This window comes from Peromyscus maniculatus, chromosome 5, assembly GCF_049852395.1.
Source record: "Peromyscus maniculatus bairdii isolate BWxNUB_F1_BW_parent chromosome 5, HU_Pman_BW_mat_3.1, whole genome shotgun sequence".
Lineage (NCBI taxonomy): Eukaryota > Metazoa > Chordata > Mammalia > Rodentia > Cricetidae > Peromyscus > Peromyscus maniculatus.
This window is the reverse complement of record NC_134856.1, coordinates 99,025,734-100,179,166: the sequence shown is the minus strand read 5'-3', so window position 1 is coordinate 100,179,166 and position 1,153,433 is coordinate 99,025,734. Positions and strand designations below refer to the sequence as shown.

The 1,153,433-nt window shown below is 38.7% G+C and overlaps 6 protein-coding genes, 2 long non-coding RNA genes and 2 pseudogenes across 29 annotated transcripts; 5 read left to right on the top strand and 5 right to left on the bottom strand.

The window, feature by feature from the left end:
* Window positions 1–9,963: 9,963 nt before the first annotated feature.
* Window positions 9,964–14,616, top strand: Yae1 (YAE1 maturation factor of ABCE1). Its single transcript, XM_006980138.4, has 3 exons — window positions 9,964–10,198; window positions 11,606–11,727; window positions 13,504–14,616. The coding sequence occupies exons 1-3, from the start codon at window positions 10,073–10,075 to the stop codon at window positions 13,931–13,933; spliced, it is 678 nt and encodes a 225-aa protein (XP_006980200.1). The 5' UTR covers window positions 9,964–10,072; the 3' UTR covers window positions 13,934–14,616.
* A 56,397-nt stretch (window positions 14,617–71,013) lies between these two features.
* Window positions 71,014–143,989, top strand: Rala (RAS like proto-oncogene A). 2 transcript variants are annotated; one of them, XM_006980139.4, is made up of 5 exons: window positions 71,014–71,239; window positions 125,484–125,633; window positions 130,093–130,301; window positions 135,035–135,209; window positions 143,328–143,989. In XM_006980139.4, the coding sequence occupies exons 2-5, from the start codon at window positions 125,520–125,522 to the stop codon at window positions 143,448–143,450; spliced, it is 621 nt and encodes a 206-aa protein (XP_006980201.1). In that variant the 5' UTR covers window positions 71,014–71,239; window positions 125,484–125,519; the 3' UTR covers window positions 143,451–143,989. The 2 variants fall into 2 exon arrangements, with proteins under 2 accessions (XP_006980201.1, XP_076429063.1); XM_076572948.1 differs by lacking the exon at window positions 71,014–71,239 and adding an exon at window positions 112,049–112,159.
* Window positions 143,990–160,303: 16,314 nt separating this feature from the next.
* LOC102912988 (large ribosomal subunit protein eL42-like) lies at window positions 160,304–160,861 on the bottom strand. The gene has a single exon (XM_015998693.3). The coding sequence runs from the start codon at window positions 160,679–160,681 to the stop codon at window positions 160,361–160,363; it is 321 nt and encodes a 106-aa protein (XP_015854179.1). The 5' UTR covers window positions 160,682–160,861; the 3' UTR covers window positions 160,304–160,360.
* An 83,209-nt stretch (window positions 160,862–244,070) lies between these two features.
* On the top strand, window positions 244,071–348,931 carry Cdk13 (cyclin dependent kinase 13). Of its 7 annotated transcripts, none has more exons than XM_076572962.1 (16): window positions 244,071–245,423; window positions 282,308–282,964; window positions 286,426–286,596; window positions 287,948–288,087; window positions 290,341–290,511; window positions 307,425–307,484; window positions 313,233–313,422; window positions 314,171–314,227; window positions 325,156–325,257; window positions 325,353–325,430; window positions 335,478–335,594; window positions 336,660–336,791; window positions 341,273–341,320; window positions 343,167–343,372; window positions 345,292–345,561; window positions 346,023–348,931. In XM_076572962.1, exons 1-16 carry the CDS (start codon window positions 244,210–244,212, stop codon window positions 346,871–346,873), a joined length of 4,464 nt encoding a protein of 1,487 aa, XP_076429077.1. In that variant the 5' UTR covers window positions 244,071–244,209; the 3' UTR covers window positions 346,874–348,931. The 7 variants fall into 7 exon arrangements, with proteins under 7 accessions (XP_076429077.1, XP_076429074.1, XP_015854187.3 ...); XM_076572959.1 differs by having other exon boundaries at window positions 345,112–345,561; XM_015998701.3 differs by lacking the exon at window positions 307,425–307,484 and having other exon boundaries at window positions 345,112–345,561.
* Window positions 348,932–372,880: 23,949 nt separating this feature from the next.
* Mplkip (M-phase specific PLK1 interacting protein) lies at window positions 372,881–375,978 on the bottom strand. The gene is made up of 2 exons (XM_006980140.4): window positions 375,625–375,978; window positions 372,881–374,464 (listed from the first exon to the last, which is right to left on the bottom strand). The coding sequence occupies exons 1-2, from the start codon at window positions 375,958–375,960 to the stop codon at window positions 374,264–374,266; spliced, it is 537 nt and encodes a 178-aa protein (XP_006980202.1). The 5' UTR covers window positions 375,961–375,978; the 3' UTR covers window positions 372,881–374,263.
* A 930-nt stretch (window positions 375,979–376,908) lies between these two features.
* On the top strand, window positions 376,909–1,103,988 carry Sugct (succinyl-CoA:glutarate-CoA transferase). 15 transcript variants are annotated; one of them, XM_076572952.1, is made up of 15 exons: window positions 376,909–377,058; window positions 398,870–398,921; window positions 399,498–399,571; window positions 402,563–402,648; window positions 403,108–403,158; window positions 423,424–423,544; window positions 475,622–475,713; window positions 491,131–491,274; window positions 551,715–551,810; window positions 659,306–659,377; window positions 674,040–674,137; window positions 723,178–723,280; window positions 892,752–892,834; window positions 991,697–991,760; window positions 1,103,455–1,103,593. In XM_076572952.1, the coding sequence occupies exons 1-14, from the start codon at window positions 376,965–376,967 to the stop codon at window positions 991,725–991,727; spliced, it is 1,197 nt and encodes a 398-aa protein (XP_076429067.1). In that variant the 5' UTR covers window positions 376,909–376,964; the 3' UTR covers window positions 991,728–991,760; window positions 1,103,455–1,103,593. The 15 variants fall into 15 exon arrangements, with proteins under 15 accessions (XP_076429067.1, XP_006980203.1, XP_076429064.1 ...); XM_006980141.4 differs by lacking the exon at window positions 892,752–892,834 and having other exon boundaries at window positions 1,103,455–1,103,988; XM_076572949.1 differs by lacking the exons at window positions 892,752–892,834; window positions 1,103,455–1,103,593 and adding an exon at window positions 1,016,374–1,016,483.
* LOC121829553 (uncharacterized) lies at window positions 384,173–387,079 on the top strand. The gene is made up of 2 exons (XR_013051502.1): window positions 384,173–385,777; window positions 386,786–387,079. It is a non-coding gene; the product is annotated as an uncharacterized LOC121829553 (long non-coding RNA).
* On the bottom strand, window positions 631,996–632,090 carry LOC121829877 (U6 spliceosomal RNA; annotated as a pseudogene).
* Window positions 637,247–643,245, bottom strand: LOC143273408 (uncharacterized). Its single transcript, XR_013051501.1, has 3 exons — window positions 642,879–643,245; window positions 638,373–638,478; window positions 637,247–637,847 (listed from the first exon to the last, which is right to left on the bottom strand). It is a non-coding gene; the product is annotated as an uncharacterized LOC143273408 (long non-coding RNA).
* On the bottom strand, window positions 718,703–719,394 carry LOC102926108 (large ribosomal subunit protein uL2 pseudogene; annotated as a pseudogene).
* Window positions 1,103,989–1,153,433: the final 49,445 nt, after the last annotated feature.

The window sequence follows — 1,153,433 nt, the reverse complement described above, 5'->3', positions numbered from 1 at the left end:
ATATAAATACAACCTCCTGAGTCCATTTCATTGTGTATGTGTATATGATTTGGGGGTTGACCAGTTTGTATTGGACAACCAATTGGGGGGCTTAGCCTTGGGCAAGGCTAATTCTCCCTCTCTCCAAAGTCATCAGTTGCCTGCAGTTCTTTGTCTAGGGCTGAGACCTAGATAGATCTCAGATATTTCACTCCTTCTGAGTGAGCATATTCATTTGTAAGTAAATGAAGAGACCTGGAAAAGATGATTTTGAGTGCAGTAACCCAAACCCAGAAAGACAGATGCCATGTGTTCTTGCTCATCTGTGGTTGCTAGTTTTGAATCTTCAGATGTGAGTATATAACACAGAGTAACCAAAGAAACCAGGAAAGCAGAGAGGGACTGTTGAAGGGAGTGTATAAGAAGGGAATACAAGATACAGGTGTATGAAGGAGGAAATGGGGGCATGGAGAAGGAACCCTAATTGGAGAGGCAAGTCAATACAGAACGAGAAGGGAGGGAGGGACAAATAATACCAGTGTTGTTTTTGATAAAGCCATGAGGAATCATATTATTTTATAGTTACCTGATTTAAGGATATATATATATCATATATATATATATGGAAAGAGAGAGAGAGAGAATATATACATAAAGTTATACTACCTGAGCTGAAAATGCTTCCCATGAGAGCCATGGACTACCTAAAAAGGAAAAAAAGTACTAGACATGAGAAACCACTGTTTGAGTTGCTGGTCATGGTAATCCAAATTGATTCTCAAAATAATATATTATATTGCTTTTGTGCTTGGTTACCTCTCAGTAGTTAGAGATAAGGCCCTTTTGTTGAAGACATCTCATACCTAGGACACAGGACTCAGATTATTTAAGCTGGATTTAACCTGAAAGCCTAGATTCATAGTACCAGAAAGTACTATGTAAGTTGCCAAGGGAGGAGCTCAATAGTCCTACCCAATTATGAACCACACGATTACCAGCATGGCAAGATATCGCTGAAGGAACAATAATGGCACTCATATGTTGGCAGCATCCAACAGCTGTCTAATAGGACTTACGTACTTAACAGGAAGGAAATTATTCCGGTACTATAAACCTAGCCAACTATTTGGAGGTAGGTCATAGGTGTTAGGTAAGAACTTACTACATCTACTAGATCATCATAATCCTAACTACATTCTACAACTTATCCTTATGCCCACAGATAAATATAGCTCTCACCCTTCATCAAAGAAGCTTCTCCTTGTAGATGGAGACCATTACAGAAATCCACAACTGGATAATACAGAAATTAATAGATAGTAGGGAGCCCAGCTTCAGTGGACACATATATAACATAGCTCCTGCACCTAAGGCTCAGAATGGAAGACGGGACAGAAGGATTATAAGTGCTAGAGAATAGGAAGAGGTCTTCTGTGAGACTGTGTCTCCTAGATATGGCTGTCTAAACAAGACCTGAACAATGACAATATCAATAGGCATGCTAATATGGAAGGGGAAAACACAAAGCTATTTTTAATATACCATTCTCGAAAAAAAGGATAGAGAAAAAATAAAAGTGGCTGGCATGCTAATCTGGTACAAGACAGTGGTTTTAATGTCCCCTAGTCATGAGAAATCCCTGTCCTTTTCTCCCTTATGTCAGGACCTCCCTTTCCAAATGCCCATCTCATTGGTTTAGGACACAAAGCCTTATCTTATGAATATTCTGGGGCTTGAGACTGTCCCCTTTCTCTAGTGGTGGACTCAGTTACACACAAACCACCTGGAACTTTCCAAGTCTCAGAGTCCTGAGAGAAGCAGGCAACAGCTGCAGCTGGAGGAGAGAGGTATAACATGAATCTTGAAAGGTTTTATTAATAAAAAAAATAAAATAAAATCAGAACCAGATATTGGGATGAAAGCTGAAAGATCAGAGGGATAGAACAAGCCAGCCACAATTTCTTCCGCTAGGAAATCCTCAGCCTAAGGGAGAGCTACTTCCTGTATATTCACACCTATATACCTTTCTGTGCCCTGCCATCTTACTTCCTTTTTCTTTCCAGCTACATCACTTCCTCTTTCTGCCAAGCTCTATCACTTCTGTCTATCTGTACAGACCTCCAGACTTCTATGATTAACTAGTGCTGGGATTAAAGGCATGTGCCACCGTGCCTGGCTCTGTTCCCAGTGTGGCCTTGAACTCACAGAGATTAGGATGAATCTCTCCCTCCTGAATGCTAGGATTAAAGGTGTGTGTTACCACTGCCTGACCTCTATATTTAATATAGTGGTTGGCTTTTTCCTCTGACCCCCAGGCAAGCTTTATTTGTTAGAGCACAAACAAAATATCACCACATTTCCCCTTTTTTGTCTAAAATAAAAAAGTTATAACTAATATGAGAAAAACTGGATACAATAAGTACAATAACTATATACAATATATACCAGCAATAAATACATCAATAATGTCTAGTCCATTTGCATTTAACAAATTCCACGAAAATATTCCATTATCTATCCTATTTTGGTGAGTCAAAAATGTACCTAATTCACTTTCTATCCCAACTTGTATTACCAACCAAAAACTATCTTTTGATGTCTTTCAAACTTTACACATCTTTAGTGCATTTCTTTTCTGAATTACTGGCTTTTTCCCCTAATCCCCAGGCAAGCTTTATTTTTTAGAGCACAAATACAATATCACCACAGAGAAGGGACTAGCACCTCCTCCTTATCTGTAACTCTGATTAACTCTGAGCATACCTCGTACTGAAAATGGACCATCACAGTCTGTTTCTCACCATACGCGATCACCAGAATTACTGCATGGGGAGAGGCATGGTAGGGCAGGAGTTCATGACCTAAACTGGGGAGTGAAGAGCATCATTGCCACTTAGTAGCCATGGGTCATAATTAGTCATGGATGTCCTACTTATATGCCAACAAGTCAGAGAGTGTTGTGGGTAACCAGAAAGGAGAGCAGGGGTAAGCAATAGTACAAGCAATGTCTCTCATATTTCCAACAGAGAGAGGACTACAGATTTCATTCCCAAAGCAGTCTTTCTGCCCTGAGTAAGTAAAGGATTGCCTAGATTAGGTAGTCTCTGGCTGGGCCTGTAAGAGGTTATCTTGATTAGGTTAATGGAGGTGGAAAGATCCACTGGAAAAGTGGGTGGCATCATTCCCTGGACCACATAAGAGGAGGAAAACCAGCTTCGCACCAGCGCTCACCTCTGTCTGTTTCATGGCTGTGGCTGCAATGTGACCAGGCGCCTCAGACTCCTGCCACCATGTCCTACTGATGATGGACTGACCCCGGAACTGGGAATGAAGTTGCTGAAGTTGCTTTTGTGGGTATTTTACCACAGCAATAGAAAAGGTAGCTACTACAAACACGCTGGAGATAAAAACATAATAAGGATACCACTGAGTCTCTGCCTGGAGGTCTTACTGTAGTACAGCGGAACAAAACTAGTAGGCATGTATAAGCAAAGAGGTACAGACTATCATACATACAGAAGGGCAATCAAAACCTTTAGCTAAGCTAAAACATCCAGTGTAAGAGGGAAGCATTATTAGAAGAGGAGGATACATTCCCACACAGAAGAAAAGTCACTTGGCAAATTGGTGGGTGCCAGGCCACATATGGCAGTGCTGGCCATATAAGTCATACTTTATCTTAAGAGTGGGCAGGAGGTATTGGACAATATTAAGCAAGAAGTGGTTCTATCAGATTTTGCTTTAGGTATAATGCTCTGACTGAGTAGACAGAATGGGGAAACAAAGACATGAAGCAAGATAGGTTAAGGAAGGTGTGATATCTAGAGACGTGGCAGTGGGAATGGAGGGAAATGAGTAAATGTGAGCAATATCTAAGACACTGTAAATGCTTAAGACATGGCGGTGTGGCCACAGAGAGGAAGGAGTCAGGCTCCTGGCTTGGGCCACTGATGGCACTACAAAGCTTCTTAGACTTGGCTATGCAAGCCAGTCACTCAAGGATGGAGATACTGATGTAATTGTAACTGTGGTTCTGGGTGAGGACAAGAAACTCACTTCTAACAAATTTTCCCAAACGATGCCAATATTCCACTGAGTCTCTGCCTGGAGGTCTTACTGTAGTACAGCGGAACAAAACTAGTAGGCATGTATAAGCAAAGTGGTACCTCAATCTGAGCAGGAATAAGCTAGAGAACACAGGATAAATAAGAACATTAAAGGAAGAAAAGGTAAGTTCAGATATGATACATGACAATCCCTGAGGTAAATCTCAGCAAAGAGACTGCAGGCAGTTTGCCAAAGCTTGGCACAAGAGAACAGTGAGAAGAGATCTGAAAGTCATATGAAAGGAATCTTAAGATTGTCTCCACCTCCAGACCCTCGTTTATTTCAATAGTATAGAGGGGTCGGAAGCCAGATTCCAGTGACTTGAAAAGTGAGAGGTGCAGCAGGGACTCTTTCAAGAAGCTTGGTTGTAAAGGGAAAGAAAGACGTAGAGAAATAGCTATGAAAGAGCCTGGAGGTAATCGACATCTTTGGAAGATGAGACAGACCTGAGCATGCTCATATACACTGCCCATCAATAGGCCATTACAAAGGTCAATTAGACTTCCTGCCTGGCATTCCCCCTTCACCCTTTTCAGGAGTCAACAAGTGCTCTGTACTGGATTTTAAAGTACTTTTCCTCCTCACTTCGATAGTAGGGTTGACTTGAGTTTTCCAGAGACAAAACTAAAATAAAGGAGGCGACTGCCTAAGATCCCCATACCTAGAATCCCCATACTAGCCTTGCCATTAAGGCCTTTCTCCAGTTGCTGCATTTCTAATGTTCTCCCACCTATTTTCACCACTCATATCAATTTTTCTAATACGAATTACATAACCTTAGTGCCACCTTGATGAAATCAATCCAGTGTAGTACACAGAAATCTATGCTGAACACTAAAGACAGTATTTGCAAAGGTATAGGGAGGAACAAGCAGGAAACCAGTTCTTCTTGGGTTAAAGGAATCTTCTGCTGCCTAGTTACCAAGGCTGAATGATTAAGTGTCCCATGCCAGAAACTGGGGAGATTCTAAGAAAGGTGTGTGACCTCTTGGAGTTTATTATGTCAGCTACCAAAGAGCACCTTGCAAGAGGCACAAATACAGTGTGGAAAACCAAGATAAAAAATGGAAGTCAGCAGGAGATGAGAAATAGAAAGACATAAAGAAGAATTGTTGGAGTCTTTGAAAGGAAGACGAAGATGAATGACAAGCAGGAGACTGAGGAGAAAAATGTGGTGAATCCAAAAGCCTGACCCCATTAGAGTGTGTTTATATGAGACATACTGAGTTGCAAGATACAGTTCTTAAATCCTCCAGGCTAAGTTCACATCATGACATCAAAATTTATGCAAGGGTGTCATTGTTATTTATGAGGTTTTTTTTCTTCTCTTAAAGAGTGGGGATGCAATTTTGGAAACAATAGAATAACACACATGAAAGGACATTGAATGATCATCTAGCTGTTGAAGGCATGAGTATTTATGGGATCTGCTGTGGTTTCCTAGTCAAGGCCACATGGTTCCAGGACATTCCCCAGGCATAACTAAGCTGATAGGGGAGCATGACATGTCCGTGTGCCCCAAATATATGATTTCCCTTGTTCCTTGTTGCAGAGCTCTTGGTACATTAGCTAAGACATCATGAAATATACACTACAGCCCAGGACTCTGGTTCTGCCTCCCTTTCCTGTCACAGAAGTTGATCAGCATCACTTTCTGAAAGCTTACTTTGCCTGCATATGCTTCCTCTCCTTGGTCTCACTCACATGCATTATGTTCCTGGGTCCCAGTATTCTCATACATTCCTGACTCTACCTCTCAGCGGGTATATTAGTGCAAAGAATACATCTGTATACATGCATCTGACTTGGTCTTACGTCCAGAATACATGGAGAACTGTTAAAATACTACAGGAGCTGGAGAGATGGGTCAGTTGGTAAAGCGCCTGCTGAACAAGCTTGAGGACTTGAGTTCACCTCTGTACCAACCACATAAAAACCAAGTGTGGTAGCTCTGGGTGGCAGTGGAGCAGATCCCTGGTGATCACTGGTCAGCCAGTCTACCCTATTCATGAGAAACTATGTCTTAAAAGATAAGGTGAACAGTGATTAAGGAAGGCATCAGATTCTAACCCCCAGCCTTCACACACTTGTACACATATGTACACATATACCTGTGTACACATATGCTGCATAGATGCATGTGGAGAGAGAGAGAGAGAGAGAGAGAGAGAGAGAGAGAGAGAGAGAGAGAGAGAGAGAGAGAGAGGGACGGAGGGAGGGAGGGAGATACCTTCTTTAATCAGAGAGAGAGAAAAATCTTCTTTAACCAGGAGGTCATGTAATTGAATATGAGTCATGAAAACTTTGGCAACAGTGAAAGGTCTCTGAATACACAACAATCACTGATTCAAAATCAAATGTGTAAGGAGTCAAAGGTGTTTCTGGCAGCATTTGCTCATGCTGTACTGTTCAGCTTCTCTGCAGCCTTGATCTGAACACACAGCAAGCACACTGTGTACTGCACATGCCTTCATGCCACACAGGGCCACTGAACACTGCCTCGAACACCTAGCTAGGATCAGAGTCGAGACAATTGGATGCTAGATATTGAAGTGTTTTACATTCTGTTTTCTGTTTTTATAGAAATACAACAAAAACAACGTTTAATATTCCCTACCATCATTTTTCAGTTTGTAGGTATCAATTAGTATATCTTCAGACTGCACTGTATTAGAATGTTTGGCTTTCAAATAGCTGTTTGAGTAACAGATGCATTTCATGAAAACTGTTAAATGAATTTTGGTTTGGGATTAAGGAAAAATTTCCAACAACTTTGGTAATAGCCCTAGATATATTTCTGCTATTTTGTTTGAAGTGGCATTCCCAACATTACAACAGTTAAATCCAAAAACACTGAAGATACTACATGTCCTGCAGTATCAAGTAATGCAGCTAAGGTTTAATCATTTATGGAAAAATAAGTAACCATGTTGAATATGTTAGTTGAATATGCAGATTTGCTCTCATCTTTAATAAATGATAAAATTACATGTAATATCAAGGAATTATTTTAAAATAAATTCTTGTAAGACAATGTGTATGTGCATGGGGGAGGGGTGTACACACATGTAAATTCTTATGAATATTCAGGTGCACTAATGTATGGGTGAGGGGGACAGGAGTGGCTGGCCTGGATTTTAATTGCCAACTAAACTATTTTGGCTGGCCAGAAAGCCCCAGGATTCCACTTGTCTCTACCTCCAGAGATCTGGAATTACAGACACACATTATTACATCTGGACTTTTTATGTGGGTTCTGGATCTGTATTTCATATCATTTTAATGACTAAGCAAGAGCTCAGCTCAACTTTTAAGGGGCAGATATTCATTTAAGGGTCTGGAGAAGTAGCTCAGTTGACAGAGCACATGCTGATACCTTGCATCCAATCCCCAGCAATACAAAAACTGAATGTGGTGATGCACATCTGTATAGGCAAAAGTTTCTGTCCTGCCAGCAACTCCCAAATACCTGGCAGCTGCTTCCCAAATTACCACACAAAGGCTTATATTATTTATAAATGCTCGGCCAGTAGTTTGGGCTTTTTAACTAACTAGCTCTTACACTTAAATTAACCCATAAATTCTTACCTATGTTTAGCCACGTAGCTTGGTACCTTTTCTCAGTCTGACATTCTCATCTTGCTTCCTCTACATCTGGCTGGGGACATCTGACTCCACCCTTCCTCTTCCCACCATCCTTAGTTTGGCCGCCCACCCATACTTCCTGCCTGGCTACGAGTCTGTCAGCTTTTTATTAACCAATGAGAGTAATGCATATTAATGGTACAGAAAAGGATTGTTCCATAGCACATCTGTAAACCTAGCACTCAGGAGTTAGAGACAGAAAAATCAGAAGTTCAAAATTATCCTCATCCTCTGCCACATTTCAATTTTCCTGTGACCTTATCTCAAAACACTAAAAGTGTCACCCTTGAGTTTGAATTATTTATAATGTTTTTCATCTGCATTAATGGTTACCTCCTAATTCCTGTCTTTTTTAATTACTTTTCTCTTTTTTAATGAGAAAGATACAGGACAGGATTGTTTGCTTTCTTTTTATTTTTTAAGATTTATTTTTATTTATATGTATATGTGTTTGTATGCATGTATGCCATGTATGTGCAAGTACCCTTGGAGAACAGAAGAGGGCTTCAGACTCCCTGGAGCTTGAGTTACAGGTGGTAGTGAGTTACCCACCTTCTGTGGATGCTCAGACCTAAACTAGCATTCTCCAGAAGAGCAGGAAGCATTCTTAACTGCTGAGCCACTTCTCCAGCCCCTGACCTTTAGGGTTTATTATGCCAGTGTTGTTTTATTTTTTTTGCATTTATTTATATATGGTGTGTATGTGTGTGTGTGTCAGTGTGCCACAGTACGTATGTGGAAGTCAGAAGACAACTTTCAGGGGTTGGTTCTCTCCTTCCATCACATGGGTCACGGTGATTGATCTCAGTTCCTCAGGCTTGATGACAAGCACCTACTGAGCCAACTCACAGGCAGAAGTTTTGGGTTTTCTAATTTATTCATTTCAATCACTATCCCTATTGCTTCCCTTATTACCATTTTGTTTCTAATTTATATAAATATTTATACATCTATATATAAATGTAAATATATATATAACTATAAATATATATCAACACATTTTATATTTGGTTTTATACATATATTTATGAGATATAAGATTATCCCTGAAAATGTAAAAAAGTAACTTTGAGGCTGTAGGGAATAGCTTATTGACAGAGCACACGTTCCACATTTGAAAGATTTGGGGTTCAATCTCCAGCACAGTATTGCAAAATAAACAAAGAGTAACCTGACTTCTCCCACAGTAGGGCTTTTTCGTATCATTTACAATCTTCAAACTATGAGTTACTTATATATTATTGTTGGTCAACTACCAAATCTATATTAATAGGAAGTCTACAGGACCTGAAAATTCAGGAAGAGAACTTTTATTCCTATATCACACTGTCCCTCAAAGGCCTAAAATGATGTCTAATACAAAATAGGTGTTGAATAATATTATGTTAAGGTGTGTTACTTTTGTTTATGCTGCATTTGTTTAACTCTGTGAAGCTGTGTTACTGTGCCTGTCTAAAACATCTGATGGTCTAATAAAGAACTGAATGGCCAGGCCAATAGCAAGGAAAGAGAAAGGATAGGCAGGGCTGGCAGGCAGAGAATAATAGAAGGAGAAATCTGGGAGGAGAGAAAGAGGAACAAGAGAAGGAAGAAGACTCCAGGAATTACCCAGCTACACAGCAAGTCACAGAGTAAGATTTACAGAAGAGAATGGGAAAAGCCCAGAGGCAAAAAACAGATAATTTAAAGTTAAGGGAAGTTGACAGGAAGCAAGGCAAGCTAAGACCAGGCATTCATAATTAAAAATAAGTTTCCGTGTGTGATTTATTTGGGAGCTGGGTGGCAGGTCCCCTAAAAGAGCCAAAAACAACAAATAGGTACTCTAGAAAACTTTTCAGAAAAATTATCACATGACTCATTTTTCTCACACAATGCACAAAACAAGAACGCTGGTGTCGGTGTCCAGTTCTTCAACACTCGAGGCCAGAAGCTGCTAATGCTTGAACCACATTCCTGGACTCTGCCTCGCAGAGCAGGAGCCTAAGGCCGGGAAGGAATCGGCCGAGGGATGCTGGTTTTACAAATGTGTTCACATTACTTAATCTCAAGCTGACCGCACAATCAGCTTTTATAGTCCAATGTCCTCAGCTGCACGCTGGTGGCCTACGCCTTCGGCACCCGCAGAAACTGAGTCTCAGCCCCTGAATGGTGGGACTTAGCTCCCAGCACCCACCCCGCCCCCGCCGCCCGACCCAGATGCGGAGGTGGGAGGAGAAGCCCGCCCGGCTGCAGGGGGAGCCGCACACGCCCCTTCGTCCCACGCCTCCCCTTTCGCCCCGCCCCCGGGCCGGAAGCACTTCCCAGCGCTTCCGGTGGTCCGGGACTCTGGGTTTCTTTGGAGATGTCTTGGGTTCGATCTGTTCCCGAGATCCCGAGCCCTGGGGATCAGGACGTGTTTGACGAGGAAGCGGACGAGACTCTGTTAGCTCAGCGGGAATGGCAGGGCCACATGCGGAGGCGAATCCAAGTAAATGAGAGGGGGACGGGGACGCGCGGGGCTTGGGACTCCCACGCGGGGCACGCGGGCGGAAGCCTGGACCCAGGGGTACGGCTCTCTCGCCGCTACCCCAAGGCTGCCCCAGTCTTAGGATTTCCAAGTTGTTTACTTGGTAACCTTTAAACGGGCGCGTTCTTTGAGAGCCCCAGCTGGGTTTGGAGCAGGGGACTGACCAGCTAAAGAGAACTTGGTTACCCAGTCCCTCAGGAGCTGAAGGAGAGAAACATACACTGACGACCAAGGCTGGCAGAAAACGCACATTCGCCGATGTTGTTCAGTTATGGGGAGACCAAAATTAGGCGTGGTGTTACTAAGGCTTGGAGAAGGTGAGCTTAAGAATGTTGCCAAAGGACAGGAAGGTAGAGAAGGAGATATTGTTTCACTTTACTTTAAATGTGTTTTTCATTCCGGATTCGTCTCACCATTCATTAAAACTTGCTTAATAATATCTGGGTAGAATCAGCTTAGTTCTGGGTGAGAACTGGAAAGATCCGTGTCCACATAGAGGTGGATTCCAGGGTATAATGATATGAGTTCCCTGGAACCCACATCGTAGAAGGACAGAATGGATTCCTGGATGTTACCTTCTGATCTTCACACTCAAGTTACGACGGCATGCCACGCCTGCCCCCAAGAAAAATAAGTAAATATATGTTATATAAATATGTAAGAAGTAAAAGGTAAAAAGAACTGTTCTTCCCAATATGTTTATCAGCCGTTTAATTGCCCTTTTAAAGCTGCAGTTGTGATCTACCCTAACTTAATGTTCAGTACGATAGTATTTGTTGAGTCCAACATCCATTATGTCATTATAAAAATACCTTAGGAATCTGGGGCTAGACCAATTATAAGAAGACAAAATCTCTATGCCACATTCAGATTAGATTTCTAAATTCAGACTTCCTCTCTGCTGTTGCTAAAATAGTTTCCTCTTCCCTGGCCTTGCCAGCCTCTTTAACTACCCTGTTCTAGTCAGTTACCAAGGGCCAAACATGTAGTATTCCATTTCTGTGAAGACCTTGCTAACATCGTTATTGAAAATGACACAACTGGTGTTTAATGTTTACATGGTAACTCTAGATTTCCAAAGTGAGTTAAGGATATGACATCAAGGCACATGCCTGTCATCACTTAGGAGGATGAGACAGTAGGATCATGAGTTCCAGGCCAGGCTGGTTTAAGAAAATAAAACAGATGTGATAAGGACAGACCAATACTAGGGTTTTAGAAGAAACATTCTGCTTTGGGTTTATGTCTCTGCCGTATCTTATTCAGTTAACATAGTAAAAACCTGCTAAAGCTATTTTCAAAATGGATTCTATGCTTCTCTAGAAAAGATTTACTTGGTGTCAGTTTCAACTAGCTTCTCGTTTTTAGGAAGGCTACAGAGATGGAGTAGATGCTGGCAAAGCGGTCACTCTCCAACAGGGCTTCAACCAAGGTTACAAAGAAGGTGCAGAAGTCATTGTAAACTATGGGCTCCTCAGGGGAACACTGAGGTAATCCTAAACATTTAGTAATGGATCATTTTAAATACAATTCTGATGGCTTTTTGTGGGGGTGGCTTTTTTTGGGTTTTGTTGTTGTTGTTTTGAGACAGGATTGCTCTGTGTAACAGCCCTGGCTGTCCTGAAACTCACTGTGTAGACCAGGCTGGCCTTGAATTCACAGAGATCCCCCTGCCTCTGTCTCTCCCAAGTGCTGGGATTAATGGTGTGTGCCACCACCACCCAGCTCTCATGGATTTTTTTGATGGAGGTAATATGTAAAAATAAAACATCTTAAAGTGTTTTTCCTGATGTTGGCTACATGAGTCTTCAGAGCATAAAATACTGCTTTCAAAAAGCTTGAAAGAGTCGTCATCAGTTTATCCACTTGAATGCGTGTGTGCCTGATGCTTTTCCTTTTTTCACAGAAATGGTAGGAAGGTGTCCATTTTTTGTCCTTGGGACTAGCACTCATCACTAACGAAGATTTTTCAGCTTCTAAATAAGGCTCTTTATACTCCCACATGTCATAGCACACAATAGGCAGAGCGCAGGCTAGAAGAAGGCCATTGGGAAAAGTATAACTCCTCATGGCAAGGGGTCCTGTGTGTTCACTCCTGAACTCGGAATCCCTGTCCAGATGCCGTAGCAAGAATGTCAGAGAGAAGTGAGACAGACAGACGGCACATGGTGACTCAAAGCAGAGCAGGCCTCCTTGATGTGGATAATTCTTAAACTATCCTTTGTAGAGAGACAGACTGCTGCGAAGAATCGCAACGTTTAGAAAGGATAGAAAAGAATTGTTTGGGTTTTTTTTTTTTTTAATTATGTTGAGACCTTTAGACCTAAAATTAACTGGAATATATAATTTACTACAATAGGAAAATGACCAAGTGTTCATCTTCACTTCGTGTTTCTGAGCTTTGAAAGCTTACCGCTGAGTTTCCACACCAGTTGATTTCACTTCTGAAGTATTTTCAGGGAGGGTTGTAGCTCAGCAGTAGAGTGTGTGTGCTCAGCACACACACAGTCCCGGGTTCAATCCTCATCAAAAAAAAAAAGAAAAAGGAAAGAACCATTATTTTATTATATTGTATGAACAATCAGGGAGGAAGGTAATAAAAATAATTAAGTATATTTGGAGTAGAATTCTTAACACTTTTCAAGAAATGAAAGCTCTGTGGGTAATTCTAATTTGTGGCAGAGATTAAGAATGACTGGCTTAGAAGTTGTTTGATGTACTTAAAGGAGAAATGGGGGCTGCCTCGCATGCCTGATGCCTGATGATGGGTACTGAGCACTGCCAAGACAAAAACTTTGACTTGAGATGTCATTGACAGCACTTTGTGACAATGAGTAGCCCGGGACGAAGTCTTTAAAGTATTCCTCCTGATAATATTTTGTCTTTCTTATAGTTTAACAAGCCTAGGTTTTCTATTTTAAAAGGAAAGAAAAGAGGAAACTGGTTTTTCTGGTCTTTATGTAAATTATATCTTATTGCATAGAAGTACATGGTAAAATTGATACAGAGCTGTGAAGGAGGAGGTATGATTTATAAACAGTTTATATAATTAAGTCTTCTTGGCTAACTTGTATTAAAAGATGCTTTGTTTGCTCTTTAGTGTTATTTACATTGTTACTTTCTGATTTCGACATGCATTATTATCATTAATCTATTTTTGCATGGTATTGTCTAGAAGAAAAACATGTGGGACCTGGCATTTTAAATGCCTGTGACTATTTGATTTTTTTTTTTCCTATTTAACTCTTGTTTATATTTTCACTCAGTGCTTTGCTCTCCTGGTGTCACCTTCATGGCAATAGTTCAGCTTTGATCAGCAAAATAAATCATCTTCTGGATGCAGTTGGCCAGTGCGAAGAGTGTGTGCTCAAACGTCTGAAATCAGTCACGTCACAGCCCCAAGTTACAGATTTATTGGACTCCATTGAGGATATGGACCTTTGTCATGGAGTTCCAGCTGAGAAAAGGATTGATGAAGCTAAAGATGAAAGACTCTGTGAAAATAGTGCTGAGTTGAACAGAACCTCTGACGAGAGTCCTAGCAGGACAGACTGTTCACTTTCCGAATGGTGCAGAACACAAGAGCACACACACTTGGAAAAACCAAGCCTCGCTTGGATTCTGGACCAGACTGCCAACTTAGTGAAACAGCTGGGGGTATCAGTGGACGTATTGCAGCACCTGAGGCAGCTATAAAATTATCTCCCTTCTGTAGTGGAAGTAATGCTCCGAATAGTCCTCAGAGCAGTGTGTTTCTAGATGAGGGGGCCATTGGTTGAGCCCGTCTACTCTAGTTACCCCTTATGGAGGTATGAAGGGTCTTCAATGTTAACACTAGTAAATGGAATATAAGCCTTTGTCTTTGCCATTGGTAAATTTTTAAATTTTAGATATGCTCAGAAATCCTCATTGTCATTTTCAAATTACTAATCAAAATCAGTCATTTTTAGACTAGCCAAACCTAAGAACAAGAGAAAAAAAAAAATCTAATGCTGCTTTCTATTTCTGTCAGTATCTGGTGGTTCAGGGCCTCGTCACCAGCAACCAAACCAAAGTTGCCAGAAATAACCTAAAAGTTAGCATAGATATATAGAAGGAGATATGTAGATAGCTACACATTAAAGTCAAGAGACCATAGAAACTGACTATATATATATTGAATAAATAATTAAAAACAAAGTACTAAAATTCACCTTATTTACTTATTGGATGTAGATGTTCAATCTATGAAAAATAGAAAAAGTAAATTTCATGCTATATTGTAAAGAACTGCTTAGTTTTCTAGGTGGTGAGGAGTTGGCCATGTTTTCTCAAAACAGACTTATTTCTGAACTGCATCCTTGTTATTTACATTGGAATAAAACACTTGAGACCATTGACCTATATTGCTTCAACATGAAATGTGTAATCTAGCATAGACAGAATCACATTCAGATTTTTGTTCCATGACTTAGAGATCAGGAAAGAATTTTTTATCACTTTTCCCCACCTGGAGTTAATATGAAGTACCTGACTTCAGAGGCACCCAGGTAATTGTCCCTTACTGACAGCTTCGGCTGCTGTTTGGCCAGGATTTCACTGTGCTGAAAGATGCTGTACTAGTGAGAGGTTGTAAGGAAGACATAGGGGACTACGAAAATGTTCTGCTGGCTTCTTCAGTCCTCTTTAAAATGCACAGAATATTCAGAAATAGAGGCAGCAAAATTTGAAGTGTTGTAGAGTTTCCAGTGTACTAAGCCATGCTTAAGATATCCAAGTAACATTTCATGGCTGGTTTTGTTTGTTTGTTTTAAACTTTATTTTATGGTACTGGGACCTAGGACCTCATAAGTGAGTTTTATATTAAAATCTCAAATCCACAGAATATTATAAATAGTCTCTAGATCAGTGGTTCTCAACCTTTCTTATTCTGTGACCCTTTAATACAGTTCTTCATGTTGTGGTGACCCCCAACCATAAAATTATTTTCATTGCTACTTCATAGCTAATTTTGCTACTGGAGTGAATCTAATGTAAATATTTTTGGAGTTCGAGGTTTGTCAAAGGGGTCGAGATCCACATGTTGAGAACAGCTGCCCTAGTCACTGTTGTTCGACCTTGTATATTATATGGAAATAACCATTGCTAACAGTGCATCTCAAAATGGCTACTCTAAGTAAAGATTAGAGGTTTACTTGGACATTCCCTGATAAGATTCCCTAAAGATAAGACCCCTTGAAACCATTAATCACGTAAGGTGTCCTTATACTAATAGTCACAGAAAAGGAAATTAGCTAGGGGAGCTAGAGAGGTGGTTCAGTGGTTAAAAGCATTTGCTGCACAACCTTGAGTTCAGGTCCCAGTATCCACTTAAAAGATAGATTTCGGCTGGGTGGTGGTGGGCAGCCTGGGCTATAGAATGAGTTCCAGGAAAGGTTCCAAAGCTACACAGAGAAACCCTGTCTCAAAAAAACAAACAAACAAAAAAAAAAGATTTGGTCCCAAGTGTGTTTAACCCCAGTGTGGGGACAGAGACTACATGATTGCAGGGACTTGCCAGTTTGCTGAAAGACATCCTGCCTCAAAGGAGTAAATCAGAGATTGCTGGAGGAGGACATCTGATGCCCTCTGACCTCTGTGCATGCAGAGATTTATACCAGTGTGCACATACACACCACACACACACAAGAGGCTGTTGGGTTAAGGGGGAAAGTCTCTTTGCATTTTAGAGAAGTCCCTGGACTACAGAGAAGTAGTAATGGTATGATGAACCAAGAACAGTAAAGAAAATCTATTTGTGCCCTTTGTCTTGCTTCCTGTGCTGTGAGCCAGCCAGGTCTCCCCTGAAAAGGCCCTGGGTGAGTGTAAACGGGAGTGCCTGCACCTGTGACCACAGTTTCATGGCCAAGAGACCACGTCTGAAATAAGTTGTTTCTGGTGCTAACACATCGAGGTCTCTCTAAGCAAACAGGGCAAGGACCACAATACTGTTTTCCTGACACTTAAGTCACTAGAACTACTAAGGCCAGTGAATTGTGATTTGCAGAAGAAGTAAGCAGCTAAATTCACCTACTGGCATCTTTATTTACAGCCATGCATCACTTGCTGGCCATGGATTCAGAGAAATGGTGACCATGGGCAGTTCTACTATGCAAACATTAACAGAGAAGCTCCTTATGATGTCACTGAGAGATAGGACCTTGTGGGACCATATCACGTCTGAACCTCATTTTTGGCCAAAACATAACTGTGTGGCACTTGACTATGCTGCATTGCTTGCTAATAGCTTTCATGGTAAACCCAGTTAAAGGCCAAGTTCAGATTCTTACCCTCTTCAAAGGAAGGTTACGGCTTTGTGTTCTAGTCTCAAGATCCAGGGCAAAATAGTTACATATATGTAGATATTTAGATGATAAAATCTTTAACTTATTTTTTTAATTACTGCCAAGTTTTGACCAGTAGATGAAATAAACATATGCTGTTCATAAACTACCAGACAAGACTTCTTGCTGTATAGAAATCACAAATCTCCACTGTGAAGATGCCATACCCTCCTAGATGCCCTTTATGACTAACAGACTTACAGAATTGGATACTCCTGCCTTAACTGCTTGCTGCCCACTCATACCAGCTTCACACTGCTTTTTCCTACGGTCACTCACTATTAGGTAAGGCCACAGCTGCCCATCACGGGAATGTTCTCAGTCTGGCCAGTTTCCTGTGTCTTTCAGTGAACTTGGTTAGCCACCCCTTCCGGTAAGTTCCTCTGCTTGTCTTTCTTGTTAGTTACTATTATTCTTTATCATTCGGTTAATGTTCCCCTTTTTGTCCACTCCTTACATTTCTGGGGCTTTCTTTCTTGGGCCCCTTTGGTTTTTTGACTCTAACCAGATGATCTTGCCTCCCATAGTTTCCACTGTACTGTCTCAAAGCTAGCATTTCAGCTTCCATCCTTAGCCCCAAGCTCCAGACCTAAATTTACAACTGCCAATTTCTCACACCTATTTCAGTGGCTTAACACAGCATGTCTAGACAACCTATTCCTTTTGCCTGACTCACTTTGCCTTTGTGTTTTGACTCTTAATATCATCTGGGCTCTTCCAAAGCTAGAAATCATTAAGTCTTCTACTGATTTTCTTTGCCTTCATACTCTACATACAATTGAGTATTTTTACACCTTCAAATCGTTGGAATTTGGCCTTTCATTCAAATAGTCAAGTTGTTCTTTTAAAATAAAAAAGCCGCCCTCCCCCCATGTTCTTTTTGTTGTTGTTTTGTTTGAGGTAGGGTCTCCCTGTCCCTAGATGTGTTCCTAGATAGCCTTCTGATCATTCTGCCTCTAACTTCCAAATGCCAGGATCCAGGCATATACCATTAAACCTGGCTTCATCAGATATTAATTAACCTTTGTATTAGCCTCTCACTAGCCCTATTCTTGTCTTTTGTTTCACTTGTCTCTGCCTTCCTGAGATAGTTTATTAAACAGAACCTTGTATAGTTAGTTCCCTTTTTTTTTTTTTTTGCTAAGAAAAGATTTATGAATCAGAGTAGCCTGAGCCAAGAAAGGGTCAGAAAACTCCATGCAGCAAAGTGGGCAGGTAGTATTTGTGACAGCAAAAGGAAGTAACATGCAGAAAGAATCTGATTAGTTACATCTCAGCATTTGCCCGTGAACACAGCCTGCGGTTGGCTGATAGTTCACCTGATGTGATTGAGATTCTGTTATTTGTTGCAAGAATATACTCTCTTAGGTTGCGGTTCACAGCATACTCAGTGCTGCTTCTGCTCCCTTTTTTCCTACCTATAAAATTACAAACTTGAGTTCTGGGTCCAAGCAGCATGGTGAGCCATATTTCCCATCCTGCCTCCTCCCGATCATATATTTTATATTTATGAACAGACTTTATTATGCTACAATACTTACTTAATAGAGCTGTTCTCAACCTCTGATTTTACTTATTTTCAGCTCCTGTCCAGGGTACTTTATCCCACACCAATCGTATCCTGAAAATAACCACTCTTCAATTTAAATTTCAGTTTTATCAGTTTTTCCCAGTGTTACCTCTACATCATGTAGAGTGTCCTTCAGCTTCAGAGTTCTTCTGGAAAATGCCTTGTTCAGTGTTAAATACCCAGCATTTAGCATCCTACACTGTACAGAGCTGCATGGATAATGCTGGATGAGAAAAAGAAAGTGTGAGTGAATTGTCTAGCCTAAAGAAAATACAGCGCCAGGCGGTGGTGGCACACCCCTTTAATCCCAGCACTCAGGAGGCAGAGGCAGGAGGATCTCTGTGAGTTCGAGGCCAGTCTGGTCTCCAAAGAGAGTTCCAGGAAAGGCGCAAAGCTACACAGAGAAACCCTGGAGAGAGAGAGAGAGAGAGAGAGAGAGAGAGAGAGAGAGAGAGAGAGAAGAAAGAGAAGGAAGGAAGGAAGGAAGGAAGGAAGGAAGGAAGGAAGGAAGGAAGGAGGGAGGGAGGGAGGGAGGGAGGGAGGGAGAAAAGAAAGAAAGAAAGAAAGAAAGAAAGAAAGAGAGAGAGAGAGAGAGAGAGAGAGAGAGAGAGAGAGAAAGAAAGAAAGAAAGAAAGAAAGAAAGAAAGAAAGAAAGAAAGAAAGAAAGAAAGAAAGAAAGAAAGAAAGAAAGAAAGAAAGAAAGAAAGAAAGAAAGAGAAAGGAAGGAAGGAAGGAAGGAAGGAAGGAAAGAAAGAAAGAAAGAAAGAAAGAAAGAAAGAAAGAAAGAAAGAAAGAAAGAAAGAAAGAAAGAAAGAAAGAAAGAAAGAAAGAAAGAAAGAAAGAAAGAAAGAAAGAAAATACAGCTAGGAATGTGGGATTTCAGAATACCTATTTAGGGGAGATTTAAAGATGTTGCTGGGTCTGGAGAAATAGCTCAGCAGTTAAGAGCACTGCTTACTCTTCCCAGGACTCAGTTTCAATTCCAAGCACTCACATGACAGTTCACAACCATCTGTAACTCCAGTTACAGAGATAGGAGGCCCACAGCTGGCTTACATAGCTACAGCATGCATGTGCTACACAGTCATGCATAAATTTTTAAAGATTTTTTTTTTGCATGTTAATGATAAAGATCCATATATTCAAACTTGGTCATTTTAGCCGGGCGGTGGTGGCGCACGCCTTTAATCCCAGCACTCGGGAGGCAGAGCCAGGCGGATCTCTGTGAGTTCGAGGCCAGCCTGGGCTACCAAGTGAGTTCCAGGAAAAGGCGCAAAGCTACACAGAGAAACCCTGTCTCGAAAAACCAAAAAAAAAAAAGGTACAAAAACTGCCCAGAACTGGATAGAAGCAGTTTAATACATGCTTAGTGTTTAGCAAGATTCCTTAAGGTTTTAATAACAGGAATTGGCAGTAGAAGAGGAAAGTCAGTGAATACACTGTTTAGTATGCACAGTCCCTATTCTAAAAGCTTTACATACATTAATTTATGTAATCCTTATAACAACTCTGTATCAGAGAGAGAGATCCATTAGCCCCAGGCTAGAGATGAGGAATCTGAGTCAAGGAGCAGGTTGAGCAACTTAACCCAATTCGTAACTGCAAAATGGCACAGATGAGATGTAAAATAAGATAAGTCTGGCCCCAGAGTTTGTGCTCTAGGTAGAGGCTCACTGAATAATTACATGGTAGCAGTGATAGTGTTTAATGGTAAGGCTAGGAGCTCTATTTTCCCGTTTTCTTCTGTCTATATTTCACAAGTCTTCCCCATGAGCAAGTGTATTAGGGTTCTCTAGAGGAACAACCCTGAGAGAATAAATAATGTTATTAAAGGATTTGTCACATCAGATTACACAATAGGGAATTGGCAGGTGGGCAGTGACTTTCTACACATTGGAGAGGCTGAGAACCCGGTAGCTGCTTGTCCTCAAAACTGGGCACCTCAGCAGTCCAGGCACAGCAAAGGCCTGGAAGATTCTCTGAGAGCTGCTGGTCATTAGTTCGCACTGGAAGCTGGTTTCAGTAGTAATATATTGTGTACTCTAATAAACTTGCCTGGGGATCGGAGGACAGAGCCAGCCACTGGATTAGACATAGAGGCCAGGCAGTGGTGCTATACACCCTTAATCCAATCACTCGAAAGGCAGAGATCCATCTGGATCTCTCAGAGTTCAAGGCCACACTGGGCTATATGAGAGAACCAGAGCCAGGCAGTGGTGGCAAACACCTTTAATCCCACCACATGAGATCTCATGCCTTTGCTTGGGAAGCATACATGCCTTTAATCCCAGGAAGTGACGTGGCTGGGCAGAGAAAGGTATATAAGGCATGAGGAAACAGGAACTCACTCTCTTGAGACTGAGGATTTTGTATAGATAAGAACTTGTGGCTGCCTGGCTCTGCTTCTCTGATCTTTCAGCTTTCACCCCAGTATCTGGCTCCAGGTTTTCTATTAAGACCATTTAACAATCCATGTTTCATCTGGATGCTAGTCCAGAATGATAGTGATGGCAGCAACAGACACACATTCGTCAACAAGAAATGAAGGCAGGTAAGCAAGCAATAATGATTTTTCTTGGGACTTATCTATATCTGGGGTGCCACCAGAAGGTGCTGCCTACTCTTGGGAGAGTCTTCTCCCCTCAATTAATCCCTGGGAATGCCCTCACAGACCTGCCCAGAGGTATGTCTCTTTCTTGATTCCAGATCCAGTCAAGCTGACAAGATTAACCATCACAGCAAATATTACAATAAAATCCTGTTGTGATAATGTAAATAATAACCAGAAGTTAAAAGGAATGAAAGCACATTTAGGAAAGAAAAAAAATACCATTCCACACTTGAAGGAGAAAATCTTGATCACCTCTAAAGTGGTATGGCAAATTGTATTATCATATACAGAAACTAAATTCTCAAACTCTAGTGGGTATCACTTATGTTTGTGATAATGTCTTTCTTTTTATATATTCCTACTTAGTTCAAAAAGGGCCTGTCAGGGGATGAAGCCATGGCTCCATGGTTAAGAGCATTTAACTTCAGTTTCCAGAACTTACACAGGTTGGCACACAACTTACCTGTAACTCTGGCTCTCAGGGATCCAATACCCTCTCCTGGCATCTGTGGGCACAGGAACAGAGTGGTTCATATATGGAAAAGCAGACTAAACACATATAGTTGAAAAAGAAACAATTGTTTTAAAATGGAGCTGTTTGCACACCCTTTCATGCTGCTACAGATTTTCCCAAAAAGAGCCACGACTCTCAACCTTTCGAGTACTGCATTTTCTTGTCCTATCTTTTGTGTGTTTGTAAACAGCTCGCCATCAGGGAGGCCCGGGCATTTGAATTCCAAGAAAACTGTTGAACGAGTTCACAGCCACTGGGTGGTGCTGGTTCACCCTGCTGTGTCTCATTCCCACAAGAAGCTAGGCATCACCCCTGAAGTCGGGTCAAACTGGTTGAATCATTTGTAAGATTAGGCAAGTAGCGAGGGTTTAGGAAGGCTATGGTAACAAACAAGAAACTAGGGTGTCAGCCTAATTCTAAGCTGAGAATTCTTCTAAATTAAAATCAGCACGGGCCTGGTACCAATATTATGTAGCCAGGTCTATGTTGAGACCCTATACCAAAAAGTACCCTTTATTCTGCCAAACTGAAGTCGAAAGTAAAAGATCTAAAACCCAAAGCACACAGTTTTCAAAGAGAGACTGTGTGCAGTTACAGTCTCGTGTGCATGAAGAATCTACTTGCTAAGCAAGACTAACTTTTTCAAATACTTCTAAGCCATCCTTGTTCTCTACCTCTGAGTCCTGCTTCTCTCTCACCCACACAATCAACTTTTTATAACCTAAAGGTAATGGTAGACACCTTTTTAACCCACTCTAGCACATCTTAACAAATTCACAACTAGATGTTCCTCATATAAAATACATGTCATTCCATAGTTAAGCTGTTCACTTAGGAATTGCCTAGTCATTATTAGGGTTGTAAATGCTCTGATACTTTCTTTTTAATCAGTGTTTTCTGGGCAGGGGGACAGGAGTACCATGGCCTGAGTGTGAAGGTCAGAGGACACTTGCTGAGTTAGTTTTCTTCTCTCACCATATGGGTCTTGGGGATCAAATGCAGGTCTTCCGGCTTAGTGGCATGTGCCTTTACCAAATGAGCCGTCTTTCTGGCCCCCAATACTTATTTTTAAAAGTATATTATTCTGTATGAATTTTTAAACACTTTATCAAAATTTTTTAATAAAGTAAGAGTGGTTTAACAACACTGCCAGCCCTTTCCTTTAAAACAAACCATACTGATATGATACCGAAATTTTCATTTTTTTCTTACTCAGAGAAACTGCAAAATACTTTTCTCCCATAATCAAAACCTAAAAACAACAGGGACTCTATAACTCACAATTATAATTGTGGTATGAAACATCAGATCATTTTCATATTAAAAAACTAATTATGGAGCTGAGGAGATGACTCCGCAGTTGTGAACACTGGTTGCTTTTCCAGAGGACCTGGGTTCAATTTCCAGCACTCACATGGCAACTCACAACCATCTGTAACATCAGTTCTGGGGGATTCAATGCCTTCTTCCAGCCTCTGTGGGCACTGTACGCATGTGGTACACATACATGCAAGCAAAACACATAAGATAAAAATGAATCTTTTTTTAAAAACTAATCATTAATCATGATATTGTTACTGATTCTTTGGTGAAAATCAACTGTGAAAATCTAGCAACCAATCTGTAATCTACTCTTCTAGAAGTTGATGCTATGGAGTTGATTATGGAAGAAAAAGGAATTTTATGCATTTAGACATTTAAATGTTTAAAACCCCGCATGGGTTAAATACACTTTTCACTTGAAATCACTACACTGCCTCAAGATGATAAATGATGTGCTATTGGCATGCCTGTATCAGGTTCATTTGATGTCTGGAAACTGGCACAGTGTCCATCATAACTCAAACATTTGTTAGCTTGAAGAGCATTTGTGTCTGTGATTGGACAAAATGAGATCTTCATAAAAGATGGCAACAGCAGCGAGCACAGAGGTGTGATGTGTTTTTCTTAGCTTCTCTGAGGCCTCTGCCTCTTCTGTGTGAACACAACATTTTTGTTCTTGTCACAGGCTGCTTTGTCTCTTAAGTGTGCAACCAAGGAACAACTTGAGAAAGTTAGGCAAAATAAGTTGCTGATGATAAAGGTGTACATTGATGGCAAGAATGATTAGAGAAGGTGACTAGTACGTTTTCTGCCCCAGATAATAAGTTTCTTCACCAACGCAGTGAGCCAGATCAAGCCAAGTTGAAAAAGTCTAACAGCAGGCTTATTGAGAAACAAAGCAACTCCCTGGCAGGTTCACTGGTCTCAGAGAATGAGGCCAGAGAAGTCACAGGCCTGAGCCAAGGCAGGAAAGTTTTATAGACTGTAGGTAAGGGGTAATGACTGTCCACCACAAGCTGGATTCGTGCCCAAGTATGGTCAAAAGCTAAGCACTCAGGCAGGGAGTTGGGCGGCTGTCAACTTCAGGGCAGGAAGTTGCAGTAGCCACCAAGATTGCAGAACTGGAATTTTGGAGTCTTTCCTTTTTTTGGAGACTCCCTGTGCTGGTGGAGTTGAGAGAGAGAGAGAGAGAGAGAGAGAGAGAGAGAGAGAGAGAGAGAGAGAGAGAGAAATAAATGTGGTTTCCTGGACTGTGCAGAGGTGAGTTGGAGTGTCCAACCAAACATCCTAACCTTTTGGGTTATATGGATGCCAGTTCAGATCTGGCTACTTCCTGTTGGTATGGGATGATGTAGAGAGGGGGAGTTGGGAGTCAGTGGGCTGGTCTTTAAAGGAAGGTACAAGTGTGGGAGCATTTGGTTAACCACCACCCTGTAGACCTTGAAAATCTGTTCCTGGAGGAAGTGGAGAAGGCAAAGGGCTAGAATCAAAACTAGACCAATGAGAACAACTGGTCCCATAATAGGGTCGAGCAAAAGGGAAGACTGCCATCAGAGTAAGGGACAGGAAGTGGGTTTGGTTACACCATCTGAGGTTCTCCCCAGTTTCTGGAGTGACTCCATCTGGGTCTGCACCAGGCCAGACTCACTGATGTAGCAGCAGCATTCTTACCCCAGGAAGACGCAGGGGCTTCCTTTGTCGGCTGTGAGGAAGTCCAGTGCTCTGCGATTCTACAATGCTACCTGAGCCACTGAGGTGATCTGGCCTTGGAAAGAGGCCAAGGACTCTGCTCAGTTCTTGATGGATTTGTTCAAATAAATTTATTTACAGTAACCAAGTGCGCTATGGCGCCTGTGCCTAAGCCAGATGCCACCAGAGCTGAGGCGAGCGAGATGTCCACCATTGTGGAAAGACTTCGCAGTGTGTCCAGCCCAAGTCGGGCCTAAAAGGGGAGGAGGAAGTCATGGCAAACTCAGCCTGTCCACAGAGTGTTAGCTGTGGAACCCACGTTACTGGAAGGCACATGGAGATGGATGGAGAGCTGGATTGGCTCATGTCAGCTTTCAGCAATTCTAGAACTCAAGCAGCTTGCAGTCCACAGGTGCTCCCTGAATGGTGTCGAAAAATGGCTAGAACAGATTTACACTTTGGCATCATAGCAAAAGCTATGGTTTTGGGTTAAAAGGCATGAACATGTTTTCTATTCCTAGAGAGCCTGACATTTTTAGTTTTCAGTTTTAGCCCAAAGAAATGCACCTTTAAGTCTGTACTTAGAAGACAACTAAAGGAAATTTAAAATCTTGAGCTCATGACTGAATAGTAAGTAGTCAGTGTTCTGTCAGTTTATCAGAACTCCATTAGTCAATGCTAAAACTCTGAACTTTTGAAATTTTCGTGTAACAATAGCATGGAAAGGGAACAGAAATCTTAACCATTTCCCATCTTCACCTACCTTAAATTACTCACTTATATCTTTACAACTTGCATTTATACATCTTAAATCATTTTCTCAGACCCTCAGAACTTACTTAAGCTTCCACATCCTTGTGGTGATATACTCTGTACCCTAATAAACTTGCCTGAAGATCAGAGGACAGAGCCAGCCACTACATTAGACATAGAGGTCAGGCAGTGGTGGCACAAACCTTTAATCCTATCACTTGGGAAGCAGAGATCCTTCCAGATCTCTGTGAGTTCAAGGCCACACTGAAAACAGAGCTAGGCAGTGGTGGCACACACCTTTAATCCCAGTACTGGGAAGCATACACAATTTTAATCCCAGGAAGTGACATGGCTGGTCAGAGAAAGCTATATAAGGTGTGAGGAAACAGAAACTCATGCTCTTTAGGCTGAGGATTTCATAGAGGTAAGAACTAGTGGCTGGCTGCTCTGCTTCTCTGATCTTTCAGCTTTCACCCTAATATCTGGCTCTGGGTTTTTTTTTTTTTATTAAAAGACCATCTAAGATTCAAAGGACACATCCTCAGACCTTTATATATCTTAAAATATTCTTAGATCCTCAAAATTTGCACAGACTTTAACCCTTTTTCCCTATCTAATCATTTATGAGACACATGTAGTTATTACTGAAAACAATCATTGCAAATCATGTTCCTTTAGTGGAAAATTAGATCTGAAACCTGTTTATCCTTTAATATGAAGCCTGTGAACAAGGCAAACTTGTCTATTTTTTTTAACAAGAAACCTAACTAATGAACTAACTAATGAACTACCAAGGTGGTTGTAGCCTTGTGGAAGGAGCTGATTGTCTGCTGTTACCTAGCTGACAAAACTAGAGTTAGTCTGATCACTGTGATCAGAGATTTGAGAAGGATCAACTAAAATGACAGAGACTAATCCATAGTCTTTACCTAGAAAGTTATCCCAGGCTCTTGTGGTCTCCATGGTATTGGGTGTAGGGGTACTAGGACAGTAGCCTCAGCTGCCAGGCCCAGAAGATAAAGAGGCTTTTCTGTGGAGAAGGAAGAGAGAGACTGACCTTACTTTGTCTAGGCAAAGTGAGGCAATCAACTCTCCAATGTCCAGCTTGGTCAGAGTTTGAACTAAGCCTTGGCTGAAGGCTAGGCATTAGGGCAGTTTTGCCCCGTGGTTAGCATTACCACAGTCTAGGAGGAATTATGCATCACTATGTCCATTGTCTTCTTGGAGACTTTGGGGGTCACTCCTAGAATCTGGGCATCTCTGTCTGTCATACAAGTTTAAATATCTTAAATGCCATATTTAGCAAATCTCTGACAGTTTGAGGGCCATTATCTATTACAGTTCTGAACATCTCAAGGCTTAATCACCTTTAACAGTTTATAATAAAATAACAATTTCTGAATTGAAGCTTTTTTAGTATCAAGATAAGACTTATAGTCTGCAAAAAGACTGGGAAATTCCATGATCCTTATATAATGTACCATTATAGAAGTTAACAGTTCCATGTGTGACTCAGTTTACCAAAATAGCCATGGCTTAACAATGTTAGCAAGTGGTTCCAAGTTGTTTTGGGGTTTTTTGTTTGTTTGTTTTGTTTGTTTGTTTGTTTTGTGCTAAACTGCTTAGGTCATCATGTTATTGCACCATAGGATAGGAATATCCGAGTCTCTGATGTTTAGCTGTGGTCCTAAGTTCTAGATTTATGTTTACATATTTATCAAGATCATATATTAACAAAGACATTATAATAAAATGTACATTTTAAAATGTTCCATAGCCTTATAAATTTAAACATTTAAAAAACTGTTTCTTAAATATCCAGTTTATTTAAATTTTCTGAAAAACTCTAAAATTTCCTCTTAAAGAAATTTAAGATCTCTCAACTATGTATTCTGATAATATTCAACTACAGTACCTGTTTTTGTTTTAAGAATGAAGACACAGAGCTCAACAATAATTTGTAGAAAGCAAAACAAAGTTTTAATAGTACAAACAATTCAGTGTCTATAAAATCAATACCAAGTGGATTACTCTTACATAACAAAGTTTGGCTGACAGCAAGCTAGATGAACACATGGAGGTTCCACTTTAATACCTCATTAAACAGGCATTGTTTAAATCCTATCTTTTATAAACCTGGTTTTAAGACAGAACCTGAATTATACAAAAGTCTTATCCCAATTTAAAAGTATCTTTTGAGACCTGTTGTCTCTTTGGCTGGCTCATCCTATGTGGTTGCCCTCAGTCAAGATAGCTGTAAAGCCATGGCATCCACCTTCTCCAACCCTAGTCAAAATGGTGACTGCCCACATGGCTGCCCTTAGGTAAGATAGCAGCAAACCGAATGTTATTTCCCAAAAAGCTCAAATTCTGAGTTTTAAATTTTAAATTAACTTTTTGTTACAGATTTTTAACTGTACCCAAGCTGTTTTGTTCTTGGTTTGAATTGTTTTTTTTTGTTTTTTTTTGTTTTGTTTTGTTTTGTTTTGTTTCCTGCCCACCAGTTTTTGACCTCAGACACAGAGAGGTCAAAGTTTTGATCAAGGAGTTTTGATCTAGGACATAGAGACTTTAAAAGCATGCCTGGGTCTGGAGCTGAGCCATAACCCAATTCCAGTTTTTTTTTAATAAAATAGAACAGCATAAAACAATTTTAATATTATTTATACTCAAATGACATATGAATCTCTGTCGTTAAATCAGATTCAATGGCCAGAAATCCCCTGAATCCCCCTAGGTAAATTCTGAACTTAGGTGGCTAGTTGCAACAGTAACAATTGAGCTATCACAAAGACATACAGAACACAGTAAACTCACACACTCCAGACCAGTAAGGAACAAACATTCAGCAGCCACATACATTTATACATTGAACTGAGCCTGACTAAATTTTATGTGGCTCCATGTCTGCAACAAAACTTACAGGCACAAATCCATCCATAAATACAAAATACTTTTCCTACCTCCTCTAGTGTTGGAGTTTTAGGGGAGGAGTACCTCGTGAGCCATTGAATTTAATTTTTGTGGGTACAGTAGTATTGCAGCAGGACTGACTGCCAGATTTCCTACAGGAGGAGGATGGGGAGGTTTAGTTATAGGAGATGGGGTTGACCATTAGGTGGAGCCTATGGTGGTAGAGAAGGAGGGGGTAGTAGGAGGAAGGAGGGGAAAGAGGGTGGGAATAAAGGTGCACAAAGGGGAAGAGACTGGCCACTAGGTGGACATGTGGCAGTGTAGGAGGGGGAGGGGGAAGTGGGGTTCAGGAATGGGTGGTGCTGCTAATGACTCAGGCAACTCAGTCAGGGGGTTGGGGTTCAGGGTCTGAGGATAAGTGGAAGGACATCCAGAGGCACTGTAATCCTGACCAAAAAGACTTGGGCCATTGAGCATTGACTACAGAGGCAGGGACTGGAGTACAGTTCTAAAAAACCTGGACAGGAGAGAGTTCAGACAGTTTGCCCACGCATCTGCAGAAATTTTCAAGATCACAGAAGACATTAAAGTCAAGAGTGCCTCCAGGTGGCCACTTAGACTGGTTATCTAGAGTGTACTATGGTCAGGCCACAAAACAATAGAAAATCAGGCATTTTGGCCATACAGTCTGAGAGAGTCACAAATTTGTATAAATTTTGCAGCAGACACCCCAGAGGTGGTTGAGGACCAAGTTTAGACCCAGAGCTGCCCACTTCCAAGCCAATGCCAGAGACCAAAGACATCCCACACAAAGCTTGGGGTCGAGCAATGGGGGTAGGGTAGCCTTTGAGAGGACATCTCCAAATCCAAAGGCTCCCTGGAACCAAGACCATCTCTGCTCCAGAACAGGCTTGCCCTGGCACAGCCACGACTCTTAACAGGGGATCCTGAGAGCCTGGACAATGAAGAGGCACCGGGTACCTCAAAGGTGGTGCCTGGGGAAATGACTTACCATGGTGATATTTTGTTTGTGCTCTAACAAATAAAGCTTCCTGGAGGTCACAATGTGGAGCTAACCACTAGTGGCCAGGCAGTGGTGACACATATCTTTAATCCCAACATTTGGGAATCTCATGTCTTTGATCCCTGTACTTGGGAGGCACACACCTTTAATCCCAGCACTTTGGAGAAGGAAACATATGGCTGGGCGGAGACGGGAACTCAGCCCCTTTCAGTCTGAGGATTCCTAGAGGCAAGAAGTCTTTCTAGTGGCTGGCTGCTCTGCTTCTCTGATCTTTCAGCTTTCACCTTGATATCTGACTCTGGGTTTTTATTATTAAGACCAATTAGAATTCACCTTATAACTTACCCCAAATTGAAAGTCAGTAGTGTCCAGCAGAGAGAATAATGGGGGAAGAGGAGTGGTCCCCATCAATGGGGTACCTGGTCCACTGGGCAGGGAACTAAACTCTCAGGTTTTGGCATCAAGATAATAGGTTTTCTGCACCCACATATTATGTTTCTCCACTAATGCAGTGAGCCAGATCAAGCCAAATTGGAAAACTATAACAGCAGGTTTATTGAGAACAAAGCAACTTCCAGGCAGGTTCACTGGTCTCAGAGAACAAGGCCAGAGAAGTCACATGCCCAAGCCAGAGCAAGAAAGTTTTATAGACTGTAGGCAAGGGGTGATGATGTGTCCACCACAAGCTGGGTTTGTGCCTAAATATGGTCAAAAGCTGAGCACTCAGGCCGGCAAGCTGCAGGCGCCACCAAGAACGTGAAACAGGGCTTTTGGTGCTTTTTCTTTGTTCAGAGACTCTCTGAGCTGGTAGGTTTGGGGGGAGAGGGGGGAGAGAGGGAGGGAAGGGAGGGAAGGGAGGGAAGGGAGGGAAGGGAGGGGAGGGGAGGGGAAGGGAGGGGAGGGGAGGGGAGGGGAGGGGAGAGGAGAGGAGAGGAGAGGAGAGGAGAGGAGAGGAGAGGAGAGGAGAGGAGAGGAGAGGAGAAGAGAAGAGAAGAGAAGAGAAGAGAAGAGAAGAGAAGAGAAGAGAAGAGAAGAGAAGAGAAGAGAAGAGAAGAGAAGAGAAGAGAAGAGAAGAGAAGAGAGGTTCCAATCGAACACTGATGAAAGAACATTCTGGAAATCAATGTAGTTTTTTAATTTGATATGGCAGAATACATATTGAATCAAAAGTAATAATATATTTGCTAAGAAATTCTAGCTCTGGGAATTGGGTTGAGGAAAGTAATGAGGGAATTTAAATTATAGCACAAATATAATTTGTTGCCATACTACCTAGAATGGAATAATAAAAGACCAACAATTTAACAGTTTAAAAAATTATTAAGCTGGAGCAGTAGGATTACAAGTTTGGGGCCAGTTTAGGACATATAAAAAAATTTAAAATACTTTTACAACCTTAACTAGATTAAATGCTACAAATTTAGCAACTGTAGAAACAAGATGTTTGGGAATATACATTTAAGTAAAAGTCACTACAAAATGTTATATAAACACATAGAGGCTCTATTCCAATGTTTTATGTGTATTTTGCAGATAAATCTAGATCCTTCTCAAATATGGTAGTTTTATATTGTTGTAGTGAGGTTATAGGGCTTGATTTATCAGAATTAGTTTTACTGTACTTTTTTTTTTTATGGTAAAGGAAAAAAGGCCAGTGTCATGTTTCATGCCTGTTTCCTAAGAGGCATGAGGTCATGAGTTCAAGGCTAGCCTGGGCTGATCAAGGAGAAAAGCAAATGTACTTAATTTAAAATATTTAATCAGAAAATGTTCTTGTGGGAATAAAACATACAATGGGAAATCAGAAAAAGGTTTTTTCAATTATATAAGACCTCAAGTTTATGTCTTAATGTATACATGGTGTTATGGTTTGGATCATAAACATCTCCCAAAGGCTCATATGTTAAAAGCATCTAGATCTCAGGATGTAGGTGCTACTGAGAACTGATAGGACCTTTAGAAGATGGGACATATTGGGAGGAAACTAAGTCCCTGGACGCATTTGCTTTAAGGAGATATGTAGACCTCAAAACTGCTTCCTCTCTCTTGTTACTCCCTGGATTGCACTGTGGTAGGCACAGTCCAGCCACGTTTTCCCAGCCATAATGGGAACACTTTGCTCTGTCACTCACTCCTTCCACTCTATATGTTGCCTTTAACGGACTAATCACCCTTCTGCATTCTGAATTAGCATTTTCAAGAGTCAAAGAATCAATTAATATTTGTCTGACTTCTGGATATGATACTATTCTATTTACAGCTGAAGTCAATCTTTGCAAAAAATTAGTAAAGGCTTCTTTGGGGCCTTGTATAATTTTAGTAAATGGCTCAGACCTCAAGCATTCAAAGCTGCTAATCAACATAGGACCAAGGTGTGATCATCAAATTCAAACTGTCTTTGCAAATTAGCATATTGGTCTTCACTGAGAAACTGATCTTAGGAAATATCAATATCTTTATGCCTGTCTCATTGTTCTATGGTCCTAACTTCATCTTTCCACCATGTTCTCCCTTGTAACTCAAGACCAGCTTCTAATATATTATAACGATACACTATATTATATAAATATACATGTCATATGCATATGAGCTATGATATAATATATTATATGATTTGTATTGATATATATTATATGTTATTATGCCATGGCTTAACATAATAATATAATATATATTATATTATAATCTATATATATATATCCCTATTTTTAACCATAGATAAATAGTATATAATTTTTAGCAAATATAAAACAGTACTATTCTTTGAGGCTTTATCAAACAAAGGTGTTATTTGTCTCTTAACACCTCCTTTTCCTTCTGTATTGACCTCCCTCCTCCTCATTTGGAGTTCCCCCACCACTGTTCCATTTCCCACTTCTTACTGCCTGTATCTTGCTCTTCCTCTCTCAGTGCCCTGTCCCACCTATGATCCCTTTATGCTTTCCTGGTTTCTGTGGTTACTCCATGTTGTATATTAACATTTGAGGATATGGACCTAGGAAGAGCAGATAAGAGAAAACATGCCAATTTGCCTTTTTTTAGTCTGGGTTACCACACTCAATATGATCTTTTCTAAGGCCATCCATTTGCTTGCAAATTTCATAATTCATTTTTCTTTACCCCTAAATAGTACTTTGTGGTGATATGTTGTTTATTATCTAACAAATAAAGCTTGCCTGAAGATCAGAATGCAGAGCTAAGCCACTAGTTAACCATAGAGCCAGGTAGTAGTGGCACACACCTTTAATCCCAGCACTCAGGAGGCAGAGGCAGATGGATCTCTGGTCTACGTGAGATTGATCCAGTCTAAAAGACAAACAGAGCCAGGCAGTGTTGGCACACACCATTGATCCTAGCCCTTGGGATCTCACGCCTTTAATCCTAGTACTAGGGAGGTAGAGACAGGAAGTGATATGGCTGGGCAGAAAGAGGAATATAAGGTGGAAAGAGACAGGAGCTCAGGGTTCTTTCAGGCTGAGGATTCAGTAGAGATAAGAACTCTAGTGGCTGGCTGTTCTGCTTCTCTGATCTTTCAGCTTTCACCCTGATATCTGATTCCAGGTTTTTATTAATAAGACCAATTAGAATTCATGCAACAGTATTTCATAGTGTATGAGTTCCACATTTTCATCAGCCATTCATTTGCTAGAGGACATTTAGGTCATTTCCATTTCCTGGTTATTGTGAATAGGACAGCAATGAACATGGCTGGACAAGTATCTATGGAGTAAAATGTTGAGTCTTTTGCACATATGCCACAGACTGGTAGCTTGGTCATATGGCAGATTTATTTTTAGATTTTTAAAACTTCTTCATACTGATTTCCAGAGTGGCTGTACCAATTTGCAATCCCCCTAAAACTTAAAAAGTCCTGCACAGCTAAGGAAACAATTAAGCAAGTGAAGAAGAAACCCACAGGTGTGAGAGAATCTTTGCAAGCTATGCACCTGACAGAGATGTATAAGCAGAATATAAAAAGAGCAAACAAACAAACAACAAAAAAGAAAAAGACAGAGTGAAAGAAACAAACGAACCAATTATGAAATGGGCCAGGATCTAAAAAACACAGTTCTCAACAGAAAAAATAAAAATGATTAAGAAATACATCAAAAAGTATTGTCATCATTAGCAACCAGGGAAATACAAATTAAAACAACATTGTGATTTCGTCTCACCTCAGTCAGAATGGCTAAGATCAACAGTACATCTAGCAACAAATGCTGTTGAGGTCCTGGAGAAAAAGAAAGTCACATTCACTGCTGGTGTGAATGCAAATTGATGCAGCCGCCCTGAAAATCAGTATGGAGAATTCTCAGAAATTCTTAATCAGAGTTCTTATCAACTGCAGAATCTGGAGACCCAACTCAGATTTTCAGGTTTGTGGGGCAAAGGCTCTTTCCTGCTGAGTATCTCATCAAAGCCTAGCTTGTAAGTCCCCTGTTGCAGTGTTGCTAGCTCTGAAAGCTGGTGTTATTTACCACTTTGTATGTGTCAGAGGCGGGAAAGCTGGGGGAAGCTTGCTAACTGGAGAGGTGGCAGCTGTGGTGGGAATCACCACACACCGTTTTTCTAATATTGAGAGTCCTGTCTCACGGGAGACTTCCTCCTTGATATCATCAAGCCTGTGGCTCTCAACTTAGTAGATTCTTGCTGATTGTATCACTTACTCAGTCTTATTAACAGATTACGCCAAGGCTTTCTATTTATTCTCTTGGCTCCTTCTGATTTTCAGGGGGGAAAATGACTTGAAATTTTACTTTTAAAATTTAGACATAATTCAACTTAGTTTCAGTTGAAAATAAATATATTTTTTAGAGAACTAATGAAAGATGAAAAGCATCAAAATAAAAAATGAAGCTCCATGGAAATAGTTAAATATGTAGAAATGGTAAAAACCAAAATACTATGACATTTTCAGTAGCACAAATGGCTTTTATTACAAAACTTTACATTATAATTTTAGGTGGGACAGAAATTAATTTAACTTATAAACTGGTGAGTTTTGAAAGTGACAGAAGTAGATAAAAATTTCTGCTATGTAGCTTTCTATGTGACTATTTCAGTGGTAATATGATTACATGTATTTTAGAATCTTAAATCTAAAATTGAAGTCATTCATTATTTGTTTGGGAAAAGCATTCTTAAACAGGTGGAACATTGACTCTTTCAAATTAAATATAAGAACTAAGAATATTTTCATATTAGTATGAAGACAGGACTTCTGTATTTAAATGTACATCCCTCTTAACTACTGCTAATAAATAGACAGTTCATTTTGATCACTTATTCTGTTTCCAGCCTTTATGTTTTCCATAATTAAAGGCAATTTGCTTAAGTACTCGACATCTCCATTACCAAATAGGTTCCTGTTTCCCAGGAGGCTTATCAAAGGTAACTCCAGGAGACGCAGAACAGCCACAACAGCACCCAAGCAGCTGTAACCAGTCACCTGCCAAGGAAGTGAAGCCTTATTTCAGGAAGCAACACTCAGAGGCAGTAGACAGAGGACAAGGTCACTCACCACCAAAGACCCAGACTATGACTCACCAAAAGTCCCTCACCAAACCTTATGACTCAGACAGAGAAAACACCCAGTGGAAGATGCATGTGCTGTGATTTGTGGTTTGTGATTGTAAAAGCAGAGACATTCAGAGTAAAATGCAATGGGATTTCTATACATCCTAGTCCCATAAGGAAGTGATTACTGAATATATACTAAAGACTTAAATATGTTGTGTGTTAAGTAATTACTAAGCCTCTGCATTAACACTATACACCAGGCTAACATTATTGTTAACTTAACTCAAATATTAATCATTTTAATTACTGAAGACACTTTTACCAACTTTAATAGTGGTGGGGGGGGGGATGTGTGTGTAGGAACATGCATATGAGAACAGGTGCCCTCAGAGACCAAAGGGATCCGTTTCTCTGGAGCTAGAGTTGCAGACAGTTGTGAACTGGCCACACTGGATTCTGGGAATCAAACACAAGTTCTCAGCAAAAACAGTGTATGTTATTATGTTATTAGCCATCTCTCCAGCTCTGGAGATACTTTTAAACAAATTATCATCTTAATACTAATTTTAGAGATTTAATGAAGTAAAATGAGAATATGATGCTTATTGAACACTTGAAAATACATCAAGCCCAGTCTAATGTCTTCACAAGGACCATATTCTTCTCATAGGATCCTAGGAAATTGTATCTATTTTACAGACAACGATCAGAATGAACCTCTATTGACCTCACTCTAAAATCGTTGTCTTAATTCCTGCAGCCACACCAAGTTGTTCGCCCAGAGGATGATCCCAGTCTTTTATTAGCTGCCTTTCCTCCCCTTTTCTTGCTTTTTCAGCCCTTCCATGCTTCTGCTGTGACTGCGAAAACATACACCCTTGTTTGTGTGGTATATACAAGACATTCATCCTCACAGTTGTGGGGGGTAAGAAAGTGAGAAACAACTCTCACAGATTGTCCTTTCCTGCATACACACACACACACACACACACACACACACACACACACACACACACAAATACACACTCCCAGAGAAGCACAAATAAATAAAATGTAAAATTGTGTTCTTTTTAAAGAAAATAAGTATTTTTTTTCCTTTTTATAATGATACCAGTCCTGGCGGAGTTAAGACCCACCCTCAATACCTCATTTGAACTCATTTGAATCAGCAAAAGGGCCTCAGCTCCAACACAATTACATTTGGGGATGGCATTAGAACTTCAACACATAAATTTAGTGAGGGTGACAAAATTCAGCCTGCAACACTAATCCAATAAAGCACTTCACCTGAAACTCTATTTTGGGTTGTCTTTAGCAGACATAAACCATGACACAAAACAGGAATGATATTATCTAATATATTGTACAAAATGTGACTTTTTTAAAAGTGTTGGTCTGCTGACATTAAATTCTCTTAATTTTCTTTTTTGAAGGAGTTTAAATCGCCATTTTGCTGTGGTTTTACATTTTTAAAATTCTAGTGTGTGGGTGTGGGTGTGGGTGTGCCTGCCTGTACACTGGTGGAGGCCAGAAGAGGGTTTGAGGATCCCTCAGAGCTGGAGTTACAGATGTCGGCAGGATGCGCTATGTCTTACAAGGGAGCTGGGATCTGAACTCCAGTCCTCATGACTGCACAGCAAACATCCTTGACTGAACCATCACTCCAGCCCCCAGTTGGTTCACTTGTTTGTTTTTCTTTTGTTTTTTAAAGACAGCATCTCATATAGCTCAGGCTGGCCTCTACCTCACTCTGTATAAGAGGCTGGCCTTGAACTCCTGATCCTCCCTCTCCTAACTCCTGAATACTGAGTTTAAACTAGTCTCCTTTTATAAATCAGACTTTAAGTTCACAGCAGAATTGAACAGTAGGTATAAAATGTTCTCTTCCTACATGCCTTATTGCAAACAGTCCCACCAACAATAATGACTCCCCATTTATCAATATCTTCAAGTTAGCATTTAAGGACATTTTTTAAATCTCCATGGGACACATCATTACATCAGGGTTCACACTTGGTGGTGTACATTCTATAGGTTTAAACATATACATAAGGGAATGAAATCCCCTATTATACAGAATACTTTCACAGCCTAAAAATAACCTAACTTATTCCATCCCCCTCACTGGGCAATCAGAATCTTTTTATTGTCAACGCAGTTCTACCTTTTCCAGAATGTCATATATTTGTAACCATGGGATATGCAGCCTTTTGTATCAGCTTATTTCACTAAAGAACACATATTCAAGTTCCTCCTCCATCTTTTCATAGCTGTGTTCACTTCCAGTCAGCACTGACAACGTCCCATTGTCGATTCATCACAAGTGTTTTCGATGTGCATCTACTGAAGGACAATTTGACAATTATGAATAATATAAATACATATGTGCATAGTCTTTTTAAACAAATTTTTTTCCACCTTTAGGTAATTGCCAAGAAGTACAACTGCTGTGTCGGGTGGCAAGAGTGTTTTGTTTTGTGAGAAATTGCCGAACTCTTCCCAAATGAGTCACAATTTTGCAGTCCCACCAACAATGATGAGCCTTCTTCCTATGGTTGCATGTGCTCCCAGCATGTGGGCTGTTCTAACAGTAGCTCCCTTTAATTTGCATGTGAGTGAGGATATGTTTCCTAGATGTAAGATTCTGCATACCTTTACCAGGTTCAAAATCCATATAAAACTCTGTTTCTTTTTCTTTGGGGTCCTTGTAATGTGTAGCCTTAGAGTACGTCAGTGATCACTGCTGTGGGATGGTCTGTATGTCAAATCTGTTGCTCTGATTGGTCAATAAATAAAACACTGATTGGCCAGTGGCCAGGCAGGAAGTAGGTGGGACAAGGAGAGAGGAGAATTCTGGGAAGCAGAAGGCTGAGGCAGAGACACTGCCAGCTGCCGCCATGACCAGCAGTATGTGAAGACACCAGTAAGCCACCAGCCACGTGGCAAGGTATAGATTTATGGAAATGGATTATTTTAAGCTATAAGAACAGTTAGTAAGAAGCCTGCCACAGCCATACAGTTTGTATGCAATATAAGTCTCTGTGTTTACTTGGTTGGGTCTGAGCGGCTGTGGGACTGGAGGGTGACAAAGATTTGTCCTGACTGTGGGCAAAGCAGGAAAACTCTAGCTACAGATCACAGGCACCATTATTACTTGCTAACTACTGTTCTCTCTTTAAAGGTCTTTCTTTAACCTTGCTTTCAATAGTTTGATTAGGATGTACCCAAGTGTGGCTCTCTTTGTCTTGTCGCATTATGAATTTGACAATACCTTGTACATTTCACCTAATCTGAAAACATTTTGACTTTTAGTTCTTCAAATATCCCATTTCCTCCCTTCTTTCACCCTCTTTCCCCCTCTAGAACCAATTACACATATGTTAGGACTTTTATTTCCTCTTATGTCTAGTAAGTAGGGGTGATATTCTGGACATAGTGAATGGATAGTATGTTGTAGAAATTGCAAACTTTGTCATGGTTTCTCAAGAATATGGACTTTGGTTTTAGTGGTAAACAGCTAACATGGTGGAACTGAAACTCAGAACTCTATGTGCTCTGTGTTGATCAGTAGTTGTCATCTCTGTTCAGGTTTTAGCCTTAGGTGGGTTGCTTAAATTCTGCCTTGCCTATATTTTGTAGAACTGAGATTTTCAAAACAGAGTTCATTCTGTCTCCCACCTAGGACTCCCTACTTTCTGAAATACTCTCCTTCCTATTTCAGTTGTGCTTGTCTCCAAATGAATCTGAATACTTAACCTGTAAGAGTGCACATTTTTGGATTTTACATTCCCTATGCAAGCTGAAGACTATGCTCAGTCAACAACAAATGGAAAACTCACATCATCTCTCTCTTCTAGGGTTGACTACTCTCCCTTTTCTTCCTGATTTGCTCATTTTTTTTATTTTTGTTATTTATTTTTATTTTATGTGCACATTTGTCTGTTTGAGAATGTTGGATCCCCTGGAACTGGAGCTACAGATGGTTGTGAGCTGCCATGTGGGTGCTGGGAATTGAACTCAGGACCTCTGGAAGAGCAGCCAGTACTCTTAACCACTGAGCCATCTCTCCAGCCCCTGATTTGCTCATTTTTAATGCTTCTGTGTAGTTATTTTTCACATTTTGTCTAGAGTTTATATGTTCCTTCTGGGATAGTTGATCTGAATAATGCTACTTCATCATTCTCATAATTCACCATTTACTTTAAAAACAAACACTCACTTTTAAAGAAAAAATTCAAATTTATGATTGTTGTTTTATTATTTATTTATGTCAACTCTGTGGCTTCCCATCAACATATGCTTTGGTTTTCTTTTCTTTCCTTTTCCCCCCCAGACATAAAGCCCTGGAAAAGAACCTGCTCACACATTAGTGATCCTTGTGGTTGTATTGTGTTCCCCCAAATATTATGCACCCTAATAAAATTATGTGGAGTCAGAGAACAGAACAGCCACTAGATACAGAGGCTAGAAAATGGTGGCACTCAGACCTTTAATCCTAGCATTCCAGAGGCAGAAATTCCTCTGGATCTCTGTGAGTTCAAGGCCACACTGGAAACAGCCAGGCATGGTGACACATGCCTTTAATCCCAAGAAGTGAGCCTTTAATCCCAGGAAGTGATGGCAGAAAGCAGAAAGGTATTTAAGGCTTGAAGACCAGAAACTAGAAGCATTTGGCTGGTTAAGCATTCAGGCTTTTGAGCAGCAGTTTAGCTGAGATTCATTTGGATAAGGACTCAGAGGCTTCCAGTCTGAGGAAACAGGATCAGCTGAGGAACTGGCGAGGTGAGGTAACTGTGGCTTGTTCTGCTTCTCTGATCTTCCAGCATTCATCCCAATAACTGGCCTCAGGTTTGTTTTTATTAATAAGACCTATTAAGATTCATGCTACAGATCCTTGTGTAGCTTTTCTGGTCCAAAAAAATCAACAAGAACTAGAGAGCAAATACTGCTCTGAGAACCTGATTTGGGTTCCCAGTACCAACACTGGGCAGCTCACAACTGCTCCAGTTTCCTACAACATACTATTCATTCACTATGTCCAGAATATCACCCCTACTTACTAGACATAAGAGGAAATAAAAGTCCTAACATATGCGTAATTGGTTCTAGAGGGGGAAAGAGAGTGAAAGAAGGGAGGAAATGGGATATTTGAAGAACTAAAAGTCAAAATGTTTTCAGATTAGGTGAAATGTACAAGGTATTGGCAAGTTCAATTGAAACTCCAGTTTCAGGGAATCCAGTGCCATCTTCTAGCCTCTATGGGCACATTACATGTACACATCCCTATACAGATACACACACATGCAACAGAAAACTAAAATAATGAGAGCAGATTGGGAGAAGTTAGGGGGATGGGGGTAGACATGATCAAAGTACATTGTACAAAATTATATAAGAAGAAGAAAAATATTGTATTGAAAAATAAAATAAGAGGCTGGAGAGATGGCTCAGAGGTTAAAGGCTCTTGCTCTTACAGAGAACTGGAGTTTGATTTCTAGGACCCAACATGGCAGCTCGCAACTATCTGTAACTCTAGTCCTATGGATCCCTTTTATGACCCTTATGGGTATCAGGAATGCATGCAGTACACAGTTATACATGCAGACAAACATTCACACATATACATGAAAATTAATCTAAATAAATAAACAAATTAAAGAGACTGAAATAACTTCCTGTATCCTATCTGATCACAACACAATAAAACTTAAAATTGACAGAAAACAAATCTCTAGTAAATATACAAAGTCATGGATATTAAACAACTCATTACTGAATGATGAGTGGTTCAAAGAAAAAATTTAAAAAAGGAGAAATTTAAAAAAAAACTCATGGAACTAAATGAAAATGAAAACATAACACAGCGGAAGCCCTGGCACACTGGAAGAAAGCAGTGCCAGGAGGGGAATATATAGCTCTGATTGCCTATATTGAAAACTCAGAGCACAAATAAATGACTTAATGATGCAACTGAAGAATTTGGAAAGACAAGAACAAAAGAAGCCAAAATCCAGTAGAGAGCAAGAAATAAAAATCAGAACAGAAACTAATAAAATAAGAACAAAGAAATACAAAGGGTCAGTGAATCAAAGAGCTGGTTCGTTGAGAAGAGAAGCAAGATTGACAGACCCTTGCCCCAACTAAACAAAAAAGAGAACCCAAACTAACTACAGTCGGAAATGAACAGGAAAACATTACAACAAACATCAAAGAAATTCAGGCTATTTATAAGGGAATATTTTTAAAAACCTATGGTCCTGCCAGTGTGGTACTATAAAGACACACGCCTTTAATCCCAGCACGGGAGTCAGAGCCAGGTGGATCTCTGTGAGTTCGAGGCCAGCCTGGTCTACAGATCAAGATCCAGGACAGGCACCAAAACTACACAGAGAAACCCTGTCTAGGAACAGTCCACTAAGCTAGGAAACCTAAAAGAAATAGATGGATTTCTAGATTTAGCCAAAATACCAAAATTAAACCAGGAAGAACTTAACAACCTAAACAGACACGTAACAAATAAGGAGGTTGAAATATTAATAAAGTCTTCCAGCTTAGGAAAAAAAAAGCCAGATCCAGATGGATTCACAACAGAATTCCACCAGACAATCAAAGATTTAGGCCAATCCTTCTTAAAGGATTCAGAAAATAAAAGAGGAGTGTGCTCCAAACTCCTTCTATTAAGCCAGTATCACTCTAATACCAAAAACAGGTAAAGATATGACAAAGGAGGGAGGGAAGGAGGGAGGAAGGGAGGGAGGGAGGGAGGGAGGGAGGGAGGGAGGAAGCTATAGGCCAGTATCCCTGGTAAACATAGTGTAGTGGAATTTTTCTTGGAGTCACCAGCTCACAAATAACGATGTGGAGACTTATTATTAATTATGAAAGCTCAGCCTTAGCCCAGGCTTGTCCCACTAGCTCTTACAACTTAAATTAACCTGCTTTTATTAATCTATGCTTTACCATGTGTCCTTTTACCTTGCTTTCATTCTGTATGTCCAACTCCCTCCATGTCTCATTGGCATCTCCCCTACATCTCAATTATCTCCTCCTACCACTTCTCTCTGTATGGAAGTCTGCCTATACCTCCTGCCTAGCTATTGGCCATTCAGTTCTTTATTAAACCAATCATAGCAACATATCTTCACACAATGTACAAATGTCCCACAACAACATAGACTCAAAAGTGCTCAATTAAATGATTGTAAATGAATACAGACATATGCAAGTTAATAATAAAGGTAAACCACATAAATAGACTTAAAGACAAAAAAATCACATGATCATCTCAATAAATGCAAAAAAAAAAAAAAAAAAACCTTTGACAAAACTGAACATGGCTTTTTGATAAAGGACCTAGAGAAAGTAGGACTAGAGGGAACATAGTTCATCATAATAAAAGCTATGTATGAGAAACCCACAGATAACATCACCCTAAATGGAGAAACACTGAGACAATCCCACTGAAGTCAGGAGTGAAGCAGACATGGCCACTGTCACCTCTCCTTTTCAATATTGTGCTCAAAGCGGTAGCTGGAGCAAAAAGGCAAGAGAAGGGAATTAAAATAATATGAATAGAAAAAGTCAGAGCATCCCTATTTGCAGATGACATAGTATCATAGCTCTTACTTGTCCTGAATTACCCTTCAGTTCTATTCCTGTGGCTGAGTGAGTAGAAATATAGACTGTTTTCAAGGTTGCAGACATTTTTGGGAACATTTCCAGGCATCCCATTAAATTATTCTGTTATTGATGAAGATTTTATACAGTTCTTTTGGAAGTTTGAACAGTAAGTTTCTGAATTAAAGGAATTTGAATTCATTTGCAGTGGTATTAATTAAAAGGAGAGAAGATTGTCACCATGTGTAGTACAAATCTTAAAAGTTCTTATTAATAAAAACAAACCTGAAGTCAGTTATTGGAGTTAAAGCTGGAAGATCAGAGGAGCAGAACATGCCACAGCCACCTCACCTTGCCAACTTCTCAGCCAATCCGTGTTTCCTCAGACTGGAAGCCTCTGAGTCCTCATCCAAAATGAATCTCAGCTGAACTGCTGCTCAAAAGCCTAAAAGCTTAATCAGGCTCTAGTTTCTGGTTTTCACGTCTTAAATACCTTTCTGCTTTCTGCCACCACTTTCTGGGATTAAAGGCCCTTGTTACCAGCCTAGCTGTTTCCAGTGTGGCTTTGAACTTACAGAGATCCAGATGAATTTCTGCCTCTGGAATGCTAGGATTAAAGGCATGTGTGCCACCATTTTGTGGCCTCTATATCTAGTGGCTATTCTGTTCTCTGACCCCAGATAATTTTATTAGGGTGCACAATATTTTGGGGAACACTATCACTACAACCATGAGACATATCTCAAGGAAAATGGGACCACTGCAGAGGAACCAGAAGTACCATAGAGTCAACCCAGTTCCACAACTGCATATGTGACAGACTGCTTGCCTTAAGGGAGCACTTTGAAATAGACCATTCATGGCTTAAAAAAAAACAAAAAAAAAAAACAGCATTATTGGGTCTGAGGATATAACTCAGTTGGTAGAGTGCCTGAGCAGCCTCCATAAAACTCTGGGTTCCATCCCTAGAATCACATAAGCCAAGTGCGGTAATGCACACCTATAATCCTAGAACCTCAGAGATGAGGGCAGGAAGATCAGAAATTCCTAGATTGTCTTCAGCAAGTACACTCTGGCATACAAGTGCCCCTACATCAGAAAGAAAAAGGAAAGACAAATCTCACCTTTTTAAGATATGCAGGCCCAATGTCCCTAGTCAAACCCTGAAATCTGAAATGTTCCAAATGAGAAATTTTGGGGTGCAAAGGCAACATTACAGATGGAAGCTGCACTTGACCTCATGATGAGTTTCAGTTAAAATCTGGACACGTGAAAGCACAGTATAAATGGCTTCAGGTCATGTGTACAAACAATACTTTTACTCCCAGAATTCTGTCACTTATTAGAAAGAAAAACAGATGTGTATCTGGGAGCTTGTTTCATTTATCCCAAGTACTTCTGGAGAAGGCGCTCTAAGAAACAACTCACCTGGACTCATCACATTTCGGGTTTCCTTCCAGAGGTGGCTTTGCTGAGCTGTTTTCAACACTGACACTGCTTTCCATTGCCATAGCAGTAGTTCATTTGGATTTGTTGACAGCTCAGAAGTATTTTTACGCACTGGAACCTGAAGCAAAAACAGCTGAGTTATGCTTTTGCTTAAAGCTTCAAGTGAAAACAACATTTTGAAGCATGGAGGGACGCACTGAAGTACTTTTCAGATAGGAAAACAATCCAGTCTTGGGGCCAGTGGATAGGGCCTACCCTGGGTCGTTTTACTTCCTATAAAGTACTTCACTACATCCCTCCACACTTCAGAAAGTTTCCCTCTAAAGAACTAAATGTTTCTGGCCTTTGTCCTAAACTAGTAAGCCAACCACTTCCCAGTTACTCTTCCAATAATAGAGAAGGTTACCCATCAACACTCTCACTTGGGATTTTCTTGAGCTTGAACCCAAGGCCTTGCATTGGCCAGGCAACTGCTCCATCAACAGGATACATCCCCATAACCAGCATGTTCTGTGGAGGGAATTCAGTGTCTAGGTAGAAAGGGAGGGAAAAAAGAAGATAAAACTCTTTTTTAGGACTAAATATTGACAGAAGAGGTAAATGAATTTTCAAATGCTGACAAGTAAAACAGCAACACAGGGAAGAAGAAATGAGCAGATTGAGGCTCCCTTCCATGCATCACACAGAAAGAAGAACTGTTTTTTCACATCTTTCCACCACTAGGAGATATACATTGTGTGGTTGTGTGGTTTGGGGAAGCTTGCTCAGGAACAGATCATGCTGCATTTTGAGTCTCACTCTGCTCCTCGGTAGGCTTCTCAGAGTCTTGGTTTCTTCACCTGTAGACAGAGGTGGTTACAATAGTTCCCACTGTGCAGTGTTGTTTTAAGAATAAAATGGCAAGCTGGGTAGTGGTGGCTCACACCTTTAATCCCAACACTAGGGAGGCAGAGGCAGACAGATCTCTGTGAGTTCGAGGCCAGCCTGGTCTATAAAACAAGTTCCAGGACAGGCACCAAAGCTACATAGAGAAACTCTGTCTCAAAAAACAAAAACAAACAAACAAAAAGAATGAAATGGCAGAATTAATATGATGATGCTTAAATAATGTTCAAAAAATATTGACCACTGTTATTGTTCTTAGTTATTATGCCTTGTAATCCTTGGTCGTTTAAGCTCCTCCTATTTTTTCCCCTTAGGAGTGACAAGCTATAAATAAAAAGCCACAGATCCTTAAGATGATGCTTCCTAAGAACAAGAACTATATTTCATCTATTGCTATATCCCCAATGACTATCATAATGTCTGATACATATGCAAATGTTTGTTAGTAAAATAAAAAAATCTTTTCTCTAAAACATAATTTGAACTGCTAATGGAATGAATTGAATTATGTCACCTCAGATTCATATGCCAAAATCTTAACTTCTGGTATTTCATAATGTGATCTTACATGATAATACTGTTGACATAATTAAGATAAAGTCATAATAAAATAGACTGGACCCTTACTCCAATACAATAGACATGACCACCAAGAGAGGAAAATGACTAATATTGACATAATTCATCTTCAATCCAAGGAACATAGATTTACATAAATTCAGAATCTGGGGGAGGTATATGGAATCTGTTCCATATCAGAAGGAGATAACTCAAAGACTAAATGGATAAAAATGCCTGCCACAAAGCCTGATGATCTGGGTTTAACTCCTCAGACCTACATTGTGGAAGGAGAGAATCAACTCCCACAAGCTGGCCTCTGACCTCCACCTTAAGCACGGCACATTTGTGTGTAGATGGATTTTTCTTGGGGCTTCCAGCTCACAAATAATGACACAGAGACTTATTATTAATTATGAAGGCCTGGCCTTAGCTTAGGCTTGTCTCACTAGTTCTTATAACTTAAATTAATCCATTTATTTTAAATTGCATTCTGTCATATGGATCATTACGTCATCTCTCCATACTACCATGCTGCTTCCTCCACATCTGGCTGGTGACTCCATCTTTCGTCTTCCCAGAGTTCTCTGTCCCAAGAAGTCCCACTTAACCTCTTCCTGCCTAGCTATTGGCCATTCAGCTCTTTATTAAACCAATTAGAAGATGCCTTGACAAATACATATCTTCACGGTGTGAACAAATATTCTGCAACAAAAAATTAAAGAAACTAACCCCTCAATGACATTGTGATCTCACATTTGTAGCTTCTAGAACTATGAAATTGTAAACAAATTTCTAAATAGTCTTATTAAATAAGAAACACAGAGCCAAATACAGTTAAAGCCCAAGAGATCAGAGCGATTAGCCACGACTAGCCTTAGCTTACCACCAGCAGTAGCTTCCACAGAGAGTTTCTTCCTGTCTGGTCTGTGCTTTTATTGCCTTCCTGTTCTGCCTTCTCATTGGCTCAGCCCAGCTACATGACTTCCTCATGTAGAGACCTGGAGGCCTGTCTATACAGACCTCCAGGTCTCTATGCTTGGTACTGGGATTAAAGGTTCATGTCATCATTCTTGGCTGTGTCCTTGACCACACAGAGACTCTGACTGCCATGTGATCGGGATTAAGGGTGTGTGCTATCATCGCCTGACTTCTGTTTATGGCTTGCTGACCTCTGATCTCCAGGCAAACTCTATTTATTAACATACAAATAAAATCACATTTCAGAGCCGGGCGGTGGTGGCGCACGCCTTTAATCCCAGCACTCGGGAGGCAGAACCAGGCGGATCTCTGTGAGTTCAAGGCCAGCCTGGGCTACCAAGTGAGTTCCAGGAAAAGGCGCAAAGCTACACAGAGAAACCCTGTCTCGGAAATAAATAAATAAATAAATAAATAAATAAATAAATAAATAAATAAATAAATAAAAATAAAATTTAAAAAATCACATTTCAGCACAAATAAAATATCACCACATGAAATGATAAATTTCTGTTGTTTAAGCCATTCAGCTTGTAATATTTTATTATTACAGCCTAATAGAATGATAAAGATTCTCTCCAGATGCTGTAATTTTCTGATGATTGAATGTGCTCTAAAAAGAACCTTCAGCTGATACTATTTTATATAAGCAGGGTAAATAGAAAATGAAATTGCTTTTCAGGTACATCTCTTCTTGTGTTTGCTTTCATTTTGTTTTGTTGAGACAAGGTCTCGCTATGTAGTCTAACTTGGCCCTAAACTTGTGGTCCTCCTGCCTTTCCTCTAAAATGGTTGGATTATATGTATGTACCATCATCACTTTTTGCAGTTAAGCAAAAGGACAGATGAAGTGCCTGGCTCCAAGGCAAGAGGGAATCAAGAATACAGCCCATTTCAGAGCAAATGACTCTTTCATTTACCAAGACATGGCAGAATTGCTCTTCCTGCTAAGAGTAGTTTGTTGATAAGCAGGCGCAGTAAACAGGCTGAGACAGTAACAGAGAGTTCCATCTATTGATTTTTCTGTAATCACTTTTTGCATGTTTACAAGGCCAACTACTGCTGGTAAACCAAACTTCTGACTATGTGCATGAGTTAATTAGGTTTTTCATAGCTGTGAAAGTATACCAGACAAAAGTGACTTATTGAAGAAAGGATTTATTTTGACCCACAGTTTAGGAAAACATAGTCTATCATGGCAGGGAAGCTGTGATCTTCAATGCATCTGCAGTCAAGAAGCAAAGGGAGATGGATTCTGGTATTCAGCTTGCTTTCTCCTTTAAATATATATATATATATATTTATATTCAGCATGGGACCCTAGCCTTTTCCCTGCTCAACTAACTCTTTCCAGAAACACCATCAAGACATGCTCAGAGGTGTGTCTCATTGGTGGTGCTAAACCCCGTCAAGCTGACAATGGTGATTAATAATAAGTCCATCCCATGTCAACTTGACACTGAAACACATCACTTTAATATATACACCCGTTACCCCAAAAGGCTTATGACTATTTCACAGAGTAAAGTACATTTTTAGTCTCCAAAAGTCTTAATAACTCTAATATCTCAAACTACACATCTCTTCTTAGATTCAAGGCAAGCTCTTAACTGTGAGTCCCTGAAAAACAACTGTAAACAAATAGTTAAAGATTAGATAGTTATAATTATTGTTTTCCTTGTTAAGATTTCAGAAAAGAAACTCACTAAAGAGGTGTAAGTGTATAAATTTGAAAGACATTATAAGATAGTTCTCTGTTAGTAATATAAATTAGGATAGAAAGTGAATCAGGTATATTTTGGACTTACCAAAATAGGATAGATAATGGAATATTTTCTGAGTCTGTCAAATGCAAATGGACTAGACATTAAGTATTTATTGCTTGTATATATTGTATTAGTTATTGTACTTATTGTATATAGTTTTTCTTATATTAGTTATAATTCTTTTTTCCTTTTTTCTTTTTATTAGAATAATAGGGGAAATCTGGTGAGATTTTAATTGCTGAAATGTGATTTTATTTGTATGTTAATAAATAAAGTTTGCCTGGAGATCAGAGGTCATAGTGAGCCAAGGATAGCAGTCAGGCGGTGGTAGCCCACACCCTTAATCCAATCACAGGGCAGGCAGTCTCTGTGTGGTCAAGGACACAGCCAAGCGTGGTGCCTGAATCTTTAATCCCAGGACCAACCATCGAGACCAGGACGTCTGTATAGACAGGCAGTGATGAGGAAGTCATGTGGCTGGGCTTAGCAATGAGAAAGCAGAACAAGAAAGCAATAAAAACACAAGTCAGACATTAGAAGGTCTCTCTCTGTGTGGAAGCTACTGCTGGTGGTAAGCTAAAGCTAGGTGGCTCTTGCTCTGATCTCTTGGGCTTTACCTCTGTATTTGGCTCTGTGTTTCTTATTTAATAAGACTGTTTAGAAATTCATCAATAAACAACCAACCAACCAACCTGCAGAGTCACACACTTTCATATACAATGATATAGAGAAACTATCCCCATTACTAAAGAGAGGAATGGGGAGATAACAAGGAAAGACTAGGAAAAACAAAAATGAAATCCAGCAAGGAAAACATCACATCCTGCAGTTTCATATCCAGTATCTTTGTGGTGGCATTATGCTGGCATGAGAAGCCCCTAGCCTCTGACTCTGCGGCTTGAAGCCCATGTGCTAGCTCTCTTCAGCTCGCCCACCCAATGCCTACAGCTCTCTTCAGAACATATCCCACGATCCTGGTACTTCAACACCTCAGAATCTCCATGGAAACTTCACTGAGGCTTCACTTCACAGGCACACAGAGACTTCCTTACAGGCAATCAAGCCCTGGTATGCATTCCAGACCTCAGCTTTCCAGAATCATATTACAAACCTTCATGATCCTGTAACTCTTCAATTTTGCATGTCTGAAAAACTACATAGATGACATTGCTAAGTTCTCCAGCCAGCTCCAGATATAGTCTGGTCCCCCAACACAGCTGTAGGAGCCTTCGTGTACCTAGGCAAACACCTTCGTGAACCTGGGAAAACACCTCCCTAACTGGCTAGGGGGTGGAGGTGGGAGTTGTTTATTCAGTTTTTAAGCAGGAAACACCTTCAGTGACCTTCTCTGTTCAATGTCTTCCATTTCAAACAGATTTGCACTTTTATAAACTGAGCTCTTGGTGAGTGAGGTCTTGATCCTCAAGTATTCTTCTTATTAGCTCAGTGCAAAGCCCGAGGTTTCTCTCACAAGATTCTAGTTGCTTTCCCCCACCTGATTTTCTGTCAGTTCAAACTCTCTCATTCTCTCTTCATTATAAAACTGGACAGTTTTAATGTTTTCCTGCTTCAGCTTCTCATTACGCAGTAATAGCCATGCCACAGGTGAATGTTACGCTGCCTTGAGATTTCCTCCTCTTGGGGATAGTAGAACATTTATTTGTGACATGAATGTAGAGAAGGTGAACAATGAGGACAGAAAGGCTTAAGCAGAGATGGAGGCAGTGAGAGCAGAGAAGAGTAAGAGATTGGGAGGGGCAATCAAAACAAAAGATGTATGAAAAGGTCATGCGGACAATAATTTGTACTATTGTGCAACTTAGTGTACAATAATTTTAAAATATAATTAAAACAAGAGTTTTGATGGATATAACCTACATGGGTGGATAATGCTGCTCCCAGAAGCCATAGGTTATTCAATGAAAATCCTAGTACCAGGTGATCCCACCTTCTGTGAGTGGTTGGTTAGGAAGTTTCCAGAGGCCACCAAAATAATGCAGGCTATGGCCATTACTCTTTGTTGCCCACCATAGCTAGATCACAAGGCCCTTTGAGGACATTACATATTTTGGGTTTAGGTCATAGACAAATGCAGCTGGAACTGAGCTGGAAGCTTCCAACCTATTGGCTAGTTTCCTTCGTGCTATGAAAACACAGGCTACTAAAGGAGAAAAATCAACAACAGTCTTGCCCAGCTGTGAACCACTGAGCCACAGTGCCTACCTGTCAGGGAAGGTGTGTGCACCGCTGCAAGAATGGACGACTATGGGGTTCATAGGCCCTAGTGGGGAACTTACTGCTATTACTATCCAAATATACCTATTATCTTCAGTAAAGTTACACACACACACACACACACACACACACACACACACACACACACACACACAAGTTTTTATGTCTAATTTGAGTGAGTTTTTAACTGAACAAAAGAGATCTTCCATGACTGGCTCAGTCTAGGGCTCAAGAGTTCAGTATCAGGAAAATGGCTGTGGAAAAATCATCCAGAAAGAATTAAAAGAAATACTGGATTTCCTATCAAATGTGAGATAAGGATTAGCTTAATTTTAAAATATGTAAGGACAGAATTTATCTATTTATATGCCTTTGTCAGTAATGGAAAACTTGTGGTTCAACTTGTCTGAAACAACCAAGGAGTCATTATCTTATGTCACAGGGATTACAGAAAAAGAATGGAAAATATGGAGAGATGGTTGACACCAAGGACTTTGGTTTTCTCTTATGTTCACTAAACATTTTCAGCTGTTACCAAAATGGCTTTAAAAGTGTCTAGTAACACAGCCACAGAAAACTCAGAGGCAACAAAGGGGCTCTTTATTGAGTTTGTCTTTAAATAAGTCTTCCAAAAACACAACTCCAGCAGATTCTCTGACTTGTCTGAGGAGCCAGAACTTTATCACACACTTACCACTAAACCAATTTCATGCCAGGAAAATTTGCTGTCATTCTGAAATTCCTTGATTGACTTAGGTCAGAATGTATTCAGACCTACCATCTTCACCCTAGTCACAACGGGGTTGCATTCCTGAGAAACTCAGGATTACTGGGTGTGCAGTGTGACCAACACTGACATTGAGTCTCAAGGAAAACACATTTCAGAATTGCTAATAGGTATGCCATATAGATATTGCATATATGTGTGTGGGCGTGCGTGTGTGCATGTGTGTGTGTGAGGGGGTATTTATGAATAAGATTAATGTTTAGATCAGGAAAGAAGCAGACTGACTTCTATCATGGGGCACAAATTCAAAATTAATAGAATAAAGAAGTGCTGACCTCCTCAAGGAAGAAGAAACACCTCTTGCCAGACCTGGAGCTTCTCTCTCTCTCTCTCTCTCTCTCTCTCTCTCTCTCTCTCTCTCTCTCTCTCTCTCTCACTCACTTTAAACTTTAACAACCCTTTGATAATTCTATACATGTATTTAATGGATTTTGTTTTCATCTCCAGTTAACCTCTCTCACCCCTTTCCTGATGTAACTCATCCTTTTCTTGACTCATCTCTCTTCTTGACTTCTGTCTCCGATTAAAACATGAGCTCTTACTGGCACCAAGACTGGTTCAAGAACTTAAGCACAAAGCTGTTTAACACTATCACATGGGAGTGGAAGTGGGAGGATCAGGAGTTCAAGGCCAGCCTCGGCAACATGAAACAATTTCTCAAAACTTTAACTTATTCCATACTTACACTTGGACATCTCAGAGTAGAACTTAATATCCTATGACTTCAGTTTGCTGCCTGGGGGTCTTGGGACATCTCAGTTTTTATTATCAAAATAATCTTTCTTTCTTTCTTTTTCTCTTCCTCCTCCCCCACCTATATACCCATGTAAAATTGGTCCTGTTTCTCTGGAGAAACCTAATACATAGGCTGTGGTGGCTTGAATGTAATTGGCCCCTATAAGCTCATAGGAAGTGGCACTACTAGAAGGTATGGGTTTGTTGCAGTAGATATGGTCTTATTGGAGGAAGTGTGTCACTGTGGTGATGGGCTTTGAGATCTTCTATGTTCAAGCTATGCTCAGTGTCACAGTTCACTTCCTGCTACCTGCTAACTAAGATGTAGAACTTACAGCGCCTTCTCCGGCACTCTGTCTCCCTCCTTATTGTCATGTCTCACCATGATAATGGACTAAACCTATAAACCTGTAAGCCACCCCAATTAAATGTTACCTTTATAAGAGTTGCCCTGGTCATGGTGTCTCTTCACAGCAATAGAAACCCCAAGACATAGGTTAAAAAATTATCCCAAAGTAAGTCCTTTCTTGAGTTCTTATAGGTAAGTGATACATGTCCACTATACTATCCTTGTTGGGTTTAGGGATGAGTAGAATTCATTATTTTTTATTTTTATTTTAGAATAGATTGGTTAGAGCACAGGTGGGGTTGTTCAGATTGGGCTTTAGCATGGGACGTGGGAACCAGGCTCGGTTGCAAGACTTAGTGGTGGCAGGAGAAGAGGATGATGAGAATTCTACTTTCACTTTCATTTTTATAAATTCATTCATAACCACCTTGCTCTTTTTAATGGAAAACTGATAGAGTACTAGAGGTCATGGTAAATCTTTTTGAAAACCTTTATGTATACCATATTATAAATCTACAGTCTTCAAATCTCATTATGGTATCAACGTATTACTTTATTTTTTTTTCCTTTGTGACTTCTTTCTCTGCCCTCTCCCACCACAGTGAGCTCCCAAAGAGAAAGTTTTATCACAAGTCAGCAGTAGAAGGATGGGAGATATAGATTGCATTTTTAAACTTTGTATTTTTTAAAATTGTATTTTAAAATGCATTTCAAAACTACAGAGACATTTGGATTTAGATTTCAACTCCCATTTTACAAGTTTTTGGCAAGTAGAAGAGTGCTAGTGTATTAAACACCCACTTATAGCTAAATTTCCCTTTATCACTGGAAGGCTTATGCAAATGCAAAAAGAACACAGAATTCTAATCTCCCTCTCTTTGACAGTGATTAGTCTGTGGCTCCTTGAAGAACAAAAGGGAAAAGTGGAACCATTCTTCTGCACGGTTCAGATCGACTCCACCCTGGTGCGTTTGCTGAGATGCAGTAGAACCAACCCAGCAGATGGTGGGAGACAGACTCATCTTACTTGTTAGATTTCTGCATACACATGAGGGTGTGCCCAAGATTTTCTATCTAGCTTTAGGGGTAAAAATCTCGTTACATCCCAGATGTAATACCAAAATAGCACTGAAATAATAAAAGTAACCAGTATCACTTATAGGATATAATTCTTTTGTTGCCCTTATACTTTGTTGTTTCAGAATGACTTACATGTAATTGCCTACTGCCAACATCAGTTCATGCTGTTAAAGGTAGTCTCATCTACTTGAACTGCCAATCGTTAAACAGCAGCTACATATAAATTGCCTTTACAGAAATATCTAGATTGGAGCTTGCTTAAGTAACAGGCTGGAGTCTAGTCAAACTGACATATAAAATTAGCCATCACCATCCTCCATTCTTGAGGAGTGGGTGATTGAATTTGTTCTCTGACTCTGTTAACTGGTTCACAGACAGCTGGTCCAGAAGGATATACCTGACTCCTATGACCCAGATTTATTAAGAAAACTAGAACAAGAATGACAAAAATGTAGCCTTCCCTAGTGAGGTAGGAGCCAACAAGTATGAGGCTTGGAAGGACCAGTGGCACTAGGGATAGCCGATCATGCTGTGACAGAGGTTGAAGCAAACCTGAGGAAAGAGACACCACGTGGGCTGTCTTGGCTCCCAGTCAGTGAGGCCTAGGTGCATTCTTGCGTTTTCACTGATACAATTACTTCAGTTTTATGAGCTATTCTCATTGTTTCCTTCACAAATCAAGGGATGTTCTAGCAGGACTGAGCTGGATTTATGTCATATACAACTAGAAGTGGCTGTATTAAGATACCCTGAAAAGATTGTATCACTGGTCTATATACAAACATTTATATCGCTCTTTCTATGGGCATGTGGTCTGCTTACCCACCTTGAACAGGAATAGTACATAAGTAGAAGTATGTCACTTTAAATTCAGAGCAACATTTGGAAGGTCCACTGTGGGCATTGTGGTGCCTTGAATGGCAGAGTTCCTAATATTGATAAACAGCAAACCCAGAAAATGGTACATATATCATGAACAAGCATGAGGTTAAAGACACTGAGATTTTTAAGTTTTTCTGTTACTGCAGTATATCCCAGCTTATTTTAATATAAAGGTGTGCTGGCTGGTTCTGTGTGTCAACTTGACACAAGCTAAAGTCATCAGAAAGAAAGGAGCCTTAGTTGAGGAAATGCCTAATGAGATCCAGCTGTAAGGCATTTTCTCAATTAGTGATCAATTGGAGAGTGCCCAGCCCATGGTGGGTGGTACCATCCCTGGGCTGCTAGTCCCGGATTCTATAAGAAAGCAGGCTAAGCAAGCCAGTAAGCAGCACTCCTCCACAGCCTCTGCATCAGCTCCGGCCTCCAGGTTTCTGCCCTGCCACAGGTCCTGTCCTGACTTCCTTTGGTGATGAACAGCAATGTGGGAGTGTAAGCAAAATAAACCCTTTCTTTCCCAACTTGCTTTTTGATAATGGTGCTTTTGTCACAGCAGTAGAAACCCTAACTAAGATAACTTGGTACCAGGAGTAGGGTATTTCTGTGACAGACCTGACCATATCTGGGGGAGGACTGTGGAACGATTTTGGAACTTTGGGCTAGAAAAGCCATTGAGTACTAAGACCTTAATAGGATGTTTTGTAGGAGTTTGGATGCTGTGGAATGTCGATAAGAATGTTGACAGCAGTACAGAAAGCAGATGGAGGCCTGGCTTGTGAAATTACAGAGGGAAGATTAAAGACTCTATCAGGGCCGTTTGCTATTTTAAGATTCTGTGGTTCTGGCTAGCTGGGGTTCTTAATCATCTGTGATTAAGAAGATAATGAGAACTGAAGTGAAACCTTTATGTTACTGGAACAATTGATGCTGGTCAGCTGGAGCTAAAAAATTAGCAGTGATTAAGAAGAGATAGTAGAGCTGAGGTAAAACCTTCTGGGAAGAGTTTCCTGAAAGCACAGAGAATCTGTGTTTCAGAAGCAGCCAAGGCTGTACCTTGTGCTGGCAGCCGGACTTGGTAACGTGTAAGAGTCACCCAGATGGTACTGTTTGTGAAGGGATGAAGGGCTCATGGAGAGCAGCTGAGGCTTGGCACTGTGAGAGGCCAGGAGAAGCCATTGGTGAAGATGCAATCTCAGTGGCAGTTGAAGGCCCAGGACTGAAGGGGCCATGCAAAGAAGTTGAGTCTTGGCACCATGAAGAGAGCCCATGAGAGGCTATTGGTGAAAGTGCAGCAGAAGACCCTAGCATTTTGGAGATGCCAGTACCATGGGATGACCACTAAGGATAGCAGTAGCTGTGGAGTAGAGCCAGCTGGAGCCTAGAAGACAAGCTATGTGCCACAGAGGGCAGAGCTGGAGAAGTGACCCAAGCCCTTTGGAGGAGTCCAGAAGATCATGTGAATCCCAGCCATTGGACAGTTGGAGTTTGGTTTTGCTTTGGTTTGACTGTGACTGTGCCCTTGTTTTCCTCTCTTGAAGTAAGAAAGTATTTTACTGGAGCCCACAGTTGAAAGACTTTGAATTTTAAGAGATTGGCTATTTTAAAGGACTGGAATTTTAATGTGTTTAAATTTGTAAAGACTGGGATTTTTTTTTTTTTTTTTTTTTTTTTTTGGTTTTTCGAGACAGGGTTTCTCTGTGTAGTTTTGCGCCTTTCCTGGAGCTCACTTGGTAGCCCAGGCTGGCCTCGAACTCACAGCGATTCGCCTGGCTCTGCCTCCCAAGTGCTGGGATTAAAGGCGTGCGCCACCACCGCCCGGCAAGACTGGGATTTTTAAAGTTGTTTTTTTTTTTTTTAAATGTGAGATCTTGGGGATGAATAAGAAAGGAAGGGTTGTGCTTAATAGTGATGTGTTTGTGTGTCAAGTTGACAAGGGGTAGGTTGTACTGGATAGTTTTGTGTGTCAACTTGGCACAAGCTAGAGACACTAGAGAGAAAGAAGCCTCGGTTGAGGAAATGCCTACATGAGATCCAACTGTAAGGCATTTTCTCAAGTAGTGATCAGTAGCGGAGGGACCAGCCCATGGTGGGTGGTGCCATCCCTGGGCTTGTAGTCCTAGATTCTATAAGAAAGCAGGCTAAGCAAGCCAGTAAGCAGCACCCCTCTATGGCCTCTTCATCAGCTCCTGCCTCCAAGTTTCTGCCCTGTTACAGGTCCTGTCCTGACTTCCTTTGGTGATGAACAGCAATGTGGAAGTGTAAGCCAAATACACTTTCTTTCTTTCCCAATTTGCTTTTTTATCATGGTCTTTTTTTGTCACAGCAATGAAAACCCTAACTAAGACAAGAAAGAACTTTCAAATATTTTCCTATGGTTCACCCATCTTAGACAAAATCAGTACTGAACCAACATAGTGTTAATAGCAGTAAACAAAACTTACTATCGATACAGTTTCTGTCCTCTCTAGTAAGAAAGCCTGTAGAGGAAGTCAGAAACATAGAACTGAAGAGAGGTAATGAGTCACATGTGACAGAACAAGGATTAATATAACTGGGTTCATTTACATTTTAAGAGCTAGTTGGGAACAAGATTTTATCATAATAAACGGTTTCCATGTTGTTATTCAGGAGCTGGTAGTCCAAAGAAAGACTAGTTACATACATTCAAGCATAGGGCCTGAGAAAGCTGAGAAAAGTTCAGGACATGGAGCCGATGTGATTTCCTAGAAACATCAGTCTCTCAGGCAGTGCTAGTGGGTGTTCACCAAGTACAGAGGTACTGCTCTTTTAAGAGGCCCTATAGTGCAGCTGAGCATTTGATAGGGCTACTCAGCGGGAGACTAGGTAGTATAGACAGTCATAAAAAATAGTTTGAAAATAATGAAGTGAAGTTCTTAAAGAGAGAGTAAGGTGATATAAAAGGATAAGTCATGTAAGGGTGGGAAATACCATAACACAGGGTGTTTGGACTCTATTTAGTGCTTTATTAATTTTAAATTTTTTAAATGCTAAGGAACAAAAAACAGCTACTGAGAGACATTGGATTGTGGGGGAAAAAACTGCTGAATTAAACCATCTTATATATTTTAAGAATGTCTTAACTTCAAAATAGAAGTCAGGAAATGTGTTGTGTTGGGGGAGAGGTTATGCCTTTGTTTCCACAGGAAACAAAAAAAAAAACAATGGATTCCTTCAAAGTTAATAAAGATCAGATTTAACAAGGAGAGACCTGAAAAATCTTGGCTGCAGACATGAAGAAAGAAACCAAGAAAAATGACAAGACAGGTGATACATATGCTAGTCCCTCTACATGGGAACAGCTCTGATAAGACATGATAAATCTTATTGACTACAGAGTCCTAATGGCTCATTATTACATGTCATCCTTTCATATGGCCTGGGTGGAGATTTGTATTACAGTTTGATTATACAGTCCATACAGACTTATAAATTTGACAGATCCCTTTTACCTGCTCAAACAGAGCAGAGAGTTGTCTTTAGCTGACTTGTGCACATTGCACATTCAATAATTGTGTGATGCATATATGTGTGTTATCTTTAAAAGCTTATATGTAGCCAAATTTCTAAGCAGTCTTATTAAATAAAAACCATGGAGTCAAATATAGGGGTGAAAGCCTTAGAGATCAGGGAAATAGTAAAAGCCACCAACCACCTTATCTCACCAGCTCTGTAGCTTCCAAAATGCCATGACTTCCTGTCTCCCCAGACTTTTATTGCCTTGCTGTTCTGCCCTCTCATTGGCTCTTAGCCCAGCTACCTCACTTCCTTGTCACTGACTATCTGTACAGACCTCCAGGTCTCTATGGTTAGTACTGGGATTAAAGGTGTGTGTCACCATGCTGGGCTCTGTTCCCTAGTGTGGTCTTGAACACATAGAGACTCTGCCTGTCAAGTGATCAGATTAAGGGTATGTGCTACCACTGCCTAACTTTTGTGTTTACTTAAAATGGCTTGGTATTTCCTCTGATCTCCAGGCAAATTTTATTTATTAACATACAAATAAAATATCACATTTCAGCACAAATAAAGTATCACCACATTTGTATATTTTCAGAGCAAAAGGACAAGATATAAATGAAGACAAGTAGCCCAGGTGATCCAGCCTCACAGAATGCCTCCATTGCTGTTTCCTCAAAAATCTGCATCCAGGACAACTTAAAAGTGGTTAGCTAAAATGGTCCAGCCTCACAGACTACTTCAGCCTTGACTTCAGTTAATCCCTGCACTTTCCCATCACACAGAGACTAGACAACAAATGACACAGCTAGCTCTCCCAGTACATGACCATTATCCTGATTTTTTTTCAGAGTCCCCTAAAAATGTCCTCACCTGCAGATAGCAGGAAGCAATTTTAAGCAATTTTAAGATCATGATGCCCACATTCACAAGAGGTGGGGTGGGTAGTTTTTTGGTTGTTCAGTGGATTATTTGTCATCATTTAGAGGGATTGGTTGCAAGTTGTTATTGGTAATGGTCAGGGAGATAATTAAGCAAAGAGGTTAGATTTGGGGTCCTTTCTAAAAAAAAACGAGGAGGGGATATAGGAATGATAAGATAAAAGGGTAGATTATTGAATCTACTTTTAAACTAAAAAGTACTAGTATCAAATATTTTACATTAATATGGATTTTGTATATTGATAGAAATTTAAAAAAAGAAATTTAAAGTTATTTTTATTACAACATACTATGTATATATGTTTCTACCCTTGTTTAATGCATTGTACCTATGCATCTCATTTGAAACTGTAAAGTTCTAGTCCTTAAAAGCTACTATTACAAACTGTTTAGAATAAGTAAGAAATGCAGGTTAGTTGTTAGTCACCTATACAAATCAAATTTGTAGTCATGTTAGGTATGCTTTCAAGCTTAAACAGATATATTTTAGATAGGTTATCTTCAAACTCTTCAGAGATCTACATAATATGGCATTTAAGATGTTTTAATAACATAAGGCTTTTCATGACAGTGAGACATGTCTGCTCCTGGCAGCACTAATCTACTTCAAAGATGATAAGCATCAAAGAACCTCCATATCATTTACCTCAAACGTGCAAAGCTAACCACTGGGACAGAAACTGTCCTTGCCTCAACTGCGGACAGTATGCTGTCCAAATTGGATGAGCAGAAACACGGCCTAACTTTGCCAAGACAAGTAGGACAACCCTTCAAAATTCCTGCTTCACAGAAGAGTTTGTCAGATATTCTGGGCCTGTAGGCCAAAGATGGATGCTCTAATGTTGCAGAGGAACCTTGGGTAACTGTCCAGGCAGCCTGCATTCTTTGTTATTTCTATAGTTTTAGAAATTGCTTGCTCTGCACTTCCTATTTACTCAGGTAATATTTATCATTCTTGGGCCTCTAAGAAGTTGAAAACTAGATAGTTCAATTTTACAGTTTTTCTTGTTGCCAAATTTTTAAAACAAAGAAACTCACAAAAGAGATGTAAAGTTTATAAAAGTTAAGAGGCATAAAAGCTTAAGTCATTTGTCTAAGAAAATGTTTTAAGGTGAAGAAAGATATTTTTAGGTTGTTATTACAAGTTATGATAGACAGTGATTTAGGTACAAAACTTTGGGTTCACCAGGATAGGAGATTGTACTTTCTCTGAGGTTCCCAAATACAAATGGACTGGACATTGTGAATGAAATTCTTACCTGATAATTGTTCATATTGTATATAGTTTATTGATGTTAGAGAAAGAGACTTTTATTGGACTAAAAGGGGGAGATGTTGGGATAATCTTTTTGTACACTGTGTGAAGATGGGTCTCTGTTTTACCTTACCTACCTAAGGCACCTTCTGGTTGGTTTAGTAAAGAGCTGATTGGCCAATAACTAGGCAGGAGAGGATGGGGGAGGGCTTCCAGGGAGACATTGGAACTGTGGGAAAGAATCTGAGGTGTGGGAGATTTGCCTGCCAGATGTGGAGGAAATTAGGTGTACAGTACTAAGGAGAGGTAATGAGCCACATAGCAGAACATAGATTAACATAAACAGGTTAATTTAAGTTTGAAGAACTGATTGGGAACAAGCCTACACTAAGGCCAAGCTTTCATACTTAATAAGAAGCCTCTGTGTCATTATTCAGAAGTTAGTGATATAAAGAAAGACCCTTTACAAAAAGACACTCCCAACTATTCTGGGATTAAAGTACTCAAGAAATTTAAGAGGAGGAAGTGTAAGGTCATATTTTTCCCCAGACTCTTGTGGTTGCATGGCTAAGATTGGATTTTAAACAGCAGTAGTAATAGGGAGTTAGTAACAGCTTAAATTAAGAAAGTTACTATAGAAACAGAGTGGAGTGAGTGGCTTCAAGATACAGCAGGGAGGAATGTGGTAGTTTGAAAGAAAACGGCCTCCAAAGCAGGTGGCACTGTCAAGAAGTGTGGACTTGTTGGAGTAGGTGTGGTCTTGTTGGAGGAAGTGTGCCACTGGGGAGCCAGGCTTAGAGGTCTCATATGGGCAAGCCACACCCAGTGAGACAGTTGACTTCCTGTTGCCTGCAAGATGTAGGATTCTCAGCTGCTCCAGCACCATGTCTGCCTGCATGCCACCATGCTCCTTGTCATAATGAACTGAACCTCTGAAACTGTAAGCAAGCCACCCCAATTAAATGTTTTCTTTTTAAGAATTGCTACAGTCATGGTGTCTCTTCGCAGCAATAAAAACCCTAAGACAGGGAGATATGGGCGTTGAATAGATACTGAAGAAATAAAAATTAAAAGAAAAATTTCACATTTTTTGAGTTTGGGGATCCAGTTTAAACATGCTAGGTTTGAGTTGAGTGCCTTTAAAATACCCAAGAGACATTAGGTAGAGAAATGCACATGTGGGCATCAAGCTTACCAGTGCCCTATGGAAGCCTCACAATCCAATTTTAAAAAGTAACTGGAGGGAGTAGAATACGTGTGAAATGAAAGATGAGTGAAGAATACTGTGGGTTAAAGGATTAAGCAGGGATGGGCACAGAGACTAGAAGGGGATAATGTTGCATTAATCAAAACACAGGATATATAAAATAGCCTTATAGAAGCCCACTAGTTAACAAGCTAATTTCAAAATGCAACTTAAAAAGTTTGAACAGAAGTACTTTGCATGAGTGGACAGTGTCACCCCCAGAATACATGGGTTATTAAGTGCAAGGCATGGGATATCTCCCAATGAGTTACTGGTCAAGGAGGTCCCAGAAGCCTCCAAACCACCAGCTATTGCCATTGCCCTTGGTTACCCTCTGTGATTACATGGTGGCCCATTGCTGAAAACACCACACACTTTGACTGCAGGACATAGATAAATCAATCTCAAACTGAACAAGAAACTTCCTCTCTGGTGGCTAGCTTTCCTAGTGTCAAAGGTACTGCGCAGGCTCCTGGAAGAGAAGAAATATTAATGGACTTACCAGCACAGTACCTGGCATGATGCAATACAGATCTGCCAGGAAAGATGTGCTCACTGCTGCAATAGTGGCATGACTGTTATGGAGTAACTAATTGCTTTCTGATTGGATGTGAGGCCTGTTCCATGTGAGGAATTTCATGCCTAGTTCTGTAATTCTGGTCAAAAGCCTATCACTAGGAAGGTTATAAGCCTTAGTGAAAAACCTGATGTGTCATTTTGCTAAATGGTCAGGCTGTCAAATTGCCACCTAAGTATTTATGTTTATACATATAGACCTGGGCTTCTCTCAAGCTTGATCAGAAAGCTTCTTTTTGCAGTGGACACCAGTTGATGGGAAGATGTATATTTAGTCAAAGTACTGAGAATGAGTCTAAATGCTTGGACCTAAATGGTATGTTTATAAAACACACACACACACACACACACCACAGCTTAGGAAACATTTCAGAACAGGAGATGGAAAGAATATAAGAACTGGAGAATAGGGAGAAATTCAGTGAAGTGCTATCCTCTGGATATGACATGGCTATCATACTTACAAATTCACAGAAGCTGTAGTTACTTTCATAAGACCAGCATAAGATCAAGCCAGCCAAAATTCTGGTTTATATGGGGTAGATTATCTCCATGCCCCACATATTCCTGAGGAGCTATTGATGGCTGATAGTTTCTGGGGCACAGAGAATCTTTCTTTTTTGGAGACTATGGCCAACTGATAGGATTCCTATGCTCCAGTAGACAACTGCATGCCCATGCACATAGAAGCAGCACTAATTGAACTTACTGGTTTATTTAAAAAAAAAAAAAATGTTTGCAGGGGTCAGGCTGGGGGAGTATGAAAGGAGTTGAAGGTGGAGAAAAGGGTATTTTATTGCATTTAAATGTGTGAAATTCTCAAAAATAAGAACAAAGGACTTAAGACATAAAAAATAAGCATAGATGGGCTAACTCAAGAAGCATTCATAGCCTGGCTACACATGGCACCGTCAGGATTCCTTAGAGCTGCAAAGACAAAAACACCAAAGGGAAAGGGGAAGTGAAATAAAGAGTGAGGTCCAGTGTCAGAGAAGCCCCAAGAGATTGTTTCAAAAAGGAATGTCCAGCTGCTTCCAATGTCACTGAAACATGAGAACTGGGAGACAGCAAGTAATAGTTTCATGGCAGTTTTGAGGGTGAAATTCTGAATATAAATGACTGAAGAGTAACTGAGAGGTGAGCGAGAGGAGGCAGCAAGCACAGACAATTTTCAAAGTTTCTCTATAGTGAAAAATGACAATCTGAATGAGAAGCTAAAAGGAGATGCATGATGAAGGCACTTCAAAAAAATGAGAATACAAATGGCACAGTACAGAGTGAAAAAATGAAGATACACAAAATGAGTAGCTGACTATGAAGGTCTCTAAAAGAGCCAGAAGGAAATGAAATCTAACACACAGATTGAAAAATGGCTCTTCTGGCCCTGTCCCTCACCTGAGCAACTTGGGAGAGCTGGCTCCTCCCCTCACCTGAGCAACTTGGGAGGGCTGAACAGCTCAGCTTCTATCCAGGCCCAGATTCAGGCCTTAGAGTTTGTCCAGCCCAACATCCACACCATCAACGAGCTCCTGGAGCTGGGAAGGGGCCAGTCCTCCAAAACCATAGCCACAGGATCTCCATGACTCAGGACAACAGCACAATATCGGAGAGGAGTCTTGGTGAGGGTCTAGCATTAGTGTTGTAGCAGAAGCCAGAGGCCTTGATCCAGACCTACACCTCATTGCAATAAACCTTTGCAAGTAAAGCTGTTTGGGCAAAAGGGTCTACTGAGTGACACACAGCAGCTTCCAACAACAGGCTGATATTTGACTGGGAGGCAGGAAAGACAGAGGAGCAGAATGGTACATGCACAGTGGAACTGCAGGGGCAGGTCATGCCCAAAGGGATCAGGGAGATTTTTAAGTTTTATTTTAAATTTTTAAATTTTCTTTTATGGGGGGAGGCTACAGGGTGGAAGGTGGATATGGAAGAACTGGGAAATGAGTGGGATTAGGGTGCATGATATGAAATTCCTAAAGAATCAATTAAAAAATATGTAAACAAGAAAAAGAAAAATGGCCTTTTACTATGAAAAAGAAAGAAGGCATAAACAATATGCTCAACAAGTTAACTTCACTATATTCAATACTATGCATCCTTAATTTTTCAGTGGCTTCTTACAATAAACTATGCAATAGTGTTACAAAAAGAAAGCCGCAGAATTTATCCAGGTGTCCTACTTATTACTACTATCTTTTATGACTCCAAAGACTCAAACACCTATACATTAGGAACATTTTGGGACATTTCTTCTTTTCTAGGGTACCTAGTACAGGGTCTGAAATACATTAAGTGTTCAGTAAGTGGTGACCTCATCTCCCTTCCTTGACTCTGAGCTTAAATAGCTGCTTCCTCTCTAACAGCATTTGCTTCTTCTGGCTTCTCTGCTCTGTACTTGCTGGTTTAGTTCACTGTCTGCTGGATCCACCCAGCTTTTATAAATACTTTCTCTTCTGCTCTGTCCTTATTTCTGCTCTTCTCTGGGAAAAACCAATCTGTTTATAAAGTAGCTCATTTTAACAAGTTCATTTAAATTAGCTTAGAACTCTGCATGAAGATATGAAGGTTTTTCTGTTGACACATATATCCATACCTGTCTGTGGACACAGGAGCAATTAGAAACTGATGCTAAGTTGTGATAACACCTCTGGAAAATAACATAAAATTGAATAAAAGCTAAAGTGGATCTCAATTTTGATATTCACAGATGCTGACCAAAGTTCATTTTCATACTTTGTCAAAACGCATCAAAGAGCACTTTAAAACATTAATTTGGGTTCATTCATTTCCAGTGATAAAATGCACAATTTTTTATAACTAACAAGTATAAAACATGTTCAATAATAAAAGACTGAAGAAATTTACAGGGAATTAAACAGAATTAAGTATATCTATTACCTCATTTAAAAGAAATATTTCATTTGGAAGATCACACCAAGCAGAAAATGTCTTCTAAATAATTAATACAATGATAAAAGGATAATGTAAAATAATTTGTGTACCTTAATGATATCTTAAGAGTACAAAATACTACACAACTATAGAGCCAAAATTTTATTTTGTATTATTAACATTTCTTATAATATATCAGAAAAAGGGACACTAGGCATTGTAGTGAATGCCTGTAATACCAGTATTAGGGAGTTGAAAGCAGGAAAATCTGGATTTCAAGGCCATTGTGGGCTTCATGAGACCTGTACACAGGCACACATAATCATCTCAAAAATTTCAAATCTGAGCATATTAAAATAACAATATAAAAACATCTTCGGCTATATAAATGAGGGCCTTCATAACAAATGAAGGATTGCTACCACCTTTATTTGTACTTTTTTTTCTACACAGATAATATCTGATGAGATTTTACATGATTTAACCCAGAGCAAAGTAACTATTAGAACCAGACAATGAAAATTTGTGAATTCATCTTTTTTATCCTTACCACACACCAGAATGTGATTTAAAAAAAAAAAAATCTTGAGAAAAAATTTCTTTCTGTCTCACCTCTCCATTCTGCAATATCATATAGTCACGAAGAAGACAACAAGAGCCTAATGATAATTTAACTTAAGACTCGTGAGACTTGGGGCAGTTATTGGCTCTGTTTAGTGTTCTGTACAATGTCAGACATTATGAGAACCAGAACTTCCCAAACCCGGCCACTCATCAGAATCCGAGGGAACAAATGCCCTGTAGTTTACCCAACATGTTTTAATTGACTATGCCTGGGGTGGGAATTGAGGCAACTGAATTTCTGTTACTCTGATGTTCAGTTACGTTGGTAATCACTGAATAGTCTTTCCCTCTAACCTTATAGGAAGTCTGAAAATGTGTGATCCACAAGGGTAGACATGGAGGAGTGAGTTATAAGGTCTTAAGTTGTCAGAACACCATTCTTTGTGTTCTCACTAATGTAGCTATATCAATGAGGCCATCTAGAATACCTATACCCAGATAGATACATTCATGTTGACATACAAGTGATACCCATTCTTAGCCTCTACTTAGGCTTGCCTATCTCCATGACATGATACCAACAAAAGTTAATCTGGAAACTGAGCCAATAGTCCTACTAACTTAAAAGTATAAAACAACAAACTACCTGTTCTGGTTAGTTTTTTTGTCAACTTGATAGAAGTTAGTCATCCGGGGAGAGGGACCTCCAGTTGTGAAAATTCCCTTACCAGTTGTTCTGTAGGCAAGCCTGAGGGGCGTTTTCTTGATTAAAGACTGATGTGGGTAGGTCAAACCCATTATGGTTGGTGCCACCCTTGGACAGGTCATCTGGAGTTGTACAAGAAAGAAGGCTGAGTAAGCCATGGGAAGCAAGCCAGTAAGCATCTTTATCCCAAGGCCTCTTCAGTTCCTGCCATGAGTTTCTAACTTGACTGCCTTTATAATGGACTGTGATATGAAAGTGTAATATAGAACAGTAACTAAGATACCTCCCCACTTTTGACCATGGTATTTTATCAAAGCAATAGAAAATCTTTATTTCAATGTGCAGGAAATCTGCGTACATACATGGCTCTCGAAGTTTCATAAGCAAAATTGGGGTTTTCTTTCCCATTCAACTAAATACAATATGTTTTTTATTCATTGCTAAAAAATATTTTCTGAATACTTACATCTGACCCCATGAAGAATACAAAGATAAGTAAAACAAAGTGCTTATCTTCAGGCTGGCAAAGATACAGCCACAGATACACAATTGTAGTCTAAGTTTAAAAGATGTTAAGTTTTGCTGAATTTTAGAGATTCTGCAAAGCATTCAATAATAAGACAGAAATACTCAAGTAACAAAATGTCCTGATATAACTATCATATCCAGATTAACATGGTAGGAAATAACAGAAGGAACAGTGCAATTGAGAGTCTCAGGGGCGTTTTCTCTAAACATTAGTAGCCTGTAAGATTTCTGGAGAGCCCCTGGTCCCTACTCAATGATGAAAGTTTGGAAATGTTTGTTCTGACATCAGGGAAGGAATCAGCAGCAGGCAGCAACAATGGGAAAAATAACTCAGCAAGAAGGAAGGCCAAACAACCAAAATGCAAGATGATTTTCCTTCTGTCATACCTTTTATCTGTACTGCAACCAGAAGGTGCCACCCACAGCCAGGATTGGTCCTTCTACATCAGTCAAAGCAATCAGGACACTTCTTCAAGTGATGCTCCCTGCTCAGGTCATTCTAATTTGTGGCAAGTTGACATTAAAACCAATCATAATACAAGGTAAGTCTGATTCTATTATTTGAAAATTATGAAGATTTGAGTGCTTAGGCATGCTGTTAAAGCCTCTGGGACAACTTCTTGGAATAACCAAAAAAAAAAAAAAAAAAAAACTCATAAGCTATTGTGCAGACAAAATGAAATACAAATGTTAGCTTGTCATGTGTCTTAAAATGTCCATAACTAGAACATTACTTAAACACATACTCTGATTTTTTTTATCAGTGGTGACAAACTACTAACCAACCACTTTTCTATTTAGCCCCCAATACATCTTAGGGATTTTAATTGCTGTTTTAAGATGTATAATTAGTGTATCTTTTTCATATGTTTTTATAAATTGGTATATAATAAACATATCTATAGGTATGCATTACTTAGCCAAGAATATGTTTAAATATTTATAATGCATAAATCTTTCCCCCAAGGAATACTGATGCTATGAACCTAATATCTACCATCTGTGATAAACCCTGGACAATCCTCATGGGACTCTACTTGCCACTATACATTTGACTAACCAGGGATACAAATGTCAGATTCACAGGAATGCTCACATTTAAGTTTCAGATAAGTATATAGGTGAATGTAAATTCCAATTATTCCATAGAAACATGAGTAATATTTTGAACACAAAATCTCAGGTGACTACAGTATTCTGATATGCCTCACAAAAATCACAATTACTTTGTATTTTTCCCTAAAGCATATATATATATATATATATATATATATATATATATATATATATATACCCTATGACTAGTTGTGAACATATGAACTGTTTACTAAAACTTTCTGTTATGATTATACTACATGTATTTTAATGTATAAGATTTGGCTCATAAATAATAAAAGTAAATTTGTAATTCAAGGGGAAATCTAAACCTGTTTAAAAAGATCCTTCATGTTCTTTGATTTGCCCAAGGAGCAAATCTAGTAATGAATGCTCCTGGGTTCTACTAGACAAGAGTGATGTTCTGAGTTCTAGTTAATATTAGTTCACTTAGCAATAGCTACTTATGATGCCTTTTCATTTAAATTCTTGGAGAGCTTATAATACTGTTATTTTTTATAGTTTCTCTGAAAAGCAGACTAGTAGAAAGTTATTGCCTTTATTTTATAAGCAAAGAAAATAAGGCACATAAATGTTAAGTAACTTTGCTAGGGTCATACGATGAACAATTAAAAGTACTCAAGGCAGGTGGGGTGACAAAGGACTGTGGTCCCAGCACTTGGGAGATGAAATCAGAAGGATCAGTGTTTCAAGGTCATCTTTGGTTATATAGAAAGCTATGAGATTAGCCTGGGTTACAGACACTCTATCTCAAAATTCTACAACTGGGGGTTGTAGGGGGGAGAGCAATGGCAACAAAGATTCCAGTTAACTGTTCTCATTCTTAGTTCATAGACAAGTTTTGTTTTGTTTTGTTTTGTTTTAGACAGGGCTTACTGTGTAGCCTAAACTGATCCCAAATTTACCATCATCCTTCTGCCTCACCTTCCTAAATGCTGAGATTGCAATCTCCAGTCTCTACATGCAGCTATATGGTTAAAACACCTAAACATACTTCTCTTCCAAGAAATGAGAAAGTGCACTTAAGTCATCTAAGAACTAAAGGTAAATAAGTAAATATCACTATGTATTCACAACACTATTCTACAAGCATATAATAGAGTAAAAACTACTAATTTGTTTTGGGCTGGCTGCTATAGCTATTATATGTAGGTTTTGTTACTTGAGGCTTTCAGAAGCTCCTGTTCAAAATGAACTGTTTGATTTCTGTCATCTGATGCTAGGTGAACACAGCTGTGAACAACTCAGCATTGGTTGAGACAGTCTGATGGATCTGAGGTTGTCTCTACTGCTCACTCTAGTTCTCCATTCAGCAGCTATTTGTGAAGCCCACTGTCCTCAACCTTAATCTGTGGCTAGTACATGCTGTTACTGATTATAAAAAATATTTTACAAATATCAACATAGACAATACTTCATCTGAGTTTGCAATACTATATGAGGGTTAGCACTAATTTCTGTTTCTGGTATGCCTGACCTTTATAGTCACTAGACCATTAGGTATTAGAAAATATTAGACTACTAGAATGTCTATGGATAGTGAGATATATTAATATAGTATTTTAAAATTTTCTCAAGTAAAAGCAGAAAGGAGAAAAGGTTTTGCAATTGTGCCCAATGAAGTGAGACTGCATCTGCCTGAATGTGGTAACATAAACCTGTGGTGTGTCTAACTTCATTTCCTCCAGCCTCCTCCAGAACTCTAAATCCACCACACAGCAACTGCCATTAGATAACACCACTCATTTCAAACTAAAGAAATCCTTCTCCCATAACCTATGTCCATCCTTCTTTATCTCTTTAGTAAAGTACACCTTTATGCAATGGAGATATAGCTCTGTTAGTGTTTGCTGGCTAGGCATGAAACCCACGGTTCTATATCTCCAGCATAAACCAGACATGATGGTGCAGGTCTGTATTATTAGCACTTGAGAGATGGAGTTAGGAGAGTCTGAAGTTCAAAGTCATCTTCAGTTAAGTGACCAATTGGAGGTCTGTCTGGGATAAATGATATTGTCTCAAAACATCAAAAACCACACACACACAGTAAGGAGGAAGGAGGAATACCTTCATCCTGCATTGCGGTATTTTGTGTATGCTCTAACAAATAAAGCTTGCCTGAAGATCAGAGGGCAAAGTCAGCCACTAGTTAGCCATAGAAGCCAGGCAGTAGTGGCATACACCTTTAATCCCAGAATTTGGGATCTCATGCTCTTTCTCCCAGTACTTGAGAGGCACACACACCTTTAATCCCAGCACTAGGGAGGTTGAGACCGGAAGTGATATGCTGTGCAGAGAAAGGAATATAAGGCAGGAGACAGGAGTTCAGCTTTCTGCTAAGGAGCTGGTGAGGTGAGAGGTGGCTGTGGTCTGTTCCTTTGTCTCTCTGATCTTTCAGCATTTACCCTGATATCTGGTTCCAGGTTTTTACTATGACAAATGAGGAATCGTGCTACACTGCATCTCTCCCAAGGTAAAACAAAACATTCCCATGGCCACTTCCATTCTCTTATCCACCAGTTGCCCCAGCAAACAGTTCTCAGCATATATGGCTTCATCGTTCAGACCATCTCCTTTAGACATTCACTGCCACGGCCACAAAGATCCTTCTCCTTCCTCTTCTTTACTTCTGCAGGGGTTCACGTCTCTTCTCTGCTTGCCTTTTGCACACCTGCCACCACCACCCCACATTAATCTGTCCTCCTTTCACAAACTGACAGCTTAAATTTTAATCTGTCTAGCCACTGTACTTCCAGAATTTAGAAGACACAGCACAAACGACAGCTCACGATTTGACTCCTGTCTCCTTCTGCAGCCCCATCTTTCTCAGCAACCCAGGTTAACGTAAGTGCTACTCGGCCTTCTCAATGCCCACGACTGGTCCCTGTTCTTCAGGGACCCCCTTTGTTTGGATCCATTTTTACCATCTTCTTTTTGTAGTGGAAAAAGGTGCCTGCTTATGTTTAAAACTAGTTAGTGAAGTCATCAATTCTTCCCTCCAAACACACGTCCAAAGACAATTTTACTTTTTAAAATTTATTTTATGTGCATTAGTGTTTTGCCATGCGTGTTGGGTCCCCAGGAACTGGAGTTACAGACAGTTGTGAGCTGCTATGTGGGTGCTGGGAATTGAACTAGGGTCCTCTGGAAGCAGTGAGTGCTCTTAACAGATGACCCATCTCTCCAGCCCCAATTATTTGTTTTCTTGACTGAGTGGGCATTCCTTGAAATAGTTATGCCAACCAATTTGCTGGTTCTCAATGGGGGCGGCCAAGGGAAACGAGAATTTTAAAGTTCAGGGAGGGACGCTAGGCAAAGTATTTCGAACTTGTGGGAAGATTTAAAGAAAACAACCGATTCAGTTAAACTACTAATTTAGGACTTCAGTGTGTCACGGGGCCACCGCCTTATCTGGGCGCCGTATCTAGTGTGGAAGGGGACCTTAAACTCCTCCAAAAGGAACCAGAAGCCCATCCGCAGAGGCCAGTTCTTCAGGTAACCACTGAGACCCTCCAAGCAGGGCAGGCGACCAACCCACCTCCCCAGACCTGATCTGCGACAAGCCACGTCGCAGGCTGCACTGAAAAACGCCTGCCCGAGAACCCTGCAGCCCCCAGCAGCAAGATGGCGGCCTCCCCTTCCCCTCCTTTCCCCAGGAGCCCCTCCGTGTCCTGAGAAGACGAAAACACCGCGGCACCGGAACCTCGACCAGGCGTTGGGAGGTGCTTGCGCCTCGCAGACGGAGAGAGCCACCATGAGGCCGCCGGGAGCCTATCCCACTGCCCTTGGTCCGCGCCGCCCGTAAAGCTTTTGTTCGCGCCGCCATGGCCTTTCCGGCCCCGCGGACAGGAAGTGCCCGCGGGCGCCCCGCCCCGCTCCCCCGTGCCCCGGAAGTGATCGGGGGCGGCTGCTGCAGAGCGGCCGGGAGGAGGGTGGGTCTCCCCAGAGCGGAGCGCAGGAGTCCTCCTCCTCCGCCGCCCAGGCCGCCGCCGCCCTCCCGACTCCCGCCGCGCTCCGCGCGGAACTCCGAGCGCAGTGCCGAGCGCGGTCCGATCGGCGCAGCCGAGGCCCGAGAGCCCGTGGGGCGAGCCGCTCGCGGGGCAGGTGAGCGCCCGCCGGCCGGGGAGGCCGGGCCGCGGCGGGGGTGTGTCCGACGGGCCAGGCCCACGGCCGCCGTGATTGCACGTCCCACCAGCCACCCGGGCTGGAACCTGTCTGCGCCCCGAGAGCTGGCGGCCTCCCCGGAAGGTCACCTGCATCACGCCGGTGGCTCCCAGGGCCGCGCCCGGGCGGTGCCGGCGACCTGGGGCCGCCGCATCCGCAGTCCCTGCGCCGCACTCCACCCCTGTCCTCCCTCGCTTTCAGTCCACTCCTTGCCGGTACAGAGCAGCTGCTTTTCACGCTTCTCCGCCAGGGTTTGGTGCCAGTTAAAGGGATGGCTTTTGGTCTTTAGACGCTCCGCGTCCGGCTGAATGCTCATGGGCTCTTGTTCAGGTTTAGCGTCTAGAAGAGGAAGGGAATGTGGGTATTGTGTGATGGGGGTGTCTTCCGCGCTTGGTTCCTGAAAGATGTCCAGGAGTGGAAGATAAGATTTGTGGGCTTTAGCTGGTGTATGTGTGCTTGAGTGGACGGGCGTGGCGGCTTGAGGTGGACTTAGGGAAAATTAAGGAATTAACTGGCCTTTGGAAACCAGAATGTCCAGACTTGTGAGAGCTCATCCAAGTGTCTTTGAGCTACTGTGAGAACTCTGGTGCCACGCCCTACCTGTCAAGCTGGAAAGCACCCAATCTACAGTGTGGGTTTGTGTGCTGGAAGAACCTTTTTTTCTATAAATTCTTTCCCTGTAAATAAATCACAGCTTTAATCACGTTCCCCAAATTGGGTAACAGATTCATTACTCACAATGTAGAAGGCATTCTTTTTGGCTTATGTTTGTTAATAGGTATAAGAGTGTCATTGGCTTATGTTTTTGTGTGTGTGTTTGTTGATACAATATTCTTGTGAATGACTCTTGAGACCCTTAAGATGTTTCTTACACCTTAACTTTTTTCAGAGTAGGAGCCATTTCATCTTCCCTTCTGTTTCCATATGAAGTGCTTGGAATTCCCCACATTTTTTCACTGAATGAATGACTGTGTAGTTGATCTCATAGTCACTTTCCAGAAGCAGTTGATTGTGCCTGGAGGTGTATGTAGCTTGATGACAGCAGTCCCCTACAAAGGATACTAGATTCAGTCTCTAGCAAGGCCCCGAACAATTTTGTTAGAGTAGTTTTGTTCCTTTGAGATTCTTGGAGTATAAAAATTTTGCTTTGTCTTTTTGTTCTCCAGAAGATCAAAGAACAACTCAGGAAGAATTTGCTTTTCACAACTCTGTTCTTCAAAAAGTTAAAACTATTTAGGGATTGTAATTAGATGATATAATAATTTATATTTTGTTGTTCAGTGTTTACTTCTAAAGTATATCCAGGGTTAGAAGGAGATTTCCTGGCAAAAGGCAGCAGGTGTATGCTTGGAGTTGATAACCATACCCAGTCTTAATCAAAAAGAAGTTAAGAGTTGATGCTGCTCAGAAGCATGCTGCAGAGGAAGATTGTCAGAGTGGCTCATTTTGAAGTCTTCCGACACCCTGATGTGACCTTGGCATCTTTTACCAGCCGGCACTTTCATGTTTTTGTTCTAAGATCCACATGCTTTTTTCCCTCTGCTGAGTGTGCAGTTGTGTGGAACATTTATTTTGAAGCAGTATTTCATTACAACACTTTTTCCCTAGGGTTTTCAGGGTGGGGGAGACTAATTATAGGAAAGAATCTTGCTCACCACTTTTAAGAGAATATCTTGGTCTATAGATGGTTGTATTATTCTCAGTTTAGGGATGTCCAAATAAGAACAAGCTGCTGATGTCTTCTTCTCCTAATATGTGGTGACTCTACATTGGCTATCTAAGCACTGTTTCTACAGAGCATAAATAAATGTACCAATATCATTTCTTATATGTGGGTCTACCAAACTAATAACCAAACTAATAAATAGGTTCTCGTGTTCTTTCATAAATGAATGACAAGGACACAGTCATTTTATAAATACTGGAATAAGAAACTGTGATGTTAACTAGGGAAGAGATTGGGGTCTTGAATTGGTAGGAGACAATATGTTTTATAAGACATTTTAATTCTTAGATAAAGGAGAGGGAAGCCTTTGGTTTCTTAACATTACTATATAGAAGTTCTGTTTCCCTTCTTTAATTCAACAGCCATCTTAGCGTTAGTAGTTCTCATATATTGATTGCCCTTCAAGCACTGTGGTAAGAGGATTGTGATGATACTAGTACTGCTTATATTGCACAATATCTCTGCAAGATAGGTAGACTTTCCCAATGCTAAGTGAAGTTATTTGGCCAGAGGCTCACAAGATAGTGTGTAGCAGAGCTCATATTTGAAAGTATAGTAACCATTTCTAAGAGCACTGAAAATTGCAGCTAATCCTAAAAGTCAAGGGAAAGGTGATTGTGACTGAGCTGAGCTCCCAGAAAGCAGATACTACTCTTAGTACTCTTAGCCATCAAGTATGGCCTGGAGTCACCAGTGACCCTAGCCAAGGAGCTTCAAGTGGGAACTGCTGGCATCTTTATCTCCAGGGTGCTTGCAAACACAGTGTACCCCTACATACAGTCTGTGTGTGCCAAGGTGGAAAGTGGTCAAACATTATTCTCACCGATGTCCTGGCAGAGTACTAGGAACTCAGCACGGGCACTTTGATGACTTTCTACTTTTGCAGCACCTGTTTGCCGTGGCCTTGTTTTGAAATCATGTTTGCTTCCTTGTTCTTTCTTCCACTAATGTAGGTGGGGTCCATGTAGGACAGTAAACGAATCTTTAAAAAAAGCAAACAAGAATTGTACAGACCTCTGTACGTGTATGTCTGATTGTTTTCCCCCTGTAAGTATGTACTTTAAAAAATACTGTTTTTTAATGGGCTTGGTCTGGAGAATGTGTCCATCCCTTGGTTTAAAAGATGGGAAGGAAGAGGCTATCAATCCAAATAGCAAAGCTCCTTTTCAAGCCCCCCCCCTCCCCCAAGAACAGTTATTCTTTGTTTCTTTTCTTAACTGTGAGACACCTTTCTTATTTTGTTACTGTGTTTAGAAAAATTTGCCTATCAGAGAGACAATGAAATTAAAGCTCTGTGAGTTTTTTTTTTTAACACTGCAGACATTTTAAAAGGGAATTTTCATCATTGATTTAATCATACATGAATGTGAAGGTTTATTTCCCCAAAAAATCAAGAAAGTAGTCTTTATAAGCCATTGAATAAATATTCTTAAATGAAAAGAACTTTGAAAAGCTGAAGGGAAAAGTACCAATAAATCATATAGAAAATTAAATATTATGATACTTTTCTAAAAACTCTGCACAGTGTCCTGTATTATATACAAAAGACAGAATACCAGACGTAATTTCCTTAACTCTGAGTTCCAATTCTTGTGTTTGATTCAGTTTTGAAACTGAGTGTCAGGGTTTCACAGTATAATTATGAACAGTCAAACACAAGATTATGAAATGATCTTGACTTCCAGGTGCAATGTGAAGGCAGATAAAAATCCCATTTGCACAAAGAATATGATGCTGGTCGTTTAAGCCACAAGATCGCTGTGTCTTTTTTTTAGCTATGGTGGTATTATTGAAAATGGAGGCTGCTCAGTGAGTTGGGAGTGCTTTACGGATAGCACCCTGTCTGGGTTTATTCTGATTACTGGGACTCCTGCTCACCATGGTTTGCCTCCTTGTAATCTTTTCTCATATTTAAAACAGCCATCATACCCTACTTGTTGAAATCCTCCTGTGGCTCCTTTTTGAACATTATCCTTAATATGGTATATAGAACCTTCCAGAAGTACTACTTACCTAACTCCCTCACTGGCCTCAACCCTTTGCAGGAGCACAGTTCCAACAGTGCTGTGATCTGAGAATCCCGATGTTTACTCAGGTGATCCCATTTTCCCTTCCTGGAGTTCTGGCCACTCTTCTTCCCAGTCTAGTAAACTGCAAGCCCTTCAGACTCAGGTTAGGTTACACCTTTCCCAAGAATTGTGTCTAGCTGGGCTTTTTTTTTTTTTTCTTTCTCTCTTCCTGGACCCATATCTTGAAAGAAAGAAAAATCTTCAAGGCTGGGCTAAATAGGAGTAGCTGGGCACTGTGGCCATTCCTATAATTCTCAGCTGAGGCAGGATGACTGAGTTGAAGTAGTTGGACTCCGCCTTAGGTTGAGGGGAGCCTTATGTGCTTCCGTGACTCTATGCCCGTCTGTACTGGAGGAAGCTTGTGGAGAATGCTTTTGTCAGCTTATTTCAAGTTTTGTTGTACTCTCCTGAGGACTGAGGTCCAGGGGGGTGCCATAGTTTTCTTTTGTATTTCTCTTATTATAAGTGAGTTGAACACTTTTTAATATGCCTAAGGACCATTTTATTATTGTTATTAGCCTGGTTTTCTACATGATTTTTTGGTATTTTTCCTTCATCTTTTCAATTTTTTAATTTTTTGTATTTAAGAACATTAGCTTTTAATTTTGTCATAAGCTAAATATTTAGTTCAGTCATCCTTTGGTGTTGCTAATGCTGTTTTTGTCATGAAAAGTTTTCTTTTGCTTAATCAGACATATTCATCTTAAACTTACTTAGTTTTAATCACAGAAAAGAAAGCTTTTCTGTGCCCTTAGGTTGTGGAGGAATTCATATTTTCATATAGTTTTATTTCTCATATTTAGTTCCACATGGGGCATATTTCTGTATATGGTGTGATAAATGAATCTAATTTACTATCTTCCAAATATTGATGGTAGTTGTCAAGTGCCATTTATGAAAACCAGTGTTTTGCTCGTTTACACATGCTCTATGAACTTACTCTGTTGGCTTCTCTGACCAGTGCTGTGCCTGTACCAACACTCTGGTCATAGAGGCTTCCATCACACTGAGGGAGCTCTAGTGTACTGTTTGACTGGGTACCCCCCCCCCCCCCCATTGCTGCAGCTCCTCCTCTGTGTTTCTATTGCTCTTCTAGTTTGGGTTTGTTTTTTCCCTAGTGAGTTTTAGCACCAATTTGCCTGACTGTTGCTATTCTTACTGGAATTGCATTAAATTTATGAATTGACTTAGGAGCAGTTGACTTCTTGATGATATTGAGACATTTTAACATTAACATAAAATGTCTTTATTTCCTAAAGTTTATTTTTGTCTTTAAGAACTGACATGTTTTTAATACAACTTTTGTATGTTTCTTCTAAGTTTAGTCATATTTTATCCTTTTAAGGTACATCTTCAAGCTGATTATTATTTATGCAGATAAATACTGTTGATTTCTGCTCATTTTCCTGATACCTTGCTAAGTTACTTTATACCATTTTCTCTTAGGCTACTGTTTTCTCTTAGCTTTCCGGATACTGTCACATCATCTGTAAATACAACTCTTCTTTGTGTTTATGTGTTTTTACTTGTCTAGTTACTTGAGCTGGTCTCTAGAACAATATTAAGTGGCTATACAGATGCATACATTGTGCCTGGATGTTAATTTAGTTATGGATACACATTTCAAAGACTGAAGTTATCTGCTGTCTCTTTAAGAGAGACTTAACTAGAGACAAATACATTGAGAGGCAGTCAAAGTTGGGAGCAGCAGACTACAATGATGAGCAATGTTAAGACTGCTTGGTGGTTTCCCAGTTCATGTATCAGTCCTGTTTTTTTCCAGCTTCTCTGTGGTGGTCTTCCAGATTTTACTGTTGTCTTCTCCCAGCCTCCTAAGCTAAAGCTGCCATAAATATAAAAATTGAAGGGATGTCCTATAGGATTTCTCAGTCTGAAGTGGTTTCTGAACTTTGCAGATGAATTCAGGTCACTTTGTCATGCTGTGGCTCTGGCTTGTATCATTGGTTCTCTAAGGCATATAGCAAAGCTCGTGTGTAATCCGATGAGTGTATCCAGGGATAACTGAGAGCACACAGCTATGGGGTGATTGTAGACAGGATTATCCAAGGGCCTGGATCATCTGGCTTTGAGGTTATACTTTCTTAAATTTATTTATGCAGGCCTAGTCCTCTTCGTAGAATGATGTGTTGATGTAAAATCAGGTGTTGGTCCAGAATCCTGCAGACATTTTGTTCATATAACAGTATACAACACATACAAGTGTTCAGTCTTCCAAGGCCCAAAGAGTGTGTTTATTTTACTGCTATGTAGTTCATATAGAAAATATATTTCGTATAGTCTTTTTTTTTAAAACAGGATCTCGTGTAGCTCAGATTGACCTGGAATTGCTATGTAGCTAAGGATAACCTTGAACTTCTGATCCTGCCACCACCTCACAAATACTGGGATTATATATAGACTTATACCAACCACTATGTCTCCTAAGAATAACTTTTTGTTGATGATGAGGATTGAACCTAGGACCTTGCATATGCTGAGCAGGTGCTCTTATCACTGAGGTACATCCCAGTTAGTACATAGATTCTTATAATTTCTGGATTATGTAGGTCCATGTGTGAATGCCCAGTCCATATCCCATTGTCTATTGTTTAAGTCTTTCCTAGGGGTGCTTGATGGTAGGCAGTTATTTTCTTGGACCTTAGGCTGCAGAGTTTGTCCCTAGATGTCCCTGCACTGGCCTGTTTATCCTTACAGTCTTAGTGCTATCAGTAATTTTCTCTGCATCTTGCTGCCTCACTGGCCTGGAATTTTGACTTGCTTGAGGGTTTGAGGAACTTGATACTTAGGAGAACCTCAGATCTCACTCTTGGGCACATGTTGCTGTTCTAGTAGTGTTTGCAGTAATTTTCTCTTATTTTTTTGTCTTCCTTTTCATTACCTTCTTTCCAGAGAGATATGTGTCCTTTCACTTTCTCTTCTCCTTTCTTCCCCCTGCTCCCCACCTTTTTCTGAAGGGGTAGGATGGCTCTTTTTTCAAGAACATCTGGCCTGGAACTTTTGATCCCCTGCCTCCATTATGCTAGGGTTGCAGGAATGTATCACCTCACTTGGCTCCACCCATCTTTTTGCTGAAGACATTCCATCAGTGAAAGAAAATCTCTGTCTTCTGAGGCTTTAGGTTTCTGGGACACCAGCCCTGATCACTTAGTGCTTAGATAATTGGTACCTTTCCTGCAGCCCTACTAGTCTCTCAGGTCTCTCTGATTCTCCTGTCTTTGTGCTACAATTAGGATAATTCTCTGTGCCCCTTACTTTATTTATTATTGTTTGCTACTTTTGTTGTTTGTTGTTTCCTTAGTCCCAAATAAATGAAAAAATGGCCTCTTCTTATTCTTGCTTTCAGTTCAGAAAATTTAGTCTTGTTGTTGTTGGGTTTTTGTTTTGTTTTTACTCTATGATTGTCTTCTTATAGTGGTTTGAAATTTGTATATTTATTGGTCATTTGCTTTGCTTTTCTGTGACTTGTTTTAATGTTGTTTGTCCTCTTTTTCTGCAGTGAAGGGGCTAATTCTTTTTTAAAAAACATTATTGAAATGTAATTCATCTACCATAAAATAAACTCATCTTTTTTTATTTAATTTCATAGTTCAGTGGGTTTTGGTCTAGTCAGAGAGCTGTGTTACCTTTACCACTACTAGAACACTTCCAGTGTCGCTTAAGAAGAAAGCCATGCCCATTTGCTAGAGCTGTCATAGTAGATTTATCCTGCTTTGGCTGCTGTACTTCATGTCTCTACAGATTTGCCTATTCTGGATGTTCTAGATTCCATAGATGGTCTTTCATATCTGACTGCTTTGATTAACAGAGTGTTTTTCAGGGCTCACCATGTCAGAGAATATATGAAAAGTTCATTTTTTTATGGTTGAATGATCTGTTGTGTGAATATACTGTGCTTTATGCATTCATTAGTTGATTGATATTTGAGTGCTTTTGCTTAGGGGTTTATGTGAGTGTCTTAACACTGAACTATATCTGCTGACTTACCCTTGACATTTTGAGGAATGGCCAAAGTATCCCCCAAGGTACTTGTTCCATTTGGTGAAGATATGGAAGAATTAGCAGTGTATTTTCAGTTTTATTCCATCTGTTATTTATTCCACTTGTTATTGTCCTTTTTTTTTTTTTTTTTTTTTTTTGTTGTTGTTGTTTCTAGCCATGGTAGTAGGTATAATTTTACATTCTTTCATCTGCTAGGGTAATTTAAGCAGTCCTGTGTATGAAGTAATCTGTATTTTGACATACCATGTCTTTTCTTCTTACATGTCTTTGTTTAAGATCAAATGCTGAGAAAGCTTTATTATAAGAATTATAGCTGGGCGGTGGTGGATCATGCCTTTAATCCCAGCACTTAGGAGGCAGAGGCAGGTGGATCTCTGTGAATTCAAGGCCAGCGTGGTCTACAGAGTGAGTTCCAGGACAGCCAAAGCTACACAGAGAAACCCTATCTTGGGGAGGAAAAAAAGCCTTTAACTGAGGGTGTGGCTCACTTACCTAGTGAACAAGAGGTCCTGGATTTGATTCCCCAGACCAGAAAATTCCCCCAGGGTTTTTAGTGGGTGGGAGAGATGGGTCAGTGGTTAAGAGCCTTGGATTCTTTTCCAGAGGACCTAGGTTTGATTTCCAGCACCTACATGGTGGCTCACAACTGTCTGTAACTCCAGTTCCAATGGAGCTGGTGCCTTCTTCTGGCCCCTGTAATGCACTGCATACATGTAGTGCACAGACATACATGCAAGGATAAAATATAAAATAAAATATGTACACATAAAATAATACAAGAATTATCATGTGACTTTTTTGAACTTCTAAGTAAATTTCCTTTTTAGTTCACTAACAAGATTTATGTTTTACATTAGCACTTTTGATGAGTTTCATACTATTAAAATTACATATATATCTATATCTATATCTACATATATATATATATATATATATATATATATATATATATGTTTAATGTGTACATGTCTGTATCTGTGTATCTGCTGTGTATATGTGAGTGCCCAAGGAGGCCAAAGAGGGTGTTGGATCCCCCTGAAGCTTGAGGTACGTACAGGTAGTTATGAACTGCCTGACATGGGTGTTGGGAACTGAACTTTGGTTCTTTGGGAAAGCAGCAGATGCTCTTAACTGCTGAGCCATCATCTCTTTAGTGCCACTGTTAAAACTTTAAATTGTTGAAATGCATCATTAGAATTTGTGGAGTAGCAAGTAGCAAGAAAAATGAGGTGGAGGAGTCAAGAGTATTCATAGGGAATACTGGCTGGGTCTCATAAGTGAATAGTGTAGTATTGACTACAACACTGCAGAGCTCAAATTCGGATAAAGAGTAACCGAAAATGGTAGTAACATGTTATATACATCTTAGTATGTAATATGATTAAATATTTAACCATGAAACTTAAGCAGTTTTGTATATATGATATTATTTGGCTTTTTTCTTTTTGAGATAGGACCTTTCTCTGTACTACTGGAATTGTGTGATTGTGCCGCTATGCCTGTTCTATCTATAGCTCCTGTTTGTTCCATATAAAGATCCAGTGAGGGCTAATGATATGGTTCAGTGAGTAAAGATGCTTGCTACCAGGTCTGACAATCTTAGTTTCATCCATAGAACCCACATGTTGAAAGGAGAGGATCAATTTCCACAAGTTGTCCTTTGACCTCCACCCACTCAGTGGCATACTTGCATCCATGCTCATACGTCACACACATAAATAAATAGATAGATAGATAGATAGATAGATAGATAGATAGATAGATAGATAGATAATGACAAATTTAATAGAGATCAAATGAGAAGCTGGGTGTGGTCCCACGTTTATAACCTAAGCACTCAAGATGCTGAGACAAGAGGACTGAAAGTCTTTTGGAAGCCAGCCTGAACTACACAGTGAGCCTCTGTCTCCAAAGACTAAACAGTAAAACTAATATAAATTGAACAAATGAGAGTTCCATTTGGAATGTTTGATTTTGAAGCTATTCACACCTACAGAAAAGTTAGAAGAACAGTATGTTGGATACGTACAAACCCCAACCTGTATTCACCATCTATGGATTATCATTTTTTCAATGTATTTGTTCATCCATCGACCCATTCAGTTTGGTGCTAGGGATTAAACCAGGGCCTCATGCATCTGCTGGGTGCACTACTGATGAGCTACATGCCAGCCCTGATTTTTATCTTGCTACCTTTGCTTTTCTTTCAGAAGTTAAGGGATTCTTGTTTATTTGTTGATTAATTCATCGTTTAGCTCTTTCAGAGTAAATGGAGAACTTAGTCTCTCTGCTCTTTTACTTGCATCTTTTGAGCATAAAGACAGGCTTCTACATAACTACCATATTCTAAAGCCTAAGACAGTAATATTTCTGTAATACTGTCTAGTATTTGGTTCAAATTAATATTTCTCAGTTGTCTCTTAATGTTCTGAATAGCTGTTTTTTCCTTGCCTTAGGATCCAGTTAGGGTTTATGATTTCTCTTTCCCAGTTATGTCTGTAGTTCCTTATCTTTTTGAATGAACCAACCCATGAACCTTTATGAGATATAATTTATGTAACATTTATCCACTTAAGGTTTATGTCATTTTTAATAACTCCTGAATTGTGTAACCATTGCCATAACATAATATTAAAACTAAGTTTTCAGACTTTGATAAGATTCTCTTTTATGCATATGTGTATGTACTTGGTGTGTGTGTGAGGCCATCAGGTGTCATCCTCAGGAACTGCTCTGATGTACTGTCTCTCATTGGCCTGGGAGCCCCAGTGATCCTCCTATCTCCATCTTTGTAGCACTGGAATTACAGGCGTCCACCATCATGCCTGGCATTTGTACACTCTTCGATCAGACTTGGTCCTCATATTTGCTTTACCAACCAAGGCTCCCCCACCCCTAGCCCAACTCTTAATAACATTCTGTAGGCCCGAGTTAGCCCCTATTTCTACTCCCCAGTACTAGGCAACTACTATTTTATATCCTTTTCTAGGAATTTTCCCAATGCCCTTTCTGGACAGAACATAAATATTGAATCATATAATATGTGGATTTTGTGCTGGGTTTTTTTTTTTTAACATCGTGTGTTTTTTATGGCTTGTTCGTTTTGTAACATGTACTAGTAGTTTTTCCATTTTTATTGATGAGTTTACTTCATTCTATAGATATATTACATTTTGCTTATCTGTTCATTGGTTTGTGGTATCTGGATTAGTTCTATGGATTTTGGTGGTTTTTTTAATTGTTAAATAATCTTGCTGTGAATGTTCATGTAAAAGTCTTTATATGAACATGTTTTCTTTCTCTTGGTATATACCCAGGGGTATAATTGCTGGGTTGTGTGGTACATTTATTCTTAACTTTTTATGAAACTGCCAAGCTGTCTTCTAAATTGGCAACATACTATTTTTTTTTTTTCATTCCCATTACCCACTTTTGAGGGCTCCTGTTTGAGGGCTCAGCCATAAAAACATATTTACCAGCCATTGTTATGTTGTTTTTATTGTCATTTTGTGTTATATAGCCATTTTAGTGGATATAAAATGATATCTCATGGTGGTGAATTCTGTTTATATAGTTGTTTTTGTCTCCACCTCCCAGGTGCTGGGATTACATGTGTTCATGACTGCTTTGATGGTACTGCAGGTTGAACCCAGGACTTTGTGCTTGCTAGGCATGCCCTCTTCAGACTGAGCTATGTCCCTAGTCTTCCTCGGGATTTAATGTACGTGTCTCTAATGACCATGGTGTCAAGCATCTCTGTATGTCCTTAGAGGCCATTCATATATCTTCTCTAGTGAAATGAGTAATGAAATCTTCTTCCCTATTCCTTTTTAAATTGGGTTGATACCGTATTATTATGGAGTTGTGTGATATATCTATATCTATATATTTATATGTATATATATATATATATATACATATACATACATGTTAGCTTTTCCTTAGATATGTGTCATCAGTAAATGATTTAGTTGATGAGTGCTGGTATTCTGTAATGATGTTAACCATGAGTGATGTATAATGCTTTCTCATTTGCTATAAAGCTGTTTTTTGAGGGTTGGAATAAAAAAAAATGAACTTTGCTTAATTTCTCTGCATGTTTATTCTTGAGCCACATACATAGCTCTTGATTCAGTTTTGTTGTGGTGGAGTGAGGAGATAGTTAATTTCCCTGTATAAAAAGAAGAGATGATACACAGACAAATCATATGTGTGCTTGTCTTGTGGTGTTATATATTCTATAGTGACTAGAAGGTTAGTTAATTATGAAGTATTTAAAAGCAAAAACATGTTTCTTACCTGATTAATTTGACTCTGATCAGACTTTGTGAGTAGCACTTTTTCCAAATCCTATTGAGGTGGGAAACAATGAAATAACTTGATAATGGCCCAACCTGGCTTCTCCTAACCATTCTTTTATCTGTTTTCTTTAGCTCTCTGAAGGCTTATATCCAACTGTTTTGGAGTCCCTGCATTCCTACAGATTTCTGAAATCAATCTTTTATAATTAGTTTGCTACCCTTTCACATTCACTGAAGTGGGGTTCTCAAGCTGTGTCAATGTCCATATGTTACATGATTCATCTTTGAAGTGATTTTTTTAAAAAGTAAGGCGTTCCCAGTTTGTTTTCATGACTGGGTGTGTGATAGATATAGTGACAATCATGAGGACTGTTGATGTAGCTGATTTTCCTGCTCAAAACCAGAATTTTTTTTTTCTCACTTGAAGTGTTTTTTGTTTTTATTTTAATCTAAATCCTGAATCAGTAATACAACTAGTTGTTCATATAATTGAGCAAGTAACTTTGGATTCTATGTGGATTTTGCATTTTTTCCATATACTGCCTTTCAAGAATTGTTTTCAGCATGTAAAGGGGGAGGGATTTAAAAGGTCATCTAGTGTATTTCTCCACTTGCTGGAGAAGCATCTTAGTGTTTAACTGCCATGGGTTCTCTAACAAAAGATAGTTGTTAGAAAGAAAACAGTGAGTTTCTTAGTGCATGTGACACACAGAGGAAAGCTCAATGAAGAGTATACAGAGTAATGGCTAAAGAGCGTCTTCAACAGAGAATGATGTATTTGTGGAGAAAGAGAGGACTCCCCAAAAGCAGACAAACAAGCAGAAAGGGACAAGAAACTGGGAAGATGTGTGCATGGGAAAAAACTAATGCAGTGAGATGTATGGATGGATTGTGGTGTTGTTGTCCAGAACCCACTGCAATGAGGGTTTATCCTGTCTCTTGGCAGAAAAGAGGTGGATAGAAAGCTGGCACTTACTTTCTATCTCTTGATTGCCTTCAGGTTTTTGTTTTTTTTGTTTTTTTGTTTTGTTTGTTTGTTTGTTTGCTTTAAAGTCAGAGACATGTTTTCTGTTGTGTAGCTAGAGTTTTCCTGGTCCTGCCTGGCCTACAGTCAGGACAAATTTCTCTCACCCGCCAGTCCCGCAGCTGCTCAGACCCAACCAAGTAAACACAAAGAGACTTATATTACTTAAACTGTTTGACCTAATGGCTCAGGCTTCTTGCTAGCTGTTCTTATATCTTAAATTAACCCATTTCTGTTCATCTATAAGTTGCCATGTGGCTGGTGGCTTACCGGTATCTTAACATCTTCTCATGGCGGCAGCTGGCAGCATCTCTGTGACTCAGCCTTCCACTTCCCAGAATTCTCCTCTCTCCTTGTCCCACCTATACTTCCTGCCTGGCTACTGGCTAAACAGTGTTTTATTTATTAACCAATCAGAGCAACACATTTAACATACAGAACATCCCACAGCACTTCCCCTATTCTTTTTTCTTTTTTCTTTTTTTTTTTTTATTTTTAAAGGAAGGTTTTAACTTTCACATAGTAAAATTACAGATAACAAAACAATTTGGAAAACTCTAGCTACACTGTTGTTTCTCCCCCCTCACCTTTAACACGTGCGTGCGTGCGCACGCGCACACAATTATCCACCCACTAGCCATTGTTAAACACTTGTAGTGGTGCTGTGGAATATGTTTCATTGGGTGCTGTTTGCATTTAAAAATATGTTCCTGTAGGGAACATTATCTTGAGGCTTCTCTTAGTTCTTTGTTTGACTTTCTGGATTCTGCACTTGAGGACTTGTTAAACTACATCGGCTAACAGACTGGGAAGTAGCCATTTACAGTGTTGTGTACCTTACTCAAGCTGGTAGTTATAAAACTGGTGCTTCCCATGTGATCCACCAGTTCATCTCTTCAGTTTGTCACCATCCTACTTTTAAAAGATATCGTAGTTAACATTCACTTATTCAAGCTTAAGTTTTAGAGATCAACTATGAATCCCTAGAATCTGCAGATTACCTTCTGGGACCAGGCCCTAACCTAGGCAGTTTCAGTGTTTCCATGTACTCATCCAAACACACACCATGTAGCAGAAAATCACCCAAGTTTAAGACTGTATCTTTAAGAATTAAGTAGTCTGCCTGCCTGCCTGCCTGCCTCCTTCCTTCCCTCCCTCCCTCCCTCCCTCCTTCTCTCTCTCTTTCTTTTTCCTTCCTTCCTTCCTTCCTTCTTTCTTTCTTTCTTTCTTTCTTTCTTTCTTTCTTTCTTTCTTTCTTTCTTTCTTTCTTTCTTTCTTCTTTTTTTCTTTCAATAAAAAAATATTTTTCGCCGGGCGGTGGTGGCGCACGCCTTTAATCCCAGCACTCGGGAGGCAGAGCCAGGAGGATCTCTGTGAGTTCGAGGCCAGCCTGGTCTCCAAAGCGAGTTCCAGGAAAGGTGCAAAGCTGCACAGAGAAACCCTGTCTCGAAAAACCAAAAAAAAAAAAAAAAAAAAAAAATATTTTTCAGCATCCAAAGTACAAATGCCAGGGCCACAGTGTTACAGGTTGTTATACATTTGATGCTCAGGAAAATCATTAGGCCACAGTACCTCACAAGAATTTGCCTGCTAGGTAATTTCCAAGTGATTTTTAGGAGTAAAAGAAAACTACTGAATGCAGGCAGGCACATAGGCAGTAGTATTCAGTAAGGGACATGTATGAAAGGGAGGCAAAAGACTGAAAGGCTGTAAAACACTAGTAGAAGAATTCAGAATTTCATATTCTAGCATCAGTGAATCCAGGGGAAAGTGCCTTGAATGTATTTATAACCCATAAGAACAGGATTATGCTTGAGATGGCTAATCTTGATTGTCAGTTTAACACACCTGCTGGAACCCCCCCCCCATGTTGAAGAATTGCCTTCTTGAAATTGGCCTATGGGCATGTCTGCTTAGGAAAGGTATCTATCACCCACTGTGGGCTGTACCCTGGGCTGTATAAGAAATGTAGCTGAACATGAGCCTGGGAGGAAGCCAGTATGCAGTGTCTCTGCTTCATTTCCTGTCCTACAGTTTCTGTCTTGAGTTCCTGCCTAATTTCCCTTGATAAAGGTCTATGATCTGCAAGTATAAGATAAAATAAACCCTTTCCTACCCTCAGTTGCTTTTGAGCAGAGTATAATACTTCAGCAACAGAAAGCAAACTGGAACAAAAGATCATCATTTTGATCATTGGCCATCAGGGATTTTGTTTTGTTTTGTTTTTCAAGACAGGGTTTCTCCATGTAGTTTTGGTGCTTGTCCTTGGACCAGACTGGCCTTGAACTCACAGAGATCTGCCTGGCTCTGCCTCCTGAATGCTGGGATTAAAGGTGTGTGCCACCGCCGCCCAGCCAGAATTTTTTAAGGAACTTTGCTGTTAAATTGAAGAATTTGTGAGACAGATGAAATTCTGAGTTCAGAATCTCTATTGCCTACCATCATTGTGCTATTGATAGTGGCATAATTATAGGTGATGTGTATATTTCAAGAAAGTCGAAAAAAGGACATTGAAATTTTTCACCATAAAAATACTGTAAATGAGATTAATTTCTGTTTAATCTGGCATAACATTATGCAGTATATATAAGTACCAAAATACCCCATTTAAATGTACAGGTTTTATGTTTTTTTGTGTAGCAGCTTAAATGGTTTTTATATGCAACCCAAAACTTTCTTGCTTGAGTACTGCTTGTAGCAGCTAAGTAGTCTGTGGTTGAGAAAGTCTCACAACTCTTGAATTTTGGTATGTGTTAAGTTAAGAGGACAATAGATTGCAGGTATTTACTCATTGATGATCATTTTGAGGGGTAATTTCTCATTTCTAGAGCCATAGTTTAATTTCTAAGGCTTTTCTCAGCTTAACTTCATCTTGTAGCACACACTGGCCAGTTCTTCTTCCACCATTGATAAGGAGGTAAAGGGCACTGTTCTTCATTGAAACTGTTAGATTTTTCACGTGAGAATGTTTGTTTACCTTCAGGCTCACAGTCAAAAGGATAACTTTCTGTTTCCAGAAGAACATTATTCCATCTTCATCTCATTTCCTCTTGGGTTGCTTACTACTTTGTTATGAATTGTGAGCTAGAACACTGTACTTTATGGCTTTGAGCACCATATAATTTTGTTACATCTTTAACTTTTAATACAAATACTAACAATTTGTTTTTTAACCAATTTTTTTTGTTGTTTAAAGCCTCAGAATTAATCTTTGTCAAAGTATTACTGCCATTAAGATTGTAAAACAGTGAAGTTATCCCTGCTTTTAGTGAGATTTTAATAACTTCTTTTAAAATTTCTTACCTTATGCATTATTAGAACGCATGGCATCACATGAAAAGTTTGTACAAAATGTAAGAGACCCATATGCTGCTCATAAATTACTTACTGCTGTTTTATTTTATTAATAAATGAAGTCTATGGGCTGGAGAGATGGCTCAGCGGTTAAGAGCACAGGCAGTTCTTCCAAAGGTCCTGAGTTCAATTCCCAGCAACCACATGGTGGCTCCCAACCATCTGTAATGAGATCTGGCGCCCTCTTCTGGCATGCAGGCAGATCAATGTATACATAATAAATAAATATTTTTTTTAAAAAAAGATGTGGCTGGAGAGATGGCTCAGAGGTTAAGAGCACTGACTGCTCTTCCAGAGGTCCTGAGTTCAATTCCCAGCAACCACATGGTGGCTCACAACCATCTGTAATGAGATCTGGTGCCCTCTTCTGGCCTGCAAGGACACATGCAGACAGAACACTGTTTGTATAATAAATAAATAAATAAATCTTTAAAAAAAAAAGATGTGTTACATTTGTTAATAAATAAATAAAGTCTAATGTAACCAAACCTTTGATGAATGTAAAGTACCTTTTGGTTAGAAATATTATTACAATCATAACCGTAACTTTTAACATCATTAGGATTTAGAACTGAACACACACACACAATGCTGTTGCTTATTGTCTCAGTTAGAGTTTCTATTGCTGTGAAGAGACATTATGACCATGGCAACTCTTATAAAGGAGAACATTTAATTGGGGTGGCTTACGGTTCAGAGGGTTAGTTCATTATCATCATGGCAGGACATGGCAGTGTGCAGGCAGACATAGTGCTACAGAAGGAGCAGAGAGTCTTACATCTTGATCAGCAGGCAACAGGAAGTGAACTGAACTAAGCGTAGCTTGAGCATAGGCAACCTCAAAGCTCACCCCCTCCAACAGGGCCATACCTACTTCAGCAAAGTCACACCTCCTAATAGTGCCACTCCTTGTGAGCTTATGGGAGCCAGTTACAGTCAAACTACCATACTTACATTACAATTATTAGGCCAAGGGTAAATAACAGGTTTCTTTTTTGGCCTTTTTTGTCATATTAGTCAACAAAGCCCATTTTTTTGACTTTGTTAAGGTGTGGGATATGAAAGAGGTTCAGAAACGACGTTTCCTTTTTAAGCTGGTTATATGAACATAGGTTGAGATGAAAGTAGTTATTAAGGGGTTTTCTTCATACCCAAAACTGGGATGAATTGAAAGTTATTGCTTCATAAGTGAAATAGAAAGAGAAAAATGACAGCAACTGGGGGTTTTGTTTGTTTGTTTGGTTTGTTTTAAGACTCTATTGGTTGTTCTTTAACATTTGGAGGAGCTAATGTATACATCTGTTATGTGTAGAGTGTAAAATCTCAAAGCAGCAGCCTGTGGTGGAGGAAACAATGTGTGGCACCACAATACAAGTCATGTTTAGTGAACAAAACAAAAACAGGCCTAGACTTTCAACCCTGCATTCTTCACTTCTATTCTTCAGTATGTTCTTGGGTGTGCGGAGCCTTAGTATTTTCACATTTTCAAACTAACTGACCAGTTTCCACACGGAGTCGATAGATAAATTGGGGGAGGCATGTCATTTCTGCAGTCTGAGTGTTTGTCTTAGTTACTTGTTTCGTTGCTGTGATAAAGTAAGTACCCTGACAAAGCCAGTATAAGGAAGGGAGGGTTCCTTTGGGTTCCCCCTTCAAGAGCACCAGTTCATCATGGAAAGGAGGAGCACGAGGCAGCCGGTCACATTGCAGCACAGTCAGGAAGCAGAGGAAGAAGAATGCTTGTGCTCAGCTCAAACTCTTTTTATTTAAGAGAGTTTTGTAATTTTATTTACCACCCTCAGTAAAGGTGGGCCTTCCCACCGCAATCAACCAAATCTAGGTTGTTGTCCCTCACAACATGCCCAGAGGGCAATCTATTCTACATAATATCTCACCTGTATGCCTAGAGATTATCAAATTGGAGATGTTAACCATCACTATGTTCTAATCCATAAACACAATCTAAATTATTTAGGTTTCTTAGCAATGTTTTCTAGTTTTCCAGCAAAGTTGTTTGTGGTAGCTGTGCTCTAAGATGTCCGCCAAATGTCTTTGCTTCTTTATATTCAACCCTTTGTGTGATTTTTTTCACAATAAATAATGGCAAACCTGCAGAGCCAAAAGACTATTTTGAGAAATAATATTACCATGTGACTTCAAAGGCTTTTAAAAGCTTTGCCTTCTTAGATAACCCAGTCTAAAAGAAGTGAATTATCACATTATGATGACCTTAAAGTAGCCCAGTGGAGAGGCCCAAGTGGCAAGGAACTGAGGTCTCCTGCCAACAACCACATGAGTGAAACATCTTAAAAACAGATTGTCCTGGCATAACAACATCCTTAAGAGTAACTCCTGTTGATACAGTGGTGTGAATTGTATCAGGAGATTGAGAAAGGTGGCTGGATCTGAGGTGTGATCCATAGGACTGGGGATGACTGTACACATGAAGAGTTAAAAGGAACAGCAAGAGTAACTTCATGTTTGTGGTGTGGGTATCTCACCATAACTGAATGATAATGCCATCCACTGAAATTTGGAATCTAGGAGAAAGATCAGGTTGTTTTAATGAGTTCAAGCATATGACTATCCCACGGTAGCAGTTGGAAACAGGTGGGTTCCATCACCTCAAGTCTTTAACTGTTAAGATTGTATTAACAGTTTTGAGGCAAGATACATAATTCCTTGTGTAGTCTTATGAGTCTTAATTTACACCTGTCTGGTTCCTGCTTTATGAAACATTTTTATGAATACTATAAAATATTAGGAGACAGTAGGTATTCATCCTCAGAAGTTAGCTTCATTTCCTTTCAAAATAAGCAGCGGTATCAGTATGGATTGAGACCTCTAAAGATTTCTTTTGACTTAGGAGACAGTTACTTCTAGGAGAACATTTCTGTCACCTCTGCCCTTATGGGTCTTGCCCTGTCAGTGTTCTTTGTAATGACTCAACTGTGAAGATTAGTTTTGTACTTGTTAGAGTCTAGTTGGTTATCTCTGATTAAAGAGTTCTTTAGGTGTCTGCGGCTATTCCAATGTATTTCCTAAAACTAAAACTTGTATTGGTATAGTTTGGGGATTTCTCTAGCTCCATATTTTAATTCCAGTTAAGACATGCATGTTTATGTATCCCCAACATTCATATACTGAACTCCTAACTTCCAAGATAATAGGTTTAGAAGATGGAGCTTTGAGGTGATGAGGTCGTGAAGGTAGAACCCACAAGAAGGGATTTGTATGGCCCTAGAGAAATCCTTCACTCCTCATACCATGGGAAATTATGATGAGGAGAGAGCTGTCTGTGAACCAGACTCCAAATATTCTGGCACTGTAACACGAATCTTAAAAGGTTTTATTAAATAAAAAACATGGGAGCCAGACACTGAGGTAAATGCTGAAATATCAGAGAAGCAGAACAAACCACAGCTGACCTCACCAACTTCTCAGCCAATCCTGTTTCCTCACACTGGAAGCCTCTGAGTCCTCATCCGAATGGATCTCAGCTGAACTGCTGCAAAAAGCCTAAAAGTTTAAAGGGTTCTAGTTCCTGGTTTTCACACCTTCTATATCTTTCTGCTTCCCGCCACCACTTCGTGGGATTAAAGGTGTGTGCCACCATGCCTGGCTCAGTTTCCAGTGTGGCCTTGAAATCACAGAGACGGATGAATCTCTGCCTCCAGAATGCTAGGATTAAAGGTGTGTGTGCCACCATTTTCTGGCCTCTATGTCTATCTAGTGGCTGTTCTGTTCTCTGACCCCAGATAAGTTTATTAGGGTGCACAATATATTGGGGGACACAATACCACCACATGGCACCCTGCTCTTGGCTTTTAAAGTCTTAAGAATTAAAAGAAGTAAGTGCTTGTTGTCTATAACCACTCAGCCTATGGTGTTTTGTTCTAGCACTCTAAATGGCTTTGGGGTCCTATTTGTGTGGCGTATCATAAAAATAAAAAGTCCAGAAATTCTTCTTATCTGTGTTATAATTAAAGACTGGTGAGTTTTTAAGTCCTTGAATAGTCTTTATCCACTGGTGTGACACTTAAGTATATCAGGACATTTTCCAGGAAGTCACACTTAACACCTTCCTATCAGTCTTTAAAATGCTGTCTCTAAAGTCACACCTGGGCGGGCAAGATGGCTCACTTGCCATACAAGTCTGACTACCCAAGTTTGATTTCTGGGATGCAGGTAAAGGTAGGAGAGAACCAAGTTCACACAGTTGTCCTCTGACCTTCACATTTGTGCACACATACACACATACACGATAATTTTTTAAATCAGTTATATCCAAATTTTAGAGATTTATAGATTTTTTTTAAGGTTCTAGGGCTTTGCGTTCAGTCTTTTCATGCTATACATACAGACCTGAAAAACATGGTCTGTAAAGATATTTTTTTTTTTTTTTTTTTTTTGGTTTTTTTGAGACAGGCTTTCCCTGTGTAGCTTTGCGTCTTTTCTTGGAACTCACTTGGTAGCCCAGGCTGGCCTTGAACTCACAGAGATCTGTAGCTTGAGTTTTCCTGCTTTGCCCACAGTCAGGACAAATCTTTGTCACCTGCCAGTCCCACAGCCGCTCAGACCCAACCAAGTAAACACAGAGACTTATATTGCTTACAAACTGTATGGCCGTGGCAGGCTTCTTGCTAACTGTTCTTATAGCTTAAATTAATCCATTTCCATAAATCTATACCTTGCCATGTAGCTGGTGGCTTACCGGCGTCTTCACATGCTGCTGGTCATGGCGGCAGCTGGCAGTGTCTCTCTGCCTCAGCCTTCTGCTTCCCAGAATTCTCCTCTCTCCTTGTCCCACCTACCTCCTGCCTGGCCACTGGCCAATCAGTGTTTTATTTATTGACCAATCAGAGCAACAGATTTGACATACAGACCATCCCACAGCACTTCCCCTTTTCTTTTTTTAAAAAGGAAGGTTTTAACTTTTATACATCTCCAAAGCCAGCTTGGTATATTTGGGAATTTGGGCGTAGCTTCTCTTACTACTTCCTGCTAGAGGGGGGCGCTGTATCTTATGGGGACACAAAGAAAATTTTAGACCTATGGGGTAGTCCGTGAGACTGTATCGTCTGAGCCAGTTGCCTTGAAACGATTCTGGATGTTGGATCATCTGGGCCATGGTGTCATCGGAGACCTTTCAGGTGGTCTTGGCTGGTCAAACCTGATGTATCTTAATCTGGAACAAATCCATAGCCTCTGGCTTTCTGTAGAAACAAAAGCAGAGCCTCTTTTCCAAAGCAACATATCCTTATAGCCAAATTTTGAAGTCACGGTACCTTTAAAATATACCATTTGGCATAACTCAACAGCTTTTGCAATCAAATGTTTTTCTTCAGTTATGAATATCAAAGAGAACATAATCCAGATTCTCTGTGTGGTAGCCATCTTTATGTGGCTTATGTTTTATATTACCTTGAGCCTATTGCTTTAAACTGCAGCCTTCTAAGCCTGAAACGGCGCTGTGGCTGCTGGCTCCGCCCACTTCAGCTTCCCAACATGGCAGTGGTACGTTTTCCGCCAGCTCTGGGAGCCATCGTGGATCTATGCTTTTATCCAAGCAGCGTGTAGCCCAGAAACCTCTTTTTGTTTTGTACTAGCAAAGGCTAAATCCACCACACAGCTTAATGTGCCACTTGCAGAGGCCTCATTCCTGCCATACTGCAGGTCAAGCGCACACGCCAGAAACCCGCCAGTAACTCAAACTGGCAGCTGCTGCTCATTTGAGAGAGACAATTAAGAAGCCGTTTTTAGCTCCGTTTTAGAATCTTTTCTCAGGTTTTAGGTGGAAACTCTTGCCCTCTCGTTGGGCGCCATTTGTAGCTTGAGTTTTCCTGCTTTGCCCACAGTCAGGACAAATCTTTGTCACCCGCCAGTCCCACAGCCGCTCACACCCAACCAAGTAAACACAGAGACTTATATTGCTTACAAACTGTATGGCCGTGGCAGGCTTCTTGCTAACTGTTCTTATAGCTTAAATTAATCCATTTCCATAAATCTATACCTTGCCATGTAGCTGGTGGCTTACCGGCGTCTTCACATGCTGCTGGTCATGGCGGCAGCTGGCAGTGTCTCTCTGCCTCAGCCTTCTGCTTCCCAGAATTCTCCTCTCTCCTTGTCCCACCTACTTCCTGCCTGGCCACTGGCCAATCAGTGTTTTATTTATTGACCAATCAGAGCAACAGATTTGACATACAGACCATCCCACAGCAGAGATCCGCCTGGCTCTGCCCCCCTGAGTGCTGGGATTAAAGTCGTGTGCCACCACCTCCCAGCATGTAAAGATTTATGAGCATCAATAAACCAGAATTTTTAGAGGGTTGGCCCCAGAACCTAGGCCCATTGCTACGAATTCTAGACCTCTTTCTGGTTTAGTTTATAATCAGAGCTTTGATTGTTTAAAATACTGGAAAAGTAAAAAATGAATATATAAAGTGTTTTGCTGACAATTTTCCATCAACTTTAGGAAATACACACTGCCTTTTTCACACTTCATTCATTCAGTCAACAAACATTAAGTGAATACTGTATGTCAGGAACTATCCAAGGCAGTAATTCTGTGACAACAAACCGAGTCGAGTCCATGTCTACATGGATGTTCTGTTCTACAAAAGAGTATCCGTGGACATAAGAGAGTGAGCTATGCTTTATTTTCTTCCTATATAAAGATAGCAAAAGCATATAGAATAGATAGAGGCCCTGTGGGGCTTTATTCTGATCACATGGAAGTCTGGAGTAGATACAGTTTGAGGAATTTGTCAGCAGAAAAGATCTTAACTATGATAATGAATCCAAGGGTTTTAACCTAAGCAACTTGATGTGTGGGGTTGCCCTTTACTAATAGAGGGAAAGTGAAGAGAGACCTGTTGAGTAGATGAAATCAGAGTTCCATTTTGGTAGCTTGGAGTATAGATAGTTATGTTAAAGATAATTCAACAGGTATCACTCCACAAAACTGTCTTCTTGTCATTCATCAATTTGTTTCTGACACACATCCCTCCCTTCATCTTAACAGTAACTGCTCTGCTCTACTTCCATTTTTTTAAATTCATTGACGTGCTCCTCTCATTGTCTCTCATGCCTATCTGTCCTTCCTGGCTCTTGTCAAGGACGTCAGTGATCACATTGCTAACACCAATGGCCAGTTTTAAAGGTTATTAGACAACTGGCTCTGGTATTGGGTAGGAAAATGAATATGACTCTGGCATTAGGGGAAAAATAAAATCTGAAGTATAAATGAGTATCTTTACATATTGTCATACCTAGTACAGTGGCTTAAATGTTCATCACCTCCAGAGTTCATATTGAAACTCAATCCACAAGGCAGAGTAATACCAAGTGGAGCTTTGGGGAGATCAAGCTATGAGGACAGAACCCTCACAAATGGGATGTGTGTATTTATAAAAGACTAGAGAGAACTGCTCTCCCACTGTATGAGGACAGTATTTGTCATCTTGGAGGTACCATCTTGAAATAAGAATAGTGCTCTCGAGACAACAAACCTGTGGCATCTTGATATTAGATTTACTGCCTCAAATATACAAAAAGTAAATTTCTTTGTTTTGTAACCACTCAATCTCAGATATTTTGTTGTGATACAAATAGCACAAGAATTGAGTTGAAGTCCTTGGCTAAAGATAGATAGAAAAAGGAGGTCCAACTAAACCAACATTTAGAGTGGAGTAAGTAAGTAAAAAAGGTAAATAGAAATTTGTGGGGGAAAACAACAATTATAATACCCTGGAAATCAAATTTTATAAGGGGCTGGCAAGATGGTTCAGTGGTTAAAAGATCTTGCTGCTCCTCCAGAGAGCCAGAGTACAGTTCTTAGTCCATACCAGGCAGCTCACAATTACCTGTAACTCCAGCTCCAGAGGATCCAGCACTCCTGGCCTCCATGATCACCCCCACACATACATGGCTTACATACAGATACACACATACATACATGTAAGTAGAAATAATTTTTTTTTTCTCCCTGATATAGTGGCACACACCTTTAATCCCAGCACTTGGGAGGCAGAGGCAGACAGTTCTCTGTTATTTTGATGCTAGCCTGGTCTACAGAGTAAGTTCCATGAAAGCCAGGGTATTACATGGAGAAACCCTTGTCTCAAAAAAAACAAAAACAAAATGATTTCTCAAGGAAATTGTTTATGAAAAAGAGAATGAGTGTCTCAGTGAACTGCTACCAACAAGTGAAGAGTACTGAAGATGGAAAATTGGCCATTAGTGTTAGCAATGAGATCACTGACGTCCTTGACAAGAGCCAGGAAGAACAGATAGGCGTGAGAGACAATGAGAGGAGCACGTCAATGAATTTTAAAAAAATGGAAGTAGAGCAGAGCAGTTACTGTTCTTTAAGATGAAGGGAGGGATGTGTGTCAGAAACAAATTGATGAATGACAAGAAGACAGTTTTGTGGAGTGATACCTGTTGAATTATCTGCAGTGAATGGGATCTGATGTATAAGTGGAAGCATTAGGATTAACAACATTTATAAAAAAGGCAAAGAGCCAAGTCCACCCCACTGCCAGATTTTAGATAAAAGTTGTTTTGGAATCCAGCCATACTCTTTTACTTAGGTATTGTCAGTGACTGCTTTGGAGTCCCAGTGGCATTGTTTAGATGCTACAAAGCTTTACGTACTTGCTAGAAAGCTTGCTGACTCTAGATTTATAGTAGCTGAAGAAGAGGGGTTGAAATATGAATGGGAAAGGCAAAGAAGCAGAAGTTAAATAAGGGAACTGAAGTTTTTCAAGAATGAGTTCAAATATCTGTTTTGTTTTGGTCAAAACATTGGAAATCAGAACCTTGAACTTATTAGCAAACTGGCTTGCAGCTTAGGTACTTTCCTAAGGTGGGTTTCTGGAAAGGCCTCAGTCTCTGTTAGCTTTCCATCTACATGACAAAATATTGAGAAAAAAAAAATCAATGTAAAAGAAAGATTGTTTCCGGGCCCTTGTGAGGCAGAGCATCACAACATGAAGTACATAGCATAGCAGAGCCACTTGACTCATGGGACAAGCAAAGGAAGGAGTAAGGGAGGGAAAAAGAGAAAGGGATTGAGGAACTAGACCTTGTCTCCTCAGGTTCCCATTGCCTCCTCCCCAATAGTCTGTTTATCTATGACCCCATTGGTGGATAATGTATTGATGAGATTAGAGTCCCCAGTCCAGTTACTTCCCAAAGGCTCTACCTCTGATTCTTGTATTGGAGGTCAAGCCTTCAGAACATGAAGTTTTAAATCCAAATGTTAATCCAAATCATAACGACCTCTAAAATTGTTAACTAGCTGTGCAGTTATATATTGCTATAGTACAAATCATCCCAATCTCTGCTCCTTGGAACAGCATACATTTATTTCTCTCACCCCTTTTGTGAGTCAGGAGTCTAAAACCTGCTTAGCTATATGGTTCTAACTCAGTATCTCACCAGACAGCACTCAACTGAAACTTGGCTAGGTCTAGAGAATCTGCTTCCTAGTTTATACTGCTGTTCACAAGAGGCCTCAGTTCCTTGCACCTGGTGCCTCTCCATAGAACTACTTACAGCATGGTTTACCCCCAAATAAAACAATGAGAGAACAGCAAGAACAGAAACCTTGATCCTTTATAGCTATGTCCTAGAAATTACATGCCTTTATCTCAACTGTATTGTATTGGTCACACATTCCAGCCCTAGTACAACAGTGGTTGGGAGCCTTCTTGGGGCTGTGGCCCACAATGGCCTAATAGAATGTTAATAAAACTCTTGAAGTTGTGTTCTTCTAGCACTGCCATGTGGCCAGTGTTTTTGTAGTTGCCCAAAGTAGTTACTTGTAACAGTTTGGTTATATTATAATCATAAATACTTGTAAATTCTTTTCATTTCCAATAAGCTTTTCTTTTTCTTGATTTCAAGAGTAACATTCAGGGTAAAAAAAAAAAAACAAAAAAAAAAAACAGGAATGCAGATAGCCAAATGTCCTAGGAATTAAACATTTTGTATGTATCCTTAGGTCAGGTTACTTTTACTGAAATTTTCCTAATAGTTTCTTGTTTGTATTCATGTGTTAAAATAAAGCTTCTACATGAATGCTGTTTGCTAACTTCTGTATTAGTTACTTTCCTGTTGCTGTGACAAACACTATGACCAAGAAGGCACCTTATAAAAGAAAGCGTTTAATTGGGCTTACAGGTTCATAGGGTTAGAGTCCATGATGGTAGAGTGAAGGCATAGTGGTGGGAATTGCTGAGAGCTCACATCTAGATCTGTAAGCAGGAGACAGAGAGAGCACACTGGTAATGGCAAGAGATTTAAATAACTCACCCCCCCCCCCCAGTGAAATATCTCCTCCATCAAGGCCACACCTCTTAATCCTTCCTAAACAGTTCACTAACTAGAGGCCAAGTATTCAAATATATGAGCCTGTGGGTGCCATTCTCATTCAAACCACATAGACTTCTGGCCATATCTTAATGCTAAATGTATTAGTCCAACTTCAAAAGTCCTCATAGTCTTTCAGTCTCAACACTGTTTTAAAGTCCAAAGTCTCTTCTGAGACACAAAGCAATTTCTTAAGTAACCTATGGAAATAAAAAAGGAAATTACATACTTCCAACATACAGTGACACAATGTATATCACCATTTCTAAGGCAGGGATATAGTGAGGAAACATTGGAGGAGAGTAAGACCAAAACACAGCAAGGAAAATTCTAAATCCCATAGTTCCTTGTCTGATGCCAAAGGGCTTAGATGGCTCAGTCTTTCAGGCTTTGCTGCCTGTAAGATACCTCTCTCGAGCCGGGCGGTGGTGACGCATGCCTTTAATCCCAGCACTCGGGAGGCAGAGGCAGGCGGATCTCTGTGAGTTCGAGGCCAGCCTGGACTACAGAGTGAGTTCCATGAAAGACGCAAAGCTACACAGAGAAACCCTGTCTCGAAAAACCAAAAAAAATAAAATAAAATAAAATAACATTGGATTCAAATACTTTATTTAAAAAAAAAAAAATACCTCTTTCAGGCTGGTTCCACTCTCTGTGTGCAGCTCTCCTTGGCAGATAGATGTACCACAGCTCTGGCATCTCTAACTTCTTGGCGTCTCTAACATAATCCAGGCTTCACCTTCGTAGCTCCACATAATGATGTCTCAGGGCCTGCATGCAGGGGGCTCCCCTGCCACACAGCTCTAGCCTCAACAGCTCCCCTTAACTGTGGAGGAGGATTCCACACCCCTCTTTGTCTTGTGTCTTCATGACTAAAGCCAGAACCACATGGACAGCACTGCTGAGTGCTACCTGCTTGGAGTGGGGCCTGGCCCCTTGAGTCACGTTTGCAGCAGCTTTCGTTTGTTGCTTTGGAGGAACAGCCAAGTGTGGAGGCCATTTTGTAGTTGGAAGCTTAGCCAGCCAGGGCGGGGAGTGTCTTGCCCTGATGGCACTCCTCCCTTTATTCCAGTGCACGACAGACCTCACCTCAGTCTCCTTAGCTCAGCTCAAGCCTTGGCTCCAGCATTAAATTTCCAGGTGCTCTTTTTCTCTTTAAACCATATTTTGTATTTCTTTTTTGCCCCACTTGCTCTTTTTCATGGTAGACCTGTATTAGAGTAATGATTATGAACATGTAACCAAGAGTCATTAGTTGGTTTTGAAATCTCCTGTGCCCTCATTGCATGAGTTAGCTGTTTGAAACCTGGGGCTTATGCAGGGACGCTTGGCTCAATCTGGGAGGAGGGCACTGGACCTGCCTGGACTGAGTCTACCAGGTCAATCTCAGTCCTCGGGGGAGGCTTTGCCCTGGAGGAGGTGGGAATGGGCGGTGTGCTGGGGGGAAGGGGAGGAGGGCAGGAAGGGGGAGAACAAGGGAATCTGTGGCTGTTATGTAGAACTGAATGGTATTGTAAAATAAAATAAAATTAAAAAAAAATAAAAATTAAAAAAAGAAATCTCCTGTGCCAAAGAGATTAGTTCATTATTTTTCAGTTTAGCTTCAGGAAAATTCCCAGGACAAGGACAGAAAGCAGCCACATCCTTTGCCAGACTATCACAAAAAATGGTTTCTAGCCCAGTTGTTAATATTGTTCCCCTCTGAAACCTCTTAGGCTAAGCCTCCACAGTCCATGTTGTTCTCAGCACCACTGTCTTCCACACTTTTATTTGATAGCTCATTAAGCTCTGCTTATAGCATTCAACCACTTTTCTAGTCCAGCATCCCAAAGTCTTCTGTATTTGTCTAGGGAACCCACATGGTCAGGTCTGTCACGGCACTACCTGCTCCCTGGTACTAATTTCTGTCTTCTCTTGCTGCCACAAAACACCATAACAAGGCAGCTTATAAAAGAAAGTGTTTAATTGGGCTTACAATTCAAAGGGTTAGAGTCCATGGTGGTGGAGTGAAGGCCTGGTGAAAGGAACAGCTGAGAGGTCGCAGCTGGGTCTGCAAGCAGGAGGCCGAGAGGAATGGCAAGAGTTGAAATTTCAAAGCCTGCCCCCAGGGCCACACCTTCGTCAGGGTCACACTTTCTAATCCTTACTAAATAGTCCACCATCTGGGGACCAAGTATTCAAACATGAGCATGTGAGGGTCATTCAGACCACAACAGCTGCCTTTGCATTTTCCTGAAAATTTACACTGACATCCAGTACTTTATTTTTTTGAGACAGCATCTTACTATGTGTAGCCTGGGCACTGAATTTAAGATTCTCCTGTGTCTAACTCCTGGGATTATAGTTGTGTGTCACACATCATTGTGTGATGACTATCTCTCAATACTCAACTTTCAGCATCATTATTAAATGCCTTTCCCATTCATTGTATGACTTTCTGTAATTAAATCCTTTTTATGAGTACTGTCATAAACAGATATTAACTTGCTAAGCACAGTCATGATCCTAATAGCTGTTCTATCCTTCTAAATATCAATTCTCACTAATAATTCACATATACATTCAGCAAAAGCAGTAAATTTACCAAAGGTGTATAACGTTTGTTAAAGGGAACATAGTAGAACTTACAATTGAGAAATTATTGAATTCTCAAGGAGGACTGGGATATTCTTATGCTGAGATAATTTGCAAACAGCACAGTCACTATAAACATGTCATATAGATTGTTTAGCTGGATATAAACTGTAGCAGTTATAATGTTCCTTAAATTTCTAAGTCTCCAATTGCCTTTAGAAGGTAAGAAGAAAGGCTTTATAGAGATTCACCTCTTGCTAGAGCTTTGAGTTGATGATTACCATATCAGAAGATAGAATTCCATTGTAGTCAAGTCTTCTATAAAAGACTTCTATTGATATGTTTGGATTAATACATTAAGGTAATTGCATGAAAGTTGGCTGAACTTGGCAGAATTGTCTCTGACAGTTCCATCTTATTATGAACACTTAACACAACTTCTGAGTCCATGTTTCATTTTCCCCTGTGCAGTATAGACTGGGAGCAGTCTGACTCATCGACCCTGATTTGCTGGTTCTTCCTTTACTGCCCAGACCTCCAGTTAGGATTTTCAGGGATGAGAGTTGGGGAACTGGTGCAGTGGTGGTGTAACCCAGAACATTACATATCTAGGCAGTCACGTTACTGCTGAGCTACATCCCAGACTTTTAATGAAGAATTCTGAGTAGTGTTCCTGTTCCTCCTGGGGTATAACCCAGTTTTATAAGTACTAATAAACTATTCTTCAGGGTCATTTCCTGGAGTTGTTTCCTGTCCAAATATGTATATGTGTGGTTTCCTTTACAGAAAGTGTACTTAGTTGAAGTAAAACAGACAGCTCCCACCAGGAAATCCTGATTACATGGGGAGGAACACTGATAGAAATCTGGTCTAGAAATTCTGGGAGATCACTGAGGAGTTGACCACATGGAAAGCAGGCAGGAGGAAGGAAAAGCAGTGCAAACTCACCTCTGTTTAACAGCCTTCTTGACCGCCATGGGCACATTTACTTTACCCAACTAGAGAAAAATGGGAGTTTTGTTTTTCCTTTTTTTGAGACTGTCTTGTCTGTAGTCCAAGGTGGCCTAAAATTCATGATCCTCAAGGGTTTCAGGCATGCACCTTGTGAAAAAAAAAATACTTTTATTTTTGTGTGTAGGTGTGTGTGCACGTGGGGAAGTGTGGGTGCCCATGCTCTTGAATATGGAGGCTATAGATATTGGCTTCCTCTGTCACTTTATTTCCTTAAGACCTGAAGCTGGAGGTTTGTGCTAGACAGACTAGCCAGTGAGTTCTCAGCATCCACCTGTCCTGCAAATGCTAGGGTGATAGCCCTGCCTGGCTTTTATATGTATGATGGGGATTCAAACTCAGGTCCCCAGGCTCAGACTGCAAACACTCTTACTCACTTGAGCCACCTCTGCAGCCCCCAAAATGCTTTAGTTAAAAACATTTTGATTGAGTTGTTTGGACCACAAAATAATTGCTATGTTTATCCCCGACTGTTATAGCAAATCTGTATTAAAGTTGTCATCTTAGAAATAACTAAAATGTGTACATAGGATGAGAAGAAATTTAATCAGCTCAGTCTTCTGCCCCATTTTTGTGTGCTTAATTCTTTGATGACTGCTTATAGGCAGTCCGTTCCATTTTTTTACAGTAATAAACCAGAAAGATTTTGCCAGTGGGACAAAATCTGCACATTTTTGCCTTTTCTGCGGTAATTTTATTTTTAAATTGTAAAAATCATCTCCCATTCAGAAGCTTATCTATTTCAGTTTCTTAATTGTATTTTCAAGAGCAAAGTTTTCAATTTGATGAACTCAACTTCATCCATTTGATCTTCCATGGATTTTGCTTTTGGTGTTAAATATAAAAGATATTACCTAAGTCAAGGTCACATGCCTACTCCCATGTTTTCTTCCAGAAGATTTGCGGGTTTAGTTTGTTTATCTAGAATGGTCCAGTAGAGTTAGTTACTTGTGTATATGGTATGACATGGTTCTGTGTTAACTTTTACATATGGATATTTAGTTATTTCGGCATCATGTTTGAGAAGCTTATCTCTACTGTATTAATCACCCTTTGCCCATTTGTTAACAGATGTTAAAAGTTGTAAGCAATAGCAATGCCCACGAAAAAGTGAATGGATAAGGAATTGCAGTATGTCCGTACAGCAGAGACTACTTAGCAATGAAAGGAAATGAACTATTGATAAAAAACAACAGGGATGGATCTCAAAATTATGCTAAATGAAAGAAGTGAAACAAAGCATTTTATATTGTCCCATGAATAAATGTAATTTTTACATTTTGTTTGTTGATTTCTGCATATCCATGCTTGCCAGGCAAGCAGTTAATTTTCTTTCTTAGCTTTTTTTAATTTTTCAGAAATCAATATAAAAGAAAAAAGCAGAACATATTGCATAACTTCATTTTTATGTGACTCTAGAAAATGCTTAACTAATCTGTTATAGAAAAATCAGATCTATGGAGAGAAGTATAGGGGAAAGAAGGGATTATTATGTCCAAATGTGTGAATATGTGCAGTTTACTTACTATATAGTATATTTCAGGAACCCTGTTGCAGGTAAAAATTCTAAAGTTATATGTAGAGTAACAGTGGTTAGGCCAAATTTTAATAATGGAGGCTTTCTTTTCCCATCTAAACATAACATTTGGGGGATTCTGTGTTGTAAATTAAGTATACCAAGTCATGCCATGTCAGTCCTAATAGGGCCTGTTTTTGATACCAGTATTCAGCTGTTTACAAATCCATTTTGGTAGTTGACTCAAATGTCCACAAATTGTCCTCAAATATTTCATTAGCAGAAATTGCAAAATGCATCAGAATTAATATTCAACATTTAAAAGGTGAAGAATGAAAAAAAGAAAAGAGCTGTGAAAGATGATGCTAAGATATTAACATCTTAACCTGTGGTCAGGATACAGTCTTTGGAGAATTTTAAATAAGCTATGCAAACTACTTTCACTTTTTTACAAGGTGGATTTACCTTTCATTACAGTGCAGTTAGTATTCCTAAAAGGAGCTTTGTAGTCCCTGTGACATTGTAGCTAATCTGTAGATGTTTTGAGGGTCAAAGTCAAAACCTTTATTCTGCTGTCTTATTTAGTCCCATGCTTCATTATAGTTGTGTCCTGTTTACTGAAATGTAACTCATGATTCAAAATTCAGCATTATTTGATCTTTCTTAGTTCTGAATATTCCTTTGGTTTATGAGAGTAACTATATTTAGGCCTAAGAATTTATTTTACTTGAATTAAACACCCCAGGCTTCATCTGTTCATGCTTGTAGTTTCTCAGGTTGAACTCTTGTAAAATAGCATGTAAAGAGCTTTCACCTTTTCTTTTCTTCTTTCCGAGCCTTAGAGTCAAGGCTGACTCATTTGGGATTAGTTATGAGGCAGGTATGATTCATGATCAGCGAGAACTGGGGAAGAGAAAGGTGATGTAAGCACTGCTGCAGATTCCCTGGCGATGGAATGCAGCTGCTAAAGCGTCCACTGAAACAAGTCTGTCTTCAGAAGCTCCCACTGCAGCCAAGGTGTGTTCTAAAGCCCTGCTCGATAAGAAGCTGCTAAGTCACATTCTGGCCAGCCCTGCTGCAAATTAAACCCAGTCTTGTAATATGGCAGGTTAGTGAATATAGAAACTACCAGTTCTGGGTCCAGTTACTAAATGAACCAGTTATGGCAGCCTGCCTCTTGAATCCTGAGTCAGTTCGAGGTTTAACTCTACCACAGCGGTTCTCAATCAGATATCCTGCATATCAGATATTTACATTATAATTCATAGCAGTAGCAAAATTACAGTTATGAAGTAGCAATGAAATAATTTTATGGTTGGGGTCAACACATCGTGAGGAACTGTATTAGAGGGTCACAGCATTAGGAAGGTTGAGAACCACTGCTGTACCACAACTCCCTGGAACTTCTCACAAGTGACTTAACTCTCTGATGCCTCTATTTCCTCGTAGGAAAATGGAGGGCTTGACTTACTTACACTACCTTCTGTACTTCTTCAGTTTTATTGTATGTATTATAAAAAAGAAATCTTACTTCAAGGCAGAAACAAAGCAGCTTATTAAAATCACATTGCTTTGTAAAACTGAAAAACAGGGGAACTGAAGGATATAGTATTGGAAGAGTTCTCCAGGAAAAGCCTATTTCCCTGGGGGTTAGATCTTCCAAATGTTATTGCTTTACCTATCAAACTGCTCTCTTAGTTGAGCCTGATAAGGTTCATAAGTGGTATAATTTTGCTTTTAACCATTCGATTGAATTTATATATACATATATATGTTTGTTTTTTTTGAGACAGGGTTTCTCTGTGTAGCTTTGTGCCTTTCCTGGAACTCACTTGGTAGCCCAGGCTGGCCTCGAACTCACAGAGATCCGCCTGGCTCTGCCTCCCGAGTGCTGGGATTAAAGGCATGCGCCACCACCGCCCGGCTCATGATTATTCTTAATAGCATTATTTTAGATATTTGTTTCTGTATATGGGTGTTTTGTCTGTATGTATGTAAGTACATTGAGTGTGTATGTGCCTGGTGCCCTCAGAGGACATAAGAGGGCATCAGATTTCCTGGAACTGAAGTTAGGGATGGTTGTAAGCTTCCATGTGGGTGCTGTAGATCAAACCCAGGTTCTCTGCAAGAACAACAACTGCTCTTAAGTTATGAGCCATCTCTCCAGCCCTCACCCCTATGTTTAAAATCATGAAAATGTGTTGAGAGGTAGAGAGCACAGGTTCCAGGAGTGCTTGTGTGTGCCTTGGATGACCAACACCAGTGCGAAGATTAGAAGAGAAGTTCTTGGGAATGAGCCTGTGGTAAGCAGATTAGGAAGTGGTCTTTGTAAGTCTTTAGATGTACAGTAAGCATCTTGCAGTGCTACCGAGATGCTGACCTGACTGGATGACTGTGTGTCTGTGTATGTGTCTGTGTATGTGTATGTGCAGCAGGCAGAATTTAAAGTTTGCTGCTTTATGCCCCCTTCCTGACTTTCCTCCTCCCTCCCATTCCTCCCCATTGTTCCTTAAAAAGAATTGATTGTTCAGCCACAGTTTCTCAGACTAGCAGTTCAACGAGTGATCTGTAAAAGGGCAGAATTCATTGACACGAAGAGAATCTTTGTGGCTTGAGAGTTGATCATCAGTTTTAAATTCCTGGTTTCTAGAAATTATTTTAGGATGTAATTTTGAAAGCATTGACTAATCAATATGTCCTTAAGACAGTACCTGACTTTCACAATTAATACATATGGATTTGGGTTGTGGGAAAAAGCATGGCCAAAGGAAGTGTTAAGTCAAAAGATCAAAGAATTCAGTATAAAGAGAACACTAACTCTGCCTTAAAAAGTAGACTCTCAAATGTTTGTAAACCAGAAGCTATACTTAGATTCTTATTTTAAAGTGTTTTATTTGTAGCTAAGCATGGCTTTGCATGCTTATAATTCTAGTACTTGGAAGGCTGAGGCAGGAGAATTGTTAAGTTCCAGGCCAATTAGAACTGCAGAATGAGAACATTTCCCCCTTTTATTGAAAATAGATTTTTTTTTCTCATATAGTATATCCTCAGTACAGTTTCCTCTCACTCTCCTCCTCCCAGTTCCTCCCATACGGATTCACTCACTTTCTGTCTCATTAGAAAACAAACAGGCTTCTAAGGGATAATAATAAAATATAACAAAATATAGTGAAATAAAGCAAAAGTGTCACATCAGATTTGAAACAAACAAAAGGAGAAGAACTCAAGAGAAGACACAAGAATCAGAGACCCATATGTTCCTACTCAGGAATCCCATTAAAACACTAAACTGGAAGCAATAATATATATGCAAAGGAACTGGTGCAGACAGACCCATGCAGGCCCCGTGCAGCTGCCTCAGTCTCTGAGTTCATATGAGCTTTGCTCGTGTTGATTTAGACGGTCTTGTTTTCTTGTCCTCCAGCCCCTCTTACATTCTTTCCACCTTTTCTTTAGAGAGGTTTCCTGAGCCCTAGGGGAGGGGTTTGATAGAGATATCCCATTTGGGGCTGTGTGTTTTAAGAGACCTTTTCTTAATAATAGTAATAGCAATATTTCATTTTCTAATCATTGTTTACTAGCCAAAGTTTTCCTGTATTTCTTTAGTATATGGTTTGAGGGACAATAACTTCATTTGGCAAAGATGTTTGCCATGCAAACCTAGCTATCCCAGTTTAATTCCCAGAACTCTTGTAAAAGTAGGAGAGAATAGAATCTACAAAATTATCCTCTGACTGCCACACAAATGCCACAACATACATATATACCAAAAATATATGTATGGTTTCATACTTGATTTAAATCTTGTTCAGTTGACCAATTCCCTATTTGTGGGGTATGGTGTGGGTTTATTAGAGTTTTTAGGTGCTTGTCTCTCTGTTTTGGTTTTGGCAAATGAACCCAGGGCTTCAAGCATCCTACTAATTTTTTTGAGCTGGATCACTGAAACATGGTTAAATTAATTTTATTTTGATTGCAGTGTTTTAATTAGCAAAATTTTCACATGCAATAAGCAGTGGATTTTGATATTGCAGAAAAAAACCCACTAATACCCAGTAAGTAACACCATACTTACTGTTCATACATAAAACATAAATTGTTTTCAATCTTCTAGTGTCTTCTTCAGATTCTTTTGTAGAGATCTTTAGTTTCCTTGGTTAGCTTTATTCCTAAGTGTTTGTTTGTTTGTTTGTTTTTTATGGCTGCTGTGAATGGAATTTATTCCTTGATATCTTTTCCAAAATATGTTTGTCACTGTTATACATAGGAAGTCTCCTGATTTATATGTTGTTTTTAAATTTTTATTTAATTTTTTATTGTTTGAGAATTTTATACATGCAGACAATGCAGATTGGTTTTTTAAGAGAATTGTTTATTTTTATGTGTATGAGTATTTTGCCTGCATGTGTGCATATGCACCACATGTGTGCCTGATGCCCATAGAGGGCATCAGATCTCCAGGAAATGGAGTGACAAATGGCTGTGAGCCACCCATGTGAGTACTGGTAGTTAATCCAGGCCTCTGCAAGCACAGCAAGTGCTTTTGACTGCTATCACTACAGATCCTATAATGTATTTTCATCAAGCCCACCTCCCAAATCCCCTGTTCTGATTGCTCCCTCGCTTTTCTATCCATGTGTTCCCTCCCAACTTCATGTGTTCTGTTTGTTTGTTTATTCTTAAAACCTGCTAAATTCACTCAGATCTGCTAGTATGTTTATGGATGTGTGGCTATCTCCTAGAACATGGGTAGCCTCTCATGGGCCACATCCCTGAAGAAAAATGACTCTTCGTTTGCCAAGAGCTTCTCAACTGGACTGGACTGGGACTTCATGATCACCTCTCCCTTCCATGCTAGGATTTTGTCTGGCTGGATCTCAGCACCCCACAGTCTCTTGTTCTCTCCATCTTGACCAGTTGTGGGTCCTTGTGTTTATATCTGCTGCTAAAAGAAGCCTCTCTGGTGAGGATAGAGAAGTGCACTAATTTGTGGGTGTAACAATAAGTCATAAGAAGTAAGTTTAATACTATGTCCATTTAACAAAATAATAGCAATAGTTTCTCTTTTAGGGCCTAACCTATCTAGCCACAGGTTCTTGGCCCCAGTAATGGTACCAGGCATGAGTTCCAGCTTATAGAGCTTGCCCTAAGTCAAATCAGAAAGTAGTTGGTTACTCCGTAACACCAGCTTTTAAGAGTTGTCCGGTGGAGTCTTTAGGGTTTTTTCTATATAGAATCATAGAATCTACAATTAGGGATACTTAGAGTTCCTCTTTTCCAGTTTTTATCTCCTTTATTATTTCTTTTAACTTACTGCTGTAGCTGAGTCTTCAGATATTACTGAATATGAGGAAAGAGAGTAGACACCCTTTTTAATTCATGATCTTAGCAGAAATGCTTTGAGTTTTTATCCATTTAGTTTGACATTGGCTATGAGTTTGCCATAGCTTTATTATGTGAAGGTGTGCTCCCTCTGTCTTCAGCCTATCCATAGCTTTGATCATGAGGGTATTGAATTTTATTGAAGACTTTTTCTATATGTATTGAGATAATCCTGTGATTTCTGTCTTTGAGCACATTTAAATGATGTGTTACATTTATGGATCTACATCTGTGCATCTCCTAAATGAAGGCAAATTGATCATGATGAATTATCTTTTTGTTAAGATCTTGAATTCTGTTTGCCAATATTTTATTGAGAATTTTTGCATCTGTGTTCATAAGGGAGATTGGCCTCTAACCTCATTTTTTGTATGGGTTCATAAAAATAATTTTGAAACATTCCTTCCTTTTTTGTTTTATTGAGTAATTTGAGTGATGTTGATATTCTTTTTTTTTTTTTTTTTTTTTTGAAGGTCTCATAGAACTCTGCAGTGAATCCATCTGGTCCGTGGAATTTTTTAGTGGAGAAACCTTTTATTAATATTTCAATCTCGTTGCTGCTTATAGATCTGTTTAAATCATTTATTCCCATTTGGTTTAATTTTATGGGTCTAATGAATCTAGAAATTGATTCATTTCTTCTAGACTTTCCATGTTAGTGGAATACAGGGCTTTAAATGTATCCTTATAATTTTCTGAATTTCTTTGATGTCTATTGTGATGTTTCTCTTTCAAATCTTATTAGTTTTTGGATAATTTGGCTAGGGGTTTGGCCTTTAAACAACTATCTCTTCATTTATTCTTTGTATTTTTTTCTTTTCTCTTTCTCTAATTTCTTTTCCAATTTTAATTATTTTACCTCATATATTAGTTTGGGAGTTTGTTCTTCTTTTTCCAGGGCCTTAAGCTGCATCATTATGCTCTTAGGAGTGCTTTTATTATATCCCATAGATTTTGGCATATTATGCTTTCATTTTCATTCAGTTCTAGGAAATTTTTTAGTTCAAAGTGACCCATTTAATATCCAGTAGTGTGTTGTTTAGTCTCTTCGAGTTTGTACATTCTGTGGTTTCTCTTGTTGCTGATGTTGTGATGACATCTAAATGCTGATGTCATTTAGAAAACAGGATGTTTTTTCAATATTTTTATGTTTGTTAAGGTTTGCTTTATGTCCCAATAATTTTGGGGAAGGTTCTGTGAACTTTTGCAAACATATGTGCATTCTTTAGTGTTTAGGTGGAATGGTCTGTTAGGTCTGTTTTTGATTTATAGATTCATTTAACTCAAATCTCTCCCCTTCCCCTTGCCTTCCCCTTTCTCTCTTTCCCTTTCCCCCTTTTTTTCTTCTCCCCTCCCCCACCTTCCCATTCTCTCATCCAGGTAACCTGTCTACAGTGGAGTATTGAAATCTCCCACTACAACTATGTAGACGAATTGCTAAACAGTCTTACTAAATAAGACTGTTTAAGAGCCAGATATAGGGATGAAAACCTGAGAGATCAGGGAAATAGGGAAAGCCACAGCTAACCTCAACCAGCAACTCTGCAGCTTCCAAAAGTGAGCTACTTCCTGTCTACCCACGCCTATATGCCTTGCTGTTCTGCCATCTGATTTGCTCTCTCTGTCCAACTATATCACTTTCTTTTCCTGCCCAGCTCTGTCACTTCCTGTCTGTCTGTACAGACCTACAGACCTCTATGGTTAACTAGTGTTGGAATTTAAGGTGTGTGCCATCATGCCTGACTCTGTTCCCAGTGTGGCCTTGAACTCACGGAGATCCAGACAGATCCCTCCCAAGTGATAGGATTAAAGGCATGTGATAACATTGCATGGCTTTTGTTTACTATAGTGGCTGGCTTTTACCTCTGATCCTCAGATAACTTTTATTGGAACACACAGTATATTGGGAGACACAATACATCACCACACAACTATGCTGGGGTTAATCTGATGTTCTATATATAGTAATATTTGTTTTATGAAGTTGGGTACATCTTTGTTTAGTGCATAGAATTATACTGTTCTCTTGATGGATTTTCCCATTAATAAATATGAAATGATCTTTATCTTTTATAACTAGTTTTCGAGCCTATTTTGCCTGATAATAGAATAATTATGTCTGCTTGGTTCCTAGATCCATGTTCTTAGAGTCCTTTACTATCTTTTCACCGGGAGGTGTGTTTCTTAGAGACTGCAAAAAGACAAATCTTGTTTTCTAACCCACTCTGCTAGTCTGTGTCTTTTTATTAGGAAATTCAGACCATTAATATTCATAGTACTTTTCATTTTCTTGATTTTGTATTGTTTTCTTGGACATTTTTATTATTAAGCATTAATTATTATTAATAATAATAATAATAATAATAATAATAATAATTCTTCCTCTGTGCCATCCTGGGTGTGTTTATCCCTTTCTTCAGTCCAAAGTATTCCTTCCCAAATCATATATAGAGCTGGCTCAGTGGTCATTTATTCCTTTAGTCTATTTTTGTCATAGAAAGTTTTTATTTCTTCTATTTTAATTTAATTTTCTTTACTGGGTCTAGCAGTCTAATTGGTAATCATGATCTTCCAGAACTTGAACTACATTTTTCTAAGCTCTTCTGGCTTTAGAAGTTTTCATCAAATAATTAGCTGCTCTTTTGATGGGCCTGCCTTTCTATGTGACTTGGGTCTTCTCTCTTGCACCTTTCCAGTACTTCTTTAGTCTTTGTTTCCAGTGTTTTGACTATTATTGATGGAGAGTTTCCATTCTGCTTGATTTAGTGTTCTTTGAGCCTCTTCTGCCTGGATGAGTATCTCTTTAGATTTGGGAAATTCTCTGTATGATTTTATTAAAAATATTAACTGTGCCTTTGGTCTGGAATTCATCTCATTTTATGCCCATAATTCATAAATTTGGTTTTCATAGTACTTCAAAATTCATCATTGTTTATTTTTTTTAATTTATCACTTTCTTTGATTGAATGATTCAGTTTCTATATTTTCTCTTAAAGCCCTAATATTCTGTCTTCTACATAATTCACTCTGTTGGTGAGGCATTCCACTGAGTTTTTTACTGGACTTAGTTTTTTATTTCTTGTTTCAATTCAGTTTGAGTTTTCTTTAGTGTTTCTCTTTATTGAACTTAATTTTTATATCCGTTATCTTCATTATTTCATTAAGCCATTTGCTTATGTTTTCTTGGACTTGAGTCATTTTTTTCCTGTCTTGTTTAAGTTCAGGTATTTGTTGCCTCTTTAAATGCTTTAAACTAGCTGAACATGCTTGTAATTATTCTTTTGAATTCTGTGCCTTGAATTCCATCTAAGATAGAGGACATTACTTTGGAAGTGGTGATTGAGGTGGGGCATATTGTCTTGGTTTATTGTGTTATTTGTGTTTTTACAGTGGGACCTGAACATCTGGATTTGGGGTCTTGTCTCTTAATATGAGTTTTAGCCTACCAAACTGAAATCCCAAGGCTGGCTGGTGGCTTTGAGGTGTCTCAAGAGAGCCCGGCTAAGGTGAGAGGCTAGCCACGGGCCAGGGTCTTTTAAATCTGGAGCAGCTGTGGCAGGCAGGTTGGGATAGAGACAGGGTTGATTACTGGATCCAGATCTGTTTCTGGGCCTACAGAGCTGCTGTGTCCTGTGGGTCCAGTGAAGGTCTGGACTTAGGACCAGAGAAGACACAGAGTGGCCTGGATTCAGATAGGCAAGTTTTTTGTTTTTTTTTTTAATAAAGTGCCAGTAGAATTTTAGGCTTTCAGGCCACATATATTCTCTGTTGTAAATTCATGACTAGGTTTGTGTACAATCCTTCAAAAACATAAAAACCGCTTTTAATTTATTGACTATATAAAAATAGGTCAGAGGAGCTCAGGTTTGCTGAACTTTGAAAAAAATGTATCTGATGAGTAAAATAATGATATCCTATTATAGTTTGAGTTGTATTCTCTTAAACTTATTTAGAACCATTCTGTTTTATATTCCACAGTTTCCTACATTGATCTTACTTAAGTAGCTCTTACATGTATAGGAAACTATTACTATACTAGTGTGTTGAGACAAAGTCTTGTTATATAGTCAAGGCTGGTCTTAAGCTTGCCATCCTCCTGCCTTGGTGTCCTAAATGCTGGGACTATAGTATACTCTGCCATGACCAGCCAAAAATGTAGCTTTCATCTGTAAAAATGAATAAATAGATATCTTCCACAGTTCTATATTTTTACTTCCCTGTCCAAGATTATGAAAGCGATCCTCTGTTTTTGTCTGATTCATCTCAGCTTATATAGTATAATAAACCCAGCTATTTTTTTTTTCAGGATGATTTACCAAATGCCCTAAAATCATTCACTGCATTGCTATCATCCTTACCTCTGCATGTAATTTGCCACCTTTGTTACACAGTATCACATTATGTATTTAGATGTTTCTGTATATTCTATCTATTGAAAAACTAGCCAAGTTTGCTTTTGAATTCTCTCTCACTGTCTGTATGATCATATTCCATTGAAGAAATGGAGAAACAACTGAGGACATCACAAAATCCATTTGCGGTCTTCATTTGTACCCTCATTCTTTTCAGCATCATCAGATTTATCCCCTTTTTGATGATTAATATACAGACACATCTTTTACCAATACCAAAAGGCAACTAAATGACAAACTTTGTTTGCTGGTAACACCAGGACTCCATTACTCCATCTTCAAGGTAAAAATCCATTTCTGTGCTTTTTCTCTCGACTTCTGTCCACCTTGATACTAAGTGAGACTTCCCGTAGTCACTAGACCTGCTCCACCTTGCCCGATCTGTTTGTCTCTTGTCTCACTGCATCTCCCAGACTCAACAGGAGTCAAGGTAGCCAGCCTGTTAGCTATCTCAGGCCCCTTTCCTCACTTGCTTTCTCATCTCTAGCTCCACCTTGTCCCTGAGAGAGCTTGTTCAGTTTTGTAACTTTAAATGTTATCTGAAAACTGATGTTTATATTTATGTCTCTGTTTCTACCCTTGCCTTGAACTATGGATTGACCTCCAGTTCCCTATTTAAAAACTTGAGTTGGATGGCATACCCAAGTAGTGCTCGAAATTTCTCTCCTAGGCCTATTTCTTCCTAGATTTGCTCCATCTTTTGTAGTAGTATTACCACACATTCAGATGTTTGTGCCAGAAGCTTAGAAGTATGTCTTGTTTTCCTCCATCAAGTCAAATCAGTTGTTCTTGATTTGCCTACCTAGACAGCAGGGTGATTAGAAAGGCCAGGCTATGGAAGAAGGAGAGGAAGGATTTAAGAAGCCAGAGGTGTCGAGAACACCACAAGAACAGGGCCCACAGATGCAACTAAGCAGGGCTCATAGGGGCTCACAGAGACTGAACCACCAATCAGGCGCCTGTGTGGATCGGACCTCTGCATATATGTTACGGTTGTGTAGTTCAGTGTTCTAGCAGGATTCCTAACAGTGGCAACAGGGACTGTCTCTGACTCTTTTGCTGCTTTTGGGACCCTTTTCCTCCTACTGGGTTGCTTCCTCAAGCCTTGATATGAGGGTATGTGCCTAGTCTTATTATAGCTTGTTATGCCATGTTTGGTTGATATCCCTGGTAGGCCTGCTCTTTTCTGAAGGGAAATGGAGGAGGAATGGATCTAGGGAAGAGGGGAGATAGGTGGGGAGGGACTGGGAGGAGAGGGGGGAGGGGAAACTATAGTCAGGATGTAATATATAAGAGAAGAATAAATTCAAAAAAATAAAATAAAGCTCAGGCTGCTTAGTTGGAGCATGTCACCTTTGCAACTCATGTAACTCATCTGTTTCAGGAAATTAAACAGTAAATATACCATAGAGTTGCCCATAAATGAACTAGACAGAGGTACTGTGTGTAGTATACTCAAACAATGCCTGGCACTTGGTGAGTGCTCAGTAAATGTTACTGTCCCTGGTGTAGATGTATTTACTCCAGAGTAGTTGAGAGGGCAGAGTCAGCATTGCTATGGTGTCTCTGCTGCCTGTCATTGCAGCTCATCCCTCTCTTCTCCCTGTGTGTACAGCTAAGATTAACTCCTGTATTTTCAAGTCTTTTTGTTTGGGGAAGGGGGATTGGGTATGATACAGGGTCCCCTGTAGTCCAGGCTTACCTTGAGCTCCAGTGTAGCCAAGCATGACCTTGAACCATTGATTCTTCTACCTTCACTTCCCAAGTACTAGAGTAACAGACATGTGCCACCAAGTTCTTTCAACCATTTTTAGCTTTTATACTTGTACCATCAGTTCTCCACATATCAGCCAGGGTAATCTTTTTAAAAAATCAAATGAAATTATGGCACACTCCTGCCCAGAAAGTCTCCAGAGTCTGCTTGATGTAATAAAACCCAGGCACTTTTCCATGACTTTCCTTGCCTTTCTGATCCTGCTTTTGCCTGCCTCTCAGTCCCGCCTCATGCTGCTTTCATGGTACTCATGAGGCTTCATCTTCACTGGCCTTTTTCTAGTCTTCAAAGCATGCCAGCTCCTTCATGTTTTAGATTCACTGTGCTCTGTATCTGTGATGTCTGAAACGCTCTGCCCTCAGAACTGGCAGATGCTTTCATGAACTTCAGTTCTCAGCTTTTAGATGTCACCTCTTCAGAGAAGTCAGTCTTGACTGTCTGTTAAACTAATCCATCTCCCTGCTCTTTATCCCATTATCCCCACCCCACCCCCGCCTTTTTTATCATACTAGTGGAATTTTCTTATTTTATGCATGTCTAATGTTTTGGTTGGAAGGGGCCTTAGCTGTTTACCATGTAAAAGAACATCTGGATCGATTTTTATAGTTTGCTTCTTAAACATTGAAAGCTCTGCTGCTAACTTGTGGTGCTGTTGGGCAATGGTACAATGTTTAGGAGGTGTGACCTAGTAGAAAGAAATTAGGTCATTTAGGGCATGCCCTTAAAGGGACTCTTGGGAGCCCCATCCCTCTCCTTTCTGTCTTTGCTTCCTTACCTCCATTAATATGAAAATCTTTGGTTCACTACACGTTCTCTGTTGTGATTCCCTACCACAAGCCCAAAGCAATACCACCAAGCAACCTGGTGACCCAGTTTTGATCCGCCACATGTCCACCATGGCATGTGCATGCCTACAGTCTCATATCATGTGTTCACAAGCATGTATACACATACACACATTATGTGACAATAATAAAAAAACATAATCAAATAGACATGGTGGTCCTGCATTCAAGTGGCTTCTGGCATACTATACCTGAGAAAACCCATATTGAACAACTACACACAGTTTCCAAATTGTGATGGGGGTTATAAAAGGGAAGTATCAGATGCTACTTGGAAACACAGAAAAAGAAACCTAATTTATATTGAGTGTTTTGGTAAGGCTGAGACCCCCAAACTGAGAAGAGATAGCTGGATAGATAGGAAAGTTCATGGCAAAGGTGGAAGGCAGAAAAGAGCATTTACAGAACAAGGAAACCAGTGAAGTATTGGCTAGCTGAGCTGAGACACGGGGCACAGGGAGGTGGGCAGAGAGGGATAGGTCTGAACTGCTCCTAAGCAAAGCTGTTACCAACATGTGGAGGAGGCACTGAGGGAGCTGCAACCCTTGATTGCCTAACAACACAAAGTTTTACCTGAGCTTCCCTATATGCTCAGTGTTGGCTGTGAGTTTGCAGCCGCTTTTTCCTCCTAAGTCCTGGTACCCCGGCCAAAGGCAACTGTGTGCCCTTAGCTGTAGATGTAACCAATCGTATTATTAAAATAAGAAACACAGAGCCAAGGTAAAAGAGAAAAGCCGAGAGGTCAGAGCTCAGAGATAAAATCTTACCTCCTGCAGTGCTCCTAGCTTCCCCGAGAGAGGGAGGTACTTCCTGTGTCCCTGTTTAAATAATCTTTCTGTTCTGCCTTCTCATTGGTTGTAAACCCAACCACATGACTGCCTCATCACTGCCTGTAAGTACCGCCCTCCAGGTCTTAAAGGCGTATGTCTCCAATACTGGCTGTATCCCTGAACACACAGAAATCTACCTAGCTCTTCTAACCACCATGCTCTTACTATGGCTCTAATAGCTCTGACCCCAGGGCAACTTTATTTATTAATATAAAATTAAAATAACATTTCAGTACAAATAAAATATCACCACATTTCCCCTTTTCTATTTTAATAAAAAGAAAAAAGGCAAAAGGTTATAACTAACAAAAGAAAAACTATATACAAAAGTACAATAACTATATACAATATATACAAGTAACAAATACCTAAACGATGTCTAGTCCATTTGTATTTGACAAATCAGAGAAAATAATTCCCTTATCTATCCTATTTTAGTAAGTCCAAAATGTATCTAATTCACTTTCTATCCTAATTAATCTTCAACTATAACTAACTAATCTTCAACTCCCTCAGAGACCCAAGAAGGAAATAATATTAGCTAACAAAAATAAAAACAGGAAGTGCACAAAAGCAACTTCCAAAAATTTTGTGAGTTGACAGAAACAGCCAGCTGCCTGGACAGTCACCTGAGGTTTCTCCACAGTGTTGGGGCATCATCTTCAGCCTATAGGCTTATGGTATCTGACAGACTCATTTGTGAAGTAGGTTGTACACAAGGTCAACAGTTCAACCTCACACTGGGTGAGAGCAGTCCATGTACCAGAAACACCTGAATTCCACTAGTGTCATGTCATGATTCAGGATTTTAAATTCTGGAAATTGTTGATGGTTTTTGAATTCAGCTGTCCATTCTTCTTGGCTGTGTATATATGGCTTCATCTAAGCATGCCCTTCTCCACATCCCTCTATTAAATGCCAGTCTACTATTGAGAGGCGTGAGCTTTCAGTTGCTGTTCCATTGCACAACAGAAGCCATCGGCCCACTGCCTGTTCAGCTGCCTTCAAAGAAAAGGACACTGTACCTTTTCCGGATTGTGAAGTCCACTTCAGGGATGGTGCCATATTGTCCTGGCCTCAGAAGATGCCTTTTGATAAAGCCATAACCACACTTGTTTTGGCAGGAATCGGTAGTCCTTTGTTTCGTGTTCTGTCTGTCCATTTTGTCCTGTTGATACGAGAATACTTTGTTGTCCAGTGGCTAACTTTTGCCACAATGAAAATTAACTCCATATGCAGTTTCTTCAATGCCCATATTTTCTCTGAAGTAGATTGGTACTGCCAGGAGCCGACATGTCTCAAAAAAGAAAAATTTCTAAGTTATTAAAACATTTTAAATGCCATATTCTGTAGATCTCTGAAGGGTTTGAAGATGACCTGTCTAAAATATATCTGCTCAATTTTTTAAAACATATCTAATATGACTACAATTTCTATTGTAATGTCTAATTACTAACTTTCATTTCTTTATATCCTAATAGTTGGTAATAATGCAAAGTATTTAAAACTAGTAATTGTCTTTTTCTTTTCTTTTCTTTCTTTCTTTTTTTCTTTTTTCTTTTTTTTTTTTTAAAAAAACAAGAACCTTAAATCTAATCTCCTTTGCTTAGCCTTTTTCCTAACCCTTGACAACTTGTAACCAACCCCCCTAAACAATGAAAATTATCCCAGACCCAAAACCCATTAAAAGAACCAAAAAACCACCCACCCCACACCACTTCTTTGGCAATGTGGGTGTCATATTCTTAAAATTGCTTCCTGCTGGGTATGGGCGAAGTTATCTTTATCCTGAAAGAAAATTTTAGGTTAATTGTCAAATTCTAGGAAAGGTAACTATATCCTTCATTATTATCCAGTCTGTGTATAAAGCCAAAGTTCAGGGTTTATCTCAAGTCCTTATTCAAGTAGTCTTTGAGACTGGATCATCTCAGCTAGTCATCTCAAAATTGTTCTGAGCACCTTGTAGTTCAAAGCTGATCTGTAGATGATGTTTGTCAGCTTAGTGATATTATTATTGTCCACGTGGAATTGTTGTTGTTGTTGTTGTTGTGGGGCCCCATCTTCTTTCCGGAGACTTCAGTTGATGTTAGGCCTGGCCGTGATTTCCTGCAGAAAACTGATAAGAGACTCGAACACAAAGACATATATATGCAGCTAATTGAAGCCTTTTTTCTAGAATTAGTTAGTACTCTATATGACCATTCATATCTTAACAAAGTTTAAAATGTATATATATATATTAATCTTGTAAATTTTGATATAAAATTTATACTTTAAGAAAAGTTTAAAGAATCAGAATAGAATCAAAGAGTTGAGATTAGTAATAGAATAGTCCCTTAATTAATTTGGCTTTTGTCCTGTCCCATAGCAGAAAATGGCTCTTTTATTCTGTCATGATACAGGGAGTTTGTATTTTCATTTTAACAACATGCTTGAGTTTAAAGAAGGAGAGAGCCATTCTCCAACTCCAAAGTCAGCTTTAAATTTTAATTGAACTGGGACTATTAGAAAACCAATAGTGTTAAATCTTTAGAGAAAAGCAGAAACAAACATTTAAGAAGACATAAAATTTTTTAGATAATATATACCCATATGCCATATACTCCAATATACTCTGTTTCCTGGGATAGATGATTTGTCCCTTTTCTTCAGTTGTCTCATTTGTCTTGTGTCCTTCAGATTCCTTAACCTTCATTCTCCTAAAAGACAAAAACAAAAACCTTCCCCCAAGACTAATTTTGGGGATGTTCCTTTTTGGCAAGTTATTATCTGATTAAATGAAAAGACATGTGTTACAGGTACAAGTTAGTTTAAATTGGATGTTCATGCTGGTTGATGAACTATCACCTCCTCTAATTAAGAGGTTTCTCTTGTTCAAATCGAACCTTTATCAATTTTGATGGTACCCACAGCTTATCTTCTCCTATAGAAACAAAAGCAAAACCTCGTCCCCAACGTAATACATACCCTGGCTTCCATTCTGAGGTCAGCACATCCTTAAAGTATATAGGCTGATTTAATTCTGTAGTTTTTTCTATTACCCAATGTCTCTCTGCAGCTGTTGTTCCTTTCTCATTGGCATTCAGAAAATTCAAAGTTAATAGAGCATTATGCAGTCTATTTCTGGGGGTTTTTGTTACTCCTTTCTGTTTATTTAGCATATCCTTTAGAGTTCTGTTTGACCTTTCTATAACTGCTTGACCTGTAGGATTATGTGGTATACCTGTAATATGCTTTATATTGTAATAAGCAAAAAACTGTTTCATTTTAACAGAGACATATGATGGAGCATTGTCAGTTTTGATTTGTGCAGGTATACCCATAATGGCCATAACTTCTAGCAAATGAGTGATTACAGAATCAGCTTTTTCAGAACTCAAAGCAGTTGCCCATTGAAATCCTGAATAAGTATCGATAGTGTGGTGTACATATTTCAGTTTTCCAAATTCTGCAAAGTGAAACACGTCCATCTGCCAGATTTCATTCCTCTGAGTACCCTTTGGGTTACATCCTGCTGGTAATGGTGTTTGATTATAGAAGGAACAAGTAGGACATTTCTTTACTATTTCTTTGGCTTGTTGCCAGGTTATGGGAAAATCCTTTTTTAAACCTTTACTATTGACATGATGTTTTTTATGAAATTCTGAGGCCTCCAGCACATTTCCTATCAATAATTTATCAATCTCATCATTGCCTTGTGCTAGAGGGCCTGGCAGACCAGTATGAGATCGGATGTGAGTTATATATAAAGGATGACTCCTTTTCCTGATTGTATCTTGTAATTGAATAAATAGTGAAGTTAATTCTGAAGCATCAGGGATAAATTCTGCAGTCTCAATATGTAATACCACTCTTTCAGCATACTGAGAGTCAGTTACTATGTTGAGAGGTTCTGAAAAATCCATTAATACCAACAGAATAGCATACAATTCTGATTTTTGCACTGAATTATAAGGACTTTGTACCACTTTACTTAAATTTTCTGATTTGTAACCTGCCTTTCCTTGTTTGTTGGCATCTGTATAAAATGTACGAACTCCAGATATGGGTTTTTGCCGTACAATTCGAGGCAAGATCCAATCAGCTCTCTTTATAAAATCAATTCTGTTGCTTTTGGGATATTTGCTGTTAATTTCTCCCAAAAAATTACTGCAAGCTCTTTGCCAAGGTTCACTTTCTGTCCATAATTTTTCAATGTCCTCCTTAGTTAAAGGTACGACAATTTCTGCTGGGTCTATTCCTGCTAATTGACGAAGTCTCAATTTTCCTTTCCAAATCAAGTCAGAGATTTTTTTCCCCATAAGTTTTTAATTTTTTATTTGGTTTATTTGGTAAAAATATCCATTCCAATATAATATCTTCCCTCTGCATTAATATTCCAGTAGGGGAATGCCTAGAGGGTAAAATAACCAAAATGCAATCCAGCTTTGGATCAATACGATCCACGTGCCCTTCATGTACTTTCTTTTCTACCAAGGCCAATTCTTTCTCAGCTTCAGGTGATAATTCTCTTGGACTATTTAAGTCCTTGTCACCTTCTAAGGTTTTGAACAAATTAGTCAGTTCATCATTTTTTACCCCAACAATAGTTCGTAGATGAGAAATATCTCCAAATAATCTTTGAAAGTCATTAAGAGTCTGTAGTCTATCTCTCCTAATTTGCACCTTTTGGGGTCTAATTTTTTGTAGCTCTATTTTATATCCTAAATAATTAATAGAATCTCCTCTTTGTATTTTTTCAGGAGCAATTTGTAATCCCCAGCAAGGCAAAATTTTCTTTACTTCTTCAAACATTCTTTCTAAATTATCTGCATTTGAGTCAGCTAGTAAAATATCATCCATATAATGATAAATTATAGATTTAGGAAATTTTTTACGTATCACTTCCAATGGCTGTTGTACAAAATATTGGCACAGAGTTGGGCTATTTAACATTCCCTGTGGGAGGACCCTCCATTGAAATCTTTTAACCGGTTGAGAATTATTATAAGTAGGCACTGTGAAAGCAAATCTTTCTTTGTCTTTTTCTTGTAAGGGTATTGAAAAGAAACAGTCTTTTAAATCAATAACTATGAGAGGCCATCCTTTTGGTAACAGAGTAGGCAAAGGAATTCCAGATTGTAGAGAGCCCATCGGCTGAATTACTTTGTTAATTGCTCTAAGGTCTGTTACCATTCTCCATTTACCAGATTTCTTTTTAATAACAAATACAGGAGAATTCCAAGGGCTGGTTGACTGTTCAATATGCTGAGCATTTAACTGTTCTTCTACCAGCTCTTCTAAAGCCTGGAGTTTCTCTGTTGTTAAAGGCCATTGCTGAACCCATACAGGCTTGTCTGTTAACCATTTTAAAGGTAGAGCTGTTGGTATTTTTGGAGGATTATCAGTTGTTGTGCCCTGTTCCTGTATAATATGGATGGCTGGTGACCACTCAAAATAATGCCTTCTAATATTTCTCTCAGAAACATGTGCTAGTTTATGATTTGTTTCTGAGATTGGAGGGATTTTAATCTGAGTATTCCATTGTTGCAACAAGTCTCGACCCCACAGGTTCATAGCTATGTTAGCGACATATGGTTTTAATTTTCCTCTCTGTCCTTCTGGACCTATACATTCCAGCCATCTTGCACTCTGTTTCACTCCAGATAATGTCCCAATTCCTAACAGTTGAACGTTTACCTCCTGAAGAGGCCAAGCTGGATGCCAAAATTCTGGTGCAATTATGGTAATGTCCGCACCTGTGTCTACCAGACCAGACAACAAAACACCATTTATTTTTATCGTTAATTTTGGTCTCTGTTCATTAATAGAAGTTTGCCAAAAAATTTTCTTTATGTTTTCTCCTGAATTTTCTATTCTCTCTTTTTCATCATCCTGACCAGCCTGATTTATTCCAATAGTCATTTGGTTATTTAATCGCTCAGAGCAGGGATTTCCTCTACAGCTGCAGGAAAGGTTTGAACTGGTTTTGCTATGGGGGCCTGCATGAGGCCCCTCCGGGAGTTTCCCGAAAACTGAGGCAAAGGATTACCCTGTCTGTCCTTTGTTGATCTACATTCGTTGGTCCAGTGTTTTCCCTTACCACACCTTCTGCATACTCCAGAAGGAAGGGGCATTCTGTTGCCATTGTTCCTTGAAGAAACATTGCTTCTAGGATTGACCTGTTTACAGTCCCTTTTAAAATGTCCTTGCTTTCCACACCCAAAACATCTAACACTCCTCAAACCTTTTGAAATTACTTCTCCTACCCACGTATCATGCTCATCAACCTCAACATTAATTGTTTCTCTAATCCAATCTTCCAAAGGTGCAGATCTTGCCCTTAACGGCCTGATTATTCTTTTGCATGCTGCATTCGCATTCTCAAATGCCAAAGCTTCAATTATTGCCTTACTAGCTTCTGATCCTGAGACCATTCTGTTTACTGCTGAAGCCAGTCTTTCTAAAAAATCTGTGAAAGATTCTTTAGGGCCTTGCATAACCTTTGTGAATGACTCATGTTTTTTTCCTGGTTCATCAACTCTGTCCCATGCATTCAAGGCTGCCATTCGACATAAAATTACGGTTTGAACATCATATAAACATTGTGTTTGTATTGAAGCATATTGGCCTTCTCCAATAAGCTGATCCTGACAAACTTGTATTCCTTTATCCCTCCATTGTGTTTCTACGTTTCTAGCTTCCTCCTTAAACCAAGTCAGAAATTGAATTCTCTGGCTGGGTTCCAGAACAGCTTGTGCAAGGTCCCGCCAGTCCTGTGGTATAATCCTATTATATGTTGACCAAGAGTTTAACATTTGCTTTACATATGGGGAATGCATGCCATAAGATACTATTGCCTCCTTAAACCTTTTAAAATCCATCAGTTCAATTGGAGCCCAGATATTTTGTGTAGCCATTTGATCAGGCATCTGCTGTACGGTTACAGGATAAATTAAGGATGATTTTGTGAAAACAGGCTTTCTTTCTGTAACCTTATGATCCAAACTTGAACCAACTTCACTGTTAAAATTAACAGGTTTTTCTAAAGCTGTTATCCTGGCACTTAAATCGACTATCTTTTTAAATAGTAAAATGAGAATAAGCATGGTGATTAACTGCATAATTCCCATAATACTAATCTTTTCATATAGTTGTTCCATTGTCAGACTGCCTAAAATTTCAAACAAAACCCAATTTTCTTCCAATGTACACAGGAAACCCATTTTTTTTAAATGTGGAAAAAATTTGTCTTTTAAATAGTTTCCTTTATGACTTACCAAATCTGCGTAGAACAGTAGAAATCCGAGCGAATTTCAAAACAGCCACCTAGAGTCCTAGGTGTAAATCCAGAGAGAGAGAGAGAGAGAGAGAGAGAGAGAGAGAGAGAGAGAGAGAGAGAGAGAGAGAGAGAAACAGAGAGACAGAGAGAAAGCAAGAGAGAAAGCAAAAGCGAAAGTGAAAGTGAAAGTGAAAGCGAAGGGGTAGCCGGCTAAAGCTTAAAGCCAGCCACTTGTTCCCTCTTGAGCCGAGTCAAGGCTTGGCTTTACAGCCAGGGGCCCTGTTTAGCAGGGCAGGCCTGAGCTGTTTGTAGCACTGGCTTTAAGCAAGCAGCTCACAGTCCGGCCTGAGCCCAAGCAGACCTGGGCTGGGGCTAGGGAGCCGGCTGCTCCGGCTAGGGAGCCGGCCCCAAGCAGTTTTTAATGGATTCTTGTCACGTTGGGCGCCAGATGTAGATGTAACCAATCGTATTATTAAAATAAGAAACACAGAGCCAAGGTAAAAGAGAAAAGCCGAGAGGTCAGAGCTCAGAGATAAAATCTTACCTCCTGCAGTGCTCCTAGCTTCCCCGAGAGAGGGAGGTACTTCCTGTGTCCCTGTTTAAATAATCTTTCTGTTCTGCCTTCTCATTGGTTGTAAACCCAACCACATGACTGCCTCATCACTGCCTGTAAGTACCGCCCTCCAGGTCTTAAAGGCGTATGTCTCCAATACTGGCTGTATCCCTGAACACACAGAAATCTACCTAGCTCTTCTAACCACCATGCTCTTACTATGGCTCTAATAGCTCTGACCCCAGGGCAACTTTATTTATTAATATAAAATTAAAATAACATTTCAGTACAAATAAAATATCACCACACTTAGCACCCATCACCACTACAGCTTCTATAAGAATCTGGACTCCGGCTAGAGAGATGGCTCAGAGGTTAAGAGCACTGGCTGCTCTTCCAGAGGTCCTGAGTTCAATTCCCAGCCACCACATGGTGGCTCACAACCATCTACAATGAGATCTGGTGCCCTCTTCTGGCCTGCAGACAAACATGCCGGCACAAACACTATAAAATCTTTTTAAAAGAGGAAAAGAGGAAAGATTTATTGGAAAAAAAAAAAAAAAAAAGAATCTGGACTCCACATTGTGAGCCTTAATATAGTAAAATGAATGTTCTAAGGAAAGGGAGGGCATGCTATATCAAAGCAGTCAAGTTATATTGATTACTCTCAAAACCACAGATGTCCTCATAGCATGGTTGTTGAATTACACACTGCCGGGATCCTATCTGTAAGACTGTTACCAGTTCTTGGATGAGATTTCTTCACTTACAGCAAGCCTTTCCAAGGAGGTCCTTAACGTAAATGGCAGTCTCTGTTTCTTACTGAAATTAGGAGGGACATTTCTTTAAGTGCTGCCCATATGAATTAACACAAAAACAAAATAACCCTTTAGCCTGTTCTCATACTCGAGTGAAGATATTCCAATGTAACTAATACCCCATTATTACCAGCATGTGGTTGCCCTGGGAAATGTTCACATTTGGTCACAGCTCATTCATTACAGAATCTATTCGAAGATAATGCCCTTGAATCAGTCTTGTCTTATTGCTATTGCATTCTCTGATGGATGATTCTCCCTCTAAGGACATTGTGTTTCTTTCCTCCACTGGAATTCTAAGGAGTGTACTGAGCCCTACCTATTTCATTTGTCTTAGATTCTTCTTAATCCTCTGAAGACTCTGGGAAACAGGATGGCCGCAAATAAACCCAAGGGTCAGAATTCTTTGGCCTTACACAAAGTCATCATGGTGGGCAGTGGTGGTGTGGGCAAGTCTGCCCTGACTCTGCAGTTCATGTATGATGAGGTAAGTGTGACTTCACTTGAATAGCATGAGTTGGGCTTCCACAGAGTCGACCTCTAGCTTAGGTTAGTGTTATTTGGTTGGATTCTTTCAATCCTTGAAAGCTCCTAATAATATCTTTCCACTTTTACATTTAGAGCCAACATCTGTTCCTACTTAATTTTACAATCAAAAACTCAAGAGCGAGTCTCTAGATCCCAGGCTTTCAAAACAAAATAAAATTGAAAACTGCCTCTTTTTTTTTTTTTTTTTTTTTTTTTTGGTAATCTAACTTTAGTGTTTTTAAAATACATTAATGGCAATTCCCTCCTTGAATTTCTAGTAGGTGTAGAATATCATTGAGTCCTGAAATTAACATATGAAATCTTTGTTAAATAACCTCAGAACAAAGTCCATGTTCACCATGGTACTGCACCCACCATAAATAGATACAGGCCTAGGCCATGTCACAGAAATTTATAATTATTAGTCAGATCACAGATTTGTGTGTATGTGTATCAGACTGTTTTCTTTTCCCAATGGACTATTATCAAGTCTAATTATTATAAGTGATAATAAAGTTAGAAATTAGAAACATATATTTGGTCATTTATTCTCACCTCCTCCTCTCAATAGACTCCCTGTTTATAGTTGCAGTGGACTTTCTTTCTTTCCTAATCCTTGTAACAATCCTGGGTGGTAAGTAGTAGTGTCCCTGTTTTAGAAGGAAAAAAATAGAACCTCAGAGAGGTTCCCCACCTTGTCCAGGAAGAATCATCTCTGGTGAATGACCAACTATTAAACTTGGTAGTCTGACAAAAAAAAAAAAAAACTGCAATTTTTAACACCTCAAGTCCGTTTCTGTTGCTTACATATCTGCCCTTTCACATACACCCCACACCCTCAAATCTGTGATTGTCCTGTTTGTCAGTGACGAAAAACACTGGGAGGAGGCTGAGGCAGCCCTGGTTTATTTGTTCATTTTCTTTTCTGTACTGTTCATTTCGTGTCAGTCTTCTCTCAAACTAGTCTTTGTATTAGTCCTCCCGTCCCCTTTTTTGGGTGGGGATTTGAGGCAGGGTCTCACTGTCTAATCTATACCGGCTTGAAACTCAGGGCAGTTTATCTGCCTCAGCTTCCCACAGGCTAAGATTACAGGTCTGAGCCACCGTGCCCATCACTAGTTCCTTTCCTGCCAGAAAGGAAACCAAAAATAAGAACATTCATGTTTTAACTTTTTAAAAATAGGTAAGAGACTTTATTCTAATAGCTATAATTTCAGTGCTTGTCAAAGTGACAGCTGAAAACAAGTGTATAAACAGTTGATTGCTAATTATGTACTAAAAGCAGTAAAATGCTCCACAACACCAAATAAACCAGTTCTGAGGTTTCTCTAAGACAGATTGAACAGCTCCAGCTTCTTTAGTGTTTATCAAAACACAAAAGGAAAAAAACCAAAGGTCATCTTTGGATGGCAGGTCAGACCCTTGCAGGCGGAGGGAGGCAGCTGCTGCACACACAGAGATGGCGTGCTCAAGGATGTGGGGCTGGAGTGAACCTACCCTGCCAGCTTATACCAGCTCCTAGGCTGCCACCAGCATGTCCAAGTGGGCCCAAGAACAAGGTGCCAATGTGGCTTGCCTTCTAGCCCAGCCTTCCACTAGCCAAGGACAAGGCCCTGCACCCTCATGGCTGCCAGCCTGCCCCATTGTGACCACAAGTACAATCAAGCTATGGCATGCAGGTGACCCAAAGGCAGTCAGGTCACAGGGTCTCCACTGGTCATGCAGCTGATTGTGGTTTGTTCCCACAGGTAACACCTATCCAGTGGGCTAGTATGCAGGCTGTTACTGCAAAACTTCCCCAGGCATATCCCCACTTCTGTGTGTTGAAGTGTTCTCGTCTTACCTTTTTTTAAAAGCACTGAGTTTGGGTTAAAAACCAACCACCAAAATGAATCCTAACACTGGTCTACAGCCTATAGGCTCCAGGAATCCAGTGCCCTGACATCCAAATCCCTCCTCACTACTATCAGAGAATTGGTTCTCTTTTCAGAATCAAAAGGCTAAGTAATACTGCATAGGAGTACCAGAAATTGGGTAGAAACAGAAACTATTTACATTATATAAAACCTGGCTATAGGCTGTATGTGCATGGGACCGACCCATGAAGACAGCCATGGCACTCAAGACCATGAAGTCGTCATGCTTGCCACATGAAAGGAAAGCTGAGGGCAGAGAAGTAAGATAGGGAAGGATCTGGTTCACTTCTTCTGGTTGCAGACCTGATTAGACAGCCAGTCTAATCCTCTAGAGAGCCATCCCCGCTGGTGAGACAGGTGACCTGAATGTACCAGTTCTGTGGCATAGAGAGTGCAGCCCCAGCTTGTGTATGTTTCAGCTGTACTCGTGCCAGTGGGAGTGGGGGCAGTTAGTGTCTGTCTGCTTGTTGGCAAACACCACAGAAGCATCGCATAGCTCAGCCTCAGCCAGCATCCTGATGACTCCTCAGGAACCTCATTCATATGCTGTCTATTATGAAGATCAAGCCGTGGGTGTTGTGGAAGTAGCACCACAGTGGCCAGTCTTGTCCTGGCTGCCCACACCCCATGTGGTGAAGCTGATGTCCTTGTGCTCAGCAGTCACCCTGAGACCAGTGGTGGGGGTGACGACTGTCGTCTCACTGGGCTGCAGTTGTAGAGAACCCTTGTCTTACTGTCCGGGCCCGTCCTGAGAATGTACATTGCTTTTCTGGTTTGCAAGGGTCTTTACCATGCTAGTATAAATATAGAAGTGATAGAGCCAGAGACCTCTGCAAAGGCTGCTCAGAACCAGGCACTGGTTTCACTCCCAGAAGATGCTGGGGTTCTCAGTGTTTTAACTTGGACTGAATAGTTAAGCACAGTGTTAGGAGAAAAAAAAACAAAACAAAACTAGAATAGAATGTTGGTAGAATATTGGATAATTTTACAGTTACTAAAATGTATTTTATAAGCAACCCCAAAAATTCTACCAGGGAACTCCTACAGCTCGTAAACACCTTTAACAAAGTGGCTGGATACAAGATTAACTCAAAAGAGTAAGTAGCTCTCCTATATACAAATGATAAATGGGCTGAGGAAGAAGTCAAGGAAACAACACCCTTCACAATAGCCACAAATATTATAAAATATCTTGGGGTGACTCTAACCAATCAAGGGAAAGACCTGTATGACAAGAAGTCTTTGAAGAAAGAAATTGGAGAAGCTATCAGAAAATGGAAAGATCTCCCATGCTCAGTGGCAGCAGAGGCTGTTTTTGACTCTTTACTGACTTTTGGGACCCTATTCCTCATATTGGGTTACCTTGCCCAGCCTTAATACATGGGGAGGTGCTTCGTCTTACTGCAACTTGATATGCCGTGTTTTGTTGATATCCATAGGAGGCCTGACCTTTTCTGAACAGAAGCGGAGAATGAGGGGATGGGAGGGGCAGAAGGGAGGTGGGAGGGGGGCTCGGAAGAGAGGAGGGAGGGGAAACTGCAGTCGGGATGTAAAATAAATTTAAGAACTTAAACAATTATGTCTCAATTATTGTGATTGTCTACACAATAGTTCTCAACCTGTGAGTCACAACCGCTTTGGGGGTTGAACAACCCTTTCACAGGGGTTGCCTAAGACCATCAGAAAACTCAGATATTTATAGTTTATAACTAACAAAGTAACAGTTATGAGGTAGCAACGAAAATAATTTTTTGTTGGGGTCACCACAACATGAGGATCTGTATTAAGGGGTCGCAGCATTAGGAAGGTTGAGAACCACTGGTCTACCATGCACTGTTTACTGTCCTAGACTTAGGATATATAGAGCTGAGGAAGTAATAGTTCAGGGCCCATGCTGTCAAAGGTAAGTTCTAGTAACTGTGAGAAATGTTAAATAAATAATGAAAATATTTATAAAAACAAATTTTAAAACCCCACACTGTGTGTGAGTGCGCATAGCAAAGAGATCTGTGGGCATAATAATGGGAGTGGGGATGGCACTGTAAAGGTCAGATCAGATGGTTTGGGGTCTCAAAGGTTAAGGTTTACTGGAGAGTAGTAGCCATACTGTATTGACTCGTCTAATTGTGGAGAAAGACTTAGTGGTACTTATCTAAGTAGTTTGTTAATTATCTCCATAATTCTGGTAAAAAAAAAAATCTTGCATATTTGGAGTCATCAAGAGTGGGATTCCAAATCTGATAAAAATATATATGTAATACGTTTTGTATATATAGTGCTTTTAGAAAGAAAATGGACTAATTTCAAGCTGTAAATAGCCTAGAAGTAAGACTTCAACCCAGTCTTTTTGCAGATAAAGAAGCTGACCAGTTATCTAAAATGAAAATTGATATAGTTTTTACCATTTGGGGAAAACAGGTAAAGAGTAGTGATTTCTAAATACGATTTTTTTTAAAGTAAAAATAACAATTAAAAGACTGATGTGTGTTTCATGTTTTCTAGTTTGTAGAGGACTATGAACCTACTAAAGCAGACAGCTACCGGAAGAAGGTAGTGCTGGACGGGGAGGAGGTGCAGATCGACATCTTAGATACAGCCGGGCAGGAGGACTACGCTGCAATTAGAGACAACTACTTCCGGAGTGGGGAGGGCTTCCTCTGTGTCTTCTCTATCACAGAGATGGAATCCTTTGCAGCCACAGCTGACTTCAGGTATGGCTGAGCCTAATCTCAGGTTGTACACGTGACTGTTCTTTCCAGAAACAGGTGGATAACTAGAGCTTTTTGCTTATTAATCTTTTAGTGTCTTGAATAGTGTGTCTTTACACTTTGATGTCAGTGTGTGACTCTGGCCACTGTGGATATACGCATACATATTCAGATCTTACAGCTGCCCTAGCATTAGCACAGTGTGGTTTCAAGTACCCAGAGACCCCTTATGCTTTCCTAAGCCATCTCTCTTTAAGAGTACAGCATTACTGTTGCTGTGATAGTACAGGGGTCACAATGACGCTCTCCATAGTTTTGTAGTTATTAATTTCTAAGCACTTGTGTCATAGTCAAGGACACATTGCCATTCTCCTTACAATATCGGTGTCTAGAATTTTTAAAATACAAATAATCTTATAGATTTACATGTTCTCATTTATAAAATGAGAATAATCATCACTGTCAATTAGCATACTTGACTGTGTTCTACAGTGTATTTTCTTTACTTTGTACCTAATCAGAGTATAGCATACGTTTGGCTTAGAGACAAATGGCATTACTCTATCTGAGGAACATCGGCATGAACAATCTCTGGAGTAATCTTGAAAGTACTGAGTGCATCATCAAAGATGCTCCTTCCTTCTATATTTTTGTTTCTGTGATATGAATTTCATTGTGCAAGGCACAAAAGAAGCATGTACTATGTCCTCTAATCAAGATTTGCACAGCCTAGTTGTATATATAAGGCATGAAGTAAAACCTAATGGAGGGTAAAGTAGGAAACATGGGCAGTGATATTATAGAAGATCCAGAAAGGGGAGGGATTGGGAAAACTTCACAAAAAAGATGAGCCTGTGAGAAATAATGAGCCTTAAAGGAATCTAAGAGAGTAGTCTTCCCCGTACAAAGGCATATAATTGAGAAAATGCACAAGATAACTTGATTTACAAGATTAGATTTGTTGTTTCTGTAAAGGAATTTCATATGTGATATTGTATAAAGGACTACAGATCCTGGAAACTTATAAACTAGAGACATGGAAAGTTATGTAAGTGTTAATGTATGCCCATCCATTCCTCCAGAAAATACAAAAGGGTTTATTATGTAGCAGGCCCTGTGTAGGTAATGGAATACATTTTTTTCACCATAGTTATTATGGACCACTCTAGGAAATCAGGATGATTCATTGCTCTTCTGTGTACCTCCAGTATGTTCCCTTCCCATAAAGAAAAGTGGGCCTAGTGACTCAGCAACAGCGGGGAAGTCTGGCTGGTCACGGAAGGTACTCCACGTGATCTACCCTGCAAGTGTAGCCCAGGTGCTACTTCCTAAATATCTGCAGCCTCCACCCTTCCTGCTCACCTGTCACCAGGGCAGGCCATTGCTTCCTGTCTCCTCAAATGATGTGTTTGTACAGTACTAGTGTCGCACTTACCATGCCACACTGCTCTTAGTATGTGTGGGTGGTTTGCCTGAATGCATGTCTATGCACCATGGAGGCTAGAAGAGGCCATTGGCTCCCCTAGAACTGAAGTTCCAGTTGTTAGCTGCCAAGTGGGTGGGAATAAAATCCTGGTCCTCTGGAAGAACAGCAAGTACTCGAACCTTCTGAGCCATATCTCCAGCTTCACATTACCACACTCTTGTACTGAACTTGACTTCTATATTTTTCCTTACCAAGTAAAAAGTCTTGAGAGCAGAACTCATTTCTTTCTCACCTACAGCAGTTACGATCATATAACAGTATGCTGCATGGTAATACATATTGGACTTGAGAACTGTGCACTCTGAACTTTTGGGAGCTCCCTTTCCTTATGTATGAAATTGGGCCATATTTTAAAGGGACTTTCATATTTTAAAATTTTTATAGCAATGTCTGTATTAATAGTAACTATAGCATTAAGCAAAATATGTATGAAGGTTACAGACCTAACAGTATCTTTCTGTGACAGGAAAGTAGTTAATAAAAAAACAAACAAACAAAAAAAACAAAAAAACATGTTATGCCTAAGAAAAATCATCTTCCTGGGCATAGAATGATGGCTCTGTGGTTAAGAGCACTTGTTGCTCTTGTACCCAGGTTTAGTTTCCAAAAGCCACATAATGGCTTACAACCATCCCTAACTCCAGTTCTAAGGAATCCAGTACCCTCTTCTGACCTCCACAGGTACCAGTCATGCATATAGTACACAGCCATACATGCAAACAAAACATCCATACATAAAATAAATAAATCTAAAAAATAAAAAATAAAAAGAAGAGTCATCATCTTGCCTCTGGCCCAGTGGGTTCAGGTCTTCCATGTTTCTGATAAGTGTGGTCACTGTAGTTTCAGAATGGGTCTTCCTGCAGCACCTGGCTAAGTGGCGCATTTATCAGCAGCACAGGAGACTAGGAGCATAAGTCAGTCACTCGCTGAGTAGTTAGGAGACCGAGTGGTAGTCATTGTCCTTAGCATCTTAGCTCAGTCTTCAGCTTGGAAGAAGCTGACCAAGAAGGTAACTAACCAGGAACTGAGCCCAGCACTGGACATGGCAGGGCTACAAAGGAAGTTTGAGGCCAACCTGAAACCATGAGAATCTGTTCCTTAATAGACAAAAATGTAATAGAAATTTTGTTGTTGCCAGCCCCAGAAACAAACTACGATGGGCCAAAATTCTCTCTACAAACCTAACAATTAAATAGCAAAAATGGCGAGTTGTTGATATACTTTCTCAAGATATTGTGAGTGGTAACCAATATAACACATGGAACTGTACAAACTAATCAGGTCTATTTTGTTATTGTGAGTGGTAACCAATATAACACATGGAACTGTACAAACTAATCAGGTCTATTTTGTTGACCTACTACTCAAATAGTCCATTAACATTAACATTAACATAACATTAACATTAACATTCTCATTTTTTCTCAACTGAAAATGTTTACATTCCTATAATTTCTGCATCTTTCAATAATTTCAAAGGCATGGCATGTCTAAGATAGCAAGATATTCTAAGTAAGATATTTCTATTTCTTAATTTAAATCTGTAGTTACACTTATTTATTTTGTGTGTGCATGTGTGCACGTGTGTGTGCACGTGCGCCTGTTTACATGTGCCATAGGATAAATGTGGAAGTCAAAGGACAGTGGGAATCTACTCCCTTCTTCTAGCATGTGTGTGCAGAGAATGAGCTCGGGTTGTCAGGCTTGGCAACAGGAGCCTTTCCTAGCTGAGTCATCCAGCCGGCCCATCTTCCTTCATTTTTTTAACTGAAAAGGCCAGACAGGATTGTGAATACCTGTAACTCCAGTTCCCTGTGATGCTGAGGCAGAAGAATCACAAGTTCAAGGCCAAACCACACTGGCAACTTAGTGAGACCTCTCAGAATGAAAGGGATTGAGGGCATAACTCAGTAGTACAGCTTTTGCCCAGCATGCACAAAGCCTAGGATTCAGTCCTATGATCTGTAAAATAAATACACAAACAAACTAGCTAAGGATCTCCCTCCAGTAAACAGTAAGAGCACCTGCAGCTTACTACATAAATTGTTATATACCATATATAGACACTTCCCTTCTAATCCTCACAGCAGTGGTGTGGTAATGCATTGTCAGTCCATGTTACAGATGAGGGAGGTGAGGCAAAGTACTTTGCTCAGAATCACATGACTACGAAGAACAGAGTCATGGCACTTTACAATTGGTAATACCTTTGTAATATATAACATCTTTATATAGAAGAGCTACCTTCAGAAATTTCTGTCCTGTGTGGGGCTTTCAAAGCACTTGGGGGAACCTTTGGAATATAATAAGAATAGTGCTATCTATCTTTGAGAACTTCTTCTATAATCCCAGTTGAATTATGAGAAAAACATCACAAAAAAACCAACTGACAGACATACTGTAATGTTCCTCCCTCAACTCTTCCAAGGAAATCGTCAAAACAAGCATAGTCTTAGAAGCCACACAGCCTATTGGAGTGTCAGGAAACTAAGTGTTGCATCATGCCCTGAATGAGTGCCTGGAGCAGAAAAAAGATGCTGTGCACAAATTGGGAGCATCTGGCTGAGAATGGGACGCTGTGGTGGAACACTTGTCTAGCATCTATGGGGCCCTGAGTTCCGTCCAACACTGAGGGGAAACACTAAAACAAAAATACAACTAAGGATAGCCAAATAAAGTTTGGATCTGGATAGTAAGTGATATGTGATGTTGCTGATGCATGAAATGTGCTCACACTCACACAGCAACCAAGGAAAGTAAAGTCACCTGCACTGGAGCATGTCCTCACAGCTTTTCTGCTACTGCTATGCTTGTGTTCCCGACTTTGCTATATTTCTCTATTGTTATTTAAGGAAATACGTAGCTGGATTGATCAATGGGAGGTAATAAATCAACTTGTTACTATATAGAAACATGGTCGTAAATAAATTCTGATTGCAGGTGGCTAGTTGTTGTATTGTTTATTTTTAGATTTATTTTATTCGTATGAGTGTGTTTTGCCTTCATGTAGGTATGTGCACTATATGTGTGCCTGGTACCCACAGAGATCAGAACAGGGCATCAGATCCCTTGGAGCTGGAGTTAGGAATGGTTGGGAACCACCATGCAGGTGCTGGGAACTGAACCTGGGTCCTCTGCAAGAGCAACAAATGCTCTTGACTGCTGAGCCATTGCTCCAGCCCCAATTTTGTAATTTTTAATGTATAAGCATTGTGTTAATATTTCTTTCTTGCTTTTACTTACCTAGGGAGCAGATTTTAAGAGTAAAAGAAGATGAGAATGTTCCGTTTCTCCTGGTTGGTAACAAATCAGATTTGGAAGATAAAAGGCAGGTTTCTGTAGAAGAGGCAAAAAACAGAGCTGACCAGTGGAATGTTAACTATGTGGAGACATCTGCTAAAACACGCGCCAATGTTGACAAGGTAAAATGTGGCTCTCACTGTTACTTCGGGGTGTGTAAGTTGATTGGCCTGTTATACTACTTTATCTAGATTCTGAGATCCAAACTAAGATTTAATAGAGTGATTTTTTTTTTTTTTTTTTTTTTTAGTTTGCTTTTATTTATTGGGGAGAGGGATGCCATAGCACACCTGTGGATGTCAGAGGCTAACTCACAGGAGTCTGTTCTCTCCTTCCACCAGAGATTAAACTCAGGTCCTCAGGCTTGGTGGCAAATGCCTTCATCCACTAAGCCATTTCAGCATCCCAGAAAGAGACTGATTTTTATCATCCCTAAATACTTAAGTAAGACATGTTAGAAATTTTATACTTCACCTTGTCTTTGACTTTTTCAGATACAAGACATTATGGCTAAATGTGCTTTTTAAAAATCAGCAGCAGCATCCCCCATCCCACTTACTGCTTAATTTTGAATGGGGTTGCATAGTGTAAAAGAAATTCGCTAGACTCTTAACATGCCAGCACTGTATGTGCTTCCCCTGACTGATGCCTTCCTGGTGCTATGTAAGGTCTCTAAAGGGAAGATGCCTTCTGGATGGAGGAACTCCTATTTAAGATTATTCTAAAGTCTCTATTACTGCTGTGATTCTTTATCCTCAGCCTTTGTTTTCCTGAGTACAAAGGGAAATCCTCTACATTCCCCTTATCTTCCTACACTGTGTATAGAGACCCTTCTTGGGAACTGTGTGGAACCCTTTCCAGGATTAGAGGAGACTATCTTCAGGGCTGAGATGGCTCTGGCTCTTAGAGACTCCCAGTAGGATGTTCTCCAGTCTCTATACTGTGACTGTCCATAGGAACCTCTTAAACCTACTGCACAGGCTAGCTGTTCATTATTCCTAACAAGCACACATCCTTAAGTATTGCTTTATACTTGGGGACCAACCTCCAGGAGCCCAGGGTATGCAAAAAAAAAAAAACTACAAAGGCGGCAAGGGCTAGACTTTTCTATCTGAGGGGAAAATAAGGAAGCATACATGCTTTGTGATGGTAACTTTCTCTTTTACTTCATCTTCAAAAAAATCATCTCTCTGTTTCCACACAGCTACATTCCATACAGTTAAATATCTGTCTTTACATATATACATCTCTCTGCACAACCACACATCTCTGTACATAGTTACAACTCTTTTCTATATAGTTTCACATCTCTCTTGTATACACATTTCTTCTCTGCTCTGGTACATTCCTTCACATACTACTGCATCATTCACTCACTCTTGACTCACTCATTTACTCTCTCTCTCAATCACTCACTTATTCACCTCTTCTCTCTACACTACATGCACATCTCTGTCCTATACAGCTACATCTATATCTTTCTACCCACTCAACTACATCTCTTCACACTTCTCTCACACTTTTACATCTCTCACACTTTTTCTACAGCAAAAATTCTGGACAAATATGAATCACATTTTCAGGGTCACAAAGCATTTCTTGAGTAAACAATAAGAGACAGAGCCATGAGAAATCACACAGTTTCTCTCAGGCTAGTATGGTCACGCTGACCGGGCATGGTGAATAGAGCAGACTTTGAAATTCAAGACTTAAGCAATAAACAATTAGTTTGCTGAACCTTGAGTGACCAGGAGTATGTGCAGAGAGTCAACTGCTGAGAAAATTTTGTGTACTAAAGTTGTTTTGTGCCTGACTTTGATTCAACAAACACTTGAGAACTTGTTCTTGTGTGTTCTCTGCAGGAGCAGCTAGTCTGTTTTGAATTTGTTCTAAAGTCTAAAATCAGCTAAATGTGTAAAAGGCAGTCTTTGTAGCTGAAAATTTTCCTGTGTCAGTAGTAGTAATGAAAAATATCCTAATATTATTTCTATTCATCAGAATTATACAGCTTAAGCAGAAATCATCTTCCTGACCATCCACAGCTATATGTGTGCCCAATAGATGGAATATTTTCACAAGATAAACATACAAGCAGTGGGAAAACACCTATAGCTGTTTTTAGGGAAGAAATGTAGTAGCACATGAGAAAAATTATAGACAGAAGCAACCAGTCATTTACAGTCAGTAACCTCATGGTCTTTGCCAAATGAGGTTCCCCATCAGAGAGTTATTCATCTGGTAGGTCAACCTGTTAAATACTAGTTGTCACCTGCTGTATACTCCCATGACTTTCAGCACTTAAGGCTCACCACTAGAGATTTTTCTGCAACATTTGTTCTGGAACAGGGCCTGAGCATTTGCATTTCTAGAAAGCTTCCAGATGGGCCACACTTGAGTCACGTTTCTGTAGATGGCCTCAAGTTTTTGTAGATTGGTCTGCTTATACTTACAAGTCCATAATCCTGATTTAGAAAGCATAAGGTTGGCCAGGCGTGATAGCATGACCTTTAATCCCAGCACTGAGGAGGCAAAGGCAGGCAGAGCTCTGTGAGGTCAAGGCCAGCCTAGTCTACATAGTCACGGTGAGAGCATGTCTCAAGAAGAAACACACATACACACTAAGAAAAGAAAAAGAAGATTGAGGCAGAAAGCATAAGGTTAAAAAAAAATCATAAGTTCTTTTTGTTCATCTGTGTTAGGGTTTCTATTGCTGTGAAAAGAAACCATGACCCCGGCAGCTCTTAAAAAGGAAAACATTTACTTGGGGTGGCTTACAGTTTCAGAGGTTTATTCCATTATTATCATGGCAGGTCATGGCAGCATGCAGGCAGACATGGTACTGGAGAAGGAGCTGAGAGTTGATCAACAGCAACAGGAAGTGAATTGTCTCATGGGGTATAGCTTGAGCATAGGAGACCTCAAATCCCACCCCTACAGTGACATACTTCCTCCAACAAGTCCGCACATACCTACTCCAACAAAGCTACACCTTCTAATAGTGCCACTCCCTATGAGCTTATAGGGGCCAATTACATTCAAAGTACTACAATCTGTAATAGATATAATGGCATCATTATAATTAAATTTTTGTAGGAATGTGATCAGACTTTTAATACTTATATACAGTGAGTCCTAAAATATTTCTGTTCCATATGATATACTGGTTTCTGTAAGATTATGTTAAATATTTTTAAAGTACTTATATATTTTAAGATTCAGTGTCTTGGGTGGATGGGGGTGGAAGGAAAAATTGAACATTGTTGGAACATACGAGTTCTTTCTTCCTAATTGTCTTAAGCAGCTTCTGAACATCCTAAAAGTGACTGGGACTAAAGAGAAGAGAGGCAAATAGTAGCAGTCCACAGAGATGAGCTGTGCTGTCACAGCTTTGTGGTAATTATCTGCTGACCTCAGAGGCTGTGGAGGTGAGATCAGAGTACTCACAGGATAGTGAGAAGACAGCCATCGATCTAGCAAGACTGCAGTCCAAATGCATTACAGGAAAACAATGTAGATGGCCTTCAACTTGAGAAGGAGCTGAGTCTTACCTGTAAAAACAGAAGTACTATTTAAAAACATAACGTCATATTTTTAGTCCATCTCATTAGGAAAATTAAGATATATTCTTGGCAAGAATGTAGAAAAGGCCTCATGCTTATGGACAGGCAGTGTGGTGGTTATCTATCACTTCCAATTCTAAAAGTGTGTTGATCCTAGCAGGGACAAGAGGAAGTGGCACAAAGTGCCACTCCTACCCAAGAAACTCTTAGTTATTTATGGTGACTGGGAGAGAGAAAATCCGTTTTCTCCAATGCACTGTCACTGGATTTTATCAACCTACACTGCAGGGCAGCTCAGGGGTAGTTGGCCAACACAAAAGGGACTCCGTGGTTTTGGTATGTTTTTTATTTTATTTATTTGTTTGTTTGTTTATTGTCTTGGGGAGGAGGTGTATGTTTGTTTTCATTTGTTTTTGTGTTGTTTGAGAGTGAAAAAAGAAAAAATAAAGTTGGGTGGATAGGGAGATAGAGAAGACTGGAAGGAAGGAGTTGGGGGAGAGAAAGAATATGATCAAAATATATTGTATGAAAAAAATTTAGAGCCAATAAACACAAAATTATTGAAGTAACAAATTAAAGTGTATTTAGAGAAAAAATCATATGTATATATATTTTTTTACAGTTGTAGCCATTGAAACAATATTTATAGATGCAAAAGACTAGAACTACATGTGTCCAATAACTAGTTTTAAGTCATGATGAATCTTTATAATGAACCATTAAAAGGAAAAGGTGCTTTTACACACTGTGCCATCTCTCCCCCAGCACCCACAAATCTTTCTACTACAAACAGTACTGCACTGAACTTTCTGTGGGTGCTCAGAAAAAGGCAAGGATTCTTTTTAAACTATGATGACAAAGTGCCCACCGTAATAGTCTCCTTGTGTTCCATCATCTTTATAAGAAGCCATTTTCATATAGCCTTTCTAGTCGAATTTAAACAGCCATTACAACTTACATGAAAATGGTGAGCCCTGATGACCAGTGAGACTGCTCAAGCCTTGATTGATTCATTGGCCTGCTGTCAATCTTCTGCCAAGTCTGAATTCTCTGTTTTCTGCCTGCCTATCAACAGACTTCATATCTTTTGATTTGTGTCTACTTTATACTAATAACATTGATCCTTTGTTCACTTTCCTCTGTTGTCATTATTGTCTCCTTATCAGCACATGTCTTCACTCGGCATACTTCACTTTAACCATGAAAGACATGGAAGACTGTGCTGTCAGAATTTGGGTGGTTTATTTTGTGATTTCTGGGTTGGGTGGCTTAGAGCCTTCAACTATTATAAGCTTTACATATACAGTTACTTTCTTTTTGTATTGGTTTTTATAATAGCTCCTTAGTCTTCTTGAAAGTTTAATGTAGTCTGTGGTGTGAACTCAGGGCCAAAATATACTTAAAGTGGAAATACTGATGAGGGTAGTTTTTATTTTTCAACCATAGATATTTTAAGTCAAGCATAAGCCTTTGGATTTGTTTTGTCTGCCTTTATTTTGATTTATGTGAAGAGGATTTCCTGTAGCACTAATTGTTAGACAGTCTTATTAATAAAAACAAAGCTGGAGCCAGGTATTGGGGTGAATGCTAGAAGATCAGAGAAGCAGAACAAGCCACAACCACCTTACCTTGCCAATTCCTCAGCTGATCCTATTTCCTCAGACTGGAACCTTCTGAGTCCTCAGACTGGAAGCTTCTGAGTCCTCATCCAAATGGATCTCAGCTGAACTGTGCTGCTCAAAGCCTAAAAGCTTAACCAGGCTCTAGTTCCTTGTCCTCACACCTTAAATACCTTTCTGCTTCCTGCCATCACTTCCTGGGATTAAAGGCTCACTGTTACCATGCCTGGCTGTTTCCGGTGTGGCTTTGAACTCATAGAGATCCAAATGGATCTCTGCCTCTGGAATGCTAGCATTAAAGGCGTGTGTGCCACCATTTTCTGGCTTCTAGATCTAGTGGCTGTTCTGTTCTCTGACCCCAGATAAGTTTATTAGGGTGCACAACATTTTGGGGAACACAATATCACCACAATTTCCTGTGGTCATTAGTGTAGAATTAGCCAAATTTCATACATACTAGGTGCCCTAAAATGAGAAGAGGATGGAGCCAGAACAGGATGGGAGGAAGGAGAGAGAAATGTAGTAAAGAAGTTAATGGTCCTCTGATTGGGGGACTGCTGGTTGTCTGGTCCTTGTTCCTGGTTGTCTGGTCCTTGTTCCTCTTTTCTAGTTGCTGTTTCCTTTAGTTGGATCTTGAAACGGGACTTTTCTTTAATTCATCAAATTAGCTGATGCCAACTTTCAAGGTTTTCTACCATGTTTTCTAGTTTGGGTGGTTTCTAAAAGGGATTCGCTTATTAGAAATTTAAGCCTTCTTATATATCCTTTTCATAGTGCACTGTATCTGTCAGCAGTAGAGATGAGTACTGGAGGGCTCTCATGAAGACTTTTGGTCAGAAAGAAGGCTTCCTGCTAGAGCTAGTCCCATCTGGATTGGAAGCAGAGGCTTCCGAAATCTCTGGGAGAAGTTGAGATCCAACAGTGGTGTTTATGCCATTGTGGTATTTCAGCATTTATGTGTCCCCCACCTCTGGAATTTACCCTTTAATCATTCATTCCTCTTTTGTGCCATTATAGTATTTTATAGCACCCTCACTTTCTTGTCTAAATTTTATATTTCTTGCTCCAGCTCAAAAATCAGCTATTTACCTATTATCCTTGGTTCCTTTGATAGATTGTTATTCAGTAGCCTCAACCTGAGAATATTTGTCAGTTAGTATCACTTTGTGGATTTTCACTGAACCATGACAAGGGGTACTTTTTAAAAATGGAAGAAAAGCTCGTGAATTCACATGTGACCAGTTCAGATTTGCTATTGTAGATCCTTACCACTTTGAGGTACCATTCCCCTGGAAATCCTGGCTTCACAGCAACAGAACAGCACTGTGTTGTCCTGTAGTGGGAGGGACTTTCACAGTAAGCCACAGAGTGACTCTTGAGACTTGTTTGGCTTTTTTGTTGTTGTTGATGGGATTTGGGGTGTATGTATGTGTGTGTGCCTGTGTGTGCATATGTGTGAATATGAGTGTATACATATGTGTATGTGTTATTCAGGATCACACCTAGAACCTCATGCATGCTGAGCATCTTTGTGGTCCTTCTTGTTGATGGACTTTTGTTTTTATTTTTAATCTTTAACACCTAAGGTGAATTTGCCATGTAATATGTTCCAAAGGTTTTCCAAAGACTCTTGAAGTACTGCTTTCCTCTTCATGATTGTGTCGTCAACTTGAATGTAAATTATTCTTGTTTTTAGTTTTCAATTTTTAATGATTTTTATGTTTTATTACTGGTTCTAATGTACACAATTTTAATTTTCCCAGGTAGAAATTACTTAACAAAGTATATTCAGAGGTGCCCAATGGTTCTGATGTCTTCCATTGCTCTTGAAAACAGTTCTCCTAAGAAGCTAGTGGGTGTTTGCCTCATCATTTCATTGCTTCCCTTTTACAAATGCAAGCAGATGCGCATGCCCTGCTCCTCCCACACCGGTGCCTTCTCCATGTGTCTGTACCTTACAGTTTTCAGTTGGTTTCCCTTGAGAGCTAAAGGCATGTTAGACATTGCAGTCATTGTCATTTGAGGTATATGTGTACATGTGACATGTTATCTTTTATATTTCTTGTTTGTTTTTAGTCTTATTGAGGTTGAGGGTTTTTTTTGTATATTTTTTTAATTCCATAAGTAGTAACAATTTTTGGAGAAAATTCAAACATTTGTAAAGCTTAGACAGGAAATTGATGAGTTCGAGGTAACAAGACTCTAAAAACCAACAGAATGTTAGAATATGGACTGTGAGAGTTAATTTCCCCACTCACACTTAGCTTATTATGTTTTTCTAGGCCTTTCTTTGTTAGAGAAGATTTATAATTGAAATTTAATGTCTCAGTTATTTCACTAGCAATTTTTAGTTACTATGATAATTTTTTCATTATAAACTTAATCACCATTAATTAGCAAAGTACATTTGTTGGTCACAAAGTGCTCAAAATATATATTTATATGGTCTGGAGAGATGGCTCAGCTGTTAAAAGCACTGGCTGCTCTTGCAGAAGACCCAGGTTCAGTGCCCACACTCATAAGACAGTTCAGAACAATCTGGAACACCAGTTCCTAGGGATCCATTGCCTTCTGGCCATATCAGGCACACAGCACACCATTGGTGCACATGCATACATTTAGGCAAAACACTCATACATAAAATATAATAGCCTTTCAGAAGTACTTCAGTTATCACTTGAGTTTTATCTTGGGCCCTATCATTACTGTATAGCAGTTTTCATTGGAGTCTTGAGAATGACTATAAATAGACTTTTTTTTTTTCTTATACAAAGTGTTTGTTTCTTATACAAACCAAGAGGTATATGCCATTCAGAAAAGTTGCTGTTTTTTCTCAAGCTCCTTGGAGGCTCCGACTTGCTTGTGTGCTTTCCTCTGCTGCACTCGCCAGCAAGCCTTCTTAGGGGCAGGGCAGCAGGTGCCACCCTGTGAGGTGTCCTGGGTCCATCTCAGGAAGGAGCTCTGGATAAGGTTCTCTCATCCCCAAGGTTTGCTGCTGTGACAGGGAAGCACCGAGTTCATGCTGTTGCCTATTTTATTTACTCTTTCTTATTATTTCCAGGTATTTTTTGATTTAATGAGGGAAATTCGAGCCAGAAAGATGGAAGACAGCAAAGAAAAGAATGGAAAGAAGAAGAGGAAAAGTTTAGCCAAGAGAATCAGAGAAAGATGCTGCATTTTATAATCAAAGCCCAAACTCCTTTCTTATCCTGACCATACTAATAAATGTAATTTATAAGCATTGCCATTGAAGGCTCAATTGACTGAAATTACTCTAACATTTTGGAAATTGTTATGTATCACTAAAAGCATGAATTGGAACTGCACTGGAAGTCAAATTCACTTAAAAAGAAATTGTGTGGCTTCACCAAGAAGCGAGCTCAACTTACTTCATAATTGCCTACATTTATCACAGTCCTGAATGTAGCGTGTAAGCTTGTTTTTTTGGGGGGGGCGGGGGAAGCGGGGACAGTCTTTCTTGAACTGTTAATCAAGAGGTGAGATGGGGTGGGGTGGGAGGAATGGCCACTTCCTCTGGTGTTTATTATAAAGCTTAAATTTTATATTATTTTAAAATGTCTTGGTCTTCTACTGCCTTGAAAAATGACAATTGTGAACATGTTAACTGTACCACTTTTTAAACTGTTGTTATGCAAATCTAGAAGAAGAAGTTACTGGCATGGTTGTTGCATATAGTAAAACTGAGAGTAATTCATCTGTGAATCTGCATATTAATTACCTGGTAATTAACTTAGAAAAATGGTGTGAACTTATACATGGATATTTTTGAATATGCCTTAATTTAGAAACTGAAAATAATCCAGTTACATCATTCTGGGTGTGTTTTCACTAGCACTTGGGGCCACTCACTGCCCACATGACTGGTAACAGGCTTTATCTTGCCAGGCAGTGTAGAGCTACAAGGAAGATTCCTGAGAAATGTGTGTCTGCTAGGAGTCTGACCAAATTGATGATGTGTGCCATACTCTGGTTCTTAGAGTTCCAGAGCTCCTTCATTGATTTTAATGAACTATAAGGTAGTTAAAGATGAAGGGCCAGCATATATTTATATGATGATTTTGGATTATGGGCGTGAGTACCAATTAAGTTTGAGTGAGTGCTCCTTTTATGTAGGATGCTGGTCCCAGTAATCACTTTCTGCAAGTGATATGCATTTAAGTGTTTAATCTCCTGGAAGCAGGGCATAGGGAAGACCATCAGGAGAGCTAATGTGGTTTGCACTAGGACACTTGAGGAAAGATGCTTGCCACCTGTCAGTTCTAAATGTGTACTCATGAGGTTACAGTCTGGGCATTAGGAGGAGTCTTTGTAGTCTCTTTATGTTCATAATGAATACTGTACCTATATTTCCTAAGGTTAACATGAAGCAGTTGAACATGTTTGGCACACTCTGACCAAATGTCAGGCTGTAATGTTTCTGCTGCAAGAATTCAAGCATGCTGTTAGGAAAATAATTTCAATGGGAAGAAAACCACTATTAGATTTTTCTTTTCTTCTGTGAGGCTAAGACACTTGATTAAACAGTTTTTCTTGTTGCACAGTCCTAATTTCATCAGGTCAAAGAGATGCTCAGGCATTCCAGGAAACAAGTGTATACATGAAGTTACCAGAGACAGGCGTTCAGGAACTCTGCTGTCTAGATACTACATTCAGCATATCATAAATCTTTGTCCTTCAAGGGTTTGGTTTAATCTTTTCACAGGCTAGGCCATGTGCAGTTAGAGTTCCCTGTGTAACCCCAGCCAGCACGCCCAGCATGGCTGCGTACGCTCATTGCAGCCTTGTTGAGCCAGGGGCCTAACCACTAACATTGCAGTTTGCTTTGAGACCTTTCCCTCTCCTGGGTACTCGGTGCTATGAAGCCAGCTGACAGAGATGCATCACATGTCTTAGGCTGATGCCACTACCCGGTTCATTTATTTGCAATTTGAGCCATTTAAAGACCAATAAACTTCCTTTTTTAAAAAATGTTTGTGGTGTTAATTAATGTTTACAGTGTGATATTTTTACTTTACCCCTTGGGCATCATGATCAGAGATGAAAACAGCTGAATCTTTTGAGCCATTAGTTTGGAGACCTTCTTGGAATGGCAGATAAATTAATAATAAATTATGGTGGTGTAGGTGCTCAGGTTTAAGTTGGTGCCCAGGATGGGAGATTCCTGTGCACAATTGCCGGCAGATGGGCTCTGCACTGTCATAAAAATCTCAGCTGCCTTCTCCTTCAGATACTTGTAAGTTCGTATTTGTTTTCTAATCAGAACATTCCAGAGACAGTTTTGCTTCTAAAGGTTGGTAGGAGTGACCACCCTGTTACCTTTAACATTGGATGTCTTCTGGTAAATCGTGGCCCTTAACTGTTGAATGGACTTTGAGTTAGAAGATCACATCCTTCCAAATGCAGTTTGTCTAAATACCATAACTCATAAGCAGTGATGGAAGGAGTGCACTTACATTACAACTGGAGTAATCAGCCAAACACCGTGAAACATGATGCTGACTGCTATGAACCCGTCCAGTTAGGCTAAGTTCTAGACTAAATCAGAATGCCATAGCTCATTTTTAACTTCAGTTGCCTTAGTGAACCTGAAAGGTGAACTATCAAAGCATTCTCTAAAATTCCCAGAGAGGTGTCAAAAATTACAAAGCTCTTTTTGCAAATTCCTTTGGGTGTCAAGAACGTGTCAATAGTGCATGCCTTCAGTTTTCAGTAGTATTTTTTGATTTGCCTATTCTGGCTATTGCTGGGAATATGCCAGTGAAGGGAAGACAGGTTAAGGGCAATCACAACAGTTGCTACTAAAGGAAGTGCCTACACACCCCATATGCAAGGAGAGGATGTGAAGCTAAAAGATCTGAGATTAAACATAGTTCTCCTTAATCTTACTGCTAATCCTTTTAATAGTAGCAAACATTTACCTGCAGGTAAAATACTAACCTTATAGATTTAACTGGAGGAAATAGGTGCTCTTGTTAGCTTTTATTTTGCACATGAGTGTGGGGCATAGGAAAGGATGACTTTGAACATTTGATTCTCCTGCCTCACTAGTGCTGGGGTTGTTGCATGTACAAAATTATAGGATGCTGGGGATCAAATCCAAGAACTCATGCATACTACAAAAGCCCCAGACCCCCAGTTCATACTCTAGAAGCAGAGTGGAGCTGAGACTATATAGAAAATAATTCATTTCAAGTTCACTAAGATGGGAATCACCTAAGGTTTCCCAGCATTTAAGGGTCTTTAGAAAGCTGGTGGATGTTGCTGGGTAAACAGAAAAGCTTCTGCTTGCATCCTGGTGGCTATCCCCCCACCCCCATCCCCACCCCCCAGAGAGAAACTGCAGAGCTCAGCCTGGAGTCAGACTGTGTGCTTTTATTTCCCATTTCAGTCAAAAAGCAGCACGGAGCCTTCACCCACAAGTTACTGCAAAATCATTTCTTAGTCCTAAGCTCCAGTAACTCTGCACACAAGCTGTTGTAGAGGCGTGAACAGGGGTGGAGGGGCTTTTAGTTATCCATTAGTACTGATGTGCCTTTCTAGGCATGAGAAAGGTGCAAAGGGTTTAGCTTTCTGTGTGTTTGTGGTGCTGGGAATCCAACCTAGGACCTTATGTATGCTAGGCAAGCACTCTACCTAGTGATCTGTATCCCCAAATCTAGTTTAGAAAAGCTTCAAGCCATGATAACACGTGATATATCTGGTAGAAGGACAAAATTGCTTTTTATCAGAAGCCCCAAGGGAAGAACACCTAAAGCATTTAAGTACTTCAAACATCCTTATACCTAGGGCAGGGGATGTTTGAACCAGCCAAGTAGAGTGGGAGCTTGAACTGAAAAAAAACATAGCTGGCATGTGGACATTTGCTCCAGTGTCCCTGTAACTGTTACAATTCATACCCCCTTTAATAAGAGTTTCTGTGTGACACCGTTTAACACTGATTAAACCATGAAATAACTCGAGTCTATTTTATTTGGTATGTTGACAAAAAAAAAAAAAAAAAAAAAAAAAAAAAAAAACAGGAACTGGAAAACTAGTTGAAGAATCCAGAGACTCAAGTTGTCTCCCTTCAGTATTCCCTGAATCTGAGCACTAAGAGGACTCTCAGAGAGAAGTAAACTGCAGAGACCAGGTGGCCTTGTCAGCTAGAGAAGCCAGATCAGGACTTAATTCTGTGCTTCTGGGTCCTTCTTGCTTCTCCCACCCCCTTCCAGCATCTCACAACAACCAGGAATCCCTGTGATCGGTTTTCTGTAACCTGATAATAGGTCTCACAGTAAGCCAAATCAAACTGAATTTTAAAAGACCAGGTTTATTTGGACAAAGCACTCCAGCCCCCAGAGACCAAGGTAGGGGAGTTGGAACAGGAGAAAAACCACACAGCCAGTAGTCTAAAGGAAGGGGCTTAAATACCCTGCAGTTGAGGGACACTGACATCTGCTGCAGGCTGAGTCTGTACCCAAGTATGGTATGCCAATCTAGACAGGGTTCTGAGCAGCTAGCAGCTTCTGGGGACCCTTGATGGTTTCTCCAAGAGGGCGGGGTTTGGAGAGGGAGGAATTGCCCCATCAAGCAGGGTGCGCTAGAGATGCCAGCTGAACACCCTGTACTTGCCTAGCATTCTCAAAGCACTAGGTTCAATCCCCAGCATTGCCAGAAAGAAAAATAACTGATGACTGATGTAGGGAAGGTTGTAATTGGACTTTCTTTGGACCACGAGCCCCTGAATAATGACACAGAATTTTTTTAATTATAAAACCTTGTCCTTAGCTTAGGCTTGTTCCCAACTAGCTTTTAAAATGTAAATTAATCCATTTATATTAATCTATGTTCTGCCACGTGGCTTGACACTTCTCAGTATCCTACCTCCAGCTTCCTCCAGGTATGGCTGGTGAATCCCCAACTCTCAGATTTTTCCCAGAGTTCCTCTCTCTGCCCAGAAGTCCTGCCTATCCTCTCCTGCCTAGCTGTTGGCTATTCAGCTCTTTATTAAACCAATCAGTAGATGCCTTAGGTAGGTGAGGTAAAACAGACACCTTCACACAGTGTACAAAAAGATTATCCCAACAGAGGGCGGAGTATGAAGACCCTGGAAGGAAGGATGGGTCAGAGATGCAGCCACTGGTAGCCAAAGTTATCTCTAAGAGAGAGAAAATGATTACTAGAGCCAGGGAAGTATCAGGGAAGGGATGGAGAGAAAATGGTTAGTAGGTACGGGAATATAGTTAGGAAGAGTAACTTAGTGATCTGTAACACAATAGGACAACTATAATCAACAATTAACTGAACTAATAGGTAGTTGTCAGGGTCGGTCCAGTCCTGACCTGTTGAAGGATTCTTGGAGTGAAGAGGGAGGAAGTGAGAAATAATAGGAAGATATATAGATGTAGAGAGAGAGAAAGACAGAAACACAGGATGGTTTCAAGAGAGCCCTGGGTTAACACCCAGCTGCCTGAAGTTTACTCATGGTAGAATTTTTATGTATCAGCAAGGGGAGGAGCAAAAGACTTCCCCCTCTCAAGGTCGGGGTATAAAGTACCAACAAGTGTAGACTCTTCAAAATACCTGGTAACCACGGCCTTGACCAATTTGTCCCATTATGCAGCCCTACTGGGTAAAGCAAGCTCAGACTTTCTGACCTTGAGTAAGGCCTTACTAGGGAGCCTCCGTGGGCTCCCACAGGCAGTGCACAGGATTTTTAATGTTCCCAACAGAAAGGAATGATAAATGTTCCACCTTACTTGGAAATTATACCTGGTTACAGGTAATGAAATGTCATGCTGTATCCTTTAAATCTGTACAAATCCTACACATCAATTTTAAGGTTTAGCTAGGTTTACAGTCGTACACAGCTGCTTAAGATGCTCGCTCAAGCCTAGGGGTTCCTTACTGAGCGGGTGAGAGCCTAGCATATTAAAAAGTTAGGAAAACATAACGTAGCATGCACATAATGTACTCCTTAAGAGCCAACCTGGAGTCTGCCTGAGGGCCTAGCAACAGTTCCTGATCATGCCCAGCCAATGAGGGACGACCACACAGACTGGGTGCTGGGGGGAGGGTGTATAAGGCCTTCTCTGCTATTGGATAAATGAGCTCGTTATTTGCCTTCAACAGACTCCAGGTGTCTGTGCCCCTGATGCTGCACCTTTTCACTCCCCTCCCCACAGGGAGAGGTTAGAATCCAAGCAGCATCTGGTGCTTGAACATTGGGGCCTCTGTAACTTTGTTTCTCCCGGTGTGGGTTCTGATGTCTCCCTCTCTTCACTTGAGGTGCTTGACAGCGCCCTCAAGGTGGTGTTTCGGTGAGAAGGCCCCTCAGTTTTGCGGTCTTTTGGTCCCTTTGGCAGGTGAGCATTGGGACCCCCACTTCTTTCCTTCTGTGCTGTCTGTCGTGTTTGTCTGCCCATCCCATTAGGAAGATACGTTTGGTTTTTTTGTTTTGTTTTGTTTTTTTGTTTTTGTTTTTGTTTGTTTTTTCCGTTTTGGTTCGCCCAGCACCTCCACATAAGAATTGACCCCCCCAGGAGGTGGAGCCAAGGCTCGGCTCCCAATGACTGTCCCTCGTCCGGAGACACTGTGTGGGCATACGGTCCTGGCCTAAAACACACGAAAGTCCCCCACTAAGCACAGGACATAAGGGTCCGATACAAATTTTCATCCCGTTGAAAAGGTGAGTAATCTTTTCATCACACCCACTACGTCCCTGTCAGATATCTCTACGGTATCCGGTGAGGAGGAGACAGACAATTTGGGCCCCACAAAATCTGTCAGTTTAGGTCCTCCTGCGAAATCTCAATGTCCAGCACGGTCCTACTGGGAGCTGAGAAGAGCGATTAGCCTATGAGCCCTGGTGAGAAGTTAGGTCATGGGGGAGGGCCCTTCTGGGGGCCTGGAGGGCTTTAACCCTTTCTTCTTCATTTCTTCCACTCCTGGCCATGAGGTGAGGGGGGTTTTCTTGGTCATTCACCCTGGCCATGATTTGCTGCCATAAGCCCCAAGCAATGGAGCCAAATGACCACAGACTGAACCTCTAAAGATGCTGTGCCAACTTTTCTCTTTATAAATTGATCATCTCGGTTTCTTGTTCTAGGGATGGAAAGCTGACTAACAAAACTCAGCAGGCCCCATTGTGTAGGATGTGAGCAAAGCTGCATTTGGGGAATTACTGAGTGGTTCACTATCTTACACCTTGAAAGAAGAGCAGTCTGCCTTCTCCTTGGTTCTCCAGTTTCAGGATCCATTTGCATCACAAAAGACAACCTTCTTGAGTGGGCCACAAAGAGCACATGTGGGATGCCCACACATGCTGACATAACACTTCAGAGCCCGACAGGAAAACACCATAAGCCTCTGGAGAGTGATGGTAAATGAAAGTTATGGTACATGTGGAATCAGCTAAATAACATGCAGGACCTAAGCCATACTTGTATTTATGCCAAAACAGAATAGCATCAGGGGTTCATATCACACAGGATTTTTATTTTTTAACATAGAAAAAGAAAAACAAGAAAACTACATATAGCAACAGAATCACTTGTGGAAAGGCCAGCAACTGCCATGTACAGGTTATGTCACCCCCATAGCACACCCGCCCAATGGAAGTGCCCCCCCTTCTGCCAGATGGAAGGCACCATGTCTGCCTGTGTGCTGCCATGCTCCCTGCCATGAGAATAATGAACTAAACCTCTGAATCTGTAAACAAGCCCCAATTAAATGCTTTCCTTTATAAGTCTTGGTTTTAAAAAATGATAAGTGGCACTGGTTAGTGGTGCTGGTTACCACATGGGAAGGTCACAAGCCACAACAAAACCCAGTATTGGTATCAGAGCTTTATTAGGAGGAAGGGGGGGGGGGACAAAAAAAACAGGCCTGGGGGGAAGCATGTGCAGAGAGCAGAGAGAGATAGAGGTGGGGGGCAGAGAGAACAGAACAGAAAGAGGGGTTAGGGTCTGTGTCTGGCTCTAAGGCACAGGTGGGTTGACAGAGCTATGCCAGGCTTGCCTTGATTGCGTGACCATGCTGAGTGCATGTAGTCACCAGCACACAATGATGACATAAGACGCAAGACCCTTTGCTTAGCTCCTGAACTGCGCACATGCGGCCCTGCAGCTGGAGCACGGCAGAATCCCAACAATAAGAGCTGGTCATAGCACAATAGCTAAGACACTGGTCACTGACTCATGGGTATCACATCTGGGTAAGACTGTTGATTGCTTCCCCAGTTTGGCGGTTTGCATCACACCTCTTCGTACTATGAAAGCTAGTCCACAACTGAAGCCTTTGAAGATGAGTGAAGAACAGACCCTCTCTTGGCTGCCTTCATTTTCTCTGTGTGTGTTCTTGTGTGTGTATGTGCATATCTGCATAGGCACACAAGTTTATGCACATGCATATGAAGGCCAGAGGACAACCCCAGGTGTTTCTGGGTGGCATCTACCTTGTGTTTTGAGACAAGGTATCTTACTGGCTTAGGAACTCACCTGGAAGGATAGGCTGGCCAGTGAGCCCCAGGATTCTACCTGTCTCGACCTTCCTGGCCCTGGCATCACAAACCTGAGCCATTGTGTTCAGCTTCTTTTTTCAAGGGGTCTGAGGATTGAACTCATGTTGTCAGGCTTATATAGTATGTATTGTACCAACTAAACCATATCCCAGCTGTTATTTTACCACAGAAACAACTAAGAGCCTAACTATAGCACTAGACCAATTTGAGGAGTTGGTACCTCCAGTCACCCAGGAACAATTCAAGAGTGAAATTCTCCAGCAACACGTAAATTGTGAAACGATCCCATGAAACAAGCAATAAAATAATATAGGAATCTCTTGGTTCTTGCTTTCTTGGAGGAAAGAATTCAGTCAGAAGATCTAGACAGTTTAAACAAAAGTTTATTTAGTAGAGCAATGCTAAGCCCATAGAATACTCCAAATGGAGACTGAAGTAAGGCTACACCAAGGCTAGTGGCTTCTGAGTCGTATGCTTTAAAGAAGTTTTAGTGAATATTTGTGAGGCGAATGGCATATTCATGGAGTAAGGTGACCCTCCTTCTTCCCAAGGCACAATGGATAGGGCCTCCTTTACTGTTGCTGGATTCTAACAGCTCCCTTGGGGGAGGGGGTGAGAAGGTGTGACATCAATGGCACAGACACCAGGAGTCTGTTGAAGGCAAATAATGAACTCCTTTATTCAATAACAGGGAAGGCCTTATATACCCTCCTCCCAGCACCTAATCTGTGTGGTCATCCCTCATTGGCTGGGCACAATCAGAAACTCTGACAGCAACTGTTGCTAGGCCCTCGGGCAAACTCCAGATTGGCTCTTAAGGAGTATAAGCAACTGGCCTCAGCTGATTTCCTCCACCCTATGGGCCTGTCCTACTACATATCCACCCTTTTATTTTATTACATGGGCACTCAGCGGGAGTTGGAGTTCTTTGCTCCAGCCTTATTGCCCCCATTCAAATCCAAGCTGAAGAACTTCACCCCAATGACAGCTGCAGCCCCCATTGACTCCATAACCGCCCTTGCTCTTCTGTCCCTCTCCCAGCCCCATCTATGCTGGATACAGCAGTGACACTGAACTGCACGTCTGATCGTGGCTCCTTCTGCTTAAGCTGTTCGACCATTTCCCATTCTTCTTAGGATAAACACATGTCTTCAGAAAAGGAACATGGAAGACATGACTGTGTGAAGTATCTTGAGCTAGTTTGATTATCCTGCTGGGTCCAAGGTCTTCACAAGAGTCCTCATTGTTTGAAGCTACCAAGTCTGTGGTAGCTTCAGGAAGCAACAGGAAGCCAAGGACGGAGGCTACCTGGGTCTCACAGAGCTGAGACTGCCCACTCTCCCTGTCAGACACCTTGCCTCCTTCCCTGAACTCTGTTTCCACCGCATTGGTTCTTTGGAGCCTTTCCCAGTTCAGGACTGTCTCCTGACCTGGCCTCACTGCCAGGAAAGCTCTTTTTCCTTTCTCTTTGGCAAGCATCATTTATTTCCTACCTGAGTTTATTCCTCTACCACCCACTCTTCCTTCCAGACAGACTCAGTTTTACTAAAGAATAGAGTCTGAGGAAGAGACCCAAGGCCCAGCCTACCTCCAGCTGGGGATGCAGGGCATCGTTCTTGATTGTCTGAGCAAATAGGAAAGCGCATTCCCTTGGCTGTCAGCTGGATTAGATGCCCCTTGTTTCCAGCCAGCGGATTTGAGGCAACACCTGCTTCCTGACTTCAAGAAAATGTTTATGCTAAAAATAGACATGCAAGATAGTTGCCCCAAACTTGTTAGCAATGATTACCCTGGGGAGACATCTGGATCTCTGAACCTCACCTGGAATGTGAGCTAATATAGACCACAGCCAGGGGAAAGGAAGTTGGCTTTTTTGTTGTTTTTTGTTTGCTGTTTTGTTCTGTAGTGCTGGAAATTGAAACCTTGTCTAGGCTAGACAAACACACTTCCTCTATCCTGTGTCCTCAGCCCTGAACTGGACTGATATTGTTGAGCCATTGTATTGACCAACGTGGAAGATTCCTTTTTTCTAGGCATCCTCTTGGGGATGAAGCATTTTCCTCTTATTTGAGTTCATTGAGTTAGGGTTTTTGTTACTTGAACCAAGAACATCTTAACTGATGAATGAGGGTCATTTCCTCTCATCTTTCAGATCAAAGCTTCCAGTAACTGATCATTGCTTCCTCAGAAACCTCCAGAGCTTTGTTTTGTGTTGTTTTTCTAAAACAGGCATTTTCTGTGTTTTACAGGCCAGCTTTGAACTCCCAATCCTCTTCCTCAGCTCCTGCATGCTGGGACTATAGGCCTACTCTGCTACACCTATCCCGGTGTCTTTACCCCTTGTCATGTTGTGGTGCCACCCAGAGATGAATGCAAAGTGATGGTCTATGTGTATGTGTCAGGTGAACAGGGTTGGTTCAGAGACACAACAGTAAACAGGAAGTGCTTCCTGACAAGATGGGGAGAGAAACACTTCATAAGCAATGTAAACCACAGAAAGTGCCGCTGAGAAAAGAAAACACCCCAAAGAAGAAGCAGGGAGTCCAGAGTCACCGAATCACTGCCTTTAACAGATCAGTTTTCACTATTTAGAAACTATCTTTCCCTTGTGTGTTTGTGGTACCAAGGCTGGAACAAGGGCTTTGGAAGATGCCATAGGAACTCTACCACTGAGCTGCATCACCAGCCATACTGTGGAACATGTAACCACTTTAGAACTAGAGAGTATGACAGCAAGGTCTCTGTACACCTTTGATCCAGTGTCAGTAAGTACCAATATTCTGTCCATCTTTCCCATCCTTTCCTCCAATTACAATTTTGGGGAGCACTTTAAGATAGCCTGAATAAATTATAAGTTTACCCATAAATGCTTCCATTGTTTGTTTTGTAACTTTCTGGGCGTCTTAGAACAACAGAACAAAAGAATGATAGGATACGATAGTAGCACATAGCTCAATGGTACAGCACTAGTCTCATGTGTAAGGCTCTAGGTTGGATCTCCATGTCTTAACTAGGTTTCTATGACTGTGATAAACACCATGACCAAAAGCAACTTGGAGAGGAAAGGGTTTGTTCCACCTTACGTCTCTCAGGCCACATTCCACCACTGAGGGAAGTCAGGACAGGAATGGAAGCAGAGGCCATGGAAGAACTCTGCTTACATGTGGGGGCCCACAGAGGCTTCCTAGGAAGGCCTTACTCAAGGGCAGGAAGTCTGAGCTTGCCTTGCTCAGCAGGATTGCATAATGATGATGTGGCCAAGGGTGTGGGTACCAGGTGTTTTGAAGGGTCTATACTTGTTGGTATTTTATACTTCAACCTTGGAAGGGGGAGGTCTTTTGCCCCTCCCCTTGCTGATGTATAAACTGCCAATTATGAATAAATTCAGGCAGCTGGGTATTGGCCCAGGGCCCTCCCAAAGCTATCCTATGTCTCTGTCTCTCTCATCGTCTATGTCTATATTTCTATGTAATACTTCCTCATTCCTCACTCCTTCCCCCAAGAACCTTTGACAGGTCAGAGCTGATCTCCTACACTTACTGGCTTGTTCCCCATGGCTTAGCAGCCTGCTTTCTTATATACACCAGGATGAATGTACAGGACTGGCATTGCCCACAATGGATTGAGGCTTCCCACATCAATCACAAATCAAGAAAATGTCCTACAAACTTGCCTATGGGCCAATCATATGGAGATATTTTCTCAATAAAGATTTCTTCTTCCCATATGACCCTAGCTTGTGTCAATTTATATTAAAAATTAGCCAACCTCAGAGAGGGAGGGAGGGAGAAGAGAAGAGAAGAGAAGAGAAGAGAAGAGAAGAGAAGAGAAGAGAAGAGAAGAGAAGAGAAGAGAAGAGAAGAGAAGAAAGGATGGATGGAAGAATAGAAGAAAAGAAGGAAGGGATTGAAGGAAAGAAAGAAAGCCATTCCTTACTATTATTCCTTAACATCAGCCAGTCTATCTTAAAACATGTGCTGTTTTCTGCCCCCTGCCCCACACCCTCTTTATAGCTGGTTTGCTTGAATCAGGATCTAAATGCTGTTCTCAGAGAACAATTAACTGTATATTGAAATCTCTCATAAGTCTTTGTTTTGAAATAATTTTAGATTGACAGGAAAGTTGCAGATTATGAAGAACATTACTTCTCCCAGACTCCCCAGCTGGCATCAGAAGACAGAAGACACAAGTCCGGATTCACAGATTGACAATGATAACATACAGCTTGCCTCCTTGTATCTTTCATGAGTCTGTCACAATTCTCAGGAGACAAGAGCTAAAATTAAGCTGTCCACAGTCTCAGAGGTTCTAGGGATGTGCTGACTGGTTTTATGTCGACTTGACACAAGCTGAAGTTGTCCGAAAGGATTGAAGCAACTGAGAAAATGCCTCCATAAGATCTGGCTTTAAGGCATTTTCTTATTTAGTGACTGATGGGGGAGGGCCCAGCCCACTGAGGGTGGCACCACCCCTGGGCTGGTGGTCCTGGGTTCTATAAGAAAGCAGGTTGAGAGTCTCTGATAACACATAGGCCACCCCAGCCAGGAGAGCAGCTAGGCTAATGGCAGAGCTTCCCCTCTCCCTCTGTTCCTCCAAATTAATGCCCCAGCCTCATTCCAGCTTTGCAGAAAAGCACCTGCTGCAGGCCCCCTTCCCCTCCTGCACCCATCTCCCGTGGATCACACAGATCTTCCCTTCCAAGCTTCCCTCCCCAAACTCATTGATTTATCCCAGCCCCCAACTCCAGCAAGCACTCTCTGGGAACACACAGGCCACTCCTGCCGGGAAAGCAGGGAGATTAACTGCAGATCTTCGCATCTCCCTCCATAGCCCAGGTCCAATCCCCTAGTCTTAGTCCCAGCTCTGTAGCAGACCTTCTGCTGTAACCTCTCCACATTCTCTGACCCCGTTTCCATGGGACTAACTAAGCAGATCCTAGCTGAACATGCTGCTTTCCTCTTGTGAAGCTCCTCTACTCCCCCCAGCCCATCAGCATTCCTATGTCTCAGGTCCAAATACGCAGAAACATATTTTACCTGGAACCCCCAGTGCCCACACCCATCAGGACCTACAGGCAATACACAGCCACCACACTTTCCTAAGAACCAGAGAGGAAACAGAAACCAAGGTACAAAACATTCACCCAACAAATCAAGACTACATATCAGCACCTAGAATTACAGTCTTCCCAAACTGAGATGCCTAGACACCACTGCAAAAATACATCAGTAACATCCAGGACAATATGTATACACATACTCAGCAGCCCTACCACAGTGTGGGGCGTTTACCCACCACCCCCACAGCTTCCCAGAGTTTTCTTGAGTGCGATCAGCAGGAAATATTAGATAGAAGGATTTATAGCGGAGAATCTTGCGGAGATAAACAGAAAATAAAGGATAGCCTCGAGAGGGCCTGGAACCTATTCCAACGGGCCCCGACTGTCTCTGGCCCAGGGTTTTTATAGAGACGCCAAGGGGGTGGAGCAAAAGACCTCCTCCCCCAGCACAGCCAAGTGCAGGCCATCTCAGACACCTGCACTCAGGCCCATGGTCCTGATCATCCTCTATTTGGACCTGCTGGGTAAAGCCACGAGGAACCCCAGAACGGGCTCCCACACCACAGCAGACCCTGAATATTCCAACATAATTGAAGCACAGATAAAACAAGCTTAAAATAGCCTTTAATGCATATGATAGAGATGCATAAAGAGGAAATGAATAAAACCCATAATGAAAATGCAAACAAACAGTGAAAGAAAAGCATTCAAGACTTGAAAGTGGAAATAGAATCGATAAAGAAAACTCAAACTGAAATAAATCTGAAAACAAAAACTTTAGGAACTCAAACAGGGACCACAGATGCAAACTTCACCAACAGAATACAAGAGATGGGAAAGAATCTCAGGCATTAAAGATGCAATAGAAGAAATGGATACCTCAGTCAACAAAAATGTTAAATCTAAAAAATCTCTGGTACAAAACATTCAGGAAATATCGTACATTATGGAAAAAATGAACCTAAGGATAATAGGAATGGAGGAAGGAGAAAAACTAAGGTCAAAGGTACAGAAAATATTTTCAACAAAATCATAGAAGAAAAATTTTATAACCTAAAGAAGTAAGTGCCTATCAAGGAGCAATACACATGCATAAAACCAAATAGGCTGGAAAGTTCCCTTGGCTCATAATAATCAACACACTAAAATACAGAACAAAGAAAGATTATTAAAGCTGCAAGGGAAAAAGAACAAGCTACATATAAAGGCAGACCTATTAGAATAACACCTACCATCTCAGTGGAGACTCTAAAAGCCAAAGTGTCCAGACAGATAGATGTTCTACAGATGCTAAGAGACCACAGATGCCAGCCTAAACTACTATACCCAGCAAAACATCCAATCACAATACATGGAGAAAATAAAACATTACATGATAAAACCAAATTTAAGCAATATCTGTCTATAAATTCAGCCTCATAGAAGCACTAGAAGGAAAACTTTAACCTAAAGAGGTTAACTACATCCAAGAAAACACAGGGAATAAATAATTCTAGACCACCAATGTGGTGGTATTGTGTTCCCCAAAATATTGTGTACCTTAATAAACTTATCTGGGGTCAGAGAACAGAAAAGCCACTAGTTAGGCAGTGATAGCATACGCCTTTAATCCTAGCATTCCAGAGGCAGAAATCCATCTGGGATCTCTGTGAGTTCAAGGCCACATTGGAAACAGCCAGGCTTGGTGACCCACGCCTTTAATCCCAGAAAGCGAGCCTAGGGAGTGATGGTAGAAAGCAGAAAGGTATATAAGGCGTGAGGACCATAAACTAGAAGCATTTGCCAGGTTAAGCATTTGGCTGCTTAAGCATTCGGCTGGTTAAGCTTTCAGGCTTTGGAGCAACACAGTTCAGCTGAGATTCATTCCGGATGAGGACTCAGAGGCCTCCAGTCTGAGGAGACAAGACTAGCTGAGGATCCGGCAAGGTGAGATAGCTGTGGCTTGTTCTGTCTCTCTGATCTTCCAGTATTCACCCCAATAACTGGCCTCGGGTTTGATTTTATTAATAAGAACTTTTAAGAATCCTTCTACACACCAAAGTCAAAAGAAAGAAAATACATACACATCACCACCACCACCACCACTAACAACAACAAAGTAACAGAAATCAACAACCCATTGGTCATTAATGTCTCTCAACATCAACAGTCTCAATTCCCCAAGAAAAAGACAGAATGAGTGTAAAAACAAGATCCATTCTTGTGCTGCATACAAGAAACAAACCTCAACATCAAGGATAGACATCACCTTAGAGTAAAGGGTTTGTAAAGATATTCCAGGCAAATGGACCTAAGAAGCAAGCTGGGGTAGCCATTTTTATATCTGACAATATAGACTTTAAGCCAAAACTAATCAAAAGATATGGGGAAGGACATACTCATGAAAGGAAAATCCACCAAGAGGACATTGGATTCTTAACATCTATCCCTCAAACAAAAGGGCACCCAAGTTTGGAAAAGAACCACAACACTGCAACGGCTTAACTCACATATTGGTCCTCACATACCGATAATGGCAGGCTTCTATACCCCAATCTTGCTAATAGACAGGTCATCCAGACGAAAACTGGAGAAATGCTGAAGTTAACCAAAATTATAAAGCACATGGACCTAGCAGATATTTACAGAACATGTGTCACCCAAACACAAAAGAACATACCTTTTTCTCAGCACCTCATGGACCTTTCTCCAAAACTGAGCACATGCTCAGACACAAAGAAAAATCTCAACAGATACAAGAAAATGGAAATAGCACCCTGAATCCTAACTGACCACCATGGATTAAAGATAGTTATCAACAGTAGAAAGCTTATAAACTCACGGAAACTGAACATTCTCTACTGAATGAAAAATGGGTCAAGACAGGGATTAAGAAATAAATAAAGGCTTTCTATAATTGAATGAAAATGAATACACAACATATTCAAACATATAGGACACATGAAAGCTGTTCTAAGAAGCAAGTTCGTAACACTAAATGCCTACATTTAAAAAAAATGGAACGATCTCACACTAGTAACTTAACAACACACTTAAAAGCTCTAGAACAAAAAGAGAAAAAGTCATACCCCAAAAGAGTAGATAGCAAGAAATAATCAAACTCAGGGCTAAAATTCAATAAAACAGAATCCACCCCTCCCCCCACAAAAAAAAACCCGAAGAATCAATGAAACAAAGAGTTGGTTCTTTGAGAAAATCAGTAAGATTGACAAGTCCATGTACAAATTAACTAAAAGGCAGAGAGAGAAGATCCAAATTAACAAAATCAGAAATGAAAAGAGGAATGTAACAACAGACACCAACGAAACCCAGAGTATTATAATGACATACTTAAAAAACCTGTATTTCACCAAATTGGAAAATCTAAGAGAAATGGATAATTTTCTCGATATATACCACTTAGCAGGCTAATAAAGACCAGATAAGCAATTTTTTTTTTCAGTAACAATAACTTTATTTTCTAACAGGTAATTTTCCTACTGCTTCAGCATTTTCCTCTCAGAAAACACAAGTTTTAGAACTGGATCACTTGGCCCTTTCTCTTCTTGTCTCCTCCCAGTTCAAAATGCTTGCACCTCTTAATGGCCAGCATTCTCTTGGATCTGCAGTTGGACTCGACACACTCAAGCCTGAGCACAATCTTCTTTGTGGTTTTGGCCTTCTTCCAGAAAATTGGCTTTGTCTGCCCACCGTAACCACTCTGTTTCCGATCGTAGCGCCGCTTTCCTTGGGCGTACAGGGAATCCTTGCCCTTCTTATACTGGGTAACTTTGTGAGGCTGATGCTTGCCACATTTATTACAGAAAGTCCTCCGGGTTTTAGGTACGTTGACCATCTTTGCAGTAGAGGTGTCTATGCGATGAAAACGAGAGACCCGGCGTCCGAGATCAAGACCAGATAAGCAATTTAAACAGATCTATAATCCATAATGAAATAGAAGCAGTCATTAAAAGTCTCCCAACCAAAAAGCCCAGGGTCAGATGGTTTTAGCGCAGAATTCTACCAGACTTTCAAAAATAGTAAATGCCAATATTCTACAAAATAGAAACAGAAAGGACGTTGCCCAATTCATTTTATGAGGCCACAGTTACCCTGATACCCAAACCACATAAAAACTCAACAAAGAAGCCGGGCAGTGGTGGTGCACACCTTTAATCCCAGCACTTGGAGGTAGAGCCAGAGGCCAGCCCGGTCTACAGAGAAAGATCCAGGACAGGCACCAAAACTACACAGAGAAACCCTGTCTTGGAAAACCAAAAAAAAAAAAAAAAAGACTCAACAAAGAAAGAGAATTATAGACCAATTTCCCTTGTGAATATAGATGCAAAAATATTCAATAAAATACAAGAACACGTCAAAAAAGATCATTCACCATGATCAAGTAGGCTTCATCTCAGAAAGGCAAAGATGGGTCGACATACGTAAATGAATAAATGAAAGCTCATATAAACAAACTGAAAGACAAAAAGCAAATGATTATCTCATAAGATGCTGAAAAAAACTGAGAAAATCCAACTTCCCTTCATGATAAAAGTACTGGAGAGATTAGGGATACAAGGAACATACCTCCTCATAATGAAAGAAGTTTACAGCAAGCCCATAGCCAACATCAACTTAAATGGAGAGAAACTCAAAGCAATTCCACTAAAATCAGGAACAAGACAAGGTTTTCCAGTCTCTTTGAATCTATTCAATATAGTATTTGGAATGTTAGATAGAGTAATAAGACAACTGAAGAAAATCAAAGGTATACAAATAGGAAAGGAAGAAGTCACAGTATCACTATTTGCAGACGATATGATAGTATACATAAGTGACCCTAAAAATTCCACCGAGAAACTCCTACAGCTGATAAACACTTTCAGCAAAGTAGCTGTATACAAAATAAACTCACAAAAAGTTGTCCTTCTACATACAAAGGACAAACAAACTGAGAAAGAAATCGGGGAAACAACACCCTTCACTAACTTCAAATAATATAAAATATCTTGGAGTATCTCTAACCAAGCAAGTGAAAGACTTGTATGATAAAAAAAACTTCAAGACACAAGAAAGAAATTGAAGAAATGCACACAAATGATGTCTCCTAATATTGAGTTCAAGGTCAAGAGTTTCATTGTCTTAATTATTACCATAGCCCCATATTGTGGAACAGGGCCGGGTTCATAGATGGCCCCTAATACAGACTGAGACACCCTTCCTAAACAGAGCTAAGCAGGTTCCGTCTGAGAAATATCAGCCCAACATCCTAGCTTCAAAGAACCTTCAGCAAAGACTTCCTTTTCTTCTTCCCTAAATAGTAATGTCTAGGTATCTTGATTAGTTGCTTGGGGTTTTGCTGTTTGTCAAAACAATACAAGTTAGAGTTCTCTGGGAAGAGGAAATAAAATTGAGAAAACACCTCCATCAGATTGCTTGAGACAAGTCTATAGGGCATTTTCTTGATTTATGATTGATGTCGGCAGGCCAGGCTCACTGTGGGCGGTGCCACCCCTGGGCACTGGATCTGGGGTAAATGAAGACAGCAGGATGAGCAAGCCAGTAAGCAGCCTTTCTCTATGACCTCTGCTTCAGCTCCTGCATCGAGGTTCCTGCTTCAAGTTTGAGCTTGGCTTCTCTCAGGAGACTGTAACCCAGAATTTGCAAGTCAAATAAAGCCCTTCCTCTGAGAGCTGCTTGTGGTCTTTATCACAGACAGAGAAAGCAAACTAAGGCACTAGTGACTGACTGTTTTAGGAACAATGTTCATCTGCGGCTCTGGGGCTCCAGACCCACATTTCTCACTGCTGACCAGGGGAGGCTCACAGGTTGGAATTAAGCTTTCTACAGCTGCCACTGGTCACACCCCTACTCCCAGTGCCACTGTAGGCAGCTGACTAGACCTCTCTTCCCAGGATAGGAAAGCTCCCACCATCACCCCTGACTGGGCCCCACCCAGTCTTCCCTGGCAGAATCCAGTCAGGACCAGATTGCTGAGTGAAGCCTGCTCCCCTTCCCAGCTGCCTCAGCCAACAGGCTGTTCTAAAGTATCAGAAGATGGTGTTGGCATGGAAACTGACTTCAAGGGAGGGGCTGCTGGGGGAGGGGCAAACGTGAACATGATGGGAGGTGCCTTGGTGTGGTGGGATCTGTGCAACCCAACACATAGACAGAAACCAGTAAGCGAGTCTTGAGACCATTTTGTTCTACAGCCAGCAGTCTGAGAAGACAGGGATTCACATCCTAAAGATCTTCAGTCTCTAGCCTGAAGATCCCCTATGCCGCTACATAAGGAAAAACCAAGGCAAAGTTTCATAGTCCACTCTTGGCCTCTGGTCCTGTCAGTCTCTCTCCTGAGGTTTGTGGTGTTGGTCATTCTCTCCTTATCCATTCATCACTCTGTGTAACTGGCTTTGGACTCTGACTTTTTCCTTGTTATTATCTCTCTGGAAAGGAGCGGACCGTTTGTATATACCAAGACCACTGAGTCTTACATTGCTCCTGAGCCCCTTATTTGAATTCCATCTAAATTGAAGGTTAATTCAGAACAAATATTAGCAGTGTGTATACAGATTCCTTCTTACAGAATGAGTACAAACGTGCTCTTACAGACTGCAAAATGCCTATCATTAGGACTTCTGGGAGCAGAGGAGGTTGTCTTTTTTACTCCCTTTCCAACCCCTGACCAGAGCAGCTCCAAGTGTCCAATTAATCTGTCTGCTCACTGCTAGAAAGATGCCTGCCTTCCCTTCCCTTGACATCACAGGAATCCGCCCGGCCCCCACTCTCTCCTCCCATCTCTCTCTTCCCTCTCCAGTGGCTAAGTCCTGATCATGAAGGGGGGGAAGGAAAACAGAGGAAGAGCCTTGATTCTTGGGAACCTGGGAAGAGGGTTCCCTGATGAAGGCAAGCAGGCTGCTCCTGAGCCAGCCCAGAGGCACTGACTCCACTAATAGCAGGAGGGGGGTGGGGCCATCTCACTCCTCACAAGTAACAAGGTCTCAGAACAGGAGTCTTTGCTGCCTTAGCACAAGGTAATGGGCCTTTCTTTGGACCACCAGCCCCCAAATAATAACACAGAAACTTCTCATTAATTATGAAAGCTTGACCTTAGCTTAGGCTTGTACCCAACTAGCTCTTAAAACCTAAATTAACCCATTTATATTAATCTACATTCTGCCACATGGCTTGTTACCTCTCCTCAGTACCATACGCTCGACTTCCTCCATGCCTCAGATTCCCCCCAGAGTTCCTACCTCTGCCTGGAAGTCCCACCTATCCTCTCCTGCCTAGTTGTTGGCCATTCAGTTCTTTATTGAAACAATCTGAAGGAGTTTTAGACAGGTGAGGTAAAACAGAGACATCTTCACACAGTGTGATCAAATATCCTTGCAAGACCAGTTTTTCCAGCACAGAGCTGGAGGAAAGGGGACTGTCTAAGATGACAAGCAGCTGCGGGCTCAGAACCAGAGCCCACATTCCGGGCTTCACTTTGCTCTGAGTTATTTGTCTGTTAAAACACTGATCTGCAGTGGAGGGTCTTAGAACCCCAGAGGCCTGTGATTCTGATCTCTCACCTGCTTGAAGTCTTTCAGTAGTCAAATACGAAGTGAAGAAAAGAGAAAGAGGAAGGGGAAGGGAGAGGAAGAGAGAAATAAGAAAAAACGAAAGGTCAGTCTGGTGTTCTTTCAGTGGTAGAGAGCTTCCTGCTGCCAGGTCTTCCAAACTGAAATAACACGGGCGTGCTTTATGTTTCGTTCAGAAAGCTTATTTTTGTACTCTGTAATAAGAAATTGTCATCTAACCCACTTAAACGTTTGTACTTCGGTCTGTGATGGCTAATCTTTATGGTTGTCAACTTGACCACATCTGGAACCAACTAAAACTCAAGCAGTTGGGCACACTGTTGATGGAGTGTCTTAATTGGATCATTTGAGGTGGGAAAACCCACCCTAAAGCTGGGCTCCATCTTCTGTAGACAGCTCACATACAAGGACATGGACTAAAGAAGCTTTTGCTTTTTGCCTGCTTGCCCTTACTCTCTCTGGCAAATTCATTCATCCTGCTGCTGAGGCATTCCTTCACGGGGATTAGCATCTATTTCTTCAGGATTCCAACACAGGCTAAAGACTAACAGCTCTCTAGTAATCCTCCAGGACTCCAGCATCAGACTGCAGCTGCTGAGACATCCAGTCTCCAGAACTGAATTCTTGCTGGATTCTCGGCCTTTCGTGGCAAGACAGCCATTGTTGGACCACCCAGACTGCAGCCAGACTGCCAGTCAAATAGATGCCCTGGACTGAATCACCCTGAGCACCGTGCATATCGGGCATGCGCTCTTTGACTTTGCCACACACTCAGCCAAGGAAGCTCTTACCTTGAAGCGGTACCCACAGAGAAACATGACTAATAACTACCTGGAAAATAGCTCTGGGTCTGCCTACAGAATTCAGGTTTCTAGGGGAGGCAACAATCTGTTTATCAGCAGTCAGTGTGTCTTAATATAAATAAATGGCTAACCTTGGAAAGATAAGAGTTTAATAAAAAAAAAAGATAAAACAATAAAGCTAAAGGAAAACTTTACATAGCCCCCACCCAAAGATAACAAAGGGAATCACTTATTGTATGTGAAAGCATCAGACAAATACCTGCTTTGCCCCCGCTAGGAGCCTTTTTCTACTCCATGAAAGCAGGTCTGGGCGGTCTACAGTTGGCTGGGTAGTGTTTCAGCAAGGCATGTCTCATAAATTATTCATCCGGTTTCCCTAGCATCAGGCATTTAGGGTTTTTTTTTTTCTATATTTATGATAAACATTACTTCAACACATGTCTTTTGGGGCCTTTGTTATTGTTTCCTTAGGAACCATTTCTATCTACAAGGAGGGTTGCAAGGTCAAAAGGAATGCACATGTTTTAAAATCTGAAAAAAAAAAACAACAAGCAAATTGAATACATAAAAAGGGTAGACCAATAGTTTTAGATGGTGTTTAGATGGTGGGTGTCCCTAAGAGCTCGTTAGGGGTAAATAGAACATATATGTCAAAGGTCACAACATTTCAATTTCATAGTATAATAAAACCTGAGCCCTGATTTACAACACAGGAACTGGAGTTAATACTGTATACCAGCAACTGGGCAAGGTAGCAGATTTTAGGTGCTACACACACATAGTCCACATGCATGGAAAGTGGAGGGGGGAAGCTACAGTTGTGGTATGTTAGCATGTTTGCATGCATGTCACTTTACTATACTTGTGTATTTTACACATATCAAGATCAATGAATGTTTCCAGTCCTAGCATTACTAATCATAGCCACCTCTAGGATGGCATTTCTTAACTCCTGGCTAATATCACTATGACCATGTTTTTTTTATGTTTAGGGAATTGAGTCTCTTCATTATTACTTTTTCTTCAGAATTTTTGGGCCATCTTTGTATGCCATTATTTTATTTAAATGTGCTTTGATGCTAACATTTTGATTTATTTAAGGCAAATATAGATTAACTTGGCATGTTCATTTTGAGAACTTTCACTTATGTTTAATAAAACATTTTTATCTCTTCACCAAATATTTTAGTTTTCTTCATATCATTCCTAAGCGTTGATTTTTGTTTACTCCCAAGCAGTCTATATCTTTCATCACTTTTGGGAACAGGATCTTTTCCCATGGAGTTTTCACATGACATTTTGCCAAAGAAATGAGCTAGTGCTACTTAGAAATTCAATGTCTTAAGGAAATTTTACTTACTAACTCATTTGTAAGCAACTCTTGTAGTTGCTTGGTAACATATCCCATTAGCTTCTAATTTCATGGGTACAAAGACAACACAGAAGTTTTGAGGACTCCCAAGTTCCATGGTGCTGTTGGAAATCTACCTGCCCAGATCTGACGTCACCTTGCAACCAATGTGGGTTCCGTCTCAGATCGTTACCAGGTGCTGCTCCGAGCTAAAGATCATGGTAGACCAGTCAGTGGATCTCAAAAACACGCCCCAGGCTTGTAATCCTGTTAGCAGAGAGGCTCAGGGGACAACCCAGTGTGGACAAGAACTTTCCGGGCAGTGCAGAGGAACTGCACAAGAAGGCCCAGACACTGGAAAGATCCTTTTCTCCAAAGAGAAAAGAGCTCCCTGATGCTGGGATATGATGTGGAGGAGGAGAAATGCTTCATTGCCACATGACAGTGCCGTCAGCCTCAGCTCTGAAAGCCTTTTCACTACCCCATGTCCAGCCTCCACCTGTGCCCAGCCTAGTCAGAGTCAGTTCAGAGAGCTGCCCACACCTCCTTATTTGCCTGTGGCACTCCACAATTAAAGCCTGTCGGCTGCTGTCGGCTGAGGTCGGCTGCCGTCGGTCGGCTCCCATCGTTACTGCTGCTCTCCTTCTCCTGAGCGCACCACCATTGTGTGTGATAAACTGTGTGGTCTCCTTATTAGCAAGACTTGACAGTCCGGGTTTGGAGATCAGGAGTCCGGGACACTGCCCTGGTTCCTATGAAGTAAACAAGATGGAGAGTGCAGGGAGAGGCCTGCATTATTCAAGCCCACGTGGGAAAGACCCAGAATGCAATGACAGATGTGCTGGCTCACTTCCACATTCAGCGTCACCCTTGCTTGTTAAGTGCCTCCTGATACAGAAAGTGCAGTATACTGATCACAAGCCTGTGATTAGGAGGCAATAAAAAATTCATTCCCTCCAAGGATCATTTACTGGTATCCTTCTTGGAGCCAGGAACAGATAGACACTGAAAAGCCAAAGGTTTCAAAAGAGTAAACAGAGAATTAAGGAACAATGAAGTAGATGTTATGAGGTCAGCTCTCAGGACCACAGGAGATCAGAGAAAGGGCTGGAAATCTTTTCCTGGAAAGGTAGTGTAAGGAGGATTAGGAGATGTCTCAAAGGAGATGTTGGAGCCTGGTTCTGTAGAAAAGAAGTTACCAGATATCTGCTGTGGGAATCAGGGACTTCTCAGTTTTCAGGAGTCAAAAGGCCCCATTCGAAGTACATGTCAGCAGAGTGGGGACAGGGAGGATGTGGCTGGCATTCCTTCCAGGCTTCCCTCTCAGAGCCAGCTTGTGTCAGGATCTGGGCTGGGGTAAAGGTCAGAGTCATCCAGATGGCCTGTGGGAGAGAAAGGGGGAGCTGAGTCAGCTTCAGGTTATCTGATGGCAGATAGAATTCCCAGACGAATGATGGAAATATGGACTATGTGATCATTCAGAGAAGCAAATGGATATCCTCCAGGACACTGGTCTAGAAACATATGTGCCACCCAATCCTCCATCTGCTCCACCCTCTGTGGTTTCTCCAGTGGGCTGCCTTGGTTCGGCAGTGGGAGTGGGGGATCCTCCAGACACAGAAGACCCTGAGGTTCCAGGGCCTGGCAGAGAAAACTTCCCCCTGCATTCTCAGCATCACGGGCACACACAGAAAACAGTCCCTGGGACCAAGTGTCCTGTATGATAACCTTCAAACCACTCTTAACAAGTCCCCAGTTAATTCTGGGCCAGGGACCATGCTGGGACAATTTTTGCCTAGTGTCCCTTTTACATGGGACAGTTGAGGAACAGGATCTAGAAGCCAAAGACTCAAGCTATGATTGGAGCTCAGACACCAGTTTCCCTCTGTATAAAGGGATAATCCTGAATGAGATGTAGGTGTTGTTGGGCCCCCATTCTTGGGGAGCTGTTGCCTTGCATGCTGACCTTGATCAGATGTCCTCCCTATGCTAATTCCCTGTCGGTTTCATTCCTCCTAAACAGCTTACCGAAGGTTCCTTGTTTGGGTATCCTGCATATTGGTGTAATGCTAGAATGTAAAACATCTGTAGCGAACTTTTGCCCTCCCAGGTTCTTCCACTGTACTGTAAGCCTGTATTTAAGGCCTCCTCCCTCCTTCAAAAAAGGGCATTCTACTGAGAGCCCCTCGCTCAGACATGGTGAACCAGTAGTAACGCGGGCCTTGCTACAAGGTGTGAACATGGACACCCTTTCTAAAGCGACAGGCCAATTAACTGTCAGTTATTGGACAGAAACCTAGAGAATTTACCAGGTTCCAAAATGGTACCCTCCTATCCACAGGAGAAATGTATTTCCAACACCTAGTGGATGCCTGAAACCATGGGTAGTTCCAAACAGCAAAGCCCAGAATGGAGGTACCAGCTTGTAATCCCAGCGTTGGGGGGTGGGGGGGGTGGGGGGGGTGGAGGCTGAAGGATCAAGAGTTCAAGGACAGCCTCTGAGTTTGAGACAAGCCTATCAGCCTACCCTCTCATCCCCCGTAAAAGCAGAAACCCCACCAAGTCCAACGGACCCGTGCTTTTTCTCTACATAAAAGCATTCAGAAGTCCCCCGTCTTCACGCCGCGCTTGTCTGTCACGCACTCCACGGCTTTCACAGTCGGAGTTGTGACCCTGAAGCTGACACTCGTTCTCTTCCCCTTCACAGTTTCACAGCAGACGGTGTGCCCTAATGGCGACTTTAGCAGCCTCCGTATATGGTTTTTTTCCCGTTCCTTATTAAGACTTGGCAACTTGCATGTTTTTACTGAAGCACTCTGCAGCGTGTGTTTGGCACAACTGACTTGCCGCCCCCGGGATTCTTGCCCTGCAGAGTCACTAATCAGTAAAATCATGATCACTTGAACATAAGCACTGTGGTGTCAATCTTCTAATCCAGACAGCTGATGACTGTAGTAACTGACCAGTGGGTGGGCAGCCCAGGCTGAGTGGCTATTCTGGGGAGGGGAAAATTCACACTGTGGTCTGGGCAGACCCGGGCAGTGTGTGATTTCATTGCACTACTCAGGTAGTGCATAATTTAAAAGTTAGGAGTTGATTTACTTCTGGAACCTTCCATTTAATATTTTCAAACTACAGTTAACTGCAAATAACTGAAACACTAGAAAGCAAAATTGTGGACAAAGGAGTCAGTTACAGCTGTAGCTTAAAGGGTACAACCAGGTCAGAGGCCCCAAGGATGCAGAATCTGCTGATGAAATCTTTGTCTGGGCCCTCGCAATATTTACATTATCAGCAAGGCTTGAGTGATTCTTATGCACAGGAAGGGGTTTGAAAGCCAGTAGCTTCGGCCAGGGAGATGGTGTCATGAGTAAAAGTTTTGCTGCTCGAATCTGACATTAAAAAGTCCCCAGTGCAGTGGCATGCATCTGTAATCCCAGCATTCCTAAGGTGAGATGGGTGACAGCGTCAGGAGACATCCCAAGTCCACGGGCAAAAGTCCTGGATACAAGGGCAATGGCAGAAATAAGAGACCCTGCCTGACATGGAGGGAGGAAGGAGAGAATCAGTTCCTGAAAGCTGTCCTCTGACCTCACATGCTCACCTACACACACACACACACACACACACACACACACACACACACACGCACGCACGCACGCACGCACGCACGCACGCGCACACACACCAAAAAATAAATGATAAAGTTTAAAGTAGGAGAGAAGAAAAGAAAAGCAGTAGCCTACAGTAGTGAGTTAGTGGAGACTTGGTCATTCCTCAGTTTCCCGGCTTGTTGCTGGGCCTCTAAGAATTTCCATGCTGCCAAGCCGTTTGAGAACTTCTCTCCCTGGGAAAGGGCCTGTGTCATTGATCTCGTCTCTCCAGGCAGAGCCCAGGCTCCTGGCTCCCTACTGTGTGCTAGGTGCAACCACCTGGCAGCATGGTTTTATTCTTTTTCTCACCCACAGAATCTAATGGTAGAAGGGAATGTAATTCTCATGTATGTGAGATTCTTGCTGTCTCGCAAAGGTTCTCTCTTTCCTAAGGAATGGAGTCATTCCAGTCAGTGTCTCTCTTGCCTTGGGTATGGCACAGCAGGAGGTCCGGGCAGTTGGAAGATGACTGAAGTGTGGAGCTTGTGGACTCCTCTTGCGGCTCAGTTTAGGAGCTGCTCTTTTCCCCAGTTACTATTTCTTGCAGAGAAAAATCACACATAGGCAAATGTGAAATTCCCACTATGCTCAGGCACTTCCCGAATGCAAATTCAGGTTTCCTTATAACAAAAGTGACTGTACTACAGGATGATAATGCGGAGCCACATGCGATCATCTGGAATCCCGGCATTCTGAAGGCAAAAACTGGTCCATCATACAGTCCAGGACAGCCCAGGTTATATAGCCAGACCCTGTCTCAAAATAAACAAATAAGGAGGAATAATGATATGGAAACACCTTTAGAATAATTGCAATTATAAACAGGAAGAAGAAGGTGGCTTTGCAGAAGTGCACAGTCTGGGTAGGAAATCTCACTAACCTAGACCCACTCTGAGCATTCCACTTGAGTTGGCTGGCCACTTTCTCACAGACCACTGGAGCTGGCTGTGATATTAGAGCTGTTCCCAACTGTAATGCACACAGCTGGTGCATGAGACTCTTGTGTCAAGTTAAGTCTGCATGCACATGGCCAGACACCACCCAAGGCTCTACTTGTAACTCCCTCCCAGGTGGCTCTGGTGCTCATGAGGCATGGACCACTCTTGCAGTAGTAAGGTCAGAGAGGTTGGCATTAGGGACCAGGGGCTTAAAGGAAGAGTGTACTTAGTTAGCATGCAGAAGGTCCCAGGCTTGATCTCCAGCATCCCATCCCCGAATTCTTTTAATTAACTGCTCCACATGGTTCGTAGAATCTAAATCTGACATCCCTTAAAGGTGACATTCCAGGGTGTTCTTTGGATCTTCTAATGGGGGAAAATGAGTTACTTTGTTTCTAGACAAATTAGAATTCCCAGTATATTTTCTTTATCTGAAATCCATCCAGCTGTTCATTTCTCTAAGCCTCTTGCTTGTGGGATGTCATCTCATGCTCATAATGATGCTTTATAAATCTTACTTCCTGTATGAGGGAACAGGAAAACAGCTTTGAGCTTACATGATTTGCTGCCCTGGGCCGCAGATTCTTCTCCACTCACCTTTGGACAGTTAAATCTTGCCACCCTGGATTTGCCCTGCATTCAGACCACTCTGGGTAGCCATGCTCTCTTGTCTACTAGACACTTCTTTGAATGTCTAAAACGTTTTTAGATTAATATGTTCTCCTCTTTTTGAAAATTAACCTACAGGAAGGAGTGTCACTATGACATTTTCTCCCATGTATATCATATTTTGCTCATATTCCCCTATTACCCTCTCTTGTTTACCCCCACACACTGGCCTCCTTCCTCCACAAATAGTCAGTCCTCCTGTTTTTATACATACACACGCGTATAATACATTTCTACTATATAAATTATGCATTTATACATACATATTTTGTTTTTCAATCTACACTCCACATATAACAGATAGTGATATTTGTCCTTATCAGCCTTATTTTTCTTTAAACACAATTATTTTCAGTTCTACCTGTTTTCTTACAAAAGAGAGGATTTCAGTATTTGTGGCTGAATAAAACTGCATTGTGAGCCAGGCAGTGGTGGCATGTGCCTTTAAACAGGGAGGGAGAGGCAGGCAGAGTTTGAGGCCAGCCTGATCTACAAGTGAATTCCAGGACAGCCAGAGCTGTTATATAGAGAAACCCTGCCTCTAAAAACAAAACAAAACAAATAAAAAAAAAAACTCCATTGTGTATTATATGCACACATTTTCTTTATCCATTCATCTAACATGCTCTGTTATTTCAACTCTGTCTTAGTTACTTTTCTATTGCTGTGAAGAGATATCATAACCAAGTGCAACTTATAGAAGGCATTTACTGGGGACTTGCTTACAGTTTCAGAGGGTGGGTCCATGACCATCGCAGTAGGCACATGGCCACAGGCAGCAGGCATGGTGCTGTAGCAGTAGCTGAGAGTTTACATGTTGAGACAGCAACCATGAGGCAGAGGCAAAAAGAGAGATAACTGGAATGGCATGGGCTTTTGAAACCTCAAAGCTCACTCCCCACCCACAAGTAATACAACACTTTCTGCAACAAGGCCATACCTCCCAATCCTTCTCAAAACTGTTCCACCAACTAGGGACTAAGCATTCAAATGTACAAGCCTATTTATGCGGGCCATTCTCATTTCAAACCCTACAAACTTTTTCTCAGATGCCAGACATTTATTTTTGGAAAGAAAAGTATTATGTTTATGTGATAGTTAATTTTGTGTGTCAACTTGTGTCATGTGGTGGCCAGGTATATATTTGACTAAATATGTACATGTGCAAATGTGAGTATTTTGAATATGCTAAACATTTGAGTCAGTAGTAAATCAGATTACCCTCACCAATCCATTAAAGACTTCAAAACAGAACTACTCAGAACAAAAGGCTGAGTAGAGGTTATCTTTGAACGACTTTTGAGTCAGCCTTTGATGGAGCAGCACCTACTGTCCTGTTTCCCAGGCCTTCAAATTCACAGTAAACCATACCATTGGATCTCATGAGTTTCCATATCACCAACTGTAGTAGTCTTGGAATGTCTCAACTTCCAGAATCAATAAACCATTTCAAAAAACATTTCAATATATATATAATGTTTATTAATAGGTATCCTCTTAGCTCTGTATGTCTCAAAGAACCTGTAAGAAGAGGCATGCTGCTATAACAATTCCCTAAAAATGTAGCAGTGCATTTTAAATTGGGTAATGGGTTGAAGGTCAAAGAAAAGTATGCTAGAAAAGATGTTAAAAGTCACATCTGGGGGCTGGAGAGATGGCTCAGAGGTTAAGAGCACTGACTGCTCTTCCAGAGGTCCTGAGTTCAATTCCCAGTACCCACATGGTGGCTCACAACCATCTGTAATGAGATCTGGCACCCTCTTCTGTATACATAATAAATAAATAATCTTTAAAAAAAAAAAAGTCACATCTGTAGGCACCAGGGCCAAGGGAAAAACACCCTGCCCATGTCCTAACCTGGAGCTCCTGAGAAATCCCCACCCTGGTGACTCAGCATTAATGGACAAAAACAACCAGCTACACTATACTTTTCCATTAGATCACTGCACATGCTCCAAGAACCCTATAAAAGCTCTCCCCTCACAATGTCTCAGATGAAAATCTAGAATATGTTATTAGAAACTAGGGGAAATATGTTTTCTGTTACATGATTTTTTTTTCTCTAAGGAACGTCAAGGGTCTGGGAATGAAGCTCAGTTGTAGAGTGCTTGTCTAGTATGCATGAAGTCCTAGGGCCATCCTTAGCACCATACAAAATTGGATGTGGTGGTACATGCCTGTAATCCAGCACTTGGGAAGTAGAGGCAGGAGGATCATATATTCAAAGTGTTCATTGGCTACATAGCAAATTTGAGACCAGCTCAGATACCATACCTTGTCTCAAAAAAACAAACAAAAAATCTGATAAGATATTGGTTGATCCACACAGTAGTGTTTTTCAGAAAGTAGAAGTTGCAGGTGATAGGGAAACCACAACAAACCAAAGCACAGATACCACCAAAGTCTAATTTGGTGAACCAATAAGTTTTTTTGGGGATTACTAATAGGAATATGGGTGAGAGGTTACTTACAGGAGCAGAAATAACTCAAAGACAGCTGCATCACTGAAGCCCACCCCAGCATGAGTGACAGCTCACAGAGTGGAGAGTCTGCTCAACAGGTTGAAGGGTGTCCTTTCCAGCTGCCCCGGTTTGTCTAAACCTTATTCCAGGCCAGCTGGACCACTTTCTGCTTCTTTCAGGCAGCTGTTCTGGTCTGAGTCTTTGTTGTAGCTTTCCTCTTCTCAGTTTTCTTTGAAGCTCAGCTTCCTAGTTTAGGGGACTCTCAGCTTTTATTGCTTACTCTGGCAGGGAGGGGCCTAGTGAATCTTGTCAGTTTCAGGAACTTCTTGAAGCTATTTGAGTTGTTTGCCTTCTTGTTTAAAGAGCATCCCTGCAGGGTGGAATGGTTCAAATTCAGAGAAAACTGTTATACAACATTCTCCCATTCCATGGTCTCTCTCTTCACTGAAGATTGTTTCTATAGCTGTGTAGAAGCCTTTTGGTTTTATGAAGTCCCACTTGTTGAATGTTGCATTAATTTGGGAGCAAATGGAGTCCTATTCAGAAAGTCCTTTCCTGTACCTATATCTTGTAGGGTACTGGCTATGTTTTCTTTTAGTAGTTTCAGATTTCATTTTTATGTCTGACCCATTTAGAGTTAGTTTTTGTGCATATGGGGTCTCATTTCATTCTTCTATATTTGGACATCCAGTTTTTCTCACATTATTTGTTGAATATACTGTCTTTTCTCCAATGTATGGTTTTGGCATCTTTGTCAAATATCAGATGGTTACAGCCACATGTACTCATGTTTGGGTCTTCTATTTCATTCCATTGATGTCTGTTTTGTGCCAGTATTATGATGTTTTTATTACTATGGCTCTGTAATATATCTTGGGGAGTGGAATGATAATTCCCCCATCATTGTTCTTTTTTTCCCTCAGAATTATTTTGGCTATCCAGGTTTTTTCCTGGTTGGGTCCATGTGAGATTTAGCATAGCTCTATTTCTGTGAAGAATAAGATGGGGATTTTGATTGGTATTGAATTAAATCTGTAAATGGCTTTTGGTAGAATAGTTATTTTCACACTATTAATTAATTCTACTATAAGTGAAGGAGACTCCTGAAGATTGGGGGCTTCCTCCCAGACCCAAGATTAGGCCCAAACAACTGTTTTCACAGAGAGATCCTTTATTAAGCAGGGAAGAAAAGTTTCAGGCAGAAAATAGCAGCAAATGATCTTGCAGGTATAATTTTTTTCCTTTTTTCATTTTTTATTTTATTTTATTTTACAATACTATTCAGTTCTACATAACAGCCACAGATTCCCTTGTTCTCTCCCTTCCTGCCCCCCTCCCTTTCCCCCCAGCTGAATGGAAACACATGAACTATGAACAACGGCTGAGGGGCCCCCAACTGGATCAGGCCCTCTGAATAGGTGAGACAGTTGATTGGCTTGATCTGTTTGGGAGGCATCTAGGCAGTGGTACCAGGTCCTGGGCTCATTGCATGAGTTAGCTGTTTGAAACCTGGGACTTATGCAGGGACGCTTAGCTCAATCTGGGAGGAGGGGACTGGACCTGCCTGGTCTGAGTCTATCAGGTCGATCTCAGTCCTCGGGGGAGGCCTTGATCTGCAGGTATAATTTTTAAGAGGAGGAAAAGGGAGGTCTGTGTTAGAATGGGCTAGGGTGCAGTAATAAAGGAGATAGGGTGTGGTGATATTTTATTTGTGCTGAAATGTGGTCATATTTTATTTGCATGTTAATAAATAAAGTTTGCCTGGAGATCAGAGGTCATAGCTAGCCATAAACAGAAGTCAAGCGGTGATAGCCCTTAATCCTACCACATGGCAGGCAGAGTCTCTGTGTGTTTAAGGACACAGCCAAGCGTGGTAACCCACGCCTTTAATCCCAGTACCAACCTTAGAGACCTGGAGGTCTGTATAGGCAGGCAGTGACAAGGAAGCGATGTGGCTGGGCTTAGAGCCAATGAGAAGGCAGAACAGCAAGGCAATAAAGGTGCAGGTTAGACAGGAGGAAGTGGGTTCGGTTCTCTTGGGAAGCTGCGGTGGCGCAGTGAGCTAAGGTTAGTTAGTGGCTATCACTCTGATCTCTACAGCTTTCACCCCTGTATTTGGCTCTGTGTTTCTTATTTAATAAGACTGTTTAGAAATTTGTCTACAGTAGGGAATGAGGGAGAGTCAGAAGGGGACAAGGGAAAGTGGGAAGGGGTATCTGTCCCAGATGGACAAAGGACTGCCTCTGGGTAGAGAGGAGACAGACCTGGCACATGGGCAAATGGCGGTTTATAAAGTTAAGGGGGAAGCCAGTTTTAGGAGGAGGTGTTTAGTTTTAATTGGGCATGTTAATAGGTGAGCCAAAGGGGGCTTTTGATTGCTGGACTTTAATACTTTGGTAACTGGACCTTGGTAGTCAGTCTCAGGAGGAGGAAGTAGTCACATAAGGGAATAGAGCTTGGTGGCCAGCTTTAGGAATGTAATCTAACGGTTTCTAGCAAGCCACACTCTTGAGTGGGCTAGTTTCCCTTCAATACACACCGGAGGTCTTTTTACTTAGTTTCCCTTTTTCACATTTTCATTGTTTTTTAAAAGTTTTCATATATTTTGAACATATTCTTTCCCATCCCTTAAGTCCTTCCAGGTAATATCCACCTCCCTACCCACCTAACTTCATGTTCTTTCTCTTCTCAATCACAATCAACCTCTATCTGTCTGTCTATCTATCTATCTATCCCTACCTCTGCTTTTTCTCTTTCAAAAAAAAGAAAGAAAAACTAAAAATACAAAAAAAAATCAATAAACCATTTGGGGGGTTCTTAGTGTTTCTATTGCTGTGAAGAGACACCATGACCACAGCAACTTTTATAAAGGAAAATATTTAACTGGGGTGACTCATTCACAGTTCAGAGGTTTAGTCCATTATCATCATGGTGGGAAGCAAGGCCATGTGCAGGCGCTAGAGAAGGAGCTGAGAGTTCTTACATCTTGGCTCACAGGCAACAGGAAGTGATCTGAGACACAGGATGTAGTTTAAGCATATATGAGACCTTAAAGCCCACCTCTACAGTGACACACTTCCTCCAACAAGGTCAAACCTACTCTAACAAAGCCACACCTCCTAATAGTACCACCCCCTTCGGGAGCCATTTTTCGTTTAAACCACCACATTCCACTCCCAGGCCCCCAAAGGCTTGTAGCCATATCATAATGGAAAAAAAAAAAAAATCATTCAGTCCAACTTCAAAAGTCCCCATAGTCTATAACAGTCTCAAATTTATTTGAAAGTCTAAAGTTTAAAGTCTCTTCTGAGATTCATGTAATCTCTTAGCTGTAATCACCTGTAAGATCAAAATCAAAAAGTGGATCACATACTTCCAGCATATAATGGTACAGGATACACATTACCATTCCAAAACACAGGGAAGGGAACATAGTGAGGAAATACTGGACCAAAGCAACACTGAAAACCAGCCAGGCCAACTCTGCTCCGGTCCCTACTGCCTACAGCTGTGAGAGACCCCCACCTTTCTTCCAGTGGCCACTCCCCTCCCTCTAAGAGCTGGAGCTTCCTTAGGCCCAGGAGTGGGCCACCGCAAATGTTTTCCCCTAGACCCTTCTGGGCCTCTGCAATGTCCCTCCTGTCTCTCAGCTTCCTCCTGGAAGTCCTGCAGCTTCCTTAGGCCCCTGTTTGGACTTTTGCGATGCTCCCCCACTCCCCAGCCTCCTCTCCTCCTTCCTCCACAGCTTGTTCCAGGAGCACCTCTCAAACGGTTTTGCCTCCTCCCCCTCCTCCTCCTCCTCCTCCCCCTCCTCCTCCTCCTCCTCCCCCTCCTCCTCCTCCTCCTCATTGTGTCACTCCAAAAGACCCCTCCTCATCCCAGTTCTCCCCTCTCCCTTCCGGAAGCCAAATTCTCCACTGTTGACAACCAAGTAAGCTACAGTTCATGGCCTTGTGATAACACCTCCCTCCACCAGGGCCCTTGATGCTTTCCCACCTTAACCCTTTCCTGTCCTGACAGATACTGACTACAGATTAAACTGAGTCATACAAAACGAAATGTAATATTCTGTAATGACAAAAGTACACTATATTTATGGTTTTTAGAAATAAGCTTCAGTTACCCTCCTGTATGCATTTTCGAGGGTAAGCATAAAATGAGACATGCCTAATAAGTACTTGGTCCTCAAACTCCTCAGAGATCTGCTGAATATGGCATTTAAAATGTTCAATAAAAGACTGCCCACCATAAACAGAGACGCCCTCCTAACCATAAACTTTAAGGTATCCAAAGAAAACAGATGAGACACCATACCTACGACCCCACCTGGACTATGGAGGTAGTCACTGGGAAAACTGCCCCACCTGCCCCCAGGAACTTGCACAAACTTTCAACGCTTTTGGACTGATGTGTCGTTAACAGTCATGTTACACCCTGCCTCGTCCAAGTCAAGTCAATTTTCCCAAGTTCTTCTTCTACAGGAAAAATTCCTCAGACCTGAGTCTGACCAACCAAAGACCCCCTCTGTGTGACAACTGAAGACTAAATGCTGCTGTTTTCTGACATCTGAAGACTGATTACTTCTTCTGCAATGAACCATGTGTGGTAGTTTGAATGTAATCAGCCCCAACAAGCTCATAGGGAGTGGCACTATTAGGAGGTGTGGCTTTGTTGGAGTAGTTATGGCTTTATTGGAGGAACTGTGTCACTATGAGGGTGGACTTTGAAGTCTCCTATGTTCAAGCTACACCCAGTGACACAGAGCACTTCCTGTTGTCTGTGGGGCAAGATGCATGACTCTCAGCTCCTTCTCCAGCACCATGTCTGCCTGCATGCTACCATTTCACACCATGATGATTATGGACTAAACCTCTGAAAATGTAAGCCACCCCAATTAACTGTTGTTCCTTTATAAGAGTTTCTGTGGTCAGGGTGTCTCTTCACAGCAATAGAAACTGTAACTAAGATACCACATACACCTCAAATCACTAAGTAAGTCTCTGTCATTTTAATTGATGCAAAAACAATTTAAATTATACTTCCTCCTCAAATTTATCCTTCTCAGATCTCTGATGACATTGATAACTGTCGCTTTAACAACAACCAACACCCCGCTGCCTGGTCAGTCCATTTCATGTGTACAGTTTACCTTGCTGGCAGGCTTCCCACTAACAAAGATTTGAGTCTCTAAAGGCTTTAAGAAAGAGACAAGTAAGTTATGTAGGTCAAGGAAAATAAATGATACAAGTCATGCAGGTGTATGATATATAGGTCTGAAGTTATGACAGTCCAAGAAAATGTGTTAGGTCAAAAGATAAGAAAGCTTAAGTAGGTCACTTGTGAGACCTAGAAAGTAATTTAAAGTATATGGAAAGTTGTCTCAGATTTCTTTCCTTCTCTAATCAATCCCCATGTATGGGATGTTATGGGATGCCATTTCTCCTTCCCTTGCTGCACATCATAAACCTCTCTGTATCAAACTCAAAGACTCACCTGCCTACATCTCCCTACTCCCAATACTCCCTACCCTTAGCTAGCCTTTGCCTAGGCCTCAAACCCATCATTTCTATGCCCCAACATTTCACCCTACAATACCCCCATATTAACAGTCAAAAAAAAACTAATGGAACCTTCCATCTAGTCCAGGACTTCAACTCCATTAACTATTGTCTCTGTACACCCTAAGTCTCTAACCCTTAGGCTATCCTCTTCATTATCCCTGACAACACCACTCACTTTTCAATCCTAAATCTTAAAGATACTTTCTTCTCAATACTCCAGAATGTTCACTCCCAAGACCTTTCTGCCTTCACATAGATGGATTCTGATACTCAACCATCCTGACAACTAACCTGAACTGTTCTTCCCCAGGAATTCAGAGACTGTCCCCACCTTTTGGCCAGGCACTCTTATGGACTTGGCTTGCCTTCCCCGCTTTTCCCTCCTGCCTGTTTCAGTCTATAGATGACCTCTTCCTTTGCATCCCTTCGCTCTCTCATAGCCAACCTGACACCAATCTCACTCTTCAATTTCCTCAGCTCCAGAGGGTACTAGATCTCACCTTGAAATACTCAACTCTCTCAAGTCAATGATCTAGGATTCTCTCATGCCAACCCAGAAAAACTTCACTTTAAACCACCTTGCCCATCTCCTTTCCTTATCTCTGACCCCATGGCCAATATCCCCCACTCATATATCTTTAAATACTCACTCCTGATACATTTCCTTTACCAAGCCATTTCTGACCTTCTCCTTCCTCCTAGCCACAAACAATTCCTTAAATTTAAAACATTCTCTTTTCTACTGCTGTCCTCTGCCTCCAGACCTATACAAACCATTTCATCCTTATACTTCCAAAATATATAAACACTCCCTAAGACTGACCTTTGTCCCTGGTACTTACTTCTCCCAAACCCTAGACAACACCATCCACAACTGACCTCCTTGCCCGTGCACTCTTGCTACAGCCTCTCTGATCGCCTCCAAATCTAACAAACACTCTGGGATCCCCTCTCACAATCTATTTCCACCACTTTCTCCCTCAACTCCTAACTTTGGAGGACTCCAATCTCTTTCATCGTCTCGGATTCTATCCCTCCAAACTTCTCTTATCAAAACTCATGACTCACATTTCTTATTTGTCTTCCCCTCAATCCATTCATACTTATCCCTTTGCCTCAACATTCCCCAGATACTCTACACTCCTGTCCAAAAACTCTCAAAGACTTCTTCCCCCATCCTCTTACACATAAGGGTCCTTTAGCTACTTCTGCCTACACTTTTTATATGAATGGCAGCTCCTTCCTGTCAGACAGCCACATCACACTGACCTCTCCATTATCAATAGTCATCCTCACCCTCCAGTTCCTATTCTTTCAAGATCACCTGTTCCCCACAAATCTCATCTTTCAAGTCTCACAGCTACTACTTTTCTTCTGTCCAAATGATTGTCAGACATCCACCACCAACTGACTCCCCTCACTATCCAGACATCAACCACTCTGAACAAATCCTGTTCTCCCAATTATATGACATAACTAAACCCAAGCCATCTCCTTTCCAACACACACACACACACACACACACACACACACACACACACTCATGGATAAACCTTCACTTGGGTCAAGGTCATTCAACAAACTCAACTTCACTGATTCCTCCTTCAATGCCCCCCTGCTTTCTTTGTACCTCTCTTCAAGTCCTCCATCCTCCATTAGCCACACTCTCCCTCAACCCTGATACCCAGTCACCAATGCCCCACCCCCATGACTGGCCACTTGTCCCCTTGACCATCCAAGTTCCCATTTGGGAATCAAAGTCAAGTTCTGTCAACTTTTCTATAGCAAACCCCAAAACCTGTTACAGACCAACCTTCTCACCATTTGCCAAGAGCCTCCCCAGTCATAGGTGTTCCTAAAATATTTCAATTCCAGAACTCATCTGACCTCTCCAGGAAAGACTATTCTGATATAACAAAAGCCTCTCAAATTGTATTCTCCCCTACACAATGAGACCCTGCTTTCAGATAATAGCTGTTGCCCAATTAACCTTATACAGCCAATCTAAATTTTACTGGCTCTTTTCAAGAACTCTCAAACACTCCAGATAAGGACTCCTGCCAACCAACAGCCTAAGTTTTCCTGTCTATTGCCTGTTCCTAAGGGTGGGATCTCTCCCCATTTCCCTGGTCTTGGGACTCTTCATCCCAACTACCAGGATCAAGAACCTAACAGTTTCAAATGAACATCCAGAATAGAGAAATTTTTTTCTAGACTCCTTAACTTTACCTCTGTCCCCAGTCCATCTGTTTCAACAGTTTTCAAGTCAACTGCAGACTGCTCCAGCAACTCCAGTGCCAGCCCCAGCAGCTTCCTCAGAATCTACATCCTGGTCCAGCCAACAGACTACACTTCCCTATGGTACAACAAGTGAAACAGCTTGTTCTTCCCAGCCTTGACCAGCACCCAGCTTCCTTGGGTCCCCTAACAATGGCACCCCAATGTCAGTAGGAAGCAGCCAGAGAGAATGATGCCCACATATCTAAGACCGAGCAACCCAATAATAAAGCAGGAAGGTGGAGAGGAAGGGACTCTGGTCGGCCCAGGCATGGCGAGCATGGCCCTGGCAGACCTTGTGCTTCTCCCCCATTCCCTCTGCCCTGCTAAAACCCATTAAATTACATCCCTAAAGCTGGCCACCAAGACCTATTCCCTTATTTGGTCACTTCCTCCTTCTGAGGCTGACTACCAAGGTTCAGCTGTCAAAGTATTGAAGTCCAGCAATCAAAAGCCCCCTTTGACTCACCTAATTAACATGCCTAATTAAAATGAAACACCTCATCCTAACACAGGAGTTTCCCCCTTTACCTTTATAAACTTCCATTTTCTTATGGGCTACATCTTGTCCTCTCTATCCAGAGCAGTTCTTTTTTCCCCCAGGACAAATATCCATACCCCCTTTCCCTTGGCCCCTTTACCTTCTCACTCATGCTATATCTCTTGTCTTTGTCTCTTATTCCCTGCTTTCTGTCTCTCTGGGGCAAATAAATCTCCTTTGTGCTGAGAACTTGGTCTTAGGGTGTTCTGAGCTGAGTTCCTTTCATCTGTTTTAGACTAAGCTGTGAAAAACACAGACAACTGGAAAAATTATTTACCTTTTACAAAACAATACAGATTTTTTATTTTTGAAAATTGTAAGACCCAATGACAAAGTTTTTCAACTTAGAGACCCTTTATCTAAAGTGTTTCTCCTTCAGGGCTGAGGGTAAGCACAGTTGAAGAGGACTGGCTTGAGACTCAGCTCTGCCAAAAGGAAAAGGATTACTTTCTTTGTGATGGGAATGTGAAAAGCTGGAGTCTAGAGACTCCACTTGTTCACTTGCCTTCCAGGAGAGTTGAGGGATTGTTTTGTCGTGCTCTATGTCTGCTTTACTTCAAACTCTTCCACATTGTAATACAATTATGGGTAGTGACTGTTGGGTCCGGGGTCACGCAATAATGGGGGACAGAACATCAAAGTCTATTAAACCAGAAGCAAACTTTATTCCAGAAAAAATGAAAATAAAAAAATTAAAATTAACACAAAACACTGCAGGGCACAAAAGCTTATCAGCTAGCTGAGACCACTGCCAATGTTGGAATTCTGGAACTGTGGCAATGGAGGCAGGTACTGGCCCCCTTTTATAGTGTCAGACATGGGGTGCATGCTAGGAGTCACATAGAAACATCAGGCATAGGATGCAGGCTAGAAGTCACGTAGAAACAACTATTAAAAGTTTGTTGTTAACTTTGGTTCAGGCAGTTGTTGGCTATAAGGGGCAATGGGGTTAAACGTTAACCCCTGGCTGTTGACAGAGGAGCTGGCTGTAAAGCAGAGAGCCATTGTTAGCAGTTAATCTTTAGAGCTGATGACTGTCAGTTTTTATTTTTTTAAGCTTATAATTTTATATTTTTATATTCCTGGACCCTTCAGTGACTAGTGGCAAACATGGACTTCAAGACACAATTGCTATTTACTTTGGGGTGAGGAATTTCCTAGAAAACTAGCCATCATCACTCACCTCTCAATATGAAATCTGTCTACTTTCCCTTCCTTACCTTTTAGAAGCCTTGCCTTCATGGTTTGCACGAAAATTTTAAAAGAAATTCCTTTAGGTTTTCCTGGTGCTGGTTAAACAGAACACATGTACCAGGAGGACAAGCTTTTCCCTTTTGCTCCTTGATGGATATCTGTCATTATACAAGGGATGTAAGCAGATGGTAACTGCAAAGGTTGAGTCCTATTTTACAAAGTTATCACTGTTCTCAGGAAGGCTCAGAACTACCACTTTGAGCAGGCTGTGACTATCAACATCTGAGGGCTCTTCTTGGACATCACAGTGTTAGATGACTTGGCTGAGGTCTCATTGAGCCTCCCCACATACTGCAACACATCCACACAAATGGAAAACAGGGGTTCCTTGCTTAATATTGATCTAATTGTTAAGTAAGAATAGAGAGAAACTGTTTTAAATGAGATTGCTTTTTAAGGCATTTTTGTTCTCTGCAGAATGGAAAATAAAAAGCCAATTTTAGGAAACAAAAACATGTTCCTATAATGAGGACATTTTTAGGCTTAATTACTAGAAACATCAAATGCATGTGCCTCGGGATACACTCTACCCTGGGTTCAGAATATGCTTTCTCGAGTACTTTGTGGATGTAAAACAAGAAATTGCTTTTCCTTGGTTTACAAGTACTCTGGGGTTGAACAAACTGATGCAGAGCAGGGTACAAAAAGAAGATGATTAAAAGTCTGTTAGGATGACAACCAATCACCAGGAGCTTTATAACTCTGAGGAAAATGAGCTCAAGAAAAACACAAAGCAGTAATGAATCACCTAGAGCCACAGCTTCTGTGGAGACTGATCTGCCATTCAAAATAGACAAATGAGCAGTCTAGTAAAGGAAGTTCTTAAGATTCATTTTCAGAATTAGGAAAAACAGTGCCTATGTTCTTTTGGGGGGGGGGCAGGGAATACTATCAGAAAAAAAGAAACACTATTTCATATACTTATGACAAGTAAAGTATTAATACTGCTTCATTTATTTGAGTAGCAGTTAGTATCTGCCTTCACTATAATTTGTATCTAGAGAATCTTCCAAAGGTCTGTATGTTAAAAATGTCTGTCTCTCTCGACAGCACTGCAGAGTGGTATGGTCTAGCAAGAGATCTTTGGGATGCAGAGACAAAAGCCAGTAAGGGTTTTCCTTCTAGTCAAGAGAATGAAATCTCTGACCTGGATGGTGACCTAACACTCCACAAAGGTTCACCAATCATCTGGCCAAGGGACCACCCCTCAGGAAGGTGGTAGGTACCATCCTTAGGAAGGCCAGCTCACTTGAAACTGTGATAAAGAAATAGAATGAATTACTCCTTTAATGAGATACTGTACTTTTCCTTCACAGAATTCTCACCAGTGCAGTCCCTAAAGGCTGCCATGGGTTTATTGGGTCAGCCCATCTGACTCAGAAAGATGCAACTGTTACAGAATATTTGATTATACTGCAAATCTCAAGATTGCATTATTTATTGGAGAATCTGTTTCTAGTTGTAGTGTAGCTCAGCCCTAGCACACACCTTTAACCCAAGAGTTTTCTTCTTGAATATTGTAAACAGCATTAAATAAAGTCAGTCATAGGTCAAGAGGCAGAGCAAGCAACCAGTTGACAGAAAGTGAACAAAAGATTATTAAGAGAGAGAGAGAGAGAGAGAGAGAGAGAGAGAGAGAGAGAGAGAAAGCAGAGTAAGAGGGAGTCAGGAGGAAGGAAAGAGAGACACACAGGAAGTAGAAGGGAGGGACATTCAGTTTGAGGGACATTCATTTGAGACAGTATAGGAGGAAGGGGAGGCTTCTGGGACATTGGCTAAGGAGGAAGGTCAGCTGGGTTCCTTCTCTGCCTCTCTGGAAGCTAGCAGGCTTTCACCCCAGCATCTGGCTCCCAAATCTTTATTGGTAGAATTGAATGATTGAGAGTTTGATAAAAATATTTGGCTCTCCAACATGTGGCATGACCACAAGGACAGAGAAATCAGACCAGCTGTGGACAAACTTAGAAGTCATCAAATTTGGTAAGACACCTGGGAAGTCCTTAAGGAGAGAGTTAAGTAATATTAAAAGGAATCTTTCCTACATTAAGGATGGGAAATATCATAATACAGGGCTCTAGGATCCTGTATAGTTCTACTTTAGATGGCTTGAAAATAAAAGCAGAAAATGAAAAGATAACTAAATTAACTGAAATTGACATAATACCAATTATAATTACTATCAGCCTGTTAATTCATATTTTATTTTTAATAGTGGTAGTGGGTTTTTTTTTTGTGCCAAATACGAAAAGTGGTTTGATAATTGTGTCAAATATAGAAAGTAGATTGGTAAAATATAAGCCTTAGAAAGACTTATAAATGAAAATAAGAAAAATACTCAGACACAGAAAGAGACATTTAGAGATCTACCACACCACTGCATGATGAAACTGAAGAGGGGCAGCCAAGGTTGTTAGAAAACCAACCTTAGTTTATCCAGTCACTGTACAAGAACAACCAGCAGACAATAGGCACCCCCAAGGTTATAAAGAAGTTAAATGGAATTCTATAGAAATATTAGATTTGAGGAGATCTAAGGAAGTGGTTGTTTCATATGGTATGTATTCACCCTATGTGAAGCAGATATTAAATTCATGGGCAATTCAGAACAAGATTATCTCCCAAGACTGGAAAGATTTGGCAACAGCAATATTGGAAGCTGGTCTCAGTTACAATGGCAAACATGGTGGAAAAAGGAAGCTAGGGCCATAGAACAATGAAATAGGGCTAGAAAGTATTAATATTTCCTTAAAACAGTTTTAGGTGAAGGTCAATATGCTGAGTTACAAAGACAGCTTGAATTTAATGATCACACATAGGTGTTACATTGTTTAGCAGCTTTAAATGCTTTGGGACAAGGTCGAAGAATCAAGAAAGAGGTCTGAGTCATTTACTAAAATTATACAAGGCCCAAAAGAATCCTTCACTAAATTTTTGTAAAGACTGACTTCAGGGGGCTGGAGAGATGGCTCAGAGGTTAAGAGCACTGACTGCTCTTCCAGAGGTCCTGAGTTCAATTCCCAGCAACACATGGTGGCTCACAACCATCTGTAATGAGATTTAGTGCCCTCTTCTGGCCTGCAGTCACATATGCTGTATACATAATAAATAAATAAATCTTTAAAAAAAAAAAAGACTGACTTCAGCTATAAATAAAATAATATGAAATTCAGAAGTCAAACAAATATTAATTGAAACTTTGAAATTTGAAAATGCTAATTCAGAATGCAGAAGGGTGATTATGCTTTAAATGCAAGATCAGCACCCACAGAAGAAAGGATTAGAAATACATTTGATACTGGATTTCATGTTTATGATACTGCACTGATAGGAGAAGTAATTTCTAAAAGTTTAGGAAAAATCAAAATGTCAGATGTTTTAATTATGGTAAGCAAAGTCATCTGAAAAGGGATTATAGGCAAGGTGTTCCTAGAAACAATGTTCTTTTTTCCTAAAGAGAATCCAAAAAGAAAGCTCCCTGCCTTATGGAGTATATAGAAAGTGTGGACTAATGAATGCAGATCAACAAGGTATAGGCAAGGTAGTTCTTTGCCATCAGGAAATGCCTTAAGGGGCCTCCCATTGGCCCTGATATCAAATTTGATTCAATCATTCACTATTAGCATCAGAGAAACTCATCCACAAAGCAATTAAAGAGGTAATGTCTTTTGTTAAAAATAACACTGCTGTGGATGTAATCAAGAACAGAACAGCTTCAGCAGATAAAGGAAAAAAAATCAGGAGAGACCAGAAAACAAGTATTTTGGCAAACTGCTATAGAAGATCAGTAACCAAAGCAAAAAATACAAATAAACAGCCTTGAACTTGAAGGTTTAGTAAACATAGAGGCAGATGTAACAATACTTTCACCAAAATCTTGGCATCCAGATTGGTCTTTTCAGGAGGTAAATATTCAGCATCTAGGGACTGGAACTTTATCTCAGGTAAAACAAAATGCAAGGTAAGTCAAGTATATAGGGCCAGAAGGACAGATAGAAAATTGAAGCTATATGTGGCTAACATAGCAATGAATTTATAGGAATGTGATTTGTTGCAGCAATGGAAAATCCAGACTAGCATTCCTTCAAAATCAGAAACAAGTCATAAAATAAAGAATACTTCTGAGAAAAATATTAAAATATGTTATCAAGAACAATCACAGACTGTTCAGGTTGTACATAGCAGGACACAATAGCTGTTGGTCTTTCAAGGGTACCAACCACCCTACCTTTAAAATGGTTAACTGACAAGCCTGTCTGGGTAGAACAATGGCCTTTGACATTAGAAAAATCACATGCACTAGGAAATCTGGTACAGGAGCAGCTAAATGTTCAATGTATTGAAGATTTGATCAGTCTTTGGAGTTCTATATTTGTTATTAAAAAGAAATCTGGAAAATGGAGAATGTTAATAGATTTAAGAGCTACTAATAAGGTAGCCCAGTCAATGGGCTCTTTACATTCTGGAATTCCCTTGCCTTCTTTATTACCTAAGAGATGGTCTATTATAGTGATTGATTTAAACAATTGCTTTTTTATTATACCTTTACAAGAACAGGATAAAGGAAAATTTGCCTTCATAGTGCCTGCTTATAATAATGATCAGCCTGTTAAAAGGTACCAATGTAAAATTCTTCCACAAAGGATGTTAAACAGCCCCACCTTGTGTCAGTATTTTATACAACAGCCATTACAAATTATTTGTAGCTGGGAAGTGGTGCCACACACCTTTAATCCCAGCACTTGGGAGGCAGAGGCAGGCGGATCTCTGTGAGTTCTTGGCCAACCTGGTCTACAGAGCAAGTTCCAGGACAGGCTCCAAAGCTACACAGAGAAATCCTGTCTCAAAAAACTAAAAAAAGAAAAGAAATAATTTGTGAACAGTTTCCTCTATTTATAATTTACCATTATATGGATGATATCTTACTGGCTGGTTCAGAAGCAGATACCCTAGGGGGAAAAAATGTTTGATAAAGTAAAGAGAATTTTGCCTTGCTGGGGATTACAAATTGTTCCTGAAAAAAAAATACAAAGAGGAGATTCTATCAGTTATCCACAATATAAGATAGGTTTACAGAAAATTCAACCACTGAAAGTACAAGTCAGGAGAGATCAATTACAAATCCTTAATGATTTTCAAAAATTGTTGGGCGATATTAACTGGCTATGGCCCACAATTGGATTAACTACTCAAGAGCTAAGTAATTTATTTCAAACCTTGCAAGGTGATAAGGACTTAAATAGTCCAAGAAAATTATCAACTGAGGCGGAGAGAGAATTGATTCTGGTAGAAAAGAAATTACAGGGTGCGCATGTGGATTGCTTGGATCCAAAGCTTGATTGTATCTTAGTTCTTTTGCTTTCTACTCATTCTCCCACAGGAATTCTTATGCAGAAAGAAGATACTATCTTAGAATGGATATTTTTACCACACAAAGAAAGTAAAAATTAAAGACATATGTAGAAAAGCTTTCTGAATTGATTCTGAAAGGAAAAAATGAGATTTCATCAATTAGTAGGCACAGACCCAGCAGAAATTGTGATACCTTTTCCTAATGCTGAAATTGCCTCACTATGGGCAGAAAATGAACACTGACAAAGAGATTGCAGTAGTATTCCCAAAGCAAGAAATTCAGTGTATAAAAAGAACTAATTAGATCCACCCTCATATAGTAAAAGGGACACCAATTTCTGGAGCCCCTACATTCTATACTGATACAAATAAATCAGGAAAGACAGGTTATACATCAGGAAATATAAGTGAAGTGGTTCAAAGCTCTTATGATTCAGTCCAAAAAATCAGAGCTGAATACTATTCTTATGGCATTATTAGATTTTTCTAAATCTCTTAATACAGTTACTAACTCTCAATATGCAGAAAGAGTTGTTTTACATATTGAAATTGTTGAACTTTTGAATACATTGTGTATAATACATTAATGTATTATACACAATGTATTCAACTACAATAGTAACCAGAAATAGATATCATCCATTGTACATAACATATATCGAATCCCATATGGGTCTACCAGGTGCTCTAGCACAAGATGATGAAACTGATCAGCTATTACTAGGAAATATGCTAGAAACCTCAGAATTTCATAAGAAATATCATGTTAACACAAAAATTGAAGAAAGATTTCTCTATCGCTTGGAAACAAGCCAAAGAAATCTCCTACTTGTTCTTTGTATAACTAAACTCCATTACCTTAAGGAAGTAACCCAAAAGGTACACAAAGAAATAAAATTTGGCAAAATGATGTGTTTTAATTTGCTGAGTTTGGAAAATTAAAGTGTGTGCACCATACCATAGACACATATTCAGGATTTTAATGGTCAACTGCTTTAAATTCTGAAAAGACTGATTCTGTAATCACATATTTATTAGAAGTTATGGCCATGATGGGAATATCTGTAAAAATTAAGACTGACAATGCTCAGCATATGTCTCTATGTCATATGACACATGACAATGCTCATATGTCTCAGCATATGAAACAGTTTTTTATATTACAATATAAAGCATATTTCAGTTATACCACATAATCCTACAGGCAAGCAGTTATAGAAAGATGAAATCACACTTTAAAAGAAAAGTTTAATGAACAGAAAGGGGTAAAAAAAGACCCCCAGAGATAGATTACACTGTGCTTTATTAACTTTATATTTTTTAAATACTAATGAGAAAGGAACAACAGTTGTAGAGATAAACTGAATAGCAGAAAAAACTGCTGAATGAAATCAGCCTACATATTTCAAAGATGTAGATTTGACCTCAAAATGGAAACTGGGATATGTGTTATGTTGTAGAAGAGGTTTTGCTTTTGTTTCCACAAGAGAAGAAGAACTGTGGACACCATCAAGATTGATAAAGATTAGATTCAACCAGAAGAGACCTCCTGATTAAGGTGAGGTGATAGTTCTGATGAGACAGGTCATTTAGTCCAATCTAATTTATAAAGACTAACAAATGCCTTTCATTTGATCAGGCATGAAAAAAAAATAAAAATAATAGTATTTTCAAATGATAATTTACCAAAGGCACACCTGTCTCACTGGCATGAAATATAAAATGGGTTTTCTTAAACCATGTGTCTTAATTCCATGTTAGAATGTTAGACTGTATGTTGCCACGTGGCCCACGCTATCGTGAACATCAGCTTTTAAGTTTTCTTCTTAAATAAAAAGGATATTTTTGTTGTTTGGTATAAAACACACAGGAGATTTTAAATGTTTTAAGTAAATTCAAAGAGTTGCTACAGTTCAAACTTGTTTTCTAAATCTATAAGAGCTGGAGTGATTTGGAGCTAAAATAAAATATTTGAGCAGGGCAGTGGTAGCCCATGTCTGTCATCCCAGCAGAGACAGACAGATCTCTATTAGTTAGTTGTTTTCTAAATTCTAGAGTTACAGTGAACAAGATGGTGGTGGTGCACACCTTTAACCCCACCACCCAGGGACAAAACTCAGTTCAGCTTCTAACTGGTATATTTGCACACTAGAGATATCACATATCATGTTTACAGATTTTTATAAAAACCCTCTACAGAGTTACTAGAAAGGCAGCTAATTTCCAATGGGGGCAGGAACAGAGAGCAGCTTTTGTGAATGCCAGTAAGCTCTTTTCCGTGCATGCAACCCTCACCAATTTTGAACCAGATGATACCCTAATTATGGATATCAGATTTATTGGTGAATTGGCAACTGAGGAGTCTTCATAAAGCAAAAGAAGTCCACCGACATTTGCCTATTGGCTTCTACTGCAAACGCTTTCCACATATGGAGAATAAATATTCTCTCTTTGAGAAACAAATCTGGGCATTTTACGAGGCATGGAGAACCTTATACTCAGTCATTGCCAATCACCCTATGGTCATAATGGCGCCCCTTAGAATAATGGATTGGGTCCATTAGAAGGCAGAGTCCTGTCTGGACTGAGTCTATCAGGTTGATCTCAGTCCTCAGGGGAGGCCTTGCTCTGGAGGAGGTGGGAATGGGGAGTGGGCTGGGGGGAAGGGGAGGGGGGCAAGAAGGGGGAGAACAAGGGAATCTGTGGCTGTTATGTAGAACTGAATAGTATTGTAAAATAAAATAAAATAATAAAATAAAATAAAATAAAAAGAAGGCAGAGTCCTTTACAGGCTTGGCCATGGAAGGAAAGATATTACAGTGGAACCAGTACCTCGTTGAATTCCTTTGTGAACAGATGTGGTAGCAAAGGGGTCTGCACCTCCCCACACCAAGGAAATAACTCAGTTGCCTAAACTATTCACCCTTCTCCCAAGAGAAGCACCTATTGAACTGTGAGGGCCTATGGAATGGTTACAACATTTGGCTAAAGCAAGGTTTGCTGATGGTTCATCTGATGGAACCAAAACTAGTAACAGTGGCAGCCTGTAGACTGGGGGATGGAATGGCCATACTGTGGAAGGAACCACAAAATCAGCACAACGCACTGAATTAACAGCAGCGCTCTTAGCTATAAGATAAACGACTGGGAAAGCAAAAGGAAAATCTCCATCTTCTCCAATTCATGGTGCGTGTGCAATGGTAGGGCTATATGGTCATGAAAATGGAAAACCACTCACTGATACTGATAAAAGACAAAGAGATCTGGTCATGGAAGGCATGAATGGAAATGGCAAAACTTAGCAAAAAAAAAAAAATCACATCTTATGTAGCTCACAGACAAAAACGTCTGAAAATAATGAAATAGTGGACAAATTGGCTTCATGCTTAATTAAGACTAAAACATGAAGATTTGCCAGGGAACACATTCAGAATAAATTAGCCAGAATGACAGATTACACACTCAAAAAACTTATAAGTTTACCCCTAACACTAAAAAATAAGGAGAAATGGAGAGCCAAATGAAACCAGGACAAACCCATGAGAATAGCTATTATAAGGAATCCATAGCCAGGTGGTGGTTCACACCTTTAATCCCAGCACTTGGGGGACAGAAGCAGGCACATAAGAACTACAGTGATTTAAATTTAAAGCCGCCTGCAAAATGCAGGCTGAAATTCATAGTAAATGTGTTTTGTGATCTAAAAATATGTACACTTAAACCTTGAATTTATATATAAAGAGAAAGGGGTATATAGGTATATTTATCCACACATACTAAGGTTTATTTAGTTTCAAAATTTCAAAAGAATTTTTTTAATTGAAAGTTAATACTTTTTTGTTGAAAAAAAAAATTGCCCTAGGAAAGATATAGCCTGCCAAAAAAGGACCCCCCCCCCCCATCCCCAAAGTTAGGGTTGGGGGAAGGATTTTGTTTTTATCTTTCCAGGAAAATAAAAGCATCTAACCTAGGAATTCGAAGACCACTAGACAAGTGAAACATCTGAAGAAAAAGGACAGATCATCAAGAAAAACTGTCCCAAGAAAAAGAATTAATTTGCCAAGTGGTATCACCCACCTCCAGCTAACCAGCCTGAAACCCCAGCTTGGAGCCCCAGATGAACACTGGCATCCATGCCACCATCTTGCCCAAGCAGCTGTTGCCTGGACAACAACTCGATGTGGACTGGGGGCGGGACAGCCCAGGCAGGCCCTCCCTTCTTTCTTCCTGCCCTGCAACTGGGCTACCCATGCCGGATTCCCAAATGCTTGTCTCTGCTGCCCTCTATAGACGTAGTGGCAAATGGTCTTTATGTGGTCCCAATTCAATCAAAAATTAAAGCTGGCTTTGGGGTTGAAGTGTGGCTCTTTCCTTCTCTAAAGCCACACATGCTTGTTAAAGGAAAACCCAAAATCTCTGTCTCATGTCAGAATAGCTACCTGGTGTGGGATAGAGGAAAACAAAGAATAAAGGGACTATTCTATTGCCATTAATCGTATAATCTTTGGGTTTTCATTTTACTCTCTAAAACTGTTAAGGTATAACTATTATCTCAAAATCCATAAGATTATTATGTATATATAAACTTTCTGTCATGATATTAGTAGTCATACAGAGTACTCACTGATTCTAGAAATAATCTTCATCTAGCTTCCTGTACATATTTTCAGGTTTGAGTCTGAAGCAGGTAACTAGGAACTAAGTTTGTGTACTTTGGATATACTTAATACATTGTGGTCCTCAAACCTTTTGGAGATCTGCTGAGTATGGCATTTAAAATGTTTAAGTTTTCTACAATAAACTGACCATTCCTAACAGTAACCTTTGAGGTCTCCAAGAACATGATGGGGTCCTGCAACAATGAATTCACCTGGAGTGTGGTAACACTAATCACTGGACACAACTTTCCCATGCCTCTTCTGCTGCCAGGTTCTGTCCAAACAGTGGAAACCGTTGAGCTGACTACTGTGTTCTACCTAGCTATGATTGTCACTAAGATGACAAACACCACTCAAAGATCAGCTTTGGACTACAAACTGCTCAGGATATTCAAATTGCGGAGTTCATATGAGACAAACATGAAAATTTGACAGAACTTAGAACTCAAAAATACTTAATCCTAAGACTGCCAAATACAGCCAACCTGGACATTGTGGAAAGCTTGGCAGAAGTAGATTCATTATTGTAAGTACTTTTACTTTTTATTTAGACTGTTGACAAAAAAGGGGAAATGTTGCAGGATATGTGATCACACTGTGAACTGAGATTGTGTTATTTACTGGAAAACATGTTTTTAGTTGTGGTGTGGCTCAGCCTTGCACACACCTTTAATCCAAGCACTTTCTGCTTGAATATTGTAAACAGGATTAAATAAAGTCAATCATAGGCCAAGATATGGAGCAAGCAACCAGTTGTCAGGAAGTGAACATAGAATTATTAAGAAAAAAAACATAAAGAGCAAGAGGGAGTCAGGAGGACAGATAGACACACAGGAAGTAGAAGGGAGGGACATTTAGTTTGAGGAGTTGTTTGAGACAGCATAGAGAAAGGGGAGGCTTTTGGGGATGTCAGCTGAGGAGGAAAGGCAGCTGGGTGCTTTCTCTACCTCTCTGAGCTAGCAGGCTTTCATCCAGCATCTGGCTCCTGAGTCTTTATTGGTAAAATTGAATGTCTGAGATTTTGTTAATAAAAAAATGCAACTTTTCCTTTTTCTTTTTTTCTGTCACTTTCAGATGTTGCCCAAAACTGAAGTACGCTCTTCCTGATACTTTGTGCTTCCTTATTCGGTCTCTAAAGCCCTCCTCCAGGCCCAAACCAGATCAAACCCCAGCATGGAGAGGGGAGTTGGACATGAAGTTTGACCCCTGGCTGGGGGGGCAATTGGCAATTCTTACCCTACCAGGAGAGGAAGGGTCAGTTTTTTCTACTAGTGTGGCCTAGCTTTTCTTCCTCCTCTTTTCCATTCTCCTCCTCTGGACAGCTGCTGAGATCTACAGATTTCTTATCTTAGGTTTTTCTTTTAAACTCTAATAAAACTGTTCTTTACCTTCCACTTGAGTCCATTCTTAAGTTCTTTTATTAATGAGACAAGAACCCCAAGAAGGGACCCAAATTTCTCCAGTATCATCAGGTGACTAGGAAGGATTCCGCAGAATTTTCCATAACACTTGGATATTTGGGGTGCACCCTAGAAAGGGAAGTAGGACCCCAGTCTCATCTTCTCTTTCATGTCCCTGCCATGAGGTGAACCAGTTTTGCAATCACTGCTTGATGGGCCATAGCATATGGCCAATCTACTGTAGGCTAAAACCTCTAAGACTAAGCTGAAGTCTATCTTTTCCTTTTATAAGTTTTTTAACCCAATATTGTCAAAGTCATGAAAGGATGACCAATGCAGTCTTAGGATAGGCTTCCTGAAGTGGATGGATATACAATTCTCTGCTTCCTAGAATTGCTGTGAGAATTAATTAGGTTGAAAAAGAAAGAAACAGAAACAAAAACTGAGGGGCAACAGATTGACCAAAATATCTCTTTGACAAGTACTGTAAGGTCAAGAGGGGTCAGGTGAGAGCACCTAACACACACATGCAGATGAGAACATAGGCCAGCATCTACTTATGCTCTGGTTTCAATACCACTGTTGTTTGTTGACAAGTTAGAATGTATTGCTTGTCTGGTTATAATGTGAACGTTCGGTATCTTAGGATTTTTATTGCTGTGAAGAGACATCATGACCACAGCCCCTCTTATAAGGGAAATATTTAATTGAGGTAGCAGCTTACAGTTTCAGAGGTTCCGTCCATTATCATTATGTCAGGGAGCATGGTGGCATGCAGGCAGACATGGTGCTGGCTACATCTTGATCAGAAGGCAAAAGGAAGTAGACTGTATCACTGGGTGGTATCTTGAGCATAGAAAACCTGAAAACCTGCCCCCACAGTGACACACCTCCTCCAACAAGGCCACACCTACACCAACAAAGCCACCCCTCCTAATAGTGCCACTCTTTCTGAGTTTATGGGGGCCAATTACATTCAAACTACCATGGGATACCCATGTGGATACCCACATGTGAATACCCACAAAGTGAAGAATATGTAGATGCTCATCATTGATGTGGTTGCTTTCACCAGGGTCTAGTCTGAGGAAACAGTAGCTATTGGCAGCCCTCTTCTTAGAACTGGACTGGAAGGGCTGACCCAAAAGGTATAAATGCACAGGAAAGAGCTTGGAGGTAGATTCATGTTGACAGGATTTGGGTCCTATATTAAACTTTATGCCAGATTGTGGTGGTGTGAATGAGAATCTCCCACATTGGGCTGATATATTTGAATGCTTGGTCCTCAATTACTGGAACTGTTTGGGAAGGATTAGGAGGTGTGGCCTTGTTGGAGAAGATGTGTCATTAGGGGTGGGCTTTGAGGTGTGAAAAAAAAAAAAACTATGTCATTCCCAGTTAGCTCTCTCTACCTCATGCTTCTGGAATCAAGATGTAAGCTCTCAACTACTGCCTCAGAGCCATGTCTGCCTGCTGCTGTGCCCCCACCATGACTGGACTCTGAAACAGCAAGCAAGCCTTCAGTAAAACTGCTTGCTCTATAAGTTGCAACTAAGAAGTAACGAAGTAACTAAGACACAGATTCTCCCTTAAACTTTACATCTTTTGTGAGTTAATTAATTCCTTTTCACAAGACTAACTTATGAACTGTATAATTCATTAGAGTCCAGTTAGATTTATTTTCTTGCATTCTGGGTTATGTGTAGCTAGAGTTTTCTTTCCAGGTCCGGCCAAGCCCCAGCAGTCCAACAGCCCACTTACAAAATAAACACACAGATGCTTACATTATTTAAACTGTTTGGCCTAATGGCTCAGGCTTCTTGTTATCTAGTTCTTATATCTTAAATTAATCCATTCCTATTAATCTATAAGTTACCACATGGCTTGTGGCTTATCGGTATCTTTTACATGTTGCTTGTCATGACGGCAGCTGGCAGCGTCTCTCTGCCTCAGCCTTCCACTTCCCAGAATTCTCCTCTCTCCTTGTCCCGCCTATACTTCCTGCCTGGCCACTGGCCAATCAGTGTTTTATTTATTAACCAATCAGAGCAACACATTTGTCATACAGAACATCCCACTGCAGTTATGTGCTGTTATTCCTGAATGAAAGCTGAAATGATACAACTTAGTTTTAGAAGCTACATATTTTGCTGACAACATATAAAGAATTTAAGAAAAAATGCTACCCATTGTAGTGTGCATATGTAACCCAGCATTTGAGAGAGGTGGAAGTGGATGTGTTAGAAGCCGAGACCAGCCTGGGGCTACATAGCAAGATCTTGTCTCAACAGACAAACAAGACAGCAAAAAGAAAAACTTGGAAAAATTCAACCACCAAGAGTTTTGTAGGCAAATGAACAGTGAGTAGTGGAGGGCTCTCTAGCAGGCTCAAGCATGGCAAGCATGCCGCTTACAGATTTTGCTCTTTACCCTCCTCTCTTCCTTGGTAAATGGTTATATTACATTCCTAAAACTAGCCTCAAAGGTCTATTCCCTTATTTAGCCACTGACTCATTCCTGAAACTAAACACCAAGGTCCAGCAATCAAAATTCATTATTTGGCTACACTGGCTAGCCTGTCTAATCAGAACTGATGATTTACCAACTCACCCTAGCACAGACTTGCCCTTCTTCTCCTTAAATATCCAGTCCTGCAAAAACACCTGCTGCTTGCTGTCTGCCTTTAGCCAATACAGAGGCAGTCCCATCCCACCCCCAGCTTGCCTATCAGGGTAATAAATCTCCTTTGTGCTGAAAACTTGGTGTCTGGGTATGTCCTATACTGGGGGTGGAGGGGGCGCCCCCTCCCTTACGAGAAGGAACCTGACTAAACAAAGAACAAATGTGTTGTTGGTTTTTCACTGCTGTGCCAAAACATCCATGAGAACCAAGTAAAGGTAAGATTTATTTGGGACTCATAGTCTTAGGCATTTCTGTTCAAGACCCCTGGGTTCTATAGTTTCTGGCCCCAAGCACAGTGAGGCAGAATGTCACTGTGGGAAATGTGCATTAGAGCAAAGTCTTTCCCTTCATGGCAGCCAGGAAGCAGGGGGGGGAAAAGACAATGGATTTATGGTACAGATTGTATCGGTGAATCCCCATATGCTGTTTGAGTTTACTGAGAAGTTGACTGTAGAAGTGGGTTGGTTTCCCTTTCAGCCTCAAGCATGTTTGTCTCAAAGCATCCTCCAAGGCCCCTTGTCTGGAGATGAGGTGGTAGCCCCACCATCTGCAGAGGTGGGGAAAAGGACAGCAAAATAACCAGAGACTAAAAACACTGTCCCTGCAAACAGCTAAAAGTGCAACTGTTTCCAGCAGACGTTACTATTGTTTAATCTCATGACATAAAAACGCCCACGGTGATAAAGAGGAGCCAGAAGTTTACCCACTGAGAGGGTTGAAAGGCACTGTGTCACATCAATGAGAAAAGTAAGCAATGAAGTTAAATAATGGGAGCACTTATGAGAGTGATGTCTTCCCCACACACCTCATTATGGCCACTCAGACCTAACAGGCGCCTTGAATTTGTTGATTGATTGACTTTTATAATGTTATTTATTAGTAGCCTGTTGAGGGGGGTGGTGTGCTTCTCTCCTTCCACCATAGGTTTGGGGATGAATTCCAAGTCATTAGGCATGGGAAGCAAGCACTTTTCCCCACGGAGTGATCTTGCCAGAAGACTTGAAGCTAGTTACTGCTTTCCATAGGCGAGGTAAGGACACAAAAGATGAAGGAATGGACGTCGCACACTGTGGGTAAGACTTCCTCCCTAAGGACTGACAGTAGGTTTGGATAGTAGAGGAATAGAAGAGAAAAATGAATGCCAGGGTAATTCCCGGGGCTATGGTAGGGACAGTAGGAGAGTGGTACTCTCCAAGAGATGTGGATAGATCGTGAGTTGTCTGTAAAGGTGAATTCATCTTATGAGTGAATAGAAAAAGCTAAACTAGTGCTTACAGGTATTATTATAGACACTTTACATATATTTGCTCATGGAGACATCTCAGCAGCCTGTGAGGCTGGTGATATCATTAGCTACATTTACCTACTAAAGCAGAGAGGTTAAACAACTTGGCCAAGTCCCCAGATGGTAAGTGGTGGAGCTGGCATCAGATTAGTCTGGCTCTTCTGAATATCTGTGATGATTTGAATAAAAATAGCTCCCATAGGCCCATAGGGAGTGGCACTATTAGGAGGTGTGGCCTGTGGCCTTGTGGGTGGAAGTGTGTCACTGGGGTGGGCTTTGAGGTCTCAGATGCTTAAGCCAGGCCCAGTGTCTCTCTCTCTTCCTGCTGCCTGCCAGTCTGGATGTAGAACTCTTGGCTCCTTCCCCGGCACCATGTCTGTACTCCACCATGTTTCCCACCATGATGATAATGGACTGAACCTCTGAACTCTAAGCCAGCCTCAATTAAATGTTTTCTTTATTAAGAGTCACCGTGGTTATGGTGCCCCTTCACACCAATAGAAGCCCTAAAACAACATCCTCTCCTACTCTGGAAACCGTTATTCATCTGTCATCAGTATCTCAATGTCCTCAGGACATTCATCTGTCCTCAGTGACTCATGGTGTTTATGTGAACCTACCTGCCACAAAGATAGTACTAACAACCAGAACTGCTAAACCATGGTTGACTTTTCTTCTTCTGAAAACTGAGTTAGCCCCAAAGACCTATGGTTTATTCTACCAAGACACCTCAAGCTTCTAGCCTTTTCTCCTCTCTCTCTGGTCTAGTACCCAGATCTTCTCAGCCTCTCCATTGGCTGATCTTTGGTGCAGGCCTCTCTCTGCCCCCATGAGTGTATCAGTAGGCATTCAAATCCCTATCAAGAATGATATATAATAATGGATGTATGAGCATATACTAAACAATTTCCAGAGCTTGTTAAACCGTCCACAGGTGGCTAGTCCTTAGATCTCAAGTCTGCAGAGCAGCCTTCTGGATGTAAGGATGAAATGGATATAAGTGTAACACAAATTGCTAAACGGTTATTAAATAAAAAACCTGGAGCCAGATATAGGGGTGAAAACCTTAGAGATCAGAGGAATAGGAAAAGCCACAAACTAACCTCACCTCACCAACATTCCAGTCTCCAAAGAGACCTACTTCCCATATACCCACACCTATATGCCTTTCTGATCTGCTATATCATTTGCTCTCTCTGTCCATCTACATCACTTCCTCTTCCTGCACAGCTCTGTCACTTCCTGTCTGTCTGTACAGACCTCCAGACCTCCATGGTTAAGTAGTGTTGAAATTTAAGGCATGAACCACCATGCCTGGCTCTATTCCCAGTGTGGCCTTGAACTCACAGAGATCCAGACAGATACCTGCCTCCCGAGTGACAGGATTAAAGGCGTGTGCTACTATTGCCTGACTTCTATGTTTACTATAGTGGCTGGGTTTTTCCTCTGATCCTCAGATAAATTTTATTGAGGGGACACGGTATATTGAGGGACACAATACATCACCACATATAAGTGGGGAAAACATGGGCAGACCCACCACTATTGTGTGAGAAGAGTCTCTTGCCTGGCTGGCCAGTATTGTTGCACTCAGGGTCCATGTCTGAGTCAGACTGTTTGTGACGATTCTTACCCAGCAGCCCGCATAGTGCCTTCCAGCACTATGATGGTTAGACAATAGAGAAGAAACTTCCTGACCAGTGCCAGATTGATTTCTCTGCTTTGTGGCCAAAGCATGTAACATCTTCAGCAATAGAGCCTTGCCATCTGGTTCTGTGACCAACAGCAGTGGCGATTTTCAAAATCAGAGAAGACATTAGTATTATGCCCAAAATGGCTTGTTCAGAAAGTTGGTTTATTCTTCTCTCTCTCTCTCTCTCTCTCTCTCTCTCTCTCTCTCTCTCTCTCTCTCTCTCTCCCCTCTCTCCCTCCCCCACCCTCGCTCTCGGTCTCCCCCCTCCCTCCCTCCTTCCCTCCCATTTTGGTTTGGTCCATTAGGTCTCCAGCAGTAGCTCAGTCCAAGCCAATGGCTTCCTATGCATCCTATTTGATACTAAACACACTACTGGGCAGGAGTCAGAGAAGTCAGAAGTGGCTTCAGCAGGGCTGGGGGAGCTTGGAGCCCAAGGCTGCTCACAGCAAGAGGAGCCAACAGATCAGTGTCCTATGAGCATGAGCTACACTAGTGCCCGGTGTAGCTACGGAGTGTGAAATACGGCTGCTGCTTCATGTCTACCTTCCAAATTCCATGCACTAGATTCCTGGCGGCCCATGGCAATCTGGGATTATGCAGGGAAATGAATTCTGTGAACAGCTCTAGTTCTACTAAACTGCTGCAACTTTAAACCACATAACTAGGAAGGTGAGATCCAATTTGTGGTTAGGATCATTTCTTTTTTTTCTGATTATCAAAAAACTGAAGAAAGGAGGCTAAAGAGTCAACTCAGCAGTTAATAGCACTTGGGGCTCTTGCAGAGGATCTGAATTCAGTGTCTGGCACCCACATCAGATAGCTCATAACTTCTCACCAGAAACTCCAGCTTCCGAAAACCCAAAGAGCTCTTCTGACCTCCTTGGGAACTGCACTCACGTGGCACACACAGAGATGCACTCACACCACACACACGCACGCACGCACGCACGCACGCACGCACGCACATGCACACACATGCACGCGCGCACACATGCACACACAGAGCGAGACATTCATATACACAGAAGTAAATAAAAAAAATTTTTAATGCTGAAGAGAGAAGGGGGGAGTCTCCTGCCTAGGAAATTTCCTCTTTCCTGTTTATTTCATGCTTCATTTTGCAGGAAAGATATTCCTGGCTGTCTCAGATAGCTATCTCTTTAGAAGCACCCAAATCTTCCACCTTGGACTTTTCCGAAGGAGGATCTTTTATCACAGCTCAAAATGTAGGAGCAAAGGATCCCTGACCATTTAGAGTTTGGGAGATGCAGCTGATTTTTAAGGGTCTTAATTACATAAGTATATGTTTCAGAATACACTTTTTCTTAAATTCTGGGCAGTCTTGGATATGCATGCCTAAGTGAAGCAGCATGTCTCTCTAGTAGTATCTACCAGAATTCCTTTTATGTCAGTACTTCAAAAGTTGGAAACAGCATAGCTGTCTCTGTGGTTAAGTGTTTTCCCTTGGCAATCTGATTTCCTTCCGGAGCCACTGATTCATTCTGGGGAAGCCCAGTCTCCAGGTAATGATGATGATGGTGATGTTCGTTTCAAACCTTGTTTGAGAAAAAGTAGCCCTGTAGTCAAGAGTACAGGCTGCCAGGCCAAACACTAGCTCAGACTTCCAATTCGCCATCTGTTTGCTGTGTGACCTTGGGCAATGCCTCAGAGCTTTACATATAAAGTGGAGATAAGAATGGCATCCACTGGAGGGGGTAGTGATGAGGATTAAGTTCATACATAAAAGTATAAGTGAATCAATAAAGTACGCTATCCATAAAATTACCCACATAAAATACAGATACAGCAAACAGAAAGTACTCAACAAGTGTTTGCTATTCTTTTAATTCTGAATATGATTTGTGGTTCATTTACTGTGTAGCGAGTGCATACTGGAAACTATTCCAGATCCCCAAATCTTTTGTATACTTAAAGCTCAGAAGATATGTTTAATTTCTCAATAATTAGTTGTCTTTTCGTGCCTCTTCATTTTGGACCCTTTATATTTATATGATTGTTACTGATCTTGGAAGTACCAAAAGCACGTTAGGAAGAAGATTTTGATAGAAATATAGCAAGTGTCAGCTCTGTTTTCACAAAGTATTTGGAAAAGCCAGCTTTACTGAAAAGTTTAAGTTTAATTCTCTAGTTGTCCACGGGATGGCAGCACTGCTCTGTTATTTTGCAGAGAAGTATTGTTTAGACCCACTTCTGCCCTCTGCAGCAGACGGGCTCTTTTGATTTTGAAACTTGTTTCCTAGATCTCAGGTTATTTCATCACCCTTTTTTTAGACAAGCTCATCAACTATGTGGCTAGAGAGCACCTTCGCATTGAGTGATGCTGTTGTCCCTTCATGGCTTGGTCTCACGTGTGGTTCTTAGCAGTGTCGCTTGTGTGAACACAGTGAAACAGGGCTGAGGGACCTGACAGTCCAGGGTCGATGTCAGGAGTGCAAGGGTCATCGTGGGAGACCAGCTCCTCACTCCCCCGCCCTGAGCACCCATGGAGTGGGTGGAGTGTGCCAGACAGACCTGGCGCTCTCCGTTCTGAGTTTTTTTGTTTACCCAGGAAGAAAAATGAGAAACAACAGAACAGGGGACTGGAGAAAGAGCTCAGCGGCTAGATCTCTTTCTGCTCTCTCAGAGGACATGTCCAGTTCCAAGCACCCACAAAGGGCCTCAACAATAGTGTGTGACTACATTTCCAAGGGATTCTAAGGCTTCTGGTCTCCGTAGGCGTCTACAGGCAGGTGGTGTACGTAAACTCAGCAGGATCACACACATACCACATTTTAAAAAAAAGTTAATCTTTACTAAAACAAAACAAAGCAAGATATATTCAGATTCCTTAGAACCACGTCAGTTTTTTACATATGATGATGATGATGACACTGAAGCCCTACGTCCCAGGAAGTTTTTCAAGGTCTGACGGTCCCCTTTTTCTGCCTTTAGGGTTATTTGGGTGCAACCTGTCACTGTGGGCAATCTTTTGTTTAATTGAAGTCCAAAGGGTTTTGTTCTGAGAAAACTTTTGGAGACAGAGTTATGGCGCCCTCTGGTGACGACTCGTCATAGGCTTGAACATTTTGGTTTCCACTTCTCACAACAATCCAGGTTTTGCTTTTTGAAGCCTATGAAAACACCACTTTTAGATTGTTAGTTTTCACTTAATATGGGGATCCCCAAAATAGATGTTATGAATCTGTTTATCAGCAATGTGTGATCAAAGCAAAATTAAAGAGGAAGAACCAATAAAGTAACTGTGTGAGTTAAAAACAACAGTGTGCTTGGTGTCTAGAGCTGGTCCCCTGCAATCCCTAAGCCCTTCTTCCACCTCCTTTCCCAGCAGACAGTATCAATAAATGATTCCTCCCAGTGGCACAGTGCTCCACAGGCCATGTCCTCTGAGGCTCTACCTCTGTCAAAGCCTTTACCAATGCCTTGCTGAGGGGAATGCCGGATCCTGTTCGGTGTGCTCATGGTACCCACACTTCCTGGAGTGACCAGAGGTCCACTCCACCAGACTCTGTGGTAGCCATATCTATATTCCTTATTTGCAGTCTTAAACATGCTGAATTAGAATCTCCAAAGGTAGAGATAAAGATCGTGGATTTTAGAGAAATCCTTAGGTGAGTGTCAAGTAAGCCAAGATGCAGAAATCACAAATTTGTGACTCATTACAGTTTCACTGTCCACATTCCACAGACAGGAGCCAGTCTACAACGTTTTCTTTTTCAGTTCTGGGAACACACGCCAGTCTCTAGTCATGCTAGGCAAGTGCTATACCGCTGTACGACGTCTCTAGACCTGGTGTCTGCGTGTCTTCTTGCCACTGATCCACCTCTATCAACAGGACTCTCCCTTTGTAGGTCTCAGCCATATCCTGAGTGCACAAGTGTGAACTTCTTGCTTTCCTCTTTGGAAATGCTTCACATGTCTCCCAATTCATAACTGCAAATTCAATGCTTGTAGCCAGTCCCTTTGTTAAGATATTTTATTTTTTTAAAGAAAGAGTTCAATTGAGCATGGTGGCACATGCCCTTAGTCCCAGCACTTGGGAGGCAGAAGCAGGCCAATTCCTGTGAGTTTATGACCAGCCTGGCCTACATAGTGAGTTCCAGGCCAGCCAGGACTACACAATAGGACGCTATCTCAAAACCAAAAACAGGAAGGAAGGAAGGAAGGAAGGAAGGAAGGAAGGAAGGAAGGAAGGAAGGAAGGAAGGAAGGAAAGAAAGAAAGAAAGAAAGAAAGAAAGAAAGAAAGAAAGAAAGAAAGAAAGAAAGAAAGAAAGAAAGAAAGAAAGAAAGAAAGAAAGTTTATTTATTATTTGTGGTTCCAGCTTTGGAACCATAAGAGTCCATCATGGTGGGGAGGCATGACAGCAGAATCAGGAAGCTGAGAGCTCCTCTCTCTAACCACAAACACAAAGCAGAGAGTGATAAGCAATCTTAAATTATATCTAGACCATAACAATGTCAACAAATAAAAGGAGAAGGAGGAACACGTCGACATCAGGGCTGGAACAGGAAGATGGCTCAGCAGGTAAAGGTGCTTGCCCTTCAGCCTGATGATATGGTGGCTGACAGCAGGAGTCATTTATGGACACAAACACAAATGTACACAGAAGGCAATTTGACAGTCACATCACATCAACGGGGCAAACTCCAAACTCTATGTCTCCGTTTCCGATGTCAAAATGCTCTTCAGATCTCCTTTCAGCTTTGTTGACTGCAACACATTTCTTTCTCTTTGGCTGGTTCCACTCCCTATTAGCAGCTTTCCTCAGCAGGTGTCCCACGGCTCTTGCCTCTTGTGTTCTCCAAGGCAATCCAGGCTTCATCTTCACAACATCACATAATGGCCTCTCTGAGCCTCTATTTAGGGATCCCCCTGCCACACACCTGGCCTCAGGGCTTTCCTTAGTCATGGAGGAAGATTCAATAACCCCGTTCTCCTGTCCTTGACTCAAAAGCAGAACTACATGGCCAAAGCTGCCAAGTTCTGCTGTTTGCTGGTGCTGGAACATGGGACCCTCGTTCAATTAAATCTTCACCAACTTTCTGTTTTCAATGGCTTCCTTCACTGCCTAAGCTTGGATGTCCTGGAATTCAATCTGTAGATCAGACTGGCCTTCAACTAAGAGACCTACTTGCCTCTTTCTCCTAAGTGCTGGGAATAAAATGTACCATCATCCCTGGACCTAAGCTGTTATTTAATTCTTTTTCATAAGCTGGAAGCTTAGCTGGTGGGGTCTTGCCCTGAAGTCACCACTCCCTGTATTCCATTTAATATCAGGCTTTGCATTAATCTCTTTATCTCCTTGAACACAGGACATAGCTCCATTCCACATCCTGGTATCCCTATCCTCCTCAAATTGTGCATTTTGTATTTTTACTTTCTCAGCTTGCTCCTTTTCTTTATAGATCTTTGTAAGAGTGACCACTAATAACCAATGACAGAATCAATACCAGGCTGCTTTGAGATTTCCTCTGCCAATGGAATTAATCCAAAATTCTTCACTTTAGCCTCAGGCAGACTTTTTGGACAGGAGCCAAAAAAGCAGCCATTTTCTTCATCAAAATATTACATGAACAGTCTCTAGGTTAGGTCCCATACTAACATTCTTCTCCTTTGAAACATCTTGAGCCAGGCCCCACCGTTCAAATCAACCTCAGCACCACTGTCTTCATGCTCTTATTATTACGGCCCATTAAGCAGTGATTAAAGCATTCCACTGTTTTCCTAACACAAAGACCCAAAGTCCAAATTCCTCCAAACAAAAACATGGTTAGGCCTATTACAGCAATACCCTAGTCCCTGGTACCAACTTCTGTCCTGTTGAGAGTTCTATTTCTGTGTAGAGACACCATGACCACAGCAACTCTTTTAGAGGAAAACATTTAATTGGGACTAGCTTACAGTTTCACAGGTTTAGTCCATTATTGTCATGGCAAGAAGTATGGTGACATGCAGGCAGACATGGTGCTAAAGAAGGAGCTGAGAGTTCTACATCTTGATCCACAGGCAGCAGAAGGAGACTGTGTGCTACACTGGGAGTAGCTTGAGCATAGGAGACCTCAAAACCTGTCCCCACAGTGACATTCTTCCTCAAATAAGACCACACCTACTCCAATAAGACCACACCTCCTAATAGTGCCACTCCCTATGGACCAACCATTCAAACATATGATTCTATGGGGGGCCATTCCTATTCAAACCACCACATCATGTGAATGCTGAATTATGGATGTTTCCCGTCATTTATATTAAAGGTAAGATGAGAGTGGTATCTTCTATCACTTCTACTTTTTCCATCCACATTGTCTGAATCTTCCCATGTATTCCAAGGATTTTGGAAACCAGAAAGGGCTTATTAGCACAGATCTAATTTGTACTTTCACTTACATCCCACAAGCTTTAAGAAATGGTAAGCCAACACCTCTATCTCATCTTCCTTTCTCTCTCTTTTCCTGCCAAATTGAAGACTCATGCAGAAGACAGGATATGTATGTCCCTTTGTCATCATAATTCTTTCCTCCTGTGGGTGAGTTCTTTCTGGACAGATGGCTGAGATTCAGTGACAGATCCTATCACCCACAAAAAGGTCATGAAACTGCCACCATAGCATTTTTACAGGTTCATCCCATACTTGGGACTTTTGGAGATTACAATATATTTTCTAGTCAACCTTTTGAGGTGTCTTAAGATTCATGTGACAGACTTCATTCATCAAAGGTGTATACCACCTTATACTCCACAGAGCAAGATGGCCACCATGGCATTTCCCCTTAAGGACGTTCCACTCTCAGATGGGTCGGTCTTGTTGCATTACTTATCACTTATCATCTATTACAGCAAGAGAGGGCACCATCCTGCACCACACGGGGAAAGATAATCATATTGAGATTGCTGCAGCAAACACTCCACCCTCAGACTCATCAACCTCTGTTGTGATTATCACTTGTTGCAGAGGCCATGCAATGGCTTCTCCTCAATTCATCTTAGTCCCTGTTTGTCCATAGTGTTGTACGACTTTCCCTTGGGAAGTACAAACATCGACTCACTCCACAAAGAACACCAATGAATGACACACGAAAGAAAAGATTCAACCTAAGTCTATATGGTAAATCAGTGAAGTCTGTTGGGGTTGTTTATAAGCCTCTGAGGGCTAACTTACAGGAGCAGGACTGACTCAAAAGCAGCTGAGTTTCTGATTCACAGAAGCGGTATCCTCAGAGCTCCCTGCCCAACTTGCAATTAGGTCCATCAGAGTCTCTTCTCCCCTAGGAACAGTAACCACTTGTATAACCTCAAGAAGGGACTGAATAAGTCTTTTGTCTTTCTAAGCACCTTGTATGTGAGTTTACTGAGCCTCATAAGTTTCATTAGCTGCCTGACCTCAAGTGTCTCTCCTTTCAGGAGGGGGTATTTCCATTTACAGGAAGTACCCACACAACAGTAGCTATACTGGAGAAACCTAGAAAGTTTGAGGGCTTCCAACAGAGAGTGGTAATGCTTGCTATAGAACTAGCTGGCTATGATGAGATTTACAGCGGCACCATTCAGAACCTTCTGCAATATGCTAGACATGGGGCCACGGGCTTGTAACCCTGGCACTCAGGATGCTTAGGCAGAAGGATTTCAAATCTGAGGACCACTAATATAGTGAGACTCTGTCTCAAAAAAATCAAAAAGAGGGGGGAAGGGGAGGGGGAAAGGTGAAAAAGTGGAGAAGAAGAAAGGAAAGGGGACAAAGGTTGGAAAAGTGGGGGAAGAGCAAAGAACTTTCTGTGGTGATGGACAGGCTTCATATCTGTTCTGTTACTACTCAGATGTGGTTATTGTTCACTTGAAATGTGTTTGATGAGGCCAAGAAAATGAATTTTTAATTATATTTAATTCTAGTTCATGTAAATGGAAATAAATCCCAATGCTACTGAATTGCATTGAAATGAAAACCTTTTGAGGCTGCTACTCAGTATTGATAACCTCACCCACCACAACCACTGTACCTCTGGATGTGGTGATATTTTATTTGTGCTTTAATAAATACAGTTTGCCTGGAGATCAGAGGAAATAGCAAGGCATTTTAAGTAAACAAAGAAGTCAGGCAGCAGTAGCACAGGCCCTTAATCCTATCACTTAGCAGGCAGGATCTCTGTGTGTTCAAGGCCACACTAGGGAACAGAGCCAAGCATGGAGACATATGCCTTTAATCCCAGTAGCAACCATAGAGGCCTGGAGGTCTGTACAGACAGACAGAAAGTGACAGAGCTGTGTAGGAAGAGGAAGTGAGGTAGCTGGGCTAAGAGAGCCAATGAGAGGGCAGAACAGCAAGGCAACAAAGGCGTGGGTAAGATGGGAAGTAGCTCACATTTGGAAGCTGCAGAGTTGGTGAGGTAAGTTGGCTGGTGGCTTTCCCTATTTCCCTGATCTAAGGCTTGTTTTTTTATTTATTAAGATCATTTAGAAATTCGTCTACACCTGGTACTGTTCTGTTTACTTGCCTTGACCCTGCTCTGGAGGAAGGAATCCGCACCACACCACACCACACCACCATCCCCCTCTGACCAAGGACATGGAGCATCTTCAGAAGACTTCCTTAGGAGAAGACGCTGCTCTGACCTAGTAGGGACCTGAAAGGCTTGCCACTACACACAATCTTCTTTTTCTTCCCTTCTGCAGGAATATGAGAAGGGAAGATCAGAAGGGGAAAAATGCTTCCTCTGGAGGTGAGAGAGTCCCTGTGTAAAACAGAGAAAAGCAGGGACCTACGACAAAATATTACTTACATGAGATCTATTGGAACAAAGGCATCAGATTCTAGGAGATGAACAAAGTCATGTTCCTGTTAGGATCTAAGGTTCTATCCATTCTCTCCCTCAGTTGTTCGCAGAACTTCCTATTCTGTTTTGGAGTTTGAAGGCCCTTCTAGAAGATGGACTTGCTCCATACTCAAGTTGATTCCCAGGAGCATTTCTAAAGGAGCAGAGGGACTTGGGGATAGCGTGTCTGAAGACTAAGGCTGCAAGTGGTACCTTCTTCTCCTTCTGAAAGAGATACTTCTATGTTTCATGCTCACCATCTCATGCCTCATACATTACTCCCCCAGGCTGAGAGGGGTCTCCTTCCCAGAGTTGGTGAGATGAGGGTAAAAGTAGTGTACTAAAAGAAAAATAAATTTAACAATGAGGTTTAAGGAGGGAGGAGGAGGGAGAGAGAGAAAAAACAGAAGGAGAGGAGGAGGAGCTATTACAAATACTGCCGCAGACATCAGGAAGGTCAGGCCTTCATGCTGGGGAAGTAAATCAACTGAGATGTTAAGAAACCAGATTTGTGCACTGAACAAGAAGGCCCAAGTCCAGAGTTCAGGCCAGAAGGAGTGGAGTGAGTCTGGCTGGAGCATCAGTTTAGTCTGGTGTATTGTGAATGACCTTAGAGAAATCACTGACATATTTCAAGCCTTAGTTCCCTCTTCTGTAAGATGGGTCATAATAGCTACTTGTAATCTATCAGAGAGTGAACATACAAACATCATGAGAACTTGTAGAGATAAGTGAGGCATCTGTCACTCTAGAGGCTGAAGTTAAAATGAGTATTAGAAGGCCAAATTTCACCCAAGTGAGCCTCTCACTCTGGCTACCTCTGACACTTCCCCTTAGCATTATATCAGAAGACTGAACCCCAAAACTTAAGAGAAGAAAACTCAGAAAACAGTTAAAAGAAACAAATGGATATAAATATAAAGAGTAAAGTATGTCCAACAATGTATAATCCTAAATTTGCTTAATCAGTTCTATAAAATTAAAACAAGCTTTGAAAGCAGTTTACTAAATTTGGAAGTACTTTAAGTATTTTTCTTTGAATTAACTTATTTCTGTTGAGTAGTCACAGCAGTGTGTCAGAATGTAAAACTGAAAAACCATTCTTCTTAGTGGTTTCCAAAGAGTGTGATCCATTTCCCAGGGAGCACAGTGAAGTTGCCTCCTAAAATCATCCTTGCTCTGACTTGTCAAGGTATCCCTCTGTGCTTTTCTCTTATCAAGTAATGAGCCCATCTACCTGCACCTCTATCCCAACAATCCAGTTGAGAGTGCCCTCTCAAACTGTTGGAGCAAAAGCTGCCTGGCCCCAAGGATGAATATCTTCTTTAGATTGAGTATTCCAAGAAAATTAAAATTAGATGAAGAGACTCGTTCAATAAATGCCCTCGGGTTGGGGATTTAGCTCAGTGGTAGAGCACTTGCCTAGCAAGCACAAGGCCCTGGGTTCGATCCTCAGCTCAAAACAAACAAACAAACAAACAAATAAATACAATGGTTGAGAGACAGCCGGAACTGACCTTCTCTGGTGATGGGATGGCCAAACACCCTAATAGTCGTGCCAGAAACCCCATCCAAGGACTGAGGAATCTGGATGCAGAGATCCACCGCTAGGCCCCGGGTGGATCTCCGGGAGTCTAATTAGCGAGAAAGAGGAGGGTTTATATGAGTGAGAATTGTTAAAACCAAGGTTGGATAAAGCACAGGGACAAATAGCCAAACGAATGGAAACACATGAACTATGAGGGGCCCCCAACTGGATCAGGCCCTCTGAATAGGTGAGACAGTTGATTGGCTTGATCTGTTTGGGAGGCATCTAGGCAGTGGTACTGGGTCCTGTGCTCATTGCATGAGTTGGCTGTTTGAAACCTGGGGCTTATGCAGGGATGCTTGGCTCAGTCTGGGAGGAGGGGACTGGACCTGCCTGAACTGAGTCTACCAGGTCGATCTCAGTCCTTGGGGGAGGCTTTGCCCTGGAGGAGGTGGGAATGGGGGATGGGCTGGGGGGAAGGGGAGGGGGGAGGAGGGGGGAGAACAAGGGAATCCGTGGCTGATATGTAGAACTGAATGGTATTGTAAAATAAAATAAAAGGAAAAATAAATAAATAAATAAATAAATAAATAAATAAATAAATACCCTCTTGGGGTTTCAATCCTGCAAAGAGACATCATGGCCATGGCAACTCTTATAAAGGAAAATACTTAATTGAGGTAGCGACTTACACTTTCAGAGGTTTAGTCCATTATCATCATGGCAGGGAGCATGGTGGTGGGCAAGCAGACATGGTGCTGGAGAAGGAGCTGCTACATCTTATATGCAGGCAACAGGAAGTAGATCGATCGTCTCACTGGGCATGGCTTGAGCATACATGAGCCTTCAAAGCCAGCCACTACAGTGACACATTTCCTCCAACAAGAAAGCCACTCCCTTTGAGGACCATGTTCTTAAAAACCACCACACCCTCTTTATACCTATAAGAACCCAGTAATCAGAATGAGCTGTAAACTGCTGAATATTTTTACTTTATGTAAATGCAGAGAGAAACCAAGACTTTCTTTTCTTTTCTTTTTTTTTTTTTTGTTTTGTTTTTAGAGACAGGGTTTCTCTGTGTAGCTTTGCGCTTTTCCTGGAACTCACTTGGTAGCCCAGGCTAGCCTTGAACTCACAGAGATCCTCCTGTCTCTGCCTCCCGAGTGCTGGGATTAAAGGCATGCGCCACCAACGCCCGGCAAAACCAAGACTTTCAAAAGCAAGATTGGGTTTCAAATTCTCTGAGTAAGGTGACAGGAGAGTGAAATTAACATGATGGAGGAAGGCAGGGCTCTTAAAAGAAGGTTATTAGTTCTCAGAGGCACAGAGTAGGACACACAAGCATATAACATGATGTGTAGTTCTGGCTGGTGTGGAACTCACTATTTAGACCAGTGGTTCTCATCCTGTGGGTTGCAACCCCTTTGGGGGCTGAATATCAGACATCCAGCATATCAGATATTTACACTATGATTCATAACAGTAGTAATATTACAATTATGAAGTAGTAATGACATAATTTATGGTTGAGGGATAACCACAACATGAGGAACTGCATTTAAGAGTGGCAGCATTAGGAGGTTTTAGAACCACTGATACAGACCAAGCTGGCCTGAAACTCACAGATATCTGCCTGCTTCTGCCTCTTGAGTGCTGGTATTAAAGGTATGAGCCACTACTAGCTATAACTGAAGATTTTTCTTGTAATCTTTATGGCATTCACCAGGCCAGGAAATAAGACACTGGCACATGCTATGAATCATTACTTTAATTATTTGTATGTAAGTTTCTGTGTAAACATTATTTTCAAATCAGTTGGATAAATAGGAATACAATTGCTGAATCATGTGCTGAAGCCATTTAGACTACCTGGTAATTTAAAGGAATCTTTCCAATTCTCTTCCAATAAGCTGCACCATCTTTTCTTACAACCAGCAATGAGAGAGGTTCTTGTTTGCGTCATCACTATGACTTTAAATGTTAGTGATTTGAGCCAATGTGGAGTAGTGTCTTACTATTTTCATATGAAGTTCCCTCATGACAAATGTAGTAAGCATTTAATTAGCTTGTTATCTATGTATCTTCTTTGGTGTTTAAAAAATGTTTTCAGATCTTTGCCTTCAAAAAAATGCTTTTAAATCAGGTTGCCATTTTGAAAGCTGAATCTTTTTTTCCCATTTATTTCTTTGTAGTGGGACACACACATGTGGAGGCAGGAGGACAGCTTTGGGGTGTTGGTTCTTTCCTTCTACTGTGTGGGTTCCAGAGACTTAGCTCAGGTGCTCAGGCTCGGCACATAGCTCCGAACTGGATATTTTTAACTTGGGTTCTCACTATGTTGTTCAGGTTAGTCTTGAACTTCTGAGATTAAGTGATGCTCTTGCCTCAACCTCCAGAGCAGCTGGAACTACAGGCATGTACCACCATGTGGTACGTTTTTGTCATATGGATTTTAAGGTTTTACATATTTGGGATATAAAAACTTTATCAGGTATATATTTTTACAAGTCCTTCTGGGATTTCTAGTTGTGGTTGAAATAGTCCAACATGTAGTCAGCAGAAAATAAGCCATTTGTCATACCAAAACTGGATAAGCTCTTTGGCCTCAGAGGTGTTTGGCCTCTGGCTGTGTATCTTGGAATCTCCTCTCTAGCAATGGGAAGCTAAAAAGCTCAAATACATCATATACATGTATAAAATTGTCAAAGAATAAAAAAATAAAGAATCCTTCCTCTGCCTTGTTTTATGGCAGTCAAGGCCCCTTTATCATATATGAGTGTGACTCTCACTGTGTCTAATTTATGAATTGAGTTCCAGTTTTTTTGCCCTATACATGGACTCAGGACTCAATTTGAAAATATTTTCCATATCAGTATAATAAAGAAGTGATATACAACAAAACAAACATAGGAAACAAATGCTACATTGAGCAAAAGAAGCCAACACCACATTCTCCAGATTCAATTCATAAGAAATTCTAAAACATGAAAATGTTTCTGTAGCTGCCTTGGATAGACTGGTAGGTAGGGCTTGGGTCACTGATTGCAGATTTATTTTATGAATGAAATTTCTTTGCTTTGTGCAGTGATTACACATGCCATTTGCCAATATATTATATATAAGTTATACCCAAATTGAAAAAATAAGTCAGTTTCATGCTGGAAACTTTTCTGTGCTGTATGTGGCCCTCTGCATCTCTCCTGGTTCTCACTAACAGCTCTGTGGAAAGAATTGTGCAGCTACACAATGAATGTTGTATCTCTCCCCAGCCACTATTCAGTCCATATACTGAAATCTTAAGCTCCAAGCTGAGGATGATACTAGGATGTTGGTCCTTTGGGAATGATCAAGTCATGACAGTGATGCAAACAAGAATGGGATACATACCCCTTAATAGAGAGAGCCTTGGCCTTTTCACCACCTGAAGCTACAACAAAAGACTGCTTTCTGTCAACCAGCAAGTGGGTCCTCACCAGACACCACATTTTCTGGAGCCTCAATATCAGACTTTGACTCCAGACTTCTCAATCATCTAAGCTGAGTCCCTTTGTTGCAACTGCCTGGATGGAGGAAGACGCCTGCCTGCCCTGACCTTTGCCACTACTGATTTCCTCATCATAGTTATCTGGTTGCCACTATTCTATGTTTGAGTGTGAATGAGAATTACTCTGTTACCTAGACTGTCTTAAACCAGTTTATCCCTCTTTTCTTCACAATAGTGCCTATATCTAAGTCCAGAACCTGTCTAGGGTTCTATAAATCCAGGTGTCAATTTTTTTGCTTGGGTATTTATGTCTTGGTGTACATCTGTTAATTTAATGTCATTTCAAGGGCAGTATATTATGTATCTAATGCTATATAACAAATACCCCCAAAATTGGGGATTAAAGCAACAACATAAAGATGAAGGTCACAGGGTGGTGGTGGCACACACCTTTAATCCCAGCACTCAGAAAGCAGAGGCAGACAGATCTCTGTGAGTTCGAGGCCAGCCTGGTCTACAGAGAGAGTTCCAGGACAGCCAGGGCTACACAGAGAAACCCTGTCTTGAGAAAACCAAAAAAAAAAAAAAAAAAAAAGATGAAGGTCCTTAGGAACGGCCTTAAGACATACCTGGTCACATCACTATTCCCCAGCAAGCTTTTCACTTGTCACTTGTGGAAAAAAACTAACAGTGAAAATTAGTATGATAGATATTATTATGAAATAACTGGAAAGCTTATGACAATTTGAAATTACATTTGTGTCTACTTCACTTTTAATTAACAATTAAATTATATTCAGCACTTTAATTTTGACAGAAAATTTAAGTAGGAAGAGTATGTTCCTGCTTGACTTCTCCCCGGTGCCCTTTCTCAAATCAGTATCTTGTATCAGTGTGTTAGGCTTGTTATAACTGGTGAGGCAATAGTACCACATCATCATTAATCAAAGTCCATACTTTAGGTAAAGATTCAGTGCTTACTTACCCTGTGCATTCTATGGGTTTTGACAGTGTCACTCAGAACAATCTTACACCTTAAACAAACCCTTGCTCCACTTACTCATCAGTCTTCCTTCCTCTCTGACCCCCAGCAACCTCAGATCTTTTTAATGTCACCACAGTTTTATATTGTCCAAAAATTATGTATCTGGAACCATATAGTTTGAAGTATTTTCAAATAGACTTAATTCACCTACCAATATGGACTTATGTTTCTTCCATGTCTTCTTTAGCGTAACTCAGTTCTTTTAATTCTGAATAATTTTCCTTTGAATGTATGTGTCTTAGTTTAGGGTTACTATTGCTGTGAAGAGACACCATGACCATGGCAACTCTTATAAAGGAAACATTAATTGTGGTGGCTTGCTTACAGTCAATCATGGCAGGGAATGTGGCGGTATGCAGGTAGGCATGATGCTGGATAAACAGTCAAGTGTCTTACATCCTTCAGTCAACAGGAAGTTGACAGAGTGTCATACTGAGTGAAGCTTGAGAAAAGACCTCAAAGCCCGCCCTGCACAGCGACACACTTGCAACAGAAGGTGTGGCCCAAATTAAAGGTGTACTCTCCAGCCTCAAGGTCTGGATTAAAGGCCTGTGTCATCCAACCTCCTCCAACAAAACCATGCTTCCTCCAACAAGGTCATACCTCCTAATAATGCCGCTTCCTATGAGCTTATGGGGGACAAATACATTAAACCACCACAGTATGTATGGTGGGATGCATTACTATTCATTTATTGAAAGACATTTTTGATGGTTTCCAATTGAGGCACTTATAAATAAAATCATTTAAACATCGTGTTTGGTTTTTATTTTGGTTTGCTCGTTTACTTTCCTTGGCTAGGGATCCAATCCAGAGCCTTGTTCACACTAGGAAAAACATCTTACCGCCAAGCTGGGACCTCATCCCACCATGTGCAGTTTTTATGCGAATACATACTTTGTTATCCCGGCATCTGCAGGTTTACACTGTTGGAATTTTCTGTGTTTGTGTGGTTTTTCTCCCAATATGCTTCATTTCTTTTCCTTTTCCATCTCTTAAGAGAGAAAACTTTGATCTTGATTTTTGTCAGCCTGGATTCTCATTACATCAACATTAAAAATTAATTGCAGCAAAGTTCCCTCAAAACTGATAGATATTTTACAATTTGTTTGTGATTTTCAAAGTCTCTTAAATTTCTAAGAACAAGGTCATGTCCACAGAGAGGTAGAATATGTGTTATAAAGAAGTTTTGTAATAATAAAACTAAAGAAGTTTTCCATAATGCAATCAAAAAGTATCTTAAGTTCCTTTTGTTTGATGTTTTAAATGTGCATTTGTAATTTCTATTTTTACTCTTAACTGAACACTTCATTAAGTAAAAACTTCTAGCATAAGCACGTCTCAATTTCTGCATATTCCTTTGAGAACAGAATGAAAATTATGATTCCTTAAGGCCAACTCTACAACTGTCACATTCAATTCGTGTCTTTTACGCCATTCTGGAGGCCCTAAATACACACACTGCAACAAAGCAAGCTGCTCTTTGTAGGAACACATATTTTGCTTTCGTTCGAGACAGCTGGAATGGACAGCTGTACTTTATTGGCTAGCAACTGTGTCTAACCCCCTCCTGTTTGAGGGACTCCCCCACTGTTTTGGTGAGAGGTACCCCCTCCTTCTCTCCCTGGAAGAGCCAAAGGACAACTTCTGGGGCTTCACAGCTTGGACATTCTGGGTGTGAACATGTGATCTGTTCATTCATTCCAGCCAGGAATTATTTTTCTAGAACTTTCTCTACCAGGTGACACAAAGATAAAGAATTGATTTTTAATTCACAGCTGTGGGAAACTGTTTTCAATAGCAGTGAGGAGCAGTCTTTAAAAGACGTGAGCTGTGCCCTACATCAAAGGTGGCTAGCTCCTTCTAGGCTGCTTCTGCTAAAGTCTTGGCTGTCTGGAGCCAACTCGGTTTCTGTTATTCAAGTCTTATTTCACACTTCTTGTACAGGCACCCAAGGAAGGCAGTGCATTGGATTCCCTGGAACTGGAGTTAAGGGTAGTTCTGAGGCACCCCATATGGGTGGTGGAAACTGAATTCAGGTCCTCTCCAAGAGCAGTACCAACTCATAACCACTACATTATATCTCTATTCCCAGTTTACTTATTTTTATTTTTATATGTCTTTTTGTTTTGTTTTGTTTGTTTTGTTTTTCTAGACAGGGTTTCTCTGTGTAGCTTTGCGCCTTTCCTGGAGCTTGCTCTGTAGACCAGGCTGGCCTCGAACTCACAAAGATCTGGCTGCCTCTGCCTCCTGAGTGCTGGGATTAAAGGCGTGTGCCACCACTGCCCGACTTATATGTTTTTTTGTATTGTCTATATGTATTGTGTGCACTTATGCCCATATAGACCAGAAAAGGGAATCAAATCCCCAGGGACTGGAATTATAGGTGGATGTGAAATGCCATATGGCTGCTGGGAGCTGAACCCAGGTCCTCTGAAAGAATAGCAAGTGCTCCTAACCACTGAGCCATCTCTCCAGCCATGCCCTGTTGAAGTAAATTTAAACAGGAATTCTAACAGAACATAATCAGGAATTTAAGATTTATCATAAATGTTTGGTTGCTAATCCATCATGACTTTTTAGATTTGATATAAACCACAAATACTAGTTACTGAGATGTCTTTATAATTTTTTTTTCTGAAAGTAAACTTTTCCCTGCCCATGACTCCCTTTCAGATGTCTTGGAATTTCCTTTCCTTACTCTCACATAGGTGCTCATACATAAAAAGTTAAGAAGCTAGAGAGATGGCTTGGTTATTAAAAACACTTGCTGCTCTTCCTGAGTACACAAGTTCAATTCTCAGCAGCTCTAAACTGTCTGTGACTCTAGCTCCAGGTAAACTGATATCCTGTTCTTGTCTCTGAGGGCAGGGCACCAGCACATGTATGGCATACACACAGAAGGACATACATGCATACATGTAACATAAATAATGATTTTTGAAAATTTTAGAAGTTTAGCTCAGAATATGAGACAGAACATGTTTGTTTGTCTTCCTGAGCCTGAGTTACCTCATTTAGTATAATATTTTCTAGTTCCATCCACTTCTCCTGAAATTTTGCATAATACTATGTTTCTGAATAAAATCACATTGTAACATGAATCCTAAATGGTCTTATTATAAAATCTTGGAGCCAGATATGGGGGTAAAGGCTGAAAGATCAGAGAGACAAATGAACAAGCCAGTAGAGAAACGTCTCACCACTACTGAATCCTCAGGCTGAATGGAAGGCCAGATCCTATCTCCAGGAATCCTCTGACTGTAAGCCTCTGAGTCCTCAGCTGAAAGGGTCTCTAGTTCCCGTCTCCTCACACCTTATATGCTTTTCTTCACCCAGCCATTTCACTTCCTTCCTATTGCTGGGATTAATGGCATGTGCTTCCCAAATACTTATAGCAAAGGATTAAAGGCGTGTGACTCCCAAATACTGGGAATAAAGGTGTGTGCCACCACTGCCTGGCTCTGTTTCTCTCCTAGACTGAATCAATCTCATGTAGTCCAGTGTGGCTTTGAACTCACAGAGATCCAGATGGAGCTCTGCCTCCCGAGTGCTAGGATTAAAGCTGTGTGCCACCACTGCCTGACTTCTATGTTTAATCTTATGGCTGGCTCTGTCCTCTGATCCTCAGGCGAGCTTTATTTGATACACAATATATTACCACAATCCATTGCATATATGTATGGCATTTTATTATCTATTCACACATTGATGGACATCTAGACTGATTTAATTTCCTTGCTATTATGAATAGAGCAGCAATAAATGTAGATATTCAAGTATCCATGTGATAAGGTATAGGATCCTTTAGGTAGATGCCCAGAAGTGGGACAGCTGGTCATATGTTAGCTCTATTTTTAGCTTTTAGAGAAACCTTCACACTTAGTTCCATAATGGCTGCACTAGTTTAAACTCCCACAGACAGTGAATAAGTGTTCTTCTTTCTCCATACACTCATGAGCATTTCTTGAGATTAGTTTTTTTTTTTTTTTTATGATAGCCATTCTGACTAGGGTGAGATGGAATTTTTTATGATAGCCATTCTGACTAGGGTGAGAGAAGTTTTAATTTGCATTCCTCTAATGGTCAAGGATGATGAGCACTTTAAAAATTTTTAATTGTATATTTGTACTCTCCCTTGATAACTTTCTGACCAGGTCCTGAAGTGGTTTAGATGAGAATGGTCTCCAATGTTTCATATACTTGAATGTTTGGCCCACAGTTGGTGGAACTGTTAGGGAAGGATTGGGAGGTGTGGTCCTGTTGGAGGAGGTATGTCACTAGGGGTGGACTTTGAGGTTTCAAAAGACTCCTGCCCTTCCACCTTTTTCTGCTTCTTGCTTGTGGATCCAAATGTAAGCTTTCAATTGTTCTTTCTGTCATGTCTTTGCTCTGTAATCATGGGCTCTAATCCTCTGAAACAATAAAACAAAAATTAAATATATTCTTTTATAAGTTTCCTTGGTCATGGTGTCTTATTTAGTAATATAAAAGTAACTAGGACAGAGCCTTAGTTCTTTTATAATTGTATTTTACTTTATTTGAGACAAGGTCTCACTGTTCAGCTCTGGCTAGCCTGAAATTCACTTTGTATACAGGCTGGCCTTGAACTCAGAGAGATCTGACTCCTGAATGCTGTGATTAATGGTGCATGCCACCACACTCAATCCTCATACATTACTTATAATCCTTTATTAGATTATAGTTGGCAAAGATTCTCTCCCATTCTATAGTGCAGCAGTTCTCAACCTGAGGTTGTGAACAATGATTTCACAGAGGTAGCTTATCAGATATCTTGTATATCAGATATTTACATTATGATTCACAACAATAGCGGAATTACAGTTATGAAGTAGCAACAAAAATAATTTTATGGTTGGGGATCACCACAGCATGAGGAACTGGTTAAAGGTCACAGCATCAGCAAGGGTGAGAACCACTGCTATAGTGTGTATTCACTCATTAAGAGTTTGATTTATTTCCAGGTTTGATGGTACATTCTTGTTATCTCAGCACTTGGAGAAAGGAGGCAGGAAGACTAGAAGTTGAAGGTGATCTGTTGGCTACATATTGAGTTGAAGACCAGCCTGAGTTACAAGAAATCCTCTTTCAAAATAAAAATTGAGGCGCTGGAGAGATATCTCAGCAGTTAATAGCACTGTTGCTCCTGTGGAAGATCCAGGTTCAGTTCCCAGCACCCACTAGGTAGTTCATAGCCAACTGTAACTCCTCTTCCCAAGTATCCAACACCTTCTTCTGACCTCAGTGGGTACCAGGAACAAATGTGGTACAGATATATACATACAGGCAAAACACTTATATACATCATTTTTAAATCTAAATTTATTATCTTGATATAATTATAAATATTGACCTAAAATAAGTTTTTATTATTTTAGCAAGACAATTTTGTTTACTGCCATGTCATGCTTTTAGCTAATTAGAAAACTGAAATTTATTTTATTTTGAAGTCTATTTTTTTCAAACTTTAAATGTTACACTGTTGTGGAATATCATTTTAAGATGTCTTACATTTGTTTATACTGTAGAATATTTGTTTTAATGATGCAAAGATGTGCTGCATTCTTTTTTTTATTCATTACTTACACTCATGATATTAATCACATTTGTGGTATTCATAGATTACATTCGCAGTATTCATTCAATTATATATGTGTGTGTGTGTGTGTGTGTGTGTGTGTGTGTGTGTGTGTGTGTGTGTATTCTTTAATTTTAAATGTCGAATGTCATTTCTTGAAGGGGGTAGGAGGTTAAATACAGGCTTACAGCACAATGGGAGGACCCCAGAGGGCAGAAGTTCGCTACTGGTGTTTTACAATCTTGCATCTAAGCTGTTAACACCCATTATTCAGGATACACAGACAAGGAACTTCCCTTAAGCATTCAGGAGGGTGGAATCTGGTAGGGAATTAGCATTGGGAGGATATCAAGGTCAAGGTCCGCAAGCAAGGCAACAGTTACCCAAAATGGGGGCCAGGGCCTGCAGGTCCCCCTTTTATTAAAAAATGAGCTTCTGACTTTGGTTGCATGGGACATCAGCAGGTCACCTTACCTGTCATGGAGACACCTGCCCAGGCCACACAGGTGCTCTGTCTTAGGTTGGTGAGTGCCCCCCAGGCATTACCCATCTCTGAATACTCATTATCATACCTGCTCAATCATGTGTGGTGCTGCATTCTTTTATGTTGCATTTGTTTAACTATATGAAGTTGTGTCACTTTGCATGTCTAAAACACCTGATTGGTCTAATGAAGAGCTGAGTGGCCAATAGTAAGGCAGCAGAAAGGGTAGGCGAGGCTGGCAGGCAGAGAGAATAAATAGGAGGAGAAATCTGGGAGGAAAGATGAAGGAGAGAAGAAGAGGCCAACCACACAGCCACACAGCCACATAGCCACACAGCCACACAGCTACACAGCCACACAGCCAGACATGGAATAAGAAGGAAAGAAAAAAAATATATAGAAATAGAGAAAGGTAAAAGCCTAGAGCCAAAAGGTAGATGGGAAAATTTAAGTTAAGAAAAGCTGGCAAGAAACAAGCCAAACTGAGGCCGGGCATTCATAAGAAAGAGTAAGCCTCCATGCATATTTATTTGGGAGTTGGGTGGCAGGCCCCCCAGCAGAGTAAAACAGCAAAAGACAACCAACAACAACATTAAACATCTAAATTTGAAAAGACCATCCATTCTTCAAGACTGGTATAGCTAACTTTCTGGATGTTCAACAACCATACTTAGCAGTCAAGACCAATTAGGATAAAGGCACTTTTTAAAAGGATAGTCAATATTGTGACCCCTGGCCCAGATTAGTCAAATCCCATGTATGATGGGACACCTCTTAAAAGTCCCTGTAACTCTGGTGAGTTCCATGTCCTTGATCAGAGGGGCCATGGAGATGCCAGAAATTGGACTTTAACCAATGTACATTCTACCAAGAGGAGAGTCGTTGCTGATTGTAATGTCATCAATGCTCCTAGAGGAAGTCACATGTTCAGCAAAACTTTGGTCCATGCCAGCAAATGGCACAACTGATGGAGGTAAACTAAAGGAGAAATATAATGCGATAAATCCACAGGAGTCTGGTTAAGAAGTATTAGGGAAATTTATTAGGGCAAATTGAGGAAATACACTCATGAATACAGAACAGTGTAGGCAGCTGAAGTCATCCTCTGATCTGACTGAGAGCAAATCCATCTGGCAGTTTGACCACACCAAGCAGCAGGCAGCAGGGAGAAAGGGCCCATTACCCTTCTCCCTTTCCTTTTAAGAGGACATGTACAACCACAAGAAACACGGCCTCCTTCAGGCCCTATAGCCCAAGGTCATGGGTGGAGCAAATACCACTACATTTCCCCTTTTTGTCTAAAAAAGGTTCTAAACTTAATGCAAACTATATACATTAAGAATGATTATCAAGTATTTCCCAGGGAAAACAAAGGATAATAACATAAAAAAATAGAACTACAACCAACAAGAACATCAAACAAGAAAGACATGCTAAATGTCCAAAAACGTCCAGATCATAGGTAAATGGCAAATTACCGAGATTACTGCAATAGCTGTCCTATCCTGAAGATTCTGACTCTAGTACTTAATATGTTCTAGCTAAGATATGAGAAGATTGTAACTGTAACTATCTAGTCTTCAACCCTATCAAAGACCTGAGAAGGAAAATAATAATACCTGAGAAAATAGAAAATGCAAGCAAGCAATTTCCGAAATTCTTGTGAGACTAGACAGAGAAAGCTGGCATCCTGGACAGTCACCTAAAGTTTCTCAGCACCGTTGTGTCATCCAATCTGGCTACAGGCCTAGAATATCTAACAGACCATTTTTCAGAAGCAGGAATTTTGAAACATCATCTTATCCTGTCTTGACAGAGTTTAATTGTCACTTTTCCTTGTGTCCTACTCATCTGGAAAGGACAGCATGCATACAGTCAGCAGTCAAGGCAAAGACAGTCCTTTTCCCAGAAGGCCATTTTGTGCAAAGAAAAAGACAAACTTCCAAAGGACATGTCTTAGAGGCCCAACATTCTCTCGGGAACAGATAGATCAGTGCTGCCAGGAGCAATCATGTCTCATGTCAACAGAATTCTAAGTTATCAAAACATTCAAATCCCATATTCTCTAGGTCTATGAAGTGTTTGAATATTACCTATCCGACTGACATATGTTTCTGTAAATCTGGAGAACCTAACTAACATAACTATAGAAACGACAAGCATGAGTGACTATAATTCTGTAAGTCTTATCTACCTAAATAACCTAAGGACTAAGGATATACCTTAACAAGGTAAATAGTCTGTAAGCAGATGTACTGTAAAAAGACAAAGACCTCAAAATTGTGACAATACACAAAATATCTTAAACAGAGGCAGAAATATATAGTGCAACATGCAATATGACAGCAATATTCTTAATATGTATCAATATACAAAATATTCTAAACAGAGGTAGAGCATACATACAGTATGACAAATATAATTTTACATTTGTATCAATATACAAAATATTTCAAATAGGAGTAGAAATATATGTACAATACAACAAATATAGTTTTGTATTTGTATCAATATATAAATTATCTTAAATAGGAATATAAGAATAATTTACGGGCTGGAGAGATGGCTCAGAGGTTAAGAGCACTGACTGCTCTTCTAGAGGTCCTGAGCTCAATTCCCAGCAACCACGTGGTGGCTCACAACCATCTGTAATGAGATCTGGTGCCCTCTTCTGGCCTGCAGTCATACATGCTGTATACATAATAAATAAATAAACCTTTAAAAAAAGATATTAAAAAAAAAGATTACAAAGTTTAAAAAAAAAGAATAATTTACATTTGTATCAAATATACAAGAATCCATATCAGTGCAAATTATCCAAGGCTAATAGTTTGCTAAATCAGTTTACTAGTAGATACAATAATGTACGTTAAGATACTATACCTACCCATTCCCCTTTTTCTTTTCTAAAGGATAATACTGAGTGTAAATTTTATTGTTCCACTCCCAACCCTATAACCATCCATCCATAACACTGAGAAAAATGAAACCTTTGGGAGAGGGGGGTTGTTTTCTTAGAATTGATTCCTGCTAGTTAGTGCGTGATGGTGTCTCTGTGGGATCCTGTAAGAAAGCTTAGATAGTTAGGTCTCAATAGGGCTAGCCATAGAGTATACAACCAGTCTCAGAGTAATGGGTAAGATTGTCTGAGATTCTGGCTAGAAATGTAGTATGATGGACCATATCATCTTGGAACTGTCCTGAAGAATTATCAATCCAAAGCTGATCATTGAGTAATGCTCATGAATACCATGGCATCATACTGGACTGGGTAGAGTCGTTGTTGTGGGGCCCCATCTTCCTTCTGGAGATTTCAGAGACTGCTATTGGAAAGAATTATTTTTTACTATAGAAAACTTGGGGAGATATAGTGGGTGGTTGTTTGTGCCATGCCCAAGGTACAGGTACCTAGCAGCTACCTACTGCCTCACTACGGGTGCTGCTTCAGGGAAAGACACAAACAGCCACCACTATAATAATATTCCACAACATTCCATTGAACTGGAAGCTCAGAATTCCCCTTGGCCACTGTGGGCTTCTGATGGAGTTTGTTGTCTCTTGGCAGGATTTCTCCTCCCTCTGGAACCAAAACCTATATTAATCAGGGTTCTCTAGAGGAAAAGAACTTATAGAATACACACACACACACACACACACACACACACATGCGCGCGCGCGCGCACACACACACACACACACACACACACGAGAGAGAGAGAGAGAGAGAGAGAGAGAGAGAGAGAGAGAGAGAAAGAGACAGAGACAGAGACAGAGACGCAGAGGAGATTTATTAGAATGGCTTGCAGGCTGTGGTCTAGCTAGTCCAACAATGGCTTTCTACCAATGGTCCAAGAATCCAACAGTTCAGTCCATAGGCTGGATGTCTCAGCTGGTCTTCAGTTTACACCAGAATTCAAAAGAAGTAGGCTCTAATGCCAGTGAAGGAAATTCATTCTTTAAGTATCATTCCTGTACGGAACCCTAACTAATATAAATAGCATGACTATTATAAGAGGGTAACTATTCTAGTTTCCTTTCCGTTGTGACAAATACCATAACCAGAAGCAACTCATGAGGAAGAAGGGGTTTATTCTACCTTTCAAGTTATAGCCTATCACCAAGGAAAGTTAGGGCAGGAACTCAACGGGGATCCTGGAGCAGAAACAATGTTGGGAGACTGTTTGCTGTCTTGCTCACAGGCTCATGTTTAGCTAGCTTCCTTATATAGCCCAGGACTACCTGCCTTGGGATAGTGCCACACATAGTTGTCTTCCTCCTGCATTATTTACTAATCAAGATAACACACATCCCTACTCCAAGACATGCTCATAGGCCTATAGTGGATGTCTGTTCTATTTATGACCTTGGAGTACAACCCCTAGAGATGTAGCACATAACTGTTCTACCTATAACCTTGAAGTACCAGCCCCTGGGGCATGGTGGCAGGGCTACCCTTAAGACCAGAGAGGCATGCAGAGACCTTGCTTCTCTCCCTCGTGGGCTTGGATGGTGCAGACTGACTCAAATGGCAGAACAGCATGGCACAGTACCTCAGCCTTCCAGGACCCTGCGATGATTCTCCTGTTCTGTTTAGTGAGTTTTCTTTCCTAATAAATTCCTTTTACCCTTTAAGCAGACTTCTGTAGATTTCTTGTTATACCTGGCACCCACGTGTGGGTGGGCTGTCCCCATGGCCCTTATCCATGCAGGCTAGCTTATACCCTTACCTGCTACTGGCAGCTCACATCCTGTCCTTGGAGGCCAGAAATCCCTGCTCTGTCAGATGCACACCTTGGCCCCTTCCAACCTGTGCCTGTGTTCTGCGGTCCAGAGCTAGCTTTACATGACTGAGCCCTCCACTGGAGTGGCAATAGACCCCTACTAGGGCTGCAGCAGATTTGTGAAGGAGCAGAAAAAGACTCCATTTTAAGAAAGAACTCCATTTTAGTCAAGACTTGACTGGGAGCTGAACTTGATTACGGGAAAAACCACAAAATTTCAAAAACAACCACAAATGGCCCAGGGGCCCAGAGGGGTCACCAATCAGAATACTTGGTAAACAACTCCCTGAGCCGCAGATGTCCTTGTCTCTAGGCTCCAGATGTCTTTGTGGTATCTGCTAGCCACTGATGGACATTCCTTTAGGTCTAAGCCAATAAATTCAAAGGCTGCATACTCTTACCCAATCCTGAAATGCTAAGGCTTGTAACTCACTACTTGTAGTTTTTCCCTTTAAAAACCCCTTACCCCCATAGCTTAGGGCCGTTCTCCTCCACCTGCTATGTTGGAGTGCTGGATGACAGTCTGAGCTCAAGCTTGTAATTAATAAACCCTTGTGTGTTTGCATCAGATATTGGCTCTATGGTGGTCTTGTTCAGGGGTCTTGCCACACAGGCACAACATCTGGGGGCTTGTCTGGGATCCCCTGTGACTCCCAGACCCCATCCTGAGGGTTTCCTGACTGGCTGGTAAGTCTTTGTATTTCTATTTGTCTCTGTCCCGGTGTAATTTTGTACTTTCATTTTCTGTGGCATGCCAAGCCTGTAGTGTGATCCAGTAATGTTCAGTGCTTGTGGCAGCCAGTGGACACACTGGAGGACTGAGATCATGGGGATCCAGAAGACGTTCCAGACCCTGGAGAAGGGGATGTGGAAACCCCTGAGGTCTGTCTGATCAAGGACAGAGAGCCTCAAGTCTGGACATTTTTTAGAGTAATTGAGCCTGGAGGTTCACTCCCTCCAGAGACATCAAGCCATCACTGTTTTTGGAGCTTTGTTGGTTGTCTCTCGTTGGTGCAGAGTTGTTGTTGTTGTTGTTGTGTGTGTGTGTGTGTGTGTGTGTGTGTGTGTGTATGCACACATGCTCCCTGGGTCTTGTGTATAGTATGTTAATTGTCCTTATTGTAGACTTGACTGTGACAGATGCCATGGGACTGTCCCCTTCTTCTCCCATAGACCTTTGTCTAGCCCATTGGAAGGACATGATATCCACTGCTCACAATCAAGGGGTTGAAATTTACAGAGGGAAGTTTGTCACTTTTGCAGTGCAGAATGTCCCACTTTTGGTGTTAATTGTCCTCTAGTGCGAACTTTTGATGCTGGCCTAATGGGGGCCATTTTCTGAGAACCCTCAGGACCTGATTAAACTTCTTGAAACTGTTCTCTTTACATACCATCCTACTTGGGATGACGGCCAGTAGCTTTTACAGGTCCTATTCACTATGGAAGAGAGGAATTGAGTTCAACTAGAGGCCTGGAAATTGGTTCTAAGTCCCACTGGGGAAGCCACCACTAACCAGGCCCTCATAGATGCTGGGTTCCCTGCCCTGAATGGGACCACAATTTAGCTGATGGTAAGAGGAGTCTTTTAGTCTATTGCCAATCTCTATTCACAGGTCTCAAAGCAGCCACACACCAGCCTGCAAATTTGAGCAAGGTTTGTGATGTTAGGCAGGGCCTGGATGAAAGCCCAGCTGCATTTCTGGAGCAACTATAGGAGGATTTCAGAAGATATACACCGTATGATCCAGAGTCACCAGAAAACATGGCTGCCGTGACTTTAGCCTTTATTAATCAGGTGGCCCCAGACATTAAAAGGAAACTGTAGAAGTTAGAGTGCCTAGGAGAGAAAAGCATTAGAGATTTAGTTACAGTGGCTGAGAAGGTGTATAATGGAAGAGAAAGTGCAGAGGAAAAAGAGATAAAAAAGGAAATGCATCAGAACCAGCATCTGGTTAGTGTTTTACTAGCTACAACTGCTGATCCAGATGAATGCAGAGATTACAGCCACTGGTGGCCAGGGAGGAAGAAAGACCAACAGGTAACAGAGGGCCCCGCTGGGGAAAAATCAGTGCGCTTATTTTAAGAAGAAAGGATACTGGGCAAAGGAATGCCCTGAGAAGATGATTAAGGGTGACACTAAAGTCCTTAACCAGAGGGATATGGATAGTGATTAGGGGAGATGGAATTCAGTGCCCCTCCCCAAACCTAGGATAACCCAAAAAGAGGGGAATAGGAGCTCAGAATTCAGTGTTACTGAAGGCTGATGGACCTATGACAGACAAGCAGACTTGGGTCCAAGGGGCCACAGGGGCTAAGCCCTACTCATGGACTACCTGAAGAATGGTGGACTTAGAAATGGGCTGGATAACCCACTTATTTCCAGTAATCCCAGAATGTCCATATTTGTTGTTGGGCTATGACCTACTGACTAAAATAAGAGACCAGATACATTTTTCTGATGAAGTAGCTAAACTGCTCAATAAACATGGGAGACCTATTCATGTATTAGTGACTAGTGACATGACTAAAGAATATAGACTGAGTCTGATTCTCAACTGAAAGCTTTAGGAGTTCCCATTGGCCTGGGTCACAAAAGGATGGATGGGGCTGGTGGTGCATTGCCCTCTCATTTATGTGGAAATCAAGCTGGGGTGGGGGGGGGGAAGATCAGTCAAAATCCACCAGTACTCCATGCCCCTGGAAGCCAAGAAGGGCATTACTCCACACATTAAGTACCTACTAGACTTGGGAATCCTTTGGCCTGTGCAATACACACCCTTGCTCCTATTAAAAAGCCTCATTAATGATTATAGGCCAGTCCAGGACTTGAGAGAGATCAATAAAAGAGTGATGGATATTTATCAGATGATGTCAAACCATACACCCTACTTAGCTCCCTATCTGCTGATTGGCAGTGGTATACAGTTTTAGACCTAAAAGGTGCCATCTTCAGTCTGCCTCTAGCCCCTAAGAGTCAACAGTACTTCACCTTTGAGTGGCACAACCCAGAAATCAGGATCAGTGGCTAGCTGACATAGACTAGGTTATCACAAGGATTTAAAAATTCCCCCACCATCTTCAGCGAGGCCTTACATGAAGACATGGGTGAGTACCAAGTACAGATCCCCAAGGTTAGTCTCTTACAGTATGTGGATGATATACTAATTGCAGCCACTGACTGGGAAAGCCTAAAAGGGACTAAATGGATGCTCCATGCCCTGGGAGCCTTGAGCTGTTGAGCCTCAGCCAAGAAAGCCCAACTCTGTCAACAGCAGGTAACTTACTTGGGGTGCATCCTAAAGGAAGGACAGCAGTGGTTCTCGAATGCATAGACGTAGATGATGCTTAAGATCCTGACTCCTACCACAGCCAAACAAGTGAGAGAGTTCCTCTAGGCACAGTGGGTTTTTACCACTTGTGGATCCCAGGTTTTGCTGAATTGGCTAAACCATTATATGAGGCCACTAAGGAGGGACACAGCTTTCTATGGACTCAACATCACCAACAGTTTTGATAAACTCAAGCAAAGCCTACTTTAGGATCCATCCTTGGGCCTGTCAGATATGACTAAGCCTTTCCACTTATTTGTGGATAAGCACAAAGGAATAGTCAAAGGTGTCCTAACCCAAACCTTGGGTCCCTGGAAACAGTTCGTAGTCTATCTGTCCAAAAATCTGGACCCTGATGCAGCTGGATGCCCCCCCCCATGCCTTCACATAATAGCAGCTGTGGCTCTACCAGTCAAGGATGCTGACAAATTGACTTTGGGACCAAAACCTCACCATAACTACCCCTCACATTTTAGAGGGAGTTCTCAAGCAACCCCTGATAGCTCATTGAGTAATGCCAGAAGGACTCACTATTATGCCCTGCTGCTCAACCCTGCCAGAATAACATTCCAGGTGCCCACAGCCCCAAACCTGGCCACTCTACTACCTGACCCAGACCTGAAAGAGCCCCTACATGACTGTTCCAGAATCTTGGCTCAGGTACATTGTGTCCAACCCGATCTGAAGGATGCCCCCCCTGCCTGATGTGGAAGTTACCTGGTCCACCAATGGAAGCAGCTTTGTGCAGAATGGACAGAGGTACACAGGGGTGGCAGTCATCCCCTCAGAGGAGGTAGTCTGGACTGAACCAATGCCAACAGGCACCTCCCCTCAGAGGGTGGATTTAGTGGCCCTGACAAAGGCCCTGGAATGGGACTGGGACACAAAGTTAACATCTACACTGGCACCTGCTGTGCATTTGCCACCACCCATGTGCACAGGGCAATATATAAAGAGAGGAGACTGTTGCCTGCAGAGGGAAAGACTATAAAAAATAAGAAAGAAATCCTGGCCCTTCTCAAGGCCCTGTGGAAGCCCAAAAAGGTGGCCATAATACATTGCCCAGGGCACCAAAGGGGAAATTAGCCCATCCCCAAGGGTAATAATTTGGCAGATAAGACTGCCTGGGAGGTGGCATTGCAGATCAACCCAATCCTGACTCTGGTCCTAGTAGATCCAGGGGCCCCTGACCTACCTGAGGCTCCAAAATACACCAAGGAAGACCTTGCCTAGATAAAGTCCCATCCCATGGTGCAGTGCCTAGAAGGATGATGATTGGTAGACAACAAGGTTATTTTGTCTGAATACTTGGGATGAAAGATGCTTCAAAAGATTCACCATGTCTCCCATATGGGGCCCCGCAAGATGCAAGACCTACTGAGGCAATCTGGAGTTAAAGTCAGGGATGGACACCAAAAGGTCATAGACATCATTTCCAAATGTAAAGCCTGTCAACTAACCAACACTGTTGTTAATTCAAAGAATCCTGGAACAAGACTTCGAGGAAAGAAATCCAGATCCTACTGGGAGATAGACTTCACTGAAATAAAACCTGGCAAGTATGGATATAAATATATGTTAGTATTTATAGGTACTTTTCAGGATAGAGAGAAGCGTTTCCCACCAACCATGAAACAACACAGGTGGTGGCCAAGAAGCTTCTGGAAGACATCTTGCTCGGGTATGGATTTCCTGCTATGATAGGGTCAGACAATGGACTGCCTTTTGTGTCCCAGGTGAGTAAGAATTTAGGCCATTGTGCTTAAAGATCCGAGTTTAGGACAGATGTAGCACATGACCAGAACTTTAAAGGAGACCCTCACCAAATTAGCCCTAGAGACTAGTATGGACTGGGTGGCTATTCTCCTCTTTGCTTAATACAGGGTTAGAAACTCTATCAGATAGGACTTACACCTTTTGAAATTACATTTGGCACCCCACCCCCTATTATTCCCAGCCTGCAAACAGATCTCTTGGTGGAGCTGGATGACCAAGATCTCCTTGAAGCCATACAGGGAGTCCAATGGGCACACAAGCATGTTTGGCTAAAGCTTAGGGCCCTTTATTAGTCTGGTGTCCTTCCCAAACCCCACAGGTTCTGACCAGGGGACTGGGTCTATGTCAGAAGGCATTGCCAAGTGACACTAGAACCCAGGTGGGAGGGGCCCTTTGTCATCCTCCTGACTACACCCACTATCATCAAGGTTGATGGTATAGCAGCCTGTATCCACTAAACTCACACCAGGCCTGCAGACCCCTTTGCACTCAAGGAATACTACAGAGGACAAGAATGGGAAAGTCAGAGATCCAAGCAACCCACTCAAACTCCAAGTTGGACAAGGTTCCAAGCAACAGCAATCTTACCAACCTAAATGACTGTATGTACTGTATCTGTGGGATGTTCCTCAGGGAACCCACTCACACCCCTGAATTTGGTTTGGCAACTTATAAATGCTGCGAGCCAGGAAGTCATAGTTCAGTTGTCTAAGGTGGCTTAGACATTGGGCACCTGGTTCTCCAGTATCACTGTAGACCTTTGTCAGTTTTACTCTCCTCATGATCCAAATGAAGCTTGGGTCCCGCCCATGCATTTTTCCACTCTGGATTTGAAATGCAAGGAACTGCTTTTTTGTTGTTGTTGTTGTTTTGTTTTTGTTTTTTTTTGCTTTTTCGAGACAGGGTTTCTCTGTGTAGCTTTGCGCCTTTCCTGGAACTCACTTGGTAGCCCAGGCTGGCCTCGAACTCACAGAGATCTGCCTGCTTCTGCCTCCCAAGTGCTGGGATTAAAGGCGTGCGCCACCACCGCCCAGCAAGGAACTGCATTTCTTTTTTTTTTTTTTTTTCTTTTTTTTCTTTTTTTTTTGGTTTTTTCGAGACAGGGTTTCTTTGTGTAGCTTTGCGCCTTTCCTGGAGCTCACTTGGTAGCCCAGGCTGGCCTCGAACTCACAGAGATCCGCCTGGCTCTGCCTCCCGAGTGCTGGGATTAAAGGCGTGCGCCACCAACGCCCGGCAAGGAACTGCATTTCTATGTGTGCCCAGCACATGCAGCCGGTCGGGTCTGGAAGAAGAGCCTAAAATGTGTGTGGGTGGGGGGTGGGAGGAGGCAAATGACTACTATTGTGCCAAGTGGGGCTGCATGTCCACTAGGCATTTATGGTGGACACACCTCCCCTTAAAACAGATTACATTTCCCTAAAGTGCCTCCCCCTACCAGAGTGCCAATATTTAGCATTTCCTGCATGGGGCTGCCAGGAATGCCGGTGCAACCGTGTACAAATAACCTTCACTCCAGAGGGACAATGGAAAGAGGTCAGTTGGACCAGAGGAAAATGTGGGGAATTAGGGATAATGACAAAGCTCAGGTTTTTGGATGGGCACTGGACCCAGGGGCTTTATTCACCATAAGACTCCTAACCAGGAGGATTCAATCTATGACAGTGGGTCCTAATTGAGTGACCAAACCTAAGCCCAAACCTGCTCCTGTTCCTGGGCCCAAACTCAAGCCCGAGTTCACAAGGCCCAAGCCTGCTTCTCCCCAAACCTCAACTTCTATGCCTCTTATTGCCTCTGGCACCACCGCCTCGAAGGTGAGCCCAGTTGAAGTAGACCAGCTCCTTGATTTGGTGCATTGATTGTTCCTGGTTTTGAACTGCACTAAGCCAGACTTAACTTCCTCCTGCTGGCTCTGTTATGATACTGTTTCCCTGTCCTATGAGAGTATCATAGTTCTGGGTAATTACATTAAGGTTTCTGATCACAACCAGTGCCATTGGCAGTCTAAAGCTTCATTGACCCTCCAACAGGTTTCAGGCCAAGGCCTCTGTATCGAGGTAGTTCCTGAAGAACAGTAGGCCCTCTGCCACCAGACCCTCGCTCATACCACCTTGTCATGGTCAAAATACTTAAACCCTCACAACAATACTTGGTGGGCATGCTCGTCTGGGCTGACAGCATGTACCCATGTCCAAGTTCTCAATCACACTAAGGGCTTCTGTGTTCCGGTAAGACTAGTCCCCAAGTTGATCTATCACATGGAGGATGAATTGTTCAACAAATTAGAAGCCCCAACCTTGAGGTGAACAAAAAGGGAGCCAATAACTGCTTTCCCCTTAAGCATCTTATTGGGGACCAGTCTAGCAGGAGCAGGAACAAGAGCAGCTTTCCTAATTACCAAAAACCAACATCTCAGCCTAGATGCCACCATAGATATAGACATAGAGCAGTTAGAGAACTCTATCTCTCTCCTGTAGGAGTTCCTAACATCATTGGCAGAGGTTGTCCTACAAAAGAGAAGAGGTCTAGACCTGATCTTTCTTCAACAGGGAGGGCTCTATGCTACCTTAGGAGAAGAATGCTGTTTCTTTTTTTTTCTTTTCTTTTCTTTTTTTTTCTTTTTTTTTGGGGGGGGTGTTTCGAGACAGGGTTTCTTTGTGTAGCTTTGCGCCTTTCCTGGACCTCACTTGGTAGACCAGGCTGGCCTCGAACTCACAGAGATCCGCCTGCCTCTGCCTCCCAAGTGCTGGGATTAATGGCGTGCGCCGCCGCCGCCGCCGGCCGGCGAATGCTGTTTCTATATAGACCATTCAGGAGTAATAAAAGACTCAATGTCCAAAGTGAGGGAAGGGCTAGCAAAGCATAAGAGGGAGCGAGAGGCAAATCAGGGATGGCTCGAGTCATGGTTTAATGCCTTTCCCTGGCTGACTACTCTAATTTCTACTTTATTGGGCCTCATCCTCATATTACTACTGCTCCTAACCTTTGGCCCTTGCATCTTGAACAGGCTGGTACAATTTATGAAAGAGAGACTTGGGGCTATTCAGCTGATGGTCACCAGGTCCAGTTACTAGAATACAAATATTCTTGGGGGAAAGCCTATTATCAGCCCCTGTTTGAAAGGGCCATGAGAGGATGGATGGAATTAGAGCAGAACTGAGACCCATGATTGGGTTCTTGTAGGTCCTAGGAAGAGGAGAGAATGCAAGAGCAGAACTAACTCGATTTTAAGAAAGAACTCCATTTTAGACAGGACTTGACTGAGGGCTGAACTTGATTACAGGAAAAATCACAAAATTTCAAAAACAACCACAAACAGCCCAGGGCCTGATCCAATGTATTCAAAGGTTGTACACCCTTACCCAATCCTGAGACGCCGAGGCTCATAACTCCCTGTCTGCAGTTTTTCCCTTTAAAAACCCCTTACCCCATAGCTTAGGACCATTCTCCTCTACCTGATGGTCTGAGCTTGAGCTTGTAATCAATAAACCTCTGTGTGTTTGCATCAGATATTGGCTCTGTGGTGGTCTTGTTGGGGGGGGTCTTGTGATGCAGGCACAACAATTTGCACTCCCTACTTTGAGCTAAGGTGGTTACTCTTTTCTACGTGGGTGCCAGGACCTGCACACCACGAGGTACCAGCACTAGTCCCTGCATGGTGGCTAGCGCTGCTATGTCTCAGGTCAGGGATTGAGGACAATCGCCAGACGTCTCGCCTGCCCACCCACACCTCGAACTGCAGGTATAGCCTAACCCAGTTCTTTATTTACAAAAAAAAAAGGGGGGGAATCAGTGCTTACCTGCTTCAGCCCAGGCAAATTTCGCAAGGCAAGATTGGAGAACCAAGTTTACCAGCACTCTCCATAGGTACACACAGGCACTGAGGTTAGTCTAGGTGCTTGACCTTCTCAGGTGACTGCTGTGTTCCTACATGGGCTGAGGCAGCCCACTAGTGACCATGTTGTATGTGGGTGTGCCAGCAGGTGACTCCTTTCTTTTTAAACTAGTTCCACATAACTGCTTAAGCCTTACAGGTCAAACACCTTTGGAGCAGTGCTGTAGGACCTGCTCTAGTGCTACGCCTGTGACACTTGCTGGCCGAACATTGGTACTACAGCCAAAACCATCAAATGATCCAGCCATTCACCTTACCTGCTTAATTAACTGCTTAGGACATCTGGACACTTGTGACAATCTCTCGAGGATCTTATCGGAGGCAAATTACTTGATAATTTTATACCTTAAACTGATTAATAAACAAAATGAAATATTTTTTCTTTACAAAATTTAAGTATTTCTTACACCATAGCAGATAGTATGACCATTCAGGAATTTAAAAACTTCTTTGTTTATGCTATGGGTGAAATTTTACAAGACATATATGACCTTCCTGCATACAATTTTTGCCATAATGGTAATTAGCATAGTAATTCATATCATATCATTAAAAAACTGGTTTAATAACAGCACCAAATATGAGACATTAATGGGACTGATACAGACTTTGCAAAGTGGTAATGACAACTTAAACCAAAGTATTTATTCTTCGGAATCTAATTTACCACATGAACTTCAGTCCACTGATAATGAATTGACAATGAGATTTAAGTCCATTGAAAATAAATGTGAAAAATTATGAGATAGAACATTAAGCCTGCAAGGCAATCTTAATGCCATACAGATATATATATGGAGGAACACTCATCATTAATCAATAGAATGAAATCTTTGGAATCATATGTTTATGATAAACATAAAAATGTTTTTATTCCATGAAGTCACTGGAATAATTTATGGTACAGGAAGTACAGAATTTAGAAAAAGCTGTGGTTAATTGATTTCATGCTTTACAGGGTTCTGTTAGAACTGACAATAAAAGTGCTAATGTTCAGAAGGAAGAGGTTAGAGAGGTTATAACATCACCAGTTCTCCACAGTGTTAGAGATGACTTACCAAAAGTCACAAGTTCCCATGCTATGGTATATCATATTATCATTTGTGAAAAGCCAGCAACTGATAAATGTCCTGAAGGATATGAAGAATATAAATGGGAGTCTATACATATGAGAGATTTAAAGAACATCAAGGAAGCTGTAGTTACCTATGGTATACATTCAACATATGTGAAACAGTTGTTAAATACATGGTCTTCTAGAAATAGGATCACACCAAATGACTGGAACCAGTTAGTATCAACTGTACTAGAATATAGCCAGCAGTTACATGAAAAGGTTGGTTGAGAGAAGAAGCTAAGTTCCTTGAGCAGCAAGGTAAGAATAGAGGTTTTAAGATCTCCCAAAATCAAATTCTGGTGAGGGCTGTTTTGCTGATATAGATGCAGAATCTACTTTTGATGGGCATACATTATCCATATGCCATACAGCAGCCTTAAATGCTTGAGAAAAGATTCCAGAATGAGGGAAACCAACTGAGCTATATATGAAAGCATTCTTGGGTCAAAAGAACTATTTACTGATTTTTTTTTAACAAAGATTGACCAAAATTGTAAACAAGATAATATCAGATCCAGAAGATAGATGAATACTAATTAAATCTTTGGTTTTTGATAATGCTAATATAGAATGAAAACATGTACTTGCACTTTTAAAGCCACTAATGCATAATGCTCAGATTTTCAAATATAATTCATTGTATTTTGTTTCTATAGGTATTTTACACTTTGTTTTTCATAATGTAAGCACTGTAACTTGAGAAATCATTGCACTATTTAAGTAGTTTAGTAATACTATGAATTTAATTTGCAATTTGCTTAAGATTTAGTATAGTTCATAATTATTGAACTCTTAACTAAGAAAAGACGCTGTTAGGAGCCTAACTTTCCTTTAGAGACTCTCACAGGTGTACTGTAGGTCTGTGTTCTAGGTGACTCTAGGCTTTCTTCCATTTTAAGAAATATTTCCAAAAGTTATACTCCACAACTTTCACTTACATTTCATTCTCAGGAACCAATAGCTACTTCCTTTATCTTCAAGGAATGCTGAATGATATAGTTTTTATCTAAGCCCATTTAAATTTACAACAAAATCAACATATTGTTTGGGGGCTTCTGTTTGTTTGATTTCCTTTTTTTTTGGCGGGGGGAGTAGTGTCTCATAGAGCCTACTTTGGCCTCAAACATTCCTCCACATCTCAAGTGCTCTGATTATAGGCATATATGGGCCACTATGCCTGGCCTAAATCAGGATATTGTTATTTATAATCAAACTATTATTCATGTAAAAAGTTGTGGTGGTTAATCTCAATTGTTACCTTGATGAGATGTAAAATCACCTAGAAAAGGGGCCTCTGGGCATTCCTGTGTGTGATTATTCTGTTAGGTCAATTGAGATGGAAAGCCCCACCTGCTGTGTGAAGGGGGTGTCACCATTTCACCATTCACTGGTCTAGGTTGTTGGGGAGCTAGGCAGTGGTGGTTCATGCCTTTAATTCCAGCACTTGGGAGACAGAGGCAGGAGGATCCCTGTTAGTTAAAGGCCAGTCTGGTCTACAAGGCAAGTTCTAGGACATCCAGGACTGTTAAACAGAGAATTCCTGTCTTGAAAAACCAAACCAACCAACCAACCAAACAAACAAAAAAAAAAAAAAAAAAAAAAGGAGGAAGTGGGTGAGAAAGAGAATGCAAACTGAGCACAAGTTTTCATTCATCCCTCTATGTTTCTTGACTGTGGATGCAATGTCACCAGTCTCCTCAAGCTCCTATATGTTGTAGAATAATCCTTTGGTACACTGTGTGAATATATGTCACTATGATTGGTTTAATAAATAAGTTGACTGGCTAATAGCTGAAAAAGTTAAAGTTAGGCAGGAAAGCCAAACTGAGAATGATGGGATGAGGAAAGACAGATCAGTGTAGTCACCAGCCAGATGAAGAACAAGTCAAACGCACAAAATGGGATAGAGGTAAAAGCCACGAGCCTAGGGGCACCACATAGATTAATAGAAATGGGTTAAGTTGTAAGAACTAGTTAGTAACAAGCCTGAGCTATTGGCCAAGCATTTATAATTTATATTAAGTCTCTGAGTCAGTTATTGGGAAGTGGCTGCTGGTAATTTGGGAGCAGGTGGTCAGGACAGGAAAACTATGCCTACACCTATACTGTGATTTCTTTATCATATTAGACTGTATCCTAGAACTGAGAACCAAAATTAACCTTATGAACCATAAGTTGCTTCTGCCAGCACATTATTTCCTTATTTATTTTGAGGCAGGGTCTCCTTATGTAGACTTGGCTAGTGCACACACATACACACAAACAATAAAAATTCGGTGAAAAACTTAAAACTAAACAAAAAAATGAAATAAAGCTACTAATTTCATCATGAGAGTCAGCTATTGTGACATTGTCTAATTCCAATTACCTCCCAAAGGTGCAGTCTTTAGTTACCATTAACATATTATTTGGGAACTGAGTTTCTAGCACACAGATTTTTTAAGGAAACATTAAAGCTATAGCAGCATTATACTTTTCTATTTTAATTCTGGAATATATTACCACCATTGGGTTCAATATAAAGTTCAGGAGCAGTAATGTCATTGTAAAACAGCTTGCATTTTTGAAAGTATGGTCATCAAATATGGACAGATCAATGAGTTCTATTCACTAGAAGTATACTTTGGGCTAGTTTCTGTATGCCTTACTCTCACTTGTAACCATTGATAATTTTTTCAGGAAGATTGACATGATAATTTGTAACAAGGAGGGAAAGCTCACGATTGAAAGGGAGGTCTATTAACTTGAACAAGCAGTGTAAACCAGGACCAACCCCTGGAAAAAACTAGAATATGACTGTCTTACTTGTAAATGCTGTTGAATTAAATGAGAAAATACTTGGCATAGAATGTGGTGCATAGTAAGTGTCCAGTAAATACCAGCAAGTATTTACTTATTCAAAAGTTCATTTAGCTTAATTTAAATAGTAATATGCTGGTATCTTGTGTGTGTGTGTGTGTGTGTGTGTGTGTGTGTGTGTGTGTGTGTGTGATGGAAAATAAAAAGGCTAAGAGTTTAAAGCTTTTTCAAGACTAAGAAAAACTCTAAACCAACCAACCTCTAAAGGTTGACACATACTGTTAAATTCCTATTTACAGGATCAAGGAGTGATAGCGTGTGGCCTTCTTGTGAACTGTGTATCATTTACAAGCTTGAGGGCAACAATCAAGTTTTTTATGTTTGTGATTTAGTGTAGCATTTGGCCCAAAGTCCTTCATACTCTTAAAAATTGGTGGAAACCACAAAATACTTTGAAAAAAAATGTATCTAGTGGTACTTTTACTATATTAGAAATGAAATTTGAGAAAATTAAATAAACAAACTGGTGTCTGCCTGTTACCCCAGGACTTGTGAGACAAAAGCTGGAGTACTGTGAGTTTGAGGTCAGCCTCGCATTTAAACAGCTACATAAAATGAAGAAAGAAAAAGAAAAAAAAACCCAAACCTTATTTATTTAAAGTCTTTTGCTGGGCATATACCTTTAATCCCTGCATCTCAGAGACAGAAGCTGGTGGATCTCTGTGAGGCCAGCCTGGTCTATAAGGAACAGCCAAGGCTACATAGAGAAACCTCGTCCAAAAAAAAAAAAAAAAAAAAAAGAAAAAAGAAAAAGAAAGAAAGAAAAAGTAACTGTTACAAAACCAAAACATTTAGAGGTTTATTGTTTTACCTTCTGCCATATCACACTTTCCCTCCTCCAGACAAGGCCTGATGTGTCTTAGGTTGGTCTTGAACTTTGTTACGTAGCCAAGGCTCACCTTGAACTCCTGATTCTCCCGCCTTTACTTTTTAAGTCCTGGGATTGGGTTTACAAACCTCTTTTTATTGCCCAGATTAATGTAATTGAAATTTGATTTTTGTATTTTTTATCGTGTGTGTGTGTTGTGTGTGTGTGTGTGTGTGTCTGTCTGTCTGTCTGTGTGTCTGTGTGTGTGTGTTGGCATGTGTGTGCCCTCAGAGATGGAAAGAGAACACTGGATTCCCTGGAACTACAGATGAGTGTGAGCCTCCATGTAGGTTCTGGGATCTGAACCTCTGAAAGAGAAGCAAATGGTCTTTAATTGCTGAATCATCTCTTTAATGTCAAATTGCATTCTTCTATTTATGCAATGTTTGAATATTTTGTTTGGGTAAAATATGTAAATCAGATATATTACTGGAAGGGGGGGAAATTTTAATAGCCTTTCTAGATTAAGTGTGGATATTCTTCAACACTACACCAAAGTTGCACCGTAGTTTCTTACCTACCCACTATGCAGGTATCAACTACCATGTTCTAGTTTGTGTGACTGGGCTTCAAACCCAGGGTTTTGAGCATACCAGGCAAACTCTCTAACAACAGAGATACCGTCTCCCCCCTAATCAGGCCCAAACTTTAAAGAATAGCTTGTGTGGTATGATGATGATTTTTCAGATAAACAAAGAAAAACATTTTCTAAAATCACAGGGGCAATAAAGACACCTAACTACATGAAAAGCACACTAACAGCAAATTGCAAAAAAAAGTTCCAAGAGACAATTTAAAATCTCTTCCTATGCAAGTAGCAGATAGTCTTATAGAAACACCTAATTTAAAGATCATGTCTCTTGTTTTGGAGCTTGAATTCTATTAAAAGCCTTTCCAAGCAAGTTGGGCAAGTGCCTCTGGGGAACTTAATATGCTCCATTTACCCATTTTCCAAAATCAGGATTTTGAGGAAACATGGATGGCAGAAACCCACTAAAATATTTTCATAAGTTTTCTGCTTGAAGCCTGGACTAGGTCCTATCCATTTACTACAGACCAAGTTTCCTTTGTAGGGACAAGATAGATGGCATTCTTAAGTGGTGTAGCTCCTGCTGGAGGAACTACTGTACAAACCTCATTTTGCCTCCTCTGTTCTGGTCCAGGCTTATTTATCTTTCTATGAGGGTGGGTCATTATGTAGAGCTCAGATAGGCTAGACACTCACCATTTTCCTTGTCCTGTTTCAGCCTCTCTTGTTGGGAATAGACATGTGCACCAGGCTTTAAAAAGCAGCATGATGGAGCAGGCTGATCTTATTTTTTCTGAAAAAAGCCACTCTCTAAGTTAAGGAGCTATGTGATGATAATTTGTACTCTAACAAATAAAATTCGCCAGAAGATCAGAGGACAGAGCCAGACACTAGATTAAACATAGAGGCCAGGCAGTGTGGCACACACCTTTAATTCTAGCATTTGGGAGGCAGAGATGTGTCTGGATCTCTGTGAGTTCAAGGCCACCCTAGACTACATAAAATTAATCTAGTCTAAAGAGAAACAGAGCCAGGCGATGATGGCTCACACCTTTAATCCCAGCATTAGGAAGGTTGAGACAGGAAGTGATATGGCTAGGCAGAGAAAGGAATATAAGGCAGGAGAGGAGTTCCACCCTTTTGGCTGAGGATTCAGAGGCACTTAGTCTAAGGATTTGTGGAGACAAGATCTCGCACCCCTTTTGGCTGAGGAGTTAGTGAGGTGAGAAGTGGCTGTAGCTGGTTTCCTCTGATCTTGAAGCATTTACCCCGATATCTGGCTCCCGGTTTTTATTATTAAAACCAATTAGGATTCGTACAACAAAGCTACAGAAGTGCCAGTTAACAATATTGTAAAGAAAAAAAAAATCTGCTTTAGGCAACATACTTTTAAAATTCAGTTTCCTGGTACCTTTTCCTCCCCCATTACCTCCCCACCCGGCTATGTAAAAAGGTCCCCCTGATGATCCACCCAGGCCTGCCATTATCGGATATTTCTCAATTTCAAACCTATTCCTTTGTCTTCTAGAAAATATCTTTTTTATTCTGTGAACTCTGAGCTTCCATCAGTTTGTGATATGCTGAACTCGATTAAATTACTAAGTGTTTAAGAACTACCAACGAACTAGCTGATGATCTGGAGTAACTATATGTAACCACTGAGCAGACAGTTTAGCCTCTTTCCAACCATACTAAAAGCCAATAAGCCATTTAGATTTTAATCTAATTATCCTGAATGCCTAGCTGATCCTTCAGCCTCTAGCTGAAGGGCAATCTTAAAGAGATGCGATGTGAGGGCATTATGTAGCTGACAGCCTTATTGGTTTAGATGTAAAGGTGAAAGTACAAAGAGAGCAGTCCCTGGGATTTTCAGTAGTCCTTTGACATTCGACTTTTTCTCCAGATTGACTTAAGGCTTTTAAAAAGAGAACTTCAGTGCTGCGGAAGCTCGAAGCTATGATCACCAAGTATATTTTTAGGTTACGATGGGTCCTTGAACTTGGGCGTACGTGTCTGGCCAGGCTAACGTCATCTCCGCCCTCTGCGGGGAGTCTCGTCTCCTCTCACAGCTGTTCCAATCCCGAGGCTGGGATAAGAGTAGCCGTCAAGGCTCGCCCGGGTCCTGCCATGACCTTTCACTGGAGGCGAGCAACCAGCACCATGGCTGGCGCCGCCGGGACACCACGGCGCAGCCCACGCCTCCTCTCCTTTCTTTAACCCCGCTCCTCTGTCCCACCCCTTCCGGGAGCGGAGCGGCTCCTGACGTCACTTCCGCCGACGGCCAGGGGAGGGGGGGGGGAAAGACCCGGCGGGAGCGAGCACGCCGCCGCGCAGCGCCTGCGTTCCCACCTCCCTGGACGGCGCCGCCACTCCCTGCCTGCGTTCCTGAACGTGACGAGCGTGCGCGCCGCCGGCCGAGCGTCGGGCTTAGGGGAAAGGCCGGAGGAGCGCGGCGAGGGGGTGGTGCGGGTGAGGGCCCCGCCAGCCAGTCGCGTCGCCCTCCCGCAGGGAGAACGCGGAGCGAAGGGAGGGGCGAGCGGCGCGCGCGGGGCCCGCGTGGAGGGGCGGAGGACAGCGGGCCGCGCCCCCGCTCCGGAAACTGCGCGCAGTGCCCTCGGGGCGCGAGGCCCAGGCCCGTCCGAGCGCCGCGGGGTGTCGCCGCCGCCGCCGCCGCCGCCGCCGCCGCCACAGGACGACGTGGACGCGCAGCGGCGGGCGACGGAGGCGTGCTGCGGTCGCGCCCACTGCCCTCCCGCGAGCTCGCCCCCGACGTCAGGACGATGGAGTGAAGCGCGGCCCGCGGTGGCACTTCCGCGTTGCGCCGCCGGAGCCCGAGGCCGCCGCCGCCGCCCGGCGCGGCCGGCGTTCTGCTGCCGAGGACAGGATCCTCCCGCGCCAGGCCCGGAGGCCGCTGCGCACACACCGCGACTGGAACCGGGGACGCGCGTCCCGATCCGGATTATCGTGGCGCGGCTCCCGGCCGGCCCTGCTGCTCGCTACCCCTCCGCCGCTGCCGCCGTCCCCCTTCCCGGCGGGGGACATGGCCAGGGTCTGACCCCGGAGGAGGCCGCACCCGCGCCGCACTCCGCGGCGGGCTCTAGGCGATGCCGAGCAGCTCGGACACGGCGCTGGGGGGAGGCGGGGGCCTGAGCTGGGCCGAGAAGAAGTTGGAGGAGCGCCGCAAGCGGAGGCGATTCCTGTCCCCTCAGCAGCCGCCGCTGCTGTTGCCGCTCCTGCAGCCGCAGCTCCTGCAACCGCCGCCGCCTCCGCCGCCTCTGCTCTTCCTGGCTGCCCCCGGCGCGGCCGCCGCCGCAGCCGCCGCCGCCGCGGCCTCCTCCTCCTGCTTCAGCCCGGGCCCCCCTCTGGAGGTCAAGCGGCTGGCGAGAGGCAAGAGGCGCCCCGGAGGGCGGCAGAAGCGGCGCCGCGGGCCCCGCGCCGGGCAGGAGGCGGAGAAGCGCCGGGTCTTCTCGCTGCCCCAGCCGCAGCAGGACGGCGGTGGCGGTGCCAGTAGCGGCGGGGGTGTGACCCCGCTGGTGGAGTACGAGGATGTGAGCTCCCAGTCCGAGCAGGGGCTGCTGCTGGGGGGCGCCAGCGCGGCAACGGCGGCGACGGCTGCCGGGGGAACGGGGGGCAACGGCGGGAGTCCGGCCTCCTCCTCCGGCACGCAGCGGCGCGCGGAGGGGTCGGAGCGCAGGCCGCGCCGGGACCGCCGCAGCAGCAGTGGCCGCAGCAAGGAGCGCCACCGCGAGCACCGGCGGCGGGACGGGACGCGCAGCGGCAGCGAGGCCTCCAAGGCCCGCGGCCGCCACGGACACAGCGGCGAGGAGCGGGCCGAGGCCGGCAAGAGCGGCAGTAGCAGCAGCAGCGGCGGCCGCCGCAAGAGTGCGTCGGCTACGTCCAGCAGCAGCAGCAGCCGCAAGGACCGGGACCTCAAGGCCCACCGCAGCCGGACTAAGTCGTCCAAGGAGCCGCCCTCGGCCTATAAGGAGCCGCCCAAGGCCTACCGAGAGGATAAGAGCGAGCCCAAGGCCTACAGGCGGCGGCAGCGGTCCCTGAGCCCGCTAGGAGGCCGGGACGAAAGCCCGGTGTCCCACAGGGCCTCGCAGAGCCTCCGGAGTCGCAAGTCTCCCAGCCCGGTGGGAGGTGGCAGCAGTCCCTATTCCCGGAGGCTGCCGCGCTCTCCGAGTCCCTACAGCCGGCGCCGTTCGCCCAGCTACAGCCGCCACAGCTCCTACGAGCGGGGCGGCGACGTGTCCCCCAGCCCGTACAGCAGCAGCAGCTGGCGGCGCTCGCGCAGCCCCTACAGCCCAGTGCTCAGGTGAGTCCTGCCCCCTACCCCTAGGAGGCCTAGGGAGGGGTTGGGTGCCTCAGGTCCTCTTCCCGGACCAGAGGAGGGTTTTCTAGTGGGGAGGGGTGCTATGCGAACCTTTGGGGGTTGGAGGGACCAAGCAACCAGCTTCAGCAGGGACGGTTTTCTGAGAGTTCAAAGTTTTAAACTTGTTGCTGTAACTGTTAGCAGGTTTCTGCAAACTGCTCTCTCAGCATTTCTAGTTAGGATAAACCCTAGGAGTAGGATAAACCCTAGGAGTAGCTTAATTCGTCTTAATACTTTTGAAACCTGTTTTATGGAGAAAAGGTTACTTTGTTGCTTATTTACTAATGGATCCCAGTACAGGGACTTATATTGTAAAGAGCAATCAGAATCGGGTGGTGATGTCAGAGTTAGGTAAGGATTGCAGATATTTCATGTAGTTAATACGAGGATGGGAAAAGCAGCTTTTGTAAAGTTTATTTTAATACTCGAAATACGTGTAAGTAGACGTTGATAGTAGTAGAGTTTGAAGAGAAGGAAAGGAATTACAGTTGAGATATTTCTGTGTCGTCTGGCTTTTTACCTGTTCTTTCAAACTCATGGTTTTAAAAAGGAGGAAAAAAATGCCTTATGTTCAACGCTCAGTTGCCAATAATATAAATGGTGGTACAATGTAACCGAGTGAATGGCTTAGTAAATTCTCAGACCACTTTAAACCTGAAACTGCTCGCTGTAAGGTTTAGACCTTTTAAGTGATAATAATCCTAATGAGTGTGTTCAGAAATTTTTGCAGATATGATTTAATCTGGTGAAATTGGAGTAAAGTTTTTATATGGCTGTTAAGCCTTGTTTGTTATACAATACTAGTCTCAAATGTGTATATTGATACCTGTCTATTATGTAGAGTGAAGAAGTGGCTTTTGCGTACTTTGTAGGTTTTGTAGATTCTTATATTAACACATCTGGGTCTTCTAGGCTTTATGGTTTGTGGTGTTATAAGCTAGTTTCAGGATTGGGGTTATTTTTCTGTTTGTCTTAGTTTGTGGTAATGCCAAATGGATACCCATCTGTAGGGACTGGTTATGTTGGTGCTCAGTGTGTAGTGCATGCATCTGTGAAATTTGCAGATCTTTTACTAACTGTCAAGTTGTGAGCAGAACGCCAAGTGTTAAACCATACAGATCGATCTGTATACATTTCTTCATAGTGTTCAAGTACGCACAAAATGCCAGTTTTAAGAATTTTGCAACTGACAACTCTGCAGCAGTTTGACTTGTACTTTTTATATGATGTTACTTTTTACTTGTAATATTTTACTTTTGCCAAAGTTTTCATTTTCTGCAATTCAGTTTGTTTTGCACACTGACTAGATTCATAACTTTAGATAGCAATTTAAGTGTGTTAATGGCAATTTTAACAATGGGTTTGTGTTTCTAGATATCTTAGTGAGTTTTTTGTTACACATTGGTGATAAGTGTGTACTATAGAGTTTGTGTGATTAGCACTGTGCATGCTTAGTAAATCTCTAAGTGCACATACTACATGCCAGCGCTAGTTCAGGCACTGCAGTGGAGCAGTGAACACAGTTACTTACTGTCCTCATGGAGCTAGCATGTAGAAAGTCCACTCACCGGGGAGTCTTTTCATGGTGTGTGTATTGACCAGCTTGATTTCCAAAGGGCTCATTTGGGAAGGAGCTTTCCGATAATATTGCCCATCATTTCTGACAGCTGGCCATGTGGTTCATGCCTGAATACATCAGTAGGTAGGAACACGTTATGCTTGGGCAGTCTGGATTGGACTTGAGTTCAGGCACTGTTTGCCCAGTTTCTTTTCTTGTAAGATTTGTTCAGTTTCTTAGCAAAACCATTGAGGACTTTTTGCTAAACTATAATAATACCTAATACTTGTCTTTTAAAAAAAAATAATTTCAAGGGATAAATGAAATTTCGCCTTTTATAAAGTATACAACCCTACAGAAATCTAAAGTGGTTGAATTCCGAATAGTTTGAATTGTTAAAAAATCTTACTGAAACAGAAATCCACATCCATGCATTTTCCAACTATAATGCTTTGGAATGGTACAAAACAAATTTGTGTACTATGCTAGTTCTTTAAAACATGGAAGATGGTTGTCATGTTTCCAAGTCTTCTCTGGATCAAAAGCTTGTCTGTCTTTTTTTTCCTTTTTTTTTTTTTTAAATGAAGTATGGTCTTAAGGTTTTTGTTGTTATTGCTGTTTGTTTTGTTTGTTTTGCATTGTGTTGCTTGTCAAATGTTCTGTTTAAAATTTGGGGCCCAGAATTAATGGCTAGTTTTATTTGAAAAACAAGATTTAGAAAGATAGCAAATGTACATACTGCTGAGGAACATGAATTCACTTGTCCAGCTTAGTGCAGAAAGTTTTATTTTCTGCTTAGGTTTAGTAGTAGAGCCAGATGATTGGCTCTTCAATGAGTAGACAAGATTTTAAGCTCCGCAGTGGCATCTAGCCTGTCTTGCCCACCATTGGGCCCTAGTGCTCAACACTGTATTTGTGTAGGATACTTATAGACACTTAATAATCGTTGAATAGCTAAGTGAAGGGAAGATAGAGTTGAGTGAACATAGGAACTGTTGCTGTTTCTGGATTACATGCTTCATTTGAATAAATAATATAGACTATGTGCTATGCTATAAGAAACATAAATATGACATTTTTCAAGCCCACATACTAATGAATTACCAATGTAGATTTTTTTAAAGGAAATGTATCTATACTCAAAATACTATTGAAATCATTCTAGAGGCTTCTACCTTCCAGCCTGTTCTTTGTTTGCATTTGTGTCTCCAGTTCTCAACTCATGCATTTTATTTCATCAGCTTTCTTAGATTAATTTCTCCTCATAAGCTGTTTAATGAATTTTTCTTTACTATTTGATTGTTGAGGTGTGTGAATTCTTAGCATCTTCCTGATAAGCCATGTAATAAATGTGAGTGTGTTGATGGAAGGAAAGAAAGGTACTGAGTGTAGTGTTCCTGTGGTAGGCACTGATCCATGGCCTAACTAGCATACAGGCTCACAGGCAAGTCCTTGTAATAGTTCCCACTGGTGGATTAGGAAACAAATACCCCCCAACACTTGAGTGATTTGCTGATGGAATAGGAAGCAAATGCTTCAAAAACTTCAGTGTTTTGCATCAAAGTCAGTTTGGATTCATATCCTGAACTGATTTGAAAGTCTTTTTAATACTGTGGTGTATTCAACTTCAGTTGGTGTTCCTGGCACCTCTCATATGGACATGTTTTGTTAAAAAAAAAAAATAACCCTTTAAGGGTACTCAAGTGTCAGTTTCGTTTCCTTGGCTATTTCTCCTCTCTCTTTAAAAAAAAACTTCGAATATTTTATTTTATGAGAGTTTTGTTGTATATATGTCTGTCACCACATGCTGGCCTGGTTCCTGCTGAGGTCAGATGATCAGAAGAGGGTGTCAGATGCTCTGGGATTGGAGTTACAGACAGTTGTGAACTGCTATGTGGGTGCTGGGAATCAAACCTGGACGCTCTGCAAAGAGCAAAAAGTGCTTTTAACCATTGAGCCAACTCCTTAGCCCCTAAAGATTTTTTTAAAAAGAAATTTTTTAGGTAGACTGAGTCAGCACTCAGGATGTTGAGACAGGAGTTGGTCAAGGTTAGCACAAACTACATTGAGACTGTATCTGAAAATACAAGAAACAAAATCAATGTTTCTGATGATGCGTTCAGCTTGATTGTTTTTGTTTGTTTGTTTGTTAATTAATTAATTTTTTTGGTAGGGCTTGGAATGAACCCAGGTTCTCTGGCTTGTTAAGTAAGCATTCCACCACTGGTTCCTTCCAGTCTCAATTTGGTTTAAAAGAACAATGAGGAGGTTTAAATCTTTGAATGGTTTTTCTATTTTGTCTTTACAAGATAGATCAGAAATATGTCTTGGAGATCTAATTATTAGTTATTGATGACTAATTTGCTGCGGGACTGTCGACTTGCAGTTATTGAAGTCAGGTTAATTACTAGCAGTAGGATAAAGTGTATATAGCTGGTTTTGACTCCATCCGTGTAGGCTCTGTTGTATCAGGGTTCAGCAGAAGGCTTTGCTGTTGAATAATACCAAGACCCTGAGAATCCAATGACTGGACCTCAGATAGAGATAAAAGTTAAGTCACTGATGTGTTACTAGCCTATTATATGGGGCACCTGGTTAAGGTTATTTTGTTCTCACAATGATGTGAAATTAGGATATTTTTAAGCTCCTGTTACAAAATGCTTCTGGTTTGATATGTATGTCATAGAAAAAGTATCAGAAATGTAAGATGGAGAATAAGTGCAGAAACAGAAGAGAATGGAACTTTGGGTGAACTGTTTAAAAGTTTCCAAAAGTGGCAGTTTTACCTTTCATTCTAACAAGATGGACCTTGCTCTTTTCTCTGGTCAATCTTTACCTCACATTTTCATCTGTTCCATCCTCATTAAATTTATTTCCTCTTAACACTAATATTTGTGTAACACCCCTGGCTGTCCTGGAACTTGCTTTTTAGACCAGGCTGGCCTCAAACTCACTGAGCTCTGCCTGCCTCTGCCTCCTGAGTGCTGGGATTAAAGGCATGCGCTGCTATGCCTGGCACCTTTTCATTCTTCTAGTCTCATTTAGGCTGTCATTATTAATGTGTTAGACTTTCTATTACTACCCTCTTTCTATCCCTCTTCATTCAGTTCCTTGAAACAGGATCTCTAGCCTAGTTTGGCCTTGTACTGGGGCAGTCCTGCCTCAGCCTCTGGCACACTAGTATTGAAGGAGTCAACTACTGTAACTGTCTCCTCCCAACCCTTTCTGGTCCATGCTTTATTATTTCTTACTGTATGGTTAAATAGTGTATCTCTTTTGTAGGATTGGGTATAAACATTGTGATACATTGTGACTTAATGCCTTTAATATTATGACCCCATTCTATCAGGATACATTTATTTGTCTGTATTTCCCTATTAACTGTTCTCTGAGCTTGAAATGGTAGAGGAGACACTGACAACTTTTTTTCCCCCATCTTTGCTGTTTATCTTTCACGGAGAACTCTTCTCAGCATCTTGATTGCTTACTCATCTGGATGTTCATTTTTCTCTCTGTGCTCCTTACAGTACTTCTGTCTTAATTAATTGGCTGACTATATTTGTTTGTCCCTACTAGATTGTAAGCTAAAAGGACAAATTTCCAAAATGTATTTGGTAGTAGTAGTTTATTTAATTCTTTAACATCTCCCTTTTCCTTCACAGAGTAAAACAAACCAATTTGTACAGATACCACCTTGAAACTTACTAGCCATTTTGGTTCACATATCTTCTAGGATTGAGGAAGTAATTGTGATTTATGGGAGAGACTTTAGTGTGTAAAAATATATACTGTACAGGTCTTGAATGTGGTTCCGAAGAGAACTGATTCTGGAAAATTGTCCTCTGACCTTTACATGCCCATGGCCTGAGTGCCCACACTTAAACAAACAATAGCAACTATATATATATATATATATATATATATTAAAGATGAGACTTTAAAAACGTCTCTCTGCCAGGTGTGGGTGGTAACACACACCTTTAATTCCAGCACTTGGGAGGTAGAGGCAGGTAGATCTCTGCATTTGAAGCCAGCTAGGGCTGCATAGCAAGATCTCCATCTCAAAAGAAAAAGGAAAACATCTTAATTTACTGGAAAATGAAGAGAATGCTTGGTCACTTTAATGTAAATAAAATAAACTCAGACCTACTGTTTATATTTGCTGTATCTTCTATTGACCAGGATAAATCATTTGTCTTTTTTTTTTTTTTGCCATTCTTTTATTTTTTTAAGTTAATTTATTTTATTTTTTTTATTTTACAATACTATTCAGTTCTACATAATAGCCACAGATTCCCTTGTTCTCTCCCTTCCTGCCCCCCTCCCCTTCCCCCCAGCCCCCCCCCCCCCATTCCCACCTCCTCCAGATCAAGGTCTCCCCCGAGGACTGGGATCGACCTGATAGACTCAGTTCAGGCAGGTCCAGTCCCCTCCTCCCAGATTGAGCCAAGTGTCCCTGCACATAAGTCCCAGGTTTCAAACAGCTAACTCATGCAGTGAGCCCAGGACCTGGTACCACTGCCTAGATGCCTCCCAAACAGATCAAGCCAATCGACTGTCTCACCTATTCAGAGGGCCTGATGCAGTTGGGGGCCCCTCAGTCTTTGGTTCATAGTTCATGTGTTTCCATTCGTTTGGTTATTTGTCCCTGTGCTTTATCCAACCTTGGTTTCAACAATTCTCGCTCATATAAACCCTTCTCTTTCTCACTAATTAGACTCCCAGCACTCCACCCGGGGCCTATCCATGGATGTCTGCATCCAGATTCCTCAGACCTTGGATGGGGTTTCTGGCCCAACTATTAGGGTGTTTGGCCATCCCATCACCAGAGTAGGTCAGTCCTGGCTGTCTCTCGACCATTGGCAACAGTCTTTTGTGGGGGTATCTTTGTGGATTTCTGTGGGTCTCTTTAGCTCTTTGTTTCTTCCTTTTCTCATGTGGTCTTCATTTACCATGGTCTCCTATTCCTTGTTCTCCCTCTCTTTTCTTGATCCAGCTAGGATCTCCCGCTCTCTTTCCCTCGACCCTCGACCTTCATTACTCCCACTCATGTCCAGGCTGTTCGTGTAGCTCTCATCCATTTCTCCGTGTCTTTCTTGGGGTCCTGTTTTCCAGGTGGCCTCACTGGTGATGTCAGTAGCAGTCCTCATTTGTCTTTCTTGATGAATTTAAATCACTTGTTATGGTCGAAAGTTTCTGAGCAGACTATCATATTTTATTTGATTGAAACCCTAGAATATAGTTACTTCTGAAAAATCAGTTGAAAGTGAATGTTGCTTAATTTTTTTTTATATAAGGTATTACCAACCTCTTTCCCTATTTGGTCCCCATCCCCCCACCCCCTTGTGGATATCACTTTCTTTTCTGTTTGGTGGCGGTAGTTACTGTTATTTTTGTTTTGGGTTGCCTTTATCTCACATGGAAATTTATAGCTTGAAGTAGATGGTGGAAGCCTAAGTACCAAGCTGGAATCAGAAATATCACTTCTTTACAGAGATAGAATTAAAACCTTGAAGTTGTGGGAGACTCAATACTGTAGATGTGTATTGCAGGATAAAATGTTAGTGAAGCAGGGAATTTATATGCAAAGGGTATTGAAAGGAACTGAAAGTTGTAATTGGGTAGTTTCTTCCCCACCCTCTGTCGCTCTGTTTTCAGTTACAGGGCACTTTCACTGGGTTACAGTGACACTTTACAGTGCATCTAGGAGTAAATTATTTCACCTCTTTTGGAGTAATATTCTCTCTCTCTCTCTCTCTCTCTCTCTCTGGTTTTTCAAGATGGTTTTTCTGTATAGTGTAATTTTCTCTTTCTTTTGATACTGCTCTTTATTTTTTACCCATTTACAAAGACAGCAGAAGCTCATAGTAGAATTTTTTCACTTAGTACAGAAAAGTATATGAAATTGAAGTGTTCTTTGCAGATTTTTTTTTTTGGTGTGTGTATAAGTGTCGTGACTGCATGTGTATATGTGTACTCACGAAGGCCTGTTACCTGAGGAGCCAGAAAAGGGCATTGGATCCCCTGGAACTGAAGTTACAGGTAGTTATGAACTGCTCTGTGAGTGCTGGAAACCTAACTTGATTCTTTTGTCAGGACAGCTAGTGCTCTTAACCACGGAGCCATCTCTTTCAGCCCTTGTAAGTGTTCTTAAATCTGATTACCTCAGGGGTAGGCATGTGACTCAGTGGTACAGACAGCCCTTGCCTAAATCTAGATACATGAATATTCTTTTTTGTTGTTGTTAATTTTTTTTATTTTTATTTTCATTGTGTGTGTGTTCCTATACCACTGCATTCTTGTGGAGGACAGAGAACAACTTGGATGAGTTGGTTTTTCTTCTTTCACGCTGTGGGTCCAGGGAATTGAACTTAGGTAGTCAGGCTTGATGGCAAGCACCTAGTGGGTACTTAAAAAAAAAAAAAAAATTAACAACAACAAAAAAGAGAGTGTGTGCTTGTGGAAGTCCAGAAGAGGATACCAGATTGCCTTGAGCTGGAGTTGTAAGCCGGAGCTGGGTGTGGGTCATTTACAAGAGCAGCAGTCACTCTTAACTGCTGTGCCATATCTCCAGTTCCCTAAAGTACATCATCATTATTATCATTATTACTCCTTTAAATATGTATCTGTGTGTGGGTTTGTGCAGTGCACATGGAAGCCAAAAGCTATTGGATCCCCTGGGGTTAGCGTTGGAGGGGTTGTGGGCTGTCCGATGAAGCCATCTCTACAGCCTGGATTTTCTTTTTATAAGGCTAAATAGTATTTTATTCTGTATATATGCACCACATTTTCTTTATCTGATCATCTGGTGGTGGATACCTATGTTACTCCCTATATGAGAGTATAAAGTTTTAGTTCACTGATTTCAGTTCTTTGGGATTTATATGGAAAAGTCAAATTACTGAATCATGTGATAATTCTATTTCTAAAGTTTTGAGGAACCATCATATTGTTTTCGGTAATGGCTTTGTTAATTTACATTAGCACCAACAGTGCAAAATAGTTCTTTTTCTCCAGTACCCCACCATCCCATTTCAGTTTTGTTTTCAGTTTTCTTAAGATAATACAGAACATCTTCCCAAATGCTTATTTGCCCTTCCTTCTTTTTTAATTGTTTCAATTTTTTTTTTTTTTTATATTTTGGAATTGAATTGCTTTAAACTACTGTATACTGGGTACAAATAAATTCTGCAAATGTCTTGTCTTTGGCATTTTAACTTTCATAATTTATAAAATTGGGTTAAAAATAGTTTGTCTAAAATACTTGGTGAAAAAGATTTTCTCCTTGCTTCTAGTGTTCATTTTATCAGGTATTTACATTAGCATACTTACATTTCCTTCCTCCTTGCATATTCTTGTTAATAGATTTATTTTTAGACACATATGACACATGTATTATATATAGACACAGGATTTTAAAATGTGGAATCACATTTACTTATCTACCTTTTCAATTGCTTTTCATTCCTTTGTATAGGTCCAACTTTGTATGTTGGATTTCCTTTGGCCAGTGTGATAGATTTCTTATAATGCAGTCTGCTAATCTGGAATTAGAAGTCTATTTTGAAAGATACTTCTCTTGACTATGGAATTCTAAGTCAGTATTTTTTCTTTGTCAGTGTTTAGACTTGTCCACATTTGGCTTTCATAGTTTGATGAAAAAAATTTCACTGTTTTTTTTTTTTTACATCTTGTGGTTTTTTTTTTTTTAAAGTTAGTATCTCTTAACATCTAGCACACTATGTGACAGTTAAGTACCCAGCAAGTGATAGATATTAACCTCATTTAGACGAGAACACATTCAACACCAACCACCATTTCTTTAAATGTGTTAATATTAACAAGGTGTAAAAGACCAGAGAATCAAATTTGTGTGTGTCTTTATGTAAATTAGGCAAGAGTCCCCCGATACTCTGACTGTCTTTCCTTTTTAGCTTTAAAAACACATCTCAGGTCATGGTTCAATGAAATACGAAGATCGTTTAAGCTCAGTAGAGTAGAAGTTGTTAGAGCAAATATGTAAACGGTTAGTTATGTGTCTTTAAAAAAATGTATTTAAGGAACCTTGAAAAGAAACACATTTTTAGACTAAGTACAAAATATTTGTTGCTATTTTCTAATTTTAAAAATAATGTCCTTATTGAGATGTGATTTACATTCCACACAGTTTACTCTTTAATATTTTTATTTTCCTTACAAGTTTCTTGAAACTTCTTACTATTTTGCCCATGTCGGCCTTCAACTCCTGAACTTCAGTTTTCCTCCAGCTTTAGCCTTTTTCTGAAGAGGGTGAGCACAACTTTCCCTGGCTGTGGATTTACTCTGTTAAATTGTATAGCTTATTAGTCTTCACTACATTCTTAGAGTTTTACATCCATCACCATTAAATCTAGAGCATTTTAATCACTTCTGCAAGAAACCCATGGCCATTAGCATTGGCATTCACCCTGTACGGCACTTCCTCCTGACTGTGCCATCACTAGTCTTCTGTCTGTAGACATAATTTGGATTTTTTTTTCATTTAACTGGAATAATCTATTAACACGGTCTTTTGGACTGGTTTTCAAGATTCATCTGTGTTGTGTAATGTATCAATACTTTATTCCATTTTATGTTCAAATAATACTCTGCTGTATAGAGAACACTACATTTTACTGTTAATGAACATCTGGGTTGTTACCTTTTTCACTATTAAGATTTATGATCCTATGAACCTGTATTATATAAAGTTTTACATGTGTTTTTACTTTTCAGGTGTATACCTAAGATTTGTTGGGTCATGTAATTTTTAACATGAGGAACTACCAAGCTATTTTTCAAAGTAGCTGCATCATTTTTACATTGGCAATGAATGGGGACCTCTACTTTTTCTCCATCAAACTCAGAGTACAAAAAGTGTTTGATTATAGCTCTCTTACTTGAGTGGTATTGGTGTGGTTTTGATTTATGTTTCTTTGAGGAGTTGTGAAGTTGAGCATATTTCCATATGTTTGTGGACATTTGAATATCTTTTTCTTCTTTTAGAAATGTCTCAAGTTCCTTTTCTCATTTTAAAATTTGGAATTTGATTTTGGTTTGTTTTTGAGACTGGCTTTCACTGGGTACCCCAAGCTAGCCTGAGACTCATTCTTCTGCCTCAGCCTCCTGAATTTGGACTTATAAGCCTGTGCCACGATGCCTGGCTTTGTTCTTACTATAGGACCTTTGATCTTTTATATTTACTAATTAGTTACTCTCAGACATATAAATTGTAAATATTTTCTCATTTTTATCACTTGTTATAATAGTGCATTTTTGTTTGATTTGCTCTCTCTTTAAAGAAAGGTCTCACTGTATAGCTCAAGCTTGCCTCAAACTTGGCAGTAGTCTTATTTCAGTGCTGGGATTAGAAGCCTGATCCAGCATTCCCAGTTGTGTTGTTTATTTTTCTTAAATGTATTTAAAATTTTTTAATGACACTTAGTTATTTCTTTTATTGTTTGTGGTTTTGGTTTTATCTTGCTGAACCCATGGTTACAAAGACTTAGTTCTGTATTTTCTTCCAAAAGCTTTAGTCTTCTAATCCATTTTGATTTAGCATTTATGTGTCATGAGTTTTATGAAGAGGTCTACTTTTGTTTTGCATTTGGCTGCCTGTTTATCTTAGGACCATTTGTTGAAAAGATTATTTTCCATTGAATTGTCTTGACATCCTTGTTGGAAATCAGCTGATCATCATAATATGTGAGAGTTTATTTCTGAATTCTCAATTCTGTTGTTTTTATATGTCCTTCCCCTTACCAATACCTCAACCTTACTTATTCTAACTTAAATTTGTTTTCTTAATACTTTGCTTATTTTTGCCTCCTCCCCCCATTTAGTGGTGTTGGACCCCCTCTCCCCACAAATGGTCCCCCTTCTGCATTTTTACTTTATATCTGTATGCAGCTATGTATGTAAGAAAAATGCAATCCTTGTCCTTCTTTCCTCCATCACTCTCTCCTTCCTCTTCCTATTCCTTTTGGCCTCTTCTCCTACAGTCTCCCTTTCTGCTTACATGCCATGTTTTGTATCTAGATGTGATAGAAAACATGATTATTTGTCTTTGTGTCTGGTTTATTTTGCTTGATGTGCTTATCTCCAGATTTATTCCTTTCCTGCATATTGACATAATACTTTTGTGTGGCGTTTTGTATGCATGTACCCCATTTTCTTTATCCTTTGTCTGTTTATGGACATCAAGTCTGTTGTATATTTCAGCTATTGTTTGTTTAAGAAAAAGTTATTCCATAGAGACTGCACTAGTTTATATTTCTGCCACTAGTGCATAAAGATTCTCCTCCACATTTGCTGTCCTTTGTTGATGGTAACCATTTTGACTGGGGTGAGATGGAACCTCAAAGTAATTTTAATTTGCTTGTATTTCTTTTATTTCACTGGTTAAGAATGTTGAATACTTTAAATATTTGTTGAAGTTAAGCATGGTGGTGCATGCCTTTTATCCCAATGATCAGGAAACAGAGGCAGGTGGAATCCTGTCTCAAAAAAAGGGAGACAAAACCAACAAACCAAAACCTCCTCTCAAATATTTGTTGGATAGTTGTATTTTTTTTTTCTTTGTTGGTAAAGACTTCTTTTTAAAATTTTTAATGTGTATGTGTGTATGCTTATGTCCTCTGGAAGAGCAGCAAACACTATTTCTCTTTTTTACTTTTTTTTTTTTTTTTTAATTTGGTTTGTTTGTTTTTGAGACAAAACAAAGTTGTCCCCTTCCTCCCACCATATGGGTTCTGGGGATAAAACTGAAATGCCAGGCCTGGCAACAGGTGCCTTTACCTGCTGAGCCATCCTTCCAGTCCTGTTTCTATCCTCTTGATTTAATTTTGGTAAATCATATATATGTGTCTAGGAATTTGTTTCTTTTTCAGTTGTAGTTATCAGTGTATTCCCTAATGATTCTCTAGATTTCATTGATGTCTGTTGGAACCTCTATTTTTTCCACCCCTAATTATTAATTTGAATCTTTCGTCTTCTTTTTAGTTAGATTGTTTTTCTGTGTGTGTGTGTGTGCGCGCGCGCGCGCGCGCGCGCGCACCCCATTCCCACAGTGACACGCCTCTCCCAATGAGGCCACACCTCCTGATAATGCTACTCTCTATGGGCCAAGCAATCAAACACGAGTCTATGGGGGGGCTGTCTTAGAGTTCTTGTTGTTGTGAAGAGACACCATGTGTACAGCAACTCTTATAGAGGAAAACACTTAATTGGGGTGGCTTACAGTTCAGAGGTGTTCTGTTCAGGAAGTTGTCTCCTGAGCCAATGCGTTCAAGGCCATCCCCCCACTTTCTTTTCTATCACATTCAGTGTATCTGGTTTTATGTTGAAGTTTTTTGATCCACTTGAACTTGAGTTTTGTGCAGGGTGATGGGTACGGCTCTATTTGCTTTCTTCTATATGCTGCCATCTAGTGAGACCAGTGCCATTTTTTGAAGGTGCGTTCTTTTTTCCATTGTATAATTTTGGCTTCTTTGTTGAGAATCAGGTGTTCATAGGTGTGGATTTATGTCCTGGTCTTCAGTTTGATTCCATTAATTGACATGTCTGTTTATTTGCCAATACCATGAGCCTTTTTTTTTTTTTTTTTTTTGTTTTAGTTTTATTTTGAGACAGAATTTCTCTATGTAGTGTAGCTGAAAGTTTTTCTGTGTCCTGCCTGGCCTGAAGTCAGGACAAATCTTTCTCACCCACCAGTCCCATAGCCACTTGGACCCAGGTAAACGCACACAGGCTAAATTATTTTTAAACTATGGCCATTAGCTCAGGCTTACCACTGACTAGCTCTTACACTTAAACTTAGCCCATTTCTGTTAATCTATATGTTGCCATGTGTTCCATAGCTTTACCTGTGTGCCATTACATGGTGCTCTCTGGACGGCAGGCTGGCATCTCCTGACTCAGCCTTTCAGCCTTCCCACAATTCTCCTTGTCTGTTTATCCCGCCTATACTTCCTGCCTGGCTACTGGCCAATCATCTTTTTATTTATCAATCAGAGCAACACATTCACAGAATATAAAACATCTCACAGCAATGTAGTCTTAGTGCCTGTCCTTGATTGCCTCAAACACACAGAGATCCGCCTGGCTTTGCCTCCTAAGTGCTGGGATTAAAAGCGTGTATCACCACCGCTCAGCCTGATTTATTCATTTATTCATTTATTCATTTATTTATTTATTTATTTTTGAGTTAAGCTTGTATCCCATTTTACTGAAGGTGTTTATCAACTGTAGTAATTCTCTGGTAGAATTTTGGGGTCGCTTACATACACTATCATATCATCTGTGAATAGCAATACTTTGATTTCTTCCTTTCCAGTTTGTATCCTCTTGATTTCCTTTAGTTATCTATTGCTCTGGCTAAAACTTCAAGTACTGTATTGAATAGATATGGAGAGAGTGGAGAGCCTTGTTTTGTTCCTGATTTTAGTGGAATTGCTTTGAGTTTCTCTCTTTTTAATTTGATGTTTACTGCTGACTTGCTATAAATTGCCTTTATTATGCCTAGGTATGTCCTCTGTATCCCTGATCTCTCCAAGACTTTTATCATGAAGAGGTGTTAGATTTTGTCAAAGGCTTTTTTTTTAGCATCTAATGAGATGATCATGTGCTTTTTTTCTTCCAGTTTGTTTGTATGGTGGATTACAGTGACAGATTTTCCTATGTTGAACCCTCTATGCATCTCTGGAATGAAGCCTACTTGATCATGGTGGATGATCTTTTTGATGTGTTCTTGGATTCAGTTTGCCAGCATTTTATTGAGTAGTTTTGCATCAATGTTCGTGAGGGAAATTGGTCTGTAATTCTCTTTGTTGAGTCTGTGTGGTTTGGGTTTCAGGGTAGCTTCCTAAAATGACTTTGGCCATGTTCTTCTGTTTCTCTTTTGTAGAATAATTTGAGGAGTATTGGTGTTAGCGCTTTGAAAGTCTGGTAGAATTCTGTGCTAAAACCATCTGGCCCTGGGCCTTTTGGTTTTTCAAGACAGGGTTTTTCTGTGTATCCTTGGTTGTCCTGGAACTCACTCTTGTAGACCAGGCTTGCCTCAAAATCACAGTGATCCACCTGACTCTTCCTCCAGGATTAAAGGCATGAACCACCACCACCTGGCAGATTGGAAGACTTTCAATGACTGCTTCTATTTCCTTAGGGGTTATAAGTCTAGTTGTTTATCTGATCTCGATTTAATTTTAGTAAATAGTAACTAACAAGAAAATTGCCTATTTCTTTTAGATTTTCCAATTGTGTAAAGTGCAGGTTTTTGAAGTATGACCTAATGATTCTTTGGATTACCTCAGGGGCTGTTGTTATGTCCCCCTCTTTGTATTTGATACTTTTAATGTGGACATTTTCTCTCTCTGCTATTTAGTTAGTTTGGGTAAGGGTTTGTCTAGCTTGTTGATTTTTCTAAAGAACCAACTCTTTGTTTCATTGATACTTTGTATTCTTTATGTTTTTATTTTATTGATTTCATCCCTCAGTTTGAATATTTCCTGCCATCTACTCCTCTTAGGTGTGTCTGCTGCTTTTTGTTCTAGAGTTTTCAGGTGTGCTAAGTTGTTAGTGTGAGATCTCCAAATTCTTCAGGAAGGCACTTAGTGCTATCAACTTTCCTTTTAGCACTGCTTTCATTGTGTCCTGTAAGTTTGGGTATGTTGTGCATTCATTTTTATTTAATGGTAGGAAGTTTTTAACTTTTATTTCTTCCCTTGACCCAGTGGTAACTCAGTAAAGAGTTTTTTCAGTTTTCATGAGTTTGTAGGCTTTCTATTGTATCTGTTGTTGAAATCCAGCTTTAATCTATGGTGGTCTGATAAGATACAGTGATTATTTCAGTATTTTAATATCTTTTGAGACTTGCTTTGTGATAGAATATATGGTTAACTTTGGAGAAGGTTACATGTGATGTTGAGAAGAAGGTATATTCTTTTGTGTTTGGGTGAACTACTCTGTAAGTATCTGTTCGGTTCGTTTGAGTCATAACGTCTGTTAGTTCCATTATTTTTCTGTTTAGTTTCTGTCTGGACGACTTGTCCATTGGTGAGAGTGGGGTGTTAAAGTCTCCCAATATTAATGTGTGGGGTTTGATGAGCGATTTAAGCTTTGGTAATGTTTCTTTTACAAATGTGGGTGCCTTTATATTTGAGGCATAGGTGTTCAGAATTGAGACCTCATCTTGGTGGATTTTTCCTTTGATGAATATGAAATGCCCTTCTCTTTTGATTAATTTTGGTTGAAAATCTATTTTGTTAGTAGGATAACTACACAAGCTTGCTTCTTAGGTCCATTTGATTGGAAAATCTTTTTCCAACTCGTACCTATTTAATGTTGATGTGTTTCTTGTATGCAAGAAAATGATGGATCCTGTTTTTGTATCCATTCTTTTAGCCTGTGACTTTTTATTGGTGAACTGAATCCATTGATATTGAGTGATATTAACGACCAATGATTGTTAATTCCTGTTTTTTTGTTGTTGTTGGTAACAGTAGTGTGTCTCTGTGTGTGTGTGTGTGTCTGTTTGTGTTTCCCTTCTTTGGGTTCTGCCAGTATGAGATTATCTATTGTGTTTTTGTGGTTGTAGTTAACTTCCCAGGGTTGGAATTTTCCTTCTAGTACCTTCTGTGGAGCTGAGTTTGTGAATAGATACTGTTTAAATTTGACTCTGTCATGAAATATTTTGTTTTCTCTAAGAGTAAACTAAGAGACTCTAAGAGAAAAACTGTCTGTGGTGATTGACAGTTTTTCATTTAGAGTCTGCAAGACATCATTTCAGGTCCTTTTGGCTTTTAGTCTCCATTGAGAAGTCAGGTGTAATTCTAATAGTCTGCCTTTACATGTTACTTGGTCTTTTCCCCTTTCAGGTTTTAATATTCTTCTGTATGTTTTATGTTTTGATCATTATGTAGCAAGGGAACTTTCTTTTCTTCTCCAATTTATTGGTGTTCTGTGTGCTTCTTGTACCTTTCTTCTTTAGGTCAGGAAATATTTGTTCTATTATTTTGTTGTAAATGTTTCTGGGGCTTTGAGCAGGGATTCTTCTTTTTGTACTCCTATTATTCTTAGGTTTGGTCTTTTTTATGGTGTCTCTGATTTCTTGGATGTTTTATGTTAGGAATTTATTAGATTTAACCTTTTTTTTTGGCTGATGTATCCATTTCTACTATCTTACCTTCAGTGCCTGAGATTCTTTCTTCCATCTCTTGTATTCTGTTGGTAAAGTGTAGCTCAAATCTTAAAGGGTCTTAGTAATAAAAACAAATCCAGGAGCCAGGTATTGGGGTGAATGGCTGGAAGATCAGAGAAGCAGAACAAGCCACAGCCATTTCACCTTGCCAATTCCTCAGCTGATCCTGTTTCCTCATACTGGAAGCCTCTTGAGTTCTCATTCAAATGAATCTCAGCTGAACTGCTGCTCAAAAGCCTAAAAGCTTAACCTGCCTAGTTCCTGGTCCTCACACTTGATATACCTTTTTGCTTTCTGCCATCACTTCCTGGGATTAAAGGCGTGAGTCACCATGCCTGGCTGTTTCCAGTGTGGCTTTAAACTCACAGAGATCCTGATGGATCTCTGCCTCCCAAGTGATAGGATTAAAGGTGTGTGCTACCATTTTCTGGCCTCTATGTCGGTCTAGTGGATGTTCTGTTCTCTGATCCCAAATAAGTTTATTTGAGTGAACAATATTTGGGGAACACTATATCACCACATTTCCCCTTTTTTGTCTAAAATTAAAACAAGCTTATAACTAATATAAGAAAAACTATATCCAATAAGTATAGACAATATATACAGTCAAGAATTACATTAACAATGTCTAGTCCATTTTTAAAAGTAGATGCAATAATTGACCTTTATCTTATATCCATATTCTCTTTTTTCTTTTCATAATAGATCCAATAATCTACCTTTTGTCATTTTTATATCTTCCCCTTTTTCTTTTTAGAGTAGATTCAATGATTTACCCATATATCCTATTATTTCTTTATCTTTTTTCCTCAGAGTAGATTCAGTGATCTACCTCATGTCTACATTTTCTTTTTTGGTTTTTCAAGACAGGGTTTCTCTGTGTAGCCTTGCGCCTTTCCTGTATCTTGCTCTAGACCAGGCTGGCCTCGAACTCACAAAGATCCGCCTGCCTCTGCCTCCCAAGTGCTGAGATTTGCTGTGGGACGGTCTGTATGTCAAATTGCTCTGATTGGTCAATAAATAAAACACTGGTTGGCCAGTGGCCAGGCAGGAAGTAGGTGGGACAAGGAAAGAGGAGAGTTCTGGGAAGGAGAAGGCTGAGGCGGAGAGACACTGCCAGCCGCAGCCATGACCAGCAGCATGTGAAGATGCCAGTAAGCCACCAGCCACGTGGCAAGGTATAGATTTATGGAAATGGATTAATTTAAGCTATAAGAACAGTTAGCAAGAAGCCTGCCACGGCCATACAGTTTGTATGCAATATAAGTCTCTGTGTTTACTTGGTTGGGTCTGAGTGGCTGTGGGACTGGCGGGTGACAAAGATTTGTCCTGACTGTGGGCAAGACAGGAAAACTCTAGCTACAAATGGCGCCCAACGTGTTGGCAAGAGTTTCCACCTAAAATCTGAGAAAAAAGATTCTAAAACGGAACTAAAAACAGCTTCCTAATTGTCTCTCTCAAATGAGCAGCAGCTGCCAGTTTGAGTTACTGGCGGGTTCCTGGCGTGTGCGCTTAACCTGCAGTATGGCGGGAATGAGGCCTCTGCAAGTGGCACATTAAGCTGCGTGGTGGATTTAGCCTTTGCTAGTACAAAACAAAAAGAGGTTTCTGGGCTACATGCTGCTTGGATAAAAGCATAGACCCAGGATGGCTCCCAGAGCTGGCGGAAAAGGTACCACTGCCATGTTGGGAAGCTGAAGTGGGCGGATCCAGCAGCCGCAGCACCGTTTCAGGCTTAAAAGGCTGCAGTTTAAGCAATAGGCTCAAGGTAATATAAAACATAAGCCACGTAAAGATGGCTATCACACAGAGAATCTGGATTATGTTCTCTTTGATATTTGTAACTGAAGAAAAACATTTGATTGCAAAAGCTGTTGAGTTATGCCAAAATGTGTATTTTAAAGGTACCTTAACTTCAAAATTTGGATGTAAGGATATGTTGCTTTGGAAAGGAGGCTCTGCTTTTGTTTCTACAGAAAACCAGAGGCTATGGATTTGTTCCAGATTAAGATACATCAGGTTTGACCAGCCAAGGCCACCTGAAAGGTCTCCGATGACACCATGGCCCAGATGATCCAACATCCAGAATCGTTTCAAGGCAACTGGCTCAGACAATACGGTCTCACGGACTACTCCATGATCCTAAAATTTTCTTTGTGTCCCCATAAGATACAGCGCCCCCCTCCAGCAGGAAGTAGTAAGAGAAGCTACGCCCAAATTCCCAAATATACCAAGCTGACTTTGGAGATGTGTAAAAGTTAAAACCTTCCTTTAAAAAAAAAAGGGGGGGGGGAAGTGCTGTGGGACGGTCTGTATGTCAAATTGCTCTGATTGGTCAATAAATAAAACACTGGTTGGCCAGTGGCCAGGCAGGAAGTAGGTGGGACAAGGAAAGAGGAGAGTTCTGGGAAGGAGAAGGCTGAGGCGGAGAGACACTGCCAGCCGCAGCCATGACCAGCAGCATGTGAAGATGCCAGTAAGCCACCAGCCACGTGGCAAGGTATAGATTTATGGAAATGGATTAATTTAAGCTATAAGAACAGTTAGCAAGAAGCCTGCCACGGCCATACAGTTTGTATGCAATATAAGTCTCTGTGTTTACTTGGTTGGGTCTGAGTGGCTGTGGGACTGGCGGGTGACAAAGATTTGTCCTGACTGTGGGCAAGACAGGAAAACTCTAGCTACACTGGCGTGCGCCACCACCGCCCGGCCTATATTTTCTTTTTTAAACAAAAACTCTGAATCTAATTTCCTTGTCCAGCTTTTTTCCTGACTGTTAACAATAAACAGCTTGTAGCCAACCATCATAAACAGTAACAATATCCATAACTTATTAAACAACCAAAAACCATCCACCCTACCTCTTGGGAATGTGGGCATCGTTTTCTTAAAATTACTTCCTGCTTTCTGGGCCTGAAGGCATCTTTAGGGAATCCTGAAAAGAAAAGTTTTGGGTTAATTGTCAAGTCCTGTATCATTTGTCCAGTCGCTGCATAAAGAGAAAGTGCAGGGCTTGTTTTAAGTCCTGGTTCAAGTAGTCTGTCAGGCTGGATCATCTCAGCTAGCCATCTCAAAATTGTCCTGAGTAGTTTGTAGTCCAAAGTCGATCTTTAATAAGCTTAATGGCTTTATCATAGTCCATGTGGAATCATCATTGTGGGCCTCCTAGGCTGTCCTCAAACTCGGGAATCTCCTGCCTCTGCCTCCTTCAGTAAATCCTACTCTGGTGTGCACCACCACAACTGGCTGAGGGTAGCTTAGGTCTGAGCTGGGGCCGGCAAGGCCATAGGCAAGCGAGTTTTTCATGATTCGTACTTTCAACGTTGGGTGCCAGATGTAGCACGAATCTTAATAAAGGCCTTATTAACAAAATCAAACCTGGGAGCCAGGTATTGATTGGGGTGAATGGCTGGAAGAAAAGAGAAGCAGAACAAGCCACAGCCACCTCACCTTGCCAGTTCCTCAGCTGATCCTCACCACAGTAAAGCTTGCCTCCACAGATCCTGTTCCCATCCCTAAGTTTTCCATTTCTAGAATTCCCTATTTGTGTTGTCTTTATTGTTTCTCTTTACATTTTCAGGTCTTGAAAGGTAAGTCATGTTTCCTTTGATTGTTTTTTCTTGGCTTTCTTGGGAGGATTTATTCATTTCTTCTTTAAAGACCTCTCCATCCTCTTCACAAAGTTGCTTTTAAGGTTGTTTTCTTGTGCTTTAGCTATGTTGGAATATCCAGGGGTTGGTTGGTGTAGTAGGATAGCTGGGCTGTGATGATGACATGTCGCCCTGGCTGTTGTTGGTTGTGTTCTTACATTGGCATCTCAGCATCTGGATTTGGGGCGATTATAGGTCTAGGTGCCGACTTCTGAGTTTGTCTCTGTTGAATGTGTGTTTTGTTCCTTGGTTTCTGTTTCCTTTTTGGTCTTTGGGTCTTTGTGGTCTTTGTTTCTGGCAGTTCTCATGACCTGTGTCCCAGCAGGCTCTGTCAGTGTTTGGGCTTGTTTTTGTTTTGGTTATTCAGGATTGTTTCGGATGTACTGTTTTTTTGTTTGTTTTTTCCTGTGCACATTTCGTGTGTGTGTGTGTGTGTGTGTGTGTGTGTGTGTGTGTGTGTGTGTGTGTGTTTCCATATGAAAATTTAAGATTATTTTCAGTTTCTGAGGATAGCATTGGGGTTTGATGGGAATTGCTTTGCATCTGTGAGCTGCTTTTCAGAGGAGGGCCTTTTTTTTATTTTTTATTTTTTTACAATATTAATCCTACCAATCCATGAGAATGGGAGATCTTGACATCTGGTATTTTCCTCAGTTTCTTTCTTTAATGTCTTAAATCTTTTTATTATACAAGTTTTATTAAATGTTTAGTTCTATTCCAAGATAGTTTTTTTTTTTTTTTTTTTTTTTTTTTTTTTTTTTTTTTGAGTCTGGTTCTCTCTGTTATGTAGATCTGGCAGTACTGGAACTCGCTATGTAGGCTAGATCAGACTGGCCTCAAAGAGACCCACCTGCCTTTGCCTCCTGAGGGCTGGAATTCTGGAATTAAAGGCATGCACCACTATGCCCAGCTAGACTTTTTGTTTGTTTTGCTTGTTTTAAAGTCTGTTTGTGAGTAAGATTGTTTTCTTACTTGCTATATTTTTTATCTATATATAGGAAGGCTACTGGGTTTTTTTTTTTTGGTGGAGTCTTTAATGTATAGAATCATGTCATCTGCAAATAAAAATACTGTGACTTCTTTCCAATTTTATCCACTTTATCTTCTTCACTTTTTTTTTTACTGTCTAGCTAAGACTTTGAACAGTGTATTATTAAACAGGAATGGAGAGCTTGGATATCGTTGTTTAACATCTGATTTTGGTGGAAATGCTTTGAGTTTTCTTTGTTTAGTGTGTGACTGCTGGGATTGCTATATACTGCCTTTATTATGTTGATGTTTCCTGTGTCCCTATGTTCTCTAGGATTTCTGTCATGAAAAGATGTTGGATTTTTGCCTTTTCTGTATCTAATGAGATAATCATGTGGTTTCTGACTTTCAGTCAATGTAGTGGATTATGTTTATTGATTTTTATGTGTTGACTCATCATTTTTTCTCTGGGATGAAGCCGACTTGACTATGATGTCCTTTCTTTTTTGTGTGTTTTTGAACTCAGTTTGCAAGTATTTTAATGATAATTTTTATATTAGTGTTCATCAGAGAGATTGGTCTATCATTTTATTTTTTGGTAGGGTCTTTGTCTGGTTTTGGTGTGGGGGTAATGCTGACTTCATAAAAAGGACTTAGAAGTATTTATTCCTTCATTTTCTGTTTTGTGGAATAAATTGAGAGTGTTGGTGTTAGTTCATTGAAGTTCTGATAGAATTCTGTACTGTATCCATCTGGTTCGAGGTTGTCTTAGTATTTTTATTGCTGTGAAGAGACACCATGACTACACCTCTTACAAAGAAAACGTTTAATTGGGGTGGCTCGCTTATAGTTTCAGAGGTTCAGTTTATTATCATCATATCATCATGACAGGGAGCATGGCAGTGTGCAGGCAGACTGTGATGCTGGAGCTGAGAGGCTACATACTGCATGCAACAGGAAGTCGATTGACTGTCAGATTGACTGTCATACTGAGAGAAACTTGAGCAAAAGAGTCTTCAAAGTCTGCCCCCACAGTGACGTACTTCTTCCAACAAGGACTTACCCATTCCAACAAAGCCATACTCTTAATAGTGCCGCACCCTATGGGATAATGGGGGGCAGTTACATTCAAACAACCACAGAGGTGTGTGTTGTTTGTTGTGTTTTTAGTTGTGAGACTTATTTACTGCTTCTGTCTCATTGGTTGTGAGGGATCTATTGCTTACTTCAATTTCGTTTAGCTTTCTCAGTTTAGTGGAGTATAAGTTTTTTATATTATAGCTCTATGATTTTCTGAATTTCCTCAGTATCTTGAAATGTTTCCTTTTTCATCTTTGATTTTATTAATTTTATTAATTTATTAATTTTTTTAAAATTTAATTTGGCTGAGGGTTCTCAATCTTAGTATTTTTTCACTTCTATTTTATTAATTTTAGTCCTGACTATTAATTCTCTCTTCCCAGCTAGCTACTCTTTTTATTTTTCCAAGGCCTTCAAGAGCAACATTAGGTTTTGTGATATAGGCACTTAGTGGTTGTTGTAAGATCTCCTCTTAGGACTGTCTTCATTTTGTCCCATAGGTTTTGGTATTCATTTTTTTCCAGTGGTGTGTTTAGATTTTATGAGTTTGTGTAATGTCTTTTCTGTTGCTGTTATCTTTATTATTTTGTGATCAGATGGAATGTAGCATGCTATTTCAATTTTCCTAAATTTGTTGAGACTTGTTTTGTGTCCTAATATGTGGTCTGTTTTGGAGAAAATTCTGCTGTGGGATGTTCTGTATGTTAAATGTGTTGCTCTGATTGGTTAATAAATAAAACACTGATTGGCCAGTAGCCAGGCAGGAAGTATAGGCGGTACTAACAGGAGAATTGGGGGAACAGGGAGGCAGAGGAGGAGAGGAGACGCTGCCAGCCACCGCCATGAGTACCAACATGTAAGATACTGGTAAGCTACGAACTGTGTGACAAGGTATAGATTTATAGAAATGGGTTAATTTAAGATGTAAGAACTAGATAGCTAAAAGCCTGAGCCATTAGGCCAAACAGTTTAAATAATATAAGAGTCTGTGTGTTTATTTTATAAGTGGGCTATGGGACTGCAGGGGCTCGGCGGGAGCTGGAGAAAAAAACTCCAGCTACAAAATTCTGTGGGCTGCTAAGAAAAAAGTCTATCTGTAGTGTTCAGGTGGAATGTTCTATAAATGTTCACTAGCTCTGTTTGATTTATGGTGTCATCTAGCTGTAGAATTTTTGTCTGGATAGCCTGTCTGTTGGTGAAAGTGGAGCATTGAAGTCATGCATTGTCACTGGGTTGGGTCAATCTGTGATTTTTGATCTTATAGTGTTTTCTTTTATGAAATTGGATGCCCCCATAGTTGGTGCATAAATGTTTAGGATTGGGTTATCCTTTTGATGAAATTTTCCTTTAATGTGTATGAAGTGTTTTTTTTTCTATCTCTTCTAACTAGTTTTGTTTTGAAATTATTTTGCCAGATATTAAATTAGCTATGCCTGCTTGTTTCTTAGTCCCATTTGCTTGGAGTACCTTTTTCCATGCTCTACCCTAAGTCCATCTCTGATGGTGAGGTGTTTATCTTAGAGGCAGTAAAAGATGGATCCTGTTTTCTAATCCAATCTATTCATGTCCTTTTATTGGGAGATTGAGATCATTAATATTAAGAGTTATTATTGAACAGTACTTATTCCTGCAATCTAGTTATGGTGTTTTCTTAGACTTCATTTGGTTCACTATTACAGGATTATAGATTGTGTTTTCTTGAGTATATTTCACTTTTTCTTTAGATCAACATGTCTACTGTACAACTTGGTTTACATAATTCCTTCAGTTTGTTTTTATTATGGAAAGTTTTTCTTTTTCCTTTGATTATGAATGGTAATTTTCCCAGGTGTAGTAGTTTGTGTTGAACTCTGTGGTCTTTTTTGTTTGTTTGTTTGTTTTCTTCGACAGGGTTTCTCTTTGTAGTTCTGTAGATCAGAATGGCCTTGAACTCAGATCTCCTGTCCCTGCCTCCTGAGTGTAGGGATTAAAGCCGTGCGCCGCCACCGCCACCGCCACCGCCACCGCCGCCGCCGCCACCACCGCCGCCACCACCACCAACAACTCAGATCTTCTGTCCCTGCCTCCTGAGTGTAGGGATTAAAGCCGTGCGCCGCCGCCGCCACCACCACCACCACCAGACCTCTGGTCTTTTTAAGGTTGCAGAGTATTAGGTCATGTCCTTTTGGCTTTCAAACTTCTTAAAGTAATTTTCATATTCCCGTCTTGATATGTGGCTTGGTTTTCCTCTGTTGCAACTTTCAATATACAGCCTTTGTTCTGTGCATTTAATATGTTGATTATTATGTGACATGGGAAGCTTTTTTTTTTTTTTTTGGTTTTTCGAGACAGGGTTTCTCTGTGTAGCTTTGCGCCTCTCCTGGAACTCACTTGGTAGTCCAGGCTGGCCTCGAACTCACAGAGATCCGCCTGGCTCTGCCTCCCGAGTGCTGGGATTAAAGGCGTGCGCCACCACCGCCCGGCAGCTTTTTTTCTAGTCTGTCTATTTGATGTTCTTTATGCCTCTTGCACCTTGATGGGCATCTCTTTCCTTTTTTTGGTTTTCTTCTGTTTTGTTCAAAATATTTTTCTGTGCCTTTGAAGTGGGTTTCTTTTCTTATACATATAATTAATTATTCAGGTGTAGAGTAAAAAGGACCAAGGAAAAACACCCTGACTTTGACTTGACCCCAGGACCAGGGCTTGAAATCCCACCAATCCTTGAGGTCAATCCCTGAGCTTGCCCCAGAATCAGACCACAAAAATCCACCCGTCCCAAGCCACCCTGGAAAGCTCCCTCCCTCACCCCCAAGAAAGCCTATATAAGCTCTATACCCTGTTTAGCTTGCTGCTGTTTTCTTACCTGAGGCAGCCACCCTCCTGTGTTCTTCCTTCCCAATAAATCTCAAATGAGGTTTGTTGTGTGGTGTGATATTTGGGAGCTCAGCTGTAACAATATTTGCTGGAGCCAGAGCAGAGTGGAGCAGAGCAGAACAGAACTGTAACATTTTGAAGGGGAAGCTTTCCCCTAGCCCAGCAGAGTTGTTACACTCTAGGGGATCTAAACAGAACTGTAACAACTTCACTGGGATCCCGTCCCCTGCTGGAGCAGAGTTGTTTGGGGGAAGGAAACCTTTCCCTTGAGCAGGGCTGTAAGCTGCTACACTTAACAGTGACTTTGTGGTCTTCTTTGGCTCCCGACTGCCAGAAGGATACTTTTCTGTCTGAGCTGCAATGCTTACAGTAAGTTTATTCATTTGGTAGTGTACCAGATTTCCTGCAAGTTCCATTCCTGAGTTTTTTAGATTTAACATTTTCTTTCATGGAGCTACCCACTTCCTCTGTTTTGTCTTTAAGACTACTAGTCTTCCACTTGATCCAGTACTTTGGTGAGACTTTCCTCTGAGCTTCTTGTTTTGCTTCTTGCACTTTCATTTCACTTTTATTTCAATTGAGCTTTTCTTTAGAGAGTCTGTCTCTTTATTAGTTTTGGAAATTAGTTGCAGGCAGTATTCTACTCACAGAATATGTCTTGTCATAGAGCCTCGTACCCTGAACACCACTCTAACAAAGAAAAAGGACATTACAGCTCTACTAAAACCTTGTGCCTCCTGAATATTACAAATACTTCCAACTGAAAAGATGACAAGAAAGAAAAATTAGATTAAAAATAGTATTTTCAAATCTTGAACTATTTTTTTTTTATTTCCTTCATCTGTTTGCAGTTTTGCAAATCTCATTCAGTCAGGCATTTGGACATACACTCTGGGTGTTGTTGTTTTTTTTTATGTATTGGTAATTGTTATTTTGAAGTCATTGTACATTAGCTTTTCTTGGAGAATATTATGATGGGGAGCTAATTTTGGGAGTAATGTTTCTTGGTATGGGTTTTGGTTTCACATTTATTTGTTCAATGGGTGTTTGGATCTTTGTTTTCTGTTAACCCAACTTGTCAGATTTAGACCAGCTGAATGGTGCTTGGTTTTCATTGTTACAGCCACTTTGTTGATGTTTGAATAGCATGTTAGGAGTGGTCTCAGGTCAGCTAGGCATAGGTGCCAACTTCTGAGCCTATGAGTAAATCTTAAGTCTTAGAGGATTCTCACTGTTACAGTATGCCACATTGTAGAGGAGGCCAGTCTGGGAATCTGTATGTGGGATTAGTAGCATAGGAGTGGTGGATAGGGTGACTGAGGGTGGGCAGAATGCATATGGGGGATTTATCTGGAGTTCTAAGTTGGATGCCAAGTGTTATTGTGGTGTGATGGGTGGGGTGATTGTTAGGCTCTGGACAAGCAGAATGGGGCTGGGAAACGTGCCTCTCTGCTGTGGCTCTGCCTGCTTGCTTCCTTGATTTCTCTCTCTCTTCCTCCCTCCCTCCTTCCCTCCTTCCTCTCTCCCTCTCTCCCTCCCCAGCTTTCCTTCCTGTAGAGGTCAGAAGAGGGCATTGGATGTCTTGGGACTGAAGTTACAGACAGTTGGGAGCTGCCATGTGGGTTCTGGGTTCAGACTCATGTCCTCAACACCTGAGCCATCTCTCCAGCCCTTCCACTGTGCTTTTTATTTGACATTGAATTGTTCATTTCTAATATCACTTCATTTGGTATTTGTTTAGCAAACCTGTCTCTTTAATGAATTCCATTTTCTTATTCTTCATTGACTTCACCTGTTACTGTGTTCCTTTTTAATGCATTCAGGAAATTACGCAGCCTCTCTTTCATTTCTTTGAACATATTAATTTTCTTTCAACATGATTTGAATTCCTGGTTTGGAATTTGTCTGAGTCTTTCATTCTGGGCCTTTACTCTGAGATTGGTAACTTTTGGATGAGATGTTGTGTTAGTTTTTCTTGTTACTTGTGTAACCAGAAGGTTTCTCTGGTCCCACCTGGCTCTGTGGTCCTTCAGCCACTCATAAAATAATCATTTAGAGGCTTAATATTAATTGTCAATTGCATGGCCAATGCAGTCTTCTTGCTAGCTAGCTCTTATAACTTACCCCATTTCTGTTAATCTATAGGCTGCCATGTGGCTGTGACATTACCAGTATGCTGGCATCTTGCTGCTCCTTTGGAGGTGGCTGGCGTCTCACCCTCCTCTCTTTTCTTCTCTCCATATATCTGCTTGGATTTCCTGCCTGCCTCTAAGCTGCCTTGCCATAGGCCAGTGCAACTTTATTTATCAAGCAATCAGAGTAACACATATTCACAGCATACAGAAAAACATCCCACAGCATGCTTGTCTTTTTTGCTTGGGCTTTATGCATCAGGAGTTAGATCATTGGTTTCCTCCCTTCCTCCCTCCCTTCTTTCTCACCTTTCAGTTGGAATTATTTGTAATGTTCAGTTGAATACTCTCTGCAATAATTGTCACTATCCAGGGTACAACCTCTATGAAAACAGCATAATAGTTAAGTATATAACAGTCACCCCTTAACTGCTAATTATTCTGTGGAGCAAAGTGATATCAACAGTACTCAGTGAACTGATGTATTAGTTACAGTGTGTATTAGTAGAAAGAAATAGAAATGGGAGACTAGTTTTGGGATGATAGTGATAAATTAGAAGAGGAACGTGCTTATAATAAGGGGAGCTGTAGTAGTAGAAAGTGATAGAAATGAGACAATTTTGTCTAAAGGAATACTGGGAAGAGAGGTAATATGTCATTGGTATATAGAGCAGTCCAGTTCTTTGAACACCCTGCAAATCAGGGCAGATTATCTCCCTGACCCTGGAGTTTAGGTTTGTTCTGATAGGATGGCAGCCAGCAAAGCCAGCCAGCAAAGCCCTAGCTGTCCCCTGTCTGTCCTGACTGTACTTTGCTAATGTGTAGAACTAAACTGCTTTTCTTTCTTGGGGTGTTTCAAGACAGGGTTTCTCTTTGTATCCTTGGATGTCCTAGAACTAACTCTGTAGATCAGGTTGGGCTCAAACTCAGAGATCTGCCTGCCTCTGCCTCCTGGGTGCTAGGATTAAAGGTATGCCCCACCACCACCCAGCTGAGGGCACCTTTATAAGGAAGGCTTGGAGAAGAATGCCACCACCGTTGACATGAGGCCCACATTGGCTGGGATTAAAGGTTTGCACCACCACTGCCCTGCTGAGAACTAAAACTTTTTTTCATACTGAGTGTATATGCGGAAACTGTTGACTCACTTATTTATTAGTTTCTATATTTTTAATGGTTTCTAGGGTTTTTTCTATAAACAAGACTATTATCTGAAAGTAACATAGCTGGCTTTCTTCTGGATTTCTTTTACTTTTTTCTTGCCTAATTACAGTGACTAGAATCTCAAATATAATAGGGTGGGAGGAAGAGACATCCTCCTCTTATACCTGATGAGGGAAGGAAAACATCTAGTTCTTCAACAGAGTATTTAGTTATAAATTCTGGGTTTTGGTAATTTTTTTTAAAGTTGATTCTGGAGTGCCTTGTAGTAGTGACAAATGTTCTGATTGCAGCAAATGAACAGATGACAGAGAACAAATTATAGTCTGATTTCTAAAAGCTAGTTAATAACTAAGTAAATATGAAGGTGAAAGAGTTCAGTGTGGTAACAGAAAGTGGCATCAGGCTTTGGATTGGGTGACATGACATGGCTTGACTATTGATTCTACCTCAGAGTACAAGTTTCTTAGCATTCTGTCTTAGTTTCCCCATCTTCTTTCTCTGTATTTTCATTGTTGTGAAAGCAGAGCAAGTCAAATGAAATGTGTTTTGTAGACTGATATTCATTGTGTTATATTCATTTGACAAAGAACTGCTGTCCAGATGGCATTAAACTATAGAGAGTAGTGTGATAAAATAAAATTGACTTGGATTATATTATGCTCCTCAAAGAAGATATAGTCTGATAGGTAATGTGATAAATGTCTAAAATGAAAAGTTAAGAATGATGGATTTGGTCACAAGAATGGTACCAATAAGTCACTATTGCGACTTTCTTGGAGTTGGTAAAGCTGTATGAAGGAAGGGCTCTTGGACTATTCCTTGAAAATTGGGAAGAATTCAGTGTAAGAGATGGAGAATGTTCTCCATAGGCATTGAAAACACAGTATAGCATTGGTCACATCTAGTAGTTGTTAGGTATTTTAGTTTTGTTTCTGTTACTGTGATAAAATACCTTGGGGAAAACACCTTTAGGGGGAAAAGGGTTTATTTTGATTTACAGTTCCAGAGGGTAAACAGTATTGTCATGGTTGGACAGAAATGGCAACATCAGGTGTGAGACTGGCCAGTCACATTTTGTTCATATACAGGAAGCAGAGAAAACACGAAGTGGGGCCAGGCTATAAAACCTGAGAGCCTGCCCCTAGTGATGGGCTTACTTAAGCAAGGTTGCACCTCCTGAAGTTTTTATGACCTTCCCAAACAGTGCCACCAGCTGGTGACCAAATGTTCAAAGACATGCCATGCACCCGTGGGAACATTTTAGATACAAACCACAATAGTAGGGAAAGCTAGATTAGGACTAGACTCATCTGCAGCACCTTGATAACTGGGTTAACAAGGCGAAATTCCATTCATTAGGAATATCATCAGTAATGTTCTTACTATATAAATATTTATTGAGCATCTGGAATTGGCAAGCTTTATATTTAGAGTTAAAGCTTTGAAGATATTGTCTATCAGTTTAAATTATTTTATTATAATGAGATATGACAGTATGGGAAGATCATGGGACAAAGATTATTTCTAGCTCAGTCATATTAAAAGGAGGTGAATTTTTGTTTTCATGGTGTGTGTGTGTGTGTGTGTGTGTGTGTGTGTGTGTGTGTGTTAGACAGAGTCTCATGTATCCTAGACTGGTCTGGAGCTTGCTGTGCAGCCTTGAACTTAGATCTGATCTTCCTGCCTCCAGCTTCTGAGTGTAGAGATTATAGTTGTGCCCCCACCATACCTGGTTTATGTTGTATAAGTGATTGGACTCAGGGCTTCATACATGCTATCAATAAAGGGAACTTTTAGATAGATTGTAAGCATTATGCTGAGATGTTACATCCCTTTGTCAGGCAGATACAGGAGGTGATTAGAGGAACGTGAGAGAAACATTCTAGGCCTGGCATTTGATTTATTTTTTAAATGGTTGGACAAGGGCTTTGCATACATGCTGTGACTAAGGACTTTTGGTAGAGGAGTACTTGGAAGAGTATTCAGGTGGCTGCATGGAGAGTAATCAGAAAGGATGGAGACTTGATGTAGGAGCCTGGTAAAGAGACTACTCCAAGTGATGATGCAGAGTCCAATGTCGAGTAGCTGGAGACAGAGAGACAGACACTGAGACTGACTGGCCATGGCATGGGCTTTTGAAACCTCAAACCCCCCTCCCAGTGACACACTTCCTCCAATAAGGCCACACCTCCTAATCCTTCTAATCCTTTCAAATAGTGCCACTCCCTAATGACTAAACATTCCAATATGTGTGTCTGTGGGGGCCATTCTTATTCAGACCACCACATTTTGTAAGTATAAATTAAATTCTACGTGAGAATAAATATGGTACAGAAGAAGAACCTTAAGAGGCAGAAGCTGCCAACATATATAGGCAAGAAAAAAGAAGGGAAGCTGAAATGGTAGGGAGTATTTTTAAGAATATAGTTAACATTGTCATCATAGGGAGTTGGGGATTTAGCTCAGTGGTAGAGCTCTTGCCTAGCAAGCACAAGGCCCTGGGTTTGGTCCTGAGCTCCAGAAAAAGAAAACAAACAAACAAACAACAACAAAAAAAAAACCATTGTCATCATAGACATTGAGTTTTTCTTGTTGTAGTTTTGTAAAGCATGTTTATTTTCTAGTTGAGTTCAGTGAGTATATGAGTTTATGGGCACAGGAGTTTGACTTGCAGGAAAGATAAAATAGCAAGATACCTCTACTATTTAAAAAAAAAACCTGTCTACTATTTTAAAAAAATATTTTGTGTTTGAGTCTATAGGTATGGGAAAGGATATGAGAAACAGTATCTTCTTTTTTTTTTTTTTTTTTTTCAAGCTTACATGTTGTGCCATTTGGGGTCAACACTATGTAAAATAAGGCTCCAGAGAATGGGGCATCAGTAATTTACCAGAGTGGTTGATTTTAGATAGCAATGAGGTAGAATGTAGGTGGAAAGTAATATAATTTGTGTGAGAGAAGATATGCCTGGTAAATATTTGAACTGGGGTTGTGAGCTTAAAAAAAGTTGTAAAGGTTTGTAGAAGAAAAGGAAAATGAAGGATTTGGGACATGTAAAACAATCATTGAACAGTGAGGATCGGTTTGGTTATGCTGTTTGCAGAAATAAGTGGAGCAGAGAGAATATATCAATTGGACAAGGTAGATTAGGACAGAAGGTGGTGGGGTGAAAGAGAAAAGTGATTTTGAGGATAAAAGAGGACAATATGGTAGGCTGTGTAATAGTCCCCTAAGATATCATTGTTATACCCCAAGGAATGTGTATATAAAGGATGTTGTGGCAAAAAATAAGCTTAAAAAGCACTACCTAGGTACTTCTGTATGATTGCAAGGAGGTTTATAGAAAAGTGACTGTAGGATTGAGTCAGAAATGCCATGTGATGATACAAACAGGAAAGAAATGATGGAAGCAGAGGCCTGCATGATGGATGCCTTGACTAAGTGAAACTGGGAAAGGTAAGAGAACAGATTGTCTCAAGAGATTTGAGCAGAGATAGATGGTTTAATTTTTCAAAGCTCACTGGATTGCTGTCTCCAGAACTGTGAGATAATTTGTGTTGTTCTAAGTCACCATGTTGGAAGTAGTTTGTTACAATAACAGTAGGAAATATTTAGAGGGCATGGCTATAAGGGAATGTAGAGTTAGAATCAATAAGATGAGGCAGTTGCTGAGATAACGTGTTTACCAGGAAATGTAATTAATAGCCTGGTTAAACAAATAGAGAATAGTAAAATTAAAAAGAGAGAATATTAAAAGGAGCAAATATTAGAGGATGATGTATATACTCCCCAAGTCTTAATTTCAGGTAGTGCTGGATCTGATGTATTCGGTAGTTTGAGTCTAGTATTATAGATTAGATAAGGTAGAAGATTTAAATGAGATACATTTAAGAGTCTCTGTAAATAATAGAGTGTATACAACAGTGCATAATAAAGTACATAGGAACATCATGTATAATTGTCTGGTTTTGTGGCTTTTTTTTTCTTTCTTTTTTATTTGAAACAGTGTCTGATTATGTAACCCTGGCTAATCTGGAACTTAATATGTAGACCAGTCTGGCCTCAAACTCATGATTTTTGCCTGTTTCTGCCTCATAAATGCTGGGATTAAAGTTGTGTCTCATGTCTAGCCATTTAAAGTTTTAACTTAGGAAGGTAGTTAAGAAATGCTTGAGAGAGACCTTTTAAAAAATATACATAAGTAATTTAAAAATCTAAGTAGTACATTTAAGAGAAAAATGCAGGTTTTTTTTAAAATGAATCTTGCTTAATCTGCTTAGCATAACATTTTCCACTTTTATTCATTTCCTTGCAAATGCCATGATTTCATTTTTTGTTTATGGCTCAATAAAGTTCTATTGTGTGTATGTACCATGCTGTTTTTTTAGCCCATTCATATGTTGATAGACATTTAAGTTGGTTCTATTTCCTAACTATTGTGATTAGTGCAGCACTAAACATGAATGTGGAAAGGCATGTTTTGAAAAAGAAATAGCACTTAACATGGTAGTTTTCATTTTGGTAATCATTTTCATACCTTGTTTGAGGACTTTTAACAACTTTTTAAAGTAAATGTATGTGACTGTGAAAATCCCTTGAGCATGTAAGATAGAAAAAGTAGGCTAAGAAATGTTGGGGATAATGGCCACTGTATGTTTTCTGCTATCCCAGGAAGTTATATTGGCAAATGATTCTCCATGGTGGATTGGATATTCTTTCAGCAAAAATAATTTAGGAAGCTAAAAAGTTATTAAAGTATTTTGGCTTAAGACTTGGCATACCTCTAAGCTAGTGAAAGTCCTAGAAAGAATGAAATCTAACTTAGATGGTTCAGAAGACTTTAAAGAGACCACAGAGGTGATGCATATTACGGGAGCTCACAAAGAATGCTTAGTTAGAAGTAATAGGGAACCCTGAAACGACAAGAGGAATGCAATACTGTTGGGGCTTGATGAGAGCTGCGGAGAAGAGGATATGTTGCAGTAGCTGTGATGGCGGAGAGGACAGAGCTGCCTGAGTTTGTGTGTGTTCACCAAGTACAGTGTTCAGAACTGGATTCTTGCAGAGTCTCTCTGATATAGTTAGAATGACCAGGACACCATGCTCTCTCCCTTTAAAGCGGTGGTTCTTAACTCATGGGTTGTGGCCCCTTTGCCAAGCTTCTATCTCCTATTACAATTCATAACAGTTTTGAAGTAGCAATGAAAAGAATTTTACAGTTGGAGGTCTCCACAACAAGAGGAAATGTACTAAAAGGTTGCAGCATTAGGAAGGTTGAAAACCACTGCTATAAGGGACATTTAAATAAGCCTAATTAATAATGAGCACTAGCCTATTTTGCAATTCTGGTTTTACTTGAATTGTATAAATTTGGGGAAAGTTCTTAAAAGCATAAGATAATGTCTTAGTTTTTTAAAAGATGTCTTTTAAAACTTCTATTTGTTTGTAATTGTGTGTATATGTGTAGGGTATGTGCAAATGAGTGCAGTGCCCATTGAGATCAGAAGGGGATTTTGAATCGCCTGGAGCCAGGTGCCTGACCTTGGTGCTGAACCTTTGACAGCACTATCTGCTCTTAATCAACTCCACCCCAAGCCATCTTGCCAGCTACTAAAGAGATCTTTAATTTACTTAAAACAAATAATGAGCCGGGCAGTGGTGGCACATGCCTTTAATCCCAGCACTGGGGAGGCAGAGGTAGGCGGATCATTGTGATTTGAGGCCAGCCAGGTCTACAGAGTGAGTTCCAGGACAGCCAAGGCTACAAAGAGAAACCCTGTCTTGAAAAACCACAAGAACAAACAAGCAGTGAATAGGTAATTTGTGTTCACTGTAGATTCAACATATAGAACTATCAGAAGAACCCATTTTCATTATGTTTACCTGAGTGAGTGAGAGTGTGTGTGTGTGTGTGTGTGTGTGTGTGTGTGTGTACACATTGAGATTAGAAGGCATGCAGAAATTGATTCTCTCCTTCTACCTTGTGGGTCCTTGGGGCTTGAACTCTTGGTATTCAGATTTGGTGGCAAGTACTTTAACACTGAGCTGTCTTGTCAGTCCAAGAAAAGAATTTTTTTAAAAAATTTATTTATTTATTTTATGTGCATTGGTGTTTTGCCTGCATGTATGCTGCATGAGAGTGTCGGGTACCTTGGAACTGGAGTTACAGACAGTTGTGAGCTGCCATATGGGTGCTAGGAATTGAACCTTGCTCCTCTGGAAGAGCAGCCAGTGCTCTTAATTGCTGAGCCATCTCTCCAGCCCCCAGGGGAAAAAAATTAAACAGACAAATTTTATTTATAAGAAAGTATTTTAATAAGGTTGTTATAGTGTAGTTTGTTATAGGTTTGAAGATGCATTTCTTTTTCACCCTCACAACTATATTCCTGAAGCATTAGTAAAATGGTAATGCTTTTGGTAATGTATAGCAAAACTATTAGTAAAAATTACTTGAATTTTGTTTTTATATTAAATTTTAGCTTATCAAACTATGTTAGTTGTAAATAGTAAATGTATCACTGTAATTTACTAGCAACTTAGCAGAGGCTGAGAGTGTGTTGCATATAATTTTTTATCTATATTAAATAAGTAACTAGAGTCATGGTCCTAGAAAATACATTGTAGAGAAATTGCTTTTTTGTAAAAGCCTCTGTTATCGCCTGTGATGAGATGCCATCTCTATGTTTTCTCTTGCTGTTCATTGGTATCTATCTATCTGGTCAGGGGATACAAATGTGACTTATACCTGATTTGTTTGGAGCTCAGCCATCTGAAGGGAGAAGAAACAATTAAAATGTAGCCAAGTTTCTTAGTGCAGCATTTGCTTCCTATATAAAATTATGCAGGTTATTTTACAATCATCTTTCTTTGCAGTTAGTTAGCTGTTTTCATTCATTTCAGTGAATAACTGTAGGCTTATGTTTATTTTAATAATTGGTATGTACAACTACTTAATGTGTTAGAATATTTTTAAAACTACTGTTCTTACTATTCTGAAATAATTGTATATATTTTTATGTAAGGCATGGGACTTGTATACAATGATAGCTCAGTGCTGAAACAAGTTAAGCCTTATTTCCACGTTTGTTTTGAAGGAATGAGGGAGAAGCTGGATTTTTATATCAATTTATCCTGAGCTTAGTAATTTTGTTTATATTCTAGAGTTATAGAATGTTTATAAAAATGTCTCTCCACATTGTAATAACACTGGCCATAAATAGAAATGTCCTATTCTTTTGTTTCTGCTAATTTTCACTATGGGTTCCTGGGATTTCTTGCTTCCTGTCATTTCCTCCAAGTTTTTTCAGTATAGTCTGCCTTCTTGGTAGTTTACTGTGTTAACCTGTCCTACTTTAGAATCATCATTTCTACCCAGATCTATAAAGAGCTCTCTTATCCTCTATGCTGTATGTTAAATTGTGTTAACCTGTCTCCTGTAGAGTTCAAAATTGTGAATTTAATACCTTGTATATGACTGTAAATTGTTAGTTAAGGCGCTAGAAAGGATTCCAGTTTAGATGCCAAGAGACTTTTTTTTAAGACTGCATTTCTAATACAGAAATATTTTTTCCCCAAAATATTTAGGGTGTGTACACATCTGAGTCTGTATGTATGTGCACCACCATGTGTGTGCAGGAGCCTGTGGAGGACAGAAGAGGGAGAGTGTTGGATCTCCTGGATCTAGAGTTAGGGATGTTTGTGAGGCTCCTTGTGGATGCTAGACTGTAGTTGAAGGGATTGCAGAGGTGAGATAGAGGGGAACTTAGAATTCCCTGAAGTATCAAAAATAGGACTCATGGTGGTAAAGAGACACAATTTGTCCCAGGAAATGTGACCGAGGGCGGGGAGTGGGAGACTATCTGCTCCTGTCTTTGTTTGATCCTTACTGTCTGCTTCTCCTTTCTGAATTAGCAGTGATGGCCTGTTGCTGCCCTAATTGTTATATTTCTTACAAAGTTTTCTATTTTTTTGTTTGTTTTGTTTTGTTTTAAATCCAGCCTTATCTTTGGGCATTCATAGGCCAGAGAAAAGGAAGAATATTTTAAAGAAAATTGCCATCTGGTATTTTATTTAAAAACAACAAAACCCTTCAGAGATGCTATATTATTTTGAAATTAAGTAAATTTGTTTTACTTCAGAGATTTAAATTAGCACTCTATAAAGTTTAATTTGGTTACTAACTAAAAATGTTAATTATTTTTCACCAGACGCTCTGCCAAATCTCGAAGCAGAAGCCCGTATTCATCTAGGCACTCAAGGTCTCGTAGCAGGCACAGATTGTCTAGATCGAGAAGTCGTCACTCAAGCATTTCTCCTAGCACACTAACTCTCAAGAGTAGCCTGGCAGCTGAATTGAACAAGAATAAAAAGGCACGAGCTGCAGAGGCAGCAAGAGCTGCAGAGGCAGCAAAAGCTGCAGAGGCAGCCAAGGCTGCAGAGGCAGCTGCCAAAGCTGCGAAAGCCCAAAATGCATCTACCCCTACCAAGGGGAACACAGAAACTGGTGCCAGTGCCTCACAAACCAACCATGTAAAGGATGTGAAGAAACTTAAAACTGAGCATGCACCTTCTCCGTCAAGTGGTGGGACTTTGAAAAGTGACAAAGCAAAAACAAAGCCACCCCTTCAAGTAACAAAGGTAGACAATAACTTGATTGTAGATAAAGCCACCAAGAAAACAGTTGTTGGGAAGGAAAGTAAAGCTGCTGCTACAAAGGAAGAACCAGTGTCTACTAAAGAGAAAACCAAGCCGCTCACACCAAGCGTAGGAGCCAAGGAGAAGGAGCAGCATGTGGCTTTAGTGACCTCTACATTACCACCATTACCCTTACCTCCTATGCTGCCTGAAGATAAAGATGCTGAGAGGTAAGTGCCAACAGATTTGAAATTTGTCAGTAACTGTTCAAAGAAAAAAAATGAAACTTTTAATCTGAGAAATGATTTAACTCTCTGACTTATCCTTCCCCAAAGTTAGTATAAAAGCTTTTTAATTTGGTTGTTTTTTGGGGAATGGGTGAGTAGGGAGGTTGAGCTGGCCTTGCACTATGTAGCCCTTGGCCGTCCTGGAACTTACTGTATAGAACAGGCTAACATCTTAGCTCTAGAGATCTGTCTGCATCTGGCTCCTGTGTGCTTGGATTAAGGGCATGCACTACCACACCCAGCTATAGCTTTCCCTACACTGTCTTGTAGATGAATTTCTGTAACCCCTGGCCTGTAAGGCCACCGATGGTTTTTTAAAGAATTCTTGCCACATGGGCGCCAATTGTAGATGAATTTCTAAACAATCTTATTAAATAAGAAACACAGAGCCAAGTACAGAGGTATAAGTCATAGGGATCAGAGCAATAGCTGCCAACTAACTTTAGCTTACCACCTCTCTGTAGCTTCCCAAGAGAGCCTGAGCTAATGGCCGAGCAGTTTTAATTAATACAAACTTCTGAGTGATTATTTTATAAGCATCTGCGGGGTCTGTGGGGCTAGACAGGACAAGAGAAAACTTCAGTTACACTATCTCTTGATTTTCCTTTTTCAGTGTTTCTTTGCTCCTTGAATGGGTTTATATGTTTTGTGGATATGAAATTTTCTTACTGCTACTACAGACATGAGTATGTTAATAATGTCTTTCTTTCGGCGATTGATTTAAGTACAAAAGTATATAAAGAGGAGACATTCTTTTCAGGGAAGTGTTAAGTGATTAAATAAAAATGTACCGTGAAAAAGAAAAATGGTTAAAAGTAATTACTTGTAGAAGATCATAGCTGTTGATAGTCTTAGGTTTTCAGTTTTTCTGTGCTCTATTCCATGTAGTTATATCCAAAAATGAGGATATTTATCCTGAAAAATCACAGATTAGTTATTTGAATTAAGTGACCTGATAGAATTTCGCAAGATAAAGTTCCGTGCATCTCAGATACTATGATTATTAGCTCTAGTATAAATCAAGATTGTGGGAAATATTAGCTACCTTAGATTAATGATATTTCATTTTTAAAAAGTAAAATGTAGAGTTACTAAGTAGAGTAGACCTTATGCTTTGAAAAGAACTGGTGTTTAGGTTTTTGTAAGCAAAGAACTGTTGCTCACAACAGTTCCTCCTTTTATAAGGGAGGAACAACTCCTCACCTCTACACCCCCTTTCATCAGTTTTAATGAGCATGGTAGTTTTATGTTTAAAAGTTTCTTTTTAGCAATCTGGTCTGGATTTTTGTTGTTTGTTTGTTTTTGTACTAAACAGGTATTAGTTGATATTGTCTTGTTGATGTAGGGAGATCATCTTTTCTGTTCTGTTAATGCTTCTAGGAACCTAAATGTGGAAGGCATCTTTATGTACTTGTTATTCACTGGAAATTTAGAGATCATTTTAAAGAACAGTAATGGTCTGTATAATCTCAGTAGCCATGTTTTAAGGAGTGCTTTCCACCTTTACTTTCTTTAAGCATGCTTCTACTCACTCCTAGTTAACTGTTACATTTACATCCTTAAATAAATCTATCTATGAAAGGTTGTACATGTTTTTTGGTGACTATGATTTCATAAATCATATGTTGTGTTCTGTTGTTACTTTTATGTATTCAGGCATTTTAAAAAGCTAAATAATAAAATTAGTATTTATACAACCTTCTAGAGCAGTGGGTCTCAATCTTCCTAATGCTATGACCCTTTAATACAGTTCTTCATGTTGTGTTGACCCCAACCACAGACATATTTTCAATGCTACTTCATAGCTATAATTTTGCTACTGTTATGAATCATAATGTAGTATCTATGTTTTCTGATGGTCTTGGATGACCCCCTGGAAAGAGTCATTTGACCCCCAAAGGGGTTGTGAACCACAGATTGAGAACTGCTAGAGTCAACAAATGCTAATATTTAATATCTTTCTATGCTCTTAATTTCTCTGTATAAGGACAGTGTATGTGTATACACATTTTTTTTTTTTTAAAGAAGTGGTTGCAATAGTTTTCAGTTTACTCATAAGTACTGCTAATGTAACTTAGACAGTTACAATGTTACTTACCCTATAAGTTGAAGACTGGATCTGTAGTCTTATATATGTCTCACCTCTGAATTTGTGTGATTATTTCTTCTTGATGACAGTTAAGTTGCTCTTCTTTAACCCTTCCATTTCCTATAAACCTAGAAATCAGTTGGATCTTGATTAGGTTGAGAACAAATACTGGTTTTGGCCAGAATATTTAGGACATGATTTTATGTACTTCTATATGAGGAACAAAATCTTAAACTGTAATAACTTGGTTAAGTGATGACCAACCTTAAAACTATGTAGAGGATACTTATGTCTACTTTAGGATATATTCCTGTAGGATAATACATTGGTTAGTTTGAAGACTTGTTTTCCCTGCACCCACTAATAAAGATTACTAATTGTTACTATAATAGGAACTGCAAATGATGATTTTTGAATTTGATCATTCCTCTTAATAGCTGTTAATAAAGCTAACATATAAAAGACAGTTCTTCCTACTCCACCTAGTCCTCTTAATCAAATGGAACTTCCCCCCCTACATTATAATCAGTTATAGTCATCTGATCTGGGTTTGGCTGATAGGTACTCCTTTAAGCTCCTTTCACCTTTTTGCTGGACTGGTGCCTCCTTGAGTCTTAGTCAGATAGTGTATGTCAGACTCACTTTGAATCCTTCTCCCAGAATTGTAGTAAACTGTTTGTTCCAAAAGATAGATCATTACCATTGTCCATTGTGTTTTTTCTTTTCTTTTCCTTCTCTCTTTCCCTCCATCCCTCCATCCTCCCTGTATCATGATACTCCTTCACTCCTTTTTTTCATTTACTGTGTTAAAGATCTTTCTATGTTAATCTGATAGGTCCAGCATGCTTATTTATAAAATAGATACATCATATATTTCTGCTATTAATAAGACACTTAGGTTTATAAAATAAATGTCAAATTTTGTAAGACAGAATATGACAAATTATATCCATTTAATAGAGATAAGACCAACAAATTGTATCCTAACAAGACTGCCAACTTATATCTTCAACAGTATGCAATCATTATATCCTACACTCCCTATTTACCTTGCATTTATTACAGTTAATTAGTATCAGTATATTACCATTATTAAAGTCTACATTTTATAGATTTCCATGGTTTTTACTTAATTCTGTGTCATTTTTTTCTTCTTAAAAGTTTTTACTTAGTGATTGAAGAATAGTGCTCTTTTTAGCTGGACTTAAAGTGTGATATAGGAAATACAGCCTTTGCATGCTTAAAACATGACCATATTTTCAATCATATAACCAAATATTTGTGGTTTATGTGGTCCCTCCTTTCTTTTCTTTAGCTTAAGAGGCAGTATTTCTGTAAAAGCAGTTAAAAAAGAAGTAGAAAAGAAACTCCGATGTCTGCTTGCTGATTTACCGTTGCCCCCTGAGTTACCAGGAGGAGATGATCTTTCTAAGAGTCCAGAGGAGAAGAAAACAGCAGCTCAGTTACACAGCAAAAGAAGGCCTAAGTATGTGCTTGCTTTCTCCCTGCACTTAACTTGACTGGAAACAATATATCCTGGATCATTATAAACTTAGAAAAAACTAAGATTGAAAATGAAAAGTGTATTTTTATTTGAACATAAATGTACAGGTTGAGAGTTGTGAAACAAATTTTCACGAGTGGTATCTATTTGCTGTGACTAATAAAACCAAATGAAAATTTCTTACAGTTTGTATTTATTAATTTGGGGGTGTTTTATGTGTCAAAGATATTTATAGTTAAGATAGCTGGATAGCTAACTAATACAAAAACACTGAAATTGAGCAAAGTGGAAGACAGCATTTAGTGAGCTCAAAAAACAATCAGTAATGGACAGTGTTTTTGTTTGCTTTTAATTACTTGTTTCCCCCATATAACTGCATACATTCTTAATTTTCCAAGACACAGAATTTTTCAAAATGGAGCTTATATAGCTTCATGTTAAATACCTGATAGAGTTCTTTTCCTTGAAGCTAAGGGATAAAAAACTGGTGCTCTTTAAAAAAGTATCTACTTAACAAAGGGAAAGTTTCAAACTTTGGGGATAGATTTGATTTAGTATTGCTCTTCAGGTAACGTGTGATTTAAGAATATGAGATCATTTTCTATTATGAGGAAAGAATGTTAGTCTGTCCTTGCATTCTTTTGCTACAATTCTTGAATTTCTGTGGTGGGTTAAAACACTACAAAATAACATCTTTTTAAAGAATTTGACTTTTGTCAGATCTGTTAATCTCTGCCCAACTATGGAATTCTGAGTCTTAATTTTATATGAATTAACACTTTCTGTACTTGTTTGAGTGGAATTTTTCAGTGTTTTTATGGTGGTTTTATGCTACTATGAGTCTCAATTTGTAAGTAATTTTTAGTCATTTTATTTTGTTAGTGTTTGTTCCATTGTACTGTAACAGTTCCTTCTCTCTATATATACACGTATACACACACATTTATGGGAAGAGAGAGAATCATTGAATGGAAAAACAAAACTTTATGGAGACTGGGTAGAGAATCCTGACTCTTTCCTAGTAATGTTGGTTTTATCCACTTACTGAAAAGCTACATTTCTAAAAGCCTTTTAAAGAAGCACCGTTGCTTCTTTTCCCTCTTTTAAGTTTTAATCTACAAAAGAGTCAGTATGTAGGGATTGTAGGGTTTTTTTTTTTTATAAAAATTTATAATATCGACTAGTAATAATTTGTCTTACATGAATATTCACAAATATACAAGAATAGGGTGAGGTAACAGGTTTAAGATTGGGTGGGATTGATTTTGAATTATTAAACAGTTCATTCAGTTTGCTTGATTGTCTATAAAAACTTCAGAACTATATTTAATAGAATATGTGGGCCTCGCTATGGTGAAATCAAAGAAAAAGATATTGACTGGGGAAAACGCTGCGTGGATAAATTTGATATCATCGGAATTATTGGAGAAGGTACTTATGGACAAGTTTACAAAGCCAGGGACAAAGACACTGGTAAGAATGTTAAGTTTGGAGTGGAATGTGTTTGCTTTCTGTCTTTCTTCTAATGTACAGCTTTAAGAATTTCCATAGAAGTAAAGATTCTTAGTACTATTGTTTAGTCTTCATTTTATTCTGTATATGCATTTTCTGTATCTGTACATATGGGTATACAACAGACTTACAAAACTGTTCCTTCAGTATTTGCCATGCTGTGAAGTGGGGTTAATGATGTGTTCCTTTTGTGATGAATAGTTATTAAACTCTTAGTAGCTAGACAAAAGTATTAGTAGTTTGGTTTTCTTTTTCTTTTTGAGGCAGGGTCTTTTTTTGGTTTTTCTAGACAGGGTTTCTCTGTGTAGCTTTGGAGCCTGTCCTGGAACTCACTTTGTAAACCAGGCTGGCCTCAAACTCATAAAGATCCGCCTGCCTCTGCCTCTGCCTCTGCCTCCCGAGTGCTGGGATTAAAGGCCTGCGCTACTACCACCTGGCTGAGGCAGGGTCTTAAGTATGTAGTCTAGGCTGCTTCAACTTGTGACCCCTGCCTTAGCTTCTTGAGGGCTGGTGTTATAGGCATGTTCCACCATGCTTGTCTTTAGGAGTAAGTTATTTTATATTAAGAATTATATAGTCTTTTCTTTTGGCCAACTTTGCTCTATAGAAATTACCCTTTGGACCAGATTCAGAAGCTTAAATTTTTCAGAACATTATTTTTTCAGAGCATAATCAAGAATCTTGGGGACAAGTTTTGAAAGACTCCTCCAAAGAAATAAAGTAATTGTATTAGAAGTCACATTATAGAAGTTAGACATTTCACTAAATAATGCATAGAGCTAGGGTTTTTTTTTTTTTTTTTTTTTTTTTTTTTTTTTTTTTTTTTTTAAATTGGACAGGATTTCTCTGTGGAGCCCAGGCTGATCTCGACCTTAGAGGTCTGCCTGCCTCTGCCTCCCAAGTCCTGGGGTTAAAGGCGTGTGCCACCATTGCCCAACAGAACTAGCATTTTTTAAACTTAAGTTCATTTTTAACATGAACTATTATTAAAATTAACAGCTATTTGAGGTCATTTAGTATATGGGAGAACACCTTGTGGTTAGAAACTAATGAAGGTAGTTAGAACATAGAATAACCATTGGTATTTGATAATATTGTATTATCAATAAGATTACTTATAACCGTCAGAAGCTTTAATGGTCAAAATACTATATTATAGGAAAACGTCATAAAAATGAAAAATAAATTTTAATGATTAAGAGCATATTTTTTTCCTTAGAAAATTTGTAAAATTAGTCCTTTTTTTCCATCTGTCCAAAGAAGTGGAATTTGCCTTTATTATAGTGAATTTTTTCTTATGCTGACTGATGCCCAGCCTACTAAGTCTATGCACATTCCCATAAAACAAAACCTAATAAAACACCACATAAATAAAACATAATAAATCTCCACAATCTAAAGCATTTCTTGACCTAAGCTTAACTTGTAATAACTTTGTGTTTGTATGTGTGTCTGATTAATTACATGATGTCTGATACAAAACTCACACATACCTAAATTTTGTGGCAATGTAGTATAATGGGGGGAAATGTATTTTTGAAACAGTCTGAACCCCATTTTCATGACTAGATAATTGGTGAGTATGGACAAGAAATGTTGGAATATATTTTCAGAGAGGTGAGAGAGATCTAGAGAGTGTGAGGACGTATTAATATGAATGAATGAGTATCCTGGATGTATTGACCCTTTCCTCCTTCACACAGAAAGAATGGTAATAAACCCACTCTTCACCATCTCTTTCTGTATCAATAGAGAGTATAAAAAAAAATACAAACCGGGGCTGGAGAGATGGCTCAGAGGTTAAGAGCACTGGCTGCTCTTCCAGAGGTCCTGAGTTCAATTCCCAGCAACCACATGGTGGCTCACAACCATCTGTAATGAGATCTGGTGCCCTCTTCTGACGTGCAGTCATACATGCAAGCAGAACACTGTATACATAATAAATAAATAGATTTTAAAAAAAAGAATTGTTTAAAAAAAAAAAAACAAACCTACCTCATCCTAACCAATTTGTGTTAAATGCAGTGTAATGATCCATAGTTTACTTGAGAGGTTAATTTCTTAAACTATAAATATTTGTTATGTTGGAAACTAAAATACAATTGGTGCATTATAATTTTAAAATGTAGGAATGGAAATTATAAGTAATTAAATTAAGAGAAATGTCATTTTTTTTGCTAGCTAGTAACCTGCTTTTATTTAATTGTCTAATAGGAGAAATGGTAGCCTTAAAAAAAGTACGTCTGGATAATGAAAAGGAGGGCTTCCCAATTACAGCAATTAGAGAAATTAAAATTCTTCGGCAACTCACCCACCAGAGTATCATCAATATGAAGGAAATAGTGACTGATAAAGAAGATGCTTTGGATTTTAAGAAGGACAAAGGTATGTATTCCAATTGCAAGTTTTTGAGTTCATGGTATTTCCACCTTACTAGATGATGATCATTTGAGTATTGGGTAAATGAAAATGTTCTCTCATGTCAAACTATTGTAAAATTTAGTAGAGTTAAAGAATTACATTATTTACTTCAGTGGTTCTTGAGGTTCTTGAGTCAGCTCAACCAAGTACTGAATAGTAACACTTTTTCCAGCTTGGATATTGATTAAGAAAAGATATTAGAGTATATTTCTATCACATTTTTACATTATGAATTCTGTGAATTCACAGAAAAAAATGTAAAGATGTAGCAGGGGATGTGTGTTCATGCATGTGTGTGATAGTCATGCCTGTGCCTATGTGCTGATGCCAGAGAAGATACCCATCACTGTCTGCTTTATTCCCCTAAGAATAGAGTTTATCACTGAACCTGGAGTTCTCTTGGTGGCCAACAAGCCCCACTGATCTTCCTGTCTCTGCATTTACTTAGAGTTGGGGTTATAGATGCATGTGACCATTCCCATGTGCCACATTTTTGATATGTGTTCTGTGGTTTTGAACATTAAATCCTAATGCTCACCCTCTGAACCATCACCTCAGCCTCCCTCTGGCACCTTTTGGCAGATGTGTTCCATATTGCAAAGTATGGGACAGCATTCTTGAAATTGTTTTCAGTAAGTTGATATATGGTTGCTTTTAATTTAAAAAAATACTAAGAAAAGTTTGACTTTTATTAAAAGTAGTTGCCATAGAGCATACATTAAATCTAATATAAAGCAGAATTAAATTAGTTGGACTGTGTCTTAGTTTCTTTTTGGTGCTATAGTAAAATACTCTGTCCAAAAGCAACTTGGGAGTTGAGGGATTTCTTTGACTTACATTTCCAGGTCATGGTCTGTCACTGAGGAAAGTCAGGGCAGGAACTCATAGTAGAAATAGGAGAGGAATGCTGATTGCTGGCTTATTTGCCAGCTCATGTTTACTAGTTATCTCATAAAGCCCAGGACCACCTGCCTAGAGATGGTACTGCCACAGTGGTTTGGGCCCACCTATATCTATCTGAAATATAGACAGTGCTCCACATGCATTCCCATAGGCCATTCTGGTCTAGGCAGTTTCTTTTCTTTTCTTTTTTTTTTTTTTTTTTTTGGTTTTTTGGTTTTTTTTCGAGACAGGGTTTCTCTGTGTAGCTTTGCACCTTTCCTGGGACTCACTTGGTAGCCCAGGCTGGCCTCGAACTCACAGAGATCTGCCTGGCTCTGCCTCCCGAGTGCTGGGATTAAAGGCGTGCGCCACCACCGCCCGGCTTAGGCAGTTTCTTAATTGAAGGTTTTTCTCTTCCTGTGCTACTCTGTGCTCTTATCAGTTTGACAATAAAAACCAATCATCACAATTACTTTATAATTGAAAATTGTACATAGTCTCTTTACTGGCTGCACATACACAGTCTTACTACTGTTCTGGGATGTAGTTTTAAATATTTGATAGATCATATGGTAATTATTTTGTATAAATCACCCTCTTTTTAAAAGTAGTCTGTATGTAGTGTAGAGATCAGGATCATTGTAACTGTTACATCTTAAGATTTTTGTTGTTTGTAAAGCCTGTATTTCTTATTAACTTGACATTTGACATGCTTTGCCATCTTAACCTTAACCTTACTTTATTGCTTCTGAATGTACAAGAAGGTACTTACTGGCTTGACTTTAGTTATAAAATGTCTCTGCAGACTTAATTTATTAGTGTTGTGACCTTATTAGTAAGGCATTTTATCTCTTCTTAGCCTGTTTCTTTCCATTCTAAAAGGGGACCATTATATCTCTTAACATTTAATAAATATTGGACTAAGGATCTTAACCATGAAGTAGAGTAGAAATATGATTTGTTTTGCCTTTATATACCACGTTGCAGACAGTGAGTGTATCTGTTCTTCCTCTAACATGCCATGAGTGTCCTATTTTCATTTGTCACCTCCCTGCCTACTTCTCTAATCCTAATTTTGCTAGTTTTGATTATGCACTAAGTTTCAGTTATATTGGTGTTTGGGGTCCACAGACATGCCAGTAAACTTTGATGCCTTCAACTCATTACATGTGATACTTCAATTCATTACATGTGATACTTCTGTGTTAGTAATTCTAAACACACACACACACACACACACACACACACACACACACACACACACACACACACACACACACCTTCACACCATATCCTGCAGAGTATGGTGTTATAGAATTGAAGTTTGAAAGACAAATTTATTTTTGCTCCTGAATATTACTTTTCATTGGTGATGTCCAACTTCCACTAGGTAGGAACACAATTTAAAGTAACTTCCCCATTTAAAAAAGATTAAAAAAAAATTCTCAATAACTAAACATAATTAATTATTTTGTTATTTTTCATTTATTTATTGTTTTTTTTTTTTTAAATGGGTCCTGCCCTATTCTGGTGTGACTCTATACCAAACACAGCCAGTACAAAATTTGTTAAAATGGTTAATTGTTGAGTGAATAAATGAGCTTTACTTTATAATACTGCCCAGACTTTTAGTACTCTGGTAAAGGCTGCTAGTGCCTTTGAAAGAAGAGTTAATAGTCTTCCTTGTATTCTGCTTTTGGTCATAACTCATTTGCCTCATTAAATTATAAATTCTGTGAAGCCTTTGGATTTTTTTTTATTTGTTTTGGTTCTTATATAATGCACCCCATTTCACAAAATATAAATTTTCATAGATTTTGATGCCCACTTCAAGGTATCTTTTATTATTCAGAATAAAAAACACAAAAGTGCACTTTAGAAAATACTGGTTTGGTTCTTGAAGTTATTGACTTGCATCCCAAGACAGCCAGATTCTACTGTGCTAGCTATTGTGCGTTTATTACACTATAATGCTTCCACTGTTAGTGTTTAAGTATTGAGGAAGTATAAGTACTCTTTTAATTTGTAATTTCTCTTAAAGATCAAGAAAAGAAACTAGAATCCGGTGGTGGTGGTGGTGGTGCAGCAGCACACCTTTAATCCCAGCCCTCAGGGGGCAGAGGCAGGTGAATCTCTCAGTGTGAGGCCAGCCTAGTCTTTAGAGTGAGTTCCAGGACAGCCAAGGTTACACAGAGAAACCCTATTTCAAACAAACAAAAATGAATGAAAGAAAAGGAAGGAAGGAAAGAAAGAAAGAAACTGTGTAGTAGGGCATTCCTTTAATCCTAGGACTTGGGAAGCAGGGGCAGGTAGATCTTTCTAAGTATGAGGCCATCCTGGTCTACATAATCAGTTCTAGGCCATCCAGGGTTATATAGTGAGACCTTGCCTTTTAAAAAAAAAAAAAAAAAAAAAGAGCTGGGCAGTGGTGGTTCACGCCTTTAATCCCAGCACTCGGGAGACAGAGCCAGGTGGATCTTTGTGAGTTCGAGGCCAGCCTGATCTACAGAGCAAGATCCAAGACAGGCACCAAAGCTACACAGAGAAATTGTGTCTCGGGGTGGGGGGTTGGGGGGGTATCTACCAAGGATTCACTGGATTAAGATGATTTATATCCTGATAGAATGGGCACTGTAAGGTTTTATTACAATACTCAGAAGGAAGTACAACTTAAAAATATGAATTGTTTATTTCTTAAAATTTTCAACTAATATTTTTAGATCATGATTGATAAAGAGTTAATTGATACGGAGGATAAGGAAGGGCTACTGCTATTGTCAAATATAGATCAGTGTACCCAATATCTAGGAATATAAGGAAATTATTTCAACTTACATATGTCATCTTGAACAGAAAGGGTATGTGTTGTTGAGACTCCGATTTAGTAGCATACTAGAGGCATTAGTCACAGCAATTGCACTAGAAAATGAGATAAGATATTTAGATTAGAAAGGAAGAAATTAAACTTGTGTGTGTGTGTGTGTGTGTGTGTGTGTGTGTGTGTGGACATGTACAAGATATAGGGCAATAGAAACAATCAGTTATGTGTAGATTTAACCAACCGTCTTATTAAAATAAGAAACACAGAACCAATGTAAAAGAGAAAGCCGAGAGGTCAGAGCTCAGAGCTAAAATCTTACCTCCTGCGATGCTCCTACCTCCCCGAAAGAGAGCTACTTCCTGTGTGTCTGTCTTTAAATAGTCTTTCTGTTCTGCCTTCTTATTGGTTGCAAACCCAAACACACGACTGCTTTGTCACTGCCTGTAAATACAGCCCTCCAGGTCTTAAAGGCATATGTCTCCAATGCTGGCTGTATCCCTGAACACACAGAGATCTACCTAGCTCTTCTACCAAGTGCTGGGATTAAAGGCGTGCGCCGCCGCTGCCACGCTCCTGCTATGGCTCTAATAGCTCTGACCCCCGGGCTTTATTTATTAACATACAATGAAAATCACATTTCAGTACAAATAAAATACCACCATAGTTAGGCTCACAGGATAAAAGAGCTAAGATAAACTGATAGAAAATTTAATTTACAACATTGTAACCTGACAACTGGGAAACATCATTGAAAGAATATTAAAAAGACTAAATAGAAAATATTCCATTTTTAAAGCTTAAAAGAATCATATTAAGATAACACTCTTCCTAATTTATCTTCATAGTTGTAGCCCTTCTCAAAACTAGGGGTGGCTTTTTATTTTTTAAACTTTTTTTTTATATTATTTATTTTTATTTTATGTTCATTGGTGTTTTGCCTATATGTATGTCTGTGTGAAGATGTCAGAAGCCCTGGAATTGGAGTTCCAGACAGGTATGAGCTGCTGTATGGGTGCTAGGAATTGAACCCTGGTCCTCTGGGAGAGCAGCCAGTGCTCTTAGAATTAGTTTTATTTGTTTGTTTGTTGGGAGGAGGGTATCATGATATTTGTGTAGAGGTCAGAGGACAATTTGGTGATAGTCATTTCTCTCCTCATGCCCTGTGGGTCCTGGAGAATCAAACTCAGGTTTGGTTGCAGGTTGTCAGGCTTTGCAGCAAGTGCCTTTACCTGCTGAGCTATCTTGTGCCGCTTGGCTTTTCAAATACTGACAAGTAGATTCTGATATTTGTATAAATACAAGATCTGGGACAGTGAGTAGGGTCTGAGAAGGAAGAGTAAAGTAGAATGCATTGAATTTAAATCTTGTTGTAATGTAAATCTTAATGTAAAGCTAAAGTGACCATAACTGTCTGGCACTACCATGAGAGTAAATTATTGATCAACAAAAGAATTTAGAAACTAGAAATAAGTCTTAACACTCAAATCATTTGATCCTGATATTTGGGTTAGACTAAAGTGCTAAATGTTATTAGATGACATCAAAAGCACAAGCAGTAAAGGAAAAAAAAATAGTAATTACACCTCACCAGAATTAAATTGGACCATATCAAGCAATGAAAAGAGGCTGGGTGTGATGGTGAAAGAGGCTTAGATTAATGGTGCATGCCTTTAATCCCAACAGTCAGGAAATAGAGGCAGGTGGATCTATGTAATGTGTTCCTGACCAGCCAGAGCAACATAGTGAGACCCTGTCTCCATATAAAAAAGAAAAAGAAATGAAAAGACAACACAGAATAGGAGAAAATATTTGTAAGTCCTATGTCTGATAATGGGACTTGTAACAAGAACATAAAAACCAATTTTAAACTAATAAACTAAAAGACGAGGTGATTAAGAGAACCTAAGTAGATTTTTCTTCCCAAGAAGATATGTAAATGGCTAAGAATCACATAGAAAAAAAAATTGAACATAATAGGCATTTGGGAAATGTAAGTCAAAGCCTCAGTATACTAGTTCCCACCCATTAGGATGCTTTGTGAAACAGCACATCAAAGTAACTATTGGTGAGGGGGTGTGGGTAACTGTGAATGTAATTGTCTCTCAATTACTGCATACCTAAAATGATTTAAAATGGTGAGTTTTAGGCCGGGCGGTGGTGGCGCACGCCTTTAATCCCAGCACTCGGGAGGCAGAGCCAGTCGGATCTCTGTCAGTTCGAGGCCAGCATGGGCTACCAAGTCCCAGGAAAGGCGCAAAGCTACACAGAGAAACACTGTCTCGAAAAAACCAAAAAAAAAAAAAAAAAAAAAAAAAAAAAAAAAAAAAAAAAATAAAATGGTGAGTTTTGTTATTAGCATTTTTAAATAAAAAAAAAAAGCTCAGTATTTTCTTTCCTTTGTACTCTGTTTTCCTCTTCTGGAAAAACGAAGTAATAATACTTAGATTTATTGTGGTCATATAATGTAATACTGCAGTGAAGCACTTTGCAAGATGGCACACGGTATATAGGTATAGCTAAGTAGTAGGTTGATGGTAAGAACAGAATGAGATCACTAATAGAAGCAATTGTTTTTATTAGGAAGAAAGGATGGCTATTTGAAGAAGTGAATAGTTTTAAAGCTGGAGATCAGATGTTTAGTTAGTGAATTGGAAGTTAATTTTTAAAAATGTGCCTTTTAGGGGTTGGGGAAGTGGCTCAGTGAGTCAGAATCTTACTGTGCAACCTTGAGTAACAGAGTTTGAATCCCCAGCACCCATGTAAATCTATGCATGCCTTTAGCCCCCGAATAATGCTTTTCACATAAGTGTATTTAGACTTGAGTTCTTTGCTAAACATTCACGCAAATCTGTGAGCTTGTTAGCTAGCTAGCCACACTGTCTGAAATGAGGAGCTTCAGGTTAATGAAAGCTTGTGTCTCAAGGTCAGAAGATGGAGAGTAGTGGAGGAAGACACCAGGATCCTCTGGTCTCCTCATATGCACATACAGGCACATGGGCCCCCACATACATGCGCACACATACTTAGCATGCACACACAAAATACAACCTTCCCTTAATGCTTAGAAATCTCTAATTATTAGCACTAAAAAATGTCAAGAAAAATAAAAATTAGGCCGGCAAATCTCCCAGGAGATAGAGATTGCTGGGAAGGTGTGAAGAGGTACAAAGATGAGTTACAGAAGCCTGATGACCTGAGTTCAGTCTCTGGGAGCCATGTGAGAGAACGTACTCCAAGAAGTTGTTCTTTGACCTCCACACAAATGCTACAAAATGAATGTAAAAAAATAAATTTCAACATCTAACTAGCTGATAATAATTAACCCAGTAGAAGGAAAAGAGAATCAATGTTTGGAGAAAAAAAAAAAAACAACAAAAACCAAACAAACATCAGGATATGTTTAATTAAAACATTGGAATACAGCCAGATGTGGTGGCACACACCTTTAATCCCAGTACTTGGGAGGCAGAGGCAGGTGGATCTCTGAGTTCCAGTACAGCCAGTACTACACAGAGAAACCCTGTCTCAGAAAACAGAGCAAAACAACAAAACACAACACTCTGGAATACAGAAACAAAGGGCTTAAATGATTATTAGGGGGAATATATGCACATGTAGTCAATGTTTTCTAGCGAAGAGACGAGGCTTCCACTTTTTAGCTTTTTTTTCTAGGCAGCGTATATATAACAAGTATGTATGTTACTTGTTTACTTTTATGTAATTAAAAATGAAGTATATTATCTTCTACAAATAGATAATATTTATATACCTTAATTTAAAAAGAGACAGTATTCTATAGTGCTATAATTTTGCTGTATCTTATTCTGTTAGGGGTTTTTCACTTAGGTGTATTTAGACTGTTGAGTACTTTACTAAAAAACATTTAGTATAAATATCTAATTGGGACTTTCATGGGATACAGAAGTAGAATGACTTGGTTAAGTGATATATCTAGCTCTTTTCATATTAATGATTAAAGCCAGATCACCATACAAGAAAGCTGATTCCAATTTTTCTCATTAAAAATTTTTGATACTCAGTTTACTGAAATGCAGTTTACTCTTAATTTTTCATCTTTTATCTATCTACTAAAACTTTCCCCTATTTTGAGATTATGCATATTTTCATGCTTTTATCCTTTTTATAACGTTTTTGTTATTCATGTGTTGTGTATGTGATATGAATGTATGTCTTGTGTATGTGTGTTATGGGTGCATATCTAACATGTTTGTTCATATAGGTAGAGTCCAGAGGTTGCCATTGATGTCTCTTCTTTGATGGCTGTTCACCTTACATGTTGAGATGTGGTCTCTGACCTGAGCCCAGATTTGCCCATTTGGCTTGTCTGGTTTGCCAGCTTGCTCTGGAAGACCCTTATTTTCAATCTTCCAAGTGCTAGAATTGCTTTACCGGCTTCTCTATGACAAAGCAGCTTCTCTACATTTCTTCAGGTTGCTGGGTCATTTTACTTTTTCTTGGTGATTGTCCTGGTTAGTTTTTATCAACTTGACACAATCTAAATTCACCTGTAAAGAGGGAATCTCAAGAGAGAAAATGCCTTTATCAAACTGCCTGTAGGCATGTCTGTGGGGCATTTTCTTGATTAGATTAATAACTGATATAGGAGGGCCCAGTCCACTGTGGGTAGGTGGTCCTGAGTTGTATAAGAAAGCTGACTGAGCCAGGCATGGTGGCTTTAATCCCAGCACTTGGGAGGCAGAGGCAGGCAGATTTCTGAGTTTGAGGCCAGCCTGGTCTGTAAAGTGAGTTCCAGAACAGCCAGGACTACACAGAGAAACCCTGTCTTGAAAAACAAAGCAAAACCAAAAAAAAAAAAAAAAAAAAAAGAAGAAGGAAGGAAGGAAGGAAGGAAGGAAGGAAGGAAGGAAGGAAGGAAGGAAGGAAGGAAGGAAGGAAGGAAGGAAGAAAGAAAGAAAGAAAGAAAGAAAGAAAGAAAGAAAGAAAGAAAGAAAGAAAGAAAAAGAATGCAGACTGAGCAGAGCAAGCTAGTAAGCATTACTTTTCTGTAGTTTCTGCGCAGTTCCTGCCTCTGGGTTCTTACCTTGAGTAGCCTTGGCTACGCCCTGGTGATGGACTGTAACTTGTAATCAAATAAGCTCCTTCCTCCCTAGTATCTTTTGGTCATGGTCTTTATCATAGCAATAGAAAGGAAACTAAGAAAAGATTAGAGACCTTTAATCCCAGCACTCGGGAGGCAGAGCCAGGCGGATCTCTGTGAGTTCGAGGCCAGCCTGGGCTACCAAGTGAGTTCCAGGAAAGGCACAAAGCTACACAGAGAAACCCTGTCTCGAAAAACCAAAAAAAAAAAAAAAAAAAAAAAAAAAGAAAAGATTAGAGAAATCGTTTCGTGTGTCTGTTATTTTTTGTTTTTTCCGTTGTTTCTTACCTACTTATTTTTAACTTCCATTTCCTGTCTTGAGGTCTTTTTTTTTTTTTTTTTTTTTTTGGCGGGGGTGGGGTGGGGTGGGGGTTGGTGGCAAAGGCCCCATCTTTGGAACTTGAACAATAATAATATCTCTGCCTTCCCCCAACTTACTGCATTGCTTAGAATGGCAGCCTTGAGATTCTAATAGTCCTGCTCCTACCACCCAACTGGCAGCAAAGATTGCAGCTGGGCATCAGTTACCACACTCAGTTTTATGCTGTGTAAGAGGTCAGGGTAGCTTGCTAGGCAAGCATTCTACCACTCAGCTACACCTGTTGCCTGACAAGTATGTGGGGTTTTTTGTTTTTGTTTTTGTTTCTTTGTTGTTGTTTTTAAAAATTTTTTTCTAATTAGAGTTATTAAGAAACATTTTGGTACTTAAATTGTTTTTATTTCACGTAGTTCTGATATCATAATTCCCCTGTATAAGATCCCGAATTTTCTGGGTTTCCTTTTTCACTGGCTTATTTCTGTTGCATTTCCTGCTACTGTCATTATATAGTATAGTATTTTAATTTCTGGTATGTAGAGGTCTTTTCTCCTTTTTCTTTAAAAACATTATAGTTGTTTTTATATGCACATGGATGTGGGTTTTTAAACTCATGGAGATTTGAATGGAATTATAATGCTGGGAGGGACAAGGATTTATGAGGATCATGGGGGAGGGGCTCACAAGACTCCCTCAGCTGAGGAGCTGCTAATGGCTGCTGTGGGAGGAGGAGCCAAGTTTTTTCAGTGGTGTGGTTAATGGTAGGTGGTCCATGCTTCTGTGGATGTTTGTACCCTTATGCATATGGGTAATACTAGTTGGACCCAGTTATTTAAAAACAAATAAAGGAGAAGGCCTGAATTTAGGAGAAGAATGGGAATAAGATCTGGGAGGATGAGTTGGAGAGAGGATTGAGAATGAATATAATCTAAATACCAAAGAATGAATAAAATACTGAGGTTATGGATCATTGGCAGTAATATTAATATACTGTTATAAAGAGAAGATTGTCATAACCTTTAAAGAACTTTTATGGATATGATATGATGTCTTGGACATAATAAATACATGATAAACAGTGTTCTATTTTTTTAAAAAAGTAAAATGTGCCTTTTAAATTAGAGTTCTAATTTGGAATTTTCATAGTTACAAAATTGTTCTTTGATTTTTTTTTATGATATTGCTTATAATAAACAGTACAAGCAATTCATATATCTAGTGAAAGGAATTATGAACATCACCATGGCATATTACCACTGGGAAATGCTATAGAGACATTAAAAACATGTCAGAGTTCAAAAAAATTGTTTTATTGATAATTAGGAAATATTTACAAAGGAATAGGTAAAGTTTAATGTAATATTTATGTTACTGTATTCCATGACTACAAGGACATTTTGGGGATGAGGATATATTTATTATCTTTAATGTAGTCAGTCTCAGAGGTATATATCTCTGGAAACCACTGAAATTGTCACCTCTAAACACATACCCTTTATTACTATCAGCGAACATACAGAAGCTAGTAAAAGTATCTTTATGTTAAAAAACTGTTAAGAATATAAATTAAAGTTAAACTGTTGAGAACATTATTTCAAAAACTAATGGGATATTGAATTTCCATAGATTTAAGTCATGGAGTTGAGTAACATGATTATTGGGGGTTGGCCATCAGGATGGAGAGTCTCACAGGAATTGGCGGAATTGGCTTTTGCAGCCTTGGGTTCAAAGGCACTCTGCCACTAGATAACCCCTCCCTGTTTATTTTGTATCCCTTAATATTTTGTCTTTTTGACATTATAATCATAACATTTCTCCTTTCCTTTTCCTCCCTTCAAACTCTGTTCTCTTTCAAATTCTTGGCTTTTTCATTAATAATTGTTACATACATATATTCCTAAATACATTCAAGTATATAACCTGTTTAGTCTGTATGTTTCTTTGTGCGTGTTTTCAGACTTGAAAACGTTTGGTATTGGATAACCAGTTGGTGTGCTTTTTTTGTGGTGAAGAGTATTTCTCTAGCTCTTGTCATTCTTTGGTTGCCTATAGTTTTTTGTGTAAGGTTGAGACCTCCTGAGCTTTCCCCATCCACGTCTGCATGTCTGCTGTTCATGTTCAGTTCATGTGTAGTCAATCACGTTAGAGAAGCTTTATGGATATAATTGCTGATATTCCTACAAGAGACAGTCTCACAGCAAACTCGCTGTTCCTCTGACCCTTACAGTCTTTCTGCCTCCTCTTTCACAGTGATCCTTAGCATTAGGTGGTTGGTTGTGTTGTAAGTGTTTACTTGGGACTGGACACAACTCTGTATTTTGATTGGTTGTGGTTTTTCTGTAATGGTCTCCATCTGTTGTGAAAAGAAGTTTCCTTGATACGGGGTGAGGACTACACTTACCTCTGGGTATAAACACAAATATTTAGAATGTAGTTAGGCATTATGCTGGTTAGGAAAATGACAGTTTTAGGTTCTTCTCCAAGATCCTTGACTTCACTAGCCCCAGGTGGTTGGCTATGTTTCCAGTACCAGACATTAATTTTCTGAAAGTTAGTCCTCAGGGAGGAGGCTAGGTCATTTACAGCTCAGGGGCCTCTGGGACCTATTTCTGAAGAGTTAAGTCTTCAGCAATGTGGGCTGACCTTTCAACTTGAGGGGGCGACCAAGGGCAGTAACAATAGCCTACAATGTTTTGCAGATGTCTTAGATTACTCTGACCAACTCAGAAGAAGGCTTCTTGTGCTTAGTGTTGGGTTGTTTTGTTAGGGGTCTGTGACTCTTGACAACCTAGATGGGAAAATTTTATTTAAACTGTATACGTGTATTTATATGCCAACTTACATGTATTATATAGGTAGGTAGATAATAGTATGATTCCTTATGACTTTTTCAGATATCTGTACTGTTACTTTACCATCTAGAACCAGAGTTGTTTTTCCCCCTCTTTTTTACAACCCTGCCTTTTTTTGTTTTTTTGTTTTTTCGAGACAGGGTTTCTCTGCATAGCTTTGCGCCTTTCCTGGAGCTCACTTGGTAGCCCAGGCTGGCCTTGAACTCACAGAGATCCGCCTGGCTCTGCCTCCCGAGTGCTGGGATTAAAGGCGTGCGCCACCACCGCCCAGTGCCCTTTTTTTTTTTTTTTTCTTTTAGTTTTTTTTTATTTTTGAGACAGGGTCTCATGTAGCTATGGATATCCTGGAACCCACAGAGATCAAGCTGCTTCTTCCTCTTAAGTGCTGGGGTTAAAGGCCTGCACCACCATTTTCTCATCTTTAATCTTTTCTCTTAACTAACTTGATGAAGGCCCAAGCACACTGTGGAGGTAGCCTCTTCTCGATGTCTCCTATGAATAGAGAAGTAGAGAAGTTGAATATCCCTTATGTGAAATGCATGGGTTGTGACTTACTTTTTAGGTTTTCTAAATTTTGGAACATTTGATGAGAACCATGGCTCAGGGTAGAATTTTCTGTGATGTGAGATACTTTTAAATATATACCTGTATATACTATCCTAAAGGTAATTTTTTTCTTTGTTTCTGTTTTGATTTGAGACACATCTTAGGAGGTAAGGTAAAATTTTGTACTTGTGGTGTCGTGTTTGTGACCAGAGCTTTAGATTGGGTATGGCAGGATTTTAGATTTTGGAGTCTTCACTTTGTGTCTTTTAAAATGCCTTAATTAGACTTGGGCTAGATTCAAGGGAGTAGCTGGGTATTATAGTTAATAAATTTAACCACCACACTATAAAGGATGATTTGGGCAGAGTGTCAGAAAACCAACTAAAATAACTTGAAATTATATGGGAATTTGTTATCTTATATAAAGCATCCAAAGAGAGGGCAGAGTTTAAGCTTGGTTGATTAGTGACAGAAAGGCTGTTTTCAGAGACCTCTGGCTAGGGCTGCAGCTTGCATGACCTCTGAGGTTCAGTCCTTGATTGTGCTAAAACTAAAACCAAGTTCTGCTACAACATCTGCTTCATTCCCACTGACTTTGAAGAGTAGATACTCATGTTTATAGAGAAAATCTAGCTTTCAGAAGTTCTCTGAAGTACAGGGTTTTCTCTTAAGGGCCTTCTTCAGTGCATTATAGCTCAAAGTCTGCTGATGGCTTTTTTCTCATTGGGTTAGTTAGTCTGTTTCTAGGACAGGTGGAAATTGGATGCCATTTTAGTAATTATATAAAATTTAAGTGGAACGTTGTGTTTTATTTCATTAGTGTTTTAGTGTCTATGATAGTTACTTCCTGTATGATCTTCGGTCCTTGAGCTTGTGTAGCATGTAAATTCATTGTACTCTTGAGAATTTAAGCACCAAACTTTGACTTGGGGTTCGGGTTTGATTTTAGTGTTAGTGGGGAACTTCAGAGCCTTCTCTCTCCTCCTTACTGCGTCGTTGCAATTATAGACATCACCACCATGCTGTTTTAATGTAAAGTTTTAAGAATTTCTTGAATATTTTGGAAACCAGACTTTCTTTTTTTTTAATTTATTTTTATTTTATGTGCATTAGTGTTTTTGCCATGGGTGTCGGGTCCCCTGGAACTGGAATCACAGACAGCCTTGAGCTGCCATGTGGGTGCTAGGAATTGAACCCGGGTCCTTTGGAAGAGCTGTCAGTGCTCCCAACCACTGAGCCATCCCTCTAGCCCTGGAAACCAGACTTTTCTTAATCTGATATGTATTTCATAAAGATGTCCTCTCAAATTGTGTTTTCATTCTCCAAGGGTGTTTTTTAAAAAGGGACATTTTGAATTTTATCATAATTTTTTTTTTTTTTTTTTTTTTCGAGACAGGGTTTCTCTGTGTAGCTTTGCGCCTTTTTCCTGGAACTCACTTGGTAGTCCAGGCTGGCCTCGAACTCACAGAGATCCGCCTGGCTCTGCCTCCCGAGTGCTGGGATTAAAGGCGTGCGCCACCACCGCCCGGCGAATTTTATCATAATTTATTAGGTTCAATTTTTCAAACATTGTGATGTCAGCTTTTTACATACAAAACTCATCAGGAATTGAGCCATGGCTTAGTTAAGAACACTGGCTGCTCTTGCAGAGGACCTGAGTTTTGTTCTTGGTCCCCACATTGGTCAGCTCGCAACAATCTGTAATTCCAGCTCCAGTAGATCAGACATCCTTTTCTGCCTCTTCGGACACTAGCACCTACCTACACACACCTTCTCCAAATACATAATTTAAAATAAATATTTTTAAAGAATCATCATGAATCCTAAGATAAACCTAGATATTTTGGATATGTCTTCTAGTAGCTGAGTTTTCCATTTTATTTATTTATTTATTTATTTATTTATTTATTTATTTATTTATTTATTTATTTATTTATTTATTTATTTATTTTGGTTTTTCGAGACAGGGTTTCTCTGTGTAGCTTTGCGCCTTTCCTGGAACTCGCTTGAGTTTTCCATTTTACACTTAGTTCTGTGATGCAGTAAGAGGTAATTTTTGAGCCAAGCGTGATGGCACACACATTTAGGTCCCAGCGCTTGACTTTAGTCCCAGCGCTGGAGGCCAGCCTGGTCTACAAAGTGAGTTCTAGGACAGCCACAGCTGTTACACAGAGAAAGCCCTGCCTTGAAAAGCCCCTCCCAAAGTCATTTTTGTGAATGGTGCACAGCTGTTTGTAGAATTACTTTGTTTATATATTGTTTATATATTATTTACTTGTTCAGCAACATTTGCTTGAAAACTATTTTCCACTGCACTGCCTTCCCATATTTGTTGAAGATGAGTTCTCTGCTTTTTATGAGTCCATTTCCATGTTTTTCTTGTGTACCACTCATCTTCTTTCCTGTTTCTCCTCTAACTTCACCATGTATTGATGATGGGGAGTTTATAGAGTAAGTCTTAGATTGAGGAGTATTTGTTTTTTTTTTTTTTTTTTTTTTGTTTTGTTTTGTTTTGTTTTGTTTTTTTTCGAGACAGGGTTTCTTTGTGTAGCTTTGCGCCTTTCCTGGAACTCACTTGGTAGACCAGGCTGGCCTCGAACTCACAGAGATCCGCCTGGCTCTGCCTCCCAAGTGCTGGGATTAAAGGCGTGCGCCACCACCGCCCGGCTGAGTATTTGTTTTTTTAACTTTTCTTCTAAACATGGTATTTCCCTTCTTGGTCTGTTGTTAGCCAGTTAAACTTTAGAGTCATTTCATCGATATCTACAAAATAACTTGGCAGGGTTTTTGTCAACATTGTGTTAAATCTATACATTAAGGAAGAACTCATATCTGATATGTTGAGCCTACTATCTACATACGTGGATCATGTTTGGATTTATAATTGTTCCATTGGACTTTTGTAGTTTTTCGACAGATGTTTTGTGTGTGCCTATGTTTCTTTGAGATGAATTTCTCTGTGTAGCCTTTACTGTCCTGGAACTCTGTAGACCACATTAGCCTTGAACTCATATATCTGCCTGCCTCTGCCTTCTGGGTGGTAGGATTAAAGACATGTGCCAACCATGTCCAGTTCATGTTTTTACTTTCAAATTATGGTTGTTTCCTATGTTGGCATATAGGAAAACATATCTGGTTTTCAGTAATTCGAGGAATGCTTTCTTACTCATTATTGCTTCCAATGTTTCTTCTGGTTCCTTCTCTCTTTTCCTCTGATTGATACAGCCTTAAAAAAATAGTGTTAGCATCTTGTGATTGTTTTATGGTCCTTGGATATTCTGCTCTATCTTTTTTTTTTCTTCCACCTTTGGTATCACCACAACCAGTATTCTACACATCACTTTTGAACATTCCTATTGACATATCTTTGTACTCAGTGAATCTTTCCTTGGATATGTTTGGTATATTGATAAACCTGTGAAAGATAATTCCTTCCTTCCTTCCTTCCTTCCTTCCTTCCTTCCTTCCTTCCTTCCTTCCTTCCTTCCTTCCTTCTTTCCTTCCTTCCTTCCTTCCTTCCTTCCTCTCCCTCTCCCCCCCTCCTCTCTCTCTTTCTTTCAGTAGAAACATTTTGTTTTCCTTTATTTTACAGGTGCCTTTTTAGAACAAAGTCTTCAGCATAGACAGTGAAGAAGAGTACTAGGGCTTGTTTTTACTTCCATTGATTTCCTAAATTAATACATTTACATATATTAATGATTTTATGATTCAAACTATTGCACTCTTTTCCATGTAGAATAATGAAATAATAGTACATTGGTAAGCCCTCCCTCCTTTGTCAAGCATTTTAATGGCTTACAAGTTATTCTGATGTGCTGACTTGATCTTATACACACACAGGCAAGCAGAGAGTGCAAGCTGACTTGGTTTTAGATCAGTACAGGATACTGAAAAGACAGTCTTTATTTCGGTTACAGTGTTCAAGTTCCAATATTACCTTCAGTTCTCAGCACTTGTGGTTACACTACCCATCTGTTCTGACATGTTATGTACTCGTTTCAACTAGTGTTCCTAGCATATTCATCATAGCTTGTAAAAGTTCCTGATAAGATAATTCTGTCTATTTACTTCTGACGCTGATGCTTATTGTGTTTCTTGAGACTGTGTTTTAATATGCCCTATAAATTTTCTTTGAAGTCCTAAATAATACGTGATTGCTGAGGTGAATAGGTCTTTAGTGTAAGCTTTTATGCTTACCTGGCTATCTGTTTGGACTCTTGTTAGTATTTGTTATACTACTAGTTAGGGTTTGAGGCTAGAATTTCCTCTCTTGTTTAGGCTTGTCTTCATAGTTAGTTGTTTTTCAGTTTCTCTGAAGTTTTTTGTTTTTTGTTTAAATAGGGCCTGAAACATGCTCTTTTGACGCACTCTCTGATCTTTCGTCTATGAGCACTATTAACGGTATGGAATGGGGGTAGGGAAACTATTATTGCATTAGTTTTTAGCAAGCTTGTGCTTCAAGGCTGTGCTATTCATAGGTACTTCTTAATTGTGGCTGGTTTTTCTTGCCCTTAAATGAGATAGAAACAGCTAGAGCTGAGCCTTGTTTGGTTAGTTGAAGGCTAGGAGCACTCCAGAGGTGGAAGATCCCAGTAGAGCCTACTGGCTAAGCTCTGGGATCTTCTTACTTACTCTGAAGGACAAGCCTTGCTCTGAATGAGATGCTCTGGGCCAGTGGTTCTCAACCTTCTTAGTCCTATGACCCTTTAATAGAGTTCATTTTGTGATTGAGCCCCAGCTGTAAAATTATTTTTGTTGCTACTTCATAATATTATGAATTGCAATGTAAGTATCTGATATGCAACTCCTGTGAAATTTTTTTTGACCTTTAATGGGGTCGTGACCCACAGGTTGAGAACCACTGCTTTGGGAATATCAAATACTTTATTTTACTGGGAACACTGAATTTCTTTTTATGATCATTTTGATGTAGGATTTCTAAGTGATAAAAATTTGGGAAAAGTACTGGAGTCCAAGACTGAATCCTTCACTGCATATTATTATTTTTTAAATTTGAATTCAGTACCCTCAATTTGCTGAGTCATCTTGCCATCCCAAATACTCAGTTTCTTAATTGGTGGTGTGTGGTGTGTATATGTGGGGGGGGGGGGAGGTGGGGGCCATGCATGCTCGTGTGTGCATTTCAGAGTGGAGGTCAGAGGACAACTATTGAGAGTTGGTTCTTTCCTGCACCTTTTTGCATCTGGGTATTCAACTTAGGTTGTCAGGCCTGTTTAGATACCTCTCCTGGCTAAGTCTGTCCCCTTACCATTTATTCAAACTTAATTCACACTGGGTTTCCAGCTCATTGGTTAAATTTTTGGCCTTCCTGCTTTGGTAATGGCTCCCATGGGGATTTCTTTGTTTTTGTTTATAATTTATTATCATTGTTTATATACATGATGTGTGCATGCAGAGATACATAGGTATGGTGCACATGCAGTGAGAGGACAACTAGGTGGAGTTGATTTTATCTTTCTACCTTTTTGGGGTTCTGGGGATGCACCTCTGGTGTCTGGGCTTGCTTGGCAAGTGCCTTTACCTACTGAGCCATCTTTCCAGTCCCCATGGAGATTTTTCATTGGTTAGTTGTGTGGTTCTATCAGCCTATTTTTTCTGATTTAGAGATAGTAGTCACAGTTACTTGTCTTCTTACTGTTTTTTGCTGGTTAGGGGTGTTTTTCTCTACTCTCAGCATAAGGAATTATTTTCAACAAATGCTTCTGTTTCTACTTGTTAGTTCTATAATTGATTTATTTGCTTTTTATGTTGGTGAATGTTATTAGGACAGACTATTTTTACCTCATTATATCTGGGTATGTAGTTATCCTACCACTATTTACTAAGAAGATCATCCTACTGAATGAAGTATCTTTTTGCGTTCTGTATCTCCCTCTCTTCTCTGTCTCTCTGGGGTGGGTGAGTGGGTGTGTTAAGTGCATGTAGAAACCAGAAGTCACTATCAGTTGTTTTCTTTCTTTCTTTAAATTGGGTGTTTTCTTAATTGCTCTCTACTTTAGTTTTTGAGACAGGATATCTCATCATAGTCAGCTAGTCTGGCTGGCCAGTGAACTATAGGGATCTACCTTCCCAGTACCGACATTACAGTCATGTGCCACTGTGCCAGAGTTTTACATGGTGCTGGGGATCTGGAATTCATGCTTGCCTGTCACCTGAGCTGTCTGCCAACCCCACAGTCTATCCTACAGTAAAAATTCAGTGTGCACTTGGAATCTATTTTTGTATTTCCTGAATCACACTTTTTAATTACAGAAACAATTTACATTATAATTTAAAAAATTTAAAGAAATAGGATGTAGAGCCATTGTTTATATATTTCTTTTCTCTTTCAGAGGCTTTTGGTTTTCTCAGTTTTTTTTTTTTTTAATGATCTACATTGTAGGAGAATTTTTTTTTTTTTTTTCTGATTGTATTTGTTACTTTTCTTGCTGTGATAAATTACTCGGCCTAAAAGCAAATTAGGGGAGAAAAAGAATTTATTTTGGCTTATAGTTCATGAGGGGATTTGGTCCAATATGGCAGGAATGGCATGGCATGGCAGTCAGGAAGCAGAGTGATCACATTTCATCTATACACTGGAAGTAGTAAAGAGGGAATCAGCTAAGGCCAGGCTATAAACCTCAAAGCCTGCCTCTATTCTTACTCTAGCAAGAGTCCACCTCTTAAAGATTCCATAACCTTCCTAAACAGTGTTGTTGTTAACTTGGCATCAGGTATCCAAGTACATGAGCTTATGGGTCATTTTATCATTTAAAGCATAACATGAATAATTTTAGAAATTGGGCTTTTGCATAATTTACAAATTAATTTGGGAAGATTGGCATTTTTATTCCTTTGCACACTCTGTGTGCTTTTCTTTCTGTCTCATAAAGGAATTTTAAAATTTTTGCACATGTAGGAGTTTTTTCCTTTCAATTTAATTATCTGTTATTAATGGGTTCTATTTTATCTTTTAAGTGATAGCTAATATTAATGAATATTGTATGTTACGCTATTTTTCTGAATTTTTACTGTTTCTAGTAATTTTCCACTGAATATGGTTTCTGAGAGCAGAATATCATTTTGTCTTATTCCAGTTCTTAGTACTCTCATTTATTGCTACTTGACAGAAATAGAACCGGAAGGTTTTTATTTCAAAATAAAGTGTTATCTAGTGATTTTGTTTCAGAATGAAATTAAATCAATTTTAATAATTTGGTGTTTTTGAGACAGGGTTTCTCTGTGTAGTCCTGGCTGTCTGGGAACTCACTTTATAGACCAGGCTGGCCTTGAACTTGGAGATCTGCCTGCCTATGCTTCCTGAGTGCTGGGATTAAAGGTGTGTGCTACCAACGCTTGGCTAATTTTAATAATTTTTAATCTAGTGTCAGCTTTAATGTATATTATTATTAATGAATATGTCTTTATATTTGTTTGTGTGTACACATGCACACTAGTGCGCTCTTGTGCATATGGATGTTCATGGAAGCCAGAAGAGGATGTATCCCCTGGAGCTATAATTACAGACAGTTGGGAGCCACATGATAATGCGGGCTAGGAATTGAACTCAGGTCTTCTGCAAGAGCTGCAAGGACTTTTAACCATTGAGCCATCTCTCTAGCCCATTAGCCATTATTATCATTAATTATTATTAGTATTTTATTTTTCTGAGACAAACTCTTGCTATATAAACTAGTTTGACCTTGCATTTGAGATTCTTCTGTGTGTGTTGCAGGCCTGTATACCATACCTAATTGTGTAGCATATTACTGAGATATTTCATATTAAGTAATAGAAATCTGGTGTGCATTTTATACTTAAAAATTATTTTGGACTAGAGCGCCTCAAGTTCTCAGTAGCTACCCGTGTGCTAGTGGCTTATTCTATGAGCTGTAGAAATGAAGCATATCTTCTATATTTATACTCCCCCCCACCTTTGTTAATATTGTATACTCTTTTGAAATCTTTTTGTTAAAATGGTATATTGTTTTGATCTAATCATTTGGAGTCGTAGTGAGATTTAGTATATTTAATGTTGCTTTGGACACAGACATCCTTTTGAATATTGGAGGCTCTACTTTAACCTAATATAGAGCTGGGGATGACTTTGAACTTCGGATCTTTCTCCTATTTCCAAAGTGCTAGGGTTACAGACATACACCATCTGATCATCCATTTTATTTCTCTTCATGTTCTGTGGGTGGGGTTACAGACATATACCATTGTGTCCATCTGATCATCCATTTTCTTTCTCTTCATGTTCTGTGGGATGAGTTTCTTGTGTACTGGTTTATAAGGCCTTCTTTGATATTAATGATGTTTACTTACATCACAGACAATATTTTCCCAGTTGTCATTTCCCTCATTGGCTCTGTATTGTCTTCCAGTGGCATTCCCAAGTCATTATTTAGTAGGATCTGTTAGTTACATTTTCATTAGTTTGTTTTTGATGTAACTGCTTATCTCACTGTGGGTTCTAATTTTTCTAAATGAATTTTTTGTCATCTTTTACTTTCTTAAATTTGAAATTGCTGTTCCCATAATTATTGGGTAAACATTTAATTTGTTTTCTGGTGTGTATTTTATTACACTGTTCTGTCTTTCTCTAAGCATGGACAGGGCATATTAATTTCTTGTATGGCAAAATGTGTATTTTCACCAGTGTTTGGATAATGATCTGATAAAAGTTTCTTCATGGTGAATTTTATAATTATTTTGTCAAGTTAAGTTCTCACCCCTTCTCCCTCAGGCAAAAGAATAAAACCTAACCATCAGTCCTTTTATTGAAATTACCTTATAAATTTTTCTATTTTGATGTTTAATTCTTGTTACAATTTAGTTCTAGTCATTTGTATTTTTCTGTTATTGTATCATTTAAAGCTTTTTGTTTGTGAGAGTGTACAGTGAATTCGTGTGTGTGTGTGTGTGTGTGTGTGTGTGTTGTGTGTGTGTGTGTGTGTGTGTGTGTGTGTGTGTGTGTGTGTGTATGTATGTATGTACATGCAGGGATGCATGTGCCTAGGTGTGGTCATGTGGAGGCTGGAGGAGGAGAAAGGGGGTCTTGCTATATCCATGTAATTATTCCCCTGAGATAGGTCCTCTTACTGAACCTGAAGCTTGCCATTTCAGGTAGGCTGGCTAGCTAGTGAATGTTCAGAACTGCCTGTTTTCACCCCTAACACAGATTATAAACCCTTCTAGCCATGCCCAGCTATTGCTAGTGGGTGCTGGAGATTTGAATCCTGGTTTTCAGGTTTGTGCAGCAAACACTTAGCCATTGAGCCATCTCCCAAACCCTTAAAACCTCCTTTTAATGAATTGTGGTTATGTTTGATCTTACTTTTTGTGCATATAAGCTATTCTCTAATCCAGTGATTTCCTCTATATTCTTTTAAATTTTCAGGAAGATAGTCATCTCGCCTACCAATAACTGTAATCATATTTTCTAAGTATAACTTTATCTTAAATTTTGAATGTTAATATCTACACAGAATTAGTAACCATGAAGACTTTTTTTTCAAAATGCTAATTGTATCATTTTTGAAAGTTCTTTGCTCTGTTTAAAGTTAGGAGCTGATTGTGAACTGTGTTTGTCTTCTTGGCGTTATGCTTGTTTTCCTCTTTTCACAGAGGATAGCATGGCTTTTGTATAAGTTTTATTTAAGATTTTTAAACACTAAACACTGGTTGTATAAGGTAAAGTTGTAATTTTTATGCTTTCACACATGGTCTTATATAAACAAATTATGTGTCTGTTAAAAGTTTAATAGAAGCCATCTAAAGATGACTTTGGTCAACTTTTTAATTTTCTTTGAGCCGTACAGATTTTATTCACTTTCTACTGAAAAACAATTTGTCTGATATTGGTAAAGATTTAATCAGATTGAAAACTGTAAAATGTGGAAATTAGCAGAATTGATCTGTGTCATAATGGTTTTCTTTAGAAGAAAACTGGTTTTGCTATTTTTTGATACATTTTTTGATACTAAGTATTGAGAGAATAAGCAAGTCTTACAAATATGTGACAAAGTAGCTATTACTTTCAAGGATAATCCCCCCATCCCAGTATTTTATTTAAAAAAATTTGAACCTCTAGATAGACTGTAGGAATAAAAGCCTTTAATAAATGTTAATTGTTCTCATTCTCAGGTGCATTTTACCTGGTGTTTGAATATATGGACCATGATCTGATGGGACTACTGGAATCAGGCTTGGTTCATTTTAATGAAAACCATATAAAATCTTTTATGAGGCAGCTCATGGAAGGCCTGGATTATTGTCATAAGAAGAACTTTTTGCATAGAGATATTAAATGTTCAAATATCCTTCTAAATAATAGGTATGGATATGAGCTTTATGTGTTTAAGTGTTAATAGATAACTTCCTGTAAAATTCAGTTTATTGCTTCAGATTTCTTGGGTAATGAACAACAGTCAGTTTAAACATAAATTTGAGACACCATGACTTAGTTCAAGAGTATTATTTACTTGAGTAAGTAAGGACTCTGTCTAGATGTCACTGAGGTACTTTCCTAATTGGGTACTGAAACAGCACCTGAGATATTGTCACACTCGCACCACTGAAATAATAAGTGTGTTGAGCCCCTTCGGGAGGATTGTTTCTAAGACTATACACTGTATCCTTTTAGGATCTTTAAGCTTTTCATAAATTAAGGTAGTATTTGTCTATATTAAAAATGTAAATGTTTTATAAACAGTTGGTACACTGTCATGTAGGAAATATTAACACACATGACTGGATATCTTCAGTACAATATAGTCCCCTCCAATAGTTTTGATCTACAGCTGATTGAATCTGAAAATTAAGAACTTGTAGATATGGATGATTGAATGGGCGATAACAACAACAAAAAGAAACTATCCAAGCAAGATTCTAGTTGTTACTTTGTAAATTTGCCTAGTACATTTTCCTCTAGTTAATCTTGCCTGTAGTACAGCAGTTCAGTGAAAGAATTTGTATGTTTTTTTTAAACTATATCTTAATTGAGCCCTAGGAATAGAATGTAAATACACATTATCAGATTCATGATAGACTAATGCTTTTTTATTTTGTCTTATTTCTGCCAGAGGACAGATAAAACTTGCAGATTTTGGACTTGCTCGTTTATATAGCTCAGAAGAAAGGTAAGAGTACTTTGAGATGAATTATTATAAGCACAAAGTTCAGTTTTAGAAACTAAATTTAGAATGTTAATTTTTAAAATTTTATTTTATGTGTATAAGTCCTTGGCCATATGTATGTATGTATATGTACCACATGTATGTCTTCTACCCGTGGAGGTCAGAAGAGGTCCTTTGAATCCCTTGAACCTGGAGTTACAGAGGGTTGTGAACTACCCTGTGAGTGCTGGGAACTGAACCTAGGTAGTCTGAAAAAGCAACAAGTGCTCCTTGTGCTATTTTTCCAGCCCTGTTTTTTTTTTTTTTAAATACAGACATTTGTGTTTCCTGAATAATAAAGAAAAAACTTGTTTGACTGATTTAATTTTATAATTTGTATATTTAATTTTTAAACAAATTTGATTTTTAAATGGTGGATAAATAAAACTTCTATTAAAATGTAGAACTTTAAATATGACTTCAATGAACTTAAACTTTTTAAAAACTAATACTTAAGTTTTTAGTGTAGATCTAGAGATTAAGGTTCTTAATTGTGTATTTAATAATAAACTTGGGTATATGCTTTACAAATAGCACATTTAAAATTTAAAATAATTTGTTTTATTATTATTTTAGACTTCACCTTTTTTGTTTTTGTTTTACTTATATCTACAGTAGTTTTTTTTTTCCAACTCCCTGGAACTATTTAAACAAGCAGTTGTGAGGAAGTTCAGTGTGTAAGATAGAGACAGATGGAGCTTCTCTGGCTAAAGTTGGGGTGTGTATCTGACTGGCTCCCTTTGTGTCTGGTGGTAAAGAAATAGGACTCTTATTAGAATTCATACAGATTTTTAAAATAAAACATTTTGTTGAAATAATGATTTTATGTAAATAAGCTGTGGGATTGATTGGGTTTAATAAATGTAGTCAGTGTAGTTCATTCTTTTCCTGCTTTTAATTATATATTTGTGTAATTATAAATTTGTGAATTAAGTGATGTTATCTTTTTTAAAAATTATTTTTTAATGGTGTATAAAATTATATACAATAAATTGTTTTGAACTATGTATAACATTGTAGAATGGTTAAAGCCGGCTAATTAGCTAATGTCTTATGTTAATTTTTTTTGTAGTAGGAACACTTAAAAAAATCTCTTAGTAATTTTCAAGACAATATTGAATTGCTACTATGTTCATCAAGTTGTTGGATAAATCTCTTGAACTTACTCCTCCCATCTAGTTGAAAATTTTTATTTTTTGACCAGTTTTCAATCTTGAACACACAACTTTTGGTGACTTACACTCTTGCTTTGTATGATTTTGAATTGAACTTTTTTAGCTTGTATGTACAAGTGAGATCATGTGATCTCTATCTTCTCTGCCTGAATTATTTAACCTAATGTCCTTCAGGTTCATTATGTTGTCACAACATTGAACAACACAGTATTTATTATTTTTTATAGCTTATTTTTATTAGATTTTTTTCATATACTCTATTTTTCATATACTATATTTTTCATATACTATATTTGGGGTAGTTCAACTACCCCAACTCCCAGATCCTCCCACCTCCCTTTCTCCCCACCTTCATGGAATTCTATGTGCATATATGACATACTTTCTTCATCAGTTCTCCTGTTGTGTCTTTGCTGATGTAGACGACTGAATGACTTTAATGGTCAAGGATATATATATATCCTTGAAATATATATATATATTTCAGGTTTTCAACTCTTATTTCTGTATTTATGTAATCCAGACTGGCCTTGAACTTAGTGACCCAACTATTTCTACTTCCCAAGTGTTGAGATTAAAGATGTGCATCTCTATGCCTGGCTCTAAATTTTTAAATATTTCTACAATATAGTAATGTTTCTTTTGGTAGAGTTTGCAAAGAAAATGATCTTAATGTTCCTTAATCTAAAACTTCACTTGAATAACCATTTTTAAATTTCTGACTTATCTGGTTATTCTTTGGGGTGGGGTTATTTGATTAAGGATTCTATTTTCTTAATCCCCTCATATTTCACTGCAGTTGCTTGATGCAATTTATCTGCCATACTTGAATATAATTTCCTTCTTTCTTTCTTGTTATGTTTCATCCATATTGGGATACACCTAAGAACCTTTTATAGCTAAAAAGTTCTTTTTATAGAAGATATCCCAGTGTATTTGGAATAGATGTTCCAGAAAAAATATTGTATAGCTACATTTATATATTATACATATATATTATAAATGTCTTTTCCCATAGGACAACAAAAGTGTTTCCACAAAAATTGAAATTAACTGCTTTTTTTTAGAGGAAACGTTATAACAGTATATGTATTACTGGTTTGAAGTTTGAGGAAAATAAATTCTGTAGTCCTAAGTTGAGAAAGACTACTTTGCTTGTAGTCTTTGCATTATTCTTATCCATTTGTAAGTATTTCTTGAGACAGAGTCTTTGCTATATATTCCTCAGCCTCAGACATACTTTGTAGTTCAGTTAGGTCTTGAAATGGCCTCCTGTTGCTACTTCTGCCACTAAATTGGTGTTGCTGTAAAATCTTGGTTAAGCCAGTTAGTGAGTTTCATGACTCTAAATATTATGGTGATGGATTTAGTGCTTCTACATTTGGGCCTGGATGACATGGCTCAGTAGTTGAGAGGACTTGTTGCTCTTGCAGAGGACCCAGGTCTGGTTTCTTGCAGCCCTGTGATAACACCTAACTACCATCTGGAACTCCAGTTTTAGGGTATCTAATGCCATCTTCTGGTTCTGGCCTCCATGGCACCAGGCACACACAAGGAGCACTTATTGATATACAGGCAAAACACTCATACATATCTCCAAATGCTGTGCTCAAAGTGTTGCTCAGTGGTAGAGCACCTGTCTGGCATGTTTGAGGCTGTGGGTTCAACCCACAAAACTACCAAAACCCAAAATGCTGCAAAGTTCCTACAAAATATTCAAACAAATTTACAAACATACATACCTGTTATGTTTCTAAAAGTTGCCATTATCAAAACTTCCTTAAATAGTAACGAAAGTCTGCTGCAATTTCTGTGTGATCCCATGAGAGGGGAAAGGAGGAAAGGGCTTGAACATTTGCTAACATTTCAGGCAGAATGTGTGAAAAGCAATGTTGCCATCTAGTGGCTATTTCTCTCTTGCCACTTGTTTAGAGACTTTCATTGTCCCCAAATCTAGAATTATTGTCATTTTAGAGATGGAAACAATGCTTTATTTCATATGCTTTAAAACACCTAATGTGTTTTGGGAGAAGGGGGCTCTGATCTGCAGAACTGTCCTACTGTACTGCAGGGAACTCTGGGGTTTCCGAGTAATGCTGAGCATCTTTTGGGAAGCTAGAAACAAAACTATAAACCATGACAATAAGACAAGAGAAAGACTATTACAGAGTGATATGGATAACAGTAAAAAATGTTCCTCAACAGCCTTCACAAATGGAAATCTCATTCAGGTCGATGACTTAATTGTAAAATCAAAATGAATTTGCAGTTCTTTCTTTCCTCATGTACTCACCATTTTGATTGTGTAAAATGGAAAAGGCAATTAAATTTTCTAGCATTGTCCTACTGTCCCATTCCCACCACCTCCTTGGCAATCTCATCCATGTTCTCACTACAAATCTAAATTCCAATGTTGGTATTTTTCAGGTTGTTTGCTGCACATCTCTACCTAGGTGATCGGCATATCTTAAATTAAGCCCTGTCTAAAATGCCAGGGGAAAAAAGATACTACATTTCTTTGGTTATCCATTTGTTTTCGTGTGTGTGTGTGTGTGTGTGTGTGTGTGTGTGTGTGTGTGTGTGTGTGTGTGTGTGTGTACATATTATCAACCATACATACCTCTCTAAAGAATATTCCCTGCCTTTAGTCTCTTTGTTTCATGTTCTCTACTCCCATTCCTAGACACTGCCATTTCCAGCCATGCCCCCATAGTAGCATTGTTGAACTTACAATTCCCTAAACACAGTGTTCTGAAATACCTCTGCAAGTCTACATAAATTGTTTTTCTTTTATGCAATTATAATTTCCATTGTTTCATTTTGAAAAATGTGTCACTGCATCTTCTTTCATTTGTTTGTGGCACATCATCATCATTACTATTTTGTGTGTGTGTAGCGCTTTGGTACATTATTATAATTTATGGCTATATTACTACTGGACACTAAAGAACTACAACCATGTTATTTGTTTGGCCTAAGCACCCATTAATGCTTAGCACAGTACCTAATTCAGTTTGAATTGTTTAAAGAAAGGGGACAAAGGGAAGGTCTTTATATGTTGATTTATTTTTTAAGAGCCAGCTTCATGATAATTATTTGTAGAGAAAGTCCTCTGAGATGAGTGGTGTGTCTTTATTTTGTACAAGTCAAAATACAAGGCTTTTGTTTGTTCACACTGCCAGTCAGTTTCCAAAGAGCTAGGAAGTAAATGTGGAGTTTTGTACAGAAACATTGTTCTCTGTAGTATTTTCTGTTTAAGCCCCCTGAATCATACCTTGATGTTGTGTTTTTAAAGGGTACCATTAGGCTACCAACAATTTTTGTAGCGGTTTTATAGCAAAGAGTTTGCTGAATTTATTTGAATAAGTATTTTGTCTGCATGTATGTATATCCACCATGTATGTGCAGTATCAAGGTGGCTAGAAGGGTGTTGGATACCCTGAAGTTGGAGTTATAGATGGTTTTGAGCTGCCATATGGATGCTGGGAATTGGACCTGGGTTCTCTGAAGAATAGCCAGTGCTCTTAACCACTGACCCATCTCTAGTCCCAGATTTGCTGAATTTAACTGGCTTTATCCTCCTAGCTCCCCTGTCATATATATGTTTTTGTTCTAGAAGTGGAATAACAAGTTACAGAATTTTCATTTTTTCCCATAGTCATGTTCAACTCTGTTACAATACCAAACTAGGAAGCTAAAAAATGAAAACACAAAAAAAACCCCAACTATTTTGATAATTATATTAAGGTAAAGTTTTTTTAAGGCATTTTTTTTCTGCTGTTGTTACCCACCTCTCCAGATATCTCTTCCCTTATTGATAAAATGATAGTGTCAGCTTTCCCTTTTCAAAAACTGGTAATGGGGGCCAGAGACTAGTTTGGTAGTATAGTACTTGCCCAGCATGCTCAAGGTACTGAGGTTAATACCTGGCACTGTAAAGCAAACCTAAAGTTGGCAGTGGTCTATAGAGGACGGTACTTCATAGAAAGCACAGTTGAGAGTCACTGACTTTTAGACTCTTATTTCTGAAGTATTTATAAAGTTTAGCTTTGCCACCTGTAAATAACAGCTTATTGAACTCACTTATTGAACTCTAATTTACTGACATGGTGTTTGTGTGTCTGTCTGTCCTTGAGTAGATTATGGAACAAGTCTGGAAATAAATTGAAATGATTCATTTCATATTCTCAATCTGTCCTTTTTCTAAGTGAATAAATGCATACAACCAAATAACTATTTTTTTCAGTGAAGTATCTTCAATAAAGTGTTGATCCATGCCGGGCGGTGGTGGCGCACGCCTTTAATCCCAGCACTCGGGAGGCAGAGGCAGGCGGATCTCTGTGAGTTCGAGGCCAGCCTGGGCTACCAAGTGAGTCCCAGGAAAGGCGCAAAGCTACACAGAGAAACCCTGTCTCGAAAAACCAAAAAAAAAAAAAAAAGTGTTGATCCAATTTTTGTAAAAAGACAGGATTAACTTTTCAGAAGTACAATTATTTTTTTATCCATGAAGAAAAATATATATTTGTTACTTTTAAATTCTTTCTATGGTGTGTTATTGTTAGGATGTTGGCAGTAGGTAACCAGCCCAGGAAGACCAAGGTGGAAAAGCTAAAATTTGAGGATTCTGGATTTTAAGTTATTTCTACATTTGGATTGTCTCTTCAGATTGCAACAATTCTCTGAGTTTCTTGGGATTTAAGTTATTTTTACTTTTAACCATAATATCAATCTTATTTACTTTGATCTTTACCTTTGTAAATACAACAATCTACTCATAACATGGAGCATTTTCTTGATAATACTGTATAATCAGCTGTGCTGAGTGATGTGGTTTGTGAAATTGGCTTCAGTGTCCTCTTAGCTCTCCTTATGTTGAAAATTGCTTTTATGATTAAAGTCCTTCTGTCTGCACACTTTCTCAGTGTTTGCTTTTTTTTTCTCACTTAAAGTAAAATGAAAAATGAGGTATGGCACCCTTTTTGGAGGAGCAGGGGTTGGGGGTAGAACCAGAGCACCAACCTACTTTTTTAAAATTGTAGTTAGGGTGTTACTGTATAGTCCAGATTGGCCTTAACCTCCGTATTAAACTGAAAATCCTCCTGTCAGCCTACTGATTGCTGGGATTTCAGGAATGCTCCACCAACTTATTTTGTTAAAGGAGTTTGTTTAAAACATTAAAGCACCATTCACTTCTTCAAAGGTTTTTTTTTTTTTTTCTGTCTTTTTTTCCCAACTTGGTTTCTGTCTCCTTGCTCTAGAAAATGTACATTCGCTCAGCCATTTCAGAGAACTGAAGATTCAGTGTGGTTGGAACAGGAACCAGTAATAAAGGGATTTATTGTCCTTGTGTGACTAGTCACTAGAACCAGTGGGTTTTAGTAATATGTTTTCAGACTATCATTTTTACTGTGTTTTGGAAAGTGAATTAGCCTTGAAAATCTGGAAGCAAGAAAAATTGATTAGAAAGCTGTTGCACTAAATTTTGATAAAAATTATTGTGGCTAGAACTAGGCAGTGGACTGTGTGTTAGAAAGAGGCGAATTATGTCATAAGGGTCTCTACTGGAGAATAGTTGGAGCACAGTACCTGTTGTGGAAAATCTGTCTCCACTCCTACCTATAAGTGCTTAATTAAGTAGCTGGATACATTTAGAGTTAGGAGAGGCAAAACCATTGTAAACATTTAGTAATGGCTTAAAGTATTATAATTTCTCACTTAATAATTGTTGCTTATCTCAGTCTATCATTAATATTTAACCATAGCATCAGTTCAAATGATGACTGTCACATACAATCATCCAGAAAACATGGGTGGAAAATCTGCTATCTTTTATAATGCCTTTCAAGGCTGTTGCCAGAAATACAAAAAGACGGGGGTGGTATTAAGAATCATGTCTAAAAAAGCGTCTTAGCATGTATATTCCTGTTTCAGTAGCATGCAGTTGGTCGCATGGCCACATCTCATTGCAGTGAGGATGAGAAGTGTAGTGTATATAGCGGGGCAGCTGCTGTAGAAGAAAGGAGCAAGTCCAAGAGGACAGCGCTTGTTCTCTACCGCAAGTGCTGCTGGTTGTGGAAACAAGAGACAGGATTTGCAGCAGAGGGTAACAAATTAACTTTTGAAAGCTATGATGTAGGTTCTTATAGATATGTGCAAACTTGCACATTTCAGGGTAGACAAGTGGTCTTACTATGATGACAGCATCTATGGGGAAACATGAGTTTTATTTTTCAGTGTGTAGCATTATGTTACAGGAATTGAAAAATTATTTCTTTACAAGATAAAAAGGAATGTGAAAGTATTAAAAAGTATAAAGGCAAAAGAAAAGAAGGGGCGTGAGAAAAAAGTTTGTACTTACTGTTAAGTAGTTACAGCATGCCAGTCAGTTAAAATACACACAAGTTCTAACTTGGACAGAGTATGATGTAAGAAGTATCCAAAGGCTAGGCATTAGAACTGTAAAAGGCAGACCAAATCCCTGTCTCATTTATGTGGTATTCAGAGAAGTTACAGAATTTAAGTAGTGCTACAACTCAGGTAAAATAATGACTTCAGGATTCTGGCTGTAGTGACAGTGGCTGGAGGAATTTTTGATAGGACAGTTAGGAGAGCTGTCTTTGAAGAAGTAAATTGGAACTAAGATCTGAGGGTGAACAAAGAAAATTTAATTAAGACCCAGACAAAGAGTATTCCAGTAGGAGAAGCTCAGCTACTGGGAAGCACCCTGGTGTTTAAGAGTCTGAAGTTGTATTTATTTGCAGTCGGATATGACCTGATTTTATGTTTTTAAAACAAGATGTTTTAAAAAAGATGGCAGGCAAGGGCACTTTAGAGGTGAGGAAACCAATGACTATACTGTTGAATTAGTAGTAGTGGTTCAGACTTGGGTTGTAACTGTTGAAATCCTTTTTTCAAAGTATTTAAGATGAGCTTGTTGATGGTTCCAGGCTAGCTATGATGACATAGTATCTGTCATCTTAGCATCTAGGAGGCTACAACAGGAAGCCTTTTATGTTTGAGGCCTACCTGAGGGGGCTACATGGGGAGATCATGCCCATTCCCCACCCACAAAAGCAAAGAAAGGTCCCTGGGTTGTCTTCCTGCAGCAACTGGGTAGGTTTTAGCAGAATGACCTGGATTTCTCTTGAGTAGTTAATTACCTGAAGGCTTTCCTTCTTGTCTCAAAAATACTACAAATTATAGAATGAAAGAAACCACTGAAGATTTTATCATGTATTGTTGGAGAAATTAAGCATTTAAATCTTTCTTAGGTGTTTCCCTTTACATGAATCTTTTTGAATTTCATAGAATGATCTTGTCAAACTTGTAAGATAACGAACACCATAACCAAATCTATCCCCCTGAACAATCCTCCCCCAAGCTCCAAAATTGTTAGGATTGTATAGAAGCAGCATTGGAATGTGTACCAAACAAGCAGAGAGTATCTGACAAAAAGTAACATTTTAGAAATACTTGGAAAACAATTAGCTGTACATTAAATACTTTGATACACTTAGAACTATACTTTGTGTCATTTTGTGTTTAATCATTTTGAAAATTGACTATTCTAAATTTGATAAAGGCTGTTAGCCAAACTTGAAGCTAAAAGTGACTGTGTAATAAATTACATAGTTTGATATGTGACATGTAAACTAATCTTTTATTTTGAACACTTCTTTTAAATAAAATTTCAACACCTGGATATTTGTAGATTCTCTAAAACTTTCATTATTTTTTAAATTTAAAAAATTAGATTTATATCAATTTAAATATTTCTTTGAGAGTAGTCAACCTAGTTTCAGTCTTACAGCATAAGCTTCAGGTGTGTATAGACCCTTGAAACAATTTAATCCTCATAGGTTTCCAAGCTTTCTTCCCCCAACATGCTCACTTACATGTCACCTTAATGTTACATTTAAGTACTCTATTGTAGCCTGTGTTTTCCTGGGCTTGGTGTTTGTGAATGAGCCTTTATACTTTTGAGTCAAGATAGAAAATATAGAGAGTTTAAGACAGTAGAATCATGCCAAAATGAATTATTGAGAGTAGAGGTTAGACCTGATGCTGGCAGATCTTTTGCTGTGCATCATTGAAGTAAGTAAGATGGGAATGTAAGTAAGAAAATTTGGAAGGAATTATGCTTAAATAAGAATGATTAAGTACATCTTTATTAGAACAGCCAGGGTTTAAAATACTTTATATGAAGATAGTTGGTGCTAGAAAATAAGCAAAGAGAAGTTATTAAGGAAAGTATACTCAATTTTCATTTGCTTCATAGGCATTCTAGCCAAACATAGTGGTATATGCCTGACTCCTAGTTCTTGGGGGTCAGAGGTAGTAAAGTTACTGGAAACTCAAGGCCATCCTGGCTACAAAGCAAATCCTAGACCAGCCAGGGCTAGATAGTGAGACTTTGCCTGAAAATAAAACTGAACCAAATCAAAAAACCTTAAGACTCTTACTGCTTAATTCAGTTTAACCAATGTCAACAGAAGTTTTTTTGGGGGGGTGGGGCTTGGGGATATTGTGGTGCCCAAATTGATAATTTACAGTATTAGTGCTCAGATTATTTAGAGAAATTAGGCCGAGTTGTGCCAGAGCAGTTCAGATGGCTCTTTGGCTTCCTGGGATTTCAGACCTATGTTTGCTAAAAGAAGTTATTGGATTAAATTGTGTGCACTTTTTTCTTTTCCCCAAATGAATCTGATCCAACCCGTGTCAGGTGAACGAATGGGCTTGGAATACAGCCTTCCTGGGGAATTCACTCTTTGTCCTTGTAGTTGTAGTCCCTGTCATTTGGAAGACATCTTAAAACAATTATAAGGTTTATAATTGCTCTAAAGAGGTAGTTACTCTGAAGTCTATACTTTAGCCATAGGTCCTGATTTTTTTAGGGTCATTTTCATTCATATAAATCATGGAGAATGGGACTGTTGTCTGATGTTTAGAAATACTTTGCTGCTGAGTTTGTACTGTCATGATGGTCAGACTTAACATTATTATAACTTGGCTAGATTTAAGTAATCTCATCTTACATGTATATTATTTTTGTAGTTTTCTGATAAAGCACCATAGCAGTAGCTTGTGGTTCTGTGTAGACTAGACCACTACTACTTTTGTAGTCAATATCTACTTTATTTTCACAAACCAGAGTGCATCCAAATGTGCTAAATATTTTCACAGATATGCCTCGTTGCTAGGGGCCAACTGTGGTGGTGCCCGCATTGAATCCTAGCACACGGAAATAAAGTGCAAACTTTTGTTAAGGATCTGGGTAGAGCACTTGCCTAGCACATGAAGAGTCTTGGATTCAATCCTCAGACCCAAAACAAAAGCAGGCATTTTGTTCGGTGATCTCAATTTGAACTCCATTTTGTTTTGTTAGTCCTTTGTCAGGTTTGTGAACCCATCTTTTTTATGAATTCATCATTTAAAAACCTTTAAGGCAAGGAAAATCATTACTCAGCAATTGAGTTGATGAGGGACTTCTCTTTGACCAAATTACAGCTAATAGCTAACTGCTTATTTTTATATTCTCATGTTGAGGGATTTTCTGCTTACTGTCCATGCATTTTATGATTGTGTATTAAATATCTTAGTTTTAAATGTGATTGTAGGATTGCTTTGATTATCCAAAATATATTGTATTTCTTAATAGAATGTCTTACTACAAATGCTAACTTTAAAGAGGGCTTTTTGTGTTTGTTTGTTTTTCAGTCGACCATATACGAACAAAGTCATTACTTTGTGGTACCGTCCACCCGAACTGCTCTTGGGAGAAGAACGATATACGCCAGCTATTGATGTATGGAGCTGTGGGTAAGATAGACACATTGGCTTATGGTACTAAAAAGTTTTGATAGTGAATTAAAATGAGAAAATTGAATACTGACAGCTGTACTTTTCTCTATTAGATGTATCCTTGGCGAACTCTTCACTAAAAAGCCTATATTTCAGGCAAATCAGGAACTTGCACAGCTAGAGCTAATAAGGTAAGCTGCTGGGGACTGTTTTGGGAATGGATGACATTGTACTCCACAGAGTATTGAACTCATTTCAAGCTTGTCTCTTCAGGGGAGCAACATGGTTCTCTTGAAGTCTAGCGACTACTAAATGGAGGACAAACTAGCGTACCGGCCCTCTGATACTGTTCCAGTAAAATTAAGGTGTAATCTTAAACGTGTTTTTGTTTGTTCCTTTGTTTATTCTGGCATATTTGTGGCAAAGAGATGGATTAAATCACAGAACTTAGTCCCTTATAGGGCTGAGTAATATGAGGTAGGAGAGAATTCATGAATAAATACTTCCTTCTATGTACACAAAGTAAGTTTACATATAGTTTTGTGTCTATGTGTGCATACCAGAATATATGTGTGTACTTATTCACATACACCATTTTTTATAGGCTTTCAGGATATAACTCACAAGCAGTTAGCTTATACACATTAGTCACCTTTCTGTTTATATTGCATTTTAAGAGTATTCCTTTTTTCATTTTCCCTTTTTGTTTTTCTTTTTCTGTCAAAACAGGATTTCATATTTTAGCACAGGCTGGCTTTGAGCTTACTGTATAGCCCAGGCCAACCTTGAACTCTTTGAAGTTCTCTTGCCTTAGTCTCTCTTGTGCTGAGATTACCAGGTATAAGTCATCTTACCAAGCTTTAAATTCTTTTCTTTTTTAAAGGAGTTTGGTTTTCTCTATAACAATGTAAATGTATAACTTAGAAGATTTGCATGAAAGTTTCAATGAGAATAAGGTGTTTTTATAGAGAATTTTAAAGGAAACACAAATTTACAGCATTTTTCTTTGCTAACTGAAAAAAATAGAGAGCAACAGACAGTAACCAGAGGATTCCCAACTTGTCTTAGAAATTTGAAAGATACAATCCAGAAAGAGAACACTTTAATCAAAGAAGAAAGTCCAGAGAATGGACATTCCGCCTTTGGGGAAGTTCATTACAGTATTAGAGCTTGGCTACCCCTTAATTCTCCCCTCAGGAAAAAAAAAGGCAGGAGTCCCCAAACTTAATATTGTTCTTTCCAGTGGTTGAATCAGATTATTTTTTCTTCTGCTATAGAGCACAGCAAAAAACAAAAACAAAAACAACAACAACAACAACAAAAAAACCCAAATGGTGTGTTCAGGTCTCTTTTCTCTGGGGAATAGCACGCCGACAGTCAGAAGTACCCTGGCCGGAATTGTCACTGCTTCAACGCCAGGGTAGCCAGGTGCCTCATAAAATGGAAGCACTTGTCCCACGTGTCCAAACATGACACTTTTTTTATTTTTTATTTTTTTTTGGTTTTTTGAGACAGGGTTTCTCTGTGTAGCTTTGAGCCTTTCCTGGAACTCACTTGGTAGCCCAGGCTGGCCTTGAACTCACAGAGATCCGCCTGGCTCTGCCTCCGAGTGCTGGGATTAAAGGCATGCGCCACCACCGCCCAGCCAAACATGACACTTTTAATGAAATTACAAATATAAAGGGCTATCTCAGTCTATTTCCCTTTGTTACTGACTGAATACCACAGGCTAGATAATACATACAGAATAAAAATTGTTCACCTCATAATTTTCAAGGCTGGCAGTTTGGGACTGAGAAGCAGTACATGGTGAGGTCCTTTTTATTAATAGTAAATTCTGTAAAGCCCTAAGATGGCATAGAGAGACAGACAAAGTTAACCAGAGGCTAGCTTTATAGTAGAGATGCCCTGCAGTAACTCAATGAGTCTTCCTGACTTTTCCACCTTGCACCCCCAGGATTTATACCTATCAAATTCCATTAACATGGAGCTTTGGGGTTAATTTTCCAACACATGAAATTTAAGGGATATATAAAACCAAAGCAGGGACAGAATTTACCAGAAACACATCAAGCTTTTATCTTTCCTTTTTGGTATGACAGACAAGTGAACTAAAATCAGGAGGAACTGATACTTCTCCAAATAATAAGTGTATTTTTTCAGTGCTAATTTGAACTTTTATAAGCATTAGTTACATATTAGAATGCACCAAAAGTGAGAATTCCCAAATAATTAAATACTAGAATATAGTCTCTAAATAAAGTAGAATAAAGTTAAAATGCATTTTAAAAGGAGCAGTAGGAATGGAGAGGTCGTTCAGTGGGTAAAGATGCTTTCCACAAAGCCTAATGACTTGAGTTTGAACCAGAGGACCAATGTGATGAAAAGCAGAGAACTAATTTGTGAAAGCTGTTCTCTCCACACATCTGCCACAACACATGGGCTGCCTGCTGAAACATACATACACAAATCAGAAGTAGTATATAAAATGTAAAAATATCATGGGTTAAATCTTTGTTTAGGAGAAAGTCACGGACTTCGATGCAGTCACGTGCTGTATAGTGACATTTTGTCAACCACAAATTGTATAGACAATGGTGATCTAGTGAAGCTGAAAATTGCTATCAACTAATGCTATCATAGTTATTTTAACATGGTAGTGTCCAGATGGCTACAGTTTCGGATGCCCACTCTACAGTGTTAAGTCACTTGTAAGCATAGTACACACAATCATTGCCTTAATTAGGATTTCTGTTGCTGTGAAGAGACACCATGACCATGGCAACTCTTATGAAGGAAAACATTAATTGGGTGGCTTACAGTTCAGAGGTTGAATACATTTATCATCATGGTGAGATATAGCAGTGTGAACGCAAACATGATTCTGGAGAAAGACCTGAGAATTCCACATCTTTGATCCATAGTCAACAGGAAGTGAACTGAACTAGGCATAGCTTGAGCATAGGAGACTTCAAAGTCCACCCCCACAGTGACACACTTCCACCAACAGGCCACATCCACTTTAACTAGGCCACACCTCCTAATAGAGCCACCCCCTATGAGCATATGGGGGCCAATTACATTCAAATTACCACAATCATTAAGTACACAATACTCATTAATGGTAATAAACTTCTGTTACTGGCTTATTTATTTACTGTATTTGTACTTATTATTGTTATTCTCATGTGTACTTGTACTTAAATAAGTAATGTAAAACAATATGCCATGTTACTGGTTGCAGCCTTATATAACTCGTGTTTACTGCCTCTTTTGATCGTATCAGGAAGCCACATCAGGTGTACTTTACCAACCAGATTTGTTTAAGTACACCCTCTGATGTTCATATGATGACAGAAGCACCTAACAATGCAGTTCTCAGAACATATCCCAGTTGTTGAGCGACTCAACTATTGTATACGTTAAGAAAATGAAAACCAATGAAGTGAGCATTCAGGTGACAGATAAAATAAAACCAGGGACTAAAAACTACTTAATGAGCTATAATACAGAAAGCTGTAGAGCTTTATGTATAAACCCAGGATTTCATTTTGGGATATTAACACATGTACTATGTAAATTAATCTTGTTACTTAACGATGTGAAAAGAAAAACGGAAATGAGACTTTGATAGAGAAAATAACCTAAGAAAATAAAAACTATAAGATTGTTTAATTCATAAAAAATAACCCTAAAACACATTAGAAAGCCCTAAATATATAAAATGGCACTATCAAAGTATTACTTTAAAGAACCAGTCCTGGGCATGTTAGTGGTAAATTCTTGCAAGTATTTCTAAAACCATTAGTTATAATGTTCCTTAAACAATTATATAACAGTTTTCCAACTTTCTGTTTCATACTCTTATGTTCTCTATTTCTCAGTAAATATTATCTTGAAGGTATGGCATGTTAAAAAGAATGGGATTAGTAGCCTGGAGCTTTCTAGTAAGGGGACATATTTATCCTACTCAGTTAAGAAATGTGAGTATCAAGAGTTGGCTGAATGTTGATTTTTTTTTTTTAAGTTGATTTATATTGTTTAGTTAAACATAGAATCAGTGCTTTTCAGAAACCTTAAAACATTGCTCACTAGTTAAGGATAAGCAAAAATTTCATAAGTAAAAAGAAAAGGATTATGCTTAGTACATTGAAAATGCTTTTAATCTCTGTATTTAAAAGAAATGCAAACAATAAAGAGACCAAAACTAAATGTCAGTGATGTGTTGTGGGTATGGTGTGTACATGTTAGTAATACGGAGTTCTGTTCAGTGCATCCTCTTCAAAGAGGAAGCCTTGGCAGGTTAGAAAATAAATACTTAGGTTATGTATTGTATATTTTCTTTCACTATGATTCCTCTAAACCTTAACTGTTGGTCCCGCTTCTGTTGTAGACTGGAGCTAGTTAGTGACTACAGCTAGTCTTCAAAGTAAGCATTGCTCTTGTCATTCACCTGAATTGTTTCCATTAAACTTCATGCAGTGCAGTGTCTTCTATTTAGTATAAAAAGCCAGATCTTAGAAAAGTGAATTTATCCAGGGTCTTTCAAGTAATAAGTGGAAAAGTTGAGCTTTGAATTAACCATTCTGTACATGTAAGAAATGGGACTAATGGAACTTTTTATATATAGTATGCACAAACAGTAACATTTGATAAAGACAGAATGAAAATTTTCTATATTTGAGATTTCTATGGGAGATAAAGCAAACAGTATTCTGGTTTTCATTATGAATTTTATCATGATAAAATATATTGTATGCATGTAGGAACTTTTTTTTTTTTTTTTTTTGGTTTTCCGAGACAGGGTTTCTCTTGTGTAGCTTTGCGCCTTTCCTGGATCTCACTTGGTAGCCCAGGCTGGCCTCGAACTCACAGAGATCCGCCTGCCTCTGCCTCCCGAGTGCTGGGATTAAAGGCGTGCGCCACCACCGCCCGGCTGCATGTAGGAACTTTTTAAAGAACTAATAGAAAAATGGTAAATTTCATAACATTACTTAACATAAATAAGGTTCATCCCAAGAATACAAGGAAGTATTAGGAAAAATGTTTTTACTGTAATTTGTCTTTTTAATAGATATGAAGTAATCTGTTTGATAGCTTTGAATAAGTATTTGCTGGAGGTATATATAAGCTCTTTAAGTATAAGGGAGTATTAAATGCAGTAAAAAAAATGCCACTAATAGCTGAAATAATGTTTAATGATAAAATATTGGAGAGAAAAAAAAAGAAAAATTGCCTTCTAGTAATCTCCTAAAATGGTTTAATCAACAAAATGGTTGATTAAAATGACAAAAGACTTAAGATGTTTGTCATCATGTACTTATGTATAAAGAAAACAGTAGCTTTTAAAAATGTGTACCTCTGTGTGTGAGTGTGTGTGAGTGTGTGTGTGTGTGTGTGTGTGTGTGTGTGTGTGTGTTTGGATTATTGAAAAACTATAATGTTCTTAAAATTTTAAGACTTTAAAAACTGTTGGAGAAGGATCTGGAGAGATGACTCTGGCTAAGAACATTTGCTGCTCTTGCCTAGGACCCACATCAGGCAGCTAACAATTACCTGTAATTACAGCTCAGAGGATATGATACCCTCTTCTGACTTCCACAGGGCATCATATTTGTGCACACAGATTTATATACAGATCCATACAATATACATAATTAAAATAGTTTTTAAAAGGCTGCTGGAGGGGCATAGTTTATTTTTTATTAGTAGGCTTTAAAGGTCTTTTTAAAATGGCAGTTTATTTTTAAGTTTGTGGATGTGTGTAGGTGCTCCAAATGGCCAAAGGTGTCAGGTACTTTAGCACTAGAGTTACAGGTCATTGTGAGCCACCAGATGTGGGGTCCTCTGCAAGAGCAGCATATGCTCCTAAACCCTTGAGCATCTCTCCATCCCCATTTTATATTCTCTCTCTCTCTCTCCTGGGTGTAATGGCATATACCTTTAATCCTAGCACTCAGGAGGTAGAAGTAAGCAGATCTCGGGGTTCGAGGCCAGTCTGGTCTGTGTAATGAGCTTCAGGGACAGCAAGAATTCCATGGTGAAACTCTGACTTGAAAAAAACTAAAACATTTTTTAAAATTTTATATGGGTGAGTGTACATCACATGCATGCAGCACCTGAGGAGTCTAGAAGAGGACGTTGGAACACCTGATCTTCTGTAGGAGCAGTAGATGCACTTAACTGCCGAGCCATCTCTCCAGTCCCATTTTGTCTTACCTTACAATAAATAACCAGAAATTCCAAACACGGGTTTTCGCATTGAACACTTGGTTGTTTTTGCTTTTGTTTTTTCTATCTGTGGAAGGATAAATGTGCAAATAATTAGAAATGGAGTTGGGGACAATAAGAAGAAAGGAATCAGAGGACTTTATTAAGAATAGGAGAACTTAGCCGGGCGGGTGGTGGCGCATGCCTTTAATCCCAGCACTCGGGAGGCAGAGGCAGGCGGATCTCTGTGAGTTCGAGGCCAGCGTGGACTACAGAGTGAGTTCCACGATAGGCTTCAAAGCTACACAGAGAAACCCTGTCTCAAAAAAAAACAAACCAAAAAACAAACAAACAAACAAAAAACTCAAGAAAGGTAACATTTGGGTAGACATCTAAATGAATTTCAACAAAATAATTAAAGACCCCAAGACTAAGTGAGTGAATGATCAGGAGCAGAACAGCTCAGTCCATCTATTCAATGCATACTTAAGAGTTGAAAAGGGAAGTGGTAGGCTGTGGGCAGCATGTAGAAAAGCAGCATAAGAGCAGTTTCACAGTTTGATCCCCTTTAGTTAAACACATCAGAGGTGCCAGCAATTGTTACCTGAGTATGGACTAGTGAGATTGCTAAGGAAGAAAGTTTTACTTTCTAGTTTATGTATTTTATCATGTTTGATTCTGATGTTAACTATTTATAAAAGTTGCTCAAGATTTGATTCTATAACATTATTTTAAAAAGAAAATTCAACAAACTAAACTCACTTAGAAAGAGGTATGAACGTCTCAGAAAGCAAAGTATATTGAAAGGGTGTGGGCTTTTGAGTTCAGTAGACCCGAGTTCAGATACCTGTCCTGTGACTATTGTGAGTGAGTTGTGGGATGCTGTAATGTGGGCTCTTCACAGTAGAAACAGGACTGATAACACACCTTGGGGCATGGGGAATGAGCTCCTTGTCTCACCATATCTGCCATGATACATGACTGTTTCTTCAGTCAGGCTAAGTGTGTGCTGAAGGGTTGGTGTCTAGGTCAAATATGAAAAACCAATCAAGTGGAAATACTAATCAAAATTCTGCTTTAAAGACTTACATTGCAATGACTGATTTATTGATAATATGCTTTGTTCAAGAAAGTTAAGCTGGGGATGTAGCTCAGTGGTAAAACACCTTGCCCAACGTGTAGTACACTCTGGTTTCAATCTGCATTGGTAATAAATTTAAAATAAATAAAAGATAATATACAGGTATTTTCACACTATCTATGTAAATATTTTAGGCAGTTAGTTGGGTCTGCACTAGAGAGAAGTGATAAAGAGTGGAAAATACTAGTGGCAGCAAAATCGGGTGAGTGGGGGACATACTTATTTCTATGTGGACAAAGACAAAGGTTCACCCTTTTTTGTGGTTGTTTGGTTAGTTTGAGACTGGATCTCTCACTATGTTGCCCTGGCTCTCCTGGAACTCTGCTTTGTAGCCAGGTTGGCCTTAAACTCAGAGATCCCCCTGCCTCTGCCGCCCAAGTGCTGGGATTAAAGGCATAGGCCACCACAGCCACTAAAGATTTGCACTTTTAAAGTATCAGGTTTAGGTTGTTTGTATGGGTACACATTTTTAAGACTACATTGCTTGGAAATAAATCTCCCAATTCTGGGCATAGTGGTGCATGCCTTTAATCTTAACTAGTAGGCCATCTTTCCAGCCCCTGGACTTCACTTTTGAGAACTGCTGTTATACATAAATGTCATATACATACTTTTGCAAAACATTAAAAATAACAAGTGGAAAATAAACCATTATAAACTGTTACAATGTAATAGTCCCTTTATTAAGCTTGAGTAATAATCTTCCCTTTGAATGTAAGGATGAATGCACATTAGAAAATCTTTTAATGTAATTTGTGGCAATTTACAAATTGAAATATAGGTGATGAGAACTATAGAGCTTCTAAAATTCAGACTGACAAACTAAAATTTTAAAAGCTACAAAAATTAAAACCTAAAGAGAAGTAAATGAAAACACACACACACACACACACACACACACACACACACACACACACACATATACACATTTGGGGAACATACACACACATACACACACAGAGTGGGGACTTACTCTTTAGCACTGGCTGGCTGGAGCTTAAGTAGACCAGGCTGTCCGGACTCATAGAACAGATCTACCTGCCTCTGCCTCTCAAGTGCTGGGACTAAAAAGTGTGTAGCACCACAGCTGGCTCAAGGAATACCGCCTTTATAGTAGATATATGGGATTTTTTGTTTGTTTGTGAATACATTTCGATGTTATTCTGTGTTTCTTAAACCAGAATTCATCAGCTTCCCAAGAGATTAGATTCAGAGCATTCCTATTAAAACTAGAGATCAAAATTGCCTTATGATGTGCCATCATCAGTATTTAGCACTGTCTGAGAATTGCTAAATAATGTAACACGTGTGTGTGTGTGTGTGTGTGTGTGTGTGTGTGTGTGTTGTAAATCTGTAAAGCTTCAATTTTGACCCTTTCCTATATATTTCCAGGTTAACTCCTTAGAAGATAAAATGGGCTAAAAACATTCAAAAAAAGAAAAAAATTAAAACTGTCAATAGGAAACACAAGTTTTTGCAAAAAATACATAAAACTGAGGGAAATAGATTTTTCCTAGTATGGAAATGCAAAGCTTTTGAGTTTAAAACATCAAGACTCTAGTGTCTTGTGTGTTGCTGTTGACTTTAGTACTTACTTTCCAAGAGTGCATATCAGAAAACAATTGAACTCTTTAGCTTTTGTTTGTGTGAGTGTTAATAGGTAGGTGTTTTTTCTCTGCCTGTAACATGCTTCTCATACTCCCACCTGGCTATGGTTTATTCTTGGAACTGTAACCAAAAATACTCATCTTTTTTTTTTCTCACTTAAATTTTCTTTAATATCAGCAGTTGAAAGTGCCCTTCATCTCTCTATTCCAGTATACTCCATGTTAGTAATGTGCATTAGTGCCTGGAACCAAGAGAAACAGCTAGGTGTGTAAATCAGAACCCAAAGGATGAGACAAGTACTAAAGAAACAAATAACGTGTGGAAGGACCTCCATTCTGCATAGCCTTTGGGAAGAGAAGACCTTGTGCGGTAGACTGACTGTGAAGAGGGTACAGATGCTTAGAATCGAGGAAGCAATACAGGTGCAGAAAAGAAGGAACAGTCTGTGGGAACAGATGCGTTCTGAGAGGGGGTGAGCTTCACACAAGTGAGGCTGTGCCCTTTTGGGATCCTGTCAGAGCCCATTCTCTGGGAGTCCAACATTTCCTAAGAGAAGTTAAAGGAGGTTTTGAAAACTGTTTTAAGCAGAAGAGACTAGAGTGCACAGGAAATAAGGCATTAATGGTGGCAGTGATGGACCCACGTTTTTTCTTATCGGGTTAAGCCTTATTGACAGTTTTCTAATGATACACATATATTCTTGTGATTTTATATTCTAAAGCCTATGTCCCCAATGTGATTACCTATATGTTTACACCAAACTATTGAGGAATTTCAAGGTAGTCAATGAGTAGAGCAATCAAAGTATCTAAATGCTCATGACCAGTGGCACTGCTGAAACTGCAGAACTGTCTATCTCAAGATTCCTACCTTCAGGGTGCTCTTGTTTGCATCTAGACATAGTTGTTGGGGTTGGGGTTGGTCTGCTGTTAATACGAGGCTGCCTTACCTTACGTTTATGAGAGTAGACCATGCCAACACCCCGAAACCATAGTGAGACATATACTAAATTCATTTCCTTAATTTGTAACACATAGGCAGTATATTCTAAACATCACCTATGTTTTAACATTTTATTTAATAGGAGTGCCCTTTTGCAGATTAAATGTATTTGTGGAAAATTTGGGGATTTTCAAATTAAATTGTGAAGACTAAAGTATTTAAACTTTTAATACACTGTATCAAGGCTTTTCTATCCTTAACAACTAGTTGATTTAACAGTTTTGTTTTTATATATAGTTTGTAATGATAAAATCCCCCCTTTTTTTGTATTGTTTAGCCGTATATGTGGGAGTCCTTGTCCTGCAGTGTGGCCTGATGTAATCAAACTGCCATATTTCAACACCATGAAACCAAAGAAGCAATATCGGCGAAAGTTAAGAGAAGAATTTGTTTTGTAAGAAAGGGATGCTTAAATATCCATATTGTATTGATTGTTTATTTTGAAGTCACTTTGATGTTGAAGGATTTTTGTTTTGTTTGGGTTTGTCTTCTGTTGATATTTGAGGCAGAGTTTCACAAGCTGGCCTTGAATTCTTAATGTAGCTGAGGATGACCTTGAACTCTTGATCTGGACTGCCTCACAGGTGCTGAGAATATGGGTGTACCTTAGCATACACAACTCGGAAAGTCATTTCTTATGAATTTGAAATGTCATTATGACCTGAGACAGACATATTGCAGCTTTTTGTTTTGTTTTTCGAGACGGTTTCTCTGTGTAGTTTTGGTGCATGTCCTGGATCTCGCTCTGTAGACCAGGCTGGCCTCAAACTCACAGGGATCCGACTGACTCGGCCTCCCAAGTATTGGGATTAAAGGTGTGTGGCCCAGCGCCCAGCTGAAGCTCTTCTAGGGCTTTGTCTTGTGCATTTCTCTTTGCTGTATATAAAGGGCCTTTCACCTCATAGAGTCAGAAACTGGCCCATTAGGCTTTATTTGTTTACATTAAAAAAATAGTTAATAATTGTGTTGTAATTTTTTTTAAACAGCCTTGAGCTTAAGTTTTTATTTTACTTAGCTATTCAGTTTTTAATTTATGACAGTGAATTGCTCATAGAGTAATAAAAGATGCTGTTTGCTAAACAGTCCGGAATTGTATAAAAATAACAATAGTTCTTGAAAAGAAAATTGAGTTACTTGCACAAACTACTACGAACACTATTTAATCAATATTTCATTAATACTTCCAAGTGATTATTAAATTAGCTTTTAAATATTCATCACTTGAAGTTACCTATTTGTTATAGTATTCTACAAATTATAACAAGAATTTATTAGTTAATAACAAAGTAAAGAGAATTTTAAAGATATAGGTAATTAGAATAAAGCAGTTGGTATTTAAAATATAATTATAAATTAATTTTCAAATGTGATACCAAATACTTTTCTTTAAAATAAGTGCTCACAGAAGCACAGGGCTTGTGTGAAGGCTGTGCTTGACTTTTGTGTCCTCTGGTGCTAGTATCCCTGCAGCTGCGCTCGACTTATTTGATTATATGCTTGCCTTGGATCCCAGTAAGCGGTGCACTGCTGAGCAGGCTCTTCAGTGTGAGTTTCTACGGGATGTGGAACCCTCCAAAATGCCTCCACCAGAGTAAGTGACTTTCTTTAATTTTAGATTTTATTTTTGCAGAATCTGGACAGCTTTGAAAAAAACTTTGTTAATTATTTGTCATGATCAGAAGATATTCTATGCCTAAGTAAAACATCAGAAAAGTACATAATTTGCACATCAAGAATGCAGGTGCATGTTTACTGTTGAGTTTACCATAGAACAGCAAAAATAGCCCTTAACATTTCTTTAGCTGGTATGGGATAGCTTTATGTTTGACCTCTAAGAATAAGAATCCCCACTGTGGTGGAGTACATACATCAGGACCCTAGCTTCCAGTCGTCCTGCTTTAGCCAAAGCTTTGAGTGCTATGCTATGCTTTTTTTACAACCCTCTAAGGTAGGTATTATTATTATTACCACTGCTTAATAGAGGAGGAAGCAGGCTCAAAGAGGTTAAAAAACTTGCCCAAGAATACAAATATGGTAAAGGGTGGTGCCAGCTCTCAAACTGAAGTCAGTTTAATGAGAAAGAGAAGTTCTGAAAATACTCTGTGACATATCCTGTACACTAGAAAATCCTTATCATTACCTCAAAGAATGTTAGTATCTGAAGTATGTTTTCAATGAGTCAGATCATGGAGAGAAAATGCATAATTTGAGAAATTGGAATAGCTAGTTTCTTGAGTCTCTTTACAGCTTCTGTAATTTCTCTAGGATTGGTTGGTAAGAAGGCAGTCCATTTGCCTCTCTATGATAGGGTCTAAAGTTTTTTAGGTATTTCCTTGGTAATTGTCAGCGTGATCAGCAGCATTAAAAGCAAGCCTGTCTCCAATAAAATATTTTTGTGTAATAAAATTCACATTTTAAATGAATAAGCATGGGCTTTAGAGTTCAAATCCTGGCTCTTCCACTTACCAGTTATATGGAGTTTATTTCCACAGAGCTTGTCATGATAAACTTCATTATGGTTTTATTGAACTATATATAAATGACCCATGGTATAGTTTGAAAGTTAAAAAGTAACTATCATCTGACATGCAGAAAAACTGAGTCATTCACTAGATTTTCTGTTTTTATTTTTTACTTTTTTTTTCTTTGACTTAGAGTTTGGTTGTATACTACAGGCTGACATTGAACTCAAGATCCTCCTGTCTCTGCCTCTTGAGTGCTAGGATTATAGGTGTGTACCACCACACCAAGATCAGACACTGTTGAACTAAGTGTTTAGTATTTATTGTTCTTTTGCGTATTTAGAATATATCAGTAGTATGCAAGTGGCTTGATTTTAGTAGCCTATCAAAGTTTTTTTTTTCTTTTAACTTTTGATTTTGAGTTTTCACCTCTACAGAAAAGTAGAATAGGAAAATGAGCATTTATATATCCTTCATACAGATTCACTAAGTATTGATGTGTGGACACATTTGCTTTGTTATTTTATAATTTTTTTCTGAAGTAGTTGAATATTGAGTTGTTGCATGAATCTGTAAAAACCAGAACTTTACATACTACTATTATAAAGCATAAAAAACGAATAATGCATATTAAAGTTTCTCCAATAGCCCTATAACCTTTTCTTTTTCATACAAAGTTTCTAGGGAGTCAGGGTTGAATGATTTGTTCAGAACTCACATACTGTGTTTCCTTAGCATATCTCTTCACTTTTTTGTCACTCAGAGGGTTTTGATGACCTTTTTTTTTTTTTTTTGGTGGACATAAATTCAGGGCTTCACATGCCAGGCAAGTGCTGCCAGTCAACTACATCTCAGTCCTAACAAGAGCCTAAGGTAGCTGTTTGGTAAAACAATCTGGATTTGATTGCTTTTCTGTGATCAAGATTAGATTAATATTTTCAAGGTAATATGTGTTTCCTGATAGAGTACTTCAAAAGGAGTATAGTGATTTTTGTTCCATTATTGGTAGTGCAATTCTAATAAGTTAATACACATGAAAGGATTCTAGTGAAACTGTATCAAGCTCATTTGGAGTTGATAAACTTCTAAAACCAAATTTACAAGTCGCAATAGATGTAATAGTGAATTTTTAATTAACATTTTTAAGTATTGGAGTTACATTAATCTTGTAAATATATCCATTGTGGTCTATATATTGTGACCTTCCAAATTGCATGAATAATTAATTATGGCATTGTACTTCTTTAAAACAGGCTATTTATAAATGGACTTTAATTTTAAAACATTTCTTATGATAATGTACCACATATGAATATTAATATATGATATTTGGTGCTGCATTTGTAGTAAATATATCAGTGTTTTAAATTCATCAGTGAATTTTGTTAGAAATGCAGTCTACTAGAAGTGATCAAGCTGAGATCTTTCCTATAAATAATTCATGTAGCAATTTACATACCTCTGAATCAGTGCTGTTCACTGTAGACTGAGACACAATTATATTTTGCATTTTATTTTCATGAGTGCTCTTGCAAAAGCAGTCACTGAAAGGTGTTGTGCACAGCTATATCACTGTCTTTAAACTCCTTCTACAATAAGCATCAAAAGCTTTTTTTTTAATGCTGGTAATGTTAGTGCACACCTTTGATCCCAGTACTCAGGAGGCAGAAGCATGTGGATCTCTGTGAGTTCAAGGCCGGTCTGGTCTACAGAGCAACTTCTAGGGCAACCCCAAAACAAAACAAATCAAAAAAACCCCAAACAAACAAACAAAAATTTTTATGGGGGGGGGGGAGGAGATCAGGGGTTGGAACAATTGCCCAGTAGTTAAGATCATTCATTGCAGAGAATCTGGGTTTGGTTCCCACACCCAAAAGGTGGTTGGCTCACTATTATATAAAACTCCAGTTCCAGGGGAAACATTGCCCTCTTCTGACTTTTTGTGGACTGCAACTACATATATGTTGCACAGACTTATTTGCAGGCAAACACACAGACACGTGCGCACACACACATTTAAAAAGAGAAACAAAGAAAAAGAAAAAGTAAGATCATTTGAAAATTTTCTCACTGCAGATCTGATAGGAAGGAAATCTTATGACCTGAAAGCTTGTTTAGACATTCTTCATTTAATTCTTTTTTTGCTGGCTCTTCCAGTTTTTGTTCTACAACTTCATATACTTGTGGATGTTTTGTTTTGTTTTTGTTACAAACTCTTAATTTTTGTCAAACAAGGCCTAGTAACTCAAACTTAATTTTTATCAGAATATACTTTACTGTCCTTTTTTATTAAAAAGTAAAGATAGCAGTACACTTGATAGGTATTCTGTGAAACTATTATGATTTGTGCACTTAGATACATCACTGAAGCAATCAGGCCAAGGTTTAAATTGCATTGAATCTGTATTAAATAAAAAGTTATGTAAACAACATGTAACACCCTCTATTTTATAACATACAAGAAAAACTATGAAGTAGGGGTGTATTCCTTTGAAAACTTAAGTTATAGCTAACATTTTTGATAACTTTTTAAAACAATACTCAAATTGTTGAAAAATATTTTGTTTTTCAAATGAGTAAAACTATTGAATCAGAAATAATTCCACTAATTGTAGTGGATGCTCTGTCAACTTTTCTGATGTTGGGCTGTGGTGGCGCACACCTTTAATTCCAGCACTGAGGAGGCAGAGGCAGGTGGATCTCTGTGAGTTCGAGGCCAGCCTGGTCTACAAACCATGTTCCTCACAGCCACAGCTGTTACACACAGGAAACCCTGTCTCGAAAAACAAACAAAAAACCAAAAAAGATATATATAACTATGTAACGAAAAAGTGAATTAAATGACTGCTAGCCTATACCTTATTAACAATACGAAAAGCATTAAACGCTTGCACAATAATATGGTGATCTATAATTAAAATAATTTCATGGTATGTCTTGATAAACTACTTTAATACAACTGAATGATGATCAGTGATATCAATCACAAATATAGTGCATACTGTGTGAGAGGCTCTGTCCAAGGATGCCTTTTGATAAACATTAACATATTACTTCTGTCCCCAGGAAATAGGGAACACTGTTAATCTCATTTTTAAAGAAAAACTGAGATACAGAGGTCTAGAAACTTGCCTGACAAGATAGCAAATAAGTGGCTGAGCCAGCATTTGAACCTTCAAGGAAGCACATACTTTTGGTTATCTGGAGAACATGCCTGATTTGTTTAGAGAATCCATGTCATTAATCTGTGCCATTATAGTTTATTGTAAGGTTATATTTATATTTCATAGAGGTGAGTGTTAAGGTAATTCATAATGAATCTCTTGTCTCGAAGTTGTGGGAGGGAACAAACAAATCCTTTCCCTGGATTTCTTTGCTTTCCACAAGAGTATTATATTTCTTGGCTGTCAGAATGGAGGAGATGTAATGATTTTACTTACCCTAATCTGTAGTACTATAGTGTATTTGAAATCAGCATCCCAACAGAGGCTAAAGCACACATCATAAAACACAAACACATTCCCAGAAAGGAAAGTCTTTTAGAGGGTTTTTGATGCCTTAAAGCTTCCCAGTGTCAACCTTTCCAATTGTCCCTTTGTTTGTTATCCAGGAGGTTTTTGCACGCTGAGGCAATGCACCATAGTAAGATGGCTGAGAGGTATGCCTTCGTTTTGTTTTCAGACCTCAGGTGCACAGACTTGGTTTAATCATGATCCTTGTGTCACTCATCATTGGTCCATGCATGGCTCTCTTTTATTTATTTTAGTTACTTTAATTAGTTATTTTAAATGTTAATAAGCAGCCATGAGCCTACCAAGCAAAAGCTAGAACCTTGAAAATAACCCACTTTAATCATATCATAACCCCTCCTCCTACCCACGTGTTCCCTTGCCCTCTTCTTCCTGAGGTAACCATCATTCCTGTTTCCTTATTCTTGTATATACTTTCTGTTGCCATCTGTATGTATTCATAAAAAATTACATTTAAAAATGTAGTTGTTTTTCATTTTATACAAAGGTGTCATGCTGTTTTGTAATCCTGTGGAAATGACATTTTTATTAATATTATATTGCTAAGATTCAACCATTCTGTTGCATATGCCTTTATTTTATAATATGAGAAAGTAATTGTGGAAGAATTTGCTTGAGCATTCAGGGCATTCTTCTAGCTCAGTCTGAAAAGAGTACATGTGGAAATGAAGTCCCTTTAGTAGCCTCAGGTACACTCCTGGAAAAACCTCGTGTACCTCTGGAGATACACATCAAGTTGAGAACAGCAGGTGTATACCACTAGATGGCATTGCTTAAAAGAATCTAGATATTCTGGGCAAGTTTATTAACCTTTCCAAGCCTTAGTTTTCTCACCTTTAAGCTAGAGAAAAGTAATAGTAAGTTTCCATGGGCTTTATAACTGGGATGAAAAGAATTTGTACATCAAGTATTTGTTTTTCTTTAAGAACAAGTTTTCTAGTGTTCAGTGTTATAGAATTATATGAAGATGAAAACTTATTCTAGAATTAGGGGTGATTTTGGCAGTTCCTAATCACATGGACCTCTGTTGATGAGTAATGAGCCTCTCTGTGTCTGGATTACCCATTCTTGAGACTCATCTGCAGAATCAGTTTATTTCCAGTGCAGTTGGTAATGGTAGGAACTACGTGACTAAAAAGGGAAGAGGTTTTACTACAAAGTTCTGTACGAATCTGATGCTCTAGTCTTTCCTTTTATTCATGTCTGGCTTCTACAGATAGTGTGTTTCTGCATCCTTTTTCAAATCCTGGTCAGTGTACCGTGTGCTGTAAGAACTGCTTATAAAAAGTTGTATGAAGGATAATAGCCAGATTTTATTAATATGTATTCTTCATAATTTTGATGGACAATTATTTGATTATTCAGAAGACAAGTAGTTCATCTCTACAACAGGGCACTTGTGTGTATGAGTGCACATCAGCTGTGATTGTATGCATTAGGCCCACTTGGGATCAAGCCAGACAGAATCCCTGTGTGGAGGGAGGGAGTGGGTCGTGAAGGCCACTCTCAGCCGAGGAGATACTGGCAATTAATGGCTATTGTGAAAGGAAGAGTCACCTTTTTCTTCAGGGCTGTGCCCCCTTTAGAGTTTACCCCTGTTCCAGCAGTTAGCCCTTTATCCATGCACATATTGGTAGCACTAAGTGGACTTAGTGAGTTACGAGAGAGAGAGAGAGAGAATAGAGGTTTAGGGGAAATAGGCAAGGAACTTGAGGGGAGGTAATGTGGGATGTACATTATATGCATGAATAAAATTTTTAAGCAGTAAAAAAATTAGGACAAATAAATAAAAAGAAAAATAGTCCATTATTAAAGTTAAAACCACGAAGTATGATGGAATTTTACTAAATGTATGTATGTATGTATGAAGTCTTCCAGAATGGTTTGCGGGAGGGTATGGCTTTAGTGGTACATTGTAACATTAGCATTTCTTGTTATGGCATTTGTGATTTAGTATTCATCTATCTTTTTCAGCCTTCCTTTGTGGCAAGATTGTCATGAATTATGGAGTAAAAAGCGAAGAAGACAGAAACAGATGGGCATGACTGATGATCTTTCCACAATCAAAGCCCCCAGAAAGGACCTGTCTCTGGGTTTAGATGACAGCAGAACTAACACACCCCAGGGTGTGCTGCCACCTGCGCAACTGAAATCTCAAAGCAACTCGAGTGTAGCACCTGGTCAGTAATGCTTTTGTGGCTTGTTTTGTTCACATTGCTTCATGGCCTGTGTTGAATGTGTTTTTTCTACTGCTAAAACATATTATGGCAAAAAGGTGAACGCTGTGGCTTCTTTGGTAAGCTTGGCATCACTTGATTGTGCTAGCACAAAGGTTTCATTGCTACTCACACTACAGAGTTAAGCAGTCTCAAGACATGTATTTGTGATGATTGGTCAGATTTCTTTTTTCTTGTTTTCCTAGTTTAGGACTCAGTATAACATTCATTAATAGTCTGTGAGGTTCAGTATTTAATGTCTATGGATGCTTAAGGCATAGAAAACATAGGCAGACAGCCAAAACTACAATAGAAGTTCTTTATCCCATTGATTGATGTTTTTATGTCATCCTTGCTAAGAAGCTGTATTTTAAAAGATTGGGCCGGCGGTGGTAGAGCACGCCTTTAATCCTAGCACTCGGGAGGCAGAGCCAGGCGGATCTCTGTGGGTTCGAGGCCAGCCTGGGCTACCAAGGGAGCTCCAGGAAAGGCGCCGTAAGGCTACGCAGAGAAACCCTGTCTCAAAAAACCAAAAAAAAAAAAAGATTGGAACCTGTTGTTTAAAAGGATACTTTATACCCAGTTATTTCATTCATCCATTCATTCACTTTATCTACTTATTTATTGATAGGGTTTCATTGTGTAGCTCTGGCTATCGTGGAACTTTCTTTGTAACCAGGTTGGCTTTAGACTCACAAAGTTCCACCCATTTCTGCCTCCCACAGGCTGGGATTAAAGATGTATGCCACCATGCTTGGCTAGTTGACAGCTTTTATAAAATGAAATCTAGGTTTCCCTCAAGAACCCAGGAATCTGCCAGTTCTAGACTGAATATTGGACAAAGAAAATTGACTAAATGTGTCTTGCTGGTAATGAATTAATATGCAACATGCATGTTTGTGTAGGCCATTCTAACTCAAAATGGTCTAATTTTTAAAAAAGTAGTTTGAATAAAAATACAAAGATTTAGGGGCTCGAGAGAGCTCAGAGGTTAAGAGTAATGGTGGTTCTTCCAGAGAGCCCAGGTTCAATTCCCAGCGCGCACATGGCATCTCATAACTGTCTGTATCTCTGGTTCCAGGGGATCTGACACCCACATTGACATACATGCAGGCAAAACACCAATGCTCATAAAATAAAAATAAATAAATTATTTTAAAAAACATAGAGATTTTTCTCATGGGCTGTAAAATATTCTAGTTTCTGTATCTACAAAGTTAACTTCACTTTAGAGAAGTGGTTTAGCACAATAAAGAATTCAGAGACTATTCAGAATTACATTTCAGAATCCAGGACCTTTGGCAAATTACCCACTCTTTTAGGCTGATAATAGATCTTGCCTTATAAAGTAGTTGTGAGGGATAAAGACTACAAAATGCTTAGAAAGTACCTGACATTGTTAACAGTTGTCATTTCTAACCCAAAAGATGATAGTTCTTGGTTCAATCTGTGCATGTGGTCTGGTGGTAGTCTTAATTTCTCTTTTGAAACATATACTTCTAAAGGGGATTAATCAAAATAGACTGTAGTTTTAGTTGATGTTATAGTTAGATTTTGAATGTCATGATGAATAGACTGACCTTCTCACATTGTTTCTGAACACCCTGCCTCAGATGTCATTTTAATGCTGTGTAATGAAGACATTGTGGGGGTTGGGAATTCTATGAATTATGGCAGTTCTAATTAATACATTTTGTCTTTAGTAATAACAGGCCCTGGACAGCCGTTAAACCACAGTGAATTGGCAATTCTTCTAAACCTACTACAATCTAAATCCAGTGTTAATATGGCTGATTTTGTCCAAGTGTTGAACATTAAGGTAAACTCTGAGACTCAACAGCAGCTAAATAAAATAAACCTTCCTGCTGGAATTTTGGCAACAGGTGAAAAACAGACAGATCCATCAACACCACAACAGGAGTCTTCAAAATCATTGGGAGGAATTCAGCCTTCACAGACCATCCAGCCTAAAGTGGAAACTGATGCCGCCCAAGCTGCTGTGCAGAGTGCATTTGCAGTTCTATTGACTCAGTTAATAAAGGCTCAACAGTCAAAACAGAAAGATGTCCTGCTAGAAGAGAGGGAAAATGGATCGGGACATGAAGCTCCTTTACAACTCAGGCCACCTCCAGAACCCAGCACTCCGGGATCTGGTGAGTGGTTTGCTAATAGTTGTTGATATCTATGGTGTTCAGTGACATTTGTAAAGACAGATAGCAAGTGACCTACTCTGTTTACTTCTTGGAGCATATTGTTTAGCAGGTTGACCATATTATTTATTATGAATACTATAGATTTTTTTCCTAAGGTAACTTTCCAATAATCCTTTGTTCTGAATACAAAAGAATGTTTGACGCAAAGGATAAATATTTGTACGTGTAGTAACTTACTACTCAAGCATTAAGTATGAACACGTGGAGTACCTTTGAAAAACCGTATAGTGTATTTTTTTGGTGACCTCATGTTTAAGTGGTGGTGGGCAACGTGCTCTTGTGAGGTCTCCTTTTGCATTTGACATTTGTCAGAGATGGGATGTCTGATCATTCTTGGGACCACTTAGAGTATTTCATTTTCCATAGTAGCTTTTGACTCTTCTTGGTTTTGTTTCACTTAGGGCAAGATGACCTCATTCAGCACCAGGACAGGAGAATATTGGAGCTGACACCAGAACCAGACCGGCCTCGGATTCTGCCTCCTGATCAACGACCTCCTGAACCTCCTGAACCACCACCAGTTACTGAGGAGGACCTGGATTATCGGACAGAAAACCAGCATGTACCCACGACTAGTTCTTCACTGACCGACCCTCATGCTGGAGTGAAGGCGGCCCTCTTACAGCTGCTTGCTCAACACCAGCCCCAGGATGACCCCAAAAGAGAAGGTGGTATTGATTATCCCACAGGAGACACGTATGTGCCCACTTCAGACTATAAGGACAACTTTGGATCTTCTTTCTCTGCCGCTCCTTATGTTAGCAGTGATGGTCTAGGAAGTAGCTCTGCTGCCGCACCATTGGAACCACGTAGTTTCATTGGAAACTCAGATATTCAGTCCTTGGAGAACTACAGTACTGCTTCATCTCACACTGGTGGTCCACCTCAAGCTTCTGCCTTTTCCGAGTCATTTCCCAGTTCAGTAGCTGGATATGGAGACATTTACCTCAATGCTGGTCCCATGTTGTTTAGTGGAGACAAGGACCATAGATTTGAATATAGCCATGGCCCTATCGCAGTCCTCACAAACAGCAGTGACCCTTCCACAGGGCCAGAGAGTACTCATCCCTTGCCAGCAAAGATGCACAACTATAACTATGGTGGTAACTTACAGGAAAATCCCGGTGGCCCTAGCCTTATGCATGGGCAGACCTGGACTTCTCCTGCCCAAGGACCTGGATACTCACAAGGATACAGAGGACACATTAGCACATCAGCTGGCAGAGGTCGAGGCAGAGGGTTACCATACTGAGTATCTGTTTTTCCTCAGGCACATCATTTTTATCTGGAAAGACTTTTCTAGCTGCAATTTCAGGCAGCAATCCAAGAGACTTGAATAATATTAATTCAACAACAGCTTTATTTTTATGTGGAAAAGGGTCTTGCATACAATAGTGAAAAAACAAAACAAACAAACAAAAAAAAACCTTTGCTTAAATTCATGCTGTTCTTAAAACTAGCTCTATTGATTGTACATCGTCACAGATTTTAGTTAACAGTTTTCTTTTGTATTCTTGCAGTTTTAAGTGGATGCTAACATTAGGGACGTAATGTTTTTATGGCCCTGTTGCAGATCTTCTGAACTATGCACACTTGTGCTTTTTTTTTGTAAGTTTGGACCAACTTTTATGTAACAACCAACCCCTTCCTTCACCCTTCCAGTTTTACAACAATCAGAAAGGGCACTGATTTATTTGGTATTTTCTTTTTATGAAGCTACCTTTAGTCAAAGGTCACTGTCAGTCTTTGCACCTGCTTTCAGTGTTATTGTGAAAGGTGTACTTTGTGCTCATTTCAGAAAATAAAACACAACCTTTCTCTTGATGCAACAGTTTTATATAAAAAAAATGGTCAACATTATTTTTGTTTTGTTTTTCAGGTTACCATAACCCAGCAAAATTCATTCAACTGAAATAGTGGTTTTTATATGAAAACTATGGGTAGGGTGGGAGGGGTTGAGTAAGTGCCTTAACTGGTAAGCTTAAGGACTGAGGATGAAGTTAGCCTGTACACCCACTTGTCTTTAAAGGGAGTCTGCATTGTGTTGAAGAGGCAGGAAGCTCTCAGTTTTCAGGAGTCGCCTGGCCAGTTGTTAGGTCCATTCCCTCTGCCTGTCACACGTCTTTTTCTGCCTGTCTTTTGGCTGTGTTAACTTTCACTGTTACCTTCTCTTGGTAGGGGTGTAAGAGAAAAGAAAGGGAGAACTCAGTACCTTTTGTTACTTCTGGGAAGTACTAAATTTTTTTTTTTTTTTAATCACTTCAGTGGTTGAAAATAATAGCTGAATGAGAATTTTAGAGTACTCTTTTCTTTCTGGCTGCCATACTGACCTAGTTTCTACGTGGAGGATAGGATTTTTGAAGTGAGTATGTAATAATGATTCACATAATAAATGTATTAAACTTCACAGAAGGAGGGTGGCAAACACCGTAGTTTAAGTTATGTAATTGTTTTTAAAAGTCAACTTAAGTAGAAACATGTCCTAGATTTAATTTAGTATAGCAAAAAGAAAACAGAGAAAAAAACCTTCCCTCTTCCTTTCAATTTTGTGAAATTTACTGTAACTTTTGCCAGATTAGAGCAGTGCTACTAGGTCATTTCATATTTTTTCTTCTATTAAAATCAACCGAGAAAGAATAACTAATGTTGTCAAGTCTCACTGTTTTACATTCACACACAAACACAAAATTCTATTTCTGGAAAGGAACCAAAGGTAAATAACCAGCATCTCCCTCATCACTAATAGAAACTCCGAGAAGCTGAGTGTGCCAATTGACAATTTTCACTGTTGTACTACACTTTTCATTGGAATCTTAAGTAGGAAAAATTGTTACGAAAAGCCAGTTTAACTTCGTGCCCTTTATCTGCTTTGTGACCCTGCATTTAAAAACACGATTCAGGAACCAGTAAGAATACTTTAAAGAAGATCATTTTTACTTTATGCCTATAAAATGAGTTTTCAGTTGACCATTTTATTTTTGGTGGTATTATTTTTGTTGATGTAACAAAATTAATGGAAGAAAAAATATTTTGCCTTTATTTGAATATTGAGTACTAACAAATTAATAAAACATTAGAGGAAGTGAAGAAATGTTTTGAAATTTAGCAAAATAGAGTATTCAAGTCTCTGAAATTTTAATATGGTGAGTCTTAGAGCCTCTGACTTTACTATAAGGGAAAGTATCTAAATTATTCTTACTCGTCACACGTGGTATTTCTGCTGGCCATAAGCAGCTAACCTAAAATTGGAACTATTTATGTGACATGAATAGCCTGTGTTTTAAAAATTAAATATTTTATATAAAATTGACCTGTGTTTGGATAGTTTTTCTAATTAAACATTTCAGATATATATCCATGTTGGGAGAGTGGCTGGGAAGTCAGGGAAATTGTTGGCTTTGAAATAGAAAGTTGGAACTATCCCTTTTAATAACTTGTGTTTTCTTGGACAGTGTGACAGTACCTTATGTATAGAGAAGCAAAGGGGATACCAGTTCAACCATAATGCAGTGCTGAGAGGCCAGTTATTGCAGGGTAATGTGACTTAGGGTGGTGGTACATGAAAAAAATGTATCTTACAACATGATGAAATACATCAGTAAAGTGTCAATGCAGCGCTGCAGACAATTACTATTTCAGTTCAGTGAGTTTGGATTAAGAACAGAGCTGGAAAATCACTGACTATTTAGGTTATAATCTGTATTCTTGAGTAAAATCTAAATAAATACTAAGTTGGGGGTAGAAACAAGTCAGACTGCAGGTAAGAAAATGAACATAAAAACAATAACCTATGAAAAAACAATTTTTCTGTGAAGTTTATATGTCACAACATGAATTTTTCCTGCATGGAAATGTCAGTATGTCCAAGTTTTCAATCTTTATCTGTTGGAAAACTGAAAATTTAATTTTAGAGAGTTAACTAAGCTGGTTTGTGGAATGTGAAATAATGTAATAGCTGAACTGCTTCCACTTCTGCTAGCAAATACATATTCAGTGACTATCACCGGCTCGTTTCTTGTCTAGTTCTTGGGATATATTCCTAATCATCAAGATTTAATCATGCATCGATGAGGCTGACATAGTTTGTTAATGTCTGGAGGAGCTAGGTGTTTGAATAAATTATGCTTGAGTGAATATAAAATGGAAATTTGAGTCAAGTTTTACATTGAAATTTGAATGGAGAAATAAGGCTCTATAAGGAAGCAAAGCCACAAGGTCAGTGAAGGAAACAAATTTCAACTTAAATCTGGCTAGTTCATAAATGCTGAGATTTGAGGAAAACGCATACGGTGTGGGTTATATGCTTCTGAACTGAAATGGCTGGCACATGTGTGTGAAGATTTTGGTGAATTTGCTATGACCTGACTCCAGGTTGTTTGAAGTGGAACTTAAATGCAGGTTTTGAATACAGAAATGTTTGGGATGCTGGCTTTGCTATTTGAAGTCTGAGTTAGACCTAGCAGCCCAAAGTGAAATGATCAATCTCCACAATACAGCTGAAGAAAAGGCTTAGAAAGAGAGTACCCTTATTTAATTTTGATAGCTGATATTGCCAGTGTGATTCCTCTACACCTACACCACATCTAATTCTGCAGTAAATACTTTTTTATTTTATTGTTTCTTGGCAGTCTCATGAAGTTCTGGCTGGCCTTGATCTCACTATGTACTTAATTAAGGCTAGCTTTGAGCTCTTGTTCCTCCTGCCTCTACCCACCAACCATTAGTATTACAGGTACCTAATACTATACCTAAGCAATACCAAGTTTTTACTAGGGCAACTACTAATCTGACAGTACTAGACTAGCTTCATAATTTAGCTAAATTATTAATAGTAACTTAGTAACTTTAAGAGCTAGGGCTATATAGCTCAGTGAATGCTTGCCTAGCAGGCACAATGCCCAGGTTTAATCCCTAACACACATTAAAAACCCCTAAAAACTTGGTAATGCCAGGCAGTATCACATATCTATATCCTGACCTTAGGAGGAAGAGGCAAGAAGCTTGAGTCTAGCCTGGTCTACTTATTGAGTTGGAGGCCAGCCAAAGTTACAGTGATACCTGTCTCAAGAAAACAAAAATGAGAAAAGCCCATTTTCTTTGACTATAGAAAAAACACAGGAAAAGTAATTTAGAAAACTAGAAGTTGGTAGCAGATGTATTTCATCTTTGGAGTTACTAAAAGGTTCCTGTACATTTTCTACAGGCTACATGCACTAATTCTGAGACCAAGTCATTAAAAATGTATTTCCTACTTGCACAGCAGGATTAGTATCAGGCTTACAAATAATTTATTTGCATGTAAATCTTATAATGGTTCTATTAATTCAAATCATTTTATAAGCTTGCCATTTACCAAAGGGCTTCTCCAGATTTTCTTAAATTATTGTAAGCTACTAATAAGCTGTCATGTGATCAACTGAAGATGGAAGAAACAGAAGTTTGATCACAGTGAAAGGACGGACTGTAGTTCTTGCATCATCAGAATTTTCTAGTTCTGATTTTATTAAAATGAATCATCCTCACTCCTCCCCATTAGTTTGTTGTACAGTTATATTCTTTTGCAAGAGTTTTATAATGTCCCAGTTAGCTCTAATGTATAAGCCATTTGTTTCTAAAGGAGAAAAAGGTTGTATTTGATAGTCTATTTTTAAAAGCCTTGTTTTCTTTTTGTATATATTTAAAACACTCTGGAAAAGACCCCTTGTGATTCAGTGTGCCATGTTTTTTGTGAGGTAGTGAGGGGTGGTGGTTGCTGGACAAAACTTAGCACCTCAGACACATGCTTTTCACTCATGTGATTTTCTTTAGGAATGGAGCACAGGGAGGGTTCTGTTTGTCAGGTGATAACTTTTTAAAATTGTGTCTTATTACTAATGAGCTTTATTTGATATTCTGGCTTGTCTATAGTTTTTTTTTTTTTTTAAAGCTTCTTTCTACCCATACTTTTTTTTTTATTTTATTTTACAATACTATTCAGTTCTACATAACAGCCACAGATTCCCTTGTTCTCTCCCTTCCTGCCCCCCTCCCCTTCCCCCCAGCCCACCCCCCATTCCCTTCTCCTCCAGATCAAGGTCTCCCCAGAGGACTGAGATTGACCTGATAGACTCAGTCCAGGCAGGTCCAGTTCCCTCCTCCCAGATTGAGCCAAGCGTCCCTGCATAAGTCCCAGGTTTCAAACAGCTAACTCATGCAATGAGCCCAGGACCTGGTACCACTGCCTAGATGCCTCCCAAACAGATCAAGCCAATCAACTGTCTCACCTATTCAGAGGGCCTGATCCAGTTGGGGGCCCCTCAGTCTTTGGTTCATAGTTCATGTGTTTCCATTCGTTTGGCTATTTGTCCCTGTGCTTTATCCAACCTTGGTTTCAATAGTTTTATTTATTTATTTTTTTTGTGAGACAAGGGTTCAATTTTATGCCTTTTCTGAAGCTTGTACTTAGTTACACCAACAGCTTCTCCTGACCTGTTTATTCTACTCCTAGTTTTTGTGTTTTCTATGTCTGATTAATTTGGTTATAATCCCGAGGTCTCTGTGGTATTCCATCCTGATCTTTGTGACCTGTTTATATGTGTGTATTTTAGTGAGGCTTGAATTCAGAACCCTGCACATTAGGAAAGTGCTTTACCATGGAGCTGTATGGTGTTGTGGTTTTTATTATATTTACACTTCTTAGCAAAATGCACAGCCTGTATGGATAATCTGTTATAGGACAGAGCTTCAGGACTTGACTAGTTAGGGATGTAGCTCATTTGCTAAGAGTGTTTATCTAGAATGCCCAAAGCCTCAGGTTGACCCCTAGCACTGGCATAAAATGCATGTGTTGCTGCACAGTTGTAATCTTAGCATTTGTGAGGTGAAGGCAAGAGATCAGAAGTTCAGGGTCATCCAGCATGTTAAGTTTCCCTTGTAAGACCCGAAATTTTCTTTGTTGTTGGATGTACTAGGTTGTATTTTTTTTTTTTTTTTTGCAGATTATAGTATTTTATTGCTTCTACAAAGAAAGTCCTCTTAAGTGTTGTAACAATTTTTAAAGATTTGTTTTTAATTTCTAGCTAGGCTTGTGCACGAGTGCAGGTGCCCACAGAGGCTAGCCACTGGATCCCTGAACCGGAGTTGCAGGCAATTATGAGCTGCCTGTTGTGAGTGTTGGGAATAGAATTGGGTCCTCTGAAAGAGCAGTACTTGTTTGTAACCACTGAGCCGTTTTCTTTTTCTTTTTTCTTTTTTCTTTTTTTTTTTTTTTTTTTGGTTTTTCGAGACAAGGTTTCTCTGTGTAACTTTGGAGCCTGTCCTGGAACTCACTTTGTAGACCAGGCTGGCCTCAAACTCACAGAGATCCGCTTGCTTCTGCCTCCCTGGTGCTGGGATTAAAGGCATACGCCACCACCACCCGGCTGCTTGTAACTTTATATAGGAAAGTTTAATCATTTGAAACTAAAATCTAGCCATATTGTTTAGCTATTATTTTTAATAAACTTTGAGTTGACTGATTTATCCTTTCTGATTTTATGAAATGTCTTTAACTTTTACAGTTTTGGCCTTTATGCATAAACTAAATTAGGGATGGGCTACTTTAATATGAGTTCTTTTTATTCCTAAAGCATATTTATTAGGATCAGGTTCAATTTTTTAACAATAATGTTTATAAGGACTTTTCTCCATAAGACACCACCCTGTCCTGGTAATGGACACCAGTTAATAGGATCCAATATTAGGCCGGCCATTTAAAATTTTAATATAGCTGTGTACTATTGACTAAGTATTTAAGATTCTGTATCTGTGTTTACTCAGGCAGGTATTAATTAACATGTGACACAAGTAAAAAATGTTTTATTTCTAATTTGAAGGTAATCTTTAGTAAATCTTTCCTCTTTCCATTTGTGTTCTCCATCTGGTCAGGGTTCTGTTTGGAATACAAATCCTGGGAATTTTATTTTCTGAACATTTATATATTCTGCAATATGTTTGAACAGTTAGCATGCATATACACAAATCTGTTTTTTAAACATACTGTTAATTTCCTTTTTGGGCGGATAGGAGGTCTAGTCTTGCTCTTTTCACAAGGAGTTTTTAAGTTGTGTTACCCAGGCTGGCTGGTCTTGAACCTGTAAGCTCCAGGGACTCTCACTTAGTCTCAGGTGAGCTGGGACTCCTTGTCATTTTACCCAGCATTTTGTTTTTCTTGGTTTCTTTTCCTCTTATTTTCTTCATTAATCTTCCCAATCTACTTCCATTCTCTCACTATTCACATATAGATTATGTTCTAATTTATTCCACTATTTGATTTTGGTTTCCTTCACTTCATTTTTTTTCCTGCTTTGTTGAGTAATAATTTTCTTCAACTTTTGAAAGAGGGCATTTTAATGTTAGGAATCTGATTACTTCTTTAACTTGATCTTATTGTATAAAATTACTGTATTTTCAAAAACACTGGCGAGATGCCGGGTATTCTTTTTCACTTGTCCTATATATTCATATATACTATATTATTTCAGCACATAAATGTTCATGGTATTTACATTTTAACATGAATTCTAGTAGATTCTATTTTAGTATGCTACAATTACTGGTCTTCTGTTTAGATTCGGCTGTTTGCCAAGTTGTTTTGAGACTACATCTATATGGGCAGGCATGGTCTTAGACTCGGTGAGCTTCCTGTCTCAGCCTCTCAGGTGCTGGGATTGTTTGTGTGTGCCATCATGCGTTGCCACTCCACCTTTTTGTTTGACAATTATGATGTTGCTTTAAAATATATTTTATTTTTTCATTCTGTGTATCTGTGTGTGAGTATGTGCATGTGAATGAAAGTGTCTAAAAGAGGGCATAGGCTCCCCTGGAGCTGGGACCATAGGGTGTTGGGAACAAAACTTAGGAGCTCAGAACTGCTAAGCTGTCTCCCTACCCCCTTTGTTTTAATCTTTTCTGAGATTTTTTTAAAGTTGTATTTTGGTACCTCTTGCTGATTTCTAATGTAAAATTTGAACAGATTTTTCTAACCACATATTTTCCTTTTTGAAATGTGTTTTTTGTTGGTGCTGGGAACTGAACTTGGCCTGGTGAATGCTAATGAAGTGCTATCACTGAGATAAGTTCCAGACCTACATCTATCTCTTGAGCGAATAACATCAGGGATTTAAAAAAAATTGCCTGAGATGATCCAATATAAAAAAACAAAATGTATCCACTTTCATATTACTTTAACCAACTATTTGTTCTCCATTTATTTTGTAGTAAAATTAATGATTTTTAGAATCAATTTAAAAAGATATTTCTGTTCTTATATAGCTTTAGCCATTTCCAGAACAACTGTACTTGGGGTGGAATACTAGGTAATGGTCCTTTTTAGATCAAGAATGGCCATTGCTATTCTCATGACCAACATTTTGTAACAAGTCTGTTACACAAGGAAGAAAGGTGTTTAATGCTAGACATGACGGTAAGACATATAGAGGTCAGAGAGTCTGAACTATTAACCTTACAGGAGACTTTAACAAGTGTTAAGAAACATGCGTAAGAACGTAGAACCATGGATGGCTGAGATCATTTGACTAGTAGGTGGCTCAGTGCATAAAAACACTTGTCAGGACCCTGATAAGTAACTTGAGTTCCATCCCTTGAACCACATAGAGTACCAACTTCTATGTGTTGCCCTTTGACCTGCACACATGGACTGTGGCATGTGTGCCCACATACATGCAGACAAATTTATTTTAAATGGAGTTGCTCTACCAGGTTTTAACTCAGTATAACTTACTGTTCACCATGGGAAAACACTGAAATAATTACCTACTTTAGCAGGGCAAAATAAGATACTGAGGAAGAAAAAATGCATTTTGACTGAGCATTCCTGTGTTGATACATTAAGATAATTTATAAAGTGTGAAATACAAATGTGTCTTAGATACAATTCCTGTTGCTGTGATAAAGTAATCTTGGTTTGGCCTTAAAGTTTAAGGTGCAAGTCCATTGTGACTGGGAAGTCAAGGCAGCAGAGCCTCAAAAGAGCTGGTCACATCCACGGGAAGAAGAGAGTGATGATGCTTGTGTCTAGATCACTTTCTCTCTCTTATACCATTGAGGATTACTGCACAGGAAATGGTGGCACCCCAGGGGGCACGTCTCCCCACCTCAGTGAACCTAATTGAGATAATGTCCTATAGGCATGCCCAGAGGCCCTTTCCTCAAGTGACTCTAGATTTCAGCAAATTGACAGTTGGTAATACCCATCACATGTCAAATACTCATCTGTGGGGGAAATACTGTGAATACAAAGTAGCATCAGCCCATTTTAGAAATAGAAGTATATATACCTCAGGCAGAGCATTTACCTATCATACAGAATGGTTTTGATCTGCAGGGGACAAGGCAGTCTTACACAGTGCTTAAGGGAGGTTTGAAAACCCAAAACTAGTGTTATAATTAGTATAGATTAATACCATAATTAAGTATTGGCTTTACCATTTGTTCATCTGTATATAGGCAGTTAACTGAAACTTCTTAAAATTTTCATTAGGAAAATGGATATAGTACCTTTATTTTATTCTGGAGATAAGTACATTATAGTTTCTGATGTGATGTTTTTGTTGCCATTGTGAAAGGAAAGATATGAAAGTGAAGGAATCTTGTTTCTTCCCTGTTGATAATAAAAGCGTCATTGTTGATGCTTTCCTTAGAGTATAAATTTTTGAAATACTTTCCAAGTTCTATCTTATTCTGAAAAAGATTAATGGAGAATGCTAAAGTGAATGTAGCCCCTGTATTCTTTGTGGTGTAAACACTACTTTTTACCTTCAACTTTCCATATTTTTTTTCCTTACTTTCCATTAGGAGAGCTAGTTAGCTAGTTTTGTATTTGCTGGGAAGAAACTGTATTAATACTCCATCCAGTCTTAGAACCTTTTTGATAGATTTGCTCTCATGTGCGGCTTGCATTTAATTTCGACCTGAGATGAGCACCAGTCACAAGTTGGTTTTAGTTTTATGTAATTCAGAACTCTTAACATATTTATCATCAGAAGGCCTGCTCCTTCCAGTCATTCCCCTGGAACAAGCAGACACTACTAACTTCTATCCTAAGCTAGGTTTGCTTTGTAAGGTTCATAAAATTAACAGAGCCAGACTGTGTTTTCTCAATACCTTGATAAGTTGGATTAAACAGACACAGGTAAAAACTGTCCATTTCAAATAATCTGTTAAAATGTCAAAATCTGAAACAAATCTTTCCAGTCCAGGCTGAGAATGTTCCTTATGAATTATGGTTACATATTGTTAGAGATTAGAGAAAGAAGAACTGTCCCTCCTTGTGTTCCTGTAAACCTGACATGACCTTTGCAAATCTTTGCAAGCGAATGTCTCTCATGTGCGTTGGAAATAAAGATCACAAAATCCAATTTTGAAAAAAACTCCAAGTGAACTGGTTGTTTGAAGGACAGATATGAATTGCTGTTGGGCTTTTCTGTGTAGTAGGTCAGAATAGAATGATAGTACAATACAGTCCTTTGTTCATGTTTTATTTCTGTAACCTACTAGTTCCTCTTATCTTTCATTAGTAAGATCTGGCCTTGAGACTATGAGAAACAACAGCTTTGGGTGAGAACAAATTATTCATAATCCTTTAATTTTGAAAAGACTGGTGCTAACTTTATCCCCACAGTCATATCACCTATGTCTCCCACTTTGAGGATAATTTAGCTGTTCTTGTTTTATTCTCAATTTTGTTTGTTTTTAGATTATTTGTGGGGTTTGTGTGTGTGTGTGTGTGTGTGTGTGTGTGTGTGAGAGAGAGAGAGAGAGAGAGAGAGAGAGAGAGAGAGAGAGAGAGAGAGAGAGACAGACAGACAGACAGACAGACAGACAGACAGACAGACAGTATGTTGTAGCCTAGGCTGGCCTTGAACTCATGATGTGGTTGAGGACAAACTTGAACTTTTTATTCTTCTGTTTCCACTTCCTGAGTACAGGGAGTGGATTCAGACCAGGTTTTTGTTTTATTTTTCTGTTTTTTTTTTTTTTTTAAATTTTGTTTTGTTTTGCATACTAGTCAAGCACTTTACCAAATGAGTGATGCTGTTCTCCCCAGCTGCATAATCCAGCTTTTTCAAAAACTGCAAACGTCCACTTGGAGTGTAGGTAACAGTTAGAAAGGACTTCTGCTTCTAGCCAGGCCACCTTCAAATGGATACAGTTTTCTTGTGGATCTCAGGAAATAGCCAATATATTCTATCATTTGGATTTTCTCTTTCACTTCCCTTAATGCTCCCCTTCTATAGGAACAGGGCTAGTAGCTTAATATATAAGGTAGCAATATGGCCAAATGCAAAGATCACTCATGCCTTGGATAGTGGGAATTACTTCCAATTCTCCACCTTCATTTTGCCAACTCCAAATATTTGAGTTTACGACGTCACTTTAACCAAATCCTCTAGTAGGTCAGCATGTGTGGGTTTGCAAACACCAGAAAATTTAGCTGAAAGTTGCATAGACAGAGAACTTCTCTTACAACTCAAGAAGATCATGCTTCAGATAAGGCCCACTACTTTGTAGTTGTTTTGCTTCACTTCTCTTTGTATTGGCTTCATCTTCAGCACAGTAGCAATTCTATCAGATGAACAACGCCTTCTAGGGCAAGAATTATCCATAAAAGCTATTCACATATGCCAAAACAATTGATGAAAGCGGGAATGTTATTTCCATAACTTGAGCTGAAGGGAATCTTGAAAGGTTACCAATAATAGTAATTAAAGCTATCACTAAAGAAAGACTTGAAAAAGTAAGAGTTATGGGACATTAAAAACAACTGCAGCCAGGCGGTGGTGGTGCACGCCTTTAATCCCAGCACTTGGGAGGCAGAGGCAGGTGGATCTTTGTGAGTTCGAGGCTGGCTCTGTGCTGCGCAAAGCTACACAGAGAAACCCTGTCCCGAAAAATCAAAAAAACAAAACAACTGCAAACAAAAAAGTGGGCAGGCTTAAATCTACATCTCCACCCGAAGAAGCAAGCCTAAACATTTTAAGGGGTGCTTCTTTCCACAGTTCACTGCAAAAATTAAACTGGAGTAAAGTACAAATAGAGAATCGGTAAGTGGGCAGCAGATCCTGATATCCCACTTTCCATCCAACAGGCTAGTAGAAGAGGAAATAGAGTGGAGACAAATATTGGCAGGAAATTTCTCAGTGAAAATGGGCCAATTAACATGTTCACAGAATGCTAAGCAACATACATGACAAAAGATATGTAATTACAATGTATCAGAATTTCAGAGTTTTAAAGTATTTTTAAAAGATTTTTTAAAATGTGTGTTTTGTCTACATGCATACTGGTGTACCGTGTGTTTGCATGGTGCCCACTGAGGCCAGAAGAGGGCACTGGATCTCTTGAGACTGAAGTTAAGAGATGGTAGTTAGTTGCCATGTCATGCTGGGAATCAAATCCGAATCCTCTGGAAGCCAGCCAGTGACTGCTCTTAACTGCTGAGCCATCTCCAGTCCCAAAATTTTACATTTATTTTAAAGGTACTTTTGCTTGCAAATGATTGCTTATAAAAACATCTGACTCCATGTTGATACTGGATGGTAAAGATTGCTCTGCAAAATCTAAGAAAATAGTTTTTTATCTTAGTGTGTGCAAATATTGATTGGGTATAAGGAATCAGCTCTTTTGTTGAAGTATTTCCTTGGCTTCTGCTTTGACCAAATCTTCCCTGGACACCATGTGCCTTTAGCCTTGTCAAGTGAGGGCAGCTTTGAGTCAAACTAGGTCTTCTGAATTCTTTCATTTTCAGGTCATTCTTAATTCAAACTATTAACTTACTACCTGCTCCAGACACTTCCTGACTAAGCCATTCTGTTTTCCTCCCCAACATACTCAGAGGGCTCACCATTTTCTCCTATTTTTTTCTCAGTTATCTTTTATCTAGTCTTTTTAAAAATGTATTAGGGGGTTATCTAGAGAGATTGTTCATCAGTAAAGAGCAGTGACTGCTTGTCCTGGAGTCATTTGATCCCCACCCACACAGTGGCTCACAACCATCTATAACTATGGTTCCAAGGGATCTGATGAATTCTGGCCTCCAAGGGTACCAGGCACAAACTTGATGCACAGACATGCGTGCATGCTAAACACTCATACCCATAAGACAAAATATTACCCTTTTAATTTGTAGTCTGTTTTGTTTTAGTTTTGGAATTTTTTTATTCTTTTATTTTATTGAAAATGAATTATTTTCTCACATGGTTTATCCTAATTATAGTTTCCCCTCTTATCAGCTCCTTCCCATCCCCACTCCCTTTCTGTCATTAGAAAAGAACAGGCCTCTAAGAGATAATAAAATATAACAAAACAAAATATAAGATATAACAAAAACTATCATATCAAAGTTGGACAAGACCAGCCAACAGAAGGAAAAAAGCCTAAGAGAAGGCACAAGAATCTGAGATCCACTTGTTGGCACTCAGGAATCCCATAAATTGGATCCCATAAATATGGAAGCCATACTATATGTAGAGGACCCAGTGTAAACCTGTGCAGGCCCTGTTTAACCACCAAGTATATGGTCTTCAACCCTTAGCTTTACTTTGATGTACTCTAAGTGTATGTCTTCTTCGTTGGCATTCATAGACAGAGGTTAGAACTCATGTCTTTCATGCCCATCATACCAGGCTTTATATCAACATTGACCTCAATTTCAATGTGTTACTTAAGAATCTAAAAAATTCCCTCCTAAGTTTGCAGCACAATTCTCTTTAATACTCTTGAAATAAGCACGAGAAGCTGTGGTGTGTGTGTGTGTGTGTGTGTGTGTTTCCCTGAAAAGCACTGACACCTCTTTTGGGCCCACAAGGTAGCTAACAGCAAGACAGGGGATCTCCCTACCCCAGATGAGGAAAATTTCCTGAGTCCCTATGTCTAGAGAATAATCCTGTCCATTCAAGCAATAAGGACTCCCCCAGCCCCATCTTACAGACTGGAGCTGAGACTGATCAAGAAGATCACACCTAAACCAGGACTGCTATAACTATATACATGTCTTGCTCTCTTTCTTTTTCCCATTTAACCCCAAAGCTCATGTCAGTATCCAGAAGACAGACCAGTGGATCATTAGATCCCTTTATTTCATCCTCTTCCCAACGTTTCCAATGAATAAATCTACTCTTTACCAGCATTTGTCCTTGTTAAGTGGCATATTGGGGACAGGATGGAACTTCTTGAACTCAGACTTTACTCTGACAAGTCTGGAAACACTGACTCCATTGCTTTTTCATGATTAATGCCTCCACTTCGCAAACACTTCCAGATGCTTGTTACATCTTACTTCCCTGTATCCTCTAGACAAAGCTAAAACTCTACTTAGATTCAGGACCCCCAAATATTGTTTTGAGACTGCATTTTTTGATCATTGCTAGAGAAATGCTTAAAGATGCAAACCAATTTCTCCTCATAATCACTAACCTCCTGTATCCTAAAGCTGCCCAATCACTGTGATACAGTATTTCATCAATTCTAAAAACAAGCACATTTTCTGTATTTGTTGCTAGGGTTGCTAAATAGAAATAATTCGAATGGCTTAACAGCATATTATTTTCTCTCAGTTCTGGTGGCTGGAAGTCCACCTCAATGAAAGTTCTACAAGAGAGAGGCTTTTTGTTTTGTGTCCAGCATCAAGAACTATACCTGGCATACCTGCTTTGTTATTTAATGAGCAGATACCAATCCAACCTGTGTATGTGTATGTTAAAAGGGAAGTACAAGATGGGAAATCAGTCCCTGGATATTGAATTACCATAGAACTACAATAAAATTGTACAACAATTCATCAAAGATATCCAACATACTTTATAAGAACAAGACGTAGGTTGCCAAGGATAGTCACCTAGAAGAAAGGCAATAATAAAAATCCCATCTCAGATTTAGCCATATGAAAAACATATAGACAAAGGGAGTTCTTTCTGATAGAACCAGACTAGCTAGCCGGGCGTGGTGGCGCACGCCTTTAATCCCAGCACTTGGGAGGCAGAGGCAGGCGGATCTCTGTGAGTTCGAGGCCAGCCTGGGCTACCAAGTGAGCTCCAGGAAAGGCGCAAAGCTACACAGAAAAACCCTGTCTCGAAAAAACCAAAAAAAAAAAAAAAAAAAAAAAAAAGGAACCAGACTAGCTGATCAGAAAATAGAAAATTCACTTCCCCTCCAGGAAATCCTTTCAATATTCGTAAGCACAAGTATGCAGTTCGACCAGAGAGTATTATGTTTTCATTTTTCTCCTATCCTAATGGGAGAGTTTTTTCCCTTTCAAATGTAATTATTCTTCTCTATCACTATAAACTGATGTTGGTGGAATCAGATATATAATAATAATGGGTCACAGTGAGCTGTATATTTAGAGCTGAAAAGGACAAACAAATCATACTGAGGTTTTTGGACTTCAGTTTCAGTTTGTCTCCCTAAGGTATCTTAGTAGGCATGACTTAAAAGATAGTGGGTGCTCAATGTTAAGTAAAAGTTTACACTGGATCATGGAACAGAAAAGGATTATAAACTTCATTATTGTGTGAGATAGGGGAAGGAGGGGGAAGAGAGGAGAAAATAAGAACTATGGCCACAGCATGAATATCAAGGTCAGAGAACATTGTAGACAAAGTTTGTAGAATTGGTCTTTCCTTGGACCCCTTTGATGGGTTCTGGGGATCAAACTCAGGTTGTCAGGCTTGTGCGGGAAGCATGTTTACTCCATAAGCCATCAATAAATCTAATAGTCTATAGTTTAATGTGTTTAGTACCCTTGCTTTTGACAAGTAGCTCTGTACTACTTTCCAACTTCTCTGCAAATGTTACAAAGTAGAGAGTATGTATAAAAAGATACCTATAAAATGGCTCTTCATCTGTAGCACTATTTCTCCTCAGCTTTCTACTGGGAAACTACATGACTCACTATACTTAAGTCTCTGGGGTGCAGAATAGTGTCCCCTTCACTTCTACCACTATGGAGGCCACAGGACCTAGGTTTGACCCCCTGAGCAATATCACATATTGTCAGTTACGTATCAGGAAATGCACATGTGATAGCCAGCCAGCAAGAGGCAGTTACAAGACCCTTGCAAGGCTGCTAAGGAACCTGGAGTCTCTCCATTAGGTCACTAAGGGGAGTTTTATCAATCTGATTGTCTTCAGGAGGGAAGAGTCTATGGGAAACAAGAACAAGGCATGAGAGCATAGAACCACCACCAAAAGAGGAAGAGTTGACAGCACCAGTGAGCTCCTCTACTTAGCCAGGTCCTGGTCTTAAAGTGGATATCTGGTGTTTAAGGAAAAACTAAGTTAGATTTTCTGAATTTTACTACCTGAAGGAATTCTGACTGGTATACAGATTTCCTGGGTGAAAATATGCATATAAAATCTTTAGAATTCTCTAATCTGAATTAGATTTGGAGTTACAAGAGCTAATCACAAGATCACATTTCTAACATTTCCCATTTATTTAGCATTTGTATGTGAGTGCCCACAAACATGCCACAGTGCACCTGTGGAATTCAGAGGACAACCTGCAAGTCAATTCTCTACTCTTGTCATGTGGGTTTCAGGGATGGAATTCAGATCTGCAGGTTTGGTAGTGAGTGCTTCAACCTGTGAGTAAATTCTCTCCTGTCTTGTGAGTTTTAGGGATAGAACTCAGATCTGCAGGGTTGGTGGAGAGTGCTTCATGCACTGAGCCATCTTGATGACCAACATTTTTAATCTGTTTATTAGGAACACAAATTTCTATCATCAAAACTAGTAAACGTGGCTAGAGATGGCTCAGCAATTAAGAGCACTAGTTGTTTTTACAGGCAAGGGGATAATTCCAGCACACCCTTGGTGGCTCACAACTCTAGTTCCAATGGATCCAATGAGCTCTTCTGGCTTCAGCTGGCACTGCACCACCACTGGCCAGCATCGGTCATCAGCATGTTTTCTTTTTGACACTGTAAAAGGTATATAATGGCATACTGTTGTTTTCAAAGTGTTTTCTTCCAATCCATGTCTTGACTTCTCATTTCCTTTCTTTTTTGGCGAGGGTTGAGAAAACTTCTATGTAACCCTGGTTGTCCTGGAACTTGATATGTAGACCAGACTGGCCTCAAACTCACAAAGATCATCCTCCAGCCTCTGCCTTCCAAGTACTGGGATTAAAGTCGTGTGCCTATCCCTGTCTTAATTTTTTAAGCAATTTTCACAAAGCAGAATATCTATTTTTGTGAGGTTCAACCTTCAATTCTTTTACAAATCAGGCTTTTGGTGTTTTATCTTAAAGTCAACACCAATCCAAAGGTCAACCAAATTTTCTTTTTCTTTCTTTTTGTTAAACAGTATTGTATAAAGAAAAACTTATTTTTGACAATCTCATACATGTTATACAATGTATCTTAGTTATATCCATCTCCTACTAGCTCCCTTCAGCTCCCCCAATATCTTTTATCTCACTTCCATGTCTTTTTAAAAAGTTCTTAACAAAATTTCTTAAACTCACCAAGTCCAGTATGTGCACTTGTCTGAAGTCTTCAGACAAGTCTGAAGTTTGGTAGGTTGCATGGGCAACCTACCAAACCCTCTACCTCAAAGTGACTTTTCAATGTTTTGTACTTTTAACGTTCTATGGGTTTGGATACATGGTTATACAATTAGCATGCATCCTCCATTATTGTTATCTATAATTTCACTACCTTAAAATTTCATTCCCTCAGCAGTCATCAGCTGCCTTTAGCCCCTCAGCTAAAGGTGACGCATCCAGAGCTCCTCCCCCTGCAGCTGGAATTTTAAGTGCTCTGGGGTTTTGCCTGCATGTATGTAATGTGCACGCAGTTGCTGTTGGAGGCCAGCAGAGAGCTTCAGGTCCCATGGGACTGTAATAACAGCAATCTGTGAGCCACACTGTGGATGCTGGGAAAAGAATTCCAGTGGTCATATGGAAGAGCAGCCAGTGCTAAACCAGTGGGGCTTCTCTCCAGCTCTAATGCTGGAATTTTAAACTCTTCATCTTGTGCTGGTACCCACATCTGGGATGAGTTCATGCAAGCAACAGCGATGCCATGTCCAGAGGCCAGTCTTTCACAGTACGCCTTCCTTTCTTCTGACTTTGACATGTGTTCCTCAGTGTTCCCTGAGCCTTGGGGGCTTTGTTGATACAGATGTTCCATCTATAGCTGCTAATTCACAGCCTCTTAGTCTCAGCATTTTGAACAGTTAATGAATCTCTACATTATCCCTACTCTCTGTATATGAAGCTTCTCTGACCAAGTTTGAGAACAGCACCAATCTTTTTTTTTTTTGGTTTTTCGAGACAGGGTTTCTCTGTGTAGCTTTGCACCTTTCCTGGAACTTACTTGGTAGCCCAGGCTGGCCTTGAACTCACAAAGATCCACCTGCCTCTGCCTCCCGAGTGCTGGGATTAAAGGTGTGCACCACCACCGCCCGGCTGAATAGCACCAATCTTTTGGCACCAGGCAGGAACTGGGCAAAGAAGCAGAACTTTGGACAGAATGCTTAAGATCTCTGATTTTCTTTTGTTTTTTTGTTTTTTTTTTTTCAAAAAAGATATCTCATTTTATGTGTATATGCCTGCATGAGTGTATGATCCACGAGAGCATCGTTTTTCAACCTGTGGGTCATGACCCCTTGCAGCATTCAAATGAATCTTTCACAGGGGTAGCATATCAGATATCCTGCATCAAATGATTTGCATTACAATTCATAGCAGTAGCAAGCTGGGCAGTGATGGTTCACACCTTTAATCCCAGGACTCTGGGAGGCAGAGGCAGGAGGATCTCTTTGAGTTTGAGACCAGCCTGGTCTACAGAATTAGTTCTAGGACAGCCAGTCCTACATAGTGAAACCCTGTCTTGAAAAAAACCAAACCCAAAAAAGAAAGACGGTAGCAAAATTACATTTATGAAGTAGCAAAAAAATGATTTTATGGCTGAGATGAGTACAACATGAGGAATTATATTAAAGGGTCTCAGCATTAGGAAGGCTGAGAACCACTGCTCTAAAGTTAGAAGTAGTTGTGGGTTACCATATAGGTGCTGGGAACCAAACCCTCAGTTTCTCCAAGAGCAGCCAGTGCTCCTAACTGCTGAGCCATCCCTCCAGCCCTTCATATTCTCTGCTAGACTCTTTTACAGACTCATGTTCTGTTGAACTGCTACTCTAGGTCTTTTGCTTTCACAATTAAAATTCAGATTCAACAGGGCCAGTGAGGTGGCTGAGCAGGTAAAGAGGGCTTGCCTCCTAGCCAGATGACCCAAGGTGGACCCCTGGAACCCCCATGAAAGGAGAACCAAGTCCCATGAACTGTCCTCTTGACACTGGCACCATGGCACATGTATGGCCCCAAAATAAAAAAGTCTGTTTTAAAATTTAGAGTCCATTAAATAAAACAACTTGCTAGGAATAGTAAAAATATGAAACTGGTCTAGGTCTCCAACAAATGATGAATGGCTAAGGAAAATATGATACATACACACTAACAAGTCATAAAAACCACAAAATCCTGTCATTTGTGGCAAAATAGATAAGCCTGGTTGACTTTTTGTTTTTTGAGACAGGGTCTCACTATGTGGCTCTAGCTGTCTTAGAACTATGTAGACCATGCTGGCCTCAAACTCACAGAAATCTACCTGTCTCTGCCTCCTAAATGCTCATATTAAAGGCATGCATGCACCACCACCACCCAGCCTTTTGAATAACATTACTTAATAAAATAAGAAAAACCCAAATACCATGTTCTCACTGGGATGTTGTATTTTAAAAGGCATCATGGCTGGGAAGGATGACTAAGAGACAGGTGGGGTAAAGAGAGCTAACAGGAACAGAGATGCAGCTGAACAGCAAGAGTGACTTCTGTGTTCTGTAAGAACCCTAGAACACAGTAGGGTAACTATGACTGTTAATAACTGAATGTTTCAAAGAAGTAAGTACTGGTAAAAACAAAGATGAGATAAATGTTCTAACTGATAGATTTGCCAGTTGCCTTCATCCAATCAGTTTACACAATATACAAATATTAAAATAACACTGTACTTCAAAATTATATATATGTAAATTTAAAATATTAGAAAAATATTTTGCTGAGATTGCAAATATTTTATGGCTAGTATTTTCAATTCCAAATTTAGAAAAGTATGAATGATATAAGGACAGGTTGTAGTTATAAGCCCATCCCATAATCACTACCTATAGATTGGGGGGGGGCGGTGTCAGTACAGTACTGAGCACCTACTTCTCCATTTAGTTATACTTTAAAAAGTCCTTCAATATGCTTTGTACTTTTCCTCCAAGATTACAGCTTGCTACAGAGTTAGAGCATTTTTATCTTTTACATTTTCCCCAACTGGTACACTGGAGAACTATAATTGCTGAACTGTTTTGGATTGAGAATGATAGTTCAAGTTTTCCTCTCACTGGCCCACGTGAATTTGATCTTTTCTTCTGCACTTGGATAGATGTGATCTCTTCTTTTTCCACTTCTCTAAGACGTCTGTGTATCTAGTTTTAAGGATGTTTTTACTTCAATTTATTTACCTATTAATACAGGATCCTGTTCTTTAACTGGGTAATAAGGTGTATTACACCAAAATACTCTGAAAGGTTGATCCTTCACCGCAATCCAGAGATAAGTGAAATAAGCACTATTAGTTCTTGTTAACTTTTCTTGTTCAGACTGGGACTTAATTCCAGGGTAGCTTTCTGACTGTTCCAGTCTCTCGAGTACCAGTGTGACTAGTAGTCACTTGCAGCTGGTTCTGGTAAATTTTGTTTAGGACTTTTGGTAACAATGCCTATAAATGTAATAATCTACAATTTCCATTTATTTCTTGGAAACTTTGAGATAAATTAATGTAAGTTTAAGATATATTGAATACTTCCTCCACCAAAGAAAGGGTCATATAATACAAAAATTACACATACAATGATAGCCTGGAAGTCTACTCTTTTGTGGAGGGAGAATTTACAAATATCAATTCACAATCTTTATTGGTATTACTTTTATAGGCATTCTTTATAGGCTGTCTTATTTCACAGACTTATATTTCTTGGGAGGGGAGTACTTTGTTTTGAAATTTATTAATATTTTGGAGAGAAAAATGTAATCAACCAACTCTTAAATTTGTACTGATTTTAAAATTTAAAAAGGAATTACATGTGCATACTTGTAAAAGTATGTATACATTATATGTGTGTTCATTTTGTATAAATATCTTATACTCTGAGAAATTCTTCGTTTCTTGATAGAGCTATTTTTGTGGGAGATGTGCTAAAATCTCCACTGTGATGTTAAATTTTCTATTTCTTTTTGACTTATGAAACAGGGTCTCATGAAACCCATGCTGGATTCAAGCTGTGAGGCTGAGGACCTTGATCTAATTCTCCTGCCTCCCATTTCCCAGGCATTGGGATTAAAGGGTATTATGTGCTGGGGATTAAATTTAGGGCTTTGTACCTCCCAGGCCAGCACTCTATCAACTGACCCACATCCTCGTTCCTGAATCTTTTACATCCTTTTCTTTCACTTTTCTTGGGTTGAGTTTACTATATTCCCTTCCCTCCTTCCTCAGCTGATTTGAGATCACTATTTTGAAAAGGTATAGATATATGGCACACACCTTTAAAACCAGCACTTTGGAAGCACAGACAGGCAGATCTCTGTAAGTTTGAAGCCAGCCTGGTCTACACGGTGAGTTCCAGGATAGTCAGAGATACATAGTGAGACCCTGTCTCAAAAATTTTTTTTCATCACTTTAAAAATTAGTCATTTCTCTAACACTATTATTTTAAGATAAATTTACTTTACTATAGTTATTTGAACAGAATCTAGATCTCACAGAAACTTAATATTTACCACCACTTCTTAAAATTAAGCTTTTCTTTAATAGGTTGGAGACTGCATTATCTATTCCAAACGTGCATTTCCCTTCCTTACCCATGTAATTTAATCTCAGTGTAAGGAAGTATAACTCCAGGTTTTACCCTGACACCCTATGACAAATCTGCTCCTTCACATACACTAAGGTCATGCAGGCACAGCTACACATGCCCACAATCCCAGCACACAGGAGGCAGAAGCAGGATCAGGAGTTCAATATCATTCTTGGTTACACAGTAAGTTTGAGGTCACTCTGAACTACATGAGATTGCCTCAAAAGAAAGCAAAAAGTTATATTTATTAATATTTTTTGATATTTAAAACAATCTGTTTCCAATAGCTTTAATAATTCTCCAAGTGATAAAACCAAAAAAATTAAAATAAATTAAATTTAAAAAATTGAAAATATACTAATTTTGACAAAAATACTAAAGGCATCAGTTTTACTACTATTTTAAAGTAAAGACGTGTTTTTCAAAACTCATTCTATATATGCATAAGAAAGGAGATGGAAGGGGCTGGAGAGATGGCTCAGTGGCTAAGCAAACTCAGTGCTCCTGCAGATCCCCCAGTTTTGGTTCCCAGCATCCACACAGTGACTCACAACCTTCTGAAACTTCTTCTAGGGAATATGATGCTTCTTCTAACTCCTGTAAGCATACAGTGCACATACATACACCTGGACACAAGCATATAAAATAAATATTTTTATATAAGATACTCTTGGACTCCTAATTATATGCTAAAAGACAAAAAGTGACTTAACATTAAATCATTTTAAATCTGTTAGTTTTTGAGACAGGGTATCATAGCCTGTAGTAACCTCAAACTCACTATGTTGCTGAGGATAGCCTTAAACTCCTAATTCTCATCTCTCTGCCTACTGCATCTGATATATCTAGATTATAGGTGGGATTATAGGTGTTTAGGCTGCGATTATAGGCATTTATCACACATCCATCTTAAACTACCTTGACTTTTGTAAAAAACACAAACCTGAAAACCACTTCCAATGAAGACCTAGTAGTTCAAGTCATATTCTGTAATCCCTTGAGAGTAATCTAAAAGGCCTTACAAAGCATTGTCCATAATCCTTATATTTAAGAGTCATTTTACTTAGGGAGTTTAAATCTCAGATTTCATGAAGGTAATTATTTATACAGAGTAGGAACTTTATAACTGATTAAGCTTTTTAATTCATTAGAACAGAATAAAGACATCTGATTCTCGGGTTAAATACACTAAGTTCTAGACTATATTTTGGAGACTTTCTTTTTCTTTCCTCCCCCCCCACCCCTTTTTCTGAGATAGGGTCTTACTATGTATACAGTCTTGGCTGGACTGGAACTTGCTATGCAGACCAGGCTGGCCTCTAACTCAGAGATCCACCTGCCTCTGCCTCCAGATTTCTGGAATTAAAGGTATGTCTCCATGCTTGGCTACTCCTATTTTAATGGGCAGGTTCTACTAATTATACATGGTATTTTGTCAAAGTGGGAATTGAGATGCATTTGCATAAGTTAGCTGGCAGTGTTCACTAAGTGGGTTATAAAATGACAAATCTTGGATTAGGTGGTAAGTACTGGATATAGAGGAAATGATACTAGGAAGTTCATGGTAAAAATGTAAACACTTGTGGTTTGAGTCATGACAGGAAGCTGAGGAGGCCTGAGAAAAAAATTAATGAGAATTTACAGATTATCTAATAGGCTGGCAAAAATCTGAAAGGTTTCAAGAGTCTGAAAGAAATTCCAAAAAATATAAAACACCAACTGACAAATATCTGGGGGTGGAAGGGATGGGAGTTGGAGAGCAAGAATAGGAGGTCTTGCTATACAGCCCAAGCTGGGCTTGAACTTGTAATTCTGCCTCAGCATCCCTGAGACTACAGACTTATACTTGTCTGATATAAGCCACATTCCTTTAACGTGAAATGTAATGTTAGTATATAAGAAGTACACATGGCTTTTAACTTTTCCCTCCTTGAAATTATAGAAATTTTGAGTTTGAGACCCATCTTCAAACTCATCATTGTTCAGCATGGTGGAAACACAGAACCTGATTCACCAAAATCAATCATAGTTTTATATTTGATTTGGATATTCTTAGAGGCAAATAGCCTTACCATTTGCTTGTTGCCTAAAAAGGCAGCTTTTCCTTTATGTTATATTCATACTCTTAGTTTTCCTTTATGCGATTCACCCGAAGACTAGTTTTTAAAATAGGGGACAAAAAAAGACAAAGTCATTAAACAAACATTGCCATCTTCTTTACTTGACAAAACATCTGAATTCTGAACATTTTCATATGCAATCTAACAGTCTGAATGAAATATTTTATTCACAATAAAAATAAGTTAAATTTCATCATACTCCTTTAATCAGGACAGGAAGAAATGATTGATAAAGTTCAAAAGGACACATCCTCTTGATAGGAAAGAGGCAGATTTCTGAAAGCGTAGAAATATTGTTGGGCTTCTTTTTTGAAAACAAATCTTCTTTCTTTTGTAAAATGGAAGACAGATTAAACAGGAAACTGTCGTGTTCCCTTGATCATAGGCATCTTTCTTTTTCTTTTTCTTTGTTGAAACAGGGTTTCTCTATGTAGTCTTGGCTGTCCTGGAACTCACTCTGTAGACCAGGCTGGCCTTGAACTCAGAGATCCCCTGCCTGCTTGCCTGCGGGTGCTGGCATTAAAGGCATGTGCTAGCACAGGTATCTTCTTAAGTAAATTTATTCTTCAGAGATGTGGGAATGAAGGATCTAAATTTCGATTTTCTTAAAACTATCATGTCCATCTATCCCTTGGAAAAATTAATCAGCTCAAGAGAATTCATAATCTTGTTTGAAGACAATGTTATGTCAACTATACTCTTGTTTTTAATTAAAACCCCAGTTTCTGAGATGTAACTAATACGTTTTTTCAGCTTTATTTCTTCAAGACACAGTCTCACTGTGTAGCTCTGGCTGTCCTGGACTTCATTCACTTCACAGACCAACCAGGCTGGCCTCAAATTTAGAGATCCACCGGACCTGGCCTCCCGAAGGGCTGTGGCCAAAGGTGTGGGCCACTATGCCCAGCTCAAGAACACGCCCCGCCCCCAGACAAGGTTTCTCCGTGTAGTTCTGGTGCCTGTCCTGGATCTCGCTCTGTAGACCAGGATGGCCTCGAACTCATAGAGATCTGCCTCACTCTGCCTCCGAGTGCTGGGATTAAAGGCGTGCGCCACGGCCCCGCCTTCAAGAACTCTTCTTAAAGATAGCAGGGTGTGGTAGTGCACTGGTCTAATCCCAGCACTCAGGAAACAAAGACAAGCAGATCTCTTTGAGTTCAAGGCTGGCCTGATCTACATAGTTAGGTTCATGAAAGCCAGAGTTACATAGCCAGACTCTCAATGCAGAAACAAAGTAAAACCCCATCAAAAACCTAATTCAGAATAAATGACTAATCGTGTATGCATTTTTGCTGAGGATAAAATTTTCTCCTTAAAAAGTCAGAAAAGGTTCGATAGGCCTCTGGAAGTAGATAACAGAATTTAAATTTTTAAAAAATATTTCATCTAAAGTCCAGCAGAAAAAAAAGTGAATTCTTTTTTTTTTTTTTTTTTTTGGTTTTTCGAGACAGGGTTTCTCTGTGTGGCTTTGCACCTTTCCTGGAACTCACTTGGTAGCCCAGGCTTGCCTCGAACTCACAGAGATCTGTCTGGCTCTGCCTCCCAGTGCTGGGATTAAAGGCATGTGCCACCACCGCCCAGGATAAAATGTGAATTCTGAGTTGTATTTGAATGTCTTCCAAACATAGTACAAACACAACACACAAAATCTTTCATAACTTCATTATTTTTGTAAGGTCTTGCTAATTGCCCAGGCTAGCCTCAACCTTACAATCAAGTCAGCTCCGCCTCTGGGGCAGCTGGGATTATAACCACGTAACATGTGTCTATTTTTCATCTTTGCCAACAACATACTTTCTAAGAGACTGTTTAGTAATTATTTTCAACTGTTACTTTTTTATTTATGAAGTTCAATAAGCATTTTACAAAATGCTTTTATTTTCATCAAATACAACACATGAAAAAAAACCATGTTTTAAATATGGACGTTTTCTTTCAAATAACCATATAACATTATTGTATTAACCCTTATACAATAAAATAGTTATAACTAAAATTTATATGTTTAATTATTTAGTACCTATTATTTTGCAGGCACTATTCTAAAAACTCAGAATACAGGGATAAATGAACTTAAGTACTATGAATTTCCTCATTTTGCATGATAAAACTGGGGCATCTAGCTAAAAACTTGTAGAAAAATTTTGAAGTCCTGGCTCCAATGGAGGTTTTACAAATCCTTGTAGTAGTTTGTATTTTTTTTTTTTTTTTTGGCCTTTTTAAGACTTTATCAACAAATAGGTATGGCTCAACTAGGTGGAATAGCCATTTCACTTTTCTTTTGGAGAATGTTGACAAATTTTTCAAAAGACTGCATAGTTCAAGACTTGATTTTAAATAACTGGGGATATTCCTCCACATTTTATCTCCATTATTATAGGTATATATGCACAGCATCCCTTCCCTACTACTCCAGGTAGGCAAACTGAGCTAAAGTTCATAAAACCCTCCCTTAGATTAGAAATGTGTCCACGAGTCAAGGTAATTAGGCCTTACTGTCTAGCTTCATTTGTCTTCTTTGGGATTGATGGAATCAAATATATGTATTTGTCTTTGCTGTGGAAGTGATTTGAGATTATTGTTAGTTGTTTGTTATATATGGCTATGAAGGGTCCCCACTTGTCTAATCCATCAGGGTATTTATGTATCAGGGGATTAATACCTTAATGGTTCACATGATGGTATTATTGGGAAGTAGAAGGCAAAGGTGCCCTGGAAAGGCTTCTCTTCTCCCTAACTCCTTCCTATCCTTCTGCTGCTTGGTTGCCAAGGGTGAGCAGTGTCTGCCATGTCCACAGCCATATTCTGGCTCACCTCAAGACCAAATTAATGGATCTAGCTGACCTTCACTGAAACCTTAGAAATTATGAACCAAAACTCCTCCCTTGTTTTTGTCTGGCATTTTATCTCGTATTTATGACAGCAAATCAACACACCATTTGGCTTCAAGAGAAAATAAATCTACAATGCTCAAAATAGAGAAAATTGGGTAGGACACTGACCTATCTTATATATATGATTTATCCTTGCCTTTTCTGGTTAAAGGCATATAAATTATGTTCAGTGATTTTTAAGTTTCAATATTTTAACAAAAATACTAAGTAATATATGATTGTAGAATATTTCTATTAATAAATATATAGAACTATCTTGAGTAGCTTATCTATTTCACTAAAAAAATAGTTTACAAAACATTTACCCTCAAATTCTAAGTGATTATGAAGCATTATTTTAGCAGTTCTACAAAATCACAATTTAACTAGGAAGACAAAAAATGTTTTATTTTAAATCGCTGAAAAAACAAATGTGTTATATTAGAAATGTTAAATATGTATACTGGTCTTCTGAATGTGGTACATACTCCCAGATAGCTAAATACTGCAAATGATCCTATTATCTTCTCTAAGATCAACAATACTTGACAAAGTTAGAGATGTCCCAAGGGTCTGCTAATCATTCATTATCCAAAGTCATCATCTTTGGGTTCAACTCATTTACACAAGTACAAGTTGTGTAAAGTTCTGTCCAAGATGTTCCTGACACATGAAGCTTCCAGTTGAATTTCAGAAAAGTTAAGAAAAGTATCTTCCTTTTTTGCCTGTGAATGTTTGCGTATTGCTGTACTGTTGGCTTATATCCACTACAGATACTGGTTCTAGGCCAGCCCAAGGGTCTTCAAGCATTGAAGGCTTAAAATAACTTTCCAACTCATTAGACATTCTTTTTTCTCTACCACGCCCTGATCCAAATGGTGTAGATGTCCTTGGAGAACCCTTTAGGAAAAAAATCATCAGTTAAAAAACATCTAATAGAGATAATTGGTACTCTAGTTGAAGGTTAGTGGTGATCACATGAAAAGTTGTACACTGAAGCCCAATATATTCAGTTGTAAATTTCTTTCTTTCTTTCTTTCTTTTTTTAAACCATCCGGGCTTGGTGGCCCATGTATTTAATCCCAGTAAATAGGAGAGGCAGGCATGATCTCTGAGTTCGAGGCCAGCCTGGTCTACAGAGCTAGTTCCAGGACAGCCAAGGCTGTTACACAAACCCTGTCTTAAAAAATAAAATAAAAATAATAACTACTAAAACTAACTGTATATTTCATTTTTAAAAAATGCCTATTATCTTTTGAGTTTCTAATGTGATAACCCTGCAGTTATTAAATACAAATAAACCCAGTACAAGCAGTAATCAAATTAACTGTATTCAATTTTTCTTGAAAACTTTTTAACCTGCTAAGTCTCAAATCTCTACAACTTTTATATTGCACGAAAATTTCCTATACTTTTTAACTCCAACTCAAGGGATTCAGTTGGGTGAGAATATTCAAATTTTCAAAACACCGTAGATTCAAATTGTTAACCAAAGCACTACTTCCTGTCTTGTGTTCACTCATTATGAGGAAGAGAAATTTCCACAATCCCCAATTCTTGATTTTTTCCTTCAAGAGAACTTGGAGTAGAAGTTAATATATCTCGGGAGAAAATTATAACGATTTAAAAAAAAAAAAAAGGAGCAAGAAAGCAAAACCAAGGGATGGACATCTGTAGGAAATGGCAGTGGACTATAGAGAAGCCACACAACAATAGGGAATCATTCATGTTCTCTCCCTGGGAATCCAGGATTATTTACTGAAAATAACTGACAAAAAACCCTTGTGGGGGATGGGGGAGAAGAAATGGAGGATTAAGATAATTTGTATATGAATATGGTATACTCGTTAAGAGCACAATTTCTGTGGAACAGAGAACCATAGCTCTGCCACTTACGGTAATCTTAAATAATTTCTTTACGCTTCAGTTTACTCATCTGCAAAATCGGGCCAACGTAGTATGTCACCTCACAGAGGATTAAACAATCCACGTAAAGGGAAGTTTAGTATCGCGCCTGCCATTACAGTAAGAGCTCGGCAAACGCTAGCTATTGTCTTTACCTGGGGGTAGGTCTGCTGCTGCCCTGGGGAGTAGCCGAACTGATGCTGGGACCCCGCGGGGGACCTGGAGTAGGAGCCTGGGTAGCCGCCCGGGGACGGAGACCCGAAACGGGCCCCCGAGAAGCTGCCGCCGTGCCGCGGAGAGTGGCTGCTCCCGTACGGCCTAGCCCGGGGCCCGCACGGCGGAGTGTGGTGCGGACTCCCGTACCCGTCCCGCGGGGAGGGCGGCCGCGGCCCCCCGCCCAGGGCACCCCGGAAGCTGCTTCCGCCACCCCAGCCTCCTATCCCCGGGCTGGGGTACGGAGGAGTTGGGGGTCGAAAATTCGGTCGGTGCATATCAGGAAATGAAGCCGAAGACCTCGCTCGCCGCCTCTCTCACCGGAACGCCACCGATTGACCGCCAGGAAACTGGTACTCCTCTATTTATATAGCCTCCCGGCTGCTAGCACCACACGTCACTTTAGTTCCGGCTGCACAAAGGTTCCGACGTCACAAAGCTTCCGCAGGAAGGAGAGTAAGTAGGTCATTCAAGTAGGAGGACCGTGGGTGTGTCTGAGAAGAGGCAAGACTGTAAAGGGGAAACCAAACCCTCGACCCCAGCACGAACATTGCCACCAGCGGCCTTAGGTTGGACCCAAGTACACGAAGGCAGAAGCGGAAGACACAACACTCGTCCCGCTTCATGGGCTGTGCGGGGTGTGGGGAGTGCGGTTGCGTGGGAAAGGGGCGTGTCGGAGGAGGTGGTCCCGGGAGGGGGCGTGTCCGAGGGGTGGGGCCATCGGGCTCTGAGGCTTCGGGAAGGCGGGGCGTGAAGCGTCTGCCCCTCCTAAGGCCGGAGTCGTGGGACGGAGGTGGAGTCCAGCGCCAAGGCACGGGTGTGGGATGGGGAGGGGTGAGTCGAGGGGGCGGGGCTGAGGGGGCCTGAGGCGGAGACCAGCGCCCAGGCGCAGCGGTGGGGTGGGGTGAGTCCGAGGGGGGCGGGACCGAAGCCCTGGGCGGAGCTGGCGGGCGGGGCGGGGCGGGGCTGGCGGGCGGGGCTGGAGGGGCTAGCGGGCGGGGCGGGGCGGGGCTGGCGGGGCGGGGCTGGCGGGCGGGGCTGGAGGGGCTAGCGGGCGGGGCTGGCGGGCGGGGCTGGCGGGCGGGGCTGGAGGGGCTAGCGGGCGGGGCGGGGCTGGCGGGGCGGGGCTGGCGGGGCTGGCGAGCGGGGCGGGGCGGGCGGGCGGGCGGGGCGGGGCGGGCGGGCGGGGCGGGGCGGGCGGGCGGGACGGGGCGGGGCTGGCCGAGGGTCCTAAGGTCAAGGTGGGAGGTAGCGGGCTTGCACTCACTCGGTTGCGGTGGCGATGCTGTGGACGCTGGCCAGAGCGTTGGCTTTTCGGAGACCCGGCCGAAGCCGGGCCGGCGGGAGGGGGCTGTGGACCGGCCGCCTGCAGTCAGGTACCCTCCGACACTCAGCGCCCAGACTCCCTGAGGAGAGCGCTCGCGCCTCGGGAGTGCCTGTCATGGGCCGCCTTCTCCCTAGGCCAGGCGACACTGCAGGGCTCGCGGCCGCGTTCGTGCCCTGCTTCTCCTCTCCACTCTTAACCTTCTAGTCCCCGAAGTTTTGGTAACTTAAAAAAAAAAAAAAAAAAAAAAACTCCCCAAAGCTGAGTTTTAGAAAGCAGACTGCTGACTCGATAACTTAAAGAGCCTGTACTAATTGTTGCTGGACTTGACCCCTGCGTTTCTGTTCTCATGGAAGTTGACGAAGTTAGGAAAAAAAAATTTTTTTTTTTTTGTTTGTTTGTTTCTCAAGGCAGGGCTTCTTTTTGTAGCCGCCGGGGCTGTCCTGGAACTCGCTTTGTAGACCAGGCTGGCCTCGAACTCACGGAGATCTTCCTGCTTTGCCCCCCCAAGAGCTGGGATTACAAGTATACACTACCACCACCTGGTGAGCGGGGTAGGCATTTAGCTCAGTGGTAGAGTGCTTGCCTAGCAAGCACAAGGCTGTGTGGGTTTGGTCTTCAGCTCTGGGGGAAAAAAAAAATAACAAGGTAACTGCTTGTTCCTATAAGGTTGTAATCGTTAGGTTATCTCAGTGTGTGTGTGTGTTTGCAGTGGATTATTGGAGAAATTAATGGCTACCCACTACAGTGGATATCAGTTTCATTTCTTTTCATCATGCTGTATCTTCAAAACAAACAAAAACCAACAACAAAAACCTACTTGAGAACCCAATATATAAAAGCAGAAGAATAATGCTTAAAACAGAGATTGGAGACCCAGAATCCTGCTCACCTTGTGTTCTTACTTTGCCAACCTGCAAAGATACTCTAGAAACCTTCTGAGGAATTCCCAGATCTCAGCAAAAAAGATTCTGAACACCCCTCTTTTAGGCAAATGGCAGCAATCAGTGCTTCATTCATTGATATTTTGGTTAGTTTACTGTGTCTGCAAAAAGTAAATATTTTCATGTTTCTGCATTGCTAGTACTTTTTAAATGGAAACTGGGTTAAAGGACAAGCCTTGGAAGTTAAAAGATGATTGATTAGATCATGGTTTGTGGTATGTGTTTATAGTTAAAGGTCTACAAACAGAGAGGCTTGGGTGCATTCTCAGAACTACAAACTCCGAGAGGTCGCCGTCCCCCTGGAAAGGCTGTATCCTGCAGGGTAGGATCTCAGGCATCAGTTTACTGCCCCCCCCCCAACCCAGGAGTATTTGCTCCCATTTATCAGAGGAAGGTGGCAGCTGGACTATCATCCTGCACAAACTCCTAGATTCATAATTTTTGGAATCTTCTCTTATGGTTCAACCCCTGTAATGTAGGTTACCAAGAAATGAATGTATGATTAGCTCATTCATTAATAGAAAGGAATGCATCTACTTCAAACACAGTAAATCACTTAATATTTCCATTGACAAAGATTTACAGAACTGCTTTTAAGTCTCTCAAGAGTCAAATTCCATTGCTTTGTTAAAATTTATTCCTTTTTCATTTCTAAGCATGTATAGTGGTCAGGCACAAGAGAAATGTATTATACATATTTACTTCTTTTCTGACTAATATGCTTCACCCATGCATAATACATGTATTAATGCAATTATACTATCAGAAGTTTCCATTGAAATTAATAAAAAATACTTACAGAATAGTTTTATATGAAGAAATAGAGTTGAAAAGGACTATATGTGAGTTTCAAAGGAACATTGAGATGGATTGTTGAGGGCAAGTAGTTTATTTTATTTTATTTTATTTGTTTTTTCGAGACAGGGTTTCTCTGTGTAACAGTCCTGGCTGTCCTGGAACTCACTCTGTAGACCAGGCTGGCCTCAAACCCACAGAGATCCACCTGCCTCTGCCTCCCGAGTGCTGGGATTAAAGGTGTGTGCCACCATCACCTGGCCGAGGGTAAGTAGTTTATAAGAAGGGCTAATAATACTGTGAACAAATAGATACAAGCATGGTGCAGGCTCTGAAGAGTTTAGAGACAGAGAATGTGGTGGGTACTCTGCAATAGAATCAGGATCATGAGGCAGGAGTTGGGGCCTTTTTAAAAAATAGGTCTCTGAGGAAGTGTGGGGACTTCATAGCACAAGCCTGCATCTGGGCTCTCTGATTTCCAACAGAAGGCAGGAGACCAGAGTGTGGTGGTATTGTGTTCCCCAAAATATTGTGTACCTTAATAAACTTATCTGGGGTCAGAGAACAGAAAAGCCACTAGTTAAGCAGTGATAGCACACGCCTTTAATCCTAGCATTCCAGAGACAGAAATCCCTCTGGATCTCTGTGAGTTCAAGGCCACATTGGAAACAGCCAAGCATGGTGACACACGCCTTTAATCCCAGAAAGCCAGCCTTTAATCCCAGAGAGTGGTGGTAGAAAGCAGAAAGATATATAAGGCATGAGGACCAGAAACTAGCAGCATTTGGCTGGTTAAGCATTTGGCCTGGTTAAGCTTTCAGGCTTTGAAGCAGCACAGTTCAGCTGGGATTCATTCTGGATGAGGACTCAGAGGCTTCCAGTCTGAGGAAACAAGACCAGCTGAGAAGTTGGCCAGGTGAGGTTAGCTGTGGCTTGTTCTGTCTCTCTGATCTACCAGCATTGACCCCAATAACTGACCTCGGGTTTGATTTTATTAATAAGTACTTTTAAGATTCCTGCTACATCTGGCACCCAACGTTCATGTTACGAATTCATGAAAAAGCTGTTTGCCTGTGGCCTTGTGAGCCCCAGCTCAGGCCCACGTTACACTCAGCCGGTTGTGGTGGCACACGCCGGTAGGATTTGCTGAAGGAGACAGAGGCAGGAGGATCCCGAGTTTGAGGCCGGACTAGGAGGCTTGGGAGAAGCTTTGGCCCGGACTGAACCACAAACAGTGGTGGGACCATGGAAGCAGTGGCTACTGCTCCACGTTGCCAGCTCCTTCTCATCGTGTTGGTGACTACGGTGATGCTGCTACCAGGGATGAAGGGTTTACTGCTGCTGGTTCAGAGAAGAATTGACAGGACCATCGTGTTACAAGAAAGCATCGGCAAAGGTCAGTTTGGAAAATTTTGGCAAGACAAATTTTGGTGGGGAGAAATTGTTGTGAAGATTTTCTGTTCTAGGGAAGAATGTTCATGGTTCTGAGAGACAGACATTTATCATACTGTGATTGCTCCAAACCACAGAGGAGGCACAAAAAAAAAAAAAAAAGAAAAAAAAAAGTCTGCATGGAACCATGACCACACCTAACAGCAACTTTGAAATCTTCAAAAGGACTATGATAAAGCCATTAAGCTGAAAGATCTGCTTTGGACTACAAACTGCTTAGGACAATTTTGAGATGGCTAGCTGAGATGATCCAGCCTGACAGACTACTTGAACAAAGACTTGAAACAAGCCCTGAACTTTCCTTTTATGCAGAGACTGGACAAATGATACAGGACTTGACAATTAACCCAAAAATTTTCTTTTCAAGATTCCCTAAAGATATCTTCACCCCTAGAAAGCAAAAAGAAAAAGAGAATAGATATGAGATAGATCATCGAATCTACTCTGAGAAAAAAGATAAAGAAATAATAGGATAAATAGGTGGATCATTGAATCTACACTGAAGAAAAAGGGGAAGATATAAAAATGACAAAAGGTAGACTACTGAATCTATTAAGAAAAGAAAAAAGAGAATATGGATATGATAAGATAAAAAGGGAGATTATGGAATCTACTTTTAAAAAGGAACTACTTGTTTTAAATAAGATAAGTAATGAAAATTTTTTGGTCTGAGTTTATCAGATGTTACTGGACTGGACATTGTTAATATATATAATGGAGTTTTTATCTGAATCTGTCAAATGTTAATGGACTAGACATCATTAATGTAATTTTTGGCTGTATATATTGTATATACTTATTGGATAGTTTTTCTTGTATTAGTTATAAGCTTTCTTTAATTTTAGACAAAAAGAGAGGAAATGTGGTGGTATTGTGTTCCCCAAAATATTGTGTACCTTAATAAACTTATCTGGGGTCAGAGAACAGAAAAGCCACTAGTTAAGCAATGATAGCACACGCCTTTAATCCTAGCATTCCAGAGACAGAAATCCGTCTGGATCTCTGTGAGTTCAAGGCCACATTGGAAACTGCCAAGCATGGTGACACACGCCTTTAATCCCAGAAAGCCAGCCTTTAATCCCAGAGAGTGGTGGTAGAAAGCAGAAAGATATATAAGGCATGAGGACCAGAAACTAGCAGCATTTGGCTGGTTAAGCATTTGGCCTGGTTAAGCTTTCAGGCTTTGAAGCAGCACAGTTCAGCTGGGATTCATTCTGGATGAGGACTCAGAGGCTTCCAGTCTGAGGAAACAAGACCAGCTGAGAAGTTGGCCAGGTGAGGTTAGCTGTGGCTTGTTCTGTCTCTCTGATCTACCAGCATTGACCCCAATAACTGGCCTCGGGTTTAATTTTATTAATAAGAAATGTTAAGATTCATGTTACACCAGAGTATATGGATGACCACCAATACCAGCTTTTGTCAATCAGTACCCCAGATGAGAACTCCTGATACCTGGAAGTTTATTAGCTAGAAATTCAGTTTCTTAGTAGGATGCCTGTCAGTTTATGTAAAAGGAATGAGGCTTCTGCAGGTATTGTGGCCTGAACACCAGTCTGGCTGGAGCCTGACATTAGAAGTGTGAGTCATGTTTTCTAGAAATAAACACTGAAAGATTCCTTTAAATGAACAGATGACATTGTAATATCATTGGAATCTATCTTTATAGTTTTCCAATTATAAAATGATACGTGTGCTTTCATGATTTGAGTCCCCTCTAAAACACAAGTTGAAGTTTAATCACAACTATAATAGTGTTGGCCTTTAAAAGATGTTTAGACTTTGAGGACTCAGCCCTCATGAAGGGTTAGCATGGTTTTAAGTTAGTTATTGCCAGAGTGGTTTGTTATAAAATCAAACTCAGCTTTGTTATCCCAGTTGTTGCTGGCCTTTGTCCTCTTGTTTTCTGCAATGGGGAATGGAATACAAAGACTACATGTAGGCACCATCCCCTCTTGGATGTCCCAACTCTTAGTTTATGAGAAATAATCTCATTTTTAAATAAATCACCCCATCTCTAGTTTTCTGTTATAGCAGCAGAAAACCAGCAAATAAAGCAATTTTTACATGAAAAGTAAAGATTTAGAAGTATAAAAAGCAAGAGAAATACCGAACTTTTATACAAGAAGCAACTACTTGATACTTTAATAGGAGAAACATCAGATCTTTTTAAAATATGAAATAGAAGCTTTTTAAATGGGCAAACCAACTATAAATGGTTTAATCTGGGATTGGGAAAACCTCATCCTGTGCATTATTTATTTCTATGAAATAATGACTGGTTAAAATAGGTTAACTTTTTTATTTTTTAGACAGGGTCTTACTAGGGAGCCCTGGCTGGCCTGGAACTCTCCATTTGTAGGCTGGTCTCATACTTATAGGTATCTGCCTTCCACTGTCTCCTCAGTGTTGGGACTAAAAGTATGTACTACCACATCTGGCTAAAAGTTAATATTATTTTCGCTACCAAAATCTATATAAATCAATAAGAAAAAAGATTAAGGTGCTTTTTGAAATATGAGTTGTGAGGGTATTTGATGTTGTGAGGATCGGTTGAAGAAAAGAAAGAGGATTACTTCAGAATGTAATTTAGGCTCTTTGGCAGCAGGGGGGAACAGTTTCCATGAACTGAACCCTGAACAGCAGTGCAAAGTCGTATTTATTGATTGTTACACAAAAGTTTTTTGGGTAAAACAAGTTCCTCATACCAAAGCCCCTGACCTAATCTATGTTTTCTGAAGGAAAACATCACACCCCTGCCACTTTAGTCCTTATTGTATACTGTTACCCAGTAATGCAAGATGATCCAGGAGTGCCAGGACCGTCTTGTGACCAAAGCCATGCAAAGACTGTAAAGCTACTTCAGAAAACTCTATAGATAACAGAAAACAATCACTGTTTTCCACAATGATTTCTTCGAGTCTAAGTACTTCTAGAAAACATCTGTTCTGATGTTTACCCTGGGTACAATGGAAACAACTATTTCATTCTTATGTTTGCCCTAGATATAATGACTCTACTAATTTTTTCTCTACAGTAAGCAAATAACCAAGAGTAATTTACAAGAAAAGGTACAAAAATATTCTATGTATAAACTAATGATAGTAGTACTCAAATTTTTACTATTCAGATTTGTAACAAACTAAAACAAAAACCCCAAATCAAGATTATATTCAGGATATGAGAGATGATGGAAAACACTATCTTTGTACACTGCTAGTGCCAGCACATATGAATGAAACTTTCTGGTGGACAGTTTGATAATATCTATTAAAAGTTCTAAAGCACTTATCATGTAAACATAGTTAGGCTACCTCAATGCTAATCTTTTTCCTTAGAAACAAACTTGTTGCTTTTGCTCCATTTCCCCAAACTCTAAAAGCCTTGTTAAACATTAACTTTACCTTTCCTGTTCAAAGACTCAGGGAAGATGCCATAATCCTTTATACACAAAGTATCTCTACACATCTCTCTTGCTCTTCACAGTTACCCACTGAAAGCTATCACAAGTCAAATAAAACCTTCTATCTCGCAGATGTATTCATCCCCACATTTCTTCAATGCAATCCCTTGCTCTCCCTTCAATATTCTTTGGAGCTACACATGTGCAATGTTCTGTGAAATAAGGGCTCAGTGTTCTTTTTAATATATTTTTATTCTTTGAGAATTTCACACAGCATATTTTATTTCTTCTGTTTTTGAAATTATGATATAATTCTGTTGTGTCTATCTCCCTTCCATTTCCTCCTCCAAACCCTCCCATATACCCATCCTTGTTTTCTTTCTAATTTGTGACTTCTTTTTTTCTTTTCTCCCTCCCTCCCTCCCTCCCTCCCTCCCCCCTTCCTCTCCCTCCCTCCCCCCTTCCTCTCCCTCTCTCCCTCCCTTCCTTCCTCTCCCTCCCTCCCTCCCTTCCTCTCCCTCCCTCCCTCTCTCCCTCCCTCTCTCCCTCCCTTCCTCCCTCCCTCCCCCCCCCCTTTCTCTCTCTGGTTTTTCAAGACAGGTTTCTCTGTGTAACAGTCCTGGCTATCCTGGAACTTGCATTGTAGATCAGGCTGGCCTCAAACTCACAGAGAGCTGCCTGTCCTTGCCTCCTGAGTGTTGGGATTAAAAGCATTTGACACCACTGCCTGACCATACTGACTTCTTTGTTCATTAATTGTTGTTACATATTTACTTCCCCTCGCTGCCCCTTAACTCTTTCCAGATTCATCTATCTCCCACCTCTGCCAACTCTTTTTGTCTTCTTCTTCCTCTTCCTTCTCCTCTTCTACTTCTCTCCTCCCTCTCCTCTTCTCCCCTTCCTGTTTTTGTTCTCCCCCTCCCCTCCCTCTTCCCTCTCCTCCTCTTCCTTTTCTATAACCCTGTGGTACCAAATTGTGCTGCTCACATACTTATTGTGTGGCACTGGTGCTTGAACAACCTAGCAGGGGCCACACCCTTAAAGAAAACTGACCCTCCCTCCTCCAGAAGCCATTAACTGTCAACTCTTCAGCTACAAGTGGGTGTTCAGGAACTCTTCTCCACTTGCAATCTGGTGCTGGGATTACAAGTACATGGCACCATGTTCAGCTTCATGTGGGTCCTGGTTATTTAACTCAGTTCCTCAATGCTTATAAAGCAAACACGTCACCAACTGAGCCATCTCCCCAGGCCCTCCACAGTGGACATATTTACACCCACCTCTTAGCATACATGTGGAATGATTTCTGTTTTGTTTTTTGTTTTTGAAAAAGGATCTCACTGCGTATCCCTGACTGACCTGGAGCTTGCTAAACAGGCTTGCCTTGACCTCACAGAGATCCACCTGCCTCTGTTTCCCAAGTGCTGGAAATAAAGATGTATGCCACCACACTTGGCTGTAAAGGTTTTTTTTTTTTTTTTTTTTTTTTTTTTTGAGAGTGAATTAAATTCTGTAAACAGGAAAAGTTAATTGTAGAATATTAGTATTTTAAAGTTTTGTAGAAACTGCCAGGTTGTCTTCATATAAGGTAACTGATTGTCATTCCTAAAGATGTGAAAGTATCCCCCTTAACCATACATGCCCTTGTCAACCTTTTAAATGTTACAGAATGGTGAAGAAAAATGTTATAATTTAACACTCCTCAGTCATTTGAAATTTCTTCATTGTGTAATAGTATTTCATTTTTCTATTATGCTTATTTCCCTATTCTTTGATGTAGATATATTCACTTGTTTGTTTGTTTGTTTGTTTTTGAAACAGGGTTTCTCTGTGTAGCCCTGGCTGTCCTAGAACTCACTCTGTAGACCACACTGGCCTCAAACTCAGAGATCTGCCTGCCTCTCCCTCCCAAGTGCTAGGATTAAAGGTGTGAGCCATCACTGCTCAGCTTCAACTGTCTGTTGTTATATTGATATAGTATATTGTATATTCTCTTAGCCTAAGTATCCCTCTCCAACTCCATAATTTTACTGACAGTTTTTGATCATGTATTCATCAAAATGAATTTTAAAATAAATTTATTAATTCTTCTATTTCTTTTCCTGATAATGAGGAGATGTGTAGTTGGACTTTCTTTGGACTGCCAGCTTCCAAATAATGACATGGAGACTTCTTATTAAGTATGAAAACTTGGCCTTAGCTTAAGCTTGTTCCCAACTAGCTCTTATACTTTAAATTAACCTGTTTATGTTAATCTACATTCTGTCATGTGACTTACTACCTTTCCTCAATACAGTGTATATCTGACTTCCTCTATGTCTCACTAGTGAATTCTGTGCTTCTCAGATTCTTCCCCCAAGTTCCTTTCTCTCTCCCCAGAAATCCTGCCTATCCTCTCCTGCCTAGTTATTGGCTGTTCAGCTCTTTGTTAAACCAATCAGAAGGTGCCTTGGAAGAGACACATCTTCACAGTGTATAAAAAGATTATCCCACAACAGAGATGTCTTAAGCATTTTTGGTGGGCTTTAGTGAAAGGGTTTTGCTCTGTATTCCTGGCTGGAATAGAATTCCCTATATAGCTCATGTTGACCTTGAATTCAATCTCTCAGGTACTGAAAATTCAGGCATGTAATACCATGCCTGGTTTTTTTTTTTTTTTTTAGTTTTTAAAGTTTTTTTGTGTGTATGTATTTGTGTGTGTGCGCGCGCGCGCGTGCATGTGCGTGCTCATGAGCGTGCCCATGTGCAAGCATGTGCAATGCCTGTGGGTTCCCTGGAACTGACTGTTGTGAACCATTGATGTGGGTGCTTAAAACCAAACTCTGGTCCCCAAGATGAATTTTAATAATACATTCAATTTTGTTTGTAGGCTTCCTAAGGCTTACCTCAGGTGTGCTGGTGAACTAATCCTCATGTTTCCACAGTAGTCATGCTCTATAAGGCCAGTGGTTCATGTAGTAATGTATGCTGAATAATGAACCTGCTTCCAGGGAAAACACAAGGTTAGGGTCCTTCAAGACTGCTCACATATTTCTTCAGTGTATTAATATGTAGCCTTGTTTAATAAATGTTTCTGTTTAAAGACACCTTATGTAGCAAACATACTGTTAATTCATCAGTACTGAATTCATAACAACACTAACTCATACCTGAATTCAGCTTAGCTAACATGTGCATTTTCTCCACAGATCATATCCTTCATGTGGTCAGCAATGTTAGATACTACTTTACCACTATATTTGTTTTTTAATCAGTGAAGTCAACAATGAAAAAGCAAAAGACTATGAAATATATTGCCAAGTGGACACTTACTTCTGGTATAACAGTTGAAACAAGAGGAATGAAGTCATCTTGTTTATTTCAGAGGGGAGCATGTGCCTTGATGGTTCGGTTTTCCTCTGCATTGTGCTGTGTATGTTTGAAAGTGATTGTGAAAGACCTGTTAATTTTGGGTCACAAATAAAATTTAATGAGTTGCCAAATCTCAAGTCAAACGGTCTGTTGTAAATTCTCTTTGATGCTGCTAACGTATGCAAAGCTATTGGTCAATAAAATCTTCAAAGTGTGCAGAGACTGCACAGCAGGGGATCGATCCTTGGGGTGAGACTTCCCATTTGTCTGCTGACCGCGCTCGCCAGGTTACTCAGACATCTCTGCAGTCCTCCTGCCACTGCCAGCAGAGTGCTGGGTTTCCAACCCTTGAATTTTTTTTAAATGCTGTTATATCTTAGCATCAGAAATTCTATGTGGTTAATTTAAAAGTAAACTTAACTATTAAAAGCCATCTGTGGCTAGGTGTAGTAGCATATTCGTTCAATCCAACTAGCACACGGGAGACAGATCTCTGAATCGGAGGCTAGCCTGGTTTAAAGAGGGAGTTCCAATCCAGCCGGGGCTACATAGTCTCACTGTCTCAAAAACAAACTAGAGAAAAAAGTTAATTCTGTCTTCATGTGTTCTGTTTTGTTTTTTGTTTCTTGTTTGTTTTTATTTTTTGAGACAGGGTTTTTCTGTATAGCTGGCTGTCCAGGAACTTGCTCTGTAGACCAGGCTGGCCTTGAATTCACAGATATCCACCTGCCTCTGCCTCCCTCTTGAGTGCTGGATTAAAGGTGCACACCACCACCACCAAGCTTGTTTTGTTTTTTGTTTTTGAAAACCCACTGAGTCCAGTTAATACTGTCTGTATGTTCATGGGTGTAGGACCATTTATTATATGTTTTCTCTCATATGTGGACCCTAGTTTCAGATTTATAGATCTGTGCATTTAATTTGAATTCAGTGTAAAGTCAGGAAGCTGAAAAAGGCCCAATGAGAAGGGGAGTGGTGGTGAAAAAGTACGTAAGGGGTGAAGGAATAGGCTACATGTGAGATGATTTATGAGAAACCCTTGTGGAAACCCACTACTTTGTAAAGAAATTTAAAAATACAATTGTAGCTTCTCATGTCTCAAATCCCTGAAGAAACTGACTGTCCCTTTCCTGGGAGCTATCCACTGCCAGTAGCTTTTTAGTTAAGGGTGGGACTTCATGCCCACTTTCCTAGTCTATACTAGTATTTTGTCTGGCTTGATCTTGCCCAGGTCTTGTGTATGCCGTCACAACTACTGTGAATTCATTGTCTGGGAAACACCTTTCTTGTTGTCATTCACTGACTCTGGCACTTAAAATCTTTTCTGCTCCCTTTTACAAGATGATCCCCAAGTCCTGAGAGGAGGAGGGGTGTTATATAGATGTCCCATTTAGCAAAGGTCACTCCCCAGTCTCTTTGCACATTGACCAGATGTGTATCTGTATTAGTTGACATCTACTGCAGAAAGAAGCTTCTCTGACAAAGGTTGAAAGATACACTAATGTATGGGGATAACAAAAAGTTTTTAGGAGTTGGCTAATACTATGTCCATTTTAGTAGAAGAACAGTAGTAGGTTCTCTCCTAGGCCCTGGCCTGTCTAGCCACAAGTTCTTGGCCCTGATAACAGTGGCAGGTATGGGTTCTGTCTTGTGGAGTAGGCCTTCAATCCAATTAGAAAGTGTTTGGTTTCCCATAATATTTGTGCCAGTATTGTGCCAATAGGCATTTCTTGCCAAGTTGGTCTTGTTTTATTCATTTGTATTTTTAAATGTTGGATTGTTTGTATGTAGGTATGTACACCATGTGTGCACTTGGTTCCCAAGGGGGGACAGAAAAGGTCAAAAAGGTCATCAGATCTTCTATAACTAGAGTTACAGACAATTGTGAAACTTGGGGCTTGAGGAATGGCTTAGCGGTTAAGAGCACTGAGTGCTCTTCCAGAGGATCCGGGTTCAATCCCCAGCACCCACATGGCAGCTCACAACTGTCTGTAACTCCAGTTCCAGGGGACCCTCACACAGACACACACAGGCAAAACACCAACGCACATAAAATAAAAATAAATCAATTAATTAAAAAAAAAAAGAGGGAGGGAGGCCTGAATGGCATGGAGGTTCCTGGAGCCCAGGGCTTACCCCTTCCCTCATTTTAAAAAAAAAAAATTGTGAAACTTAATGTAGGATTTGGAAACTGAACCTAGGTCCTTTGCAAAAGCAGCAAGTGCTGAGCCATCTCTCCATCCCCTTAATTGTATTTTAAAATTACTTTACAAAGTAGTGGGTTTCCATAAGTTTTTCATAAATCATCTCACATATATCCTATTCCCTCACCCCTTACGTACTTTTTTTCCACCACCCCATAATTCGAGAAGTCCACAGAATCTGTTTAAAGAAAAAAGGAATTTATTAGGGGAGAAAAATTCACTGTACAGAACAGAATTGTTGCAGGTTCTGGAATGCTGGGGCAAAGTCTCATGCTGTTCTGACCTACTGAGTCAGTCCTGCATCCAAGTCCATGAGAGACTGCCTAGCCTACCTGCATCTCAGGTCTTAAAGGTAGCCTAGAGGCTACACCCCAGGGGGGCATGTACTTCAGGGTCATAGGCAGGTAGAGGGTTACCTACTGCATCTCAAGGGGGCAGTGCTTCAAGGTCATAGAACAGCTATCCACTACATCTCTCCCTTTTGTCTAAATAAGAAAGTTCTAACCTAATATAAAACTATATACAATAGGAACAATTATCAAGTATTGTCCAGGAGAGGGGAAAGGTAATAACCTAAACAAAAATAGAAATACAACCAGCAAGAACAACATCAAACACGAGACATATACTAAAATCCAGAGATATCCAGAACACAGGTAAATGGCATGTTATAGAGATTACTCCAATAGCTGTCCTATTCTAAAAAAATCTAACTTTAGTATCTGAAATGTTCTTAGCTAAGACATGTGAGGATCATAACTGTAACTATTTAGTCTTCAACTACATCAAAGACCTGAGAGGAACATCATAATGCCTTAGCAAACAGAAAATGTAAGCAAGTAGTTTCTGAAAATTTTGCGGGAATAGACAGAGACAGCTGGTGGCCTGGACAGACACCTAAAAGTTTCTCAGCATTGTTGAGTCATCCATTTTGGCTATAGGCCTAGAATATCTGACAGACCATTTTCAGAAGCAGGAATTTTGAACAGCCATCTTACCCTGTCTTGGCAAGGTTCAGTTGTCCCTTTTCCTTGTGTCATCTGGAAAGGACAGTGTTCATACTGTCAGCAGTCAAGGCAAGGGCAGTTCTTTGCCCAGCAGGTCATTTTGTGCCAAGAAGAAGCCCAACATTCTCTCAGGAGTAGATCAATGCTGCCAGGAGCAATCATGTCTCATGTCAATAGAATTCCAAGTTATCAAAGCATTTAAATGCCATATTTTCTAGGTCTATGAAGTGTTTGAAGATTACCTATCAATCTGATATAAGTTTCTGTAAATCTGGAAACCTAACTAACATAATTGTAGTGTTGTGCCCATATCGTAACCCCCAGAGAGACCACCAAGGACGAGCATACCAGAATGCAAAAGCAAGGTTTATCTGTTACAAGTCATGACAGGGAACTCATCTCAAGTGAGGCAGAGAAGAGTTACTCTTTCTTGGGGAAGTTAGTTTTTATAGGCAAAACCCATAAAATTTCTTAGAGGGGAGGGGGTTAGTATGGGTCCATCCTTGATTGGTCCAGTTTTTCCTGGGCCTGGACTTTATCTTATTCTAGCTTATCTGTTTGCCCTGTCAGGAGTTTTACAACTCCTCTCTGGGGTCTGGTCATGTTATCTCCGGAGAGGAGCATCTCGTGGTTAATTGGTTACCATCAGACATCCTGACTCTGTTCTTTTGTTCCTGGGGCTGGCGCCATCATTTCTGGGGACTTGAAACTGGCCTGGGTCTATCTTGTCTAAGGCCCCCTTTTTGAGACAATAGAGTGAGGGCCTTGTGCCTAGATCACGTCCCCAAAGCCGCCACTGGAGACTTTAGGTACAGAATGCAAAAGTAAGGTGTTTTCTAAGTTTACAAGCCTCCAGGGAGGCTCTTCCAAATCTCTCACTCACAGCAGGGAGGTTGGAAGGAGTGCTCCCCTTTCTTTGTGAGGCTAGTTCTTAAAGGCACAGACCATATAATTTATTTTAACCCGCCTCCCTTTTTAGTCTTTTGGTCGAATTTCCTGACTGTGTTTTCCAAAGTCCCTGTAGCAGATACAGCCACCTGGGGAAAAGGGGTCTAAGTTCTTATCTACACTTAGGAATCCTGGTTTAAGCTTCTCTTTGTCTGTAGGGGATAGAGTGGGGGGTTTTACTGAGGCATCACAGTAGAAATGCTTCAAGGTCATAGAGCAGCTATCCACTACAAACCCATTTCTCATGGTCCCTTTTTCAGCTTTCTGACTTTACATTGAATTGAAATTAAACACACAGATATATAAATTTTAAACTATGATCTGAATATGAGAGAGAACACGTGTTTTACTTTCTGGGCCTAGGTTATAACACTTAGTATGATTTTTTCAGTTCCATTCATTTATCTAGAAATTAATTTCATTTTTTCACAGTTGAATACAATTGCATTATGAATACATACTACATTTTTATCATCCATTCATCCACTGATAAACATCTACGCTGAACATTGGAAGATGGGGCAGAAAGCTTTGAAGGGACAGAGGCAGTGGGTGACTATCATGAAACAGTGTGTTCTGGACAGGGCAGGGCGGTGCACATAATGAACTCACTGAAGCTGTAACAACATGCACAAGACCTATACTATATCAACCAGATAAACTCACAGGATGCGAGGGGAGCTGGCTATCTCTTAGCTGTTGTGCATAAAACAGCAGATGGCATGGATGTGCAAGTATCTCTGTTGAGGATATGAGGTCCTTTGGGTATATTCCCAGGAGTGGTAGAGATGGATCATATGGTAATCCTATTTTTGGCTCTTTGAGAAACTTTCGCACTGATTGCCTTAGTGGATGCCCCAATTTTCACTCCCACCAATAGTAGATAAAAGTTCCCATTTCCTCATAGCCACACCAGCATTTGTTGTCATTTGTTTTCTTTCTTTTCCTCTTTTTTTTTTTTTTTTCTTTTTGGAAACATGGTCTTACTGTGTAGCCCTGGCTGGTCTTGAACGTTTATGTAGATCAGGCTGACCTTGAAGTCACAGAGACCCATCTGCCTCTGCTTCTTTGGTGCTGGGATTAAAGGCATTCACCACTATGCCTGGACTTTCATTTATTTTCTTGATGGTGGCCAATGTGACTAGTATGAAACAGAATCTCAAATTAGTTTTAATTTGCATTTCCCTAATGAGTAATGATGTTAAACAGTTTGAAATGTTTACTAGTCACTTGTGTGTCTTCTTTTGAGAACTCTATTTAGTTCCCTATCCCTCTTTTTTGATTGGATTGCTTATTCCTCATATATTCTATATAATCATCTGCCAAATGTTTCACTGTCAAAAGTTTTTTCCCATTTAAAAGCTGTTTCTTCACTCATTTGTCAGTTTGCTTTGCAGAAGCCTTTTAATTCAATGAGATTCCATTTGTTGATTATTGACCTTATTTCTTGAGCAACTGGAGAAAGTCCTTACCTATATCTTAAGTGTACTCACTATTTTTTCCTTTCTTTTCTATTAAGATCAGTCCACTTGCCGGGCGGTGGTGGCACACGCCTTTAATCCCAGCACTTAGGAGGCAGAGCCAGGCGGATCTCTGTGAGTTCGAGGCCAGCCTGGGCTACCAAGTGAGTTCCAGGAAAGGCCAATGCTACACAGAGAAACCCCATCTCGAGAAAAAAAAGAAAGAAAGAAAGAAAGAAAGAAAGAAAGAAAGAAAGAAAGAAAGAAAAAAAGATCAGTCCACATGAGTCTATTTAATAGGTAATAGGTATTTATTAAGATATAAATTGAGGAAATACACTTATGAATACAGAACGGAGTAGACAGCTGAAGTCATCCTCTGATCTGAGTGGGAGTGAATCCACCTTGAAGGCAGCAGGGTGAAGGGGCATGCCACTCTTCTCCATTCCGTATAAGAAAGAGGTCAGCACAATGGCAAAAAGCACCACCTATTTGGGCCCTATAGCCCAAAGTCATGGGGGGAGCAAAGACCATTATACTTTTCTGTCTGTCTCTGTCTCTCTTTTGTGAGACAGGGTTTCTCCATGTAACAGCCTTGGGTGTCCTGAAACTAACTTTGTAGACCAGACTGGCCTTGAACTCTCAGAGACTCACATGCCTCTGCTTCTCAAGCACTAGGATTAAAGGTGTGCATCATCATCATCATCACCACCACCACCACCACCACCACCAGGCCCTACTTTTTCTTTCAACAGTTTCAGAGTTTCAGTTCTTACATTGAGGTCCTTGATTCATTTAGAAATGATTTTAGAGCATGGTGAGAAATAAGGATCTAGATCCATTCTTCTACATACAGTTATACAGTTTTCTCAGCAGCATTTGCTGAAAATGCTTCTTTTCTCCAATGTGTAATATGGCTCTGCAGTATAATTTGAAATCAAATGTGGTGATTCCTCCCCCAGTATCCTTTTGCTGAGGATTGCTTAGGCTATTTGGGGTCTCTTATGCTTCCATGTGCATTTTAAGATTTTACAACAGTAGGAAACACTGCGGCAGAGCAAATACCACTACGGTCATGACAGAAATATTTGCTAGGGATGGTAGCCTGGAGTAGATGTAACCATCTTGTTAAATAAGAAACACAGAGCCAAATACAGAGTTAAAAGCCAAGAGGTCAGAGCAATAGCAAAGAGCTGGGATTAAAAACCTTACCCTTCACTGCCACTGCTGTCCTACCTCTCCGCAAGAGAACTACTTCCTGTGTATCTGTCTTCTTATAGACTTTCTGTTCTGCCTTCTCATTGGTTGTAAACGCAACCATATGACCTCCTCGTCACTACCCATCTATACAGACCTCCAGATCTTCTATGGTTGATATTGAGATTAAAGGCGTGTGTCTCCATGCTGGTGGTATCCTTGAACACACAGAGATCTGCCTGTCATGTGATCAGGATTAAGGGCGTGTGCTACCACTGCCAGACTTCTGCTATGGCTTGCTATTAGCTCTAACCCCCAGGCAATTTTATTAATTAACATACAAATAAAATCACATTTCAGTACAAATAAAATATCACCATAGCCTGGGTTGGAGGTTGTTGTCTTTCAGAACTTGAAACACATTTGTGTAGGCCTTCCTGCCTTCTGAGAGTTCAGTTAAACAACATGGTGTTATTCCTGGGGCCTACCTTTATCTGAGACTTGGTGTCTCATTTTTTTTTCTGCTTTCAATATCTTTTTTTTGTCCTTTATATTTAGTTTTGTAATTATTATATGATGAAGGGAGGTCTTTCTAATCTTGTCTGTTTGGAGTCCTAATTGCTTCCTGCATCTGGATTGGCATCTGTTTTCCTAGTTCTGAGAAATTTCCCAGTATGACTATTTAAAAAATGCTTTCTTTGGCATTAGACTAGACTCTTCTTCTATGCCCATTTATCTGTATATTTGGCCTTTTCAAAGTGTCATATCCATTTTGGATTCTTTCTGGTACTTTATTAGCTTATCTTTGTCCTTGTTGGATTGTTCCAGTTTATCTACTTTGTCTTCAAGCTGAGTTAGTCTGTTCTTTTCTTGATCCATTCTATAGATGAGACTTGCTACAGTTTTTTTATTTGATGTGTTATATTCTTCATTTCCATCATTTTAGATCATTTTCCTCAGTATTTCTGTTTGTTGAGTTCATATTTCATATTTTTCACCTCCTTTATTTTATTTACTTGTTTGTGTTCTTATTCAGGAGCTTATTTTTTTCTTTGCTTTTTTTCAACGTATTTATAATCATTTAAGTTCTCTGTTCAAAATTTCATCTAACTCACTCTTACTAAACACCATTGCTGTAGGATTAGTGATTTTTGGCGGTGTTATGTTGTCTTGGTGTCTCATATTTCTCTGTTACTGCATTGGGACTTACTTGTGGTGTTATTTCTTGCTAGGTTTGTTAGTTTTTAGCTATATTCTTTTCATGGAAGTATTTGTAATATTCAAGTCAAACGTGGATGTGGTAGAGTTGAGTGTGTAGTTTAGAAAATAGTTCCTCAGCCCAGGAGCTAAGGCTATTTAGTGTAAACTTGACATTATTCCCCGAGTAATGTGTTAACTGGGATGGCAACAATAGTTGCTGGGTGTTTTCATTATGCAGTGGCTACTTTGACTTTAATAACTCTTGGAAGATAAGCAACCAAGGGTATTATAGGGTATATTTAAATTTTAACTAAACATATGGGTGGGAGAAAAGTACAGTGGATAGGGATGAGAATTAAATATTAGCTCTACTTTGAAGAGAAAAAAATGAGGTGGGTAAAGTAGCTGTGAGGGAAAACTTCAGATACTTTTGGGGTCCATGGATTCTATTTGTTTATTTAAAAAATTATTATTTTAATTTGTGTTTGTGTGTATGCAGGTGTGTGAATGTGTGTTTATGCACACTATGTGCACTTGTGAGTCATCTGATACAGGCTCTGGGTACTGAACCTGGCCCCCTACAAGAGCAGTTAGCACTTTTAACCACTGAGCCATCTCTCTAGCTCCAGATCCATAGATTTTTAGAGATTATTACATTTTTGGAAGGTTGCAACCAAGAAGAAAAAGGAGGCTGGGATAAGAACGAGAGAAGGAAGAAAACACATAGGGAGAAGAAGAGTAATGAGATGAAGCTGAAAAGTGTAAGAAAGTATGTCTTATGATATCTGGGTGGAGAAACATAAACAACAGTCCTGCATTCTAACTGAGCAATATACAAGCACACTCAAAACAGTCACGAGGCATGTATGCAAGAGTGGAAATTAAATATGTGTAAGTAAGAAATAAAAAAAAGAATACTTAAAGAATGAGTTGCTGGCACAGCTGTGATGTGTGGAAGGTTGAAGTTCTCATATTTGTCTGGCTCTATCCAGTCTGGCTTCACTTGACACCATATGTAGGAGGGTTGAGTAGGATCCACTGGTCTCTGGAGCGCCGGTGTTCTGGTGTGTGGTAGAGCAGAGGTGGTAAATCCCTTCCTAGTAGTTCCCTTGGGTCCCTTCATGCCGCTGAGATCTCAAGGGAGCAGCAGTTCCCTTGCAGTTTCTGCTATCCTTTCCTGGGGCAGCTTTCACGTATTTATGATTTTAAATTGCATTGTAGTTGGATGGAAATAATATTAGTTGTTAGTCAGAAATTATTACAGGTGATTATAAAAAGTCATCTTGTAAAAAATGGGTTTGGATGTGCTATCTTGGAGTAGTTTGGGTAATGGGGTCCATCCTACAGATAGATCATCAGACCTAAGAGTATTTCAAAAGTCAGTTCACACAGAGTGGTGTGGTGTGTCTGCAGCCCAGTTCAAAGGTTCATCTGTCCATGTGTCTGAGCTCCATTTAACAGTCTCCCCCCCCACACACTGCATTTTAAGTATCCTGAACCATTTGTACCCCATTTTGATCCTTAGCATCCCCTCTTCTGCTCTCCTTTGTGTAATCCACTAATTTTTGTTACTCATCTTTTTGTAGAATAGTGACACCTAGTGGCAGGTTTTTTTTCTGAGAAAGGATATGTGGCGATAAAGGTTTTCAATTTTTTTGTACTTTCACACATGCTTTGTATTTTGATTGGATTTAGAATTTAGGGAAGACATTTATATATCATCAATCTTTAAAAAATGTTTCCCTTTAAAAATGTTTTAGCTTCTAGTGATGTTTTTGAGAAATCTGATACTTGAAGATGGCCCTGTGGTTAAGACTGCTTGCAGTTCTTTCAGAGGACCAGAGTTCAGTTCCCAGCACACACTTTGGGCTGCTCACAAACTCCTGTAGCTCCATTTCCAGGGGATCCAATACCCTTTTCTGGTTCCCATTGGTGTCTGCATACACTTGAGTGCCAATTCTTCCTGTTTCAGAAACACACACACACAGTCACACACTTAAAAAAAAAAATCTTTAAGAAATCTGGAACTGTCCTGATCAGCAACCCTTTACATATGGCCATGTTTGTCTTTCTGCCTTTTGAGTACTTTTTTTTTAGGTTGTTTGAGACAGGGTTTCTCTGTGTAACAGCCCTGGCTGAACTCGGTTTGTAGACCAGGCTGGCCTCAAACTCACAGAGATCAGCCTGCCTTTGTCTCCTGACTTCTGGGAATAAAGGTGTGCGCCACCACTGTCTAGCCATTAACCACTATTTTGACCACACCACCACAGGCTGGTTTTAGATTTTTCCACATAATATATTTTGAACATGTTTCCCCCTTCACCAATTCTTCCTAGAGCTGGTTATTTTATTTGCATGTGTGTGTATGCAAAAAGGTGTGCATGTTCCCAGTGAATGTTTGTAGGTCAGTGGATAACTTGTGGAAGCTGGTTTTTTTCTACTCTGTGTGTTCCAGGTATGGAACTCAAGGTGTCAAGGTTGGAAATAACTGCCTTTAGCAGCTAAGCCATGTTACCAATCCCAGTGGTTAGTTTTAACTGTCAATTTGATACAATCCATAGTAACTTTGGAAGTTTCTGTGAGGGATCTTTCTTTATCAGGTTGGCCTGTTTAAACGTTGTGTTAGCTAGTTAACAGTTGTGGTCCCTGTCTTAGAGTTTCTATTGCTGTGACGAAACACCATTTGACCAAAAAGCAAGTTGGGGAGAAAAGGGTTTATTTAGCTTACACTTCCATTTTTATGTTCATTATTGAAGGAAGTCAGGATAGGAACTCAATCCTATCCTGTAGGATCCTGGAGGCAGGAGCTAATGCAGAAGCCATGGAGGGGTGCTGCTTACTCGTTTGCTGTCCCTGGCTTGCTCAGCCTGTTTTCTTATAGAACCCAGGACCACCAGCCCAGGGATGGCACCACTGACAGTGGGCTGGGCCCTCCCCCATTGATCACTAATTGAGAACATGTATTACAGCTGGATCTCGTGGAGACATTTCCTCAACTGAGGCTCCTTCCTCTCTGATGACTCTAGCTTGTGTCAAGTTGACACAGAGCTAGCTAATACAGTCCCTTTGCTGCCTTCAGCGAGCGTTAGAGGATAAACAAACTTGGGTAGTAGGGCATACACTAATTTTAGTAACTAAGATTAGGCATGGGAGGTAAGTAGGTAAGCAAAGATAGGGATAAGTATTAGATTTAGATCAACTTTGAAAATAAAAAAATAATTGATATGGTGGGCAATAAACTGGGATGGGAAAGCCCAAATACTTACTTAGGACGCACGGATTTTAGAGATTGTTAAAGCTAGGGATGGTGTAATCAAGAAATAAAAAGAGAGGCGTAAGGCTGGGAGAAAAAAGAAGACAGGAGTAAGAGGAGAGTGTATGAGGGGCAGGTGGAAAGTACAAGGAGAAAGTGCACAGTAAACGAGAGGGTAGAGAAATACACAGAACAGTCTAGAAACCATCAAGACATGTACAGGCAAGGGTAGGAATTAATAACACAAAGTAAGAAATTAGAATAGTACTCCCTGGAATACATTTCTGGCACAGTTGTGCTGATTGGAAAGGTGAAGTTGTCACATCCTTCTGGCTCCAGCAGGCTCCATTTGGTGCTTGGGAGAGAGGCTTGAGTGGCAGCACTCAGTCTTTGCAGCCTTCCTGCTCCCTGGTCCCTGTGATTCTGGCCTGCAGAGAAGAGAGGTTGTAAATCCTTTCATTATGCTTCTGTCAGACCCCATGTAGATTGTTTTTAATGAGACAGGTCAAGGTTCCTGTGTTACCTATCAAGCAGAATTATTGTGAAGGAAAATTGCTTTTGACAATAACAGATTACTTAGAACATGAAGAATTAAGCATTGTTTACTTTGAAATTTGTAATCCATACCCTTCAATGTTGTCTGTTTTGCCAGATACTGATAGTATGAAGCCACTGGAGGGTGTGAGAATTCTGGATCTAACAAGGTTTGTGTTGGATTATCTTCAGTTTACTGATTGAGTCTCCCCCCCTTTTTTGAAAAGTAAGTATTTCTTTAAATACTTACTTTGAAATTTTGGCGGATAAACAGAAAAGAAATTCTGGACTGTCATTATTTTCAAAGACAGTAAGTGTAGTATTTATGAATTTTTCCAATATACATATTTGTGCATAATTAACTTTTCCTTCAAATTGGAACTATACAGAAGTTATGCTTTTACCTATATTTTAAATGTACCAATATATTTTGAATAGTTTCCTATGCTCACTAAGTTAATGAAAGATGACATTAATAAATGTCACCCAGTCGCCTGAATAAGGTTTTTATATGCAAATCTTTGCTTTTGTTTTAATTTCTTCTTCAGGATAAAATTCTAGAAATAAAGTTCCTGCATCAGAGTGGTTATAATTTTTTAAAGCTCCTGATAAATACTAAAAATTACAATTTTAGCAAGTTTGATCATTGTTAGCGTTATATGAGTTTCTCTGTGTTAATTGACTTAAAATAGTTAATACATAGATTTTCAAAATGGTCATTTATCTATTACTCTTTGACATTATAGAGTACTGGCAGGACCTTTTGCCACGATGAATTTAGGCGACCTTGGAGCAGAAGTTATAAAGGTGGAAAGACCAGGTAAATCTATTTACCTTCAAGAAGTAGAGTCAGGCTAGTACATGTTCTTGGTAGTTCTTTAAATAATCCAGGATTAGTGTACCCATAAACTGAGTGAGAAAATAATGGAAATGAGGCATTTTCTCCACTCCCCATCTTTCTCTGTATCTATATTAATTATCTTGTACTTATATGTATCAAGAACAGGCTCAAGCCCGTTCCTTCTCATATACTGGAAAGTTCTGTTACGATAGTAATTACAGTGCTGATAGCTGCACCAAGTGCTGGCCAAAGCTCTGAGCCCTCCACTGACGTCTGTTTAATCTTTGCAACAACTCCATATGCTGATGAACTCGTTCTAATGTAACAGTGAGAAAACAAAGGCATCAAGATGTAAGGTGATTTGTTTAAGCTCACACGTTTAGTAAAGAATGTACAAGTACTCAGTTCTGATCCTGATGCTACTAAGCCCCGATGAGTGGTCCCATGGGTTAGTGTGACTATACTCCCTGACTTGGGGCTAAAGGGCAAAGGAGCGGAAAAATAAGGAAATAGAATACAGATAGAGAGAAGGAAAAAGAATCAAAGTTCTTCAACAGGAGACCCCAAAACCCAACCTATGTCATTATTTTCAAATAAAAGAAATATTTTGCCATTTTACTATCATAAAAGTTTGAGGGAAAAGGCGAATTTTAGATAAATTCTTTGGAAGTTTTTACTTGTAAAAAATATTTATTTATTTATTTATTTATTTATTTATTTATTTATTTATTTATTTATTTATTTATTTATTTATTTATTTATTTATAGTAGCATCTCTTTACCTAACCCAGATTGGCCTGGAGCCTTAAAGCCTCATATTCCAGTGCTAGAATGTAACATCTTTCCACCTCATTCTTTCTCCTTTTCATACAAAGCAAACATCCTCTGTGCATACATTTCTCACTTTATTTGGTGCCTTTTTAGTATTTTAGCAACCTGTTAGTTCATGCTGTTATTGATAAAATGCTCAGGAAAGTGTCAATGTAGCATGCCCCTGTCTCTAACAAGTGTTTATGCATAATCCCCATTCTTCTTGTCCTCTACATTATTCTTTAGCTTGTTTATTTTGGAGTTTTCCAAAATTATCGTTATTAATCTGTGTGATGGTGCCCCCTGTAATCTCAGCACTGGAGAGGTGGGAGCAAAAGGATCAGTAGTTCAAGGTCATTCTTTACCACCTAAGAAGTTCTAGGCCAGCATGTGCTAAATAATAACAGGTCTCAAAAAACGATGAAACTATATTATCATTTGTTTTCAAAGATTTGATCCTTAAGGACCTGGGGCAGAATTCTCAAATCAGTGAGAATGGCCTAGTCCAGTTCCATAGTAGCTATTTATCTACAAGATTCAAAGATAATAATTTATAATAGTATGAACTTATTAATTTAGAATAAACAATAAGCCCTTCAAAGTAGAATATCTGGAAGACTCGATTTCCTGCTAAATAGATTTTCATAAGAGCCTGAAACAGTTAGCAGAAAATTCTCATCAGCACCAAGGTGAATATCATCATTGCATCCGTTGAGCCTGGGCTTGTCAATCTTGACTGGCAGAAGTGCTTATCAAGTGCTGCTTTCCAGAGGCAACACCTCACCTACCCAGTCAGTGATATACTCCACTTTTTGTCTTTGCTGGATATGCTGGGGAATGCTGAACTTCCTACCTCCCACTCCAGGTTCTGTAAAGTTTTAGCTTCCTTATTCCAGTCCTATTTCAATACCATACCTCCTCCTCTTCTTATTCTTTTCTTGGGTTTTTTTGAGACAGGGTTTCTCTGTATAATATCCCTGCCTGTCCTGAAACTCACTTTGTAGACCAAGCTGGCCTCAAACTCACAGAGAGCTATCTGTCTGCCTCTACCTCCCATTTGCTGGGATAAAAGGCTTGTGCCACCACCAGCCGGCTCATACCTGTTGTTGATTCTTTTTTTTTTTTTTTTTTTTTTTTTTTTTTGAGAGAGAGAGAGAGACAGAGAGACAGAGACTTGTTGCTAGGTAGTTCATGCTGGTCTTGAACTCATGATCTTCCTGCTGAAGCATCCTCAGGGTTGAGATTTCAGGCCTCAGTTTAGACCACTGCTTTTGTTGCATCATCTGTCCCTAGACAGAACATCCATTCTAATTCTCTTGTCATTTTAGCTGGTAACCAAGCTAACATTTGTATTTATATTGCTCTGTGGATTTTCTATCTCTACCTAATAGGAACTGGGAATAAAGGCAGACTGCCACACCCACCTGAATTTTATATGGGTTCTGGGGTTTGAACTGTGGTCTTTATGCTTGTGCAGCAAGCACATTATTTACTTCTGAGTCATTGCCCCAGTCTCTATTTAGGCTTTTCTGATTGTAGAGATATATAGATATATGTAGTTTTGGTTTTTTGAGACAGGGTTTCTCTGTGTAGCTTTGGAGTCTGTCCCGGAACTCACTCTGTAGACCAGGCTGGCCTCAAACTCACAGAGATCTGCCTGCCTCTGCCTCCTGAGTGCTGGAATTAAAGGTGTGCACCACAACCACCTGCTTTACAGAAATATTTTATAGATTATTAGTCATTGTTGTATACTCAGCCCTTTATGCCACTTTAGCATATATACTCACATTATTATTCAGATTTAAATATACCCTATACTTTCATTTCATACTTAATGTAAGGAAATAATGAAGGAACTGATCAACATGCTTGACAAAACTGAAAAAATGTCCCAAGTTGGCTGTTTATCAGCTCTAAAGACCACTAACAAAATACTTCCTTCTGGATTTTGACCTTCAATACTACAAGTTAGTGAAAGTGAATATGGAATGATTTAGTAGTTGGCATTAAAAAGTGGATATCTGGAAAGTTCTGCTGAGCTACAGAAGCCCCCAAGGGGTAAGGATTCCTTAGGATGAGTTGACCTTGTTCAGGTACCTGAGAGTATGCACAGAGTGAGCCTGCTGGTTTGCAATTAACAGCTCATATTATTATTAACAGGAGCAGGTGATGACACACGAACTTGGGGACCTCCTTTTGTGGACACAGAAAGTACATATTTTCTCAGTGTTAATCGAAATAAAAAAGTAAGACTATTTCCTGTTTTTGCTTTATTTGTGTAATTCTCTTGGCACTTACAAAACTTTTGATATCATGGCTCGCTTTGATACTTAACTAATATTTCAGATATTCATGATCACATCCAAGCAATAGAGTTTGTATTACTCTTCCTCCTCTACTAAATAACTTAAGAAATTATGAGAATTCGTAATTGAAATATTCTGTGAAAGACAAGTAATTTGGTTCTTGACATTTATTGCTTCTCTATTGGTATTATACAGCATTACCACTGAAACATATTTACTGTGATCCTTGCTGTTGATTGTAAATGAAGTCAATAAAGATGACTTAAGTATTTGTTCATACAGAAACTAAGCTTACTTTACAATGAGAATTTGTGTGGTATGAATGGCTCTGCTATTGAACTGCCAATGATGATGAGAAGGCTTATGAAAACATTTTAATGTCTACGTTTTGATTTTTAGAGTATAGCTGTTAATATCAAGGATCCGAGAGGGGTGAGAATCGTCAAGGAGGTACAGTATGTGCTATGGTATCTTAGTGCTTGGGTTCTTATTAGGGATTTGGATATCTGGGAAAAGGTCTTAAAACTGTTTTACTGCCAACCTGTAAGTTGTGGCTATAAATCCTGTTTAGTAATTTGTGTGTGTGTGTGGCTTGTTTCTCACTAGTGTTTTGGATTTAAAAAAAATTATTATGTATACAGTGTTCTATCAGCATGTATGCCTGCATGCCAGAAGATGGCACCAGATCTCATTATAGATGGTTGTGAGCCACCATGTAGTCATTGGGAGTTGAACTCAGGACCTCTGGAAGAGCAGCCAGTGCTCTTAACCTCTGAACCATCTCTCCAGTCCCTGTGTTTTGGATTTTTAAATTTTAATTAAGATGTAATTACATCATCACCCCTTCTTTCAACCCTTCTCATGTCCAGCCCCCCTTACTTCCTCTCAAATTTATGGCCTGTTTTTCTTTAATTATTACTGTTACACACATACATATGTTAATAAATATATAAAGGCAACACACTGAATCCATTAAATGTTGCTTGTATGTTTATGAGTTGACATTTTTTTTTAGTAAGCATGGTGCTCTCAATAATTTATTTGTTGCATGTAATTAAAGTCCTCATGTTATAGGTTGGGTTCTTTTGGCACCAGATTCTGGACTTGAGGACTATACTTACACTTTCTCCTCAAAGCCTCACAAATTTTTGTGTAAATGAAATATTAGAATTTTTATTTTTGGGCCAGTGAGATGGCTCAGGTGGTGAAGGTGCTTCCTGCCAAGAGGATCTGAGTTCAGTCCTAGAACCTACATGATGGAAAGAGAGAACCAATTCCCATAAGTTGTACCCTGACTTCCACATGCATGTTTGGCATGTGCATGATCATGCACATACAAACAAACAAACAGTTTTGGTTTGGGTTTGGTTTGAGGTTTTGAGACAGGGTTTCTCTGTATAATCCTGGCTGTCCTGGAATTCACTCTGCAGATCAGGTGGCCTTGAACTCAAAGATACCCTGTCTCTGCTTCCTGAGTGCTGGGATTAAAGGTGTGCACTACTTGTAACTAAATAAATGTGGTTTTTGTTTTTTTGTTTGTTTTTTAAAAAAAATCCTCATTGCTATGGAAGGTGATTGAGTGGCATGGGATATAAATGATATCCTAAAGATCACATAACTAATGTTAAATTTGGCCTAAAGCTATCATATTTGTAGTAAATCGTAACTTAATTTATCAAATAAACTATTTTTGGCTACATTACTATGATAAACAATAAACTCTCAATCACAACAACAAAACTTCAGCCAATCGTAGGCTGCCAACTGATAAGATGGTCATTTTTGGATGTGATTTCTTTTTGTTTATAAGTGTTGGCTACCCACATTGCTGTGTGGAGTTCCTTGGATCTCTCCTGCTTCTCAGCATTGCCTGATACATGCATCATTCTTTTTAGAAATAAACTCTATTAAATTTAATATTTACTTTAATCAAGTTCTTTGGCTTTTAACATAAATAGGGGGAAAGCTGACATTTGAACATGGGATCACAACCTTTAGAAACCACACGTTCACTGGCATGTTTTTCCAGATGTTCAACATTTCCAGATCTGATCTTAGCGTGTTTTTCTTCTGGGGTAGTATTACACAGTGGTTAAGAATATGTGTCCTGACATGAGATTTGAACTCTGCCTCCTTTCCTTGCAAGCTATGTAAATTTAGGTAGATTATTTCCTTGTGCCTCAATGTTCTCATCACTAAAGTAGGATTAGTACTGTAACTTCTTCCCATGGTGCTTAGAATTAAGCTAATATGTTTTAAAGGCTTAGAAAAGCTCTTGCTGTATATCACCCACAATTATTATCACGTATTTCCTGATGTGAATGTGGTTGGCTGCATCATGTTAGATAAATTTTATTTGTTCATCATCACTAAGATTTTCAATTCACTTTAGTGGATTTATATCCATTTGGTTAGGGAACCAAGTTTCAACCAAGTTTAATTTTTTTAAAGCCAAAGAATCAACTTTAGCTTTATTGCTATAAAACTCTAAGGGCCACTTCTGTGATTCACCTGTGGAAGCTTGCCAAAGCCCCAAACAGCATTACTCTCTGCCATTGACACCTCTACTACAATTGAGCCTGCTAGATCTTGTGATCCAAGTGGCACAACAGCCCATATAGCAGCCTGGACCTGTTGAAAAGCCTTCTCCTGGTCTAGACGCTACTGAAAACCAACAGCTTTCCAACTCATTTGCTGTATGGGTTAGAGTAACACAATCAAGTGAAGAATGTACTTCCTTCAAAACCCAAATAGGCCTGCCAAGCCTTGTGCTTCTTTCTTGGTGGTAGAAGGGGAAGGGTGCAGCTACTTATTCTTCACCTTAGAAGGGATAGCTCAGTGAGTCTTATAGCACTGAATTCCTAGACATTTTACTGAGCTAGAAGGCTCTTGAATTTTGATTGTACTTGTTTATCATCTTCTCTTGTGCATATTCTTTACCAACAAGTCCAGAGTAGTTGCTTTTTCCTGTTTGCTTTATCAAATCATCATGATGACATGTATAATGGACCAGTATAATACCTTGTAGCAGAGGCAAGCAATCAAGATCTATTCAAACTAAGTTATGACATAGGGATAGATAATTGATTCTTGAAATAGAACTATAAAGGTGTACTGCTGGCCTTTCCAGGTGAAATGATGTTACTCCTGGAAGTCTTCCTGGACACGAATGATGATAAAAGTGTTTGCATGATCAATAGCTGCATACATGGTATAGGAGATAGGTAACTCTGCTCAAGCAAGGAAACCACACCTCGATCCAACAGCTGTTTGGAGTTGGTGCTTGATTAAATTTGCAATAATCAACTGTCATTCTTCATGATAAATCCATCTTCCGTGCAGGTTTAATAGGAGAGGTAAAGGGATATATAGTGGGAACTACCACCCTTGCATCTCTTAAGACCCTGATGCCGGAGCAGTGGTGGTGCATGCCTTTAATCTCAGCACTCGGGAGGCAGAGGCAGGCGGATCTCTGTGAGTTTGATGCCAGCCTGGTCTACAAATCAAGTTCCAGGAAAGGCACAAAGCTACACAGAGAAACCCTGTCTCGAAAAACAAACAAGCAAACAAAAGACCCTGATGGAGTAATCATTTTCAGGGATGTGAAAATGTTTTTGATTCACATTTTTTTCTTGGTATAGGCAGGCTAATGGCTTCTATTTAGCCTTTCTAACAATAATGTCCCTCACTCTACAGATCAGGGAATGGATGTGAAGATTCTTCTGACTTCTAAGTATATCTATTCCAATTATGCATTCTGGGAATGGGAAAATATACCCAGGGTGAGTTCAGGAACCTACTGCGCTGCTATGATTCAGAATTTGGCTAAAACTTCCTCGATCATCTGACCTTCATAAAGCCCCTACTTCAACTGGAGGGCTACAGTGATGTTGGGGTCTCCAAGAATTAATTCAGAGCTAGTGTCTAGTAGGCCCTAAATGGTCTGATTATTTCATTTTCTCCAGTGTACAGTTACCCTAGCAGAAAGCTCCTTTGGGGTAAGGATGGGAGAAAGAGTCATTAGTATTTTATTTTATTTATTTATTTAGTTTTTGGAGTTGGAGCTGGGTCCTTCTTCAAGTAGAATCAGCCTGTACTTTGAGGAGTTTTGTCTCTAAACTGATTCAAGCCTGGAAATTGGTTGAAGGACCATGATTCTTTGTTTCTGTGATCCAAGGTAGCTTTGGTTCACTTGTTCAGGAATTTTTCTGCTTTTACAGGTTGAATGAGAATTTAGTAGACTTCCTATTCACTTCACTTCTAGGAACACCATGATTATTAATAATTAACTAGCTAGTGCCAAAAATCTATATAAGTCAGGCCATTGTGAGCATTGCTTTGCCTTTAATGCTCATTATATTAAAAATGTTTACCTTACCTTTGTTGACTCAGTGCTGCTATTTGGCCTTTGCTACTTGAGGATGTAATTAATCCCATTTCAATTTAAATTATACTGTCGCGCAGCTGTGGCTCCCACTGTAATGTTGGGTACCCAGGGAAGAACAGTGATAGAGTTCTTCAAGTGTGCTGGTGTCCCTCTTACAAAGCTGCTACTATGGTGCTATGGAGAGCATATTTTCTTGACCCTATAGAGCTATACATTTCTTTTCTAAGACTTTCATGTGCTGTATTTTCATTTTTGTTCATGATTTCTTGTGTTGTTTAATTTACATTAGTTTTTCTATGTGCTGGGATTGCTTTTGTGGTTGATTTGTAGCAGTAGTCCTCAACTTGTGAATTGTGACTTGTTTGGGGGTCACATATCAGATGTTCTGCATAAACAAATGTTTACATTACAATTCATAGCAGTAGCAAAATTACAGTTGTGAAGCAGAAATGAAACAATTTTATGGTTGGGGTCACCACAACATGAGGAACTGTATTAAAGGGTCCCAGCATTAGGAAGATTGGGAACCACTCATCTGTAATGTTATTTCATTATATTAGAAAGACTACAAGTAGTTATTTTACTGTATTTGTTAAAATTTTCTTTGTATCTTAACATATGACCTATTTTAGAGAAAGTTCCATGGGCTTCTGAGAAAAACAAAATGTGTAATCTGCAGTGTTTGGATAGAATGCTCTGTAGATGTCTATTAAGATACTTGATGTATGGCAAGTTAGTCAGGGTTCTCTAGAACTTGTAGAATGAACCTGTCATTTATCTATCTATCTATCTATCTATCTATCTATCTATCTATCTATCTATCTATCTATCTATCATCTATCTATCTATCTATCTATCTATCTATCTATCTATCTATCATCTATCTATCTATCTATCTATCTATCTATCTATCTATCTATCATCTCTCTATCTGTCTATCTTCTATCATCTATCAATCAATAATCTATCTATATCTGCCAATCATCTCTATCAATCATCTATCATATCTATCTTCTATTATATCTATCATCTATTATATCTACTTTCTATCATATCTATCTGTCTGTCTGTTTATGCATCTATCTGGAATTTATTAGAGTATCTTAAAGGAAGTGGTTCTGCTAGTCCAACAATGGTTGTCCTCTGACAGTTCAAGAATCCAATAGTTGGTCAGTCCTTGAGGCTCAATGTCTCAGCTGGTCTTCAGTATATGCCAGGATACCAAAGAAGTAGGCTCTAATACCAGTGAAGGAATGAACTTGTCAGCAAGACTGAGGGAAAGCAGGAAAAAACAAAAGATTCCTTCTTTCAAGTTCTTTTTTTTTTAAAAGCTGCCAGCAGAAGGTATGTCTCAAATTTAGGGCATGTCTTGTGACCTCAAATGATTTGGATTTAAGGTCTTTCTACTTCAAAGGATCCAATTAAGAAAAACCCTTCATAAGTGTTCACAGCTGCTTGGATTTTAATTAAGTTGATAGATGTAGTCAAGTTGATAATCAGGAATAGCCATCATATGGTATAATTTAAATAAAATATTTCTTTGTTTATTTTTTTGTCATGATGATTGTCAGTTGGTGAGAGTAGGGTATTGAAGTCACCCTGAACTACTGTGCTGGGTTTAGTCTGTGACTTTACATTCAGTAGTAGTAGTTTTATGAAACTGGGATAAACTTTGGGGCATGTATCTTTAGGATTGCAATATCCTCCTGATGGAGTGGTCTGTTGATCAGTATGAAATGACATTCCTTATCTATTCTTAATAGCTTTGTTTTGAAGTCTATTTTGTCAGATATCATAACAGCGACACCTGCTTGTTTCCTGGGTTCATTTGCTTCAAATACCTTTTTCTATACTTCAAGCCTAAGGTGTCTATTTTATGTTGTGAGGTGCATTCCTTGGAGGCAACAAATAGCTGATCTCTGCTTTTATATTCAATCTAATACTATGTGTCTTTTGATTGATAAATTAAGACCACTAATAGTCATAGTTGCTGAAAGTTGTGCATTGATTACTGCTGATTTGTTGATTTTTTTTTAGTGTTTGTTTTATTCCCTCATCTTCTCTTACTTAGCTATTATCCTGTCATGGCTTATTCTTTCCTGAGGCCTCCTGGATGGCTTTGCTTTCCACTTTAGTTTGAAACATTCCATCATGTGTCCCCTGTAGTGCTGGCTTAGTGGTCATAAATTCCTATAGTCTATTTTCATCATGGAAAGTTTTTATTTTTCCTTCAATTATCACAGAGGTTTTCTGAGCATAGCAGTCTGGGTCAGTGGTTTCTTTCTTTCAGCAGTTACAAAAAATAACATTCCAAACCTTTCTGGCTTTAAATTTTCAGTTGAATAATCTGGTATTCTCATGAGCCTGCCTCTATTTGTGAATCAGTCCATCCGTGTTGCTGCTTTCAATATACTTCCTTTGTTCTGTCTGTTTAATGTTTTGATTATATTATAGTCGTTCTTTTCTAGTTTTCCCTGCCTTATGTTTTAACTGCCTCCTGTATTTCTGGATTGGCATCTCTTTTGCTACCTTTGGGGCATTTTGTTTTGATTCTTGATAGTTTTCTTTTTCTTTAGAACTAGATTTTTCTTCTGTTTCTATGGCCACTAACCATGGATTTGGTGCTACTGTGTTGGGATGTCTTTGCTTTGGTTTATTCCTTTTTAGCTATATTCTTTAAATTGGAGTGTTTTCAACATTCAAAACACAACACAACTCACCATAACCACCACAGCCTCTACTACCACTGTCACCGCTAAAATACCACAACGAAGCACAGGCTTTGTTCCTCTGTAGTAATCACTAACAGTGATTACTTTATGGTTTTACCTCCCTGTACTTTAGAGGTATTCTGCCGGCCATGTTTGGGTGTATAGTGTGGTGACAGTGGCTCTGAGTTCCCAAGTCATGCAGTTCACAGAGGATTTGGGGCCACCAAACCAGTGACTCAGCAAGAGTCTATGTTGCTGTTTTGTTTTAAACTGTAAAAATTTTAATTGCCTCCCTACTCCTGGGCTCTTACTTTCTTTCTGCCTTCTCTTCTGCAATGTTCCCTGAGCTGTGGTATGTTGGAGTTAATATAGGTGTCCCATTTAGAGCTGAACACCTAATCTCTTATTCTCAACACTGCAACCGGTTACACACCTCTACATTGACTTCTGTCTACTGCAAATGAAGCATCTCCGAGGAAGGTCAACAGTAGTCCAGGTCTATGGGTATAAACAAATATTTAGAAGGCAGTTTGACAAATGACCATTTAGTAAAACAACAATACCAGGTTCTACAAAGGTTGTTTAAATTTCATTTTATCTATTTACTTATTTTTAATTTTTAAACATTTTGATACAATGCTGTGGGATAATGCTTTTATACACTGATTTAATAAAACGCTGATTGGCTAGTAGCCAGGAAGGAAGTACAGGCAGGATAAGCAGACAAGGAGAATTCTGGGAAGAGGAAAGCTGAGTCAGAAGTCGCCAGCCTGCCATCCAGGGGGCAGCATGTAATGGCACACAGGTAAAGCCACGGAACACGTGGCAACATATAGATTAACAGAAATGGGCTGAGTTTAAATGTAAGAGCTAGTCAGTAGTAAGCCTGAGCTAATGGCTGAGCAGTTTTAATTAATGTAATCCTCTGTGTTTTTACTTGTGTCTGAGTGACTGTAGACGGGGTGGGAAACAGGACAACTTTCAGCTACATATACAGTTTTTTTTTTTTTTTAAATGGTGTCTGTTACTGATCCAGTCAAGTTCTGAGAGGATAGGAGTTTTCTGGTGCTGCTTTTTATCTATTCTGGTGTCATTTCATGCACCTTTGTTATGGTTTCTCCTGTTTTGCTGCTCTTCCTAGCATGCTACTGAAAGTTCAGTGAAGATTTTCTGTGTCTCCTGCTATCTGCTGTGGGTCCTCCTTCTCTCTGGGAATGTAACTGAATATTATCTGAAAGAAAAACTTTACAAAGAAATAGACAAAATCCAGGCTGTCCTAAAAGGATTGCCTTGGTTTGGAGATGCCAACAGGAACTATTGAGGAAAGCTTCACTAACAGAATACAAGAGATGGAAGAAAGAACCTCAGACATTGAAGATAGAATAGAAGAAATGGATATATCAGTTAAAGAAAGTGTTAAATATAAAAAATTCCCGGCATAAAACATCCAGGAAATCTAAGATCATGTTGGAGCCCACTAGGTTTTCTAGTGGCTGTATCCAGAAGGACTGCATAAGAGGTTGATTGGACCACAGGCCTGGGTACCAGGTGTCTGTAACTAGCAAGGGGGAGGTCTTTTGCTCCATCCCTTGGCATTGTTATAAACAGACCTTTGGAATAAAGTTCTGGGCCTGTGGATAAGGATCCAAGCCCACCCAAGTCTATCCTGTGCTTTCTCTCTGTTTCTCTCTCCTTATTTCTAAATAAAAGTCTCTTATCCTTCATTCCTCAAGAGTTCCTGGGGTAAATAATAGTGGGGGCTGGTCCTCTACAAGATCAAAGCTAAGGGATATTGGAAAAAATTCCAGCTCAAAGATCCAGAAATATTTTCAACAAAATAATAGATGAAACATTTCCTGACCTAAAGAAGGAGTTATCTATAAAGGTACAAGAAGCATTCAGAACACCAAATAGATTGGACCAGAAAAGAAAGTTCCCTTGCCACATGATGATCAAGACATAAAACAAACAGACCAAAAAAGAATATTGAAAGCTTCAAAGGAAAAAGAACAAGTATTGTATAAAGGCAGACCCATTAGAATTACACCTGACTTCTCAATGGAAACTCTAAAATGCAGAAGGGCCTAAACAGAAGTGATCAGATGTCCTGCAGACTCTAAGAGACCATAGATGCCACCCCCAACTATTATACCCAACAAAAATTTCAGTCACCATAGATGAAGAAAATAAGATAGTCCATGATAAAGTTAAATTTAAACAGTATCTATAAATCCAGCCCTACAGAATGTGCTAGAAGGAAACTCCAACCCAAGGAGGTTAACTACAACCATGAAAACACAGGAAATAAATAATCACACATTAGGAAAACCAAAAGAAGGGAAGCAGTACCATCACCACCACCATTGCCACCACCACCACCATCAAAATAACAGGAATCAACGACCATTGTTCATTGATAGCCCTCAATATCAGTGGTCTCAATACCCTCATACCAAAGATACAGACTAACAGAATGGATACAATAACAGCATCTATCCTCTGCTGCATATAAGAAACACACCTCAATATCAAGGATAGACATGACCTCAGGGTAAAGGGAAAGTTGGAGAAAGATATTCTAAGCAAATGGATGTAAGAAGCAAGCTGGTGTAGCCATTTTACTATCTAACAAAATAGACTTTAAGCCAAAATAACCAAAAGAGGTAGGGGAGGACATTACATACTCACCAAAGGAAAAAATCCACTAAGATGACATTTCTTTTTTTTTTTTTTAAGGACATTTCAATTTTTAACATCAATGTCCCAAACGTAAGGGTACCCAGGTTTGTAAAAGAAACACCACACAGCTTAAATCACATACTGACCCTCACACACTGATAGTGGGAGACTTTAATATGCTACTCTCACCAATGTATAGGTCATTCAGCTAAAAACTAAACAGAGAAACACTGGTGCTAATAGATGTTATAAACCAAATAGACTTAACAGATATCTACAGAACATTTTACCCAAACTCGAAAGACTTTACCTTTTTTTCAGTACCTCATGGAACTTTCTTCAGAATTGACCACATTCTTGATCACAAAGCAAATCTTAATAAAGAAAATTGAAATAACTCCTGCATCCTATCAGACCACCATGGGTTAAAGCTGGATTTCAACAACAAGAGAAACAACAGAAAGCTTACAAACTCATGGAAACTGAACAGCTCTTTACTGAATAAAAGATAGTTCAAGACAAAAATAAAGAAAGAAATGATTTTCTAGAATTCAATGAAAGTGAATACATAGCATACCCAAACTTATGGGACACAATGAAAGCAGTACTAAGAGGAAAATTCATAGCACTAAGTGCCTTATAAAAAATTGGAGAGATTTTATACTAGCAACTTGACAGCATATTGAAAGCTCTAGAACAAAAAGAAGTAATCATACTCAAGAGGAGTGGACAGCAAGAAATGATCAAATTGAGGGCTGAAATCAATACAATAGAAACAAAGAGAACACTACAAAGAATCAATGAAACAAAGAGTTGGTTCTTTGAGAAAACCAACAAGATAGACAAGTCTTTATCCACACTAACTAAAAGACAGAGAATATCCAAAGTAACAAAATTAGAAATGAAAAGGGCATGATGACAGACACCAAGGAAATTGAGAGAATCATAAGGACATACTTTAAAAACCTGTACTCCAACAACTTGGAAAATGTAAAAAAAATGGATAATTTCCATGATAGGTAACATTTACCAAAGTTAAATCAAGATCAGATTAGCAATTTAAATAGACCTATAACCCCTAGTGAAATAGAGACAGTCATTAGAAGTCTCCCAATCAATCAATCAATCAATCAAACAAACAAACAAACAAAAAAACAAAACCCAGAGCCAGACAGTTTTAGCACAGAATTTTGCTAGATTTTCAAAGACAAATTAATGCTAATACTCCTCAAATTATTCCACAGGATAGAAACAGAAGGAACATTGCCCAATTCATTTTATGAGGCCACAGTTACCCTGATACTCAAACCACATGAAAATAAAGAGAATTACAGACCAATTTCCTTCATGAACATAGATGTAAAAATACTCAATAAAATTCTTGTAAACCAAATCCAAGAATATGTCAAAAAGATTATCCATCATGATCAATGGGCTCCATTCCAGAGATGCAGGGATAGTTCAACATATGAAAATCAGTTAATGTAATCCACCATATAAATTACCTGAAGGAAAAAAAAGTATGATCATCTCATTAGATGTGGAAAAAGCTTTCTGAAAAATCCAATACCCTTCATGATAAAAGTCCCATCGGGATTAGGGACACAGGGGACATACCTAAACACAATAAAGGCAATTTACAGCAAGCCTATAGCTAACATAAAGTTAAATGGAGAGAAACTCAAAGCAATTACAATAAAATCAGGAGCAGGAGAAGGTTGTCCACTTTCCATATGTATTCAATATAGCACTTGAAGTCTTAGCTAGAACATTAAGCAACTGAAGGGAGATCAAGGGGATACAAATTGGAAAGGAGGAAGTCAAAGTATCTTTATTGCAGATGATATGATAGTATACTTAAGTGACCCTAAAAATTCTACCAAGGAACTCCTACCGCTGATAAGTACTTTCAGTCAAATGGCTGGATAGAAGATTAACTAAAATCAGTAGCCCTTCTATATACAAATGACAAATTGACTGAGAAAGAAATCTTGGAAACAACACCTTTCACAATATCTTCAAATAATATAAAATATCTTGGGGGTAACTCTAACCAAGCAAATCAAAGACTTGTATGATAAAAACTCCCAAGTCTTAAAAAACAAAACAAAACAAAAAACAAAACTCCAAGTCTTTGAATGTAGCTGGAGAATTTCTCTCCAGTTCCCAAGTCCCACCAGTCCCGGAACCCACTTATAAAATAAAGACACAGACTCTTACATTATTTAAACTGCTTGGCCATTAGCTCAGGCCTATCATTGTCTAGCTCTCACTCTTATATTTAGCCCTTTTCTATTAATCTATACTTTGCCACGTGGCTCGGCTTACTGGTACCTTACATCTTGCTTGTCCTGGTGGTGGCTCCAGGCAGTCTCCCTTCTCCTTCCTCCTACCTCAATTTTCCTCTCTGTTAGTCCTGCCTATACTTTCTGTCTGGCTATCGGCCAATCAGATTTATTTACATATAGCGATATCCACAGCTGCTGTGGGACGGTCTGTATGTCAAATTGCTCTGATTGGTCAATAAATAAAACACTGGTTGGCCAGTGGCCAGGCAGGAAGTAGGTGGGACAAGGAGAGAGGAGAATTCTGGGAAGCAGAAGGCTGAGGCGGAGAGACACTGCAGCCGCCGCCATGACCAGCAGCATGTGAAGATGCCGGTAAGCCACCAGCCACGTGGCAAGGCATAGATTTATGGAAATGGATTAATTTAAGCTATAAGAACAGTTAGCAAGAAGCCTGCCACGGCCATACAGTTTGTATGCAATATAAGTCTCTGTGTTTACTTGGTTGGGTCTGAGTGGCTGTGGGACTGGCGGGTGACAAAGATTTGTGCTGACTGTGGGCAAGGCAGGAAAACTCTAGCTACACACAGCACTTCCCCTTTTCTTTTTTTTTTAAAAAGGAAGGTTTTAACTTTAACATGGTAAAATTACATATAACAAAACAATTATCGAGCAAGAATTAGTTATAATATTAAAGAAGATATCCTATCTATCTTATATTTATGAGTTTAAGGTTTTATATCTAACTTATCTTTTATCATAACTGAGAAAATTACAACTATCTAGTCTTTAATCACATCAAAGACCTCAGAAGGATATAATACTGCCTGAGAAATGGGAGAAGGATGCAAGCAACTTTCGGGAATCTTGCAAGAGTAGACCAAGACAGCTGGCAGCCTGGACAGTCACCTAATGTTTCTCAGCATTGTTGGTGCATTCAAATTGGCTACAGGCCTAGAGTATCTGACAGACCATTTTCAGAAGCAGGAATTCTGAGAGACCATCTTACCCTGTCTTGGCAGAGTACAGTGGTCGCTTTCCTTTTGTCTTGCTTGTCCAGGAAGGACAGCATTGCATTTGTACTGTCAGCCGTCAAGGCAAGGGCAGTTCTTTGCCCAGTAGGCCATTTTGTGCCAAAAAGACAAACTTTCAAATGGAAATGTCTTAGAAGTCCAACATTCTCTTGGGATCAAATTGGTGCAGCCCGGAGCGATTGTGTCTCACGTCAACAGAATTCTAAGTTATTTAAATGCCATATTCTCTAGGTCTTTGAAGTGTTTGAAGACTACCTATCTGAAATATATCTATGTATATCTAGAAGACTTAACTAACATGGCTATAAATATGATTATCATAGATGACTAATTATTAATCTATTTTTTAATTATCCATTACAATTTTAAATGAGTTACATAAACATAATACCTCAAGCAAGAATAGAAATATATATACAGTATAACAAAATTAACTTTAAGTTTGTATCAATAAACTAAAATTTATACCAATGTAAAACATTTTAAACATAAATTAAAATCTATATCAATGTAAAACATTTTAAACAAGTTGTTCTTTAAAAGTAGGTTCATTAATCTACCCTTTTATCTTATCATCTCTATATCCTCCTATATATCTATATCATATCCCCTTTTCTTTTTTAGAAAGAAATCACATTTATAATCAACCTGTTTTAAATAAAAATATTGTTTTTTCTGTGTCCCACACCAGAGGGCTCTTCTGATTTGGGACATAATCTCTTAACCATTTTTTTTAAGCAATATGTCTGGGTTTAGAGGGGGAGTGAGCCAATTCCACCTCTAAAGCCAGCTTGGTATATTTGGGAATTTGGGTGTAGCATCTCTTACTACTTCCTGCTGGAGGGGGGCGCTGTATCTTATCAAGACACAAAGAAAATTTTAGGCCTATGGGGTAGTCTGTGAGGCTGTATTGTGTGAACCAGTTGCCTTGAAACCGCTCTGGATGTTGGATCCTCTGGGCCATGGTGTCATCGGAGACCTTTCAGGGGGTCTTGGCTGGTGAAACCTGATGTATCTTAATCTGGAACAAATCCACAGCCTCTGGCTTTCTGTGGAAACAAAAGCAGAACCTCTTTTCCAAAGCAATATATCCTTAAATCTAAATTTTGAAGTTAAGGTACCTTTAAAATATACATTTTGGCATAACTCAACATCTTTTGTAATCAAATGTTTTTCTTCAGTTACGAATATCAAAGAGAACATAATCCAGATTCTCTGTGTGGTAGCCATCTTTATGTGGCTTATTTTTTATATTACCTTGAGCCTATTGCTTTAAACTGTACCATTCTAAGACTGAAACGGTGCTGTGGCTGCTGGCTCCGCCCATTTCAGCTTCCCAACATGGCAGTGGTACGTTTTCCGCCAGCTCTGGGAGTCATCAAGTCTCAGAAATAGTGGGTCTAAGCTTTAATCAAAGCAGCGTGTAGCCCAGAAACCTTTTTTTTTTTAAATACTAGTAAAGACTAAATCTACCACATAGCGTAATGTGCCACAGGCAGACGCCTCATTCCCGCCATACTGCTGGTCGAACGCACACGCCAGGAACCCGCCAGTGTTGAAACCTGTGTTTTGCAGCGTCTAGTTGCCCGTATGAGACAAGAAGCAGGAACCTGGTTTTGGCTCTGTTTAGAATTGATTATTAAATATTCTCAGGTTTAAGGTAGAAACTCGAGCCGTTGGGTGCCATTTGTAGCTGGAGAATTTCTCTCCAGCTCCCAAGTCCCACCAGTCCCGGAACCCACTTATAAAATAAAGACACAGACTCTTACATTATTTAAACTGCTTGGCCATTAGCTCAGGCCTATCATTGTCTAGCTCTCACTCTTATATTTAGCCCTTTTCTATTAATCTATACTTTGCCACGTGGCTCGGCTTACTGGTACCTTACATCTTGCTTGTCCTGGCGGTGGCTCCAGGCAGTCTCCCTTCTCCTTCCTCCTACCTCAATTTTCCTCTCTGTTAGTCCTGCCTATACTTTCTGTCTGGCTATCGGCCAATCAGATTTATTTACATATAGCGATATCCACAGCATTTGAAGAAAGAAATTTGTAGATGTAACCAACCATCTTATTAAATAAGAAACACAGAACCAATGTAAAAGAGAAAGCCAAGAGGTCAGAGCTCAGAGCTAAAATCTCACCCTTCCTCCTGTGGTGGTCCTAGCTCTCTGAAAGAGAGCTACTTCCTGTGTGTATGTCTTTTTATAGTCTTTTTGTTCTGCCTTCTCATTGGTTGTAAACCCAAACATGTGACTGCCTCATCACTGCCTGTATGTACAGCCCCCCAGGTCTTAAAGGCATGTGTCTCCAATGCTGGCTGTATCCCTGAACACACAGAGATCTACCTAGCTCTTCTACCAAGTGCTGGGATTAAAGGCGTGTGCCACCACTGCCACACTCTTGCTATGGCTCTAATAGCTCTGACCCCCAGGCAACTTTATTAACATACAATTAAAATCACATTTCAGTACAATTAGAATACCACCACAGAAATTGAAGAGATATCATAAGATGGAAAAATCTCCCATGCTCATAGATTTATAGGAGTAACATAGTATATATGGTCATCCTACCAAATGAAATGTACAGATTCAATGCAATCCCCATTAAAATTCCAGCATAATTCTTCACAGATCTTGAAAGGATAATTCTCAGCTTCATATGGAAACAGGAAAAACTCAGGATACCTAAAACAATCCTGAGCAATAAAAGAACTTCTGGAGGGTTCACCATTCCTGATATCATTATGTTGTTTTTCTGTTGGCTTAGTGGCCACACCTGAACCTACTGATATTTTAACTCCCCTCTATGTCTGTGGCCCCCAAAGTCAGCAAACTGAAGCTCAGACTCTGTCCTGGCAGGATTTCCAGTTCCACTGGCACTGGCTCGGCTGCGGCCAACAAATGTAGGTTTTAACTAAGGCTCTATTGTTCTATTTACCAATAAAGACTTGGGAGTCATGTTAGGGTGAAAACCTGCTAGATCAGAGAAGCTGGAAAGGAACCAGCTGACCTTTCTTTTTGTCTGGAGACCCTGCAGGAGAGCATCTCTCCACTCATCCCAAACCAAAAAGACCTCAAATCTCTAAGTCCCTCCCTACTCCTTCCTGTGTGTGTCTCTCTATCCATATTCCTGGGTCCTCCTTTCTTTCTTTGGCCTATTCCTGTCAAGTAGTCACTGGCTTCACCCCCTGATCCAAGGTTAATTTTATTAACACAGTCTTGGAGTTTCATAGTATGATCAAATATCCCGCAACAAAGTTATACTACAGAGATATAGTAATAAAAACGACATGGTATTGGCATAAAAGAAGACATGTTGATTAATGGAATCAAAATGAAGACCAGGCATAAATCCACATTCATATAGACACCTGATTTTTGATAAAGAAACCAGAAAAACACACTGGAAAAGACATCCTCAACAAATGGTGCTGGTCAAACTGGGTGTCTTGCATGTAGAAGAATATGAATAGATCCATACTTACCAGCCTTCACAAAACTCAAGTCCAGGTGAGTCAAAGACCCTAACAAAAAACCAGATCCTCTCAACCTGGTAAGGAGAAAGTGGGGAGTAGCCTTGAACACACTGGCACAGGAGAAGGCTTTCTAAACAGCATACCAATAGCACGGGCACTAAAATCAATAACTAATAAATGGGACCTTATGAAACTGAAAAGCTCCTGTAAGGCAAAGGACACAGTCATTCTGAAAAGGTGGCAACCTATAGAATGGGAAAAGATTTTTTTCCAACTCTACATCAGCTAAAGGATTAAAAAACTAGATACCAAAAACAACAACAACAACAACAACAACTACACCCCTAAATAATCCTATTAAAATGGGGTATAGATCTAAACAGAGAATTCTCAATAGAGGAAACTCAAATGGCTGAGAAATACTGAAAGAACATCAACATCTTTAGCCATCAGGGAAATTCACATCAAAACTATTTTCCAGTGGTGGGACTGGGTTTTATTCAGTTGAGTTATTGGCCAGTGGAGTCCCATGGAGGTCCCTAAACAACTCAGGCTGATGCTAGGACAGAGGTTGTTCTCTGAAAATAATAGTGGGGCCTCATTGCTGTTCTCTGAAAATAACAGTGGGGCCACATAGCTCCTTGAACATGGAGAGGTCAAGCTGGTACCTACGTGAAGACTTCACCTCTACATTCTAGTCTCTTTGGCATGGAAAGGTACTCTGCAGGCTACAGAAAGAGAAACCTGGACACTAACCCACTCATAAAACCCTTGACATACAATCTATCCTGCCTGCAAGATGGGCTGGAACGATGGTAGAACTGAACTTGTGGAAGTGGCCAACTAATGTCTGGTTTAACTTGAGATTCATGCCATAAGAGGCAGCCCATGCCCTTCATTGCCTGGATGTCCAGAAACTGGAGACTGGATAATTCAGAGACCTAGGGTATAATGAAACACAACTGGCAAAAAGAATCAATGAAATAATTCCTAATGATATTCTGTTATACTTACAGATGCCTTGTCCAGTCATCATCAGAGAGGCTTCCTCTGGCAGTAGATGAGATAGGTGCAGACCCACAACCAGATATTATCCAGAGAGAGAGTCTAAATTCTCCAATTTAGAGGAGGTCTCCATAGGGTTCCTCCACTTGGAGCTCAGGGAACCCCACTAAAGAGTGGGAGGAAAGTCTGTAGGAGTCAAGAGGGGATGGAGGATACCAGAAAAATATGGCCCACTGAATCAGCTAAACAGGGCTCATAAGGACTCCCAGAGACTGAAGTAGCAAGCACGGGGCTTGCATGGGTCAGCACCAGGTCCTCTGGCTGTATGTTATGGCTGTTAGCTTGTTTTTTTTTTTTTTTTTTTTTTTTTTTTTTTTTTGGTGGGACTCCTAATTGTGGGAACAGGTTTTTTTTCTGACTCTTTTGCCTGCACTTGGGACTCTTTTCCTCCTATTGGGTTGGCTTGTTTAGCCTCAGTATGAGGGATTTTACCTTGCCATATTGTGTCCTGTTTTGTTGTGTTTGATTATTGTCTCTTGGAGGCCTGCTCTTTTCTGAATGAGAACAGATGGGGAGTGGATCTAGGTGAGAGGGGAGATGGGGGGACGTTGGGGAGGACTAGAGGGAGGGGGAACTGTGGTCAGGATGTATTGTATGAGAGAAGAATCTATTTTCAATTAAAAAATATGGCCAAGCATTTTTGTTTTTATCTATCTATCTATCATCTATCTATCTATCTATCTATCTATCTATCTATCTATCTATCTATCTATCTATCTATCTATCTATCTATCTATCTATCTGTTGTGTGTGTGCATGTGAGTGCCACAGAGCATATATGGATGCTATTTATTTATTTGTTTATTTATTTAATTTTATAATGTGTGTGTGCATGTGAGTACCACAGAGCATATATGGATGTTAGAGAATCACATGTAAGAGACAGTTGTCTCCTTCCACTCTGTAAGCTATGGAGATCAAACTCAAGTTGTTGGGATTTTTGGGGAGAAGGATTCTGCCTTAGGTTTTAAACAATATTAATGATTATTGTTTATTATTTTATGTGTATTGGTGTCTTGCCTGTATGTTTGTTTGTCCACCATATATATGAGGTTCCCGTAGAAGCCAGAAGAAAGTCTTGGATTCCCCTGGGATTGTAGCCACAGATGATTGGGGCCTGCCATATGGATGATGGCAACTGAATCTGGGTCTTCTAGAAGTGCTGCAGAGTGCTTTTAACTGCTGACTTACCTCCTTTGACACCCAATAGTGTTTTAAGAGTAAAATATTTAATAGCATTTACATAATTAAACATTACATTAATTACTATGTAGTACAAATGCATCAGAGATTATATATACAGAAGCTTAGATATACTTGATAGGATTTTTTTTCAATACCTGCAAGAGCTGCTTTGTAAGTAACAGATCAACAAAATTTGTAGAGTAAATTAAGATATAACTAAAGTGTGTTTTGCATTTAATAACAACACGTTCCTTCCATTCTCCTAAGAAATGTTTGGTAGAATCATCAGCATTAATAAATGTCCTTATATTGAGGCTCATCTGGTGTGCTGGTTAGTTTTTCTTGTCAACTTGACACAACATAGTCACCTAGGAAGAGAGAACCTCAATTGAGGAATGGTCCAGATCACATTGGCCTATAGCTTTGTCTATGAGAGACTGCCCTGATGGACAATTGAAGTGGGAGGGCCCTTCTCACTTTGGGTGGTACCATACCTAGGCAGGTGGGTCCGGGCTGTAGAAGAAAGTTATCTGGGCATGAGCCAGAAAGTAAGTTAGTAAGCAGCCTTCTTCCATGGTTTCTGCTTGAGTTCCTGCCCTGACTTTCCTTAATGATAGATTGTACCTGGAAGTGTAAGACAAATAAATCCCATCCTCCACTAAGCTGATTTTGTGCAGAGTATTTAATCATAGCAATAGAATAATACACCTGGAGTATGCTGTATAGCTCACCCTTATAAGAGGTCTATCAATTTAACCTGAGATTTGGAAAGGATATCTGTATACCATGATATTTAAATGGCATACATGCAGCTTTTCTGTCTCTATCTGCTATTATATGGATGTGGTTTGAGTGTGGTTCCAAGAGTGTGTTTTGAAAGCTTACTCCTCAGCTTGACAATGTTGGGATATGGTGGAACATATAAGAAGAATATAGTAGAAATGGAAGATGTAAGTTAGCTGGGTAATGGGAGTATATGTCCTCAAAATAAATTAAGGTAGTTCTTGTGGGATTCCAGTTCTCATTAGAATAATGAAATCCTACTTTCTGTCTGCCTGTTTCATAATGTGGTTGATCTCTCTTGCATATGCTTCATGTACTGTGATGATGTTCTCCATGAGGTCCTCACTGGACCTCAGCCGAGGCTGGTGTTTTGCTCTTAAACCTCTAAGATGTGAAGTAAATAGGTCCCTGCTCTGGAGTAGTGCTATGATGCTCATATTTCTTGATGTATTTCTTGTGTGTCTTTGGAAAGGTCACTTACTCATCTGATGCTTTTATTTCTAGAGCTTCAAAGGATGACATATTCTCTTTTTGAGATGTCTTCTAAGATGCACCCTTTCAGTTGCTGAAAATCAAAACAATACATCTCATGAAAGATACTTAAAATTCTTTGGGAAAAACATTTGAAAGTATGAAGGCATTTCAGAATCATGTTCTAATGCACTAAACTGTGTTGTAATTAGAAATAGTACAGAGTAAGGATAGAGTATAATGATGATATTGTATTTAGGGTTATTTTTTGGTGAAGGTTTTAAGAGATTTTATTAATGAATTTTATGTTCTTATATTTTATTTTTACTTATTCTTCTGAGAATAGTTTGGACACGATGTTTAGTAAATGTTTCTTACAGTTGAAGGGTACAGAATCTATTTAATAGAATACATTTATAAAAATATTATAACCATTATTTCCTTGACTATAGCAGTTCAAGTAATTGATTGGAGCTTTTATGTTTGCATAAACATGCTTCATTTATCCTGTAATCCTTTTTATGGGATCTTACAATGTGAGAATTTTATTAAAATTACAGTTCTATTATGTGGGAAAAGTTGTTGAAGGTTTGGAAGTCCCTCAAAAAAATCTGATTAATCTTTACCTCTTCTTTCAGCTTGCAGCCATTAGTGATGTGTTTGTGGAAAACTATGTCCCTGGCAAACTTGCTGAGATGGGCCTAGGGTATGAAGATGTAGACAAGATTGCTCCTCACATCATCTACTGTTCCATCACAGGTATTTCAACCCTGTGCTATCTTTAGTGAGATTTTTTTCTTCTATAAGAAACTTGCATTCCTTTTCCCAAAGCCACAGAAACTGCTAAACAGAACTATTAAGGACTTAAACTGGACATTTTATAGATTTATTGGCTACTTGTATTTCTTTTCTGAATTGGCAAATTCATATTTATACATAATTATAGTTAGGATCAAAAGGTATTCTGGGCCTTCAGTTTTCTTCCAGTTCTCAAATTCTGTAGTTTAAAAGATTCTTATTTATTTTATGTATATGAGTGACCTGTCTCCATGCACACCAGAAGAGGGAATCAGATCTCATTACATATAGTTGTGAGTCACCATGTGATTGCTGGGAATTGAACTGAAGACCTCTGGAAGAGCAGCCAGTGCTCTTAACCACTGAGCCATTTCTCCAGCCCTTTGTCCTTTTTTTTTGACTCAGGGTCTCATCTAGACTATGCTGACCCTGAACCTTCTATGTTGTAGCTGAGGATGATCTTGAACTCCTAATCCTTCTGTCTCCATTTTCTGAGTGCTAGTCTTACAAGTGTGTGCCGCCATAATGGCCTCAAAATGTCTGATATAATGAAGCAAAGTCCTTGGAGAAAGATTATATAAGCTAGTTTTTCTCAGCTAAGAGGAAAATGGGTGGATCACATGGGTTTTAGTGGTAGGGCTAGGGGATTAAGGAGGAATGGGGCAAGGCAGTCTGGAATAAAACTCCTGTCATCTATCTCGATTTCCCTTCCTTACTACCTCCTGACAATCTTTAGAATAATATCTGCACAGTGTCCTGAATTGCTAAGGGTCTTGAGGCTACATAACTATTTAATGGTAACTAGTTTTAAAACCCAAGCTTCTTACATTAAAAATGTTAAACATTCTTAGACACCATGGAAATGCAAATCAAACCTGCATTGAGATTCTGCCTCCCCCAATCAGAGTGGCTATCCTTAAGAAAACAAGCAACAAAACTTTGGTGGTGGTCAGGGCTGGGCCGAGGGGGGCTGGGAATCGTACACCTTTGATGAGAATGTAAGTTTTTCTGGCAACTGTGGAAATGAATAAGAATAGTATCTCAAGTGGGGCTGGAGAGATGGCTCAGAGGTTAAGAGCACTGACTGCTCTTCCAGAGGTCCTGAGTTCAATTCCCAGCAACCGCATGGTGGCTCACAGCCATCTGTAACTAGATCTGGTGCCCTCTTCTGGCCTGCCATCATACATGCTGTATACATAATAAATAAAATCTTTAAAAAAAAAAAAAAGAATAGTATCTCAAAAACCTAAAGTTAGAAATAACATATGATTCAGCTATACCACTCCTGGGTCTATGCCAAAATGGATCAAAGTCAGCATATGTTAGAAATATCTAATAGTGCTTATTGCCGCACTACACACAATAGCTTTTTTATGTAGTTTGACCATCAACACATAAACAGATAAAGAAAATGTAGAGTAGAGACACAGTTAAGTTTTAATTAACTATAAAGAAGAAAGAAATTATGTCAGTTTTAGAAAAATGAATGAAACTAGAGGTCATTATGTTAAACAAAATAAGACTCAGAAAGACAAATATTACGTTTCCTCTCATATGTTGAATCTAGAGTTTTAAAAAAATAAAATCAGAAGAGAGGCTATTTGGAAAGAGGAATAAAGATCATCAGGAAGGGGTAGGAAATTTAATGTGGGTAAATATGATCAAAATAGATACATAAATGAAAATTACATCATGAAACCCATTATTGTGTAAATCCCCCAAGCTTTTTGATTTAATATTAAGTGATTCATCACCTTCCATACTTTGACAGTCATTGTGAAATGCTATGGTGAAACACCATGGTCAGAACAACTTGGGGAGGAAAGGGTATATTTCATCTTAGTGCTTATAGTACAACATCTATGTAAATCAGGGAAGGGACTTAAGGCAGGAACCTGGAAGCAGGAACTGCAGTAGAGGCCACAGAGGAGTGAGTCCTGCTTACTGGCTTGCTCCCCATGACTCCTTAGTCTGCTTTCTTACAGCACACAGGACCACGGTGGCACCAGCAACAGTAAGATAGGCCCTCCCACATCTGTCACCAAGAAAGTGCACCACAGGCTGGCCCACAGGCTAATCTGGTGGGGACATTTTCTCAATTGAGGTTCCCACTTCCCGTATGACTTAGCTTGTGTCACACTAGCAGAAGACTGGCCAGCACAAGTGCTGACATGCGCTTTGTGATCAGAGGATGTTGAGCAGCTCTACCTGAGATTTGCTTTGGCCACTCTCTTTCATCTATTATTAATAATATTTGAACCAGTAGACATCAGGAGCAAAGCAACTAGTCAGAAAGTCTAGTCAACAGATCATTTGAAAGCAAAAATCATCTATGAGATGTGAGTTTGCGTGGATATAAAGCAAGATTCATTTCTTTTGTAGAAGTTTGTCATTCTTGCTAGATTTCTTTTTAATTTTTAAAACTAAGACTGATTATACCAGTCTAATGTTGCACACGCCATCATGGGGTTCTTGTCTTTCCTGATGTTTCTCAGTGTTGCTACTGTATTGTCAGTGCTGCCCAAGTCCAATTTGGCCCCGTCTGGAGTTGGCTGTATTACTGATGAGAGTAATGTTCAAATGCCTGGGATTTGCTTTAGCGAAGCCCGGCAATTGTATAGTTGAAATTGCCCCAATCTGTGAAATCTGGCACACTAAACGAAAATGCTAAACTGATTTCAAATGCGGAAGGGCCTGGTTGTTATTTCTGTGGTCCTTATCATTTCAGAGAAAGCTGAATGTGAACAGTAGGGGGCAGTGTTTAAAAAGCTATTGTTCACTAGCAATTACTTTTTGCAAAAAACGGCATTGCTTTCTGTGAACCTGAGTAGGGCAAATCTCTAATAGTACAGATTTATATTTTTTAAATGGAAGACTTTAAAAAATTATATTATTAATAATATTTTTTAAAAATTGAAAATAATTTAAAACTTATTAAAATTTAAATGATTAAAATCACTTAAAAATGGTTACCCCGCACCTCTCTATACTTGTAGATCTACAAAGCAACCTCTCTTAACAATGTACAGTTGTGTCTTTGGAGCATGTTTTTAATAAAAAAATTTAGCAGCGTGAATCCTTTCCATCACACTTAAAAATATTTCTTTTTTTTCTATTTGTCTACTCCATTACTCTTTCCTTCTGGAAGGATAAACATGACAGTATTTGACTAGATTGAACTTTGGTGGGAACAGTGAATATCCTTTAGTAAAACTTCCTTTGGGATGGGGAATTCGGGAAAGGAGTTGGCTTGGAAAATGAAACTTTGATTTTGCTTCTCCATCATTAGTATCTTCTTAATCTCCACCCTCTATGGATAGGATTCCTCTTGAGGAAAGGGCCTGGCAAGGGATACTAAGGGCTCAATTCAGAGAACATACCCAAGGGTTTAGACTTACTCTTTAGCTCTAAGTAGAAAGACCTTGGAGCATGCCTCTGAAACACAAGGAGAGCATATATTAGAACCAAAGGACAAGAATAGCCAAGCCAGTTTTTAGCAAGAACCACGGCAGCATATTTCCCTGTTAAATATTAAGGCTTAACAAATGATGTTGTGAGTGTACTATGTCAGAAACATAGATAATCATATCTGTGTCTTTATTCCACGTCAGATTTATTGAGTAAAAATAAATTCATAAGGTATGGCAGTTTTGTCAGCAACAATTTGTTGAGCAGCCCATTCTTCTCCATAGATCTAGCTGAGCCAAATACAAGTTATTTTATGACAGTTTTATTTACTAATATTAACTCTCAGATCAGAGCTTTCACTGCACATCACACAGTAAATCTCTGTATATTATAGAATGGTTTCAAAGGGGTTAAAAAGGTCATAGCAGAATTAAAGGGGTTTCAAAGAGGCCTGAGAAGCAGAACTGATAGAGAGGGAAAGAGTCTATGGGATAACAAAATGATGCTGCAGATGTTGCTGCTGAATCAGGCTGCAGGGCCCAAGCTGAGCTGCAAAAATGAGGTTTAGTGGAAGCTATAGAGGCAAAGGGCAGGACTGGGTCTAGACAGATGAATGGGTGGATGGACAGATAGCAATTCAAGAAAGCTGTGTCAAGAGTGAGAATGGAGCTGAGCTGAAGTCTCTGGGACAGCCAGGAGCCCATCCTCCCTGTCCGTCCCTGGACATACGCTGGGTAGTCAGTCAGTTGACAGGTGGGACAAATACCATTGCAGTGTTGTGTTTCCTCGTTCATGGGGTCTGGGTGAGGCAGTTAGACTCTTTTGTCAGTATGGTATGTCTGATAATTTCTTGATCCTGTTTAATTAATTTATTTATTTGATATGGTTTTAATAGCCCATATGCTTCTATAGTCCACATTTACTTAATAAATTTATAGGGTTGCACCCTTTCTTACTTTAGGAATGAGTTGTTTATCAACCTATGTTTTGTGGTTGGGGCTGGACAGATGGTGCTGTGTACATGTCCACCAAAGTACAGAGTGAAATGCTGCTTGCAAAAAGGAGTCTATACAATGCAATGCACAGTCAGAAAACCTATTTTAGACAATATAAAGTAGCTTAGGGTAGTGCACAGCCTGATCTCAACAAATGATTTTTCAGACAATTATGGTAGAATCATTTCCTAGCAGTATGAAGAAACGGAATGAGCTTTTAGTTTGTTCTATATATTGAAAAATGTTTTAAGTCCTAAGTATGAAAATTCAAACTTTAAAATATTTTGAAAATATTATGTTTTGAGAAAATTATAGGAGAATATCTTCATGACTAAAGTGTAAGGAAGAGTTTTGTAGACAACAGAGAGTACAAACCACAAAGAAAAATGTTGGTCAATTTGACTACTTTTTAAAATTAAAAACTTTTGTGCATTAAAAGGTACCATTAAAAAGTTAAAAGATAAGTCATAAAATCTTGGAAGAAAAGTCTAGAATGAAAAAAAAATCAAATTAAATAGGAAAAAGAAGTCCAGTTTAACAGAAAAAAGAACAAGCTCTGAAAAGGAAACTTAAAATTAGTAAATATGATACTCAGCCTGATTTTTCTTCAGGAAATGCACTCCACACCCCTGAGTTTAATAAACATTTAAGTATGACATCACAAAACATGAGCATCCCCATGAAGCCTTTGTACATTGCTGGTAAGAACATGTGCAGGCTGGTTTTATGTCAACTTGATACAAGCTGGAGTCAGTTGAGAGATGACAACCTCATTTGAGAAAATGCCTCCATAAGATGGGGCTCTAGACAAGCCTGTAGAGCATTTTCTTAATTAGTGATTGGTGGGGCAGGGCCCAGCCCATTGTGGGTGGTGCCACCCCTGGGCTGATGGTCCTGGGTTCTATAGGAAAACAGGCTGAGCAAATCATGAGGAGCAAGGCAGTAAGCACCCCCCCAACCCCCCCCTATGGCCTCTGCATCAGCTCTTGACTCCAGGTTCCTGCCCTGTTTGTGTTCCTGTCTGGATTTCCTTCAGTGATGGACTGCAATGAGGAAGTGTAAGCCAAATGAACCCTTTCTTCCCCATATTTCTTTTTTTTTAATTTTTCTATCACTCTTTATTAATAATTCTCTCATATGTCCATGAATAGACATTGTTATATGCTACTATTATTTTCTGTTTTTTCATTTGTGTGTTTTACTAAGCATATTACAGTGAACTTGAAATGTAACTTTAAAATACATTTCACCTATTTTTTTCTCTTATTTTATTTTATTTTATTTTATTTTATTTTACAATACCATTCAGTTCTACATATCAGCCACGGGTTCCCCTATTCTCCCCCCTCCCACACCCTCCCCTTACCCCCAGCCTACCCCCGATTCCCACCTCCTCCAGGGCAAATCCTCCCCCGATGACTGCAATCAACCTGGTAGACTCAGTCCAGGCAGGTCCAGTCCCTTCCTCCCAGACTGAGCCAAGTGTCCCTGCATAAGCTCCAGGTTTCAAACAGCCAACTCATGCAATGAGCACAGGACTTGGTCCCACTGCCTAGTTGCCTCCCAAACTGATCAAGCCAATCAACTGTCTCACCTATTCAGAGGGCCTGATCCAGCTGGGGGCCCCTCAGCCTTTGGTTCATAGTTCATGTGTTTCCATTCATTTGGCTATTTTTTTCAATAGTTGAGTAGAACCGAAATTTATTATAAGCCACAGTCGTCCTAGGGACCTCCATGCTATATATATAGCCTTTATGTTTCTATGGGCTGTGGTCTGATTGTTCTTTATTTTATATCTAAAATCCACTTATGAGTGAGTACATACCATAACTGTCTTTCTGGGTTTGGGTTACCTCACTCAGGATGATTTTTTCTAGTTCCATCCATTTGCCTGCAAATTTCATGCTTTCAATTGTTTTTCTCTGCTGAGTAGTACTCCATTGTGTATATGTACCACATTTTTTCCATCCATTCTTCCGTTGATGGGCATCTAGGTTGTTTTCAGGTTCTGCCTATTACAAATAGTGCTGCTATGAACATAGCTGAGCATGTATCTTTATGGTATGAATCAGCATTCCTTGGGTATATGCCCAAGAGTGGGATGGCTGGGTCTTGAGGTAGTTCGATTCCTAAATTTCTGAGAAACCGCCATACTGATTTCCACAGTGGTTGTACAAGTTTACATTCCCACCAACAGTGGAGGAGTGTTCCCTTTGCTCCACATCCTCTCCAACATTGGCTGTCATTGTTGTTTTTTTGATCGTAGCCATTCTGACAGGTGTAAGGTGGTATCTCAGAGTCGTTTTGATTTGCATTTCTCTGATGATTAAGGATGTTGAGCATTTCTTTAAATGTCTTTCAGCCATTTGTAGTTCTTGTTTTGTGAATTCTCTGTTTAGCTCTTTAGCCTATTTTTTAATTGGACTGTTCAGTATTTTGATGTCTAGTTTCTTGAGTTCTTTATATACTGTGGAGATCAATCCTCTGTCAGATGTGGGGTTGGTGAAGATCTTTTCCCATTCTGTTGGCTGTCTTTTTGTCTTATTGACTGTGTCTTTTGCTCTTCCCCATATTTCTTTTGGTCATGTTTCATCATAGCAATATTAACTGTAACTATTGATAGGCCATTTGGTATACCTGATGGGAGGCCATTTAAAAGGTCTTGTGAAGTTGTACTTGTAACGTAAAATTTTGTTTCTACTTGTAGAAAATGAAGGTTTCCTGAATTTTCTACAGTTCAAAAATAAAAATTGAGAAAGAAAGTTTTAAGAGAAGCAACATTAGGACAAGGGAGGGAGAATAGAGGTGAATGATCAAAGTACATTATAATTGTATATGAAAATATCAGTGAAACCCATTATTATTTATAGTTCATGTGCTAATAAAAATGAATAAAATTAAAGTAAGTCTCTTAATCCTCAGATGGTCACATAGCATTAGACATATTTTTACATTGAATAAGTAATCAATATGGATCTGACGGGCTTTGAAACTAAAAGAACCCCTTGGTCAATTAACATAAAACTACTTGTATAAACCCTGAGCATTGTGTTGCCTTCTCTTCAGTCAGGAAATAGATTTTCCCCAGAATTTCAGAATGTTGTAGCCATCTGCCTAACCTCATAATGAGTTTGATATATTTACATTTCATACTAAACACATTATTTAAACAAATGATGATTCCATCTGCAAGAGAAGAGAAATTAGTGAATAATCACAAGATTTCAAAACAGCCCTAAAGTAAGCACTGAGATACGTGTCTGCAGCTGTGGGCTGATTCCAGAGAGTGACTTTGTACCTTCCTGCTGTCTCCTAATGCATAACCTTTTATCTTCAAATGTCCCCCCCCCACATGCAACAGATGTGCTATAAACAGACACTGTCTTCGTTCCCACTCTTCTTTGTAAACCTGCACTATTTACCTCCTAGAGGATGAAAGCCCAGGAAAGTTCTCTATATACTTTTTGTTATTATTTCATTTAAAGTATTAGAAAAGCCTAGTCCAATTTAATATTTAAGTTTAAGATCAGGGCATGATGCTACATGCCATCCTAGCACTTGGGGAAGGCAGAGGTAAGAGAATAAAGACTTCAAGGCTAGCCTCTGCTACATAGCTAGTTGGGGGCGAATCGGCATTGTAGGAGACCCTCTCTCAAAAATAAATATAAAGAAATGAACAATTTTCAGACTCTATCTAGTTCAATTTATGACTTCCCCTTTTCTCTATATTGGGCCTGCTTTGTTGGAAATTTGAAGAAAGGAAGGGAGGAAAGAACAGAGAGAGAAAGACTTAGAAAATCATAGTAAATTTCTTCTTTTCTTTTAAAAGTATTTTATTATTTGGGAAAAAATTATCATATTTTGACCATATTCACTTCTTCGCCCAACTCTTCTCAGATCACCCCCCTATTCCATACCCACTCAACTTTGTGTCCTCATTTTTTTAAACTTATTTAGTTCATTTAGTACTGCCTGTATGCTTTTGGGGGTGTGGCCATCCACTGGAACATTTTGGTGTTTCAGAGGGCACACACTAAAGAGAATTAACTCTCCATTTCCCAGCAGCTATCAGTTACCAATACTCATCATTTAGTGTGGGGACCGGGTGACATCTTCTGGCTCGATGCTGGGATTTTTGTCTGACTTCAGCTTGTGTGGGTCTTAGGCTGTCACAACTTTGTGTAAACAGGAATCCAAAACTGGAGGCTGCTTTATGAAAAATTCTTTAAAGGTAGATTAATTTAAGAAAAAGGAAGATGGTGGCGCCTGCCATGGAGCTTTGAGGTGTCTGAGAGACCCATGGAGGCGCTGAAAGGAAAGGAGTCTGCAGAGCACCAAATAACTGCAGAGCAGTTTAAAAAAAAAATCTGAAAAATAGACTCGTGAAAGATGGCAGAACAGAGCTGCTAGAGGCAGAGGCTGACAATCTATAGCCCGGAGCTCCTGCAGAGATTGGTCAGGACTGGCCAGTCCCAGCGTAGAGCCACCAAGGCTGTGGCTCCTGCTGCTTGCTCTGCTGGGAGACGGAAAGCTCAGAGCAGCAGCGCTGCCCACATCCTACATGCACAACAATCATGCCCAGGTCCAGAACCTAGGATAGGGTGGTGTGTCGCAGCCTGGAGGTCCCTCCGAACATGTCATTCCTGAACAGGGCTGCTCCAGCATGGAGCCACTGTGGCTGCCGCCTGTGCAGCTTGCCCTGCTGGAGACGGGCAGGAGAGCCTGACAAGCACAAAGGTTGAGCTGGGTGAGGCTCACAGTGGCAGAGTCTGCTCAGAACCTGTCCCTGGATTCCCTGCCTAGCCCCAATATCACCCTGATTCTGGGCAACAGCAGGATATCTGAGATGAGTCTCCAAAAGAGTCCGGTATTTATGGTGCTTCAGAAACCTGAAAACCTTAAACCAGACCAAGGACTCATTACAATGAGTATTTGCATGTAAAGCTGTTTGAACAAAAAATATACTATGTGGCACACTGCAGTTTCCAGTGCCACTACCACAAAGGGATATTCGATGGAGAGGTGGGGAAGATAGAGGAACCAAGTGGTGAACTAGAGACACATGGCGGTGACAAGTGTGAGGGAAGGCTGCAATGGGTGGAGAAACATGTCCTTACCGTGTAGGGCCAACAGGGTGGTGTGTAGCAGCCTGGAGCTTGCGCAGACTCAGCCCCTGAACACACGGCCCAGTCTTGGTTCCGAGCAACCACAGGATGGTCGAGAGGAAGGACAGTTCATTTTCTGGATTGGACCTCCTCAAAACGCCTCGGTGGTCCGTGTGCTGCTGCCACTGGAGGCCACTTAGGTATCTGTGGGCCACTGCCCTAGCCTGTGTTGAAGTCTGAGTTCCATGCGGATGTCCTTGATCCTACAGCAGCCAGGGCCCTGTTGATGTCAGTGGCCACTGCCGAGGGCCATGTCTTGGTCTGTGGTCCTGCTGCATCTGGGGGCAGTGTTAATATCCATAGTCATGTTACCATCAAAGGCCATGTGGATGTTCTTGGCCTGTGCTGCTGTGGAAGGCCGTGATGGTGTCTGTGGCCTGTGCTTTGGCAGAGGGCCATGTTGATGTCTGTGGTCTGTACTTCCACTTTGAGGTCTGTGGCATATATTGATGCTGGAAACCATGTGTAAGTCCATGATCCATGCTTGGGATAGCTGTAAAGGGCAAGGAAGCTAATTTTGCTATGGTATTGATGACTGCAGACTCACAGTTGGGGGTGGGGAATGGAACGCTTCTGTGACAACCCCTACTCCCCTCCTCACAAAGTAACAGCCTAGACAGAAAGCCATCGAAGAGAACTCCTAAAAATTATAGCTCTCCACTGTTGATGGCTTCTGGTGGGGGCTACAGGTGTTGAAGGACTCAGTTTTCTTTAAGAGGCTGACCACCAGTTTGACCAAGCTCCACTGAGTATATGGGCAACACAAATTGGATGACTCCCTTTTTCTTCTTCTTTTTTTTTGGGGGTCACTAGGGTGGAGGGCAGACCTGGGAGGACTGGGAAGTGAGTGTGATCAGGGTTCATGGTGTGAAATTCCCAAATAATCAATAAAAATATTATGTAAAATATAGATTAATTTTATATAAAATTTTATTGTTTTACTTCTATATGACATTGAGAATATTGATTAGAATTTTTCCATGACCTTTTCCTTTATTATTGTTACATATATTTGTATATATATGTATATAAATACAACCTACTAAATCCATTTAGTGTTGCTAGTATGTATGTGTTTAGCGCTGACCACTTGGGATTAGAAAACCTATCAGAGGACTCATCCTAGGAGGACTGATTCTTCCTCATCTAGTAGCCATTAGTTGCCTATAACTCTTCATTTAGAGGTGAGATCATGTGGGATTTCCCCTATCCACTGTGAAATATCAGTCAGTGTTGTCACTGTGCAAGTCTTGTTTAGGCAACCATATTGTTAAGACTTCATGGGTACAGTTCCCTGTGCCATATAGAAGACACTGTCTCATAGTAGATGTCCTGATCCTCCATCTCTTATGATCTTTCAACTCCTTCTTCTGTGATGTTTCCTGGGCCTTAAGTGTAGGGCTTATATTGTATTTTTGACCAGTTGTGGATTTCTGTGATGGTTTCCATCTGCTGAAAAACAAGCTTCTTTGATGAGGGACAACTACAGTTATTTGTGCCTCTGAGGATAGGTTTAGAATGCAGTAGGGAATTATACTGATTTAGGAAAGTGGTAGTAGTAGATTCTCCTTCAGGGTTCATGACCTCATCATCTGTGGGTAGTTGGCCAAGTTTATAGTACCCAGTGTGAATTTCCTTCAATTGATCAGGCCTTAAGTCCACTTGGTTGTTGTTTTCCCCTGAGATGTAAGTGCCACTATTGCCCCCTTGGGCATATCATGCTCCCCTGGTCATTGTGGTTCATAGGCATTACAGTTCGGTAGGCCTGTTAATTGCTTTTTCTCCCTTGACATCTTGCACAGCACCTACAGACATTATGAGAGCTAGTCCTCAAGGAGGAGACTTCCAGGTCAGTGCCAGCTTTATCTCTTGAAGTCATGTGTCTGAAGTATATGATGTCTTTAGCAATAGGGTCCTACCTTCAAATTGTGGGAGACAATCAAAGACAACAGCAATAGCCTATATATATTTGATGAATCTTTTGGATTCTTTGAACAACCACTCAAAGTGGAGTTTTTCTTGCTTGGTGCTAGGGTTTTTATTAGATAGTTAATGGTTCTTGGGGGATCATTATCACCCAAAATGACATAACTTCACCTAAGTTATTTATGTATACACGTTCACTGATATATTACATATGTATTCTTCAGTAAACATAAATATTTCCCTATGTGTTTTCAACGTCCTCAGTGTTATCTCTCCCTCTTCCCTTCCTCTTTCTCTGTATTACACTTCCTCTTCTCTCCCTAAAGTCTTCTCTTTTGTCCCCCATTTTCACTGTCATAGTACTTGTGTCCAACTATCTCTACCTCTAAAGCTTCTTCTCTCTCTCCATATCATGGTTCTTTTTTCTTTCCTAGTTTCTGAAGTTGCTCCACATTATTGACTCACATTGGATATAGGATCCACAAATAAAAGAGAACATGTGACATTTGTCTTTTCTGGGTCTGGGTTACCTTATTTAGTATAATAATTTTCTACTTCCACCCACTGATCTGAAAATTTGAGGATTTTATTTTTCTTTATAGCCGAACACTACTTCATAGTATATGTACAACATTTTCATTATTCACTTATCAGTTGAAAGACATTTAGGTTGTTCCCATGTACTTGCTATTATGAGTAGAGTGCCAGTGAACATGGCTGAGCAAAAATATTTGCAGTAGAATATTACATCCACTGAGAGTATACCAAGGAGAAGTATAGCTGGATCATGTGGTAGATTTATTTTTCTAGCTTTTTGAGAATTTTCCACACTGATTTCCAGAGTGGCTGCACCATTTTGGAATCCCACCAACAGTGATAGAGGTTTCTCCTTCCCCACATCCCTCCAGTATTTGTTTTCATGAGCTTACGAAGTCTGACTGGGGTGAAATGAAATCTCAGTGTTGTTTTATTTTGCACTTCTCATTCATTCCTTTAGGATCCATCTCTTCCATGCCATTTGTGATTTCTTTAGAGTCAAACCTTTCCAGGGAAAACATGAATTGTAGGATACCAAAACCAAAACTAAAACTAAAACCCCACCCCTGTCTCAACAAAACAAAACAAAACACCCAGAAAGCCAGTGCTTGAACAGCTATTCATTCAGTAGCTCTCTGGGTTTCTGAGCTTTGCTGCTGGCCCTGTCTGTGGATGGAGTGCTCTAAGTGTGTTCTTAGACACAAATTACAATTCCTTGTGGCTTTTTGTGGTCATCTATATCCAAGGTACACTGCTAATATCCCTTGGTGCTGTGGGGGAATCTTTCCTTTAAAAACCAACTAGTAATGGTTTCCTGATGGGTCATTTGGCTCACAGGGAAAAAGCCCTCTTCCTCTTTGGCAGGAGGACTAGTTCTCTGTTTTGCTGTTTAGCTGATTTAGCCATGACCTCTATGATGTTGTTTTTGAAGTCACCATTATGTGGCCCTATGGTGGGTAGATTGTCCTTCCTCTATGTAGAGATGGATTGCATTGGACTCTTTATGAGGAAGTCCCTTCTAAATATCTCATATCTTTCCACCTTTTCTTGAGTATTCTTTGGTGGATGAAGAAATCTAAGGATAATGAACCTTCTTTCATAATCTTTTAGTATGTCCTGCTTTGATGTCCCTGCATGTGGGCAATTCTCTGTGGATTTAAAGACTCAGTTGAAAAAGACAAGTGGTCCTGTTTGAACGTTGTTTAGCTCAACTCTTGCTTAAGAAATACATTTTTTTTTTTCAGGGAGTAAAGGATAGCAATTCTCCAGGAGTGTTTACCTGAGAGTTTGTACAAGATCTTGCTATCTTTTCTTCTCTCACCTCTGTTTTCTTTTGAGTACCTATAAGGACAAAATAATTAATATAAAGTAATTAATACATTTTCATCACTCATCACATAAACCATAATTGACACTTATGTTAACAAAGCACAGGTTACCGAGGAAAAACCTTAGCAAGATTGCTTAGCCAAGTTCTATGGGATTCTTCATAGGTGAAGAGACAGAGACTCAGAGAAAATGCATTTTTATGTCTGATGAAGAATGGATGGTTGTGTAGAAATGCAGATAAAAGGTTCTGATCACATGGAAATAAAATGGTAAGACCTTAAAGACATCGGTAGCATGAACATGAAATTTCTGTCTTTAAGATTTTTAAGTATGAAAAGATAATATTTGATATGGTTAAATGCTATTACTAACTTAACATAAATTTTCAACTATTTAAAATCAAGTAAAAAGATCATTTTTCCATATACCAGATTTCAAAATAAATGTTTTTTCCTAACAGTAAAGATGATACTGAGTTACTTCTGAGTATTAGGACTATTGTTATAAGTATTAGACTATAGTGAGAAGAACTAGGACTATTGTGATAGTTTCCTATGAACTGTGAGGTTAAGAAGTTCTACTGGACTGGTGATGGACATGCTAGTTCTTGTTTGTAATCTCAGAACGTGGGAGGTGGAGGCAGGAGGACTGTCAGTTCAGGGCTAGCTTGGGCTACATAGCAAGGTTCTATTTCAAGAAGGCTCTATCTCAGTCAAGGACTGAACCTGTAGCTTACTGATACATGCTTGCCTAGCAGCAAGGCCCTGGATTCTACCCCAGCTTCACAGGCAACCCTCCCAGCCACCCCTCTAAAAACAACCCTATTGGACTATGAATAAAATGATGATGTATTATATTAAAAAAAGAAATTGCTCTTCTTAAAGTGACTTCTCGGCTGGGTATAACTATAGGTATCTAAGTGCCATTTATCACTATTTCACAACAAAAGCTTATAAATGTGGGACTTGACTACAGTTTCTGTATAATTTTACTTTTCTTTCTTTCTTTCTTTCTTTCTTTCTTTCTTTCTTTCTTTCTTTCTTTCTTTCTTTCTTTCTTCTCTCTCTCTCTCTCTCTCTCTCTCTCTCTCTCTCTCTCTCTCTCTCTCTCTTTCTTTCTTTCTCCCTTCCTTCCTTCCTTCCTTCCTTCCTTCCTTCCTTCCTTCCTTCCTTCCTTCCTTCCTTCCTTCCTTCTTTTTCTTTTTTGTTTGAGACAGGGTTTCTCTGTGTATCCTTGGCTATCCTAGAACTCGCTCTGGAGACCAGGCTGGCCTCAGACACAGAGGTTCGCTTGCCTCTGTCTCCTGAGTACTGGGATTAAAAAGACACTGCCCAGCAATTTTTTTTTTTCTTATTTTATTGATTGTTGAAAGAGAAACCCAAGACCTAAGGAAGCTGAGCTTTTTCTCTACATGCTCTGAAATTCTAGATCTCTTAGGACTAAACATTTGCTATAAATGTATTATGCTCTTTATCTATCAAAATAAATTGGATTATCATTTACTTTTGATATGTGGATACAATAGTTCACAATGTAAAGACTCTCTTGGAGGGCTTCGAGAGGTGGTTCAGTAGATAAAGTGCTGGCTATGCAAACATGAGGAACTGTTTGGATCCCCAGCAGGCATGTAAAATCTGGCTGTGGTGGCATGCTTCTGTAACCCCACTTCTGGGGTGGTGAAGACAGGCAAATCCTGGGGGGGGGGACTGGCTGGCCAATATGAAATAGTGAGCTCCAGCTTCACAGAGAGACTCTGTCTTAAAAAACAAGGTGGAGATAAACAGAGACACCAGATAAGCAGAAGACCCAGGCAGAAAGACAACTTCCTTACTTTATACATGCATGCATGGGTGAGCATACATACAAACACCCCACCCCCACAAAAGAATTTCTTGGGAATCAGGGACCAGAGAAAGAAAAAGATGACAATTTTAGTTAATGTGAAAGTAGTAATTATTTTAAAACCTTTACAAATTGAGTGTTTCACGGATTCTGTCAAATAAATGTGCCAAGGTTTAGCCACCTTCCAAAAACTCTTTAATCAAAACTAAATAGTTTCCTTTTATAGTAATAGGCCTGGGGAAAAATCCATAATTTAAAAGAAGCAATGATAGATAAGAAGACATTTTATACTTAAAAGGATAAAGAGTAAGTGTTAGAGTTAAGATAGCATTTCATAGATGCTAATGATTTTTTCCATTCTTCAGATGGTCTTTTAGGCCAGCACAGTGCAGCATTACATTCTCATCCTTTATTTGAACCACAGCATATTTATTCATAAGGTCAAAAGTCTGTAGAACAAGAGTCATAAATGCTAGACTCAGGAATATTGATAGACTCCAATTGCAGAACCAAGGATATCTGGCTGTGGAGACTGTAAACCCCACAGAAGTGTCACAAATGAAAAATAGCAAAGCTAAAAATATTGGCAAAAACTTGATTATGGGAAAGACTAGTCTCACAAACAACCTGTTAAAAATAGGCAAAGGAATTGAATATACATTTCTCCTAAAAATATGTATAACTGCGTGGTGGGGGTACACACCTCTAATTCCAGCACTAGGGAAGCAGAGGCAGGGAGATCTCTGTGAGTTGGAGGACAGCCTGGTCTATAGAGTGAGTGCCAGGACAGCCAGGGCTACACAGAGAAACCTTGTCTTGAAAAAACCAAAACAACAACAACAACAAAACAAAAACACAAAACAAAACCCCAAACACACACACACACACACACACACACACACGCACGCACGCACGCACGCACGCACGCACGCACGGAGGGGGAGAATTGACAAGTACAAGGAAAGATGTTCAACATTAGCAATTAAGTAATATTTAATAGAGCTATATAAATAAAAAGAATATGAGATATTATTTCATCCCTACTAGGATGGCTACAAAAGGAAGGAGGAGTAGCAGGAAAGAAGAAAGTTTGACAGGGATGTGGAGAAATTAGAATTCTTGTTGAGTGTCAGGGTAGAGTACCTGCAATTCTAGCTCTTGGGAGGCTTGGGCAGGGGGATCAATAGTCTGAGGTCAGCCCAAGTAGCATAACAAACTCTGTCTCAAAGATAAAATTGGAAACTTTATGCACAAGACAGCAATAAGATTTAAACATAAATTCCAGGTGTAGTGGCACAATTGTGTAATCTCAGTACTCAGAGGACTGAGATAGGAGGATGGTACTAGCCTGAACTACATACCCAGGCCTTATCTTCAAAAAATTTAAGCAGAAGAACTATTATATAATTCAGCAATTCCACTTCAGGGTAGATTCCTAAAAGAAGAGAAATCCAGATCTTGACAAGATTTATAGACCCATGTTCACAGCAGCTTAATTCCAAAAGCTTTAATGTAGAAGCAATTCAAGTTTCCACTGACTAATGAAATAATAAACAAAGTACACATACACACACACACACACACACACACACACACACACACACACGTGCGTGCACACATATATTGAAGCATTTTTCAACTTTAAAAGGAAGGAAACTGAACTGAGGAACATGTTACTAAACAGATGAGTTTTAAAGACCTTATGCAAAGTAAGACAATCAAGAACAAAAAAGGGAAATTCTGTTTGAGTTTATTGGTATATGGTACCCTGAGCAGTCAAATTAAGAGAGAAAGTAGAATAGTGGTTGCCATGGTTTAGGGGAGAGTGGAGTAGGGAACTGTTCAATAGGTACAGGTTTTAAGGGTAAAAGCCTATGGAAATTCCTGAGAGCCACCACATCAACTATACAGCATATGAATGCACTTAATGGCTTGTATGGTGTACTTTTCAAAAAGTGAAAAGCAGTGAAGACAAATCCAGCCTGTGAGGAATACTATGAGAGATATTCAGATTATTATGCCACAACCATTAAGCCATTTTTTAACATGTGTTGTTTACCCATCTGTTCAATGACTGGGTATTGAATAGATAAAACAGGCTTTTGTCCAGTAACAAATTGATATTCTGTGTACACATTAAATGCACTTTACCTTAAGAGTGTTGTTTTCTCTTTTCTTTCAACCTAAATAATGAGCACAGTATTAATCATGTAGCTGACACTTGTTTGTTGCTAAATAATGACCAGTATTTCATGTTGTGAGTCTAAATCCTATTTATACACTAATTTATGTCTTTAGATTCTTATTGCTATTGATCTTATTTTATCATTCTAGTGTTATAATTTATCATTTTTAATATTGTCTACAAAATTTTCAAGTACTGAGGAAACAGAATTAAAATGAACACTTTTGGATGAGAATTGTCTGTTATAATAAATAGATACCATGATTGCTGCTTTTACTTTAAAATGGAAAACGATGCTATTTTTTCAGCTTTCTTGCAAATTACCTACCTCTCCCACCATACCGCTGTGGGACTATCTGTAGTCTGGAATTCCAATCATAAATTTAGGTAGCAATTCCGAGAGCTATTTTCCCTGCCACCCTCCCCTTTCAGCTAGCCCGCCAACCACCAAATGTATAGAACAAGAGTAAAAATGAGTATTAAAGGCTACAAGAAAAAGAGCAAATGAGATATAAAGGCAGGCCTTTTAGAATAACCTCTGACCTTTCAGTGGAGACTCTGAAGGGCCTAACCCTGGATGGATGTTCTACAAGCTCTGAAAGACCACAGATGCCAACCCATAATACCCAGAAAGTAGAATAGTGGCAAGCCTACCTATTGTAACAAAATGAAAAAGAAAAATATTTTATGATAAAAACAAATTTAAGCAATTTCTGTCCACTAATGCAGTTCTACAAAAGACAGTAGAAGGAAACCTTCAGCCTGAAGAGACCATTAGCTACACTCAAGAGGACCTAATGATTAAATAATCCTAGTACAATTAACCAAAGGAGGTCTAAAAAACCAATAACAACACCACAACAGCAAAATAATTGGAATTAATATTGCTCAATAATAACTCTCAATATTAATAGTTTGTACAATAAAGAGGCACATATTAACAGATTGGATTAGAAAACAATTTCCATGTTTCTTTTGCCTGCAAGAAACACTCCCACCATTAAGGACAGATACCATATTAGGGTAAAAGGATAGAAAAAGGTATCCCAAGACAACAGATCCAAGAAGCAAGCAGGAATAGATATTTTAATATCTGACAAAATAGCCTTCAAATTGAAACTAATCAGAAGAGATAGGGAAGGACGCTACATACTCATTAAAAAAATAATCTATTAAGAGGATATTATAATTCTAAACACTTATGCACTGAATACAAGAGTATCAAGTTTCATAAAAGAAACACTACTAAATCTGAAATCACGTTGATCCTCACACAGTAATGGTGGGTGACTTCATTTCCCTACTCTGACTAATAGACAGGTTATTCAGACAGAAACTAACCAACCAATCAACCAGCAACCAAAAAAAAAAAAAAACCCAAACAGCAACAACAAGAAAACAAAAACAACCCCCCCAAACCAAAACAAACACCAAACAAAACTATGGAGTTAAATAACACTATAAATCAAATGGACCTAAAATACACCTACAGAATATATTATGCAAACAGAGAAGAATACATTTTCTTTTTATCTTCCCATGGAACTTTCTTCAAAATTGACAGCTTATTAGGACACTAAGCAAGCTTGAACCAAAAATACACAAACTTATGGAAGTTAAGTCACTATTGAATGAAAATTGGGTCAAGACAGGAATCAAGAAGTAGATTAAAAACTTTTTGCATTGAGTGAAAATTAAAACATAACATATCCAAACTTAAAAGATAAATTGAAGGCAGTTTTAAGAGGAATGTTCATAGCACTAAGTGCCTACATCAAAAACCTAGAGGCATCTCCTACTAATAACTTAATGATACAGTTGAAAGCTTTAGAAAAACAAGAAACACCACTGTGGTGGTAATCTAATTGTACTGAAATATTATTTTGATTGTATGTTAATAAATAAAGTTGTCTGGGGGTCAGAGCTATTAGAGCCATAGCAAGAGTGTGGCGATGGTGGCACACGCCTTTAATCCCATAGATATCTGTGTGTTCAGGGTCAGAGCTATTAGAGCCATAGCAAGAGTGTGGCGGTGGTGGCACACGCCTTTAATCCCATAAGATCTCTGTGTGTTCAGGGATACAGCCAGCATTGGAGACATATGCCTTTAAGACCTAGGGGGCTGTACATTCAGACAGTGACGAGGCAGTCATGTGTTTGGGTTTACAACCAATGAGAAGGCAGAACAACATACTATAAAAAAACGAACCGACAGGAAGTAGGTCTCTTTTCGCGAATCTGGGACAGCAGGAGGAAGGGTGAGATTTTAGCTCTGAGCTCTGACCTCTCGGCTTTCTCTTTTACATTGTTTCTGTGTTTCTTATTTAATAAGACGGTTGGTTACATCTATATCTGGCGCCCAACGTGACAAGAATCCATTAAAAACTGCTTGGCTTGGCGGCAGGTCCGCTTTCCCGCAAGGGCGGCAGGCGGCCCGCGGCGGTGGCGGCGGCACGCGGCGACCGGCCGCGATCGGCTTCTTAGTCCGAGTAGTGGCTTCTGAGCCTGGGTCTAGTTCTGCTTGACCTCAGGCTGGACTATCGGTGAGCTGCTTGCTTAAATCCTGCTCGCTTAAAGCCGGTGCTACAAACAACTCAGAGTTGCCCTGCCGAACAGGGCCCTGCCTGTAAAGCCAACGCACGTGGTCGGAGCTTAAGGAAGCCAGACCCAAGCCTTGACTCGGCACAAGAGGGAACACGTGGCTGCATTTAAACTTTAGCCAGCTACGCTTTCTTGTGCTCTCTCTCTCTCTCTTTCTCTCTCTCTCTCTCTCTCTCTCTCTCTCTCTCTCTCTCTCTCTTTCTCTTTGGATTTACACCTGGGACACTAGGTGGCTGCTTTGAAAATCCCCTCGGATTTCTACTGTTCTACGCAGATTTGGTAAGTCATAACATATCAGATATTTTAAAGGAAACTATCTAAAAGAGAATTTTTTCCACATTAAAAAACAAATGGGTTTTATGTGTACATTGGAAGAAAATTGGTTTTTGTTCGAAATTTTAGGCAGTCTGGCAATGGAACAACTATATAATATTAGTATTGGTGGAATTATGCACCTTATCACTATAATAATCCACATTTTAATATTTAAAAAGATAGTCAATTTAAGTGCCAGGATAACAGCTTTAGAAGAACTTGTTAAACCTGTAAAAATTCAGACAGAAGAAATTAACAGTAAAGTTGTTTCAAGTCGGGATCATAAGGTTGCAGAAAGAAAGCCTGTTTTCACACAGTCACCCTTAATTTATCCTGTAACCGTACAGCAGATGCCTGATCAAATGGCTACACAAAATAATTGGGCTCCAATTGAAATGTTGGATTTAAAAAGGTTTAAGGAGGCAATAGTATCTTATGGCATGCATTCCCCATATGTAAAGCAAATGTTAAACTCTTGGTCAACATATAATAGGATAGTACCACAGGACTGGCGGGACCTTGCACAAGGTGTTCTGGAACCCAGCCAGAGACTTCAATTTTTGACTTGGTTTGGAGGAGGCTAAAAACATAGAAAAACAATGGAGGGATAAAGGAATACAAGTTTGCCAGGATCAGCTTATGGGCGAAGGCCAATATGCTTCAGCACAAACACAATGTTTATATGATGTCCAAACCCTAATTTTATGTCGAACGGCAGCCTTGAATGCATGGGACAGAGTTGAGGAACCAGGAAAAAAATCTGAGTCATTTACAAAGGTGATGCAAGGCCCAAAAGAGTCTTTTACTGATTTTCTACAAAGACTGGCTTCAGCAGTAAAGAGAATGGTCTCAGATTCAGAAGCTAGTAAGGCAATAATTGAATCTTTGGCCTTTGAGAATGCGAATGCAGCATGCAAAAGAATAATCAGGCCATTAAGGGCAAGATCTGCACCTATGGAAGATTGGATTAGAGAAACAATTAATGTTGAAGCTGATGAGCATGATGATACATGGGTAGGAGAAGTAATTTCAAAAGGTTTGAGGAGTGTTAGATGTTTTGGATGTGGAAAGCAAGGACATTTGAAAAGGGACTGTAGACAGGTCATTCCCAGAAACAATGTTTCTTCAAGGAACAATGGCAACAGAATGCCCCTTCCTTCTGGAGTATGCAGAAGGTGTGGTAAGGGAAAACACTGGACCAACGAATGTAGATCAACAAAGGACAGACAGGGTAATCCTTTGCCTCAGTCTTCGGGAAACTCCCAGAGGGGCCTCAGGCAGGCCCCCAGTGCAAATCCAGTTCAAACCTTTCCTGCAGCCATAGAGGAAATGCCTGCTCTGGAGAGCGATTAAATAACCAAATGCCTATTGGAATAAATCATGCTGGTCAGGATGATGAAACAGAGAGAATAGAAAATTCAGGAGAAAACATAAAGAAAATTTTTTGGCAAACTTCTATTAATGAACAAAGACCAAAATTAACGATAAAAATAAATGGTGTTTTGTTGTCTGGTCTGGTAGACACAGGTGCGGACGTTACCATAATTGCACCAGAATTTTGGCATCCAACTTGGCCTCTTCAGGAGGTAAACGTTCAACTGTTAGGAATTGGGACATTATCTCAGGTGAAACAGAGTGCAAGATGGCTCGAATGTATAGGTCCAGAAGTACAGAGAGGAAAATTAAAACCATATGTGGCTAACATAACTATGAACCTGTGGGGTCGAGACTTGTTGCAACAATGGAATACTCAGATTAACATCCCTCCAATCTCAGGAACAAATCATAAACTAGCACATGTTACTGAGAGAAATATTAGAAGATATTGTTCTAATGAGTGGTCACCAGCCATCCATAGTATACAAGAACAGGGCACAATAACTGATGATCTTCCAAAGACACCAACAGCTCTACCTTTAAAATGGTTAACAGACAAGCCTGTATGGGTCCAGCAATGGCCTTTAACAACAGAGAAACTCCAGGCTTTAGAAGAGCTGGTAGAAGAACAGTTAAATGCTCAGCATATTGAAGAATCAACCAGCCCTTGGAATTCTCCTGTATTTGTTATTAAAAAGAAATCTGGTAAATGGAGAATGGTAACAGACCTTAGAGCAATTAACAAAGTAATTCAGCCAATGGGCTCTCTACAATCTGGGATGCCTTTGCCTACTCTGTTACCAAAAGGATGGCCTCTCATAGTTATTGATTTAAAAGACTGTTTCTTTTCAATACCCTTACAAGAAAAAGACAGAGAAAGATTTGCTTTTACAGTGCCTACTTATAATAATTCTCAACCGGTTAAAAGATTTCAATGGAGGGTCCTCCCTCAGGGAATGTTGAATAGCCCAACTCTGTGCCAATATTTTGTACAACAGCCATTGGAAGTGATACGTAAAAAATTTCCTAAATCTATAATTTATCATTATATGGACGATATTTTACTAGCTGACTCAAATGCAGATACTTTAGAAATAATATTTGAAGAAGTAAAGAAAATTTTGCCTTGCTGGGGATTACAAATTGCTCCTGAAAAGATACAAAGAGGAGATTCTATTAATTATTTAGGATATAAAATAGAGCTACAAAAAATTAGACCCCAAAAGGTGCAAATTCGGAGAGATAGACTACAGACTCTTAATGACTTTCAAAACACTAAGCCTATAGGCTGAAGATGATGCCCCAACACTGCGGAGAAACCTCAGGTGACTGCCCAGGCAGCTGGCTGTTTCTGTCAACTCACAAAATTTTTTGGAAGTTGCTTGCATGCACTTCCTGTTTTTTATTTTTGTTAGCTAATTATTCCCTTCTTGGGTCTCTGAGGGAGTTGAAGATTAGTTAGTTATGGTTGAAGATTAGTTAGTTATAGTTGAACATTAATTAGGATAGAAAGTACATTAGATATATCTTGGAATTACCAAAATAGGATAGATAATGGAATTATTTTCTCCGATTTGTCAAATACCTGTTTAGGTATTTATTACTTGTATATATTGTATATAGTTATTGTACTTTTGTATATAGTTTTTCTTTTGTTAGTTATAACCTTTTGCTTTTTTTTCTTTTTATTAAAATAGAAAAGGGGAAATGTGGTGGTAATCTAATTGTACTGAAATATTATTTTGATTGTATGTTAATAAATAAAGTTGTCTGGGGGTCAGAGCTATTAGAGCCATAGCAAGAGTGTGGCGGTGGTGGCACACGCCTTTAATCCCATAGATATCTGTGTGTTCAGGGTCAGAGCTATTAGAGCCATAGCAAGAGTGTGGCGGTGGTGGCACACGCCTTTAATCCCATAAGATCTCTGTGTGTTCAGGGATACAGTCAGCATTGGAGACATATGCCTTTAAGACCTAGGGGGCTGTACATTCAGACAGTGACGAGGCAGTCATGTGTTTGGGTTTACAACCAATGAGAAGGCAGAACAACATACTATAAAAAAACGAACCGACAGGAAGTAGGTCTCTTTTCGCGAATCTGGGACAGCAGGAGGAAGGGTGAGATTTTAGCTCTGAGCTCTGACCTCTCGGCTTTCTCTTTTACATTGTTTCTGTGTTTCTTATTTAATAAGACGGTTGGTTACATCTATACACCACCATGAAATAGTAGATGGGAAAAATAAACTCAGAGCTGAAATTAATGAAATAGAAGTAACTATAGCAACAAAACAAACAAAAAACAATAATCAGTGAAATGAATAGTTGATTCTTCAAAAAAAAAAATAAACAGCATTTATTTAGCCAAACTAATAAGAAGAAAAAGAGGATCTAAATTAATAAAATTTGAGATGAAAGGAAGACCACTACAACAGACACTAAAGAAATTCAGAGAATCATGGGATATGCTTTAAAAATCTGTGTGCTACCAAACTGGAAAACAAAACAAAACAAAATGGATGAATTTCTTGATATAAAAGGCCTATCTAAGTTAAATCAATATGAAGTAAACAATTTAAACAGACCCCTAACCCCATAATGAAATAGAAGCAGTAATTAAAAATCTCTCAACTAAAAAAGCCCAGGTTTAGATAAATTCAGTAAAGAAGTTCTTCAGAAGAGAACTAACACAATACTCCTCAAATTATTCCACAAAATAGAAACTGAATGCATATTTACAAATTCATTCAAAGCCACTATTTCCCAGGTACCAAAACGATATAAAGACTTAACAAAAATTATGGACCAATATCTCTTATTAATATGGATGCTAAAATTCTCAATAAAATACTTGCAAACTGAATTCAGGAACATACCAAAAGTTATCTACTGTGAAGATAACCAACTGGTGATACATACATATATATATATATATATATATATATATATATATATATATATATATATATATATGTGTGTGTGTGTGTGTGTGTGTGTGTGTGTGTGTGTGTGTGTGTATGTGTGTAATCTGCCACATAGATTGAAAGGCAGAAACCACATTATCTCATAAGTTGTAGAAATCTCAACTGCAGAAAAGGCCTTTGGTAAAATACAACATCCTTTCCTGATAAAAGCCTTAGAAAGAGTAGAGAGATGAAAGACATGTCTCAACATCATAAAGGCAATTTATAGCAAGTCCACAGACAACATCATTCTAAATGGAGAGAAACTCAAAGCATTTGCACTATAATCATGAAAAAGACAAGGATATCTACTTCTCTATACCTGTTCAATATAGAGTTCAAAGTCTTACCTAGAAGTGTAAGACAACTGAAGATGATTAAGGGAATACAAATAGGAAAGGAAGAAGCCAAAGTATCCTTATTTATAGATGATATTATTTTATGTGTAAAAGACCCTAAAGGTATTACCAAGAGTCCTCTGCACCTGATAAATACTTTCAGCAAAGTAGCACGATTCAAAATTAACACACAAAACCCAATAGTCTTCTAATATACAAGTGACAAACATTTAGAGAAAGAAATCAGGGAAACACGACCTTCCATAATAGCCTCAAAAATATGTTGGAATAATACTAACCAAGCATGTGAAAGACTTGTAAAATAAAAACTTTGAGACATTGAAGAAAGAAATTTAAAAAGATAGACAGAAAGAAATCCTATGCTTATGGTTTGGTAGTGCTAATAATGTGAAAATGGCCATTCTACCAAATCAATATACAGCTTTAATAACTGTCAAAATATCAAGAAAATTCTTCACAGAAATTGAGAAAATAAGCATAAGTTTCATACAGAAACACAGACAACCCAGGATTGATAAAACAATCCTAAATATTAAAAGAACTTCAGGATGCGTCACCACCCTGGATTTAGAGTTGCATTACAGAGTCACAGTAGCAAAACAGCATGGTATTGGCATAAAACAGACACGTTGATCAATGGAGTTCAATTGAAGACTCAGACATAAGTCCACACACTCCCAGAAACTGTCTTATTTTTTGCCTAATAATAAAAAAAATACACCAGAGAAAAGAAAACATCTTCAACAAATGGAGTTGTTTAAACTAGATGGCTATATGTAGAAGAATGAAAATAGATCCTACACAAAACTCAACCACAAATGGGTCAAGAACCTCAACATAAGACCAAATATTCTGAATCTGATATAAGAGAAAGTAGGAAATACGCCTGAACTCATGGCACAGGAAAGACTTTCTGAATAGGATTATAAAAGTGCTGACATTAAGACCAACAATAAATGGTACCACATGAAGTGAAAAAATCCTTATATACAGCAAAGGACATCACCTTTTTAAAAAAGAGATAGCCTACAGAATGGGATTTTTTTAAAAACCAATTTTATATCTGATAGAGGGTTAGTATCTAGAATATACAAAGAACTAAAAAAAAACCTGAACATCAAAAAACCCTCACAAATACACATTAAATATGAAATATAGAACTAAATAGAGAATTCTCAAAAGATGAAACACAAAGAACTGAGAAATATTTAAAAATATAAAATATCCTTAGCCATCAGTGAAATGCAAATTAAAACTACCTTGACATTTCATCTTATCCTAGTCAGAATGTCCATGATCAATAAAACAAAGGACAGTGCATGCTTGTGAGGATTCAGGGGAAGGATTCATTGCTGGTATAGGACAAACCGATACAGATATGATAGAAGTTGGTGTGGAGGTTCCCCACAAAGCTCAAAATAGATCTATCACAAGCTCTAACTATACCACTCTTGAAGAATCTACCTTTTACTACAGAGATACAGTCACATTCATTGCTGCTCTATTCAAAATAGCCAGAAATTCGAAACAAGCTAGGTGTCTCTCAACAGATGGATAATGAAAATATGATGCATATACAAAATGGAATATTATTCAGCTATTAAGAAAAGTGAAATCACAAAATTTATAGGTAAATGGATGAAGCTAGGAATAGTCATCCTGAATGTGGTAACCCAGACCAAGGGAGACAAACACTGCATGACTTCTCTTTATGTGGTGTGTTTCAGTTAGAATAACCACAGAGATTAGGTAGCTAGTAAGGGATCAAGGAAGAGGAAAGGATATTTTAAGGAAGAGGAACTAGAATATGGTGTTATAAAGGGTTAAAGGAGAAATTAGAATAGGGGCATTAAATGGGAAGGAAAATGGGAGGACAGAATATGGGTGAGAATGTATAGTAGAGCACTTAATGCTAAAGATCCTTTGAAAAGCCATGCAGAAGTCTTCTCAAATATATGCATATATAAAGTAAATTTAAGTGGAGTTACCATATAATGGAAGAAATAGTGCTCCAACTAGACACCATATTCTACCAAATAAAACCTTCAGTAACCAGGAATGGGTTATATAAATTTTGAGTTATTGGGCAAAGAGGTCCCATAGACCCCATCCCAAATATTACGGACGGTTGCCAGTGTTATTCTTTAGCCCCCACAACCTCATGGTAAGACTCTATTACAGAAGATACTGTACCCTTAAATAACCAAACATAGAGAAGTTGAGCTGGTGCCCAACTAGAAGATTCACCCCCTATGGACTGGGTTTCATATTGCTGGAAGGTGCTGTTCATGCTACCAGAAGAGAAAAGTAATCACCAGTCTCCCAGATATGAACCCTTCAAATACTGCCAAGCATAAGAATATGCCTGGAAGATGTACCCATTGGTGCAACAGTGGCATAAATGTCATGGAAGTAACCAATCACTTAAAAAAATTGAATCTAAGACCTGTTCCATGAGTGGGATCTATACCTGACATTATTAATGAAGCCAAGAATTTAAGACTAGATAGGTCATGGGCCGAAGGAGAAACCCTATCAGTACCACTCTGATGAATTAACATAGCAATAAAACTCCTAAATGGTACTGCTGAAAGTTCATCAGAAAAGTTTCTTCTTGAAGTAGACGGTAACTAACACAGAGACTAATGACAATGTGCAGAGAGTGAGAGGTTTGGAGCACTCATTCCTCCCCTCAAGGCTTGGGGATCTATGTGGAAAAGGAGGCACAGATACTGTTAGAGCCAGACAACTCTAAGGAAACAGTTTACATGTATATCAGAGACTGTTATAGCATGCTCAAGCCCTGTACAAATTCAAGCCATAGAAATTCTGAGCTGTGGATAACCAAGTCTCAGCCATGGCCAAAAATCTTTGCAATTGATAGCTGCTGAGAGGGGGAAAAACAATTTTCTTCGATGAAGTGATACTGGGTATATCAATCACACTTCAGGCCAGGCCTCATGCCCAGGAATAGTGGCCAACACAAAACAAATTCCATTTTGTGCCTTTTGAAACTTATTGGTTTTCTAATCAAACCCAGGTAGATTAGACCTTACATATTTAATACCATGTGTTACCCCGTATAAATGGAAAAAAATCAAATTTAATGTTTCTACACCAACATGGCTGTTACTTTTTGTACAATGCCAACTCAGCATGATAAACTGGGGTACTTTTTTCTAAAGTTGTCAGCACACAGATAAAGTTTCAAAAGATTAAAATTGTTTATGAGTATATCTTATATTTATGTAAAAAGACCAATAATAGCAGTATGTTATTAGCAGCAACAGTTTTTAAGGTTCAGCCATCATTTTAAGAAAGTTTTAGAGATGTCAGCACACTCTTTTACTTTTTTCTAAGAGAGAAAAAGAACAGGAGGTTGGATGGGTAGAGAGGGAGAATCTGGGAGGAGTTGGAGAAGTAGAAAGAATATGAACAAAATATATTGGGTGGAAAATTCAAAAAATTAGAAGTAGAAAAGATGATACTACAACTATTTAAAAAGTTTCTAAGAAATGCAATTTTTTTGTTTTTTCAGATTTTCCTGGAAAATAAGGAAATATTATTATTTCCTTTTGGAGTCCAGCTAGACATTTCAGCATGTTTCTTTCAGCACTGTAAGAAAAGGCATTAGCATGGGGCCAGGCTTGACCTTAGTTAAGGTATACCAGAATCTTACTTTCTTACTTCCTCATCATCCTAACACCTGACCCTTCTACTCTTCTTTGCCTGCCATGCCTCAGGTGTTGCCTCCCACACACTCCTCAGGGCCATTTGAGGCCCAGCATACTCACGCAGTGATTCTTCTAAGCTGTACATATTTTTTGTTCACCACCGAAATAGTCTTTTTAAAAGGTAATGTTTTTTTTATTAATTCTTTGAGAATTCCATACAATGTGTTTTGATCATATTCACCCCCACTTCTCCCTCCAACTCTTCCCATGTCCCCCCACTATCCATCCTTTCTTTTTCTTTATTATTGTTCTATGTACATGCACATATAAATAGATAAATATTACCTACTGAGTCCATTTAGTCTTAATCATATGACTATATTCTTAGGACTGACCACTTGCTATTGGATAACTGATTAGGAGGTTCATCCCTTGGAAAGGGTGATTCTAACTGTCCAGTAGTCACTAATTGCCTGTAGCTCTTCATCTAGGCAAGAGGCCTTGGGAGATTTCCTCCATTCACATTGGCATATCAACTGGTGGTGTCAATGTTTAGTTTTTTTTTTTTAACATTTTATTTTCTCTTAAAAGATTTATTTATATTTTATTTGCATGAGTGTTTTACTTGCATGCATCTAAGTATACCGCATCATGCATTCCTAGTATTATCGGAGGCCAGAGATGGGTGGTGGATCCCCTGGAATTGGAGTTATGGGCAGTAACTGTAAACTACCAAGTGGATCCTGGGAACTAAAGCTAGTCCTCTGCAAGAGCAGCAAGTGCTCTTAACTCCTGAGCTATCTCTCCAGTCCCCGTTGTTGAGGTCTTGTTTAGGCTACCACATTGTTGAGGTTTCACGGTGCAGCTTCCTGTCCTATACACATGACACAATCTTGCAGCAGATGTCCTGGTCCGCTGGCTCTTAGAGTCTTTCCAGCCCTTCTTCTGAGATGTTTCCTGTTGCTGAGGTGTAGGTATTTGTGTTGTAGATGTACCGACTGGAATTGAGTACTCTGTGGTCAATTGTTCTTTGCATTTTGACCAGTTGTGGCTTTTTGTAATGGTTTTGGTCTGGTGAAAATGAGAAGATTCTTTGATGATGTTAAGAGAGCTACACTTATGTGTGGGTATAATATTGAGAATGTGGTTAGAGGTTATACTAGCATAGGAAAGTAGCAACAGTAGGTTCTCCTTTAGGCTCTGTGGCCTCACCAGCCATGATGAGTTGGTTAACTTTATAGTGTAGGCCGAGTGTGGTGTAACTATATGTATAAAATAGTATGATTCCCTATGGCTTTTTCAAACATCATTAGTGTTAGAAATATTCTTGTTTATACTTGTCAGTGTTTAGTTGAAGGCACAAAGGCTCAATTAGCAACAGGAAGTCTCAAAAATTTTAGGTTTCTATGGGACTTTTATTCCTCAAATGCAATAGTATAAGCATCTGCCCTCTACTTACCCCAGTGGCTTTGGTCTGACATATTACTTAGCATGAATTACCTATTATACACTAGACTCAAGGAGATGACTGGGCATACACCTTTTGGTCCATAATTTATCACCTTTTGTTTGGATGGAAAGCATGAAGCAATGCACAATGTGTCCAGACACCAAATCTCAGGTTATGAAGTACAGAGCGGAATAGCAATCATGAAACGTATTTTCCTACCGGGACATGTCTCCCGGCACTCCACTCTCTGTGTTTCCCTGGATTTCTTGCCACTTTCTGTTCTGCATTTCAGTTGTTTAGAGCAGGGGCAGAAAGGGCGGGCAGGCCACATCTGACCAGCCTCCTGTTTTTGGAACAAAGCTTATGTAACCCCAGCCCTGGCCATTTGTTTACGTAGGGCTTATAGATGCTTTTGGTTTACAGCAGACGGTTGAGGAGTTACATCAGAGACCCCAAACTTCACAAAGCAGGAAACCGGGTCTCAGATCTAGAGCATTTACTATTCATAGCCTAGAGGCAGGGTGAAAACACATGCGGAGAGAAAAAAGGTATTTTATTTGTATCCTTTTGAGTTTCCACAGGCCCTGAGGATATTTAGGATTGAAAATGTGTTATGATGAAAAAGTCAGGACTTTGAATCCTGTGCCCACATTCCCAAGTACACAGAAATAATTTTCCCAAGTTAAAATGATTACAGAAGTAGTAAGAATGGCTACCAGGAAAATTCACATTTACGTTCACTATATAACCTAGTATTTACTGTTTGTTGAGTGCTTGCTATGTGATGAGTATCAGACTTAGCATTCGTTGTGGTGTTGTATTGTAAATAATATGTAACTGACAATTTACATATTGGCCAATTTACAAATATGCCCATTCCATATAAAGCAAATTTCGATGTCAATATTCATTTTTAAACTGAGTTATGGTGAATATAGAACATAATTATGGCTGCTCAGTTTGGATGTGAAGATTTATTTTACAGAGCCAGCCTTTTGATTTTGGGAAATCATTAACCTGTTTTACATATGTATTAATGTGTTTAATACATAGACATTAAAGAATATTATACTATTAAATTTTTCACATAAATTTGGTATTTTGTAAACTGCTAGTTATATCTGGAACACCTCTTTTCTGAAACTATATAATGGAATGTAAAGGCTCAGTAGTAAGGTCCTGGTTTTATTTTTATTGTTTGTGTATTTTTGTTCAAGTTATTTGCTCTCTAATCACCTGTTTTCTGCATATAAAACAGGAGCAGTGAAGCTGGTACCTCCCAAGCAATGTTGTCATCAGAATTAAATAAATGCATAAGTGGAATGTGTAAAGCATTGCAGTCTTTCTTTCTTTCTTTCTTTCTTTCTTTCTTTCTTTCTTTCTTTCTTTCTTTCTTTCTTTCTTTCTTTCTTTCTTTCTTTCTCTCTCTCTCTCTCTCTCTCTCTCTCTCTCTCTCTCTTTCTTTCTTTCTTTCTTTCTTTCTTTCTTCCTTTTTATTTATATGGTCGAGCTGGAACAGGGATGGAGTGGGAAAGCAATGAAAGAGATACCATGGTAGAGGGAGACATCATGGGAATAGAGAGAAACTGGGTGCTAGGAAAGTTGCCAGAAATCCCCAAGGATGACCCCAGCTTGGACTACTAGAAATAGTGGAGAGGGTGCCGGAACTGAACTGGCTTACCCCAGTGATCAGACCGGTGAATACCCTAACTGTTATCAGAGACTCTTTCTCTAGTGACTGATGGAAGCAGATGCAGAGATCCACAGCCAAACACCAGGCAGAGCTCCAGGAGTCCAGTCAAAGAGAGAGAGGAGGGGTTCTGTGAGCAAGTACACCAGGATCATGATGAGGAAACGAAACCAAACTAGTGGGAATTTATGAAAGTTGAATCAATGGCTGTGGAGCCTGCATGAGACTGGACTAGGTCCTCTGCATGGTGAGACAGTTGTGTAGCCTGATCTGCTTGGGGGGCCCTCTGGCGGTAGGATCAGAATCCATCCCTGGTGCATGAGTGGGCTTTTTGGAGCTCACTACTTATGATGGGACACCTTCTGCAGCCTTGAGGCAGGGGGAAGGGCTTGGACTTGCCTCTGCTGGATGTGCCTCCCTTCTTGTTGGGAGAGATGGGAGGTGGGTTGGGAGGGGGAGACGGGGTGGGTGGGAGGAGGGAAGAGGGGGATCTTTGATTGGTGTGTAAAACGAATGAAAAATATTTTTCTTAATAAAAAAAAGAAAAAAATTTAAATTCATTTTACACACCAACCACAGATCCCCTTCTCATCCTTCCTCCTACCCACACCAATCTCCCACCCACCCAGACACCCCCATCCCTTCCTCCCAAAGGGAAAGGCCTCCCATGGGGAGTCAGCAAAACCTGGTACATTCAGTTGAGGCAGGAACAAGCCCCTCCCCTGTGCATCAAGGCTGAGCAAGGCGTCCCACCATAGGTTGTGGGCTTCCAAAAGCCAGCTCAAGGCATTGCAGTCTTAACATTCACTGTTAGACTCAAGGCTTCACTTTTCTTTTCTGTCCCCACAATACTTCAGACATTTACTTCCCACATACTCTCTGCTCCAGCATGTGCTCAATGCACTTCACATTGAGAGGACCTTTCTCAGAGTGGGCTCTGTAAACTAAATGTGTTGATCCCCAGGTTCAAATGTTTGCACGTTCTCGGGCTCAGTTTTGCTTGTGGGCTCATATTGTTTTATATTATGCAAAAGTATATGGTTACCTTTCCATTGTAGTTTGAGTACGAAAGAAATTTTTTAAGAAGCAACCTTTTCTATATTAGGAAAAATTTGTGAAACCTATATGAAAGTAATGGGATATCATCTATTTGTTCAAGAAATTATTTTAAGATGGGTTCCCAGGTAGGTACTCAGAGCATAGAAACAACAAGCTGGTCAGAGCATAGAAACAACAAGCTCTAGATGCTGGCCATGGAGATGCAGACTCTGGTGTTTGCCCTGCTGCTCTTCCCTTAATATTCCCTCATTCATTCATTAATTTTGGAATGATAATTTACATTCTATGCCTTTGTATATTTATAAGTATATAACTTGGTTTTTATTTTGCAAGGCTTCACAGTTATGAGTTGGCTTTAACAATGTTAGAACTGTTAGGACTTTGGGCACTCTTATAGATTACCTAGTGCATTTTCATTATGAGATGACCGTAGACCTTTAATGACCAGGGATGGAACATTATGGTTTAAAAGTGATGTGTCTGGGTATCATGTTGGTAAGGGACAGACTTTGGATAATTAATTTGCATTGTCAATTTAATGGACTTTTGAATCACTTAGGAGATATACCTCTGGATTTGCCTTTGAGGGCATTTTCAGAGAGATTAACTGAGAAGGCTTGAAGACTTACCCTGAATGTACACCCTGAATGTAGGTAGTACCATCCTTATGGGCTAGAGTTTTAAACTGAATAAAAATGGAAAAAAAAGGAAGAGCCAGATGAGTGTTGTCATTTTCATTTCTTTGTTTCTTGCCTAATGGAGATATGGAGTTCCAGCCACATGCTATAGCTTTAATGAGCTCTTCCATGTCTTTTATGCCCTGTGTTGACACTGTGAACTGAAATAAACCCTCCTTCTTAAGTTGCTATGGCCAGATATTTGTCACGACAATGGGAAAGTAACTAGTGTATCGGCTATGACAAAATAGTCTCTTATTTTTCCTATGAATGGATAAGATCTTTCTTTTGTGTTAGGCCTGCTGCTTTGTTTTCTCTTGCAAGTCTGTTTTACAAGCACTGTTTAGGTGGGTGTGGCCATGTTGGCTCCTCTTATCCCTCTAATAAGATTTCTTAGGTTACTTGACATTTCTAGTCCCTGCCTGTTTTAATGGCTAATCGGGTTTGTTTCTTTCAAAATTAAACAGAGTAAGCTTCAGATGGTTATACAACAGAGACATCAGCCCATCTTTCCCAGACCACATACCAAGAGCATCATACTGAACACTGGATCAAAAGGAACAAAATATTCTTTTAGACCTTCCAGTCAACAAAAACAGCTGTTACTTACACCAAGCAGGCTCCTCTTTCTTGCTGTTGTAATTCTACATTATGTTTTTAGTTTCCACTTCATTAACCTTTGGTACAGTTGGTATCTTCTAGATTACAGGTCACTAAACTCCAAAGGGTGTGTCTCAAAGATATCAACTACTATGAGTGATATCAATGCCTGTCTACCATAGAAGATTTCTTAGTATAATGTCATTTTCTGATCTCTGGTGTCCAGCAACAACCACTTCCTTCTCTAAAATACCTTTACATATTTTGACCTGTGGTTCTATAACCTTACGACAGATCAACAATGCTAACCAGTACCCACCCTCTAACCCAGTAAGCTCTGAAACAGCTCTAGATGATAACCTTTGGCCTAATATTATTGCCATTCATTTTATTGTTAAAATTCCTTCATCTCTGGCCATTGATTGCTCATTTAAATTGGCTTCCACATCTTTCTGAAACCCCCATTTCTTTTCTGTTTTTCTCATCACTGAATTCCTATTTAATGCAGAATCTTAGGGTACCAACAAATGAGGACAAGTGAATGAGTCTCATGCATCATATTTTTTTTGTCAAACGAAGATAAAATTAAATTTTGAGGTATTTGAGTGTTTTCAACCTCTGGAGTATGAATGATTTGGATTTTGGAATAGACCTTTCTCCATTAGGAGGTAGAGGTAACAGGCTGTATCCTGCACCTTAGGCATTGAAGAATCCTAGCATACTATGGACATCTACTTATATTACTTTTTGCCCTTTGTTTTGTACTGAGAACTTGACTATAGAAACAGAGAAATGGATGAAGTTGTTGGAAGATCCAAATTCTTCTTTGGAAAAACTTTTTTTTTTTCTGAGACATATAATTTGCAGATGCTGAGTGATTAGCTGGTGAATCCAGTACTTAAGGGATTCAATATTTGACCACCTGTCATTCAACAATTCTTTCAAAAAAGAATGAATTTAGAAAATTGTTGTCCTGGCCCTTGAGTTGGTTTTACATAGTTAGGCAGTTCCTTATGTAAGGATAATCACACAATTTAATATGAGGGAATAATGTCAAGAGATGACACAAATAGTTATTTTATTTTCCTCTTTGGAGAAATATGCATACCTACTATTTCATAATAACATTTCTATAAAAGTATATAGGGGCTCTGCCTCCTTATCCTTTAAATGGGAAAAAAGCAAAAAAGAAGGGATGAACCTATACTTGGTTGTTATCATGATTAGTCATCTTGATATAAAATTTCAAGGGGCCTTGTATCTTTGGGGACATAATATATTAGAAGGAGGGAGGATTTATTTTGCTCAGGGTTCCAGAACTTTCATTAGTTAATCCTATCTTGAAATACCTTCACAGACATACTAAGAAGTGTGTTCTAATATCTTTTTTTTTTTTTTTTTTTTTTTGGTTTTTTGAGACAGGGTTTCTCTGTGTAGCTTTGCGCCTTTCGTGGAACTCACTCTGTAGACCAGGCTGGCATCAAACTCACAGAGATCCGCCTGCCTCTGCCTCCCGAGTGCTGGGATTAAAGACATGTGCCACCACCACCTGGCCTAATATCTTTTAGGCACTTTTCAACCCAGTCAAGTTGACAGTCAAAGTTAACCCATCACATGTAACAACCAGGTCTTTTTCATAGAAACTGTACATAAATGGACCTCCTGTCACTAAGGGTGACAATAATGATGATGGTAGGCAGGGCCACTCTATTATTGTATGTTCAAAATGAGCATCAAACAGCCAAAATAAACAGTGGCAACAATAAAACAATCAAACAACCCCCAAGCCATTGCATGTAACACCTTAAAGCAGAAATGCAAAGAATTCTTATTTAAAAAATTCTTTTGATACGACTTTCCCCATAGAATTCTAAATCTCTTGTTCATTTCCCTATAAAAAGTGTCACTTAATAAGGCCCTGTTAAAGAGACTGAATCTTCCTCAAACATTGGCTGGTTTTCCTTAGAATAGGAGCATCTGAGGAAAAAAAAATATCAATCAATTAATTTGAGGGCAGTACTCTTTTGAGTCAGAATAAGACACACAATTTATCACTGAGGAATACACTTTTTAATCCTTTGCATCCATGATGCTTTTCTTGTAAATCATCTACTAAATATAGCATGTGGTGCTATCTTGATTGCCTCCACTGCCTTTTACCAGTTTTGATCTTCATCATATTTCTCCATAAGTATTTGAGGGGATTTTGAGAAGAAGCACAAAGGCTGACTGCTTGCTGTGGGGTTAATGCAGTATTCAGAATTATTGTTTTGTTTTGTTTTGAGACAGGGTCTCACTAAGGAGCATTGGCTTTCCTGAAACTGTGTATATCCTGCTGGCCTTGAACTCACATAGACCTGCCTTTGCCTCCCAAGTTCTGGGATCAAAGGCATGCACCACCATGCTCAACCATTAGAATTACTTTGGCTACTCTGGTATCCTTTCTGACTGTAATTATATTCCCAGAGTGTTGTAGAAATTTATTTGTATCTGATTACAAAGTCAGCATTCATTTGAAACAAAGCTGGTATGTAATGTGAGCCTTACTGTATCAGGAGGAAAGCAGTATTGGCTCATGATTTTGTAATCAGTCTGTTAGTACATATTCTTAGGCCATCAAACATCACGTTGAGTGAGATACCCTGAGTGACAATTGAGGAAGGGAGCATCGTTTCATTCAAGCTGCATGTGGAAATGACAAATTCTGAGTCTCATCATTTTATTGTCCACTTACTTTAGGGGTAAAATGGGAGCTGCTCTATGTGGCATTTTCATAAAGCAAGCCAGGAATTGTTCTGTTCTTGACACCTCGTCTCAAGTACATTCAAGCATTCATTTAAGAGAAACACTGCCAGTCTCACCTTAGTAGTTCAGTCCAGTGTAGTAATGTACAAATCATGTGTTTTGGGGCATGGAGGGACTTTGAGCCTGAGCTGACTCACCCAAGAAAAAAATATTTTGACATCATCTGACTTTACCATGAAGATTGTTGAAAGATAATGCAGATTCCTTTAGGTGATAGCTTACTTAAAATCATAAAGAGGGTAAGTTTATTGAAATGGAGTCACATTTCTTGTACCGATGTTATAGCAACCAATTTTTATTCTAGAGTCTTGGAGTCAGTATGGATACCAAATATGTGTTAGATTTGCTCTTAATATTTGTCATGTACTTTGTAAAAATAAAAAACAAAAGTCAGTTTTCATTTGTATAGTATTGCCATATAGGTTGTAGTTATTATTGCTAGATATGTAATTATATGATAAACAATATAGTTACAAGATCTATTTTAATTAAAAAGCTCTTATTGTTCTTTTACTAATCTTAAAAATAATGAAGTTACTTTGAAAAGTTTGATAATAGGAGGATTTTAAAAAGGAAATAATTATGTTACTACCCTTAGGCAATTACTTAATATTTTGGTGCAAACTTCTATAATCATTTTTAGCTTAAATTTTTTTTCAATAAAATGTTTATAATTTCTACTTTTTTATTCTTTTATTCAAATGTTCATAGTTTCAGAAGAAATAATTCAACATAATTTAGCAGTTCAGGCGAAAGGAAAAGCCCTTATTGGGATTTCTGGAAGGATTTGGCTTTTGTTCCCTGGGGCTTTGTGAGTAAGTGGATTGGTACGTGATTCATGCTCAAGGTATTTAGAGAGCCAGAGGATGTCTGGAGGACTGTGGTTTGGGAAGCCACTGAAGTCCTGCTGATATTTCCTGTGGCTCAGAGTGAGAAAGAAAATAACATGATGTGCCTTTGGTCTGTCCAAGAGAACAGAGCAGAAGGAAGCTGGTATGCTGATGATGCCCAGGGCTTAAGAAAGATTACAAGTGATCAGCTGGAAAAGGGAGAGAGTCATCAGGATAGAGATCCTTGCTGTTAGAAATCACTGTTGGTGGAGTGAGGGAGCTCTTTCAGGCTCAAAAAGAAGCAACCCTAGATCACTGAGGTAGGACCAGTGAATACCTTTATTCATTCCTTCTTGACTAAGGAGATGCTAGAATCTGCTTAGCAAAATAGTGTACCATGTGGAGTTGAACTCTGTTACTGTTGGTCACTAATGGTTTTTCTTAAGTGCCATTGATTTTCTTGGTAGTTGTTAAATCTGAATTAGTGGAATAAAATTATGTGGCTGACTACTAGAAATGAAATGATTCTCTCCTGGTTCCCATGTTGGATGCTCATTTCTTTCCTAGAATTTTTTTAGATACTAGACTTGAGGGACAACTTTGGTTGTCATCTCATACTCTCTTCATAGCTTTACTTTCATTCATACTCTCATCAAATGATACTCCTGTTGTTGCTATGAAGTTCAGAAACACTGAGAGGCCTAATTATGCCTTAAGTTTTTTAAAAATACTTTTTATTTATTGTGTCATTTTGGGCATGCAGAGCGACACATCATGCATGTACAGACCAGAGAATAGCTTTCAGGACTTGGTTCTCTCCTTCTATGATGCGGATCCTGGAACTCAGGCTCTGTATCAAGCCTTGTTGGCCCTCCTGTACTGTTTTAAAGTTGTTTGGCTCTCTCTTCACTCTTACATGAAATTCTAATGCAGATAAAATGCAAGTTCTCAGATTAGAGTGTGTGAGTGTGTGTGTGGGGCAGCAGCTGGTGATGTGTGGCTCAGTGGTAGAGTGTTTGCTTAGTATGTGTGAGACCCATCACTATAAACAAACAAACAAAACCCAAAATACATGCAACAAAAATAAAATACTAACATCAAAACACAATAGCTTTGCTATTTATATTACTTTGAGGAAGTTATATGACTTTTCTAAACCGTATATTTCTCCTCAGAAAATTCTAGAGTTGTGTGGATTAAGTAGATTAATATATGTGAAGTGTTTGGTATCAAGAAATATGTTTAGGCCGGGCGTTGGTGGCGCACGCCTTTAATCTCAGCACTCGGGAGGCGGAGGCAGGCGGATCTCTGTGAGTTCGAGGCCAGCCTGGGCTACCAAGTGAGCTCCAGGAAAGGCGCAAAGCTACACAGAGAAACCCTGTCTCGAAAAACAAACAAACAAAAAAAAAACCAAAAACAACAAAAAAAAAAAAAAAAAAAAAAGAAATATGTTTAGGAAATGGTGACTCTTTTTTTGTGATGTCACTTCCTCTCCCTCTTCTCTTTGTCCTCTTTGTCTTCCTCATAGAGATACATTAAAGAAATTTTAGATGCATTTGTTGTGCTTTGAATGAAAATGGACCCCATAGGTCCATAGGGAGTAGCACTATTAGGAGTTGTGGCCTTGTTGGAGTAGATGTGGCCTTGTTGAAGGAAGTGTGTCACTGGGGTGTGCTTTGAGGTTTCAGGTACTCAAGCCAGGCCTAGTGTCACTTGCTTTTCCTGCTGCCTGCCAATCTAGATGTAGAACTCTCCACTCCTTCTCCAGCACCATATCTGCCTGCATGCTGACATGCTTCTCACCATGATGATAATGGACTAAACCTCTGAACCTGTAAGCTAGCTCCAGTGAAGTGTTCTCCTTTGTAAGAGTTGCCGTGGTCATGGTGTCTCTTCACAGCAATAGAAACCCTAACTAAGACAGCATGTTAGTATTGTTTGCAGAGTAATTTATTAAACTATGCATTTGGATATTCAGATACTTTTGTATTATCTCTTTACCTAGTTTGCTCACCATTACTGTGATAAAGCACTCTGCCCAAAAGCTACCTAGGGGAGGAAAGGGTTATTTGACTTACAGTTCCAGGGCACAGTCCATCATTGAGGGAAGCCAAGGAAGAAACCATGGAGGAACATCGCTTGCTGGCTCACTTGAAGGCTCATGCTTAAATACATTTCTTACACATTTCAGGTCTACCTGCCCAGGAATGGTGCTGCGTTCAGTGTGCTTGGCCTTCCCAGATCAATTGACAGTCAAGAGAATCCCTGGCAGATATGCCCACAGGCAATTTGATCTTGTCAGATTTCCCTTGTCAAATGACTCTGGGTTGTCTCAAGTTGACAGTTAAAGCTAGTAGCTAGGACATTCTTGCATTCATGTATCTATCTTTATCTGTCTATCTATCTATCTATCTATCTATCTATCTATCTATCTATCTATCTATCTATCTATCTATCTATTTAGACTAGGCTGAATTCAGATTTACAGAGATCCACCTGCCTCTGCCTCCCAAGTACTGGGATTAAAGACATGTACCACATGGCTAGCCTGTCTGAATTTTTAAATGAACCATACAAATTACATTTTGCCCCTTTGCTTTTAAATATATCAGTTTATATTTCATAAAACTAAGGATTTCTATCATATACAATATAATATCCAAGTCAGAAAATTAACATTTAAATAATGTTATATAATTTTAATATTTAAAAAGTCTTTATTTTGAAGATTTATTTATTTATCTATTTTTGTTTTGTGTAAACACCTGCATGCCAAAAGAGGGCATCCGATCCCATTTTAGATGGCTGTGACTCACTTTGTGATTGCTGGGAATTGAACTCAGGACCTCTGGAAGAGCAGCTAGAGCTCTTAACCACTGAGCCATTTCTCTAGCCCAATTTTAAGTAATTTATAGCTAGACCTTATTGGTATTTTGTCGGTTGCTCGGTAATGTCCTTTAAAGCTGAGGAAAATACAAAATTTTTGTTGAGTTCAATTGTTATGTCTTAGTCTCCTTTATTTTAGGGTTTCTTTGTAGTTCATGACATTGGTGTTTTTGAAGAGTCAATTATTTGGTAGGATGTCTCTCTATTTGGATTTTTTTTTTTGGTGTTTCCTCATGAATGAGTTTTGAGTACTGTGGGAGTCAAGAAGATATGCTCAGTTCCTCCCAGTGGGTGGTATCAGGAGGCATATGGTCTGGTCAGTCCTATTGCTAACAATGTGATTTCCATCTAGTCTATCAGGATTCTTGACCACAGTTACCCCTGTACCTTCTATTCATGGATATTCACCAGTTTTATCATACATTGAATTTTTTTTTTTCCGGAGCTGAGGACCGAACCCAGGGCCTTGCGCTTGCTAGGCAAGCACTCTACCACTGAGCTAAATCCCTAACCCTGCATTGAATTTTTTTTAAAAATTTTCTCTGTACATGGCCCTGACTGTCCTGAAACTCACTATGTAGACCAGGATAGCCTTGAACTCACAGAGATCTTACTGCCTCTGCCTCCGAAGTGCTGGGATAAAAGGTGTGTACCACCACACCCAGTGATGATTCTTGTGTGAGTTACTATTACTATGATTTTGGTAACTATTGAGTTTCTAATTCCCCTGTTCTCCTCATGTCTCTTTACTGGCTTTCTACTACTAGAAAAAGACTATGTTTTTATGTTATGAAAAAATGCATAAAATGTGGACTCTTAAAGTTATATTTAATCAATAGGTTATATTCTGTATCTGTCATTTTTCAAGGCTCAAATTTCCACAGATTTGGCTAGTGGGAACATCTCTCTCTTTCTCTAAAATTATTACATGTGTATGGATGTTTTTATCTGCCTTTATGTCTGTATACCACATGTATGCCTCATGTCTGTGGAAACCAGAATAAAGTGTTGGATACCTGGAACTGGAGTCAAAGATGGTTGTGATCTGCCAAGTGGGTTCTGGGACTTGAACCTGGGTCGTCAGAAAGAGCAGCAAGTGCTCTTAAACGTTGAGTTGTCTCTTCATCCCTCCCCTAATATGAATGTCTTAAAGATGGCTCCTGTACACTGTCACTCTATCATTATTCACTGAACACTTATTTCTTTGCACTTGGGTTTCTAGGTTTGCCCATACCATGCGGATGTTCTAGTCTATTTTCTCCAGTGACCCTTGGTTCTACTGAGTGGAGAAACTAGGATCTCAGCATTCAGTGTGTTTATTTGTAGCTGCAAGCTTTTAAGTCTCCTATCAGTTAGTCTATATGTGATGAGTTTTACCAGAACCATTAGATGCCATTGTTTTCCCCTGGCTTCACGTTATTTTCTGCCCTGAGATTTTGTGTCACAGAGAGTATTTGGAGGGATTGCTTACCAAAGTCTACTCTGTGCAAAAGTTTTAATTGCTCTCAACTATGGCCTTTTCAGGAATTATTTTACTTGATGTCTTTTTCCTTTTATTTTATTATTTCACTTATTTATTAAATAAAGATGTATATTTGCCTTTAATTGAGAATTTTCCTCTTGGCAGTGGAACAAGGCTAAAGGTGATTCTTATTAAGTTGTTACTCATTTGGATTATCCATTTATCTAGCTTTGATTTGAGATGATGTTTAGTCTTGCTTTGTAAAGAGGTCTGTACTGAGTATTTTTGTGTTCGTTGCCTAGAATGTCCTTTCAAAGGCTGACGTAGTGCTGCTATTTAGGGTGTGGGAATTCAACTATAAGGAGTTGGTTTATGTGAGAGTCTGGCTGGGCTTTTATTTTCTTTTCTACTCAAAGTTTGTTTTACATTTTTGTCATTTAAGATTTGATTTTTTCCCTTGAAGAGGAAAAATGTATTACAATGCTAACTTGTTTCATTTTTTAAGTGATTTTATGATGCATCTATCAAACTGTGAGCTGAATCCTTCTTAGAGAAAATAGTAAAGCTTGCAATATGGAATTGACTATTGATACACTTTTTTAAAACATGGAAATATGTCCAAATTAATAGTTGGAGGACAAATTCTATTTCTTTTTATTATATCATTGTGGTTTCTAATAGCTTTTCTCTCTGTTCTTGAATATGTTCTAAATAGGATTTAGAATAATCTGTGCACGTGTGTATATAAGTGCACTAGCATGGCATTAGAACTTTTCAGTGATGGACTCCATTTAGATAATGAGAGTTTTAAGGAATTTTTGCTTTCTTTCCATGAAGATAATTGTATACCATAGTTAAGCCAATTTTCTTGCTACCTAATCTCCCCAACTCCCATCAAGTGTATGAAAACATTTTTGAAAGTTTATATGAAGAATATCATAGCCATGTAAGGAATATCATAAGACATAAAATATGCACAGTTAGATGACAAGTAGTAAGTTTCTGCTGTCTACCTGGTATGATGATATATAGTTGGAAAAAATACATGTACATAAAACAGCTATAAAACAAAAAGTACTTTTAGCATTACCAAATTGGATATGATAAAACAAATAGTAATTCTATGATAAATCCAGGATGCTTTTACTACACCATCCATTTTTTTTTTTTGTTTTTGAATTGGGAGCATATGCTTGTTAGCATGATGTTTCCCATGTTTTAAGTGCTTTGCAATTAACCAGTTAATTTTGCTGCTGCTTCCGATAGAAATTGGCCATCTAATTTCAAAGGTTGTTCAGAGAGAAAACCACATTAATCACACTTTTGGTCTTTGAACAATATTCAAATTGTTGGTATTCTTGATCACAGTTTTATTCCAAATATTATACAAATTGTTGATTCTCATGGAAATATTCTGTAAAATATTACTCATAGTCATGAATGTCAACAGTTTTGTAACTGCTTATAGGATCCTGGAAAGTAGTGATGTGACCTTAGCTAATCCACTTAGTTTTTCACAACACCATTTTTTTCTCATAGTAATTAAAATGGGACAATGAAATGTATTCCATGTAGTTACTATGAACATAAATGAGATGACAAATGAAGCACAAGTATGACTACTTGAAATAGCAAGTCCTTGTCATGCCATTTTTATAATCCTAACTCGTTTCTGTTAGATGACCTATGGAGTCCTTGAATTAAGTATTCTGACATTGGCTTGTGGGTTTGTTGCACTGGAATCCTGCTGAAGTGTTTGTTACAGGAGGGAGAAAGAGGGAGAGATATATGGATGTGGCTGTACAAAGAGACACCCTATTTACTGAAGATGTGATTGGGGGAAAAGTTTCAAACAGGAACCTTTCCACAATGCTAATAAGAAAGTTGAGTAAAAATCCACAAGATTGTAGAATTTTGGTCCTCTCAGCTGATCATGTCTCAAGAAAGAGGCATGACTAAGGAAGTATTCATAAAACAAACACCAGGAAAAAATATTTTGTGGAAAACTAGCTCCTGAGTTCATTTCTGAATGAATAATCCCCGTACAGTACAGAGTGGCTAATAATAGAGAATGACCTCTGCTGTTCAGATGGAGATCCAGACTGGGAGCTTGACATCTAAGTTTGCTGCTGAGGCTTTCTCATTTTGAGTGTCCTTAACATCTTTGGAACTCACCTTTCTCATCTGTATGGTGAGAACTTTTGCCTAAAATCTTTTCATAGTTAATCTACTTAGTGTATTTTCATTTGTTTTTTGGTGTACTTTTAGATATACAAAATGGAATTAGAATAACATTTTAGAATTTATTATTATTGTCTTACATCTTATTCTGAAAAAGTGATAAGAAGTACAGAGTATAGTATAATGAATCTTCAGTGCCCAGTTTAATAATTCATGACTTACCATGTTTTATTCATAATTCTATCTATTATGGATCTTCCATTGAATGTTTATAAGTAAAATTCAGAATTCACATACTTTTCTAATTATCTTAGAATGTATGTAATAGAAAATGACTTTATTTAAATCCTCAATAAGGCTGGCAGGATGGCTCAGCTTGACTACCTGAGTTCTACCCCTCAGATCCACATGGTGGCAGGAGCAAGTCAAAACACCAAAACAGCTGACCTCTGCAAAGACCTGTGGCAAGCATACATGGAAGTCTCTCTCTGTCTCTGTCTCTGTCTCTGTCTCTGTCTCTCTGTCTCTCTGTCTCTCTGTCTCTCTCACACACATACAAATTTAAAGCCTGAATACTCAATGTAATTATTACACATGAATAAAATCGTAATTAAGCATGTAATTGCCATTCAAATTTCTCTCTCCAAATTTGAAATTTGAGTTGAGATCCAGAAACAGGTCGAATATCTTCTTTACCTCCCAGTTCCTCCCTGTTTGTCTTTTACCTTGTAACTTTCTTAGTTTTCTCTTTGGTCCTGTCATGCTGTTTGTGTTCCTATGATGTCTCCATTTTTAGAATAGTAAATAGACAAATATGTAAGATCATTCAGATTTTATTTGAGTTTTCTTTTTATCAAGAATATTTAATAGAAAATGATGGTTTTTTTTTGAGTATCACATAATCACCTCTTTTTGTGAAGTTGGAAGTTATTAATAATGATTGCCTATGTTTATTATCAACAATGCTTGCTTATATCTATTAATTTAGTAGGAATTGCATAGAAATGGGCTTTAACTCTGCTCTGCTTTCTTCATGGTTGGTAATGCTGGGGAGATGTTTTAGTTGGCAAAATGCTTGCCATGCATACACGAGAACCCACATAAAACTCTGGGCAAGGTGGCTTGTGTCAGCAATCCCAGTGCTGGGAGATCAGGCAGTATAGAGACTGATGGATCCATGATGCTCTGAAGCCTCTCAGCCTAGCCAATCAGTGATTTCCAGGTACAGTGAGAGAACCTATCTCAAAGAATAAGGTTGAGGTACTTAATAAAGCATCTGGCCTTCATCTCTGGCCTCCAGAGGTATACATGTAGCACATTCACACACAGACACACACAGACACACACACACACACACACACACACACACACACACACACACATGCTATTCTATCATCAACTACTTGAATAATCTGGGTATAGTTTACTTAGTGAAGGTTGAGTAGATACAAAAGTTTTCCCTTACTTACTAATCTTCACAATATTAATTTATTCTCTAGTATATACCAATAGTTATATTGGTGATTAAAAATTCATTATGAATCCACACAATTTAACATGCTTGAGGTGTCTAAATCCACTGCAGTTTGGATCCTAGGAATACTTGTCTTGTGTTATTCTCTATTCCCAGGCATTTTCAATGGGTAGAAAACAAGCATTTAAATAAAAAAAAAACATTAAAAATACATAGAGTTTCTCTGTGTAGCTTTGCGCCTTTCCTGGAACTTACTTGGTAGCCCAGGCTGGCCTCGAACTCACAGAGGAACTCACAGATCCACCTGGTTCTGCCTCCCGAGTGCTGGAATTAGAGGCATGGGCCAACACCGCCCGGCTATAATCTTATTTTAATTAAAGAAGTTTTTTTTTTTTTTTTTTTTTGTGTGTGTGTGTGTACATTCATTTGTCTGCGCATGTGTGTTGGACTGCATGTTGTGGCATGCATGTGGAAGACAGAGGGCAGTTTGGGGGAGTCAGTTCTGGCCTTTTACCCATTGAGGCAGGGTCTCTTATGTTTCTGTTGTTCTGTCCCTTCCAGGCTGGCTGGCCTGTGAGCTTTCAGGTAATTCTCTTACCTTTGCCTCCCATCTCACAATAGGAATGCAGGTATTACAAATGGATATCACTATATCAGACTTGGGTTGTAGGAATAGAATCCAAGTCATCAGGCTTTCATTAAAAGTGCTATTACCTGCTGAGCTATCTTTCAGATCCTATTATCATTTTAACTCTTCACACTATAAAAGAAATAAATAAGCATCCAGATGAGAAAAGAAGCAAAGTGCAGATATCTATATATACCTAACATACTTTATTTTTCGTCACAAAATATTTTATTGCCTTTTTTTCTTCCAGGTAATGGTCTATTGTTAGAATTTCTAAAGCTTTTGGAATATTACTATTACCTATCTAACTATCAATGTATTTACATTTCGTTTTTATGTTTGCTACTGGCACAGGTGTACTGATCTTTGAAATGTCTTTCTTCCTTATCCCTAACTGTTGGTCACAAGCCTGCTCTGTGTCTTGGAGGGAATCAGATACCAGACAGTGGAAATGAGGAAAATGTGTAAAATAGCATGAGCACAGGGCCAGAGGAACTGAAGAGCTGTTTATGTCTGGAGAATGCAAATAGTTTTGGAGGTGTGGCAAAAGAGAAGCTATGTGGAATGGTGAAGTGGCTATATCATAAAGAACCCAAAATATCATGTTAGGACTACTAGTATTTTAAGCCTATCGATAACTAACTGAACAATAATCTTAGTATGGAAACAACTTAATCAGATTTTTGGAAGTTTTTTGTATCATGTGAAGAGTAAATTGAGGCAGATGAGCAATAATGAAGGGCATAAGAGCTTAGATAGATGTGGGCATTTGTGGCAGGTCAAATAATCAACCAGGAATTACTGATCAGTTTGATATGAGCAAGGAGTACAAGAAAAGAGTTTAGGGTAACTCAGGTTACTTGATTGTGTATATGCTGAGGTGTTTTTCATTAATAAGATAGTGAATATAGGAAAAGAAACAATTTTGGTTAGTGGTATGTGAGTTCGCCTGAGCGGGGAAGCCATTTCTGTTCATGGCATCAACAGCTTGTAGTATTTTAGACTGATGGATGGAGATGTCAGTGCAAACACCAATACACATAAACATCTTTATATTTAAGAACACACATTTGAGTCCAGATCTTAGCTCTGCTATAGTACTTCCTATGCATGTGATCATAAGTAAGTGACTTAAATTGTCTGTTTTTTTTTTTTTTTATAAAAATGGGAATGACACTACCTAACTTCTAGGATTTTTGTGTGAGATAAATGATCTAATTTACAAATTCCTAACAGTGTCATTACCCATTTAGATATAGAGTTTGACAATGCCTTGCTTTGCCTACTGGCTCAGCCTCCAGATGCTTGGATCTCAGGCATGTACTGCCTTTTCTTGTAGTCGTGTACTCCCTACGTTTTATAAAGATTGCTGTGACCTCACAAAGCAAGAATAAGGCTTTGGACTGAAAGTGAGAGGCTAATGAAATCACCTAGATGAGTGATGCTTTATTTTGTCCTCTTTCCTTTTATTATCATCAGGCTAGATCCTTATTCTGAAGCTCTTAGTTACTTAGAAGCCTCAAGCTGCCCTTAAGCTGATCTCTATCAGGAAAGCTGGATTTGGAGCAGGTGTATATAAGCACGGAGTGCCACTTAGATGCTGAGCCTAACCCAACACAGTGCAAGAATGGGTTCTATGAGCAGCATTTATTCAGTTACATTCCTCTGGGGTGTGTGCAGAGCCTCTCATCAGTTTGTTAGAGGGATTTGCAACTCTCCAGGGGGTTAGCATTGGTAGAGAGGATATTGACACTGTAAGATGTCACAGAGTTACAGAGAGCACGAGTGTCCATGTTAGTGCTGCTTTCTAAGATTGTGAAGGAGAGAAGGAAGACATGGAGCGAGGCACTTTAAGAAGAAAAGTAAATGAAACTAGGACCATACTTTACCCACATTCTTAGTGTAAAAGCTTTACTTTATAGTCAGTGTTAATAGAAGCCACGAGATGGCGAGCTTGTTCCTCACAGTGAAAGTAAGTGGGGAGGGAGGGAGGGAGGGAGGGAGGGAGAGAGAGAAAGAGAGAGAGAGAGAGAGAGAGAGAGAGAGAGAGAGAGAGAGAGAGAGAGAGAGAGAGAGAACTTTCTACAACTGTCTTAATTTTCTTCACCTCCTTAATTTCAACAGAAAAAGAACTGATAGTTTTTTTTCTGTTCACTTTAAATCATACGCACAGTTGTCTTTGAAACTGTAAAGATAAAAATAAAGCAAAAAACCCAACTATTTGGATTTCATACTCAGATATTTTCAGACATTTATTGAAATTTCAACAGATAAGGTTTTCACATTACCAACAGAGAAATCTAATTGTCAATACTGTTGTTATTATTAATAGCATTTATAATAGTTAAGTATTAAGTGAAAAGACAACAATATTTTGGTTCACACACATGCATGTATATACACACATGTACATTACTATTTTTGTTTGTTTTTTGAAACAGAGTCTTTCTATGTAGCCTTGGCTATTTAGGAACTTACTTGTAGGCCAGGCTAGCCTCAAGCTCACAGAGACTGGCCTACCTCTGCCTCCCAATTGCTGGAATAAAAGATGTGTACCATCATACTCAGCTTTATTATATGATATTATTATTGCCACATTCTTTTGTCCAAAGAATAAGTGTTAAGTTCTAATTGTAAAAAGGTTTTCTATTTTTATGGATGTCAGACAACTTAATTTAAATATTTAGGATTTCTATTCTCATTACTTTGACTTACCTAAAAGTAGCTTTTCTTATGCTGTTCTAAATATGGTATGGAATAATGTAAGCTAATGTAGTATTGGTGAGTTAATATATATTTATTGATTAGTAATGTTTAATGTTCAATGTGAAATTCACTTTGCTGTGCAGTCAAGTTGAATTTTGACAGTAAATGTGTGACATAAATGTTAATATTATCATTGAGGCCCAGGGAAAATAAATGAATTTCTCATGATTTAATAGTTGATGGAACCATAATTTTAATCTGGATTTTTTCAAGTCTAAAGCTTACTCTTTTTCATTGTGCCTACTGTCTCCAATGTAACTATTTATGTATTTCTTTACTAGAAACACTTGGAAATGTCAATTTAAAGTCATTAGGGTATTTGTGCTTCACTCATGCGCTGAACAAAAAGAATTTATATCACAAGGCAACCATTGCGATGTACTTTTATTTTATAAGCTGCTTGATTTTCTCCTGAGTCTATTTCTCTGCGAGATCATCTAGAAGATTCCATTTCGAGTTGTGCTGATGGTGAGAGGCCTTAGGTACTCTCATTTGAGGATTTTCCTATGGCTGAGCTCATTGAAACCTCATCCTTCTGGCGACTCCTGTGGAGATGCTGTTCAGGCTGGGAACGGCATTGCAGGGAAGACTGAGCCTGCTCCTCTGCACCACTTACAGATGCACACTAGCTGTGCTGAAATCCATTCACTCAAGCTGGGAGGAACTTCCCAGACTTGTACTTTGTTCCTTTTTTTAAAATTAGGATCTCTTCATAGTCCTTCCACACTTTTTACAGATCTAAAGAGTAATAGTTTAGAAATCATAAGCTTTGTTTTTGAAATTAAGAGAAAACATCTTTTTTTTTTTTTAACCTGAGCCGGAACATTCAAGTTTTTTTTTTAAATTTTATTTTATTTTTTCATACAGTAGTTGTAACTGGAAGATAAATATACTGGAAAGAAGATTGTCTATAAATAAGTGATGATTGAAATTAGATGATAGGCTTATTACACATTTGCTCTATTTTTGTTTGAAAATTTGCATAATAAAACACAAGGAGACATATGGCACATTTTCTGTCATCATTGGTGAGGGATATCAACCGAGCCTGTTGGTACACACCTGTAGTCCCTGCACTTAGGGAAGTATTGAGGCGGGAAAGCTGAGAGTTCATGGCCTCTGGGGCTATAGAGTAAGTTCTTGTCTTAAGACTCAGAAACAGAAACAAGCAAAGAGACAAATATCTTTTAATCTTTAACTATTTAGTATCTTAATATCACCTCATGTCTCATGTGAGGATTTTTATACACTTTCCTTTCTAACAGAGACCATTTATGATAGCGAACATGTCTGGGTAGATTAACTGATGGCTAGACTCATTTCTTTTGCTTCTTCATTTAGTTTATTGATTGATCTTGAAAAACTGATTGTTTTTGAGTAACAAGTGTTTGTTCCTCCACTAAGTGTCATCAAACATTAACCTACAGGCTGAGGATATAGCAGTCAATCAAACAGAAAACATTCCCAGAGGTACATCTTAGCATGAAGGAAACAACTGTAATTAATAAACAAGTATATTACACATCTTTGAGGTTAAGAGCTATGAACATAAATTGCATAAAGGGAATTAAAGATGTAATGTAGGCTGTCTTCTACAAAGGGCCATTAAGGGATATGTTTTTTTTCCTAGGGGGACATTAGAGGACTGGAGGGAGGGTAGGAGGCTGTGAAACAGGGTACTCTCCTGATGTCTGATGAAGCAAATCCCCAGGAGACCCTTTCTACATGCTTACAAAGGTAGGGTGTGTACATAGAGATGTCAGCAAAGCTCTTCATTTGTCCATTCTCTCGATAATAAATGGGATTTGGAGATGGAATCCTACAGCTTCTGATATAACCTTTAGGATTAAACAGTAAGAACCAAGACAGGAAAAAGTAGGAGAAATGATTACTCATGTTCTCTTGATTTTTGTCTTCTCTCTGAACAAAAAAGTCAGAAAGAAAAAAAAATGTACTTAAAATAACACTGTTAAGTTATGAGATTGTTTTATTTATGACTATTGTCTTTTGAGACAGGGGCTAGCAATGTAGTTCAGACTAACCTCAATCTCTGGCTCTTCCTCAGCCTCCTGAGTGTTAGGATTACAGATGTGCACTGCACCAACATTCCTAAAATATGTCCAGGTTTAAGTTTTCTCACTTAGGATTTATTTGCTTAGTTGAAGACCTGTGTAAACATAATCAAGGGAAATGCACATTGCTTCACTTGTGGACTGTCCTACAGAAGAAGAGCAGGTAGTGTCTAGTGAGGCCTTGGAACTGAGAAAGAAGCAGTGGAGGTGGAGGCCCATGGAGTGAAGGGCAAGACAGGCAGGTGCAGTTTGTACCCATGTAAAAGGCGCTGTTACTCAATTTGGTTTGTTGCCATGGGGAATATGGGCTAACATTGGGTGTCTTTTCTGATTTTTAGAAAAAGCCAAAAATTGTGTCTTTTTTTTTTCTTGATTTCTCCATGTAGCCCTGGAACTCGATCTGTAAACCAGGCTGGCCTCGAACTCAGAGATCCAACTTCCTTTGCTTCCTGAGTACTGAGATTAAAGGCATACACCACTACCACCCAGCTAGAGATTGTGTCTTGTGGGCTATCTTTTTTATTTTATTTTTTAAAATTGTTGCCAACTAAATAAAATTATTCCACAATGTTCTAAAGGCCAAACAAAACACTCCTGAAGGTAGAATGGGGCCAGTAATTCAACAGGTTTTTCTTGACCATAGTATAACACACTAGTTAATTCTTACTGTCTCCATCAAGGGGTCATACAGATCTAATTGGAACAATGCTGCACACTTTCTGGAGGGGAATGGTTTTAGCACACTCTCACACCCCATGTAGCACTGAATGTCTGTTCTTGTTGCAGGGTATGGCCAGACAGGGCCCTTGTCTCAGAGAGCAGGTTACGATGCTATCGCCTCTGCTATGTCTGGTCTGATGCACATTACAGGGCCCGAGGTAGGTATTCTTAGAATATTCTTATTTATTTCTCTTATATATGCCAGAAATAAATTATTCTTTGTAAAGTTAAACTTGAATGAATTTTGGAAAGAAACAGCAGAAAGTGAATGACTTATTAAAATACAGCTTAAGTGTGGTTATTATAAAGGAACTGAAGCTTAAATATCAACTTGATTTCATGGAAAATAGCAAGCTTTTTTATTAATGTCAGGTGGTGACCCACTTTTTCATATCTTTTTATATTATTCAAGCATAATCACCTATGTGTGACTTTGGGAATTTTCTTCCATGAAAGAGAATGGCTGACTATAGATAACTGTTTCTTCCAGAGTGCCTGCACTTAGTAAATATACCTAGGAGATACCCTTTTTCCCCCTGTAGAATATTTTAAGTAGTCATGTATTTGAAAATTTGTTACTCAAAGTGACAGAAATAGTTGTGTATGACTTGCCATATTATTACAGTCTGAATTATTTGATACTATAGTCCCTCCCAGTTGATAGTGTGTTGCGGGGTTTCTAAAAGAACATAGGTGTCCAAATGTGTTTAATTAGGTCAGAGCAAAGACTTTCGGAGGAAAATGACATGAGCGCAAAACAAAAGCATAGCATGAAAGCCTAGTAGATAACAACTAAAAGGTATCCATTTCCAAACAAACAGGCTTGGTAAGCTTAAAACTCCTTTTACAGAGCATATTTCTCCCCTGAGTTATTTTCTTTAGTTAACGCTAGGCAGATCGCTGCACTGCTAGGGTAAACTGAGGCAGAGTGACCTCTTTTAAAATGTTATATTTAATTCAAAGGAGCTATGAGGTTTTAATGCCTTAGGATACAAAGCCCTTTGTACTTCCGTCTTCTCATGTTTCATTTTTAGTCAGAGAAAAAAATGTATGTAGCCCTTTCTTAAAATAAGGCGGGGATCGATTTTCTTTTTGTTCATTGAGAGAACAGAGCATGGACATATCTCTCTTTGTTTGATCCCTAGGCTCTCATTTGGTAAATATATCATTATTGTTAGTGCTTTTATTTAAAGGTACTGAACTCAGTTGGGATTATGTGAAAACATTTGGGACCTATCAATTCTTACCCAAGTGTTAAAATGAATGAAAAACTACTAAGGTGAAGGGCTTCTGTGGTTCCATTGGTGAACTGTACTACATTCTGATAGGGTAGCCACGTAGTGTATGCTCAGCCTTACGATTTTTAAACTTTATTTTCTAGTTATCTTAAAAAGCAACACATTTCATTTTCATTTTCAGACATACTTTATTTTAGTTTATTTTCCTTACCTGCTCTTCTCCCTCATACCCACTTTACCATAGTTACCATATATATACATATACATATACATATATATATAAACATGTGTATTTAATGTAATTTTAGGTAAATAAAAATATGATTCCTTATGGCTTTTTCAAACATTCTTATTCCTACTTTCAGTCCCTTCTCCCTCTCCTTTTGTATTGGCCATCTTTCCATTTCCCTAACTAATACCCCATGTGCGCCACGTCCCCTTCCGTATCTGTATCATTCTGCTGTTCCCTCCTCTAATGCCTTCTTCACCATGGTACCTTTTGCCTTTCCTGGTTTCTGTGGTTACTTCAGGTTGTATACTCACATCTGACGATTTTGGAGCTAGGAATCATATATAAGAGAAAACATGTGGCATTTGTCTTTCTTATGTGTGTTCCTCTGTTAATGTAATATTTTTCCTAGTTCCATCCATTTACTTACAAATTTCATGATTTAATTTTTCCTTACAGCTGAATATAGTTCACAGTGTGTGTGTACCACCTTTCATTACACATTCATCAGTTGAAGGACATTTGGACTGTTGCCTCTAGCTATTGTGATTAGAGCAGTGATGAACATGGCTGAAGAAGTATTACTTCTGTTGAGTCTTTTGAGCATATGCCAAGGAGTAGTATAGTATGGTAGATTTGTTTTTAGCTTTTTGAGGATTCTTTGTATTAATTTCCAAAGTAGCTGTGCCAGTTTGCAATTCTACCAACAGTGAGTGAGTTTTCCCCTTCCTCCACACCTTAGCATTTCCTGCTGGTTTTCTTGATCTTTGCATTCTGACTGTGGTAAGATGAAATCTCAAATTTGTTTTGATTTGCATTTCTTTACTTGCTAAGGATGCTGAACACCTTTTGAGATACTTCTTAGCCACTTATAGTCTTCTTTGGAGAACTTTGCATTCAGATTTGAATGGTTCTTTTTTTCTTTTTTGAGTTCTTTATAATAGTCTGAATATTAATCTTCTGTCCGATGATAGTTGGCTAAGACTCTTTCCTACTCTGTGGGCTTCCTCTTCACTTAATTGTTTCCTCAATTCTGAAGAAAGTTTTTTGTTTTATTAGACCCTACATGTCAACTGTTGTCCATAATTTTTTCGCAAATGAAGTACTGCTCAGAAAGTTCAAAAGAACATTTTAGGAATTAAAATATAATTGTACCTTTTTTCCCTATTCACTTGGCTCTCTTGAACTTCTCCCACGTACCTGCCCTATAACGCCTCCCATCCCCTTACTACTTCTCAAATTCATGTCCTTTTTTCTTTATTTTTATAAATATACATTTGTTTTATATATAATATATGTATTTCATAAAATACATAAACATAACCTTTAGAATCTGTTAAGTGTTGCTTATATGGATTTGATTTAAGGGCTTACCATTTGGTATTGGATAGCTAATTAGGAGGTTCATCACTGAGGAAGACTAACTCTTCCTCCTTCAGCCATCATGAGTTGACTGTAGTTTTTTTTGTGTAGGGATGTGGATTTGTGAAATTTCCCCCTTTTCTGTTAGCATGCTTATTGGTGCTGCCATTTTTCTGGTCTGGTTTAGGTAGCCATATTTTTGCAGTATCATGGGTGTATCTTGTTGCACAAAATCTGGTAGGTCTTATAATAAAAAAACTGGAGCCAGATGTTAGGGTAAATGTTGAAAGATCAGAGAGACAAAGGAATAAACCATTGCCACTTCTCACCTTGCCAACTCCACGTATCCTCTGACTGAATGTCTCTGAGTCATCGGCCGAAAAGATTCCAACTGAAAAGCCTCCTCTGCTGAAAAGCTTTAATTCCTGTCTCCTCATGCCTTATATACTTTTCTCTGCCCAACCTTATTACTTCCGTCCTAGTGCTGGGATTAAAAGCGTGTGTGCTTCCCAATACTGATACCAGAGGCATGAGATCTCAAGTGCTGGGATTAAAGGCATGTGATTCCCAAGTACTGGGATTAAGGTGTGTGCCAGCACTGTCTGGCTCTATTCTCTCTTAGACTGAATCAATCTCATGTAGTCCAGGGTGGCTTTGAACTCACAGAGATGCAGATGGATCTCTGCCTCCTAAGTGCTAGGATTAAAGGTTTGTGCCACTGCTGCCTAGCCTCTATGTTTAATCTAGTGGCTTATTTTGTCCTCTGATCTTCAGGCACATTTTATTTGGGTACACTATATTTCACCACAGTATCTATTCTGTCATTTCTACGAGTTATAATCTCATAGCAGATTTCCTGGTCTCAGACTCTTACAAAACTATCATCCTCTCTTGTGCAATGTTCTATGAGCATCAGGTACAGGGATTATGTTACAGATGTATTCATTAGGGCTGGGTACCCCATGATTTGTTGTTCTCTACATTTTAATCAGTTGTGCTTTTCTGCAATGATCTCACCTGCTGCAGAGAGAAGCTTCTTTGATGGAGGATTTAATAAATTTATTTGTGGGTATAAGAATATGTATTTATAAATCAGTTAAGAAGTATACTGGTCTAGTAAAGTGATGATTGTTATGTTCTCCTTTAAGATCCATGACCTCACTAAGTATGGGCATTTGTCTGGGTTCCAGTACCAAGCATGATTTCTTTTACTTTGAGTGAGTCTTAAGTATAATTAGAGACCTGTTGGTTACTGTTTAGATATAAATACCAATTTTGAACCATTAGAAGTATCTTACTATGCTGGTTATATTGGTTCATAGGCATCCTGGCTGGGTAGGACTTTTGGTTGGTTCCTTCCCTTGGCAGCTTGCATATCACCTTCTAGTACTATGGAATATAGTCCCTAGGGAGAAGGTAGTCAGACTCAGCTTGAATCTTCTGAGTCTTGTATTTGAAGTACATGGTATCTTTAGCAACAAGGACTTACTTTCAACCTGTGGGAGGCAATAGTCATTACCTATGTGGGCTTTTTAAAAAATTTATATGTCTTGTCAGAGTATTTTTGACTCTGATATGGGAAAACTCAATTTTAACTCTTTTTATACATGTATATAAATTTTCTACAATAGTAGGTTTCTGTGTCTTTTCCAAAAGTCTTTAGTGATTTATTCTTTCCCATACTCCCTCTTCTACTCTGCCCTCCTCTCCACCACCTCAATTTAATTCTTACTTTTTCAATATTCCTCTTTAGCCCTTTATACGAGTGTGTTCTATCTCCCCTCATTTAAAAGCCCCTCCCCATGTCCCTATTTCCTCACCATTGTGGGTATTCCAAATTAAACACATGTATCTGAAGATTTAATGCTAACATCCATTGATAAGAAAAAAACAAGTAATATTTTTTCTTTCTGGATCTGGGTTACTTTACTACAATGATTATTTCCAGCTCCATCTATTTACCTATGAATTTAATAATTTTATTTTTCTTATGTCTGAATAATATTCCATTGTATATATAAATATACATATCACATTTTTCATTATCCATTTATCTGTTGATGGACATCTATGCTATTCGTATTTCATGACAGTTGTGAATAGAGCATCAGTGAACATGAATGGGCAGGTATCTTTAGGGTAGGATAGGGAGTCCTTTTGGCATATAATAAAGAGTGGAACAGCTGGATGGTAGATTCATGTTTAGCTCTTTTTAGGAACCTGCACACTGATTTCATAATGGATGCATAAGTTGGCATTGATGCCAACACTGAATAAGTTTTTCCTCCACCCATCCACAGTTACATTTGTCATCATTTTATTTTATTTTTTTTAACTTAGACATTCTGACTGGGGGAAGATGAAATCTTAAAGTAGTTTCAATTTGCATTTCTCTGATGGCTAAGGATGTTGAACATTTTAAGAAGCATTTCTCAGCTATTTGTATTTCATCTTTTGAGAACTCTCTGTTTAAGTCTATGCCCCATTTTAAACTGGTTTGTTTATTTTCTTGTTTTTTTTTTAATTTTTGAGTTTTTTATATATTCTAGATACTAACATTCCATCAGATGTATATCTAGTCTTTTTTTTTTGCATTCTGTGAATTGCCTCTTCATTGAGTGATGGTGTACTTTTGTGGTGATATTTTATTTGTGCTGAAATGTGGTGATATTTTATTTGTATGTTAATAAAGTTTGCCTGGACATCAGAGGAAATAGCAAGCCCTTAACACAAGTCAGGCAGGGGTAGCACACACCCTTAATCCAATCACATGGCAGGCAGGGCCTCTGTGTGTTCAAGGACACACTAAGGAACAGCCAAGCATAGTGATGCACACTTTTAATCCAAGTACAAACCATAGAGACCTGGAGGTCTGTACAGACAGGCAGTGACAAGGAAGTGAGGCAGCTGGGCTAAGAACCAATGAGAGGGCAGAACAGCAAGGCAATAAAGGCATGGGTAGACAGGAAGTAAGTTACCCTTTTGATAGCTGCAGAGCTGGAGAGGTAAGCTTGGTGGCTATCACTATTTCCTTGATCTCTAAGGCTTTTTACCCCTATTTTGGCTCTGTGTTTCTTATTTAATAAGACCATTTAGAAATTTGGCTACATTTGTGAATGTGAATGATTCATTTTTTCCCCCTGCTTCCTTAATTCTGTCCCATGCAGTCATTGCAGCCATGAGGCATAGAATTAAGGTTTGGTTGTCATATGAACATTGTCTTTGTATATCAGAGTATTGGCCTTCTCCAAGAAGCTGATCCTGGGAAATTTCCACACCTCTAGTTTTACATTGGTTTTCTATTGTCTTAACCTCCTCTTTAAGCTAGGTTTGCCACTGTAATTGTACTCTAGACTCCAGGACAGTTGTTACCAATTCTTTCCCGTCCTGAGGAATAATCCTATTACAAGATGACCATGAGTTTAACATTTGCCTTATGAATAGAGAATGCATGTCATATGATACTATAGTTTCCTTAAATCTCCTTAAATCTAACATTTCCACTGGAGTCCAACTAGCTTGTACATGCTCTTGAGCAGGTAGTTCCTATATGGCTATCAGATAAATTAAGTTTGATTGTTTGAAAACAGGCTGTCTCTCTGTAACCATATAATTCAATCTTGAAATAATTTCACCTTTAAATTCTCCTGTCTGGGTTTGAATTTCTCTATAATTCATTTTAACAGGTTTTTCTTTGTTTTTTCTTTTTCTTTTTTTACAAGTTTTATTTATTTATTTATTTTTCATTCTTTTTTTCTTTTTCTTTTATTTTACAATACCATTCAGTTCTACATAACAGCCACAGATTCCCTTGTTCTCCCCCTTCCTGCCCCCTCCCCTTTCCCCCAGCTCACCCCCCATTCCCTTCTTCTCCAGGGCACCCCCCCCCCCGAGGACTGAGATCGACCTGGTAGACTCAGTCCAGGCAGGTCCAGTCCCCTCCTCCCAGATTGAGCCAAGCGTCCCTGCATAAATCCCAGGTTTCAAACAGCTAACTCATGCAATGAGCACAGGACCTGGTACCACTGCCTAGATGCCTCCCAAACAGATCAAACCAATCAACTGTCTCACCTATTCAGAGGGCCTGATCCAGTTGGGGGCCCCTCAGCCTTTGGTTCATAGTTCATGTGTTTCCATTCGTTTGGTTATTTGTCCTTGTGCTTTATCCAACCTTGGTTTCAACAATTCTCGCTCATATAAACCCTCCTCTTTCTCGCTAATTAGACTCCCGGCGCTCCACCCAGGGCCTAGCCGTGGATGTCTGCATCCAGATTCCTCAGTCCTTGGATGGGGTTTCTGGCACAACTATTAGGGTGTTTGCCATCCCATCACCAGAGTAGGTCAGTTCGGGCTGTCTCTTGACCATTGCCAGCAGTCTTTTGTGGGAGTATCTTTGTGGATTTCTGTGGGCCTCTGTAGCACTTTGTTTCTTCCTTTTCTCATGTGGTCTTCATTTACCATGGTCTCCTATTCCTTGTTCTCCCTCTCTGTTCTTGATCCAGCTGGGATCTCCTGCTCTCTTTCCCTTGACCCTCACCCTTCATTGCTCCCACTCATGTCCAGGTTGTTCATGTAGATCTCAGCCATTTTTCTGTCTTTGGGCGATCCTTGTGTCTTTCTTGGGGTCCTGTTTTACTGGTAGCCTCACTGGTGATGTGAGTAGCAGTCCAGTCATCCTTGTTTCACGTCTAGTATCCTCCTATGAGTGAGTACATACCATGTTTGTCTTTCTGAGTCTGGGTTACCTCACTCAGGATGATTTTTTTCTAGTCCCATCCATTTGCCTGCAAACTTCATGATGTCATTGTTTTTCTCTGCTGAGTAGTATTCCATTGTGTATATGTACCACAATTTATTTATCCATTCTTCAGTTGAAGGGCATCTAGGTTGTTTCCAGGTTTTGGCTATTACAAATAATGCTGATATGAACATAGCTGAGCAAGTGCTCTTGTGGTATGATTGAGCATTTCTTGGGTATATGCCCAAGAGTGGTATAGCTGGATCTTGGGGGAGATTGATTCCCAATTTTCTAAGAAAGTGCCATATTGATTTCCAAAGTGGTTGTACAAGCTTGCATTCCCACCAGCAGTGGAGGAGAGTTCCCCTAGTTCCACATCCTCTCCAGCATAAAGTGTCTTCAGTGTTTTTGATCTTAGCCATTCTGACAGGCGTAAGGTGGTATCTCAGAGTTGTTTTGATTTGCATTTCCCTGATGATTAGGGATGTTGAGCAATTCCTTAAATGTCTTTCAGCCATTTGAGTTTCCTCTGTTGAGAATTCTCTGTTTAGTTCTATAGCCCATTTCTTAATTGGACTGTTGGTCATTTTGATGTCTAATTTCTTGGGTTCTTTATATATTCTGGATATCAGTCCTCTGTCAGATGTGGGGTTGAAGATCTTTTCCCATTCTGTAGGCTGTCGCTTTGCCTTGTTGACCGTATCCTTTGCTCTACAAAAGCTTCTCAGTTTCAAGAGGTCCCATTGATTGATTGTTTCTTTCAGTGTCTGTGCTACTAGTGTTATATTTAGGAAGTGATCTCCTATGCCAATGCATTCAAGACTACTTCCTACTTTCTCTTCTAGCAGGTTCAGAGTAGCTGGATTTATGTTGAGGTCCTTGATCCACTTGGACTTAAGTTTTGTGCACGGTGACAGATATGGATCTATTTGCAGCCTTCTACACGCTGATATCCAGTTATGCCAGCACCATTTGTTGAAGATGCTTTCTTTTTTCCATTGTACACTTTTGGCTTCTTTGTCAAAAATTATATGTTCATAGGTGTGCGGGTTAATGTCAGGGTCTTCAATTCAATTCCATTGGTCCACATGTCAGTTTTTATGCCAATACCAAGCTGTTTTTATTACTGTAGCTCTATAGTAGAGCTTGAAGTCAGGGATCGTGATGCCTCCAGAGGTTTAACAGGTTTTTCTAAAGCATTTATCTTGGCACTTAAATTGACCAACTTTTTTAATACTAAAATAAGGATAATTAAACAAATAATATTCATAATTGATGTTGCGTACATCTCATCAACATTAATTATCCTTTCATTTAATTGTTCCATTTTCAGACTGCCTAATGTGTTATCAAACAAAGACCAGTTTTCTTCCTTTGTAAAAATATTTCCCATTTTTAAATATGGAAAAAATTTTCTCTTTTACAAGTTTCTTCCTTTAAGATATCTGATATCTTACTTGATTTATCAAGTCTGCATAGAACAGTAGAAGTCTAAGGGAATTTCAAAGCAGCTACCTAGTGTGGTGGCAGTCTGAAATGGGAATCCAGAGATAGATAGATAGATGATAGATAGATAGATAGATAGATAGATAACCTACTAGCCACCAGGAGAAAAACAAGCCAAAGAAATTCCAGCCACGTTTTCTGGCCTGAGCTGTACTGGGCCTGAGCCAGGGGCTCTGTATCCCCATAAGCAGTCTGGCCACTTGCAGCTCCAGCCAAACTGGGGCCCGCAAGGCCACAGCCAAGTGGCGTTTTTATGAATTCCTGCCCCACAGTTGGATGCCAAATGTAGCCGAATTTCTAAATGGTCTTATTAAATAAGAAACACAGAGCCAAAATAGGGGTGAAAGTCTTAGAGATCAGGGAAATAGTGATAGCCACCAAGCTTACCTCTCCAGCTCTGCAGCTATCAAAAGGGTAACTTACTTCCTGTCTACCCATGCCTTTATTGCCTTGCTGTTCTGCCCTCTCATTGGTTCTTAGCCCAGCTGCCTCACTTCCTTGTCACTGCCTGTCTGTACAGACCTCTAGGTCTCTATGGTTTGTACTTGGATTAAAAGTGTGCATCACTATGCTTGGCTGTTCCTTAGTGTGTCCTTGAACACACAGAGACCCTGCCTGCCATGTGATTGGATTAAGGGTGTGTGCTCCCCTGCCTGACTTGTGTTAAGGGCTTGCTATTTCCTCTGATGTCCAGGCAAACTTTATTAACATACAAATAAAATATCACCACACACTTTGCTGTACAGAAACTTATTTTTCTGGGGTCCATTTATGAATTTGTGGATCTCGAAGCCTGTGCTATTGGGGTCCTGTTTAGGAAGTCATTTCCTGTGCCAATGAGTTCAGGCCCATTCCCTACTTTCTCCTCTCCCAGGTTCAGGGTATCAGATCTTATATTGAGATCCTTGATTTATTTGGAGTTGAGTTTTGTGTGGGGTGATAGATATGGATTTATTTTCATTCTTTTACACATAGCTATCCTGTTTGCCTAACATCATTTGTTGAAGATGAGTTTTCTTCAGTATGTATTATTAGGTTCTTTTACAAAAATCTGGTGACTATACAGGAATGTGGGTTGATATGTCTGTCTTAAGTTCTGTTCCCGTCATAATTGTGCCTGTTCTATGATATGCTTGGAGTCATGCTATGGCTCTAAAGTATGATTTGAAATCCAGTGAGGTGATACCTCCTGCATCATTCTTTTGGTTTGGAATTGCTTTGATTATCCTGAGTCCTCAGTATTTCTATGTGAAACTCAAGATTCTTTTTTTCAGTTTTGATGAAGAACTGCATTAGAATTTTGATGGGAGTAGATTCCTTTTGGCAGTATGGTCATTATCACTGTATTAATCCTGCCAATCCATGAGTACAGGAGATCTTTCCATTTTCTGGGATCTTCTTCAATTTCTTTTTTCAGTGTCTGAACTTTTCATCAAACAAGTCTTTTACTTCCTGGGTTATTTCTATTCCAACATATTTTTGAATTGATTATGAATGGTGTAGTTTCCTTTATTTCTTTCTCTCTGTGTTTGTCATTTCTATATGACACTGGTTTTTGTGTATTAGTTTTAATCCTGCTAGTATGCTGAATATATTAGCTTTAGGGTCTTTCACATATATAATTATATTATCTGCAAATAAAGGTACATTGATTTCTTCCTTTTCTACTTATATCTCCTTTACTGCTTTTCATTTGTCTTAGTTCTCTAGTTAAGTAATATGCTGAACAAGAATGGGGATAGTGGATATCCTTTTTTTGTTTCTGATTTTTGTTTTTTGGTTTTTTTGAGACAGGGTTTCTCTGTGTAGTCTTAGCTGTCTTGGAACTCACTCTGTAGACCAGGCTGGCCTCAAACTCACAGAGATCCTCCTGCCTCTGTCTCTTGAGTGCTGGGATTAAAGGCTTGCACCACTACTGCCCTGCTTTGTTCCTGACTTTTTATGAAATACCTTGAGTTTTTCTCCATTTAGGATGATGTTGGTATGGGCTTCCTGTGTTGTTTTGAGATATGTCTCCTCTGTTTTTTCCAGGACTTTTATCATGAATCAGTGGTGGATTCTGCCAAAGTTTTTTTCTGAATGAAATGAGATGATATTGTGATTTTTTTTCCATTTAGTTGATTTATGTGGTAGATTTTGTTTATTGATTTATGTATGTTGAACCTTTTCTTCATCTCTGGGGTGAAGTCTACTTGATCATTGTAGATAATCTTTTCTTATGTTCTTTAATTTGGTTTTTAAATATTTTATTGAGAATTTTTGCTTCTATGTTCATTAGTGATTTTAATCTATAATTTTTTCAATTGAGCCTTTGTCTTATTTTAATATTATGGTAATTCTGACTTCATTAAAGGATTTGGAAATATTTCCTCATTTTCTATTTTATTGAATACTTTTATAAGTTTTGGTATTAGTTCCTTAAAGTTATATAGATTTTTTCAGTGGGCCCATCTGACTCTGGGCTTTGTTTAGTTAGGATATTTTTAATTACTGCTTCTGTTTCATAAATTTATCTCTTTCTTTTAGACTTTCAAGTTTGGTGGAATATAAACATTTTAAAATTATGTTCATATGCTTCTCTGAATTTTCTTGGAGTTTGTTAAGATGTCTTCCTTTTAATATCCAATTTTGTTAATTTGCCTCTGTTCTTTTGGTTAATTTGGCTAAATATTTGTCAGTCTTGTTACTGATTCCAGAGAACTAACATCTTATTTCATTGATCTTTTGTATTTTTTTCATTTTTGGTTCATCAATTTCAGCCCTGACTGTTACTATCTCTTTCCATCTACTTTTTAAGGGTGTTGCTTGTTCTTGTTTTGCTATGGCCTTCAGATATATCACGAAGTTATTCATTTGAGATCTCACAAAGCTTTTAATGCAGAAACACAGTGCTACAAACTTGCCTCTTATGACTGCTTTAATTGTGTTTTTATTTTCATTCAATTCTAGAAAAAAAAGCTAGTAACTTTCTTGCTTCCCCCGAGTTTGGCTCAGTATTGTGTGTTTAACTTCCATGAATTAGTGTGCTTTCTGTCTTGTCTGGTGTTCACATGGAACAGAGCATGTGATTTTGATTTTGCTTCATTTGTTGAGATTTACTTTGTGTCTTTTAATTTAATGGGAACTCTCATGGGCTGCTAAGAAAAATGTGTGTTCTTTAGTGTTTGGGTAGAATGTTCTATGTATATGTATTAGATCCATTTAAATTTTTTATGTCATTTAACTCCAGAGTCTTTTTATTTAGTCTATTTAGTCCTTTTTCAGATAACCTACCTATTGGTTAAAATTTGACCTTGAAACTACCATCTGTCACTATTTTGGGGTTTATCTGTTGTGTTAAGTCTAGTAGTGTTTCTTTTATGAAACTTAGCTGTTATTTTTGGTGCATATATGTTTAGGATTGTTATAGTCTCTTCTTGGACTTTTTTTTAGCCAATGAAAGGATAAAGTGTTTCTCTCATCTGTTTTGGTTCGAAGTCTGTTTTGTCAAATATTAGAACACTATACCTGCTTATTTCTTAGTTCATTTGCTTGTAATACCTTTTTCCATCCTTTTATCCTGTAGTGGTATATCATTGGTCATGAGGGTTGTATCTTGAAGGCAGCAATAAGACAGATCTTGTTTTCTGATTCTTGTCTGTTAGTTTATGTGTCTTCATTGGGAAATTGAACATAAAAATGAAGCTATTATTGAAAAATGTGTATTAATTTCTGTCATTTTGTTGCTGTTGTGATCTTCGATTAGATCTGTTTCAGTGTTCTGAAATTGGTTACTTGTTCCTTGTGCCTTATTGAGTGCATTTAACCTTCTCTTCAGAGTTAAGTATTTCTTGAAGTATCTTCTGTAGAGCTGGCTTAGTGGTTCTAATTTCCTTAAATATCATTTTGTTTTGAAACATTTTCCTGTCTCCTTCAATTATGACTTACATCTTTGTTGGATATAGTGGTCTAGGTTGATATCTTTGGCCTTTCATAAGTCATAGAACATTGGTCCCAAGCCCTTCTTGATTTCATGGTCTCCAGTGCAAAATCTACTGTAATTTTGATGGACCTGCTCTGTATGTGAGTTATCTTTTTTTCTTGCTATTTTCAATATCCTTTCTTTGCTATGTATATTTAATGTTTTGATTATTATGTGCTATACATAGTTTCTTTCCTACTTCCCTCTCTTTGTTATTCTCTATGCCTCTTGGAACTTGATAGACATCTCCTTTCATAAATTATGGAAGTTATTTTGTGTTGCTCTGTTGAAAGTATTTTCCATGCCTTTGGCCTGGGTCTCATCTTTTTATGCCTGTTATTCATATGTTTGGTCTTTCTATAATGTTCTAGAGGTGCACATGTCTCTCCTACCCTCGGATTTGACATTTTCTTTGACTATGTGAACAAATTCTTCTACCTTGTCTTAAAGACTTGACATTCTCTTTTCCACTTGACCCTGTCAATTGGTAAGGCTTTCCTCTGATTTTTTTGTTTGAATTCTTAAATTTTTCACTTGAATTCCCCCAGAATTTCTATCTCCTTATTAAATTCTATTTTCATATCTTCAATTGTTTTCATCATTTCATTTAACTGTTGTGTTTTTCTGGTGTTCATTATGACATTTACCCATATTCTCTTTGAGTTCTTTGATGATGTTTATTATTTCTATTTTGACATCATTGCCGTGTACATTATCTAAGTCACTTTTCTTAGGGACATTACTATGGAAGAACTAATTTTTGATAGACTTATTGGTTTGTGTATTTAGGTTTATATATTTGCCACAGGACCTAGACCTCTGGAATTAGGTTGTTAGTAGTATTTCTTGGTATGGAAATCTCATTTCTATATTGTTGAATGAGTGTTTAAAGCTCTGTTTCCTATTACTCCAACTTGTCAGGTGGCTAGCTATTTGTATGGGGCTTAAGATTGAGTCTTTGGGCAATTCAGTTTAACTGTTGAAATGGGATATCAGAAATAGTCCTGGCTCTGCTTAAGTTAAGTGAAATTTATCAGCTCAGAAGCAATCCCTCTGTAGAGTCAGAGGATTTTTACATTTAACCTCCAGGAGCTTGGTCGAGATGCTTTGGACTTTTTCTCAGTCTACAGGTACTATTGCTATTGCTGGTGTGGGTCTAGTATCTCTCTCTGGAGATGGGGGGTGTCCTCAGGTGGTATGGATGGCTATTATTGGTAACATAAGTTTAGTGTCTGTCTACAGAAGGTGCCAAGTGTGTGAATGTGATGGATGGAGTTGGTAGGGGGTGGATGGGTAGGGTAGTGGCAGAACTTTTGGCTGTATGCCTTGGGATGAGGAGAACAAGGGTGCTTTCAGGGGTGGATGGAGTTACCAGTATGCCTTGGGTTTCCCTAGTTGATGTGGGTGTGGGGAAGGAGGAGAAGGAAAACAGGCACAGCAGAAATGTTTCTTAGGCAGGTGTAAGTGGGGGATAGAGTTGCTGGTGTGGGTCTGAAGAGAGGCAATCCCTAGGTGGAGGGAGTGTGTTGTTGGTGGCACCAACCTTGTGTCTTTGCAGAGAAGAGACCAGATATGCCTAGTGGGGATGAGTAGTTTGGCCAGGGTGGTTAGAGTTGAGTTAGGAGTGGGTGTATGGGCTCCCTGGTCGAGATGCAGGCAAATATGTGGGGCAGGGGTGAATGGCATTGGTGGCTGCTTACATTGGGCCTCCATACCTGAAGAAGATGTGCCCAAAGTAGTGGAGGAATAATTTTTTGAAGTTTGATTAAGGTCTTAGCACTAGTTATAGTAAAATTTTAATGATTAAACTGCTTTTCAACATTAAAATATTTGTACTCATTTTTAGGGATTATATGTCTTTGGTTGTCGCTAAGGTTCATCACATGGTATTACTATTTTTAGCTTTTTATAAATTTCTGCAGAAGTACATGTAAATATTAATCAGCTTGCTTTGTCCTTTTTAAATATAGTTTTAAAATTATTTTTTTAAAGTCATTATACAAAGTGATGGGTTTCATTATGATATTTTCACACATATGTGTCATTATGAATCTTTTTAAAAGGCATATGCCATTAGGATATTTGCCAGCTATTAGCATGATTATAAGGAAACTAAACCAGATTTTTTTTGCCTTCTTCTTTTCCTCTTCCTTCTGCTGTTTCTGTTATAAAACAGCATTTCATCCAACAGGAAAAAAATAATATTTCAATTCTTTTCTGGCAGATTAACATACATTTACATTCAAATCCAGCAATTCATTTATTACTTTTTTCTTTAAATAAAGATTTCTTATTTCATTTAACTTGGTTTATGTTGGCCTGTACAAGAAATACAGTGGTAAATATACATTTATTATAAATACATTTCTATCAGTTGATATCCTCAATAATAATATTTAGATTTATTCATGTGTATGTGTCTGCTCATGTGTAGATATGAATGCTTCAAATATCATTCTTTTGGTTAGCCACAGTATGTCTGAAAAATATAAGATGGTTCAATATTTAATTTCTGTTTTTCCCATTCAACCCTCAAATCAGAATGGAGAGCCTGTTCGTCCAGGAGTGGCCATGACTGACCTTGCCACTGGCCTGTTTGCCTATGGAGCCATTATGGCTGGCCTCATACGACGTTACAGAACTGGAAAAGGACTGTTCATTGATTGTAATCTACTCTCATCTCAGGTACCAACCCAAATATCATTTTAATTTGATATAACAATGTATTTGGGTTATACTTTTTTAGATAGAATCCTAAGGTCACATGCCATTAAAATTAAAAAAAAAAACAACCCCTCATAAACTACTTTGGTTTGATATTTGCTTTCATAGAAAATCATTCAAATATGAAATCATCTAAAAAATTGTGATGATTTTGTTACAATTTAAATGTGTTGTTGAATTAGAATTCCCAGGTCATTCAGTAGGAGAACTTCCCTTGTGAGACCACAGTACAGTTGCCTCTATTTCACTGTCTTATGAGCTCTGTAACATCCTTTGATGCCATTTCTTCACCTTTTATGTGCCATGGACTCTTGTGTAAGTCTGGCAAAATATATGGACCTTATCTTGGGATCATGGTTTTTAAGTTCACAAGATGAGGTAATTGGATTACAAAAGAACTAAGTTATATGGAAATATTTATCTAAATGTAAAAATCATTGTTGTGTTATCACAATATATGGCTTTTACTAACATATTAAAATTTATGGAAATTGACTCTGCTAGGTAAGTGCTCTGCTCCTATGCTATAGTCCCAGCCCTTTTTTTGTTCTCTATTTTGAGATGGTCTCACTAAGTTGATTGGCTTTGACCTCAAAACATAGCCCAGGGAGACTTTGAACTGGACCTCTTTCTACCTTAGCCTCTGGTGATATAATAGTGATTGCAACGCCATTAAAATTTTGATGTAATGTTAAGAAGAAATGATATTTCAAGAAATATGCAATAGATAATATGATATGGAGTGAAAATGATATGAGAGGATATAAAAATTATCAGTGATCAAGTCATAGATATTGCTAATCCTCTGGTGGTTTCATTGCTTGGCTTCATAATTGTTTAGGTCAGAGGTTGATGAAAATAAAGATATCCTTTTGTACACCCATGCTATTTAACTCCTAGAACTCTGCCCATAGACTAACCTCCCTGGTTTAGACAGTTACAGCTACACCGTAGCAAGCACAGGACTGGTGAAACGGAGGGGTTAATTCACTTTTAACATGACATTCTGCCTCCTTTACTGGATCAGACCCAGATGCTGTACCATATGTGGAAGTTGATTCTGAATAGATAATTTTTCAGGGATAGGAAAAAGAAAATATCTAATTTGTGCAAGGGAGACATTTTACTGTGGGAAAATTACTTTCTAGACATAGAGATCTCAGTTGGGAATTTCAGATTTAAGTGGCATACATGGGAAAATAGTAAACTTGGAACACTACATTGGAGATTTTTTTCTCTCAGGCAAAATTAAGGAGGTGTATAGAAAAAAAAGTTGATATGGTTGATGGTAAAATAATGTGTATGAGTTTTTAACAGCAATGTTGAATCAGTGTCAGAATTTTAATGGTTTTGTAAAAGGACAAAAGAACTCTCTTCAAATGAGTTATTTTGCTTCTTCACAGAAAGCCATAGATGGTAGTTATGGGAAGGAACTAAAAGTCTTTTCTTTGTCTGTGTTAATAGCTGTAATGATCCTGAGGTAAGTTAAGTAACCAAATAAAACTTATATATCCAATAAATGTGGAAGACATGAAAGTTTTATAGGTGAGGGACATGTGTAATCTTACAGGGCTCTAGGCTTTGTAGGTCCTACTGTCTGTGTCTTGAAATGCTTAACATTTCTGAATAGAAGATTTTTTTTCATTTCCATTTTTCACCAAGCTTCCCAAATAATGTATAGATAGTCATATTTTTTGTCTGTATTAACTTCTTTACTTTATACTCAATTATGAATGAATACATTAACTTTGGAAGCAATTATCTATTATGGTATAGTAGAAGTTAAAAAAATCTTCTAGCACTGAATTGGTGAGTCCTATGTGGAAAATATTCTCACCTGCAAGACTGCTTCACAATGAGTAAATTCATGTCTACATACACACAGATATTTATTAAAGTCATTTGTGTGTGTGTGTGTGTGTGTGTGTGTGTGTGTGTGTGTGTCTGTGTCTGTGTGTATTCAGGCATGGTTGATTCATGTTGATTCTTGAGACTGTAAACTCCAATAGTGTAAGGAAAATATCTTTTTGTTCTTTTCACATCATCTTTAATGCTCAGCTCAATATTCGTCAAATATCAAGTTATCATTGGTATTATACTTTGAATGAGAAATTCATAGGCTCATATGTTTGAAAATTTAGTTCCAAGCTGATGGTACTGTTTGGGAAGGGTATGGAACCCCTGGGAGTTAGTAACTTGTCAGAGGAAGTGTGTCTTTTGGGGCTAGTGGAGGTTTTATAGCCTGGCCCCATTTCCTTTTTTCTGTCTTTTTCCTTATTGCTAACACAGTGTGATGTGCTAGACTCTGCTCCTGCTACCATACCTTCCCTTCCTGCTGACATACCTCCTTTGCCATGATGGAATAATCCCCTGAAACTGTTAGCCAGAATAAACATACTTCTTCCTTTAAATAGTGTCTTCTCAGGTATTTTGTCATGGCAATGAGAAAAGCAATCAGCACAGAAAATTGGTACTGAGAAGTGGGGCTTTTATTTTCATAAATTTAATCATGTAGTTCTTAGGCTTTAGAACTGTTTTACAGGAGTGTCTTAGTTTGGGTTTCTGTTGCTGTGAAGAGACACCATGATCATAACAACTCTTACAAAGGAAGCATTTAATTGGGGTGGCTTGCTTACACTTTAGAGATTCAGTACATTATCATCATGGTGGGAAACATGGCTGCTTGCAGGCAGACATGGTGCTGGAGAAGTAACTGAGAGTCCTACATCTTTCAGGCAATGAAAATCCATGGAAGCACTGGGAGGTATCCTGAGCATAAGAAATCTCCAAGTCCACCCCAACAGTGACACACTTCCTCCAACAAGGCCATACCCACTCCAACAAAGCCATACCTCCTAATAGTGCCACTTACTATGAGATTATAGGGGCCAATTACATTCAGACTACCACAGGAATGTGGAAGATCTGGAACTTTGGGCTAGAAAATCCACAGAATGCTGTTAGAAAAGCTTAATGGGCTATTCTGGTGGGAGTTCAGAAGACCGAATGATAAGTGGTGTGCAGACAGTGGAGGCCTGGGCTAAGTGAGGTTTCAGAGGGAAACAGAGACTGTCTAGAACTGGGCTCCCTATAATTACATTGGAGCAAAGAAAGTTGGCAGTATTCTGCTCATGGGGTGAGAGCTTGTGTGAGGCTGAATTAAAAAACAATAGATTAATTTCATTGGTAGAAGAAATTTCAAGGTAGCATAGCATTCAGTCTGTGACATGGCTACTTCTCACTGTTCTTATTCACATTGACAGTGAGAGCAAAAGGATGAAATACATGAAGTTTAGCAAGGAATGTTGTGTGAGCAAGTTTAAAATTGTGGACAAGGAGCAGAACATTCAGAGGACAAAGCATTTATAATTGTTCAAGAATAACCTTACTGTCTTTAATAGGAAAAGTGCCCTGAAGGCATGACCTCACCCATCAAAGGCCCAACTTGTAAAAATGAAAATTTATTTGAAAGTAGAAAGCAGCCTGACTGAGCACACCACAGAATGGGTTTTTTGCTGGAAACAATTGCCTAGGAAAGTGATATTGCAGATTCATCATCTACAAAGGCATACCCAGGAAATTACAGCTGTGGTTCAAAACAGCCAGGCTACATCTTGGTCTGGCAGCAGATCTTGACAATGTAGTCTAACTTTTACTGATATTGCTAGCATGAAAAATGCAAGACTGAGGAATCATGGACCCTTACTCCAAAGTTCCAGGGAGCTGCTGAGCCCAGGCAGTGTGTAGCCATGTTAGAGCTTCTGTAAAGTGGGCCTGAAAGGCTATTGCATGAAGCTGGGATTTAATCAGTCTCAGTTGAAGTGGAGGCCCCAGAATATTGGAGATGCCAGGACCATGGGACATCCATCAAGGAAAGAGCCAAACATGGAATGGAGCCTGTGTAAGAGAGAGAGTATGTATGTTATACATAACAGAGGAACCAGGCCAGCCAAACCCTCTGGAGAACAGAAGCATCCATCATGAGTCCAGGATGCCTGGTTTGGTGCTTTAGGATTGAGTGGTTGCCCTGAAGGGGTTTGGTCTTCCTTTGGTCCAATTTTTTTCCTTGGTATGTTTCCATTCCTCCCTTTTGCAGTGAATGTCTATTTTGTGCCATTATATGGAAGTATGTAACTTGTTTAAGTATGTAACTTGACCCATAGTTAAGAGATTGTGTTTCAAAAGAGAATTTGGACTTTAGAACAGTGCTGGGACTGTTAGTGTCTATGGGAAATTTTGAAGTTGATTTAATACATTTTGCACTGTTGAGTTGACCATTAACATAGTATGGGCTCAGAGTCCAAATGTGGTTTGAGTACAGAATGTCCCTCCTAGACTTAGGCATTTGAATGCTTGGTTTCTGAGCTGGTGGCTCTGTTTGGGGTGCTTATGGAGCCTTTAGAAGATAGAATCCTACCAGAGGAAGTGGGTCCCTAAGGCAGACCTTGAGGTTTTATAGCCAGACCCCTCTTCTTTTTCTCTGTTTCATGATTGATAAGGCAATCTGAGCTTACAGACTCCTGCTCCTGCTCCTGATGCTTTCCCTGTAAAGAGAAGCTTCTTTGGTGAGGCATTATGGCCACACTTACTTATAGGTGTAAGGCGTATAAGGTTAAGATTTAGAATGTGTAAGACAAATTGCTAAATGGTCTTATTAATAAAAAACCCAGAGCCAGATATTTGGGTAAAAATAGAGATCAGAAAAGTAGAAAGAAGCCAGCCATGTTCTTACCACTTGGAAATCCTCAGCCAAAGAGAGCTACTTCTTGTATACCCTATATGCCTTTATGTTCTTCATCTCACTTCCTTTCTCCACCCAGCTACATCACTTCCTGTCTTTCTGTACAGACCTCCAGACCTCTATGGTTAGTGCTGGCATTAAATGCATGTGCCACCATGCCTGTCTCTGTTCTCAGTGTGGCCTTGAACTCACAGAGATCCGGATGGTTCTCTGCCTCTTGAATGCTAGGATTAAAGACATATGCTACCATTGCCTGACTTTTATGCTTAATATAGTGGCTGGCTTTTTCCTCTGATCTTCAGATAAGCTTTATTAGGGTGTACAATATATTGGGGACACAATATATCACCACAAAAATGTGCTTAGGAATTATGGTGGTCTAGCAGATGGGTGGCAGTAGATTCTCTTCTAAGATCCATGACCTCACTAAGCCCCAGGAAATGTGACTGGGCTTCTAGGAGCAGACATTATTTCCCTTTTGTTGAGTGGGCCTTAAATCCATTTGGACAGCTGTTGGTTGTCAATGACATGTAAGTGCCACTTACAGTACTGTCATACTTACCTTTCTATTGTGATAAAACATGATGAACAAGGCAACTTACAGAAGGAAGAGTTTATTATAGGTTTACAGTGCCAGAGGTTTAGAGTCTATGATGGAGGAGTGAAAATAGCTGGTGACAGATGGCTGATATAGCATCTAAAAACTCATATCTTGAACCACAAACAGGAAACAGAGAAGGCTAACTCAAAATGACATGAGTCTTGAAACTTCAAAGTCTGCTCCAATGACGTATTTCCTCTACCAATGCCACACCTCCTAAGCCTCCACAAAGAGCCACCAATGAGGACCTAGCATTCAAATGCCCAAGACTTATGGTGGACTCTTTATTCAAACTATCACATGCAATTTATGGTAATCTATTCTGTGCTGGTCATTGCTGTGGTTCATAGGTTTCACAACTGGGAAGGACTATTAATTGCTTTGCTCTCTTGGCAGCTTGCACTTTATTTTCTGGCACTATGGAAGTTTGACTGCAGGAAGGAGACTTTCAGTTTAGGTACAGGTTTAATCATCTGAGTCCTGTGCCTTAAGTGTGCAGTGTCTTCTGCAACAGGTTATTAGCTTCAAGCTCTGAGAGGCAACCAAGGGCAACAACAGTAGCCTATATTGTCTTCAGAGACACATGGACCACCCTGACCAAACACTTGAAAGGAAGTTTCTTATGGCCAGAGTACTAGGGTTTTTGTTAAGTGTATAGTTCTTGTGGGGAGCTTTGTCAGCCAAAATGGCATAACTTTATCTATATTTATATTTCCGCTATGTATTATATAATGATATGTGTGTGCATGTGTGTTTTATACATACATAGACACACACACTTGAAAGCATTATATTTAATTTTAGGTAAATATAAAATAATGTGATTCCTTAAGGATTTATGAAACAATCTTAGTGTTATTTGTCCCCTTCCTTCCTTTTCCTTCTGTATTGACCTCTCTCTTCCCTCTCCAGTTGGAGCCTCCTGCCATTTTTTTCTGTTTCTGCCTTCATATGACTGGTATCATAACAGCACTGTTATGTCTTGAAGACTCTATACAGTTGCAGGTGTTCTGGTCCTCAGGCTCTTAAACTCTTCCTCCTCATCCACAATTTTGCCTGAGCCCCAGGTGTAGGGATGGCATTTTAGATAATACCAACTGGGGATGGGTACCCTGTGGTCACTTGTTCTCTACATTTTGACCAGTTGCAAATCTCTGTAATAGCCTTCATGTGCTGATAAAAGAATCTTCTTTGGTGATGGCTGAGAGCTACACTTATTTGTAGGTATAAGGATAAGTATTTAGAATACAGTTAGAAATCATTTTGGTTTAGAAAAATGGTAGTAGTAGGTTTTTCTCTATGATCTATGACATCTCCAGCCATAGGAGGTTGCCTAGGTTTATAATACCAGGCATGAATTCCTTCATATTGAGCAGGCTTTAAGTTGAATCAGTAAGAAGTGTTGCCTCAAAGAATTATATGAGATTATTTTGCCTAAGGGGACTATGGATATCGAGTAGATAATCCATAAATATTTACTGTACTGGCATACATGGTTGTTTGAAGTTGAAATACAATAAAAGATGTGAAAAAAACATTGCAAATTGGAAAGTATTCTATTGATGGCTGTCATTTGGCTTATTTGGTTAGTGCAATATATTTCACAGGGTTAGATATGTGCTGAGGTTGAAAAGTTACATATTAATATAATTATTTTATTATGATATCTACAACTTTTCACAATAGAGGAATATTGATTAATTTCACTTTGTCTTTCAATTTAAAAAACATATGTAGAGTCTAGATTTCAAAATAAAACCACAAAATTATTAAAATCTGCTTTATATATATGAGAAATGTTATTTTTAGATATTTTTCAATGTAGCATGATAGGAAACCTCTCTTTTTAAAAGAAGTGTTCCTTTTATTTATTTTTAATATAAATATTTGTTCACCCACATTTAGCACATAGCACTTGTTTTTAGTTTCAGCTGCCTGGAAAATAACTTTTTTTATACAGTGGTCAAAAACTACTACTTGTTTTGATCACATTATATAGGCTGATGAATGACATTCAATGTCAGCCACTAAAAATGTGATTTTGAACTCTCTTAAAAGTGATCGACTTTACAATAGACAAATTATGCTTGATTTGAATAGTAGCTAATTATTAACTCAGAGATGATTGCCTCAACCACAACAAAACCATTTCAGCGAGTTCACTGTGGAGACATGATGGTGCCCGGGATGTGGTTTGTAGTGGGCACCAAATATTTTGTAGTTTCAAAGCTATAAACTTTTAACCCTTGTCATAAAATTCTTTTGATTTTCTTTTAGTCTTAATATGATTTAAAGTTGTTCACTCAAGATTGTCTAATGTCAGCATCTAAATACTGTGTCCTTAGATGATATTGGTAAAGAGCAAGGAAGTGGGTGTGGATGTGGTTCCAATTACTCTTGTGCTCTTATTCTTCTGTTGTGGCTTTCAGAAATATCTTTTGTAAGTTTAATATCCTTCCTGTACGTAATTGTATCCAGGCTTCCTTAATTATTCTATAGTGAGTTAGTGTTTTAGCTCTACAGTTATTTTCACAGATAGAGCATTTTGTCACTTTTGATGCTAGTCTTTCCCTGTATTTGAATGTTGTTCATATTACATGTACATAAACATGTTAGGATTTATGAAAGTTTAACTTGTTCCAGTACAGTTTTTGTCAGTAGACTTTCAGAATCCCAAACAAGTATACTCATCTGAAATTCATCATTTTGTTCTGTTATATACACTTGTGTTTGTAATATTCATTTTACTTTAAAAAGGTTAATTTTATTCAAGTATATATAAAATCCACTTTAAATGTCAACTTAATAAGTTTTAATAAATTTATAAAGTTATAAATCCACTATTATAAATAAAGATTTGAAATGAATATTCATTCATTGACCTCTGGTTTTAGGTGAGGCCAGAGCAGATCTGCTTGAGTCAGGGAGGGATCTATAGATGGGCAGATTCAAAAGAATTAAGGGCTGATTTTAATGTCTGTTACCCTAGGATTGTGAAATTTGTTTTTTTTTTCTATAAAATATTAAAAGATATATTGTGTAATTGCATTGCTATAAAGATGAATGTGGTTAATTATTTTGTTTGCTATTATTACATTATTATTTTTGTTTTACAATTTTAAAGAGAGAAATTAAAATTAAATATTTTTATGCCCCTAAAGTACTGTGACTATCAGACACTATGTCTGTTGAACCAATTAAAGTGGTTCTGGAAGAAGCATGGTAAGAAAGGTCTGCAAATGTACCAAATAAGTGAGGAGAAAAGAAACTTGTGCATTCAGGAAGGAGCTGGAGCTAAAAACTAAGATCATGCTGAAGTGCAGGTAGGGAATTGACAGGTGCAGGGTCATATAATCTATGGTGAAGGAAGTTGAAACAGTACAGTAGGGGAAGAAAAAGTAGGGACATCAGAAAGTTCAAAAGTTCAGAAACAGTGATTTGGAATTTTAATATCGCTTTTAAGAGGCCCATTGCATTCTTGCTTTAAAGACCCCATCAATCCTTGCCTATCTGTTGTCGGTTTTTGTAATTAAATTAGGTTTATTTTAAAACATTTCATATCTATGTACTGTATTTACATAATTTACCCCTACTTCCCCCTTTCTAACCCCTTCCATATCTTCAACCTCCATTTCCTCTCAAATTCATGGCCTCTTTTTCTTTAATTATTATTGTTACACACACACACACACACACACACACACACACACACACACGCATTCACACACAACCTGCTGAGTCCATTTAGTGTTGCTCATGTGTGTGTGTTTTAAGCACTGACTACATGATATTGGGTAAACAATTAGGGCTCATCACTGGGGGAAGATTAATTCTCCTTTAATTGACTATAGTTCACCTTTCACACATTCACGTTGGCAAGTCAATTGGTGGTGTCATTACTGAGGTTTTTGTTTAAGCAAGCATATTATTGAGACTTCAAGGACACAGCTTCCTGGTTATATATAGAGGACACTATTTGGCAGCAGACTTCATGGTCCTCTGGCTCTTAAATATTTTCTACCTTTCTCTGAGTTTTAGGTGTGGGAGTTGTGCTATAGATGTTATCAGTTGAGGCACCCCACAGTCAGTTGTTCTTTGTATTTTGACCAGTTACTTTCTGTAATTGTCTCCTTCAGTTGGAAAATAAAAGCTTCTTTATGAGGGGTGAAAGCTACACTTATCTGTGGATATAAGGATAAGTATTTTGAGTGCAGTTAGGAATTATACCTTTTAGGAAAGTGGCAGTGGTAGGTTCTCCTTTAAGTTCTATGTCCCCAGTAGCTTTGAGCAGTTGGGTAGATTTTTAGGACCAGGCATAATTACCTTCCTGTATAGTGGACCTTAAGTTCAATTAGAGAGCTGTTGTTTACCACCAAGATATAAGTGCCCCTCTTGTACCTTTAGAGATTAATTGCCATGCTGATCATTGTAGTTCATAGGCATCACAGCTAGGTGTGACTACTGATACTTGGCAGCTTGTATTACCTTCCAGTACTATTAAAGCTAGTTCTCAGGAAAAAGCCATTTGAGTAAGATCCAGCTCAATTCTTTCAAGTCCTGTGTCTTGAGTTCATGGTGTCTTCAGCAATAGGGACTGACTTTCAATTTGTAGGAGTTAACCAAGGGCAACAATAATATTCTGTATTGTTCTTGTAGTCTTTTGGGCTCCTCTGACCAACAACTCAAAGAGATATCTCATGCTTGCTGCTGGGATTTTTCTTATATAGTCAATGACTCTTGGGTGGATCATTAAACTATATATACATATATGCACATATATTTATATATTAATTTTAGGTAAATATAAAATAGTAAAAATTCCCGATGGATTTTCCAAACATCCACAGTGTTATTTATTTCTTCTTCTTCCCTCTTTTCCTGTGCTGTCTTACCTCCTCCTTTCCAATTAAATCTACCCAACTCTGCATAGTTCACTGAAGAAGAAACAAAAATATCTTCAGTAATACCTTGAAAATGTTAATCATCCTTAGCAATTATGGAAATGCAAATTAAAACAACTTTGAGATTTATTTTACCCAGTGAAAATAGTTAAGAGCAACAAAACAACTGTCAACAGATGCTAAAGATGCAGGAAAAGAGGAGCTATTATTCACCATAGTTTGGTTGCAAACTGGTGCAGCCACTCTGGAAATCAGTATGGAGAATTCTCAGAGAGTTAAAAATAAATTTACCACATGACACAACTTTGTAACTCCTTGGCATATGTCCAAAGGACTTGGCATCCTACCCCATAGATACTTGCTCAGCCATGTTCATTGCCACTTTAGTCACAAGAACTAGAAAATGGAAACAACCTATATATTCTTTGACTGATGATTTGATAATGAAATGTGGTTCATGTATGCAATGGAATACTATCTAGATATAAAGAAAAGTAGAACCAGGAAATTCACAGATGAGAGATGGAACTAGGGAATAGAAAATATTACAATGAGTGAGGTAACCCAGACCCAGAAAGACAAATGCCACATGTTCTGTTATAACATTAGTTTCTAATTTCAAACATTCACATGTGAGTATATAACTTGGAGTAACTGAAGAAACTAGGAAAGTAAACAGAGACCATTCAGAGGGAGGGGAAGGAACTCTAGAGAGTGGGGACTATCAGGGTATGGGAGATATGAAGTGGGAAATGGAAAAAAAACCTGGCAAATTTTAAACCTTAGTCTCACATTCATTATATAAGTAATGTGTCCTGTGATTAAAACCTTACTCTGCTCTATTAGTTTTGAACTCAGGTTATATGTATGGATGTTAATATTTACCTGCTGTTCTCTTTGGCTCTTAAGATTTTTTTAAGTTTCTACTTCTATGAAAAATGTTGTAGGAACTGCACAAAACCTGTAGGCTGCTAATTTTTTTTCACATAGAAATTCTTCCAATTAATGAATATAGGCATTAGTTTGTACCCTTTTCAGTTTCTTTAATCAATATTTTATACTTTTCACTGTGTATGTATTTCATCTCTTTGGTTGAATTTGTCCTCAAGATATTTTGTTTTTAGTAATATGTAAGATCATGTCCTTGGTTTCTTTTGGAGACAGTTACTAGCGTGTGTGTGTGTGTGTGTGTGTGTGTGTGTGTGTGTGTGTGTTTGTGTGTATGAAGTCTTAAGATTTCCTCTGTATATAAAATCACTTCTGCAAATAGGGACAGTTTTACTTTTTCTTTTTTTCACTTGGAAGCTTTTGACTTCTTTTTGCCTAATTGCCCTGCTTAGAACTTCTAGTATTACATTGAATAGAAGTATCCAGGTCTTGTTTCCAGTCTCAGAAGAAAAGCTTTTTTTTTCTTTTTCTTTTTTTTTTTGTTTTTGTTTTTTAGAGACAGGGTTTTTCTGTGTAGCTTTATGCCTTTCCTGGATCTTGCTCTGTAGTCCAGGCTAGCCTCGAACTCATAAAGATCCACCTGCTTTTGCCTCCCAAGTGTAGGGATTAAAGGCATGCGCCACCACCACCTGGCGGAAAAACTTTATATTTCACTGTTGATTATTGTTTTAACTATGCGCTAGCATATATTACTTTTGCTGCATTGAAACATATTTTCTCTATAATTAATTTGTGGAGAGTTTTTATCATGAAAGTTGAATTTTACCAAATACTTTATGCATTGATCAAGAGAATTATATGGTTTTTATCTCTCATTCTGTTAATGTAAACAAAACATTCTGCAGTAAAAAGAAAGAGCTAGATGGCTTATACTTTCTGATTTCAAAGTATACTTCAAAGCTACCATAATTACAGCAGTATGGTATTTGAAGGTAAAAGACACATAACCCAAAGAAATAACATAGGAACCCTATAAATAAAACCACTGATTTTGAGTCAACTGATCCTTAACAAAGGGATCAGTAAAATACAATGGAAAGAAAGAAAATCTCTTCAATAAATAGCATTAGACCTATGCATGGTGGCTCTTGCCTGTAATCTTGGCACTTGAGGCAGAGGGATTGGTGTGAGTTTGAAGCTAGACTAAGCTACATATTAAGTTCAAGGCCAGCCTGCATTATAAAGTGAAATGTTGTCTTAGCAGCAGCAATAGCAACCCCCCCCCCCACCAGAATATGTATTGGGATTGCATTAAACTAGAGAAAGCTTCTGTATAGGAAAGAGAAAAACATAAATGCAGTGAGTAGAAAACCTAAAATTGGACAAAACATTCAGAAACCATACATATAATAAAAGATGTCTAAAATGTGTGAAGGACTAAACAAAACAATGGGAAAAATACAAACAAATTACTCAAAACTGGGCAAAAGATCCAGATATTTCTCAAAATAAAAGAGATTTATGACCAGCAGGGATATGGAAATATCTCCAACATATTTATCAATGAAAGGTAAATCAAAATATCAATGAGATACTGTTTTTAATATTTATTATTCTTTATAGCTTTCAGTTATAACATACCAAGAATGCACTGTGAGAACTTAATTAGCTTCAGTACTTAGCAGTGTGGATTTTATGGTTAATTTTATTTTGAAGGTGACCAAGTTATTTTAATTTCAAGTACATCATGTAACATCCTCTAAATGTTATATTTTTCTATTATAGTAACTATAATGTATTTATTACATACTTATTACATTTTATTTGTAGTAAGTGTAATATACATAGTAAATATATTCTAGAATATTTTATTTTAGTTTTAGTAAATATATTTTATTATATTCTTAGTAAATATTATGGTAAATATAACATACTTGTTATATACTTATTACATTTACTTATAGTATGCTTATTATATTTTTACCTTAAAGGTTTTTATTGATAACCAATTATTTTTATATATATTTTTTTTTTTTTTTTTTTTTTTTTTTTGGTTTTTCGAGACAGGGTTTCTCTGTGTAGCTTTGCGCCTTTCCTGGAACTCACTTGGTAGCCCAGGCTGGCCTCGAACTCACAGAGATCCGCCTGGCTCTGCCTCCCGAGTGCTGGGATTAAAGGCGTGCGCCACCACCGCCCGGCTATTTTTATATATTTAAATATACTTAGGGAATAAGAAATTAAATTACATGGAAGCCATCCATGTATCTGTCTATTCATTCATCATCTGCCCATCTATCCAACTGTAATTGTTTAGCAACCACTACATATCAGATAAAAATTTCTTGCCATATGGAACTTTTTGTTGTAGTTGGAGATACAGAAGATATCAGCAAGAAATAAGTTATGAATTCACAGAAGGGAATGCACAGTTTGATAAAGTGGAAGGCTCCTTGCGTTAATTAGATAGGGGTTTAGAAGTATTCCTGACATAGGACAATGGATACAGAAATCTGAAGCAGGACAAAAATTGACAAGATTCTAGAAACTAGTGGAATGTTGAGATAACTGACTGAAAGATTCCTTGATTTTCTATAACAGAAATCTAAAGCATTTTTAAGATTTAGTATGATGATAACTGAAACTAAAGTAACTCTTAGTCCTGGGCACTAAATCTGGTCATTAAATAATACCCATCTGGAGAATAAAACATGTCTCAGATAAAACTATATGCTCTATAGTTAGTAGGTCGTTTAAAGATTGGACCCTTTAAAGATTTAGGACTGTGTAATGGACTTTTATTTCTGTGGGGAAAGATTTCTGGGCGGAGAACCTGTTAAATCTCTAGAGCAGGAATTGAATCCTGCTGCTGTTTTCATGAGTGGTAATAGAAACAACAAAGAGGAAAAGTCGGTTTACAGTTTCCTGCTTCTTGGACTGCCTGGAGACCAATATTGAGACGGCTGGGAAAGAGCTGTATTTATTAACTGCGTCTTCCTTGCTGCTGTACTAGAGGAGTGCTGTCAGTCTGCTGACCTGTGTTGTCTTATACAAGTTGTTGTTTTTTATCAACTTATTGTGACTTAATAACTTTGTGCTTTAACAAAGTACAATTTGTATAATATTTACAATGCGCCTACATCATCTAATCTTTTTACAAATTCACCTATCATTGTCTGCTGACTGAGGGAGAAACAGGCGCAGAGGAGTGACTTGTTTCATGGCATAGCCAGGATCAGTGCAGGGACTGAACCAGAGACCCTGCTGCCCACCTTGTCACTCCTTACATGCTGTCTCAATATTTCCGTGTATTTAGTTCTGAAGATATTTACTAGATGCCTGGAGCCAGGTGTGCTGTCATTCCTAGAGATGCATAAAGTTTTCTGGAGATTTTTTTTTAAAGAAATGTATAAAAAGATATAACTACTCAAAATGCATCTCTGGTAGTCTTATCGTGAGTGGTGCTACTATGCAGTATTCTTACAAAGGCCAACATGCTGCTGTGTTTTAGGTTATACAATGAAATTAGATTGATTTTTTTCAGTGATTTTCTTAATTTTTTCCTATTGTTTTTCTACATTCTACTTTATTCTACTCTTTTTAAAAGTAAATTTTAAGTTAGCAAACAAAGAAATAGCATTTTCACTATGGCATTTTCACACATAGTTGTCCCTAAACTTTGTTCTAATTCATTCCCCTCATCCACTATCTTTGTTGTTTTCTTCTATTTGCTAGTTTTCTTTCCCCAGTTTCTTCAGGTAGAATTCCAGGGCTGTCGATCTGAGATACATATATAAAGAGTAGGCATGTTCAGCTATAAAATTTTCCTTAAGAAACAATTACCCAACAGTACTTTCAAATAGCCCTCCTTTTGATCTAGTGGTTTTTAAAGTGTGTTTTATTTCTTTTATTCATTACTGAATTTCCCAAATAGTCTAATATTATTAACCACAGTTTTTATCCTCTGTAATTAGAAGGTGATTTAAATGGCTTAGGTTTATTTATTTATTTTTACCTAACAAATGATATATACTGTAGGGTGCTCTAAGAACAATTGGGAAGAGTGTGTAGTTTCCTATTACTGGGTTGAATGTTGTGTTGACATCTCTTGGTTTATATGGTAACACTGTGTGTTTAGCATAAGAAGGTAGTATCAAATTATTTTTGAAACAGCCTGTACAATTTTGTAAGCACAACAGCAATTAATGAGTTTTCCCATTTCTCCGTATATTTGACAACACTTGCTGTTTGTTCTCTGTCATCTTTCACCATTGCAAAATGCTCCATCAAAAGACTTAGTCCTCCCTTAGTGCCTTCTGCATGGGCTCTGCTTGGTGTATTTCCCTCCTCTATCTCTTCAGCAAACCATTTCCTTCTTCCATTTCCTATCACCAGAGAACACAGTGTCTTCTTTTTGTGTGGGAGAAAATGATTTATTTGTGTGTGTGTGTGTGTGTGTGTGTGTGTGTGTGTAGCATTTAGGTGCCTGAAGAGGTTGGAGGGAGGTATTGCATTAGAATTACAGGTACTTGTGAGCTGCCCAGTGTGGGTGCTGGAAACTGAGCTCAGGTCCTCTACAGAGCAGCAAGCACTGAGCCATCTCAAGTCCCACCACGCCAATCTTTTAAAATTTATTCATGTGTTTGTGTGGGAGGGCACTTATGCCACAATGAGCATAGCCAGAGGACAAATTTTAGGAGTAGAGTCTCTCCTTCTACCACTCCAGTCCTGGGGACAGCATTTAGTTTGTCAGGTTTGGTGGCAAGTTCCATTTCAGGCATTACAACTTTCTCTCTCTCTCTCTCTCTCTCTCTCTCTCTCTCTCTCTCTCTCTCTCTCTCTCTCTCTCTCTCTCTCATTACCATCTTGATAGACTGGATAATGGTATTGAAAGATGAACTTATCCTCAACGCCTGTGAATAGGTTCCCTTTCACAGTAAAGCTTCAGTATAGGTTTGACTATATTGAAGATGAGAAGTTATTGAGGATATTTATGATGGTCTTTGACATGAAGAAGGTGGAAGGATTTGACAGTAGTTTGAGGTGTCTGACAGAGGTAACAAGATACTGGAATGTATTGAGAAATAGAGCCATGCTTTTAGCCTTTAGAAGTTGGAAGGTGTAAGAAAACAGTCTTGCCTGAGAGCTTCTGTAAGGAACCAGCCTTGTCAACTTCCAAACTTCAGCTCCCTGAGAATGTCTGTGGAGTTCTGGCCTTCAGAACCATCAGAGAGGAAATTTAGGTTGTTTTAAGCCATCAGCTTTGGGACAATTTATCACAACAGCAATAAAAACCTAGTTTACCTCTTAACACTAATTACCTCTTAGCAGTAGATGGTTTTAGATGCCAGTGTTTTGGGTTAATTTTAAAGGACTAATGTCCTATTCAAATAAATGTCTATAACAATGCTGAAAGATGCTTCAATTGATGTTTAATATTTAGAATGATGATTCTAATTGATGTTTAAAAATGTGATATTTGCTTTTAATTTCAGCAATTTTGAATTTTAAATGGGTTTTAATAGGTCTAGTAGATTAGAACATCATTTGGACAATTGCTGGTATTTTCAGGGTAGCTTAAGAACCTATATATTTGGTTCTGAAATTCTAAGAACAAGGTATTTTCTTGGTATGATAATTTAGGTTTAGGTTAATCAATTATTCCACACTAAGAGTAATTATGAGGATTCAGATATATTCCAAGGTTTTCTTTTAAGAAATCTGCAGTCCTCTGCCCCCTTGCCTGGGGCGGGTGGCCCCAGTGGCCTGGATTGACCAGCTCAGCTTCCACTCTGGCCCACTCACAGCTGGGCCTTGGGTTGGCCCACCCTAGCATCTAACCCATCTAGGACCCACTGCAGCTCGAGAAGAGACTGGTCCTAATAATACCTGCAGGGTCTTTAAGACTCAGGGTGGCCACAGGATATCCCAGAGAAGTTCTACTGAGGATCCATTGAGGATGGTGTACCAGAAACCGGAGACCTTAAACCAGACCAGTGACTCATTGTAGTGAACATTTGCTAGTAAAACTGACAGGAGAAAAGGGTATACTATTTGACACACCAAGGCCCCAGTACCACCAGGATGAATGAAGAGGTGTTGGAGAGGCAGGAAAGGAGAAGTAAAGAGTTTTTTTTTTTTTTTTTTTTTTTGTTACTCTTGGTTTTTGTTTCATCCTTGTTTTTATTTGTTTGCTTGCTTGCTATCTGTGTTTTATTTTCTTTGGTGGTGGGGGCCACTGCAGGGGTGATGGGAGGATATGAGGGGACTGGGAGGTGAGCAGAATTGGGGTACATGATGTGAAACTGTAAAAAAATAAAGATGGTAAATTAAAAAACATATAAAAAAGAAATCTGTATCAACCTAAAGAATTATTTGGAATCAGGTAAATCATGGCATCTATTCTGAAATGATGACTTCCTGTTCAGCAAGTAGGCCTCCAATTCTTTTATATCTTTGATTCTACAGAAGTCAAGCCAGGCCATAATGGTAATGAGTTCATTCCCCATTTTCCTTCTGCTTAATTTATAGACTTCATCTGAAATTTGTCCTGCATTGACTAAAGACATACTTTAAAAACTCTGACAACAGATTCTAGCCCAATATATTCAGATGTAGCCCAGTGGTAAAACACTTACCTAATTTCCAGGCGGCTCCTCTAGATTTGAGTCACAGTGTGACAACAAATAACTAACCAAACTAACCATAGGAAACCAAACATTCCAATAAAACAACCATACAAATCTAGTTTATTCTTTAGACTGACAGCTGTGGAACCTGCATGGGACCAGACTAGGCCCTCTGCATACAGAAGACAGTTGTGCAGTTTGGTCTGTTTGAGGGGGCCCTGGCAGTGGGATCAGGATCTATCCCTGGTGCATGAGCTGGCTTTTTGGAGCCCACTGCCTATGGTGGGATGCCTTGCTCAGCCTCGATGAAGGAAGGAGGGGCTTGGTCCTTCCTCAACTGAATATACCAGGCTTTGCTGACCACCCCCATGGGAGGTTTACCCTTCTGGAGGAAGGGGTGTGTGTGGAAGGGTAGGTTGGGAGGGAGAGGCTAGGGGGGCCATGGAGGAGGAATGAGAGGGGGATCTGTGGTTGGTATGTAAAATGAATAATTTTTTTTAAATAACACACACAAACTAGTTCATCAATTTCTGGAAATTTTAGATGACTCACAGGTATAGTGTACTAGAATCTCCAGAGAATTAACAATTAACAGTTAAATTTTAATTTAACTCCAGAGAATTTAAAATTAAATTTAAAATAAAAGAGTTAAAATGAAATAACAGCTATTTGAGGAGGAAATGATGGACAAAGGTCTCTGGGAACTTTATAGAACAGTATTCAGTAACCACAGTCTTAGGGAAACACAGGCACAGGCTCTAAGCAGTATTTTTGTTATGGGAAGGCCCACTGTGGTGGTGGTAGGGCACCATTGAAAATGAACCCTTGAGGAACAACCCAGAGCTATGACCAATATGTGTGACTTGTCATGTGAAGGAAAATACACTGATGGGACCAACACCTACTATTCAACATAGGGGTGTGATAGGTGTCTTAGAACTTGGAACCATTCAACTCTCCTTCATATTTATTCCCCCTTTATTTTATTTTTAATTACATTTAAAAATTTTTCTTATTTGTATTTTATATATGTAGGTGTTTTGCCTGCATGTATGCATGGCCTGTTGTCCATGGACATTAGCAGAGGATATTGGAGCCTCTGGAACTGGAGTTCTGGATGGTTGTGAGCCACAGTGTGGGTGCTGGGAACTGAACCTGGTTTTCTGTGAGGGCAGCAAGTGCCCTTAATTGCTTAGCATTTCTTCAGGTCCTCTTCTCTCTTTTTAAATACTCAGTGCCATGTTAGCAGCCCAGCTTGGCCTTGATCACTTCTTACCCTCTCCTCTTCTATTCTTTTCTGTTCATTTCTTTTTTCATAGATTTGGACATATTTTGGCCTGGTTTATGGGGATCTATGTGTCTCAAGCTCTGCAGAGCTGGGATTCTTTTGGTTATCTAATTGTATTTCTTTACCTTTTTCTATTTTCATTCCACCTTTAACTTAAATTACCTCATTTCCTTTTTTATACCTACTCTTCTCCCCTTATATTTACTTTTCTTTCCTCTATCTTTTCCATTCCTACTCACAATAACTAATATTTTATATACTTTCCTTCATTAGAGTTTAGGGCATGGCTATTGACTGTTATGGTTCATATTGATACCACATTTTAATGCTTACTGTTTGTGAACACTGTATTGTATTCTTGGTAAAGAACTAGGGATTGCATCTGTTGTCCTGAATACCGGCCTACCAGAGAAAAAAACAAGTCTACAGATAGTGATTTAAAAAACCCCACAAAATTACCAACCAATAACCTAACCTCAATTAAGCAAGTTTCAATGCAAAACACAAGAAACACAAAATCCCAAGATAATATTATTGTTTCAAAAATGACTAATTCCACAGTAATTGCTCTCAGTGAGAGCAAATTAGAGGAAATCTTAGACAAAGAATTTGAAAGAATGAATATAAGTATGTTCAGAGAAACAAAGTAGGACAAAATAAACCACTGAATGAAATTGAAGTGAACTCAAACTGCTGAATGAAATAGGGGAATCAAAAGGGAATAGGAAAGTAGAGTTTAATAAAGCAGTAAAATACTAGAAAAAGATAATCTTATAATGAAATATTGGAAATGAAAATATCAATAAGTCAAATAAAATGCTCCACAGGAAGCTTGACCAATAAAATGAATCAGTTGCAGTACAGAATATGAGAGCTTGAAGGCAGGATAGAGAAATTGGCACATTCAAATGATAATGAAGATAAATTAATATGATATATAGTGCATTCAATATCTATGAAACACTGTCAAATACCAAATATACAAATCATGGTCATAGAAAATGGAGAATAATTCCACAATAAAAGGCACAGGCAACATTTTAAGTAAAATCACAGCACGTAATTTTCCAAAATCTAGGAGGAAAGCTGTCCTTCTAGGTATAGGAGGCATTTAGAACATCAAACAGATAAGACTACAATAAAACATTCCTAAATAGTATTATACTTAAGACATTAAGTATGTAAAACAAAGGTTTATCAAAAGCTTCAAGAGAGAAGTACTACCGATAAATTAAGGCCCATCAGAATAACAGCTGGTATCTCAGTAGAAAATTTAAAAGCCAGGAGGATTTGGAATGGCATGTCTATGCTCAAAAGACAATGACTGACAACAAAATTATTTCTCAGAATGGGAAGAAAAAGATGTTGATAATAAAAACAGGATAAAGGAGTTTATGACCACTAAATCAGTTTTACAGAAGATTCTTAAAGAGATCATTTGGACCAAAGGAGAAAGATAATCACATTCATGAGGCTGCAGGAAAAAATGCTATTTAAAAGTAGTTATGTAAATAATCAATCATAATATGCCAAATACTGCAAATCAACAAAATTACAGGAATAAATACAAAAACATAGGAATAAATAAAAAATAAAATATTAATTCCCAAGTCAAAATATACAGGGCAGCAGATTGTATTAAGAAGCAAGAATCATCTATTGCCTCCAAGAAATGCATCTCACCATAAAAAACAGACACTACCTTAGGGTGAAAGGATGGAGAAATGTATTCCAAGCAAATGGACCTAGGAAACAAAGCAGGTGTCACTGTTCTATCTGATAAAATAGAAGTAAGCCAAAATCAGTCCGAAGAAATGAAGAATGTCACTTCCTACCATTTAATGGAATAATCAACCAAGAGGACATTATTATTTTAAATATATACATAGTATATTAAATTTCATGAAAAATATTTCTATAAGTAAAACACAGAAAATATCATTAGAGTAGTGGTGGAGCCTCAATATCCTACTCTCACCAATAGGTCAATCCAACAAAAAATAAACACAGAAACATTTGAGCTAAATGATAATAGAACTAATGAACATAATAGACACATATAGGATATTCCATTCAAATATTGCAGAATATAAATTTTCTTGTAGATCATAGAACTTTGTCTAAATTATATTATGTAAAAGATACAAAAATCTCTTAAATATAAGAAAATTGGATAAAGTCTGTCTTCTATATGACCATAGTGAAATAAAACTGGAAATCAACAGCAAAAGAAACAGTAAGACTTACATAACTCATAAAATTAAGCAACATACTATTGGATGATGAATGAGTCATTGAATTCAATAAAGAAACGAAAACTCCATCAGTTACTGGATAGAGTATCTCTGATGACCAATCTGATTACAGTAGACGGCCAATTCAGACACACTCTCCACCATTGCTAGGAGTCTTAGCTGGGGTTATCCTTGTAGATTCCTGGGGGTTTCCCTGGAACCAGGTTTCTCCCTAACCCCCAAATGGTCCTCCCTATCAAGATGTCTCTTTCATTCATTATTCTCCCCCTCTGTTCCTGCCCCCAACCCACCTCCTGCACCCAGCCTGCCCAACCTGCTCACTCAAGTTTCCATCGTTCCATCTTCCTCTTTTTCACCCCCAGTTTACCCAGGAGATCTCTTCTATTTCTCCTTCCCAAGGAAATCCATGCATCCCTCTTTGGGTCCTCTGTGTTACCTAGTCTCTCTGGAGCTGTGGATTATAGGTTGGTAATCTTATACTTTACTCCTAATCTCTACTTATGAGTGAGTACATACCATACTTGTCTTTCTGGGTCTGGGTCACCTCACTCAGAATGATTTTTTTCTAGTCCCACCCATTCGTCTGCAAATCTTGTGAGGTCATTATATTTTTACATTTGAGTAATACTCCATTGTGTAAGTGTACCATGTTTTCCTTATCCATTCTTCAGTTGAGGGGCATCTAGGTTGTTTCCAGGTTCTGGCTATTTTGAATAATACTGCTATGAACACAAATGAGCATGTGTCCTTGTGGTATGATTGAGCATCCTTTGGGGATATGCCCAAGATTGGTATTGCTGTGTCTTGAAGAATATTGATACCCAATTTTCTGAGAAAATGCCACACTGATTTCCAAAGTGGCTGTACATGTTTGCACTCCCACCAATAGTGGAGAAGTGCTCCACATCCTTTCCAACATAAGCTGTCATCAGTGTTTTTGATCTTAGCCATTCTGACAGGTGTAAGATGGTATCTCAGAGTCATTTTGATTTGCATTTCCCTGATGACTAAGGATGTTGAGCAATTCCTTAAATGTCTTTCAGCCATTTGAGATTCTTCTGTTGAGAATTCTCTGTTTAGATATGTACCCCATTTAAATTGGATTATTTGGTTTGTTAATATCTAGTTTCTTGAGTTCTTTTAATTATTTTGTAAATCATTCCTCTGTTGGATATGGGTTTGTGAGATCTTTTCCTATTCTGTAGGCTGCCGTTTTGTCCTATTGATGGTGTCCTGTTGCCTTACAGAAATTTTTCAGTTTCATGAGGTCCCATTTATTAATTGTTGATCTTAGTGCTAGTGTTATTGGTGCTCTGTTCAGGAAGTTGTCTCCTGTGCCAATTCAAGATTATTTCCCACTTTCTCTTCTATCAGGTTTAGTCTATCTGGGTTTATGTTGAGGTCTTTGATCCATTTGGACTTGAGTTTTGTGCAGAGTGATAGATATGGATCTATTTGCATTCTACATGCCACCATTCAGTTAGACCAGCACCATTTTTTTTGAAGGTGCTTTCTTTTTTTCATTGTATAGTTTTGGCTTCTTTGTCGAAAATCAGGTGTCCATAGGTGTATGGGTTTACATCTGGGTCTTCAATTTGAGTCTATTGATCTACCTCTCTGTTTTTGTACCAATACCATGTGTTTTTTTATTAATATAGCTCTATAGTAGAGCTCGAGATCAGGGATGGTGATACTTCCAGAAGTTCTTTTGTTGACAGGATTGTTTTAGCTATCCTGGATTTTTTTCCTTTTATTTTATTTTACAATTCCATTCAGTTCTACATATCAGCCACTGATTCCCTTGTTCTCCTTCCTCCTGCCTCCCTCCCCTTCCCCCCAGCTGACTCCCCATTCCCATCTCCTCCAGGGCAAAGCCTCTCCCAAGCACTGAGATCGACCTGGTAGACTCAGTCCAGGCAGGTCTAGTCCCCTCCTCCCAGACTGAGTCAAGCGTCCTTGCATAAGCCCCAGGTTTCAAACAGCCAACTCATACAATGAGCACAGGACCTGGTACCACTGCCTAGATGCCTCCCAAACAGATCAAGCCAATCAGCTGTCTCACCTATTCAGAGGGCCTGATCCAATTGGGGACCTCTCAGCCTTTGGTTCATAGTTCATGTGTTTCCATTCGTTTGGCTCTTTGTCCCTGTGCTTTATCCAACCTTGGTTTCAACAATTCTCGCTCATATAAACCCTCCTCTTTCTCGCTAATTAGACTCCCGGAGCTCCACCCGGGGGATAGCCGTGGATCTCTGCATCCAGATCCGTCAGTAGTTCGATGGGGTTTCTGGCACACTATTAGGGTGTTTGGCCATCCCATCACCAGAGTAGGTCAGTTCCGGCTGTCTCTCGACCATTGCCAGCAGTCTATTGTGGGGGTATCTTTGTGGATTTCTGTGGGCCTCTCTAGCACTTTGTTTCTTCCTTTTCTCACGTGGTCTTCATTTACCATGGTCTCCTATCCCTTGTTCTCCCTCTCTGTTCTTGATCCAGCTGGGATCTCCTGCTCCCACAGGCTCTTATTCCCTCGCCCTTCGCCCTTCATTACTCCCACTCATGTCCATATGGAGTTGAGTATTGTTCTTTCAAGGTCTGTAAAGAATTGTGTTGGCATTTTAATGGGGATTGCATTGAATCTGTAGATTGCTTTTGATAAGATGGCCATTTTTACTATGTTAATCCTATTGATCCATGAGTATGGGAGATATTTCCATCTTCTGATATCTTTTTCAATTTCTTTCTTCAAAGACTTGAAGTTCTTGTCATACAGGTCTTTCACTTGCTTGATTAGAGTTACACCAAAATATTTTATATTATTTGAGGCTATTGTAAAGAGTCTTGGTTCTCTGATTTTTTTCTCAGCCCATTTATTGTTTGTATATAAGAGAGCTACTGATTTTTTTATTTAGTTAACCTTGTATCCAGCCACTTGACTAAAGGTGATTATCAGCTGTAGGAATTCCCTGGTAGATTTTTGTTCTGTATATTATCTTATCATCTTTAAATAATGATACTTTGACTTCTTCCTTTCCAACTTGTATCCCCTTGATTTCCTTTATTTGTCTTATTGCTCTAGCTAGAACTTCAAGTCCTATATTGAGTGTGTATAAAGAGAGTGGACAACCTTGTCTTTTTCCTGATTTTAGTGGAATTGTTTTGAGTTGCTCTCTTTTAATTTGATGTTGCAATAAGCTTTCTGTATATTGCTTTTATTATGTTTAGTTATATCCCTTATATCACTGATCTTTCCAAGACTTTTATCATTAAGGAGTGTTGTATTTTGTCCAAGGCTTTTTCAGCATCATTAGATGATGTCTTTTGGCCATTTGAGATCCCCCCACATTCTTAAAGGAAGTTCAACCACGTGGCTTGACGACGTTCCCCACAGGAACCATAGGCTAACAAAACCCTCAGTACCAGGCACAAGAAACCTCCTTTTGAATATTTGGTTAGAGTTATGAAAGGGACTCCCCAAACAATATAGACTATCAATGTAGCCTATAGTTATCACTCAGGGGTTTAGGGTCTCTGTTGCTGAAGACACCTCATTCTTGGGAAACATTATTTGGTGACTTGAGCTGGCTATTACCTGAAAGCTTCCTTTCTGTTGTCTACACACCGTGGTACCAGAAACTATTCTTCAAGTTGCCAGTAGAGGAAAGAAATACCCATGAACCATGACAATTACCATCATGGTAAAATATGAATAAAGATGCAATAAGTGTCATTCACATGTGGTTGGTAACCAACAGCTGTCTAACTGGACTTAAGGCCTGCCCACTTAATAGGAGGGAAATCATACCTGGCATTGAAAACTTAGCCAGGTTCTTGGGGATAGGGTGGTCACAAAGCTGGAAAGGAATTTACTACCACCACTTTGATGACGAGCATAATTCCCTACTACAGTCTAGATTTTATCCTTATACCTACAAATAAGGGTAGCTATCACGCCCAATCAAAGAAGCCTCTCATTATAGCAAATGTAGACCACCACAGAAAACTCAGCTGTACACAATACAGAGATGGTTTGATTGTGGGGTGTTAATCCCCAGTAGATACATCTATATCACAGCTCAGCATCTGTGGCTCAGATAACATCAAGGAAAAGGGAGTGAAAGGACTGTAAGAGCCAGAATACCAGAAAGTATGCTATGAAACAGTCTCTACTAGAAATGGCTGCATAAACAAGAGTGCAACAATGGCAATATCAGTGGACATATTAACATGGAAGGGGTATCTCCCCTAGAAAAAGATTACAGGTAACTAATGACCTGTTAGAATAAGGAAAATTAGCCTCTCTCAGGGAATATCCTCTTATTGTTTATCTGATGCACAGTGGTCACTTCTGAAATCATATACACACAAAAACAAGTGGACTCAACAGGTTACATACGTACATACATACATACATATGTATATATATATACATACACATACATGTATACATACATACATACATACATATTTATGTAATAATAACATCTAGATTGTTCCTAGTTTCAAGCTATTATGAATAAAGCGGCAGTGAACATGGTTGAGCAAGTGTCCTTTTGGTAGTATGGAACATCCTTTGGGTATTTGCGTAAGAGTGGTATGTCTGGGTCTTGATGTAGATTGATTCCTTATTTTCTGAGGAACCACCATATTGATTCCCATATGGCCATACAAGTTTTCACTCCCATCAACAATGGAGGAATGTTCCCCTTGCTCAGCATCCTTGCCAGCATGAGCTCTTACTTTGTTATTGATCTTAGCCATTGTGACAGGTGTAAGATGGAACCTCAAATATTTTGACTTGCATTTACCTGATGGCTAATAATGCTGACCATTTCTTTAAGTGTTTCTCAGCAATTTGAGGTTCCTCTATTGAGAATTCTCTGTTTAGATCTTGTACTGTTTGGTTTTGTGTCATTTTGACACAAGCTAGACTCATCAGAGAGCAAGGAGCCTCAGTTGAGGAAATGCCTCTATGAGATCCAGTCGTAGGCATTTTCTTAATTAGTGAACAATGGGAAAGGGCCCAGCCTATGGTGAGTGGTGCCATTCCTGGGCTGGTGGTCTTGGGTTCTGTAAGAAAGCAGGCTGAACAAGTCAGAGTAAGCAAGATAGTAAGCAGCATGTCTTCATGGCCTCTGTATCAGCTCATGACTCGGGGATTCTGCCCTGTTGAGTTCCTGTTCTGACTCTGATGATGAACAGCAATATGGAAGTATAAGCTGAATAAACCCTTTCCTCTCCCCAGCTTGCTTTTTGATCATTGTGTTTTGTTGAAGCAATAGAAACCCTAATTAAGACAGATCTGTACCACATTTTAAAATAGGAATATTTGTTTTTTTGATATCTAGTGTCTTAAATTCTTTTTTTCATTGTTTTTATTTTTGTTTTTACTTTCTTTTTATTTATTCCTTCTGTCTTTTATATCGTGCATCTTGATCCCATTTATTTCCCTGTTTCTTCATATCTGCCATCTGCCCTTGCAACCCCCACCACAAAATAAAATAAAATAAAATTGAAGAGAAAAAAGAATCAAAAAAAGGAAAAAAGGGAAAAATCTCATCATGGAAGCTGTAGTGTAGCACAGTAAGTCACACAGTAAAAGCTCTTTTATCTATATGTCTTCACTAACAAGTGTTCATTGAAAAGAGTCATTAATTTGATTTAAGGGCTCAGTTCATTTGTATTTGACAAATTCAGAGAAAATAATTCCATTATCTATCCTATTGTATCTAATTCACTTTCTATTCTAATTAATCTTCAACTACAACTGACTAATCTTCAACTCCCCCAGAGACCCAAGAAGGAAATAATATCAGTTAACAAAAATAAAAACAGGAAGTACATGTAAGCAACTTCCAAAAAATTGTGAGTTGCCAGAAACAGCCAGCTGCTTGGACAGTCATCTGAGGTTTCTCCGCAGTGTTGGGGCATCATCTTCAGCCTATAGGCTTAGCGTATCTGACAGACTCATTTGTGAAGTAGGATGTACACAAGGTCAACAGTTCAAACTCACATTGTGTGAGAGCAGTCCATGTACCAGAAACACCTGAATTCCACTAGTGTCATGTCATGATTCAGGATTTTAAATTCTGGAAATTGTTGATGGTTTTTGAATTCAGCTGTTTATTCTTCTTGGCTGTGTATATATGGCTTCATCTCAGCATCCCCTTCTTCTCAGATCCCTCTATTAAATGCCAGTCTACTATTGAGAGGCATGAGCTTTCAGCTGCTGTTCCATTGCACAACAGAAGCCATCGGCCCACTGCCTGTTCAGCTGCCTTCAAAGAAAAGGGCACTGTACCTTTTCTGGATTGCAAAGGCCACTTCAGGGATGGGGCCATATTGTCCTGGCCTCAGAAGATGCCTTTTGATAAAGCCATAACCACACTTGTTTTGGCAAGAATCGGTAGTCCTTTGTTTCATGTCCTGTCTGTCCATTTTGTCCTGTTGATTCGAGGATACTTTGTTGTCCAGTGGCTAACTTTTGCCACAATGAAAGTTAACTCCATATGCAGTTTCTTCAATGCCCATATTTTCTCTGAAGTAGATTGGTACTGCCAGGAGCCGACATGTCTTGTAGTTCAAAGCTGATCTGTAGATGATGTTTGTCAGCTTAGTGATATTATAATTGTCCACGTGGAATTGTTGTTGTGGGGCCCCATCTTCTTTCTGGAGGCTTCAGTTGATGTTAGGCCTGGCCGTGATTTCCTGCAGAAAACTGATTAACAGACTCGAACACAAAGACATATATATGCAGCTAATTGAAGCCTTTTTTCTAGAATTAGTTAGTACTCTATATGAGCATTCATATCTTAACCAAGTTTAAAATGTATATATCTATATCTATATTAATCTTGTAAATTTTGATATAAAATTTATACTTTAGGAAAAGTTTAAAGAATCAGAATAGAATCAAAAAGTTGAGATTAGTAATAGAATAGTCACTTAATTAATTTGGCTTTTCTCCTGTCCCATAGCAGAAGATGGCTCTTTTCTTCTGGCGTGATACAGGGAGTTTGCATTTTCCTTTTAACAACATGCTTGAGTTTAAAGAAGGAGAGAGCCATTCTCCAACTCCAAAGTCAGCATTAAATTTTAATTGAACTGAGACTATTAGAAGACAAATAGTGTTAAATTTCTTTAGAGAAGAGCAGAAACAAACATTTAGGAAGACATAAAAATTTTTTAGATGATATACCCATACGCCATTTCACTCTGTTTCCTGGGATAGATGATTTGTCCCTTTTCTTCAGTTGTCTCATTTGTCCTGTGTTCTTCAGATTCCTTAACTTTCATTCTCCTAAAAGACAAAAACAAAAACCTTTCCCCAAGACTAATTTTGGGGATGTTCCTTTTTGGTAAGTTATTATCTGATTAAATGAAAAGGCATGTGTTACTGGTATAAGTTAGTTTAAATTGGATGTTCATGCTGGTTGATGAACTATCACCCCCTCTAATTAAGAGGTCTCTCTTGTTCAAATCGAACCTTTATCAATTTTGATGGTACCCACAGCTTATCTTCTCTTGTAGAAACAAAAGCAAAACATCGTCCCCAATGTAACACATATCCTGGTTTCCACTCTGAGGTCAGCACATCCTTAAAGTATATAGGCTGATTTAATTCTGTAGTTTTTTCTATTATCCAATGTCTCTCTGCAGCTGTTGTTCCTTTCTCATTGGCACTGAGAAAATTCAAAGTTAATAGAGCATTATGCAGTCTATTTCTGGGGGTTTTTGTTACCCATTTCTGCTTATTTAGCATATCCTTTAGAGTTCTGTTTGATCTTTCTATAACTGCTTGACCTGTAGGATTATGTGGTATACCTGTAATATGCTTTATATTGTAATAAGCAAAAAACTGTCTCACATCCATTTCCCATGATAGAGCAAAGAGAGAGCCAATGCCTATGTGCCTCAGGTCTAAGGGTCACCAAGAGGCCACACCCAAGGGGCATGTACTTCGAGGTCATAGGCAGATAGAGCAGTAACCTGCTTCCTTTCTAGGGGTGGTGCTTCAGGGTCATAGAACAGCTACCCACTACATATACTACCATGACATCTGCAAATAAAGGTACTTTGACTTCTTCCTTTCCAGTTTCTATCCCCTTGATCTCCTTTAGTTATCTTAATGCTCTAGCTAAGTACTATACTGAATAGATATGGAGAGAGTGGACGACCTTGTTTTTTCCTAAATTTATGGAATTGTTTTGAGTTTATCTCCATTTAATTTGATGTTGGCTGTAGGCTTGCTGTAAATTACCTTTATTATGTTTAGGTATGTCCCTTGTGTCCCTAATCTCTCCAGTACTTTTATCATGATGGGGTGTTGGATTTTGTCAAAGGCCTTTTCAGCATCTAAAGAGATGATCATGTGGTTTCTTTCTTTTAGTTTGTTTATATGGTGGATTACATTTATTGATTTTTGTATATTGAACCATCCTTGCATGTCTGGCATGAAGCCTCCATAATCATTGTGGGTGGTCTCTTTGATGTATTCTTGGACTTGGTTTACAAGTATTTTATTGAGTATTTTGCATATATGTTCATAAGGGAAATTAGTCTGTAATTATCTCTTTGTTGAGTCTTTATGTTGTTTGAGTATCAGTGTAACTGGGGCCTCATAAAATGTATTAAGCAATGTTCCTTCTGTTGCTATTTTGAGTAATAATTTGAGGAATATTGTGTTGGAAAATATTATTTTAACTATGTAAAGATGTGTTGCATTTGTTTTATCTTGCCTGCGTAAGCCATCTGATTGGTCTAATAAAAAGCTAAACAGCCAATAACAAGGCAGGAGAAAGGATAGGCAGGGCTAGCATGCAGAGAGAATAAATAGGAGGAGAAATCTAGGGTTGAGAGAAGGAAGAGGTGCAATAGAGAAGAAAGAAGAGAGAATGATAGATATGCTTGGGGCAAGAAGCCAGCCGACACCAGCCAGCCAGCCAGAGAAGCAGTGAAAGTAAGCTATACAGAAGAAGGAAAGGTAGCAAGCCCTGAGGCAAAAGGCAGATAAAGAGAAACAGGTTAATTTAAGTTAAGCCAGAAACGTGCCTAAGCTAGCCAGAACATTCAAAACTAGTAATAAATCTCTGTGTCATAGTTTGGGAGATGGTTGGTGGCCTAAAAGAAAAAGCCTGGTACAATGTTGGTGTTAGCTCTTCTTTGAAAGTCACATAGAATTCTGCAGTAAAACAATCTGGTCCTGGAGTTTTTCTTTTTCTTTTGGTTGGGAGACTTTTAATGACTGCTTCTATTTCACCAGGGTTTATAGGTCTATCTAAATTATCTATCTGACCTTGACTTAACTTTGGTTAAGTGGTACCTACTGAGAAAATTATTCATTTCTTTTAGATTTTCCAATTTGGTGGAGTACAGGTTTTTAATGTATGTTCTTATGATTCTATGGATTTCCTCAGTGTCTCCCTTTTCATTTCTGATTTTGTTAATTTGGACATTCTCTCTGTCATTTAGTTAGTGTGATTAAGGGTTTGTTTATCTTGTTGATTTTTTCAAAGAACTAACTCTTTGTTTCATTGATTCTTTGTGTTGTTTTCTTTGCTTCATTTTTATTGACTTCAGCCTCAGATTATTTCTTGCATCTACCCCTCTTGGGTGTGCTTACTTCTTTTTGTCCTAGAGCTTTCATGTGTGCTGTTAAGTTGCTGGTATGAGAGCTCTACAATTTTTTATCTAGGCACTTAGTACAATGAACTTTCCTTTTAGCACTGCTTTCATTATGTCCCATAAGTTTGGGTATGTTGTGTTGTTTTCATTGAATTCTCTAAAGACTTTAATTTCTTTATTTCTGTCTTGACCCATTTTTCTTTTTCTTTTTAATTTAATTTTATTTTACAATACAATTCAGTTCTACATATCAGCCACGGATTCCCTTGTTCTTCCCCCTCCCGCCCCTCTCCCCTTCCCCCCAGCTCACCCCCCATTCCCACCTCCTCCAGGGCAAAGTCTCCCCTGAGGACAGATCCACCTGGTAGACTCAGTTCATGGAAGGTCCAGTCCCCTCCTCCCAGGCTGAGCCAAGCCTCCCTGCATAAGCCCCAGGTTTCAAACAGCCAACTCATGCAATGAGTCTTGACCTATTTTTCATTCAGTAGAGAGTTGTTCAGTTTCTTTGAGTTTTTATGTTTTATGTTGTTGGTATCAAGCTTTAATCTGATAGGATACTGGAAGTTATTTCAATTTTCTTGTATCTGTCAAGACTTTGTGTCTGAGTACGTGGTCAGCTTTGGATAAAGTTCCATGAGTTGCAGAGAAGGTATATTCTTTCATGTTTGGATGAAATGTTCCGTAAATACCGTTAGGTCCATTTGGTTTATAATGTGTTAGTTTCAGTACTTCTATGTTTAGTTTTTGCCTGGATAACCTGTCCATTGGTGAGAGTGGGATATTGAAGACTCTCATTATCACTGTGTGGGAGTCAATCTGTGATTTTAGCTGTATATTGTTTCTTTTATAGTAGTGTTTCTTTTACAAACTTGGGTCTCCTTTTGTTGGGGCATAGATGTTAAGAATTGAAATGTTATCTCGATGTATATTTCTTTGGGTGAGTATGTAATGTCCTAACCTATCTCTTTTGATTAGTGTTGGTTTTAGGTTTATTTTGTTAGATATTAAAATGGCCACACCAGATTGCTTCTTAGTTCCATTATTTTGGAATATATTTCCCCACCCTTTTATTTCAGTATAATGTCTATCCTTGATGTTGAGGTCTTTCTTGGATGCAGCAGAGGGATTGATCCTGTTTTTGCTTACATTCTTTTAGTCTGTATCTTTCTTTTCATTGAGGGGAATTGAGCCCATTGATATTGAGAAGTTTCAGCGACCAATGATTGATGATTCCTGTTATTTTGTTGTTGTTGTGTGTGTGTGCTTAACGTCCTTTGATTTTTGTCTGTGTGAGATTATTTATTCCCTGTGTTTTCATGAGTGTAGTTAACCTCCTTAGGTTGGAGCTTTCCTTGTAGCACATTCTGTAGGGCTGGATTTGTAGCTAGATATTGCTTAAATTTGACTGTGTCATGGATCCTTATTTTCTCCATCTATGGAGATTGAAAGTTTTTCTGTGTATGCTAGTTTTGGCTGGCATCTGTGGTTTCTTAGATCTTCAGCATGTCTGTCCAGGCCCTTCTGACTTTTAAAGAGAAGTCAGGTGTAATTCCACTAGGTCTGCCTTTATATGTTACTTGACCTTCTTCCCATGTAGCTTTAATGATCTGTTTTTGTTCTGTATCTTTAGTGTTTTGATTATTATGTGCCAAGGGGCCTTTTTTTTGGGTATAGTCTATTTGGTATTATGTAAGCTTCTTGAACCTTGATAGGCATCTCCTTTAGGTTAAGAAACTTTTCTTTTATGATTTTATTAAAAATATTCTCTGGGTCTTTGAGCTGGGTTTCTTCTCCGTTCTCTATTCCTATTATTTTTGGTTTGGTCTTTTCATAATGTCCCAGACTTCGTGGATGTTTTGTTTCAGGAATGTTTTAGAGTTAACATTTTCTTTGTCCAATGTATCCATTTCTTCTTTCTTAACTTCAGTGCCTGAGATTATCTCTCCCATCTCTTGTATTCTGTTGGTGAAGCTTGCTTCTATACTTCCTATTTGAATTCCTAAATTTTTCATTTCCAGAATTCCTTTAGTTTTTTGGGTTTTGTTTATTGCTTTTATTTCTGTTTTTATGTCTAAAATAGTTTTTTAAGGTCTTGAACAATCATTTCCTTCAACCATTTGTGTTTCCTTGGCTTTTTTTTAAAACTTCCTAATGCTGTGACCCTGTAATATCGTTCTTCATGTTATGGTGGCCCCCAAGCAGAAAATTATTTCTTTGCTACTTCCTAAGTATAATTTTGCTATTGTTATGAATCTTAATGTTAATATCTGTGTTTTCTGATGGTTTTAGGATACCTCTGTGCAAGAGTTGTTCAACTCTTAGAGGGTTGCTCCCCTCAGGTTGAGAACCACTGCTTTAAGGAATTTATTCATTTCCTCAAATTATTTGTGTTTTCCTGAATTTCTTTAAATTGTTTATTCATTTCCTCTTTAAGGAACTCTATTATCTTCACACAGTTGGTTTTAACGTCTTCAGCTATGTTGGAATATTCAGTGCTTGCTGTAGCCGGATAGTGGGGCTCTAATGAAGACTTATTACCCTGGCTGTTATTGATTGTGTGTTTTATTTATTTATTATTTTATTTTTTATGCTTGCATCTAGGGATGTGGGTTTGGGATGGTTATAGGTCTAGGTGCTGATTTCTATGTTTGTCTTTATTGGGTGGGTGTTTTGTTCCTTGGTTTCTGTTTCTCTTTTGGATTTTCAGAGAGTGTGAAAGCTGTGAGGTACTTGCTTTACTGGCCTGCTCAGCTGGTGTGTTTACAGGGAATGTCTGTTCCTGTTGGAGGATAGGATACTGGAATGAGTTGGGGGAAGGGAGGCTTGGGGAGAAAGTCTTTGTGATCCATTGAGGTGGGGTCAGAGAGGAAAGGGAGATTGTAGCAAGTTTCCTGCTACAGAGCTTGGGGTGAGACTGCCACTCTGTATAAATAAAATGCTGATTGGCCAGTGGCTAGGCAGGAAGTATAGGTAGGACAAGCAGAGAGGAGAATTGAGAGAACAGGAAGGCGGGAGGAGACACTGCCAGCCGCTGCCATGACAAGCAGCATGTGAAAATGCTTGTAAGCCATGAGCCACGGGGCAAGGTACAGATTTATAGAAATGGGTTAATTTAAGATATAAGAACAGTTAGCAAGAAGCCTGCCACGGCCATACAGTTTGTAAATAGTATAAGTGTCTGTGTGTTTATTTTATAAGTGGGCTGTCAGACTACTGGGGCTTGGTGGGACCCGGAGAGAAAACTCTCCAGCTACAGGTTTCCTGCTACAGAGCTTGGGATGAGACTGATGTATTCAATCTCAGGAGTGGTAAGAGAGGTGTGAATCTGCCTTCAGCCTATGTGCTGCCCTGGGTTGAATAGCCTTTGAATTAGCAGGGCATGCCTGCTGAATTTGGGGGCTGGGACAAAGCAATGAGTGGTTGGAGGAAGGTTAGAAAGGGAAGATCTGTGAGATCAACACAAGGTAGAAAAAGGGGGCCAGAGAAGGCTGCAGCCAATGTTTTATTTCAGTGCTTCGGATGAGACTGGGGCATTGGATTTGGAGGGGAGGAGGGTAAGGGTCTTCAGTTAGCTTACCTGTGTCCCTGTTCTGTTTAGATGGTGTGTTCTCCATGAGTGCCTGTTGGTGTTGGACATTGGTATAATGGGATGTTGGGGGAAGGAAGGTTAGGGGAGAAGATCCTTGTGATCCATTGGGGATGGAGCCAGATAGTAAAGGAAGACCACATTGAATTTCCTGATACAGAGCTGATGATGAGATTCTTGTTTGTATTCTTGAGAATAGATGATAGAAATTGATCAAGTATGTTGGGGACCCCAAGGCAGCAGATCTGAGAATGTCCTTGTTCTGAGGCCAGAAAGTCAGGAGAGAATTTTGATTCCTGTTTTTATTATCTCTTAAATGAGCATATCTGCCTAGTTTTGTTGATTGTTTTACTCTTTTTACTCCTTGCCTCTTTTGGGGGCCTGTCCCTCAGCTCTGAAATAATCACACATGGAGGCTTGGTTTGTTTCTTGTCAGCTTTTCTTTTCTTTTCTTTTCTTTTCTTTTCTTTTCTTTTCTTTTCTTTTCTTTTCTTTTCTTTCTTTCTTTCTTTCTTTCTTTCTTTCTTTCTTTCTCTCTCTCTCTTTCTTTTTTCTTCTTCTTTTTTTTAGTTTTTTGAGATAGGGTTTCTCTGTGTAGCTTTTGGAGCCTGTCCTGGAACTCACTTTGTAGACCAGGTTGGCCTCAAGTTCACAGAGATTCACCCACCCCTGCCTCCTGAGTGCTGGGATTAAAGGTGTGTGCCACCACTGCCCAGCTTGTCAGCTTTTTTAAACTTAAATTATCCCATCTACCTTTTGCCTTTGGGTTTTTTCCTTTTCTTATTTCTGTAATCTTACTTTCACTCTTACTCCGTGGCTGGCTGTGTGACTGTGTGCCTGGCCCCTTCTATTCTCACTCCTTGATCTCTCTTGCTCCTCTTGCTCTCTTTTTCTCCTTCTATTTATTCTCTGTTTGCCAGTCCCATCTGTCCTTTCTCCTTTACTGCTAGTGACCATTTAGCTCTTTATTAGACCAGTCAGGTGTTTTAGACAGACAAAGTAACGCAGCTTCACAGTTAAACAAATGAAAGATAAATGAATGAACACTGTTGTGGAAATTCATTCTGCCAATGACTTTGGGTGTACAAACCCTAGGGTATGGCTTTCTGTATGTGTAAGGGGCCCCTTAAGAGCAGAAGGAACTGAGTGGTGCACTCTCTCTTGGGTGGTGAAGACTGGGTCAGGTGGCATGAAGCAGTATGTGATCAGTCCTCGCTTTCCAAGAACTCTGCAACTGGATTCACCATATCCTGAATTCATAAGTGTATTTTCTCATTTCATATCTTAATAAAGTCCCTGATACCCCTTAAACAGACTCTTGTGGATTTCACTTATACAACACATCTTTACATCATTAAAACAAATGTTCCATAGTATAAGCAAATGTAACGCATCTTAAAACAATAGTCTACAACAGCCTAGAGACGACACATGAGCACATGACTACAACCAAGGGAGGGTACCTGCATACCCTGTGGTGGGACCAAATGCAGTGAAAGCCCCTCCTCATGCTTCACCCATATTTCTGCTATGTTCTTTTGAAAGTGTCCAGTCTAGCTTCTGGATGGTACCCTATTTTCTGGGATTCTTCCAACTATATGAGATTTTCTCTCTTTCTTCCTCCCCCCTTTCTCTCTCCCTCCACTTCTCTTTCCACTCCATTTATCTTAAGCTGCCACCTTTGAATCTAGAATAAACTTCTCTTTAAACTCACCCTCAGTGGTCTGTAAATTTTGTATTTGCATCTGTGAGAAAAGAATCCAAACACCAGGTTGGATGGTGGTATCATACATCTTTAATCCCAGCACCTGAGAGGCAGAGGCAGGCAGATCTCTGAGTTTGTGACCATCCTGGTCTATGAACTAGTTCTACGACAGCCAGGGCTACACAGAGCAACCCTGTCTTGAAAAACCAAACCAACCAACTAACCAACCAACCAAACACCTAGATGCTACTGGTTGGGGCAGCTTTGTGTCCATTGAGTTTTCTGGGACTCTCACTCCTCAAGAAAGGCTTCATTTGCAACGATACCCTTATATCCTCACATCACTAATTTGGGCCCTGTCAATAAACTCCCCTCAACTGTACCTGGATCCTTTCCTATGTGTCCTTAAGGATGTTCTATGTGCAAAGATGTTGAAAATCATAGATGAGTTCTTCAAAGTGATTAATACAACAATATTTGATTTCTACTTCTACCCCAAATGTATGTTAAGAATAATGTAAAAAATACAAAGCAGTTGCTTTCTTTATTCTTTAAAAAGCATGACCCTTGTCTCTCATGCTGCCTTGAAACATGTTTATGTCCTTCCTTTGTTCTTTCTCTTCCTTTTCTTGCCATCCTTCCTTCTGTCCACTTGTTTCTTCCTCTCCCATATCCATTTCTTTAGTCTCTTTGCTTTCTTGTTATAGTAAAATTGACATGATATTTTTAAGGTAGAGTAAAATTTCAAGTACTTGTTACTTCTAATACCTTAATAAAATAAGACAAGCCTTATGCTAGACACAGGCCTAGTGAGATGCAGAAAAGGAAAGATAGAGTTTTAAATATGGCACAGTGACAGCACTGAGGAGGTCAAGGAAGCAGGACCATGAATTTGGAGTCAGTCTTGGCTATTTAGGAAGACTCTCAAAAAGTTGAAAAAGCTGCAAACTTCAATAATAGTAGAGACTCCTGACATGCTCTTCTACCCTCTAAAAGAAAAAGCTATTGATGGGAAAAGTTTTAGGAGCTTTCATTGGATTTCTTTCCCAAATTATGCCCTGCATTGTTCTTGGGACTTTGGGAGTTTCTTGCATAGTTTTTCTTGTAGTGGGTAGAAGTCTGTGTTCATGCCTCAAGGGAAAAAGTGGTAATGAAAGCACTATTGTCTTTGGAAACACAGACCTACATATTAGGGCTGGATGAGCAACAGTTATCTGCAGAACCCACTTGATGTGACATGAAAGGGGATTATCCTGACTAGATTGTATCTAGTTTCACATTCAGACATTCTTATTGACAGAGTCATTTAGTCAGAGATTTGTTTGGGGGAAGGATGTGTGTGTGTGTGTGTGTGTGTGTGTGTGTGTGTGTGTGTTCCCACATGTGCAGGTTTTCAAGGTTTCCATCAACTCTATAAGGTTTTCATTTAACTTTAAGTTCTTTTTTGAGACAGAGACTCATGTAGTCCAGGCTGCCGAGCTCTACATAAGTTTTTAGACAAACAAAAAGGTCTTCATAGTTTTGATAAACAATGACCTTTCCCTTAGAAATCCAGATCTTAGTTTTCTCACTTTGTGTATGTAGTTAAATAGTATACTTATTCTCAATAACTCCCATTTCTTTTTGTTTATTTTACTTTTCCCCTGGTGGTATATATTCATTGTACACAATACTAAGTTTCATAAGGCCATTTTCATTTAAGTGTTTAATGTAGTTTAAGCATTTATGACATATCTGTGCCCTCCCCTTTGTCTCCCCCACTCTTAGTCCCTTTGTTTCAGTTTCCCTTCTGTTCTGATGTCAGATATACATATGAGAAATCTATTTGGGCTAACTTTTCACTTTATACCTGGAAATCTACATCACAGTGTTTTATATGCTGATATAACACAATAGTTAGAAGAACAGAAAAGAAAAATATGGATGTTCCATTTATCCAGTGTTGAAATCTGCTCTTCCAGACTTTAAATTTTCAAGCAAGCATAATGATCTCTGTTCCAAATTTTATCATCTAAATCTTGTTTGGATAATGTATGCCTGTAGTCCAGGAGTTGCAATTTCAAATATGTACATATTCTAGGCATTTAGTTAAAATGAGTGAACCATGTCAGATAAAGACACGTAGGAATGGGATGGACATGAGTCTACCCAGCCTGTATTAAAAGGATTCATCCTGTCCTGTCTGAGGAGACTGTGATGCCTATGTTGTGGAATGTAAGCAAAGGCTGGCCAACTAGCTTCATTTAGAAAAAAGTTGTAAATTGTAGCATTTCCCAGTTTTATTGTATAAATATGTCCATATAGCTAACTTCAAGCCTTTACTTTCAGTCAGTTTTTGCTAAGAACAGTAAGAAGAGATAGCAGTTGCTACTAGGAGCAAATGCCAGCCAACTCTTGCATGCTAGCTCAGCATAGCAAGAAAGCTTGTGAAATACTGCTTAGCCCAAACCAAAAAAAAATAACCCTGACAAACTAAGTAATGCTTATGAACCATCAGTTTTCAGCCTTCCGAGTTAAATGGCAATGTCTGTCTTAGAAATCTAATTAGAAATAAGTTTTGCTATTTTATATTGAACTTTAGATGTCTAATCAGTGGTTTAAGTATGACACCTCCTCCAAATTATAGTGTTTTAGTAGCGTACTTACAATTTTTCAAAAAGGTAAAAGTCAAAGGTCCACAGACTATTCTTTGACTAATAAAAATCAATGCATTTGTAGTTTCCAAAGCTGACTACCTGGTTCGGCATCTCTTTCTACTAGATGTATTGTATCAGAGAAAAATGTAAAACACAACCCTGGTTTACTGACATCACTTTTAGTCTGTGAGCAGGCAATTTAGTTTGTATTTATTTGGGTAATTTATCTTTAAATGACAAACTTTCATGACTTTCTTTGAGTATTTTCAAAGCATTCTTTATAATGCTATTCTAAAGCCATACTTATAGGCAGAGAGGAGGTAAGGGATACTTTGTGAATTTAGGGGCCAGGACTTTGTGTCCAGGAAGGTGAAGTGGAGGAGCTGAACTGAGAAAGGGATTTAGGATCCTGGACTCAGGGCTGAAATTTCTTTCCACCAAACTGCCTAGGCTATCAGGAAGATGCAAAGAGGGTGTGCTTTTCCTAGCTGTTGCAGCCCCCAGCTGTGGCTAAGATCTAAGTCGAGGACATGGCTGAGAGAATGATTGATGAATATGAGGATTGACACAGCAAAGCAGAGCTGCTCCTTAGAGTTTTAAAAAATCACATTACAGTCTTCTAAATATGAAAACATACTTGTGGGTATGTGAGAATGCACATCATATTCAAATGTGCTGAGGTAGGGACATATGAGACTATGGATATAGGATACAGAGTATCATCAAAGGCTGACTATGTTGGTGTACCTTTGAGGCCTCTTAGAGATGGTGGGGAAAAGTTAAAACATGCCCACAATTGCAGCTTACATCTTGAAAGTTTCATGGTTTGTGTCATGTGATCTGTTGTTGATGAATTCTAACTGTGATTTCTGAAGTCAGATTTTTCTCTGTGAAGTGTGTGTTTATGGTCAGTCAGTATGATAGTATATAAAACAACCTCATCATTTCTGTTCCTGTGAAGAACTTCACTGATTTATAAAGATGGCCATATATAGCAATTACATTTGTTAAAGGCATTGTGTATGTTTGGGTAAGGGAGGGTGGAGGTGTGAAAAGAGTGTACTTGTCATGAAAACTTAACTTTGGGATAAGCATCTGTTTCTGATCAGATTGCTGCGTATAACCTTCCCATGTCATAATATCATAGAGAATTCTGTGTATATCTTTTCACAGGACAATAATAATCCACCCCCTTTGACCACTATAGCCTGGCACTTAGCACAATACCTAAACAAAGTAGCCACCCAATAAGCATTTGCTGAAGGGAGGTAAGAAGGAAGATTTTAAAATATTCAAGGAAAGAAGACTTAGAATATAAAACACATTTTCTCTCTTGCATGTGTAGAGTTTTTTCTTATCCATTTGTTTTTACTAATTAAGACAAATCTTGGCATTATATACCAGCACTCCTTGAATGGAATTTTGTTTTAGGTGTAATGGTCTAACACATATATGATATGCTGAATCATTTCATCACTGACATCATGATTTCCTGTTCTAATCCACACCTGGTGCTGTACTTTCCCTCAAAACTCCCATGAGATCACTTTAAGGAATCATTACTAAGGAACATAGTGATGTGTTGTAATCTAGCAAGTCTTCTCTTTGGTCTGGGAGCAATTTCACAGCTCTCAGAGTAGTGTGAGTGGGCCAGCCATACAAGGACTGTGCCAACTATAAGGCGGATCATAAAATTTATCTGCAGATACACATACCTAGAGGTAAGCCAGTGACCAGATGTAGATAAGTGTGTAAGTCAAGCACATGTGTTCTTTTGCAGCGGTTTGGTTGGAACATTGTTGTTATATGCAGGATCATTTTACTTAGTCCCGTTACTCAGAGGCTCTTAGATAAGCCTGGATGATACAACCTTTCTTCATGAACTTGGGAACATGCTCAAAATTACACTGAAGTGATGGATTCCTTTGGTATAAGGAAGGTTTTGGATTTTAAAGGGTAGCATCATGGATAAACTTTACTTGTCACCATGTTTTTGGTGATTTGGCTCTATAGTCCATTTAATGTTCTGTCCCTTTCCTCTTCTCAATGCCAGACTTGATGTGGTATTTGTGTTTAAGGCTTCTACTTTCTACTCACTCCAAATCCTTTTCTTTGTGTCCACTCCAGTTTTCTTACTGGCAGTGTCTTCATTTAAAGGCTAACTTCTTTTTTGGAGTACAAGATTCTCATTCTTGTCCTTAAAATTACATTCTATACTCTTCCTCCTTTCTCCCTTGGCCTCCAGATACCTTTCTGTTATTTCCCAAACTTTATAACTTGTCCTCTTTTTTGTTCCCTCTTTGGTCAACTCTAGTGACTTGCCCTTGGACTCATGTTCCCTCCACTTTCCCAGTTGGGCCATCATTGTCCCCATTCATGTGTCAATTTTCTATTTTCAAATAACAAATTTCCAAAAAGTTTGCATAAATATAGGAAATACCTTAGCTCTATCCTATACCTAGCTCTCGAAGGTACAGTCCAGGTGTCTGCTGGATTGGGAATGTCACCTGGTACTCAGAGGTCTCCCCCAAGTTCACTCAGGATGTTGCAGAGATCCTGGAGGCTAACTTTTCCAAATCAACAGGAGAATATATTTTAGGAATTTATCCCATATTGGACAGGCTCAGTCAAGACAATTTTCCCATCTTCCCTTCCCTCCCCTCCCCTCTCCTCCCCTGCCCTTTCTTCCTTCCTTCCTTGCCACCTTCTCTCCCTCCCTTCCTTCCCTCTTGCTATATTCCTTTATTTCATCCCTCCCTTCCCCCTCTTTCTCTTCTTTACTTCCACACCTCCCTTATTTTCTCTTGCTATGTCTCTCAGGCAGTTGCATGCTTCTGGGCTCAGGTGATTTTCCTACTTAACTCTTCCAAGTACTGACTACAAGTGTGTGTACTTGTGCCCAGTTAATTTCCCTTTCATTGAACTCATTGTAAACTGAGTACTGACTTGATCATAGGAGTTATCACTCACCTCATCATAAGAGAAAATGACATCCTGCCATAGAGGACTTGTAGTATAGGAAACAGAAAACTTGGTCACCATTTTAGAGTTCTTCCTTACATAAACCCCTTGTGAATGCTACCAGATAGCCAACATTAGGTCAGGGTCCTGTCACTTTAAGATGCTAATCACTCTAACAGACCAGATCCCACATCTCTGTCTCTGGGACAGAGTTGAGTCTTGCTGTGTTTTGGCCTTATAGCCCTCCCCCCTAAGAATTACAAGAGAAATTTATAGGTCTTCCCAGTATCTGAAGTCACATAGAATAAAGCAGATTAAATCATATGGTATGGTACTTCCTACGAGTCCCTCTCAAAACCTATGCCCTTTGGAGGATTTCTCTGAAAACTTCCTTCTTCCCTTTGGCCCTGCTATGTTTTCTGTGGTGGCTATCTCTCACACTCTCCTAATGAAGATCTTCTCTAGATTTTAAAGAAAAGCTTCTTTTCTCTTCAAGACCCATTATGTAGTCTCTGATATGATGCACTGTCCCATCCCCAAAGTCTCCAGTTCAAGCCCAGTCATGGCCCCCTAGTTATGAGGCTTTTCTCCTAATAAAGTTAATCTTTGAAGGATAATTTCCTGTCAGCTCATTTCTTCAACTTCTACCCTCTGTCTTCTTAACAGACACAACTCATAATCTAAGGCTCTAATACCTGGGAAATAATATAGAAATAAATAAGCACATGATATCACTAGATACCACCCGTAGGTATTGCCATGTGGACATCCTAGTGCACTTTTAAATCAACATAGTCCTCTCATAGTTAGTTGCAAACAACCAATAAACCCAATGTCTGTCTTCATTAAGAAAGCCATTTCTGCAAGTAAACTCACATTCTGTTTAAAGTTCAAGCTAAAAGCATTCAAGCTGGCTTTGTAATTTCTATTCTCTATACTCTGTTGCCAGGATTGTAATTTCTTCTCCAAAGACAACAAAAACTTTCTGTAGAAAAAAGTAAGACTTTGGAATCCAGAAGTAATCAAGGAAATGTGGAGGTCAATAGGAATCAGATTTCATTCAACTTCTTAGTTTTTGAGCTGTCTAGTGTTCTCTCATAGAACTCATTAGTCACCCCAATTGAAGACTAATTCCTTCCCAAAGCAGTGTTTGGTAAGCCTCTAGCCACTTCTGACTTCATAGAAGAGTTGCTTTACCTATCTAGGGTTCCTGGTATCATCATCGGCTCATTTGTACACTATGAGTCTTGATCCCTAAAGAGTTCCTTGTTCTCTAAGTCGGGTGTTTTCCTTAGCCTGAGTATGGGGCCTCAGATCATGACATTACTCTTTACTTCAGACTATTGATCTAGTATATAATGAAAGAGTCTTGTTCTTTGATCCTGGTGAAAAGAAACAAAATTTAAATAGAGAAAGAGGTAAATTTCAGCCTATTCTTAGTCCACACATATGCTTTCTTCTGTTTTAGTCTTCTATGGTCATTGTACCCAACTTTCCTCTTTTCTGTTGAAATATTTCTCCACCATGACTCACATCTCAATGGAGAGAAAACTGTTATTATCAATTATTCACTAGTCAGTCTAACGGTTGCCTGATGCCTACAGTGTGTCCAAGGTGTTGTTCCCGATGGTGGAGAGAGGACTGCAAACACAGCATGAGATCTTTGCTTCCTGATGTTTGTGTTCTGGTGGGCAGAAGTCCAGAAAACAATGTCTCATTTGAGAGAATGGGGAAAGCTTCGCTGAAACATAGGCTGAGCTCAATTTGTATATTAGTTTTCCTTCTCCTACTTCTTGCTTAGGATTCTGGCCTTCAACTGTTCTTTTTCTGCTTGCTTAGTTGGATGAATTTGTGTTTAGTTTGTTTTGTTTTTTATCAACAAAAATGGTTTATTCTTCTTGTGTATTGCTGTAGCTCCTCTTCTTCCTCCACATGGTGCCACAGCAGTACCCTGGTTTCCCACATTCACCTTCATTCCTTAGGCTCCGTTATTTTTGGAATCACACTTTCTGTCTTATGGCCACTGCACTTTAACGTTCACCTGTGATGTTCTAATCATTGAATCCAATGCTTTGCCTCCATTTTCATTCTGATTCATTTATCCATTTATTCATTCAGCAACACCCATGAGATGTCCATTTTGTGACCTTGCCCATAATATGACTTCCATTTAGAAAGCCCTTTTGTTTGTTTTTGCCAGACTAAATCCTATCAAAGGGTCAGCTCAAATTCCACTTTTAAATCTCTATTTGACTTGCACTACTTGTTTTGAGTTCTGAACCCTCATTTATTGAGCAATGACACTGTCAAGAGTGCTTACTAAATATATGCTAAGTGCATAAAGGAATCGATAAAAATAGCATTTATATTGTTCACAGTACCTGTAAATACTACTGTTGTTGACACTGTTATACAAACATACATTTTGGGGACTTAATTTAATAAAAACATCAAGTAATGTTTGATTAAGACCTGTAAAGACATACTATAGAAATAAATAAGCACATGATATCACTAGATGCTACCTTTTCACACTTCTACGTACTCATCAAATATATGTTGCTTTTAATCACCTTCGAGTCCTCTGATTGTCTAGGTCAGTGGTTCATGGTAAAAACTATGTCTGAGGTGTTATCCTAAACAAGATTTTGAAATCATACTTTGTTCTGCTGTCAGGTCTTACTTCTTGGAATTTGATATCCAGTTCCTTCACATTTGAGTTTTATTAAGATGAATTAGTGAAATTATTGTGTTTATTGCAAATCTGCTTTTTTTGAGTTTGTATGCAAAATAAACACCAATTTGATTTCCTATCATTAGTGCTAACTCAGAGGGATGGGAAATATGAATATTCCTTTTGTCAAACTCAAAGACTGACAAAGAGAAGGACTTGATAATATGGTTTATCTTTTCTAAGTAAATAAAATTGAGATTTAAAAATTATATAACAAGCCTATTGGATTTCAGTATTTATAGACAAAACGTTTGTGGTTGAAATTTATTCCTAATTACACTGGAGTAGAAGCCAAATCATACTTGTAGAAAGACAGACAATGTTGAGTGAGTACTACACTATTACATCATAAAGAATCAGATTTGTCTGGGAAGTTTATCTAACTACCTAATTGAAAAGATGCTCAAACACTTTTTTCTTTTCCCAAATAGGTCCTATTAAACTTGTTTACTAATGAGATCATTGAGAATTTTTAAGAGTTTGGTTCTGTATTAATTGAGTATAGAATCCAGACAAGCTCTCAGACCTGGCTCATCCACTTTCTTCCTAGGCATGTGACCTTGGACAGACTATTAAACTTCTTTATGCCTCATTTTCTCCTTTGTAAAATGGAATCATCATAGTACTTCTCTCATAAGGTCACTATGAGGATTAAACTGATAATGTGTATAAACAACTCACATTACAACAGTGCATTACACATGCTTTTATCATTACTAAAACCTCAAACTCAAAATGAGAAAAGTATGGCATGTATAAATAACATTCTTTTTATTCCCCTTTTTCTGTTGTTGTGGAATGCTGTGTTGAGTATAATAGTTGGTATCATCTTATTCAGAGCAGCTGTGCTAACTAATAAGAGACCCTCAAGTTTGGACCTCTTAACTTTCCTTCTCTCATAAAAGGAGAGGACAAAGTGGTCATTAGATTCTTGCCTAAGAGACCAGCTACTTCCTTATGCAGTCACTCTCCCAGCTGTATGTAATTCTGCCTCATCTCTTCATCATTTTAGGAGATGCTTGATTATATAGGAAATAGGAGGCTGCCTTAAGCAGGGGTGGGTGTGGATGTGGGTGTAGGTGGGATGATGGGGGACTCTGTAGTTATAGGGGAATCATTATCCATGCTGGATGAGATTTTTGATAATACAGTTATTTTGGAGTCACTACTATTACTGTTAGTAACCTATGACCTGTAAGTCAAGTAAAACTATTGGTTTCCCACAGTGGGATTCGGTGGATTTGTAATTTTGTCTTTGGTGCCTTATTTATTGTGAAGAGATGTTTGTTTATACCCCCTATTTCTTGAAGTACCTTTCAACATGGATTGACCAAAATATTTTATCTACTCCTAAATGTTCTTTTTTCTTTCTGGACCCTAGCTGTTGTTCTGGAAGAATCAATTCTTATTCACGTGTGAATGATAGAATCCAGTCTGGTCATTTATGCCTGTAACCCCGGCTTTAGGGAGTTAGAAGTAGGAGGAATAGGAGTTACATAATAAGCTGACTATCAACTGGTGATATATAAAATCTTATCTCAAAAACAAGAAACAAAACAAATGAAATAAAAGATGTAAGGGCTAGAATTTGACATCCAAAATAATATTAATAGGATGAAAAAATGCCAGGAACTCAAATCTCTTTCTAATAGAAGACAAATTTCTCTTTAAGAGATGTATTTTATGCCTAGGAGACAAGATTTTTTAAAAAAATTTTTTAATTAAAATATTGTGAGAAATTCAATAAAGATTCAATAAAGATTACTCAATTTATTTAATAACAGAATATTTGAAAAGGAATAAATAACAGATGATTCAATATAAAAGGAAGACATTTTGGGGTCATATCTCCAAAACATATAGGTAATTGTATAAAAACACATCAATCACTGTAACATCATTAGTCATTAAATAAATGTACATCAAAATGGAAAAAAAAGAGATGTATTCTCTACAAGTGTTAACCTTTATACTTCTTTTTTCTTTTGTAAATAATATTTTTATTTTTTGAAAAATTCTACAATAAATATTGATCATACACATCTGCCATAATATAATTAAAAAAATTTTAATTAAAATAAAATTTCATTTAAGGCCATATGCCTACGCTTCACTGATTGGGAACAGGTGAGGTCCCATCTCTGGACTGATCAGCCCAGTTCTCTAGCCGCTAGGCTCTAGGGGTACATTCTGTGCCCCTCTCCCCAGCCAGTGCATCCCCAGAGACCAGGCAGCAGCCTCCTCCTACCCCCACCCCCTTGCCAACCATCCCTTGCAGCACCAGTGATCACTGGAGTCATACTTCCCATCCTGGGCCAATTGGGAAGAAGAGCAATCACAGAAGCCAGAGGCCCCACCTGCACCAATTGGAAGAAGAGTGACCTGGAGCTCCACCTGTTCGGATTAAAGGAAGAAATCCGAAGAGGGCAGTGTAAGAACACATTAAACAACATACAGAGCAATACGGTACCACCAGAATCTAGTGATCCTACAACAGCAAGACCTCAATCCCAAAGCAGATGATTCAGAAGAAAATGACCTTAAAAACAACTTTATGAAGACTATAGAAGTACTAAAAGTGGAAATGAAAACTCCCCTTAAAGAAATGGAGGAAAAGTCAAACAAACAAAAAAAATGGAGGAAATCAAGAAATCTCTTAAAGAAAGTCAAGAAACAAAAAAATAAAAAATAAAAATTAACCAATCAAATGGGTGAAGGAAACAGTTCAAGACTTGAAAATTGAAATAGAGGCAATGAAGAAAACACAAACTGAGGGAATTTAGGAAAAGGAAAATCTGAGTAAATGAACAGAAACTACAGAGGCAAGCATAACCAACAGAATACAAGAAATAGAAGAGAGAATCTCAGGCATTGAAGGTATGATAGAGGAAATAGATTCATCGGTCAAAGAAAATGTTAAATCGAGCAAATTTTTAACACAAAGCATCCAGGAAATGTGGGACACCATGAAAAGACCAAACCTAAGAATAATAGGGGTAGAAGAAGAAGAATTCTATCTCTAAAGGCACAGAAAATATATTCAACAAAATTATAGAAGAAAACTTGCCCAACCTAAAGAAAGACATGCCTATAAAAGTACAAGAACATCAAATAGATTGGGCCACAAAATAAAGTCCCACCACCACGTAATAGTCAAAACATTAAACATACAGAATAAAGAAAAACTATTAAGAGCAGTAAAGGAAAAAGGTCAAGTAACATGTAAAGGCAGACCTATCAGAATTACACCCAACTTCTCAATGGAAACTCTGAAAGCCAGAAGGTCCTGGACAGATGTTCCGCAGACACTAAGAGACCACAAATGCCAGTGCAGACTACTACCCATGGGTGGTTAGTTAAGTTTACAGTACCAGATTTCCTCCAGTTGAGAAGACCTTAATTCTAACTAGAAAGCTGTTGATTACCACCAAGATATAACTGCCACTAGTGCACATCTAAGGATATCTTGCCGTGGTCATCATTCTTGTAGTTTATAAGTGTCACAGCTGGGTAGGACTATTGGTTGCTTTCCTCCATGAACAACTTGTTTATCACATTATAGTAATATGAAAGCTAGTCCTTAGGAAGGAGACTTTGGGTCACTTCCAGCTCAAATCCTCTAAGTCTTAGTCTAGAGTGTGTGACTTCTTCAACAATAGGATTTTACCTTCAATTTCTGAGAGATAACTAAGATCAATAACAATAGTCTACATTGTTGGGGGGGGCATCTCTTGACTCTGACTAAAAACTTGAAATGAAGTTTCTCATGCCTGGTGTTCAGGTTTTTGTTAGTTATTCTATGGCTCTTGAGGGTAACAAAATTACCCTCAGTGGTAGAACTTCATTTAAACTACATGTATAATATGCAATACACATTACATACATGTATGTAATACAATAAACTATGTATATAAACTGCATATAAAATATATAATTTTAGGTAAATAGAAAAAGATAATTCCCTGTGTCTTTTAAAGAATCTTGACTGTTATTTTCCACTCCTAATTCTGTCTTATACTCCTTCTCACTTCCACAATTAAAGCTCCCACTCCATTTTCTGAATTTCCCCTTTCATATCACATGTGTCCTGCTGTTCCACTCTCCAGAGCCCTCCCCACCATCCCTTTATACTTTTCTGGTTTCTCTGATTCCTACAGGTTATATACTCAGATATGAAGATTTGGAGCTAGGAACCACGGATGAGAAAGAATATGTGGCATTTGCTTTTCAGTTCTGGGTCACCTCACTCCATAAAATATTTTCTTAGTTCTATCCACTGACACACAAATTTCACGCTTTCATTTTTCTTTACAGCTGAACATAATTCCATTGTGTATATGTTCCACATTTTCATTATCCATTTGTCAGTTGAAGGATATTTAGGTTGTTTCCATTTCCTAGCTATTGTGAACAGAGCTGCAAGCAACATGGGTGAGCAAGTATCATCAAGGAGCAGAAAATTAAGTCCTTTGAGCATATGCCAAAGAGTTGTATAGTTTTGTCATATGGTAGATTTATTTTCAGCTTTTTGAGAATTCTTCATACTGATTTCCAAAGTGACCATTACCCATTTATCATTCTATTAATGGTGAATGATGGTTCTCTTGTTCTCATATCCCCTCCTGCATTTATTGTTTTCTTCTTATACATTCTGACTGGAGTAAGATGAAATCTCAAAGTTGTTTTCATTTTTATTCCCTTAGTTGCTAAGGATGAACATGTTTTGAGATATCCCTTAGCCATTATAATTTCTCTTTTTGAGAACTCTCTATTCAGGTTCATAGCCCATTTTGAATTGGTTCATTTGTTTTTTATTTCTTTATATATTCTGGAAATTAATACCCTGTCAGATGTGTGGCTGGCAAAGATTTTTCTCCAATTATGAGAGGTTCCTCTCTCTGCCTGATGGTTCAGTTTACTGTACAGAAGATTTTTAATTTTATGAGGTCCCACTTGCCATTTGTTGGGCTTAATTCCTTGGCATATAAATTCCTATTCAGAACATTCTTTCCTACACCTATATTTTGTAGGGTCCAACCCATATTTTCTTCTAGCATTTCAGCCCGTCAGGTATCACATTGAGGTCTTTGAGCCATTCGGAGTTCATTTTTGTGCAGGGTGAGAGATATGGTTCTGATTTCATCCTTCCTGTTGATGTCCAGCACCATTTGTTGAAGATGCTGTCTTTTCTTTAGTATTTGTTTTTGGCATCATTAAATATCAGATGGTTGTAGATCCATGTACTCATGTTTAGGTTTTCTATTTTGTTCTATTTGTCTACATGTTTGTTTTGGGGTCACTACCTTACTGTTTTTGTCTTGAAGTCTGCACTGGTAACCCTTCCATCATTGTTCTTTCTTCTGAGGATTGCTGTGGCTATCTGGGGTCTTTTGTGCTTCCATATTAATTTTAGGATTTTTTTCTATTTCTGTTAAGAATATTATGAGCATTTTGATTAGGATTTCACTGAATCTGTAAATTGCTTTTGGTAAAATGGTCATTTTAACAATTCATGAGCATGGGAAGCCTTTCCGTTTTAGAATGCCTTCTTTGATTTCTTTCTTCAGAGATTTGAAGCTTTCATTGTAAAGATCGTTTGTGTCTTTGGTTAGGTTGATTTCTAGATGTCTTATTTTCTTTGAGACTCTTTTTAAAAAGAGTATACCCATGATCTCTTTCTCTGCATATTTGTTCTTAATATTTAGAAAGGCTACTAATTTTTGTAATTTGATTTTGTATCCTGTCATTTTGCTGAAATTGTTTCTTGAAATTTTCTTGTAGAAATTTCAGGATCTCTTATGTACAATATCATATCCAAATAGGGGTAATTTTCCTTTTTCTCTTGCTATTTGTATCCCTTTAATTTACTTTTTCCTTTATTGCTCCAGCTATTGCTTCAAGCAGTATATTAAAGAGGAATAGGGACAGGAGATGGTTCTATCTCTTTCCCGATTTTAATGGAATTGCTTCAATTTCTTTCTCCACTTGGCTATGAGTTTGTCATATGTATCTTCTAGTAGGTTGAGGTGTGTTCTTCCCAGTACTATGCTTTCTAGGTCTTTTATTTTGAAGGCATGCTATATTTTCTCAGAGACTTTTCTTCTTCTATTGAGATAATCATGTGATGTTTTTAAGAAAATTTATATGGTTAATTACATTTATTGACTTATGTATGTTGAACCATCCTAGCATATCCAGGATACAGCTAATTTTACTGTGGTGGGTGATCTTTTTGATATGTGCCTTCATTTGGCTTGCATATATTTTACTGCCAATTTTAACATATATTCATTAGGGTTATTGGCTTTTAGATTTTTTTTTTTTTGTGTGTGTGCATGTGTTACTTTTTGGTATTAAAGTGATACTGGCTTTATAGAGAAGTATGGAAGTACTCCTTTCCTTTCTATTTTTGAAAAAGTAATTCAGGGAGTATTGGTTGTAGATCTGCGGAAGTCTGGTATAATTCTGTTGTGAATCCATCTGTGCCTGGGTTTCTTTCTGTCAGAAGGATTTTTATTGCTGTTTCAATCTCCTTTGTTATGGATCTGTTTAGATTGTTTATCTCTTCTTGGTTTAACTTTAGTGGTTTCTTTTAGATTTTTTTTAGATTTTCCAACTTAATGGAGTACAGATTTTTTAAAGTATTCCCTTATGATATCCTGAATTTCTTTGGGATCTGTTGTAATCTTTTACTATTCATTTCTGATTCTGTTAATTTGAGTCCTCTCTTTATTTTGGTTAGTTGGGTCAAGAGTCTGTCAATCTTTTTTAATTTCTCAAAACAATCCCCCAAACTGCTCTTAGAATGCTTGATTCTTTCTAATGTATTGTTTTTTATTTGTTTGTTTTGATCTCATTTATTTCTTCTCCGAGTTTTATTATTTCTTGCCATCTACTGGATTTGGGTTTGGTTATTCTTGTTTGTCCAGAGTCTTGAGTTGCATCATTAAGTTATTTACTTGTGCTCTTTCTGATTCTCTAAGTAGGCACTTAGAGCTAAAAATTTTCCTCTTGTGACTGATTTTAATGTGTCCCAGAGATTTTCTTGTGTTATGATTTTCATTTTAATTTACTCCAGGAATTAAAAAAATTATTCTTTGACCCATTCATCATTAAATAATGAGTTATTTAATGTCCATGTGTTTGTGTACATACTAGAAGTTTGTTTGTTATAAATTTTATATTTTAAAAATTGTAGTTGGATTGTACACAGAACTATTTCTACTTTTCTGATTTTGTTAAGTTCTGTTTTATGTCCCAGAATGTAGTCTGTTTTAGAGAAATTTTATTGGCCTGCTGATTAGAATGCATATTCATTGATGTTTCAGTGGAATATCTTGTGTATATCTGTTAAGTCTATTTGATATATAATATAATTTAATTCTAAGGTTTCTTTGTTTATTTTTTTTGTCCAGATAATCTTTCTGCTGGAGAAAGTGGGATAATGAAATTGTGTAGTGTTAGTGGGTTGGTGTTAATATTTGTCTTTAATTCTAGTAATATGCATTTAATGAAATTTGGCTCATCTGAGTTAGGTTTTTATATACTTGGGATTATAATGTCTTCTTGGTTAATTGTTCCCTGGATCAGAATGAAGTTCCTTTTTTATTGCTTCTGATTAGTTTTCATTTGAAGTCTATTTCATCTGATCCCATTTTCTTAGATGCCATTTCCCATTCTATCTCTTTTAGGTAATCTCTTATTTAAAGATTAATTTCTTGTAGACAACAGAAATATGGATTTTGTTTCTTTAATGCTCTAGTATGTTTCTTTAGATTTGAAAATCATGGTGAGTGATATATAAAGTTATTAGTGAAAGTGTGTATTGATTGGAATAATTTTGTTGCCATGTTGCTGTTTGTGTTTCTCGTCACATTTGTGTTTCAATAGCTATGGCGTCATTTGTTTTCTTTTTAACTATCTTGCCTGTGCTTGTTCCTCTCTTCATTCTGGAATATTGCTTTCAGTATTCTACATAGGGTTACTTTGGTGAATATGAATTCCATTATCCTACTTGTGTCATGGATTCATTTTTTTTTCAACTATGGATGATAGTTTTTCTGAGTAAAGTAGTCTATATTGGCACCCATGGTATTTGTGAACTTGGAGTCTTGGAGTACATGTCCCCAGGCACTCTTGGCTTTCAAAGTTTTTTTTTTTTTTTGGCAGGGAACACAGATGTTATTGTGGCGGATTTTCCTCTATATGTGACTTATGTTTTTTCTTTTGCAGATTTCACTACTTTCCTTGTTCTATATATTTAATGTTTTATGTATTAGTTTTGTAGGCAGTTTCTTTTCTAGTCTTTTTATTTGGTGTTCTGTGTGCTCATTGGATCTGTATAAGCATGTCTTCATTAGTTTGGGAAAGCTATCTTCTATGATTTTGTTGATGATCTTGTCTATGCCATTGACCTTGGTTCTTCTCCCTCTCTATGCCTATAATTTAAAGCTTTGTGCATTTCATGGTTTCCCAAAGTTCCTGTGTATTCCTTTACTATGCTTTAATTTTTTCTTTTCATATTCTTTTCTTGTATGATCTAATTACTTTTTCTTCAAGACTAAATGTTCTATCTTCTACTTGATCCATTCTATGTATGAGGCATTTCCTCTGAGTTTTATAATTGGGTTATTGATTTCTTCAATTCCATTTTCATTTCAGCTTAAGGCTTTTCCTTGGTGTTTCTGTCTCTTTATTTAATTCGGTTTTCAAATACCGGATTGCCTTACCCATTCCATTTATCCTTGTATTTATGTTATCTTAGGCATCACTCACACATTTATTCTCTTTAAGCAACACTAATTATACTCAGTAGGTTGTATTTAGATATTTATGCATATATATGTATAAGAATGATAATAAAAAAGAGGCAATTAATTTGAGAGAGAGTGAGGGAAAGGACACACCAAGGGTTGAAGGGAAGAAAGTAAAGGGAGAAATGATGTAATTATATTTTAAATAAAAAAAGGCATAGCTCTAAGTGGGAGAAAGATAGATGATATAGACAGAATGTCAGGAGCGTTCCAAAGGAGAACCCTCAGAGAAATCTTCTGAACAAAGGAAAATAGCTGACTTTTCTGTCTTTAGGGTATGAAGGAAAATTCCACACTTCGTGACTTAATTTGGGGTGCTCTAAGTGACAAGGAGCATAGAGGGAACTGGGTACTGGGCAGGTCCATACATTCAGAGCCTAGGATAGCCTTTTAAGTCCACAAGACAGAGATGGAACTACATCAGGGCATGGTCTTGCTTCTTCAAGCTATAGGATATGGCAGCTTAGAGTAATCTTAAAGGGGTAGGTCATTGCTGTAACACAGTAAAGAATAAGTAAATCTTCCAAATTATTGAAAAAAGTATATATTACATGGAAATGTCAGAACAAAAAGTGGCCAGTAGTTGGTGTGACAGTATGTTTACTAGGAAAGTAAGTCTCTGTGGTGAAATCCTGGGAAGAAGATATGCTAGTTTAACCACAGCCTGGTCAGAGCTTCAGTGACTACAGAGAGGTTGAAATGTTGCAGTTCCTGGGCCTAATTACAGAGTATTTTGTGTTGTCCTGGCCCCTTATTAGATATTTATTACCAACTTCTGTGTGTTATTTAGCATTTTTGTGACTACTAGGTAAATCCTTTGGCATGTACAGACCCTTAGCTTCTCCTAGACAAAAGACTAGAATGTTGTCAGATAGCATCTGAGGCCCATGATTGACTGAGCTTCCCCTGCTTTGCTATCAATCTTTTTTGCCCTAGAGCTTTTATACGTCATGTTTATTCTTTTATATTCACCTCTTCTCTCCATCAAGTGCCTTAATACTTATTTTCTCATCTACTCATCAGGACAAAAGAGGCTAGATTATATAGCATCTATCTCTCTATCCATTTCTCTCTCTCTCTCTCTCTCTCTTCCTATCTATCTATCTATCTATCTATCTATCTATCTATCTATCTATCTATCTATCTATCTATCTATCTGACGATCTATCATTTATCCCCACATTCAGCACAGTATCTTTCATAGAACAGACTCAAGCATTTTTTTTTTTAAAGATTTATTTATTATGTTTACAACATATATGACTGCAGGCCAGAAGAGGGCACCAGATCTCATTACGGATGTTTGTGAGCCACCATGTGGTTGCTGGGAATTGAACTCAGGACCTCTGGAAGAGTAATCAGTGCTCTTAACCTCTGAGCCATCTCTCCAGCCCAGCATTTTTTTAATAAACAAACATTGATCACTATTTAAATTATTAAAAATTTCAGTGTTGAGGTTCTGTGTTATGTGTATGAGAGCATAAAAGTGTTTAGACTACACAATATTTACCCTAAACTTGTCCCCAATTTTAAAAAAAGAACAAGAGGAGACACAGATATTGTTACAACACGGGGAAAACAATGGAGTTGGAGTGATTAACTAGCTCTGTGACATGAGACAAATTATTTTTCTTCCCTATTCTTTTATTTACCAATGTGCAATGTTTAACTGTTTCTTAGAGTTTCGGTTCTCAAATCCAATGTGCAACTGAAAGTACATTAGCTAAATGATTTTTTCCCCATGTTCTATCCCTATGGAATTTGATTCAGAAGCTTAGGGGTAGGTTACAAGAATTCCTTTGGCCCTCTACAATGCAACACTGATACACGCATAGCTATGTTTGGGGAAGACCTAATCTAGTGCCTTTTAGTTTTGACATCTTATTACCTTGCAATTGTAGAACAAGCTCACCTTAGAAAACATAGCAGAAAGTAGTTGTATTCAGGTACTCTGTTCATTTAAAGTTAGGAAATATTTTATTACTTAGGTAAAGAACATGGGGCCTGATGGATAAGTTGATGTTAAAATTGATGATTAAGATTGGATAGAGAGATGGGTAAGTGAATGTTTGTTTGGTATTTAATGTAACATAGTTATTGGCCAGAATATACAGGGCTGCAGGAGGAAAATGACCGGTTTTGATGCAATGGACCATAGTTCTAGTTTTCTTTTTGCTCTCAAAGTTGTTTTTCTTTTGTAGATGAAATATTTTATTGCTTCAGTTTGCTTGCTGGAAATGTAGCTTGTGGTCAGATGGTGAGAGGCATCATGAGGCTCTTTTTGTGAAATAAAAGAGCACAACCTTCCTCAAGTCTCTAGGGGCTGTGCCCTTTGTGATCCACTTAGGTTAGTCCCCATTGGACTTCTGGTTAGATACAAGGACTATCATGACCACTATGTTATTTAAAATAATAGATATACTGCAGAATTATTATTATTAAACCAAAGTTGCCTTTTTTGTTTAGATGAAGCCATATAAAAGCAACATTCTGAGTAAATTATATAGCGTCCACTTGATGAAATAATGAGCCTAAGTTTAGGGGATGAAAGTAATGATCTAATGCAATATTTAGAATGAGTGTTTAGTATGTAGTTATTAACCTAAAAGTCACATCCTGCATTCTTTTAATTTGTGAAAAATTTGTCACTAATTGCCCAAGAAACCTCTGATTTTTCATACAAAATCACCTCATAGCTGTTGACTTTCTCCCCCTTCCCCTGCCTTAAAATACAGCCCTATAAACAGCAGATTACTCTCAGATCTGTATGCCCTCTTTAAATATTGAACTGCTAAGTTTAGCCCCATTGCTCTCTTTTCAAAAATAGAATTCTTCCCCCATCCAACTTTGTCTTTGAGAAACTACCAACAAATCATGGTTTTATTTTAATGACAACTGGTATAAAATCTTATTTAACCTTTCTGTCCATTGAGAATCTGCTAATTCTGAAACACATTGGGGATTAATTACTGATATATAATGAAAATGGATAGTATCTTCCATTTAGAAGCAATTTGAAAGATAAGTTATGGTATTTAATTCAAATTCAGTCTAATTGAGGCAGAGTCAGGCAAACAGAAGTGCTATATTGAAAGGGCACGTCAATCTCTGTGATTTCCAGTCTAGCCTGGTCTTCATACTGAATTTCAAGACATCAAGGGCTATGTAGAGAGACCCTAACTCACAACACACACACACACACACACACACACACACACACACACACACACAAATTGAAAGATAAAAATAAGGTAGATAAGAAGTAAGGTAGCCAGGTTGATATTCAACCTTGAGTCTAGCCCTTACTTACCTCATTTCAGGGTTTGCAGTTTTGCTTGTGATCATCTCCCAATCTACTGCTTCATGCATCTTTGCTGACTTTAAAGAATAGATGTAATACAACTATAGTGATTAATTTCTTGCAATATTTATCTTTATGAATTTGAATTCTTGTCTTATAGTATCATCAGTGTCTTAGAAAGTGACTTTGACTGGGATTTCTTTGAATGAAAAAATACATAGGATCACAAAAGATATATGTGAAAGAAGTATCTGTCTTACAGAATTCAGACTTCAGAAAATGTCTCCAAAATTCAGGAAGAGGCATCATGAGAAAATGGCTACAATTGCATCCCTTTTGTCTTATTATGTGACAGCTTAAAGGAATAGTAGGGTTAGAAGTACTGATGTTAATTGAAAACTTTGAGATCATTTGCTATTTTGTAAATTGTGTTCATACGCTCTGTGGTTAGTCACACAATATGCTTCATTTCAAGCACTTGGGATATTATCTACCTATATATTAGGATTTCAAATATTTTTATTTGATTTTGAAGTACTTTAAAACCTGAAAGTTTGGCTAAAATGAGCATAGCTTTATAGAGAAAGTGTTTGGGGGTCAAAGAGGTTAAATTAGATGCCAACAGTCATGTACCTACTTGGAAGTTGGCAAAACTTAGAAACCATGAATCTGGAATTCCCTTCCAGGGCATTTTCACTACAAAATGTTCTTTTGATTTTGCATTTTGAAAGACACAGAAGTGGTCTGTGAAATGATCATTAGCACTAGGCAGCCCAAGCAGCCCTGGAGTGTTTCATGGTTCAAATGCCCAAGACCAGATGGAAGTCCAGAAGTGGATGACTCAGAATTTATTAGTTTTGCCACCTGGGTAGTACAGCCAAACCAGCTGCCACAAGGCAGTTCCAATTTCAGCAGAGCAGTAAATGAACAAAATAAAAAAATGAGAGTCAGTCCATAATAAAGGAAAATGGCTGATACAGCAGCAAGATTCACTCAGCATGATTCCTATTGACATCTCTTGTATGAAGTACAGTTCTTATTCCAGGCACAGGGCAAGAAACAGTTAAGGCACCTTGCCATGAAATATCAATACCTGAGTTGTTCCAGAAGCTACTGTCAGTTTGGGGTGTGTTTGAATTACAGGCTTGGTAGGTTCCCAGTTACAACTGATGATCTGGAAAAGGAAAATTAAGCCAGTGCTATAGCAAAGCTGTGTCATGAAGCCAGATGGTTTTTTCCTGTAATTATAAAATATCATTTATCACCCTTTCATAGTTCTGATCTTTGGAGGCCTGCATATTCAGGGATCCTAAGATCCCTGTGGATAGTCACAGAAATCCTTCCATTATCCTCATGATTTCCTTATGTGGACCTGAAAGTTGACAGGTGTGCCTATGTTCCCAGTATACAGCAGGATGTGGAAAGAGAATTGCTGCAAGTTTGAAGCTAGCCTGGCCTATAAAGTTTGTTCCTGGGTAGCCTGATTATAGACTGAGGCTCTGTCTCAACTCTCAAACCACCAACAAGCCAACTGAAACCAAAATATGAGGTTTTTCAGGATCTGTTCACAGATCACTAAGATTCAGAGAATGAAGTTAAGGTTTCAGATGACTTCTCAATAGAGCTATGGTGCTCAAAACCAAAATGAGCCCAATAATGAAGGCATGGGGAATCAGACCAAATTGAGAGAGGTATAGTAATTTTTGCTTAAATTATTTATTTTTATTTTATTTTTAACTTTCTTTTTATTTATTCTTTGTGTCTTTCACATCATGCATCTCAATCCCATTCATTTCCTGTCCCTGCATATCTGCCCTCTGTCCTTGCAGCCCCCTCTCCCAGATAAAAATTAAGAGAAAAAAGAAAAAGAGGAAAAGAAAAAAAGGGGGTGGGATGTCATCATGGAAGCTGTAGTGTGACATAATGGGTCACTCAGTAAACCCTTTTGTCCACATATCTTTACTTGTAAGTGTTCATTGCAAAGAGTCATTGGTCTGTTTTGAGGCCTCTGGTTTCTGCTACACTATTGATTCTGGGCCCTCACTGGGACTCCTCTTGGTTATCCTGCTGTTGCCCTATGTTGTAGAAATCCTCCAGCTTTGGGTCTTCAGGACCCAGTCCCTTCAGGTGCTCCAACAGATCACAGATAGTATGGATATTGGTATGGGACAACTCATAATCCTGATTCTGGGCCTAGGTAGTTGCAGGATTGGTCAGCCTACCAGCTTGTCCTTACCATCAGGGTAAGCTCTCCTGCATTGCCTTAGTGAGTTCACCCTTTGCAGCAATGAGCAAAGGGTGGGGCCAGTTCTCCCGTTTCATGTCCTCAGAATCAGATCTCCCACATCTACACCTTCAGGGCCAGCTATACTGTGTTGCCCAGGCATGGTGTAGGGCCACTCTCCCGGATGCTGCAGCAGATGAGGGGCAGGGCTAGCTTCCCTTCCCCCTTGACCTCAGGGTCAGCTTTCCCACCTGCCTCAGGCATTGATGGGCAGGGGTGGGGTGGGTGGGCATCTCTCTCCTGCCCTTTTCGCCACATGACAGGTGAATAATAGGTGTAGCTAGAGTTTTCCTGCCTGGCCCACAGTCAGGACAAATCTTTGTCATCTGCCAGTCCCACAGCTGCTCAGACCCAACCAAGTAAGCACAGAGACTTACATTGCTTACAAACTGTATGGCCATGGCAGGCTTCTTGTTAACTGTTCTTATAGCTTAAATTAATCCATTTCCATAAATATATACCTTGCCACATGGCTTGTGGCTTACTGGCATCTTCACATGCTGCTTGTCCTGGTGGCGGCTGGCAGTTACTCCTTCTGCCTTCCTTTTCTTTCTTTTCTCCTCTCTGTTAGTCCCTCTTATACTTCCTGCCTAGCCATGGGCCAATCAGTGTTTTATTTATTGACCAATCAGAGCAACACATTTGCCATACAGAACATCCCACAGCAAACAGGGACAGCTCTTCCATGCTCACAACATTGGGGCTGGCTTGCCCACACCTCTCCCAATGGAGTTGGATCTATTGTGCTGCCCCTGCAAGGTACAGGGCCTGCTCTTCCAAGTATTGCCAATAGTGGTAGGCAGGGGTAGCTCTCCTGCCCTTCTGACCTCAGGGCCAGCTCTCCCACCTGTCTCAGGCATTGATGGATGTGAAGGGGAAGGGAAGAAAGGTTTATTAATGAATTTTAAAAAAATCTCATTTTCCTATGCCAAAAATGCTTGGGCGTCCCCCCCCCAAATGCAACTAAACTGACTGAATAGAAGCTTGGCATTATTTCTCTTTATATGTTTTAAAGCTCAGAAGATTGTAGCTCATTGCTTTGGTTCCCTGGCCTTAGTGATGGTGCAGGCTTTTTGGTGTTATGACGAAAAGAACATGGGCATAGCCAGAGAAGGGAGTTCTTATGCCAGTTGCTGACATATCTTGTTGTGGCTTTTTTGTTTGTTTGTTTGTTTGTTTTTTTGCCCATGGCTAGATCAAGGTGCTGTTGGCTTGGCTGACATCTGCCTACAGATGGCCTTTTCAGGAGATGAATTTTTCTGTGTTTATATTTCTAAACTGATCATTATTTAGTCATGTAATAATGTTCTCTATTTGTATGAAGAGAATACAGACATGTATATGTTCTTACTGAATTTGTGTCTTTCCCCCTCTGATGACAAGAAGTGAAATGGTTTTATACTATAACATTTTGTTAATGATTACAGGTAAATTAACTTTTTCTATTTTTATTCTGGCAGGTGGCATGTTTGACCCAAGTAGCTGCTAATTATCTTATTGGTCAAAAGGAAGCAAAACGCTGGGGCACAGCTCATGGCAGCATTGTTCCTTATCAGGTACAATTTAGCCTTCATTGCTATAATCTGCAGATCTGTACAATACGACTCTGGGAATTAATTTTTTTTTATGAACCCTTCAGCATTCTTCTTTAATGTGTCTCTGACTTATTATAGCAAGGTTCAGTTGTTTTCCTTATTTTTTTTCATATTTCTTCACAAGAAGAATTGTAACCGAACACTTAAGTGGATCAAAGGAACTTATAGAAAAGGAATTACTTTGGAGCTCATAATATGATGGTTTCTTCATTTCTTTCTTTTTATTTTTCTTTCACCCAAAAGCTTCTGTTATGCCATTGACTGTAGCTACTTTATAAAGCACTGTGAATTATCATGCTAGCTATATAACAAATGTTACCTTCCTTCCCCATCTGACAATAATATTCTCACAGGGTTAGGGTGAAGTGAAAATTTGCGTGTGATGGATCTCCATCCTTGGAGAAAAACAGATGGTTTGAGCTGCTGTTCTTTATTAAGTGTCTAAACCTCAGAAATTCTGGACTTTGGCTAGTGCAAATGAATATGTGAAGAAACTGTGATTCTTTAGAAATAAAAGCTCTACTATGTCTTCCAAGCCACTAGCCTTAGCCTAGCCTAGTTGCATATTTCTTTGCATTTCCTTTCATTTGTCAAACTTTCCATAATACATCATGAATTTAAGAGGAATGGGGTCTTTCTCATCATTTCTCTCATATTCAATGAAAATGTAGGCAGTGTACCCTGGAAGTATCTGCTTAATAAAGGAATGGATTTAGCTCTAGCTCTTTCAACATGTGTATTCTTGACAGGAAACAAAAAACTCAGAATTTTTTTGTTTGCCAGGAAATCCATCAGTACTTCCAGTCATCCTTTCAGTGTCAAGAGATTATTTCCTTGGGCAGGTCTAGTTTCATTTCTATTTCTTTTAAACCCATATTTGAGGAAAGTATATACCACTGTGAGCCCAGCATGCTTCCCTCTCTTGTTCTGTTTATGACCATTTTATACCTGAGACTTTGCTATGATTTCTTGGTATAGCTGCTTTTCTCAAGTTGAGTTACCTTCTGGGATAATTATAAGTTTGGAGGATTTCTTCAGTGCCTCCTTTTTTGTCCCCACTAAAGGATTCTTGACCACCTTAGGGACATTTGCTTCCCCAACTAAGATTTTCTTGTGGCTGGCTCTAAACATCTAACTAGACCTTCCTACCTTGATTCATAAAAGTCATTGTATTTTTGAGCTGGGTAGAAATACTTAGATTCAGCCTTCTTATTTTCCAGATTTTAAAAAAATCTCACACCTAGTTTGAATGGAGAGTTTCCAACAGTGGCCTCTTGGTTCTGTGTTTAGATACTTTCAGTTATTCCTACCAATGATTGGAGTGTGCTGTGGTTTCAGGTCTTTTCAACTCTTTTCACTATTTCTTCTCATCCAGTTTGCTCCTAGATCAGGTGTATGGTTAAGTGATTCATAATTATAATTGATGAGGAAAGTTCTCAAGGGGGTTTTTAGCAAAGCACAATGTTAGAATTTATGTGAATTCATCTCAAATAATGGAAATCCAGGCTTCATCCTTTGATGTGTATGGAGAAAGCAGCATTTCTGAGTTGGAAAGCTTTGTAGGATAATTCTAAGTCATTACAAAATATAAAAGTTTCTTTTTTTTGTTAAAAATAGAACATCCTTTTAAAAGCTTGCTATAGACCTTAGCTATCTCTCCTGGGCATCCATACCTAGAATTCTGGCATCCCAAATAAGCTCCTAATTGTTTTACTGTGAGGGACAAAGGGATTCAGAATTTTTGGCCCTTGTTTTAGAATGTTAAGTGTATAAAAGTCTCTCTCTCTCTCTCTCTCTCTCTCTCTCTCTCTCTCTCTCTCTCTCTCTCTGTGTGTGTGTGTGATTTTCTTTAAGGATAAAGAAGTACTTCATGGTTCAATCATCTCAGCCATATTAAATGTATTGAAGGCTTTCTTGATCATAGTTGATTGTAAGGAATGAGATCTACGTGGGTCCTTCCTCAGGAGCATAGAATTAATCTGCTTCCTCTTTGTAGAGAACTGGTTCAGCACAGTGATTAAAGATTAAATGCAAATTGAATGAAACTAATATAGCAAGATGGGTCCTAGATATTCTTCAAGATTCTTGTCTGTTCACAATTTTTGAATAGACTCAAAGAATATTTCACGAGTGAATTCCAAGGTAATTATAATTCACTTTCCTATGAAAATTACAGTTTTGCTTTTAATTTGCTTCTTATTGTCTGAGTTTTTAGCCCAGTGTCTATAATAAAGATCCTGATAGTTTTGGGAGGTTGTTAAGGTTCACAGCTTGCTTTCATCCCATTGTTGAACTCCATTTAGATAATCATAGACCTTGAGCCCATAGAATATATATTTTTGAGAAACAGTGATCCCTCATTATATGTTGTTTTAGAAACATGTAGTTTTAACTACTCATATCATTTATCCATTGATGTACTTTTCTTCTTAATTCTTTGACTTTTATTTTTTATGTGTTTTTGAGACAGGGTCTTGCTATGTAGCCCAGTCAGTCCTTGAACTTTTGATCTTCTTTTCTTAGTCTTCTGCATAATAGGATTCAGGTATGTGTCATTATATTCAGTTTGTTGGCAAATTTTTAAAACTCAGCAAGTTAAATAAAAGTAGAAACTATAGACAGATTTTTGCTGTTTCTGTTAAGAAATATGAAGTTATAAAATTTACAGGCTAGAACTAGAAAAAACCATCCAGACTTATGTAACCTAGACTGAGAAAGACCAACACTCAATATGATTCTTTTTCTCATCTGTGGGTGTTAGCTTTTAAGTTTTGTGTATGTGTGTTTCATTTAGAATAAACATAGAGGTTAAGTCACTAGTAAGGACTAATAAGGGACCATTGAGAAGGAAGGTATATTTCAAGGAAGGGAAAATAGAATATAAGGTTACAATGGAAAAGGCAGGGAGTAGAACAGGAAGGGTTAAATGGATTATGGGATGAGAGGAAAAGGTAGAGGAAGGAATACTGGGAAGAATGCCTACAACTAAAGGCCTTTTATAAAGCCATATGTAAACTAATACTGTAGAGTTTCCTAACACACATACATAGAGATAGAATTTTAAAGTTACTCCCTAAAGGAAGGCAATACCCCAAGTACACAACGTACGTTACCAAATAAAATCTATATGGGTTACTTCTTTTTAGTTGTTGGTTCAGTCATATTGATTCCTTCCCAACATGACAGGGTATTGCCAATTCTGCTGTTTACCCACCACAACTTTAAGATCCTATAATAGAAGTCATTACATATTTGAGTCAAAGAACCATAGCTGGAGAAAAATCTAGCTGGTACTCAACTGGAAGCTTTAAACTTATTGGCTAGCATTCATACTGCAGGAAGGTGCTATGTATGCTACCAAAAGAGTAAAGTAAACATTGGTTTCACCCAGCTCTGAATCCTGTGAGCTACAATAATAACATGGGTGACAAGATATACCCACTGGTGCAATAGTGGCACAAATGTTTGGGAGTAACTAAACAACATTTTCCATTAGATTTAAGTAGCGTTCCATGAGATGGAACCCATACCTGACATTGTTAATGAGGTCAAGAACCTGTAGCTAGATAGGTGATGGGCCCTAGGGGAAATTTTGTTACTCTTTTCTGTATGAACTTGGCAATAAAACAATCCTGAAATCTTATTGCTATGCCCATAAATTGGTGCATCACTCAACTCTCATCAGAGGAGCTTCTTTATGAAGTATGTGGTAATTAACACAGAGATCTGCAACTGGTTTGTGTGCAGAGAATAAGAGACACTGGAATATTCAGCCCTAAAAGAGAAATCCATGCTTAGCCCTAAAAGAGTGAGAAGATTGTAAGAGCCAGAGATGGTAGAAGACTTCCAGGAAACAATGTTTTCTGGACATAATAAGGCAGATGCACATATGAACCCATCGTGATTATGACAGCATGCACAAGGCCTACAAGCTCAAACCAGACAAAGTCCAAGCATGGAGGTTATTTATTCCTTGTTCTTCACTCTCTTTATTATCCTTCCTCTCCCTTCTCCATTTAAGTCTCTCCATTTTTTTCTTCTAACCCATTCATAACATTGCTATTTTCCTTTCCAGAACTATTCTCACCTCCTTTAATGGTCCCTTTCTACTTTCCTGGCTTCTATGGTTGTTCCAGGTCATATATGCAAGCCTAAAGATTTGGGTCTAGGACCCACAATAAGAGAGATCATGCAGTGTTTGTTTTTCTGGGCCTGAGTTAATTCACTCAGCACAATATTTTCCAGTTATATTAATTTTCCTCAAATTCCATGATTTCATTTTTTTACAGCTGAATAGAGTTGCATTTTGTATTTGTACCATATTTTCATCACTCACTCATTGCTAGACAGCCATCTAGGCTTCTTCTCATCCTTTTAATTTTAATATTGTAGCCTGAGTTTATTTAAAACTCCCTTGCATTTTTCAGTTTCCTAAAAGTCTACCATTTGTATGTTCTATGCTTGTGATCCTGTATTCCAATTCTTTCCACATCATCAAAGATCTATTCACAAGTACTTATAAGGATAGAAAATAAAAGTGAGTGTACCGAAGAAAAACAGAATTTATTTTTTACTGTTGAAGTTTAGCCAAACTTAGAACAGAAGTACTCACATTTCTAACTATGTCTTTTGTCTGGTAATAAGGAAGTTCATTAACATGAAGGAATGGGGTCATACCATGGAACCCCAATCTCATGACCAATATAAATTTTCATAAGATCAGTCAGGAAAAAGAGATTGCAATCACAACCATCTCCTTCCATTGAAAGACTGAGAATTAATCCCATCATCTTTCCTTCCCTTCTTGCTCCTCTCCTTCCTCTCTTGTTTCCCTTCCCTTTCCTTCTTTTTCTTACCTCCTTCCATTTCTCTCTCCCTTTTTATTTTCTGAAGTCTCAGTGTGGTCCTCAGACTCTTCTCAAATTCCTGTTCTCATGTCTCTTCTTGCTTAACCTTTCAAATCGCTCTTACTACAGGCATACACTGTAATTCTTGGCTATTTTATAATTCTTTACACCTATTTGCATTAATCACCTCCAGGACTCTAACTCTTCCAGGCCATTTATGGTCACCCAGTAGGATATGTTCAGCTCTTTCCTTGATTTAGTTTTTGTGCCATCTTCTTGCTTGCTGTAAAGTCTACCACACAGAGAATGTACCAAAGACTTGGATATATTTTCCTTAACATTACCTCCCCTCTCTTTTTTTATTAAGAGATTTTCTATTCATTTTACATACCAATCACAGATTTCCCTCTCCTCCCTCCTCCTACCCCCCAGTCTCCCTCCCCCAATTCACCCCCTGTTTCCACCTCCTCCAAGGCAAGGTCTCCCATAGGGAGTCAGCAGAGCCTGGTACATTCAGCTGAGGCAGGTCCAAGCCCTCCTCCCTGCACCAAGGCTGGGCAAAGTGTCTCACCATAGGTAGTAGGTTCTAAAAAGCTGGCTCATGCATTAGGGACAGGTCCCGGTCCCACTGCCCGGGGTCCCCCTAAACAGTTCAAGCTAAACAACTGTCTTGCTTATCTGGAGAGTCTAGTCCAGTACCATGGGGGCTCCTTAGCTATTGGTCCATAGTTATGTGTTTCTACTAGTTTGGCTAGCTGTCTCTGTACTTTTTCCAATCATGGTATCGATATCTCTTACTCATAGAATCCCTCCTCTCTCTCATTGATTGGACTCCTGGAGCTCTGCCTGGGACCTGGCTGTGGATTTCTGCATCTGCTTCCTTCAGTCACTGGATGAGGGTTCTATGATGACAGAGTATTCAGATGAATACCCCTCTCTCTTAATGATCATTTTTCATAATACTTTGTTCTTACTCAGATGTTTCTCTAATGCCAGAGTGTATTTGGATCATCTAAATATCTTGTTAAGGTACAGATTCTGATATTAAGTTAGGCAGATGCTGTGCTGTGAGCATTAAGTTTCCACATTTAGATTTTAATAAGAGTGACGCCATTGTTTTTGTACTTAACTGGAAAATGTTAGTACTGATTAAACCTACTATTCTATCCATTCCATGCCTGTATTGAAGCAGTGAACATGACCAGTAAAAACATGAGCACACTAAGTGTCTACCTCCCAGTTTGTGGCCATCTCTTGCAGGTGTTCACGAGCCTTACCTGAAGATTCTGTTACAGTCATATATGCTCTGTTTTGTCCTTCTGGGCTGACTACTTCATGTATCTTTATAGATCATTTCCACTGGTACTCATCTTTAGTTGGCACTTTTCATTAAAACTTGATGTAGTCAGAAGAGAATAACTTTATTGTTTGTTGTACTCTGTAAACTCCAACTATATACCCACATATTATTAACTCTATTTGTTCCTGTCAATATGGGGCAAAGCATTTATTACCCAATTTTGCTTACCTAAAACACCATTCCTGTACTTTATCTTTTCTATAACTTGTATTCATAAACATGTGGACATAGTTCACATCCTCAAAACTCCATCATCTAGAAGGATATGGTGCATATGTATAATTAAAGGCTGAGCAATGTGGGGAGGCTCTGTCTCAAAAATAAAAACAAAACAGGACTGCCCTTGCCTAGAATATGAAGGGCCCTGAGTTCAATCCACACTCTTGCAATAAATGAAACAAAATACCAATAAACTAACCAATTAAAACCAAAACAAAACAAACTCAACCATACCCAAGCCCACCTATCTACTTGGGCTCCAGGGTACTGTTTTTTCCGTTTACCATGCTATTTCTTGTACTCTTGTGTTACAAAACCTTTCCAAAGAGTTTTGGGTAGTATGTTCTGGAAGGAAGTGGTATACCCACTGTGTCTTCTAGGATAGCTTTTATGCTTCTCAGACAAAAAGCTTGAATAGTACATGGACCTCGGGCAGCCGCAGGTGTTCGGGAGTGGAATAGCAAGGGCAATGAACTTTTATGCTTCATCCACACTCCTCAAGCCTTTCAAATAAAGAATCTTCAAAGAATTTTTTTTCTTTAAATGACCTGATCAATCGCATCACGATTTTTTTTCTAGACTTTTCTTCTGAAGAATCTTCTAACTCAAGAGATGGAAGAAAACAGTTACTTAGATGATTAAATGAAATTCTGTCCTCTTCACCTCAGTTTGGGTTTATTCAACCAAGGAGTAGAGCAGGAAGCTGTACTTTGTTATTTCTCGGAGGGTCATTATGCTGTGTATTTAATTTGGCCTGAGCAGAGACGCAGACAGGCAGTAAATTCCAAGTGTGAGGAGATGCAGCACTTTGTTATCATTCCTCAGAAAATGTCCAAGTGCTATTAAATCATGCCGATTAGGTAACACTGGGAATATTTTTATATTTTTTAGCTCACATTAAGAAATCCTTTTAAATGTCAAAATTTAAACAATGCACATCTGTCTCTTTTTATGTGTGGTTTTGTTTTTAAATCATAGTCACACTAAGGCACTCAGGAAAGTGTGAAGACAGAATTTGAGCAGGCATGTGACCGCCCTGCATACTTAGCTTAGGTGATGAATGGTAGTAACTAGTAATGACCATCTGAATGCCACCAAACACAGCATCTGACTGGGGTACATATTGATGAATGTCTGTATTACATATCAAACTTTATTTTCATATTTTTATTTATTAAAAGAAGACCTAGAGATGTTAAGTAAATTTCCTTTGTCCTAATCTGGATTAGAATCATGGCTTTAAAATTGCAAAATTAATTTATTGTTCCACTATATCCAAACTAGAAGTTCCTGCAGTACTAGGTGCAGCAGAAGATGGATATTTGTTTCTTTATTAGATGGAGAACAGTTCCTTTTCATCCTGTGTTTGAAAGGTAATGTAGTTATTATGATTCTAGAAGACAGAAAACATAGTGTGTGTCCTTGCTGTAGAAGTATATTTGAACTCTGAGGTGTGGAATGGTGTAAGTTTCCCTGTATGATAGTTTCAACTCATTGTTTTTATATGACTTTTGACAAGTCAAGTAAATAATTGTTTCTTGAGCCGTTTGTGGAGGAGACACCATCTTAGTCTTGCAAGCCACAGGAACTCAGAGACAGTTTAGCAGGTACAATCCAGAGGGCTTGTGGTTTGGCGTTAGCCCTGGAAGAATGAAATGAGACAGTGTGAGCTGGATTTCTTATATTGGTGAAATTATTAAGGCCACTCCACTTAGTTAAAAGGAAGATTTGTTTAGTGGGTAACTTACAAAAAGGGAAAGGTAGGTCGCAGGGTCTGGGGAAGGTGTATCGCAGTCCAGCGGTGTTCTCTGGAGCTCTGCTCGGTCCACTTCCACCATTCAGGGTCTCAGCACAGAGCGAGCGCTTGCACATCCAGATCTCGGGTCTCCAGGCGCCTCCCCTAGCCCCGCCTCATAGGCGTGACAGTTGCCAGAGTCTCAATGGGGGTTGGAACTTCCAGATCCAAGCTGGAATGGCTACCCATTACATCTTACCTGACTCAAACAAGGTCTCAGTAAAAGGTAGCTCATTGCTATTGTTGCAGATGAGTTGACATTATAACTGTGAATAGTTTCTGTGAAAGTCTAAAATAGTACCTAAGAAAATATCCATGGAAACTTAGGGGTAAAATAAATAAAGGTACATGGATGAAATTTTAACTTTCATGAGATTTATAGTTTAATTCACTTTAAATCATTTAAAGAAGGAGAGCAACATGATGTGGTATTTTTTTTTTATTTCAAAAATGTGTCCTGGAACTTTTACAGATACTAATACAATACAATAATAATTGTATTATTGAGATATTGCCTAGCTGTAGTAATAGTACAAGAATTGTTTGAGATGAAGAGAATAATATACAGTGATTGAGTAATTGAAGGAAATGAGGATTTTAGTTTAATGAATTATTAATAAGGACGCAGTACAAATTCACAGTCAACCAAATGAAAAAGGGCAATAGGATTTTCAGAAGTAATCTCTGACAGCGATGGGAACCTATCTCTATAAATAAATAAACTTGTTCTTGAGAGCACTAAGATGGCAGTTCTCCCTCAGCTTAAAAAAAATGAGAGAAAGACCTGAAAAGATGGCTCAGTGAGTAAAAGTGCTTACTGTTTAGACTGGAGTTCAGTTCTCATCATCCATGCCAGGTGGCAGTAACTCCAGTTCTATGCAAATGTTTTCATGATGGTATAAGTGAAAATGCATTTCACTTTTTTACTTTGTATAAACTCCCACATCAATTCTAACATACAGCCTGTTCTAGTTTGAACGAGATATGTCTCCCATAGGCTCATGTATTTGAATCCTTGGTCCTCTGTTGGCAGTACTGTTTGAGGAGACTAAGGAACCTTTAGAAAGTGGATCCTTGCTGGAGGAAGTATGTCACTGGGAGTGGGCTTTGGTGGTGTATAGCCTTTCCCCACTTCCTGCTCTCTGTTTCCTGTGAGCAGATAAAACATGATCAGCTAACTTCTTGTTCCTGTGCCCATTCCATGCCGTTCTTGTTATGATGGACTCTATCCCCCTGGAAATGTAAGCCAAAATTTTTTTTTTTAAAACTTAAAAATAAGTATGAGTTACTAGGTCATGGAAAATATATTAGATTGTGTTTCATTTCACTTTGTGTTGGTTTTTATAATGTTGGAAATTGACTCAAGGGCCTCATGTATGTAGAGTATGTGCTTTATCACTGAGTCATATCCCTAGCAGTCAGATTGTATTTCAGAAATTTCTACAAATTTTAAATTAACTAACAGTGACAATTTAGGACTTACAGTTCATTTTCTGTTAAATTAAAGTGCTAATTTTGTGATCTCTTCCCACTTCTCCCTAAAGGTTGGGCAGGTATCTTTCACGTGTTTACTTGAGAGCCTCTGAATGCCTCAATTCACATCAATTTGAGATTCTTGTTAGAGCAAAATGAAGTCTTCTTTGAAGGCCCTGGTTACTTTGAAATAAATTGGCAAGGACTTTGCCACAATTCTAAGAAAATAGGTCATTGGGCAGTCCAAGAGGCAGATAAAATTAGAGAAGATGTGCCAGCTACTGGCATAATAGCTGCCACTCTGCTTCTCCTGAGAAAAGACTTAACTTTCTTTGATTTAAAACAAAATTCCTGAACTTCAGATAATTTTGGTGCTCAAGGATAGCGTATTGCGATGGTTAAAAAACTATTTTGACTTTTGAAATCACAACGGCCTCCAGCTAACAACTGTAGCATTTAATCGTGCTTCACTAAGAGGCAAAGCAGCAGGAGACACATGGAAAAGCAAGGAGTTAGAGAATAGTTGGAGGTGTTTCAGAATCTCATCTGCTTCTCTTGCATTCACAGGACACGTGAAGAACCAATAATACTGTGCATTTCTTATGTGAACAAATTTGATAGTGACTATTAAAAAAGAACCAAATGTCATTTCAAATAAGGAAGAATGTTTAAATAGCCATTAGGATTAGTAACTAGTTAGCAAGAATCATTACGGCTGTGAGAGGTGATGCTAATAAGTGATTACTATGCTCCAATTATTAAATGTTTTATACATATTTATTTACTCATAAAGCAGCCATGTAAATACATCTTGATATTTACATTAATACTTATATTAATATATTTCTCACCGTCCAACAAGGAAACAGAAAAAGAGAGTTTAGTAACTTGGTTACAGTCACAATGATGAGTTATAACTTGGGCAGGAAGACGTGATTCTATAGCATGCTGTGGCAGATGATACAGTCTTGTATGTTAAGTTTCATTTTCTGGCTTAATGTCCCCTTTGAGAAAGAATTATTTCTTTCTCAAAGAAAAGAAAAAAGGCAGTTTCCTCTTCATAACATCCCCCTCAAGGCTGCCAAGAGCAATTGAAGAGGAGTAAACATTTCAGTTGTTTATTCATTACAGGAGTCCTTAATTACGACTTAAAAGCAAATTTCCTTCAGGAAGTCAGGTTTTACATCTTCTGAATAAATCTTTTGATTGCATATGCTATAATTGTATCAGAATAGTAATTAGGTCAGGTTGTAGTGAAACAGTTGTATTTCTTCCCATCAATTTAATAAGAACACCGTCTTTGAGCAATATATGAGATTGGAGTGGTTTGGGCTATTGTGAGACTCATGGTCTCTAGTTTTCAAATGGTAGTTCCATGAGCTTGTAGGCTAGGGCAGGAGTTAGAGACAGAAGTGTTTGGGACATAAGAGGATAACCTGGGGAGAAACCAAATAGACACATCTCCCAAATTTCCAACTTTATCTCAAAGGGTGACATTCTACTTTTTCTGGTTTTTTAGTTTGAAATAGAGGTTCCACTGCTTGAAATGAATTATTTGTTCCAGGTCAATAATTTTGTACCACAGGATAAGATGGAACTAGAAAGTGGGTTTTGTGTATGTTTGCATGTTTTAGAAAGGAGAGACTGGTCTCCTTCCTTGTCAGAAGTTAGTTGTGGGTTATAGACCAGTGTTACTGGAAGCAAAGGGAAGAGTCTACACTAGAGCTGAGGGAGGCTTTGGTAGGAGTAGTGTGTGGTCTGCAGCACTCCTTAGTGGAGGGCAAGGATTAATTCACTGTTAAGAGACTAGGTTGGTAACTCTATGTAAAGGTAAGGCTCTTTAAAATAAAATCATGCAGGGCTGGATTTGGGCAGCAGTTGGACTTGCTGTAGTTGAGTGTCCTGCTCTGTTCTCAAAGGTAATCCCAGTCAATCATGTTGAAATTCTGAGTAGGTTTGCTTATCAGTACTATCTTACTCTGGTGAATCCTGTTCAAGCACAAATGTGCTGGGTGGTGAGAGGAAACCCGTAGTTCTGAAACAAATACAAATTGTAGCATGAATTTTAAATGGTCTTATTAATAAAAACAAACCCAGGGCCTGGTATTGGGGTGAATACTGGAAGACCAGATAAGCAGAACAAACCACAGCTTCGTCACCTCACCAATTCCTCAGCTGATCCTGTTTCCTCAGACTGGATGCCTCTCAGCTGAACTGCGCTGCTAGAAGCCTAAAAGCTTAACCAGGCTCTAGTTCCTGGTCCTCACGCCTTAAATACCTTTCTGCTCTCTGCCCTCACTTCCTGGGATTAAAGGCTCACTTCCTGGGATTAAAGGCGTGTGTCACCATGCCTGGCTGTTTCCAATGTGGCCTTGAACTCACAGAGATCCAGAGGGATTTCCGCCTCTGGAATGCTAGGATTAAAGGCGTGAGTGCCACCATTTTCTAGCCTCTGTATCTAGTGGCTGTTCTGTTCTCTGACCCCAGATAAGTTTATTAGGGTGCACAATATTTTGGGAACACAATACCACCACAGGGAATTGCCATTATAATTCACTTGGGTCTGGATGTCTGTTCAGTGGCAGAATGTTTGCCTTTTGTCCACAGCCTCAAGTCCCATCCCCAGTATTGCAAGACAAAGCCTGAGAGGGCTAAGTGTTTACAATGAAAGGGAGCACATAATGTATGGAATGCTGAAGTGAATATGTATTGGAGACCTGAACAGACAGAGGAAGTAAATACTATGCTGAGTGGGACTGATGAAGGAGGAGCACTGACGAAGTCATGCTGAGTATTCCTTTGACCTTTCTTCTGAAGGTAGGAGCAGATGTGAGATCTCTTAGGACATGGATCCCATGAGAGGTCTAGGAGTGGCAGCATGGGTATCATCTACACGTTTGTTAGATGTGACATCCTCTGGTTCACTCTGTTAGTAGAGGCGATTCATTTTCACGTTAGGTTTTTGGGAGCCTTGCTGTAAAAGTAGGTTTGAATCCACCTTTTGTCATTCCAGTAAGAGTCCACTAGATGTCACTCTTGTAACCTGGTTATGGGGATTACATTTTTCAGTTGGGCCTTGCAAGAATTCCTAAGCAAGATCTTATTATTAGATGATTTCCATCCCACCCCCAGGGCTACTGATACACACACTGATTATTTAAGGTAAAATTACCTTTTTTTCTTTGGTTCAAAGTATTGGGAAGGATTCCTGGAAACGATTTTCATTTTGTTGAATTAGCACTCTTGTTCACTGTCTTTCTCTCCTTGAATCTCTCCCACTGCCCCCCCCCCCCCCCCCCCCCCCCCGCCCATTGCAGGAGTTGGTCTGTCATTATATAACCTTAGCATGCGATATATTGCCAAGTCTCTGCCTAGCTCACTGAAAGAGCATCACCTTGGGCTGCCGATTACAGCAATACACACTAACACACAGGCTTGATCTCTGTGGAAGTTACTGAGAGCAGAAAGGAATGAAGGCAGGGTTGTGGAATTAGCATCAACCTGGAATGTGATTGCTAGAGGAAGTGCCAGCCTTTCTGAGCTCTTGTAGTGTCTTTAGGGTAGTTTTATAAGGAATATTAAGTTTACTCAGGAAAAAAAAATCCAACTGTAATCTTGTAGGGTTTTAGCTTCAGCTGTGAAATGAATGTAAGAACATTTGCAGGTACAGTAATATCCTGAGGGAGATTATATATTTTGGGAGATGTATCAGGTCCTTATGAAAGGCCCTGTTAACAGCTGATTATGTCTGCATGTTAGGAAATATGGTTGGTCAGATTAAAGGCCATGTTTTAGAAAAGGCCAGCCTGAGAAAAGTTAGTTTCTTGAAATAAATAACCTGTTTGCCCCATTCTTCCTCTTAGTCTGATGTGGGTTTTCATCCGCTGTCACAAATGTAGCAGAAAAAGAAGTAAAGTGACAGGTGTGTGTGTGTGTGTGTATCTGACTGTTTCCTGAGCATGTGTATTTCCTCTTCTGGAAGGAGGGGTACCCGATTTGTGACATGCATTGCTAAATGAATGAAAATGTTTACTCTAATTAATTTCAGCCAAGAAAAAAAATAATTTTATTCATATGAAAACAATATAGCTTTATCTTAAATGCCATTGTGTTTTGTTTAAAAGGCAGGTTAGATGTTGTCTTCAAAGTGTGTCCTTCCCATGTCTTTTATTATGGTTTGATCTTCACTGGGAGAGGAATTAATTTTACAGTATTTTGCCTAAAATAATTTTCATATTTTCAAAGCAGTACTTAACTTAGGAACACACCCCTAAAAATGCTCATTCCTATTTTTAGTCACAATCATAACTTTTACTTTGCAATGGCAGGGTTTTAGTTTTTACTGTTTACTGTTGAATTTTACCCATCCTTTCTTCTTAATTGTCACTGAGACTCAGAGTTGTCAGGGATCGCATCATATATAGATGCACTGTTTGGCTTGGAGCATGAGCTTTGGAATTAAGTCCTTGGAAGCACTGTTTGGTCTTGCAGAAGGTCTTCATTCATTTAATAATAATGACACTACCTGTCTCAAGAGTTGAGGTGATGAATTGGCACACCAGTGTGTCGAATGCCTGTGGCACAATGTCTAACAGCTACTGTGTGCTTAGTATGTAGTGGTTGGTAAGGCTTTATTGCATCCATCCCCGTCATAGACCTGCATTTTGCAGCTGTTATGACAGCCTAACAGCTGTGACAGAAGTCCCTGTTGTGATAATGTATCTCTACCAAAAGAGCTCCAAATTATGCAAGTCTTCCTTTTCCTCAGCCTGGGAAATGTATACATGAGGAGGAAGGGTGACAGTGGGAGCAGAGTAGCAAACTGTAGAGTGGTAGGGATAAAATCAATTCTAAGCAACAGGGGGATAATTTCTCCTTACAACCCACATTGAAATCCTCAGTGAAAATTTACTTCTGTGTTTAAAATGGTGATCCAGCTCAGTAGAACAGCACACTTAGCACTGTCAGCACAGCACACTGCAGGCTAACCCCGTAGGGCTGTCAGTAGTGTATCACAGGCTAGCCCATGATCCCAATAACCATTTTTAAAGAGGAATCCATTGTGAAATGAAAATTGCAATATCCTGGTTGAAGTTTTGCAGCATAATTTCCTGATTGCTTTTTTCTTTATTGTTTTTAATGTGTTGGGATGTCCCCCACCCCTTTTAAGTTCAAGAAGGACTTCTAGGCTTTTAGCAGTCATAACTCATACCTTGAGGTCATTGGGATATTGCTTGGGTAGCAGCTTTCCACTCTCAGAAAGCTACCATGAGGCAGTCTGAAAAAACAACATGAAATACTCTTTGCGTTTCTACCATGACCAGCTCTGTGTGTTTCCTGGACAATAGCCTTTGATTATTTGTGATGGCCACTGAAGCACAGTCAGCTGTGTTCATGTACTGTTTCGGATGGAAGAGGATAGCAAGTGTTTCAAAAACGAGAGTTATAAATTAGAAAACTAAACCAATTTTCTTTCTTGCTAGAGTTTTCAACTACTTACTGTATTTCTTTTTACTTTTTTATGTGGTTAATATTAATGTGTACATTTGGCAATTGGTTAAAATGCATCTCATAAAATCTTAAAAGAGGGGGAAATCATTCTTTTTCTCCACTATGTCATTATTGTTTCCATTGTAGGAGTCAAATTAGTTAAGTTCAGTCCTAGTTCAAAGAAATGGGGGGAGGATTAGGGAACAAGACTTATAATGGTGTTACTGTGTAGATTGCAAAAGAATCTGAGGTTTGTTCAGCAAATATAATGGTGCATTGAGGTGTTGTGTTAATGTGGGGGGCCAGAAAATGAGTTCAGTGTTTAGTGACTCTGTTAAGTGGCTGCTTAGGGTTTAACCTAAAAATTGGGAGAAAGTTGATAAGTGCAGAGGAAGCATGGGACTCAATTTGATTCAGACCTTTCTAGAGCTATGGTGGTGGGCTGTGGAGGGAGAAGGGAAAGAAAGAAATGCAGTGGTATGAAGATGCCATGGTGATGACAGCAAATCTGTCTAGTCAGAAACTCCACAGTTTTGTAAAATTAAAGACTCCAGTACTCACCTTCGTGTTTTGGGTAGGTCAAATGTAGAATCATAAAAACAAGAGCAAGTAAGGGTCCTCTTTCCACCTCCCTTTTATAAGCTTTGTACTATGAATAAGCTAATAGAAACCAATGAAAACTGGTACTTATGGGTTAGGGAATCTAAAGAAAATTCAACGATGGAAGAAAGGACTGGATTAAAACATTTAAACAGAGAAGTGATGAAAACAGACTATGTATACTAAAAAGTGAGACAAGAATGTAGAAATAATAATAGGATAATAGTTTCTCTGTGGATGAGCCACCCATGCTCAGGAGTAGTGTGTTTTACTTAGTGACAGTGTAGACAAGGGACATTTCAGGTGTTTTCTTTTCACAAAACTTTATTTGAGAAGCAGATTCAAGCCATGGAATTCTTTCTCTGAAAAGTGCACACACCCATATGTGTTCATCATTTTGCCTATGATTTTAGAAGCTTTTTAAAAACTGTTGGATCTTGGGCCATTGGTTCATCTGAATACAGTAAAGATAGTGAAATTATATTACGAGCACTGGAAAATTAGACAAATCCATACTGTGAGGGAAGTCATAGCCTGCAACCAATAGATCTCCCACAGGTATTGGTTTCATAAATTGAGTAGCTATAGAATCTGGGAAATAATGAAATTATTTGGGTTTGATCTTAAGACCAGGCAGAGGTTGGTACACAAAATAACCTGTGACTGTTGTAATAGTGCTCACAATTCACTTACATTCAACCTTCTGAACAGGAACAAAAGCTGAAATCGGTCACATCAAATTCTCTCTCCATTTTAGTGAATGAGACCATGATCAAATAATGTGTGCGTTACATTAAAATTGAAAGTAACATTTAACAAAGTCCATACCTTATAGGAAATATGGAATTACTTTGAATACATTCATGGAAGGACAGGAAAATATGTCACATATCAAAGAATAGGAGCTCACAGGAAAACTTTTGCATCCATTTCATAAAGTAAAAGAAGCCAAAGTAATGGGAAAAGTGGGCAAAAGGCTGTTGAAGTGAGGAAAGGAAGGCCCCCAAGTGTGGCAGGTCAGGTGTAAATAAGAAGCTACTCTGGGTATAAAGGAATTCAAGAAACAGCACAAAAGGCCTGAGATCCAGAAATAAAAGCTGTTTTATCCATGAAAGGCAGAAGGTCAACGGGAAAATCAATGGACCTGCTTGATCACGGCGCTCACGGGAAGAAAGAGGATCTGGAGACTCAATGAATGCTTTACTTTGGTCTTTGTTGAAATGCAGAAATCTCCACTGTCATTATGTCTTTTGAAGCAAAAGGGTGAGATATGTAGTATCAGATCAAATGGTTGTAAGAGAACAGGATGTTCTGCCTCATTGAAATTGTGGATATAAGTAAATTGCTAAAACTTTATGACATCCATCACATGTGTCTGAAGAAACTCAAGAGGGGACCTAAGTGTAGAAACAAACTATTGCACTGCTATTCATTGTTGGTGAATTCTACTCTTGCTTGTGATCTCCTGAAGCCTCCTGAGGAGGACCTACAATCTGTGAACTGTTAAATCTATTTTATACTGATGGATCCCAAAAGTTGTAGGATTACAGGGCACTTAGTATAATGAATGCAGAAAAACATTCTGTTTTCTATAATATCCTGGAGCTGTATGAAAGGGTAAATAAATAAGAACCAGGAATAAAACCCAAATATCATTTGTTTAGACTTTTAAAGAGCTAGTTAGAAAGTTTTACAAGAAAACTATTCCAAATAGTGTCATCATGGTTTAAGAAGAATATTTTGCCACACACAGGTATTATAGAGGGGCAAGAAAGAATACGTCAGCCTACTACTGCTACAGATGTGCAGAGCCCGCAAACATGGATTTTGCTGGTCTTCTCAGCAAAGTTTTATTTACGTTATAGATATCCCAGAAGAGCAAGTATACGGTGAAGTTTCCAAGGTCATAGGACTAAGCTCTTCTGCCTACAGAAATTCTAAATCAACAGGAATAAGCTTTTTAAAAGTTTATATGAGGAAAAAAGAAAGTGACAGAGAAATATTCTCCATTTAGGAAAAAAAAATCAGACTAAACTTGTAAAAGTGTGGACTCAGGATTAGTTAGAAACCTAGTTTTATTCAGGAATGAGCAAAGGCATTAGATTCACTGTAGATGTCTCCTAAGTAAATCAACAAAGTATTGCAAGGTATTAGAGACAAGATGCGTGTTGAGTATCTTTTTGTTTTTGGTGGTCAAGTGTCAAGTATGAAAACGCAGCATGAGAAGAATCTGGTTTCAAATCCCGACTCAGTCTTTAAGGATAGTTGTGAAGACCATATCAAGCACACATGGAAGTATCTGTTTCCTTGGCCCATGGTGAGCATTGAGGGTTTTGAGAGGATCTGATAATGGTAGACTCTGGCTGGAAGAAAGCCCTCAAACTCTTTCTGGCTATGAGAAACCCTGTGAATTTTTGCATCAGATACTTACTCAAATTCTCTTACACTCAGACACTTAGAGCTCATTTTTGAAAAGGAAATTATTTAGGTTTTAGCAGTTGTCATTGTCCCTTAGAACTTTGTGTTGTAGGAACCTGCTTTTGTTCTAAATATAGATTAACACAATAACAGAGAAGGAAGAGATCTCTGGAGATTCTCAGATGAAACCTTTTTTTGTATTATGAAGACCAGGAATATACAGGTGAGTTAAAATCCCAGGAAAATAAAGGAGAGATATATTACTATTTTATGAGGTTCCTTCTGTGTAGTTTTGGTGTCTGTCCTGGATGTTGCTCTGTAGACCAGGCTGGCCTCGAACTCACAGAGATCCACCTGGCTCTACCTCCCGAGTGCTGGGTTTAAAGGCGTGCACCACCACTGGCCAGCAATGAACTGATATTTTTAATTTTTTTCATATATACAATGAATTGTGATCATCTCTACCTTGCTTTCCCCTTTCAGACCTTCCGGGACAAGCCCAATAGATATTCCTCCCAATTTCATGTCTTCTTACTGTTTTATAAATCACTGTGTCCAATTAGCACAGCCTATATGAACATAGGCATAAGACTAGCCAGTGAAGCATGGGAAATATGCCAGTGGCCACAACTCAAAGAGAAATGTTTTTCCTCCCCTAGCAGCCATCAGCTGTCTATAGCTCCTCGGCTAGGGATGGGGCCTCATGAACCCCTACCTGTCTATACTGGAATGTTGAATGGATTGATATTGTGCAGGTAACTACAACTTCTGAGACCTCACTGAGTGCAATGAGCATGCCATGTCCAGAGACAGCATTTTACAGAATGCCTTCCCATCCTCTGTCACTTACACTATTTCTGCCTGTTTCCCTCTTCCTTGATCCTTGAGTGGGGCATGTGTGGGGTTGATATAGATTCCCAATTATGGGTGATCACTCACAGTCACTTGTTCTCAGAACTTTCACCTGTTATAAATCTGTTAACCACTGCCCACAGCAAAAGGAAGATTCTGTGGCCAAAGTTGAGAGTAGCAAGACCTATGGGTAGATATAAACATAAGTAGTTATATAGAAGGTTGGCAATATTTAGCAAAACAACACTAGTAAATTTTCCTCTAGGGTTTATACCTTCCCCATCCATGGACTTTTGACCAGGTTTTCAGTACCAAGCATGACTTCCTTCCTGTGGATCGGGCCCTAAATCTAATCAGAAAGCAGTTGGCCATACTCATAGCAGCCATGCTATTAATGCAACAGTGGGCATGTACTGCCTGGCAGGTTAGTATTGCAGAATGAAGAGTCTTGATCTAGGTAAAACTATTGATGACTTACAACCCCAGTGGCCTGTATAGAACTTTCCAGCACTGTGAAAGCTAAACAGCAGAAGGGAGCTTTCCTGATCAGTTTGAGATTGATTTCTCTATGTACTGAAATCAAAATGTGTGGTACCTTCTGCAACAAAGAGCAATGGTTTTGGTTTCTTAGTCACTGTTCTACTACTGTGAAGAGAGACCATGGCCAGGGCAACTCCTATAGGAGAAAGCATTTCGTTGCTTACAGTTTCAGAGGGTTAGTCCATGATCATCATGGTGGGGGTATGGTGGGAGCAGGGTGGCACTCATGGTGCTAGAGCAGTAGCTGAGAGTTACAGTATAGCATAAGCTTTTGAAACCTCAAAGCCCACCCCCAGTGACTTATTTCTTTCAACAAGGCCACACCTATTGCAACAAGGCCATACCACCTAATCATTCTAATTCATTGGTTCTCAACCTTCCTAATGCTGGGACCCTTTATACAATTCCTCATGTGATGACCTCCAATCATAAAATTATTTCATTGCTACTTCATAACTGTAAATTTACTACTGTTACGAATCGTAACATAAATATCAGTGTTTTCCATGGTCTTGTATGACCCTTGTGAAAGTATCATTCTACCCTAAAGGGGTTGTAACCCACAGGTTAAGAACCTCTGCTGTAATCCTTCTCAAATAGTGCTATTCCCTGATGACTAAGCATTCAAATATATGAGCCCATAGAGGCCATTCATATTCAAACCACTACAAATGTCAATAGTTTGTATTGTTTAGGGGACCTCTAGGGTTTGCTTAACCAATCACTCATAAGGAGGTATTCCATGCCTGGCAGGGAGGTTTTTTATTGTTCTTGTTTTTGTCTTTTAATATTTGTTCTTTGGGAATTTCACACCATGCACTCTGATTACTTGCATTTCCCAATCCTTCCATGTCCACCCCCTCCCTTGTGACATCCTCCCCCCAAAAAATTTAAAATTAAAAATGTAGTAAAAGATTATAAAAGAAAAAATAAGTCTAAATTGTGTTATCCATATACTCACTGTAGCATGGTCAAACTCTCACTGGCCTGCCCCTTAAGTAGAACAGAGTAATTCCCCTCCCACATCCCTACCAGAATCCTTCAATATGGGGTATTAACCTCAACATCCATATCACACTTACTAAGAGTTCTCTTCAATTGCTTTCTGTTTAGGCTGTTACCCTTTGGGGGTGTTTGTAGAGGTTGTCACAGAAGCCTTCCACTTCCCTCCCTCTCAACTGTGTCTGCAGTCATTGTACATTGAGATGTAGCTTCTTAGCTCTTTTTAAATTTTTGATAATTTTTTATGGTTCTTTTTTTAAATTTTATTTTATAATTTAATTTAATTTTACATATCAGCCACAGATTCCATCTCCATTCATTTTACATACCAATCAAAGATCTCCCTCTTCCCTCCTCCCATTCCCCCAGCCTCCCCCACCCAACCCACCTCCCACTCCTCCCCATAAGAAGGCAAGGCCTCCCATGGGAAGACACATCCAGTAGAGGCAAGTCCAAGTCCCCTTCACCCCTCAAGGCTGCACAAGGTGTCCCATCATAGGTAGTGGGCTCCAAAAAGCTCACTCATGCACCAGGGATGGATTCTGATCCTACCACCAGGGGGCCCCCCAAGCAGATCAGGCTATACAACTGTCTCACCATGCAGAAGGCCTAGTCCAGTCCCATGCAGGCTCCACAGCCATTGATCCAACTTTCATGAATTCCCACTAGTTTGGTTTGGTCATCTCTGCAGGTTACCCCGTCATGATCTTGATGTACTTTCTCATAGAATCCCTCTTTTATCTCTTCTACTGGACTCCTGGAGTTCTGCCTGGTATTTGGCTGTGGATCTCTGCATCTGCTTCCATCAGTCACTGGAGAAAAGCTCTGTGATGACAGAGCTAGGCCACTCAGATCAGCTTGGTCCTTACTACTGTCTAGTCTCCAGTTATGCCTCTCTCCATACTGATAGCACTGCTCCACTTCTGTCTACCACATACTTGTTCACTGTATTGTGGTATCCACCTTCCTGCACCTAAAGGCAGCCTATGGGCCTATGGCTGTCTTCTGCCAGCCCCAAAGGTTTTGTTTCTTTGTTTGTTTGAATTTTGGTTATAAGAAAGTAGATTTCCATATGGCTTTTTCATATTCCCTTGATTTTGGTTATTCCTTCCTGATATATCCCATCTTCCTAATCCTCTCATCCCCTTTCTTAAATTTCTCCCCAAGTAAGGCTCAGAGGGATTGCAAAGCCTTCTCCTTGTTTGAATATGAATGTTGTAAGTATGTTCAGAAAATGTCCACCAGAGGTGCCTGAAGATAAATATAAACTAATATGATTCTTTGAGGCTTTAGCAAATAACCCTGGTGTTATTTGTCCTCCATCTACCCTTCTCCATTTTCACTAAGAAAAGCCAAGGATCAGATGTTTCCATGATAGAATTCTATCAGTGACTAAAACCCTAAGAATTAATATTAATTAATTTCCCTCACACTTTCCAAAACTTAAAGAGCAAAGAACACTTCAAAATAATGTTTTGTGATATCAGGATTAACATATTATCAAAGACAGAGAAGAAGAAAACATTTCAGGCCAACATATTTAGTCATCAGGGGTGCCCAATTCCTTGACTTCTTAGCAAACTAAACTCAGTAAAACATGGAAACGAACATGTGTTGTGATCAAACAGGATTTCCCTCTGGTACACAAGGAAGGCTCAGTGTATGCAGATCATGAATGTGACATACCACAATTACAGAGTGAAAGATTAAAAATGTAATTGTCAAAATAGATACATTTTACAAAATTCAACATTTTTATCCTTAAAAACCAAATTCAACATTTCATCCCTAAAATCTTCAGTATTAAACATACCAGGAAAATATGAATAAAATCACCTATCACAAAATCTTAGTTAATAACCTAATTGCCTTTGAAAATAATTGAAAATATTTCCTTCATTGTCCAGAATAAGCAGGGTGCCCTCACTCTATGTTTATATTCAACACTACTAGAATCCTAGTTGGGCAAGGAAGTCAAAGGTTATCCACATAGAATTTCAAAAGCAATATTACCTCTGCTGGGGGTGGCAAAATTGTCTATGCAGAAAATTCTAAATTCTATTCAAATTGTTGAAAATAACACACAAATTCAGTAAATTTTTAGAATTGAAAACCAGCAAGTAAAAATCAGCTAAGTTTCTATATATTAAAACACATGCCAGCATTCACTGTCATTGGTATTTTGAGGATGGCCTTTCTGACCTGGGTGAGATGGACTCTAAGAGTAGTTTTAATTTGCATTTCTTTGTTGGCTAAAGATGTTGAAAACTTTTGAAAATTTATCTTTTTTCATTACCTTTTTATTTATTTGTGTGTGTGCACGCACACACATACTCATGTATGGAGGCCAGAGGACAACTTATGAGAGTTGGAAGTTAGGTCTCTTTGCCATCATGTCAGTTCCAGGAAACTCAATTCAGGTTGTCATGCTTGGTGACAAGGTCCTTTACCCACACCTTATCCTTTCCTCTCTTCCTTCTTTTTCTTCTTCTTTTTCTTCTCCTTCTTCTTCTTCTTCTTCTTCTTCTTCTTCTTCTTCTTCTTCTTCTTCTTCTTCTTCTTCTTCTTCTTCTTCTTCTTCTCCTCCTCCTCCTCCTCCTCCTCCTCCTCCTCCTCCTCCTCCTCCTCCTCCTCCTCCTCCTCCTTCTTTTAGTTTTTTTGGTTTTTCGAGACAGGGTTTCTCTGTATAGCTTTGCACCTTTCCTGGAACTCACTCTGTAGCCCAGGCTGGCCGTGAAATCACAGAGATCCGCCTGCCTCTGACTCCTGAGTGCTGGGATTAAAGGCGTGCACCACCTGTTCCTCACAGGCTGAGCAGTGGATACTCAGCCTGCTAGTGTTACCTCTAGGCAGTGTTGTTGGCTCCAACTGAGGAAATGCATTCTGGGCTCAATGATGGCATTTTGTTCTCTTTCTTACTTTCTAGAACTTGAGTGATAATAAATTTAGACATCATCTAGAGATGTTTCCAATCACTTGAGTTCATAAAACACTGTCTTACTGGTGTTTATATTTTATTAGTATCTTCATTTTATATTGATATTTATAAAGCTCTTAATATCTATTTCCATTTTGACTTTCCAAATGTTTATCATTATATAGTATCTTCCCATACTCAACATGTTCTCCAGCTGTCTTATTTCAAGTTCTACAGTGCAATTGGAAATCTCTTAGAGCATCAATTAGCAAGCTGCGGCTCATGGGCCTGTTCTAATTTTATGGCACTCATGAGTTAGAACTAGTTATTACATTTTAAAAATGGTTGAAAAGAATCAACTAAATAGTAACATTGCAGAATATATAAAAAGTCCATGAAATTCAACTACCAGTAGTCATAAGGAAGATTTTAGTTAGTCACAGACATGTTCATCTGCGTGTATGTTTGACTACCTTTGTTTTTAACAGCATGTGTTGAGTAGTTGCAACAGAAGTCTGTGCCCTAGAATCATGGCAGTCAGAGCCATGGAATAGGGTGCCATGAATCCTTTACTACAAAAGGTTACTGTTTTGAGTTGAAATGTTTCTGAAGACCCAAGCAACATCACTTTGCTTTCCTCCCTGGGCTTCTGATCTTACTACCCAAACACATACCTACTTTCTAAAATGGGCAACAAGGAGTTAGGACAAATATTCAACTGTCTCTTATTTATGTTAGTCACAGACATTTTGCTGTAAGGGAATTAATTATTTGCCTCAAAAATTCATTCTCATTGGTAAAATACATCCTGACACAAAATTACCTATTAAGAAAATATATGTAATCATTGATTATCTCTTATTTCATTTAATCTTCTTTGACACTATTTAATTCAATTTACTTGTAGTTTCAACATAATCTAGTCTATTATCCTGAAGTTTATTTATCTTATATACTGAAGTTTATTTCTCATGTTTTTCTATGACTATTGATCATTTAATTTTCAAATTTTAACTATTTATTTTCTTTGATATACCTTAAATCTAGTAGAGTGTCCATGCTTTTTTTGAACCTTGTTTTGCTTCCTAAAGCTGAATTTCTTTTCTACACAATCTTCACAGAAGTAATGACAACCTAACCTAAGAAGACCATAGTTTAAATCCTTAGATCATAGCATGTACCTTGTGAAAGATTTAGATTTAGATTGCCTAGTTTGTCTTGCAGGTAAATCTAAAACTTCTTGTAACAGTTCATTAGATTTTTTATCCTCACAAATTTTTATGCTTGTCTGACAGAAATAATAGATGGGCATTTTCTTTTTTGACTATGCTCTTTAGCACTGAGCAAATACATGAGGGGATTTTAGGAGAATAACTCCTAAAACCATCTCCTACATTATTAAATCTGAATGACAACATTATTCCCCATATTTGAATAGATAAATAAGGCAGACAAACCAGTACATTTGTGGGGGTCAAAGGTTTAAGTTACTGCTTCTAAGAAGGAGTCACAAGGCTGGGACCTTTATTTTTCTAGAGTTTGAACAGCAATTGGTCCATTGAGGTAATGGGTATGGAGATTCATCCAGTGGAAATATGAACTATAACTGTTCAAGAAGGTATATTGAACAAAATTTAAAGTGGGTTTAGTTTCAGACCATGATCAGCCATCCTTACATGGACAACAGTAGTGTCTTACTCCAAATGAAGCTGGCTCATGAAAAAAGTTAGCTATTTATTCTTTTGCTTTTGAAATGAAAGCTGGTCCATTGTTACTTTGGATGAAACTTGGCAGCCAGAATCAAGAATTTTCTCTTTGAATCTTAACCAGTTCTGTTGTCTTTCCCATGTGATATTCTACCCACTTTAAAAAGGTTTCTTAATTTTTAAAAACTTTAGGCATGTAAATACATTCAGCTTGTCAATCCTCAAGTGAACAGATCTCCTTAATTTGCATTTTTTAAAAATTGTTCTGCTTTGTACACTTTGTATAACCTATTGTCACCCTCAATTACTCTTTTTATGTGTATGTCCTTTAAATTAGACTATAATTAACAAGTTTCATTGAAATGTTTATAATAGGATAGACTAATGCTTCAAGCAATAGCACAACACGCAGTACATTATATTTCTTATTTTTAATAAACTTTCATGAATTCCCAATATCAGGTCTTTTCCTCATTTCTCTCATTGGAATAGGACCTGATACTGGATATCTAAGTGAGGGATTAGAGTTTCCATTCTCTGAATCTTCTAAGCTATATACTTTGCCACCACATGAACTATGTGATTTCCATTATTCATTGACGGATCACCTTTGGTGTTTTGGGAACTACATTATAGCTACTGCTGAAAGTATGATACCACTTCCATTAAGGTTAAAATTGTTATGTATAATGTCTTTATTAACAATGGTAAGTAAAGCGGCATTCTTGCTAGATAGCACCATAAGCATCAAAGACCAGAAAGGCATACCTGGATTCAAAAGTTGCTAATCTTCCAAGAAGGCAATTGTAGCAACCTTGTCAATGCTACTTTGTGTCCACTCTTTGTTCCATCACTGCTGTGGTCGTCAGTGCCTTTGATTTTCAAGGTTGCTTTCATTGCTGAGAAATTTCTAATCCAGTTGTTTTAATGGTTTATCTACAAAGTTTGAGCTGTTGGAATAGACCATATCTACAATTTGCTCCAATAGGCTATAGTCACCTTGGAAATACTGACATAAACACCAAATAGGTGAACCTTTGAGAGGGGCATATTCTAACCATATCCAAAAGTTTGAAACACATGCCAGAAAAAGTCAAGATTGCTGTGAAGATGTTAATGGTATTAATGTGGATATCAAAAGTAGTTCTTGGACTAGGGCTATAGGAGAACACTTGCCCAGCATATAGGAGTCCTTAGTTTCAGTTGCCAGCATGTGAAAACAAACAATTGATTATTCCTGAGGACTCAGAAAGAAAAGAGGAAAGAGGCAAACACCTCCAGTTTTTCAGAGTACCTACATCATCATTAGCATATAGTTGGTGGAAATGTGGATGGTTCAGTACATACTGGGGAGGTATCAGATGGAAACAGAAACAAGCCACTGACAGAAAAGTTGTTCCTTGGTATAAAGTAGGGGAGACATTTGCTAAATTGTGTTTGGAAGGTAGAATCTGTGATCTTTGAAACTGGTTATTTAGTTGGGAAGATTTTTAAATAAAATGTTTAAGATGTGGCCTGAATCCTTCTGATAATTATGTTAAAATAGGGGTAGATTGTAACTAGAGTTTTCCTGCCTGGCCCACAGTCAGGACAAATCTCTGTCACCTGCCAGTCCCACAGCCGCTCAGACCCAACCAAGTAAACACAGAGACTTATATTGCTTACAAACTGTATGGCTGTGGCAGGCTTCTTGCTTACTGTTTTTACATCTTAAATTAATCCATTTCTGTAAATCTATACCTTGCCACGTGGCTCGTGGCTTACCAGCATCTTCACATGCTGCTTGTCATGGTGGCGGCTGGCAGTGACTCCTTCCCGCCTTCCTGTTCTTTCTTTTCTCCACTCTGTTAGTCCCGCCTATACTTCCTGCCTAGCCACGGGCCAATCAGTGTTTTATTTATTGACCAATCAGAGTAATTTGACATACAGACCATCCCACAGCAGTAGATAAAGTTTAACCGAGGGAAAACTGTTAAACAAAAATATACTGGACCTTAGAAAATATACAAAAATTTCTCAGTTTGTTCATATTACAAGAGAAGAGAGAAAGACGACAGAGAAAGAGAGAGAGAGAGAGAGAGAGAGAGAGAGAGAGAGAAAGACAGAGAGAGACAGAGACAGAAAAAGAGTGAGAGAGAGGAGAGAGCATGTGGCTCCTTTATTGTGTTTATACTTAAGTATTTTGCATCTTGAAACCTGACAACAATTTGGTTCAACTGTCATGAGTTTACATAAAAACTGTAGTATGTTTCTTTTCTACTCTTGAAAAATGGTTTTATTGAGGTTCACATATACAATTCACGTGACGTATACAGTCCAGAGGCTTTTTGTTTAAATTATGTAAACATTATCACATTTTTAAAATGTTATCTTCATTCAAAAAAAGAATCCCTGTAACTATTAGCCATCATTCTTCATTTCTGTATTGCCTTTGACCTTTCCTCTCCTCCCCACTGCAAAGCCCCAGATAATGGCTTATGCACTGTTGATCTCTGTGTACGAGCTGATTTTGGTGTAGGGTGACATATAAGGTTTAACTTCTTTTCTAGTGTAGAAAGACTCCCAAATACTGCTTGTTGAAGAGCTGAGACTTTCACATTGTGTGTTCTTGGCATTTTTTTTTGTGGGGGGAGGGGAAGTTTCAAGACATGGTTTCTCTGTGTAGTTTTGGTGCCTGTCCAGATCTCACCCTGTAGACCAGGCTGGTCTCGAACTCAGAGAGATCCGCCTGCCTCTGCCTCCCGAGTGCTGGGATTAAAGTTGTGCACCGGCATTTTTATAAACAGACAGATACCAGTTGTCCTCAAATGATGAATTTCTCTTTTTGATCTTTTCATTTCATGTGTCTGTTTTTATGACAGAATCGTGCTGTTCTTATTACTAAAGATTTGTAGCATGTTTTAAAATCATTTGATGCCTTCAGCTTTATTCTTTTTAGATTGCTTTGGATATTAGGGATATCTTGTGACTTCATTTGAATTTTAGGATTTTCATTGTCTGGGTCTAAAAGCATGTGATTCATATGTTTTATCAAGTTATAATTGCATCAAATCTGTGGATTGCTCTGCACAACATGGATATTTTGGCAATTTGTAATCTATGAACATGGATATCTTCTTATTCATTTATATATATTCTATTTCCTTCATCAGTGTCTTATAAATTTAGAGTAATCTTTCATCTCTTTTGTTAAATTTTATTCTTTTTACTTTTAATAAATAAATTATATTCCTTTTTTAATGAAAATCTTTGTTCATCTTGAGATCCAGCATAATGTACTGACAATTGCATGATTGTATTTTCTTTACCACTTCCCAGGATTCTCAAAGAAAGATTTTATAAGCATTATTCAATTAACTCACATAATAACCTTGCGGGTTAGATAATAACTATGATCAATGTTCTACTTGTATTTTTAGGAAACTGCCTACAGTATATAAGGCTCAGTTTTGTTAACAAAACATTTATACTTAGATTTAATGATTAGCTGACAAAACGTTTAGGATTTGGGGTAAAAGTGTAGTTCTATTTAATGGAAGCTTTGCCAATTTTTGTTTTCTTTCATGATTTTTTAATAAATGGAAATTTCTCTACTGTTGTACAATTTATCTTACATGACATAGAAAAATTATGATAGAAGGACAGTATTAAGATTAGTCGTTTCCAATCATTGATGCATATTTGAATCATACAAGGAGTTTTAAAACAATACTAATGTTCAGATTTCACTTGTACAAATTGTTAAATCGTTCTATTACAAGACTGGACATTGAGAGCTTTTAAAAAACATTAAATATGCAACAATGATGTTCTCAAAATGTCACCTCAGGCTTGTTGTGCTATCTGAGAACCTCAAAGTTTCACTCTTCATGTGTCCATTCATATACTTCAACAATCCCTGTTTGGCTAAATTAATTGTGGATTAATAGGCCTTTAAGAGAGCACTATAGAGATCCAGTTTCACATGAAGTTTTATGTTACTATTATTTAATTATTTTGTACAATTTTGTCATGTGTATACTATCCCTATGGGAGTGATACAGGCTACAACAGGATTTTGTTTTTACCTATCCCAAGTACCTCTGATCAGTCAAGTATCGATTACTTCCTTTAAAATGAACCTGCATGAGGACAGATCACAATATGTGTCAGGAGTTTGGCATTAAAACAGACAATTAGAGGCCATATTGGATGTCATGAAGCAGACTACATGACACTGGGATTGCTCTGAGTAATTCTGTGCATTTTAAGTTGCTTTTCCAACTAATGGGTAAATAATAACATAAAAAAACCCAAATACACAAAACAGCAAGTAAGTTTTTTGCTTTAAAAGATTTTTTAATATTTTATGTGTGTGAGTGTTTTACCTGTGTGAGTATGTATGTATGTATGTATGTGTGTGTACCACATGTGTGCCTGGTACCTGTGGAGGTCAGAAGAGGGTGATACCCGGGAACTGGAGTTAAACAAGGCACACACACACACACACACGCACACGCACACGCACACGCACACGCACACGCACATGTACACGCACACACATGCACGTATGCACACATGCATGCACACACGCACACACTCAAACACACTGTTTATGACAGTGGTCTCCTAAGTTTATAATGGAGCTGAAAAATTATCACTTCATAACAGCATAGCTGTGGTAATATCATAGTCCAAAATATTTCTTCCATGCTTGTGGCAACACTGGAATAAACATACCTACTGTGATGTCAGCCCTATAAAGCTTAGCATACAGAAATATATTTATGATATTGGATAATAATAGATGGCTGCCACAGACTTATTATACTAAAACATAGTGTTTAAAGCCCAGATTATGCACTGTACTTGCTTTATTAGTAGATACTTTTCAGAGAATTTTTGAAACAATCATGTAGCCAAGGTCAAATGTTACCAACATGACATGATAGTTCTGTCAGTATCTGTTGATGCATGAACAATAAACATTATCAGCATTGGCTAGGATAGGCTTACCTATAGAGAATCCTGTGATGTTTTCTCAGAAACAGAAACCTTGTGTTCTCACTGCCCACACAGGACTTCAATGCCTGAAAAGTAAGCTGTCACTGTGGTTTTGAGATCAGAGATCAGAGTCATGATTGAATTTTTTCTGAACCCAAAGAACTGCCTTCAGTTCTTGAATAGCTTTAACAATAAAATTAGTTAAAAAAACAATTAGTTTCTCTCCAACATAAACTGTCTTCAGTGTTTTTGATCTTAGCCATTCTGACGGGTGTAAGATGGTATCTCAGAGTCACTTTGATTTGCGTTTCCCTGATGACTAAGGATGTTGAGCAATTCCTTAAATGTCTTTCAGCCATTTGAGCGTCTTCTGTTGAGAATTCTCTGTTTAGCTCTATAGCCCATTTTTTAAATTGGATTGTTCAGTATTTTGATGTCTAGTTTCTTGAATTCTTTATATATTTTGGAGATTAGCCCTCTCTCAGATGTGGGGTTAGTGAAGATGTTTTCCCTTTCTGTAGGCTGTCATTTTGTCTTGTTGACTGTGTCCTCTGCCCTACAAAAGCTTCTCAGTTTCAAGAGGTCCCATTTATTAATTAATTGTTTCTTTCAGTGTCTGTGCTACTGATGTTATATTTAGAAAGTGATCTCTGGTGCCAATGTATTCAAGACTACTTCCTACTTTCTCTTCTATCAGGTTCAGAGTAACTGGATTTATGTTGAGATCTTTGATCCATTTGGACTTAAGTTTTGTGCATGGTGATAGATATGGATCTGTTTGACATGTTGACAAACCAGTTATGCCAGCACCATTTGTTGAAGATGCTTTTTTTTCCATTGTATAGTTTTTGAAAATCATATGTTCATAGGTGTATGGATATAGGTGTATGGATGTAGAGCAAGGGGAACACTCCTCCACTGTTGGTGGGAATGCAAACTTGTACAGCCACTTTGGAAATCAATATGGTGCTTTCTGAGAAAACTGAGAATCAACCTCCCTCAAGACCCAGCTATACCACCCTTGGGCATATACCCAAAAAATGCTCAATCATACCACAAGGACACATGCTGAACTGTGTTCATAGCAGCATTATTTGTAATAGCCAGAACCTGGAAACAACCTAAATGCCCTTCAACTGAAGAATGGATAAATAAAATGTGGTACATATACACAATGGAGTACTACTCAGCAGAGAAAAACAATGACATCATGATGTTTGCAGGCAAATGGATGGGACTAGAAAATATCATCCTGAGTGAGGTAACCCAGACTCAGAAAGACAAACATGGTACGTACTCACTTATAAGTGGATACTAGATGTAAAGCAAAGGGTAACCAGACTGCCACTCACAACTCCAAGGAGGCTACCTAGTAAAGAAGACCCTAACGGATGAGATCTACATGAGCAAACTGGGGGTGAGGCGGGAGTAATGGAGGGCAAGGGTCAGGGGAAAGTGAGCTTAGGGGAGTGGGAGGTCCCAGGTGATCAGGAACAGAGTGGGAGAACAAGGAAAGAGATACCATGATAAATGAAGACCCCATGGGAATAGGAAGAAGCAGAGTGCTAGAGAGGTCCCTAGAAATCCACAAAGATACTTCCACTCTAGACTACTGGCAATGGTCGAGAGAGTGCCTGAGCTGACCTACTCTGGTGATCAGACGGTCAAATATCCTAACGGTCATGATAGAACTCTCATCCAGTGACTGATGGAAGCAGATGCAGAAATCCATGGCCAAGCCCCAGGTGGAGCTCCAGGAGTCCAACTGGCACGAGAGAGGAGGCATTATATGAGCAAGAGATATTGAGACCATGATTGGAAAAAGCACAGGGACAAATAGCCAAACTAGTGGAACATATGAACTGTGAACCAATAGCTGAGGAGACCCCATGGAACTGTACTAGGTCCTCTGGATATGTGAGACAGTTGATTAGCTTGAACTGTTTAGGAGGTCCCCAGGCAGTGGAACCGGCACCTGTCCTTGGTGCATGAGCTGGCTTTTTGGAACCTAGGACCTATGCTGAGGTACTTTGTTCAGCCTTGGTGTAGGGAGGAGGGGACTGGACCTGCCTCAACTGAATCCACCAGGTTGGGCTGAGTCCCCAGGGGAGACCTTGCCTTGGAGGAGGTGGGAATTGGGGGTTGGGAAGAGGGAGGACAGGGGAATCCGTGGCTGATATGTAAAATTAAGTTAATTATAAAATAAAAATATTTTTAAAAAAGAAAAAAATTAGTTTCTCCTATGACTTGGTAATGACTTTTAATGAATTTAAATGAAAAATCACATGGAAAAATAATCACATGTAAAATTTGTATGACCATAATGTCTTTTAATATCAAATAATATGTAATCACAAATAGTGTCAGCTCCTGCATATACTCCCTTGGTTTCGAAAATGAAATTCCTATTCTTATTTTCATCTGAAGCAGATACACTTGGGTTCAAACTATAGATATGTTTCTTAAACCTTGATGCAAATGTGAGAGAAATTTCCATGTTTCAAAATTAAATTGCTGTGAAATTGAAGAATCTTGACCTATGTTTCAATTGAGAGTGAATTAATCCAGAGTGTAATGACATGGAAAGGAAACTATGAAGAGAGAGATATCATAAATTCTTCATGCCTTCCAGGTGATGAATATTCGGAATTACAGTCATAGGCTTAAGGACAGATATGGTCAGCACTTTGCTACATGAATGACGTTTCAGAGATGAAATGTGCAAATTCTTACTGTAGAAAGACATTAAGAAAGATATTTGCTCATTTTGCATACCAACCACAGATCCACTCTCTTCCCTCTTCCCTCTCCCTCTTCAGACCCCCCCACAAATCCACCCCTTATTCCATCCTCTGAAAATGTAAGGCCTCCCATGGGGAGTCAGCAAAGCCTAGTATATTCAGTTGAGGCAGGTCCAAGCCCCTCTTCCTGCATCAAGGCTGTGCAAGGTGTTCCACCATAGGTAATGGGCTCCAAAAAGCCAGTTCGTGCACCAGGGATAGATCTTGATCCTACTGCCAGGGGCTCCTTAAGCAGACCAAGCTACACAACTGTCTTGCTTATGCAGAATAAAAAATTTCTTAATAAAAAATAAAATATCTCAAGAAATTTAAAATTTGATAAGGGAAAAGAGAGCCAACAATATATGTGGAGTGAGAGTTACAAATAAATAAAAGGGTAAAATGTGCTTGCTTATCAAACTTTAAAATCATTTGTTGTGTCCTTAGAATATAATGTAATAGACTGAGGTGAGGTCTTAAATTAAACCCTTATAATAAATGCCAATGTGATGCCCATTTTAATGATTTTTAAAGCCAAATTTTGAGTTGAGAAACAAGAGCAGAGATACTGTGGAATTAGAAAATAAAAGAGTTATGACACAAGAAAAAAAATGAAAGATATTTGCAGCCGATTCTGATGAAGTGAAATATCATCCTCCCCACTGAATCAATTCTTTTCACCAAACAAGTCTGTATTACAAAAAATATGCACAAGATTTCATCAATTAAAATTTTGCCGTTCCTTAGTCGTGTAGGCATCTAGACTACCTCGTCTATCTTTATGCAAATCTTTGGAGAGGGCAAGGGCCAAAGTAGTGTCTGTGGTGTAACTTTTTTAATATGATAAAGTTTCAGAGTCAAACTTGAGTCAATGCAAATCATGTAAGTGTGGCTAAGAGTCATGACTGTCACATTATAAGGTCTCATTATCATGTGTGGGTTGAATAAGTCATGGGGAGTGTTTAGCACAGAGCTTGGCACCAAAAGGCTTTCTTTCTATTGTTAGTTGTCCAACCTTTGCTGCTATTTGTCTTGACACCCTCTGCCCTCTATTCCTGTGCATCTGTTCCTTCTCCCTGGAATTGCCATTCCACTATGATTATTTACTCTGCAAACCTCCATCTACTCTTGGCTTTTTCAGTCTTCTTTAGTGTTCTTGAGTGACCCTGTGGATCATAACATCAAGTTCTCTTGTTAGCTGGCTTCACGTTAGACTCCAGGAATGGGCAGAGAAAGAGACCCAAGGATATTTTCATAGCTCTGTCTTGGTGTAGGCACCACATCTTACAAGTAGCAAGGTCCTTCTAGGACTGATTGTGATCAGGAGGCCTCTCCACCATTCTAGTGCTCACTGTGTTAGAGTAGAAAAAACTCCTAGTCAAGACAATGAATCTCTGGCTTGGATGCAGACATAACATTCTAGTTGGGACTGGTCAATCACCTGGCCATGGAACCATCCCTAGGAAGGTGGGTTCACCTTACCTATGTTAAAGATAGACAGAATATTCTTTTCCTTTTATGGAGCAGTTTTCAATCTGTGGATTGTAACCAGCAGAAAACATGTATTTCTGATGGTCTTAGAAACTGAGACACCAGTAAGTAATAAAATTATAGTTATAAAGTAGCAATGAAACAAATTTATGGTTGGGGGTTCCTAAGACCATTGGAAATATATGTTTTCCAGTGGTCATGACCCACAGGTTGAGAGCTGCTGCTTTAAATAGATACTATCTTTTTCATCCCAGAATTCTTAGAATTCCTGCCTACCAGCCCAGTCCACCTGGCTTGAACATGCTTCACCTCATACACCTCAGTTCAGTTATAAAAGCCTGCCTCATTAATTTTTTTTAAAAGATTTTATTATCTGTAGGTCATTTTGTAGAGATTAATTCTTCATCACTTCCAAACTGGCACTAAGTTCTTATGTCAAACTGGCACTAAGTTCTTATGTACAGAACAGCTTCATAAGCCAGGTGTGGTGGTGTACAAATGCCTGTAACAACAGTTATGTGACAAGTGGAGACAGGAAGGTCAGGAAAGAGTGAGGTTGAGGCCAGTTTGGGCTATGGTAGGTCCTGTGCTCTCTCCCTGGTCCTCTCTCTTCTCCCTTTCTCTCCCAGTGCTGAGAAAAATCCATGGCCTAGGGAATGCTAAGCCAAGTGTGTACCTGTGACCTATATCTCTAGTCCAACTTCAAGTTTAGCTTGGTTATTGAGTTAATGTCTTTAACTCTGAACAACTGTTCCTACCAGGAGATAAAACAAGCTTTTTTTTCTCTTGTCACACACATTTCTTCAACTGCTGAAGTAATGCATGTTTTTGCTAACACACTATTGCCAAATGGCTTTGTTTTCTTCGATAAAGCAAATGAACCACATAGAAATTTAGTTTGGCTGTGGCTTTATTTTCTTTTATATAAATTATGATTTTTTTGTTGTGACTGTAATTTTTGTGACATCCCTTCCCTGGATTGTGAGTTAGAAATATTGTGATCTCATTTAACCTGCCACTTATCGTCTCCTTTCCTACAGTTTTTGTGTCATTGCACAATAAATAAAATGATTCGTCTTTTAATTTTACAGTAACAAAACAATGTACCTGACAGTGTATGCTAAAAGTGGAGCATTTTAAGTCTGCTTTTCTTCACCTGTATGGACATTTCAGGTATATTCTGCAATAACATAAAAATGTAGCATGGCAATTTCTGTGATAGTGGAGATGCTGATGGGTTATAAATGGTGTGTTAGCAGGTGTGCAGAGCAATATTCATGAAGGGGCCACACCATCTCTGTCACAACTGCTTGCCTCTGCTGATGTGGTGCAAAAGCAGCTGTCAGTGTAAACAGATGAGCTTGGCTGGGCTTGAATGAAAATTTATTTATAGCTCTAAGATTTGACTTTCATGTCATTTTCATGTGTGTCATGTAATACATATTTCATGTAATATTTTACTTTAGATTATTTTAACAATTTAGAAATAATTAACTCATTCTTTTGTCTCATGGGTCAGACAAAAATGATAACTGGCTGGGTTTGGACAGCAGGTTGAGTAGAAACTCAGAGACCTAAAAATTACAAATGACTAGGTCTTACCTTGAGGCTTGACATATGAAGGAATAGGATGCATTAAGTTTCTTGTTTCTTGTTAAGTCCCTCATGCATAGATGGTCAGCAAGTCTCTTTTGAGAAGTAAATAAAAGATGATTTCTCGCACATGGTTAGCCTGGGACAATCTTCTGGATGAGTGAAATACATGAGCGCCTGCTATCTGCCTTATGGAATATAGAAGCTTAAATATACCACAGCTAAAGGGGATTGTTTACATTTAGTTTAAAAAGAGGAAGAAGTCATTTTTCCTAGTTTATATTCTATACATATGTACATGTGTACATACATAGAATGTACTGTGATTACATTCACCCTTGCTCCCAGTCACAGCTCTCCTCCTCCTTCCAACTCCCTGGGATAATTATTTTTCCTCTGAGAAGCATGAAGAATTGTCAATAGTTGCTAATCATTTTGACCAGGTAAGTAATTGTAACTTGAGACATTACTTTTGATAATTCTGATGTAAGGAAAATATAACAAATAAAATATTCTGCTTTTCCTACAGTGTTCTTTGCTGTTAGATTCTGTGACAAAATTCATTAGGTTGTTCAGAGAAAATGGAAGAATTTTCATCAAAGAAAGAACTTCAAGCCAAACAAATCATTTGCGATATAATTTTTCTAACAATGAACTTTGTGTTAGAATATTTTAACTGATTAATTTGTACACTATTTAAATATGTCCAAGATAATGTGTACTTTCATGTTTATTACTTATCTTCATGATAGGAGTAATTATGTGGCCTACTGAATTAAAGGTCTCTTTTACATCATAATTTCACATTTACTTAGGTTGAATTCAAAGGACTCAGTATGCTTTTAAGTATCACCTGGAGTGTGGAGCTGAGTTTCCTGGATTAGTACTGTTCTATCAACCCAGAGGTATTTCTCTGTAGCAGCCCATGTTCCCTTGCTTACTAGGGCTAAGATTGGAGCAGAGATGGTAATGGCTTCATACACCCCCTGTTAAATATCTTCATTTGATGGTGCAACTGTAGAAGTACAACTACTTAGAGGGAGGCCAGACTGAGGAAGGTGCTCTAACTGACTTCACTGCTATAGACAGGTGTTTATCTCCCATGCTAAGCCTTGGTTTCTTTCTCTGAGAAGTTCTCATATGATCTACTTCAGAGCATGGTTGTGGGATTTGGATGGGACAAATCTTTACACTTAGCTCAAAGTGTAGAGAATGGTGATGGTAGCTATTATTTACATTAAACGACATATTTTACTGTAATATTTTTTATTTAAGATGACTAGGTGACTTGTCACTGCATAATACAGGCTCATTTATGGACAGACCTAATAGTAACTACTTACAAATGTGCATTTTACTATCCACAGAATAGGCCATGTGTCTGCTGTGCATGTGTGTGCAAGATTTTTAAAGCTGTTGTTTTTATTGTAGTCTCACTCTGCTTGAAAAGTAATAGTGAAAATTTCATTGAAATTTTGGAGAAGAAATTCAAAAGTTTTTATTCCTTCTTTATCCACTACTTCTCTATTTTCACAAGTTCTGAGCACCTATCTGCTGGCAAGCATGGAGTCAATGAGGAAAGGGGCAGTTTCTGCATGAATTTACTTTTAGCTGGGAGAAAATTAGTTAGTGACTGATGTATTAGCAGGAAGTGTGTCATGATACAGGAAAATGGGCCATGGGGGACCTGGTTCTGGGAGACTTGAGAAAATTTCCTAGATGAATTCAAGCCTGAAAGCCAGTGAAGTGTGAGGGAGGGAGTGGATCAACAGGAGGGGAGCTGGTCAAGCAACTGATGAGGTTCTTTTAGCATCAGGTAAGCTAGTGAGCCCCAGGGATCCTCCTCTCTGGCTCACCAGGGCTAGGATTACAAGTCTGTGGCACTGTGCTGGGGATCCTGAGGGAGGAGTAAAGCGAAGAGTCTCCATAGCCATGAAAGAATTGCAAGTCATCTGACCTGCACTTGTGAGTGACCTGCACTTGTTAGTGACCTGCACTTGTGAGTGAGGATGTGACTGATGAAGGTGGAAGTCGGAATTCCTCAAACTTTACTTCAGCTGTCAAGGTTGATGTTTCTGCTTTCATGGCTGAGACAGGAAGCATGAGAGGAAGTGCAGATTTCACTTAGAGAAATGAGGATTCCCTTTAATGTATATAATTTAGAAAAAAAAACCTTTATGACAAGTTCAATTCTTAGTAATCAATGTAACCAGTCCGTTACGATACCAGCAGTGCACAGGTACCTCACCTCCATGAAGGAAAAATTCAGCAATGCAAGGAAAGATAAATTTGTAGGCATCCAAAGTCTAGCTGCATCAGATACGCTCAAAGTTTAGAAAGAAGTTAGAGAGGAATGAAAATAATATCTTACTAAACCAATGAATTCCTATTAAATGGTAAAGAGCTAAAATTTTACACAGATAAAGCTTAACTTAGATTCCATACTTTACCAGAGACCATGCTCTTTGAATGTAAACATTGTTAAAATGCTTTGGAAATTTCATTAACTCTTTGAAGTTGTGAAATCACATGTACTTCATCTCTGTAAACTATTTAACTATGTGGTGCAGTTACATAGGGACTAATGAAGGAGTGTCTGCATTGTGAAGCCTCATATTCAAGGCAGATTACATTGGTTTATTTATTTTAGTAGAATGTACAAGGAAGACATATGGATACATAATTAAGACAAATACTAAACATTATAAACATGATGCATTGTTTAAAGTGGAGCTTTCTGGTGTTGTAAAAGTGTTGCTAGACAAGTCCTTACTCAGGGAAACTTCCCAGTGGGAGTGTCTGAAAGATGACTAGAGTGACGGGGCAAAGGACATGGGGAATTGTGTTTCCTCTGCCTGTTAGTATGTTCTAAGACACTGCTGTCCCATTCCCCACTTTGAATGAGGAAACTAGACTTTATAAAGGCTAAAGAATTTTCCTAAGATTCTTAGTTAGTTTGTGAGAAAAAACTGAGTGAGGGTTTAGGTTTTATTATCAATGCCATTTCTGTGAGGCCAAGGTTCAGACATTAGAGCAAAGCTGTAAATATCTTTTTATTCATTAATTTATTTACTTATATTTATAAAGCATCTATAGTGTCAGAGGCCCTCTCTGTGCTACTTAATGTGGAAGTTTCAAAGGTGAATGATAGAAATGTTGTGAGGACATCTGCAAGGCATTCTGCTCAGGAGGCACTGAAACATGAAGGGAAGGATAGCAGGCTAGGACTTAGATATGGATTGATCACTCGCAAGTCTGCCCCAGGCCCCCCAGTTACTCTTGCTACAAAGGTTTAGGTGTTAACCTTTGTGTTCAGTACTGAGACTAAGCACCAATGAAGGTAGACATTTTTCTTTTCTCATGGGTCTTGTAGTGAGGCAAGGAAGACATGTTAAATAAGCAATTAAAACTCTTGTAATGAAAATTAGTTGAAAATAAATCCAGGATTCTTACCAATGGCCATGACTTATTAAGGAAATAGAAACTAGTTCTATTAGTTTATAATAAGTTTGGTGCTGCCAGGGTTCTTGATGGTCACCAGGAATAATCCCTATTAATTATAATTAATATATACTCTGTTCAGTGTGTGAGGATTGAAGAGAGAAGCAGTATTCATGGGCAGGATTCACTGGCTTTGGAATTTGCCACTTCTTAGCATAGACTAAGTATTGGTTGACCCCCTGTCATACTTACTGGCTGGGTCTTATATAAACACATGAATGGTAGCACCCTCAGCGTTTAAAACTCCAAGATGGAGAAACATATATCAATCTCTTAGGATAATAGTGAGATTTTAATGAAATGAGTAGCTATAGTGGAGTGCCTGATACATAGTAAATACCCAGTAAGTGGCTCTTTTTCAAAGGGCAGCACTCCCCAGGGAATGATATTTAGTTTCCTAACTGGCATTTATTTTGATACCATTTTCAGTGATTATTCTATGCAACAAATCTGACCCTCTTGTATTGCATCTCCCATACGTAAAAGGAATCATACTGCCTTCTTTTAGCAAACAAACACAGACATTAATTACACCCAGCATTAGGAAGCTGCAGCAGAAAGATTTCAATCTATCCACTGCATAGTGAGTTTGAGGTCAGCCTGTGCAACACAGCAAGACTTCATCTCTCAAAAAAGTTTTCTTTCCACTTTCAGAGAAAGACACATATTGTTTTATTCTTTTTCTCAAATCCATTTTTATTCTAAAATTGAAAATGCTTCAGTGTGTCAAATTTTTCTAATCCTCTTTCTTCAAAAGGCATGTTCATTTAGCTTTTAGGGTGATATATAGACATTTCTCTTGAAAACAACAATCATTACTTTATATAGCATTGAGAAAACTTTTTTTGCCCATCTTCTTATGACAGGTTACAGTTGTTATGCTGATGCATATACAGATGCTCAAGCATATTTTATTGAATATAAATAAAATGGGCTAAAATAATACTTAGGAAATTTAATCAGTCCATCTTCACATGAAAAAGTAGAAATAAAGTAACATTGGGTGTTCTTTGGGGGACAGAAAAATGGCTTGGTTCCATCTTCATTGTACTGGGACACAGATGCAATCTGGAAAGCTATCTTCAGAACCAATAGATCATGCTTCTGCATTTTTGGGAGTGCAAAGAAGATTGAGTAGAGTGGTCACCAGCCAAAAGCTCCAGTTAGTACTCCTTAACTAAGAGAGCTATGGAGATGTCATTCTTCTTAATTAGCTCTAGTGTGTAAGAAATGTCTGATGTAACACTTGTTTTAAATCACTGTAAAATCAACTCTGATCCTCTGCACCCTGTGGCCCAGCTCCCAGGGGCATTTAATCTCAATAATAACAAAGATTCCTCCTGTAGGACCAAGATCCTGTTATTGGTGCCCAGAGAAAAATAGTTACAGGAGCCCCTGGTCACTAAATCCAAATTAGTGCCTTCTTTGATGTCAATTATGCTGCCATTTTGAGTGGGAAATCCTTGTGATAAAAGACTGTTATAAATTGTAGGATATTTTAGCATCTGAGGCAAAACAAACAAACAAACAGACATACAGACAAAATAAATACCTGTTAAAAACTTGCTGGAGTTCCTTAGTTGAGCTCCCTAACAAGTCACTTGAATCCTCCTAATCAATCGTTTGGAATTTGAGAATCTGGTGGTAGTGAGGCTGCTGTGCCACCCAGGTTGGAGAGAGTCAGGACATAGTGGGTTTCTGTACTTTAACTGAAGTCTTGTGTGGCCATTTGGGTTAAATGTCCCACAGAGACTCAGCCTTTCTTGGAGGTCTGCAGAGGGGCAGGCAGCATGTGGCCTTTTGTAGTTTGCAGCCAGCCCTTCCTTAAACTTCTTCCCTTTGCAGCTTATGCCATACATTTCTCACCTTTATCCCCCACTGTCACACCAAATGCAGGGGTCTGTTTTTAACTCTGTAACACCGGGCTTTTGGAAGAGCATAGTAAAGAAAGGACCTTCCATTTGAGCCACTTCTGCAGTGGTCCTGGGAACAGGAGCACAGTTGTGGTGATAGAATGCAGGTTTGATTGTTTTCTCAGAAGGAAGAGTGTGCTATAAGAAGGTGGAAAAGGAAATGTAAATAACTAATTATTGGATCAGTCTTCTGAGTTATTAAACAGCAGTGAGACCAAAAAGCTAACTCATGTCAATAAATTATCATACCACTTAAATATAGATACTGTATTAATTTTATTAACAAGTGAATGATTCTGCTTTACTTCTGTTAACCATGAGAAAATTTGAGCTTGATTATTTGGCATAGAAGACACGTAACTACAAAGTCAGGGAATAATTTAGAGGGGTGCAGAGGCTATACTAACTGGTAGTATTTTGCTTTACTGAACAAGAGAACACAGAAAATTACATGAGTGACTGTGTCTCTGTATTGTATCACTGTGTGTGTTCTTTTCTAATTTGAGAAATTAGCTTACTGAATACCATGTATGTCTTAGGACATTGGTGTTTATTTTCCTTGTTGAATGTCCTTTGGCTAAGGCCAATTATTGTTTATCTGGTAAGGTAGTCCTGTGAAATAATCAGAACTGTAGCTTAAAGAAATCTCCTGTTAAAAGACCTTACTTTTTTGTAGGAAAGAATGGGTGATGGGCTGAGGGGGGGGGGCGGTGCTGGATGGGCAGGAGGAGGGAAGAGGGGGATCTGTGATTGGTATGTAAATGAATAAAAAATTTCTTAATAATAAAAAAGTATGATCATAGTACAGACTAGTTGGGATTGTTAAAGGACTGGAAAGAATAATGTGTATGGGGTGCCTGACACTCATGATTCTGTGAAAGCACAATGTTAACAATGTTGAGACACTATTAAGTTCTTAACGTATTTGTGCTTTATAATTTGATTCCTTATTCCTTCCTGAAACAGACATTTTTATCTCCATTTTACAGATGAGCAATATGAGCCAGTGAAAATTACTTTCCCAAGGGAACATTGCCTATAAAGGGTATATAAGAACTAGTTGAAAGCTAAGAGGGAAATTACCTCTGCAAATATGGATAGAAAGAATTTTGGGCTTATGACATGGTTAGACCTTATTGTGCAGAGTTTTGTCCTGTACATGTCTACATACAGTGCTTTCAATTGAAAATAGAAAAAATTAATAAAAATGTAATTGAAAGTATCATAATGTTAGGACTCAACATATAAATCTTTGTTTAAGTCCATTGGGTACAAAGCTTACACCTGGGGTATGTTTATCTTTTCCTCCTTTTGTACACTGATGAAAAATATGCTATAGTTACAGACATTTGATGAAGCAGACTTAATGGCATGCTCTTGTGATGTACATTTTACTTTACTTAGGATAATGAATGAGATTATAATACAATAAGGGAACTTTGGCTTTGGAATTGAACTCCAATTTTAATACAAGTTGTGTGAAGCAACACAATTTAAAACATTAAACATTTTTAAATTAGCATATGTTCTTATGTAACTCCATGTTTTATATATTCATATCATTATGCTAAGAAGTAAAACCGACCAACTATCAATTTAGTCGTAAAGGTTTCTGTTTTGTTTCCACAGAAAAAGTCATCCACAGTTCATAGTAGTTGTACTTTTTAGAACTTTAAAAAGCACAGGTCTTGGAGCTGAACATAGGGGTTCAAACTTTCATTCCTGGCTCTCAGGAAGTTAAGATAGGATTGAGTTCAAAGCAAGCCTGGGCTCCACACTGAGTTTTAGGCTGGCCTGAGCCAATAGTAAAACTCTGCCTGAAGAAAACTTTGTATGGCCCTCTAAACACTGTCAAGCCTAGCTGGAGTCTTGCAGCTTTTGCATCAACCCAGTTGGTAAGTGCCCCAGATCCCTTCCTGCCTGTGCTATCCTTACACTCCCAGGTCTAGTTCTGGTCTCTCAGCCTGCACACTATCCCAGCCTGGTAAGGGACCAATACTTCTGCCTGCCTGCTTGATTTCCAATCTCTTAGGTCTAGCTCGGGTTTTGGAACTAGAACATCAATCAGCCTACCCTGGTGAGTAACTCAAACTCCCTTACACCCACACTTCCAGGTCTATAGTATCTCAAAGGTTGTATACCAGCCTAGCAGTCACTCCAGAACCCTGCTTTCTCTCACCTTTGCCATACTCCTCAGTCTAATATGGGCCTCAAAGCCTGTGAACCAGATGAGGCAGACCCAGGCAGGAGTGACTTCTGTATACTTTCTTAGTTCCAACTCTTTGGGGATCACTTTTATCTCTCGAGTCAAAAATCAATACCGTCATGATAAAAGTCCTGGAAATATTAGGGACACAAGGGTCATACCTAAACATAATAGAAGTTTACAGCAAGCTGGCAGCTAACATCAAATTAAATGGAGAGAAACTCAAAGCAGTTCCACTAAAATCAGGAACAAGACAAGGCTGTCTATTCTCTCCATAGGTATTCAATACAGTACTTGAAGTTCTAGCAAGAGAAATAAGACAACTGAAGGAGATCAAGGGATACAAATTGGAAAGGAAGAAGTCAAAGTATCTTATTTGCAGATGATATGATAGTATACAAAAGTGACCCTAAAAATATCACCAGGGAACTCCTAGAGCTAATAAACACTTTCAGCAAAGTAGCTAAATAGAAAATTAACTCAAAAGAATTAGTAGCCCTCCTACATACCAATGAAAAATGAACTAAGAAAGAAATCATGGAAACAACACCTTTCACAATAGTGTCAAATAATATAAAATATCTAGGGGTAACTCTACCTAAGCAGATGAACAACTTTGATAAAACTCCAAGTCTTTGAAGAAAGAAATTGAAGAAGATATCAAAATATGGGAAGATCTCCCATGCTCATGGATTAGTAGGATTAACATTTTAAAAATGGCCATCCTACTAAAAGCAACCTAAAGATTCAATACAGTGACTGAGGAGTATGTTCATTGCTGCCTGAAATGGGAAACAACCTAGATGCCCCTCAAAAGAAGAATGGATAAAGAAAATGTGGTGCAATTATATGATGGGGTTGTTAAAAAAACCTTAGTTGTTAAAAAAAAATGACATCATGAAATTTGCAGGTAGATGGATAGAATTTAAAAAAATCATCAAATAATTGAAGGAGTTTAAAGAGGACATACACATTTCAGTGAGCTTAAAGAGGAGAGGAACAAACTCTTGTGTAAAGTCCAGGAAAACACAGATATATAGCTGAATTAAGTGAAGACAATTCAGAATTTGAAAACTAAGCTCAGTAAAGAGATAAAAATGCTGAAGAAAACTCAAGCTGAAAAACTCAAAAACCTAATTACTCAGCAAAAAGCCTTACCTATAGAATAGATTAAGTAGAACAAAGACTATCAGGACTTTAAGATGAAATGGAGGAATTGGATCACTCAAAGAACATGACATTAAAAAAGCACACTGTAGGAATATGTAGAAACTTTGGGAAACTATTATAAATTTGCGATTATAAGCAGAGAAGAAGAATCTTAAGTCAATGGCAGATCCTCAACAGGATCATAGAAGAAAATGTCTCCAAATTAAGGAAAGACACACCCATACAAAATCTAGAAGCACACAACACCAAGTAGATAGGGCCAGAAAAGAAACTGCTCATGGTACATTATAATTAAGGTACTAAGTATCCAGAACAAAAGAGGATGTTGAAAGCTGCAAGAAAGACCAAAGGTCACTTATAAAGGAAAACCCATCAAAATAACAGCTGATTTCTCAGTGGAAACATTAAAAGCCAAAAGAATATGGAGCAATCGACTCCAAGTTAAAAAAGACTGTGGATGCCAACTGTGACTACAGTACCCAGCAAAACTATATGCCATAGTTGAAGGAGAAGAAAAACTTCCTTTGATATAAACAGTATAACAGAATTCATGTCCACCAAACCAGTCCTACAGAGAATACTGGAAGCAATAAATTAGGCTGAAGATAGGAATAAGCATAACCAAGAGATTCTAGAAAGAGAAGCTATGATTACTGAAACACAGATGTTACTAAAACATATAGTAAAAGAAGACAGAATCAACACACTCCTTTCAGTAATTGCTTTAAACTTTAATGGCCTCAATTTCCCAGCAAAGGACACAGGTTAGTTGAATGTAGTAAGAAACGAAAATCCACCTTTATATTGTTTATAAAAACTCATCTTAAATTTAAGGATATGTGCAACCTTAGACTGAAAGAATGGAAATATGTATTTCAAGCAAATGGGACCAGTAAAGTAGCAGATGTCTGATTTATGACAAAATAGACTTCAAACTAAATCAAAGAGATAATGGAAGGACACTTCATTTTAATCAAGGGAACAATTAACCAAGAAGACATTACAGTCCTGAACAGGTATGCATCAAATTCTGGAGCACCTAATTCCATAAAAAGACTACTATTGGACTTCAGGACAGATTAACCCCAACTCAGTCATAATAGATGGGTTCCAATATCCTAGTTTCTCCAATAAACAGGTCATACAAACAAAAAAAATAGAGAAACATCAGAATTAAATGACATATATCAAAATACCAAAGAATATGCATTCTATTCTGCAGCTTATGGGGGATTTCTCTGAAATAAACCCCATACTGAGACACAAAACAAATTTCAACAAAGAAAAATTTAAAAAGCTCCATGTATCTTATCTGATGACAAGGCAATAAAGCTTAAAATCAGCAGCAATGAATGAATCTCTAGTAATTATATGAACTCATGGAGATTAACACATTACTGAATGATAAATGTGTCAGGAGAAATAAAAATAAATACAATAAAAATTAGAGTTAAATAAAAATGAAAACAACAATCACAAGCTTTAAGCACCTACATTAAAATATCAGAAAGAGCACAAAATAAACAATGATGCAACTCAAAATTTAGAAAAAACAAGAATAAACCAAATTGAAATCCAGTAGATGGGAAGAAATAATAAAAGCCAGAGAAGAAATAATGAAAGAGAAATAACAAAAACAACATAAGCAGATATGAATCTAAGAGCTGGTTCTTTGAAGAGACAAATGAGTTCAACAAACCCTTGCCATGATTAGCCAAAAGAAAGAATGAAGAGGCCTGAATTGATAGAATCAGAGATGAAACATAAAATCATCACAACAGACACCAAAGAAATTCAGAATATCACAAGTGAATAAAATTAAAAACCTATACTACATTATGGTAGAATACTTGTAAAAATTGGGCAACTTCAGGGCTGGAGAAATGGCTCAAAGGTTAAGAGCATTGATTGCTCTTCCAGAGGTCCTAACTTCAATTCCCAGAAACCACATTAGGACCACAACCATTTATAATGAGATCTGATACCTCCTTCTGGTATTCAGGCAAACATGCAAACAGAACACTGTATAAATAATTAATAAATAAATCTCAAAAAGGGGCAAATTCTGAGGTTCATCCAAACCACTTAAGTCAAATTGAGAACAGATCAAAAACATTAATCAACCAGTAACAAATAAGGAGATAGAAACATTAGTAAACAACTTTCTAACTAGAAAATCTCAGGTCCAGATGGAATCACAACAAAAATCTATCAGACTTTCAAACTGCAACCAATACTTCTTAAATTATTAAAAAAAATAGAAGCACCAGGTAAAGATATGACAACAGAAAAGAAAATTACAGGTTAAAATTCATAAAGGATATAGATGCATAAATTCTCAGGAAAACAATTGTAAACCAAATAATAATACAGCAAAAAAGAACAACCACCACATTCAATTGGCTTTATTTCAGATATGCAAGGATGGTTCAATATATATGTCAATAAATGTAATATATCATAAAAATGGAATTAAAGACAGAAATCACAAGATCATCTTACTAGATGCAAAAGGCCTTTGACATTTCCAACATGTCTTCATGACAAAATTCCTGAGAGAGTAGGACTGGAAAAAACACAGCTCAACAAAATAAGGGCAAGCTCACAGCTAGCATCCTAGATGGGGAAATATTGGAAGCAATCTCATCAAAATATGGAATAAGAAAGAGCTGTCCACTATCTCCCCCTTTCAATATAGGGCTCATAGCCCTACCTAGAGCAATAAGAGAAGGAAATTAAAAAGATGCAGATAGCAAAAACATCCAAATTACTCTCACTTGCAGATATGATTATTATGCAAAACAGAACTGAAAATCCCATCATAAAACTTCTTGAAATGAAGAGGAGGGCACTGGAGTGGTAAAAGGGGAGGGAATGGGGGAGAGGGACTTGGGAGGGATGGGGGAGTGCTGCAGCTGAGATGTAAAATAAATAGATGAATAAAAATAAATAAAAAAATGAAGATCACTTTCATCAGAAGAGCAGGAAGCAAAATCAACTGAAAAAATATTATTACATTTTCTCTATAGTAATAACAGTTATTCTGGGAAAGAGATTATGAACATACCCCCACTCAGTATGTAGTCTCAAAAATTAATAAAATATCTAGTAATAAACCTACCCAAGGAGTTGAAATACCTGTATAATGAAAACTTCAAATCTCTGAAAAGAGGATCGAGGAAGATACTAGGAGATGTAAAGACCTCATATGCTCGTGGATTGTTAGAATTGATATTGTAAAAATGAACATCTTACCAAAAGCAATTTACATATTCATTTCAATCCCAGAAAAATCATCTTGACATTCATTCTTTTCACAAATAGAAAAAATACATTTTAAAATTTATATATACGAGAGCACAGAACCCAGGTAGTATATACTACATACATACATACATACATACATACAGACAGACAGACAGACAGACAGAAAGAGACACACACACACAGATACACACACAGACAGACACACATACATACACACTGCATCTTGCTTTTTATTATGTTGACATTTAGCTACATCCTCTCCATATCTAGATTCTTTAAGACTTTTATCATGAGTGGACATTGGGTTTTGTCAAAGGCACTTTCTGAATATAATCAGATGATCATTTTTTTCTGTCATTAAATCTGTTTATGTAGTGTATTACATTTATTGATTTATGTGGACTGAACCATCCTGCACCTCTGGAATAAAGTTGACTTGATTGTGGTTTATAATTTTTTTTGGTGTATTCTTGAATTTGATTTGCAAGTATTTATTTCATTGAGAAGTTTTTCATCTATGCTCATCAGAGAAATTGGCCTATGATTTTTTCCTTTGTTGTTGTGGTATTTTTGGTCTGGTTTGAGTATCAGAGTAACACTGGCATCATGGAATAATTTGAGGAGTATTGTTATTAGTTCTTCTTTGAAGGTCTGGTAGAATTCTGCACTGTTTCTATCCTGGGCTTTTAGGATTAAGAAGTCTACTGTGAGATTGTGTTGCTTAGAAATGACAGATAAGCTACATCCATGATACCTCAATAATCTGGCTGCCTAAGTGAGACCTGAAAAATGACAACAGTAATAGACATGTTAACTAATACATAGGGGAAACCTCACTGTACTTCTGAAAGAGGGAGTAGTCTCTTCCAGGGATGAGCCTCGTAATTGGTTATCTAATACAAAGCCATCTGTGTAGAAATCATATTCAGATAAGCACCACTAAATAGATACTTCAGCTTCTATTTATATCTTTATGCGCGCACACGTGTACACACACACACACACACACACACACACACACACACACACACACACAACAACAATCAAAGAAAATCTCATTTTGAGAAAATGAGAAAATCAGTTTGTGAGGGAGTGGAGGGCCCCTGAAAAGGATGGAGGGTGGTGATGTGAGGGAGGTTGAAGGAAGGAAATAGAAAGGTTTAAGTAATTAAATTATATTTTAATTAAGATAAATATAGTTTTAAAAACCCATAGAATGTACATGTCCCACAGCTTTCTCAGCAATCCTGTTGTATATTGGAGTAAACATTGTATTTTCAGTTGAATAGAAAAAAATCTTAGATTTTTAGTTCCTAATTCTAGTTTATTGGTTGTTATGGGTACATTTAAATTATTTCCTATGTCTAGGTTTAATTTTGCTAGCTCATGAATATCTAGAAGTTCAGCCATTTCTTTTAGATTTTTCAGTTTAGTGTAATACAATTTATTTCTTTTATTAAAAATAGATTTTTTTCTCATGTATCTTGAATATGGTTTCCCTTCCTCTACTCCTCCCAATTGCTCCCCACATCCTCTCCCATCTGGATCCATTTCCATTCTATCTCTCATTAGAAAACAAGCAGGCTTATAAGGGATAATAACAAAGTAAAATATAAGATAAAATAAAAACAAACACATCAGAATAGGACAAAACAAACAGAAGGAAAAAAAAAAGCCTCCCACAGGCACAAGAAACTGATATAGACACAGAGATCCACTCATTTGCACATTCAGAAATCCCATAAAAAACAAAACCAGAAGCCATAATATTTACACAAAAGACCTTTTTTGTAATGCAGATTTTTTTGAAGTATATTGTTTGATTCTCAGAATTTTCTCAATATCTGTTGAAATAGCTCCCTTTTCATCTCCGATCTTATTAATTTGGGTCCTCCCCGTCTTTCTTTTAGTTAATTTGGCTAAAGATTTGTCAATCCTGTTAATCTCTTCAAAGACCTAACTCTTCATTTTATTGACTCTTTGCAGTTTTTCCATTTCTTTTTAATTAATTTCAGCTTTAATGTTGATGATCTCTTCCCATCTACTCTTTTGGGTACTGTTTACTATTGTTTTCCAAGACCTTCAGATGTAGCATTGTTATTAATATCAGATCTCTCCAGTTGTTTGATGAATCCCTTAGTACTGAAAAGTTCCTCTAAAGACTGTCTTCACTGTGTTACATACTTTTTTATCCTGTTTTATTTTCAATCAGTTCTAGGGTTAAAAAAATTCTTTCTTGACATAATTTTCATTCAATAGCTTCCATGAGTTTATATACTTTCTGCAAATTTCATTGTTGTTGGTATCCAGTTTTCTTTTATTGTTGTCAGATAATATGCAGGATGTTATTTCAGTTTTACAAAATTTTATCAGACTTGCTTTGTGTCTCAATATGTGGTCACTTTTCATGAAAGCTCCATGGGCTGTTGAGAAAAGGTATTCTTTAACATTTATATGGAATGTTTGGTAGCTGTTACATCCATTTGACTTATGATAACATTTAACTCCAGAGTTTCTTTATTTAATTTTTGTGTGGTTGACCTGTCCATTGATGAACGTGGAGTATTGAGGTCATTCACTATCACTCTGTTAGAGTCAATCTATAATTTTAGATCTAGGAGTAATTCTTTTATGAAATTTGGTGCTCCTGTTTGGTGCATAAATGTTTAGAATTGTAGTACTCTTGATGAATTTTTCCTCTAGTGTATATGGAATGTTCTTTTGTACCTCTTCTGACTGGTTTTCATTAGAAGTCCATTTTATCAGACATTAGTATAGTTCCACCTGATTTTTTTCTTAGTTCTGTTTACATGTAATGTCCATTCTTTTATATGAAGGTAGCATTTGTCCTTGATAGTGAGGTATTACTTAGAGGTAGCAAAAAGTTAAATCCTGTTTTTAAATCCAGTGTGTTACTCTGCATCTTTTTATTGGAGAACTGAGACCATTCATATTAGTAGATATTGAGAGTTCAGATTTGGTGTAATAATTTACAGAATTCTATGATTATCAAATTCTTTTAATGACTGTTATAATGTGAATACTAGGGGAATGCACAGATTAATCTGAACATACAGAAGTGAACATTTCACCAAGCCTGAGACATGAGTATTAGCAATAAGCTGGTTTCACAGGAGGCTTTAGGGCTGGGGTAAATAGACAGAGATTTTATATTCCTCTTATCTGCAGACATCAAAGATGGTGTACTCATAGATCACACTTAACCCAAGTGTGTTGAACAATCCATTGACAACATAGCTGGATTCAGGTGTCTGGAAGAGAAAGAAAGCAATAACAACTCTTGAAAATGAATATGGTAAAATGAAGTCTGTAGTGAAGGGTGATATTAGCTATTTAAGTGCTTGAGTTAAGAATAACAACAAAAGACAACTATGACATGTTCTGATGATTATATCCAAATTGTAGTAACAAGTATGGTGAATGCTGGGGAATAAGATGGAGGCAGCTGAAGGCCTGGACCTTAAGTTTCAGGCTTGGTGTTTGCAGGTGGTGAGACGTGGGTCAGAAGAGAAAATTTCCTACATTTTACTACTATGAAAACGAGAAATTTAACTTATATTTTAACTAATATAAGAGGTATCTTTTTAGTACAGGCATACTATAGATCTTACAGACAGAGGCAAACTTGAAGAAACACTGAATCTGTTCAAGAGCCTCTATAAGAACTGTTGTGAAACCCTAGAGAATTAATGCAATGTCCATGGAAGAAGTCATTTTATTGTGGCTTTGTGAGAGGAAACCATAGCAGAATATTAAATACCTGAAAAGTAGAGTGTACCCTCCTAGTGAGACAGTGAGACTGTTATTAAAATAAACACTCTTTTGCTTCATGAAAAAATGTATAGCAAACTATTTAAGAAACTACACCAGGGAGGCTACCTGGAAAACAGGACCCCAAGAAAGACATGGGGATCGCCCGATGATGGAGAAATGGGTGAGATCTACATGAACAGCCTGAACGTGAGTGGGGGTAATGAAGGGCAAGGGTCGAGGGAAAGAGAGCTTGGGGGAGTGGGAGATCCCAGCTGGATCAAGAACAGAGAGGGAGAACAAGGAATAGGAGACCATGGTAAATGAAGACCACATGAGAATAAGAAGAAACAAAGTGCTAGAGAGGCCCACAGAAATCCACAAAGATGCCCCCACAATAGACTGCTGGTCGAGAGACAGCCCGAACTGACCTACTCTGATGATAGGATGGCCAAACACCCTAATTGTGCTAGAAACCCCATCTAATGACGGAGGGAACTGGATGCAGAGATCCACAGCCAGGCCCCGGGTGGAGCTCTGGGAGTCCATTTGGCGAGAAAGCGGAGGGTTTATATGAGTGAGAATTGTTGAGACCAAGGTTGGATAAAGCACAGGGACAAATAGCCAAACGAATGGAAACACATGAACTATGAACCAATGGCTGAGGGGCCCCCAACTGGATCAGGCCCTCTGAATGGGTGAGACAGTTGATTGGCTTGATCTGTTTGGGAGGCATCCAGGCAGTGGGACCAGGTCCTATGCTCAGTGCATGAGTTAGCTGTTTGAAACCTGGGACTTATACGCTAGGCTCGGCCAGGGAGGAGGGGACTGGACCTGCCTGGACTGAGTCTACCAGATTGATCTCAATCCTTGGGGGAAGTATTTGCCCTGGAGGAGATGGGAATGGGGGATGGGCTGGGGGGAAGGCAGGGTTTGGGTAGGTGGGTGGGTGGGTGGGAGGGGGGAGAACAAAGGAATCCTTGGCTGATATGTAGAATTAAATTATATTGTAAAATAAAATAAAATAAAATAAGATAAAAAGAAACTATACTTTATTCTAAGATTCATTTCAGGCATATTGGCAAAAAGAGGCACTCAAAATGCTGTATTACTGTGCCAACATGTGAGGATTCATTAATTTTTTTTCTTGAGCCTTAGTGTTTTAACATGTAAAATGAAGATGATGTTTTTAGGACTTTGTTTTTTTCACAGAATTATCTAAATGCTAAAAATATGGGAATTCGATTTGAAAAGTACTAATCTTTAGAGGTAAATTAACCCATTATGATTCTGTGTTCACAAATGCCATACTGAGGTAGTACTTTTGGGCTCACAGTCAGCTCTTAGGACTGTCTGAAATGGTCCTCAAGTTGAACTGAAGAATTTGTTCTGTAAGGAAGAAAAAGTTTTTCCTACAGTTCCAGTTATTACACTTCAGTGGATTTACTTTCCATTTCATTCTGGTAACAGTAAGATTAATAATGGGATTTCAGCAAGACTAAAATGTGAATTCTCCTGGGACTGGAGAAAAACCACATGCATACAAATGTGTTTAACATTGATCTCCCACATTATTTATTTTGGCTAATTCTGTAAACCCATGTATAGATGTGTATTCAAGCACCTGTTCGAGAGAGTATTAAGTAATCACTTAATTTTCTTTTTATCATTTTTATTACTTTATTCTACCACTTTTACAAAATGTAAACCATCACTTCTTTCTTCCTTTTATTGGACAAAGAGAAAAATGGATCATTGGCTTGAGTGCTTGTCTTTATATATAACCAGAAAGAAATGAACTCCTGACTTCTACATTCCCATTTAACCAATTTGATGTTATGGAAATTTAAAACTGTAAATGCTAAACTAATGTTGAAATGACACAGTTGACAGATCTCACCACCAGAAGCACTGATGCAATGCCACTTTACAATGGAATGCTTATGATCAATTACTGAAATGCAGGTAGGTTGGTCCTTTTGGGTTGTAGCTCCAACTAGATTCATGTGATCTGTACACTATGTGTCAGCTGAGGACCCATGTGCTTTTTCCTAAGAGGCTTTTTTTATGTGGGTGGGAACTTAACTTCTATAGTCTTTATATTTAGAAAGTCCTCTGGCCACAATTTACAGGCAAAATCACATCCATCCATAAAACTTTGGCTCAAATGTTTCCTCATTCACATATTCTTCCTGATCTTGCCAAGTGGATGTGATATTTATCTCCTTTGAGTCCCCAAAGCACCGTGTATATACCTCTCTAATGGTACTTAGCTCATTTCGCCTTATGTTTTTGTTATTTGTGACCTTGACGTCTTTCCTCCTAGACAGCTGTAGAGCAGGGACTGTGTCTTCTTTATTCTTGAAACTGTTGAAAGTGAATTCTCTTATTTCCTCCAGGAGATTTTTCTCAGAGAGACCAAAAGCAGACTGGCCAGTAAAATTCCATATTTTAGTTTTCAGAAAATAAAAATCAAGGAATTAGTAAGTAAATTTTACATATAAGTAGAAATATATGACTGAAGATGCATGTATAGACTATAAAAAATCCCTGAGATTAATGAGGAGGAGAAAGAAGAATGCTGGAGTTCTTGAGATCTTGAGGATGGCTTGATCTGTGTGCTAAGTTGGACAGTGTAACTCTATTGTTTATGGCCCATTCCACATTCATTGTATTCACTTGGAGTTCTCATGGAGCCATGGTAGCCAGTCTCCATATTCATGGGCAGCTTCCCACCTCACACAACTTTGTCTTGTAAATTCTGATTAAGAGTTTACTTCCTATCACAGATTCTTGCTCCACAAAGGTCTGTTCAGAAATATCATAGATTTCATGTTTCAATGAGTAACCATGGGGTATGGAAATCAGTTGCTAAATCTTCTGCCTTATCTGGACATTTCTGATTGTAGATGTTATAAATGACCTTCAGAATGTCATTAGTAAAGTTCAACAAGAAGGAGTTGGCCAGAGCAGTAAACTGATGATCAATGCATTCTTCAGTGGGTTTTCTTTTTTGGTCTCCTTTAAAAAGTATATCTTCAGATTGCATTTCCAGATGACTTAATTAATCGGATCTTGTTTTGGGTCTAGTTATCCTTAGCCATTCTGATTAAGTAGAGATGAAGTCTCAGCAACAAATAAATGTCTTCAAGTATAAGGTTTCATTTAAATGATACTATAATGAGAACTGCTACAGATAAAAGAATAATAATAGAGAAGGGAAAATATTCGTTTTAATTAGCTTCATTTTAGAGGAGGAATTTTGGAAGAGTCTTTGAGAGATCTGTGCAACAAATGAAGAATAAACTGATAAAGGGATGCTCTAGGGAAGTAGATGAATGTAGTTGCGTTGTATCCTCCTGTTAGAAAACATTAGTACACTTCAAGCTCACATTTCAGATGACTTTGCTCAAATTGCATAAATAAAGAAAATATGATATATACTTACATTGTATAAATAATTTACTTCTGACTGCTAGTCAGTGCCTTTACAATAAGGGCAGTGCATCTAGAGTAATATAATACATAGATCTACATTGTTACTCAGAATAATGGAAAGTTTATAAAGAACTATCTGTTTATGACTCACTAATCAGGAATTTAAAAAGCTACACATTTATTTGTCAAATGTGTGGTAGCTTAGTTTTCATTGTGTTTATTTACATTTTGTTATTATAATTATCCTAGATAGATTTTGAGTTATATCAAAAGAAAAGGAAAAGTAGACACAGACACAAAAAATCAGAAGTCTAAGTTTTGAGGAGAGTTAAGGTACAAAAGAAGGTGTAAGGAAAAAAACTTAGAATTTATAAGTGATGAGTGACAAAAATCTTCTCTAAATTGGGCCAACCCCCTTCTGTCATAAATCTAAAAGGTCCAGGAAGGGGCAGGAAGGGACAGAAAGGGAGCTGCTTACAAAGCAGCCTGACTCAGTTTCATGTTAACAGAACCATCTTCTGGCAAGGATCTAAACTGAGAAGCTTTTGTTCTCAGGATTAGGATGATGATGAAAAGAAGTTGGAAGGCCACTTCAGCCACCATAAAAGATAGTACAGGAGAAAGGAACATTTATACCAACTCAGTGAGCTCCTATTTCAACCTCATTTATTGCATGTACTTGTCTTTAGAGGCCAGAATAATGAAATTAGCACATCAATTTACTTTTCAAGCTGTATATAATTAATTACCTTTTCTTGCTTTATTGCATTAGCTGGATATAAAGGATCAGAAAAGGCTTTTTTGCTTTACTACTGATTTTAGAAAAGAATGATGTAGTGTTTTACCATGGAGCTTATTGGTTTTTTCGTAGATTTTTTTTCTATCATGTTGAAGCAGTCCACTCTGTTTCTACTTACTTACTTACTTACTTACTTACTTACTTACTTAATTTATTTGCAGTAAATTCTGAGAATTAAGTGCAGAGCCTTGAACATGTGAGACTAGTACTAAAACCACTGAGATACACTTGCAAACCCAGGTCACGTGGCTCAGACTCCTCCTATGTCCATCTCTCGTGTACTAGGATTACAAATTTACATTACCATGCTTGGCACTAACTTTCTTTAAACTATGAACTTGTTCACAGAGACTTCTCATTAGCATTTGAAAAAGACTTCAACACACACCTGCACGTATTTTAGTAACTTTTGCTGTTGTGATACTTCCTTCATGGCTAATTGCCAGCTCAACTCTCAGGGCCCTCATCCCACCTCAACCCACTCTCTAGAGATTGGCTATGAATCTGTAGCCTAGAGGAGGCACAAGGATATAGGAGGAAAAAGCTTCTTATACTTGTGCTTGGATAAGTTTGAACTAGATAGGATTGATAGAAAAGTACTCACCAAAGAGCAGCCCGATTCATCCCTTTGAAGTTGCCAAATGTTTTCACTTTTTATCTTTTATCTTAGTTAGGGTTTCTGTTGGTGTGCTAAAACACCAATTTGGGGAGGAAAAGGTTTATTGTGCTTACATTTCCACATTATCAAAAGAAGTCAGGGCAGGGATTTAAAGAATGAACTTGGAGGCAGGTATTGAAGCAGAAGCCATGGAGGAATGATGCTTGCTGGTTTGCTCCTTATATCTTAGCACCCAGGACTATTAGCCAGGGGTGGCACCACACACAATGGACTTGGCCTTCTCACATCAATCATTAATCAAGAAAATATCCCACGGTCTTGCTTTTAGTCCAAACTCATGGAGGCATTTTCTCTATTAAATTCCCTCTAATGAAATAGACTATAATGTTTTAAAGAGATAAAGGAGAAACTGGAATGTGGGGATTAAATGGGGAGGGAGATGGGAGGGCAGGGTAATGGAGATGATACAGGGAGGGACAAATAACACTAAAGGCATTTTGAAAGCCATATGGATATCTTCTACTATAGAAGCTCTCTAAAATAATACATGTGTGAAAGGAATTGAAATGAAGTCACCATATAATGGGAACATAATCATACATTTGTGTGTATGTGTGTACATGTGTGTATACGTGTGTGTGTGTGTGTGTGTGTGTGTGTGTGTGTGAACAACTAAAAAAAATAGAAACCATGAAATTGAGAGAGAGAGCATGGAATGGGTTGTAGGATGGATTGGAGGGAGGAAAGAGAAGGGAGAAAATAGGTATTTTAATTTAAAAATAGAGTAATAAGAAAAAGATACACAATTAAATTTTATTGTAATGATAATGAAAAACCGAATGGTCTGTAATATACTAGTTGACGACAGAGCTAGATGATTCGACAAGGACTCTGGCCCTTGTGTGCTCTGTAATCCCATAGAGTGGAAATACTAAATACTGGAAAAGGAGACAAGAAGCCAAATAGAATGTGAGAGGCTACTGATTTATTAACTTACTCAGGATACTCCTGGGTTCAAGCAGAGAATGATCAATTAAAGTGAAGAGTTCTGGAGAGGTGGGTTAAGGACTAATTATTTTCCGGCCTTGCACTTTCAATTTTGCCGTCTGGGAGTTGCCCATTCAATTAATCTAAGGAATGATTAAGCCTTAGGGAAAATAGACTCACAATGACCAAGTTCTGATTTTAGCTGGAAACTAGTTTAATAACTTAAAATAGGAAATCCCTCTTCCTAGAAGGGAAGTTTACATAAGATCAGAAATAACAAGAACTATAAATCAAGACCAGAAAGCAACGTGGTGAGCATAGATGAATTTCTAAATGGTCTTATTAAATAAAAAACATGGAGCCAAATATAGGAGTGAAAGCCTTAGAGAGATCAGGGAAATAGGGAAAGCCACCAGCCAACCTTACCTCACCAACTCTTCAGCTTCCAAATGCGAGTTACTTCCTGTCTACCCACATCTGTATGCCTTGCTGTTCTGTTCTCTCATTGGCTCTTTTAGCCCAGCTACACCACTTTCTCTTTCTACACAGCTCTGTCACTTTTGGTCTGTCTGTACAGACCACCAGACCTCTATGGTTGGTACTGGAATTAAAGACATGTGTCACCACGCTTAGCCTTGAACACACAGAGATCCTGCCTGCTAGGTGATAGGATTAAGGGCGTATGCTACTGCTGCCTGGCTTCTTTGTTTACTTAAAATGGCTTGCTATTTCCTCTGATCTCCAGGCAAACTTTATTTACTAATGCACAAATAAAATATTAACACATTTCAGCACAAATAAAATATCACCACAGGTGAGTGTACAGAACTTGAACAAAGAGGGAACCTAAGGAAAAGTTTAACCCAACTGTTTGGATAGTCATGTCTTGTCAAGGCTTCTTGCCTTCTAACAGTAATCCTGATTCTTTTTCTCTAGTGCTTCTTCATAGTGCTTCAAGTTTTTCATCTTAATGATTTTCCTTTCCTTCCTTCCTTGTGTCTCTTTTCTATGACCTTTATTCTCTGTCTTTCCCTCAAATATTATAAATTCTTTCACAGAAAACATGTTTAGTGAGAACTTGTAACAGTAATAGTTATTATTTACTGTGTGTGTGTGTGTGTTTGTTTGTTTTTGTGTGTGTGTGTGTGTGTGTGTGTGTGTTGGGTACTACTCTCAATGTTTTATATTCTATCTATCTATCTATCTATCTATCTATCTATCTATCTATCTATCTATCTATCTATCTATCTATCCCTTTTTTCAACAGAGAAACCAAGGGATGTAGAGTTTAAATATCATGCTAAGGTCACATAGTTAGGGAGGGTGGGTTTAGGTTCTATGCACTTAGACATTTGGGGATTCTGCTTCTGTCTCCTCTCTTGGCTTGCTGGCAGTGTTAGAGATTATTTAGTGTCCTTTCTCTTCATTTTAAAGATAGGTGAATAGAGAAGTTTATGTAAGCTTTGTGTATGAGAGGCATGGGTTCTTTCTACATCCTGTGGCCTGGAAATCAATTGTTTTAATTAAGAAGGGAGTCTACAATGACACTAAAATTGAGATTAAGGTAGAGAAATAGACCTATAGCCAGTTCAGAGAGTGGAGGGGGCCATATTCTTTAGGTATTGATTTGTGTCTGCTTTTCTTTTCTTTTTTTGGTTTTTTGATTTTTTTGAGACAGGCTTTCTCTGTGTAGCTTTGGAGCCTTTCCTGGAACTCACTCTGTAGCCCAGGCTGGCCTCACACTCACAGAGATTCACCTGCCTCTGCCTCCCAAGAGCTAGGATTAAAGGCGTGTGCCACCATGTCTGCTTTTCTTATTGCTCATTGTCACTTTTGGCTTGAATGTGTTGGGATAGAATCCATATATGCATTCTATTAAGACTATATTAGAGGTCTTATGCATAAAACCCCCTCCCAGCTGTCTTTCTTCATCCCCTCTCCCCCTCCCTCCTTCTTTTCCTTCCTTCCTTCCTTCCTTCCTTCCTTCCTTCCTTCCTTCCTTCCTTCCTTCCTTCCTTCCTTCCTTCCTTCCTTCCTTCCTTCCTTCCTTCCTCTATCCAGAAGGTCCCCTGTCATTGCTTTATCCTGATTGTGTAGGATCCACCTTCTTTGGGGTGGGAGGAAGTTCATCTCCAAGCTCAAGTTCTGAACTCTAGAGTCAACATCACCAACTTTTGATTTCTGTGTGGTCTTGGTGGTGAGAACTACCTATGGATTTTGGTGAGGAAGGCAGAGGCATTTACTTGCTGCACTTCACTTACTTTCTGATTGGCTAGTTGCAGCCCAGCCATGATTGTGAGCACAGGAGCAGCCTGGTATTGAGACCTGCACTGCTCATTACATATGCACCATGATCTTGCTCCTCACATCCTATGTTCACTCTTACACACATTTTTTTCCCTTGATTTTTTTACACTTACGAATTAAGTGACTATAAACTACATGATAAACACAATGATTTTTCTGCTATAATTTTCTACAATTTTAGTAGGTTTTGTATAAAAACACACGTACTTTTGATGCTACTCTGACACAAATATATATTAGAATCTTTTCTCAATAGAGCATCTCATGAATTTTTTTTTCATGAAAAATAAGCAACAACTTGTTATGCCACATGAAACTGAGCACCACATACCTCAAGAGCTTCATATTGATTTATCTTACTGGGCTCAACACAGAACTACCATTTTCAGGAACACCCAGTTCTGCTAGAGGGTCTGCAGCTCTAAAGGGCCAAGAGGATAGCACCTGTAAAGGAGAAACAATGGTATTTTCAACTTCAAGTGTGTTGGGGAAAAGGAGCAAAAACATAACATCTATGGAAATGGAAGAGCCATTTTAAAATCCAGAAAGAATGTTTGCATAAACCAAGCAAGCCACTTTGACCTGCAGACAGGACAAAGCACTTACAATTTTAAATTTCTGCCTGAGGCTGTCCAATGCCATGCTCTGCTTTCATGTGCTTCATTCGGATGCTTTGCAACTGCTGCTCATTTCTTCATAGGAGAGTGGAACTGTTGACACAGTTGGATGGCAAGCATGTTTCTTATGTTTTCTGTGGCTATTTGGCAAACAGACGGAGTTTACAACATGCCCTTTTCATCTCTCTGAAGATTGCTTTTGCAAGTCTGTTCCTGGGGATTCCTTCTAAATGGCTTGCTGGCTGATGGAAAATGCTTGCTCTTGATAGAATCATGCTTTAGACTCCAGGCCACTTTTCCCTCTGCTTCTGTGGAGTTTCTTCCAAGGTTTTAGCATCCTAGGACAAGGGGATAAGGGCAGGTTCTGTTAAAGGAACCACAATGACTCCTATGAGGCAGGGAAGGCAAACTGCACTGGAAAAGTCTTCTTAGATGTGTGAGGACTGCCCTGTGCAGCAGAAGGGGCTGGTCCTTACCAGGACCTCAGGCACTTCTACTTTCACATGACCTGGAGTAAGTTTTCAGTTTCCCTCTACCTGTGTTTCCTCATCAGAAGGATGAAGAATTAGAGATGATGAGGTTACTGATGAAGTTACTTCTCTATGGTTCTAAGAAGGGAAGCACCGTTGGTCTTATTATATAAGGTTCTTGATACCCTGTGTGGGAGTGGGTATGCAGACAAGAACTAACCTGTAATCATTCTTCATCTCTCCCATCTGGAAAAGATATTCCTTCAAAGTTGTCTCTAGTTGCAGTTGTCCTGTTCTGTTCTGTGTTTGCACAGAGTAAATATTGATGGACATTTGACAGAGAAGCTATTTGCTGAGAAAAAAAATATTTTTTTAGGGCACCAGAGACTCTTTAATAGGAAGGACCACATGCTATGCCAGGTTCCCAGTGCTTACAAAGATAAATGCTGCAGCGGTGCTGGGAGTAAGTGCCCTTCTTCTTAATTCTCATACTTTCCTGGAATTACCCAGGCTTAGCTTGAACATGAGGTGAGGTTCTCTAGTGTGCTGGGTGGATGCATATGGTTCAATTTCAATTTTTAGGCCTCTCTTTACCTAAAATGCACATGCACTCTTCTTTACCTTCCTGAAAGCTCCCTGGGAAATAAGAGATGAGAGTTTCCTATCAGAGTCCCCAGAGCAGCTGGAGCTAGAATAGCCGGGCCTTTTTCGAGGCCGTGCTGATGAGGCCAAGGCAGCAGCTTCTTAAATCCTAGCTACATTAACAGTGAGCGTATCCTCAGGATGACAGACTTGCCACTTCTGCTTTAAAGTCACAGGATACTTAGGTGTTGTAAGAGATGGCTTGCATGAATATGGAAATCAGTTTATCACTTTTTGTAACAAGTATCATCTGTAATAAGTATATCTTTTCCTATTACCATTAAGTTAACATGTTTCCTGCCTTATAGTTGAATATGTAATGTTTTAATTTTTATAAGAAGCACATTTTCCTGCTTAATACATCAATGTTACTTAATATAGGACATACTTTAGAAAATTAACATTTTTAAGAACCAGGAAATGTCCTTTTTAATTTGTGAACTCCTATAATTGTGCTGCCACAGCAGATTTTAATTATGATGCCATTAGGAAGGTAAAGTGGTTTATTTAGGCCAACTAGAGAGCTAACCTGATTAGAGTTTGCTCAATCATGAGCTAATTTATCCTAATCTCTTTTATTCAGAAACTTCTAATTTAGTTATAAAAATATAGATGGGGGATCAGGATGCCAGAACCCTGCCCTAGGGTGGTTTTGTTATTTAGGAAGTTGTAAGAGAATAAATACTATTTCAAGGTATACTAGCTTAGATGTTTCTTCATATGGTTCTTCATATTCAATGACAGTAGAGAGAATTCTGAACTTTACAGTGATTATTTAGATTGGGAAGTGAAGCACAGTTTCAACTGTTTTGTGCTGAGTTTTAAACAGTGCATATGGAGAGAAATGGTTCATTATGTAAAACAAATGTAGAAACAATGTCTATATTACATAATTAAAAGTACATTAAAAAAGAAAGAACTAAGATCTCTAAGACGTTTAAAAAGACCATAATAGGAAAAATGTGAATGAAAATGAGAAATGAAATGCACACACAAAATGTTTGCATTTTACTTATTGCCATCAGGGAAAAGTTTGCTGTTGAACTCTTGTTGAGTTTAGAGCATTGTTTTTCACTCAGTAAACATACAGTTCACATAATTATGTGATGTCTCCACTGCTGACAAAATAGTGTCTACAGTATAAGAACAATTCCAGATTCTTTTTCTTAAGATAACACAAAAGTGAAAAAAATTGAAAGAATATTGTATGAAGGTAAGTAAACATTTAATTCTTTAAATATTTTATCATTTAAATTGATTAAAATAGAAAGTTCTGTATATATTAATATAAGATACAGCATTATTTACAGCCTAGTTAAAAAGTGGTCTAGTTTAAGTCTTAAGAAGAGAGAAATATTAAGCTTCATAGATTAAGACTATGCCCTCAAACAAACAAACAAACAAACAATAATGAGTGGGTGTTGGGCTAAGTCTGTCTTGAAGAAGAAGCAACACTGGGATACTTAACCTAAGATCCTCTTCAGTTCTGCTTGGCTATCCTTTGCAGATTTGGGCCTTTAAGGCTATTTATGTATTTAAAGGGTCTGGCTAGGAGTATCATGTCCCTCGTCCACCCCAAATTTATTTCTCTTTGCTCATAGAAGAATTGGTGCCATAGATTAAAAAAGTGTTTTATTTGTATTTCTTTTATACTATTGTGACTTAAAACAGGACACTCTGGAGCTGTCTAATTCATTCCTTTATCATGCCTTCAGTTCTGTTTTACCTTTAGTCATGGTCTAGGTGTTTGGGTGGGAGCTCCATCTCAACCCCTGGTACCCTGGCATCCCTATACCCAAAGAATCTGGAATGTTTGGAAGGAGTCTGGTGGAAGAGGCACCTCAACTGCCAAACACAGCTCCTCCCCCAGAGAGACTCAAGAGTACTCCCACAGGGCATATAAGCAGCATCCCAGAAAACAGATGCATGGTTCCTCTGGCCTCCCATCCCTGTGTCCTCTCTGCAAGCCGGGGAATTGCCTGGGAGTGCTTTACCCATTAAATCTGGGCTTTTTCTGATTTGGTCTGATTAGGTTTGTTGCAATAGCGATGGAGAGGCCTTCAGGAAGCCTAAAACTTATCAATAGGTACTCAGCAGATTTTTATGTCAATGGCCTTTTCCATGTCATTTGGATCAGTGTACCCTTCTGTAAGCATTCATTATGAGGAATGGGCTAGAAAGCAAATATCTTTTTCCTTTGAAAATGATATTCCTAGTGTACTTCTTAGACTTGAGAACAACTTTCACTGTAGCTATCTCATTTTGTAAATATCAGTGACATGCATTCCTTATTGACAATGTCTAATATGAATATATTCATATTCTATTAATCATGTCAGTTGTAGCAACTTTTTTTTTTTTCCTGAAACAGGGTTTCTCCACATAGTTTTGGTGCCTGTTCTGGGTCTACCTCTGTAGACCAGGCTGGCCTTGATCCAACTGGCTCTGCCTCCCAAGTGCTGTGATTAAAGGCATGCACCACTGCTGCCTGGCTACTTTTATTTTTTGTAGTGGTGATTTAAATATGCATAGTTAATATTTTTTTATAAATTCTATTGATAATTCACCCTTTTTAACTTATAATTATTCATAATCCCTCAATGATTTGAACTTATTTTAAGTATACAAACATTGCACCGCATGGTTTTGGAGTTTATATTTTTGTTCCATTGTTTCTTACTGCTTTAGTTAAACTATCATCATCATCATCATCATCATCATCATCATCATCATCATCATCATCATCATTTTGGTTTATACCCAGTTGGGCCTTTTAAAAAGCCCACTATCGGGGGCTGGAGAGATGGCTCAGAGGTTAAGAGCACTGGCTGCTCTTCCAGAGTTCCGGAGTTCAATTCCCAGCAACCACGTGGTGGCTCACAGCCATCTGTAATGTGATCTGGTGCCCTCTTCTGGTATGGAGGCATACATGCAGGAAGAACACTGTATATATAATAAATCTTAAAAAATTAAATAAAGATAAACTCAAAAATTTAAAAAAAAGCCCACTATCATTCTTCATTTACCCAATCCTACTGCATTCATCCCTAACTCAGCAACTCTGTTCTTTCCTTGAGACAGCATCTTGTTATGTAGCCTAGGCTGGCCTTGAGTTTATAATCCTACTATATTCTTCTAAGTCTGGGAATCTAGGCATGTGTTACCACACCTATGCTTAAAATATTCTTTTGGGTCTGGAGATGGCCCAGAGAGATGATTAAGAGTGAGTATTGCTTTGACAGAGGACCTGAGTTCAATTCCCTACACCCACAATGGAATCTGATATGGTGGCCTCTGTGAGTACCTGAATTCATGTGTATAGTATCCATACACATAGACACATAGACACATAGACACACAGACACACAGACACAGACACACAGACACACAGACACACACACACACACACACACACACAGAAAGAGAGAGAAGAAAATACACATAATTAAGTTTTTAAATAAAATATTCTTTTGAAGCTAGTTTAATAGTGTGTCTTGAAATATAAAATGTGTTTGTGACATTATTTTATTTACTTGATAAAAGGAAGACAGCAAAGAGACATTAAAACTTCAGGCTGACCAGTTATCATCTTTGTCTGGAGGGCAGCAGACTGGCTATCATCATGAGCTCAGGAGGCAGCCTGCCTGGATTTAACCCTCGTTCTGTTCCTTACTATCTGTGTATCCTTAAGCAAATTACTTTTATTCTTCTGCCTTTGTTTTTATCATCTACAAATGGGATATTTTGAGGCTTTCAATGAATTTCTAGGTGAAAAATACCTGTGATGGTACCTAAATCATATTAATATTACATTAGCCTTTGCTGTTTTGTTATTATTTATGTTTTGTTTTGCTTTGAGACAGGTTCTAGTAACTTGGGTTACCCTTGAGTTTGAGATCCTCACTTGTATCACCATACTCAGTTTTATCTTATTTCCATATTCACTTTAAGCTTTTGGCCTAATTTTGATTTCCATAGACCTCTTAGTGTTGCTTAGATTTTTCCCTTTGGATATTTATATGTATGTTACTAATATATTTATGTTTAAACTATTAACATATGATTTAAATTTTTAAAAATATTTACTCTGAGGATAATTAATTGCTTCGACAATAGCATGTAATGTTTGGCTGGGGATCTGTGGGACCCTTTTGGCTAATAACTCAATGAGATGCAACTCACCCTGGTACTGGCAGTTTTCCTTGTTAGCGTATGATGTTTAGTTGGGCCATTGTTTCTGCCATTATATGGTAATTATTTAAATTTATTTTACATAATTTAGGAAGCATCTAGAGTAGTAGTTTTCCATATAGCTTTTCAAAAGGCCTTTAGTGTTAGTTTTCTCTCCCCGTATTCTCTCATCTGCTGTACCTTCTCTTTCCTCTCCCTATTTAAATTTCCTATTTTAGTTTCTTCTTTATTATTTATTTATATTCTATCTCTCCTTCCTTGGATGATTGTCTTCCTATTCCTGGTCCTTTCTTAGCCATCTAACCTCTGTGGATATTCCAAATGAAGCACACATATCTAAATATTAAAAGCTAACATTCACACATAAAAAAAATACTCAGTATTTGTCTTTTGGGGTCTGAGTCACTTCATTAGGATGATTGCTTATAATTCCACCAATTTACCTTCAAATTTCATGTTTCTTAACAGCTGGATAATAGTCCATCTTATAAATGTAGCACATTTTCGTTATCCATTCATCAGTTGATAGACATCTAGGTTCTTTTCAGTTTCTGGTTATTATGAATAGAGCATCAATGGACATGGATGAACAAGTGCCTCTCTGTAATATGTAGAGTTTTTGGTTATATGCCTTACAGTGGTATAGCTGGATTTTGCAGTAGATATATTTTTTGAGGAAACACACACTGATTCCATAGTGGCTTTACTAGAAGCTTCAGCTCTATTGACTAGCATTCACAGAACTGGAAGTTACTACCTATACTACCACTGGAGAAAATTAGTCTTCAATCTTACCCAGCTACAAACTCTGAAACCTAAAGCAGTGGCCTGCCTACAAGATATATTAGTACAACAGTGGTGTAAAGGTTATGGGAGTAACCCAACACTTTTTAAAAATTGGATTTAAGATCTACTCTATGAGAAGAAACCAACAGCTTATACTGTTGAGGCCAGAAATGTGAGACTACATAAGTCATGGAGTTACGGGAAAACATGACTATTATTCTGCTAAAGGAACAGAACAATAAAAATGACTCCTAATGACATATTGCTGTATCTACAGATGAGGGCATCATTCAGCCCTCATTAGAGAAGCTTCTTCTTACAGTAGATGGTAATTGACACAGAGACCCACAAACAGACAGTGTGCAGAGAGTGAGAGGCTTTTGCACACACAGCCCTAAATGGGATGTCATTATCAAACCCCTTCCCTCAAGGCGTAAGATATTTATGTGGAAGAGAAAGCAAAAATGTTGTAAGAGCCAGGAATGGTGATTGACTTCTAGGAAAGAGAGTCTTCCAGATACAACAGGGCTTATGCACATATAAACTCACAGAGACCGTGACAACAAAACCTGTGCAACTTAAAGTCAGACAAAATCCCAGGACTGAGAATGAAAATGACCACGAAGTCCCACCCCAACGGAGAAACAGTTTGCAATCAACCTGCTGGCACAGGAAAAAAGAGTTTTCTTCAGTGAAATGCCATGGAGTGTATCAATCCCTCTCCAAGGCAGGCTTCATTCTTAGGAGTAGTTGAACAACACAAAACAGGCTCCCCATTTTTCTGTGCCCTACCTCCATTTTTTTAAATGATTTAGTATTTTTTGTCTTTTTGATTTTTGCTTTCCTTCCTTCCTTCCTTCCTTCCTTCCTTCCTTCCTTCCTTCCTTCCTTCCTTCCTTCCTTCCTTCCTTCCTCCCTCCCTCCCTCCCTCCCTCCCTCCCTCCCTCCCTCCCTCCCTCCCTCTTTCATTTCTTTCTTTCTGTGTGTGATAAAGAGAGAAAGAGAGAGCGAGTGCATAAAGTTGGGATCTGGGATGACTTGGCAGAGGGCAAAGAATATGATCAAAATACATAGTATAGAAACATTTTAAAATGATTTAAATTTTTTCTCTGTTTTCTTTTAAAATTTGTGGTGTATAGTTTGTTCTTAGTGATTTAGAGTATATACATATGCTTTACCTTCTTCTAAAATTAAATTTGTTATTTGACAAATTAACATATATATACATTATGCAATCTTTTCACTTTCACCCCACCCTCCCTTATCTCCCTCTTACTGCTCTCAGCCCCTACCCAGGTCCCTTTCCCATGTTCACATCTTACTGTTTTGTGACCCACTGTGCTTAATGAGGGGCTTCTTGTGTGAGGATGGTCATGAAACTGTCTTCCAGAGTCTCATTGGCTCACCATGAAGACTCAGTTCAACTAATAGTTCAGCAGGGAGGAGTAGAGCACTGCAATTTCCCTCTGGTCTATTATTCACCAATGACAGGCCCAGTCTTATACACGACCAACAAAACTTCAACTGATGAAGGATCATAATTGCCATGGCCATTTAGTCTAGAAGCTAGCATTTAGCAGCCTTTCTCTCCATCATCTTCTGGCGCTCTCATTCTTTCCCTTTCCTCTTCCATAATATCCCTGAGGCTTATAGGGGGTGGTAAAATACAGTCCTGTTTAGGGTGTAGTATTCAACTCTTATTCCCAGGGCATGGATCAACTATGAGCCTCTGCATTCATCATCCTTCATTGTAAAGAGAAGCTTCTGTGCTTAATACAGCAAATAGTATTTGTTTGTGACTATAAAAATAAATATTTGCAAGGTAGTTTGGAGCATGTCAATTTAGTTGTACAACAATAGGAAGTTCCCTTTAGGGCCTAAGTCCTCCCCAGTCAAGTGATTTTTGACTCAGTGTACATACCAGACCTGAATTCTTTTCTATGGAATGGGCCTCAAATTTAATCAGAGGCCAGTTGGTTATCTCCATAACAGTCAAACTGCAAATATAAGCACATCTTGTCTGGCGGGTTGATTGCTGTTTATAGGGTTCACAGCTGGTTTGGACTGTTGATTCTTTTCCTCTCCCAGCAGCCTGCACAGCATTTTCTCATGCTATGAAAGCTAGCCAGCAGGGAGGAAACTTCTAGCTCAATTCCAAATTGATTTCTCTGTATCATGCTGTGAAGGTGTATGGTGTCTTCAACAATGGCGTCTTTTCCATTATTTCTGGCAGGGAACCAAGAAGAAATGCAAGCACCTGAATCTTTTGGGAGCCTTGGGGGTTTCCTTGACCAACAACTCATAAGGAGGTATCTCACACCTGACACTGAGGTTTTTGCTTAATTATCCAACAGTGTAGGATATTTCCCTTCTAATACTTTTAAAACACATATTTAATTGGCTTACACAGTATGCCTCCAAATGTGATTGTCTTGCAATCTACATTTTAGTTAATCCTCTCCTATACATCTTTATCTCCCCAATCCCCCCAACTCTCTTCCTACATAAGCCTTTTCCCCACAGTATACTCTCTCTTTATTTTCCTTTTACCTGTGTTTTACTATTCTGTCCCTGTGTCTCCTTGTAGTTTCCTGGCTTCCACAGGTGTTCCAAGACAAACTTATAAAACTAAAGTTCCGAGGCTAGGATCCACATATAAGAGACAGTATGAGGCACTTACCTTTTTTGATGTGGTTACTTCACACAGTATAATTTTTTTTCCAGTTTTACCCAAGTTATACTTACAAATAACTTGAAAATTTAGTAAGCTTTATTTTTCTTTACAGTTGCATAAAATTCCATTGTGTATATGTGAAAATTCCACATTTTCACTATCCATTCATCAGTTGATGGATGCTTGGCTGATCCCATTGTGAATAAAGTTGTATCTAACATCTCTGAAGTAGGATACAGAGTTCTTTAGGTACATGTTGAGGGTGTATTCTGGATGCATGAGTGATATGTTTTTATCTACCTTACATAATTTGATGTTACCTTTATGTTGTCTGATCAAGTACAAGAAAATCTGCATATAGAATTCTTGAGAAATATTCTTTCCCTAATGAAAAACTAGATGATTTGTTCTATCTGTGATACAATGAATAGGAGTAATCTATAATCTACACCAACCTGCCTTTAAAATTTGTGGAGGGATATTTCCATATTTTTGAAAAATAATCATACAGATTTGCTTAGATTTAATTAATGTCTTCCTATATTAGATCAAGTTTTTGGCCAACACATTTGTATTTTTACTTAGCTCATTACTTTTGTTTATGATACTAAATTTCTGAATAATCTAAATGAATATAGACAGGCCAAATATCTCCTCACACTTCTTACTACTCTATTGACATAACTAATGAACCATGTACTGGGAAAGTGCAGAAGAGGCTATTTATTGATCATATTGGCCCAAAGAGGATCAGGGCCTTCTTCCTGCCCCTTTATTCAAGTTTCACCCACTTTTGCTATCCGTCTCAGTACTCATGTGTCTTTCCTGTGCTTGGGTCATAGTAATGGCAAATGTGTAAGTAATTTCTCATTCACAGGTAGAAGTACAGGGAACCATGCAGGTTGCATATCCTATAGTTCTTTTTGTGGTTTTCCTGTCCAACAAAACAGGTCACTCCAGCCAGTAACCTCATGATAATCCCATCAGAAGCCTCCCCCCCCCCCACTTTTGACTTATTTCCCACCAAGTCTGACTTCGACACAGACTACTTAACTTTGATGGACTTTAACTTGAACTTAGCTTGTTAGGAAAGACAATATTTGAGTACAAACTTGAATTTCTTAGTGGCCAAAATACATTGTTTAAGAGATTCTCATTTTTCTAGCACTTAGTACACATTGCAGAACTAGCTGATTTCCACTCTTTTTATCTTTTTATGATGAATGTAATGAAGTGCAGTAATAATAGCAACTGCAACCATACTCTTGGGGAAAGTCTCTAATGTAATTTCAGATGTTTTATCCTGTTTATGTAGATTTCTTCCTCTAACATGTTATTTGTAGTTTGAATTTTCAGCAGGTATTTTCCACTGTTTTTATTCTTTGGTGGAGGGACATGCTGACATTCTTGTCCTTTCTTTTCTAGTTTTACCTGGGTACGTTTTTGTAGTGCACGTGACACTATTATTCTCTGCACTGCAGAGTTTGAACTACACAGACTCTAGTGTTATTTTAGATTCCGTTGAGGTGTTTGTTCCTTATTCTTTCTTTTAATGAAATTGCTGATTTTTCTCTAGCTTACATTTGCTTTCTCATTGTAGAGATTTTAGTGTTTAATTTCTGTGAAAGCATAAATGGATACATTCTCAAATTCACTTATTATTCTGCTATATGATATCCATACATGTTTAATGTATTTTCTTTTGTAGGATATAATGTCTTAATGAAACTTGTTTTATCTTTTCATGTTTATTCATTTTTAGGTAATAGGGGATTCTTCTAATTTGGTATTTACCTCATAAAAACACAAAGCATGGTTAGGTGTTTTTTGAGTTCTGTCAGCATTCTCCTTTATTACGTAATAGTCCTTCCTTACAGTTTAACATTGAAGAACTAAGTAGTGTACATTTATATTAGTGACTCAGCCATTTGGAAGAAGTTAGAGACATAGCAAGGCAAGTAGAGGAAACTCCCCTCAGCTTGTTTTACAGTCTGTCTGCAGAGAAGCTGCTGCTCCCCAGTCCAGCTTTCCATAGCAGGATTCTTTTTCTTATGGTTTCCCCTCAAGAATATTGCTTGTCTATGTCTGGCCTTCTTCCTGGAGATTCTCCCAGCTGTTTCAGGCTTTCCCTCTACTTCATTTGGAAAAGTCAAATTTCTAACTCACCTCATCCACTAGAACTAACTCCAGATGTATTAAAGATTTACATATTAAAAAACTTAATAGGTCTTAAAATATGGAAAATCACTTATATAATATTTGTAGAAGGGTGTACATTAAATTCAGTGCAAAAGGAATTGAAGTTGATAGATTTAGCAATTTAAAGCATTACATTGTCTGTGAATGAGAGAGCTCATTTTCTGTGTACTGTGTTTTCTTTAGCAGTTTCAAAGTTTCAAGTCTTATATTAGGTCTTTGATCCATTTTGAATTGATTTTCTTCAGGGTGAGAAATATTGATCTAGTTTCATTCTAGTATAGTCATATATCTAGTTTCTACACACTATTTATTGAAAAGGTTGTTTTATTTTCCAAATGTATGTTTTTGACTCTGTGTTGAAAAATTAGTGTGCTGGTTAGTTTTTGTCAGCTTGACGAAAGTCAATAGTGACTTGGTAGGAGAAAATCCCAACCCTGGAATTGCCTTAATTCGACTGGCCAGCAGGCATGCCTGTGAGGGTATTCCTTCTCAGTTACTGATGTAGGAGGGCCTGGCCCACTGCAGGTGGTGCCATTCCTAGGCAGGTGGGCTTGGGATATATTTGTTTTCAAAGAAGTATCTGAGAAAGCCAGAGGAAACAAGCCAGTGAGCAGATTTAGTCTGTGGTCTCCGCTTCAGTTCCTGTCTCCAGGTTCTTCTGCCCTGGCTTTCCTCAACAATGGACTGTAGCGTATAAACCAAATACATCCTTTCTTTCTTACCTTATGTTTGGTCAGAATGTTTCATCACAATAGAAACTGAAGTAGGACCATTGGTGACTGTGCTTATTTCTGATTCCTCTATATTTCACTGGTCTGTACTTCTGATTTGTACTAGTGGTATTCCAGTTTTACTTATAAAAACAAAACAGAAGCAGGAAACAACCTATGGCTCTGAAGTATAGTTTGAGATCACACATGGTAAGGCCTCATTGTCATCAGTTCTTCTTAAGGATTTCTTTGGCAAGTTGGGATGTTTTGTGATTCAATATGAATTTTAGTGAGTTTTAATTTTGCCCATCTAACATAGAGTCTAGGTCATACAAATGAGACTTTTTATTTATTTTTGGACAGAGTTTCTCTGTCTAACAGCTCTAGCTGTCCTGGAACTCACTCTAGATACCAGGCTGGCCTTGAACTCACAGAGATGCTATGGATATTGCTCTGTATGCTGTGAATGTGTTTCTCTGATTGGTTAATAAATAAAGTGCTGATTGGCCAGTAGCCAGGCAGGAAGTATAGGCGGGACAAAGAGAGGAGAAGTCAGGGAACAGGAAGGCTGAGTCAGGAGTCGCCAGCCAGACACAGAGGAAGCAAGATGTGAAGGCAAAATTGGGAAAAGGTTCCAAGCCATGTGGCTAAACATAAATAAGAATTATGGGTAAATTTAAGTGTAAGATCTAGCTAGCAAGAAGCCTGCACTATTAGGCCATACAGTTTTATTTATTTATTTTTTTTTGGTTTTTCGAGACAGGGTTTCTCTGTGTAGCTTTGCGCCTTTTCTGGAGCTCACTTGGTAGTCCAGGCTGGCCTCGAACTCACAGAGATCCGCCTGGCTCTGCCTCCCGAGTGCTGGGATTAAAGGCGTGCGCCACCACCGCCCGGCTACAGTTTTAATTAATATAAGCCTTTGTGTGTTTATTTGGGTCTGAGTGGCTGCAGGTCTGGGTGGGATATGGAGAAAACTCCAGCTACACAGAGATCCACTCGCCTGTGCCTCCCAAGTGCTAGGATTAAAGATGTGTGCTACCACCTCCTGGCTACAAATAAGACTTTTTGAAACTGACTTAACTTGCTTAATATGATTATGTCCACTTTTATTCATTTTACTGCAGACAATGTGGCTTCATTATTGTTTGTAGTTAACTAATTACACTGTGAATGCAAACCCCATTTTCTTTATCTGTTTCTCTAGGTGATGGACACCTTGGTTGGTTTTATAACTTAACTGTTGTGATTAGTGTTTAGGTAATGCTGGGTTATAGGGAAGGTATACTGAGAAACATCATACTGATTTCCACAGTAGGTGGATGATTTATGTTCCTACCAGGAGTGCATGAGTATTGCCTTTTGTCTGCATAGCAGTCACTATTTGTTCTTTGTTTTCTTGATGACTGCCATTCTGACTGGAATGAAATAGAATGTCATCTGCCTTTTTCTGATGACTGAAGATATTGACAGTTTTTAATATGTTTATTGGCTGTTTGTACCACATATTTGTTCATTTCAGCCATTTCATTTGCCTGAGTTTTTGCTTGAAGGACTTCAAATCAATATATCATAGAGATAGTTGAAAAAAATCAACATTTGTTCCAGAATTATTTATAATAGCTATGTTATTGAACTAACCTGCTCATTTCACTAGCCCAGTTATTGCGTCAGATGTTGATTTTTTTGGTGTTTGTTTTATTTTTTTGCATTTTTTAGATGTTATGGCTCCTTCAGATGCATAGGTAGTGAAGATTAGCAAAAAATTCTCCCATTTTTTAAAAGACCATCTCTTTTGTTAGTTGTTTCCTTTTCTATGCAGAAGGTTTTAAATTCTAATTAAGATCTGCAGCACTATATTGAATAAAAGTCGACAGTCAACACCATTGTCTTGTGCCTGATTTCAGTAGAAATACTTTGAGTTTTTCTTCATCTAAAAAAAAGTTGCTTGTAGAGTTATCATGTGATGGTTAATATTGATTGTTACCTTAACAGAATTTAGAATGATCTGGCATATAGGCTTCTGGGTATATCTGTGGAGGATTATCTTGATTATATTAATTAAAGGAAGCCCTGCCTTTGTGAGTGGTATAATTTCCTAGGCAGTGAAACTTGACTGTTACTTCTGTTTCTTTACTGTGAATACAAAGTGATTAGTTTCCTCAAACTTCTGCTATGACTTCCTCTGCAATATGGACTATAGCATGGAACTGTGAGCTAAATAAACACTTTCTCTCTTCAGTTTTTTCCAGAGTATTTTATCATAGCAACAGGAAAAGACACTGAAACATAATCTGTAGCCTTTATTATGTTGAGGTATTTTCTATCTATTCCAAGTTTCTTCAGGATCTTTATCATGAAGAGATGTGTTGCATTTATTGACTTGTTAATATTGAAGCATCCTTACATTTATGAAACAAAACATACTTCATTGTGGCACATGATCTCTTGGTATTTTCTTGTGTTAATTTGCAAATATTTTATTGAAAATATTTTAATCTGTGTTCATTGGGGAGATTGGTCTTCAATTTTCTTGTCTTGTGTCTATCTGGCTTTAGTTCCAGGGTAATATTTACTTCATTAAAGGAGTTTGATAATATTTTTTTATTTTAATGGACTATTTCTATTTTATTTTATTCATGTACATGGGTATTTTATCTGTATCTAAGTCTGTGTACCACATGCATGCCTGATGCCCACAGAGGCCAGAATAAGTTGTCCCATCTCCTTGAGTTACTGATGTGAGCCATAATATGGATGAATTGAACCCAGGTCTTCTGCATGTGTGAAAAATGTGCTTAAGCACTAATCATTTCTACAAACCCTGGAATAGCTTTTGAAATATTAATGTTCTTCTTGCAAGATCTTGCAGACTTTCCAGGACTTCATATAGACTTAGCCTTTCTTTTTTTCTTTTTTAAAAGTTGGTAGATTTTATTTTTATTACTACTGTAGTCTTGTTACAGTTTATGTATTTGTTTAAGTTGTGTTTTAAAATCCTTATCTAATTTTGGTAGGTTTATGAGTCTATGAATTTACCCTTCTTAAAGATTGTCCAATTTAGTGCAATGTAAGTTTTTATTGTATGTCCTAATGATTCCTGAATTTCATCAATATGTGCTATGATATATCATTTTCCACCTTCAGTTTTGTTAATTTGGATCTCCTCTTTCTTTGGCTAACGGGTTTGTTAATTGTGTTTATCTTGTCAAGGAAACAACTGTGTTTCATCAATTGTGGTTTTATTCGTCCTTTTTATTTCTATTTCATTAATTTCTGCCTTGATATTGATCACTTATTTCCTTCTTCTGACTTTGGACTTCATTTGTTACACCATTAATTAATTTATTTGAAAATGCTCTAATTTTCAATACTGTTATCAATTTATGTCTTAGTGTTGTTTTTCTTATAGTCTCTACATTTTGGCCTGTTGTATTTTTATTTTCTTTCAATTCTAAGCATTTTTAAGATTTCTTTATTATTTTTTGGTAGCCAATTCATGCTCAACTGTGTGATGTTCAGTCTTGACTGGTTTGTGTGTATTCCACAGACTATATTGATGTTTATTACTATCTTTATTCCATTTTGGTCAAATAGAATACAAGAAATTATTTCAATTTTACTGTATTTTTTTCTTATTTTGTGTCCTTTCATACTACTTGTTCTATAGAATCTTCTTCCATTGCCTGCTCAGAATAATAGTTTATTCTGCAGTGGTTTTTTTTGGAATGTGCTGTAGATGTCTGTTAGGTTCATTTGATCTATAATATCATTTAACTCAAATGTTTCCCTTGATTATTTGTTTTTTTACTGGGAATGTCTGTATATTGGCAAGAATACAGTATTGAAATATTATTATTCTGTTGGGGTTAACCTGTGTCTAAATCCAGTAGTGTTTTGTTTATAAAATTAAGTGTACTAGTGTTGGTGATATGTGCTTAGAATTTTCATTCCTTTTTGATGGATCATTGCCTCAGTGAAATTATCATCTTCACATCTGACTAAAGTAGACTTAGTGTAGGCAGAATCTCAGTTGGGGTATTGCCTCAGCAAGGTCTAATTTCAGTGAGATATCTTTTCAGCAAGGTCTTGTCTTAATAAGGTATCGTTTCAATAAGGTTCAGAGCAGCACTTTTTTGGAAAAATTTTTTGGCATACTTGTGCTGAGTTGGGGATATAGTTGGCAGTTCCCTTCTCTATGCTCTGTCTGGCTTGGCAGTTTTGTGTTGGGGAGGGGAAGGTGGTAGCTATTGCTATAGGCCCCCACTAACCTCAGGGACTTGAAGGGACTTGCATCTGCCTCTAAGTGTCTCAGTTCAGCCGCTTTGCTCTGCCCTCACAAATTTGTATAAAGCCCTTTGGCTCCAGCTTCTGCCACAGCTCTTCCCTTGGGCTGCTCCTTGGTGTTGGTGCATGCTAGAGAGACAATTGTAAGCTGTTGTCATGGTTTCTACTGACTTTAACTGAAACTTGTGCTTTTTTTCAAAGTTCTCAACTACTAAGCTTTACTGCCAATCATATATCCCGTCCTCTGGTGCTCTAGGTAACTATTGTTGAAGGGCTGGAATACATGAAGGGAATCACTTCTGGTAGTTTCCAGACACTTCACCAGATCCACTTGCTGCAGCTGGACACAGTAGGCAGGTTAGAACTGCTTTCACCTACTTCCCTGTGGAGATCTAACCTGGGCCAATAAAATGGTTTATAGCTATTTTCTGCTGCAGGAATGGAGATTGTTGTGCATTAGTCATACTGTTTTATTGGACCTAGTCACATCTGAGGTTTCTCATTATTACTTTATCCAAAAGTCCAAGCCATGTTATTGTGTCATAGTAGATGTAAATAATGCTTGTAGAGAGAGGCCAGCACTTTACTAACCTCAAGCTGCCTTTTATTTGGAGAAGACATCCTGCTTTGCTCTCAAATCTCCTGGCCATCGTTGTTCAGCCCTTCTTAAAAGGCTAAGAGTTAAGAGTCCCCTAGCCTTTGATTGTGAAATTGATAGTGTCTGTGAGACCAATGAGACTAGGTGAACTCTTCTGAGGCAGCATGCCTACTTTAGGGATGATTCCTAGGTCTCTTAGTTCCCCAGTGGTGTCACAGGGATATCTTCTGCTGATCTCTGACTAGAGGAGAATAAATTTCTGGCCTAATTGCACATTTATAAACCTTGAATTTCAACTAGTGTCCAGATTTGACCTTCTGGAGAATTAATTGTGTAGCTAGCGCCTGGGAGGAAAGAACATATGAAATGCTTATTTAGGTCATTACTTACCTACAAGTAGTAAGCTTGGAATATGATTTCAAATTCCTTAAGGCCAAGATTTTTATTTACTTAGTTCAATTTAGTAAACATTTACTAAGTGATTATTATGGGAAAAAAAAGACTAGGAGCTGTGTCTGATATAATCCATGCCCTCAAAAAACTCACATTGTTGAAGCAGTAGTGTAGCTGGAAGGCGGATGGGAACAGAAGTTGAGTTGTGATCAGTGAAAATGTGACTGCAGAGATTTGTTAGTAAGAGTAATTAGATAACAAAAGCATGTCCTAAAATGAAAATTAATAAAGAGTAATGATTGGAATATAAACAGCAAAAATGTCTTTATTTCACATAAAAGTAAATTAAATTAAATTTGACTTTTTTGAAGTTTGGTAACTAATCTTTAATTCCTTAATGGAACGAGAACCTATGGTCTTAACAAAATTGAGGTATTGAATCATAAAGTACCTTTGTCCTCTATATCTTTCAAAAATGATAGATAAAATCATTCCTTTGGTTTTAATCTGTCATGGTTAATCTTCATTATCTACTTATTTTGATTTAGAACTGCTAGGGACCTAGTAATTCAGACCATTGGGTGTGTCTTTGAGGGCACTTCCAGGGACAATTAGCTAAGGGGAGGGAGACCTACCTGAATGTGGGCAGTGTCATCCCATAGGCTGGGGCCTGGGTGGACTGACAAGGAGAAGGGAAAAAGCTGTCATTTTTTCTGCTTTCTGCATGCATAAGGTGACCAATTTCACATCTGGCCTTTCCCTGCAGTCCAGAACCTGTAGAGCTGACAGACACCAATTGAGGCTGTTGAGGCTGTAAATTCTTCTATCATTTTAGCTGTTCTGTCCAGAATTTGGTCACAGTGGTGATAACACATAGCCTATACTGCTGCACAGTGAGTATCAATGAATTGAAAATTAAAACATTATTAGAAAATAATTAAAGAACAAAATTTCTATTGATTATAACACATTTTATACCAAAGTCTAACAACACAGAGAATATTTTTGCCTTACTGTATTTTTACAATAGCTATAATCTTGTAACTTACCTTTGCATAAAACCTAGCCTAAAAGTAGGCAATCTACTTTTGAAAAACTGTGTAACAATGCTTTTTAAGAAGCAGATAAATTATATGCGTTGACTTGTAATTCACACTTTTGAAAACAATCCCAGGAAATATTTATGACAATGATAAACAGCAGATTGAATGTTAGTAGGAAGGTGGTATCTTATCTGTGGTGGCAACAGACACTGAAATTCTAACACTGGAGCTATGCTGGGAGAGGATCTTCCTGCCTTCCTGTGTTGTCAGCCACCAATGAATTTGTCTGCCCACATCAATATATTCATGTGTCTGTTTATATATCTATATGTCTGTCAATATTTTTATCATGTTTTTCTAGATTTGTAGAAGAGGTTGCAGAAAATGTAAATCAATTTGTCTTATGATGATGGAAATTTTCTTCCTTTATTTTATTACCTTTTTAAATGTTGATATAATGATGTAGTTCAGTAATATATTTTAGTTTGGCCAGTGAATATATTTATGTGTGACTTTGTTTTTAATTAATATTCCTCTCAAGAAACATTTACAACGAAATTTCTAAGCCAGAAGGATTTTGGATAGCTTATTTTGCAACACAAAAGCAAGTGTGGCTTGCAGTGATGTGCCTGGATGTTCCTCAAACACCCATCATTGGAATGATCTCTTTCTCTTGAAGGCTGGTAGTGATTAGGACTTGCTTTTAGGCAATGCCAAAGGTTAGATAACAAAGTTATAGGTCATTATCTTTTATTTTTTTACTGCACTCTGCATATCTCTATGTTTTAGAAGATGCAAACAGCTGCAGTCTGCTCATCTTTCAAGATGGGCAAACTCCACAGATGAGACTGTTTATGCAACAAGGCAAGGAGGTTAGTCAACAAGCTAAGGAATCTGGGAGGGTGATCTTCTCTGGTCAGCTTCTAGATATGTCTCAGCCCAACTGATACCTGAATATTTTATCTGTGGGAGAGACTGAAGTGTGTGTGTGCTTGCATGAGAGAGTGAGCGAGCAAGAGAGCAAGAGAGAGAGAGACAGAGACAGAGACAGAGACAGACAGAGACAGACAGACAGAGACAGACAGACATAGACTGAGACAGAGAGAAAGACAGAGAGGAGAGAAAGACAAACAGACACAGAGAGAGATAGAGACAGAGAGAGATGGAGAGACAGAGAGAGACAGAGATGGATTGAGAGAGACAGACTTCTTGAGGTAAAAATGTTTCTTAAGTGGATTTGTTTAAGAGGCCAATTTCATGGTAGTTTATTGTGCAACATGGTAACAAACATGCTTTATATATTTCATAAGAACTTTAGCTTCATGTTATATCAACTGGCTTAAGACAAATGAATATTTTTGTGACTATATCCCTAAATTTTATTCACCTTTTATATGTAAGCAGTATAAAAAACCATTTTTGTTTGTTTTCTGCATTCCTGTGAAGTAGTATTTTTTTTATTTCAGTCCTAAATAACTGTAGTAATTATCCACTAAATAATATGTCAGATGTCATTGTATTTCTATTGCTTGGGGCCATGTTAATCTTCTCTGTATTGTTCCAATTTTAGTATATGTGCTGCCAAAGCAAGCATTGTTTCTATTGCAAAGACCTAAGGCTCTCTCAGTAAAAAAGGTTTGTTAGTAATGCTTCAGATGGGAACTCTCAGAAAATGTGTCTTCCCTAGGAAGCACCCTTTCCTCCTGGCTCTGCCTGTCCTTGGCTGGATGCTGGAATCTGTGCCAGCTGGCTTCTAGACCAGGAGTTGAGTTGCATGTATTGCTGCCATGTTGCCTTACTTTCACAGCCACACCTTCATTATCAGTTTCACATGTAGATGAATTTCTTGTCCCTTTTCTCTATAACAAGTGTCTGGGGGAATATTACCATCAGTCCAAACTTTTAATCATAGCAGCCACTGTGGGCCTGTGGAGGATCAAACATAGGTCAGGTACCTTTGTCTACCTCCTACCAACTATAGTAGGGTGGGGGAGGAGAGGGAGAGGGAGGAGAGGGTGAGAGTGGTGAGAGTGAGGAAGAGGGGACAGGGGAGGGAGGAGAGAGAAGTCCCATGGCCAAGGAATGGGCCATCCTGCTGCAGGCTGTTTGCAGACAGAATGTGGGAAGTGGGCTGTCTTCTGGGTAGGCTTCTCTTCAGTTTACTCCATCAGTTACCAAGAGGATCTTTAAATGAAGAACGCTGTTTTTTTTCAGTTTGCTTTTTTTTCTATCTGAGTATTTGACTACTCCAGACTAAAGTGGTGAAAAGAAATAAAAAACACCCTGTTAAGAAGCAGAATCCATAGTCTGTTGAGTTTCCAGTCAGAAGTTTTTAATATTTGTCCAAGTTGTGAAGTGATGCTTTCTTTTTTCCTTGTTCACTGCCTACAATACAATGTTATAAGTACCTAGAAGTTATATTGGCATGAATATTACTTTACAGAAGAAAATCACTATAAATTAAAATAAGTTTTTTTTTTTGTAATGAGATACAGCAGGACCATAAGGAAAATGTTGACTTATATGGTGATGAATTGCTTTTGCAGGGAGCAAAAGCAACATTTATATTTACATGTTGTAAGTGAATGTTGAAAATGATAATTCTTCATGTGTTTTATGTTAGTTTTTTTCTTTTTTGGTGGATAGCAAAGGTACTGAAAGTAGTGTAATGAGATACTTGATATAAGGAGTTCATTTTTAAAAACTTAACCGCATATACTTTTTGTATATTACTAGCCAACTCTGAGTCTAGGCAGAATCCCCAGTTTACTCATGAATTATTTGATTCATTACTAAAGAGGGAAAAATAACTCTGGCCTAAATTAGAAGGAAAAGGAGAGTTATAATGTAGTCATTAAAAAGCTATTTTCTCAAGTTTTATTTTTCAAGCCACAAAGCCATGTGTAAGACTGGTTTGTGCATTGGGTAGGGTAGTTCTCTCTTCACAGTTGTGTTACCTGGTACCTGTGAGCAGAAGTGGGGGACTGGTTCAAAGCCATGGCCCTCGCTGTGCCTTACAGTCCAGGCCCAGTGGTAAGGAGACCCAGGAAATACCGTGAGGAGGAGGGAGGACTTGGGAGTCGTGTGGAAAGCCTGGCTCTAATCCTTGACTTCGGTGCTTACCTCTGGCAAGGAGCCTAACTTGCTGCATTGCTTTGTCTGAAGGGTTTCAGGTATGGTTAACTCAAAAGCGGTGTCATGCATGTGTTACTGCTGTTGTTCCAGGCATTGTGCTTAGCAGTTTGCATTTCTTATGTCATACTCCTTGCGGAAGTCCTGCGAGGTAGGTATTACCTGTATTGTTCAAAGGATGATGGGGACTAAGGGGATGTGGTGTTGGTGAGCTGCAGAAAAGGAACCCCTGCTGCTAGCCTTTGTGTTTTGCTTTCTCTTCCTGTGACTGATTAGAATTTTGGGAGGGAGCAGTGTTCTGAATCACTAAGTAGTTTATGCGAAGTGCTGAGGCTACGTTATTGAATGCCACTGAGGATGCTCATGATCTGGAGGGGGATCAGAGGACAGCCTTGGGAAAATCAAAGGTTGGGGTAAACTTTGAAATGTGGGGGGTTCACAAATGAAGATAGAAGACAAGGGATGTTGTGCTGGATGAAGAAAACGTTCTGCAAAGTTATGTGCCTGGGTAGCTATTTGTACTTTGCTAGTCTTCCTAGGTACTGGGAAAAGTTCTTGAGAGGGGTGATGGGAACAGCGGTCAAGAAGTAAGCAGGACTCCCAACGCTCCACCCGGGGCCCAGCCATGGATCTCTGCATCCAGATTCCTCAGTCCCTGGATGGGGCTTATGGCACAACTATTAGGGTGTTTGGCCATCCCATCACCAGAGTAGGTCAGTCCTGGCTGTCTCTCGGCCATTGCCAACAGTCTTTTGTGGGGGTATCTTTGTGGATCTCTGTGGGCCTCTTTAGCTCTTTGTCTCTTCCTTTTCTCAGTGAGAAAGAGGAGGGTTTATATGAGCGAGAATTGTTGAAGCCAAGGTTGGATAAAGCACGGGGACAAATAACCAAATGAATGGAAACACATGAACTATGAACCAAGGGCTGAGGGGCCCCCAACTGGTTCAGGCCCTCTGAATAGATGAGACAGTCGTTTGGCTTGATCTGTTTGGGAGGCATCTAGGCAGTGGTGCCAGGTCCTGGGCTCGTTGCATGAGTTAGCTGTTTGGAACCTGGGACTTATGCAGGGAGGCTTGGCTCAGTCTGGGGGGAGGGGACTGGACCTGCCTGGACTGAGTCTGGGGTCGATCCCAGTCCTCGGGGGAGACCTTGATCTGGAGGAGGTGGGAATGGGGGGTGGGCTGGGGGAGGGGGAGGGGGGCAGGAAGGGAGAGAACAAGGGAATCTGTGGCTGTTATGTGGAACTAAATAGTATTGTAAAATAAAAAAAAAAGTAAGCAAGAGTCAGATCAGTTGTAGACACTGCTCTACAGGAGGAGCGTGTGTGCATATTCCACCCCAAGAGCTCCTTTCCTTCTGTTGGTTTCTGTTGGTTTGTCTTGCCTGACTTTGATGTGATAGGTTTTTTTTTTGTTTGTTTTTGTTTTTGTTTTTGAGACAGGGTTTCTCTGTGTGGCTTTGGCACCTTTCCTGGAACTCACTCTGTAGCCCAGGCTGGCCTCTGCCTGCCTCTGCCTCCTGTGTGCTGGGATTAAAGGCGTGTGCCACCACCGCCCGGCAATAGTTTTTGTTTTATTATAGTTTAAAAATGAATGAATGAATGGAAACCTAGCCAACAGGGTGAAGGTTAACAACTGAGCTTGTACTTATACTTGCTGGGAGAGAGAAAATCAGTTTTCTCCAGTAGAGTGACACTGGGCATATCAAACACTCCAGGACAGGCCTCATGTTCAGGAGTAGTTGACCAGAATATAATTGGACTCCATGAGGTTTTTTTCTTTCTTTCTTCTTTTTTTTTGTATATACTTTTATTTGGTTGCAGTTTTTTTTTCTGTTTAGATGTGGTTTTATTTTGTTTTATAGGTTTTGTTGGATTGAGTTTTTGTTTCTTTTTTGAGAAAGAACTTCAAGTTGGGTGGATAGGGAAGGGGAGAGGATCTGGTAGGACTTGGGAGAAGGGGAAGAATATTATCAAAATATATTTGAGTTTAAAATGGTTTTGAAAAGTGAAAACTACGATAAAAATTAAAAAGATTGTAAGTATTGTGAGGGGGACTGTCTTACTACCTCTTCTTTTGTGCAGACAAGTATTGTGTCTCCATTTCCACGGACTCCATCAAAACTTGTTTGTACTAACCTAAATACTCTATGAGCTGTACATCATTTTCTTTTCATATTAAAACTCCAAACTTGTGCTTGACCCCTTCTAGTGCATTCTGACCATGCTGTATTCAATGTGATCTTTGGCAACTCCAACTCCATGCCCTTATTTCTTTGTTATTCTGGTGACTGAACCCAGCTTCTCCTGCATGCTACGTGGATATTTACCTTTGAGCTTCTGCCTGCTAACACCACAGTGCATCATTGCCTGTTGAATATAACAATGGAAACATTGGTCATTTTGCCAATTATTTAATTTTAAGATGATGTTTGGTAGTGACACAGAAGCTGATGTGATTATAAGTGACTTATTATTTTTCATTCTTAGAGAATTAACCAGTCAAATACAAACATCTTTCCCAAAGCATACAATCACTACTAATTAATAATACTTCGTTTAGAGAAATTGTCATTATTTGAAAATACTTTATTTTGTATTTAAATAAAGCAAGTTTTGAAATGTCTGGTTTAATGCTGTTTGCTCTAAGAGATACATTTTTACATAATTGAACCCATGAGATAGACACTGTATCATTTGGTTAGCAGTTTTAAAGTGAGATGGCTGGGCCTAGAGAGATGGCTCAGCATTTAAGAGCAGCATCTACTCTTGAAGAGACCCCTGGCTACAATCCTAGCATCCACACAGCAACTCAAAACCATCAGTAGCTCCATTTCCAGGAGATTCAACAAATTCTTCTGGCGTCTGTGGATACTAGGCACACACATGGTACACAGAAATACATGCAGACAAAGCACACAGCCATGTTAAATAAATCATATTTTTAATAAAATGAGATGACTAAGCTGCAGTGAGGTTAAATAGCTTGCTTGGGTCACGCAAGCTAACAGCCTATAGAGCTGGTAGAGCTTAATCCAGTGTCCCTGCCTCCTGACTGGTATTCCCAACTTGATGAACAGCTATCAGTGACTTTAAAGGAAGTCCCATTTCCCATTTGATTTTTATTATTGTTTCTTGGAATGTGACCAGTGCAGAAATATCCTAACTCCCAAATGCTGTGATGAATAACTGTGGAGCAATAGTAATCTTTCTGATGTACTCTATATCCAGTAAGAAAGTACATGCCAGTCTATCTCAAATAACAGAGCACTTTATAGAAAATGACTAAATGTATTTGGCAACACCCTTCCAAAATATACTTATGAATCCAGTTGAACAAAACTTTTATATAACTTTCTTTAACAGTGTTTGTTCCTAAAAATTATATTTAAAAATCACCCAATGGAAAGCCATTACTTTTAGTTTCTTTGCAGTTTTTAAAAATGTTACTAAGAATGCAGTTGCCAGGTTTCACTTAGTCACATTTTTATAGTCCAGTCATTAAATGGCTGAAAAAAGGCGTCTTGAATGGAAACGTTGACATAAGCCTCATTACCCGGGCTCCAGTGCACTCATTGTAAAGCATCCACCTTCTCGTGGGTTTTCTTACGATGCGATTGAAAAGGCACTGGAAAATTAATGTTGCAATGGAGAATTTGATTCTATGTATAAAATTTTAAACACTCCAACACAGTGAATGTTTACAACATCAATGAGTTTATTTGGAATTAAAGTTTATCGTGAACTTTATATTTAAAACCTTTTACAATTGGCAATGTATTATTTCTGTCCCCATTTTTAAGCTTTTCTCATTTATTTGACAAAACCATTGTTGAGTATCTCTGTTCAGGCTTACAACATTACTTACAATAATTTTTAATAAGAAAATACAAGTTTTAGGATCTTAAAGGGATCAATGGCATTTATCTTTACAAACAAACTTTAGGTGTTTAAATTTTGAAGTGTTTCCTCCGTGGTGAGATAGCACTTAATGGTAGAAACAGTTGAGCATAGGATCTGTTGTTCCTGCCATCATCATCACCATCATCACCATCACCATCATCATCAACACCATCATCATCATTACTCTCTTGATCACTGTTGGTGTGCATAGTCCCCATAAAGAAAAGAAGTTGTGGGGAATTGATCCAATTGAGATGGGCTGGGAGTACTGGATTATGTTCCATCCAAAGAGGCAATTTCTTTTTTGTGCATTCCTGCAATGTGTATAAGTATGTAAAAAGCAGTAGACATGTAAGGATTTCACTAATTATTTGAAATTCTAGGTAAGCATTTCCTTATCATCAGATTCCTTAGATATTAATTTGTGGAACTTGAGAATAAATGGCTATTTTCTTTCTAGCTCTTAAGCTTCTGCCAGATTTTAAGTGGTTTGTGGGTAAGGGGTGGTAAGCATGAGTCTTTTTTCCTATGTAACTATGGAAAAGTTGTATTCCTATATGCTTCATTTTATATACCTACCTAATGGAGATAACGATAGCATCTAACTGATAAGATCCCTGGGACACTTAGAAACATTATTGCATCATAAGGATTCAATAGGTTCTGTGACTGTCTTCAAAACATGAATAGATTCATGTTATGTTGTTTCAGGGCAGAATGGCAGAATAGGTTTGCAGGCTTTGGTTCTCATCCTAGTTTCTTATTTAAAGTTTGTTTAGAAAAGTTAGTGCATTCCCCAAGGACTTTTCTTATGAGTGAAGTAGGGTAATTATACATACCCTGTAGGCTTTTTGAAGGAAAGAGATTATGTAATGTATGTAAATGATCAAGCATAGAGTCAGCAGACCTGATAGTAGGTGGTCAGTAAATGGGAGTCATAATTATCTGCAAAACAAACAAACAAAAACCCCCACAGTAATAATTAGATTGAGTGTTCAAGGACCCTGTGTCATACATAATAGCATGACTTTGTTCAATAACACAAAGAAAAAGTCAGTGTTCTACAGACTCTCACATAGTTAACTCCCAGCCAAAAGAAATACATTACAGAGTAAGTGGTTGTAAATGTAATGTTCTATTTATACATGAGGAAAGTGTTGTGAACTGTGGAGCCATGTTTAAATATCGTGTATGAGGGCTTTCTTGTTTCTTACCTTGTAAAATGTCCGCAGTTGATTTTTTTTTTTAATTCAGGAGCTTGATATGTAGCCTAGGCAGACTTTAAACTTGCAGCAATCCTCTTGCCTCAGCCTTCTGAGTGCTAGGATTGTAGGCATATACCATCATGCCACTTTGAAACAGCATTATTTTCAATGCCTTTAAGTAAATGGGAACATGTATGAAATGGCCCCAAGATTTTGGAAATAAATTGAGAAAGATCTCTAGACTCTAGACTAGGCCATGTGGCCATGTTCTTTCTTTGCACTGTGTTTTTTTTGTTTTTTTTTTTTTAAAACCATCTTAACTTGATCTTAAAATCATAAAGGTTTACAGCTGAAAGGGACTAGTCTAATACCCCAAATTTATACCCAAGGAAACTGTGACCTGACAAGTTAAGTGATTTCTCCCAAGGCCATATAGTAAATTAGTGGCAGAATCTTGATCTCTTGTTGCCAAATCCAGAACATTTAGGAAAAAGAAATAAAAATTGGATCCAGGCAAAAGTGAAACTTCTTAGCTTAGGAGAGGTGGTATTGGGGCTCTAAAAAGTGACCTACAGCACAGAACTGCGAAGAGATTAGTTGGCTGATTTGAGGACCCTTACTTGAGGCAGAGGTTGGCTCTTATGAAATTATTTGGATGGAGACATAAAACTCCTATAAAGATGTATTATTAGTTATGTTCAAATATTAGTTATCCAGCAATGTTAGGTGGAGCCAGTAAGACAAGCAAAGTGTTTCCCAGCCTCAGGATAGGAGAGAACTTAGTTCTGGAAAGGTGCTGCCAGCAAATACGTCAAGGAGCTGCTTCTCTTTTGGTGTGTCCATTTCTTCAATACAGTAAATCTATAATGGTCCATATATCATGTGATTGTGCTGATAAGCAAGGTGATTCATAAGATGAATTTAGCATCACATCTGGCACACATAGTAACCACTTACCTAATAGCTAACTGTGCAATGCCAGATGATCAATCTCTTTACAGTAAAAGATCTGTTAAGGGGAGGTAAAACCTTCTTCTTTAGAAAGGACTGAGATTTACTAGGTTTCCAGAGTTTTAGAAAAATGGCTTACAATTTAGAATAAACAGGAAAGTAGTAAGTGACTTACATGGACACGGAAGTAGAAAGGAGATACAAACTGAGATGCTAAACAATGGATTACATGCAGTTAAATAATTAGTGTGCCTGCATGAGTGTGTGTGGTGCTGGGATCAAACCACGGTGTATCTTAGCAAATACCATCACTGAGTTACACTGTAGCCCTAAAGTTTTGATTAACAGCATATATAGAGAAATTTCTAAGAACATAAACTATTTAGTTCTTGTGGATATCTTTCTCTCCTTATAATATCTGATTAACAAGATTTAATAGTCACAAAAAACCTTTTTCTGGATAATATGCTCTCTTATTTTAAAAAGCTGAGCTACAGGGACACTCTAAAGTAGAATCATTTTCATCAGCTTTCCTTTGGCATTTATCCAAAGCCTTTATTTAGGGAATCATAAAATTGCAAACTTGATTATTGCCATGAAAGGATAATATTAAATATGATGCAGAATACATGAGTTAATTTATAAAATTAATATGAGAGAAGATGAGGACTCACACCCTCTAGAGCCTTCTGCCTGTCAACAGGGTACTTGCTCCTGTACAGATCTGAAAGAAGATGCAAACTTCCTTAGATTGTTTTATGGTGCTTTTCTGAGAAAAATTAATTGGTGAACTTTTAAAAGGAATTTTTAATTAAACTTACTTGAGAAATACCATTGGAAAACTAGGCCTCTTTGGAGATTGAAAATTCACTACTACATTTGATTTTTGAAAAATGCAGTTAAAAAAAGGCTGTTGAACTTGATTTCTCAAACTTTTTTGAGTGAAGAGAAGGTATATATGTGGTGTCTATGTGTTCATGGGTGATGGACGAATGTCTTTCTGTACACTGTGAATATGTGTTTTTCTGATCAGTTGATAAATAAAGTCATTTGGCCTATGGCAAGGTAGCTTAGTGGCAGGCAGGAAATTCAAAGGGGGAGACAGGAAGAAGGCAGGGGGAGACATCAGCCCATCATCCAGGGAGTAGCATGTAATGGCACAGGAAAAGTCATGGAACACATGGCAATGTATAGATTAACAGAAATGACCTGAGTTTAAATATAAGAGCTAGTCATTGGAAAGCCTGAGCTAAAGGTCAAACAGTTTTAATTAATATAAGCTTCTGTGTGTTTACTTGGGGGACGCGAGTAGGAGAGATTTGTTTTGACTGCTGGCTGGCGGAACACAGGAAAACTTCCAGCTACATGTGTGTCAGCGTGGAGGTGCTCTGAAAGAGATGGTTCTATTTGCTCTTTATGAACATGTTTCATGGAACTCATACAATAGCTGGGTGGTGGTGGCACACACCTTTAATCCCAGCACTTGGGAGGCAGAGGCAGGTAGATCTCTGTGAGTTTGAGGCCAGCCTGGTCTACAGAGTGAGTTCAAGGACAGCCAGAGCTGTTACAGAGAAACCCTGTCTTGAAAAACAAATAAGCAAGCAAGCAAGCAAACAAACAAATGTACTACAAAATGATTTCCAAATAGGTGTAAATATAAGGACCTCTGAAGTGCCAAGCCCTATGCGAGGCAGATGGATCATAGTTTCATAAGATAGATCCAAACTTCTTGTTCACTGCTCCCTCCAAAACTACTGTGCATGATAACCCTAGTGATCAAGATCAAGGCACCATCAGTAATGAGGCAGCTGCTTCATTCTTGTCTCTGCTTCTTTTGTGTAGTCTGGTCCTTTGTCTAACATTTATTTTTCCTGAGGATCTCTTGACTTTCTTACTTAGTTTCTGACTTAATATGATCTTCTGAGTCCCACCTCTCAAGGCTTTTGAGTCTTTGAGCTGATGCAATTAATTGATTTCTGATTAGTGAGTGAATCAGTCGACTGGCATAGGAATGGTAGCTTTACATTTTCATTCAAGATAAGATGAGGAACACTCAGTTGAACATTGTATAGAGATGCTTCTTCAGGGGGTTTCAACTGAAATATTTATTAAAAATATCTCATACTACTGAAACTAAGAACTATATTTTTGGAGACAGGGAATGGTAAATTATTCCTAGTTCATTCTGTTACTATATATAAAAATTCCTCAGTGTTTTTCACATTTATTAATAGGGCAGGAATCTCAGACAAACTAAAATATAACAATTGCTCAAACACACAAATAAATCCTAAAATAAACCAATATATCTTTGCTACCCTTGGATGTTTTAGATAATGTAGTATGTTCATATGGTAAGAGAGACAAGACATAGAAGACCTGATATGTCCTCTTAAATAGTTAATGAAACCAGGAACACTGATTTTTGTTACTGATGGACCAGAAAGACTTGAATTTCTTTTTATATTGTTTGGGAAGGTTTATACAGACTCTCTCTTAAGTTACTTTGGGAGACACAACTTCCTAATTCAACAGAATTTTGTTGAAAGCCTTTCAGAGCACAACTAGGACTCAGCCATGGTGTATGTCTGGTGGGAATCCAACTCTTGTGTATAACCAATGTCAGAGACATAGGTGCTTACAGAATAATGTTCAGATTACATCTTTTTAAAATGAATGTTTCATGGGATATAAATGGTTAAAGTATGTATTGAGCCCCTAATCTGACAATTCAGTATAGTTCTGTATTGTATTGTTAGAAGTCTGGGTCTGTTTTTCTCTCTTCTGGTCACATATAAAAGGACCCATGGACCCTTAATCAGCTGACTGAGGCTTATCTCATGCAGATTCTTAGGGACTTGAGAAAGAAAGTAAGTAAACTATGCTCAACTATGTTAGGGGTTATTTTGCCCTTTGAATATTAATTTCACAGAGAGAGAATTCTTTAGTTATCTAGTCCTCAAGTGTTGTGTCTTATCATGCAGGCCTTCCCTACCATAAAGTAGCAATTTATTTTTCTGGTATTTACCTTAAGCTTGTATATTCAAATGTCCAGCCAGGAGAAGGAATATAGAACTATAATTTATTAAGCTGTGCTTTTACATATTACACTAAGTTCTTTCAATACAAGCACTATCTTATTTTTAGTGTGTTTTTTATAATATTTTGATTGATATATATTCCTTTTACCTGGTCAGGTTTCATAAGGACATCTTCATACAAATGCATAATGCACACCGAGTGTATTTCCTGCTGTCTCCTCTGCCATCATCTTTTGCACTCCTTCTGCATTGTCAGGCCCTTTGTTCCTCTAGACAAAGGTTCCATTTATACCTTCATGTCACATACTCATGTATGGTTTTATATGTCTCTGTGAAATGTAGGATGCACAAATGAGAGAAAATGAGATGTTTGACTTTTTGAGACTATATTTGCTTACTATGATTATCTCTAGTTGCATCTGTTTTCTGTAAATAACGTAACTTTTTCCTTAGGATAAAAAATACCATTGTGTACATATTACACACTTTTTTCTTTTATTTAAAATAGATTTTTTTTTCTCACGTAATATATTCTGATTATGGTTTCCCCTTCCCGCATTCCTTCCAGTTCCTCCCCACTTCCCCTCCTGTCTGGATCCACCTCCTTTTTGTCACTCATTAGAAAACAAACAGTCATCTAATAACTAATAACAAAGTAAGATAAAATAAGAACACATCAGAATAGGACAAAACAAACAGAAGGAAAAGAGCCCAAGAAAAGTCACAAGAGACAGATAGAGGCACAGAGACCCACTTGTTTGTACACTTCCCAACCTCATAAAAATGCAAAACTGGAAGCCATAATATATATGCAAGTGGTAGGATAAAAAAGAGAAAAAAAATCAAAATTAAAGTAAAAACTGATAAAAGAAAAAAAAGGCAAGAACTGATACATGAGACAAGGAAAGATGCTTTTTGATTTGTTGTCTGTTGGCCATCTACTACTGGACATGCAGCCTATCCTTAAGAGTAGTTTCCCAAGTGAGACTTTCTTGGAGAAAATCAAAATTTCATTTTCAAGTAGTTATCAATTGGAGATAGCTTCTGGGCTAAGGATAGGGGCTTTCATCCACATTTCCTTTTAGCTCTAGGACTCCATCTGGTACAGACTCATGTAGGCCCTATGCATGCTGCTTCAGTCTCTGTGAGTTCATATATACACTGGTCCTCTTGTGTTTAGAAGGCCTTGTTTCCTTCATGTCCTCAACCATCTCTGCCTCTTATCCTATTTTGGACTCCTAAAGGGTTCCCTGAGCCCTGAGGGGAGGGACTTGATGGAGAGATCCCATTTAGGGATGAATGGTCCAGGGCCTCTTACTCTATTTTTCAGCTGTGAGTCTCTGTATTTGTTCCCATCTGCTTCTGGAGAAAGCTTCTCTAATGATGGCTGAATAAGCCACTGCTCTATGAGTATAGCAGAGTATCATTACGAGTCATTTTATTGCTACGTTCTTTTTGTATTTGGTTTTTTCCTAGGTTCTTAGGCTATTTAGTCTCAGGTCCTTGGTCACCCAGGCAGTGTCAGGTATGGGTTCCATCTTGTGGAGTGGGCCTTAAGTCCAATCAGTTATTGATTGGTAACTCCCACAAGCTCTGTGACACCATTGCACTAGCGTGTCTTGCAGATAGGACAAATTGGAGATAGAAGGGTTTGTAGCTTAGCTGAGTTGGTGTTTATCTCTCTCCTTTGGTAGTGTGCAGAGTAATTTCTAATACCAAGAACATTAGCCCACAGGGGTGAAGGCTATAGATAGGCACCACTTTTACTCTTCTGTGTTCAATGAGTTGTGTAGGTGTTGTATTAAGCATAGGGCCTTACCATCAGTTTGTAGAGAGCAACCTATAGCTTTGGCAACAGCCCGTGTTGTTTGTTCATTCCTGTGAGATCCTTATGGCTAAAAGCTCAATTAGATGCAACCCATTCCCAGTTCTAGAAGCTTCATTTGGTGAAAAGAGATGTCCAGTTGGGGCTCTGTCTCTGCCATTATTTGGTGATTTCATTTAGATTGCCTTCATTTATGTATATATTTAGGAAATTTCTATGTATTAGGTTTCCATACTACCCCTCAAATGGCCCTTAATTTTTTCGGTCTCTTCCCATATTCCCTCCCTCATCTGTTCCCTCTTCCCTATTCTTCCCTGCTTCATCCTTTTACTCCCAGTCCCTTTTTCTACACTTAACTTTTGTGATTCTATGGATTGTACCTTGGTTATCATTACTTAACAGCTAACATCCTTGTATCAGTGAATACATATCACATTTGTCTTTCTGGGTCTGGGTTACCTCACTCAAGATATTTTCTAGTTCCATCAGTTTGCTTGCAAATTTGGACAATGTAGCTGTTACTTCTGTCATCCTGTTGATTTTTGGGGTTGATTTGGCTGATCTGGCTGGCCAGGCTGGTGTCCCTTTTCTCTCTCACCACTCCATGTGCATGCCTCCCAAAGCTATGCCCTCAGCAGACAATCTCTCTGAATAAGGAGGACCAGATTTCAGTCAAGGGTACACAAGTAGCTGCACTCCCCTGCTAGAGCCTCCAAACAACCGCTCAAGGTCCACACTTTATCCACCCCTCATCCCTATATTAATGGACACCTATATTGTTTTCATAACTTGTTTTGTGAATAGTGCTGTAATAAACATATATGTGCAAGTATGTCCTTTTCGTATGTTGACTTAGAATCTTCTTGATATATCTGTACTATATGGCAGTTCTATTTTCAGTCTTTTGAGGGGTTTCTACACTAATGTCTATCATGGGTTGATGAGTTTACACCCTCATTAGAAGTATATAAAGGCTTCCTTTGACAACATCTTGGCAGCATTTGTTATTGACATTCTCGATGAGATAAGGTGGAATCTCAATGCAGTTTTAATGTGCATTTCTCTATGGTAGAATATATTTATATATATAAATTTTGTTATGTTTATTGGCCATTTTGAGAAGTGTCTTTTCATTTAATCAGCCCATTTATTGACTGAGTTGTTTGATTTCTTTTTATTTATAGGGTGGTTCTTTGAATATTCTAGATATTAATCTTTCATGAAATTTCCAGTTACAAAGATTTCCTCCCATTCTGCCTCTTCACTCAATTATTTTCTTTGTTGTATAAAAATAATTTCATGAAATCTCATTTGCTAATTGTTAGCATTATTTACTGTATGATTAAAGTTCTTTGCAGAAAGCATCTGTCTCTGCTTATATTTTAAGTGTTTTTTAGGTCTTAAATGAAGGCCTTTGCTACATTTGGAGGTGGCTTTTGTACAGGGTGAGAGGGATTTAGTTTTATTCTTCTACATGTGGATGTTGAGATTTCTGAGCATAATTTATTGAAGAGACTTCCTTTTCTCCAATGTGTGCTTTAGAATCTTGGTAAAAAACTTAGCTCTAACTGTGTGACATTATACATGGGTCTGTTCTAGTGATCTGCATGTTTGTTTCTGTGGTATACCATGCTGTTTTTGTTACTCTTACTCTTTAATATAATTTGAAATCAGGTGTGGTGATACTGCCAGGATTGTTCTTATTGTTCACAATTGTTTTGGCATCCATATGAGTTTTACAATTGGTTTTCCTTTTTCTACAAAGAATAATATTTGGGTTTTGATGGTGATAGCATTTAATATGTATATTGGTTTTGGTAGGATAGCCATTTCTTACACTGCTGATCCATGAGTGCAGGAGGAATTTCCATCCTTTAATCTTGTCTTCACTTTCTTCCCTTGGTATTTTAAATTTCTCATTGTAGAAGTGTTTTAAATATTTCACTAAGGAATGAGTCTTAAAAAATATTTGTGGGATAGTGATGTAGATCAGTGGCAAAAATCATGAATATCATGCACAAAGCCTTGAGATTCGTATACAGTGTAGAAAAAAATTCAAACCTTGGAGTGTGGTGGTTTTCTCAATGTCCTACAATATGCTTCCAGCATTTTATTTGTTCCATTGCTTGTTTGCTTTATTTATTTATTTATTGCTTTAAAATTGTATTTGTTTATTTATTTCTTCTCTCTTTCCCTCTCTGTATGTGTTTGTACATGTGGGTGTGTTGAAACACTTGTGTGTACTACAGAATATGTGTGTGATCAGAGGATAACTTGTGGAAGTCAGTTCTCTCATTCTGTGTATGTTCGGGGGATCAAACTCAGATCAACATAGTCATTGGTAAACACCTTTACCCACTGAGCCATCTTACCAGCCCTATTCCATTACTTTCTAGAAACGTCTGTAAATTTTTCAAATGGAGTTTTCTAGAAGCCTTTTTTGACCCTGAAGTCAACCTGCTTTATATATATATATATAAATATATATATATATATATATATATATATATATACTGTATGTGTGTACATGTATATATATAATATATATAATGTGATAGGCATCACATTATTTTCAATAATATATATTTTCAACAATATATATTCAGTATAATAATATATATTATTGAATATAGATTCTTCTGTCATGCAATACTTCCTGACAATAGTATCCCTTCCTGCCATTCCTCCCAGCTCTCCCTCCCACTTTCCCTGTCTCCCAGATCCACTTTCCATCTATTTCCCTTCAGAAATGGGCAGGCATCCAAGAGACAACAACCAAACACAACAAACAAGATTGAAAAAAAGATAAGGCAATGCTGTGGATATTGCTCTATATATAAATAAAACACTGGTTGGCAAGTGGCCAGGCAGGAAGTAGGTGGGACAAGGAGAGAGGAGAATTGTGGGAAGCGGAAGGCTGAGGGGAGAGACACTGCAGCCACCGCCAGGAGAAGAGCATGTAAAGACGCTGAGAAGCCACCAGCCACGTGGCAAGGTATAGATTTATAAAAATGGGTTAATTTAAGATAAAAGAACAGTTAGCAAGAAGCCTGCCACGGCCATACAGTTTATAAGTGATATAAGCGTCTGAGTGATTATTTTATAAGTGGATTGTGGGACTGCAGGGCTTGGGGAACCTGGAGAGAAGCCCTCCAGCAACAATACACAGCCAAGAAGAATAAACAGCTGAATTCAAAAACCATCAACAATTTCCAGAATTTAAAATCCTTCTTAGCTGATTCAGTAGGCTGTATTCTCCTGGTATCATCCATCTCCCCTGACTCCTACAATCTTTCCTTCTTGCTTTCATGAGATTCCCCAAACTTGGAAGAGAAGGACCAGATGGCGACCTCCAATTATAGACTCTCACCCATAATGTCTGGCTGCTGGAGGAAGCCTCTCTGATGATGACTGCACCAATTTATGAGTATAGCAGAATATGATTATGAATTAGTTTATTTGGCCCCTATTTAAGACGACATTTCACCTGTTCCTACAGTCTACCAGGTCCTCTCATAAGCACGTATATCTCCACTGTCACACATTTTCCTTGTGTGCTTTAGATTCCAGGTTCCTGGCCAGGAACTCATATTTGGAAAGAACATTTTACTTTCAGGATTATGGCCAATTACTTGGTAATAACTATTTATATTGTTTTCTAGAAAAGGTATAGAGGCTGATGCTATCGCCTTTGATGCGAAACTTTGGCATTGGAAAGATATAGTGAAAATACCTCAGTAGAGAGATGGAGACTGTCAGTGTCTTAACTTAGGAAACCTGGAACTGCTAATAGAAGCATAGCCACCATCTGTCTTTAACTTAGCTTCACCTACAGACTTCAGTGATCATCTTTGGGGAAGGAAGTTGGCTGTGGTAGTTCATCTTGGTATATTTGCTCTTCTCATTTGCTCTTCTCAGGGGGTCCTGGTCCTTTGTCTTTGAATTCCTGAGAGTTGCTCCTCTACCCTATTTTCTGCTTCCAAGTTTTGCTGTCAAGTATTTTGTATAGTGTTTAGTATTCCCTTTTTAAAACTTAATTTTAAAAATTTCTTTTGAGAATTTAATATAAGTTCTATATTTACATATACACCCTTCTCTCCTTTCTACAACTCCTCCCACTCCTCACATTTTCTATCAAATTCATGACCTCTTTTTTAAGTGTCACATATATGTAAATATCATAAGTAAGTATTCATATATAAATACAGCATGCTGGCTCCATTTAGTTTACTCTTATGTGTATTTATTTAGGGATGACTACTTGGGATTAGATAACATACCAGGAGCTTGTCCTGGAAAAGACTGATTCTCCCTCTCTAAATAGTCATCTCTAAGAGCCTGTAGCTTTTCATCCAGGGGTAGAGCCCTGAAAGATCTCCCCTATCCATGTTGTCATGTTCTCTGATGTTACTATTAAGCTGGCTGTGTTTGAGCCACCATATTGTTGAGATTTCATGGATGTGGCTTCCCTGTCATATTTAAAAGAGTATCTTAGGATAGTTGTCCTGGTCCCCTGGCTCTTATTCTATTCCCACTCCCTCTTCTGTGATGTTACTTGAGTCTTTGGTGTAGGATATGTATGTATATATATATATATATATATATCCTACAGTACCCCACAGTCTTGGATTTTTGTAACTCCATTTGCTGCAATACTTCAGGTGTGAGAGTTACTTATTTATGATTGTTATAATACATATTTAGAATGCAGTTAGAAATTATACTTATTTTGGACAGTGGTGGGTGTAGGTTCTTCTCTAGGGTCCATGACCTCATCAGCTACAGGCAGTAGGCTAGGTTTATAGCACTAGGCATTAATACCTTCCTATTGAGCACCTTCTGGTTCTATGAGGACTAGTCCTTGGAGAGACTTTTGGGTTGGTTCCAGCTTGATTCCTCCAGACCCATGTCCAGAGTGTTATGTCTTCAGCAATAGGGACGCGACTTCAAATTCTGGGAGGCAACCAAGGATATGGCAGGAACCTGTATTATTTTGGTAATTTTTCTGGACTCCCCTGATCAATGACTCTAAGGAGGTTTTCCATTTCCAGCACTGGGGTATTTAGTAGTTTTTCAGTTTCAGTCACATAGTAGTGTTGATATAACAAAAATAGTACTATCTATCTGTTGCCCATATACTTTTTAAACAACAGTTGGCTAGCATGTGGGACTTGAAGTTACCCTTGTCTGTTGTCCACAAACCTACATGCACCAAAGCTCAATCTCCTTGCTTCTTATACCTTTTTGTGGGGGCTTGACTTCTACTTTTCCTGTATTCTCTGTTTAGTTATTGTTTGTTTTTGTTAACTTCCAGGTTCCTGCGAAACCATTTTTTTTCTGCCTGAGATTACAACCCTTTATGTAGAATCTGGAGCAATGCTCTGAGCTTTATCTTCATAGCTCGGGACCTACAGTCACTATATATATCTTTTTTTTTAAAAGATTTATTTATTTATTTTGTATACAGCATGTATGACCAGAAGAGGGCATCAGATCTCATTACAGATGGTTGTGAGCCACCATGTGGTTGCTGGGAATTGAACTCAGGACCTCTGGAAGAGCAGTCAGTGCTCTTAACCTCTGAGCCATCTCTCCAGCCTCCACTATATATATCTTATGAGCTAATTGCCAGCTATAGGGATTTCACATATTGTTCTGGCAGGTTTTGCACCGATTACCTTCTACACCCTCATACTCTATCCCAATAATTGCTTTCCTTAACCATGCTCATTCAAATTACCATGGCCTGAACTTTATCTGTCATCTCTAGACCTCAGTAGGTCTAATATTGAGGTTTTCTCCAATTCTTGTCTTACTGTTCATGCACTGTGATTTTTTTCACTAATAAATATAGGGATGCAGTTAAGATATGCTTGAAAAAACATTACCAATCAAGTCTATAAATTTCTTTAAGATATTCCTATTCTAACCATAGTTGCTATGTTTTTCTAGCTTGAGTCTTCAGCAGGTGGTAGTAAAATGCTGTGCTTGTGTCACTGAAGTTCTACTCTGTACATCCTTCCCATGAGTATGATGTAGGTGTAGGCTTCTTGTCACAAATGCTGTTTTCTATATGGCATATAGCTGTTATAAAGCCATGAGTGTCATAACATATTTAGTATACAAGAGGGAGGTTAAGGAAAGATTGATACTGTCAGGGAACTTTTACATTGGAGTGTTTGTGAAAAATCAAATACTCTGGTTAAGCCTGTTTTTCACTTTCCATTAAAAAGTGGGTGCTATTGATAAGCTTTCCAAGTCATTTGGCTTAAGACTCACTCTAACCCAGCCAGTTCAGAACCATCACAAGTGATTTCTGGCACGCGTCTCAGGAAAAATGATCTGGCTTGCCATTTTCCACTGTAGTTTTCTTGAAGAAAAGCAGACTGTCTTCACAGAGTACTATAAGGAAAACTACATCCCTGATAACTTGCGAAGGACATGAATAACTGAAGACCCTTTTCCTTCCTTGCTGTTTTCTCTACGAGGGGTGCCAGCAGTCCAGTGATTGAAAATCCTAGATAAGTTAAAAGACTCTCAAAAATATCTCTAAACATCCAAAAGTCCTATGGTTTTGGTGAATTCTAGCCAGAAATCCTCATATAGCATTGCTTTCATGGGTACTGTAGAATTATGTAATTCAAGAAAGGGCTTGCGCATTCAGCGATGAGTTTTCAAAATGTGTTATTCCACATGAAAAATGTGTACTTGAGGCCAAATTGGTAGTAGGGAAGTCTGAGAGGCTGGGACTCGCTTGCCATTTTCTACATTGTTCCATTCCATCGATGACACTGTTCTTGATCTACAAGCAGTCCGTGACTTGTTGCCATCTGGCAGCCAGCTCCAGCACCATAAGGTGCACTGAACTGTTAGCAATAGCAAATAGTGCTCTATATTTGTCACAGTGTACTAGCACAGACCCAGAAGTCAGTTGCCTGATGTTACAGAAAACATTCTAATGGTGGTGAGCTAAACTTCATGGAATGTCTTTTTCCTGTGGATGATGAAGGCCATCAGCAGTGGTTCCCTTTTGTGGAAGAACAGTCTGTTAAGATTAAGTAGCCCCAGGAAGGCTTAGTATTCTTGTTTTAAAGTTGATACCCTACCAATTATACATACCTTATTAATAATAGAGACAACACTACAGATATCTAGGCAGGGCAATTTACAAAGAAATTGTACAGCATAGAAAGGCATAACTATATTCCTACTCACCCCCTTTCACTTGAATATTGGTTATACTCAGTTAGTGAGTGGCTTCTAGAAGTCTGTATGTGTTGTTATCTTTGGTCAGATTAGTAATTAGGACATCACTGAGCCAGGCTGGCAGTCTGGAAGCTCAGTAAACACAATATCTGGGAAGGACTAAAAATTTCCATATGCATTCCAATATAAATTTTAAAATGACTGTCTTTTTACCCTCCCTTAACATCTGCCTCCTGTTCTACACATCTACCCCAAAGCCTCAGCTGTGGTTACCTCTTGCCTTTGAAACTTCTCTAACTACTCTGAACTTGTGTGTCCTTATTCTCAGAAAGTATGCCTGGATAGTTGGGATAGTTAATACCTTGAGTTGCTAACATGCTAGATCACGTTGCAGTTTCTGTTTGGGAATCTTGTCACCTTTGGTGAAACACACTTGATAGAAAGAAGAATTTCTTTCCTCTGGAGGGATAAATTTTGGTGTCCTGTGAGGATAGGCTTGGCTCTGACCTTGTTCTTAGGAAACGGTAGACACTTACCCTTCCTGGCTGTTTCTCCAACAATTCATGCAGAAACAGGAGTTGCCTTTTTCCTGTGACATGAATTCCTTGAAATAAGAACACTTCAGCCATGGATGTTTGCAGCCAAGCTAGGACCTTTAAGCACTCCCTGCAATGATAGGTCATTTTGGGGGTGTGTAGATGGCATCATGTGTTGCATAATCTGGTGAGTGTGCAATCAAGTGAATTACAAGGAATTAATTGTTTGCAAAGCTGATGAAGGTTAGTATTAGGACACGAGGGCTTTGAATGCACTGGGAGTTCTCTGTGTCTATGTATGATAGTCATTATTTGATAAATTGGCCAAAATCAAGTCCCTGTTTCATATCAGAAACTACTTTATGCAGTACATGTTAAAGTTCTCTATTTTTATCCTGAAACTGATTTCCTTCTACAATTGCTAAATGAAGCTTTTCTTCTGAGTATTTCTTGTATCCTTATATTTCACTTTGCTTGCTCAGATTCCTCCATCATGACTGTCCAGGATAGGCTCCTCATTGACTGGCACCATGTATACTCCTTGTTCAAACCTCCTCTCTTCTTTACCACCTTCTTCCTTAGGTTCATGGCTAATGCCTAATTGCTCTATAATATTCTCAACAGTTGTTTAACTTTCATACACTTGTCTTTTTCTTTTTCATATCTTTCTGAGGAAACCCCAAACATAATACATGCAAGTATGTGTTTATTCTAAGGCTAGGTAACTGAAACATGACAAGGAAGCACTTCTCTTAACACATCCACTTCCAATTGTGTTTCTTGCAATGCTCTGCTTTCTCACTGTCTGTAGCAAACTGTAGAATTCTTTCTCATCTTCTTGTCTCATTTTCCCTAACCAAGTTCAAAACACCCCTATTGCATGAGAAAGTAGAATCACTGGGAACTTGTTCGGTGCCTCCCATCCTATCCATGTGGGAGGCATGTCTACATCCATGCTTGTTCCCGACTTTGCTGACATGGTTTGCATATGTTCACCCCACATATTCCAGTGCTGTTTCATCCTTGACTGACTCTGTGCTGCATTCTTGAGTCACTGGAGAAGTTCTTTCTGAGACTAGAAAATGTTGCCCCGTAGACATTTATTAGTCCTCATGCTACTCCATTTCTTGTAAATGATTTAATTCATGCAATTTCTTCAGTTATACATTATAAGCAAATGATTGCCAAGATTTTATCTATTGTAGCTGAAGTTTTCCTGTGTACCGGTCAGCCAGCAATCAGGACAAATCTCTCTCACCCACTAGTCCTGCCGCTGCTCAGACCCAAGTAAACACACAGAGGCTTATATTAATTATGACAGCATGGCCATGGCTCAAGCCTTTTGCTAGCTAACTTTTATGTCTTAAATTAGTTCACATGTTCTGTGGCTTTACCTGTGTCTCATTACGTGTTGTTCCTTGGGTGGCTGATTGGCATCTCTCTCGACCTTCCTGTCTCTCCTTTTGAATTTCCCACCTTCCTCTAAGCTGCCTTACCATAGGCCAAACAACTTTATTTATCAACCAGTCAGAGCAATACATATTTGCAGCATACAGAAAGACATTCCCCCATCACTTTCCCTTTTCTGTCTAAACAAAAGGAATGTTTTAACTTCAACATAGTAAAATTGCATTTAACAAAAACAGTTATCAAGCAAGAATTACAGTTACAATAGCCAGTCTATTTATATTTGGAAAATTCAGAGAAAATATTCTATTTATCCTGTATTTGTAAGTCTAAAGTCTCATATCCAATTTATCTTTTATCATAACCAAGGAAAATTATAACTTTTTCAACTACATTAAAGTTTTCAACTACATTAAAGACCTCAGAAGGATATAATATTACCCAAGTAAACAGGAAGTACATTGTAAGCAACTTCCAAAAATCTAGAATGACAGAGATAGCTGGTTGCCTGGACAGTCACCCAAAGTTCTTCGGCAATGTTGGGACATCCATAATCCATAGTTCAGGTTTTAATTGGTTGCTACTTGAGAAATTTGCTCTGGGAAATCTCACAAATTCCCCTAAGTATCCGTGTCACCTGAAGCATCATCCTGTCCTTTAGTCTGCAGTTTGTAACCATCATACTCAGTCTGTTATCAATTCTACTAGCTTTTCCCACTTAATTATTCACTGAACCCATTTTCTTCTGTCTCTACTCACTTGGACCTTAGTCTAAGACTACACTGTCTTCTGTCATGATCATCATAATAGCCTCTTAATCAGCTTCTTCAATTCTAATCTTATCCTCTAACCAGTGATTACAGTGAAGAGAGAGAGAGAGAGAGAAAGAAAGAGAGAGAGAGAGAGGTCTTTCTGAAATACAGGCATGATCAGTCAAGTCCTTTTAGGGACTTCCCATCAGCTTTATGGTACATAACATATTTCCTATGGCCTTCAACTTCACCTGACTCTCTTTCTTCTTCTGCAGCCTTGTTTGTGCTACTCTCTCTCCTTGTAGGTTATTTTTCTTCCTAACATGTCGTTCTTTCTTTCATCAACAATCTACTTCCCCCAACTCTATTCAGTGCATACATATGAATTCTTAGTTCTCAGCTTAGAATGCATTTTCTAAGGGAATTTTTATTTGCTTCTCATCCCTCAACCCTAACAATATTATGACTATGTATTTTAAGATCTCATTATGGTCTGTATGCTTCCATTCTAGAGCCTGTTACTGTCTGCTATTATTTTTGTCAGTATTTTATTAGAATGTAAGTCTTATGTGAAGGGTCACTTGTTATTTTTTTTTTAACCCATTATACCCAGTGTCTGGAGATACATGTTAGATGGATAAATAAATGTACCTTAACAAATTTAATCATTATAATAATTTTAAAGGTAAGTACTAATCATTCCTATGTTACAGAATTAAAAACTGAGCCTTCGCTAGGTGGTGGTGGCACACGCTTTTAATCCCAGCATTGGGGAGGCAGAGCCAGGGTGATCTCTGTGAGTTCTCGAGGCCAGCCTGGGCTACCAAGTGAGTTCTAGGAAAGGCGCAAAACTACACAGAGAAACCCTGTCTCGAAAAACCAAAACCAAAACCAAAAACAAAAAAACCCCTGAGCTTTCAAAATTATGTAACATGCCCGATACTGTGCAGGTTAAATAAAATTGATCTAGGATTTAATTATCTAGTTTAGTATGTTTGTTGAGATAAGAATATATTTTAAAGAATTTAATTAGATTAGACATTTTGTAACAGTTTCACTGTAAATTAAATTTAAAAAATTATGTCAGTCATATTAATGCTTACTTTAAAGCTAATAAAATAAAACAAAACACCTTACAGTTAAATAAACAGAATGTGTAATTGAAATTTTATATATATATATATATATATATATTATTGAAATGATGACATTTCAATGTTTTTGTGAGGGGATATTAAAAAGAACACTAGCAATATAGTAAGAAATTAGTTATGTAAAGTGTATGTGAGAATAGGAAGAAGAGCTCTGTGAGCAGCTGTTTCTTTGGGTTATAATACTGTATGGTATGTAGGTAATTTATTTATTTCTTGTCATATTCACTCCTTACTCAGTTTTCTATGGTGCTAATTTAGTTTTTAAAAATATTCTTATTTAAAACATATCTGTTTTGCCGGGCGGTGGTGGCACACGCCTTTAATCCCAGCACTTGGGAGGCAGAGGCAGGCGGATCTCTGTGAGTTCGAGGCCAGCCTGGGCTACCAAGTGAGTTCCAGGAAAGGCGCAAAGCTACACAAAGAAACCCTGTCTCGAAAAAACAAAACAAAACAAAACAAACAAACAAAAAAAAAACATATCTGTTTTATGTACACTTTAAAATATTAATAGGGAATAGTTATTAAGATAACTCAAAATCTTACCCCAGTCCTTATAATATGTGGTCTGGTCATATTCTGTTAGCTCAAGGGCTGCTGAGTATCCACTTTCTCACAGATGATCAAAAAATTTCTGCGTCTGCTTAAGATTTCCCTTATATTGGTAAAGATGTTTCATAACATAATGGAGGTTGAAGGAAACAGCAAGCAGATCCTCAATTCATTTAAGGAAATTTATTAAAATGAAATCACACCTACCCAAAACTTATTGAAGAGGTCACTGATCAATTTTTAAAAAATGACTCTTTGCATTATACTTGACAGTAAATAGTTACTTTGCTTTCCATTTGCACCTCACCTTAAAAAAATATAAAATAGTAGAGAACTGGCATACCTTCATAGTTAGCCATGGTCCCCATGGTTCATTGAGAAACCTGATCTTAAAACCATTTGTAGCTTACCCACAGGTCTGTTGCAAACTCCCTTCCTGCCATTTGAGAAACACCAATACATTATCCTTGTCACTCACTTTGCTTTTGCCTTTGTGAACAAGGAAAAATGCTTAAAATAGTTCATGTGATATCTTTTTAGTAGCATTTGAACAGAATAAAACCTTGCTGTAGTTTTTAAATGCAAGATAAATTTTAGCTCTTATTTTATTACCTAGAACTAGTCATTTGATCAATTGCTTACCCTTTGTCAACCCCTTATCACAAACCTTGACTTTCTTTAGATTTTGGTTCTAGCAGAAAGAATAAGAAAGAAAAACATGCAATTTCCCAGTCTGCCAGTAGCATGCAACAGATAATTTCTTGCTCTGTGCATGTACTGTTTAATGCAGTAGCCACCAGCCATGTGTGTTTGGCTATGAAATGCTTGGCCAGTAATTAGTAGGATTGTGGCTCATTATTGTGAATTTAAAATTTAAAATAGCAGCTTTATTGATATAAAATCACATGATTAGCCCTCATAAGGGTTTAACTAAGTGAATTTTAGAATCTTCATAGCTACACAGCCATCATTACTACCAAATTCTGAGAATTTTCATCAATCTTCCAAAAAATATCCAAATTCATTAGTTATTCCTCATCTTCTACCAACTTCTCCAGCCCTAGGTAGCCACTATATTTTCCATCTCCAGGGATTTATCTATTTTGGGTATTTCATATGAATAGAATTATAAAATGTCATCTTTATGTTATTTGCCTACATAAATTTAATAGCCATATGTGCCTAGTGACTACCATAAGATCAACTGAAGTAAAAAGACCAAAGACTGAGTACTAAGGGGTGATGAAAATACTGCAAGGAGGCCCATGGACAATGAACAAGACAGAGAGATGGGTGAGAACATGAACAGAACCTGGAAATAAGGCAGGGGCCTGAGAAGGTGACAGATAATTGTCCAGAGCAGTCAAGAAAGTACCAATTCAATATAGTGATAGGGTAATACAGTGGCAAAGGCTTGGCAGTGCAGTGTTGTGCATAGGTATAGGTGGGTTCCATTTTACTGGCACATAGAAGTGGAGGAAAGGAACAAAAATTCATGTGTTGTGTTGATATTTTCAGTGGAGGCAGAAGACATAAATTCTGAGGAAGAGAAGAGACTAGAGCTGATTGAGCAAAGGACGTGCTCAAATATAGTACAGAGGCCATCAGCGTAGAAGTAACACCTGCAAGATTAGAATGACGACATTCTTCTCAAAAGCAGTGCCTAGTGAAGGAAAGCAGGTGAGGTTGCAGAGCAAAGCTGACCCAGGAAGAAAGGAAATTCAAAGAGCTTGTTGAGAAAGAACTGACTGATTGGGCAGTTGGAGGGTAAAGCTTGACTTCTTCAATTACACTAAGGTCACATGTGGGGAAAAGTGGGTGGAAAAGATTTCCAGTAGAGCTGGGCTGTTTGGTGGTGAAGCTCCTAATCTGAGGGTCTGTTTCTGTCCATCTGAGCCTATCCCTAGAGAGCAGTTGACAATTTTATGTATTTGAAGCCACATGAAATACAGACTGATCATGATGTGTTGGTTTTTACTGCTAAAGAATGAAAATCATCCAGAAGTTTACACATGAAATCCTCAAAGAGCAATGCAGCTCCAGCTCCTCATTTTCCCTCTTCTTCCTTTCTCTTCCCTTTCCTCCCTCCCTCCCTCCCTCCCTCCCTCCCTCCCTCCCTCCCTCCCTCCCTCCCTCCCTCCCTCCCTCCCTCCCTCCTTCCCTCCTCCTCCTCCTCCTCCTCCTCCTTCTCCCTCCCTCCCTCCCTCCCTCCCTCCCTCCCTCCCTCCCTCCCTCCCTCCCTCCCTCCCTCCTTCCTTCCTTCTTTCTTTCTTGGGGTGTTGTGGCACACACCTTTTAAAATTTATTTTTGTTTATTTAATGTGCTTTGGTATCTTGCCTGCTTGTATGTCCATGTGAGGATATCAGATTTTGGAGTTATAGACAGTTGTTAGCTGCCATGTGGGTTCTGGGAATTGAACCCCAGGCCTCTGGAAGAGCAGTCAGTGCCCTTATCCCCTGAGCCATCTCTCTAGCTTCTTTTCAATCAGTGGGGAGATAGAGGCACAGCTCGAAGCTGTTGCCCTCAGCAGCCCGAAAAAAGCCCTTAATCTTTAGGAGTCTTGACTCATGTAAAACTGAATCTTTGGCTTTGATGCAGGAAAGCGTCAAGTCTGAAGCTGAGTTGGAATTTATTAAAAATACTTTGGAATAGATTTTAAGCACAAGAGTTAAGAGAAAGGAGGGCACTATGGGAGAAAGTAGACACACCCAAGAGTTTCACTCCTTTTTTTCCTCCATCTATTTTTCTTACTGTTTATAAATAGTTGTACTTTTTGCTGTACAAAGTTCTACAAGTGAGAATGAAAACCAAGAAAACACAAAACTTTGAAATATCAAAAATCAATCTACAGTGTAATGAAAGTAGAATTTCACATTATGAGACATTTTCTTAAATTTTTTGTCACTTTTTTTTCCAACATTGTAGAAGTTAGTAGAAGATCTGGGAAGCAGCTTGAAAGTCTTAAATGAAAAAAAAAAGATGCAGTTAACAAAAGATGTGCACTAGGTTGCTGTTGAATTGATGAATAGCATCATTTAAGTATATTATGCTTTCAATATAGAATTATCAGGAATTTAAGCTAATTTTCTGGTCTTGCCTTTGTACAGACATGTATTTACATATGTATTTGTTGTATCTTTTTAAGGCTTTTAAAACCAAGGACGGCTACCTTGTAATTGGAGCAGGAAGTAACCAACAGTTTGCTGTTGTATGCAAGGTAATCCATAATCACCAGAATGGGTGGATGGCAGATTCAACTGTTCATTTTTTTACAAATTGAGGGAGAGTTCAACTTTGCCTGACAGTATTGCTCAGTGTAACTACTTCAGTTTCCTGTGTTAACACCTGAAAGCACACCGCTTGATCCAAATGGTGAGGCATACGTCTGGTAAACACTCCCCTTTCTTGGTTTCCTTCTTTCTTTCCTTTTTGCATTTTGTATGCTTATCTATGTGTGCATACCAAGTTATGCATGTGAAGGTATCCTTCCACCTCCTGGGTCCTGGAGAACTTTTGTTGTTGTTTTGTTCTTTTTTGATGTAGTATCTAATTGAAATGAGCAATTTTAACTTAAAATTTTCTCAATTAAGTCTGGGAGGAGGGGACTGGACCTGCCTGGACTGAGTCTACCAGGTTGATCTCAGTCCTCAGGGGAGGCTTTACCCTGGAGGAGGTGGGAATGGAGGGTGGGCTGGGGGGAAGGGGAGGGAGTGGGAGGGGGGAGAACAGGGGAACCCATGGCTGATATGTATAACTGAATGGTATTGTAAAATAAAATAAAAGAAAAAAAATTAAATCTTAATAAAAATATAATTATATCATTGCCCTTTCCTTCCTCCAATCCTTCTCATGTGTCCCTTCTCAATCCCTCTCGAATTTATGGCCTCTTTTTCTTTGATTATATATATATATATATATATATATATATATATATATATATACACAAACACACACACACATATAATACTTTTCTCAATTTTAGAAGGATTTTTGGTCCTGGAACTTTTCTGCTTTCCTCTCTACCTCCCCCATCCCTCCCCTTCCTCTATATCATATTTAATTAGGCATAAATATAATTGAAGTATTTGCAAATTAACTTTATATTCTGCTAAAAATTTTAAGGCTTTTTCAGTTAGCTTTGTTTAATGAATAGCTTTCTGTGGGATTCATGCTTAAATATTTTAGGAGTTAAAGTTATATTTGAAATATTTCTTCTCTGCAGGGTCCGAGAAAGCCTTGAAATACTTGGACCAATTTAGGTTAGGAATATGCTAAATTTTCAGCCTTGCCTAGACAGTTTTTAATGTTTTCATCTTTTATCTCGATTTTAGATCTTCTGTTTTAAGACCTTTTTAGAAGTAAAGTACAGAATTTTGAAAATTTCAAAGTGTCACTTCACTTTCACTAGTTTAAATCCAAGAAATATAAGCTAGTTAAGATATATTTGTTTTTATTTTTATTTGCTTTTTGCACACAGACAAAGGTTTCACCTATCAAAACCTTTTTCCTCCCTGAGAAAGGATTAGATTTTTACCACCTGTGTGACCATACACTTTCTGTCTTATTAAGGATCCCTGAACTCCTCAGAGGATTCATTTTCACTAGAGTGGTTAACTTCCTATGTACAAGAATTATTTATTATGGTGCCTCTTTTGTGTGAGAGGTTAACAAGCAGAGCTCAAAGCCACAGTGCAGGGGTGGGAAGTAGCCTCGAAAAAGTGACCAGTGGCGATGGTTCCGACTTCAGGAAGAGCTGGCCCAGCTGAGGTGGAAGGGGGAAGCTTTCATAATTGTGACTCGGGGAGTGTAGAGAAAATTGATTCCAACATTTGATCTGGGATCAAAGAACCTTTATTACAAATGGTCAGCTTTAAAAATATGAAACATACGGAAACTGTTGCCTGTGAAGTCATTTACGTACTCAACTGCAGAGATGGAAACTGCAGCTCTACTCTAAACAAGTACAGATTTGCCTTCTGTGCCATATGTTTGGAGGCCCACCCCCAGACTCTGCCCCGCTCCCTCCCTGTCCTGCTCCCTCTCTCCCCAAGTTCTTCATTGTTTTGTTTTGTTTTTTAAATTTTTGATTCATTTCTGCTGATTACTTTGAAATGTTTAAACTTCTTCATAAGTATCTATAAGAACACTTTTTGAAAAAGACCTTTATTTCAAAGCAGAATATTTACTACACATTTTAGTACTAAAATATGACTTACTGTTATGATATGCTTGCACATTGCTTCAAAAGGGAGACTGTCATAGGGCCTTAGATAATGGCATATTTGACTTTGATTTTCCCACATGTGAGTTAGGAATGATAATCCCTGCTATGAGCCATCAAAGCAGTGCCTGTAAAAATTCTGAGACCTTGGAGGAAATGTGTGGAGGGTTTCAGTGTTTTCTAGGTCATTTGCAGGATTTGCTGAGTGAGTGCTGCAGTTTGATCGACATTTTCAATCGTTGTAATTATGCCATGACATGTAAACTTATACAACACTTCTTTTCATCCAAGTTAAAGAAGTTTTGTATTTCTACTTGAATACAAGCTCTCTTTTCTTACCAGCAATACGTAAAGAATACATTTCTAGTTCTGTTTCACTCACACTTACCTGTTAGGGATGGGTTCATGCAAACAAGCCTCACAAAAGTGGGCCCAAGTCAGATTCTTTAGGAAAGTCACAATAGCTCTGCCTCCTAGGAAGGGAGGTGGCAACTGTCAGTGATGAATGGATGGGAAAGTAGAATTTGATATACTGGCTGACTAACACATTTTGAGAAGGAACCCTATCAAGAAGTCCTGATTTTCAGGGTCCAGAGTCAGAGCAAAAATTCTAGGCTTGGGGTCAGAAATATACTGCTATATATAAAGTGAACCTTGGTTTGTGACAATTTCTATTTTATGTTCCTTAACATGATGCAAAGGAGCAGGGAAAGTGAGCATATGTAAGCTATTTTGAGCTGATTGATGCCAACATTTATGACTATTTCTATTTGAAGTATATTGACATACTCTTTATAGTCATTTAGACTGATGGTTTCCTTCACTGGGTACAGAAATGCATTGGTTTTCAACTTTAATATGCATAGAATCTCTGATATTCACATTCTCAAAGATTTGACTTTGGTGTGTTTGAGGTAGGGCACAGGAAACTTCAACTTTAATAAATTCTGTACTTGATTTAAGTGCAGGTGGTCTGGGTACATTATAGCATGATTCATATGGGCTTTATGAGTCTTGCTTCTAGTCAGGTAACCACTGGTAAAGTACTTAATCTTCTCTAAGCATCTGTTTCCTTCTGTGTTCAATGTAGATTGTAATATATAACTATTCCAACATATAGATTGTGGGGATTATAAGGGTTAGTTACATAAGCAAAGTGGAACATGTTTCTAGCTCACAGGAGGCACTTATTAACTGGCCTCTAAAATTTTAGGTATGATAATTCTGGTTCTAGGACAGACCCAGGTGACACACTTCCTTTTGCCCCTTTAACATAGGCCTGTGATAAGAAAGACCTGAGCACTTAAGACAGGGACTCTGCTTGAAGACTCTATGAGTAAACAGTGGGGGAGATTAAAGAATATCAGAATTTGAAGTTATTGTAAACTAGTAGCAGATCTACTAAGTTTCCTGTCTGGGTAATCTGTTACTTCAATTCAATGGAGCCTGAAGACTAAGTGTGGGCACCAGGCAAGGGAGCTGAGCTCCAGAGTTGCTCTTACTTTCTGTACAAGGAGAATCAAAGCTGAGCTGTGGTCTCCATACAGAGATCCTTCATTTTCCCTCCTCTATACTTTCTTCTGTGCTAGCTGCTGAGCAATCCCAGCAGTTTGGAGGGCAGAGGCCACACTGAGGAAGAGAAACTTCTTCACGGCTCAGCTCAGTCAAACAAAGGAGTGAATCTGTTGTTGTTGACCTGTGTTCTGGCTGTTTGGCTTCTGACTTAAGAGTGCACTGAAAGTGGGGTAACCAAAGAGAAAGGCTGCAGAGAGAAGGACTGCAGAGAGAAAGGCTGCAGAGAGGAGGGCTGCAGAGAGGAGGGCTGCAGAGAGAAGGACTGCAGAGAGGAGAACTGCAGAGAGGAGGACTGCAGAGAGGAGGACTGCAGAGAGGAGGACTGCAGAGAGGAGGACTGCAGAGAGGAGGACTGCAGAGAGGAGGACTGCAGAGAGGAGGACTGCAGAGGACTGCAGAGGACTGCAGAGAGAAGGACTGCAGAGAGAAAGGCTTCAGAGAGGAGGACTGCAGAGAGGAGAACTGCAGAGAGGAGGACTGCAGAGAGGAGGACTGCAGAGAGGAGGACTGCAGAGAGAAGACTGCAGAGAGAAGACTGCAGAGAGGAGGACTGCAGAGAGGAGGACTGCAGAGAGGAGGACTGCAGAGAGGAGGGCTGCAGAGAGGAGGACTGCAGAGAGAAGACTGCAGAGAGAAGACTGCAGAGAGGAGGACTGCAGAGAGGAGGACTGCAGAGAGGAGGACTGCAGAGAGGAGGACTGCAGAGAGGAGGACTGCAGAGAGAAGACTGCAGAGAGGAGGACTGCAGAGAGAAGGACTGCAGAGAGGAGGACTGCAGAGAGGAGGGCTGCAGAGAGGAGGACTGCAGAGAGAAGACTGCAGAGAGAAGACTGCAGAGAGGAGGACTGCAGAGAGGAGGACTGCAGAGAGGAGGACTGCAGAGAGGAGGACTGCAGAGAGGAGGACTGCAGAGAGGAGGACTGCAGAGAGGAGGACTACAGAGAGAAGACTGCAGAGAGGAGGACTGCAGAGAGAAGGACTGCAGAGAGAAGGACTGCAGAGAGGAGGACTGCAGAGAGGAGGACTGCAGAGAGAAGGACTGCAGAGAGGAGGACTGCAGAGAGGAGGACTACAGAGAGAAGACTGCAGAGAGGAGGACTGCAGAGAGAAGGACTGCAGAGAGAAGGACTGCAGAGAGAAGGACTGCAGAGAGGAGGACTACAGAGAGAAGACTGCAGAGAGGAGGACTGCAGAGAGAAGGACTGCAGAGAGAAGGACTGCAGAGAGGAGGACTGCAGAGAGGAGGACTGCAGAGAGGAGGACTGCAGAGAGGAGGACTGCAGAGAGGAGGACTGCAGAGAGAAGGACTGCAGAGAGGAGGACTGCAGAGAGGAGGACTGCAGAGAGGAGGACTGCAGAGAGGAGGACTGCAGAGAGGAGGACTGCAGAGGACTGCAGAGAGGAGGACTGCAGAGAGGAGGACTGCAGAGAGAAGGACTGCAGAGAAAAGGACTGCAGAGGACTGCAGAGAGGAGGACTGCAGAGAGGAGGACTGCAGAGAGGAGGACTGCAGAGAGGAGGACTGCAGAGAGGAGGACTGCAGAGGGAAACAGCTTGGAAAGCAATCTTTGAAAGTGTTTGTGAATTTCTGGGCTTGCACTTGTTCTGCATATCCACTGACCTAATCCAAATTATGGCACCAAGTCTGCTGAGAGCAGAATCAGCAAGCATCTTCATGCCCAGTTATAGTGTAACTATTAAGTGGGGCACAGGCAAGACAGGTCCTAATGGTACTGCAAAGGCTTGGAAATTGAACCAATATTAGATCAAAAATATATGGGAAATGTGATGAAATTTCTAGCTTAGACCTAAGCAGGTAAATTTCTCTTCTAAAAACAATAGCATCAGAAAGTCTCTGTAGGATTTAAACAAGACTCAGAAGTTCTTTATTATTATTTTTATTTATGTGTATATGTGTATAGCTTCTTGTCTGTAAGTGCACCAGGTGCATGCAGGTACATGAGGAGGCCAGAAGAGGGTGTCAGAAACCCCTGGAATTGGATTTACAGGTGGTTGTGAGCCTTTTGATGATAGTACAGGGAACCAAACCTAGGTCCTCCGCAAGACAGCAAGTACACTTAACCCCTGTGCAATCTCTCCAGCCTCGATTCAGAAGTTCTTAGTACAATGTTTAAAATGTCTGGGATAGTATCCAAAATTATTCAGATTATGAAGAACCTGAAATTTCACAAGAAAAGATGAAAATAAATATATGCCAATATCAGGACAACACAGATTAATAATAATTCACAAAGAATGTAACACAGCTGTTTTAAAAATTCTAATACAAGCATTTAAAGCCAGGTGGTGGTGATGGTGGTGCATACACTTAATCCTAGCACTCGGGAGGCAGAGGCAGGTAGATCTTTGAGTTCAAGGACAGTCTGGTCTACAGAGTGAGTTCTAGAAAAGCCAAGGTTACACAGAGAAACCCTGTCTTGAAAACAACACCAACAACAAAGGACGCATTATAGGCACTGTAAGTAAATGGGAAGGTAGAAGTGTTTAGCAAAGACATTGAGGATTTGAAGGACCAAATGGTGCAATGTCATTTGCATGACTTTATTGTGGGTAGTGAGGCATGCAGCTAAGGCTCAGCTGTCTTCCAGAAAGAATGTTCTGCACTGGGGGAAAGACATGCAGATGTTCTCCACTGCATTAACCTCTGATTTGTCAGGAAAAGGAAGACAAAAGGGAAGATGGGATAAAGTTATTTGCATGCCATTTCTTACATCTGGTAGGCTACAAACAAGAGTTTAAATTATGTCTGTACTAAGGAACATTTCCTGGAATGCAAAAACTTGTAACCTGTAACCATTAGGAAGAATTGGACAGTGAAGAGAAACAAAATGAGGTAGAAGTTATGAATGATATCTCTGAAGTCAGACATTTTAACATAGAGGGCAGGAGAATCTGTGATTCAGAATGAGGATGGAGACTTTCATAGTGGACCAGTATAAGAAACTCTGTTTCTTATGGAACACTCAGCAGCTGAGGTGCTTGAATTAAGAATGACTTTTATTACTATTACTATTACTATTACTATTACTATTATTATTATTATTATTATTATTATTATTATTATTATTATTACTATTGTGGGGGCAAGGTTTCTCCTTTTAGTCATAGCTGTTCTTGAACTCTGTAGACTGGGCTGGCCTCAAAGTCAGAGGTCCGCTTGTTTCTGCCTCCCAAGTGCTGAGATTAAAGGCATGCACCACAGTGCTCAGCAGAGAATGACTTTTAAACAATGAATCTCTCATAACCTGGTTTGTGATGCTGTGACACATGGGGGTGGAATGGATTATTCTGAGTTCAGTGAAAGTAGAGAAACTAAGTAATAAAACTTCCCATCCCTCCTTAGCACAGAAACTGAGGAAAACGAAGAAAATCAGTTCCTGATGCACTGGCTCACAGGAGTAACTAGGGGTATTTAGTTATTTTCAACTAAGAATCCAATGGATGTTAAGGACTGGATATCAAATGGAGAAAAGATAGGTATATTACCAAGAGAATGAGGCATGAGAGAGATCATGTTTGATGTCAGTACATTCAGCTGGATAAGACTGTGTGTGCACAAGAAAGCTAAGAAAGAGATTGATTTGGTAGGTACCTCAAAGCTAGTATGGAGCTTTAGTGACTTTGCCAAACTCCATGGTGAGAGGTGATCTTTATGAATTAGGAAAGGCTTTGGTAGATCTAAATTATTTAGACAACCATGTAAATTGATTTCCAAAAGTTATAAAACAATCAAGAGGGGATGATAAAAGGCAGTAGACATGTCACTTGAAGGTAAGTATGGCAAGGTTTGTATCAAGCCAGAGTTCCTAAGGAAAAATTTGACAGAAAACCAAAAGCTATGCCACTGAGGTTCTGGAAGGCTTTAAGATCTGAGAAACAGTTTACAGAAGACATGAATGATATATAAAAAAAAGTCACAGGTCAAAAAGATTAAGCTTGACCAAGAGCTAACAAATTGGTTTTGAGTATGCAGCAATGTACATATCTCTCTTGCAATAAAGTATGTTAAGGGTGGAGATTGTTCGCCCAACCCAGGCCCTTTCAAGTATGGCCATTGCTAAGACAAGAACCAGTGTGGGCCCAGAGCCTGTCAGTGCTGAGAAGCCCCACTTCGGAACACCAGCATGGCATGCCAAAGCATGACCATGACTCGCTGGGCCTGAGGTACACTGGATATCTCAAGTTGTTCCTGTTCTCCAAGGATATCAGGGAAGGGGAGATTGACCATAGTCCTGCAGCAACACTCCAGGATGAGGAGGCCGCTTGGTGTATACGAAAGAACTGTGGGCCATGGATGGCTAGATAGAGTAGTATTTTTCATCTGTGGTTGCTGTATCCAGCATTGCTCTTTTATGAAACAACTGAAACAAGTTTTGAGATGTTTCTGTTTTATATTGAACTTCTTTTGTTGGAAATTTTCTTTTCATCCCACATAATCTGATCACTATCTCCTCTTCCCCAACACCTCCCAAATTCTTCCTGCCTACCCACCCACCCAACTCATGCCCTTTCTTTTTCTCTTTAGAAAACAGACAAACCAACCAAACAAACCATAATAATAAAAAAGAAGAAAAAAAATTAGAAATACATACACACACAATCCATAAAACTACAAAACCAGAAAACATACTATATAAGAAAAAGGCTAGAAAGACAAAAACTTCCCAAACAAATCTATATGAGACCAAAAGTCTACACAAATACCATTGAATTCTTTTTTTCTGTTGGTCGTCTACTGCTGGTTGTAGGACTTACTTTTAAGTGTGGTTAATATAGCCAGGGAGACGCTGTTAAAGAGAACTAATTTTTCCTGTGCAAGCAGATGTAAATTAGATATACCTTCTTGGATAGGGATGGTAGCTTGTGTCCACTTCCTCCTCCCAGCACTGGTACTCTGTCTGGCTTGAACTTACACAGGCCCCATGCATGCTGCCACAGTGTCTATGGGTTTATATGTGCATCAATCCTGAGGTCTCTGGAAGACACTTGCTTTCTTGGAGTTATCCAACCCCTCTGGCTCCTACAATCTTTCTACCTCGTCTTCTACGTAGTTCTCAAAGCCCTGATGGTAGGGGTTTGATGAAGACATGCCATTCAGGGCTGAGTGTTCCAAAATCCCCCACTTTCTGCGTATTATCTAGTTGTGTATTATATTGGATTTTTTTATGGTTAGCACATTTGTTATTTTTTCATATATACAATTTTTGTTTATTTGTTTTTCCAATTTATTTTTTCCTTTTTTTGAAAATATTTTTTCTCTCATAATGTATTCTGATTATGATTTCTCCTCCCTCTATTCCTCCCAGCTCATCCCCACCTCTTATTCCATCTGAATCCACCCCCTTTCTGTCCTTCATTAGAAAACAAACAGGCTTCTATGGAATAATAATAAAATGTAATATAATCAGATAAAACCCAACACATTAGGATTGGGTAAAACAAGCAAACAGAAGAAAAAGAGCCCAAGAGAAGGCATAAGAAACACAGATACCTACTCATTCACACACTCAGGAATCCCAGAAAAACACTAAACTGGAAGCCACAATATATACACAAAGGACCCATAGGGTAAAAAAGAGGGAAGAAAAAAATTAAATTAAAAAAATATGATAAAACATTTAAATAGGAAGAGTCCCGACACAACATGAGACAAGGACCCTCAAAAATGCCATTGAGTTCATTTTCTGTTGTCCATATACTGTTGAGCATGCAGCCTACCCTTAAGAGTAGTTTGTTTCCCCAGTGAGACTCTTTTCTAATGTTTCTTTTTTTGTATCTCATTAGCCAAGATGATGTGACAATTGGAATAGATGACAGTAGACCCTTATAGAATATACCCATCCTCTTTTAAATGTTTATTTATATAATTATAACCTTTGATATTTCTTAGTGACTTAGAAAAGTGTCAAGATAAACAGTAAAACAGAGTTTGAGCAAAGATGTCATTGAAGGCAGAAATGGACTCTCAAGAACCAGAGGTTGGATGAAAATCCTACACCATGGCCAGGTTACTACTATTCTATTAATTGTTGACCAGGGAGGCTCCTAAGGCTCTACAAACCATAAAGGCTGTCACTACCACCATTGGTTACAGGTTACAACCAGGTGGCAAGTTCATGTTGTTAAAGACACTGCATGCTTTTGCTACAGGACATAGAGAGATCAGGTTGAGACCAAACTGGAAGCTCTCACCTATTTACTGGCTTTCTTTTGTAGCATGAATCTTAAAGGTTCTTACTAATAAAATCAAACCTGAGCCAGGTATTGGGGTGAACACTGGAAGATCAGAGAGACAAAACAAGCCACAGCTATCTCACCTTGCCAATTCCTCAGCTGGTCCTGTTTCCTCAGCTTGGAAGCCTCTGAGTCCTCATCTGGAATGAATCTCAGCTGAACTGTGTTGCTCCAAATCCTGAAAGCTTAACCAGCCAAATGCTTAACCAGGCCAAAATGCTTCTAGTTTCTCATCCTCTCGCCTTATATATCTTTCTGCTTTCTACCACCACTCTCTGGGATTAAAGGCTGGCTTTCTGGGATTAAAGGCGTGTGTCACCATGCTTGGCTGTTTCCAATGTGGCCTTGAACTCACAGAGATCCAGAGGGATTTCTATCTCTGGAATGCTAGGATTAATGGTGTGAGTGCCACCATTTTCTAGCCTTTGTATCTAGTGGCTGTCTGTTCTCTGACCCCAGGTAAATTTATTAGGGTACACAATATTTTGGGGAACACAATATCACCACATTCTTTAGTGCCAGGAAGCACTATGCAGGTTACTAAGGGAGAATTATTACCAACAGTCCTATTCAGTTTTAGACACTGTTTATTACAGCAGCAGCTTGCCTGATACGATGTGCTTGCTGGTACAATAGTGACAAGACTATTATGGTCTAATATGTTGCTTTCTGATTGGAAGGAAAAGCTAAAAGTCAGTGGTTTGGAAGGTCATTGCTATTATTTGATAAATAGGTGTGATAATCCTGTCAAATAGTCTCCCAAATATTTATATTTAGGTTCATAGATTACTACAGCTAACGGTCCTGGTGGGGGGGACTTCTTTTTTCAGTGGGTAGTATACTGAAAGACTGTTCTTAAAAATTAGTGGCAATCACTGTGGTAGTAGTGGCGTATATTTAGTCATAGATGGATTAAAATGATCAGACATGTATATCACTCCCTTCCAAGCACAGGAAACAGTCCAGAAGATGGAACAGAAAGAGCCTAAAAGACAGAGCAGTTGTTCTTAACCTTCATAATGCTGTGACCCTTTAGTACAGTTTCTCATGTTGTAGTGACTCCCAACCATAAAATTATATTATTTCTACTTCATAACTGTTATTTTGCTACTGTTATGAATTGTATATAAATATCTGATATGCAGGACATCTGATGGGCAACCCCCAAAGGGGTTATGACCCACAGGTTGAGGACTGCTGAACTAGAGGAAGGGACAGAATGTTATGTAGCAGTTTTCTCCATATGGAAACATTACTTCCTGGAGGGAGGTGGGAGGCTTACAAGAGTCAGGAATTGAACAAATCAAACAAGGCACAGAAAGTGACTGAAACATACAATACTCAAGAAGCTGATGAAAGATATAATATTCATAGCCTCTCCCAATGTCATATAAATGACAATTACTGGGATTAAGAAACTCTTCAACCAGATGAGCTACTTGCACACCATGTAGGGAGTTCTGGACACATAGCTTTCCTGAATTTTTGGCAATTCAGAGGCTTTTGAGTCACCCGTGGTTTTACAGTAACTCTTCATTGCTCTATATGTTTCTATAAGTAGCCTATTAGTTCATAAACTCGATATCTGTGGAATCATTTCTTTGATCTGTTGTGGGTGACCTATCTGGGATAAATAGGCTCCTAAACTGTCATTTGTCTGTGTTTTACACAGTGCTGGCGCTTGCATGCCACAAATCCAGTGTCCCGTGCCAGGTGAGATATACCCACTAGGGCAATAGTGGCAAGACTGTTTATGGGGTAACCAGCCACACTAAAGATTAGATTTGAAGCCTACTTCATGGGAAGGGATTCATTCTTGGTTCTGTAAACATGGCTAAAACACATTACAAGGAAAGTCATCGACTCAAAGGGGAAATCTTTTGATTTGTTTTGTTAAGTAGTCAATTGCCAAACCACCACCATCTAAATATTTATGTTTATATCCATAGAGCAGCACTGCTTCCAATCTTGGGCAGAGAATCTTTTGACTGCAGTGGGTGCTGATTAATGTAAAGACTTCACCTGTTCAAAGGGTTGAACGTGATTATGAGTGTTTATCCATAGATGAGATACATTGTTCCCCCACAAAGCTCAGGTAACAGTCTAGAAGAGGAAGAGGAAAGAATGTAAAATCCCAAGAATGGGGAAGAGTGTTATGAAAAAACGCTCTTCTCAACATGACATAGTGTACACATTCCAACTCACAATAGCAATGGTTATCTGCACAAAATCAAGCCAATTAAAAATTCTGGCAGGGAGAAGGCTCCCACCCCTAGCTAAGGAGTTAATGTCAGTTTGTGACCACTGGGGACAAGAGAGATACTCTTCTTTGAATTGTGGCCACATTGAGTATTGTCAATTGCCCTTTGGATGACCCCACACCCAGTGGTATAATGGTAACATTAATTGGACTCAGTGAGTTATAAGGAAAATGAGAGACTGAAGATGGACAGGGGCTGGGGTGGAAGAGGGAATTGGAGGGAGGGACTGGGAAGTGGATATAATTAAAAGGCATTGTACAGATCTGTAAACTTTTCAAAGAATATTAAAAAATGCAAAATCAAATCACTGATGATGTTTAGAATGAAAGTAGTTTATTCACTGCTGGTAGGAATGTAAGTTAGTCAAGCTACATTTTTTTTTTTTTCTAATCATCACACATCAGTTCTACCCATTGTTAATTTCTTATGAAACAATGACTTTTGTGTTTTACATTATGACTGACTTCCTTCTAAGATATTTTATTGTGCCGGGTGGTGGTGGTGGCGCATGCCTTTAATCCCAGCATTTGGGAGGCAGAGCCAGGCCTATCTCTGTGAGTTCGAGGCCAGCCTGGGGTACAGAGTGAGTTCCAGGAAAGGTGCAAAGCTACATAGAGAAACCCTGTCTCAAAAAAAACCAAAAAAAAAAAAATTATTGTGCATTATTTATTTATAAAGATAATCCATGATTGAATTCTATGCTCTAACCAGTAAATCCACTTCAAGTATAATGAGACTGGCAAATTAAAGTAAGAGAATGATAAAGCACAAAATCAAAGCAGAGATGCCATAAAGAAAGCTGAAGTGGGGCTGTCATGGCAGTGGCTGAGTGTCACCATCTCAAACCTTTTTGTATCAAGACCCTGTTCAAGGAATTGCCTAGCATCTGCACTGGCAGAAGGGTATGTAGTGGTCTGAACTTGACAGTGTTTACTTTTCTTTTTTCTAAAAGCCATGTTCTAATAATACTTTTAAAAATATTTATTATATTTATTTATTCCTTGTGTGTGCATATGTGTGTGTGTGTGTGTGTGTGTGTGTGTGTGTGTGTGTGTGTGTGTGTGCCACACCATGGATGTGCAGGTTGGAGAACAACTGTTGAAGCTGCTACAGAATGATTCCCTTCACTGCCCTTGGTGCTATCTGTCTAGACAGCCAGGAGAGCTGAGGACAGATGTATAGTTACTTTGGCCCCCAAATTTGTATGAGGTTTGAAAAATGAAAAGTTTTCTAACTCAAATGCAGAGGACACAAGGGCATCCAAGCTCTCCTGGAAGAGTCACCTGGTCTCTTCTTATGTAGCTAACAGTAGCATGCCTTCTATGCAGCCTGAATTGCAAATCTGGCCTGTTACTTAGGGGAAGAACTTGTTCTCCCTTGAAGATTTAATCTTCAGAAGATTTGTGACTCAGTCAGGCATTGAGACCAATTCTAGGATCAGGTGTAGTGACAGGGATGTTTCTGGAAGGGACACTGCATGCAGTATTACCTTTTAAAACCTGTAGAGTAATGCTGCCTTTAGGGAGAAGTGAGTGGCAGGTGTGAAAGAGGAATCACCCCACTGGGATGGTCTTGACTGTGGGGAGTCTTCCCTGCTTCTCTCTCTTTTGTAAGATGACTAATGGATTGGTTTTATTTAAACTATGGGAAACAAGTGAAACCTTTAACTGTTTCTATTGAAAGCAAACCCATTAATAAAGGAAGTCAGGCTTTCTGCGGGGCACCTGGCTTGCCCCCAGCCCAGAAATACTCTTTCCGACTTTCCAGCACAGCTGCCAAACTCTTGTCTCCACACATTCTTGTCCTTTTCCTTCCAAATCTACGTGGTACTATCATTATGGTCTTGTTAAAACTACACAAGATCCAAAGACATTTGCTCCATAGATTTTTCCTCTAGCGAGAAGCAGCAGAGGAGGAAGTATGTAACAGCATTTGTAGTCAGTGTTCCTTCAGGGAGACATACTAAAGAAAAATAGTGACACTCCTGCAGGAAGAAGGTCTTTTCATTTTATGTTTGAACGGTTAGAATTTGGACAAATACATGTGTTTTTCCTTTATTTTTGCACCTTATACAATATCCTGAATAGGGCTACTGGGATAGATTATATCATTTTATTAACATGTGGAACAAATAGGTCTGTGCCCCTAAGATAGATGTTGACTGTAGGTTTTATATAAATGAATGTAGGCACTTAAGGTTTTTTTGTTGTTCGATTTTAGGCTAGTTTTATCTAGTTTAGGAACTTTGTCCACATTCCTTTAGGTAAGACTTCTGAGGATTTGATAACTTGTCTTTATCCATATATATATATTATGGACATCTGATAACTTGTCTGTGCTCCCATATATAGGCATATATGCATAAATATAGTAAAGCACTTTCATATAATTGGCAAGACTCACTCACCAATATGATTCTTTCAGTTGTGTGTTGCTGCTTCCATCCCCTTGTAGAGAGGGGCAAAGACAAGAAAAGAAGTGAGAGGCAGATCCTGAATGCTGCATCTAACCAGGTCCTAAAGGTATGTGAAAAACTTGTGAATTATATCTATTTATTTTCCTTTTAGGTCTTGAATTTGCCTGAGTTGATTGATGATTCCAAGTATAAAACGAACCATCTTCGGGTGCAGAATAGAAAGGAGCTTATTAAAATCCTATCTGCAAGGTAAGCTTGGACCTGATGCCTAAATGAATTATCTTGTCCTCATTGTGAGAGGCTTTGTGGGCCCTTTCTTTTTATATGAGTTTGTAGTTCTCTTTATTTCCAAATTGATTAATGAAAAGCCATCATAAAATAGTTTGTTGTTGCTAAAAACAAAACATTTGAAAGCATTTAAATGTCTTATTAAATACCAACTCCTAACAATGGTATAAACAGTCACAGTGACTTAAACTGGGTTGCCTCTTTGAAGTATGTAACTGTTTCGATTTAGCATATCATAAATTGCTAACAACAAGTGCAACAAGAATTTAACATTAATTGTACTTTCACTCTGTTAAATGCTCTGTATATCATCTCATTTAACCCTTACAAGCATCCTGTGAAGTAGGTCCTGTTGTTCCCATTTTACAGATAAGTAAACCCAAATATGTGGAGGTGAAATTAAGTTCATTAGATTTTCTGAGCCCTTGGTGTGAATGAGTTACTGTGATGGAAAATGCTTATTTAAGTAATGGGTTATTAAAGAGTCATATTAATTGAGTATTTGATTTCTAAATTTTCATTCATGTCATGTTTTGCTTTTAGGAAACATATACCAATTTTTCAATTTTGCATAAAAAAGTAATCTAACTCTTTCTTATCAATTTGTTTGCTTCTAAATTTTTTAGTCTGTCGGAATAGTCTTTGTGGGATTTGTGACTCCAGATGCCTATGTGTGTTGTCACCCAGTGTTGAAGATTTGCTTTTGTTATGCCAATGACCTAAAGCTTTGTTCAAATGACCATGTGATTTCATGTAATATAAACTGATTCTTAGAAAGCCAAGTCATGCTTATGATACTTTTATTTCCTTGTCTTGAATTTTGGGACCCTTCCATGAAATTCTGGATATTTATTTACCCATTTGTTCTTCCTGGATTTTAAACACTTCTCTACACTGTATCTCTTCCATGTGTCAAATGCTCTGTGTGTCAAGGGAGGATCTGTGTGTGGGACTAATACACATAGAGTAGGAGAAAGGAAAATGGGTGCCCCTTTCCTTATCAATAGTTAAATATAATTCTGATTCTACTGCAAGGCTTCACAGCCCTTAATGATTAACCTTCCTTCACATGAGAATTACCCATTCATTTCTACATTTTGCCCCTTTGTCTCCTAAGCATTTTTAATTCATTTAATTCATTGATAGGATTTTTTCCTTTCACACCATGGTTACCAAATCTCAATAAAAGGGACTTGTGAGAATCTTATAAAAAGCTCTTTGATGGACTAAAAAATCATGCCCATACTGTGAGAAGAGTAGAAAAATAAACCCAGGCGGATACAAGTATCATCTTGTTATTAAATTGCCAGCATTTTGATAGCACCAGGACACACAAAATTAGAGTTTCCTGTGCCCTAAAACTTTTTGATTCCTTGATTAGTTCAGTTATAGAATTGTACTATGGAAGACTTTAAGCAGACTTTGATATAGAGAAAACCTTTTCCTTTTGACACCCACACATAGGAATTTAAGCATTTTGAACTCATAGAGTCATTATTTTTCTACTCTGACTCAAGAAGGAAATAGAAACATGCTGAAAGGAAGACTCTAAGGGTGGTCACAGAGAGGAACCTTGACTGGAGATTTTTCATAAAGGGTCCTCATGGTTTTTGTTGTTGTTGTTTGTTTGTTTTTTAAGACCAAGTTTCATGTTCTTTTAGTGTGTTGACTTTTTTTTTGGTATTATCTTATGATTTTTATAATTTTCTATACTTCCAATACCTTCTCATCCAGGGTATGTCAAATAGTGGAGAGCAGGAAAGAGTAGCATATTTATTCATTCCTGCCTACAAGCACATCCTTTGTCTCTCTAAACAAGTAGGAGTGGGCACATTAATCTTATTTAGTGGTTAGCTTTCAGAAGTCTTTACAAATGCCTTGAAATTTGCCATTCTCATCATATGATCTACATTTTCCCCCAGTATTGTAAAACTTCAGTGGCTTTCCACAAATTACAGGCCTAAGCGCAGTATGTTCAGTTTGAAACCTAGAGTCATTCATAGCCTGACATCACCGAAATTTCCTGCAGTTTCCTATCCTATTTCAGTTGGAGGCCCCTGCTCTGGCCACACTCCCATCTTATGTCTTCTGTCTTCTTTCCAGAATTAACATTTTACCGAAGCAGTTGTAGCTGCATGGCTATTTCTACATTGCTATGAAGCCACTCTCTCATATTTCTTCCTGGGTTCCCTGACAAATGACAGCATCTTTAGGAGAGAAAGTATCCAGTTTGTGTGTCATATCCAGGCTATAATCAAACATAAGCAAAATGGGCATGAGTTTTGGGGACAGTATTGCTCAGGAGTATGCATTGTTCAGTATTCTGATCTTGACCAAAAAAAGTTTCCTTTCAGTCATTTCAGAAATTGTGAATCATTTGAAGTTTGTTCCATGAAAACAGAGACATTAGCTAGCAGGGAGAAAAAACTGCCTTTGCTAGATGCCAAGTTCAGGCCTGAGATATGCGATTCTTCTTCCTCTTCACAGATGACAATTCTGAAGCATAGGTAACATCTTAATTTTCAATTACTTCCAAGTGACCCCATGACCAAGGCACTTATAGAAGAAGTTTACCGTGGTCTTACAGTTCCAGAGGGTTAGTCCATGACCATCATGGCAGAAAGGCAGAGAGCAGGCATGTTGTCAGAGCAGTTCCTGAGAGCTTACATCCTTTCCCACAAGCAGAAGACACAGAGAGAGAGCTAACTGGGAAACTTTTGGGTTTTAAAAGCCCACCCCCAGGGACACACCTCCTCAAATAATGCCACATCTCCTAATCCTTGCCAAACTGTTCACCACCTGGGGACCAAGCATTTAAATATATGAGCTAGATGGCCATTCTCATTCAAACCACCACAGGTTTTATATATACAGTGAGTAGATAGAAAAGACATTTTAAGGACCACACTCTTTCCACATACCATATTTCTCACCCCTGCAGTGATACATAGTCACTTGTAATTGTTTATTAATTCAGTATATACTTACTGGAGGCTCTTGCTTGTAAGTTGTAAGCACTGCAGATAAGTAAGTAAGAGGAAAGTACATTATTAAAAGATAATTAGGGAATGGAAAAGATGAATACCAGAGGTTGGGAATGAGGGTGGCTTCATCTTCATACATTCATCAAGGGGGCCTGCCCAATAAAGTAAGATTTGAACAGAGGCCTGTAGGAATTGAGAGAAGGCAACCAGCAGAGACCTGGAAGAAGTTTCTAAGACTGAGGGCATGTGATGGAGTTCAAGAAACAGCTCATCAGCTGCTGTGCCCTAGGCTAGGGGAGCAAGGGGAAGGCTGAGGAGGGGGCACAGACATCAAAAGAGGAAAAAAGCAGATCAAACTGTGAAAATAAAGACAGGCGTTTTAAGCAGGTTGATGCTTAGTTTGTGAAATAAGGGAACTTTGGTTTTTTTGGCAGGGGATTAGAAGATGGGTTTGCCCAGCAGCATCTTGTATTTTATATCTAACCTGAAGTGTCAAAGGGCAGTCTTTGTTTGGTAGAAAGTTCAAAGTATTCCAGGAACACCGAGCCAGTAAAACTTCCTTGTATTTCAGTGGAGAGGCCATGGGAACTCATGAGTTTCCATAATATGTTTGTCTGTTACAGTAGCAGTAATCAGGACTCTGGTGAGGCCATTAAGGGAATGAATGCTGTTTCCATCTAGTCAAGAGAATGGGGACTTCCTCTGCCTTGAGAGGAGGGGGGAGCACCTGGTAGTCTAAAATATGCAAAAGTCAAGAGGTAATCCAGTAGGGCAGTAAATCACTTAGTTAAGAAACTACCTCCAAAGAAGGCAGGTTCAGTTCATGCCATGCTAAGGAGATGGACGGGATAATTATCCTCTTAGTTACCACACAGCTACTCTGAAACTCTGTTAGGTTTAAGTCTTGACTCAGAAAGAAACAGCTTTTCCTTTCTTTTCTTTTGGATATGGGCCAGGACCTAAGTGAACTTTTTCTCGTACTTTGGGCTTTTCACTCGTTCTCTTATGTTGCCTCCCCTTTGCCACATGGTTGCTTGCTGAACCTCTACACCTAACCAGGAAGTCATGGTGTTCTTGCTTCCTGTTTTCCATGTCCCTCCTCTAGGCAGCTACTAAAGTTTACAGTGAAGCTGCCTTGTGGTTTTTCTTTTAAGTGCTAATAAAATTGTCATTGACCTTTTATCTGAATGATTCTTAAGTTCGTTTATTAAGAAGAGTCAGAACCTAGAGAGGGACCCCAATTTCATTGGTAACCCAGTGTGATATCAATGCTGGGCTCCCTTAAATATCTCACTCACTCACTCACTCACTCACTCATTCACTCACTCACTCACTCATTCATTTTTACAAACATAGAATACCTACTGTATACCAAGGACTGTTCTGAAAGTTAGGAAAATTGCATAAAGAAAGTCAAAATGCCCAGCTCCCCAGATGCTGACTTTCTAGAAGACAATTCTTGTGGTTGTCTTGAGCATGTTTTTTCATATAATGGTTTTATTTTTTTAAATTTTTTCAGCTTTAAAAAAGTATTACAACAAGAATGTGTTAACCATTTATTGTCTTTTCTTAATATATTAATATGAATGCTATATTTTTTTCTTGTGTTTGCCAGTCCTTTTTAAAGTGAAAGCAAACTTTTAGATCATTAGCTGTATTATCATGTCAGTACAGCAGGTTTTTGCTTGTGGTCTGTTATTAAACATTATAAGTACTTTTCTTCTGTGCTCCTATAGACTCTCATCTTTAGACTATGTAAAAAATGGGGAGGGATTTCTGAGAATGAATTAGCAGTACAGATAACTTTAAAAATAAACTTTAGGCATGATGGACTCACAAGAAACTCATTTCTTGTACTCAACTTGACACCCCAAACTGAAAACTGAAGCATTAACAGATTTTTACAAGTGTATGTGCCTCAACAGACATATGGATTTTCTACTGTGTTTCATAATCTTCCAAGAATTTTCCTCAGCCACGAGTATTTCCCTCTTTGCCACAGTAGGATTCATGTGAAGGCTGTACAATCAGGAATTCCCTTTGTACACAGTGGAATTCTTAGCCTGCTCCACGACCTATAAGAGGCTTTCTTTTGACTGCTCTTGCAGAGTACAGTCGGAGGCTTTCTTGGAGCCCCGGTATCATTATCCAGACTGCCGCCTGCTTTGGTCATCAACTGTTTTCTGTAGCCAGCACACAGTTCCCTCCTGGGCTCTCAGGTGTTCCTAGTCCCTGACAGTGCCTGCCAGCAAATCTTTTTTTCTTTTTGTAATGCGGAAGACTTTCCCCTGGAGCTTGCCATTTTATCCCGAGTGTTGCAGAAAGTCTGTTTACCCAGCTGCTAATATTGAACACCAGGTAAAGTAAAACACATTAAACCTCAGCTAAAACACAAAGAACACAAGTGACAGATTTGTCCCAGTCCTGGCAAACATATCTCATCTTCGCGTTGCTAAGGAGCAACAAACTCTTCAACTTGTGTGAGTAGCACACTGGATCAGCATTTTTGTAATAGTTAGGACCTCAAAAGTGAAAGTCCTCATGTGTGTTCAATCTAAGAAAAGAAGGATGAAGATGATGTGGTTTTGTTTGGGGAGAAATCCCAGGAAGTCATGAAGTGAGAAGTAGGAAAGGACAACAAGAGAGGAAGTAGAAATAAGACTTACATCATCCCCTGCCTCCTCCCCACGTTGCTAACATTTTTTGGCCTTTGTCTCGACGATACCCTGGTTCAGCAGTTGGGGTGAGATGTGAAGCCTGGGCCCCTGAGGAGTGCCTGGTCTAATAAGGAAAGCAAATACATAAAGCAGTGAATAAAAGAAACACAAGCAGCGTGTGGCTAGTGCCAGGGTGGTCAAAGTGCTGTGGAGCCTAGAGAAGGGACTGCTGTTTCTGCCTAGGTAAGGCAGGGAAGGCTTCCTGGGACAAGCCCACTTGCCATGAATCTTGAAGGACATATGGAATTAAGTGAGAGAAGGAAAAGGAATTTTGAAAAACAGAAACAATTACTTGAGCTAATTTTAAAAGACTTAAAAAGTCCCGAAGGAAGGGAAAAAACATGGCTTGGAATGACATGGATGGCAACTTTTAAACTTGGGAAAAAGTTACTAATGTAAAGCTAGTGTCCTCTTGACACAGTCCAGGAAGTCATTGCTAAAAGTGGCTGTGCTGCTTCCTCATGAACAAAAGCAACAGACTGCACAATTTCTTGAGATAATTTATTAATATAAATAATTGTCATTGGCTGACTTGATCTCTTAAATGAAGTCTCAGGTATATAGTTGTGAGTTTACTTAATTTCAGAGTTTACTGTAGTGAATCACTGTGAGATTAAATATTCTATTTCAGGATTTCTAAAAAGAGGTATTAAATATTTTTGAAATTGAATTAAGAATTTATTTAAAAAAAACTTCCCCTAATCTGTCATCACATTATTTTAATAGATGTATACAAACATTTTTTAGACTTGAACCTAAAGCACGTATTCAGTCTTAATGGAGAGTCTATTAGTTTAAAAGTACCAGATTTAATCTTAATTGGACAGAACAAAACAAACAACCCTGATGTAGCTGTAAGTTTCTCTGGTCCCATCCGGCCCCATAGTCCCATGTTTCTCTGGTCCTGCCTGGCTCTGCAGTCCTGTAGCCGCTCATAAAATAATCACTCAGAGGCCTAATATTAATTGCAAATCATATGGCCTATGGCTCAGGCTTCTTGCTAGCTAGCTCTTATGACTTAACTCAACCCATAACTGTTAATCTATGTATCGCCATGTGTTCTGTGGCTTTACCTGTGTCCCATTACGTGTTGCTTCTTGTAAGGTTGTTTGGTGTCTTCCCCTACTCTTTTTCTCCTCTCACTATCTCTCTTGGATTTTCTGTCTGGCTCCATCCTGACCTGCCATATGCCAGTGCAACTTTATTTATTAGCCAATGGGAGCAACACATATTCATAGCATACAGAAAGACATCCCACAGCACTTCACCTTTTCTATCTAATCAAAAAGGAAGGTTTTAATTTTAATGTAGTAAAATTACATATAATAAAACAGTTATCAAGCAAGAATTACAATTATAATATCTAGTCTATTTGTATTTGGTAAAATAAAAAAATCAACAGGAGTAGGAATATGTGTATAATACACCAAATATAGTTTTGTATTTGTATCAATATACAAGTTATCTTAAATGGGAGTATAAGAATAGTTAACATGTATGTCAATATACAAGAATCCATATCAGTGCAAATTATTCAAGACTGATAGTTTGCTAAATCAGTTTACTAGTAGATACAATAATCTACCTTAATATACTATATCTATCCATTCTCCCCCTTTTTTTAAAAGGAGAATACTGATTTTAAATTTTTTTCCACCTCCAACCCTATAACCATCCATCTATAACCCTGAGAAAAATGAAACTTTTTGGAGAGGGGGCATCATTTTCTTAAAATTGCTTCCTGCTGTTTAGGGGTGACAGTATCTCTGTGGGGTCTTGTAAGAAAGTTTAGATAGTGAGGTCTCAATAGGGCTATCTATAGAGTCTGCAGGCAGTCTCAGAGTAGTGGGTATGATTGTCTGAGATTCAGGATAGAGGTGTAGTATGATGGACCATCTAAACTGATCATTGAGTAATATTCTTAGGCACAATGGCATCTTTTTGGATCCAGTAGAGTCATTGTTGTGGGAGTCCCATATTCCTTCTGGAGAATTCAGAGATTGCTATTGGAAAGAATTTTCACTGTGGAAAACTTAAAAATTATTAATATCAAAATAGAAAGTTTGGGTTTAGGATGACTCAAGGAAGAATCCCCAGAAATCAAGGATAAGCATGGTGAGAAATAGAATCTTGACAACAATGGTCCCCAGATTATTGGTTTTCTTCTGTCTCACACCAATTGGCTCTTCTGATATGAGACAGAATCTCCTAATTTTTTCTTTTAGCAACATGCTTGGGTTTAGAGAAAAAGAGAGCCGCATTCCATCTCCAAAGCCAGCTTGACTTATGATTGAATCAGGATCACAACTTTTCTAGAGTTAAAGAGGTATGTTAGGTGATTTTATGCAGTGAAATATTACCCTGTGGAGTATATTGGTACCAATATGTCCTTCCTTTATGTGGTAGATGTCTAGGTGTCTAAAGCCTTATAATTTCTTGAAGATGGGTATTTCTATTATCCTGTAAAGACAAAAAACAGAATCCTGCTCAGACCCTTGTTTGTTGAGTTTTGCTTACAACTTGTAGATTTGTCACATTGGTGGATGAGCTATCACTTCTCCTCATTAAGGGGTTTCACCTGTTTGAAGCAAATTTTTATTAATTTTGTTGTTATCCATAGCTTTTCCTCTTCTGCAGAAACAAAAGCAAAACCCCTTTCCCAATGTAGGACATATCCTGATTTCCATTCTGAGGTCAACACGTCTTTGAAGTAAACTGGTTGGTTTAGCTCAGGAGTTTTTTCCCATTGTCCAATGTCTCTGCACAATTGTTGTTCTTTTCTTATCAGCATTGAGAAAATTCAAGGTTAATAAAGAATTATTATTTAATCTATTTCTAGGAGTCATTGTTACCTGTTTCTGTTTATTTGGCATATCCTTTAAAGTTATATTGGATCTTTCTATGACTGCTTGGCCTGTGGGATTGTGTGGTATACCTATAACATGCTTTATATTGTAATAAGCAAAAACTGTCTCATTTTATTTGAGACATATGCTGGGCATTGTCGGTCTTTATTTGTACAGGTATTCCCCTAATAGCCATTACTTCAAATAGGGGTGTAATGATAGAATCAGTCTTTTCAGAACTCATAGGAGTTGCCTATTGAAATCCTGAGTGGGTGTCAATGGTATGGTGTATATATTTTAATCTTCCAAATTCTGCAAAATGAAACACATACATCTGCTGGATTTCATTTCTTCATATACCTCCCTGCAGGTAATGCAGTTTGGTTATAGAAGGAATAAGTAGGACATTTTTTTTCACAATTTCCTTGGCTTGTTGCCATGTGATGGAAAAGTGCTTTTTCAAACCTTTGCTATTTACATGGTGTTTCTTAAGAAATTCTGAGGCTTGTAGCACATTACCTATTAATGACTGATCAATCTCATCATTACCTTGTGCTAGAGGACCTGGCAGACCCATATAGGATCTGATGTGTGTTTTATATACATAGGATGTTCTCTATTTCTGATGATTTCTTGTAATTATATAAGTAGTGAAGTTAATTCTGTATTATTAGGAATAAATTCAGCAGTTTCAATATGTAAAACAATTCTCTCTTCATATTGAGAGGCAGTAACTACATTGAGAGGTTTCATGAAGTCCATTAGTACCATAACAATGGCATACAGAATTGTAGCAGCTTTGAACCACTTTACTTAAATCTCCTGATTTATATCCTGCACTTCCTGATTTATTTGCATTAGTATAGAATGTGGGGACTCCAGAGATTGGTTTTTGCCATACAATGTGAGGAAGGACACATTCAGTTCTTTATGAAATCTATTTTCTTGCTTTTAGGATAGTAATTGTTAATCTCTTTCAAAAAGTTACTTCATGCTCTTTACCAATATTCATTATCTTTGCATAAAGAGGAAATTTCCTCATTAGTTAAAGGTACTACAATTTCTGCTGTAGCCATTCCTATCAATTGATGAAGTCTTAGTTTTCCTTTTAGAATCAAATCAGAGATCTTTTCTACATAAATCTCTAACTTCTTACTTAGTTTACATGGTAGAAATATCCATTCCAATATAATATCTTTCCTCTGCATCAAAATCCCTGTGGGAGAGTGTCTGGAGAGGAGTATGACCAGCATGCAGTTAAGTTCTGGATTCACACAATCCACATGTGCCTCTCGCATTTTCTTTTCTACTAGAGCCAATTCCTTCTCAGCTTCAGCTGAGATTTTTTTTTTAAGTTTTTGTACCCTTTTAGGATATTTGCCAGATTTAGTAGTCTATCTTCAGGTATTACAATGATGGTATGTAAGTTGGAAATGCTTCCTAACAATTTTTGAAAATTATTAAGAGTCTATAGTTGATCTCTCCTGAATTGTACTTGGGGTCTAAGTTTTTGTAGATCTATCTTATATCCTAAGTAATTCATAGAATTTCCTATTTGTATTTTTTCAGGAGCAATTTGTAATCCCCAGCAAGGCAAAACTTTTTTTTTTTAATTTCTTCAAACATGTTTTCTAAGGTACCTAACTTTGGATCAGGTAATAAGATATCATCCATATAATGGTAGATTATAGATTGTGGAAATTTTGCATAAATTATTTCCAACAGTTCTTTGCACAAAATATTGGCACAAAATAATAGGGTAGGGCTATTTAACATTCTCTGTCAGAGGACCTTTTATTGATATCTCTTGGCTGACTGAGAATTATAAATAGGTACTGTGAAGGCAAGTTTTCCTCTATCCTTTTCTTGTGGAGGTATGGCAAAGAAACAGTCTTTTAAGTCAATAACTATAATAGGTCATTCTTTAGGTAATAGAGAGGGCAAGAGCATCCCATTCTGTAAGGAGCCCATAGGCTGAATTACTTTATTTATGGCTCTCAGATCTGTAAGCATTCTCCATTTACCAGATTTTCTTTTAATAACAAATACAGGAGAATTCCAAGTCCTGGTAGATTCTTCAATGTGTTGAGAAATATGGTGGTATTGTGTTTCCCAAAATATTGTGCACCCTAATAAACTTATCTGGGGTTAGAGACAGAACAGCCACTAGATACAAAGGCTAGAAAATGGTGGCACTCACACCTTTAATCCTAGCATTCCAGAGGCAGAAATCCCTCTGGATCTCTGTAAGTTCAAGGCCACATTGGAAACAGCCAGGCATGGTGACTCATGCCTTTAATCCCAGAAAGCCAGCCTTTAATCCCAGGGAGTGATGGTAGAAAGGAAAGATATATAAGGCGTGAAAACCAGAAACTAGAAGCTTTTGGCTGGTTAAGCTTTTGGCTGCTTAAGCTTCAGGCTGTCGAGCAGCAGTTCAGCTAAGAGCCATTGGGATGAGGACACAGAAGCTTCCAGTCTGAAGAAACAGGATCAGCTGAGAAACTGGCAAGGTGAGGTTAGCTGTCTCTCTGATCTTCCAGTGTTCACCCCAATACTTGGCTCTGGGTTTGATTTTATTAATAAGACCTTCTAAGATTACTGCTACAGTTGAGCATTTAACTGTTCCTGAACCAGCTGTCCTAAAGCTTGTAGTTTCTCTTTTGTCATAGGCTTTCGTCCAACCCAGACAGGTTTATCTGTTAGCCATTTTAAATTATGGCCATTGATACTTCTGAGAGTTCAACAGCAGTTGTGCTCTGTTTATGTACAGCCTGAATGGTTGGTGGCTGTTTTTTTTAATAGTATCTTATAATATTATTCTAAGAAAATGAATTGGTCTATATTCCACTCCTGAGATTGGAGAAATTTTAGTCTGGGTATTCCATTGCTATAACAGATCCTGGCCCCAAAAATTCACTGCTACTTTGCCACATATGGTCTCAGCCTTCATCTTTGTCCTCCTGGCCCTATGCATTCAACCCATGTAGAGCTTTGTCTTACCTGAGATAGGATTACAATCCCTAAAAATTGGACATCTACCTCTTGAAGAGGCCAATTCAGAAGCCATGATTTTGGTGTGATTATAGTCACATCTGCACCTATGTCCACTAATCCTTCAAGGACAATGTTACCAATTTGTACTTTAAGCTTTGGTCTTTGTTCATTTATAGAAGTCTGCCAAAATATTTGTTTTATGGTGTTTTTTGGTATTTTTGATCCATCTATCAAAGTTGTTTTATCATCCATAGTGATATTTTATTTGTGCTGAAATGTGGTGATATTTTATTTTGTGCTTTAATAAAATTTGCCTGGAGATTAGAGGAAATAGCAACCCATTTTAAGTAAACAAAGAAGTCAGGCAGTGGTAGCATATGCCCTTAATCCTATCACTTAGCAGACAGGGGCTCTGTGTGTTCAAGGATACACTAGGGAAGAGAACCAAACATGGTGACATAAGCCTTTAATCCCAGTACCAACCATAGAGGTCTGGTGGTCTATACAGACAGTCAGTGACAAGGAAGTCAGGTAGCTGGGCTAAGGGAGCCAATGAGAGGGCAGAACAGCAAGACAATAAAGGTGTGGATAAGACAGGCAGTAACTTGCATTTGGAAGCTGCAGAGGTGGTGAGCTAAGTTGGCCGGTGGCTTTCCCTATTTCCCCAATCTAAGGCTTCACTCCTATATTTGGCTCTGTGTTTTTTATTTAATAAGACCATTTATAAATTCATCTACAATCCAGTGCAGTATCATTCTTTACATTATGCTCTGGATAATTTAATTGTCCTCAGGAGGAATTTCCTCTACAGTGATTGGAAATGTTTGGACCACGTTCAATTTGGGGGCCTGTGAGAGGCCCATGGAGGCATTTCCTGCTAGTAAAGGGTTGCCTCGTATGTCTCTTGTTGATCTGCATTCAACATTGGCTCAACATTGGCGTTTGCCACATCTTCTGCATAACCCAGAAGTTTGGGGTCTCCTGTTTGAGTTATTTCTATAAGAAGCCTTGCTTCTAGGAGCACCCTGTATACAATTTCTTCTTATGTGACCTGGTGTAATTCAGTTAATACATTTGTTACCTTGATGCCTCCTTCCACCTTTGGGAATCACCTCTCTTATCAAAGCCTCATTACTATAGTTAAGAGATTCAACACTGTTTGTATGTTGAATCTGTTCCTCCAAAAGTGCTGACCTGACCTTTAAAGTTGTAAGTATTCTTTTTTTTTTCTGTATTAGCATTATCAAAAGCCAAAGGTTGAGTTAATAATTGTCTTAATTGTGGGTCTGATATTGCCTTGTTTACAGCCATGGCCAGTCATTCTAAAAAAAATTAGTAAATGGTTCTTTTGTCTCTTGGGAAATTGGTTTCCCTGGTTCTGGAATTTTTTCCCCAAGTGTTTAAGCTGCTGTACAGCATAGGGTAATGTATGCTCATTCAAGGTAGTTTGTATATTTAAATCAGCAAAATGGCCCTCACCAAGAATTTGATCTTGGGATATTTCAAAACCTCTGATTTTACCTTGCTGTTCAATGGCCTTAGCCTCTTCTTTAAACCAGCTTTTCCATTGTAACTGCTGGTTGTATTCTAACACAGCTGAAATTAACTGATTCCAGTCATCTGGTATGATTCTATTTATAGGAAACCACATATTTAACATCTTTTTTACATATGTTGAATGTATTCCATAGGTGACTACCACTTTGTTAATATTTTTAAATCTTTCATATGAATAGGTTACCAGATATATTCTACATATTATTCAGGGTGTGTATCATCTGCTGGCTTCTCATGGATGGTGACAGGATAAGCCATTTTGTAAGAGCTGCCTGGTGATGCTATTACTTGTATGGCTCTGCCCTTCTGCTTATTATTTCCTTTATTATCCTTACTGAGAGACTCCTCCAGAGCTTGAAATCGATTAACTACCACCTGTTGCAGTCTTTGAACGTCCTCTTTTATAAAGGATTCTAGAATTTCATGGACTCATACATTTTTTTTCTGTTCATCAGAAACGTATGATTCTACCGATTTTATTCTATCAGTTAGTGATTATCTTTCCTCCTTAGAAATTATCTGAATGGCATTAAGATTGCTCTGAAGAGTTATTATTTTAACCATTAAGTATTCATATTTATTATCAATAGAATTAAATCTGGTTGTCCAGTTATTATTAATGAACTGAAGTTCTTGTGGTAAATTAGTGGATTCCAAAGAAAGACTCCTTCTATTTAAGTCCTGTATCAGTCTCATTAATGTCTCATTTTTGCTGTTATTATTAAGCCAATTTTTCAATGATATGAGATGAATCATTATGTCAATTGCAATTTTGGTAGACATTTTATATATGTCAGGAAGGTTGTATATGTCCTCTAATATTTCATCCATAGTACAAACAAAAAGGTTTTAAAATCCCTGAGTGGTGAAATTGTCTGCCATTTTTTTTGAGAAATATTTAAAATTTATAAAGGAAAAACTTTATTAGTTTGTTTATTTATTATCAGTTTAAAGTATAAAATTATCAAGTAGTTTACCTCAGATGAAATCCTCAAAAGATTATCCTATGGGTCCAGATGTTTCATGTGTTATTATCCAGATTAGGTGAACGAATAGCTGATTCACTGGATGATTTTTGGATGTAGTATCATTGCTTGGCCAGTAGGCGTTGCAGGTATAGCACCAAAACAGGTCTGGTGTGAGCTGACTCAAGCTCTCTGAATGGGCTGTTGTGAATTAAGCACTCCCCCAGGCAACCTCCACCTGGTATTGGTGAGTATTAGGCAGAGCTGCTGGGGTCACAACAGATGAGACAATACACCAAACAAACATTTAGAAGTGCTGCCTGGGACACCTGCAGATACTCTGTGGGACTGGCAGTGGTTATAAGAAGCTTTGTCTTGTGAGCTGCCTGGCCTACAGACTCCCAACAAGGCTGTTATATTCAAGCCCGTCACCTGAGCAGGAGTCAGGCAGTTCCTGGGGATTTGAGAGGGCTCTGCAGGGTGGAGAGACTCACCAGCAGCTGCCTACAGGTGTTAGGGTGTGGTCATGAGTAGGGGGGCATGGTTTCAGATCTACATGGTTGGGCACCAGCTAAATTGATAAATCCATGGGAGTCTGTTTAAGAAGTACTAGGGAAATTTATTAAGGTAAATTGAGGAAATACACTTATGAATATACAAAGGTGTAGATAGCTGAAGTCATCCTCTGATCTGACCAGGAGCGAATCTATCTTGCAGGCAGGAGCAGGGAGAAGGGGCGTGTGACTCTTCTCTCTCTCCCTGTCTCTCTCTCTCTCTCTCTCTCTCTCTCTCTCTCTCTCTCTCTCTCTCTCTCTCTCTCTCTCATTTTAAGAGGTCACTTACAATAGCAGGAAGCACCACCTCCTTCAGGCCCTATAGCCCAAGGTCATGGGCTGAGCAAATACCACTGCACCCTGACATTTTGTGTGAGGTCCATCATCTTGTGGCAGGTAATGAGAAAGGTCTTTAGAGGTCAGGAGGTTGAGGAGATTTTAAGGAGTCACAAGTAGATACCACAAACCATATTCACTTATACCATACTTATTCTCTTTGAGCAGAGGCTATAAGGCGGGCAGGGACCCAGACACATGCTGGTGCACATAGACTGTAGACAGGTAGGCAGCACACAGGCCTACAGAAAGACACAGGCAGGCTGACAAAGGCGAAACCTCAGACAAAGGATCATGCCTCTGACCTCAAGGTCATATTTATAAAGAATCATACAAAATAGTGCTCTGCCAAAAATAGTTATATAATAGATTACAACACAGTTACTTTTGGAGTGCTCTGACAACAGTGCCAGCCATTTTGTGTTGACTTACCGATGTCTTCTCACTCCATTCTCCAGTCCCCACTCTCCCTCCACCCCTACTCCCCACCCCCAACTTCCTATGTCCAGTGTCAGCTGTGTGTTAGCTGACTCATACTGGATATCTATATCAGCATCATGTTGTCTAAATACAAATTGGCTCCTAGGGCTTCCTGTTCTCTACATCTTGGTATCCTTAGACAAAAGGGATCATTCCACTCTCCTGCTAGGTCTTTCTGGGATGCTCCCAAGATTTAAGGAAAAGTTTAAACCATTTTTTATACATGTCATTGGCCTAGGGTCTTGTCCAGAAAACAAGACACAAAACCACATGATAGTCCTTATGATGTGGCCCAGATTTTCAGCCATTTACCCTTGAATTGTGGACCCTTTGGTCTCATGGCTCCTCTATCTTTAAAGTACACACAGGTCCAGGATCTGTTCTTGCCTGCCTCACCTGTCTCTTGTAAGTTACTTTCCTAGGCTGCTGCATCAAGGCTTCTTTTGCAATAAGCTGTCACCAGACAGTCTTTTCCTCTCCTTTTGACAAGACAGTAATAGTGGATTTCTTAAAGACAGTTTTATTTTATTTTATTTTATTTTTTTATTTATTTATTTTATTTTTTTTGGTTTTTCGAGACAGGGTTTCTCTGTGTAGCTTTGTGCCTTTCCTGGAGCTCACTTGGTAGCACAGGCTGGCCTCGAACTCACAGAGATCCGCCTGCCTCTGCCTCCCAAGTGCTGGGATTAAAGGTGTGCGCCACCAACGCCTGGTGACAGTATATTTCTTAAAGTATATTGTTTTTATTTTTCTGTCTCATAATTGTTTGGGTTTCTGAAATTCAATAAATGATCTGTCAATTAGTGATTGCTGACATCAGCATTGAACAGAGCTATAGAGTAGGGCTAAACTGGCTAATGGGGAAGATTCCAGGGCCTACAAAGCAAAAGGGTGAGAGAGCAGTAGTCAGAAACCATGGAGATTCATGGTTACATAATGTCAGAGGACATAAGTTGGAGACCATAGTATTCTTGTGACCAACTCTCATCTTGAACCAGTTCTCTGATTTCCCTGAGCCTCAGGTTCTCTTAAGGACACATGAGAATATCTACATCACAGTGAACACTATCACTGAGGAACAGATAACATTGTAAGCATATATATATACACACACACACACACACATATGGGATATATAGTTACTTTTGTGTTATTATGATCAAATGTACATATTTGACATAAAGCAAGAGAGGAATTACTTACATTTTTGCTTTAAATTTTCCAAGGGTTTCAGTCCATCATAGCAGTAAAAGTATTGTAGAATAGCTCCATTTATGGTGGTGGGAGAGTACTGTGGAGGCCGTTCAAATCAAGATGCATCAGGAAGCAGAGCCAGGGATACCTTGCAAATTGCAGCCCTAATGACCTTCTTACCTTTGGAAGTCACATTTCCCAAAGATTCTGAAGCCTCCCCATGGTGCCTCCAGCTAGGGCACACATTCAAAACATGAGCCTGGGAGGGACATTTCAAATCATCACAGAGGAAAATCTAAATCTTCAAGAATCATCAGTTATGGTATAGCAATGTTTTCATTTGTTAATTTTATATTTTAGAGACAGGGTTTTGCCATGTAGTTCAGGATAGCATTGAATTCATGGCACTCTCTTGTCTAAGCCTCTTGAGTACTAAAATTACAGCCATGTGTCACCATGACCAATTCTGATAATTCGTTTTTTAACAATTCCAGTTACAATCATTTTATTAATTCACAAGGTTCATGTACTTGAGAGATTTTTTTCTGTTGAACTACAGTTATTACAGAACTTAATTTTGGCAATTTTTATTTAATAAAGTAGCTGTCAATCAGAAACTTTGATTGGAACAATATAAATGTATTATTATTATTATGACCCAATTTGGTTCTAGTAAAGTAAAGTGAAATTTTGGTTGGCCTGGGCCTTGTAGCTAGAAAATTTATTTATGGATAACTTCAAAAAATTAAAGTAGCTTTCAAGACTTAGAAATACATTTAACTTAGCACTATTTTACTAATGAGGATATTAATAGGGCACAGAGTTTTTTTTTAAACCTTTTAAAGTGTGCCATCATAGCCCCTGGTCCATTCCCTTCCAAGACACACTTGTTCCTTAGTGTGGGCGATGAATTTGGAGGCTTGAGCACTATACTTGTTGCTCCTTACATTTGAAGCTGTCTTTGCTTAGGAATGAAATACTTCAGTGTGTCCTTTAGTTGCTGTGCTGTGTTAAATGTGTGTCCTAGTTTGCTTTCCTGTTGCTGTGATAGAACATTCTGACCAAAAGCAACTTGGAGAGGAAAGGGTTTATTTGGTCTAAAGATTATAACATCACTGAAGGAATCGAAGGCAGGAACTTGTGTAGAAACCTGGATCTTCAGTAGGAACTGAAGCAGAGACCACAGCAGATATTGCTTACTGGCTTGCTTCTAGGTTCACGTCGAGTTACCTTTATTGAACTGCCCAGGCCCACCTGCCTACAGTGGGCTGGGTTCTCCTATGTCAACTAGCAATCCAAAAAAAAAAAAAATGCCCCACAGATATGCTTAAAGGTTAGTATATGGAAGAAACCTCTCAGTTGGGGTTTCCTTTTCTTGGGTGTGTCAAGTGGCCAACCAAAGCTAACATTCTCTCTTGTCAAGTTTGACACACCTACCATCACTTTTAAATCTTCATTTTTTCCTTCCTTGTTTGTCATCAATATCTTATTTTAACATCATGATATAAAATGTAGTATTACTTTAAAAATCTCAAAGTCTATAAAAATTGAGATAGCTTAAAAGTTCAAACCAGTCTCTTTAAATTATCCAAAGTCACTTAACTTGGTGCTCTTGTAAAATCGAGAATTAAAATACTTTCTGACCCCAAGGGGGAAGAACCAGGATATAGAAACAATCACACTTAAGGAAAAACCATATCTAGCAGTGTAGCTCAAATTCTATAGCTCAATGTCCAGCATCTGAGACTCACTCACAATCATTTGGGCTTGAAAGGCTTATAAGCAGCTGTCCTTCTCTAGCTCTGATAGCGACAGCACATACAACTTATAGGCTCAGGCTGGCTCTACTTCGTGCCTGCCACTGTCATGGCAGGCATCTTGTAGTCTTGGCATTTCCAATATGATAGGTTATCCATCAATATCAATACTGAGGCTGGACCCTCACTAATGGCATTTTGACTTGTCCACCAGAATTCCAACCCTGACGCATGGTGCCAAGGCTCAGCTTCTCTCCATGATTCCTTCAATCATCCAGCTTTCATGACACCTAAACCAGTACCATGTGAGACTCGTAAACATTGCCAAATTCAGCTGCCAGCTTGAGATGCAGCCTTGGTGTCCCTTCGACCACAGCTTCTGTGTCATGATCCTGACGAAATACTTCCTAGAAGATTTTCCCTCAAATATGTTGTTATTTTATTAACTACTTACGATATTTAAATCCCAGCTAAACAACATTGATTGTCAAGTAAAGCAAAAGTTTTATCACCATATTATATATGCCCATGAACAGCATTAATAGTCTTTGCTCTCTCTGAAACCTCACAAACCAAGCCTTCATTGTTCATGTTTCTCTTAATTATAAACTTCTATTAATTTAAACAATAAATAACATGCTAACAACATACTAAGCTTCCAAGTAGACAGCCCTATTCCAAAAGAGACAAACAAGACCATAGTAAATGAGCAGTGAGGGCAGAGTCTCTGTGAGCAGCTTCAGACAGGATGTTCAAATTCTTTTTGAGTTATCCTGGGTTACTTTTATGGAGAAGTTTTTCAATCTTTTCTCCTCCATTTCATTCCACTCCCATGCTGTCCTTCTCTTGACCTTTTCCTGTCTTTTACAGTTTGAACTGTTTCCCAGTTAAACAATGAGTGGATTCTATGCATCAATCTCCTAGCTGGGTTTCATTTATTTGCATGGAGGCTTCATTGACTACTCAGTTTGCTAAAAGAACAAGGTAAACGTTTATCTTTTTGAAGGGTTGGAAGGAACCTATATTCATGATTCCATTAATATAGTTCTTCTTTATAGATAGTTTGCTGATTTCAGAGGATCTGACATTTTAAAATTATAGTCTGCTTTTTTTGTTTGTTTCTTAAGTTTCTTATTGTTTCAAGAGGGTTAAAGAACTCTGATTCCTTAGTGTAGAAATGCGTTTCCATTAGACAGGGTTTTAATATAGAGATGGTAGAGAAATCATGAAATGCTAGCTTCCCATGGTGGGTGGAAGAGAATGTCATGAAAAACTATGAGCAGTCAGAAGCCCATGGCTTTGTGCTTCTGAAACACACACAGGGCTGGGAGGCAGTGGCTGCCTCTTAACTCCAGTGAATTCCACTGCTCCTGAAACCTGGCAGCCATCAACTCTCCTATGTCTACATGTTTTTAATATCCACAGAGAAACTTACTGTTTTCTCCCTCTGAAATGGTTTTGTTGGTCTAATATTCCATATGATCACATTTTAAGGTCTCCTCTGCCAGCCCCTTTCCTGACTTCCATTAGCATCTCATGAGGATGCATTTCATGTGATTTATATACATCCTCAACCTACACATTTAGCTTATTGTAACCTCCCCCCAACCTCTCCTACTGCGCTGAATCATAGCGTTGTCAGATTATCTTGCATGCACTGCAGCAGGACTAATTTGGATAAATGGAGCTGATGTTTGGTGAGGGTCACATTTGTTTTCTTATGCATTCCTTGGCAGCTCTGCCATTATCAGCTAATAGATGGTCCCTTGTAAAATGTCTATATTTGATGTAGTACATTTTCTAAATGTTGGTTATTTGGAGAGAGATTTAAGGCTATGTTGTTATTATAAAACCAGCCTGGAGGGCGAAATAAAGCCAGCTCTGGGAATCATCCCTTTGGCTTACAGAAAGCAATGGGCCACTGCCACTCCAGAGATGCTCCTGTGACCAGGGCACTTTTCACCCTGCAGGAGAGGTCTTTGTGACTGAGAATCAGATGATGTCTGTGAGTCAGGAGGGAATGGAATGTCAGCCACTCTGCTCTCCATTGTTTTCCAGGACAGCTATAAACCATTCCTCACTGCCTTTTAGAAGAAAGAGCTGGGTAGTGGTTGTGGGATATTTATATGTGTGTGTAGGGAGGAGATGATGGTAGTGGGCAGGAGTCCAGTAAATTCTGCTTCCCTAGATAAAACATTTAATGCTCTCATTTCTCCATTGGAACTTAGTGTAGAATTTTCAATTTATAGAATGTTGGAGTCCAAAACGCTTGGAGAACTGGATAGAACTTGGAACAACATCAAATTTAGCCTTTCCCTAGTGTAAAACCTTAAATTTAAGTGTAATCACAATGGGCCAGAGATCTCTGGAAATATGGTGGGAGATGCCATAGACCAGCTTTCAAGGCATTCCTTGTAGGTGATAAAGGCCTCCAGGCTCCCCAGGACACTCTTGTTTCATTCCGGACTTCTGCACTGCATGGAGAAGCTGGAGACTGACTCAGTTTCCTGACATCCAGACTTGCTTCTCCAACTGCCCAGCTTATTCCTCTCCTGCCAAGGTATCCTGCCTGCCTACACTTGGCCTGAAGCCTGTCCTCTTGGGCTTTATTCTTCTAGCTTTGGCTTTGGAGTGTGGACTCCTTGGTCTTTGCTCTAGTATGAGCTGATGTTACTGGCAAGAGCGGGCTTCATTTCTCTTTCTATGTTGACAGCTGTCATCTCAGCAGAGTCTTGATTTGTGTCAGTTGTTCCAGAACATTCACTAGAGATCAGGGCTCCTGCCCCTTGTCACTTGGACAATCCTCCAAAGTTTTGTCAGGGTGCTCGCTGTTTCTATAGCCAGACTGGGCCTACTTGAGTACTAGTTTCGTGTCTTTTCTTACTATCACACAGTTCATTGGTGAGGCCCAAGTTGCAATCTCTGGATGGTCAGTTTCTTTTCCAGAGCACTCACAGAATGGTTACACTTCTCTCATTTTTTTCCTATCCATAAACTTTATGTTTAGAATACTTCAGACTCATCCCCTCCTTGTCCCCTCGACTTTTTCTCCCTTCCTTCCTTCTCTTTCTTTGCTTCTCTCTCTCCTTCCTTCACCCCAACTCTTTTCTTATTCTTTTTCTCTTTCCCCACCTCCAATTCTCGCTTGCAAATATCCATATAGATATAAAATTTTAATACTGCAAATTATAAATTTACATCTTCCCTTCTTAATGGCCCTTTCCCCCCTCTTTTGTGAATTGTTTTTCTTTTCTCCTTTGCTAACTTTAGAAAAAGAAAAATCCAGACATTGGAATGTCTGAGTTTATTTAAGTCTCAGTACTCTGTTCAATTTAATGAATGGAAACAAGAAAGGCAAATAAAAATGCTGGCCTGGATCTTTGTGGCTCTGGGATTGGCTTTTTTTGGTGGCCATTTAGATAAATTGGTTTTGGAAAGTAAATGCAAGGGATGGTTAAAAGCTGTTTTCAAACATATCAACATATAGCAGTGTAGTCTAGAATAGAAGAATCATTAGAACTATCAGAGAGAAATTATTAGAAATGTGATTGTTATTTAATGACTTAACATGCCATTATCTACAATGGAAGAGAACAGAGAGAATAAAGTAGTTCTCAGTGAACACTAAAAAAGTACAGGTTGGTATTAAAGTGGATATATTTGTTAGACTTACAAAGTACTAAGATGCCCAATATAATGTTAAAAAACTTCTTAGCATGTTACTAAATCCAAAATCAGTGTACAGAACCAAAAATATAATGAAGGGATTCCAGGCTTGTTTAGCAGCCATAGCCCAGTAACTCAGATAGCTAGTGATATTACCATTAAAATAGTCCAGACATCTCAGTGTGGTTGTTTTTTTTAATTAAAATAATTAAGATGGATTTAAGAATAGCCTATTTTTCTAAAGTACTGAAGCTTACAATCCCAGTTGTACTATGTATTAATGATTCTAATGCTAAAGCCCAAATGAAGTTTTAGCCTGCAGAGATAGTTTGGATAAGAATTACAGAAAGTGTAGCTGGTTTCAAATAAGGTGATTGACTTATCTGAAAAACCTCAAAAAATCTGAAAAAACTACAGTGATTAACTAAAGAAATGACTAACAAAAACTGGTGTCCTAATGTCAAACTCATGTTGGACAAGAAGTCATTCTCACTGGAAATAAAACATAGACACTACAATGATTGAAATAGAATTTTCTTTTTCATCACTCAAGTAGTTAGCAACTAAGGAATAATTTGTATCACTAAATGCATATGAGACAAATTGATTCATACCCCATAGGGAGAAAGTAAATGGTCAAAGGGTTCATAGAGCCTAAGGTGTCATTCTTAATGACATGTTCACCCTATTTCAGATTTTTTACCCTTGATATACTGAAATTCTTTAGAAACATAAAGGTAAAGAAATTTATAATGACAAAAGGAAACATATGCTACAAAAAACCTAAAAGTTTACCACAATGCTGGAAATAAACAATGTGATATGATATTTATACTTTCACTGAAAATAAAGTTTGTTAAGAACTTGTAACTAGGGTTTGGAAAGATGGCTCAGTGGTTAAGAGCACTGTCTGCTCTTCCAAAGGTCCCGGGTTCAATTCCCAGCATCCACATGGTAGCTCACAAGTGTCTGTAACTCTAGTTCCAGGGGACCCGACACCCTCACACAGACATATGTGCAAGCAAAACACCAATGCACATAAAGTAAAACTAAATAAATTATAAAAAGGAATTTGCAATTGTGTGGGCAATGTTATTATATAATATTAATTTTTAAAAGCAAACTTAAAGGTTACAATTGGCCCTACACATCTCTGTGTTCATTCAGTAAACTCCAACCAGAAACATTAGAAATTCTTCTGACCCACATTAAATATGCTTCCTTTTGTCATGATTATTCCCAATATGCTACCCACTACTATTTACATTGCATACATGTAACAAGTAATTGCCAGAGGATTTAAAATGCACAGGAGGTTGTATACATATTTGTATACATACAAATACCATTTGCACAAGGGATTTGGACATTCAAGGCATCTGGTATCAGGAGTCCTGAAGCCAGCTTACCACGGGTACTAGGTGATGACGATAGAAAGCAAAAACACAAAAGATGCTAAATTTTAACTTGGCTCTTCCTGGACAGCATAATGTGTAGTTTTTGTTTTTATATCCCTATATTGTTTTCTGAAGCTTTTAAATGGCTATGTTAGTAGTCTTTAAATTGATAAAATTAGCAAAATGCATGAGACTGTATCCATTTGTATTAAAATAGCCCATTAATTTTTTCCCATTACATGTATCTGAGGGGCAGGGCCTCATATGTGCCATGGTCACCTGTGGAGGTCATAGGAAATTCAGGGAGATGGCTCTTTCTTTTTACTATGTTGGTCCTGGGTATTGCATTCAGGTAATCTAGCACCTTTACCTGCTGAGCTATATCACTGTCCCATAATAAGCCATCTTTAAAAATATTAAAAACATTATGTTAGAAATAACTAAAATGACAAAAGCAGCAAGAAAAACAAACTGAGAGCTTTAGGCTGTGCTCTACCTAGTAAGTATACCAGCAATGCTATTTTAAGCTTATGGTTAGGAAGGGTCAAAAAAAATAAAGAAATAAAAAACAAAGAACACAAAGACGAAAGGTCAGAAATTAATAGTTTATGGAGATTCCTTTTGTCAGTAATTTATCTTCTTTGACTTCATGTGACGTAACTAACTGCCAACTTCTCTGTTACTCTAGAAGAATGACTAAAATTTTAGATTAAAATTTTGTTTTCAGTTGTTGTTTTCTCAACTAGAATGACACACACACACACACACACACACACACACACACACACACACTCACACCCACACATGAGAAGGGAAATCCAACCTGGTAAGAGGCAAAGGAACCCATCTTTCATTTGTGGGCTACAAAACTCTTCATTCTTAAGTGGGAAATGGGGAGATTTTGATGAAACACAGTCCACCAAGGACTTCTGCCATTAAGTAGCAGAATCTATTAACAATTTGTGCATGCTTCTTGTGGTTGTTTACGGTATTATTCAATAAAACTTACATACCCATTTTAACAGCAACCATATGAAGCATTTAAAGCAATACTCACAAGCAAAAGCTGTATATTTGAGAACTGTCAATAACTGTGTGCTACCTTATTTTTACTAAAAATATTACTTCAGCCACACAACAGCAGCAGTTCAATATGACGCTTGATTAAAACTGTTTCTCACCACAACAAAATAGAAAATAGGACTACACTATTCTTTCAAGTAGCCTCCACGCTTTACCCTACCAAGAGCTTGTCAGTGCAAATTGCTCCTTCTACAAGATAGCAATACACGGGCCTCACTAACACATCAACAACCACTGTCCACTCTTGAAGCACTCCTGAAGATAGTCCAGGGGCACCATGAGCTGTAAGTGCAATTACAAGACTCAGGCATATTTAACCACTTAGCCAAGAGTGGGAAATTTGGCTTCCAAGTTTGTTGTCCAGTTTGATTTGTTTCTAAGTGCCAGTGGCTTCCTCTGGGCATATCCAGAAAGAAAATGACTTCAGGAACTTAGTCTCAATATTCTTGAGTATGAGACAGCTTTATAATTTAGTGCTTTGGAATCAATGGGTAGCTGCTGGGGTGGTCAGGGCCCAAGTTTTATTTGAGCTGCAGTGATTAAACTCAGAATCCACAATTCACATTCCTCTCCCATTAATTTGCCTTTAGATATTCACTGTCTTTCCCAGTTACTGGCAAGTTTTGTGGGTGGCCTGGAGAGAATCACACTGGCTTCTCCCCATTCCCCAAGCCCAGCTCCAGTTTAACTCATTAAAATAGTCTTTAACCAATGCCAGAGCTACTTATGACATGCTGAAGAATGTAAAATACATTAAAATAATTTAAGTAGTTACTTAATTACCTGTACTTAGTTAAATATGTCACAATGATTCGGAAGCAGCAGAAGGTATTATCTTAATTTGAGTTTGCCTAAAATCCAAACCATCCTATGGTCATGGATAAAACTATTTATCAGGGGGTTGATGGCAAAGAACAGGAATGAATAGGGAGGTGTAGCAGGACATACTCTTGCTTTGATGGGCAGGCTGGCATTGTAATAGTGTAGCTAAGCTATGTTACAGACACTGAGCAGGGTATGGAATGTATTTCAGATTCATGGCCCCAGAGAATGGGAACCTGGGACATTTATCCATTGGCCTACCTCCGAGAGGCTGAGGGTTGCCTCTAAAGTGGAGTCCAAACCACAAACAAAGGCACATAGGGATCTGAAATGGGAGGAGGGTGCTCTCTGAACTTTCAGTGAAATCCAAGTTGATCAGAGGGCACCGAATGAGGCAATTCCAGCCTTTACATCTGTTGGTCTCTAAGGACAAGGGAGCAAAAGTAGAGTTGTGCTTAAGGTAAGCTTAAGCTTGAATAAAACTTGAAATTTCAACAGTTGCTCTGTCCTATTAAGACATTATAGTAGTTAAGTTATAGGTGTTTTAGATTTTATTCTCCCTATAAATTGGCATAATAGTAATAATTCCAAGCTCTAAAAATGTGGAGAGAATTAAAGGGACACTATAAAGTGGCTGCCATACAATAAGCACTACTGTGTAGTATTGGCAGGGGTCTGGCAGGGTTACAGCAATGTGGTGGTCACTCATTTGCTTTGAGTACAATAATTTTGTTAGTGTCACTCATGCTCTGTATCATGTTGACTTATATAAAATCTTAACCACAAAACATTTCTATTTTCTTCTTAAGTTGATTCTTGTTTTTTCTCATGTGTTTATTATTTGAGGCCTTAAATACATTTTTTATTATCCCATTTAAAATGACGTCAGGTTTTTTTTTTTTTTTTTTTAACAAGATTGCTTTTTCTATCTGCTTCTGTTTCATACAATGTTCACCAAAATGGCATCAGCAAGTCTCCATTAAAATTTTGTAGTAGAAACCAGCTTTGCTACCAATGAGGGGAACAGCTCTCCGGGTACCACCTGAGGGGCCACGTTTATGTGATCCACATACGTATCTTGGATAGCCTTGGCAGTAGCTCTCATGAAATCCAGGCACTTTCCTGTGGGGTTCCTCTCATATTTCTACTTAAAACCTATTTAAAGCAATGAAATTGGATTAATATTAGGTGCCTTTAAGGAAGCAGTACTGGTTACTAATTCTTACTATTTACTTTTGTAAACATGAAAGGGGTACTTAAACTTTCACTCAACAAATATGAATTAAGCTGTTACTCTGTCGAGTATTGTTTTGAGTCTTAGGATGACTTTTTCAAGCACCCATAACAAATTCCTTGTCTTCATCAAAGGCCCAAAAGAATGAGTCTGTGGCAGGCTGCTGCTGTGATTCTAGAGCAGCAGAGCAGGAAGGTGCTCAACCCACTTTCCTTTCCCAGGTTCCACCTGGGTGAAGGCAAACAATTCCTGTGCTGACAGATTAGCCATCCATCCATGCACACGTTTCACTGTCTTCCTCTCTTGATGTGTGTACCTGTGGTGGATTGAAGAGTGCGGGTCTTAGTGCACTGTCTGGTTGCTGACTCTGTTTTTGTATATACATGACCTTGGCAAATCACTCACATCTCCCTAAGTTTCACGCTGCTTGTTTATAAAATGAGATGCTAGTAGGATTTATTCCATAAGATTATTGTGAGGATTAAATGTGATATCTATGTAAAGCACTTAAAACAGTGCCTGGCACATAGCCTGTCCCATAAAAATGTCAGCTATCAAATGTTAGGCTGTCCTGGCATAACACTACAAGAGCGAAAGTCCAGCTTGCTTCCTGCCATACATTGCTAGCAGCCAGTAGGGTTCCCTATACACTGTTAAACCACAAGATGGCTTTAATCATCTGTGTCTCTGTTCTCTCTCTCTCTCTCTCTCTCTCTCTCTCTCTCTCTCTCTCTCTCTCTCTCTCTCTCAAAGACTTCAAAAATCATGAGGACAAAAGATCTTACAAACATTGCATCTTCAAAATGTTTTAGAAGTTTGTTAATATATACATATAGTAAATTACGTTTTTGAATTTACTTAAATTTGTTTTGTGTGCATATGATATAAAGTATATATGGCTATATGCTTACTATAAATTAGTCACAGACTGGCTTGTTGTATGACTGCTTCATAGTATATTAAGAATTTTTGTTACTTTTTGTCATTTGAAGTCTTTATTTGTTTATTTTTGAGACAGAGTCTCACTATGTAGTTCTGGTTTGCCTGAAACTCATTATGTAGACCAGGCTGGCCTTAAACTCAACTATATCTACTTGTTTCTGTCTCCTGAATGGTGGGGTTAAAATTGTGCTCGGTCAAATTTATGGTTATTAAAAACATTTGATTTGTATATCATTAGACAATGGAGTCTTTCACTATAAGTTGACAAATCTATTCCTTGTTATTTATTAATAGATTGTATTCAAGAATTTCTATTGTTTCTCGTTTGAGGCAAGGTCACAAAGTCTTTGGATTTGCCCTTTTTAAAGGACTAGTTAGGTTGTACATGCTTCCTTGCATGGAGCAATCAGGGAAAGGATGTTTATCTTATGGAAAAGAAGATCTGGTGGGAAGTTTTGGCTGTTGTTACAAAGAAGTTTGAAGGGCTGTTATGGGGAAGGATGTGACTGACGCTGGGCTCTTTCAGGCTCATCAGGATTCAGCAAGTACAGAAGCACAGGTTACTAGGTGAGTGTGAGCAATTGTCATCTCACACTTACAGTGTGGTTTCTCACCTGAGTGGATTCTTAGAACATGAGAAAGGCATAGTAAAAGAGGGTGGAGAAAGAACAGAAGGACTAGGAAGATGGAGTCCTCATTTAAGTATTTCTAAGATGGGGTGCTGCTCAGTGATAGAGTGCTTGCCTCATATGCACAAAGCTCTGGTCCCAAGCCCAGTACTGCAGGAAAACAAATAAGGAGAAGGGGGAAAAAGATTTCATTGTGGGTGAGTTGCTTCCCAGGCATCACTTGTCCAGCTCTGTCTGGGCAAATGAAAGGGAGACAAGCCCAGTGTTTGTTTCCAAGGATGGGGGGAATTCCCTGAGGATTCTTTTCACTTTTGGGACACAATGAATCATGCTTACCATTTCTAGCCTAAGTGTCTACCCACCATGTCCATGATATTGTATTAAGTGTAGTAACAAAAGTGTTCTCTTTCCTGAGACTCTTCATGCATGGAAAGCACAGATGAGAAAATGGGCAAATTTGTAAAGCATGGGCTGTTTTCATACTTCATTTGAAAATTTCCTTTCTGTAATAAGTTCAAATTGAATTCAGAACAGATATATTAAAAACAGGGACATGAAAAAGGAAAATTAAAAAGGGGCTGTAGTGTGTGTTCTATGGCAATAGTTCTGCATCTCCACACAGTTGAGTTTAGATTATAGCTGAGGCATTGTGGATATGCACTCTGATAAATGTGACTTAATTATTAATAGTTAAACTAGATCAGTATAGAAAAAAGGACTTAGGTTGAGAAGCAACAATGGCAGCAACAATACCTAATTATTGACACCACTGTGTAATAAGCAGTTGTGTCTCATTTAGCCTTCCAAAAACCTTCAAAGAGTTAAGGTTGTTATTGCATCCTTTTCATTGATGATGGACTGAGTGTTACATCATGAGACCAGTACATAGAAGAGACAGAACTTGGCTAGTCTACTTAAAGAACTGTGACTAATATTAAAAATTGAAGTATATTTGGCCCAAATGCATGTATTTATGGTACAATTTCATTATATATATATATATATATATATATATATATATATATATGTATATATATATATGACACAACACATCAAACTAACATATTTACACTCCACGTAATTTCTGCTTTTGTGGAGATAATACAAAAGCAGCCACTTGTAGCTGATGTTTTCTCTGGTCCTGCCCAGCCCCATCGACCCTGCAGCCGCTTATCAAATAATCACCCAGAAGCTTATATTAATTAAAACTGCTCAGCCATTAGCTCAGGCCCATCACTGACTAGTTCTTACTATACTCAGCCTGTTTCTGTTATGCTCAGCCTGTTTCTGTTAATCTATATGTTGTCACGTGTTCCATAGCTTTACCTGTATGCCATTACATGCTGTTCCCTGGACGGCGGGCTGGCATCTCCCTACTCAGCCTTCTTCTTTCCAGAATTCTCCTTGTCTGCTTATCTTGCCTATACTTCCTGCCTGACTACTGGCCAATCAATGTTTTATTAAACCAGTATACAAAAACATTATCCTACAGCAGCTACTTTTGAATATTTTTTAATAGTGTGATACTATTAATTATAGTTATGTTGTTGCTTGAGTTACAGGTTAATTTTGTATAACTGAAACTTTTTGCCTTGGGCAACATTTTCCTCTTTGTTTTTCATAATTAGATTCCATATACACAACCAATCTAATGTGATAATACTATAACATATATTAATATTATATGTGTAGTATGCTTTAATCAGATTTTTAATTGGTCTGTGTATTTATTTTGATATTGAGTAGTATCATTCCTTACATATTTGGGATATTTTAGACTTATGACTTATATACATTTTATCCTGCTTTGTGGGTTGTGTTTCCACTCTGTTCAGTAGCAGAGGCCCTTTAATTGGGTGTTACCTCATTTTTCTATCTTTGTTTTTGTTGTCTTTGCTTTGGAAGTTATATTCAAACTACTAATGCCCAGACTATTATTAAGTAAAACTGTCTCTATCTTTATTTACAGTATTTATATGGTTTCTTTAAGTTTTACTCTGGATATGTGATGAGTTCATATATAGTGTGAATTAACTTATTTTTCCTTTTGCATGTGAATGTAGAGTCTTCATAAACATTTATTGAAGAAATTCCTTTCCATTTGTGTCCACAGTACTCTTGTTTAAGGCAAATTCACTGCAGAGGTGTCAATTTGTTTCTGGGTTCTTTTCCTTCCTACTGGTCTATGTTTGTTTCATGTCTTTAACATACTATTTTATGGTCCCATAGCTTGTTAATATATTCAGAAACCAAGAAATGGGCTATTTTCAGCTATCTAAACTGAGATTTGGCCTGTGTATTATGTCACAACTGTTGTGAGTTTTTATGTACAGCTGCCCAGCTACGTCAGAAAGATAGTGTTAGTCGTTCACTTCCTCTGGTTCTTAGACTTTTTTTCTACTACCTCTTCTGCAATGATCCCTGAGCCATGGAAAGGGGGAGTCTATTTAGAGCTGAGTAATTTGCAATTTATTTTTTGTTCATTGAATAGTTGTGACTCCCCATATTGGTCATCATTGCTGCAAATGGAAGCATTTGTGGTGGGAGCTGAGAAATATGCTAGTATATGGCTATAATAATAAATCATTAGGAGTCAGTTTGATAATATGTTCATTTAGCAAAATGTTAATAGTAAGTTCTTCCCTAAGGTCTATGACCTATGTAGCCATAGTTTCCTGATCTGACAATAGTGGGAGGTACAGGTTTCATCTTGTGGGACTGAACTTAAATCCAATCAGAAAGTGGTTGGTTACTCCAATGACATCCATGTCACTATTACACTCATAGACATATCTTTCCAGGCCAATTATTATTGTATCTTACTGATTCACAGCTGAGTATAGTTGATGATTACTTTTCCCTGCCAGCAGATTGCATAGCACCTTCTATCACTATGAAAGACAGAAGAGATTACGTTTCTTTTATTGCCAGCCTCAATTTCCTCATGTTGTACAATTCAAATACGTGGTATGTTGAGCAATAGGGCCTTACTGTCAAGTTATGGGAAGCAACCAAGAGCATTGGCAATAGCCTGTACTGATTGAGTCTTTATGGAACCTCACCAGCCAACACTCCAAAAAAGAAACCATTCCTGACTGGGCTTTTTTATTTGTTAGTCTCTGTTCATTTGTTTCTCTCAGAAGAATAGCTTCATTTTAACTTTAAAAAATGTGTATGTATGTTAGGAAGATTATAGTAGTAGGTTTCCACGAAACATTTTTGAAAGGTCTTTAGTGTTATTTATCCCTTTTTATATTCACTTCAATCGATATTCTTGAAGCAATTCAAATGATATGATAGGTAACTTTTTTTGACCTATGTATAGGATTGCTAAAGGTAACGTGATCACAAAATATTATATACTATTTTTAATTTTAAAAGTATAGGTTCATTAAAAATGCTAAAGAATATGCATAAACCCAAATTATTTTCACTTAATAAAGTTATAGTTGTTTCCATTTTTTGCTAATTAAATAAATTTTCTCCAGTAACGTTACAATGCTTTATTAGTAGCTCTTTATAAGGGTGTCTCAAACCAGTTTATTTTCTAGTATGGGTAAGCAACCTTTCAGGTCACAGTACCAAGACAATGTGTCTCTATCAACCTTCTGGAGTCAGATTTGCAGAATGCTGTTGGAGTTCACAAGCAGATGCAGCAATGCTAGACAGGCCAGTGATACATGATCCATACTGCATTTAAAAGCTCTGGGAAACAGTTCATTTGTGAACTGTGAGTGATAGTGAGTGTTAATTAGAATTGTTGATGTACTGACAACTAGTGTGAGTCTTAAGACATGTTGGCTACTCAAGCTCTTGTCTCAGTGTGTTTAAGGGAAAGTTACATGGGGAGTTCTGAGTGATGCCAAGAAAGAAGGCTTTGTACTTGTATATATGCTCACTCTATCTTTTGTGTGGCCTGCAAATCAACATGCAGATGATGGAGAGAGCTAGTGAATGCTAAAGAGAAAGAAGATAACTTTAACCAAAATTCATTGTAATATAGAGAGAAAAATTCCCAAGAGGAAATAAGGTCTGAAGAAATTACAGGAAATATTAAACCCATGATTCTGTTTATGGTAGGAACACTGACCAACAAATTCCAGCTGTTTCTCTGTGGGTTATAGAAGTGTCACAAGCCTGTTTATAGTTACTGAGCTGGAGACTCTAGCCTGGATCTTGTAGAGCCTCACTGGTTTGGTTTAGGTTTATTCAGATTTGTCTAAAGAATGCAGTTCTCTATCAAAATTTTATTTCTAAAATTCCCATTGCAATATCTGTCCCTTCCCTGGCAATAATTTTCTCCCCATAATGTTAATTTAGTTGTATATGTTTAATACTAAAATGCACTTAACTAGTACTCCATACTATCCTAAATGAGCACAATATGTTCATTTAATTTCTCATAACAATTTCTTATGAACTAGGGGCTATTATCTCTCAAAGCAACACAAAAGCCAGAATCTTAAGCACAAAAATAATAATCTAAGTTCCCAGGAATTCACAAGGATGACCCCAGCTTAGACTACTAGCAATAGTGGAGAGGGTGCCTGAACTGGCTTACCCCAGTAATCACATCATTGAATACCCTGTCATCATAGAGCCTTCATCCAGTAACTGATGGGAGCAGATGCAGAGATCCACAGCCAAGCACCAGTCTGAGTTCCAGGAGTCCAGTCAAAGAGAGAGAAGAGGGATCCTATGGGCAAGGGGCATCCAGATCATGATGGGGAAACCTACAGAGACAACCAAACCATGCTAGTGAGAACTCATGAACTTTAGACCAACAGCTATGGAGCCTCCATGGGACTGGCCTAGGCCCTCTGCATAAGTAAAATAGTTGTGTAGCTTGACCTGCTTAAGGGGCTCCCTGGCAGTAGGATCAGGATCATTGGTAGAAGAAAAATGAATAGTATTAATATTCAGGAGGATGAGGCAGGATGATTGTGAGTTCCAGGTAGCCTGGGGTCATGAGACCTTGTCTTAAAAACAGATATACCAGCTGTATCAGTTACTTTTCTGTTGTTGAGGTAAAATATTATGACCAAGAAAACTTATAGAAGTATGGGCTTATGGTTCCAGAAAGATAAAAGTCTATTATGGCTGGGAAGCATGGCAGCTAGCATCAAGCATGGTGGCTAATAAATCACATCTTGAACTCTGAGCAGGAAGCAAAGAGCAAGTTGGGAATTATATGAATCTTTAAACTCTCAAAGCCTACCTCCACAGATATACTTCTTCCAATAAGACCATATCTCCTAAACCTCTCCAGTGTCAACAATGAGCACTAAGTTTTCAAATGCCTGAGACTCCTGAGGCATCATCTCATTCAAACCATAATATTCTACTTCATAGCCCTCATAGTCTTGGAGCCATCTCATAATGCAAAGTATTCAGATGTATATTTTATTATGTATATGTATAAATAGTATTATGAAAAATAGTTCTGAAGGAAGAAGCTTTGGGTCAGATCTACCTTGATTCCTTCAGGTCTGAAGTACATGGTATCTTCAGCAATAGGGGTTTATCTTCAATATCTAAGAGGCAATCTAGGGGCAAGAGCAATACTCTATATTCTTTTGGGAGCTTCTTGGGCTCTTCTGGCAACAATTCATAGGGGGGTTCTCATACCTGATCCTGGAGTTGTTTTTAGATAGTCCAGGGCTCTTGTGGGGAGCATTATTATCTCACGTGGCATAACTTCATTTAAACTGTATACATTTGTATATACATACACTTATATATTATAGTTAATTTTAGGTAAATATAAATTTATACAATTCCTTATGACTTCTCAAATACCCTTAGTGTTATTTATTCCTCCCACCCTTTCCTTCTCTATTGACTTCCATTCCTCTTCCCTAATTAAAGACCTCCACCTTCCTATTTATACCTTCATCAGCACCTCTGTCTTGGTGTTTTCCTCTTCAGTGCACCCTCCAACCCAATGGTTTTACACTCCTTTACTCTTTACTCCTTCCAACCCTTTACTCTCCTGGTTGCTGTAATTTTTCCAGGTTATATTTTCACATCTTAAGTTTTGTAGCTAGAAACTACAAATAAAAAAGAACATGTAGCTTTTCTTTCTGGGTCTGGGTTCACTTGCTCAATATGAACTTCTCTATTGCATCCTTTTACTTGAAAATTTCATGTTTTCATTTTTTTCTATATAACTGAATAGCATTTCATTGTGTATATGTACCACATTTTTATTTTCCATTCATTAGTTGAAGGGTATTATGGTTGTTTCTATTTGCTAGCTGTAGTATGTCAAGTCTTATTCAGAAAGCCCTTTCCTGTACCTATATCCTATAGGGTATTGCCTATGGTTTTTGTTTGTTTTTCAAAGATCATATTTTAATTAAGAAATTTTTAATTAATTTTATATACCAACCACAGATCTCTCTCTCTTCCCTTGTCCCATTCCCCCCCGCTCCTCCTCCAGCCCACTCCCCATTCCCTCCTCCAACAAGATAAGGCCTCTCTTGGGGAGTCAGCAGAGCCTGGTACATTCTGTTGAGGCAGGTCCATGCCCCTTCCCCTACATCAAGGCTGTACAAGGTGTTCCCCCCCCCATAGGTAATGGGCTCCAAAAAGCCAGTTCATGCACCAGGGATGGATCCTGGTCTGACTGCCAGGAGGCCCTTTAAGCAGGTCAAGCTACACAACTATTTTACTTATGCAGAGGGCCTAGGCCAGTTCCATGGAGGCTCCATAGCTGTTGGCCTAAAGTTCATGAGTTCTCACTAGCATGGTTTGGTTGTCTCTGTAGGTTTCCCCATCATGGTCTGGATGCCCCTTGCTCATAGAATCCCTCTTCTCTCTCTTTGACTGGACTCCTGGAGCTCAAACTGGTGCTTGGCTGTGGATCTCTGCATCTGCTCCCATCAGTTTACTGGATGAAGGCTCTATGATGACAGTTAGGGTATTCAATGATGTGATTACTGGGGTAAGCCAGTTCAGGAACCCTTTCCACTATTGTTAGTAGTTCAAGCTGGGGTCATCCTTGTGAGACCCTGAGAACTTCTCTAGTACCAGGTTTCTCCCTATCCCCATGATGTTTCCCTTTATCATGGTATCTCTATCATTGCTCTCCCATTCCATCACTGTTTCAGCTTGACCATCCCATTCCCTCGTGTTCTCATCCCCCATCCCCTACCCTCAATTGTTCCCCCATTGCTCCCAATTTACTCATGGAGCTCTCATTTCTTTCCCCTTCCCAGAGCAAACCATGTGTCCCCCTTAGGGTCCTCCTTGTTAGCTAGCTTCTCTGGAGCTGTGGTTTGTAGTCTGGTTATCCTTTGCTTTATATCTAGTATCCACTTATGAGTAAGTACATACCATGTTTGTCCTTCTGAGTCTGGGTTACCTTACTCAGGATGGTATTTTCTAGTCCCATCCATTTGCCTGCAAACCTCATGTTGTCATTATTTTTTACTGCTGAGTAGTACTCCATTGTGTATATGTACCACATTTTCTTTATCCATTCTTCGGTTGAAGGGCATCTAGGTTGTTTCCATCTAGGTTGGTTCTGGCTATTATAAATAATGCTGCTATGAACATAGCTGAGCAAATGTCCTTGTGGTATAATTAAGCATTCCTTGGGTATATGCCCAAGAGTAATATCATTTGGTCTTGAGGTAGACTGAGTCCCAATTTTCTGAAAAACTACCATACTGATTTCCAAAGTGGCTGTACAAGTTTGCACTCCCACCAACAGTGGAGGAGTGTTCTTCTTGCTCCATATCCTCTCCAGCATAAGCTGTCATCATTGTTTTTGATCTTAGCCATTATGACAGGTGTAAGATGGTATCTCAGAGTCATTTTGATTTGCATTTCCTTGATGATTAAGGTTGCTGAGCCATTTCTTAAATACCTTTTGGCCATTTGAGATTCTTCTGTTGAGAATTCTCTGTTTAGCTCTACAGCCCATTTTTTAATTGGATTGTTGGTATTTTGATGTCTAGTTTCTTGAATTCTTTATATATTTTGGAGATCAGCCTTCTGTCAGATGTGGGGTTGGTGAAGATCTTTTCCCATTCTGTAGGCTGTCATTTTGTATTATTTAGCATGTATTTTGCTTTACAGACACTTCTCAGTTTCAGGAGGTCACATTGGTATTGACATAAAACCTGACATGTCAACCAATGGAATCGAATTGAAGAACTTTACATGAATCCACACAACAATGAACACCTGATTTTTGACAAAGAAGCTAAAACTGTACAATGGAAAAAGAAAGCATCTTCAACGAATGATGCTGGCATACCTAGATGTCAACATGCAGAAGATTACAAATAGATCCATATATATTGCCATGCACAAAACTCAAGTGGAACAAAAACCTCATCATAAATCCTGTTATACCAAACCTGATAGAAGAGAAAGTAGGAAGTAGCCTTGAATGCATTGGCACAGGAGAACACTTCCTAAATATAACACCATTAGCACAGACACTGAGAGCAATAAGTAATAAATGAGACTGCCCATGTTTTCTATCTGTCAAAGATTTTTAAGTTTCACACTGAAGTTTTTGATTCATTTGGAGTTAATATTCATGCTAGGTGGTAGATACTAATTTTATTTTTCTACATGTGGACATATTGTTTTCCAGCACCATTTGTTGATGGTTTTATATTTTTTTCCAGTGGATGTTTTTGAAATATTTGTTAAATATCAGATGGCTATGGTTACAAGTTCATATGTTGTGTCTTCTGTTTTATTCTGCTAGTCTACATGTCTGTTTTTTTGTGACAGTAACATACTGTTCTTATTACTGTGGCTCTGTAATGTATCTTGAAATCTGAAATAGTGATCCTTTCAGCATTTTCTTTGCTTTTGCTCAGGCTATATGGGATCTTCTATGGTTCCAAATAAGTTTAGGATGATGTTATCTTTGGGTCTCTCATATATAGCTGTTATTATATTGAGTCATGTTTGCTTCAGTTTTTCTATCTCTAGGACTTTGATCATGAAAGGATGTTGGATTTTGTCAAGGGTTTTTCTTAATCTATTGAGGTGATCATGTGGTTATTGTCTTTAAGTCCAATTATATGATTTATTATATTGATTGACCTAAATATGTTGAACTATCCTGCATGTCAGGGATAAAGCCAACTTGATTATGGTAGATAGTCTCTTTATATGTATCAGGTATTTTACTGAGTATTTTTATGTCTCTATTCATCAAGGATATTGGTCTTTAGTTTTCTTTTTCTGATGTCTTTACTTCATTTCTCTCTCTCTCTCTCTCTCTCTCTCTCTCTCTCTCTCTCTCTCTCTCTGTGTGTGTGTGTGTGTGTGTGTGTGTTAGCTATAGTTTCTTGAAAGTCTGGTAGCATTCTGGTATGAATCCTTCTGGTCATGGCTTGTGTTTGCAAAGCTTTTTATTAATGTTTCAACCTCCCTATTTTTATTGGTCTATTTTTATGGGTTTTTGGTCTCCCTCTGGTTTACTTTTGATGGTTTGGATGAATCTAGAAACCTGACCATTTCTTTAAGATTTTCAACATAATGGAATGAAGGTTTTTAAACTACTTCACTATAACACTCTGAGTTTCTTTGGTGCTTTTTACATATCTCTCCTCCTTTTTGAATCTCTTAATTTGGGCCATCTCTGTTTTCCTTTTCAGTAAATGGGCTGCGGGTTTGTGGATCTTGTTTATCTTCTCAAAAAACAGGCATATTGGATTATTCAATTCTTAGTATCATCTTCTGTGTTTCTATTTCATTAATTTTTTTGGTCTGATTTTTATTATTTCTTGCCATCTACTAGATTTGGGTTTGTTTTATTCTTGTTTTTCTAAATTCTTGAATTACATCATTAAGTCATTTATTTGTGCTCTTTCTGATTTTTTAATGTAGGCACTTAAAGCTATAAATTTCTTTCATAGGAATGCTTTTAATGTGCACGGATGTTCTGTTGTGTTGTGGTTTCATTTTTATTTAGTTCCAGAACTCGTTTGCTTCTGTCTTGATTTCTTTTCTCACCCATTTGTCATTCAATAATAAGTTGTTTATTCTTCATGAGTTTGTGTACTTAGCAGAGTTTTGTTTGCTCTTGATTTTAAGTTTTATCGCATTTGTTAAGTTTTGTGTGTGTGTGTGTGTGTGTGTGTGTGTGTGTGTGTGTGTGTGTGTTCCACAGTGAGGTCTCTATTTTAGAGACCCTTCCATGGGCTTTTGAGTAGAGTGTACATTCTCTGAGATTTGAGTAGACTATTCTGTAGCTACATGTCATGTCCATTTGATATATGATGTAATTTAATCCTGATGGTTCTCTGTTTATTTTTGTATAGATGACCTATCTTTTGGAGAAAGTACAGTGCTGAAATAACTTACTATTAATGTGTTTAGTGTTAACTTGTGTCTTTAATTCCAGAAGTTTGTGTTATATGAAGTTTAGTATTGCAAAGCTTGGTATATATATATATATATATATATATATATATATATATATATATATATATATATGTGTGTGTGTGTGTGTGTGTGTTTAAGATAGTAAGGTATTTTGATTATTCATTCTCTTGATTAAAGTGAAATGTCCTTTTTCTTTTTGATTTGTTTTTGTCTGAAAACTAATACATTTTTTAAAATATTGGGATGACATGTTTGCTCTGAGTTCATATTTTCTTGAAGTACTTTTTCTACATCTTTTTTCTTTAAGGTGTATGTATGTAAAGTTGAGTTTCTTGTAGAAAACAAAGGTAAGTTTTGTTTCTTAATCCAGTAAACTAGCTTGTGTCTTTTGTTTGAGTGTTGAAGGCATTAATATTTAAAATTAATATTGAAAAGTGCATGTTGATTACAGTTATTTTATTGTTTTTCTTTTTGCTGTTTGTGTTCTCAGTTGTACTTTGTATTTCAGTAATTTTAACAACACTTGTTTTCTTTCTACAATCTCATGGCTATGCTTATTCTAACTCTCTTCAATATGAAGTATCACTTCTGTGGGGCTTATTTGGATATACATGATTTCTTTTAGCCTGTCGTATTATGGACAGTTTTTCTTTCTCTGTCATATATGACAGATAGTTTTTGGGATACATTGTTCTAGGTTGGCATCTGTGTTCTTTGAGAACTGTAAGAACATTGATCCAGACTCTACAGGCTTAAAAATCCCCATTGATAAATCAGTTGCTATTATGATGGGTTTTCCTTTTTATGTTGCTTATGTTTTTTTCTCTTGTAGCTTTTAATAGCCTCTCTTTTTTTTCTGTATATTTCTTATTTTAACTATGACATGCCATGGGGTGTTTCTTTTCTGGTCTTCTCTATTTGTTGTTCTGTGTGTTGCTTGTATCTGTATGGGTGCCTTTCCTTAGTTTTGGAAAGTTTTCTTCTATGAACTTCTTGATGATGCAGCCTTTCCATTGACCTAGGATCCTTCTTCTTCATCTGTGCCTATAATTTGAAGATTTGGTCATTTTATGATATTCCCCAGTTCCTGAACATTTCTTTTCTGTTTATTTGTTAAATTTTTATAATCATTGATTTTGTGTGGTCTAAAACCTCGGTCTCATCTTTGAGCCCTGATATTCTATCTTCTGCTTGATCCATTCTGCTGGTAAGCTTCTCCCGCTCCTGAGTTTTTAACTTGGGTTATTTTTTCATTTCCATCTTCATTTCAGTTTAAGTTGTCTTCAATGTTCTTTGCATTGAATTTGATTTTATAATGCTGGATTGTATTTGGCATTTCACTCAGTCTATGCTTTTGTTTTCTTGGGCATCCCTCAAGCATTTATTCTCTTTAAGTTCATCATTTAATTGTATTGAGCTGTTTCATTGTGTCTTCGTTAAAGTCCTTGAATTCTTTCATGAAATATCTGTTTTTTCTTTTAATTTGTCTGTGTCCTGGGATTGAAATAGGTTACTCTCATTGGAGAACTTTTCTATAGAACGTTAGACTTTGGGGGAAGTATGCTGTCTTGTCCTTTTATATTGTATGTTTTTTTTTTTTTTAATGTGACCTGGGCGTGTAGACTTATTTTGTTGTTGGTGTGTCTCATATGTGTTTCTAGACTGACTTGGGAATAGAACAGCACTCATGATGTATCAGCAAGGCCTAGATTTGAGGGATCATTTGGGCAGAAGTGGTTCCAGGGAATTAAAATTGAACCTTACACAGATGTATAATTATAGATAGGTCTGGACACTAGGAGGGTGCATGTGACTTTGATTCAACAAAGTTACTAGACTACACCTCAGCATATGTTGTGTCCTCAAAGCTAGACCTGGGTGTTTAATGTGATAGGGGTAGTCTAGGGTCAGGAGGGCTGATTAGGCTGGGCTGGTTTACAGGGAATAGGATTAGAGTGAGCCTGGGGCCTGGAGAAAAGTGCAGACAGCACTGATCAAATAGAGCTTATGCAATCAATGAGCAATTATCATTAAGTCTGGAGATGAGAGGATGGTGCAGGTAAACAGGGGTTCGGAGTATTTGCTGCATTGTAGCTAGGCACAGGATGTGGAATTAAAGCAGTCTGGAAGTTGGATGTGGTGTGGACAACTGGATTGGAAGAGGAGGGGAATGAGAACACAGCTTGGCCTGCTTGGTTCTGTACCACATGTAGTTGCTACAAGGTCCTTAGTAGGAAGCAGAGTTGGGGTACTGTGAGTCTTCAAAGGATGGGGGAAGTATGAGAGAATTGTCTGATGTAGATGATGGTGTTTGCAAGAATAGGGAACCTGGAATAGAGGAAGAAGGAAGAATATAGTTTAGCTTACTTAGTCTAGGCCCATTGTATTTGCTACAGGGTCCTTGGTAGGAAGCAGGCCGGGGTTTGCCAAAGGAGAGGAGACAGTCTGAGAAGAAGAGTTCTAAGGCCAGTGGTTGTAGGACTAGGGAGACCTGAATGTAGGGGAAGGAAAGAACTGCTTTTCTATGTCATTTTTTTGTTGACATTTATTAACTTTTCATATCGTCATGTTCATTTATTTTTCTAATATATTATCAAATTATTTCGTACATATTGATAAAATATTTTCTGTCCTATATTAAAAAAAGAATGACATAGGGCTGATGAGATGCCTCAGCACATAAAGCATTTGTCCTGTAAGCCTGACAACCTAAGTTCTGTTCTTGTGGCACAAGAATGATGACCTAAGTTTGAGCCCTGCAGCTCACTTAAAGGTAAAAGGAAAGAATGAGCTTGACAAAGGTTTCCTCAGAGTACCACATATCCACCTCCTGATCAGTAATAATAATAATAATAATAATAATAATAATAATAATAAATTAATATAAAAGCATCAAGGCCTTAATTTTATATTTGTCATTGACTCTGTTCTTTGCTTTTTTATTTTAAAAATATTTTCTTTTCTTTTCTTTTTTTTGTTTTTGTTTTTTGAGACAGAGTTTCTCTGTGCAGCTTTGCGCCTTCCCTGGAACTCACTTTGGAGACCAGGCTGGCCTTGAACTCACAGAGATCCGCCTGCCTCTGCCTCCCAAGTGCTGGGATTAAAGGCATGCGCTACCACCGCCTGGCTAAAAACATTTTCATACAATATGCTTTGATTACATATTTCCTCTTTCTTGAATACTCCCAGATATAGCCCTCTCACCTCTTCACCAAACTTTATGTTCTCTCTCTCTGTCTCTCTGTCTCTCTCTGTCTCTGTCTCTCTCTCTCTCTCTCTCTCTCTCTCTCTCTCTCTCTCTCTCTCTCTCTCTCTAAGTACAACAATAACAACTCCAAAACCAAAGAAAGGAGTGGGGGGGGGGTGTAAAGTCAGATTTGTGCTGGCCAACTACTCCTCCATTGAAGAAAATTCTCTTTTTTTCCTTCTCCCAAAAGGGATCAACTGGAAGTAGCTTCTTACCTGTGCCCACCCTCCCTCCCTCATGCTAGAATTTTTGTCTGTCTTGAACTTGTGTAGATCTTACGCAGGTATCTGACTCCAAATGACACATTGCTATATCCATAGATCAGTGTATCACTCAACTCTCATCAGAGAAGCTTCCTCTTGCAGTAGATGTTAATTAGTAAAGAGACCCACATTTAGACAGAGAGTGAGAGATTTTAGAAAATTCAGCATTAAACTGATGTCTTTATTAAACCCCTTCCCTCAAGGCTGTGGGATATATGCAGAAGAACCTGCAGCACAAAGAGTCTAAGAGCTTGAGATGGTACACAACTGTTTCAAGGAGAGAATTTTCCAGGTTCAACAGCGCCGCCTATGTGCTTATCAATCCAGAGACTTTGCCTTTTGATAAGGAGAACTATGAAAAAAAAAAAAAAAAAAAGGAAAGATTATCTTTGAGTAGTTTAAAAATCCTTTCAGGCAATGAGGGAAAAGGCAACAATTCTTTGACTTCACACTGTTGTTAAACATTCTGAAGTCAGCAGGATGTGGGTAGAGGTGCACAGGCCTCATTTAGCTATGAATTCACATGGTAGAGACATGCAGGCTTCATCCAACTGTGACTCAAGGCAAGGTCAGCACGCACACTCTCATCACTTGTAAGAGCTGAGGCTTTGACCTTCCACTTAGCTCTTGAGATGAGATGAAAAAGAAGCTTTAAGCTCTTTGGCCTCTCCACAGCAGTGTTTGTTGGTACCTCTTAAATTCTCTCTAAGTGTCCTAGTTGTTGGCCTGGTAAAAGCCTGATTTATTGTTTCCTGCTCAGCTTGACTCTCTGCCTCATCCTTCCCTATGGTGGAGCTCCAAGCATAATGAAGACCAAGTGGGATTCCTGAGTCTAGTCATCACTAAATCCCTAGAGGCCTCAGCACCAAGATGTTGTATAGAAAAAGGCATAAACAAAGGATAACAAACAACAATAAAAATAAAGATAAAAACTGTATTTTAAACGTTCTAGAAACTTAAACTTTTGTGATCATAAGATACCTGAAAGATAAGGCATAATAGATTGGGCTGCTGTAGAAATCACTAACATTTCAATGTTGATCTGAAACTAGGGGAGAGTTTATTGTTATATTTATTTTTATTGTAAGTGGAATTACTGCCAAATAAATGTCATTTGTTGGTTATTTATCATATCCTGTTGTAAATAATTTATAGCTATTATACTTTTCCTAAGACATTCTTAAGACAGTTGGGATATAGAGAGGGTAAACAGCTGACCCAGGAACACAGACCTGGGTGATGTTAACATTAAAAGTCAGTCTTGTCTCAGATGTTAGTTAAATGTTAGTGATCAGTGATTGTTACTATCTTCCAGACATGTCCACAATCTGCCCTGAGATGAGCCTTGGCCTAGAATGCCAACTTGAATTTGAACCCTGATAATGCTTCCATGTTTAATCTTCAAAATGCAAGCTAACAAATTAGTTCAGATTTGTTGCTGAAGAGGCAGACATTCTGAAGCTCCAGGGTTGATAATCAAACAGCTAAAAAGAAGGCAGGAATGGCCAGGTGTAGGCAATTAATTCAATACAGAATTTTCCTTTGCAGTACTGGGAAGATATAATAATTCTATTGCTGATGGCTTAAAGGTGGAGATAGGCTACAATTTGAATTATCATTAATGTTCACACTATAAATTGAGCTCAGAAAACAAAAACAGAAACAAAACAAAAATCGACTGAGAGCTTTGATTCCATCCATATCCATAGAACTAGGAGGGAGCACTCCACTGGCATGGGTAGCTGCCCTGACAGCAGGACCACTCAAACCACATTCTATGTATAATTTTCTCTTAACTCTCACAGTGAAAGAAGGCAAGGAAGCACATTTTTGTCACTATTAATTATTTTGAAAGATGGCCACATAGGAGAAGAGTTCGTGTCACTAGCTGAGCTCTCAAAACCCTAGCATCCTCAACTGTGAGGACTGTAATACTCATCAGGATGGTATGAGGACTAGCTATAACAGAGACAGATATTCTTTCTGGTGCCTGGTGCACAAACAGGAATGCAGCACTGAGATGCTGGGCTGCAGCTGTCTCATCAAGTTTCTGAGACTGGTGCTCAGCTGCGTGCCGCTCACTGAGCTGTGCTGCTGGGGCCAAGCAGAATGACAGCTAACGCATAGTTTTGGATCTAGGATAGAATTTCTGCTTTGCTGTAGAATATTTATGTATGTTCAAAGGTTACTTTTTCTTCTTTCTTAGTTTCTTTACTCCCTTCTGTTCTGTCTTTCCGTCCTTGCTTAGAATACAAAGATCCTGGGTTTGCTAGCTAACCACAGTCTTAGTTCTGAGGATATGACAGCCAATCAGCAATGTGTGCCTTTCCTGGGAAAGCAGTTTGTGGGCCTAGAGAAGGGGATAGTTAAACAGATTTGATTTAATTTCACTGATGTATTAGATGGAGGAAAATTGAAGATAGTAAGGTCCTGCTTCTTTCCTTCTTCCCTTTCCTTTCTTTCATTCAGCCAAAGGACATACTTTATTAGTGTCTGAGTTCTATTTCTTCTTCTCCTGTACAGTTCTGGTTCCATGTAGTCTCCCAGTCTGATGGGCAGCAATGGGACTCACTTTGTGCACAGCAGGGGCATCTCTTTGTGTAGTGGAGGATTTGCCACTGAGGTGGCCCGCAGTTCCTCTTTGCCTTGTACTTGTGGTAGGCCCGGCCAGCCTTTAAGGTGGGTTGTCATTTCTGCCCCCATCAACCACTATACCCAGAACAGCTCTGCTGGCCAAGGAAATGACCTTCTTGGATGCCAAAGGCAGCTTTACTCCTGTCTCCTTGGTCTCCAGGTTGTGAGAGATGACTGTGGCATAATTTAGGGAGGGTCATGCCAGCTTGCCCTTGTCCCCAGGCTTCTCCTCCAGACAACACATGATAGTAGTACCTACCTTCAGGCATGGTCCTCACAGGCAAAACATTGCAATATTCAGCTTGGCCTTCTTGCTACAGTACACAACTGTCCAGTGTGGATTCTCTCTGTATCGATGAACAATTCTGTCTGCTTCTTAAATAGGTAGGGATTATGAAAGACCACTTTCAATAGGGGAGCACCGTGACCAGGGTCATGAATGATGTCCTTTATGATGCTCTTAATATAGCCATGCTACTCAGAGAAGTCCACAGAATGCATGTCTGCGGCGCCCTTAGGTTATTTCACGTGTGCTTGGAACACAGAACAGGCAAGCATGGCTGAAAAAGAGGGAGTTTTACATTTTTTTAAAAATAAAGTTTATTAATGTATGTTCATTATAAATAGTGATAGATTTTTCTTTAAAGATTTATATAAAGCTATAACTAAAACTATTTTACTGCTTCAGATTCACATGTACTTTTAGATTAAACACAGTATTACCTAAACATATCACCATGTAAGTTCTGATAGTAGGCTAACAACCAGAAATATAAATAGTATAGATTTTATTAAGATATTTTCATTCCTGTGTACTATGTAATTTGATCTATACCCTCTCTTTTCTTCTGTTTTCCCACTACACACATTCCTTTTCTTAGCTCCCCTTTGCCTGTCATGTTGTGTGTACGTCTATGTGTGTCCATATATGTGTATGTGTACAAAAGCTTCACATATAAGAGAAAAAAGGCAATATTTGTCTTCCTCAATCTAGCTCTTTCTTTCTCTCTTTCTCTCTTCCTCTCTTTCTTTCTTTCTTTCTTTCTTTCTTTCTTTCTTTCTTTCTTTCTTTCTTTCTTTCTTTCTGCTTAGTATAATGGCCGCCATTAGTGTCAATTTTCATGCAGATAACATAATTTCATTTTTATGATGGAATAAAACTCATAAACATATTTTTATGAGATATATATCACATATTCTTTGTCCATTCATGTGTTGATAGTCCACTGAATGGCTATAGTAATAGTGGAGACAATATGATTTTGTTTGTCTTATTTTACTTTTAATTGTGTGTGTGTGTGTGTGTGTGTGTGTGTGTGTGTGTGTGTGTGCTCGTGTGTGAGCACACATGCTTGCACGCATGTGGGTTTGTGCACATGAGTGCAGGTACCTATGGATCCTGGAAGAGAGTATGGGATCTCCTGGAGCTGGAGTTATAGGAGGCCTTGAATTGTTCATTGTGAGTCCACTGCCAGAGCAACAAACACTCTTAACCCAGGAGCTATCTTTCCAGCCCTGAAGCAATAGGTTTTAAACCAAATGTCACCACTGTCCAGTGTGTAGCAACAAAGACGAGGGTTGTAATATAGTGGTAATACACAAATAAGAACTCATTTGGGAAGGGTGCTTCCCCAGAACAATTATACATGCTGTAATAAATAAGCAAAGGGAAGAAGTACCAAGTCTAGAAGGGTGCAATTTAGCAAGACAGAATGCTTTATGGATGAGAAACAGAAATTCTAGTGAAGATGGATACAAGAAAGGTTAAGGCTCAAAATGAGGGTGTGATGTTTCCTGCAGAGATATTAAGATATTCATATTCATGAAAATGAACATGGTAGTCAACTTTGTGCTTCCATGTTAAAATACTTGGAAGTTGTTTTTCCTCTTGATTTATGATTTCAGACATTTTAGTGCATGGCTGATTGGTCCTGTCACATTTAGACCTGCAGTAAGGCAGTATGCTGTGGTTGGGTTGTGGTGGAGAAAGCTGTTCAGTTCATGGCAGCTAGTAAACAGAAAGAGACAGGACTGGGCTGGGGTATTCTTCTTCCCACTAGGCTTAGCCATTTAGTGGTCCCCTGCCCCCAATAAATGCCACTGTCTGATAACCAAGTTTCAACACATGAACCTTTGGAGACCATTTATTTAAGTAATAACTCTGAGTAAGTGACAACAAGGAGTACTTGGACTAGCAAAATAATGCAAGAAATAGAAATAACCAAAGAGGTACTAAAGACAATGGTATCCCAGGGCTTACAGGTAGGGTAGTTAAAATCATAAATACTTTGTGAGGACTCTGAAAAGAAGAGTTGATTGGTAGATGGTGGCTTTAGACAATCGGAGGTAGTAAGAAAGGGCCTTACTGACTAAATCAGGTTTTATCACTGCTTCCAAGTAATGATGAACTGAAAAAAATATCTTATCTATAACATAAATGGTGCTGTCTGGTTCAGAATACTAATTCCTGGCATCAAGTGGATTTGACACAATTTAATAATTAAATATTTGAGATATGTTAATTCCCAATTAAGTCTGCAGTATTTATGAGGCTGCTCCCTAGCAGAACTGATATCTGAGGCTTGCTAGTCGGCCTTTTCACTTTTCTTCTGTCTTATTTTCAGGATTCTTTTGCTCTGGGTGTTTTAGACCAGCATTTTCCTTTCTTTTTTATTTATTTATTTTTTTAGAGTTTTTGTGATTAATGACAACATGTGCTCTCACCCCTCTGATTTATAGATAAAGGAAAGGTTTCTACATCACACTTAGATCAAGAGATAGCTTTTTGGGAGATGATGGTCTGGTCTTCTGGGACAGGTGCAATGCAACATGTTCCATCGCTGACGGATTACTTTTGTGGCCTTTAGGGACCCAGCCCCACTCACACTCACACAATGGCCGCAGCTTTGACCTTAGATACTGCCTGTGTCCCAGTTGCCTTTCTAAAGTGCATAGGTTGCCTCCCATAACATGAAGTAGAATTCCCTTTGGCCCACAAAATAAAGTAAACCCCTCTGTTGTCCACTAATGAAAAGCTTGTACAAATATTACATTCATGTGTTCTCCCAAGTTCCTCTAGCTAGCCTGACTCCTTAAGAAATTGACACACACATTTTCTATGTAGATCGTTTGGACCATCTGCATGTTCCACTGTTGATAAACTACTTGTCTTGAAAATTTATCAGACCAACTATTATAACACACCTCTTAGGAAAATGTAAATAATTGACAGTCTATAGAAAAGGTTCCAGGTTCAAGGTGTCTTTTTGATTCTTTCAACATGTACCATTCTGATGATGTATATTTATCTGTCTGTCTGTCTACCTGTCTATCTATCTATCTATCTATCTATCTATCTATCTATCTATCTATCTATCTATCTATCATCTATCTATGTGAAAGTCTTGGCCAGGAGATGATAGTAGCAGTTATTGAAAAGAAAATATGAAGAACCAACCAGAAGTAAGATATTTAGCCTTAATTTCATGAAAAATATTGATTTTCAGTACTTCAAAGTGAATTATATTGTTTCAGACTACATACAGACAGTTAAAAAATTATGGGGCTGAAATTAAAATGTATATTTTATGTAGCTCAGGCTGGTCTCAGACTTGTTATGTAGCCTAGCATAACCTTGATCTGATCCTCCTGTTCTCACTTCCCAAGTGCTGGTACTACAGGTGTGTGGGACTATGCCCACTGAGGAAAAAATCTCTATCCATTTTAATTCAAGAGAAAAGGATAGTCATTATGCTTAATGATAAGAAATAATGCTTTGTATGTAGAATCTGGTTACTGAATACATTTGCAGATGTCTTTACATGTCTGCTTTGCCATTTTTTACATCACAGTGCAGATTAGCAAGTAGTTAAAGCCAGTGACTATAGCTATCAATGCTTTTCTGCCTCAGCAGCAGCTTACTTTTAAAGCATTAGTTTATTTCTAGTGCTCTAACCTGGTTTACTGTACCTGAAACCTAAACAACATTTTATGCCATGATTTCATGCTCACATTGCAGTAATGATGATTATACCTTCAGATCACTCAAAAGCATTTATAATTCAGTGCATGTCCCCCAAATGTTTCCTTTCCTGGTATGCTCTGTCAGAGAATACATAGGCTAGCATTGGGAGGAAGCATTCCAGCTGCCTGGGCGTCTGCTCTGACAGCAGGACCACTCGAGTCACATTCTATAGATAATTTCCCCTAAACTCTCAGAGTAAAGAAAGCCAAAGAAGCATATTTTTTGTCACTATTAGTTACTTTGAAAGATGGACACCTAGGAGAAGAGCTCATATCACCTTCTTTAGATTGTAAAATATACTATTTGTCTGCACATAGGTTTGCAGAAGAAGTAACCGCCAAGTGGCTTTGTCTCTTTGAAGGAAGTGGGATCCCATACGGCCCAATCAACAGTATGAAGGATGTGTTCTCCGAAGCTCAGGTTTGTACTTTTGAATTTTCTGGTTGCTTTAAAAAACTCTTTATTGACTTATATAAAGAAACAATAACCACTAATCTTAAGCTTAAATCACATGATACAATATTTTACTATTCGATTAAAATTGTAGATCTAAAAAAAAAAAATCACAATTTAGAACCAGCTAAATGTCTACACTCATACTTAAGTCTGCTAGATCCAGCATACTTAAGCTACCTAAAGTTTCCAAAGTCCAGGGTATTTATTTTTCTTGAAAAAAAAAACAGAAATATAGAGAGGGGTCTGAAAAATCCCCATTTGTAGAAATAAATATGACAAGTTTCACAGTTACTATTCACTCTGATCATATTGCTGTCTCAAAATGTGAAAAGCAAGTCATACTTAGTTCTGTAGAGTTCAGGCTTTTTGTGTGTTTGGTAAATTGTGTGATTTACAAGGCATAAGATAATGTGGATAGGATGTGTGCTGAGCAGGAGAAGGGGCACCTGAAAATTTCTTCTATAATAGTCTTCAAATTTAGATGCTGTCATACTATTTTTATTTTATTACTTCAGTTATAATAACAAATAGAAGCAACCTGCCACATCTCAGATTCATGTAATAACCTCAGAATATAAGGGAACTTTATATTTATTCTGTGAAGATTTTACTAAGACCCAGATATCTTGACAGTTTCTAACATTTGCAAAATTATGGAATATTTTTTCTTGAGTTCTTTATCCATATAGAGTAGAAATTTTTAATTTTAAATGAATTATTTGAAATAGCACACACTTTTCAAAAGGAGAAAAACTTTGTTGGAAAATGCATCTCTATTTTACATAACATGCCTTCATTTTATAACTGTTCACTTAAAAGAAATGTGAGTACATGTAGTTTAGTTGTTATAATAATTACTGTAGAAAAGTAAATAAACTCAGAAATTCTTTTGTATTTTATTTTCCAAGACTGTGAGGTATTATTTTCACAATAAAATTATGAGGAGTATGGGTTTGAGATTAGGGGGCCCATCTGGTGTCTGTTGTGTGAGTAATCAGGAAGGGATCCCAAGTATCAGGGATTTATGCCTGCTGACTCCTGGGAAGAGGTAGTCATGTGCTCATCTGCCTGTGGACCAGAGAGCTTGTTTGCTCACTTTATGTCTTCAACTATCGCTTTAAGTGTAAGATGGGTAGGACTTGCAGTTTTTTCTCAATTGTGGGTACATTTCACCAGAGATATCTCTTAAAAGTTTATTCATCAGCATTTTTATTATTCCATGTGTGTTTTATAAGGAATAAAGATGCCAAAGCAGAAGTAAATTTCTGTAATATTAATATTGCAAGATTATTTAATTTTAGTTTTTTTAAATTTTTATTTTACTCACTATCATACAGTTGCTCAAGTGATGGTCTGATCTTGATTGAGAGAGAATGTAGGCTCATCTACATTTTCATGACTAACTGTTCCTTTTAGTCCATTTTAATTACAGTGAAATTTAGTTAATTTAATAATTTTAATTGCAAATCAATTGTTTTGGACTGCAAAGATTTTTTTGTTTTTAGTCTATGGCAGATATTTTTAGTCATTAGGCTATCAATTGCAGAAGAATGATATTATTTGTCAGATTCCATCTTCTCATATCACCTTCAAAGACTTCACAAAATACCCTCTTACTCACCAAAAAGTAAGTTCTAATTATCATAATCCTATTATCATAAATATTTAGTTATACTCTGCTGTTGATAATTTAACCCTAGAAGAAAAAAAATGTCATCTTCTTCATTCATGATTAGATCTTTCTTTGGAATTTAAGTATTGAAATATACATGTACAGCTTCTCTGGACTTTGTAAACACTGTGGAATAATGTACTCTTAACATTTTAGAAATAATCAAAGATGACTGTGACATTTTCAAGAGGTCTTATTTGTTCCATCAAAGAAATGGATTGCCTCCTTGTACTTGAAGTGTTTATCCACCTAAAAATTTGAATTTTGAAAGAATTGTATAATGTAAGAAAAATCATAGTTAAAATTATAAATTACTTCAGAAAAACACATTAATGTGACATGCAAAATTTTTCACTGAGCCAATTTGTTGGCTTATTCCTGTAGTCCTATCACTCAGGAAGTTGAGGCAGACAGAATGGCATGAGCTCAAGGCCTCCCTGGACTATGGCAAGTTCCAGGCTGACTGGGCTAAGAGTAAGACCTTATATCAAAAACAAAACAAATCAAAATATAAATGGCCATTTCTAAGAATATTTCATTATTCAGTTTCTGTATTATATTTACTAGTTACCAAGTGGTAGGAATTTAGTACAAATTTAGTATTCTATGTGTTTCTGAAAAATAAATTCAAAATTGACTGAACTAGCAGGTATGCAATAATATTTGTAGATTGATGGATCATAAAACGAAAATTTAGTTAATTGTAGAGAGTATAGGTTTCCTAAAATTTCAAGTGTTTCCTTTGTGCCTCAGAAAAGGGGCTGACCAGTTTTATCTTTAGGGTTAGTTGAACTGTTTTTGGTGACCTCAGGAAAATGAGTGCAAACTAGTTTCGGGATTGGTTACTATTTTTATGAACATTCTAAACTATATTTTCTTTAAGTATCAAATGTTAAAATAAAATTTTATCTCTCCATTGACAGCATCAGATGGAATGTTAGCAGAGAGTAGGGGTACAGGGAAGACTGCATGCTAACAATGTAATGCAGCTTTCATTATAATGGTGCCTGTGGTGGTTTGAATGAGGATGTCTCTCATAGGCTCTTATGTTTGAAAGCTTAGTCTCCAGTTGCTGGAATTGTTTGGGAAGGATTGGGGGTGTGGCCTTATTGGATCAGGTGTATCAATGGGAGTGGGCTTTGAGGTTTTGAAAGACTCACACATTCTTAGCTAGGTATCTCTGCCTCATGCTTACAGATCAAGATGTGAACTCTTAGCTACTGCTCCAGAGCCATCCCTACCTGCCTGCTGTCATGTTTCCCACCTTTAACCTCTAAGACCCAAGTAAACTCTATTCTATAAGTTGTGTTGGTCATGGTGCCTTACCAGAGCACCTGAAAGTATTTTAGATGGTGCCCTTTAGGTTTTATTCTTGTTTCAGGTACCTTTGAGTTACCTATGCCTATGGACAGAGTTACATTAAATCCAGCCATGAAGTTTATTCACTAAAATCATACTCTGCTACCTTCTTATAAAAATGTATCCACAAACTCTTTGCCACAAGTTTGAAGCCCTCCCTCATTTCTGATTGACATTCTTCTATAGTTTTCAACTTTCCATAGAAAGTATGTTTTTGACATATTATTTCTATTTGAAGTGTCCTCCTGTTCTTTTACTCTGATGAATTATGGAGTTTCTTGGCCCTGGGTACAAGGAACTGGCCACTTACATTCCGATGTGGAGATGGGTCACGGTTCTGTGGCCCCATGCCCCATGTGTGCTGTGCCAGCACAGCTGCTTGCTCAATTAGAAATTATTTTGGGTGAAGTACAAGGCCTGGAACAAGGCACAGGAAGGAAGTCCCTGATGAGGTGAAAAGCAGTATGTCCAACTATGGATGGGACTATGGGAAAGGGAGACAGGAAACTCAAAGAGTAGAAGAGAATTTGGGTGTGTCACTTACCAAGTTACATTCTACCTGTAGTTGGAAATTCTTTGTAGAAAATGAAAATTTACTTGATGGTAAAAACTATTTCCCTCAGAAAATGGAAAGATCTCCCATGCTCATGGATAGGCAGGGTTAACATAGTAAAAATGGCAATCTTACCAAAAGCAATTTACAGATTCAATGCAATCCCCATCAAAATACCAACACAATTCTTCACAGACCTGGAAAGAACAATACTCAACTTCATATGGAAAAACAAAAAACCCAGGATAGCTAAAAGAAACCTGTACAATAAAACAACTTCTGGAGGAATCACAATCCCCGACTTCAAGCTCTACTATAGAGCTACAGTAATAAAAACAGCCTGGTATTGGCATAAAAACCGACATGTGGACCAATGGAATCGAATTGAAGACCCTGACATTAACCCACACACCTATGGACATATAATTTTTGACAAAGAAGCCAAAAGTGTACAATGGAAAAAAAAAAAGCATCTTCAACAAATGGTGCTGGCATAACTGGATATCAGCGTGTAGAAGGCTGCAAATAGATCCATATCTGTCACCGTGCACAAAACTTAAGTCCAAGTGGATCAAAGACCTCAACATAAATACAGCTACTCTGAACCTGCTAGAAGAGAAAGTAGGAAATAGTCTTGAACGCCTTGGCATAGGAGATCACTTCCTAAATATAACACCAGTAGCGCAGACACTGAGAGAAACAATCAATCAATGGGACCTCTTGAAACTGAGAAGCTTTTGTAGAGCAAAGGATACGGTCAACAAGGCAAAGCGACAGCCTACAGAATGGGAAAAGATCTTCACCAACCCCACATCTGACAGAGGACTGATATCCAGAATATATAAGGAACTCAAGAAATTAGACATCAAAAGGACCAACAGTCCAATTGAGAAATGGGCTTTAGAACTAAACAGAGAATTCTAAACAGAGGAATCCCAAATGGCTGAAAGACATTTAAGGAATTGCTCAACTTCCCTAATCATCAGGGAAATGCAAATCAAGACAACTCTGAGATACCACCTTACTCCTGTCGGAGTGGCTAAGATCAAAAACACTGAAGACACTTTATGCTGGAGAGGATGTGGAACTAGGGGAACTCTCCTCCACTGCTGGTGGGAATGCAAGCTTGTACAACCACTTTGGAAATCAATATGGCGCTTTCTTAGAAAATTGGGAATCAATCTCCCCCAAGATCCAGCTATACCACTCCTGGGCATATACCCAAGAAATGCTCAATCATACCACAAGAGCACTTGCTCAGCTATGTTCATATCAGCATTGTTTGTAATAGCCAAAACCTGGAAACAACCTAGATGCCCTTCAACTGAAGAATGGATAAATAAATTGTGGCACATATACACAATGGAATACTACTCAGCAGAGAAAAACAATGACATCACACGGTTTGCAGGCAAATGGATGGATCTAGAAAAAATCATCCTGAGTGAGGTAACCCAGACTCAGAAAGACAAATATGGTATGTACTCACTCATAGGAAGATGCTAGATGTGGAACAAGGATGACTGGACTGCTACTCACATCACCAGTGAGGCTACCTGGAAAACGGGACCCCAAAAAAAGACACGGAGAAATGGACGAGATCTACATGAACAGCCTGGTCATGAGTGGGAACAATGAAGGGCGACAGTAGAGGGAAAGAGAGTGGGAGATCCTAACTGGATCAAGAAAAGAGAGGGAGAACAAGGAATAGGAGACCATGGTAAATGAAGACCACATGAGAAGGTGAGAAGGGGAGGAAGCAGAGAGCTAGGGAGGCCCATGGAGATCCACAAAGATACCCCCGCAAAAGACTGCTGGCAATGGTCGCGAGATGGCAGGAACTGACCTACTCTGGTGATGGGATGGCCAGACACCCAGATAGTGGTGCCATAAACCCCATCCAAGGACTGAGGAATCTGAATGCAGACATCCACGGCTGGGCCCCTGGTGGAGCACTGGGAGTCTAATTAGTGAGAAAGAAGAGGGTTTATATGAGCGAGAATTGTTGAAGCCAAGGTTGGATAAAGCACCGGGACAAATAACCAAATGAATGGAAGCACAGGATCTATGAACCAAAGGCTGAGGGGCCCCCAACTGGATCAGGCCCCCTGAACGGGTGAGACAGTCATTTGGCTTGATCTGTTTGGGAGGCAGCTGTGCATTGGTGCCAGGTCCTGGGCTCGTTGCATGAGTTGGCTGTTTGAATCCTGGGACTTATGCAGGGACACTTGGCTCAGTCTGGGAGGGGGGAATGGACCTGCCTGGACTGAGTCTACCAGGTCAACCCCGGTCCTCCGGGGAGACCTTGATCTGGAGGAGGTGGGAATGGGGGGTGGGCTGGGGGGAGGGGTGGGCGAGAAGGGGAGAACAGGGGAATCTGTGGCTATTATGTTCAACTGAATGGTGTTGTAAAATAATAATAATAAAAAAAAATGAGAAAAAAAAGGAAAAAAAAACAACTATTTCCAACCCAACAATTTCCTCACATTCCTGTTTTCCAAGAAAACTTGAATTTTTATCTCAACTGAAAGGCAACAGATGATATACTTTGTCTTGGCTAAATGGAAGATTGTCTACCTCTTACTCCTTTGATGAAATGATCTGATCTTTGAATGGCTCAAGTGATCCCTGTGAGTATCCACTGGTAATCACAAATACTACAGGGCTTTTGTCTGAATGTACCAATATTCCTGAGGTGTTTTGATTGAAAATTCTTGAAGTGATAGCTTTATTGTATTCCTCCCCCAATGACAAATTATCTGAGGGATGCTCGAGGCATTGTACAGTGTAATATTGATTATCTACATGTAGATTTTAATAGCTAGCCTGTTTCCCAAGTGCATTCTTAAAAGATCTCTCTTTCTCTCTCTCTTTTTTTTTAAATCAGGCCAAGATTGTGCAGTACATTAAAGGAATTCTTAAAACATTTCAACAGCTTACTAGATGACCTCAGCATGGTCCTATGAACATGCCCTTGGGAACATGTGCATAATTTGCATTGTGGTTTGCGGGTTTCCAATTCAAACAAACTTAAAAGAAAATGCAGCTTTTAATAGAAACTATTCAAATTCTTGCAAAACTAGGTATGGATTCTACTACAGAGAGGGTTTTAAAGCACTGTTATCTACACTGAGCATCAAGGAGCACTCTAGCCTGCCTCACGATTGTCCTGCAGACTGTTTCTGCTCATTCTTGAGTATCATCATCTTATATTGAACTGTTTAGTTAAAAACTATGAATGATTACAGCACCCATGTTTTTCTTTGTCCTTGATTTTATGACCTGAGGGTGGGGAAGAAGGGCAAAGGGTGTCACAAATGGGTGTTATTTACCATAGTTTTCCATTTGTACCACACAAGTTGAATATGTCAGGTGTAAGACATCACCAGGAAGCATCACTTCTGAGAAATATTGTGAGGGAAACACCAGGATTATTGAAATATCACAGCTGGCTCTGATATTAACTGGTGCCAAACACCTGCAGCTCTACCAGGAACCAAAACAAAGCCCCACCCTGTGGCGGCAGGCCACCTCTTAACAGCCGTCTCTAACTTCGCATCTCATCAAACTTAATTTTAACATTTCCTACAGAAATCTTATTCTTCTTGCCCCAGAAGGCCATTACAACTCCTTTCGTAAATATTTCATATGGGATAAATGTATCATAGAAACAAAGTGAAGTATTGAAATACTTGATGGCTGAAAACTGTTGTTTTCATCTCATCAGTTGTGAAAGTCTATGAAGTTAGTGGTTTTATTAATCTCAAAGCTAGCTCATGTTCTCTAAGTGATTTTATTTTAGCACATTTTGGCAAAATTTCTGGGCAACTCGGGGAAAAAGCCTTCAATATTCATATAGTAATCACCAGAGGAACTGCATGGCTACCTTTCACACACACACACACACACACACACACATACACACACACACACACACACTACGGATAATAAATATCTTTGACTAATTTTATTCTTTAGTGGAGTTACTTGGGCTTCAGGGAGTTATACAAGGCTTATATCATTGTCTAATACTGTAGAGAAATACCTGAACTCTGTCTATGAAATGTAATTTCTGTAACAAGAAGCCTGTTGATGAAGGTCTGAGTAAAATAGTTTGTCTGGAAATAGTTCTGTGGGTAGTTTGAATGTAATTGGCCCCCATATTATCATACGGTGTGGTACTATTAGAATGTGTGGCCTTGTTGGAGTGGGTGTGGCCTTGTTGGAGGAAGTGTGTCACTAGGGGTGGGCTTTGAGGTTTCCTCTGCTCAGAATACACCCAATATCTCAGTCAACATACTGTTGCCTGGAAGATGTAGTACTCTCAACTATCGCTCTAGTACCTGCACATGCCATGCTCCACACCATGATGATACTTGACTGAACCTCTGAAACTTGTAAATCTGCCCCTCAGTTAAATGTTTTCTTACAAGAGTTGCCATGGTCATGATGTCTCTTCACAGCAATAAAAACTCAAAACTAAGACAAGTTTCTAACAGACAAATGTGATATGAAAAATAAAATTTACATATATTACTCATTTTGTGATTTACAAGTATTTTTTGTTATTTGATATATGGGATCTCAGTATAATATGTCCAATTTTTGAAGAAATGATGCATTTAAAATTTAGGTGAAAAACAAAAATTTGAATTTGTTTTATTTTAAAATATTGAGTGTAAGACAGTAACATCCAATTGTATTTTTTGAGTAGAAGAATCCCAGTATAATTTTTGTGTGTGTGTCTGTTACAATTTAAGAAGAAATTTAGTACACTATGTGCATTTTAAATATACATATCTAGGAAGCTTAAGTACATTCTGAAGAGACATTAACTTGTTTGAACCATCATACTGATTTGCACCTAGATAGCCCACTGGAATGCCTTGAACAGCATCTGACTGATCCTTTAAGAAAATGTAAAAGGCATGCTTTAGGCCCAAAGGAAACCACAGCAATTCATCCAATCATTCATACTCCTAATTCTACAAAGAGGAATGGGTAGCCTGCTGTGTATTTGGTCTCCTATTAGGTATCTGGTAAAGAGGGGGCGGATCATGGGGGACAACAAATAAAGAGGACACACCGTCAAGCAGGAGGTTGCAGACTGCATTAGGTAGAAAGTGTTCTATGCCACAGAAGCATTATAAGCTCAGTATTTGAATAGCCAGAGATGATGCACATAAGCCACTGTGAGATTTCCAATATAGTAATTTAACAGAAGTTTAAAATATGTAACAAAGAGCTGCACAATGTCTTCATCATGAAACTTGCCAAGGAATCTTCATTCCTTTAAATGTTTCTTGTAATTAGTCAATCACATTGTTATTGATTTTTTTCCCTCTGTAATTAGGAAGATGACAATGTAGGGTTCCAGCTTTTACTATTTAGTGATTTTTGACATATCTGGTATCTGAGGACATGGCAATTTTCTTGGTGTCTCATAAAGTGACTTCCTGTGTCTGTCTTTGACACTGTGTCTCTTCCTGATGAGCCTGCACAGCATGCAGCTAATGTCTAAGTTCCAAATATAAAACTTACATTTTCTGAGCATTCTCACACTATTTCCAAGCAGACTTTCATAGCATTGTCATTGACTTTTACCAAATCTTGACCTTTCCATCCAGAGACACAATCTCTTTTTTGGTGTGTACAGGCTGAATATCAGGAAAGGTTAATTAGTGTTTTCTGGGGACGATTTGAGACCGTGAATGAATTCTAATAAGGCATGCTAATTAATAAATATATATATAATACTGAAAGATTATTGATGAGATATTTAAATATTTCTATGGCCTTTGGAACCTGTTGTGTGTTTTATCCTTGTAGGGATGTTGTCATGACATTCTCACGTTAAGTTTCTGGGTGCCACAAGTGGCTGTAATGTGGGTGGCACCCACCTAGACAATCACAAAAATATCTAGGAATTATTTTCAGCTTTGCAAATTTTGTAATTATTTTAGTTTTCATTAATATCTTCCAACTCAATCAAACAATTTAAGTCTTAAGCATCTACTTTTGTGAAAGCTCTATTTAATAACAATTTATCTGATTGCCCATTTTTTTTAGTTTTTTTTTGTGTGTGTGAAATTGAAATCTTTCATAGTTCAAAAAGAAAAGCTGTTGTTTAAATGATTTCAACACGAAAATATAATAAATGATCACCTTTCTCTTCTAATGCATCATTAGATTTAAGGAGCTTGTTCCTGCTGGCTGCTTTTGAGGGAACCAAAAAGTAAGATGGAAAGCTCATAGAAAACTAACTATATTACTTGGTTGAAGGTCAGAAGGGAGTTTGAAAAGAATGTAAAGACATAGTCATTCCTAGCTGAGGAGACAATATTATTTAGACATCAATTATTCCTGGATTAATTATAGCTCAACCATAATTGCAATAAAAGACCCAGTAGGATGTCTTTCAACTTGCATAATAAAATTATTTTTCTGGGCTATTTGGAAAAATATTTGGGCAGGAATAGCAAATATTTGCATGGTGAGATAGCTCATCAGGTAAAAGTACTTACTGTCAAATCTGATGACAAAATTGAATTGCTGGGATCCATAAGATGAACAGAAAGAACTGACTCCCTCAAGTTGTTCTCTGATGTCTTCACATATGCCATGGCTTGTACATGTCCATATAAACACACATATTAAGATGCATAACAAATATTATATAGGTCTAAAAGACATATGTAAAATGTGTATACCAGTAGAGGGAAGTATGTATTGGTAGCATACTGTGCTGGATAGTTTTATGTCAACTTCACACAAGCTAAAATCATCAAAGAGGAGGGAACCTCAATTTTGAAAATGCTTCCATAAGACCTGGTTGTAGGCAAGGCAGTAGGACATTTTCTTAATTAGTGATTATATGGAAGGGCTAACCCATTGTGGGTGGTGCTATCCCTGGGCTAGTGGTCCTGGCTTCTATAAGAAAGCAGGTTGAGCAAGCCATGATGAGCAAGCCAGTAAGTAGCACCCCTCTGTGGTCTGCATTAGGTCCTGCCTCCAGGCTCCTGCCTTGTTTGAGTTCCTGTCCTGACATACTTCAAGTGATGGACTGTGATGTGGAAGTGTAAAACAAATAAACCCTCTCTTCCCCATCTTGCTTTTGTGATGGTGTTTCATCATAACAATAGTAACCCTAACAAAGACACATACATATAGTCAGGCCACAATAATTAAAAGAATATGGCCTTAGTAGACAACAGAAGAATAAATGAATGTGACATGAAGGGAAACTAAAAAAATATTTCACAGATTTTTAGGGGATAAAAAGAGAATATCAAGTATACAACAATTGATTTTACTCAAAGGAAATAAACAGTACTTTTATTAGTCACAATTTATGCCTATTAAGTAATAATTGGCCTAGGATTTTTTTTAATTGAAACTATTCTTAGTTCATTTTTACTATCTCTTTTTTTAAATATTAAAACATGATCACTTAATTGCCTCCTTTCCTTTCCTCTCTGCAGCCTTTCCCATGTATCCCCCTTGCTGTCTCTCAAATTTATAGCCTTTTAAAAATATTGTAATAAGATATGATACATAAACATATATTTTTAAGTATGTAAATAAAAATGTTCAGTCTATATGTTACCTGTATGAATATGATTTCAGGGATGACCATTTGCTATTGGATAATCAATAGCAACTCTCTTCCCTAGGGAAGACTATTCCTTCCAACTCTAACCATTCCTTAGTTGGCTGAAGTTTTTTGTCTAGATTTGAGCTTTGTGAATTTCCCCTTCTCACACCATCCCATGTTACCATGTCCAGGGTTGTCATCTTTGTTCAGGTCTTCTTTAGGTAACCTCATGGCTGGTTTTGAGTATCTCTTGGAATTTTCTGGCCAGCAACTCAAAAGGGAGCTTCTCATCCCTTATTGAGGTTTTTGTTAGATAATCTATGACTCTTCGGAGAAGCTTCATGAGTACACGTGGGAAGGTTTCATTTGAACTATTTATGTGTATGGTAGACTGTAGATGTAATGGTCTTATTAAATAAGAAACACAGAGCCAAATGCAGAGCCTGAGGTCAGAGCAGTAGCTAAGAGCTGAGACTAAAACTGCCTTTTTACCCCTTGCTGCCACTGCTGTCCTTCCCCTTTGAAAAAGAGACCTACTTCCTGTGTGTCTGTCTTTTTATTGACTTTCTGTTCTGCCTTCTCATCGGTTGTAAACCTAACCACACGACCTCCTTCATCACTGCTTATCTATACAGACCTCCAGGTCTCTATGGTTCGTATTGAGATTAAAGGCGTGTGTCTCCAAGCTGGCTCGGTTCTTGAACACACAGGCTTTGCTTGCCATGTGATCGGATTAAGGGTGTGTGCCACCAGGGCCCAGCTTCTGCTATGGCTTGCTATTAGCTCTGACCCCCAGGCAACTTTATTTATTAACATACAAATAAAATCACATTTCAGCACAAATAAAATATCACCATAGTAGACACATACTCTTATATGTATTATTTTAATTTTAGGCAAACAAATAATTTGATTCCTTATGGCCCTTTCAGACACACTTTCCATTACTTTATATTCCTCTCCTCCTCTCCTTTTTTATTAATTTCCCTCTTTCCTCTCTAAATAAAGTTTCTTCCCCAAATATTCCAGTTCCCCTCAAACCCCTTTACTTTGTTAATAGACACTCTAGTGCTCTTCTAACTGCCATAGTCCCTTTTACTTTCTTGAGTGCATTTACTCCAGGTTATAGGTTCTCATTTGAGGATTTGGAAGTAGGAGCTAGAGATGAGAGAGAACATGTAATTTTGTCTTTCTGGGTCTAAGTCACCTCACTCAGTAGGATCCTTTCTAGTTCTGTCAGTTTACCTGCATATTTCATGATTTTGGTTTTCTTTACAGCTGAGTCTTATTTCATGTTGTACCTCATTATCCATTCATCAGTTGAAAGACAATATTAATGGAAAACATATTTTGAGGAAAGGAAAGGCTAAGCAAAGCAATAAAACATGCCACAAAAATAACTTGACAAACTTGATAAATAGAAGTAAAAGAAGTAAAAAAAAAATAGAAGCACTAGTAGTGATGATAAAAATGGAATAGAACAGTAAAAAATTCTTGCAACAAATATGTTGGAAAGCTGTTGCTCAGAAACATCAAGACATTAGAAATGATGGAAATCAGTAAGACCTCAGTAAATAGGCAAAAGACAGAATACACGGTTAGGAAATCCACATAAACCAGAAACATAAATAGGAATAAAGAATGGTTCACAGTCAAGTGCCAAATTTATTTATTTATTTATTGTCTTTCCAACACTGAAAATGTGTATATATTTCATAGACATGTATATTTGCACACATACGTATGGATACAGATCACGCTTCAACTTAGGAATAGAGAGGACATGTGAGCGCTGTTTGCTGGTCCACACTTTTTGGCAACAGGTTGAGGATACACATCAGATACTTTAAATTGCCTGCACTCTGACTCAGCAATACTCTTCTTGGACTGCTACAGAACTAATCCCAAATGGGTCGAAATGTGTACTGTAAAATGCATTTTAGGTACTCTAGCTGAAATTTAAAAATAAGCTACATGTGTAGCTATGATATATGGATTGAATAATATGATATATTTTAGTAAATGATACACTCCCTCTGTTATATTTTTGAAAAATATTTCATTCATAAAGATGAAAAAGCAGGAAACAAAATTGTTTATACATATATTTTTCTCAACCATGTAAAATATTCTTTATAACAATAATCATGTTACTTTTATAATAAGAAAGTGTAACTTAGAAACCTTCAAAGTATTATGTAGCTCCCTAACTGGAAGCTTAAAGTGAATTGTGGTCATCTCTGCATAAAGTCAATACCAATGCTGCACATTACACCTCTCAATAGAAGAAAATACTTTGTATTTTGATTTTCCAGAATGATTTGTTAAAAGTCCATTCTACTTATATTGTTGGCAGGTTTGGATAGGGACTATGATTGAAAGAGACTCATCACCAGTAGTATTTTAAGAAATTTTCTAAAATGATTAACTAGAGGGAGGAGAAATTTGATCTGCTTGGAACAATGTGTGAGCTTTCTTTTAGATTTCCATCCTCACTGATTTCTGTTCTTTTTGGACTTTGTGACAGTTGCTACCCTTCACCCTGGTGTGAAGTTTGCATTTCCCTGCTCATCAGTGGAGCTAAGCACTGATTTGTGTGGAGCAGTTAGCCATTTGACTGTCATATTTGGAAAAAATATTCAAGTTTTCAAAACCCAGCTTTAAAAAAAATCTATCAAATTGAGTGGCTTCTTAATATAATTTAGATCTACCATACAACACATACTTAGGGGAATAAAAATCACTGTCTTAAAGAGGTATCTGCCGTCTGAAGCTAATATATAGAAATAACCAAGTGACAGTAAATACAAGGAAAAAGAACATGTGATACATATATATTAAAATACTATTGACACCTGGAAATAAGGCATCTTCCTTCTGCACGAATGGATGAACCAGAGGATATTATGTTAAGTAAAATCATACATATATTGACCAATATTTTATTTTCTCAGTTGTATGTAGAATCTGATAAATTCAAACTTACAGAAGCAGAATGGTGGCTAACTAGAGCTTGAATGGTTAAGAAAATGGGAAGGTGTTAATCACTGTAAATATTACCTTAGAAGGTGAGTAACTTCTGGATTTAATATGCAGCATCATAGATTACAATGAATAAAAATGTGTCATCTTATTTGCTGAGGAGAGTAGATAAGTAGTCTCATTCTCCCATAGGAAAAGGTAACCTTGTGAGGCTGTGTTAAGTAACTTGATTATCATAAACAAAATGTATAGCAAATCAAAGTATAACTTGTCCATGCATGTGTGTGCACACACACACACACAATCACACACACACAATTTGCCAGTTATGTCTCAATAAAATTGGAAATATTATTTACAATGTTTTCCAAATTAAAACAAAAGTAGAGAAATAGATACAAAATAGTGCAGTCCCGTCTTTTGGGGCCATGAAAAAGTTTCCTGTGTTGTGTAAGAATTCGGTCTAGATCAATGAGTGAGCATTCCGTCCCCTCCTAGACCACTCTCCTCACCCTGTCATCTCTTCTATCTCCTTCCCTGTTTCCTTTTCCTTTCTCTCCTTTCATTTCTTCAATATTGATATTTTCTGCATGTGAATGTGATTGTCATCTGTCATTTTTATTGTAATAATCTTGGTGGACATGAAAGAGTACCTCTAGTAGATATGAAGTGATTTTTGGTTTCTGCTTTTCTGTCTAATGATGTAATGTAGCTAGAGTTTTCCTGCCTTGCCCACAGTCAGGACAAATCTGTCACCCGCCAGTCCCACAGCCGCTCAGACCCAACCAAGTAAACACAGAGACTTATATTGCCTACAAACTGTATGGCCGTGGCAGGCTTCTTGCTAATTATTCTTATCGCTTAAATTAATCCATTTCCATAAATCTATACCTTGCCATGTGGCTCTTGGCTTACTGGCATCTTCACATGCTGCTTGTCATGGTGGTGGCTGGCAGTGACTCCTTCTGCCTTCCTGTTCTTTCTTTTCTCCTGTTAGTCCTGCCTATACTTCCTGCCTAGCCACTGACCAATCAGTGTTTTATTTATTGACCAATCAGAGTAATTTGACATACAGACCATCCCACAGCAGTGTAGTATAAATATTAATGTTCTTGTTAATTATTCATATTTTCACTTGAAAATGCCTATCCATATTTTTGACTATTTTAAATTCATTACATTGTCATTTTGTAATGGTACTGTGAGAATTTGTAGACTTCTAGATAAAATTCTTATTTACTAGTATTTTTCCACTCTGTTAACTGTCTATTCATATTGTTTTAACTCTTTATTTCTTATGTAACTCAGGCTGTCCTCAAAGTCATTATGTAGCTGAGCATGGCCTTAAGCTTTTCCTACTCCTGTGTCTACCTCTCAAGAGTTGGGGTTGTGGGAATGTGTTACCATGCCCAGTCTAGGTGGTGCTGGACATCAAATCCAGGGCTTCTTGCATGCTAGGAACACTCTTCCATCTGAGGTACATCTTCAACTACTTTTTGGTAGTTTGTAGCATAAAAGTTTTAATCTTGTTGTATTGTAGCTTCTCTCTTTCTCTCTCAATCACTTGTGTTTTTCATTCTATTTGAGAAACCATTGCCTCTTCAAAGTACAGGAATATTTGCTCTTGATTTTTTCTAAATATCTTATAACTTTAAGCCTATGTTTAGACCTATGTTCTATTTTGAGAGAAAGTACAGGATCCAACTTCCTTATTTTGCATATGGATATCTACTTGTCTCACTACTATTTGTTGAAGAGATTATTCTTTTTATTTTATTATTATTATTATTATTATTATTATTATTATTATTATTATTATTATTTTGGGTTTTTGAGACAGGGTTTCTTTGTATAGCCCTAATTGTCCTAGAATTAACTTTATAGGCCAGGCTAGCCTCAAACTCACAGAGATCTGCCAGCCTCTGCCTCTCAAGTGCTGGGATCAAAGATGTTCACCACACACCACCCAACAAAGAGATTATTCTTATCCTATTGAATTTTCTTGGCTTTCTGGCTCAAAATCAGCTAAATACTAAGCATTTTTTCTAAACCTGTCATTATTTAGAAAGGTCTTGATTAAGTTCTAAATTTTCATATGTTTTTCAACTCTAATGTTGATTTTTAAAATCTATTCATTGTATTGTGTGGTTTCAGTTCCTTCATATTTATTGATGTGTTATGACCTTACATTTGATGCAGAATATTCCATGTGTTCTTGAGAAGATGTGTAGTCGGTTGATTTATTTTATGTGTCTGCTAGGTCTCATTTGTTTATACCATTGTTTGATGCTATTTCCTTTGAAATTTTTTGCATAGTTGTAATAATCATCAAGAATTAGATGTTAAAATCTTCAACTATTATTATAAAATTTCTCTCTTCTTTGAATTTGGGACTCTATTGTGCACACATACAGTCATTTTTGTCATATATTCCTTATGAATATTCCCTTTTATCATGATGAATGCTATACATGTGTATGCCACATTTTTGTGTAATACATCTCAGTTTATTAAAATCAATACCTCAACATTATTTTTCATAATATTAACTCTTTTTAAAACATTTTCATTGGTAGATATTCATCATGTATAATATCCTGGTTTCTATATAGACAGTATCTTTTCAGTACATCATGTACCTTAACCATGTTCATTGTCTTCCATGTCTTCTTTTAGTTGTCTCTCCTTTCTATTTCTCACTCTTATCATTTCTTTTCCTACTCTTACTTCTGATGTGTGTGTGTGTGTGTGTGTGTGTGTGTGTGTGTGTGTGTGTGTGCATGACTTTATGTATCTATAAAAAATTCTAGGTCTCATAAATGATAGCAATGTATAATATTTAATTTTCTGCATCTGATTTATTTTTGCTTAATGTGATGATCCCTACTTTTACCCATTTTTTTCCTCCAAGAAGTGACAATTTCACTCTTCTTTGTGGTTGAATAATACTCTGTGGTGCTTCAGATCTTCTTTATCTGTTGAGTGGAGCCTCACCAAAGTGATGGGCAGATGTCTCTGTGATAGGTTACTCTAAAATCCTTTGGGTATATATATGCCCAGAAGAAGCATAGCCAGATCATATGGAACTTCTGTTCTTAGTGTTCTGAGGAACCTCCACATTGATTTCCAAATGGAATTACTTTACATTCCCACTGCTATACAGAGTTTATTTTTCTCCATGTATTTGAAAATACTTGTTTTTGTTTTTATAATGTCCATTCTGTCTGGGATCATTTTTATTTCCACTTCCCTGGTAGTGAAGGATGTTGGAAAATTTTCATGGTTCTGACCATTTGTTTCATTTTTGATAACTACCTATTCATTAGCTCATTTATTGATAGGAGCTGATAAAAGAAATAAGAAAAATTTATCTTTTATAGATTGTATTATTCTGTCTGCTCATCTATCCTCCCTTTCAATTTTAATATTGATATCTGTTTTATTCTAAGATACCTTTTTTCTTTTCAATATTTATGCCATTTATTTTTTAATATACTACATTTCTATATGGTATAGGTCCACAAGTTCATCTCTCTGTATATTTTTATATTTTAAAATTAATTTAAATTAATAAAGAGAAAAATAAAGAAGGAATATACAATTACATTATTTTTATAGTTGAATATTACTTTTTTATTGATACTATGTGTGTCTGTGCATGCACAAATGTGTGAGTGTGTATGTATGGAATGCTATAAGATATGACTTACTTTCAGCCTAAAGAATTTTCTTTGGATGCCGGGCGGTGGTGGCACACGCCTTTAATCCCAGCACTCGGGAGGCAGAGGCAGGCAGATCTCTGTGAGTTCGAGGCCAGCCTGGTCTCCAAAGTGAGTTCCAGGAAAGGCACAAAGCTACACAGAGAAACCCTGTCTCGAAAAACCAAAAAAAAAATTTTCTTTGGTATCATTGTAATTTAAGACTGTTAGCAATGGGTTTTCACAATTTTATGTGTTCAACATTTATGTGGCTTGTTGTTTTAGAAAGAGTTTTGCTGGATTCTTAGTTGACAGATTTTTCAGCTCTTGGAATATGTTGTTCCACAGCCTCTTGACTTCTGATGTATTTGATGAGAAGTAATGTGTTAATCTTAGTTGGTTTCCTTGTATGTGATGGGTTGTTTTTCATTTCATCTTTTCAGGAGTTTCCATTTGTCTTTGAACATTTTGTGAACAATATCTCCCTGAGTGTTGTTCTACTGTTTATTCTATTTTGAGTTCATTGTTCTTCTTTGACCTGTAAATTAATTTCTTGACATTTGGAAAGTTTTTAGCCTTAGTTTATTTGAATTTTTCATACTTTTTATTATGTCAATGGTACCTTTTGGTATGCTCCATCCTTCTCTGAATCTCTACTCATTTTTCTTCATTCTTCCTCTCTTATATTGATTGCGTGGTCTCCATTGATCTTAAGGTTAGTCAGTTCTGTTTTCTGCTTAGTCAGGTCTGTGATTGGGATCCTCTAAGGAACTGCTGTTTTCATCATTGTACTTTCTGACTCATGTGTCCATTTGATCTCTTTTAAAAATGACCTTTGCTGATATTCTTTCTTTGATGAGACATCATCACCATATCTTCCTTAACCACATTTTCTTCATGTTCTTTGAACATGTTTATAACAGCTACTCTGAAGTTTTTTTTCCTGCTAAATCCACCATCTGTACCTCTTCAGAGGCAGTTTCTATTGCCAGCTTTGTTCTTGTGTATTTCCCATACTTTACTATCTCTTTACATAGCCCACAATGTTCTGTTGATCCACTCCCTATAACAGAAGCCTTTTTTTGTTTTCTTTTTCATTGTTAGTGATAGTTACTGGATGAATCTGAGAAATCTATTTTTCCTGCATTGCAATGTTGTCATGTGCCAACTCTGAGTGTCTGCAATTGTTTCACCTTGACATTTAGTCACCTAGCCCTTCCTGTCAGTGTTTCATTAAAGCTCTAATAGGTGATGGTATAGCTTAGTTATGCTTTCATATCTTCCCTGAATTATGACTTGATTGCTTCTTTGGAGACAGCCAAGCACATGTTTACACCTGTGCTCACAAGTAGGGTTGACTGCAATCCTAAAGGGCTCTCCTTGACTGTTTGTTTCCCTGTTTCTCTTTGTCAGACTGATTTTGTCACCTTAGCTTTCAGCTTTCTCTTAATTGATCTTCAACAAAATCTATTTGTAAATGATATACTTTAATTTTTGAAAACTTTATATGTATCTACAATGTATCTTGATTACGTCCACACAGAGCTTCCAGCTTTCTCTTAATTAATCTTCAACAAAATCTATTTGTAAATGACATACTTTAATTTTTGAAAACTTTATATGTATCTATAGTGTATCATGATTCTGTCTACACTGTCCCTGCTTTCCTTTCAATTCTCTCCTGACATCCCCTAGCAAATTTACTTACTAATTTCATGTTCTCTTCTACGTTTATTTAACCCATTGAGTCCACTTAGTGCTGCTCATATGTGCGTAGGTGAGGGAATATCTCTGGGACATGGGCAGTGAGGAAGTGGACACTTCCACAAAGAAAAGTTATTCTGCCTCCTTCAACAATTGTCAACTGCTAATAGCACCTCAGCTATTGGTGAGGACTCAGTAGGCGGTCTTAGAAGGAGGACAATTTTTAAGAGCCTTCATCTTGTGCAAGTAACCACAGCTGATGTGTGTTCATGTGTGCAACAGACAAGTTGTATTTAGAAGGCAATATTTCATAGCTTTCTTCTCCGTTCTCCAATTCTTGCATTCTTTCTTTGCTCTATTTTGCAATGTTTCTTGACCTTTAGTTGTCCATGGGGAGGCAGGTCGATACAGATGACCCACCTCTGACTGAGCACTCTCAGTAACTTATTTCCAGTACTTTGAGAAATTATGAGTCTGTGCATTAACCACTGCAAAGTGCAACAAGAGTGTAAACTGGTGTACCCACTTTCTAAATTACTCAGGATGTTTTTCAAAAGTCTGTAAGCAAAACTGTTATATGACCAAGATATATGCCCAAAGACATTATTTCTTCTATAGTGATATTTGTACATCCTTGTTGACTGATGTTCTATTAACAGTAGCTAGGAACGAAGTCAACATAGATGGATATCCGTTAGAAGAAGATGGATAGTGATTACTTGGCTGTAAAGAAAAGTGATATCATGATATTTGCAGATTAATGGATGGGACTGCAAAAATTATGCTACATGAGGAAATCTAGACCTAGAAAGACAAATGCCAAATGTTTTTTCTTATATGTGAGTCCTAGCTTTAAATCTTGTTTTCTGTGTTTAACTATTGTACATGGAGAAGCCATGAAATTAGAAATGGACTACCGTGAAAGACACATTTAAGAAAGGGAGTAGAATATAGGTAAGATGAATTTAGAAAAAGTGAATACTAGAGTTTGGGCAGAGACGTTCAAGCAGGTAGTGATGGGGATAGAAATATCATGATACAGGGTAAAGGTTAAATAAAATATAGATAAAGAAGTTACTTGGGAAATTATTATCTTGAAATTCAAATAAAAATATAAGAGAAGAGTAGTAGAATATACATGATATAAGAGAATTGTGGGCAGCTAGTAGGGACTTAAGGTTTATGTGGGGATATGGATAGAGGATAGAGGGAAAGGAAGGGAGGCATTAACCAAAACCAAGGATCCATGAAGAAGCCTATGAAAACCCACTAGTTTAGAAACTAACATGGATTACCTCTCCATGAATTATTGGTTAGGGAGGTGCTGGAGGAATGGAAACAGTATTGGCTATTGCTGTTTCTCTTCGTTCCCTATCATAGTAGTAGTAAATCTGTATTACTAGAGATACCATATTCTTTGGTAGCAGGACATAGAGAAACAAAGCTAGAGCTGACCAGGAAACTTTCCATGCTAACTCCTTTTTCACACTCCTGGAAGGTGCCATACAGGCTTCTAGGGAAGAAAAGACATTAGTTTTTTTTCCCCCCAATTCTGGACTCTGCATGTTTCACTACAAGACAATCATGCACTCACTAAGGCAAGAATGGAAAGACTTTATGACAGTGGTTTTCAACCTTCCTAATGCTGCAACCATTTAATACAGTTCCTCACACTGTGGTGACCCCCCAACCAGGAAATTATTTTCATTGCTACTTCATGATTGTAATTTTGCTACGGTCATGAATCATACTTAAAACATCTGATACAGAGGATATCTGACATGCAACTCCTGTGAAAGGGTCCTTTGACTTCCAAAAGGGTCATGACCCATAGGTTGAGAAACACTGGTTTATAGATTAGCTAGCCACTCTTGACTGATTTGAGATTTGCTCTACATGAAGGAATCATGTCTGGTACCACAAACACTGTCAATCTCTGCAGCTAGGGAAGTAATAGCTTCTGGTGGGGAAACCAGCTGTTGTTTTGCTAAGGGGTAATGCTGTCAAACTGCCTTTGAAATATTTATGTTTATTTCTATAGACCTGTGCTGCTCTCAGCCTTGATTCAACAAAACTTCCATTTAAATAATACTCTTAGGAATGAACTCTCCATTCTCTCATACAAAAAAGATCACTTAACCACAGGCAAAGTTGAAGAGCAGTTTATGTCGATGGCCTACCTTTCCCCTAGACTGCAGCCTTTCTTTCACTGAAGTAGATAGAGGAGGCAGGGCCCACTTTTACTGTGTCTGCATGAGATTCAGTGGTAGCAAATCCTTTTGGTATGGGCCTATTTTATCAGTAAGAAACTGAAATAAAGGTAACAAAATGTACCTTCTTTAGTGGGTTGTATACCTAGAGATTTTAATCCCTTATGTAGGCATGAGTGGGAGAAAAAAGATGCCTTTTCCTGAAATATATCTTCTGAAGCCAAAGCTAAGGGAAGAGAGAAACAGCAGCCTGCCCCCTAGGGAGTGAAAGTATAGTCCTAGAGCAGAGGAGTAGAATGGGTGGAGCAGGAATGCCCAGTATCTGAAAGTACTTACTTGGAATAGAGTGGCTTGGTTGAAACTGTGTGAAGTACAGGGCTCGATGTTAGTAGTGGGGCTGATAGAGTGAGCCATGATTTTATGCTCTAGTCTTCATTCTATTAAAGTTGAATTCATTTTCTTGAGTGTTTCACCACATGACCTTACAATACTTCCTAGAATTGAGTATTTATTTGTTTATTACATTTTCAGTTAGAATATAATTATATCACTTCCATCTTCCTTTTCCTCCCTTCAGCACAGCCCACATCTCTTCCTTCTAACCTCTCCCATGTTCTAATGAATGAAAAAAGCAAATCTAAGAATAATGGGAATAGTGGAAGAAGAAGCCCAGGTTGAAGGCACAGAAAATATTTTCAACAAAATCATAGAAGACTGTTTCTCCCACCTAAAGTAGGAGATATCTGTAAAGGTACAAGAAGCATACAGAACACTAAATAGGTTGAACCAGAAAAGAAAGTCCCCCAGCAAATTATAATCAAAACACTAGATATACAGAAGAAATAACATTAAGAGCTGCAAAGGGAAAACACCAAGTAACAGAATACTAAGTTAGAATACAAGTAACACCAAATTAGAATAACATCTGACTTCTGAATGGAAGCTGTAAAAGTCAGAAAGGCCTGGACAGATGTGCTGCTGATTCTATTAGACCACAGATACCATCCCAGATTACTATAACCAGCAAACCCTTTAATCAGAATAGATGGAGAAAATAAAACATTCCATAAAATCTATCTAAAAGCAATATCCTACAAATTCAGCTCTACAAAAGGTGTTACAAAAAAAAAAAAAACTCCAATGTAAAACGGTTAACCACATCCAAGAATATGCAAGGAATAAATAATCCCCTATCAGTAAATCAAGAGGGAAAATACACACACATACACACACACACACACACACACACACACACACACACACACTCACGCACGCACACTCATGCACGCACGCATGCACACGCACACACAGACACACACAATAGCAAAATAATAGTAATTAACAAACACTGCTCATTTGCTATTACTGAACATCAATTCCCCAATAAAAAGATACAGATGAACAGAATGGATGTGAAAATGGCATCCATCCTTCTGCTATTTCCAACAAACAAGCCTCAACATCAAGGGTAGACATCACCTCAGTGTAAAAAAAAGGGAAAAGGTATTCTAAGCAAAAGGAACTAAGAAGCAAGCTGGTGTAGCCATTTTAATATCTGACAAAATAGACTTCAAACCAAAACTATTCAGAAGTGATAGGGATTGACACTATATCCTTTTTGTTTGTTTGTTTTATTTTTTATTACATTTTTATTATTTGAAACAATTTTTATATTTAAATATATTTTGATTCTGTTCTTCCCCTCCCCTTCTAGACCTTTCTCCCTCATTACTCACCCAAATTTAAGTTCTTTCTCAAAAACAAAAACCCAGTACAACAAAAAACTCCATAAAACCAAGAAAACAAAATAAAACTGCACGCAAAAAGAAAAATAAAGAAAAGCAAACAAACAAAATACACTAAACTGTAACCACATGAAAGCAACAACGACAAAAACTGGAGTCCATACATGTTGGTTAATTACTCCTGAACATTAGGCCTGCCCTGGAGTGGTTGATATGCCCAGTGTCACTCTATTGGAGGAAACTAAATTTCCCTCTTCCAGCAGGTTTTGCTTTTCAATAAGAGGGTAAAAAAGAAGTAGAAAAAAAAAAGAAAATGAATGAATAAGCACTGTAGGACCATGAGAAGTATCTTTTCTTCTAGGATATAAGATGGTAAAGACTAAATATATACATATGTTGGCCATATTGGGTAGGGTATTCATTGAACTGCAATTGAACTGATACAGCCTACTCTAAGCCCTGTTCTAGGCCATCTTAGATTATAAAATCTGTTTTCAAGCATTTACCCTAGAATAAGACCAAGTTTCCCATTCCAGGAAGCCCATTTTGCTTATTCTCAAATTGTCACTAAAATATGAAGAAGTCAGGACTTAATCACAGAGATAACCACAGACAAGGCAAAATGCTTCTCAGCATGCTGGGGCCCATTTATACAAGTCACTCAATGATATCACAGCTTTGAAAATGTTTAGACATTGTAGCCAGAGATCATTAGAGGAGTTGCCTAGAGGCATTTGTGAGTGTATGGGCTTTAGAACATTATTAACATTTTTATTAGAATTGCAACTAATTAAACAGTATCTTTTCAGAGACTCAGAAACATGACTGTGGAAAAGATGATCCCGGACATTGAAGGTGCTGTTCTCTGCCAGGCCTCATAGTATGGACACAAACCTCTTTACTGTCTGAGACCTGAAGATTCAGATTATTTGTTATTGAGCATTTCATGAACACCAAAGGGGAGAGCAACATGGAACATTCTTGGGAGACAGAGTCACCATACTCAGTTTAATTTATAAAGCTAGTATGAAATTAAGTAATAAATAGGAATACCTAGTTATTTATTGCCATAAAAGCTGTGTGTGCTTCAAAGTCCATGTAGAGCCAAATTAGTATTAGGCCATTGTTGGTGAGATTGGGGCTTAAGAAAACCAATGTGGCTTTGTCTTTATTTGAAAATCTTAAAAAATTAGGTTTGTAGGAAGTTCCCAAGATGGTATGGAGTAGTCCAGTGGACCCTCTTGGCTTCTGTTGGTGAGGTATCTCACCTAATTCTAGTATGATAGTAAAACCAGGAATCTGGTTTGGCATAGCAAAAATATCTCTTGTTGATACTCTGGCCTAAAGTTCGATATCACTTTATTAATTTGGATTTAAATTTGTGTAAACACAAGAACAATCAAGATGCAGGAAGTTTCTACAACCATAAAGATCTCCCCAGGTACCCACTGTAGACATCATCTTGCCAACCTCATCCAAGTACTTGCCAACCTGATTTGTCCTCAGTCTGCATGGTTTCCTCCAGAGAGCTGTGTAAATGGAGCCACACAGCATGTGACTTTTAGAACAGCTTTACTGAGACGTTTTAAAGATTCTCTTAATCAGCCTTTAAAAATAAGTAATGCACATTACCAGACCTGCCCAGTCATCACCACTCTCTAACGGCAGGACATTTTCATAATAACTGTAGCCTATTAGGCATCACTCCTACCATCTAACCACTAGTCTCCCTCTGCTTCCACTGATTTCCATTTTGTTCATTTCATGTGAATGAAATAATTTAAAAGGTGTCATTTTTATTATTTTCATTCACACAAAGTGGTGTTTTTAAGATTAGTTTGTTATAGCATGTACAATCAATACTTTGTTTCTATATATGACTGCTTTTCCCTGTATGGACATATGACATTTGACTATCCATTTTCAGCCAATGGGTTGTATCCATATTTGGGCTATTACCCATAGTATGTCTGTAAACATTCATGTACATTCTTAGGAGAGGAACTGCAAGCTTGTCTAACTCTGGTTAATGCTGAGGGTCTAAGCTGTCGAAAGTGGTCACACCTTTTCACGTTTTTCCCAGTGAAGAGTGAAGCTTTTCGTTTCTCCCCAGGATCAACAACTCTTACTTTACCTTCTCACCTTACTCCTCCTTCTTTCATGTAAAAACTCTATGTTCCCCAAAGTAGCACATCTGGGTCATTTGGCACTTCTGTTTTTAGTGTTTTGAGGACTTCCACACTGAGTTCCATAATGGATGCATCAATTTCCATTTCCACTCAGATCAGAAGGATTTCCTTTTTTTCACACCTTTGCCAATATTTGTTATTTGTTTTCTTAAATAATAGCCATTGTTGTTGAGTATGAGTCCTTGAGACTTTCTGGATAGATAGATCTCATTTGAGAGTCATCCTATCTCCTCCAATGTAGAATTCCTCAGTCTCTCCTTATCTTCCATGGTGTAGGAAAAGGACACAGTGGAAAAGATGATGATATCTGAATGATGACCTTTCTTTTGTTAATATTAGTTTCATAGCTCTGGCAATTGTACCCAAGTATGTAAGGGGCTATCATTAGGAAAACTCGGTAAGGAGAACACAGGAATTCTTTTTGCTGATTTTTTCTTCTCTAAAATTGTTATAGAATAAGTAATTTTAGTAAGTAAACCAAGTTATAAATGAACAACACTGCATGAGAGAGATCACAGAGTGCTGTGTGTACAGTGCTTTTTATGTACAGTGATTCAGCCTATTTGATCTGATAATGAAAAGCTGAGAAAATTTCAATAGTATATGTTTGAATGAAATCTTAAATAAATTTCCATAAATAGAAATTATAATGAAAAATGTGACTGACAAATTCATAATGGGAAAGTGAGATATTTTTAAGTTTTATTAGTTTATAATGGCAAGTAAACTATTTTTGCTTAAAAATCAATACAAATGTTTTTTTTCTTGTAGTGATGGAATTCTATTTAGATAGATTCAATGTGAAATTCTGATGCAGAATTGCAATAATCCAGATAGAAAATTAGATAATTTAGAAAGATATCCAATGAACTCCAATGAGAAAACCCTTTCAGGTACTCATTTGTTCCAGAAAGTGAGTAAATGACAGAAAGTTCTAGAAAGTGAGTAAATGACCAATGAGCATAGCTTGTTATAACTTATGATGCTTTGAAATTTACCTTATCCCATAAAAAGATTGAGCTGGAGAACTTAGTAATTTTCTACGTACATATATAATAAAACAAAAATTCCTCAAAAATAGAACAAAGAAGAATGGAGTGCTCGCTTCGGCAGCACATATACTAAAATTGGAAAGAAAGGAATTTAGCTGTTTCCCTCTACTTATGTGAAAATAACATTGAGGCTGGATTTCCTTGTCTCCTTTTTCCTTTCTCCAGACAGAGTCTCACTGTGTAATCCAGATTGTCCTCACACCCACAATCTTCTTTCATCAGGGTTAGGATTACTGTCATGTACACTGAGCTTCATCATTGGGACATTGGGATTCAATGAATTTATACATCACTTTTGTAGTAGACATTTCTACTATGTTTGTTCTGCCACTAGTGACTTCTCTAATTTCTTTCTTAAGCTTATTAAAATTTTCATTGTAGCTGTCTTCTATCTCCTGGGTTAGGTTAATTTATAGATTTTTTTTTTCTGAGGCTCTAGAGGATGGGACTCATAGTGATATATGAAGGACCCAGCTTGGTTTGTTAGAACATTGTTTCCTAGACACAAGTAGAATTCCTCAGCTCTCAGCATTGAGTGTGGTGAGACAATGGGAATTCTAGGTATCATGGTGGTGCTTGCTTCACCCCAAATGGGAAGCTAGAGCAGGGCTCTTTTTCCTTTATTAATATGTTTATCTTGGCAGTAGTTTAATTTAATTTCCATGCTATTATATAGGTTAAACAACTATCTGTGTTAATAATTTAAACATCTATTGTTTCCTCTGACAATTGGAATTCAATATAGAGGATAATAGGATCAGAAGTACTGATTGAAATAGTCCTAAAGAGCAAGGAGGCTTTAGTGTATCCTCTACTTTAACACCTATTTTCACTTTGGCTTTTTGTACCAATTACTATTGATCCTTAGCTATGGAGAGGGATGAAGAAGAGTTGCTATAATATTCATGACCTATTTAGGAGACAGTGAATACAGAACTGATTAGCATTAAAGATTCACATGCAGGGGCAATGAAATTGGAATCAAGCTGGGAAGATATTGCATTTGTGTCTAGGAAGCAAGAGCCTGTGGGTGCTGGAGGCTTAGGGGTTTTGAGAAAGGAAGCATGGTGGTGAAAGTGGCCTTGCCATTCTTGTCCATGAACACTATAGAAAGGAGCAAATTAAGAGACTGGTCAATTCTAACTATATAAGTTCATTAAGTTGCATAGACTTGGGGTCTGGTTAATTTTGTTATGTGATGTTCTTATTTACTTGCAAGATTTTTTTTATAATGTTTATTGTTAAAAAGAGAGACTTGTAGTAATCTAGGATGAGCTGAGGTGGGAGACAGGAGAGAGAGAGGAAGGGTAGGAAAGAGAGCGGGGGTTGGAATGGAAAGAAGTAATGTATAGAAGAGTCTGGGCAAAAGGTGCAAGGATTTGGTGATTTCTTGAATGATAGAGTAAAGAAAGATGAATATTCAAGAATATTGAGTTTTTAAGCCTGGGTATTAGAAAATAAATAATATACTTACAAAGCTAAATAATCAAAGAGAACTATTTATTTCTTGATTTTTCAACCATTTACACTCTTAGACACTTTTCTGCTTCTTGAATTATTTTATAGTTTCTGTCCACTGACACTAGGAATGTGCACTAATTAGATGAGGGAGCAGAGGTGGAGAAGATGGGGTTGAAATCAGAGCTGGGCAGACTTGCGGGCCATCTGGCTGATTTCTTTCCACCTTACTTGTCACCATGGCTATTCAGTACATCTGGCTATCTGGCTTTCGACCAGCTCCCACTTGGGACCCAAATGAAGGATATCAAAATGAAATAGATCTTGTTCTTTTGACCTTTAAAGTGAAAATTCTGATCTGTTTTATCAATGGCACTTGCAATCCCTTTTCAAGGTCTCCCAGGGAGTTTGACTGTAGATGTGCATTTAGGGCACTCACTATTCTCACTATTTTTTCTTTGGAAATAATTTTCTCCATGCCCAGCATAGATTAAAAAGTCCAGTGGACATAGCAGTTGTGGCCTTGACATAGAATGAATACTCAAATACAAACAATATGCCATGAAAAGTGCTCCATTCCTAGTGAATTTATAGGAGTCTTCCTAACAGATTCTCAGAAGATGGGCTGCTCCACTGGGCATGTTACTGATTTGGGGCAGTGTCTCAGCATTGGTGTATACAAACATCACACTCATACACATTTCAGGCCTTTACCCCAGAAACATATGGTTGGTCTTAGGTGGCCTGAGAATGTGTATCCTTGTGTGTTCCAAGATGACAGTAGTTTTGCTAGTTCAAGGCCAAACATTGGGAAGCAGTGGTTTAGGAAGGGTGGAGAGGATGAAGCTCGTGTTTATAATGGAGTCTGTTGCTCTGCAGTTAGGAATTCTGCACCCTCTGGCTGTACATTCTGAACCCCACTCAGCTGTGCTCTTTGTTTTCTGAAGCAGCAGAAACCAGTCAGCAGGTGACAAGTTACATTACTTCACTTTCTTTGAATTTTCCCAGGGAGTGCTAAGTTTACCACTGTTAGTGCTGGCACTTTTCTGTTATTTCAAGGATTTGCTGGTTTTTCCAAGGTGGTTTTCCCTTGGTACCAGGGATGTGAGTAGGAACATTATGATGATGTTTGGTATGTCTTGATATTTGAATATTTTAGAATTTATACTTTTAATACTAATGTTTTATTTTTGCTCTTCTTTCTTATGTCTTTTCTAATTCTTGATTAATTACAGCTACAAATGGCATCACTTATAAACATACTTGTAAATACAGAAATGTGGCTTTGGGCACCTCAGAAATGAAAGTTCCAACCACTTGGAACTCTAGCTGACATTCCTTTAAGTCTTTATGATCCAAATATTCTTTTCTGTGATGCCAGAAAGGTTCTGTGTGATCATCTAAAGTTTGAAATTCTTTCTCAAATCAAAGACACTGCCAAACTCAGAAGCAACTGTGTGAAGAAAATGTGTGGAAACACCACTCGTTACAGGTTGGTTTATAAAAAGAGCTGCAGATTGATAGGTCTTTGAAAAATGTTTGGTGACACAAACCTCTTTCAATCAGTTCCAAATCCAGCAACTCTCTTGTTGCATTAGATTTCCGTCCCCTCACTTTTCTCTTCTTTCTAACAGAGACAGACACATCCCTTTTTGTGTCCTATTTTAGATGACTGATGGAAAAGTAAACACCAAATATGAGCATGTGGGCATGGTTTATTTCTTTTTGCATTGACTAGAAGGCAGTGTTGAAAAGGAGACGTTGCTGTCATTTCACAATGTGGGAAATTTAGAAAAGGTGTTAGAGCTGTTTTAAATAATTTCTATTTTTAGGTTATGCCATTCATGAGGGTATGCAGTCTTTCCTTTATAGAAGGAATTTGTTTAAAGTATATCTGAGATCTTTTGGTGACAAATAAACAGTGTGTTCAAAAGAAAGCCTTGTAATTTTTTCATTAGATGATTCATGCTTAAAAATGTCAAATGATCAGAAATGAAAGGCCCAGTGATCGGGTCATTAGAAACATATGGTTCTGGGGATCATGATGCTTGCCAACTCTAAATATGGAATCTCAGTCCCTTCCTTTGTCCTTATAAAGATGACAGAGTCTTTTACGCCTAGTATTTTTTCTTTTTTCATCTTCAGCTCAGCGCTGTACACTTCTTTTCCATGTGAGGCAGTCCAATACAGTGGGTAAGAGTGATGGGGACAGTGTGCTTGGGTTAAAATTCTAACTCTATTACTTGTTTATTGGGTGACTTGAGAATGCTGCTTAGCCTTTCGGTACTTCCATCTCCTAATGTGTAAAATGAAGATATGTTTTGTACCCTGAGAGGCGGAGGAATAGGATAATGCGTACAAGGCTCTAGAACAATTCTGGATACATACTTTTCCTCCATCAATGCTGGGTTTTATTTATTTATTTTGACCACACTTCCTAGTTTGATTTACTGTTTCTTTCAGGGCAAGAAGATTAAGGCAGCTTCATTATAAATTGCTACTTAAAATATCACTTACGAATGGTTCAGACTTTAAATGGTTTAATTATTATGACTATAGATTGCTATTTTTATAAAAATTGAATATGTGCTGCCCCTTGCCTGGGCAGTATGGGAGAGCTGGCCCCAAAGGCATGAGAGAGGGTAAGGTGGCCTGCAGGAAAGGAAAGCACCCCTGCACCTCACCTGGTTAGCACAGTAGAGCTAGCCCTGGGAGTATGGGCATAGTAGAACTAACCTGAGGGCATGGTGGTGGTGGTGGCAGGTCCTGCCCCTGGCTGGAAGTAGTAGAGCTGGCCCTGCCCCTGGCTGCCTGTGGCACACGGGAGAGCTGGCCCTGCCTCTCTACTTGGTCAGCTTGGGAGAACTGGTCTTGCCCCTTGCCAGCTGCCACAGGCAGGAAAGCTGGCCCCACCCCTTGCCAGAGAGCTGGCCCTGGTGGCAGGGGTGCAGGAGAGTGAGCTGATTAACTCAGCTACCACAGGCTTTGAGTTGGCCCACTCCAACATCTACCCTGACTATGGGCTGCTTGAGCTCATGAAGGGACTGGTCCTGCAACCAAAACTGTAGGATCTCTATTGGTACTGGGCAACAACAGGACACCAGAAAGGAGTCCCAGTGAGGATCCAGTATTGATGGTGTGGCAGAAGCCAGAGACCTGTCTGCAGTCCAGTGGCTCACTGCAATGAATATTTGCAATTAAAGCTGTTTGGGCAAAGAGGTATACTGTGTGACAGTGCTTCTGTGTCAAGATTCTTTGTTTGTTTGTTTTCTTTGGTGGGAGGGTTTGCAAGGGCAGAGAACAGATATGGAGGGACTGGGAGATGAGTAGGATTGTGAAGTGAAATTCACAAAGAATCAATAAAAAGTAAAAAAAATGAATATATGATATTTTAGTAGCACATTTAAAGAAAAACTGAATATTAGAAAAAATAGTTTTTATTTTAATACTTTCCTAATATTAAGAATTTAAAATTGTTTCAGAGCAGTATATCTTGATTCTTTCTTTTTCATTAAAACATTTTTATTCAGTATATTCTGATCATATTTTTCTCTTCCTTCATCTCATCCCCAATTCTTGCACTTCTCCACTCATCCTTGATTCTTTTTAAAAAATATTTATTAATTTTATATTTGTTTTGCCTATATGCAGTGCACAGCAGGCCAGAAGAAGGCACCAGAAGCCCTGGAACTGGACGTACAGATGGTTGTGTGCCACCTGTGGGTGCTGGAAAATGAACCCTAGTTCTCTGCAGGAAGAGCAAGTGCTCTTAACCACTAAGTCATCTCACCAGGCACAAATTTTAGATTCCTTTATTAAGCGAGGAAGATGCTATGATCTATGTTTTGTTCTTTGAAGCAATGGAAAGACTACGGCGGAGTTATGTATTAATCACATGGAAACAGCTAGAAAGGGCTCACAGGAAAGTTAACTCTATGAAAATTAGTTCTTCCAAACTAGATTTAGGTGCATGTTTGGGATTGGGATGATATCTTGTATATATTAATTAAAATGATATGTGTAAATTTTTGATAATCTTGATTTCCTCTTTGTTCCTCAATTTTACCAATTCATTAAGACAATAGCATCCATGACTACAAGCATGTTTGACCTTGACAACACACACACACACACACACACACACACACACACACACACACACACACACCATATTCTTGAAGTATCAACTGTTTGGGGAAAATTTCTCTTTGTAGTAGGAAAGAAGAGAGTCAGCGCATGTTATGATCCAGAATTTTGAGAGAGAGGGTGAGAATCACAGAGCAGAATGGAGCACCCTGTCCAATGTCCCATTCTGAGAGAACCTGAACCAAGAGCTAGGTACTGGAGGAGGTGGAGCACAGAGTTCCACTGCCATCACCAGTGGATACCAGCCTGACACCATAACTCCAGTCCAGAGAAATAACTGACACCGGAGGAGAGCTCCCAATTCACTCAACCGGTTTTAAGAGATCTAAGCAGAAGCTAGAGGGATCTCAATGCATGGAGGATCCATTTGCTGCTCTTCAGTCAGGCTAAGGTACCCTGAGCACAAAGAGGGGGATACTACTTTTCTATAAATTGTGAGGTTAAAGGATTTATTTGCTTATTTTACCACTAGTTAAAAGTCCTGTAAGAGAAATGACATGTGATTAAAAGAAAATGAGCTGCAGAATATCAAGTTTGCCCCCCTCCCAACGCCCACTCCAGGAAGTGTGAGTCAAGATAGTCATTCTGTGCTCAAAAGTACAGGTAAGGCTGTTTTCTGAGGGCAGAGACATGACAGTATAAACACCACCACTCCAGTGTAGGCTGTGGACCTGAGTCTAGGGTGGGCTACAATCTGGGTCCAGTGTGGGCCACAGACCAGTGTCCAGTGCCTGAAGAATTATTTTCACCTAATGGTTCCCTTGACTCCAGTTTTATTCCTTCTAATTTGCCCTGCTTTGTTGCTCACATAATCATCTGTCTGTAGCCTCTCTTGCCAAGTACTTCCCAAACCATGAATCTGAGTGATACATTTGTTTATGGAACACCTGTGATTCACCCTTAAGGAGTTTTGTTTCTTGTTTTACTGTTATTTTCCATTCCCTTTGAATGATTTTACTTGCAACTTATAACAAGTTCGGAGTCATTTGTTCTGTAATTCTTAACTACAGCAAATTCCTACTTAGGATTGATTTTCTTTCTATGCCTTTACAGTTATTTTAAAAATAACGTATTTTCTGGCTAGGTTTTGGCAATATAGTTATTTTAATAAAGAGTCAAGGTGGCCAAGAGCAGGAAATGTATTTAACCTTTCAAATACCACTATTAAGCAGTTAAATCCAATAGCCATGAGGAAATGAGAGAAACATGCGTACAATCTAGTCTTATGGCATACTGAGTGTTGCATGTCAGTTTGCCTGTTCCATTGGATTTGTAATCTAGAAGACCTTGATGCTAACCTAATACAAACAAGATAAAATATTGTTATGAGTGTGTGCTGACCATATGTGAGATTTATTCAGTGATGTTTTTCATTTTCTTTTATAAAACATGTCTCAGGATCTCTTGCAGTTTTTGGTCAGAGGTTTTAAACACACAAATTAACTGATATCATGGAGAGCATTTGATCCATTATCTCTAAGGACTTATATTTCAGATTTAACTCGTCTAAGCGAATCCCTACCTCATCATAGAATGTACCTATGTATATCATTCATTTAATTAATCACTCAATTAGGTTTTTCCCCCTCAGGGTAGACATGTGCAAAGTACACATGAAATGGGAGAGAGGAGAAGCATAGTTTTGTGACTCAGATAATGTAGAACTGTGGGGAGAGTTGTGTTCACAAGCAAATATTCTGATAAAGACTTCTACGGGTTGATTCAACATGGAGGCGGTTAAGGAGGAGAATTGTTTGAAGTGTGATGTATTAATGTTATCTCCAGAGGAAGGAATAATTCAAAGCAAAGGTGAAGAATTAAGGTGGCACTTCATTTTTCATGAGAGAATCCCAAAGTGTTGGGTGTGAGTAGAACAGAAGATGTTGAAAAAGCAAGCATTATTTGGAGAGGAAAAGTCGACTTGAGTTGAGTTGGCCTCACCAAACTCTGTGGGGAGGTAGGGTTGTGCTTGTTTTACAGATAAACGTGGTGTTGAAAACAGCTTGCCATGGTAACAGGGGAGTAGCAGAGTGCACATCTGAACTGAAATTCAATGTCTGTCTCATTGCCACAAACACACAGTCACACACTTGCAGGTGGAATTGAGGATGTGTTTCTGTCACATGGGAAACTTTAGTTCAATCCTTCCTCCCTGTCTAGACATTTAGGAGATGAGATAAAATACCCACGAACAGACCTAAGCAGTGGGGCAGACCAGAGGAAGCCATTGCAGATAAGGTTGTCAAAAGCATGTCAAAATTCCTCCTTCTACAACATCTATCCAACATTACCGAATGATTTCATGTCTTAGAGTGACACACAGCTACAGAAATTAAGACAATTTAGTTCAGAAAGTTTCAAACTAGACCAACTTTATGCCATGCCTTATGTTTCCCTGTGTGACCCCAAGGAAAAACAATCCCTCAAGGAAAAAGATCGCAACTCAGAGTCCATTCTCTTTAGAAGGGTTAAATGTTAACATTTATTTAGCTGAAGCTTAAGTATGAAACACTTTTAATGGAAAGAACTGTAGAGCTTTGTATGTTATTGGAGGAAGCCACCAAGCTCTGCAGAATAAGGAAGCATTTGAAGTATGGCCATCTGGACTGAGCCCCCATCTCTCTGTATGTGTATGTCTCTCACTTTGTTGGGTTAGGTTCTCCAAAACTGATCCTAAATAAGCGATGAGCAGCTTTAGAAGACACTTCAGGTTAATATTTTACAAAAGAACTTCATTATTAGTCACAAAGGATTTTCAAAATGTAACATTTATTTCATCATACCACTAAAACAATAGTGTCAACATTGTTTTACAATAAAATGTTAGAAACTATAAATCTGTATTTTATATGTGAATTTTAAATATTATATTTTAATTTAATTAAAATTAATTTAGTACCACATTATTATTCTTACCTCATATGATTAAATACAATTCCTCTCTTTAGGACTAGAAAGATGGGTCATTTGGAAAAGTGCCTGTCACTCAAATTTGAGGATCTGAGTTCAAATCCCTGGAACTCATTTATGGCCAGGTGTAGTAGCACATATCTCTAATCCCCAAACTGCTACAGCAAAATGGGAAGAAGAGACAAAATAATGACCAGAGACTCATGGGCCAGGTAGCTGTGTATACACAGCAGTGAATCATCAGACACTCTGTCTCAAGCAAAGGAAGGACTCACAACCAAGGCTGTCCTTTGTCACACAGACTACTAAATCCTAAATTTTCCTTTGTACCTCTCAGATGTTAGGATGTGACTTGGTATAATAACTGTGCAATCTGTAGAAAGCTACTCTAAAGCCAATAGTGAATGAAACATTATTATGAAGTTTACATTAACTAAACAATTGTTCAGGATATATAAAACTGATACAGCCACAAATAATTTTATTAAAATTTATCAATAAAATTAAATGAGAGAACGAGTTATATCATGAGTAAAATTCTAGTTTTCAATATATTTATTTCCCTTAAAATATAACTGATGTTTTTCATCTTTAATTTCAAAATTTAAACTTGTTTAGTAATATTATATCCACTTGAAACAAAGCATATTTTAGACTATTAATTAGTTTTTCTGATTTCTCTTCTTGAATGAGACACTTTTGAGTATTTTGGTGCAGTTGGGAAATATGTTTTATTTTCCTTACCCTGCAAATATATTTTGAAATGGAGTAGAACAACTCATTTTATTTTGGAGATCAATGAAAATATTTATAAATCTATATTTTATTTCTTTAGAGTTTCTGTAACTAAGCATATGATAAAAAAACAATGTAAATACAGATTTAAAAGTAAAATCACCAACTTGCTTGATTTCATAGCCACCTATTTGCTTGGTTAAATAATAATTCTTTTACAACACTCTGTGTTTTAAGAAGCTGTAGGAACATTTCAATATCACCTAATAATGCTACATGATCTAAGCCTAGAATATTTTTAGAAATTATGTAGTTACACATATTTTTTGTTTGTTAACATTTGAATAAGATACAATCATTTGGCAAAAAAAAATCTGATTTAGGGAGCAGTCTGAATTTCTTTTTTTGATATTTTCTGGAAAAATCACTGCTGAGCAACACACATATAAATGTTTATATATCCATAATTTGTACAGCTTAGGCCTGACCTAAAGTTTTCAGGAAAATAACCTCAAATTGGTGCAATTAAAAGTATCCCTAAACCTATGTGAGATCACGCTCTTCTCTTCAAATGATGGCATTCAGTGTTGAAGAGGTTTCTGGGGCTTGGGTTGTAGCTCATGGTGATCTTTTGCTAGTTCGTGTGTGTCTCTGGATTTATACCCAAGCCCTTCAATATGAAGTAACATGGATATTCTCTGATGCCTACTATCTGTATCTTACATAAACAGAATGTCGAATAGTACACAGTAAACTGAAGAACATTAATTTCATTAGCAGTATTCAATAAAAATTTGCTCTTTATAATGGTAATTATTTTCTATTAATTTTTTACATATGTACAAGTATTGAATTAGTGAGTGAATTATGTTTAATGAAAGAAGTTATTTTTCAAATATATCCCAATTACTGTCTATATGAATATTAAGCCATTTTTAAACAGAATATTTAAAATTTTTATAATTTTTAAATAAGTCTGTACATGCTAGTATGACTTTTCTATGAATTCACATTGCAGGAAGCAAAATCCAGCTTTAGAAGAGTGTGGATTTGAGTTATAGAATATTCCATTATTTTACTTAATATCATTAGCCAGTGATATAAATCGACTTCACATTTTTTATAAAAAAAGTGAAGTTTTGTTTTGATACTGTTAGCAAGTACTGTTAATGGTGAAGACACTCATGCCATTGACCCGATATGAATGATTGAAGAATGACCTTGTGAAGTTGTATATGTGCTGGCAAGTGCTGTTTGTGTAGAGAGAATTCAGAGGAGGGAGAGATGCAAAGCCAAAGTAGAAGAAGTCTGACAGTTCGTAGGAACAAGGAAGGTAGCTAGAGAGAGAGCCCTTAGATCCACAGTGTCGAGTCCAAAGAGGTGCTAATGATGGGGAGGAAGGTATCACACTTTTCGAGAGAAAGATGGAAGATCACATGTTGACAAGATTTGGAGCCTACTGGAGTGGATATGGACACATTGAGAACCTGTGAGAAAGGGGTGCATGCATCAATGCTTGGAGTTTGGCAGGAAAAAGTATGTGTTGTTTGAAGGTGAAGTACAGGAAGTTTGTGTTTTGTCAATTTTTTCAGTTAAGTAGGAGGCAAGGATTACTTGTGAAAAGTAAGAAAAAGCAAGGTGATTATGGGAGTCTTCAGGGTCGAAGTCTTGTCGTAATTGTCCCTATAATAAGATGTGAGACAGCCAACTAGGGACAAGTAAGTGTTTATCTGTGTGACACAGAGACTCATGAAGTGGACTCAAACTTTTTTTTTTTTTGACTCAACCTTTTTGAGTGTTGGCTATGTGCTTTGTATATCACTGGATTTTGAGACTGAGAGGCAGATTTGAACCTGGAAGTTTGAACTGCTGGAGTAGTGGCTGACTGGAGGATGGCATCCCCAGCTTAGGGAGAAGACAAAATCAGATACTGAAAGGCAATTTCTGAGGATTATGTGTTTCTCACTTGTACTTTGTGCTTCAGGCTAGATTATCAGTAGAAGAACATTATAAAGGTCCATGTTATATCCTAAATGATAAAGATAATAATAAGGGATTAACAAATCACAAACTTAAAGTAAAAAAAAAAAAAGACTAGTCATGGTGGTACAATCTGAAATACCAACACTTGGGAGGTAGAGGCAGGAGGATCCTGAGTTCACAATTGTCCTTAACTTCAAAATGAGTGTGAGGCCAGCCTAAGCTACAGGTGGCTATGTTTCAAAAATTTTAATAATGGAAGAAATATGGAGATGGCTGTTCACACTATTGCCAAAGCTCTGGAGGTTGCCCTTGGTTCAGAAATGCACTATTTAATGGTTTGAATGATAGGCACATCTTATTCATTGTGTGCCTTTGAAAAGACCTGCCTTACTATTCCAGTGCTTTCACACTATGCAGTGAAAGCCAATGCCTTCACCTGTAAGAGGGAAACTTTCTCTTTTACCTTAATCATACAGCAACCTCACCTCTCTGTGTCTAATCAACTTACTAAATCTGATGGGAATTACTTTGCCTCATCATGAAAGTAACAAAAGAAGTTACCATCATATCTGTTTTTGTTAAGATTTGGGTTCAAACTATCAAATCTATAATTTAAAACAACCATGAATTAATTCCATGGGTTGTACTGAACATAATTTTAAATACATCCTGAGTACAAATCTTGTGTTTAGAGTCAGTATTTAAACAGTAGAAAGCAAAAATACATACTTAAACTTTCATGCTGAAGTAGACTAAGTCAGGGTGTTTGCTTGAGAAAGAATCTTTGGAGTTACACAGCAGCAAAGAGACAAAATGTTTTAAAAGCTTCCATCATAAGCTCAACCTTAATAATGTAAAGGTCTATAGCAAATAACTTAATGTTTTTGAAGTTTATATAACCCAAATAACTAATAATCATTTTCCTAATATTTTAATCTTTCAGGAAATTATCCAGTAGTAAAAACTCAGTACTCTTGAATAGATTTCTTTTTATTCCAAAGAGAGTAGCATGATGCTAATTTTATACTATTTAGCTATATTACATAGAAAGGAATTTTTATTTGAGAGACATAGATAAAATAATGTGTATATGTTTGTGTAATGAAACATTATGAAGCATCCCATTGTGCCTAGTACATGTAATTGGATTAACATACTCCATTTTTTGTTGCAATAATTGGGAAGGCAATCTATAAAACATATTATTTCTATGTCCTATTTACTTTCATGTCTGTATAACCTCAGTGGAATCCATCTGTAGATGGTCAATTTAATTACATTACTGGTGATAATCTAAGTAATGTGGCATACCTAGGGGAAAGCACACCATAAATCTGTGATTTGAGAGACCAATATTAAAACTATGGTTGGTAGAAATGATACATTATTATTTTTGCATCATTTGGCATTGATAATTTTTGACATAATAATTACTACTACCAAGGTAATGAACACATCCATTTAGTATTCACATTTTTCAATACTTGGATTTTGAAAATGTTTGAGAGCAATTTCAATGAGGCAAATATCAGAATTTTTACTGATTAGCAAAAATCCTTAGATAGGTGATATGAATCAATATAAAGAGTTTTAAATTGTATGCATTTGAAGGTGGCTATGATCTAAATACACTGTATTCATTTGTGAAATTACTAAAGAACAGGAATTTTAAAAAGAAGATTAAGACTTATGATTTGAATTTTTTGTAGTCAAAATATCCAATATCTTCTCTTGTCCTTCATAACATTTTTTAAAACCAGATATGGTAATATTTGTGTCACTGAAAGTTTTCTTAGGGCAGAGTGTTCTGTCCTGCAAGCTATTGCCGAGGCTGAATCTATGTAATACAAAATAAACACTATTGCTACACTAACACTGAATGTAGACCAGGTATGTTTAACTTTATATATTGTCTAGAATGTTAAACATTAGAATAAGAAAGCTCTAAGTCTGGAGCATTTCTTTCAAGAAATATTTCTTTTTTTATTTAAAAAAAGGTTTTTTTTTTTTTTTTTCACTTTACATACCAATCCCAGTTCCCCCTCCCTTCCCTTCTTCCACCCCACCTTCCCCAGTCCCATCCCCCATCCACTCCTTAGGGAGGGTAAGGCTTCCCTTGGGGAGTCAACAAAGTCTGGCATACTAAGTTGAGGCAGGACCAAGCCCCACCCACTGTGTCAAGGATGAGCAAGGTATCCCACCCTAGGGAATGTGTTCCAAAAAGCCACTTCATGCACCTGGGATAAGTCCTGGTCTCACTGCCAGGAGCTCCCTAAACAGATCTAGCCACATAGTTGTCACCCACATTCAGCGGGCCTAGTTCAGTCCCATGCATGTCCCCCCCCTGACAGGCCAGAGTCTATGAGATCCCACCAGCTTGTGTCAGCTGTCTCTGTGGTTTTTCCCACCATGATCTTGACCTCTCTTGCTCCTGTGATCCCTCCTCCCTCTCTTCAAGTGAAGTCTAGGAGCTCAGCTTGGTTGTGGATCACTGCATCTGTGTCCACCAGTTACTGGATGTAGATTCTATGGTGACAATTAGGGTAGTCACTAATCTGAATACAGGAGAAAGTAAATAATGTCAAGAAATATTTCTAAAGAAAAGCCAAAACAAAGACTAAGGATTGGTACTTCCAGTGTAGAGGGACAGTAAGAAACAAGCATTGCCATCTCAGCCAGGACATTTTCTTGAATAAATACTAAACAGGAAATATGTGTTGATACTGAGCTGCTCATCCATTTCCTTTTTAATCTCCTTACTCAAGAAAAATGAACAACAGGAAAATCTTGGGCAATGAGAAACATAGGTAGGAATACAAAATCACATCTGGGAATGAAGTGGTAACATAAGATTCATGCTATATAGCGGAACATTCAGAAGTAACTTCAGTTTTAGCTTTGAGATGTCTAGACGCCAGCTCAAAGAAGGAAGTATCATCATTCTCAGGAATTAAGATCACTTTTTCCAGCAGTAAGACACATCACAGAAGCTGAAGGGAGACACTATTTTTAGTCCACTTATAGGTAGGGAAGGTGGTGATGCCTCCTATTTGCTCAATGTGAGAAAGGACTGTCGGGCTTTAGAGAACACTAAATAAAAGTTGGCATTTTCTTAACAACACAAAAGGTAAGACTTTTGCTAGCATTATTTTATCCCTAGAAAAATGCTTTTGACATTTTAAGTCATAGTAGAGGTATTTCTTTTTAACACTACCTAAATACCATTAATAACCCAGACACGAACTGTGGAAATCATGGAAAATGAACATAGTTCATGCAATTTTGTATTTTGCCGAGTTAGTCACACGTAAAATAGTAGATTCTTGCAGTGTCTCTGGAGTAGATATATTGTTCATATTTATATTGGTCTTACAGTGTCTCTGGAGTAGATACATTGTTCATATTTATATTGGTCTGCCTCTTGATTTGAGGTCAGGGGACTTGGCCAAACTCATACAGCAAGGGAATGGTAATAACTAGGACTCAAATCTGTAAAGAAATATTTAAATGAGTATTTTTCCACTATAGCAACTGCAATTAAATTTTGAAAGGAAAATGTCCTGATAATTTACCATAAATAGTTACCATAAATATAAGCATTTCCCAACTTTGTTTCTTTTTGAGTAGTGTATTACGATATATCACTGAAGGCTTGATCATGTGGGATAGGTTAGAAAATAAGAGGGATGATAGAATAACAGTTTCTGAATACTATGCTCTTGTTGCACTTACCTATAATGTCTGTAAGGTATCAGCATTCATGTTCACAGATGAGGGGTCAGGTCAATGAAATAGTAACATAGCCATCTTGTGGCAGAGCCATAATAGTATGTACTGATTCCAAAGCTTTCTAGATCAATGCATTGTATGGTTTGGCAGCTTTCAGAACAGAATGGGAGCAAGTACTCAGGACTACAGTTGACTCCAAGACCACTATTCCTCTACCTTTAGCAGGAAAATTATACAAAGTATGATTCCAGTTTTGGTTACTGGGTAAATGTTTTCTTGTTTATTTACTTGGTTACATTAATATTATCAATCAAGGCATCAAGGCATGTTTTTAACCATCTTTTTTTTTTTTTATCTCTGTTTAATAGTGATGCTTTGAGAGTTATTAAGGTTAAGTAGCCGGTTTGATTTCTAGCAGGCCCTAAAAGTGAATACTAAAGCAAATGCCCTTGTATGTGTGCTGAAGGGAGACTGATGACATTTATCAAGACTACACCAGAATTTAGTACATTGGTATCTCAAAAAACTCTTTTTAAAAAATTAGTTCTTTGAGAGTATCTAGTTTCATATGATGAATTTTGATCATTAACCCCACCTCCCAACTCTTCTCAGGGGGTTATCCTCTAGGACCTATGACCTGTGTAGCCATAGGTTCTTGGCCCACTATAGTTCAAGGTATAAAGTGATTAGTTACTCCCATAACATTTATGCCACTATTGCACATGTGGACATGTCTTTTTAGGCCACTCACTGTTGTAGCTCACAGAATTTACAGCTGGGTATTAGTGGTGGTTACTTTTCTCTTTCAATACCTTGTGTAGCACCTGTCAGTACTATGAAGGCTACTTATTAAGGATGAAACTTCCAGGGTAGTACCTGCTTGATTTTTTGTTCTGTTATTCAAGTATACGGTCTCATTAGCAATATGGTCTTACTGTCAAGTTATCATAGGTAATCTAGAGCAAAGTTAAGAACCTGTAATATTTGTGAGTCTGTGGGACCTCATTGTCCAACAACTCCAAAACAATATTCCGTTCATGGCATTGGGCTTTTATTTGTTAGCCTCTAGTGTCTAGTAGGAGTGTTGTTGCTCTATTATAGTGTAACACCATTTAAATTTTTTTATAAAAGTGTGTGTGTGTGTTTATAAAACTTCTACAATATTAGGAGTCCATGTATGTTACAAAAGGTCTTTACTATTATTTATCTTTCCCTATACTTCCTTCTCTACCCTAATGTCCACTCCCCCTTTCTGCTCTATTGTTCCTTTTTAACTCATTACAATAAAGTAGTCTATCTCTACTCCCTTGAATTTTCCTCCCTGTGGCTTCTTAATAATTGTGTGACCCCTATTGGTATTCCAAATGAAACACACATGTCTGAAGATTCAAAGTTGATATCCATTGTTGAGGATATTACTTAGACCATTTGTTACATAGTGTTACATTTGTTTATGTTGCAGAATATTACTTTAACTATATAAAGGTGTGTTACCTTTGTTTATACTGCATTTGTTTAATTATGTAAAGATGTGTTGCTGTTTCACCTTGCCTGCCTAAGGCACCTGATTGGTCTAATAAAAAAGCTGAATGGCTGATAGTTAGGCAGTAGAGGGATAGGTGGGGCTGGTGGGCAGAGGTAATAAGTAGGGGAAGGAATCCAGGCTCTAGAGAAGGGAGAACAAGGGAAAGGGAGGGAATCTGGAGCCAGTCAGCCACCAGCCAGCTAGACATGGAAGAAGCAGGAAAAGTAGGACATACAAGATAAAAGAAAGGAAAAAGTCCCAAGGCAAAGCATAGATGAAGAGAACCATGTTAAGTTGTAAGAGCTAGTGGGACAAGCATAAGATAAGGCCGAGTATTTATATATATATGAATAATAATAAATCTCCATGGCATGATTTAGAAGCTGATTGGTTGCCAAACTACTACAGTCCAGAGCTGAGATGAGAGAAAACACTTGATGTTTGTTGTTCTGGGTCTGGGTTGCCTCACTCAGAATTCTTGCTTCCAGCTCCATCCATTGACCTGCAAGTTTCATAATTTTATTATTCTTAATAGTTGAATAATATTTCATTGTGTAAATATACCACATTTTCACTATTAGTTGGTGGATATCCAGGCCACTTTCATTTCCCAGCTATTGTAAGTAGAACACTGATGAATATAAATATGGATGAGATTATCTCTAGAGCAATATATACAATCCTTCGTGTGTATATCCAAGAGTGGTATAGGTAGAATACGTAAATATATATATTTTTAACTTTTTTATGAACTCCACATGGATTTTCATAATGGTTGTACCAGGTTCAATTTCCACCAGCAGTGATTAATTGTTCCTTTTATGCACGTCTATACTAGCATTTGTCACCATTTGTTTGGATCATCATTCTGACGGTGGTAATATGGAATCTCAGAGAAGTTTTAATTTGCAGCTGCCTGATGACTAAGGATGATGAACATTTTTAAAGTGTTTTTTTAGCTATCTATTTTTCATCCTTTTGGAACTCTGTTTAGTCTATGCCCTAATTTTAATTTGGTTGTTTTCTTGATGTTTAATTTTTTAAGTTTTTTATTCTAGATATTATCCTTCTGTCAGATATATAGCTTGTAAAGAAATTTTCCTTTTCTTTGGTTCTCCTTTACTCAAGTTATGATGTACTTTGCTGCACAGAAACTTACTAATTTCATCAGGTCCTATTTATTAATTGTTGGTTAATGCCCAGTGCCTATACTATTGGGGGTCCTGTTCAGAAAGTTGGTCCCTATGCCAACATGTTTATTACTTTCTTCTCTATAGATTCAGGGTCTTTGATACATTTTTAGCTGAATTTTGTGCAGAGGTAAGGGATGAAGATTGAGTTTTATTCTGTGTGTATCCACCAATAGCTTTGTTGATAATGGGTATATCTTAGTTACATTTTTATGCTTGTAACAAAGCACTATGACTAAGACAACTTATGTAAGGAAGGTTTCATTTTGGGTTCACAGTTACAGATGAGTAAGAGTCCATCATCATCAGGGCAGGGAAGTCTGGTAGCAAGCACCCGGGTATGGTGGCAGGGAAAGAAGGGAGTTCATTTTGAACTATAAACAGGAAGCAAATAGAGCTTAATGGAAATGCACATGGCCTTTGAATCCTCAGAGCTTGCCTCCAGTGACACTTCCTCCAATAAGACCATACTTCCTAAACTTGCCCAAACAATGTCACCAACTTTGGAACAAGTATTCAGATGCCTAAGAATTTGAGAGACAGCTAGTCAAACCACAACAAGTAGGTACTGACATTTCAGTTCAGCTGGCCAGGAGGTCACACTAGCAAAGGAGAGGGTGAATCTAGCTTATTTCAGAATTAGAAGCATTCTCTGTCATCTGTTCTTCTACTGTCCATTTGTAGTTCTTGTGCCTTCCATTTGTTTTTATGTCTAGGTTTTACATGCCTTTTTTCATGTGTTAAGGTAGATATTACATTGAGCACAAAAGTAAGTAAAAAAAATATAGCCCCCATTTATGTTAAAGGAGTTTATACTCTTGCTGAGAGTAAAGAGAAAAGATAAATGTGCAATTAAAAAAATTTCCAAGCTCTGTAAGCTGAATGACTAAGAAAAATAGAAGCATGGAAATTAAATATATTGGCAAGCAGGCATAAATGAAAGCAGGAACACGAAGTCACTGAAGTGCACTGAGCAAAGTGTGAAGTGTTCAAAGGTATAGCCAAGTACCAGCAGAGCCAGGAGGATGTGAGCACTGACTGCACTGCTTTTGTTAGTCTATGGAAAGCTTTAGTGTTGTGTAATAAGTAAATGTATTTGTTTCTATGATCTGCAATTCTGTTCTTTGGAATAATTAACAATAATGTTTTTAAGAAAGTATGTAGGGGTCATGTTTAAAGTATTTATTTTTGATGGCTAGAAATTTATTATCCTAAGAGCAGGGAAAGGTGGACAGCATGTTCAAAGAAGTGTTAGGCAATAATTAGAAGTACCTGCATCAACCTGACAAGCTGTTAAAATAGGTAGAAAAAAAAGTATAGTGAGCTCTGCCATGGCCTCCTATTAATGCAATGGAGGTGTGAAAGTAGTACTCATTCTGTAAGAGCCTGTTTGAAACAGACACATATTAAATAGAATTGTTATCCATGGAAAAAAAAGGGGAAGGGAATAGAAAATGAGGGCAGAAGGGAGCACACACACACACACACACACACACACACACACACACACACACACACAGATACTATCTGAGAGCCAATGATTAGAATATGCTATCAAGTAGAGAGAGTGTTTGATTCAATCTTCTCTACTAGCAAATATCCTGACATTCATGGAAATGAGTCACAATGTGAAGAATTGAGGAAATGCATCATAGAAGAGGTAGCTTTGGTGCTATATCTTTAAATGAACTATCTAGGGACTAGGGTCCAGCAAACTCTTGGCAGACATTGACAAGGAAAAATGTTTAGTTAATTTTAAAGAGAAAGAGAGGCATCCTGTAGGAGGAATCTTGACAGTTCTTATTAATAAAATCAAACCTGAGGCCAGTTATTGGAGTGAACACTGGAAGATCAGAGAGACAGAACAAGCCACAGCTACCTCACCTCGCTAGATGCTCAGCTGGTCTTGTTTCCTCAGACTGGATGCCTCTGAGTCCTCATCCAGAATGAATCTCAGCTGAACTGTGCTGCTCAAAACCTAAAAGCTTAATGAGCCAAATGCTTAATCAGCCAAATGCTTCTTGTTTCTTGTCTTCACGCCTTATATATCTTTCCTTTCTACCATCACTCCTTGGGATTAAAGGCTGGCTTTCTGGGATTAAAGGCATGTGTCACCATGCATGGCTGTTTCCAATGTGGCCTTGAACTCACAGAGATCCAGAGGGATTTCTACCTCTGAAATCCTAGGATTAAAGGTGTGAGTGCCACCATTTTCTAGTCTTTGTGTCTAGAGGCTGTTCTGTCTCTGACCACAGATAAGTTTATTAGGGTGAACAATATTTTGGGGAACACAATACCACTACAGCACCCTTTGGTTGGAGCAAGTAGGAAGGAGGCAAATGGTAATGACCAAAAGTTACTCAGCCCTGGTGTCTTAGTTAGGGTTTCTGTTGCTGTGAAGAGACACCATGACCATGGCAACTCTTATAAAGGAAAAACATTTAATTGGGGTCACTTACATTTTCAAATATTTAGTTCATTATGCAGGCAGACATGGTGCTGGAGAAGTAGCTGAATGTTCTACATCGTGACTTGCAAGCAACAAGAAGTGGTCTGAGAAACTGAGTGGTATCTTGAGCATATATGAGACTTCAAAGTCCACCACCACAGTGACACACTTCCTCAACAAGGTCACACCTCCTTATAGTGCCACTTCCTTTGGTGGCCATTTTCTTTCAATCCATCACACCTGGTTTCAGGCATTGTATTGTGTCATTTAGGAACTGTGTATAGTCCTTATAGGATATGGTGTGGAAAATATAAACATTACCATACTCTTCATCATTATAGGAGATGAGGAAACCATGTTTCCATGAGAAAGCAACCCTCCAGACACAGACTGTGAATGTGCTAAATTCATGGCTGAAATTTGGGTATATTTGACTCTTCCATATATGATTCCCATTCTCCAGAGACACTGGTGCTTTTGATAAGTAATGGAAGCTATCTCTTCCTGTCAGTAAGATGCATAAGGGCCCCGTGGTCAATTAGTTAAAGCAAAACTCAATTCTGCACTAGTTATGTAGTTGACTTTAATTTCACCCACATACTAATTAGCTTGAAAGACAAAAAGGTATTTGAGAAGAAAGTTGCATGAATTTTAAAGGCTGTGCTATATTGTAAAAGCATTTCTGTTAATTAGTATTTCATTGAAATGATGCAAATGCTTTGTCAACATCAATACAAATAAGCAGGATTTTATACCTGTTACAGACATGCATTTTGAAATTCCTTTAAGTAACAAATGCATAAGAACAAAAGGGGTGAAATTGGCCTTTCAACTGCAATGATAGAGGCTAGTATACTCTAAGAACCCCATTCATCAAGCTTGACAATGCAAAAATATACCAAACTAAAAGGAAGTTGAACATGAGGGATATGGCCGCATCTATAGGTTAGGATTCTCAATCTTAGCATATTGAAGTTGAATGTAGGACTTATTTCAGTTAAAGTCAGAATAGAATATGGTTCGGTGGAAATGAATAGCGAGGTGAACATTTAGACTGATCACTATGGCTAGTTCATGGTTTAGAGAGTGACTTTTGTAACATGAGAAAAGAGTTAAACATAAAAGCCACCAATGGAAAACAAAGGCAAGATGTTTAGAAAGGGCTTTTAGTGACAGACGCAGATGGACTAAAGTTTCAACAAGTCTGTTTTTATTTATGCCTTCCTTCTTCTTGCATCTCTGTCCATTTCTCAAATTCTTCACTTGCTATTTACACATCAAAACATCTGGGATTGGGCTTCCAGCACCTGCCATAGGAAGTGGAGACAGTACCACTGAAAACATGCCTTTCAGTGGCAAAATTTAAAAGAATGATTCTTACATAGTTCAAAAATAACGTGTTTTAAAATCAGAATTTAAACAATACACAGTTTTAAAATAACAACAACAAAACAAATATCAAGATCTTGATAAAGGAATTTTTTAAAATGAAGGCTGCAACACAGAGACTGAAAGCAGACTCCTCATAGCTTAGACCTGGAAGACTCGGCAGTACATCTGTTTAACATCTTGCAGCTTGAAGAACTCTGCCTTGAAAAACCTTCTGCACCAGTGACACACAGAATAAAAGGTTATGTTATGACTTTCAGATGGAAACCTGCAAGAGTTTATCTGCTAGCTTGCATCATTAGCTCTTGTTACTTTGATTCTGTTAGGACGATTCTTCATATGAAAAATTTAATGAACTTTAAAAACTATATTAGAAAACACCAGAAAGTATTTTACTTGAGAGAGAATGACCAAGCTGTGGAATGAGTAGAATATTTTAGTCACGATGTCTGAAAGGAGGTAAAATCACCCTAAACGGGTTTTATAGAGTGTGCTTAAATGAGGTATACGCCTATATGCACTGGATTGGGATCAAAGAACTAGAAAGTCTGTTGTGAGATTGTGTCTCTTAGAAATGACAGGGAAGTTCCACCCATCATACTTCACCAAAATGGCTGCCTAAACAGGACTTGAATAATGACAGCACCAATAGCTATTCTATTGTGAAAGGGAGAATATTTATATACTTGTTCACTCACACACATATGCAACAATAACAAAGGATGCCATGAATTTGAAGGGGAACAAGGATAATGTACTTGGAAGGGGGTAAAAGGAAGGAACAGAAGGCAGAAATGTTGTAAATATATTTTTAATTTTAAAACCTACAGTTTTAACTCCAGGACAAACACCTGTATGTTGTTGTGGCAAAGGTCAGAGTTTGCAATAATACAGACAACTCTTTCAAGAACAGGTTCTTCTAGAATAGTCTCATGTTTGTTTGTACTTTACCTGGCTGTGGGAAAGGTAAAAAAGAAGGCTGTTTCTCTACAATACTGCTTCTTTTCTATTTAGCTGTCCTGTGGATGTGTTGTTGTTGTTGTTGTTTTGATCTGTAGGAAGGGACTATTTCTTTAACTTCAACCAACTTGTGCATTCATTCTCAGCCTCTTATCTTTGTGCCCTCAGCATATTTTGGACATATCACAAAAATGCATTTGTAAACTCCTTGCGCAGCAAGTGGGTGTGTGAAAGATAGTACTCCTTCAGACACTAACACACCCTCTGACCCAGACAAAGAAAACTCTCCACAAGGATCTGCTGTAAGGGATTTTCCACATGCATTTTATTGTGTTGAAGCTGATGGTGGTGACAAGTTCCACATTAAATAGCTATCCTTCTTTCCTGAAACTTCACATTCTCTCCTCTTTGTAGGGACAGTGATGTAATACTGTTTGCTAGTGTAAACAGAATCATTTAATTACAGGGTATCAGTTTTCCTTTGAATACCATGAAAACTGCATTCTCCTCATTTGGTTGCCATCATAGGCTTTGGTTAGGTAGTGGTTACCTGTGTTGTTGGGGACTGTAGGGTGCACATACTAACACTGTTAGTAGACAGAAGTTTTCGCTGGGGAAATAAGTTTAGTATACTGTTATTAATTTGGTTTAGAAAATAGCTGCAGAGTGTTCAGACAAATAAGATATAGCAGAACACATGGTCTTCATTATTCAATAACTAGCCCTCTGCAAAGGAAACATGGTCTATTTCCCATTTGAGAAGGGGCTTACAAAAACTAGTAAATATGGAAAGAGGGCTACATATGTACTATAATTTTATTGAATAGTTCTCCTCATGTGCTTATACAGCCTTCCCCCAGTCTCTGACACACTCACACAACATGTCCACATAGATGTATTCCCAGCTGGTATTAGCATAATCATTACCACATTATAAACAAGCCTGTGGAAAAATAGCCTAAGAGATTTAGATGGCTTGCTTCATAAATGAAGGAAGGTGGGGGTGGAGAACCAGATATTTTGAGAACAAATTCTTCTTTTTCCTCCCTCTTTAGAAATAATAGCTTAGATCTCAGAATCTCACTTGATTGTGTGGAGCGAGGAGGTGGAGTTGAAGAGTCCTGACAGATTCAGTTTTATTGGATGAAGGCCAGTGAAAGGATTTCCACGGAGCCCCTCTGCTGGAAGAAACCCTCATTTGATGTGGAAGCAAGGCTTTCTTTCTTCCCATTGGAGCCCAAGTAGAAAGAATGCTTTTCTCCTGGCTTACTGTAATTCCTGTTGGTCAAGGTCTCTGGCTCTTCCTCCTTCTCAATTGTACTTTTTCCTGGAGTTGACTAGATGAGAAATCCTGACTTAATGGCTAATTCTGAGTTTACTGCCAAGGCCAGAAATAAAATATGATGTAAAATATGGCCTAACCTGGAAGTTTCAGGACATTAAATACTGTTAGGCCCAGGTTTAGTTGTAAAAAGAACCTAAGATAAAGGAAGGAAAAGAATTTTATGAAAGTAAGAGCTGGTCCTCATGTCCAGGTTGCAAGGGGTCAGACAACATGCTGAAAAGAGATTTAGTGTGTTGGTGCCCCCTCCTTTCCTTCTTTCTTTCTTTCTTTCTTTCTTTCTTTCTTTCTTTCTTTCTTTCTTTCTTTCTTTCTTTCTTTCTTTCTTTCTTTCTTTCTTTTTCTTTCTTTCTTTCTTTCTTTCTTTTTCTTTCTCTCTCTCTCTCCCTCCCTCCCTCCCTCCCTCCCTCCCTCCCTCCCTCCCTCCCTCCCTCCCTCCCTCCCTCCCTTCTTTCTTTCTTTCTTTCTTTCTTTCTTTCTTTCTTTCTTTCTTTCTTTCTTTCTTTCTTTCTTTCTTTCTTTCTTTCTTTCTTACTTGAATTTTTCAGTATTATGGAGGATAAGTATGTGAACCACAGAAGAATCACGGCTTTGTTCTTTTAAGCTTCTGCTTCAGGAAACACCCAGAGAATGGTGTGACTGGGATGAAGATCACATTAGGGGACGCAGGCACATGCAGTCACTGAGGGCTTGATATGATTTCTGTGGCTTGGTGGAATGTTTGTGAGATTGCCTTAATTAATTGCCTTAGTACCAAAATTGTATATAATGTAGATCACATGAATTCTGGCATTTAAGACATTAATCTTCAAGTACACTATTCAAATGTCTCAACTTTGACAATGATCCCATTGGGCCAATGTGGAATAAATTTAACAAGGCTTTTCCCAGGCTAGCTCAGACCCAGATATGGATCAGCATTCTGAGCAGTAGAGGCATAGTAAGGGCTGTTTGGCCAGTGGAACCTCATTCTAACCCATGTACAATGTCCTTAAATTGCATCAACTGCTGTGAAGTTATGTAATTTTCATCATAAATAAATTACCTGATATGAAATGTGCTATTCTCATAAATTGGCTTTTTCCATGATTAAGAAAGAGAATTGAATTAAACATGTCTGTTTCAAAGTAATGTGCCTATTTTTCCGTTATATGTTTGCAAAGTTAATAAAGTAATTGATATTGTGAAGACTTTGCCAAAAGGCAGGGCATTTCCAGGCTTCACAATTAAACCAAGATGTCCAAAACAGCTTGCTTAATGTATTATTTATTGAGTACTGATGGAATTTCTGTTGTAGTATACAACAACAAAGCCAGGGCAAGGGATTCACAGTTTGGATAAGAGCCTCTAAATATTGTTTCATATCAAGAGTGGAATTTTGAATTTACAGAACAGATAAAGAATCCTAGAGATTTATGATCTAACAAAGTCAGGGAGAAGGAATGAGAGATTTAGAGAAGGAAGTCACTGACATACCCCAGGACATAGCAACCCATCTTGAATTAGAACTCAGGTCACTTGGTTTTCTGAACACCACAATCTGCTCTTTCCCAAGCATCTGTGACAGGTTGCCAGTTGGCATTCTTGTCCACATTCTGCAGCATCTTTCTGCCCCCATCTTTAGCTCTGGCCTTTCCACTGTAGCCTTCACTGAGTGCAATATAAGACTAGTGACATTTAAATGTAACATTGATCATTAATTTCGTCTGTATAGTTCTTCAGAGAAACAATATCAAATCTATGTATTGTGATATTTATCTTTAATTCTAAGTATTGAATCAGATGGTTATGGAGGCTGAGAAATCTCTGGATCTTCAGCTGCCTAGCTGGAAAGCCAGGTGAGTTGGCACTGTAGCTCTAGTGTAAAGGCAGAAAGCTAATAGTTCAGCCCAAGTGGACAGGAAAGCACTCACTCAGCGCTTTGTTTCCACTTAGGTTTCCAGTTGGTTTGATGCAGTTCAATATCATTATGGCAGACAATGTTATATACTCTGTTTTGATGTTAATATCATCCAATATCACCATTGTGAATGTATCCATGTTCATCCTAAAATTCTAACCATAGAAATAAGCAAAAGAAGAAAACAAAATATTTTCCTTAATTAGAATTGACCTCATGATAGTAATATGTTTATGTAATTTAGATAAGTGATCTGTACTGGCTGACAGGATTATTTCTATAGTTATGTGTATGGAACATCATGTACATAATTGATTATTCTTTTAGAGCAATTAACCTCATAGGAGCTTTATTTTCCTTATCACTACAACTCTTAACAATTTTGCCTATTTTTTTTAGTTATAACTATTGCCATATTTTTTCCAAATATTCTGTTTGGAAATAGGGTCTCAAAATCTGTCTTTTCAATTGCTAGGATTACAGGCATGTACTGCCATATCTAGTGATATTTTTGCAATATTCAAACACAAACATTCTACTTATAGATGCCAGTTTTACATCATCTGATTTTTTTAAGTGTTACTTTTAGTCCTCAAATAAGCTACTCATTTTTCCATCTTCTTTCATGTTTGTGTTTTTCAGAGAGTTTGGGATTCACAGAAAATTGAAAAAAAAAAAAAAGGCTCTGAGTTTATCATGTTTACCCTGTACCCACACATGTACTTCTCTGTTATCAGCAGCTCCATTACAATGGTGCATGTGTTGAGATCAGTGAGCCTAAATTGACACATCTCTGCATCCAAAGCCAATAGTTCTTAGTAGCATTCATTTTTTTGTGTGTTGTGGATTCCATAGATTTTGACTAATTCATAATGACATGTGTCTACCATTGCAGTTTTATATAAAACAGTTTTACCCTTCTAAAATGTTTAGTATTCTACCTATTTATCCTTTCTTCACTTGAGCCGCTCCCCATCTTGTATTTTCTCTCTGTTTCTTGAAGGAAAAAAATAGATTTTTAAAATTTTTGTGTCTAATTATGAGAAAATATGAGAAAATTGATCCAAGTTCTCACTAAAACTTACTGCAGGTTGCTAGAATATTTTCATTGCAATAGACTAAAACCAAAATCACCATGAAGTTTTGAAAAATTGCTTATAAGACAATTTGCATGAGTAGAAGTTATCAGCATTTCTAACAACTGATATACATTGTCAGACACTCCATGTTCAATTATTATGTTATTATTATAGATTATTGCAGCTGTCATATTTGAATAATTCATTGAAATACAAATGATACTGTATCTTCATGTAAACAGTCTACAATATAGGTCAGGTCAAATTATTTTGGCTTTGAAATCCTTGTGTACTTATTTATGTATGATATTCTGGGAGGAAACTGTTTCATTTAAGTGATAACATGGATATGGCATTTGGAATATGACATTGGGTGTTATTTTTTAATTTGGACTTTTTCTTTATATTACTTGATCTGATGATCTGGACTATTTTGTAAGATTGACAAATAAGTTATGAATAAACTATATTAAAAATAGGATTCCTGTGGTAAGAATAAACATTACCAAGACTTAGAATGATGACTAAATTTAATTTGAATATGAAATTAGAATAAGCATTTCAAAAATGCAAGCATTTGTTTGAAACCCTTTCTAGGAGGACACAAGAGGCTAAAATACGTATGATCCTGCTCAGGCTGTTAGCCAGGTTTTCGCACAATTCTTTATTCTTCAGAACCTGTTGAGCATCTTTAGATGTTGTTGTAGGGTTCAAAAGTCGTATTACAGCCCCTTTCTTTCTTCATTCTTTTTCTTATCTTGTTTTTTTCTGGCCCGTGTGGAAGTGTGCCCACGCCTCCATCAGTCTGAGGCCCGTGTTATCCTGTGTCCCCTCATTACTTCTCAGGCCTCTGTACTCAGGATGGGAATGCTCTTTGCCTACCAGCTTCTCTTTGGAACATTTGTATTTTTATTAAATCCTTAGTAAGAATTTCAGTTTTGGGTTAAAATTCTGCTTTTCATATAAAAGAGTTAATTGCATTTTTGTTGACAATAAAGTTTTATTTATCTTCATTTGGGATAGTCTGTTTCTTTGGAGGGAGAGAACTGACTTCCTGCTGAATACTACCAGGAACAATGTTGTTTTTATGAACATTTTCAACCTGCACCCACATACAACTGGAAAACATCTTTAAGAAGTGGTTTAGTTAAATCACAAAAAAGTATACAATCTAAAATAGAAAGAGAAATAAATATATGTTGTGTTTGGTCATAATAAACATGGACAGTTCAGGCTGATTCACTCATTTTGTGAACTCCACTGGACACCATATGACTTGGTTCTGGTGGTAGGAGGATGCCATAATTTAGCCTAGTTCAAAAGTGACTTTATAGTTAGACAAACAGAAATGTGATGACTGGCCTGATTTTATTTTTATGAAACTGTCACTGTGATTGGTAAAAGTGTCATCATGCTGTGATTTTATGGGAGGGGAGACAGAGAGAGAGGGAGAGAGGGAGAGAGGGAGAGAGGGAGAGAGGGAGAGAGGGAGAGAGGGAGAGAGGGAGGGAGGGAGAGAGAGAGAGAGAGAGAGAGAGAGAGAGAGAGAGAGAGAGAGAGAAAGAGAGAGAGAGAGAGAGAGAGAGAGAGAGAGAGAGAGGAGAGAGAAAGAATGTAGATTGTAGGTTTGTAGGTTTGAGGTCATGATGCTCAGTTAGCCAGCCCAGTGCAACAGAGATCATGAAATAAATGAACAAGGATCATAATTATACCAAACTTGCAAGCTGAGAGAGGCCCTGCTCAGCTCAATGACAGAGCCTTTCAGAGTCGTCAAATGTGAGCTCCACCATGCTGGTGAACTTTCTCTAACTTTATGGATCCAGATTTTCTAGAGAACAAAAGAATCTATGGGGTGCTGGAGAATTTTTCTTGAGAGGTCATAGGCTGATACTCCCCAAGTCCTATGACACTTTCCCTTAACAGTGTGACAGAAAAACAGTAACATCTGTTTCTGTGTGACTATGGTGTGAACACATCGAGAAGGACAGGTCGTGGATTAGTGTGCCGTGACTTGGGAGGAATGTCATATGGAGAGAATTCCACTTTGTGGTTCTGAAGTCAGGATAAAGAGGAAGTGCTTTTATGATGGTGGCATAAGAGGCCCCTCTGCCCTTGATACCTCTTTCTTTTTCTAATTTGTAACCATTTCCTGTCTGGCGTTTATGTTGCATGCTGTTTTCATCAGTTACCCAATGCTTACACCAGTTAATGGCCTGACTGAACTCAGTGAGCCTGCAGCGAGGTCTCTGCACCTGGGCTTTCCCTGCAATAGATCACACAGGGCCTGCTGATGGCCTGGGAGGCCAGCTGGAACAGCTCAGCCCCATGCTCATCTGTCATGATTACCTTGCTTTGGGGGCCTGTGTAGCTTGCTCCACTTGCTTCCTTTTTCATCGTGACTAAGATCAAAGTGCAAGAAGGATACAGAAATGATAACCTAGAACTTTGCCCAAACAGGAGCTATGATCTGGGCAACATCTTCCATCACACTTTCCCCAAAGGCACGGAAGGAAGGGGCAAATTATGTTTAAGTATAGTTTTCCTTGCACAGCCTCTTCTTAACTAACTCCCCTCCGATTTGTTTCCTGAACCCATCATAGTTGTATTAATCAATTGGTCCAGGGATTTGAGATTTCCTGGCCTAATCACAGGATTTGGGAATACTGATTTCTGTTTATGTGAAGCTGTGGTTGTGATTGCTGACTTTGTACCTAACTGACCTCACATCTTTCAATCAGTAAGAATGGTTTGAGATGGTTTTAGCCATTCTGAAAGTAGGACAGCGTTGTCTTAGAAACACCTTTAATTGTTGGTGTGTCCACTTCAGAAATCTTCTGTGGTGAGTGCGAGTGCCACACAGCATCTGGCTGCTGCTTTGTCCCAGCTTTTAGTGTGTGGATAATTTTAAAGTCTTGTTCTAAGGGTATTAATACATTTGCTCTTGTACCTAAAAAGTAAATTTGTCTAGGTTTATTGTACTTATCAGTATCAATTCTTCCATTAAAATGCCTCCTCTTTCCTTCTTCATGTTTTTGTCAACCCTATCTCTAGGTTTTCTCTTGTATGTTCTGCTATGACCAAGGGTCAAGTCTTGCTCATGGGCCCTGGAGCAGCCTAGGGGGCCTGTGTTGATGTCTGTGGCTTCTGTCATCACTGAAGGCTGTGCAGGGGCATGTAATCTGGGCTGCCACCTGGGGACCATGTTGGTGTTCAAGGCCTGTGCTGCTGTAGGGACTATGCCAATCAGGGTGGCCTGTACAGCCACTTGAGGCCATGGTGACAACCTTGCCTGGGTTGCTGCTGAGGGCCACATCTGAGTCTGTGGTCCTGCCTCACCAGGGATCTGTGTTGATGTCCCTGGCCCACATTTCTACCAGGGCCCACGTGGATGCCCAGAGTCTGGGCCACAACCTATGACCATGAGCCATGTCCCAAGGCTGTGTGGCTGGTGCTGCCAGGCTGATTTGGGTGTCCAAGACTTTCAGAGTATCATTTAGATCAGGGAGAGCCATGTCTGGATCCATGATCCTGCCACATCCAGGGTCTGTGTTGATGTCTGTGGCTCCTGAGACCATTGAAGATCATGCCCATGCGGAGGATCTAGGCTGCCACCTGGGGCCATGATGGTGTTCAAGGGCCATGCTGCTGTGGGGGCCATTCTGGTCCAGATGGTGACATCTGGACTCAGGCTGCTGCTTAGGACCATGTCTGGGTCCATGGTCCCAAGCCACAGTCAGGGTCTGTTTTGATGTCCAAGATCCATCTGGGTCCGTAGTCTTGTTGCAGCTGGAGTCTGTGGTGATGTCCATGCCCATGTTAGCATGGCAGTCATTGGAACTATGCTGTGCTGAGCCAGCCCTGCCCTTCACTGGCCTTGGGATCCCTGTTGTTTCCCATTGCTGAATACTGTAACAAACCAACTGGCTCTACCCCTCAGGGTAGAACTTGCCCCTGCACTCAGGAAAGATGGCCCCACCCCTCACCATAGGTGTGCACCTCACCTGGGAATCACACTAGAGCTAACCCTGTGGTTGGGGATACAGGTGAGCTGACCCTGAGGGTATGAGAGCAGGAGAGCTGACCCTACCCCCTTGGCATGGGTGAGGGAAAGATGCCTGCCCCCCTCATCCATTACCACCTGCATCAGGTAAGAGCTGGCCCTGGGATCACAAGAGTGAGAGAGCTAGCCCTGACACTCACCAGCTGCAACACACAGGAGAGCAGGCCCTGCAAATTGCCTGGGCAGCATACTAGCACTGACCGCTGACCCTGTTGTCAGTTCACAGGTCAGTCAGCCTTGAGGGTGTGAGAGCAAGAAAGCTAACCTTACCCACCCTTCTGTTCCCCCTGCAGCAACTAGGAGAGAGGACCCTGCACTTTGCCTGGGCAAAATAGTAGAGCTGGCCTTGGTGGATATGAGTAAGGGGGACCTGGGTCTTAGGACTTGAAAGCAGCAGAACTGGTCCTACTCCTTGCTGTAAGCCTCTTTGGGTGAGCTAGCTCAGGCAGTGCTGAAGAGCTCATCCAAGTAGTGATGATGAGGGAAGGCTAGCAAGCTGACCAACCCAGCTACCACCCAGGCCCAGAACCAGGGCTATGAGTTATTCCACCCCAATATCTACTTCATCTATGAACTGTTGGAGCATATGAATGGGCCAGATCTACAGATCCAAAACAGCAGGATCTCCATTACACAGGACAACAACAGGATATCCAAGAGGAGCCCCAGTAAAAACCCATTATTGGTGGTGTGTGGTGATATATTATATACCCCATTAAAGTGTGCCTGGGGATCAGAGGACAGAGCCAGCCACTAAACTAGACATAGAGGTCAGGCAGTAGTGGCACACACCTTTAATCCTATCACTTGGGAGGCAGAGATCCTTCTGGATCTCAGAGTTCAAGGCCACACTGGGCTACATGAGAGAAACAGAACCAGGCAGTGGTGACACACACCTTTAATCCCAGGAAGTAATGTGGCAGGACACAGAAAGGTATATAAGGTGTGAGGAAACAGGAACTCTCTCTCTCTTGAGGCTGAGGATTTCATAGAGGTAAGCTATTGATGGGCTGTTCTGCTTTTCTGATCTTTCAGCTTTCAGGCCAATATCTGGCTCTGGGTTTTTATTATAAGACCTTTTAAGATTCATGTTACAGTGGTGTAGCAGAAACCAGAGGCCTCCAGCCAGACCCATGAGTTATAGCAATGAACACTTACAAGTAAAGATGAACAGATTAAAAAAAAAAAAAAACTGTGTGACTCAACAGGCCACACCACGGCTTCCATGATAAGATTTTTATTTTATTTTTTATTTTTGTTTGGACTTTTTTTTTAAATTTGGTCTTGTTTTTGAGGGGAGGTTTCGAGGGCAGAGGGCAGATTCTAGGGGACAGGGAGATAAGTGGGATCAGAATGCATGATGTGAAATCCAGAAAGACTCAAGGAAAGGAGAGAGAGAGAGAGAGAGAGAGAGAGAGAGAGAGAGAGAGAGAGAGAGAGAGAGAGAGAGAGAAAGAACCACTGTGCAAACAAACATGAATAAGAGAACAAGTAGATTACTAGCCAGTTCTGTAGGTCTTCTCAGAATTTGCACCCCATGAGTACAGCGAGTCCTGTTTAATTATTGACACTGTAAAGCAGTGTAAGCTCAGGATGTTCATCAGCATTCCTGCTCATAGTTCTCTGAAAAGCTGTCCAGATGGGTGGACTTGGTTTAGGCTCATAGGCACAGTGGTCTGCAGCCAGATACTCCATCTTATGTGTCATATCTCTGTAGGATAGAATTGTGCCCCTAGGAGAAACTCTTAAAAAGCCCACAACTCTAATTTAGACTTGGCAGTGACTGTATGTGGTGTTCAAATGTTTTAGTTAAGCAGCAAATAATACTTTAAAAGGTGTAATGTTAGTCCTTTGGTTCTCTGTGTCTCTAGTAGGAAAACATGATTCTATATATTCCATTTGGTAGTCATCCATTGACTAAGCTGTCCTTCCCATCCCACAGTCTCAGAGCTTTCTCATTTTCATTGTAAACAATGAATGAAATGAAAGAAGGAAAGGTTGGTGTGGCTTTGTAGTGTCATTGACTAATAGGACTAATCTCTGTGACGTTTACTTCTGCATCATGTATTTTCTGTAGTTTTACATCTTTATCTTAAACAGTGATTGCTTCTTATCTGAGAAATCCAGTACTGTGGGTTTCTGGGACAGAAGGCTTCTTCATCCAAGTTTTGTTTGCCTTAAGTTCCACCAGAAGAAACATGGTAGGAACTGAAGTAAATTCCATTTCACATTTCCCCCAAATTGTACCCAGTCTCATACTTATTTGAAAGAAAACTATTCTGCATGCTTTCTGGAATAAAACAAGACACAGATAAAACTATAACACATTTAACTAATATAGAATGTTTTGGACCCTGGATGGTCTTATTCTACCTTTGCTGCTTAGGCTAGTTCTGTTGTTGATTTAGGGTTCTCAGTTGGAAAATAATTAAGAATTTACAGTTATATTATTTCAAATAGCTTGATGTCAGGAGTTACTCTCTTACTTTTCCCCAGTCTATGGGATGAATCTAGAGTCCTGCACATACTCAGCAACCTCCTACCACTGATTTGTGTCCTAGCACTTTCTCTAATTTTTTAAAGCTCTCCCTATGTTTTCTAAGTTGACCTTGAAGTCACTCTATACCTCAATGGGCCTTGAGCTTGCAATCCTTCTTCAGATTCTCAAGTGTCTGGGATTATAGACCTGTGTCACCAGGCCTGCTGGAGCTCTATTCTAGGGAGTGGAGTCAATCTTGATGAGTTGAGTGGCTTTAAGCACACAGAAAGGCTGACAATGTGAAAAGTTTAATCAATTCTCACTAACTAGAACATGTGAAGAATGAGTCACATATGTACATGCATAGCACACATATGTATGAATACATGATGTGTAGATTGCCCCCTTCATTATTGGTTTGAGGTTTTTGCAGATAATGGCATGGCAATGAAAGATAATACAGGAATAGCCACGAGTCAACAGGCAGAATTGAGAGTTCATTGAATCCCATATGAAGCTGGAATTTTGATGGTTATTTATTCTTATCGTACAATGCAGAGAATCAGTCTATCAATTTACAGAACCCAAGCATACTCTTTGCATGAGCACAGGATTCCTGCAAAGTCTCTTAGCAGACATGTATCTTAGGCTAAGTAGAAACCTAACACTCTGAGGATCTTCAGTTCCCAAGGAGTGATGGATTGTACCAGCAGATACAAATTAGTTATTTCCAATCAGTTGTGCAAAACTCTATGTTCAACTGTGTATTCAAAATCCAAAATATACCTTTGTTTATTTACCTCCACTGAAAACACTGCACAGTGAAAATTTGTTGATGTTCAGCAAATCCCCGCTGAGAAATTACTAGAACTAACATGACTGGGAATATTTGTTTTCAAATGGATTCTTAAATTGACCTTGATAGTTTTCAGTGTTTCTTAATTAGTGTTTGCAAATCTGCTGATTTTGTGAAGAATCTGTTTCTTGCTGTATTAGAGTGTAGCATCACAACAAAATTAGCATTCCATATGTTGTTCTGCTAAACATTCTTGGTAGCTTTCTTGAAAATCCCTTGGGAAATGTTGTGAAATTTGTTGAAACAAATATGCAATGCTTGAAAATAAATGGTGATTATTGCCACATTGTTCTTTCTTTAAAACACTGTTCCTGGACTGAGGAGGAATGGTACTGCTAAACACATATAGTCTAAAAGTTACTACATGTGGGCAGATCTTTTACCTAGATTAGTGAAAATTACTTCTTACAAAATTCAAATAAAGCTGTGATGCCATGAGGAGTGTGTTCCTGGGACCAAAGACTGGATGGTGAAGAGCAAATAAACGCTCTCACTTGTACTTGCATCTCTTTATGGAAGGTGAAAGCCTGGCTCAGGTTCCCTAAAATATCCTTTAGAACTCATGATACAGGGGGTAGGAGAGATGGGTCAGCAGTTAAGAGCACTGCCTGTTCTTCCAGAGCACCCAGGTTCTGTTCCCAGCACCCACGTGGCAGTTAATAACCATCTATAACTCCAGTCCTAGGGAATCCAGTGGCCTCTTTTGGATTCTGTGGGCACCAGGTATGTATATGGTACACAGACATACATACAGGAAAATAACTTATACAAATCAAATAAAACAATAGAATCTCAATAGAAACCAAGGGTTCTATCTTATACTCCACTAGTAGCAATATTCATGTTAGATACTTTTTGAAACTAAGATGTTGAGATGTGGAAAAAGTTATTCCATCTCCATCTTTATTTCAGATTTCAGATTTAGTTTAAAAAGATATTAACTATCTCTATACGCTGAACATTAGGCTAAGTGCTCAAGGTTCCTAATAGGAATAAGGCAGACATAGTGGCTTCAGCAGCTCTTCTTTGAGGTGTTATAGACAGGCAGAGGTGAAACTGCAAGCTGGAGAGCAGGGCTTGGGCTGACATCACAGGTGGAGATTCTCAAGCTATTTTGTAGGGGATGTCATATACCAGGTACACAAAGCAGGGAGGGGATTCTAGGTTGAGCTACTGTCCATTTAAAGCATTGATATAAAAGAGGCTGGAGGATATTGGTGTGATGGCTGAAGTAGGATTTCAAGATAGGCTATATGTTGGTGGTAGGGGGAGGTGTTTGGCAAGGTGAGCAGATATGATATGATGAGAATTTCAAGTCTATTTTGTAAAATATAGAGAGACTTTGAAGCATTTTAAGAAAGAACTTAAATCAATTGGCATGAAAAGGTGGGGAGCTGAACATATAGTTATTGCTTAAGAAGCTACCATAACAGTCTGGGAGACAGTGGTGAGGGCCTGAACTTAATCATAACAGTGGCAATTAAAAGGGTCTTAGACTGGACCAGTACTGTGTTTTTAAAAAAAACAAACAATTTTAATCTAAGAATGAGGAGTCAGACAAGAGATTCAGTGAATATGGAGTCTGGGACTGGTACACTTAGGTGCATGATGCCAACACTGCCCATTGGTAAGGATTATAACAGAGGCTGGAGGAGAATACAAGAGTTCTACTGTGCAGGTGTCCAAATTGAAGTTATCCTTGGACAAGCTAGAAGTCTTTCTTCCTCAGCTCTGATATCTGAAGTAGTTTCTATTCCTGTCTGGTAGCTTAGAGTCTAACCAAGTAAGTGAGATTTAATTCTAGTCCCCTAGTGGCAGGTGACTAGCCCTGTATGTACCACCGAAGGAAGGAAGCACATTGTGTGATATTTTGTTTGTATTCTGACAAATAAAGCTTGCCTGGAGATCAGAGGGCAGAGCTGGCCACTAGTTAACCATAGAGGCCCAACAGTAGTGGCACACACCTGCAATCCAAGCACTTGGGAGAACCATGCCTTTGATCCCAGAACATGGGAGGCCCACACCTTTAATCCCAGCACTAGGGAGGTGGAGACAGGATCTGGCCCCCATTCAGTCTGAGGATTTGTAGAGACAGGATCCCCACACATTCATTCTGAGATTTTTGAAGAGGTAATAAGTGGCTGGCTACTCTGCTTCTCTGATCTTTCAGCTTTCACCCTCAATATCTGACTCCAGGTTTTTATTGTTAAGACTAATTAGGATTGCGCTTCAGCTTTCTAGTTGTCTTGTTTCTCATGAGCACTGTTGGATACCCATACACATCCCTTTAGTTTTCTATTTCCAGGAATTCTGCATGCTTTCCTATATACTCTGACTTTTGAGGTTTATTTACTATTTGCTATTTATTAATTTGTTTAGGTATTTTTATCTTGCCTCCTTTTTAGTAGCTACCTCTTCCTCCCTTGCTTTGCCAGAGGTGAAGTTGCTTATATTTTCTTGTCTTTCCTCAGAAGACCTTGCCAAGTATTTAGAATTTAGTCCATGTACTAGCTTGATCCATTCGATCTGCTCGAAAAAGTCATTATTTGCTGGCATGAGAGCTGGTGTGGATTTCTATACTGTAAGCAGAGGAAGTTTTCCCCTCTATAGAGTGAAATGTGATGGATAAAGAACAATTATTTTAGAACATGCTTTGAAAAACAGTGTTGTGCCAAAAAGTGGAACAAATAAAAAGTGATCCCTGAGGGCTGCTAAGGAAACAATATGGAGGTATTGGTCCTAAAAGCTTCACAGTAGGAAGCCTCAGTCAGAATTTGTTTTCATATTCACTGCTCTTGTTTCTTCACAGAACCTTGAATATGACCTCTTTCAACTAAGGCAAAAGGCCAAACAAACAAAGCTGTACTGCACCTGTAAGCATCCCTAATACAATATGAAGACACTGATTAGAAACTTAAAATACAGATCCATCATCCAAAAATTCAAAATCTGAAAAGTTATAAAATCTGAAACATTCTGAATACTAACATAACACAATACCTGGAAAATTGCACATCATGAAACTTTGCTTCATACACAAAGTTATTAGAAATATTTCCCAGAATTATCTTCATGCTAGAGTGTAAGGTGTATATGGAACAAATATCAAGTCAATGTTTAGATTTTGGTTCTATTCCCAAGATATATTATGTATCTGTAAATATTCTGAACTCCCAAATCGGAAACACTTCTAAGTCCAAACATGTCATATAAGGGACACTCAACCGGTTTGGCTAAGGAACTAACCAAGCTCTGATACAGGTAGAGGAGCAGATGGACAGACACAGGTAACATTGTTCTGCATGTTACATGGGAGGTGGTGGTTTTATTTTTATGGGGGAATGTAGTTATTTAATAAACATTGTAAGATGCTAATCATACACTTAGTAAATATCTTAGGCTTTGTCAGCCCCACAATCTCTGCCTGAATCATTCTGTTGCAACTTTGCTAGTGTAAAGTGAAACCAGCCACAGGCAATACAATTACAAATGAATGAGATATACTTCAATACAACTTCATTTACAAAAAACTGGGAGCCAACCAGGCTTGTAAATCCTAGCTATGCTGGAGGCAGAACCAGGAGGAATCAAGTTCAATGGGAGCCTGGGCAACTTAGGGAGACCCTAGCCCAAAGTAAAAAGTAAAAAAGCCTTGGGGATATAGCTCCAGTGGAGAGCATTTGTATAGAATGTGTAAGGCACTAGATTTAAATCCCGAGTACCTCAACCAAGCAGAGCAAGGCAGCAGCTGTGTTTGATCCTGAACTGGATGGAGAGATGCAGAAAGGAAGGCCAAATGAACCATCCATTGTGGTCACATGGAAATCTATGCTGCAGACTTTGTAAAGCACACTATTGAACATAGGCCTAAGCTAATGTGATTAATGGAAATATTTGTCTCAGAGATATTAATCTTATTTTGTACAATCAATGACCCCCAAATGTTCAAGGCAGGGCATTGAGCACATAGACAGTATGGATGAATATGAGTACTTAAAGGAGGAAAAAATGAAACATACCAAAATGATAATAATGTTTATCTCTGGGTTTTGAATTGTAAAGTGATTTTTCTTTTTTGTTAAAGATATTCGTAGTCTTAAACAATGAGTTTGTATAACTTCTGTGATTAAAGAAATGTTATTTTGCCATAAAAGAATGTGTATTTAAGGCAAGGGAAAGAAGTATACTTGAAATTGTTCTATATAAAAATTAAATTCAGTTTATTCTTGCCTTGCTTATGTCATGATTCATAACCTCAATTTCCTTTCCTAATGGAGGTATGCCCATCCTTTAGACAACCATTTATTATTTTGAAAATTGAGATAATTATATAATATAGAAAATGCTTACTGTTACTCAGCCCTAGGTTAATAGTACTTGTAAATATATTCCTAAAAATAGGTTGAACCTAACTGCTTGTACCTACTATTGGAAGGAAAGGCTAATTTTCCTCCCTGCTAGTGAACTGAGCACTTGAACAAGCATACTTATTATTTTGGAGCAGCCTTTTGTATGTTAAGAATGAGGATAATTTTCCATCCCCCAATAGTTCTAGTGTATTCTGCTCTGGCTACAAAGCACCCGCTATGTTCTTGTATAAGTAGTTCCAGTTCTATTTTCCTGTACCCCAAGAAGAATGGTAATCCAGGGCTCATAGATAAAACCTTCTGCTAGAAAAATTATATTCTAAAGAAGTGGACTGGATACCAGAAGTATGTGGCAGATAGGAAAAGATAGCTTTCCTGGGCTAACTTTTGGATAGTTAGAGAAATAAGCAAAACTAGGCTGGAGAGGCGGCTCCATGGGTAAAGTGTTTGTGGTTTAAGTGTGAGGAACAAAGTTCAAACTTGACCATGTAAAAGCCATGGATGGTAGCATGTATCTGTAACCTCAGTGTTCATATAGTAAGATGAGAGGCTGAGACAGGAAAACCCCAAAGTCTAATGGGCCAGCAACCCTGGTGTTCAGAATGCTGAACAAGAAGATTCTGTCTCAAACAAGGTGGAATGCAGGGACCAGCAACTAGGATCGTCCTCTGATCATCTCACAAACACTAGTACATGCATAGTTCCACACATATGCATGTATGCATGTGCACATTGTACACACACCATACACATCATATAACAACACACACACCAAAATTAAAAAGTAGAACTTACCATTATTGTCTTCCCCTTTTAATGACATTCTTTCAAACTTTTAAATTTTCTTCCAATAATATCCTAATACACAATTCTTGACTCCCAGGTTTTTCTTCTTTAAGACACAACTTCACTAAGTAGTTCAACCTGACCATTAACTTGCTGTAATCTTCCTGCCTAAGCATCTTGAGTGCTGAGATTACAGGCAAGTGCCACTATACCTAACTTGGGAACATAACTTTGACTAGAGTATCAAAGTCTAATAATATAGATAACTTTTTGCAGACATGGACCATATATATTCACTATTAATCTATTAGTCATCTATCCTTTTAAGTATTCACTAAACCTTTATTGATTAGCTATTGCATACTGAGTACTGTTATGGAATATTAGTTTAAGATGTGTTACATTTGTTTATGCTGCAAAGATATGTTGCATTCTTTTATATTGCATTTGTTTAACTCTGTAAAGCTGCATTACTTTGCCTGCCTAAAACACTTGATTGGTCTAATAAAGAGCTGCCAATTGCTAGGCTGGAGAGAGAAATAGGCAGGGATGGCATGCAGAAAAAATAAATAGGAGGAGAAATCTAGAGAGAAGAAGAGCTAGGAGCAAGAAAAAGAGAAGAGGAGGACGCCAGGGGCCAGCCACACAACCATACAACCAGCTATGGAGTAAGAAGGGAAGAAAGATATATAGAATAAAGAAAGGCAAAAAAGCCCAGAGGCAAAATGTAATTAAAGAGAAACAGTATAATTTAAGTTAGAAAAGCTGGCTAGAAACAAGCCAAGCTAAGGCCAGGAATTCATAAGTGAGAATAATCTCTCTCTATTTATTTATTTGGGAGCTGGGTGGCGGGCCCCCAAAGATAAAAAAAAAATTGCAGAGTACTGTTTGAAGTTTTGTGCTAAGGATTTCATGGTTATACTTTAGCTAGAAATCCTATTCATTTGATTTGCCCTAGCCCCTCTTGTGCTTACATTTTCCAATGACTTCCATCAGAATCCAGAATTCTGCACTAATCTGGCCCTAGTTATCCTTCTTACCTACCTCTTTGTGACTTTCTCACAATGCTTCAAGTCCCTTGGCATTTTTAAGTACACTAAGCAAGCTCATACCTGGGTGTTCTTATATTCCTTGTGCCATCTGTATGTCTAGTCTTTCTATAGCTATTCATGGGCCTTACTCTGATTTTATTCATGACTCTACTCAAATGTCACCTCACCAGAAAGACTTTCTCTGACAACTCTATTTAAATGCTGGTTCTTAGATATTCTCAGCCCTTGTTTCTTACTTCATTTTCTCCATTTGGAACTCAGTATCAATAGTGTACATATATAAGTGAGTTATATTGCTCATATGTGTGTCTAGCATATAGAATAGAGTTTAATCATAATGTGCATTTTCAAATATATTTGTATATTTGTGAATGATTCTGCTTTACTTCTACAATACAGTCTTCTAAATCTTTGGTAAATGTCCTTACTTAACACTTGAAGTAAACAAGAATGAAAACCATCACTAAACATTACTGGGTAGGTTCAACCATAATGCCCAGTTACTTAGCAAAGATACAATTAATACTAAATTTGAGAGTTTCCTTCTTTGATTCTTGTTTTCAGGACATTTGGCCGTTGTGACATTGGTTTTGTTTCTGCTGTTATTTTTACATGGTGTTAATGTGTTCCTGACATATTTCAGAGACCAGGCTTGTCATTTACTTTGAGGGGTCCCATGAATTTCTCTCTTACACGTTTGAAATGAAATTTCAGAATTGAATCAAATTTACTGTTTCAATCAAAATGGATTTGAATTACAGATGTCTGATCCTTTAAAAACAGATCTAAAAAAAGAAAGCTCCCATCAACTTAATTTCTTGTCTCTTACAAACAAGAACCAAAAACTTTCTATAAGACCTTTATTGTGCTAAAATAGTACGTTATATTCACTTATGTTTTAAGTCTTGTTTCATTTGGGGAGGTGGTATAATCCACCTACAAGTTGTGTATGCTTTTACAGAATGTGATAATTGCTCATAAGAATGGTTTTAATTGGAATTTTTGTGTCATGGATAGCCTATAGCAATCTTAGAAAATGCGTGCCTGTATTTATATACCTATAATCTGTTTTTACAGATTGCCTGTACAACACTATTTTCGAATTACTAAAGGGGTTTCTTTCCTTTTTGTTGTTCATCTGGGTAACTTAAAATATTGCTGTATGCTCAACTGTTGGCACTGTTGCAGACAACTAAAAAGCTTAAGAAAATGATTCCCCACCCACCCCCCTGAAAGCCACATCTAAAACGGCCACAAAAGGAAACACACAACTCAAATAATCTCCATGCTGTGTCTGAGATTAACTTGGACACAGATGTTTTAACTTACAGTTTGATCTAGCGTAATATATACATTTAACAAAATCCTGTTTTGTATTGCTTCTATAAACACTAAGGTCTGATAAAAAGTGTATTGATTTTTCTGCCATTTACAAGCTTTTGAAGCAGAGCTTAAAGTGCCAGTGCTCTGAGTCCCAAATTAACTCTTTCAGTAACTGCCTATAGGGTCTGTGGGGTCTCTGTGCACATGCAAGTATGTGCTGGTTTATACTTGGAATGGATTAGGATGGCAAGCCATTTGTGGTCTGCAGTATTTCGCTTGTTGGGGATAATCATTAGACTTTGTTCTTGACATTTTCTCTTAGATGATGAAATGATTCAACACTGTTCATTACTGCTCATTTCCTAACCACACGGTAATCATTATATATTCAGATACTATCTGAAAAGTTACTGTAAATATGAATGCAACATGAAAAGATTTTTTTTCACTCTGGGCCTCTAAATATGGACATATGACTTCCTCCAGCCATCAGGAATCTTTGATTTAACTGACTTTAGAGCGAGGATTATCAGGGAAGTGACTTATGCCGAATCAGTCTGGTGTAAGTCTGCTTTGCTTTCCAGGATGTTCTTGCACGCCCTTTTTGGTCTGCCAGCCAACAGTAGGACATGCAGGAGCCGTGTCCTTCCTTATGTGGGAGCATAGCAGCCACCATAATGGCAAGTGAGCATCTCCAAACCAGGATCACAATGGAGGCAGCATGGGGAAAAGATGCTTAAAATACCAAAAGGCATTTCCAGTTCATCAACACCGTAACTACTGGAAGCTCCAAAAAGTTAGCTGGAATCTTTTGTTATACAAAGTCGTGTTCAAAGTTAGACAAGACATAGGCTATCAGTAGGGATAGTTGGATCTTGTCATTTGCAAAAAATCTTCATGTGACTGACTACAGATATTTCTAAAGTAGGTATTTTCAGTATCTCCATGTAATAAAGTGATGATCTGGTTTCTGACAAGATAACTGGGAGAGGCACGATTATCGAGTCTGCATTTCTTTTATTTCACCAGCAAGATCTGTGTAATATAATGGTCAGATAAGCACATTGTTCAGTGGAAAGTTAGATAGAGTTTTAAAAATTTTGTATTTCCTAACTTTTAATTTATCATTCAAATGAATATTGATTACAGTTATAACCTATCTGTCACATACACATGTACACACAGTACACACACACTTGCCAGATAACAAAAGCAACACAAGATCTTGAACTAGAAATCCATAAAGTTTTTCCTCCTATGTATATATGCATGCAGAAAAAGGAGTGTCACTGTGTGTGCACACATGTGGAGACCAGAGGACAGCCTTGGGGGTCTTTCTCAAAAAACACCTCCCATTTTCTTTGAGACAAGGTTTCTTGTTCTGGTACTAATCAGTTAGTTAGAAGAGTCTGAGGCTGTCCAATGAATCCCAGGGATCCTCCCATCTCCACCTTGCCAGTGCCAGGGTTAGCATTGTGCAACAACATGGGCACACAGGGTCTTCTTGCTTGTGAAGTAGGCACTTTATCAATGAAGCTATTTCCCCAGCCAAGTTTTGCTTTTCAAATGATTCTTATCTGAAGATATTTCTTTAACAAAAGTTATTGAACATAAAAATCTTTTTTCAGTGAGAACTAGAAGACCTACCTTATGGAAGATTTATTCTTAAGCTACCGAAAGTGGCCTGCTGCATTGGAACAGAGCTGCTAGAATCACAGAGGGGCATCAAGTGGCCAGCATTGCTACAGTGTTACATGCTCAGAACAGGACATAGTGCATGCCTTGTCTAGGCATCTGGCTGGAAAATGGCACTGTAGAGATGTTATGGCTCTTGAAGAAGTCAAGTCATACTCTCTGCTTTAGGCTTTAAAAGTTTTTCAAGTATGTTTGTGGAGATTTTAAATAATTCACATTTTATAAGAGGAAAATAGCTTCCTCTTTTTGTCATTATTATTTGAAACTCTCTCCTTAGGTAGACAAGATGGGCCTCAAACTCACATAGATCTGCATGCCTCTGCCTCCCGAGTGAGATTAAATGCATAAACAACCACGCCCATCCTAAAATATCTTCCTTTGCAGACAACACTGAATATTCTCTCAGTAACTGTGGAGTGTGTAGGAGAGATTCTATCAACAACAGCAGAAAATGAGAGGGAGGGAGGGAGAGAGAGAGGGAGGGAGGAAAAAAAGTAGTGAGAGAGGGAGATAGGGATGGAAGGGGAGGGAGAGAGGGAGAGAGGAGAGAGTCTGAATTCTAGGTCTGCTATTCACTAGCTATGTGTGACTTTGAGCAACTTAATTTTCCTTACTGCTCCTTGGCTTTCTTATCAACAAATCATAAATAATAAAACCTACTCTGAAGATTACAGGTAATTTAAAAATGATCAGACACTTAACTTACATGATCAGTGGGTATTTGGGTCATTAGGGTCCTTATCGCAGGACTTAAAAGAGACACAGTCTAAATGTAAGTGAGAGGTAGTCTGTAAGTGAAGTCTCTTCACCTTCCTCCATGGGACCGGCAAACCTTTGGTCAGACAGTGCTCACCACTAAGGAGTTAGTAACAAAGGATGTATCAGTTCCTCTCCAATGTGTCTTTGAATTATATCCGCACATCTTTTCCACCAAACTTGCTTTTATTACCTTCAGCTGTGTACAGCTAGCACATCTCTGCAGGAACAAGACGGATCTGATTCTGCTTCTCACATCCCTGACAGAACTGTCAGTTTTATTTCCATCATGCAATCGTGGTAGCTTCTAAGGATGTCAGAACTCAATGCTTCCCACTCCAGGTTGAATTGGCACAGCTGGGACAGAAAGGAGCCATCTTTAGACTTGTGAAGTGAACAAGTTGGACTGAGAAATCATAGAGAAGATACAAATGTGGATTTCAATTTCTATTGTAAAATCACAATTATCTGAACATGGACAAGTCCTCAAATAGAAAACCTTAATTGTTTTATTGATTTTTCAGAGGCACATGAAACAGTCAGACCCTATGGTCCTTTTGTCCTGCTCTGTATTTTAACTGCAGTCATATTTCATGAAAGAGCTTTAATATTATTCAACCCCAAATTTTGACTTAAAATGATAATTAATATTTTTAAATAATTTAACTAGAAAAATTGGCAGAATGAAATTATAATGGTTATTTATTAAAAATGTGAAGCATGGTATCTCCAGTAGCTGATGCATAGATTACTTGTCTTAGAACCTTGTTTTTAAAGCAAGTAAAATATGGATTCAGCCGGGCGTGGTGGCGCACGCCTTTAATCCCAGCACTTGGGAGGCAGAGGCAGGCGGATCTTTGTGAGTTCGAGGCCAGCCTGGGCTACCAAGTGAGCTCCAGGAAAGGCGCAAAGCTACACAGAGAAACCCTGTCTCGAAAAAAACCAAAAAAAAAAAAAAAAAAAAATATGGATTCAGAGAAAAAAAAATCACAGCAGGGTAGTAGCTCACTCATGTTTTTCATTGCATTCTAGAAAGTAAGAATTTGAAGTTGCTTCTGCTTTTATTTAACATATTTATTTAAAATATTTTGGTGGATGTACTGTATATATTTTTACTCCTTTTTTCTTAGACTAGATAAAGTTAATTGTTTTCCTTAAGGTCACATGGTTAACAAGGTAGATACATAGATTTTCATTTGTTTATTTAACAAATATTTACTGAGTGCCTGTAAAGGACCAGTTACTGAATAACCCGACTTTTTAAGAAATGAGACCCAAGGATGTGAATAGTAAGTAGAGAGAAAGGGTATCAAACAAGGAATAGAGCAGGGCCGGTTCTGAGGTGCTGGGGTACCTGAACAGCTTTGTAGAACTGAACAGTGTGGTCAGAGTTTAGCAGGGCAGAAGCAGAAAGGAATGAGACACTGAGAGGGACTGAAATGTCATTAAGTCATGAGGGGCTCCTCATGTTTGTAGCAGTCTTATGCTTAAATTCAATGTCACAGACTGCTATCCATTTTGAGAAGAATGTGAAGTATTTACTCTGGGATATTTCTAATATCAGATTCTTTGTTTACTACCAATGTTTTCATTTTGCAACAATGATTGTATATCAAAATCCCAGTCCCCTTTTCTCTCTAATTTGCTTCTGTCTCATTAGAATTATGACTAAGGAGAGAGTAAGAAAGCTATGAGTTTGATGTACATACTCCTCTGGAGAAAACAATATACTTTTATAAATTCACCATTTCATGGGCTTCAGTTTCCCCACATTTAAAGAACAGTGAAAAAATATCAAACAAATATTTTTTTCAGATAGTAATCTGACTTTAAATATTTTTTAAAAGAACTTTTCAAAACAGTTACATGTAGGGCTGGGAGAGATGGCTCAGTGGTTAAAAGCACTTGCTGCTCTTCCAGAGGACCTGGGTTAGGTTTCCAGCATCCATATTGGATGCTGTAATTCCAGCTACTTCTTTTGGTCTCTTCAGGTACCTACACACAAGTGTACACATGCACACAGACATATACAAATACATATGTTTACAAATAAAATACAGCTTTAGGAAAATAATAATTACATTTAATTATGCTTTGCATAGTTAAAGTAGACACATCTTAGTTGGTAGTAAGAGCTAAACAATGGTAGGCCTGAGCTAATGGCCAAGCATTTTAATTAATATGAGCTTCTGCGTGATTATTTTATGAGCAGTTGTGGGGTCTGTGGGGCTTGGTAGGACTGGAGAAAACTCCAGCTACACTTAATTCTGTGCAAGTGTTAACTATTTCTTTTTAAATAACTATATCCTAAAGGTTGGAATTTTAACTCACTAGTAGAGCCCTGGCCAGGCATGCTTGGGTGTCTGGGTTTAATCTCCAGTGGTGTGAGAACAGAGTTAAAAGTATCCCTTGTCCACTAACACAGGCAATATGAAAGCAAAGTATTTAGTTATTGGGAATCACTGCATAAATGATATCAATAAACATTTAATGATTAAATAATCTATTCTGTTGTATTAGTATAGAATACATTATGAAAAATTATAAGTTAGACTGAAAAATACTGTTTTGAGCCCTGGGTTAAATGATTTTTGGATTTGGGAATCACTTGTAATTATTTTGCTAATTGAAACACCTAGATTCTAGACTTTCTATTTATGTAAGTATACAGTTGTATGTGAATAGGCAAATGGAAGCTATTGCCTCTGTTTTCACATCAAAGGTATCATTTGACACACAATTTTTAACTGTAGATACTATAACATGCTTTTTGAATCAAGGGATGAAAGAATAACATCCATTTTATGGAATAGGGATTACATATGTGTTAAATGCATCAATAGTTATCAGTCAGTCACTTTTCTGTCTTGAGAAGAGATTTTGTCAGGCAACAATCCCTTAAAAAAAGTGTGACTATGTGGTATTCTAAAATTATCTGGGATTGTTGAAGACTGAATAAGCTGATGTTCATCATATGTTTCAGGAGGTCAGGGCTAGGAAGCAGCAGTCATATAGCTATGGACTAGCTTTCAGACAGTGGTCAACATTGGCCCAACAATCACAAGGAGCAACCCAGGGACTCCTCTCCTTTGCTTTTGGGATCACAAGGTGTCTGTTTGCTTTAAAACATAGCTCCTTGCTAATTGCCGGGGAGTGCTGAATTGAAGGCTGGGTGCTGAGAGAGTGTTGACAGCTGTCCCGTGTGGCATCTTGCTTCCTGTAGTCCAGATCTGGTTAGCATTACCAGTGTTCAGCCTTAGCCAGGATGTGGTCAACATGCACTGGAAGGTATATTAGACACTGCCTTTCCAGGAGGAATGTGCCTGAAAATTTATATTTCACATGCAAATTTTAGCATGCAAAATTACTTATAAACTTTTTTTGTAGGCAAGGGATGATTGGTCTGTCAGCAAGGAAAATATTACTTTCCTTTCCCTAACAGAATAAGAAACTTTTCACAGTTCTTATAGTATATAATTGAAGGAGATACTATTCATTTCTGGAAGTATTTGGGGGTGCTGACAGTAGATGGTTTGGGTTTAGTTCCCTGGCAGTCAAATAACTCTAGGAGTCAAGGGAAGGAAAGATGAATAGCTGTATGGAGCTTCATAACGGTGATAGGGACACTGGCAATGCAAACATTTTGAAGACCCTAAGGAAGACATTGCAATTACCTGTTGGCTTAAAATGTGCCTACCTGTACTTAAGTACAACCATTAGTCTTTAGTTTAAAGAGCAGGGATAGAGAAAGCATGTGTAATACTTCTGGAAGAAATTTATAATTTTAACTTCTTCCTATTACTGTGGTGTTTAAAATATTGACTTCCTTTATGAATGGAAGCTAAATTGATGATGTGTGATTCCCTGCTGGATTTAAAGTTAGTGATGCTATGATAAAGAACAAATTCAGAGTGAATCTGAGGATGTCCAGATAAATCAAGTGGTGTTATTGATAGCATCCACAGTGGCATCTATCTAAGTTCTGCGAAACAAGAAAAGACATGGTATATGGTAGGTGATGATGCATCCAAGGCTGGTGTCCACAGGTTGTTTGAAAGGTGGTCTGAGAAACCCAGTCACAGAGGGAAAAGGTTAAGAGACAAAATATGTCTCATCAAGTTGTGTGAATCCAGATGTTTACTACATTGGGCTTTAGTTGGGAACCTCTCAAAACTACTCACTCAGCATTTTCTAATAACAGAGTGCCTTAAAAACAAATCCTATTTTTCACCTGACTACAGAAAGCAGAACTTATGGGCCCCCAGCTTTGAGAGGATTCACTCTGAGATGGTCCTTGTCATACAGCCAATACAGCAATTTATTTTATTTTATTTTAGTTTTTTTTTTGTACTTTTATTACAAAAGATTCAGACAGGGTTTTCCAGAGTTCAGTTGTGGATCTTTAGATTGTCATCATGTTACTCAGAAGAGCACAACTGTTTGAATCACAGCCAACGATGTCCTTGAATCATTTGGTAATAGGGCACTAATGAGCTCTGCAGACATTTCAAATTCCTTTTCCTTTCCTCCTCATCCACAATAACCAGGTGTGCTTTAATCCAGTCTGTTTTCCCCTAAGTAATAATAAACACACTCTCCACCTGCCCACCCTCCCCCCTGCATAAACATACACACACACACACACACACACACACACACACACACACACACACACACACCACACATTTATGCCATAAAAATTTTGTGTGGTGAGTTTTCAAAACTGATCATTTTAAATAAACACTAGATACTTCAGTGTTAAAAAAGAATATTGTTTACATTTTGCCCTGGGATTTCAGATGTCAGATTACTTAATAATGTCATAAACCAACATGTAGCTTTTGGAGATGAGTTGTCTGAAGCTAAGATTTACCCAGAATGCCCTAGATAGTGTCTGGTCCCATTACCCTTGAACCAGGCTTATAAAACCCTGATGCCCTTTTCTTTAGAAGATGTGATTAGAGAACCTCCATGTTATTTTCTGTGTGTGTGTGTGTGTGTGTGTGTATGTGTGTAGATGTAGTAGTTGCCCGTGGGACCACATGTGGAAGCCAGAGGTTGGTATCAGGCTGTTCACCTCAATTTCTTTCCATCTTATATTATTAATAGAAAGTCATTAACTGAACCTCAAGATTACAGAGGTTAGCTATACTGCCTGTCACTGAACTCACAGGCCCAACTGTTTCCACCTCCCCAGCACTGGAGTCACAGGTGCATGCTCTCACACCCTGCTTTTATGTGGGTATTAGGGATCTACACTAAGGTCTTCATGCTTGCAAAGCAAGTCTACTGAACCATCTCCCCAGTTCAACTTTCCCAATTTTTCTATGTAACTGTTAGAGTAAATATACTGATTTTATTTACCTACAATGTTTCCTTTTTAAAAACTGTCTTTAAGCTGGGCGGTGGTGGCGCACGCCTTTAATCCCAGCACTTGGGAGGCAGAGGCAGGCGGATCTCTGTGAGTTCGAGGCCAGCCTGGTCTCCAAAGTGAGTTCCAGGAAAGGCGAAAAGCTACACAGAGAAACCCTGTTTCAAAAAACCAAATAAATAAATAAATAAATAAATAAATAAATAAATAAATTAAATAAAATAAAACTGTCTTTAAGAAATCCACTATTCCAAAATCATGTTACATGAGCATACATAATTTTATCTGCTACAATCACTGTTCCCCTTCTCATACTTCCATGTGACCAGATCCCATTTATAGTCAAGGATCCAGTGCTCAGTGGGTCTCCATGTAAATCAAACCTGGAGATGCTGAATTCCCTGCACCCTTGACATATAGTCTTTTTTTGTATATGCCAAGAGCCCTCTGTATGTGTGACTGAACATTTTTGTACTATATTATACATTTTATTTGTAAATTGCATTATCTATTACTTATCTTCAGTTCTGCAGTGTAGTAAGTATAATTCTTGATAGAATAGAATGCTAAATAACTTAAACCCCCATTGAGTTTTATGTCTACTTTTTTAAAAATATGTCTGCCATTGTGAAGTGGGGCAGATTGTTCAATGATCTAATACCTCTTCTGTGAGTCACAGACATGATACATGTGATATGTCTGATATTTTATTTGTCTTTACATACATGGTGTGTTTAGTGTGTACTCTTGGCAGATGAGTGATGAGTTGCTACCATTGATGGTTAAATTATCATCACAGCTCTGGGGAGTTGATTTGTCATAGAAGACATGGGGATGTGGACATTGAGCAGCAGGAAGAGGATTTATCTTTTCTATGCTGAGTGGCTGAACCTGAGATTGAAGTTTGAGCATTCAAAGCAATGTTCTAGACTTCCTATATATTTTTTATATTAATCACTTTATTTTTATTATACTAATAATATAAAAACAATTTAAGTTGGTATACTTTTCATAGAAAGTCATTTTTAGTGGGAGACCTTTAATTACTATTTTTCTTTTATTGATGGTTATTGGTCTGTGTAAATTAACCTCATCTTGATTTCACATTGGTAGGTCATGTGCATCTAGAAATTATCCATTTATTTTTAACTTTTCCAGTTCAGTGGAATATAAAATTTTAAATATTTCCTTATGATTCTATGAATTTCCTCAGTGCCTTATAATTTTTCCCTTTTTAAAATTTTATTAGTTTAGTTCTGCTCTCTTTTCCTTTTGGTTAATTTGACTATGGTTTAGACATGAAACTCTGAAACTTCTATAAGAAAGTATAGGAAGTACACTTCAAGATGCAGATTCAGGTAAAATTTTTATGAGTAGGGCTTGAGGAATTTTGATAGTTATTGCATTGAATCTACAGATTGTTTTCGTTTAGGATGACCATTTTCACATTATTAGTACTACCAATCCATGAGCTTGAAATGTCTCTCTATCTTTTGTTGTCTTTTTGTTTCCTTGTACAGTGATTTTTTTTTACTTTCATTTTCTTGGTTAGATTAACTACAAGATATTTTTTTTTAAGATACTGTAAATGGGTTAATTTCTCTGATTTATTTCTCAGTAGTTTGTCATTGGTACATAGGAGGGCTACTGATTTTTGTATCTTAGTATTATATCTTGCTACTTTGCTAAATGTTTTTATGAGCTTTAAGAAATTTCTGGTGGAGTCTTTAGAGTCATCTATGTGTAGAACCATCATTAGCAAATGGAATGTGGATTCTTTGATTAACTCCATAGAGTCATAGTGTGCTACTCCAGTTTCCAACTCTCAATGACAGATGACAGATCATCCTGACAAAAACTTTAAAAAGGAAATGTTAGATTTAGTGAAATAGCAATACAAAAATCCAAAGAATCAATAAATGAAGAGTTAATCTTTGAACATATTAACAAAGTTTTGCTGACCTAGATGCTATCCAGGTTCCATTTTTGGCTATGCACTTTACAGTTGCTTATTCTCTGCCCTGTGACCAGTGTCTTATTTCATCCTTATCCCTGCCCCCATCTATACAATCTGAGCTCTAGGGGAGTATGAGCTTTGCCTATTGCAAAATCCTCAGTTCTCAGAACTGAGGACATGTAGGCACCCAGTAAATGTTCATTCTTGTCTACATTGTGCTACATGCCGTGTGAGGCCCAAGGAAGAGACATAAAATAGACTCTCTGCCTTGTAGGATATGCAATCCAGTGTCACTTTTTTTAAGATAATGTTTTACACAATCCTATTATGACTATAGAATAGTAAATGGCCAAACATTATAAGAGAAACATTTTTACAGTTTGCAGACAGCTAGTCCTTCACACCATATTTTTGCATGATTAAAATAACTAATAATTTTACAGGAACTGAGGAAGCATGTCACTCCTGTCTCATGACAACCTATGCCATAATTTCAGACTCTGTGAACTTCTACCATGTTGGCTTGTGGGATGATGCTGTGGAGAGACTTTCAAACTATATAGCTTCCTCCTCTCATGCTCAGTCACTGGTGTGATTCCCTGTGGTCTTAGGTAGAGCTAGAGAGCCCACTTGATAGGGTTGAATTGTAGAAAACACTCTTTATTCACTCTATCTAGTGAGCCAGACATATGAAAAAGCCCCTCAACAGAATAATATAATGATATATGGATACTGTAGTACTCATATGTCTAGACTCTGGGAGGCTCAGACATAAGCCAGGACAACAGAAACTTAAACAGAGAGCCCTGATGGTGTGATCAAGCCTAGAACACAACAGCATGTGAATTTTAAGCAAAGGGCCTTTGTGCTGGCCTAGAGAAGCCTTTCTGGCAAGGCAGCATAACTTAGGAATTAGGTGATCATCATTTTTCATGTTACCTTTCCTTCTTAGATAATTCACTTATCTGACTAAGCTTCTTGTAGGAATAGAGAGATACATGTAAAACAGTTTAGCTGCAAGAAATAATCCTCGTAGATAATTGCAGGACTATCAGGAATTAAGCCTCAACTTTTTCGTTTTCATCCACATTTCTTATGTATTTAATTATGAAGCCATTAGAGATGCTTAATCTTTAGCTTTGCAGTGAGAGTTATGAAGAGATATCCCTTAGAAGACTGGGAGACAAATGTGAGAAAGATTTAGTTGCCTACATACCTACATACCGTGTAGAATAAGTGTGTTTATTCTGTAAAATATATTTACGTGTCTTTGTTTGCATCAACCCGTCCATCTGGCTTTCTACTTGACTGAGATGATGAACAATTTGCTAAAAGAAAATAGTCAGTCTGCTTAGAAATATTTGTTATTAGGGAAGAAAGTTTGGAAATATAGTTTTCTATACCTGCCCTGAACTTTGTTTAAATGGACCATAATAGAAATCAGTACTTCATTACTCTACAAAGCAGGAACATCCGAATGCAGTAGGTTAGGAGGCAAAAACAGGATTTTCTTTTGTTTTCTAACTGGAGATTTGTGTGTAATGCTCCTGCACCAGCCAGACATAGTATAGTTGCTTTATGGCTGTTTTACTTCATCAATAGCTTCATAAACAATCTTGTCTCATGGATATTCATTGAACCATTAGTTCAATAATATTTACTTCTTATGTACTAAGTGCTATGAGGCAGTGGGTATATATTGGTCAAACTAAAAATTTAAAAGTCAGTTTATAATTAAACTGGAAGGGGGTATGGGTTAAATACTTCTCTAATTATAAGTATGCCAGTACATGAATAAAAATAGTACCTTAAAGGACTACTGTGTGGACAGAATTTTGAGGAAAGATGTAGGAGCTTTTTAAGTCTAGAATGAGTTTACCAGTCAAAGAGTACCTTACAGTTCAGTTTCCAGAAAATATGTAACTTTGAATAATTTTATTTTATTTTCAAAACTAAAGAGGGACAGTGTTCAAGTTTTTATTGTTTTCTTGGAAAAGCTATGAAAATGGACTTTTTTCCTTTTTATATAAAAATCATGAGGGAAATTTTAAAAAGGACCATTTTTGTTCTTCTTAAGACTGTGATTTTATCATACATATTTAACACACTATCTCTTAAATGAAGTGTGTATAATCTTTTTGCTGATATACATCAGATAAAATTATTTTCTTAGGAAATAAATAGGAAGACCCACAGGCTAGAACTTTTAAATAATTTCTGCAAGATGTAGTAGAAGCTGGGCCCAGTTTAGAGAGTATTCCCACCCTGTCATTTGCAGAAGGGAAAGGAACATAAATGTGAGAAGAAAATGTTTCGCCATACACAAATGTATATGTACATATAGTATTGTATGTGTTATGTGTTATGCCTGTCTGCATAGTTTCAGTAAATCAACCTGATTCCACCCTGCACTTTATAAGGGTATTTAGGACATGGATGGAATTTCAAGGAGCTCAAATCACTTCTGTTGTTTGTAAGAATTGATTTATGAAATAAAAAACTAGAGACCATTGTTTACAGAAGCAAATACCCATCCCCATGCTTAATGTGTCTAGGGAAATAAAACAACCAAAACTTAGTCTCCCTTTTTTATAATTTGGTACTGAAAGTGTTGAAAACTGACATATTCTATCTCTTCAAGAGCTTGTGATAATTTCTAGTCCTCAGACAAATGAACACCATCCTTCATAAATATAGATGAAAGGAATTCACCATGGTGTTAGTTTCAGATATAATAAACAAGTACAAAATTACTCTGCTTTATTCATAGAGAAAGTAGAGCCAAAACATACTGTGACCACACCTCTAGAAAAGAATCAGAAAATGGCTTTACTCCCTTCACTGGGATACTTATGGGCTCATGGAGCATGCACTTCATTGATATTATGTATATGTTATCTACAGGCTGAAGACAACTTAATAAATCATGTTATTTTTCACATCTTTCAGCAATAATGTACCTGAATTTCACTGTTTCATTTTTGAAGCAAATTGGAATTTATTAAGAAATAATTTAAAAATATCTTTAAACACTGTCATTATGGAAGAGATGCTGAGCATGGGCTTCTTGCCAGGGTCAGCCTGTGATTGCATTTCACAAACAAAATGAACACTAATCAATAATTTGCCACCAGAGTCTTAAGACTGGTTTACATTAATAAAAATACACTAAATCTGATTCCTAACTTGGGCCTTTGATAGTCTTTTTTTGAAGGTAGTAGTTTTACATGCTCTGAAAGCAAGTTTGTAGCCAAAATTTTGATGACAAATCCTTTAACTTTTCTAAATATACTTTTAAAGGTTTGAAGCCAAATAAATCCTTCATTATCCTTTGAAACACTGTCATGGGAATTATAAAAGTCTGAACTTTAATTATTACTTTTAGTGAAAGAATTTTTCCTTGAATATGTGACCATCTTTTCTTTAAATGTTAATCCTGTGTGAATAATTCTTTCCTTCATTGTGATTATACTTGAACATTGTTCAGTTATCTTAATGTGGTCATTGAAGGTAAACTGTACTTGCAGTTGGTGATTCAAATACATATCCATGAAATTATCTGATGATTTTTAGTTACAGTGAGTCAATTATTGTACTTTTTACAACTGAGTTTAAAATCAGTTACTAGATATGATCAAAAAGGAGAGTTCACAAGTTAAAATTCTTTGTCTATTTGTAGCAGGCTTTAATTTCTACCATGTATGAATTACTTGGCAAATTAATTTATGGATTATAATAATCTCAGTAGCTTGAAATAAATACATTTCCACACTAGATTAAGTCTTTAGCCCACCTACCTTTTCTCTTTGAATAAAGACAGAGCCCTGTCCTGCTGTGCACCTGGTCAGTTGTGCAATGCTGATCAATGAGCAGCTGCTAACAATGAGACTATTGTGTTTATGTAACACAGTGCAGGATCTGATGGTTAGTCTCTTGATAATGTCGAAACACTAGGGAATTTTCTCTTGCCAAGATGCTGGCTTCATGGAAAGTACTGTGTCTGTTTTGAACCAATCCTAACATATCTCTGTCAGTTGGTAGCCTTGCATTCTATAAGATCACATTAGCCTCTAAGTTGGTCTGAGGAGATTAAGGACCCAAGACATGTCCATATGGTGTGGCAGTAGATGTGGTTGTAGGACCTATTTTCTTTAGACTTGCTTTACCACCTTAACAAAAGGCTGAATTATTTTTCTTCCCATTGATGTGGGTGTGTCCTTGTATGTGCAGTCAAGAGAGGCATTTGTTGAGTGATCTTCATGCAAACATCTTGGAGTGCTTTTCAAAAGAATTTGAAAAATTAAACCAAACAGGATATGAAACTGTGCTGCCAAGCAAGTAAGTCTTTAGGCATGACTTAAATTTAGTTAATGACATAAAGAGTGAAATCTGTGAAAGGAAGCTTGGATCAGAAAAAAAGTAGACAAACATACTCATATTTTGTCTACATCTTCATTTGAGTAGCTCAAATATGTTCTTTCAGAAGTCACTTGGAAAACTTTGGGCTAAGTAAACTCCAAGGACCAGTGTTTTAGGGGGAAAGACAAGATAATAGTTCCCATATGCATAGGAATATACAGATTGCAAAACATTTTTTCCAATAGCTATTTCACTCGATTGTCACAATACCCCATCAAAATAGCTGAAGAATGAGTTTTCCCATTTTACAGATGAATAAACTGATGGCAGATAAATTAGGAGATTAAACTGAGGTATTATGATTAGAATATGGATCTTGGCTTAAATCCTGTACTTTCTTTACAGCATCATGACTTTCCATGGTGGCAAATCATTTCTGGAATGAAGCTAAAGATTCTGGCCTCCCAAAACACAGTCTCAGGAGGAAAATTAGAAAGCTAGGCTCCTCTAGGGTATGTACATTGCCAATAACAATTTCATGGCTTAACCCTTTCACAGTATTTAAAATGGCCTTAATGGTCTTCCTCTACAGTCGCCCCCAGTGTTCCCAACTATCCCCTTTGTGAAATACAAATGGAGTTATTGGACCCTCAATTTCTGTGCTTGAAAGAAGCTTTACTCAGTGAATACAAGAAGTTGGAAAAACAAATATGAGGAATTTTTTCTCTAATGCTTTTATTCTAAAGAATATTTTTTATTAATCAAATTCATTCATTTATTTTATATCTTGACCACAGTTTGCCCTCCCTCCTATTCTCCCATTCCCCCTCCCACTCCACTTCTCTGTTTCTGTTCAGAAAGGGGCAGGGCTCCCATGAGTGTCAACAAAGCATGACATATCAAGTTGAGGTAGGACTAAGCTCCTCCCTTTGTATTAAGGCTGGGCAAGGCAACCCATTGTGAAGAATAGGTTCCTGGAAGCCAGCCAAAGCATTAGAGACAGTGGACAGTGGTGGACTGCTTCTATCACTAGGAGTACCACAAGTAGATCAAGCTATACAACTGTCACACATATGTAGAGGACCTAGGTTAGTTCCATACAGGCTCCCTAGCTGTCAATCCAGAGTCTGTGAGCTTCTCTGAGCCCAGGTTGGTTGTTTCTGTGGGTTCTCTTGTGATGACCTTGACACCCCTGGCTCATACAGTCCTTTGCCCCTGCTATCACAAAAATTCCTGGAGGTTGGCCCAGTGCTTGGCTGTGGATCTCTGCATCTGTTTCCATCAGTCACTAGATGAAGGCTTTCTAGCCTCTCTGGGGCTGTGGACTGTAGTATGATATCCTTTACTTTGCAACTAATATCCACTTATGAGTGAGTACATATCATGTTTGTTTTTCTGAGTCTGGATTGCCCAACTCAGGATGATTTTGCTAATACCATCCATTTGCCCTCAAATTTCCTGATGCTATTATTTTTTAAGAGCTGAGTAATAATCCACTGTGTAAATGTACCACATTTTCTTTATTCATTATTCAGTTGAGAGGCATCTAGGTTGTTTCCAGGTTCTGGCTATTACAGACAATGCTGCTATTATATAATATTGAGCAAGTGTACTTGTGGAATGATTAAGCATCCTTTGAGTATACACCTAAGAGTGGTACAGTTGAGTCTTGAGGTAAGTTGATTTCCAATTTTCTGAGAAACTTCCGTATTGATTTTCAAAGTGGCTGCACAAGTGTGTACTCCCACCTTGTTCCACATCTTCTCCAGCATAAACTGTCATTAGTGTTTTTGGTCACTTAAAGAATTCTTCAATATCAGCCGGGCGGTGGTGGCGCACGCCTTTAATCCCAGCACTCGGGAGGCAGAGGCAGGCGGATCTCTTTGAGTTCGAGGCCAGCCTGGTCTCCAAAGCGAGTTCCAGGAAAGGCGCAAAGCTACACAGAGAAACCCTGTCTCGAAAAACCAAAAAAAAAAAAAAAAAAAAAAAAAAAAGAATTCTTCAATATCCTTAGCCATCAGGGAAATGCAGATCAAAATGACTCTGAGATTCCATTTTATATCAGTCAGAATGGCTAAGATCAAAAACACTAATGACAGCTTATGCTGGAGAGCAATTCTTAATGAACTTCCTTCCCATACTGATTGTGTTAGTCTGCTGTAAGTTGCTATGAAAATAAATACTGAGATAACTAATTTGAATGAAGAAGATATATTTTAGGTCATAATTTTAGAAGCTTCAGTACATGTTTGGTGGGTCCATTGCTTTGAGCTTTACAGGAGAAAGAATATCATAATAGGAATGTATGGTAGAATGGAGCTGTTTAGATCATGTTAGTGAGAATTAGAAAGAGAGGTCTCAGTATCTTCCTCAACATATGACCCCACTCACCTAACTTCCTCCAGTATGCCCCTGCGGCGCGCTCCTCGGCCAGCGAGGAAGAACGACCACCATGCGAGGATTCTTCTCAGATCACACTTTATTGGAGCGCCTCTTGATTAAGGGAGAGCGGGAGGTGAGGGGCCCCGAGGACTAAACTGCAGCTGCTTATATAGGGAATCAGGCAAACGTGCCGTACTGTGATTGGGTCCCGCCAGAAGGCAAGCACGGGGAGCCACGGGATAGGCTGAGGACATAAGGCCAATTACCATACTCGTGCATCATAGCCAAATATGGAGTTGTTTACAGCTAGGCTACCAGGAAGCCAGTGCCATCTTTGAATAGCGGCTCCCTACATGCCCCCTCCTAAGGATTCCCAATAATGCCAAGCTAAGAACAAAGCCTCTAACACAGAACTTTAGATGACATCACAAGTACAAATGGTAGCAGTGAATTTGACCTAGTGCAGTTGTCCTTGAAGCTCTAAAGATTTTGTGAACTATACTGTTTTAGGCAATGCATAAGGGCCTGATGCCAGAGCTGTAGGTTACTATTTGGGTTGATTCATGAGATGAGACCCATAGTGTTAGCTTTGTAAGGTACATTCAGATGTGACTATGCTACTACACAGCTCATGTTGTGTTGACGTTGTCTTTCCTTTTCTACTGACAACATCATTTCTCCTCTGAGATATGTACTTTTAAAACATTTACTTTCTTTGATAATGTTATTAGAGCCAGACAAATCAAATCTGGGAAAAGCAGTTTTATGATTCTTAATCTCTTGGCTGAGCACACAGGGTTGAACACAAGACTAAGCAATTGTAAGTAGCTTGTAGAGAAGTTCACTCCAGCTGAAAAGAAGCCCAAGCAAGGAAATGAACAAATGAAAGGACACCACCAGGACAGGAAGTGTCAGGAAGAAAGCCCATAGACATAAGAATGTTACTTTTTAATTCTATACTCCAATATTTCTTGCAGATTTTACGTTTATGCTTGATTGAAAAATATTAACATCAATACTTCTGCTATCTTGCTTTAGCCAATGACCACAACCTATCCAAAAGATTTATATGACTTCCACATGTCATTTAAGCATTTAAAAAAGGAAGATAAATCACCCTATGTAGAAATACCAAGGGTAAAAGACAACCAGAGCACTAAGCATCTCCACATTGGCTGCATTCCCTAGTCTGGTCTCCTGTATTGGTGAACAATCTCTTGTCCTTCAATCTCTCCAGTGTGGAGTTATTTCAGGCTCTTAGTGCTAACCTTTGGATACTGCCTCCCCCTTTGAGCCCATATATATTTCAATATCTCTTTGCCTATTCCCTTTCTGTTCATTTTCCTCAGCTTGGCTTAGTTTTACTTAGCCCTCACCTCTGGATTTGCTGAAACCCTTCAGAGTATGGATTTAATTATCAGCTTTTCTAATCTTCACCCCATGACTGTCTAACCTTGCATTGCCCTGTATTCTTTGTCTTTATACAATCATATTCTTGATCATTTTGTTTTTTTGGGGTGCTTTTTTTTTTGAGACAGGGTTTCTCTGTGTAGCTTTGCACCTTTCCTGGAACTCACTTGGTAGCCCAGGCAGGCCTCGAACTCACAGAGATCCGCCTGCCTCTGCCTCCCAAGTGCTGGGATTAAAGGCGTGCGCCACCACCGCCTGGCTGTTTTTTGGGTTTCTTAACAGCATGTGCTAGATCCTCTGAAAGGCACAGAAACCATCACAAGGTCCCAGGCTCTGTGTACTCTGCTGCATACTTGCAATACTCTTGTTCACATCTGTCTAAACTTGCAGTGATCCCTGTAGATGTAACCGTCTTGTTAAATAAGAAACACAAAGCCAATACAGAGATGAAAGCCCAAGAGGTCAGAGCTAAGAGCTAAAAAACTTACCCTTCACTGCTGCTGCTGTCCTCTTCAGCCAAGAGAGCTACTTCCTGTGTGTTTGTCTTTATATAGACTTTCTGTTCTGCCTTCCCATTGGTTGTAAACCCAACCACATGACCTCCTTGTCACTGCCCATCTATACAGAACTCCAGGTCTTCTATGGTTGGTATTGAGATTAAAGGCGTGTGTCTCCATGCTGGCTGTATCCTTGAACACACAGAGATCTGCCTAGCTCTGCCTCCCAAGTGCTGGGATTAAAGGCGTGCACCACCACCACCCAGCTTCTGCTATGGCTTGCTATTAGCTGTGATCCCCAGGCAAATTTATTTATGAATGTACAAATAAAATCACATTTCAGTACAAATAAAATATTACCATAGATCCCCCCCTTTAAACAGCTGCTAAACCTTAGTAATAATTGATTTTTCTAATATCCTTTATATTGATTTTCCAGGTAGCCTCCTCTAAGGAATCCTATCATCATTCACACTGTCCCTAGCAGAGGATCATCTCTAAAATAGATCAACAATGTCTGCTCACCATTTCATATGGACTATAAGACTATGAGAACAACAAAGCTAAACTTAGACCTTATCATTTATTAAGTTTATAAATGAACTTATATATATGCCACATGGAATGATGTGTTGCTCAATCAAAATTTCTATGATGATTGTGATTGAAATATTCAGTGTTTTTCATAGTCTATTAAAGAAGCCACTAACCACATTGTTATTGAGTACTTGAAATGTGTCTAATGTGACTGAGGAGTTTTGCTTAAATTTTGTTTAACCATAAATAATTTAAATTTTGAAAAACTTTCATGAGTAGTGGCTACCAGATTGAATAATGTATTGTATGGGAAGATGAAAAATGGATATATACATATGGATGATGAGTTAGGAAAGTCCTCATTGATGATGATATATTTTGGTCTTAAAAGAGGCATATTTTTCAGAGTTGACAAATTGCCTATATTTGGTGTTTGTGTGCCATTGTCATAGCAAGCAGGGTGGCAGTGGAAGAGGAGGAGATATCTGAATGATAATATGTTATATGACTTATCCCATTTTCCTGTTATTTTGTTTAAATGAAATATAGCTACCATAGGAGTTCATACAGTCTTTTAAAAGCCATATTTAAGATTTCTCAATATATAGTAGAATTTTTGATTTATAATAAACTATTTATATGAGACAGAGCCACAGTGGATGTCTTTTTTAACCATATTTTGATTTTTTTTATTACCAAGAATCTTGTTATATAGACTCAGTTAACTAAGTTTATCTGACCTTGTCACTAACTTCATTGAATGCTCATATAACCATGGGTTGTACATATTTTAGGTAGACAAGACCTCAAACTGTTATCTGAAGTCTAGTCCATTTCTTTCTTTCTTTTTTCCCCCCATTTTTCCCATTTTTACATACCAACCAGTTTCTCCTCCCTCCTCTCCTCCTGCTTCACACCTTACCTTCCCCCTACCTCACCCTCCATCCACTCCTCAGAGAGGGTAAGGCCTCCCATGGGAAGCAAACAAAATCTGGCACATCAAGTTGAGGTAGGACCAAGCCCTTCCCCTGTACTGAGGCTGAGCAAGGTATTCCTCTATAGGGAATGGGCTCCAAAAGTCAGTTTATGCACTGGGGATAAATCCTGGTCCCACTGCCAGTGGCCCCACATACTGCCCAAGCCACACAACTGTCACCCACATTCAGAGGGCCTAGTTCAGTCCAATGCAGGTTCCCCAGGTGTCAGTTCAATGTCAGTGAGCTCCAACTAGCTTGGGTCAGCTGTCTCTGTGGGTTTTCCCATCATGATCTTGACCCCTTTGCTCATATAATCCCTCCTCCCTCTCTTTGACTGGACTCTGGGAGCTCCATCCAGTGCTTAGCTGTGGATCTCTGCATCTGCTTCCATCAGGTACTGGATAAAAGTTCTGATAGGAATTCATCATTTCTGCTTAGTCATTTCTGGGTCATATGTCCTGTGTGACCCCTGACCCTGTGGCTACATGGTTGCATAAAACACGCTGTGCAACCATGTGATCTATGTGCATGCATGAAATAGCCACATGGGCCTGTGTGTGCAGGTGGGGCTCGGCCTTTAAAAGCCAGGCCCCCATGTTCCCCCGCCCCCTTCACACATGTGTCCTTTCAGCAGGCCTGATCACATCTATTCTTTTCTCCTCATTTTAATAAAACTCTTTTTAGTGGATTCTGTTCTCACAGTGAAAAGTCACTAAACTGTGACTTTTCCTTGCAGGGTTAGAGTGCCGCAAAAAACCAACAACTTCTATGATGACAATTAGGGTAGTGATCAATCTGATTACAGGGGAAGGCCAGTTCAGGGACCCTCTCCAGTATTGCTTGGAGTCTTAGCTGGATTCATCATTGTGGGTTCCTGGGAATTTCCCTAGCACCTGGTTTCTCCCTAACCCACAATGGCTCCATCTATCAAAATATCTCTTTCTTTGCTCTCCTTCTCTGTCCTTCCCCCTACTTGACCTCTCATGTTCTTTTGCCACTTCCCTCCACCTCTGCCCCTCCCACACCATGCTCTCAATTTACTAAGGAGAGCTTATCTATTTCCCCTTCCTAGAAGCATTCATGTATGTCTCTTTTAGGATCCTCCTTGTTACTTAGTTTCTCTGAGGTTGTGGATTGTAGCCTGGCTATCCTTTGCTTTATGTCTAAAATCCACTTATGAGTGAGTACATACCGTGTTTGTCTTTTTGGGTCTGGGTTACCTACCTCATTCAGGATTTTTTTTCTAGTTCCATCCATTTGCCTGCAAATTTCATGATGTCATTTTTTTTTTTTTTTTTACAGCTGAGTAATACTCCATTGTGTAAATGTACCACATTTTCTTTATCTATTCTTTGGTTGAGGGGCATTTAGGTTGTTTCCAGGTACTGGCTATTACAAACAATGATGCTATGAATATAGTTGAGCAAATGTCCTTGTGGTATGAATGTGCATCCTTTGAGTATATACTCAAGAGTGGTATTGCTGGATCATGAGGTAGATTGATTCCCAGTTTTCTTAGAAACTGCCGTACTGATTTCCAAAGTGACTGTGTAAGTTTGCACTCCTACCAGCAATGGAGAAGTTTCTCCCTTACTCCACATCCTCTTCAGCATAGGCTGTTATCAATATTTTTTATCTTAACCATTCTGACAGGTGTAAGATGGTATCTCAGAGTTGTTTTGATTTGCATTTCCATGATGGCTAAGAATGTTGAACAATTTAAGTGTCTTTCAGCTATTTGAGATTCTTCTGTTAAGAATTCTGTTAAGTCTGTACCCCTTTTTAAAATTGGGTTATTTGGCATTTTGATGTCTAATTTCTTGAGTTTATATATTTTGGAGATAGCCCTCTGTCAGATGTAGAGTTGGTGAAGATCTTTTCCCATTCTGTAGGCTGCCATTTTGTCTTATTTACCATGTCCTTTGCTTGACAGAAGCTTCTGAGTTTCAGGAGGTCCCATTTGTTGATTGTTTCTCTCGGTGTCTGTCCTACTGATGTTATATTTAGGAAATGATCTTCTGTGCCAGTGTGTTAAAGGCTACTTCCCACTTTCTCTTCTGTCAAGTTCATTGTAACTTCATTTATGCTGAGGTCTTTGATCCACTTGTACTTGAGTTTTGTGCAAGGCAATAAATATGGATTTATTTGCATTCTTCTGCATATCACCATCTAGTTATGCCAGCACAATTTGTTGAAGATGCTTCCTTTTACTCATTGTATATTTTTGGCTTCTTTGTAAAATATCAGGTGTTCATAGGTATGTGAATTTTTGTCAGGGTCTTTGATTCAATTTTTATTAATCCACATGTCTGTTTTTATGCCAGTACCAAGCTGTTTTTATTACTATAGCTCTCTAGTAGAGCTTGAAGTTAGGGATGGTGATGCCTTCAGAGGTTTCTTTATTGTACAGGATTGTTTTGGCTATCCTGGGTTTTTTGTCTTTCCATATGAAGTTGAGTATTGTTCTTTCCAAGTCTGTGAAGAATTATGTTTGGATTTTGATGGAGATTGCATTGAATCTGTAGATTCCTTTTGGTAAGACTGCCATTTTTACTATGTTGATCCTACCTATGCAAGAACATGGGAGATCTTTCCATTTTCTGATATCTTCAAGTTCTTTCTTCAAGGACTTAAAGTTCTTGTCATACAGGTCTTTCACTTACTTGGTTAGAGTTACCACACAAGATATTTTATATTGTCTGTATTGTAAAGGGCTGTGTTCCCCTGATTTCTTTTTCAGTCCATTTTTCATTTGTATATAGAAGGCTATTGATTTTTTTTTAGTTAATTTTGTATCCTGTCACATTTTTGAAGGTGTTTATCAGCTGTTGGAGTTCCCTGGTAAAATTTTTGGGGTCACTTTAGTCCATTGCTTTTAATCAAATAAAGAAAGTGGTGTCTCTGTTTTAATGAGTTAGCTGCAGATGTGTTAACCTCACCACAATCACAGTAGTAATAATTAGAGTTTTGTGCTTGAGGTTATTAATTTAAATAGAGGACTATAAACAAGATTAATGAAAGATTATATTAAACATTCAACTTGATGCTCTACTTCAAACATTTCTCAAGTTCAAGATTTGTTAATAGCATATGTAATAATACTCCAATAACCTTATTTAATCTAGGAATAAATCTTGTAAGTGAATGTGAAAATTAGGAAAACTTGGATGCTTTGAATGGGGTGCATTTATTCATATGCAATTTGATGTGATGAAAGTGAAAATACTTTAAAAGATGTGAATCACTGAATAAATGTATTTTCTTCCTCTGATTTTTATCTTTCAGTCATCTGCTTACCATTTTCTCTATATGCTTGAGTAGGATGTGGAATACAATTGCAGAGAAAACTGATATCTGATTATTTTGTTGCCTAGAAAGTAATTGTACAATTAAGTATACAATTAAATAGACAATTAAGTGTACAAATTGTTTTTTATAAATCTGATTAAAACAATATAAATTGTGTGTGTGAATGAATGTGTATATGTAGTATGTTCTCCATACGAATGTAATATATATACATGTGTATATGAATGTATCCACATGTGTGTGCTTATATGTGGGGGTCAGAAATTGACATTGGCTGTCTTTCTCAATTTCTCTCTAATTTATTTTTTAAGACAAGGCTTATCATTGAACCTGGAGGTCACATGTTGAGCTAGGCTGACTGACAAGTGAGCTTCAGGAACCCATCCCCCTCCGAGCACTGAGATATATGCTACCTTACCCAACATTTTCAAATACTAAAATTCCATCAATTTTTTCCAATCCTCCTTCCAATCTCTCTCATACTCTCATCCCTCTCAAATTCATGACTACTATTTCTTTTTTTTAATTAAGAAATTTTCTATTCATTTTACACATATTACCCATCACAGATCCCCCTATCCTCCCTCCTCCTGCCCCCCAGCTGTCCCCCTGACCCACCCACTCCCATTCCCACCTCCTCCAAGGCAAGGTCTCCCATTGGGAGTCAGCAGAGCCTGGAACATTCAATTGAGACAGGTCCAAGCCCCTCCTCCCTGCCCCAAGGCTGCGCAAGGTGTCCCACCATAGGCACTCCAAAAAAGCTGGCTCGTGTACTAGGGACAGATCCAGATCCCGCTGCCTGGGGGCCCCCTAAACAGTTCAAGCTAAACAATTGTCTTGCCTATCCAGAGGGCCTAGTCCAGTACCATGGGGGCTCCACAGCTATTGGTTCACAGTTCATGCATTTCTACTAGTTTGGCTAGCCATCACTGTATGTTTACCCATCATGATCTTGATGACCCTTGTTCATAGAATCCCTCTTCTCTCTCATTGATGGGACTCCTGTAGCTTGGCCTGGTGCCCAATAATGGATGTCTGCATCTGCTTCCATCGGTCACTGGAGGAAGGCTCTATGATGACAGGGTATTCAACCTTCTGATCACCGGAGTAGGACAGTTCAGGCACCCTCTTGAAAATTGCCAATAGTCTATAGTGGGGTCATCCTTGTGGATTCCTGGGACTTCCCTAGCACTTCCCTTCTCTGCTTCTCCCTATTCCCCATGATGTCTTCATTTATCATGGTATCTCTTTCCTTGCTCTCCCACTCTGTTCCTATTCCAGCTGGAACCTGCCGTTCCCCTATATTCTCATCCCCCATCCCTTGCCCTTCATTACTCCTCCCCCCCCCACCACCACACTACTCCCAGTTTGCTTATGTAGATTTCATCTATTTCTCCTTTACCGGGCAATCCGCTTGTCCCTCCTAGGGTACTCCCTGTGAGCTAGCCTCCATGGAGCTGTGGGTTGCATCCTGGTTATCCTTTGCTTTACATCTAGTATCCACTTATGAGTAAGTACATACCATCTTTGTCCTTCTGAGTCTGGGTTATCTCACTCAGGATTGTATTTTCTAGTTCCAGCCATTTGCCTGCAAATTTCATGATGTCATTGTTTTGTTTTTACTGATGAGTAGCACTCCATTGTGTATATGTGCCACATTTTCTTTATTCATTCTTTGGTTGAGGGGCATCTAGGTTGTTTCCAGGTACTGGCTATTACAAATAATGCTGCTATGAACATAGTTGAGCACGTGGCCTTGTGGTATGATTGAACATTCATTGGGTATATACCCAAGAGTGGTATAGCTGGGTCTTAAGGAAGATTGATTCCCAATTTTCTGAGAAACTGCCATAGTGATTTCCAAAGTGGCTGTACAAGTGTGCACTCCCACCAACAGTGGAGGAATGTTTCCCTTGCTCTGCATCCTCTCCAACATAAGCTGTCATCAATTCTTTTGTTCATAGCCATTCTGACAGGTATAAGATGGGATCTCAGAGTCATTTTGATTTGCATTTTCCTGATGACTAAGGATGTTGAGTAATTCCTTAAATGTCTTTCAGCCATTTGAGATTCTTCTGTTGAGAATTCTCTCTTTAGCTCTATTGCCAAGTTTTTAATTGGATTGTTTGGTATTTTGATGTCTAGTTTCTTGAATTCTTTGTGTGTTTTAGAGATCAGCCCTCTGTCAGATGTGGGGTTGGTGAAGATCTTTTCCCATTCTGTAGGCTGTTGTTTTGTCTTATTGACCATGTCCTTTGCCCTACAAAAGCTTCTCAGTTTTAGGAGGTGCCATTTACTAATTGTTCCTCTCAGTGTCTGTGCTACTGGTGTTATATTTAGGAAGTGGTCTCCTGTGCCAGTGTGTTCAAAACTACTTCCTACTTTCTCTTCTGTCAAGTTCAGTGTAACTGGATTTATGTTAAGATCTTCGATCCACTTGGGCTTGAGTTTTGTGCATGGCAACAGATAAGGATCTATTTGCAATCTTCTGTATGTTGACATCCAGTTATGCCAGTGCCATTTGTTGAAGATACTTTCTTTTTTCCATTGTACAGTTTTGGCTTCTTTGTAAAAAATCAGCTGTTCATAGGTGTGCGGATTAATGTCAGAGTCTTCGATTCGATTCCATTGGTCCACATGTCGGTTTTTATGCCAGTACCAAGCTGTTTGTATTACTATAGCTCTCTATAGTAGAGCTTGAGGTCAGGGATTGAGATGCCTCCAGAAGTTGCTTCATTGTACAGGATTCTTTTAGTTATCCTGGGTTTTTTGTTTTTCCATATGAAGTTGAGTATTGTTCTTTCCAAGTCTGTGAAGAATTGTGTTGGGATTTGATGGAGATTGCATTGAATCTATAGATTGTTTTTGGTAAGATTACCATTTTTACTATGTTAATCCTACCTATCCATGAGCATGAGAGATCTTTCCATTTTCTGACATCTTCAATTTCTTTCTTCAGAGACTTAAAGTTCTTATCATACAGGTCCTTCACTTGCTTAGTTAGTCACCCCAAGATATTTTATATTATTTGTGTCTATTGTAAAGGGTGATGTTTATCTGATTTCTTTCTCAGCCCATTTATCATTTGCATATACAAGGGCTATTGATTTTTTGAGTTAATCTTGTATCCTGTCACATTATTGAAGGAGTTTATCAGATGTAGGAGCTCCCTGATAGAATTTTTTGGGTCAGTTATGTATACTATCATACCGTCTGCAAATAGTGAAAGTTTGATTCTTCCTATCCAATTTCTATCCTTTTAATCTCCTTTTGTTGTCTAATTGCTCTAGCTAGAACTTCAAGTACTACATTGAATAAATATGGGGAGAGTGGACAGCCTTGTCTTGTTCCTGATTTTAGTGGAATCGCTTTGAATTTCTCTCCATTTAATTTGATGTTGGCTGTCGGCTTGCTGTAAATTGCCTTTATTATGTTTAGATATTTTCCTTGTATTCCTGATCTTTCTAGGACCTTTATCATGAATGGTGTTGGATTTTGTCAAAGGCTTCTTCGGCACCTAATGAGATGATGATGTTTTTTATTTTTCTTTCAGTTTGTTTATATGGTATATTACATTGACAGATTTTCATATGTTGAACCATCCTTGTACCCCTGGTATGAAACCTGCTTGGTCATGGTGGATAATTTTTTTGACGTGTTCTTGGATTCAGTTTGCCAATATTTTTTTGAGTATTTTTATAGCAATGTTCACGAGGGAAATTGATCTGTAATTCTCTTTCTTTGTTGCATCTTTGTGTGGTTTGCTTATCAGGGTAAATGTAGCCTCATAAAAAGAGTTTGGTAAAGTTCCTTCTGTTTCTATTGTGTGGAACACTTTAAAGAGTATTGGATTTAGCTCTTCTTTGAAAATTTGGTAGAATTCTGCTCTGAAACCATCTGGTCCTGGGCTTTTTTTTGGATGGGAGACTTTTAATGACTATTTCTATTTCCTTAGGGGTTATTGGTCTATTTAAATAGTTTATCTGGTTTTGATTTAACTTTGGTATGTGGTACCTATCCAGAAAATTGTCCATTTCTTTCAGCTTTTCCAATTTTGTGGAGTACAGGTTTTTGAAGTGTGACCTAATGATTCTCTGAATTTCCTCATTGTCTGTTGTTATGTCTCCCAAAATCAGAAATGGATTTTATTAATTTGGATGTTCTCTCTCTGCCTTTGGATAAGGGCTTGTCTATCTTATTTATTTTTTCAAAGAATCAACACTTTGTTTCATTGATTTCTTGTACTGTTGTCTTTGTTTCTATTTTATTGATTTCAGCCCTCAATTTGATTATTTCCTGGTGTCTATTTCTCCTTGGTTAGTTTGCTGCTTTTTGTTCTAGAGCTTTCAGGTGTGCTGTTAAGTCACTAGTGTGAGATTTCTCCATCTTCTTTATGTGGGCACTTAGTGCTATGAATTTTCCTGTTAGTACTGCTTTCACAGTGTCCCATAAGTTTGGGTATGTTATACTTTCATTTTCATTGAATTATATGAAATCTTTAATTTCTTTATTTATTTCTCCCTTGATCTGTTGGTGTTTCAGGTGGGCATTATTCAGTTTCCATGAGATTTTAGGCTTTCTGTAATTTTTGTTGTTGTTGAAATCTAACTTTAAGCCATGGTGATCTGATAAAATATAGGAAGTTATTCCAGTATTTTTGTATCTGTTGACATTTTCTTTGTGACCAAGCATGTGGTCAATTTCAGAGAAGGTTCCAAGGGGTGCTGAGAAGAAGGTTTATTCTTTTGGGTTAGGGTGTAATGTTCTGTAGATATCTATTAAATTCATTTGAGTCATAATGTCTGTTAGTTCCCTTATTTCTCTGTTAAGTTTCTGTCTGGCAGACCTGTCCATTGGTGAGAATGGGGTGTTGAAATCTCCCACTACTAGTGTGTGGGGTTTGATGTGCAATTTAAGTTTTAGTAATGCTTAAGTCTCAGAATTGAGACTTCATCTTGGTGGATTTTCCCTGTGATAAACATGTAATATCTTTCCCTATCTCTTTTGATTGATTTTAGTTTGAAGTCTATTTTATTAGATATTAGGATAGCTATACCAGCTGGCTTCTTAAGTCCACTTGATTGGAAAGCCTTTTCCCAGCCTTTTACTCTGAGATAGTGTCTGTCTTTGAAGTTGAAGTGTGTTTCTTGTATGCAGCAGAAGATGGACCCTGTTTTCCTTTCCATTTTGTTAGCCTGTGTCTTTTTACAGGCCAATTGAGACCATTGATATTAATTGATATTAATGACCATTGATTGTTAATTCCTGTTATTTTTGGTGGTAGTGTTGTATGTTTTCCTTCTTTGGTATTTGTTGGTGTGGGATTATTTATTGCCTGTGTTTTCATGAGTGTATCTAACTTCCTTAGGTTGGATTTTTTTCCTTCTAGTGCTTTCTGTAGGGCAGGATTTGTGGATAGATATTGTTTAAATCTGGTTTTATTATGCAATATTTTGTTTACTCTGTCTATGGTGATTGAGAGTTTTGCTGGGTATAATAGTCTGGGTTGGCATCCATGGTCTCTTAGTGTCTGCTTAGTGTCTCCATTGAGAAGTCAGGTGTTATTCTGATGGGCCTGCCTTTTTATGTTACTTGGCCATTTTCTTTTGCAACTCTTAATATTTTCTGTATGTTTAGTGGTTTGATTATTATGTTGCAAGTCCCCCCCCCTTTTAATCCAGTCTATTTGGTATTCTGTAAGCTTCCTGTATCTTCATAGGTATTTCCTTCTTTAGATTGGGAAAGTTTTCTTCTATGATTTTGTCGAATATATTTTCTGTGCCTTTGAGTTGGTATTCTTCTTTTTCTATCCCTGTTATTCTTAGGTTTGGTCTTTTCATGGTATCACAAATTTCCTGGACATTTTGTGTTATGACTTTGTTGGCTTTAGTGTTTTTGTTGACTGGTGAATCTATTTCCTCTATCTTATCTTCAACACACAGAGATTCTCTCTTCCATCTCTTGTATTCTGTTGGTTATGCTTGCTTCTGTAGTTCCTGTTCGTTTACTGATTTTCTTTTTCCAGCATTCCCTCAGTTTGTGTCTTCTTTATTGACTCTATTCCAGTTTTTAAGTGTTGAACTGTTTCCTTCACCTGTTTGATTGTTTTTTTTTCTTTCTTTTCTTAGCTTTCTTTAAGGGATTTATTGATTTCTTCCAATTTTTGTTTGTCTTTTCCTCCATTTCTTTAAAGGAATTTTTCATTTCCTCTTTAAAGACCTCTATCATCATCTTAAAGTCCTCTTTTTTTGTTTTGTTTTTCGAGACAGGGTTTCTCTGTGTAGCTTTGTGCCTTTCCTGGATCTCGCTCTGTAGACCAGGCTGGCCTTGAACTCACAAAGATCTGCCTGGCTCTGTCTCCCAAGTGCTGGGATTAAAGGCGTGTGCCACCACCGCCCAGCCTCTTAAAGTCCTTTTTAAGGTTGATTTCTTCTGCTTCTTCTGCTTCTGCATTGGTGTGTTCAGTAAGGTTGATTTCTTCTGCTTCTTCTGCGTTGGTGTGTTCAGGTCTTACTGATATAGAACCACTAGGTTCTGATGATGCCATGTTTGTATTTATGTTGTTGACTCTATTTTTGCACTGCAGTCTACTCATCTCTTCCTCCACTCAGTGAAAATGTTTTCTGTGTCTGAGGGAGCTTCTCTTGGTCCAATTGATACCCTTGCTCCAGTGGGAACTCTTGGTCCAATCAGGGCTTTTGGTCCAATCAGTGCTGATGGACTCTGTGTCTCAGGGAGCAGCTCTTGGTCCAGCTGGCACTAGTAGACTCTTTCTCAGGGAGCACCTATTCCCAGTGGGGGAAGGGTGGGCTTATGGTGGTCACTGGTGCTGCAGGAGATGGTTGGCTTGGTTAGGGAGGGGGGAAGAGGCAGCTACCTGGTCCCTGGTACTCCAATGGATGGGGAGAGGGGCACAGAATGTGCCCCCAGGGCCTAGGGGCTAGAGACCTGGTCTGCTCAGTCTGGAGTTGGGGCCTTACCTGTTTTCAATCATTGCAGGGTGGGCTTATGGCTCCAGTGGTCACTGGTGCCACAGGGAATGATTGGTTTGGCGAGTAGGGTGGGGGAAGAATCTGCTGCAGTCTCTAGGCTGCACTGGCTGGGGGACAGGGGAAGGAGCACAGAATGTGTCCTCAGGGCCTAGTGGTTAGAGAACTGGTCTACTCAGTCTAGAGATGGGGCCTTACCTTGACTACTATTTTTTAATTATTGTTACAGATATGCATATATACACATATATTTATATACACACATATATATGTAATATCTATCTATCTCTCATCTATCTGTCTGTCTGTCTAGGTCTTTTTTACAATGCTTATTAATTACCTATAGTTCTTCATCGATGGGTAAGGCCCCATGAAATTTTCTCTGTTCATGCTAGAGTGTCAATTGGTACTGTCATTGTTCAGGTCTAGTTTAGCCAGCCATATTTTTGATATTTCATCGTTATAGTTTTCCCTATTATGTCTAAAATATACAATCTTGTAGGAGACTTCTTGCTTTTTTTGATCCTACAGTCTTTCATCCCTCTCTTCCAAGATCTTTAAGTCAGGTATAGAGATTGTATGCAGATATTTAAATTAGAGCTGGGTACCTCACGGTCAGTTGTTATCTCTATTTTGATCAGCTGTATATTTCTGTAATAGTCTCTATTTGCTGCATAGAGAAGCTTATTTCAGGAGGGGTGAGACTTACTTTTGTTTGGTTATAGGGATGGATATTTAGAATACAGCTACACAATATACTGGCTTAGCAAAGTAGTATTAGTAGGTTTTCCTCTAAGAGCCACAGCTTACTAACTGGGAAGTTGGGTAGGTTTACAGTACCAGGCATGAATTACTTATTTTTGAGTGAACCTTAAATTCAATTAGACAGCTGTTAGTTACAACATGATATACATGCTGCTATTGTACCTTAAGAATATTTTGGCAAGCTAGCCATTGTGGTTTCTATTCAACATAGCTTAGATAGGACTATTAATTGCATTCCTCCCTTGGCAGCTTACATAGCTCTGAAATCTAGTCTTCAGGATGAAGTCTTCTAGATAAATTACAGCTCAGTTTCTTTAAGTCCTATGTCTAAACTGCATGCTTTCTTACCTGCAACTTCTTGGAGACAACTAAGGGCAATAGCAATAGTCTGTATTATTTTGGGAGTCTCTTGAGCTTCCTTGACCAACAACTCAAAAAGAGGGTGTTCATACCTATTACAGGTTTTTGTTTGTTGGATAATCTATGGCTCCTAGGGGCAGGGGAGGTGAGGGGGAACATTATCACCTCACACAGCATGATGGAACTTCAGAAAACACACACACACACACACACACACACACACACACACACAGAGAGAGAGAGAGAGAGAGAGAGAGAGAGAGAGAGAGAGAGAGAGAGAAAGAGAGAGAGAAAGAGAGAGAGAGAGAATCTCAATTTACATTGGTGCTGAGGATCCAAACTGAGGTCCTCGTGTTTGTACACCATTCACTGTACAGACTGCCCTACCTCTCTATCCCCTGAAATTGTTTTTCTGAATAGAAAGAAAACAAATAATTAATGTCAAAATGACTTGTTATTATGCCTATTAGTGTTAAATCATTATTTAAATATGTGTATGTGTATATATGAATCCAGAGAGATTCTGTTTTAGTTAATACTTCTATGTGCACCAGCTTTCTTTTTCTTCTTTAATTTCAGAGATTACTTTGGCAATCTCCATGCATCTATAACAGGATTCCTAAGACTTGATAAACTATGAAGGGCACACATTTATTTTCTTTCAGTTCTAGAGTCTAGAAAGTCCAAAGTTAAGGAGTTGGCAGATAAGGGCCAGGTTTCTCTGCTTTCAACTTGTTACTTCATGTATCACATCCTTCAGAGGACAGAAATGCCTTATCTACATGTGGTAGAAGCAAGAGAAGGCTTTTTTTTCCCACAAAAAATGTTTAGATCTTCCCTCATGGCCTGAACAATTCTCTTTAGGTTCTACTTCCTGACAGTGTTGCCTTGGGGAATAAATTTACAACATATCTATTTTAGATTATACATCCTGACCATACCAGATGCATACAGACTATGGAATTAGATATAAGTTGAGAGAATTTACTAATTCCTGATTGTATTACAGCAATCTTAATATCTCCACAATATATTATTTAGACAGTTAGTACAAACTTAAACCAACAAAGAAAGAAGTGTAAATTTGTTGTTGCTATGAGATTTTTAAAAAAGATATTCTAATGTTCTCAAGAAATTTGGGATAATTCTTTGGACTTTCTTCTTTATTTATAATTATCTAGAAACAATTTACAAAGAGGTATGCATTGTTAGTTCTGTGGTAGATGATATCAAATATGTCTCAAAAGTAAATTCTGGCTGCACGGTGGTGGTGCACACCTTTAATCCCAGCACTTGGGAGGCAGAGCCAGGCGGATCTCTGTGAGTTTGAGGCCAGCCTGGGCTACCAAGTGAGTTCCAGGAAAGGCGCAAAGCTACACAGAGGAACCCTGTCTCAAAAAACAAACAAACAAAACAAAACAAACAAACAAAGTAAATTCTGATAATTCTAAAGTACAAATGTAAACATCTTATAAAAGTTGGGCTAATTTTTTAATTTTTTAACTTTTAAAAATTAAAATTCAGTTATTTCATTTTCCCCTCTGATTCTTGTCCACATCACTCCCACACACCTGCTATCTTGCTTGCTTTTGAAATAATGTCTTCCCTTTCATTAACTGTTATTGTCACATGTGGAATTCAGTGCCTGAATATATGAGTACAACATGCTCGATCCATTTATTGTTACTACATACAATATGAATTAATTTTATGGTCACTTCCCCTCTTGTGAGTTGCTCATTTCCATATTTATTGGTAAGATAGCTTAATTACTTATGGTCCTTAGGACAGGGATGAGTTCTTACTATGTCCCATATTCATTTATGGCAGACTTTCAGGTGAAATTAATGAGAGCTGTTGTTCCTGGATTTGGAGAATGGAAGCAGGGGTACATCTTTTGAAGTGGAGGGATAACTCTTTGAGCAGAGGCAGTGGGAGAGTTGAATAGATAGGAAGTAAGCACCCAAGGTTAAAGGAAATAATAACTTGATAAGGAGAGGTGATGGATGCACTCTGAACTATGAAGGCAAGATTGCTGACATAGAGAGATGTGTATCCATTGGAACCTGTTGATATTTTTGGGAAAATCTTTAGTAAATGCTGAAGTAAGGTAATATGTGGGGATTTCCAACTCATGTTTAGATTCCATTCAAATTCTGTTGAGAAAAGCCAAATTACATTTTGTTTATTTTTATTTTATGTGCATTGGTGTTTTGCCTGCATGTATGTCAGGTCCCCTAGAACTGGAGTTACAGACAGTTGTGAGCTGCCATGTGGGTGCTGGGAATTAAACCTGGGTCCTCTGGAAGATCAGTCAGTGCTCTTAACCACTGGGTAATCTCTCCAGCTCAAATTACATTCTGAATGTGATTTTGACTAATATTTTGAGTTGTGCTCCAAAAAGCAAGGTGTTAGTAATTTGTCATATTTTTATTTCCTATGATAAAGGTGGGTAGAAAGACTTCAGCTCATGGCTGCTTTTTTATGTACAGATCTTTGGAATAGTACATAGAGTGCATGTATCTGTTGCTCACATTTGTCATTTTTCAACAGTTAGATACATTTCTGTCAATAGGCCCCATAAAAAGCTAAGGAAATATCCTGCTTGGAATTCATGTGATAAATAAGATCAATCTGGATAGGGGTTTCTGAAGTAACCATAGCCCTTGAGTAGCTGGTGAAGCAGAGATAATGCCTATTTAGTATATGTCCAAAGAAGAAGATGAATGGTCAGTGGCATGTAAGGAGTCCAGATCCACTGAGGCAGAAATAGCCTAGGAGTGTAGACTGGGTAAAGCGGGGGATAATATCAGGATCTATTTTCCTCTGCTCCTGGATTAGCTATTTCTCATCTCTGCTATCACAAGCTCATGCTTAGCATATTTTTATTCCCTGTGGTAAAGGTAGGTAAAGAGATTCTTCACCTCATGGCTATTTTTCATGTCTAGATGTCAGTGATGACTGTTTTTGGTTGTCAACTTGATTGTATCTGGAATGAGCCACAATCCAGAAATGGGGGCACACCTGTGAGAGATTTATTGTTTGGTTTGAAGTGGGTGAGTCCATTTGAGTGGTCACATTTCTTCCATTTGCCCCACTCTGTCTGTGGAGCGCTGAAGAAATGCATCTGTGTGTTTTAGTCTGTGCTGTACTGTGCGGTTATGACCCATTACTGCCATGAGTAGAGATGAGAGTGGAGGAGAACTGGAGAACCTTGAACCACGTCATAGAAAGTCAGGAGTGTTCAGATGACAAATGGAAGTTGATACAGCTGACAACACTGGAGCAGAATGAAAGGCCTCACATTGCTACTTGGAGAGGAGCATGGAAAAAGAAACTTTCCCCAATTCCCTGTTGGCATCTAGCTTCCTGGGCTACTGGATACACCCTTTGCCTTTCCTTTTCTATTTTCTTTATTTTTGCTACAAAAAGAATGTAATTCCTTTTTAGTGTAAGGTTAGGAACTAGTCAGAGCTATGCCCCTGCTGTCTCTTTAAAATCACTTAGTTATCACAACTCATTAAAGTTCTAATATGAAAAGAATATAGAGATGGGCTGTGCTAACAAAGGTTAAAATGTGATGGATTACACCCATGGGAGGGTAAGATTTAGATTTCATACTGATGTCTGAGAGCCTAAAATTGTGAGTTTAGTAGCATAAGCAATTACCATCATGAGCAGCTGTGGGGACCTTTGTTACTCCTACATCTGAAGGAAAATGCTCTGTCTAGTTAGACTCAAAAACATTTTTAAATAGCACTGAAATTTGGCCATCTTGGAGAACAAATAATCACATTCCCATGTAGTGCGGAACTTTCTTTTTATTCGGAACATGGCTGACATGTTTATAAGTTTCTTTTCAAAGCCGAGAACCCCACAGATGTCTCATCTGGGAGGACTTATGAGCTGTGTGACTTTATTGTTATTGTTAATAATAAAACAAACTGTTCAATTATTTCTTATCCTCTTCATGGCTTCTTGCACATTTCCTTTGTAACTTTGAAAGAGTCCTTTGTATTTTAAAAGTTTATTCACTGATTCCAATAAAAACATCTAAAGAAGAACAGGGATATACCATGTCCTTGGAAACCAGATTGGTTCTCCAGATATTAAAAGTATCAAGAAGATCCTTCTCAGTACTGAATGTATAGAAAGCATTGTTGGTGCTATATATTGATGTTGCGATGTAAATTTTGCTGCCTGGGACATTTAATTATTTAAGTTTACCAAATGTTCCAAGTTGAATAGCTAGGAAGCCAACTCTAAAGTCATGTGAGCTATCCAAGCAAACAGGACTATTCAACTCCATATAAATGAGTCAGAAGCAACAGATTTGAATAACCTATCTCTAATACTTGTACATGTGTTTCACTGAACAGTGGTCATTCCAGATGTAGGGATGGTTAGGGATCACCCTTGTCTAAAATTTAGTTATTAGTTTCTATACTTTTCATGTTATCTTCATTTCCTTCTGCTTATCTTATTAGTAACTCCCTTTCATGGCTCACATACCAGTATATTTAATGGATTAATAAAGTCTGGGAAATTTTCATATCATGACATTTTGTATTTATATTAACATGACTGTTGTTTAGAAGCAGGTGATTCTATCATGAGCAACAAACATACATGATGCATGAGGTCAAGAATAGTATTTTTCCCTCTATTGCCATGTAAGTACATGGGTCTGTATTACCATGTAACCAAGTGCTTGCTTCCATGGAGGCTGAAGGAGTGATAGTTAAATGAAGTAATGTTTCTTTCCGGGTGGAAATATTTAAGCCTTGCTTTCTACCTATGTAACAGGTAGACAGATGGGGATCAAGACAACATATTTCTTGGCTCTTATAATTAATCTTTTACCTCAGACTACTTCCTTCAATGAAAGTTCTTAACCAAAAAACCAAAACTTCTCCCCAAAAAACAAAACCCAAAAAACTCTGATTCCTAACAGTTAGAATATTTTCTCCAGGACACTTTATTAAATAAGTAACTAGTCTGTGTCTTCTTTAAAACTATTGGAGATAGAATGAATGGTAAAGTTGTGCACATTTAGGTTTAGATAAGAAACCCCTCCCCCATAATCTTTCATACTCCATAAAGACTCTTATAACACCTATAAACATGTGTATTTTATTCATTTGAACCAAAGCAACAGAAAAACCTGTTTAAGTAAAATCCAGTTTAGCTGACTGTTACAAGTGTGATGTATTTTCCAAACTTGGGGTCCAGACAGGTTCATGTGGTAGTCATCAGTGCTGTTTATCAAATATTTCCAGCTCTGGACTTCATGTCTGGCAACATGATGAGATTCTACTTCCTAGCTTTCTTATTGTGGGATGCAACTATGTGAGTAGATTTGGCTAAACTTCTTGGAACAGTGAGTCTCTGTCACCTCTAGGCTATGACATTTGACCCACTCCTGCTCTTATCCTCTTTGGTGTGGTGACTAGTAAATTCTTGAGATGTTGGCTTCTTCATTGCCCTTGGCTCTTGAATGGTGAAATGGAGCAGAGTCCACTATTGGTATTTTTATGAAAGAGAAGTGAATCTTTGTTCTTTTAAGCCACCTAGGTTTGGAGTTGTTATTATGATTGTATAATTTAGTACTTGTTACTGAAGCAAAATTAAGTCTATTCTTACTCATACAGGTAATATTTTTTTAGATAATCTTGTGATTCCCTCAGATGTTATCATTTGCCTTCAATATCAAATTTTTCAAAAGTATTTTTCAAAACTCCTAATGTTTGTAATTATAATTATTTATTTTTATTTGTATATGTGTATGAAGGCCATGTGCTATGGCATACATTTGGAGCTGGTTCTTACATTCTATCACATGAGTCCTGTGGATCAAACTCAGGTCATCAGGCTTAGAGGCAAGTTTTTTAAGCTACTGAGCCATCTCACAAGCTACTGCTCGCTAAATTCTAGTTTTATGATTTCCAAAAAGACCTTGTAAAAGACTTATCATTTCTATTACTATGCTCTTTCTTTCTCATTTTTATGTCATATCATGTGCATGTGATTTCTCAGACAAGGGAGGTTTCTTACCAGTCACTAACATGATGATCTATTGCCAAATCTCTAAGTAGTGCTGCATGCCATGATAGATACTAATATAAGATGGTATCCTTGACCAATGAATAATGGCTGCAATGCAAAAAGCACCATCTTCAGAGCACTTTAAAAAGTTTCATGTATGGCATGAGACTCTTAACACTTAGAGCAGTGGTTCTCAGCCTTCCTAATGCTGTGGCCCTTTAATATAAATCCTCATGTTGTGGTGACCTCAACCATATGATTATTTTTGTTGCTACTTCATAACTATAGTTTGCTACTGCTATGAATCATAATGTTAACATCTGTATTTTCCAATGGTCTCAGACAATTTCTGTGAAAGGGTTGTTAAACTCTAAAGGGATCATAATCCACAGGTTGAGAACCACTGATTTAGAGGATTCTCTTCACACTGAGATGAGCAGAGGGGACTGAACATGCAGAGTTTAGACAAAGGAGTAATGAGACTGAACATATTCATCTTCATCATCTCCCAGGTTGTATTTTCCATTCACAATTCTAAAGATAATGGAATACATAGGAAAATGTGGGGCTCGCCGCCTTTTTCTGCACTTCTTTCTGAATAAACTGTTGTCTCCTGCTCCTGCTCCTACTACAGAAGCTACAGGAAGCAGCTCTGCTTTGTGGTCAGATGAGAGGGAGGTGGGAACCAACATTCTAAGGAAACCCTCAGAAGCTGATGCCTGTGGTTTTCTGCTGCCCATTGTTATCCATGTGGCAGGATACACAGGCTCAAAGACATCTTCTGAGACGTTTGTGGGTAGCTTCAGCATTCTCATTAATTAAGAAATTAGATTGGTGGCTAGAAATTGGAAGGTAGGAATATCTGTATTTGACATTGAGGAAATGAAGCGTGGGAGAGGAGATGATAGCCAGCCTTTTCACATCAAACTGTAATGATTTGCTTACCATTGCTTTGGGGGTCATATTAACTTCAGCACCAAAGTTGGTCCCAGGGCAGGCTGGCTGGTCCTTCTGAGGATGGATTCATCTTGCAAGATTTCCTGTATAACCATGATTCTGAGTAGTATAAATAACCTATTGATTATAAGTCTTCATTTTCTTCCCCTAAATTGCCCATCAGATTTTCTTGTTTAAAAAGCAAATTAAAAATGTGATTGCTTTTGATCTCTAAACCAATATCCTTGGGCTTACGAGCTTGTGGCTAATACATAATAAACAGTAAAAGTATCTGTGTTCATTAGTGTAATTTCAGACCTCAAGGTCCCCTTTGAAGCAGCTACTTATTACTTTCTCAACTTTTACTCCCTTTGCCTGGGTCCACATCCAGACTGTCAGGTAAGAGAGGAACCTTATATGGCCTATAGGGCCTAGCATGTAGATACTGGTGTCTGAGCCTAGGAAGCTACCCTTACTTGCATTTGAATTTTTTTGTTTTTGCTTATCGAGAATTTTATGCATTAGTATATTTGAAAACTCATTGAGTCCATTTATGCTACTCATATGTATATGTGTTTAAAGTTGCTCATTTGGGATTGAATGACCTATTAGTGGGTTTGTAAAAGACTGATTTTTGCTCTCTCAGCAGCCATTAATTTTCTCTATCTATAGGTGGAGCCTCATGTGATTGCCACCATCCACATTAGCATGTCAACTGATGTTGTCCTTGTATGGGTCTTGTTTAGGCAACCATATTGTTGAAATATCATGGATATACCTTCCCTGGTGTATATAAAAGACATTATCTTATGGCAGCCATCCTGGCCCTGCGATTCTTACAATCTTTCTGTTCCATCTTCTGCCATGTTCTCCAAGCCTTAGGTATGGGGGTTGTGTTCTAGTTATACCAACTGAAGCTAGGCACCTCATGGTCAGTTGTTCTCTTCATTTTTATGTTTCAGATTTATATAATGGTCTCTATCTAGTGCAAATAGAACCTTTTTGGATGAGTGAAAGCTACAGTTTCTTGTGGGAATAAAGCTGTAGAATGCCATTGGGAACTACACTGGTTTAGTGACGTGCCAGTAGTAGGCTTTGTTTACAGTATCAGTCAAAAGTTTCCTCCTATTAAGCTGGCCCTAAGTCCAATTAGACAGCTTGTTGGTTATCTCCAAAATATAAGTGCCACTATTTTACCCTTTGGGATATCTTATGCTGACCACAATAGGGCTCTGTACCTGGCTAGGACTATTGGCTGCTTTTCTACCTTTAAAGCTTATTCATAACCTTCAGATACTATGCAAGCTAATCCTCCAGGAAGAGGCTTCCAGGCTAGTACCAGCTCAATCCCTCCAAGTCCTATGTCCATCATGCTTGGTATCTTCAGCAATAAGAATATGCCTTCAAGTTCTAAAAGGCAACCAAGGGCAATGGCAATAGCTTACATGGTTTGGGAGTCTCTTGGCCTATCCCGATCAACAACTTGAGAGGAAATTTTCCATGCCTAACACCGGGTTTCTTAGCAGATAATATATAGCTCTTTGGGGAGGGACATTGTCACCCTAGGTCGTATAATCTCATTTTACTACATATATATTTATATAATTTTGTTTATTGTTATTAAGTAAACATAAATTGTTTCCCTATAGCCTTTGTAGACATCCTTAGTATTATTTATCCCTCCTCCTCTCTCCCTTTGTATTATCCCCCTACCTTCTTCCCAATTAATGTTCTTACCCCATTTATTTTCTCTTTCCCACTTGAAAGCATCTGCGTCCTAATCGCCCTCCTCTCCCTCCCTCTATGATCCTTTTTTCCTTCCTGGCTTTTGTGTTTCACCTAGGTTGTATATTCATATCTAAAGATTTAGAAATAAGGTTCACAAGTAAAAGAGAACTTTGGTGTTTGTCTTTCTGGGACTGGGTTACCTCACTCAGTATAATATTTTCTAATTATATCCATTTACCTACAAATTTCATGACTTCATGAATGGGCTGTGGGTATGAAACGAGTTCTCAAAAGAAGAAATGAAAATGACTAAGAAATATTTTAAAGAGTATCTGACATGCTTAGCAATTAGGAAAATGAAAATTAAAAGTGCTTTGAGAGTTCATCTTACCCCTGTCAGAATGACTAAAATCAAGAAAACAACTGATAACAAATGCTAGTGAAGATGTGGGGAAAGGGGAACATTCGTTCAATGTTAATGAGTTAATGATTTGCAATTTCATTCCACTAATGGAATTCATTAATTCTACTAGTGGAAATCATTGTGGAAAATTCCCTAAAAGCTAAATGTAAATCTACCATATGGCCTAGATATACCACTCCTTGGTATATGGCCAAAGGACTTGACGTCCTGTTCAACAGATACTTGCTCGGCCATATTTATTGTCATTCTGTTCACAACAGCAAGGATAACAACCTAAAAGTCTCATGTCTGATGAATGGGTAATGAAAATATGGTACAAACAGTGGAATACTATTCAACTGTAAAGAAGAATGGAGCATATTTTAGCCTGCCTCTAGTGCTGGCATCCCTGTTTCCTCATTGTAGGTGCTACAAATGAGAGGAATGTCCCTCTTCCTCTGAAGTACACTGTACTTATTGAATCCAGAGCCACATATGTTATGCAGCTCCATCTACAGGACTGGTACCATGATCCACACCTGAGGTAGAGAGCAGTGTGTTCTGGCTGTCGGTATCCTCCTTGGATGTATACACAAAACAATCTCATTGCTGGTTTTTTTTTTCTTCTTCAGGAAACTACTCCCAAACAAATAGGAACAGAAAATTCCAGTAACGAAAAAAATAGAGCCAGAATTCATATCTACTCTCTCATTAGTTGTTGTAAATTCCAATTTAAACTTATTCTGGATCCTGCATACCTAAGAACGGTTACTTCCTAGATGCATGCCTGTTTCTCCATCAGAATGCTACTGATCTTGTATGAGAGAACTTTTGAGACTTTGCTTATTAGTCCCCAAAGCTTCCACATCAATTTGGGGAATAAAATTTTAACAAGCCATTATCACTTGGGCCATGTTGGAAGACATAGGAGACTAAGGCCCTGACTTGCTCTATGAATCACAAAAGTGAAAAATGGACTGTTTTTCTTTGCTTGGTCAAAATGATGTAGAGTTTTGAGAGTGAGAAAATCTTTCGTGGCCTGCTTTTCAATGACCCAAGGACTTAATATGCCAAGATGCAAGACATTCACTCTCATCAGGGTCTTATCTTCAAGTACTGGATGACAACCAAGGGAAACATCAAGAGCCTACATTGTTTGGGGAGTGTCTTGTTTTCCTCTGACCAACAACTCAAACAGAGATTTCCCAGCATGGCACTGGAGATTTTCCTCAGATAGTTATAGGTCTTATGGAGAGCATTATCACTCCCAGTATCATAACTTGAGACAGTGGCTCAAAGTTCATTGTCTTGTGCCAAAGAAATTTGCTACTGTGGACTTCCTTGGAAGTAAGCAAAGTGAAAACAGACTTTAATAATAATTATTACAGAAAAGTAAGAAATCAAAGAAAAGTGGGAAATTAAGGAAAAGTGAGAGGGAAAAAGCCAGATTTCCTAGAGAGTCAAAAGCTGTTGAATTTGTTCTGGTGGTTTTATAGAACAGTGGCAGAAATTGAGCAGAGGCTGATGTCATCTCTTCTGAAACTGGTCTATGTTTCGGCTATCATGGGCCAAGTCAATAGAGGGTCTACACACCCTATGTAAATCCCTCTAGCCCAACCAGAGAGATAGTCATGCTCTATTCATGTGCATAAATACTTCTAATTAGTTGCCCATATTTAATATTATGTTCTAATAATTTTGTTCAAAACATGAGATGCATCATTGTTATATAGCAAAATAAATGGGATTCTGTGAATCTAATATCAATTCTAGAAAAAAAAGCAGATGATTTTAGGTTCAATATTTACATGAAATTCTAATACCATTTGTATTAGAGGGAAATTAATACATCCAAACCATTTGTAGGGTCTTAAATAGAGATTAGCCAAAGAATTTTCTTAGTGAGTAGCTTCCAGAACAATCTTTGTGTGTTATAATAGTAACTGTACATTCTATAAACATCTAATGCCGTGTTTTGCTGACCTGAAGATTTCAGTTTGCTTCATTAGCCACAAGAGAGAAAGCCAGGCACTGACTTCCCACTGAACTATAACCACTGAGCACATACCCATATGGTACTGGGGTAATGGATTTCTGAGTGACAAAAGAATACTGCTTAAAAGCATTTTTAAGGTTTGGATTCTTTTATGGAGATAATTAGGTAAACCACAAAATACTCTGATTTTATGTTGTGGTCCATCAACATGAAATTCCACAATGTGGTATATCACACTAACCTCACGCTTCTCTCTTCCAGTATTTGATGACAGCTGCTATCCTCAGAAAGCTTAAAACACAAAATAAGAGCTAAACGTAGTGACCAAATTCAAAGTAGTTGTCTTAAAGACCCAGGATTGCTCTTTGCCAGAAGTTTTTACTTTAAAGTATCCAATATTTTCACTTTGACATAGTTCTTTGACCTATTTGATTGCCCATAATGATTCTTAGGATTTTATGTAGCTTAGACTAGCCTCTACCTCACTATGTACTAGAGAATAATTCTGAACTTGTGATCCTGTACCCATTTTTAGAGTGCTGGAATTACATGTGTGTATCACTATGCCCTTTGCTGAAGTGCTAGGAATCAAACCCAGGACCTCATGCATGCTAGATGAACAATGTACCAACTGAGCATCATGACCAGGCTCTGGAATTCTAAACATGGCTTTTCACTTCAAACAGCTCAGCTGAACTTTGCTAATCTACTCTTATTACTCTCATGTAGGTTATAGCCTAGATCTATCCTTAGATTATGCCTATTGACAAGTCATTGAGAAAATCTCTGAAAATATAAGTTTCTAATTTTACAGGAAGTTGTAGTCTCTTATGAGAAACTAGAAGAACTATGTCTTGCTTTGGATTGGCCTAGGTGTTCTCCAAGAGCTTATGTGTTGAGTGCGTGGTTATCTTTAGTGTGGCAATATTAGTAGGCAATTTGGAATCATTAAGAGATAGGACTCGTGGAAAATTATTAGGTCAAGAAGGGTGTTACTCTTGGAGGAAATAGATGCAACTCTTACTAGATCTCATGAGAGTGTTGTAAAAACACCTAAGCTAGCATTTTCCCCTGGCGCAGGCTTCCTCTTTACAGTTTCTCTGCTACATACAATCCTACCACGATCTGTTTGCGATGATATGATATAGCTAGAGGATTCTTTACCTCAGTTGGACCCATGTTGTTTGGAATTTCAGCCTCCAGAACTTTGAGTGACCTGAACTTCTTTGCTTTATAGGTTATCCACCTTCAAATACTTCATTATAGCAATATAAAAATCCTAATTCAAACTGTTGCCTACCCTCCTAGGATCTTTCATTCTTTTGTGCATCTATTCTTTCTAGAATTACTGTCTCTTTATTCCATAAGACCAGTGATACTGCCCTTGACATTCTAGTAGTTGCTCAAACACCCTTCGACAGAAGAAGGACCTTACACTTTTTTTTCTACTTATTACAAATAATGGTATTCTCTCAGCACTATGAAGCTTTGCAGAATCCATAATGCTGAGATTTTGTAGCAAGGGAAATGCCATAGTCATTTTAAGCATGAACAGGTCTGAACAGAGCAAATTTCTCATCTGAGCTCTGGGGAACTTACTTTCTAAGAAAAGTTGGATGAAATTTTCATTTATAATTATTACCAACTTTGAACTGTAAATGTTTTTAAAAAGAATATCCTGTCTCTATTTAAGGATAAATATAAACTAAGATAATAAAACATAATGCTTGGAAATTTGGGTGTTATTAACTATCAAACATGGTTAGGAATATATATATATATATATATATATATATATATATATATATATATATATATGGTTTGATAATAACAGCAAAAATATTTTCATTGGGATTTAAAAAAATCATGTGTATAAGTATTTTGCCCACATGAATGTATGTATGCTATGTGCATGCCTGTTGCCTGCAAAGTTCAGAAGGGGGCATCAGATCTCCTGAACCTGAAGTTAGGGATGGTAGTGAGCCATCATGTGGGTGCTAGGAACTCAACTTGGGTTCTCTGAAAAAGCAAAACATGCTTTTAACCAGTAAGATATCTCTCCAAAGCCCCTTACCCTTTTGGAGACAAGGCCTCATTAAATAGCTGACTGGCCTGGAACGTACTAAACCATTGAACTCATAGAGATCCAGCTTCCTCTGCCTCCACACTGTTGGGATTAAAGGCATAAACCATCATGCCTCACTTTTTTTTAATTGTCGAAAACGAATCAGTGTTTATGATACATGGGAATTGTTTTGAAATCAATTATATATTCCTTTGTTTATGTTTTTTTGTTATTAATGTGATTTATTTAGGGTGAGTATTTGAGAAACAAGCTCTCATTCTATAGTCCAGGCTGAACTTAAATTTATAAGGCATGTCTCCTACCTCAGTCTTTTGAGTGCTGGAATTACAAGTGGGAACCATTACACCCAGTTTATGTATTTTCTGTATCTGCTTTCATGCTAAGGAATGGAATAGTTGCATTAGAGACAATATAGGCTATAAAATCTGTATACTTGGCTTGTGGCTCTTTTATAGAGTAGATTTAATAACATTTTCTTTCATCTGTTTATTCTCTAAGTCATGAGTTCTCAGGTCCAATGGAACAGTTGAAGCCATAATGAGTCAGAAGATGGAGTCCTTAGACTAAATATGACTGTGAGAGCTACAAGCACAGGCATACAGAATTTTCTGTTGAATTCTCAGATATTATGAACAGTGCAGCCAGTGATCCCCAAATTAAAAATAATCACACTGATAGCTCTCAATTTGTAAAGCAACTGTATTCTTTAACAATTCAGTATTTTAAAACTATTTCAAATGGCTTTCCACATACAGCAAATGAGTTCTAGTTTACAGAACTATATGCAGGGTTTTCACAATTATGAGTGAAAAGTAGAACAATTCAAAGTAATAATGAAGGGCTAATTTTTCATTTGAAGAATTTTGTTTATATTTGATTAGTTCTTTGCCCAGATCCACTCTCCACTTTCCTACCCGTCCAACTTTGTATCGTTTTTTTTTTTTAAACCACAAAGACCAATTTGTGCTACCTAAATATTTTTGGATGTGTGGTCTTCCATGGGAGTTTACTTGACTCACTACTAATTATACACTTAGAAAAACATGTTTGTCCTTCTTCCAGAAGCTAACAATTGCCAATAGCTCCATGGATAGTGGTGTAATTTTTAGCACAACTCCTCATCTCTATGGTGCTGAGATCTGGTCTGCTTTGTAAATTTGCCCCAGTATATTCTTTTTCTAGTATGCTCTTCCAAGCATGCAGTTCTGGTGCTGTTCTTTAAAATTCTGTGGTGGTTCAAGATTCAGACCACTTTCTTCAGCACTGTGAGTCAAACCAAATTCTTGATTTGATAACTAGCCATCCTGAAGTACCAAGCTTTTCAATAACCATTCTCTGTCCTGTTCTATTCCCTTGACTCAGAAGCAACAATTTCCTTTACCATGGAAATAAAATTCCATGCAGACCTTTCATTTATTTTCCTTGTGTATTTTGAAGGAAAAAGGCAGTAATATGTATGCTATCTTTCTCAATGTTAACTGAGAGTGCTTACTTCCTGCTCTGCAGGTTTAGGGATCGTTGAAAAAAAAAATTAAACAAAAAGCAAAAACCAAACCAAACACACAATCTTCTAGTAAGGCTGTGATGTTCTTTTGTGTAGGAAAAAAAAAAAAGGAACCCATAATATACTCTGAACATTACATGAACACCTTTAGTTTATTGCTCAGCTTGCCATTTTAGATAAATGACCTCTTTCATTGCCTTTAGAATGTACTGGAATATAACAGGATATCATGTTTTTCTTCTTCTGGGAGATGCCTTTCATAGAAAGAAAATGATGTACTAAACTAACTTACCTTAATCTGACTTTCTAATTTTAAGCAATTTATTGTGGAGAATTGTTTCATTCAGGACGAAAGGCTCATTGAACACTCCTGCTTCTGTGTTCCTTTATCACCAGAGGAATTGGAAGGCACGATATAGCTAGTGTAGGGTGCTTCTCTGTAGTTAGAGTACTAGGTAGGGCTGAGTTAAATTTCTTTTTCCAACAAATTATCACACTTCTCTCCTGCACCCTCTCCCCATTTGAAACAGACTGGTATACTTAGCTGGGGGTGGGAAGAACACAACAGAGTGTCGGGGGGCAGGTGAGGAAGGGTTAGTGAGCTGACCTGGATTCAGGGGCTTGGGTTTGTTGGATGATTTTCCCTCACCCAATGGTTTTATTCACCTAAAACGCAAGGTGTTGGAGTCTGTGAGTCCTCTGCTGGCAGATAATGCCACCTCCAGCACCTTTAGCTATTGTTAACAAAGGTGCAGATTTTCCCAGGATTGACGCATTGGGAGTGTGTGGGGGGATGACCCTGAATTTTAACAGGATGACCATAAAAAGCACAGCCTTCCCTAATCAAGACATTTTGAATCATGTCTGAAGGAGAAAAGGAAAAGAAGTGACTTATTTTATGTTCTACCCTTTTATCTTCCTAACAACACATTTACTCTTTGGTGAAATGTTCTAATGACATTAGATTCAATAGTACCCATGTATATATCTTGTTCAGTGGAAATAAAAGCAAAAGAATAGAATTACTAACCCTTCCACTCATTAGAGAGTTAGATTTGGCATTTTTGTGTGCTATAATTATGTTTCACATAGATCTGTCTACAATCAGTATTTTAATTTCAGAACTTGAAGATGAAATTTCATCAGTTTGTTTGTTTTGGTGCTGAAAATCATACCTATAGTTCCATGTATGCTAGGCAAGTGTTCCAATGTGAGGTACATCCACATTATTATTATTTTCATCATTCAACAAACATCAGTGGATACCTACTTCATAAATTGTATCCTGCATATAAGTACTAAGACATGGAGAAGAAAAGTGACCATTTATAATGGGGAAAAGATTAGTCCAGGGGACTTGCAGTATATAAAAGTACTCTTAAAGGATGGTTACATTTTAGGGATGGAAAAGCTGAGAGGGAAGAATAGTAGTACCGAAAGAGGCATAATTTGGGCATAATTTGTGACATGGCAAAGGATACAATGTCTATGTGTTTTTCAGAGATGAGATGACTTGGCAGACAGTAGATAGTGGAAAGATAAACTGGTAGATATGTATCTCAGATGAATGTGTGTGTGTGTGTGTGTGTGTGTGTGTGTGTGTGTGTGTGTGTGTGTGTGTGTGTGCTGGATGTTGAACACAAGGCATTGTACATACTAAGCAAGTACTCTTCTACTGATGTAAATCTTACACCCTTGGTTTTAAGACAAGTTCTCATCATGTGGCTTAGGCTGCCCTTGAACTTGCAGTATAGTACAGGGCTAATATGGTCATTTGAGAGCCTAGGGATCTAGGAAATGGACAGTGGTGAACAGTGGGGCTGGTATGGTAGTAAGAATCGGGGTGTGAATGATCTTGTGCTAGGGATATTGGAATCTACCTAGCCAGAGGAGGGATATTATAAAGGATGGTAAGCAGGATACAATGGTGATGGCTTTGCAGTTTGGAAATCTACCTCAGGAAGGCAGAGAGAGAGAGAGAGAGAGAGAGAGAGAGAGAGAGAGAGAGAGAAAGAGAGAGAGAGAGAGAGAGAGAGAGAGAGAGAGAGAGAGAGAGAGAGAGAGAGAGAGAGAGAACAGTAGGAGAATAGATAAAGCTGCAAGAGGCAGCTCTTTTGCTTCTTTTTTATTTTATTTTATTTTATAATACAATTCAGTTCTACATATCAGCCAAAGATTCCCTTGTTCTCCCCCCTCCCACCCCTCTCCCCTTCCCCCCAGCCTACCCCCCATTTCCACCTCCTCCAGGGCAAAGCCTCCTCTGAGGACTGAGATCAACCTGGTAGACTCAGTCCAGGCAGGTCCAGTCCCCTTCTCCCAGTCCGAGCCAAGCGACCCTGCATAAGCCCCAGCCAACTCATACAATGAGCACAGGACCCGGTCCCACTGCCTGGATGCTTCCCAAACAGAAGAGAAAGATAATCATCCCTAGAAAGAAGACTAACTGGAAAACTTCAAGAGGTAGAGACTAGTTGGACAGGATGAAGAAGACAGAAAATGAGAGAAGACTTGAAGTGAAGATGACAGGGGCACAAGGATGGGAAAAATAGAGGTTTGCTGTCACAGTCACAACTTTTGCTTTGGCTATATTGAGTTTGAGATGACTGTATTTAAACATATCCAATAAATAGATGGACATATAGGTCTGGAGCTCAGAGATAAGACATGCTGAGGGATATATGTGAAAATCACTGGTGTAGATCCATGGAGAGAGGTGAGGGTAAACAGCAGAGAGAACCACATGTTTCTTTTTCACTTAGAGCAGTGGTTCTCAACCTGTAGGTCATTGACCCTTTGGCAAACCTCTGTCTCCAAAAATATTTACATAACAATTCATAACAGTAGCAAAATTACAGTTATGAAGTAGCAATAAAAATAATTTTGTGGTTGGGGTCACCACAACATGAGGAACTGTATTTCAGGGTCACAGCATTAGGAAGGCTGAGAACCATTGGCTTAGAGGGACATAATTGAGGATGAAGTTTGGATAACATTTTACCTTAGTGAGAACATTACTTAAAAGTAAGAATTTCAAGACATTTACTTTAACTCTTTAACTTTTTCTGTTCAAATCTTTAACACTGAGCCTATAAACTTTAGCAGCATTTTATATTAAATATCAACCAAGGTATGTTTATAAGAAATCATATTAAATTAGAAATGACTTAAAAATAAACTCAAGATCAATTTATACTATTTTAAAGGATAAAATAACGTGCATGATAAAATATCAAAGATTGAGTTCTTTTTGGGTGGGCTTTGGAATGGGAAAATAGAAAATATTTAATTTATTTTGATTCAAGAACTAATACATATTGATTTTTATTTATGTGCATATGCATAACTATTTCTAAAAATGCCTAGAATTTTAAGCTTTCAAAGAGGAGAAAGCATTGAGAGATCATGTTGAAAAATCTTATTTCCATAGACAAGGAAACTACTGTAAGTTTGAGAAACCCTTAAGAACTTTCTTCATAATTCACATTGCCACTTAAAGGCTGAGGGAAGTTATTCAGGAGAGAAAACACCGATTTTGTTTAAAAATAATATTAGTAGTCGCTAATATGTGTTGAGTGCTTACTGGGTATAGTGAAGTTTCTAAATATTCCACACAAATCATTTCGTTTAATTCTCACAGTCCTGATATGTTATTTCCATTTCCAAAATGAGGTAACAAAGGCTCAGGGAGGTAAGACATTTTCCTAAGCTTCTAGGTCTGTTAAATTACAGAACTGGGGTTCAAGTGTAGTTTCTGCCTTGTCCACTCCCATTCTGAATATCGCAGGGCTGTCTATGGAGAACCTTTGGCTTAAATGCTATCCATAAGTGTTGCCCACATGGATTTTAGTATTATGAATTGAGGATCTTAAACCTGTGGTTTTTAAAAATATGAAACACTGAAGTTCTGTGTCTCCTTAAAATATCCCTAATTTATCACATTGGGCAGCCCATCTGCCTTTCTGGAGCTCTTGGTATCAAACAACCCTTTGTTGGGGTCTAGGATCCTGTTTCTTCCACATTACATAATACAACATGTATGAAGTAGATCAGGATGTAGCTAATTTACAACTTCCCTATGTGGTTCCTGAATCATTTTTCATTTTTTAGGTGGAAAATCAGTACTCTATTTTCAATCTCCTCCGTACACTCTAGGCAACACTTAAATATTTAACTCTTAGCAATTTTTTTAATGGAATAGGGTTTTCCTTTTGGGTCATTTTCATAGAGTAAGTTTGGTTGTCCAAACACACTGAAATTCGTTGGAGATTATTGTTTCAACACATGTGAGCCGAAGGCCAAATATGAGCAACACATGATATTTTGTTACATTTCATGAACAAAACCACTGTTTTGTGGTATAATACAAAACATAACTAAGTAGTTTAGATTATTATCAGGCATTACAAGGTTAGGTTTTTCAATTTATGTGATTACTCAAAGCTCATTAGAAATATATTCTCTAGCTCTAGGAAATGTAGCTTAGAAAATTGTGGTTCTCCCTTGTGAAAATGGTATATTTTTAGTCTATTTACTATGGTTTTACTTTATCTTAATTATATTCTTTTGTACTTTTAGTACAATAGTCAAATTTACAAATAAACTTACAGTATATTTTGCCATGAGCCAAAAAGGGTAAGAATGAAGAGGAAGAAAACACACTGTTATTTATGTACTTGTTCTCTGTTTTCAGAAAGTCATGGACACTCTCCTAACAATGAGGTCAGTGTTGCGCTTGGCACTTCTTTAGACAGAAGAAATGCTGTGTAATAGAGACTGTGGAGTTGTTCTGGTGCTGGCATACAATGAAGAGCCAGGCTGGCCTTCTGGTGCTCTTGTTTTCTCACTTGGGAAATGAGCCTAGCATCCCATACCCTGCTGTGTTAAGAGTTCTTTGAGCAGCAGTTTAGGCATGGCGTGAGACATGCAATGGCATCTATGGGCCATACTCTCCTGGTTTTGAGATCTTGAGCACACGGATTATCTTTTTTAAGGCCTAGGTTCCTCATCAATAAAACAAGGTAGTGATAGTGTCTACAAAACAGAATTATTGTGCAGATGAAATCAGGTGACATATGTATGTATCAAGGACCCAGGTATGTGTGAAGTAACTTCTTACTGCATTCTAAGCTCTTGTTTGTTTTTTTATTACAATGCAAATATCACCCCCATTTTACTCTAAGAACACTATTTCTAAATTTTGCTAAATGACCCTGAAGGGTCATTACTGGGAGGCTAATAAAATATGTTTCTTTAAAATGAAATCCAGACCTCATACTTGGTGCTGCTACTTACAGTAAGCCTCTTCTGAGAATTTGCCACACTTTTCTCTAAGAGTATTAATATTTTATCCCACTAAAGTCTGATTATTGTAAGGCAAAGATTATTATCTCCATTTTGCAAACCTATAATGATACCATTTATTTCTGTTAGCCTCAGTTGATAGGTGAAAATCTCAGACACAGAGTGGGTTAGAAACTTGCCCAGTGTCGCACAGACATTGAGTTTTTCTGCTTATCTTTTTTATCCCACACCATATGAAGCAGCTGTCTCATTGACTGCCACAGAACTGCCTCTGGAGCTGTGGGTCTTAATCTTCCCAATGCTGCAATCCTTTAATACAGTTCCTTATGTTGTGTTGACCCCAACCATGAAATTATGTTGTTGCTACTTCATAACTGTAATGTTGCTACTGTTATGAATTATAATGTTAATATCTGATATTCCAGGTATCTGGTATGTGACCCCTCTGAAAGAGTCATTCGACTAAAGCACTCATGACCCACAGATTGAGAAACATTGCTCTAGGTACTGTTAACTGTTGACATTTTGTTAGTGTATGCTGCCTTAAAGTATAGCTGGGAAGCATGATCCTTTACTCTTCACTGAGATTCCATATCTCTAAGTCATAATAATGATCCTCTAATGTATTTTGAAGCATCAATGTGTGTACCTGAGTGTGTCTTATGGTCAGTGTGTGTTACTCTACTATGTCTGGTATCCATCATGTGTTACTTTGTTATGCTCGGTGATCAGCAGGTATTATCATATTATGCCAGGTGGCCAGCAGGTATTACTATACTATGCTGGAGGGCCAGCATGTACTATGTTGGGCTTTGATCAAAGTTCTTTCCATACATCATAGCTGTAATTCTATTATTTTGGTGATATTAAGGATAATAAGTCTTCTTCATAGAACATTGTAATAATTAAATATTTTAACCTTTAGTATACAAAGTGCTTTGGAATGCAAGACATACAGTAAATGCTAAATAAATGCTGAGTTCTAATATCTTTCTGTGCTGGTTAGTTTTTGTCCACTTGACACAAGGTAGAGTCACCTGGGAAAGGAACCTCAACTGAGAAAATACCTCCATCAGACATGCCTATCAGCAAGTCTGTGAGGGGCATTTTCTTGATTAATGGTAGATAGAGAAGCGCCCAGCCATCTACCGGCAATACCATTCCTGGACAAATGTCTTAGGTAATATAAAAAAGCAAGATGAACAAACAATGTTGTAAGTCAGTAAGCAGTATTCCTACACGTCTCATGCTTTAGTTCAAGCCTCTAAATTTTTGCTTTGCTTGAGTTCCTATCCTCGATTTCCTCAACAATGGACAATGATTGGGAGTTAGAAGATGAAACACACACACACACACACACACACACACCACCACCACCACCACCACCACCACCACCAACAACAACAACAACAAAAACAACAATAAGTTGCATTTTGCCACAGTCTTTATCATAACAATAGAAAGCAAACCAATATACCTGTTGCAGATAGAGGCCCTCTAATACTTAAAGGGGGAATGCAGCTTTTAACTACTCTAGAACTCACACATAACCACATAACTAAGAAAAATCAGGATATGTCTTGTCTAGTTCATAAAAGTAAACTTTTTTTATTATCAGGAGTAAGACACAGGCTGATAATAAGTATACCAACACTTGATTACCATTTTGGTCTCTTCAGAGCTGTACAATTTGGGGAATTTAACCAAACTCCTGGTGCCTTTGCTTTCTCATTGGTACAGTGAGGGTAATTATAGCAATTTATCTCTTACAGGATCTCTAGGAGGATTAAATGAGAAAATTAAAGCTCTTACTGTAGTGCCTGCTGTATAGTAGCATGCAAATATGATTAGTTAATGTTATTATAACTATTGGAAATAAAATTACATTTGCATCTCTCAATTATACTATGAATTTTAACGTCCTGGTTTAAATCCTGGGAGCCAAACACAGTGAGCACTGCTGTAAGCCATGCGAGTGATGCAGATGTGGAAGACCTTTCTCCTGGAAGTCAGTGTGCGCTCTCATGGCAGGGTGTGGAGCAGAGGCAGGGAACTGGAGGATTCTCACAATCACGTTTATACTGGGGCACTTGAGAAGTATGCCAAGACAGGCCATGTGCAGAGTCAGAATCAATCCTCAGATCACCTCTGTGACTTTGAGCTGGGACAAGTAGGGAAGAGAGAATGTAGGCCAGTGAGGGCTTGCAATGACTCTGTGATGTCATGTTTTCCTCTTCAGTTCTCTATTATTCTCAGAAGACCAGGTTTGGTAGTCTAGCATTCACGCCACAGCTGAACAACATGCAAATTGTTCTTTCCAGTCTGCCCAGTATCACCATATAACTCAGTAGTGAACAGATGTGTTACAGTTTTAATCTTCTGATTTTTTAAAGCCATTTCTGATGGATTTTGAGTATCTTAGCTGCTCTAGCTCATATGCCTGGGATTGTACAGTTCCTAGTCAATGAAAGCCTACATTTTTATTCAGAGAATCACCCTGAGAAAGGGGATGACAATAAACAAAAACACAGACAACATGAGGCTTTGTTAAAATCAAAATCCACCTTGCTGTCTGGTTGACTTGAGGGCTGCTGCTTCACCTGGCTTGCCTTCACCAAATTCTGGTGAGTTCTACATTCAGGAGGATGCCCCATGCCCACGAGGCTGCACCTGACTACCTCATCTGGATGAGACTGTTTGCAAAATGATAACACTGTCATGCTGAACACAGGGGCTGTCTGCACTAGTTTTGGAGCCATGACCTGGGCACAGTAGCCAGACTCCTTCTTTGATGGGCTTTGCAAATCTTTTGTTAACCAGCACACACCTACATCTCCCAGAGAAAATTATCACATGTATTTATTTGGCTGTGGCATCTATCTTTTTTGGTCATATCTCACAGAATTAGTGTCTGAGAGACATGCTTTGAAATATGAGAGTTTGTACGATTCTCCCTGTTATAGATGGAAATAAAGATAGGTGCCCCAGCCTAAAGGTCATGACACCATTCTTATTTTTTTCTAAGGATGAGATAAGGCAATGCTATAGTTTACTTAAACACAAAAATCTCGAGTTCTGAACTTACTAGAGTATTTTCCTATATTGAAATTAAGAAAAATAAAATAGTAAAAAGTGAAAAATAACCTTTTAAAAACTCACACTTCTAATTCTATAGTAAATCTTGAATCCACCATATGCTTCATCTAACTAAATCAAATAGGATATGTATATGTGTTGCATCAACACAGACTGATAACAGAGAGCTTCAGCCATTGCAAGATCCCTGACTGTGCACAAGGATAAGAAAATTATGTGATCATAAAGTAAGCTGACAAGTTACTGGTGATATTTCATAATAGCAATTTGAGATTTTTTCATATCCCTAGTTACACAGAACCATGGATGAACTTCTGCTGCCAGGGCTTTAATTTTCATCAACTGTTTGGATAAGGGCGAAGTGGAAGGGAAGTTGTTCACTCACCTTGTTGTCCTTCTTCCTTAAAGTAAGCAGGAAGCAAGTATGGGAAACTAGTTTTATAGATGAGAAAATAAAAGATAAAGTTCAGTAGTTTGTGTCAGATCTAAGGGGGGGCAATGAATAGCTAGGAGTAAAACCCAATGGTTCCCAGGGAAATCCTCACTACATGGAAATGATGAGTCTCTTGACCAGCCATTGTTAGATCATGTAGGAAACACTTAAGTAGCAGATACATCTCTCAGCTTGTTGCACAGCATAGTGAAAGGCAGTTAAAACTAATTTAAAAGTTGAATCTTCCTGCTTAGTGCACCTTTGTTCTCTTCTCTGTATATGAAATGATTTTCGATACAAGGAACAAGTCCCTTTCCCTGCACACAAAGTTAAGCAAAGTGTGACACATTGCTGGTGCTAAACAAGAATTCTATTTCTACTTTGAAAATCACTCATTTCTTGTTCTGTTCACACCATTAAGGATGTATGAATGTGCTTTGTTAACTTCTTGAGGAATGGCCAATGCTCCCCACCCCTGCCACCTCACAGATCTCTATGATTTTGGTTCTAAGGCTGCACCTAAAATGTCAAAAATATAATAAGTATATGACTAGAAGAATTAATAATTACTAAATGCCAATTATGTGCCAGATACTAAGCAATATATTTATATATCTTTAATCTTTGAGGAAACCAAGTGCTAGCTGTTATCATTTATAAATTGTAATACTTTTAATTTATAAATTAAACATTAATTTTATACATGAAAAATATAGGATAAAGTTGAAGTGATTTGTCTAAGATCCAAAAGTTATCTTCAGAGCAAAAAGAAACTGCTTCAGGGATTAAGTCATCCCCTTGAGAATGGTGGACTCTCTAACTGTGGAGTGAGTAGTACAAGAGGGGATGCTAAGCTTGCCTAGTACTTTATGGTCCTGTGCCCAGAAGGAAGGACAGGAGTGTGCCCCCTTTTTACATTTCCTTCTGAAGGGATTTGAAAGCCTCATGGTGCATTCCATTCTGCATTTTATGGCCTTGAGACCAAGATGTTCAACCTTTTAATTTTGTCAATATTGATTTTTCTGGCAAAGTTTGGGCTTCTCATTTGTACATAGCCAAACCAAGAGAATCAATAAATGCTTTCATTTCAAACATAAAAAATATTTGATGGATTAAAAGTCAGTCAATGTTTTGATGCATTTCATAGCATACTACAAGGTAAATGACAATTGTATCTTGTTTTTAAAACCTATGCTTTATTGTTTAACTATTTTCCTTCTTATCTAATATTTGAACTAAAGTCCAAAGTTATCCATTCCTATTCCTTAACATTTTGAACAAATTGTTCCTAAACACTAGAATTGTGTCTTTAAAGGGTATATGGAGTCATCTTTAATGTCCAGCAGATCCTTTGTTATAACTGGGCCTAATGAATACCCTGAAATGATCAAGGTTACATGAAAGCATTGAGGGGTCACCCTCGCTGGCTTTGCATGTAGTCACCTCCCACGTACCTGTCATGCTTGAAGCTTTATACTTCCACACTCTATGAAGAACCCCTGAAACGTCTGCTTTTGACATATTTTTGAAGCAGAAATTTGATTTTCACAGTACAAGAGCTCAAATATCCAACTGGTTAGATTAATACATGGGCTTTTTCTTCTTTAACTAGCCCATTCACCTAGAAAAAAAGAATTTGTGAAAATACATCACTACTGATGCCATATATAAGAAGTTTTAGTTACATTAAAGAGTTAAGAAACAAAGTGAAAAACATCTCAGAAATTCCATAACTTTGGACATTGTCTATAAAGTTTATTTTAAAGACTGAAAACAAGTAAGGACACATGTTTCACTGTGAGCTATGAATTCTATTTTTCTGTATTCTTCTAATTTTAATACTTTTATGCTATTAAAAAAAGATATAATCTCATTTCTTATGTTGTACTGGTTGTTAAAATTATGTTTTTTGAGTTTGTCATATTGACTCTTTTAGCTTGTTCTTACTGTTTTATAGGTCTACTCCTTAGTCATGTGTTCATAATTCTAATGCAAGATATTCCTCCTGGAGCTTGCTGACTTCCTGTTTTGATTTTCGCTGGTTTTTCCATTTTAATTTTTTGAGACGTTCATACATGAGTACTACATTTACATTGTTTATCCCCCTGCCTCTTCCACTTTGAACTCCTCCTGTATCCCTTCATACAGCCTGCTGAGTCCATTTAGTGTTGCTCATATTTGTATGTGTTTATTACTGAACACTTGTAACTGGATAATCTATCAGGGGTCTTACGCCTGGAAACAACTGATTCTCCCTCTCTTAACATCCTCTAATTGCATGTAAGTCTTCATTTAGAATCTTTTAGCTCCCTCTTCTGTGACTCTCACTGGGCGTCCGGTGTAGGGGTTGCAATATAGATGTGTCAGTTTTAGATGGGCAATTCAAACTCTGCTGTCACTTGTTCTCTGCATTTTGACCTTTTGTGAATGTCTCTGATGGTCCCTGTCTGCTAGAAAAAGAAGCATCTTTGATAGGGGGAGAACACTTACCCATGGATGTAAGTATTGATATTTAGAAGCAGTTGGGGGTTATACCAGTTTGGGTGAGTGGCAGTAGTGGGCTCTTCTCTAGGGTCTATGACCCCACAAGCCATGAGTAGTTAGCTAAGTTCACAGTGCTAAGTATGATTTCCCTCATATTGAACAGACCTTATGTCTTATTAGGTGGGTGTTGGTTATGCCCAAAATATAAGTGTCATTGTTGCACCCTTGAAGTTATCTTGTTGGTCATTGTGGTTTGTAGTTGTCTTTACAGCTAGGTAGGACTTTTAATTGCTTTCTTCCCCTGACAGCTTGCATGGACACTTCAGATACTATAAGAACTAGTTATCATGGAGGAGGTTTCCTGGTAAGTTCTGTCTTGATTCCTCCATATCCTTTGTCTGAAGTGTGTGATGTTTTCAACAATAAGGTCTTACTTCTAGTTTGGGGTGTCCTGTATTGTTTTAGGAGTTGCTCAGAATCCCCTAATCAATAATTCAGAGGGAAGTTTTTCCCATCTGGCACTGGGTGCTGTGTCCGTCATAGCTGAGACTTGACCTTACTAGGGCTGTGAAGGAATGAAGAAAGAACTAACACACGTATTGAAAAACTGAGATCAGGTGGGCTGTTTACCCTCTGATGAAGTAACACCAACTAAGCAGCAACCTGGAACCTCAGCATATTTATTATGTTCAATTCAAAAGGAAGGGTTAGCTGGCCTGTAGGAGGTCTCTACGGGAACAGTCTCAGTTTGGAACCATCCAGGTTAAGGAAACTACTTTGCTAGTGTTTGGACACACTGAGCCATCTTTTGTGAACATGCATGCTTGAACCAGAGGAAATCTTTACCCTTTTTCTCTGAGCCTCACCCAGAGGAAAGCTTCACTACTCCTATTGCTCTGAAGCATCAGCTTATAAAATTGCTAATCTAAATTGGTATTCCCAAAAGTCATGCTCCATCCCCAGTCTCCTGCATATTTACTAATGGCAACTCCAGTTTCCTAGCTGCTCAGGCCATAAGCCTTAAAACCATATTTGATTATTTGTATTCACACTTCACAACTTACCTAATAGGGACTGCTATAGTTTTACTGCCAAAGCATTCCAGAATCTAGCCAGGCTTCTCTTATAACCATATACAATATCAAATTGGTAAATGCATGTGACTGCCTTGGAGGTGTACATTATTTTTAAATATTTGTCACTATTTCTAAACCGAAAGTCATCTTCTTCCCCCACCCTCCTTTCCTTCCTTCTTTCTTCCGTTTGAACATGTACACCATGAATATTGACTACTCTCACTCCCATCTCCCAATTTCCTTATCCACCCTTCCCAGAAATCTCTCCTGCTTTCATATCTATGTGCTTTGCTTTGATGAGATTAGCCAAGGCCTTCTGTGTGACTGATTGTTTACAGGGCCGCTCTTCAATGGGCTCTGTGCAGATAAGTGAGTTTGTGATTGTAGTAGTTATAACAAGTCTGGAGAATGGCTTTTCACAACCCTTCACTCTACCTTGCAGCTTTTACATACTTCCTGTCCCATCTTTTTACAATGTTTTTTGAGCATTGGACTTAAGAGGAAATGGCCAGGCTCATAGCGTGTCTTGAATTGTGTTTCCAATATGAACTTTCTCCCTCTCCCACTCAGAGAGACCATTTGATAGATATTTTAATACAATTTGGTAACTTTCAGATAAATGCAAATAGAAAAATGTACTTGTTAGAATTCACATTATCTATTATATTGAAGACAAAGACTTTAAAAATAATAACTTCTGGTAATTACATCATTAATTAATTCATTTGCCAAAGTGTTTATATTTTATTAATTAGTGGCATTTCCATTAGGTTTCTTTAGTTGTGAAATTTTTTGATCTGACACTTTGAAGTCTGATATAGGAATTTCCCAGTTTGCTTTCTGCTACTGTGATAATGCATTGGCCAGAAGCAGCTTGATGAAACTCTTACCTTTTATTTCACTTTTTTTCAGTCAAGCAAAGTAGTTTTTATGAATACTTCTGCTTTGTTTGTCATGATCTCCTCTACATTTATGGTTAGTTTTAATTTTGATCTCAGAGATATATTTTCACCAATTCTTGTCTCTTATTTTGGTGAAGTGGCTCTTATGGATGATTTAGAGTTATCTTTCAAAACTGGAAATGATTTTCCCTTTCACTAATTGTCTTCATCTAGTCAAGTATTGTGGACACTGGCTTGATCTGTGAGTTTCTGTTATAAAATGTTGATACTGCAGTGTTTTAGAAAATAACAAAGACATTTGGATGTTTTTAAGGTAATTCCATGACCAGAAGGAGGGAGGGAGGGAGAGAGGGAGGGAGGGAGAGAGAGAGAGAGAGAGAGAGAGAGAGAGAGAGAGAGAGAGAGAGAGAGAGAGGAGTTCTGATCTTTTATTATATTATAACATATGGTTTTGAGGGAAAATTAAAAACATGCTGATATTTCCCATTAGTGGATGAGGCATACTTAAAATGTTTTTCCTTTCCTTGTTGCTTTAAGTACAACCTTTAAAGCCTCCACAGAGCTTTCATTTCTGACCTCACCTTCACACAATAGCAGCAGGATTGTTGAGTTCCCTTTATGGTTTACCTTCACAATGATGACAAAAGAACATGATTTCTACTCATTACATGGCACTTCCAGAATAAAACCATGGCAAATATGCAGTCACAGTCCCCCAGTTGGTTTGATATTTAGTGCTTAGCTTTAGCAGGCCCCCATTCTGGTTGTGGCATGCTGGGACACATGTCCTACCCTACAGTATGGGGACACTGCATGTTCTATCCTAGCTTCATAATGACATCAGCTTGACACCTTACTGTACTGTTAATTGAAGTAGTAGCAAGAGGAACAAGGTGGCAAGACACTAGGGGAAGCATTTATTTTTATGTGGACATAGTAGTCTTCTTTTCTTGTGTATCAGATTTTAACCATTTTTGGTTTAATACATCATAATTTAGGGATTATGTATCATGCTGCCAAACCACTTTAGTGGAGTAGGGAATATGTTTTGTATCTTATAACCTGTTTCTCCTTGTTATTTTTGGAACAATGGGTTAAACAGAGCTGGAAGTAAATAGCAAAAATTTATTGGTCTATATTTTACCATCTTAATGATGTGATGTATTTATTTACATATATGTGTTAATGTATGAATATTTGGTGTTATTGTATTATTGTAGTAGATTGAGGAATAAGCAAGAAATTGGAGAGATGTAAGAACATAAAGAGCTAAACACAGTGATCCCAATACCAAATACTGGGGGCTTCCTTCTGTTTCTTACTGTGGCTTCTGCTTTTCTCTGCTTATGAGCAGTGATGAAAAAGAGCCAGTGTGAACACTCAAAAAGCCAGCTGCAGGTGCTGAGTTGAGTTTTTCTACTGGCTTGTTGCTCAAAGTGACATTCTCACAGTTAACATGGCCAAGAGTAGCTACCTAAGGAGAAAGATCTGCTCTGTTTTCAGGTGTCCTGGTCTGTAGCAAAGGGTATCCCTCTGGAGCAAAGGGACCAGGGAGGCTGGGATTAGCTGAGAGAAGAGGCTATGTGACTTTTCCTAAAAGATGGATTAGTTGGATAAATCTATGTTAAAATGATGATGGGTGTTTTAGTAGCTGGAGGGGAGACTAGAGTTGGGGAACAGATATGAGAAACTCAGGGATTCAGAAAGTGCAGTCAAATGATAGGATGTTCTGGGTAATGCAGACCATGTGGTTATCTCATCCTTAGTAATTTCTCAGTCATTCTTCAGCTTAGCTTTACAGTGGCCATATGTCACAGATTGCCTGTGATAGGCAGATTTTACATATTTCTGCCATTATTACACTATTTGTTTCAAATAGGGTTAGAAAATATGATTATTATTCTTGTAGCCTTTCCCTCTTCTGTTATTCTTTCTTATTTTATTTTATTTTTTACTTAAGAAACTTCTTTATTCATTTTACATACCAACCACAGATCCCCTTCTCATTCTTCCTCCCACTCCCTCACCAGTCTTCCCCCTCCAAGCAATCCCAATCCCCTCCTCCAAAAGGGTAAGGGAGTCAGCAAAGCCTAGTACATTCAGTTGAGGCAGGACCAAGCTCCTCCCTACTGCATCAAGGCTGAGCAAGGTGTCCCATCAAGGCTCTGCAAAGTCAGCTCCTGCACCAGGGATAGATCCTGATCTCAGTGCCAGGGGCCTCTCAAACAGACCCAGCTACACAATTGTCTCATTTATGCAGAGGACCTAGTTCAGTCATATGCAGGCTCCATAGCTCTCAGTCTAAAGTTTGTGAGTTCCCATGAGCTTGGTTCAGTGGTCTCTGTGGGTTTCCCTGCTATGATCTTTACCACCCTTGCTCATATAATCCCTCTTCCCCCTTTTTTATTATTAAGAAATTTTCCATTCATTTTACATACCAACCACAGATACCCCCTACTCCCTCTTCCCGCTCCTCCCCCTAGCCTTCCTCCCAACCTTCCCCCCATTCCCACCTTCTCCAAGTTAAGGGTCTGCCGGGGCAGTCAGCAGAGCCTGGTACATTCAGTTGAGGAAGGTCCAAGCCCCTACCCCCTGTACCAAGGCTGCTCGAGGTGTCACGCCTTAGGCACTGGGCTCAAAAGCCTGCTCATGCACCAGGGACAAATCTCGATCATACACTAGTAGTGGGAGACTTCAACATCCCACTCTCACCAATGGACAGGTCTGCCAGACAGAAACTTAACAGAGAAGAAATAAGGGAACTAGCAGACATTATGACTCAAATGGACTTAATAGATATCTACAGAATATTCCACCCTAACACAAAGGAATGCACCTTCTTCTCAGCACCCCATGGAACCTTCTCTAAAATTGACCACATGGTCGGTCACAAAGCAAATCTCAATAGATATAAAAAATTGTAATAACCTCCTGTATTTTATTGTAGCACCATGGCTTAAAGTTACATTTCAACAACAATAAAAGTTACAGAAAGCCTACAATCTCATGGAAAATGAGTAATGCCCAACTGAATCACCAGTGAGTCAAGGAAGAAATAAAGAAATTAAAGATTTTGTATAATTCAATGAAAACGAATGTGCAACATACCCAAATTTATGGGACACTGTGAAAGCAGTACTAACAGGAAAATTCATAGCACTAAGTGCCCACATAAAGAAGATGGAGAAATCTCACACTAGCGACTTAGCAGCACACTTGAAAGTTCCAGAACAAAAAGTAGCAAACTCACCCAGGAGAAATAGACACCGGAAATAATCAAATTGAGGGCTGAAATCAATAAAATAGAAACATGTAATCCCTCTTCCCCTTCTTCAACTGGACTCCTGGAGCTCGGCCTGATGCTTGGCTGGGAATCTCTGCATCTGCTTCTATCAGTTACTGGATGAAGACTCTATAATGACAGTTAGAGTATTCACCAATCTGATATCCAGGTAGGCCAGTTCAGGGACCCTTTCCACTATTTCTAGTAGTCTAATCCTTGTGGATTCCTGGGAATTTCCACAGCACCAGGTTTCTCCCTAACCCCATAATGTCTCCCTCTACCATGGTATCTCTTTCATTGATCTCCCACTCTGTCCCTCCCCAAGCTCGGCCATTCTGTTGTTCTTGTTGTGTATAACCAAAGAGAGCATACAGAAGTCTTCAAGTCAATGCCGGTGTTTCCTAATTGTTCAGGACACTGCTTCAAATGATGACGGTTCCTGTGATATCTGCTTTAGCCTTCTCACTTCAAAAGTTCAGATCCATTTTGATGTGGAAAATGTTACATGCCTGTAAAGCAAAGTGTTGCACTTGATCTTGAAACAACTGGTAGACAGACTGGGGAGATGGGTGACCAGTCAGGACTGTTAGAATGCACACATTCATGGCCTCTTGTAAGAGTGCATCTCATACTGTAAGTTTTGACTTATGGGGATATTTAAACACCTGACACTTTAATATTAACATTATAAGTATGAATCTATAAGCAGTTCTCTTGGAGAGGATTGTAGCTTTCATCATGTTCTCAACATAGGAAATACCAAGAAAGGTTACAGACCCAAGACACACAGGCCCAAGTTTCAAAGTGAGTTTCAGAACGGAAAAGCCATGATCTTAGACTCGACTACCCTTCTGTTTTCCCTCCTTCCCCCCTCCTTCTTCCCCTTCCCCTCCCTCCCTTTCTTTCTCTTTCCTCTCTTCATCTTTTTACAACTCATTGTAGATATAATATGAGTGTCCTTTGCAGGTTAAAAAAACACATAAACTTAGATCCCACCACAGATGACTTAATGTTAAAATATAACCTTTTCTTTCAGGCAAGTATTTTCAATCTTGTCAACTAACATTTCACTGGGTGTGTATAGTGTACATGTGGGTGAGAGCACATGTGTATGGTGTTTTTATGGTGTATACAGTGTGTGTGTATGTGTGTGGTGTATGTTTGGTGTGTGAATAGCTGTATTCTCTGTGTGTGTAATGGATACAATGTGTGTGTGTCATCTGTAGGGTGTGACTGTATGATATGTGTAGTATGTATAGTTAGTGTGTGCACATGTGTATATATGTATGTACATATGTGTGCATGTGTATATGATATATGTGTGTATGATGTATGTGGTATGTGTGTATATGGTATGTGAAAATATGTACATATGTGCATGGTGAATATGATGTGTGTATGGTGTGTTTGTTATATGTGCATGTGTGAGCATGTGTGCTTATGTGTGTAAGATATGTATGGTGTGTGTACATATATGTGTGTATGGTTTGTCTATATGTGCAGCTATGTGTATATGTGTGTAGTTTGTAGTGTGTGTGTGTGTGTGTGCGTGCACGCGCGCATGCACATGTGCATGTGTGCATGTGTATTCAGCCTTCCTGTGCTTCACACAGTCTTGTCTTCCTTCCATTCTCCTGTTATCTATGTATGTCTACCAAAACTGGTTCTGGATCTGTGAGCCAGTAAATCCATCCTGATTTACCTTGGACTTAATATTCTCCAGCTGTGTTGCCTCAGCTCTAGGGAGACTTTTTCCTGACAAGCATATGTGGGTTAGGGAGCCAAGCAATTGATTGGAAACTTCAGGGCTATGAGTTCTAACTTGGGGTCTGCCCTGACACAGCGTGTGACCTTGGGCAATTCATTTGATCTCTGTCCAAATTCTCTGATGCTTGATAACAGGATTTTCTAGACATATCCCTGCCAATAAAAGCATATGGAACTACTCCTTGTTCCAGAGGGGAAGGCTACACTTCATTATCCTTCAGTCTTTTAACTTTCTTTCTGTTTGCCCATCTCCCCATTCTAGGGGCTCATTGTCTAATGGTGGCTGTTTTACCAAGCCTTAGACATCCCCCCCAATTTCATCAGCAGTATTTCTTTATTTCAGTCCTTCCCAGCGTGCTATCCTTAGTCCCTAAATGCTTGTCTCACAATAGTGAATTACTGGTGCTTCTTTGGAGCAGTGAATTATGCAGAACTGGATTCTGTTTGACCTTCCCATGGCTACTGTAAACAGAACAGCTAAATCTCTCTCTCTCTTTTTCTGAATTCTGTGAAGTACAATTTATTGTTTTATGAGCATTCACAAAAATCACTTTTATACTCTACTTTTTTACCCTTTTTACTTTTTTAACACCTCCTTTTATAGAAAATGATTAAGTTAATAAATTTTATTAAAAGCATACAATTTCAAGCCTTTTTTGAGAGACTATACATTATTCCTGCTTTTGGTCTTGGGTGGAAGATCATTTATTTTGGTAATAGCTGTTTTTAAATTTTTTGGAACACACATACACACATGTGTGTGCTCACACACACCCCAATGTATAATCAAGAATCTTATGGGCTGGCATAGGAAAAAAATAATAATTTGTAAAGAGCTTTTAAACTCATCATTGCTGCCTATTTTGAAGCAATAGTTGAAAATATTTCTAACATTTTTTGCTTTATGCATCAAGAACATATGTCTCCTGGAATCGTGGATTTTGATACACTCATCACTAACTTTTATCACTAACTTTTGTTAATGATAATTGTGGGTTGTTGAGTCAAAATATGAACAACAGTCAGCATGTGGTTCACAGTAGGTCAGTCAAATAAGCATGAGTTGCACAGTTAACAGAGTAATGAAATCACAAACCCTCTGACTTGAAGTCTTCCTTGGGAGTGAGTAGTCCCTCGCTTCCCTCATATTCAGCCTTCTCATATCTCTCTCCCTAGGGCTCCCCTTAGCTCTAACTATATCATTGTTCCATTTTCACTCTAACCTCTTATAGCAATTGCCAGACTGGAAATACTGTAATAATGTTATATCTATGCATTATTTCTTTGCAATAGAGGAATCCTATTAAGAAGCAGTGATATTTCATATTTATTATTTACTTTAAGTATATTTATGATGTGTAATTTTATAATTAATCACAGTAACCCTGCAAGGATTTTTACTCTATGTAAACCATACGAATGAGGAAGAAGGCTGTTAAGGCAATTTACCTAGAGATATAGAGTGAAGAAAGGCTTGCTCATCTGAGACCTTGTATGTTTAACTAACACTCTCGAAAAATAGCCAGATGCACCCATATGTGGATCCACTGTGCATTACTTAACAGTGTAATAGACTCCATCACAGATAGAACTGCTCAGTGGTTAAGGGGGAAGCAGGTAGAGTAAAAACACAACTGTTTTTCATCTGTCACATGCACATGCACGTACACACGCATACATGAATACATGCACATGTAGACAAGCTAAGCTGAGTAGATATTCATTTATCTGTTTCAAACTGAACTTCCAAATAATGTTTTATTTGAATAATTTCTCTATAAAAACAAACTTGCTTTGGAAAATACTGCCTTCTACAATCTCACTTATCATAGTGCATTCTTATCTCCTCCCCCATATCTAAAAATGCTAATGTAACTCAGATGTTAACTGGGGTCACCCTTATCGCTAAGGTTGCCTTGTCCTTTGAGATTTCAGTTGCCTCTGCCTCCACTTTATCTCTCCTTGAATGTCCCAGTGCCACCCTCATATCTATCCACACCAGCACTTGTCCTCATAGACAATAAGTACTCCATGGTGTCTTCTTGGCTCTGATGCCTGCTGCCTCTTCCCTCCCTGGCTTCCCCTCCTCTGTGGTTTAGGCTGCTCTATGTGTGGAACAATCCTTTCTCCTTCACTTGAAACACACTCCTACTCACATTGGCCTACTAGGTATTCCTGAAGGAACTGTGATTGTAGCCTGTTCTGTACCATCTCACTGTTTATGTCTTCCTGCTTATATTCACGCCCCTCCAGGTCATCAATCTCTCATTTAAAATGCCTCTCCTAGACCAAGTTGCTGCTTCCTCTCCTTTACCCATGCTTTCTTAACCTTACATTTACTCCTCTAGGAAAGGTACCAGGGTATTTTCTAAACAAAGATGATTTTGTCTCCATAGAGTTTCTGGGGCAAACAATTAAGATGAATTTTCCCTAGCTACAATAACATAGTATACTCTGCTGGAAGATGCAATCCGGTTGATGATGGAGCTGCTCCAGATGTTGTACTGAAACTATTTTGGGGAGTAAGGAGCATAAGGTGGGGAATAGGCAAACAGCTTATTACTTTGAACAATTAATGTTGAGTGATAAACAATTACTCAGTGTTAGACACTGGGATGAGCACTTTATGTTGTTTATGTTATTGAAAATACCACCGAAAGTACATATTTGTATTTTGTCCTAGTTAGCCAACCTGTTAAGTAGCTTGTCTAAGAGTCAAGGAGGCGAGAAGCAGTCCAGCATTGGGGAACCTTGCCCTACTCTTCCATGTTCTTAACTTCTGTTCAAGACTCTCCAGTTACAAGTGGACAAAATGGTGTTTCTTTTTCCCTTAATGGTCCACTCCATCTTGTGACATCCCTTGATTAGTTCCCCAGACTCTGAGATATTTTACAACTTCCTAAGAGATTTATAGAATTTGAGAAGTACAGACATTTCTAGCTCTCTTCTGAGAACATCTTTCCCCAAGTATACAGGAAACAATGAAATGCATTAAGTATACATTCTTTGATTCTTTTTTTTTTTCTTAACAATGATGAGAAAACTGGTAAGAAAGACATGTGATGAGGCATTTTAGTGTGTGTCCTATAGCAGGTTCCATTTGAACTTCCATTTGTATGCAGTGTGCATACTAACATCTACTTCCTCAGCATGGTGCTTGATACACATAAGAAAAATTCAGGAGTTTGTTTCTCTCTATATTTTAGTTGAATGTTTCATATTAATTTATTTATTCAGTATTTGCATAAAATATTCAGTGGTTTTGACGATGGCCTCTGAAGAAAGGCAATTTAATGAAAATAAGCCCAGTATTTCTATCTTTATTTTGTATGGTATTATCATATAAAGAAATTTAAAAAGACACATTTCAGAGTGCCACCAGAAATGTCTTGTTGTTCAATAACTGTCTTTTATCCAGTTTTGCTGAAGACTGAAAGATGTGTAGATAAAGAAGCAGAGGTAGATTCTTATCCCTGGGGCTACAACCCCTCTGCCAGGGCCAGAAGGCAAGAAGGCCCTGTACACATGTCTGGAAAGAGCTGCACATGGTATTACAGCCACATGTAGAGACATGTGGTCTTGTTCATAGCTGTTTACAGAGTGTGGACTTTGGACTCTTCTGTTATCAGCATTTACTATATTGAGTGATTTTTATCCAAATTTACTGCACATGCAGTGTGCTCTCCTGAAGCAGCCTGGAGGCTTAAATCATTTATCATCAGTCCATTGATCTAACAAATACCTCCTATTAATATCTCCAAGCACAGAACATCTATACTGTGCTTGTCAAGAACTAGAGACTGGGCAGATATGATTCAGTCATCAGAGCAGTCATTCGTTTCTCCTTGAGTCACCTGTCAGATGGACCACCTACTTCAGAGCTTGTGGGTCAGAGCACACTTCCAGCTCCTACATTCGGAATAGAGAGACACTTCGTCTGACAGCAAACCCTGCTCCTCTCTACTTAGCACCTGCAAGTTAAAGAGAAATGTGTCTGCAGGATCAACTCACATTCCTGCTTCCTCCCTTTAAATTATTTCTGAAAATGAACAGCGGTTGAAGCTCTCTCTGTTTCATCATCTTTATTGCTACAGGGAAAGTGAGAGTTCACTTTTAGGGTTCTTAGCCTCATTAATAAAATAATTTAAAAACTGACTCAGAAGGAAGTTCAGGAACAATTTGATTAGACTTCAAGAAGAACACAGCACTACAGATAAGCTGAAGATCCCTGGAGCCACAAAGAGGAGATGGAGAAAAAGTCATGCCTTCTAAACTAGACACAGAAGTCAGAGAAACAGTGAGAAAGACCAGAGTGTCAGGAAAAACACACCTGGGAATGCCCAACCAAGGATCTAAATTCAGAGGTCATTCCATCTCATGCTCTTGTGTTCCAGGACAAAGGATTGAACCAAGAACCCACAACTAGAAATAGGGACTGCTTATGAAGAAAGAAAATGCACTGTCAAGAAAAGAAGTAGCTCTTGATCTGAAGAGAGAGTCCAGCAAACGTCCTGCCATGTGGTGTATAGCATGTTGTAGGCCCTTCTCCGTCCCTGTCTCTCTGTTTTGTATTTCTCTGGCTCTCTTCTCCTGCCTCACAAGTTCTGTTCCTTTAGAAGAAGCAGAGGTAAGGTAGGGCTTCTACTTTTCCTCCCTAAATGGACTTCTTTCATATGCTGGTCTTGATGTTTCAATTCTCTCCTTATTCTGCCACATTATTGTAAAATGTTATTTCACAAATATTGATGCAGATTCAGAGGTCTCAACCATGTTGTTTTAGGGTTCTTTAGGGAAATAGGTTATAGAATGACTCCCCCCCCCCGTTTATTTATTAGATTTATTAGGATAGTTTACAGGCTGTGGTCTAGCTAATCCAATCCTTTTCTTGGCTATCTACCAAGAAAAGGTCCAAGAATCTAGTAGTTGTTCAATCCATGAGCCTGGATGTCTGAACAGGTCTTCAATATATGCCATGATCACAAAGTAAGAGGCTCTAATGCCAGTGCAGCAGTAGACTTGCCAGTGGGAATGAAAACAAACAAGTGAAGAGAGAGAGCTTTCTTCTTAATGTCCTTTATTCAGGCTGCCAGCAGACTCTGGCCAAGATTAAAGGTGGATCTTCCCACCTCAAAAGATCTAAACTAGAGGTGGATCTTCCCACCTCAAAAGTTCCAGATTAAAAGTGGGTCTTCCCACTTCAAATGATTGAATTAAGAAAAAAATTCCTCATGGGTATTCCCAGCTGCTTGGATTTTAGTTATTTCCAGATGTAGTCAAGTTGACAACCAAGAACAGCCATCACAAGTCTACATTTTGACTGAGCCAACTTGGAATGGAATGAAGAAATTTTGGCACCTCAAATTATTATCTTGAGTATTTCAGTAACGATAGTGGTTATTTTTCCAAAAGCTATGCTGCAGCCAACCAGAGCATGCAAGATTTCTACCCCTTCCTTCTTGACCTCTGGAAAACCTCTACCCTTCCTCTTTTTCCACTTTCCCACCACCCCAATCTTGGACATACACAGTAGAATATTATTTCCTCAAGGAAAGTTGTTTTATAGTAACTGTCAGGTTTCTATGGGCTCTGATGTGAGAAGTGGTCAGTTACCATGAATGCACAAAACTGCTCCTCTCTAAATCAAATTGCATGTCCCTCTCCAACGCCATATTTAGTTTTCTGTCTTCTTTAGTTGGAATCCATTATAGCCAGTATGAATGGACAAGTATTTAATACAAGGGAGTGAAATGCTGCAGAATTGCTGGATGAGCTAGAACACAAGTTAACTCCCAGAGGCAAGCATGAGTTACGATTACCCATCTGCCTCAGCTGTGCTCAAGAATGTTGCCATACCAGAGAGAGCAGGGCAGGGCAGCACACACCTGAAACCACAGTACATGGGGGTCTGAAACAGGAGGATCATGAATTTGGAACCAGCCTGGCAACTTAGTGAGATCATGTGAAAAAAGAAAAAGAAACAAAACCAACCAAACAAAACTCAAGAAAAAGAGAAGAAAAGACAAGTGATCCTATAAGACCTCTGTACACAGAGGCTGGAGGCTGTACTGGGAGAGCTATTGCTCCCTGTTGTGACTGGAGAGGCGGAGTTTTGCTCCCTCTGAATGCCTAGCTGAGAATGCCTAGCTGGGAACCCCAGAATCCCTTGCAAAAAGTGGAGTGCTCACCTCTGCCTCTGTGTCCTCATGAGTTTCCGTGGTATTCCACTCTAAAAAATAATTCCATGTACCTAGCTCTTGCCCAAAGTTCTATTTACAGTAGTGTCTGTCTCAGAATTTTTCCCCCCAATTTTTAGCATCATAAACTCCTGTTAGCTAGAACAAGGGCTAAGAAAATGCATCTATCATGTTTACTAATTAACTTACTGCTTGAAAATCTTCATATTGTATTTTTCTGAAGCGTTATCACTGAAAAGTCAGTGTGGATCTTAGAATTATCTGAATACTTTGTGTAATCATTGTTTTTATGAGGGAAAATGTTTTCAAGATCAAATAATATCTTTACCATTTTATTTTTAAATCAAAACTCTTAATAATATGAAAACTGACTTTTTGAAGACCTATTTTTATGTGTGTGTGTATAGATACATATTCACATTCTATTAATGTAAAGGATTGTGAATGGTTCATATTCTGTAATTATTTGGGGCTTCATAATAATCAACTGGAAGACTTAGCAGTTTGAAGTGCCATGATAATTATAATTCTTTGAGTCTTTTGTACCAACAGCCATGCTAATTTTCTTACCGGTTCATACACAAAGCTTATTGTTATACAGCTATTGGTCCTGTTACTCTGATACAGTAGTTGCTTTTCTTTTTGCTGTCATAAAATACTTTACACAAACAACTTAAGGAAGAAAGGATTTCTTTTGCCTCATTGTTTAGGAAGGGATACAGTTCATTCTGTGGTAGCAGGAGCACAGGACAGCTGGTCACATTGTCTTCACAGTCAGGAAGCAGAGAGATGAATTTCAGTGTCCACCCTCTTTCTATCTTTCATTCAGTCCTTGACCCCAGCCCAGAGAATAGTGTTTATATTCAGGACAAATCTACACTTCATAGTTAAATCCTTCTGGAAATATCCACACAGACATACCCAGAGATTTGTTGACAATGAAGATTAATGACCACATCAGTCTTACTCAAAAAGAAAGGGAATTGTCAAAGAGAGATTAAATAACCCGAAAAGGCCTGGAACTGAAAAGTGGCACATCCAGAACTTGAATATAGGACTCATGTCATCCTACAACATAAATATTATTACATCTTAAGTATTAGGTATTTATTTTAGTCCAGTGCTGGATTTTTTCTTCTATTTTCTGTCTCATTGCTGGTGCATAGGTGTGTGTGTGTGTGTGTGTGTGTGTGTGTGTGTGTGTGTGTGTGTGTGTGTGGGAGAGAGAGGGAGTCATATCAATTTTGTGCATGCTGATTTTGAAGTTCTACATGGCATCCTTTATTGTTTCATCTTTGTTTAAAATAAAATTTCTATATAAATGCAAATACTTTCCCACATTTATTCAAATGACAAGTAAAGGAGACTGTTTAGTTTCAGGGAGCATGGAAAGCTGGAACACCCTTAGACTTCATTATTGGAGGCCAAAGGTCAAGACCTTGTTACTGGAGTTCCCTTCTTTATTGGGTGAGAGTATTGTTGCAACTTTGGAACTAAACAGATTATCCCCATAGATTCTGGTATCTGTCGAGTTAAAGTGCCTCAATCTGTGTTCTAATGCTGATAAATCTTGACTTTGAAAGGATTTTGTGTTTGCCTATCTTCTACTTTCAGGGGCTCTGATTCTATACTACATCATGGAACAAGCATTTGTGTGGAGGTAATTTATAATCATTTTAGTTTTTATTCTTGATTGTGTTTTGTACAATTGACAGCTCACTGCTTCTAGGTTGTGTCCTCCTGAGCCTCTTTTTATCTTCCTCTTCACACCTCCTTAGCAATTTCTCTCATCTAGTCCACTAAAATGTAGAAATCTAGGAAGGTTTTATATTTAGGTCTTGGGATATCATTGGGAACTTGTCAGTTCTTCATAACTTCTGATGTATAACCTTGGTCCCAAGGAGGAGGAATGATTAAGTATGACAGAGGGCATTGGCAAGTGTTAGACACTTGTAAAAGAATCTCTTCCAACTCTCCCCTCTCCCTCCATCCTCCCCCGTCTCTCTTTCTCTCATCCACAACCAATCACTCTCTGTGTCCCATAGAATGTAGAATGTAATGGCTTGGGCACCATTTCTGCCAGGGAAACAGTGATGCTATGAATATCCTGATATCTGGATTAGGCATGTCTATTTGAGGTGGTGGAGAAAAGACCTTGCCTTTCCCCCCTTGGTTAGCTCCTTTCACTTTTCCTTCAATGTGAATTTTTTGACACTATAGGATAACGTACAGAATTTGTGTCCCAATTTAAGACACGTGATCTAAGGATACTTACCTTTTTACTTTAAATGATAAAGATCCTTTGTAGCTGCCTCTGACAGTAGAAAATGCATCATCGAGGAAAAAATGATCTGGCTAATCCAGCAGCAGACTTCCTGCTGTGGAAAAGGTAAAATGATGATGTGTTACAGTGGCCTAGTCTTTGTTATAGCTCTTGGGAAATGTATAATCAGAATTTGAAGGTAAGGTATAGAATATTAGAAAGATGATGACAAAATCAAAGTTAAGATTTTTGTTCACAAATGTCTCAATAGATTTCTATCACAATCATTCTCATTCAGTATATCCATTTTATGCTTATATGTAGATCTCAGCTAGTATATGTATGCTATTTTTCCATTATCCTTGGCTTCAAGCAAAGATACTAATTATCTTTGCTGTATTCTAGACACCTCTTTTCTGGAAAGTTCGCTGGATACTACACTCCATGTCAAACATGACCCAAACTAAAATCATGCTCTCTTTTTTCCTTCTGTGCCTAGGAATAGTAGGTGTTGAAAACAGAAAGGTTACCTCAGAATTAGCTTTCTCTGGGCCTCCACAAGTGACCCATAAATAAACAACACAAAGAGAAATATATATATATATATATTTGTTTGATTTTATCCTTTCTTCTTTGATCTCACAGCTATTGCCTTTTTTAGCCCTTCATTATTTCTTGCATATTTGACAGCAATAGTATCCTATGAGGTCTTTCCATTTCCCAGCCATGCCTTTGTATCTTCTGGGTACATGTGTGATGGGTTAACTGCTTTCAAGCTTCCAGAAGAAGATCCAGCCCTCCTTGCTCTTTAGTTCTATTCTCACCAATCATGTCCCTTTTCCTGTCCTTCTACTGCCTTTGCTGCAGTCACAGCATATGGCATCTAATCCCATCACCCAGACCCTTTGTCCATTACACAGAGATTCCCAGCTTAGCTCACTGCTCCCTTTGCTCTCACCTTTAGGATGCTGCTCAAGAGACACATCCTCATTTCTCCCCTCTGTTCTGCTTGCTTGGCTGGTCCAGTCTCCTCCATTTCAAAACCCTGTTTGCATCTTTCTATTTCAGTACTTTCAGAGTGTTTACTCTTCCCATTACCGTATCCTTTACTGCCCCATTGCCTCATCATTTACTAGCATGATGTCTAGAAGACCAATGTGTGTTAAGTCTAGCAAGGTACACAGACTAATTCTTTGTAAATGTAATTAATGAGCATATGTGCCACTTGAAGGACAAACATGATCTGAACAATTAGGCAAACATTTGAAATGAGAGTCTCATGTGTAAATCACTAAGCCAAGGGCAGAGGAAAAAATGTTTTGCCCCCCAGAGAGGCTCTGGACCTGCTGAATTTCTGACCCACTCAGCATAGTAGTAAAGACACATTATGCTCCTGTGCTTGCCCCTTTTTCTGGAAAATGAGAACAGTCCTTTTTGTACTGGATCTAGCACATAGTCTATTCCTAGTAAATGCTACTTCATCTTATTTTGGGGGGAGGGTTCTAGTAATGTACAGTTTTATTGCCTGTAGATGCACAGCAGTAAGCATAGAACTGTGAATATACAATATCATTAACAGTAAAAAATAAAATGGTTACAGCAGGGGAAAGAGCATGGACTAATACCTTTTCTTGCTGCAATGACAAAACAGAAACAAAGGAAGGGAAAAGCCTAAATGCTAATTCTTCTTATAAATCTTCTACTTCAGAGGCAGTCTTTGATGGCCGTGGGTATTGCTGTTCACATGTTTATTCTGCATTTCTCTTTGTATTTCCTAATCACTTACATTAACTAGAAGACAAACTAGATACACATGTTAAAGGAATATGGTTCTACTCACCAATACCTTTCTTTTGATTTTCTTGCTCTTTGTGAATAAGGAAGAAGAAAAGAATGTTATGTAGCTATATATATGCATCATAAAACCATATTTATTCATCTAAAAATTTTGAATGTCAGCTATATTAATTATGTAAGTGATTGGAAATATAATTTATTTTTATCGTGTTTTCCAAAAACAGAAGACTTAGAATCTTTAATTTGGAACTATTAAACAGTATTGATGAGTTTATAAGTTCTTTCAAAATTCAGGGACACTGGTATTCCTAAATGCCACTGAAGTTACTTTTCATACCCTTTATGCAGATTTTTGTATTACTATGTTATAAAGAGAGTTTCATTAAAAAAGTGAATTCCTAGGGAGTATTTTCAAAAACTGAGAGAGCAAGCAAGTGAACAAGTGAGTGAGTATGGTGGTTTGAATAGGAACAGCCCCCATAGACTCATATATTTGAATGCTTGGTCATTAGGGAGTGGCACTACTTGAGAGGGACTAGGAGGTGTGGCCTTGGTGGAAGAAGTATGTTACTAGGGTTGGGCCTTGAGGTTTCAGTCCAGATTCTCATTGTACAGCAAGTGCTTTTAACCATTGAGCTATGTCTCCAGCCTCCCATGTGTTTTACAAATTCAGGAACAACAACAACAAAAATGTCTCTTCTGTTTTTCCTTTTGAAGTGTACTGACTGTGTTAAGGCTTAAACAATTACATCTCATTATTACAACAAAATTCCCAAGGAAAACAAGTTAAGAGAGAAATGATTTATTTTGAGACACAATTTCAGAAGATATAATACAGCCTGTTACAGAGGCATGGTGAAGGGTTCAGTCCAGAATGCTGGTGCTTGTGGCTGCTGCTTCTCAAATAAGAAGCAGAATGGAGACTAGAAGCGGGACTGGGCTAAAACCCTCACAACTCCACTCAGATCTGCCAACAGCACTTTGCAATCTAAAACTTCCACAAACTTCCACATTAGAGCCACTCTCTGAGGACTAGGTTCCCAAACACATGAGCCTGTAGGGGACATTTCATTCAAGCTGTAATAAGGCTTGGGAGAATATATCATTGTCTTTGTAATACAATTGTCAATTTTTGAGGCAGGTCTTATACAAAAGTTGATGGATCTGTGCTGAAATGGACTAATGTGGATCAGAATTCTGAATATGATAAAGATTGCTCACAATTAACTGACATGCAGACAAGTATTTTAATGAAGTCAGTTGTCAGCACATATGTCAAGTCATCTGCCAGAAAAATGATACCTTCAGCAGGTGTGCGTATGAAATCAGGCAATTGGCACTTGTCTTTGCAAATTAGAGGAGCCTCGGAGTTTGTCGGTACTATGAATCAAGTGAATGCCAGCAACTCGGAAGATCTAGGGACTTCTAAACACAGACCCGAGGAAATCTGCATAAAGCTCACTTCCTAGATGAAACATAAAATATGATTCTCTGTGTATTGTTTGGTTTGGCTCTAATAGACACACATGTACATTGACAGGTTTGTGCTTTCAGCATAGCAGTTGAATCAAATCCTCACCAGACCTCTTTTCATTATCTAGGATACCTGTGTCATTGTGTTTTTTCCAGCTTTTTTTTCCCCCCATTTGTCTTAACTGTGTTAGATGAATAGAATTCCTGTATGTATATAAATATGAAAATTTACAAGGACTGTGTATATGGTGTGAATTGAGTGCCTTCTCTTAGAACAATTGTGAAACTTTAAAAGAAAGCTTTTGAAAATATAGTTTCACTTAAAAGTTGAATTTAAAATAAAAATCTCTGCTGAACAAAGCAAGAATTAGAATCCACATGGTGAGGAGAGTGGCAGCACCCCACAATGTGGTTTGGAAGAGAGAGAAAACTTATCTAATACCAACCCATGGGGCAATAAATGATTCCCACATGGTGAGTCTCACAGACTTCCACTTTCTGAGGATGGGGACCATGGAATCAGTCACCTGGCAGGGAGAAGAATCAGAGCTACCTGTAGAGTCCAGTGGATGTTCTCAATGATGCTGCCATGGCTACTACAGGTGCTTGACCTTCATTTTCTCATTTGGCAAAGCCCCAGACATTTAGTGGAAAATTTGTTCCACGCTACTGACTCTGGTGTCAGGCTCAGGTATTGTGGCCCTACCCAGTTCCTGGAACTGAGCTCAGGAAAGGGTAAAAACAAGGAAGCAGGGACAGGGAGATGGCTTAGCAGGGAGGACCTTGCCACAAAAATCTGATAATCTGCATTTGATTCCTAGATCCCATGGTGGGAGGAGAGAACTGACTGCTGAAAGTTATCCTCTGATCTTTGCACATACATTGTGGTACATGTGCACCCATATTCACATCACACATGCATGATAATAGGTAAAGTGATTAAAAATAAAATAAATTTCCAATGCAAAAAGTTCTTAAGCTCAGATTTAAAAACATGTGAAAATTCAGGATCACGATAGTCACTATAACCAACAAATTGGAGGAATTATGCATGAGCTGTTATAAATAATCCATCATTTTTCACATGATTTGAATAGAATTATTAAGAAGTCACTGAAAAGGTATAAAGTGGGTAGTATCCAAGTTAAACAGTAATAGGAGAATTTAAACAAAATATAAAAAAAAATTAACAGATAAATATGGCCAAGAACAATTACAAATCTTGGCAAATGAAATTTTCATGCAGATTAAGAGTTCAAAAAATTCTAATAAAAGTGTGAATAATAGGTTGGCTATAATTAAAGTTAATGAAATGGAAAGTTACGTAGCATAGTGTAGAAAGGAACAGATAATATAAAATATGGAACTGGAGAGTGAATTGAGATATGAAAAAAAAAACTAATAGGAATCACAGAAGGAGAGGGCGAAGAAGAGCTAAACCCCAACAGGTGATAACTGCTCAGAATTTTCTAGAACTGAAGAAAGTTGTGAGTTTTCAGCCAGGAAAAACATGGAGTCCCAACCAAATTAAATGAACAAAAGCCAATGCAAATAAATACGTACAAATATTTGTTGAAGCTTCTACTATGGTAATATTTCCCAACATTCAGTATTGATTCAGTCCAGGTTTCTCCACAAGAGTCTGTCAGCATTACTGTCTTTCCTGCCACTCTAATTTCCTATTAATGACTTTATACCTGCTGTTCAACAAGGTAAAGTGCAAGTGATCAAAATAGTCAGTATGACTTTTTAAGACTAGAGAGAAATACAACTTTAAACCAGTAAGGTAGAAAGATTTTCTTTCATGATCTATTTTACTTCCTGTTTCCATCAATAATTAATGTGTTTTACCAGTGGATTACAAATATAGTCTTTCAAAATTTATTATATATATATATATCATATATATATATCAATAACATTAATATGTCAAATACCTAACTCAGTGATTTTCAATGTTCCCTCAAGGTGTGATTAGTAATTGCTACTGTCTAGGTAGTGAAATTCACCAGTCAACTCCAGGCTACTGAACCCTTGCCATGTTCACTTTGCTTAAGAGATTATGAAGTTATTTCACTGAGCATAACAAAAGTGTATTTTTTTTTCCTCTTCAAATTCCCTGGAATTGGCTGCTGAAGATTTTTGCTTAATTTGCTATGTGAGACAAATTGAAGTATGGTGTTCAACAGATACACTGTGTGATGGACTAGTTAGCATGCACCCTGATAGGTTAATATTGCAATTATCTATTGATGAATTACAATAAAACTCTAATTTATCTTACTCGTGAATCAAACATTCAAGGAGTGCTTGATGAGACTGGCTTCTTGCTCTGCTTGGCCTCATGAGATGACTCACATGCCAGCGGCATAACAACTTTGCAAGGACATGCAGAGCTTGGGAGTCAATGAAGGTCTGAACACATAGAAATCATGTTGCTAGTTGTTATCAGGATCATGGCTGGGGACCTACACTTAGACTTTCCATGTATTTGTTCAGGTTTCTTAGAGTATGATAGCTAGCTTGGAAGGAATGGAGGGGAGGGGCCAGGGCCAGCTGTTATCTCTATTGTCTTTGTGTCCCAGCCTAAGTCACTCAAAGCCACATTTTTCCTCATTGTATTCAATAGAAGTGAATCCCTGAAACAGATAGTCAAAGGCTGGGAAATTCTATGATTCATAGACAATGGAGCCACTACAATATATATAAGCTTTCTAGAGTAGAGAGATGGAGCTATAGGCAAGTAGACACCAAGAGGGACTTGGAAGAGAGGAAGGACTATGCTTTGAGTGCACAGCTTCTGGTTAATCTCCACACCATGGGTAAATCTGGGCACTTGGTCTGTGTCTACTCTTAGTAAAAGGCAGATTCAGTGCTCCAAGAACAGTTCTTTTTCTGCTTGCAGTTGGGAGAGGACCCAATCCCCAGGAATGATGAGAACTTCCTTTTTCTGACACCAGGAACTGTAGAGTCTTACCATGCAAAGGTGCTAACCAGGACAGGACCAGAACATGGCCTGAGCTGTGATCTCAGTGTAAAAACTTAGGTGGTTTGTGATTGTGGTAAGAGGTTATAGTGGGTAAAGAAGAGGAGGTGATGGATTGCTTCAGAGATGAAACAGGTAGAACATGTGCTGGACTTGAGGGTAACAGAAAACTTCCTTAGAGGAAAGAAAATCATTTCAGAGCCCTTCCACTGACTCTTATCATTTTATTCTCTCTGGCCTGCTGAAACTATGGCCAAACAAAGAAACCTCATTGAATCATGCCCCGTTAAAATAAGATATGAAGATTGAGTCGTCGTGCTAACACTAGGATGGCTTAAAGTCTGAGGGATGGCCTATCACTAAGTAGTTAATTTTCTATGGCTTTTTCATGTTTAGCCAGGTCTTGCTTGTATCCCCTAAAGTATGCTATCTACTGGGAGGCCAAATTTCACTTAGTACTACTCACTGCCTGTCTGTTTTCCTGATTCGATTGTAAACTGAGGAAGACAACATGTGCCCTCTTAGTTGATCCCCTCTCAAGCCCTCTCAATGTAGTGCTCAGCATAGGTTCAGTGCTAAAAAATTGTTGAGCTTAAAAACAAACAAACAAACAAACAAACAAACAAACAAACAAACAAACAAACACAATGCATAATGCATAGGAAAGACCACAGCATCTCAACCTGAATGGAATTCTCTTCCAATTCCAATTCTATGACAGACAGACAAAAATTCATGAGAAAGTCTTCTCCATGTGGCTCTTGTATGATTGGTTAGAAGAGACCAGCACAATGAGAAAGCTATGGGAAAATCATTTTGATGTTTGAATACATATGCACAAATTGTAAATTACCCCTGATGCTTGCTAGAAGCTTCATTTCAGAAGCCTATGAAACAATGCTTGCAACTTCTTAATGAACTTTTCTTTCAAACCTCTGATGTCTGACTTTTCCCAATAAACTCAGCAAGTAAGAAAATCAAACAGTGAAACTAAAAAGCTAAAACTAGCCATGGAAAGTGAAGTAAATATTTATGAATGCTTCCATAAGCATGATATATGTTTATACTTTTAGTATGTTTTGATTTGTGTATCCTACCACCTCAAGATGTAAGCTTCTAGCAGCTGGGAGCCTTATCTGGGAAATACTTTGTATTGTACTTTATTGTATTTAATAGCTGTCAGAGTACACACACACACACACACACACACACACACACACACACACACACACGTTTAGCTACATGAGTAATTCAGCAAGCATTCTTATCTAAAATGCTGTGTTTTTTCCTTGGCTGCTGTATCAGTAGACTTGAAGCTTTAGCTCCAGCTGTCCTGAGAGGCCATCTATAAAAGTGCAGGTGTTCAGCATTAGCAAACAGTTCTTATTATATGGATCAACTTTTGGCAGCTAGTAACGATGTTTCCTGAGATTGAAAAATGATTTTCTACCTTAAACAGTGGTTTCACATTACTGGAATGCTGAATGAAAACCCCCTCCCAAATTCCTCTCATCAAGTAGTCCTGAGACTGTTTTTGTTAGTTGTATACATTTCATGATTTGTATATTTTATTGTAGAATGTAAGGCTTTCTTTTAACTGTTGTGGTTAGGTTTAGGTCCTTTGCCAAATGAAGCAGACTATGAAGAATTAGGAAGTGTAATGCATCCTGGGGTCTGTTCCTGGTAAAGGGGCCTAGGGTCTGGCTGGCAGCCAAGGAAGGACCTGGGGCTAGAGAGGAGCTTTTCAAGGCTTTACAGTACTAGGGCATTTTTGTGTTCTAGTGTTGGAGACTTGGTTTGAATCATCAGATTTTAACAAATATCCTTTTATCTCCATCTTCGAGGACTTCAAATACCTTTGTGATATGTGTTTCCCCTTATCTGAAAGCCACAGGAAGATAGAATTTGAGGCTTTTATGTAAAGTGATTATTATGAAGTTGAGGAATCCTATGTTCTCAGTCCCTGCATGTACCTATGGATTATACCAGCTGGCACATACTTAGCTTGTTAATTTCTTTTGTGTGTGTCTGTTTTTTTGAGACAGGGATTCACTATGTAGCCCAGGCCGGCTTGGAACTGATCATCTTTCTGTCTCCATGTCAGGGGTGCTGGGATTACAGGCATCAGCTACCTAGCTAGCTTGGTTTGTTAATCTCTAGGTCAAAACCACCAGGCTTAAAATTGAAAGCACAGGGCAGAGATGCTTTCCTTTTTGAACATTGGAGAAAAAAGGATGAAGCTTATTTGCAGTGGGCTGATGAAATTGGTTTGAAATATTTGAGTTATTTGTTGTTTGCATCAGAGTTTGCTCAGCCAATAGAGAGGAGCTCAATGACAAGAGGATTATGGGGAGAGGTGGAGTGGTTGGGGGGACTATAATTGAATCCAACTCAAGTGAGACTGGCTCTGTAAAAATATTCTCCACACTTCCATGAAGCCTCACCACCTTTTGGGAACCCTTAACGCCCCTCCCCCCAGTTCTTTCAGAATCTCTACAAGGCCGGTAAACCCTGGTATTGAGGAAAGCCAAACAAACCAATGTCAAGATCTGAGTTAAGCTCTACTTTAGCAGGCTTAAATTACAGCTCTGGAAGGGAAATTCAGAACTGCTCCACGTGTAAAGGGTTCCCCTTTATCATCTTACGTCTCTCTCCTTCAGGTCTTCACAGGAGAGTGCATTTCAGGTTTTTGTTCAGGATATGAAAGGCTCAGTTTCAAAGGCTGAGGTTTTCACATCCATGTCAATATCACAGGTTGAAATGTGACACTGGTACCTGGCTGCATACTTTCTTTAAACCTGAGCCAGTAATACTGCAGAATGTTAGGGGAGGCCCTCTTTCATCTCACACTTTAAAGTGCAGTTTGTTGATGTAACCCAGTTTCCAGTCTGCAGAGGTCATCCCATAATGTAGTGCAATGATGGGAAGCCCATCAATCCTGTTTGATGTCCCTTTCCCTGCCCCTGGTTTTTACCTCCACTTTGTTTTGTAAAGTAAGTTTGGTAATAGTGATATTCTGTCTTTCCAATGTGTGATGATATGAATTCCCCTGACACTCATCAACTAGCTTTTTAGTCACTGCACTTGCTTTTGTGAGGATTCTACTGAAGCTATAATTATGAAGGTGATAATAGAAGTAAATACATTCTTATATCAAGGTCTTTGGATAATGTTCTTCCAAAGAGTAAGCCATCAAATACTGAGATACTAAACCTTGGATCCTGGCCCTCTATAACCTTTGAGGCTGTGAAAGGTGTTTCACATTCAGCCATTGGTATGAAACCAGTGTGGTTTCTTAAGACTGTATTGGCACAATTTGAGGGTAAAGAGAGAAATGGATGGGAGCAGTGTAGGCAGGGGAAGGATGTGGTGGAATGCCTGTGACCGTCTCGGCATCCTTGATAGAAAACACCAAATAAAATGTAAGACATTTTTGTTTGTCTCTGTCCTAAATTAAGATGCAGAATCAAGGATGGCCTGGGACTAAAGCCTGGTGTTAGGATAATGAAAATGCCAAAGTTGTCCGGATGTTGGGTAACTGAATAAAAATGATGAATAAAAGTGCAATTTGGACTGCTGGTGGCTTTCAAAAACATATGATTCAGTGTTTTCATTCACAGGAATTGATCTTGTTTTCAATAGCTGGACTGGTTTTCTCTTTGTTTTCAATACCCCTCGCTGCCCCCTTGTTCACAGAAAGCCAGGATTATGTTGAAGGCTTCACCTAGGTTCTAACCGGCAGCTCCTGCTGTGACACCTCCTGTCATGTCATGTGTGGGCTGGTTTCTTTTGAAAAGGAGGAACAATACCAGAGGACCCAGGACTTAATACCACAGTTCTGCTACCTTGCCTTTCCCACCTTCCTCCATTCTGCAGACATTTACATCCCAAGCATGGTGGTATTGGATGTGCGCTCCCTGGCTAGGCAGAGCCTTTTCTAATATTTTTGCGTATTACTTGAGGTATAAGTTCCATATTATTATAACTCCTTTCCAAGGGAGTTGGAACTGTGTTGATTTTAAACCATGGTCAAGATGAGGTTTCCCACGATAGACCCTAGAAACCTCAGCTGCCACGTTTCACAGTTACATAATTTCCCTGGCAGGACCACTTAAGAACACCAGGAAGGAAAGGTAGTGTGAAGCCCCAGGCTCTCCGGAGTTGCCCTTGCTGACTGCTAGCGAAGAGAAAAAGAACCTGAGCTATCTTCACCTCTTATCCTATGCCCCTCTCAACAGAACTAGTCTGCTTTTCTGTTTCTCATTTAAAGAAGAGTTAAACAGCTAAAAGGAAAACTAGCTCAAAAGATGCCTAAGCCTTCCTCTAGTCCATAGAGAAATTAGATTTTTTTTCCTTTCTACATATCAAAATGTCAAATCTGACAGTCTATGCCAGCATCCTTAGTAAGGTTTGTAAAACAGAAACATCTGTCTTTCTGGAAATACTGGGAAGCAAGGCAACTTTCACCCTTCCTGCCAGTCCCCTCCCACAGGAAGGAGGCCATATCTGATTGTTTGATTGGGAAAAGTAAGTGGCCTCTCTCCCACCCACACCCACACCTCTAGCTGCCTCTTTTCAACCAGCTTGCTGGCAGGCTGCCAGCAGAGCATGTTCTCCCTGTACTTCCGCCATGGGAGCACCACAGTTCCAGGATAGATTGGAAGCCTGACTGTGACCTCTGACCTCTGGTATTATACACACACCCTGACTCAGCTTTACCAGTAGTGAAGCTGACCTGCTGATCCCCATCTGACTCCTCCTGTCCTCCGAGTTTCTTCACTTCCCTGAAGCACTGTGGCTTTCCTTTCTACTGAGACATTGCCTTTCCACAGATGTTCATTTCTGTACAGATGCCTAACAGACTACAGGACAATAGCCTCAACAGGCTGAATTCAGACCAGGGGATGTAGATGACCTGACAGACATTCCCTCCTCATGTCAGTCAGTGTGGATGTCTGCATGCAGAGGAAGATCTCAGTCACCACAGACTCCAAACCCCACCCCTGCATCGGTGAGGAGCAGGTTGTAAGGAAATCAGTCAGTTACAATGAAAACTTTCATATTCCCATCTGGGGCTCAGACCCTGCATCTGAGTTCCAGATATGGACACCCAGCTGCCTCCACCCAGCAGCTCCTTTTGAACACTTAGTTTCCTGGTGTTTGAAACTGAGCCTGGCTTTCATTTCCAATGAGCCCCAATGAGATTTTTCCAAGTCGGTTCTTTTCTTCTTCAGTGCTACCCCCGCCCCCATCAGTCATGTCTTCAAGCAAGATTCCAGCAGCTAGTGATGTGTAGTTTATTCCTCTCTCCCATATAGAATTCAGTAGCAAGTCTTATAATTTCTTTGTTAACACAAAATTCTAATTCTCTGCGCCGCCTCACATTACATTCCACCTGAAGCCTTTCCTACCTTCCTTGGGCTTCTCCCCATCTTCATTCCTGTCTGCTTTTAGAAAGCAGCCAAACTCATAGAAATGTAATTAGAATGCCTGGTCCCCCTTTGCTTAAAACCTGTCAATACTGGGTCTACACTGTTGAAGCAGCCAAAATGCTCTTCTTCCCGTGTCCTGTGAGACCAACGCACTGGGATCTGGCCTGTACTTAGCCAGCTGACATCGTCTCGTACCTTTCCTCCCTGCCTGTACCATGATGTGACTTCATGTCTGCTATTGGATTTGTCTAATGCTTTCCCACTCAGGACCCTTGCCTGAGGCCACTCTTGTCCACTTGTTTGCATGGCCCTAGTCCTCTTATCATTGATGACTTTATGTTTTTATTACTCTCTGAATTTTCCAGTTATTTTCCCTCCGTCTTTCATTCTGTCATTTCCTTTGTGGTGCTATGCATCTAGAGCTCTCTATTGTTTAGTGTTTTAAGTCACTCAGTCCCAGGCATGTATATGTTTATTTTCCCGCACCAAGTAAAGGGTCTTGTGCTCCATTAGTATTCAAAGCTTGAGAGAATCATTTAACCTAGCCTGAGGCAAAACAAGCGGAATGGTGCTGCCAGCTTAGAAGGCAGGCATGCTTCCCAGCAGAGTGAGTGCACTGGGCAAATCACAAACCTCCCTTTTCTTGGGAATATTCCCCAGAATGTACTTGCAGGCTTTAGCAGAACAGAGCTGGACACAGCTAGGACCTTTAGCACCAGAACAGGGCACAGCAGGAACAGAGGGGAACTGATGGTAACAGCCCTTCCCCATTCTTCATTTCACTGGGAGCTGGAAAAATAACCAAAATTCGTCTATGAGGTAGATCCTTGTGAGAGCTAGGCACTTGTAGGGGAAAGCAAACGACATGAGCACTTACTGTGTGAATGAAAAAGAAAGAAGTAAAAAGGAAAGGACATAACTGCTCCTGGCTATGTGGAGGAGAAAGTTTATTGTAGACATGTGGGAGAGCACAGCCAGAGGAAGGGATATCTGGGAGAGTCCGGAGTGGACATGACTAGGCTGAGCTGGGCCATGTGGAGAGAGGGGGAGGCCAAAGGAGAGAGGAGAGAGGGGACTCAGGTGCAGCAGTCGGAGGCTAAAGGTCCAAAAAGGAAGGGGTGGGTAACCCAAATGTCTGGATTATTTAGGGAAGAGCCTCTGGGGAAAGGGCAGTCCAGCCCCTGGGCTGGAGAGTTGGGGGTGGGGGTGGGGGTAAGCTGCAGTCCACACCTGGTAACAGGCAGGGACTGAAGGATGCTGGGAGAACCTGGTGGCCAGGTCTGCTTTGCTGTATTAAATAGGCACCTCAGCTGTTTGCCCTGGGTTTGAAACTTAACACTGTATCTTCAGAGTGGCAAGCTGCACCATCACTTTTCATTTTAATCTGTTCAGGACTTGTGTGTCACTGCAGGCAGCACACCACATTTCAGAGATTTGTACACACTGAGAACATCCCTGTGGAACAATCCAAAAGCTAATTGCTGCTACCACTGTTTCTACTGCTGTAGACACACCACAGAAACTGTTCAAGGCTGGGTAGAAAGCAGCTCTAGAACAGTGAGTCAAACTCTTCCTGGAAGCATCTTCTGAGTCAAGCCCTGTCATGCCCCCAGCTCACATGCTGGAGGACACAGAGATGTATGGTGGTGAGATCTCCTGCTCACTTTCATGGAGCTACAAAACAGAATCCTGACAACCCAAGTAATTGGCCTACGATCTTAGTACACTATGTATAAACCTGCAACTGTTCCCCACTTAATGTTCCCTAAAAAAAAAAACCAAAAAACAAACAAACAAACAAACAAACAAACCCACAGGATCACATCTACAGTCATCCAGAGGTAGCTATTAAAAGCATGTCTTCCAAAGGCTATGAAAATCTAAAACATAATACTGACTATAATAAAATATTAGAAATACAGTTTTGAAAATGAAAATAAAATCATCTCTATTTCCATCAGCACTAAGCACTCTAAGCATTTCATTTTGTATATTTCTACTAAGACTTTTTAAGTCTATATTTGAGATCATTTTTATCTTTTACATATTTAATTATTTGTATTTTAATATTTTTCTTAGTATTATATCATAACATTTTTCTCAAATATCAATTACCCCTCAGAAGCTTTTTAGAATTTAATATTTGATTATAGGGATACATGTTTGACTGTTTCTACTACTGTTACTAATAGAATTTATTATGATATTTAAATTATTAAAAATAATTTTTCTGTGTGCCTTTTGTAAATAGCACATACTTGTGAATTGAATGTGTTTTAACTCCTAACCACTGTTGTTAACATGCTCGCACTTGGAAACAGTCTGTACATACAATTGAGTGAAGGGGATATCATGCTGAATTGGGGCTGGCCCTAAATCTAATATCTTACAAGAAGATATTAGGAAATAGTTAGACATAAAGAAGAAAGAAGCCTGTGTGAAGATGGAGCCAGGAATGGGGGTGAGGCAGGAACAAGAACAAATATGGCTAGTGACCACTGGGTGACAGAAAAAAGCAAGGAAAGCTTCCTCTCAGGGTCGAGGATTCCGGAGGCACATTCTTCCTAACACCTTGATTTTTCAACTCTGTAACTACGGGGTCACAATTCTGTTGCATTAAGCCACTGGACTTGTGGAAACTGGTTACACCAACCTGAGGAAACTAATCTAAGAGTAATATTTTGTTCTTTGAACAAATTTGAGAAATCTATTCATTACAAAGTAGGATTTCTTAATCATTTTAATCTACTACTGTTACTAATAGAATTGCTAGTAACCTTTTTGATAATTTAATTTACTTACAGTTTTTGTCTTTTTGTTTGTGTTTTCTTTGGGGATTTGAAATGGGTCTTAAAAATTACCATTTCATTTTTCAGAACCATTCTTTGAAGCCTATTTTCTAGTTACCAGAGTTAAGAAAGGAATAGCTTTTTTTTGAGTTGCTTATCATAAGATTGGGAGTTAAGCAAATTAAGTTTCTCTCTTTTCCATTTTAGCTATAAAGTATGGTGGTAATACCACATATTTATATCTGCAATGCCACCGTGATAGGTTTTACTTATTGTGAATCTTCTTTGCAGGTGAGGAGACTGAGGCATTAAAAGTAACTTTGACAAAGCTGTAACTTAAGTAAAGGACTGCTGTTCTTCAACCCTGATCCTTATTGCTGTAGTAGGCCTTCCAAATAAAAATTCTGGGTTTTGAGAGCTAATCAGTATCAAGTTATACATAGTACATTAATCATATCTTCTGGTGATTTTAGATAAAGGGATTGATTCCCTGATTTCTAAACTGAGTCTCAGAGATGTGATATGATTAGTGTATGTATGATTCTCTTGCTCAAATATGAGAGACCTTTCATGTCAAGGCCAAGACTAATTTTCAGTTATTTCAAAAGAAGACATGCAGTAGTGATTTTAAAATACTAAGAGATGCAAATATTAGTGCTCTATTGCTGTTCCTTTATTCTTTATTCAGAATAAAGGTGTTATTGTTGGTTATTTATTATCACATAGCAAATTGTTCCAAATGCAGTAGCTTGAAATGACAAATATTTATTATCTTAGCTTTTGTGCTAGATATCTGAATCTAGCTTAGTTGGGTACTTTTAACTCAAGATCTTTAGGAAGAATGGCAAATTCTAGGGCTATTTTCTCTTCTGGAGGCTTTACTGTGTTGACTGTGTCAATACAGTTCATTTTCTGACAACATTTTGTACTAAGAGCTTTAGTACAAAAGACCTTAGCATCATTGCTCAATTCCTTACCTTGCAGAATACTCAATAGCTTGATTAGAACATAGCAGCGGGAATCCTCAAGGTGAGGGAGAGAACATGACAGAAGATATTCTTGGGTATAATACTCTGCTGCCTCTACTACTTTATTTCTTAGAAGGGGCTAAGGAAGTTGAATCCAGACTCAATAGTATACACAGTAAGGAGAATCACTAGAAGCTAGCGTGGAGGCTGACCACCACCTGTTGGTTTTAGTCATCTGCTCATAACATTTACAACCATCCTTCCTTATACTTCAGGCTATTCTTTCCTTAAGATTATTTTTCCTAACTATAGATGCTTTATCTTGTCCTTGTTTGAGGAAACCAAATACTTCCTTGAAATCTCAGCCTGGAAGTAGATCATGTTGTTAAATGTTTTATTCTTGTTTGTTTTCTGTATACTATTTCTTCTTGATATTTCTGCAAACTATTTTCTCCATTTAGGTGTGTCTCTAGTCAGTATTTTTCAATAAATGATACTAGATTGTATATCCTTAACATCCTGAGGGTGTGTGACTCTCACAGTTGACACATGAAGGACACACTTGTGCATTTGGCTTCTATATCCTAATGCACGGGTGTTACAGGGTGTCTCTATCTTACAGATAGAAGAACTTGCTTCTATTCTGACTTCTTATTTCTCTGGTTTGATTATTAAATACATGAAAAAAATACACCAATGGCTCCAGGACTGTCTATATCCTCTCCCCAAAATATACTGTATTACTTCTAATATCTAATATCTTCATTCCCTGTATTTGCTCTTCAGTGGTTTCCTGCTTTTTGGTCTGTAGATTCAAATAGAATATAGAGAGATGTTAGGGAATGGATGCATCTTGGTCTAGCTTCAATTTGTAGTTATGGCCCATTTTCTTAAATTTTTGGTATTGGCTTTAAGTCATATTTTATTTATTTATTTTTTTACACCTTGTGTAAATAAGAAGTTGGAGACATTTCATTGGTGGCTCCCTCATGATGTTCTTTAGAAAAAAAACCAATTGTATAAATAAAATCTATATCCTGTGGGGCTACATAGGACCTCTGTAAACAGCTTTGATTATTTCACTTTTGCCTTTAGAAACTTCTCAGTGTTCTTTGTATCAATTTGCTGTGGAATATTTGATCTTCAAAATTTCATGTCTGATTCAATCCCCAGCACAACACCCACAAAATAAAATTCAATAACAATCTCATCTCTCATCTGCATAACCTCCAAATTCATTCCTCACAGAGTATTCCAAGGCCCTGTGCCTCCATTAGTGGCATTCCCTCCATTCTTCAGTCTTTTTCTCCCAATTTATCTTGAAAATGCTTTCGCAGCTTTTTAGACCAACTGCAGTTTCCTAGGTTTAGCAAACTTAATCATTCTATCTTCAAACCTCCACTAAGCACCACACATAGGCTACTGTTAATATCTGTATCACTTTTACTTCGCCATGACTATGTGGAGGTAGTTTCTAATTTACTTCTGCACCCCTAAAATCTCTTACAATGACTGGTACATATTAATGCATTTAACATGGTCATTGATTTAAAGAAACCCTAAATATATATTTCTTTTTGTTCCTAGTAAAATAAAAGCCATAAATGTAGATCTAATGCTTCTCTTTTGTCCCTCTTTTAGCTCTTAAGGATTTGCAACCTGTGCCCTATGCTTCTTTTTTTTTTTTTTTTTTTTTTTTTTGGTTTTTCGAGACAGGGTTTCTCTGTGTAGCTTTGCGCCTTTCCTGGAGCTCACTTGGTAGCCCAGGCTGGCCTCGAACTCACAGAGATCCGCCTGGCTCTGCCTCCCGAGTGCTGGGATTAAAGGCGTGCGCCACCACCGCCCGGCTCCCTATGCTTCTTTTTAAAGATTTATTTTATTTTTAATTGTGTGTATATGTATATCTGTGGATGGCTATGTGCATGTGAGTGCAGGTGCTGGCTGAAGCCAAAGGTATCAAATTCTTCAGGAGCTGGAATTACAGATGACTTTGAGCTGCTAGACCTGGGTGCTGGGAACCGAACTTGGATCCTTTGCAAGAGTCTTATGCACTCTTAACTTCTGGGGCATCTCTCCAGCCCCTGTATTTATTTCCCCTTCAAAAACAGAAGGCTTTTATCTTATAGAAAATGAGAAATTCCTTCCTAACTTCATTGCTCATTTTCTCCACCCTGCATGATTTGGGTCCATTAGCCTTTCTTTGAGGATCAGTGATTTAGGACTCAGCTTGCTCTTACATGTGTATTCCTGCATGTACTTAAAAAGCTGAATCTAACAGTCCCATTTCCTTTTCTCTTTTTGTCAGTTTTTATCCATTCTTTTCAGAATGGGTAAGATTATCTTTGAATGGCATGGAGCTTTAATACTGTCTCTGGCAGGCAGTAAATTTCAAAGGAAACCATTTACTTCTGTGGGTGTCTCACTTTATGTGTGTGAAGAGACACTGACCTGGTTCACTGGGTTGTTTCTTACAAAATCTGCTCACAAAGTAGAAGAAAAGTAGTGTTTACCCTTTTTGATTGCTAAAATTAGTTTCTATGGAAATGGTTTAACTGTTGCTAATAGTATTGTGGGTTCCTGTATGACACAGAAACAACTGTGTAGCTGCTGTTAAAATAGCTTGCTTTTGGCCACTAGAGACATATGGTTAAACAACAACAACAACAACAACAACAACAACAACAATTTTATTTTTTTTTAAAAAAAAGACAGTTTGAGTACACAGAAAGAAATCAAAAGAATTTGTTTTGCAGAATATAGTCATTTATTTTTCTACGGGGTATCAATATCCTACCAGCATTGAACAATACTGACCCAATTTTTCAAAGTTTGATGTTCAGCTAAGATGCTAATAACTTTCGCATCAGGAAGATGGATAATGCAAATTAGGCAGTGAAAAACAGTCTTTGGCTGTTGTCATTTATGAGAAGAAAACGTTAAGAATTCAAGAAAAAAAACAAACTGTTTCTAATTGCAGTGCAGCCCACAGCGTACACACCCTGTAAGGAGAAAGCTCCTTCTTAGCTGCCAAAATCTGCTAGTCAATCTGCCTGGTAGTTGATTTCATCATTACATTTTGATGTGTCCTTGACAAGCTTTAGCATACAAAATCTCAACACCTTCTCCTAAGCCCCTGGAATACCAGGGCATCATAGAGGGATAACAAAGGCCTGCATTTGGCTTTGTGTTGTTTGCATAGATGGATTGTTTATAAACAGCACACTGTAAGGAGAGCAAGGGCTCAAAGACATCAAACTTCCCATGTGTTTCATGCTGTTCAGATGTGGTTTCTAGTTTGCCCAGCTTCCTCACATAAAGACCTTAAACTCTGTATCTGAAGACTGCCCTGGGGAGTTTCAAACTGTGGCCAACAACTCTCTTTTTTGCTGTCAACTGTGATTAATTGTTCTAACACTTTGGGTCCATGGCCTGCAGTTCATCTTCCTTAGATGTCAGCTGATCTCTTTGGACAGCACTAGTCTCTCTTTTCTCCAACTTATCTTCACAGATTTACTCCTGTACCCAGACTCAAGTGGAGAAAGATCCTGAATTAGGAGGCATTCAATATTACTGTCAACTTTGAAATACACTGCTAACATAAGCATAACTTAAGAAATTTAATTGAAACAATTAATGCCACGGTACCTTTGCAAAGATACCCTACCCATACTCACAGCTTCTGCCCATTGGTGTTAGTGTAATACTAGTGTTTTGTCCAAGTTTCATGTGAGAGGTCATAACCTGCTCCTCTAGGGTAAACTGTTCCCTTCAGGACTATTTGTAGCTGAACTACATTTCACTACAAAGCAGAATTCTGTCTTATAATCTGGGTGAAGCATAAGTATACAGACTTTTGTGTTTTTAGAGCTCTTACAAAGGTTAGAAAACTTTGGGACCAGTATGTCCTCCTGCCCCAGGGCCAGTGATTAACCTGGCTTTGGAGGGTAAAAATGATCAAAATATTCTATTATTGACTATTTTTGGCGAGATTCTTGGAAGAATGGACAATAGTGTTGAAACCATAAGGTTTTAAATTGGTACATTCATAAAAATATATGTCAAGAGATGTATTTCATCAGCTGTATTTAATGACAACAATAAACTTTAGTGGAGAATACTTTTAAATTGGTGTGTATATTTGATTTCTTCTATTCTCCTGTGGCATACTACTGATATTTTATGTGGTAGGTTACAGCAGCTTCCTGCTTTCATTGTATTTGCCAACAATATATTGTTTTTATATAAACAAGTGGTTAACAAATAATAGAGGGGAGAGAAACTGGGGGGATACAGGAGGGATAAGAGCATGGGCTTTTGTTGAAGAACTTAGGCTTTCTTAGTATCTATAAACTAGTGCCAAAGTAACGCTTATTCCCTCAGTACATTCCCTCCCCTCCCCTCCCCTCCCCCCCCCGTCTCTCCTTCCTTCTTTAAGATAAAAGATGTCTGAGTATCTAAGTCTGACCCAAAGACCCAAAACATACAGAAATTTCCAGAGAGAATATGCATCCTCAAGGGACATTCCAAAGTCTGCAGCAGTTGATGAACAAGTGATGGAAACTACTTATGAATAAAGTAGTAATGATTTTTGCGGGAACAAGAAACAAATAAATTTACTAGCTAGAGGTAGCCCATTTGCATTCAATATTAGCTGCCGTTCCTAGCTTAGTTTCTCTTGTTTAAAAAATGTAATTAAATCAACTATCCTAAGAAAACTTCCCACGGCCTCATGTGGAACCAATTCCAGCTGTGAGACTACTTCCCTGCAATCATTGGTTAGTGTTTCCCTTTGACTGACCTGCCCTTCCTTATAACCCACTCCTATCTCAAAATAAGTTAGATGCTAGCTTCCAGACTGAAATCAAATTTGGACCCTACCATGCGGCATGTATGCAAACTGACACATCCAGTTTAATTTATACTCTTCTCAAAACTACAGAAGTCCAAAGGAAGGAAGTAATGACACTATCCCAAGCACCAAGGCTCCAACCCCACTGCTTGGTATGTTCCTGTGGCTCAGCCCCCCTTCCAGGAGAGGTGCTCATCTGGGGCTTTCTTGGCTGGGAGTCATTTTGCTGCAGTTAACATTTCATTCACACATCATTAGGTGAAGCCTCAGTTACAGAGATGCACTGCTCTTGCCATAGTAGAAGTATGCTTCATGCACCTGCAGTTTGAAGTTTTTGTTGAGGGAATAGACTGAAATGAACAAAGAGATTGAAGCTATTTACATTTTTGGGATCCACCTGCTGTGGTATATTTTTGTTGGACAGAATAACTAGAGGTGTGTTTATAGTTTCAGGGAGAGAATACATTAGGGGTTACATGGTTTTAATGCTGTATTTTTCCTTAAAGCAATAAATCAAATTTTCATAGAAATAATTACATGTATATAACTGTTATAGTTTTTGTTGAAACATATATGCACATATCATATTTTTGTTACCTTTGTTAAGTAAGGAAAGAAGAATTTCCCTTGTTCTTGCTGGCCCAGGCATAATTTGTCTTGCTAATAGTATACTAGTAGTATCTGTGCTATTTTTTACTGAGAATGATGTCAGAATAAATATCTACCAAATTTATAAATTCTGTTATTATATTCTACTTAAAATCAGGGGGTTATTTAGTTAGGTCCTGTTACATTTAATTAATTGTGCCATGAGACAGATTTAGTAATTCTTATTATCTAGATGAAGATTTTAAAGATAAATCTTTCAGTGAAGTACTTGTAGTTCTTTCATAACAGAGTTAAGATTAAAACCTCAGTTGTTGGACATCAAATTCAGTTACACATTCAGCAAGGGCATCTCTAATAATAACACTCATGTTTCAGAATGATAGCCAAATAATTGTGCCATTTATAGCAGGAACTAAGTCTTGATTTTAATCATACATGTCTATCTATGGCTTCTATGTTTCCACTTAGATGGCATTTCTGTTGCTTATCTCAAATATTTATATATCAGCATGTATACTTGAAATATAACTTCTGTGTTAAGGGGTCTCATTTCACTGAGAGAAAAACATGAGATAGTCATTCTTAAATTTTGCAATTGCTGTTTTCCACTCTGTTTTTTAAACCCTCCTCTCTTATCCCATTTCTTAATATCGTATTGGATGACTTTATAATCTTTAGTGGTAAATCAACTAGAACTTGTTCCTTACAATGGATATATAGGAAGTCTACCTCTGATTTTCCTTCTTTCCATCCTTTTTAGGACTTACTTTCTTTTCTCTGGTATCAGGGAAGGGTATTGAAGGTGTTCACCTATTACTCTGGTTGCATACTAGTGATAAAAGAGACCCTGGCATGAGACAGCCTAGTTTTACCTAATTCTGTGAGGGGAATGACTTTTCTTGGAGCATATTATTTTATCCTCTTTCTGTGAGGCCCCTCTCATAGGGAAGCTGTTTGACCTTCTGTTGGCAACTCCCACTAGAAAAGTCCATAATGTACAGTGTGTAAGGTAGCTTAATACTTGGCCTACTGGCTTTGATATAGTCCTATGGTTTTTGCCTGGCTTTTAAGTTCTGTACTTCATCATGTAAGACAAGAAAAACAACATGAAATCCCTTCTATGTCCATTGAGGGCTGTAGGAACCGAGGTGTTATCTAATTTGGCTCATATCTTATTCCTAGAAAGATGACTGTAGCTGTTTCTCAAGTTATTTTGGTGTGGCTATTCTAGTGTGGATCTCACTCTTGGAAGTTTGTAGCCTAGAACTTAGCCCAGTCTGGATGTTTCTAGGTATCTTTATGAATATACTCACACATGAAGAAACAGGCCAGGCAATAGTTCTCTGATGTTATTTATACTATTGAAGAACTCACTTCAAAAATAGTGATAAACTTAAAAATAGTAATGTATTATGTAGTCTCTCTGGGCTAGGAATTTTGGATAGACTTTGCCAGAGAATCCAACTCAGGGTTTCTCATGAAGTTGCATTTAGATTTTGGCTGGGATTTAGTCATCAGGACTTTCCTGAACCAGAGATTTGACTTCCAAGATAAGAATCTCACTTAAATTGTTGACATATTAGTCCTGGCTGCAAGTACAAGGTCTCAGCTCTTCTCCATCTGTACCTATGATCACGTCTCCTTGAGTGTCATCTTCATATGATCTTTTCCTCCCAGGAGGAAGGATCAAAGAATTCAAGTTAAAATTCACATGTGCTTTGACCTGAGCTCAAAGTTACCTACTGTTACTTCTGTACTCTTCCTCAAGTCTCAAACAACGTCTCTAATTCAGTATGAAAATGGGACTATACCAAAGATATGAGTACCAGGAAGTGAGGATTGTCAGGTGTTATAGTGAAGGATGGCCACCATGGCAGGATTTCAGGATTCTGAAATGTACTTGAAATAAAATAAAGAGTAATAGCCAGGGTGCCCTACTTGTTTGCAGCCATTGTTCCTGCAAGTGACAGAGAGCATCCTAAGTCACTTAGCTCTGGTTCCATTGATTTTCTTTGGATAAATTGTACCATTTGTGGAGCCAAAAATTCACCCTTTTCTTGTCTTAGACATTTCCTTATATAAACTAGGAAAGTAATGAAATAGTGTGAGATAATAGTAAAGCCAACTTTTCCTGGAGAAGTTTTTATGTATTAGTCCTGAAGCAGCATTCATCACTACTGTTCTTATTTCATTGGTTGGGATTTACCATATACCTCCACCTAATTTTTTTTAGGTGAGTAATGTAGTCCACGATTAGGCAGTTTTAAGCAAGAAAGAAGGGCAGAAACACTTTGTAAACAACCATCTATATTTTTCATTGGATGAGATCACAATGTAACAACACACACACACACACACACACACATACACACACACACACACACACACACACACACACACACACGGGGGGGGGGGAGATGAGGGGAGCTTGATTCATAGCACAGTGTTCTAGACTGGAGTCTCTTTAGGGGTTAGGTGACATGTGCTAGTCCTTGATGCTAAGCAGCAAGAATTACATGAGCTTGTTGGTTAGTGAGTGCACAAACTCAGAATCAGTCCTAGCACTCACCTTCTGAGAGCGCCATCTCCCACCACCCCTACACTGCTGTTTCCCTACTCTTAGCCCATTTTCAGCCTTCCATGCTTTTGATCACTCACCTTGCTTGTCAGCATCTCAGCTTCCCTCTAGTATCAACCTTTCCTTGCTGTAAGTACAACCTGGCTGTCTTCTGTCCTCTAATAACACTGCCCCTCCCATGGACCTCCCAATAGCTGTGTTTGTCCCAGCCTGCTGATCTCAGGAGAAGACCAGATAGAAATTCTGGGTCTGTTTTCTGCTGCCAAATTGTCTTTCTTTCTGTATTTTATGTGCATGACATCAGTCTTTACTAACCTTAGCATTCCATGTTGCCATCTGTTGGCCTCCTGGCCTCTCTTATTTGTTGAAGATGCAAGCATTTCAGTCTTTGTCTCATTCTTGACTGCTTTTTCTTTTATTCTTAGTAATTTCCACATCCAAGCAGATAATTCAAAAAATACCCAAGCTCCGCAGTGTCTACCCTCTTTAGTGTTGATGATCCTCTCTGCTGCCACATGTTGGCAACACAGAATGATTTTAGATATTGTCACCACTGACTATTATACCACCTCACAAATCCTGACTTGACAGAGACACCATTCTCTTCCTTTTACTTCCTTTGGCTCTGCCTCACTTACTCTAGTTGCAGTTCTGAGAGTCTTTCACCCTTTCTAACTTCACCTTTTCAACTGTGCATTATTCTTCTAGGTCACTCACTTCCCTGCCTACAAGTCTGGACTCATTGTCCATCACTGGAATTATTTTCATTCTTCATGTCACTTCATGCCATTCTCCACTCGCTGTTCATTACTTGGCTTGCACAACTCCTAGGTCTGGTTAGAACTAGCCATATGATTATTCTATACATTTATTCTGAAGCTGAATATTGAAGGTGGGAAAACATACATTATGTACTTACTAGGTTACAGGGTAAAGTGATTGCTTATAAAAGCCACCTCTTCACTGTTAGGATTTGGTTTTTGTAATTTTCCCCTTTCTTTGTAGTATCAGCAATTTTATCCTTTGCCCTCACTGGCAAAAACAATCTAATATTACCCATCTTAAAGCAAAAATTCCAAAGTTTTACTGACATATCTTCTTCAAGAACCACTTCACATCCTGTCTCTTTTTCAAAGACAAGTCCTTGAAAACATGACCAATCTCCTATTTCTTACCTCTCATTGTTTTACTCAGGCTACTGAAAGTAAGATTTGACCTGCCAAATGCTACTGTATCAGCTTATATTAAATCATCACTGGAGTGTGTTTTGTCAATATGTGGTTATTCTTTCCAATATGCAGCCCCTCAGTAGTATTCAGAGACAAAGTTCTTTGTGAGTTTCTTTTCTCTTTACTGTTATTTTATTGTTATTCTTTGACAGTGCCATACTTCTTTTTTTTTCATGAGTACAGTTGCCAATTTTATTTTATTTTATCTTATTTTTTACTTTTATTTTTTGCTGAATACCATTTATTGAAGGAGGGAGGGGGTCTTAAATACAGACTTACAGCACAATGGGAGAACCCCAGAGGACAGAAGTTCGCTACTGATGTTTTACAATCTTGCATCTAAACTGTTAAGGCCCATTATGCAGGATACACAGACAAGGAACTTCCCTCAAGCATTTAGGAGGGTGGAACCTGGCAGGGAATTATCATAGGGAGGATATCAAAGTCAAGGTCAGCAAGCAAGGCAACAGTTACCCAAAACAGGGGTCAGGGCCCTACAGGTCCCCCTTTTACTAGAAAATGAGCTTCTGACTTAGGTTGCGTGGGACTTCAGCAGGTCACCTTACCTGTCATGGAGATGCCTGCCCAGGCCACATAGGCTCTCTGACTTAGGTTGGTGAGCGCCTCCCAGGCATTACCCGTCTCTGAATACTCATTATCATACAGGCTTAATTGTGTGTGAGCTGCAGAATTAACTGTTGGCAAAGATCTCAAAGTGGTGCTGGGCTTGCAATCTGTATGTTTGACACAGAAAAGACCAACAGAAGTCCTAAACCACCCATAGCCAGTAGGCTAAAGGCAACTGAGCCATTCCCTTCCTTAACGAGCCTTACTGCAAATTGGAGTCCTTGTAAGAGCATAGGGGACTCTAGGATGACAGTGCCATACTTCTGTGTAGTGAATTGTGGTTGGTTTTACTCCCAGTTACCTACTCTCATCTCATCTCCCTCTTCTCATTAAAATCCCTCTTCCCAACTAATCTCCTTCTGACTCTGTGTGTGTGTGTGTGTGTGTGTGTGTGTCTGTGTGTGTGTGTGTGTGTGTGTGTGTGTGAGAGAGAGAGAGAGAGAGAGAGAGAGAGAGAGAGAGAGAGAGAGAGAGAGAGAGAGAGAGAGATTCATTGAGTTTACTTATGGTTGCTTGCATGAATATGGGCTGGGGATTTTTTACTGGAGCAAGGAAGTTAACAAGTGGCTGTACCATTGAAGAAGGTGACACCTCCTCTCCTGGCAACCATTAGCTGACCATAAAACCTCAAGGAGAGGTGAGGAAGCCTCATGAGTACCTCTACCATGCGTGATGGAGTATTGACCATCTCAATCTTGTGAGGGTGATCATAGCTACAGTGAGTTCATGAGTGTAAGGCCTGTCCTGTCCAGAAGACGTTGTTTGGCAGTACTTCTCTCCATGCTCTGGCTATTACATTCTTTCTGTCTGGTATGCTATTGATGATTCCCTGATCCTTGGCAGGAGCTAGTGTGACATAGGGCTGAGCATTCAACAGTGAATGACAATTTGTGACATTGAAACAATAATTCAGAATTCAAGGGGAATGCGATTACTACAGAAGTAATTTTGGTTTTGAAACATAGAAAACTGGAAAACTTTAAAAGTATGAGTGACATCAGCAAGAGCATCTAGTGGCAACACACTAATATACCAGTGTAACTCTACCCTGTAAATAATGACTGGTCTCCTTCTGAAAGATAAATAAAAAGTTAATAAATCATAACACTTTGATGAATTGTTTATTAAAGATAATTTTTCAGAGAAACCCTGTCTCGAAAAACCAAAAAAAAGATAATTTTTAAAAATCACTTCTGTTTATTGTAGAATTTACATATTTTGAAAAAAGGGATTTTTGAGGGAAAAGGAGATTCATAAATATATCTTTCTCATTTAAAACCATCCAGACAAATTATTTCTGAGATTTTATTGAAATTCTGTTTCTGTTGTCAGTCCACATGTATGTATCACTTGTCAATTAGCCTTTTTTCTCACTATGCACAGCAAATTTTTTTGTTTATGTATGTGTGTATATTTATGTGTATGTGAGCACATATTTGTTTGTGTATGTGTCAGTGTGTATGTGCATGTGTGTGTTTGAGTGTGTATGTGTGTGTGTGTGTCTATGGGATTGTGTGCATTTGCATATAAATATTCTCCTGATCCCAAATCTTTCTCAGAGGTCTTCTGTAAGTAGGGCTTTCTCTTGTATGTGTATTTATACATATCAAGCTCAACATCAATATCCTCTTTCTAGTGCTCTGCCCACCAGCTTGTTGTCCCATAGACAGTCTCAAGAGTGTTCATGTTGGAATAGGAGCTCTAAATTTCACCAAGTTCTGTGCATAAGAAACGTAACAGAGCCGGGCGGTGGTGGCACATGCCTTTAATCCCAGCACTCGGGAGGCAGAGGCAGGCAGATCTCTGTGAGTTCGAGGCCAGCCTGGGCTACCAAGTGAGTTCCAGGAAAGGCACAAAGCTACATAGAGAAACCCTGTCTCAAAAAAACAAAGAAAAGAAAAAGAAACGTAACAGATGGAACTTTATTCTTCAAAGTGTGATCCATGGTCCAAGAATATTGGCATCTTCTATGAGTTTGTTAGAAATGCAAATTCTTCATTCTTAAATGTGGTTTGAATTGTGTCTACCAAAATTCATATGTTGAAACTCAGAAGTACCACATAGTATGGCTTTATTTGGAGATTGGATATTTTCAGAGGTAATCTAGGAAAATGAGTTCATTAGGATGGGCTAATCCAGTTATAAAGGGAAAATTTCAACATAGACACACATAGAAGTAGGGTGGGCATCTATAAGCCCTCAGACTAAGCCCAGAAAAACCCTTTGAATCTGGATTTCTAGTCTCTAAAGCTGTTGTTTTAACTTCTGTCTTTTAAGCCACCTTTATCTTTTACAGCACTTTGCTATAGCAACCCTGGCAATCTTACACAGCACCAGAGGGCTATGGATCTTAATTTGCATTTTAAGAACAACTCCAGGTGCTTTTCTGGCTTCTTGAAGTTTGGAAACATGGAATTAAAATATTTTCAAAAGTAGGGAAGAAAGTTTGCTCAATTAGTGATCAGTAATAACCAGGATTTACTGTGTTGTCTCTCAACCTTATTACCTGTTGCAATAACCTCGGTGCACCTTCAATTAATATGAGTGTTAGAGGTTCAACCAGTGCATTTCAGGTAGAAACATTTGTAGACGAATCCCAGTTATCACTAAGCTTCCCATAATCAGTAAATGGGCAGCTAGGGATGAAAAGTACTGATTTCTGTAACTGAAAAGTTCTGTGTTATGTGGGCATTGAATGATCTGGTGAGTCTGAGCTTTAACCTTGACTTCCTGCTCTCCATATGCTTGTTTCTGTCCTTAGATGGTTTCCTTTAAGGTCATAAAACTGTTACTAGTGGAAATCATGGCTGCATGCTTCTTCAGTCACCTCCAGGGGAGAAAGAGGTAACTTTGTTTTACTATGCCAAGACACTGCTTATCCCTGAAGCTGATGTGGGCCTGTGCATCACTAGGTGTTGAAAAATTTGTGTCTGGTTTGCATACTCATTCACAAATCAGGATAGTGAGGAGTCCTTTGATGCTCTCAGAGCAAGTGAGTTCCACTTATGACATTATAGGTAATAACTCCTTTTAATACTACCAGGCATTTACCAAGTGAAAACAGGTTATATAATTTCTTGATTTCTATATGTAATCAGTGTACCTTAAGACTGTATTTATTTATAAAATAAGAAGGAATATAAGGGAGATGCTGGGGAGAAGGAAAAGAATCAAGAAAAGAAAAAGGGAAGAAAGGAAACGAATAAGGAAGGAAGGGAGAAACCATGTGTGGAGAGATGCTACATTGGATTACACTGACAAGGAAGAGGCGGAGGCCGTGAATCTCAGCTGAGCTGAACAGGAAGAGGGAAACTTCCTGGGAAAAGCTTACATATAGGAGTGACAAACGTAAAGATGCCATGTAGATAAGCATAGCATTCTGTGTTTCAGGAAGCCCAGTGACTAAAGGGACAAACGCCTCAGGAAGAGGAGAGGTGATTTCGTGTAGAGTACTGTAGGCTAAGATTGGAGTGTAGGCATTACTCTGAGTTCAATGGAGACCAACAGAAATTTTTAAGCGGTATATTCAGGGGGTTTTAATTTTTTTTTTTTATGTGTGTGAGTGTTTTACTTGCATATAGGGTTGTGCACCAGGTGCATGTAGTACCTGAGGAGGCCAGAAGAGGTCATTTGATCCTTTGGGACTGGAGTTACACATGGTTTTGAGCTGATATTATGTTTGAGTGCTTGGATTTGAACCAGGTCTTCTGGAAGAATAGCCAGTGCTCTTAGCTTCTGATCCATCTCTCCAGCCCCCAGATTTGTGTTTTTATAAAGAAAATTCTAGGGACTAGGGATCTAGTTAAGTCCATAAAGTAGTTCTTATATAATCATAAAAACCCAAGTTCAGTCTTCAGTATTTGCAGAGATAAGATAGTGGTGGTCATGTGTACTTGTAATATTATCACTGGAGAAGTGAAGACAGGTAGATCCTTCTGGCTAGCCAGGCCCACTAAGGTGAGCAGTAAGCCAATGGTAGACCTTGTCTCAAAAAAGAAGGTGGGCGTACCTCCTCATGAACAACACCTGAGGTTGCCATCTGGCCTCTGTGCACACATGTGTACCTGTACACACACACACACACACACACACACACACACACACACACACACACACACACACACACGGGGAGGGGGGAGGGGGGAGGAGAGTAGGGTAGAGGAGGGTCTGGATAGATGTTTGGAAGTGAGGAGTTAGTTGTGAGCTGAACCATGTGGGAATTGAGTGCTAGGAAGGGTCTGGCTAAGGAACTCAGGCACTAGATGCAACACACCGTGGTGGATTCTTTTTGATTTTTCTTTCCTTTGAAAAGTAATGTTTACTCTTTGAAAATGTTATGCCTTGATCAGATCTACTCCCTTCCCCCTCAAAGTTCACTCAGCCCTGATTTGAGCATATCTCCTTTCCAGTTTCATGTTCTTTAAAAATAAAAAAAGGTCACTGAGTCATTAGTTCTTCCCATGTGGGCATGGGTGTGGGGTCATCCAGTGGGCCGGAGGGACCTACCAGTGACCATACTTTCAATGAAAAGTGACTCTCTCTCCCCCAACAGCCTTCAATTGCTAGTATTTCTTCAGCTAGAGAGGGAGTCCCAGAATCCCCTCTTTCATTTATACAGGATTTTTTGTTTGGCTTGAGCGTGTGCCTGTAACCACAGCTGCTGTGTATAACAGCCATATCGCGTCTAGATGACAGCATTTCACAGCACTCCTCCCCATCTTCTAGCTCTTACATGTTTCTTCCCCTTTTTCTGTGATGAGCCTGGCCATGGGCTGTGGGAGGGAAGTTAACACAGTGAGGTAACTCCAATCCCCTAGCATGAGTATTGGGGATATTCCTCTTGTTTCTGCTTTCTGACAAATACGTACAGCTGTGAAACCACCACTACATTCAAGACACAGAACATTTCATCCCTGAGCAAAGTTCTCCCATTCCCTTTTGTAGTTTGTCTTTACTATCCCCAGTTATAGCACCCTACCTCCTATCATGTAAATCAATCCATCTTCCCTACAATCTCAGTGCTCACTTTTTAATTGAATACTTAGATTTCTACCCAGATTAGCAACATATTCTTTAGTAATAAACCACTAGTTTTCTTCCATTTTTTTATTATTTTAACTTGAAAATGTTCAGATTAAAACATCTCTAACCTGCATATCTGTTCTTTCTCAAAAAACTTATTTGGTTCTTCTGTGTATAATGACAGACTTTTTTCCCACCCTTCCCACATAAATCACAAATTCAGTCTTCTGTGCTATGTGCTTGTGACTGTCACCAACATAGATTCTAATCCTTTCTAGTCCTGAATGCCTTCAGAAGATGACCAGTAGGCCTGCTCCCACAATGCTCTGCAGATCTTCACCCCATGGCCTTGCATGATCTATATCTACCTTCTTGGAAGCTGTTCCATTTCTTTGATATCATTCCTCCATCCATGGAGCCACTTCCTGTACTGAAACCTTGCCTCAAAGCCAGCCCCTTTTCCTTTTTTTTTTTTTTTTTAAATTTATATTTATGAAGGAAACTCTGTGGAGTTTTGTGGTTCTCTTTAAGGGAGCCATGTAAAGCTGAAAAGAATTATATAATCATAAAATGTCTGTGGCTGAAGTACAACATACACATGGAGGGTATACAATTCATAAACTTCTTTTATAGAAATATATAACTTAATAACTATGAAGGTAATAACTATATTACATTTCTTTTTTTTTGTACAAAACCAGTCTTTGAGATGAAATTGCATATGCTTTAGAGTTGATTGTATGTTTTCTGACCTCAAGTTATATGTATTATGAATTTACCCTCTTAGAAAGTAGCAGTTTCTCCTTCAATTTTAAAAAAGAATTTTGCTACTATAAATCATACTACAGATATGATTTAGCAATCTCAATTACTCATTTCCTATCAAAGTTACTTAAAGCTATGACACTCAGCCACCTCATAATAGAAACAATGAAAATAATTGTGTAGTTTGAACATTTAAGCTTTCTACTATAGTGAGGATGAGAAGGAAGTTTACGATTAAATAGTATTATTAAGGAAAACATTTAAAAAGCTGATAATATGAGAATATTCTCTTTTTTAAATTTTGTCACTCTGAAAGTACTTGATATTGTTTCTTCTTTATAAGAGTGAATATTGGCCAGGCAGTGGTGGCTCATGCCTTTAATCCCAGCACTTGGGAGGCAGAGGCAGGTGGATCTCTGTGAGTTCGAGGCCAGCCTGGGCTACAGAGTGAGTTCCAAGACAGACTCCAAAGCTACACAGAGAAACCCCGTCTTTAAAAAAGCCCAAAAAGAGTGTGAATATTGTATAAGGAGTAACTACATAAAATGGGGACATTGACCATAGGACATAATCTGTAGAAATTCTTCGTGGGGATTCCTAGCAACCAAGAGGAAAGAAGATGGGTGAAAACTCCATATTGTGGCCTCAGAATGCATGCTTGTGCTTCTGAAAAAGATCAGTCTCATCTATGGGAAAGAGTGAAATTAATTTTTAAAATCAGGAAATTGGAAAACAATGTTAATAAAAATAGATAATGAGAATCCAAACAGGCTGAATATTTTTTAAAGAAGAATCTTCAGTCTGAGTGGCTTGCTCAGCAGTTAAGCAATAAGAGATGGGGAGTTCAGATCTCCAGAACCCATGTAAACACTAGGTGGTCATGGTGGTCTGCCTGTAACTCCAGCCTTGGAAGGCAGAGATAGGATCCCTGGAACAAGGATAGCTAGTCAGGCCAGAATTACAATGGTTTTTCAGTTTGACCGGGAGACCCTGCCTCAAAAAATGAAGTGAAACAATGATCAAAGAAGAGTCCTGATCTCAACCTTAGGCCAGCTCAAGCATGTGTATATATGTGCACCAACACACATGTAAATTGGCATATATACATGCACACACCACACAAAATAAGCTTGAAAAGAAGGACTAAAAGAATAATTTTACAAGGATAGTTTTAAAAAATACTTACATATAGCACCATATGAAAATATGTATTGTAAAGAGTGGAGTATAGAAAATAAATTAGTAATATAGGAGGGAGAAGAAGAAGTAGAATTATTGAGAAGCTTTCTTTTTCCATGCTTGAGATATAATCCCAGTCCTTGTACATGTTAGGCACATGATATTACACTAAGTTACATCCCCAGCCTGGGAAATAGTTTTTGATTAAATCTAGTCTATTTGAAAGGTGCTTATATATTAGAACTAGGCTACTTTAACAATAAAGTTTAAAGGAAATAGGTTCTCCTGTTATTAAGATTGTTTAATTATAAATGTTTATATTGAATCTTCAAACAGAATTATATATATTCTACAATGCATGCATAAAATACATATTGCCAATGTGCATATATGTTCATATGTGTACAAAACCCATTGTGAATTAGAGTACAGAATGAATCTTTAAACTGCATGTTTGGTTTGATCAGATACCTATGTTCTTGCACCTAGGAACCCAGCAGAGTGCTGTATGAGCAAGGGAACAGGCATTATGCTGTAATAATGCAGTGCTCATTATAATATAGTCATGGGAGGATATAGTTTTCTTTCTGTTCTGTAGAAGTTTGCTCATTCAAAGATTGTGACTTGGCTGATTTATTTGTAAATCACATACAAACATTTTTAGTGACTTGAACATATAACAAACATTTGAGATACAATGATGAAATATATTAACCCACAGTTTAGTGCTTAAAACAAAATGTGTCTATTATCTTTCATAGTTCTGGGGATCTCCAATTCAGAACTAACTTCACTGGGTAATTTGAGCTTGAGAGTTCTTGTGAGTTTGTTATTAGTGGTAGGCTTGGTCTGCAGTGCTCCAGAAGTTTGACTATGATTCAAGATCTGCTTCTAAAGTGCCCTGGCATCTCACACTCATGGTTAGTGTTCCTTCTTCTCTAATACACTTATCTACAGGGAATGGGTGGCTGAGTTCCCCCAAACAGATGACTAACATGTCAAAGCTGAACTGTAGTACCTTCAGTGATCTGTTTCCGGGGTTTGCAGCATAGCTTCTGCAGTATTATATTGACACAGGTAAAGTACTGTGTGGTAATATATTGTGTACCCTAATAAACTTACCTGAGGATCAGAGGACAGAGCCAGGCACTAGATTAGACATAGAGGTCAGGCAGTGGTAGCACACACCTTTAATCCCAGCACTTGAGATCTCATGCCTTTGGTTGGGAAGCACACATGCCTTTAATTCCAGGAAATAATATGGCAGGGCAGAGAAAGCTATGTAAGGCATAAGAAGACAGGAGCTCATTCTCTTTAGACTGAGGGTTTTGTAGGGGTAAGAACTAGTGGCTAACTGTTCTGCTTCTCTGATTTTTCAGTTTCACACTGATATCTGGCTCTGTGTTTTTTTGTTTGTTTGTTTGTTTGTTTTTAAAGACCATCTAGGATTCAAACAACATCTGGCACCCATAGTGGGGCACCATTTGTAGCTGGAAGTTTCTCCAGTCCCACCTGACCCCAGGCAGGACTGAAGAAACACAGGACCATGGGTCCAGGTGGGACTGGAGAAACTTTTGGCTACAGTACTAGGGATAAGTAAATGTATAATGAAGGAAACAATAGGCTTGATCTAAAGATGAAATTAGCTGCCAAATCATCCCACCGTTCATCATCAGAAAACTCACATTGAATTACCAGTTATCCCAAAAGCAAGTGGTCCATTAGTAAGCAATGGATGGGAATTCCTGCTTCCATGTCCTGAGCAGATGCTTGTGTGTGTGTGTGTGTGTGTGTGTGTGTGTGTGTGTGTGTGTGTGTGTGTGTGAGAGAGAGAGAGAGAGAGAGAGAGAGAGAGAGAGAGAGAGAGAGAGAGAGAGAGAGAGAGAGAACCAGACATCACAGAATGCTTCTTTATACAATCATATGAAAAATTCCACTACAAAGAGCAAGTGGTTTGAATTGTTTTTTTCTGGGAGTAAACTGTCTATAAAGCATGTCTATGTGAGACACAAGGATGCTTGCATGTGATACCTCACTTTAGCATGGATACTTAGAGATTTGAGCTGGCTTTTTTTCTGACATGAAGAAAGTATAAAAAGTTTGATTCAATTAACCTCAACTGAAAGTACATTGATTTTCTTTCCCAAGATTTTTTAGGACAGTCTGCTGATCAGTTTTGCAAATGTGATAGATGTTAGAAATCTGTCACAAAATATAAATATATACATTGTAGCCAACTGAATGACTTTGGTAGCAACCTGTGTTTCCTTATAGTAGTGACAAGGTATTCTAGTCAGGGACTTCAATTAAGAGATTTCAGTGATCCCATTCTACTCTGCAGAGTTCAGGCTCTTGGAATTACTACATTCTTGCACCTCATCTTGTGAAGTTAGACATGTCTCCACAATTTGTGTACCCAGTGTACATTTCTTGACTCTGCATTTCTTTTTTGTTTTAATTTATTTTTTTTCATTTTACATACCATCTCCATTTCCCCCTCCCTTCTCTTCTTTTGCCCTTGTCACCACCCCCCATCCCACCCCCATCCACTCTTCAGAGTGGGTAAGGCCTCCCTTGGGTAGTCAACAAAGTCTGGCATACCAAGTTGAGGAAGGGCCTACCCCCCCCCCCCTGCCACCTCCCTGCATCAAGGCTGAGTAAGGTATCCCACCAGAGGGAATGGGCTCTGCATTTCTAATATCCATTGTGCTGTGAACAAAGCCCTCTTTATTAGATTTAAAGACAGGAGAAGTCATTTTGAAGGAACAGGAATTGGCTGTTTGATTAAGATGTTTCTGTGATCTAGTTTACCACTTTTAGAGAGTATGCATTCCTGTTAGGGAGGCCCAGCCTAAAAGTGAGGATTAAAATTAAGACATACAGGTACAAATGTCTCCATGATGGAGTATTACGAAGAAATCAATAATCATATTCTGTCACTCCAAACTCTCTGTTATTATGTCAGCCTCTTCAATGAAATGGGGTACCACTAGCAATTATTAGAACTTTATATAGATTCCCCACTGTGCTCCTAGTTTGATGGCTTGGCCCCATTTAGCTGCTGGAAGCAGGAAACTCCTTATTGGCATGGGCAATGGAAGATAACTGGTGATGTAGTGTAATCCATTGCCATTGGGAAATATGGGACAGAAAAGCCCAGATGTTGGGTGAGAGTTCTTAGTCCAAAGCCAGACTTGAAATTCAGGTAGGCCTTGATGAATACCCCTCCAAATTTTCAAATTTCATTTACTATCTTTTTTATTTTTGAACATGCTAGTCACTTCAGTTTTCTTCCATAGTGGGCATTTCATACAATGACTTAACTAAAGGTCATTGCCTATGATGGCATTTTGTGTCATTAAAAAGAAATGTGCCTTTTTTCCCCCTTTAAAGCAGTGTTACTAATATGTGTTCTGGTATCCTAAATTAAAGGGTTAGAAAAAAGAAAATATAATGTCACATTTTGGACTGTAGATTTTTAAGCAACAAGTCTATATGAGCTCATATCTTATTAATCTTCACGAAAGTTTATTTTTATGGAGAAATGCAATCCTTTTACTAGGACATAATAGAAAAGAAGGATTTATTGCTAGAATCACCTAAATAAATAGGATTTTTTAATGTTTGGATAGATGGATTTGGTTCTTTAAAAAATTAAAGTCAGCTGTTTAATGCTTGCAAAAGATTCAGGATATTAATTACGTTTAATAAGTGTTAACTTTTTAAAAAGGGAAAAATTCAGAAACAGAAAAAAATATCCAGAACAGTAAATGTTAGCATGTGAGAATCTCTCTTTGGCATATTCATGAGTGTTACTTAGAAGTCTGTCTGAGGCTCATTAGGCCATTTAAAATCACAGGTCTATCCATATGTAGACCAAATGTTTAAGAAAAGATTGCATGCCCACAAAAGAAGTTCAAGAAAAATAAAAAGCCTCACAGCTTTGCCTTGAAAGTTTCATGGTGTATTCTATTGTCAAAAGGTAATTACACTCTGTCTTCTATTCATGAGCTTTTATAGAGAGAAAATATTCATATCATATGTTGGTGTAATCCTCATCTACAGAGAATTTTAATATAATTTGTTATTGAGAGTCACATAGTTCTCTTTTTTAATTTTCTGCTCTTCCTTTGATTATGTGACTATGAACATGAAATCCAAGCCTGGCAAGGGTAGCCAGTGTAGCTATGGTCATTCTAGATAACCAATGCTGATGATCTATTAGAGTGTTGGTTGTATAAGTGGGACAGTAATAAGTAATGAGATGAGGTATAACCAGTTTGTTACCATGCCTCTTTTACCATCTAATATCTTCCATGCTTACTATATGAAATTTCATGCAACAAAAAGTATAGATGCAAACATATTTCCACTATTAAAGGACAACTATGGAATAGTAACTTCAAAATATCCTGATGTCCCTCTGAATGAGCCTTAGATATTGGGAACCTCGAAGAGGTTTATAACATGAAATTCAAAGAATTCACCTTCATTATCCCAGGACGATTGGCTCTACAATTTTCCAAGAACATCACAGCATATATCTTATAAAAAAAAATGGAGTAGTATTTACATCTAACCTATACACATCCTTTCAGTACTTTAAATATCCCAGATTACTTATATTATAATGCAATGTAAATGCTATAAACATAATTATACCGAAGTATGATGACAAGAAGAACCTGCGTATGTTTGATTTAATGTAATTTTTCATCTAAATATGTCTGATCTGTCATTGTTTGCTGATTGAGGGCAGGATGCTGATGATGACACCAAGAATCCAGGGGCATGGCAGTATCTATTCTTTGTTCCTGTTTTCTAGAGTCAGTTCCTGGAAGTCTTGGAATTGTTGGAATGAGAAAAGTGTGCTTTATGTGCTAATGTGTTTTGCTGCCCCTATATAACTTCAGAATCGGGCCTGGTAACCAGAAATACCAAAGTACAATTAGAGAGATTAGACATTCAACCCTACCACCCCCAATTCTGAGGAAGGAAGGCTAAAGACTGAGCTAATCACCAGTGGTCAATAATTTAGTCAGTAAAACATAGGTAGTGAGACTCCCTAATGACTTAAAAAAGTAGGGTTCCCTTGAGTTTTAGAGTTACTGGGAGGCATACAGGGTACAAGGAGGGTGATGTGCTTGGGGAGACAGGGAAGTTTTACATCCTTGCATCACACCATGTCTGTACATCTTTGCCACAAGGCTCTTCACTTGTATTTACTATACTTTTAGTCATAAACTCTAAATATCTGAACCACTCTAGCAAATAAATTAAGTTGATCGTGGGCATTAATTTGTAGCCAGTTAGCCAAAAGGCAGGTATCAATCTACAGCTTATAACTGCTTGATGAATTGGGGGTCATCTTGTGGGACTGAGCCCTTAACCTGTGGGATCTGATACTATTTTCAGGTTAAACTGAAACGAGTTGTAAGACATCTTTTTGATGCTTCTTGGATGATTGATACTTAATGTGTGGAACAAGGTCTCTAAACATCTGGTGTCAGAAATATTGTATTGCATTTTATATGAGAGCAGAAAACTGGTGCACCATAAAAGGATCAGTAAAGTTGTCAGTCTCCCTATGGATTATATCTATGATTAAAAGTTTTATTTTGATACTAGAAGAGCTTCAATTCAAAATCATTATTAAAGCTAAATCTAACAGGGATTGAAAATAAAGTCCTAGCCTTATGAAAGCTACTAACTTATTGTAAACTGTTAAGGATAATTATAAAAATGCTGGAGATGGCTCAGAGGTTAAGAGCACTGACTGCTCTTCCAGAGGTCCTGAGTTCAATTCCCAGCAACCACATGGTGGCTCACAACCATCTGTAATGAGATCTGGTGCCCTCTTCTGGCCTGCAGTCACATATACTGTATACATAATCAATAAATAAATCTTTTAAAAAATGCAAGTTAATTGTTAGTCGCCTTATATGTTCAGAACTATACTTGTAGTCATGCTGAATACTAATATAATTAATTACAAGAATAAGCCTTACTTAGCCCCCTCTATATATTTTCAAAGTTAAGCCTAAAATAAATAACTTTAAACAAGCCAAGTTCATTTATTCAGATATACCTAATAGATAGATGGTCCTCAATTGCTTCAGAGAGCTGCAGAATATGGCCTTTAAAATGTTTTGTTTTGTTTTTTTGTGATGGAAAGACTTGCTTGCTCCTGTAAGCATCCCATCTCCTCCAAAGAAGATGATGGGCACAGAAGAACCTCCACCAGGAGCTTGCTTTAAATGTGATAAAGCTAGCCTGTGGGTGAAAAACTGCCCTTCACCTCTACTGTAGCCAACACCCTCTCAAGACTCTGGATAAGCAGAACACTAGGGAGTTAATTAGCCTGGTTTGCCTAGGCAAGGTAGGCCAGTCCCCACAAGTTCCTACTCCACAGGAAAGTCTGTCCGATCTTCTGGTCCTGGCAACTGGAAGAATGATACTGCCCTAGGACCTCTGCTCCCAATGACTACAGAGGAACCTGGGGTAGCTATCTAGGTAGCCAGTAAGTCTCTGTCATTTTCAGTAAATTCAGAAACTGCTTGGTCTGCTCTTCTGCTTACTCAGGTGAAATTTATTCATCTCAGACCTTTTTATATCTTAAAATATTTTAGACCTTTAAATCTTGGATAGACTTTGATCTTTTCCCCCTTCTATTCATTTACCAGAGACACATGTAGTTATTACTAAAAAAGCCATTTTAAATCATGTTCCTTTTGTGGAAAGTTATATCTGAAACCTGTTTATCCTTTAATATGAAGTCTGTGAACAAGGCAAACCTGTCTGTATTTTTAACAAGAAATCTAACTAATGAACTAATTTGCTGCCAAAGTGGATGTAGCTTTGAGGGGAGGGGGCAGCAGGGGAAAGGAGCTGATTGTCTCCTGTTGCCTAGCTGACAAAACTACAGTTTGTCTAGCTATCAAACTGAGCAGAGATTTGAGAAGGACCAACCAATATGGCAGAGACTAGTCCATAGTCCTTTACTTAAACAGTTATCCCAGGCTCTTGTGGTCTTCATGGCATTAGGTATAGGGGTACCAGGACAGCATCCTTGGCTGGCAGGCTCAGAAGATGAGAGGCTTTTTTTTTTTTTTTGGAGGAGGAGGCAAAGAGGGACTGACCTTACTTTGTCTAGGTAAAGTGGGGCAACCAACTCTCAGGGGTCCTGCTTGTCCACAATTTGGGCTGAGCCCTAGCAGCAGGTGAGGCACTGGGGCAGTCTTGCCCAGTGGTCCATTGTCTTCTTGGAGACTTTGGAGGTCACTTCTAGGATCTAGGAGTCTGTCTGTCACATATGTTTAAATATCTTAAATGCCATATTCAGCAAATCTGTCACAGTTTGAGGCCATTATCTAATCATAGTTCTGAACATATCAAGGCTTAATCATCTTTAACCATTTATAATAAAATAACAATTTCTGAGTTGAAACTCTTTTAGTATCAAGATAAGACTTATAAATATAGTCTGCAAAGAGACTGGGAACTTCCCTGATCCTTACATAGTGTACCATTATAGAACATAACAGTTCCCTGTATGACTCAGTTTGCCAACACAGCCATGGCTGAACAATGCAAGCAAAAACAAAGAGGTTAGACATATATCTTTAAATCAGTCTCTGTTAGCTTGAATAGACTTGAAGTAAAGAGAGCATTCTCTAAGCCAATGGTTCCAAGTTTTTTGCTAGACTCTTTAGCTTATTTTATTGCATCATAAAGATAAGAATACCTCAGTCTCTGGTATTTAGCTGTGGTCCTAAGTTTCAGATTTGTATTTACCTATTTATCAAGATCATATATTAACAAAGGCATTATAATAAAATATCTTGTAAATTTTAAAATGTTCTATAGCCTTATAAATTTAAACCTTTTAAAAACTATTTCTTAAAAATATCTAGTTTATTTGAACTTTCTGTAGAAGTCTAAAATTTCCTTTTAAGAAGTTTAAGATCTCTCAACTGTGTTCTGGTAATATCCAACTAAAGTACCTTTTTTATTTCAAGAATGAAGACATAGAGCACAACCATCATTTGTAGAAGGCAAAAGCAGGTTAAAATCAATACCAAGTAGATTATTCTTATGTTACAAAGTCTAGCTGCCAGCAAGACACACTTTCGTATATGAATGCAAGGAGGTGCAGTTTTAATGCCTCCTTAAACCAGCATTTTTAAATACTCCCATAAACCTTGTTTTCAGAACAGGACAGGACTTATCACTTAAAAATCCATCCTAATCCAAAATAGCTTGGAGACCTGTTGTTGCCTCCTTGGTGGGCCTACTCCACATGGTCACCTTTATCAAGATGGTTGTTAAGTCACATGACACCTTAGAAAACTAGGGCAAGGTGTCATGTGACTTCACAACCATCTTGATAAAGGTGATCACATGACACCTTAGAAAACTAGGGCAAAGCTGGGTGGTGGTGGCACATGCCTTTAATCCCAGCACTCGGGAGGCAGAGCCAGGCGGATCTCTGTGAGTTCGAGGCCAGCCTGGTCTCCAAAGCGAGTTCCAGGAAAGGCGCAAAGCTACACAGAGAAACCTTGTTTCGAAAAAAAGAAAGAAAGAAAAGAAAACTAGGGCAAGTGCCAAATTCTTTATTCTCTGTAAGAGAGTTGATGAAAGTTAATATTTGTTCGCCTTTCCCTACCTTGAAAATAATTTTATTCCTTAGTTTTTCTGAATGTGGACCTGAGCTATATTTATCTTTTTCCATTTTAATCTTTTGATGTCATGAAAAAGAAAGGGTGTGTGTGAGCTTTAAGGGGAAATGTGTACTATGAACACTGAAAGGGTCAATTTCTTCTCTTATTCTTATTCTTCTGGTAGGCTGACTTTGTGTCACATCAGTATTTGAAATAAAGTTCTTTGTATTTGTAATTTGTCAGTTTACTGTCCTTGCTTTAAGCAGGCAGCTTATCCTTTTAGAGTTTACTCTAGAAGACTTCTGCTGAAGAAAAGATTTGAGATTTCTTCTGCAAATAAAAAGTTTCAGGTAACAATGGCCTGGTTTTATTTGTATAAATAAATCCCAAGGGGCTTTTATGTTCCAGTTTTTTAAAATGTAATCAAGGCTGTTTTCATTATCTGTCGCCTGACAGTGTGAATGAAGAGTTATTTACCTCTTCTGTGAAAGTCTAGTTAGCCCTGAAAAGTCTATTCCTCTTGCTACAGAGCTGAAAGTTACAGTAGGGGATGCTTTGACACTCCCAGCTGTGCTCAGGACCACCTCCTTTCTTTCCAGGGTTCATTGGTTCAGGCAGAGCTTGAGCTTTTATATAGGTACTTATGTTTTTTAAAAAATTCCATGGTAAACACATCCCATTGGCTTAGATGTGTTGGGAAGATGTCTAATAGAAAAATAAGGGAGAAAGTTGGTTGTCTTAAGTCCCTGTTTCCACTATGGGAACCTTTGGATTTTTGACCAGGCTCAAAATTATTGACTTAGTGCATAATTGACAGATTGACCCTCTATTGTTTGATGCTGTTAAATGTTCTCAGATGTATTTAGAATTTTATATTCGTTTATTGAACCTAACAACTGCTGCTTTCAGTCCTTGCCACTTAAATTAGTAACTTCACAAGGTGACTGAGTATTTGGCGGTCTATGTTAACAGTTTTCTATTGTTTTGGAGTAGCAGAGTACTCTGGGTAGAGTGGCTTAAAACTGCACAATTGCATTATTTAACAGTTTTAGAAGTGAAAAAATTAACATGGGTCTTACCAAACTAAAAATGAAGTGTCCCAGACTCCTTTCCTTCTTATTTGGGTTGGTGACAGGTTCAGTCCCTTGTGGCTGCAAGATCATGGTCTAAGGTATATTTCTGGTTGTCAGTTGAGGGCTGGCCTTAGCTAAAGGCTGCTTCACTTCCTGGCCTTTGGCCCCTCCTTTATCTTCAAAGACCAACAAGGATGAGTTGAGCCCATCTCAATCTGCCGCTCTCTTGCTGCAACTAGAAAAGGACAATATTCTCATACCAGGTTGAGAATCTCTTGGGAAACCAGTCTCCATGAGGCTGGGTAGAGATGCCTACAAGCGCTGGATTTTATCTGTAGCCCAGCACTCAGATTCTATTCTAGCCCTTTGAAGTATTTCCTTGTGGTTTTTTAAAAAATTATGTTCAACATTGGTTCATATAAGCAGCCCAAAGAAATAAGAACTCACAGGTTTATAGTAGCAATTGCAGCTTTTCCTGTTATCCTGCCTCAAGGTTCCCATTTTCCAAAACTCTGGAAGTTGCTTTTTCTACTAATTACCTCTGTATTTCAGTATAATACATTCAATACTGCTGTTTCTTGACTTGTTTGAATTTTAGGTATGATACATTTATTCTATTCCATATCCAATGATGATTTAGCTTTCTTATTCTTTCTCACACAGTTTACAACCTTTGCTCCTCAATCTGTTTTGGCATGGTTATATTCCTATTTTGAGTAAATCGGTAGAAACTATTCACATTGGTATGAGTATGTCAATGTTTGTACCAAATGCCTTTATCTGTTCATTTTGTTTTTTTTTTTTTTGTAGTAATTCATACCTACATTCTCCATCAGAACCATGTTCCCTACATGAGTTTTGAAAAACAGAAGTCTTAGGCACTGGCAAGATGGCTCAGTGGTAAAGACACTTGCTTTCACACCTGATTTCCTGAGTTCAGTCTTGGGGACTCACAGCAGAAGGATAGAACCAACTGCCACACTTGTCTTCTGATTTCCAGAGGTGAACTGTTGCTCCTGCACCCTGACACACAAATAGAGGAATTTCTTGTGACATCTACTATGCTACTCCAATATGGATTAATTTTCTGTGGTCTTTCTGCTCAAATGTCTTCCTGGAGCATCTTTAAATACCCCGTGGTGCTGTTTGGAGAGGTTTAGATGATTCTGGAGGAAGTAAGTCATTTGAGGTGGGCTTTGAGGTTGAAAGTATAGGGCAATTTCCAGTTTGGTCCTTAATCTTCCTACTTGTGTGTTTTAGATGTGAGCACTCAGCTTTCTGCTCCTGCCTTCATGTGTACTCCTTGCTGCTGTACTTAGCTACCATGATGAATTCTGAAAGCATAGCCCAAATAAACTTTGTTTTATAAGTTGCCTAGGTAGTGAAAACAGAAAAATAACTAATACAGAGGTTGTTATCATCTCCTAAGCTGTTTTGTTTCTTTTCTTGTCTTTTCCTTCTCCGTCTATCAGTTTGGAAATAAAATCACTTGTTTCTGTGCTGGTGAGGCATTGCAAGGGGCCAGCACACTTGTGTTCAACCTCCAGTAAGGAATAGTTCCTCTCCAGCCTGGGAGATCTCTGACATCCCTGGACACTTGTTGGTCCTGAGGTTTCCTTTCTTACTTTTGTTTTTCTTTATTCATTTTTTTCTTCTTTGTTTTCTTTTCCAACTCAAACCCAGATCTCTTTCCTCAGCATGTGCCACCTTGTCTGCTGTCAACAGATACTCTTGTTTTTGGTTTCATCTAATTCTCTTTGACACAGGTCGAGTCGGATGATTTGTGTTCTGAATTCATGGAATGACTCGCAGCTTTATTTTAGGCCCCTCTCAGAGAGCAGCTGGTTAATTTCCCATCAAGTGCGGCAACACCTTGATCCCTTGGTCCCTTTCCTAAGCTCCAATGGCTGCCGCCTGAGCCAGTCTCCTCCCCCAGAGGTTCTTAGAGCTGCAGGCTCACAAGAAAGTCTTTCTCTCACCAGGGATTTAAAGTCAGGTGTGTCAATATGTACTAGACATTGTGTGTCAAAGTTTAGACTTGCACTGAGGAAACAACCCAATCCCCAGAGTAGTTGTTATAACACACATTTCTATATAAAATTATATTTGTAATAAAAATTTGAAAACAATACCCAAAGTACATATATATCATGGTCACTAAATATGAGGAAAAAAAAAACCCTCACGATAACAAAATTTCTTGTATACTTAAGCAAATATACACAAATGTTAATATTAATTATATGTTAGAGTGAGACCACAGAGCATTTTCCTCCTTTAATTACTTTCTTCATTTTCTAAATTTCCCTATAATGACTTCTTTTTTCTTTGAGTAAGAAAGTGCAAGTATATAGACATATAATAGAAATCACTATATTAACTGGCCATAATGGTTCATGCCAAAAATCTCAGCTTTAGAAAGTAGAGTCAGAAAAATAGTCTGTGTGACCAGACTGGGCTATGGAGGGAAACCTTGTCTCAAAAAAATTACTAAATTAAATTTGTGATTGATATTTTAGAAGATAATTAGGAAGAGCCATCATTTTGAGATGGCAGAGTAGAGGAAGAGGTTTGTCTATTGACTCTTCCTTTTGTGGTTTATCAATGGGACAAAGAAAGGAAGAACATTAACTAATTCTGTGAGACAAAGGCCCAACTGGAACTTTCTTTGAGAGCTTGTTTTTATAAACAACATACATGGAAAAATGTAAGTCAGTGAGTGCATACTCAGTTTATACATTTCCCTGGTTATTTTTATGTCAACTTGAAACAAACCTACATCTATCTGTGAAGAACAAATTTTGCCTCCATAAGATTGGCCTGTAGGCAAGTCTAAAGGGCATTTTTTTTTCTTAATGATTGATATGGGATAACCCACCTCGCTAGCGCCAGGGCCACCCCAGTAGGTGGTTCTGGATAGTATAAGACAACAAACTGATCAAGCCAGGGAGAGTTGGCCAGTAAGTGGCACTCCTCTATGGCTTCTGTTTCAGTTTCTGCCTCCAGGTTCCTGCCTTGAGTTCCTCCCCTAACAACTTCCTTTGATGATGAACTCTGATGTGGAAATGTAAGCCAAATAACTTTTTGATCTCTAAGTTGTTTTGGTTCATGGCATTCTATCACAGTAATGGAAACACTAACTAAGACACATAACCTGCAGTTGTTTTTTTGGTTTGGGTTTTTTTTTTTTTTTTAACTTTTTCTGTAGCCATCAAGTAATTCAAAAAGCAGACTTGGCTGGAACAAACTCTCATTGTTCTAGATAAAGCTTAGGTATTCAGTTGATGGTAAAAGGCTAGTCCTTACTTCTGAGAAGTAAAATATTTCTAAGTAGTTTCTTTTGGTTTTTATGCCTAAATTCAATATGTCTTTCATCCACAAATAAAGAGCACAGTTTATTTAGAATGTCACTTTCAAAGGAAAATCGTATTAGATTATTGTGAATAATTTCCCATTGACAATTTAATGGAGCTGGAGAGATGGATGTAGCATGAATCTTAAAAGTTCTTATTAATGAAATCAAACCTGAGGCCAGTTATTGGGGTGAACACTGGAAGATCAGAGAGCAAGAACAAGCCACAGCTACCTCACCTCGCTGGATCCTCAGCTGGTCTTGCTTCCTCAGACTGGAAGCCTCTGTGTCCTCATATCCGAATGGCTCTTAGCTGAACTGCTGCTCAAAAGCCTGAAGCTTAACCAAACCAAATGCTTCTAGTTTCTGGTCCTCACGCCTTATATATCTTTCTGCTTTCTACCACCACTCCCTGGGATTAAAGGTGTGAGTCACCATGCTTGGCTGTATCCTTGAACACATGGATTTCTGCCTCTGGAATGCTAGGATTAAAGGTGTGTGCTACCACTGCCTATCCTCTATGTTTAATATTGTGGCTGTTCTGTCTCTGACCCCAGATAAGTTTATTAGCATGCACAATATTTGGGGGAATACAATAACACAGCTCAGTGGTTAAGAAGTCTCCCCACTGTTGCTGGAGGGCTTCTCTCCAGGTTCCCCAAGACCCGCAGTCCCACAATCCACTTATAAAATAATCACTCAGACGCTTATATCACTTATAAACTGTATGGCCGTGGCAGGCTTCTTGCTAACTGTTCTTTTATCTTAAATTAACCCATTTTTATAAATCTATACCTTGCCACGTGGCTGGTGGCTTACCAGAGTCTCTACATGCTGCTTCCTGGCAGTGGCTCCAGTGTCTCTCCCCCAGCCTTCCGCTTCCCAGAATTCTCCTCTCTCCTTGTCCCACCTACTTCCTGCCTGGCTACCTACTTCCTGCCTGGTCACTGGCCATCAGTGTTTTATTTATATAGAATGATATCCACAGCATTTCCCCTTTTTTCTTTTTTTTAAAAAGGAAGGTTTTAACTTTAACATGGTAATATTACATATAATAAAACAATTATTGAGCAAGAATTACAGTTACAATATTAAAGAAGATGTCTTATCTATCTTATATTTGTGAGTTTAAGGTTTTATATCTAACTTATCTTTTGTCATAACTGAGGAAATTACAACTATCTAGTTTTCAACCACATCAAAGACCTGAGAAGGAACATAATGGTACCTGAGAAATGGTAGATGGATGTAAGCAACTTTTGGGAATCTTGCAAAAGTAGACCAAGACAGCTGGCAGCCTGGATAGTCACCTAATGTTTCTCAGCATTGTTGGTGCATTCAAATTGGCTATAGGCCTAGAGTATCTGACAGACCATTTTCAGAAGCAGGATTTCTGAAAGACCATCTTACCCTGTCTTGGCAGAGTACAGTGGTCGCTTTCCTTGTGTCCCACTTGTCCAGAAAGGACAGCATTGCATTTGTACTGTCAGCCGTCAAGGCAAGGGCAGTTCTTTGCCTAGTAGGCCATTTTGTGCCAAAAGACAAACTTCCAAATGGAAATGTCTTAGAAGCCCAACACTCTCTCGGGATCAAATTAGTGCAGCCAGGAGCAATTGTGTCTCATGTCAACAGAATTCTAAGTTATTTAAATGCCATATTCTCTAGGTCTATGAAGTGTTTGAAGATTACCTATCTATCTGAAATATATTTATGTATACCTAGAAGACTTAACTAACATGGCTACAAATATGATTATCATAGATGACTAATTATTAATCTATTTTTAATTATCTATTACAATTTTAAATGAGTTACATAAACATAAAACCTCAAACAAGAATAGAAATATATATATATATACAGTATAACAAAATTAACTTCAAGTTTGTATCAATAAACTAAAATTTATACCAATGTAAAACATTTTAAACATAAACTAAAATCTATACCAATGTAAAACATTTTAAACAAGTTGTTCTTTAAAAGTAGGTTGATTAATCTATCCTTTTATCTTATCATCTCTATATCCTCCTATATATCTATATCAAATCCCCTTTTCTTTTTTAGAAAGAGATCACATTTATAATCAACCTGTTTTAAATAAAAATATTGGTTTTTCTCTGTCCCATACCAGAGGGCTCTTCTGATTTGGGACACAAGAATCTCTTAACCATTTTTTTTAAAACAATATGTCTGGGTTTAGAGGGGGAGTGAGCCAATTCCACCTCTAAAGCCAGCTTGGTATATTTGGGAATTTGGGCGTAGCATCTCTTACTACTTCCTGCTGGAGGGGGGCGCTGTATCTTATGGGGAAGCAAAGAAAATTTTAAGCCTATGGGGTAGTCCTTGAGGCTGTATTGTGTGAACCAGTTGCCTTGAAACCGCTCTGGATGTTGGATCATCTGGGCCATGGTGTCATCAGAGACCTTTCAGGGGGTCTTGGCTGGTGAAACCTGATGTATCTTAATCTGGAACAAATCCACAGCCTCTGACTTTCTGTGGAAACAAAAGCAGAACCTCTTTTCCAAAGCAACATATCCTTAAATCCAAATTTTGAAGTCAAGGTAACTTTAAAATATACATTTTGGCATAACTCAACAGCTTTTGTAATCAAATGTTTTTCTTCAGTTACGAATATCAAAGACAACATAATCCAGATTCTCTGTGTGGTAGCCATCTTTACATGACTTATGTTTTATATTACCTTGAGCCTATTGATTTAAACTGCACCATTCTAAGACTGAAACAGCGGTGTGGCTGCTGGCTCCACCCACTTCAGCTTCCCAACATGGCAGTGGGACGTTTTTCGCCAGCTCTGGGAGTCATCAAGTCTCAGAAAAAGTGGGTCTAAACTTTTATCAAAGTAGCGTGTAGCCCAGAAACCTCTTCTTCTTCATTTTTTTTTTTTTAAAATACTAGTAAAGACTAAATCTACCACACAGTGTAATGTGCCGCTGGCAGAGGCCTCATTCCCGCCATACTGCCGGTCAAACACACACGCCAGGAACCCGCCAGTGTTCAAACCTGCGTTTTGCGGTGTCTAGCTGCCCATATGAGACAAGAAGTAGGAACCTGGTTTTGGCTCTGTTTAGAATTGGTTATTAAATATTCTCAGGTTTAAGGTGGAAACTCGAGCCGTTGGGCGCCATTTGTTGCTGGAGGGCTTCTCTCCATGTTCCCCAAGCCCCGAAGTCCCACAATCCACTTATAAAATAATCACTCAGACGCTTATATCACTTATAAACTGTATGGCCGTGGCAGGCTTCTTGCTAACTGTTCTTTTATCTTAAATTAACCCATTTTTATAAATCTATACCTTGCCACGTGGCTGGTGGCTTACCAGAGTCTCTACATGCTGCTTCCTGGCAGTGGCTCCAGTGTCTCTCCCCCAGCCTTCCACTTCCCAGAATTCTCCTCTCTCCTTGTCCCACCTACTTCCTGCCTGGCTACCTACTTCCTGCCTGGTCACTGGCCATCAGTGTTTTATTTATATAGAATGATATCCACAGCACCCCACCCTTGCAGAGAACCTGTGTTTGGTTCTCATCACCCACATCAAGCAACTCACAACCACCTGCAACCTCAGTTTTAGGGTATCCAATCCTCTTGTCTGGTCACCATGGACATTGCACAAATTTGGTATATTACACACACACACACACACACACACACACACACACACACACACACACACTCTTATTGGAATAACAGTCATAATAGTCCTCAGACACTAGATAAAGCTTCTCTACCACTGCTGACTTTCTGCGATGACAAATCCTCCCTTACAGTGTCTTCCTCAATGCCATGTGAAAGCATCACACAGCAGAGATAGTAACCCTTCTGATGGCATTCTGCTTTAAGAGGTAGATAACCATGGCAATGGCTCATTTCTTATAAACATAGGAACTCAGTTTGCTATAGCTCCCATTCCTGTAATGACAAAGTTTATGGGCATTTTTCTTTTGATTGAGTGGTAGGGGATGGGGTGGATGGATTTGGGAGATAGGGAGTCAGATGAGGAAGGATAGGGAGTAAGTTCTGAGAATTATCTGTGTGTAGTACTTTATTCAGTGTGTTCCCTTCCTTAGTCCTCATGACTTTCCCTGTATATTTTCCATATTTAAGTAATAAGGAGCCACACTGTAAATTACCACTTAATAGTATCAGTTCCTCATGTCAGAAACATAAAGTGCTCTAGCAGAAAGAGAAATTAATATTTTGCTTTTACTTTTTCAGGATGAATACATATGGTCACCATACTAGAAACAATTTCAAATTCATGTTCAGATAAATGGGTTTGTTCTCTTATGGTTTTGGAGTAGCAACAAAAGGACTTTGCATTTGAGCCCTTATTGTTGAGTCAAAAAGAGACTAAAAACATGTGGTATTTGGGACATGGGCTGAGATGGTAAGTATAATGGTTGTGATTTGGTTCTCAGACTGTGGACTTAAGACTCTTTTACAAGCTTGCATTTACAGTGTCTTTATATGTATGAATAAGAACTTTGTGTATATGATTGGCTGATTTATGTTTAAAAGACACTTTAAAACCAGAAAATATTCTAGAAACTTAGGTTCACTTTCCATCTAGTCATCATTACTAATTATTATTTCCCTAAACTTAAAGATGTCAGTTATGTTAATATATAGATAGTATGTAGCCAAAAGATTTCCTGTGTCCTGTCTGTCTTTCCCACTCATGTCCCCCAAGTAAACACACAAAGGCTTATATTAATTATAACTGCATGTCCATGGCTCAACATTTTTGCTAGCTAGCTCTTATATCTTAAATTAGCGCATAACTATTAATCTATGTATCGCCACATGTTCCACCGTGACTTTACCTGCATCCCATTACATACATGTTGCTCAACTCACTGGCGTCTCTCCCTGCCTTCTTCCTGTCTCTCTCTTTAAGCTGCCTTGCCATAGGCCAAATGGCTTTATTTATCAACCAATCAGAGCAACACATATTTGTAGCATATAGAAAGACATTCCCCCATCAATAAAATGCCTAATGTTTATTTGAAAAACTACGTTTACATAAGCCTTGTTATAAATCATGTAAATGGATGAGAGAGAGAGAGAGAGAGAGAGAGAGAGAGAGAGATATGGATAGATAGATAGATAGATATTGATTCCATGGTATGAATATACAAACTGATTCTTCTAAGTAACTTAAGCATGTGATTGAAATTTTTTTTAACAGACCCTACTCATCTACTACTCCTTCAGTGGTAAAAACAAGTACCAAATATAGGTGGGCTTTGCATTCTAGTGCTTGATTATTTCCCCTGATAACTGATAAAAAGGACTTAGAGAAAATGATTTGACAACTGAGAATCTCAAGAATAAAGCTGGACTCTGTAGAAGCAGGAAAATAACTGACATGGATGAATCCTAGAGTGATTGGGCTTCTAGCTCTATTAATTAGAAAGGGTTTTTGCATTCAAGGATGATCACAGTTTCCACCCTTTAAAGCTAAAATATATCAGACTGTGGTAGGCACCAGGAAAATAATGGTTAATTCACAAATAGATCTGTTGTTGTTGTTGGTTTTGACTCTAGGACTAAAAGGAGAGCAAAGGTTTTCCTTCTTGGAGCCAGATCATGCTCATGGCATGCCGTCTGCTGATCCTCAGATATCATAGCCACTGGGTATCTGCAAACAATCAAAACCTGCAGAGTTCATAATTCTCCCCAGAAGGCAGCCTCACTTTTTTGTGAGCATGGAATCAGAATCACAGTGTTAATTTTATCCAAACTTTAATGGAGCCAAACTATGAAAGCCTGCAATGTCCACTCATCTGCTTCATGACGACAGTGGCTTTGTTAGCTACAAGGACAACTCATAAAGCATGATTTACTGCAAGGTGGGGACAGCAGAAGAGAAGATAAAGTTCCATAACAAAACTAAATACAGAAAGCCTAAGGCACCAATGCTAGCGTTATTATTCTAAACCCCTGTAAGAAGCTGCTGCCACTCTTACACTTTACACAGATATGAGCCAGGATGAACTCAGTAAATCCAACAGTGAAACAACTGTGACAATAGCAACATTTTCCTGAGAGGATTTTGGGGTACAAGGAAAGAGGGTGGCTTTCAGATATTCACACATTGTGCTAAGTGTTAGGAAACCAATCTCATTAAAGAGGCAAGAAATTTTCCATTGAGGCAGTGGAGGTTCATCCCTGAAATATTTTTGAGGCAGTGGAGGTTACTCCCTGAAATATTTTATCTTTGCTCCCTGCCCCCATAAGGGCTTGGAGGTCATTCAGATTTATGTTTTAAGACTAAGAGCAGTCCCAGTCTCTGCCCTAGCAGCTATTATTCCCATTAGTGAGACAGATTGAGTCTTCACAGTCATTTGCAAGACACATCCTATGAAATGTGCCATCTTAGGTTTTGGCCAGTGATAAAAGCTGTTTCAAGTAGCTCCAGCACATAGGAGCTATGCTAATTTAGACAAGTTAATTTTCCTGGCAGAGTCCACTGTCTTTATTTGTAAGATGAGGCTGACAATTCACAGAGCTCTTATGTACCAACTGTTATAAGAGTTTCACATGCATCCATTCTCTTAACTCTGAAACTCTGTATCTCTATCTACTAGAAGAGGAAGCTCAGGGCCACGTTAAGCACATTTTCTAAAGTCATATATGTAGTGTCAGAGCTGGGGTTTGGAACCAGATCTTTGGGTTTCACTGTTTGGCTTCCCTACTATACTGCTTCTGTAATGAAGTGAGTGTGATATACACGGACATACTAGCTGGCAGATATAATCATGGAATAAAACCCGACCAGTGAAGAAATCTGGGCATTTATTTGAGACTGATAGTCAGCATATTATTCCATATTAGAATTTTAACACCCAATCTAATATCAATGACACGTTAACTGATATTCCCTTTCCTCCCACTTACATGAATGTGGTTAAAATAATTATTGTTTTCATGACATGGGTGAATTTGAAGGAAGGATACTCCTTTAGACCACTGTTTCCAAACAGTTTTATTCCAACTTCACAGACACTTTTCTGATCTCCCAAACACATTGTCCTGCCATGTTCTCACCATTGTTTTGAAAGCATTTCTGCCACTTAAACACATTAAATATGTCAGTATCTACCATAAACTAACATGCATGTGGATATTTCTTAGAGTGAATTTGTTCATAAGTCCAAGTCCATTCTGCTTTATCAACTATTGTCATTCAAAGGGATCACCAGGTGTTGTAAAACTTAAATTTTTTGTTCTTGAATGGCTTCCATTTTCCCCTTTCAGTTTAAAAGTTTCTGTCAAAGGCCTTAAGTGTGAATGAAGAAGACTGTTTTTAGTCCAGAACCTACCAACTTTTTTCCATCTTGCAAGAAAGCTGACAGAGCAAAACTGGCAAGGATGTTGGGTCAGTCCTGATAGAACCACGATGGTCTTTACTGTGTAATCAGGCTTTTGGCAAAGCCTTAAGAAGGGAACTTCTCCAGCTGAGCCCTGGCCTGCCATCCATCTCATGGACTTGGCATTTAACGAGTTGGTCCTGAGCCTCTTTGCATCTCAGTGTCAGCCTGGAATAAGCTTTATTCTTGTTGGAGTGCTTTTCAGTTTTGTCTCTAGTATTTCCTTTGCAATAGAAATTTTTATTAAGATTCATAAATAAAGTTTTCCACATACTGTCATCTATCTCTCTTTCACCTAACTTATCCCAGATTTTCTGGGGATTATCTGAAAATGATTCACATTGTTAGTGAACAGTTTCTACATTGTTCTTGCCTTTGGTTAAGTCACTGAGAATGGTCTGAATTTGTGCTTTTTCAGTCTTATAAGTTAAATAAGTCAAAGAAGATGATAGAAAATAACTCTCCTCATAAGTAGCTGGAACTGCCCTCTGAGAAAACATCTCTGCCTAGGAAGTGGCTCTGTATTTTCTGACATCAAATTGCTACCTTGCCTCAAAAAATTAGTGGATGAATGTGAACTAAATATCTAAGAAGTATTTTGGGAGATTCTATAACAAAATACCACTTGGTCATGTGATCAGTTCTATGGACTTTGGCTTGGAAGACAGGAACAGTTATGCTGAGTATGCCCTTCATTATATAATACAATTCTTGGTTGTAAGATGAATATGTACCTGATATTGCTGAGAGAGTGAAATTTCCATCTGCATTCCAACACCTCAAGAATTTTAGAATTTTGTCAAGTTTTTTTTATTAGTTTTCTTTTTCTCCTAAATATTGCAGTATGTTTCCTGGGAAGTCTGGCATGTCATTGTGAGGGATGTGCTAGAATTTTGGTATGATTACTAAGAAAGCAAGAGAGCTTCGGGTAGTAGTTGAGAGGCAAGATGTTGAGTTTGAGGAGCAGTAGAACCAACTTGACAAACAAGGGGACTTCTTAAGTGAGAAGTAGGGAGGCAAATCCTGAGCCGGGAAACAAAACTTCCGTTTCTCCACAGGCCTGCAGTGATATCCAGCCTTTTGACATTGCAATACTATCTGTTCATCTACAAAGCTCATGCTGGAGAAATGCCCGATCAACTGACAAGGAAAATGTCACACCTCTTAGACCATTTTGAGGACGCTTGTGGTTTTGTGTTGGGCAGGATTCATGCTGTTGTTGCCGAGGGGCTGAGGGTGAACACACCTGGTGGGAGTTTCCATTCAAAGTTCTCTTCTCTTCAAACAAAGACGTTAGAACAGACTTACCTTGTTATATAAGAGTTTGGGATTAACCTCCTAAATTGAGATAATCACTCTTTAGTGAGATTGTTGTGTTGTTAAATGTGATAAAATACAGGAAGTATTTAGCATACAGTCCTTGGCATACTATCAGCTCTCAACAAGTGTTAGTTTCCTTTATATTGCTAATTAAGCAAAGCAGTTTCAAAGGATTATTGGGAAATAATACTGCATTTGCACTATTATAGCAACAATAATTGCTTTCAAAGTGTTAATTCCTTCGATGCTCCTAAAAGCTTTTTTGGTCAGGTACCATCATCACTAATCCAATAAGATGGGTTTTCCAACTTTGATGTTACTGACATTTTGGCCTTCGGATCATTCTTTGTTATGGGACTATTATAAGCACTAGCGGGGGGGTTTGTTTGTTTGTTTTTCTTACTGTCTCCCCCTTCTATTCACTGTGCATCACAAGGAACACCCATGCTGTTGGTGAAAATCAAAACTGTCTCCAAAGTCCCAGTCCCCTGTAGGACTGTGGGTAGAACTTAACTCTGGTTAAGAATGGTAACACTAAGGAAAGGCTGAAATTGATAGTCAGGATGGTTAAATAGTTTTCCTAAGATTCTATTTGCATGATGAGAACTACAAAACATCTTCTGATTACAATGTGCTTTGTAGCATTATTTCAAGTGAATGTTTTCCATATACACAGTGTGTTCACATTGGCATAGCACTCATGTCTAGCAACTCTTCTATTCATATTTCAAAACGTTCTAGAACTAACTTTGAATCACTGCTTATAAACTCACCAGACAATATTTGTGTGGGGAAATTGACAGCTGTGCCATCACAGTAGCTCCACTCTGAGCCAGCAGGTACATTTGAGAGGGGATCTGAGTTCAGAATACAGGTATGAGTTCAAACTAAGGAGCTCCATGGTGAGCAGTCTCCATTTCCTGACAAGTCTGAGCAGCCTGCATTACAAGTCATCACTGCCCAGGCTGTGTTTTATGTTTGGACTGTGAAGACCATCCCAGTCTCCAAGGGATAAATAAACAATGTAAAAAAAAAAAAAAAAAAAAAGCCCCCAAGTGCTTCTCACCCATGTGCTATTGTGAAATAGGAATAACACTCAGAGCCATGGCGATCCAGATGTGGCTTTGTTTTCCTGCCCATCCTGTAGTCATTATCAAATTCCCAAACTCCAAGTTTCAGCCTTCTCCATGTGGAGTAACTGAACTTCTAGGAAGGTGTGAGAATGTTAATAGATTTTAATGCTGTTTCATTCTCTCCTGACTGTTGACATCGACTTTTTCATGCTAAGCAACACTTTCTTCATTACTTCATAAATACATGAATATTTATTACCATGAGGGAAAACATACTACTGTTCGCAGTGACTGCAGCTGAAAAAATGATAATAAACATGAGAGATTAACAGGACTCAAGAGAGTAAGCAGTTTAGGGACAGTAAACTCAGGCCTGTGGAATGTTAAAGCTGTCATCCAAAGAGGAAAGAGAATGTTTCATACATGAAAGAGGATATTAGTTGGCAAAAAAGAACCAAGAGGAGTTTTATATTATACTGTGTAATTACTATGTAATTAACGTTTTCATAAATATTCACACCAGAGTATTTGGGATAGAGTAGCCACAGATATTGAGCATGCGTACATACATATACACATTCATATATGCATACAATTAAAAGCTCAAAAATATGGATATGTAAGAAGCATGGAGGTCTTTGAGCTCAGAGATAAGCATTAGGGCAGTGGTTCTCAACATGTGGGTCACAAACCCTTCAGGAGTCAAATGAGCCTTTCACAGGGTCCTTACATATGCATGTGTATTACATGTTTATGGTGTATGTACATGTGTTCATGTGTGTTTATCCATGTGTGGGCATGTGAAGGCCAGAGTTGGATGTCTTCCTATATTTTTTCCTCCTTGTTTTTTCAGGCAAGGTCTCCATTGTACCTGGAACTAGACCTTTTGGCTGCAATGGTAGATCAGCAAGCCTGTCTGTACCTCTCACACCCAATGTTAGGATTAAAGATACACCCTGCTGTGCCTAGCCTTTATATCATGTGGGGATCTGAACCCAGGTCCTCATGGTTGTACAGCAAGCGCTTTACCCACTGAGCCAATCTCTGGCCAGATGTTTGAGTTTTCCTCATCACCCAACAAGGAATGCTTGAGCTTTATCTAAGAATTCTACAACTATAGTTTTACCCCCTTAGCATCTTGGCCTCTGGTTTATCTAGTTGTGCTTCCACTGTTCCTAGTAAATTACATGTATTAAGTAGATGGTCAGAACTGAATGAATGAAAACAGTCATCCTCTTGACCTCAAGATAGAAATCCTCGGTGCCAGGCAGTGGTGGCACATGCCTTTAATCCCAGCACTCAGAAGGCAGAGGCAGGGGGATCTCTGTGAGTTCGAGGCCAGCCTGGGCTACAGAGTGAGTTCCAGGAAAGGTGCAAAGCTACACAGAGAAACCCTGTCTCAAACAAACAAACAAACAAACAAACAAACAAACAAAACAACAACCACAAAAACAAAACAAAACAACACATCTCAAGTCCCTCAGCTTCTCCTCTGAATACTCTGAGGTGACAGCCATCACTGTATGAATGTTGCTCATTCATTCCATTTCTCAACCAGCTAATATGTTTTGTTCCTCAGTGATCACAGTGTGCCATGCATTCCCAGGACCTCTGGAACCCAAGGCATCGATGTTAACTAGAATTACTATTTTACATCATGTATGCTTTGTATAGATCCAAAAGTTTCGTAGAATGGAGAGAAAGAGATCCTGGTGCTGTCCACTACAGGCAGTGGGGATGTCCCAGGTTATATGATTTGAGTCCTGAAGGATTAGTGAAAGTTATGTAATATGACCATTGAAGTCTTAAGAGACTGTGAAGTGGAAGCCAGTGACTGGCTGGCATGGCTAGGGCAAGGATGGCAGTAGTTTAAAGGCTACTTGGTGAGATGGGGTCAGAGATTTGCATTTTTGTTATACAAAAAAATTAGTAAATTAAAATGCTTCCAACAGCTGATGAGTCCTATTTTTTTTTTTTCAATTTTTAGATGAGAGTGGCAAGGTGGGTGACTGAGTGCCTGTGATATTAGTACAAGCTTAAGTGCCACCAAGTTCCAAATATGTTCTCTGGCCTTCTGGGAAAAAAACCTGCCACTCCAAAGTCATTCCAGATGTTCATGCTATGCCTGAAATTAGAGCCACATTCATTTAGATTCAAGGTTATTACCTACGCACAGTGATGAGTAACATTTAAGTTTCTATCAATCATGGAGCTTTTTCTGTGTTTAAATGATTTTGACTGGTGGGAGTTGGGCTGAGAACAAGAGGTTGTCAGGTGGGTGGGACACAGAATTTACTCAGTTGGCAATACCTTATTGAATTAATTCGGTTTGGTTCAATTTGCTAAATATGTACAGAGCATATACCATATGGAAAATGTGGTGCCTTGCCTCCAGCTTTGGAGATGGGATTCCCTAACTCCTGTTCTCCTCAAGGTTGTGTTCCTTAGGAGCACAGATAGTTATACAACTCACAGGTGATGAGAGGGGCCCTCTAAAGGCACAGAGGTGGAGAGTGTGCAGGTATGTGTCAAGCTGCTGGGAAGGCTATAAGTGACCACCATTTGCAGATGTCAAGATGTAGCCTTTGTTGAATTAGACAGACCTTGGAGTTGACTTGTTCATCTATAAAATAGACAAATGAGTTACTTAACATAAAAACATTGAAATTTATAAAAAAAAAAGCATTTAAATGTTCTTAGTTATCAGCAGAACTCAAATCAGAGATGGGGGAATTTTGATTTAATCTGTGAACTAAACTCCGTGAGCTTTTCGGAAAATGTTCCTTCTTTCACTAGAACATGTTTCACTGGAGAAATCTTTGTGACTTCTGTAGGCAGCTCCATGCATCTCTTGATTTATAGAAGAGGGTAAAACAAGGACAAGGGAGAAGAAGATGACATTGATTTGTGTGGGTGAGAGAATTCTAAATTTCATGAGTCAAATACAATTCCCAAGGACCTGGCAATGCCTGGAGCCTCTGTGAAACTCTTTATATTCTGTCTTTCCTACTGTACAATGTTGTCTATGTTAGCCCAGTGGTCTGGCCTCACATCTGTCTATAGTCCCACACTTGCACTGAAAATTCCTCACTTTTCTATTAAGGCTTTTCATGAATCAAATTGCACACTGTAGAATGTGAATGATCATGAAATGAGAGACCTAAGTATTGAATTTATCCAGGAAATCATGATGGGAAACAGCCCCTTATACTACTGTTTCAGTAACTTGGAACACTAAATGGAATAGATCAAATGCAGAGGATTTTGAATAACTTTCCATTTGTTCTGTCTTCAAACTAAGTACTCATGTTTTTGTCATGATTTAAAAGTGACACATGTCTGAGGGAATGTTCCATGACTTCCTTTTGTCCTGGAAAACAAATGAAAATGTATTATAGATCATGCTCATAGTTTTATATTGAAGTATTGGACATTGTTGAAATACTGATTTCAGACAGCCAGAATTCAGAAGGCAAGAACACTTCCTGAGCAGGTAGCTCGTTCTGTTTGAGCCACTAGGAGGTGTGTGTGCAAAAAGAACCAGCTGCCCCTTGCTTGGCTGCTTATATGTATCTTTTAGTAGAACATAAGAAGACCAGATACGATCCTCAGCGGCTCACTGAGGACCAAAGAGCTGCCAAAAACCCAAACCAAAGTCCACATCTTCTCTAAGTGGCTTTCTGTAGAAATCCAGCCTGCAAATTGCAAACAAGGGCTGGGATTGAGTGGGGAGTCTGCCATGCCACCTTTGTTTTGGTTAGTGGAAGTCCTTTTGAAACCGGCTCCTTTTATCATGCCTTTCTTTTTCAGCCTTTGAGGCCATTTCCTATTCCAGCCTAGTTACAAATTTGAGGACAGGAACTTCTTGCCCAGCTTTGTCATTTTGTAATGCAGATACCCACTCCTCCTGAGCACCCAGGTTTGCTGCCTCCCAAAGAGCTCTGCCTACACTCGCAATTGTTTTTTAATGTGGCTTTGGCTGAACTTGTTCCTAAGAAATGAACATAGCAGGGCACCTCTATCTTGAGCACTGTGGCCATTTCGGAGGACTAAGCCCACTCCCAATACCACACACATGTTCAGAAGCCATGGATGACAGACATTCTGTTTCTAGTACCACAGAGCCTGGGGCCCTAAGCAGCATCTTTGAGGAGAGTAGCAATGCCTAAGACCAACCAAGTCCTTTTCACAGTTATCTACTACCTGTCATTTGAAGACCAGGTGTTCTAACAAACTGATTATATGTTGCACAGTATCCCCTAGATGGTCATCTTAGAAGTAATGCAATATTTTTACATAAGAGAAATATATTAATTATAGGGACTGTTAAAAGGCCGTTTTCTTCAGCCATCTGGGTATGGACATCCTCAGTCTCCATGCTACTAAACTTCTTCTTATTAACCAATAGTTTTGATGTTGAGACTCCTTAAGCCATTTCTAAAATTATAGCATCCTCTGCCCTTAGAATCTATTCATTTTCACTAAAAGTCTCTGTGAAGTAGGTATGTGGGCTTTCTCCCTTCTTCCAACTGAGGACTCAGATATGAAAGATAGTGTACAACCTAGAACCACCACTACAGTGAACTAAGAAAATATGTGTTCTAAATACTTAGCCTCAGGGCCAAGTCCCTGGTCTCCTACTGGGACATGAATGTGACCCTTGGCTGATGCATTCATGCAATATAAAGAGAATCTATAGCACTCACTGGTTAGTATGATGTAACCTGGGTTATATCATTAAATATGCAACTCTCACTTTATTACTGGCTCTTTCTATAAGCTCAGCCAAAGAGCAGCTTACACAATTATCTTTGAAAGATACAAAATCTAAAGGATTCTTTTCAGGGCCTGGCAGATAGCAGATTATCTGGCTGGTAGTGGAGAGATGGTTCTCAGTGATCAGATATCTTCTGCATCTTTGCGTTTACATTGGAAGAGCAGGCTAGATGCCAGAGCAAGATTACCAAGAAATGTGAAATCTATATTCTAACCTTTCTGAGGTTAGAGATATTATACTGTGCTGTAATATTTCTTCTTATGTTTGAGAATCTTGGCATGGTATCAATGAATAAAATAATACAGTGAAAATGTACATTATCATGTGACTTTTTAGTAAAAACATCAAAGTCAAGAAAACCTATTAATATCATTAAATATTGACTTTGCCAGCCAGAAGTTACCTTCTCAGCTTCTTGGACTATGTGTCTGCTTGTTTCTCTTCTCTGCATTTGGCAATGATATCTTGAGCATATGGTGTTGATATGCTAGATTTATGTGTATTTTAAAGACACTGAGTCCACCTCACTTTAAATCTCTCTGCTTAGGGGTCAGCCTACTGTAAAGCTACTTTCATTTTCATAGTGGTCCAACAACACAGTTCTCTTCCATGTTTTCAGGACTAGGGGAACTATATAACAAGAGCTCCTTGTTAACACCCTACAAGCACCAGTGTGGGACTTCCACTTCAATAGAAGGTCATTGAAATGTATTTCCTGAGCTAGTTGCTTATTCCATGGGGCCTTTGCTTATAAACCAGAGCTAAATTTGATACTCTTTTCCATTCAAGGACTATATTACACTCAAACCAGCCTGTATGATGTGAAAATACTGTGGTTCTATGCTTACATTTAATAGAGGCTTTGTATCCTGTTGTCCCATCTTTGTTATAGAAAGGGATATAGTGATAACCACATAGACTATCACATAGGAGAATCTGCATTTTCCATGAGCATCTCTTTGTGTGTTTGTTAGAGAGACAGGGGGAGACAGAGATAGAGACAGACACAGAAAGAGACAGAGAGAAAGAGAGAGACACATGCAGAGATAATGGATATATACACTTATATGCATATTTGTCTTCTTCAAGGAGTAGTCATTTCCATGGCACAGATGGCCATGATTCTTTGAACAGCTTTCTCTGAAGAGCTAAGAACAGATGTAGCTCTGCACTGACCCATTAATATCCCCTCATATGTGTTTTTGTGAATTCTCTTCTGTTACCTTCTCTTTTGATATGTACTCTAATTTCTTAGCAGACTGGGAATACTGGAGGTACTGTGTAGGTGGAAGGTTTCCCCGGTCCCACCCAGCCCCGCAGTCTTGCAGCCGCTTGTAAAATAATCATTCAGAGGCTAATATTAATTACTAATTGTATGGCTATGGGTTAGGCTTCTTGTTAGATAGCTCTTATAACTTAACTCAACCCATTTCTATTCATCTGTATATTACCACATAGCTGTGATATTACTGGTCTGCCAGCATCTTGCTGCTCCATGGGCAGTAGCTGGTGTCTCTTTTTTCTCCTTTCTTCTCTCCATATATCTGCTTGGATTTCCCACCTGCCTCTAAGCTGCCTTGCCATAGGCCAGTGCAGCTTTATTTATCAGCCAATCATAGCAACCCACATTCACAGCATACAGAAAGAAATCCCACAGCAGTCCTGTGTTGTGAAACAGGTTTTCCAAGCAGTGCCAAATTCTTTCAATGTCATAGAGACGATTTAGCAAAGTTTAATCACTTGTCCATGATTATGTTGGTGTTAAAGAATTATTTATTCTTGTTTCTAAGAGTAGCATTAAGCTTCAACCTTCTTAGTACCTGTGTATCTGATACTTGAGTACTCATACTTATAATCCAAGATGCTCAACAATGGGCATATAGCAAAAGTATTTCAAACAAAAGCAATAACTCTTATTTTTCACATTCATTATTTGAAATGTGGGGACCCAGGGTCAGAAGTTACTGATCACTGTTCTGATTTTTGTGAGTGGATATCAGAGCACAGAAATACATGGCCCTTTTATAGTATTAGACTCCAGTCTATCTGAGGACAGAGCTAAGAAACAGCCTCATTGATAATAAGTAGTCTGTGCTCATGTTACAAGTGTGACCCAGGAAAAGCTGTTTTCCCAGAGGAGACTTCTATACGAATGTTCTATTATTGGACCATGATGAGAATCAGGACAGAAACACTTCAACAAAAGTGTTAAGATGTTTGCACTAGAGGGGCATCCCTACAGATCCTTATTAGGAATTTTCATTTAGACAGAATACTTATAATGCGGGTTTGTAGATTTTCCAATCATTCTGGAATCTTCCAGTCCAGGCTTTTAATGCAAGAGAACATAATCATTTGAGGATTAGGTGTTACATTTCCTGGCTGAGTGATCTTGGACAAGTCATCAACTTCTCTGAGTCCCTGTCTCTACATCTCCAAAGTGAGTCTAGTAAATTCTACTCCACTAGGAGATTGTGAGGTTAATATGGGCAATGTATGGAACAGCCAGGTGGCTTGGTACAAGAGGATCTCATGAATACCCCACTGTTGAATCACAGTGAGGTGGAAGCACAGGAGGAGAAGGGACGAGAAGGTAGGAAGAGAATAAGGAGTTTCAGCTAACAGTTGACCACAGTCATAGAGGTCACCTGACATGCTATGGGTCCTCAGATGTCCAGGGCGATGGACAATCTGACTCATCACAGGATATCACATTACAGCTCTGCCCAGGGCCCTGAGTCCACACATTCAGCTATAATGTAAGTGATATTATATTAAAACCTCTAACTCTCATTTGTCAGACATGCTGGAAATATGTTAATGCCATACTTTTTACTTTTACATTTTGAACACTCAGAAATGTGCTTGTTTTAAAAGCATTCTTCCTTGCTTCAAACTAATTTCAACTATTATATTTTCATTTGATCATACATTTCCTCTACTTTTATTAATTTTACTTTTCTTTATATTTTTGTGATAATTATAAGTCCACAGGAAATTCCAAAAGTCATTCAGAGAAGTCCTGTGTACAAAGTACCCAGTCCTCCAACAGTTACACATTACATAATCATAGCACAGTGTCATAATCAGGAGACTGACAGACAGTTGGTACCGTGTTTGTGTGTGTGTGTGTGTGTGTGTGTGTGTGTGTGTGTGTGTGTGTGGTTTCCAGCCATTTTATCACATGCAGATTTGTGTAATGACCACTCTAAGTGTCATAAGGATATACTGCAATACCATATAGATGTGTATACTTTTATCTTTACTTAAATCTTGTTGGCTCATCTGGAATTCATTCAGGTGTTACTGAGAAATAGGTAGTATATTTTCATTTTCTCAGAATGCCTTATAAACCACCATATTTGACACTAATTAGAAATTCTGTCCTTTGGTCCCAGCACAGAACAATTACAAAGCCCAAATCTTTCAGACCTAAGAGCCATTGCTCCTTCCCATCCACTACATTGTGTCCCAAAATTTGAGTCACAGCAGAAGTGAGGTATGATTTTTTTGCCTTTTCCTTTTTTAAAATTTAATTAATTAATTAATTAATTTTACATTCCCATTGCAGCCCCTCCTCCCTCCTCTCTTCTCACTTCCTATTTCCCTCTCCTCTACCCCCTCCTCAGTCCATCCCTCCTCTTTATTTTCTCAGAAAGGGGCAGGCCTCCCCTGGGCATCAGCAAAACATGACCTGTCAAGCTTGCCATAAGACCAAGCACCTCTCCCTGTATTCAGACTGGGCAAGGCAATTCAGCATGAGGAATAGATTCCCAAGAGCCAGCCAAAGCACAAGGAACAGCCCCTGCCTCCATTACCCAGAGTCCTGCAAATAGACCAAGCTACACAACTGTCTCATATATGCGGAGGACTGAGGTCAATCCCATGCAGGCTTCCTGGTTGTTGGTTCAGACTCTGTGAGTTCTCATGAGCAAGGCTAATGGTTTCTATGGGTTTTCCTGCTGTGTCACCAATCCCCCTGATTCCTACAATCCCTCTTCCCTTTCTTCACAGGATTCCCTGAGCTCTGCCCAATGTTTGGCTGTGGGTTTCCAAATCTGCCTCCATCAGTCACTGTATGAAGTCTTTCTGGTGACAACCAGGGTAGTCACCATTCTGATCACAGGGGATGGCCAGTTCAGGCTATGCATCTACTGCTGCCAGGAATCTTAGATGGGGCTGTCCTTGTAGACTTGTGGGAGTTTTCCTTGCATCAGGCTTCTACCAGACCCCCTTTCCAGCCATCTTTCTCAGCACTCTCACCCTCTGCCCACCACCCCAACCTTATTCCTCAAGTTCCTATTCCAACCTGCCACCAGTCCAAGGAGATCTTCTCTGTTTCCCCTTCCCAGGGAGATTCATGCTTCCCCCATTGGGCCCTCCTTCTAACCTTGCCTCTCTGAGTCTGTGGATTGCAGCATGGTTATCCTTGACAGCTTATATCCACATATGAGTGAGCACATACCATGTTTGTCTTTCTGGGTCTGGGTTACCTCACTCAGATGACTTTTTTTTCTAGTTCCATCCATTTCCCTGCAAATTTCAAGATGTCATTGTTTTTGACAGCTAAGTAATACTCCATTGTGTAAATGTACCACATTTTCTTTATCCGTTCTTTGGTTGAGGGGCATCTAGGTTGTTTCCAGGTCCTGGCTATTACAAATAAAGCTGCTATGAGCATAGTTGAGCAAGTGTCCTTTTGGTTTGATTGAACATCCTTTGGGTATATGCCCAAGAGTAGTATAGCTATGTCTTGAGGTACATTGATTCCCAATTTTATGAGAAAACACCATATTGATTTCCAAAGTGGCTGTACAAGCTTGCACTTCCACCAGCAGTGAAGAAGTGTTACCCTTTCTCCACATCCTCTCCAGCATAAAGTGTCATTTGTGTTTTTGATCTTAGCCATTCTGACAGGTTAAGATGCAATCTCAGAGTCGTGTTGATTTGCATTTCCCTGATGGCTAAGGATGATGAACATTTCTCTAAGCATTTCTCTGTCATTTGAGCTTCTGTTGAAAATTCTCTATTTAGGTCTGCCCCCCCCCATTTTTAAATTTGCTTATTTGATTTTTGATGTCTAGTTTCTTGAATTCTTTATATACTTTAGAGATCAGTCCTCTGTCAGATGTGGGGTTGGTAAAGATCTTTTCCCATTCTGTAGGCTGCTGTTTTGTCCTATTGACAGTGTCTTTTGCCTTATAGAGCATTTCAGTTTTTTAAGGTCCTATTTATTAATTGTTAGTCTTAGTGAGAGCTGTCCTTTGACCTTCACAGCATTTAATTAAAAGAAACAACAGTACTTAAACCAGCGTTTTGAGCCACTTCTGCTGACGGTGTGAAATGATTGCCTGTTTATTAATGTTTATCCATTGGTTTCATTGGAAGGACAGGAGATGCTGATCCCTAGGTGGCTTCCTCATGGAAGTGCATCTTAAACACTCAGAGGGGACTGATGTAGCTAAGAGCCTGAGCACCTGAACTCAGAGCAACAACGTTCCAGGTTCCATTGCCATTCTTCATTTCCTTGACTTTCCCTCAATCTTAACTTTCTCATTTATAAATAAGAAAATCTGTGTTTCCCTTGGAGGGATGTCAAGTTTATGGTAATTAAAACATACAACACCTTTAAGTAGGGGAGCCTAGGAAGTATTCTATGATCTTAATCATTCCTAATAATAGACTTCCTTTATTCTGTGGCAAACATATTTTTTGCTCTTTTTAGCATGTGCCTTCAGTTATGACAATGTTCCTTATAACTGTACTACCAGCATGAGAGTCTCGTGGTTAAGAAAATGTGATTGTTGTAAGGGTTAAACACTGCTAATAGTCATTAAGTGGAAATGTGTCCTTTGCTCTCTGGTCTAAGTTTCTAATGACTATGATTTCTTCAGCTGGCATTAAGTGACATCTACTTAGTAACTTTCTGGAAGTGGTTCTGGCATAGAAGCAGCCAAATGTATTCCTAGCATCATTCTACAGGGCATCCATCAGTTAGAGCTCTCTGTGTCCTAACCTAGAGAAGCCATAGCATTGTTGGATGGTGCTAGCTTTGTCTTAGGAGATGAGGCTCCACAGCTCATCAGCCATTCTTCCTTCTCTTGTGGGCATGCCCCATCCCATCCCCCCATGCCACAGCCCTTCCTTTCGCTTAGGATGAGCAGTTTTTCTTCTTAAGGATTCACAATGATTGTGTTCATAGCTGAGCTCTACTGCACACCCTGCTCATCCACCCTCTCCTTCAGAATGCGAGAGGCATGTCTTTATTGACATTCTCTGACAGCTGTCTTGGCTATCCTGTGGTTACAATTAAAGTAAACCCTGATAGTGATTCGGCTCATGTGAATCTTTATACAACACTGAAAGAAGAACCTGGTTTTTGTTTTGTAGTGCTTCGGGTAGAAACTCGATTTTTGCACATGCTGGGCCAAAATCCCAGCCTCAAGATGAGTGGTGTAAACTTGCAATCCCAGAGCAAGTGAAGAAAATTCTGTAAAAGTTGCTATGCAAAATTGATGAATTAACTAAATAAAATGGAGTGTCACTTGGGAAAGTAGAAATTCTTTTCCTTGCCTTACCTCATCCTCACATTGTTTAAAGGTGTTTTGTGTGTGCGTGGATATGCTTTGCCTCTGACTTGTCACTATAAACCCAAGAATAATGCTGTGATTATAATTTCCTAGAGACGCATTCCTACAGGAAATGGGCTGCAAAGGAGGAAAAGTGTGTTTCCCTGAAGGAAGTACTCATAGAAAGCCCAGTCTGGGAAATGAATCATGGGGAACGCTTAAATAGGCTTCTGGCTCTTTGTGTTGGAGTGGTAAGATAGTGCCTTTGGTCCCAGGGAAAGCAATTTCTCTTGGACATAACCCTTAAGGCATGTGAAAAATCCAGGCTTAATTTAAAAACCAGTACCTTCGTTATTATAACTCACTTTCCCTAAACCACCTGACCACACGTTCATACACCAAAATCACCATCATCAGGAAATGTACAAGTAGGAAAAATGCCACTTAGAAAGTAGTATTTGGGATCTCCGTGGATATAAGCCTTAAATATTGTTTCTAAGAAAATGCTGGTAGGGTTTTGTCCCTTTCCCAAAGATTTGACGTCCTTTCTTAAGAATTATTTGAATTAGAAATTATAATTGAATCTGTTCCTTATACATTTAAAAACATACAGTATGATTTTTAGCAACAGGTAGGAAACTTTATTAAAAGCAAAAAAAAAAAAAAAGTGACACTCTACTAACTGGCCTAATTCATACTCTTAATAGAATAAAATGGAAATTATTTTTTCCAGTTTGGTTTCAGAGAAAAAATATGGAGGACCCAGCCCTCCAAAGTACCACATGAAGTGACAGGAAGCAGGGAGATGCTTTATAATAATGTCTAATGTTAATGTTGATATCTGATACCATGATTGCCTGCTTGCTAGGTACTCAGTTTCAATGATGCCCTATACTCACCTTTCTTTGGATGCCTAAGACTCAGTGCTTCCTAAATCTTCCCCTCTCATTCTAGGGTGTAATAAAACAGGGATAGTGAGTTCTATGGAGTGCATGGTGTATGTACAGCCTTCAGTTCCATTCGCATGGGTTAAAGTGGCACATGAGCTAATCAGTGAACCTTCTGGAAGCTGTTAGTCTCCATCACACACTTGCCAATATTTGGGAATTCTTTTCACCAAACAGTAACAATCCCTACCCATTATTGCTTGTAAAAGAGCATTGTTGTCATCTGTCATTAAAACTCATAATAATGCCTTACTCTGGTCCCTCAAACAAAGCTGAGCAAAAGATATGGAAGCACAAGGCTTGATGAAGGAGTAGTCTTTAGTGCAAATCTGTAAGAGAGTAAGGAGGTCCATGTGGAGAAAAGAATAAATGGAATATGGTCTTCAGTGGAGTCCAGGGCTACAGAGATGTCTCAATGAGTAAATATTCTAGCAGAGAAAAACTTGACAACCAAACTTGGATCCCCAGAATACATAAAGATCCAGATGTAGTGATGCACAGCTGCAATCCCAGCACTTTTGTGGAAAGTGGAAAGTTGGCCTCTGACTTCCATATGTTCACTGTGTATACACCCACACACATACATATATATGCACACACTCAATCAATAAATATTAAACAAAGTCTATCCTTGGAGTGACCCATGCGACTTGTAGGCCAGAAGGGTCCTGTTCTTCAAGATAACTACTCTTAAGGTCCCTACTGCCAATCACTGGCTGCCTCAGAGGCAAGGGAAATGGTAAGTGGGAGGATTCATCAGCATCTCTCCTTATTCTTGCAGTCCAGGGCAGGTTAAGATAATCATCCTTAACTTCTCCCAGAGAATGAGCACTGGTGGCTAAGGGGTCTAAATCAGTGGCATCTGTGCCAGTACTCCAGAGAGCTCCCAGTAAGGCCTGCTTCATACAGGTTACAGCAGTTGTTATTCAGCTTGAGTGGGTGAATCACTTAGATAACTTCAAATGCATGTGGATTTCTGGGCCTCACTCCCAGAGCTAATGGGTTATTTTAACAAGTTTCAGGCATTGTTGATACAAGTTAAACATTGGGGAACCACTTTGAGAACTACTGGATTATAACACCCTGGAGGCTGTTTGAAAATACTCTACAAGAATAAACACAAACCTTACTCTAACACGCACAAAACAGCATACAGGTCTTCACTGAGACTTATTTGAGAAGGGGCCAGAACATATGAGTCCAACCCCATGCTGAGCAAACTTCCTGGGAAACAATTCTTAGATGCTGTTCCTTTTTAAAAAGTCCCACTCCTCACTGTGAGGACCACAACTCTTCACAGGATATCAAGCATTCTGTGTGTTAGTCCCCATTACGTTCCCATCCAGAAGGATAGAATGCCAGGCAAAGAGGTGTCACCGTATGTGTGACCTTGGATTTTTTTCTTTCAAAAGGAAAAAAAAATGATTGTGAAGTTCTATTCTGAAGATATTAGGAACAAATTATTTGTGATCCTCCTTGTATTTGCTAGAAATGGTGGTGATTTAGTGTTTTCAGCCCTTGTTTTACATGATTATGAGTCTCTGAGAGAGAGAAGATTTTTATTTTTAACTCAGACCTTACCTGGAAACCAAAGGTTTCCTTCTATCGTTTCCTACACTCTCATCTTTAAAGTTATTGACATGAAGTACAGTTTTACGTTTTGGGGCTTGTGGGGAATGTGTAGATTTTGAAAATCATGTTTAAAGAAAAAAAAGATGAGAAAAATTATAATTGTATCAAAAACTAGCCCAGGAGAAAAAACATGACCCAGATGCTGGAAGTAGATGATTGTAGTGGAGAAGACTGTGAGACAATGGCAAGCTGATTGAAAGACCAGCCCTAAGACTCACAAGAGCTTTGATTATTTGATTTTCTCCCCCCTGGAAACTTAATTTAAGAAAATCTCCCTCAGGAAATTTTATTCAAAAAGATGCCATCTAAAATAAACTGAAGTTTCGTGTGCAGCCTGTCTGTGGTTAGTGTGGATTGCAGCCTCATGGTGTTCTAAGAGGGAGTGTCGCCAGCAGAATGAGACAAGGAAGGAGAAGGAAGTACTGATGGTTGACTGAGTGGGTTGATGGCCACTTAGGTTCTCATCCCAGCTTAATGAGGTCAATGGCATGTCTAAATTGGATACCATCAGTCCAAATTCACCCCAAGGCTAGGCAGAGAGCACCAGTAAGCCAAGGCTAAGAAGCATGAGAAATTCAGGGTAAAGACTTACTTGGTGTCCTGAGGGGCAGGTCAGACCTGGACCCTGGCTTAAGATGGGCTAGAAATAAAGATTTTTATTGTGATAGTTTGTCATAGATAGTATTTTTTTTAACCTCAGGATAAAGCCCCGTGCCCCGCCTCATTTTCTACCAGCTTCCATTGCCCATCTTTTCATTGCTGTTCATGTAGTTTGGCCTCTCTGAAGAAAACTTTCACAAATTCTTTGAACCATCCATCTGAATTGATACTATTGTGTGAGAATTCATATACATAAGTTCTGTTTACTCTCTACCACCCTTATCTCTCTCCAACCTTGGCAAGCCCCACTCCTACCTCCTTATAAGGCCCTTTCCCATATTAATGATTTTGTGTGTGTGTGTGTGTGTTGGTGTTTTGTTTGGTGACCCACTGATTTTTAACAAGGGCCATAGTTTTGACCATGGATTTGGACCTGTTCATTGTGGTTTTGTGGGCTCATCAGTGGCTACACAATCGCCCCTCCCACCAAATCCAAAAAATAGCTGAATAGTTAAGCAGGGAGAAGTAAGACCCTGTGTTCCCTTCCCTGATCCATGTTCAACTTTCACTAGCTCAGTCTTGTGCAGGCCCAGTGTAGATGGTAGCAGTTACTACACAGTTATGATTATATTGTTTTTTTTCATGCCTATGATGCAGCATTTTGAGACCCTTCTACCTGTCTTCCATTTTTTACATTCTTCTCCCCTCTCTTCAGTGTTCTGTGAATCTGAGAGGGAGTTGTATCAATGTCTTGTTTAGGGCTGAGCACTCAACTACTGCTTATTCCCAGCATCATTGCCAGCTATTAGTCTTTGCACTCACTGATAATTCATTGCAAAGAGAAACTTTTCTGATTAAATCTGAGAGTGGCATTTAGGTGTAAATGTAAGTATTTTAAAAAGAAGATGAGTGCCATGTCAGTTTAGCTAAACAAGGCTTAGGATCTAAGGTCTCCTCAGCCAAGCTCTACTTTTTTTAAAATTGGATTTACAGCACCAAGCATTAACTCCCCCTTGTGGAGTTGTCCCTATTCAAATCAGAAACCAGTTGGTTATCCCCACAATCGTCATGCCACTATTGTAGTAGTGGGCATATCTTGCCTAGCAGGTTGATATTGTAGTTTATAGGATTCACATCTTGAAATTATGGTTAAACTGTCTCTTTAGGTCCACCATGATTAGAGGTTTGTAACCTTTTGAACAAAGTATCCAGACTCATATAGATTCCTTGGAGTGCATACACCTTTCTGTTTCCTGAGAAAAATAACTAACTCTAAGGCAGAGGAGTTTATGTTTTAGCCCTCAGTCATTGCAGTAATCAAGGATTACCTCCAACACAAAGAAGCCAAAGTTCAGCAGGTCTGTTGACTGAGCAAGTGGCTCAGTTTTAAGAGTGCTAAGAACTGGTTTTCACCTTGTTGGACTTTTAGTACATGAAAATACTGCCTCTTTGGTTGATAATATATGATTGTTAGACACTCATAAATTTTAAGGCATGCTAGGTTAAAGGAGCAACACTATTAATAAAGAAGCCCATAGGAAAGGTCTGATAAAAAACTAGCCTATCTTCACTTAGCCACAGGTGATTTCCTTTTGAAGAACAGATTTATCCTTATTTTCTAGCCAAATAAAGCATATTGCAGTTCTTCGGGCAGATCTTGGAGGCAAAGCCTAGCTCACACTATGTATGACACATATGTTGACTTCTTCCTCTAATTTGTTGTTGGGTGCTTCACAAACCTCCTAAAGTGATTATCTCTGTAGAGAAAAATAGGGTTTAGGATAATATGAAACCTGGCTTGAAAGTGAACTCTTATTTATTAAAAGAAATTCTGTCCATATTTAACTAGAGAATATTGGTTTCTTTTCTTAAATTTATCAGAACTATGACATTTAGATCATTCTTAGAGAATAGAAAACATTTCAATACTCAGCCTTTGAAGATATCTCAGAGAAGAAGGATTCTCTTACCTCGGGTGGCAGCTCTCTAATTCAGGTGTCCTTGGCATATGCAGGGTTCACATTTCCCTAGAGCTGATTTAGAGTTGAATTCAGGAAATGCTGACACCTTTCTTCATAGACCGGTGGTGTCAGTTGGTTCCCAGCAGGTGGCGCTATTGAGAGAGCGCAGAAGCTCTGCAAGAGTGTGGAAGGAAGTTGGGTGGTTGGAAGTGGGCTCTAGAAGGGAACACTGGGAACGCTGGCTGCTCCTCTTTCTTACTGTTTCACTGGTCTGCCACTGTGAGGTTGGCAGCTCCATTGCACACATTCCCTATGTGATGTGTTGCTTTGCCGCAGGCTGAAAAGCAAGAGACTGATGGATTGTGGGTTGAAACCATTGCAATTGTGAGCCAAAGTATATTCATACAAAATGTAATTCAGATATCAACTGCAAGAAAGCAACAAAATATCTGAATTTATTTTAAAATTAGAGCTTCTATTTTTTCCTCAGCAATGGCCAATTCCAAGACCAAAAGTCTGCAGTCAGAGGGTAGGTGAGAAGGCAGGGCATTAATAGCCTCTTTCCCATTTCCTCACCTGTGTAGATGTAACCAACCGTCTTATTAAATAAGAAACACAGAACCAATGTAAAAGAGAAAGCCAAGAGGTCAGAGCTCAGAGCTAAAATCTTACCCTTCCTCCTGCGGTGGTCCTACCTCTCTGAAAAAGACCTACTTCCTGTGTGTTTATCTTTAATATAGTCTTTCTGTTCTGCCTTCTCATTGGTTGTAAACCCAAACACACGACTGCCTCGTCACTGCCTGTAAGTACAGCCCTCCAGGTCTTAAAGGCATATGTCTCCAATGCTGGCTGTATCCCTGAATACACAGAGATCTACCTAGTTCTGTCTACCAAGTGCTGGGATTAAAGGCATACACCACCACCGCCATGCTCTTGCTATGGCTCTAATAGCTCTGACCCCCGGGCAACTTTATTTATTAACATACAATTAAAATCACATTTCAGTACAAATACAAATAAAATACCACCATACACCTGCTCACCATAACTTGTCACCCTAAATACTTGTCAGGAGAGGAGAATGAACAAGCAGAGTAGACTTGAAGGGCAAGGAGGCCTGCCTGATGGCACTGTGTATTGGGTGAAGACTCTGACTGGTCTTGGTGTTACTACAGACTCCTCTCACCATGCTTCCACAGGTCATCTGGAGACTTGGCTCAGGCAGTAGCTCTCTTGTACCTGACACTTTAGTATTTCCTCAGTCCTTTTGAATGCTCTAAGTGTGTTAGCATACCATACCATGCAATGTCATATCTACCATACCATACATACCATACCATACCATACCATACCATACCATACCATACCATACCATATCTACCTAACCATACATACCATACCATACCATACCTACCATCTTAGCTACTATCCTTAAGCCTCAGTTATAAAGCTTGAAGACAGAAATGTTTTTTTTTCCAGCTCCATGACCAAGGGTATTATTCCATATAAATGCTGCCCCACTCTGACTTCATACCCATGAGGTAGTTAAGGATTTCAAATTTGATTTCCACCACTGCCCTGCAAGTATTACAAAAGTTGTCTGGAAACACAGCCACTTTGTGTTTATCTTCACAGCCTTAAAGAAAACTGAGACAAAACTAATCCTACCTCAGTGTCTTATAGCACATGAAAACCCTGTTCTTCACAAGGTATCTAGCAATGGTCAATTTGAATATTCCTCGGCGAAGTGTCAGCTGTATACAGAATTGCTTCAATTATTTTATTTACTTTTTTCAAACTCTTCCTCCACTACTAACTATATCATTGTGGTATATGCTTTTCTTCATATTCTGTTCCTATTTTGGAAAGAAGCCATTTGACCACATTAGGAGACACCATGTGATATGAATTTCCCATTTGCCATGTAGAAAGCTAAAGTGACTGAACTGAGAAACATCTTAAATTCTATATAACTTCACATGGTGCCATTATTTAGGTAACATTGATTATTGAAAACAAACAAACAAATAAAAAACGGAACTACTTTATTCTCTCCCAATGACCCGTTCTTCCTAAATTCAAAAGATCTCTTGAGAGTTGTCCAGTACTGAGTTAAATGTCTAAAATGCAGACAACTCTGCTTCTGCTGCCGTTTCTGTTAATCTCCTAGTTTTTGCCTGCAGCCATGAAGTCAACCTCAGAGCAAAGCCTCTTTCCAGCTCCTCCTCTCCAAATGAAAACCATGTGCTTTTGTGAGCTGACTTTCCTTTTCTCTTAAAAGTTATTCTCCGTTATTTAATGTAACTATTTATTAATCCAGAGATCTTTAATAAGTGCCTTCCCCATTGACTGTTATCAATTAAGCTACATTAATACAACTATTTGGTCTCAGAAGCAAATTTATTTAGGTACGATGGACATGGTTAAAGCTGATTGTAACACCCTGGAGAAGCTAAAACTTTGAATGTTTACAGATTGAGCCAAACAAGACCTTTGTGCTAGTGCAGCTCCTATTCATAGTTTCTTGTATTCTCTCAGATAGCCAATTGATAAGAATGAACTCCTAGTTAGGACTGTTCCTTCTGGGTTGAAAATTTTAATTCATACTGAAGTTGTTAAATCCCAAAGTTCCAGATGCAAATTAGAAGTTAACACTGTGAGAATCTTGGGCTATCTCTGCTCCCATGTACCAGCTACTGAGGTCCTATGAGAACAAAACAGCACAGGGATGTGATTTAGGTTATAAAAATCACACTGTGGGGGACTAGGAAAATGGCTCAGTGAGTAAGAGTACTCTCTTTCAGAGGTCCAAGTTTGGTTCCAAGCATCCATGTCAGGTAGTTCACAACTGCTTGTAACTCCGGCTCCAGCTTGTAACTGAAGCCTCTGGCCTCTATTGACTCTGCCCTGACATGTGCATACCCACAAACATACACGTTATTAAAAATAATAAGAATAAACACTTTTCAAAACCATTCTTTTGCTTCGACTGAGGTAGATATATTTTTTAAATCCATCATTTGTTTTTAAAATCAACCAACCAGTGGAGATAGACCATTCTTGACTCTAATCCATTCTAGTCTTGCAGGAAACGATGAGCAGTTTACAGCTATGGGTGGAGTGGGAATCCTCTCCAGTGACCTAGTTTGTATCATTACAGAACACCTACCAAAGCTTTGCTGCCTTCTCAAATCCCCCTTTCCTAGTTTCTGTTGCTCCTCTCCTTCCTTTCAGCATCCTGGTGTCCCCACTGACAAGATGCAAAAGATGTTTGTCATTCATTAGCATGTTACGTCGATGAACTCCTTGTTTTCACACACACCCCCCAATGCAATATTTATTCCCCAGCAAAAATATACTCACTAGAAAAACAAATAAACTAAAGTAATGTGCTATTATATGTAATAGTTCTCCACAAATTCCAGACTTACACCTATCTAAGTGCAATTTGGACACAAAGTCCCAGGATATGTCCACATACTACAGCTCAGATTCAACATTAACCCAGAATTCCTTTTCCCTTTCTTGGGTGTTCATTGTTGTCAGTGGATAGACATTACATTCTAACAAGCACACAGGCTACAAAAAAGATAAGTGGCCCAGAATTCACCTTGTACTTTCCTCAGCATTCAAAGGTCAAGTCTCCACTCCATTTCCTTGTGATATCTTCCAGCTGATTCCTTCTGTTTGTCCAGATGTGTCCTTGGACTACTGCACTCTCATCTTCCATCACATGGTAATTAGGCGTTCCCAGTCCCCATTCCTGTACCATGCATCAGCCAACCAATCAGTCACCCCTTGTGGTTTTCCTGCCCTTTCCAACTTCCTCTTGTTTCTCCAGTGTTTTTCTCATGCATGTCCAGTGTCCAGTGTGCATCAATAGGAAAAAGCTGGATTCTATAGCACTTGGTATGACTTACCCATATGCCTCACTTCTGGTGTTCTGAGGCAAGTTTTCTTATTTATCTGCCTGTCGTTAATGCTGAGCCAAAAATAGTTGTTTGTTAATCTAGTTTATTACAGCATTGATTGAATACATTACTTGGACAACAAATGTCCTTGGATGTGGACAGTCTATAGACCCGTAGACTCAGTTGATGAGCTGGATGGAGTGCATACCTATCCTTTGCTTTATCATATTACATGACCATTCTTGTCAATAAACTCAATTTAGTTTTGTTGACTAGTACAGCAGACAGAATTTTTCACACTGCACAGTTGTTTCTTCCCTCAGATTACATAGGACCAGAAGAATGGTCATCAGCAAAGAATATCAGCTTCTGGGGTCCTGGATCCTATTTTATATAATGTAACTGAGCAATGATGACTCGGGGAACCAAAATAAATGATAGATTTGTAATTAACCAAGTCAATAATTTTTTTAGGCATAGTAGACCGTGATTTCAAATCTTAATTCTTTCAAAATCTGCTTTTGTTGACATGAATTTAATCAGTCAATGGATAGGTAGTAAATCCTGTGTTTAAGACAGTAAACTGACAGAGGCAACTAATGTTAAAATAAATTTTAAATTAATATATGAGCACAAACATTGTTAGAGTAAATGGTTAATTACTTGAAAACTTTTTTAAATGTAACTTTTATTAAATGTTTCAGTGTAATATAATAAGATAACAAAGATATTTCTCACATCAAAATAGAGAAATCATGAGCATGGCATGATGAAACCACTTGTTTTTACAGAAGCTAAATGCTTCTATGTATTTATCTAACAACCATAACATAGGGGGCATATTAAGAATTTAAAACACTGATGGTATTTTGCATCACTCTTTTATAAGTATTACTCAGAAGGAAAAAAAATACTACCAGTTAAGCTTTGCTATTGAATCGATTATAAAATGTGACCTGATTGTAAAGATACTAAAATGTGAAGGAGAAACTTGTCTCTTATAATTAAGAAAGTTTAGTAGCAAACTGGAAAAGCATTTTGACAGAAAAGTGTCATCCACTCACCTCTAGTAGGAATGTAATTTGGTATACTCTTTCTGGATGCAATTTAGCAGTTATGTACTCCAGTTTTTTAACATGCATACTTTTGACCCTGAAATTTCACTTCTTGGAATTTATGCTGAGTAAATAATCAAGAATTTGTAGAAAGATTAAGCTACATATTTGTTCATTGCCATAATATTTATAAAACCAAAGCATTGGAGGCAATTTAAATGCACAGAAATCAGTGATTAGTTGAATAAATTATAGCGTATCCATATCAGAGGATCATCCACTGAATTTAAATATGATCCTGAAGTGAGGAGTAACTGGAAACACTTCATGCTTTGATCCCCCAACTTTCTTCAAGTAAATATAGACATTGATATGGATATAAAAAATAGTTGGAATTAAAATTATATTAAAAGTATTTGCAGAGAGCAATATCATAGTGAGAATCTATTTTTTATTTATTTAGATACTTAAGGCTTTTTAAAATTATAATTTATAATAGCATAATAACAAAATAATATTTGCTATTTAAGATACAATGTTACTTTAATAAATTTAAAGATTATGTGATGCAGTAAGAGTATACTACAAATAAAATATTTTAAATAAAAGTAGAATACATCTTTGATCTTAGTTATTGCTATAAAATCAAATTTGATGTAAAAAATGAGGGTTATGCATGAAAACTCATTTCTTCCACCTAATTGCTACCCTAGTTTAAAGACAGATTTCTTTTGTGTCATGCACATAGTAATATTTTAATCCCTGTAGCCAAGTCCTTGTTACCAGGCACTAAAGAATGAACAGGCATGCAATGCAACGACCTTGAGTGTCACATTTTAACATCTGTTTTTCATGTTGTGATATTTACTTGAGATTTGGTATTATTAAAAATAAGGAAAATATCTGTTACCATGGGTAACAGTGTAGTAACTTGAAGCTGATGGATTGGTATGCTTTGTCTCTATAATGCAATTCAAACAAAATCATAACATTTTGGCTATAGCTTTCATCTGTATTCATATTTTTTTTGTCTGATAAGTAAGCTGCTAGGTTTCCTGCCTTGTTAATAATAGTCAAAAAAGGAGAAAAGCAGATTTTGACTTTCCATGTAAAATTGATAGCTACAGTCAGAGATTTAGGTATATTATTGAACATTTGTAATTCCAGTGACACTTCTTTTGAACAAAACAATTTGAATAATTTGTTTTAGTGTATGTGTAGGTATGTTTGATATCCCCATGTACATGTACATGTGTGTTTAGATGCCAGAGGTTAATGTCACATGTCTTCCTCAATCGTTTTCTACATTTTTTTAGAATTTCACGTATGTGTACTACAGTTACATTATACCCACTCCCTACCTCTACCCCTCCAACTCCTCCTGTGTCCCCCAACTCCATCTCAAATTTATAACCTCTTCTTCTTTAGTCATCATCATTATATATATGTGTGTGTGTGTGTGTGTGTGTGTGTGTGTGTGTGTGTGTGTGTTTGTGTGTGTGTGTCTATAATATAATAATGAGTCCATTATATGGTACTCATATGGATATTTATTTAGGGATGACTTTTTGGGACTATATGTCCTATCAAGGGCCTCTTCCATGGAAAACAATGAATCCCCCCTCTCTTAAATAATTAATTTTCTAAAGCTCTTCATCTAGGGATAGGGCCCTGTGAGATTTCCCTCATCCATGTTGGTCTGTCAGTTGGTGTCATTGTGCTTATTTTATTTAGGTAACCATTGCAGGCAGAAATTTCTGTCCCATAATCGTCTCCCAAGTAACCACACAGAGGCTAATATTAATTTTAAATGCTCCACCAATTGTAGTGGTACATTTCTCCGGTCTCACCTGGCCCCACAGTCCTGCAGCCACTTACAAAATAATCATTCAGAGGCTTCCAACTGTATGGCCTATGGCAGGCTTCTTGCTAGCTAGTGCTTTCATTTTAAATTAACCCATTTATATTAATCTATGTATTGCCACGCGGCTGTGGCATTACCAGTCTGCTGGCATGTTGTTCCTTGGGCATTGGGCTGGCATCTTTCCTGCTTCCCCTTTCTTACCTCCATATATCTGCTTGGATATTCCTCTGACTCTAAGTTGCCTTGCCATAGGCCAATGCAGCTTTATTTGTCAGCCAATCAGAGCAACACATATTTACAGCATAGAAAAAGACATCCCACAGCAACCAATAGCTCAGGCTTGTTACTAGCTAACTCTTACAACTTGAATTAACCTATATTTCTTATCTATGCTTTGCCATGTGGCTTGGTACCTTTTCTCAGAACAGCAATGCTCATCTTGCTTCTCTCCATGTCTGCTCTTGACTCCTAACTTCACCATTTTTTTCCTAACATTCTCAGTTTGACTCTTCCATCTAACCTTTTCCTGTCCAGCTATTGGCTACTCAGCATCTTGATTAAGTGACATATATTCACACAGTGTAAAGGAATATTCCACAAACCATATTACTGAGATTTTATGGATACAACTCCATGTCATATTTAGAATACATTGTCTGGTAGCAGACATCCTCATCCTCTGGCTTTTGTAATCTTTCCTCCCTCTCTTCTACAATGTTCCTTGTGCTTTAGCTGTAGTTGTTGTGTTACAGATGTACCAATTGGGGTTGTGCACTCCACTGTCTGTTGTCTCTGCATTTTGACCACCTGTAGATTTTTCTGATGATCTCTGTCTGCTTCAGCAATAGGGACTTACCTTTATCTTCTGGGAGGCAAACAGGACAATAGCAATAGCTTATATTGCTTGGGGAGTCTCAAATTTCCCTGGCCCATGCTTGGAAATGGAGTTTTGCTATATAATCTATGACTCTTGGGGGAATCTTCATTCCCCTAAGTGTTGTAACTCCCTTTAAAAATATATTCATATAGTGTGCATATATATAACACTTGTTTTTACGTAAATGTAAAATGTTTCCCCATGTTTTTTTTCAAACATCCTTATTATTATGCCCCCATAGTTCCCTTCTTTCCATCCTCTATTTCAAGTCTCCCCATCATTTTCTCCATTTTCCCCTCATGTCCTGCTATCCATTGTTCTAGGACTTCCCCACTCCATGTTCTCTTTGTACTTTCCTGGTTTCTGTGATTTCTTCAAGCAATATTCTCATGTCTAAATATTTAGAGCTAGTAGAACATATGGCATTTGTCTTTCCCAGTCTTGGTTACCTCGCTCAATATAATAATTTTTAGTTATATCCATTTACATGCAGTTTTGATGATTTCATCTTTCTTAATAGCTGAATGGAATTTCATTGAGTATATACAACACAGTTTCATTATCCATTCATTAGTTGAGAAGACCCAAAGATGAGTGCATGTAACTATCTGAAACTTGACAAAAACATAACACTGGAATATTGATAGTATCTTCAACAACTGGTGCTGGCAAAACTGTGTTCACATGTAGAGGAGTGAAATTAGACTCATATTTATCACCCTACACACACAAAAAAAAACTTCATATGGATCAAAGTCTTCAATGTGAAATCTGAAATGCTGAAACTGCTAAGAGAAAACATAGGCAGTAGCCTATGAGATATAGGTATAGTAAAGGACTTTCTGAATAGGACTCCATTTGCTCACAAATTAAGGTCAACAATTGACAAATGGGCCCTCATAAAACTAAAAAGCTCTGTAAATCAAAGGAAACAATCACTCCAGTGTAAAGAAGGCCCACAGAGTAGGAGATCACTTTTGCCAGGTATGTTTCTGATAAAGGATTAATAACCAAAATATACAAAGAACTCAATAAACAAAGATTCAAGAACTCAAAGACCCAATTAAAAACTCAACTACAGATCTGAACAGGGAGTTCTTAAAAGAAGTAAAAGTGGCTAAGAAATACCTTTAAAAGTTTTCAACAATTTAACAATTATAGAAATTATAATTCAAGGTACTTTGAGATTTCATATTATCTCTGACAGAATGACAAAGATGAAGGAAACAACTAACAATGAAATGCTGCTTGGGATGTGAATGAAGGGAAATCCTTATTCACTATTAATGGGATTGCAAACTGGTAGAGCCACTATGGAAAATTGTGTGGGAAAAAAAATCTCAAAAAGTTAAACCTCTGAGTCTGGGTTACCTCACTCAAGATGATTTTTTCTAGATCCATCCATTTGCCTGTAAACCTCATGATGTCATTGTTTTTCTCTGCTGAGTAGTATTCTATTTGTGTATATGTGTCACAATTTATTTATCCATTCTTCAGTTGAAGGGCATCTAGGTTGTTTCCAGGTTTTGGCTATTACAAACAATGCTGATATAAACATAGCTGAGCAAGTGCTCTTGTGGTATGATTGAGCATTTCTTGGGTATATGCCCAGGAGTGGTATACCTGGATCTTGGGGGAGATTGATTCCCAATTTTCTAAGAAAGCGCCATATTGATTTCCAAAGTGGTTGTACAAGCTTGCATTCCCACCAGCAGTGGAGGAGAGTTCCCCTAGTTCCACATCCTCTCTAGCATAAAGTGTCTTCAGTGTTTTTGATCTTAGCCATTCTGATAGGAGTAAGGTGGTATCTCAGAGTTGTTTTGATTTGCATTTCCCTGATGATTAGGAATGTTGAGCAATTCCTTAAATGTCTTTCAGCCTTTTGAGTTTCCTCTGTTGAGAATTCTCTGTTTAGTTCTGTAGCCCTTTTCTTAATTGGACTGTTGGTCGTTTTGATGTCTAATTTCTTGAGTTCCGTATATATTCTGGATATCAGTCCTCTGTCAGATGTGGGGTTGGTGAAGATCTTTTCCCATTCTGTAGGCTGTCACTTTGCCTTGTTGACCGTATCCTTTGCTCTACAAAAGCTTCTCAGTTTCAAGAGGTCCCATTGATTGATTGTTTCTCTCAGTGTCTGTGCTATGGTATGTACTCACTCATTGGAGGATACTCTAGATGTGGAACAAGGATGACTGGACTGCTACTCACATCACCAGTGAGGCTACTGGGAAAACAGGACCCCAAGAAAGACACGAGGATTGCCCAATGATGGAGAAATGGCTGAGATCTACATGAACAACCTGGACATGAGTGGGAGCAATGAAGGGTGAGGGTCGAGGGAAAGAGAGCGGGAGATTCCAGCTGGATCAAGAACAGAGAGGGAGAACAAGGAATAGGAGACCATGGTAAATGAAGACCACATGAGAAAAGGAAGAAAAAAAGTGCTAAAGAGGCCCACAGAAATCCACAAAGATAACCTGTAGCTAGAGTTTTCCTGCCTTGCCCACAGTCAGGACAAATCTGTCACCCGCCAGTCCCACAGCCACTCAGACCCAACCAAGTAAACACAGAGACTTATATTGCTTACAAACTGTATGGCCGTAGCAGGCTTCTTGCTAACTGTTCTTATAGCTTAAATTAATCCATTTCCTTAAATCTATACCTTGCCATGTGGCTGGTGGCTTACCGGCGTCTTCACATGCTGCTGGTCATGGCGGCGTCTGCAATGTCTCTCTGCCTCAGTCTTCCGCTTCCCAGAATTCTCCTCTCTCCTTGTCCCACCTACTTCCTGCCTGGCCTTGGCCAATCAGTGTTTTATTTATTGACCAATCAGAGCAATTTGACATACAGACCATCCCACAGCAATAACCCCACAAAAAACTGCTGGCAATGGCTGAGAGACAGCCGGGACCGACCTACTCTGGTGATGGGATGGCCAAACACCCTAATAGTTGTGCCAGAAACCCCATCCAAGGACTGAGGAATCTGGATGCAGACATCCACGGCTAGGCCCCGGGTGGAGTCAAGTCTGGGAGTCTAATTAGTGAGAAAGAGGAGGGTTTATATGAGCGAGAATTGTTGAAACCAAGGTTGGATAAAGCACAGGGACAAATAACCAAACGAATGGAAACACATGAACTATGAACCAAAGGCTGAGGGGCCCCCAACTGGATCAGGCCCTCTGAATAGGTGAGGCAGTTGATCGGCTTGATCTGTTTCGGAGGCATCTAGGCAGTGGTACCAGGTCCTGGGCTCGTTGCATGAGTTAGCTGTTTGAAACCTGGGACTTATGCAGGGATGCTTGGCTCAATCTGGGAGGAGGAGACTGGACCTGCCTGGACTGAGTCTATCAGGTCAATCTCAGTCCTCGGGGGAGACCCTGCTCTGGAGGAGGTGGGAATGGGGGGTGGGCTGGGGGGAAGGAGAAGGGGGCAGGAAGGGGGAGAACAAGGGAATCTGTGGCTGTTATGTAGAACTGAATAGTATTGTAAAATAAAATAAAATATTAAAAAAAGTTAAACCTCTAATATGACCCAGTTATACCAATTCTTAGCCTATGCCCAAAGGACTCCATATCCTACTGTACAGATGTCCTACTTGATCAATATTGACGATGGCTAGAAAATGGATCCAGCCTAAATAAATACCCTCCTCAGTTTTTGAGACAGGATCTTTCACTGAACCTGGTGCTGATTTAACTAGACTGACCAGCCAAAGAACCCTAAGGACTCTCCTGTCTCCACCTCCTCAGCACATGGGCAAAGCCTGCTGTACTTAGCTTTTTTTAAAGTGCTGGGGATCTGCACTCAGCTCCTCATGCCTGTTCGATAGGCATGTTATCAGCTGATTCATCTCTCCAGCATGAATTTTGACATTTTATTGAATACTTACTGAAATGTGGTTCCACACATTTGCACCTCAACCAATATCCACATTATTTGCCACAGATTCTGGAAGATGTTTATAACATCAAAGGCTATTAAATGTTTATTTATTGTCTTTCTTCTGAAAGACTAAATGATATATAATAAAACTTAGATAAGAAATAAGATCCATTGAAAGGTGACTCATGCAGTTCTGTTAGCCAATAATAAGATCAAGTTGGAGATTCCCTATGCAGCATTTCCCAAACACAAGTCACACCACATCCTAGTGTCTTTTCTATGTCCTTAAGATAAAGTCCAATACCTCAACCTGTCTTACAGAGCTGTGTGTAAACCAGGACCTACCAACACCCTAGGCTCCTCTTTCCTTGTGCCTCCCTTATAGCCTAGCCTTCAGAAAGTCAACTATGCTACTCTTCTTGGCACATAGGCCTTTTCACAGACTTATTTCTGAAGTAGTGTAGCTTCCGTCCCATTTTCCTTCTCCCCTTCTACTCTATAGCCAGGTCTATTCCCATTCTATTACAGGCTTTTTATTGTATCTGAGTTTATTATCACAGTAGTTCTCCATGTCCTAGGATTCACTTTATCATTTCAGATATTCATTGTCAGCCCCAGTATTAAAATATTGAATGGAAAATTCTAGAAATAAATAATTCATAAGCTTGAAAATACATGCTAATTTCATGAACATTATAATGAAATCTCATGCCATTTTCCTCCATCTTATCTTGGATGTGAACCAGCCTTTTGTCTAGTATTTCCCTGTTCTATCCACTACCTGCCTGTCAGAACCACTGCATACATAGGAGGTTCCACTGCATTATTTTTTTAACTCTCCTTCTGTTCTTGCTGTTGGTGCCAGCCTCAGTTCAGCTTCTCCACTCTGCTGTGAGAGCCCATAGGGACTTTCAGTTCAGTTCAGTTTGTTGGCAATTTATTTACCTATGCACAGTAACAGGGGTGCTCATGATGTATGGAATCTGCAAATCATTAACTGAAGGAAAGCAAAGCTGAACACAACTTTAGACAAGAGACTGTTAAAGCCCACAACAGAAAACTCAAAAGCAGAAGGACATGAAGAAGTGTGTTAAAATAGAGAGTAAACTGAGTTAAAGATAAACACCTGAGCAGCTTAGATAAGAGTATGGATGTAGTGAAAAGACATACAAGCCTAGAACAAGCCTGTGGCAGACTTACAGGAAACATTCTGAGGTTCTTTAGTACAGTGCACACTCAGTCCTGTGGGAAAGTCCCAATCTTTGTTTCCAGATCCCCTATTTCCATATATGATCTTGGGAAAATCACTTAATCTGTTGATATTTTAGGTGTAAGTGACCTTATTAAGACATTATCTATGGGCCCACATATTTTAATATTCTTTAGTTGAAGACATTGGCTATCTCTGTTACTTATCAAAGTGGTCACAAATACCCAGGATGACATGACCAAGATTTATAAAGCTAATGGACTTGGATGGGTACAAACTTTTCATAATTGGGAAAAGTTAGTAACATGTTTATAATTCATATGTGGATCACATGCAGAATGTGAATGCAGTTCTAAGATGAGCCATGAGACTACAAAGAAACTTCATCCCTGGTTGGGCTCTTTGGAATTTCTCCCCAAATCTCTGAGAAAGAATCTCTTTTCACTCACTCTTCTCTACCATTTGGAGTCTTTCAGTGGAACCCTGAGGCATTGACATCATCAAGGCTCATTCTAGCAAAACACTATACTTGAAAGATAACATTAGCATAACAGAGGAACTTTGCTCAACAGTATTGTTAAAAGTGAGTAAAATAATAACTTTAATAAGAAGAAAAGCTACTTACCTGTTGCTTTTTGAATATATATTTTTGTAATAAAATGAAACAATTATATGTTGTAGAGGACAAAAACAACTGACTTTTGGCTAACATGAAGCAAGTTTTGCAACAAGAGGTAAATAAGCCTGTACAGCTCCAAGATTTATTTTCCCTATGCCTTACTTGGAAACACCTTTATGTATATGAACATTATCACCCAAAGGCATAGATAAGGTTAATGTGTTCAGTTACTCCAACTATGAGGACACAGTCTAATGACAATGACAGTGCCCATGTCTGGAACTCTGTACTGCCTTCACTGACTTGAGCTCCATGTGGGAAGGTTCTGGAGCCAGTGTGCAATAGTACTCTTCATACTGAGTCTGTGTTGACAAATAAAGCAGAACTTGAACAGCCACTGTTTATCAGATGCTGTTTAAGTGAAAATCCCCTGATTTAAAAGGGGAAGATGTGTTCAGAATGTGGAGGGAAAATCAGATTAGTACAAAACAGACCACTGCTTTATACCCATTTTATTGAATGAGGAACACACATTCAAGTTGGTGTTATTTTCTTTTCTTTCTGTCTCTTTTTTTTTCTTTTATCTCTGGAGATGTCTTAGAGACTTTCTTTACCAAGTCTTATATTTGTTCCCTTGGGGTAATTTGTTGTCTGCAACAGTGGTGACAGATCAGGAATGCCCTCAGAGCATCTCCCTGTGAGGTGTCATGGTAAAATGCTGCAATGCAAGGAATTTTTTGGGGGACTGCAATTTAATAAATGTTGGACTATCTTTAGGTCAAATCTAGTGCAGATCAGTCACTACCATCTGTCACCAAATGCAGCCAACTGGCAGCTGGTTGGTGGCCATTATGAAATTCATTAGTAATTTCAGTTCACTTCTTAATTAATGAACATACTTCTGCACAGGACATTCCATAACTGACCATTTTCTGAAGTGCTTCATCCTGTTCCTGTAACCTGGACATTCTTTCTCTCTGAGCTGCGTGTCTTCTAGCTTGCAGTTGCTACAGCACTGATAAAGTGTCTTCAAACTCCATTTGTGCACATGCATGCAATCTGGAAAGGAATAGAGCAGATGAGTTTTTATCCATAGTTTGAAGTTGAAAATATGGTTTGTAGAGTTGGGAGCATTTCAAGAATGCCCTTTTATGAGGATTTTAGTATTGTATACATATATTCTGGTCTTAGATGAAAGACTTTCTACAGCAGGCTCTGACTGGAGGAGGGGAACATTCTTCACTTTTTTTTTTTTTTTTTTTGGTTTGGTATTGACTAATTCCGTTCACCATCAAAACTTGACTAAGGAGAGAACTTCCCTTTTATGGTTGCTGGTAAACCTGTGTTTTGCTACCAGTAAATTCCTTTAAATAATCATGGTAAATAGTGACAACTTGGGAAAAACATTAAACATATGAAAGACGGACAGCACGAGAGCAAGGCAGATACTCAGCTCTTCAACTTCGAGGCCTCAGTTCCTCCTTACAATGTAGGAGGGTGTCTTAAAAGAGCCATCATTTTGTTCTATGTTTTCATGGTATATCCACATAATCAAGTGAATAAAGATCTTGGTGGAGTGCTCAGCCATCCCCCTGCTGCAGCTCGTTTAACTGTTTCTTGGAAATGTCCACTCGTTCAATTAAAAAAAAAAGTCCATTTAGACCATACATACTTACTTCCAATAAGTGATCATGCCTGTTGCATGAAAATGAACTTTAAAAAAGTTTTTCTTCATTTGTTATTTTGGAATCACAGTGGCCCAGGCAGACAATGGAATGAACTTTCTGTTCTAAAGCTGTGTGGTTTACTTGATCCAATGGCCTTGAAGAGTGAATGAATCTTTCTTCTCTTGGGATGCATGTAGCTCTTTGAACAGGGCATCTAGAGGTGGAACAGAGCAGGTGCTCTCTAGATCAGGCCAACACAGTGCAGACACTTGGAAAAAGAGGGTTTCAACACCAGGCATGGGGCAGAGGGCAAGTGCACACACTCACAGGTCCTTCCAAGTTCGTTCTCCTGTGCAGCTGATGGATGCAAGGAATTGATATCAAGGTGAAAATCAGCCAGATTTTGTGTGAATCTTATTGACAGTTCCAGTTCAGCAAGTTGTACTAGCTGTATCAGTTGTCCCCAGACTGTTGCTCTTGTGACTGTCCTTCCTATACTGGCAGTGAGTCTGTGCAGGACCTTCTCATTTATCCATTGATTACTTCACCAAATGAGTCAAGTGCATAAAAAGGATTTTCTTTTGTTATTTATTTTTTTAAGTGTGATCCAAAGCTTTCTGCCATTTTCTACCTGTAGGCACAAGAATGTAACCCCAAGGTGAAAGTGCTGCTCTGAAATGTAAGGTTTCTGCTGGTGAGTGAAGAATTGGGTGCCAGCATCTTTTCTAGGATTCTGGGATTAGACTTGCTTAGATTGATGGTGATCAGGTTGGAAGTTAAACTGCAAAGCAAAGCAAAGCCACCAAAATCTCTCTAGCATTTCTAAGACTTCCCCAGGATGACGTCAAAAGCAAGTCACAAACCCCTGTCGGAACCTACTTTAAATCTGTCATTTGGGAAGTGTGTCAAAGTAGAAAAGAGAACATTTGGAAACGTACTGCTTTGAGAGGAACAGTATGAATTGTCATAATCTTGTTCATTTTATAAATGTGTTCTTTATGTATAATCTATCATGCCAGTGAAGGTATCAGACAAGTACCAATATACTCAGAAGCTGCTTAGATTCCAATTCAAAAAACTTACATGTAGAATCTACCTTTGACTATACCTATTTAGACAAATAGTTAGTAAATGTTGTCAGCTCTTATTGAAGATGATTATTCTAAGGAATTCTAGTCTTCTGAGTTTCCTATGTTTTAGTGTAGCCTGGAATGAAAAAGGGAATAAGGAATAAATGAAAGTCTGTTCATAAAATTTAAGTACCATATAAATCTGTTCGCAGGTAGTTTTTGAAGTGGCATGTTATCTTTGCGGTATTTTGCTATTAAGAATTTAGGTTTTTTTTTCTTAGAAAAGTCTATGTGTGTAAATAAATCAGTAATCTTTAAACACTTCTAGGAAAAAGGCAATGGTGAATATGTTTTAGGAACATGGATATATTAATGTGTGTTATGAAATGTTCATGTGCTAAAGGGACTAGCTCAGGTTAAAGAGAAAATAAGCAGGAAATGAATGAAACAAGAAGTAGTTTTGTAATAAATACAGGCCAATCCTAAAGCCAGTCATTTAATTTCACATGTTAAGTTCATTTAACAAAAGCAGTTAAGATATTTCATACCAAACTAGTAAAGATTTAATATTTCAGTGGTTACATCAGTGGCAGATCTTCTCAGTACCCCTGTCTATCTGTTCCAAGTGGTTCAACAACCTAGAGCTACAAACTTCTTTCACATGGTGAATGTCTCAAATAATTCAACACAACTCCCTATTTGCTCAAAAGAACTTCATATTGACAAGGCCTGTCCTAAAAGTGTCATTACTGTTAGATTATGAGTCGGTCACTGTAAGACAGTCCTCTGTCTAGAAAGTCAAGCCAGGCTTCCTCCTAGAGCTGACAGGCTCTGCACATGTCACAGCAGGGAAAAAGCAAAGGGGACCTAATCCCATCCCCCTGAAGCCTCTGACTACAGAGGAATGACAGAGCATGGTTCCCTCCCCCTGCAGTCCCTATGTTCAGCTTTCCAGTGGCTTCATGAGATCTCTGCTCTACCACTGTGGTCACTGTGTTTCTCTGTTTTACAAAAATATCCCAATGCTGTTCAACAGAAGAACACTGAAAGATAAAGCCAGCCATCAAATGGCCACCACCCTCAAAGGTTCAAAAGAACGCCAATTGCTCAAGAGTCCAGAGGCAAACAGGAAGGCAAAGGCTAAGGTTCAAGGATCAGGAAGAGTCTTACTAAGGCTTAGACTTTTTACAAGAATCCAAAAAATCTTCAAACTCATTTTTCCTGCTTCATCAGATAGAAGTAAAAAGCAGTTGATGCCTGCAGTGGGAAAAAAGCATCTCTGCAATAAATGACTTCTGCAGCAGCTGGAAACGGCCGTTTTTGTTTTTGTTCTTGTTCTTGTTTTTGTTTTTATTCACCAGGAGTCAACCCATGCAAGTAACAGACACCCCCAAATGTGTCTTCAACCCTTCATGGTTACCATTTCTTATTGGACTCGAGGCTCACAACATGTGCCCTACGGCATATCTGGCCACCTCTCCTCAATAAGCCAAGTTAAAGAGCCAAATTTAAAGTGGGAAGTAGAAAAAGGAGATTTATTCAAAATGGCCACATTAGGAAAATGGCAAAGGGAGCCAGTGAACCCCCCCCATGTTCAGCCAAGAAGGGAGATCAACACTTAGTGGGTCAAGGGTATACATACACACCTGAGCAGTCATGGTCAAGCTGTGGTCCTGTCCACCATTGACCCATCATTGTCTAGGCTTCCATCTTATCCTGGAAGGTGCTGTGTCAAGTTGTTAGAACTGTGTGTAGTGTCTATCCAGCAGACAAGTTCCCTTTATGGGTGGTGCTTTTTCTTTCCCATAGCATGCAATTCTGGAAAAATTTCCATTTCTTTTGGGTGTTTCAACAGTCTGATAGTCAAATTGAAGGTCATAAGTGTCTTTTTAGAATAACTTCATCTTTGCCATGCTGATCACAGTTGCACACTACATTAACATAGCATTTCTATATCAATACTTAAATGTTTCTTCCTCAAAATAAATTATCATATTTTTTTTTGCTTTCCTATCAATTTATTTTCAAAATTTCTTTTTCAGGTATTATCTCCATGTCCATTCCACTTTATTTTTTAAGTTTAAGCCTTTTTCTTCAGTCTCATAGAATCATTTATAAATCATATACATTATAAACAACATCTGTACTCTCAAGTTACATTTGCCATCTGTGACAAATGTCCCCAAATCACAATGTCAATGACTTGCTTCTAAGGTCAGCCATTATGAGGAGCAAATCCTGAAAGCAGTGGGTAGAGTTTTCTATGAACTTTATTTTTATAAGGCTATTGAAAATTCTAGTTAACTAAGATGACAATGGGTCTGTGAATGAGTACTCTGTAGAAACTGGAGGTCACAAGCACTTCAGAAGCACAGCCAGCAGATGCTCCTGGGCATAAGGCCTTCGGCTAGTAAGAGCTCCAGGATGAGAAGCAAAAGGGAACTGGGCTGTAATCCTGGCCTCATCATGTCTGTGTGACTTCTGAAATGGACTTTTCTCTGAGTTGAACAGTTGAGGCAGCTCTGGAAGGAAGGGTGACTCCAGGAGTAACTAGCTCAGTGCACATCCACAGCAGTGTGTCATGACCCTTCTCAGCAGGTGGAGACTGATGCCATTTCATTTTTGCATCTATTTGCACTAAAGAGAACAAGATACATAGTTCTCTCAACTGGGTGTGTAGTGTGTAGCTGTTTTCCTTCTGGAAAGCTGTCTCCTCAAAGTCTCCATTCAATGAAGGAGAATGAGGTTTTTGTTTTTGTTTTTCTTTTTGTATTTTTTTTTCCGATAGAAACATACAGGGTCTGATGCCAATTCCTACAATGGACTTTTCTGATTCTGACTTTCTTTTAGATCACAAAATCACAAAAAAATCCAGTTTGGTTGTTAAAACTATCTTTTGGTGAAATTAATAAAATGTGGCTTTACATGACAGACTAGAGCTGATTGTACCATGAATTTAGATCCACAGAGAAGATGAGGCCTTAGCAGCACAGCACCATGATTGGTTGCATCTTCATGACATGGGATCTCATTTGCTTCTGTCCTTGGTGTCTACCACCTAATGGACATTTGGACACTGTTAGCTAAACGAACAAATAGATCAATATTTATGTATTTCCTGTCTGCTTCCCCAAAAGTTTTAAAACAGTTTATAATAAACACATGTGAAATGGAGTATTTAAATTAAGAAAAGAAAAAATGAGATCAGAGACTATATGAAGAAAATGAAAATATATTTACTACAAAAGGCCAGGGCCTATGCTGCGACCCACTTGAGCACTATATGTAACTGTGTGATGAAACTTGAGCACAGGGTTGCCTATATTGGTCCCTTAGTCCTTAAAGTAAAGCATCTAAGTGATTTCTTCACATGGGGGTGCAAGACAGCAGCTTAGAATCATAGTCCAAATGCAGGGTGTGATTATTGACTTCTAATCCAAAGTCTGGTGCAATTTAAATAGGTTATATGTAGTATAATTTTGTATATAAGTATAAACATAAAATTTTGTATGTTTATCTCATGGATGAAAGCTAGGTTTTGATTGGAATGAACTACACAATTCATTTAAACAAAAGAATAAGCTATAAAACAAATAGGGCATTGAAAAAATATTTGTGTTTAAATTTAGAGAATATAAGGAAGGGAATCCTTTTGCTCACATAAATGGACTTTGGCTATACTTGCCTATAGCTCATTTTTATAGCCAAGTACAATCCCAAGCATGCTTGTAATGCTTAGTGGAAATGCTAGATTTTAGCAGTGATATACCTGGTCTGTCCCCCACTTATAAATGCATCCTGGATCTGCTTTTCCTTCCTAGTACTTAAGTAGCTTTGGTTCTATTAATGCAGTTTTGCTAAAGAAAATCTTGCTGCTCAGGATGTGTTAGCAATATCAGGATCACCTGGAAGCTTCTTAGAAATGGATTGATTAAGAAATTCGAACTCCTGGAATTTTCGTGTGTGTCAGAAGACTCTTAATTTTGAATGAATGAATAGAAAATGTGAGGTCCTTCTTTAGTGTCCACTTTAAAAGATACATTACCTGAAACTCTCCCCTTTCGAATCCTGATACCCAAATGTTACACAGAACTTTCCTTTCCTGCGGGAAAGCTTAGACATGCCATTTATTTTTAACCCGAGTTGTTAACTCCCTCACTTTTTCTATTAAACAAAGTTCTACCTCTCAGGTTGATGTTCCACATACTGCAGCTAAGAGCACAAGTGAGGACAAGGGGTTCTGAGCTCTACTGTCCTTTCCTAACAGCTTCTCCAAGAACTCCTATCTCTCTGTGTCATAAGAATCCATGAGACCTTTCAGTTAGTAGCTCATACGCCCACCTCATAGTGGTATTCTCTTCAAACCTTGGAATTAACTGTTTGACTATCCTTAAAATGTTGCTCCTCAGCAGTCTGTCAATCTGTATTTCCCAGAATTTCTGTGACACTGATGATTGTACCAGTGTCATGGAGACATCAGATTTTCTCCTATTCTTCCTGCCTCAAACCCTCTTACAGCTTTGATTGGTGAAGATACATTAAAACAGAACAAGATACACTCACTAAGGCAAAATAATATAGAGCTTCATGGAGACAGACAGCAGTTTCTGTTGAAATAATAGAGAATTTTGCAATCAGGAAGGCAACTCTAAGAAGATAGAATAGAATAGAAGTTGAGAGATTTGGCACCAATCATTTAAAATGGTTGGGTGTTACATAGCTTTTCTGTGCCTTGGTTTCTCTTTTGGTAAATTACTACCAATAGAAAATGAAAAGAAATGATCTATGTAGGATGCATAATGGATCATAAAAGCTTATTAAATACTGGAAGACATTAACTAGTCTGTAATGATTTGCATAATTTGAGCACTTAACACTTTCTTAGATGTCTATAAAGACAACAGTTTACATTCCAGTATAACTCACTATGACATTTGGAACAGGTTAAAACTGCAGTAGATTTGACGGGTTCATTTTCAAGGATAGTATCAACCCTTGTCTCAACAACTTTTGGGAAGACAGCTTAACTGACTTCTCAGGCATTGTTTGGAATAGACACTTCACAGGAAGTAGAAGCTCTACTGCCGAGGGAGGGGAAGTACCTGAAGGACAGTCTCTATGAAAGCAAAGAGTGGTATATAAACATCATGTACTAATTGCTTGGCAGGTGAAAGACAAATGTTTGTAAGTGGGGCCAGCAAGAGGGCAGTGTGAGTGACTGAGAAGCCTGCCCTGTGGATGTATGATGTTTGAAGGAGCAGGTGAAGGCCCTATGGTGTCAAGTGGTGAATATTCTATTAGTATAAATAGAATTCTGCAATTTGTTAGTGTTTCCTTTGTTCAGTAGTAGTAGTCTCTATAGACAGATGTCTTGGCTTCACAGATTTCTTTTTGCCTCACATGGTGTATTTTCCCAAGCTATATACAAAGGTGTTGTGTGATTTTCCACATAGGGATCCCATGGAAGATGGAATGGAAAGATTTTAAGAATTTAAGGTGGTGACAACATCAAGGAGACAATGTTTTCCAGACAAATGGGGCAGATACACATATGTACTCACAATGATGTGACAACATGCAAAAGACCAGCACAAGCTCTAGGCCAATAAAATGCCAGGGTTAGAAGATGGGTATGAAATCCTACAGACAACTGAGGCACTAATAATATTTGATATATGCTGGGAGAGGAGAATCACTTTTCTTTAATGATGTGGCCCATGGAAGGTTGACCATACGCTGCTGAGAATAGCTGGGTAACACAAACTAAACTCAATGGAGAAAGAAGAAGAAGAAAAAGAAAAGAAAGTAATCACAAACTTGGGAAGAAAGTGATGAGAAGGTGGTAATGGAAAGATATGGGGGATGAGATGAATATGTAAAAAAAATTTAAAAAGCAATAAAATGGTTGGAAAAGGTCTATGATTATTTTGCTTTGGAAATTCTTCCTTAGGGTATCCAAATTATATTAATTCTTTTTTTTTTGCATTTCTAAGAAATGGTTGTCAGTTTCCTAGTCTCATTTTATACAAAGCTGTAGAATATTGGAAAATGTCTGCCAAGCATGCTGTTTGTCTTTAGTAATGGAATCTATCCTGTAAGACCATTTCTTTTTTAAGCTTCTTTGAATTACGTGAGTCCCAAAGCCATCATAATCTTTTCTATCACATGGAAGTGAAGACTCTTCCACTCAAAGCCTTGCTTTCTTCTTCATGGCTAATATCTCTGCTGACATATAATCATACTCTTCCATGTAGATACATTTCTTCCAAACTGGTAGCTAGTTAATTTTAATGTTAACTTTCCCTCCAAAACTGGTCTTTGATATTTTTTTGTAATTCTGAATGCATATGTTGTAAAATTGAACTAAATCATTATTATAAATGGAAAGAGAATTTTACCTCTTCTAGGGATGTTGCATGTCAAAATGTATACATGAAAACATATAGGTATAGTATCTTATCTTTTCCTCCTTAATATTAGGATTGTGTTGCTTATATAAATTTGTGTCCATTTTTTCAGTAGCTTTTTTTCTATTGTTAAATAACTCTGTAAATATAATTTAAAAATCTCAATTGTCCATCTGAACTTTTCTTTCTACACTATATCCAACCTCCAGGCCCACACTCATGCATGTATCCTCAACCTGCACAGTGCCAAACATCCAAGTTTATGTTAGGTTGTCATGGCCTGCTATGTCCACATGAAATAAACAACCAGCAAAAGAAATTTACATGCCCAGGTCTAATCACCAAAATACAAATAATATGAAAAGCCAAAATAGTTGTCCCTCATCCCAATCTATTAGTTCTATAGAAATGTTCTCCAATGAGAATTGCCTGGATGTAAGACATGGACATAATAATAAATGTCATCAGAGAAATTCAAGGAGTTTTAATTTGATACAAGAACCTCAGTGAACTTGAAGAGAATGAATTTTAAATAACTAAATGCTTGACTGATGCCCAAGAAAACACAACCATCAGGCTGAAAGAAATGATGAAGACAACATAGGATTTCAAAATTGATTTAAAAGAGAAATACTGAAGAGAACTCAAGTTGAAATGAAGATGGACTTGAAAAATTCAATAACCCAATTAAAAAATTCAGGGGAAAAGCTTACAAGTAGAATGGATCAGGTAAAAGACAGAATTTCAGACTGCAAAACAGAGTAGAGAAATTAAACCATACAAGTAAAGGATATGAAATTCTCTCTCTCTCTCTCTCTCTCTCTCTCTCTCTCTCTCTCTCTCTCTCTCTCTCTCTCTCTCTCTCTCTCTCACACACACACACACACACACACACCACACAGCAAACAAACATACAGCAACTATGCAACACCATGGAAAGACCAAACATTTGATTTACTGGTCTAGATTAGAGAGGAAAATTCCAGGTTAATAGCATAGATCAGATCTTTAAGATTGTATAATAAAACTTCTCTAAACTAAGGAAAGGCATACGCTTACAGATACAAGAAGCACACAGAATACCAAATAAATAAGACCAGAAAACAAACTCCTCACAGAAATCATAGTTAAAACACTAAATATACCAAACAAAGAGTACTTAAAGCTTGAAAAGAAACATCATAAGTCACATATGAAAATCTAACAGAATAGCAGCTGATTTCTTAATGGAAATTCTGAAAGCCAGAAGAGCCTAGGAATGTACTTCAGTTCAGATTCTAAAAGACCATGGTTGCTAACCTAAACTACTGCACCCAGCAAAAATACCGTAATGGAAGGAAAAAGAAAACTTCTCATGATAAAAATGGGCTAAAATAATTCATGTCCCTCAAATCAGACATACACAGACTACATACATACTATAGAAGCAATATTTCAAACTGAAGAAAGAAATAAACATGACCAAGATACTGTAAAAGAAAACAGATGAAGCTATAATTTCGGAAATACAAAGAATGGCTAGGAACACAGACAGCAAAAACAATATAAATTAATAAACTAAAATAAAACAATAGGACTATAATAAGTACACACTTTTCAATAATATCTAAATATTAATGGCCTCAACTTTTCAATCAAAAGACATAGGGTAGCTGAATGGATTACGAAAAAAAATTTAAAAACTCAACTTAGATTGCAAGATACATAGAACCTTAAATTGAAAGGATGGAAGAAAGTATTCTAAGAAAATGGGATCATGAAGAAAGCAAGCAATAGTATATTAATATGTAACAAAACAGACTTCTAACTAAAACTAACCAGAAGTGATGAAGAACATATCATTCTAACGTAGAGAACAATTAGTCAAACATACATTAAAATACCAAACATATATATACCAAACTCTGTATACCTTGTTTCATAAAAATCACAGTACTGGAAATAAGACACATTAACATTAACACTGTAGGTGAGTACACTGCCCCATGATAAATAGGCCATCTAAACAAAAAAAAATTTGAGAAACCTCAGAATAAATAATACAATACATCAAATGGACTTTAAGAATATCTATACAATATTTTACCCAAACACTATACATTTCACTCATCAAAAGACAGAAGCCTCTTTAAAGTAGACAACATCCTAGAACAGAAAAAAAACTTAACAAATTTTAAATTCTTTTAAAAACTCCACATATATTATTTCATCATAACACAATAAAACAAAATCAACAGCAAACAAATCTCTAGTACATAAACTTATGGAGATTAAGCAACTCATAACTAAATGATGAATGGGGCAAAAATGAAATCACAAAAGAAATCAAAAGAAAATCTTGGAACTAAATGAAAATAAAAACAACAAAGAAACCTCTGGGACACATTAAAAAGAGTTATATGGGGGAAATTTATAGCTCTAAGTGCCTACATTAAAAATCAGAAAGGGCGCAAATAAATGACTTAATGATGCAACTCAAGATTTGGAAAAATAAAACAAACCAAATTCAAACCCAGATGATGGCAAGAAACAACACAATTCAGAGAAGAAATTAATAAATAGAAACAAAAAACAGTACAAGGGATCAATGAAACTAAGAGCTAATTCTTGAGAAGATAAACAAGAGTGACATTTCCTTGGCACATATAACGAAAAGAAATTAACCTAACCAAATTATCAGAATCAGAAATGAACAGAGAAACATACCAATGGACACCAAAGAACTTCAGAATTTTCTAAGAGAACACTTTACAAATCTGTCCTCTATTATGTTCTCAAATCTGAAGACATGGATGAATTTAGATTCATCCAAACCTATAGTTAAACTTAGAAGAGAACAGCTACCTAAAGAGACTCATAGCAAGTGAGGAGACTGAAAGTATTAAAAAAAAAAATCTTCAAACTCAGTAAAGCCTGAAATGTTTAAGTAGAATTCTACTGGTCTTTCAAAGGAGACTTACAACCAATATTTGTTATTAAAGAAACCAGAATCATAAGGAGCACTTCCAAACTCCTTCTACAAAGCCAATACTCTACCAGTACTCTGATACACAAACCAGAGAAACACACAAAAACAACAATAACAACAAACAAAAAGCCTGCACGCCATCGTCCCTGTTAAACACAGATGCAAAAATCCTCAATAAAGTATTTGTAAAATGAATACAGACATATAATAAAAGGAGCATTCACCATAATAAATTTGGCTTTATTGTGGAGACACAGGGATGATCTCAGATATAAATGATCTGAAAGACAAAAATCACATAATTAGATACAGAAAAAGTATTCAACAAAGTCTAATGTGATTTCATGATAAAAGTCCTAAAGAAAGTAGGACTGGAAGGAACATATCTCAACATAATAAAGACTACATCTGGCTAACCCATGGCTCACATATATTAAATGGAGAAAGACTTGGAGCAATACCATTATAATCAGGAATGGAACTGGGCTGGCCTCTATCCCCATTCCCTTTCAATATAGTGCTTGAAGCACTAGCTGGAGCAATAAAGAGAGAGAAGGAAATTAAATGAATCCACCTAGGAAAAGAAGAAGTAGAATTATCATTATTTACAGATAATATGATGCTATGCATAAGTGATATCAAAAGTTCCACCAGAAAACTTCTAGAAGTCAACAATAATTTCAGGTACGTATCAGGATACATAATCATCTTAGAAAAATCAGTAGCCTTTCTGTACACCACCAACAAACATGCTGAGAAATTTATCCATGAACATATGCCCATTCATGGTACCCTCAAAGAACATACAATATATAGGAGTAAACCTAACCAAGGAGGTGAAAGTCCTCTATAATGAAAACCTTAAATCTCTAAAGTAAGAGATGGAGGAAGACACTGAAAATGGAAACACCTCCCATACTGATGGACTGGTAAAATTAATATTGTAAAAAGCAATTTACAGATTCAATGTAATTCCAATCAAAATCCTAATAACGCTTTTCATATAAATAGAAAAAAATCCTAAAGTTCATATGGAACCACAAAAGACCCTGAACAGCCAAATCAATACTGAGAAAAGAGAACAATGCTGGAGGGATTATCATTCCAGATTTAAGGTATATATGATAGCTAGTAATATTGAGACTATGCTATTGTCATTGGCTTCTCCTAAAAGTTGAAGGGAGTCCATATTGCTGAAGATACCGTGTGCTTCAAATACAGGACTTGGAGGATTTGCACTGGTTCTGACCTAAAAGCCTCTTTTTTGAGGAGTAGCTTTCATAGTACTGGTAGTTGCTATGAAAACTGCCTATGTATGGAGAGATGCAATGAATAATCCTACTCAGCTGTGGCACAACAATGACCCACAACAATGACCAGTTTGGCATGATATCACTAAAGGTGAAACAGTGACACTCACAATTTGGTGGTAACCAATAGCCTTCAGATTGGACTTAAGGCCTCATCAATAGGAGGGAAATCATTCCTGGTACTGTAACCTAACTTACTACCTGTGGCTAGTGAGATCATAGATCCTAAAGGAGAACTCCCATTTCACCAAACCAACACAATTACAGATGTTATACTTCATACTTATCCTTATACCCACAGGTAAGTGTAGCTCTCAATCCTCCTCAGATAAGTTTCTCTTCGCAGCAGACAGAGACAATATCAGAAAGCTACAACTGGTTGGTCAAAATTCAGAAAACAACTGACTGTGGAGTGCTCAGAGCCCAGCTGGTACTTCTTACAGCTCATCCCTTAGACCTAAGTCTCATGGAAGATTGCAGAAGAGGAATCAAAACAAGTGTAAGAGCCAGAGGACAAGACTGTGTCTTCTATATATGACAGGGAAGCTACATGCATGAAATATTAGCAATATGGCTGCCTGCAGAAGACCTGAACAATGACAATACCAGTTGATATGCAACACGGATGGGGTCATTTCACAGAGTCCCTCCCATTCATGAAAATCAAGGACTATGACAGCGGGATAGTTAGTCTTCCCCAGAAATGAGCCGCCTAACTGGTTATCCAATATCAGTGGTCTTCCCTAAATACATGCTCATATAAACAACACTAGATGGACACATCAGTTTGTATTTATTATATATATTCAATACACACACATATACATGTATATATATAATGATAATAATTAAAAAAAAGGGATCATGAATTTGAGGAGTGGGGGGTGGCATGGGAAGGGGTTGAGGATGAAAAGGGAAATTCACCCATGGAAAGGGAAATTATGTGTTTACATTTTGATTAAAATACAATATATTAAAATCTTAATATTCTATTAATTATCTGATTGATTGATTGATTGCTTATTCTACTACTGGATGTTTAAGCTAGCACCAAAATTAGTTTGCTGAGATGACATTATGTGTAAGACATTTTACTTTTTTCATTAAAGAAGAGTCACATAATTAGAATTACTTAGTCAATTACTTAGGGCATATTGTTAAAAGTTCTATGCATATATACTGTATAAAGCCATATATGTTATATATGTATCTATCTATGTATGTATATAGTGTTTGTGCTTGTGCACACTCATGTGCATGCATGTATGTGTACTATTCTTGAAGGTTATGGATGTATTTAAGAATATGAATGTTTACAAATGTTGTATATGGATTATTTCATCTGCTTTAGACATAAATATCTTATGAGTTGATTTTTAAATTGTGTTTTATTTATGTGTATAGGTGTTTTGCCTTCATGTGTGTATTTTCACTATTTGTATATTTGGTGACCATGGATGCCTAAAGAGTGCATCATACATACCCCTTGGACTGGAGTTATATAAGTTGCTATATGTGGAATGGGAACCAATCCTGTGTCTTCTAGATCAGCAGCTAGTACTCTTTACCACCAAGCCATCATTCCTACCCCCAGGGTAGCTTTTCTTTTAGTAATTTATCTTTATGTATTTAGTTTGAAGCTTAAGGAAAAGAGGTTCCCTGATAGGCCCACCTATGGGCAAGAAAGAACTTTGAAACTTATCTGAATACATTTGGTTCCTATATTAGCCATGTCTAAGACAACACAATAGAGCCATTTCACTAGAGTGCTAATCAACAGGTCTATTCTGCAGGAGTTGCACACAAGGGAGATTAATTGGTGCTGAAGGTGTTATATAACAAAATGATGGATAATAACAACAAACTAATTTTGGCAAAATTTATTTAATGATTTGTGCCAAAATTTGTGTTTTGGTGTTGATTGTAGAACACTGTCCTCTGAGCAAACAGGTGCCATTTTCATAAAATCAGCTATGGCAACTTGCAAGAGACCATCATAAGCAGACCTATTGACTGCTGTCATTCACTCAGAAAAGGAGGAGATGGGAGGATTGTTGGACTCTAACCTGAGACTCCAGCTGCTCCCTCCTGCACCTTCCAGCCATTTGTATGCAGTTCTGCTCTAATTGTATGTGTCTTCAGGGCCTCTGGAGGGACAAGAGTTTATAAGTTATACAAGGTTAACTGAAGGGTAGGGGCGACTCCATCTGTGGAGCTATGGGGAAGCTATCATCCATGCTGGACGATGAGTTTGCAGTGCTGCAGCTCTTGGGTCCCTGACAGGCTGCCCTAATGTGTTTTCTGTTGTTATGATAAACACCATGACCAAAGGTGACCTTGGGGAAGAGAGGTTTTATTTCAGCTTACACTTCCAGATAATAGTTCATCACCAAGGGAATTCAGGGCAGGAACTCAAGACAGAAACCCGGAGTCCAGAACTGAAATGTGGACTGTAGAAGAATACTGCTTACTCTCTGGCTCTCTATGGCTCTCACTCAGCTAGTGTTTTTTACTTATTTATTTTTTAACATAATTCTTTATTGATTCTTTGGAAATTTCACATCATTTAACCCAATCCCACTCAACTTCCAGTCCCTCCATATCTGCTCCTCACCCCTGCAGCATTCTCCCCCTCCCAAAAAAATGCCCCCTCAAATTAAAACAAACAAAAACCCACCTAGCTTCACCATCATTACTGACTCTCCAAAACGTCTTCATTTTTCTTAGTTGGCATCGGGAGCTGCAGTGTGTCAAGCAGTGTACCCTTTTGTCCAAGAGCCCCACATGCAGATGTTCATTGCAATGAGTCATTGACCTGATTTTAGGCCTATCACCTCTGGCACACCATCATCACTAGACTGTCCACTGAAACTCTTCTCAGATAGCCTACTGCAGTCATGAAGATACTGCAGCTATCATTCCATGGGACCAGTCTCTTTATGCACTCCAGCAGGTCATAGACAGGGTAGATGTTAGGATGTGGGCCTGGGTGATAGCTGAGCTGGTCAGTTTAGTCCCCTGTGGCTATTCCCTCAGACAAGGGGTGGAGCCAGCCCTTCTAGGCCCATGCCACAGGGGCTAGTTCTCCCATGTTCATGGTGAGGGGTGGGACCATGGCTCCCAAATATGTTAGGGTGAGTACTCCTGGACCAGCTCTCCTGCTGCAGTGTCCAGCGAGGGGCAGGGCAAGCTATCCCAGGGCCAGTGAAAGGTGGAGCTGTGCGGCCCTCAGATTTCAACAGGCATGGTTCCTATGGGCCCCCTGTGGTAAAATGGGCCGTGGACATTAATGTAGATCCCAGCTGGATCCATGGCCCTGCAGCAGCCAGGATCTGAGTTGATGTCCATGACTTCTATTGCCACTGAGGGCTATGTGGATGCCTGGGGTCTGGTCAGCTACCTGACATCATGTTGGTGTCTGAGGACCATACTGATGTGGGTGGCCTGTGCTGCCCTAAGGGCCATGATGACATGTGGAAACAAGCTGCTGCTGAGGGCTATGTCTGGGTCAGCTAGCATTCTTATAAAACCTGGGACCACTGGCCTGGGGTGTCATCACCAACATTGGGTTCGGCCCTCTCATGTCAGTCAACAGTCAAGACAATTCTCCACAAACATGGCTGCAAGCCAATCTGATCTAGACAATCCTTCAATTAAGACATCAGAGAGGTTTCAAATATGCCAACACCATCGCCTATACTTAGTGGCAGATCCAAAGGGTTAAATCCTGCTTTAGTAGTGCATGCTGCTCTCCAAAAAGAACAGCATCTTCTGAAGTACCTGCCAGATGTTCCTCATCTTCTAATTTTGTCTCTGAGTGCTCTTCTGTTATGAAGAAAACAGAGCATCTGCAAATCACTCTTCATACTTAAAGTAAAAACTAGGGGAAAACAATCAGTATTTAGTAGTCATCAAAAACTAACTGGATCTTACAAATGAACCAAAGGACCAAAATTAACACACACCTGCATTTCTATGATGCAAGTCTCCACGAAGCACCCATCTGTTCCTAGGTTCAATAATTTGCATAAATAATCACTGAAGAATTAATATGAAAACAGTATTTGGTTTCAGATTTCTACTCGGTGACCGAATGGCAGGACTAGTTCTCAAAGACTTCAAAGCCAGGAGGAATGGGATGATATTCCATGAAGATGTAATAGTTAACACCACTTTATGATTGATTTAACTCTGATTGCTTGTTGCTAGAATCTGTCTCCAGTAAGCAGCAACTCTAAGTCTCAGCTGCATTATAAGATTGGGCATGTTTTTTGTCTCTTAATTTGTTTTGAGGGAGGTATTTTTTAAATAGGGATACAAAAACTAAGCTGACTTCCTAGTAATCTATCTGATGTAACTTAAGTGCTAGGATGCAGTATATCTTAGGGTTGGTGTAATCAGTTGCTGCAAACCAAGTAGCTAAAAGAAACAGGTACTTAAAGTCGTAGAGGCCCAAAGAGTAAATAGTGCCTGGTCAGAGTTGGGGTCCTCAGCAAAGAAGAACCTCAGGTGAGAAGATGTCTGGATTAGATTGCCTGTAGGCAAGTCTGTAGGGGCATTTTTTATTATTATTATTTGATGTGGAATGGTCATGTACACCATGAGAGCTGCCACTCTTAGGTATATAGCCCTGGGTTGTATAAGAAAATGGGCTAAGCAAGCCATGGAGAGCAAGTCAGTGAGTAGCATTCCTTCTTGGGCTCTGCTTCAGTTCCTGCCTCCAGGTTCCTGCCTTGAGTTCTGGCTCTCACTTCCCTTCATGATAAGTTGTAAGCTGTAAGCCAAATAAACACTTTTCTCAAGTTTCTTTTGGTCATGGTCTTTTGCAGCATTAAAAAGCAAAGCATTCTTTGCTTTGTGGCAGCATTTCTTTGTTATGCTTCGAATGATGATCACATTTCTGTCCCCTCTTCCATATACCTGCCATCTTTTCTTGCCTTTTTGTTAGCAGTGGGACTAAAGGTCTAACCTATAACACAGGTAGTCTGACAATCTTAGAATCCTCAACTTGCAGTTCTGAGATTGCAAAGATACAGTGAAATGTACAAATTCCAGGGATTGTAATTTGATATGTATATGTCGGATTCACACCCATTCACATCTAGGCAGTACTAATTGGACTCAGTGGGTTAAAATAACAACAACAATCACAGCAACAACAATAATAATATTAAAGAGGACTTTAAGATGGGAAGAAAATGTGTTTGGGAGAATTGGAGAGAGAAATGGTAGTGGCTATCTTCAAGATACATTTTATACATGTATGAAATTTCAAAAAATTAATGTGAAAAACAGAGATACATCTAAAATCATAGGGCTCAACTATATGGAAAATCTTCAGCATGACCAAAAAGTACAATATCTGCACCCTGGGTGACAGTGTCAAGTGTCATTCCCAGAGATAAAGCTTGTATGTAATGGGAACCCACTCTGTACAGTTAGAAGCCAGAGGCACTGAAATCTCAGACACTGGAATGAGGCAGAGGTAGCAGCCACTGTTCTGGCTGCTTTATTGAGATGTGACAGAGCCATGAATATCCATGATGAAAGTGTGTCTGTAAGGCAGGTTGATGACACATGATTAAAATTATGAGCCACTAGATGAAAAAAGTCAGCTGGGAAAACATACGTATTTGAGAGGAGCTCACACCTAACTTTTGGCTGGGTTCATGCCTCTCAGTTTCTGTTACTATACCCTGCTATCCACAGCCCTCTGCCCCACAATGTAACTAATTCAATCCAAAAATATAGATGCATAACTCAGACTTTTCTTGCTGATTAAAATCTGTGGTTGTATCCAAAGGATCACTTGGCCATAGAGTTATCAGTGACCTGGCTCATGCTTATCAATATTATCTCTCCCACACTGAGTCATGTGGCTCCTTCCTAAAATAGTTTTCCTTATCTCTTTCCCTAGAGCAAACATGAATTTGCCTGCAGAGAACAAAGCATTTCTCCACTAGCATAAATGCCCAGGAAAACCAAACCAACATGTAAGATGAAAGCACAGATTTATTGAATTTTAGAACAACTGCCTCAGTGCTTTTAAGTCTTAGAAACATGTTAGTTAATCATACTATTGCTATCTTCCTTTGAACCTAAGTAATATTTTTGAATAATGAGTTAGATGTACAGAGGGTACCTTATGCAGTGTCCATGATCTTTCTGCAGCTGTTAGACTGCCTCCTGCTTGCCTTTTGACACCCTTAGTTCTCTAAAAGAGCTTATGTAAATAAGTGCCATTGCTTACTCCTGGTAGAAGATTGTAGAAGCCTCACAATTATCAGGCACGGTTGTAACTTCAGGCTGGTCTAGTAGTTTGTGTGCTCTGCTAACACTTCCTCTGTGATTTCCTAGTGGTATTTCCGCCCCCCTCCCCCCTTAAACTTGTATTCCCCTGTATGAAGAATTATCCACAATGAGCCTTAAACATATTTGGCATGCATGACTTTACTAAAAAGAAATTGTTATGGAAGCAGATGTGGATGCTTCCTTGTATCCTGCTATCCATATTCCCATGGACTCACTAAAGAAAGCCTTCCTGTACCAAATAAGGAGATGCTATGCTGCAGTTAGATCCCAAAGGAGATTTCATTTCCATAGTTTTCAGCACAGTGTCATCAGGAGGACAGACAGCACAGTGTCCATAAAACTACTTACATCTTCCCATGTCTGACCTTCTAAGGCTGTATTTGTGCCAACAAAATAAATGACAAGTTGATAATAACAATCAGTTGGAATATTCAAAATCCCCATGGACTCTTGCTCCTTATGTCTGCATTGCACCCAGGTCAGGAGCACTAGAATTGTATGGTAGTGGAAAGGAAGACTTTTGAGACAGCACAATGTGATAGAAAAGCTGTAGGCTCTGTCATTTGACTCTTTTGTTGCTATTGCACGAGTCACTTTACTTCCATCTATGTCATCATCTGAGAATAAGAGAGACAAGTCTTAGTACAGAACTTATGAGCAGAGCTTACAAGTGTCCCTTCATGACCAGCATATGCCTTATGCCATCATCTCAGACTCACTCTGTTACTTCTCTCACACATCCTGGCAAGAGGGCTGACCCTGGACATGTCGGTTATCTCTGCTCACTTACAGTGCTCACATAAAGAATTGCTTTGTCCTGCCATGTTTTGCTCCTCCTTACTGACCTGTCTCCTCATGCTCTGTTGTTGTTGTTCTTGGACTCCTCGGGAGATGGGATAGTTGGCGGCCACTCACATTAGAGTAGTGGGTTACTCATCAATCGATGGATATTGGTGAAAAAAAAAACCTGACTTCAATGGTTTCTGAAAAACGTTCTTTGTTTTAAAAAGTAGATGATTTCTACCTCTCAGTCTAGATTCCCAAATTCTTGGCTAGAATCTCTCTGTGGGAAGAGGACTAAGTCCAGTGAGAAAGATGATACATTTACAACCTCCTGACCTGTTCTTAGAATGAATAAAACTCGATTTTCCCACAGGGCAACTGGAGAATGCTTAAGAATGGAGTCCTATGGTTCGTTCAAAGTGAAGACAGCACAGGCAGTCACCCCATGGGCCACCCCTTGGCAAGTTTCCCTTTACAGGGCTCTGCAGTTCCCCGTGCTATGGGGAAGAAGTGTTTCTCCACTTTCAACATAGTTTGTAGCAACTGGTTCTGGGATAATTTAATTGAAGGTCCCACGGCTGAGGAGAATTGAATTAAGGTTACAAGTCTGGACTTTTAATATCCTGACTTTAAAGTTCATAAATCACCTTTATATTCACTGAGTTCTATTCTATTTTCTATTTTATTCAATAGTTGTTATTCTTTTTATTTCCTGGGTTAATTAATCTTGGGAAAGATTGAAGCACCCAATTAGGTCTCAGAAATGTAGCTTAGAGAGAAGAATCTAGAAATCCTCTTGGTCTGACTGTATTGAGGATTGTGTTAGAGAATCTGCTGAGCCAGGAAGACTTAGAAAACAGCATGTATTGACACCAGCATTGGCTCTAGCTACTGCCTTAGAGCTGGAACTTCAAGGGACGAAAGACACAGAGACAGGGCTGTCTGTTGATGCAGCTCAGTGGTTAGAGTATGCGCCTATAGGAGATCTTGGACTCTAGCCCCAGCAGAACAGTCAGTCACTTGATCAATACTCAATCATGGAGACAGAACAAAAATCTGGAAGCCCATGTTAGATGGGAGGTCAAGTAGATAATTCAAGTTGAAGTTTGCACATATCCAAGTCACCATCTGTAAGCAAAAGTCAGAAAGAAAGCAAATTTTAAAACCTGTATTGAAAACTAACATAGGAAACCGTAGGGAGTATGGTCTTGTCTTTTTCTTTTGTAGGAAAGATATAAACAAAATCTTCCATGAGATGGCCTTGTTCTAAACCAACTATTCTGTATATAGGAATTAAGTCAATTTGGGACTCAAAAATACCCAAATAGAAATTAAAATATGTTGTGATTCTATTTTGATGGTACCCAAAATACTGGGAGGAAAAAAAAAGTGTAGATTACCCCAGGGAAAAATCACAACTCCATGCCTATACAAATTTAAATAGATTAGACACAGGGAGAAAAGATCCATAGCTGAGGCATGGACCTCCATGAATTCATTAGAATTCAGAGACAGAGATGCAGAGGCATCCAGAGTAGTACAATCAATGCATGTCTGACATGTCTAATGTGAAGTTGCTGAAGAATCTAGAGAAAATAATGGAGACATTTGAACATGGTTAGGAATTTCAGAGCTTTTAAAAACGAACTTATTCATATTTAGGAAGTCAGCAAGACTAAATATATTAAGTAAAAATTAAATAAATTAAAGAAAAAGATAGTTAAGGTATATGTAGGCTGATGGTAGTTAAACTGTAGTAAACCTAAACCATAGAGACTTTTGAATGCAGACAAGCTAAAAGGCAGTGATAACTAGTGGAACCTGGGTCCCTGGAAACAACACAAGAACTCAAAAGACTGTGAAATAACATCCATGTAGCAACAGAAAGTACCTGTCAGCTCAGAAAGGTGTAGCCAGCACAACTCTGTCCCAGAAAAAGCAAGGACTTTGAGGAACATAAGCGATTTTATTATGAACAAATTACTAAGGAGACACTAGAGAATATTCTTCATAAAAAAGGAAAACAACCACAGAATGCCTAAGATATCAATATTGAAATTGAGCCAAAACTATGTAAACTTGTAGCAAGCTAAAGGTCATCAATTCTGAAGATAAGTGATAAGTTATATTTTTTTATTAAAAAGAAACAGATCAGTGAACACAACAATGTATAACTGAGGTCCCAAAGGCCCACAGGGATGAGGCTACCACAAGTGCCTCCATCTTCTCAGAAACCATAACCGTCTGTTGGCTACAGCACAGAATACCAATTCAAGGCAAGTTCACATTTCACATTGAATCACTCTTGTTAACTTTCAATGATATAATCTTCCCCCCTCTCTCCCTCTCTCTTTCTCTCTCCTTCTCTCTCTTTCTGTGTGTGTGTGTGTGTGTGTGTGTGTGTGTGTGTGTGTGTGTGTGTGTGTGAGAGAGAGAGAGAGAGAGAGAGAGAGAGAGAGAGAGAGAGAGAGAGAGAGGCTGAAATCAAACCTAGGGCTTATTGCATAAGAGTCAACTGTTTTACCAACAAACTACCTGACCCATGCATACCCTTCAATGCCTATCAAAGTGAATTTTTGGATGAATATTGTTATGTAAAAAAAGCAAATGGCAAGATGAAACCACTTAAATCAGTATAAAACAAGAAATAATGATGAGGGTGTCTGTTTTTGTTCTAAGATTCAAGAGGTTATACTGTACCCAATGTGACTATGGTATTAGAAAGCAATTATGGTTATTTATGAAAAAGTAAAATACCATTTTTCTTTTAATTTATGTCTATTACTTTTTTTTAAACAATTACAAAGTCATTAGGATATAAATGCATATTAAGTTGTTTTCACGTTATTACTTAATAAACAAAACAAAATTACTTAAAAATGAAATTAAACATTTTCCTTTTTGCCTAAGGATATTGTGAAAAAATTTCCAAGACACTAAGGATACTAGGAATCAAAAATTTCTGGAATCATCTGGCATATAAATTAGTGGGGAATGACAAGATAAAATATACTGGTCAGTTTCTATCTTGATAAATATGTGTAATGGCTAGTATTAATTTTCAACTTGACACAATATAGTATTCCCTGGGAAGGAGTTCCAATAAGGTATTGTCTAGATTCAACTGGTCTATGGGTATTGCAGCTTCTGGGGGGTATCTTGATTATGCTAATTGAGGTGGGAAGACTTCAGAATTGTGAATGTCACCACTCCCTGAGGAAAGAATCCTGGAATTTTCCATTACAGAAGAATGGAAAAAGGGAGCTGAGTGCTACAATGCATGAATTCATTGGTAACTTTCTGCTCTTGACTGTGGGTACAGTGTGACTTACTGCTTCCAGTGCATGCTGCCTTGATGTCCTCTCAATGATAGGCTATAACCTGGGGTTCTAAACCTAGTAAACTCATTTTCCCTAAAGGTGCTTTTGCTGAGGTGTGTTGTCCCAGCAACAGGAAGACACACTAAGTCAGATTAGAATTTCTCAAGTAAAAGATTCATAAAAGGTGAAAGTCTATATCTTCCAAAATAGAAATGATAGGAAATCAATGTCTAACTTGTCAAATTTTTATGGTAGGAAAGAATGAAATATTAAAATGAGTTAAAACTGATCAAATGCCAATTCATGTAAATTCTATAATAGTCTATTTGAAGGCTATAGATATTATCAAATAAATACCTGAAATTTTTTATTTAAGGTTACATGCCTAGAGATTAAAATTTAGAATACTGCATGGACAGACAGACAGACAGACAGACAGACACACACACACACACACACACACACACACACACAATACATAAGAAAATACAAACCACATTAAGGTAGTGTGGCTTCAGTCAATTCATACACAGACTTTAAAATAGTTCCCAGAGCTGCCCAAAGTACATTATTATACAAGTTATATTTTAACAATAAATTTTTAATTAATTAGAACTTGGAAATTGATGAGCAATGAGCAATAATTTTAAGACAATGTATTTGACAACTTCATGGGATGGTAAACATACTATAACATTGGGGTTTTGAAACTTAATTAAATTACATTTTTAAAAACTGTTGTATGCGTGGGGAGTAGGGCTTATGCTGCATGTATGGAGGTCACAGGTCAGCTCACATACTTTGCTGGTTTCCCTTCTGCCATTTTGGACACAGGGAACTAACTCAGGCCATCAGGACAGCCCAGTCCACTGAAAGACCCTTTTTTAGAAACAAAATGGGGTTTACTATGAGCTGTGGTTAAGCCTTGCATCAGTTACTCAGTTATTTAGAAACCAATCCAATAAAGCATTTTTCTCCACAACTTCCCACTCACAGTGAAGCAACAGAATGCCAAACAGTGAGTATTAAAACTATTACTTTAATTATTTTATTGGTATATATTTGTCGTATAAAGTATTATGTTTCATAAAGTCAGTTACTTTTAAGTCTGTATTTTGACATATTCTTCCTTTTTATTATGTTTTTATTATTTAAAATAATTTTTAAATTTAAATATATTTTGATTATATTTTTCCCTCCTCCAATTCTGTCCAGATCCTCTCTCCCTCCCCACTTACCCAACTTCAAGTTCTTTCTCAAAAACAAAAACCCAACACAACAACAAAAACCTCAAAACCAAAACCAAAATAACACCCTCCCCCCAAAAAGACCCCATTAAAGTATAATCCAAAGCACACACACACAAAAAACTGTGGAGTCCAATATATGTTGGTCAACTAGTCCTGAGAATGAGGCCTGTCCTGGAGAGGTTCATATTCCCAGTGTCACTCTATTGGAGGAAACTGTTTGTCCCTCTCTCAGCAGGTTTAAATGACAGTTCACTTGTTAACCTTTATCCTAGTGAGTGGGTTTTCTTTCAATCATTCATTTAAAAAAATTTAACAAAATATAATAATATAAAACAAGAACTATCACATAAAAGGTGGACAAGACAAACAAACAAAAGGAAAAGAACCCAAGAGAAGGCACTAGAATCAGAGATCTATTAATTTGCACTCAAGAATCCCATAAAAACACCAAACTGGAAGCCAGACTATATACACAGAGGACCTGGTATAGATGTGTGCTGGCAAATTATTCTCTTCACAATGTGCCCTTTCTTCTTTGTGATTTTTTTTGTCCCTAGTCTCATACCTTTCTCCATTTTTCCTTCTACTTTAATGCCATAATATATATATATATATATATATATATATATATATATATATATTTCTAGAATTACAATTGAGAGAAAATATGACATTTGCCTTTCTGAATCTGACTTAAGATGTTGATCTCTAATTGTATCAATTTCCAGCAAATAACACAATTGTCATGCTACTGTGGTTAAATAAAACTCAATTGTGTATATACGCTATATTTTATTGATCTGTTCATGTGCTAACAAACACTTGGCTCATTCTATGAATTGGTTGTTGTGAATAGTGTTGTGTTACAGTAGACATGGAGGTATCTCTTTGACATATCTACTTATGGCCCTTTGGTATATATCTAGAAGTGGAACTAGGTGATGTGGTAATACTGGTTTCTGGTACAGGAGAACTAATTCCCAGCAGCAATGGACAAGCATCCACTTTCCTCACACCCTCATCAACATCTATTGTTATTTTTTTTATGATAACCATTTTAACAGAGTAAGATGGATAAAATGTTTCCATATCTTTGATTTGCATTTGGATGTTTAGCACTTTATTGTATGTTTTTTGGCAATTTGTACTAGACCATTTTAGAACTATCTATTCATTCCATTAGCCCATTTATTAATGTTAATTGGGGCGTTTGGTTTTTGAGTATTTAGAATCTTTTTTTCATTATATAGTATTGATAATCATCCTCTATCAAATGTATATATCCTATATCAAATGTATTGTAGCTGAAATTTTTCTGTGTCCCATCTGGTCCGTAGCCACTCAGACCCAAGTAAACACAGAGAGGCTTATATTAATTAAAACTGCTCGGCCATTAGCTCAGTCTTACTCTCACCAGCGCTCACACTTAAACTCAGCCTATTTCTGTTAATCTATATGTTGCCACATGTTCCATGGCTTTACCTGTATGCTTCCTGGATGGCTGGCTGGGGTCTCCTCACCCAGCCTTCCTCTTCCCCAAATTCTCCTTGTCTGCTTATCCCGCCCATACTTCTTGCCTGGCTACTGGCCAATCAGCATTTTATTAAAACAGTGTACAAAAGCATTATTCCACAGCATATAATTAGCAAAGATTTCTCTCATTCTGTAGTCTGCCTTGTCACTTAATTTATTCTTGTCTTTGCTGTGCAAACACTTTTCAATTTCAATTGCAACTGACAAATGCCATTTGTCAGTTCAGGATGTTATTTCCTAAAGCTGTTGGTATCCTGAGAAAATCTTTGCCTATATCCTGAAGGTTTTCCCTTTGCAGTTTCCTAGTTGTAACATTGAAATTTTCATCCATTTTGAGTTGATTTTTGTACAGATTGAGAGCTAGATCTAATTTTGTTTGTTCAAAAGCAGATATCCAGTTTTCCCAGCACCATAGGCAAAGATGCTTTTCTCTAATGTATGCTTTTGGCATCATTGCCCAAATCAGATAGATACAGTTGTGTGAGTTTTATTTAGGTCTTCTAGTCTGTTCCATTGATCCTTGAGTCTATTTTTGTGCCAGCATCATGCTATTTTCACTACAATGGCTCTGTAATATTACTTGAAATCAGGTATGGTGACATCTCAAGCATTGCACAAGATGGAGGAATTTATAAACACCAAGTTACTAGCACAGGTGATTCCTGGAGGAAACCTAGGCAGTATGGAGACAGATAGACCCATTTACACAGCCACAGGAGAGACTAAAACACATCCAGAGAGTAAAAGCAAGTGACAATTAGGAAGGCACCAGAAATCACTAAAGCCAAAAATTAAAAATCACAGAAACTAATATCTACCTTCCAACAATAACTCTAAACGTCAGTGCTCTCAATCTTCTAATTAAAACACACAAATCCAGACTAGAAGATTGGATTAACAGTACTCATCTGTTTGCCACCTATAGAAAAAAAAGGATAATTAATAATTAAAAATCTTCTCACTATTAAGCACCAGATTGTTTGAGGGCAGTTCCCATTAGCTATTAAAGTCCTTAACCAGTGCTTTCAGAATGCAGGAAAAGAAAGGCCCCTCCACACACACTTTGTGAATAAAGTTTCTCTTGATTAAGAAAACAAAACTACATTTTAATATCATTCCTGAGAATAGGGAAAAGAGAAAAGAAAACATGATCAAACAAAACTCAAAAATTACTTGGTTCTTGAAACATATTTGGATAAACATTATAGGATTCTTTCCTCATGTTAACACGTTAATAGAGAGTTCTCTGATTCTCTCCTTAGGTTTATGAAAAGTACTCACTAAAATGAACATATGTAATGTAGCTTTTTTTGAAAGTAGAAAAAGATTCTGGACTTGACAAAGTGTGCTTATACTCATTTGGCACAAATATACTCTTTGTGAATGTGATATACATCTTTAAAAGTAGGGAAGAAAAAAATGTTTTCTACTAATGCTCCACTCATTGATATGTTAGTTGTCATATCTGGCAATAAGCATTAGGAACCAAATAAGAATATATTAATTAGAAGAAAATAAAAAAACTTATTTCTTAAGGATTTACTGATTCTATAGAAAACTCAAAAGAATCTATTAACATATGATTGTTAGGAATGTTCACCATATTTTTTAAAACAGCATTTAAAAATTAATTTTGTCTAAAAATTGAATAAATGGATATTGCTAAAGTAACTATTTAATGGGTGTAAGATAATATGGTAAGAATACTCTTTCTGCCAGATAGGGATTTCCTGGACTTGAGTAGTCTAACTTCGAGATTTACAGAGAAGAGTTAAGGGTCAAGAAACCCTAAGGACAAAGGATATGTCAGGGGTGAGTCATAGATCCTGCAAATGTAGTCCTGGGACTCACTGCAAAGCCACAGTGATTTAGTCAGTGTGGGGTTGGCAGGGGAGCCAGCCATAGACCAGCAAGCCAGAAACAAGCCCAGCATAGAAGTGACTGATGGCAGGGGTGGAGCTCTGTGCCGCCCAGAAAGGAAAACTGCTAAAAATCACTCAGATGAAAGGAAAACTGAACTACCTCTCACATCACTATCAAAGCCTAATTCTAGATTTAAAAATGCAGTGGAAGACTGAAACCTTAAAATCATACCTTTTTTTATTTTGAGGTAAATGTAGGTCCATGTGCAGTTGTTAAGATATAATACAGAAGGTTCCACATGCCATCAGTGCCAGTTCTCTCTTTAGTGATAACGTCATGTGAAACCATACTATCACACCACATCCAGAATATTAATCAAGACAAAGACCATTTCACCGCGCCCAAGGTTGCCTTGTTTCTCCTTTATAGCTATTGAAACTTTCTTCTCTCCACTCCAGAGCTGGGCAGTGATGGTGCATGCCTTTGATCACAGCACTCAGGAGGCAGAGGCAGGCAGATCTTAAACAACAATAACAAAAAAAAAATGGACCCTCACTATAAAACCATCTCAAACTGACTTTTTTTTTACTTAATATGACTCCTTCAAGAGTCATGCAGTTTTTTGTGTCAATTTGTTGTTTGTTCATATTTATTGCTAAGGAATATGCCATATTATAGATGTACCACATTTTGCTTAATGATTCACTGAAAATGTCCATTTCTAATTTTAGACTATCACAAATGAAACTCCTATGAATGTTCATGTGTAGGTTTTTGTATGAATATAAATTTCATAAATGTTCAAGAATATAATGTATATCTGTCTCTCTGTCTCTCTCTTTGTCTGTTTGTCTTATCATCTATCTATCTATCTATCTATCTATCATCTATCTGTCTATCTATCTATCTATTTATCTATCTATCTATCTATCCTTCTATCTATAGATCTAATTTTAGAAACAACCTGTTTTTGAGATCAGCCATGCCAACTTACATTTTCACCAGGGATGTCTGAGTAATTCAATTTCTCCTTTCCAGAAATGAATGCCATTATTTACAATTTTAGCTCTCTTTTGGGATTTGTCATTGTAGAGATATCACATTCTTGGTTTAATCCTTGCTTCCTAATAGTTAATGACATTGGTTATATTTCCTCATGTGCTTCCTTTCACGTCTCTTGTAACTTCTGGTAAAATGCTTATTTATCATTTAGGAATATTCTCTACTTAGACTGTGATTATTTTTTTTACTGTAATGAGTTCTTTACATGTATTTACACATACACACACACACACACACAAACACACACACACACACACACACACCATTTTACTTATTAGTCTTTTGTCATAAATGTTATTTTTAAATATTTCCTGACACTAGAACTTTTCTTTCATCCCTGTACATGTTCTCTAGCAGAGTAATCTCAAAGACTTTATCTGTTTCTTTCCCTAACATTTTATAAGGTTTAGGCCTTGTGGACTTTCTCTCTTCCATGTTAGCATGTTCACTGTTGCTAATACTGTTCAGGCAGTCATGTTGGTAAGATTTTACGGTGTAGCTTCTGATATTCTAGGAGACTATTTCACATTAAGGTCTCTGTTCAACCTTCTTAGGTGTAGGAGTTGTATTGTAGATGTATCTGTTGAAACTGGACTCTACAACTCTGTATTTTGGTTGACTGTAGTTTTCATTAATAGTCTCTGTTGATACACACACACACACACACATATACACACACACAGACACACACACACACACAGACACATAAGTAACAACAACTAATAAAAAATGAGGCAATTAATTTGAAAGAGCAAGGAGGGTTATTTGGAAGAATTGGGGGGTAAGAAATGGAAAGGAAAATGATGTAATTATATTATAATATCAAATAAAAATAATATAAATTTATAGTATTTTTATTAATTTTAAGTCCCTGATCCATTGAGATAGAGGATGTAGATTCCTACACAGTGAATTATGTGCTTGCCAGAAACCATATGTTACCAAATAATGGTTTATGCCAGGTGTGGGATACCTCCCCTTGAATTGTTGGCCATAAGTTTCCTGGAGATGTTCAAAATCACTGTTACTCTAAGCGTCCCACCAGAATTGAGGATAAGATCCTATAGCTAAAGACACCACACACATTGGTCACATGACATGGAGAAATCAAGCTGGCACTCACCAAGGAGCTTTCTCCCTGATGTATAGCTTTTGTAGTACTTAAAGGTGCTATGAAGGCTGTTTGGGGATGGGGTCTTTGGGCAAGTCAGCAACAGTATTACCCAACTTTGAACCCTGTAACTCTAATAACGACTTGCATGGTAAAATGTCCCGTGGGTGCAATAGAGGCAGGAATGTTATGGGGGTAACTATCTGCCTTCTAATTGGATTTATGGCCCACTCCACAGAAGAAAATATATGCCTTTACTGTACATCTGGATGTGAACCCATAGTTGAGGAGCTCAGAGGTCCCAGAGGGGGAATGTACAACTGTTAGTCTGCAAAACTGACATAGTACTAAACTGCCCTCTAAATTTATATCTCTATATTTAAAGATTAGTACAGCTCTCAGACTTTATCAGAAAAAGATCTTTGTGCAATGGACAATGGTTAACATAGAAACACACACCTGGTGAAAGATCAGAAAGTTAAGTGTCAGTGGAGTGCTTTGCCATAAATGGCATGACTCTCTAACATCTCTCCCTAAGACTCAGGGGACCATCACAGGACAGAGGGTTGTAATGAGTTTTTCTCTGTATACCCAGTTCCCAAATAATGACACTGAGACTTCTTATTAATTTTGAAAGCTCAGCCTTAGATTAGACTTGTTCCACTAGATCTTATAACTTAAATTAACTCATTTATATTAATCGACATTTTGTCTCATGGCTTTTTACCTTTCTTTTATTCTGTATGTCTGACTCCCTCCATGTCTCCTTGGTGGCTCCCTATGACCCTTGATTATCTCCTCCCACTTCCTCTCTCTGTCCCCAGAAGTCCTGCCTATATCTCCTGCCTTGCTATTGGCCATTCAGACTTTTATTACCCTCATTACATTTTCACAGTGTAAAGAAATATTCCCAAACAGAGAGTGGCAAGATTGTAACAGCCAGAGATCCAGGAGTACTTGAAAGAAACAGTATCTTCTGGACATGACAGGGCTGTTGCACTCATGAATTTGCAGCATCTCTGGTTGCTTCCTGTTGCATAACAGTTTCCTCCAAGATTAAGACCTTACACCTTGGAAGAAAGCTTGTTAAGACATGGGATAGTATAAGGGAGGTAAATCAACAAAATGTTCTCAGTCAGTGTTAAAGGGAGAGAAAACTACAGAATGTTCTTAGTCAGATGCTTGCTAAAACAATACTTATAGGGAGGTGAAAACAAAAGAATGTTTTGAAGATAGGTGAAACATTCCATCCTGCATGGAAGCTCCTTAAACTGTGGAAATAAACAACTCAATGGCTTCAGGAAGTCCTTGAAACTGACAAGATTCACTAGACTCCTTCTTTTCCAAACATATAGAAACAGTAACAGCTCCTGGGAGATGATCTCAGAGCACTTGACTGCCTGGAAGCAGCAGAGACCAGCTGGACTGCATAAAAAGAACAGAAACCATTTGAGCTATTGTGAAGGACATTTTCTAAAGTGTTGAGCTGCCTACTGGTTGTGTGGTGTGTTCCTGCTTTCCAGTTTTTGTGAACTGTTGTCCATACTGGGGTGGGCTTTGGTGATGCAACTGTTTTTGAGTCATTTCTGTTCCAATACATAACCTCTCATCCACATTCTTATAAATAACCCCAATGAAACCATTAGTTCATCAAGTTTCATTTTGGTGGTATCTGTATATTTGTTGTTGGTTCCCTTCTGGGGTCAGTAGACATTTATTTATGTCTTCCAGAAATAATGTCACACAAGATCTACACAAGACTTTCACAATGTTAAACCATCTAATTTTCTACTATGGAAAGGGATTTATGAGCCCTACTTCTAAACTGAGGTGCTATGCGAAATTGATGTCTTCTGGAGAAGACACGGCCAATTTTCTTTAAGGGTGTGACTCCTGGTAGGTTGATCATAATCTGGTGGATGGCCTCACACTCTGGAGTATATGGACAGAACTAATAGGAGTTGATGAATTATAAAGTAATGATAATGGGACAAAAAATTGTAGGGGTAGGAGGTGGGAGTCGATCTAGAAAGAGTTGGGATCAATGTGATATGAATGCATTTTTAAGGGAGAAAAAGTTTTAGGCTGAGATATTTTGTTTCCGTTTTATTTGCTTGTTGTTTTTGTTTTGCTTGTTTGTTTGTTTTGCTAATAGTTCGGTTCCACTATTGAAAAAGCTGTCTTTTCTATGATTTGTTTGTTCCTTTGGCAAAAGTGATTTAGATATGCCTACTCTGTTCCATTCATTTCCATATTTGATCTTTTGTTAATACCATTTTCTCTTAGCTCCCCAGTGTAGAACTCAACCTATCTGATATGTTAATATCACATAGGTTGAGTTTTATTTTATTATTATTTTCAAAACTGTTAAACCTGGTTTGAGTCTAGAATTTTTCATGTAAATTTCTAAACAAGATCAAATTTTAACTACAAAAATGTGTCTTCACAAAACCACACCAAACCTCTGTATTTTGTGATACCTGATATCTATGCTATGTTGAGTATCCTTGCCAATAGTATTGTGTTTTTCTCTATGTGTTGAAGTCTTCTTTGATTTATTCCATCAGAACCTTTTAGATTCCAGCCTACAGACTGTGTTTTGCTATGGTTAAATCTCATTATTTAATTTCTGTGTAATGATAATTAGCTTTAGTACTTTTGTTCATGATCTTTTCTATCTTTCTTTCATTTGTTCATTCTTTTAGTCTTTTTCCTTTTCTGTAATTTGGTTTGTGTTTGCTAGTTTGTTGAGGGTCTTATTATTATTTGTAAAAGGCAGGACTTTCTCTGTCTCTGCCTCAGGCTTTTCATGCTGGAATCATAGGACAAACCACTGCGATCCTCAAGAAAATATACTGTTTATCAAGTGAAAGCTACTTCCTTTCATCACTAACTTTCTGTCAGCTGTTACTGAGTTGATCAATTTCTAAGGAAATTTAGGAAAATATCTTTGTCATTTAAACACAGGGAAGAATTTTAAAATGTATAACAAAAACTGTAGAACATACAACAAAGGTCAGTAAATCAAGACTGTTGAAATAAAGAATTTTGTTTACCCACATCTGTCATAAAATGAGTGAGTAATAAAGCCATGTTTTCATGTTACAATAAAGGACTCATATCCAGAATATGTGAACTTTGAAAATTTAATACTAAAAATCAACTAGGGTACTGAGAAAGTGCATAAATGAATTTGATTAGTATTTAGTTATAAAGAAGACTTAAATGATTATTAAACTGAGAAAGTAAGTTCATTGTTTTAGGAAATGCAAGTTAAACTGGTCAAATCTAGACACTCAAATACCTGGTTTTACCAAGGAATGTAAAACAATTGAAAACAATCCATTTACAAACTACTTAGAAAACAGTTATTACCTAGTAAATTGAATAAACATAAATCTTATCTGTTAACAATTCAAGCTTTAGGTGTATGTCCTAGAGAAATAGTTTCATAAAAAAGTAGGGTAATATTTGCATTTTTAGTCACAGTAAAATAATTGCAGAACAACAACAAAAAAAGAGTAGCTTACTAAATTACGGTGTACTTACAGTATCATGGAAATCTTGCCATTGAGTACACCACTGAAAAAAACACATCTCTTTTCAGCAATTAACTTCATATACATCCTTAGTTGACTAGGGGTCCATGAGCTTCACTACTCCTTCATTACTGGATGCTGACAGGCCAAGTCTTGGATAGATCTGTCTATAAGCAACCCTAAAGAAACTTACTGGGATATCAAAAAATAGAAAATGATAAAACAAGCATGAAAAGAGAAATGGTCCCAGTTGAGAAAAGAAAAATGATCAGCAGAATTGGGAGGAAGAAAACAAATTGTAACAAAATGACTATGGTAAAAATCCATTGAATATAATAACTATGTATAAGAATGAAACTCAGTATATATAATATAAACCAATAAAAACTACAAAGGCCTGGTATATTTATATCCTTTACCATACAATACCATACTTTACATTGATGACCATGATTAGCCTATAGCCTTATGCTTTGAAGTAGTTGCATCATGGAAGTAATGTCCAGAGATAAAGCAAGTCAGAGAATTCATATGCATGATTTTACCGAGATAAATGCTGTAAGATAATTAAATACTTAATTGTTGTCAGTATGCACATATGTGGTATAAGTATAAAAATAAGAAAAATGAGTAACAAAATTCAGTCCAGTGATAACTTGGGATTTGATCATTATTTGAGCATACTTGGGTCATTAAGCCTGTTGAAAATATTACATTTCTGTGCTAGTGTTGAGTGCATGTGTGCTCATTATTAGTAGCTCTTAAACTATGTGTATATACTATAATGCCTCTTTGCACTACTTAAAGTATGATCTTTAACAATCTATATATGTGAATGTTCTACCTACATGTAAGAGCGTGCACCACATCTGTGTCTTGTGTTTGTGGAGGCCAGAGGCATCGGAGTCTCTGGAGCTAGGATTGCAGGCAGTTGTGAACTGCTGTGTAGAGTCTGGGAATCGAACCAGTGTCTACTGTAGAAGCATGAACTCATAACCGATGAGCCACCTCTCCAGCCTAAGAATTATGAGGTTCTGGAATTGAAATGTTAGAGGCTTATGTACATTAACTTGAAGATACAGTTTAGTTATAGAAATTGAGCCGAAGGGGAGGTTGAATGTTATCAAAGCCTTCTTTGTGAAACTCGGTGAACTAATAAAAATTTAAAAGTAGTAGGGAAACTGAAAAAAGAAAAGAAAGAACAAAAAAAGAAATAAAGAAAGAAAAGTTGAGTCGAAGGAGTAAGAAAGCTCCAAACGCCAGCCTTCAAATCTGATCTCCGTGATCTAGGGAAAGATGAGGGCTTACCTTGCTAATGAATTCACGTTATTTCTGTATTTTTTGTGGGAAGTTTTTATAAACTGTTGAACTAATTTGTTGACTGTATCTATTGTGAGTTTTGCCTTTGCTTATAGAACTTCTCAAATACTATTTCAAAATTATTCTCCTGTTACACTAAGAATTATTAAATTGCTAAAGTTGATACTGTATGTTGAAATTCAGAATGCTCCAAAAATGAAATTTCTGAGTGCTTTGATACCACAAACGGAAAATTCCATCTGATATTATGGGTTGGATCATAATATAGGCCCACTAGGAAAACATGCCATAAAATTAGCTTCAGACTAGAATATTAAGTATATATGAAGCATGATTTATATGATCCACTTGAATGGGTACCCTTTCTAAGATATCTTATTATGTATATGCAACTATTCCAGCATCAGAAACATGCTTAAATTTGAAGAACTTCTGGTCATAAACATTTCATATAATAAGTGTTTGAGTTGAATAATAAATGAGATTAATTTACTGCTTTTGTTTACTGAGATACTATTGCATATTTTCTAATTGTTTTTCTGATTTTACCTAATAAAAGAGATTGCTGATTGTGTTCTTTGGGTTTGGTTGGCATATTTTACATTACAAATGGGGTGTCCCTTGTTGTTGATTTGTAGGTCACTCTTATGTTTTCCAGTCAGCTATGACCATATCCCTTCAACGGCTTCTCACCGTGGTCCCTGGAATGTCTTCCCATGTTTGCACTATAGCCCTTGAGGTCAGCCAGAAGTCATTGCAAAGCAACTCTGGAAATATGGGGACCCTAAAAGTCCACATATTGTAGAAGATCTTTGTGTCTAGATAAATTAAAGTTTGGGGAAATAATTAAACAACAGCCCTACCAAATAATAAAAGAAAATAAAACAAGCAAGCAAACAAAAAAAAAAAAAACCCTCCTGATATTTATCCAGTTAATCCGATTTAATTTAAAAAAATATTTGTTGAATATCTATGAAATATATAACAGATGACCAAACAGATATTTTCACATACTAGGAGCAGACCAGTCAGTACATTTAACTGGAATTCCCCGTGCAAGATTGTAAGCTTCTGGAAGGTGCTTTTCTATGGTCTTAGCACTTTATATTTTCCTTAGCACTTTATGTCTGGCACATTAGTATTTTTATTCTGGTATAGTGGCACATGTCTTTAAACCAGCACTTTGGAGGCAGACAGGTGGATCTTTGTTAGTTTGAGGCCAGCCTGGTGTACACAGTGAGTTCCATAACAGCCGGAGCTACATAATGATACTCTGTCTCAAAAACAAAGCAAAAACTACATTAGTACTTGTACTCGTTATCAATTAATACCCATTCCTGATGATGCATTTAATATGTGTGTTGCACAGACAAATGTATGTGCCCAAATCCACACAGTGTATTCTTATTGGAGCCAGAGGTTGAACCCTGTGTGCTGACTGTGGTAGAAATAGTTGCCATTTTCTATGAACTCACCTGGTAATAGGGCCATGACTATCACCTCATGAGATCCCTACAGATGCCACAGAGAAATTACTATTCTTTTATACTAGTGAGGATTCTGAGCCTGAGAATTCTGCAGTGCTCCACCCCAGATCACTGGCTGGATCTGTGCCCCTCACATTCTGAGCTAGTCTGGGTGCAATTCCTTCCCTATGCACAGCTTTCAAGATGTTGTGCCAGAGTATTCTTGGCTTCCTCTGAGGGAGCCATTTAATTTATTAATTATGTGTGCCTCCTGGTGCCATGAAATCTCTTTAGCTTCATTGCTTCTCTCAACTGACTCATTTTACAGAATTGACCACATTGGATAGTTATTTTAATGACAAATCAAATTATGCTTCTCCATTTTTTTTCTTTGACTAACTGTCCAACTACCAGGAGCCTCCTATGTGACTAGGGTTAGACATACTTAACTATAGTCCAAGGTCAGCCACCTGTCACTTGTAAAATCTTGGGCCAGTGCTCAACTTCTTTAAGCCTTCCTTATCTTATCATTGGACAGAAGATACTACTTCTGGTCTGGTCTTATCAGAAGATTTAATGAAATATGTTTGCTTCTTAATGTAATGAGTGAGCTTTAATGAGTTTTGCTACAGGTGATAATATTGTACTTATTATTAGTTGTTATTAGCTTTAATATTTAATTTCAGTGTTACCTTTGTTGAATGAATGGCCTTCACTGACCTCTTTGACCTGAGTCACTTTGTTCTAAAAAAGAATTAAATATTTGGTTCTCGGATGTTGCTCCTTCCTTGTGGAGCATCTGTTTGGTTCTAGATTGGCTTAAGTCTCTTTTTCTCTATCCCTTCTCTTATAATTATAGACAATTTTGGTGCAAATTAGTTCATCATTACTGCCTGCCCCTTCTTTGTGCCTAACATAAGAGTTGTGTGGAGCTGGTTGAATTAAATGAATTTGTCAAATGAGGATTCACAGTAAATTGGATAGATTCATCTTCTTCTGGGCATCCTCACTAATATCATTGCTGGTATTACCTCAGTTTTGATACATGTAAAGAAAATGTAGCCTGAAGCTGGTTTTCTTGCTTTCCATAAAAGTTTTGCACTGGATAGAGGGTATCAGTGTGTGTGTGTGTGTGTGTGTGTGTGTGTGTGTGTGTGTGTGTGAATGGAGATTTAACCTAGAGTCTTGCATGTAGCACATTATCACTTAACTGTATTCCAAGCCCCCTCCCTCCCTTTTCAATTTTTAGACAGGGTCTTGCTAAATTGTCCAGGCTGACCTTGAACTCAGGCTATAGCACAGACAGGATTTAAATTTGGAATTCTCCTGCCTCAGTAACCCAAGCAACTTGGATTACAAGCCTGTGGCCATAAAAACAAGGGTATCAGTTTTTAATTGTTATGATTTTTGTTTGTTTTGCTAGTGCTGCATTACAGACTTTTTCTTCTTCTTCCATAAAAAGACTTACTTTTCTTTAAACATGTATTTCTCACATCACTCTAAGGTATACATTTATCACCCCATCATTAATACATTATCATTTGACTATCATTAGGCTGTCACTCTATAAAACCCTTGAGAAAGAAAGAGAGTCCTTATTTTAAGTAGGCCTGATACTTTGCTAAAGAGGTTAGTGCACTATCAAAAATTCTATTCTTGGCAAGAATAGGCTTTTGAAACATCAAGAAGAAATGAAATTTAGAGGAGCTACCAAACAATGAAAGGTCTAGGAAGAATAAAGTAAGTAAAATATGGGAGAAAACAGTCGAATCCAAACACACTGCCAATGGACAAAACTCAGATAAGAGTTCCAGGGTAGATTTTGTCTTTATTTTGAAATAATTTCATATGCAATAAGATGGACCTGAATGGTCAGATTGAAGTTAAAGTCATGAAATCCACGTGAAGAAAAGTTTAGTTTAAAGTCCCTGACCTGGGGCTGGCAAGAAGACAGGTTAAAGGTGCACAGTTCTTTCACAGGACTCAAGCTGGTTCCCAACACCCCCATCAGGTTGTTTATTCCTGCTTGCTATTCCAGCCCCAAGAAATCTGATTCTATTTCCTCTGGCCTTCATGGGCACCAGCACTCGTGTGCACCTGTACCACAATTTACACATACGTTTTAAAAATCTCTATTAAAGTCCCTGAAGATTCTCGGTCCATTTTTAGTAGCCATAGAAAAGAACATTTTTATTTAAATGTTTGTATTAAAATTCTACACACTGAAGTCTTGGCTAGATGAGAAAAGGAAGGGGGGCAACTACTAACCCTTTGCAAAGAAATATTTGATAAGAGAATGCAGGGGGCATGCCTCAGTTTCTAGTGAAGCTTTGATGAGACAACACACAGAAGTGAGTAGGTGAGATTTATGTCAGGATACAGTCTTCTGGCTTCTGAAATATTTGAAAATGATACTGGGCAAAGGTCCACAAACAAGGCTGGAGAATGACCCAAGATTCCAGGTCACTGGGCACTTTTCCAGGGACAGTACTACCTCTGGGGTGATGAGACCCGAGCCATGAGAAAAGCCTATGGAATCTTCTCAACTCCACACCATACACTAAAAGGGGAGTGTCTACCAAGCAAGGGAATAGAGTCAGCCCTATCTACAGATGGGAGCTCAGTCCAGCCCATTTGCTTCATTGTACAAACATCATAGAAAATGACAATGAGAAATGGCAGTTAGCTCCCTGTGCCAAACATCAAACAAATTTGTGTTTTTGCTTAAAGCTAAGTATTGATCAGGTAAAAGTCTCAAGCAGGAGATATCACATGCAGACAGCAATCAAGTTAGAAGTGAAGGAAGTGTGACCCCTAACGCTGCTTCTGCAAGAAATTTCAATCAACCGCCACTAGCTTTTGCTTCACAAAACTTTGACATATGTCCCTTGACCTTTACCAACTACCCTTTCACGTTTGACACTTAACATTTGCTACATGATTCAAATTCAGCGTTAATTAATTTCAACGCTATCAGTTCAGTTATATTTAGCTAAGAACACTCACTTTTGTCTTTTGTGAGTAGCACTGCAGTGCTATTACAAAGAGGTAGTCAGGAGGGCAACAGAGATACGAGAAGAGAAGAATGATTCAGTGTGCGGATAATTGTTTCAAGTGAAATTTAGCTTGGTATTTTTGTGCCTGTCCTCAGCAGAACTGAGATTTAGCACCTCCGGCTGGCATTTAGCCCCCACCCCCACAGAGAAGGAGGCTGTGCTGGGTGGATGCTGAGAATGAGCCACACCAGAATTAAATTATAGCACAGCTCTAACACTGGCAAGGGTTTTCTCTGGCCAGCGCTTGTGTACAAACCTGATGATGCCAAAAGAAAAGCAAGGCATCGCTGTCAAGGCTCTCCATATGGCGTGCTGCTGCCCTGAGTGTGGGGGGGTTGAATGCTTGCTTGCTAGAGAGTTTCTTTCCTAAACAGTGGCCATCCCTCGCATGACCCGAGTGGATACCAGAATACTTAAGCACAGCCAATCTTAACAGGTTCCCCATGAAGTTTTCTTGTTGATGACGTCGATCATCATATGACCAAAAAGCTTATTGGAAATAGATACCCCTTATCTCATTTTCCTGAGTTTTTTTTTTTTTTTCAAGGAAGAATATGTTTTTTTCGGCTCCTCTATTCTGTGCACCTTTACCCTGAAAATGCATTGTTGGTAACAATGTGGTTCACTCAATCTGAACCTCGAAGGGCTGAAGAGCCATTATCGTTGTTGTTCTGGTATGAACTCAAAGTCCTTAAGTGGACTGTGCCACTGGAATGCTTCTGTCATGTACAGGATGGAAAGAGAGGCCTACTCTCTGGGGACAGCGAAGAAGAAACAGTTTACATTTAACTTGCCGAAGATCTAACAATCCATGTTGGCTTGCTTGAGATAGTATACTCGGGTATCCCCAAGTTGTTTAAAATAAAACTTTGTAGGATTTTGCTTCTGTATCAAAAAATTTTCATCAATAGTAATTCAATTTTCATGTTACAGAGTCTGGCCCCAAGCCATCATGGCATCCTCTATTAAGAGGGAAAGCAATTTGAGTATATCAAACAGATTTTAGATTCTTGAACAACAACAACATTTTAGCCTCCTTCTCCAGGTTCCCTAGTTAAATAACAAAGCACGCAGGGATGTGTGCCTGGTGAGATAATGAGTAGTAACTGACCTTAGGTCTTATCCTAAGCTATATTTACTTTTGTTCTTAAGGGAACACTGAAAAGCTGATCTCAGTCACAGCACAGAAGAACCTACTCAGCCCTCTAGCATGAGGTTTTTTGGCTCTTTCTGTGTTCCCTCATCAGAGTCTTATTCTTGAAAACTTGTAAAGTCTTATAGCCCTTGAAAATATCACTGGGTTAACCTTTCTGCTCAAGTCCCTAACCTAGGCCTCCCTCTTGGCTCTCTAAATTGGCCCTGCTTACATGCTTGTCTTTCATTCTTACATCCTTCACCTCCAGCAGGGACTTGCCCCTTGGACACACTGACTCACCTTTCACATTGGAATGATCTCTTAAATTTCATTGAATAGATTGACAGGAGTGTATGTGTATCCTCCATTGGCTCCTCTGGTCCAGATCCTAGCTTCCCTACCCCTCTTCCCTGCTGCAATTGTGTTTGGTCAGGTTCTGCCAGTATTTAATGCAAAAAATAAGGTGAGCTTTGACATTAGAGTAGCAGACTTAGATGAAAGTAGGGAGATGGTCAACTATATTTAAAATAAATTAATGTTTTTAAATATGGGGAGATTTTGTACAAATGCATTTTTCCAGTTTGAGTCTCTTGGCCATTTTTGGCTTCAATTGGAGTATATGACAATTACTTCAAATATTTATTTTCAAATGGAAGTTAAAAAAAAATCTCTGTTTTGTAATATCTTCTTCAACGTTGACTAAGTGGTTGACTAAGTAATGTTGACTGTCCACATACCTTGAGATTAAAGAGAGTTTCTATGAGCTATTTGTCTGGTTTTCTATTTTCAGGTATTGCACAATGGCCTCATTATGGAGATGAATCATCCCACTGTGGGGAAGATTTCAGTACCAGGTTTGAAATTTTTTGTTATTTTTCTTAACACCTTCATTCATCAATTGTACTTTTGCTCCCTATGGTAAGAACCTGAAAATTCTCTAAAGAACTTACTGAAAAGCAATTCAAATGTATTATTTTGTATAAAAGGGGAGTGCTATGACTTTTCCTACTCATAAGAATGTATGCCGAGCCTATAAGCTATATGTCTTTTCTCTAATGAGTGTTGAAACATTTCAGTGACAAAATGTTCATGTTTACTCATTCCACTTTATGCAGTTATGTGCATATAAAATTACATTATGCAATTATCAATAGATAAAAATAGTATATATGGTATAGTCAAGAAATGTTGTGTAGTTAATGTGAAGATAGAGAAGAAAAACAGGAATGTTGGAGTGGTCATCTCTGAAGACTATAATCTAATGTATAGATCTTGACTTTCTAAATCAAAATTTTAAATGTTTTCATTAATAAATTTAGATTTTTAAATGTTGACTCACATCAGATAGAATCACCAAAGTCTGCTGCTTAAGCAAAAATGCCACCATTTTCATTTCCAGAGGGAGCCATCTTTGCAGTGGCCAGGAGTATCATGCCACTTTCAGAAAATCCTCTATCTCTAAGTTTCAAGAAAAAACTAATTTCCTGAAGCTGCTCAGATAATGACCACTGACAAGTAAAAGCTTGTAACAGAAGGAAAAATGACACATAGGAACAAATTGAGAGAATGTATAAGCATATAAGGAAGGTTTTGTGTAGATTAGGAAGATAGCTGAGGGAGTCACACATGCATACTGTCTGTAAATATTACATAATATTTAGAAATATGGTGAAGAAAATGTTGATGAAGTCTAAGGAGGTCATTCATTTATTCATCCATCCGTGTAATGAGCATATGGTGTATGCCAGGTATTGCTTTGGATTCTATTAATACAAAAATAAACGAGACAACTTGGACCCCACACACAAACTTCACACTTATCAGTGTGTCAAATAATATGCATTTTGAGTGGGTGCTTCTGGAACTGCAAAAAAAAGAAAACAAAATGTGCTTTCATAGAGACTGACAAGGTCCTATGGGTCTCTGGTAGTTTGGAGGGTTGGGGAACACTTGTTTGGTAGGCTGTTTTATAAACTAAGATTGAAGAAAAACGAGAGGTTGGCTTTTGAAGACTAGAAGAGCAGATATGAACCTGACACAGGAAAGAGCTGAGTGTGCTTTAAAGATCAGGAAGGGCCATGGGGCTAAAAAGGACACTGAGGGCACAGGCAAAGGCTTGAGCCCCCACCAAACCGGACTTACCCTAATCATTAGTAAGAGAGCAAAGTGACACAATTTATGACTTAGAGTGTCCAGTCAAGACATTGTTCCAAGGGCTGAATATAATAGTCTCTGAAATGTGGTCAGGATGAAAATGGCAATTGTAGTACTTATAGTCTGAGAAGATCTTAAAAATATTTTGTTCAGTTTCTAATTTTTTTTTAACAGTGAAACTGATTTTTCACAAGAAGTCTCTACATTGTAAACAGATCAAAGGAAAATGTTACTGGTTGCTGGGTGAAGAGTCCAGTCAGTTAGCTTTCCTGCGTTGCCCCCTCCACATGCTAGGATTCTCAGTGCCTCCTCCGAACCAAGGGTGCTGTTACGTGAACTTTTTCTGAGGAGATATGTAGAAATGTCTTCTTGTCCAGAAAAGGTGCTGATGACAGAAACAAAGAAATGACCTGTTTAAGTATATTTTTGTGAATTAGTGAGCCAAATGGGGTTACTTACAGGAGCATGGTAATGGATTACTTACAGAAGCCTGACTACTTACAGGCAGTTACACCACTGAAGAAGAACACCTGTCCCCTCCAGCAACTGTTAACTACATACATACTTGGGAAAGGGGGCACTACATGAGCTCCTTCCCCCTAGCAATGTTTATAAATCCTTGGGGTGACTCCTGAGTCCTCCACTCTCCGTAACTAAAAACCAGTTGGCCCAGTTTTAAGTGGGTGTCAGGGGAATATTCACAGTTGCTGGTAGTTCTAAAGAAAACAGTCCCATCATGACCAGAGGACAGTTTCACAACAGACCCCAAAACAAAATTCTAAACTAATGATCAAAGTTGATTCCATATTTTACAGATGAGGTCACAGAGTCATTGGAATCTTCATAAATTAGAGGGATTTTTTTTTTCCATTTTAAAGTCAATAGAGCTGTTAGACTGACTGTGGAGAAAAATGGAAGGAACCCAGTAGAGAATATAGGAAAAACTCACTGGAGAGGACATCTTCTCCACTAATCAGGCGTGAATTAGCTGATTTTTTTTTTTCCGAGACAGGGTTTCTCTGTGTAGCTTTGCGCCTTTTCCTGGAACTCACTTGGTAGTCCAGGCTGGCCTCGAACTCACAGAGATCCGCCCGGCTCTGCCTTCCGAGGGCTGGGATTAAAGGCATGCGCCACCACCGCCTGGCTTGAATTTGCTGATTTTTTTTTGTGGAAAAAGAAAAAAGAATCAATCTCAAGAAAGTGATTTTGGATTTTGTTTGTTTGTTTTTATTTTTTTTAAATATATAAAAGGAAAGAGTTTCCCCATTGCTCAGTTTAATCTGTGAGTGTATTGGATAGCTATGGTCACAATAGTGACACATAACAAAGAAACATAAAATCTTAGTCTCATTCTGTGATTCTTTATTGCACGTGTGTGTGTGTGATCAGCTGGGAGATACTGCCACAGGCTGGATTCAGAGGGGTAGCTTTATTTCTGATTACACATATGGCTGGCTTGATTTCTCACTGTATGTTGGCCTCAGTTCTGCTCTGTGTGTCTCTCATGTCCCCATGACAAATGACTGAAGAGTAAGAAGGCAAACAGAAACTGTAGTGCCACTTAAGGTATTGACAAAGAACCAGCAAACCTGACTATTTGCCATTAACTAAAGCCATTTTAAGCTGTTTCCATGGGGCAGGAAACACATGTGTCTTTAAGAAGACTTTAGTTATGTGGTGGAGAGTGTGAGCTTAAGGATGAGCAAATAATTGGGAGCAAAAAGTCAATTGAAAATGATGTTCTCAGCTCTCCTGCAGTACTTTCTTTCTTTTTTACTTCCCTGTAGATGATTTCTTCTTCATTTCTATACAGTTCATGGATCCTTTTGGTACATCTATCTTACTGATAAGATTTCTTTCTATGGTTTTATCAATATGAGAATTATCCAAATCAGGTTCATGAAGTTTTGGTTATCTAATAGAGACATGTTTTTAATTTTTTAAATGTAGTTCTATAGTTTTGTATCTAAGCATATTCATATTTATAGTAAAATTCTTATTAAATATTAAAAAGTCCCACCTATATTTCCTTTGTTATTAATGAACTATGATATGTGTTGAATTTTCATATGTTGCATATTTAGTGTCTTATTATGTATAACTTTCAAATTAAAAAAGAATATGTTTGGGTTTTAGAGACAGAGTCTCACTATGTAGTTTTAGCTGATCTGGAACTCACTATGTAGCCCAGGCCGGCCTACAACTAACTATTAAGACAAAGCTGGCCTTATCTGCAGCATTTATCCTGCTTCTCCTTCAAAGGTGCTGAGATTTTAGTGTGGGTCACCACATCTGGTCTACGAGTAGTGGTTTTTCAGCAGCATTTCTAGTGCCTTATTTTTAGACATCAAATCTGCACATGGCATTCCCTTAGCTAAGAGCTCCTACATAGGAACCAACAGACTACAACTCCAGGTATTGCTTAACCAATGTTAAATTCTTAACTTTTACACACAGATTGACTAAAATCTGCATTCTGTACATCATTCAAGGGTGATAGGAGGGGTCAGCCCCTCATAGAGCTTATTGTTTGTGGGAAAGATAGGCAGGGACAATAAACATGGACAAGAAGGATGAGTGTTTCTATGGAAAACCAGAGGCTGCCTCAGATGTTCTCAGTCCCTGGACCAGAGAGACCCTGTGTAGAATACAGGCTGAAGAAAGTTTCTTTGCATGGTATGATGTAAATAGATATTTAAACACTGTACCGCGGCACACAGGAGGATAGGAGAATATGGAGAATATGCTAAAATTGAGGAAATAGGAAGAAAAGGCTCATGGTTATTCTGAAGAGTGATCTAGATGCCAGATGAATGAGGTCTTAAATGGAACTAATGAGGTTAAAACCAAGTCAGAGATTCCAAAGCCATCTATGGCAGTATCTCTCAGCCTCTTCTGTCTGAAGTCTGGAAATGCCGGGTGGGAACTGGAGCTTGGAAAGAATCCTCAGCCCCAGCAGCAGAGCAGATGATCTCATGGATTGATTTTAGGAGTGATCTCTGTTTCCACCAAAGACTTCTGTTAAACTTACAATGTCCTGAGTTTTAAGCTGTGAAACTGATAAAAAATGTATACTTCTTAAATATAGAAAAGAAAGACATGGTCAAGTCCCAGCAGAAGTTCTACTATGAGATAAGTCTACCTAAACACCACCTGGCTGTTGCTGTACCGGACAGCATGCATAAGTTATCACAAAGTCTGTCAATTCTCATTGAACCGCTCATGGTGTCTTCTTGCAATGCCACTGGTCATTGGCCTATTAGCCAGGATGGATCCTGCTGTCCCTCCACATTCTGTGAAGGCGCCAAATGGCCTTGATTCTGTGCTCTGCACTTCAAAGTCTGTCACTGCAATAGACTTTGATGTGTGGTTCTAAAGTTTCTCACTATAACCGTTCAAATTTTCACTCATGAAAATACACTGTGGTCATTTGACTCCAGAAACTTCTGGGAAGTGTTGAGTGGTGACTGTGTCAGTGCTTTGAGGGGACGCAGTCCTCTAAGCACGTGAAAGGATTCTAAATTAAATTACCCTGCGTGCTTGTCTCTGATCTCTTTTTCTTCCAAAAAGAGCTCCAATGTATTTTAAATAAAACTTTCCCTACATTTTCCTCCACAGTATTTTAATACTCACACTTAGTACTTGTTAATTTTAACCAGAGGGTACTTGATGAAGGAGGAAGAGGCACCACTTTGAATTAAGTGTAGCTTGATCAGAATGACTGAAAATAATTAAATTTAATTTTTTAAAATTTAAATTACTCACTGGACTTTACATGAGGGATGTTCTAAACCCGGCTTTGACACAGAAGGTTTTGTGTTCATAAACTTAGGAGGGAAAATGACTGTCACATCAGCACCATCTTAACCAACCAATTAAAAGCTACTACGTAAAACAAAACTTTTAAAGATGTTCTGTGGCAAGTTTATTCCATGTGAATTTTTAAATAAGCAGGCTTTGTAAACCTTCTCAAAGTTCTGCTTATTTAGATCATTTGCAGATTGAGACATGAGTAGTCAATGCAGTGACCACTTATTCTCTTCCATTGATAGAGATCTTTGGTGCTGTGGACTCCTTCTCCGTGCCCTGTTCCTGTCATCTTTTTTTCTTCTCTTTAGATATGAAAATAGATGTTTCTGAAATCAAAGTATAGTTAAATTTATAGACTAGATGACAGCAATTGAGAAATCCCCAATCGTACCTGGCAAAAGAAAAACTAGGAGGAACCAGGGTTTCAATTATTACTCCTCCATGAAGTTCAGTATGTTGGTCTACACAAGGAACTCGCTGTGAATTTGATACTAGAATGAGTGGTGAGGTAAGCAGCTTCTTTCCAAGAGAAAGGTCTTTCATATGACATTTTCAAAGGCAAAGGAAAAGATAATAATTTAACTTTCTTGGGTGGACATTTGGACTTCCAGATTCTTTGGGGTATTTCTTCAACTCTACGTATGCCAGAGATAACCTGATCAAAAGCCTAAAGGTTGAACTCAACACAGAAGTCAAAACAAAACTGAAATAAGGACACAGGAATGCTGGAAGCCATAGGACTGAAAGTATTTGTTCTTGCCTTAGCAGGTGCATTAGACACATTTTGGTACTGACTCTTCCATTCTTGGCATATTAGCTAGATCTAATTGTCATTTACTACCCACAGAAGTCTCTCTCTGGATAAGACATATGTACTTTCTAGTGGGTCTTTGTCATAAATTAAATGAAATTTACCATTCAAATTTATTGGAGAAATAATAAAATACATAATAATCAAAGAGAAAACTTTAAGATTATCTTCCAGTTCCTACTTGCATGTTGAGGAGTTTAGTTAGATAATTAAGAAGTTACATTACGTTGGTGTGGTGGTATTGTGTTCCCCAAAATATTGTGTACCCTAATAAATTTATCTGGGGTCAGAGAACAGACAGCCACTAGATACAAGGCTAGAAAATGATTAAACACCTTTAATCCTAGCACTCCAGAGGTAGAAATCCCTCTGGATCTCTGTGAATTCAAGGCCACATTGGAAATGGCCAGGCATGGTGACACATGCCTTTAATCCCAGGGAGTGGTGGTAGAAAGCAGAAAGATATATAAGGCGTAGAGACCAGAAATTAGAAGCATTTGGCTGGTTAAGCATTTGGCTAGTTAAGCTTTCAGGCTTCTAGCAGCAGTTCAGCTGAGATTCATTCTGGATGAGGACTCAGAGGCTTTCAGTCTGAGAGAACAGGACCAGCTGAGGATCCAACAAGGTGAGGTAACTGTGGCTTATTCTGTCTCTCTGACCATCCAGCATTTCACCCCAATAACTGGCCCTAGGTTTGATTTTATTAATTAGACTCTTTAAGATTCATGCTACATCTTGGCATCTAGGTTAGTTCCCCAGCGGGCAAGCTGTTCGATTCCATCACTGTGTTTATTTCTTGGATGGGGAGAGTGCCGTTTTAGTGGCCATTAAATGAAGAGTGGCTCTACTTACTGCAGCCTTACCAAGAAGGGACACTGGTGCACAAAGAGATGACTATTGGCCCGAATTCCAAAGCAAAATTGTTTCCTCTCACATAAATCTTTAGCATGTTAAGACATATGGAAGTCTTAGCCAAAGAAAAGGTTATTGGGGAAAGACTGCTTTTCACTTGAAAGTATTGTATAAGCTGGATGGGGGGTAAACATCTGTTATCCTACCTATCAGCAGGGTGAGGTAGGATTGTGAGTTTAAGGTCAGCCTGGGCTACATAGCAAGTTTTAGACCATTTAGAAAAAGCTAAACTCTATCTCAAAAACTAGAAATGAATAGAGTTTAAAATAAAAGATCATAGTTGAATTTTGAATATACAGAGAGCATCATGTTTATATTGAAAAGATGTTGGTAGAGGTAGAAGTGGGAGTAAAGGGTTAAATTAAAACCTTAAGAGCAAAACCAATGAGTCATATGCAATATCCCACTTACCACATCACCCCAACCAAGCCGTAAGGAGGTTTTGGCATTGAGCTGGGTCTGTGGGCCTCCTTGCTTATCTCCTTAGCTTGAGCTATTGCTGTCTTCTGTGTGTTTGTTACATATCTGCCTTAATGAAATCATGTCTACACGTTGTCATGACTTTATCTGGCTATGGAATTAGCAGTCAGTGTGTTTCTGGGCTCAGGTTTTGAGTATGATTAAGACATCACATGGAGGGGGAGGACAGAGAGGCCTAAGAAAGCTCCCCCAGTTTTTCCTTCACCTGGACGTTACATAAGTGACAGAGGGCTGTGTTACTTGCATAGTGGGAAGCCTACTTACTTTACCCTTTTTAAAAGTTATCCTAAGATAAACCCCGAAGTATTTCTTAAAAGCTGTCATCTTTATGGACAGGTAAGCAAAATCCTAATTTTAAGTAAACTAACAATTAAGAAATAATGTCAGTTAATACAAACAGTTTAGAAATGTGAGGAAATACTCCCCCATTCTGCATCTATAGACAATCAGAGAAGGGTCACCTCAGAGAAACTTCACAAGGCTGAATATGTATTCCCTTGGTTGCTGGAGCTTTCAGTTATTGTGTGGCATATCACCTTCTGTTGCTTTGATATCATCAGTGTGTTTTGTTCTTTCAATATAAAAAGGAAATGCAGTTCACTGTATTTCATAAAACCTCATTAAAAAAGTCTTTCTTATCTTTTTAATTTAGCCTACCTGTAATGCATTTTTATATATTATGGTGGTTTGAATGAGATGTGTCCCCCATACGGTCAGGTCTTTGAACACATTCACGGCCCCAGTTGGTGGCACTGTCTCTTGAAGTTGGGGATCCTGAAAGAGGTGGAGCAGTGCTGGAGGAAGGGAGACACGGGGGAGGGGCTCTGAGAGCTTTTAACATCGCCTCACTTCCGGTTCACTAGGTCTGCTTCACTCCTTTTTAAATTAGCATTTTTTTTTAATTTAACATCCTGACTGTAGTCTCCCCTCCCTCTTTTGCTTTCATTCCCTCCCCCACCTCTTCTCCATCCTCCCTCTCAATTCACTCCTTGTCCTTATTCACTTAGAAAGGGGCAGGCCTTCCAGGGGCCTCAGCAAAGCATGGCATATCAAGCTACTGTAAGATCAAGTGCCTCCTCCTGTATTCAGGCTGGGCGAGGCAATCCAGCATGGGTGTTAATGGCATCACTGCTGTGGAGTATTCAGATCTGGAGATGTACACGTGAACAAGATGTACATGTGAACATTTTCTAGGTACTCCTCTTTGTGTGGTGTCTGTTTCGGCACTTTTTTCTACACTCCGTTTTATTTTCATGTCCATTTTGTAGATGGAGAAAGTAAGACTTACTGAGTTGCTGCAGTGAGCAGATAGATGCCAGTGAAGTAATCCCACCACATCCCATCTCTGAAACCTACCTTCTTTCAGAAAGGAGAGTTGAGCCTACTATCCAGTCTTGGGCTTTTGGAGTTTAGCCTCCATTTAAAGGTAGCTAAATGTATATTAAACATTTATTTTATTGTATTTTATTTAGAATCAGCTTAGAAAATTATTTAAGTACTGTTTAGATGTCAAGAATTGAAGCTTATGTTGAGCACACCTCCTTTGAGGATTGTTTGTGTATTACAAAGTCTGTAATTGTCTTGCCTTTTTCTTTTCTTTCTTTCTTTCTTTCTTTCTTTCTTTCTTTCTTTCTTTCTTTCTTTCTTTCTTTCTTTCTTTCTTTCTTTTTTTCTTTTTTAAGGCACCAGAAAATGTACTGTTAGGCGACTTTGATATTCTCAAGAGCACGGAAGTGTAAATGCACCAAAACATGTGGATTACATTCTCTCCAGTTGCCTCGTTTTCACACATTAACAGAAATGCAGTCTGTAAGGGAGGAAAACAAAAAAATGTTTGTGATCTATATGTGGATTCCAGTCATCAAAAGACCTACCATGTTAACACTACTACCCACACTTACCCCATAATTTTTGTCTTTTCAGTGACCTCTTCTAGTCCTGGGGCTGTGTGGGCAAAGTTCCAGCTCCTCACATGGGGCTGGTTTCCTTTCACAATCAGGCCTTGATTTCCTTTGCACAATGGTAATTGCAGTGTAAACAATGCTTTATCCGTATAAGAAAGCTAAAGATGATTATTTCCCCCTCCAAGCCTTTGTTTGATAGCATAACCAGAATTAGGATAAAGAAATGATAAATCAGTGACAATTACTGAATGAGAAAGTGGAATGGTGTCTGTCAGAGAGTGTGGAGGAGTGGGAGGAGTCAGTGCTTAGTGAGTGGAGACTGAGTTTGGGAGGATGAAAGGTACCAGAGATGGATACAGTGACTGTTGTACAACAACGTGAGTGCACTCGGTGCCACAGGAGCGTGCACCTGAGGTACTCATTAAATGTTGGGTCATATATATAAATTTTCCTAAAGTATGATTGAAATTAAAAATTCAAATATTTCAGAAAGTTACTGGCTTGCTTCTACTTTTATATATGCATGTGTAATACACATATGGTGTTTATTTAAGACAGTGTAGACTGTATGTGTTATACATGTATAGTATGCAGTTAAGACAGGGTAGACTGTGTGTGTGTGTTATACATGTATGATAGGCAGTTAAGACAGGGTAGACTGCATATGCTATACATGTTTGGTTTAAAATTAAGGCAAAGCAAACTAGAGAGTATAAGAGCTCAGAAAGACTTGAAATCAAAATTTAGCTTTATAATATACAGTTGAAAATATTAGTCTACTTTATCTCAGTGACATCCTCCTTATTTGTAACACGAAGGTCAAATACCTTGTTAACACTCATAACAGTTAAATCAAAATATATGCCAAAGACTCAGAACATAGAAGGAGTAAACAGAAGTACATTATTGAATATTCATAACTCTCATTATCTACTGTAGCAAAGAGTCTTAAAAGTGAAGCTAGCTACATTGTCATTTTTTTTAGTCATTAAACATTAAAGTAAGAACTATGGTAAAGCACATAATTTCTTTGCTTAACAAATGCTTATCTAGAATTTTCGAGGTGCCAAGTACTAGCTGACAAGCAGTCCAGTACAAAGGGGAATGTGACAGTAATGAATCAGATGACCTGCCATGTGGCCAAGGAGAGCCCAAGATTCACCACAGGTAGCTAAGACCAAACTGGACCTTTATCCACTTTCCAACTAGAAGGTCTTGAGTAGGTATTTTGTGAATAAAGTTAGTGGAGACTGTGTGTCATGAAGCCCTACACAAAGTTATTCTGAATAGATCATGCAGATAAAACGATCCTTCAGAGATCACACCACAGAGTAGAAGAACACCTGGAGAGGACATTAGAGGAGGACCATGACACAGCCCAGCATTTCCAAAATGTTCCCTGAAGGAGCCCAGAGTTCCCTGCAACAGTCAGCAATATTTGCCTCACCAACAGGTAACCATACTGTCAAACATCTCTGGGAGATCTGTGTTAAACAAAGGTCGGTGGATTTTCTTGTCCTTGTTCTTCTCTCAGAACCACCATCCTTTGACATGCTGGAAATTTCTAGACAGGGTAATGAGTGTCATTTACTTAACTTTAGTTGACAATGGAGACCTTTGAGCTCTTCTGAAGAGCCTGAGAAAGAGTGATTTGTAGGTCATGCCACTGGGAACATGAGTCCTTTGGAGCCACATGAGACAAAATGTAATGGAATTTATTAGAGCAGTTGGCTAGTGTGTACTAACAAAAAGAGGAAAAAGCACATCAAACTGGTTGCTTAAGTTTTCTTTTACTTTGTAGCTCAAGGGACCAAGGATTCTGAGGACTGTTCAAAGGGGATGTTTTCTTCCATGAGGCTGTCATACACACTGGTTAATGAGTAGCTCACCTAGGGGGTCTATGTATCTTAGAGAGCATGGTGATAAGGGATGGGCTCAGCTCCCACCATTGAGTGCCACATTTAACAAGGAAAGGCTTTAAAAGTGAAGTAGGGCAGTGCTGGAGTGCAGAGCAGAAACAGCTCACACGGTGATGCTCTTGCACTAGAAGCAAAAACTCTCCTAGAATCTAAAGAAATTGCTTGAAGAGAAAACAAGTCCTTTTTATTGAGCCTCAGTAACGCCACACTAAGAGAATTCTGCACAGTTTTTCATGCTCCAGTTCTGAAAATGGAGTTGATTAAGTGGAAAGCAACTTTTAAAATGTGACAAAGATGATGAGGTGATTATAGGGTAGGATTTAAGTGGCAATATGTGGAGAAATTAAGATGCATGACTGAGTAGCAGTGACAGTGTGGTATATGATGGCTGCCTATAAATCCCCAGTTAATTCCCTAATGTGGCAAATGAGAAGAAACAGACTTTAACCTCCAAGAAGGAAACCTGAAGTATATTAGGCAAATGACATTTAATAGTAAGGGTGATTTGACTGTCATTGTGTGGGAAAACCAGGTGTGTTATTTGAATAGAACTCAGGATTATACTTTTCCTATATTCTGATGTCAACAAAGTATTTTTCCTATAAAAAGATGCACAATTTTTAAGATTGGTTTGAAGCAAAACTTAAAGACTAGAGAAAAGTGTTTAATATGCTGCAAAGTATTGCGAACTGGTCACAGTGCAGAGTCTTGCTTCAGGAACCAAGGCATGTTTTCCCATAAACTAAACTACAGCATAATCTTTAGTGATAATCTGGGGAATATACATACATACTTCGTTGTGATGTAGAATTATGAATGTGAAGATATGTCTTGTAAAACAAATCATAATACAGGTACCATAAAGGATGCTTAATAAAACTAGCTAATGATTAGTGAGCATGGCCACGCTGTAGATTCCTTACAAACATGCCTTACATCAAGCTGTCAGAAGATGACACTCTAAGAGAGGCACTCACAGTCCCAATTTATAAATGAGTAAACTAAACTGCAAAGAAACTCAATAACATGGCTAAGGTCAGTCATATAGCTAGACTCTGCAGCCAATTCTGAGTTCATAAAGGGATCCATGCCCACTGACTGTAATGCCCTGCTGCCTCCTGAAGGCATTTTGCATATTCATTTATGTAGGCTTAAAGCCAAAGACTTAGTATATATAGAACACTCCTGAGAGTGCAGTGGTTACTTTGTGTTTGAGCATGGGTGATCACTAAGTGGGTTACTCATAGTTGCTTCAGATAATACAAGGACCTGGCTTGCTTGTATTATCTGGCAGCTTGTAGCAAGTTGCACATGAGTGAGCTGGGCAGGGCTGTGGCCCATTGACTTTGAGCCCCTGAGCATTCAGAGCTGATATCTGGAAGAGCACGGACAGATCTCAAAAATAGAATTCAGATTTGATTATAATTTCTCTTTGTGGTCTTTGAAGATTGTGTTAGTTCTTCTCTTGCCTCTGTGGACTTCAGATCTATTTTCACATAAGCAGAAATGATCCATTCTTTATGATCACTGCATTGTTGGTAGCATTGTGGAATGTCCCAGGAAGAGAGGGAGTGGGGCCAGTCTTAAAGGAGAAATTCCACATAGGCCTGCATATTTATACATACACGCCAAAGCCACTAGCTGTCCCAATAGTAAGCATCTCTCCAATTATGTAGCAGTTAAGATAACAAGGGGTGATGGTTCTAGAAGTTCTTGTGAGAAGAAAAAAAAACAGTCCCCACTGCCCAAAGTGTCACCATTTTCAAAAGTTGTACAGGACATGTAAAAGATCTACATTTTAGTGCATTTTTTGTTTAAATAAGAAAGTCCCAATTCTAAGCATGGAAATGACCACTCACATTCCTGCCTTCCCTCAGTATAACACTGATGAGTATTTGCCTTGAAAAAGAAAATACTATTTTAAAATTTAATTCCATTACCTATTTACATGACATTTGAGGCAAACTGCCCATCATTGTCACCATTTTTAGCCTTAGCCTTCACAATTGACTGCTTAAGTCTCTTACATTTATGAACACATTTAAAATTGGACCCATTCATTTCTATAATGGGCCCTTAGCAAACATGATATATTTTTAGTTTGGCTAACTCTTTTATGCTCTCATCTTTCCTTAAACTATATAAATAGCATATTAGTAGTGATGGAAAAGCTAGATCTAATAGAAAAGTTGAAAATACTAAGTTAAATAATCCTTCTAGACTAAATCAAGAGAGTAGGGTATGGTTTTTAAAATAAAGTTAATTGGAGGTGTTTCAGTGTATGGGACAAGCTAGGAGGCATCTTTGCTGACTCTCAATAAGATTAATTGTAATCTAATTTCATTCTGTCGCCAATGGATACAGCATCCGATGTGGTTCTACATGTCAGACTGAGGCTGGGCTCACATCAGCCTCACAAGCTTATTTGGTTTATCATCCCAGTGTTGGAGGTTCTTCCTCCTTCCAGTACCTCCAGTTATACTCGCTGTGGTGTGGTGATGATCTCCCATCTTTGTCAGAGCACAGCAATAATCCTCGATTTGTCAGAAAGCATGAATGGCAGTTTATTCCATACTTCATGTTTTATAGCTAACATGACTCAGTGTCAGCTTTCATTAACTAACTTCCCTCCATTTGTAGTGAATTACAGATGGACAATGTTTTTTTTTCTGATCTATTTTTTCCCAAAAATCTTTAGTTATGAAATTTTGTAGTAAATTGAATTCAGAGAATGGTTCTTATATATTTGTTGTTAAGTCAGATTAGAAATATAGAATCTACAAGCCAGTGGATGCCATTCCAGCTGAAATTCCAAGATACTCTCCATGTAACTGGGTTATTTTAATTAAAAAACAAAACAGACAAGACATATTCTTGGAGATGCCTCTTGGGTTTTGTGCTCTCAGTTGCACTGCCTTGAGTCTTAGTTTGATACAAGTACTTCCATTTAAAGCTTTAAAAGTGAACCCAAAACTGTGTGCTTCTCCTAAAATAAGCAAACTAAGCCAGCTTTTATGCTTCAAAGTCTTCTCCTCACTTTAAGAATTTGAGTAATTATTAAGCCTTACAGGAAACTAGCTACTCATAGGGGATAATAATGCAGGCCTGTAATCCCAGCAGTAGCGGGGGGGGGGGGGGGGGGGGGGGGGGGGACGGGGGACCGCAGACTGTGGCCTTTGAAAACAAAATCAAACAAAAATAAAAAAGAAAAACTTTAGAAACAGAGGTTTCCAAGCCAATGTAGAGAGAAAATTTTGTGTTTCTTTACCCTTTGTTTTCTTTGTGGTTATTTAAACTGTGTAGGAGAATAGAAGATCATGTATTTTTTTTTTTTTTAAAAAAAGATGCATATAGAAGGAAAAAAACCGGAATCAGTGATTAAAAAAATAGTGTGGTTGCTCATGTCTGAATGATTTCTGAAGCAGGCTGAGTCTTGCACCCCAGTGAGTCCATGTGCCTCTCCCACATCACAAATGCTCTGACAACAGGGTCCTTGAACTTGTCAATGTATCGGTTGAAACTGGCTGCCACATGATCTCTTGTTCTCTGCCTTTTGATAAGTGTGGTTTTCTTCATTTGTAGAGAAAGAAGGGTTTTGTTTGTTTGCTTGTTTTATTTTTTAAATGAAGTAAGAACTGCACTTATTTGGGGGTATAATAATAAGTGTTTAGAATGTAGTTAGGGATTATGCTGGTTTGATAAATTGGTAGTTGTAGATTCTCCTCCAAGATGCATGACTTCACTAACCCTGGGTAGTTGTCTAGGTTTCTAGTAGCAGACAGGATTTCCCTCTTGTTGAGTGAATGAATATTAAGTCCAATTAGAGAGCTTTGGCTATCACCAAGGTATGTGTTCCACTACTGAACACATGGGTTATCCTGCCATGCTAGTCATTGTTGTAGTTCACAGGCATCATCTCTGGGATAGGGTAGGACTAATGGTTGCTCTCCTCCCTGGGAAGCTTTTAAGATTTTTTTTTAACCTTCTGCTATCAGGAAAGCCAGTCCTCAGAGAGATTTTTCAGGTCAGACCCAGCTTAGGTCTTTTGGTTTCTGTATCCAAAGTGCGTGTTGTCTTTGGAAATAGGAACTTAATTCCCACCTCTGGAAGGTAACCTAGAGCAACAACAGTAGCCTATAATAATTTGGGAGTCTTTTGGACAACCCATAACAACAACTCAAAGGAGACTTATAGGCCTAGTGTTGGCATTTTTGTTAAATAGCCTATATTTCTCAAAGGGAATATTGTTATTGCAGATGAGAAATTTTATTTAAACTATAAATGTTATACAGTGTTATATGTATTCTGTGCAATTTTAGGTAAATAGTGAGGTAATAATATGATCCCTATTGCTTTTTCAGACACTTTCTCTGTTATTTAACCTTCTCCCCCCCTCATTCTGTACCCATTTCCCTCCCCTCCATCATTAGAGCTCTCACCATGTTTTTTTCCCCATTTTCCCCTTTGAATAACTTGTCTTTTCTTTCATTCTCTATTGCTTTGATCCCTCTACTGCAATGATCCCTTTTCACTTTCTGGGTTCTGTAGTTATTTACTCAGTTCTGAAGACTTGGATGCTAGAAATTGCTGATAAAAGAGAAAATGTGACATTTGTCTTTTGGGATGATCTGGGTCACCTCACTCAATACAACTTTTACTAGTTCTTAATCACATACATGTGAATTTCACAATTCTGGATTTTTGTTTTTTGTTTTTGTTTTTTGTTTTTTCTGCTGAATACTATTCTATGGTGGAGGGTATTTCAGTTGTTTCCATTTCTCAGCTGTTGTGAATACAACAGCAATGAAGACGGCTGAGTGAGTATCTTTGTAGAAGGATGCCAAGCATTTGGGCAATGAATAGAAATGATATAAATGGGTCATATGGTAGATTTATTTTTAGCTTTTGGAGGGTCCTCCATACTGATTTCCATAGTGGCTAGAGAAATATGCCATCCTCTCAAGAGTGAATGAGTGTCCTCTTTCCCCATTCCTCTCCAGCATTTATTGTCAGTTGTTTTGTTGATCTTAGCCAGTCTGACTGGTGCAAGATGAATTCTCTTTGTTTTGATTTGTCTTTCCCTAATTTCTAGGGACAATGAACATAGTTTTAAGAAGATACTTCTTAGCCATTTTTAAAACCCCCATTTTTAAAGGTTCATTTGTGGGTCTTTTGAACCTTTGTTTTTTTAATTCTTTATGTAGTTTGAATATTAATCCCCTGCTGGCAAAGACTCTCTACCATTATGTGGGCTTCCTCTTCACCAAGTTGTTTCTTTAGGTGTACGGAAGCTTTTCAGTTTTATGAGGTCCCACTTTCTAGTTGTTGGCCTTAATGCCTGGGCAAATGAGGTGCTAATAAAGTCTTCTCTTGTATCCACATTCTGTAGCATACTATCTATGTTTTCTTCTAGCAGTTCCACTGATGAAGGTTTCACATTTAGGTCTTTGATCCATTTGGGGCTGGTTTACAGGTTCCCCTCCCTCTATTCCTTCCTGTTCCTCCCTACCTCCTTTCCTATCCAGAGTCACTCACTTTCTGTCACTTATTAGAAAAGAACAGTTTTGTAAGAGATAACAACAGAACATAACAAAGTAAAATATAATAAGATAAAGCAAAAACCAACACATCAAAGTTGGACGAGGTAAACCAACAGAAGGAAAAGAGCCCAAGAGAAGGTGAAAGAATCAGAAACCCACTCTTTCACACACTCAGGAGTCCCATAAAGACACTATACTGGAAGCCATAATATATATTCAGAGGATCTGGTACAGACCTGTGCAGGCTCATGTTTACTATGTCTGTCTCTGTGAGTTCATATGAATTTTGCTCAGTTGATTTAGAGGTCCCTGTTCTCCTGGTGCCCTCCATCTGCTCTGGCTCTTACATTCTTAGTTTTGTGCATGGTGACAGATATGGGTATAATTTCATTCTTCCACATGTGCTCATCCATTTTTCCCAGCACTATTTGTTGAAGGTGTCACCTTCTCTCAAATGAAGGTTTTGGCATCTTTGTTGAATACTAGATGACTGTAGTTATGTGTATGCATGTTTGTATTTCCAATTTTGTTTCATTGGTCTACATGTTTTCATCACTACGGCTGTATAATATGGCTGTGGTCTGGAATGGCAGTCTTCCTTACATTATTCTTTTTGCTAAGGATTGTTGTGACTATCTGGGGGCTTTTGTGATTCCATATAAATTTTTAAGATACTTTTTCTCCTTTTACTGGGCGACATGTGGTCTTTGATTAGCATTACATTGACTCTTTAAATGCCTTTTGGTAGAATGGTCATTTTACAATATTAATTCTAAAAATCATAGTATGGGAGATCTTTCTATTATCTGATGTCTTTAATTATTTTCTTCAGAAGTTTAAATTTTTTCTTATAAATGTCTTTCATCTCCTTGGCCAGGGTTATTCCTAGATATGTTATTTTCTTTGAGGCTATTGTGAATGGAAGTGTATCCATGATCTTTTTCTCTGTATATCTGTTGTGGCTGTACAGAAAAGCTGTTGGCTTTTGCAAGTTGATTCTGTATTTTGGCATGTTGCTGAATATGTTAATAGTTTCTAGAAGTTCCCTGATGGAAATTTTAGAATCCTTTTAATATGATATGTTATCTACAAATAGGGATACTTTGACTTCTCCTACTTGTAGCCCTTGAATTTCCTTCCTTCCTTCCTTTCTTTCTTTCTGTCTTTCTTTCTTTCTTTCTTTCTTTCTTTCTTTCTTTCTTTCTTTCTTTCTTTCTTTCTTTCTTTCTTTCTTTCTTTCTTTTCCTTCAATATTGAAAAAGAATCAGGATGTAGCCTTGTCTCTTTCATGACATCACTGGATGTGCTTCAAGTTTTTCTCCATTTATGGTGATGTTGGTTGTGGGTATCTCATATATGACTTTTATTGTGTTGAGGTATATTCTTTGTATTCCTACTTTCTCTAAGACTTTGATGTGATTTGTGTCATTAAGTCCATTGATGCGAACATATGTTCATTTATTTGTGTATGTAGAAACATCTCCTTACCTCTGGGATAAAGACCACTTGGTCATGGTGGATAAGATAATCTTATTGATGTATGTCCATATTCAGTTTGCATGTACTTTATTGAGGATTTTTCAGTTTATGTTCATCAGCGATATTGGCCTGTAGTTTTTGTTGTTGTTATTGTGTCTTTAACAAATTTTCATATTAGTATGATACTAGCTTCATAGAAGAAGTTTGGGAGTGCTCCTTTGGTTTTTCTTTTGTTGAATTGTTTAAAAGAATTGGCTGTAGATTTTTGTTGAAAGCCTAGTAGAAGTATGCTGTGAATCCATCTGGGCCTGGACTTTTTTCAGTTGGGGGATTTTTCATTACTGCATTAATCTCCTCATTTGTTATGGGTCCATTTAGGTTGTTGATCTTACCTTGGTGGTTTGACTGAGTCTAGAAATTTGTCCATTTGTTGTGGTTGTCCAACTTAACGAAATACAGGTTTTGAAAGTATTTCCTTAAAATATTCTGAATTTCTTTGGTGTCTCTTGTAACCTTTTTCTGTTCATTTCTGAAGTAGTAGATTTGGATTTTCTCTCTCATTTTTTCCCTCTTATTAGTTGAGTCTGTTGATCTTGTTTATCTTCTTAAAGAATCAGATTTTAGACTTATTGATTCTTTGTGTTGTTTTCTTTGTTTCTATTTCAATAATTTCAGCTCTGATTTTTTTTATTGCTTGTGGTCTATTAGATTTGGGTTTAGGTTTGTTTTTGTTTTTCTGAATTTTTGATTTTCATCATTAAGTCATTTATTTATGCTCTTTCTTAATTTTTACTGTAGGCACTTAGAGCTATAAATTTCCCTCATCAGACTGCTTTTAATGTGTCACAGAGGTTTTGTTTTGTTATGTTTTCATTTACTTCTAGGAGTTTTTAAAATATCTTTTTTGATTTCTTCTTTGCTGCATTCATCATTCAGTAATGAGTTGTTTAATCTTCTTGTGCTTGTGTGCTTACTAGAGAATTTTTGCTGTTAATTTTGAATTTTATTGCATTATGTTCAGTATGATACACAAAATTATTTCATTTTTTTCTGAATTTTTTTTTTTTGTTTTTTTTTTTGTTTTTTTTTTAATGTCAAATTTTATATTTATTCTTTTTTATACATAGTGTATTATGGATGAGAACATACACAATTCACAATTTACTTATTTTATAAGTCACAAATTTGTCAGTAGTAAATTTTATTTATGTGTTATTCATGCTAGAATATTTACTATAACTCTTTATAACATGGTCTAAATGAAGCAAAGTTACTCCCCATTCATTTGTATTTTTTTTTTTTTGGTTTTTTTATTATTATTATTATTATTATTTTACAACACCATTCAGTTCAACATAATAGCCACAGAATCCCCTGTTCTCCCCCTCTCGCCCACCCCTCCCCCCAGCCCACCCCCCATTCCCACCTCCTCCAGATCAAGGTCTCCCCCGAGGACCGGGGTTGACCTGGTGACTCAGTCCAGGCAGGTCCATTCCCCCCTCCCAGACCGAGCCAAGTGTCCCTGCATAAGTCCCAGGATTCAAACAGCCAACTCATGCAACGAGCCCGGGACCTGGCACCAATGCACAGCTGCCTCCCAAACAGATCAAGCCAACTGACTGTCTCACCCGTTCAGGTGGCCTGATCCAGTTGGGGGCCCCTCAGCCTTTGGTTCATAGATCCTGTGCTTCCATTCATTTGGTTATTTGTCCCGGTGCTTTATCCAACCTTGGCTTCAACAATTCTCGCTCATATAAATCCTCTTCTTACTCACTAATTAGACTCCCAGTGCTCCACCAGGGGCCCAGCCGTGGATGTCTGCCTTCAGATTCCTCAGTCCTTGGATGGGGTTTATGGCACCACTATTTGGGTGTCTGGCCATCCCATCACCAGAGTAGGTCAGTTCCTGCCGTCTCGCGACCATTGCCAGCAGTCTTTTGAGGGGGTATCTTTGTGGATATCCGTGGGCCTCCTTAGCTCTCTGCTTCCTCCCCTTCTCACCTTCTCATGTGGTCTTCATTTACCATGGTCTCCTATTCCTTGTTCTCCCTCTCTTTAAGTTTTGTTTTGTGTTCTAGGATTTGATCTACTATAGAGAACTTTCTGTGTGCTGCTGAAAAGAACATATATTCTTTGGTGTTTGGGTAGAAAATTCTATAGATATCTATTAAGTCTACTGGCGTATGATGTCAATTACTTCTAATGTTTACCTGCTTACTTTTGTCCACTGACAGGTATATTGGAGAAGGTGATATATTGAAATCACCTCCTGTTAATAGGTTGATATTAAGCTGTGTCTTTAATTTCAGTAATTCACTTTTTTATGAAATTGGGTTTGCCAGAGCTTGGTATATGTTGTTGGTATTTTTGCAATGAGATCTGGGAATGTGGATTTGTTTTGTTAATTCTATTGTCAGTATGAACAGACCAGATTTGTGGCAGAACACATGATATTTGAGCTGAGTTGGGCCTAAATGTTGAATATGGGTTAAGTGGGTTTAAGTTAGATGGACACATGGGCCTGGATTGATGTGCAGGATATGTGTCCTGGTCCAAGCCTGGAGTTTAGGGGTAGATTTGGGGCTTGGAAGGAAGGATCAGATAGACTCACTCATCTAGACCCTGGCAAAAGATGTACAAGATCTGACTGGATAGAGAGATCAGATGTGGTATGGGTGAGGGGCAATATAAAGTGTTCTAATGTTAGCTTAGAAATTGGAGGTGGTACAGGGAGTAGGGACCAGACTGTGCCAGAGAACTAAATATGGGGCCTGGACTAGATCTGGGGGTTGGGTGGTTCATGGAGGGCAGTATCAGATTGACTCAACTAGATGCATTCTGGAAAGGATATGTAGTATATGGCTGGTGGAGAGGTTGGATATGGTCATATATTTTACCTTTATGTAATATATGTTCACTGTGCTATGAGTTTGTCAGTGCTAAAATGTTCTGTAGTTCAGAGAAATCCAAAATCTCAGAAAATTCTTTAAGTTCAAAAAGAATTTTACCCTAATGAAATTAATCTGATATTAGACAGGGAAATATATGTGTGATTATTATTCATTATATTTAAATATTCAGATTTTTGTCATTTTTCTAGAGGTGTATAACTCTTGATAATTAACAACTATTTACCATATCTATAGAATGAATAAGACATGAAAGGGAATAAACTAAAAAGGAGATGATATTCTTAAAATTGTATAATCAGAAAAGAGCAATTGAGTTAAAATAGTTTCGTATTACAGTAAGTATGACTTAATGAGCACATGAATCTGAAAAGCCATCCCTTCTGTTATTTTATGGGAAACTTCCACAAGTCTCCCTTTCATGTTCATAGTCATTTTCCACTTCAAAAATCATTAGAGGATGAACAATTTACAAAGTAATTTTCCACTTGCTTCTGAAAACAAGGGTGACTGTCCAGATTGCCCATGATTGTCTTGATCTGTCTGTCTACGCACAAGTCTTAATAGTTACATTTGAGCCATCAAAGAATCTGTCAACTTCAGCAAGAAACTCTAACAATAATATATATTTTCCTGCTTATCTCCCTTCCTGACTTTCCAAACCAAATGTGGAGGGAAGAGAGTCATGTTTTTCCTGAAGTTTAGTTTCCATATTCTCCTGGCTACCACAGGGAATTCAGCCGGTAGTCAAGCCTTACAACTTTGTTCTAAGTTCCCGTGGTATACAATCTAAGTTTATCTTCTGTGGAGGACCACATCTTTCTGGTGCTCTTCTTTTCCTTCCTTCTCTTCCTTCTCCTTCTCCTCTCTCACTCCTCCTTTTGTTCTTTTGTGTTCCTTCAATGAAGATTTATAAGTTTGAGTTAATAAGCACTTCAATGAATGACTGAGGCCATTGCCAAACCATCATGGTAGGTGATGACTAGATCACCACAACTTAACCAAATGCTAATCTTTTTGAAATATTTTTAGTCTAAGGAATTTTTACAAATTTACTTTCAAAAATATTTTCTCTGCTTATTAACTGATAAAAATTTAATAAAATTATTTTCTTCCATTTCTGAACTCATTAACATTTTTTCACACTTGTATGTGATGTCCTTATGGACCAGAGGCATAAGGATAATTTTTTCTGCATATGTAGCTTTTTAATTAGTATCTTTCACACTTCTTTTAGTGCATTGTATCTTTTAATGCCTCTTTCTAATTTATGATAGGTTTCTCTCAATGTCCTATTAGCTCAAACAGTACTGGGATAGTGATAAGAACGGTTAATAGCTGGGCGGTGGTGGTGCACATGTTTAGTCCCAGCACTTGGGAGTCAGAGGCAAGCGGATCTCTGTGAGTTCCAGGCCAGCCTGGGCTACAGAGTGAGTTCCAGGAAAGGCACAAAGCTATGCAGAGAAACCCTGTCTCCAAAAACCAAAAAAAAAAAAAAAAAAAAAGGAAAAAAAAAGAAAAAAAAAGGAGCTGTTAATAAAGCATAGGGCAATTGCTCTAGATGGTTAGCAGCTCTCTGATAGGGAAAACTCATGGTATTTTATGACATCACTTTGCCTGTAGAGATACTTTTTGTCTGTGTTCCAAGAGTTTGTAAATAGTTGACCTCTAAATAAATGAAGTGTTTTTTAAATTTCATTTGAAAATTTGTGTGGAAAGTTAAGGTGTGCACCCCTGTGGAGAAAGTTAAGGTCAAGTAATTCATTCCTGAATGTGAACAGTCATAAGGACTCACACAGGGGGCTCAGAACGAGTATTAACCAATCAAATTGCTCCCGGAGGGGTCCTCACTTCCTAGGTCAATTCTTAACACTCCCCATAGATGGCTCAGACCTCCAAATGCTTGTTTGGTGAATGGACAGAGAAACAGGAAATTAGTGAAAATGGATGGTATAAATCTGTTTTATACAGAAATGTCTTAAACAACCGGCAGGAGGGCAAAAGGCACTACATCAGATTTTAGACTTGACAATCCTGCTCAATTCTCTGGAAACCTAAATCTTTCCATTGCTACATTTACTTCTTTCCCTACCTTAAGATTCACCAAAGTTATGTAAGCTTGTGGTTATGTCAGAGTTTTAAAAGTCAGTCTTTTATTTTCCATTTTCAAAAGAGTTAAATGACTATCTTTCTAAGAATCAAAAGGACAATAAACAATTCTAGAAAGTAGCAATATCTACTGGTACTCCAAAATTTATTGCCTGAAGAATGCCTTTGGAAGTGGCAGGAAACACAGAAACTAGCATAATGCTCTAATTTACGTAGAAGAGGGCAGTCAGTAGAACAATGTATTCTTGTCTGCTGTTTTACCTTTACAGTTATTCATCAGCCCTATAAAGTTCCGAAATGCTTGTGTACAAGTAAACTAATTTATTCTTTCAGTCTTCATTGGGGGCTGGGACAATAATTGCTTGTGTGGAGTTCCTCTGTATTTTGAACTTTAGGTGCTTAATGGGAACCCGCAGGCCAAAGGCATTGTATCTTATTGGGATGTAATTACATTTTCTTGCAGTTATTTCTGGTGCTGATGATATTTATGTACAAATTACTAGGCTTTGAAAGGAGTTAGGAGATTTTATAATATATAGGCTTTCCTCACATTCTCACATTTTTAATCTACCCAAAATACCACAACTGTGCAATACAATGACTGAGACTTTTTTCTAAAAGGAAAAATAAAGAAGAAGAAAAAAAAAAAGCTGAACATAGAGAGATTTGCCCTGAATATTAAGAATTGACAAGTTTTAAGTTTTTGTTGCCATTGGATTGTTTCATAAGTAATGTTTAATATGAAATGAGCAATCAAATGATTCACAACTTCACAGTCTCTGGAAGAACTACAATTAGAGGCATGTTCCATCAATATGTGGCTTATAGTAACATCTGATACTTTTGGACACTGCTTATCCACTCTGTTACTTCAAGGGCATTTTTCAGGGATATTAAACAATATCCACAAAAGACCTGTCTGAACATCCTGAAATGAAAACTTTTGATAGTACCAGCAATGTGGTTGCTCTCAGAAGAGGCTGCCGTAAGAGTCAGCATGTGCCAGTAAGCTGTGCTCAAAATGAGTAGAGTGACCTTGATCTAGCCTAATTACATAAATTATTTTTAAAAAGTGTCCTTTATTTTTCCTTGGTCACAGGCTTATACAGGATTTTTTGGTAGGAGGTGAACTCAGTTTGTTTTTTGACTGGGAAGACACATGTCTACAAGCATCCTCAGTTGACAACATGAGGAGGTTTATCTGTAATCACCAGTTAACACATTTCGATGCCCTGGGTCACACTATATAAGGTGCTTAATTCTTCTACCTTGCTGGGTAAGTGTTTGTCCTGTAGAGTACAGATTTAAGAGTTTATGTTTTAAATTGATTAAGGGTATGGCTAAGGTCACACAGCTAGTATGCCAGAATAACTGATGTAACTGATGAGAGTCTGAGTTTGAAATCATTTCACCTAACCATGCTGTGGCTTGTTTCTCTAGGAGAAAATATCTGTTCTGGGTTAAGTGACCATACCTTATACCTTTTGGAAGGCAAGTGCAACACATTATGCAATCTCTGGCTTAAGTATAATTGAATGGATTGTCTCTGTGCTTTATTTCTTTCCATGGAAGTACAAATAAGTCAGCATAGTTCTAGTCTTCTAAATTCATTTAAAGAAGCTGTAACATAAAACCAAGTTAGCATGCATCAGAGGGAGGAGATCCATGCACATCTGGAATATAGGTAAACTTTTCAAAGATGGTTCAGCTCCTGTAACTGTTACTTCATTTCCATACATATTTCCAAAGTTTGTCTCTTCCATTATCTATTTTATTGAAACATGGGCACATTGCCCTTGCCAGATAATCAATCTCTGAGGCTCTTACTGGAGGCTGTCCCTATCACAATCTTTGCTCACTTCTGGTAGGCATTTTCAATTTACAGTGAGGTATCTGATACTTGTCCTGTTCTGCCACTGGGAAGTCCATAGGGGAGGTGTGTGTGTGTTGCAGGGGGGTGGGGGGGGGAGGTTAACAAGACAGCCCTCCAAAGCCTTTCAGTTTTTAGTGTTACTTTATTTTAATGGACACATAGTACAGTACATAGTTATGAAATACAGAGGTATGATACAATGTTTGAATGCTTGTGTTGCATAATGAGCAAACCAGGGCAATTACTATATCCATCAACTCTTATTTGACAAGCTGGGCCTTTGAATCAGTGTATCCCTTATAACCTGTCAAGATATGAAAAATTAAAGCAATGAGCATATTTGCTTAGCAGGAAAAAGTCTGCTTATTTACACTGAAATAAATTTGAAGCTTTTCCTTTAAGGAACTAAGCTCTATAGATTACATCACATATTAAATATATCTTACTGGCTGTTTCTCTGTGACCCAAATATGGTCCTTTCCCACATAAGAAAAACCTGGCCTCCTGGATTTGTTTTGTAAAATTCTTTCAAAGTTGTTTTTTTCTGGTATGAATTACTCTGACCTTTTGGAACTTAGAGGTCACAATTTTCATTTCAGACTTATTTTCTCTACATTATTTTATTTGAAATATAAATACCTCTATCTGAAAGGAATATGTGAAATTGATTCACTTTGTACTCAACTAACACATGCAATACTCTAAAACAAGCACTTGTACATAGATTTAAAGGTAGTAACTAAAGAATTCTGGCTTAGTTTCTTGCCCTAACTGTAGCAGACAGTGCTAATCAATCCAAGCTCTTTCTCATCAAGCCTATATACTCCTTGACTTTAGAGTACTCTTGTTGGCATAAGGCTCTATCAATCATCTGGAAATGGTGGACAGGACCAAGTCAATTTGCAACCCATGAGCAAATGGATCATGTAATAAACACAAAATATATTGATCCTTTTTCTCTTCAGATTCTTTTTCTTCATTTTGAAGCTTTAATGAAAGGATACTTTACAATGAACAGCTCTGACATTCTCCCAAGCTCTATTACAGAACAATATAATTTTATCTATAAAAATATTTTGTGAAGAAATGGAATTTTGAATTAAAACAAACAAATAAACACTACCAGCCTCAAGCATAAGAGATACTGTACTACTTGTAAACAGGTGCTCATTGTACTTCACATGGAGAAGTATGTCATCAGCTGGGTTCAGATTTGACTCTTTGGGGATGGCCCTTTACTCCTGTTTCCTTGTTAGCTTAAACTAGAAGGTACATGATGGGAGCATCGGGTATGTGTTAGAACATTCCTATTGTGTTCAAGCAAATTGGTGTTTCTGTTACGTTACTAGGATAGTTTTTATCAGTTCAGTTTTGCTACCCTTACTCCAAGTGTGAGTGGCACTAACTTAACATGATTCTTTATCCTTGTAGTGATTCTTCATGTTATTTTTTAAGGAGGAATGACCAAATAGTGATATATCCAGAGCCTTACTAGCAGACAGTCTCTTCTTGGAGGCCTGACAATTGCTGGTGATTTTAAGAAAGCTGGGACTGCCTAGGACTGGAAAACACAAGGGTTGGACGATGCCAGAAGGTCTTTAATCATTTCCTTGGGGGCCTTTGTTCTTCTGGAGGCTCTCTTGGTTACAAGAAACAGACATGCACTTAAATTGCCTCACGTGAAGGAAGATTTATTCAAAGTTTTTGTGTGGGAGAAGCTGAATGACCAGCCTCACTAAGAGCAGAGCTGAACTCCAGCATGGCCCTGGCATATCTGTTTCTGAATCTGGTGCTCCAGCCTTCCTTTTCTCTTCCTTTCCTAGCTGGCTTCTTCTGTGCATGTGGAGACATTGCCTCCTCATAAATCTAGCACACTCTTAGTCCATGATGGCCACCCAGCTCTGTTAACTACCACCTACCTGATGAAATGATCCCAGCTAAATAGTTCAGTGGCTGGGTTACTCCAGTCCTCAGTTCTGTAGAGAGGACCTGGGGATAACTTATTGCAACCAAGACTGACCATATCAGACATACACAAGTCCAGAGTTTATCTGTGTGGGAGTCAGGGCCCTGCCAGTTTAATCAGCTGTGGCCAGAAGTTGATGAATCCGACTTCGCAAAGTTGTTTTCCATGGTCTCTGTAAACTGGTGCCTCCATTACCATGGAGGTGTGAGAATATGGTCAGTTGGCCTGAAATTAAAACCACAAGAATCTTGTTAATTTACTTGGGGTGTTGAAGCATTACAGTGGCTATTTCCAAAGCTGACCCCAGAAGGCTAATAACAACATTAATGTTTAGGAATTTTATTCGTGACATTTAAGATTTACATCTGTCTTTTGGCAGTAATAGAATCATTTCAGCAGCGCTAAATTTTCATATAATTATTACTATTTGTTTTTTCATGATTGAATGATCGGGAATGTTCTCTGTCACCCAAAAGTGTCATGAAACTAAAATGAGAGGACCCTCCCCATTCTACTCTGCATTCTAAAAATGATCAGATAATATCACAGCAGATCACAGGTTCTGAGGCTGATAAGATGAGCTTGTGTTTCTCCCCCTTTCCAACTCATGAAATATAGTGTTAACAGTAGTTTGGGATCGGACCTATACATGGATTGTTACAAATTTATATGGAAACATTTTTCTGAGATGGGGATGATAAAGTTTAGAATCCTTAGGGTATGGGAACACGTTGGAAATCCATTGCCATTTTTTTGTCTGACTATGTGGAATATGTTATGTGTGAGGACCGGAGGTCAGGACCCTCTATCTTCCTCTGAAATGTGGACAGTTCCGTTCTTTTCTTTTCTTTTTTTTTTGAGACAGGGTTTCCCTGTGTACTTTTGGTGCCTGTCCTGGATCTTGTTCTGTAGACCAGGCTGGCCTGGAACTCACAGAGATCTGCCTGGCTCTGCCTCCCAAGTGCTAGAATTAAAGGGCATGTGCCACCACTCTCCAGTGTGGGCAGTTATTTTTTACTGGCTAACAAGCCTCTGGGATTCACTTGTTTCGGCATACACTGGTGCTGGTGTTCCAGACATGTGACACAAAGTCTGATACTTTACATATATGCTGAGGATCTGAAGTCAGGTAATCATGCTTCCAGAGCAAGCATTCTATCCATTGAGACATGTTACCAGGCTTCTTTAAGGCTTTTACTAAGCACAAATTAAGACCATATCTAGTCTATTTATCTAGCCATTTCAGTTCCCATGCAAGTGTCTTAGGACTGTTGGTATGGACACTGACCAAACACCCCAGCAGAGAGTGGGCAATACCACTGTGAGAGACTTTAAAGAAAAAAATCAGGCAGAATGACTGAGGGGCCTGAGATCCTGAGATCCTGCACTGAGTGGAGCTTGTTCTGTATCTGTTGATAAACTTGCCTTTGAGAAATTCACCCAGTTTCTTTCTAGGGTTCAGTTTCCTCATCTGGAAAATAGGAATCAATTTCTTTTCATAGCTGCTAAAGACCATTGGAAAATTTGCTTATTAATAATGTGAAGAATGCTTGGAACTTGTAAATATTTCTTAAGAAGAGCTGGTGTCTTTCCTCTTGCTATAAGATTGGAGGAAGTATGCAGCATCTCTTCTGCTCATCTGTAATTTAGTCAGCTTGTGTACATACTGCATTGCATTAAACGCTGAACTCTGATCCTCATGTTTAAACATATTAAATAGAAAATATGAGTAGTGTAAATTGTATGAAACACTTTCGTCTCCTGCTCAGAGGCTCAGCAATGCAGGGTCACCACCAACATTACACAGACTCTGCTAAAAGTAAGTGGAAGTCTTTCAGACAGTGATTGGCAAATGGTGCTCCAGCAGAAGCAGTAGGAGCCCATCATGGAGGATTTATGAGGGGGCCAAGGAAAGTTGAGGGTGGGCAAGGACTAAAAGGAGTTGTTTATTTTATTTGCACATTAAGTTTTATAATGCTGTTCCTCTACAGAACACAAAAAGGCTTCACAGATAAGAGACACCAAGTTTGAAACTTTTCATTCCCACAATAGCTTTGCCGATGTTTGCTGCCATAAAAGAGCATGTCTTTCTCTCCTATCAGACACAGTTCTGAGACAGGCCAGTTTTCCATTCACATTTTGGAGAGGGAGGACATCCATCTTTGACTTCCGGGATCTTGGTTTACATAGTGTTTTTCATTATAAAAATATGGGATCCACCTGATGGGGATACTGAATTCACACAGTGCTGCAGAGGAACTCTGTGGAGCTGCTTGCAGGGATCATCACCTCCTGGTGTTCAGCTGTGGTGCTATTGGTTTTCTTTATCCCACATCTTTACATTGTGGATGACAAGTGACTTTCGGCATAAGCAAAAAGCCTCATGGGGATGTAGATGGGAGCTGGGTGTGTTCATAGGTCTTACACGTTATGGACAAGATTAATATGGTATGTAGGTCCTACAAGATGTGGACAGGAACTGAGTGGACACATAAATCCTATGTGGACAGGAGCTGGATGAATACATAGTTCCTAAGGGATGAGGACAGGAGCTAGATGAGTGTATAAGTTCCATGGGATATGGAAAGAAGCTGGGTGAGTGTGTTGGTCTGATGGAATATGAACAGGAGCTGGGTAATTGTGTAGGTCCGATAGGATATGGACAGGCCCTGGGTGAGTTTGTAGGTCCTATAGGATTTGAAGCTCTAAAAACCTTCCTTTGTCATATCAAACTGTGTTCTGTTTGGGCTCAGTCTGTTTTGTTTGGTTTTTAATATTTGAAAATTTTTACCATGATTTCCCCAAGTCTTTAATAGCTCTTCTTAGGAGAAGTTGAAGAAAAAAAACATAAAAGAAACTCCTTGGATAACAGTAGAAACCTACTGACAAGGTAAATTTGGAGATGACCATGTTTTGTTTGGTTTCAGTTTTCAAAAGCTGTAAGTAGACATAGAGAAGCTTAGCAGCTCTACTTATCAGCGACTCCTCTGTCCTCTGAGCAGGGAAGATTTATGGCATCCACAGGGGCTAGGGCCACATAACCCAGTGTGAGCTTACAAGGCGCTAGCTCCTCAATGCCAAGGGAATTTTGGAAATGATTCTCCTTTGCTGACAGTACCCTCATTACTGATTGTGTAGAGTCATTTATCAGGCATTTCTTAAAATAAACCGTTCATTTATACTAATAGGACTTGGCAGCAAGAAAAAATTGGCAGGACTTGGAGTTCCTAGTGTGCCCTCCCTTTTTAAAATTGTGTTGCCTTAAAAAAATTTAAAACACCAACATTGAGGAGTTTTAAACGTTTTGAGGAAACAATTTTCAGAGACCAGCGTGGAGTTCATTAAAGCAGAAAGAATAGCATTATAAATCTTCAAAATGGTAAAAAGGAAATATTTTCAATGATGCTCACCAAAGGACAAAGTAAGTACACTGTCACTGACTTTGTCATTTTGCATTCTTCAGGCATGGGGCTCCTCATGTTGATAAGTTTGTTTCCTATTTTTGGCATCACATGAGCTTTTGAAGTAAGCTAGCTCACTTCTCCATGTGGTGTTTATTCGCCTTCTCCTTGAAGGCTGTATCAGCTAGCTGCTTCTCTTAGTTACGCACACGATGTGCTGTTTCTATATAGCCAAGATAATTCTCAAGGTTTTCTTAGTTCTGTTCTCTTAGCCTTGGGCTTCTGATACTAAATTTCCATCTCACATTCCCTTGGAATTAAAGGGACATGACTAGAATTGATAACTTTTTCTCCCAAATAAAATGATAGCTGTGGACCTCACAATAAAACTTAAGTAGCAATTGAATCTTTTGGCTCAGGAAAAAGTTTGTCAGCTCTGGAAATAAAGGCCAGAGAGCTAGACTCTTGACAAATGTTCAAGTGCATCTTTGCATGTGTGCATGCAAATGCTTATTGATTCAGATGTGTATGCACATATACACCTTTGTAACACACCATATACAGATATGCATTTGAGTAATAGAGGCGTATGGACCACAGTGTGTGTTGAGACCCAGACATCAGTGTGTTGCATGACTTCAGATCACATAGAAATGATGTACACCACTCTCTGAGGGTAAATGAAGTTCTTTACAATTGCAGAAGTCTGCTGATAGATGGCACTAAAGGGGTGTCATGTGCTAGGTGGAACACACAGTGAAGGAACGGCACTGCTTCCCTACCCTTGAATTATTGGCTGAACTACTTCTCACACAATTTGCTTTGGTGCTGTTGGATAATAAATGGCAGTTATTCACTTTATGTCTCCTCTATAAGTACCGTGCTGCTTGTTATGTGTGGAAAACTCATCCATAGTGGTCAATTTTTCTGCTTCATATTTTGAGGTTAATGATTTCCCTCAAAATTCCAGGAGGAATAATTATATCAACATGTTAGTTAGTAGTACTACTATTGTATTAAGAATAATACTTATTTTGGGGGTGATAGGAGTACAGGTAATTTTGGCCTTTAATTTCTTTAATATTTGACTAAAATTTGTAACATTACCTTAATATTTTAAAAATGATTTTTAAATCCCCAGGAGGGAGAAGGTACATCCCTTATTTTTTGAAGTATTTATAAAATTGTTTTTCCATTTTTGTTTCTTCATATATACAGGAAATAAGAAATTTATAGTCAGGTTGTATTCTCTATATCCTTTCTCTAATTATGCATTCATATTTAATTGTTCATGAGGAACAGCATGCCAGTATCTTTAATTCTTTGTGAGTTGTCTTGTTACTGGTGAAGCTGGCATTTTTGCCACTTTCCCTTCTTTTTACTTGGAGGCTCTCTATTAAGATACATATTTGCAGAAAGCCAGTGATACTGTCTTTGTTCAGATTGTTTTCATTGTTCCATGGTAAGGAAGTTTGCAGTAAATATATATTCTTCCTAAATCCCCTCCTCATTTTAACCCAGGGTTTCTACAAAACCTTTTACAGAACTTTCCCTGCACCTCCAAACTGAGGTCATTGCCCTTAAGTCCTAAATGAATGATGATCCCTAGAAAAATCTGAGGGCAGTGTGTATGTGAACTGGCAAGTGGGTTCATTGAATGTAAGATGGATAAGAGAGTCCAATCTAGAAAAGTAACGAAAACATGAACAAAAAGAACATTGTCCTCTTCGGCTTCCTGTTGGTATCATAAAACACTGACCAAAAGCAACTTGGAAAGAAAGACCTTATTTCAACTTGCATTTCTGTGTCATAATCCTTCATTGAGAACAGTCAGAGTAGGAACTCAGGGAGGAATTGAAGCAGAAACTATGGAGGAATGCTGCTTACTAAGTCACTCTGTGGCTTGCTCTCTGCTAGCTTTTTTATACAGCCCAAGCCCACCTGCATAGGACAGGTTCTGCCCACACTGGGTATCAGTCATCAATAAAGATTACCTCTCTCAGACATGACCTCAGGCCATTCTGATAGAGATAATTCTTCACTTGGAGTTCCCTTTCCCCCAAATAACTAGGTTGTATCAGTTAACAATAAAAACTAACCGGGACAGAAATTCTTCTTGTCACAGACAAGAAAATAAAGTAGTTCACTGGATGTCATTTCTTTACTCTTTACAACTTACTCTCATGTAAATGGCATGGTTGTGTTTAGCAAAAGTAATGAGGAAATGGAAGAACACATTATGACTCTGGTAGAGTCTTTTTATAACAATATTTTAGAATGTCCAACAAATAATGTGTTAGCCTTTCTACATCCGTGTTTCCTTTTCTTTCCTTTCTAACTCTTTCTGATAAGAGGATTCTAAGTCAGTAGAAACAAATGTGAAGACAACTTATGGATAACTTCCTACTTGAGTCCTGTGGGTTTGAGGAGGAGGTGAGATTCAGTTTATTCTACAGAAAGAAAGTATATCTTAAACTTGAGTTTGTTTCCTGACATCAATAATATAGAGGTGCAGTCAGAAACTGGGATGGACTCTGGATCTTTTGCTAAAAATGATGTGGGAGCTACTTTCACTTTCTGAGCCTTGAAACTGGTAACTGGGATGAGTCAGAAGGCACCGGGCTACCTTGCTAGTGGAAGATAGTGACTTCTTTTCACAGAATCTCAAATGAGGTGACAGAACTTGCCAAGCCCTAGTCAAGCTATCTTTCAGAGTTCCAGAAGGCTTCTCTCAGTCAACTGGACTGTGTGTAGCATTCTCCATATTTCCCTTTAGTTCTGCTTTATGCTTAGCAAAGAGACTTCTCAACACTTAAGCCCATTTCTGCTAAACTGATGAAGATAATGGGGGCCAGGAAGATGGTTCAACAAGTAATAGCACTTTCTGTGCAAGCCTGACCACCTTAGCTTGGGCTCATGGTGGAAGGAAAGAAGTGACTTCTGAAAGTTGTCCTCTTTTTCCTCCTCCTCCTCCTCCTCCTCCTCCTCCTCCTCCTCCTCCTCCTCCTCTTCCCACCACACACACACACACACACACACACACACACACACACACACACACACACATATATGCAGAGAGAGAGAAAAAAAAGAAAGAGAGAGAGAACAAAATAAAAGACTTTTTTTATGCCTATGTTGAAGCACTAACAAGGGGGCAGGATGAGCTCCCAGAAGAGGGCATAAGAATCAGATGAGGATGATAAAAGGGAGGCACAGGGCCAGAAGATTTGTTCATACCCTCTTTCTGGCCATAGATTCTTGTTCTAGTGATGAGCTTTAAAAATTCTTAAGTATGTCTTCTTAAAGAAAATAGCCTTCTTGGTGAATTACTAAGAAAATACACCAAACTCAGTGTATGGCTGAGTGCAGTGTATTTAGGCTAGAATGTTACTTTTTTTTTTATAAAGAGGTAATTATTTTTGTCATTTTCATTTGGCTTTTGTGGTACCAAGGAATGAACTCAGGACTTCACATACACAAGTCTAGCATTCTACAACTAACCTACACCTCCAGCTTCCATTTACCACTGAAATTAAGAGATGTTTAAGTTATTCAGTTTACTATGATTTACTTCCCTAGAAAGTTAAAATACCCTGATAAGGTTTCATGTTTTGAGTATGACCCACATCCTCAATAAAACCAAAGAAAGCTATTCTTCACTCCAAATCAACTGGATTCTGAGTTAATAAAAGGCAGCAATGGGCAATCCATCATATTTGATCTTTTCGTGTTGAGCCTGGATGTATGATTCATTAAATGCTTATTTAATAAGTATGCACTTAATTCGGATGTAGGGAAAGCTTTTTGAAGTGTCTGAGTATCTCTATCCTTGCCTTTGTGCCTTCTTCAAAGGCCTAGTTTGGCATGCTGGTTGGTTGGTTTCCATAGGACAGTTGTAACCAGGCTTTAGAGAAAACACACCTAGGTAGTTTGGAACAGGTATCGGGGGAAGGGTGGTTTCAGAACTTTGTCAAAATTTAGTTCTGCTCCACTCAGCAGCATGCCTTTGTAGTCATGGAAGGCTTAAGTTCTTCTCATGGAGTTCCCCTTGGACAGGGCTAATTGCATTCTTTTCATTCTCATTTTTAGTGCTTCAAGTGGACCATTCAGAACTGCTGAGGTCACCCTCTTCTGGTAGTTATTTTGAACACTTTTACATCATTAAAATCCTACATGACTTGGGATTACATTCAGAGGATGAGAGTCACTTACTCCTGGAAGGGTCTCTTGTAGACTAATCCCCTATTAATGTACTCAAAATTCTTCATCTCTTGAGCTAGTGAGTGCCCTTTCTTTGACCCCTGTATAGCTCATCTTTTCTGTAGGAAGAACTGGGGAGGAAAATATATTTAAAATAATTCTAATATTAAAACAACTTAAAGTGTCCTTGATATTAGCTAGCACTGCATCGTTAGACATGACCAGTGTATTCACAAGTAGTATACAAACTGGAATAGCTAGAAGAAACCAACACTGAATGAAGTACTAGCGCCTAGCCTTTGAACTTGTGCATTTTGTTACCTGGAACCAGTCATTTAATCAAACAGAGACTTTGTTTCCTAACTGTCATAGGAATAATGGTTTGTGTATTGTAAAAAATGAACAATACTAATGTCTATGTTCATTACCAACAGAGATAATACTATGTGCAGTATCTGGGTAACAAAATATTCTTTTTTTTGTTTTTTTTTTTTTTTTGTTTGTTTGTTTTTTTTTTTGTTTTTTGGTTTTTTTTTTTTTGAGACAGGGTTTCTCTGTGTAGCTTTGTACCTTTCCTGGAACTCGTTTGGTAGTCCAGGCTGACCTCGAACTCACAATGATCCACCTGGCTCTGCCTCCCAAGTGCTGGGACTAAAGGCATGCGCCACCACCACCCGGCTAATATTCTTGTAAAAATCAATTAGGAGACATTCCCATTCTGAGCATGGTCAGCAGCCACATAGTTTTAGTAAATCAAGCCTGTTATAATTTCTGCTAACACCAATTCTCCCCTAGAGAAACGCTATCCATTTATCCCTAGGGAAGAACATACACTGCTGGGTAGGGTTCTCTTTCAAAACAAGGCTATGTCTAGATGGGCTTGGAATGGCTACCTACTTTTTTCACTAATTTATTTCAGGTGAAGCAACCATTACTGAATTAGCATAATCAAACAATTCTGATCGTTGAGCCATCTTTCACAGCCTCAGTCAAATCTTAGTTCTAGCTGGAGAATATAAATTTCTTGTTGTAATTTCATTAGACTAAATAGTAATGATAATTTAAGGTCAATCCAGAAAAGGCCTTCCAAGTCTTGCTTGTGATGACTGGAAATATTCACACACCTATAAGCAATTTTCCCTTTATTTGTACCATACATTATTAGTATTTCCAAAATAATATAGTAACACAAAGAAGAATGGTTATAGGACTAAAAAAAAAAACAAACAAAACATATGGAACAATCTCTAAGTCAGTGGACCTCATGAGTGAAAAAATTATAATTCTGTTACAATTTAGCAAAATCACTAGGCATCTGTTTGCAATTTAGTTTTTAAAAATCTGAGTTTACAAAGTACCTTCAATTTTCTCATAGAAAGTCAATAAATGAAGTATTGATTAAGAGCTGAGGAAACTGGAACATGTTATCTCAAACAAGCATAATGACAATATGCAGAGACTGCACTCCAAGGGAATGACTCAGTGAGTGACAGAATAAAGAGACCACTGTTAGTGAAGGTGTGAATGGCTGCTTTCTGTGCAATATGTGTTATGGAGTGTTCTTACTGGCATGTGTTCAACATCACGTTTGATTAACAAAGAGAAATGATTATCTAAGCTATTAGGTCGGCCTTATTGTAAGTTATTCAGCAATCATTTACCTGGCAATCATTCCTGACTTTAATTATAGTAATGATAGGTAAAGATATTCATGGACTAGAAATTCAAACGGTATGCATTAGCAGAAACAATCCTGAATTATTTCGCTAATTGTACTGCTGTTTACTATACAAATAAACGAAACAGTCTCAAGAAGCAATCCTGTGTGGAAATTGTATTTGTTAATTTTCTCATTATTGTGATCAAATACCTGACAAGAGAAGCTTAGGGAAGAGTTTATTTTGGCTCACAGATTGAGGATGCAGTCTGTGGCAGTGGAGAAGGGTGCTAGAGGAATGTTAGGGGCGAGTCACACTGCATCCTCAGTCAGGGAACAGAGAAAGATGGATGGTGGTGCTCACTTCACTTTCTCATTTTAATGCGATGTGCTGACCACATTCAGGGTGGATCTTCTTTCCTTAGTTAAACCTTTCTAGAAATGCCTTCCTGCACACTGACAGGTATTTGCTTGCTGGTTCAAGTCCATTTGAGGTGACAGTAACCAAGAAAAAAAGTCCTATAATAAATGAAACTCAAAATAGAGTGCATATGGCCAGCTGCACAAAACAGTACATGAATAGGTTTAAATCGCTAATGATGAGTCTTCATCAAAAATACAGGCTGTTGATAATAGCTTTGGAGTAGTCTCTGATGATGCCTCGTGAAATGGGAGTTAGCCCTTTATGTTTTGGATCATTATGAATGTCAATGGGATCCCAAGGAAGATACTGGGAGTGTAGAACAGCAATCATTTACTATCATGAAGTCAATATAAATTAGAATTTCTATGTCCAGCATGAATGTACCAGTGCATATAAGGTGAATACCAGCCCTGGTGGGTAGCAAAGGGCAGGTTAATAAGCATTTGATTCATTTCCTGTTAAATTATGCAAATGTGATCTATTTGAAATCCAGAATAATCATGTTCAGAATTGATTTGTAAGCTCAGCACAGGGACAAAGAAGAGAATGCCTAGTATCACATAACATCAAAGTCAGATGGCTGGAAAGACTTCCAATTCTGGTTACAGGAGAGCAGCTTGGGAGCACTCAACCTCCCACAAAGAACAAGGAAAAGGCATAGGATTGTTTTTTTTTTTTTTTTTTTTTTTTTTAAGTTTCAAACTAATAAAGCGGTAGCAATAAATCTGAGCTGTAAAGCCAGTGGCATTATCCCCCAAAGAGGACAACAACACAAAATAGGCCCTATGTGCTCCATCCTATGTTTAACCAAACTTGACCATTACCCTTGGTCCCTCCTGGAAAATAGTGGCTTATTAGTACAGCAGTTTTTGTTTGTTTGTTTGTTTGTCTGTTTTTTTTTTTTTTTTTTTTTTACCGATTTTGAGTTGAAAGACTCTAAAAATAGCCAGATTATAGGGGTCAAGAGCTCATGGAAAAGTGAGTATTAGAAGTTAACATAAGAAAACAGAAGATGGAGAGAAATTAGGTCAGATCGTCAGATCCAAGAGGCAGTGTGGCAGTGTGTCCTCTAATGTTTCTTTTTGTCTCATTTATCCAAAGACAAGGGTTAGCTTGGGGAAGGTAGTAAAAAAAACACCTTCATGTTCAGCTATGTTGCTGAAGGTGTTTATAAGCTTTATCAGTTCCTGGGTGGAATCTTTGGGGTCACTCAAGTATACTATCATGTCATCTGCAAATAGGGAAAGCTTGACTTCTTCCTTTCCAATTTGTATCCCCTTAATCTCCTTATGTTGTCTTATTGCTCTGGCTAGAACTTCAAGTACTATATTTAATAAGTATGGGGAGAGTGGACAGCCTTTCCTCGTTCCTGATTTTAGTGGAATTGCTTTGAGTTTCTCTCCATTTAATTTGATGTTAGTTGTTGGCTTGCTGTAAATTGCCTTTATTATGTTTAGGTATGTTCCCTGTATTCCTGATCGCTCCAAGACTTTTATCATGAAGGGGTGTTGGATTTTGTCAAATGCCTTTTCTGCATCTAGTGAGATGATCATGTGGTTTTTTTCTTTGAGTTTGTTTATATAGTGTATTACATTGACGGACTTTCGTATGTTGAACCACCCTTGCATCCCTGGGATGAAGCCTACTTGATCATGGTGGATAATTGTTATGATGTGTTCTTGGAGTCTGAGGAATCTGGATGCAAAGATCCATGGCTAGGCCCCGGGTGTAGCGCCGGGAGTCTAATTAGCGAGAAAGAGGAGGGTTTATATGAGTGAGAATTGTTGAAACCAAGGTTGGATAAAGCACAGGGACAAATAGCTAAACGAATGGAAACACATGAACTATGAACCAAAGGCTGAGGGGCTCCCAACTGGATCAGGCCCTCTGAATAGGTGAAACAGTTGATTGGCTTGATCTGTTTGGGAGGCATCTAGGCAGTGGTACCAGGTCTTGGGCTCATTGCATGAGTTAGCTGTTTGAAACCTGGAGCTTATGCAGGGATGCTTGGCTCAATCTGGGAGGAGGGGATTGGACCTGCTTGGACTGAGTCTATCAGGTTGATCTCAGTCCTCAGGGGAGGCCTTGCTCTGGAGGAGGTGGGAATGGGGGGTATGCTGGGGGGAAGGGGAGGGGGGCAGGAAGGGAGAGAACAAGGGAATCCGTGGCTGTTATGTAGAACTGAATAGTATTGTAAAATGGAATTTTTCCAAGATTGCAATAAAGAAACTAATTTTTAAAACGCTGGATCTCTCTAAAACAGGCAAAACAGAAAATGTATAGAAACATATAGATAATAACATGCCCTCTTTTAGGCAGGGGAAATCATCATTGTTTTCCTAGCCCATCTTTGTCTGCACAGGAAATGCAGAGTCTAGATTTTTAAGACACTACAATGGAACCTATTATGCAACACAAGCCCACACTGTAGTCATTTCACTAAAAGACAAGAGGGTAACATGAACTGTCATCCTTTCCTGGAAACAATGAAGTCCACTTTTATGGAAAAAAAAAATGGGAGACCAATGGGAACAATAGCCTTCTCCACCCACTGGTAACAGCATATTCCTACGCATTCCTGTGGGGATGGTGTCAGAGGAGGCCAAGAAGAAAGCTTGGATTTCGATGGTCTCCCAACCGTTACAAGCTACCCACTCCACCTGCCCTGGCACTAGATCCTGATATGCACTCCTCCCCAGTTGGAGTCAGGGGGTGTTTGGCAGAGGCTAAGAGGAGAACCTCAACTTGCACATCTTTCTGGCAGTATGGAGGAAGACTTATTCCTCCCAGGATGTTTGTGGAAATAAGAGAGGGAATGTGGGCTTCCCCTATCACCCTGCAGTAAGCAGTACCCTCTTCCTCTGTCAACAAGTGCCCAAAGGAGTCCTCTAAAACAGATAAAAATAAATACAGCCTAGAGTTTCTTAGCACCCGAGGTGTCTGGGGCATAACTGAAAAGCACTCTTCATACATAGTAGAGCCAGGAGAATCTCAAAGTTGAATGACAGGAGACAGATTATGAATACCACCAAAGGAAATGCACAGATACATAACAAATGCACTGATACTATAGCAAAGGTGTTAAAACAGTTGTCATTTTAGCAAAAGGGTGGGAAAAAAAAACAGAACAGAACAACAGAAAGAACCAGCAAGAAGTTACAAACCCACAAGGAAAAAAGAAGCCTTGTAAAGAAATAGAAGACATAAAGAAAAACTCTGTAAGGCAGTAAAACATGGACCTGTTTCTGTTCCCTTCTGGTGGATCTCTGTGGTGGTATTGTGTTCCCCCAAATATTGCGCACCCTAATAAACTTATCTGGGGTCAAAGAACAGAACAGCCACTAGATACAGAGGCTAGAAAATGGTGGTACTCACGCCTTTAATCCTAGCATTCCAGAGGCAGAAATCCCTCTGGATCTCTGTGAGTTCAAGACCACATTGGAAACAGCCAGGCATGGTGACACATGCCTTTAATCCCAAGAAGTGAGCCTTTATTCCAGGGGAGTGATGGCAGAGAGCAGAAAGGTATATAAGGTGTGAAGACCAAGAACTTCTAAGCATTTGGCTGGTAAAGCTTTCAGGCTTTCAAGCAGCAGTTCAGCCGATTCATTCTGGATGAGGACTCAGAGGCATCCAGTCTCAGTAAACAGGATCAGCTGAGGAATTGGCAAGGTGAAGTAGCTGTGGCTTGTTCTGCTTCTTTGATCTTCCAACATTCACCCCAATAACTGGCACCAGGTTTGATTTTATTAATAAGAACTTTTAAGATTCCTGCTACAGGAACTGACCTACTCTGGTGATGGAATGGCCAGACACCCAAATAGTGATGCCATAAACCCCATCCAAGGACTGAGGAATCTGAAGGCAGACATCCACGGCTGGGCCCCTGGTGGAGCACTGGGAGTCTAATTAGTGAGTATGAAGAGGATTTATATGAGCGAGAATTGTTGAAGCCAAGGTTGGATAAAGCACCGGGATAAATAACCAAATGAATGGAAGCACAGGATCTATGAACCAAAGGCTGAGGGGCCCCCAACTGGATCAGGCCACCTGAACGGGTGAGACAGTCAGTTGGCTTGATCTGTTTGGGAGGCAGCTGTGCATTGATGCCAGGTCCTGGGCTCGTTGCATGAGTTGGCTGTTTGAATCCTGGGACTTATGCAGGGACACTTGGCTCGGTCTGGGACGGGGGAATGGACCTGCCTGGACTGAGTCTACCAGGTCAACCCCGGTCCTCGGGGGAGACCTTGATCTGGAGGAGGTGGGAATGGGGGGGTGGGCTGGGGGGAGGGGTGGGCGAGAGGGGGAGAACAGGGGATTCTGTGGCTATTATGTTGAACTGAATGGTGTTGTAAAATAATAATAATAATAATAATAAAAAAACCAAAAAAAAAAAAAAAAAAAAAAAAAAAAAAAAAAGATTCCTGCTACAGATCTCTGCATGTGTCAAAAAGTCTATCCAAAGTTTAGATGTTTTCTACATCTGAGAGCCTTTGAATATTATAGTGTTATCTCATATCTGCTCATCTTCATTGTGAACCATTGTTATCACCTTTCTGGCCCAAGGGAGACAAAGGATTTTCCTTCATTCTAATCTAGCCAATGGTGTGACTTGCTGTTGTGTGACAAACTTTTCTTAGGGAAACACAATGTACTCATCTACTCACCCCAGATGCAGAAGACATCTCAAGACAGCCCAAATTACAGATACCTCCAAAATTCAACTAAATTAACCAATGAGTTTCATTGGGGTTAATTAGCAAAAATGTGGGTGAAAGGTTACTTAATGGAGCAGAAATGACTCAAAGATAGTTGCATCACCAAAGGCCACCCCAACAGGAATGAAAGCTCAAAAAAAATGTGGGAACCTGGAGTACTCTGAATAGGCAGCTCAAGAGGTTGGAGTGTGTCCTTTCCATGTAGCTCCGTTTGTCTGAACATCTTCCAGGCAGTTCTGCTGGCCTTGCTTTGTTCAAGCAGCTTGGCTGGTCTCTGCCTTCTTTGTTGCTTTGCTCAGTTGAGAAGGGTCCTCAGCTGTCTTTTCTGTTTACTCCCGGGGGTAAAAAGGGACCTAGTGAATCTTGTTAGTTTCATGGACTTCCTAAAGCTATTTTGAGTTGTTTACTTTCTGTTTCAAGGAGCTTCCATGCAGGACAAAATTCTTCAATCTTAAAAGAAACTACTAGGCAAAATCAGAGAAAACTCCTGAATTCTTTCTGGAAATACTGGAAAACAAATATCTATATTCAGCTTGATTTTCTCAGTTATTAAAACGTAAGTTGCAGCATGGCAGCAGTTTGCTTGAGGCGAGTCTAGAAACAGGAAAAAAGATTTGATTCCTCAAATGATTATAATCAAATCAATTCAAAAAATGATTAAAATTTCATCATCTGGATTGATCCTGACTTTTAGTTAGATTTACTTTTTAATTTTATTCAATTTTACCTATTTACCAGTTTTAAAGTTTACTTACTACATAATATACATATTTTTGGCATATAGTATAACATTTCAATGTATGGCTCTGATGCATAATAATTTGATCAGAATCTTTGGCAAATTTATCACTTCAAATAGTTCTCACTTTGGGTTGAGAAAATTTAAATCTTCTCCACAGCAATTTTTAAATGCACACTGGATATTGTTAGCCATGTTCTGCTGTGCTATGAACATTAGAAGTTATTCCACCTGCCCAGATGCACCTTCACCAATTAATTCATTTATAATCCCAGGATAAATACAACAATGAAGAGATCCTAAGAGACAAGAGACATAGAATTGGTCTTACTGTGGTAAAATCAGTTAATAAGAGACTCTCTCTTTTAAAGATTTATTTTAATTTGTGTGTATGGGTGTTTTGTCTCATGTAACTCTGTGCACCACATGTGGTAGTACTCTCAAAGGGCAGAAGAAAGCATTGAATTTCCTGGAACTGGTGTCCTTGTGTGCTGCCATGTGGGTGTGGAGAATCAAACTGGGGTTTTCCAAAGGAGCAGTCAGTGCTCTTAACCACTGAGAGTCTCTTCAGGCTGGGGGTTCTCTCTTAACAATCTTCTGTGCAGATGATTCACGCTTGCTAACTGTAGGAACATCATTGCAACTTCTCATAGCTCAACAGATTATATCTGCTAGTTAACAAGTCCTTCTTCCCCCTTAGCACTTAGTAATCACCGTTCTAGCATCTGATAGGTCAGGTGAGTGGTCATGCAGGACAGCCATCTGTGATTGGCTTATTTTGCCAAACATAATCTCTTCAAAGTTCATCCATATGGCATGGATTTCCAAATCCATTCAAATAACGTTACATGATTTTCTACAGTAATTTTCAACTGTATATATAAATCACATTTCTCTATCCATCAGTCCATCAGCGGACCTTGGTTTTTGCATCTTAGCTGTTGTATATAGTACTGTAATGAACACCATGTGGCCAAAATCTCTAAAAGATCTTGATTTCAATTCCTTCATATACTCAAGTATGTTTGCTACATCATAAGGTAGATTTTGATGTAGATTTTTAAATTAGGCCATGTAATTCAGAAAATGACTAGTTTATATTACAATTTTATTAATTAAATCTTGAAAGGGCCTAGCTTTTTATACACCTACGGAAGAAAGGTCTTTTCTTTTGGCTCATGAAAGTATTGTCTCTTGTTTCTGGGGAGACCCAGTGCCTGGGGAACTAGGAGCGTTGGCAGTGAAAATTGTTCACATATCACTGTGTCAGGAAGCAGAAGGCTTGGGTTAGAAGAGGACTGGGCTATAATCATAAAAGACCCACCTCAGTGACCTGCTTCCACCAGCCATCCTCCCACCCCAAAGGTCTACATACTCTAAGACAGAAGCACCAGCCAGGAAACAACCATCAGACACACGAGCCCCCGAGGAATATCATACATCCAAAGCATAACAAAATCTATTATTTTTACAGCATGGAATTGCATTTATACTAATCACCTCATCCACTGCTCATAAAATGTATGCTATAAAAAATGCTATGACTATGATTTTCACTTTTGATAAGTATATAAATAAGGAAGCTCAGAAATGGCAGGAAATATGTGCAGCTTCTCTTGATTACTAAATGCCACAGGAAAAAGTGCAAGGAGGGGGTGGCTTTTCTGAAGTGCTGCCTTCAAAATGAGATTGCATGTGTGTATGTGTGTGGGGTAAGAGAGGAGAGGGAAAGAGAGAGGGAGGGAGGGAGAGAATAACATAATTTGTCACAAGTATAATTTTTCATCAATAAATTTTCACTGCTGAAGCACATTTTTTAAATTGTATAGTAACTTGAAAATGCAAATGCTTAGCATTGAGCAAATACATAAAGAGGACAGTTTTCCTAAAATAACCTTTATATGATGACTTAACAGATTTGAAGAGCAGAACTAACACATGATATAATAGTAGTGGGGTAGGTAATAAATTATTTTCAGCTACATAAATTTATTTTTAGTGGCATAGTAATATAATTCATGGATGCTATTATCCCATGTTCACCTATGTCTGCAAACGGGTTTGAATTCTGATCATAGGCACACATACCCAGAAGATACAGTTTGGCTTCTTACATTGACTAAATACTGAGTGACCATTTGTGGTAGAGTCCTGTTCCCTTTCTTTGGACAACTGCTGTGTGTTGTTTTTATCTGTAATCAATTAGTTAAAATCGTGTTTGATGTGGTCCTTTAATTTGCCAGTCTGAGAGTATTACAAATGATTAAGAGGACTTATTTGAGAATTTAAGGTGTAGAAATTTCTTCTAATTTGCTTGCAGATGAAAGCATAATACATGTTATGCTTCCAAGATACAAAGGCCCTTATAGATGTCAAAGAAAACACAAAACTTACTTTGCAAAGTTCATTCAAAGAAACTAAACAAAAATTCTCTTTTATTAAATTTAGAAAGTTTAATTATCAAACATTGATTATATTTTGCATAAAGTGAATTTGCTGTTTGCACAAAATGTATCATTTTCCTTTTCAATGAAAACCACAGAAGTTGTTATGATAAAGGTAAGACCACTGCAATAAAAAGAGTGCAACTCCTCTGTCTTTGTCAAGTAACTATCACAAAGAGCATGGCTCTGTGTCTGTGTTATATAAAGAAGCAAAATAATTCAAAATTAAAGAATATTTTTGTGGTGATATATTTGTAATCTAAGAAATAAAGCTTGCTTAAAGAGGACAGAGCTGGCCACAGAGTTGGCTACAGAAGCTAGGCAGTAGTGGCATACAACTTTAATCCTGCACTCGAGAGGCAGAGGCAGAGATGAGTCCAGATCTCTGGGAATTCCAGGCCACACTGGCCTACATGAGATTAATCCAGTCTAAAAGAGAAACAGTCAAGCAGTGGTGACACACACCTTTAATTCCAGCACTTGGGATCACACACTTTTAATCCCAGCACTAGGAAGGTTGAGACAGGAAGTAATATGGCTGGGCAGAGAAAGGAATACAAGGGAAGAGACAGTTGTTTGCTCTTTTGCAGAGGCTCTGTCAGGCTGAGGAGTTGGTGAGGTAGAGGTGTTAGCTGTGGCTTGCTCTACTTCTCTGATCTTTCAGCTTTCACCCTGATATCTGGCTCCCGGTTTCTATTATAAGACGATTTAGGATTCGTGAAACATGTTTTCACTTGCTTGCTTGTCTTACCTAGTTTCCCAGTAGATCTGTTTCCAGAAACCCCACTGAATGCTGGGAATTTTAACCTGGGAGTGTGGATGTAGCTTAGTGACTTGAGATCTACAGTGCTAAGGAGGCTGACCTAGTGTGCTTGAAAGAGTCCATAATGGTGCACATTTGGATTTTGAGTGAAGGGCACAGTTTCAAGAATAAATTTTCTTAATACTGTTTCCATAGGTCCTGTGCAAGCAAACAGTAGAATTTTGGCAAGTTTTTACTGTCACAGCCAATGTTTAATAGACACAAGAGGGAATAAAAAATGAAAATATTATTTCTGAATTTACATTTTGTTTTACTTCAGTCTAAATTCTTATTGCTAAAGCAATCCAAAAATATACTTAAGGTCTTACCTGTCCTGCCACTTAGCTGTTATAAACATTTTACTGAAATGAATCGGTTGTTTCTGACAGAAGTTCCCTTTGGAATTAATCAAGAATAGTGGGAATATAGTAACTAATTGGCCTTACATATTGTTTGGGTGGGAGCTCTGCCTCAACCCCTGGCACCTGGCATCCCTATACCCAAAGAGTCTGGAATGTTTGGAAGAAGTCTGGTGGAAGACCCACTTCAACTCCCCTCCCCATCTCTTTCCCTAAACCCACCCCTTCAAAGCCCGCCAAACACAGATCCTCCCCAGAGAGGCTCAAGACCACTCCCACAGAGTATATAAGCAGCATCCCCCAAAACAGACATGTGGTTCTTCTGGTCTCACGTCCCTGTCTCCTCTCTGTTGGCCAGGGAATTGCGCGAGAGCACTTTACCCATTAAACCTAGGCTTTCCAATTTGGTCTGATTTGGTTTGCTAAGTCAGCAGAGAGGCCTGACTTAGCAAACCATGTGTATCACATATATCTCTCCTATTTCCTCCTTTTTTTTCCCCTGCGGTAACTTTTTCCACAGAGATTATGAGCAAAGTTTGGGTCCTATGCTTCTGATTGGCTCAGAGCTAACACAAAATGGATAAATAGTGCCACAGAAAATTTGCAATTATAATAGTAAAATTAATTGACTTTTATGTTTCCATCTTAATACAAGTCTTGGCCTATGCACAGGAATAGGTGGTACCCATGGCTTAGAATACAAAAGAATGAAGTATATGCGAGTTAGCAGGGTTTGGGAGTTAGCTAAGGTGTTTTATGGAACTAGTATTGTCTACATATGTCCCAATTTCATCCAGGTACTCAGGGTTCTGTTATAGGAGAATGTCACAAGACCTGCTGAGACTGCCTTGTATTGAATATCATTCCTTTCACAAAGAGGAAATTCCAAGTGATTTTCAAATTACTTTTCTTCTCTTGTTCTGTCCCACAGTCACTAATGGTCTGTCAATTTCAATGAAGAAGATAACACGGATGAATTATGTGGCTACCTCATCCATGTGAATAGATTCTGACACAAATTAATAACATTTTCCTTACAATTATGTTGACATGTAGTTAACTGAAGCAGGAGAATCACCCAGTCATGAAAACAAGCATATTTGTGACTCACATGATAGCTATACACATTAAAGAATGACATTCTTGTATCTCTAACAGTTATTTTTAATTGTTATGCTCTTTTATTATTATTAATTATATTACCCAACTCTCATTTGATATATATTATATGTTGAACATATTCCCCCCAGTGCCTTTCCTCACTACTCTCCTTTCTCCTGGGCCTCCCCTTCTCCCTACATCTTTGTTCCTCTGGACTATTTCACTTCTTTTATCATGTTATCATATAACACATATCTGTATGTTATTTTATGTGACTATATAAAAATCTAGGAAGCACAACTGATAGAAAACACCACACACACACACACACACACACACACACACACACACACACACACACACACGCATGCACCTTTCTAAGACCTCTTTAATTCCCTTAATATGGTTTGTCAAAAGTTGTATTTCTCTCTCCCAAATGACATGACTTGATTCTTCTTCATGGCGGAATCAAACATTTCATTGTGTATATGAACCACATTTTCCTTACCTTTTCCTCTGTTCATGGACTCTTAGGTTACATTCATAATTCAGCTATTGTGAAAAGTTCTATAAGTATCTATGTATAAGTGACTCCCTGATATGTTGTTGGGGTCTTGCAGGTAAATACCCAGGAGTAATGTAGCTGGGTTATATGACAGATCTATTTCTAATTTTTGTGGGGTTTTTATTTTTCAGAAAGTAGTCTAGTCTCCATGAATTTTAAAGGCAGTTTGGTTTTGAATATGTCAGCTTTCATAGGACTGAAGGTAATAACCAGTGTTTTAAAGAGCACAGGTAAATTGGAATTTGAATCACTTAGGGAAGCTTTTAAATTAAAGGTTCTTCTGCTGAGGATTCTAACTTAGTAGATCCAATGTGATCTGGCTATTTGTAATGTTAAGAACACCACCCAGAGGGTTCTACCACATATCCATGTTCGATAGCCAGTATCTACAACTCTAACTCCACATAACATTCATAAATGCTTCTTATTCTAATTTAAAATTATTAAAGGTTTGAATAGGTGTCTAGGTCTTTTATCCTGCAGTACATGTACACTGGCCCTTGCTGAATTTTCAGTTTTGATATACATTATGTACCTTTCTGTGTTTGTATAGAGGTGGGGACAAAAATGGAAGAATGTAGTACATATTTGATGTAGTAAAGAGGCAGGCAGGCTTCCTAGACCCCTCAAGAGTGATGAGTGATGGCTGCATACTCAACTTACCATAATTTTTTTTCTACTAAGCCCCTTTGTTGGTTAGGCTTTCCAATTTTGCTTTGTTCTCAGAATTATAGAATACTAAAGGCTGAGTGGCACACATGTTTTGGATTCATTTGCACAGTTAAAAACCAATTCTCTCTTTGTTATTTCATAGATAATATTTTCTGTGTTCTACATCATTGAATTTAACTTTTTTATTTGGACATTGGTTTGAGGTTTTATTAGTTTTTGCTGATCTGTGTCTAAATTATTGTTCTTACTATTTTACTCATAATATTTTTGACTCAGTGAGTCTGAGGGATCCTGCCTTGGAACAATTCTAGAAATGTTTTGAAATGCTGACCCTCTATTTTCTTCTCAGAACCTACACTGCATGTGTGCTATGGTCGTTTGAAAGAAAGTAACCCCCATAGGGAATAGCACTATTAGAAGGTGTGACTTTGTTGGAAAAGGTGTGGCCTTGTTAGAAGAAGAGTGCCACTGTGAGGATGGGCTTTCAGGTCTCCTATGCTCAAGCTATGGCCACTGTAGCACTCAGTTCACTTATTGTTACCTGTGGATCAAAATGTAGAATTCTCAGCTCCTTTTCCAGCACCATGTCTGCCTGTATGCGACCTGCCATGAAGATAATGCATTAGACTTCTGAAACTGTAAGCTAGCCCTAATTAAATGTTTTCCTTTACAAACATTGTCATAGTCATGGTGTCTCTTCACAGCAATAGAAACCCTAACTAAGACATGCACTAAGCTATATCACCTCAGTTTTATGTCTTCTTGTTTCTCTTTTATATTTTAAGTCCTTATTTGTGGGATCATTAGTTGTCTTGCAAACCATTATCTTTTCAGTCACATTTTATCTGATATTCAACATTTCCATTGAGTAATTAATGTAAAGGCTATGTCACTTCCATAGATTATGAATTATAATAATTTCAAATACTTATTTTATTATTATAAAATTTTATAATTTTGAGTCTCTTATTTCATTGGAGATTTATATGAAGTATCTAATCTTATATTTCAGGATTTGATTTTTTTTGTTTCCTGAATTTGCTGTCTCTAGTTTATAGTGACATATTTCCAAATATATGTGTGTGTGTGTGTGTGTGTGTGTGTGTGTGTGTGTGTGTGTGTTTATGTATGTATGTCATAATACATGTTTGTCTGTGTGTGGTTATGTATATTTGTGTTTAACTGTGTATTTAAGTGTATATTTCTTTGTATGTGCATGCTTGTGTTGTTTAGATGGGTGAACCTCTCTCTCTCTTTCTCTCTCTCTTCCTCTCTCTCTCTCTCTCTCTCTCTCTCTCTCTCTCTCTCTCTCTCTCTCTCCTCCCTCCCGTGTGTGTGTGTGTGTGCATGCATGCATTAGGTTCTTGTCTTTAGAAATTATAGCACATTACTTTGTATTTGTATGACACTGACTTATTATACTTTGAGATTGACAATCCTTTATAGACTATTTCATTTTATAGTTTTTGTGGCTGTCAAAGTGATATTAATGCATGATCCAAACTTATGTGAAGACTGACCTGTGGGTCTAAAGGAAATTATTTTATCATTCTTCACATAGACTCAGAAGGCAGTAGAACTTTTCATGTTATTATTCAAGAAATGGATTCTGTTTCTTTTGTTTGTTTTGTTTTATGGTACCTAGTTTTATGGAAAAAGCTCAAACATGACCTCTCACGTAGCACAGTTCTTGAGATACATCTTCTGTTCTCGATGTGAGCACTTATTCTACTGCTGTAAATCAACAAGCATTGACCAAAATGCTTTTGGGAAGGCTGCTGCTGCAGAGCTCATTTAGTTAACAGCTTTTGATTTCTTCTGTCTATTGAGTCTTTCCCCCAAATCACTGCTCCCCACCCAAATCACTGCTCTCTAAGAATGTTTCTGCAAGCACTTGAGTTAATTCATCCATACATTTAAAATACTTTTGAAATAAATATAGACTATGAATTTTAAATGTCTTGAATGAAGAAGGTTCAGCTAGCTAACTCATTGTATTTCCATAAACAGTGATTCCATGTTCATTTTATAATAAAAAAGATTTTACTTTTCTATTCTCATTACATGTCACAGACATTCCGAGCAATCAAACAAAACAAGAATAGGTAAAAATCTTAAAATAAATCTCTTCCAATATCTTCACTTTTTATTCCTAATTTGGAAACTTATACCTAGGGAAGTTTTTCCAAATGAATGTTCTGTAAGTCACACATTTAGAGTTATGTAGTAACATAAACTGAGAAATGTTGGCTTAAACAGAATATCAGATTTCTTCATAGAAGGGATGGCATAGCGTGTGATATGCCAGAGAGCTTGAGCATCACTGAACATTGTTGAGCACCAGTCAGAAGCCTGATGTTCCTAAAAGGCACATCAAGGAAAGTAAGCATAGAAATTGGGGTAACTTTCTTAAGGCTATAGTGGGAGTCAGTAACAGAGTCAAGGCTAAAATCCAGTCCCCTTTATAATCATACTGGTACATTTTGTAAAAAAGCAGCCTGTGAATCTATTTCTAGTAGAATCTCATCCCATAAACCAAAATGCATTTTATGTCATGTCCCTCCATTAATTGAAAGCAAGCTTCTCTCTTGAAAATAACCTCACAGCATGCCCCAGTGATGAAGCTTCAACTTAAAACAGCGTCTACCTATAGTACCCGTTTCTGATTTTTAAGAGAGTTTGTATGCTGCTGTAATCCTAGATGTGGTTGACAGGGAGCAAACTTCCAAGAACAAGCTGTGATAGAAACCTTTTTTAAAAACCGTTTTTGGATTCCCACCAGCAGAATGTGCACAGTTTCTGACTGTTGGTGTATTCTTCTTTCTATTACAGAAAAGGGACCGTGGAAGCATGGGAAGATGAAGTGCAATGTTATTTACATTTTTGTGCCAAAACATTATGAAGTGAAATAGTCAAACATGCTGAGCCAGTGCAGCATATGAAAATTAATAGGAACATTTTGAATATGTGATCTTTTACTTGAAACAATATAAATGAAAAGGGTTCTGTTGAAGGGCTTTCTTGACCTCTTTTAAATGTTTCTTCTTCTTTTCTTAACACTCTCTGTTGTTTATAATAACCCCTTTGGATCTTAGGTCTAAAAATTCTTTCCCTTTAGAATTTCATTCTTTCTATTTGTCTGTGTACAACAAATACCTTTCAAGGAAAAAAGCACAGTGCCTTGAGCCCATTAAGTTAGTTAGTAAAGGATGTCTAATAGCTTTTGAGATAGGACCACAGGGTGAATATTGAGTTTGGAATTCTAGTGTTGGTGTTTCATTTGGTCATCAGTCAGTGAAAGTGAAGGGGTATGTGTAAAGACATTCAAAGGGGTCGAGAACTAAGACAAGGTTCCAACTGGAGGCTAAGGACAGATTCAAGAATTTCTGGGAAAGTGCTTTATGGGAAGATGTATTAGTTTCTTTTCCTGTTGCTGTGATAATATACCAGGCAAAGGCAGTTTAAAAAGAAAGAGTTCATTTGGCTCACAATTCCAGGGTACAGTCCATCACATCCTGGGAGTCAAAGCAGAAGGAGCCTGAAACAGCTTGCCATGTGTATTAGAATCTGGAAGCTGAGATAGATTAATGGATGCTTAGCTCACTTCCTCCTTTGTATACAATCCAAGATCCCAAATCAGGGAATGGTTCCACCAAGTAGGCAGGTCTTCCCATATCAGTTAATCTGCTCAAGACATGGGCATGTGCCCCATAGGCATGTCCAGAGGCTAACCTAGACACTCTGCTACAGATGTGTCTGAAGGCCTCTTGGTTTGTTGTAGATCATGTAAAGCTGATAACACTATCCATCAACCACCACAGAGAGTGACTTGGTAGTCTTTGCCCTAAGAAGTATATTATGAAGAATTGAAGATAACTAGGAAAAAAGTGAAGAAGAAACTTAGAACATTTACTCTCTGTTAGATACCAGGTTAAGTACTGTACATATATTACCTTATTCTGACATTTGTACCCCAGTGGCTAGGAGGCAGTTCCATTAATCAACCCTGTTTTACAAGTGAAGCATAAAGAGAAAAAGTAACTTTTTAAAAATTTTTACATCATAGATAATAGATACTTAATTCAAATCCAACTTTTTGACACCACACCCCTGGTTCTAATTCCTAAACTGCACTGCTTGAAGAGAAGATGTGTCTATAGATTGCGTATTTTTTATATCTTGGACATTTTGGCAAGTTTGGCTTTGTGCTACAGTTTTAAAGTAGTAAAACACTGGGACTCAAAAGTTCCAAGAGTCTTGGCATGAAGCAGGTGCTGACAAAAGAAGACGGTGTGAATGGATGACCGAATCAGCTGAGTGGATCAGAACCCTGCGGGTGAGCCAGGGTAGCCAGAAGCTGATGTCTAAATCTCAATGCAGAAAGGACTAGCGTTGACAGGGACATGAACAGTTCATTAAAGGTGAGCCACAGAATTCTGAAAAAAACACTTTATGAGATTCATAACTAGTTTCCCCAACTTACAGCCTGCAGAGTAATGAAGGGATTTAATTGTGATAAATTTTCCTATGTTCAGTACGGTAGAGAGAGGAGACTTGATTATACAAAGTTCAATTCTATGCATTCTGTATTAGTATATATTAAATAACATATTGTGGAACTGGATTTTTTCAACCCTAAAACTGACCTTTGATAGCAGGACTTAAGTTATAGTGCAAAGTACATTTCACAGTTACACCGATAATCCTAACTTGAATACTTGCTTTGTTTGTACACAAAAAAAATCTGCATATTAGGAAGTCCAAATTTATGTAGGAAAACAACCACTCTCTCCATTGCAAATAGTTCAGATATTTATATTTTCTCTCAAGGTCTCTCACCTGCCCCAGTCACCTCTGCTCTGAAACCCTTCCCTCTGTCCACATTCACTCTCTGGACTAACGGTCCTCACAGTCATTGTAGACATTTCTGCAGCTGCTTTATCTGCTTCAGCTGAGTCCTTGATTACTCTCTTTCTCTCCCTCCTTCCTAACCCCCCTCACCTCCTTCAACTCGCCATCTCCCCAAGGACTTTCTCATGTACAGCCTCTGGGTTCTCCTCTAACTTCACTGTAGCCAAACTTACAAGATCATGCTAACCAAAACCTTGGGTCCCAAAGGAATGGCGGGGGCTGCATTGATTGAAATTGGTTATGCATGTGGAAAGTGCCTGTAGAATTTTAGGCCTTTTGATATTTGATTGGTCCCCATAAGATCTTTGCTTATAAGTCAAGATTCATATATTCACAGCCTGGAATGCAAGGAGCAGGACTTCCTTCCTGCCTGTCTTTCCTGACTCCTCCCTGCCTGTCTTTTCTGAATCCTAGTCTCACATTGCACATCCTCACTCCTCTGATATAGCTGCAGCTTTTCTTAGTGTTGTGCTTTTGTGCTATTTCCCCTGCTTAAAGTATGTAACCTCCCAATATGCACCAAGAGAGCCCTCTCCCTCCCATAGAATTCAGGCATTTGTCCCTCTGATGGGATCACAGATGTACACTAATTCTCTAAGTTCTCCTACTCCTTTTTTATAACTGTCTTCTATCATTTATCAGTGCATATAATTTGTTATTATCTTGTCACTGTCCTCCATGAGTTTCTTGATTGTAGACTCATATTTTATCTATCATTTATTCTCAGCCCTTGTTATAAAGCCTAGGTCAAAAACCACCTGAGTAAAGAATTGTGATAAAATAACTTAATTATAGCAACAAAGGACCCTGATCCCTTTGATATAAATTCTATTCTACCATTGTAGATTTTTTTGTTTCTTTGAAAACAATAGAGATAAATAAATAATAAATAAAATATTTTTAGTTTCTTGCATAGACAGATATATGAGAAGATATAGGAATTCTTTGTTCATAGTAATAAAGACAAATCAGAATTTGATTGTTAATATACTATTTCAGTAGCTGACACATCAATTAATTTTAAATCTTTATATTTTGTAAATCATTTTGTAATTGCTCTTTGGAGGCAGAAGCAGGTAGATCTTTGTGAGTTGTTACCAGCTTGATCTACATACAGAGCTAGTTCTAAGAAAGCCAAGGCTACAGAAAAACCTTGTCTCGAAAACAAAACAAACAAACAAAAAAACAAAAAAACATTTTGAGGCAAACTGTATCTCCAAGTGTTAGCTTCACAAACATAATAATTTGTGATTCTTAGTTACAAGTTAAACTTACCCAAGTCACATCAGGAATACCTGTTGATCAAGAGTGTTGCTTTAGACACAAAAGTATTAAATATGTTTTATGTAGCTAACAGACTTGAAAAAGCCATATAGTCACCTTGAGGAAAGGAATTTCTACCAGGAAGGACAAATGATAGGCTCCAACAAAATCCAGTAAGATATTGACTACCTGGAATGCTGTCAGGGTTGAGTTGCGTTGCCCATGAAGAGAGTATTGGGTAACCATTCCATGCCATTTTGTGTACATGAAGCCATTTACTTCCCTAGAATTGTAATACTTTACTTATCTAAACACTCCAAACAGACCTTAAAAGAAACAAAACAAACAGAACAAAAAACCCAAAAACAAGCAAAAAAGACTAATGTCAAGGCTATCTGAATGATTTCTGTTACTAGATTTTGCTTGGAAATAACATATTTCTTTTGAAAGCTTTTAAAGTAAACATATTAAAAATATGCATTACATATGACAATTGATGGAAGTATATTTTCTTGAATGAAATTTACCCAAACAACTAGAAAAACAGTGAGGCAGAATAAGGGAGAGACAACCGTGTTTGATAAATGACATGTGAAGCCTTTTCCCTTCATAAAATACTTAGGTTACTTGAGTTAAGGAGGAAATTGTCAAGGATTAAGTTTACGGCAAGTGTCCACATCTCAGAAGTGCTAATCTGTAAAACTTGTCAAAGAAAGAAGACAAAAAAGGGGGAAGGGTTGGGGGCAATCCCATTAGGAAACTCAGGCTTTGGATTCTGCCATTTATTCAATTGTCAGTCAAGGCTGCTGGGATTACGGTAGTAGACTTACTATCTTTGCAGCAAACCTGGCATGGAGAAGCCTTACTCTTGGCACCAGTCTGGAAAACACAGAGAAAAAGTTTGTGAAACAAGCAAATGATAAGAACTTGCAGAGAAAAGTCATTACTGTGCAAACCTGTCCCAAGTAAAGACAGATGACTGATTTTGGAAGGGCCAGAATCCTGAAGATCAGCAGGCTTTTATTCAGAATCTTTCTTTCTGTAGGGTATGAAGAAAAGTTCATTTTTTTTTTTAAGCACAGTGCTACAGCTGAGATCCTTGTAGCCTGAAGAGGGCGCTGTGCTCCAGACAAACATTTGCATCGTTTCTAACTGCTTCTTGTCTTGAATGTCCACACATACATTCCTGCCTCCTAGCCTAAATAATGGAACTTTCTTCTTTCTCTACATCATGATGGGTTTTTTTGTTTGTTTGTTTGTTTGCTTGCTTGTTTTCCCTAGCTGTGGTCTTGCTGCTCTTCCCTGTCCTGGACGGTGGGTGTGGCTTTTCGGAGGGGAGCAAGGTCTTGAGAAGGACTGGAGATTTTTTCCCTTAAAGGTTTTGCTGTTGAATCTATATACAGTAAAAATTGGGGTTCCTGTCATTTCTTGTTATGGCTCATGGGAGAGTCTTATTGTTCTATTTCTTTGTTTTCTTCAAAGGAAGATATGCAGGGCATCTGGAGGATGTGTATAATCTTCGGAAAGTGTGTTTTAGTTTTTATTTAATAACAATTATAAAATATGTTATTTCAGACATTATGTTAAACATTTTACACACATTAATATGATCATTGCCCTAGCTATATAAAATTATTGCTATTTTAATCACTTTAATGATAAAGTCACCCAGATGTAGCAGTTAAGATTACAAGGTCAGACTTAAAGAGTTCAACATCCTTAGCCATTGGGGAAATGCAAATCAAAACAACTCTGAGATTCCATCTTACATCAGTCAGGCTAAGATCAAAAACACTAATTACAGTTTATTCTGGAGAGGATGTAGAGCAAGGGAACACTCCTTCACTGCTGGTGGGAGTGCAAACTTGTACAGCCACTATGGAAATCAATATGGTGGTTTCTCAGAAAATTGAAAATCAATCTACCTCAGGACCCAGCTATACTACTCTTGGGCATATTACCAAAGGAAGCTCAAGCATACCACAAGGACACTTGCTCAACTATGTTCATAGCAGTGTTATTCATAATAGCCAGAACCTGGAAACAACATAGATGCCCCTCAACAAAAGAATGGATAAAGAAAATGTGCTACATTTACACTATGAAGTATTACTCAGCTGTTAAAAACAACGACATCATGAAATTTTCAGGGAAATGAATGGAACTAGGGAAAAATCATCCTGAGTGAGGTAAGCCAGACCCAGAAAGACAAACATGGTATGTGCTCACTTATATGTGGATATTAGCTGTAAAGGATAACCATGCTACAATCCACAGCCCCAGAGAGACTAGCTACACAATGGGCCTGAAGGGGGATGCATGAATTTTCCTGGGAAGGGGAAATAGAGGAGATATCCTGGGTAGACTGGAGGCAGGTAGGGATAGAAACAAGAGGAATATGGGTTGAGAGATGGATGGAGGGGAAGAGTAGTGAAAGAGATGCCTTGATGGTGGGGCAGCATTTTAGGGTCAGGTAGAAGTCTGATACAAGGGAACTCCTATGAATCTACAAGGATGAGCCAGTTAAGACTCCTAGCAATAGTGGATAGGTAGCCTGAACTGACCATCTCACGTGATTAGATTGATGACTACCCCAGCTGTCATTGAAGAACCTCCATCCAGTAACTGATGGAAACAGATGCAGAGATCCATAGCCAAGCACTGGACCAAGCCTTGGGAAACCTGTTAAGGAGAGGGAGGAAGGATTGTTTGAGCCAGGGGGGTCAGAGTCATCCCCAGGGAACCCACATAAGCATCTGGCCTGCTCATGGGAGTTCATAGACTGAACCGATGGCTACAGAGCCTGAATGGGACCAGCCAAGGCCCTCTGCATATGTGTGATGGTGTGTAGCTTGTTCTGTTTGTGGGACTTCTGGTAGTGGGAGCAATGCCTTTGTCATACTTTGGGTGGCCTATGGAAACCTGTTCCTAATGCTACATTGTCTTGCCCAGCCTGAATACAAGGAGAGGAGCTTAGTCCTACCTCAACTTGATATGCCATGCTTTGTTGGCACACATGAAAGAAATGCCACTTTCTGAACAGAAGTGGTGGGGGCCAAAAGAGAGGTGGGGAGGAGGGAATTGGAGGAGGCAGAGAAGGGAAACTGTGTTCAGGATGTAAAATAAATGAAAATTTTTGATTAATAGAAAAAAAGGATTACACATCAGAAATTCACAAGTGGGCCCAGGATTTATGTTCTTAAAGATCTGACACTTCTTAAGTATTATCAGTAATGGCAGATAATTACTGCATGGCAGTTTCCTAAGAGATTGAAATTGGTCATTTTGGAGGGAAGCTCATTAAGACATGATATTTACAAGATGATGAAACAAAAGGATGTTCTATACTTTAGAATCTAAAGGGAGATGAGGCAGTCCATCCTGTAGTGAGGTTTGTTAAGCTCAGGAAGTAGACAACTCAAAATAGATTCAGGAAGTATCTGAAAATGACTAGATTCACTAAGCCCCACCCTCCTCAAGAGTATATAAGCTGTAAAGACTTCCAAAGTTACTCTTAGACAACTGAGCTGCCCAGAAGAGGTTCAAACCAGCCAAGCAGCCTAGAAGAAACAGAAACCAGCTGAGCAGCTTGGAGGAGGCTGAGGTCAACCAAACTACCTAGAAAGGACACCAACTTATTGACCTTCCTGCAGACTGTGCAGCAAGTCCCAGGTTTTCAGTTATCATGAGCTGTCACCCATGCTGGGGGGTCTTCAGTGATGTAGCTGCCTTTGGTCATTTTTGCTCCCATCAGCAACCCAATACAACTCATCAGTTTACCAAGCTGGACTTCAGTGGTGCTTGTACTTTAATATGTGTCATCCATTCCCTACCTGGAGTTAGTGGACATTTGTTTTAGCCTCCCTGGGAATGGTCTCACACAATAATGTATATAGCAACCCAGATCAGTTTGGTCATACAGGTTAAGGATTTATTTGTGAACACAGATAGGGAGAAGGGAAGGCTCAACCAAGAAGAGGAGAGATATTCAGTTCGTGCTATTCTAATGCGTGGGAACAAACAGTACTTCTACTTTAACATGCACTGACTGCCCCGGGAGACTGGGTTAATCTTCTTCTACCCCAGGGAAGTTCACCAACCATAGGTGAGGTTTAGAATCTACATTTATATAAGCAATCTCCAACAATTCAGAGCATCCTGAAGACTTAGGACTTATACCCACCAACTCATTGGAAGATAGAAACTAAAGTTTTATCCTAAACATTGTCTTTGTCTGTGATCTTGTGCATGTGATTTGGTACCGAAGCCTGTCACTTAGACTCATCTTCACAGGCAAAGAAAATTGACTGTCTCACAGGTCAAACTTCTGGAAATTGGAGAAAATAACAATGCATGCTTTTGAAGTAAGCTTGGGGAAGGTGTAGTTGGAGAGATGACACAAAAGTTAAGAGTACTGACTGCTCTTCCAGTGGGCCTGAGTTGGAAGCCCAGTATCCATGTAGCAATTGCCTATAACTTCAGATTCAGAGGATCCAACACCCTCTTATGGCCTCCATGAGCACCAGGCATTCATGTGATGTAGATATACATATAGGCAAAATACCCATACACACAAAAAAAATTAATAATAATAAAATAAAATAATTCTTGCTTTAGAAGGTAAACCTGAAAAATAAAAACTTATAGGACATTTTAAATTGGGCTGAACTTTAAGCTCTCACATATTAAATTAAAATTTAATAACCCTGAAGGTATGGTTTATATTTTATGCAAAGGCTGTTATAAGCCATGGCATATAGAACCAAAATGGACCCCACAGTTGTATCAGATGATGTAACTTTACCACTAAGACCAGCCTATATACCTCTTTTGAATGAGACAGAATATTCATGCAGTTATATACCCTAGTCCCTATCTAACACTAGGCTGGTCACAGAGAAAAACAGTCTCTACAAGCAAAATGAAAGTAACTTCCCCCCACAACTAGAATTAAAAGGCATTTTTTTTCATAAAAAGAAATAGTAATTTGAAACAGAGAAAAATTAAGCTAAATTAGAGGAAATAGTGAACTTTTGCAGACTGTAGAATAGTCTCAGTGGGAACATTTTGGAAGTTCTATCACTTAGTCACTTCAAACTAGACCAGACAAATTACTTGGAGATGTGCTGCAAGTTACAGAGAATGGGTGAATAGATATTTTCTCTGTTCCAAAATGGAAATTTCCCAAGTGTTGTCAGCTCACTACAATAACATGTACACACACACACACACACACACACACACACACACACACACACACACACACACACACACAGTGTTAGGTGCACACAGGCATAACATGGACATACAGAAACAGTCCTTTCAACTGATTTCCTTTCTGACTTTACAACTTAATCATCACCAAAATGTCATTTTAAAAATCCCCAAAGCCTCTTTCTATTTCTAGGTTTACATTTATTACTATTTTGGATCCCTGTTGGCTTTCATGATGGACAATGTTTTCTGTTAAGACTATAAAACCTTTACAGTTTCCACGACGTCATCTTTAAAGCCTTGTAAACGCCTCTCCCAGTGAGTCCTCCTGCCTGCATGTAGTAAGCAGGAGCTTCTTAGAAGCCATGAAGATGAAAAGGACTAACTAACTTCAATGCTGTGGCCATTTACAGATGCTGCACACCTCCATGGACTCTTCCCATATCTGGGAACCACCCAGCCCTCCTCTTTCCCTGGGAGCAATAGATGGGGTTCTTGGTACCAAGAAAGATGCTGTCTAATTTATATGGTACTGGAAGAAGGGATTTTATTATCATTCTTGCTCTTTTTTTCTACAGTTTGGCATTTTCCACAAGAAAATAAAAACTTTAGATTTTATTTACATTTTAGTTGTGTTTCTTATAGTAGTTATACTTCAGTATAGCTTAAAAATTATTATAGCTACCCATTTAAGCACAATACTTTTGATTTCTTCATTATCAGAAATTGGAATTGAGGTCTATGTTTCTTTAAGAAATATTTTCCGATTCCAGGTAGTTAGTAACAGAAAGATTGAATAAGAATATAGACTTTTGTTTTAACTATAACATTAACATGAAAGTGTTCTTCTAGATGTCATTCCTTTTCTTTTTTTCCTTGTTGCTTGAAGATCCACTAATATGTGCATTCATGCCTTATGCTATAGAACAATAAAATCAAACAACTGCACCCATCATTATATGGCCAACTTACACTACAGATTTTGCAGAAGGTCCTTTATAGACATAGTCTCATTTTGTGCTCATGAAGGCTCTTTAAGGTAAATGCACCCATTTCACTGATGGCCTTCTTGGTTTTTGCATGATTCAAGTATTTCTAAAACCAAGGAAATGTGTATAGCAAAACCTGGATTTAAGCCTCCTGGATTTTCACACTCCACTGGAATACTTGTCCCTTAACCATTTGTGTCATATATCAGAAGGTACACGTTCACTAAAACCTGAAAGTTTTCCTTTCTTCATTTTGCCGCTTCTTTTTCTACCTCCCATGAAAGAACAAGAGAACACTTTACCAAATAATAGTTTGAATCATTAAAAAATAATAAACACAATTATTAATCTCCCAAGTGATCAAAATGATTATTAAAGTAATTCTTTCAATTATTGCTGAATTCCTCAGGTAACCCAAAGAAGTCTAACTGTGTCTCTAAAAAGAACTATATGGCAGGCTTAAGCCACTGCTAGACAGTTGCCCTGCTCAGCTGTTGCTACTTCCAATGCTGGCTTCAATCATGAGGCTAAGGCACTCCATCTCTGTCTATTGCAAAGGGATACATTTTATTTAAATTAAACTGATTAAATTTGATTTTTCAGCAGAAGGAAATAACCAGCTTATATTACTTTTCTACTTAGTCATTTTGAGAAATAACTTCATTTTCCACTTGTAAATGTCATCTATCCCAGTGAGTATGGTGACTCAATGGAACATGGGGCTTCGAAACAAAGGCGGTTTGTTCTTCATTGTAATAATGCTGCTCATCCTTAGCCAGGACTTAACCTCCCTAGAAAAGAACATGGACCTTTTACTTTTCCAAACTCTCCAAAATGAAATCCTATCAGCATTGTATATATTGTGCATAAATATAACATAGGGTATAAACTAAGAAAACAAATGCTAACTAAAAGCTTCACTGAATACCAAACTTTAAAGTGAAGGTACTGAGTTCTTTGCTTTCTTGTCTGCAAGTAGAGTAAAAGTTCCATGAGAATGGATACTTGAAATTTCTTAGCTAATTGCTGTTTCTCTAGCTCATAGAAGGGTACCTGTCACACAAAAAATGATTAGTTAATATTTCTTAGATAATATGAGCTTTGAGAGGAAGAATCCATGGATGCCATACCTCTTGCATCAATTTGTGTACCTAAACTTTGAAGTTATGGGATTATCCATTTTGTTTTCTTAATACGATAATTGTCCAGGCTCTTCTCAGACTGAGAGAGAGAGAGAGAGAGAGAGAGAGAGAGAGAGAGAGAGAGAGAGAGAGAGAGAGAGAGACAGAGAGAGAAACAGAGAGACAGAGACAGAGAGACAGAGAGAGACAGAGACAGAGAGAGACAGAGACAGAGAGAGACAGAGACAGAGAGAGACAGAAAGAGACAGAGAGGGACAGAGAGACAGAGTCAGAGACAGACACAGAGAGACACACAGAGAAATACAGAGAGAGAAATGTCTTTCAGCATAATTGATGTTGTGTTGTAGGTGGTTCAAAGATTTATTATCTTAAGTGAAAACATGTTAGAAAACATGATCAGGTACTCAAGTTCAAAGTGCTTGTCATTTATATGTTCTATATGAAGTCTAGGTGCCCATAGCTAAACACCAAGCCCCAAACTTATAAAGAGTAGTGACATTGTCATAGAAGTGGCCTGTTTTTCTCCCAGCTTGAGTACAGAAACAAAATGTTGGCATCATGGGACCAATTCTTCACCCATGTGGAATAATTTAATTCCATTAATAATGCTAGAAATGCTAAAAAAAAATTTGGGGCAAGGAGCAGAATATGGGGCATACAGAAACCCATGTTGTTCCATCTGAACTCCAGAATCCATTTGTTTTCCATTGCTTGCTGTACTTATTCTGGATCTGTTTTCACTTTTAATTGTGGTCAGCTTCACTGTGTCTACACGAAAGCACACATCAGAAGTGAAAAGGACTCTGTGTTTTTACACTATGACTTCAGAAACTTGGCTAGTTTTAGGACCCACTGGCCCCTGGGTCAGGGTTTTTTTTTGTGTGTGTGTGTGTGCTTGACTGAGGCATGCTAATAAATATACAGCAAAGAAAAAAAGGTATTTTTTAAAGACTCACAAGCCCAAGCCACAGACAGAAGAAGGCTTAAGCCATGCCTTTACTTCCTCATGTATAGCTTACTCCTAGCCTAATTCAGTCCTCCAGAAATCCTTCATGTAAATTTTATTTACTTAAGTGGGACTTCTGGGTGTGTCCAAGGATAGCATGGGGCTGGCTGCATGTACCATACTATTTGGGCTGGGGCATGAAGCCAAAAAGCATTGTTTACTATTTATATGAGTCTTTACCAATTTCTGAATGCCAAAAAACATGAACTCACTGCTTCTGAATAGCTCATTCATCAAAACAGACATGAAAATTTTGTTCCTTGGGTTTGGTGAGAAAGCGTTGTTTGCTGCTTCACTGTCTGGAAAGCAAAATATGTTGGAGGTCTGCTCATCAACCCAAGCTGACATCCACCCAGCAGACAACAGCTGAAAGTAAGACAACGGCTTCCAAGCAGAGAAGCTTGCACACAGCAATTGTGAGCTTCCTTAAAGGTTTCTTTCAAAGCTCATGTTGCTCTGAGCCATGGGGGGAGGAACATTTAGGGATCACGCAGACAGAAATCCAGCCTAGTGAACTGTTAACGCCTCCACTGTCAGGGATGAATAGTTCTTCTGTAGTTGACTTAATGGCAGTCATTTGTTTCATGTCCTTGTGAAAAGAGCATATTCCTTTGGGGATTTTTTTTTAATATAAAAATTCTAGTGCTTCCTTTTGACGTACATGATGATGGTAGCTGAGGAGGGATGGCTAAGGCTGCCTGGAGTAGAAGCTCAGTTTTTAAAGAATTCCTAAGGAAGAAATTACCTTTGATACTTAGAGAAGCTTGGGTTCTATGAAACATATTCTAAAAGAAGTGGAAATGAAGACTGACCATCTGCAACTCCTCACCATGAGTTTGATAAAAACAAAAACAAAAACAAAAACAAAAAAACCTAAATAGCTGTTCAGGAACACGTGAAAATCTGGAAATCTGTGAGAACAAGCTTCTGTCAATACTACTGGGTTTATTTCATACAAACAAGATCCACTGAACACAATGGTTTTCACTTGGGTGTTTGATGTTTGAGGATTTGGAAGTATATCTAGCCATGTTTTTGGAAGACTACCAAAGGGGCTTTTCACGATGCAAATCCTATTCCAAGGAGCATTTTCTTCTGTATGCTTTATATTTCTAAGGCTTCTTAGATGATAATTTACATGGACAATACCCAACCAACCAACCATGATTTAGACCAGGCCAGAGAAAAAGATCTATTTAAATGCTTCTACAAAAGCTTGATAATATACATATAACCATTTAAATACCGCATAAGTTCTTTTTAGCTGTTATAGAATATATTCCAAAAGAGAGTAGTTGTATATATGCTGGAACTTGAAGCTTGCTGTGAACAAATGAGGCTGGTTGAAGCAGAGACCAGGAGGTCTGGCTGGCTGCCCTGAGCTGGGAGGGATATGTGCCCCAAAGACTTCTAACCCATTTTCCAATCACTGCCATAACACCACAGTTGGTGGCCTCTTGCTTCAATTCTTTAGGTATCAATTTCATGATACTACAAAATGGAATTAAGGAATATATCCATTATCTACCATTTAACATGTGAGGTTTAAATTGGTCCACATATGTAAAGCATTCAACACAATATCCTTCACTTAAGATAAACCAACTAGGAAGGTAGTTGTGGTGGTTGTTGAAACAGAAAGCAGTTGCAGTAGATTATTTCCTTGGAATCCAGAATTTGCAGAGAATCATTCATAACTCATAGACTAATTCTGTTTACATTGTTCAAAGCTCAGTGATATAGTTTGATGCCTGATGTTGTAGAATAAGAATGTCTGATGTGGGCATCATGTTAAACACATCTTCAATAAATCAGGGCAGGTAAGGAGGAGAGATTAGTGGGAAGGATGGTTCCATGGCAAATACAAATAAGTTGCCCATGGGCTAGGCTGAACAATAGAACTTGGTCAGCCAGCTGAGATGCTGAGAACTGTGACCATTGACAAGGCTCAAAGATGGTAGCTGTATAACCAGGCAGAAGCTCAGAATCATACAAGGTTAATTCAAGGTAGTCTGAGTTACCATGTAAGCATTATTCAGCCATGAGAAATATTAATACAACTCTTATTTTACTCTATTTGGCAACAAGGAAAGCACAAGAGGCTTCGTGGTTGATTCCAAACCTGACAGCTGTTGAATTCTAAGGCAAATCTTCAGGACTTTGCCTATGAGACTGGCCTCTGGCCTTACTTGAAGATAGAGGGCCTCAGGCACCCAGAAACAGAGGTCTGGTCAGTACAAATAAGTGGGAACAGACTTTCTGGAAAGCTGGGATGCTTTAGATTTGTGGTGACTATCTTCAGCCAACTCTGGATTATCTAAAAAGAAGTAGCCATATGCCTAGGCACTGTTTGCTCCTTGCTGCCCAACTGGTCTACATCCAGCCATGCTCCCAGGGGACATTGATTCCATTCCCTAAGCCTTACTCTTCTGCAGTTTCACAAAGCCCAGTTGGTTTAAATTCTTTGTCCTTCAATTGCTCAAGCCTGGCAAGGATGCCAGTCAGCTGTGGGTATGGATAAGGAGCTGGGAGTGAGGAAGAACATTCCTTCAAGGGCCTTTTGATCTTTAAGAGGCTATAAGTGGCTCAGTTCCCTTCTTTCATGCAGAAATTTCTCTTGTGTGTGTCATTCCAACAGATTGTTTTCCTTTTCATGAATATAATTGTTGTCTCTTGGAGATTTTATAAGAAACAGAGTGTAGGCCATTCCTAAGCCAGGCAGAGGAAGAAACCATGCAAGGATATCTTGCTCACTTCTCCTTCTGTTTATCCTTATAGATCGATTCTTGTCTAAGTGGCTTGGTGAAGTGCCCTTGGGTAATTCATGCCCATTCCTGACTCTGATCTGAATCAACTAAAATCTTAGCAAGTTGAACTTTGGAGTCAGTTTGGTAATGAGTTCTTGAAAACATAGATTTTTTTAGAAGAACATACCTAATTTTAATTCTAGTTTTGTTGTATTTACAGACCAATCAACTGTATCAAATTGTTTTCTTTCAGGAATAAACACACACACACACACACATATATATGTTTACCATGTATGCTAGGCTTTCACATTAGTGTGGGAAAATCAAAATGGGCAACTGTGATATTTAGTTATGTATTTACATTCTCTCTCTCTCCCTTTTCTCTCTCTTTCACACACAAACACACACAAATACTATATACCATAGATGATTAAATTTCTAAATTTAATAATGATTTAGAGAAATACAACAAAGTAGAATTTGGATCATTAGGTTGTTCATAAACTCTTCTTCTTAGGTCACAGTGCTATTTCAACCTTGCTGCATCTAGATGTGAAGGTCCTTTTCAGATATGGAATAACAGAATCTTCATAGGTGAGGTCATCACTATGCAGTGTTAGTTAGATATATTAACTCCAAACCCCGGAACTAAGTTTATGAGACTACAAAAGGAAAAGTGAAATAAGAATTGCATGAAGGTGTTGTGGAAGTCTAAAAGAAGGCAGGAGTGGAGTGAAGGAGGGTTCACCTCCATTGTCTTTAGAGGGTAGGTGTGGCGATTATAAACTGTGACCCAGTGTTTCATTTCCTGTTCTTAACTTGTAGACTTTGGTGGAATGAGGTGGTTGTAACTTCCTTTATTTTGTTGATAGTTCAGGCAACTGACTTTTTCTTTATTCAATCAGTTATTATATACCCCCCAAAGCCTATTGATATGTTCTGTCAGTTTTATATTAAATGAGAAAAGCACATGTGACTACACTGGCTTTCTGAATATAGCAAATTTGAGGTCTTCATAGAGAAAGATGAGGAAATCAATGTTCTCAACATAATGGGTTAGTTTGAAAGGGAATAATGGCAAGGAGGTACCATGCGGGGCACCTAAACTGGGTGACCATGGTGGAGTGGAGTCCGGAGGACAGAAAATTAAACATTGACTAGGTGAGAATAAAGGGACTGAGCACAAGCTGACCACTATATGAATCATTTAAAACAATACATGCCAAAATTCTGTTCCATGCAAAATAATGATGAATTTATTTTTCATACTTGGACTTTGAGACTCTTGTGTTCATGCACAAGGTAAAATCATGGGTCAATTGTTTGGTAAACTATTGTTACTAGAATTTAAATAAAGGCTGTGGATATAAGTATGTCCTTCTGCAGACAATGAACATATATTGAAAAGTAGAAAGCTGGCTCTGGTAGTATGGGCTGGTAATATCCCATATTTAGGAGGTTGAAATAGAAGTTCAAGGCCTGCCCAGGCTACTGTATGAAATCAAGTCCAGCCTGGGCTACAGTATGAGATCAAGTCCAGCCTAGGCAAATTAATAAGACCCTGCTTCAGACTAAAATGTAGGAAGAAGATAGTGATTTTGCTCAACGATTGGAGACATGCCTACAACCATGTGTGAGGCCTTGGGTTCAATGCCCATTACTACAAGATTTTTTTAAGTAAAGAAAGGAAGAAAGAATGAGGATAAGAGAATGAAGATAAAAATAGATATGGAACACCTGCCCAGAACCCAGTTTCAAAGGTTGAAAAAGAAAAGAGAAATGGCAGGAGAGAAAGAAGAAATGTCCATATAAATCAGAGGACTCCTCAGAATCATAATCCATGAACCAGGAGTGAGGCCATTGAGGAGTTAGTGATGAGCAGAGGAAAGTACTACAGACGTAAGATAATAATTGCTACCAGGCTCCTTACTTTGAATGGCTTTTTGCTATAGTTCTATGTTTATGTCAGCTTGACACAAGATAGAATGCTTTGGGAAAAAAAAAACATTAACTGAGAAAACACCTTTATAGGATTTGCCTGAAGGGATGTCTGTAGTGCTTGATTAATGATTGGTGTGGGTGCATCATGAGGCTTATACACACTGAGCCTTCTCCCTGACACTATCACTATATTTTTTTTTATTAAGCAGAGGTTTCATAGTATGCAGACAGGCAGTACTTGAATCACTGTATCTTGGAGCCTATGTAACTAAAGCTAAAAAGATAAAGTAATATGGCACCCTGAAAATTATTACCTCTCCACAAAGAGCTACCACCACAGACTGCTTTCCCAAGAAGGGCAGTGGTCCTTGGGGATGCAACCCTTAGGGACTCTGACCATCACCATCTTCCCTATACAAATACACTATTTATTTTTCCTCTATCTTGGTAGTATGTGTCCTGTTAGCTATTATACTGTATGTTGTATCTCTCTCTTTTCTCACCTTTAGTATCATGGACACTGGTAAAATGGAAGTGCTGTGTCTGAGATAATAGTTTCAATGGCACAAATAAAGACTGTATTTTATGCTTGAATCATTTGCAAAGTTTGGAGAAAGCAAGTAGAGACAGAGCACTCAGGTAAGTCTGTGGGAAAAAGAGACTCAATATACAGTATCATAGCTAACAGCACATGTGTTGCCAAGATAGAGAAAAAGAAATGATGCATTTATGTAGGGAAGATAGTACCCTGGGAGAGTCTCTAAAGAGCTTGAGCACCTGGTAGAATTCTATCACTTGGAACTCAACATACTCATTTGAGGAAATCTTATGGTTTTTAGAAATGGAGAACTTCTAAGTGAGACATGAACGAGGATGAAAATGAAAGAGGTCATTAAAGCAATGGTGTACCATGGACCTGGCCACAAGAAAGACTTACAGGAACAGGAAAGAAAAAGGGAAATGCAGAGATGTCAGTAGGTGAGAGCTTAGCCAGATGTTCTTGAGACAATAAAATTGTTTTGTGTTTTCTGGCTTGTGTTTCTTTCTTCCGTTGCAAGTAAAATGCCTAAAATCAGACCTTGGTTGTAATATTTTGCATAACACACCACCGTAGCAAGACACCTCAGATTTTCTAGAGCTTCTTATTTGTCAGCAGTATTTGCTGCTATTGTATTGTCGTCGTCATCACCATCATCATCATCATCATCATCATCATCATCATCATCATGACTTTTAATATGCATTCTGTCTAAATCTTTGGGAACCCCTTAAAAGGTTTAATAACAGAAATAATCTCAGTAACTAAGTCAATTAGGTCTTAATTAGAACTTTAGTTCAAAATCCATTTTAATTGTTCTTTTGGCATTTTGCTCTGTCACTGATAAATTGTCTCTCTTAACGTCTTAGGTTAAGTCTCTCTCCAGCACGTACATATGCCAGAAGCACTGTGGGTTTTTTTCTTCATTTAAAAATAGATCAAAAGGCAAACATATTTCAAGTGGCTTTCCTACTATGGGGATTTCCAAAACTCACACTGGAGAATGAAAGCAGCAACTACAGTTTCACATTTATGTTCAGTGAGTGCAACTTCATCTTCTCCAGCTTTCAATTTCCTCCAGCTGCCTGTTACAAATGCTGATACATATAAGGCTGAAGGGATAGAATTGAGGCCTTTAGTTTCTTTAGGAAGAAATTGGGATTCTTACAAGTTTTTCTTTCTTCCTTCTTCCTCTTCTCACCTTTGAAGAGCAGCTACAAAGTGGTATTTTGTTTTGCAATCTCATTTTTTTCCAATTTTAGATGTGTGCAACAAATAACTATGTACTGGGTGAAGGAATGCCAGATATACATGTCCCTTAATATGACCCTGGTACATTCTGAGGTGTTAAAACAATTTTTTTCTGGTTTATAATCTTATTTCAAGATAATAGCTGACATTCACTGGTTACCTAGCTAGTTCCATATTTGAACATAAACAATAAATATTCATTGGTCCCTTTCCTGTCTATCCCTGCTATCATATTACTCATTGGGCGATGATGAGATTAATAGAAATATTTATGGGAAACAGAGATAAGAAAAACACCAAGTCTGTAAGCAGTAGGCAAAAATTTCTCAGGTGTATTACAAGTAGATATGCTTAAATTCATTATGTAGCCAGATAGAAAAACATATTCCATATATTTTTTCCTTGGATTTTCTAGATAGGATTTCTCTATGTAGCTCTGGCCTCCCTGGAACTCACTCTGTAGACCAGGTTGCCCTCAAACTCACAGAAATCCACCTGCCTCTGCCTCCTGAGTGCTAGGATTAAAAGCATGTACCACCACCATCTGGCCATGTTCCATATTTTAAAAAAAGTTACCTAAGGAAAAATTTGTCCATAGTAATAAAGCTAATAGATGTCCTTAGAATCGAAATAGTCTTTATTGCTTGACATTCAGAGATGAAAAGAAAGTCTATCAAAGTGACAGTGTGTGTGCACACAGGAGCACAGGCATCTGTGTGTGTGTGTGTGTGTTTCATGTGACAAAGACAAAGGAAAAGAGGAAAGGATAAACATCAGCTATGGAGAAAAAGCACCTGCATAAGATGAGGTGAAATGGAAGAGGTAGATTTCTTAATTTTTTAATGTTCAGCAATGTAGAAAGCAGGCCACACAGATATCCTACTGGATGACACATGGATTAGTTGGAGTAGATGTCCAATTTCTTGCTTAACCCCATGTCTTGGTCCATTTTGTGTTACATAAGAGGATACCACCAACTATAATCTAAAATGACATTTGTCTCATAATCTTGAGGGTTTGTAAATTCAATGCCAAGGTGCTAGTAAGGCCTTACTTATGAAGTAGTCACTGGGTGAGAAATCAAGGGCCAGGAAGGCAAAAGGGAGAACAAGGAAGGCAGAGCGACACTGGCCCTTCTCACAAACCTCACTTCTCAGTTCTGCCACAAATGCAGTTAAGATTCACTTTGAACTTTATGTGGCTCATACCATTGCCTGTCACAGTCTAGGATCGTCATGGGAAGATGGCATCACTTCATATAGTCTCACAGGAATCCAGGCTCCTTCTCTCTAGTGATATGCAAATCTCTGACATTTGGTCTCAAGGTAAAGCAAGGAGGAGATGTTAAAAGTTGTATATGGGGCCTGAGGGTTGTGACTAAGCCTGCAAGTGGCATGTGAAACTTTTCCTTGCATTTGATTGGATAGAATTCAGAATCATGACCCAAGTCTGACTGCAAAAGAACCTGGGGATTGTTTTACATTGCGCTCAAAGAGACTTAAACTGGTTTTGGTGGACATACATTAACAAGCGTGACTCATCATCATAGCACTGGTCAAGCAGCAATCAACAGTGAGTCCTTAAATCAATGAGGTCTGCTCCTTCCCGGTTGGCACCCTGGCGGCCTGTGCTCAGCATTCTTTGGAAGACTTTTAATTTGCACATTTATTATTTGTCTTTGTCTGTGGCTTGAATGAAAAAAAAAATTTAGGGTTTCAGACTTTCTGTGGAAACTTGAAACTTAATTTGAAGTGCATGGTAGAGTCTAGAAATGCTACTCCCTGCCCAAATATTTACTGTATCAGTACTGTGACAAGACAAAAAAAATACATATGTAAGAATAAGAAAGAAAAAAGGAAAAGAAAATATTGACTTCTTTGTCCTAAACTGGAAGACAGGATATTAGTTGAGTCCCTATCTTTAAAGAACTTGACTTCTTTAAAATCATAACACTTTTCATGAGTTAGGAAAATGAGAACAGAATCTGTGTGTGATACAGGACATATTCCTCCCAGCTATGACTACAGAGTTGATTTAGCCCCTTACATACTTTATACAGGTCAACCAGGTGCTGGTCCACACACACAGCCTTCCAGGGCTGTGATTCACACAAGCACTTGTATTCCTGGCTAGAACTTCCAACAAATTCTAGACAAGCATAGTAACTTTCCTTCCAATTTTAATGTTTTTAGAGAGACAGCTATATGAATACAGTACTGTTTTAAACAGGAAAATTAAATCACCAAAGTTTCATATATGTGCATATTTAAATTTATTTTGTAGTATATAGATCATGGAGATTATTTTCCCATATTGTCTGTTTTATTATGTGCTTACAGACAATGTAATTACAAGGGAGACTGAAGCTCAAAATGTGAAATCATGATAAACACAGAGTACTGTATTTGTAAATTCTCCAGTTGCATGGCTAGTTGTCTCTAAGTTTTAAATGTCATTACTAAACCACACCACCACAGATTACTTATACCAAAAATAACAGCTGGCTTTTCAATTAATTTGAAAATGAATTTAATCTATACCAGGTCCATGTGCAAGAGGTGAAGTAATTCCTGGCACCCTTCAACTGATACCCTATCTTCCAGTTTAGGGCAAAGTATTTAACATTCAGAAAAATTACACATAAGATAGTATTTTATGATTTTTTTCCCTGGGAGCAGCAGACCAGGCAGTGTGTGCAGGCAGTACACCTGTAAACCTAGCAGTATAGTAGGTGCCGAGGGAATAAACAGACCACTAGAAAGAAATCTGGACAATGAGTCAGGCAGAGAGCAGCTGGTGGAGAAATCAGACGGAATGAGAGCAATCTGGGGAAGGTATCTGAATTCACTACAACAGTTTGCAAGCCTTGGGTGAAGAAGTTAGAACTCTGGGTCTCATAACAAAGCCTAGGCTGGCTTCGGGGTGAAAGGATGAAACCACATAGTTTAGACAGAGCTGCCATTTAAACACTGCATGGTTACTGTTATTTCTAAATCACCTACTATGTGTCAGTCTCAGACTTCTGCAGTATTGGCTCCTAGGATGATCTGTTTCTTTGCAGGAAATGGGGTATCAGAAGGTGATTACCTTCCAATATTAACCCCTTAGCAGGGAAGCACCTTCTCCTCCCCATGAAAACACGCTGGGACTGTGACAGGGCTGGATAGCAACTTGGCCACAAAAATAAACATGATTCTGGACTGTAGAGCTGAGATGCAAGTGTGCTTGACTTCATTCAAATTGACTACATTTTCCATTTGAGGTGTGTGTGTGTGTGTGTGTGTGTGTGTGTGTGTGTGTGTGTGTGTGCGCGCGCGCGCGCACTGTGCATTGCTTGCTTGGATTTTTTTTAAAGATGACCTAAAAGGAATTGCTTGTCATACAAAGGCTCAGTAAGCTGAGGCCACCGTAGGAATGAAGGGATAAGCAGGGAAAGAGCCCTGGAAAGAGAAACACAGACACAGACACAGGTTGGAGAAGACCTGTGCAAAAAGAAAACCCACCAGTGCAAATGGGGAAGGATGAAAGGTGAATGGGCAGAAGGTGCAGGCCCTGCTGGAAACAGCCTGGGGGAGAAATACCACTGAGGCCAGGATCAGAGCCTCCAGAAAGGGAGAGAAGACCTAAGTGGTGCAGGGGGAGGGAGGGAGTGGAGAGGCTGTGGAGAGCCAAAGCAAACTGACTGTGACCTTTAGGTACCCATGTGTCTTTATCTGACCATCACCTTCAGTCTGATTCTGATGTGTAATCAACTGAGAATGAAAAGTCTCTTAATTCTCTTGAGAAGTTAGATAGCACAGGCTTGAATCGGTTTCTGATCTCGCCTGGGGTTCCTGAGCTCCGGTCTTATCTTCCTCTTGTCTGTGGTCCGGAGACTTGATTGGCACCAATTCTGTCTGCCTTCTTCTTATTTATTTTTTTTTTTTCTGTCAAATTCCCTCTGGTTCTGAGTAAGGCTGAGAAAGATAAATAAAAATCACAAGGACTTCAACTTCACCAAACTTCCCCCAGCTGTGGAAACCATCTCACCACAGACTGGCGGGCACTAGTCAGGTGTTCGGCTGATATTACCAGCACAGAAGTGGCCCACTGTGTCACAGACCAGCACTAGGGGATTGAAACCAATCTTGTCGTCTAGCCTAAGCACCCTGATGACATTTATCTAAAGGCCATTTTGAAATGTTTGCCTGGTTTCTGATGTGGAATGTGCACTGTGCCTACTCTCCTCTCTGGAGCTTAAATTCAAACATCGCTCTTCTGGGAAGACTCCAGAACAAAAACTAAACAGATAACTGGACGTGTGAGAGTAGAACAGTAACAGTGAGCAGCAGCAAGGCAGCTCATGTGCTAGCGTTTTGCCCATAGAAGATATCAAGATATCATGCTTATCACCCATGAATAACACGATCTGGCCCAGGGTCACTATTTCCTGTCTCCTTGTCAGAGAGAGTGACCAAGTGCTGTGGAATTGTTGGGGACAGCAAAACCAGAGAGTCTTTAGGGTTCTTTCTTAGTGTCTTGAAACCAGCTTTTAATGTCACCCAAACCTTCTGTTGACTTTCCTTCCAGTAGCCCCTCAAAGCTGAAAAGGAAGACGCTAGAAAGTGTGCTGACAGAGAGGGGCTGGGATTTCCAAGCACTCTCTAACTGCTCTGTAATGATTGTGTTTCCTCCTCCTATTATTTGTACTTTCTAAACTGTGCCTGACTCCTTTAACAAAGCAAAACAGACAAGAGCATCTTAAGAACACAAGGTTGACTGAAAACAAAAAACAAAAACAAGAGAGAACAGGATGGTCAAGCTGGGGGGAGGGAGAGTGGGAGAGCAATGAAAGCGATATCTTGATAGAGGGAGACATTATGGGGTAAGGGAGAAACCTGGTGCTGGGGAACTTCCCAGGATCCCACAAGGATGACCCAAGATTAGATTACTAGCAACAGTGGGGAGGATGCCTGGACTGGCCTACCAATCAGATTGGTGAATACCCTGTCATCATAGAGCCTTCACCCAGTAACTGATGGAAGCAGATGCAGAGATCCATAGCCAAGCACCAGGCTGAGCTTCAGGAGTTCAGATGAAGAGAGGGAAGAGGGATTATATTAGTAAGGCATATGGGAGACAGTTGTGTAGCTGGGTCTGTTTGAGGGGCCCCTGGCAATGTGGTCAGGATCTATCCCAGGTGCTTGAGCCAGCTTTCTGGATCCCATTACCTCACTCACCCCTGATAAAGCGGGGAGGGGCTTGGTCCTGCCTCAACTGAATGTATCAGGCTTAGGTATCCCCCCATGGGAGAACTTACCCTGTTGGAGGAGGGGATGGGGGAAGAAGGCAGGGGGGCAGGAAGAGGGATGAGAGGGGGATCTGTGGTTGGTATTAAAATGAATAAAAAATTAATTAAAAAGCAAGCAGAAAAGAAATAGTTCAGACACTTCCCATCTTAATAATGTGCTGTGCTCTACTGCCCACATTTCTGAAGTCACACTTCTGTGAGGTGCCCTGGAAACATGTGCTGAAGGTCTGCAGCAGTGTGCTCACCACCACCTCCTACACACACACACACACACACACACACACACACACACACACACATGCACGCACATGCACACACAATGGTGTATCTCACTGACCACTGTCAAGAGTGTGCTAGCCTCTGCTCAGTCTGTCTTCCTATTCAACTTCTGGGGCCTGTGAGATACTTTGCAAGTAAAGATGACTGTGGTCAAACCTGACAAACTCAGTGATTTCCAGTGTCCACATGGTAGAATGAGAGAAACGAAGCCTGCAAGCTGTCATGTGACCTCCATACATTGCATTGAATATATGTATTGCTTTTTAGTCTGTAGCTATTAGCCATTTTCTTAATACTAATGCTGCCAATCCAGATCCATGGAAGATCTTTCAGTATCCAATGTTTTCTTCAAATTTTCACTGTCACAAAGTTTTTTTTTTTTTTATCTCTTTGGTTAAGTTTATTCTTAGATATATTTTATTTTATTTTATTTTTTAATTTTTTTGGTTTTTCGAGACAGGGTTTCTCTGTAGTTTTGCGCCTTTACTGGATCTCGCGCTGTAGACCAGGCTGGCCTTGAACTCACAAAGATCCACCTGCCTCTGCCTCCCAAGTGCTGGGATTAAAGGCGTGCGCCACCACGGCCCGGCCCTAGATATATTTTAAACAGTTAGAAATAGGATATTTTCTTAGCAAGCTCACTGATAGTGTGTGTGTGTGTGTGTGTGTGTTTGTGTGTGCACTAAAGCTATTGATTTATGCATTTTGGTATGCTTCTTTACTGAAAGTATTTATCAACTATGAAAGCTTTAGGGTAGAGCCACCGGGTTCTTTTAATTATTAGAGTCATGCTTTCTGCAACTAAATTCTTCCTTGTAGTTTTAAACCTTTTGTATTTCCTCTTGTCTTTTATTGCTGGGGCACTATATTGAAGAAGAGCAGGGAGGGAGGACACCCTTGTCTCATGCCATACTTTAGAGAAAATGGTCCCACTTTTTCCTTGGTTAAAATAATGTTCGTTATATGTTTATCATATATATCTTTTATTTTCTTGAGTTATGTTCCACTTATTCCTAGTTTCCTCAATACTTTTATAGGGAAGGTATGTACGTTCAGTTTTCTGCAGTTATCAACATAATCAAGCATGTGACTTTTTGCCTTTAAGTCTATTAATATGGTGCATTACATTTATTGATTTGCATGTGTGGAACCAACCTTGGATCCTTGGGATAAAACAGTTTGGTCGTGATGTATTTTGTTGTCCTTTCATTTAATTGTTGCAGCCTTTTAAGCCGTGGCTGTCCAAATCAGCAACTGCAGCTCCACTGGTACCAGCAGCAGTTAGGCCACAAGGGCCACAGCTGGAGAGAATTCCCTTCCCTGAGGCCCTGACTTTTGCAAAGCTAAGAAGGGAATTTAACTAAACCTCTGTCCCTCTAAAGAACTCAAGATTCAAAGGTTAAGGTGGAATTCCGCTCTTCAGAGGGGCTGAATTCCACCTTAACCTCACCTCCTCTCCTTGCTCTTGTCCTCCTAAAAGTCCTCCTGCTTCTCCTCACCCCTCCTTATCAACCCTTTCTCACCTGACTCCTCCCTACCACTTCCTGTCAGCTAGTTGCTGGCACAGCCTCCTGACCGCAGGTGAATTTTATTTAATCAAACACATCTTTTCATCATTAAACAAATGTTCCAGAGTGTAAACAAAAGTAACACATCTTAAAATAATATTCTACAATAGTATGATATTCCTCTTCTTTTTCTTTTCTTTCCTTCCTCCTCCCTCCCTCCCTCCCTCCCTCCCTCCCTCCCTCCCTCCCTCCCTCCCTCCCTTCTTTCTTTCTTTCTTTCTTTCTTTCTTTCTTTCTTTCTTTCTTTTTTCTCTTTCCAAAACTGGATGTCTTTGTATACCCTTTGGTGTTCTGGAACTAGCTCTGTAGAGCAGATGTCCCTGAACTCACAGACATTGCCTGTCTCTGCCTCCTAGTTCTGGAATTGAAACCATGGACCACCAATGCCCAGCTAATATATAATATTCTTAAGGTGGTCTTGAATTCAGCTTTCTTTTTAAAGAGTTTTTAATGTGTTCAGGGAAAATTTCCTATATTGCTGCCACCCCCCACTGCCACTGTCTCTTCCTCTTCCTTGTCTCCCTCCTTTCTTCTCCTTGTAGTATGATTTCTTTGTTTCTTATTTTTGACATCTTGACCATGAAATGTCAAGGAGAGTTTGCTCTCTGATCAGGTCTATTTGGAGTTCTAAATGCTTCCTGTCATTAGATGTCTATTTATTTCTCTAGGTTTGGAAAATTTGGGGCAGTAATTTGGTTGAAAGCTTGTCTATGGCCTTAGCTTTTATCTTAGCTAGTTCTTCTCTTCCATGTACTTTTAGATTTGCTCTCTTGAGGGTATTCTGTCCTTCTTAGACTTTGTTTTCTTTACATATTTCTGTGAGTGTTATTGTTTTGACCTTCTCCTCCATCCCTGACATTCAATCTGTAGTTTTATCCTATTTGTTGATGATATTCTCTTCTCTACTATTTATTTTATTGATTCTTTCATTTACAGAATTCTGTTTGGTTATTTTTCTGTTTCTATATTTCCTTGCAGAATTTTTCTTCCATATTTCTAATTTTAACTTATTTTTGAAATTTGTTACACAAGTACTGTTTTTACCCATTTCCACAACTCTATCACCTTCTAGCTCCTTATATATTCCTTCCCTCTCAAATTCATGACCTCTTCTTTATATGTGTATGTATGAATATATTTAGGCATGTATATATGTTGGTATGTATTTGTAGTTGGTTGTCTTTACTCTTTTGGCTCTTTCCTCTTTGTCTCTTAGGGGGCCCTCCACCCACTCCCAAATAAATCTCAGAGAGGCTTATTATTACATAGCCTTAGTTTTTTTTTTTTTTCTTCTGAGCCAGCTTTTCTTAACTAATTATGCCATCTATCTTTTGCCTCTCTGGGCTTTTATCTTTCTCTATTCTTTGTACTTTTCTTTCCTTCTTACTCTGTGGCTTCTGGGTAGCTGGGTAGCTAGCCCCTGTCATCCTCTCTATTCCTCCTTTTCTCGTTCCTTGCTCTTCTCTTCTGAGATTTCTTCTATTTATTTTGTCTGCCTGCCAGCCCTGCCTATCCTTTCTCTTGCCTCATTATTGGACTTTCAGCTCTTTATTAGACCCAGTCAAGTGTGTTAGTCAGGCAAAGTAACACAGCTTCACAGAGTTAAACAAATGTAACATAAAAGAATGCAAGACGTATTTGCATCATTAAACAAATGTTCCACAGCATAAACAAATGTAACATATCTTAAAATAATATTCTTCAACGCGTATGTATGTATGTATGTATGTATGTTTAGATGTATGTATGTATAGATGCATGCATGGGAGAGAGAAGCAGAGAGAGCATTTAGAGTTGCTCGTGTGTGTGTGTGTGTGTGTGTGTGTGTGTGTGTGTGTGTGTGTGTGTGTGTGTTTAGGGCTGGCCACTTAGGATAGGGTTAATTATCAGGGGCCTCATCCCTGAAGAAAACTAATTCACCCTGTCTCAGCAGCCATTGATTGCCTATAGCTCTTTATCTAGGGATGGGACTTTGTGAAATTCCCCCTGCCCACACTGACATTAGTTTGGCATTATGCAGGTCTTGTTTAGGCAGCTTCCTTGTCCTTCAATAAAATCCAGAATATAAAATCTTGTATCAGATCTTATGACCTTCTGGCTCTTACTATTGTCACCTCCTCTTCCTTGATGTTCCTTGAGCCTTAGATGTAGGAGCTGTATTGGCTCTGCATTTGATCAGTTATAGGGCTATTGTAGAACCTTTTCTGTTAAAAAAAAAAAAAAGCTTCTTTGATGAAGGGTAAGAATTAGACTTATCTGTAAATGCAAGTTTCTTCTGTACTTTTTATTTGTCCTCAAAGGTCCTGATTCTTTCACATATTTTGTTAACGTCCTAGTCTATATATTGAATTAATTTGATAACTTTTCTATGTCTTGGATCAGATTCTCATGTATTTGGTTCTGCTAAGTTGTCTTTGAACCTTTGCAAAAGTTCTTTGAACTCTTTCTCCAGCAGCTTAGCTATGTCATCATCTTTGTTTTCTAGTGTTGAGAGGCTGTCAGCTTGTGACATTGTAATAATGGAGGTGTGTCACATGTTTGTGTGTATGTGTGTTGTGTTGCGCTTTCTGACTCCAATGGAGTCTATCCTGTTTCTGGTTTGTAGCTCCTCCACCCTTTCCAACTATTTTTGTTTGTTTTGTTTTATGTGAGTCCTACTAGTTAGCCTTCTTTCCTTGTCTTTATGTTTAGGAGGAAAGTTGACTGCAATAATAGTCATGATGGTATGACAAACTCAGTGCTAACAGCAGAGGAAGTGTCTGTCTATAAGCATGCTATGCTTGAAAATCAGAACACACTTGTGTCTTTTCTCAGTGTCAAAATGTGATAAGATAACAATAAATTCACTAAGTAGGATGGTTTCAAAGACAACAGCTTGTCTGATAATCCTACTTTTCTTGGCAGTGTGGCCAAGGGGAGCATGGATTATTTTATCCTAGTCTTTCTTACTAATAACAAGTCTCATATCATACAATGAATGTGTGTGTGTGTGTGTGTGTGTGTGTGTGTGTGTGTGTGTGTGTGTGTGTTGAGTAGAACAGCAAAGGTTAAAGAGGCTGCACCAGAGTTTTAAGAGGTTTTAGAATGATACTCTTTAGGATGATGGCAATGTACATAGAGTCTCCATTGACAAGATAAGGAATCAAAGTTAGCTACAGGGAAGAAACTGATGCTCTTATAGACTGCTGCAGAGTCAGGGTAGAGAGTAACCCTGCAGAGATGTGACTAGTGGCCAGATGAAAGGGAAGAAGCAGGTCTAGAGCAGGACTGGGTGGGCAGATAGAAAGCAGATCCCAAAAGATGAACAGGATGACAGGCAAATGGCAGTGAAATAGGCCATGTCAACAAGGGAAGCCAAGTTCCTTGGTGCACACACTAGGTGTCAGATGACAGGTTGATGGAGGCTATGGACATTGTAGTAGTGGATGTCTACCTGTTTCAGCGTACAAATGAAGGGGTTATACTCATTCCTCAATCTAGTGTGTCTGATAAATTCTTGGGCTTGCTATCTCTGATATGATTTAAATATGCCTACAGTCTTAATTCCCCCTGATGAATTTATGTGGCAGCACCTTTTCTACTCCTTGAAATAAGTTGTTTATCAGTCTGTGCTGCATGGGTGTTGCTGGATAGATGGTATTATTTGTGGATCCACTCAAATCCACAGTCATCCCTTCCTCCCCCAACCCAAAATGGAGTAAAAACTGCTTGTAAAGTAGAGTCTCTCAGGACAAAGCACCCGGAAAGCATAAATTTACACAATATGGAGTAACTTAGTGCAGGGCACAGCCTGATCTCAACAACTGTCTTCTTGACTTGTGTTCCTTGTGAACTTATAAAAAGATTTATTAATTTTTATTTTATGTGTCTGCGTGTTTTGCCTGCATTTGTGTATGTGCACCACATGTGTGCCTGCTGCCTGCAGAGTTTAGAAGAGGCATCAGATCCCTGAAACTGGAGCTATGGATACTTGTGAGCCATGCTATGAGTGGGGGGAATGGAACCCTGGTCCTCTGTATGAGCAACAAGGGCTCTTCCATGAAGGCATCTCTCCAGCCACACATGAGGTGCCCCCAGAGATCTGTATACAGACATGCTAGAGTCCTGTTTATCAGTTTGAGAGATTCCATCTTGACATGTGGAGTCCTACTGTCTAGTATCGCCTGCTCCGAGGTTTCCTGAGTGTAATTCACAAAGTCCCAACTCACTATCAATTCTTATGAGATGATCTCTATCTGCTTCAGTGGCCACCAGTGCAGTACTGTTTGCAATCACTTCGTCTTTGACCTCCAGTCCTAAGTTCAGGTCCTCTCAATGCCACCTGCACCACCCCTCTGAGTCTAGATGCTCCTACTCCTGGCTCCACATTCTGCCAATGCTGCTACCACCACATGTTCCTCCCTTCTATATGTACAGTGTTTTCTTACCCATTTATCTAGCTATTGCTGATGTGACTATTGTGAACAGTATTATGATGAGCATGGGTTTGAAGCTTTTTCTATTTATTGTTCATTGGCTGATACTGTTTAAGGCCTATGAATAAGGAATGGGAAGAAGGGTTTGGGGTAGAGCAGACATAAATTTACTTGTATTTGAAATGAACTCCACAAGATACCAGAATGTTCTCAAGTTCAAATTTTGGGTAGAGTCTCAGTCACTTTATTTTCAGTATTTACAGCATTTCAAAACATTTTAATTCAAAAATTAAAAATCAGTAAGAAAATAACACATAGAATTGTGATAATACAAACTTCTACCAAATGACTCTTCTTCTAAATCAAAACTAAACTTTTCATTTCTGGAACCCACCAGTCTTGGGACCTTTAAATGTTGTGGTGTTGTAATCAGCTCTCCTCCAGCTCTTGACTCAGAGTCGTGGATGACCACATCTGTTTTTTTTTACTTCATACCATCACTGTTTCCAGGCCTTCACTCTTCTTTCCCATCTCAGGTCCCTCTATAGACACACAGAACGTGTATTGAACTCAACTGCTCAAAATAGAGCTCTGACTTCCTGCGCAATGTTTTCTGCATCACAGTAACGAGCATCACCATCCCATAATACCTACCACAGCACCAGTTTCAATTTTCCTCGGCTCCCTTCTTACCCTCCTTTTCCATAATCAAGCATTCTTTTATCATACACAACTGCTTCAAATTTCAGAGTCCAAGGTGAGGCTTGGAAAGTCTGTCTTCACACCCTGGTCCCAGGCTCTATCTCAAAGCCCCTCCATTAACAACAGTCACTCCCAACAGTAACCTTCCTTCTTTCTGACAGGCCACCACCATCTCTTTTGAAAAGAATTACTTTAAAACATCAACTTTACCACTGAGGAGCTTCCACAGACTTATGCTTACTTCCAACCCAGAGAAAGTCCTTTCAGCACTCTGTGGAATGCTCATCAACAAGTCATCTTCCACTCCTATGCCTGTATTTTCTGTGCACTGGTACCAAGGTCTTTTTGTGCGTCAACTTAACTGTCCCTTGGTCATGTCCAAGGTGACTGACATCTTGTATATACTGTTGCTCTTGCCTCTGCTTGGAGTGGAGCCTTTCTACTTAGATATTTTCCTTCCTTCCTTTACTGCTCAAATTTTAGCTTCTCTGACCATCCCATCTACTACAATAACTTGTTTCCTTTTGCTTTGCCTAGACTCATCTCTCTAGGACAATGATTGACTGTAGCTGAAGTTTTCTCTAGTTTTCTGGCCCATGGTCAGGACAAATCTCTCTTACCCGCCAGTCCCACAGCCTCTCAGACCCAACCGAGTAAACACACAGAGACTTATATTGCTTACAAACTATATGGCCATGGCAGGCTTCTTGTTTTCTAGTTCTTTTATCTTAAATTAACCCATTTCTATTACTCTAAACTTTGCCACGTGGCTTGTGGCTTACCAGTATCTTATGTGTTAGTACTCATGGTGGCAACTGGCAGCGTCTCCTGACTCAGCCTTCCTGTTCCCAGAATTCTCTTCTCTGCTTGTCCTGCTTATACTTCTTGCCTGGCTACTGGCCAATCAGTATTTTATTTATTAACCAATCAGAGCAACACATTCATAGCATAGAGAACATCAAACAGCACTTCCCCTTTTCTTTTTTTTTAAAGGAAGGTTTTAACTTTCACATAGTAAAATTACATATAACAGAACAATTATCAAGCAAAAATTACAATTACAATATTTAGTCTATTTCTAATATCTAGTCTATTTGTATTTGGCAAAATTAAAGAAGATATCCTATCTACCCTACATTTGTGAGTCTAAGATTTGATATCTAACTTATCTTTTATCATAAATAAGGAAATTATAACTATCTAGTCTTCAACTACATCAAAGACCTCAGAAGGATATAATATTATCTGAGAAATGAGAGAAGGATGCAAGCAACTTTCAGGAGTCTTGCAGGGTAGACAGAGACAGCTGGCAGCATGGACAGTCACCTAATGTTCCTTTGTAAAGTTGGGGCATCTGTCTTCAGCCCACAGACCTAGAGTCTTTCAGTCATTTCTCTCTGTGTCCTGTAGAATGTCTGGCAGTTTCCTCTGTGAAGCAGGAACCCGAAGGACCATTTCACCAAGCAAAGATCAGTGGTCACTTTCCTATGGGTCCTGCATATCTGGTTGATCAAGCAGTCCAAGCAAGAACAGTTTCTTGCCCAAACGGCTATTTTTGCCAAGGTGAAGATAAACTCCATATGGAGTGTCTTTGATGCCCATCCTCCTCTCTGAAGTAAATTGGTGCTGCCAGGAGCAGACATGTCTCATTGTCCAGAAAGTTTAAATTTTTAAAACATTTTAAATGCCATATTCTGTAGTTCTTTGAAGTTTTTGAAGATTACCTATCTATCTGAAATATATCTATGTATACCTAGAAAACAACATGACTATAAGTTTGACTATCATAGAAGACTAAATATTAATCTGTATATTTTAATTATCCATTACAATCTAAATGAGTTACATAAACATAATACCTCAAATGAGAATATATATATATATATATATATATATATATATATATACAGTATAACAAAATTAAGTTTAAACTTGTGTCAATAAACTAAAATCCATAGCAATAAAACATTTTAAACAAGTTGTTGCTCTTTAAAAGTAGGTTCATTAATCTACCCTTTCATCCTATCATATCTATATAATATTGGATGTTTCATATATGTTAAAAACAAACAAAGAATAATCTCAGTGTCATACAAAGTAGTACGCAAACAAAAAGTGTGCTCCAATGCCCAAACAAGGCTCTCAAGTGCACTTGGACAGGGAGGGCCCTTCGATTTTGTTCTAACACATGTTGTGATTGTCTTTTCAGTATCCACTGGGCTTTGACAACACAATCTTTCTCAATTGGCCAGTTTGAAAAGAATTGGTACAAAGGAAATGAAGGAAAGAGTGAAGGGGTTGGATGCTTAAGATCCCAGAATGCATCAGGGCCTTTGTGTAAGCAGAAGTTTTACCAAGTGTGGTACAGGTGTGCTTTAAAACATCTGCATAAAGATTTTACAGAGTTGGGGAGGTAAAGATATTTGAATTCCCTGTCTTAAACAAACGTTCTACAGTGTTTGACAGAAAAATCTAATATTCAATGTTTCTTATGTATATATTGGTTTAAATAGTATATTATACTAGTTATTGATCAACTACTCACAGGCATTCACAAATACATTAATTAATTTCTCAGGAAGAATCCCAGAGATGCAGAATTCTTTTCTGCTTTCCTTTACCAGAGACCCTCCTAGTCACATTTGAATAATAATTTGATCTTCATAAATACTCAGAGATGTCAACATTGTCTAAATTTTAGAGTTGAGAAGATGGGACCTTTCACAAGGTTAAATTGTTTTCAAATCACAATTTCTAGTAAGATATAGAGTGTGCTTAGGATTCTTTCACAGCAGTCTTTACTTTCTTAATAATATTTATCTCTCCTCTCTAAAATTTGCACATTCAATTTCTCCCAATGACATATAACCTTTCAATAGCAGTGTCTTGACTTACAGTTTTCAACATCTGGTGAGTAACTCTGCCTTCTCCCCTCTCCTTATTCCCTCTTTCTGATCTAGGAACTTTCCCTTTTCTTCACTGCTTATGATTGCTGTAGTCTCAGAGGGACAATAGCCTTCCTGGGCCACCCAGAAGTTGGACATTAAGAGAGCAGGTTAGGTCAGAGAGACCAAGCCTGGGAACAGTTCGTGCTGGAAGACTGTGGATGCCCCACTCACAGATAGGTTTGTTTCCTAGAATTTTTTGGAAGATTGTCATGTGAAATCTTAAATACATGTCCCCATAGAAACAATATTATCAATGATAGATAGGGTCTTGGGGGCAATGAGAAGACTTGTATAATGCACATGTCCAAACAAGATACTACTAGATAATCTTAGAATTCCTAGAATTCACATGGATTCTGGGGAAAAGTAGTTTTTGTTCCAGCTGAGGAAATTAAGATATATTCTTTACTTCCAGATTCTATTTCTTTTTCTATTTGTATGTGAGAGTCTCCCTACTCTTCACTCTCAATTTAGCTCAATGTCAACACAGCTGGTTGTATATTCCTAGGGTAATGGAGCCAGTGAAGGAAAGAATTGTGCATGACTCTCATGTTGGTGAGCAGAGATAATGGGAATTCCTGGGATGTGTAGTCTATGGGTAGTCTGGCAGGGCTATAGTCTAGGTACATATAAAAGTCACTCTAATTTAGGGCAACAGTGAGAGTTGGATGGGACACTGTATAATGAGTCAGAAAAAATTAAAGAATATAAGCAATAAGAAATTATTTACCGTACCTTAAAGGGGCCTTGTTGTACAGAAGTACCAAAGTATATACTGTTATCTGTGGCAATGCAGACTGAAGAGAAGTATCCAGAAATATAATCTAGTAACCTTGGGCCTTGATCTCTTTTCTTATTTGAGAGAGTCCAGGTTCAAAGAGTTTTGTATTTAATTTATTAATACAAAATATTTTATATTTTTTTAATATTATTTAAAAATTACTCTCCATTCTATAGGGCCAGTGTGCTTATCAAATGTGATATGATGGCCAAAACATTATGTCTCTCATTGAACACTTGTTATTTAAGTTAGAATTACATAATGGACCACATAGTCTCTAAAAACTAATAGTAAGACCAACAGCTATGATAGTGATAATTACAAATTCTATGTCTTTACTCAAAAACCGAAAACTACTTCTGCTAACAAAGGACTATCTAAAATAGATTTCAGCCCAGACATTTCACTGGTCCAGGATTCCATATTTCTGGCCATTTCCATCTCTGGTTTTCTGTCTGCTTACTACTCACACACTCAGCCCCTCATTAGTCCATCATCCCTGACCTTGATGTAGAGTCTCCTTTTAGAAGAATTTAATAATAGGGCTGATGATCTGACTAAGTGTGGAAAAGATCTTGCTGCACAGGCCTGGAGACCTGAGCTTGATACTCAGAACCCATATGAAGATGACATTGACTCTACAATGTTGTCCACTGACCTCCACATACATACTATGACATGTGTATAGTATAAACAAACCCACAATAACAATAACAATAATTGTAATAAAAGTTTATAAAAGAAACTGTCTTGATAATCAAATTTTATTTTAGTTGCAAATTCTGAGAAAGAGAAAATATTTTTATCTGAACTCCAAATGAAACATTACTGTGTTGACATTATTTTTTTTATAAAATTTAGAACATCAGAAGAAGCATTGATAACCAAAAGAAAGCTAACCCATGTACCAAAATTAAGAAGTAGGTACTGGATGCTCATAACACAAATGATTTATATTCTTCCTTGAGCTAGATATTGTATCTCTATTTTTATAGAAAAAATTCCTAAGATGTCTCTAGTAAACATACCAGTTTATTTGGAGTGGTCTTTTAAACGAAAATCCTCCAATCTGGCTAGTATGAACCAGTGTCCCATGTAATTGAAGCATTTCATATACTACTTATAATAAGGTCTCTATGAAATGGCCCACCAACATACTTTTGAACATCTCTGATGATAAAGCCATCAACCCTGTTGATTCTGTATTGGATGCAAAATTGTAGCCTCCTATGTAACTGACAAAATACTAGCAAAGACAGCCAATTGTATGTCCTTTAAAATCTTGTATCCACCCCCCAACCCCAGTTTAAAACCAGCACAGTATGGATCCATACATCAGTCCATCTTTACTAAGGTGGGTTCCTCACTTCTCTGTTTTAACCATAGAGACATACCTATGAATCTCAATTTTATTGAATTTACTAAATTATATTTCATCTTTTCCATAAAGTTAAAAAGCAGACAATGAAATTTTTTTTTGTTTTTTTTGGGGGGGTTTTGTTTTGTTTTTTTTGAGACAGGGTTTCTCTGTGTAGCTTTGTGCCTTTCCTGAAATTTTTTTTTAATTTAAAATGACAAGAAGACTTTCATACCACAAAAGAGAATTCATCTATACAGGAGAAGACACTAGGCAATAAAGTTTTAGCACCCATAAAGGGCAGTTTTAGTGTCTCATAGTGAAACAACACTGAGAACAATCTACAGTGGTTTTATTGATTGCCAAACAATAATAAAGGGTAGAGTCTTGCCTAACTGAACTGTGAGTGCTGCCTGCCACAGCGCTTCACCTAATGGAAACCCCTTTGCAATATCTGGAGGAGAGGGGAACTCAGTACTCCAGATGCTGCCTCCGCTACGGTCCAGCTGTGATGCTTCAGACTCAGATCTCATATGGACTCTTTCAGCCCAGGAACAAAGAAAAGTTTGCAGCACCTGACCTCGGATCAGTGACTATTCATTAATGAGGAGCATGAGCAACATCTGGGAAAGGAAATGTTCTAGAGAAGTATTCATAATTATTCTTAATGTTTCTCTCAACGGGAAAATGTTTTGTAAAGATGATTTCACTTTTAAAAATACAATGGAATTTAGAAGTATAAAATAGGAGATCTGGTGAAATTAGGTAGTACATGTACCAATACAAGTTAAAATGACAAAGCACTAAGAAGGCTGTCTTCTCCAAAGAAGAGTCCTGTAATAGAAGTAAGTTAAGCCAGCTTTTACTTTTCATGTAAGGAACTTTACATCACAAAAGAACTGTCTTTGGGTTGTCAGTGCTTCTTCTGATGTTGTGAATCTTATAAAAAAAAAAAAAGAATGTCAACACAGTAATGTTTCATTTGGAGTTCAGATAAAAATATTTTCTCTTTCTCAGAATTTGCAACTAAAATAAAATTTATTTGATTATCAAGACAGTTTCTTTTATAAACTTTTATTACAATTATTGTTATTGTTATTGTGGGTTTGTGTATACTATACACATGCCATAGTATGTATGTGGAGGTCAGTGGACAACATTGTAGAGTCAATGTCATCTTCATATGGGTTCTGAGTATCAAGCTCAGGTCTCCAGGTCTGTGCAGCAAGATCTTTTCCACACTTTTTTTTTTTTTTTTTTTTTGGTTTTTCGAGACAGGGTTTCTCTGTGTAGCTTTGTGCCTTTCCTGGGACTCACTTGGTAGTCCAGGCTGACCTCGAACTCACAGATCCACCTGTCTCTGCCTCCCGAGTGCTGGGATTAAAGGCGTGTACCACCACCGCCCGGCAGATCTTTTCCATACTTAGCCAGATCACTAGCCTTATTATTAAGAAAACTTCTGAAAGAGTATTTATTGGATTTGCTTCCAATGGGTAACAAAGAAGAATGGGTTGCTAGAAAAATAAATCCCTTGTTGAGTAAGAATGGTAAAGGAGAGTTTCTCTACCTTGCTCTGAATCCTAGATGGAGTATTTTCTTTTATGATGAGTAGGATGGTACCTGGTAGGTTTTACTGCTCTGTTTGTTTTCTTAACTTTTTCTTTTTATCACCTTGAGGAAGTACCCTCTATTCCTATTTTTTTTACACTAGATGCTGAAATATTTTTAATGTATTGAAATGAGCATGAAACTTTTCTCCTTGGCTTATTGTTATGGTAGATTGTAGTGGTTGATCTTGGTATGCTCAATCAGATTTACATAACTAGGATGAATTCCATTTAGTTATGGAATAGACTTCTTTTTACATATGTATTGTTCACATATTGAAATTTCCAAAATGAGCATAGTGACTACAAAGTAGAATACAAAATCACAGGATCAAGGAGAGGGGTCTAGCCTGGGTTGTTTTTTTTTTTTTTTAATTTTTTTTATTAAAAAGGTTTTTTTTTTTTCATTTTACATACCAATCTCATTTCTCCTTCCCTCCCCTCCTCCTGCCCCTCCCCCAACCCCAACCCCATCCACTCCTTGGAGAGGGTAAGGCCTCCCATGGGGAGTCAACAAAGTCTGACACATCAAGCTGAGGTAGGACCAAGCCCCTCCCCCTTGCATCAAGGCTGAGCAAGGCGTCCCTCCACAGGGAATGGACTCCAATGCTGGGTTTTTGTTTTACTGGCTTGTATACCTTAAAATTCATTTGTTGACATTACTTCCACACTGTTTAATGTAAGTATATTTAAATATAGGGTCTTTAAATATGTAATTAAATTAAGTGAGGTAATTATGGTGACACCTAATATGGAATGACTACAGCCATGGTAAGAAGAACATACTTTGACAAACAGACTTAGGGGAAAGACACGGGAAGTAACACTGAGGAGAGAGCCACGTATAAATCAAAGAGAGACCTCAAAGAGTCTAACTTTACCAATTCTTTGGAATTTAAGACCATAGAACCATTAGAAAACCTCTATTGCCGGGTGGTGGTGGCGCACGCCTTTAATCCCAGCACTCGGGAGGCAGAGGCAGGCGGATCTCTGTGAGTTCGAGGCCAGCCTGGTCTACCAAGTGAGTCCCAGGAAAGGCGCAAAGCTACACAGAGAAACCCTGTCTCGAAAAATCAAAAAAAAAAAAAAAAGAAAAAAAAAGAAAACCTCTATTATTTAAGGCACCCATATTGTAGGGGCTTACCTCAGAAACTGATAAAGGTTTTAATGGTTGTTAGGGAATATGGGCTGTGGTGTAGCATTCTGTGCACATAAGGGCTGGTATCTGTGTGTCCTGAACTTTTTACTGGGACCCAAACAAGTCAAATATAATCTTTCTTATGAGGTTGTTTCTGTGTAGACAGGACAAGGTGTAGATGTGAATATACTGCAGCAGTAGTTAAGCAACAACAATGGAATCAAATTCTTGTACAGAGTTCCATTCATTTAAGTTTATAGAGATTTGTTTCATGATCCAGGATACAGTTGGTCACTCTTGGTGAATTTTATATGGAGACCTTCAAAAGTCTCTTCTGCTCTTCTTGACTGATTGTGCTGTTCATTTCTTCTATACCATGCTGGTTTCTGACTAGTAATTCTATCATTTGCAAGGTGGTATGTTGAAGAGTTTTGTAATCTTTCCTTTATTCTCATGGTGCTATCAGCTTTTACTTTTTTAAACTTGAAACTGTAGTTCTATTGTAGGATGTGTGCACATTTAGGAGTTGTGCTATTATCATCAGATCAATCAGCCTTAGAAGTCTGCTCTATAATCACTTGATTTGTTATCTATCGGTGTTATATGATATAATATCTTTCAGCCTTTTATTTTTATGTTACTTGTTAAATTCAAGATTTTTTCTTTCTGGGCAGCATATTTTTATCCTTTGTGATAAGCTCTGTTTTAGAGATCAGAAGACAACCTACAAGAATAAGTTCCCTTCTTCAACTCTGTGGGTTCCTGGCATCCAGATCAGATTGTCAGGCTTGAAGACAAGTGCCTTTATCTCCTGGGCCATCACACTGGCCCTGTTTTAGTACTTTTAAAGCATGCTGCTTCTGCTCTCCATGGTTTCTGATAAGAACTGACACCATTCAAATTGTTCACCCCCCACTGGATAGACTGCTGCTTTTTACTCTTGCCTTTAGAGGCTTTATTTGTTTTCACATGTTAGTTATGACTCCTATCAGCATTGGTTTCTTAAGATTGATCCCATTTGAAGTTTGTTTACTTGCTGCAATGTTGCATTCATTTTTTTTTTCACCAAATTTGGGGAACTTTTCAACTGTAACTTTTTTCAGTCTCACTTTCCCTCTCTTCATCTTCTGATACTCCTGTGATATGATATGCTAGTTTTCTTCCCAACCCCACAGGAAGAAACACATGTTTAATACTGTAAACCTGATTAAAAACAACAACAAAAGACACATGGCTGGGAAAATCATATAAATGGGCAATCTCTTACCCTTGTTTAGCGAAGGTGACATGTTGTTCAACTGCCTTTGAAATACTTATATCTCTATCAACAGACAAATGATTCTTTAACTGTAATTGGGGAAGGTTCTCTTTTCTCTTTGTAGTGAACAGTGGTGAATGCAGAAGTTCATGGTTGTTCTAAATGCTGAGAACAAGTGACAGTTGAATGCTTAGCCCTAAGACAATTATACCACATCCTAAACCTCAAGGGACAGCATGGAAAAGGAGGTGAAAAGAATGAATGAACTCAAAGATAGGAAGAGAGGCTGCAGATGTATCCTTCTGGGCAGGATGCAGTCATTGTAGTCATGATCTCATAGCAGCTGTAAAGAACCTACACAAGACTGGCCCTGTAAACTATCAGCCATGGACCAGGCAAAGGGTCATGCTGAATTAGTGGATATTGATAGATTCTGGGAGGAGATTCAGTGTCTTCAGTGTGTAAACATTGGTGAAGGTATTGGGTTCCAATGGACAGTTCCAAGCCCATGGGCACACAGTTGGCCCTGCTTAAACTTAGTAGGTCACAAAACAAAACAGCATGAATGTAGGAAGACCCTTGTAGGGAGGACATAGAGCAGACAGGGTGGAAAGGAAAAGAAGAAAGGTGGGGTGAGAGTAATTTAATTGATAAAAACTAAAATTAACAGCTTTATTTTTGTTATCCTAGATACTTCTGAGTCTCCTTTAGCTTTTTGTCAGCTGCTTTCTCTCTGTTATATTGACAATTTTGATTGATTCGTCCTCAGATTTTCAATCTGTCTAATCTTGACTTTTTTGGCCTGTCTATTGTTTTATATTTATGTGATGATTTGTTTGAGAAATTTGTATCAGAGTACTATATTTGCCCCATTTCACCCTCCCCTCTCCCCTCTCCAACTTCTCCTGTGTCCCCTTCTTACTCCCTTTCAAATGGAGGACCCCCTTTAAAAAATTCATATGCATATGTAAATACAACTTGTTGAGTGTACTTAGTGTTGTTGTATGTGTATGTGTTTAGGGTTGACTGCTTGGGATTAGATTTCCTGTTGGGGTCTTATTCCTGGAGCAAACTAATTCTTCCTTTCTTAGCAGCCATTAATTGCCTATAGCTCCTCATTTATGTGTGGGGCCTTGGGAGATCCCCCATCCCAAATCCATGTTGGGGTGTCATTAGTTTTGCTACTGTGCATGTTTTGTTTTGGTGACAATGTTGTTAAGATCTTATGGGTGCAAAACTCTGTCATACATAGAAGACACGATCACATACCAGGCTCCTACAAACTTTCTGCCCCCTCTTCCACAATGTTTTTTGAGATTTATATGTAGGGATAGTTTTGTAGATGTATCAGTTGGGAATGGGCACCCCACTGTCAGTTGTTCTCTACATTTTAAGCAGTTGTGGATTTTTGTGATGGTTTCCACCTGCTGAGCATGAGTGGAAGGTCATGCTTACTGAGAGTGTGAAGGTAGATGTTTAGAATGCACTTGGGAATTATACTGGTCTAGAGAAGTAGCAGGAGTATATATTTTCTCCTCTAGGGTTCATAGCCACACCAGCCACAGGTAGTTGGCAAGATTTACAGTATCGGTGTGAATTCCTTCCTTTTGGGTGGACATGGCTGGTGCTTACTGCCAAGATGTGTGCAGTAAGCACTATTGCACCCTTGGGGGTATCTTACCTGGCTGTCACTGTTGTGGTTCATAGGCTTCACAGTTGGATAGGACTTTTAATTATTTTTCTCCATTAACAGCTTGCATAATTCTTGCAGATCCTCCAAGTGTTCCTCAGGTAGTTGGCTTACGGGTCAGATCCAGCTCAAGTCTTCAAAGCCATGTGTACAAAATGTGTGGTGTCTTCAACAATAAAGTCTTATGTTCAGTTTCTGTGAGGTAACCAAGGGCAATGGCAATAGCCTATAACTTTTTGGAAGTCTCCTCGAGTCCCTTGGCTGATAACTTGAAAAGAAGTCTCTCATGGGATTTTTGCTGGGTAGTCTATGACTCTTTGGAAGTACATTTTCACCACCAAATAGCATAAACTATATATATATATATATATAATATATATATATATATTAGATATAAATTTTAAGTAAACATAAAATAATATATTCTTATTGCTTTTTAATAATCCTTATTGTTCTTGATCCTCCCTCTTTTTCTAAACATTAATATTACCTCTTCAGCACTGAAGACTTGACATTTCTGAAGAGACTAAGAAATAAACTAGAAGATGGAAAGACATTCCATTCTCATAGATAAGTAGAACTAATATTTTTTAAAATGACCATGATACCAAACACAATTTACAGATTCAGTGCAATTCTAATCAAAATCACTGTGAAAATCTTCAGAGAAATAGGGAAAATAAATCCTACCATTCATACCAAACCATGAAAGAGCCCAGATAGCCAAAACAATCCTGAGGAAAACAAAGCTTCTTGAAGGATTACCCTTCTGGATTTCAAGCTATATCATTTTCACTCATTTGTGAAACCTATCAGTGTGTTTGTAGAGGGGTAGAGATGCTGGTTGAATTTATGGTTCCATAATTCCCACTTAGATATTTTAATTATTTTTTCGTTAAGATTTCCTAATTTTCCATTTGTTTCAAGAGAATTCATAATTGCTTATAAAGCATTTTTATGATGGTTGATTGAAAATCTTTGTCACATAGCTCCAATACTTTATTAGTTTTGGCATTGATATCCATTAGCTGTCTTTTCTCACTCAAGTTGTGATTTTCCTGGATGAGGAGTTTTAACTGTATTTAGAATATTATGAGATATTTGGATATTATGAAACTCTAGACATTATTCAGACTTCTTGACCCAACTGGAATTACTTGGCCATGCAAGTAGAATTTTTTCCCACTGGTGTTTGGCTCAAGTAGGGCAGGTATTGTCAAAAAGATTTGTGCATCTTTTTGGTATCCTGTTTCCTGGTGTCCTGGATATGAGGAACAGGCCTTTCTTGGCATTTGCCTTCAGATGTTTCTAGCCAAGAGGCTTTTATGTTCTCCTGAAAACAACAAAAGCCACAAGAACCCTGAACAATGCTCTTTCTCTAGTCCTGGTGTCCCTTGGCAGTGTAGCACCTACTTTCCACCTCTAAGGACTTCCATAAACTCTATTACCTGTCCAGTGAATTCGGCTGTAAGAGGGAGGCTCTGGGCAGAATGGAGTTGTTCTATTTTTGCCAAAACTGCAAGTCTAAGATACTGTGTTTTATTTAATAGTTGGTTTATATTTAATTTTCTATCTCAGTAATATTTTTTGACATACTTGCATAAAATCAGATAAGTCCAATTGCCAAAGATTTTGATTTAGTTGCTATTTGGAAAGCTCTGGAATATACATTTTTGCTTGTTTTTTTTTTTTTTTTTTTTTTTTTTTTTTTTTTGTATAAGCAACCTGGAAATTTGGGATGGGAAGCCTTTTATTTATATATTAATAAATACTGAAGGCAACAAGGCATCTACCTTCCTTTTACTAAGCTGTTTTCAACAATAAAGAGTGGAGAAAACCATTGTGGTGCTGACATACTCCAGAATCATCAGGGAAGAAGGAACTTTAGTAGAGAAAATGTGTCTTTCAGATTGGCCCATGGACAAGCCAATGATTGATGTGGAAAAGCATAGCCCATTATGGGTGGTGCCTCCTTAGGCAGGTGGTCTTGGCTATAAGGAAGCAGACTGAAAACCACATGGAACAAGCTAGCAAGCAGCATTTTACCATGGTTTCTGTTTCATTTTCTGCTTTCAAGTTTCTGCATTGAGTTACCAACTTGACTTCCCTTCAAGATGGACTATAAGCACTAAGCCAAATAAGCCCATTCCTCCCCAAGTTGCTTTTGATCACGATGTGTGCTGCATAGTTTTATATCAACTTGACACAAGCTAAAGTCATCTGAGAGGAGGAACTATTAATTAAGAAAATGCCTCCAAAGACCTGGTTGTAGGCAGGCCTATAGGCATTTTTAAAATTAATGATTGATAGGGGAGGTACCTAGCCTATTATGGTATCAGCTCTGGGCTGGTGGTCTAGGTTCTATAAGAAAGAAGGCAAAGGAAGCCATGAGGAGCAACCCAGTAAGCAGCACCCCTCCATGGCCTCTGCATGAGCTCCAGCCTCCAGGATCCTGCCTTGTTTGAGTTTCTGTCCTGACTTCCTTCAGTGATGGACTATGATGTGGAAGTATAAGCCAAGTATAAACCCTTTCCTCCCCAAGTTGCTTTGGTCATGGTGTTTCATCACAGCAATAGTAACCCTAGCTAAGACTGTTACAACAGTAGTAAGCAAACTAAGACAACTGTCAAAACTTTAAAAAAAATTAAAGATTTTTGTCTTTCAAGATTTGCCCAAGAAGATGCCCAGGACTTTCTGTCAATCCTCTGTGGGGTTGACAATACCATCGCTGTCACACTGTTGAGCTGAACATTCACTTCAGAGTGACCTCAAGTATACTTGAGTGTTTGCCTCATAGGAAATAAAATTGTGGTTATTTGTAAATAAATATATACATATGCCATTCATTTGGAATTTTTAGTTATAACAAGAACTCTTTTTATAGATTGATTACATAAAACACTTTATATCATGCCCTTTCATAATACAGAACAAAAGCATTCAGAAGAAGTATAATCCAAGGAAGACTCTTCAATTTATAACTCACTTTTTTTATAATAGGTAGACATTTTTCTTTTGTGAGAAGTGAAGTCTCATGTGGGAACCTAATTAGAATATTTCTTACTTAATTATTACTTTGTTAATGAAAAAGTAAGTTATATTTGCAGATAATAGTTTTTTGTTGATTTATTTGACAAATTATCTCTGGCTTTTACTTTTCAAGAACTGCCTGACTGTTGAAAAACTATATATTGTTAAGTGGACCAAGTCTTATTTATTTATCTGTTTGCGTTATTTATTGTGTGCATATGTGCATGCATGTGGAGTTCAGAGACCAACCTCAGAAGTTATCCTCAGGAGCCATTCTTGGTTTTGGAGATAATGTTTTTAGGACTTGGGGCCCATTGATCAGGCCAGGCTGGCTGGCCTGGGAATCTTAGTGACCTACCTTTTCCCACCATCCCTGCAGTGGGATTACCCAGGCATAGCAGTATGACAGGCTTTTTCACATAGGTGCTTCTGACTGAATTAAGGTTCTCTGGTTGTATAATAAACACTTTAGCATTTTACAGATGAAGCTATCTCTCCAGTCTGTAGGAAATGCTTTGTCTTTTGATTCAACGAATACCTGAGCTTCATGATCCAAAAATTGTAGCATTTTATATTTGGGACTTGTCATTTAGAATATGTGATCTTATTGATGGGATCTGATTAACTGAGTTTTACCTTTGCGTCATCTTTTTAAAAAACCCTGAAAAAAAAACTATTGTTTAAATTATGATTACACAGAAAATGTTTTGATTACTCCTAAAAATAAGCGAGTTCAAACCTAGATCAAGGACCCTGTGGAGGCAAATTGACTTACTGTTTATAATCCATTTTTATATACTAGCAAAGTAAATTTCTTTTGATTTAACAACATACCTTTGGCCTACTTTCCTTTCCTTTCCTGTTTTTCATTGACTTAAGCTATCTTGTTGCTCAATCAGGCAATATTAGTGAAGTTCGGTGTGCAATGGACACCTTCCCAGCTAGCCTGGGTTAAAGACAGCCAGCTCTGAACTGGGTAGAAGAAGAACCTAAGTTTGTAGTCCTAGAAAGTGTGCAGAATCCCACTCAGGGGGAAGCCGACTAGGTGGACATCTAATTAGTGTATTAAAAATGACCATGTTCATATTTATGATGAAAATATTAAAACAAAACTAACATTTCAGATTTTCAATGTTAATCAGGTCCTTTTCACCTGTATTAAATAGCTTAAATAATTTGAAAGATAACAGGAAAGAATAACAATAGAGTTAATATGAAAGGCAGTTAGCAGGGTTCTTTGAAAGCATCAAAGTAGTTAATAAAGGGACTGTAAAAAAGAAACAATAAAACATCAATGCTTTTATACACAACAGATATTATCATTATTATATGAGATTCACAATAGTCATTGGCAAAGAGAAACCTTGAAAAAATAATGTGTAGTTATAAAAAATATTTCTCATAAAATAAAAACAAGATTATTCTTTTCCAAATATAAAAAAAATAATAGTCAATAAAAAATAATCTGGCCGGGCGGTGGTGGCGCATGCCTTTAATCCCAGCACTCGGGAGGCAGAGCCAGGTGGATCTCTGTGAGTTCGAGGCCAGCCTGGACTACCAAGTGAGTCCCAGGAAAGGCGCAAAGCTACACAGAGAAACCCTGTCTCGAAAAACCAAAAAAAAAAAAAAAAAAATCTGAAGTGGGTTGGGTAGATAGTTCAGTGGCTAAAGGCACATGCCACCAGCCCTGTTAGTTCCATAGGACATATGGTAGAATCAGAGAACTTTCACAAGTTGTCCTCTAACTTTCACACACACATATACACCCTGACATACATTCAGCTCTGCTTACATACACATATGTGCACACCCAACAAAATAGTTCCTTCAATTTAATTATAAATAATAATATGTGTAGCTAGAGTTTTCCTGCCTTGCTCACAGTCAGGACAAATCTCTGTCACCCGCTAGTCCCACAGCCGCTCAGACCCAACCAAGTAAACACAGAGACTTATATTGCTTACAAACTGTATGGCCATGGCAGGCTTCTTGCTAACTGTTCTTACAGCTTAAATTAATCCATTTCCATAAATCTATACCTTGCCACGTGGCTTGTGGCTTACTGGTGTCTTCACATGGTGCTTGTCATGGTGGCGGCTGGCAGTGACTCCTTCTGCCTTCCTGTTCTTTTCTCCTCTGTTAGTCCCACCTATATTTCCTGCCTAGCCACTGGCCAATCAGTGTTTTATTTATTGACCAATCAGAGCAACAGATTTGACATACAGACCATCCCACAGCAAATATGTCCTTCTAAGAAAAAATAATGAACATTCAGAAAGACAAGCTTATGGCGGCTAGGGATGTAGCTGAGTAGTAACATGCCTAGAACATATAAGGTCCATACTTTAATCCCCAGTACTGTGAAAAAAAAGAGAGTAGCCCCTCTTACAGTAGACATTTCACAGGGTTTTTCTGAGATACTTTCAAAGGTTAAGAGCCCTACATATTATTTTTATAATAAAAGTTAATGCTTAAACACTAAATCCACATAAAATTTGTTATTAATCAATATCCAGATCCAAAAATTTTCTTTGTGTGAATAGAAATATCACATTTTACTGCCTTATTTCCTTCATAAAATAAGGAATTCTGTCTTTTTTCTTCATCCACTCAGCAAACACTGAGCATCCTAATGTGTCAATTTCTGGACAAAGTGTCTAAAGAAAATAGGGTCTTTCTCTTATGGACTCTATACAACGAATGTCTGCATTAAAAAATTCCATAAATCTGTTATGATACTTAATCTTTAGAATATTGAAATGTTTCTCCACTGAAGGGTAGCAGAAACACAAGTTGTACAGTTGTATAAATCAAATGAAATGAGAAAACAAACCACATTGTTTACTTGGTTCTATTTGGGTTCATAGTAATAAAATACTTAACCTTGCTTTTGATTCTATTTAGTGGGACTATTTTTCTAAAATCCCGAGGTCTGAAATTATCAACATACTGAGCTTCATTGTTTTAGACACCAGAGAAATATATTCAAAGCTTAAGTTAAATTAGTCATTCTTTGTCTTTCAGAAAATATTTTTTTAAGGAAAGCTGGCCAAGATTCCTCACCATTATGACATTTACAATCCTGCCAAAGGAAGAAAATAAAAATGGTAGATTTGTTAGAAGTATAAGAACCACGACCTAAAGAGGGCTAAGATGTGGTGGGACAGAGTGGCAGTTGCCCTGTGGGGATGTCACTGGAGCAGTGACTTGGTCTCTTTGATTGATGTGACAAGACCCAGCCTACTGTTGTGGCACCATCAGAGGGTTCTGAACTGTGCAATAGCAAGAAACAGCTGGGAACGAGCAGCGAGAGAGTATGGATGAATTAATGTCTCTCTGCTCTTGACGGTGAGTGCCATGTGACCAGCTGCTTGAAGCCTGTGCCACTGTGACTTCCCTACTGTGCTGTAGTTGGTGAGCTGCAGCAAACCCTAGCTCCCCTAAGTTTCTGTCCTAACAGCGTTTGTCACAGCAACTGAAAGGAAGCAAAGACAGACATGCTGTGGTTATGATGGATCTGCTTAGAAGATCTGAAGGACAGGAGTGAAAGGTTCAAGGCTATTTCGGGAAGGACAGTGTTCCGTGCAGAGCAAACAGTGGGCAGACACTTAGAAGTGTACTGTAAAGAGCCAGTTGCCTATGTGGGTACACAAAGTAGGGAGGGCATGGAAGAGAGACATCAAGGGAAGCTGTGTGGATGAGGTAGAACTTATAGCCCATTGTTAAAGACTAAAATAAAGAAGACTTCACAAGACCTTGAGCAGAAGAATAAGATTATTGGAGTTAATTATTTAAAGGATGATTCTTCCACCTTCCTTGTTGAGAATGCACTTGGCATGAAGCCCTTACATACAAATCCAAGCAAGAGGTAGTAGTGACTACAGCAGGTTGGTTTTAAAAGCTGGTTGGATTCTGTATGTATTTTGAAGCTAATCAATAGGATTAACTGATGGATTGGACGTGACATACTTAAAAAAAAGAGGAATCAAGATGACTTGATTTAGGAATGTGCACAAAATAGAGCTCTCTGCAAGCTTTAATTTCTCTCTAACAATTTTTTAAACCATTTTGAGTGGCTTTGTTTCTGAATCTGTGAACATGGGAGATTTTTGTTTGTTTTGTTCATGTTCTTCTGGCATTTATATTTTGAAATGGCACTATATGGTAAGCACTTTGGGGAATATCAAAATAGGGATCAATTTTGGTCTCCAGAAAATGACAAGAGATGATAGAATTGGAAAGAATAATGCATGGTAACAAAGTAGATCAAAGATTATGGGGAGTCAAAGAAGAGATGTTCCTTTGGGCTGTGGGAAAAAGAAAGCTATATAAGAAGTCATCTTACTGTATCTTTGAAGACAGTATAGGCTTGGGAATTGTCCAGGTAAAAAGCATCCCAGGCTAGCCTGTGGACCAGATCCGAGGGATAGTTAGTGCTGGTTAGCAGATGGGATGATTGAGGGGAAAGAGTGAACAAGTTGTTTTCATATCGTGGGATGTTTTGGACAAAGGAGGTGGCAGGAAAGGTCAGACGTGGGGGAGCTGTTTCATGGATGGGGAAGCTGCTGGGAGCTGCCATATTTCAAAGATACACCCGTGCTGTTACTGAGAGGATGGTTTTGCCACAGCTGAGATGGGAGTCTGGAGAGCAAGGACTCTTCAGACCTTCCCACCTGCACTGTACAGGCAAAGAGGGCAGAAAGGCAAAGATCAGCTCTTCTGGCACATAGTGAACACATCCTCATTTTCTCAACAGCAAAGTTAGGGACCTAATTGTCTTCAATCTTCTCTGAATAAGATTGTGATTTGTATGATTGTAGAGATTCTTGGGAAAGAAGAGAAAGAGGATGTAGAAATAAAGCTGATTCCTTTAATAAGGAACCAAGTCCAGAAATTTATTAACTTGCAAAAGACTTTCAAAGATTTACAGAAGAACTTTCCAAAGCTCATTTGAGGTAAGAGCCACAAACAGCCACCTGCTCCAACTCCACTCGGTTCCTCTTCTCAAGCAGAATCGAAATGCAGTCTGGCTTCTATGACTGGAAACATCTTCCGGTATTTTCCTTAATGGAGCACAGAGGCAGAGGAGGTGAGGAGAAGGTCACTACTTTGAAGGTCTATGAAGCTTAAAATGTTCTGGCTACAGACTTCAGCTGAACCAATTTTGTTTTCCATGGTGAAGTCTAACCAAACAAACTCTTGGGAATACACCCAAAGAGTGTGTGTTGAGCACTTGAATTTTAGAAGGCAAAGAAAGAAAAGAACTGATTGTTTTGGCAAAGAGCATGTTGTCAGCAAGGTGTTTCTTCACCCTCTTTAACATTTTCAGAAGTGTGAGAAATGATTTGAAACAAATATGAGTGTTGGGAGGAGGCTTTCAGGACAGACTTCCTTCTAGCAGGACATTTTTAAGAAGCCTCAGTAGAAAGTTTGGGTTGTGTACTTAGAGGTGACACAGCTTGTCCTCTAATGAATATGAATAGCATTTCCTTATGGGACATATATTTTTCCAATAGGAAATGGAGAATCTACTATGACATTTCAATGGATTGAAATAAGATAGATAAATCAAAATACAAGTTTCTTTATTCCCTTTTAAAATGAAAGATAAGTGCCTTAATATATTAGCAATCACAAAATATATAAGTATTTATAAAACAGTACTGCTTTTTAACACCATCTGCTGAAGAGCGGTATTTATTCAGCCACTGATATGAGAACAGATTTTCTTCTACATTATGCAGAGGGGAAGTACATCCTTGTGCTAATAAGCATACACTTTGTATTTCGCCAGCCTCAGTTCTAATGAAATTCTTTAGCTGATAAACTGTGCAATTTTGATAACGTTACTTAACATTACTTTCCCCTTTGATGAAATGGTTTCATTATAATCATACCTTTTAAAGTCATTTAGTTCATCTGACACAGTAATATATGGAAAGCATTCTGCCAAATGCCTAACATGTGTAAGTATTTGATAAATAATAACTATTATCATGCAGCTTCAAAGTATTTCGGATGTCTGGACTGAATTATTTTTTAAAAGGTTGCTCAGTGAAGGTCTTGTCTGATTGCAGTAAATAGGTCTCTGTACTAAACTGAGGCACAGATCACAATCAGGTTGGAGCATACAATGTTTTTAAATATGATGTAGTTCTTGCTCTTTCTGTGTGTGAGTCCACTGTGAGTTCACAGAGTCTCAGATTGCTGAAGCAGTTACTCTTTCTTACTTTGCTAGTCAAGAAATGAGAGCCCTACACTTGCACTAAGCAAGTAGATGTTCTGCCGTGGAGGGAGTATTCTCATATCATCCATTCCCACTGCATTAGAACTTGTATGGCCCGGCCCAACTGAACAAAGATTGAAACATGTAGTACAGTTTATTTCTGAAAGTTACAGCTAGAAAATTGTTGAACAACACTAATGATCACCATAGAGCCACTGAAATAGCTGAAATTAAGACTCTAATAGTGGCATTGAGTTAAATGAGTCAAATGCTGGAGAGTAGCTCAGTGGTTAAGAACACTGACTGCTCTTCCAGAGGACCTGAGTTCAGTTCCCAGTACCCACATGGGGTGGCTCACAACCACCTGTAACTCCAGCTTCAGGAAGATCTGTTGCTTATGATTTCTGCAGGCAATTGCATTCATATGCACATTCCTCCACACAGACACCCACAAGTACACATAATTAAAAATTAAAATCTTTTAAAAATACTGTGTAAGAACTCATTAGAATAGAGCTTACATAAAGTGCCTCTGAACACCAAGTGAGGCACAGATGACCTAGCCCAGTTGATGGCACATAGCACATGTTGCCTTGAGTTTCTGGAATGTCTGACCCCATAAGCAGTGCCATAGTTTGAGTGCTTTGGTAAAAGATGTCCTAAGCCATATTTATTCTGTTATGGCCTTCTTCCATGATTACATGCTGTTTAAATGGTCTTATCTGTTTTTATCTCACATCTAATGGGTTTAATGTGTTCTAACTGTATGGTCCCATTTGGCAAGTTAGATGCTATGGCTGGGAGGCGCCATATAAAAAAAAATATTGTTATTGTTATAATGATGAATTCAAGCACTAAAGGGGAAGTTGTGAAATCTTTTGATACTAAGCTATCATTATTTTTAGCAAAATGAAGTTTGGCTTCTTACTACACTAGTAAGCCCTGAAGATTAAATGCTTGCTCTCCACAGCATGGATCTTAGCAAAGGGCCAAAGAAGTCAAAATAAAAACATTTTGAGATAATGTTTCATACATTATATGACAGATGTTTGCTTTTAAGTATCCTTGAAAAGTTAATATGATATAAGAAATTAAAAAGAAAAAATAATAGTAAATAAAGCAGACATATTTGGGTTTAATTCTAGTTATTCTTACCAGTACTGATCACACTTGCCTGCTGTGTTAATTACTTAACCCTTTGTGATGATCAGCTGCCATTTAGTGTGAGGCAGAGCAAGAGGCTGTTTCACTGCTTTGAAAATACATCATTAAGACAGGAGGTGCATGCAGTTCTGGAAAAAGGGACTGTTCAAGTCCCTTCCCTCAGGATGATGTGGTATTATGTTCCCGTTACTTGAATATTCATTATGGTTTCCCACATGTTTTTGGCTACCTCTGTTTCCTGCAACTGTTTGTATTATTAAGTTGATCTGGCTTACAGATAAGTGGCTTGAGCTTGGATAAATGGTAGCTTGGGATGCTCACGTAGATTGGGTAGATCTCCTTTCAGCCTAAGAATTATGGGTGTTTTCTAAAGGGAGGCGAGACAAAACAGTCAGGGTTTTGTTACTGAAGGGCCTCAAACCACAGATGGAAAACTCCACATGACTAGTCTGAGGAATTCTCTAGTGTGCCAGGCACTGGCCTTCTGTGTGCCTTGAACCAGACAGATTTCCAGAGAACACAGCAAAAACTTCATTTCTTTCAGGGTGAGCAGAAAGAAGGGCATTGGAAAGCATTGCCTTGCAGAAATAGGAGACACTGTTAGGGATCGGTGGTTGTTGTGATTATATGACTTTCCACATCTGGAGCATTGGCATTTAGCAAATTAATTTGAAAAGATGAGATATTAGTGAGTACAGATACTATAAGAAATCTAGAAGGACTCTGATTTAGGAAAAGGAAGAAGATAGACTGAGGGAATGATGGAGCTCAAAGCTGTCCTCACCAGATTCTGATTCAGGAACCCTGAATTCAGTTCATTGTCAAGCTGAAATAATTTTCCCTCTTTTGTGCTGCCCTTCTACAAAGAGATCATGTGGAAAAATTACAAAGGACTAGGATTCAGGAGCACAAGACTACCTGGATTTCTTTTCTACTAGGTCTGCAATCCTGAGCAGGTGATTTCCCCTGCATCTCTCATTTTTCCTCATTTGCTAACTGGAGGTGATGAGAGTGAGTTCTGACTTTGTCCTAAGGACCAAGTGAGCAAATATATAAAGCACACACAGTGGTGTTTGGCACATGACTAATATTTGTTAAAGAAGTAAAAGAAGTGGCATGTTTCCAAAGCACCTTCAACTTCAAAAGGAAGAAAACATGGCATGGATTTCTACTGCGTGCATCTTTGTGATTGCCTTTGTTAGCATAGAGGGAAAACATCCTATTTAGTTTGCCTCTAAATGAAAGAGAACTGTGAGTTGCTTTGTTTGTATTTTTTGCTGTAGGGGAAAAAGTAAACCATTCTTTCAAAAGTGAAACTGCCTTAAGTTGCTGTGGGATGTCTTTCTGTATGCTGTGAATATATGTTGCTACTATTGGTTGATAAATAAAACCATTTGGCTTATGGCAAGTTAGGTTATAGCCAGGTGGGAAATTGAAGAGAGAGAAAGTAAGAAAAAAGGCAGAGGAGGAACAACATGCCAGCAGACTGGTAAGCCATGAAACATGTGTCAAAACATAGATTAATATAAATGGTTAATTTAAGATACAAGAGCTAGCTAGCAAGAGGCCTGCCATAGACCATACAGTTTGTAACTAATATAAGCCTCTGTGGGTTTACTTGGGTCTGAGTGGCTGCCGGACCACCAATGAGAGAGATTTGTCCCAACCTTGTGGGTGGACAGGACTGGAGAAAGTTCTACCAACATTAAGTTCTACCATGAAGTCAATAGAGATTAATCTGCTAAAGACCAAGGCCAGGTCAGCAATTAAGAGCACTTGTTACTTTGCTGAGGAACTGGTTCAGGTTCCCAGCATTCACATGGCTACTAACAACCATCTGCAAATGCAGTTCTAGAGGATCCACTGCCTTCTTAGGGGCTCCCCAGGCACTGCATGCACATGGCACACAGACATACACGCAGGCAAAACACCTAAATTAATGACAAAGAACATAGGCATTTTTACAAATAATTGAACTAACATTGGACATCAGAGAGACCACTTTTTAGTCATTTAATTTGCTTCTAATGGACACAAACCATTTTTGATTCAATAGATATTGGCTGGGAGCTAGATGTCTACCAACAGATGAGTGGATAATAAAACCATGGTACATATATACAATGGAATTTTGTTTTGCTATTAAGAAATATGAAATCATGAAATTTGTTAGACATAGAACTAAAAAATAGTATTTTAAGTGAAATAAGTAACCTAGCCTCAGAAAGACAAATATGGCATGTTCTCTCTCATATGTAGATTCAAGTTTCATATATATATATATATATATATATATATATATATATATATATATATATATATTTGTGTGGTCATGTGAATATAAGTCAGAAAACTGTATTGGGGCCCAAGAGAGGTGAAAAATAGGCTTTAAGGTAGGGAGATGAGTGTATGTGCTATATAAGACTGGAAAGAGGAATATTGGGACTAGGATAGTTTACTACAGAGGGGGCAGGGAGATAAGGGGAGTAGAGAAGAAGATTAACCAAAGCATTATATACATGAAAATGGCATAAGAAAAACTTACTTTATATGCCAGTTTCAGAAAAAAATCAAAAAGAGCTTTGACAGTATAGAAAAGTCTACATATACAACTTAGGTTTGGGGTTTCTTTTTACAATTTTAAAAATTAAATGTTATTATATTTATAGTTTAAATGTATCCCCTCTGTCTCCTTCCATGCACTCCCCCCGCCTTGTTCCCTTTCAAATCTTTTCCTTTAATCATGTATATGCATGTACAATCTACTTAATTCACTTAGTGTTTCTTGGATATGTGTTTTCACTGATATTGGATAACAAGTGAGGGACTCATCCCTGGAGAAGACTAGTTCTCCTTCTCTCAGCAGTCATTAATTGCTTGTAGCTCTTTGTCTATGGGTGGGGACCATGAGATTTCCCTTTTCCACAGAATGTCTATTGATACTGTCATTGTTCAGATCTTGTTTAAGCAGGCATACTTTTGAGGTTTCATGGGTGTAGCCTCGCTATTTTTAGGAGATTCAATCTGACAGCAGACTTCCTATTCTTCAGGCTCTTACAATCTTTCTTCCCTTCTCCTATTATGTTCCATGAGCCTTAAATAGGAATTGTGATGTAGATGTATCAGTTGGGGCTGGGCACTCACCTACAATCAGTTGTTCTTTGCATTCTGACCAATTGTGGAAACCTCAGCATCAGAGATGTTGAGCAAATACAATTGCTTAGATTGCTTTGGAATGAAGATCTTTTAATGATAAGTAACATATATATATATATATATGTGCTGGTCAGCTCATCTCTGAATTTGAGATTTAGAAAGGTAAAGGTGTTAAGACCCAATCCTTGATATTCTCTCTCTCTCTCTCTCTCTCATAAAACTTATCCATCTATCATTTAGTCTCTCACTCTGGAAAGTGGCTGTACCAGTTGTTCTTTTCAAATGCACAGGATTCCCTTCCATTCTTTCCTCTTTACTATGTGTATTCATTACTTTTTCATTGCTGTGGTAAAATACCATGACCAAGGCTAGCTATAGAAAGAAGAGTTTATTTGGGCTTATGGTTTCAGAGAGCTAGAGTCCATGATGGTGGGGCAAAGACATGTCAGTGGAAGCAGAAAGCTGAGGGCTCACATCTTCACCTGCAAGCACCCAACAAAGACAGCAAACTAAAATTGGCACAGGTCTTTAAACTCCCAAAATCTGGCCCAATGACACACTTCCTCCAGCAAGGTCATACCTCATAAACCTACCCAAACAACACCATCAACTGAGATCCATGTATTCAAATGTTTGAGACTATGAAGGATATCTCATTCAACTGCCACATTCTACTCCCTGCCCTATAAAGATCTGTGGCGATAGAGTGATGCAAAATGCATTTAGCCCAACTTCAAAAGTTCCCATAGTCTTTCACAACCACAATACTTCTTGAAAGTCCCAAGATTAATAGCTCTTCTGTGACTCCTGGCAAGGTCTAAAAACAAATTATATACTTCAAATACATAATGGCACAAAATATATATTACCACTCAAAAATGGAGGAATGGGGGCATAGTGAAAAACTACTTGACAAAAATAAGACTGAAACCCAGCAGGATAAACATTAAGTTCCATAGCTTCTTGTCTGTTGTCCAAGGGCTTAGATTGCTCTGGCCTTCCTGCCTGCAACATATACCACCCTCTTAGGCTGGCTTCTCTCCCTGAATGTAGCTCTCTCTAACATATATCTCACAGCTCTGGAATCTCCAACATATTTGGGTCTCCAATGCAAGCCAGACTTCACTCATACAGTGTCATCATGGCTGTTCAGGGCCTCTTGCCCTCAGGGCTTTTATGCAGAGACTTCTGTGACGGACATTGAACCACATCACTACCAACTTAGGATTGTAGTTGCTTTCCAGGAGCAGAAAATGCCTTATGCTTTCTTTCACAGGTTGGAAGACAGCTGAATGGGGACATGCCCTAAGGTTAACCTTCCCTTTATTCTTATGTAGATCAACAACCAAGTCAGTATTAGGCTCTCTTAAAATTCCCTCTCCCAAAGATATTTTTAAATTTAGTCCCAGGCAGTTCTTAGGACATGGGCTGAAAGCAGACAGTTTTTGTTTTTTTCCCCCCAAATATCACAGCAACTATCACAGCAATGGTCTCTAGCCCAGGTGGTAAAACTGTTCCTCTCTGAAAACCTTGAGCTGGGCCTCCACAGTACACAGAGCTCTCAGTACTATTGTCTTCCAACTGTCTACTAGGATAACCCATTAAGCTCCACTTACCTCCTTCAATCACATCTCTACTCCGAAGTTACAAAGTCTTCCACATTACTCCCAAAACTAGTATTGTCAGGTCTGTCACAGCAATAGCCCTCTCTCTGGTACCAACTTCTGTGTTAGGGACTTTTCTATTGCTGTAATAAAACACCATGACTAAGACAACATAAGAAGGATGAGTTGATTTGGGCTTACTGTTCCAGAGGGTTAGAGTCCGTGATGGTGAAACAAAGACTTGGCAGCAGAAGCAAAAAGCTGAGGGCACACATCTCAACCCACAAGTACCCAGGAGAGACTGAACTAGAAATGACAGTGTTTAAACTCACAAAGCCTGCACCCGTGACATCAGTTTGGCTTTTTATGACTGTTCCATTTATTATTTTTTTCACTTCCTTGCCCACTATGCTCATAGCATTATTCTCTTGTAGTCTTGGTTTATAATGATTTTATCATTTTTATCAGACTATAGCAATTTGTTTATTCTTTTTTGTTGTTGCAAGTTATAATCCTTCCATGATAGCAGGGCCAAAAATACATTTTAGATTAATACATAATGAAATAATCTAGACCAAATCTTGATAAATACTCAAAAATTGTAAGTAGAATAAATTAATGGATAAATGTACTAGTATATGAATAACATTTATTCAAACATTTAATTGCTAGCAATATTTAGTTTAATAATTTTTTAAATGAGAGAGCATAGACCATGAAGTCTAAAGACTGGAGATTTTATTATTATTATTAATTTTTTGTACAGTGTATTTTGATCATATTATTTCTCATCTCCCAGCTCCTCCCAGAACTTTGTCATCTCTGTCCCAACCCAAACACATGTTCTCTTGTTCTCTCTCAAAATGAAAACTAAAAAAAAAAAAAAAAAAACCCAAAATCTATCAATTGAACAAACAAAACAATAAAAGTAAAAGCAAACAAGAAGCATGGACTCCATTTTGTATTGGCCAATTACTCTCGGGCATGGAGCTTGCCCTGGGGTGTAGTGGATATACTCAGTGTCTCTCCACTGGAGAAAAGAGATTTTCCCTTTGCCATCAGGTATCAATCATAAATAGCTTCTTGATTAGAGGTAGGACTTTGTGCCTCATTCTTTTCTGTGCTAGGATTTTGTCTGTTAAGACTAGAGTTCTTATCCTAGATCTGTCACTGGTTACAATACTGGGTCACCCCAGAAAATCAATTTACTCTATAAAAACCTGAGTTTTCTCACCTGTAAAATAGAGGCTACAATAGTCTCTGCCATGTAAGTAGGGAGATCCTATGACATAGGAAATCAGAAGCACAGTCCAAATTCGTAAGGATCAAAGAAAGGTGACTTGCCATCACCTCTTTCATATCATAGGGACCATGGAAGGCAATGAAGACCCACTAGCAAACACAGCTGGTATCATTCCCACTTCCATCTGAGTTACAAGCAACGACCCAAACAATTGAATGTGGTATTCTAAAAGCAGTGAAATAAGGTGCAAAAGGTAATGGGGGCCACTCAAGTGGATGACATCAAGTTCACCTGTGTTTTTCTTTGCTTATGTTTCAAACATGAAAAAATCTTGTCAAAACTTTAGATGTGCTTTGTTTTTGGATCTTGATTTTTCCATTTTTCTATAGTTTCTAATTATTAATTCTTTCTTGTATGATGGAAACTATATATACTATAACTATATGATGGAAAATATACTAAAAATCATAAGCATTAAATATTGTCAGTTTTGTCTCTGTGACATTCTCTTTTTTATTTGTCTTAAGCCAACTCTGATTGTCCCAGTGTTTTCTTTTCCTGTTCTATGTGATATTCATACTCCTGATGATCTTTGACTGATTGTTTAGTGAAGAATGAAGGTTAAATGTCTAGCATTGGCTTTTTTTTACTTGATGAAGTATTTTTCACTCTTATTGAATCTAACATGTGCAATAGTTCCCAAGTCAAGGCAGTTTATCTGCAAACACTGAAATTTAAGGGTGATTGAGACAATGCTTAGATTATGGGGATCCTTAACTCTAGAAGTGAGGAGGATTTTTACTAGGGGACTAGCATCGCATTATGGCTTCTAGTGTTTCCCGAGAATCCTTTTTGAACTTTTTTTTTTTTAATAACTGACTGATATTTTGTTTGTAGTTAAATAATGGTGGCCTCTACTTTTACAAAGCTTGCACAAGCAGAACTAAATGAGATCAGCTATTTGACACTGAGACATGAAACCCTCTGATTTCAGTCCTGTTTCTGGTCCCAGTCTGTCTTTGTAATGACCACTTATTTTAAGATCAAAGACTCTGACATAATAAAGCAGGATAACTGTCATTCATCTCTTCTCAGTCGCTCAATGTGTAATGTGTTTGTGTCCTCCCTTACTGGGCAAGAACTAGCCCTGACAAAACCCTCCTATACAGTGCACTCCAGGAAGATATGAAAAGGAAATGAACTCTGCTCCACTTCAGAGAAAGGAAAACTTTAAGCATCAGTTGTAAGTTATCTTTGGTCTATAGAGGAGGGCATGTGGCAGGAAAATACTGAACGTAGCAGTGTCAGGCCATGTCTGGATGCTGTCTCTGTCAGATGGCATGCAAATAAGTATTCTTATTAATATAATTCCCCAAAGGGCATTTTTGTTGTACTGATGGACATTCTGTTCTCTATGCATACTTTGGTTGATTTGTTCCTGTGATGTTCTCAAATCAGGAGTGGGCTGCAGGGGAACAAGGATGTAGCTCAGTGATAGAGTGCTTGCCTAGCATGCCCAAAGCATGTATCCACTTACAAGTCAGAGAGAGAGAGAGAGAGAGAGAGAGAGAGAGAGAGAGAGAGAGAGAGAGAGAGAGAGAGATTGAGATTGAGATTAAAATGTAGAATGTCAAGCAGAACTGGCTTTTTTCTATTATCCTATTCACTACCATGGTTGATTTGGCTGATATAACTGGTAAGTGGATGCCCCCTTCTTCCCTCATCACTCCATGTATGTCCCTCCCAAAGCTTCAAAGAAGATGACCTTCCCTGAAGGATGAGGACCAGTTTTCAGTCCAGAATATGTGAACAGTTAGGTGTGCTTTCTTGCTAGAACCTTCAAATAAGTTCTCAGGAGACAAAAATGTGCTACTTACAAACTCTGTCAGGGACTACTACCTAGTTTACAACCTTGAAGCCTCATCACAAGAGATATAAAAGACCATCAATATAGAATGAAGAAACGCATTCCCAAATGCCCAGCTTGACCAAGAGGAGTGAGAAGCATCATGTTAGGAAAAATGAATACACAGCTTTTAATGTGAGGCCATTTTTGTGGCATCTTTATGCCATCAGTCATGTGGCTTGTGCCAAACCTTTTCCGGCTTTATTGTAGTTATGTGAAGAATGGGAACAATAAAACCAATTGTCATTTTTTAAAGTATTGCTAGAATTCCTCTGTTTACAATGACTCAGTTCTGTCAAATATCTGTCAATAAATATTTTCATCCCCTTAAACTGCAAAATTCAAGAGAGATGTACTGGTTTTCCTAAACATAATAGCTAGCAAGTTTTGTGTGTTATTATGGGTTACAGAATTCTTACTTAGTGTCTTTGTGTGTGTGTGTGTGTCTATTTTTCTCAATTAAATCCTTACCTCAAGTCTGTATGGTAAACATTATTATGTTACAGTTGTGGGATATGAAGCTCTGAAAGGGTAAGTAATTTGCCCAAGATGGTTCTATTAAAAGTATAAATCCCACCAAAGTCCCAACACAAGTCTTCTTGACAGGGCAGCTTGGTCACATAGCTTCTAGTACCACTAAAAGCCAAGGAAAAGAGTCTGAGTCAGGATTTGATATATATTGAACTAAATTTTAGAACTGTACAGTAGATAATGAATTGTAAAACTCTGGATTGCTTTCATATGGGGCCAGATAGCTAGCTTCACAGACACACTTTGAATCTGTGATCATTGTGCTCCTGAACCTACAGTCTTCCCAGATCAATGTTCTACTCCTGAAGGTGTTTGTGATAGGGAGGGCAGCTTATGAACACACCAGGAACAGACATGCAGCCCACTACATGCTGATGTACAGGTTGGAAAGTCACTGAACATTTGGATGAACTTGGGTTAAGAAAAAGCTGCATATGGTCTGGAGAGATAGCTCAGACATTAACGGCTAGGCTCACAACAAAAAAATCAAGAACTCACCCTCCCCTCCCCCTGCATCCCCACAAAAAAAAAGAAAACAAAAACAGAAATGCAAAACAAAACAAACAACCAAACCATGGTGCATGTGCAAGGGCACAAGTAATACAGAAAATCTTGGAGTCCATTGGAAATACTGCATTACTAGAGTAATTAACTTCCCAGGGTCAGTCGTTAACAGACCTTTTCTTTCCCTTCCTTTGACAGGTCCAGCTGTGAGATATAGCAAGTTCAAGATGTCAGAGGCAAAGGCACCTCCCCTGCTGGGACAGCACACGAAGCACATCCTGAAAGAGGTTCTCAGATATGATGACAGGTCTATTGGGGAGCTACTCAGCTCTGGTGTGATACAACAACATGAAATCTAGTGAGAGAGGAGAATGCATCAGAAAACTGCCCCTGGCTGGCCCAGACTATGCTCTGTGCATGTCTCTCCCTAGTCTTGAGCCCACTGAAAGGCAGAGTGAGAAATGCAGTGTCCTGCCTGGAAGCTCCTTGGATGACTTTAAAGTCTTGTGCCCATTTAAAAACTTACTATTTTGACTTTTTCCCTAGAAAATAATTTGTTGGTTTGTGGACTTTGATTAATTCTATTGTTTTCATCCATAAGAACTGATGACTGTTTGGTGATGGAATGTTGTTCTGAGTTGATTACTCCACAATGTACATATGTAGGGAAACATCCCTTTATAAACTGTAGTTTCGATTTGTCAATTGAAAATAAAACAAAATATAATTTTTTTTTCTGGAAAAGTCCTCTTTAATTCTATTTACCCTAGTGCCCTAAAATGTTTGCCTGTCTCACCCACACAAGCCTGAAAAAAAGCAGAACTCTTGACATTTTCTACTTGTACATAAAGTCCTCATTTAAATCTTTGTTAGGAAGTCAAAGCAATAAGCAGAATGACAGTCTCCGTGATTGATTTTAAACAGTATAACTGAATTTCAAGCCCACAAACCCTTTGTTAGTCTGTAATTTAAACCACGGCCTTTGCTGATGTCTGTTGTAAGGCTAAACCCCACTCTGCCCATGAGGAGTAAATATTTGCTTTATGTTGTATTTCCCTGGTGATATTGTGATGTGCAATGGAATATCAATTCCCACTTATTCATTTAGGGTGTGAGTATTTGTGTGTATAAGAGAGCATAGTGGTCCCTCTCTTGCTACCTTATTTTGAGACATAGCCAAATGCAGCACACTTTAAATAAATGTGAGGTGATTCCTCACATGTTGAAGTGTAAAGAATACCAAATGGGAATATGATAGGAAGCATTTCTTTGTAATTTCAAGATCTCTGCAGAAGACAGCATCATGTCTTTGAATTTTGATTTGTCAGCAAATTACAACTATAGAAAAATCTGTCTTGAAGATAAAAAGTGGTCAGAATATATACATTGTCACAGAATGGATTGTCACAGAAAACTTCAGACCAGGGCATCAAGGTGCCATTTGGTCAGTGTCCTGGTATGACTTCCATTCATGGCCATAGGCACACATACTATAAAGCATTGACATTATATGGTGGTGGTAATTGAAGGCTAAATTACAGATGTTCATCTTTCAAACTGATTCAAAGCTAGTTTTCTTTTCATTTGTGACGGTTTGAGTCACTTAGCTGGTGTTGTGATGTGCGATGTGTCTCTAGAATCAAGGATACCAAATTAAAAAAGTATCTCTACAGACTTTTCAGAGAAAAGCATCCTAGCTTTGGTACTCCCCGAACCCCAGCTTTGCTGTTCAACGTGTTGGACTCTGAAGAACCCCTGCTAACACTCCATTAGACAGAATTTTGTCATCACGTAATAGTTTGGGGCCTTCTGCAATTCTTTGCCTCAGTTCCCAATTTGCAGGCACAGATATAAGATGTTTCACATTAAGCTATGCATTTAAAGATTTAATTATCTTATGTGTAAAAGCGTATTTCCTGCATGTATGTATGCATATCATTTGTATGCCCAATACCTGCAGAGTTCAGAAGATAACATTGAATCTGCAGGAAACTAGAGTTTAGATGGTTGTGAGCTAATACATGATTTAAGAGCTGAATTTAGGTCCTCTGCAAGAGCAGTGGGTGCTCTTAACCTTCAAACCATTGTTTTAGCCCCCAAGCCAGACATTTAAAGAGAATGCCTTTACAGTCATATGACTCCTATGGAAATCAGGAAAAGGTTGGGTGACAGAACTGATAAAACCACATATCTTGAAAGCCAGATGCATCATTTTTTTCCCAGTGAAACATAAAAAAAAAAACCTCAAAATGCAAATACTCCTTATTGAGCAATAATTCTAAACATGTGAATACCCATGTGTAGGAGGATTCTGTCATGCATAGGGCCAGAATGTACCTCTTAAACTTTCAGGGTCGATAAAGACTGAAGTGTTCAAATATGGTAGGACCACCACTGAAGCATGACTGTGTCTCCAGATTCTGACCTCCACAGCTTAGAACTATCCAGGAGAACTTTGGATTTCTGGTCACTCACTCAACTTGAAGTATTTACTCCACTGATTAAAAAAAAAAAGTTCGGGCAATGCTTCAAGTTCACATTGATTATCAGCCCTGAAAGAAACACTGTGCTTACTAAAAATTTAAAATTTCTAGCAATATGCCCCAAATCAAATTATGCTTATAAACAAATGTGCTGTTTTAATTATCAGAGCTGGTTATCTTACACAGTCCCCAAAATAACACACTACTAAGATACCATATGCTCAAGTTCAATTTGTGTCAAGGCCTGCCTTCTGGAAGGTTATGTCTGTGATTGGCTTCAAAAACTCCTTGAAAATCAGTGAGTTAATTGTTACAGAATTGGAGGTATGTCCACAAGCAAATGGGCTTGTTTTTCCTGAAAAATTTTTGACCATAATTTTCTTGTTAATCAACACATTTTTTTTTCTGGTAAATAGCCTGATATGCTGAATGTTCATTTATCAGAAATAAAATGAACATTGATGACTTTTGTATGAATGCTGTAGCTATCCCCATCTGATCTTGTGTTTGAAACACCCAATGGCATTAGAGATCCAGTCATGACTGGAGAAAACCAAGAAGGTCTTCTACTGGCTGTTTGATATTACAACCTTAGCCCACCATTCTCAGCTATCACTATGAGAGGGCCTCTGTGTGAAGATCTCACAACTTCTACTTCTAAATCTTCTTACAGAAATGTTGACCCATTTGTACATCAGTTCAATTTGATGTTACACTTCTGATTCGTGTCTTACCTTGGCAAATTGCCTATTTTCAAATCTGTGTAGGCAGAGAGTAGAGTTTGTGGTAGAGCACTAGATGAGCGTATGTGAGGCTGCAGACTTACTCCTCAGTCCTGCAAAAACAGGTCACTAAAAGCTATGTAGATGTGAGTCTTCCTGATTATCCTCTTACAAGGGCCTAGAGCTGCCTTCATTACTTCTCTAAGTAATTGCCCTGAAGAATCTGAGAAAGAATGGCAGTGGCAGGACACGTGAGACTGTTCATGTCTTTGGTATCTTGGAGCTACTGACCCTTGATTCTCAATGACAAAAGAGGCATTTGGGGAAAAATATACTCTTTACCCTCCATAACCCTATTTTTGGTTACTCAATTTTGTAATTATTTCCAAAGATAATCTCCTGTCATTGACTCATGAATGAAAGACTTTCTGCTGCTAAAGTGAGCAATCATGAGTGGTGGGACTCGGATTGCTCTGTTTAATACTAGTTGTGGGCTTGGCCTCAGTTTTTCCTGATCTTTCTGAAAAAGGGCAAGCTCTAGATCATGAGTAATCACTTTAGTCCAATGGCTTCCAAGAGGATGGATGGTGCCTTGCCCTCTACCTGGCCTTGCTCTCTGTCATAGGATAAAGGGATCCTCATAGTCTTTCAACAAGATACAAAATGCTTCCACACATTCCCTTCCCTACTTTGTTTTTCTTTGCAAATCAAACCATTACTGTCTGTTGGTTTCTTAGGCTCCTTACCACAGAGATTGGAAGAATGCTTTTCCTGCTCCCCAACCTGTTACCAACACCACTTCCTCCCCTCCCCCCAGCAGCATAGGGCTTACTCAATAGTCATATATTCAGCCTCAAAACGTGACGCAGAGAGGTTGGGAGAAAAGAAAAAAGGTAAAGCTACCTCAGGGGAAAAAAGTGTTATTTCTACTTCTTTACCTCCTGTGAACCCTAAAGAAAAAAAAAATCAGATTTCCTAAGTATCTCTTGGGATGAGCAATGTGGCAATCTATGTAATACATTCACCCTAATAGTCTTGGATTTGTGTTTTTAGAAGGAATTCCTGACTATACTTGATAGATGCTTTGTGACTGTGAATGGACATTGTGTTTCTTCCACAGAGAAGGTCAAGAGAACTGATATTTTCTCTTTGTGGGAAATTGTTAACTACTTATTATGGAAATAAAAAAAGAGAGAGCTCTGCTCCTTGTCTGAGTAGGATTGCCCTACATAAGCTGAACATGCTTACAGTGGTGCTGGCACTGCTCACTAATTCGCTAATCCACAAGCCCAGCTCTGGAAACAGCGCTTGCTACCCTGAGAGCCTTGTCATCCTGCTTTGCTGAACTGTGAAACGGGAAAGCCTGAGTCAACAGCAAACTAAAATGTCCTGTTCTTAAAAGCACACCAGGATGGGAAATATCTAGTAACTTGAGATTCCAGTCCTGAGCCCATGTTTCTTATCTTCTGAATCCCGAATGTTTCAAGTGATTCTCTAGCTTTATTTTCTGGAAAATCCCAGTGCAAGTAAATGGGTCCAATGATGAGTTACTTGGGACTCATGAGATAAACCAGTTATGTGAGTTGCTTGGCAAAGGATCACAAGGTCACAGTGATCAATCTGTGCTTTATGCAACTACTCTCATACTGCTTGGGTGATACAAGGTGAAATGAGGACTTTGGTGGGTCTCTGTGTGGGTGCATTCTGGGGGAAGGTTTATTAACTTGGCAGAGAAAGCTCACAGATCTAGAAAAAGCTCTGGTAGGGGAGGTAGAGGATTCTGACAGTAGTCAGAGCTATACCTTTAATTGCTTGCACAAAAATGGAAGTAGATTTATAAGACTTGTTCACATAAAGATTTTAAAATACTATATTTCATATAGTTACATGTCAGTCTTTGTAATAAGTAAAATTCAGCAATGTATCAGAGATATCTGGGAACACCTGAAAGGTAGTCTCTATGAAGAGAAAATCACATCACTGTTTTATTGTGACAAGGCTAGCTCCTTTGCAAAGAAACTGCTCTTGCTTGCTGACAATGTGCTGTGCGAATGGACATACAGGACACTGAGGAAAATGTATGTTTAACTTTGCCAAAACAAGGCAGGACGGTCCTTCAATTTCCCTGTTCACTAAAAAGTCTGCCAGATAGTCTGGGCCTATAGGCTGAACATGAATGCCTCAACATTGCAGAGGAACTTTGGGTGACTGTCCAGGTAGCCAAAAGTCTCTGTTGTTAGATAATATTACATCTTTCTGGGTCTTTGATGGAGTTGAAGACTAGATAGTTATAGTTGCAGTTTTCCTTAGTTATGATAGAAAGTAAGTTAGATGTAAAACTTTGGATTCACTAAGATAGGATAGATAATGTAGTATTTTCTCTGAATATGCTAACTATTAATAGAATATTGTAAATGTAATTCTTACTAGATAACTGTTTTTGTTCTGTATATTTTTATTATGTTAAAGTTAAAGCCTCTTTTTTTTTGGTTTTTCAAGTCAGGGTTTCTCTGTGTAGCTTTGGAGCCTATCCTGGAACTCGCTCTGTAGCCCAGGCTGGCCTCGAACTCACAGAGATCCGCCTGCCTCTGCTTCCCAAGTGCTGGGATTAAAGGAGTGTGCCACCACCGCCTGGCACCTTTCTTTTTATTTAGACAAAAAGGGGGAAATGTTGTGGAATATTATTTTAAGATGTGTTACATTTGTTTATGTTCTGGAACATTTGTTTAATGATGCAAAGATGTGTTGCATTCTAATGTTGCATTTGTTTAGCTCTGTGAAGTTGTGTTACTTTGCCTGTCCTAAATACATGATGATCTAATAAAGAGCTGAATAACCAATAGTGAGACAAGAGAAAGGATAGATGGGGCTGGCAGGCAGAGATAATAAATAGAAGGGGAATAAGGGAGGAGAGGAAGTGAAAAAAAAGAAGAGAGATCATAGAGCAATAAAAGGAGAGGAGGACTTCAGGGGCCAGCCACCCAGCTACACAGCCAGGCATGGAGTAAGAGTGAAAGTAAGATATACAGAAGTAAAAAAAGGAAAAGGCCCAGAAGCTAAAGGTAGACAGGATAAATTAAACTTATGAAAAGCCTGCTAGAAACAAGCCAAGCTAAGGCCAGGCATTTATAATTAAGAACAAGCCTCCATGTATGATTTATTTGGGAGCTGGGTGGCAGGCCCCCCCAAAGAGACAAAGAGCAAAAACAACCACCAACAACAACAAAAGGTAAAAAAGAAAAGAAAAACTTAAAATGTAGAGTATCATTCCCTTTTGTTCTTGAGACCAGAAGCCTCAATCTTTATCAAACAACTGAAGTGTCAACAATGCTGTGTTCCCTGTGGAGGCTCTGAGGTGAAGTCTTGACACACACTTTTCGGCTTCTTCAACTGCATTTTCCCCATCCTTTCACTCATGGCTGTTTCTCTAGTATAACATCTTTCCATGATTATACTTCTATTTAAGGATCTTTTGTAAGGTGTCAAATTTCCCTCTGCCTCTCATAAAGAGTTTGTGGTACCATTTCAGGCCCACTTATGTCATTCAGAAGACTCTCTTCATCTCAACAGCCTCAACTGAAATATATCTATAGACTGTATAAGATAGCATGTATGTGTCCCAGGGATTAGAACATGTTTTCCAGCATACTACAGAAACTTCCAAATATTGTGTTTTCCATTATACTTTGTCCAAGCTTCATATCTGTCCATGATCCTTGATTAGAACACCTATGTAGTATTATTTTAATACTTTCCTGCCCCTAGACGTGCTTATGAAAATTTTGTTATGACTAAGTATTGTCTATTTTATTTCATTTGCTCATTATTCAATTACTTATATCAAGTGGGAACACTGAGTGCTTATTGTATAGGTAATTATCCATCACAAGTGGAAGAGACAAAACTGATCAGAACTAGGTAGTTGCTTACTTGGGGAAGATTTTAGCTTAGAAAAAAGCTCACTTTAATGAATATGTTCTGTTAGGCAACCTGGATGGTGCTTCCACTCACATACTTCGTTCATCTCCACTCTCTGCCATTTGTGAAGACATTATGAAAAAGAGGCTGTATGTTGTCCCCTTTGGTGGAGCTCAGGGCAAAAGTTACAGTAGTAATAGCAGGGCTTGGAGGTAGAGGGTATGCAGCAAAATTGGTTTTGAGAAGTTCTTGAAAGGCTCTCTCAGAATAACCTCCACATTTATTTTATATTCTTGACTAGTGGTTCTATGGAGTTAAGGGAACAACTTTTTTCCCCCTTTGGGATAGTTGATAACATCTGCAGTCATTTTTTATTTACCTAACTACAGCAGCATGGTATACTGGTTAGAAAGGAAGTGGGTTTGCTACTGGCAGCTATTCAGTAGAAGCCAGGAGGACTGACAAACATTCCAGAAGGTACAGTACAGCCCTCACAGCAAGAAATTACCTACTCCAAAGTGTTGGTAGGGCTGATAGGCTATGCAGAATACTATTGTAGAGTAAGGAACCAATAGCATGGAAGACTTGTCCCTGACTGGCTACTTTTATTTTTGTTTGTTGATTGCTGTGTGTGTGTGTGTGTGTGTGTGTGTGTGTGTGTGTGTGTGCGCCTGCACTTTAAATTATATAAGTTCAAGGTAAGAGAGAGGTAGATTTATTATAGTTTTGTGTGGTCCATGGACAAAGCTTGAAATATGGAATTCTTGTTTTGACTTTTTTGTAATGTTTCTAAGGTAAAAGAGGAAACATTAGAGTTAATGGAGAGTTTGTATACTTTGTTCATTGCTGAGTGCTCTGTTTCTGGAAACCTGATTGGAGGTAGTGAGGGAATATAGGAAGGATAGATACATAGACACATAGCGAGAAAAACTTGAGTCAGGTTGGCTGTGTATGCTCTGATGGAGAAGAATCAACTACACAGTGACCTGGAACCTCAGCACATTTGCTGTGTACAGCATGGCAGGGGGAGTTGGCTAGCCTCAGTAGGAGGCCTCGTGGGTTACAATCATCTAGGAAGTAGGAATCTGCAGTTGCTAGTTTTCACACCCACTGGCCAGTTATTCATAAACACATGTAATTGCACACACTGTCAGCATTTGCACCAAGACCAGAGGAAGGCATTGCCGCCCCTCTGAACCTGACTGATGTATGTCTGAGACATTGGGTCTTTGTTATGGTTGTGCCCATATCAGCAATACACTTTCACTGAGGACTTCATCTGCTCTTTACACATTCATTCAAGACTTTCTCAACATCCCATAGTTCATTATATTTGCTTATACATAAGGATATAAATCATATAAGTTAAGTTTAATCTAAGCAGAGATCTTTAACTTAACTAAGTGTCACTGGGTGGTCCCAAAGTCTCTTAGCTCCAGAACATTCTGTAGGCTAAAGGGCTGATTAAATAATTTCTAAGACTGTGACTTTGAGTTCTTCCATTCTGTCTCTTCCATTTAGAACTAGACTGTGGATCTACAAAGAATGACATAAACAAATATAAGACCAATAGATACTTGTGAAGCTTCAAACATTTAAAGGAAAAGATCCTCTAAATAAGAAGTTAGCCTTACTTTTTGGGGATATTTAGCAGTCTAGAAATATAAGGAAATAAAGTTTGTTCAAAGTTAGCAAAGTAGAATATGCTGCACCTTTCTCAGCACCTTTCCCAGCCTCATTTGTGCACTCTGTGGATGTTTTGGAGGCTAGTTGGGGTGCATGGAGTCTTAAGTAATGAATACGAAAGTGTTGCAGGTCTAGACTCACTGAGTAGATCACAACTACAGTCACCCATGGGTCAGCACATCCATGGGTATGTCACCTGTCCTCCTAAAAAGCTGCAGATCTGAACATCACAAGAACTTCTCAGGAGAAGCCTGAGGACACGGAAAAGAGGATCAATATTTGCACAAAATATTAATCAACAGCTGTAATTCCACCTAGTTGTTCTGACAAGGTTCAAGGGAGTACCAAGAAATACACCAACTAGTTTCCTATTGGAAAAAAAGGTATCTTGCCAAAGGAAATGATATTTCAAAGAACTGAATGGAAAAAAGAATACTTAAAGAACACAAGACAGAATTTAAGCCTAGATGATGACTTTTTCTTGGCTGTAGCTGTCTACTCTATAGACCTAAGCAAATTACACCTAGACAATATGCAGCAGGAAGGGATCTGGGAGCCAGATTTCAGAACTGGTTTGTTGATTTTCCTCCATTATCAGGTCATGGCCAGACTTCCAGGTCCACCCACCCCTGCCCATAAACTTTTCCGTATCTACAGTCACCATTTTAACCCATGCCCTTTCTTGTTTCCTCTCCATCTTGGCTTCTGTTATTCCTGTTCTTTCTTTCAAACCCAGTTCTAAAAGTCACCTTTATTTTAGAACTTACAAGCATTCATTCCAGACCATTCTAATTATACTCAACAACTCCCTTGCTCTGCCTAGTAATTATAACTTATGTAATATTGATATCAACAGCATGGATGAAGATTCTGTGTTCGCTAGAGTACAGAGCCATGTACAGCGGATCAGGCATGTTCTAGCTGTGATTCCTGAGTTAGATCAGAAAATGGAAGAGAAGCCTGAGAAGCTGTTACCATGCTTTCAAATGTCTAGAAAGTTACCAGCTCATCACGGTTCAAGACTCATCCTTATCTGGAAGAATATGTTTTTATACACGGTCATGGTTGTGTTTTCAGTTAGTCATGGGATAAATTGACATTAAATGTGCAAGCCTTTGATGCCATCTGCCTTCCTGCTCCATGGAAAGTACCACTATCTATTACAGACTTAAGCTGTGCTCACATATCAATCTGCAAAATAAAGTGCCGTAATTATGGGATACTCTGGTCAGTTTAACCTCTAAAATGGCTGCAGCAATTTCCTTGAGCTCTGAATTCTAGACTATTAAAACTTTACTATTCACATGTTTGTTTTCAGGGATTTGTTTGGAAATTCCTTAAATGTAGTCTTTGAATACTGCAGTTTTATTGTAGTCAGCTTAGTATGTCGAACGAAACAGAAAATGAATTAGTGCTTAGAAAATAGTTATTAAATTATATTGTTGCTAAAACTCACTTTCTCAGAAATAGGGAAGGCCACCTGATCTTTCACATTTGTTCTTTTGTTGTGAAAATGTATTTCTGGTTTTAATCAGAAGGTCTTGAGGACTTTGTGACAATTGGCTCCATAGGCCTAAATTTTTTTAATGTGGCAAGAACTGAGAGTGTAAAAGGGAATAATATTCTGTTCATCACCTATACCCAGACACTGAGGTAGCTATATATTTTATACTAGGCAAATTCTAGTCCTTATAATTTTCATGTCCTTCTCTCCAATGTGAATGGAACTTTTTTTGTAAACACAACTTTAGACATTCATTAGAAAGAAACATGAAGTGACACAAAAGGATAAAATTAATTTGCTATTTTGAGAACTTGGAAGTAAGTGATAATCAATTGCATCTTGGGGAAAATCTTCCTGTAAGACTGGAAAGGCATCATAATGTGCTAGTAAAGAGCATGCCGGGCTAGAGATATTGTTTCAAAAGTAAAATGCCTGCCAGACAACATGTAAGGGTTGGTTGTAGAGTGCGACTGTTGTGAGAATTCTGCCATCACTGGTAGCTCTCAGGAGCTCATTGGCCAGCTATGCTATTCAATTAGTGAGTATCGGGCACAGCAAGAGAGTCTGTCTCAAAATTCAAGGTGAAAAGTGATTGATGAAGACATCAGACTTTGATCTGCATGTACATGTGTGCACATACCCACGCAAACATGTTCATAACACACACGCGCATACACATACACACAGATGCAGAGAGAGAGAGAGAGAGAGAGAGAGAGAGAGAGAGAGAGAGAGAGAGAGAGAGAGAGAGAGAGAGAGAGAGAGAGAGAATATGAATGAATGAAGAGAGATTGGGAGAAAGGAAGAGCACTAACCTTTATTGACTAGTTAAATTATCTTTCTCTTCAGGGAGGAGGGAAGCCTTCTGGGAAGTTTTTGTAAAAGTCTGTCTTGCTTTTCCTACTGGAAGTGAGCAAAAAAGCAAAGATATGTGTGGCCACACTGATGTCTGTTGTTGGCCATAATGTGACCAAAAGACACAGAAGCTTTGGGATAAAACCAGCTAAGCACAGTATAAATTTGACATTTGACAGGTTCTTGTGAATCATTTGGTGCTGGAATCTTATTGTTCTCAATTTAATCTCATATAAAACACTGGTTCACTTTTTAACCACATTGAGATTTGATTTGTTTTGGTGCTGCTGTTGTAATCACTGCTTATAGCCACAATACATGACAGAAGAATTTCCTAATTTTGAAGATTATATTAGTAAATCATAAGAACTCTGTAAAGTTGACATGGTTAGCATCTTCACTTCTTAGGTAGGGACACTGAGAGGCAGATTTTTGAGGCATCTTTGTACAAGGGTTCTGATATTGTCATTTGTCCTAGAGAAGTCTGACACTTTCAAAATTGTGTGTGTGTGTGTGTGTGTGTGTGTGTGTGAGAGAGAGAGAGAGAGAGAGAGAGAGAGAGAGAGAGAGAGAGAGAGAGAGAGAGAGAGAGAGAGAGAGAGAGAGAGAGAGAGAGAGAGAGAGAGAGAGAGAGAGAAAGAGACATGAGTGTTTGAATATGTTTGTATGTTCTTATGTGTGACTGTGGGCACATGCATGCCACTGCATGAGTGTGGAGGTCAGAGAACAATCACTGGCTGTTGAACTTCAAATTTCCACTTTGTTTGAGAAGATCTCTGCACCCCTGCCTGTGCCAGGCTAGCTGTATCAAGAGCTTTGAGGGAACTTCCTATCTTAGCGTCTGGTTTCCCAGAAGGGGTATTGAGATAACTGGTCTCAGCTCAGCTGAGATGGGTTCTTGGAATCTGACCTCATGTCGTCAGACTTGTGCAACATGAACTTTTACCCACTGAGCTATCTTCACATTCCCCTTTAACAAGAGTCTTCAGTTCATGCTCATATAGCTGTCTGTCAACTTAGCCTGTGTAAAGAACAGAGGGACCATACTAGAAATGTATGAGCTAGATATTTTTAAGTTTGTAAAAAATAATTTTTAAGCATACTAAAGGAAGGAGTATCATGTGTTTTCATAAAGTTATGGAAACAACTAAAGTGCCATGATCAGCCATGCGTTAAAAGTCTATTCTGAAAAGTATTTAACTTGGTTTCTTTCCTTCCAGAAGAATAAAGGTATATTTTAGAGGGAAAGGAAATGTTGCCACATATCAAATTCCACATGGTTGTTTGGCATCACAGAAGGTGCAATTGGTAGGTAGATAGTCAAGTCCATTGGGACGGCTAAATGGATATGTCTCTGTGTCTCTTGCAATTTCCCACTTAAGAGATGCTGTTCAGTACCACAGCCCCTTACCCATGAACCTGCTCTTCCATGGAGGGGCCTGCTTAGACCAGATTCACAACAGATCTTGGGGCCAGCCATTCCTTTTCTTAACAATATCCTTTGCAAGATTTCACAAAAGCTTTTCTCTCCTTCAGTATTCACATGGACCTCCTGTTCTGACTTCTCTTTCCTTAGGGTGAGGCAAGGTTCAGAAACAATGGAAGTTGAGATGTAGTTAGGGCTTTTTGAATTTTTTCTTTGCATAATTACTTTAACCTTATTGAAGCTTCCTCTAGTTGAAGGGACTCCTCAGAGGAGGAGTTTTTCTTGAAATATGTGAAATGAAAACATTAAGTGACCTTTAGACTCAGTGTAATGAATAATGGAGGAAGAACTTCCAAAACAGCTTTCATGTTACACACTAATGTCTGTGTCTGTATGTTCACTGAAATTTACATGTGAATTCAAGCTTCACCATTGTATATTTTCTCCAAATAACTACCAAATGTTTAATTTTTAGTGCATATTGATGAGCATCTTCTTAGAGCTATCCAAGATGAAGGTAAATTTGATATCATTTTTAGATCTTTCAATAATGCCGTGCAGGACATTAATGTGCTAATGTGTGAGTGTGTATATTTGGAAAGGTTTTTTTTTAATTAGCATTTAAATCTTCTTAATCTACAAAATATTTCCACCATGGTTGTGTTAATAATACTTGTGGCACTTTTGTACTACTGTGTATATCTTGCAGGCATTTTGCCATTATAGCTCACAGGGTCCATAGTTGGGGGAGACTGATAATTCCTTTTCTCCTCTGGTAGTGTTTATAGTACCTTCCAGCATCATGAACTCTAGTTAGTAAATGTAAAGAGTTGAGTTGAGTACCATCTCTTTTTCTTCATATTCTATGGTGAGTGCCAGCTCAATTTCACACATTTTATGGTGTCTTCACCAGTAGGGTCTTACCATCAAGTTGTGGAAGGTAACCAATAGCATTGAAATTACCTGTAACATTTGAGTTAGAGGCTATGGGAGTCCTTTTATCAATGACTCAAAAAGGTGTAATCCATTTCTGGTACTGAGAGTTTTAATTTGATGTCTAGCTGGGGTATTTCCTCCTATTATATCATAATATGTATATATTTTAGTAAGCTTCCACAGTAGTAGGTTTTGATATGTTTTTTCAAAAGTCTTCAGTATTATTTATTTCTACCCATATTTCCTCCTCTACTGTGCCTTCCCATTTCTTTCCTCATTTAATCCTCTTTTTTTTCTAATTTAGCATTTGTCTCCTTAGAACACTGTGTTCTATTTATCATTTGTTGTAAGGTACCATCCTCCATATATATATATATATATATATATATATATATATATATATGAAATACATGCACTATTTGTTTTTCTGGGTCTAGATTACCTTACTCAGAATGATTTTTTTAGGTGCTCCATCCACTTATCTGTGAATTTCATTTTTTCTAGCAGCTGAATAATATTTTATTTTGCAAATGTACCATATTTTATTATACATTTATCATTTGATAGACATCTAGGCTGTTTCCAATTTCTGGTTATTATGAATAGGGTAGTAATTGATATGGATAAATAAATGTCTCTGTAGTAAGGTATACAGCTTTTGGGTATATGTCCCAATAATAGTACAGCTGGATCTTGTAGTAGATCTATTTTTAGCTTTTGAGGAACTTCCACGCTAGTACTCCTATCATCAATAAAAAAGTGTTTCCTGTTCTCTGTATCCTCACCAATATGTGCTATCACTTGTTTTGTTAATCTTGGCCACTCTGGTTGGGGTAAGATGAAATCTCAAAGTAGCTTTAATTTGCAGTTCCCTAATAGCTAAGCATGGTGAACTTTAAAAAATCTATTTCTTGGCCCTTTCTATTTCTTCTTTAGAGAATTCCCTGTTTAGTTTTATATCCCATTTTTAAACTTAGGTTACTTGTTTTCTTGATGTCTAGAATTGCTTAAGTTCTAAGACCAGTTCCATTTTATGGAATCATCTGACCCTGTTGATGAGGCCAAGAACCTGAGACTAGGGAAACCTATAGAGAAAACCAAACCAAGACAGTGGGAACTCCTGAACTTTAGACTAACAGCTGCAGAGCCTCCATGGGACTGGACTAGGCCCTCTGCAAAAGCAAGACAGTTGTATAACTTGATCTGCTTAAGGGGCCCTCTTGCAGTAAGATTAGGATCCAACCTTGGTGTATGAGCTGGCTTTTTGGAGCCTATTACCTATGGTGGGACACCTTGCACAGCCTTGATGCAGGTGGAGGAGCTTGGACCTGCCTCAACTGAATGTACCAGGCTCTGATGACTCCCCGTGGGAGGCCTTACATTTTTGGAGAAGGGAATGGGGGATGTGTTGGAGAGGAAGACTAGGGGTGGCAAGAGGAGGGAAGAGAGGGGGGAATCTATGGTTGGTGTGTAAAATGAATAAAAAAATTTTAATCAAAAATAAAATAAAAACATCATATTAAACAAATAAAAAAAGAACCTGAGACTATGTAGATCATGCCCTTTAGGATAAAACCTACTATTATTCTGCTAAGTGAACATAACAATAAAACAACTCGTAAGATACATTGATATAACAATAGATTGGTGCATCACTTAACCATCATCAGAGAAGACTTTTCTTGCAGTAGATAGCAATCAGCACAATGACCCAACACTGGATAATGTCCAGAGAGTGAGAAAGTTTGGAACATTCAGTTCTAAATGGGATGTCTTTATCACATCCTTTTCCACAGGTTCAGGAATCTGTGTGGAAGATTGTGGAGATAGGAAGATTGTAAGAACCAGAGGTGATAGACAACTCCAGAGAAACAGTGTTTTCCAGATGCAACAATACTGATACATGTATGAACTTACAGAGACTGTGGCAACATACACAAGACCTGCAAAAGTCCACAGAAGACAAAATGCCAGCATGGTGGGAAGTGTGGGCATGAAACCCCACCATCATCTGAGGAGCAATTTGCATTTGATAGATACTAGGATAGGGAGAGTCAGTTTTTTTAGTGATGTGATTCCTGGTAGGGTGACCATTTGCTAGGGCGGACTGCACTGATGATTAGTTGGGCAATGCAAACCAGACGAGATAAAAAGAAGAAGAAAACTCAAATTTTTATGGTAAGGGATAAGAGACTGGAAAGAGTGATTAGGAGAGAGGAGTTGGGAAAAGGGGTAAATGAGTTCAAAAACATTACATGAATTTCTCAAAGAATTGTTCAAATATTTTCCAAAAGTAAAGTATCATGAAATAAATTCACCCAAAGAAGTACAAACCTTATATAGTACAAACTTTAAGACACTGAAGAAATGAAGGAAGGAAAGAAAGAAGGAAGGAAGGAAGGAAGGAAGGAAGGAAGAGAGAGAGAACGAAAGAAAGAAAGAAAGGAAGGAAGGAAGGAAGGAAGGAAGGAAGGAAGGAAGGAAGGAAGGAAGGAAGAAAGAAAGAAAGAAGAAAGAAAGAAAGAAAGAAAGAAAGAAAGAAAGAAAGAAAGAAAGAAAGAAAGAAAGAAAGAAAGAAAAGAAAGGCACAGAAGGTGAAAAGACTTCCCATGCTCATGGATTGGTAGAATTCATATTGTGAAAATGGCCATCCTGCCAAAAGCAATCTACACATTCAGTGCAATCCCCATCAAAATTTCAAAACACTTTTTCAAGGAAGTTGAAAAAATGTTGTTTTATATGGAAACAAACAATACCAAGGACAGGCAAAAGAATCCTGAACAGTAAAAACAAAACAAAACAACCCCCCAAATACTGCTGGAGGTATCACCATCCTGGATTTCAAGTTTTACCACAGAGCTAAAGTAAGAAAACCAGTGACACCTATATAAAAACAGACTCATTTATCAAAGGAGTAGAAGTAAGGACTTGATTTTTTTTACAGAGGCCAATGGTGTACATGGCTGAAAAGATAGCATCTTCAACAAGTTTTGCTGGTCAAACTGGATTAGCCACACACAGAAGAACGAAACAAGATCCTTATTGCCCACCCTGCACAAAGTTCAAATGGATTAAGGAACTTAGCATAAGAACTTATACCCTGGTACTGACAAAAGTAACTTATGAAAGGGTTTATTTTGGTTCCATTTCAAGGAATTGTATTCTGTCATGGCAGGAAAAGCAGGAGCACAGGACAGCTGGTTACATTGTACTTAATGTGAGTTGGAGAGCAATGGACACTGGTGCCAGCTCACATTCTCCTTTATATAAAGCCCAGAATCCCAGCCCATGGGATAGTGCCAATCATACTTATGGTGTTTTTTTTGTCTCTACTAATCCAACCTAAAATTGCCTTTCAGGAAATTTGTCTCCAAGGTAATTCTATATTCTTTCAAGTTGACAGTCAATGTAATCACTCAAAAGCCACATATTCTATGTGCTCCCATTGTCTTTCACCATATAATCATGGGAAATATTCCATTTTATTTTCTCTTTTTTCCTTTCTATTTCTCTTATTCTCCTTTCCATCTCCTCTTCTTCCTCTTTACCTTGTCTTATTTATATATTTATTCTTAATATAATATAATAAAATATAATCCTTATTTATATATTATATATATTATTTATATATACCTGTTTTATACACATTGTCTTATTTTGAATAACTCCTTTTGTTCTTTAAAAATATGTTCATTTCTAATAATTTCTCTCTCTTCTGCTGTCATTTTTTGTTCTGTTTATTTCTAGGATATGGTGGATTTTCTCCAAATGTACAATAATCCCTAGTAATCCATTCATATATATAACAGTGGTGACCTGTGTAATACTTCTTTGTAGACAGGCATGATTGTCTTGCAGCTCTCACTCTAGAGTGCACATGGTGGGAACTATTATAATGTCAGGAGGTTCTAGGTGCTACATTCTGGAGTCATTTGCTTTTGGGTACCAGTGTCTTCCTTAGATACCCTAGTTTTTTCTTGGTGTGTTCTTCTTCATTTGTTTAAAGAGAAAAGAATGTCAGTAGAAGGTAGTCACTGAAATCACTCCATACAAATGTATGTATGTACTGGTCAGCTGTTCCTGCAGAATTTACAGACTGCTCCTTGGTTGTCACCTCCATGCTGTGTCCTCCAGGGCAGATCAACACCATTCTCAAGGACACACAGCCAACCACCTAACACAGATAGTTGCGAATGAAGCTTTAACACTTTTAGATTAGCAGTTTTCTCTTTTGCAACAACTTTACCACTTCGGAAGCTTTCCCATTTGTTGATGACTCCCATCCTATCCCGTGCTCATTGTTTTTTGATTTGTTTGGTATCACTCTAAAATAATTTACAAGATGGAATTCTAAAATACATATGAAATTAGAGAGAATGGTATAACTAACTTTGTGTGCTAACGAACTTAATAATTATTGATGCTTTGTGGGTATTTTGCTATCCTTTTTACTTTTTCTTATATTACTCAGAATGGCGTCTACTCATCTCTTACTCAGAAGCTAATCCAGAAACAATGTCATTTGTACCACAAATACTTCAGTACGTGTTGGTTAACTCAGGAATGCACACATTCCATACAAAATCAGCTCTTTGATATTTCACAACAAGATTATGAAAATTGTTTCAATTATTACAAATGTGACATTGTGTAGGTTGAGTTGTTTGAATTAAGAGTCCAGTCACTACTCATGAAATGATATCAATGGCTATATCTTTTAAATGTCTCCTATTATATAGTATTCATTTCTTGTACACATTTCCCACCTGTGTTTTAATTACTTGCTTTATATTGATGATAAATGACTTCCAAATATCAATGACTGTAACAAAATTTCATTCATAAAGAATGTGTCTCAATTATTTTTCCCCTGGAATGTATGAAGAATTATTACTAACCCAAGTTGCACAGATTAGTACCTTGTCAATGGGGGATATAAAAACAGGAATCCAAAGAATAATAAAATATGTTCCCTTTTCCGCCCTTCTCCACTTCATCCTATGGTATGAGACTTTTAACTTTCTGTAAAGTACTTTCCCTGCTAGTGGCCCCACTTTATTACAGACAGTGACATGATATCCTGTATTCTCAGAAAAGTGGAGGCACCAATAATTTACTTCTTCCCTTGATTCAACATCCAAAGAATCAGCTGCTTTGAACCTATAATCAGCCACTTTGTCGCTTATAGCTCTGTGATATTCTATACAATTCTCCAGGTGCTAAAGCCACTTGCATCCCAATATGAAGTAATAATATCTCTTCCTGAGTGTGATTCACTACCTCACATAAATAAAAGTCCAATGGTTTATAGAAATTTAGTGAAATAACTCACGTTGAACTCACTACTTCCTTTCATGATTCATTTATGAGGTGTGCAATAATAGAATATCAGAAGGAAAGCAATCCTATTGCATGTAACTCCTCTGTTGTTGCTTTGGTTGGGTGATATAGGTGACCCAGGCCTTGATAGAAAAGAGGACAATTGTTGGATCCTTTCTTAATGTGATAGTTGCAGGCCAAGCAAAGCAGCTGACTGCAAGATAATCCTGGATCTCACATCCAGGTCTAGAGTACAGTGGAATCCTTCCTTGTGTGAAGTTGACACTGGCCTCTACCATACTGGGTGGTACTGGGAAGAGTCCAGATGGAGCTCTGTTGATAGAAGGATTGTGAAGTTGTCACTCCCTTTCCAGGGAATGGAGACTACAGAAGAGGCATCAGGACAAAATGAATGATAAGACCTGGAACGTATCCTAATCTAGGTAGCATTTGGGACTATCATGGTGAAAAAGTACAAGCCCAATCACAGAGAAAAGATGAGTGTTTGGTTTTGTAAGAAAATCAACAGTGGCTCTAACTATTGTCTAAATGGCCCCAAATTGTCTTTATCACACCTTGGCTTACCTCCTAGTTTTCTTTTAGGCAATGTCTTGAACATTGTAAAATGCCTTTATTGTAGACAAAGAAATACACTGCACCAGATCTTCCACAAAGAGGGATATCTCCTTGTGCATACCGAACACCACAAGATGTTCTAGTAGGTTCAAAATTATTATCCTCAATTATTTCTTAGAATAATTAAATCCCTGTGGGTTAGGAGTTTAAGCAACTGGGCACATGTCTATGTATTTCTTAATTTAGTGAAGAAAGCCTTTTGATTTCTGAGTATAGTGACTCATCTTCATAAATATAGCAGTTAGCATGATGAGGCAGGAGGATTACTATATGTTTGAGACTAGCTTGTGTTACATACTTAAGTTAAAGGTTAGCTTAACACATAGTAGAACTGTCTCAAACCACAACAACACCACCTCCAATAGCAACACAGACAGACAAAAACAAAAAGAACTTTCCCACGTTCCCTTTTTTTCTCCTTTAAAGACCTCGTGCTGCCTTATGCTTGGCTCTGACAGCAGAGTGCTGAGGGTCTGAGAGAGAATCGTCTTAATAATTCTCTCGGTGACTTCTTCCTTCATGGTTCAGCTCTCCTCCTTAACTAAAACAGAACAAAGAGCAAGACAGTAAGAACTCAGTGTCCTGATAGGAGTTTGTATTCCTTCTTAATGACACAGGCTTGCTAATTAGGGGTCCGTCCAGCAGCCCAAGAGAAGACCCTTCTGGGTGTGTTTGGAATAAGAAGCAGCACACTGCCGCCAGCTTAGCACAGAACCCCAGCGGCTTTGTAATACTATGCATTCGAGGATCTTGGGTGTTTGCAGAATTTACTTGGGACTTTCAGTGTTCTTTTTATTTGGCCCTTTGCATGGAAGCTGATGGGTTCTGGAGTTCAATAGTCAGATCTTCATTCTCATACATACTTTGTGTGGAATTATAAAAGTTTCTGAACCTCTCTTCAGTTGTTTTTGCAGCATAGGGATGATTATCCATGACAAAGAATGCTGTTACAATGTTAAGTGAAACAACACATGCAAAGTGTTGAATACAAAATATGGTCTTAAGAAATGGGAGATGGTATAATCATTGAAATTGGACTTCCAAATTTAAGTGAGCTATTGTAGGATTGATTTTTCCCTGTTTTAATGTTTAAAGTCCAAGACATTTGAAAGGACAGACACTGGATTTTTCAAAATGAAGTATGACTTGGTGTCCCCTGTACTTTACTGCAGGTTTAAGCAGCTGAAATGCTCACCCCACCCGCTTTCCTGTGAAAGAACAGAAAAAGCTGTCAACACTCTTCGGAGAGCATCCCAGTGAACTAAACTGGCATGCAGAGATGGTCCTCAGGAAACTGGTAAGCTAGTTGCCAAAAGCTTAAATAACAGACATGGTCTGCAATGTCAAGCTTGTTCTAGAAAGAGGGGTTTTAGGATCATTATTCATAAAATCAGACTGCATTTTCATATTGTCTATTACAATCCAAGTGAAAAAGAAACCTGACTGTCAAGGAATCCTCACCCTGTGTAAGTTTTGTATTCAGCTTTCCTGACATTTGTTACATTTACTAGGATCAGACTCACTTCAAGGTGTTTACACTTGACAAACCCACTGGAAAAATTTCCAAGCCAGGAGACTATTACCTGGCTGCTGCTTGTTGGTTTCTGGAATGATCAGGAAGATGGCTTAAGAATCTTGAACTGACTGTCTCCCTTTCAGGATCTGCGCTAACATTAACTCTTTGCAGTTCATGATTGAAAATTACCTTCTAGGTTTTTAAACTCATCCATATTTTGTTTTGTTTAATTTTATTTTTTGACCTTTTGGAAGGGGGAAACATGCTTCTGGATTCCTGGAGAGAAAGATGGGGGCATCTGCTTTGTGACTATGATCCATGAACTCCTTTTTTGTGTTATCATGAGGTTGAACAGTACTCCTTGGTTGGATTGAATCCTCATGTGCTAAGACTTGGCTTCCTTCCCTGCAGTGATGGATGTTGGAGGATGGGACTTTGCGAAAAGAATTTCCCTTTTGTTATGCTTTAATTTTTCAAGCAGAGGTCACAGTGACCTGCTGCAACTACAAAAGATTATAGCAATATGCTACAGGGTCAGCGTGGCAACCACCTCTTGCTTGGTAGAAGCAGGAAGGAGAGTAAGAGCTCTGTGAAGGAAGGAGGGAAATTGCTTATACCAAAGAAAGCTCTGGAGTCACTGAGTGGGAGATAGCAGGAGGACATGAAAGTAAGATAGGAGGTGGGAGAGAGCAGAAGATTCATATTTGCTTGAGGTTGTTTGTTTGGTGATATTAGCTCTTCTTTTCTGCCCAGAAGGAAATGTCCATCTGGTATAAAGAGCACAGGCTCAGGATGAAACACATATTGAAAATCTCTGCAACTTACAAGACAGGTTGTCTGGCCTCTCTGAACCCAAGTAATTCTCACTGTTAAAGATGATTACTTTTGGTATATAAATTAAGTAAAAATTGAACATCAAAATGCCTTGTTGATGTAAATCATTTGAAATGTGACTATTGTTAGTTATGGTATCGAGGTGATAGTTGAGAAGTTGGTGTTAGTGGTCTTGATGCTGAGGATGGCAACAAACACAAGATTAGGAAAGGCAGCACATGTAGGCTTTGGCTCACCAATAGTGCCATAGTAGATACATTGGGTTAGTGAGAACCCAAAACTTGTGAGCTTCAGCTCTTAACTGTCTCTTCAAACGTACATTTTTGTACGTCTGGATGCCTTAAAAAGAATAAAATTTAACAATAATAAGAAAACAAGTGTGCTCCATTCATGACCCTGGCCTCACCTGAGTTCTTCTGAAATCTGGCAGTGATGATTCCTCAAGAAGCCTGCTGAGAAATGAGCATAGGCATCATCCCTTTGGAAGATACTGTTCTGCCTTTCCTGGGATCCCATGCCAGACAGACCAGGTGGTTTCCATGGCATCAGACCAGGCTTAGATTAGATCTCAGTCCTCAAAAGGAAAGGTACCATTTCCTTTTACCAATTCCCTGGACAAAATCTTTATGCTGTGATTGGCTTTCTCCCAAAGTGACTCATCAAATGGGAGTTTGTACTTCTGCTGACCCCTGATGTCTTCCTGAGAACGGGTGAGACCTGCTGGGAGGAACGGCAATCATTATATCATCCCTATGCTGAGACCACATAAACACTTCCCTTCGCTAATGAATGGGCTCCAAAGGCCAGGTTAACTTGCCTTGGTGTGGTCTTCCTAGACGAAGGGTGTGGGTGAGAATTTAAGCAAATGGTGTTAGGAACATTCAAATACAAATTTCCAACTTTTTTCCTCACTGTATCAGAACGTTAATGCTGTTATGAAAAAAAAAAAAAAACCCTTTCCTTTTTTACTTTTCTTTATAAAAGACATTAGAGAAGCAGAAAAAGAAACCACTCCTAACAGTGAATGATCTGAAAGGTGTCAGTATTTTCCTGAGCTATGGAGGCCTAAGAAGATGAGTCCCAGAGGACATGGTAGTCATGCTTTTAAATGCTGAAAAGCAGAGCTAGAGAAAAGGCTTGGTTGGTAAAATGCTTGCCATGCAAGGGTGAAGACCTGAGAGTTTAGCTTCCCCACCAACATTATAAAAACTAGGCACATGTCTGTAACACCAGAACTTGGGTTACAGAGTAACAACAGAACTTAGGTTACAGAGACAAGTAGATCCTTGCAGTTCACAGGCTTGCCAATGGAGCCAACAATGAGCTCAAAGCTCAGTAAAGAGCTATCTCAGAAATAGAAAGAGAGATTGAGGAAGGCACCTGATATTGACATTTTGCTTCTAAACACATGGATGCGCATGTGCAAGTTCATCAAGAGGCACACATGCAGTACAAGAACATGTAGACAGTCACACACTCACACAAAATGAGGTTCAGTAATATGAATGCAAAGCCAATGTAGTATAGTGTAGATAGATGACTATTTCATGTTCTGAGCCTCATGGCAATAGTGGAGCATATTAACAACAAATTCTTCTTAGATCCTGTGTTTGACAAAGCTTATTAAGGGTTCAGCACCATATTGGTATACAGAGGGCATCCCATCATGTGCCTAGGCTTGTTTCATCATAGGATTTCAGATTTGTTGAAAATTCTGAGCTACCAGATAGAAAATATGGGTATCAAACAGGAAAAGAAATATTCATTCTCAAAATAGGATTATTGGTCAAAGTGGTTACTCAGGATGATATCTACAATTCTAAATCCATGGCCTTGACTTCTACATGAGTCCCATACCAGATTTTTTTAAGTCATGAGAATAGAACTATTTAGGAAGAGGAACGGGATAAGCAGAAGTTGAAAGCAGACAAGGGATGGCAATGGGGATAAATACGATCAAATTATATCAGATACATTTTATAATAAGACCCATTATATATAATTAACATTAACATGATGATAAGAACTTATTTTTAAGAAGAAGTTGGTAGAAGTTCTAAGCTTATGGGAAGGAACTTGAGGATTGAAAAAGGATCAGCAAAATCAATGTATAATCAGTAACTAGGATGAACTTGAGGTGCCCCACAAATGCTCAATAATAGAGAACATTGTAGTTCTTATGACAGTTTGAATTAATGTCTAAATAAAATGGGAAGTTAGCAAGAAAAACATAAGCATCTGTGTGATATGATCTGAGTTATGAATTGCAGAGACTACATGCCTTAGTTGGAGTGTCTATTTCTGTGAAAAGACACCCTGACCATGGCAACTCTTATAAGGAAAACATGTCATTGGGGCTTGCTTAGAGTTTCAGAGGTTCAGTCCATTATCATCATGATGGGGAGCATGGTGGCATGCAGGCAGACGTGGTGCTTGAGCTGAGAGTGCTACATCTTGCAGGCAACAGGAAGTCGACTGCAACATTGGGTGGTATCTGGTATCGTGAGCAGAGGAAACCTCAAAGCCTGCCCCAATAGTGACACCTCTAACAAGGCTATATTCACTCCAACAAGGCTACATCTCCTAATAGTGCCACTCCCCATGAGCTTATGGGGTCCAGTTAAATTCAAAATACCACACTACAGAGTTCTGGACTGTGCTGGGTATCAGCTAGTCTAGAGGCTGAAACCAGTTAGGAAATTACTGTTGTAGTCAGAAAGAGAGGTGATGATGAGCATAGGTTTTGCAATGGTAATGGTGAGGGTCTTGAAGACAATTAGATATTCCAAGTATTTTTGAACTAGAACTTTAGAACTCAATAATGTCTTAGAGTAGTGGTAGAGAAAGAGAAAGAGAAAGAGGAATTAAGAATGCTATAAAGTATTTGTAAAGTCTTTGGTTTCACAGCTTGTCTGAATGTGGTGTTATTCGGCTGAGATAGATTACCCAAGGAAGGGCAGCTACTTGGGGAGATGGAAGAGTTCTGATTTTGAGAAATACAAGCAGGATCTCAAGTGTCTATTTGTTTTTTCAATACCTTTTGTTTCTTCAGGGAATGGCCTAGATTAGAGAAATAAAAGTTAGGGCTTTCTAAGGAAGAGGAAAGGGACAGGGCTCTGGGACCAACTCCTAGAAAATCTAAGAGTTTGCATTTGAAAGGAGAAAGCAGGGGCACCAAAAGGCACTGAAAGAAGTAGCCATGAATTTGAATGGAGCACAGGAAGTGTGGTACCCGTAAGTAGGAGTAGCGATGAGTTCAGTGAGTGAGGATGCCAAGGTCCAGGACTTCAGGGGGACATGTGGAGGCAGGTGCAGCACTGAGAACTTCATACCTGGCATATGTTGAGGCTTCAGTGATGTAGCTGGGGTGGAAGACAAGGGATGTCAGATTTCAAAGCCAATGGCTTTCCTTGCACTCGTGTTCCTTCATTCAGGCCCTTCCCTAAGAAAGAAGCAAGTATCAGCGGAGAATGTGGTGACATTAAAAAAAAAAAATGAGTCAACCTAGACTGTCACTCCTAATGCCACATTTGTTTTCTTATCAGAACTGTCAGAACCTCTATGGCATTTCAAGAATCATCGAGTCTGGAAAGACAGAACTACAAACTGGTATCTTCTAATTTTCAGATACTCCCTATCAAGTTTCAGCAAAACTTACCTACCAGGACCCAGGCTTTGACTGATGCTGATGCATTAATGCCTGGATAGTAAACCTGCCCCAACCATAGGCTTGAAAGAGTCTGAAAATGCATGGGAATGGTTATCAGGAAATCCTCACTACAAAATGAATCCTGTTTCTGGTACTGTTTAGGAGAAGTAAAGAGAAACAACAGCAAAAAGAATTATTTCCTTTATGCTTTAAGATACATGCACAGGCTTTTTTAAAAAACTGCAAAGTACACTTTGTGTGTGATAGCCAGGAGTATCCAAGCAGAGACCTCAGGCAAAGGGTAGGTGAACTGAATTCACACTTCCATAGGTAAGATGGAAATGGCTCACTGATTCAGATGGAGATATAGAGGTTCAGGGATGAGAAAGGTGCCAAGGCGAAAAATGAAGAAGAGCCTAATTATTCTTCTGAATACACACCAGCTGGACTTTAGACACAACTGGGTCTGGCCTAGTAGTGTCACCTTGTGTTTCTGGAGCCTTAGTCATAGCTACTTCTCCACTGGGCTGGCTTTACTCTTCTGTTCCCTGTGTGTCAAAGTCACTTAGGCAGAGACAAACAGCCTGTGGCCTGATGCTACATGATTGTGTTTTATTTGACTGATTTTATTTTGTCACAAAGGCATTGGGAAAATGTAGATGCACTGGAGCTTGACCATGACAGATGAAGCAGGGGATCCAGGAATTAGGCTGTGCCCTGGGGCAGATTGGTTTGCCAGGCAGGCAGTGATGCATCAGAAGCAGTAGGAGAATGGGTCCTGGTAGACAGGCCGGCCAGCTGGCCATTGCCACTTGGGGAAGGCATCTGAAAAGTAGTGGACATCAGTGTATGGCTTCTGTCTAGACTTGATGATCTTGAAATATCCCCAGAACTTCTACTTGCAAATTCTGTGAAGCCATTTTAATAGGAGAAACAGGTGTTGTATTCTACTGTTTATTCTGATGTGGGTTTTTAGGTAGGGTTCAGGATAGATTATTTTTAGACACCTGCATCCCTTGAAAAATTAATTTGAGGGCCATTTTACTATGTGACTATGGGCCTTAGAGGTCTTTAGAATAAGCTACAGGGCACATGGCTAGGTCCTCATATTTCAGTCTGCTCTATTGGGCCACAGTGAATTCTTTTCTTCACAGATTAATACCTTCTCTTTGGACTCTCGGGTAGGCATGTGATAATTCCCCCATTACCGGTATCTTGTCTCATAAAAAAATCCTGCCCTTTTTGAACTATATTATTCCTTACTGACCACACTTCCATCTTAGCAAAACTTCTTTTGACAAAACACCAATAACGGTCTTTCCCCTTTTCACATTCCAACTTCATCCTTAAGCCCACACTGCTGTTTTCTGAAATCACCAGTGAAAATATGTGGGAAAGAACACTGTGGAGGGGTCTTTCCTGCTTCTCCCTATAGGGCAGTGGTAATTCCACTCCATGGAAATACTGTGGTGTGTATGTAGCCTTCTCTTTCCTCGGCACTCTCGGAAGTCTATACTACACACAGGATTTAGGGAAATCAATGTAAAGTAGAATTTAGACAAGATTGTCTACTTCCCTTCTAACCTTCCCATAGTTCCCCATTTAATTCAGTTCAGTCTTAAACCTTTGTCCTGACCTTACCTATGTCCTTAACTGGACACCCTGATTGTCTTCTCTTTCTAGAATGCTACTTCCTTCAGATCCTGCTCTGGTTTCTCACCTTTCAGGACTCTCCGTAAAGACCATCTGCCCACAGACTACTTCACAAAGTAGCCTCATGATTCGGGCTCTGTTTTTTCTATCTCTAGTTGCAGGATGTGTGTTTATTGCTGCATTTCTCATGCTCTCATGCAGATCACAAGCTCCATGAAGGCAGCTATACTGCATCTCTTGTTCAGAAGAAACAGAATAGACATCGTAGTTGGCCCATAAGTAATTATCTAATTAGTGTATGGACAAAAAATGCAAATGTAATAATGAAGGGTATAATGAGGAGGCAGGAAACAGTCAGGGGAATGAGTAGGTAGGAGAGGGCATAGACTGTTGAATACTGTGTTGACTTATCTCACTCCCATAGATCTAGACTCCAGAATGCTCTAGTCTGCATGCCAGACCCCTGGGCCCAGGCTCTAGAGTACTGATCTTAGGGACCCATAAGTATGCCCTCCAGGATATATGTACCATCTTTGCCTCAGTGGATCCTGGCAGGAAGCCAACCCATGTGGATTCAAGTTTCAGACCTTTATGTCTAACTGTTGAGTTGGCATTGGGCCAGCCACAGAACTCCAGCACCAATTTTACTGCTAATCCCTGCCAGTTGGCCTATCTTAGAATCTCTGCATGCCTCAAATTCTCCTACCCTGTATTTAGTTATTAATGTTACCACTCACATCTTTTCTATATTACATATCCATTAACCAATTATCATAGCTACAGTTATTGTTAATACTTTCCCTTTTAACTTTCATCCTAGAGACACAATGACCTTTTCACCAACCTTCCAGTAGCAGAATATTATGAATATGACTACTTGCCTAGTAGTGAAAATTCCTCTCACTTTATCCATCTGTGAAAGTTTTATCTATCCTTCAGTTCTGAAGGACAGTTTTTGTTAGGTCTGGTTTGGTTGGCATAATTTATCCCTCTCTTCAAATATATCATGCCATTATCTTTGTAATCTGCAAAGTTTCTGCTGAGGAATCTGTCAGTAGCTTTGAGTAAAAACAACCCAAAGAGATAACAGAAACCATTACATAATGTTAAAGGGATAAAGTCATAAAGATGATATAGCAAATTTAACTATGTTTACCCAACATTGGACCATCAAAATATATAAATTTGAAGTTAATAGAACAAATATAAAGTAGAATCCAGCATCTGTAAATAAGCTTTATATCACACCTTCAACAATGTGAAAATTATTCAGACATAAAATCAATAAACAGTACAACGATCAGCTCCAAAGAATAATTAGATCAAAGAGACATACATAGAGACTATTCCATCTAAAAGCAGCAGAACGCCTTTAAATCTCTCTCCAAATAGTTTCAAATATTAGGACACAAAGTAAATCTCTGCAAACTCAAATTATTTTAAAATCATATTGTGTATTTTCAGGCCACTAGGAAATTATAATAGGAGGAAAATTAGAAAATTAATCAATATGTGACAATTTTAGAAAAGTCTTTGTGAAAAAACCCATGGCTGGAAGAGGAAAACATGAAGATCAAAATCACCCAAGTCACAATAATAGCAAACATTTTAAAACCTGTGGCTTGTAAGATGGTTTTTCAGGTATAGGCATTTGTGCACAGACCTTGACCTGAGTTCAATCCCAGGATCCCACAAGGTGGCAGGAGAGAACCAACTCTCAACAGGTATCCTTTGTACTCCATGTGTGCTTCATAGGACACAAATACCTCTCTCTCTCTCTCTCTCTCTCTCTCTCTCTCTCTCTCTCTCTCTCTCTCTCTCTGTCTCTCTCTCTCTCTCTCTCTCTCTCTCTCTCACACACACACACACACACACACACACACACACACACACACACAAATGATCTGTAAAAATCTGAAAAATAAGTTTAACCAATTAGGTGCTATATCTGCACACTGAAGTACAAAACATTGAAGAAAGAAATTGAAGAATAAGTTTTCTATGATGATGGATTAGAAAAATTAATAATGTTAAAATGTTTGGGCTACCAAAAGTAGTCAATAGATTCTGTGTAATCCCTATCAAAACTTCAGTGACACTTTTCATAGAAGTGAAAAAAATATTCAAAAGTTCCCAAATAGCCAAAATAATCAAGCAAAAATAATGAAGAAGGAGGGATCAGACAACTTAATTTCAAGATATACTTTAAACCTGTTATAAACAAAATAGCTCATATGAATAATAGATAAAAACTAACAGAATAGAAAATATGCATAGACATGTATTCCTATATATGGCATTTTATTTCTTACCGTTTTAAAATAAAAGTGTCTTATAATTTTTTGCATTAATTTACTTTGTACGCACAGGGGTATATGTGATGACACAGCTGTATATGTATGTCAGAGGACTTATTGCTGGAGTCAGTTCTTTCTTTCCACCATGTGAGTCCCAGTGATGGAACTCAGGCTACTAGGCTTGACAGTTACCAATGGACCCATCTTACAGGCCCTCTATTCCATTTTAAACTCACTCATCTGTCAGTGAACTTTTAGGTTGAGTCTCAATTTTGTGTTATTGTAAATAATGCTGTAATGAACATGGTAGTACAGCTTCTCTTTGACACAATGATTTCATTCCCTTCATATTCTCCTTCCATGCCATGAAACTGATGTATCATATGATAATTCTGTTCTTCAATTTTGAAAAAAAAATCCATACTGTTTGTCCATGATGGCTCTGAGTTTATTGCCGTCTTATCAATAGTAGGAAAGGATTTTCTTTTCCTCATCATAACCAACTCTCATCTCCTTGCTTTTTGGTTAATAGGCTGATCTCCTGGGACTGCCCATACAGATACTTGTGAGCCACCATGTGGATGCTAGGAACAGAATCTGGAACCTCTGGAAGAGCAGCCAATGCTCTGAAACGGCCTAGCAATTTGAAAAATGTATATTTGCCTACTTTAAGTTGAAAAAAATAGAATACATACACATACGACATGTAATATTATTCATATTTCAAAGGAAAATTTTGTAGAGTGAGACATGTGAATAAAAAATATGGGAGACAATACTAATTGAATTAAGCTGGCATAGTAAAGCAAACAATGATCACTCATCTATATAGAATTAAAAACACTGCATCTCACATAAACAGAGCAGAGATGATAGCCAGGGCTCTGGGGTGTGCTTGTGTGTGGGATGTGGTGGTGGTGCTGGTCAAAAGGAACAATTCAATTTTGAAGCTATGGGGGATGAATACATTCTAATAAGTTCTAGACATCTAATGAGCACCTAGTGATTATAGATGATAATATTGCATTACACAACTGAAATTTCCTGAAAGTAAATTAATGTTAGCACACATACACACACACACACACACACACACACACACACACGAATGCATGCCCACACGGGGTAGCTATGTGAGATGACAGATGTCTTTATTAACTTTATGATGATCTTTCCACGATGTACCAATATCAACACACTATATTTTATACCTCAAATATACAACATTTTTATTGATTAACTCTAAGTCAGCAAGGCTGTAAGAGTGTTTGTGTGTGTGCGTGTGCATGTGTGTGTGTGTGTGTGTGTGTGTGTGTGTGTGTGTGTGTGTGTATGTATGTATGTATGTATTTGGGGTTTCCTTCCAGGAGGTGGAGGGTAGTGCAAAAGGGTCCTAACTAGTTCCAGGACAGGACCAAAGGTGGAGTGACTGATGGTGGCTGAGAAAAGGGAACCTTGTCACATCTGGAAGCAGACAGATCCCACTGGGTTACCAGGAGCCCAAAAGAGGGAAGGATGTGAGAGTGTACCTGTGTACAGCAGAGCTGCAGAGTGTGGGAACAGTATTTAATGAGGCTTCTAGTGGCCATGACAAAGATGATCATTACATGGGAGTGGAGAACACCTGTAGAATAGACACAGTTGACCTCTTTAGCTAAATGAGCTGTTTTCTTCAAATAAAATTGAATTCACAGCTTCTACATGTATGTCAGAATCTCTCTGGGGCTTGGGCAGGAGCCCAGAGTGCAGCCTTGCTCTCATCCATGAAATCATCCCTGCTTTGACTCCCTAACAACAGTTTCTAAGCCTGGCTTGAAGAACCACTAGGGTTGCAAGGAACATGGTGTGGACAAACTTTTCTTCGTATATTTTTATTTCATTTATTTTTGCAAGTGTGTGTATGTGGGAGCAGAAGTGTGTGCTATGGTGGATGTGGGCAGGTCAGAAAACCAACTGAGTTCGTTCTTTCCTTCCATCACGTGGGTCCCCAAACTCAGGTAGGTCCCTATGTGACTTTACCACTGAGCCATCTCACCAGCCTTTAGTAAAACAACTTCTGATGTGGGAGGAAGGAGGACTAAGCACACATGTAGATTTTTTTTTTCTCGCAATTATATCCTTCATTGACAAGTCCAGTTTGCAGCTATGTGCCGTCTTTCTGAGCAAGCACAGCCTGGCGTCTGTGCAACACCTCTGACCACGCCATGGTCGTCCTTGCAGAGTTTGCTTTGCTGACTCAAGGAGCCACTCTCCTAAGGCAGAACCCCTTCTTTTCTTCTCCACCCCCACCTTGGCACCTCTGTTGCTATAAATACACCCTGTGTGTGTAATTACACCCTGGAACAGAAGTGGCTCCAGTGCCTCCTTGCTCCAGGCTATTGTGTCAGCAATATACCTCCGCAAAGCATATAAAAAGACAAGCGACTCAGGAGGTAGAGAGAAAGAAAGGATAAAGGGGGAAATATAACAACAAACAAAACTCATAAGACTGCATTATGAGTCTTCCCAGGAGAATAAAAAGGCTCCAAAAAGGTGACTCCCGCCTCTGGAGCATACAATACGGTTTTTATAAACTTCCTGGTTTCTCTCCTTTTTTTTTTTCTTCCCTATTTCATCTATACACTGCATAACTTACTGAAGGAAATTAAATACAAAAGCTACTTGTATATTTAATTCCAAGTGGAAAAAAAACCCCTAACTCCTGAATGTTGCAATATCACTAAGGAAGATGATGAAAAACCAGAGGCCAGAAAGCAGTCTTCGGACAGGTAGTCCTTCCTAGCTGTGGCCCATGTACACGAAGACACAGCACACAGCTCCACAGGATCCAAGCTTGATTAGAAAGTAAGGAAGTAAAGATACCCCCACAATAGACTGCTGGCAATGGTCGAGAGACAGCCGGAACTGACCTACTCTGGTGATGGGATGGCCAAACACCCTAATAGTCATGCCAGAAACCCCATCCAACGACTGAGGGATCTGGATGCAGAGATCCACGGCTAGGCCCCAGGTGGAGCTCCGGGAGTCTAATTAGCGAGAAAGAGGAAGGTTTATATGAGAATTGTTGAAACCAAGGTTGGATAAAGCACAGGGACAAATAGCCAAACAAATGAAAACACATGAACTATGAACCAAAGGCTGAGGAGCCCCAACTGGACCAGGCCCTCTGAATAGGTGAGACAGTTGATTGGCTTGTTCTGTTTGGGAGGCATCCAGGCAGTGGGACCGGGTTCTGTGCTCATTGCATGAGTTGGCTGTTTGAAACCTGGGGCTTATGCAGGGACGCTTGGCTCAGTCTGGGAAGAGGGGACTGGACCTGCCTGGACTGAGTCTACCAGGTTGATCTCAGTCCTCAGGGGAGGCTTTGCTCTGGAGGAGGTGGGAATGGGGGATGGGCTGGGGGAAGGGGAGGGGCGCAGGAGGGGGGAGAACAAGGGAATCCGTGGCTGATATGTAGAACTGAATGGTATTGTAAAATAAAATAAAAGGAAAAAAAAAGAAGAAAGAAAGTAAGGAAGTGATGCAGGCCTGGATCTTGCACATCAGCGGAAGCCTGGGACAATGACTCTCTCTAGGTTCTGGCCCTGGCTGAGGCTGACTCTGCCCAGCTGTCATCTAGAGATCACAGTTGTATTAAGACTGTATTAGTGTGCTGCCGTTAGGTCTCAATGAGTGCTGATCAGACTATGGGAAGAGTCTGGCAGGGACATCAGAGCATCCCATCTTTGGAAACACATCTAAGTTTGTGTTTAAACTTCCCCCCACTTCTGCTTGTTTCAAGCGCTAATGCCTATTAAGGAATGGAGCAAACCTGTGCTCTCCCTGAACTCATCTATTTATTGTCCATTTAGTCTTTCTTTCTCTGTTGTTCTTTGCCTCCATGAACATGTGTAGCTAAGGTTTTGAAGTTTGAATTCATTCATTTGCCACTAATGTTCAGCCACCTTGGACAGTCTTCCCCTCTTTATTTATCTCTGTTTTTCTCTATAAGATGAATTCATCAAGCAGATTAAGGGAAAGTATGCCTATAAGATAATCAATCAACAACAGTTGCTGAAATTATTACTGTGGATATGTCATGTATGAAAGAAAACTACACTTAGCATCCTTTGGACTCTGAATCTCTCTCTCTCTCTCTCTCTCTCTCTCTCTCTCTGTGTGTGTGTGTGTGTGTGTCTGTCTGTCTGTCTCTCTCTGTCTCTCTGTCTCTCTCTCTGTCTCTCTCTCTCTCTCTCACACACACACACACACACACACACACACACACACACACACACACAGCACAGAATCAAAGATGAAGTAACACTGTGTATCTGTTAAAAGTGCATCCCATGCGCAAACCTGAGCTAATGAGTATCTATGGATTTTAAGCAGATTGCTGAAAAGATATTAGGATCCTTGTGTTTATCATATTCAGGACACTCTCTGTGCTCAGAAAAAAACATTTACATAGGGTAGCACATTTCTATGTGGAGGCTAGGAGAATTGGATGCAGGGTGGGACCGAGAGAGCAGTAGTATTAGTGTAAGGGTAAAGCCCTAATAGGAAAAATACCACCTATTCAGTCTTCACTGATGAAGTGATTGGATTATACATGGTTTTCCCCAATTTACTTAGTGTGGTTTTCTAAATCATATTCAATTGAAAATATATAATGGATGAAGTCTGTGTGTGTGTGTGTGTGTGTGTATGTGTGTGTGTGTGTGTGTGTATGTGTGTGTGTGTGTGTGTGGTGATTGCATTTCATCTGCCAAGTATAAAAGAAATAATACATTTTGGATAAGTGTGAACAGTGTATTTTAGAGTGTAGGTATGTGGGTATGAAAGTGTTTCCCAACTTCAAGCTACTTGTCTAGGAGTTTTTTGTTTTTTCTTTCTCTCATACAATGCATCCTAATTGCAGTCTCCTCTCCCCCACTTTTTATAATGTGGGTGATACTATAACTGTCTTCAGGAAGCTCTAACTCTATTGCAATGCAGGTATCCCCAGAGGATACCCAAAAGCAAGTTAAGAACAGAACTGAGAACCTAGAGAGAATCAAGAGAAACTCAGAATATGTCATATCTGATGGTGATATTTTGGATTATAGTCTTTAAAAATACCTTAAAATAGTGCAAAAATACTAAACATGAAAAGAGATGTTGACAATTTTTTGAGTGTTTGAATTTCAGCCCCACTGTCACGATATAGTAGGAATTCTTTGACAGTGCAGTAATGTGAGACAGGAATATGAAAAGACGTGACGCTGAACCTTTAGTGATGATAAATAGGACTTAGGTTACAACACAGTGTCACTACCCTGCCCCATCAGGACATGTCTGAACCTGCATGTGCTCTCAAGATTCTGAAACACATGGAGGCAGTGCCACAATTACCTCTGGGAAGAAAACAATTCTGCATATTTCTTCTGAGTAGCACAGACCAGGAAGGAGATGAGGGTCAGTCTGATTTTTCTGTGAATTCCAACATCATAGTGTCACTGATCAGTACGTGTTAAAGTTCTGTGTTCAGAATGTGTTCAGGTAATGACCCCCTTTTCCTTCTTAAAAGCTGAGAGCATGAAGAATCACTTTAAAAATTTGCTGTCAATCTGTGAAGTCATCCCCTTGTATTTCTTTTGTAACTATTTAATATTGATTAAAAAAAAAACCCAACAGCCTCACGTGGAGAATTTGATGGGGAGGGTGGCAGATGGGGAGAGTGCTGTTCAGACATGTATGGGAAATAGCCCCAGTACAAGCCTCCTCAGTAACAGATTATGAATGATACTGACCTACAAGGGATTCAGCTGGGAGACAAACTTGGCAATTTATTACCAGTTCTTCTTTAATGTCTGATTGATGTGATCTGGGAGTGATGGCCTATAGAATGGTTACCGGGACATATTGTTTGGCACCATACCAGTCATATAAATGACATAATTCAACTAAAGCAACAAATCCGTGACTACAGACTTGTGTATGTTGTAGCCATAACTTAGATTTTTAAAGAGGCATCAGTGTACTATACAAACATTGATCACAAAGTTCCATGCAAGTAAAATGCACTCTGTCTTTATTACAGCCTCTGGTCTCCTTCCTTGTCGAAATTTGTTAACAGTTTTTGAACTTGCAATTGCAAACTGGCATCCTACAGAACTAAGAGTAGTATGCCACTTACCTCCAGCAGGTAGTGTGATGCTTGCTTCATGCTGCTAGCAACAAGATGTCTTTTCCCAAAAAATGGAGGAAGTTTCCAATACTCCTATCCATGTCTCTGCCACAGATCACTTTGCTCTGCATAATCAACTTTAATAGCACCCTCAATAAACTTTTTAAGTATGAAAAGTATCACATACAGGAGATTTTCAAGTTGACTTTTGGGAGCTCCACGTCTCTGTAAATCTGGACCAAGACCTTCCTTGAGAGAAATGTATGGCTCTATTCAATTCTTCTCTGGTCTCATCTGAAACAGAAAAAGTCTGAGGTCTTCAAGAAATATCCCATAGCTTCAAAAGCTCAAACTAACACAAGCTAGGACAATGTGGACAAAAAGTTTAGTCTGTTCATGTTGCAAAGAAGAGATATTTTATTATCCACACAAGGAATGGCACACTGCCCTAGTGGGATTTGGTGTTTACTATGAAATAGTCATAATTGATAGCCTCTATTTCAAATACTGGCCTATATCTTCCTGCCAAGAGGATGATCTCTATTGTAGAAGAGACTAGAGAATTTTGAGGATGCCTCTATCTCCAGTAAGTCAAGATTGACATAGCAGTTTTTTCATAACAACCCAAACTCCACCAATATGAATGTATTTGGGCACTGAAGATCACAGAAAAGATGAGCCTCACTAAAGACAATACCAAATGGCCGCAGCCCAGGCTTCTTTTCCACTTACATCATGCATACCATCCTCCATAGCCAGCCAGCCATCCTTGGTCTCTCTGGCAGTGTTTGCACTAGCAATTATTATGACTTTATTATAGCCTCTTTCAGCAACTTATGAGTTTTACAGCCATATTACAAGTCTGTTTACAGTTAAATGGCAGTGAGTACTATTAAAGTGAGTACTGTAGATATTTTTATGACTTACGTTTGCACCATCAGAAACATTCAGCGTCTGTAAGCAGTACCAGAACCCCAGTGAGATGGTTTAGGGCTGATCAAATGGGAAAATAAAGGGGCTTTGTTTTATTTGCCAGAAGCAGGTCTCCATCAGGCCAGAACTTGGGTTGGATCACTAAACTATGAATGCTTTGTGTATATGCCAATGCTAGAAACATCATCTACATGATTTAGGATATTACAATTAAGATAATTGTGTTGTAGTTAAAATTATTTGCTATTGTCAAATAATAAGACACTCAAATTCATATAGACAGGAAGTAAATGGTTTTTGGCAGAGATTACTTGGAAAAGGAAATAGGAAGTTATTGTTTAGTGATACAGAGTTTGAATTTGGGAAGATAAATGTTCTACAGACAGCCGGTGGTACACAGCACTCTGAATGTACTTAATGCCACTGAACTCTTAGCACTGTTGAAATGGAAAGGTGAGGATGCACACTATTACATTTGGGCAGAGGGTAAGGAGAGGAAATATCTACACAGATATAGATGTTTTTAAAATTACCCATCTAATGATGGCTTCCTTTGTTTGATGATACCAACATCTAGGTTTAGTATAAGACATTCAGCCTTGTCAAGGTCTCCAGTGTTGCTTTAGTAATAGCGTGATAAACATTTTTACCATCCTAAACTAAAATCTCCAGAAGCCTGTTTACAAACTGAGAAGTTGAGTTATAGAGAAACTTCTAGAAGGACAGCAATTGATATTTTGTGCAGTGTTGTCACCTACAAGTATTAGAAAACCCTGATAAGTACACCCACCTGAAATACACTCTTGGTAGTGGATACAATTTTTACTCTTCTCATAAAGGTGACTCACGTTCTATTCCTAAGACAAAAACTGCCTGCATTATCAAAAGACAATTCCAAACACTATGAACTTGGGATCTCCTGCCTGGTAAATAAGCATCCTGCCACCATAGCCTCAACTCAAGTTCTTCCACTGCCCTTTTGACAAAGTTTCTGTAATTCTTTCTGATCTTCCTTAGCCTTGTTATCTTGAATGGTCCTGTAGTATCAGAGTACAGAATCACACAAGATTGCATCTTCAAATCTGGTGAAAGAATCTATCTTCACGTGTCTTGAAAATGTTTTCCACTGTGGTCTTGCTTTACTGCTGAGAAGTTTGATATCAAAAGTGCTGGAGAGTGACAATGCATGGGGGGTTCCACAGAAGTGTGAACACACTTAGTGTCCCTACCTGCACAAGCAAGGGAGAAAATAGCAAGCAAGTTTTATTTCATGTATGCTTTGCATAGAAGTTTTGCCTTAAATCACCTATTTGATGCCCAGAAGTAGGTTGTCACCTGGGGACATGGTAGCAAGCAAGGAAATCAGAAGTTTGGCCATCTTAGAATTTACATTCTGATGTTAATTAAAAACTCCAGGGGGTTGTACTAACAACAGAGTGAATAAGAACCTGAATTGGAATAGAATAATGGTCTATTGTTTGACACAAAATGTAAATATAGAATCTGTATTTTAAGCTTGTTTTGTCTAGTTTTTGCCAGTTTTTTTCTCATAAATAGTTATTTTCCTTCTGCTATCTTGAAAAAAATGAATTTTTTCAGGTTATAATAACCACCTGGAAAGCATTTTAAATCTACAAGGAAATAGCTCTTCTTGACACATAGGACTTACTCTATAAGCATGAGGAACTGAGTTTGGATCTCTAACCCTCTGTACAAGTTGGGTGTCTATAACCCCATCACTGAGGGCTCTTCAGGCAGATTCTGGGGCTTCATCTGCTGGCTAATCAGTCTAGCACGTTAGAGTCTACTGCTTCAATGAGAGGTGCTGTCTCAATAAACAAGGTGGACAGTGGCATCCAACTCAGAGAAGAGCATCCAACTCAGGTCTTCAAATTCTACATGTATAGACATGAATGCACAAACCAGCTCACACATGCACATATACCACATATACATACATGCACTACACACACACACACACACACACACACACACACACACACACACATACACACACACACACACACACACACACACACACACACAGAGAGAGAGAGAGAGAGAGAAGTAAGTGTTGAAAAACACTGAACGTAACTCTGAATCTCAGAATAAAATAAATTGAGGGAAGATTGTTATAACAAAATATAGTAACAGCAAAAAAAATACTGAAGGAAAAATGAAATGCTAAAGGAGAAATAGAGTAAACATATTACTGTAGAAGAAATACACAGGAGTAAATATTTTAAAAAGCCATATCATAATATAACATGCCACAGATAGGTAATATACTAGACAGACAGACAGACAGATAGACAGACAGGTAGGTAGGTAGATAGGTAGGTAGATGAATGGATGGATGGATAAAGGGAGGGAGGGAAGGAGGGAAGGATGGATGGATGGATGGACAAACAGGTAGGTAGATAATTTGTGGTATTTCAGATTCAGCCAGCAGCTGGCACATAGTAACCAAGATTTTCATCATTGAATTACATCCTTAACACCTCCCCCAATGCTATATAATTTTATTTTATTTTTAAAAATTTTTTTGATTTATGAAAAATAAATTTATTACATAACACCTTGTTTTTAACAATGTTCAATTTTTTTATTCAGAATACTTGTGTCATTCATGTAAAATAGTTTGATACAGTACATTGTATGTTATAGCTTTTTATTTTTCCCTCAAAAATTCTAAGGCTCTCCTACTCCTCCTTTGCTGAAATAAGGGCACCCTAAAAAAATGTGCGAACAACTTTTTAAAAAGAAAGTCAACTGAACAAAATTTAATAGGACTACACTAACCAGCTTTAAAATCAGGACAAAAGAATGTGAATTGGATGCCGTGCCTTTTTAAGGAGGACACACTTCCCACGTCAGATGTTTTTGCTGGTTGTCAGATCCCTTACTCCAAACGAGAATTTTTAACAGAAGAGGAACCTGGTGAAAAAGGAGCACGCCTTTAATTCCAGCACTCGGGAGGCAGAGGCAGGTGTATCATTGTGAGTTCGAGGGCAGCCTGGTCTCCAAAGCGAGTTCCAGGAAAGGCGCAAAGCTACACAGAGAAACCTTGTCTCGAAAAAACCAAAAAAAAAAAAAAAAAAAGAAGAAGAAAAAAAGAAAGAAAAGAAAAGAAAGAAAAAAAAAAGGAGACAAAAAGAACCAGCAGCAGCAGCAGGGCAATAACCACACTAACGGAACTGGCCATCCAGGGAACCAGGACAGCAGCCACACTCAGGGGCCCCCCTTGAAGAAAGTGAGAGTTGTTCCTCCTACCACTACCTCAGGTGGATTCATCATGACCTCCGACTATCAGCGTTCCAATCCACATGCTGCTTATCCCAACCCTGGACCAAGCACATCACAGCCCCAGAGCAGCATGGGATACTCAGCTACCTCCCAGCAGCCTCCACAGTACTCACATCAAACACATCGGTACTGAGCTGTGCTGGAGTCTGTCAGTGCACAGTTGCTCATGCTGTATGGCTGGCTGCAGCACTCTGCAGGAACCTGGTGTGGGCCGTGAGAATGTACTATACAACCACATCTTCACACGTCCAGGAGACAAGTCCCACCAGTTGTCACAGATTGGGGTGGTAGCGTCCAGGTTGTCCCTAAGTTTGGAGTTAGACTTGAAAAGAAAGTGCTATATAATTTTGAGTTGATTGATCATAGCACTCGAGAGTGAGCAATCCTTCCAAGCAGTGCTTGCCTGTGGAGATTCCAGATCGTTCTTTTTTTTAATCAGAGGCACTATTGTTGGGAGCCAGGAGTGCTGACATCTGTGATAAGATGGCCTTGAATTCAGGTGGTAAGACAGATAGATGGATACATGACTTGGAGAAACAATTTTCTTAAGCATTGTTCTTGGGTTTGGGGATGGAATGATGGATCTAATTGGAATTAGAATCAGAATACATGACTCAATACTTTCTTCGTTTAGAAGCATGTTAGTGTCCCGACAGTGCAACCATTTTTGTGCTATTCATCTTAATTCCAGACAAAATCATACAGAGGATGTTGCCTAACCTAGCTTTTACCTCCTTGGGCTCTGAACTGATTTTATTTGTTATTGGGGCCTATGAGTAACAGGCATAATAACATTAGCTTCATCTAGTCAACACTGACTTATCGCTCTGTGTCAGGTGCTATGCTTGTAAAGTGGTGCATAATTGGAGTTAACATTTAACTATTGCTAGTTTTATATGCATTGCTTCATCTAATGCTCACAAAAACATGGTGAAGTAGTATCATTACTCTTCCCAATCCACAACTAAAAAGCGGAAACTGAGATTAAATATACTGCTAATGTACCCTGGCCAATAAGGCAGAAAGAGCTTTACTTCAGATCCTTTTAGGTCACAGCTTATTTACTCAGCCATTGTGCTGATTCCAAGTAGTCACTTTAATCAGAATTGGATAAATGCAGAGACTGCACTTACAGTGGCTGCCTGTTTTTGCTTCTGGGATGGAGGATGTTTGACACTATCCTTACCAACACTTATACTGAAAAAAAAAAAAAAAAAAACAACTGTGGATTTACTCATCTTATTTGGGAGTCAATACTCATCTTTTGAAATTCTCAGCACTAGGAGAGGTCTTGGTTCTTTACTTTATAGTTTCAATTTTTTAGAACCTAATAAACCAATTTAGTTTTGTGTGACATACACTATGTAAATCGGTAAGAAAAGAATCACAGTCTGCCTTAACCTAATAGGAAAATGAATAAAACATCACCAGGAAAGTCATTTAGAAATATCACTAGCTATATATGAAAAAGTTTTTAAAACACATTAAAATAATAATGGATCACTCTACTTAACCAAGCCTGGTTTAAAAACAATTATCATCAAATGTTGCCAAGGTATGAAGAATGAATGGCATTTTCAGAAATAATTTAGAGAGCAATTTGGTCAGTTACAGCAAAAGCCAGAGACTTTGCATACTATTTTCTTTATGTGTGAAACATTGAAAACCTAAGCATCATGTTACACAGCCACCAGAATCATCAAAGAACTAGTCATAATGGAACTAAATAAATACACTTCAAATCAGTCAAAGTTAGTCTTGGGCAACTTTAATTCAAATTTAATCATATTAATTTTGGAAGATCCAAGTTTAATACTGTAGCATTAATATTACAATTTAATTTCATGTGCCTGGTAAAACTCAGAGGAATGTCTGTAGCTGTAGAACACCAAGAATTAGTAAAATAAAAAGAAGTCATATCAGATTCAGTGTACAAATGTGAAGTCCCTGGGATGAGGGAGGCCAAAGCTGGAGCATCATTTGGGCCTATAAGTTCAAGATGAGCCTTGGCAACAAAGCAAGTCCCTGTAACAACACAGAAGAAAACAGGACTAAAGAACAGGAAAGAAAATGATGAGGCAGCAATATTATTTTACTAAGTTTGTGCACTTCAAGGTGTAGTTTTTGTGTACATGTTATATGTAAGTTTCGTCTATGATCGTGCTTTGTATTATTCTATTCCTTAATACACAGACCCTCTGAAGAAAATTCCCAGGATGACATACCTTCTCATATCCTCGAGCCTGTTTATATCAGTGTGGTTTCTCTTTTAGTTTTTATGTACTTTATCTCTAAGAAGGTCCACTCTGTTGTGGCAGCAATACAGCATGAGCAGTTTCCAAAATCAATAGTTCCTTGAGCTTGGCCAAAGACAGGCTGACAGCAGATCCCTTGGTGAGTCTGGGGTGCTGGGGAGGAGACACAGCTGCTAGACACATAGCATTTGGTTCTAGGTAGGACTTGTCCACACAGTGAGTACTTCTGCCTGTTTTCTAAATCATGGCTCTGAAGCATGTCACCCCAGGGTTCACTCAGTTCCTCCTTGGTGGCCATGGGCCAGTGCTTCCTCCTGAAGGTCATCATTTTATTTGAGCCGATAAAAGATGCAAAGCAACCTGAAGGCAGGCAAGGAATGTGCTGCTCATGGTCCTTGTGAGAACTCCAGGTCAGAGAGTGGAGGGGAGACCTTCCCAGATATCATGTATGTGCTGATATGACCATTTCTTGTTGCTTCTGTGTAACTTCTGGGATTCAGATTTGGTTTTTATTCTTACCTGCCTCCAGATGTTTCACAAAAGATTTCAAATGGGACTATGTGTAACACCTTCAACACAAGCTGGCTCCAAGGATTGTATGAAGTAGGTAGGATTCACTTAGTAGCTTTATCAGGGAAGTTTTATGAAAAGTGAATTCATCTGTGTGGAATGCCTACAGAGCTTTGTCTTTTAATCCAATGTGTGAGTATAAAATTGATGACTTTGTTAGCTGCTCCAACCAAAAGACTCCTTCAGGAACATGCTTGCATCAAGAGTTAGATCCTTGACTTGGATTTGACAGTCTAATTCACTAACTCACTTTTCATTTTCCTTGTTGGAACTGGTGCTAACAGGGATGACATCCGGAGCTGGAACACTGAAATTCAATCCAGCTGTTACTACATGAACCTGGATGTGGAGTTTGCCACCCACTCCCTCTGTCTCATTTTCAAAATGAAAAATGGTTTCCTAAGACCTGTCAGCTCACAAAGTAGGATTCTGTGAAAGGTTCATTGGATACATATGATAAGATTGAGACAGGAAGCAACCAAAAACTTAAGCAGAAAGCAATATCAAGTTGGGGCTGGAAAATGAAGACCAAGGATAACAGATACTGAATTAAATAGAACAATATAAAATGGCCAGTCTGAAAAGATTCACATTCAATGTGGCATCAAGAATCATAATCTTAGGTTGGTGCTTGCTATCTATAGAAAACAATTAATGTATTATAGACTATATTTAAGAGACGCTGAGATGCACACCCATAAATATATGAACTATTTTGTAACAAGGGAAAAAGGTTGAATATTGACTAATGTTTAGGAAGTATTCTGGAATGTAAACATAATGACACTTGAAAAGAATGTGATGAGAAAAATGTCTATATGTTTACTACTGATTATGATATTGAGTATTAGGAATATATTGTTACTGAAGGATTGAGGTAGACACTTGAAGAATAATATCTTGATAATAAGTACTAAAATTAGGCATAGGTTTTAAAATTATGCCTTGTTCCCACATCCTTTCATTTCACCATGGGCCATTAGACATAATCCTTTTATTCCTAAGTATTTGCCTCCAAAACAAGTGAACCTTTGCTCTAGGTTGTTTCTTATGGGCGGAAAGGATCAGAAAAACAAAGGAAACAAGAGCACAAATCAACATATAAACAAGCACACACACAAACCACACAACCCATCCAAAAGTCAAGTGGTATTCCAGCTGACTTATATTATTTAATTGGTTTTATGAAACAATTGTCTAAGCTTTGAGTATAATTGAAAATTGATTATATTATTTTAAAGTATTCTATTTATGAGCTGCTACAAAAACAACTGTGGAGCAAGTTCTTTAATTGCTACTAATTCAAGTAGTTAAGGACAATAAACAATGACAATAGCAAACTCTGGGCCTAGCACAATTCAATCCCCTTTTTTGTTCATTCTTTTCCATTCTTTCCATTGATTTATTTAACAAGTATTTCTTACTTCACCTCTTAATGTGCCAGGTACTCAGCTAAGGTCAGTTGATACTTTTGGTTAAGAAAAAAACCAAAAAACAAAATACCAATTTACCAAGAATTTTCTGGATGAATTAAACTGGATTGCTGAATCTGTATCATTTTTTATAATACAGGCCTTTGTGCAAAAATATAATTTTGGCACTATTCACATTTTAGGAGCAGAGGATACTTTGTTGGGGACACTGCAAAGGAGTGGAAGTTTTAACAGCATCCCTGGCTTCTTCTACTAGACTCTAGCAATACCCCCTTCCCAGATGAGATAACACAAAGCTCATCGAGCATTGCCAAATGATATACGAAACCATGTTCATTTAAGGACCTCTGGTACAAAAAGACAAAGAAAGAGAAGCTTATCTACATATGAATTATGGTGGGGTTATCCTAGCAGTGGACTTACGCAAGAGTAAGGCAAGTAAGCCTGTGTGCACATACATGTGCAAGCTATAGGTTGGTATGAAGGGAGGTAAATAGGTTAGCTAATATTTAAATTTAAGGTCTGCTGGTATCATATCCTAAGTACTCTTTCCTAAAGTCTTGCATTTAGAGAAATAATGTTGGCTTTTATTTGACAAATTTGCTGCAGTAGAATTTACAAGGAGTAAAGAATGCACTGTTTAAAACGCTCTTTCACAGCTTGCTGTGTTTTGCTTCATGACCCAGGTCTTCTGTGTTACCCTAGCAAAGTCTGAACTCAATGCTCACAATAGCTAGCTTGCTATTGGTTTTAAATCAGCCAAATTTATGATACATTTGGTCTGTGTTTTATGTGCTGTTTGTAGATCCTTGACCATTTTATAGGATGAGGATAATAATTATACTAATTGAAATGGTTCCTAGAAGCTCATGGTTGTTGTATCTTGCTTGTGTGACATATTGTTGGTTATATCTGTGATTTATTTGCTGCTGAGTCCTTGGTCAGGAACACAACTTCCAATTATCTAACCAATTATAATATGATTTCATGGGAAAACTGTGGCAGCTGAAAGTGTTGACTAGATTCAGAATTGCAGCCCTATAGTAGATACACTAAAACTGAATTCTGTCGTGGTTGATGTTTGCCAGTGCTTACAAGCCAAGTCCTAAGTAAATCTATCGTTGATTAATTGTGTGCTCTTTCTCATGCTGGATGGGGCCACCTTATAGTTCTTTCATGATCATGATGGTCAATTGAAGAAATTGTTCTGAACAATATCCCAATTAAAAATAATTACTTTGTTATAACTAAATACACTAATCTTTGTTCTTAAGGACTACGTGTTCAGACACTAAGTATATCCAAACATCTGGCTTTATCATAATGTAGTGCAGGAGTTGTTATTTAGTTTCACAACAGAATGCTATTTTGATTTCCAATGATTTGTCCTCTATGCTTATTTATGCTGCTTAGATGCTAGATACCTTTGTCATAGAACACACTATTTATGTGACTGTTCCCACACTGTCAATCCCTTATTTCAGAGTTACTGGGATGTGGAGACCACTGATCCCTCCTTTGACAGACAGCTCATCATGTTTGGGGCAGAGGAGATGGAGACATGTTCTGTAGCTGTTGTATCTCGTGCACATTGATTTTTACAACATATCTTGGTTTCAGAATTATAAAAATGGAGAAAAGCGTATATATTAAAACTAACAAGTTTGCATCATCTACAAATTTCTAGTAGTTCACCCAAGGTAAACAATAATCTCAATTAGAATAGTACACTTGCTATGTAAATGTAATTTCAAGATAAGTTCCACTGTCCATTATTCCAATCATAGTCATGCATTCAGAAAGGAACTCTAGAGTATCTGTTGCAAAATGTCCTACTAACATATTGCCCAAAAACGTATGCCTCACAATAGCAAAGATTTCAAAGCTCATTAACATATTTAGAAGTGTCTCTTCTTTACAGATCTGCATGCTCACTTGCAGCACAACAGTGCTATAATGCACTCACTTTTCCGGGTTGGCTTTGGCCTTGGGGGTAGACTCAGGTTTGCTACACATTTACTTTGGAGCTTAGGCTGAAAGAAGCACCTCTGCTTATAGCCCCATTCATGAAAAAATAACCAAAGTCAAGAGCCAAGCCAAACTCACAAACTCATCTGAGACTTGTCAGTATCATATCCACTAACATTCTACTACATTTAGGAGGCACACTAGCATGATGTTGCATAGATAACAATCTTATGGCTAAATCTAGCAACAGTGGATCAAGTAGACAAACTCCTTCTGTACAAGAAAGGGGAATAAATAATATTTGCTGAACAATAATCCCAAAGTCCACATAAATGTAGCATTCGAGAATGGGATTAAGGGACAGCGATGGTAATGTAGGGCAGAAGAAGGAGTGGGAGAAGTTAGTAATAAGGATGTTAGACAAACAATATGGAAACTGAATAGTTTATCAGCCCCATAGATACTCACATAAAATTCATCATAATATGCATATATATGCATATAAGAGACTTTAATTGCTGTTACTTGACAATGGGGGAAAATCCTCTCAGTAGCTAGAGGTGGCTAAATAAAAAGCCCAGTGGAACATGCAGCATACCTTCCCTCAAGTTGTTGGTCTGATCTGACCTGAAGATTCCCAAATCAATACAGGCTGATGCCCTTGCCCTTGGTTGCACAAGAGAACTTCATGGTAAATGGTCCTTAAACTGTGTGTTCTTGAGTTAATAAACTGGCATATTGATGTTTTTCTGGTATTTGATGTTTTAATAACTTAGAGATGACTCAGAAGTTAAGAGTGTTTGCTATTCAATTATGAAGACCTGAATTTGGATCCTAGCACACACAGGGGGAGGCTCACTTTGCCTGTAACTCCAGTTCCAAGTGATCTGATGTCTTCTTTTGGTGAAAATTTGTGCACACACACACACACACACACACACACACACACACACACACAAATAATGTAGAATGTAGAAGTAAAAGAACTCAATTTTACGTGTATGCACTTTTGATGAAGGAATGTTACCAACACATTTCCAAGTGTTGGATTACAGACACTCAGTATTTCTACCTTTTTTTAATGTAATGAGGCAGGGTCTCGCTATGTAGTCTTGGCTGGCCTGGAATTTGTGGAGGTCTCCCTGGCTTTTGCTGTGCCTCCTGAGTGTTTGGATTAAAGGTATGTACTGTCATGCCTTACCCATTTGTTTCTTTATATCACACAGATATTGCTACCATTAAAATATCCTTATATGAAGCTATAGCATTCCTAAGTAACCCAAAAACAGTTATAGAACTTAAGACATAAGATTAATTGACCATATTAGGCTTTTAAAAACTTCAAAACAGTTGGTTGAAGTAAATATGAAGTCATAAGAAATTTTAAAAGGAGATTGAATTTGTTAGGTAATCTTTGCCACTGGGAAAGTAGCCTCGGGATAGCCAAGGCAATAATAACCAATTATTCAGAAGAGTTGATGAGTCAGTCATGTTAACACATTCCTGTAATCTCAGCACAGGAAGACAGAATGATAATGAGTTCAAGGCCAATCTGAATTACATAGTATGTTCCTGCCTCAAAGAAACAAGGTCTGGGAGTGCAACACAGTGGTACAGCACTTGTTTAGAATTTACAGGCCCTTGAGTTTGGTTCCTAGCACATCAAAAGATCCAGTATGCAATATTAGTAGTTTCTCAGTAATACAATAGAGATTTGATAAATGCTAGGTAAAAAAAAAACAAACATAGTTGTTAATTATGTTATACACTTCCTTCACATTGTTGAATCTGCCAATTATTATAAAATATCTCTCCAATGTTCTCTACATGCTCTAAAAATTCTTTAGCTCCTTTAGAAGGAGGAAAAATCTTGGATTTTATTGCCCTTCTAACACACCATTTCTGTTTTATATTAGATAGAGTAAGTAGGTTGCTCTTATAAAACTATCTCCCACAAATTTAGACATCCAAAGATCAAAAAGTTTAAAAGTACAAAGTGAGAGGTGGTGGCAATCCAAACAACCACCAAAATTCCTTTTGTCTCATGATCTCATCATTCTTTAGGTCTTTGCTGTTATCTGCATGACAGTCTGAGTTACACTGTTACCCAGGTTCTAAGGCACTAGGATGAGAGAAGAAGTCTGTCATCTTGGTCACATCAGGCTGCTGTAATGAAATTCCATTGTGGGATGAAGGGCAATAAAAAATATGCATTTCTCACAGTACTAGAGGTTAAAGGGGAAGCTTCTTTATTGCAGATTATGCCTTCATGTTTATCCTCTAGTGGCAGGAAGAAGAAACCTGTATTTCTACCTTCCTCATAGTTCTCCGTACCAGGAGAGACTCATGTTCATGACATGTTCTCACACTAATAACTTCCCTAAAACTCCACTTTTGTTTTTGTTTTTGTTTTTGTTTTTCGAGACAGGATCTCTCAGTGTAGCTTTTGCCCCCTTCCTGGATCTCGCTCTGTAGACCAGGCTGGCCTCGAACTCACAAAGATCCACCTGCCTCTGCCTCCCGAATGCTGGGATTAAAGGCGTGTGCCACCACCGCCCGGCAAAACTCTACTTCGTAATACCATCAAATTGGAAGCCAGGATTTCACAATGTGAGGTTTGGCTGAAGACAAGCATCTTCCCTAATGTTTGTCCTTTTTGTTGAAGATCATTATACAGCTATGCAAGGCCCTTTCCACTGAAGAGAGCACAGCTAAATGGTTGTTGTGAAAGGAAATGAGAATTTTGGTGGCAGCTTAGATTTCACCATCTCTCTTTTAGTTAGAAACAGAATGAAAATGAGAGGGAAGTTGGTGTTCAGCACTCTCTCTACCTACTGTAAAGAGTCTTCATCAGATGGGCAAAACAGAGAAACTCTTAGTTTATGACCATCAGGATATGACTACAGGAAGTGAATCAATTGAGTTCAAGAATATTCGGTCTGTTTTATTGGAATTTCCTTTTATATGTCCTGTTTTCTCTCAGGGAAAACAGAACACAATGATTGAGACTGTTCTGGAAGAATACAGTCAGACTTCAGGACAACCCAAGAAGAGAAAGGAAACTGGATGCATTTGGTACCCATCCTCACTATGTACATTGTTGGTTCTGCCTGAAGTTCCATTCTTGGTGATTAATTCTTGCTATGACAACATTCAAACAGTCAGAATACCTTTAACTTTGATTCTGAATGGCTAGGTAATGCTTGATGCAAGAATATTTATGTAGTTGTCAGAAAGACTTAGTGCCTGAGAGTTCGTGAAAACATTTAAAAAAAAATCCCTTCAGAAGTAGTGAGCACAGGATAGCTACTGGTGTGTTGCTCAGGCTTGAAGAGCCCTCTCCCCACTGCTCTGCCCCTCCTCTCACAGGAAGACTCTCTCTGATTGGGCTCATTAGTCATTCTCCCTTAGCCACTTTGTAGGTGCAGATAACACACATAATTTCATCAGTTTGATGTTTTCTTAATTTCCACGTCTGTTTATCCAAAGCCTGTCAGACATCTCTGTATGGACTTCCCACACTACCTCAAACCAAGCCTACCAGATTCTCCATCCACCTTTCCTACAAAATCAGCTTCTCCTGTGCTTCCCATGTGATTTTCTTGATGCCATCACCCAACACATCAGCCAAGCCAGTCACTCTGGAATTGCCTTTGAACTCTCCATTTCTTACTCTCCATTGAAATATCCAGGAAGTCCTACTAATTTTCTAAATGACCATATTTCTGGATGTTCTTGATCCAGTTTTAGGATTGGGGTTCATAAATAGTATAATAACTGATCAACAAGTTTTTGTATCTCTGTTTGCTCTTTCCTCTGCTGTAATGCTAATGTCTCCCTGGATACCTAGGGAGGGTCAGTCTGACTATCTGACTCCCTGAGTAAAATCCTTAAGTGACTTCAGGATGAGAAACAGAGAAGCATTCTTCCAAGGTGCATTCTAGCCCACCACAGCCTAGCCTCCTCCTCCTCCTCCTCCTCCTCCTCCTCCTCCTCCTCCTCCTCCTCCTCCTCCTCCTCCTCTTCTGTGCTCAGCTTAACCCTCATCCCAGCAACTTTCTCCTTCTACCATCAGCTGGAATCCCGCAACTGTCTAGCTGAGCCAATGTTTTGCTCATGCTTCTTAC

Coding starts and splice junctions, on each gene's coding strand:
- Yae1 (XM_006980138.4), top strand. CDS start 10,073: ATGTCTTGGGTTCGATCTGTTCCCGAGATCCCGAGCCCTGGGGATCAG. Junction 10,199..11,605: donor ACATGCGGAGGCGAATCCAA/GTAAATGAGAGG, acceptor TCTCGTTTTTAG/GAAGGCTACAGAGATGGAGT. Junction 11,728..13,503: donor CTCCTCAGGGGAACACTGAG/GTAATCCTAAAC, acceptor ATTTTCACTCAG/TGCTTTGCTCTCCTGGTGTC.
- Rala (XM_006980139.4), top strand. CDS start 125,520: ATGGCCGCAAATAAACCCAAGGGTCAGAATTCTTTGGCCTTACACAAA. Junction 130,302..135,034: donor GCAGCCACAGCTGACTTCAG/GTATGGCTGAGC, acceptor TTACTTACCTAG/GGAGCAGATTTTAAGAGTAA. Junction 135,210..143,327: donor CACGCGCCAATGTTGACAAG/GTAAAATGTGGC, acceptor TATTATTTCCAG/GTATTTTTTGATTTAATGAG.
- LOC102912988 (XM_015998693.3), bottom strand. CDS start 160,681: ATGGTCAACGTACCTAAAACCCGGAGGACTTTCTGTAATAAATGTGGC.
- Cdk13 (XM_076572959.1), top strand. CDS start 244,210: ATGCCGAGCAGCTCGGACACGGCGCTGGGGGGAGGCGGGGGCCTGAGC. Junction 288,088..290,340: donor AGCCAGGGACAAAGACACTG/GTAAGAATGTTA, acceptor ATTGTCTAATAG/GAGAAATGGTAGCCTTAAAA. Junction 290,512..307,424: donor GGATTTTAAGAAGGACAAAG/GTATGTATTCCA, acceptor TTGTTTAAATAG/GGCCTGAAACATGCTCTTTT.
- Mplkip (XM_006980140.4), bottom strand. CDS start 375,960: ATGCACCGACCGAATTTTCGACCCCCAACTCCTCCGTACCCCAGCCCG. Junction 374,465..375,624: donor AGCAGCAGACCTACCCCCAG/GTAAAGACAATA, acceptor TTTTTCCTAAAG/GGTTCTCCAAGGACATCTAC.
- Sugct (XM_006980141.4), top strand. CDS start 376,965: ATGCTGTGGACGCTGGCCAGAGCGTTGGCTTTTCGGAGACCCGGCCGA. Junction 377,059..398,869: donor GACCGGCCGCCTGCAGTCAG/GTACCCTCCGAC, acceptor CTGTTTTGCCAG/ATACTGATAGTATGAAGCCA. Junction 723,281..991,696: donor ATGTGTTCTCCGAAGCTCAG/GTTTGTACTTTT, acceptor TTCTATTTTCAG/GTATTGCACAATGGCCTCAT.